The sequence below is a fragment of the Equus caballus genome, chromosome 29, assembly GCF_041296265.1.
Source record: "Equus caballus isolate H_3958 breed thoroughbred chromosome 29, TB-T2T, whole genome shotgun sequence".
Taxonomy (NCBI): Eukaryota; Metazoa; Chordata; class Mammalia; order Perissodactyla; family Equidae; genus Equus; species Equus caballus.
This window is the reverse complement of record NC_091712.1, coordinates 23,153,630-24,236,841: the sequence shown is the minus strand read 5'-3', so window position 1 is coordinate 24,236,841 and position 1,083,212 is coordinate 23,153,630. Positions and strand designations below refer to the sequence as shown.

The 1,083,212-nt window shown below is 40.7% G+C and overlaps 2 protein-coding genes and 6 long non-coding RNA genes across 75 annotated transcripts; 2 read left to right on the top strand and 6 right to left on the bottom strand.

The window, feature by feature from the left end:
• Positions 1-121,145: 121,145 nt before the first annotated feature.
• On the top strand, positions 121,146-832,658 carry KIAA1217. Of its 50 annotated transcripts, XM_070254894.1 has the most exons (24): positions 121,146-121,650; positions 376,283-376,438; positions 541,094-541,374; positions 666,094-666,174; positions 680,120-680,318; positions 735,238-735,436; positions 739,227-739,320; positions 766,624-767,456; positions 785,541-785,645; positions 786,151-786,200; positions 792,147-792,313; positions 803,441-803,616; positions 808,315-808,445; positions 808,975-809,122; positions 812,915-813,362; positions 816,270-816,453; positions 819,475-819,638; positions 820,353-820,517; positions 823,946-824,065; positions 827,707-827,742; positions 827,892-827,969; positions 828,082-829,686; positions 830,201-830,323; positions 831,038-832,658. In XM_070254894.1, exons 3-24 carry the CDS (start codon positions 541,261-541,263, stop codon positions 831,527-831,529), a joined length of 5,712 nt encoding a protein of 1,903 aa, XP_070110995.1. In that variant the 5' UTR covers positions 121,146-121,650; positions 376,283-376,438; positions 541,094-541,260; the 3' UTR covers positions 831,530-832,658. The 50 variants fall into 50 exon arrangements, with proteins under 50 accessions (XP_070110995.1, XP_070110997.1, XP_070111000.1 ...); XM_070254896.1 differs by lacking the exon at positions 666,094-666,174; XM_070254895.1 differs by lacking the exons at positions 121,146-121,650; positions 376,283-376,438 and adding an exon at positions 452,113-452,694.
• On the bottom strand, positions 566,070-568,045 carry LOC138921373 (uncharacterized). The gene is made up of 2 exons (XR_011433890.1): positions 567,945-568,045; positions 566,070-566,461 (listed from the first exon to the last, which is right to left on the bottom strand). It is a non-coding gene; the product is annotated as an uncharacterized lncRNA (long non-coding RNA).
• On the bottom strand, positions 607,788-608,365 carry LOC138921374 (uncharacterized). Its single transcript, XR_011433891.1, has 2 exons — positions 608,228-608,365; positions 607,788-607,976 (listed from the first exon to the last, which is right to left on the bottom strand). It is a non-coding gene; the product is annotated as an uncharacterized lncRNA (long non-coding RNA).
• LOC138921375 (uncharacterized) lies at positions 752,759-761,210 on the bottom strand. The gene is made up of 2 exons (XR_011433892.1): positions 761,075-761,210; positions 752,759-755,104 (listed from the first exon to the last, which is right to left on the bottom strand). It is a non-coding gene; the product is annotated as an uncharacterized lncRNA (long non-coding RNA).
• LOC102148369 (uncharacterized) lies at positions 762,893-769,155 on the bottom strand. Of its 2 annotated transcripts, XR_289734.4 has the most exons (4): positions 769,033-769,155; positions 766,969-767,093; positions 764,615-764,953; positions 762,893-763,040 (listed from the first exon to the last, which is right to left on the bottom strand). It is a non-coding gene; the product is annotated as an uncharacterized lncRNA (long non-coding RNA). The 2 variants fall into 2 exon arrangements; XR_011433889.1 differs by lacking the exon at positions 764,615-764,953 and having other exon boundaries at positions 769,033-769,148.
• A 30,920-nt stretch (positions 832,659-863,578) lies between the features above and the next one.
• Positions 863,579-1,003,245, bottom strand: ARHGAP21 (Rho GTPase activating protein 21). Of its 18 annotated transcripts, none has more exons than XM_023631980.2 (26): positions 1,003,106-1,003,245; positions 1,001,304-1,001,749; positions 939,397-939,576; positions 936,689-936,713; positions 912,792-912,884; positions 911,194-911,272; positions 908,584-908,638; positions 901,860-901,889; positions 898,649-900,536; positions 886,075-886,233; positions 885,830-885,932; positions 884,475-884,511; positions 882,147-882,272; positions 880,762-881,046; positions 877,647-877,711; positions 877,431-877,570; positions 876,667-876,809; positions 875,720-875,875; positions 875,544-875,622; positions 874,532-874,605; positions 874,364-874,453; positions 871,520-871,645; positions 871,290-871,331; positions 870,877-870,982; positions 868,940-868,971; positions 863,579-866,060 (listed from the first exon to the last, which is right to left on the bottom strand). In XM_023631980.2, exons 2-26 carry the CDS (start codon positions 1,001,379-1,001,381, stop codon positions 864,366-864,368), a joined length of 5,886 nt encoding a protein of 1,961 aa, XP_023487748.2. In that variant the 5' UTR covers positions 1,001,382-1,001,749; positions 1,003,106-1,003,245; the 3' UTR covers positions 863,579-864,365. The 18 variants fall into 18 exon arrangements, with proteins under 18 accessions (XP_023487748.2, XP_023487749.2, XP_070110974.1 ...); XM_023631981.2 differs by having other exon boundaries at positions 877,431-877,567; XM_070254873.1 differs by lacking the exon at positions 1,003,106-1,003,245 and adding an exon at positions 1,002,694-1,002,909 and having other exon boundaries at positions 877,431-877,567.
• Positions 1,003,246-1,052,399: 49,154 nt separating this feature from the next.
• LOC138921340 (uncharacterized) lies at positions 1,052,400-1,059,162 on the bottom strand. The gene is made up of 2 exons (XR_011433853.1): positions 1,059,038-1,059,162; positions 1,052,400-1,053,867 (listed from the first exon to the last, which is right to left on the bottom strand). It is a non-coding gene; the product is annotated as an uncharacterized lncRNA (long non-coding RNA).
• Positions 1,053,035-1,081,876, top strand: LOC111771244 (uncharacterized). Its single transcript, XR_002804969.2, has 3 exons — positions 1,053,035-1,053,403; positions 1,054,387-1,054,566; positions 1,080,568-1,081,876. It is a non-coding gene; the product is annotated as an uncharacterized lncRNA (long non-coding RNA).
• The last annotated feature ends 1,336 nt before the right edge of the window (positions 1,081,877-1,083,212 follow it).

Genomic DNA, 1,083,212 nt, shown 5'->3' with positions numbered 1-1,083,212 from the left:
TCCTTTCTCTAACTTGCCAGATCTTTTCTTGGTCCACAGTATAAGGAACTGAGGTGCTTCAGGGTGAATCTGTTTCTTCCACTGTGCTGGGTACTTAGCGGGCCTTTCAATCTGGAAACTGATGTCTCTTGGTTCTAGGAAATTTTGCTTATGATTTCCTCTCCTCTATTTCCTCTCTTCTTTCTGGTAATCTGATAATTCTGATGTCAGACTTCCTGGAATTGTTTTCTAATTTTCTTATTTTTCTAGTTGTCCTTCTATTTATCTTTTCCCTTGTGTTCTGGGTTTTCCAACTCATTAAATTTTTCATTTGTGATCATGTGTTTAATTTTCAAGAACACTCTTTGTTCTCTGTATGCTCCTTTTTGGAGGACTCTGTTCTTGCTTCAGGAAGGCAGTATCTTTTCTTGCGCTCTTGTTTTTAAAGTACTCCTATCCTTGCACTGTTTCAGTTTCCCCCAGGTTGCTTTTTTCTGTTTGCTCTGGTCGTTTTTTTCCACATCAGGGGGTTTTCTCATATGTCTCGAAGCCCTTGATTGTCTGCTACTGGTCAAGCTTAAATCTCTGCAAATGAGGCTGGGGCTTGTCAACTTTGAGCTTCCCAGTGGGGTCAACTTCCCTTGAGTCATTTGGAGGGGAGTTCTAGGTGTTAATATTTTTAAATCTTTCTCTTTTTTTCTCTTACTCTTTTCCTAGCCTTAACAACTTTTTTTTTTGCTACAATTTCAGTATCTACATGGTAACATGTATTGCAGCCTCTTATAATAATACTGTGCCTTTGAATAACTTTGTTGTTGAGTTAAGACATTTGTGAATCTTGTTTCTTTTGACTTTTATTGGCCTTGTAAACTGCTTAACAATAAAATGTGGCTTATTACATAGTGCCTCTTGGTATTCTAGTCTTTCTGAAAAAGAGATTTTTCCATTGAAAATAAGACTAACAATGATGTCTTTACAACAAAAGAAGTATTTCCCAGTCTCCTTCCTTTGAAACTCATGATTTTCATCAGCTGCTTTTCTCTTCTTGGCAGCAACCATTTGGAAAATGACAGCCTCTACTCACACCATCATCGTCCATTCTCCCCACCATCTGCCCACTGACTCCAAGCCAGCAGACACGTATGTCTACCTGCAAGACAAACCCAGTCAATGATTATCCTCCAATTGTCAGGCGCTGCCATTGGCACATCCATCGGCACATGAGTTGCAGATGTCACAGGATGTGGCCAAGCCAAAGTAGGTGCCTTGTCTCCCTAGCTGTTAAGTAAGAGGATTTCTGATATTAGACCTTGGGCTGTCCTGCCTCCCTGAGGCTCCCTTTCTTCATCTCTAAGAGGGGGATAATAACATTAATTTGCAGGGTGGTCACGAGCATTAAAAACAAATTATTAGGCTGGAGGCTTTAGAACAACTGACTTTTAAGGAGGTCTTTTTTGTTTTTTTGGTGAGGAAGATTGCCTCTGAGCTAACATATGTGGCAATCTTCCTCTATTTTGTTGTGGGACATCACCACAGCATGGCTTAATAAGCAGTGTGTAGGTCTATACCCAGGATCCGAACCTATGAACTCTGCGCTGCCAAAGTGGAGTGTGTGAATTTAACCACTGTACCAACAGGCCAGCCCCTGAAGGAGGTTTTTGAGGGTCCTGAGGCATGCTTACTCTGCATGAGGATGCAGGTGCCGCCCAGTGCCCTAAGATGTGGACTCTAGGGCATTTGTGGTTTCAATGATTACTCACTTCCAAGTATTTCCTTATGAGGTTGTTTTTGTTACTCATGCAAATTTTAATGTAGAAAAGAGAGCCAGGTAATGAGAAGCAATTGCATTTTATTCCTAGTGTTGTTGTAAGGGACAAATGGGAACAAACTAACGTGGTGGTTCTCTTCCCTCTTTTCAAGCAAGCATTCTGTCAGATGGACTCCAGTGAATGGTTTTCTAATAGTACCTACTATGAGTGCACTGACACACACTAAGCTTGCTGTGCAGGGGGAAAATCAGGGCAGATCTGGGGAGATGAGGTCATGGCATGAGAAGAGCGTGGATTCTGGAGCCAGATTGGTGTGGGTTGGAGTTCTATCTCTGTCCCCTGCCCTTTTGACCTTGTGTGAGTTTCTTATCTGGACTGCGGTTTCCTTGTCTGTAAGATGGAGTGATGGCACTTTGCAGTGTTGACGTGACTATTCAGTGAAGTTAGGATCACAAAGAACTTCGTACACAGTTGGTGCTCAATAAATATTTGTTCTCTTTTCCTTTCTTCTGTTCTAAAACAGTTTTTGTCTTATTATATTTATTTTAAAATATATTTAAATGTGTATTTATTATAAAATAATATCAATTTATTATTTTTGATAATAGTCTATGTTTCCTTGCAGACTTTTCAGACCTTGGCCTGAGGTAATCTTTCAAGCCAGGTGCTAGTTACAGTCTTCCATGCAGTAACCACCACTGTAAGTCCTAATGGTCGCTTATGGGCCAAGAGGTGAGCACGTGTGGGGACAGACGGCCTCTGGCTCTCTTTCCTTGTCTGCTGTTGCCATTTCTCTGTGATCCCCAAAGTCACCACTATAGCAACAGGGCATCTCTTCTACGAAAAACCTTCTGGCCTGGGATGAGATGGACACAAAGCAAAGAAATGGTCTTACTGACTTAGTTACGAATGCATGTGTAAGCTCTCTTTCCTAGATAACACTTGTGTACTTAGTGCTTTAGCCAAAATGAACCTGATTCATTTTATTATTTCATCTCTCTGTGTATTTGTACTTTGTATTGTTCTATCTCCCTATGCATTTCTTCCTAATTTCAGATATTTATCACGGTTCTTTTTGAGGGGAGGGTGGAGGAAAGGATTTCAATTGAGTTTGCCAGGAGTTGTGAATTTGAGAGAAACATTTGTATTGAATGTCCAATTATTTGATCTTTTAAATGAGATGTTCTATTAAAATCCAGGTATAGTGCATCTGTAGGATCCACCCCAGTCACAGAAACTCCAGCCAACTTGCCATGCACTTATCCAAGAGTGGACCAGGGTGGATGGGCAAAATATTTATTAGGATTATGTCAAATTACAATTTGAACTTTTAAGTAGACCCCCAAATATATTCTTCTTAATGTCTGCTAAAGACTTCTGCCACACATTTTTTTTTTTTAAGTAATCATAGTATTTGAGAGAGTACCTAGGCTAGCTTTTTTCTTCAATAAGTTCATGTATTCTTAACAAAAAGAAAAGAGGGAGGTCACAAAAAGGCCATGAAAAACGCCATTGTGTGTGTGTTTATGAGTTGTGTGTGCTGCCCCAGATGGGCTGCATTTCCAAGTAGAGTTTCAGAATCCCCCAGGCCTTGGCAGGAGTAGAGTTTGCCAGGAGCAAGAGAAGGACAAGTGCACCGTCTTCAGTCGGCCCCTTTTTAAAGAGGCCTGGTGCTTCAGGAAAATGAGGGTCTTCGTGACTATCCCTTTGTACAGTTCTCAGTAACTCTCCAGTGTTTGGCGTCTGTTAGGCTTAGAAATAACACAACAACCATCAATCCATAAAGCACTCATTAAATACCTATAGAAAAATGTGTGGAGTACAGAAGTAGCTAGTGTTTAAAAGCATGGCCTTTGAAGTCAGAAAGATGGACTTTAACTCCATCACTAACTAGCTGTGGGGTCTTGTATAATGTTTTTATCCTCAATTTCTAGCCTAAAAAAATGGAGATAATAGTAGTCCTTGATTTACAGGGTAATGAAGAGCAAAGGGAATAATGATTATGTTATTTAACATAGTCTCAATATATAGATTTTTAATAAAAATTTAAACAAATGATTTTTATAATTTTCATTACCATATCAACATTTTATTAAATATCCCTTGAGATACTCTCTATGTACATAAATTCAAGAAGATATGGAAACCATCTTTCTATGTAAATGAAATGAAACTATACATTTTATCCTATTATCTGATTAATTCACTTCACTATATGTTCTGAGACATTTTCCAAGTCAGAGGTAAAAATCCACATCATCTTGGGGCTGGCCCAGTGGCACAGCGGTTAAGTTCGCACGTTCTGCTTCGGCGGCCCACTGTTCGCTGGTGTGGATCTCGGACCTACACACCACCTGTCAAGCCATGCTATAGCAGGCATCCTACATATAAAGCAGAGGAAGATGGGCACAGATGTTGGCTCAGGACCAGTCTTACGCAGCAAAAAGAGGAAGATTGGCAGCAGATGTTAGCTTGGGGCTAATCTTCCTCAAAAAAAAAAAAAAAAAACCAAAAAACAAAACTACATCATCTTTTTAAATGTCTATAGTGAGTTTTATTTAATGCATTTATCATAATTTATATAACCATCCCCTCACATGTGAACCTTTAATTTGTGTCCATTTTCTTTTTAACTAAAAATTTGTGGAATGGATATCTTTATGGGTGCCTTTTTTTGGGTACGTGTGCATTTTTCTCCTCAAAGAAAATTTCAAGAAGTGAGATCACAGGCTCTTTAAATACTCTTATTTTAATTAAATTGATCCATTTAAAAAAATAGTTGGTCATCTCTGCTTGAGACCAATGCAAAGTGTGGTTTTGCTATCTTTCTCAAAATATTCCTCACTAACGTATGACACATCATTGTTTTCTTTCTTTCTTCCTTCCTTTTGGTGAGGAAGATTGGCCTTGAGCTAACATCTGTGCCAATCTCACTCTATTCTTTTGTATGGGGGACGCCGCTACAGCACGACTTGATGAGCAGGGCGCATAGGCCCGCGCCTGGGATCGGAACCCCAAACCCCGGGCTGCCGAAGCGGAGCACGCCAACTCAGCCACCATGCCACCGGGCTGGCCCCTGTTCTCATTTATATTTAATTATATAAGTTATTCATAATGTTTTGGTAAAAAAATCTACCTAGATACAGCAAAAACTCAACAGCAATCTCCTCAAAAACAACCAACCACTGCTATTAGTTTCTACATCAGTAAATGGAAATCTACCCCATCCTTTGAAGCTACTGTACATAGACTTATCACGATTTAACCGCATTCCAAGTTATGCACGTTTAAAACGTTTCCAGTTTTCACTTTTGCAGGCAATACTCCAGAAAAAATCCTCATACGTGCTTGTTACATACATGTATGCGTATGTCTCCCGAACAGATAACTAGGGTTGAGTTGCTGAGCCAAATGGTATGAGTGAATAAAGCCTTAACAGAGACTGCACAATTACTCTCCAAGAAGTTTTAAAAATTCTTACTCCTACAACAATATATGAAAGTACTCATTTTCCCACACTCTTGCCCATAGGATAGTATCAGTTTAAAACAATTTTTGCCAATTGTATGCTTAAAAAATGCTGTTTTCGATTGTATTTTAAATTAATAATGAGATTGAATGATTTTGAAACTTTAATGTCCCATTCATAACTATTACTAATTTTCTATTAGGTTGTCTTTTCCTTATTGATTGAAGTTTATTTCAGTTGATTGGTATGTGTGTGAAGGTGAGTGTGTCCGTATAGCAATTCTTTTTCATTTATATATGTTGCAAATACTTTTTCTAGTTTATTGTTTGATTTTAACTTTGGTTATAAGGTCTTTTCTTACATAGTTTCCAAAGTTTCATGTAGTACAATTTATTTAAAAGTTTTTGTGTTTGCATATGTGGAAGCAATTTTGAGTAAAAGGTAATAAACATATTCTCCTATATTTTCCTTGAAGTTTTTCAGCTTTATATATTTTTAAAATAGCTTTATTGAGATATAAATCACATATCTTACAATTCTCCTAAAGTATACCATTCAATAGTTATTAGCATATTCACAGAACTGTGCAACCATCACCACAATCAATTTTAGAACATTTTCATCTGCCCAAAAAGAAACCCCAAACCCATTTGTAATCACTCTCCATTTCTCCCTAACACCTCCTTAGCCCCTCACCCTAGGCGACCACTAATTTACTTTTTGTTTCTATAGTTTTGCCCATTCCGGACATATCTAAGTGAAGTGTGGTCTTTTGTGGCTGGTTTTTTTCACTTAGCGTGTTTTCAAGTTTCATACACGTTGTATCTTTATGTTTTTGTAATTAAATCTTTAATCCATGTGAAATTTATTGATTTGAATAAATTGGGTAAATAATCACATATAAATTATTGATCTTTTTAAAAAGCATAGCCAGTTGTACCAATACTATTTACTTCAGATTCAGTCCACCCCTTTCCCACTAGTCTGCCTCGTTCATCCATACCTATGGGCCTGGTGCTGGGCTCTCTTTGTTTGTGTGTCTCTGTCACAGCGTTAGGACTCAAACTCTGCCGTATAGTTTCGTCGTCTCGTGGGGCAAATCTTCCCTCATTTTCCTTTTCCTAACATTTTCTTGGTTATTCTTCCACATTTTTCCTTCCCTTTGAATTTTAGAATTGGCTTGTTGAGTTTGATCAAAATATTGTTCACGTTTTGATTTGAACTTCGTTGAAATTGTAGATTAGCTTTTGAAGAAATTTCATCTTTATAATATTGGGTTTTCCTATGTTTTTATTGAATTATAGCTATATTTTTTATTCATTAGAGGGAGGGTATACGTTCCATCTGGAATTAGCTTTTTAACTGGTTATTGATGTATGGGAAGATCCTTTACTAAGATAAAGGCTGCCGAGGGAGGAGCAGAGTTTGATAAAAAGATAATGAGATCTGCTTAGATTTATTCTTCCTGAAGATGTTGATGAGAAATGAAGAGGAAGATGTACGCACCAAATATTGCGCCATTAATTTTGGTGACTTTTTTAGAACGGCAGTGGGAAAGCAGATGGTCCATAATGTCTTTTGAAAGAAAGTATGGTCTTTGGACCAAAAACGTTTGAAACTATTGGATTTGAAAACAGCAGAGCTTCTAACCTGTAGTTGCAAATTTCTTTTTCATAAAGAGGAAACAAAGAACAATTAACTGTTTAATTTGACTTACCTCATGTTGAGAGACTACTCATAATAATTCATAGTAATAAATAATTCCTGAACCTATAGCTGGTCATGCGCCCCACAGCCTTCCCTTCTCTCCAAGGTCTGGTTGTAGTTAGAGCCTTCCATTATCGCAGGTTTCAGCACAGCAGGTCGTAACCTGGGTTTCCTAGGCAACCTGAGTGGCTAAAAAGAAGGTGATGATAATAGTAGCCAGTGATATTTCTCTTCTCTTTACACACACACTCTTGTAAGATCTTCAGTTTCTCAGTTTGAAGTCCTCCTCATATATCTCAGGCAACCCTCAGGGGCATCTGGTGTTTCCAGGCATTGTCCTCTTAGGTTCCTTGCAGAGCCTGACATCTCCCCCTGTCCTGCTAAGCCTCCCCCATGGGGACATGAGGCATTGTGCTCTGATGCCCACCAAGATACTAGGGAGGTGACTCATGGCCACATCCCATTTTGTGTCCAGCACAGGGTCACGCTGCCTTTCAGTTGAGCCACACTGACATTCAGCATGCTGTGTCAGAGACGCTGTAGCAGACACACAAAAGCCCTGTCGCATGCTCTCCCAGGGTGGGGAGACCCTTTCCTCTGTCTCTAAACATCACTCTTCTCTGCCCGGAGGAGAGCTGGCTTGGGTTCTCAGCAAACACCTGGGCACATGGGATTGGGTAGCGGGATGTGCTGAGCGAAGGCACCATGCTCAACATCTCCTTCCTCTCCAGCTGTCCAGTTGTGCGTGGTGCCTTGACCTTGAACCCAGCTTGTGTATGATTACCAGTCTCTTCGGTCTTGATCCCACGCATATGTAGACCTCTGGTATCCCATCACTGGGACCTTCCAGATACGACCAGAAGGTCTGAATCCTACAATGACTATAGTTTAGGTTCAAGCTGGAACCCCTTCTGCTCATCTAAGGAAATGATTCAGAATCATGTATTGAGTCTGAATCATCCTGGTAGGCCTGTGGCCATCTGCTCATACTTGTAAGGAGAGAGACAAATTGTGGTTTTGGGCATATGGCTTTTGCTACTGAACCTTAATGGTGAAAATGGTACATTGTTTAAAACTAAGGAATTGTGACAGCATGTGACTAAATGTATAATGAAATGCCATATAAGTTATATTTATAATTTGGTGCTCAAACTAATGGAATAAATATGAAAGTAGGAAGGGATGGAGCATGGAGAAAATTGTGGCCATGGACAAAAAGATGATTTCTTGGCTCATCATTTTTTTTTTTTTTTTTTGGTGAGGAAGATTAGCCCTGAGCCAGCATCTGTGCCAACCTTCCTCTATTTTTTTGTATGTGGGATGCCACCACAATATGGCTTGATGAGTGGTGTGTAGGTCTGCACCAGGATCCAAGCCTGCGTACCCCAGGCCATGGAAGTGGAGAGCACGAACTTAACCACTAAGCCACCGGCACAGCCCCAATTTTTTTTCTTTTTTGATTGGGAGTGGCAGGAAGTTGTCGGAGAGAATGCCCAGATGGTCATTTCTCCTCTTACCAGAGATGATTGTTAGTAACTACCTCCCCTCCATTTGTCTTTCTCTTCACTTCAAAGGGGTGAAGAGGTTTGGTGGCCTCAGCCTGCCTGTCTTCAGGACCTGCTGTGGATGACACTCCTTATGACTTCTCTGGTTTGGACCAATTTGAGGCATTGGCAACACACAGAAGTTAACTTCAGAGAGAAGCAGCTGGATGGTTTTAAAGAGGCTCACCCTAGTAGGCTGAGACAGAAAGGTGACCGTCAGATGCGAACTTTCCTAGCAGCTGCTCTAATTCAACCCCTGCTTTTAGACAGGACGTCCAGTCCCTTCTCATATATCTCAAAGACATCCTGTGGCTACACATCCCCATGTCTCACAGGCGTTATTAGCATTTAGGAAAACCTTTCCGACTTTTGAAACTTAAGTCAAGTTTAAGTTCCTGTTTTATTCCTGTCCTGTCTTTGTTGAAAATAACAAATAGCTATTTTAGTTTTCCTGGCCCCAAACTGCATATGGAATGGGATGTAAAGGAAAGAACATAAAGCTCTGTTGTCAGACAGACCTTAATTTAAATCCTGGCTTCACCACTTGGTAGCTGCGTGACCTTGGGCAAGTCACTTAACCTCTCTGAATCCTTCTTACTGCAATTCCAAAGTAAAGATTTAGTGCCCATCTCAGCGGGTAGTTACATGAATTAAAATGAAATGATGGATGTGAACATAGCTGGCATACATCACATGTTCAACAAAGGCCCTTGCCCTATGTGTTATTTTCAGATATGCTCTAGATCCACGTTTTTATTGATCCTGCTGCTTATGTAGCAGGTGACGTCAGCAAGGAAAGAGTCCGTTACAATCAAGGAAGTCTTTAGAGATCTAGTTACAGCCTAAAGATTGGACTGATATCCAGGAGACGGAATTATTTTGCAACCCAAGATTAGTTCAGTGAGAAAGATTAATGAGGCGCATTATACAATCGGCTCAAGCTAATGACAAATGAAAATGTTCTGGTTTTTAGCTAGAGTTGATTTAATAATATCTGTGCAGTAACAGCATTAAATTCAAGGTCTGTTCTGGTGAATTAGACTTTATGCAGAACTTTCCTCTTGGAGGCGACGTCATCCTCCTGATCTGACTGACTGCTTTGGGGGCAGCCCTCTCTGTGGTGCAGTTTTGGGGCTGCCAAGAGTCGCTCTAATTCACAAACATTCTGCTCTTCCCCCTCCCTCCTGTGATGTAACTTTTAGGTAATTGAGGCTTTCATCTATCTATTTCCACGAATTAAGTCATCTGGAAAAATCATAGATTAAGCCAGAATCAGGCATTAGTATCTTAATCGGCATTAATTTATCTGACAAACCCTAACAGGGAGTAGTCATAAGATAGGTTGTGTTGGGGAGTGGGAGACCCAGACCATCGGGAAGAAGTGGGAATCTACAGGGCTGAGCAACTACTGATAATGGGGTATTTGTTACCCTGAGCTGCCAGCACAACTGTTTCATTTAGCATTTGGGTCAACTGTGACTTGTTCTGTCATTACTGTTTTCATATTTCTGTCATTCCCATCAGGTTATAAAATCTTCAATGGAAAGGAGCTTCCCTTTCAGGTCTCTGACTTTCCCTCAGAATGCCTTCCTTGTATCTAGTAGGCACTTAATAAATGCCTGCTGAATGAATAAATAAGCCAGTGGAAGCAAAAGGGATATGCAAAGTGAATGAAGAGGCATTGAAGGAAACCTTTGCTTTTTTTCACCGAGGGCTGAACTTCATAATTCTATTTCCATTTGTTGCTTCAGGGAAACTACCCTTCGGTGAAGTCCTTTCTATTTTCTGCCCAGCTTTGGGTTCCTTTTGATCTTCATGGCCATCACCTCCGATACGCCTGACCAGGCTTACATTGCTGGTGAAGTATATGGCTGTCTCTGCTTCTTCCTTCTTACCGAACTTCTGGCATCCAGCTGATGCCACTCAGAGTGACCAGGAAGAAATCCACCATTTCACTCTACTATCCCCTGAGCCAGAAACAACCAGGGATCACCATGCTTTTGACGTGCTCTATCTTTAAGTTAACATTATAGTACAAAAATTAGTTAGTTTGCTAATAAAGACAGACAAATATTGAGCACACCAACTATACACCAAGACCGGAAATAGAAAATTATGCAAGATAGATACTGCAAGAGACTACTGAAAGTATTTTGATGAACAAAATTTTGTTGCCCTGAACAATTTTTAAACTTTGGTCTGGAATATTGGAATGACTTTATATTATAGAAAAAATCATTTCACTATTTCTTTCATTGGAATGAATTGTGTTGACTCTTTCTCCCTTTTTCCCTGTGGGAGAACAATATATTCAGATACATTTTACAATTAAAAGTTTCATCTTGAGGTAATTGTAGATTCACGTGCAGTTGTAAGAAATGATACAGAGAGAGCCCACACTCCTTTATGCAGTTTCACCCAGTGGTAACATCTTACAAAACTGCAATAAAATATCGCAACAGGATACTGATGTTGATACACTCAAGATGCAGAACACATCCATCACCACCAGAATCCTTCACATTGCTCTTTTTTAGCCACACCTACTGCCCTCCTGCCTCCCGCTTTCTTAATCCCTGGCAACAACTAATCTGTCCTTCATTTTTATAATTTTGTCACTTCAAGAATGTCATATAAATGGAATCATATAGTCTGTAATTGTTGGGGTTGGCCTCTTCCATTCAACATAATTCTCTAGAGCTTCATCCAGGTTCTTGCATGTATTAATAGTTCATTCCTTCCTGTTGCTATGATGTGGAGGTACTGAAGTTTGTTTAACCATTCACCCGTATCCAGTTTTTGGCTATTAAAAATAAGTCTACTATAAACATTTGTGTATAGGTTTTGGTGTGAACATAAGTCTTCATTTCTCTGGGATGAGTATCCAGGAATGTGATTGCTGGGTTGTATGGTAGTTGCATGTTTCATTTTTTCTTAAGAAACTACCAAAACTTTTTCTAGAACGGCTGTACCATTTTCCATTCCCACTAACAATGTATGAGTGATTCAATTTCTCAGCTTTCTTGGCAGCATTTGATGTTATTTATTTATTTATTTTATTTTAGCCATTCTGATACATGTGTAGGGGTGTCTCATAATGGTTTTAATTTGCATTTCTCTAATAACTAATCATGCTGAACATCTTTTCATAGGCGTATTTGCCATTTTTATATCTTCAGTGAAATGTCTTTTCATGTCTTTTGCTCATGTTCTAAATGGATTCTTAGCTTTTTTTATCTGTTGAGTTTTGAGAGTACCCTATATAGTCTAGACATTAGTCTGTTAGTCCTTTGTCAAATATGTGGTTTGCAAGTATTTTTCCCACAATTTGTAGTTTGTCTTTTGATCTTCTTAGTAGAGTCTTTCATAGAACAAAAGTTTTTAGTTTTTATAAAGTCCAAGTTATCAATTTTTACTTTATGGATTGTGCTTTCAATGTTAAGTCTAAGAACTCTTTGCCTAGACCCTGAAGAATTTCTACTTTTTCCTAAGAGTTTTGTAGTTTTACATCTTACATTTAATTTTGTTATAAAGTGTGAGACAGATTGAAATTTATTTCTTTGCCCGTGGATGTCAAATTGTTCCAGTACCATTTGTTGAAAAGCCTATCTTTTCTCCATTGAATTGCGTTTGCACCTTTGTCAAAAATCACTTGGGCATGTTTGTGTTGGTCTATTTCTGGGTTCTGTATTCTGTTGCATTGATCTATGCGTCTACTCCCTCACCAATATACAGTTTTGATTATTGTACCTGTATAGTATGTCCTGAAATCAGGTAGACTCCTTCCTCTTACTTTAATCTTCTTTTACCATCTTATTTTAGTTATTGTAGTTACTTTGTCTTTCCATAAAAAATTGTGTATGTTTGCAAAAAAATTTTGCTGGTAGAAATTACATTAAATCTGTATACTAGTTTGGAGAGAATTGACGTATTTACTCTGTTAAGTCTTTCAATCCATGAACATGGCATATCTCTCCATTTATTTAGATCTTCTTTGATTTCTTTCATCATTGTTTTTTAGTTTTTATCATACCAAACCCCATACATGTTTTGTTAGATTTACACCTGAGTATTTATTTTTTTAGTGATTGTGAATGGTATTGTATTTTTAATTTAGGTTTCCATGTGTTCATTGCTAGCATGTAAAAATGCAATTGATTTTTATATGTTTATCTTGTGAGTTTGCTGAACTCACTGATTAGTTCTAGGAGTCTCTTTTGTAGATTACTTTGATATTTCTACAAAGAAATCATGTCATGAAAATAGGGACAGTTTTATTTCTTCTTTTCTGATCTGTCTGTCTTTATTTTTTTCATTTTTCTTGTCTTATTGCACTGGCTAGAACTTCTAGCACTACGTTGAATGAGATTGGTGAGAGTGTACATCCTTGCCTTTTCCCCAATCTTGGGAACACCTTCAGTCTTTTACCATTAAGTATAATGCTAACTCTAGGTTTTTTAGATTTTTTTTACCACATTGAGGAAGTTCCCCTCTATCCCTATTTTTCTGAGACCTTTTATAATGAATGTGTGTTAAACTTTGTCATATGCTTTTTTTCATCAATTGATATGATCATGCAATTTTTTTCTTTAGCTTGTTAATATGGTGGAATATATAGACTGATTTTAAAATATTGAACCAGACTTACATTTCTAGAATAAACTCCACTTGGTCATGGTGTCTAATTCTTTTTATATATTACTGAATTCTATTTACTAATATTTTGTTAAGGATCGTTGCATCTATCTTCATGAAGTATATTATTCTGTAGTTTTATTTATTGGTACTTTGTCTTTGCCTGGTTATGGTACTGGGGTAATACTAGCTTCATAAATAAATTGAGAAGTGTTCTCACCTCTTTTATTTTCTGGAAGAGATTGTGTAGAATTGGTGCTAATTCTGTAAAAGTTTGGTAGAATTCTTCAGTGAAGATTTCTAGGCCTAGAATTTTCTCTTTGAAGTCTTAAAATTATGAATTCAATTTCCTTAATAATTATAAGGCAATTCAAAATTATCTGTATCTTATTGGGTGGGTTGTGATAGTTTGTGTTTTTCCAGGAAGTGATTCTTGTCATCTAAGTTGTCAAATTTATGTGTGTAGAGTTGCTAATATCCCTCTGTCTCTATTTTACTGTCTTCAGGGTCTGTAGTGATATTCCATGTTCCACTCCTACATATATGGGTCATTTGTATTTTTTCTTTCTCAGTCTTGCTACAAGTTTGTCAATTTTATTGAACCAGCACTTAGTTTTATTGGTTTTCTCTATTGTTTTTCCATTTTCAATTCATTGGTTTTCGCTATCTTTGTATTTCCTTCCTTCTGCTTGCTTTGGGTTATTTTTGCACTTCATTTAGGTTCTTGAGGTAGGAGCTTCGATCATTGATTTGATATTTTTCTTCTTTTCTGATGTATGTCTTTAGTACTATAAATTTCCCCCTCAAAATTGCTTTAGCTGTGTCCTGTGAATTTTGATATATTGTATTTTCATTTTTATTCAGTGCAAGGTATTTTTTTTTATTTCCCTTGAAACTTACTCTTTGACCTATGGATTATTTAGTAGTGTGTTGTTCAGTCTCCAAGTCTTGGAGATTTTCCTGTTATCTTTGTCATTGATTTCTAACTTGACTTCATGTGGTTGGGGAAAACACTCTGTAAGACTTCAATTCTTTTAAATTTTTTGAGGTTTGTTTTATGGCCTGGGTTTTTGTCTATTTTGGTATATCTTTCATAGGGACTTGAAAAGAATGTACCTTTGGCTGCTGTTGGATGGAGTATTCTATAAATGTCTATTAGATCCTGTTGGTTGATGGTGGTACTGAGTACTTCTATATCCTTGCTGATTTTCTATCTTCTTGTTCTATTAATTGTTGAAAATGAAGTGTTGAAGTTTCCAACTATAAATTGAATTCTGTCATTTTTTCAATTCTATCAGTTTTTTGCTTCACACATTTTGCATCTTTGTTGTTTTGTACAAACACTTTTAGGATTGCTGTGTCCTTTTGGAGGATTGACCCTTTATCATTATATAATGTTCCTCTCTTTCTCTGGTAATTCTTTTTGGCTAAATCTACTTAGTCTGATGCTAATATAGACACTCTTACCTTTTTTGATTAATGTATACATTAATCTTTTCCATCATTTTACTTTTAACCTGCTTATATTGTTATATTTGAAGTGAGTTTCTTACAGACAGTAAATATTTGTGTCATGTTAATTAGTTCACTGTGCAGAGATTAGTCAAATCTCTTTTAATTAGTTTTTAAAGACCATTTACATTTAATGTAATTATTAATGTGTTAGGGATTAAGACAGCTATTTTATTTTTCATTTTCTGTTTTTTCTCTTTGTTTCTCAATTTTTCCCCCTGTGAGTTACTTGAGCATTTAAAGAAATTCCATTTTGATTTTTCTGTATGGTGTTTTCAAGTGTATCTCTTTATAGCTTATTTAGTTGTTGCTCTAGATATCACATTTAATAATTAGGTGTCATCATTTTACCAGTCTAAGCATGGAAATCTTACTTCTTTTTACATTCTTTACCCTTCCTTGTTTATAATACACAGTTGATTTTCATTATTCATAGTCATTATGTTCTATAAAGTTTCTGTGAAAACTTAATTAGCAAACGCTAAATCATTGCTTCTAGGGGAAATACGGAGTTAGATTCCTGTGAGCCTCAGGTTGCGCTTTCACCAACCAATCAATACATAACCTTGTTTTATGTGTGTTTCTGTTTAAAGGCACCTACCTTATTTAACATATGTTGTTGATTCATTGATATTGGACTCATAGCTGATGGGACTATAAGTCACACCTGGATGAAGTTTATCTAAAACATATATTTTCTCCATAAGTCACATCACAGTCTTCTTGCACTTAGGAACATGAGACAAAACTTCAGCAGTACACTTGGAAGCCATTTTAAACAGTGAACAAAAAGCACAAAAATAGTGCAGAATACATCACACTAAATAGAGTAAAAAGAGCACTTGTTTACCATATGAGAGCTAACACAAGAAGGTAGAGTTTTGTTTTGTTTGACCTTAGTTTGGAACAGGGGTATTGATAACTGAAATCTTTCACCATTCTGCATTTGTCTGTGAATGACTAAAAGTGTCACAGTGTTAATTTTCGAGTTACAAATAAATTTTAGTGAGTAGGCAAATTTGCAAATACAGAATATGTGAATGAGAATAGACTATAATTGTCTTAAATATTTCTTTTACATACATTTAGAACCACATCAAACAGTATTATTATTTTTGCTAAAATCATAAAACAGTTTGGAAAACTCAGGGATATAAGGAAGGCCTATTATATTTACCTACAGTTTTGCTTACTTGTTCTTTCTACCTTACTGATGTTCCAAGGTTCTTCTTTTATCATTTCTTTTCTGTTTAGAGAATTTCCTCTCCATCCTTTTAGGGTAGGTCAGCTGATGAAAAATTATTTTTGTTTTCTTGAATCTGAGAATATCTTGATTTCCTCTTCATTCTTGAGGAATATTTTTGCTAGGTATAGGGTTCTGGGTTGCCAATTCTTTTGTTTCAGCACTCAAAAAGTGTTGTGCCACTTCCTTCAAGCTTCCATGGTGTTTGATGAGAAATCTGCTATTGTTTGAATAGTTTTCCCCCAAAGGTAAAATTTTATTTTTGTTTGACTATTTTCATGATTTTTCTTTGCCCTAGTTTTCAGAAGTTTAATTAAGAGGTATTTTGGCATGGATTTATTTGAGTTTATCCTGATGGGGTTGACTCAGCTTCTTGGATTTATAGGTTTATGTCTCCTGCCAGATTTGCAAAGTTTTCAGCCACTATTTCTTCAAGAACTTTTTTTTTTTTTAAGATTTTTTTATTTTTTCCTTTTTCTCCCCAACGCCCCCCGGTACATAGTTGTGTATTCTTCGTTGTGGGTTCTTCTAGTTGTGGCGTGTGGGACGCTACCTCAGTGTGGTCTGATGAGCAGTGCCATGTCCGCGCCCAGGATTCGAACCAACGAAACACTGGGCCGCCTGCAGCAGAGCGCGCGAACTTAACCACCCGGCCATGGGGCCAGCCCCTCTTCAAGAACTTTTTTAGCCCAACCTTCTTTCTCTTCTCCTTCTGGGATTCAATGACATAAATATTAGACATTTTCTCAGAGTCCTACAGGTCCCTGAGTCTCTCTTCATTTTTTTCTCTGTGGTTCAGATTGGATAATTTCTATTGTTCTGTTTTCCACTTCACTAATTCTTTTCTCTGTCCTCTCCACTCTGCTGTTGAGTCCACCCATTGGGATTTTTATTTCAATTATTGTATTTTTCAGTTCTAAAGTTTCCTTTGGGTTCTTCTTTATGATCTTCTAATTATTTTCTGAGACTTTCTATTTTTCTTGCTAAGGCTTTCTGTTTCTTCATTTGTTTCAAGAGAGTTCATAATTGCTCTCTGAAGTATTTTTATCATGGCTGTTTGAAATATCTGTTAGATAATTCCAACAGCTTGTCACTTGGTGTCAGTATCCATTGATTGTCTTTTTGCATTCAGTTTGAGATCTTCCTGGTTCTTGGTATGATGGGTGATTTTTGACTGAAATTTGGATATTTTCATATTATGTTTGGAGACTCTGGATCTTATTTAAATCTTCTGTTTTAGCTAGCAGTTTTTGAAAGAACTCTGGCAGGGAGAAGGGAAACATTACTGCCACATGGAAGTAGCAGTCCAGATTCCCCACTGTGCCTCTGTTGACACCAGAAAAGGACGCTCCTTGCTATACCTGGACAGAGATGGGAGTTCTAGCTTCCCATGGGGACTCCAGTGACACCGCAGTGGGGCAGAGCTTGTTACCACTGGGCCATAGGGAAATTTCTTTTCTTTCTTTCTTTTTTTCCTTTTAAAGAAGATTGGCCCTGAGCTAACATCTGTTGCCAATCTTTTTATTTCCCTTCTTCTCCCCAAAGCTCCTCCAGTACATAGTTGTATATTCTGGTTGTAGGTCCTTCTAGTTCTGCTATGTGGGACACCTCCTCAGCATGACTTGGAGAGCAGTGCTATGTCTGTGCCCAGGATCCGAACCAGCGAAACCCTGGGCTGCTGAAGTGGAGCACACGGACCTCATGGGACTGGCCCCTGAAATTTCTGACTTTTCATTATGCCTCCTGTGACATCACCCCAGTGGGGTATAGTCACATGTTTTAAAAAATCTTCCTTATATCTAGAACATAGATACAACTAAATTTCCGTAATGAACTCTTTAGTTTTCCATTTCTGTCATCTCCCTGCTGATGAATTCTTTTATTTACCATAAATCTCTTCACCTGTATGGATCCAGCAACTGCTCAGACACTTTTTCTTCATCCGCAATGACTTTTCATACGTGTGTCTACTATTTTCTCCCGTCTTTATCCAGGTACTTTTCCACTCCTCCTGCTGTTTGTCACAATTAATCTCCTCTGTGCCTTCCTTCTCATTGTTTACTCCTTTTGAATGTTTGTTTGTATTGTGTGTGCTCTCTTCAGAGCATTTTGCTTTAAAAAAAAAGCCAACAACCAAAAAGGGGGTTAAGTGAAAGTGTCAAAAAATGCAAGTAAATGCATCCTGAGCTGAGATTTCTCCTTCAGGGTTGGAGGTAGGGTGCGGGGCATCTCAAATTGACTGGAGAAGGGTCAATAGGAGAGACTAGCTGAGGAACTAATTTTGAAGACTAAAACTCATTTCCTCTGAGGAAAGGAAATAGTGCAAAACTATTTTAGATCATATTTCCTTGTCTCAGCCACTCGAGTTGTGTAGTGGCAATCAGAAGCTATATATAGATAAACTTTGCTAGAAGCACCTTAAAGAACCATCAGGAAATGGCTGGCCTTGTTCATGGTATTTTAGAAACTAGCATGTTAGCACCTGATACCACTATCTCTAATTTCACTTTTGCAAACATTATTCATGGAAATTGGCACCCCTTTGTCAATCTCTGGGATTCTCAGAAGTCTTCGTTTAATTAATGCCCATCCCCCCTGCTCTATACACACTTGGGCTTTTGGATGGCCAAATAGGATTTGAGTGATTGATTAGCAAGTTCTACTAATGATTTTGATTAGTTCTATTTGTTTTGCATGTAATTATCTTTTCTTGATAATTAGAATTTAGTCACAGTATTTATACTTGATATAATTTTGGATAAAGACTATCCTAGTTAAACTCAGATATATTTATCATTTCCGAGCAATTATAGAACAATCTTAACCTATAGTAGCTGTATCTTCTGTGGGAAAAAATGTTCTGTTTTGTTTTAAAGTCTGAAGTCATTTTAGCTAAGATGACTGATAACACAAATTGATTGTGTTTTTAAAAATGATGTTTCCTGACAAATTATTTCCTAGATAAAATTGATATGAATCTAGGACATAGTAACCTTTTCTTTGGAGAAGCATTTGAATGAGTTGGCCTTTTGGATCCATTTATTAGATTAATCTCTTTTTAGAATCCCAATTATGCCGTACTGGTGTCTGGAAAAGAAAGAATGCAGGTGTCCCTGTCCACCTGTGTTCACAGACTTCAATAAAACATTATATTTGTGGACTATAGCATTCAGCTGGTGTCTGAGCGGGTCTTCTTTTATCCCCTTAGGGAAAATGAAGTGGTTATCTGGATTTATCCAGGTCAACAGCAGAGCGGGGCTGAGCAGGGCTTTAGCTGATCTTTCTCTAAGTACGTGGGCAGCTGTGTGGCTCCCTGAGCCCTTGCTGAGAAGAGCAGAAGCACCAGGGCATCCTGAAGGCATGGATAGGCATGATTCCTTCCCTGGCCTGCCAGTCAGGCCAATGGGATGAAAATGATAGCCGCGTTTTTGACGATGTGCTTTCTATTAGCCATGCTCTTTTGTAAGATCTCTTTTGGAGGCAGTAATGATGAGTATGAACTGCTTCCTACAACTACTTTAAAGGCATCCTAATTGGTTGGTTTTTGTTATAAAGCCTTTCAAAGAGACTAGCTACATATTTGTTTGCTCACAGCTGCATATTAATAATACTTCCCTTGGAATTTGATTAAACCAGCTTCAACTCCAATTTTTGTATGATTTGATAGTGGTTACAGAATGATCTAAACTAAAGCTCCCAGCATGACGCAATTCCTCCAGAGACCCAGGGGGAACTTTGGCATGGAGGAATTCCCATGCATGTGCTTTATCAACCACCTGGCTGTTGTGAGTGGCAGCTCATAAGCAGGTGAAGGAGCCATGGCCAGGGGACCCATCAACATCAGCACTAAGGCTGCTACCTAAACAGTTTAACTCCCTTCTGCTTGGTTTGCCCACAGACACTGCTGACTGTGACTGCGACTGCTGATAAGCTGAGTAAGGCTGAAGGTCAACAATCTGGAGACTGCTCTTAATTATTAAAGGATCAACACGTCTTAATGCATTCGTCCTCTGAACTGGAGCCAAACAACTGGGTCTCAGGGACAGAAGTTTTCCCTTTCTTTTTAAATTAGCGCAAACAAACAAACAGACCAGTTGTTGGGGCGGGGGGAGCTAAAGGGTTTTCCCTATACTCTAATTCTAAATTTTGAACTTAAAATATCGAATAGGGAGAAGGCTCTTGATTACTCTCCAGACTCAAACTCCCGTTTAATTGAGTCTCTTTGTTGATGTGATCTACGCTTAATCAATTGAACCTTGACTCAGTCCCACATCTTGGACCCCTTGGACCCAACGGCACAGAGCCTCATCGGAACTTTGTGTGTCTGCCATGAATTAGTGCCTTCTCTTGTCCTAAATTAAGCTCATCAACATATAATTATCCATCCCACACATCGAACCTAACTCCAAGGTAAACGTTTCTCCTCAGCTAATAGCTGGTTCACAGTACAAAAAGAAGTCTTCCTCTCTCCACCTGCTCCCTGTCACCACCACCAGGCACATTGTGAGTCCTTGCTCGGTGGTCTGTCCTCAGTCCTGGGCTGCTGTAGCATTTTTAGCTTTAGTGATTACACAAAGGCGAAGGCGAGCCTGAGGAAGAGTGGCTTGTGTCCTTCCCACTTTACTTCTTTCTTTTCTTTCGTTCTGCAATTTGAGGGAAATCTGTCAAGATTTGTTAAGAGCAGTAAAGTTGCATTTAATAAAAAAAATTAGGACACCACTCAAGTGACATAGTTCACAATGTTAGCAAAGGATAAACGCTTCATAAAATTAGCAGCTGGGCGGGTTATCTCCAAAGGCGTATTGTGTATGAGATGCTGAGCGTATCCCGGAAATTCGGCTGCATGAGTCATCAGAAGTACCTGTTTCAAACTTTAGCAAGACCTGAGCTGAGCCTTGGTTTCCGAGAGTCCGCATGAGCATCATGTACGTGGCAGCTTCCGTATTTCGGCACTGTGGCATTCCACACCCGTAACAGGGATAGCAAAGAACAGAGATTTGAAAAAGCCATAGAACAAAATGACCAAAAAACATAGAAAAATGAGTTCAAACTAATTAATAAAGCAATAAGGCACCTTAAGCAATCTTTTTTTGCCTATCAAATTGGCAAAGATCTAAGAAACAATAATACCCAGTATCGGAGAAGGTACTGGGGAGTTATAGAGTCAGAGGGGCGGGTTTTGCTTCTTAGCTCTCCCTCTGACTAGCTGAGGGAACTTGGGCATGTCATTTATTTTCTCTGAGATTATCTTCCTTATCTGTAAAATGCAGATAACATTAGTAACCTCCTCACAGGGTTTTTGAGGGAATTAAGTAAAACAATGCTTATAAAGTGTTTAACATATCATCTGGTATGTAGTAAAGTGCTCAATTAATATTAGAATTATTATTGGAAGCTAGAGTCCCAAAACACTGACGGGAGGGTAAAGTGGTAAAACCCTTAAGAGTAAATATTTGACATATATGTTAAAACCTTAACGACGTGTGTACATTTGACTTAGTCACTCCACTTCTAGAAATTAGTTCTGAGAAAACAGGCACAATGATATGTTTACAAGGATATCTTTCATGGTATTTTTTATAATGACAAAATGGAAACAATTTAAATATCTAACAGTAAGGGAATACTTAAAATTATGGTTTGTCCACCTACTAGAGTTCCACTCCAGCATTGCAAAGTGTAATTTTGAAGAATATTTATTGGCTGAGAAAAATGATACTGTGTAAAAATAATGGTTTTTGGTGATCAGTGGGATTACCTGTTGTGTTTTTCCCTGATACTTATTTGTAATTTTAAACTTGTCTGTAGTCTATACACACTTCTTGAACATCTGCTGCACGTTAGGCTCCATGGCAGGTGCCTTGGATGTGGGAGTGAATTAAGCAGACGGGGTGCTGCCCTCATGGAGCTTCTAGTCTCTCCACTTGAAAATGTGTAACTTTTATAAGAAACAAGGCTATTAATAAAACAGAAGGGAAACTATCCTAGTTTGCTAGGGCTGCCGTAACAAAGGACCACAGATTGAGTGGCTTAGAGAGAAATTGATCATCTTACAGTTCTGGAAGCCAGAAGTCCAAGATCAAGGTGTCAGTAGGTCTGGTTTCTCCTTGGCTTGCAGATAGCCGGCCTCTCCCAGTCTCTTCACATGGTCTGCCCTTTGTAACTATGTCCAAGTTTCCTATCCTTGCAAGGACACAGTTCAGATTGGATTAGGGCTGACTCTAGTGACTTCATTTTAACTTAAATACCTCCTTAAAGATCCTGTCTCCAAATACAGTCATATTCTGAGGCGCTGGAGGTTAGGACTTCAAAATATGAAATGGGGGGACATAATTCAGCTCATAACAGAAACTATTTGATACTCTTCCATGTCTGACAGTTGCTCTTCTGAGCCATGTGATAAAGAAACTACGCGCCTTTCCTTTCCCTTCAATGGGATATTTCCACCTCTTTGGAGAGCCCCTCAGGAAGACTAAGAACAGGTACCACCCTTTGAAAGCTCAGTCGTTGGCCCCAGCATGGGCAGCTGTGGAGATTTCAATTTAGATTAAGGTGACTTTAATGCGTGGTCCAACGTCACCTCTGGAAAACAATGATGTTCAAAGCTTTCCCTGGCACTTCAGGTTTGTTCTAGAGTGAACAGGGGGCTCCTGGCTAGTCCAGGGTCTCTACCTCAGCCCAGAACCAAGCACTCCAGATGGACTTTGCAGGAAGGACTTCCTGAGGGGGAGGGTGGAGCCCTAGAGTGTAACCAGATTCACATCCAGAGTCTGCAAATGCAATCTTCTGGGTGTGGCAGGGGCCACCCAAGGAGAATGAGTCATTGGTGAAGAGCAGCAGCAAAGATGGTTATGTAACTCTATAAGCCAGAAGCTTCTTTTATTACATAAATCCAATTTTGCTTTCATTAAAAGAGAGAGAAACAAAAGAGGAAATAGATGATTGTTCTCAGCTGGAGGATGATGGCAGGTTAGGATTCATGGGGAAGTGAAGTGAACCCGGAGACACCAAGTTCAACCCCTTGTTTTAAAGGCTGGGGAACTGGTCCTCCAAGGCCACCTGGATTTGCTTCAAATCACACCTCTGATGAGCAGCAAAAGCTGATCTCAAGTCCAGGGATCGAGACCCTGGTCCACTGTCATTTCCATGACACTCTGTGAGGGAGGGAGGGGGCATGTGTACTGGAGGAAACATTGGACCTGAGTTCCCACCCCAGCTCAGCCACTAAACAGCTGCATAGCAATGGGCATCCTGAGTGCTCTCTCTAGTCTCCTGTTTTATTTACCTTCAAAATGAAAGTTGGATAATACCATCGTCCCTTCTATTGCTAACGTTCCATGAGTCTTCCATGGGTACCATTCATCTTATATTCAGGCCAACAGACTTGGCAGGTGGGTGCAGATGTGTTTGGCACAGAATGTTTATGTCATGGTGCTTAGCACACCGAAGAAAAGAGCAGTGACTTCACATCTTGTCTAAAGAATTAATGAAGACTGAGAATCAGGAAGTAAAAACAATGACAAAAGGTAGAAAATGAATGGTAAGAGTTGCAATCTTGTGTTCACCTCCACTTAGATTAAAAAGCCAGGTTCCACTCCACTACTCACATATTGATTTAAATGCTGATATGTTTTGTTGCTTTCTCAGATTCCTGTAACATAATTTTTACGTCTGTTTTAATTAACAAGTAAAACATCTTCATTCCGTTGTCTTTTCCTCTTGAATCACTAAACTCCTAATTTTCAGAGTGCCAAATGTCAAGAGACTGATGAAAGTCTTTTCCACTTTTCCTTCAATTAGGGTTGGAAAACATTTTCTTCTTTTTCTCCCTCTCTTCTGTTCTCTTCAGTGTGTGATTAGGTTTATTTTCAAAAGGTGTTATAACCTTAGCAAAATTTTCATTAGGATTCCCCGTGCATCCTTTAATTAAAGGAAACTCACATTTTGCTCAAGTCACTGGAGAAATGAAAAATATAATCTAAGGCTAAACATGCTCATACTTTGTGTTAATTTAACTGGACCCCGTTCTCTGAAATAAGAACAAAAAGAAGGCCACAGACCAACACCTAGTCTCAGAAAAATTCGTACATAGCATGGTTCCAAGACTGTTTCCAATTATTTCATGTCCTTTTTAGTTTTAAAGGACAAAGATCTAAACGAGGAGTTGTACCTTCCTGCATGAAACAGAGCATTAATTGCTGACATTTTTACATGCCGCTGAAGAGTGTACATGAAGTATAACGCATATATTCCTACAGGGTTCCTGCATTGATTGTACAAGTTTTACTTGGGTTACTTGCACTAATCTTTTTATAAAATTGATGCTGCTAATCTCATTCATTTTACAAAAATTGAAATTTAAACCATCAGGCTTTCCCTCAAATATATGGAAACCTAATACACTTTATTTTACTTGTCGCATCATCTTTCATCATACATAGTGATTATGGAAATAAGGGTTCTTGGGATTTTCTGCTTCTTTCTTGTTCCACCAAGAGGGAAGACCATCTATTTTCTTTTAATACGAACTTCCATTTCAGTGATTTTAAACGTACGTAAAACTTTGCTCTGGAGTGTCAGATCCAAGAGCCTATATTTCCAGTGACCATCACACAATCACTTTCTTTTTAAAAACTGCTTTAAAAACCTTTCATTTTGGGGCTCGCCTGGTGGCATGCTGGTTAAGTTCATGTGCTCTTCCTTGGCCCGAGCTTCACAGGTTCGGATCCCAGGCATGGAACTACACACCACTCATCAAGCCATGCTGTAGCAGCATCCCATATATAAAAAATAGAGGAACATTGGCACAGATGTTAGCTCAGCAACCATCTTCAAGAAGAAAGAGGAATCAGGGCCATCTCTGTGGCCGAGTGGTTCAGTTCGTGTGCTCCGCTGCGGCGGCCCAGGGTTCGGATCCTGGGCGCGGACATGGCACTGCTCGTCAGGCCACGTTGAGGCGGCGTCCCACATCCCACAAGTAGAAGGACCTGCAACTAAGATATACAACTATGTACCGGGGTGGGGGGGCGGCGGTTGGGAAATAAAGCAGAAAAAAAAAAAAAGATTGGCAACAGTTGTTAACCCAGGTGCCAATCCTTAAAAAAAACACATAGCATTGGAGATTGGACTGGTGGTTACCATTGGGGAAGGGGGGGGGGGGGAAGGGGGAGGGGAGAGGGGGAGGGGAGAGGGGGAAGGGGGAGGGCAAAAGGGGTGATTAGGGTCACATGTGAGGGGATGCACTATAATTAGTGTTCGGGTGGTGAACATGATGTAATGTATACAGAATTCGAAATATGATGTACATCCGAAAAAAATAAAAATTAAAAAAAAAGGTAACTGGGCTATGAGACATTCAGATAGACATTGGAGTCAAATCCTGGTTCATCTACTTAACTAGCTGTATGGTGTTTAACAGATTACTTGGTGACTTCAGTTTTCTGATGTATTAAATGGAGATTCTAATAGTATTTACTTCATCGCATTGTTGTGAATATTAAATGAGATAAACATAAAGTGCTAAAAAAAAAAAAGGAAGATTGGCAACAGTTGTTAGCCCAGGTGCCAATCTTTAAAAAAAAAAAAAAGAAGAAAGAGGAAGCTTGGCAGCAGATGTTAGCTCAAGGCCAATCTTCCTCACCAAAAAAAACCCTGTTTCATTTTTGTGTTCTTTTGGTTAGTGTGACTTAGAAGTTACTCAGGTTGGTGAGTAAATTTTTTTAAGATAACTCTCTCCATGTGCCAAAGAACAGAATGTTACCCAAACTGCCTGCTTGTGTGCTGTGGTTCCTTGGCAAAGAATCTTGAACTAGCCGGGAATCCACCAAGGGCTGAAAAGAATGGACAGTTATAGGCCATGACCCCTGCCCCTGGTCATAACTCCGTCTGCCCTCTGTGGTGGGCTTACAGGAGCTTGTTCTTGCCACTATTGACTGCTGAACCTGAAAAGTGAAGTAAGAGTGGTTGAAATGTCTACAGAACAAAGAGTAGGATGGGACTCCAACCAAGTCAGTTCATGATCAGTGCACACCATAATCTAAAGGCAATTCATTAAGTCATGGGAAGTCACCATCAGAGACCTGACATACTCAGAATCTGCATGTCATTCTCCCTGTGGATAGACTTAGATGGGAAGCCAAATAATAATTATAAAATTGCTACATGAGTATGGAATTAGAAATGGAGAGTTAATGGCCCCCAGCTAAAAGAGTTGGATGTATCCATTTCATAAAAGGGATGTTCTTACAAATGGGACCACAGGATTTGAAGTCCATTAGCTAAAACTCCTTCATCCCTGCATGTGCTTGTCTAGGCATTCTAGCATTTACCTCAATGACTCACTTTGTTCTACGTTTCCTAATTGACCAACTCCTTTAATGATTGATATATTCTTTATTTAGACACGTCAATACATTTAATCAAATTAGGATGAAATTAGCCCTGCCTGGCAGCCATTCTGTCTCTTTAAAATGATAGTCATTCATTCATCAAATATTTATGGAGCATCTCCTATGTGCTGGGCCCTCCATCCTGTATTAGGCATACAGCAAGTTATGTATGAGTGAGACAAGTTATACAGTCTGGCGGGGGAAATAACAATTAAACAAGCAGTTGCAGTAACGTGTGATGTGTTACAGAATGAAACGAGTAAGGAGCTATGGACCACATTATCCCTAGTCTAGGGGATTCAAGAGGGCTTCTGGGAGAAAATTATGCCAAATTTGAGACCTGAAGGATGGAGTTGAGAAGGGCAGAGATAAGAAAAGTATCTTGGTAAAGGAAACTTCCTGTGTGAAGGCCCACAGGTGAGAGGGGGCAACCGACCTTCGATGCACTGGAAGAATTTCATCAGGGCTATAATATAAAGTGAAGATGATAATAGCTGGTGAGCTCAGCTGGGATCTGCATGAAAGGTCTTAGTAGACCTGTTATGGAGATTGGATTCTCTCCTAAAAGCAGTGGGGGAGACTCTGGAGGGTTTTAAGCAGGAGAATGATGATTAGGTTTGCAGTTCAGAAAGAAGATCACTCTGGCTGTAGCACGGAGAAGGAATTTGAGGGGAGAAAGATTAGAAAAAGTGAGGCCAATTAGAGACCATGGCATTATTTTGGGCAAAAATGGATGGTGGGTAGATAGAGTAGATAGAGGTAAGATTACCCTGATTAATAAGAATTGAGAAATATAATGTTTAGAGATATATTTATGGGGAAGAATAGATACGACTTGGTGCCTAGGTGGATGTGAAAGGTAAAGGTGATTACGAATCAAACATGACTCCAGGTTTTTCTGACATAGGGGATAGCTGGGGAAGACTGGGTGTGGGGAGAAGATGATGAATTCAGGCCAGGACATGTTCAGTTTGAAGTGTTCAGGAGTCTGAGATACCTTTGGATACATAAATCTGAGCCCAATAGAAATATCAGAGCTGGGGATAAGACTTTGGAATTATCATCATAAGGATACTCTTTGAAGCTATAAGAGATGAATTCACTTATGGAAAATATGGAGAATAAGAAAAGAGACCAGCATTAAATTTCAGCTGGAAAAAGTGCAGCCTGAGAGGCAGAAGGAGGTGCTTCAGATGAATACATACTTCAACCTCCAAAATCCTGTCTTGTGTGTCTGCTTTCTAGAACCATTTTCCTGTTCTACTTTTCTGAGCACAGGTTTCTCTGGAAAATATTCTAAGGCAAAGATTAAAGAAAAGTTCATGCTTTATATGGTATGTTCAAACCCAGCAAAGTAACAAGGAAGAGAAGAAAAGAAAGATGAGAATCAATGCAAAATGATGTTCAGCAGGGACCAGATCATAAGGTATCTTATTAGAACTGTTAAAGAGATTGGACTCTCTTCATGCTTGCTACCATTTCATAATGAGCAGGAAGAGACCCAGGAGGTGACTCACAGATGTGTCCCCTAAGCACACAGGAAGTCCACTTGGACGTCCCTAGATGGGCTGCAATGAAGCATCATGCCTTGGAGTAGACTCTGGGAAAGAGGAAAGTGGAGGGATTCACATGCCTACTTCTCTTCCAGATCCTATTTTCCATTATTAAGTGTTACCCTAGGTGTATCAGTTATAGTTAGCCAGAAACAGAACTAATAGGTGACTACACATACGGATTTATCACAGGAAATTGGCTTATGCAATTGCAGGGGCTGGTTCAGCAGTCTCCATAAAGCTGTCTCCATACCTGATGCTGGAGCTTTAAGTCCACGGGGCAGGCAATCTGGAAGGGACAATCATGAGCAGTCTGGAAGCCCGTGAGGATGGACTAAAGCCCACATCCATTCTTGTTGCCTCCGAACTCTGCAAAGAGGGTGGTCTTGCAGAAGCTTGTGCTCTTCGTCATGGAAATAAACACATACACCTGGCCCAGGAGTTAGAAAAACTGAAGGTGAATTGAGAAAGTGGAACAACTGCCAGCCCAGATTCTGCCTCATGCCAATGAGGGAAGTCACCCAATCAGCAACTTGCAGTAGACACAAAATGGCGGCTTCCTTTCTTCTTCCTAACAAATCTCCCAGCAGTCTCCCTGTGGCCCACCTGGGGGCATAGCTTTTCATCCAGACTGCCACCTACTTTTCCTTCAAGTCTCTTTCTGGGGCCAGTTCTTGAAAGCACAGGACCTGGCAGGAAATTAATTCTCCCCATTTCTGGGTAGCATCTTCTGGCGTCTGCAGTGTGGGGCTTCATCCAAGTCTAGAAGTTCTGGGAAAAGCCAGACACTTTGGGTAGCTGCCAATGGGGAGGACCTGGCATGTCTAGAACCAGTGTTTGCTTGGCGCTTAGCAGTAGCAGAATGGGCTGAGAGGCAGGTGTATCTGCGGGAATCTGAGGCACTTAAATAAAAGATAGCTATCTGTTGGGAAATTTCAATAAAATTGTACACAATAGGACCTTTAAGCTTGAGTAGAAAATGTTCTAAAACTGGGCCAGAGACTTTGAAAGGTTTATTTTTGTTGGACCAAGAAACATAATATTTCAGAGACCTGCTGCCTGAAGCTTGTAACTCTTACGTGTCGACTCCAAAACCTTTTGCATGACAATGTTCCTGCAAAGTCAAAGCGGATTTCATGCATACACTGTGCTGCTTCTGGGAAGAGCTATCGAATGTTAAGGAATTATAAAACTTGTTAGATTTTATTCGTTCTTTTAAGAAAGAAAACCATCCCAGATAGAGAAGTTTACCTATAGAGCAATTTCAAACACGGTTCAGTGACAAGAACAATGCTTGGATTGGAAGTAATGAAAAGTGTGAAGATCATCAGATTATTGAAAAAAATTTAAATATTTCCCTCCGCTTCCAGGTTTCATGCATGTTCCCAATCCTTTCTCTGCAGAAACACAGTAAGAACAAATAAAAGGAGAGATGGTGCCCACTATAGTGGCATTTCTGAAAAGAGGATTTGATGTCAAGACTATAGGCATACACAGATTTATTTCCCCTCCCTGATTGGTTCCCTGTGGTTCTCATTCTGAGTTACTACCTGTGACAGATGATGTTTATATAAATAAAACACCCTGTGGGCTGAGGCACTGGCAGGTTCTGCTGTGGCTTTACTTAATCCCAGCTCCCTGCCTGTGATACCATGCACTTCTCTCTCACTTAAGAAATCTGGTCAGAATGCATGTAAGTCTGAGTAAGTTATACTATGGATAATGTGAACTGTTAACAATTTATTTAAAAATTAAGTAATTTTCAAATTTTGGTACTTTACCGCTAAATGTTTTTATATATATCATTGTGTCTCTCACACACTTACGTTTACAACTAAAATCCTAAAAGCTGGTTATGAGGGAGAATAACCTTCCATTCAGCTTCTTAAGTGTTCCTGTGAATAAAGCTTAGTGATAGGATTATTCCTGTTGATTCTAGAGAGTGGTTGGGGGGAGCGGAGGAATTAAAACTTGCTCACCAGTATTCTCTCACCATTGGAAATAGTGCTTTATCTTATTTTGAAGGTATCAAATTATCAGTCAATTGTCGTGACTTTCTTGTGGGGTATATATCAATTTTAATTCCTTGATTAACTTCAAGTGAAAACAAGCCACGTGGTACTTTCAGAAAACCAGAGAGCAGGAATGACCCTGGGCAGCTTCACAGAGGAGACAGGTTGTTCATATCCACCCTTCATCTCCACTTCTGCACTCACAAATCCCTCAGGTATTAGACAGGGCTGTTTTGACCGCACATGACAAGAACCTGACTTGAACTTTGTTGTTAGTAGCATCAAGTCAATTCTGACTCCTAGCAACTCCGTGTCCAGCAGAGTGGCACCCTGCATGGTCTTTCTGTGCCATCCTCTCACCTTCCAGTGCTGTATCAGACATGCTCCACTGCTATTCACAGGGCTTTCAAGGCCAACTTTTTGGAAATGAGTGGCCAGGTCCTTCCTTCTTCCTAGTCTGTTTCAGCCTGGAAGCTCTGCTCAAACCTGTCCACCGTGGGTGACCCTGCTGGAACTGGAAATACTGACGGTAGAACTTTCAGCACCCCAGCAACAGGCAGCCACTACAGTGTGACAACCAACTGAAGGGTGGTGTGGTTCTCTGACCAGGAACAAACATGGGCTGTGGCAGTGAGAGCACAGAATCTTAACCACAAGACCACCAGGGCTGGCTGACTTGAACAAGCTTAAGACAAAAAAGGGAATCTGTCTTCTATAACTGAAGTCTACAGGAGATTTCCCATGTGGCTGAATTCAGAGATTCAAGTGATACTATCAGATCTCTCTCTCTCTCTCTCTCTGTCCCTTTGTGTCTCTCTCAGGGTCTCTCTCTCACACATACTACACAATTTCTATCAAATCACAGCACAGCATCAACGTATAAAAGAAAGTTTACCTGATAGCAGTGGTGGAAGAGCCTCAGGGAAAAGCAGATGGCTCAGCCAGGGGTGTGCTCACCCCTGAACCCATCACCGAGTGTTGTTAGAGGATGGGTCTGTTCCAGTTGACCAACTTGAGGAGGTGGTTGGCAACCCCATTGTGTAGTAAAGAATTAACTTTACCCAAGAAGAAGTTTGGACTTTGTCCCAGCTCTTGGAAAGAAACCTCTAAACTCTTAGAATTTCCAGAGTGGGAGGAGTGTCTTTGTTATTCCTGGTGGCCCCTTGGACCACACCTAATAGTTTATGTTAGTGAGGTGACTCAGGGTGGGGGCATGGCCACACGAGAAAGACCAACAATGTGATGAGAGAGTTGGCATTTTGAGCCATGAGATATCAATCTGAAATCAGAGGAGGTGTAGAGGGTTGGAAATTGAGTTCACTCATGTCAACAACGAGTCAATCAATGATGCCTCTGTAATGAAACCCCAGTAAAAACTCGGGACATGAAAGCTGGGTGTCCTTCCCTGGTTGGCAATATTCTTTGACTGTTGTCACTGTTTTGATGGTGGGAGGGTAATGTGTCCCTGAGTATGATGAAAGCTTCATATTTAGAATTCTCCCAGACTTCACCCCTTGTGTCTCTGGTTCTAGTTTGTATCTTTTCGCTATAATAGAACTGTAATTCTAAGTACAGTGCCTGCCTGAGTTCTTTGAGTTGTTCTAGCAAATAATCAAACCTGAAGGTGGGCATGGGAACCCCCAGATTTGTAACCAGCTGGTCTGAGGTAAGGGTGGTCTTGGGAATCTCTGAACCTGTGGCTGGTTTCTGAAGGGAGGGTCGGCTTGTGGAGACTGACCCCTTCGACTTTGAAGTTTGACATGCTCATTGCAGTTGTTGTCAGAAGTTTTGGGTAGACTTGGCAGTCTGTGACAGTGCCCTTAACCTTGAGTTTTCCTACTTCTGCTACCCACCAATGGGGAAAGGCTGTTTCTGAAAGGAAAAATGCTGGGTAAACAAAACAAGACAAAAACAAAGACAGATGCCCAGTTCTTTTTTTAAGATAACTCGTCACTCCCAGAAATATGGTGCCTATAACAATGTCCCAGGGCTACTGTTAGGGACTGAATATTTGTGTCCTCCCCGCCCAAATTCGTATGTTGAAGCCCTAGCCCCAATGTGGTGGTATTTGGAAGTGGGCTTTCGGGAGGCAGTTATGCTTAGATGAGGTCATGAGGGAGGTTCCCAAGAAGGGATTAGCATTCTTATAAGAAGAGAGAGACCAGAGCTCACTCTCTCCGCCATGTGAGGACACAGTGAGAAGGTGGCGGTCTGCAGTCGAGGATGTGGGCCCTCACTGGGAACTGAATCTGCTGGCACTTTGACCTTAGACTTCCAGCCTCCAGGACTGTGAAAAATAAATGTCTGTTGTTTAAGCCTCCCTGTCTACGGTATTTTGTTACACAGCTCAAGGTGACTAAGACAGCTACTAAGACCTTTCAGGAAATGCTTAACCAAACCTGTAACTGTGGGCAGCATTTGGTATTTTGTAGCATCCTTAACTACCAGAATAAAAATTCAAGTTTAGTTGCTAATTACGGATAATGAATTAATGCACTACCTTTCTTCCAACATTTACTTTGAAAGGTATTTAATTTTTAACCCAATTTGGAGAGTAATCCAGAATGCATGCTTCACAAGGACAAGGACTGGTTAGAAAGTTACCCAGTGTCAAGGTGGTAAATTAGGACCATGAGCCAAACAATTAGGACTTTATTCACTTACTGGGATAGTGTTGGCAAGAGGCCAAAGAGAGGGAAAGTGCCGGCTCCCACGCTGTTCCACTTGTGCCTGGGAATGGCTCTGGGTGAGGTTCAGATGGATCAGCACACTGCTGAGGGAGCCCGGAACAATGGGCTCCTGCCGGTCTGTGGAAGGGAGGAGAGAGGCAGGAGAAGGAAAAGGGCTAGGAGTGGAAAAGCACTGAGCACTGAGTCAGAGTGCAGAAAGATGTCTTGGAGCACCCTCCCCACCATAAGGAAGCCTTGGCAGGAGAGCTGGAACAAGGTCTCAGCAGAGCCTCCTTGTCCCAGTAAGGAGGCCTCCAATTGGAGGCACCTAGCCTAGGAAGACAGGTGTGTGTAAGAGCGTGGCCAGCCAGGGGAGGCTGAGTCCTTGGGGGCTACTCCTTCCAGAGAATGCAATGCACTGGCTATGCACCAGCCCTGGTGAGGGGAGGGCAGCTTCTCTGCCAGGAAGCCTGCCAGGCGAAGCCTTGTAATTGGCCGTGGTCAGCCTGAAAGATCATACATAGGCTTTTGGCCTGGAGTCAGACTCCTCAAGGTCTTGTCTGTTTGTTCCCTGATGCATCATAAATGCCTCAAATAGTGCCAGGCACAGACGAGGTGCTCCATAAATTGTTGATTTGATGGCTGGTAACTTTGGTGGGGGAGGAGAGCCACTGGGGAGACTCCATGCTGTTCCGTTGGCCCTAATGTCACTGAAGGTTGGAGCAGCTGGCTCCCAAATTGAGGAGTTCCTGCAACACATCAGAGATGCCCAGTCCACCTGGGTCTCCAGCAGAGCAAACACAGCAAACACTGGAGTTGTGGCACGTGCTTGGGAAGTAGATGAAAGAAGAGAACTGGCAAAGGGGAAAAAAAAGCATAGAAAGGAATGAAGGGCGACTGGAGGTTTGGGAAGTGCCCTTTTGTGCTCATTGTATGAAAATTTAGCTTCGTAATTCTAAACTCTGGTTGGAAGAGAGCAGATTAGGCTATAAAATTTATAACAATTCCCTGCACCTTCTGCCATTTGGCCTTTGGGCTCATTCGCAATGGTCACGATTCGCCATGGGTCAGCAGAAGAATTATTTTCCTGGCTCTGATTAGAGCATATTCTCGTTGAAGAGGGGTGTCCCCTGATCTGTGCATGCTGCTCCCCCATCTGTCCCTCCAGTTTGTGCATTTGCCCAAATCCAGAGCTATAACTCACAGTTCACGCTGTAACGTGGGATGTCTGCGGTGCTCGGTGTTAACCCACTGAATTGAAAGCATCAGAGACTAAACTTTTCTAAACAAGAAAAGCCTCTTATGTTGAGGGCTTCTTGGAAATTTGCATATTTTCATTTCATCACTTTTTAAATTATTACCGGGAAGTTAAATCTTCGGAGTCTATAAACAATATGGTGAAATGCAATTTTTCTGTCTCTAATGGATCTGTTTTTAAAGAAACAAAAGCTTGGATTCCAATGTTCCAAAGATGTTTTCTACGATCCTGTGTTATTTAAAACTCATTCATTAAACATCTTATGAATAGGTCTATTACATTTTTCTAAGCTGATTAAATGCTTATTTTGGAAGGATGGGATGAATTACCACACAATGATTTCATTGCAATACATCTTTGTAGGTGACCAGTGTTGTATCGAATTGAGTCACAATCTGCTCTACAAATTGACAGGCTAGCAATCATTATTTTTCACATATAAGCAGGAGTCTATCTTTGATCTCATCGTATTTTTCAGTGGTAGAAGAGATGGAAGTGGTGAAGCATTATTATTTTTCTTCCACAGAAAATTATTCTACAAAATAAATCATGTACAGGGGTGTCAGTACGGCTGCAATGGTTATGACAGGAAAAAAGAATAGTTATAGCTACCCTTTGGTGCACAGTGAAATAGTGAACAATTTGTTAAATATTCCCGTAGTCAATTAAACTGGCATATGATCAGTTTGGTGTCTGCCAAGCCTCGGTGGGAGTCAATTAGAATTCACCAAAAATGAAAATGGATGAATCTGGAAAAGTAGCATTAGATTTATGGGGAAAAGCAAACCCGTCATTGAGCCAAGAATAATCTTGGTGGGCATCCTCTGAAGGAGATTGGTAAATACAGGGCTGTATTGTTGTACCTTGTTCAGAGTGTTTTGAATGTTTCTTCGCTATATTTTAAGGCATCACTGCAAAGGAATTAAATTAGTCAGATTTAGCCCACACAACATGAGAGAACCATTCTGCAAATTGCAGCCATTATTAATTTTGTACCAGAAGCAGCCTTGCATGAAACATTAGAGTGATTTTTCTTTTCTTTTTGCATTTAAACTACAGATAAACACTACAGATTGCTCCAGAGGAAGGCTACGGAAATGCTGAAGACCGTATGACAATTCCCTTTAAAGTCAGGTATTCAATTGTGAAAGATGTGCGAACAATCTAATGATGGATGTTCATTAGTTCACTGCTGTCAAGATGAGTTACTACTCCACATCTCTGATACTGATCGTGTTTTCGCAGTCATGATTGAGTTGTTGAAGAAAAAACACTTCACAGAGCTCTCTCGACTGTGTCCAAACCGGCAGCAACTTGAAATATCATTGGCTTACTCAGCAGCATCGAAACCCACAAAGTGAATAGGTTAGATCCATCCAGAGACTTTTCTGCAGCAGCAAATGGATTTGCCCCTTTTAGAACAGGGAGCACAGTTCCAACACAGTTACTCTTATTGGAACAGACTAAAGAATTTACTTCAAATGCGGTTTCTGGTTGTCCTGTGGAAGCTATGTCAGAATAAATATTCAACTACTCTTCAGAGGCGTAATTGGTTCATTCTCCCATGAAACATTTGTGCCCCATGAAGTATATATAGCCAACTGTGTTTAGATGGAGCAAAAATTCTTTCACTCTAGCAAAACTTGCATATAACTCAGGTAGGGTCCCGTTTTAATGAAAACACTTCACCGTCCAGATTTCAAAGGGGCCATTTTCATGTGCCAGATGTCCTGAAGCAATTGCCTTTGTTACTTGTGCACAATCAATTTTATTAAGGGAAAAATTCCAAGTGACAGATGTCACCAGTGAATGTCCACATCGGTTTAATGAAGACATGGCTTGGAAATCTATCATTGTAGGGTAACTATTTAAAAGCAAGGCCTATACTGTTACCATTTGACAAGATGTGATGTTTTTCAGATTTGTAGGGACAGGCACTGCCAGGTCCTCATGAGACAGAGCATATACTTTTTCCTTCATCGAATCCAAACCTTCCGGAACCTAAGACAGTTCTGAATGTGGTGAGAACTCAGGAGATGCTTGATAATGAACTATACGACAACTGTGGCCCAATGCTTTTATAGGGTTGTTTGACTGACTGAAACTAGGGTGATTCCTACAGGAGAAGTAGGAACAGGCTAGGATGTGTTGTCAAGAGGAAAAAAAAAACTTTTTATGAAAATTCATTCTTTCTTTCTAAAAAATACAGTGTCTGTACTAGGTATAAAATACTAGGCTAGACATTCTAAGTGATACAAACTCACTGTGTGATAACTTGGATTTCCTGATGTGGCTTGGGCTATGGATGGTGGCATCTCCTTTCTCTGTATTGAAATTTAAGGACTACCAAGAGTGGACTTCCAGTTAATAGATGGTATTAATATTGGCTTATAATGAGCTAGAAATGAGGTCATTAGACTTGTACCTAAAGTGGAGCCTTTGGTAGGGCTTCTTCCACTCGATGGAGAGTTAGACAAGAAGAGCCCCATGGATACTAAAAATGACCTTGGGAGCATTTACATAGGTCCTTCCCAATAACATTGCCACTGTGTGTATTTAAAGCAGCCATTGAGGGCATTTAAGGCTTATAGCTTCTATCTTATTCCTGTGTCCATTGACTCTGTTTGGAAGTGTCAACACCATTTTATACCTGTTTAAGGTAGCCTCATTTATACAGCAGCTCCCCCTTATCCATGGTTTTGCTTTCCTTGCTTTCAGTCAACTGCAATCAACCACCTTCCAAAAATATTAAATGGAAAATTCGAGAAATAAACAATTCATAAGTTTTAAATTGCACGTCTTCCCGCCTGGAACATGAATCATCCCTTTGTCCAGGGTATCCACACTGTATACCCTGTTTACCCATTCGTCCCTTATTTAGGAAAAAGTATAGTATATATAGGATTTGGCACTATCTGCGGTTTCAGACATCCACTGGGGGTCTTGGAACAGATCCCCTGTGGATAAGAAAGGACTACTGTATGTCAAGCTGGAACATCCCTCTGCTGTTGGTCTCGTCCCATAGCCTGTTAGCCCCATAAGGTAATGTTCCTTGTTAGAGATGTGTCCCCTAATATCCTGGAGTTGACCAATTCCATGTCCTCACTGTAAAGGCATGTGCAATCCTTTTTCTCTCCATGTTCCCTGCCCAGCTGACACAGGTAAAGTCATGTGCCACATAAGGACGTTTTGGTCAATGACAGACAGCATATACACAGTGGTTCCATAAGATTGGTACCATATAGGTGTGTAGTAGGTGATACCACCTAGGTTTGTATAAGTACTGCAGGGGAGAAAGAAATTTTTCTCTACCCTTCTAGGTTCTTCTGGCCAGTCTAAGAATTAAATTCACATGAGACGGATTAATAGAAAAACAAAAGTTTATTAATGTGTATACATGGGTGGATCCGAGGGAAATCAAGTAACTTGCCAAAACAACCAAAGTCCTCACCTTAAATACCATCCTCAGCTAAAGACAAAAGAAGATGTTGGAGGTGGAAAGATTCAGGGACTTCAAAGGGAAGGAAGGCATGCACAGGTAGATGAAGAGGAGCAAATGTTTGGAAAACAAGTGTTTGTGTGGCCACAGAGACACAGAAGAACACAGAGGGGAGTCCAAGAAACTGGCTTTTCTTGGTTCCTCTCTGTCTGCCACCGAGTTCATGTGATGCTAAGGTGCTAGCTCGTTTCCCGAGTCAGGTTTTTTTATGTGAATTCTTTTAGGCAGTTAAGGGGGAGGTAACAAGAAAAACTTTCTGAGTCTTTTGTTTCTTAATAATAATCAGCCTAAAATAAGCCTCACGTTAAAGAGCCACATTTCGGGGTGGCATATTCTGTTCCCCTTCAGTGCACTCTATGATGTTTGCACGATGACGAAATCGCCTAAGGGCGCATTTCTCAGAAGGTTTCCCTGTCTTTAAGTGACACACGACTCTAGTCCTATCATTTGACAGGGATTACTTTTTCTCCTTAGACTTTTAAATCCTTTAAACATTTAACATATTAAACTGAGTGCTACAGTTGAGTCTCATCTTTCACTGGTATCTGGGGATAATACTGAGACAGACAGTGTTGGAAATACTTCCTTTTCAAAGATATATACATGTTTTTTGGTATCTGATTAAATCAGTGCTACCAATTTGTCACAGCATGTTGGTAACAAAACCAGCCAGTTTTTGCCAGGGCCACTCTATCTTCTAGAAAAGTCTCCAGGACACAATGAGTACATTTATCATGAGGGGATTATAAAGGTTCACTCTGACATTTCAAGGGAGACTGATTATATGTATTCTTTTTGTGAGATGCTGAAAATCTATGCATATATCAGTTATGCCCAAGGAACTACCAGATCTTGACAACTTTTCTGTCTCCAAAGTTAGACTGTGAGATCCCACAGTTAGGGAAAATTTCCACTTTTTAGCTTGGTTGGGCTAAATATTTGTGTCTCCTCAAAATTCATATGTTGCAACTTAACTCTCAAGGAGATGGTATTAGGAGGTGGGGCCTGTGGGAGATGCTTAGGTTGTGAGGGTGGGATTAGTGCCCTTATAAACGAGACCCCAGAGAGACCCTTCACTCCTTCCACTTTGTGAGGACACACAGAGAAGATAGCCATCTGTGAACCAGAAAGTGGCTCCCACTAGATACCCAATCTGCTGAGACGGTGATCTTGGACTTCCCACCCAGCAGGACTGGGAGAAATAAATGTTTGTTGTTTACAAGCCACCCAGTTTGTGGTATTTTTATTATAGCAGCCCAAACTGACTACGACGTAGCTTTAATATGGCTCCTAGTATGTTATAAATAAATGGAATTTTAAAAGCTTTAAGCAAATTTGTAATATACAGATAATTGGGAAAGCAAACATTTTTTTACAGTTTTTATTATGGAAATTTTCAAATAGTCAAAGATAGAGAGTAAAGTCTAATAAACCTACGTGTACCCAACTGCAGCAATTAGCAACATTTGGCTAACTATGCTTAATTCCCTCCACCTCTTTTTTGCTGCAGTATTTTAAAGTAAGTCCCAGACATTGAGTCATTTCGTACCTAATGCTTCAGTACGCATTTCTAACTAACAAGCTCTTTTCCTTCCATATTTTTAAAGAAACAAAACTACCATACTATTATTATAGATAATAGAATTAAGAATTTCTTTAATTTCATTTAAACCCAGGCAATATTTGAATTTCCCTGATTGCCTCAAATACGTCTTTTTATGGTTGACTTATTTTTTATCAGGTTCCACACAAGGTCCACGTGCTGCATTTAATGAACATGTTAGGTCTTTTTGATCTTATAACCACACACTCCTCCCCGCCCCCCTTTTATTGTTGTCATTAGTTTGTTAGAGAAACTCAGTCATTTATCCTCATTTAAAATGAAAGAATGTCTAACTTTCCAGGGTTGGCCAATTGCTTCCTCATCGTGTCAGCTAACTTGTTCTCTCCTCATTTCTGAACCTGAAATTTAGGTCTAGAAAATTGATTGGATTCAGGTTGAATTTTTTTAGGCAAGATTACTTCACAGGTGGTGCACGGTGCTTCCTATTGTGTCATGTCACAAGGTGTATAGTAACCCATTGTACCAGTTATTTTAGGAATGCTAAGCCTGGACAGTCTGTTCAGGTGGTATCAGTTTAATGTCTCCATCTGCCATAAACCTTCCTCCAAATGAGCACCTTTTAATTACTTGTTTAATGACGACAGATTTATTGTCGATATCTAACATCCTTGAGACTGTTTGACCCACGCTCACTTCAAATGCATCCTTGGTTCCTATGCCACTCCCTGCCTGTAGTTTTGACACCAATTTTATGCTTCAGAAAAGGCACTTTCTTTAACAGTGTTCTTTACTCTCCATTTCCCCAAATGTCCTTACATAATCCTCTTTTTCATTGACATGCACTTTTCTTCACCCCCTTCTTTTTCAAACACAGACTCATCAGTGTTTTAGAAATAGATCATTTACTAAGGTCCGGGATGCACTTCAGCTTGCTCTCTGCAACAAAACTGCACGACTGCAATGTGGCATCATCCATTTAACGGGTCTGCTAGGCCTTCATCTGTAATGTCCTGTGGTTTCAAGTAGGTTACTTGGAGGAACTGCAGTGATTTGTGGGTGACCTGACAATATGGAACCACCTAGAACCTTCCAGATAATGAATGCTATTGAATGAATAATTTATAATTAATTAAATTTGAATTTTCAAATCCCAATTGTTCATTTGATAAATAAAGAGAAAATAATATGTTTTCTTATAGAGTCCGTTGAGCTCCAGTCTCGGGAGCAAGGGATTCCTTTGCATAGGATGATATTTAGGGTGGAGACAGAAAAACATTAGGAGAAAGGGTTTGGGGTAGTAGGAAATATTCTTGCAGCAGCAATTCAACTGGACTATATTTATTTTTCAACTGAGCCCTTGCATTTCCATTACCCTGTCCCCACCTATCCATGGGGGACATTCTGGAACATTCTGTGAGTGCTTATGGGGTGCCAATCACAGTAACAGACTTCACATTCCTGAGGCTCCAAAAGATTGTTTAACTTGTGGAAGATCATCCAGGTTGCAACTGTCAAAATTTATCTGGACAGGGGTCTCTTAAATATATACTACATTGCTCTCCTGCTGGAAAATCTTGAGAAAAGCCCCAATGTTTGCAGTTTCTACACTGCAGAGATTGGTACAACCACCATTAGTAACAGCAAGAATTCCCAAGACAAAAGATTGTATGCTAAGAGCTAAACTTTGGGCTGTTGCAGATGATGAGACAAACTCTTTGCGATGACATATTAGTGACAGTGCTAGAAAGCCACCAAACCAGCACTCACCAGTGAGGAGCACGTGATTAAAGAATGAGAGGTGAAGATGGAGAAGTGGGAATAGAAAATGAGATACCTGGAATGAGGACACAACTCGGGACACGTTCTTGGCCAAGGTCTTCACCACAGAGAACAAATGGGTAGATAATCCCACACCCAGGCTGGACTTTAACTTAAATTATGTGTAACTGGCTGTCTATATTTATGGTAAAATAATTAGGTTTAATGATTGTCAACAAAACTTATTTGTTTTTATACAGTTTCAAATTTGAAGACTCTCTTCAGTTGTTACTAAAGTCTACCTGGACCAGGTAGACTTCACCGACAGGTGTAGTACCAACTGTTACACCCGCATTAGAACAACTCACAAGACTAACTGGATTGCTTATTCTTAGCATCAATAATCAACATAACCATCACAAAATGTACGACTCATATAAAACTTCCTTACTTGACTACTGCAAAGATAATCCTAACAACGTAACTCCTCCCATTTTCACCTCAGTGTTTAATTGTGAGACTTGAATAGGTTCTCCCTCCAAAAAACCAAAACACTACTGACAAAGCAAAAATTTCATATTTATTCTGGGATTATAAAGTAATTCCTTCTAACAGATCTCCACAAGTAAAGGAAAGCAAATAATTCAAACGAGCTTTCTTTTTGCCACCGTCAAAGGGGAAGGGTCGAGGATGAATCCTCTGGAATTTGCCCAACTTTCTGTTTCTGCGGTGGGGGGTGCCTGGCCATGTGTTATGTTAGTTAACAACTCGTGTCTGAGGCTCACTAAAGGGAATTTCAAAGGTCGCATAGTTTATCATCCATCTGGAAGCAAGACCAGCAGGGATTCCATTTCTCAGAGGATTTGGCAGTGGCATCTACATAAAAAAGGACCAAGGAGATATTTCCTACTTTGTTTTTCTAAGATTATTTTCCTCTCTCTAGATTCTATAACCAGAATAGTATCTATTCTACTATTTTAAAAAACAGTAAAATTTTCTGTGTCATGATAGTAAAAAATATTTTTAGCCTTGTTTTTGTTGACTTTTCCGGTAGGGCTCCCGTTAAAGTATGCCAATGAGAAGAAAAACAAAATTAAAAGCTGTTCTGAGAAATGAGAAATTAAGACTCTTAGAGGCATTTTTTTTCGTATGAAAGAAAAATGGGGGTTTGAGGGTACTTTCATTATTGCTCTTCAAAAATCACAAATGGCTTTTATCTTTTTTTTTCTTTCTTCTTCTTAAACTGTTCAGACATTTTTATTTTAAAATAACCTTCAGCTTAGAAAAAAAGCCAATGGAAAACGTTGACACAGCAAAGAATTCGGATAATGTGTAGGGCAGCTGTTCCCTGAGGAGCTGGAAGAGTGGGGTGGGCTCTTATATCAGAATTACCAGTGGGTTTTTTCAAACTATGTTTGCTTAGTGAGGGCCAGGCAAAATTTGAGGGGGTTGTGGCTGATAGAGAGAGAGCAGCGACCCTTTCCTGTGGAAACTGGTTTATGCTGTATTTTGCCAGAATTTTCGAGATGTTCTCAAATGAGTGAACATCTGTCCAGATTCCTCCCTCCCTTCTTCCCTTCCTTCTTTTCTTTTTGAGAGATTCTGTTGAACATCCAAAATCACTTGCTTCCCACAAAAGAAGCTAAAAAAAGCCAGGTACTTGTCCCCACCCCACCCCCGCCAGCAAAGTGTGAGAAGATGACTGGGCTTGACCAATCACACACTCTCATTAGAACTCTGCGTTGGGAGGGAGGGACATGCAGAAGCAGGGAGGCTCCAGTTCCCAAGGGCGGTGGTGGCAGCGGCCGTGCTGTGTCCAGAGCTGGGGCGGTGGAGTAGCAGCTGCAGAGGAACCCACACACTCTTCTGGTCCTGGTTCCCTGGCCTTGCTGGCCGATTTTGGGAGCTACTCAGTGGCCTTCCAGCATGTTCTTTTTCTGCTTCAATCATTCAGAGTGGGGTCCTGTCGCGAACCACTAAGATCCTGCCTGACACAGGCTCCTTCTGAGATTTGGAGAGATCTAAGTCAACTTGAGCCCCTGTCACACAGCGCAGGAGCATTCATTTGTGGAGATGGCCTTTCTCGAGTCTGACCTGCTCCCTCTCACCTGATTTCTCTCAGGAGACTTTCCTTGTCAAATCAAACACCGAGAGAGAATGATGTAGTACTAACAACTCACAGGGAACAGAGTCAAAGAAGTGTAGTTTCAAGAAAGAGATTAATGTCACTCTTTCCAACCCTTTCAACATTGCTTGAATTCCTGTTCTTTCATGGAGAACAATAGTTCTGGAAAAGGCACCAATGTCTTCAGGTATGATGTTGGGGTTCACTTAGCTAAGCCTTGTTGAGGACAAACTTGTCAGTAGCTGACAGTTACCTTTTCCTGGTCCCTTCCCACCTGCCCATTGAGCCCATTTATGGGAGGTGAAAAGTAGCAACTCAGAGCTAAGAACGGTATTACCAGCTAAGACATTCTGAGACGGAGCTTCTGAAAAGGAGACTATAATTTATCAAGCAGTGTGTGTGCAATGATTCAGAAAGATCCATATGTGCTTTTGTTTCAGCCGCCCTAATGAGAATGTGTCACCTTCAGTTCTGTTCTTCTGTTATCAGGCTCATTCCTGACAGACCCAGAGCGGCTGGAGTGCGCTTGCTTTCCAGAGAGGCATTCTTCATCCTCCGGGACTGTTGGGTTAGGACTGAGCCCTCTTCAATTCTCAAAAATCAATATATTATTTCTAGAAGGAATTTGGCAATATTCCAGCATTATTATCCACCACCAATTTTTAGAAAGAAAAGGAAAAGGTCTATGGCAATATTTTCAAGAGTGAGTGATTTTGAGGGGTGTGGGATGGGCTGGAGCCATAGCCAACACAGAACAAGGTGTCACATTGTTTAAAGATGAAAAGAAAATGACATTCTTTCCAGTTTCCTGCTGAAATGAAGGTCAAGTCTTCTGGTTTGGAGACAACTGGTGTCCCAAGGGGACAGAATATTTTACAGTCACAAGAATGTTCTGTCCAGCAAGTGGATCGTGAAATACATGAGTGGCCAAGGATTAGTATAAATGTTCCACTGAAGAAAAATGATCCTCACCTGAATCTAGCAAAACTCTATGCTTTTGTACAGAAAGAGAAACCCTGAGGATAAAAATGGGAATTTTTGCGTGAAGTGTGACGCAAATAATGGTTTTTATTTTTTTCAACCCAATATCCTGTCTGCCTTAAGGGTGAAAAACACAAGAAACTTCATGGCAGCAGGAACTAAGAGAGGTGTTCTCCTTAAGTAGCTGAATATGCTCTATGTGGGGCCGAGTCTAATGCCTTATTTGTGAGGATAGTCAGTTAAGGACAGGGTATAAAGAAGACAGAAGACAAGGCAACCAGCCAGCGCCCCTCAGAATTGATTTCTGCGTCATCCCTCTTGGGGGGTCTGAAACCAAGATTCTCTCTCTGATGTTCTGGGCTGAGATTTTCTTGCTGACTTCCTCATAGGCAATTTGCATTAGACAATTTGCGATTCAGGGACAAACCTTCCCAAATTTGCTCTTTTTACTAGTAGGTGGATCTCTCTATACCAAGTCATCAGTCTCTCGGGGAAACTTTAACAATTATCAGCCGTGATGAGGACAGCACAAGTGACAGCAAAAACTTAGAGTCCTCCCCGGAAAAAAAAAAATCTGATTCTTGGATTAAAATTCCATCTGTAATTTACCTCCTCCATTTCTCTACTTTGATGATGTCTGTGTTTTCATTGACTAGTTCCTAGCGCTTCCTACTTATTAACATCCTGAGGAAGTCTTAAGATTGTTGACAGTTTTAGCAAGCTACTAGAATTTTGATGACATTTCTGTCACTCACCTTTTATGTTCCAGTAATAATAAAAATACTACTTATTATGTACCAAGAACTATGGGTGATACTTTACATATATCATCTTTAATTTTTATAACAAGCCTGCTCAGTGTCGGTGTTATCGCTCTCTTTTTTTTTTTTTCTTTTGAGGAAGATTAGCCCTGAGCTAACTGCTGCCAGTCCTCCTCTTTTTGCTGAGGAAGACTGGCCCTGAGCTAACATCCGTGCCCGTCTTCCTCTACTTTATATGTGCAACGCCTACTACAGCATGGCTTTGGCAAGCAGTGTCATGTCCACACCGGTGATCCAAACCAGCGAACCCTGGACCGCTGAAGCAGAACGTGCGCACTTTGCTGCACCACCAGGCCTGCCCCTACCACTCTCATTTTAAGGGTTTAGAAAATATGGCACAGAGATTGGCCAAATAATTTCTGCAAGCTAGCTGTTTTCTTGTTTGAAGCTGTATTTCTGTTTGATTTGACTACATGTGTTTAGGGAGAGTCTTGCGGGCTTTGTGGGTTGATTAATGCCCGTTCCTGATATTCTCTTCTTCACGCACAGCTTTCTGCCCTGTCAGTAGCATCTCATTCGATTTTGTAATTGTTTCTGATCCTTTTCAAGTGAAAGCTGCTTCACTCTCCCTTCAGCAGGGTATCAAAGTTGCTGCTGGCAGTTGATAGGCATTATCAGAAGCTGCAGATCAGAAGATGCTTCATCAAATCGAGTGTGCTTTGGCTCCGAGAAAGCAAGCAACAGGGGCATTTCTTTCCATCATAGTGATGGAAACTTAGGAAGAATTAACTAATTTGCTGTCTAAATGCGTGTCTTTGACTCAAAGATGTCAAACTAGGTGAATACTGCCTATTACCTAATTTGCACTTGTATTGAAATTTCCAGAAACTCTAAAAGGGCATTGCCTTTGAGCACACAAAGTTGTTCTTTTTCTAAATGCTGGGTTAGTTAAGAGGCAGAATGTACAGTATATTTATTAGATTTATTTAAAATTTGCCAACATGCTGTCCAAAAAAGAATACCAATATGACATGTATGAACCAAGAATTTTTAAATATGGATGGAAAATGAGCAGCTTAGGAAACAACTGTAAGATTTTTTAATAAGATTTCCCAAAATATAGTCCTAGAGATACTAACGCCACAAGTTGTTCCCTGGAAAAAAGAGAAGTTAAATGGTTAAATACATTTGGGAGACAATGCATACTTTATTTCTCGCTTGGAGAGTTACAACACACATTAGTATGTTGTAGAATCTGAGGCCCTCTGCAACAGGAAATCTGTACTTTCCTTAAGCCCATTGTTTCTCAAATGTACTTAACCATGGAAGATTTTATTGAGTAATACTTGGGTTTTTGTTTTTTTTTTGGTGAGGAAGATTGGCCCGGAGCTAACATCTGTGCCAATCTTCCTCTGTTTTGTATGTGGGTCACCACCACAGTATGGCTTGATGAACAGTATGTAGATCCATGCCTGGGATCTGAAACCACAAACCCTGAGCCACTGAAGAGAAGTAGGTACACCCAACCACTATGCCACCAGGCTGGCCCCTGAGTAATACCTTTTGACATCCCACAGACCACCCTTTGGGAAATGCTGGACTGTGAAAATGGAAAGAAAGAGATGAGTTTAAGCTTTTCAAATATGGAGTCTTCTACCAGAGAGATTTTGAGAATGCCAATGCCTGAAGCCAGTGTTCTTGCAGGTTCAAGCCTATGAAGGAAATTTTTGGGTCTGTCAGCAGGGGCAAATTTGTACTGATATGCACACCATCAGCCCTCGGCCACCTTCCAACAGCTTGGCATGTGATTTGCATCAGCTGTCAGCTCCACCCCACCCCCACCCCTGGATGGCACTCTCTGCCATTGGACAGGGGACCCTGTGTCCACTCCTGTCCCCTCACCAAATGCAAATGAGGGGAACAGGCCTGTGAAAACTAGGTAATCATCCTCTTGTTTATTTTTATAAGAAATTCGGCGCATCAGAGTTTTTCCCAAAGTACATCACATATACCCTTTTTTTTAAACGGAAAAATACTACTTTCGAGTATCATATAATCAGTCTTAAGGTCAGTTCCTATGTGCTGATTTCTTTAGAACAGAAAAGAACTTAAATATGACACCATCTATTGCATTATATTTGTTTTGAATATGCATATTGCATTTCACGTCCCATATGCTTTTCCACACCCTCTTGTTCCAGCCTTGGTAGGAACGATTCCAATGAGACCGCGGCCCTTTAACGCCGGCCAAGCCTGCTCCAGGAAAGGTGCTGCGTCAGTTTTCATTAGTGCTCTTGCTTAGATAACAAGCTTCCCGAAGGCAAAGATGACAGGGCAAAGTACAGGAAGGCTGGACTGTCAATAGATCAACAGCCTGAATTCTAAAAGCGATTCCGCGTCTTTCAGCTGTCCTTGGAGGAAGGAGATGGACCCGGATTTCGCATGCTTGAATTCTTGGTCCATGGCCTCTCGCCAGCTTCCTCGTAGGACCTTGCCCAGATTTCCGTCTCACCAGCAGGCTTGTGACGTGCCACCTCTGTAGACGGCTTTGTAATCTGGGCCAGTACGCTGTCCCCCTTGTTGAGATGGAGTCTGGAAGGATATTCACAGGCCTCTTGGAATCTCATTCAGCCTAATGTACTTGGAAATGAATTCGCTTGTCAGAGAACAATTGACAAAAGAAAGAAAAATCTCCATTAAATTTTGGGTCTAAAAAAAGCTGCTCTTAATCACTTCTTAAAATAGCAGCCCTCCGTTTCATCACTGAACTCGCAAAAATGTGCGGGCCTGAAATTTGGTCAGCCTTGTTTCAGAGATATGCTTGTCAAGGCTGGGCCGCACATTGCCACTTACAACAAATCACACCCACGCAGCAACGAATTAACTAGAAAAACATGTATTTTTTCACAAGCCTATTCCTACAGTTCCTTGTATTACTCAGGAATAATACTAGCTTTCTTTCCAGTGAAAATATTTTACTAAGGATTTTTTAGCATTGAGGGAAATCTCCAGCCCAGAGACAGTAATGACTATGATACCATATCTGTGTCTTCAAGAGAACAGAGACACCGTTAAATATCTCTATCAGTGAGGGCTGCAAAGTGTGCTCCAAGCTGGGGGTTGTTTCTGCTGTCATTTCTACATGGCCAGGTTAACCAGTCACCCCAAGGGCATCCAGTCGGTATAGAAGGCAGAGACTAGAAACCTGCTGAAGTTAAGATTCCTGGAATCACCAGGCAAAGATAGATGGATAGACACATACATCACAACAGTACATGAAAGAAACGTGTCGCAAGTTGGGTTTCTTGGGGAACAGACTCCAAGATGGAGAGTAGTTTTCAGGAGTCTTGTTAGTGCCCTTGGGATCAATCCCTGTGGAAGGGAGGGGACGGCAACAGGACTGGGCAGATGGGGAAGCTGGGCCGAGATGCAGTGTCAACAAAGACCTCAGCCAACCCCATGGGAAGCCCTGATGCTGGGATGGTCCTTCAGTGTTGTCCCAGTGGGAGTCAGGGGACTGTCCCCTTATACTCTGCATTGGCCAGTCGTTGGATTGCTCTCCCCTGAAAGGTGAGGTGGCTCTTCAGCTGAGGCAATTTCTGAAGGGGCCTGCTAGCTGAGGGGGCTCTGCCAGCAGGATGCCCGGCAGCTGGGGGAAAGTCTTTTGTCTTGAAGGGGCACCAGGACATGCAACAGAGCTTCCACTATAAAATTCTTCAGTTTGCTTTTCCAACACAGCGGTAACTCAATGAATGAACCTAGAGAACCGGAGTTCTATTAGGACAGAATGTTTTGTTTTTTGTTTTTTTTTAAGATTTTATTTGTTTCCGTTTTCTCCCCAAAGCCCCCTGGTACATAGTTGTATATTCTTAGTTGTGGGTCCTTCTAGTTGTGGCATGTGGGACGCTGCCTCAGCGTGGTTTGATGAGCAGTGCCATGTCTGCGCCCAGGATTCGAACCAACGAAACACTGGGCCGCCTGTAGTGGAGCGCGCGAACTTAACCACTCGGCCACGGGGCCAGCCCCTAGGACAGAATGTTTTATTTGAAAGAAACCGCCATGACTCAGGAGAAGCAGCGATGGCGGACACCCAGTGGCAACGGTGGTTTTCTACAAATTGAGGACAAGCTCCTCCATATCCACAACTTCCACTCACTTGAAGGTGAGAAAGCTCTGTTCTGGTTGTGATGAGTTTGGTAAATGATGTCTCAACCTTGGCCTTGCGATCTTTCTCTGCAGCCCTGCTACCCCACGCCTCCACCACCGTGACGATCTCTCTTCTCTTTCATCCCCCTACCTCACCTTCTCCCTTTGCCCCACAGATCCCTTAAGGCACAAGAGTTTTTGTGCACATTTAACATTATTTTATTTTTAATAATATTTTTGTCTATGAACATCACTTTGATATCTTTTATATTCTATTTCACCCTTGGTAATGAAATCCTGGCAACAAAGAAAGCTATTGAACTTTTTCTTCTGTTACAAAAAAAGACAGCATACGGGGGCGGCCCAGTGGCGCAGCAGTTAAGTGCACATGTTCCACTTTGGCGGCCCGGGGTTCCCCGGTTTGGATCCCGGGTGTGGACATGACACCGCTCAGAAGGCCATGCTGTGGTAGGGGTCCCACATATAAAGTAGAAGAAGATGGGCAAGGATGTTAGCTCAGGGCCAGTCTTCCTCAGCAAAAAGAGGAGGACTGGCGGCAGATGTTAGCTCAGGGCTAATATTCCTCAAAAAAAAAAAGACAGCATACGTAGAATTTAAGTGCAAACCAGACGGCCACGGTTTGAGCCTGGCGCCATCACTTAGCTGCTGTGTCCATTGGGCAAGCTGTTAGCTCTCCGTGCCTCAGTTTCTTCATCTGTAAAAGACAGAACAATAATACTTTTCAGAGATAATAATAGGGTTTTCACAAAACAGGTTGTTATAAAAATTAAATGAGTTCTTAGTAAAGTATTCAGGACGTATCTGGTACACAGTAAACAGTATACAAATATTTTCTCATTAAAATACTCTAGTCATGCTGCCTCTATTTCTTTGTCTGGAAAGGGAGGGGGTTTGGAAAGGGGAGGAAGGAACTAACCCCAGTAAAGCGCCTACATGTGCCAGAAGCTGTGCTAAGGCACATAGGTGCTTTATCTAATCCTCATGATAGCCTATCATGTAGACATGGTTCCCCTTTTACAGATGGAGACATTACCATTGGCAGAGTTTAAATGGCCCGCCATCATGGCGCTGGTGAGTGGGGAGCTGGCAATAAACCCAAGAAGACTTGACATGAATGGCTTTGTTTGTTCCATTTTGCTCTTTCCCTCTCACCCCATTCCCACTCTTTTTTCATGATACCCCCTCAAAGTGGTTTTCCATTTTCCACTGAACAAAAATGGATGTGCTCAGAAGGCACACAAACCAGAATTTCTAATTCCCATGAGAACTCCCTGTGAAACTGTTAGTTTCATTTGGTTTCTGCGAAGACATCAAACAAAGAGTAATGACATGAAAAATATGACTTGACAGCATCATTTATATTACTATTTTTCCCATATTTTGAACTGCATCCTTAAAACAATACCTTTTGTGGCAAAAATTAGCTTACTTTTGTTCTGTTGTTAACTGCAAAAATTATGCTTTAGTTTTTGGGGTTTATTTGTGTTCAAGGAACTCATGAGCAAATGTTTCTGCACGGAAGAAAACTCAAAACTGAGAAGATTAATTCATAATAAGTCAAATCTTGATGCTAAAATAGTTTGATCTGAGATTACCATTGACTACAAATTGCCATCTGTGCTTACTTGTTAAAGATGTCAAGTGTAATTAATTCAGTGGCCCCACTGCTTGACAACCTCTGTTAACGGGATTTGCAGAATAGGTACTGTATGTTAATTTTCAAATTAAACCTGCCAAGTCGTTGCTGGCTTTGTGAAAGTAGCTGCTTCCCTCATTTGACCAAACTTTGAAAGGTCCCCATAAGGGGGAAAAATGATAATTTATCAAAGACCGATTATATGTCAAGCACTGTACTAGCCACTTTTACTTACATTAGCTTAATTCATCCTCCATATGTTCATGTAAGGGGAAGTTATTAGCTCCTTCAGTGAAAAAAGACCCCTGAAAGCTTTTGTTTCAGACCCCATGAGATGCGAGAACTCTTAGGTTAGTTCTTTGTGTATAAGACTCGTTGTTGACATAAATGCACAGAATTGGTCTTCCCTTACATGTTCTGAGGGAGAAATAGAGGACAAATAGGAGACAATCGCTTTACCACTTAGGTGTCGCCCAATCACCACCAGTGGTCAAAACCCTTAGAACTCCTCAAGGGGCTTGTGTGTTTGCTTGAGGGCTAAAGGGGAGAACCAGGTAGATTGATCTTGTTGGGGGAGAAAGGCCATCTTGCGTAGAGGCAACAGGAAGCGGCAGGGAAAAGAGAGTGGTGGACTACTACTTGCGAATAATATCAGAAATAAAACATTGACAGAGGAAGGGAAAACCTCACCTAAGTCGCAATATGGAAAGAAAGGCTTGGCTCAGAAGCTTGACCCTGAAACTCTGTACCTTTTCCCCAAAACTTCCACCCAAGGTCCTGACTCATTTTCCTTATTTCCCACCAGTCCCATCATTAGCTCGGCCTGCTGGAGCTCCCACACCAGCCCACAGAAACCACCGTAAGTGTCGCGGGTTGGAGAAGGTCCCGGCACTGGTCAACCTCAGAAGGGAGAAGGGGCAGAAGAAGAGGAGGTACAGCTCTTACTGCAGCGTGGGAATAAACTCACTTCTTACATCTCAGCTTGAAACAGAATTTCCTATGATATAGTCGTAAGAAATGGTAGATAGACTCTGATATTACTGGAGCCAATTCCAGCAACAATTTGTGAGAAATAGCTCTTTTCTTTTCTTTTCTTTTTTAATGAACTGGTCCGAGGACCTATCAACCATGGACAGCATAATTTCTCTAAGAAAGCATCTTCCTAATTTTCCAATAATTTATCTTTTAAAGTATTTTTTAAAAATATTGTAAGATGAGGCTAGCTTAAAATTGAAGAGCTGTGGAAAAGACAATCAAAAGAATCTAACAAATTTCTTAAAATAGGAATATAACAATTGACAAGTGAAATTAGAAATGGCACACAAAAGGAGATACTAAAATTGACCAAAATTAGGGAAAAAACTTGCTTTACTTTGAAAGAGTTAAGTAATTTACAAAATACGTTAGTGCTCAGATTTACTCTATTGTTTTTAGCCTTTATCTCAGACAACATGCATTTACTTTGAGATAAAATACACAGCAAATATACGAACTTATCTATTTATTAATTTATTTTTATTTAAAATTCTATGTATTTGTGCTAGGCATATGTATGTAAATGTGTACTACAATTTTTTGAAACATTTACATTGTGTTCAATATTACGTCAAAGTGCTTGAATTAATAAAAAACAAATCAAGCCTCCTACTTTTACAGTTTTATGATATACCATTATACCTTAACATTTGTAGTTTTCAGTATTTTCTGAACCCACGCTAAGTGAGGGCTTTCTTTTGTATTTTTATTTCTATATTTCTCTATTTTATTGGACCTTTAATTTATGTGCAGTTATAAACCAAAAGAAAAAAAAATCCTTGCTTTCTTTCTAGGCAAGTTATGGTAGCTGAGGAAATGCATGCTGTTTCTTTAATATTTTTCTACATAATTGGATCTATTTTAGCAGTCTGAGCTACAGCAGCTATTATGAACCGAACAATGGAGGGAGACCAGTTATTCCAAAGCTGCATTTAATGGCTGCTCACCTTGCACAGCTATCTCTCTTCAAAATCAACTACAACGCAACATGCATTTTCTGAAGAATTCAAGAGGCAGGCAGATCAACGCTATTAAACAGCATCATTTTGAAGTCTAGTGGCAGACATTAAGAATCCTGGACCATCTGTACTGTTATCCTGTTTCTTAGAGTTCTTGGCCAGTTGCACTTTTAACTATATATTTAAAAATGCAGATTGATGGTTAGAAACGATCTCAAAGAATTTTTGTTCATAAAATCTTCTTTTTGAGAAACATGTTCTCATATGTCCTGTGTACTCAATATAGATAAGTTCTCCCAAAAATAGCTTCAAAACTAGCTCAAGTAAACAGCCATAAGCATTAGGGGAAATGTGCCAAGATTAAAATCTGAACAGAAGGTACCAGTTGAAAGAGACTGGAAAATTGGGTAATAAAACTGAGCTTTAAAATAGCAAGTGAATAAGGTAAACTACTATTATGACCTCTGTATGTCCAGGGGCGATGCCCCTAAAGCAAACCCAAGGCCTCCCAAGCTCTTTGACAGACTTCTCTTTGCCTTAAGAAAAATGGTGACTTGAGGGATGATGGCCTTCAGCACCTCCCTGCCTTACGTGATCCTCCATCATTGCTCACCTCAACATCTCACTTCAGTTTCCCAGGTGCTTGGGATCCTGCCACACCTTTCCCCCAACCTGGCCAGTGCCCCACATCCCCAATCTTTCCTGCCTCGTCCCCACCACAGTGTAGCTGACATGCATTCTTTTCCCTTGGGACATGTCTCCCACTGAGGTAGCATAGCCTCATTTGGGAACCAGTTAGGCTTGGATCCAAATTCTGGCTTGGCTACTAATTAACTGTGAGAATTTGCGTGAAATATTTAACCCTTTTGAGCAACTGTATGTTCATAAGTAAAATGGGCATAATTATAGGAGTACCTAACAAGGTTGTTGTGAGGACTAAAACACATAGTATGTTTCAAATGGCTAATATGATAGTTGAAAAAAAGCAGGCTCCCAATAAATGGAAAATATTATAACTGATTTGATAACTCACAGTAAAAGAAACCCAGACTTTCACATTAGCAAAAAATCTAGCAAAAAATGTACAAGTACTCTACAAGGAAAATTATAAAAGTTTATTGGGAGAAATTAAGGAAGATCTAAACAAATGGAGTGATGTGCCATGTCCATGGATTGAAAGAGTCAATATACTAAGGATTTAAATTTTCCCCAAATCAATCTACATATTTAATGCAATCCCAATAAGAATCCCAATAGAGTAATTTTTGTATTGACAGGCTGATATTAAAATTTATAAAAAACACAGGAAAATCCCAAGAATATTCAAGACACACTTGAAGTAGAGTGATAAGGAGAGATTTGTTCTGCCAAATATCAAGATTTATTGTGGAGCTGTATCAAACATGACTGTGTAGTATCATTGCAAATAAACACACTCATGGAAAAGAATAGAGATACCCCACAAAGACTCATTCATATATTGATATGATTTGTGACAAAGCAGGTAATCCAGAAGAGTTAGGGAAATGGTGGTCTTCTCATTAAATGGTGCTAGGATAACTAGTCACCTAGGTGGGAAAAGAATGATACTGAACCCCTTCCTCACACCATACACAAGAATCAACTCCAAGTGGGTTATGAATTTAAATGTGAAAATAAAAATTTTAAAGTGTTTATATGACTATAAATTTCTTGATGACATTGGGCAGGGTTTAAAAATATGACAGGAAATGAAAAGATTGTAATGATGTTAAAATTAAGTAATTAAACTCATGAAAAGAAACCACAAAGAGTGTGAAAATACAAGCCACAAAATGAGATGATATCTGCAACACATAGTCAACAAAGAACTTGTATTCACAAGTCAATTAGAAAAAGACAGACAACCCAATTAAAAAATGAGCAAAAGACTTGAATAAGCAGGTCATGAAAAGGAAATCCAAACACTAGTGAGAATATACTTAGATGCTCAAGTTCATTAATAATCAGAAAGTACAAGCTAAAATCTTATTGAGATCCCAGTACACACACCAGAGTGGCAAAATTAAAAATCTGCTAGGAGCAAGTGTTGGCTGGGATGTGAGGTAATGAGAGCTCCCATACACTGTTGGTGGGAGTGGAAATTAGTCCAATTACCTTGGAAAACAGTCCACATTTTCTAATAAAATTTGAGCTACACATCTTATGATACAGCAGTCCTAGTCCTGGGAATATCTCTAGAGAAATGCACGCATTTGCGTATCTGGAGACATGTATAAGAATGTTCTAAGCAGAATTTTGATAATAGTCTTAAACTGTAAGTGAAGCAAACATCCAATAACAGTAAAATGGCCATAAACATTAAGTGGATGAATAAATTGTCATACATACATTAGCACATTGAAAGCCTCACAAGAACGTAAAAAGAGGAATAGAGCTTTTTTTTTTTTTTAAAGATTTTATTTTTTCCTGTTTCTCCCCAAAGCCCCCTGGTACATAGTTGTATATTCTTCGTTGTGGGTCCTTCTAGTTGTGGCATGTGGGATGCTGCCTCAGCGTGATTTGATGAGCAGTGCCATGTCTGCACCCAGGATTCGAACCAATGAAACACTGGGCCGGCTGCAGCAGAGCACGTGAACTTAACCACTCGGCCACGGGGCCAGGCTGAGCTTTGAGCTTTTTTTTTTTTTTTTTTTTTTTTAACAAATCTTGCAAATACAATATTGATCAAAAGAAACAAGGAACGTAAGAATACACACAGTATATTTTTAATTGATATAAGATTGAAAAATAAGAGAAACCATACTCCACAGGGGATAAACGTATAAAGAAAAGCCAGAGGAGCTAGGACAGGACCATCATAAGCATCAGAGCAGTGGTTACCTCTAGAGAGAGAAAAAGGGCTTCTATTAGGAGGAGACACAGTGGGGGCTTCAGAGGAGTGACCAAGATTCCATTTTGTATCTTGGATTTTGGTTATAAGCATATTTACTACATAATCATATATAACCTTGTTTATTTGAGTATTTTTGCATTTTTCTGTATGCCATGTCAAAATAAAAAATTTTAAAAAATACACCCACAGGAAAGAGTCATGTTGGTATCATTTTAGATTCCAAAATAGAGAGTTGTTACCAGTCTCTATGCCTTGAACATAAATCCAATATCATGCTGACATCTTCAGCAGCCTTCCAAGAGTCCATGACAAGCTGTACTTAATGTTAAATAATAAGGTAACATATAAATGAAGGGCTTATTATGCCCAAGGCAATGTGCTAAGGGTCTAGCACACATTAGCTTTTTTAACCCTCCCAACAACACTGTGAGGAAAGTGCTATTATTAACTGAGCCACTGTCCTGTTTCACTCCTTTGTTAATGGTTAGACATGGTCACTAACAGGAAAACCTTGAACATAACCAGATGACCACTATACAGAGATGGTTCCTACAGCATGGCATTCATTCATATATTTCACAGACGTGTATGTGCCAAGCTCCCTGTTGGGCTTTGTGGCTACAAAGAGGAAAACAACACCAGCCCTGCCTTCTGGGATCTCCAAGTCCAAGAAGAGAGTCAGGTAAATGAACAAATAAATAAAACCAGTAGTTCTTGGGTGCCCTAAAGTGGATGAGGACAAACAAGTCTGGAAGAAGAAAATGTACAAAGGTAAGAGAAGCTCAGCTCTACCCAGAACTTTTTACCCAACCAACCAACCCATCCTTCTTTATTCCTTACTCCTTTACCCATCTCTAATTACCTTGGCGATAACTCCATCCCATCACTCACCTTCCCCTAGCTGGACTCCAAGTTCTTCCATTCTTTGCCTTAGAAGGTAGGATTGTTTTGGGTCCTCCTTCTCCCTATCCCCTTTTCCCCCTCCCCAGCTCCTACCACCTCTCCTCCCCTTCCTCTCCCTCCTCGCCTTCTTTTGGCTCCCTAAGTCATACTAATAGCTAGGCCTGGTGGTTAAGATTCAGCACTCTCATGGCTGTGGCCCAGGTTCATATCCAGGTCAGGGAACCATACCACCTGTCTGTCAAGTGTCACACTGTGGTGGCTGTGTGTTGCTATGATGCTGAAAGCTCTGCCACTGGTATTTCAAATGCCAGCAGGGTCACCCATGGTGGACAGGTTTCAGCAGAGTTTCCAAACTAGACAAACGAGGAAGAAGGACCTGGCCACCCACTTCTGAGAAAATTGGCTGTGAAAACCCTATGAACAGCAGCAGAGCGTTATCTGATACAGCGCTGGAAGATGAGAGGATGGCGCAAGAAGACTGGGCAGGGTTCTGCTCTGCTGTCCACAGGGTCACGAGTAGTCAGACTGGATGGCACTGACAAAAAGCCATACTAATGCCTGGATCAAATGTGCCTTTCTCTGTAAACCTCCTGATACCCACCTGGAAGGGGGCGCTCTCTTACTGACATCCTTTCACATTTTGTCTATGTCATTTTTGCAGCCTATAGCATATTTGTTCTTGTATTAGAATCATTTATGTGCGTATTTTGTCTCCACTGCTAGCGTGCAAGCTCCTTCTGCCCAGAGACCATGATTAATTTTGCTTTGTGTTCCTCCACAGCCCAGCTGAATAGAAATGGACACATAACCAGAGCTGAGAGGTCCTGGGTAGCAAGCTGACCAAGCTTTTGGAGGTTGGGTGGGTCTTTTGGAGCAAAGGTATCATGAATGGTATCATAATAGCAACTGACAGTACGTTAACATCTCAAGACTTTTTTAGTTGGGATAAATGGAATCAATAGAGAGAAGTTCTCCACAGGCCAAAGAATACTGTTGAAATTATTTATGAAAACATTTTCTCCTTTTGCAAGAAAAATCATTTATGAGGAAGCATACCTAAGTTTTCACATGTATAGAATATGGAAAGGATGACCAATCACTTGCCGATCTGTTCTATCTCGCTCATGAGTTCTACCATCGGCAGCAATAATTACGGACTTTAGAACATAATCAATATAAAATACCATTGGTTACACTATATTTATAATTGTTTCATTTTTGCTTGGTGATATGGAATAAAACCATTACAATCCTTTCAATATTTTGGTTTGGAAATTTCTTCGCTTTTCATTTCTTAGCGGATTTCTCGTCGTTTCTTATCACAGCTTTTTCTATTTTTTTTTCTCTACTGGAAAAATTTTCCACCTACCAGACCTGTAGAGTAGGTAGGAAACTTAATGAAAGTCTATGCAAGTTTCATTATTTTTAGTGTCCTCCCCTTGAAACTTCTTTATGTTTTTTAAATGTTTAACGTTAAATGGTCCCTAGGGAGTTCCGCTGTGTAGTTAACTAGATGTTCAATTTAAAACACTCAAGTTAAGTTAACCCGCTTGGAGGCGTACATACAAAAGAGAGCAAGTCACAGAAAAGGCACAATTTTTAATGCTAGCCTCAATTCCAGATTCCCCCTATCCTTGACAGTGCCTGGGGACAGCTTGCACATTCTCTCTGTGACTGTTTGAGTTTCCCTCTGAGGCTTATGGCTTTGGTCTCCCCTCTCCCCAGCCTCTTGACTTATATGGCTGTTGTCCTCATGACAGCATAGACCAAATTGGTCACTGGCCACAGATCAGGCCGTTTCTGGAGACACACTTGGGGTACCTCGTTAGTGGGGCTTCACTGTAAGGAAGTAGAGGGAGAGAAGAAGGCACAGAGAGCAGCCCCAGGTCTGAGTCTCATGGTGAACAGGAACAGAACTCCAGGGGCTGTCACTGCAGAAGCTGGCGTCTACTGCTTTGTATACGTTTCTGCAGTGTCCTCCAAACGTTTTTGATCATTCAACAGTGAAAAAATTGGGGTATGCTCCCCTCAATAAATGTATTTTTAGGTGTTCACAAATAATAACAAAGAAGAAACAATGAGTAAAGAAATAAATGTAAATAAGGAGTTCTAATATTTTCTTCTAATGCCACAGTGGGTCATCTTGCAAACCCCGCCCTGGACACCATTGCTTGGGTGCTCCACACCCAGGGTATCAGTCACCATCTCTTTTGCTGCTCCTGTAGCTAACAGCTAACTTCTCTCTATGGTGTGATTCCCTTTCGTTGTGTTCTCTGTGTGTGTCTCCACACTGGCTTTGCCTACTCTGGTGCTGATTCCCTCTGTATGTGTCACATATAAACTGCTTAAGAAAGGGATCCAGGGAGGCCCGTCAATCATGTCTGTGTGGAGCTCTCTCCTTGACAGAGCTTTCTTGCCAGGCTCCAGCTGACCAGCCTAGAAAGTTTGGTGGAGTTGGATGTTTGGCCCTGGTTCAGTCATCTATGACCAGGGTAACAGTACTATATTCTGGAATGTGTGGCATGGGAGTGGAGGGGGCCATGAGTGCGACAGTCCTGACAGGGACTGTGCAAAACTCAGTCCATGGGTGGTGGTGTTTCTCCTCTCACAGCCGTGTTTCTTTGGTCGCTGCTAGAGTTCTTGGTTAAAGAAGTTGATTTAACTCTTCCTTTCTTGTATGGTCCCCCACTTCAAACACCCCCATCCCCTCAACTATAGAGCTGCAATTTATGTATTAAGCCCACAGTGGGAAAGCCCTGCTACCTCTTTCTTCTAGCATCCCAGATAAAGAAACATTCATTTAACCTGCTCTTGGTTAATCAAAGTCCCTCTCTCGAGGCAGGTAATGTGAATTTTCAGGACAATCTGGCACATCTCAGGGTGAGTTCTCTCTGCCTAGGGAACCCTTCCCAGAAGGTAGAAGGGTGATGCTTTGCCCACCTCCCCCACCCTGTTGGAGAGTTTGAGATCTAGAATCAACTGATGGCAATCATTTGTCTGGGTCGTCTTCCTTCCTGGAGCCTATGCACATTTGTCTAAACTGCATCCAAGGCTCCTGGCCCAACCTGCCGTCACATACTACGTGTGCTAGAGACCAAGAAGACGAGGCTGCTTGTGGGCTTCCCTCCACCTGTGAGAAGCAGTGTCCAGTGGAGGCTCAAAGTGAGGACTCTGCAGCCAGGCTGTCTGGGTCTCTCATCCAAGGTCGGCCACATATTCATGCAATGATGCGAGCAAGTCACTTAGTCTCTTTGTGCCTTGGTTTCCTCAAATGGCAATAATAGTACCTGCCTCATGGGCTTGCTGTGAGGATTAGTTGAATAAATATATAAACCCTTACTACAGTTAGTATTCAGTAAATCCAAGCTTTTATTATCTAGAAGGAATAATAGACATTTTGTGATTTTTCAGACCAGGAGGGCTTATTTCACTTCTGGCTGAAACAACTGAGGATGAGCAGAGTGGACGATGGGTTTCCTTACCTGTGAAATGCACGAACAGCAGTGTGTGTCTGCCTCCTCCGCTCCCGTCTCCTCAGTACCGAGCCCATCCCTGGGACAATGCAGACATTCAATAAATATTAATTATTGTTTTAGAAAATGTTAGGAAATAGAATTATATAAAAGTGAGTATCCTTAAAGGGATTCTAACAAGTTTTTATTTGCTGAAGGAAAAGGCAATGAGGCTTATAGGCTCTGGGAATGTGCAATAATCGTTTCTGTTCACTCAATATTTCCCTCCCATCCCCCCCACCCCTGCCAAATATCTTACATAATCCTCCTAAAGTCCTCAGGGGTAGACAGTAGTAATCATGTTTTGCTGATGGGAAACTGAGCTCCACAGAGTTTGTGACCTTCATTATGATCACAGGGCATTAGGTGGCAGAAAATTGAACCAGAGTGACATGAATGGTTCTAAAGTCAGTGCCTTCTCTGCCGACCTGTTTTTACGGCAGTGAGGACCGCTCAGAGGGAGTGCTGCTCTCTGGTACCTCAAGCATCCAGAACTTGACCGTGAAGTCACTCTGGGATGGAGAGCCCTCAGGCTTCCTAGGCATGTCACTTAAACCATCCACTGTCATTCAGTTCCTACATTTGTCATCAGAAACTGGCTTTCATCTGATGAGAATTAAGAGGCAAACAAATTGCTGTACTAAATTCAAGTGCTTGATGAACTTTTCACCGTAGGCTTGTCCTGTTTGATACTTCTTATTTAAATAAAAGCAGAATCTAGTTGGTATGTTATGCAAGAAGGATCAGGAACACAAAGATGTATACAGGACTGGGGAGCCAGAGGGAAAACTGCAAAGAGCGTGGATGGGGCAGTTAATTTCTAGCTTTTGCTATCAACTGCAAAAGGAGTTCGTGCCTACTCACCTTCTAAACAAAAAGGGAATTTGCAAGAGGTGCTATTCAATGCTTTAAAAATATGTTTTTAAATAGTTAAGATAAACGTTAAAAAAAGCCAGGCAATAAACTACTTTTAAATATTTTACAATGGTATATTGCTAATGTGACTTATATTCAGACTGTGTCCTAATCTGGATATTTCATGTTTCTACAGTTTATTCTGTAGATCAGTAATCAAAAATAAATAGTGACCATTTCTAATTACAATGATAATTTTTCATAGGCTGCAAAGAGAATGGCAATCTTAGAAATAAATGCCTTTGTTCTGAATGAATTGTCTCTGAAATAACTTGTTGCTTAGATGAGTAATTTGTGGAGATAGGTTTTTTTACATTTTTTAAATTTAATTAACTAATTATTTTGAGGAAGATTAGCCGTGAGCTAACTGCTGCCAATCCTCCTCTTTTTGCTGAGGAAGACTGGCCCTGAGCTAACATCCATGCCCATCTTCCTCCACTTTATATGTGCGACGCCTGCCACAGCATGGCTTTTGCCTAGCGGTGCCATGTCCGTACCCGGGATCCGAACCAGAGGACCCCGGGGCTCCGAGAAGCAGAACGTGTGAACTTAATTGCTGTGCCACCAGGCCGGCCCCAGTTTTTTTTATTTTTAAGATTGGCACCTGAGCTAACATCTGTTGCCCATCTTCTTCTTTTTTTCCTTCTTCTTCTCCGCAAAGCCCCGTAGTACATAGTTGTACATTCTAGTTATGAGCGCCTCTGGTTGTGCTATGTGGGATGCTACCTCAGCGTGGCTTGCTCAGTGCTGCTACGTCCATGCCCAGGATCCGAACCAGCAAAACCCTGGGCTGCCAGAGTGGAGCATGTGAACTTAATCACTTGGGGACGGGGCAGGCCCCTGAGATAGTTTTGATATAAGGGGTTACAACTAGAAATAAGGAAATGAAATGAAGCAGTGGAAAATTTGGGATGGATATCAAAAAAATAGGAGGTTTTAAACTTCTAGACTGTGTGAAATAGATTTTTGGGGGGGAAGAGAGACAAGTTCTGGTTATTTAAAATACCAGTTAAGCCCCAAAGTGATTAGGAGGCTGTTTATTCAGTAGGAAACATTTCAGTGCTTTCTAAACACCATTGAAAAATATTACCAAGCACACTTCTACTGTTATCCCTTAGATCCTGAGCAGATAAGTCTTTGGTGTCTGTGAGTAAACACTGATTTTTAATTCTACCACAAATAATTATTCCTCAAAGTAATTTTCTTTAGAAGGATAAATTGTCTAACTCTGTTTACTTGGAGGGACGGCAATTTTCATCTTGAAGAACTATGATCTGATCTGATATGAGGCTGCAGAACTGAAGGCAGGAAGCTTGACTTCTCTGGGTGAATCTGCTCAAGGTTCCCTAGACGAGAATCCTTAAGCCACATAAACACAAACATTGCCAACCCAGGTAACAATGTGGGTCTTATTCAGCTCACCTGGATGTTTTTCCAGGCATCAGGAATTTTTTCAAATCCCCCAGGTGGTTCTGAAGCGCAGCCAAGATGGAGAACGACCACCAGGACTCCTGAGAGAGACACCCATCTTTTACCTGTAGTACAGACCTGCCTCCACTCGCCTGATTCTCGAGGGACTTTGATTATTATCTCTGCAGTTTTGCCTGAACACAAGTAAAATGGCCTGTAATACCTCTACTGAGATTCTTAACTGTGAGGGTTAATTTTGTGTGTCAGTTTGAGTTGGCCCTGGGTGCCCCGATTAACCATTGCGTGTGCCTGTGAGGGTGTTTCTGGGTGAGATTAGCATTTAAATTAGCATTTCAACTGGACTCAGTAAAGCCCATTGTATTCCCCAAAGTGGTTGGGCATCAACCAATCCTTTGAGGACCTGAAGAGAACAAAAGGGAGAAGAAGAAGAAATTTGTTCCCCTGCTTTCCTGCCCCACTGGTTGAGCTGGGACATCTTAGCCCATCTTCTCCTGCCCCCGGCTGGGAGTTACCCATCGGCTCCCCTGGGCCTCAGGCCTTTGGACTCAGACTGAGTTACACCACTGGCTTTCCTGGGGGTTGTGGGACTTCTCAGCCTCAATAATTGTGGGAACCAATTCCTTATATTGGTTCTGTCTCTCTGGAGAACCTGATTCCTATATTAATATTTTTTTGAAGACTCCAATAGACACTCTCCCAGGAATGTACTTTTTCTTGGATGCAATTTAAGCGTGTTCTAGAACCCTACACTCCTACCTCTAAAAAGCCAGATTAAAGTCCCCATTTTACCTACATGGTGCCTGAAACCAGGTACCCTTATTCTTACCTAACTGGAGCTGTTACCTCCAAAGCCTATGCCTGAGCCCAGGAGACTAGGACATTTGTCATGTCCTTTCCCAAAGAAGCAGGAGAGACCACCAGTAAAGCCTGATGCTGAACTCCATTTGTGTGGCTGTTCAAAAGTGACTTAGAACTCTACAGGTATAGACACAAGAATGTAATTCAAAACAGAGCAGAATTCCAACAAGGCAACCCCACAAAGGTTACACAAAAATGTGGCAGGGTGACGGCTGGCCCCGTGGCCGAGTGGTTGAGTTCGCGCGCTCCGCTGCAGGCGGCCCAGTGTTTCGTTGGTTCGGGTCCTGGGCGCGGACATGGCACTGCTCGTCGGGCCGCGCTTAGGCGGCGTCCCGCGTGCCACAACTGGAGGGACCCACAGCAAAGAGTATACAGCTATGTACCCGGGGGCTTTGGGGAGAAAAAGGAAAAAAATAAAATCTTTAAAAAAAAAAAAAATGTGGCAGGGTGATTTGCTTAGGACTGGTTACCAGAATCAGTCTCAACACCAAACAATGGGGATTAGCCTGATTGGTTTAGTTGGGGCTTACCCCTGCAGCTGGGAGAGAGTAGATGAACACTACGGGGGCACCTGTGGAAACAACCACAAAGTCAACACGTCTTCTCTTTGGTTATACTGCCACAGCTCTGGGGCACACCATATTAACTGCAGAACCTCCCACGACGTGTTCTTGGAGCTCACAACTCCACTGAGATGTCCACATCTCTAAAGCAGTGTTCATCGTTCGTCAGGTATCTCAATATCTACACCTACTTTCAGGCACCTTATTTAAAAACAACGGAGATATAATTGATATATAACTGCATAAATTTAAGGCTTACAGCATGTTAGTTTGATACATTTATTTATTTCAATGTGATTATTACAGTAGCATTAGCTAATATCTTTATCGTGTCACATAGTTATCACTTTTTTTTTTGTGTTGAGAACAGTTGATTTAGTTTCTTAGCAACTTTGAAGTTTATAATACAGATTCGTTGACTATAATCGGTACGTTGTGCATTAGCTCTCCAGAATTTATTTATCTCCTTGTTGTAAGTTTGTACCCTTAAGCAGCATCTCCCCAATTCCCCCACCTCCCAGCCCCTGGTAACCACCATTCTCCTCTCTGTTTTTACAAGTTTAGTTGCTTTAGATTCCACACATAAGTGAGATCATACAATATTTGTCTTTCTCTGTCTGACTTTCTTCGCTTAACATAATGCCCTTGAGGTCCACCCATGTTGTCACAAACGGCAGGATTTCTTCCTTTCTCATGGCTGAATAATATTCTGTTATACATATGTATATATGAACCACATCTTCTTTATCCATTCATCTGTTGACAGACACTTAGGTTGTTTCTACATCTTGCTATTGTGAATGATGCTGCAGTAAACATGATTGTGCAAATATCCCTTTGAGATGCTGATTTCAATTCCTTCAGATATATTCCAGAAGTGGAATTGCTGGATGATATGGTAGCTCAATTTTTAATTTTTTGAGGAATCAAGCAGCTTTTTATTGTTTCTCTGTTACTGCAGGGTTTAATTATTCATCTAAATATTTCACATAAATAATTTTTCATTTAAAATACACATGTTTATCTTATGATAATTTGAACACAATTTAATATTGAGCAAGACACATTTGAAACTGAATTGTTCTGCTTCATAACTTGCTTAATAGAGAAATGTGGTTTGAATCATAGCTCCTCCAAGTATTCCTCTAAATTGGGATTTTTTTTCCCTTGTAAAGGAGAAAGAAATAATGTTACCTTTAATCCAAACAAGGAAATGCTCATCAGTCCATTTATTTGAAACATTGAGTTTTTTTTTCCTTTTTTGGTCAACCTTTCTACTTGGCAGCACTCAAAGCTAGAAAATCGGGATGAAATATATCATAACCCAAAAGCATATTGGCTCAAAAAAAGTTAGAAAATTTGTTTAGATCATTAGCTGTAGTAGATCGTGAAAAGTAGACAAATATCAACAACTCCCCAAAGACAATAGGCCCAATTTATGGATGAGTCCTGTAAAACCTTCAAGCAACATATAATGACTATTTTAAACAGTTGAAGAGTGTTAAAAAAAAAATGAGAAGTTTCCTTATTTACTCTATATAGCTAGCATTGCCCCAGTGTCAAAATAGGACAGGTAGGCACTCAAGTAAAGGGAAATCATAATCCAGTTTGAAAATACAGATGCAAGTATGTAAATAAAACATTAAGAAATCAAATTCAGGGGCCGGCCTGGTGGCGCAGTGGTTAAGTTTGCACATTCTGCTTCGGCAGCCTGGGGTTCGCTGGTTCGGATCCCAGGTGCGAACATGGCACCGTTTGGCAAGCCATGCTGTGGCAAGCATCTCACGTATAAAATGGAGGAAGATGGGCATGGATGTTAGCTCAGGGCCAGGCTTCTTCAGCAAAAAGAGTAGGATTGGCAGCAGTTAGCTCAGGGCTAATCTTCCTCAAAAAAAAAAAGAAAAAAGAAAAGAAAGAAATCAAATCCAGTGGTAAATAAAAAATACATGATGACCACGTAGGTTTCATCTCATGAATGGAAAGGTGGTCCAACATCAGAACACCTATTAATCTAATTCACTACATTAACAAATGAAAAGAGCAACTAAATTCAATCCTCGAACATGATAATGATTATTAAAAACACTCTTTATAAAAAGAAGAGAAGGGAACTTCCTTCCATCCTCAAATAAACCTGGTGGTGAAAGACTAAAAGCCATTTCCGCAATTGGCAAAAAGACAAGGATAACCATTGTCACTGTCACTATTCAATATTTTATGCAGGTTTTAATTATTGGAATAGATCAAGAAAAAAATCAAGTAAATGATGTGGAAAACTATTAAGACTTAGAATTAACAAATGTGATTGGAAGCAAGAACATACAAAATTGATGGCATCTACAATTACCAGTTAGAAAACTTAATGAATAAAATACCATGACTTACAATTAGCAACTCATCTTTAAAGTACCTAATGAGAAATATTAGAACTATATGAATAATACAATTTACAAGACGTAAGTCAAGGCATACACACATTCTGGAGAGGAATATCCAACATTGTAAAGACATCAAATCTGCCTCAAATTATTTGATAAATTAAATACAACCCTAATAAAAATTCTATTAGAATTTTTGTCAGAAATCTGAAGTTTATCCTGAAGATCACTGGAAAGAAAAAAATGCATGAGAGTAGCAAAGGTATTTAGGAAAAAGAAGAACAGAGGAAGAAGGGAGGTTCTCTGCCAGAAAGGAAAACACATAAACATATAATTAAAAAAACGGCAAGAGAGTGGTGCAGAAATTGACATAATCAATGAAACAAGGAGTCCTGGGACAGACTCCTGTAAACATGGGATTTAGTTTTGATACAGGTAGCATTTAAAATCTGAGATGAAGAATGGAAAATTTAATAAATGGTGACTGGATAATTTCCCAGACAGTTGAAAAAACATAAAGCTAGAGTCACTAGAAAGCCCAAGTATTGACAAGAGATGGATTTAAGAAGGAAATAAAACCTTCTCTTGGAAAGCCATTAGTCAGTCCATAAAAATGAGAAAACAAAATTACAAAATGATTAGAAGGAAATGCAGAAAATTATTTTTATAATATCAAATTGAAGTAGACCTTCTGAAACAAGACAAAAATTCACAAAACACAGTTAAATCAATCTCTCTTTTAAAAAATTAATATAAAAAAGAATGTATAAGCAGAATTAAAATATGAGCAATAAGACTGAGAAAATATTTACAACATATTTAATAGGCAAAGATTACTATCCAGAATATGGAAAGAGAATATTTAAATCAAAAGAAAACACTCAAAATAGCTGGAAGAGATGAATAAACAATTCATGAAAGTGGAGATTAAAAGAAACAAATGAAAAGATTCTCAATGTCATAGGTAGCCAAAAATACAGATTAAAGTGTTAAAATATATTTTAACTATCCAACTGTCAAACTTAGAGAAAATGCTTATCTAAACTATTTGGGGAGTATATAGGAAAACATGTATTTCTATAAACTGTAGGCGAGAGTATATCTTTTTTTTTAAAGATTGGCACCTGAGCTAACATCTATTGCCAATCTTTTTTTCCCCTTCTTCTTCTTCTCCCTAAATTCCCCCAGTATTTAGTTGCATCTTCTAGTTGTAGGCCCTTTCAGTTGTGCTATGTATGATTCTGCCTCAGTGTGGCTTGATGAGGGGTGCCATGTCCATACCCAGGATCTGAACCAGTGAAACCCTGGGCCACTGAAATGGAGAGCATGAACTTAACTACTCAGCCACAGGTCTTGCCCTGGTGAAAGTATATCTTGATGCAGCCTTTTTAAGATGATTGGCCACTCTATATAGATGACAGAAAGTTCCTATCATTTGGCCCATGCATTCTATTTCTCAGATTCAAGTCTTCAGAAATATCTACACTTAAATCTAGAAACATATGTACAAAGATGTTTCAACATTGCTTCTTAGCATGAAAAACTGGAAATAATATAAATCTTCAGTAAAACCTAGTATCTCTGCAATTATTGAATACTACATAGCTTTAAAAAATAACAATAATATGAAGTCATCAAGTCACAAAACATAGTTAGTATGATGCAATTTATAAATCTCTCACTACCTAAACGTATGTGTGTATACGTGCATGTGTCTGTGTGTAAGTTCAAAGGAAAGAGTCAGGAAGGATCCACCAAGTATTGACAACCGAGATTATGTCATGAGTAGAAGACAGGGAAGGGAAAATTTCATAGTTTCTTCATTTACTTCTATTTCATTTCAGTTTTTAATAATAAGAATATATTCATATATTGAGCAATACAAATATAAAAAATAAAATAATGTGATCTGAAAAATTTCAGTCGTACCACAAAGCCCAATGACCATGAATTTCCACCTCCCACCCCTTCACCCTTGACTACGTGGCAGATGAATCAAAGTATATAACCTTCCTCTACATGACAGAATCATTCAGTTGAGCATCAAAGTACAAGATGAGATTCACAGAGTGAAAACATAAGACATGAACTTGGAGAAGATATTCACAAGGCATATATTTGGCCAAAGACTTGTATCCAGAATCAATTAAAAGTTAAATAGAAAACTCCTATGAATCGATAAACTACAATACCAGATTAAAAACAAATGGCAGAAGCACATCTGGAATGATAGAGTAAGGATCTCAAAAAATCCACTTCTCTATATAAGCAGTAAGAACACTGACAAAAATAGTCAAAAAATAAACTTTTTCAGAACTCTGGAAAGTAATCAAAGGTTTTCAACAATCCAAGGAACATTTATTCAAGAAAAGCAACTGAATCTTGGTAAGAACAGTGAGCTTTGTGGCATTATAACTTGCTTTAACTCCTTCTCCCCAGCTCTGCAGTAGCCTTGAAAAGTTAAAGCCTTTTAACCATACTTACTGTGAAAACCAGCAGCCCAGCAGCCCCTGCAGGGGGCAGAACAAATTTGGAGCCGACCAAAAAGCTCTGTCCCCAAAGAATTGTAACTATTTGTCCTATCTTGCTGCTCCCTGGAAAAGCTCCATTATCAGAGCTTGTTTCTATTTTACTAGACTCAGCCTCCTCTATGCAAATAGCCCATCCCCAAAGTGCTTGTCAAAAACAATCAGTGGAAATTGTTTAACATAGCAACTGACTGAGATAGGGATGCGAGCTAGGGCACACAAGAGCCTGATCAAAATTCTTACAAGAAAAAGCACAAGAATGAGAAGTCCGTAGGGCACTGGTAAGTACTTTTACATATTTCTGGCAATCCGGAAGGCCACATGTGTGTGAAGGGCTGTGCTCATGCTCAGGAAAAAACTGAGAAGGCCCTGATCTCTCACTTCCACCTTACTATGAGGCTCTGTGCAAGTAGGAAGTGAATATTAAGGCAGCATTGTAAACTACTGGAGCATTGAAAGTATACTGAAACACATACCCAGAACCCTCAGGCAAAGGTTGAGAGACTTACTGGTTCAAGGCCTTTAAGGAAATCTATGTCCAATCATTGGCAAACTCAGCAGAGACTTCAGTGGCAACTCTGGAAATCAGATCACCCTTCACCCCCGTGGATTGTCATTGTTGCTGGTGGTTGTAGTTGCTGCTCTTGCTTACTTATTGATTTTCCTTGACTAATTCTGTAACATCTGTATTCTTTGTTGCAGATACAAAAGAAGACAAAAGACATGAGACATATAAAGTAAAAAAAGCAAAAAGACAGACATAAATCCTACTTTATCAATAATTACACTGAACGTAAATGAAACATTCCAATCAAAGGACAGAGATTGGAAGAATGGATTTAAAAAATATGATCCATGCATATGCTATCTACAAGAAACTTTCTTCAAATTAAAAGAAACAAATAGGTTAAAGATAAAAGGATGAAAAAGGATATATTATGCAAATAATAATCAAAAAAGTACTTGAGTGACTTTGCTAATATAAGACAAAATACACTTTAAGGCAAAGAATTGTTGTTAGAGACAGAAAAGGACATTATATAATAATAAAGGAAGCAATCCATTAGGGAGACACTAGAATTAAAATAACAGAACATCAAAATACGTGAAGTAGAAACTGAGAGGACGGAAGGGAGAAATAGAAAATCCAACAAAACAATTTGAGATCCCACTTTCAATAACTGAGAAAACAACAGAGTAAAAGATCAACAAAGAAATAGAAGATTTGAACAACACTATAAACCAAGTAAATTCGACAGATATCTATAGAATACTCGACCCCAGAACAACAAAATACACATTTTTCTCAAGTGCACCTGGAACATTCTCTGGGACAAACCATACGTGAGCCCATAAAAAAACCTCAATAAATTAAAAATAAATAAACTTATACAAAGTGTGTTCTACAACTATGGTGAAATGAAATTAGAAATCAACAATGGAAGGAACCAAAATCAGAAGAAAATTTGAGAAATTCACAAATATGTAGAAATTAAACAACACACTCCTAAATAACCAAAGAAATCAAAGAGAAATTTTAAAAGTCCTTTGAGTTCATTGAAAACACAACATGTCAAAACTTACGGGGTTTAGAGGGAAATTTATAGTTGACATGTACACTTAAAAGGAAGCAACATCTCAAATCAATAACATAACCTTCCACCTTAAGAACCTAGAAAAAAAGAGCAAATGAAACCCAAAACAAGCAGAAATAAGGAAATAGATATTATAGTGGAAGCAAATGAAATAGAGAGTAGAAAAACAATAGAAAAAATCAGCAGAACCAAAGGTTGACAAATATTTACCTAGTCTGACCAAGGGGGAGAAAGCTCACTCAAACTGCCAAAATCAAGAATGAAAGAGAGCATATCATCACCTACCCTACAGAAACAAAGAGGGTTGTACGGGAATACGATGAACAATTGTATGCCAACAAAGTAGACAACCTAGATGAAATAATACAAATTCCTAGAAAGCCACAAACTACCAAAACTGAATAAGTAAGCCGGAGACGCAGGAGAGTTGATGATTTAGTTCCAGTCTAAATCTGAAGGCCTGACAACTAGAATAGCCAGTGGCATAGTTTTTGTCTGAAGGCCAGCAGACTTGAGACCCAGGAAGAGCCAATGTTTCAGTTAGAAGGCAGTCAAACAGGAAATAATTCTCTCCTACTGGGAGAAGCGTCCACCTTTTTGTTCTATTCATGCTTTCAACTGATTGAATGAGGCCCACTCACATGGCGGAGGGCAACCTGCTTTACTCAGTCTACTGATTTAACTGTTAATCTCATCCCAAAACACCCTCACAGAAGGACCCCAATGATGTTTGACCAAATATCTGGGCATCCTGTGGCCCAGTCAAGTTGACATACAAAATTAACCATCACAACTGGTAAATTCTGTAAAATTCTTAAAGAGGAGCTAACACCAATGCTTTACAAACTCTTCCAAAAAGCAGTGGAGAATGCATTTTTTAGCTCATTCTATGCTACCAGTATTACCCTGATATCAAAACCACACAAAGATATCACAAGAAAAGAAAACTACAGACCAATATACTTTATGAATATTGACATAAAATCCTCAAGAAATATAAACAAATACAAAAATTTAAACATAAAAAATATAAAATAGCAGCAACACATAAAAAAGATTATACACTATGACCAAGTGGGATTGATCCCAGGAATGAAAGGTTGATTTGACATGCAAAATTCAACCAATGTAATATGCCATATTCATACAATAAAAGACCAAGAATTGTATGATCTTCTCAATACATGACAAAAAAAAATTTGACAAAATTCAATGCCCTTTCATGATAAAAACACTCAACAAACTAGGAATAGAAGGAAATTTCCTGAAACTGATAAAGGCCATCTATAAAAACCACAGCTAACATCATACTCATTGGTGAAAAACTGAATTTTTTTCCCTTCAGATCAGAAACAAGACAAAAACTTCATCACTTCTACTCAACACAGGAGATTCTAGCCATTGCAGTGAGGCAAGGAAAAGAAATAAAAGGCATACAGATTAGAATGGAAGAAATGAAACTATTTCAATACATAGATGACATGATCTTGTACATAGAAAATCCTAAGGAGTGCACACACCAAAAATGTTAGTACTGATAAACAGGTTCAGCAAGGTTGAAAGATACAAGATACAAAATCAATACGCAAAAGTCAATTGTATTTCTATTCATTAGCAATGAAGACTCTGAAAATGAAATTAAGAAAACAATTTCATTTGCAAAAAGTGACATACTTAGGAATAAACTTAGAAGAAATGTGACATTTGTACAATCAAAACTCAAAATCTTGCTGAAAGAAGGGGCCAGCCCCATGGCCAAGTGGTTAAGTTCATGCGCTCTGCTTCAGCTGCCCAGAGTTTCATGGGTTCAGATCCTGGGTTCGGACACGGCACCACTCATCAGGTCATGTTGAGGTGACGTCACACATAGCACAACCAGAGGCACTCATGACTAGAATATACAGCTATGTACTGGGGGGCTTTGGAGAGAAGAAGTGAAAAAAAGGAGATTGGCTACATATGTTAGAGCAGGTGGCAATCTAAGAAAAAAAAATCTTGTTGAAAGAAATTAAATAAAGCTAATAAATAGAAAGATATCTTATGTTTATAGGTTGGAAGTATTAATAATAAATGGCAATACTCTTGAAGTTGATCTACAGATTTAACACAATCCTTCTCAAAATCCCAGCTGAATTTTTCCAGGAATTAATAAGCTGATCCTAAAATTCGTATGGAAATGCCAGGGATCTATAATAGCCAAAACAACCTTGAAGACGTTGGAGGACTCACACTTCCCAACTTCAAAACTGACTACAATACTATTGTAATCAAGAAAATGTGGTACTAGCAGAATAGACACATAGATTAATGGAATAGAATTGAGAGTACAGAAATAAACCCTTATATATATAGTTAACTGATTTTTGATGAGGATACTAAGAAAACTCAACGAGGGAAAGAACAGTTTTTTCAACAAATGGAGTTGCAACAACTCTACATCCACATGCAAAAGAATGAAGTTGGACCCCTCACTACACCACATACAAAACTTAATTCACTATAGATCATAGACATATATGTAAGAACTAAAACTTTAAAATTCTTATAAGAAAACTTGGAAGTAAATTTTCAGATCTTAGATTATACAATGATTTTGTAGATACAATACCCAAAGCACAGATCACAAAAGAAAGCCTAAATAAAATGAACCACGTCAAAGTAGTATGGAGTGTTAAAGGACACCATCCAGTAAGTGAAAAGACAACTCACAGAATGGGAGAAAAATATTTCCAAATCACTTACCTGTCAAGGGAAATGTATTGAGAATATATCAAGAACTTTTATAACTCAATAATGAAAAGAAAAATAACCCAAGTTAAAAATGGACAAAGAACTTGAACAGACATTTCTCCCAAGAAGGTATACAAATGGCCAATAATCACATAAAAAGATGTTCAAATCATTAGTCATTGAGGAAATGAAACTGAAAATCACAATGAGATACCAATTCACACCCACTAGGATAGCAAAATTTTTAGAAAGGGACAGGCAATAGCACGTGCTGATGAGCATGTGGAGAAAATGGAAACGTCATTCATTGCTTGTGATATTTTAAAATAGTACAGTTGCTTTGGAAAGCAGCTTGGCAGTTCTTCAAAATGGTAAACATAGAGCTGCCATATGACCCAGCAATTTTTCTCCTAGGTATATATCCAAGAGAACTGAAAACGTATGTTCATTCAAAAACTTGTGCACAAATGTCCATAGCAGTATTATTCGCAACAGCCAAAAAGAGGACACAATCCAAATGTCCATCAACCAATGAATAGATAAAAATAAAGTAGCATAGCCATATAAGGGAATAGTATTCAACAACAAAAAGGAACAAAATACTGATACATGCTACAACATGGTTGAACTTTGAAGACGTTAAGTGAAAAAAACTAGTCACAAAAGGCCACCTATAACATGATTTTATTTATATGAAATGTGTAGAATAGGCATGTAGACTGAAAGTAGATTACTGGTTACCAGGGGATGGGGCAGATACAGAGTGACTACCTAATGGGAATAAGCTTTCTTTTTGGAGTGATGAAAATGTTCTGAAATTAGATGACGCTGATGGTTGTACAACTCTGTAATACACTGAAAACCAATGAATTTATACTTTCATAGGGTGAAATTTATGGTATGTGAATTATATCTCAATAAACCTATTATTATTTTTGTGTGTGTGTGAGGAAGATTGGCCCTGAGCTAATGTCTGTTACTAGTCTTCCTCTTTTTGCTTGAGGAAGATTGTCCGTGAGCAAATATCCATGCCAATCTTCCTCTATTTTATGTGGGATGCCGACACAGCGTGACTTGACCAGCGGTGCTAGGTCTGCACTGGGACCGAATCTTCGAACCCAGGTTAGCCAAAGTGGAGCATGCTTAACCACATGCCACTCACCGGCCCCTCAATAAACCTATCATTAAAAAATGAAATGAGCAAAGGACTTTCACAGGCGCTTCATGAAAAAGCATATCTAAATGCCAATAAGCATATAAGAAGATGTTCAACATCATTAGTCATGGAGAAAATGAAAATTAAAACCACAACGAGATACCACTACACACCCGCTAGAATGGCTAAAACTGAAAAGACTGATAATACCCAGTCTGGCAAAAACGTAAACCAGCTGGACTCTGATACGTTGCTGTTAGGAGTGTAAATTGGTGCAAACACTTTGGAAGATAAGTTAGAATTATATATTAAAACTAAATATATATCTACTTTAAGTTTCAGTAATTCCACTATAAAGTATATGTTCAACAGAAATGAGTAGAAACATCCACAAAAAGACATGTACAAAAATATCAGGTAGGTTTCTTTTTTTTGTACCCTTTTCCCGATATTTTCCTATATCCTTCACTCCCCAGTCCCTGGCCGCCAACTTCTTACTCTCTGTTTCTAGGAATCCAGTTTTCTTTTTTTTTTTTTTTTAAGATTCCACAAATTAGTGATAGCATGAAGCGTTTATCTTTCTCTGGTTTACTTCACTTGGTACAATGCCCTCCAGTTTCATCCACATTGTCGCAAATAACAGAATTTCCTTCTTTTTAAAAACTGAATAATATTCCATTGTAAATATATAGTATCAATTCACATTTTCTTTATCTATATGTCATTGGACACTTAGTTGTTTCCATACTATGGCTGTGTGAACAACGCTGCTGTGAACGTGACGGTGCAGATGTCTCTTCAAGATGATGATTTTGTTTCCTTTGGATATACACCCAAGAGTGGGAGTGCTGGATCATGTGATAATTCTCTTTTTAGTTTCTTGAGGAACCTCTATACTGTTTTCCATAGTGGCTGCACCAGTTTACATTCCCACCAACAGTGCACAGGTTCCCTTTTCTCCACATCCTCACTAGCATTTGTTATCTCTTGTCTTTGATAATAGACGTCCTAACTGATGTGAGGTGATAACTCATCATGGTTTTGATTGATTCGCATTTTCCTGATTATTGGTGGTGTCGAGCACCTTTTCATGTACTTGTTGACATTTTATAAGTCTTCTTTGGAAAAATGCCTATTCAGGTGCTTTGCTCATTTTTCAATTGGGCTGTTTTGGGTTTGTTTTGCTATTGAGTTTATGAGTTCTTTGCATATTTTGTATATTAGCCTCTTATTGGATATGCGGTTTGCAAATATTTTCTCCCATTTCATCAGTTGTGGGAGCTTTTTAGTTTGAGGTAGTCAAACTTGTTTATTTTTACTTTTGTTGCCTTTGATTTTGGTGTCAAATCCAAAAAATTATTGCTAAGAGCAATGTCAAGGAGCTTACCACCTATGTTTTCTTCTAGGAGTTTTATAGTTTCAGGTCGTACATTCAATCCTTTAAACCATTTTGAGTTGATTTTTGTGTGTGGTGTAAGAGAGGTGTCTGGTTTCATTCTTTTGCATGTGGCTGTCTGGTTTTCCCAAGACCATTTATTGAAGAGACTTTCCAGAACAGCTAGACATTCTTTTCTGATTTTTCCCAAAAAGACAGAAATAAATATTTGTTTTGGTAAGCTCTCCCAATTTTTAAGGGTCGAAACTATTTCATATTCTGTTTTAAAACCACTCTGCATGCCTAACAAAGCACATTGGCAAGTTCCATTCAGATCATGGACTGCCATCTTGCAGTGTGCATGTGACATTGTTCTTACTCTCTTTTCTGGGGTTAATTATAATAGGTATCTGGATCTAAATGCTTCTTTAAAATATTCTTGTTAAGTAACTAATTGACAATAATATATAATTAATAAAATTCAATAGTACGACTTTTAGTTCAGTAAAGATGACATAAAATTAAGAGGTAATCCATTTGTCTGGGAGTTAATCCATTGTGGAGCAAAGTCATAGTCTTTCTTTTGTGAAAAATTGTAGTAAAAATATGATATATTCTTATAAGCATTACTGGCAAGTGAAATAGGGAATAAGAAAGAATAATAAGATAGGAACACCTCTAAAATAATAGCACTTAGAAAGAGAATTAGAGAAAGATAGACCTATTGACAGAATGTCAGACTTGCAAAAAGCATATGAATACTCCAGAACAGAAGAAAATACTAATTCTTTCTAGTTTTTACCCATTTCATCTAAAAATATTGCAGTTTTCTGTAAGGTAGGTTATAGTTTTCATGACTGTGTGCAAATACAGCAAAGTTTGGCAGTTACAATATATCACTCAGGTAGAATTTATCATCTGCGAGAGTAACAAAAGTTCTTCAGGGTCACATTTTGGGGAAGTGATTGAACCTGGGGAAAACAGGTGCCTCTGGGATGAGGCTGGGATGGACTTACTGAGTCTGAGATTGAGCAAAGCTTATAGGCGCTGCGGAAGATGCTTTCCAAATGGATGAGGCAAACCATTAGAAAGTAGTGATACTGCAAGGCTGATGAATCTTACTGCTAATTAAAAGGAAGGGAGTCGATACTTTTCATGTCTGAGCAGTGCAGAGAACACAATTGAGAAGAGGAAAATGTTAAGTTCCATCACTCAAAACATTAATGGGCGAATGCAAGTGCTCTAATTTACAGGACTCATGATTATCTGTAGAAATGAAATCTCACTATTTAAGTAACTGCATTAGTTTCCTTGTGCTGCCTTAAAAAGCACCGCAAACTGTGTGACTTAAAAAACAGAAATCCATCATCCCACAGTTTTGAAGGCTAGAAATCTGAAACCAAAGTGTCAGCAGGGCCATGCTGTCTCTGAGGGTTCTGGGGAAAATGCCTTCCTTGCCTCTGCCTAGCTTCTGGTGGGTCCTGGCAATCCTTAACTTGTGGCTTCATCACTCCAATTTCTGCCTCCATCTTCACATGGCCTTTTCCCCTGTAACGGTGTTTCTGTGTCTTTAAATCTCTCTCTCTTTGTAAGGATTCCAGTCATCGGATTTAGGGCCCACTCTACTTCAATATGACCTCATCTTAACTTGATTACATCTGCAGTGGCTCTATTTCCAAGTAAGGTCACATTCACAGGTACCTAGGGTTAAGACTTCAACACGTCTTTGGGGGGACACGATTCACTTCACAACAATGACTACAGCTTGCATAACCATGTAGAAGCACACAAAAGTGAAATATAAATCTTGCCTTCAAGGAGCTTACATTACATGAAAGATGCAACACAGACAAGGATACAATTTCAGTACAATACTATTTTTTTCAGGTGTACATCGTAATGTATTTTGAATTCCGTGTAGATTACATCATGTTCACCACCCAAAGACTAATTATAATCCATCACCACACATGTGAGCCACCAATGTCACCCCATTATCCCTTCCCCCTCTCCCCTCTTCCCCTATAGTCACCACCAATCCATTCTCTGTTGCTCTGTGTTTGTTTGTCGTTGTTTTTATCTTCTACTTATGAGTGAGATCATATGGTATTTGACTTTCTCCCTCTGACTTATTTCACTAGGCATAATACACTCAAGGTCCATCCATGTTGTCACAAATGGCTGGATTTCTTCATTTCTTATGGCTGAGTAGTATTCCATTGTGTATATAAACTATATCTTCTTTATCCTTTCATCCTTTGATGGGCACCTAGGTTGCTTCCACTTCTTGGTTATTGTGAATAATGCTGCAATGAACATAGGGGTGCAGGTATCTTTATGCATTTGTGTTTTCAAGTCCTTTGGATAAATACCCAGCAGTGGAATAGCTGGATCGTAAAGTAGATATATTCTTAATTTTCTGAGGAAACCCCATAATGTTTTCCATAGTAGCTGCAACAGTTTGCACTCCCACCAGCAGTGGATGAAGGTTCCCTTCTCTCTACATCCTCTCCAATACTTGTTGTTTCCTGTCTTGTTAATTATAGCCATTCTGACCAGAGTGAGGTGATACCTCATTGTAGTTTTGATTTGCATTTCCCTGATACTTAATAATATTGAACATGTTTTCATGTGTCTGTTGTCCATCTGTATATCTTCTTTGGAGAAATCTCTGTTCAGATCTTTTGCCCGTTTTTTCATTGGATTGTTGGTTTTTTTTGTTGTTGTTGAGACGTATGAGTTCTTTGTATATTTTGGATATTAACCCTTTATCTGATATATGGTTTGCAAATATCTTCTCCTACTTGTTAGGTTGTCTTTTCATTTTGTTCATGGTTTCCTTTGCTGTGCAGAAGCTTTTTAGCTTAATGTAATCTCAATTGTTTATTTTTTCTTTTGTTTCCCTTGCCCGGTGAGACATGGTACTTGAGGGTTTGTCATATATGGGCTTTATTATGTTGAGATATTTTACTTCTATACTCATTTTATTTACAGTTTTTATTATAAATGGAGGCTGTATCTTGTCAAATGCTTTCTCTGCGTCTATTGAGATGATCATGTGATTTTTATTCTTCATTTTGTTAATGTGGTGTATCACGTTGATAGATTTGCAGATGTTGAACCATCCCTGCATCCCTGGAATAAAACTCACTCCATCATGATGTATGATATTTTTAATGTATTGTATTCAGTTTGCTAGTATTTTGTTGAGGTTTTTGCATCAATGTTCTTCAGTGATATTGGTCTGTAATTTTCCTTTTTTGTGTTGTCCTTGTCTGGTTTTGGTATTCGGATAATGTTGGCTTCTTAGGAGGAGTTAGGAAGCCTCCCCTCCTCTTCAATTTTTGGAAGAGTTTGAGAAGGATGGGTATTAAGTCTTCTTTGAAAGTTTGGTAGAATTCACCAGGGAAGCCATCTGGTCCTGGACTTTTATTTTGGGGGAGGTTTTTGATTGCTGCTTCAATCTCCTTACTGGTGACTGGTCTATTCAAATTCTCTACTTATTCTTGGTCCAGTTTTGGAAGGTTGTATGATTCTAGGAATTTATTCATTTCTTCTGGATTATCCAATTTGTTGGCATATAGCTTTTCATAGTATTCTTTTATAATCTTTTGTATTACTGAGGTGTCCATTGTAATTTCTCCTTTTTCATTTCTGATTTTATTTATTTGAGGCTTCTCTCTTTTTTTCTTGGTGTGTCTAGTTAAAAGTTTGTCAATTTTGTTTATCTTCTCAAAGAATCAGCTCTTGGTTTCGTTAATTTTTTCTATTTTTTTTAGTCTTCATTTTGTTTATTTCTGCTATGACTTTTATTATTTCCTTCCTTCTGCTGATTTTGGGCTTTATTTCCTCTTATTTTTCCTGTTCCTTTGGGTGTACTGTTAGATTGCTTATTTGGGATTTTTCTTATTTGTTGAGGTAGGCCTGAATTGCTATAAACTTCCCTCTTAGAACTGCTTTTGCTGTATCCCATAAATTTTGGCATGTCATATTTTCATTTTTGTTTGTCTCCAGATATATTTTGATTTCTCCTTTGATTTCTTCATTGACCCAATCATTGTTCATTAGTATTTTATTTAATCTCCACATTTTTGTGGCTTTTCTGATTTTCTTCCTGCAGTTGATTTCTAGTTTCATACCTTTGTAGTCAGAAAAGATGCATGGTATTATTTTCATCTTCTTAAATTTTTTGAGACTTGTTTTGTGGCCTAATATGTGATCAATCCTGGAGAACATTCCATATGCATTTGAAAAGAATGTATATTCTGCGGTTTTTGGATGGAATGTTCTATATATATCTACGAAGTCCATCTGGTCTAATGTGTGGTTTAAGACCAGTGTTTCATTATTGATATTTTGTTTGGATGATCTATCCATTGGTGTAAGAGGAGTGTTAAATTCTCCTACTATTATTCTGTTACTGTCTATTTCTCCTTTTATGTCTGTTAATAATTTCTTTATATATTTAGGTGATCCTATGTTGGGTGCATAGATATTTACAAGTGTTATATCTTCTTGTTGGATTGTTCCCTTTATCATTATGTAGTGCCCTTCTTTGTCTCTTGCTACAGTTTTTGTTTTAAAGTCTGTTTTGTCTGATATAAGCATTGCTACCCCCGCTTTCTTTTCTTTGCCATTTGCATGGAATATCTTTTTCCATCCTTTCACTTTCGGTTTGTCATGTCTTTAGGTCTGAAGTGTGTGTCTTGTATGCAGCATATACATGGGTCTTGTTTTTTAATCCAATTGGCTACCCTGAGCGTTTTGATTTGAGCATTTAGTCCATTGACACTTAAAGTGGCAGGTGATAAATATGTATTAATTGCCATTTTGTTACTTTTGTTTTCTGGTTGTTTTGGTAGTTCTCTGTTCCTTTCTTCTTCTCTTACTCTCTTCCTTTCTGGTTTGATGGCTTTCTTTAGTAATATGTTTGATTTCTTTCCTCTTACTTATTTGTTTACTTATTATAGTTCTCTGGTTTGTGATTACCATGAGGTTCCTAAATAATATTCTATATATATAGCAGTCTATATTGAGTTGATAGTCTCTTTAGCTTGACCTCTTTCTAAAAGTTCTACCCTTTACTCCCCTCCTCCCACGTTTTATCTTTTTGAAATCATATCTAACCTCCTGTTTTGTGTGTATCTATCCATTATCCTCTTATCATTGAAATAGGTAATTTTAGTACTTTTATCTTTTAACCTTCATATTATCTTCCTGAGTTGTTGATCTGCTACCTTTACTGTATTTTTTTCCTTTACCAGTAATTTTATTGCCTGGTTGTTTTTTGTTTTTTGATAATTTTCTTATCCCTATTTGTGGTCTTCTCTTTCCCACTTAAATAAGTCCCTTCAGCATTTCTTGTAGAACTGGTTTCTTGGTGATAAACTCCTTTAATTTTTGGTGTCTGGGAAACTGTTTATCTCACCTACCATTCTGAATGACAACCTTGATGGATAGAGTATTCTTGGCTGTAGGTTTTTTCCTTTCAGTACTTTAAATATGTCATGCCCCTCTCTACTAGTCTGTAGGGTTTCTACAAGAAGTCTGCCTATAGTCTTATGGGCTTTCCTTTGTATGTCACTTGTTATCTTTTTCTTGCTGCTTTTAGGATTCTCTCTTTATCTTTTATTTTGGTCATTTTAATTATAATGTGTCTTTTTGTGGGCCTCTTTGGGCTTATCTTGTTTGCTGTTCTCTGTGCTTGTTGTACTTGGACATCTGTTTCCTTCCTTAGGTTAGGAAAGTTTTCAGCTATTATTTCTTCAAATGGATTCTCTGCCCCTTTGTCTCTCTCTTCTCCTTCTGGGACACATATAATATGGAGGTTAGTGTACTTGATATTGTCCCAGAGTTCCCTTAGACTGTTCTCATTCTCTTTAATTCTTTTTTCTTTTATCTGTTAGGCTTGGGTGATTTCCTCTAGTCTTTTGTCCAGCTCGCTGATCCGTTCTTCTGTATCGTCTACTCTGCTATTGAGCCCCTCTAGTGAATTTTTTGTTGCCAGTATTGTATTCTTCATTTCTGATTGGTTCTTTTTCATATCTTCCAATTCTTTGTTGATGTTCTCACTGTGTTCATCCAGTCTTCTCCCAATATCAGTGAGCATCCTTATAAGTTTTTGTTTGAACTCTCTGTCAGGTAGATTGCTTATTTCTGTTTCACTTAGTTCTTTTTCTGGGGTTTTGTCCTATTCCCTTGCTTGGAATGAATTTCTTTGCCTCCTCATTGTGCCTGTTTCTCTATGCTTATATCTATGCATTAGGTGAGTCTGCTATGTCTCCTGAGCTTGGAGAAGCAGCCTTATGTAAAAGATGCCTTTTGAGGCCCAGCAGTGTGCTTCCTTCTCATCACCAGACCAAATGATCCAGTAGTGGCCCTGTGTGGGCTACTTGTGTCCTTCTGCTGTGACAGGATTGCTCTTACTGCAGGTACCCAGGGAGTCTAGTCTTTCCTCTTTCTGGCTGGCTGTTTGTAAATCTGGTGTGGGGAGCCCCAGCACCATTGGCTACAAGGTATAATAGCACACTCTTGTTGCAGTTTTCCTGTTAATTGGGTAAGTACCCAGTGTAGCTAGTAGCTAGGCTCAGGGGCTTACAGTTGCTGTAGGCCTCAGGTAAGTACAATTCTATGCATAAAATATGAAGAACCATCATTGCAGAGCTTGAAGAGAGCTTCAAAATCATCTTTCCAAAGCCTTCATTTTCCATTTGAAGGAAAGTGCAGTAGTGGGCTAGAGCCAAGTTTCTTTGTTTTGTTACTATATAGAATATTTTAATTTATTGTCTAAGTTATGGATCTTTTCCTTTTTCCTTTACTATGTCTAGTAAGGTATTTCCCAACCCCAAATTATAATATTATGAATCAATATTACTTTATGATCTTATTCTTTTACACTTAAACTTTTGTATAAATCATAATATAGAATGCTAATTAATGCTTTTCTCCAAATCACCCATGTTTAACTAACTTGTTATTTCTATGCTAACTATGAATACCACAATATTCATCAATCTGTTTCTATTTTTTTCTATTTGTATCTATTTTTGAGTCACAATCTGTTTTAATTTCTGTGGTTTTACAATATGTTTTAATATATGATAAAGTAAGTCTTTTCAATCTTCTTTTTCAAACATAGCTTGGTTCCTCTCAAGTTGATCTTCAAGTAGAGTTTTAGTGGCATTTTTAAAGTTCTAGAATGATTTTGTTTGGAATTACAACTGGGGTTGCATTAGCTTATAGAGTCTTGCCAAGGGCTGTCAGAACCAGAGCATCTAAGAAGGATGCTCCCATAGAAGGGAAGTCTGGAAGTCTGCACCCAGTAGGGTGCAGAGGGAAACCATGCAGAGCTGCTGCCTGGTAATATGTGCCAAAGCCTGAGTAGGGCATGGAGGGCATCCACAGAGAGAGGACATCCACCCTACTGGGGGAGTCAGCAGAACATGGTCCACATCTATGATATTTCTTCCAAGGATGCATTAGTTGAATTCAATCATGAGGAAACATCAGACAAGCCCAAACTGAAGGGCATTCTACAAAACAACTGGCCTGTAGCCTTCTATACTATCAAGGTCTTGAAAGCCAAGGGAAGACTAAGGAACTGTTAGTGACTGAAGGAGACTAAAGAGACATAAAAATGCTGTGCATGATTCTGAACTGGATATTTTTGCTATAAAAGATTATTGAGATACTTGGTGAAACTTGCTTATGGGGTTTAATGATTAGATGGCAATAATGAATTGATAATAGTTTCCTGATTTTAATGGTTATATTCTCATTATGTAGAACATCCTTATTTGTAGGAAAAACACACTAAAGTTTAGATGATGGGGAAACAGGAAAGCAACGTACTCTCAACTAATTCAGAAAAAACAGAACTTCGTATTGTACTTCAACTTTTCTACAACTGTGATTGCTTCAAAAATAGTTTTTCAAACAGAAAACAATTATGTGCTGTAAATAAATGTATAGACTAAACTGACAAAGAATTAATTTTTTTCAAGATCAAATCTTCCCATTCAGGATCTAACATATCTCCAGTAATTCAAGTTTTTTAAAAATATTCTCCAGAAAAGTGTTTTTTATTCTATATAGGTCTTGAATATTTCATTCTTATGCATTTTATATTTTTTGCTATTACAAATGGTATCTTTTTTCCATTTCAATTCTTTTGGGGGTTTTTTGTTGTTGTTGGCACATAAGAAATATATTGAGATTTCTATGTTTATTTTTTATCTTTGGCACACGGCTGACCTCTGACCTTTTATTAATTCTATTATATATTTAGTGTCTACTTATAGTTTATTAGTACTAAATCATATATCTGCAAATAATTTTAGTTTTGGTTCTTCATTTTATGAATGTATACCTTATTTCTTTTCTTATCTTATTGCTAGTAATTCCATAATGATGTAGTATATAGACTTAAAGGTTGATATCCTTGTCTTAATCTTGGCTTCAGTGGGAGTGCCACTAATATTTTACTGTGAGCCATAATATTTAGCATTTGTTTTTAATAGATACTCTTTACCCAGAGTAAGAGAATATCCTGTTATTCCCTAGTTTGCTAGGAATTTTTCCCCAAAGGATTGGATATTAAACTATATAAGATACCTTTGTGGCAATTATCAAGATATTCATATGCTTTTTCTTGCATAATCCATTTGACTAATGAATTACGTAAACAGATTTCCTAAAATTGATCCATTCATAAATTCTTATAAATAGTTCAACTTTGGAATTAATATAACATTGAACTTAAGGTGATAATGTTCTATATAGGATTTTTACAACTATATTTGTAAACAATATTGGTCTTTGTTCACGTCTGTTATGTTGGTCTTGTTCATTTTTAATTTTAGGGCAATGTACATAAACCTCATAAAATTAACTTGGAGACATTCCAAGTTTTCTATCATCTATAATTGTACAGATAACATAGGAATTAATCAAGCTTTCAATGAACAGAGAGACCTTGTCTATCAATCATGTGGGCCTATAGCCTTTTCTTTTCTTTTCCTTATTATTATTTTTTAACTTTTCCAGTTTCTTTCCTGGTTATTAGACATGCAAATTTGCCATACTTTTGGGTCAGTTTTGGTATCCTACATTTCTACATGTTCTACGTAAAATCAGCTCTTTCCTATGTATGCTCCAGCTTATTTTGTCCCCTTGCCGTCTTTTGTTGCACTGACCAAGTTTTCTTTGATCCTTTTCTCTAGTGATTTGAAAGTTACATGTCTAATTTTCATTCCATTACTGGCTATTTTTACATTAAAAATATATTTTAACTTAAATTTCTCTGTCATTCTCAGGAACCAGATCGTATCTAAATACTCTCCACCCTCTGTCGCCTTTGTCCCAAAGAAAACGAAGTTAGCTTGTTTCATATCCCTCTTTCTCCAATTCTATCCTAGATTTTGTTTACCTAGCTCTGGGTTATTTTAAAATATTATATATGTTTATACTAAAAATATTTAGAATTGCTTTACTCTTCATAGTCACAGTTATGTGACTATGTTATTATTTTAAATGTTTGTTTCTTTTTAATCATCAAGTAATACAGGAATATATTCTGTCAAAATTCAATCATTGTACAGAAAACTAAAGTCTTCCTTTATCACCACTGAGAATCTCAGTGCCTTCCAAAGAAGTTATTAGCATTATAAATTTGGTATATATCCTTTCAAGTATATAGTGATGCATGGCATATGTACCCAAACCATGTATTATACATGCAATATTTAGAATAAATAGTTTAATATGGCACAAATTATTATATAACTTCCCTTTTTTTAACTGACTGAAGTCTTTGAGCTTTTTTCAGGTCAGTGTATATAGATTTGCTTAATTCCTTTAACTGTTGGAACCCACAGTATAAATGCACCATAATTTATTCACCCATTCCCCTATTATTAGACACGTAGGTCATTGTTTTGGAGTTTTGCAAACAAAGCTGACGTGAGCATCTTTTACGTGCCTCTTTTTGAACATATACAAGTATTTGCCAGGGCTATAGATCAGTTAGGTTTTAATTCAGGAAACAGAAAATAATCCAGGTTTTCCAAACATAAACGGATGGAATATAGACAGAAGCTCCCTGTAAAACAATTGTAAGTGCTGGAGGTCTGGAAGTCAGGGTGTTCCACTGGAACTTGACTTCAGTTTTGACCACTGTTGATGCCATGCCAGGATTAGGTGATTGCTGCTGCCACTGCTGCCAGAGCTACTATCATCACCACCATCCACACCCATGGAACTGCTGACTAGATGGTGGATTACGAAGTTTGGCCACTGCAAATTCCCTCACCCTTCAGAGCTTCCCTGTCTGTCTACACTGTTGCAGAAAGATGGTGTAACTCCTGCCTTCAGAAAAGCTCATGCAAATGTACTTATTTGTAAGAACCAAATTTATATCCAGAATCCCAGCAGCAAGAGAGTCTGAGGAAAGTTTTGAGCTTTCTTATCTCTCCAAATAGAAGAAAAGGATGAACCAGGAGTTGAGTGAGTCAAACCAACCTATCACAGTCTAAACCTTAGACTACTCAATATCTATAAAGAAGTTTCTGTGCACAGGGAGTCTTCCAAATAGCCACAATGGCAGCAACCTACTTCCACCGAACATTACGCAACTATCCCTCATACAAATAAAACATGCCCTTTTCCCACAGAAAAGGTTCAAATCCCAATACATGCTGTCTCCATCCCTGAAGATGTTCATTTCTTGTCTAGTTCAGTCACAAACCTATCTTGATATCCCATAACCTAAAAACTAAATTACAGCTAACTACCATTTCATAGAAATAGAAATAACAAATAGGAAATTGGTTAATACATACAGATATATGCATAATAAAGCAAAGAAAAAAAATATATACAGATATTATAATCCTTAATCCTGCAACAGGTCAGAAGAACGTAGTTGCTATTTATAATTTCCTTTGTCTAATACTAATTTTTTTTTTAAGATTGGCACCCGAACTAACATCTATTACCAATCTTTCTTTTTTTCTTCTTCTTCTTCTCCCCAAAGCCCCCAAGTACATAGTTGTATATTATAGATAAATGTCCTTCTAGTTCTGCTATGTGGGATGCCACGTCAGCATGACTTGATGGGTGGTGCCATGTCCGTGCCCAGGATCTGAACCAGCGAAACCCTGGGCCGCTGAAGTGAACCACTCAGCCACAGGGCCAGCCCCTGTCCACTACCAATTTTATGGATCAGTTTTCCCTCAGCTAGCAATTCAGTGGTCAGAGTTCTAGATCCAGTGGGGTGGTCCAAGTCTTGCCCTGCTAAATGACTGAGCATTCTTGGTTTTGCTTTTATTGGGTTGCTGTGATCTTCCATTACTCTTTACTACGGGATATAGAGGTACTAGGAGACACTCCAGGTGATGCTCTGGGTTATAAATGCTCCCTCTTGCCCTTGAAATGTACCAGTAACTCTAGTTCTGCTTGATAATCAAGGTCAATCACTGGAGTTACAGCAGTAAATCTCCTCTTTGTCTATTAGTTCAGCAGCATGAGAACCCCAGAGTGGCCAGGTGGCTGATTCATCTTTAAGTTCAGTGAAATCATTGTTGTATCACAGGTGGAAGTAGCCCTCCAATGGGAAATAAGACATTTAAGCCAGTAGAGTTCAAAATCATGGTAATGAGAAGCAAAAATTGTGCAAATGAGTAATTAGATACAATAGTGAGAGGAACTCACTCACACTTCACTCTCTGGATGCCCAGACTCTCATACTTTATCAGCAGGAGAATCAGCACCATATTATAGGACTGTCCCCAATATCCCAGGGAGTTATCTTTTTTTTAAAAAAAAAATTTTTTATTGCAGTTACATTGGCTTATAACATTATATAACTTTCAGGTGAACATCGTAATACATTTCAAATTCTCTGTAGATTACATCATGTTCATCACCCAAAGACTAATTACAATCCATCCCCACAAGGGTGCCTAATCACCTCTTTCACCCTCCAGCCTCCCCGCTTCCCCTCTGGTAACGAATCTCTGTCTCTGTGCGTTTGTTTGTTGTTTTTATCTTCTATTTATGAGTGAGATGATACAGTATTTGACTTTCTCCCTCTGACTTATTTCACTTAGCATAATACCCTCAAGGTCCATCCATGTTGTCACAAATGGCTGGATTTCATCATTTCTTATGGCTGAGTAGTACTCCTTTGTGTATACATACCACATCTTCTTTATCCATTTGTCCCTTGATGGGCATCTAGGTTGCTCCCAAGTCTTGGCTATTGTGAATAATGCTATGATGAACATAGGGATGGGGAGTTATCTTTTAGCTGACGCATAAATGAGTTTTCAGTGGACTATCCCACCGTTTTGTAAGGTTTTGGGATACAGAGTAACATCTATGAATCTTGTAGAATGAGTCCACTGCCTCATTTTTTAAGAAATATAAAATGAATCTCTTGGTCAGAAGGAATATTGTGTGAAATACTGTGATAATGAAAAAGATATTCAGTTAGTCCACAGATGGTGATTGTAGCAGAACCACTTGGACAGAGAAGGCAAATCCATACCCAGAATAAGATTACTTTCTGAGTTATATATGGAAGACTAGGCCTAAGCAGGTCACGAGCAATTTCATGACCTCCACTTGCAGATCTGGTAATCACCTGGTATGAAGAGGTATGGTCACATCAGATGCAAAAATATTTGGAGACCTCTGCAGTGGCTAGTAAACAGTACTTCCCTGAGCTCCTTAACTCTTTATCTTCTCCAAGCTGCCTAGCTGCCCCAGTTCTTCCTCTGAGATCCAGACAGTAGAGTGAAGAAAGGCGTAATTGATAGTTTGCATTTTTTTTTTATTGTTGTCTTAGGAGCAAAAAAGGATGCAAGCAAGGGATTTCCCTTCTATTCATCTACTATCCCTGGCATTCCAAATTCAGCTTAGATTGAAACCTTCTCCTTAATAAGTAATAACCTCTGTGGTTTTTCCTGCTCTGTGTCCGTGTCATGTGACTACATAGTATGCCTTCACTGTATTTAGTTTGGTAAGTTAAAATGTCTTAATATAAACTTTGATTTGAAACTTGTCCCCATGAGTTCCAACCTGAGACTGAAGTTCAGGACTCAACTTTACCTTTCCTGGGTTTGTCCTAGACCATGTTAATGAGGTTATGGGGAGGGTAGGGCAGGGAACATTATAGACTTGACTGTCAGACTCTGGGGCAACAGACAGCGTGGGTTGGCGGGTGGGTTATCGTCCATGTCTTGCTATATCCCTCCCTAGTGTCACCCACCAACATCTCGCTGAGAACGCCTCAGTCCCAGCGTAGATGCTAGCATCACCCCCTGGTTTATGTCAGAGCAATGGAACTTGTCCTTCTATATGGCTGCTTCGCCTCAGTGGAAAAGTAGAAGGAAGGAATGAGACGAATATACTCAGGCTGCCACGTTTGTCTCAAAAAGTCTCCAATGATGTTTCCATAAAAGCTTTAATATTTATTCTGATTATAAAAATAATACATGGTCATTTAAAAACTGATATCATACAAAAATACATAAGAAGTGAGATTCTCCTTTATTCTCACCACCTCTTCCCATAACAACCATTGGCATCAGTTCTGCATTTTATACACACTCACACAAATCTACACGTATATACAGTATACCATAATAATTCATTAGTATTTTTACCAAAAGGAATACTAGTATACGGTTCTGCACTTTAAAAAATTAATAATCTATTTTTTCATTTCTCCTTAACAGGTCATCTTATTCTTTTTATTTCTTTGAACGGTGGTGTAGTATTCCACAGCTGGTCTGCATCATGATTTATTTAACCAATGCAGTATGAATGAATATGTAGTAGTTTATACGTTTTGCTTTTTTATATCTATGCACATATGGCGATAATTTTAAAAAGTTGAAATTTCACCTCTTCTTCCTTGGATCTTGGACTCATCACAAAAGTTAGCAAAATTTAGAAGCTTCCTAAATTTAGGGATTTGCCAATTAGTTTGGAAAGCTAGGCTTGCTTTTGGGTGTTAATTTAGAATCATTTTGCAGCAAAACAGGCTTCTTTATTTATTTTTGTTTGGAGAAGAGAATTGGAGAGTGTGGTGTTGGTAAGTGCAGTCTGTGTATAATTGTTCCTTAAATAAATGTGTGGCATAAAATACTTTTTAAAGAATGTGCATATTTATAAGCTACATTAAAAGTAACCTTTATTTTTGTCTTCCAAGAAAATAAAAATAATTTGTACGATGATATTTTAACTGAACACACACCCCTCCAGAAGTTGCAACTAATCTAAGGATTAGAGAGGTTTTTATACTCTATTTGTAATAACTTTAAATTTTGTAGTTACTGAACCATTCCTTCATCAATTTTCATTTCTTTTTATTTTACTTTGAGGTGGACTGGTTCCAAGTTGACTAAGTCACACATTTAAAATAATTAAAAGTTTCATATTGCAGAAGAAAAATATATTCTTTCTTCCACCTTGGAGTACGTCCTTTTCTCCATTCATTTATCACAATAATACAGGAAAAGAGTAAACGAAAGCAAGCATTTCATGTCTAACCTTCTCATCTCCAACATACATGATGAAACTTATGAGTATACACAAGCTCTTGCATGTGAGGCCTGTATTCTTAACAAAGGCATGGAAACAACGAAATGTTTTTGAAATTACATTTACAAATAATGTTTGCATATTTGCAATATTTTGGGAAGAGTTTTTCATGCTAGCAAAATGCCTGTATACAAACAGTTTATACAAACAGTGAAGGAAGGGGAATGAAGAGAAGGGCTATGTATTGTTAAAGGCACATGCAACTTATCTGAAGACAGAAGGCGATGCCCACGGACTTAATGAGGTCGCGCCAGTCTGCGGATTCTCTTCTCTTGCAACTTCCTCCTCCTCCTCCACCCCTCCACTGCCCATCTCCATGAACTGCTCTTGGAGATGCATTTCACTCACATTTATTTCTCTAATTTTAGGTGGTGGAGACTCCAGAATTTCTATGCATAAAGAATTAAGTGCTGACAATCTTGTAGGGGAGAGAAACTTGAAGCTGGATTTGTGTTGCTTTTTATATAAAATGGAGAAAATATTGATGGTATTAAAGAATGTCCTCTCCCACCCAAAACCCAGGAATACTATGGCTTTTAGAGTGAAAAGGGAGCTTAGAGAGAGTCTTCTCTGATGCTGTTACTTCATACATGACACAGAGGCCCAGGAGTGGAAGCTAGTTGCCCAGTCTCACAGCCGGCTAATGGCAGAGCCAGTCTCCCACCTCTCCCTCCAGTCCTGACATTTAGAAAGCATATATAGAATGATAAATAATTACCACAAATTTAATATTTGGTTTTGGAACGTGTTTTATATTTATATAATTCCTGGTCTTATAGGAATTCACTTTTAAATGAAATAATCATGTCCTACAGCAAAGGCCTAATTTAGGGGGACATGTCGAAAAAATTCATTTTTTTACTCTTTCTCCCTGCAACTTCGCTTGAACTTTTCCTAAAATAGTGTTGTGGTTGAATTTCCAAGTATTCTTTCTGGTGCATAGCAATTTAATCATTTGGATGCACTAAAAACAAAGGTTCAACAAAGATAATTCGGTGGTTCATTGTAGGTTCTCTTTTTAAAAAATTGAAAAAGATCTTCTAAGAAGCTGTAATAAGCTTGAAGGTAAGATGGCTGCTCTATCTAAAATTACAGTTAAATTTTCATTATATGAGATTTGGAAAGACTAGCATGGTGGATCAAAATGCCCTCCTCTAAGGTAAAATGTTCCATCTCCCAATTAAGACATCTTCCTAGTCTTTATTTTTATCCACAGAGAAAAAACACATGGGTGCTGTAAAGGTACACCAATGACTACGTAAAGACTGATGTTTAGAACTTCAGCGCTTGCTGGCAACAACATCAAAAGTTGCTTCTGGAAGTGGATGTCCATGTAAAAATATGTTTAGGATGCCAGAGTGAAGCCTATGACATAGAAATGGTTGTTGCATCTCCTTGTGCAAAGGTCCAGAGACATAAGAAATCTTGGCCTTCTTGGGGAAGTGAAGGATATTCAGTAAAGGTGAGCAGAGCTGTGCAAGAGTACGTTCCTCAATGATGGAAATGCTCTATGTCTATGCTGTTCAATACAGTAGCCACTTGCCACATGTGGCTATTGGGCACTTGAAAATGGCTAGTGCAACTGAGTAACTGAATTTCAATTTTAATTAATTTAAATTTAAATAGCACATGAGCTGGTGGATACCATGTTGGTCAGTGCAGTTCTACAGCACAGACAAGTGGATGAGAGTGAAGACATGAGGTTGGACTTAGCCACGATAGGAAGTATGGACTTTGTCCTGTAGGCAGCAAAAAGAAGCTGAAGATGGATGGCTCATGGTTCGGGGTCCTGAAGTTGGCATAAAAAGATGAGCCCAAGGGCACAGATAGAGAGGTTAGCCATGGATTATAACTTAACACCCAGGATCAGAGGAAATGAGGCAAGGATGCTCAATTTATAAAGAGAGAAGATACAATTTATAAACGGAAGGAGAAGGGAAGGAAAATTTAAGGAAAGTCAGATCAAATTCAACTTTTTCCAGGTAGCAAGACACCAGTCTGTCTACTGAAGCTGAGAGAAGGAAAGATGAGTAGCGTGTTTGGAAAATGTGAAGAAGAGAGTAAGGTTGGTCTGAAATGATGGTTTGGGGACTGACCGACGATAACTTATAGGATTTCCTGGTGGTGAGACTGAGAGCACAGTTGAGGTCTAAGTCTGTAGTTTTGAAATAGCTAGAACCTGCAGTTCTAGAAAGGCTGATTTATCTGGGTATGGGATTAGAGAAGGTGAATTGTAGCAGGAATCCAGAGTTGTAGCCCCAAGTAATCACTGCAAAAGGCCTGGGGTCAAGGAAACTCAGTAAACTGGTGAGGCAGTACTTCAGATAGTCAATAACTTGAGGTCATAAAAGATCTGGAAGAGTAAGATGGGTCAGAGAATGGAAAATTGGAGCTGAAGCCTTCAGAGGCGTATAACGGTGAACACAAGATCCACGGTAGGACCACAGTAATCTATGTCTGCAAAAGATTAGAGGTGAAAGTCATGGGAGTAGAGGTGCTTAATGGGCCATCTATGTTAACAATGAACAAAATGGCAAGACTTGGGATAGAAAGCGAGGACGTGAGCCAGATGTCATCAATGAATGAGTGAAGCTATTAGGACCTCAGAAAGAAATATAAAGAAGAGGGAGAAGAAGGTGGTATGATAAGATGGCATGAGCATAAAGGAGAGCATTTTTACATGAAAGCAGAGAAATAATGCCATCTTTAGTCCTAACCCGAGAACAACACTGTTGGAAGATGGGCTGTCTCTGGTGGTTGGGCTGGTGGGGAGACAGTGTTCCTCAGAGTAGAGACAAATTTCAGCTAAGAAAAGAGATAGAGTAAGTGTCCAGTGACTAAATGAATGATGTCATGGAGCTTATTTACTGGGTATGGAGAGTCCAAGAGGGTCCATCGGTTACCTATGTGAGGGGACCAGTCAGAGGAGGATCGGGTGAGAGAAATTACAATGTAGGAACACTAGCAAGGTCTAATATTGTGATAAATTTGCTAGTATGATGTACAGTCATTTTTACTGACTTTGGGAATAGTTTAGGAAAAAACAGATTTTAGACCCTATCACCAGTTAGATATGGGGCAAACAGCCTTCATCACAGACATGGGACAACTGGGCCTAGAGCGTTACTTTTTCTCTCCTCCAGAACATGGCTGTGCCTTCAGAGAGGGAGGGCATAATGCAAAAGGGTTGTTGATCTGCTTTTCTGATCATCTTCAGAAACAGGATAAATTCTTATTAGTCTCAGATGATTCAGGTGTGACCGTCTACCTGAAAGAGAAGGACAAATTATATTACCTTACAAATGCTTCTATGTTCCACTGATTTTGTGAATCTAAGCTATATCATCTCAGATTCCTGAGTATCATAAATACAGTGGAATATCACTACAACATTTTTTGAGGGTTTGTGGTGACTTTACTTTATAAACTTACAATCAGAACACATGGTCCAGCAAATAGATGTTTTCTAACCTCTAAATTGAATAATATGAAACTACATTTGATTAAACATTGAATGTGCCACCTTTACAGCAAAGACTAAAATAAATTTATACTGGAATTGTCCCAGAAAAGTCTAAGATATATGACCACTACACTCATAAGTGAGAATAATTTATCAGGTGGATATTTCAGTAACTATGCCTTTTTGGATATAGTTTAACAAATTCTCATCTAGGGCACAGAATGTCCCCGTGAGGTTCCAGTGGAGTTGTCCAAAACCAAGAAATGAAAGATACAACTCATTGAATAATTTAGATTTTTCTTCTCTATCTACTTGAAGTCATTCTGGTCTTAATCTTCTCCTGTTTTTCTTACTTTTCTGTGTTTTCAAGAAAAGAGGTTCCTTGTTTCGCTCAACTGCTCAGAAACAAATTATCTCATTTAAAATGAGGAAGCCGATGAGAATAAGTTGGCTCTATTTTCAGTGCTGTAACTCAAAGAAAACTCCTTCTGCAAATGATAAAAAATTCTCAGCATGTTTAGCCACAGCTAATCCTATTCCTTTGGGTGCAATGTGGTGCTGTACACTGGAACGTTTTAAGAGCATTTCCCAGCTAGCAATAAACATGCTTTTAAGGGCTTATCGGTAGTATGCTGACTCAAAGCAGAAATAATATCATTTTACATTTCCACCTCCTCATTCATTCTTTCTAAACACCCTTCTAGGCTTTTCAAGGTCTTTTTGCTTTTATAAGAAGACAGTTTCAGAATTCAGTTTATTCTATGATCTGAAAACAGAGCAAAACAAAACAAACAAGAAAATCTTGATATTTATTTGAAAGTTCATGAAGTGAAGAATTCTCAGTCAAGAGATCAAGCCCAGCCTTTTCTTACTGGTGGCATACCTGGAGTCACTGATGAGCTATGACTGGGACCTGTTCGTGCTGTAGAAAGCACCTTTGGTGAAAAGAACTTTAGTTGGAATTATGGGGACCGGAGGAGAGGAAAATAAAGGTGTGAGACGGGAATGAGAGGAGAGAAACCCCGTTAGAGTTGAAAGTGGACAAAGGAAGGCAAGGCCAGAGCTAATCTAGCGGCTTCTGAGAGTAGGGCTATGGAAACAGAAAGTTGTTTCTCATTACTTCTGGAATCTGACAAAAATGGATGCTTGAAATACTTATTCTTGGAAACTTGAGAGCTTTTTGTGAAGTTCCCAGACATTACGATAGTAGTTAGGAACTATAGCCTACAGATCTGGACCCAGGACATTGTAAGATTTCCTGAACTCATATAACTGCCCCAACTTATTGTGTTTTCTCCACAGAGGCACTGGTAAGCCCTCCAAGAGTGAATGGTCCAGGTGTCCATTTTGAGACCAGTATGGAAGGGTCAAGCTGAGGAAACAGTCTCTTCTGTTGCCAGATTTGGAGGATGAGGGAACAAGGAATATAGAGTATGGGCAGCTTTAAAGAAGAATGGAAAGCAGGCTTCTCAGGTGACCACAGAGGGACACCTCACAGGAAGCCAGCCAAGAACTCCTTCAGGAGTTTGAGGCTGCCATCTTGGCCAGGGGGTGACGGGAAGGCTCATGGGATCACGGGGTCTTTCAGTTGCTGCAGTACTGGAGCTAGAGTCAGCTGCTCTGTGTTTGAAGAGCTTTTGGGAAGGCAGTGTTTGGTCTTCATCTCTCTAATCTTTCATCTCAAATTAGTCCTCTCCACTTCTGTCTCAATAACATTTAAAATCAATTACCCCTACTAGTGGCTCTCTATCACCCACCAAATTTGGTCCAAATTCCTTGACAACAAATTCATGGCCAACTTCAGCCAACTGCAATTTGGAATTCTGCTTCCTGCTCTGAATATTGTAAGCAGCCAGGAATTCCATTTGAGTTTGACCTCTGCTGGACGTCAGCCTCATGGTTTTCACCTTCATGGTCCTATCTCCCTTGGTCAACTGGGCTATGATAGAGCTTCCTGTTATACAGAAAGCCACCAGGTTTAGTTCTTGTTGGCTATCTAAGTTACTCCCTACCCATGCAAACAGTTTCAATAAATTCATAAGGAACTCTTTCTGACGTTCTGTGTTTGCGTGTGGGGACAGGGAGGCAGGCTGTGGAACTGCACAGGAGGCAGTGCTTAATTCCTTTCACTGACAGTTGTCATCATGATTCTCTTCCATTCCTTTTGCTTTTTATCCTTTGATTAGAAAACACATCTCCTCTCTTTGTGATTTCACAGTGAACTCTCTGTTCTCCAGTTTTCCAAAATCCTTGTAATCCTAATTATAACTTAGTTACATTGCTTTTGACTACTTACTGTCCATCTCTTATTTCCATTAGACAGGGAGCTCCATAAAGGCAGAGATTGAATCCATTTAAATTTGCAGTTCCAGAATCTAGCACTGTGCCTAGAAATCAATAAATATTTGTTGAATGAGTCAAATAGAATTAGAACTATCTTCCATCCTTGTAATACACGACAATGCGTTGATTAGTGACATTCTCCATTGAGTTTCCATCTGAGGTTTACAAGCTGCAATGACCACCTGTCAAATGCTTAGTCACAGACATTTCTGATCTAATACTGGAGGGTTTGGCCCTAGAGGAAAAGGAATCTGATGAGACACACCAGAAGATATTGAAGCAGCTGCTACTTTGCTCATAATGGATTTAGTGCATCCTTCCCTCTGGTCTCCTGCTCTACATCCACCTAGAGGGTACAAAATCACCATATGACCAGGCACCAAAGCCTTCTGGATAAATGGGTGCAATGTCCTTCTTGGAAGATCAGCTCCTACAGGCTCAGCTTCATAAGCCCACAAAGGGTGAACTCCGGGGGCAGTGCTGATGGGGGAAGCCTGAGTTGCCAAGTTCAAGCACAATTACTCCAAGCTTTTAACTCACATAAGCCTCTCCAGGAGCTTGCTTCAGACCTGGCCTCCCTTCCTACCATGTTGACCCTGAGCAGGCATCAATCATCATTCCACCTTGTCCAGGGATGTTGCCATGGGTCTTTTTATTCATGACTGGGCCTCAGGGTATCCTGTTTACAATATTCTCCATCCTTCTATTTAACCTAAACAAGTCTCAGAGATGCTAGAATCCTACCTGCGCACACCCCAGCCTACCTCTCCCAGATGCTGAAGTGACAGAGCAGAGGGTAGTCTAGGTGGACAGGATGCAGGGCCTGGGCAAGCCACGTCATGCAGCTTGTCTGTACTCAACATTTGTCTTGGGGTGAAATCAGGTGAAACAAACATCAATGGCAGTCATAAAGAAAAAGACGTTATTGGAGGACAACATTTATCAAGTCCTTTTTCCATACCAAACTTTACATTTTCTAACTCAGTCTTCTTCCTAACAATACTCTGAGGCGAGTGCTATGAGGTACATCTGTGGTGAGCATGGAGATGCACACCTCCCCCAAGACCTCCACTCAGGGAGACTTGTCTCAGCTCCTTCAAGGGCCACCGCAGCTGTAAAGAGCCCCTTCACTCAGGGCACGCCCTTCCCAGGGTGGCTCACAACCAGTGACTGATCATGGTAGGGCATAAAGGGGACATTCCAATGGGCCATGAAACCTCCTGGGGAATGAAGAGTCAGCTGAGCCTTTGTCTGGCTTTGTGGCAGTTCAAATTCTGCCTCTGCCCACTCCTGCTTCCTCACCCTCCCTTCCACAGGTGTTGATCTCTGATAAGTACCCTCCATCCGAAACACCATCTTGGCACCTACAGAACCCAAGCTGTCACAACCACACTGCAGGATGCTCCCAAAGCCTACCTGATTGGACTGAGGATGAACACCTGACCTGATCCAAGAGAAGCCAGAAAATCTCCCCTGCAGATGTGAAACCATGGCTGAGAGACTGCTGGTTAATCTCTGCAGGAGGTCAGACTTCAAATGGTAATCTGAACTCCAAGTCATTAAAAAAAGTAATGATAATGCTAACAATATTCACAGTAGAAGAATATGACCAGTTTATGGTATTTGAATTCAATTGCCCACTCTACCACATGGGTTTATGTATGAGACAATCTAATTAGAGCTTCAAAAATATGGACAGTAATATGGTAGACTAATATGTCAAAATTCTACAACAACAAGTCATTTAAAAATACCAAGAGATTTTTCAGTTTTATTTTTTTAAAAATCACATTAATGGAAGGTCAAGAAAATCACTGAGGCCAGGGACAAAGTGAGAAAGTCAGTCCAAGGCAGGTTGGGATTGCTGAAACTGTTACAATCTCTGAGAACGTCTGGAGAACCTCATGCTTAGAGCTTCCCTGAAAAGAGTTTTTTTGGTTTTGTGTGTCTATGCGTGAGGAAGATTAGCCCTGAGCTAACATCTGCCACCAATCCTGCTCTTTTTGCTGAGGAATACTGGCCCTGAACTAACATCCATGCCCATCTTCCTCTATTTTATGTGGCATGCGTGCCACAGCATGGCTTGACAAGTGGTGCATAGGTCCACACCTGGGATCCGAACTGGAGAACCCTGGGCCGCTGGAGCAGAACATGCAAATTTACCTGCTGTGTCACCGGGCTCACCCCTTGAAAAGAGTTTTAAGAAGCGTTGCTTTCTAAGAAAAATGGAGAAGAGGAAGAAAATAAGTCCAGAAGACTCAGAATGCAAGGAAAACTGTCTCAGGCTCAATTCTGAGTGGGTGTCTAAAGAGTCTCCCCTAAGATTTCCAAGGTCACTAGCCGTGACAAGAGGTTCTGGCTCTGAATGTGCACTATTTGTGCGATGTACTAAATCTCAAGATAAAGGAGACTCTGGTTAGACATCACCTTAGATGACTTCAGAATTAATGCATCCTTCTAGAGTAGAGTAGAGGAGAGCAACGCATGCCTGGTAGAGTAACACATTCTCCACCTAGCTCTCCCACTCCCCAAAAAGAGAGTCCCCACAAATACAAGCCCTTAGTTAAAAACACACAGAGAAACAAGCCAATATGCATCACAGCAGAAAACAAGCACAAAACTGGACCCACAAGAACTATCAGAAGTAGTAACAACTAAGTTTAATATCTTTAAAGAAATAAAAGAGAGAATTTTTTAAAAGGATAAGGAAAGAGAGGCTATAAAATGACCAGATAGATTTGAAAAAGAACAAACTGCAATTCTAGAAATGAAAAGAATCATGATTTAAGTGAAGAACGTAATGGAATAGTTCAACAGCAAAACAGGCATAGCTGAGGAGGGAATTAGGAGGAATACAGATTACAGAAACAGATGAGAATATGAAAGGGAGGTCAAAACGCTTGAGAATTTTCCACGATTGTAGAAAAACACATCTCCTTAAATCCAGAAGACCAAGAAATTTCTACTTACAAAAATGAAAAGGAATCCGTACCTAGAGGCATCCTAGTGAAACTTCAGAACACAGAAAATAAAGACAAATAGTTAAGAGCAGCCAGAGAAAAAAGGCAATTTACTCAAGAAAGAATAACGATTAGAATGAAAGCTGAGTCCTCAACAGCAATGACGGAGGCTGAAGACCGCAGAATATTAAAATATTAAAAGTCCGCGCAGAAAGCAACTGTAAAACAGGAATTGTATTCAGTGCAAAATTCTCTTTCACAAACAAGAGGAAAATATTTCCTGTATAATAAAACGGAGAGGATGTGCCACCAAGAAATTTTCACTCGTGGAATTTCCAAAAGGTGTTTTTCAAGTGGAAGGTAGAAATCTCCAAAAGAAGATCTGAGCTATAGGAAAAAATGGTATATAAATAAAATCATAAATATTTTACTAAATCTACTCAATAATGAGAGTATAAAACAATAATGTCTAATTTATGAGGTTCACAATGAACAATACAGAGCTAAAAGACTGAACAAAAATTAAATGCTGAGGGATAGGTTGGCAGTGGCTGAAAGTAAAACTATAAGCCTCTGTCTATTATTTTGAAAGTGGGCAAATATAACTATAAGAAAGTTACAACAGTACTAAATATATACAAACCTAATACTATAGACTAAAAATACCTGAAGGAAAAATTAATAGAACTACAAGAATAAATTGACATACACTACTGCAGAGTGGGAAGTTTCAACATACCTCTCCCACTTATAGATAAAGAACAACAGCAAATTTAGAAAATTTGAACAACATAACTAGCAAGCTTGATTTAATGGACAATATGAAATTCAACTAAAGAATATGAATTATTCTCCAACAACATGGATATTTACAAATTGATTGCAAACTGAGGTATAAAACAAGTTTCAACAAATCTCATTAAACAATAATCATATAGACCACATTCTCTGACCATACTGGATTAAATAAGAAGTTAACAATAGCACAGCTTCGTGATTATAGCTCATAATACTGTATTGCATATTTGAAAGTAGCTAGGAGAATGGATCTTGAAAATTCTCATTGCAAGAAAAAAAGCTTTGTAACAATGTATGGTGATGGACATTCACTGGATTTATTGTGGTGGTCACTTTGCAATATATACAAGTATCAAATCATTATGTTGTACACCTGAAACTAATATAATGTTAAGTCAATTTAAAATAAAGAAGTTAACAATAAAAAATTAGTTTAAAAGTCTCAATGTATTTGGAAATTTAAAATAACTAAAAAACTCATGGATCAAAGGTAAATCAAAATGGAAATTAAAAAATACTGAAAACTAAATGATAATGAAAACATTCTTATTGAAACTTGGAGAATGTAACCAAAGAGATGCTTCAAGGGAAATTTAAAGCAAAAAAAAAAAAATAATGTATATTAAAAAAAAACAAGTTGAGAGGTAATGCAATTTCCAAGTTAGAAAATAAAATAACAGATGACAAAGGTAAAGAGAAGGGCAGAAATCAATGAAAAAGAAAACAAACACACAAGAGAGAGGATCAAAAAGCCAAATCTAAGGCGTTTGAAAATTAAAAATAGACAAATCTCTTAAGAATGTTAAAGAAAATGAGAGAAGACACAACTAACATTATGGATAAAAAAAAGAGACATAACTAGAGATACAGCCAAGATAAAGAAGACAGGAGAATATGATCAATAACATTTTTCCAATAAATTTTGAAAACTTAGATGAAATGGAAAAATTCCCAGACAAATACAACTTACTAGAAGTGAGTAAAAAAGAAATTATAATAATAGCTAAAAATCTTCTTAGAACCAGAAAGTTTTAATGAGCTCTACCAAACTTTTAAGGAACAGATCACCCCAATCTTTTACTAACTCTCCCAGATACCAGGAAACAAAGGACAATACTCCCAAATTCATTCTATGAGGCCAGTTTAACTTTGTACCCAAACCAGATATGAAAAATACTAGAAAAGATCATTGCAGAATCATTTTGCTAATTAATATAAAATTTAAAAATCCTTAAAAAATATGTATATGATCATTCTAAGGCAAAACATTTTTTCACATTTTAATGTTTCTGAATTGAAGATACTGTTTTAAAATATGTTTTCTTACTACCTAGGTATGGCAACACCAGCAGATCAGGAGACAATTGCCATTGAAAGGTAGCTTTTTACTCACAGATACCAAGAGGAGGGGCCGTACCCTGCCACAGGGGGCCACACGGGGAAGCACCAGGGTGGGTCAGGAGGAGACTAGGAGGGTAACTCGTGGGCCAGAACCTTCAGTGTCATCTTCGGAAGGAAAGGCAGGGTAAGCAGGTGTAGGGTTAGCTAGTTGGAGTAATTGCAGTGGCTCTGGAGTGTGGGGACTGTCCTGAGTTGTCTGGTGTCTGGCCAAGAGGTGATTAGGGCAGACAGACAGTGCCCCAGAGTGTGGGGTGTGAGAACTCCACAAAGGAGATGGTTGGGGGTTTGGGCTTTGGGCTGGTTGGTTTGCATGTGAAAGGCATTGTTATGGGCAAGAATTAGCTGAGCCTGCGAGAGGCACCAGGGTCAGCAAGGCTCTAGATTTCAAAGCATCAGAATACAAAAAATAAAAGACCTGGTCAACTCAGTTACTTCTTACAATCAATGGTAGTTTACAATAGCTACCAGATGGAAGTCATGGCGTAGGTGCCATGGCCTAAGTATGCACGAACTTCATTACTATTCATGACTTGGACGCTTGTGATTCCTCAGTATTTCAGTCAAGAAATCAATTATTTTGTTTAGGGGACGAAAAAAAGAATCCTTAACTATACCATATAAAAATCAACTCTAGATACACTCAATTTTTAAAAGATACTTTAGAATTTGAAGAAAATATAAATGAATATATGTCTTTGTGGTTTGGAAGGATGTGTCTAATAATATAAAATTAGGCTAAATTTGATCACATTAAAATTAAAAACTTATGGGCCAGCCCCCATGGCCTAGAGGTTAAGTTTGGCACACTCCACTTCAGCGCCTGGGTTTGGTTCCCAAGTACAAATCTACACCACTCATCAGTGGCCATGCTATGACAGAGGCTCACATACAAAACGAAAATTGGTAACAGATGTTAGCTCAGGGTGAATCTTCTCCTGCAAAAAAAAAGAAAAACATTAAAAACATTTTTAATGAAAAGATATCTTAAAGAGAATGAAATAATTAATTACAAACTGAGAGAAGTTATTTGCAATACACATGACCAGTAAAGAAAACTGGAAAAAAGATATAAATAGGCATTTCACAACAAAGTAAACATATTTGGTCAATAAACATAAAAAAAAAATGCTTAAGCTCATGAGTAATAAGAAAAATACAAGTCAAGACCACAATGAGACATCATTTTATACCAATTGATTGGCAATAATTAGCAGGTCTGACAAGATCAAGTGTTCTAGTCTCCTGGAGGAATCTCTTAGACATTGCTGGTGGGAATGCAAATTGGTAAGCCACTTGGGAAGATAATCTGATATTTTGAAAGTTGAATTCATTCAGCAGTCCCTCTCTTCGCCCTGAGCTAACATCTGTTGCCAATCTCCCTCTTTTTGCTTGAGGAAGATCGTTGCTGAGCTAACATCTGTGGCAATCTTCCTCTATTTTGTATGTGGGACGCTGCCACAGCACGGCTTGATGAGTGGTGTGTAGGTCTGCCCCCAGAACCCAAATTTGTGAACCCCGGGTCACCGAAGCAAAGCACACGAACTTAACCACTACGTCACCAGGCCAGCCTCACATGTACCATTCTTATACTACGGAATATTCGGAGTAGTAGTGTTTGTCATCTAGAAAATTTGAAGTAATCCTGTGTTAGTTTAGGTCCTCTGGGAAGCAGACACTAGGATAGAATTAGAAGTGCAAAGGATTTAGAGGGGAAATTCTCATGAAGAATAAAGGAGAGAGGGAGGAGCAAGAGGGAGAAAGAACATACCGACTGTGAAATTCTCTACCAGACTGATGGGGAGCCCCAGAGATAGCCTGGCTCAAGTACTCATATGATGCTCAGCTATTGGTTGAAAGCAACCTGGGAAAACCATGGCCTCTGTTTGAATACTGCAGTAGATCCTTCTGTCACTGGAGGATGTCAGTTAACTACAATCCTCACAGCAAGTTCTCTCTTGAAGGGAGATCTGAATGCCACACCTCCATCACTGCCTCAAATCAAATGCCCATTGATAGGAGACTAGAGAAATAAATTATGGAATATTTGTGTATGAAATACTATACAGCAGTGAAAAATAATCTAGAACACGACAATAGGTATGACTCTTTTTTTTTTTTTGGGAGGAAGGTTAGCCCTGAGTTAACATCTGCTGTCAATCCTCTTCTTTTTTTTTTGCTGAGGAAGAGTGGCCCTGAGCTCACATCCATGCCCATCTTCCTCTACTTTATATGTGGGATGTCTACTAAAGCATGGCTCGATAAGTGGTGCATAGGTTCAGGCCCAGGATCCGAACTGGTGAAGCCTGGGCTGCCAAAGTGGAGCTCGTGAACTTTACTATTGTGCCACCGGCCGGCCTCTGGATGACTCTTAATTACATAAAATCAAATGAAAAAAGCTAGTTCCAGGAGACAACCTAGGAAACTTTATGAAGTCTAAAAGCATGCAAAGCTAAATGGTACATTTTTTAAGATACACATACATATGTGATGAAACTACTTTTAAAATAGCAACAAGAAAATGATTAACATAAACATCAGGGTAGTTGTTATCTCTGGAGATGAAACCAAATTATCTATGATGGAATAAGGAAGGAGTTTATAGATAGATGCAGCAATATTGATAATATCCTAGTTCTTACGTTGAGCGGCAGGTTCACTCACATACACAAGTAATGTAGGAAAACAAAACATGATAGAATTAAAATGATGCTAAATGACAATGGTATGTAAGCTTTGAGATGGGTGACTGGGTTAAAGAATCCTAAGCCCTTATATTATTTAATAGGCAGGTGAAGATATTGATTAGAGTTTTAAATGTAAACATGTTAAAATTTCAAGGACAACCACTTGAAGACCAGAAATAAAATATGTACTTCTAAATCAGCACAGGGAAAAAAATGGACCGAAAAAAAAAAAAATAACTTCAGAAGACCAGAAAGAAGAAAGGTGAAATTCAGAAAAAAGTTGGACAAAATAAAATAGAAAAAATATGGCCAAATCACAATGAATGTTAAAAGCATAGATTGATAGTCTGATTTTTAAAAATCCACCTATATGCTGTTTGTAAGTAAAAGTTGACGAGAATTTTCTTCACCTGGCTTACCTATGCTAACCTATCCCAATTATGTCCCGTCTCTGTGTACTTCAGGTGCCTAATGTAACAGAAATTCACAGATGTCTGAGCCAAGAAATGTCAAGCAAGTAAGAATTAATTTGCCTCCAAGGCTCTTGAAGACCTTCAGAGACGTGCTTTTATTTCATCAGTCACTGCCTGAGGGTGTGAGGTATTTTAGGCCAGCCCTGTAGTCTCTCTAGCAGTTTCTCTGGATCCTATATAACTGACCACTCAACCAAGTGCTTGGACAAAGCTCTTCCCAATTGGAGCATCATCGACCTTGGCATGGGACTTCAACCTCAGGATGTCATTTGGGGCCTTTTCTGAGGGCTGAATTCCTCCTTGGAGAGCCTAAGGGCTGACTTTACTAAAATCCGATTCCACATTTTCCTGTCTATAGCAACATTCAGTTATGTCAATTTCATAATGTCAGGGCCAATCTTATCACATAGGCTGGTAGTCAGCTGTCTAGGGCAGCAAAATATTACCAGCATTAAAGTGCTGGGTGACTATGTTGGCAGAAAAAAAATTCTATTTAAAAAGTCCAAGAAAACAGAGTGAAAGAGAAAACTTTCAAATCTAGGAGTTCTTATCCCTTTGCTTCCTTTAGAGAAAATAATGCTATGAAACTTAAGATCCATCCTGTGCGTCTTTCTTTCCTGAGAAACTAACAGGGCTAGCTCTATGCCTAGGCAGATTTGAAAAACAGAAAACAGCTTTCTCTTCTCCAAAAATATTATCCTGCAGGCTTCCACTCTGACTGACATTCTTACAACAGGCAACTGCAGTTAAAAGTCAAACTTGCATGGTTATTTTTTCAAATAACACATCTAATAAAAAACAGTACTCCCTTAGCCCAATACCTGAGGCTGAGCATCACAGAAGCACTGTCTTCCCTTCTTTTAGCTATTTCTTCTGATAATTACCCGTATAATTTTAAATACAACTCTCACTTTAATTTTTCAGTTTTAGATATTGTTGACTTCATGGTATGAAAAAGGAGCATTTGGAACTCTAACAAGATCACCCCCCTCCCTCAACTTCCTCCTTCCTCTGTCCTCCCAATATACTCACAGAGAACTTTTTAATAAAATCAACAATCAGCCTTACATTTTTATAGCTATGAAAGTTTTATTCTCTGCTGAGCAAAATTTGGTTTATGATTGATTTTTCTTTTTTATGAAACTTTCTACTTGTCCTGAAGTTGATATTTGCTTCATTTCTATTTGTTTTTTTTTAAATGCTTCCATCACAAATTCCTCTCAAACTCTTCACAAGAACTATAAAACCTGTGATACTATTTTAAATACATTTCCACTTGGTAAAATATAGCAGGTAATCTATCAATTCGAGTTTGTTTCTCCTGGAGACATATTTCTTAAATTCTTCTCTCTTTCTCTTCCAATCTGGACAGTGCAATATGGCCCATTGCAGAGATGGCATCCTGGGACTTCCCTGTGCTTTACTCCTGTATTGGATTCTCTGTTCCTTAGATTTGCTCTGTTTTTCTTTCTCCCTCTTTTATTTTTCTGTGTAATATCATCCAGTAGCTTCCTGAGAAATAGCACATGGGAATTGGCAAGCAACATTTTTGAGATCTCGAATGCCTAAAAATGTGTTTATGTTACCTTTGTGCCTTTGATAAGTTGGCTGGATATGGATCTTCTTTTTCACAGTTCTGAAGGGATTGCTCCATTGTCTTCTAGCTTCCAATGTCTCTGATAAGAAGTCTAACGTCATTCTGATTCTTTACCCTTTGAATATATCAAGTCTTCTTTGCTGGAAGGTTTTTGGATTTTTTTCTTTTAATCTCTAGTGTTTTAAAAATTCATAATGACATGCTTTGCTACAGTCCTTTCTTACTCATTTTGCTGGGCTCATCATTTCAATTCTGGGAAGTTATTTTGTATTTTTTATTGACCAAATTCTCCTCTTCTCTGTTTTGTTTGTTCTCCTTTCCTGTATTACCTATTATTTGGATGTGGACTTCAATTTTCCAGAATCTTTCTTTCCTGTTTTACATCTCTTTATCTTAGGTACTACTTTCTGACAGGTAGTCCTCAATTCATCTTCAGGCCTTTCTTATATTTTTTATTTTGTTGACCCTGTTTTTAGCATCCAAGAGTTCTCTATTTTTCTCTCATTGTATCTTTTATTATTTTTTTATGGAGTCAGTATCTTCTCTTAGCTCTTTGAGGATATTAAATGCAAGTTTTAAAGTTTTTTTCAACTTTCTGCATTGTCTTACTTCCCCTGAATGCCTCTGGCTTCTTGGATGTCTCTTTATATTAAGAAGCAATTTGGAACAGGTGTGTGTGTGCAAGTGGGACATATCTACAAGGGCTTCATGCGAGTTTCCTACCAGAGGCCCAGCTGATTCAGTGAGTATTATCAAATGTCAGGATATGCAAATCTTCCCTTCATCCTCCACTCAGTCTTTTTATATCTCAAGAGAAGAGAACTCTCCAGTCTCCAGCCTTGGGGAATATGGCTGGTTGCCTGCATTCTTGAGCTGAGTCATGGAAAATTGGTGGGTGTCTCAATATTCAGTGTATAGGTTTTTAAATTTTATTTTTTAATTTAGATACAGTAGCTTTTACTCTTTTTGGTTTACAGTTTTACTAATTTTGACAAATTCAAAGAGTCACAAATCATCACCACATTCAAAAAAACAGAACAGTTCTCTAGTCCTCCAAAATACCTTTATGCTTGTCTTTTGTAGTCAATCTCCCCTCCGAGTCCTAACTGCTAGCCACCACTAAAATAGTTAAAAGAACTTTGCAAAGAAGTCCTAAGGCAGAATGCCTTATCCAAAGGACTGTGACTTAAGGCTTCTGCTTCTGATCAAGATGGAGTAACAGGTATTGTCTCCTGGCAGCAAAAACTAAAACACTAGGAATAATATACTAAATGATGGTTTGACAGACATTGGATATCAGCCAATAAAGAACAGTTTTCCATGAGAAACAGGAAACAGATGAGGTGAGCATTATGCATGAAGGAGTTGGACATCTGGGGATGCTAAGTCTGCTAAAGTTTGCAGAACAGAATCCCAGAGAGGAGGATGCTGCACAGAGAAGGAATTCTAGAGATCTCCAGAGAGTTCCTTTTGAGTATTCCGGGTATTGATAAACACACACATGTGAGAAAACTATCCAAGGCAGGGGAAAGAACCACTTAAAAAGATTAGAGGGAACATTCTTGGTGTTCATATGGGGTCTGAAATAGTGCCTGTTGCCAACAGCCAAAATAGAAAAACTTATAATTCTGGGGGCATTGGGTAGAACACTCAAGGCAATCTTGCCTAAGAAGTAAGAAATAATTAGCCTTAGAGTGCTCACTACTCTGAACCTGCCTGACAAATCAGAAATGCCAGATCCAAACAAATCAAACAGTTTCACAATAACTTAACTGCATCCAAGATCAAAGCTTAGGAAGACTTATAGGAATACAAAAATACCCAACACCCAATAAGGTAAAATTCTTAATGCCTGGTCCAATCAAAAATCACCAGGCAAGCAAAGAAGCAGGAAAATAGGATTCATAATGAAGATAAAAACTGAACCAATCAAAGTGGACCCAGAGCTGAAACAGATGCTAGAATTAGCAGACAAAGACATTAAGACAGTTACTGTAACTGTACGCCAGATGTTCAAAACACGGGAGGGAAGACTGAATAAATAAAAGCCTAAATCATACTTCTAGAATGATAACTAAAATCTCAGAGATGAAAAAATTCACTGATAGGATTATTGGCAGATTAGACATTGCAGAAGAAATGATTATTAAACTGATGACACAGCAATAACAACTAAACAAAATGAAAAACAGAAAAGAAGAAGAAGAGAATCACTGAGATGTGGGATCACCCAATGTCTATCATATGTGAACTTGAAGTCTACATAAGAAAGACAGAGATTGAGACAGAAAACTATTTGAAGAAATGATGAAAATATTTTCAAATTTGATGAAACCAAAAACCTATACATCCAAATCAATGAACCCTGAGCACAAAAAAAATAAAAATGAAGAAAACTATAGCAAGGCACATCATAATCAAATTCTCCAAACCATGATTAGGAGGAAATCTCAAAGGAGCCAGAGAAAGTAGACTTATTAAGAATTGAGGAACAAAGACAGGGATTACAGCAGATTTTTCAACAGAAACAACACAAGCGAGAAAGCAGTGGAGCAACATCTCCCCTGGAAATGTTGGAAGAAAACTGGAAGAAAAACTGTCAACTGAAAATTCTATACTCAACGAAAATAACTTTTAAAGAAAAACTTGAAATAAAGACTTTTTTGAGACATACAAAAGCTGAAAGAATTTATCACCAACAGAGACACATTACAAGAAATGTTAAAGGAAGTCCTTTAGACAGAAGAAAATACCAGGTGGAAATAAGGGTGGACACAAAGGAATGAAGTGCATTGGAAATAGTAACTACGTATGTAAATATAAAAGGACTTTTTCCTGTTTACTTAAATCTCTCTAAAGGATAATTAACTATTTACAGAAAAAACAATAATGTATTATGAAGTTTAAAAGATATGTAGAAATAAAATATGTGATAACAATAGCACAAAAGACGGGGGCTGAAATAAAAGCATACTATTGCAAGGTTCTCATGTGACGTGGTATAGCATTACTTGAAGTTAAAGATCAGCTAAAGACATATACTGAAGATAATTTAAAGATGAATCCAAAAACCCTAAAGCAACTGCTAAAATAACAAAACAAATAGTTATATCTAATAAGCCAACAAAGGAGATAAAATGGAACCATAAAAATATTTCACTAATTCAAAAGAATGCAGGCAATGAAAAAAGTGGAACAAACAGATGGGACAAATAGCAAGATGATACATTTAAATCTAAACATATACACATAAAATTAAAGGGTTTAAATACCCTAATTAAAAGGCAGAGACTTTCAGATTGGTTAAAAAAGAAAGCCCAAAGTATCGGCTGCCTGTAAGAAACCCACTTTAAATATATAGACACAAACGTTAAAAGTAAAAGGATGGAAACAGATTTCCATGCTAATACTAATCTAAAGAAAGCTAGTGTGGTTATATTAATATCAAAGTAGATTTCAGAGCAAACAATATTATCTTGGATAAATAAGATTATTTCATAGTGATAAAGACTTTAATTCATCAAGAGGACAAAACAATCCTAAATTTTTATGTACCTAATAAAAGAGCTTCAAATACATGAAACAAAAACTGACAGAACTACACAGAGAAATAGACAAATCCACAAATGTAATCAGAGAATTAAATCTAATTGATAGAACAAGTAGACAGAATATCTGTAAGGACGTAGAAGATTTGAATAGCACTGTAAATCAACTAGATCTAATTGGTAATTATAGAACACTTCATTCAATAGCAAAAGAATACACATTTCTTTCAAATGCACATGGAACTATCTTTGCCAAGACAGATTGTGTTTTAGGCTATAAAAGAGTTTCAACAAGTTCTCTGACCACAATGGAATTAAGTTAGAAATCAATAACAGAAAGGTCTCTGGAAAATTTCTGAATGTTCGGAATCTAAATAACACATTTATATAACCCTTGAGTCAATTATGAGGTCAAAAAGAAATTAAAAGGTATCTTGTACTGAATGAAGATGAAAACAGAAAATATCAAAATATGTGGGATGCCCTTAAAGCCTCAATTAAAGGGAGATTTATCGCACTAAATGCCTACATTAATAGATGGTAAGAAAGGTCTCAAATCATTGACCTCAGTTACTATCTTAAGAAACTAGAAAAAAAAGGGCAAATTAAACCCAAAGTAAACGGAAGGTAGGACATAATTAAAGGTTGGCGTGGAAAACAGACAAACAATAGAAAAAAATCAGAGAAACCAAAAGCTGTTTCTTTGAAAAGATTGATAAAACTGATAACCCTTCACCCATATTTATCAGAAATGAAAAAGGGCTAACACTACCATAACTACAGATTTTAGAGATAATAAATGGATAATAAAGAAATATTATGAACAACTTTAAGTGAATAACTTGACAACTTTGAGGAAATTAACAAATCTCTTGAAAGCCACAAACCACTAAAGCTCACTCAAGAAGAAATAGATAACCTAGAGAGCCATATATCTATCAAAGTAATGGAATGTGTGGTTAAAATCCTTCCTAAAGGGGCCGGCCCTGTGGCCAAGTGGTTAAGGTGGTGCAATCCGCTTCGGCAGCCCACGGTTTTGCCAGTTCGGATCCTGGGCATGGACATGGCACCGCTCATCAGGCCATGCTGAGGCAGCATCCCACATGCCACAACTAAAAGGACCCAAAACTAAAAGTATACACAACTATGTACGGAGTAGGGTGCTTTGGGGAGAAAAAGGAAAAATAAAATCTTTAAAAAAAAAATCCTCCCTAAAAAGAAAATTTCCTTTTCATTGGTAAATTTTACTAAATACTTAAGGAAGAAATAATACATACTCTATATAAACTCTTCCAGAAAACTGAACCATAGGCTATAGTTCCCGGCTCATTCTATGTGGACATAATTACCCATACACCAAAACCAGAGAACTATATTGCAAGAAAAGAAAACTATGGAGCAATAGCCCTAGTGGACACAGATGCAAAATTCTTAACCAAACTAGCAAAGCAAATCCAACAACGTAAATTGAAATAAAAGATAGGGGCTGGCGCCGTGGCCGAGTGGTTAAGTTCACGAGCTCCGCTTGGGCGGCCCAGGGTTTGCCAGTTCAGATCCTGGGCGCAGACATGGCACGGCTCATTAGGCCATGTTGAGGCGGTGTCCCACAGAGCACAACTAGAAGGACCCACAACTAGAATATTCAACTATGTACTGGGAGGATTTGAGGAGAAAAAGCAGAAAAAGAAAAAGAAAGAAGATTGGCAACAGTTGTTAGCTTAGGTGCCAATCTTAAAAAAAAAAAAGATAACATATTATGACCAGGTGAGGCTTAGTCCAGGAATGCTGGGTTGGTTTAACATTTGAATATCTGAAAATGGACATGATTCATCATCTTAACAAACTGAAAAAGAAACAGCATATGAATATCTCAACATGCACAAAAAAGTATTTGACAAAATCCTAAATTCGTTCCTGATTAAAATTTGTTTTATCAACTTGATAAAGGGCATGTATGAAAAATCTATGGCTGACATCACCCTTAATAGTGAAGGACTGAATACTTTCACCCTAAGATGAGAAGCAAGGCAAGGATGTCCACTCTCACCACTTCTATTCAACATCATATGGAGTTTCCAGCCAGAGCAACTGGGCAAGGAAAAGAAACAAAAGGCATCCAGATCAAAAAGGAGAATAAAACTGTATTTATTCACATATGACATGATTGTCTATGGGGAAAATCTAATGGAAATGTACAAAAGTTGCTAGAACCAATAACTGAATTTAAAAAGTTGCAAGATACAATATCAATACACAAAAGTCAATGTGTTTTTATATATTAGCAATGAGTAATCAGAAACTGAAAGTAAAAAATAACATCATCTATAGCAGCACCAAAATTATGAAACATTTGGGATAAATCTGACAAGCAACATGCAAGACCTGTACATTGAACATCCCCAACCATGCCAAGAGAAATTTTAAGAGATCTAAATAAAAAGGGAGATATATTGTGTTCATGGGTTGGCAGACTTAAAACTGATAAGATATCAGTTCTCTCCAGATTGGTCTATAGATTCAACATAATCCCAACACAGCTCAGGGCTAACATTCCACTAACACTTCTAAACCACACCACAGAGCTGGCCGTGGTTGCCATTGTTGCACTCAACACTTGACTTTGCATGGCTGCCCACAACTCACCTTGGCTTCAACTGCTCCAGCCAGCGCTGATTCCACCTGTAAAGATGCTGCCTTGCAATCACAGCTTCTCCTGAAAGCTGAAGGTCTTTGCCGTCACTCTCTCCACTAAAGTGGATGCTCCACCCAGAGGTTATTTTTCATCTTGCTCTCTTCTGAACTGAAGCCTCGTGGTGGGGGTGTAACAGACTATTGGCGCCAAGTCACCTGTCTGTGCTCTAGCTGCAAAGGAGGTTCAGCAAGTGAGATATCCTCTTTTTTCATCTTGAAAAGGTGGAACTTACAAAATGGAACATTTCCCAAAATTAGAAGGATATTGGGCAGCCAGAAACATAACATATGTCCCTTATATAGGCCAAATCCTAAAAATAATCAACATAAAATAATTGGACTTTAGGCTTATTTTACAAGAAACATCCTAAACTTGAAATCCATGAATCCTTTCATTAGTCCTCAAGACAAGAAAAGCCTGTGTTTTAATCCAGGAGGAACATCATTTCCATTTCCCCCAGATTCACTTAAGTGCCAATGTGTGTGTGCAGGTGGCAGTCAGGAAGACAAAATACAAAATCAAAAAATAGCCTAAGGGATGCAGAAAGTCTTCATCAAAAGTCTAAGGAGAAATGACCTATTTCCCTTTGCCCAGTCTGCACTGCTTCCCAGGGAGGCAGAGAGAAAATGGAGAAAGGGGACCACGTGTGATTAGCTCATGAGCAGACGAGGACCGCCTCCTTGATGCCTTTCAAGAAGAGCTAGTGCTTGAGTCTTGGGTCTTTCCCTCACCTGGTTTCCTGTTGCTGTTGTTTTAAAAAGATATGTCAGAAGTTCCAGAAAAAAAACTGAGATACCAGAGCCATTGTTAACATTGCTGTTATAATTTAAGGCATTCCTGGCAGTCTTGGGGAACAAATAAGCAAGTAAGCTTTGAAAGAATAGTACATTTCTACATAGGTGCATTGGATTTTTAAAAGAACATCTTTTTATATAGCTTTATATGGATGTAGTCTAAAAATATGTAATCTGTTTCTCCAGGCCATCAAAAGAGTGGGGACTTAGGCACACACACACACACACACACACACAGTATTTATACAATTCTACTCCCCACTCTACTATAGGACTATAATTTTCCACCTAAAGAGCACTCCTTGCATCCCCCTGAGAGGTCTAGCTCCAGGGCCAAATCCTATATGGGATCTTTGCGGGCCAACCATAGGTAATTACCAAGGCTCTGCCAGGCAGGCCCCGGGGCAGGAAGCTGCCCTCCTCACACCAGACTTGGTGCACAGCCACTGCACCGCAGTTTCCTGGAGGGAGTCCCGGTTAAGGACTCGGGCCCCCAAGGCCAGCCATGCTCATCTTCATATCTGCATTCCCAGACCAGGCACCTTCATCCAGAGGCCACAGTGTGGTGGCCTCGACTGAGGCAATTTTCTGAACTCTGAGTCAGTACTTTTCCACTCGATTCCTTCCCCTACTCTCCCTGCTCCTCACCCATGGGTCCTTAAAAATGCAGGAGCCGTTTGTTCAGGGCTCCTCAACAGTGAGCCTATACCCTGCCCCCCCACAAACCTGCGCTGATCCATTTCATCCTTGCCCAGCGCCATTCCCTGGGGGAAAACGGGACATTGGACAGCCAGCCCGGCTCTGCGCCTCGTGCTTGCACCGCCACAGGAAGTGACGAGAGGCTTGATGGTTCATTTCCGTTTGGCTTGTTGTCCTAATTGACCATCTCGGCACTTGGTTGTGCAGCAGCCCTTCCTGCGTGTCCCCCAGTTATTTCTGAACCTCTGCAGGGGTCCTCCACCAAAGGTACTGTCAGCTACCTTGGGGAGCTTGTGGCTTCCTCTTCTCTGGTTTCTGTCTGGTCCTCGGGACTGAAAACTGGCAAGTGGCCTCTGAACTTCCGGTGCTGCTGATACAGGTGCCATCTACTAGTGATGCGTTCTCCGAGAAGCTGGCCCATTGTGTCAGACCCGCCATGCTCCCACCGTGGGTACTGCTGGTGCTGTCTACTGCCCACAGTCTTCATGGGCTTTTCTACTTCTGCTGTGTTTTCTTTGCAGGAAGATTCCCTCCCTCACGTATCCACTCCCATTACGGATGCTCATAGCAGAGCTGCTTCATTTGCTTAAGGATTTGGAGAGGTTTCTGTGAAATGGCTCATTCAGTGTTTCCAGTATTTTCTCTGTAAGATGCTGACAGAGAAGACGCCGCAGGTGAGAGGATCTGAGCGATAGATATTTACTGTTCTCAAAATGACGCCATTCCCTGCTACTGACCAGCTTCACGAAACCCCTCCTCTCTCTCAGACCCAGCGAGGTCTTTCTTGGCTGGCGGGGGTTGGTACTGTTCATTGACTCACTCAGTTGCTATTCCATCCCCAGGGTTGGAGAGGCTAGGAAGCTAAAACTTCATTTCCCATGTTCCTTCACCGAAGGTTCTAGATTCAAGGTAGGATTCATTAATGAGGTACGCTCACACATGATTTAGATGGCAGAAAGGAGGCAGGGGCCACCTTCCTGCCAGCTTTGACTGTTTCTGCGGGCAGAGAAGGTCACAGAAATTAAAATCTCCCTGCATTGGCAGTCTCCTGCTTTCTGAAGTCCAGAAACAGCTGCCGCAGCTGAGCAGACATGGAACATATTTTTGGACTCATAGCTCCAGTGGCAGCCTCAGATGTCATGGCTGGCCGGGGAGTTCAGTTCCATATTTTTTGCATGTCATTTTTGGAGTCTCGGGTCTCCAGTCAGAACGTTTTCCTCCTCATCTCCCCATGATTTTGTGAGCACCTCATTCTGGATGTTGAATTACTGCTTGCTTAAAATATCCAGAATAATTTCTGTTTCTTATCCTGAACCCTGACTGATATACCCATCTTGTAAGTGGACCTCTGGGATGCAAGTTTAAACTCAAGCTGGAACATGTCCTCTGTCACCTTAACCCCACCCATCCCTTGCCACTAAATATTTCTCCTTCGATGTATGTTTTTTTCCTGCTGAGCACTGAGCAGTATATATCTTCTGATGGTGTTTTAATGAAGAAGATGTTTAGTTTAAAACTTCAGTAGTAGTTGCTGGAGAACAGGTACAGTCATTGTACACGTCTCCTTTTATCATCTGAATGGAATGTTCTGGAAGGCATTTTGACTTACATTTCTCATTCGCCATGGTCTTTTACACACAAATCTGAGGATTAGGTCAAGACGGCTTTCTGTTTGTTTTTTTAAAGCAGCTGCAAATGAAGACATACATACCTAATGATTATTTTGGTGGATTGGACAATGTTACCAATGCTAACATCCCCCAAACTCCGTTCCATGTCCTGTAAAAATCAATGGGTTTTGCTCTGGTGGAGAGGACCTGGAGAGGCAGGATGGTTGAGCAGATTCGGCTCCTCTGCCGGTGTCAGCTCTGCAGCCAGCCGGTGGGTTCTGGGAACTATGCCTTAGGTATTTCTGCAGCAGTGTCAAAGGGATTTTTACTATGTGATGCCATATCCAATTAATTCAGAAGACTAAAAATACAGCTTGAGACACTGGAATTTTTGAGTGCAGAAGTCTCTGGCCAAGGTTTCCATTCTGGCACATTAAAATAACATTACTGCATCAGAAGAAAACCCCGGGGCAAAGAGCAAGGACGGCAGGGAGCTCTGTCTTCTTAGGCAGTAAAATGGTGCGAGGTTTTCAATTTTATGTGGTACTGCTCTTTCAACACTATATATTTTCAAATGCCATGGGTATTTTGGGCATGTAAGCTGTCTGCTTAATGATTTAAGCCTCAGTACTAACTTAATTACCTCAACCTGGCAAGTTCTTTGCAGGAAGCGATCAGTGGTGCTGGTTATTATAAACTAAGAGGCATTTATCGACTGCGTTTTCAGCAATTTCTTTGCTCTTTCCTCTGAGTTTGAAAATGAGAGGCAGTGCACCGTTTTTACAACAAAGTCGAGGCTAATTTTCTGATGGCGATTTAATCAGACAATGAAAGCTCAACCAATTTACAACTGTGGCCATTGGTAGTTACCAATGGTTGAAGCTTATGTAAATGCCCGGAGGCCCTCCATTTCCTGCAGTAAGCTAGTGGCACTCTATCATTCTCATGCTATCCTTTATGTGGGACGAATTGTACATTCCCATCTTCTTGTTCAAGTTACTCCTTCAGGATGCATCTATCTTAACCACACTTAATGCTGGCTGGCTTTTTGGGCGGAAAAGGCTGAAAAGGAGATTACTTTGAATAGTTTGCAACATGAATACAACTTAAGTATCACCCTGCCATTTCTGTATCTTAGAGGTGGGTGGAGGAAAACTGCAGGTGCATCTCTCTGCCAGAATATATAGTAACATATTTTTGGAAGATTGTATAATGTAGTGCCCATTATACCATTGGTTTCATGAGATAATTATGAAGCACTAACGCAAATCAGCATGCTAGACTGGTTGAATATGCTAACATTCTAATTTTGTATAGAGGGTGATTACTGTTATTATTATTTATAGAGTGCATAAGTGTACATAAGGCTTTATAAACACGTAGGCAGACAAGGGCTCTGCCCAAAGGTGCCCAAGTTCTAATTGCCTGAATTAGACAATGTAAATGGAAAAAGCTACTCTGCGCAAAAGTGGGAGACCAGGCAGAAAATGAGGTTCAAGAAATAAGCATTTCTGAAGGGGCGAAGGATAGACGCCAGTGTTCTTTCAGACTTAGGTTGAAGTTGCTCCATACAGTTCAGGGAGAATCGAAGTCCTGTAACTAAATCCACTTAAAAATACTTCCTGAAGACTTTTAAGAAATTTTAATTGGTTCCCACCCAGTCAGTCCTCCTCTTCTTACCTAGGTCTAGATCCCAAAGCATACCTCATCGGGAGTTCACAGGGAAAGCAAGAAAAGAGAAAGGGTACCAGACTGTAGGCTTTCGAGGGCAGGAAGCAAGTCTAATAGGTACCTGACCTTCTAAATCCATTCTCTTGGCTAGGACTTTTCTTGACTTGATACCAGCGACAGCAAACATGAAAACTGTTACTAGCAGCATTGTTTTCACACATAAACAAATCCACATATGGAACATTATGTATGGAACACTCTTATATGGAACATTCCTTATACAAACCCCTAAAACCTACTCTTTGAAGAAGCCCTCCCCCAAATTTGAACTGAAAACAACCACACACTCTTTGCTCATTAGGTGTTACGATGTGACAGAAATGTCCTTAGAATGAATATTATGTAATTCACAAAAAAGCAGACACAAGGGGGGCTGGCCCCGTGGCCGAGTGGTTAAGTTCGCGCATTCTGCTGCAGTCGGCCCAGTGTTTCGTTGGTTCAAATCCTGGGTGCGGACATGGCACTGTTCATCAAACCACGCTGAGGCAGCGTCCCACATGCCACAACTAGAAGGACCCACAACAAAGAATATACAACTATGTGCTGGGGGGCTTTGGGGAGAAAAAGGAAAAAATAAAATCTTTAAAAAGAAAAAATCAGACGCAAGGAATGATAATTCCTATTTGAAAATCTATAATGAAGTATAATTATAACACATGAACACATGTATAAGTAAAAAGTTCTAATATCTTTAAATATAATAACACCAGCCAAATCACATGTTCATCACAAAATTATTGCTAATCTGTAATAATATTTTGGGAGTACTATCTATAAATACATTATGGCAACTGCTTGTTTTGCTTATGACATTTCTGAAATTTGGATTTATCAGTTTCGACTTTAACTTCTTCAAAGAAATCGGCCACTTAGGTTTTTATCATTGGGGTTAACTCTACCTGGATTTGAGGGCACTACACAAGCAGTTCAAATACAGAGCTATTAATATATCATGAAGCATAAAATATTAAGAGCAAATCCAAGTCCTGAGAGAAGTTGTAGGAAAATTCCGGTGTTTAATACCAAATTTACCATGTTCTGAAAACAAGTGTTTAAAATTTTTGATCTTTTCTTTGTCATGAGCTAAAATATTTTAGGCTCTTTTTAAATGTCTCTCTAAAAATGTATCTACCTAATTGGACAGACTTATTAAAATCATTTTGTCCATAATCTATAAGTGGTATGTATATGCATATATGGATACACATGTATACATATACTATAAATACATACAAGATATATGTGTTACTGGTTTTAGGTAAGTCCTATGTGAAATAATTTTTATCCTTATTCTTTCCTTTCCTTTTTTTTTTTTTTTGTTGTTGCAGAAAATGACATGACGTATCGTGGAGCTTGTTTTGCTCAGGAGATAGCTTCTGGAAGGACAGGATTATGAATCTCCATAGTTTTGCTAACATGTATTTGCTGGAGGGTTTGGTTTAGAGACTTTAGCGGCTATGGAGTGTATGATGAAAAGCCACTGCTATATTGAAATAGTGCCCCTCTCCCCAGGAGCACCACAGCCCCAACTCCCAACAGAGCTGTTCCTTCTTTGTAAACATGATGTTCTGGCTCTGTGGTAGCTGTGCACTGGTGTGTGTGTGTAGCTAATTTTCCACCTGGTCACTGGAATGTACCTGATAATTGAAGTGCCTGGCCATAGGTGTCCTGCACTTGACAGCATGGTCACGCAAGCATTGGCCTGCAGCCTATCGGGCCATATTACCGTGCCTGGACGAGTGTGAGCTGTCCTCACACTGATTAGGACAAAGTCCAGGGCAAGTCGAGCTAACAGTTTTTCTTAACTTATTAGAAATGCAAACCCAACTTAAATGATATGCCGCATTCTGAACAGTGGAAAAATATTTGTAGTGCCCTTCAGACAGTGCTTCTGAGTTCCAAACACCAAACTTTAAAACATGTAAATGTCAATTGACAAACATGAAAGGATTCTCACAGGGTAAGAGCAGCAGTGATGTTTCCATGGACATTTCAAACTCCCACTCAGCCATTGACAGTTATTGTGAGAACTGATTTTTCCTCTCCTCTCCTCTCTTTTCCATTTTGTATAAAATATGTAAGTATAAATATATATAAATATATATTTTTTTGTTTGTTTCACATAGATGGTATATAAGTCAGTTTAAAACAGATTTTAAAAATATAGTTATTTTATACTCTTTAAAAAACAATTAATCAAGTCAACATATATTTATTAAATGTTTGCTATTTACCAGGCACTGTGCTGGGTCCTGTGGAAATAAAGACAACGTTCCTGTCCGGGAAGAGGTTATAGATTTAGATGGGACACAGACAGGTAAACAACCAATCACATTAGAATGTGGAAAAGGTTATCCTGGAGGTGTGAACAGAATACTATAGGAAGCCAAGGAAGTCATGCTCAGCCTGCCACATCCAATACCCATTACTTGCCATGGTTCTGTCAGCCAGGCTGTCACACCTGCTAATACAGCATCACCAACTAGCTGTTGACACTAAACACTTGGAAGCAAAGTTGTGACCCAGCTTAGAAGGTTGATATGTACCTGCATAGCTGCCACTTCACAATCTTGTTTTCAACCCATTCCTTTGTCAGCTACTTGTTTTTTCCCACACTATTAATCTGAATTATTATTTTCAGGGACAGCCATTCCTACTGAAGCATTGCTGTTTCTGAAACTCATACAACTAGGATCTAGTTATGTAATTTCTTCACGATGACAGTGTTTTCAAATTTACATATTAAAAAATAGGGGGCCAGCCCGGTGGCACAGTGGTTAAGTGCACACATTCTGCTTCGGCGGCCCGGGGTTCGCCTGTTCAGATCCCGGGTGCAGACATGGCACAGCTTTGGCAAGCCATGCTGTGGTAGGCGTCCCGCGTATAAATTAGAGGAAGATGGGTACAGATGTTAGCTCAGGGCCAATCTCCCTCAGCAAAAAGAGGAGGATTGGTAGCAGATGTTAGCTCAGGACTAATCTTCCTAAAAAAAAAACCAAAAAAAAGGACGGTTACAACAGGCCCTGGAAGCTGATACCCCATGAACTTCTTTGAAATTCCCTTGTTCTGTGTTCTAATTAGGAACATGCTGTGTCTTTATTTATTTTAATTACTGTATCTATTTGCTAAATGCAACCCGTAGTTAAGGATATCCATAACATTGCCTACTTAGCTAGAATTCTAATTTTCAAATGTAGGAATTCCTGAGATTATTAAAGTGAGGCAGTAGACAGGATCTACTGGCTTCCACTTTGTGAAGCTTCCGTTTGAGATTCAAGATTGTGATGAAACTTTCTGCGGCTTCAACGTCGTCTGATCCCACTTTTAGTAACTTTATGAAGTTGACGTTAAAAAGTGTTTGTGACAGGGGGCCTTTTCCTTCCATTCTGTTTACTTTTCAACTCCCACTCTTCACCCTTTCCATGTTAAACAACTATTTTAATAAATAAGAGGCAACTCGGGCGATCAAACCGTGTTCTGGATTCAGGAAGGCAGAACTTTGCAGTTAAAAACCCTTGCCATCCGACGGGCGCAAAATTGCCAACCGCTCTGGGGTCCCTGCGGTGCGTGCCCGACGCCTCGCTGCTGACGGCGGCTCCGGCCCGGAGGTGGCGAGCGGGCGGCTCCCGGCTGGGCCCAGCCGCGGGGTGCAGAGCGCCACGGGCGCCCCGAGGCACGCGCTCTGCCCCAAAGATGGCTGGGTCGCTGCTGAGGGACAAACACTGCAGGGACAACCTTTAGCCATCCTAGAATGTCTTAAATATCCTTCATTTGCTGCCTCTGCTGAAAGTCTAGTATATTTTTGGCCCCCAGGACAACTTCAGAGAACGAGGAAATTTGGGTGGCTACTCAGGTCCCTTTCGAGAGTAAGGTTCTGGAGGGTGGCAAAGACTTAAACTGTGGCCTCGCCCTGATGATCTCGAGGGACTTTGCTCGGAGTTCTAACCACAGCGGCATCCGAGCCAGACGCCAAGGGCAGGGTATCGCGCACCCGGAGCCCAGCCCCTGCCTGGACCCCCTTCTCCGGTTCCGGGTGCGTCCGCCCAGCTTCTGGGGGAAAGTCCTCCAAGATTCACGCGGGGCGGGAATTAGGCGGGGAAGGCCCGGGCGCTTTGATCCCTTTGCAGCAACTTAGTGCACGGCCACGGTGGGCTGGGTGTCAGCTTCGAGAAGGCGAAAGGTGCCCTTGGCGCACCAAAGCGGGCTCCCTCCCAGGACCTTGGGGCGGGAGTGGAGGCCAAGGGGACCCTGAGAGCGCCCCGTTCACATCCCGCCTCCTTCCTACAGGAGCGTGAAAATCACCCCTCCCGCACGGTCCACTCCTCTCTTCTTCCTAAACCTCTAGCGCAGCGTTTTAAAGGCGTCCAGTGCATCCTCCAACTTTGGGGAAAGAGACACCCAACTCCCGCTCTCCCACCGCCCCGGTCGCGTTAATCCGTTTCCTTTGGTCGCATCCAAACTCGGCGTCCGTAGCATCCCCGCCCCAACCTGGAAGCGAGCGCCCCCGGCTGTTCACGGCCGCCCCTTGGCGCCTGTGTGCAGGGAGCTCGGTTTCTGGCAGGATCCAGCTGCGGTTCCGACTGGTCCCCGGTCTTGCGAGGCACACGCGCGTGTGCACACACTCCCGCGTCCTCGCTCCGTGCACCCCACCCTCTGCACCGCTCCTCCGCGGGGTGCGGGGGGGGTGGGGTGACGTCAAGACTGCAGTCCCGAGGAGAGCGGCTGGAGAGGGCTGCGCGCTCCTCGCCGAGAAGCTGGAGGCGCACTCGGGCGGCCGCGGCGCCCGCGCTCCTCCCTCTGCTCTGCACCCGCTGTCACGCTGCCCGCGCGCGGGGGAGCATCGCAAGCCTCCAGGTGAATTGAAAGTCGTTTCCGGGGGAGGACGGCGAGGGTGCTGCAGTCCTGGCATGCACTGAAACTGCAACTCGGACAGAAACGACCCAGCGGAGGAGCACGGCGCGCGGCGCGCTGCGCAGCATCCTCGGGCTGCTGGAGGCTGTCGTTGCTCAGCTCGCAGCCGAGCGCCGCGGCCGGACCTCGGCCCCGGGACGCCGGCCCTGGGCGCGCTCGCCCGGACAGACCCCCAGTCCTGCGCATTTCGCCGCTGCGCTCGAGTGGGGAATGCGAGCGCGGTGGCTCCAGGTCGCCGCGGAGCAGCTGCCTGGCGGAGAGCGAGGAGAGGCGAGGGGGCGGCAGCCTCGGCCCGAAGTAAGTGCAGCAGAAGTTTGCGTCGGTTTCCCCGCCGCTCCCCTCGAGCGAGTGGGAGGCAGAGCTCCTCCCCTCGTTCTCTGAGGAGACCCGGGGCAGACTTACGAGGGAGCCCCTCCCGGGGGAGAAAGTGAGCGTTTCCGGGGGGCCCAGGACCGAGAGCACAAAGGCCAGGAGGGAGCCCAATGGGGAGAGGAGGTGCCAAAAGAGGAGACCCCTGCCTGGGGTGAGGGACACGCAAGGAACCCTATCCAGGGGATCTCAGAAAGGGAGAGATCTGGAGAGAGTGCAGGTGGAGGCAGTCACACCTATTCTGGTGACCTTGGCGTGCCCCCCTGGAGCGGCGAGCCAGGGCTGATCAGAGGTTGGAAACGGGTGCGACTAGGATAGTGCGTGGCTTCTCGCCGGCGTGCGCTGAGGGCATCGCGCTCCCAGACGCTGGAAGACCAGGGCAAGAGGAGAGAGAAGGCGGCCCGAGGCGGCGACGCTGGAGGGTGGGGACGCCGGGGAGTCGGGACCCAGGTGCTCGGAGTGGGAGGTTGGGATCCTCTGGGATGCTCCAGCCGCGACGCGGGAGACCGCGGCCGGAGGAGGCGGGTGCGACGCTTTGGGTCGCTACAGTTGTTGCGCGTCTTTCGAGCCTCGGTAGCGAATTCTTGTAATTGGGAGGCTTCTCTGAGGGCGACAGCGCTCGGGGAGCAGGCTGACCGGCCGCGGCGGCGACGGGCCTCTCCGCTGCCCTCCCTCTCCGCTGCTCTCCCCGCGCCGCCTCGGATCCCCAGGGGTCTTCAGGCTGTTCCCCGCGGCCGCGAGGGCCGGACCAGAGTGGGTTTGCTCAAGTGACGTCGACTTTCTCTTCACTCTTTCTTGGACCATGTTCAGCTCTTCTTGGCTCCCTCTTCTCTAATCAGACTACCGAAGGAGGTCTTATTCTTTAACCGACCAAACTTCTAGTGGGGAAAAAAAGTTCCTGGAAGCTGCGTTGCGCCTAGGAGCAGAGCCCCGCGGTGGGGGGGCGAGGGCGGCGCGGACCAGCTCGACCACTCTTTTTACCTGGGGAAGGTTCTCGGAGAATTTTATATAAAATGTGATAAGATTATTCCGGGAAGGCAACGAAAGCATCTTTTTCTAGAGTAGGACTGTCTGTGCCTAGGAAACCCGTATCCCACTCAGCTTCTGGTACCAAGGGTACACTCTGCGGGGAGAGGAAGATGTCTAAATAAATCTTTTTTTCTTTTTTAAGTCATTCATGGTGCATCCTGATTTCATTTACTCAGATTCATTCATTTATTCATGCAAAATGCTTTATGAGGTCCAATATGTGCCAGGCCTCGTGTTAGATGCTGGGGCAATGGAAATAAATGATTGATGTATGGCCCCAGTACTCAGGGAAATTACAGTCTATAAAAGAAGGGATCTGGAAAGAAGATGGAAAAAATACATGGCCCACAGGAAAAGGCAGATGCTGCCTGGTTTTTGTCACAATGACTCCCTCCCAGCTCATTAACTATGGGACCCAAAGTCTGCTGGATTTTCTCTTCCCTGAAGGCAAGGATCATTCTTCTTTGATGCTTGGAGGTCAACACTGTGCCAAGCACATAGTAGGTCATCAATAGCCTCTGTTAAACGAATGGATGAATGGATGAATTATTCTCAGAGACAAGTGTCTTAAAGACGGTATCAGGCTGTATTTGGGGAACATGCAAAGAAGAAAGAATGTGTTGGAAGGAGAAGAAATAAAGGGAGCTGGAGAGGGCAAGAAATAAGAGAAGATAGAGTTCATAGACATTTGAAGGTACATATTCTTTAACAAACAAGTTTTGTTTTCCATTTTCACAGTGGAAATTACCAGCACCCAGCTCAGTTGCCTATCTATGAAATATGTGAATCTCTGTGGATACTTAGATTATAACTTTTTTAGAGCAGAGTCTCTGTCGATTTGCCATATGGAGATCGTAATGTCGTGCTCATGTGGATATATCGATAATATGGTGATTTGGATATGTCTAGGATAGTGGAACAGGTTGGTGAAAAAATACTGGGGAATTACCAAAGTAATTCCTTCGAACATCTCATAATATTTTGATACTTAATGACCACATTTCTACCCCTGTAGTTTAACCATAATTAATTTAAATTTGATTAAAATATTTATACATAGATTTTACCAATGAAGATTAAATACATATATGCAACCCTCCCCTTGGTTTAATGAATTGAACCCAAGTTACCATCTCACTCATATAGAAGGTGGTAAATTCCAAGGTGAGTGAGAAGGGTTTTCCCCCTATTAATTTAATTTTATTATTTTTACCAGAAAAGTAAAGCTTCATATATTCTTCTTATGTGTAAAACAGAACTGCTTACTTTTTTCAAAATTAGTATTTACCAGTGGTAATAGTAATTCAGTGATTTTAATCAAGAGTTTATAGGCAATAATCCTGGATTTAGTTATTGGAACCTTCTCAATGCTATGAGATTTGGACCCATTCTAGAATTTTTGTAAACCTCGTTTTCTCTACTTAGAAAACGAGATTATTTTACTTAAATGATTTAATTAGGCACGTATAAACAGAATGTCAATGTAGAGTGCTATTTCATTTTGGATGTTGTACTCTGTAGTTGATGTCATTAATTTAGTATACCAACACTGACAAGCAATTTGTAATTAACAAATAAAAAAACCCATATTTTCCATTATTAGGTATTTTGCACATGTTTTAGGACATTATCAGAGTTTGAGGAAGAGTATTGTGATTGTGGACAATGTATGGTGATTAAAGATTATATTTTAGAAGTAATTGTAAATAAATACTAAAAAAGGTAGCTAAACTTTGGGATTCTTTAACCAAACACTGAAATGTGTCTTCTGTTGTGCATATTTGATTTGGATTGTTACCAGAATGGTACTGTTAGAGCAAAGGACTACTTAAATGAATCTTGCAGATTTGACAAAGAATGCATTCTAGAGGGCGGAACTTTATTTGGGAAATGTAGTGACGCTACAGAAATGCTGAGGTCATAGGAGTGTGGGATCTTAGATTACCGAGCTTAGAAATTCTCTAACCTCGTTTTTGCAGATGAGAAAACTGGGGCCTAGAAAGATGAAGGGTCTAGATTTCCCAGGATCACATTCAAATGGGCAAAAGAGTCCCATATGTTGTCCGTTCTAGGCTGGACAGGCAATCACGCCCTCAGGGCACATAAACAGGGGGACAATTTAATGAATCTGCTATTGTTGGATTTCCTCTTTTCTCTCATTCTCTCCACTTCACACCCTCCCCCGGCCCCATCTCTGAGAGGGGTCCCACCTGCCAACTCCCTACTCTCATTGTTCCTGCTGCCTTCAGGTCCTTCACTGGACAGAAGAGTAAAGGACTTGGTCAGGTTCCATTCTCCCAGCCTCATACACAGATTTGGGCCTCGACAGAACTGTGAAATAAGTCAAGTTTGGATTGAGTGCTCCCCACATCTTTCCTACATTTTGACATCGATGCACATCATAGAATCATAGTTTCAGAGCGAGAAGACCACAAATCATCTGGTCTCTGTATAGATCGTCTTATCGATGAGGGAACTCCAGCCCAGAAAATGTTCTGTGACAGTCATATTGCAGCCATCATGAAGAACTTCATGAATCGAGTTCTGATTCTCATTGGCTGCTGTGTTCTGTCTTCACTGAATGGCTCTGGCTGGCGTTCTGTTAATGTAAGCGTGTGGGCTCTGGAGGGAGACAGCTTGTGTTTCTGTCCCAACCCTGTCTCTCCCCAGCTATGCAAGTTACTTAAGTTCTCCAACACCTCTGTTTATCTATCAGTAAGTTTTTGTTTTGTTTTGTTTATAGGCTCTTACCTATATATAGGTATTGAAGTAGTTGCGTAATTATTTGTTTATTGTTTCTCCTCTAGATTGTAAGTTTTATAAAGAGAGGAACCGAGTATTTCTTGGACACTCACTGCATGTCCAAGACTAGCACACTGTTTGGCACACAATGGACACTCAGTAAACATTTGTTGAATAAAGGAATGAGTGAATGAATGAATGAATGAATGAGTGAATTTAGTAATGATTAGGTGAAGGAGGCATCATTTAGGTAGAATTGGAATTCTTAATATGACAGCCATATCCTTCTAAAGATGCTAAATCTAAAACAACATCACTTCTTTGATGCTCAGAGGCCACCACCATTTTCTGGGTTGACAAGACCCTGATATGCCCCTTCCCAAACCTACTTCTCTGATTTATTCCTTCTCTCAGCAGGAATGAATAAATGTGGCAGCTCCGTTTTTTTTTCAATTGCTTGAGCCAAAAACCTTGGGGTCATCCTTGACTCCTCCTCCTCTCACAGCCAGCGATTTTAATCAAGAGTTTACAGGCAATAATCCTGGGTTTAGTTATTGGCACCTTCTCAATGCTACGAGATTTGGACCCATTCTAGAATTTTTGTAAACCTCGTTTTCTCTACTTAGAAAACGAGATTATTTTACTTAAATGATTTAATTAGACATGTATAAACGGAATGTATAAACAGAATTCCATGCATTCGTAAGTCCTGTAGCTGTGCCTTTAAGATATATTCCAATCCCCACCACCTCCCTTGCTACCAGCCTAGACCAAGCCTCAGCCATTTCTCACCTGGATTATTGCAGTGGCTTCCTAACATCTCTCTCTGCCTCCATCCTTGCCCCACCCCAAAGTCTAGGTTCAACACAGAGCTAGAGCAATCCTACTAACACTTAACTCTGGTCTTAGTACTCCTCTGCTTCCATCTTCCATCTTCTCATCTTCCTCTTACACCCCATCTACCATCTTCCCATCTGTCTCAGAGTAAAAGAAAAAGTCCTTACAATTAGTTAATTAATAAGGCTCTACACTATCTAGCCCCTTCCCACCCCCCTGACTTCTTGTCCTATTTCCCCTCCAATCACTGTGCTTCTGCCACGCTGATGTCCTTCCCGTTCCTACAACACACCACGTAGGCTCTCTCCTAAGCAGCTTTGAACTTCTTTACCCTTCGTCCGGAATGCTTTTCCCCAGACACCTGCTTGACTCACTCCTTCACTCCCTTCAAATCTTTCCTTAAATTCCCCTCCTCACTGAGGCCTCTCTTGGCTACCCTATTTAAGATTATACCCCTCTCACCTTTTATTCTCCTTCGCCGTGTTAATTTCCCTTTTAGCTCTTGTGACTATAAATATTCTACACACGTCTGTTTTGCGTTTCTCTGTGCGCCTGGCACACCGTATATGCTTAATTAGTATAAGATGTTATCATTATGGTGTCATCTCTGATCTCCTGGCCTTTTTGTCCCTCCTTTGACCAGGATTGTGGTCAGAGGCAGAATTCTTCCAGGATCCTTAGCTGTTATTTTTGGAAATGACCTTGAAGGAGTCCCAGTGGTTGTTTACATCTCCTGCTAGAATTAATTAGGAAATAAAATGCAGTTATCTCTCCAAGATATGGCCTAATCCTTTCCATGAAATACCTTCTGGCCTGGGGCTTCTGGAAGGTTGCTGCTGTCAGTTCCATCCTCAGGGAGAGAGTATCGTGTTCTATCAGGCTTTCCACGCAAGCCCTCCTCGCATGGGGCCGGGTCTTCTTCCACTAAGGGATCACACTGTGTTTCTGAAATGGCAGCGGCAGTGGGAGTCTGGGAAGAGTGGTATCCCAAGGCCAAAAGTGGAGTCAGGGCCAAACTGGGAAACAGCTGTTTCTGGAACATTATTTCCTAATGCGGTCACCCAGTCAAGTCAGGACTGAGAACAGGAATGTCTGAGGGGTCACTGCGAGGAACTTCATAGGACCACTCGGGTTGGCTTTTCTTGTCTCTTGCAACTAGATTTGCTTCTTGCTTGTCTTAAGATGAATTTTCTCGTTGGTTGCCTCCTGACCCAGCAAGTTTTAGCTGAGGAGGAGTTACGAGGCCGTATCAATTAACCAATGAGACCCTACATGAGAAAATAAGAATTAGATAAAACGACCCCTGTAAAGCCATCCCCAGGCCTGGGAAGAGCGTGTGTGCTACATAACACAACTTGATTGCTTAATAATTGGCTGTACCTGTTTAAATGTGCTGTTGGCTGAGCTGATAGGATGTTTTTTACGGTTCTACCAGCATATTGGGAGCAGATATTGTGCCTATGTGTGAAAGTTGGGTACCTTCTTACCCTTCTATAAAATTACCATACCCTACTCGTAATTCCTATTAGCTCAGAGCAGTCACACTTTACAAGTTCACTCAGCAGACGATATTTCCAATCCTGAGTGTACATAATGGTTTTGTCTTAACAGAGAAAAATGTTCTGCTGTGCCCATTTTTGGCTCTAGAAATAGAAAGGGAGCCCTGGGTTTAGTCCTTGTAGGTTACTAGTTCTGTTCTTAGCACGCTCTGTGACCTTGTCCAATTTACAGTGGTTTAGAGTACCTTTCTGGAGCCAGGGAAAGTCACCGCAGCAACAAAAATGGGGCCAACAATCTTGAAGTATAGCCATGAGAAATCCATTTTCTTCTAAGTCTAAGAGATGCAGCCAGTGCCACCCTTCGGGAGAGACTGTATTTTTGGGGGTGTAGCGGGTGTGTATGGCTTTTAGGATAGAAACCCAAACTCCTACAACAATGAAAAGAAAGGTGGGGTGACTTTTAGCTTTCCAAACCACTGTGTACACATAATTTTTTTTGCCTAGTTTACAAACACATTTTGTTCTGAACATTTTTCATAAGTAGGCTGTTTGGAAATTTTCTCATAGAAACAATGTTACATGTGGAATTTAGGTTCCCAGCTGCCTTGGGAAAAGCCTGTTTAATTCATTGCTGAGTATTAAAAAATGATACTATGGTTGGCTTTTTCATATGGGAAAATAAGTATTAACTTATAATTAATAAAATTCTAATTTCCATCCTTGAAGATCTAGGTTGGCATTTTTATAAGTAATCTCTCCCTTGACTCTTAGTAGTTTATTCAACAGAAAAGAATAATGTATATATTATTATATATGATCATTCAACTAAACAGACAATCTTGGATCTCCTTTATTTACCAGCTTTTGAAAACAAGTTTTATAAAATCATGTTAAATGAATAAAGCATGAATAAATAAATGCATAACCAACATTACTTATGTAGACATCGTGGAGAATTAAGACAAGTGCAAGGCAAATCTCAGTGTTGATACATCCATCAATGTCTCGTGGATTTGGAGGGAATGAGCTGCTCCCCTAGCCTCCCACCCTGAGGCCTCTGCTGTGACCCCATTCTGCACAGGACAGGGGTGCTTAGCTTGTTGGACACTTGCTGAGATTTTGAAGCCAGTTTTCTCAATCACACCTGGGTCCTTTGCTTACCAGATCCCCAAGATTGGACGCTGGCATCTAGTACCCCTTGTAGATGACACAAAACAATGATCATTTCCTCTCTCTTTGTCCTCCTTCCCTCCGACCTGCAGTGTTCATGGCTCCTCCTTCCTTTTGGCCTCATTCTCTGGTGAAATCCAGCCTTCTAGTTCCTCAAGCGCCCTTATGCAAAGTGTGACCTGCCTTCCCTCTAGTGGTGATCAGGAAATCTGCCCCTCCATTGGTTTTCTCTCCTAGGTTTGTTGAGATATAATTGACACATAACATTGTGCAAGTTTAAGGTGTACAATGTGTTGATTTGATACACTTATGTATTGAAAAATGATTACCACTATAGTATTAGTTAACATCTCCATCATGTCACATAACTACCATTTCTTGTTTATGGTGAGAACATTTAAGATCGGCTCCCTGAGCAATCCATTGCCTTGGTTAACGCCAGGAGCTCGTTTTCACCTGCTGCAGACCTGGCAGCGGGCTGCGCCCTTCCCTTGCAGCATCTCCGGAGACCTGGGAGTGGAGACTCTCCTGGAGGTTGCTCATGCATAGAATGGGTGTCCCAGCAGAGTAGGGGCAGAGGGAAGGGGGATCGGAGTCAGTGACTGTGAGATTCTGAGGGTTTTTTCCTTTGGAGGACCCCAAACCTTGCCCTGTGTGCTTCCCTGTCCATTTTGAGCTTTGTACCCTGGTGTCCCATCTACACATTCCCTGAGGTCCCCAAAACAGGTTCAAAGCTTCTTCCCTACCCTCTGATTTTTGAAAAGTGGAGAGGTGAGAAGATTTTCAGGTTTTCACTTGGAGGTGTGCTGGCTCTCTGGAGGAAGAAAAAGCCCTGATTTGTAGTGTTTGTTGATTTCTGTGTAAATATTTCCACTCTAGCCGATTTCAGCATGATGTCAACTGGCTGGCAAAACCCTTGAAAACTGAACAATTGGCTCTTGAGAATCTGTACAAGCTGCTCCCACACTCTGCTCTTCTTATTGCGGACAGTGGTGTAAAAGAAACGATAGAAGTTTTCCTCTTCTGCTCTCTTTCTCTCCCCGTCCCCCCTCGCATTTTTCACTCAGTGAATTCTAGAAAAAAAATAAAATGCATAGATCTGGGCGTCTGCATAATGGTTCTATAAAGATCCAGATAGTAAATAATTTTAGATTTTGCAGTCCACATTTGGTTTTTGTCACATCTTCTTTTTCTTTCTTTCTTTTTTTTTTTTTAAAAAAACAGTCCTTTAAAAATGTAAAATCTATTCTTAGCTAAAGTCAAAAATCATGCTGAGGGTTAGATTGGGCCTGTGGGTCTCAGTTTGCTGACCCCTGGAATAGATGATTTGAGTGAGTCTTTGGAAATCCAAATTTCAGAGGAGTGGTGTAATAGATATATAATATATGCAAATCTAATATATTATACATTTACATAAATACATATGTATAAATATTTCTGAGACAGTCCAGACTGAGGGAGGCTATCCTGACCACTTCACCGTGGGACCCAGCCTTGGGTTTCTGTTGGAAGAATCAGAGCTCTGGGAGCTGGGAGTTGGAAGTGGTGAGGACACTGCGGATAGTGATCTCAGGGGTGAATAAGGAGGAACATGGCCTCGGGGCATCTTTTTCTTTCCTTCTTTCTTTTTTTAAACAGTCTTATTGAGATATAATTCACATGGTATAAAATTCATCTGTTTAAGTATGTAGGTCTGGGGCTGGCCCTGTGGCACAGTGATTAAGTTTGGTGCACTCCACTTCAGCAGCCTGGATTCGTGGGTTGGGATCCCAGGTGCAGACCTACAGCACTCGTCAGCCATGCTGTGGCGACAACCCACATACAAAATAGAAGAAGATTGGTGCAGATGTTAGCTCAGGGCTAATCTTCCTTAAGCAAAAAAAGAGAAAGATTGGCAACAGATGTTAGCTTGGAGCTAACCTTCCTTAGCAAAAAAAAAAAAAAAAACCTATATAGTTCAATTTTTGTTTTTTAGTGTATTCATAGGATTGTGTAACCATCACTACAATCTACTTTTAGAACATTTCCATCTCCTCTAAAAGAAATTCCCATACCCTTTGCAGTCAGTCACAATTCCCTCCCTACCTGCCTGCCCTGCCAGCCCCTGGAAATCGCTAACCTACTTTCTGTCTCTATGGATTTGTCTATTCTGGACATTTCATATAAATGGAATCATACAATATGTGGCCTTTGGGGACTGGCTTCTTTCATTTCTTTTTATTGCCAAATAATCGTCCATTGTATGGATATGCTACATTTCATTTACCCCATGCATCAGGTGATGGACATCTGGGTTGTTTTCAGTTTTTGGCTGTTATGAATAATGCTGCTATGAAGAGTCACATACGAGTCTTTGTATGGATATATGTTTTCATTTCTCTAGGGTAGATAGCTGGGATGGAGTTGTTGGGTGGTGTGATAACTCTTATGTTTAGCATTTTAAGGAACTGCCAACTGGTTTCCAAAGGGGCTGCATCATTTTCCATTCCCACTGGCAGTATAGGAGGCTTCCATTTTCTCCACGTCCTTGCCAATATTTGTCTCTTTTTTTGGTTATAGCCATCCCAATAGGTGTGAAGTGGTGTCTCACTGTGGTTTTGATTTGCCTCTCCTTAGCGACTAATGATTTTGAGCATCCGTGTGCGTATTGGACATTTATGTATCTTCTTTGGAGAAATGTCTATTCAAAGACATTCTCTGTTTTTAAATAGAATTATTTGTCTTTTTATTATTGGTTTGTAAGTTGTCTAGATACAAGTACCTTGAAAATATTTTCTCCCTTTATGTGGGTTGTCTTTTCACTTTTCTGAAGGTTTAGTTTGCAGCACAGCAGTTTTGATATTCTGATGAAGTACAATTTATCTATTTTTTCTTTTGTCACTTGTGCAACAAATCCAAATTCATTAAGATTTATTCTTATGTTTTCTTCTAAGTGTTTTGTAATTTTAGCTCTTGCTTAATTTAGGTCTAATCCATTTTGAGTTAATTTTTGTGTATGGTGTGAGGAAGGGGTCCAACTTTATTCTTTTCCATGTGGATATTCAGTTGTCCCAGTGCCGTTTGTTGAAAGGAGTTGAATTTTCTTGGCACCTTTGCTGAAATCAATAGATCATAAATGAGAGGTTTTATTTCTGGACTCTCAGTTTTATTCTATTGATCTATCTATACGTCTTCTCTTGTGCTAGCACTACATTGTCTTGACTCCTGGGGCTTGGTAGTAAGTTTTTAAATGGGAAAGTGTGAGTCCTCCAGGTTGGTTCCTATTTTTCAAGATTGTTTTGGCTATCTGGGTCCCTTGAATTTCCATATGAATTTGAGAATCCATTTGTCAAATTCTGTTGAAAAAACCACCTGGGATTTTGGTAGGAATTGTGTTAGATCTTTAGATCAATTTGGGGAGTGATGCCACCTTAACCATATTAATTCTTCTTGTGAACGTTGGATGGCTTTTTATTTATTTAAATCTTCTTTAATTTTTTCAACAATGTTTTGTAATTTTAGGTGTAGGAGTATTGCACCTATTTTTGTTAAAATTATTCTTTAGTATTTCTTCCTTTCCAATCTGTATTCTTCCCTTCTTTCCTTCTTTCTTTCCTTCCCTTCTTCCTTCCTTCTCTCTCTCTCTCCCCCTCCCTCCCTCCCTCTCTCCCTCTCTCTCTTTCTTCCCCCCCCTTTCTTTTTTTTTTCATCCTAATTGTCCTGGCTAGAACCTGCAGTATAATTGTTAAATAGAAGGGGTGACACTGGACACCCTTGTCTTTTTCTTGATCTTAAGGGGAAAGCATTCAGTCTTTCACCATTAAGTATAAAGTTAGCTGTGGGTTTTTCACAGGTGCCTTTTATCCAGCTGAGGAAGTTCCCTTTCTCTTTCTGGTTTATTGAGTGTTTTTATTATGAAACAGTATTGGATTTTGTGAAATGCTTTTTCTGTGTCTATTGAGATTATCATATGGTTTTCTTCCTTATTCTACTAAAGTGATGTATTACATTAATTGCCTTTCAGATGTTAAGCCAACCTTGCATTCCTGGGATAAATTCCACTAGGTTTTATTGTGCAATCCTTTTTATATGTTGCTGGATTTAGTTTGCTGGTGTTTGTTGAGGATTTTTGTGTCTATATTCATAAGAGATATTGGTCTGTGATTCTCTTTTCTTGTGATACCTTCATCTGGTTGGGGTTCCAGGGTAATAGTGGCCTCTCCTCTTCTATTCTTCATTCATAGCACTGCTTTTCTAGCCACTTCAGGGACTAGCACAAGTGTAAGATGAGAAGAAGAGGAGGTGGATCCCAGGCAGCAGCATGGAAATGGGGAGGAAAACCCCAAGTAGAGTCTACAGAGGACACAGGGTTCTTGGTTGTCACATGGACACCAGACTGGATACCTATTATTGGGGATATCTTATGTATAGGATGTGTTCTATCCTGTACTTTTTATACATATATTCATTCAGAATATTAATTGGTCACCTACTGTGTGATAGGAAGTACATTTATTACTGATAAATTTAAATAGACACGTTCCTGTTGTATTAGAACATACAGGCTAAAGAGGTAGACAGATACAATAAAATAATAAAAAATTAATTATAACCTTATAATTGCATTCAGGACAATGAAGAGAAGTTCCTGGTGCTGTGAGAGAGAGAGGATTTGGTCTAGTGTTCTGGTGATGAGAACAACCTTCAGGAAGGCTCCACTTTGGGAATAAGTGATAGAAGGCCAAGGAGGTGGAGTGCACAGAGCAAGAGGAAGGAGAATAATGGGGAGGAGATAGGTGAGAAGAGCCAGACCACTCCTGGCCCGGAAGTCAGGCTAAAGGACTGCGTCATCATCCTCAGAGCAGTGTGTTTTCACTTTTAAAAAATTTCCTTGCCCGGATTAACTAGTCATATTTTTGTTTCAAGTTTTCCTTAAAGAAGAAAATATCACTCGTTATTTCTGCTCTTTCCATTTTAGTTTCTTACTTTTATGAGACTCCAAGTGGAGACAGGAGGGAAATGGAGCAGAGTGAAGGATGAAAAAATGGTTTCAGGCTGGTCATAGAGAAAAGGAAAGGAGAAAGAGAGGGTGACAAGGTTCTGTTTGTTGAACAGTAGAAAAAAGGATGGGAGCTGGAAGGAGAAGCAGCAGGCATCTGGTCCATTCCCTTAATTTTACAGGTGGACACACAGGCCCGGGAACACCGGCGGAATCCTTGCTCACATAGCCTGAGGGGGCAGAGCCAGAACCGGTGCCCCAGCTGCTCACCTCTCTTTTGAGTGCTCTTCCCACGGGAGTCACTCTTCCTCAAGCTGAGCTCTAAAGGGTAACAAACTGTTGGTCAGGTAAAGAATGAGGGGAGGGAGGTTTCAGGTAGAGGGCCCCGATATACAAAGACCTTGAGGCAGGAGAGAGCTTGAACATGGACTTCAAAGATGGCTGCTCTGGTTGGAGCATAGAGTGACAAGAAGACAGTGAAAAGTGAGGTGGAAGGGTTAGGTAGGGGCTTCGTCACAAAGGGTCTTGTCGGTATTGGTAAGGAGTGTGGATCCATTCTAAGTGCAATGTGAACAGTTTTAAGGAAGGAATAACATGAAAAGATTTATGTATTATGAAGATGACTTGCTACTTTGCGGAGAAGAGATTAAATGGCGCCAGAGCAGAGGTGGACAGTCCAGGTATGACTTGGTGGAAGGTGAGATGGTGAGGAGAAGTGGACAGACTAGAGATGTGCTTTGGAGTTAGAATGGACAGGACTTACACGTTACCTTTACGGCATTGATGGGACATCCAAGAGGAAGATTAGGAAAAGGGGGCAGTGTAGTTCGCTCCTGGGGAGTTGGGTTATTCTGGAAGCAGATGTATTGGCTCTTCCTGAACCTCCTGAGAAGCGCAAAGTTTTGGGTAGTGGTGTCCATGACTTGCCCTCCAGTTTTTTTGACCAGATGTTGCCCCCCACCCCCAGCGGTGGGGGAAAATTCTCGGAGAAAAAGAAACTTCCTTCCACCTGCAATGCCCTCCCTTCTTTCCTGATGGACAAATGTTTACCTGTTCTTCAAAGCTTGTCTCAAATATTACCTCTTCTGTGAAACTTTCAAGTTATTTATTTATTAACAAACACATTTATGACACTTTTTAATGTCAATCTAGCCCTCATTACTGTGTTTGTATAACCCTTATTCTGCCTAAAGTGCCATGTTTACCTCCGTTTAATACACAGCAATATGAAGCACAGAGAGATTAAGCCACAGGGAGGCAGCGTGGCTCCACAGCCCCATGCTGTGTGGCCCACACCCACTACGCTGTGTGGCATCTTGCTGGGAGCTCTCCAGGCACAATACTGACTCCTTCTCTTGCTTCCACTGACTTCTGTTATAGCACTTTTCATCTTGTGTCAAGAATTAATTGTTTGAATGTTTTTCTTCTCTGGTAGAAAGTGAGCAAATTGAAGGCAGGAACTGTGTGTTGTTTATTTTCATGTCCTCAGTGTTGAGTACATAATAGATGCAGAATGAATGAATGAATGAAGGAACATGAGTGAATGAATGAATGGCTGAAGGAATAAAAATATACTGGCAGAAGTGGGATGGAGCCTTCTGTAACCTTATGCAGGCTGCACTTTTTGTAGGCCAAAGAATCCCCGAGCTGCATTATAATTCAGGCCAGTGTAATTTCTGGCTTTGCCATCATATTATTTTAAAATTTCCATTAGTCCTTTGATGTGTTCTAATCAAATAATGCTATTCTCAGTTAAACAGATGATGAAGCTGCTGCACTGGCAGGTATTATGCTGTCTAAACAGAGTCGCTCTTTTGTCACCAAGGACATCTTTGCATCTGATATTGATTTAAATATTCAGTTATGAATGTCGTGAAGACGACTTTATTTATAGCTAATGAGGATTGTATTGGCTGAAGGAACTGGCAGTGTGAATCATACAGCGTGTGCTTGTTAATCCAATGTGAATGAATGGAGTCACTTCATTGATCAGCATTCACAAGGCTGTTTGTTCTGTACTGCTATAAAGTTGAAAAATATTGGGTGAAAAATGATTTGATTGCATTTTAGTGTCAAGTGGTAAAAGTATTTTTGGAAAATTCATTATATTTTGCAGATAATTCAAGTCGTGTTGAGCTTTTACTCAAATATTGATTTATGTAGGTGAGTCTTGATTTGGAAAAATTGTTTTACAAAATCTGAATTGTCGAATAGATACATTAGAAACAAAGTCCATTACAAAAGAATCTTCAGGTGGTTCATCAAATATCTATGGAATGGGTATAATGAGTCTAGGGGACTGGGTCACCATCTACCCTTCTTGTTCTCCAGGGTTCTGATCAATACAGCAAACCAACCAAGCGAGATTGGCAGCCAGATGGAAAATATAAATAGTGGTTTTGCTCGTCTGTATAGTCCTCAGTGCAGAGTTCTGTGAAATCTGTATTAGAATATACACTTTAGGCCTCATCCAAAGTGGGACTTTTTACTCCTACTCTTTATCTAGAATTGAGCCCCACAAGCTCAGGTGTGCTTGCAGAAGGAAGGAGGGACCAGATCATCAGAGCAGACCCTCCTAACATTTTCTTGAACATGGACGAGGCTGGCAGTCTGCTTCCAGAAGAAAAGCGTGGTAGGCAGAATAACAGCCACCCCCAAAGATGTCCACATCCTAATTCCCAAAAGCTGTGAATATTTTTACCTTTTGTAGCAAAAGGGGCTTTGCAGATGTGATTATGTTAAAGATCTTGAGACGGGAGAGTATCCTGGAGTATCCGGGTGGGCCCAATCTAATCACAAGGGTCTTTACAAGGGGGCTGCAGGAGGGTCACAGGAGATGTGACGACAGGAGCAGAGGTCAAAGTGATGGAGCGCCACAAGCCAGGGAATGTGGACAGTCTGCAGGAGATGGAAAAGGCAAGGAAGTGGATTCTCTCTGGAGCCTCCAGAAGGAACGCAGCCCGGCCGACACCTTGATTTTAGCTCAGACAGTTCTGCCCTGCAGAACTCTAAGATAGTAAAGTTGTGTTGTTGTAAGCCATTCAGTTTGTGGTCATTTGTTACAGTAGCAATAGGAAACTAAAACAGAAGGCTTGGGGACCTGCCCAGATGTGCTTACCCCGTGGGAACAAGAAACAAAGGAGAGCCCTCTGGGTCCCATCCCAGAAAGTGAAAGATGAAGTAACCCTGCCCACTAGAAGAGCATCGTCCAGTTAACGGCGAGCTTCAGCACATCAAACCAACCACGCTCCTCTCCTGAGAATGAGGGAGTGAGAGATACAGGAGCTAATGACGGTACCTCAGAGGGGAGAAGTTTAACTGCACGAGTTAGAGACTTACACAGCCGTTGGAAGATGGGTGAGCGAGCCCAGGATGACCACTTTCAGGAAATCTGGAAGTGTGGGAGTCCCAAAAGGGTGCCAGATCTATAGATCGGGCCTCACTTCTGCTGTCTGCAAACTGTGAGCTTGCCTGTGGCTGCCATCGAAAAATAATACCGTTCACCCTCCAAATCTCACGTGGGGTGGACTCTCAGAGGGAGCCTGCAGGCCAGGGAGAAATGTGGTTTCTAGACTTTATCACTCCCAAGCTCAAGGACTGAACTGGACAGAGTATCAACAATATCTGACATGGAGGGTGAAGAGAAAATGATGGCAGAAGTTGGCTTCGTTATAGTTTGAGGAAGAATGTGGAAAAAGGAACATAAATGTCCCTCCTCATAACCCCCAGTCCCTTTGTTCTACTGGGGCTTTAGCCACCCTTAGGGGGCCAGTTGACGAACATACTGGCAATTCTTTAAGTTACTGCAGAGCTGAGCAGTAAACTCAGTACCCAAAAGCGAGGAGGTGGATGTGAAACTGAATGTTAACGGATACATTTAAAATGATCGTGCTGTAATTTAACCACAATTTACCAGGTATATATTTTGAACCTACCTTATTTCAAGGGCATTTTTCTTTGAAGCTTTTAACAAAGAATTTAAGCCTAATTAATATTCATTGCAAATGTCAGGAGCAGTTGAATTTTATTTTCATAGGGCCTTTGAACTTCTGTGTTTATGGGGCAGGATCAAATGTTATCACGCCATTATTTCTACTTTTTAAAATTTGATGAAGTTGCCTGTGTAACATTATCTAATTATTAATAGTTATAAATACAATTTAATTAAATAATGCAGGAGTAAACTCAGCATGCCATATTTCTTATTCCTCTCAATCAAGTATTTTCAGAAGATATGCATATTACCTATTAGTTCAATCTTTAATTGCCTCTTCAGAGTACAGAATTGCTTCTGGTATGCCAAAAGCAGCAAAGCCAGGTGGGATGGTCAGAGCCGAGTAGAGCCTGCAGGCATTGGGTTCTGTGTGTAATCTTGGAGGAGGAAGGTGGGAAACAGCCAAGGTTAACACCAGGAAGTCAGTAGGAATCTCTAGAAATTGAGTAGGGAGGGGAGCCAAGTCAACCCTTGGTTTCCAAGCATGAACTGAAGATTTGGAAAAGAGTGAGGGAGGGATGTGTCATGGATTCATGAACGTGGCAGGAGATATGAGTGAGGGAGCAAGTTGCTAGAGCATCACTGAGTAGAGCTTTTTGAAGCTCTCATACTTTGGACTGCCTTTACCTGCTCAGGTACCCCAGGTGTCTCCTGCAGGCCCATCCAGCACAAGTTCTGGTCTATGAAACTGTCTTCATTTGGCTCTTTGCCCCTGGCTATCACACTGAGTTATTTCTCCATTTCTAAGACCATAAGGCCAATATCAAGAGCTATCGGTTTCCGTTCACAGTCACTAATCATTTCAGTTTTATTTTATTACTAGAGATTTTGTTTTTGTACTTCCAACAAATCAGTCTGATTACTACCCAGGCAGACTGTTATGGACCAGAGGGTGGGTCCAAACACTGCTCTTCTCTAACACCGCACCAGTCAGCAAACATTTTAATAGTCCTTTCCATTTTTTACCAGACTCATCGGAATGATGTTTCAATAGTGGTGACCATTCTACAGATCATATTTTCAGTTAATATGGAAGTTTTGCTCTTATATAGTCTAATTTTTAAGGTTGTGCCTACTTTCTCTCTGTCTAGGAGTCTGTTCTGATTTCCATGGTGATATTATTATTAGTTAGTCTTACGCAAAACACCTAGTAAAACTCTTCAGTATATCTAATAAAGTTTGGCCCTAATTCCCACTAGAATACGTGATGTGATTCTGGAATTGAAGGCATTCTAAAAAATGGTCAGTTTAGTTTACTCTATTCCCCAGCAAAATTAATGCTTTATGATCTCCTATTTCTGGTACGTCTAGGCAATTTCTTTTATATCCTTGACTTGAAACTTACTCTCAAACCTGTTCAGCTGAGAACTCTCTTCTGAATTCAGCCTTGCATACACACTCTTTATTCAGTACTGAACCCAGCTGTTTCACAGACATCTAACGCTTGATATGTACAAATATGAAATCATCACCCCATCTTCCACTCCTTCAGATCTGCTCCCAGTTCTATATGTCCTCGCTCTCTGAGGACACCAGCTAGTTGTGCAAGTTAGATATCTGAATTCATCCTAGATTTCTTCCTCGACTTTATCCCCCTATCCAGTCGGTTGCTAAGACCTATCAATTGAGGCTTGCAATGGTGGTCCAGCCCCCAGGGTAGCTGCTTCTCCTATGCTCCCACAGCACTATTTACTGACTTCTGTGATAACAGTTATTTTATTGTATTGCAACTGTCATTTGCATGTCTGTGTCTCCTTTATGATGGTGGAGGAGAGAGACGAGATTGTTTTCATTTTCATCTCTTTGATGTTTAGCCCAATATTTGTTGAGTCAGTGAAGTGAGTGAAGGAGTAAATAAATTTGATGACAGTACTGTGATCAGAGTTTGTACATATTATGTCTTAATTTATTTATAATGAGCCTGTGGTTCCTTATTTTATTTTACTTCTTCTTTACTGTTATTATGTGACCTAATGATAAAAGTTGTATTAATTTTAGTCTCTTCAATACAGCTATAAGATTTTACATGTATTTTATGATTCACAATGTGAACTTTCAAATATATACCAGAGAGATTTTAAATGAGCATTAAGCAGATGATCAACATGTAAATTTGTGAATTTCAGTGTTAAAACATATATATTCATTTTCTCTCATCTACAACTATTATGTTCTTAAAAATAAGGTAGAACTGGTTCTAAAAGAAGTAATTGCATTATCCAAATTCTAACAATTAAACTTGCTCATGAAAGAAAAGCAAACCTTACGTAAAACTTTAACTTTTACAACATTTTCTTTAAAGGATAAGTGTCATTACTCAAAATGACCTTTAAAAGCCTGTGATCTTTTAAAAAGAAATGATTTTATTTTAAAGGGAAACACTTTGCCCCAATTTGCAAGTTAATGGTTGTATTTTTGCCTTAACAGTGAGAAGAACGCAGAAATTGTGGCACAAATGATATAAACGGCATGTTTCAATTTTGAAAGGCATTATTGTTCCTCTTATTTCTTAAATAAGCATTTATGGAAGCATTCTGACTAATGCTGTATATCAGAAATTTGTGCTCCTACTTCCATTAGGTCAGGATATTTCATTCAAATATATATACATAGACTTTGTGCACACAAAATAAAGCAAAACTGTACTCAGGGCATTTGGAAAATTTCTCCTTGTGAAATCAATGAACGACACCTTTATTTAAATCCATCTGAAACAAAACTGTGACTTATAATATAGGGCTTAGTTCTGGATCATCAAATTCCCTTTGTATTGGATTCTTATGCATGCATTTTGTGGTAGCTCTAAATATGTAAACTCATCATCGTTTGTGCGAGGCATCCCTCGTACTAAATAAATAATTGCAATATGTAAAAATCCTGGATTACAAATTATAAATGAAAACAAATTCAATATATCCAATCAGCCCTTCTTACACTTATAGGGTGAAGGGCTTTGTCTTTCCCTGAATAAAATGAAACTTGTTGGGCCTTCCCAAGTGTTAGATTTACAGCCACTTTCTCCATCTGGAGACTCTCCCCTCTCCACCTCCAGCCTGGCCCAGCGCTGAACACACAGAAGATGTCAGCATTTGATGGTGCAAGTCAATGGGGAAAGCTGATCCAGTTTACTAGGAACATCTTTTTAGGTCTGCCTCTATTGTGTATATTAAAAGATGTTTATATGAACATAACACCAACGAAACATTGATGTGGCTTTACTTGTTAAAGGCTTCTTTAAAGACAAGTAGATTGTGAATGATTGCTTTATAAAGTAGACCCCAATTTACTACCTAACATTTTATCTTTGTCATCATCTATTGTGCTTTTAGGTCCTAATTTTTCATTTTCCTCACTTCTTCAACTTCTTATATATTAGGTTTGTTTATACTTGTTTGTCATCATCCCTGTGCCTGTCACAGTGTATATTCATCATTCACCCATCTTAAAAACACACACATGCATAAACGTACATGAAACAAATAAACAAAAACCACACACAAAAATTAAATTCTCCTTCAATACGAAACCCTCTGCTTCGATTGCCCTTCTGTTTGCAGCCTGTCTTTTTGAAAGAATCGCACTTGATCTTCACCTCTATGTTTCTGTGAACTTAAAATGCCTCTTGATATTAAGAAATACGTGGAGGCCAGCCCGGTGGCATAGCGGTTAAGTTCTCACGTCCCACTTCAGCGGCCCAGGGTTGGCAGGTTCAGATCCCAGGCACAGACCTACGCACTGCTTATCAAGCCATGCTGTGACAGGCATGAAATAGAGGAAGATGGGCACAGATGTTAGCTCAGGGCTAATCTTCCTCAAAAAAGAAAGAAAGAAAGAAAGAAAAATACTTGGTTACCCCTGTGATAGTGCATTTTTAGATGAAGTAGGTTGGATTCTGCTGTTAGATGTTTTTTTGCTCTAAATTAAACTCACAAGAGGACTTGTTAGCATGCAATGGCTAATAAGAGCTGATTTTTATTGAGCACTCAACTATGGTCCAGGCGGTGTATTAAACCCTTTGCATGGATTATGTAAGTTATGCATCACAGACACATGATGAGGTCAGAATTTTGCCCACTGGTAGCTGAGGAAAATGAGGCACCATTCGTTGTGCCCATGCTCTCAAGCACAATAATGCAGGTCACTTTAAGATCATCCCAACCTTGGATATTATAGATCACTGGAAATACACCAACTTCGGTTAGGTCCTAAAATTAAAAGTTGGCAGTGGCTTGGTTAGAGCAATTCATTTCTTTATGTTCTTGCATTGTTCTTAATAGATTTTAAGTCACAGCAATAAAGATATACACCATGAGAGTAGAAATAGGGATACGAAAGCAAATGAACCTAAGATGAGATTAGTCTACAAAATGTATGCTCCAAAATCCTCTACCCTCGGAGATGTGAATCAGAAAATCGGGCTCTGAGCTCACCAGCAGCTAATGCAGATCAAAACCTCATCAGTGACATGATTCACTGTGTCTGCAATCTAAAAACAAACCAGTTGTTCAGGAAAAATGCAGCTAATCCTGATAATGAGACCCAGATCCTCATAGTAATGATCACAGGGGATTACATGTAAATCCCCTTAAAATATGTGTATCTTTTCAAAAAATTTTTCATATGGGTTTTGTAACTTTCTTAAGCTGTGTTTTAGTGTCAAAGCCATTATGATCAGACTTTCCTATGGGTTAGCCTACATTCTCTTTGTTTCCATTGTAACTGACAGTGTATGATTCAGTAGGTGTGGAATAAATGTGAGTTCTCTCTCCCTCCCCACCTTAAATCCTCAATAGAAAAAAAGTGTAGGGCTGGCCCGGTGGCACAGCGGTTAAGCACACACGTTCTGCTTTGGCAGCCTCAGGTTGCCAGTTCGGATCCTGGGTTTGGACATGGCACCGCTTGGCAAGCCATGCTGTGGTAGGGGTCCCACATATAAAGTGGAGGAAGATGGGCATGGATGTCAGCTCAGGGCCAGTCTTCCTCAGCAAAAAGAGGAGGATTGACAGCAGATGTTAGCTCAGGGCTAATCTTAAAAAACAAAGTGTGGTGCAGATAAAGTAAGTGTCTCTGAAATGGCCCTTCATCTATTAAATATCTTAATACTTACAAGGACAGTTTCGTTTCTCATTTTTTGTTCTGGAAATATTTAAATGTGACTTATGGGGTAGCAGAAATATTCTGAAGAGCCATTTGTTTATGAGCAAGTTTTGTGTCATAGGGAAATATTTTATGACTCAGGATTTGTCCCATTTGTTTTCTCCATGTTTAAATAATTCTTTTTGCATGCTTTGTTATTTATCACAAGCTTAAAACAGTTTTAAAATTTCATTATTTTATAGTTCCTGATAAATCCCTTATCTGGGGAGAAGAGTATGTGGGTGGAGAAACATCAAGACTGGTCTGATGCGGAATAAATTTGCAGAGATGGAGGCAAGGAAAATCTATCCCTTTTTTTTAAACGAAGATCTAGTTAGTGAAAGAAGATAGATGACAGGATTTTTCTTTGTTATAAAGGACCTTATTCTTGACAATCTTTTCTTATAGCAATCTCAAGGTTTATGTAGATGAAGTGGTTATTTAATAAATAGTTTCGGAGCATCCAGAGAAGCATATTAGGAGCTGCATAACTTGCAGAGAGAGAGAGAGATACAGAGAGAGAGAGAAGGAAGGAAGGAGAGCAAGCGAGCAGAATGCAAATTTAATTAAACACAAGGACTTCCCTTCAAGAAACTTGTTAAGTTAGATGAAATGCACACACAAAATAAGTGTTTGTGTTTGGCACTTCCTCAGAAAGTTAAACATTGAGTTGCCATATGACTCTGCAATTCCATCCTAGTTGTATACCCCAAAATATTGACAACAGGGACTCAAACAAGTCCACGTATACACATGTTCACAGCAGCACTGTTTGCAATAGCCGAAAGGTGGAAATAGCCTAGATGTCCATGGATGGAGGAATGGATACACAAATTGTGGTATATCTGAACAGTGGAGTGTTAGTCACCCATGATAAGCAATGAAGTAGTGATTCATGTTCCAACAGCAATGAACTTCCAAAACATTGTGGTGAGTGAAAGAAGCCAGGAGTAAAAGGTTACATGTTGTATGATTTCATTTAAATGAAATACTCAGAGTAGATAAATCCTAGAGACTTAAAGCAGATTGGTGGTTGCTAGGAACTGGGGGGAGAGGGGAATGGGGAGAAATTGCTTAATGGGTAGGAGGTTTTACTTTGGAATGATGGAAATGTTCTGTAACTGGCTAGGGGTGGTGGTTGTGCAACATTGTGAATGTATTAAATGCCGCTGAATTGTTCGCTTTCAAATGGTTAATTTTAGTTATGTGAAGTTCACCTCAAATTATTTAAGAAATAGCCATATAGATGTATTATGTGGAAATATAGAGATGTTTAAATGCCAGATTAAACAGCTGAAAGATTCAAGTGTTTACCTCCAGGACAGAAGAATGGGGGATTGGGGAAGAGTAAGAAAGCATTGTCGTGTTTTTGTTTTCAACTTTGCAAAAGTACTTAACCTGTTCAACTATGTGTGCCACTTGATAAAATAAAATTAATTTAAAAATTTAAAGTGTTTGCTTATCAAGATTTTATAGTAATAGGCAGTTACTAATAATGAAAGATCTAAATCCTTGAGAAATGTTGAATAAAAAAAGTGACTCGAATATTGAGGGTCATTTGAAGAAATCTTTGTAGCTTAAAGTATTTTGAGAGTGAGGTGAATAGGTTGATGGCACAAATGGAGCGAGGGGGCAACAGAATGAGGTGAGACATGCAGAGGCTGAATGACTGCGGAATGATAGGAAGGACTTCCCCACAGCTGAAAGTAGAGGTAACAGGAATCCAAAGAATTGGTCACCTTTTCTTCATTTTGTTTATCATCTGCTCTAAACAGTTTACTTACATCTCTTTGCTTTCAATTTTCTAGTTGGTTAAGCAAAAGGCACACTGGAATCTCACAGCTACATGTTGGAACTACTGTAAGAATCCTGTGTTCTGGGGATAGGAAAACCCCTCCTAGATTTTATAGATACGAATTCAATGTGAGTATGTTAACTACTTTAAGCCTAGAATTATTCCACTGACATTCACCGCTTACCCGTATGGAAATGACTCATGTTCTCTAAGGGATGAAAAATCTGTGAGTCTGGATTTCGCTTAGAGAATTGAAATGAAAAGGTATGAATTCCACTGATGCTTTTTTAACTTATTGAAGACCCGAAGAATATTTTTGGACTCAGGGCATTGATAATGGCTTCTACCCATCCAATTCTGTATAAACTTCTGTCGTTTTTAAGTCTTGCTTTTTCACGTCCATTAAAAAATCATTTTTAGAGTGAAATATGTGAGAACTTCCTAAGACATCTTGGAAATTAGCCACATTCCTTGAGAGTGCCCTTGAAAAGTCAGGTGGGGCTTTCAAAGTGACTCTAGGAATTCCAAATTGTTATCAGAACCCACTCCTTCATCTCATCTGACCACTTCAGCCCCAAAAGTACAACCACTGGGCACATTGGAAAGTGCGTGAGGGCTTCCTGTTCTCAGCATTATTTTAATTTGATGTCTCAGAGCTGTCACTTTTCACCCAACTAGCTGACAGACTCCTTGTCTTGCACAGCGTATGAGTAAAATGATAGATAAAGCATCATCATCTATTGTAGTCAAGGTTACTATTATAAATAACACCTTTTATTCCTTTTTTTTAACCTATGATGAACTTCTCCTATTGCTTTCACTACTGGTGTGTGCTATTCCTTTTCAATGCTTATAAAAGTATAAGTAAATAAACAATCCATGTTCTTGGTTACTTAAGGCAATCCAAACTGACGAAGCTAATTAAAAACGTTCTCTGAGCTTGTTTGCCTTCAATATAAATAAATTGTTAAAGTTTCCTGGAAAAAAGTCCCTCATTCAGGAACCAGAGTATTTGCCTTCTGAGACAATGGAAGAAATTAGCATAAGCCCACCTGTTCAGAGTTTAAAAGAATTCAGCCGTAATGCCCAAAACACATGTCGTGGGGGCCTCTAATAAAAATTTTGAAATTTTGCTTTCCATTAAGTCAGGTACACAATGTTTCCTATATTTTATCTTCTTTTATTATTCTTGTTTCTATCCATATTTCCTATCTTTTTCACTTTTAAAATATTTTGCTATTGCTGCCCAAGAGTCCTTCAATGGATGAATGACTGGACAAAATGTGGCGTCTGTATATACAACGGAATATTATTCAGCCTTAAAAAGGGAGGACATTCTGACACATGCCACAACATGCATGAACCTTGAAAGCATTATGCTAAGTGAAAGATGCCAGTCACAAAAAAGACAAATATAAGTGATTCTGCTTGTATGAGGTACTTCAGAATAGTGGTTACGAGGGGCTACAGCTGGAGGAAGAGAGGAGAGAATGGGGAATTATTGGTTAATGGGCCCAGAGTTTCAGTTTTGCAAGATGAACAGAGTTATGTGGGTGGTGATGGTAGCAGAATAATGTGAGTGTACTTAATGCCCCTGAACTGAACACTTAAAAATGGTTAAGATGGTAAATTTGATGTCATATGTATTTTACCACAATTAATTCCTTATAAAAGCAATGGTTTTAGCACTTTCCATTAATTTTATCATTAGCTCTTGGATTAGGTTAAATATTCATTGTTGTGTTAAAGAAAAGAATCTTGCAAATATTTTTTATTAACTATTCGAAAATTCCAATAATTCTGGTAAAAATATTTTCCAAGTGTATCTAGCTTCTTAAATATAGTCTATTTATAGTCTTAGTTTTTAGAATGTGCCATCCTTTGGAGTGACAGACCACATGTAATGCAATATGCTTGAGATCTGTTTTCTCATTAAATCCTCGCAATTATCAAAGTGGAAATTTTTACCAGTGAGGAAATTGAGGCTCGAAGAAATTAAGTATCTTTCTCCGTCCCCCAGTGCTGAAAACAGAACTTAGCTTGGTCTGTGTAATAAGAAGCTTTGGAATGCTTGTAATAGAAAATCCCAATTGACATTGACTTCGACAGGGAGATAATGTAATTCATAGATTCCAGCTCCCGAGGGGCAGGTTTCAGATCTTGAATCTTGGGTCTAGCTATTCTTCCCTTAATTCTGCCCTAACTCAATTCTCAGACTAATGGCAAGTGGCCAAAGTAACTCTTGAGTGTCATCAGACAGCCCTTCAGTAGTCTTCATTGCACACCTGTTTGGCCAGGATTGGTTCACACGCCCATCCTTAGACCACTGACTGGCCAGCAGAGAATGATGAACTTAATTTAGAATTTAGGCTCAAATGCATATTGAGGAGTCCACCGTCATGACCATTTTAGCCCGTCTGTGTCTCATGTACTATGCCGCTTTCTTAGAGCTATAGACGTTTTTGATCTGTTTCTGCGCTGCATGGCCCCTACACTTTTATGCTTTTGCATGATTGTATCTGGCTTATTACAATTTCTATCTCTTGCTGTCACTGTGAACCACTATTTCCAGTTTCCATTAAGTGTGCTTGTTCCCAGCAGTCTTCTCATTTCTCCTCTGATTATTTAATTATTTGCTTCTTAGATGCTTTGCCCTGGGAAAATGAAAAAATATCACCTTATTAAGGCTTTATATAAAAATTTAAAAATAGACTAATAGTAATGACATGTCGGTCTCTCCTAAGAAAAAAAATGCATGAGCTTTAATGGGTGCAATATGTATCGTGACTTTTTGCTGTGCAGATGTTTTTGCACGTTTACCGCTTCTTCTCAAGTTTCTCAGTGGTTGAGACTGGCTCCTGAGTAACTTATAACTGTGAGAATTTGAAGTTACACAAAAGACTATATAATACTTCTACGTATTTCAAAGCTGTAATGAAATTAGTAGCATTAGAATTTTTAGCGTTCTTAAGATGTTGTCCAAGCTATTTTTCATAATCAAATTAGATTTATCAATAGTGGAAGGTAAGGCGGAAAGGTAGGTAGGAAGCTGATTGTGAAAGATTTTGATTGCCAGGCTGGATAACTTAGCAGATTCTTTCAAATATTATCCTCAATGTCCCTAAAGGTAGAAGAGAATGGAGGCATGATCTCATAACTTGGGTGGTCAGCCCTAAATGGTCCCAAAACACCCATCAAAATTTATTTGAGTCCTTGTGTTTCAGCTTAAAAATTCATGTAAATTTTGTATTCCCCTCTATAATGTGTGTAACTCTTTTAATGTAACAGTTATGCTTTGAGTACTTGTCATTGAATTAATTGACAGACCAGGAAGGCATGCCATTGTTTGCTGATGACTTTGCCTTCAAAATATCCCACACCCGGAAGGACTTGCATATCTGACCATAACCTTGGTCCCAGGGGAATGTGGAGCCCTCCAAGTCTGTTCTGCCAGCTGCTTGAAGCCATCGCCATCGGGTCGGCCTCAGTTCTACAGAGTGGGAGCCCTCCTACACCCAATATTTGATGCCAGCCTTTCTCCCAAAGTGCTGGCTCCTGCCTGCTGATCGCACGGGTTCACTTTCCTCTTATGTCTTCAACTCTCCCGCTTCTCTGTTTTGGCATTTTTCTTCCCTTCTAAACTGAATTTGGACTTTTGTGCACCCTGACTCAGCCCTTTCCATGGAGCAGGACTAAAAGCTGAAGATTTCTGTAAAATAGCGTGGTAGATTCAGAGTCTTTCTGGAAACTTGGTCTGTGCGAAGGGTTTACGTGGGGAACTACGGAGTTAAGGACACCCGTTAAAAGACCCGTAGAAGGCGGGTTTGGCAGGAAGGCTGGCATGATTCGATGCCGTTATGTCAGGACTACAGAGAGATGATGAACTAGGCCTTGAATTATCCTTTTTTACCCCCTTTTGATTAAAGACTGTTACGTGGGCGAAATCATTCATGTGAAATGTTTTAGGCATTGCCCTACATTTAACTTCATGATTGCAATCAAGTACGGGATCTATGAGAATAAGACACAATTAAACATAACACAGCAAATGAGCTAGTTGCCCCCTTTCTTCCAAGAAGAGTAAAATTCAGAACACCGTAGTTAATGGAATAATTAATATCCACTGCTGATTAGAGTGAATTCTTTGGTTGGGAACAATAAATGTCATTCTGCTTACATACAGGGCTTGTTTATTCATTGAACTTTTGACTTACGGAAACTAGCATTTTACTGTAATAAACACTTGGTTACATCTGTTATAAATTGAATACAATTGGATTTTCCAAGAATAGTGTTCCAACTCTAAACCAAAATTATAAGCAGCTGTCTGCTAATAGATATGCACACCAACTCCCCACCTTTGTGTCCTGTTGTTTACAAATGTTGTCTATACCTCAAAAGTCAAGTTCAAATTGATGTAATTTCTCCTTTGAAAAAGTTACTTTAGGGTTTTTTGTTCTTTTCTGTGCTTACTCAAAGAATGAGCCATTCTGTTTGGGGAGAAAATGGTTGTTTGCAACATTTTCCTTCATGTTGTCCTTTAAATGAATTCAACAAAATAGTTCTGTGTTAATTTTATCCACCATTCCACCTAAATTTAGCTTTATCTTTTTAATTCTTATGGGGTTTTAAATTCACCTTTTTTCTAAGTGTCTGTTTTTCTTAGTACCAACCTAGAATGTTCCTAGGACTTTGGGGAGGGCAAAACTAATTTGTTTGCAAAAGATAAGCTTAATATTTGAACATTAGTTTTTCATTTTCTTATTAACTTTCTTAAATTATAAAAGAAATATAATTCACATATGAAATCTTGGAATATAGAGAAAAGTAAAGAATTTCTTGAAGTCTTATCCAGTCAACAAAACCGCTCTTATAATTTTGGAGTATTTAATTCCATTCCTTTTTATAAGCTTATTTCTTTTTAGAAATATAGTTATCATCAAGATGTACATACGTCTTTGTGTTCTTTTTCATCTAATGTTTATTAATATGCTTTTTTGTTATATAATCTTCAAAACTATCAGTTTTAATACCAGTAAACCATTCCTTTGTGGAGATATATGATGATTATATTGCTGAACATTTACTTTACTTTTCACTGTTTTGAATAAACTACAAAAATAAGGATTGTCAAAAGTAGGATATCTGGATTAAACTGTAAGAATATTTTTAGACTATTAGAATGTTTTGACAGTTCATTTTTCGAAGTTCATTTTTTAATTGTATCCTAGTATATGGTAATTACAGGATTTCAAGTGCCCACATTTAATTATACAATAGCTAATACTGAATTTTTAAAAATGTGCCAACTTAATTGGCAGTAATTTTTGGCTTCAATTGGCATTCTTTTGGCCGTTAGTTAAGATCAAATCTTTTTCCATGTTTATTTTCTAGTTGCATTTTGTATTTTGTAAATTGTTCTTTGTTACTTGACAATTTACCTACTGAATTTCTAATATTTTTAATAATTTTTGTGTATTTCTGACTGCTCCTTATCATGCTAAGAAGTATAAAATTTTTCTTTCAAATGTTTTTATCATGTAGCATTTGATACATACAAAATATTGAAACAGACAAGTAAGTTATAAAAATAAATTTATATTATTATAATACCTCTTTAACTGGAACCACGCAACTTAACTGGAACTCTCCTTAACCAGAACATTAGCTCTCGACTTAGTAGAATCTTACCCCAACCCACCCCTCCACTGTCTGCTCCTCCCCACCCTCCTTTCGTTGGTATGCACTAATCTTTCTTTGGGATTTATCATTCTCTTTGAAGTTGTTTTTAAACTTTTATCACATATATTTGTATTCCTAAGCAACATTTTGTTTGATTTTGCTTTCTTTTGAATTTTTAGAAAATCGTATCCTACTCTACGTGATCTATGCAACTTCTCCTTTTTCTGCACTGTGATACTTCTATGAATCATCCATGTTGTTGCATTTAGATATAGTTTGTCCATATTCACCCTGGTGAATTTCTGTTGAGATAACACACCACAATTTATCCCTCCACTCTCTTGTTGAATGAGCATCTGAGGTTTTCCCAGTTTGTTACTATTGTAAATCATGCTGCTATGAGTGTTGCTGTAGGTGTCTACTAATGTGCACAGGCACAGCTTTCTCTAAACTATGTTCCCGAGAACAGAATTACTGGGTTATAGGGTATGAAGAGCTTCAGTTTTAAAGTCTAAGGCCGCACTGTGTTTTGAAGTGGCATACCATTTTAACTTTCTCCAGCAAAGTGTAAGAGTTCCTGCAGATCCGCCTCCTTGCTGATGCTTTGTATTGTTAGACTTTTTAATGTTTATGAATCTATGGAAGAAAAGCGATACATCATTATGATTTTAAAATTACATTTTCCTGATTGCTAATGAGATTGAGCATCTTCCTATATGTTTATTTGCCATTTGTGGTCCCTCTTTGATGAAATGCCTGTTTGTGTCTTTTGTCCATTTTTCTAGTGGATTATTTGCTTTCTTATTGGGTTCAAGGAGTTTTTAAAAAATGTATTATGAATACGGTTCCTTTGAATACCTTACAGTTCCTTACAGATACCTTCTTCCCATTGTGGGCTTGTCTTTTCACTTTCTTGACTGTACCTTTTTTAAAAAGCAGCTTTGTTGAGTTATAGTTGACCTACAATAAATTCCCAAAAGTTTCCTTGTGCCTCTTCTAATCTCTCTTCTGTCTCCCACACTCTTCATCTCCAAGTGCCCGCTGATCTGCTTTCTGTCACTACAGATTAGTTTGCATTTTTTGGAGTTTTATATAAATGGAATCATGCAGTAGGCATTCAGTTTTGTCTGGTTTCATTCACTCAGTGTAATTTTTGGAGGTTCAGCCATGTTGTTGTATATCGATAGTTAATTCATTGTGTTGCTGAGTAATATTCAATTATGTGGATATACTACAATCTGTTTATCCATTCACCTGTTGGTGGACAGTTGTGTTGTTTCTAGTTTTAGGCTACTAAAAACAAAGCTGTTCCTACATTTTTGTATGAACATGTATTTCCTTCTCACTTGGGTAAATACCTAGGAGTGGAATGGCTGGGTATATGGTAGGTGTACTTTTAAATTTTAAGAAAGCATCAAACTGTTTTCCAAAGTGTTGTACCATTTTACACTCCAGCTAGCAGTGTATGAGAGTTTCTTCATGGTATCTTTTTATGAACATAAGTTTTTAAATTTTAAGGTAATTAAATGTATTAATCGTTTCTTTCATTATCTCTTTCTACATGTTAAGTTCTTGCCTCCCGAGACCATAATAACATTCTCCTATTATGTTTAAGGTTTTTAGGTTTTGACTTTTATGTTCAAGCCTTTAACCCTTTGGTGTGGTGAGTGTGGAGTGTGGAGTGTGATCAGTGTGGTGTGACATGGAATCCAATTTCAATTTCCCCATATGGACTACCAATTGTCTTAGCAACATCTATCAAACGTCTCTCCTTTCCCTTGTGATCTTCAATGCCACCTCTGCCATCCATCACATTTTCCCATATGAGAGGCCCAGGGTGTCATCTCTATACTGTCTTGGTGGTCTCTCCCTAAGTCAGTGCCACACTATGGTAATTAATCAGTGCAGTTTTATAATAAAGCTTCAGATCTAGTAATGGAACTCTCTCTACCTTTTTTTCGTCAAGGTTTTCTTGGCTATTCTTGCCCTTTGTTTTTCCATGTCCTACATTTTAGAATCCGGCGTCCCACATAGCACAACCAGAAGGACCCACAACTAGAATATACAACTATGTACTGGGGGCTTTCGGGAAGAAGAAGAAGAAGAAGAATAGGAAGAAGAAGAAAAAAAGAGATTGGCAACAGATGTTAGCTCAGGTGCCAATCTTTAAAAAAAAAAAAAGAATCAATCTGCCAAATTCCGTAAAAAACATTTCTGGGATTTCATTGAACTGCACTTAATTCAAAGATTAATTTGAGAAGAATTGAAATCTTTGCAAATTGGAGTATTCTGATCCATGAACATGGCATTTCCTTCCCTTTGAGTCTTTCAAAAGAGTTTTATAATTTTTTCCACACGTCTTGCACATCATTTGTTAGATTTATTCCCGGATTCTATATGTTGAAGGGAGATAGTCTCTTTTAAATTCTACTAGCAAATACATTAACATTTTAAGAGGAATTTAGTCTCTTTCTTTTCTAGTTTGCCTTCCATCACTCTTCCTCTCCCTGCCTGCAAAGACACATTGCTCTTCCATCAATTTAATCTGGAATTTAACACAAACAAACAAGTCTTTTGAAACAAAATGCCCTCTTTTTCAATAATGCATATTTGCATTCTGTTTTAGTTACTATAATTATAATAATTAAAATTATATTTGTTAGAATCTATTTTTTTCATAACAGTTAATGTATGTATTGAATCATCTCCAAGCAGTTGACTAGTTTCAATGCCTGCTGGTAGTTATTTTCTATTAAATGCCTCCATTTCTGAACTCGTAGTTTTATTAACCTCTTCATGTTGTGGAATATATTGTCAGTCAATTTTTGTAGAAAACACATTGGCTGGTAAACTTATAAAATCTTTTCATCTCTTAGCTGATATTTTTTATAATATTTTTCATCTGCAGGAGTGATTATTTAACATATGTTGTCCTAACATATTAATAACACATAAATATTTATAAAATTCTTGAATCACAAACTTTCTCCCTTCATGTGCTATGAACTGCTTTGTGGTCTGGCATTTACTGTTGCAGACGAGAAACTGAAATTAGAAAAGGGGCTGTAGTTGATTTTTTTCCCCCAGTTTGCTTGATTTTAGGACTCATTTAAAAATTCTTTAAGTCTAAAATTTTCATTAGGTTATGTCAAAATATTTATTTCTGCTCATTACATTTCTCTGGAAGATGTTAAACTATCAGTTTCTAATCTCAAATGTGCTTTTTCGGGTCTGGAATGTTTTACTCTCTCATACCTCCTATTATTGCTTTTCATCTATACATTTGTTCTTTTTTTAAATTTTTTTTTGGTGAGGAAGATCAGCCCTGAGCTAACATCCGTGCCAGTCTTCCTCTATTTTCTTTGTGGGATGCTGCCACAGCATGGCTTGACAAGTGATGTGCAGGTCTGTGCCTGGGATCCAAACTTGAGATCCCCAGGCCACTGAAGCAGAGCATGTGAACTTAACCACTATACCACTGGGCTGGCCCCATACATTTGTTTTTTTATTGGATGATTTTCTCTCCAAAGTTTGTCCTTCAAGTGTGTCATTCCCTTTGTGCACATTTTTCACAAATGTATTCATCTGGCCTTTATTCTGGGAGTGCTTCTCAAGTTTATTCTCTACAATTATGAATTGATTTCCTATATGCCTACTGATTTTATTTCAGTCACTACCTATTTCATTTTGCTATTCCTGTATCTTATGTCAGCCAGTTCTTGTTTAATATATTCTTTTCTCTATTGGGCTCAAAAAGTAGATATTCTTAAAAATGTTTTTCTGTTTCTTGAAGTTGGTGTGCGAGGGAGTATGGTGAAGAGACAATAACAGGATTCTCCTTTCAGCCTTTATACTTTCTTTTCTTGGACAGGAGAAATTTATGGATAGATAATTGACTGAATAATTCAACATATATTTACTGAGTACCTACTATGTGTCAGGCACAATTCTAGGCACTAGGGATACAGCAGTTAACTAAATATGCAAGAAAAATCCCACATTCATGGAGGACATCATCTACTGGGGAGACACAGGGAATAAACGAACAAATAGAAAACATTACTTCAGGTGGAGGGATGCGCAACAGAGAAAAATAAGGTGGAGAAAGGGGAGAGGAAGTCTTGGATAGGGATGTGTTGGCTGCTTTTGAAATAAGAAAGTAAAGATATCCGGGGAAGAGGATTCCAGGTGGATGAAATTGCTGGTCCAAAAGCCTTTAGAGGGAGCATGCCTTGTGTGTGCGGAATGACAAGGATGTCAGCATGGCCTGAGTTAAGTGAGCAAGGGGCCGAGTAGCAGGAAGTGACGTCAGAGAGGTATTGGGACCAGATCACACAGGGCTTCTTGACTTTGCCTCTTTCCTGTGTGAGATGGGAACCAGTGGGGGATTTGGGAGCAGAAGCGTGATGGGATCTTACTTTTTTTTTTACAGCCTTACTCTGGCCCCTTGGGTTAAGGATTGACTGTGGAGGTCAGAGTAGAGGGAGACCAGCGAGGTTGCTGCAGGGCCCCAGGGAAAGGATGCTGGTGATGCGGGCCAGGTGGTGACAGTGGAGAGGTGCCAGCGGGTCAGCTCTTGAAGCAGAGCTGATGGGATTGGCTGAGGCATCAGATGTCAGGCGAAAGAGAGAGGAGTTAAGGATAAGTTCAAGTCTGTTTTCCTGAGAACTGAATTGGAGTTGCCCCCTCTGAGCAGCAGAAGACAGACAGAGGATCAGATCTGGGGAAGGTGAGGGGTTCCGGTTTATACCTCTTAGATTTGAGATGCCTCTTGGACGTGTAAGTGGAGCTGACAGGTAGACAGCTGGAAGCTCGGAGGAGAGGTCAGGCTGGAGAAATGACTCGAGAGTCATCAGTGAATAAATGGTTTTTAAAACCATGATTCCGAATGACACCAAGGGAGGAAACGTAGGCAGGGAAAAAAAATGTGTTGACAGTCTCACCTGTTTAATTCACTTTTGAGTTTGACTTGTTGATCTTTTCTTATTTCTGTGGTTGTCCTCCGAGGCTGGCTTTAGGTCATCTCCTGTGTGGGTCCTTGTATGTGAGCGCACGTTGGGTTGTTTTGTTCCGTGAATGTAGAAGGTCCATCCAGGTCTGTGTGGGAGGATAGACAGAGTGGGAAGATTGTGCTCAGCTCATCACTGCTGTATCTAAGAGTTTTCTTCTAGACCTCAAGATTGTGTGCAGGTTGGTGTGGAAAACATCTCGCATTGTGCCTGGAATAAAGGAGACATTCATCAAGTCCTGGTTCGTTCCACTAGATACGGATTTCCTACTCTTTCTCCAGTTTGGTTGCCTAGCACATTGTCTGGCCCCAGCTCCGTTGCACTTCAGCAATAGACCATGAGGGTGGCATTGCACTCAGGAATGGGTAATCACATATCCCTGGACAAGGAGTCGGTCCAGTGGTGCACATATGGTGCAAGCTGGGCCGATCTGAGTCATCCCTGGGATTGATACAAGCCTGTTAGGATAAAGAAGGCTTCTTCCCACTGAAGTTATTAGTTAATGAAGTTAATTAGTTCCACTAATTAATATAATTCTGGAATTGACAGTAGTCACTCCCTTGCTTGCATGAAGGAAGCACAACTACAGGAGGAGAGAATACAGCTTTTATAAAGAGGAAAACTGAGGTGAGAAATGGGAGAGAATATAGACCCTAACAATATTTTTAAAATATCCTGGATCGAGCCATACCTGAAGTCACTGTAGGACAGCTTTCTTTCTTTCTCTCTCTCTCTCTCTTTCCCTCTCTCCCTCCATCCCCTCTCTCTCCCCCTCCCTTCCCTCCCCCTCCCATCCCCTCTTCTCCTCTTTCCTTTCCTTTCCTTTCCTTTTTGGAATTGGCTTTCTGTTCACTTGCAGTTGGAAGAGTTCTGACTGATTTCATGCCTACTCAATCCTTTAGGCAACCCTCAGGCCCAGGTGTGGGAAATAAAGATCCTTCCAAGTGGTTCCTTGAACAAGGAAGCACATTCAGATGCTTATTTAATTAAGCTCCCTTCTCTGTATCTCAGAGATGGCATCACTGAGTAGTTTCAGGATGTGTTTTTCTGTGAGCACAGAGGCCGTACATGCAGAGCCAGCTCCAGGTGGCTTGAGAGGCCAGCCAAGACCGGAATGGGGGTCAGTTGGGGGTCAGTGGCGAATGAGTTGGTAAATTTCCTCCTTGTCTTTATTTTAGTGGGGGAGACAGACATCAAACAAATAAATATAATTTAAGTAATAAAGCAGAAGAGGGCATAGGGAGTGCAGGCCCAATTATGGATAGGAAGGGCCACTCTGGGGAGGTGACCTTCGAATGACACAAGAGAAAGTAAGTGCATGAGCATGGTGATCTAGCAGAGTGGGGTCCAGGTGGAGGCTGTAGGAAGGGCCCTGAGGGGGAATGAACTTGCATGTTTGAACATCAGCAAGAAGGCTCATTTGGGGGAACAGAGTGAAGGATGGTAAGAGCGGCAGTCAGAGTTGTACAGGGGGTCCTGTCCAGGCTTCAGGTGTGGTGGTAAGGATTTGGAATGTTCTGAAGGTGTGAACTCCGTCTGGGTTGGGCAGAGGTAGGGAGGGCGAAATCAGGGAGGGCTGCTGGGAGAAGGTGGCAGGGCCAGAAATGATAGCCTGAGCTCCTCCCTCCCCATCCACGCCTCTTTATGCTTCACTCCAACCTGGAGGGAAGGAGGAGAGTGGGGCAGGGCCTGCAGACCACATCCAGGATTTTGATATTTGTCCAAGAACTATGAGGAGCCACGGGAAGATTTTAAGATGCCGCATGGCATGGTTGGATCTTCATTTCAACACAGTCCTTGGAACCAGGGGAAGGAAGCATTATATGGTAGAAATCTCTTTGTTATTTTTCCCCCTGAAAATGCATTTAAGATTGTCAACTACAAGAATTAATTTTCCTCTAATCCACACCCCCATTTCTGAGTATAATGAGGAGCTTTCTGGGTGGCTTTGACCAGAGAAGTGTTGTGATTTGATTTATGCTTTAAACCATCACTAATGTTCTATGAGAACTGACTGCAGAGGCAGAAGGACCAGTTAGTGGTCCAGGTGGGAGGCGATAGTGACTTGGACCAGAGTGGTGGTGACAGAGGGTAATCAGGAGCTGGGAGATAAAGCTGATGGGCTTTGCTGGTGGAGTAGATTTGGGGTTCGAGTACATGACAGAAGTTGAGCATTGCATGTAAGGTTTTTGTCTAAGTAAGTGAGTCATTGTACCATTTACTGATATTGGGGGTGAGGGGTTGATTCTGGGAGAGGACATAACAAGAGTTCTCTTTGAGAGCTGTTGTGTTTAGATGCCACTAGACATCCAGGAGGAGATGCCTGCTGTGTGGACTAGTCTAGAATGCAGGGAAGAGGCCGGGGATGGAGGTACACATGAGGAAGTCAACGACTTGTAGATGGATTTGAGGTCATCAGACTCGATGAGAGGTCCGGGAGTGTGGGTGTGGAGAGCAAAGAAGAGAAGTTGGAGGCCTGAGCTCTGGGAAAGTCTACCAGAGGCTTCTAGAAGCGCTAGACTGGAGAGGGGCTGCCACCAAGCAGAATACTAGGAGGTTGTGGCATCCTGGGGACCAAGGGCATTTTCAGAAAGAGGGGTATCGACTTTATAAAACATTGCTGAGCAGCCAGGTACAATGAGGAGTGAGGAATGACCATTGGGTTTGCCATTGTCATCATAGCACATCAAGGCCAGGGGTTGGGAGGGATGGAAGAGCCTCCAGGCAGGGACTAACCCTTGACCCAGTGTGGAGGGGCCGTCCCTCCGATGTGCCAACCTCCGAAGGAAAGCAGAATGTGCAGAAGCTGCCCAAACCCATCCTGCCTCTGTGGAAGCGTTACAAATGACGAGTTGGGTACCTGGAAAAAAAGCCAAAATGACACCACTAACACTGTGGTAGAGAAAAATGCAGAGTGTTGGGAGTTTCAATAAGATTAAGATAATTTTATCACCATTCTGGTATATTTGAATGAGACCTGCACAGGAAACCTGGAAGTTAAGCTAAGTAGAAAACTGAAGCTGCCTCCTGGTGGTCCCAGGTGACAGATGAATTTTGCAAAAATGAGTGAGTGTTTATGGTAGTTCTTACCACAGTCTGGTGGTAATCCCACCCAACATTTATTTCCACAATTAGCTCAGTTTTATTATTTCTTTTGCAAGTCACCTCTAAGTTGAGTACGATATGTGCTAAAATCAGCCCGAGGCAGGGAAATTTCTCTGGCATTCGAATGGATTTGACATGTGTTAGTTTTGAAAATTCCCAGCAAGAGGGGATATTTTATTAAAACATTCCACTGAAACAGATTGATAGTTGCTTGAATGATTTTCAAGACAGAACAATTCCATTTGCTCTTAGGGATGAAGGATCTGAAGAATAGAGGTGCTGAGGGTGGTTCTAATAGAAACAATTATGAATGGGGAGCTCACACTCCCTAATGACCAGTACCCACCCCACGACCACTGCACAGTAAGTTTTTATGTTTTGGAGTTCTTATATTTGAGGCTAATGTCCGATTTATGAGCTAACTAATCACGAAAAAAGCAGCTGAGCTATCTAATACCGAGAATCTCTGTTTACAAATTGCATCTGTAAAGACTGGAACAGAAAACAGGATAAGATATAACCAGTGAAACTTGCACTTTCTCCTATTTAGACTAGTTTTCTAGGACAACTTTCACTGGGCTGATATTTGAATATTTGGTGAATATGACCATCTTTTTATGTGTCCTTTTAATCTTCAGAAGTAATATAACTGTCTCTGGGAACACAGTTCAAGGAGTAATTAATTTGTCCTGGCAGGAGTCAGGAAAGACTTCAGAAAAAATGTAACGTTTGAGGCAAATCTGAAGGGAGGAAATATGGAAGAAAGTATTCCATGCAGAGAGAAAGATGGGCAAAGCCATGGCCACATAGAAGGGCTTGGATCCAGGCCACGTGCAATGGGAAGGTGACTGCCTTGAAATTAAGGACTTTAAAGACACGAGCAAGCTTTTGTGGTGTCCGCAGTTTCCAGTTAGCACATGCATGAGCCGCTAGGTGGCCTGCTGACGGTGGGGCAGGATTGACTGCCATTCCCACTGAGACATTTTCCTGCTGCCTGTGACATTTGTATGACCTCAGCCCAGAATCCAAACTGGTATTGCTCAGATCTAAAGATTGATTTTTGATGAGATGCTAGTGGTAGGTGCCACAAGTGGGGCTTCCAAAGGGCAGGCTTTCCTTGATGGCTATATTAACTCAGTTGGGGCCACATCCAGACTGCATCATGGAGGCCATCACGGGAGAGCCAGGAATGACCAATTGCTCCCTGGTCCTTCCTGGGAAGAATGTGATGGAGGCCACCACAGAAATGAGTATGAGTATGCCTGTGTGAGGACTGGAAACCCTTTCCATCAAAATCAGTTATTAAAATCATTTACCCTGTATTAGTCAGGGTTCTCCAAAGAAAAAGAGTCAATAGAATGTGTATATTTGTAGAATGTGTACATATGAAGAATATTATATATGCATATATTCTTTATTTCAAGGAATTGGCTCATGTGATTATGGAGGCTGGCGCGTCTAAAATCTGCAGGGTGGGCTCTCAGGCTGGAGACCCAGGGAAGAGCCCATATTGCAGTTCAAGTCTGAAGGCCATCCTGGGCTGACAGAATTCCTTCTTGCTCAGAGGAGGTCAGTCTTTGTTCTATTAAGACCTTCAACTGATTGGATGAGGTCCACCCGCGTTATGGAGGGTAATCCGCTTTATTCAGAATCCACCAATTTAAATGTTATTATCCAGAAAACTCCGTCACAGAAACATCAAGAATAACGTTTGACCAAATGTCTTCGCGCCATGGCCCAGCCAAGTTGACTCATAAAATCAACCATCACAACCTCCAAAGACTGATGGAGAAGGAGGCTTCTCTATTAGAGCTCAACATCGGCTTATTGTCTTTTTGCCACTTTCCATGTTTCTGTATCCTCGGTGCCAGTAAGATTACCTGGCCCGTGCTAGGTGCTCAAGAAGTGTTATAGAAATGAATGAATAATAGGATAAATGTTTGAGTCTATGTATTTGGAAACACACTATCTGACACTCCGGGTATTTCCATCCTGGCCAGAGTGTTTGTGCTAACATATTGTGACTGCATTGAGTTGCTCAGTATGTCTGACTTGAGCCTCTGCACCTTCCCAGACATAAATTAGGCATCTTTGGAAATTGATTAGAGCTTTTTCATATTGCTGATTATCATGGAGACATTGGGAATGGACTTCAATGCCTTATGGTTGAGTCTGTTTCATTGAGCAGCTCTCACACTAGTGAAAAACCCTAATGAATGATCTGAGGAATGGTAGCTGTTTTAGCTGTATACATATTACAGTGCTTTGAAAGAGAAAGAGAGATGATCTATTTTCTTTACCAGCAAAGCTTGAGAGGCTATTTGTAACTGTCCTTGGCCCACAGATAATTTGTAGCCCTGGAAAACAAGACTGACAGGTGTGGAAGCTCTCACAGAGCCCATGGTGAGAGGAAGGATGAGTCACAGCCTAGGGAATGGATGGGTGACCACAGGGAGATGGCACGGCCAGAGGAAGTTCATCAGGCAGTGGTGCAAATGCAAAGCTCAGTGCTTCTGATTCAAAACCTCTGCTTCTGATTCTGTCCACAGCCGATGAAGACGAATCCACACTTACATTTCCCTCCTGGTTCAGGTCTTCCCTGTTGTTTTGCACCTGTTGTATTTTGCACTGACGTTATTCTGAGGACTGCACGGAACCTTCACGGGCCACGTTCCTGCCCTTTGTTAACCTACATCCCAGGTAGATGTCTAGGGGCAGAGATGTGTGTTTACCTCTTCTATCTGGGGTGGCAAAATTATTCACATGAGTTAGAATTGGAGTGAAAACTTACAGGAGAAAATAGAGGGACACAGAGATGGGTGATGGCACTCATTCTCTGCCAGCTGCAGTGGGGAAGCAGATATGGGGATGGGAATGAAGGATTAAACAAAGGGCCAAACGAGTATCTGTGATTGGAGTGAGGGAAAGTGAAAGACTACAGGAGTGAAGAAAGAGTCAGGAGAGCTGGCAGAAGGCCTTGAAACCGCCAGGAAGGAAGCCGCGGCTGCAGGACGCAGAGGAGCGTCTTCACTCATAAGAATGTCTCATTTGAAAAGCACTTTAGCACTCAGCTCATAGGAACGTGATGTGATCAAAATATCCGGCAAGAAGAAAGCCCTCTTTGTGTCTCTGGAGAGGAAACTATTAAGAAAAAAGAAGGCGGCTGAGAAGATGACAGCAGCCAGAGTGTTGTCTTGAGGAGTAAAAGATCAAGGAAGGTGTTGGAGAGAGGACCGGCATTTTATTTCTTATAGAAATCGGGTGAGGGGCCCGCTCCGTGGCAGAGTGGTTAAGTTCGCGCGCTCCGCTGCGGCAGCCCGGGGTTCGGATCCTGGGTGCGGACATGGCGCCACTCGTCAGGCCACGTTGAGGCGGCGTCCCACATCCCACAGCTAGAAGGAGCTGCAGCTAAGATATACAACTGTGTACAGGGGGTTTTGGGGAGATAAAGCAGAAAAAAAAAAAAAGATTGGCAACAGTTGTTAGCCCAGGTGCCAATCTTAAAAAAAATAAAAAAGAAAAGAAATCAGGTGAAGATAGTGGTGCATCTTTTATTTCCTAGTCTTCTGACCCTGGGTGACTGGAGTGACTCTCTGGGGCTTTATGAAGATGAGCAGAGTGATGGGTTTCAGAAGAGAGATGAAGGCTGTCGTCTTTATGTTCAGGCAACAAAGACGAGCTCATGAAAATACACTGTCAACAGAACTGCAAATGAGCATCTTGGACTGAGCCAGAAAAAGTCAGGATAGGGTGACTCTCAAGACCATGGCAGTTGAGATAATTAAGGGAGCACATTCCTTGTTAGGAAGAAACTGAGTCTAGATCCCAGAGGAAGATTCACATATAGTGGGGGAAATGATGAAGATGAGCATTCAAAGGAGATACAAAGGTTAGAAGGATACAGAGAAGCAAGGTCAGTGGATTCCTTCAGAAGCGTGATCTAGAGCTGGCTCGTCCCTTTGCAAAAGGTCCAGCTTCCTCCTGAGCACCAGGGGCCATTTCTGTAACAGACACTGAGGAATACATCCTCGTGCCTCCCACTGTCCTGTGCTCAGATTCCCTGGGTCCACAGTCTAACCAGGCCTAGGCTGCCTTTGTAATGAGAAACAGGTCACAGAAGCTACTCCTGTGTCCTCTGCTTGGATTCCCTGAGAAGCCCAATGAATCAGGATCTGCCCATTGGGACAAATTCCACTGGAAACTCAACAGCCTATTAGCCAGTTCCTCCAGGCTGCACACCCTTGACATTCTTAACTGCTTCTCAAAATCTAAGTCCCTCCAGAGTAAGTTACCTCTTTTGTGCAGCCCAGCCTGCTCTGTGCTTCCTTCCTCTAACCCAGCCTCCACCACTCCCTTCCTCAAAACCTGTGCACTGTGCCTTATGGAATACTGGTTCCCTTCCTCTGCCCTCCTCTTCAGTGGAAGCTCTCTTTACCGCTGGGTCTTAACTGACAGCTTCCTCCATCTCAAGGCTTTCACTTTTCCAAAACTGCAGGTTCTATGAGAGCAGAAAGCACATGTGATTTGTTTACCAAGAGTCTTCCCAGTTTCTGGCACAGCCCAAGCACTAGCAGGTACTCAAGAAATGCTTCTTGAATGAATGAGTGGGTGCAGGTAGAATTTGCCCGTTTGCCACAGCCTGTGTTCTCAGAATCAGGACCTGGAGTTGTGATCCCTTTATTCCCTCTGCATTTTACAGATAATGATTCCACTTCTGCTTATCAATGCATTCTTATCAATGTGTGCTCATCTTCTCCATCTATGCCCATTTCTAAAATGCCGGTGTTCCTCAGTGTTTCATCTTCTGCTCTTTTTTCTCTTAACTCTCCACTTTCTCCCTGTGCCATTTCTGCCACCCCTTGAATAATTATTTGCATTAGAGATGTCTTCCACATTTAGGTCCACTCAGACCAGCTGGTGAGATCCAGATAGAGACCTCAGTGCTGTGCACTGATTCATTGTACCTAAGGGGCTAATATTGACCTCACATTCAACCTATTGTAAATTGAACACATCATTTCCCAAACATCTCTCCAAATTTGCTTTGTCGCCTGTATTTTTTTTTTTTTTTTGATAACCTTCCTTGTATATCATGATTGTTTCATTCTCTCCAACTCCATTCACACAGCCTTCTTCTGGCCACCATCATTTATTGCCTGGGTTATTGCAATCCTTTCTTAAACTGCTTTCCTGGTATCTACTTCGAGCTCCATCCAATTTAATATCCAAACTGTCATCTTTCTAACACAAAAATCTGATCGTGTCCTTCTCTTGCTTAAAACCCTTCCGTTTCTCTACATTCCCCTTAATAAACGTCTAAACTTTTTGGCATGGCACACACAAGCCTTCAAAATGTAACCCAAGCTGACCTCTTCATCTCTTGCCACTCTTCTCTCTGCCCAGCCCTAACCCACAGCCCTGCTGAACTTTCAGCAATCCTGAGAATATAACAATGGGTCATTCTTTCTTTCGTGACTGTTTCTGTTGCTTGAAAACAGGCTTTTTCTCTCCTCTCTTCCAACCACTTCTTCATTTTCCAACTTACATGACCTCCTTCCCTGATCGCGTTGGTGCCTCTCCTGTGTGCTCCCACCCACAATTCCTTCTTTCATGAATTGTCCCTGTATGTTGTGCTTGCCTGTTTACTTCTCTCGTTTGTCCCCCTCACTAGACAGAATGCTCCTTGATGGCAGGTGCTCAAATTGTGTCACTGTTCACTCCCCACTGCCCAGGACAGTGTCTGGCCCACAATATAGTTGTTGAGTTAATGCGTGACTAGACTTGGAGGATGGGCTGTAACTGACTAATGATGGTGTCAATGCAGGAGAGTTCCACTAGCTACATCTCGGCAGGGTGAAGGCACTGGTCCTGTTTTATATTATCATTAATATATTCAAGTACTTTTTACAGCTTGGAAACATTGGAAGTTTAGTGGTTCGTGAGCAAGCACGCCCCTTTTCTTTCTTCCTTGTAAAAGGTTGGCCATTAGAGCTCTCTCTACAACACTGTGTGAGGCGTCCCGTGCACTGGAGCCGATGTCTTGTTTGGGAGGTTTATCCACGCCCAGATTTTAATAATTTAAACTGATGAGCATCCCATGTGCTGAAGCATTTGAAATATATGCTGAAAATGTCTTCTAGTTTTCACTTCCCCACATTGTGAGTCATGAGGTCCTTGCAGGAGCTAAAATTTCTTTTGGATAATAGGACACCCTTTCTCCACCTCTTCTCTCGTGACCTTGAACTTAATTTCAGTATGAAAAAAATTCAATCTCATTCCATTTCACTGTGATGGATGAAATTAATTTGTTAGTCTGGCTCATGGTCTTGAAAATCAAAATAATTTCCTTGGTTAACAAATCTGGTTGCAGAAAAACGTGAAGACAAAGTTCTAACCTTGTGGCTTCCTTTCCTGTATCCGGAGACGTCTCCAGGGGCGTTTTGTCAGATCATGTGTCTTGAAAATATTTCTGATTAGTTATGGGCAACAGAACCTGGAAGAAGACTGTTAAGGCTCAGGTTTTGAAAAATGTTGAGATGAGGGCACATCAGGAGACATTTATTATTGTGTCTACTTTTTAAATAAATTTTCTGGAAAATTTTTTGTACAGGCAAAAAATGAGTCCGGTGAATTATTATTTATTTTGCTTTTGACAGTGGATTCTGTATTTTGCGTCCCTCAAAATCCACCCTCAGGTGAGAGGGAAGACACAGGCGGTTTGTGGGTATTTGGGAGCCCTTGATAGATCCAGCTGGATGCCAGTTTCTATCATTGTTCAATTATCCTGTGGTTCATGTTATACCCAAAATAGTTTTCATAAAGAAACAGATTAAATTTCACTGTGAACATTTTTATCAATTCCTGGAATGTAAGAATGTCATTAATTAGCAGGTGGAAGTGTTGCATTATGTGTCAGGAGCAATTTAATGAATTAGAATAGTATTAACTTTGTCTCTCTTTCTTTCAGTTCCTAAGACATTTACGTTTTATTTACTCTTTAGCTGTGGGCTTAAGCAAGCTTTTTTTTAGAGTGGAAGTTATTGAACAAAATATTTGTTTGCTCCAAAGGTAGGTTGATTTTATTACTTTGAATTGCATGGGAAAAAAATTGTGCTTTGATCCAAATGTTAATTGAATGCTGAAGAAGTGTTTCTGAAAATTTGACTTTTTATTTTTTATTTTTGGTGAGAAAGATTGGCCCTGAGCTAACATCTGTGCCAGTCTTCCTCTATTTTATATGTGGGTTGCCACCACAGCGTGGCTTGATGAGCAGTGTGTAGGTCTATGCCCAGGATCTGTACTCGTGAATCCCAGGCCACTGAAGTGGAGCCCATAAACTTAACCACTGTGCCACCAGGCTGACCCCAATATTTGACTATTTTTAAAAATTTTTATTTACCTATTTATTTATTTATTTAATTGCAGTAACATTGGATTATAACAATAGATAGCTTTTGGATGTACATCATCATATATTTCGAATTCTGTGTAGATTACATCATGTTCACCACCCAAAAACTAATTATAGTGCATTCCCTCACATCTGAGCCTAATCACCCCTTTTGCCCTCCCCCCCCTTCCCCTATGGTAACCACCAATCCAATCTCCATTGCTATGTGTTTGTTTGTCCTTGTTTTTATCTTCTACTTATGAATGAGATCATATGGTATTTGACTTTCTCCCTCTTTCACTCAGCATGACACCCTCAAGGACCATCCATGTTGTCACAAATGGCTGGATTTCATCAATTCTTATGGCTGAGTAGTATTCCATTGTGTATAAATACATCTTCTTTATCCATTCGTCCGTTGATGGGCACCTAGGTTGCTTCCAAGTCTTGGCTATTGTGAATAATGCTGTGATGAACATAGGGGAGCAGGTATCCTTATGCCTTTGCGTTTTCAAGTTCTTTGGATAAATACCCAACAGTGGAATAGCTGGATCATATGGTAGATCTATTCTTAATTTTCTGAGGATACTCCATACTGCTTTCCATAGTGGCTGCACCAGTTTGCACTACTTATTATTTTGGTTGGGAAGATTGGCCCTGAACTAACATCTGTTGATAATCTTCCTCTTTTTGCTTGAGGAAGATTGTCACTGTGCTAACACCCATGCCAATCTTCCTCTCTTTTATTTGTGGGATGCCACCACAGCATGGGTTGATGAGCAGTGTGTAGGTCCGCACCTGGGATCCAAACCTGCGAACCCTGGGTGGTCAAAGCAGAGCGTGTGAATTTAACTGCTATGCCACTGGGCCAGCCCCCCAAATTTGACTATTTTTAACCAGTTTGATACAGGCTCCAATTAAAATGACCACATAGGGGCTGGCCCCGTGGCTGAGTGGTTAAGTTCACACACTCTGCTTTGGAGGCCCTGGGTTTTGCCAGTTTGGATGGACATGGCACTGCTCATTGGGCCATGCTGAGGTGGCATCCCACATAGCACAACCAGAGGGACCTACAACTAGAATATACAACTATGTATGGGGGTGCTTTGGGGAGAAGAAGAAGAAGAAGAAAAAAAGGAAGATTGGCAACAGATGTTAGCTGAGGTGCTGATCTTTTTTTTTTTTTTTTTTTTTTTTAAAGATTTTTATTTTATTTTTTTTTTCCTTTTTCTCCCCAAAGCCCCCTGGTACATAGATGTGTATTCTTCGTTGTGGGTTCCTCTAGTTGTAGCATGTGGGACGCTGCCTCAGCGTGGTCTGACGAGCAGTGCCATGTCTGCGCCCAGGATTCGAACCGACGAAACACTGGGCCGCCTGCAGCGGAGCGCGCGAACTTAACCACTCGGCCACGGGGCCAGCCCCTGAGGTGCTGATCTTTAAAAAATAAATAAATAAATAAATAAAATGACCACATATAACATTGACTTTCATTTCCATTAACTCAGAATTTTGTGTTATAATTTTCCACTACTCATGCAATATTACACGTTCTCTATGTCCCTTAGGTACTATATATTTGATTACATTTATTTTGAAATGATCTTTTTTTCTCTTGTATCAAAACTATTAGTTATGACATGTTACTAATGAATGTAAGCATACAGGAGAGACACTTTTATTAAATCCTAAGCATTAGATTTTATTCAGTGTCTTTAGAGTGTTGGCTTTTAAAAAAAGTTCTATCATGAGCCAACGTAAACAAGCATTTGCTGAATGCCTTCTATGGTCAGTCCTGTGTTAAGTTACATGTGCTACCGCCTTAAACCTACAAGAGCCCTACAAAGTATTATTATCTGCAGTTTACATAGAAGGAAGCTGAGACACAAAGACATTGAGTACCTAACCCAGGTTCACACAAATAGCAATTGATGAATTTGGGATTATAGACCTTTGAAATCAGTGATGGATCCTTTGCATATTGATTCTCTGGTTTAATGCCTCTTATTTTCTGTGGGAGCTCAAATTTTTATATAGAAATCTTCTTCTTCTTTGTTTTTTTCACTGAGGAAGACTGGCCCTGAGCTAATATCCGTGCCCATCCTCCTCTACTTTATATGTGGGACACCTGCCACAGCATGGCTTGACAAGCAGTGCATAGGTCTGCACCTGGGATCCGAACTAGCGAACCCCAGGCCGCTGAACGGAACGTACAAACATAACCACTGCACTACCACGTAGCCCCTTTATAGAAAGTATTTTGTACCTAGTTGAAAAAAGATTCCAGATTTGATAAGCAGTGAGGCCAATGAAGTAGAAATCAAATAATAATAGAGGAAAAATAGGCTAAGACCAGTGGTACTGGTTGTAATCAGTGTCCATGGTCATTGCCTAGAAGCTTTATGGAAAGAAAAGATAAAATCCTCAGTGACAAGGATGAGAAGGTCATTGTACCCCCAAAAGCATGACCACTAAACTCATAGCTGTTAATGGAAATAATCTGAGAGTTTTGCATTGTAACATGCTTTATCTATTACGGCTGCTTCATCTGTGCATTTGCTTGTGAACATAATCAGAAGTCAGATAGCTACCTGCCTGTCTCTGGGTTGAAGTAGCTGTAATAATTTTAGGTAATTTAGGGTGCAAGCTAGGAACTGGATTTGGAGATTTGCAGCTTGCATGTGGCTGAGTTGACCCAACTCTCTATAATATACTCTCAAAACATTTGGGAGCAGGAATCTCACTGATTGAGGCAAGAGTTATCCAGACTTGCAGTTTCTAGAAGAATGACGGAGAACAGAAGGAGAATCTATTCCATAATAAGCAAATTAATCTTTTTTAATGATTGAAAACACCATATGTCCAAACTGCAAACTAATCTCAACAGTTGATCAATGCAAAAATAATTAAGAGCTTTTGATTTACCAACCCATCTAATATAAATTTTAAAACATCCATTTTTTTTAGAATGTAAGGGAAATCATAGATTTAAAAACTTGCGGACTGTCACTTTCAACTCTGCCTTTGCAGCTTAATTATTCTAACTCCTCCTTGTCTTCCTGATAAATTTCTACTTACCTACAAGACCCAACTCAAAAGTGCCCTGTCTGTGAATTCTCCCCTAGCCATTAACTCACTGCTCCTCCCTAATCTTCTCTGTTCTAATGGGAAACAAGATGACTGCTCGTAGGTACACGTCAACAGTCTCTTTAAACTGAAGCTTTACTACAACTCACACTTTCAATGTTCTGCCTAGGAGACTTCCAGCATTTTTCCAAGTAGTCTAACAGACAGACTCTCCCTCCTTTCTTGTTATGATCTTTGATGAACCTCATTGGATTTTCTGATTCTGACAACCTTTACTGGGGCATGATGGAGGCCCAGAGGTGGCAGCTAGCAAGGCTGCTGCCTCTGTATCATCCCCCACACCTCTTTCTACCCCTTTCATCCTTGATGCCCCTATGTCCGAAAGATAAAGTGTCCCTCTCTTTCTGATTTTGCCCTCAAGCTTCTCTTTAGGACCCTTGAATCCTGACACTCAACTTGTTAAATTTCTAAATGCTCCTTTTTTTGCTTTCTCCTGTTTCCTTCATCTCTGGGCATCCTCTGAGGGAAGAAGCTGTTGGGTCCGTTGTACCATTTCTTACAATATTTTTTTAACGAGCATTGCTAATCTTTTCCATTTGTGAGCCTTAGTCAGTGATATTTAATTGCTGCATTAAAAAAAAGGATAAAATCAAAGGAAAAGGAATTTTAAAATACCATTGGCAAATGGTTTAAAACCACCAAATTATCAAAACAATAATTAAATACAAACTGGATTTCATCGTCGTTATACAAACACGCAGGCAAATCACAGACGATGTAGCCGTCGTAGCTGACACTCGTGATCCAGAGACCTGCAGCTGTACCACCCCCACACACTCTGCCAGGCCCAGCTGCCTCTGGCTGTGGCCCGGATTCTTTCCAGAGCTGTACAGCAAATGGAACAAAAAAGTTTGAAAGAGAAGATAACTTAGATCCTTGGAGCTTACTAAGAGAAATTAAATCCTGAAGAAATTCTAGGAACCTAAATCTATGGATTTGAAAAAAAATTTTTTTAAGTATATATGGCAGTTCTTAACCACTGATCTTCTCTGTGATCCAGGGAATTAAGACTCCTGGTTTAGTCTCAATTCAGTCGCCTTATAACTGGCCATATAATAATCTTGTCCAAGTCTCTTAGCCTCTGTCATCTTCAGTGATCACAGAAGTCCCTAATAGTGCTAGAATTCAATACTTCTGTGATCCTATTGGTAAGAACGTACAAAATGTGCAATGGAGAGATGAATGTAGATGATCTTTTCTCCCCAATGGCATTTAGTGAGGAGTGAAATGCTTATGACTATGTGAATGCGAAGCAGAAACAAATGAGGAACGAAAAGAGAAGAGAAGCAGAAAATAGAAGCCTCGAGGGAGAAGATTTAATAGGTTATTGTGGGAGTAGCAATACCAGCAGGAAAAAATAGAAAAGTCAATAGTCAAAACAAGTCTTTTGGCCGTGCCGTGTACCACCGAGAGCCTAATGGAGCCACTGAGAGCTGATGAGTGCGGCAAAGCTTCCTGTCGGCCTCAAGTAAACACCTATGCCTCGAGTCGTTCACCATTATGAACCAGTGCGTCATCGCAGTGATGTTTCATTTTACTTTCTAGTCATTGACACATTTATATTACCTTTGGTTATTATGTGATTCTGAGGCCTGCTTTAAAGAAGCATAAGATTTTAAAAAAAAGAGAGAACCTATAGATAAATACACAGGAATTGATGTGGGTTGATATTTTGAAAAGCAGTCTTGGGAATGCTAAAGATGAGTTTGATGGATAAATATATGGTGCATTTAGTGTTTGTTTTTGAAAGGACTGCTGTCTATTTTCAGATTATTCTTGTTTATTTTTTTAACATTTTTTCCATTGCAGTAAAATATACATAACATGAAATTTACCATCTTAACTATGTTTAAGTGTAAGTTTTTTATAGTGTTGGGTCTTACCTTTAGGTCATGGATCTATTTTAAGTTGATTTTTGTATATAGTATTAGGTAAGCGTCCAACTTCACTTATTTGCATGTAAGTACACAGTTTTCCCAACACCGTTTGTTGTGAAGAATGTCTTTTCCCTGTTGAAGGGCCCTGGCACCCTTGTCAAAAATCCTTTGACCATATATATGAGGGTTTATTTCTACGGTCTCTATTCTATTCCATTGACCTCTATATGTCTATCTTTATGCCAGTGCCACACTGGTTTGATCACTGTGGCTTTGTAGTAAGTTTTGAAATCAGGAAGTGTGAGTCCCCCAGTTTTGTTCTTCTTTCAGGATTATTTTGGCTATTTGGGGTCCCTTGAGATTCCATATGAATTTTGGGATGGATTTTTCTATTTCTATAAAAATCAACATTGGGATTTCGATAGGGGCTTCATTAAATCTGGAGATTGCTTTGGCTAGTATGGCACCTTTCCATTTGTCTATGTCTTCTTAATTTCTTTCAGAAACGTTTTGTAGTTTTCATTGAACAAGTCTTTCACCTCCTTTTTAAACTAATTCTTAAGTATTTTATTCTTTTTTTTTGCTATTGCAAATAGAAATTGTTTTCTTAATTTCCTTTTCCGATTGTTCATTGTAAATATATAGAAATGCAATTGATTTTTTTGTTGCTGTTGAATTTGTATCATGTCACTTTGCTGAATTTGTTTCTTATTTCTAACAGGGTTTTTTTTGTGCAATCTTTAGGTTTTTTTTACATGTAAGATCATATCATCTGGAACAGAGATAATTTTATTTCTAATTTGGATGCCTTTTGTTTTCATCGTTGAATTGAACTTAGTGAAATAGCAGAGGCATTTAGTTATTACACATAGTGAGAAGTCTAGGTACAGGTAGTTCCAGAGCTGGTACACCCAGGGCACTGGGTCAAGCACTCTGTGAGGTTCTGGCCTTTTTCTTATGGATGACAAGGTGGCTGCCACAGCTCCAAACATCACACCCTCACAGCACAATGTCAAAGGAAGGAAGCAACAATAACCAGGCTACTGAGAGAGGTCTCCTGGAATGCTTTCCTGTTTTCTCAAGTATGTGGAATGTGATCAGCTACAAGGAGGCTAGGAAAGCCAGTGACTCCTCTTTAGACTTTTGGGCTCTCAAGTCTGTAGGCACAGCTTGTGGTCACTGAAGAATATTCTTTCCCGTCTGTCCTTTCCAGACACATCTGTGGCAGAGAGAATCCAGTTCTGGAGGCCAGAAGTCTGAAATGGGTCTCACTGAGCTAAAATCCAGCTGTCTGCAGAGCTGTGTTCCTTTTGGAGGCCCTAGAGAAGAATCCATTTCTTTGCCTTATAGCTTCTAAGCTGTCCGTATTCCTTGATTCATGGCCCAATTCCTTTATCTTCAAAGCCAGCATCATCAGGTAGAGTCCTTCTCATGCTGCCACCTCTCTGCTTCTTCTGAATGCCTTTTATTTCTTTTTCTTGCCTAATTACTCTGGCTAGGACTTCCAGCACTATGTTAAATAGAAGTGGCAAAAGCAGGCATCCTTGCCTTGTTCCTGATCTTAGAGAAAAGCTTTCTGTCTTTCACCATTAGTATGTTTGCTGTGGGTTTTTCACAAATGGTTTTATTATATTGAGGTACATCAGTGTTTAATTTTGAATGTTGCAATTTCTCTGAATGTCTGATTTCAGAGTAAGTAGCTTTATTGTGTAGAAGGCAATAACAGAAACAACCACCACACACATAATGATTAGATAATAGTGTAGAGAGAAGATAATTATGTCTGACAGACCTTGGGGTGATTCACAACTCTATCTTCTGGCTATCGGATTTGAACAAGGTGCTTAAGCTCTGTGAGCCTCTAGTTTCTTGTCCGTGGAATTGCCCTAAAAAAATGGTATGCATCCTTTAAAATTTTCAGATTGCTTCTATATCCACACCTGCACTGTGTGTACGAAGAGTGCATTACTTTCCTGAGGAAAACTATTTCCTGCCACTTGATACCATATCATTATTTAGCTCATTTCTCCCATTTCCCTCATATTGTGCATACATCCTGCTAGGAGACCAGCCAATTTTATTTTACTCTGAAATTTTTCTCTCTTCTTTGGTTTAGAGAAGTTTTATTTCACTGCCCAGGCTTTCACATATGTTTCCAGGAGTTGACCTAGACAGGTTGGTGTGCATACAAGAGCCTAATCAAGAAGATGAGGAGCTGAAGGTGCGTTCCATCATGTACTTGCTAAGAGCATCCTCTGTTGCCCTAGGGGTCAAGCTCCCTTTCCCACTAGGCGTGAAGGGTATAAGGACAAGATCACTGGCCGTGATGATATGCATGTTACAGTGTGTGCAGGGGGCAGATGGAAGCAACTCCTTTCACCTCAATGCTGATTGATTTAGACTAGTCCATAAAGTTCTCATACCATCTGAATAAGACTAAAACTGAAGTTAACAAAGAATTTGTGACATTCTAAGTTTGCATCAGTATGCACTAAGATGGAAACATTCAGGAAGAGCAAAGCAAAAGAGGGGAACTGACAGTGGGACAGGAATTGAATTCTAGCAGTCACAATAGGATGTCTATGTTGGCAACCAAAGATTTTTTTACCTTTTTCAATAATAATAAGAAGAAGAAAAATAGGAACAAAAAAGTTTGCAACATGGGAGGATGAAAAAAAAATGAGTCAAAAGATTGATAGTAAGATGAAGGCTCTGCATGTACTTGCGTTGAGACAGTTGACCAGTTGATAAAGAAAAGTTCAGAGAGTTGAACAAGTATCTAATTCAAGGCTGATCTAGGCCTAAATTCAGTCACTGAATCTTAAATGTTGGTTTTTTAAAAATGTAGTTGGGCAAGTCATTTAAGTTGAACTTTCTTGTTAATTACATTGTGATGTTAGTTATGATAAAGACTATAGGACAGTTGGACAGAAAACTCTTCCTCTTGTTTTCCCTTTTCCTTCTCTTCTATGTCACCTGTTTCCTCCCCCAGCAACGTGCATTAAACATCAGAATAAAAAGCATTCCTTTGCTATCCTACCTAACATAGGATCCTGCATTACTACTTTCAAATTTCTGAGTCTTGTCACGGGTACTCAGTAATTTTAATTTTATTGAATTATCACAGTAAGGGAGAATTTGAAGGTGACTTACAGAAGAACATTTGGCTAATAAGAAGGTAGACAGTAGTTAAATTTCTTTAATTAGTAATAATTTCAGAGTGTTCTTCTGCTCTGTAGGAGATTCGAGTCAGATGACAACTTGAAAATCATGTATTCTAAAAAAAACTGGGTCTTTCCCCAAGAGATTTTTATGGCTTCTAAATCAAGTGTGGTTTCATGCCCTGTTGTTGTCACTGGTGGTGTGATAGAGTGAATATAGAAAATATTGATTTTTGCTTTTGTAATGTTTGAATACTGGCTTTTATTTATGAGAAGGATCTTGAGATTCAAACAAACATTTAATAGTTTGATCAAATTTATCATGGTATGGTTTCCTCTGGGTACCAATTAACAGCAAAGAGCAATAATTTATTTTTTCAACCCTAATGTTAACTGGAAGTTCAATCAAGAAATATTTAGGTTCAGAAGCCCTTTGACTCCTGAGCTGTGGTTACCACTCTGTGTTCAAGTTCCTCTCTGGCAACGTGTCATTCTTGCCTGTTTTCAGTCATTTGTTCAGCAAACATTTATCTAGGGCCTATCCTGTGCTGAGTGCAAGAGAAACAGAGATGGGCATACAGAGGCCTACCTCCTAAGGACCTTATGGATTAGCTGGGAGACACAGGAACATTCATGGTGGTAGGTGGTAAGAGAAGATAGTCAGAAATGATTTCCAAAAAGAGATGGACAAAGAGGGCAATGAGTGCAATGGCAGAGAGATATGAATGTGTGCACAGTACTTCCTGAAAATTACAGCTGAGGGTCGGGGGAGGAGATGGAACTGGAGAGGTCTGTGTCATGCAAAGGAGCTGGGCTTTGCTCTGAGAGCTTTGAGGAGATAGAAGGATTTCAAGCAGGAGAGCGATATGGTCAAGTTTGCACATTCCAGGTGAGAGGTGCTGGAGCCCCCACTAAGGAAACAGAGACAAGAAGGACATGTTTAAATTCTACTAGGAAAGAATCAGAAGGGCAAGGTAATGGACTGGATAAGGGAGAAGGAAGAGGCGAGGACCACTTGGGTTGGGCAGTTGGGAGATGCCATTCACAGAGAAAAGAAAGGGCTGGGGAGGCATTTGGGTGGGGCTGGGATTTTAATGCCCTTCTCCCTTCCATAGCTTCCTAACACAGAAGTGTATATGTAAGGAAAAAACTCAAATGACACATAAGCACTGCTTTAGTAATAATCAGGTAAGCATCCTACACCCCAAGACAAGCCCACAACTAAGGCTTAAGTCTGGGAACCCAAGTGGGGCTTCCTTCTTTCTTTCTCAAAGAGACAGCTGAATCTGGGAGGCAGACGCTGGGTCCTCTAATTCAGGAGACCAGGAGGAGTAGGCTGCCTTGTTGCCCCCGTGGCCAGGCCCTGCCCAGGAGCCAGGATCCTAGAAGAGCAAGACTTGGGAGAAAAGTGACCTCTGAATTAGAAAGTGGCAACAAAGTAGATGAAGCCCAATTCTGTCTCTGAAGAACAGTGACCCCATCCATTCTTAAAATGGGGCTCAATGGATATTTCAAGAGCTGACCAATAAGATTCATAACTTTTCCCTTGGGGAAGAAGTAGTGAGGGGATGGAACAGCGGGGCAGGGACATTATCTCTTGTATGGTCAGAGGCAGAAGCATAGGGACAGTGACAGAAGCATATTCCTTTCCACACAGCCACCCCAACACTGGACATAGTGACTCTGGAGGCTGTGAAACAACTGAGAGGAAACACAGCAGGAATTCTTGCTCTGGAGAGAAAGAGCTGTTTGGGATGTCATCAGAATGTTGGTGGTAGTTAAAAGTTAAAATGGGGGTGGTCACCAGGGAAAAATGTTTCATGAATGAGGAGGGAAGTGTATGGAGGATGGAATATGGGAGCACCAGTATTTAAGGGACATATCAAAGAAGTGGTGTCTAGAGAGGTAAGTCAGAAAAGAGCGTTGTCATTGAATCCAAGAGAGGAGAGAGTGTCAAAATGGAAGGGGCAGTCAGGAGGGCAAAGTTCTTTAGATGGATCAAGCCATACAGGTTTCAAAAGCACCCATTGAAGATTTCAAGTAGGGACCTCAGGTAACTCGTATAGTGTCAATGGATGGTTAGGGGAGAAGACAGGTTCTGTGCACATAGGAGGAAAGGAGAAAAGAAAAGGCTGAAAATGCAGGGGTTGGTAGAGATGAAAGAAGGAGCAAATTTCAGAGATGCTGGGAAAGGTGGGAGGGAGTCAGAGCTCCAGGTGAGCCGGAGTCTCAGATGCACCAGGATCTTTCCCATCTCAGGGACTTGTCATCTGTACTTCTTCGTACTTCCAGCTCTTCACCTACCAACTTCTGCTCATCTTACATGTCAGTTCGTCTAAATACGTTCCCCAGGAACCTCAATCTAAATTAAGTGCTTCTATTTTATTATTTTGTCACACCCTATATCTATTCTTGAATTTCAGAAGGCTTACTACTGTTTATAATTACATATTCTTCTCCATGCTTATTTGTTTAATGCTTGTTTCTCCTATGAGACTGGAAGCCACACGAGGGCAGGAATCATGTCCGGTTTTGTTCACGGTTGTGTTCTTGCCACTTAGCCTGGTGTCAGGCTCATATTAAATTCTCAGTAAATATTTGTTGAATCCGTCAGTGAAGTTTGTTGGACTACTCCTGTCTACTGAAAGGTACTTTAATTTTACTGTTCAGGAACAAAGGTATATTTGGAAACTCTTTATGGGGAAAGTATAAGCTGCCATTTTAAGGATATAGGAAAAACTTAGTCTTGATTTTTTAACCCAGTGGCTCAGCTTTACTGTGATCACAAGAGATGAGGGGTTGAGAAAATACCTGGACATGTAGCTCAGAGATGGATTAATTCAAGGATCATTGACTTGCCTATGGGCAGTCCTGGGCTGAACTTGCATATGGCAGGGCTGAGGGTGATGCAGATTTGCCTGGATCTTCTGGAGCTGCACAGATCTACAGCAAACAACCCTCCAGAATCAGATCAGAGAGTTAAACGAGCATTGATCGCTACAGTGTGCTGTTTGCACTGCCAGGCGCTGAGGGTCCTCAACTGAACAATGCACATCCCCCATTCCCACAGAATTTCAAACCTAGTGAGGACTTAGAGTAATGGAGAAGAAGGTGGGACAGAGTGTGTTTAGTCAAAGGAGTGGGATTGATGGCCACTATATTATTCTTTCATCCCCTCTTTCTCACAGGTTTTGCTTTAATGACCTTAGAGTCTAAGAAGCTCTATTCAGAACACCAGAGCACATTTGGCTTTGACATATGTAATCATTGCATGCCATGAGAACTCACCTCTCTTTTACCTCAAAATTAATTATAGGCATTTATATTTTCAGGGACCAAAATGGGTGATCAGTCCTAGTTAACTGGTAATCAATCAATGCTTTTCTTCTTCCCCTATCCTTCCCCAAGTACAATGGCAAGTAAATCAAGATAATTTTGATTCTGAGAAGATTAGAAACCCTTGGGAGGCTGGAGAGAACCATTCTAACATAATGCACGGGGAATTTGATGTGTGGTTTCTACTATCGTTAACGATGTATGGTGGACATGTAGCCATCTTTCTCACAGTGCTCAAACCCATCCCCACTTGGTGGTTTTCATGTCTTCTATGGCAGAGGGTGTAGTAAAATTTGCAAATCTCATCTCTCAAGTGGTTACACACTGGATGAGTCTTGATTCTTACTATCCCTGTTGTTTAGGCTTCAGTTTGAGTTGAGTTGACTTACACGTTGTTTATGGTTGTTTAAAAGATCTTTTCAACCTAAGCTCAATTTTCACCAATACTCACAGGCAGGTAAAGTTCAGTGAGTTCAGTTGTGATGGAAGGGGAAAAGGCAGGTGTTGGTGACATACCACTTCAAAAGCAGTATCAAAATGTTGCCTCATTGGCTCCCAAGGATGGAGAAGACTCTGTGAAGAAAGTTATATTGTAGCATGGATCTAAAAAGTTAATTTTCTGAAAAAAGGTTACTATATCGTAGCATCAATCTAAAAAGTTTCTAAGAGTAGATCTTAAAAGTTCTCATCACAAGACAAAAAATTTAGTAGCTATGTTAAAAAAATAAAATGAAAAGTTAGTTTTCAATTGTCTTTTTGAGGGAGTGATAGTAATTTTCCTCTTATTCAGTACTGAGTCAATCTGGGTTCTCTAGCATCTCCATGATGCACAGGTCTTCCCAATTTCTCTAAAGTAAGTGAGTCACAAGACTAGCTTCTGTGCACAGATTAACCATTGTAGTTTTCCAGTGGCTCCCAGGAGCCCATCTGTTTTCCAATGTCATGGAACTCAATGGAGTGGGAAGCCTAATGGAATTAAGGAATGTATTGGTTACAGAATACAAGTCACTTTTTTATGACTGGCAGTATTACTGCTGCACATTCAAGCTACTTCAGGTCAAGTTTGAGATACTCCATTAATGTGACAACGTAAATTAGCATATATCAACTCAGCACTCTTTCTGTCCTCAACACTTCTCTCCTTTCATCACTTTGATGTACTTGATGTCCTCAAGTGCGTGGAAATTCTAAAGAAGTGTACCTTGTAAGAGCTGAGGTATTAATGTAATGATGCCACCAGGTTATGATATTTCTTATGCCATTGTTAGATCTACTCAGGGATGGTTTCCAAAGATGTACCTTTGCCTCCTGTGTAGTTCTGGCTGAATAAAGATCTCTCCTAATATAAATTACCCAATATGTAGAGTTTCTGCAGTGAATATTAGAGCCTAGTTGTTTCTTTACCTCATACAGCATGCTTTTGAACTACTTCCTTGTGCCAGAGGTTTGGATTTAGGAAATGCAGGCAAACTTTTAATTTTAGCATGAGTAAGAATTAGGAAAGTATATGTTTTTGCTTCTAAATCCCTTGCATCATGTCAATCCAATCCAGGCCTTAATTTATGCATCGAAGGTAGTGCTGCTTCTTGATGATATTTTGTGATGTTTGTATCATATATGGTAACCCTGGCCACTGAACAACAGATGAACTTGAAATCTTGAGGCATGAATGCTAGAAGTTTATTTCTCGGTCACATCATGTGTGCTCCTCATTAGTGGGTGGCACCCTTCCAAGCAAAGATTTGGAGACTCAACTTTCTTTCATCTTTGGCTGTGTTATTTTGGATACAAAGCTTCCACGTTACCATGAAAGAGTACAGGGCATTAAAGATTGCGTGTGTTTAAGGGCCTGGCTTGGAAGTGCCACACATCACTTCTGACTCATATTTCCTTGGCCAGAATTCAGTCACGTGTGAGGAAACTGATACTGGAGTCCAGCTGTGTTCCCCGGAGGAAGAGGACACAGCTGTGGTCCATGGCTAACCCGTCTCTGTCACCATTCTTTCCTCTCTTCCTTTATATCCTCTCCATTCTTTTGCAATTTATCTTTTTTCACTTCTACACTGCAAAGTTGGCAGTATAGCCCAAATGTTGAAAATTTAAGAAAGCATCTAAAAATACATGATCCTGTCAAATATTTTGAATTTTAAACCATGTGAATTTAAAAAGTATGACTTAAATGTTAGTAAATATTAGCAGAAGCTCATTTTATGTGTAAAATTTGAAAAAATAAAATATACTGAATTTAAAACCAATCTAAATTGTATAATTTCAAAGCTGGCTGGCAAAGCCAATTGTAAAGTATTTACACCATTGACACTTGGATGCCGCACCTGGCCTGATAATGGATATATCCACCATCCTTATTAGGTATACTGTGAATCATAAAATTCTTTACATGCAGTAGAAGCTCTGATGATGATTTTAATGACCAATGTGCTATTATCTTAACATCCATGGTTATTCTAATTTAAATCTTTCTTATACCCTAAAACAGTGGTAAACAAGAACTAGTCAACTGGGTATTAGTGCCAATGTGGGAAATGTGCTTGAAAGTCAATTCATTGAAATGGAAGGTCAATAATAAGCAGGAGGTTAGAAGAGGAAAGGGGAAAGAAAGGAGGAAGAAAAGGAAAAGATTAGCTAACATTCATGAGACATTGTTCTGGTCATTGTCAGACCCTTTTACTCCACACACTAACCCTCAGAGGTAGGTAGGAGGTATTGTTACCACTCCCATTTTGTAAATGCAGAAACATAATATGCTTGGTGGAAGGCCACTTACCACCATACTATGCCATGCTGTTAATTTAGAATGGACACTCTACAAACTATTAGAGAGATTGCAGAAAAAATTAAAAGAATGAAAGCAATCTTTTCATCCTTCCCCATTCTAGAATTAATCCTATGGGATAATTAACAATTATATGTTATGACAATATAATTCTTGGAGAACACATGCCTAGTGTACAAGCAGCTGCCCTCTAACTTTATACATGACCACAGAGACACACCCTTGTGATTTCTACATCCTTTTGGATCTAATGCCCTAATTTACTGTTTCTAGTTCCCTTTCCCTCTGTGTCCTTTTGTAAGGAAGCTGTTTCACTCCCATCAATGGAGTAGGGTTTTATTTTATTTTTTCTTCCTGGAAGCCCTGCTGGATTTAGAAATCCAGTAATGAGAATGGAAGTTGAGGAGGAGAAAAACAGGGATGGGTTAGAGATAGGGAAATAATGAATTGATTCATCCATTAATTTCCTCATTCATTCATTAAGCTGTCATCAAGAGTACTTTGTACCAGGCATTGCTGTAGAATTGAGAGATTCAAAGTGGAGGGAGCAATCAAGGTCTTGGAGGCTGCTAGGGAAGAGGAGTGTTAGGAATACAAAAAAGGAACTGCAGAGATGAGTCTAATTTCCCTGGGAAAGGTCTTCACCTACAGCTTCTCCAGACACAAAGAGGTGAAAGGACCTGACATGTTCCAGCAACCAAGAAACGTTCCACGTTGCTGGTGTGTGGGTTGTGCTGGAGAACAGTACTGCCCTTCAACTTGGGTGACAGGCACCCTTGTCCTGTGTCCTGCACTTTAGAGAGTATTTCTCTGGCAAGAGGTCCATGGGGCCAAGGTAACCTGCCAACCTGGAACCCATGCCCCCTATGTTACCAGGGACCCGAGAATGTCCTGCTCAGATGGCCCCCAAGCTCACTTCCAAGGGCCTCTTCCATAGGTAGCTCTCTTGAAAGTGGGAATGCACAGTAGATGTAAGCATCTTTAACCCTGAGCTGGGACCAAGGGTGGTGTTTTCAGGGGCATGTGATTGAGTTCTGACATCAGCAAGGGGTGTCCACAGCCTGCCCATAAGGCTGTTCATGGAGGGAAACGAGGAGTGGAAGAAAAGGAGGATAGGGTGCAGGGTGGGGGCCCAGAATCTTCCTGTGCTGCTGTTTCCCATGTAAGACTGAGGAATCCAAGACTTCTAAATTCCCCTGTTGCCTCCAAGTCCCTTAAGCAGTTATATTTGTTAAGATCAAAGGCTTGAGCATATTTGCCAGTTTATACGCTTGATTTATAAGTTTTTATTCATAATACGGTATATGGGGCTCCAATTCTGCTCTTGCCCAGGCCCTACAAATGTAAGGGACCAGCTTCATGCAGGACATAAAGCTGATGAGGTAGATTGCAGTCAAATGGTGAAGATCCTGATATATCACCCCAAGTAGCAATAGGGAGCTAACAGATGTTTTTAAGAAGATTCCATGGTGAGATGAATTTTTATCAAAGACAGCTCCGAGGGTAGAGTGAGGCATGAACTGGGGAAGACTCTCAGGCAATGAGTCAGTTACACGCTGTTAAATTGATTAGCTCACAGATGACGATGACGAGGAAGTGAGTGAAGGCTGTGGAGCAGGCGGTGGATGGGAAGCTGGGATAATGAGGAGAATCTGGATGTGAGGGACATATATGAGGTAGAATCAACAAGCTTCGTTGATTATTAATAGGTTAATGGGTGGACAGACAGAATGGGAAATGGGGAGTTAGAAAAACAGTACTCAGAGGAGGAGTTGAGAAGGACTTCATTTGTTGTTGTCTGGGAAACTGTAAGGAGGGCGATGCCATTGATGGAGTTTGGGAGGTAGAGAGGATTGTGGGGGACAGGCAGCAAGTTCGGTTTCAGGTCCCCTAAGTTGGAGGTGTCTCTAAGACATCCAGGGCAGGTGTGTGAGTGTGCAGCATGGAGCATGCACTGGGAGGAGGGGTCAGAGCTGCAGCTAGGCCGTCATCCCTCCTCTCCCCCCAAGCCACACACGTGTTGTAGTGTATGCAGGTGGATCCATGTTTCATACAAAGTGAACGACCAACATTAATTACTATCTTGACTAAATAGACTAAATACTTGAGTTAATTTAAGATTTTAAACTTAGTTTATGATAGACCCAACATTTTAGATCATACTAATATTTCATATCTTGTGGAACTTCAGGGTGATTAATTGTCTATAAGTATTGCATTAAATGGGATAAATCTGCATTTTCTTCCTTTGATGTCACTGATTTGTACTGCAAGACACTTCCATCACCGACTTTTTTCTAATGGTCAGCGGTGTCTCTCCACATTTTATATATTCTTAATTTAAAGCATTTTATGTTGTAGCCCTGTGAACTTCTATAATTTCTATAACTATAAAACATAATTATCCCTCAGACGTATCAGATAATGTTATGAAAGTAACATTGAATCAGAGTGACTTTCACTGAGTCAGGTAAAGAACTCTAATGATTTCTGTGAAAATTATAGGGCAGGTCGTGTTCAGAAAGGAATCAAATATTAAGTAGAGAAATTACATTGGATCAGTGCCCAGGTTCTTAAGAGAGACCATTGAAGATGATGACATGGTTTCCTCTGAGCTTGAATCCAAATAATGTCTGCTTTATAGCACAGTCTCTGACACTAAGCCTGAGGATGAATCTCGTGCTTGCAGAATCTTCCCCAGAGGACACTGGTAACAATGTAGTTCATATCTTGATTCCTGAAGGAATTTAGTCAATGCTCACTATATGAACTTCGAGGAACTATTGGGTGTATGTGTGTGTATATATATATACATATATATAAAATATATATATATTTTTTAATTTTCATCTATGAAGATGTAGATGATGATATTCCTGTGCCTACTCATTATTGCTTTATTCACACACTTATTTCATGCATTTATTCATTATATTCTCCTATGTCAGGCTCTTCTTCCAGGTGACAATTGTATACACCGTAAGGAGCATATTTGGATATAGATATTACTTGAGGCTGGTATCTCAATAAAATATTGGTATTAATAAAATCTAAAGACCTATTGTTATTTTAAGACGTATAGACAAAATTACTAGAAAAAACACATCGGAATTATTAGTATGTATATTGAATGGTATGACTATGGGTACTTTTTCTTTTTTTATACAAATCCTGTAATTTCCAAAATTTCTCCATTTAACATACTAGCCTTATATTCAGAAAATGGAAATATACCCTTTTTAAAAAATAAAAAAGATGCATGAGGGACATACATGGTTGAGGAACAGAGTGATGAAGTCACAGGAGGTCATGTAAGTCTCATGTGCAGGCACACTCATACGTTCACTAAAAGGAGATAAGAAAACCAAGAAAAGGAAAGAAAGAGAGCAGCTCTCAATGTGCTGCCATCCTTGTAGGATGGAAAGGAAATTAAATTGCAGAAAATACTTGCCTTCTCCTTAAAAAGTCACTGACTGCCAATTTTTCACTAAGGATGTATTTGTGGCAGGTTGAAGCATCAGTTGCTGCATAAGAAACATTTTAATTTCATAATTGGAAGAATTACCATCACAATTTCTTTATCATTAAAGATTTAAGCACATAGAAAAGTATAGAGAAAAAATGTGGGCCAACCCCATGGTGTAGTGGTTAAGTTCAGGGCATTCTGCTTCAGCAGCCTGGGGTTCGCAGGTTTGGATCCCAGGCATAGACCTACACTACTCATCAGCCACACTGTGGCAGTGACCCACATATTAAAAAAAAAGGAGGAAGATTGGCACAGATGTTTGCTCAAGGCTAATCTTACCAAGCAAAAACCAAAAACTGTAACAACCGTAACAGCCATGAGCTCACAAGCCAGCTTTGTCAAAACTTGGCATTTTGTGAGATTTGCTTCAGATATTGTAATGGTGTTGTCAAGTAAAATATTATAGCTATAGTGGAGAGAAAGGGAAGGCTTCAAGCGTGCCTTAATTGGAGGCTGTTGGCATGGGGAAGCTGGAGGTGGGCTAACTGGAAGTGGGGCATCCTCTGGGGTTAGTTAGGGACACAGACCTGGTCCTAAGTTGGAAGTGGGACAAAAATTATGGAAGTTATTAATCAAGTCCTGGCCATTTGGGGCCAGTTGTTGCAGAAGTTATTGTGTACCCTCCTGGGTTGTCACTAAAGATAGCAGTCTGACTTCCTGCAAGTCTGACTCAGAACAGAGTGGCTTCCTGGGCTGCTTATTGGAGGTGAGGGGCTGATTTCCTGGGCAGGTGGCTGTAGGCTGTGGGTCTGAGTTGTGTTTTTGTATATGGTCTGGCCATTGTCTGTTGGTATATTCAGTCTCTCTTGATACACAAACCTCAAATTCATTCATGTTTACCTGTTAAATGGTATTTCATTGTATGACTATCCCACAATTTATTTATCCATCCTGCAGCTGATATAAACTTGGACCACAGTTTTTTTCCATCGCAAACAGTGCTGCAATTAATATTCACGTCTGCTTATAGAGAAATAACTTTTATTCAATGTTTCATACCATAACTTTCCTGATCTACATCTGTTTTTGGACCAGAAAGATATGATGACTTTTTATAACTCTTGTCTTTCCCTCAGGTCAGGTCTAATGTCCTATACTTTAAGAGCTGAATCAAAGATCGCTAGAATTAGTAAACACTGCCCAAGACTTTCACGGCCTACAGAGGTAGGCCCGCGAACCACATTTGTCTGGTGTTTAAATGCTTATGACAAAAAAATCATTGTTTCTCCTCCTTCTGCAAAAACACAAATTCCACCTCCCCTTCCTCCTCCTTCTCTTCTCTTTATCTGGAATTCGTCAGAATGGCCACTCCAGCACTTCACCTGGATAGGAACCTCTTTAAGCTAGCCATTATAAATGGTATCCCTGTTGCTTATTCAGGACATTATCTCATAAAGCTCACCCAGTGTGAAAGTTTTCAGTCCAGGCCAGGTGACCAATAGATACTTAACTAGAAGTTAAATTGACCGCAAGTTCTAAGACGAGCCTTTGGTATTGAATAATCGTCAACACTGCTATTTTATGTTTATCTTCTCCTTTAAAAGCTCTACTGTGTATTGAATATTAATATTCTAATACAACTTTTTATATGGATATGCTCTCTAGGATTTTCATAGCTTGTCTCTTCACCCCAGGTAATCACTTAATGCGCACTCATGTGAATAGTAAATATTTATTTCAGAGAAATAGTAAAAGAATAAAAACTTATAAGAGGAAAAATATGAAGCTGTGATCCTTACTTATGTGGCCAAATTTTAAAGACCCAATCTCTTAACTCACAAACGTGTTCCTTTTTGTCTCTCTCACTGCCTCCCTTTCTTGCCTGGACTGTTAAAAGCAAAAAGACACTTTCTAACAATTCTTGCTGTCTCTGGGCTTGCCCCATTTTGACGTATTCTTCCAACTGCTACCAGATTGATCTTTCTAAAATGAAAATCTAATTAATCCCCTACTTAAAATCCGTTGAGGCTTTTTATCATCTGAGGATAAAGTAACAACTACTTAGTCAGCTATGAAGGCCTTTTGTGATCTGACCACTTCTCTGCGCTCTCCCGGCTCTCTCCAGCACAATTACACAATAGGACAGCCCTATTCTCCAGCTGCAACCAGGGGTTCCCACAGATCCCATGGGCCCTAGACTCTTTGCCTGGAATATTCCTCCTTCCCCTATTGATTTGAGTAACTCACCTGTCAGGACTCACCTCCAGAGTGACCTGCTCTGTGAAGCTGTTTCAGAGTAGAATCAGGAGCCCCTCCCCTCTGTGCCCTGGGCCTACACGTACCCCCGTTATGGCACTTGAACAGTTTTGTAATTAGGAGCATGTTTGTCTCCCCTACTGGACTATGGGCTCTTTGAGGCCAAGGAGTGTCCTGAAATACTAATCTATTTTTCTTTTTCAGTTTTTAATTTAAATTAAAAAATATGTACACATATATACGTGTATGCAAACATATATGTACATACATATACTTGGCTTTTAGCTCCTCTCTACCGCTTGGTTTCTGAACTGGGACATGTTATTTAACCCCAGTGCTTCAGTTTCCTCATGAGGAAGATGAGCTTAGTTAGGTTTTGGGACCTTGGAGGAGTCACGAAAAGTCTCAACCAAAGATCCACCCAAAATAAGACCATTTCTCCTAACTTCTTTTTCTGTCCTTAGCACCCAGGAAATCACCTAGCTCAATGAATGTTTGTTGAATAACTTGAAGGAAGAAAGGAGTGAAAGAGGAAGGAGAATGGGGAGGGAGGAAGGTTGGAAGAAAGGAAAAAGGGAGGAAGGGAAAGAGGGAAGGATGGAAAAGGAAAGAAGTGGAGGAAGGGAACATACAAGGATATGAGGCATTCCTTGAGATCTACATGGGCAAGGGGGATGCCTAAACAACATTGAAATTCTGTTGGAAAAGAGGAAAAAGGAGGAAACTGATGGTGGGTAGGCAGCTAACAGTGTCCACACCAAAAATGTCTTGTGGGATATAAAAATAAATCAGACATGAATCTTGACCCCAAGGAGCTTTCTCTCTAGTAACGGCATTTAAAACATGTGTTTACACAAAACTGCAAAGCAAGTGGTGAGAACCGTCTGGGGCAATAAGTTTCTGTAAAAGTCCATTGAGTGAATAAATAAATGAGCAAAGTGCAGTAAGATAAAGTTCTTGTGGGACTTCAGAGGAGTAAATTCCATCCAGCTGAGAGGCTCAGGGAAGGGAGAAGCAAGAGTTGACCGTGGCCTTGAGGGCAGGGAGGGTTTGGATAATGTGAGTAGGGGCAAGGGTTTGGGGTGATGGGAAGATGGGGTGGGAACATTCCACGTAGAGTCAAGAGTGGAGAGGAGTGAATGGGAACTGGGATTAATTTAGTTTGGCCAACCAACTCAGTTTTGATGGCTCCCAGTGAGGATGGGAATTCTAATGATTCTGATGATTTAGACATGCATTATTCTCTGATCTTGACTTTTCTACTATTATGATAATCATCAAATATCATTTCTACCTCTCCCAAGGCTTAAAAGTATGTTCAGAAGTAACCAAAAGAGTATTAGTCAAAATAGTGATAAATAACTATTGCAACTCCAACTTTGTTACGTGCAACAAACATAGGCACTAGGAAACAGCTCCCAAGTGTGATGGTGGCAGAGTTTTCATAGCCTTGTTTCTTAGGAAGGATTGAAAGTTCCTTAACCAGAGTAAGCCAAAGGCCAACCGAGGTGCTAAGATTGGCAGGCACAGCGAACCCGGATAGCACACTGAAATGTGACTGTACCTCATCACGTGAAACTGCGCTTTCTGCTTATGCTGCATGGAAGTCTAAATTCATATAGAGAAAGCATATTTTCCAATCATCAAAGCTTAACCTTTAATGGTCATGACAGCTACCTTCGTGGGTGCCCATAGGTCCTCGATAGAGGAGATTGAATATGACAATAAGAAAGTGAAAAAATATTTTCTGTTTTGTAGACATTTAAAAAATGTTAAAGTTTAATAGCATGATGGTTTTCTTTCTAGGGACATTTTTTCATTTAAAGTAGATGTCTGAATAATTTTTTGCATCATAAGCAATCATATAAAAGATACTAAAAGGGGAAGTTCAATATATTTTTTAAATATTAAGGGGAAAAAAACCCAATTTCTTGGGGCCAGCCCCGTGGCATAGTGGTTGTTTGGTGCACTCTGCTTTGGTGGCCTGGGTTTGCAGGTTCAGATCCTGGGCGCCAGCCTTCACTATGCATCAGCCGTGCTATGACGGTGTGCCACATACAAAATAGAGGAAGGCTGGCACAGATGTTAGCTCAGGGTGAATCTTCCTCAGCAAAAAAACAAAGAAAGAAGCAAAACAAAACCAATTTCCTGATCTTATGAATTATCTCATATTTCCAAATGTTCACCAATGACATTGATCCTCTGGGGTAATTTAAATATACAGTTTGATAAATGGAAAATCCTCTTGTTTGACAATTGAATGAGAGTATATGAGATTCTAAGAGATTTATGTTATTCAGCTTTGAATAACTACTGGTTACCTGCTACTATGTCTGGTACGAGGCTGAATATTGGTATGTAATAGAACAGAAACTTCCCTGACAGTGTCCTAGGAGAGTCAGGAGAAGCAAGCAGGGCTCACAATTTGACCCACGCAGGTAAAGATAGTAGTAAACACAAGTTTCTCCAGGAGCTTCCAGGAGGGCACCTAACCCAATCTGGAGGGTCAAGGAAGGATCCTGGAAGACTGGCCCTTAAGGTAGAGTACATCAAAGGGAAAAGTTGGAGATGATGTTCTGGACAGAATGCTCAGAGGTGAGAGAATATTGCAAGGAGTTGTGAGAAAACCAAACCAAAATCCATCACACTGCCAAGTTCCACATTCAGTGTGCCACATACGTATTGTTATCCTGAAACAGAAATAGCCTTCCTTAAATGTTATTTCTTTTCTGAATTGTTTGGTGAAACAAATGATTTTAAAGATGTTAATCTACTGTAATTCTTTTTGGACTATATTCTTTAGGACAGAAATTTGTGAAAAGTCTGTTAGTTGTTTAGTGTTTTGTCATTGGTAAATCCTCTTCTAAACATAACTGGTTATTTGAGAAAAAGGAAGATCCCTTTCCTCACCATTTGTGGATAGCATGATGGGAGAAACATGGAGTATCTTGCTGGAATTCTTCAAGGAACTCATAGGCCTCGGTGAACCGAGGTAGCCACTGAGTTCCAGATGGAGGAAGGGCCTTGCCCAAGGTCACTCAGCCTCCGAGGCCAGAGGGAGATCTGTCTACAGCTCAGGTTTTTAAATGCCCATCCAGTGCCATTCTCTTAACACTTGAAATTTAGTCCTAAATTTTCCGACAACGGTCTCGTAGGGATCCACTAGTTCTTTGTAAACTGTCTATTATGACATTTTTCTTTGCTTCCACTTCCCTCTTCTCACATGTGGAGCTTTCAATTAATTAATGAAAGGTCAGGTGACAAATGGTTCGCTTCCTGATGGGATTTTGATGTGAATTATTGAGCGTGATTATATGTGCACATTTTAGGGACAGCATTTTCCTTATAGCACTCAATAACATGGTTAATTATTGCGCGCAGCCCTTGTGAGCCAGCTCTGCCAGGTGAGGCAGGACAGGAACAGGGAGAAACCACCAGGGACATGACGTGAAACCCCCAAATTATGCTCTTTCATTACTGAACAATCAGAGGCACATTTTAGATGGAGCCGAGTGACTTGTTATTCCAATTCTCAAGGTCCTTTTACTTGAGGCTTCAGAGAGCCCTAGAACTGAGGGGCATGAAAGAGATGAGCTGCAGTCACAGGGGACTATTTTTGATAAGTTTCTTTACAGGAGTGGGGAAATGAACTCTCAGCTACCAATAAAATGCAAAGCTCTTTCTGCATCTCTCTAGTTCTTAATGAAACCCTTCTGAGACCAAATGAGAAAACTTTGTTTTCTCTATCTCCCTTCCTCTGATTACAAATAAGTTTATAAGTGAAAAGAGGAATGGCTTCTATTTCATTGAGTTTTTGTGTGTGTTTTTATTACACTGGACGTAGTGAAGTCATGAACATCAGATGCTTGTGATTTTTACCAGCCTTGGTGACCTTTGCTTTTAATCTTTGGTGATTCAACTTTTGTATCTTGATTCCCGAAACAGACCACTGTGTGAGTCATCTGGGATTGTACAGTATACTAATCACCTATGACAGAAAACTGCTGTTTCTAAGCTTCTCTTTTTTCTGTAGATATTTAGTTCAGAACCTCCTTTGAATGTAGGCTCTGGAATCCGACGTTTTTGCCTTCCTATCCCAGCTTAGCCTCTGTATGTCTGAAAGATACTGGGTGAGTTTACTTAAACTGTCTAAGACTCAATTTTCTCACCTGTACAATTGGGATGACAATAATGTCCACAGGAGAAAAAATAAGATTCCCTAGCATCTTTGCCAAGTGGTCATATGAGCCTTGTATGTTGTAATATATAAACATGTATTTTAAATGAATCTTAGTACCTTTCTGGGAAAAGAGTACATATTTTTAAAAATCTGGTGTTTTCTTTATCAGTTTGAGAAAACTACATTGTGCTTCGTTATTGTTTCAGTCACTGTTAACACAATATTGATGACAAAATTAGAGTTTGCTTTTTAATTAACTGTCAGGCAAAGAAATAAAATAGAACTTTGCTTTTCTCTTCTGGGGAAAAAAAAGAGAAGTGTCCACATCACAGGGTCTTGGTGAGGATTCATGAGATAAAGTGGGCAGAGCCCTTAGCAAGGTGCCTAGCCCATCATACGTCCTCAGTAAATGCTACCAAAATATAATGTGACTGGTAAGGTAGAATTTTAGAAATTTCTAGATTGCATTTGGTATTTTAATCTTTCCTAATGGCACTGACCCCGAGTTCCATTACTGAGAAATGGCCAACCTCAGTTATAGGTGCTGAAGCATGTATTTCTTTAAATTGTCAATAAGTGATCATATTGGTGATATTTGTAGTGAATGCCATGCAGAAATTTTCTTTTGATTAAAATAGCTCACTTTTAAAGAATAAGTGATGTTTCCTCATTGTACTACTAAGTAAAATGAGGGATAAAGGACTGTTTGTGAGATCTGTAAATCTCTCCATGCATAGCTTTCTTTCAAGAGTCTTGTTAATTCAGTTTATTGATGTAGACATCCTTAACCTAATAATATTATGACTTCTGCTTATAATAATGATCAAATCTTTGAATGCTGCTTTTAAAAACTTTGCATCATGAAAAATTTCAAACATATACAAAAATAGAGAGAATAGAGTTATGTCTATTTGTACCTATCATTCAGCCTCAACGATTAACAATACACAGCCAGTTATTTTTTAATGTTTTATTCTTTTTTTCCCAGCTTTCTTGAGGTACGATTGACGGATAACATTGTGTGAGTTTAAGGTGTACAACGCGATGATTTGATACATGTATGTATTGGGAAATGATTACCATAATAAGGTTAGTTAACACTTCCATCACATCACATAATTACCATTTGTGTGTGTGTGGTGAGAACATTTATGATTTACTTTCTTAGCAAATTTCAAGTATTTAATACAGTATTGTAAACTATAGTCACTATGCTGTATATTGGTTCCCCAGAACTTACTCATCTTATAACTGGAAGTTTGTAGCTTTTGACTAACATCTCCCCATTTTCCCCATCCCTTAGCCCCTGGCAACCAGAACTCTACTCTCTCTTTCTGTGAGTTCGGCTTTTTAAAATTCCACGTATAAGTGAGATCATACAGTGTTTGTCCTTCTCTGTTTGACTTATTTCCATTAACATAATACCCTCAAGTTCTATCCATGTTGTTGCAAAGGGCAGAATTTCCTTCTTTTTTATGGCTGAATAATATTCCATTGTGTATATCTACATTTTCTTTATCCATTCATCTGTCCATAGACACTTGGGTTGCTTCCATGTCTTGGCTATTGTAAATAATGCTGTGATGAACACGGGGTTGCAGGTATCTTTTTGAGTTAATGTTTTTGTCCTTGGGATTGTTGACACAATCACGATATCTATCTTTCATTCTATTAATGTGGTAAATCACATTGATTGGTTTGCATATGTTGAACCATTCTTGTATTCTGTCACTTGATCATGGTATATGATTCTTTTAATGTGCTATTGAATTGGTTTTTACTAGTATTTTTTTTTTTGAGAATTTTCGCATCTGTATTCATTAAGGATGTTGGCCTATAGTTTTCTTTTCTTGTAGTGTTCTTATCTAGCTTTGGTATCAGGGTAATGTTGGCCTTGTAAAATGAGTTTGAGAATGTTCCCTTCTCTTAAGATCTTTGAAAGAGTTGGAGGAGAATTGGTATTAATTCTTCTTTAAATATTTGGTAGAATTCACCTGTGAAGCTGTCTGGACCTGGGCTTTTCTTTTGTTGGGAAGTTTTGATTACTGATTCAATCTCCTTACTCATTGGTCTTTTCAGACTTTCTATTTCTTCATGATTCAGTCTTGATAGCTTGTATGTTTCTAGGAATTTATCTATTTCTTTTAGATTATCCAATACTTTGGCATGTAGTTGTTCATAGTAGTCTCTTATGATCCTTTATGTTTCTGTGGTATCAGTTGCAATGTCTTCTCTTTAATTTCTGAATTGATTTATTTGAGTATGTCCTTTGTTCTTAGTCTAGCTAAAAGTTTGTCTATTGTCTATCTTTTCAATAAACCAGCTCTTAGTTTTGTTAATCGTTTTTATTGTTTTTCTGGTCTCTATTTCCTTTATTTCTATTCTGATCTTTGTTATTTACTTCATGATGCTAACTTTGGGCTTAGTTTGTTCTTCTTTTTCTAGTTCCTTGAATTGTAAAGTTGTTTGAGATTTTTGTTTTTTCTTAATGTAGGCATTTATCACTATAAATTTTCTTCCTGCAACTGCTTTCCCTGCACCCCATAATTTTTGGTATGATGTCTTTTCCATTTTCATTTATTTCAAGATTTTGAAATTTTCCTTTTGTTTCTTCTTTGACCCATTGGTGTTCAAGAGTGTTTTATTTAATCTCCATATGTTTGTGAATTTTCCAGTTTTCCTCCTCTTATTGAGAATGGTATTGACCACATACCATTGTGGTTGGAAAAGAGACTTAATATGATTTCAGTCTTCTTAAATTTGCTAGTGCTTGTTTTGTGATCTGATATATGATCTATCCTGGAGGATGTTTTGTGTGCATTTGAGAAGAAGGTGTATTCTGCTGCTGTTGGATAGAAGGCTGTATATGTGTCTGTTGTGTCGATTTGGTCTCAAGTATAGTTCAAGTCCAATGTTTCCTTATTGATTTTCTGTCTGGATGCTTTGCCCATTGTTGAAAGTAGGGTATTGAAAGTCCCTTACTGTTGTCATATTGTTGCCTATATCTCCCTTCAGATCTGTTTTTGCTCTGTGGTTACCATGGGGCTTACATAAAACATCTTATAGATATTGAAATTTGTTTTACACTGATAACAGCTTAACTTTGATCATATACAAAAACTCTACCCTTTTATTCTGCCTCCCACATTTTGTTTTTGATGTCACAATTTACCTCTTTTTATAGTATGTATCTATTAATAAATTATTGTAGCTATAGTTATTTTTACTACTTTTGTCTTTTGATCTTTATGCTAGAGTTAAGTAATTGACATACGACCATCTTACAGTATTAGAGTGTTCTGAATTTGACTATATACTTTCTTTTAACAGCATATTTTATATTTTCATGTTACTAATTAGTGTCCTTTCATTTCAGCTTGAAGAACTCCCTTTAACATTTCTTGTAAGTCAGCTCTAGGAAGCCTTTACTTGTCTGGAAAACTCTTTATCTCTCCTTCAATTCTGAAGGACAGTTTTGCCAGATAAAGTATTGTTGGTTGGCAGTTATTTTCTTTCAGTACTTTGAATATATCATTCCATTCTCTCCTGGCCTACAAATTCTGCTGAGAAATCTGCTGATAGCCTTATGATGGTTCCTGTATATTTGAGGAATTGTTTTTCTCTTGCTGTTTTTAAAATTCTCTCTGTCTTGAAATTTAGATAGTTATGTTATAATGTGTTTGAGAGGATTGTTTTGGATTGACATTCTGGGGTGACCAGTTAACTTCATGACCTTGGATGTCCAAATCTCTCCCCAGACTTGGGAAGTTCTCAGCTATTGTTTCTTTAAATAAGTTTTCTGCCCCTTTCTCCCTCTCTTCTCCTTCTGGAACTCCAATAATGTGTAGGCTCTCTTAATAATATCCCATAATTTATGTAGGCTTTCCTTATTCTTTTTCATTCTTTTTTCTTTTTGCTCATCTGACTGGATGATTTCAAATGACCCATCTTCTACTTCACTAATTCTTTCTGCTTGATCAAGTCTCCTTTTGAAGCTCTCTATGGAATTCTTCAGTTCAGTCACTGTGTTCTTAACCTCTAGGATTTCTGTTCATTTTTTTTTTAATGGTTTCTATTTGTTTGTTGAACTTCTCATTTTGTTCATGCATTGTTTTCCTAAATTCTTTTAGTTGTCTATCTGAATTTTCTTGTAGCTCCCTCAGTTTCTTTAAGAGGATTATTCTGAATTCCTTGTCAGACAATTCAGAGATCTCCATTTCTTTAGAGTCAGTCATTGGAGCTTTATTAGTTTCCATTCGTGGTATCATGTTTCCTTAATTATTCATGAGACTTAGGGCCTTGTGTGAGTTTCTGCTCATTTAAGGAAGCAGGCACCTCTTCCATTTGTTACAGACTGGCTTTGGTAGTGAAAACCCTCACTAGTCAGCCCATCAGAGATTCTGGGTGGGTGTCTGATGTCATCTGTGGGCAGGTTTGTGGCTAGAGTCTTCAGCTAGGCAGGTCTGGTGCCTGGGCCAGCAGGGGGGCAGGCCTGGTGCCTAGGTCAATAGAGGCAGGTCTGGAGGTTCTCTGGAGTACCTCTGGTGCTTGAGTCTATGAGTACTGGCCTGGACTTGTGTGGGCAGACCTAAATCCTGGATCCAAGGGGGCTAGCCCAGTGCTGGGGTGGCCCAGGAACCTGGGTCTGCAGGACCCAACCTGCATGCTAGGGCCATGGAGGCCAGTCTGAAGACTGGGCATGCAGGAGCCAGTCTAGAGGCTATGTCCATGGGAGCTAGCCTGCCACTGGGATAGGCTGGGAACCTGCCTGGAACCTGGGGCTGCAGGGTCTGGCCTGGTGCTGTGGCAGGCTGGGAGCCTGGGTTCACAGGAGCTGGTCTGGAGGCTAGGTCCATGGATGCCAGCCTGGTGCTGGGGGGTGGGGGGCTGGAGCCTGGGTTGTGAGAGTTTCCTGGAGCTGGTGTGGGCCTAGTGCTGGGGTCTGCAGTGAAGTCAGGTGCTCTCTTCAGTCTCCTTTCCCTATGGGGATGATGTCTCGATCCTCGCTGAGCTGCCTGGGTTTGGGGGAAGGATGATGGGAAAAATGTGAACCTGTCTTTTCTAACCACTTCAATGCATCTTTTCTTATTTCTGTGCTCCACCCAGATGCCATAGTCCCTCATCTGGAATACTAAACTTTTGTGGAGGTACTTTTGTGCATGGATAGTTGTTCAAATTGGTGTTTCTGGTAGGGGACAAGAGCTAGAAATTTCTATACTCTCATCTTGCTGACATCACTCCACTGGGCTGGGGTCAGTCTTGTTTCACCTGAATCCCTACTCACTTCCCTCCTGCCCCACTGCACTGGGTTATTTTAAAACACATGTCAGAAATCTTATCGTTTCATTCTTAAATTCTTAGGAATGTATCACTAGAGAGTAAGGACTCTTTTGATGGAAATATAACCACAATACCATTATCACACCTAACCAAAATTTAAATTCCTTAACATCATCAAATACCCAGTCTCTTCTCAAATGTCTCCAATTATTTTTATGAATATTGTTTTATAGTTTGAGCACCATTTTTGAATAAGAGAAAATGAAAAGAAAACACTAAATAAAAAATAATTTTACTTTGCATTTATGTTCATGTGATATACTATACTAATTTCTGGCAGTTGCCTCTGATGGAGTAAAATTATACCACCTAAAATATTGAAAAATATATATTAGTTCTTGAATTTTACAAAGCAACTGCTGGATGCAACTAGATGGCAATGGCATTATCAAAGGTGAGCATTTGCATTGGGAGTGAGAAATACAGTGATGTTGTATTATGCTTCTAACAAATAAGAACTGATCTTTTCTCTCCATTATCCAGACAGTGTCATCTAGGCCCCGATGCAGGATAATTTATATTTCCAATTTTATATTCAGGAAACCTATTGAAAGATTTTCCTTTTTTTTTTTTTTTTTGGCAATTTGAGCTCCATTTGTACCACATTCTGCCTGGAAAAATATTGATATCTATAAATGGTTTCATGACCTTCATTTCTAAAAGTGGTGAGCACCCCAGAAATGAATTAAATACAAACCCTCTCTTCTGGGTGATCATTTTGTGATATGTTTTATCTTTGCAAACTAGGACAATAGAGGGCGAAACAAACATTTAACCTGTCCAACAGGGTTAGAAAAAGGCAAACCTTTTCACTTTCTGCCACAGCTATTCCAAAGGATGGCAGGTAAATCATACTTTCAGAGCCAAGCAATGCTTTAGATGCCTACAGGAGTTGATTATTTAAGGAGAATTACAGAGAATCCTTTTGCAAAATGAAGAATGTGTTGTTCTGAACCTTGAAAAACGTAGTATTAATTTAGTTTTCTTAGAGTAAGCTTTCCTATATTAGCTTTTGTCAAGTGGATGTTGCCTGAATGTCATTACTACTAAAATATTATTCTGTTCTTACTGTTTTTGTATTAAAGTGAGAACGGATGTGAGTAAAAATTGTAAGCTTCTATGGCCTTTTAATGTCTCTGTTCCACAGAATTGCATATCCCTAAGAACAGTTTGCTTTCCTTTTCTGTGAGCCAGTGTTAGGCTGAAATGGAGCTGGTGGGTATCCTTTAGCCACGTTTCCTGGTGCCTCACAGATTGCTAGACCAATGGGTTAAGTGATTGTCCAGAAACCACCACTTCTCATGTGGGAGAAGGGATGACAGTAAGTATGCCAGGTTACTGAAGCTCCCGATCATGGCCGGGAAGAAATGAGTAAAGTTTCTTGCAGAGTTCTCTTCCATTTGTTAGTAATGTGTGCATTTTATTCCCATCACTCTGCATATTCCACCACCAGGATGGGACTTCTAACTCTATTCCTACTGTGGTCACAAGGAGGACCTCACAAGTGAGCATGGCTGGCCCAGGGAACCCATTTCCACTCATGGAAAAGCAGCTCACAAGGTGTCCGACTCAGGCATTGGCATCACCTGGAGTTCCTAGGCCGTCCTCACATAGCATGTGTCCACTATCTGTTTGGCTCTTTGCTCACTCAGTTACTCCATGGTGCTAATGACTCCCTGGCTGAGGATTAGATGTCTATATGAGCCAGAAGCCACATTCCTGTTCACGCCTTCCTCTGCCTTTCCCACTTCTTCTTCCAACTGTAGTGCTGTTTTCTTCCTGGACAGTTGGCACCACTTCCAGGAGAGTATTCAGTCATTTGGTGAAGGTTTAGTGCTATTAAATGCACTTTTACTGAGCATAATCTTTGGCATGGAAGCAGTGCCTTGGCTAGCAAGCCACTGCCTGAAACATGCCGCTAGTTCCTAACCATGCACAGTTTTGCATAGAAAGTGTCTCGTGCAGAAGTGCCTGCTGCTTTGCTCTGCTTGGTGCTGGAGCACTGCTGCCTTCTGACCTCCGGCATAGGCGAGCTGCAGTCAAACACGACACAAACGCCACAGACGTGCGAGCTGTGGGCTCAAGGCCCCCAGAGGTAATTTAGGCTCTGTCAGTAAAAGCACTTAAAAGCAAAGGAGATGATTTCATTTTGACCTTTCCCCCCCATGGTTCAAATAAGGTGAAATTAATTGTAACAGTCATTCATCAAAGGCATTTTGGCTATTATTATAAAATCATTGCTTTTAAAAGTAAGCAAATGCTTATAAGAGGAAATTATTGGACTTTTAAATAGCCTTCCATTAAAAAAATCCTTTGATAACGTAAAATCATAGAATTTCTAGAGCTTCTTGAACTTTACTTCCCAACTTGCCTTTAAGCCATTTATTTGTAGACCAAAGTGCAGAGAGAAATGCATCATTTCTTCCCACCTGTTTGGGAGGTTGTTTTTTAAGTGGATGCTTCCTCATTGTCCAGTTCTTCTGAGGTGCTCATTTCTCGCTGATGGCCATGGTCACTGATCAGACAGTACTTAAATATTTTTGAGAATATCCCAACATATATGAAATGAATGATTCGGGAGGTAAAAATCTTTCCTACAGTAACTTGCCTTGTGGGTAAGTTGAGTCGTAAGGAAGCTGACCCAGTTGGTTCCGCTTTCTACCTCCTTCTCATTATAAGGGATCAAGCAAAGCTCAGGTTTTCACGAAAGGACACATTTTTCCTCAGGCTTTTGCTTACAAAGGTAGAAAAGGCTGTTGCTCGTGTTTTTATTTAACTGACAAAATTGCGGTTCTCTCTTTTAGGGGGGATTTGATTTTTGTTAACAACTGTGAGTCATTTCATATATAATGCATGCTTTGGTTTTCGTTCTGTCAAATTTCAGAACAAAATTTTAGGTTTCCTGAAATAAACATGGAATATATGATTTGTCCGAAGTAGAAGAAACCAGACTTAGAAAGCTGATTAAACAAAATAAATGCGTACTTCCTTACCTTAACCTAAAAATGCCCTGGAAAATGTATGCTGGTTTTAACGTATATGGTCGTGTCTCTTTTGATGATAAAAACATAAAGATATATTCTTTTATGTGACTGCCAGGGGGCACTTGAATATCGCTTGGTTTTAACACTTGTAACAATGTCGGGGGGCCTCTTAGTCTTCGAAGATCTGCTTCCACTTGGCCTGACTCAGTTTCCCAGTTTATGACCCCCCAGAGTCCTTTGTGGGAGAGCTGGGAGGCCCTGGAGCTTCCTTCCTCAGGGAACCTTCAGCCTCAGTGCTCCCAGGTCTGTGCAGCAGCTTCTGCTCCACCTGGCCCACCCCAGCACTGAACACAGCCTCTTCCCCAACGGGTTTTTACCAGAAAAGCCACACTGATGACGTTTCCTGATTTCAGTAGTCTTTATTGACGATTTGGGGAGCTGTGGGGAGGGCTCACTCAAGAAGTGACTTCCCTCTGATGTATGTCTGGCTCTTCCTCCCTCTCTCCTGATCTCTTCTGTCCCCCACCCCCTCTTACTGAAGAAGCGGATGCCTCCCCTTCCCCCTCACTAGTCCTCTTGCAGGTCTCAGCTTCTACCCATGGTGCTTACATAGATATCTTCCAAAGGAAATCTGGAATATGAAATGATCTCCATCTTGTTACGTGCTGCACAGAGATTTTAGCTTAGCTTCCTAAGGGACACAGTGGTGTGTCAGGAAGAGCGTTTCACCTCTCTAAACCTCAGCTTTTCCATTTGTGTGATGGAGATGGTAACACCCACGTTACCTTCCTCAGAAGCTGCCTGCTGTGTGCCTTTCACATTCTCTGGGATATCCTGGAGGATGGAGCAGCTCCAGACTCTCCACCGTCATCCACATGCCCATGGGATTACAAAATGGCGCACCCACAGGATTCTACACAGGAGCCCTTCTTCAGAGGAGCAGAGTGCTTTGGGTACAATGTCTTAAGCACTGTGTAAAATGTATATTTTAATACAAATATTGAGCATGCTATCATGTATGTCTAGAATATTCCAGCCATATCACCCTTCCCCATGAGGGGCCTGAGTAGATGTACAGATATCACGAGGCCTGAGGGATTGAGAGGGAAGGACTCTGTCTCCCTGGACAATGATGGGGGTTCTTTATTGAATACTCCTATGCCTGGTGCCACTGGGCACTTTATATTCACTATCCATTTACTATTCACAACCACCCTGGACGATAAGATACTGTTATCTCTATTTCAGAAGAAGGAAACTGAATTTCTGAGAGATTAAGCAACTTGCTCAAGGCCACACAGTTAGCAAGTATGTCTGGTTCCAAACATATGCCTGACTCCAAAACTCATGATTCTGTTAGTCTAGGTTAGGGTAGAGATGGCCATTGGTCTGCGCAGAAAATAGCATCTGTGTTTAAAACAGCTGCTTGTTCTCTTGAACCGTAGAAGGAAATTTAAACTCAGAGGAGTGAGATGCAAGAAGCCCATTAGAGTCACTGCCACCTACAGCATTCTGGGAGGTTAGGAATCCAATTCTTCATCCACAAGTTAAACTGGGTGCTCATAAAGGGACTTTTTTTTTTTCTTGTTTTGCCTCTTCCTTTAGAACAACGTTCTCTGGAGTGTGATGTGAAAGACAATCCATTAGGGTGTGGAAAGAAAACAGTAGACAAGAAGAGGAGATGGCCAGTCTCTTAAGGGCTGGCCTGAAACTAGCCTTCTGTATTCTGTTGGTCAGATGGTCCCAGCACACATATAAACTCAACAGGAGGACAGAGACCCCACCTCGGGATGGAAGGAGTGTCACAGAACATCTGGCAAAGCACCATTTGTAGGAGCTACACGCTGTGTTCCTATCCTCCACCACCTCCATCCGTGAGCTGGAGCAGTCCACCCTCTGACTACTCCATGCCACTTCAGGGTGTCTTTAAAAAGATGTATCCCAAGTTGTTGGAGCTGAAGACATAGGTGATCAATTGAGTCTGGCAATTTTCTGCTAGGAACCAAGCAGAAAAGTTAATGGTGGAGTGACTGTAGGCTCTCTAGCATTTGTTGTGTATCTTGTGAAACAAGACAGAAAGGGTGCATTGTGTCTCCGCAAATATTCTGAAATGTGTAATGATCCCCGCTGGGCAAGGCACTCTCCTTCTGTCGATTAACATCATGACAATAGCTAGCAGGTTCTTTGCAGACAGAGTCCTGACTAAGATGTTCAGTTTGGCTAAAGTGTAGACTCCATTAGAAGGAGAGATGGGAGATGATGCCAGAGAGAAAAGAAGGACAGATCATGAAGACCCTTTGTATAAGTTTGCTAGGGCTGCCTCAACAAAGTACCACCAACGGAGCAGCTTAAACAACAGAAATTTAGTGTTCTCAGTTCTAGAGGCTAGAAGTCCGCCATCAAGATGTTGGCAGGGTTGGCTCCTTCTGAGGCCTCTGAGGGAGAGTCTGTGCCCTGCCCATTGCCTAGCTTCTTGTGGTTTGCTGGCAATCCTTGGCATTCCTTGACTTTTAGAAGCATCACTCTGATCTCTGTCTTCATCTTCACATGGCGTTCTCTTCGTGTACTTCTCTGTCTCCAAATTCCCCCTTTTTGTAAGGACATCAGTCATATTGGTTTAGGGCCCACTCTAATGACACCATTATAACAATTACGTCTGAAAAGACCCTATCTCCAAACAAGGTCACATTCTGAGGTACTGGGGGTTAGGATTTCAACAAAGGAATTTTTGGGGAAACTGCTCAACCCATAACAGCCTTGTAATTAAGCAAAGGAGCTTCAACTTTGTCATCAGAGCTTTTATTAAGATTATGTAAGATAATGTTTATGAAAGCACTTCCAAACTCTGAAGTACAACAGATGTGAGCTATTGCTATGGGAATTGCTATGTGTTTTACAATTTTTCAGGCTATTTCTTCCAATTTTCTCCTGATCTTTGGACACTACAAAGCAGGCTGTCTCTCTACAGAAAGTCTGAGGAAGGCAAAATGCTTCTGCTACCACAAGATTATTAAGAAAGAGAGGAAACAGCTGCCCTTAGCATATTCTTCTAAAGAATTAGGATCTACTAATTAATTTCTGATTTTCTGAGGGAAGCCAAGAAACTTCCTCCAGAATTTTTATTGGATCTGTTAAGACTCACTCTTGTACTCCAGGGCACCGGGCTTATGTATGAAATAGAAATGTCTGTTTAAGGAAACCTAGCAGCTTCCATTCTCTGCTCTAATAAAAAACCCTGAGAATCACTCTATTTGGAATGTCAGATTTAAAATGTAGAGAAAAGTTTATATTTAAAGGACAGCAAAAAGGGTAGAGTTCTTTTAGACTAAGAATTAAGACTAAGTTAGTCCTACAAGAAATGCCTTTCTAAGATATAAACAAGATAAATTTTAAAGTGATTTCTTTTTCTTTGCCTGTATAATATTTTTCTGGGAGCAATTTTGTTTGCTTTGAAAACTATCACCACCGGGCGTCTTAGAAATCTCTTGATTGCTTTTTTATCTGCTTACAGCCCACCACTCCTCCACCATAGCCTCTTACATTTTGACAACAATAGAAGATCAAAATTCATTTAAACAGAGTGAAGAACACCCATAAAACAGAACAAATAGCATAATAGGAAACAAGATAGTCATTCTATATGGATTTGTTGCTCTGTTTAGGTGTATAATGACTTTATTCCTCAATGGCTTTGATGTGGCTCATAAAACCACATCAATTACAACAGGATTAAATAGCATCTAAGAGAACAGGGGCCTAAGACAAAACATGGGTAACAAAATATAAACTAGAGGTAGGCTCAACACAATGAAACACATACCACATGGTCCCCTGTCCTTGTGGGAGGTGGACCTTAGATGGTGCCCAGCTTCTCAGTGGCCATGGGATTCATCACAAGGAGCCTGGGCTCTCTAAGACAATGAAACTAATGTGTTCTTCACCTAAGCAGCTTCCCAGCATCCTTGTCTGCAGAGATTTCTCCCGTGGGACCTCATATAGAGGACTCTGTATGATGGTGGGCAGGGCCCGTAGATAAACAGTGGGTGTCATGCAGTTGGCCTCTTGTACCATCCATCATTGAAGGCCAATGGTATAATACTAAGGCATAATTCAGAGAAAGCCAAGTCAAAGAGAACATGGTCCAACTCAAACTTTCTGATGGTCTGACTCCATGAAGGGTTTAAATGAGAGTATCCAGAGCAGTGTTTCTGAACCTTTTTGGAATGATGGACTCCCTTAGTAAGAAGAATAGTAGCAATATAAACTGAGTACCTACTGTGGCCACGCCTTGTTCAAAATGCTTTACTTGGTTACCTGAGGTTACCTCGTTGACTCTGCATGCAACTCAGGCACAGGTACTGTCATTATCCCGCTGTTACAGGTTAGGAATTTGAGGCTCTGAAAGATAAGTAACTCACCCAAAGTCACATAGTAGGGGAACTAGATGTAACTCAGGCTGAGTTCAGCCTGCCCTTGACCACTATACAGATCATGGCAGCCTCCGGGTATTGACATATTAGGTTGCAGATTAAGGACAGGTCCATGAGTTTTTCCAGTCAGGGAAGGTATGAGTAAGGTGAGAGTCCTCTCATGAAAGCTGAAGATCATCACTGAGTGGGTGGTTGCTCTTGCTGCACAAGCAGAGGAGCTGGCCAGGGAACACCTACAGAAAACGGTTCAGTGTCTGCCCCAACACATGGACCAATGAGTGATTGAGGCGCCACAGTTTTCTGCCTACATAATCAACTTAGCCGGGAGATATTGTTCCAGTAGCACAAGGTGACCATATGAAAATTTCAATAAAGTAGCCACAGTGTATATTCCTTTTAAATGGTGTGGTTTCCTGGCAACTTCCCTAGATGAACTCTCTGCAAATTGTGCCCCCAGGTATTCGATAGACTTGACTTATTGCATAGAATTAATGCACACGAGCAATTAAAGGTTGGAGGACATCTGACAATGATGATGGGTTTTGATTTTAGAGTAGTTGACCTAACACTGCCCTTTCTACTACTCTCAATAGTCTGTTGAAGCCATATCTCCTGATAGTAAAACCAAGAACAGAGGAGAAACTTACATTTTTTCTTATCAATGACGTGGAAGTTAACCAAGGGTACCACCTGGAAAGTTTCTGAGGCAGATTCTGAGTAAGTGTTAGAAACTGTGAAGTGATAATGAGTTTACAGAGCTTTCCAAAAATCATAATGCTGGTTATAGATAATGGAGTGACAGGTACTCTTTTATGATCTTTGCATGGATAATTTAATTTATTCTGCACACCGCATGAGGTAGGTACTATTATTACTGTCCCTGTTGTACAGATAAAGGAACTGTTGCCCTTTCTACAAGGAATGCTAGCATTTTATGCCAGTCAGAATTCTCTACAAGGTGATCAACAGCACTTTTCCATTTGGAAAAGCTAGACTACAGTTGACTCACTGACCTAAGAAACCAGATTATCAGGAGGGAAAATCATAAAGTTTAGAAGGAATATCTGATAGATACTCATCACAGGAATGTCTCATAGTGATGCTGCAGTGTCCCACCCAGGCCCCCACTTTGGGCGTAAGGCCTGCATTTCCCCAGATGCCGGGAGTGTCACTGCTGATGGCTTACAGCTGAGTCCGTCTCCAGGCATTGCCCTCCCTTGCCAAGGTTGTGACCCTTCACTAGGGGCAGCATCCTATGACTGGGCAAGGCAGCAACACAAGAGCCCAGCCCTTGTGCGTCAATCTGGGGCATCTCTGAAAGGCCATCCCAGCTCCAGAGCTTCCCTTGAGATCAGATGAGGTCTCTTTTGAAACTGAAGATCATTTCAATTCCTCCTTGTGCCCTATCCTGCTGCCATCATGCCCTAGGACGTACTGCTCCCGAGGGCACTCTTCTGTAAACATCACGAAGACAAATTTTGATCTCAGAATCTGTTTCTTGGGGAAACTGACCTATGACATCTGTCTTTGTTTACAATGTTCCTTTCTTCATTTTTAAATCAATGAAAGATTGCTTTCTCATTTCACATAGGATGTCTATTAAATCAGTTTTTTTTTTTGGTATAGATCTGTTTTTCTTGTATCCCACTGCTTTATGGAAGAAATACATCTTCAATTGCATCTTGATGAAACTACCATGAGGATGATATGATTTTACTTGGTGAGTTTGTACACACACACACACACACGACAGATATTGATGAAATTCTTACAAATATATGTGTATTTATATAAAATTAAAATCATTATAGATAACTTCATTTAATATTGATATACAAATGAACAAAAATATAGACATAAAAATAAAAATATTTTATGTACATAAAATCATTATGTATAACTCCATAGACGTATAGACACAAATATGAACAAAAATATAGAGGTACAGACAAGAATATAGCCATGGACACAGATATGGCTTTTTGTTGTTGTTGGATTGTGTTTTCAGCCCAGTGCTTCTTTTTCTCTTCACTGCTGGTACCTCATCTTTATCAGGAGGACAGGTGAAGTGACACTGTTCAAATATGCCTTAAATCAGCTGCTGGGAGACTTCAGGGAAGTTTGTAATTGTAAGCTGCAGGTGGGTTGCAGGATCCTGCAGGGCAGTGAGTCGATCTTTCTTTCTGAGCCCCTTGCCAATTGGCCTGCTTTCTGTAGGGGTGCACACCATAGGGAGTTGGGCGAGAGGTACCTTTGAACACTGAATTTCTTCTCTTTGTGTGAGTGCAGGGGCCAGAGGAGCTGCTCACTCAGATGCTTTGCATTTGGTTAACACGACAACAACCAAATTTTGAGAAACATATGAATAAATGTTGGAATTTTTCTTGGGCAAACTTTTTTTTTTTTCAGTTTTTAAACAGAGAATATGTGCTTGGGGAATATGAGCATGAGTCTTGTTCATGGTGCTTCTATCAGTCTGCTTGTTGCTCTGAGTTGCTTTTCCAGTGCAGTGCTGGACATACACAATCTTGCCATTGTCTCATGCACTGCTGGTGTATATTGAGGAGATGCTGGCTGAATGAAAGTGTCTAATCTGAGAGAACAGGGCAGACTGCATCATTCCTGTTAATCCTCCAGTCAACTAACCCAGTCCTTGTGTTTTGAATGAAACCTCGATTTGAACTCAATCCCAGGGCCCTGGAAGAGAACTCTATAAGGTAAATACTTTTAATTAATCTCTGGTTATCTGATCAGATGGAGTTTCCATCTTGAGAATTCCAGAGACATTCAACCCAGAGATGCCTGAGAGTTGATTGAGGTGTGTGTGCGAAAGCAGAGTGATGAGAAGGTATGGAATGGAAAAGTGTGTTGAAAAGAATGCTGTCTTTGATGAGTTATGTGACAATATTTCCACAAGTAAAAAGGATGCATATCTAAGTGCAAATTAAAGGTGATGGGTAAACAAGTCCAAATTGAAAAATAAATAAGAAATGAATGATAAAATATGAATGATTTTTTGCGTTAAATTGGCTATACTTTTGGACAATGGAATCAAACTGGAGACTCAGATGGTGATTTTTCATTTCTTCAGATCCTGCCCTAATTACTAAAACTTTATTTACCTTGGTGATGACCTTCTAATTTTACATTCATCAGCCTTCTGAAGGATACCATTCTGCATTCTCACAAATTATACTGTGAGCAAAAAATTCTCAAAACAAACATCTGGGTGGGTTTTTTTTGTTTTCATATTCACATTACATATTCTATTACTTTCCTCTGTCATCTCTTCTAGGAATAATGATTTTTTGCTAGCCGAGCTGAATCTTCTTGGGTTTGAACTAACTGTCTTTCCTCTTTTGAATGAGTTTAATTTGCACTGCTACTTTTTATTTTTGCCGACTCTTTGAAGATTGCAATCAACTCCTTTTTGGCCTTCACTGTACATTTTCAAGTTATTGATTTACTTGCTATGTAGTATATAAATGAAGCTTACAAATGCAATTTCTTTGGTTCCTAAGGTGGTTTTTTCTTATCGTTCAGTTCTCTGATGTCCCAGCAATTCTAACTCTATATTCACAATGTCTTGGCCCATTAGTGGCTAGGATTTCTTTGGGCACAGGGAACTATATTTCCTTGCTCTAATGAAGCACAAAATATAACTGCTATCTTCTTATCAGGCTACCCTTTCTAAAGAGGACACAGCAAATGTTCCCTTAGAGCAGAGAGCTAAGGCCTGAGAACTGAATGAATTCTAAGGTGCTGTCTACGCGGGCCTGGTCCATCAGTATGAAACTCAGCATTTACTTCAGCTGGCTCAGCTGCTCCTGTCTCCACAGAGCTTTTCTGACCTTTTGAATGGACACTTTCACTCTCCTGTTTGGGTTTTGTTTAGTTTAGAGCATTGGTGACCTGGATGACGTAGTCAGTTATGCTTTTAAACCCCATTTTGCATTTAATGAAATGAAAGATTCACAGATTTTGAAGTATTCACAGCCTGGATGAAATATCATTATTAGAAATAGAAACTGGGCCTAGATGCCACCCCTAAATGAGGTTTCTTAAAATGAAGATGTGATGCTCATGGAATGTCGGAGGATGACACGTAGGCTGTGACTGTTGTAGTATGGGATGCAGGAATTAGGGATATGATTGCAGGTGAAGTTTGGGAGCCAGAAGCCCACCTGGATGAAGAGTTTTTAAAATAGCCAGCTAAGGAGATTGACTTTATTCTTCAAGCAAATGGGTATCCATTAAAGGCAATGTGATGATATTGTGTTTAGAAAGACACGATGAATATGACTGAGTTGATATGAAACACCTTCCTGCCCTTTCACTTCAACACACAGAAATGTCAACAAAATATAAAAATGTGCATACCTAGGCCACATTAAAAATCAAGAAATGGAAATCCTCAGCTGTCAGAAATGAAGAGGAATTCAAAGCCAAATCAGTGAGCAAGAGCTGAAACTTAAATGGATCGTGAAAGAAACAATAAAGATTTAGGCAGCTGAAGTTTTAAGGCCCATGGACAGGAAGTTGAGGCCACAGCCTCAGATCTGAGCAACCTGCACCAAACCAACAGTCACAAAGTGCTGCCTAGCATACTAAAAAAATATCTCCAAGAAAACTGTGCACTGGCTCAGAGAATTGATGATGAAGCTTGCCATATATCTGGGACCACAGGGAAAATTATCACCAGAAAGAAATTAGAACTCCAGGCTATTGCCATTGCAGAAGTAAAGTCTGGATTTATACTATGTATGTGGTAGAGAACCCAATATTGAGAAATTAACAGGAAAACTGTTCTGGAACCAGAGAAATTAGTAGACCTCTGGCAGACGCATCTACAACCATCTCATTGGTATCCTTTCCTACAGAACTCTAATGGAAAATAACCTGCACTGAAAATGAGCTCACACTCAAAAAGTACAAATCATCTGAATAACAGAACACCACAGAGAGAATTAAAACACCCAACAAGGGGGAGAACATAGGTTCCAAGAGCTAGAAATGGTAGGATAATCAGAAACATTAACATAAGTATATTTAGAATGTTCAAATAACCAAAAGAAATAGAAAAAATACAGGGCAAGTAAAGAACTGTGTAAAATAGGTGTATTTGAAAATAACCAATAAACTTTATAAAATTAGAACTGTAGCCATTTAAATAAAAGAAATAAGTGGGTTGAATAATAGACCAAACAGATACAAAGAAGTGGTAAATTGGAAGATTACTCTGAGGACATCATGGAGAATTAAATGCAGAAAGAGAGAGGTGGGAAATATATAAAAGAAGTTAAGAGGAATAGAGATCACATTGGGAAAAGTCAACACAAGTCTAATGCAAACTCCAGGAGGAGAGAAAATAAAGAATGAGAAAGAAGCAATATTCAAAGTGAAGGTGGTGAGAATATTCTAGAATTAAAGTGAAGGAGCACACTAGGTCCTGAATATGATGAGTAGATAATAAAATAAAAATATAAATCACATAAGACACATAACTGTGGACGTGCAGAATATCAATAGCATACAGAAAATTTTATAAGCTTCTAGGGAGAAATTTGTCTGACAAAGAAGGGAGGTAGAATATCAGTACACTTTACATCTGCAACGACACATGTCATGAGACAACAAAATGATATTTTCAAAGTGCAGGCTAGGATAGTATGCTCAGATAAATTATTATTTAATAGTGAGGATAAAATAAAGACAATTTCTGACTTACAAAGCATAAGAACATTTACTACTCTGACTCCACAGTTGAAAGATATACCTCAGAAAGATGGAAATTAAATCCAGAAAAGAATGATGAATGAGGAATTTTGTAAACAAGCATGCAAGTAAAGTAATATTCAAAACACCTAATTATGGAGATTTAATAAAAAAAGGTAGACTTTAAACAGTACTAACATAAGATATGGGTGGGCAGTGTGGAGAATGAAGTCCTTGTGTTACCTGCAAGATTAGAGACATTGATTAAATCTAGACTTACTAAAATTAAGATTACATGTGAAAACTTGAAAGGTAAATGTTATAAGAACTGGAATACTTAAGTTTGGGAAACCAAAGATAACAGCAGAAAAAATAAAAAGGAATAAAGAAAATGATTAACTCAACAAAAGTGAGTTAAGGAGGGGAAAAGAAATCAAAGAAGAAGCAAGGTAAATTCAAAATGCAAAATAAGATGGTACAGTAAAGCCTAAATGTGTAAGCAATTACAATTACTGTAAATGCTTTAAACATACCTCGTAAAAGACAAAACCTCTCATAGATAAGCTATAAATTAGTAGGAATTTAAAAGGTCACTAAATTGAAGTTCAATATACAAAAACTAACTGTATTTATGTAATACATTTTGGCAACAATTAAAAATATGTTTTGAAAAATACTATAGACCACAGCTTCTGGGAAGATGGTGGAGTAGCAATCGCCAGGATTCTGTCTCCTCACCAAGACAACAATTGCACTGGCAGGATCTGTCTGATGTAACTATTTTGGAACTCTGGAGTCTACTGAAGGCTTGCAACTTCCACGGGAAAGCTTGGAGAGTAAATTGTGATACATTTTGTTCAATTTCAACTCGTAGCACAGTAGCAGCTACCCATCCCTCCACCCCACCCTCTGCCCCGACCCCATGGCAGTTCACTGTGCATGTGCTTAAGAGCAGCTTATGGGAGCCAGGGTGGGAGGAAAAGGACCCTGTCCTCCAAATATCAGAGATCTGTGCTCTGATGGCTGATTGCTACTTCTTATCTCAGAGGTGCAGGCAAAAAGGCAGGGAGCCAGTTGTTGTTGCACTTCCTTCCATTGTTGCAAGCCCTTCCCTCTCTGGCTGATATGACTTCCAGGGGATTTAAACAAGTGGGGCCTGAAAATTTCATTCCCTTTCTCTTCGTTTTTCCCCTTTTTTTCCGTTTTGGGAGTCAAACATTAAAGACTGGGACATTCCATAGCAACTGCATATAGAGGGGAAATTAGAAAGTCACTGTGCTTGCCCAGGGAAAGGCATAGGCTCAGAAAAGACCTGAGAAGGACCTAAATTTCACCACAGGCTAGTGTTTAGCACAGAGACAGCCTTACAGCAATCAAGTAAACAAAAAAAAATTTTAAAAACCCCAGCAAACCCTGGGTAAGGGGAGCATTTACCCTTGATTGAGAAGTGATTTCTAGAGTTACCACATTATTAAAATCAAATGTCCAGTTTTCAAAAAGAAAAAAATCACAAGCCATACAAAGAAGCAAGAATGGCTCATTCAAAGGGAAAATAAATAAACCTTTGGAAATTGTCCCTGAAAAAGAACTGATGGTGGATTAACTAGACAAATACTTTAAAACAACTGTCTTAGACGTCTAAGATACTTTAGTTCTTAGATACTAAAAGAACTAAAGGAATATGTGGAGACAGTCAAGAAAATGATGTATGAACAAGATGGAAATATCAATGAAGAGATAAAAACTTAAAAAGATACCAAAAAGAAATTTTGGAGCTAAAAAATGTATAATTACTATGGATGGAACATTCACTAGAGGGATTCAAAGGCAGATTTGAGCTGGCAGTAGAAAGAATTAGTGAACTTGATGACAAGACAATGGAAATGATCAAGACTGAGGAGTAGAAACAAAAAAGACTGAAGAAATGTGAACAAAGCTGAAGGGCCCAGTAGAACACCATCAAGTGGGCCAACATACACATTGTGAGAGTCCCAGGAGGAGAAGAGAGAGAGAAAGGGGCAGAGAGAATATTTGAAGAAATAATGGCTGAAAACTTCCCAAATTTGATGAAAGACATGAATGTAAGTATCAAAGAAGCTCAGCAAACTCAAGGTAAGAAGAATCCTGTACCACACACTGAGACATTATAATCAAACTTTCAAATGACAGAGAATCTTGAAAGCGGTAAGAGAGAAGCTTGCCAGTTTTGTCTGAAATGCTTCATTTCTTCTTAGAAAAAAATTATATTTACAGCAAAAACGACATTGTGTTAAGCGGCATTCATTATTTATTTTCTTGTGATGTGATTTTCTGTATTTGTGTGTTTAAAACTTCTTTAAAAATGCAGTTAAAAAGGGAGGGGAGTTGGGGCCGGCCCTGTGGCCTAGTGGTTAAGCTTGGCACATTCCACTTCCGTGGCCTGGGTTTGCAGGTTTGTGATGTTCAGTTTATTTTTTTGTTTGTTGCTGGTGCTTTTGATGTCATATCTGAGAAACCATTGCCTAATGCAAGGTCACTCCCCCTTTTTAAAGAATAACTTTTATAACTATCTGTTTCATTATACTTCTTTTCTATGTGTGTATACCTTGTCTGATCTTCTCCCTCTCTTTCTGTCTGTGATTATCTATCTTTAAAAAAAGTTATTCATGTATGTGATGGTTTCATCCTGTTTTTCTCACAAAAAGGTTTATAGTGAATATTTTCCCATATTCAAAATATTTGGAAAAGATCACATAAAATGGCTGTAAATCCCACTATGTAATTTACATACCTACCATAATGTACTTAATCGTTTCCATATTCTTGCAGATTTATAAACTGCTTTCAATATTGTGGTATTACTATTAAAGGCTAATCAACATGCATATAAATATATCTTGGTCCAAGTACCTGGTTCTTCCCCTAGAATATATTCTGGTTAAAAGGTAGAGCTAGTGGGTCAAAGGGTGTGAGCATCTTTCTAGACTGAATGCAAATTTTTTTCCCAGAAAGTTGTGCCAATTCGTGCTTTCCTGGTCAGCACCTGTTTCACTGCATCCCTATGAGTATGAGTATTATTTTTAAAAATCAAGTAGTAATTGTAGGATACTTCTCTTCTTTGATGCCCCAGTCCATTCATTTACTTAAAACTGAGAACGCGGCTGCCAGTTTCAGCATAATGCATTCCCAGGGAAGTCAAAATTCTACCAAACATTTCACAGGATTTCTGTGACTTTTTGGTGACTTCACACTCCATTAAAAAAGGCATAAAACAATTACCAGGTCATTAGCAAGCACTTTTTTTAAAGGAACTTCAAAAAGTCTCTCATAAAGATGGCTTCTGAGTTGGTGATGTTTATTGTGGAAGGAATGGGGAGGGAGATGGGACAGGAATCATTGCCAGAAACGAACGTTTTAAAGGTGAGTGTCAGGTTATGGGAAGAATGAGTGGATCATCCCGCTCACTAGATTTAGGTGATCTCCTTGCTGGCAGGGACTCCAGCTTCCTCTTATAATGGGAGGCACTTAACAGCATAGTCTCCAGGCAGACAGATTACGGGGGAACCCAGGCCCTACCATTCTCTGGCTGTGTGACCTTAAGTTCACCTCAACTGTACACAAAGTACTTAGCATAGCTAAGCACAGAGTAGGTTCTCAATAAATGTAGTTATTTTCCATTATTTTTCATCTCTGTCTCCCCAGAAGGATAGAAAACACTGGGACTAGCTGGTAACAGCATTCAATACAATCGTTAAACGAGTTTATGAATGTGTTATGGAAAAACTAGGAAGAGTGCGTATGGAAGAAACCTCCCAACTTTCCAACATTTTGGACCACTCATGATCCTCCATTTCAAAATTGAGCCATCTCATGTTTGAAACTTTCCTAAGCTGTTATCCATTTAGGCCTCCTTGGTGAGATTTTACTCTGAAATAAACCATTATTTGTACCCTGTCATGTTCCTGTTCCTGCAAGGATGTGCGTTGTGCTTTAGCTCTGCTATTGTAAATCATTTAGCAGATAACACCATCACAAAAAATCACTTTGAGTCTGATTTAATCAAGAGGCACAGGATGATGTGTGAAAAATCCAGTGGTGTTCTGATGCTTGGCTTTATTGAAGGCTGCAAAAAGGTATAAATTAAGTGACCTTTCCAGGTCAGGATTTTACGGCTCTGATAAATTCCCCAGACTGAGCAGCTGTCGGTGAGAAACATGTGAGTGAGAGACTCTGTGGATCCTTTCCCCCAACTGCATCTTTCCAATGAGGAGATGAGATAATGGATTTGGAAGTGCTTTGAGAAAAGTAAAGTTTTATAAATCTAAAACAGGATTATTATAATGGAGGTGATATAGGCACAACAAAATAGGAAGGAGTTAAAATTGAGGCAAAGACTTTTTTTTTAATCGTTTCATAAGATCTTACAGTTAGAGGGACTGTTGAGGTTTTATGGTCCAAATCTCTCATTTTTATATATGAAAAGAGTAAAGTGACTTTATCAAGATCACATTACATAAAACCAGAGTCCTATTACTCTATATAAAAATCATGGACGGTAAAAATTAAAGTTTAAAATGCTCATGAAAGACTGTATTATTTATCTTCACAATGCAAGAAAATATAATTCATGTGTTTCATTTATAATGAGTTTGTGTGCATTTTAAATGTTATCGTCCTAAGGTAAACTTAAAAATCTGAAATGAGAAATTTCAATTATGAAGGCTTCATTGGAATTGATCATGTTAGTGCTTTGAAAATGTTTTTGCTGCCTAAGCAGTGCAAAGTTTAAATTCCCAGACTCCACATGTACAGTAAGTTAGCCAAACAGCCTCTTTATTTGGAGAATTGCTTGTAAGGAGGGTGTGATCTTCCCTGGAGGCTAATTTACACTGGAATTATCAAAGGTTAATGAAGTCTGTTAGGAACAACCTTTTTTCTCACGAGGTCCCATATTTAAAGTTAAGCTACTTCCCTTAAGCAAAACTTTAAGAAAGTTATTTCCCGTAGCCAGCATTCACATTACCTTGAGCTATCAAAGTGCTGTATGCAAAGTATTGAGTGACATTTCAAATACTCAAAAAGCAAACACTAGGTTGCAATTATTTCTGCAAATATTTACTTTGATCCTGAGGAAGAGCAGTTTCCCACATTCACTTTTGGACAGTACTGTGTTGAAAATACATTTCTCCCTTGTCCACTTCTATTTGGAAGGGCTGAAGAGTGGGGGACTGAGGAATCTAAACCACTTCAGAGAGTTCTAGAAAAACTACATTCTGCTATTATAATTTCAAGGGCAAATGGACAAGTGGTTGGAGGTTAAAGCTTTTGCATCATTTATCACTAACTGGAGAGACTAGTCGGGAGGTGAGCACCGGAAATTGTCCAGTTGAGCACTATTCTGTACGCAACAGAGTGGGGCACACACAGATTCTGGAAAAGAAGCAAAAGCAGAGGGAGGGAAAAGGGAAAAAAGATGACTCTGCTTTTCTCAGGCTCCAGCATACACTGCTATCCTGCTGCTTTGAGCTTGGGATAACAATGGGCATTGCAGAATGTGCATGGCAGAACTTCTTGACATCAGATAATCCTGCATAGCTGGGAGGCAAGATGATCCTTTTCCCCTTGCAAAAAGGCAAAGTGCTAGATCTTCCAAAAGCAGTACTCTAAGACTGTTACATAACACTCATTTTAAATGATTTGAAATAATTTTAATTGGTACTTACCTGGGAGGCTATATCACTTTTCATTTCACCAACACTCTCAAAATGGCATAGTGAATTGCTGCTCATCGGCAGCTGTGAAAGTATGATAAGACAGGATGATGTATACAAACGATTTCTTCTTCGGAAGAATTCATCCAGAAGAATTGTCAAATTATTTTTCAATGGCTGTAGTTCTTATTGAAACACTGCAAGAAAAGTTTAAAGCTTCACTTGCATTATGTGACCTTGCTATTTAGTAGTCCTATCGTAGAATTGTGGGATATATTTGAGCTGGGACATCTTTAGGGGCCATCTTTCCTAAAGCACTCACTTTTTCAAAGGAGATAAGAGCGATCCAGAGGGGTTAGGTAACTTGAAGCATATAAAGTAAATTCGAGGATAAAAGGAGCTTCAGAAATTCAAAAGATCACAGCCACTCATATAATTGATTGTGAAGAAGATTGAAGGTTGTCTCAAATGGCTTCGATATTGACAGTAGGACATTGGAGATGGGAGCAATGGAGAGAAGGAAATAGGTTGTTAAGAGGAGTATTCCATGGACTTTGGTTACAATGTTGAAATAATACTAGTCTCATTTCTAGATATTATTTCAGAAGAGCTTTTGGCTGATAGTAATGGAGGTTTTCTATAAAGTGGAGGGGCCAGGCTCTCACTCTGAACAGCTATCTGGGAAGGGCTTAAAGAGACTGATTATGTCCAAAGTGAAAAATATTTTGCATTTACTTAAAAGCTAAATTTTGAGTAACTCATGTTTTCTAGACTCCCTCTTGGTAGTCTCCCCATCATGAGGAACAGGAAGGAAGAATCAGCAATCTTAATCTCTGTAGTTTGGTTATGGAGACCAAGACACAGGGCGCTCTGTCACAGAGGCGAAATCTGAACCTCTGTCTGCTCCAGAGCATCCACTTGCTTTTTAGTGCTTGTCTGATCCTGACACAGGCGACCAGAGTCATCTGGGGAGAGTGAAGGGCCTCGGTTGCCTTGGCAATGATTTGGTCTTTGACACTGTTTGAGGGAGTAGCAAAGAGGCAGATGAGGGGGGTGGAAGGGGCTGGTCAGACCCTTGAAGAAATCGCCCACTCTCGTAAACTCTCTTGACAAGTGTCGTGACCTGGTGACTAATTTCTTGTCCTATGAGGCATTTTCTAATAGCCCCGGGGTTATTTTGCTGCTGTTAGTATCAATAAGGCAAAAATGTAAGCTTATGATAATTGCATTCTAATAAAATATTTCTCATATACCAAATGTGTTTTAAATGATTGTCATTATGCTGGTTCATATTACTTTATCCATATAAATTATAGCATTCCATTTTAATACCTGGTTATTTGCATAATATTAAGGCATTCTTTGAATTTGTTAAGATAGGGGTTGTTGATCAGAAGTTCTGTGGAAAAGGATGCTGGTAGCTCCTCATGATCATTCTCTCCTTCTTGCCTAGTAACAGACCCCTGATATTAATGGGGCACATGGCCACCATGGTAAAAGACTACATCATCCAGGGTCCCTTGCAGACAGGTGGGGCCACATGACTATGTTCTAGTTAAGATGATGTAGACAGATCTATTGTTGGAGACCTCCAGGAGGTCTTCTAAAAGAGAGGAGTGTGCCCTTTCTCTACCCCTTCTCGTTCTTGCTGGCTGAATTCAGAGGAGATGGATAGAGCTCTAGGAGCAACCTTGAACCCAAATGTAATATGGGAAAGATGTGGAGCAGAAGGGACATGGGTCCATAGCAGCCTTGAATTCCCTGCTGCTGGACTTCTTTAGGTGATAGAAAAATTAGTATCATTCTCATTTAAGCCATTATTACTTGGGAATCTCTGCATATATTTAGCCAAATATAATCCTAAACAATACACACCTTAAAATATTATGCAACATTTAGCCCGTATAGAAAAATTGTCAAGCAAAAAGTTTTGCCAATAGACACATAAAAAAATATGATGTCATTGTAAATGGAAATTTGTCTTGGTGGTTTGAAACTTTTTATGTCATAATATTGAGTTTTTGAATCAAATTCCCCCTTACATGCTGTATGGGGAGCTGTGAGAGGAATGCTGGACTAATAGTTCAGGAGCCCATGTTCTGTGCCACCTGCGTCACTTATTGTCCCTGTGCTCTTGAATACTCCATCCTGACCTCAGTTTCTCCATCTGAAAAATAAAATTCTGGACTAAGTAGTTCCCATAATTCTTCCAAGCTCTGTAAGCTGTAAATTTATAAAATTGCCTATTTTTTTAAAAAACCACTAAAACTGATTTTGGCCCTAGTGACATATACAAACATATGTTAACAAATACTTACGGAGTGCCCAGTGTGTGTAGATGATCACCCAGCTTTGCATCATATGGGATATGTGTGTATTCAGGAGAGGAGGGTCACAAAGCTCATTTTCAAGGAATTTACATTCTACTTGTGTAGAAAAACTAAGCAAACGTCAAGTCATAGGATTTTGAATGGCCTGTGTCTCCTGACTCCTAGTTCAGTGTTATCTTATCTCAGTACTCTCTCATCAATCCCATGTTCCTTCACTCACAGAACTCCACGTAGTAAATTGACCGAGGTCTGCTAGCCATGTGGTTTATAGAGCTCTTATTAAATTCCAAAAATTTTATTTAATGCCACAAAATACAGTTCTGCTCTATTATTGCCCGTCCAAGACTAAACTGCTTGCTGTGATAACGGCCATCCAACCTCTCTCTAATTAACATTTAACTGCACTTCATCTCGCCTATAAAGCTACGTGTCAAGGAGGGCAAAATATTCTATTATTAACTGTGTATCCATATGTCGAAAGAGTTGAGGGAACAATTAAATCAGAAAAGACTTTCTGGAGAAGGTGAGTTTCCATCCAGAGTTGGGTTGTCAGAAAAGTGAAGAAGTTGTCTGAAAGGGGTGAATGTTATTTGCAAAGGAACCAAGGTAGGAATGATCAAGTGGCTTGTGGCAGATGGTGCCCAGGTTGGCTGAAGGGGAGCACAGGGTGGAACTGCAGGGACTGGGACTCCAGAACTTTCCTGCCATTCTTTTTCTTCCCTGAGTCTCTTACTAGCATGAAATACTCCCTTTAAGCCCAGTGTTTGTTTTGAGTATGGAAGGAGCTCACGTAGAAGCGAGATGGATGAGAATATGACTCTGGTGGAAGTCATTTTAAAGATACAGAGCAAGGAATGACAGAATCATCACGCAAGAATGTGTCCCCTTTGTACAAAAGGGATTCCGTTTGCATATTTAGGCTTCATGCTTCACTGTGTGCATATGTGGTGTGGATGTGATAAAGTGGCAGAAGGAACTTAGAATTGCCTGACTTTTGAAAGTTAAGTCAGCTGTGACTTTCCACTAATAAAGTATCTTCATGGGCTTAATTTTCTGGTGGTTGTGTGTGTGTGTGTGCGCGTGTGTGTGTGTGATATTTAATGGGAAGAGAATAAGTAGGTAGCTGATTTATCAGTGTGTTTACCTGAGTGTGTCATCACTGAAATTATCATAGACATTAGAAGTGGAAACATGTCACAGCATTTAGTATCAGTTCCAGTCTCTTCCTTTTGCAGCACAGACCTGACGGAGTCACGACAGCTCCTAAGCACTGATTTGGACATTGTCACAGGAATAAAGCATGTAGCCATATGTTCAAAGAACACATCATACACTGTCTACAGCACACTGGATTGGCCGAATAAAAGGAATGCACGCACACTGCAAAGCAATCTTAGTACTGATGTATCTTTTCTATCAGAGGTGCAGAAGCAGCTCTCCATCCTGAGTCTTCCAGGCTTCTCTGAAATCTTGCTCGTGCCTGGTGAACACCCGTGCACAGCAACAACCACAACTGACCGAGCAAACCTTGAGGAGAAGGATGCAGGGCCCTTTCGCTTGTCCCTCCTTTTTATAGCTAATTTCTTGGGTGCCTTTCATCTACTCTGCCCCATCTACCCATCCACATGTATGCATATAGCTGGCACAAACCTGCTCCACAACAGCCATATACAAAAACACCACATTGCTTTATGTGTCGATATTTAGTTAAATGTCAGTTTTAGCCTCTGTTGGCTCAGGTAGGTGGACACCCAATATCTGTCATTATTGGAGGCCTCAGCACCTGAGAGGGACCCAAGAGTCCCATGGTATTCTGCATGCTGAAAAATCCAGCGAGGGCCTCCAACCTGTAGGCCACTGTGGTGACTGCTGAGATGCGTGTTGTCCAAGCCTTCATGGTCTGCTGCGCGACAGGAGGCCCTTCTAGCAGGAGGCCCTAGTAGCAAATGTGAACATGGACATCGTTCCCCATGTCAACCAATGCCACAGCTCCATGTGTTCAAGGCCCGGCATCCCAGACCATCCCATCAGACATCCTGGACGATAAATAGGAGTGTGGGCAGCTCCTTGCACTTACCACTCCAGTCTCTTCTTTCAGTTTCCAGGACATTTTCACCATCTAAACTCAAAGCCACATCCATCTCTTTGGCTAGTAATAGACTCCAAAGCGTGGGTAGGGCTGTTATTCAAGTGTCTGGCAATGTTTGTCTTCAATTCCTTAACCTAAAATTTCTGGGTACCCTGAACTCAAGACTTCTCTAGAAGAAGGGGGGCAAAATTTGCCTTATTTCTCTTAGATCCTATTGCAGTGGCAATAACAAGAAGATAAATTTATATTTTAATAGATTATCTTGGCACATACTTGTTATAGGAATTCGTGGCAGGTGGGAAGAAAAACAAGAATTTTTTGACAAGTGGAAAATTGGCAAGCTTTTTTATTTGTTTTTATTGTTGTTGTTGATTTTTCTTTGTGTTATATGTACAAGAATCTTTTTAAGGCCAGTTTCTTAAGGTCAATATGACTAATAAATTAAGTCAATAGGTAGAATTGACTGGTTGTTTCTGCATCATAGACTTACTCATCTCTTGTTCCATTTATAAATTCAGGTTAATTATTCCATTCTGGTGGTAGGTGGAGGATAGTGTGTCCCTTGAATGCTTAAAGAAGCAAAGTGTTTTGCTTAAGTCTCTCACAAGGAAGGAGAGGTATTTAGAAAAAGACAAATGAGGAGATATTTCCCGGAGAGTTTTGTGAGGACGAGAATGAACTAAGTGTTGACAGTAATGATGTGTGCTTTGAGAATGAGGCCCTCGAAATTACTAAGTTTATCCTTTGATTTGAAAACATGACAATGATTGAAAAATCAATTAGCACATGCACCATATGTCCAAATAGCCTAAAATAAAGATGAAGGAGGCAATTTTTTTTTCATTTATTAGGAGCCACTAACCCATGAACTTCTCCTCTCAAAAGTAAGTAGGGTTAAATACCATGTATGTATGTATGTATGTATGTATATAGATAGATAGATATAGTATAGTGTGTATATATATATATAGTATTAGTTTTCTGTTGCTACTGTAAGAAATTTCCACAAATTTAGTGGCTTCAAACACCCATTTACTATCTCACAGCTCTGTAGATCAGAAGTCCTGTTATAGCGTGCCTCAACTGGGTCCTCCACTTAGAATCTCACAAGGTCAAAATCAAGCTGTTGGCAGGGCTGTGTTCCTTTCTGCTTTCAAGTACATTCCAGTTGTTGGTAGAATCCACTTCCTTGTGGGTGTAAGGCTGGGGTCCTGTTTCCTTGCTGGCTATCAGCTAGGGGCCACCCTAAGCTTCCTTTGGCTCTTTCCAGTCCTTGCACATGGACCCTTCAATAATGCGACCTTCTCATGCCTAGAATTCCTTTGAGTTGCTCTTTTGCTGTGTCTCTTCTGTCTCTAGCTGGAGAAAGCTCTCCACTGTTATGGGCTCATGTAAGTGGATTGGGCCCATTCAGATAATCCAGGATAATCTCCTCCTCTTAAAATCCATAACCTTACTCACACCTGCAAAATCCTTTTTGCCACATAATTTAGCATATTCATAGGTCCCAGAGATTAGGGCATGGATATCTTTGGGGGGTTGTCCTACCTACCAAAATGCCTTTTTGTAGAAAAAGAAATATGAAACATTCAACTTCTCTTAAGTTAAAAAGCAAAGAACACAAAATTAGTCAATAAAAGTAACAAAAAATTTAAAACTTATTTCAGTCCCAGGCATTGGCAAATTGGGATGGGCTTGGCAGGATGGCAGCAACACAGGATCCAGAAGAGAGAATTAGTTTTGAAAAGGAGAAAGGGGGAGAAGAGAGCTTCATAGATGGCGGAGGGCAGAGCCATGGCAAGAGAAGAGCAAAAGGGAAAGAGAACGAGAGGAAAAGGGAGAGACAGAACTAGGAAGAAAGGTAGAGAGGAGATGAAGGAGGGGCAATATATAAAGGTTAAGAAAGATATATGACTATCCGAAGGAAATAAAATCAGTATCACAAAGAGCTGTCTGCACCCCCATGTCCATTGCAGCATTATTTACAATAGCCAAGGCATGGAAACAACCTAAGTATCTGTTGATGGGTGAATGGATAAAGATGTGGTACCTATATATATATATAGTGGAATATTATTCAGCCATAAAAAAGAGGGAAATCCTGCCATTTATGACAACATGGATGAACCTGGATGACATTATGATAAATGAAATAAGCCAGACCCAGAGAGACAAAACTCCATGATCTCCTTTATATGTGGAATCCTGAAAAGTCAAACTCATAGAACCAGAGAGTAGAACGGTGGCTACTAGGGGCTTCGGGGTGGAGGAAAATAGGGAGAGGTTGGTCAAAGGGTACGAACTTCCAGTTATAAGATGAATAAGTTCTGGAGGTCTAAAGTACAGCATGGTGACTCTAGTTGATGATACTGTATTATAAACTTGAAGTCGCTAGGAGAGTAGATCTTAAGTGTTCTCACCACACCAAAAAACAAAAGGTAACTATGGGAAGTGATGGATGTGTTAATTAACTTGATTGTAGTGATAATTTCGCAGTGTGTACATATATCAAAGCATCATGTTGGACACCTTAAAATATGCAATTTTTATTTGTCAATTATACCTCAGGAAAACTGGAAGAAAAAGACATATGAAAGGAGAAAACAGATGTATGAAGACATGTAAATAGAGTTTAGTAGGCTTTAAAGAGAAGGTCAATTGAAGGTCTTTTGGGCTTTTAGGGCATTTGTCCTCTATTAGGGTGACCATATGCTCTAGCTTTCCTGAGACGGTTCAGGTTACACTAATTGTCCTGGCATATTTACTAGTAGCATCTTTCATTTTCACAAGTGTCCTGAATTTGGACCAAATATTATGTAGTAATCCTCCCTTAATAGGGTTCCATCTGGAAGGTACATTAACTGTTTACTATTTTTTGCATCTCTTTTTTTTCTTTTTTGAGGAAGATTAGCCTTGAGCTAACATCTGCCATCAATCCTCCTCTTTATTGCTGAGGAAGACTGGCCCTAACATCCATGCCCATCTTCCACTACTTTATATGTGGGATGCCTGCCACAGCATGGCTTGCCAAGTGGTGCCATGTCTGCACCAAGCATCCAAACTGGTGAACCCCAGGCCGCCGAATTGGAGCGTGAGAACTTAACCGCTGTGCCACCAGGCCAGCCCCTATGTTTTGCAGTTTTTAACATGTTATCAGAACACCTGCTCCACATGCGTTGGTCTCAGAATTCTGCAAAATGCATGAAATTCATCAATGACAGGCTCAGGTGTCCCAGAATCAAATTTCTTTTTTTCTTTTACAGATTGGCACCTGAGCTATCATCTGTTGCCAATCTTCCTTTTTTTTTTTCCTTCTTCTTCTCACCCAAATCCCCCCAGGACATAGTTGTATATTCTAGTTGTAAGTCCTTCTAGTTGTGGCATGTGGGACGCTGCCTCAGTGTGGTCTGATGAGAGGTGCCATGTCTGTGCCCAGGATCCAAATCAGCGAAACCCTGGGCTGCCGAAGCGGAGCTCGTGAATTTAACCACTAGGCCACAGGGCCGCCCCCAGAATCAAGTTTCTAATTCCTGAATTCATCTTCTGTTTCTCTTTGTCTCTGACATTCACTCTGAAAACACTGTAAGTGGTATTTGGAAATGGCTGTGTTTTTTTTTTTTTTAAAGATTTTATTTTTTCCTTTTTCTCCCCAAAGCCCCCCGGTACGTAGTTGTATATTCTTCGTTGTGGGTCCTTCTAGTTGTGGCATGTGGGACGCCGCCTCAGCGTGGTTTGATGAGCAGTGCCATGTCCGCGCCCAGGATTCGAACCAACGAAACACGGGGTTGCCTGCAGCGGAGCACGCGGACTTAACCACTCGGCCACGGGGCCAGCCCCGAAATGGCTGTGTTTTTTTGTTTAGACAAATTTCCTTTCTCCTCTTAATATATCATTATATAACACATAGTTTAGAGTGTAATTTTATGGTTTTTGGAGGGAGAAAAATGAAAACTTGTTATTTCTTAGATATTAAATCAAAATATGCTTTCTGGCATTTTAGTTTTTTCACATCAAAATCTCAGCTTTTCCTTATCATTTGGGTCCACTTTAACCCACTTAAGAACTTCAAGAACTTCAGGTTCTTAGAAGTCACATTCAGGTTTCCATGGTAATTAATCCATTTTGGTGAACACATGTATAAATAATGGTGATAAATAAAAGAGCGGGTGACCAGTAGAAAAGCTAACTCTGGCTTTAATGAGGCTGTATTTTAGGTTGCTTTTGGTTAATAAACCACACATAAAGCTCTTGCCTTACAGTTATTACATTCAGCAGGACTGGTTATTTGATTGTGAGATAGTTTTAATATTGGCTTAAATAAAATTCATTTTCATAGACTGCAGTTTAGTTCTGAATAACCCCTGTATTATTCTGTATTGTAATGCCTTTAGAAAATAGTGAATAACAGAAATGTCCAGTTTGTCATGGATTAAAATGGTGTGTGTGGCCCAGGTCTGGTAACATGGCAGGGTGGTAAAAGAAAGCAAACTTGGAGTTAGGCAGATGGACCAAATGCTGCCTTTGTTCCTTAGCAGCTGTGTGACCTCAGACAAGTTGCTCATCTACTCTGATATGCAGTATCTTTGTGTGCAAAATCAAGATATCAGTATCAACTTGGGGTTGGGGAAGGTTTATGCAGGTTAGATGAGATTTTTGAGAATCCCCTAACAGTTTCTGGTACCCAGGCAGAGTTCAAAAATTATTAGTTACCATCTCCTTGCCTCTTCGGGTGGCTGGTCTGCTAGGATGTTAACTTCCTGTTCATCCGTCGTCTTTAGTTTTGTGATGAAATAATTGGTCCCTTTAGATTTAATATTTTTTATATTGTTCTATTATATTTGAATTTTTTTTTCAGTTATACCCTCAGGGTCTACTAAAAAACATCTAAGTATTTTATATGATCATTTCCTAAGGCAATAATAACAAATCTTTTTCTGAAAAGATTAGAAATTTGAAATTTCATAACAGGGCCAGGAACAATCGAATTTTATGATTTACAGTAGATTTGTCATTTCAATAGCAAATGCTCCTAGTTGAAAGGTCTTACCACAAAGAGCTTAATGTTAGTCGTTCTTCTCAAGAGTTGGAAAAATCTCCTTTGTGTTGTATGTTTTTTGGACTAAAGAAAATAGCTTTGATCGGTGGTTTGGGAGCAAGGTCACTGTCGCCCTGTGATCCCTTTGGTGCTTCATTTTTGACTCCTTCGAGGTGCCCTTGTCCGTGGTGCTGACCGCCAGACAGGCTGTGCTCCAGTTTCAGTATTTGATGGTTTCTTCCATGCCGGGCACATAAAGAGCGCCCTTTGGTTTGTAGCTGCTGTTCTGTGTTGAGTCTGTTATCATTTTAAAGTTCCACTTAGACTCCCCAAAAGTTTGAAGGGCCAACTTGTTCCTGGTTACTATTTTTTAAACACCTCTATACAGTGTCTTGTTTCATGCTGTGGTTCAGCATTTTTTGAAATGTTTCATGGCCCAACTCACTTGTGGTTGTTGGGATTCAAGTCCCCCACAATGATACCCTCACTCATTCATTTCACAAACTTTTGCTGCTTCTCTACTATTTAGAAAAACCTCAGTCTTTCTCCTGTATTTCTCCTTTACTCCCGCACTACTACCACACTCATAACACTTCACATGCCAATTGCAAATCCACGTTGCCACCTGTGCTTCTGACCAACCAGCTGTAGATTACAGGTTCCATGATCCCCCTCCTTGGCTTCCAATCATTTGCTAGAGTGGCTCACAGAACTCAGAGAAACATATTACTTACTAGAGTACTGGTTTATTATAAAAGGATATACTCAGGAACAGCCAGATGGAAGAGATGCATAGGGCAAGATATGGGGAAAGGTCATGGAGCCGCCAAGCCCTCTCTGAGTGCATCACTCTCCCAGCACCTCCACATGTTCATCAACCTGGAAGCTCCTAACCCTGTCCTTTTAGGTTTTTATGGAGGCTCCATTACGTAGCCATGATTGATTAAATCATTGGCCATTGGCAATTGATTCTACCTCCAGTCCCTGGAGGTCAAGGGAGTGGAACTAAAAGTTCCAACCTTCTACTCACATGGTTGGGCCACTTGGAAATCAGTCCCCATACTTAGATTACCTAGGGTCTTTCCAAATGTCACCTCATTAACATAACAAAAGACGCCTTTATCAGTTTCATCACTTATGAAATTCCAAAGGTTTTAGGAGCTCTGTGCCAGGAACCTGAAAAGACTAATTATCCATTTCTTATTATAAATCACAATATCACACCTCCTAAGTATAGACTTCTGTCATGGGCACTATAGGAAATTAAAGGTGAATATGATTTGTACCTGACTTCAAGAAGCTTAGAATCTGGTAAGAGGTGAGAGGGAGAGATGAGTAAACAGATTAGGGAAAGCAAGGCAGAATAAACTAAGTATTGTAGGAGACATACAATCCGTGTGCTGTATGAGCCTACAGCAGTGACTCTCAACACTGCTACTCAGAAGAACCACCTGGGGAGCTTTGAAAAATCTCAGTGCAGATGCTCAATCCCAGACATGTTGGGAAGTTCTAGGGATGGAGGTCAAGGCATCAGTATTTCGAAGTCTCCAGGTGATTCCAATGTGCAGACACAGTCGAGAACCACTGGCCTGAAGATGGGCCTGACAAATTCTAATTCTAGCTGGCTCTGCAGTAGGATAATAGTAAAGTCTTTGATACCTTTGTTTCCATTGATTTCCTGCACTTGTCCTCATGCTCCATATTGAGTTTTGAGGACTACGCACTTCAGTGTTGGTAGGACCTTGCATAATTACTAAACATTAAGTACATTCATTTGTTGATAGATGAATACCCACTTTTTAAACTGCTCCCTCCCCCCATAACAACAAACATGTATTGAGCACCTGCTGTGTTTGGGGCACTGTACTAAGTGATGGGGTTAGAGCAGCAAATACAAATACAATCGTGTTTCTGCCCGGATGCTCTCTTTTCCCCACACTTCCCCACACTTCCCCACACTTTCTCTCCATCAGAACCATCTGGGGACCTTGTTAACAGAGCGGGCTCTGGGATCCCTCCCCAGCCTATTACTGAGTCTCTCTTCACAAGCTACCCAGATGATTCCTGTGCACAAGAAAGCCTGGAAGTGCTGAGTAACCATGCTTGCAAAGCCATGATGACAGGACAGAGCTGGGGGATGAGTGCTGTGGCACCACTGCAGAGAGGCTGCCTTATGGAGGAGCCAAGAGAGAGGGCTGGGAAGCGGTAGCCACTGAACTGGGTCTTCAGTGATGACTTTTTGCTCCCATGGAGGGAATAGGAGGGAGAGCATTTCAGACAAAAGAAAAACTTCGTCAAGTTACAGAGACATCAATTGAATGCAGCACATTTAGGAGTTTGGAGGCCACTGTGAAGAGCCTTTTGTAATTTTAAGTTAATTAACCTTTATTGATTTTCTACAATGTTCTAAGCACTGTGCACAAAGAGGGTGGCAAACTGCTCAAAGAACAGGGTGTTGCTGGGTTTGGCTCTGAGTTCTTGTTTGCTTCGACTGAGCGATGCACTATCAGTGCTAAGTTCTAGAAGTCTCCCAAGGACCCAGAGGGCTTCTTGATTCACGGTGTTATAAAGCCACACCCCAATGGCTTTATAACCCCAGTGTAGCGTGTCTCTGCAGGAAAGGCACAGAGTTCTGGATGGTTTAGTAAGGATCACCTGTCCCTGATTCAGCCCTGGTAGAGGGGGTAGAGACGCCCCATCTCCAACCTTCTGGAGGCTCTGGAAGGAGGCAGAGTCTGGTCTGGGAGGGTGGGCGTTGGCTGCTGAGATGCTCGTGGAGGTCATGGCTAGTGATACTGTGGAATTGGTGGTTTGGTTTTATAACACTATTAATGCCAGGCTATAGACTTTGTGAGTAAAGGAAGCTTTGATAGCCTAACCTGGCATTGTAACCACCATTTATAACATTTTGTCTAAAGGAAAGAGTAAACCAGCTTCCAAAACCTAAAATTTGTTGAATAACAATAGTTAGCTATTGTTTCTTATTAAGCATCAGGACTCAACTGCTCTGAGCTTTTCATTTACTTCTCATTATTGCTCATCCCCTCCTCTCACCAACCGTCTGAGATATGTGGTATTATTCCATCAGTTTTACAGATCATGTGGCTTGTCAGTGACAGAACTGGGATTCGAACCCAGGTGCACGTAGCTATTAGAGACTGAGGGTGTAACAACTTGCCAGGCTACGTTTGGAATGTGGCTTTTTATTAAATTGGTGATTTTTCTCTGCCTTCTTATTTTACTCACATATTTCATAGTGTCTGTAGGGGTTTTGGTGGATAGTTAAGGTAAAACAGATTGAAAATAAATTAAATGCCCCAGAATACTGTCCTTCTATCCTTCTACAAAGCTGGTTGCTATACACAAAATCCTTTCTCCTGGGTAATTTTGCTTAAGAATGCCAGTTAAAGGGGTGAGAAAATGTAAAGCTATTCAATTTGGCATCCATTGTAGCTCAGGTTGAAAAGCAGATTACTCTGCTCCAAGGAGTGTTTTCAGATACAGTCACATATCACTTAAGGATGGGGATACCTTCCGAGAAATGCATCATCAGGCGATTTCCTCATTGTGGGAACGTCACAGAATGTACTTACACAAACCTGGATGGTATAGCCTCCTACCCACCTAGGATATATGGTACTAATCTTATGGGACCACTGTCATATATGTGGTCCGTCATTGACCGAAACATTGTCATGCGGCCCATGACTGTTCAGTGGCTATAAGATAATTCTTGATCACTTGTTTTACAATTTTCTACATACTTTGGCATTTAATCCAACCGTTTTATGTTTATTCACTGGATAGTCTAAGTATGTTCTCTCTTTCCAAATTTGACTGATGTTTATCATCATTTGATATCATACAATTATATTATTTAAATAATTACTGAGTGCTTCCTGAGTACCAAGTATTATATTTGTAATCATTTTGTACATGTGGTAATTTCGGGTACCAAGGGGTTAACAAAATATTGCATAGCTGTTAGGCATTTCAAAATATTTACGGTGAAGATATGAATTTAAATGACCTTTAAGTAAAAAGAAATTAATTGAGCTCATGCTGTGAAACTAGATAAATCAGTGGGAAGAAAAATGGTAGGGTTTACTGGCAGAAGTAATTAGATCAAAGGATTCTTTTCCATTGAACTAAGTGCCTGTGTTTGTTTCTGAATGGCTGCTAATGTTTAAATCTCTGGGCTGCCAGATTCTTACTAGTATTTTGCCACCAACATTTTCTCTACTCCAAGTGTTACTGGAAAACTAATGAGATGCAATAATTGATTTAACGACAGAATGATTCAATAGTTGCAATCTTCCATAAAATCTCCCTTCTTCTTTATTCTGAAGGTAAATTGTCAACTTATGGGTCTCCCAAGAAAAACGGTTCTCTCTGCTTTCTTAAAAAGAAGAGTTCTCTGCACCCAAATTTGTTTTGGGGTAAAATGTTCTACCTATTGAGCCCTGTGCTGGGGTATAAACAGTTTGCTGACAACCAAGTCTAAGGTGGTAGTCCTATACGATAACTATATGGCTGTTTAAAATTGCATGTAATGAAGATGATGCAATCTAGATAGAAGATGATGCTTGCCTGTCGCTGTGATAAAGGTTTTTGCTTTGGGAGCCTCTGCTCTGTCTGAACTGCCTACCTAAGCCCCTAGGACCTGTTTTCTGATGGACAACATGCAATTCTCCCTTACAGGCACATGTAATATGAGGTATACCTATACACATAAATGCATATAATTATATTTATATATATGGTCAATGAGCAGAGAAAGTACCAAATAGACATGAAAACTGCAGATTTCATGTCAAGGCTAGAAGTCTCCTCCAGGGCCCGCAGGTATGGAGTGTGGACAGGGCTGGTGGTGAGGGAAAGGGACAGAGTGGGCGGGAGACACCACTCTGGAGAGCCCCGAGCTGAGCTGACCCCTCACTTCTGGAACTTGTCTTCTCTACTGCTTCCTGGACAATTGGCAGCTTCCCTTCAAACAGCTGGGGACCCTCTCAATTTCTGCATGCCACCCCAGCTGCCCAACTGGCTCCACAGCTGCTCTTTCGTATCCTCGCTGGTACAATGGAAACATGTACACTATTAAACATGTAATGTTTGCATTGATAATAAAATTGGAATAGTACAGAGACGATAATATAGAAAATAATTGTCTCCTCCTCCAACCGTATCCTCCATCTCCTCCCATTTCTGTTTCTAGTTCTTCTTGGGGTCTAATCATCCCAGGTAATGCGTAGATCCTTCTATCTCTTGATTCATCAACTTTAAACAGTACATATTGATTCCCTGCTGTGAAAGATGAGGAATTTAGCATACTTGTACTGTTTCTTCCACTTCTGAGAAGGTTTTATTCTTATTAATGATCCATTTAATTAATTTTATGTCTAAATATACGTAACTCTCTTTTTCTTCCTTATCAACCTTGGGTACCACATCTATACTCCTCGATATATCTGTAAAATGAGGATAGTTATACTTATTTTATAAGGCTGTTATGAGGATTAAGTGAGAGAATCCATTTAAAGTGTTTAGCAAGGGCCTGGCACTTTGTGAATTCTCAACAAATGTGGCCAGTATTCCATGATGGCAGTCCCCAACCTTCAGCTCCTCATTACCCTCACTAAACATCCACCTCAGTCAGCTGTGACTTTCACATTATCAGTGTTGATGTCATTTACGTTCTCAACTGCAGCTTTTCTTGTTGACGTAAAACAATTGTGTGCCTTCACCTGATCGCTAGGGTCATTCAGCTCATTAATAGCCCAGGTAGTTACATTTGAAGACATTCTCTTTGGGCCCCTTGCTTTCCCATTCTAATTTGGACTGATTACTTTCCAGGTCTGCTGAATAGTCGTCATCCTGCTTATCTTATATAACAGGATCAGGGACAGCCTCTTTGGAAAATTGATATTTTAGCAAAGACCTGAACTAGGGAGAGAATTCTAGGCAGGGGAAACAAGTGGAAAGACACCTTTCCTACTGAGGGCACCTTTCCTCCCTCAGGAGCATCTTTGCCTACTGAGGGCATAGCAAGGGGGCCAGTGTGGCTGGGGTGGGGTGAGCAATAAGGGTGGACATGATAAAGGTAATGAGAAATATTTTAAAGATACAAGTAAATGGATTACATGTGGAATAAGATAGAAAGAGAGGAATCAAGGACAATCCAGGTAATTGTATTGTAAGCAATTGGAAGGATTGGCTTGCTGTTCACTAAGATGGCGAAGATGGGAAGAGCAGATTTGGGCCATGTAGGGTAGGGAGAGATGGGGCAGGAAGGGGCAGAGAGCCAAGTTGAGTTTTGGAAATAGTCATTTAGAATGCCTACAACTTATTCAAATGGAGATGTGAAGTGGGGAGCTGGGTTTATGCTCTGGAGTTTGGGACAGACATCTAAACTGGGAGTTGGAACATGTGGTAGTTAGGCCCTGAGAGGAGTGAAGTCATGGAGAGAATGTAATCCGAGAAGAGAATAAATAGGGCTGAGGGTCAAGCTCTGGGTTATGCCTCCTTTTAGAGTTGGGGGAGATGAAGAGGAGCCAGTGAAGAAGGCCAAAAGGAGAGTCAGTGAAGCATGAGAAGTGGGAGGGAGGGGTGTTTGGGAAGCCCAGTGAAGAAAGCATCTCAAGAGGAGAGAGTAAAAGAATTGCAAAGACAATTAAAAAAACGAAGAAGAGAAGAGTGATAAACCAGAACAATGTTAATAATAAGAAAAAGAATATGAGAGTTGAGAACTGACTGCTGGATTTAATAAGTGGAGGTCATTGGTAAATTTCATAAAAGCTAACTGGCTTTATTTTTTTTAGCTTCTCTTAGGAGAGAAGGGGGACCATCCCTAATCCTTGGGACATTTTTACTCCCAGAGATGATGAGCAGCCCACCACTTGGTGACATCTGCATTAGCGCTTAGCAGGGCTGTGCTTTAGCCATTGATGTTTCTGCTCTGTTCCTGGTCCAGGGTGATATTTATGTCTTAGGAAGCCTGGTTGTTTTTGCTTGCTCTTTTTCTATTTGATCACCCTGGCATGTGTTTAGAGAAGTGGGAGTGCAAGAAATCATGAATCTATTATACCGTTTTGACTGAAATATCTTTCTGCTAAATCTTTAAGTGCTTTTCTTAATGTTCCTTTTACCTCCTGGCTCTACCTGCCTCACCATTGAGGGTGTGATTTTCGTGGTCACTTTCTCAAATGGAAGTCCTTTCTCTTCCCTGCTCCATGTACAGCTAGATTGGTGCAGTTGGTGTCTCATCACCCCACACTGCCACTAGAAGCCATTTCTCTTTCACTTATGTTCATCTCATTGGATATAACTTCCTCTGTTCCTCCTAGTTTTTGTTACTTTTCAGCCTCTTGTTCACTCTCTGTTATGGGCTAAATTGTATCCCCTCCCTGAAATCCATATGTTGAAGTCCTAAGTCCCAGTACCTGGAATGTGGCTGTATTTGGAGATAGGGTCTTGAAAGAGGTAATTGAGATTAAATGAGGTCTTTCAGGTGGGCGCTAATCCAATATGACTGATGTCCTTATAAGGAAAGGGAATTAGGACTCACACACACAGAGGGAAGACCATGTGAAGACACAGCCATCTGCAAGCCAAGAAGAGAGGTCCCAGAAGAAACCTGCTCTGCCAACACATTGATCTTGGAATTTTAGCTCCCAGAATTGTAAGAAAATAAATTTCTGCTTGTTAAGCACACCCAGTGTATGTTACTTCATTATGGCAGCCCTAGCAGACTAATACACCCCCCTCATTCACAGAAGACTCTGATGTTTAGTTCACAGACCTTCCTCCCACCCAATGGCCTGCCTTCCTCCTGGCTGACTTCAGTGTCTGTAGAAACAGTTCATTCAATACCCTGATGATTTAATCATCTCTGAGGTCCTCTACACTCTACTCAAGCCAAGCACTCCCAAGGCCATTCTCTGGTTTTCACTCAGAACTGCCTCACCATTGAAATGAGACGCTCACCTTTCCAACAGTCTCACTCAATTATTCTTAATATACTGGTTCTTCTAGATTTTCTTCCCATTTTATCAGGCAACTTTTTCGTGACTTCATCCTCATGTAGCTTAGACCCCATGACTCTTCCTTCAAACAACCTCTACCAGAAGCCCCTAACCCTTAGAACCTATTCTTATGTTCTCTGATGCATCCTATAGATCATCCCTTTCCAGAAATAGTACAGGAAAAACTCTCACCTCCCCAGCTTGGGGAGCATGGCTCCCACAAACTCTTCTCCTCATCTTACAACAGATTTTTATTCCAAGATTGATGCCTCACCACAAATCTGTCTTTTTCCACCCCAGTCAAATAGTTTTGCTGAAAATGCATGTGTCCAGGTGGATATGGAAAAGAATTGACAGAAATGGATGGGGAAGGGGGTCCTGGCCTGCAACACAACATAGCTTCCGCATTTAGCTGATGGCTTCCCTCATTTTGACCAGAGAATGGTCCCAAATCTGAGGCAGGCCTGCTCCATGGGCAATGGTGGAAATCGCCCATTGTCCTCTCCTTGGGTTCTGTCAGCGCTTGCTTAGCATATCTGGTATATTCCTTCTTGTCCAATAAGACCAGTAAGTATTCCTTATTGCCAGTGCTCTTCTGATTATGTCTTTCTCTCAGTGTCATTGTGAGTATTTCAATGAGAAGGTAGAAAAGGGTGAATGTGAAACTCTGAACTATTTGTCATAGCAATATGGAAGTCTGTGTTTTTCTTAGAAGTTATAGAATATGGTTTTAAAAGTGATAGGGTTAATAGAGGTAAAGAAATATAGAATAAAGAATTAATGATCCGTTTATGTTAGCTTCAAATATGTTGTGTAAGAAAAAAACTTGAACGTGATTGAAGTTTTAGGGATGAAAGTTTTTCACCTATTTAGCACATTTTAGATTTTTTGCTTAATGGAGGTATGTTTATTACAAGTTTCCTAGATAGGAAGAATGCAATAGAAATGACAATAATTGACTTTCTTCATATTACTCTACTGGTAGTTGCATTTTTGCCATATTTTATTTCAAGAAGTAACATAGACTAATGGTCAAGAGCATGAGTTATGGAGTCAAACTACTTGAATTCAGCTTTCAGGTCCATCAATGACTAGCTACAGGTCCTTGGGCAATTTGACGTGACTTGTCTGTATTTCCATCTCCTCATGTACAATGAAGTAATAATAATGATAGATACTACATAAAGTTGATGCGAAGATATTTAATTTAAGTACATGGGTGTAGAATTTGGCTTATGGTTAGCACTATTATGTGACTTCTATTATTATTAGTTTTTTGTGATAAATCTAGGACTGTTTGGCAATTCCTGTTGTAAAAGTGACTTTTTCATGAGGTTGTGCAGAAACTAGAACGTTGAGAAGGAGCCTGTGATATTAAGACTAGAGAGAAGACCGTGCCAGAAAGAAGGAACAAGAACTGCAAAGGCCGTGAGACAGAAATGAACTTACCGTGTTCAAGGCACAGTGAGACCTGTGTAACTGCACTGTCAGGGGCAGTAAAGTGGTACACAGTCCTTGATGCATGTTTGTTGTTGGTGGTCATCCAGTCGCTTCCGACTCTCAGTGACCCTGTGTAAATTAGAGCAGAACCCTGCCCAGTCTTTTTGCGCCATCCTCTCACTTCTGGTGCTGTATCAGACGATATTTTGCTGCTATTCATAAAGTTCTCATGGAGGTTTTTTCAGAAGTGGGTGGCCAGGTCCTTTTTTCTAGTCTGTCTTAGTCTGGAAGTTCTGCTGAAACCTGTCCACCATGGGTGATCCATGGTATTTGAAACACAGGTGGCAGAGCTTTCAGCATCCCAGCAGCATGCGGCCACCATAGTCTGACAACTGAGAGAAGGGAACGAATCCAGGCCATGGTAGTGACAGCGCTGAATCTTAACCACTAGACCACCAGGGCTGGTTTGGTGTGTGTTAGTGCTATTTATAATGCACCAAAATAGTTAATGCGTGCTGCAAAGTACCCGATTTACTCGTGCCTAATACAGTATATCATGGGGATGATCTGATTGGTTTTTATCTCTTTTGTATACTATTCATGGTAAAGACAGAGCTAACTAACTATTTTTTTTTCATTATCTTCCAGTAATTTGCAAAAGAAAAACTAATACCTGATGCAAAAATAATAGCTTCTATTTATTATGTCCCAATAAGTATTACGATTTTTGGTTGTAAGAAATGGGAAACCAGCTTGAAGTAATGAAAGTCTAATGAGTAATTTATTATGAGAAGATTGGAGTGTCTCACAGAATACAAGGACAGGACTCTAGCTAACCCTTAGGTACAGGGAGAATCAGGGCCTCCCAACCCAATGGGACTCTCTTTCTTCATCTCTGCATATCTGCTTTATTCTTTCTTATCATAGACCAGTTTTTTTTTGTTGCCCAGTCAACATAATAGGAAAAAAATGGCTTCTGCCATCAGCTCCTGAGTTAACATCTTCACTATCCAAGAGGACAGCCAAGCTGCTGTCCACATTCCAAGAGACAACTATAATTGGCTGAGCTTGGGTCCAGCTGTTCATCCTTGGACCAATTGCAGTCCTCAGAGAAAGTGAGGGGGAAAAAGCAGATCCCAAAAGAGAGGGTGGTGATATAGCAATTTCCAGAATTGGAGAGCATGCTGGAGGCAAAATAATCATTCTACTATACACGTGTTCTTTGATTTAATCCTTATCACACTTAAAAAGCTAGGAAATAATTTGTCCACCGTCACTCACTTTATCAGTATATAGAGCTGGAATTTAAACTCAGAGCTCAACTTCTTTATAGTGTGTGTTCTTAAGCACCATGCTACACGACAAAATTTTAACTATATGATGTGGAATGAAATGTCAGTGCCTTAATATGATTATATAAATGAAATTCTGGGCTCCAGAAGGAACTTAACCTATCTAAGTAGAAGAGTTTCCATAATGGACTTAAAAAATAATAATAATTAGAATCTTCAGACCTATTGAAAGCAAGCATAGATTTGTCACAACTATTCTAAATTTGAACATTGAGATGAAAGGAATGAAGTGGTAGGCACCAGGAAAATTACAAGAAATATTTATTTCTGACAAAGAATCAAGTAAAAAATTAACTTAGTTCATGGTGGTCGGATGTGTCCTTATGTGGACCCTGAAAAGAGCTCACCAGTCTAGACCAATGCTGAAGATGCAACTCAGCTTGAGAGCTGAGGACCTGGACCTCCTGAGCCTGGATGTGGCCTCTTAAAAGGCAAAGAAAATTCCCTAGAGTCACAAGCTGAGCTTTCATCCTCAGTGTCTTCGTTTTCTGAGTATTTCCAAAAACAAAAATCAATGGGCAGAAGTTGAGGGAGGCCTCTAGTATTGGAACATTTCATGTGAAACCACTTAGGGCTATCTGTGAAATCGAATAAACTGTCAGTGTTACCAGTGTGAATGTCTCAGGTTTACCGTTGAAAGAGACATAGTTTGAGATTTGAATAATTTTGATTTCTGTTTTTATGACTACGTAAATCTTTTATCACTTGTGCTAGAATTATCCTGTCAGTATCTAGATATTCTTTATCTTTTTTATTAAAAGGCCTAAATCTTGGTTAAGCAAAACAGTAATACCTTAAGTCAAAGTAATTTTGTAGAACATCTCTAAATCCTCCTACCCCCAAAATAGATTTTACAAACCAGAGAGTTATTTCTTTCTAATTTCTAAGCCTTTTTCCAGCTTCCAGATCTAATAGATGATTTTCATCCTAAATCAGTCCCAATAGAGATTACTTAAAATCAGTCCATATCCTTCCTTGCTTTTCTGTCTGACTCTGTCCTCCCAAGTGTTTTCTGCCAGTTTCCCGAAGCAGCTCCCACTACGTGGCCCTCCTCAAGGTCTTTCCCCTTGAGGAAGACATCTTCCTGTGGCCCCTCCAGATCTACTCCATCCTACTCACTCTGCTTCCTATCTTTGGAGGCTGATCTATCAACCAGATTCCTTGCCCTTTGACTTCCAAGCCCTTTGGCCAATAGGGATAGTCAACAAGAGATTGGAGAGAAGAATCAGACTGACAACAGGTATTTTGTTGACTGTGTTCTTCACCGTAGGGTGATGTTGGTTGACCTGTTTCCTTTGGGAAAAACCTATGTTGGTTTCTTTGAGTCATTTCTCTTGGGCTGGTCAGATTTCCCAAAGAGGGCTTAACTAATCTCTTCCTAACCATATCAGCCTGGCTACAGTACATATCAAGGAAGAGAATCGAAGGTCTCAACCTTCCATAAATAAGGGATTTAACTCTCCTTTATTCAACATGGTACTCTATCTTCAATTGTGCCTGGAATCCACCATCCTAGACATCTTGTGGTACCCACTGCAGAGAATAAACCTCCCATTGTGTGTTGGCATGAAGCAGGGACAACTGTACAGCTGCATGGTGTGAAAACGGGTAAATGAAGATTTAATCGCTTTTTAAATATTTTCCACCAATCCTTCTATATGTAGCAACCCCTTTCATCCTCACTTCCAAAGGGACCCTGTGTCACAATTTCTTGAGATTTCTTGTGGGGTCTGAAATGGTATTTGTGTTGCTACTTCGCTTTTCCTACCTGTTTAGGATCCAGCTTTCTGGAGTCTCCAGTGGTTTCTATCTTCTCTTCCTTTCTCCTTGTAAGTTTATGCCTTTTAAAAAAATTCTTTCATTTTGTTTTGAAAGAGAGTGGGACCAAATCTGTTTCCATCCACCGTCTTTCACTAGTGGTCTCCCACTCTCCTTCAGCCCACTCAGGATATAATTGCTGTCTCCATTATACAACTAAAATATCCCCTGCTAAGTTACTAATGACTTGTGCTGTCATATCCTAAATACAGGCCTCATTCTCATTTTACTTGATATTTTAGCAGCATTTTCTTGAATTGACTACTCTTCTTTGAAAAAGTTTATCTTCTGAATTTCAAGATAGCATGTTCTCCTGCTTTTCTCTATCTCTTTGGTTCCTTCTTTCTCCATATCCTCTACAGGATAAGGTAATAAGTGTTGGGATCCCTCAAGGCTTAGTTCTAGGCTGTCTTCTCATCTCACACTATACCATCTCCATAGGCATCTTTATCCATGCTTCTGACTTCAGTTTTCTCCCATTTCCTCATAACTTCCAAATTTATTTCTCCAGCTAGATATCACCTCTGAATCGGAATGCCCACCCAATATCTCTATTTAAATTTCTCAAAGGAATCTCAAAATCAATATATCCAAAACTGAACTCAAGAATCTCCTGTAATACACTCAAAACACACACACCACCTACCCCCAAATCATAGATCTCTTATAGCATTTCATATTTCAGTGAATGCAATCATCATCCATGCAGCTTGACAAGTCAGAGAGTCATCCTTGACACCACCCTGTCCCTCACCCCACATATCTAATACATCTCCGTTTTCTCTTGCTTTTACCTCCCTTATATATATTGAGGTCTCACTTGGAGGACAATTGTTGTCTGCCTTGGAGAATTGCGTGGTTCCACAATGGACTTTTTGTGAACAAGAAATACACCTTTGTTGTTGCAAGCAATGAGATGTTGAGATTGTTTGTGGCTATAGCATAATTTAACTCATCCTGATTAATGCAGTATATGTCACAGTCTGAAATTATGCATTCCTTTTCGTTATTAACTTGATGTCTTCCTCCCTTTAAATTGTTACCTTGAGTAACGGAGAAATTGTGTCTATTTTTTGTATCCCCAGAACCTGGTACAATCCTAGCACATAGAGGGTGCTCAAAAGTATATGTTGGATGAATGAGTAAGTAAAAGACATAAAGCTTAATGTTATTGTTGATACAGTTCTTCAAATAGCTTTCCATAAGTGTTGATAGAACAAATGAATAAAGGAGTTGATTTTGTGCTATAATTTATAGCATTTTACCAGTGAAAACCTTAAAATACATAAATCTTCAATAGAGAAATAGGAACTAATGTTGGGAATGAGCTAAAAGCTGTCATTGAGTTGTATTTTCTGGGGACCAGTTCTCATTTACACATATATGCTACATCCAAATTCTGGTAGAAGGAGCTTCAGTAGCAGCTGGTTCTTGTGGAAAGTTCTTTGCTCACCCTCTCCTCAGGACAAGGACCCTGGATCTCTGTTGAAATAAGGGGAAGTGAGGCAGTCACTCTAAAATCATCAAGAGTAGCTCTTGGTTAATAGAGTGTGACTTCGCCAGTCCCTCCTAAGGAATATTCTGAAAGTTCACATCAGGATAGCGTTCACCTGAATACAGCTGAGCCTCACACCTCACTAACTGCTTAACAGTTGCTCTCACTGGATTTTCTAATCCTTGCAGCTCTCCAGCTAACTTCCCTCTCATTCTCTAGATTGATCAGAAGACTTTCTGTTCAAACCAACTCTCCCCTGTGATGACCTAAGCCCTTCCAATGTGACGGTCTCTTAGTTGACCTTTCTCTGTTCTCTCAGGAGTCCTCTGCCAATTTCCAGGCACTTATAAACGTTCATACATAAACAACAGACACCTTGCAGTCTTGCTTGCTTTCTAACTGGAATAACCTATAAATCCATCCCTCAGAGACTGCTGTGAGTTTTTTATTGTGTGCTCAAACCAGGAGGCTATTTTTAAACACAATTTACAAATTAGGCTTTGGAAAATGAGGTGGACCAAATCCTTGCTTTTACCACAAGTAAATGTCTGAAAGTCTATCCCATTGAAGAGGTTTTAATTAAAAAGAACAGCCCACAGGTGCCTCATTGTTCTAGCATAGAGGATAATTCAGCAGCTTTCAGAGAAAAGAGAAGAGTTTGCTCCATGGTTAATGTCCTCTAGACAAAATTAACCCTAGCAAAGAGCTGGGCTAGCATTAGAGGCTAAGGGAATTTTGTTTGAAGTGTTACCAGCTCCTTATTTTCATTTCTTTAAATCTCCCAGAATAGCAAAGAAAAGAGTAATCATGGCCTCAATTATTTTCTTTCCTCTCCACACATGTTAATATGAATTTCAAAGAATGCCAGCTGACAATACCACAGTAGGGGAAAAACCAGAAGCAGAAGTGGAAATAGGGATAGGATAATTTTCCTCTTCATTACTAAACTGTGATCTTCATTAAGGAAGGGGCAGAGATTAACACACCCTTGTAGCCCTGTACCTGGTAGAGTCCATCAAACATACTAGCCTTTCAATCAATGTGTGTTGAATGAAATTTACGTAAGATGTTACAATGCTTTTAATTAATAAATTATGATCTCAGAAGGAGAAAGTCCCAAAGCTTCATTAACTGTTGATGGACTTCAGGAGTCAGTAAATTTTATTCCTCAGGCTACTAGAGTTTCCTCTGTTGCCTCTACTGAACATATGGTCCAATAGAGTTGATCAGTTCACTTTATTTGTTAAAGGAAATAGGACAGGACTGAATAGGAGGCCAGAGATAGAATGGAGTAGGAATCAAATGGTGAGTTAAAGAAAGCATTTGCTAGAAGCAAAGCTGTCATTAATAATGATGCATCTTTAGCTGTAATTAAAACCACTTTGTAGATTTATTCTTGCCTGTTTGCCTTAGAGTAGAGGTCCCCAAGCCCGTGTCCGCTTTAGAATCACCTGGGGAGTGACGGGTGCAGGTAAAAGGTGCTGAATCAGAAGTGCCAGGGCTGAGACCCAGGAATCTGCATTTCATAATAAGTGGTTTATGTGTTTCTGAAGCACAGCTAGTTAGGAAACCACACTGCCTCTAGGAATATCCAATACAATATCGGACTATCCAATTATGATATAGGACTATCCAATATGATATTCCTTTTAGGGAAGGAGTGGGGAATCTTTTCTCAAGAACTTCACATTGATGGATGAGTGGATAAAGAAAATGTGGTATATACATATTTTTCATATCTATACACACTCAATGGAATAATATTATACATATCATATTTCTTATATATACATACAATGGAATATTATACATATGTACATATATATACATACAATGGAATTTTACATCAGAAGGATTTTACTGTATTTATAGCTTCCCCTGTACATCAATCAGTTACTTTTCTCATATATATATATGTTACTTTTCTTACTTTTCTCATATATATATATGTTACTTTTCTTACTTTTCTCATATATATATATATATATATGTTACTTTTCTCATATATATATATCTTCTGTGCTCTCTCTTATATATATATAAAAGAAAAAATATAGAAAGAAAAATACCATATACATTGTATATACATAATGGAATATTATTTAGCCGAATTCATACACACACACAAACACATACATTGGAATGTTATTGAGCCATAAAAAGAAGGAAATCTTACCATTTGAGATAACTTGGATGGATTGTGAGGGCATTATGCTAAGTGAAATAAATCAGACATAGAAATACAAATAGCATATGATCTCACTTATATGTGAAATCTTAAAAAAAAGTCCTGGGGATGTAATATACAGCGTGGTGACTATAGTTAATAATACTGTGTTGTATATTTGAAATTTGCTAGGAGAATAGGTCTTAAAAGTTCTCATCACAAGAAAAAAATTGTAACTGTGAGATGATGGATATTAACTGAACTTACGGTGGTGATCATTTTACAATACATACAAATATCAAATCATTATGTTGTACACCTGAAGCGAATATAACGTTATATGTCAATTATATCTGAATACGAAAAAAAGAACTTCACAAAGAACCAGCTGTGATACATTGGAAGAGAAAAGCAACTGATTGTTGTACAGAGAAGGCTGCAGAGATGGCAAAAGTCCTTCTGACGTAAAAGTTAAGGGCAGGGAAAATAAAATTTTATTAAGTACACATCAAAAACATTTTAAACATTTCAACCTGGTTAAAAGAAGATAGATCAAGAGACCTCAAGCAGGAGACAGCAGACAGGAGGCAGGCCAACAGAATCAGATCAGGGAGAGGCAGGATGAACAAATGTGTGCTGCCAGACACAGCAGGAAAAACAGTCAGAGAAGGATTGCCCTGACCACTCAAGGAGGGCGGCCAGGGCCGGATCCCCTTCTTCCTCTGGCTGCTCCTGGTGATATCGTAGGACAAGCTTGGTCCTGGGGTAGCTCAGACATTAGCTCCTCAGGTGACCTGGGGAAAGGAACTTGCCGAATCTGTTTCCTCTCCTGAAAGATGAGAAGGATGGAGAAGAGTAGTGATTTTCAGTGCAGCACAAGAATCTCTTCATTTTAATGTCATCATGAGGAAAACAATATGTTGGCAGTTGTAATTTTAGTGACCATTGATTGAAAAATTGATGATACCTAAAGAACAACAAACTTAGAACTTCTTTTTCTCCCCAAAGCCCAAGTCCGTAGTTGTATATCCTAGTTATAAGTCATTCTAGTTCTTCTATGTGGGATGCCACCACAGCATGGCTTGATGAGCGGTACTTAGGTCTGCACCCGGGATCCAAACCTGTGAACCCTGGGCGGCTGAAGTGGAGCACATGAACTTAACCGCTTGACCACGAGGCTGGCCCCTAGACCTCCTTTTAATTAAATTTCATTTTATTTACCACAACAGCATCTATATACATTTTCAGAGTGGTTATATATACATGTTTATAGCAGCTACTGGTATTATTCCATAAATTCTGATGTATATGAAACATCACTTTTTAAAAAAATGACTTAAATCTGGCTATGAATATCACAAAAATGATTTTGTCAGTCTAGTAATTTATCTAATTTCAGTCATTGTTTGGGCTCCTCCTTCAAACCTAGGATCCCTCCAACCTTCAACCAATCCTTATTACTGCTAAAATACTCATTGTCCAAAACCACTTGGTCCTTTTACGGTTGCCTCACTTGCTGGTTCTCTGGGCGTGGTAATCTTTGCCAAGTATAAAAGTCCTGGTTGTTGGTTGGTATGCCTTCCCAGACATACCAGACATACTAGAAAACTAGAAAATTCTCTACGCCGTTGAGTCTGTTGCTCTTCCAGTCTTCTGTGCTCTCTCAAAAGACTTTCATATCTTCCTCAGTATGGAAAATCTTCCTTCCTTTGGTTTAAAGCTTCCACCCTTCTCCCCCACTCATAACTTAATTCTTCCAAGGAGCTTAGGGTTTCAGAAAATAAAATATAGGAAGAAATTCAAACTTATTCTGAGCCAATGTTGTACAAAGAGCCTGGCTACCGTCTTGTAAAGGAGAAGGGAACACAAATGATTTCAATATGTTCTAATTTAAAATGTAATAAGTGTGGGTGGATGTGTTTATGTGTGTGTATATATATATAAATGTGTGTGTGAGTGCTATATATGAGGCTCGTTGCATTATACATTCATAGTTCCTTTGTTATGATAGCAGCCTGAAGCCCATGGATTGGGAACCTCTGGACTAGAGGTTCTGTAAGATCCATTCCAGCCCTAGTGTTCTGTGCTCCTAGGATCTCTTTGCCCTTTAGTATTGACCTTGACTGGGAGGTACTGCCTACAGCATCCAGCAATAGGTACTAATCTCTCCGTGTGTAATGACAGGAGTAACTTTGGATGGAATTGTCGTTGTTGATTGGTCGATTGGTTTTCTAACGTAAGGTGGAATAGAAACATATTCAGCGTCATGTTTGGAAAATAATGGCACCACCTTCCACTAACCACAGGGCCTGAGGCATTCTTTGCGCTGGTACCCGAGGGATAACCACTGCCTACGGCAGTCAGACTGTGGCTGTGGTGACATGTGGGCTTCTTCCACATATAAGCAGCTGTTCTTCAGTATTTCACACTTAAATCGGAACGTTATTACTTTTGGCCATGGCGTGTTGCAAAGCTTTCAATCCAAAAAACAAGTACACTGTGTACTTCAGCAAAGGTTATATGCTTTCAGCAGAATTTCTAAATATACAAATTGACAACATTTTAGAGATGGGTTTATTAGCCTCATAAAAGCATCACTGTGTTTAGAATGAAGTGCCTGAAATGACTTTACCGCGATTTTTTTGGCAGCCGGCACAAAAACAATTACTCAGGGTCACTGACATACAAGACTTCTGCTTCTGAATTAGAATATCGCATGGACTTTCAACGGCATGTGCGCTCGCTGTCATATGCTCATCTACCTAATGGCATTTGCGGCCACCATGCTGAATGTCACTTGTCAAAGTATAAGAGGGGTGAGAGGGAGCAGGAGGACTGATGTCCGTGAGCAGCTCTGCCTCTGCCGTGCGCTGACTCCCACGGCCTCCTCGTCAATGTCAGGAGCGGCTACATCCTCACAGCCCAGGGCCAGTCCTCCTTGCTTCTCGCTCTCTTCTCCCTGCCTCGCTCTTCCTTGATGCAGCTGAGGTAAATGCATATTTTTTTATCTTGACAGTAAACTCTAACTGACCTTAATGGTGAAATCTTTAAAAAATTCTCTCTCTGGTTTCCTAGGTGATAATTTAATATCATTCCTCCTTATTTCCAACCTTGGAAACTATTCTGTGTCACTTTGGTCCTCTTTTTAGTGCGATTTCCATTATATAACCCCCATCAAAGCTGACAGGATTTTCTTGCCACCTGCAAAAAGGATATCATTTAATGACATTAGTATTATGCATAGCAGTGGAATGTCTATATGGAGGACCAACCATGTTTCAACATAAAAAGATTAAACAAATAGAGTTTTGGAGTTAAGAATTGTTATTGTCAGTACTTCCTCTGTTCCTTTATTTATAAACAATTTGGGCATGCAGTGTTTCTAAGCTATTCAAATACATCACTGCTGTAGTAATCAAATAAAGAAAGGAATTGCTATAGCACTAATCATGGAGACTGTGATTGTCTTTATGGTTTGCTTTCAACTTGTTATGGGCAAAGTAAAGGTCAAGAAACATTAAATCTTTTTTAATGTTCATTTTGTTTTTTCTGGGGAAGAGTTCACTATTCTTGTGTTATACAAGGAAACTGACTCTTCAAAATTCTTGGTAGATGCTACAGACTTAATGTTCGTGTCCCCCTGAAATTCATATGCTGAAACCTAAACCCCAGTGTGATGGTATTTGGAGGGGTGGCCTTTAAGGAGGTGTTTGGGTCATGAAGGGGGAACCCTCATGATTGGGATTATTGCTCTTATAAGAGACTCAAGAGAGCTCCCTCACCCCTTATGAGGACACAGTGAGCAGACGGTCATCCATGAACCGGGGAGCAGGCTCTCACCAGACACTGAATCTACCAGCACCTTGATCTTGCACTTTCCAGCCTCCAGAGCTGTGAGAAATAAAGATTTGTTAAGCCACCCAGTCTATGGTATTTTTGTTATGGCAGCCCGAACAGACCAGCAGTGGAATGTATCTTATCTAACAACACAGGCATGAAACTTGCATGAAAAAAGGCAGACTTGGTGAAATTTCAAGTTAACTTGGATTGAACAATGAAATACACAGACACGGGGGTGTGTGGTAGTCACTTTACGGCCCATGAGCAATGCAGTAGGCAGAATGGACCCCAAAGATGTTCCTGCTCGAATCCTCGGGAAATGAAGACGTCACATTACTGGGCAATGCGGACTTTGCAGAAGGAATTAAGGTTACAGACCTTAAAATAGGGAGATTATCCTGGATTATCTGGGTGGGCCCAATCTAATCACATGAATCGTTAAAACAGAGAATTTTCTCTAGTTAGAGTCAGAGAGATGTGGCTGAAGGGGAAGCCAGAGAGATGCAAAGTCTGAAGTCTTGACCTGCCGTTGCTGGCTCCAAGATGGAGGGGCTGTAATGATGGGGATGCAGGTGCCCTGAAGGATCTGAGAGAGGCACCACACTGACAGTCAACCAGGCGATGAGGACCCTAGTCCCACAACCATGTGGAAGTGAGCTCTTTGGACAACCGGAAAGAGCCTGGAAGTGGATTCTTCCCCCAGGGCTTTGAGAGAAGAGCCCAGGCTGGCTAACTCCTTGATTTCCACTTTGAGGGACTCAGAGCAGAGAAACCAATCGAACCACCAGGATTTTTGACCTACAGAGCCATGAGAAACAAACTGTGCTATTTAAAGTGACTAAGTTTGCACTACTTGGTCATGACAGCAATGGAGAGCAATAGCAGTAGGGAACTTGGCACCAGTCTTCAGAGTTTAGCTCTAAACTGATCAACATTGTAAGGATCAAACCTCTGCATTAGTTATGAGTAGGACCAACTCTGTTAGACTGCAGGTTTGAGTCTGGGCACCCAGATGCAATCAGGTGAATTCAGAGCAGCCCCAAAGGCTCAGTGGTTCCTAAATTGTTGGTGGCATTTTACACCTAATTTCTCATTGCCTTGTTTCTTTTGTCCCATAGTAAGCTGGATTTTTTGCCTATGTGGCAGGCAATAAAGAAAAATATTAGTGAAAATGAACATCTATTTCAGTGAACTTTGAATGTTTATAAATAGATTATAAATAGGGTTATTGTGCATTTTAAGTTAAATTTTAAAATAAAGCATTGGAGGTCAAAAATTGGGAAGCAGGGGGGCTGGCCCCGTGGCTGAGTGATTAAGTTCGCGCACTCCACTGCAGGTGGCCCAGTGTTTCATTGGTTCGAATCCTGGGCGCGGACATGGCACTGCTCATCAAACCACGCTGAGGCAGCGTCCCACATGCCACAACTAGAAGGACCCACAACGAAGAGTATACAACTATGTACTGGGGGGCTTTGGGGAGCAAAAGGAAAAAAAATAAAATCTTTAAAAAAAAAACAATTGGGAAGCAGGGGCCAACCCCATGGCCACATGGTTGAGTTTGTGGGCTCCACTTCAGCAGCCTAGCATTCACTAGTTCAGATCCTGGGCACAGGTCTACATGTGGCTCATCAAGCCATACTGTGGCAGCATCCCACAGAGAAGAGCTAGAATGACCTACAGCTAGACCTACAGCTAGGACACACAACTATGTACTGGGGCTTTGGGGAGAAAAGGAAAAAAAAAAAAAAGAGGAAGATTGGCAACAGATGTTAGCTCAGGGCCAGTCTTCCTCACCAAAAAAAAAAAAAGTGCATACTTAAAATTGGGAGGCAGGGAGAGAGAGAGAAAAAGATGTGAAAGTTGTCCATATTGACACACATGAGTTGACTCACAATTGTCCATAACTCATGTTGACCAAACACATTCTATCCTTTACCAACTGTATAGCTTTATCTCTGTCTTTGCCTCCACATGTCTCCCAGGAGTTCTATTTCCACATTACAGTTTAAAATGTAGGGAAATTTTGTGATTGCTCATTAATACTCTGTATTTATCAAACAGATTGGAATAGTAATAGAAGTTAGTAGACAAGAAGTTCAGGTTATAAAGGTATATTGATAAATTGTCAAGGAAAAATCTCTAACATCTTTTTTTTTTTTTTTTTTTTTGGTGAGGAAGATTGGCCCTGAGCTAACATCTGTTGCCAATCTTCCTCTTTTTTTTTTCTTTTCTTCCCAAAGCCCCAGAACATAGTTGTACATTGTAGTTGTAAGTCATTCTAGTTCTTCTATGTGGGATGCCACCACAGCATGGCTTGATAAGCAGCACATAGGTCCACACCCAGGATCCAAAGTGGTGAACCCCTGGGCACCAAAGCAGAGTATGTGAACTTAACCACTCAGCCTCGGGGCCGGCCCCTCTTCTCTAACATCTTACCTGTGCACATGGACATCACAGCTCCTCCAGGCCACCTTTGTGTGCTCAGGGATTCCATTTGGGGTGAACGAATTAGCTTTGTGGTTCTCAATCTGGATGCATTTTATAAGCACCTGAGGAGCTTTACAAACTTATCAGTGCCCAGGTCCCACTCTCAAAGTTTCTGAAATAATTGGCTGGGGCAGGGCCTGGCCACGGGTATTTCTCAAAACTCTTCCAGTAACTACAAAGTGAAATCAGAATTGGAAACCACTGGCTTCTCCAGTAACTAAGGCATGAAATGACACAAGAGTGACTTAGGTGAATTTTCCATTGCTCCTAAATACAAGTGTTGTAAAACTTCATCAGTGTTTTTTAATCACATTGGTTGAGTTCTCTGTTTTATTTATAAAATTTCTGGAAACTTGTTGGAGGAAGGCAGTGCATAAGTCATATATAAATAAAAGGAATGGGCAAAAGCCAGTTTTACTAGAGGAATTTCTACAGTGTTTTATTGTGTGTGTGTGAGGAAGAGAGACAAAGAAAGAGAGAGAAATCATTAATAATGTATTCTGAGCCCTCCAGAGAACTGATTATCTCTGCATGACTTTCTCTTTCAACCCTCCCTCACCCCCATCTTCAGATACAACATTACTCATTCCTCACTTACACTTCCCTTCTTGCAAATCCAAGATCCCATCCTCTTCCAAAAAAATCTCACTTGAGCCTCTTCGCTCGTGCAAAGTGTTTCCTGGTTGACCTCAACCCACCATCTATTCTATGAGGCTTGTGTGCTCTGTTTTTGCACTATATTAACTTGTGCACTTGTGCTCATGTGAATATTATATATGTGTGTGCATGCGTTGTGAATGCACAATTAAATTATGGTCTTCTTGGGAAGAAGTACGCAGCCTCCCAGCTTTATTTCTTAATTCCTTTAACAAATCTTTATGGGGCTCCAACAGGTATCAACAAAGGTTCTGGTTGCTGGAGCTGTTATAAGGAAAAAAACCACATCCCTCTCCTCATGGAGCCCATATGTGGTGTTGCGAAGCAAACACTAAACAAGTAAACATTTGGTGATGGTGATGAGAGCTATGAAGAAAAAAAGCGAGAAGGACAATGGAAAATGACAGGGGTAGAAGGAATGCTGTTTTGGATAAGCTGTTCAGGGAAGGCCTCTGACAGGGAGACAAGACAGAGACATAAGTTAAGAGATGCTGACATCCAGGGGAATAGTGGTCCAGGCTGAGGGAACACGAGAGTGTGAATTCCGCAAGTAGGAGAGTGTGTTTGTACCAGGAACAACAAGGCCAGTGAAGCTGGAGCACAGTTAGCGAGGCAGAGAGTAGCAGGTGATGAAACCAAAGTGGTAGGTGGGCACCAGATCAGATGGGACCTTGTAGGCTGACTAGGGATTTTGTTTTATTCTGAGGGAGCTAGGGAGCCTTTGGAGAGTTTCAAATGGAGGCAAGACTTTATAACTGCCTTCCTATCTGTCTCCTGCCTTTGGCTGTTACATTTCTTGAAAAAATATTCAATATTTACCATTTCCTCTTATGTACGCTCTATTCTTAAAGCCATTGAACTCAGACCCTAACAAGGATGAGGTTGCCTCCCGATTGCCAAATCCAATGTCTTTTTTCAGTCTTTATCCTCCCAGACTCTTGGCAACCCTTCACGCCTTTAACCGTGTCCTCCATTTTGAAATTCTCTTCATCTCTTCATAACCCAGTTCCAGCAATTGTTAGCTCTGTGACCCTGAGCAAGTTGGTTAATGTCTCTTTTCCTCAGTTTCCTCATCTGTGAAATGGGAAAAGTAATTGTAACAACTGTGTAGGTTGTTGTGAGGGTCATAAAAAATAAGCACTCAATAAACATTAGCTATGGTTATGTGCCCAAACTCCTTATTGTATATCCTTCTCCCAAACCTGCTCCTCCTCCCTTAGGAGCATCACTGTCTAATCCAGAAACTTCAGCAGCATCTTTGATATTGAAATAATCTTATAGATTTCACCTCCAAGATCCTCCCCTCCACTCGTTCCTACTGCTACCGCCTCTTCCCTCTGAGCTTGATGGCCATGCACACGTGCCCACGCACGCTCACACACACACGACTTTCCTTACGTTACTTGGGCTGTGTGGATGTACTCTACCAACCACCGAACCACTCTTTGCAAATTTAACTTGGGCTCTTTCAATAGCTCCCCAGTAATCTTGCTGTCTCTATCTCTAATAACAACAAAAACAATGGTAGTAATAGATGTGTTTGCTCTGCCAACATAAAGCATACTAAGTGCTTTTCAAAGGTGATCTTATTGGATACTCACAGAAACCTTGTGAAGTAGGTATTATTACTCCTACTTTATAGATTAGGCACTACAACTCAGAGGAATTAAACCATATATAAAAGATGACACTCAAGTAAGTGGTAGAGCTAGGATTTGAACCCAGATCTGCCCAATGTGAAAGTGTGAGCTCCTGAATGCTCTGCTCCCACTGCGCCCAGAAATGAGCCTGTCTTGGCAAAGTGTCTTCAGATCACTGTTATGTGTGTGCTTCAAACCTTTGATGACTTTCTGTTCTGTTCAGGGTAAGTCAGAGCTCTTTACCCTGGTGTGAAACCTTATACTATCTGGTCCTCATTCATCCTTTTAAAATATAGTTGATTTAGGTCTTTATTTTCATGCATGTTCAATTTTTATATACTTGTGGTTTTATTGTACTTTCTTTTATATTATGCTACTTCCTTTTTTCTCTAGATTTTTTTCCCCTTTCTCTTCTTCCTAAATACACACGTATCAGTATTTTCAGCTTGGTGCAAATTCTTCTTCAATTTTCCTCATGTTCATACAAACTTATACAAACATAAATACACATGTATAGAGTTTGTCTGTAGCTATGGAAAAACTATATGCATATATTAGTTAGGCTTATCCAGAGAAACAGAATCAAAAAGATGCATATACACAGAGAGAGAAAGAGAGAAGGATTTCTTTTAAGGAAATAGCTCACATGAGTGTGGTGGCTAGGAAGTTTGAAATCCACAGGGCAGCCTGGCAAACTGGAGACCCAGAAAAAGTTGATACTGCAATCATAAGTTTGAAGGTAGCCTGGGGTCAGAATTCATTCTTCCTTTGGGGACCACTGTCTTTTTCTTTTAAGACCTTCAACTGATTGTATGAGGCCCACTCACGTTATGGGGAGTAATCTGGTTTACTCAAAGTCTACTTATCTACTTAATCACACCTAAGAAATACCTTCACAGGAGTGGCATGGTATATTTAAAGTGATGAAAGGAAAAAATCTACAGCCAGGAATACTCTACCCAACAAGGTTATCATTCAGAATGGAAGGAGAGATAAACAGTTTCGCAGACAAGCAAAAAGTGAAGGAGTTTATCACCAAGAAACCAGCCCTACAAGAAATGCTAAAGGGACCTATTTAAGTGGGAAAGAGAAGATCACAAATAGGAATAAGAAAATTATCACAAGAAAAGCAATAAAATCACTGGTAAAGGCAAAAATACAGTAAAGGTAGCAGATCAACCACCTATGAAGATAATATGAAGGTCAAAAGACAAAAGTACTAAAATTATCTATTTCTATGATAAGAGAGTAATGGGTACACACACCCACACAAAGGAGTTAGATATGATATCAAAAATGTGAAATGTGGGAGGAGGGGGTAAAAGAGTAGATCTTTTAGTAAGAGTTCAAATTAAAGACACCATCACCTTAATATAAATTGCTATATATGTAGGTTATTATAATCACAAACCAGAAACCTATAATAAATACACAAAAAAGAGAAAAGAGCACAAACATAATACTAAAAAAGCCATCAAACCACAAGGGAAGAGAGCAAGAGAAGAAGAAAGCAACAGGGAAGAACTACTCAAACACCAAGAAAAAAGTAACAAAATGGCAATAAGTACATACTTATCAATAACTACTTTAAATGTCAATGACTAAATTCATCAATCAAAAGGTATAGGGTAGCTGATTGGATAAAAAAACAAGACCAATTTATATGCTGCATACAAGATACACACTTCAGACCTAACGACACTCACAAATTGAAAGTGAAAGGATGGAAAAAGATATTCCATGCAAATGGCAAAGAAAAGAAAGCTGGGCTAACAATACTTACATAAGACAAAATAGACTTTAAGACAAAATTGTAAGAAGACAAAGAAGGACACCACATAATGATAAGGGGGACAATCCAAGAAGAAGGTATAACACTTATAAATATCTGTGCACCCAACATAGGAGCACCTAAATGTATAAAGCAATTATTAACAGACATAAAAGGAGAAATGCACAGTAACACAACAATAGTAGGGGACTTTAACACTCCACTTACACCAATAGATAGATCATCCAAATAGAAGATCAATAAGGAAACACTGGCCTTACACAACACATTTGACCAGATGGACTTAGTAGATATAGAAAGAACATTCCATCCAAAAGCTGCAGAATACACATTCTTTTCAAATGCACACAGAACATTCTCCAGGATAGATCACATATTAGGCCACAAAACAAATCTCAATAAATTTAAGAAGATTGGAATAATACCAAGCATCTTTTCTGACCACAGTGGTATGAAACTAGAAATCAACTACAGGAAGAAAATCAGAAAAGCCACAAATATGTAGAGACTAAACAAAATGCTACTGAATAACCGCTAGGTCAATGAACAAATCAAAGCAGAAATCAACAAATACTGGGATCAAATGAAAATGAAAATACGACATGACAAAATTTATGAGATACAAGCAAAGCAGTTCTAAGAGGGAAGTTTATAGCAATACAGACCTACATCAACAAATAAGAAAAATCTCAAACAAACCATCTAACAGTGTACCTAAAGGAACTGCAAAAAGAAGAACAAACAAAGCCCAAAATCAGCAGAAGGAAGGAAATGTAAAAATCAGAGCAGAAATAAAGGAAGTAGAGACTAAAAAGAAATAGAAAAAGTCAATGAAACTAAGAGCTATTCCTTGAAAAGATAAACAGATTTGAAAAACCTTTAGCTAGATTCATTAAGAAAAAGAGAAGGTTGAAATAAATAAAATCTGAAATGAAAAAAGAGAAATTACAACAATCTCAGAAATACAAAAGATTATAAGAAAATACTGTGAAAAGCTATATGCCGACAAATTGGAAAATCTAGAAGAAATGGATAAATTCTTAGAATCATACAACATTCCAGAATGGAATCAAGAAGAAGTAGAGAATTTGAATAGACTGATCCCCAGTAAGGAGATGGAAACAGTAATCAAAAACCCACCGAAAAATAAAAGTCCACAATCAGACAGCTTCCCTGGTGAATTCTACCAAACATTCAAAGAAGACTTAATACCCATCCTTCTCAAACTCTTCCAAAAAATTGAACAGGAAGGAAAGCTACCTAAGTCATTCTATGAAGACAATATTACCCTGATACCAAAACCAGACAAGGACAAGAGAAAAAAAGAAAACTATGGGCCAATATCACTGATGAATGTCAATGCAAAAATCCTCAACAAAATACTAGCAAATCAAATACAAAAATACATTAAAAAGATTGTACATCATGATCAAGTGAGTTTCATTCCAGGGACACAGGGATGCTTCAACATCCACAAATCAATCGACATGATACACCACATTAACAAAATGAAGAATAGAAATCGCATGATCATCTCAATAGATGCAGAGAAAGTATTTGACAAGATACAGCATCCATTTATGATAAAAGCTCTGAATAAAATGGGTATAGAAGGAAAATAACTCAACATAACAAAGGCCAGATATGACAAACCCATAGCTAATACCATTCTCAATGGCAAAAAACTAAAAGCTATCCCTCTAAGAATAGGAACCAGACAAGGATGCCCACTTTTACAACTCTTATTTAACATAGTATTGAAGTCTTAGCCAGAGCAATCAGGCAAGAAAAAGAAATAAGTGGGATACAAATTAGAAAGGAAGAAGTGAAACTGTCACTATTTGCAGATGACATGATTTTATATATAAAAAGCTCTAAAGCATCCACTAAAAAAACTTTTAGAAATAATAAATGAATACGGTAAAGCTGCAGGATACAAAATCAACATACAAAAATCAGTTTCATTTCTATACACTAACAACAAAGTGGCAGAAAGAGAAATTAAGACTACAATCCCATTTACAATTGCAACAAAAAGAATAAAATACCTAGAAATAAACTTAACCGAAGAGGTGAAAGATCTGTACACTGAAAAGTATAAAACGTTGTTGAAAGAAATTGAGGAAAACACAAAGAATTGGAAAGATATTCCATGCTCTTAGATTGGAAGAATCAACATAGTTAAAACGTCCATAGTTCCTAAAGCAATCTATAGATTCAATGCAATCCCTACCAAAGTTCCAACAACATTTTTCACAGAAATAGAACAAAGAATCCTAAGATTTATATGGAACAACAAAAGATCCCAAATAGCCAAAGGATTCCGGAGAAAAAAGAACAAAGCTGGAGGTATCACACGCCTTGAATTCAAAATATACTACAAAGCCATAGTAACCAAAACAGCACAATACTGTCACAGAAACAGACACACAGATCAATGGAACAGAATCGAGAGCACAGAAATAAACCCACACATCTATGGACAGATAATTTTCAACAAGGGAGCCAAGAACACACAATGGAGAAAGTAAAGTCTCTTCAGTAAATGGTGTTGCAAGAACTGGGCAGCCACATGCAAAAGAATGAAATTAGACCATTATCTTATACCATACACAAAAATCAACTCAAAATAATTAAAGACTTGTATGTAAGACCTGAAACCATGAAACTTCTAGAAGAAAACATAGGCAGTACACTCTTTGACATCGGTCTTAGCAGCATATTTTCAAGTACCATGCCTGACTAGGCAAGGGAAACCATAGAAAAAATAAACAAATAGGACTACATCAAACTGAAAATCTTCTGCACAGCAAAGGAAACCATAAACAAAACGAAAAGACAACCTAACAATTGGGAGAAGATATTTGCGAACCATGTATCTGATGAGGAGTTAGTATTCAAAATATATAAAGAACTCATGCATCTCAACAACAAAAAACTAACAACCCAATTAAAAACTGGGCAAAAGATCTGAACAGACTTGTATCCAAAGAAGATATGCAGATGGCCAACAGGCCCATAAACAGATGTTCAGCATCACTAACTATCAGGGAAATGTCAATCAAAACTACAATGAGATATCACCTTGCTCCAGTCAGAATGTCTATAATTAACAAGACAGGAAACAATAAGTGTTGGAAAGGATGTGGAGAAAAAGGAACTCCCATACACTGCTGAGGGAGTGCAAACTGGTGCAGCCACTATGGAAAACAGTATGGAAATTCCTCAAAAAGTTAAGAATAGAAGTATCATATGATCCAGCTATTCCACTGCTGCGTATTTATCCAAAGAACATGAAAACACTAGTGTGTAAAGATATCTGAATCCCTATGTTCATTGCAGCATTATTCACAATAGCCAAGACTTCGAAGCAACCTAGGTGCCCATCAAAGGACGAATGGATAAAGAAGATGTGGTATTTATACGCAATGGAATACTACTCAGCCATAAGAATGAATGAAATCTGGCCATTTGTGACAACATGGATGGACCTTGAGGGTATTATGCTAAGCAAAACAAGTCAGAGGGAGTAAGTCAAATACCATATGATCTCACTCATAAGTAGAAGATAAAAACAACAACAATCACATAGAAGCAGAGATCGGATTTGTGGTCACCAGAGGAGAAGGGGGGAGGAGGGTAAAGGGGTGATTAGGCACATGTGTGTGGCACACTGTAATTAGTCTCTGGGTGGTGAACATGATGTAATCTACAGAGAAATCAAAATATAACAATGTACACCTGAAATTTACATAATGTTATAAAAGCAATGTGTAGCCTGGTGTTTGACCAAATATCTGGACAGCAGAGTCTAGCCAAACTGACACTACAATTAACCATTAAAATGCATTTTTTAATAACTGGCTTTTTCTCACAAACAAGGTGCCATTGATCTCCTTCCATATCAATAGCTACAGATCTATCTTGTTCTTTTTAATAGCCACATAACATTTCATATTTTACATACTTTTAACAGTATTAAGTACCATAATTTGTTTAGCCATTTGTCAATTGATGGATATTCAGGTTATTTTTAGAGATTTCTTTGGGAGGGAGGTTTCTACAAATAATGCTACACATTGCAATTATTTTACTAGGTATTATTGGATTACTTTCTTAAACTATTGTATCCATGTTTCCATCAGCAGTATTTGGGAGAAATTTTTCTTTTGTCCTGGCGGGCATTGAGGATTACTATTCTTTGTAATTAATGCCAATCTAATGGATGAAATATGGCATCTTTTTGTAGTTTTAATTTGCATTCTCCAGACTATCAGTGAAGTTGGGCATCTTTTCTTTTATTTATTAACCATTTGGACTGTCTTTTGTGAATTGTATTTTAAGAATTGAACCATATTCCTTGCCCATTCGTATTAATTTCTATGCCTTTTTCTTATCAATTTATATATTATAGAATTTAACTCTGCATCTTTCATGTGATTTTCAAGCAAGTTTTACCATCTATCATTTGTCTTTTCACATTGTGGATTCATTTATCATTGCAAACATTTTTTAAAAATTTCTTTTAATCATCAAAACTGCCTTTGCTTTATAGCTTTGATCATTCCAATTTTGCTTCAGAACTCTAAGCTGCATTTTGTTTTTTAATTTTTAAACATGTAAATCTTTAATTCATCCAGAATTTATTTCTGTATTTGCTGTGGGATGAGATCCAAATTTGTTTTCCTCAAAATGGTTAATGATGCCAGCAAAATCCAACCTTATTAAATTTTATTTTAGAGGAGAAAGGACTAAATAAGCCATCATTTCTCCTCTGAATTAAAGTATCACTTTTGTCACATGTCAATTTCTCATGGCTACTCAGATTTTTTTCTGGATTCTCTATTGATGTATCTGTTGTCCCTGTGTTGGTTTGATCAAAGAAACTCTAAAATAAGTTTTATAGCTGGTAAGGCAAATCAAATCCTCAGCCTCAAATACAACATGCTCTATTTCCATTTCTCATAATTTCATAATATTCTCTAGACTTATTCTTCCATGCAGACTTCAATTTACTTCATCCAGTTCCAAAATAAAATAAGTAAAATAACCCCTATTGTACCAAACCAAACACACAACCTTCTAGGATTCTACTTATAATTGCATTATATTATATGTTCTTTCAGGGAGAAACATTGCTGTCTTCATAATATTAAATCTTCCCGTTTCAATAAAAGTTGCTTATTTGCTGAACCAATATCATAATAGTTGCTTCAAGTTGATCAAGTCTCAAGGAAAACTCCCCCATTGGGTCTGGATGGTTCTGTGTCATTGATTAAAAAGTACTAAAATAAAAGTAGATGAAAATTTAATAAAGTAAAAATTTATAGTTTAGTAGGTTTCTCTTTGTTAGATAAGGACTAATATTTCTTGTTGTTATACCCACCCCTTATTATTACAAAGAGCATGAAACGCTCTCCTAATGAGAGCCCACCTGGTCGGGGGAGTCATTTTAATCTTGCTGATTTCCTAGGGGCTGCTGCATCCCTGCCCCAGGTGTCTTCCTCTAGAGGGAGGAAGGATGCAGCCTCCTGGGCACCCAACCCAGGCTTAGGAGGGAAGATGCCCCAGAGGTTCCTGTTGCCTCTCTCCCTCATCTTGTTCAGCTGAGCCTCCTGGGCTGGCTGCACTGTTTTCAGACCTTTGCATTCTGTAGGAGATAGGTCTTCATGCCACAGCATAGGTCACACGAGCAAGCCTGGCACCAGGCAGCTCTTGTCCTTGGCACAGTCATGGTGTGCACTTCACATGCTTCCTCATTTCCCTCCGCTTTAGGCCTGTTTGTTTTTTGGTTGCTTTTTACCGTTTCTCAACTCATAAAAGACCTCTGGACCACGTGGTTTTCTTTGTCGCTGGGAAAGCAGCCCAGATGGATGGCTGCTCAGTCAAACCAGTCTTGGCATGAAGGATTCGAAGATAGACCAGCAAATAGGCTGAGCAAAGCCTGGACAAAGGCTGCCCTGACCCCAGGGCACAGTGACAGTCAATGCACTGCTCACATTATGCCTGGGGCCTGGGGCAGAAGGGACAAGTGTATTTGCCTAAGTGTCTTCCTTGTCTGTATATCTCTTTGTTTGGTGATTTAAAAAAAATTTTGTCCATCTGTCACCAAACCATGACTCTCTTGGCCGTCTGCCTGGGTCAAGCTGCAGTGGTTACTTCCTTGTTCCTTCTGAAGGCTGACATTTTCCAACATCTGCAGCCTAGATATTGAGCAAATAATTGGCTGTCAACTCACTCAGGGGGAAGATCCCTCATTTCTCTTGTGACCCAAGACGGGGACACATGGCAGGGCCTGAGCTGTCTGTCTTCTGTATTACCAAACTCTCCCAGCTCTCAGGCCTGCTACATGGTCAGGAAGTTTGCAAAAGCATTTTACCGGCTGGAGTAGCTAATATAAAGTTATCACTTGCTATCACAGGTTAGGGCTACCCTCTCTGTGCATATTTTCGAATAATATTTGAAAAAATATCTTCCCTTTGGAAAAGCTAGAATATCTTTTATAAAAATAGACCTGTTCTAATGTCAATTTTCTGCCTGAGTAAAAGTGAATGAATATTAAACATTGCTGCAGGCTGCCTTGTCATTGGAATTGAAGATTCTCTGCTATAATAAATAATTCTGTAAAAACACAAATTTTGTCTAAGCGATGTTAGGCCTAACTTTTTTCTAAATGTATTTTCAGTGCAAGGTACATATATTTGCAGCTTAATGTGTGAACATGAGACGTAGGTTTTAGAATAAGTAGCATAGTTTTTGAAATAGCAATATAGCCACCCACGTGGTAAAAGGTGGTCCAGAGGCTAAACAGGGAATAGACGGTTTGCCCTGGAGGGGGGAAGTGGTATATATCTTGGAGGAAAAGTGAGTCACACCCAACACTACTAAATTGTTATTCACTTGAATAACACCGTGGGCCTCTGCTGAGGGAAATGTGATGTGTCATGTAAAAAGAACACTGGACTCAAATCAGTAGACTAGGTTTCAAGTGGGTGGTGGCATCGCTACTTGCTGGCCATGTGACCTTGAGCAATTTGCTTATGCTTTCTGAGCCTCACCTTTATCCACTACAAGAGAGAAATATCAGACTAGGTGGGAGTTCTAAACCACATTATGGTACATACTGGTGTGTCTGGATCGATTCTGAGGTAAGTAATTTATTTCTACTAGCAATAAAGTCCTGAGGTTTGCAAACAATTTATGGTTGTAGCGCAGATAGATTTAGCCCTGTGATGTCATTCTCACTAACTCGCCTTCTGAAGTGGTTTCTTGAGAGGGAGAGAGGAGCATGAATTGTGGCTGCCATACCGGTACAACAAGTGCCACTGCCACAAAGAACTTGCAAATGACCAATTTCGCTATTTCTGTGCCTATAAAATGTCCTCATGGATGTCACTCCCCAAACCCTTCTGGATATTTGCCTTATTTCCATACGAATATTTCTTGTCAATTTTTTGTCAACGTTTATCAACATCTGGGCACAGCATGAAGAAGGGCTTCTCTTAAATATGACTCACCACCTGTGAACAGCTGGATGGATTTTCCCTGGCATTCCTTCTGGTTAACTACCCTCTTTAGAGGAACAAGTGAGGACTTCCACGCATCCAAAGTCGGGGGCTGAGGGAACAGACACTGACTATATCCAGAGATGGGAATGGACCTAGAGGCAGGAGCATCTCTAGAATATTTCTGCTGCATTTCTGATTCTGTTTTTGCTGCTGGCTGCTTGATCATGGAGACTGACTTCCTGGGGATTGAGTACTTTGAGTTTCAAATTCTGTATTTTCATATTCTAGATTCTCTTTGCTTCAAGGCATCTTAACAAATACATGATATGAATCGAGCTATAATGAATCTCTCCCCTCCACCGCTGTCCACTTGCTCCCACCAAGCATACACACTTGAAGAAACACTGGTAAATGGACAGACAACACAAAGGAGTGGTCATGACAGACAGGGTAGGGAGGACGCAGCCCAGCTCTGGCCAGGACTTTGTTGATGCTTACCCTGTGCTAGACAGGGGGTTACCTTTTACATACTTTAATTTGCTAATTCTCATAATTCCATGAGATAGGTAATATTAATATCTGCATCTTACAGGTGAGAATGCTGAGGAACCAGAGAAATTAAGTAACTCACCCCAAAGATACCAATTGCGTGAGATTCACGCTCAGGCAGTCTGGATCCAAAATCAAGGCTCTTGACCACTCTTCTATGCCATGTCATCAGTACCCTAAGGGAACTGAGCTTGTGCAAGTTACTTTCACGTAACTGTCCTCTGCTGTAGCTCTTACGATCCCGATATTGTATTTGAGGAAGCCAAGGATGGGTGAAATTAAATAATGTGACTAAGTCCACATGGCTGGAAATATCGATAGTCAGCGAAGGAGCTGAGATTTGCATCTAGGTCTCTGACTGTAAAGCCACACTCTTTCCTCTGTTTCCCATTGTTTTCAGTATAATAAAGCAATCTAATGGAAATGAATGTGAAATGCTCCCAGAATTTTTTTTCTGAAAACATTCGTCCTAATAGTTTGAAGTCTTCATCTATAGTGGGGCATCCTTTTTTAGTCGCTTGATAATTAGAATTTTGCCAAGCACCAGGTTTTGAATATTTGTTGGAGTTACCTTTACTAAGACTTGGAGCATACATTCCAAATAGAACAGACTGCTGTCTCTATCTTCCTTAGCCCCATTCAGGTGTGGATGACATTTACTACTCAGGCTCGGCCCCTTCAGTCCTGAGCTGATCAGAATTAGGTAAGCCAAACTAACTCTAGCTCCCACCCACTGGTAGGCGGAAAGACCTAGCGCACTGTCAGGCTTGGTTCTGATTGGCTGTCAAGCCCGACAACCTACTAGGTCTTCCCGCCCACCAGCAGTGGGAATCCGGAGCTGGTCTTGCTCGCCTAAGGTGGCTCCGCCAGTTACGGCTTCCTTCCCGACCCCTGGGGGTGACCGTGGGCAAGATGAAAGTTCGTCCTAGTTCTTGATTTTCAGTCAGGTTCTTTGGTGGAACTAGACTCTTGCTCTTAGCCTTTGGCCACTGAAAAGCCATTAGCATAGTTCAGCTCCCCTGCTTTGAACAAGGATTGAGTCGCTTATCCTTAAAGATTGGCTAGGATAAACCCAAACATCTTCCCCTTCCATCTCCACACCCCAAAATTGGTCCATTACAAGTTCACCATGCTTTCCTAAGTATGGGGGTTTGGATGACACCTCAGTTACCATCCTTTCAATGGCAAGGTCTTTTCAAGCCTCTAACCCTAATATCAGGTTGTTGGGAGGATTCTAGAACTACTATGAAAACTCAGCAGCAATCAATAACCGTTTGCTAATAGCAGCAAGAGTTAATAGTAGCAGCAGCACCAATATGCCATTTTAAATTTCCCATTCAAAGTAACATGCATGGAGTGTCTCCAACATGTCAGGCAATGTGTTTAGCCCCAGGGATCAATGACAATGAGTCCTGGATTGTGTCCACATGCACTTGCAGACTCGTTTGCGCCAGCAGAGATGCCTTCTTCTCCAATTTTATTCAGCTTTTCTGAGGTCAAATGACCTCTTTGTTTCAGAATCTTTATATGATTGCATTTTCCCATGTGGAGAAAAAATACTCAGCTTCCAAAATTTAATTCAGAAGAGATAGCGTAAGTATTTGTGGTCAGAAATTGTAGGAGCAACAGAGTGAGACCATGTGGCCTGGAAAACTTAAGAGGAGCGGGAGGGAAAGTGATCATTGTTACTTTCCCAAAGGCAAGCAAGGACGTGCCAGGAGCAGATGAAAGAACACTCTTTAGAATGAACCTGGAAAGGATAGATTTTCAAACACTTAGGAGAAATGCAAAGTGGAAGAAGTTTAACATGACTGCTAAGCTTCATGTTCAACTTGTAGGAAAAAAGTTTGCTCTCAGCATCTTGAGAGCGAAAGCTGCAGGGGCTGACTGTACTGTCTGCCTCGCGCGGACTGTCCGCCCAAGTCCCTCCCTGTGTCGTGCTAGCCTTGCCAAGACTGCAAAGAGTTTCATTTACCAACGCCACCACTACCATATCTCCACTAGCTAGCGTTCACATTAAGGGAAACAATTATCAAGTTAATTATTTGGGTTTTTTCTTTGCTTTTGTATTCTCAAAGTCCCATTGCCTTGATCAGTAGCTTAGGCGTTTTGATGTTCTCCCCGAGCTAGCTTCCAGGGTTCTCAAAGCAAGGTTGGTGAAAATATAGCATTTCAGAAAAGCCAGCCAACTAAAGTGAGAGTTTAATCTTAATGACTAATTTCTGATTTCTCAGCAGAAGCTCTTTATACATTTATATACAATTAGTTTTGGAACAGAAATAGAAATACAGATAGATTTTCAATTGTTCTTCCCAGAGTTTATCATTGGCATTAAGGTCAGATCTCCAGCATTTTCAGAATGAAACAAACCTAGAATAAGCAAGTAAACAGCCTGAAATGAAGTATGAGTAAGTGACAAAAGTCTGTAACGTAGCTCATGCATTTTCCTCAATTAGAAATGTAGAGCCTCTCATTGGCTAGAAATTATATAAAATTAGAAGCAGGATAGGGGCTGGCCCCGTGGCCGAGTGGTTAAGTCCGTGCGCTCCGCTGCAGGCAGCCCAGTGTTTCGTCAGTTCGAATCCTGGGCGCGGACATGGCACTGCTCATCAGACCACGCTGAGGCAGCGTCCCACATGCCACAACTAGAGGAACCCACAACGAAGAATACACAACTATGTACCGGGGGGGCTTTGGGGAGAAAAAGGAAAAAATAAAATCTTTATTAAAAAAAAAAAAAATTAGAAGCAGGATATTCTGATAGTGAAAATCAAGGTCAGGACAACACAGTATAAGAACACTAATCTGGGGTCATTAAATGTGGAGACAATAGCTTTTCATACCTTAATTTCTTTTCAGAGCAGCACAGCTCTTAGATGAGTTAACTGTTCTTCCTATTCTTCTCAAGAATAAAATCTAATTATGTTTAATATACACTAAAAAAAGTCATGATTAATGTTCTTTATAAATAAGTCAATAAAAATTTTTCTAGAAGATGACTCTGAAAAGAATGTAATTTATGTAAAAAATGAATTTACATGGAATATCTCTTCAGTTAAGATGCTAGATGAAGCATTAGTATATTTCATTGAGCAAGTTGCATCCTACCTTACTTCTGAATTAGGTGTTACACTCCAAATTTTAAGATGGGACAGTGAGTCATAGTAGGGAGGTTGGATATCAGCAACATTTGAGCATGCCAGGGCCAATCCAAGATGCCATCACCTCTTCTCCAGTTACTGATCTCATCTATGCAATTGGCTGAGAAGGTAGGAGGGAGACAGGGAGAGCCCACTGCTATCCTCTTTTGGTCCTCCAACCACCCTCTCTTGCTCTCTGTCATTGCTCAGAATTGAATTGAAAGTTAAACTACTCATTGCCTTAGGTAAATGCTGATTACAAAATTTCAGTCTTATACCATTGTACGGGAAGAAAAGGGGAGTACACATGCAACATGATAGTAAAGCATTCCAGTTATATGAACTAGCACAGTCCAATTCAGTTGGATTTTGTACAGTGACAACAGTGACATGAAGCAGTACCTGTCATTAATTGAGCACGTACATGGTAAGAACATATCCAATATATTCTTTACTTCAATGTGAAGAAAATGAGTAATATTTATGGAACCATTCTGTAATTCACCCAAGCTTGGATTCCATTTGATATTAACCAAGTCAAGTTGGGTTTTTACTCTGATTTTCACCCCTTATGGTTAGTTGTCACACCTCAAACCCCCAATTTTTCCTACAAGTCTGCGGTGAGCCATCATGGAGTGATCTAATAACACCTCGTTGCATTAACTTATTGATTGCCATATGTTTTGTATTTTCTGAGTAAAGCTGTCACATCCTTTTATTTATATTCTAAGATCTCTCTCTCACATCAAGAGATGTCCCATCACTGTTTAGTTAGTCACATGATCATGAGGCCATATGACCAGAGTCCTGGCTCTGCCACTAACTAGTTTTGAGATCTTGATTGATTCACGTAGCATCCCTTGACTTTGGTTTCCACACCACTGTAACAAAAGGTGGTCCTCAAGCTCTCTAATATCCCTTCCAACTCTAAAATTCTGTTAGTTTATGACCCAATTTATACCCTTCATGATTCCATAATCTTTACCCATATGTCCTTTATCTAGAACAGTGCCATAATTACGTATACCATCATTTGGAGATATTTTTTAAAATACCTGATGCTGGGCTCCCACTCCAGACCAGTTAAATCTGAGGGTGGAGTCCAAACATCATATTTTCAAAAGCTCTCCAGTTCGTTCCAATCTGCAGCCAGAATCAAGAACTACTAGTCCTCACTAAAGCATCCTGATTTTATCTTTGACATCTCCACTGGTCACTATTACAAGTAACCAGACAGAAGGAAAAGGGGAAAATGTTCCAAGATCCCTCTTAGTAGAAGCAAGGAGCCAGGAATCTGACAGGAGGAAGGTAGCCAAAAGCAGAGGAGATAGCACGGCTTTGAAAGATACTGTACAAGAGCCGTTATTTTTCTAGGTGCAGAATATAACCCTTCAATGGCTTCACTGGTGGAGTTCCAGGACAATAGAGAAGAAGAGTGGTTGGTCTCCATTCTAACCACTGTTTCAATTTGTTCTAATTGGTTTTCCCCATGAAAACACACCTCCAGTTTTACAAGGCACAGTTGCTGATAGAGTATGCTTTACAAATATGCGTTGAATATGAATATGCTGGAATGGAGCTCTTGCACAAACATGGGGTGTGCACACATATGTTCTGATTCTGGCCTGTGTCCCATAGTGCATGGCCTCCTCTTTCATAAATTCCATTTCCTTGGAAAGCCATTGTGTAGCAGTTGAATTGGAATCTCTAATTCAGTGCTTTTTTTCTTGACTATGAAACTTTTACTTTTCTTCCAATAGAAAAGAAATGGTTAGATTTAAAGCAATATGTGCTTAGGGCTGAGACCCCCATGAAATTCTACAACTATACTGACGACATCGATCAGGGATGAGTTATGATGAGTTGAGTTGGGGTGAGAGGCAGCACAGTGAAGTAGAGACACCAGCTCATGTGTCCCTCAGTCTGGAAATTAGTGATTAGTGACTCTGCCACTAAGTGATTTCATCTTGCCGAGTTTTTTTAACCTTTAAAAGTTGTTCATTTTCAAAACTGTGGAATGAGGGCACATGACAAGATCATCTCTGTGGTCCTTTTCTGTAAGGGTCAGGTTCTATAGTTTTAAGTTTATGTGTCACCAGCTGCACTTTCTTTGGCTAACAAATGGATTGTCTATCTAATTTTCCTCTTTACGTGACACTGAAGTTTCTAGACTTTTATGAGATGTGATCACATGTAAGGCAGAGGGCCCAGTGGCCATCTCCTTCATAGCAGGCATTAGACCAGAGGACTTGATCAACCCCAGCTGTATTATCGCATCTTGTTTGATTCTCCACTTTAATTTCATATAGGCTTTTATATCTGCAGAAGAAAATTTGTTTTTTATATGTCCTGATTTGTGAAATTCTATTTATTATTTTTAAGATTTCTAAGACATTTCCCCTGGACCCTCAGTCTGATGTTTTCCATCCGCGAGCAAAAAATTTTTCCATAGCTAGAAATGTTGAAAATTGGGTGAGTGTGACAAGTCTATAATCGACATGTTTGTATTAATGGTGTGGATGCCCTCGTATCTTGAGAAGTTAATATATTTTTGCCTAAAGTAATTACAGCTTCTCTAGAAGGATATGGTTAGGTTTCAGTGAGCCATCTATCTTTTGCCCTGTCAGACATGCACAATTGTCTTTAAAAATTAGGAGGCTAATCCTCTTTGATAGCTTCTGAATAAATGTTCGCTCTCAAAGGCTTTAAGTTTAGATATAAATTGACACGAATATAAAATAGGCTTTAACAAAATCTCTCTTCTCACTTGGCTAGCATCTATTTCGTCATATACCAAATAAACACAGGTATATAAAAGACTCATACTGTGATGCCAATGTTCTTGATAGAGGGTTCACGGACATGGTGAAATCTTGATTTGTAGCCACATAAAAGCATCAGTTTTCCACTGTTTCTTGTCAAGCTCCTGCAGAGGCACCATGGGAGCCAAATTACCTGGGGCACACGGTTCAGCTGCATCTACAACGAAGGCAGAGAAGTTACCGGTAACACAGATGCATATTGTCACAGTAAAGAGGCACAAATGCCCTCTGCTTTTTTCCTGGCAGGAAGGCTCTGAAACAAGAAGACTGACTTCTGAGACAGCTTGGCTCTGAGCAGTGCGAGACACTGAGTCAGATCATGGCAAGAAAAAACCCAGACGTGATTATATTGAAATAATATACTTTTCACATCCAGCATGTTTTGGAGGAGGCATCCTCCTGTGCCAAAATGTTTTATCCATATCACCATACCAGTAGATCGCATCAAAAGGTGGTGTTCCAGTCGCAGTTTGGGTCAGCTCTTCCTTCTTGCTTAAAAGGATCACACTAGTTTTGTCTTGACTCGGTTATATAATTGTATTTCCAGAGGAGTTTGTTTGCTAGGATATAAAAGATTCAATCATTCATTCAACAAATATTTATGTTCATGTTCCAGATTCTATTTCAGATGCTGGGCCCTCTTGAGCCTGTATTCTCAGGGAGAGACTGAGTTAATAAACAAATCAGTAAAAGATGTGGTGTGTCTGATAGTGATAAATGCAAGGGAGTGAGATAGAGCAGAATGGGGATGGAGCATGCAGTGTGAAGAGAGGGTGCTGTTTTAAATACTCTGGTCAGGGAAGCCTTCCTTGAGTAGGTGATATTTGGGCAATGAATCAGAGGAAGTAGGGAGCAAGCCATGTGCCTGTCTGGGGAAAAGTGATGAGATTTTGGAGCAGGGCGGTAGTAACAGAGGTGGTGAGAAATGACAGGTTCTCAAACTATTTTGGAGGTAGAAATGACAAGATTTTCTTCCAGATTGAACGTGGGTGTGAGAGAAGAATGACCATGATGACTCCAAGGGTTTTTGGCTGTAGCAACTGAAAGATGGAGCTGTCTTTTACTGGCATGGAGACTACAAAAGCAAGTTCAGAGAGGGTAGGATTAAGCATTCTGCTTTAGATCCATGAAGTTTGAAATGCTTAGTAGACATTCAAGTGCAGAAGTCAAGTGGGCGGTTGGATATTCGACTGTGGCGTTCAGGGGCAGGATCTGTGAGGAAGACATCTGTGTGAGGGTATCAGTTCTCAGATGGCTTGCGAGGCTGTGAGACTGGATGAGATCATTTAGGGCAGTGATTCTCAACTGGTACCCAACTCTACCCTTAGAAATTCTTCTCCAATTGATCTGTGGTGGGTCCCAGACATTGGTATTTTTAGAAGCCTTCCCAGATGATTTGTATATGCAGAGTGGGTTAAGTACAGCTGACTTGTCCAGGGCATGCTAACATTAGAGGCAAAGAAGATGAGGAAGAACCAGCAAACAGAAGGAGCTACTGAAACAGGAGGAAAATAAGGAGAGGGAGAGGTTCCGGAAGCCAAGTGAATAGTGTATTAAGGAGGAGGGAGTGATCAACTGTATCACATGCTGTGGACAGGTCAAATTAATGAAGACTGAGAACTGGCCATTGGATTTAGTGATGGGAGGTCATTGGTGGCTTTCATAAAAGCTGTAACAATGGCCCAGCAGGGCAATAGCTTGGTTGGAATAGATTCAAGAGAGAATAGGAGGAGAGAAATTCGAGTGAGTCCTTATAAGACAACTCTTTTGACAAGTTTCTCCATAAAAGGGAGCAGAGAGTAGGAAATTAGCTGAAGGGAGAAGTGAGACTAAGAAAGTTTTATTGTTTTAAGATGGGAAAAATAATAGCACAGTTGTATGCTGTGGAAATGATCCAGTAGAGAGGTGAAATGATGATGTAGGAGAAAGAAGGAATTGGTGGAACAATCCCATTGGTTAGGCAAGAGGGGGATGCATGTGCAATGGGTGGTTTACTCTGCCTGGGGACATGGCAAGTTGCTCCATAGTAACAGGAAGGAAGATTTGAGTACATAGGCCGTTTGCAGATAGGTGAATGCTTCTGGTGGCAGGTGCTGGAGGATATTTTCTTCTGAGTGCTTCTGTTTTCTCAGAGAAATAGGAAACAAGATCTTTAGATGAGAAAGGGGATGGGTAGGAGAGATTAGAGGCCAGAGGAGAGAGCAAAGTACGAAATGCACATAAGGAAAATGAGTAGGTCAATTGACAAGGGAAATGTAGAATTGATGAGCAGTTCAGGGATCACAGGTTTGGGGTGAGATCAGCAACATGGCGATATGTGTATTTTCCAGCCACATTCAGCTGCTTGCCTGGTGCAGAGGACCTGGATCTCTGGGTTCAACCAGGGTGGAGTCTTTGCCAGGTGACTAAAATGAAGGAAGAGTGGGTCACAGAGTTGCAGCTACATGCAATGATGTGATTATAACGATGAACCCCTGCAAGGTATGCTAGTGGGGGAAGAGAGGACAGCAGAGGGTGAAGCATAGTGAAAAGATGGTAGGATTAATGGATTGGAGATCTAGATAGGGTCAAAAAGTTGCTGAAGACATGGTTCCAGTAGCTCCTCATGGTGTGAAACTACTGTCTATTTTGATGAAAGGTAAGCGTATTCATCACTGAAGCTGACTTTAGTTTGAATCTACTTAATTCAGTTTTCCACAATTCAAATTAGTTAAGTTATGCAAAAAGAACCACAGCTTTGAACATTAGTATGCATTCTTTCACTTACAATTATGAAATGAATATATTAGTGTATAATCTAAAAACAATTAGTGATTGCTAGAATACAGCTCAGTAATCTTTCTCTTGTAAAGTAATAAATTGCCAAAGACAGAATTAAACTATCTTGATCACTTTTTAAATATTCATGCTTCTTTGTAACCCCAGTGGCTTGGGAAAATGATGACAAACAACATAATGTATCTCTCTGCCTATTTTGTAAATCACTTTAATTTTGCTAAATTGCTGAAAAGGGATTTACTGTGGTTAAGAAACACTCCTCAACAATCTAATTGATAAAATTGTGTTATATAAGACTGATGCCAGAGCTATAAAATACTTGACTTTGATTAGATTTTGTCCATTACACTTTAGAATTTCTATGTGTGAATGAGGATTTAGCTATCCCACAACCTAATCTAATGACCTTTTACTCCATTGACTGGAGAGGGCAGCTCTGATGCCTTACGCCATGCCCTTGTCCCATGATTGAATGGAGAGTGCCAATTTCCTCTAGCATGAGGACCTGTCAGCATGGTGGACTCATGTACAGCTACCCTCCTCTGACACAGCCTTCTGGCCAGGTCGCTTTCCACCAATTCCATTCTGATTGGTCCTGGTTTATCTTCTGATGTCTGATGCTGGAGCCCCCCATCCACCCACCAAGATATAATCACCTTACAGGTGTGAGGGACAACATGAACTTGTGTCATTAACCTCTTTCTTTAGGAAAAAATACAGTCTCCAATTCTGCAAAATGGAGTGCTCTTTGTGGTCTCAAAAGTGTTATAACTCACTACCATCAAAGACTAAAATTTTGAATATATTTTGAAACAATAAAAGCACATACAAAAACCCCCCACAATTTTAAGGTTTACTGAATTCCTGGTTAAGATGAGATGCTCAGTGTTGCTTCTTTTTCTCAATTTGGGAAAATTTTCAATTTTCTCAGTCTTCTCTCACACTCAATCTCTTGGTCCATTCCAGTGGCACATGTTCGAGATCGAGTTCAAAGTACTCACTATTATTCTCAAGTTTCTCATGTCCAGACCCATCAACCATTCTCTCACCCTCTAATGGGATCAGTCTGGAGCCTCAGTGAACGTGCTGAAGTGGCCCTGAGTTCAACCACACATCCAGTCCTCCGTTGACTCTACTTGACTTTCTACCTTGAACTGCAATGTTTAGATACAGGTCTTTGACAAAAGTAGTATGTCACTTGCATATAGCATATAATGCAATATGAGTTGGATGTCTTAAACTTTCCTATTCAAATTATGATAGAAGAAAACTACTATTTACACATAAAATGTGTTCCTGAATATGTGAGTATGTGAAAAATCAAATGTGGGAACATTGAAAAATAGACATATTTCACAAGGAATTCCTATTTCTACAGACATTTAAAAAATTAAATCCCTAATTGCATTTTACCTGTAATCCTCAATGATATGGTTTTAATATTCAGATGCATTTTAAAATTTTGTTCTTTCTTCAGAATTAGACATTTTCTTAGTTCTAGCAGGTGTTCAGTTGAGGCTAGAGATTTGCTGTTTTGTTAAACAATCTGTGTTCCTTATCAATACTATCAGAGCTTTCCTTTTTCTGTTTTCCCTTCATTCCTATAAAATAACCTGGACAAAATGGAATATCATATTTACATTCCCACATAAACTTTACTGTACAGATGAAGGTAGCAATGTCCCAAACCTGAGCCATTGTACAGCAGACACTTGCCTTATGCAATGATTTGGGGAGGTTTCTTCATCCACCGATTATCAAAGTATGGCGCTTTAGATGATGAGTGTTGCGTGAAAACCAGACATATCACCACCAAGGAAGGACCCCTCACATATTTGTTAAAGCAGACCCCATGGATAAGGAAGAGGAAAGCATTGAAGGGGAACTAGGACACATGGCTGAGGGAGGATGGGGAAGAGGGTGCAAGCTCTGCAAAACTCACCTCCCTGTCCATTGAATGGTGGTTGGGAAACATGGGTCAATACTCCCTCACATTTGAATTATGTTTTGTTTCACTTGGAATAGCATCTGGGAATACTTTGTACCCATTTTATTGATTTATGTTTATTGATGGACTGATTGATTTGCAATTGGGAAACAAATTGTCACAATGATTAAATAGAAACAAAACCTGGACTTAAAGTTATGTTCACCGCTCAAGGCAGCCAATGCCTTCTCAGGGAGTTACTCTAGTAATATTTCTCATGCCGAGTATTAAATACCAGAATGTCTCCTACTTCACTTTGGGTTTAGCATGTTTATAAATCCTCTTCTTTGTGAGGCATTGTATAGATTGGAAGATATTTGTGTGATTCCTCATGAAAATGGGTTAAAGAATAAAACTGTGGCTAATATCGCAATTAATAAATAAATTAGAAAACAATCCAAAAAGCTTGGGAAGAGATGATGAGAGACAGAGCAACAGTTAATTGCGGTGGGAGAGTTTACTCTTTTAGAATGGTCTTGGCCAGAGGGATATGCCTCATGAAACTCTTACATAGAATATTTTGCATTATAGTAATAGCTGCCTCAGCTCATGCTTCATTTTTTTTTTCTTTAACAAAGCCAAGGATCAAAGACAGGGACCAGGGACAGAATTTTTACTTGAGTTATTAAGGTCACTTCAAGAGCTAACCAAATCATACTATGCTTTATTGAAATTACAGTCTCTGGAACTGAGCAAAATTGTGATAATACATTGACCTGAACCTTAAGAATTGAATTCTAGATCCTGTCAATGTCCTAATTCACTCTGGACCTGAGGCAAATAATCTAAAGGCCGGGCATGAGACTAGATAATACTTCAGATTCTAGCTTTCAAAATTTATATTGTGCAAAATAAAAGGTGGGATGCAAGTAAGTTATTTTTGCCCTTTACTTAAGAAACTTAAATAAAGCTTTGCACCTGAGTATTGGTTGCTGTATACAAAAGAAATACTGGTATACTTGTCTTACCCATTCATAATTATTCAGGAGCCTGAAAGTGTGCTCTGCGAGTTCCCAGAGATGTCTGACCACTGGACACATAATGACAACGGGAAAGGAAATGTGCCATCAATCTGGTGACTGCCTCCTTGTCCCTTCTCCGAGCAGCAAGCTGGCAAGCCATAGCCTTAGTTCACGTCATCTTCATCTTTTAAACCAATGTAGCCTGGTAAAATGCTGTCAGTTAATAGTCTCAGAAGCAAAATTATTTTTCAAGGTAGGGAGGCCTCTCTCACCAGTAGCCAGACTGTTATCCAGGGAAAAATAAAATTCAGCCACTACAATACATAGTCTCTTGCATTTCCAGTTGCCTCTCTAATTATTCTATCACAGGTACTAGTACATGGGAGAAGTAAAAGAATTATTCCAGCAGATTTGCCCTTCGCTGCAGGCTTCGGGTTTGTTCCAAGTCACTCACATATTCGCATCCTGTTCTTGGGAATAGAAGATGCTGTGGCACCTGCTGTTGTCCCCAGGATGCTAATGACCCCAGGTTTCCACAGTTCCTAATTAACTGTAGTAGCCAGTCCTCAACTCATTGCCTGGAAGTTTAACTTGAGACAGAATTGTTTGGGATGGGTCACCCCTGCCACCTTGTCTTCTCTCCTCTCTCTTATCACACTGCACTATTCTTTCCTAGTTGCTTAAATTGCTGTTTTAGGAAGAAACCATTTCTATTTCCTCCAGCCAAAGAAACTGGGTGTTCTTTGAGTTTTATACTTCACAGTGTACTGTTTTAAAGCACCTAAGCTGAAATCTCTAGAGAGGGACAATGATGGAGAGAGACTTGAAGATGAGGGACCTCACCAAGGGGGAGTCTCAGATGGAGGCAATAGAAGGGGCAAATCGGAATGACAAATGCTTCTCTCACCAGCTTGTTTATAAACTTGACCTCTATAAGGTCAAGAAAAATGTCCCGTTCATCTTTATATCTTCAGCATGTAGCCCTGTCTTTTGCATTTAGGAGATACTTGAAAAATATTTGTGGCCCTGAACAGAACACAGATGCACACAGCTGAACTGGGGATGGAGGTCAATTAGTGACTGAGTGCCATTGATGATGGAGCGATGGGAGAAGGAAGCAAATAAACCTCTCGCCCCTGCTTTTATCTCCAAATATCTCTCGGCTGAACCCCTCTGTGAAGCCGTGTGCTTGTACAATCCATTTTCACAATCAGCTCTAAATCGAGCTGTCTTTTAAATTGTTGAAATACTAAAAATTGTTGTACCCGTCTTTAGTGGATTATTTGTGTAACCAAAGGTGCCCAGACGAAACAGTCATTTCCCGTAATCACTTCACCAACGTGAAGCCTTGCCTGCTATTTGAAATATAATGACTTCTATGTCTGCCTCCATCCTGGATTTGATGGTGCTGGTGATGCCTTCAGCGCCTACGGTGACTGTAGAGTCTGTAGCTGTTAGTAGATAAATCATTATCCTGATGTTGGCTCCTGTTTATCACCTGCCTAGCCTTTACAAACAGTGAGAAAAAGAAGAGAAAAGCTGATACTATAGTAACACTGTCGTAAGCTTCTCTGATTCCCAGTCATGAGCACCAAATATCCCTCTCATGGCTAACTTTGTGGGTGTCAACACGGGTATCTTTGTATTTGGATCAGAAGGCACTATTTTTCTAAAACACGTTTCTTTGAAAATCTGGCATCTCATATTCATTCAACAGGATTGTCACCAGTGTACACGTATGCCTGACCCCACCAGTCAGTTACTTTTTTGTCAAAGCCCTTTCTGAATGATAAAAGCTCCGTGTTAAGCACGCTTTGGAACAGCAATTGCAGAAGTAGCCACATCAGTCAGAGGCCCACGTGCTCTTTCAGATTAGGGAGTCAGACAGAGGAATCTGTCGGGATTTGGTAAATTTATTTCATTTCTAACATGTTCACTGGGGTGCAGCAGTGAGAAAAAGTTGTGTGTGTTCTCTGGGGTTGAAGATTTCTGCCACTGAAGGCTGAAGGACTGACTGAAATCAAGAACCGTTGAATGAACGGGAGAGACACAAAGTTCAGATTCAGGTTCATTTACACGTGTCCGTTATCTGAAAAGACACGTCTTCTGCTAGTAATATTGCCTCTTAGAGACTGGGTGGTTATGATCTCTATTATAGTTTAAAAATAGTTCTTTTCCCTAAAAATTGGATTTGATAACAGACTAGGAGTTATAAAGGTGCTAGGAACTAGGGATATTTTAAATTGATTTTTGGTTTTTAAAGGAATGTACAGCTAGAATGTTAATCATTTGAATTTTGGACTCAAATTCTTCAACTGCTGTACCAGTAGAGAACATAATTTCCCATGTCTTAGCTTGTAAGTCTATCAATAATGAAAGGGATTTGAGGCCTTTCCTAGTTTAATCTTTCCAGGAAAATATTTCAGGCTATATTTGATAGAGAAACAGATTGAGTCAGGAATCCTAGATTTTAAATTTGGCACTGCCATTGTCTAGCTTTCTTACCTTGGGGATATCATTGAATCCCTTGGAGCCTCAGTTTCCCCAATTGTAAAAAATGAAAAGATAGTATCTCACACCATTGTTGAAGATTATATCCAATAAATTAGTTTAGAGTATTTCTAAAAAATGTGAAGCATTATATAAGTATTTATATTTAAGACAAAATATGGATGAAGAAGATGGATTCTATAAATGCTGGGGGGGTGGTGTTTGCTTTTAATCTCTAAATCACATTCCTTTGAAATTTTTCCATTACTGATGTTCTTATAACAGAGTTGTAAAAAAAAAAAACGAAAGAGAAAGAAAGAGGCACAGCTATAGGCAACTATTAGGATAAGTTAGAATCTGAGTCTAAAGAATGTAAGTCTCTTCACATCGCTGTCCTGAGGGGTCAATATCTGCAGTCACACAAGAAAAACACAATTTTATCTGTTCCTACAAGCCAGTCCTGAAATTTGCTTATACTGACAGTAATCAGGCTATAAAAGTACTCATTTTTAGTTATCTCTTTTATATCACATTTTCTTGGTTTCTTTTAAGTAAAAATCTACCTTGTCAGGGTTCTGTGAAGATCCAGATGTGGTTGGCCTATAAGAACCTGAAATTTAAAAACCACTAAGAAATTTTACCAAGGACCTGGATTTTATTGGTTGGAAAACCTGAAGCAAATATTATCCAGTTGCTGGTCAATATTTATTTCGTATATATGTATCTTAGGAAGTAGTTCTCTTTGTGATGTTGTACAAGTCATATCAATTCTCATCAATTTTTGGTACTTTTTTTCAGGATTTTCTTCATAGACCAGATTGTTCTCTGTAAAAAGAGAACAATGTCCTATCTTCACAATATCTTTAGCAGATGTTTACATTTGCAAAATGGAATACAGTCAAGTTTTAAATTATTTTTATGCCCCTTTCCAAACATTTCCGCTTGTCTCGCTGAGGATGTCCAAGCCACGTGCAGGGAGTAGCTTACTAAACTAATTGTTCCATTTACCAGTTTACCATCATTTTGCCAGCCTCCACCTTTCTGGAATTAAACCTTGGGACCAAGTTGAAGCTCTTGAACTAATACTAATTTGATCTCATTCAGTCTCCATCAAAAAAGATACCAAGACTGAAATCAGGATAGATCTTTTTTTTCTTTCTCCCCATTTTTATCAACATCTCTCTCTCTCTTTTTTTTTGGCTCTTTCTAAGGAGAAATAAATGAGATGTCCTATTCTTTTTTGGGGGGGGGGGTGAAAAGGAGAATCATCTTTTATTGTCTTTGCCAGGTAAAGGGAGCATGCAGCAGGCTAATGCCTTAAGAACTACTGGCTCCCTGTTAAGAAGTGGGGAAAGGGCTTTAAAGGTTTTAAGGAATATGGCTGCTTGTAGGGAGGGGATGCATATGGCCTTGCTGGTTGGCACTTTCCCACCAGCCTGTGTTTGGCCTTGTGAGGCTGCTTGCTGGGAGGGGCATGTGAAATAAGGGAATCTGCAGGTGGATGTCCTTGGTTGTCTGCCTCCATGGTAGATGGTGGATTCTGGTGCCAGGAAGTCGAGGAGTTGGGGCCTGTGAAGCTTCAGTTTCTTCATATTGTCTGGACATCAGTTTCCCTGTAATAAACTCACTTCCAGAAAACATTGCATCCCCCAAACCCTGAGGCAATAGTTTTCCGACCCCACATCACAAAAAAAAATTTTATGAATGTAGATCATTCAAGTTTCTTCTCTAATCTTCATCTTCTGCAAATAACTTGCCAAGCAGGAAAGTCTATAGTATCCTCTGACCACAAAAACCATAAGCAGCTCACCCTAGTGACATCTCCTTTCTTACACACCTCCTGTTCCTCCAGTTGGAAATATATACCAATCATTTCCACCATCTTTTTCTTTGTTTAAATTCTTAACTTCTATAGGCTCAAAACTGTAAGGATTGTCTTAAAGCATTCTCCTAAAGTTTGTAGTTTCAAAGTTTGATATGTTTGATATAGTTTGATAAGAGAGATGTACTATTCTTGAATGGCTAGTTATATACGGGATCATGCATCTGAAATCATCCGTCTGGATTTTGAAATTCAGGGATAATGTTTAGTATGTTGTTTCACGTTTAACATCTGGCTAGACTTTTTCTTAGAATTCGGGTGTAGGAAGCCTAAGGAATGTGCAAAGGGACAGATGAGATTGAGAGGACTACCTAGTATTTTTTAAGTGGAATACATTGTTTTAACTGACTTTTGTGCAAACCAACTCTTGTGCAAAAGTAGTTCTGCTAACTGCAAATTAGTCTGTACTTGGAAAATTTTTAATGAACTTTATTGACGTATGATTTACGTAGAGTAAATGCACCCATTTCAAATGTACAATTTAATGAATTGTGCCAAATATACAGGCCCTTGTAACCAACACCTAAATCAAGATATAGAAGATTTCTATAACCCAGAAAGTTCTCTCTTGCAGACTTTCAATCAATTCAATACCTCTCCCCACTTCCAGCAACCACCGATTTGATTTCTAGCACTATTGATTAGTTTTTCCTGTTTCAGAGCGTCATATAATTGAATCACACAGTACGTACTCAACTGTGTCTGGCTTCTTTTGCTCAGCATTATATTTTTGAGATTCATCAATTTTGTGACACATTTTAATAGTTTTTTCCTTTTAATTGCTGAGTAGTTGCTATAGACTGAATGTGTCTTCCCCAAAATTCGTATGTTGAACCTAATGTGATAGTAAATAGGAGGTGGGGCCTGTGGGAGATGATTAGGTCATGAGAGTGGAGCCATGAATGGGATTAGTGCCCATATAAAAGAGGACCTGGAGAGCTTCTTCACCCCCTTCCACCACGTGATCTTACAATGAAAAGATGGTGATCTGTGAACCAGGAAGCAGGCTCTCACTAGACCTGGAATCTGCCAGCACCTTGATCTTGGACTTCCCAGCCTCCAGAACTATGAGAAATAAATTTCTGTTGTTTTGCAGCTACCCAGTTGATGGTATTTCTGTTACAGTAGCCTGAACCGGCTGAGACAATAATAGTATTCTATTTTATGAATATACCACAGTTCACCTTTTATGGACATTTGAGCAGTTTGCTGTTAGGAGATATTATGATTAAAGCTACTCTGAATTTTCAGCACAAGCAGTGATGTTGATATATGTTTTCGTTTCTCTTGGGTGAATACTCTTGGCCATAAAGTAAGTGCATGTAATTTTACAAGAAATTGCCATATTGCTTCTCAAGTGATGGGGCCATTTTGCATTCCTACCTGTAATGTATGAGACTTCAGCTGTTGTACATCGTTGTCAACACTTGGTATTATTATTATTACTTTGCTATAGACATTCTAAGGAGTATGTATTGGTATCTCATTGTGGTTTTACCTTGATTTCCTGTTGACTAATGATGATTAGCACCTTTTATTATTATCCATTTACACACCTTCTTTTTGCGCAATGTCTGTTCTCGTCTTTTCCCCACTTATCACGTTGTCTTCATATTACAGATTTGTAAGAGTTCCTTATACATTGTAGGTACAAATCCTTTGCCAGATGTGTGCTTTGTAAATATTTTCTCCCAGTTTACGGTTTGCATTTTAATTTTCTTAAAGGTATCATTTGAGGAGCAGAAGCTCTTAATTTTAACAACTCCATTTTATCAAGTTTTCTTTTATGGCTAGCATTTTATTTTATTTTTTCCTATCTAAGAAACATTTGCCCACCTCAGAGTCAAAAGGGTTTGTTGGCCTATGTTTTGTTCAGAAATACAGTTGATTTTTGTCTTTTGACCTTGTATGATTCAACACTGCTAAATTCAGTTATGAGTTCTTATTAATTTTTGATACATTCCTTAGGATTTTTTTCACAGACAATCTTGTTGTCTGTAAACAGAAACAATGTAATATCTTTAGCATGTTTTGGTATCAGGTTAGTACTGTTACTTGGTTAATACTGATTAATACTGGTTAATACTGGTACTTGTCTCAGAAAATGAGTTTGGAAGCGTTTTCTCTTTCTCTAATTCCTGAAAGAGTTTGTGTCAGATTGATATTAATTTTTTCTTAAATGTTTGATGGAATCCACCAGTGAAATCATGTGGAAGTAGTTTTCTTTGTGGGAAGCTTTTGATTATAGATACTAATTCTTTAATAGATATAGAGCCATTTAGATTTTATCTTTCTTCTTGAGGTAATTTCTGGCAAGCTGTGTCTTTCAAGGAGTCTATCCATTTTATCCACATTATCAAATACATTGGAATAAATTCTTAATAATATTCTCTTATTAATTCTTAATAATAATAATTATTATTCCTTTTATAATCTGTAGGTTCTATAGTGATAGTCCCTCTGACATTCTTGACTTCAGTAATTCATGTTTTCTCTCTTTTTTCATAATTAATCTTGCTAGGAGTTTATCATTTTTAATGATCTTTTCAAAGACACACTATTTGTTAATATTCTCTGTTTGTTTTCTTTGATTGATCTCTGCTCTTTATTATTTTCTTCCTTCTACTCACTTTGGAATTAATTTCTTAAGGCAGACACAGATAATAAAATTTAAATCTTTCTCTTTTTTGAATTTAATTATTTAAAGTTATCAATTTTTCTCTAAGCACTACTTTACTTGTATTTTGCGTATTTTGATGTGTTGTGCTTCATAATCATGTATTTTGAAGTGTTTTCTGATTTGTCTTTTAATCTTTCTTTAATCCATGGATTATGTAAAAATATTTTGTTTAATTTTCAAACATTTGGGAATTTTTAGATAGTTTGCTGTTACTGATTTCTAATTTAATTCTTTTATGATCAGAACACATGTTTTGACAGTTTTCAAATTTTTGCAACTTATTGAACCTACTTTATTGTTCAGCATATTGTCTATCTTGATGAGTAGTTAATGTGCTATTGAAACAAATATGTATAATGCAGTTGGATAAAATGATCTGTAGATGTCAATTAGATGGAGTTGGTGGAGAGTGTTTTTCAGATCTTCAGTATCCTTACTGACTTTTTGCTTATTTGATCTATTTACAGACAGAGCAATAGTAAAAACATTCCAACTATGATGTATATTTCTTTCCTTAATTCTGACAATTTTAGCTTCATGTATTTTGAAGTTTTGCTATTAGTGCACATGCATTTAGGATTGCTACGTCTTCCTGATGAATTGTCTTTTCTACCATTATGCCCCATCTCCCCTTTACTCAATTAATACTTTTGCCTTGAAGACTATTTTGCTATTAATATAGCCTCATCAACTTTCTTTGTTTTTTTTTTCAAAGATTGGCATCTGAGCTAAAAATCTGTTGCCAATCTTCTTTTCTTTTTTTCTTCTTCCCCCCAAAACCCCCCAGTACATAGTCGTATATTCTCCTTGTAGGTCCTTCTGGTTCTGCTATGTGGGATGCCACCTCAGTATGGCTTGATGAGCAGTGCTAGCTCTGCACCCAGGATCCAAACCAGAGAAGCCCTCGGCCACCAAAGTGGAGTGTGCAAACTTAACCACTTGGCCACAGGGCCAGCCTCACCTCATCAACCTTCTTATTCTTACTGTTCACATGGAAATCTTTTCCAACCCTTTTACTTTCAACACATTTGCATATTACATTAAAATGCATCTTTTGAGTTGATAAAGTGTATTACCTAGTTGGATCTTTCTTTTACATACAGTCTAATAATCTCAGCCTTTTAATTGGGTTGTTCAATCTATTTACATTTAATGTAACGATTAATCTTGTTATGTTTAGAGTACATCTTCCTATCTTTTTTCCATTTGTCCCTTCTATTTTTTCTTCCTCTGCTATTTCTTTACTGTCTTCGTCTGGATTCATTGAAAAATTTTCAATTTAATTTGCCATTTTATTTCTTCTCATGGTTTTAAAGTATTTCTGTTTTATTATTTTTAGTGGTTTAATGGTTATCAATATTTCTTTAGTTTCGTTATAGTACCGCTTCCCATTCTCTTCCCACTTTCCTCTTCCTATAGACACTTCATGCTCTTCCCTTCATAAATTTAATTGTCTTACTTCAGTAGAATTCCACATAACTGTCCCTCTCAGTACTTTAAGCTGTTATTTTCATTTCTTTTACTTCTATATACATTATTAACCCTATCTTACAATGACATTATTTTTACTTTAAATAAACAATTGTCTTTTAAAGAAATTACAAGAAAAAAATAGCCTTTTATATTTACCCACTTATTTCTCATTTTTTTGTTATTCATTCCTCTGGGATGGAAATGAGTTTCCATCGTTTTCTACCAGTTCTTAGTTTCATCTGGTATCTTTTCCCCTCAGCCTGAAGTAAATCCTCAGGTCTGCTGGCAATGCTTTCTCATAGTTTTCATTTATATTAAAATGTGTATATTTCACCTTTGTTTTTGAAGCATATTTTTATTGGATATAGAATTCTGAGTTGACAGTTTTATTTTTCTTTCAATACCTTAAAGATGTTTTTCCATTGTTGTCTGCTCTCTATTTTTTCCTGTTGAGAAGTCAGCTATAGTTTGTGTCATTGTGCCCCAATATATCTTTTTCTCTGACTGTTTATAAGATTTTCTCTTCCTCTTTGATTTTTAGCTATGATGTGCTTAAGTGTGATTTTCTTTGTATTTATACTGCTTGGGGGGCATGCTGAGCTCTTTGGATGTGTTTGTCAGTATTTTCAATCAATTTTGAGAAGCTTTTGGCTATTATTTCTTCAAATATTTATTCAGCCCTTTATTACTCTCTTCTCCATCTGTAATTCCAGGAACATATACATTAGGCTATTTGATATTGTTCCACAGGTCCTTGAAATTTCGTTCATTTTTTTACTTCAATCTATTTATGCCCTGTTCTTCCAATTGGACATTTCTACTGGTCTCTAATCAAGTTCACCAACTCATTTCTTCTTCCATCTCCAAATTGCTGTGAATTTTTCATTTTGGTCATTGTTCTGTTCAGTTCTAGAACTTCCCTTTACATATAATTTGCATTTCTCCTGTCATATTCCTCCTCAGTTGACTTATTATGATCATCTTTTTCTTATGTTCTGGAACATATTTATAAAAGTGGTTATGAAGTCTTTGCTAATTCCAACATGTAGGTAGTGTCAGGGTCTGTTTGTTTTGATTATTTTTTCTCTTTACCATGGGAGACATTTTTCTGTTCCTTCCCATGTACAGTAAAGTCTGACCAATATTGGAAATTGTAGATGATATGTTGTAGAAACTGGATTCTGTTTTCTTTCTCTAAAATATGCTGATTTTTGGTCTTGTACGAAGTTCAGTTTCTGAATGATCATGTTGAACTTGTATTAAGCTTTTTTACACTTTGTTAGATTGGGTCTATGGAAAGGCTAAAGTGTTTCCTAAGTTCTTCAAGTGGACAAATCTTCAAACTCTGTCTCCCCTGTGGATCTCGATGTGTCGTGGTTTTAGAGTTTGTAAAGACAGGCAGAGTGGAAGCCTTACTTTAAGTTATGGTCCTTTCTCCTCAGACATACCCTTTCTGGTGTTTCAGCAGTGTCAGTATTGTATACTGGGTTATAACTAAGGTCTCTCTCATCTGATTGAGCCAGAACACCAAAATCTCCGGGCACTGCTTGAACTCAGTATCTCTGTTTGACTTGCAACTGGGTAGTGGCAGCCTTCTGGTAAACCTTAAGTATTTCTCAGTGCATGAACAGCCCAACCCTGAGCAAAGAACTTGTGGGGAACACATATCTAGACTTCTGAGTCCATTTCCCCTACACCCTGGCAGCTCTCTACCCTCCAGGACCTAGCCAGTCAGGTTTCAGTAGTTTCAACAACCTCAAATTTTGATCTTTGCCTCCTCAAATCAGCAGAACTGTTATGCTTTGCTTGGGCTCCAACCCCTTGAGTGAGTGAGGGAATTGTCCTCAGGCAGACTTCCAAGGTAACTATGGGGCTCACCCCATTCATGGGTTTCTCTTCTCTGAGGGGTTACATTCTTGTATTTCCTCTCATCTATTGCCTAGAAATTATTGCCTCATATGTTTTAGCTAGTTGTTTATGGAAGAAGGCTTGGTCTTTGGTTGAGGTTAGAAGTTGACATCTCTAAATTCTTTCTGTAAGTTCCTTTTATCTGTTTTCCCTTTAACCTCCAGGTGTTAATTTTCTCTTATTTATTACTTTTTCAGTTATTTTTCTATTCTCAGAACAATTTTTTTATACTTCTTAATTAAAAAAATTAGTTTCCCTCTGAATTCTTGTTTGATTTTAAAAATGAAAAACCACAGGAATTATCAAAACATCAAATTATACATATATATATGTTTTCAAAGTAAATGCCATTCGTTTCAATAAACCGTTAATCAAAATATAAAGAAAAGATTATTATTATTAAATGCTTTAATATCTGTTCAATTTGAAAATTCCCTTTTAAATATTGCTTGTCAAGTTGTGATATATAAAGAGGTCTCTTTTATGAGAACATGGGTAACATTTAAGCAAACAGTGCCTTTTATGAGATTTTCCTTTAGTCTGGTTTCTTCTAACTAGTGGAAATAAAATTATCATTACAGTAAATGGGAAGGCTGTTTCTAGTCCCCAATAGCATGTTTCAGAAGCCTTGTTGAGTTTTGTGGTACATCTGGTACAGCCAAGTGAGTCATCTTTCATAATATGTTCAGTGTCTGTTGGCCTCAGGACTAGGAGTCTGCTGATGAACCTAGGCCTCTCAGTAATAGGAATCAGCGTTTGAATTAAGTTATTAATGACACACATTAAGCATCAGTTTTCATTTCCTCCAGGAAGCAGAAATCTCATGAACAATTTGCACAGTGTACCTCATTTATTGCATTAAATGTCTTTTAATAATGATGGCTTACTTTTTAATATTATTCCAGATTCACAAATTTGAGAAAGTTGTTTGTTCTATATTATAAATAAAAGAAAAGATGCCTCAGTTAAGAATTTTGATAGTACTTGGGAAAAAAAATAAACTTGCAACTTAAAATAGGTAATACCATCATCAATGAACCATGGCCTGGTGGTTTCTCTGTTAGGAGCCAGCGCTGAGGATGGGAGCTACAAATACTGGTGGTTTTAACCAGCTGTGGAGCCAGGGTGCATGGGTTGATCACAGTCCTTTCCATGTTGAAGATGTTTCTATTTAGGCCCCTGGGTGCTGTGAGAAATTCAGAGGAATGGAAGCTAACTGGCAACTGAAAGCCCTTCTGCTGTCTTCAACCTTCCTGAATTCTGAATGTTTATAGGGCAACGATTTTTAGTTTTATTTGACGTGAGGACAAATCACTGTTCCATGTAGAACCGAAAAAGGTTATTCTCTCCTTAAATATGAAAAAAACTCTTTAAACTTCTAGAGTGTATTATAAAAATTTAATTTCTTAAAATAATCTGATGTGACGTTACATTTTATTTAATAGTAAACAATTTTTAAATTTTTTTTTAAGAGTTCTCTCCTGGATCCTCAACTTTCCTTTTTTTTGTGAGTAGAATTCTATTTTTGGGTTAGGCTAATAGCAAGAGTTTAGAGAGAAACTGCCAGAGCATCTGTGATATGGCTATTTTCTCTGGTGCCAGTGCTTAGCTGTTGCTAGGGGAGTATAAGAAAACAGTGGCTACTCATATTTTATTGAACAGGCTGCACATAAATTCTGACTCTAACCAGGAGATTGGGTGTTTTATTGCAACAGAATGACTTTCCAACCTGGAGCTGGGTTCCACATACTCCATCATGCTGATCTCAATTCTAACATTCAGACCAGAGCTTTTTAGCTTGAAAAAATAGTTTATATATTCATAAGATGTATATATTATGCATATACAACCATCAAACTATATCCAACACAACTATCATCATTGAAGACCCTTACAAGCCCTTTCTCATTTCATGGCGTCATCTTACTTTTTATTACCACCAATGTTTGTATCTCTAAGAATTATATGGGAAGTTGCAGGTGTTTGAGATTCATAAAAATTGAATTATGTCCTGTGTATTCTTCTGCAATTTTCCTTTTTAAATTTTTAAAAAAATTTTCACTGTGGTAAAATATGCAATTTGCCATCTTAACTCTTTTCAAGTGTACAGATCTGTATTTTTAAGTATATTCGTATTATTGTGCAACCAATCTCCAAAACTTTTTCATCATGCAAAACTGGAATTCTATACGCATTGAACAAGAACTCTCCGTTTTTTCCTCCTCCAGCCCATAGCAGCCAGCATTCTACTTTCTGTCTCTGTGAACTTGACTACTTTAGATACCTCTTATAAATGGAATCACACGTTAGTTGTCCTTTTGTGACTGGCTTATTTCACTTAGCATAATATCCTCAAGGTTCATTCATGCTGTAACATGTGTCAGAATTTCCTCTCTTTTTAAGCCTTAACACAACTTTCTTTTGATCCACTCAGCATTAAACTCATGGGCCAAACTGTATTGGTATATATAACTATTGTTGATTAATTTTCACTGCTATATGTTATTCCGTTATATAACTGTTTCATAACTTATTTACCCCTTCTGTTTTTTTCTAGACTTTGAGATGTTTCTGGGATTCACTTATTTACTTTATAACTAATTCGCCTGGATCATCTTTCTCATGGCATCTTGTTCATGTTGTGTGTACCTATGCAAGAGTTTGATATTTTTACTCTAATTTATTCTAGTCTTTTTTCTTTCCTTCCTTCCTCCCTCCCTTCCTTCCATTCTTTCCTTCCTTCCTCTCTTTCTCTTCTTATTTCCTGCCTGATTGGCACCAACTAAATTGACTTCACAATCCACAAATGTGGTGGTTCTCAGTGGGGACAATACTGCTTCAGGGAAAGTTTTGGATATTTGAGAAGGTTTTCATGGCATTTATTGGCCAGGAACCAGAGATATGTTGTATGACACAGTCCCAAACAATGAAGAACTATTCTCCATATCATGGAACTTTCCATATTGCTACAGGTGATCATTACATATTCCCGTAGATTTTAAAAAAATTATTTACCTGAGAAAGAACTTGGTTTCACCAAGTACATTTTGCATTGTTTTAATATACAATGTATACTTCTATTATAGGACTTATGTCAGTCTGTCTTATAAAATAGTGGTCTGACACCTGCTCAAATGGAAGCTCCTTGAAGGCAGGACTGGTGTAGCAGCAGCATCTGGGTAACATTACAAGTGCCTGGCAAGGGGCCTCATGTACAGGAAGTAGGGAGGCAATACAGTGGAGGAGTGAGCATACAGGCTTCAGTTAGAGAAAGACTTGATTTAAATTCCAGCCACACCAGGTCTCGTTGTTGTGGATAAGGGTAAATTATGAAGTTTCTCTAACCATCCATCTTTCACCTGCAAAATGAATCAGTAATACACATATCATAAACTTTCTGTGGGGATTAAGTAATATAATGTTTGTAAAAGTACAGATAGTAGGTGTTCAAACTATCATAACTATTGTCACTGGTAAAAATTCTTTTCTTTTGATAAATGTTTGTTCCATTGACTTTGACCCATCTTGTTCAAATATGTTTATTTAACCATAATAAAAGAGCTAAAATTTGTTGAGTGCTTGCTTTGTGTCAGACATTGAAGCTTTATAGTGTTACTTTCCTTAGATTAATATCTGCTAGAATCCTCTTATAAGGTAATTATAATTGTTATCTAGCTGAGAAAATTTAGGTAAAAAGAGGCTAGGCACCTTGCTCAAGAGCTCACCATAATGAGCAAGGAAGCCAGAATTTGAACCATGGAAGTCTTATGTCAGCATCTATGTTTTAACCATTTTTCCATCGTTTGCTCATATAAAGAGCTTTTCAAAAATTCCACTACAGTCTTTCACTTCAACTGGCTTCAAGTTTGACAAATCTTTGATCCTATTCTACAGAAAATAAAGTATACTGATATAAATAAAGCAGGAAACCAAGCCTATGCCCAAGAACACAAACACAAGAAAGTGTGTAAAATTGCTGCAAAACTAACTTGTTTCGGAAAATAAACATCTAGCTCCAAAATTTAATTTGTGGCTTAGGACTGAATCTATTGTGGAATCTTGTTTCTCTAATCATGCCATTTCATTAATCAACTAAGAACTGAAATATTAAAGAGCCAGCATATTCAGATGTGAATCCAGATGACAGACTTAACCAAAAGGTCCACTTTAGGTGGATATATAGACCTTCTATATTGAGTTTAGCATGAAGTTCAGTGCTGATGGGCCCAGCGTTTTGTCTCAGTTCTCTGTGTGCTGGTCAACAGCTCTCTGACCCATGGGCGTGAAGGAGTTGTATTTTTCACGACAGCTAAGGATCACATGTAAGCCTGTAATTTTGTGGAGATGGTGTGAGAAGTCTGGATGGATGGATATGAAAACATTACCACAATTGGAAACACAATTCAAAGTACCCAACCTCCTGAGGTGGGGTCAGGAGCTTCTTGCTTATGATGTATTCTTGGTACAAGCTGAATTTATGCATGAATGTAAGTAGGAGGGCATGGTGCCATGCTAAGCTCTGAACCAGTTCACAGCAGTACTTAAGAGGCAGCATCAGATGGCAGATAAGGCCATGCCTTACACAATCAGCCCAGCAATATTGCATTAGTGCTCATTACAATTTAATGTTGCTGAAAATGACTTATGACCAGTTGTTGAAGTGCCATAAAGTTACAATAGGAGAAAAGAAACACTCACCAGAGCTGAGGTCTGGGCATAGCTGCAGAACTGCTCCACTGATTTGGCCAAAAGGTCTTTGAGCTCAGGCAATCATAAGGTCCAAGTGGCCCACAGCTCAGAGGATATTGTGGAAGGAGAATGTTAGCAGAACAGCTGAGGGGAAGATTAAAATCGTGACACAAAGACAAAACCTTGAGGCATAGGGGTGGGGGATGTTAATGACAAGAGGGATATTAAAGTAAAGTGGAGAAGTTGAGACCGGAGCCAGTTTCAATGAAAGCTTTTTAGTTCCTTTGCTCTGTAAGGTGGGTAGGACAATGAAACCCCCATTTTCTTACTCTAAGGTGCTTTTTGTCATTAGTCCACACACAAATACCAGAAATGGGGATGGAGATAAGGAAATTTCTCTCCCATGCCTTTAGTTTGTTGTTGTTGTTATTAATTAATAAAATTAAATCAATTCAATTTTTGCTATTTTAAAAATTTGCCCATGATGGACTTACTTTCTTTCAGGTATGGGTGATTCTTTGATGGATATTAGAAAAAACATCTAAAAAGTCTTTCTAGCCCTGGGGTTTGGGGACTGTGCATGATGCATCCCTTATATATTTTTTTTTATTGAGGTGTAAATGATATATAACATTATATTAGTTTCAGGTGTACAAAATAATGCATTGATATTTATATATATGGGAAATGATCAGTACAATAAGTCTACTTAACATCTATCACCATACATATTGAGAAATTTTTTTTTCTTTTGATAAGAACTTTTAAGATCTACTCTCTTGGCAACTTTCAAATATGCAATACAGTATTATTGACTATAGTTGTCATGCAATACATTACATCCCCAAGACTTATTAATCTTATAACTGGAGTTTTGTACCTTTTGACCACCTTCACCCATTTTGCCCACCCCACCATTCCCTGCCTCTGGTAACTCTCAATCAATTCTCTGTATCTACAAGCTTGCATATTTTGGGGATTTTTTAGATTCCACATATAAGTGAGATCATGGGGTATCTGTCTTTCTCTATCTGACTTGTTTCACTTAGCATAATGCCCTCAAGGTCCATCCATATTGTCACAAATGGCAAGATTTCCTTCTTTTCTATGGCTGAATAACATTCCATTGCATACTACATTTTCTTTAACCATTCATCCAACAATAGACACCTGGGTTGCTTCCATATCTTGGTTATTGTAAAAAAATGCTGCAATGAACATAGGAGTACATATATCTTTTCAAATTAGAGTTTTCATTTTCTTTGGATAAATACCCAGATGTGGAATTGCTGATCATGTGGTGGTTCTATTTTTAGTTTTTTGAGGAAACTCAATACTGTTTTCCATATTGCCTACAACAATTTACATTGCCACCAACAGTGCAAGAGAGTTCCTTTTTTTCCACATCCTCACCAACACTTGTTATTTCTTGTCTTTTTGATAATAGCCATTCTAACAGGTGTGAGGTGATATCTCATTGTGGTTTTGATTTGCATTTCCCTGATGATTAGTGACATTGAACATCTTTTCATGTACCTGTTGGCCATCTGTATGTCTTCTTTGGAAAAATATCTATTCAGATCTTCTGCTCCCTTTTTTTTTTTAATTGTTATTTTTTGTTTTTTATTTTTTTGAGGAAGATTAGCCTTGAGCTAACATCTTCTGCCAATCCTCCTCTCTTTTGCTGAGGAAGATAGGCCCTGAGCTAACATCGGTGCCCATCTTCCTCTACTTTATATGTGGGACGCCTGCCACAGCATGGCTTGCCAAGAGGTGCATAGGTCCACACCCAGGATCCAAACCGGTGAACCCCTGGCTGCCGAAGCAGAAGGTACAAACTTAACCAGGCCCACCTCCTGCCCATTTTTCAATCAGATTGATTTTTTGCTATTGAGTTGTATGAGTTCTTTATATATTTTGGATATTAAACTCTTATCAAATATATGATTTGCAAATATTTTCTCCCATTCAATGGATTGCTTTTTCATTTTGTTGATGGTTTCCTTTGCTATACAGAATCTTTTTAGTTTGATGTAGTTCCTCTTGTTTATTTTTGCTTTTGTTGACCTTGCTTTTGGTGTCAGATCCAAAAATTATCACCAAGACTGATGTCAAAGAGCTTACTGCTTATACTTTTTCTAGCAGTTTTAGGGTTTTAGGTCTTACATTCAAGTCTTTAATCCATTTTGAGTTAATTTTTGTATGGTCTACTATAATGGTTGAGTTTCATTCTTTGACATGCGACTGTCCAGTTTTTCCAACACCATTTATTGAAGATTATCCTTTCCCCTTTTATATTCTTGGCTCCTTTGTCATAATTTAATTGATCATATATGTGTACATTTATTTTCAGGCTCTCTATTCTGTTCCATCAATGTGTGTCTGTGTTTATGCCAATATCATACTGTTTTAATTACAGTAGCTTTGTAATATACTGTGAAATCAGGGAGTGTGATGCCTCCAGCTTTGTTCTGCCTTCTCAAGATTGTTTTGGCCATTAAGGGTCTCTGTGGTTCCATACAAATTTTAGGATTGCTTGTTCTATTCTTGCGAAAATGCCATTGGAATTTTGATAGGGATTGCCTAAATCTGTAGATTGCTTTGTGTAGTATGGATATTTTAACAATACTAAGTCTTCCAATCCATGAGCGTGGAACGTCTTTCTATATATTTATGTCTTCTTCAACTTCTTTCATCAATGTTGTATAGTTTTCAGAGTACAGGTCTTTCACCTTCCTGGTTATATTTATTCCTAGGTATTTTACTCTTTTTTATGCAATTGTAAATGAGATTGTTTTCTTGATTTCTCCTTCTGATAGTTTAGTATTAGGGTATAGAAATGAAACAAATTTTTGTGTATTTATTTTGTATCTTGGTGCTTCTCTTATATTAAATGAAGGAGAAATGATGCCAAACAAAATCAGTCAGGTATTTTCAGATTATCAAGAGTTAGCAAACTAATTTTCTCCAATAAAGTTTAGAATTCCTGTGCTAGAATATGCAAATTCATTACCGTGTAGCTGTTGAAGGAGATTTTTTTTGTATATTCTGAAATATTTTTGTTCAGCCTCTCTCTACTCATGACCAATGGTAACCTAGAGAGTTCCACAAAGTGAAAGACTTTTTTGTATGAGGACTCATCATTAATGTTTCCAAAGGGTATGCCAAACATAAATGGAATTGCTTTATTTAAGATAGATTGGGGTTTTTTGGCCAGGAAAATTGTCGCCAAGCTAACATCTGTGCCAATCCTCCTCCATTCTGCATGTGGGATGCCACCACAGCATGGCTTGATGAGCAGTACGTAGGTCCACACCTGGGATCCAAACCTGTGAACCCTGGTCGTCTGAAGTGGAGCATGCAAACTTAACCACTATACCACCAGGCCAGCCCCTACTTAAGATATTTTAACACCAGAAAGAAAGTTTTGCATATGTATTGCCTGGAATAATATCAGAAGCACAGTGGGTGCTCTGTAGACATTTGATCATGGGAATGAGATGATGAGAATAAGCTACCTTAGTAGTCCAGATATGTTGTCCTCTGTTAGGTATTTATAACAGGATCTTCATAGATACTTGCAATAACCATAATTAACATTTATACAGCATGTAATATTTGGCAAAGATTTCTTATATGTATTGGTCAAGGTAGGCTAAGTTTTGCTGTATTTACAGCAATCTTCAAAATTTTCTTGGCTTAACACAACAAAGGTTATAGCTCCTTCTTGCAAAGTCAGTCACAGGGTGAAGTGCCCTCTAGAGCTTGGGTCAAGGCTGCTTTTCCTTGGGGCACTTCTATATCCATGTGCACTAGCAGAGTCATCACAGCAGGCAAAGAGAGAAGATGAAAAATCATGTACTGACTCTTGAGTGCTTCCACCTGGACGTGACCCGTGTCCCCCTTGCTCAAATTCATTGGCCAAAGCATGTCACGTGGCCACATCTAACCTCATGGGAATGGGCAGATGCATTCCTGTAACCCAGAAGGAAATGAGAAAATGAAATATTGGTGATCAGCAGTAATGTCATCACACCTACATTATCTTATTTATCCTTTAGTCTTTCAAAGAACTAATAGTCTCTTTTTATCTAGACACTCAAAATTTTAGAATTCTTGTTTTGCAGATGGAAGAAAAAGGAATGAGAAATGTTAAATAGCTTGCCCACAGTCACCCAACTAGTAAGAGTTGGGCCAGCATTCGACCCTGGTCCTTGAACCCCAAAATCCCTTATTCTTTCCATCTACCACAGAGTAAAGCTTATTGCTGAGAGTGTTTAGAAACAGGCTTCGGGGCCGGCCCCCTGGTGTAATGGTTAAGTTCTTGTGCTCTGCTTTGGCTGCCCAGGGTTTGTAGGTTGGGATCCCAGGTGCACACCTACATGCTACTCATCGAGCCATGCTGTGACGGCATCCCATACCCAAAGTAGTGGAAGACTGGCATGGATGTTAGCTCAGGGATCGTCTTCCTCAAGCAAAAAAAGAGGAAGATTGGCACCAGATGGTAGCTCAGGGCCAATCTTCCTCACACACACACACGAAAATAAATAAATAAATAGAAACAGGCTTCACGTTGACTTGGGATTTTGCAGAGTAGCCGCCATATTGCCAAGCATGTAGTGGTACCTAAAGTAGCAGTATGTGGCCTATCATCTGAACCTGATCTCAGGAAGGGGCTGGTTATTGTGTTGCTGTTGAGAAAGTTCCTAGGTGGGGTAGGGGAAAATCTCCTGAGAGGGTCTGAACAGAGGGAGTAGTTGGAGCTTGGCTCTACATGTCTCCTCACATAGGAGCTGGCCTTCTGTGTATCCCACGGCATGACCTGCACCTGTTTGGGGTGTGAGTCTTTATCTGTGTGTACGTGAGTACTGCCAATGAGCCTGGAGATAAAGGAGTTCAGCTGGCCTTCCTTCAGGGGCCATACTTTAGTATGGTTTCCACTTTATAGGTAATGACAGCAGGTCCTCAAAAAGGTTCAGTCACTTGCCTAAGGTCATAGAGATAAGGGAGTTGGGGACAGCTCAGGACTCCATGATTCTCAGGGAGCCTCCTTTGATTGCCCCACACAGCCTCTGAAGGAGCCCCACAAAATGCTTTGCTGCAGACCTGTGAGAGCAGATAACAGGCAGGAAGAAGGGTATAGATTGCACCCATGAGCTGGAAAGAGCCCATTCTTTGGTGAAAAGGGGGAGGAGTTAATGACTATCTCATTAATCAGAGAGTAGTAATATTATCATCCCCCAACAACTTTGAAACGCTTAACAACAAATGTGAACCATTCCCCTGAAATTCCAAGACTCAGGTTGCCACGACAGAGAAGTACACATGTACACACACAGAAACACATAGGCCCCAAGCATATAATCAAGGTTTTTCTCATGATGTTATGTTCCTAATCTCTTCATTACTCATCGCTTTCTTAGAATAACCAGATGTAAAATGGAGCATATTTAAAAAACAGATGAGAGGTGGAGAAAGAAATTATGTTTGAAGATATTTGGGGTTTGGGGTTGGTATTTATGATTTTAGTTTTTTGTTTGGGGGAAAATGATAATTAGGGTCAATTTTTATTTTGATTTATGCAAAGTAGTCCTAATTCCAAAAACATTTCACAAACTCCCCAATTTGCAATTTCTTCTAAAATTTTATCTAGGAAAAGAGTTCTGGGTGGACTGCTTAAGAAAGCTGGTCATCTCCAGGACTGAATCCCCAGCATGCATTTAGCTTCATAATTGCCATGAGGTATTCTGGAACATATGAGAGCAGTTCGTAGGGTAAGCCAAGCAAAACTGCTGTTCTTATTACTGGAGCCCAACAGGTGCGTGGACGTCAGAAAACAGACAGAAGTCATGCTATAGGGCTGATGTGAAATCCCCTCATCTTGGCTCAACTTCTTTGTAATTAATGATCCTCCAGTCCGGTGCCACCATGACTGAGTTCCCTTACACTATACGAATGCCTTGTTTGAGCACATGTGCAATTTAACGTGCTAAATTCTATCACGGAGAGAATGTTTATGAGAAAAATAACAGCCTTCCTCAATGACTTAAATATTTATACACTGAGGTATTGAGAACACAGTGTATATGAAGCTGTCCCAGCCAGCTTAAAGGCCTTTATGGATTTCTATATATAAATAATTGACATGAAAACTGCACACCACTCTCCCATGTGTGTTAAAGCAAATGGCCTAGGGATCTTTATTGGACTGCTGCTTTGCTTGAGTTATTCAAAAAATAGGCTTATCTTTCTTTCTCCTTCCTTCTTTTCTTCAACAAATTATCACTGAGGGCTAACTATGCGCCTGCCCCTCTTCTAGGCTCTGGCGAAACAGCCATGAACAAGGCATAACTCTCTTCTCATGGAGTTAACGTTTGGGAGTAAAGGCGAAGCACGCAACAAGTGTATGAAGATCATTCGGGGAGTGCTGAGCACCGTGTGGTTAATGGGAGGGCTTGTCAGTGATGCCAGCAATGCAGGTAGTCAGGGAAGGAGTCACATTTGAAACATGAGCAAAAGACCATGAGAACCCTTGGAGGAAGAGAATCCCAGGAGGAGGGAAGAGCTGAAGCAAAAACAGAAGGCAGGGGTCCAAGCTTCGTTCAGAGAGCCTGTGTGGCTGGGGCCAAGACAGAGACGGTGGGCAGGGTCCTGGTGGCATAGGGGTTGTCTGCTGCTAAGGAATTCAGATTTAAGAAGCTATCGGTGTGTTGTTTTGTTTCAAAAGTTTTCCAAGATTTGGATTTCACCCTCTCAGCTATACTTCCTCCAATTCCAAGGCTAACACTTTCCCCTTCAGAACTGGTGCCCATTCTTCCCTGAGGCTGGTGGCCTCACTCTCGCCTCATTTTCTTTCCCCCTCTCTGACTGCTCTATCTCTGCTCCTTCACTGACTCTTTTCCTTGGAAAACCCCTTAGGTGTTGCTGTGCCATGTGTGACCCTCAACTGTCTTCTGTCTCTGGATACCCTCCCGGGGTGACCTCTTTTGTAACATGGTTTCTATTACCACTAGTTCTCCAACCCAGCCCTGACTTCTCAGCTGAGCTTGTGGGCCAGCTGGACTTCTCCACTGGGAGATATCCAGTCTTTTCAGTGTCAACTTTTTCAATGTCTCCATATTCAGAAGGATAAAGTCAAAGCTCCTGAATGACCCTTATTCTGTGTCCCTGCTCCATCTTCAACCTCATACCTGCATCTTCCTCCCAAGGCTGTGAGACATGAATAGGGCAGCTTGTCAGGTACTCTCACCAGCCCAACTCTTTCCCCAAATGCGACTTCACTGACGAGCTTGTTTCATGAACCTCTGGCCACCTAATGTGTGTCAGGTGGTACCCTGTGAGCCCAGCACACAAAGATGAACAGGACCTCCTGGATTCATAGGTGAGGCTGAGGAAGTCACCGATGAGGATGATGGAGTTTGGGGAAACCAATAACCTCTCAGAGGAAATAACTGAAAGTGAAGAATGTGCTTTAAAATTTTAAAGGGTCCATCAAGTTTTTTTTGAAAAAGGAAATTGAGCAAAAGCATGATTTAGGGAAAGGGAAGAAGGGACAGGAAAATGGTTAGAAAATAGAAGTTATGTAGGAATAAAAGCTAAGGAAAAAGTGGACAAACTATTTCAGAACCTTAGGTGAAAATGCCTTCTGAAGAAGCAGGGGAAAGTGGGAATTTCTAGATAGGAAGAAAAGAATAGGCAGACTCCCAGGGAAATCTCCACATGGCCTCAATTAGATTGTGGGCAATGGGTCCAGTGGCACCTCTGATGTTACCGTCTTCACCAGTGGAAGAAAAGTGATGTGCCATAAGCTAGGGGAGACCTCCCCTGAGAACAAGCCTCAAGGTTAAGTAAAGGGAAATGAAATACTCTAAGGAAGAAAATTCAGTTCTCGGTAATGAAACTTGAGGTGTGACAAATGACAAGGAAGATAAAGATAGCCTGAAGCTGTTTATTTCAGTAGGACATTAGGTGTAAGCTGGTCCCTCTGCTATGAACAGCCACAGGTCTGAGAGCTGGTCCGTGGTGGTGATGTCTGGCCCCAAGCAGCATAAAGGAGACTGGCCAAGAGAGAAATCAAACCCCTGGTCCAGTCTTTACCAGCAAGATGCTCCAACCTGATGGGTCCACCAGCATGGTGTTGTACATGGTGATCTTCAAGACTCCTCCAAGGATCGATGGATATGTGCTACGCAGGATTGGAGTCGGGAATGTATATGCTAAAGAAAAATTTATTTATAAAACTGTTTAAAGATGCTAAAGAAGACTTTATTCAAGGAGGACTACTACAATGGGGTTTTGCAGTAAGGGAGAGAGATTGTGCTCAACTCTGAATACGGTGAGGAAAAGTGGGGATTTACAGCCAAAGAGCAGGGTTTGGGGTTGGCGGATGGGAAATTACTTGTTATATGTAACCTGTAATTTCAGGCATATGGATGGCCATCCCTGGTCCCCAACACAATTTAGATTCCACCAACACTTAAAGAATATCTACAATGTGCAAGGTGCTGTCAAGTACTTCCACATATTATTTCATTTCATCCATACAAGTATCCTGTGATGTAGGCATCAGTATCCCGACTTCAAAGGTGAGGATATTGAAAGGAGAAGCAACCAGCCCAAGGTCACATGTCTGATAAGTGAAAAGCCAGGATTCAATCATCTGGCTCCAAGTTCAGAGGTATTTCCATGGCTTTGTAACTGTCCACAAGGTTCTAGGGCTGACCTTATTATCTGCCTGCCTCTGGGCCCTTTATCACTTTGAAATGGTAAGAAGACACCCAAAACAGCCTCAGTTCTCCACACATGCCCAGTGGGTACTTCAAATTAGAACTGTTTTAATCATTGACAGCTTTCTAGTTTCTACCATTGAAATGCAAACGATTCACTCTTTTCATTTTGCAATCACACATAAGAACAGATGCTATAAACAAAGGCTTTTTAAATGTATTTGTGTGTGCCTGTGTGTTTAGAAGTTTTGTTTCTCTGACCAACCATTCTCTTCCCCACCCAACTCCCAAATTAAAAATAAGCAAATGATAGATTTGAGAAGGAAATTTTATTTATTGTGTTTATGGCAAAACTGGACTGACATCACCCGGAGTTTTAGCAAGGCATTTGATGGAGGTAGTCTTGTCTTCCCTGATAAGGGTGCCTGTCTAGGCCTGACATGAATGATCATCCAGTTCAGACAGCAGAGGCTGTGCAATGCCTTCAGCTCTGACTTCCATGTAGAGCAGCGCTTTGCAGTCGGTCAGGGGTTGGAATGAGACGTCCTTGTCAATAAGCGCCAAGCTCTATGCAGCTGTAAGTTGAGTTGTGATAGCATGGACTGCTCTAGGTAAGGATGAACAATGAGGATGGGCACAAAGAAAACCCTCCACTTCGCCTCTCGCATCATCCTAGGGGGCAGCCACTTACCTGCTCCTGGGTGGTATGCTTCCTTGACATGCTTCCTCCTCCATTTACCTGCTTATCGATGCTGTAGGTTCCATTAACAAAAAGTAAGGCCCCCTCATACCTCAGTTTTGAGGAGAGCTTTAAGTGTAAATACGCTTGAGGGAGGCAACACGTTGACCTAAATTGACATGGAGGTGATGACTCCCGGTGGATTAGGCCTCAGGTTCTGAGCTTTGGGGAGCTGTTGTCCACCTTTCTACACCCAGATTTAAATGAGCACTTAAGGTAGTCTATTAGAGAGGATCTGACAGCACCAGGTGAACTGTCCAGAGGATCTCGGGTAAGATCCAGGACAGTGTGTAATAAAATAAAGAAGTCACTTGCCTGTCAATGTGATTGGAAGAATGGAATACACGCCCCACTGGACAGAATTTGAGAAGCAGAGTAAGAGCAGCAGAAATACAGAGCAGGCATTTAAGTACTGGGTGCAAGAGATTGGGCACCCCACCCATCTTAGCGCCACTTCATGGTCCTTTGTAAATACAGTGACACATTCTCGGCGCTGTTCAACAAGGCCGGCACTGATGTTTTCCTTAGAACATCACTTTCTCTCCGGAGTTGTCTGTATAGCGTGCAACATAGCATGGCCAGTAGGAAGGAACCAAAGCAATGTGATTTTCATTCATTTGTCCTTAGGAGCAAAGGTCACCCCTGGTAACTGTCCTTTCCTAAGACAGCCTATGAGTTCACAATGACTTGTGACAGCCAGCCAGAGTCTTAATGGAGACCTTCCTTTTACTGAGAAGAACTCCCCCGAAGGCTCTGCATTAGCCTCCTTAACTGCAGGCAGATAAAGGAGTTGTCATCCTGAATCAGGCCCAAAGAACAGACATCCTCTCTAGTACATGAGCTGATACTGGCAGGAAGACTAATGGAGCCCCATAATCCTGGTTTCTTACCCAGTGCTTTTCTGTTCCTAAAAAAAGGAAAAGGAGGTGTTCCCCTCCTCCAGTATTACCCCAGTCCCCACAACTTGTCTTAGAACTTACTTGGGGGTCTGGAGGGATTTTTGGATGAACATGGTGGGGGTGGCAGGGAGGAGAGTAGGAAGATGTATTTAATTAGAGGACCAGAAGCTGGAATGAAGAGATAAGTGAGGTGGGTACCCAGAGGCCACTGGAAAGTTTGGGAAGGTGGACCATGAGGCAGGCTGCCAGGGAAACTCCTGCTTCCAAAATAGTGTTGGCACTCCTGCCTGGCATACACTCCAAGAGAGACACCTCAGCCAGATTCTTCAAATAGACTAATAAAAATAGGACTTCTCCCATCCCTTTTCTAGTTCTGCCTTTACATACTGGGGAGGCAGATAGTCAAATGGAGAACCATCTCTGAGGGGTTGGGGGGAGCAGGTAACTGCTTCCTGCTGCTTTGATCTGTCATCCTCACACACGCCAGGCCAGGCATGGCTGGTCAATCTGCAGTCACTATTCAGCCCTTCACTTAACCAACATTCATTGCAACCTCCTGGGAGCCAGGCACTTCCTAGGTGCTGGGGATGCTGCAGTTAACACAGATGGATTCTCTCTGCCAGCAGTGGCCTGGGACGCAATGCTAACCCAGGAGTGCTAAGTTAGGAGAGGGGACCCAACGTAGTCCGAGGGCTGCCTATGAAGCTTCATATAAGCTGTGGGTTTGAGAGAACTTAAATTAATGCTTATTCATCCTTTGCTTCCCTCTTTGGCTCTGAGCAGTTCCAACCCAACAGGCTCAGATGGTCCCTCCTCTCAACTTAACCACATCCCACTAGGCAATGTTGGTCACTTCCTTCACTGAGCACTCACACCTCTTCATATGTGCTTCAGCTAGAGGCAGCATTATCGCATTGTATTGCAATCACTTACTTGTTTATTTAATGCTTTGGAGCTAGATTAAAACAAACACATCATACCTTTCAAAAGCTCCATATAAAAGTGTTTCCTTGCAAAGGTTGCTAGACGTAGTAACTTCTAGCTTAGAGGTACCCATGTAGCTTAGAACCATATCCTGGTAAACTGGAATTGGAAATGTTTGATTTAATATTTCTTTTCTCTCTCTTCTTATAGAATAGAATATATGCATACAAGTTGGGCCCTAAAGTTTTAACGCTTTCACATTTTAGGTCATACTTGCAGTTCATTTTAGTGTGTTAATGACACCGTGGTGGCTATCATGGCCAAGTTAAGCAAGTGGAGAAAAATTCAGATAAAGACAGCATTGCATAGAGACTCTAAATTGATTCAATATGAAGAATGGAAGTCTTGCTGCATTGCAGTTTCCAAAACCACTGTTACTCACCAAAAAGAAACCACTAGGATTTCAGTCCAGCCAGTAGCCAGAGCAGTAGAGCTTCCAGGAAAGGGGAATACTCAGATCTTTATTTCTTGTGAAACTCAGAGTGCTTGTCCTGTGAGAACTTGTCAGCCTACATCTGGTCAAAAGAGGGCACTAGAAGTGGGAAGTGGAGATTTCGGGACTGCCGTGGGGTGGGGGCAGGGAACAGGTGTGTTTGGGAGCCACAGAGAGAGAGAGGCAGCAAGATTAAGTAACAGATCAGAGACCTGGAGCCAAGGACTCGGGCTGTGTAAGTGGAAAGTGGCTTGAGTTTTAGCTGGGAGATGTTATTCCCAGAGCTTGTCTGTCACAGGCAATATGAAAGGTCAATGAAAAGGAACTAGCAAGAGAGTTCCAAGTAGGTAACACAGGGCTCTCTCCAACTGTCCACACAGCTGTAGTGACAAATGATATCTGGTTCCTGCTGCCACAGCTCATCCCAGGTGTGATCAGCAAGAGAGGATGAGGAAATGGATTCCGTTGCCTAAAGCTTAGGAAGGGCCAGTGACTCCATCTTGCCTTTGCTGAGGTTCCATCAATTGACTACTATGTTTTTAGGGTGGTATGTATTGTGTATGTCTGTAAAGATATATGTGTGTATAGAGTGAGCTAGCATAGTTTTTTTTTTTTAAAGATTTTATTTTTTTTCCTTTTTCTCCCCAAAGCCCCCCAGTACATAGCTGTATATTCTTTGTTGTGTGTGGGTCCTTCTAGTTGTGGCATGTGGGACACTGCCTCAGTATGGCTTGATGAGCAGTGCCATGTCCGCACCCAGGATTCGAACCAACGAAACACTGGGCTGCCTGCAGCGGAGCGCCCGAGCTTAACCACTCAGCCACAGGGCCAGTCCCTAGCACAGTTTTAACTTAAATATTTTTGATAGGATTTATTTTTTCAATTGAGAAGTAACACGTTTTCTATTCCACAATTCTTAAAGAGAAAAAACCCAAGAGGCTAATGAGAAATTGGTTCATCTCATCCATGTGAAAAGTGAATGGAAAAACAAGCAGTCACAAATGGATCTTGTCATGATAATGTAACATAACTGACCCTTGGCCAGTCCTTTTGGGAAGCTGTTTTTAGCCATGATAACCTTTGGCTGAGGGCTGCTCCAGGGCTGGGTCATGGCTGAGATCCCTTGGGAATGTCGCTATTCCCATGGTTGCTTCAGCAGGAAGGCAACTATAAGAGCCCTTGCTTGATTGCAGACCTGCTGTCAATGTCGGACTGCCACCAATCCTGCTCAGGACAGAAACAGAGAAGTTCAGAGTGCTCCCAGCACTGAGTAGAACATGAATAATTTTGTGTCCCATGTATAGGGGCAGTTTTTTGTTCTTTAAGAATTTAAAGAAGAATGTGCAGTCCATGGCAATAACAGGACCAAAAAAAAAGCTCTCAGAGCAAGTTTGCTAAGAGCACATGTCAGGATAGCTTTTTCGCCAGTGAGGCTATTACGGAGCCAGAGCTGGGTATCCCCGAGCCTGATTAGAAGCCACCCATACAGGTCTTAAGCACATGGGGGTTGAAAGCAGGCATCTGAGGAATAAGGGGGCAGGGCCGTGTAGCATCAGAAACTGATGCAAATGACTCAACATCAGCTTGTGATGTTGAGAGAAATACAGTCGTGCATCACTTAACGACAGGGATCTGTTCTGAGAAATGAGTCATTAGGTGATTTCATCACTGTGTGAACTTCATAGAGTATATTTACACAAACCTAGATGGTATAGCCTGCCACACATCTAGGCTCTATGGTACTAATCTTACGGGACCACTGTTGTGTATACCATCATTGACTGAAACTTCGTTACGCAACCCATGACTGTCGAAATGATTTCCCCACCTCCACCCCGACTCCGTCATTCAGTGTTTATTGTCGTTGGTTTGGGACTATCTGAGTGAAGATTTGTCTCATTGAATAGCAATCCCGGAGTGTCTAACCAGGAAGGTGCCAAATGTCAGGTGTTAGCCATGTATGTTTGAAGCTAGAGTCACAGTCTTTGAAAAATTTATCCACTTACCTTGGCTACAACCTCTCTCCACTAAGTCTCTAATAGGCTATGGCTATGCAGCTTCCCTCATTCATTCAACAAATATTTACTCACATTTACTAAGTGATCAAGTACTGTTCTAGGCTCTGGGAGCAAATGACAATGTTTATTAACCCAAAACTTTCATCTCAATTCCATTCTGCTGGAGCTGGCCAAAGAGAACTGACCTAAATCTAGAAGAGTCTCTGTAACAAGATAGAGAAGACCTCAAAATCCTGCCCCATGCCTCCTTTCCCTTGAGCACTTAGTTCCTATGTGGCTTCTCCATGGCAGAGCACAATCTAGAGCTTGCTGCCCTCTCAGAAGCAAAGAGTTTTATGGGACACATCTAGAATGAAAGGGCTTCCAAGAAAGACCAACCCAAGGATCAATCCTCCAAGACTCCAAATAAGGTGACCTCAAAGAAGCCTTGCCACATGGACATGAAGGTCATCAACCCTGCGCTCCACACGCAGCAACTCATGGACAGGAAGGTCCTCGGCATTGGCCCAGCTTCATTCCAGTGCTTCCACCAACACAGTAACTCTTGGACCTTTTTTTGCCCCAATGCATTTTAGGGATGACTCAGGTGAGAGGAAGAGGGCCTATATGTTCTTTTCCAGAATCTCCTTTGGGACCATCCCTGGGGATGCTGATTCAGAGGTGACAGTTGGACGCTTTCTCTTTTAGTCTCTACTTATTCCATTCCAGCCTAGCCTCTCCCTTGGGAATATCTCTGACTGGCTGGGTTGATTAAAGTCTACTCCATTTCTAGATTGATGAAGCTTTGTTTTGAAGGCACCTTGAGCTTTTTGCATAGCCACGGAATACACTGGTCTCTCATGTTGAAAATTAAGAAGAGTTATCAGGACACTTTAGACTTGGCCTTAGAGTGATTAACCATCGAGTTTGCAAGAAACTTCAAGGACATTAAGTCTAATTATCTTCTCCATTTGTTGCTTGAATTCCCCTTTGACACATTCCTAGAGATAGTTATTTGGCTGTTTTTTTGGCATAGTCAGTGATGGGACTTCTCTACCTCAAGATGGCCCAGTCTACTGATAGTGCTAATGGAAGTTCTAATTATGTGAATCCAGTTTTAGTTTATATTAATTTGTTTCCATTTTAAAGACAAAGCATTGTTTCTTCTTTATATAGGACCATTTCAACAACTGGCACATTTATCGCTGGTGAAGTGCATATGTTGGGATTCCTGTACCCAACAGGAAACAAATGATTTCTCTACAGAATTGGGTCAGAGAGACAGAATACTCCCACTGCAGCTGGAGCCCAAAACAGACAACTGCTGGCTCCTTGTGGTCCTATTTTCTGATCCAGTGAGCAGATTCCATCAGGGAGAGCACTTTGGTTTTTCCTGACTCCATCTGCTTGAAAGATTTAGTTTGAGATTCAAGCACATTGTTCTCATTTCCTTCTCTCATGGTTGATATATCTGCTGTTATACAGATATTTCTTGTACGGGGCAAGAATATCTTTTAAACTTTGCCCGGGGAAATCAGAATCTAGCTACCAGTAGTTTCAATAGCCCCTGTTTAAAATGTGTGATGTTTTGAGATGGGTGCTTAGCATATACTTTGCACAGTCCAGTGATTTTCTTCTGGGAAGATGTTCCAGGATGAGCAGATTCTCCTTCGCAGAGAAGGGAGAGTCTTACAGAGAAGTGCCAATGGCCTTTTCAGAACAAGTGCCGATGTACTTGGTTCATAGCATGATTCCTAACTGATTATTCGCAAAACATTGTTATTTACTGGGTTGTGACTACGTGTATCCTTGACTCAAGAGATGAGAACATCAGAGTTCAATGGATATTAAAGAGTATAATGGGCTTATTTTAGTGATAGAGAATGTTACTAAGGAATATGCCTGTGTGGGACAAAGTAAAGGAAAACTTAGCCAGAAATAAGGGCACAAGTTACAAGAAAGAAGGGAGTCTGTCCAGGCTGTTATAACAAAAATGTAAAGTAGGTGGCTTATAAAGAGCACAAATTTCTCGCTTACAGTTCTGAGAGCCCCCATCCGGGTTTCAGAGTGCTTACTTCCTGTTGTATCTTCCCATGGCAGAAGGGGCAAGGGACATTTCTCAAACCTGTTTTATCAGGGCACTAATCCTATTTATGAAGGCTCTGCCCTCATGGCCTAATCACCTCCCAAGGGCCCATCTCCTAATACCATCCCCTGGAGGGGTAGGATTTCAACATATGAATTTGGGGGGTACATAGACATTCAGATCATGCAGAAAGGGTAACATAGTACTTTAAAGAATACAGTAAAAAACAGTTTTGATGCAGATTATAAAGTAAACCAAGTAAGACTTTTTAAAATAAGAATTCTGTGCTCAGAATGATGAGAAAAGCGTGCTGCAGTAGGCTGAATAATGGCTCCTAAAGGTGTCTATGTCCTAATCCTGGAACTGTGAATGTTACTTTAATATGGCAAAAGGGACTTTCCAGCTGTGTTTAAATTGGGGATTTTGAGATGGGGAGATTATCCTGGATTATGCAAGTGGGCCCGAAATGTACTTTCAAAGGTCCTATAAGAGGGAGGCAGAGGAAGATCTGACTACACAGAGGATTTGATGATGGAAGCAAGATGGAATCACGTGCTTTGAAGATGGAGGAAGAGGTTGTAAGTCGAAGGGTACAGGTGACCATTAAACGCTAGAAAAGGCACAGGAACAGTTCTCCTCCCAGAGCTTCCAGAAGAGACAGGCCCTACTGATACCTTGACTTTAGCCCCGTGAAACTGATTCCAACTTCTGACCTCCACAACTGTAAGAGAATAAATTTTTGTTGTTTTAAGCCACTAAGTTTGTGGTAATTTGTTACAGCAGCAATAGGAAACCAATATACATGCCTTTAAGTACGTTTTCAAGTGATTAGAGGAAAGCTGAAAATCTTAGAGACTGACCAAAGGTAATTATAATTACCAGAATGACCAAAGAACAAATGGAAGGTTCTAATCATGAGCATAAGGTGTACTTATGCTCTGCCTAAAGAAAATGTAAGATTAATACTTGTAAATTGTCAGAGGAAGATATAAAGATTATACAAATTTTGTGACAAAATGAGAATAGTGAAGAGTGGTAGAATCAGAGTATTTTAGAAGGAAAGTGACCTTAAAGGTCATCTTATGCATCCTCCCATATTGTGGATGAAAGGATTTAGACATAAAGAACTTCAAGAACGAGGCCAAAGTCACACAGCAAGGCCATAGCAAGCCGGAACCACATCTTTGCTTCCTGACTCCAAATCTCTCCAGGGAATTTTCTCCTACTCCATGATATTTATAAGCCTGTGAATAATCTGTAATGAAAAGAGAAATGCTGTGGATGAATTAGGTGCACAGTGCCTCAGTAATAGGGCTGGGCTCAGTCTTCATTATGACTCTGTTATTGGGTCTGAATGAGGGAGGGGGAGAACATTATTGCAATCTGCAAATGCTGCTAATGAGGGTATAGAGTTCATTGTTAGGGAAAAAATAGATAACAAAGAATTTAGGAATATGCTTTCAATTTAAACATTTTCAAAAGTAGACTGACTTAGAGAAAAAAAATCTCTTTTTAATTTGCGGGGCAAAATAGCATTATCCTGAGAGATCTAGAAACTTGACATGTTTTCCCCACTATCCTGACCTGAAAATGTCTTTGAGGTGAAATATCCTAAGTTTTTGGTGCCAAAATATTAAAATTACTTAGAAACGTAGAAGAAGGAAGAAGAGAAAGAGGAGGAAACAATTTATAAAGGATGGTAATTGCTCACTTCCCCCTTTCTCCTCCAGGACACATAGGCGTACACCCATTGAACAAGGATTTATTAAGCCAGAGCCACACCTGAGCTTGGCCCTAGGGAGGCACTGAGAACAAAACTGCTAGAGCTTCTCTCCAGTGGACAGACACGCAATAAATTATAGACTGATTAAGGGAAGATTCATGCCAAGTCCTCCTCTCCTCTCCCACCCCTCCTCTATCCTACATTTTGCAGGATCCATATCTTCAGACTATCTCTAGCCTGTTCCAGTTTACTTAATAATTTCCTAAGTTTTGAAAGAATTTCTTGAGTGAATTGCAGTTTAACTAGCTTTGATGCTGTGTTTCATGTTTCCTAGGCACAAACCTTGGCTTCTTGTGAATCCTTAATCATCTTCCAGAATTTGCCATCTGTGATTGAGATGCTGTCCTTATGTATTCCTGGAGTGAAAAAGTGGAAGGAACCCTGGGCGAGTGTAGACAGGCTGGGTTAATTTCTGATCCCTGTCTCTTTCTAGCTGTGTGACCTTAGACAAGTTACTGACTATCCCTAAGCTTGGGGTTTGGGATTCACGGAGATCTGATAAAATAGCATGCCTCTTTCCTGACTGAGTTTTGGTCAATTGAAAATTGAAACAAAGTAGAAAGTGGATGGGTGTCAAAACCACACCTATGTTCTGGGTAAAGATGATACAGGAGAATTTGGATTATATCTCAGGCTAGTAGACTTTCTTATGGAATCTCAGGATGTGTATACTCACCCACACCCCATCACAGTGGTGCAAGGCTCAGGTAGAACTCCTCCCACCAGGGCAGAGCCGGCTCCTGGAGAAGTAGGGTAAAAACTGGGCCGTATAGTTTCACTTATATGTGGAATCTAAAAAACAAAACAAACGAACAAACAAAACAAAACAGAAGCAGACTCACAGATACAGGAAACAAATTGGTGGTTCCCAGAGGGGGAAGGTGTTGGGAGGCATGCGAAATTGGTGAAGGGGATTAAGAGGTACAAACTTCCAGTTATAAAACAAATAAGTCATGGGGATGTAATACACAGCATAGTAAATATAGTCAATGACATTGTAATGACTTTGTATGGTGACAGATGGTAACTAGACTTGTAGTGATCATTTTGTAATGTATATAAATAACAAATTATTATGATGTACATCTGAAACCAATAGGACATTGTATGTCAATTACACTTTTAAAAAAAAGAAAGAAAGAAAACTGTGCTCAGGGACATCCGTCCTCGGGAAAGAGAAGGCAGAAGAGGCAATTCTGTTCTGCTGGGTATCTCCTCCAGGCTCCTCAGTGAGAGTGCATCACATCTCCCCAGGGCAGGTAGCAGGGGACAGGGGAGGGTGCGGGGTTGGGGAGACCCAGGGGCAGGAAACAAGGCTCACTGCAAATAGAAGGAAGCATCAGAAGTGTAGAGAGGTCCAATCTCTGAGCTTCTCATCTTCGAAATGGGGTCAATACTCATCTCATGTGAATACCATGCCTATGAAGAGGCGCATAGGCAATGCCCTATATCGAAGTACCTGGAAAATTCTTACCTGCCTGTCTCCCTTCCTCCTTTCCTTGCTCCTTCCTCCTCGCCTTCCTTCAATCCCTGTCTCTCTCCCTCTCTGTTTAGTGGAAGTTGTTTGAGAAAGGAATCTACCCTATTTATTTTAACTGCCTGAAAATTTGTACTACAGATGTGTTTCTGCTCTAGGTAGAGTACCATTTTCTCTCATATGGCTTTCCCTAGCAAGTCACAAGAAAGGAGTGTGTGTTTGTGTGTGTGTGTGTGTGTGAGTGTGTAGGTAAATGTTATCTGCAAGTCAAGGTTCTCTTCTTGCAATATTACTGGTAATTATTCTATATGAAGTATAACATAGAAATAACATGAGAATTAGTGTTACATAAAACTTCCAATAAATTTAAGATAGAATTTTGAGGCATCAAAATCAAATTTTGTGTTACTATAAAAGAAGGGTGGGATCACGCAGGGGGATGCTCAGATGTGATCTGCAGTGAGGATGTGAGCTCATGAAAGTAAAACCTTAAGGAAGATAAAATGATTATGCATTAGGCTTTTGGGCAAATATATTCAAGATGGGATTCATAAACCTCTGTTCTTTCCCAGAATAAATGCTTCTGACTGTTTTCTTGCTTTATGTCCCCTGAATGTCACCTGTTTGTGGTGTCGTGGGTTCTGTAGCACAGTTGCAGGTATAAACAGATGTGCTGTTCTGGCCTCCAGAGACGGCGAAGTTCTTTTTCAGGCTTAGCTCTGAAACTGTTGTGTGATAAACCAAATGTCACATTGAACATAAGCCTGGGAACTCATGTATGAAAATAAGTATTATGATAATCACTAAATGATTTTGAAAAATTAACTGAAAACCTGCCTAATCCAATCAGTGAGGACTGGTGCTGTTAAACTTTAGGTCAGAGGCACCAACTAGTCCACAGCAAACCAGTCAACGTGAGTTCCTGACGCGTGTAGCTTGCTCTCTGTTTAAAAGCATAACTTCAAAGAAAACACAGTTACGCTATTGACCTCTGCAGGCTGAGCTGACTTCTGCATAATCCTCAAGCGGTTCAGAACCTCTTTGAGACACTGTGCTTTTGTGTTTCTCAAGCAAGCCACATCTGGAAGCTCCTGCCACGCGGCATGGGGTCCCCTGAGAGCAGGTTAGTCTTGGGAAGGCCGTGATCCAGATCTACGTGGTTTCCAGCTCTTCATTTTTGAAGCAAACACCACATTCTAGTTGAAAAGATTGCCTTTCAAACCAGCTGAGAAAGTAGCTTCCCAGAAGTTGCAATGTTAAAATTTTAGTTTTTAGTAGCATGATAGAACTTTCTCTTTGTTAATGATCGTGTATTTACTGGTCTGTTTGTTCATCTATTTATTTACATAAATGCGTATAGTCATCATTTAATAGTAGTTATTGAGTATCTGGTCCATGCCAGGCATTATTCTAGGCTCTGGGGATAGAGTATTGATAAGACATAAAAAGGTCCTTGTTCTAATGGAACGTAGAGCCTTCAGATGTGAAAAATAGTCAGTGAACAATGAATTATGCACACACATGCTTACTATGTGTCATGCTCCCAATAATGTTATGAGGTAGATACTGTTACTATCTGCATTTTACAAATGAGGAAATTGAGGTCCTTGCAGCTCAAGGGCCCGTACCAGTAGTAAGGAACTTGAACACAGGTGATGTGGCTCCTCAGTCTGTTTTCTTCCCTTCCACGTGGAAAATTAAAACATGGTGCGGCAATAGCCCCCGAGTGGCCACTTTAAATGGAGAGATCTCAGCAGGCCTCTATATTGGAGGAGACGACCTGTAAGCTGAGGTCTGAATAACGAGAAGAAGTCAACTGTGCAAAGAGTGGAGCAAAGAACAGTGTGTACAAGCCTCTAAGGCACTAATACACTTCGCATGATAGAACTTCGAAAAGAAGACCAGTGCGGCTGGCAAGTCGGAGGAAAACAGTACAAGATGAGGTGGCTATGCAGCGGCCAAATCAGGTAGGGCTTTGTGAGCCAAGAAAAGGAATGTGAACGTTTATTTTCTTTTTAAATATTGCTATGCCAAAAAAATAAAATAAATTTTAAAACACAAAAGCCTTTCATTTACTGCTGATTATTCATACAGTTTTTTTTTTCCATAGCTAACCACCATGAAGTCTGCACCAGTTATAAAGAAAAAAATATGGACACACTGAAATAAGGGATTTTAAAATCAACCCCTGAATCTTTAAAAATAAATACAGAAAAACATCAGACCTCTGTAAGGTCTGCTTCTGTGTCATCTTACATAGTTATTGTCTAAATATTCAAAGTGGAAAATGGTTGGAATTCCTAGTGAATGGCAGTTAAGCTTCAACAAAAGCAGTGTCCACATTTGTTCTGTATCATACACTTTTTGATCTCAATTCTACAGCAGACATTTTCTCACATTTGAGTGTTTTCAAAATTGGTTTGCATCTCACAATCAAGATGTCCATGTATATACTACCAAAATAATTGGCAGGGTCTTTCAGAAATTGTAATTTCTGCATCTTTCTAGGAAAGAGCAATATGAAAATTGAGCTATTTACAATTTCAGCAGGAGTCAGGGTCAGTGAAAGAGATCTTTGCAGTGTATCCCTGACTCCTTGGGAAGGAGTTATACATTTAAAGATGTTCTACCTTTTTCTTCAGTACACTCTAGCTCCATCTAATTCACGAAAGTTAGCTCAGGGTAAAGATGGTGTTCCTAAAGTTAAGGCCTGGATTCCATGCCTTCAAGAGTCACTTGGTCATGTGTGTTTCACAACCATAGAGGACCCCTTGGTACTGGTCATTCCTCAGATGTGTCCCTCTTTCTGGTCTCTGGAAAAATCCAGACAATTATATGGAACTTCTAGTTCAAACACTTCACTGTCTTTCAAAATTAAATGACACATAACACATCCTAAGTCTGCTGGTCGTATCATTGTTGTATAGAATGTAGCAGCAGAATATTATATTAAATGCTTTTCTGTACTTCTCTACACTCCCTATTTTTAGGCTGTGAGCTGACCTACCTTGCCTGCCTCTGTTGGTTATCACTTATGATAACAACAGCCTTTATAGAATGCTTCCTAAGAGTCAAAGACTGCATTATGTTTCTTATTAGGATGTCTTGAGTAATTCCCAAAACACCCCTGGATGGCACTGGTGTCTCCATTTTATAGATGAACAGAGTCCAAGAAAGAGTGAGTAACTTACCCTTGGTCACATAACCAGTCAATGGCAAACCTTGGATTTGAATCTAGACAATTGTATGTTTGTCCCCCACTCACCTATGCCCTTGCCTTTCACTCCTGTACCTAGAGATGCCAAAAGAAAGAAGATTCACTGTGTCAGGGTCACTCCAGCTAACACTTACCTAGACCACTAACTAGACTGTGAACTCCTTGAGATGGGAATGATGTCTTATTGTTTTCCTGTGCCCTGCCCAGTGCCTGACACGAAATCTCTGCATGATAATTATTTGTGGACGCAGGATCCCTCTTCAAGGGTAGGAAACCTTATCAAATTGACCTGAAAGTATTTGTTCACCTACAACAAATGAGCACCATTTTCCTTCTTCATTGGTAGTGTTGGATTTATCTTCTAATATTTTGTTTGAATATATGGCAGATCTGCAATTTCTTAGGAATTTGTGCATCCGTCAGAGTCCTGGCAGGAAACAGATGATTCGCTCAAGCTGAGAAACAGGAGTGTTTACTAAAGGGGCTGTTTTCCTAAGGGGGTGGGCCGAGTTTCAAGGCACACAGAGAAGGATCGTGCAGTCCTCCAGGACTAAATGGCTTTAGGGGCTGTCATCACCCATCCACCTGAAAAGGCAAGGGGGGCCCAGGTACTGGATCCCAGAAAGAGACCTGAATGGAGGCCATTAGTAGAGGAAAACCACCACAGCAGCCCAGCAGGGAGCGACCAGGAGCATAAACACCTTGGCTTCACCCTCTCCCACCTCCATCTCCCATCAAGCCTCCCTCCTATTGCTGAAGGTAGCCAGAAGCAAGCGCAGGTGCAACAGAACTGGAAGTGAAGGCCAAGGGCATGCTTCCTGCAGACTTAAAGGCCCTCTCCTGGGCACAAAGTGCAGAAGGAAGAGTGTGCAACCGGTGGAGCAGGCAGACAATATTCATTACAGCTTGCGAGAAAAGCCAAGAGCGTAGCCTGTATAGTTCAAAACAGTATTGATGACATAGTATAACTCTCACTTGCTCCATACATATTCATTCATTGGACAACTAGTTGTTGATGGTCTCATATGTGCTAGGCAAAATAGATAGATTGAGCTAGATTCTTCTAGTTTTTAAAGTGCAACTTTAGAGAATCTCAGAAACATTAACTCTTCAAAGATGCTTGAGCAATATAATGCATCATCAACTCCAGGGGCTTAACACACAACTTTGAAGACATTTATACATGGGGAGTGTGGAATAACTATAAAATTTTACACACACAGAACTCCCTCAGAGACTATTGAATCCTGTCCTCATGGAGAACTTTCTTTATGATTTTTACATAGTAATATTTTAACAGCATTTTTAGTTTATACTGTTGATAGAAAATTTTCTTTTACACTAAAAAACATGAGTTCTGAAGTCATTCGGTGTTGTCTTTCTTCACGGTAGCGAAATAGATGGTGTTAACCATTGCTGTTTATTTTTCAGCTTATAAAACAACTGGTTGCACATCGCAATGAGTGTCTTTAAAGTGTGTTAGTCTAAATTAGTAACTGAGATAATGATGAAGCAAAAATTTAAAAATGAATAAAGTTGCTTAGAAGAATTAATAAATATTAAGGCAAAATTAGGGCCATTTGTAAGTAATGCCCTTGTTTTCTGGCCGTTACTTTGACAGGCAAATTGAAGATCCTAGGAACCTGTTATGAGCAATTCGTTAGTCAATTAGCTAGAACCACAGGCAGTTTATAATGTAAGTACTGTAGAGGCATTGTATTGGCATTTGAACACTTCTTATGATTGCTATTATTTTGCCCATTTCACTTCATGTATAATAAAATCAGCATATTCTTTGCTGAACACTGTGGAGCTAAGGTCTGTTAGCATATATTCCTTGTTTACATCTTCTCTGCAAGCTGTTTAATGACACTCTGAAGGGAGAGCTGATGATAGCAGTTGGTAGAATTTCAGACTAGCAGATATTATTTGAAAAGCCTCACAGAGCAACACTCTCTTCATGTGAAGGTTGAATTAGTTTCTGAGCTGAACGTTCTGCTTTGGACTAGGGCTCCAAGGATGCAGGACATGTGCTTTGCTAGATGACCCACCCTTTTGCCTAGAGTAAGGCTCTAGTCCCCCCGAGCCTTCATTTCTTCAGTCGTAAAATCATTACACTAACTTTTAAGGGTTACCAAGTCACTTTCCAGCTCTAAAGTTCCATAATTTTCTGCTAACCAAAATATAAAGTAGTCTTAGGGCGTATTTTTTAAGTTCTTTAGATAAAGCATATTCAAAACAAATACACATTAATTTCTTCAGCCTCCAAAGATGAAGTCTACCATGAATATTGACCAGAGTGTGGAACTGATGACTTTACAAATCCATGGGCTGTCCATATTTTCCTCTGCCACGTTGGTGGCATTTCTTGTTAAGGTAAGTAAGGTCTATATTCCCTAGGAAAATGAGTGACAGTGCAGAGGAAAGGAGGGTACCTCCTGCATGTTGAACTCTTGGTCTGTCTAAAAGCTGAGAAAGCCCAGAGAATCATAGGGAGGCATTTAAAGACCGTGGTTTTATTGCTAATTATTAAACTGACTTCAAGTCAATATGGACATGTTTATCCAAATACCAGACTTCTATCAACCCCAGACCACTGAAGGAAAAACATCTGAGCATTCAGAATAGTTGCGCGCAAATATCTGCACTTAAGCCATGAACTTTATTTTGTCTGTCCTCACTCAGCATTTGTCGGCTCTAATTTAACCTGGAATTCTCAATTTGACATGCAATTTAACCTGAAATCCTACAAACTAGATTATTTGGTCTCTCAGACCAAAGTATAAATAAACTAGGAGTTAAGTAAAGGGAGGAACTTAGAAATACATATAATAAAGGCAAAGGAAGTGAGGTTTCAAAGTCTGGATCTGAGGAATAGATAAAGTAATAAAAGGTAGACAGAAAATTGTATAATTGCAACTATAACTAATATTCACAATAAATTCCTGTATCACTGATTACATATTGAGTTATTTGCACTGGCATTCATTTAAGAAACTGTGCATTGGTTTTCATCAATATGGTTAGTTTTTCTAGTTTTGATGCTGTAAGAGATGAGGTACAAATATATATATTATTTAAAAACCACTTGTTTAGAAGAGCTGAAGCCCAAGTATGGTGGATAAATGTCAGGGACCCAATAGGAGACAGATGGCACACACAAATTAGGATAATTCTAGATGGCTTGTTAATAAAGGGACTGATTACAGACTGTAAGATAGACTGCAGGAAATATCAGAAGCCAAGCTATCCCCACTCCTTGTTCCAAAGAGCAGGAGGAAGAGTTTACTGCAGCTGGGAATGAGACAGAGTCAAGTAGAGCAGATGATCTGGCAACCTTCTGTCAAGGCGCACGGCAAGGTGGGGGTCACTTCACAGAAGGGAACCAGGTGGATAAGTTCTCTGGCTTCGCTCTTCTCAGTCCCTCCAGCCTCCTCCTGGGGCTCTCCATTCACTAAACCCAACTGAAAGCCAGAGGTCATGGGAGTCCATTGATGTAACCCCTATAGGTCAACCTCCAGGGGCTGAAAGAATGGAGAGAAGAGTGGATCATAGAATTGACAGTTGGAAGAAGGCATCTGACACACTACTTGTGGTGGGTTGAATTGTGTCCTCGAAAAAAGATCTGTTCCAATCCTAACCCTGGTACCTGTGAATGTGACCTCATTTGGAAATAGAGTCTTTGCAATGACCTCAAGTTAAGCTGGTGTCTTTATGAGAGAAAGAAGAGGGATATTTGGACACAGAGACACAGAAAGTACACACAGGGAAGAAGAAGACTACACAACAATGAAGACAGATTGGAGTGACGCAGCTACAAGATAAGGAACCGCGAGGATTGCCAGCAAGCCCTAGAACCTAGGAAGAAGCAAGGGAGGATTCTTCTCTAGAGCCATCAGAGGGAGTACTGCCCTGCTTATACATGGATTTCAAACTCCTGGACTCCAGAGAATCAAATTTTGTTGTTTTAAGCAACCCAGTTAGTGTTGATTTGTTACGGCAGCCCTAGGCAACTAACACACATATAGCAGCCATATTGTATAGTACCATTGTAATACAAATATAGTGGAATTCTCCTTCATTTCATCCTTTTTGTCAAGTGGTCACAACCTCAAAGCTAAGTTACATAGGATATAATCATAGGGGTGGAAGTATTTGGAAGTAAGTGAGAGGTATACCTACTAGGACTAAAAAATGGTGTTCTAAGACTCCTGGGTTGGATAATAGCATGCTCACTCAAACAGATGCTCCCCTATCTGACTAATTTGTGATACAATGACCAACCAGCCTTCTCTTGGGGTTTCCCTGGGACTCATTCCTGGACCCTGCCCTCCCAACTCCCTGTGGCAGACCTGGCTTGTACTTGTCCTCCTTCTAGATTCCACCGTCTTCACCACAGACATCAGGCAGCGCTGCCTCAATTCTGTTCACCAGAATCTGTGCCTTTCTCAGCCCCACTAACCAAGGTTTCATATGCAGGTTTCAAAACAAATCCAGGCTGCAAAAGATTGCTGACAGGAAGATCCATAGACTAGCCAATTAATCCCTCCTTTGCTTCCCTACAGCACCTTGCTTAATTTGGCATCATTATAAATAATAGGAACTTCTGCTGTAGGCCAAATTGGAGTGACAGGTCCCAGGTATCCTTTTCCTTGTTCCTAAACAACTAGTTTGAACAACTAATAAACTAGGGGAAATATAAGAAATAATGGTTTTCAGATATTGAACGGGGGCAATGTAGGGCAGGGATTCCTGAGAGAGAAGAAATGAATAAGATGAGTCTTACCATTACCCCAGTTTATTTCCTGGAGTGAGTTTCCAGACTCCAGCACAAGGAAAGGAAGCCCAGGCAAAGCCCAGAGATATTCTTGAGTTGAGAAGATAGAGTTGAGAGTTCGGGCAGACGAGGTGGTTAATGTTAACAGGGCAGGGTATTGGAGAGGGAAGAGCTGCTCAGAGAGCACTGCAGATCTGGAGAAGATCCCTCGCAAGTCTTCTGCTGAGAATGTTCAGCATACACGTGTGAAGAAAATTCCTAAGGTTGGAGAATGGACCACTCAAAAATAGCAAACAAAAATTTATTCAGAGTTCACATAAGACTTGGAAGAGTTGGTGTTTCCACCAGGCAGAGTAGGAATATCTCATAACACATGGGGCATTAGATGGAGTGCTCAGACAGGTATTGCGTCAGTAGCGGGAAAAAAATCAGCCTTAGGTTAAAGTCTGCTCTGATCCTACTAACTAACCTTAAATGCAATCCTGGAAAGAATCAAACTGCTTCCAAATGACTAAACTATGTCCTAGAACAAAGTTCGTATGTACATGTGTGTGTGTGTATATATGTGTGAGTGTAAGTATATACAGTACTCAACAAGGTAAAGTTCACAATATGTGATATTCAATCAAAATGTAACAGGCATATTAATAAATCAGGAAAATATGACCTATAATGAGGAAAAACATCCATTTAAATCAATGCATAGAAGACAAAGATGATAGAATTAGCAGATAAGGACATTAAAACAGCTATTATAACTGTATGCCATATGGTCAAGAAAGTAGAGAAAATAGGGATGTAAGGAGAGATATGGAAGATAGAGTGTGGTAAGTTAAAGATATATACTATAAACCCTAACATAGCCACTTAAAAAATAAGTATAGCTAATAAGGCAACAAAATAGTTATAATGAAATAATAAAAAATAATTAGTCCAAATGTCAAAAAGGAAGAAAAGGGAGCAAAGAGCAAATGGAACAAATAGAAAAAAATAGCAAGATGGTAGATTTAAACCCAACTATATAAAAATCGCATTAAATATAAATGGTTGAAATATCCTAATTAAAAGAGATTGTCAGATTGGACAATCCTTATATATAAAAGTGTGTGTGTGTGTATATGTTTAAATTTAAAGACACAAAAAGATTAAAAGTAAAAAGATAGAAAAAGATATACCATGCTAACACTAATCAAAAGACAACTGAGTGGCTATACTATATTATATATTATATATATACTATATTATATATACTATAGTATATATTATAATATTTATAATATATAAATATTAGATGCAGTAGATTTATGGGGAAAGAATATAACCAGGGATAAAGAGATTCATTTCTCAAAAACAGATGGGTCAATCATTAGGAGGACATAATAATCCTACATATTTATGCACCTAATAACAGGGCTTCAAAATACAGGAAGCAACAACTTGTAGAACACACACACAAAAAAACAGGTAGACAAATCCATAATTAGTCATAGATTTCAACAGTTGCTCAATTTTTTTTTGTATTTTTTTTATTGCAGTAACATTGGATTATGACATTATATAACTTTCAGTATTTCGAATTCTGTGTAGATTGCATGATGTTCACCGCCCAAAGTCTAATTACAATACTTCACCACACATGCGAGCCTAATTATCCCTTTTGCCCTCTTCCCTCTCTCCCTTCCCCTCTGGTAACCACCAATTAATCTCTGTTGCTATGTGTTTGTCATTGTTTTTATCTTCTACTTATGAATGAAATCATGTGGTATTTGACTTTCTCCCTCTGACTTATTTCACTCAGCATAACACCCTCAAGGTCCATCCATATTGTCAAAAATGGCCGGATTTCATCATTTCTTGTGGCTGAGTAGTATTCCATTGGGTATGTATACCACATCTTCTTTATCCGTTCATCCTGTGATGGACATCTAGCTTGCTTCCAAATATTAGCTATCATGAATAAGGCTGTGATGAACATAGGGGTGTATGTATCTTTATGCATTTGTGTTTTCATGTTCTTTGGAAAAATCCCCAGCAGTGGGATAGCTGGATCATAAGCTAGATCTATTCTTAGTTTTCTGAGGAAACTCCATAATGTTTTCCATAGTAGTTGCACCAGTATGCACTCCCACCAACAGTGTATGAGGGTTCCCTTCTCTCCAAATCCTCTCCAATACTTGTTGTTTCCTGTCTTGTTAATTATAGCCATTCTGACCAGTGTGAGGTGATATCTCATTGTAGTTTTGATTTGCATTTCCCTGATAGTTAATGATGTTGAACACATTTTCATGTGCCTGTTGGCCATCTGTATATCTTCTTTGGAGAAATCTCTGTTCAGATCTTTGGCCCATTTTTTAATTGGGTTGTTGGTTTTTTTATTGTTGAGATGTACGTGTTCTTTGTACATTTTGAATATTAACCCCTTATCTGATATATGGTTTGCAAATATCTTCTCCCAGTTGCTAGGTTGTCTTTTTGTTTTGTTGATAGTTTCCTTTGCTGTGCAGAAGCTTTTTAGTTTGATGTAATCCCATTTGTTTGTATTTTCTTTTGTTTCCCTTGCCTGGTCAGACATAGTACTTGAAAATATGGTGCTAAGACCGATGTCAAAGAACGTGCTGTGTGTGTTTTCTTCTAGAAGTTTCATGGTTTCAGGTCTTACATTCAAGTCTTTAATACATTTTGAGTTGATTTGTTTTGCATGGTGTCAGATAATGGTCTACTTTCATTCTTTTAAATGTGTCTGTCCAGTTTTCCCAACACCATTTACTAAAGAGACTCTCCTTTCTCCATTGTATGCTCTTGGCTCCCTTGTTGAAAATTAGCTGTCCATGTATGTGTGGGTTTATTTCTGCACTCTCTATTCTGTTCCATTCATCTGTGTGTCTGTTTTTGTGCCAGTACCATGCTGCTTTGTAGTATATTTTGAAATCAGGGAGTGTGATACCTCCAGCTTTGTTCTTTTTTCTCAGGATTCTTTGGCTATTCAGGGTCTTTCATTCTTCCATATACATTTTATGATTCTTTGTTCTATTTCTGTGAAAAATGTTGCTGGAACTTTGACCAGGATTGCATTGAATCTATATTGCTTTAGGAAGTATGGACATTTTAACTATGTTAATTCTTCCAATCCAAGAGCACAGAATATCTTTCCATTTCTTTGGGTCTTCTTCAATTTCTTTCAACAATGTTTTATAGTTTTTGATGTACAGATATTTCACCTCTTTGGGTAAGTTTATTCCTATGTATTTTATTCATTTGGTTGCAATTGTAAATGGGATTGTATTCTTAATTTCTCTTTCTGCTAATTCATTGTTAGTGTATAGAAACACAACAAATATTTATATGCTGGTATTGTATCCTGTGACTTGATTGTATTCGTTTATTTTTTCTAAAAGTTTTTTAGTGGATTCTTTAGGGTTTTCTATACATAAAATCATGTCATCTGCAAAGAGTGACAGTTTCCCTTTTGCTTTTCCAATTTGGATCCCTTTTATTTCTTTTTCTTGCCTGATTGTTCTGGCTAGAACTTCCAATACTACATTAAATACAAGTGATAAAAGTAGGCATCCTTGTCTAGTTCCTGTTCTTAGAGGGATAGCTTTCAGTTTTTCTCTATTGAGAATGATATTAGCTATGGGTTTGTCATATATGGCCTTTATTATGTTGCAGTATTTTCCTTCTATACCCATTTTATTTAGAGTTTTTGTCATAAATGGATGCTATATCTTGTCAAATGCTTTCTTTGCATCTATTGAGACGATCCTGTGACTTTTATTCTTCATTTTGTTAACATGGTGTATCATGTTGATTGATTTGTGGATGTTGAACCATGCCTTCATCCCTGGAATAAAACTCACTTGATCATGGTCTATGATCTTTTTAATGTATTGTTGTATTTGATTTACTAGTATTTTGTTGAAGATTTTTGCATTGATGTTTATCAGTGATATTGGCTTGTAATTTTCTTTTTTTCTTTTGTCCTTGTCTGGTTTTGGTATCAGGATAATGTTGGCTTTGTAGAAGGAGTTAGGAAGCCTCCCCTCCTCTTCAGTTTTTCGGAAGAGTTTGAGAAGGATAGATATTAAGTCTTCTTTGAATGTTTGGTAGAATTAACCAGGGAAGCCACCTGGTCCTGGACTTTTCTTTTTTGGGAGGTTTTTGATTTCTGTTTCAATCTCCTTACTGGTGATTGGTCTATTCAAATTCTCTACTTCTTCTTGGTCCAGTTTTGGAAGTTGTATGATTCTAAGAATTTATCTATTTCTTCTAGATTATCCAATTTGTTGGCGTATAGCTTTTCATAGTATTCTCTTATAATCTTTTGTATTTCTGAGGTATCAGTTGTAAGTTTCTTCTTTCACTCCTGATTTTATTTATTTGAGCCTTCTCTCTTTTTTTCTTGGTGAGTCTAGTTAAAGGTTTTTCAATTTTGTTTCTCTTTTCAAAGAACCAGCTCTTGATTTCATTAATTTTTTCTGTTGTTTTTTTAGTCTCTATTTCATTTATTTCTGCTCTGATTTTTATTATTTCCTTCCTTCTGCTGATTTGGGACTTTGTTCTTCTTTCCCCACCTCCTTTAGGTGCACTGTTAGATTGTTTATTTGGGATTTTCTTGTTTGTTGAAGTAGGCCTGAATTGCTATAAACTCCCCCTTAGAACCACTTTTGCTGTATCCCATAGATTTTGGCATGTCGTATTTTCATTTTTGTTTGTCTCCAGGTATATTTTGATTTCTCCTTTGATTTCTTCATTGACCCAATCATTGTTCAGTAGTATTTTGTTTAATCTCCAAATTTTTGTAGCTTTTCTGATTTTCTTCCTGTGGTTGATTTCTAGTTTCATACCTTTGTGGTCAGAAAAGATGCTTGGTATTATTTCGATCTTGTTAAATTTATTGAGACTTGTTCTGTGGCCTAATATGTGACCAATCCTGGAGAAAGTTCTATGCACATTTGAAAAGAATGTGTATTCAGCAGTTTTGAGATGGAATGTTCTATATATATTGATGAAGTGCATCAGGTCTAATGTGTCATTTCAGGCCAATGTTTCCTTATTGATCTTCTGTTTGGATCATCTATCCATTGGTGTAAGTGGAGTGTTAAAGTCCCCTACTATTATTGTGTTACTGTCTATTTCTCCTTTTATGTCTGTTAATAATTGCTTTATATATTTAGATGCTCCTATGTTAGGTGCATAGATATTTACAAGTGTTATATCCTCTTGTTGGAGTGTTCCCTTTATCATTATGTAGTGTCCGTCTTTGTCTCTTGTTACAGTTTTTGTTTTAAAGTCTATCTTGTCTGATATAAGTATTGCTACCCCCACTTTCTTTTCTTTGCCATTTGCATGGAATATCTTTTTCCATCCTTTCACTTTCAGTTTGTGACTGTCTTTAGGTCTGAAGTGTGTCTCTTGTATGCAGCGTATATATGGGTCTTGTTTTTTTATCCAATTGGCCACCCTATGTCTTTTGATTGGCACATTTAGTCCATTGACATTTAAAGTAGCTATTGATAAATATGCATTTATTGCCATTTTGTTACTTTTTTCTGGGTGTTTTAGTAGTTCTTCTCTGTTCCTTTCTTCTCTTGCTCTCTTCTCTTGTGGTTTGATGGCTTTCTTTAGTATTATGTTTGATTTTGTTCCTCTTATTTATTTGCTTACTTATTGTAGGTTTCTGGTTTGTCGTTACTATGAGGTTCCTATATAATATTCTACGTACATAGCAATCTATATTGATTTAATAGTCTCTTTAGCTTAACTTTTTTCTAAAAGCTCTACTCTTTTATTCTCCTCCTCCCACATTTTATGTTTTTGAAATCCTATCTAATCTCTTGTTTTGTGTGTGCCTATCCTTTACCCTCTTATCATTGAAACAGGTAATTTTAGTACTTTTGTCTTTTAACCTACATGTTATCTTCATAGGTGGTTGATCTACTACGTTTACTGTATTTTTGCCTTTACCAGTGATTTTATTGCCTTTTAAAAAAATAATTTTCTTATCCCTATTTGTGGTCTTCTCTTTCCCACTTAAATAAGTCCTTTCAGCATTTCTTGTGGAACTGGTTTCTTGCTGATAAACTCCTTTAATTTTTGCTTGTCTAGGAAGCTGTTTATCTCTCCTTCCATTCTGAATGATAACCTTGCTGGATAACGTATTCTCGGCTATAGGTTTTTTCCTTTCAGCACTTTAAATATGTCATGCCACTCTCTTCTAGCCTGTAGGGTTTTGGCTAAGAAGTCCACCAATAGACTTATGGGCTTTCCTTTATATTATACTTGTTGCCTTTCTCTTGCTGCTTTTAGGATTCTCTTTTTATCTTTAATTTTGGACATTTTAATTATAGCGTGTTTTAGTGTGGGCCTGTTGGTATTCACCTTGTTTGGTGTTCTCTGTGCTTCCTGTACTTGGAAGTCTGTTTCCTTCCTTAGGTTAGGAAAGTTTTCAGCTATTATTTTCTCAAATAGATTCTCTGCCCCTTTGTCTCCCTCTTCTCCTTCTGGGACATCTATAATACAAATGTTAGTGTGCTTGATATTGTCACAGAGTTCCCTTAGACTGTTCTTATTCTTTTTAATTCTCTTTTTTTTCTTCTGTTCACCTTGGGTGATTTCCTCTAGTCTTTCTTCCAGCGCACTGATCCATTCTTTTGTATCATCTACTCTGCTATTGAGTCCCTCTAGTGAATTTTTCACTTCCAATATTGTATTCTTCATTTCTGATTTGTTCTTTTTTATATTTCCCAAGTCTTTGTTGACGTTCTCACTGTGTTCATCCAGTCTTCTCCCAATATCAGTGAGCATCCTTATGAGTTTTTGTTTGAACTTTTTGCCAGGTAGATTGCTTATTTCTGTTTTGTTTACTTCTTTTCCTGGGGTTTTGTCCTGTTCCTCTGCTTGGAATATAGTCCTTTGCTTCCTCATTATGCCTCTTTCTTTTCTCTATGCTTATATCTGTGTATTAGGTGAACCAGCTATGTCTCCTGATCTTAAAGAAGTTACCTTATGTAGGAGATGCCTTTTGAGGCCCAGCAGTGTGCTTCTCTCTCGTCACCAGACCAAATGATCCAGGAGGGACCCCTATGTGGGCTGCTTCTGTCCTTCTGCTGTGGCAGGGTTGCTCTTACTGCAGGTACCCAGGGAGTCTAGTCTTTCCTTCCATGGCCAGCTGTTTATAAATCGGGTTTGGGGAGTCCCAGTACCGTTGGCTACAAGGTCTAACAGCACACTCCTGTTGCAGTTTTCCTGTTAACTGGGTAGGTACCCAGTGTAGCTGGTTGCTAGGCTTAGGGAGTTATAGTTGCTGTAACCTCAGTCCTGCAAGGCTGTTCTCATCTCTTTTAGGGTTGCAGCTAAATGGGACCAGCCCTAGGCATGGGGGCACCCAATTGTTTCAGGCTTTGCAAGGTGTGGCTGATCCTTTTTGTGGCTTTTTGTGAAGCACAGGCCTTCTGCCACTGATAAGTCCCACCTCCCACAGGCCCACACACACCATCAACACAGCCCTGGTCCACGCACAGTTCCTGACCCCCTGGAGCATAGCCAGTCACCTCACTGCAGAAGCTGCCACTTCTTCACCAACATCCCCGACAGTTCACCTGGTCCTCACACAGGCCCTGCCCCAAAGAGACGGACACACTTGCCTGCCTGTAGAGGATCAAGGCACCCAGTCTGTGTAGGCCAACAAGTAGTCTGAGGGTTTGCTCTTGGTTGGGGCCATTCCCTAGGGTGGGCTGACTATCCTGGCTGAACTGGATTAAATCTGTGCTCTCGTGGGTGTGGCAGACCTCTGGGCTATCAGGCCAGGGGAAGAACTTCAATGGTGTCTGCCAGCGTCTGTGTCAGCATGCCTGTACTAGGTCACAACAGTGGCTGCCACCAATGTCTCAGTCTCTGGAGAGGTCTCCAGAGTCTACAGGATGCACACAGAGCCTACCAGGTGAGTGTCTTTTCACCAAAGGACTGTGCAACTTTCTTTTTAGTGATTTTAGGTTGCTCTCTGAGTCAGGTGAATTTGTGAATGGGTCCTTTAAGAGCTGTTTGTTTTTTTAGCTTTCATCTGACAGCTTTTCTGGGGGTATTCCCTGGTGTGGTTAATAGCCAGCAAAGCCAGATAGTAGGACACTTGTCTCAGTTGTGCTAAGTCTGAAGGATGCTTATAGAGGTAATATGCCCCTGCTAAGGTCCCCACTTCTCCAGGGAGGGCTGCATACCTTAGGGTGGCTCCTGCCCAGCTGGCTGTGAAGCTCTGCCACTCAGTAAAGTGGCTTTTTTCTCTCCAGAAGGAATTTCTGCCTCTTCCACCTCAGTCAGAACTGTCCCTTGTTGTCAGGGTTCTTTTTATGCAGTTTTCAGTTTTCTCTCGTGTGTAATTTTTCCAAGAATAATTGTAACCTGGTTGTGTTTGTGAGAGGAAGTGAGTTCAGAGTCTGCCTGCACTGCCGTCTTGACGAGATCTCCTCAATTATTGATAAAACAAGTATATATAAGACTTGAACAAGACTTTGTCCAAATTGACCTAATGGACATATATAAAATACTCCACCCAACAGCAGAATACACATTCTTTACAAGTGCACATGGATCTTTTTCTGACATAGGCCATATTTAAGGCCATTGAACAAATCCCACCAAATTAAAAGGATTCCATCATAAAAGGTATGTTCTGTAACAACAATAGAATTAAATTAGAAATCAATAAGAGAAATATATTTGAAAACCCCTATCCAAATAATTGGAAATTAAATAGCATACTTCTGAATAACTCATGTCAAAGAAAAATGATAAATGTATAGGTATCTATTCTATAAAGTCTTCTTGATCACTGTAATCACATTCAAACTTTTTATTTCTATTTCTGTTTATGACTATACCAAACTAAATGAAACAATCAAAACATAATAATTCCCAAAAGAATGAACAAGCAACTTCTCCCAAGTTTTGTGACAGAGCAGCTCTGTCTGCAGGTGTCTGTATATGAAAATGGTTCAGGTGCCTACAGGCTTGTGAGAGGTTTAGGTCATTACATCCCTGTTAATTAGGCATAGACAAAGGTCTGGAGGGGGAGAATTTAAATTTTTAACTATGGTTTTTTGGGTAGTGAAATCATGGGTAATTTTTGTTTTTTTACTATTATTTTTGAATTTCCAATATTATTCTGTAATGAATTAATCGTATATTTATAAAAAGCGGGGGGGGGAATGAAAGATCATCCTTATTAAAAATAAATGTGGAATAATTTTGGGTCCACTAATGGTGTAGTAGATTGGATTGGACTAATCATTCAATATAATAAGTTTAACTCCTGACGAAATATGAGCAATAACTATTCAAAGTCATTCTTCAGTGACCAAAAGCAGGCAGAAACTGGAAGAGCTATGAGCTTGGATAAAGAAAACCACTTTGAATCAGACCAACATTTGTACCACTTTTGTCCTAAAACTACTCTCTTGCTGATTAGAACTCAAAATATAGCTTCATTCATAGTGGCTTGATTTGTCACAATGGCTGGAAATTGAGGGAGAAAATTCCCAGAGGAGGCAGCCACAGGATGTGGAGCCTACATATTTGCATATAAAACTTCAAATTCTTGGTTGACTCCTGACCTGAACATAGATGAAGGAAAGTCCAAGGACCCCAGCAGAAGGTAACAGGTGAAAATCTTAAAAAGCTGAATAGTTCAGATACTGCTTAGCACAGAGGAGATAGTTTGGAACTTAAATTCAGTCATGTTAAAGGGTTTGGTAGATGTGAAAAATTTCTACTGAAACTCCAGAAGAGCCAAGCCTTAGGAGTCAAGTCAATATCCTAACTCTAAGGATTCATCCTAAGAGTAAGGGTAAAAGGTGAAACAGCCTGCCCTGACAAAATGAAAAAGCAATGCTTCACAATGTCAAGACAGTCAACCAGTAATTCAACTGCCTGCTAGAACAAAGATCTACACTCTTCAGAGGAAGAAAACAGAATTCAAAGCCACTGAAATTTGTCATTGACAATGTCCAGTATATAATCAAAATATACTAGACATGTGGAGGAACAAGAAAAGGTGACCCAGTTATCAAGAGAAAAAGTAGTAAATAGAAACAGTTGTTGAGGGGCTGGCCTGGTGGCATAGTGGTTAAATTCGTGCACTCCACTTTGGCGGCCCAGGGTTCACCTGTTCAGATCCTGGGTGCAGACCTACTCACTGCTCATCAAACCATGCTGCAGCAGCATCCCACATAGAAGACTAGAATGACCTTCAGCTAGAATATACAACTATGTACTGGGGCTTTGGGTAGAAAAAAAGAAAAGAGGGATATTGGCAACAGATGTTAGCTCAAGGCTCATCTTCCTCACCAAAAAAAGCATACCTTAAAAAAAAAGAAACAGTCACTGAGATGCCAAGGATTTGGAGATTATCAGAAAAGGACTTTTAACGAGCTTTTATAAATATGTTTAAGTACATAAAGCAATAATGGCAATAATGAATGGAAAGATGAGGAATATCAGAAGAGAAAAGGAAAGTTTGAAAAAGAATTAAATGAAAATTCTAGAACTGAAAACTCCAAAACGGAAGTGGAAAGATAGGCTTAATAGCAGATTGGAGACAGAAGACAGAGTCTATTAACTTAATTTCAGATCAGCAGAAATTATACATTATGAAGAGCAGAGAAAGAAAAATAAACAAAACTTCAGCCGGAGAAAAAATGGAGCAGAAAAAGTGTTTGAAGAACTAATGTCCCCCCAAAATCCCTAAGTTTATGAAAAACAGTAACATACAGATCAACAAGTCTCAAGACACCGATTCTGATCAATCAAACACATACACACACTTAAGTCCATCGTAGTAATGTTGCAAATATCAAATATAAAACCCGGAAAGCAACCAAAGGAAAATGATACATTATATACAAGGGAGTAAGAATAAACAAGGATATTTAGTCTTTCCACTTTTTTTAGTTTGTTTTTTGATTTTGTTTTCAATAAAACTTTATTTTTAAGCTCTTGGGCGATATTATACATTCAGAATCTGTATAAAAGATGGTCATAAAATTTGATGTTAACTATTCTCCACGTCTATTCATTGTACTGGAGACCCTAGCCAATGCAACATGGCAGGAAACATATATATTCCATGTAGTTTAATGTATTTTAATATGGTACTTAAAAAATGGAAATGTGAGAAAAATAAGAGAAGGGTAAAAACTGTCTATATTTATAGATGACATGATTGTTCTTTAGAAATTCCTGAGCAATCTAAAAATCAACTACTAGAACAAAAAATTTACCAAAGTCTCAGAATTCAAGGTCAATATATAAAAATCAATTGTATATCTATATAGTAGAAGCAAACAATTGTGAAATTTTTATGTCAAAAAACATAAAATAATTAGAAATACATTTAACAAAATCATGTAATACCTGCACAATGAAAACTACAAAATATTGCTGAGAGAATTTACAGAAGATCTAAATAAATGGGGAGATAGGTCATGCTAATGGATTAGAAAGTCAATATTGTTAAAATGTTGATTCTTCCAAAATTTATCTATAAGTTCAGTGCAATTCTGGTCAAAACAACAATAGGGCTTTTTTGAGTAGAAATTGATAAATCAATTCTAAAACTTACATGGAAAAGCAAAGGCCTTACGTTGGTTTAAAACATCTGGAAGAACAAAGTTGGAAGAATGACACTATATGATTTCAAGACTTCTATAAAGCCAAAATAACCACGACAGTATGGTAGAATGGTAAGGATAGATAGAGAATGGAATAGAATAATCCAGAAATAGACCCATAAATGGTTGGTTCAATTTTTTTACCGAGGCACCAAGGCAATTCAATAAAAAAGAAAGTTTTATCCACATATGATGTGGGGAAAACAATGGAAGACTAAGCTGACATCTACTTCACCCTATTAAAAGAAATTAATATTAGATGGATCTAAAAATAAAAGCTAAAACTGTAAAGCATCTAGAAGCCAACATAGCCAATTTCTTCACTATTTTGTTTGACAAAGTCTTTAGAAAGGATACCAAAAGCTTTAAATGTAGGAGAAAAAATTGAAAAACTGGGCTCTATCAAAATTTAAAACCTTCTGCTCATCAAAAGATGACAAGCATTAAGAAATAAAAAACTGCATTCTCTATATGTAATAAACTCTATAAAATAGTAATAAAAGACAAAAATTTAGTGAAAAATTGGGAAAAGACTTGAACACATACCTTATCAAAGAAGGTATACAAATTACCAATAAACACATATAAAAGTGGTCAACATCCTTGGTCATCAGGGAAATGCTAAATAAATCAACAATAAGGTATCATTTCATACCAAATAGAATGGCTAAACTTAAAAGATTGATGACACCAACTGTTGGTGAGAATATGAAGAAATTGGAACTGTCAGGCAGTGCTGACAGAAGTACACACTGGAAAAGAGTTTGGCAGTTTCTCATAAAGTTAAACATATATCTACTCTATGATCTAATAAGTCCACTTCTAAGCATTTAACCAAGAAAAATAAAACATATATCCACAGAAAACATTTCTACAAGCATGTTCATAACAGCTTTATTCATTATATCCACAAATAATGTAATTGTCGTCAATAGGAGAATGGATAAACAAATTGTGATACATTCATACAACGGAACACAGCTCAGCAATAAAAAAGAATGAAATATTGATACTTGCAACCACATGGATGATTTTCAAAACCGTTAAGCAGAAGAAGCTGGGCACAAAAGACTGAATATTATTTTAATTCATTAACATGAGGTTCAAAAAGAGACAAAAACTGATTTGTGGTGTAGAAATTAGAACAGAGGCTGCCTATGGAGGGAGATAGGAATTGATGCAAATGGACATAAGGCAACTTTCTGGAGCAAGGGAAATGGTCTACATTTCAATTGAGGAGCTGGTTACAGGAGTATATACATTTATCAAAACAACAAATTTTACATGTAAGATCTGTGCAATGTGAATTTTATTAAAAGAGAGCTCATCTCAAGGAATTCTAAGAGACTATCAAAATTCTTTTATTATGCAGGAGAGACATTTCTTAATTTACAATAAGTGGTGTATTTGCTGGAACTTGGAAATGATTCTCCCGTATATTTAGTTTCTAATAGTAGTAATAGTTATTATTTTAAGGGTCCATTTCTGTAGGATTCCACACATATGAAATGACAGGACTATTAGCAAGAAAGAAGTAGAATGTCTATTCTGACATGTGAAGGCCACTCCCAGCTGCAGAGAGCTCTGCAAAGCCTTGTACTTATTTTCGGCTCTTGGCTAGCTGTAGAGCCTGTTTTTAAACCCTGAGAATATTTGACTGTGGAACTTAGCCTAGTGGCTAATGAAGCTCTGTGTAGATAATAGTTGTAAACCACACAAATTCTTTTTGGCCATACTCATTTTATGAAACCCTGCTAACTCTTCTTCTGGGCAGCTTCCCATCCATCACCACAGGCTTCTGCCTGAAGAAAATACACACAGGCTGTGAGCCTCCAATATCTGTTCTGTTAAAAAGAAAAAAGAAGTCAGGAAGCTATTTGGCCTGTAGAAGGAAAGATCAATAGAAAAACAACCTGACTAAAATCTCAGTCAGCCTTCCTGATTTATTTCAAGGGCTCAGATTGTGTCAGTGTTTCTTTAATTATATATGTATTTGTTTTAAATTCATGTTTTACCTATACACATAACCACTTTTAAGTTGAAATTCACCTGTCCATAACAAACAACACATTTTCAAGAAAATACAATTGATGTCTTCAGCTTCCAAATTAAAAAACAGAAATATGAAACAGCACTGTGTAGAAATGATCACTGCGAAGTGTTATTTTCATCTTTCTTTTCCTTTTTTATTATTCTAATACTTAGGGGACAACATTATCATCACATAACCGTCTACATATAGACTCTTCAAGAGTTTATAAGAACCCATCTTTACAATGGTAAAAGGTTTGGATAACAGTCTAGTTTGAAGAGATGGGGAGGAACTTCGGAAAGACCACTTTATTTGCTCCTAGTAGAATTAAAATATAAGGATCAAATGTGTATATTTGTATCATGAAACATTTATGACTGGAAAAAAATATCGTTGCATAAAAATAATTCAAGAGAGACTTTGTTGAGCTGGCCAAAATCAGGATTATGACTTTTAAGTGATGAATATTGATCTCATTAACTAATTCTCTATTTCTATGACTTGTAATTAGGGTAATCCCATTATGTGCAATCCATAGACAAACATCCCAAGCCTTTCTTTTAGTTAATCCTATAAATTTCATCCCATACCAAAGCTTTTCATCTAATTACTCATTTCCATAAAAGTAACATTTTTGAATTTCATTATCTTTCCTCTCCTCTCTTTTTTCAACAAGAGATACTAATAGAAGGTGACTGCAGTAAAGTTAAAATTGTGAAATTACCATTAAATTCCTCCATCATTCAATAAGTTTTTACTGAGTGCCTTACTATGTGGCTGGCACCATTCTTGGCAAGGAGATGCAGCAGGAAACTAAATGCACAAAATTCTGCCCTTATTGGGCTCATCCTGTAGTTCAGGGATACAGACAATATACAAGATAAGTACATATATGACATTACAGATGGTGACCATTAATAAGGGGGGGAATTAAGAAGAAACATCTAGAAAAGGGGAAATGCACTTAATCTAATTTTGAATAATTGAGAAATTACTGTGTTCCTGTCATCGCCCAGCCCTGACAGAGAAGAGGATCTTTTCCTTGTCTGATTAACTCAGATCCTTCCAGCACTGGTCATTTACTTAGTTACTTTTCACTCAGTGCAACATGAGTGCAGAGACTTTCCAACATGTCTGTGACCTAATATGATACCTTGTCTGAGTTCTTATGTATTTCTCGTATACAAAATTATTTGACATATTGTCAATTTGTTTGCCTTCATGAGTTTGGTTGGACTGAGTGTTTGCCGCTGGTACCAATGGAAACCCAGTAGAAACATGGGAAGTTAGTCTATTAGTAGATCAGAGCATAGATGCTAGGGAAAACTGCCTTGGTTCAAATCTCATCTCTCACCAGCTGTGTGGCCATGGGCAAGATACTGAACTTCTCTGTGCTTCACTCTCTTCAACTATAGAGTGAGGATGATAATAGTACTTACTTTATAGGGTTGTTGTGTTAATGTATATACAAAACACTTAGAACAGTGCCTGAAAAATTATTTATTACATAAAACCATACAAAGAAGACCACGTTGGACACTTGTTCACCTGGATTTCAAATTTAATTCGAAATTATCAGAAAAACTTCATTTGTTGTTTGTTCTTTATTGTAATTTTCCTTCCTCTAAAAGATAAGCTCCTTGAGGGCAGGGATTTTATTTTTATTTTGTTTACAGATGTAACAAGTGCCTAGCATAGTGTTTGGTTCATGGCAGGCATTCAGTACATTGGGTAAATAAATGAACAAAAGAATGAATGAATGAATGATTGAATGAAATACAATGTAATTAGAAGTGTGAGGAGCCAGGTGTAATTCTGGCTTAGTCCCTCATCCCAATAGGTCTTTATTACTTGCCTATCTGTAAAATGTCTTCATTTTTGGAACTTTTATTGAATGCCAATCTACATAAAGTGATCTGCTAGACTGTGAGTGCTCAACAAGCTCACAATTTGGTTGCATAGATAGGAAGGGAACATAAATAAATGACACAAGGTAGAGAGAGCTAGATGCTAGATATTCTGAAAAGAAAAAAGAAAAGTGGGAGAGGGAAGTGGAGAGATTGGGGGAGATTCCTCACTGGCCTTTTATCATTTAGGAATTCTTGGGCTGCTTCATGACATCCCCCGATGAAGTCTTCTTAAATAAATCTTTTGAAAATTAAGATATTTTTCAAGTTCCCAAACCTGTGAAACCCTGACAGAAAATACATGGGGAGCTCTCGTAAAACAAGATGCCCTCACGTACAAAACAAACAAGCAGTGGAGAGGATGGTTGTTTTCTAGGGGACTCTGATGAAATTTTGTAAGTCTGATTATGTTTCAGTTGATTCATGTATATTTACACTTCCAGTTGTTTTGTTACCTCTCAGAGTTATTTATGTTATTTAATTTGGAGAAATACCCAAGATTTGTGGCCTATGCGTAGTGAGAATTTGTTTCTCTGACAATGATTACTTCTATTTGTATAGAATAACATTACAAATGCATTAAATCCAGCTATCCAAGAGAAATGGCAGCTATGAATTTCATTTACCGAAAAGCAGACATCATTTCCTTTTTTTTTTTTTTTTTACCTTTTTCAGATTTAATCTTTATAATATTGAAGGAAAGATTGCCGGATTTTTTTAAAAGCAACTCTACTGCCAGTCATTTGTGATCAGGATAATGCAAGTACTGTGAATGAAATTTTTACTGTAAAAAGTTGAAAAGTGTTCAATTTTGTAGACATAAAGTAATCAAGAAATATCAAAGTGAGAAATTATAACTTCTTTACAATTAAAATTCTTTAGTTTGTTTGCTAAGCCGTCTTCAGTTGCATTATGAAGTGAATAACGTGGGATAGCATGACAACCTTAAATCCAAATAATAACAGCCAACATCTATTGAACACATCCTCTAGGTCAGACTCTCTTCGAAGGTTTTTACATTTGTTAACTCAGTGGATCCTTATAACAAATGCGGGAGGCTGATGATTTCATTATCTCAATCATATAGATCAATAAATCAAATGAGAGGCATTAAGAGAATTGCAATCTTTGAGGGCCAGTAAGTGGCAGAGCAGAAATTTGACCCAAGACCCTTCTCCCCCTCACTTTACAACCCTGAATGACCCTTATCCCAAGTGTGTTGACCCACCAGGCAAATAGTGGTTATATGGTAGTTGTAACCATACCAATGATCCAGCCCTTTTCTACAAAATTTGGGGCTGTTTTTCACGTAAGAATTTTTGGTAATCATTACATTGAAGTGCTGTAAGAATTCTATCAATGCTTTATGAGAAGACAGCAGCTAAGATAAAGTTCAAATGCTGAATGTTGGAGTATTTCAGCATTTTTTCTGAAGTTTTTATAGTGTTAACTTTAGATCTCATCCTTTCTGATCCACTGAGGTTTGCCTCCGTGGTGGGACCTTTGCTGGCATTATCTCAAATAGTACACAAAGTAATTCTATTACTCATTTGTTCATTAATTCGTTCATTGGAGATGGTAATAGAAATGAATTTTAAGTGAGAGAATTGTAGATGAAAATGGGGTGTGGCTAGAGATAGCGATGAAGCTGATCTTGGGCCCAGGAGACAGAAAAGGATGGGCTGGAGATAGTTTGGGATACAGGATGAGGATAGGATGGGTTGAAGACAGTGCATCACCATCCGACATATTGTATATTTTGTTTATTCATTTATTGTCTCTTCCCCCTACTAGAATATAAACTCCATGGAGGCTCAGAATATTCTGTGTTTTCTTTATTGTTGTATTTCCAGGGTCTAAAACAAGGCCTAACATGTAGCAGGAGTCAATATTTACTGAATGAATGAGTGCTTTCATACATATTCACTTTGCTATGCCAGTCACTTCACTAGTGCTCATTGTCCATGATAAAAGAAAGTGCTCTTGCACTTAGTAACCTTGCTGTTGAGAGATGAACACGGAAACAGGATGTTGCCATTTATGTAAAAGGCACTACTGTGAAGGCAGGAATCAAGAAGCACCTAAGCCAGTCCTGAGGAGGCAGAATGTCCTCGGAGAAGAGGCAAGAGCATCTAAGCTGAGACTCAAGGCAATATAGGAGAAGGGAGGGATGGGATGTTCCAGGCAAAGGAAACAATAAAGAACAGACTGATGGGTGAGAGGAAGCATAGCAGTTCAGGGGACTCAGGTTGCTGTTAATGTCCTCGTGTTAGTTTTGTGAAAATTGAAGGTCAGAAAGTGAATAACTGGCCCAAGGTCACAGTGAATCAAGACCTTGGTGATTCACATTGAATCAAGTTTCCTATTCAGTTTTGTCCGCTTTCAAACGCCACAGCTTTTCCCACCTGCCATACGCATATGACCTCACAGACCAGAGTCCCCTAGTGTATCAAATGTCCTCCTCCTGTTTATGTGACTATAACTTTCCAAGTGAAAATTATTAGTCTCATTTCTTACCATTTAACACATTCCTCAGAGAACCACAAAGCTAACTTTTCTTTTTTTCCCATGTGATGTAGACTGGGACCAAGCTAAATGTTTAGAAACTTGTGTTCACTTTCTTAGGACACCAGAGATTCATTTTGTGGACTAATATGTACATTGAATCAATGTAGCCTAAAGGGCTAGAAGAATTTATGTGCCTTCCAAACAGGCTGATTTTCTCCTGGGAAATAGCTTGCACACAGGGGTCATCATCCCTGTTCCCAGAGATTAATTGTTCAACAACTGTTGGACCAAATTTTGTAATAAGTATCGACTAGCTGATGGAAGATTGGGCTTGTGTCCAGCCAATGCCATCTGCATTTCCAGCACTCATCCTACATTGTCACTTAGCCAGCTTTGCCTTCTTCTGGAGACTTCCTTTGCCCTTGCCCGTAGAACCAGACATTTGCTGAGTCGGAAGTGTTTCTGTCCTCTTATCCTACATCTCTGCTATAACCATCACCATCCTTGTACTCTAGATCTTTCTGTTCCCCTTCTTTCTTGTGTGCTCAGTAGGTACCTCACAAAGGTAAGAACATAGTGAAATTCAAGTCTGTAAAAGGCAGCCCTATTGCGATCTGTTCTTGGAAACATGGGGGGCTGTAATAATGTCCACTGCTAAGAGAAATTACCTCTGACTACGGGCTACAAATAGGACAATTCTAAATACCTGGAATCAGCTGGAGATTCAAGAGTTCTTCCATCACAGCAGTGTTAATAAGACTCTTCAATACTCTTCTTGGCCATTTTCTCCCATCTGGGAACAAGGTACTAGGATTTGGAAAATCTAAATCTCAGCTTTAGCTCTGCCATTTAGAATTCTTGGTCTTCTTGAGCCTTAGTTTCCTAATCTGTGAAATGCGGATAGTAACACTGGACTTGTCATAAGGAACAAATGAGATAAATTGTCTGCACATAACTGTAAACCATAAGACTTCCTGTAAACGTAGCTGTTGATGTTATGATGATGATGATGTACGGATTGAGATACAATTGGATGTTTCATTTCAGCTCTCTGACTATGACCCACTATCATTTCAAGCAAGAGGACCTGGCTGAGTGATGTAGAAACATAGTGCTGAGCAGCAGTAGCGCCTCCGTATCACTTGGACTTCCTTCATTCACAAAATGAAGAAGGACAACACTACAGATTTCAGGGATTTCACACGAGGGGTTCTATTGTCTACTTTCTGAGAGAAGACAGTTGAGACATTCTATAGTTCTATTCAATGATATCTTAAGTATTATTAAAAGACTATCTCTGGGACAGGTCACTTAGCAACATGAGGTAAATGGCCTGGAAGGTATCACTCAATGGTTAAGAGTTTGGGATCTGGAGTCTGCCCAATGTTCTAACATGGTGTTTTAGTTAGGATTGTACTAGAACAAGTACAACAGAAATAAGCTACAGAAACAAGTTAATCTTGAAATATCAGTCGTTTAATGTACTGTAAGTGTATTTACCTTTTATGAAAAATCTGATGCAGGTCAATAACAGTTTTTCTTCATCCAGTATCCCAGGAATTCAGGCTCCTTGCAAGTTGAGACGTTGCTATCTCAACACAAGGCTTCTAAATTTGCCAAGGTAAGGGAAAAAATTAGTACAAAATTGACACACCAGCATTTGAATGCCTTAGTCTTGATGTGTCACCCATCATATCTATTCAGATTTTGTTGGCTAGAAGATCACATGACTTTGTCTAACTACCAGAGTCTGGGTGGTGTAGTCTTTCTGTGTTGCCAGGAAGTAGAGGAGAACCAGCAGGAGAAGCATTAAGGGTCTCTACCATACTCAGCTCCATCCCCTTCTTAGCCTTAACTTGGGCAGGTTAAGTTTCCTCACATGTAAAATAGCAGTAATGATAGTTTCTACCTCATGTGGTTATTGTGCAGATCCAACGAGATAATGTACATAAAACATCTAGCATAATACCTGGCACAAATAAGTGCATAATAAACGTTAGGTATTATTATTGTTGTTATTGATGAACTGGTTGACCTAATCGTCAGTTGTATTAGGAGTCTATGAAGGCACTCCATAGCTTACCTCTGAATTACTTGGAGGAGAGTCTTCAGCACAAGAACCAGCTTATTTCTAAAAGCCTTTGAGATTTTTTCCCACAACTATTAAAACATCATGAGTTTTATCATTTCTGGTTGGAACTCTTCTCTTGTTATGAAATGAATACTCTCTTGATTTAGGTCAATTTTATCCAAAGACCAGATGAAAATGCTTTTGTGTGATAAGGTGTCAGCCCCTTGAAGGGTCTGCCATCTTCTGCATCCATTACACAAGACCATGGTGTCATTTTTTCAGGTGGCTGTTTTGTTTGTATTTAAAATCATCTGGAGCTTTCTTCCTCTAGTTAGTCAATTGCCAGAAAGGTTGAAGCAGATGTACCCAGCAGACAGGAAAATTCTTAGGAGTCCTGGCCACTGGTTCAATAGCCTCAATGAAGGTGGGAAAATCAACATATACTGATTACCTGCTTGACACTGAGCACTTGACATGTCGTTTCATTTAATCCTCACAGCAAATTCATGAGGTTGGTACTCTCTCCAGTTTACAGGTGAGAAAGCTGAGTCTCAGGAGGGTCCAGTTAACTGGTCCAAGGTCTCAAAGGGCTTGGCTCCGAGTCACACTTTGAGGAAGGGGCAAAATAATAGAAAGAATATATTCTTTGAAGTGAAAAAGAGCTGAGTTTGAATCCTGACTTTGCCAATTACTGACACTGTGTCTCAATTAAGTTACTTAATCCAGCTTATCCACCCATATACTGAAGATAATAATAATACTGCCAACAATAACAAGTAACACCTATATAGGGCTTTCTGGCAGGGATTTTTGTATAGGGCTTCCTATGCCAAGTCCTTTTGATGTGCTTTCTATATATTAACCCACTAAATCTACACAACTATCTGATTAAGATGCGGAACATTATTACTCTTATTTTACAGAAATAAAACTGAAACACTCAGTGATTAAGCAACTTGCCCAGGGTCACACAGCTAGGAAGCAGCAGAGCATGAATTCAAATCCAAGCACTCCAGCTCCAGAGTCTGAGTCCTTAGCTACTAGGTGTCCTCCACGGATAATAATGCCATGCAGGACAAATGGGAGAACACATAGAGTTCAGTACCTGCCCCTGGTTGGGCCTTAGCAAATACACATCATCCTCATCGCCTTTCCACTCGACAATACTGAGATATTTCCAAGGAGGCATCTTCCCTCTGAGGAAGGATGATCTAGCCTGGGACCACTGACCATTGGCCCAGCTATGAATGAGTCTTCACCTCCTTTGTCCATAACAAGGCTCCTCTCCCACCCTTTATATTGTCTTAGGCTTTATCCTTCCATGGATCAGGTATGTGCAATTTCTCTGATTCTAAGGAAATCAGTTTGGGGATGGGACCACCCAGTTGCCATTAGCCTGTGATGGTAGGTTCTTTGCCCACTAGGAAGGCTGTGGGTGATGAAATGTGAGAAAATTAAGGAGTCAAATCATGGTCTTTGAGAAGACCATCCATCAAATGGTGAGTTAGCTGGATAGTATAATTGCTTAGAGATTTTATCATATATTTGGGTTTTGCTAATGGAGGGCCTAAGTGTAATCCTCTTAAATTGGTTAGCCATTATTCCTGTTGTTAGGCCAAGTTGTTAAGAATCGTTCCTCATTTCCTTTCACTTCATCTTATCCCAGAAATCTAAGAGATGAAGAGAAGTTCTATTTTCAGATGAGCAGTTAAATGGACAGGAACAATAAGAGAAAATGTGAAAGGCCTGAGATCTTTAGATTGGATACGGCTGTCTGATAAATTTGGAAGAAATGCTGAAAGAGGGAACAACTTGCTAGCTGAACAGAAAGATGATTAACTGCATTGACTATAGCGAGCAGTCATAGTAAGTTACTGTGAAAATATTTTCCAAACCTCCAGGCAAAAAGCGCAGACTCAGTGAAGACAAATGGCTCTCAGAGTCGTTTTGTTAGGTGAATCCATAAGGGAGCTACAACTTATGAACTCTCTCTAATGGCCTCGTTTTAATCTTCTTCCTCTCTAACACTGAATAAAATAAAGTAAAAGTCGAGGTTAAGTGAGAAAGCAATCTTTCATGACACCTTTCTGTTCCTATATCTTTGGACAGATTTTTACCTCAAACTTAAGACCTAAAAAATATGTGTACTCATACACACACTCACACATTCATTTTAGCATTCTTGTATATCATATGAATTGCTGAGTGTCCTTGGGAACTTATGGGAACATTACAGTAGTTTAATTCAATATACATCATTGAAGACATATTATGTTCAAGGCAGTAGGCTAATTACCTCACTCCATTAAAAAAAGATGTCTGCGGGAGTCACCTTGATGCACCTTCTAACCCCCATCTAATCAAGTTAGGAAGTCCTGTGGACTCTCTGCAAGGCCCGCCCCCATCACCACCTCCCCGCTTTCCAGTTACCACCATTGTCTCAGGCCTGTACCTCCACACCAGCTTCTCACTGACCTCCCCAGGCCTCTTCCTTTCCTTTGAACAGCAGTCTGTTCTTTCAAATGTAGATCTCGTCATGCCACTCCTGCATTGAGAACTGATCTGTGGTACCCTGCTGCTCTCGGCTTGATCAAATTCACCTGATACATTAGACGGCCTTGCGTGCGCTGTCCTCACGTATCCAGTCTTCCTGTTCAAGCTGCACCGTTCTCCAGTCTCACTTGCTCTCGGTCATTTCCTCGAACGAGCCTTGTCCCTTCCTTCCCCACATCCTTTACACATCTGCTGCCTCTGCCTGCACAGTTTTGCACCCTGGCTTCACCTACCTAACTCCTATCCTGCTTTCGAGCACTTTACTTTTTTCACCTGTCTCTAGCATCACAATTTATTTACATACCTGGCTGTGTACTTAGTTGCAACCCCAACAAAAACAAACTCACAAACCTTCATAAGGCGGTGGTTGATTGCTGTATCCACAGGATCTAGCACAGGGCCCCATATAGAGAGAAGCTAAATATTTGTTGAACAAATAAATGAAGTAACTTACTCTTCTTGGAGAGAAAAAGAATATTTGCAACTAACTGAACATAAAAGAAATACTGTGGAGGCCGGATAAGAGAGCCATTTGTTCCCTATAGTTGGACTGAGAAAGTCTCCATAGATTTAAAGTGGACTTTTAAGGATACGCAGGATTAAGATATGCAAAATAGAGGGACAGTCCTTCCCGTGCAAAGATAAGCACTTGGCCAGAGGCACGCAACACAGGACACTTCTTAGCATGGGAGAGAAGTCTAATAGAGCTCAAACATAAGGGGCTATGGTGGAGATGGTGGCAGGTGGCTGGAAGGGGAGGTGGATTGGAAGGTGGCCTTGAGTGCCACACCAAAAATTCAGGGCATGCATGTAGATAAAAGACAGGCTTCGTTGTCCTTGCGAGGGAGAAGAGCATGACCCCAGATGATTTTAGCAACACTTTATGGGTGGGTGAGAACAATCTAGGCGAAAAATACTGAAAGCCTGAACTGGGATAATGGTGAGGTGAATGAAAGCAGGGAACGGATTCAAGAAATAGCGCAAAAATTGAGGTTTCTTTCCACAGTGAAATCAAATACGTGTTTGATATAAGAGTTTGTTGAAAACAACAGTAACTTTTCCCCTGTGACTGAGTCATTCATTTGAAATGACTCTTTCTAACTTTTCTGGGAAATGAGAGAAAGAGAGAGACAGAGAAAGATTGTTTGGTTGACTGTTTTGGTTGCAAGGAAGATTAACTTAATCAGTTTAGGCAAAATGGGGAATGTATTGGCTGTCATGCCATAGAAAAGCCGCGACACCGCTGGATGCTCTCGATCTGTCATCTTTCATCTCTGTTTTGCTTTGGGTATGCGTTCTGCTCTCTCAGACAGGCATTGTCTGAACTTTTTCTAGCAAAGGTTGTCACCACACGTCCTTTACGTGCTATTAGATAACTTCTGGAAAAGGGCTCTAGGTGACCTGGTTGGGATGCCCATCTACTCCTGGGACCTGGAAGAGGTGTTCTATGCCAGCTGTTCTCTAGAACCATAGGCCCGACATTATCTGCTGGCAGAGATCTCTAAGTCAAGAAAGGGTCCATTACGGAAAGAAAGAAAATATCTGGTGAGACAAAGCAATAGATATCTACTACATATACCGTGACATGCAGCATCAGAAGTGCTGATTATTGTCACATATTTGGGGACCATAGATCAGCATGGCTACTCACATGTCTCTTCTTGGTGCTATTCACTCATCTTATAATAATTCAAAATATCTTCTCCAGCATGCGTTGCTTGCAATTTGAAGAAAATAGAAAGCCTTATTTTTCCTCTTATGGATCTTGGGTTTGGTTAACTGATTATGTTTCTCTTTTCATGAATTTGGAGAGTGCTCTTTTCATTCCTGAAATGAAAGAATATTTGTGTAGAAAAGGAAATAGCTGAACACAATATTTCTGCTCCTTCTGATTCTACCTTACTTCATAGTTGGATAATGTCCTAGATAGCCAAGGGGAAATAAATAATGGAACCAATATTTCACTTAGAAATTTAAACAAAGCAAAACAAATATCCATTAAAATTCTGGGACTCTAACTCAGTTTGACACACCCTAATGGATTCATTGTCTTCATTCCTTATATAAGTTCAGAATACGCCATTAAAAAAAAAAAGATGAATATGGGTAACTGCTTAATAGTTCACCTTATATTTCCTGTAATCACTCTCACATTATTTTATAATCACAAAATTGGATTCAACAGCTGTGGATTTGAGCAGCTATATCTAAGGACAGATAATTTAAAGCACATTACATTTAAACGAGATATCTTGATACTATTAGGAAATCAAAGTCACTAAAATATGAAATTACAATGCCTTAAGAATGTTGAAATTATATTTTTATGGATTATAAATTGCAAGATTTTTACAAAGCCTCCAGGGAATTTTAGAATTTGCATCGGAAGCCATTCTATGGAATTCCATAAAACACTTTAAAGGTAGTAATTTTCATGGGTCACTAAGGATGTGTGTAGGGCCCCATAAAAGTGCAATTTCCATAAAATATCATATTAATACGTTTTAGTTTATTTATCTTTGTGCCTTTCCTCCAGCTGTAACGTAACAATCATTCCATCTTTTACTCATGTGACTTGCTTGCGATTATACTCAGATGTAAATCTGTACATTCATTATATTTCATGAAGCCTTTTGAGGACCACGTTATCCAAAAATAATATTTGAAATGGCACCGAGAAACGTTTTTGTGAAGCTATCAGCCAACAGTGCCATGGGTCGGGAGCAGGTTGAAACAGAGACTTTCAACATTTCTAAATAAGCTTATACACCAACAGATTACATGACAGCGTCTATAATTTTAAAAAATTATGCAGCAAGGATTGCATTCATAGTCACCCCTGGTTCTCTCTGTGTGTACCACAGGTTGGCTGGTAAAATCATCCTTCTTCATGTGTTATTTCACCTATAAACTGTCTTAAAAATAACTCCTAAGCTTTTTTTCTTAATGTGACAAATAAAACTATATGGATCTTCGTAAGCCTATGAAAACTTCTTTTTGGTAGCAACTGAGCTAACATGGCGTATGAGTTGGCTAAGTCTGCCATAACAAACTGTCACTGACTGGGTGGCTCAAATTGTCTCAGCGTTCTGGAGGCTGGAAGCACAAAATCATGGTGTCGGCAGGGTTGGATCTTCCTGAGAGCTCTGACCGAAGGATCTGTTGCAGGCCTTTTTCCTTGGCTGGCAGATGGCTTTCTCCATGTCTCTTCACCTCATCTTCCCTCTGTGAGTGTCTGTCTCTGTGTCCAAATTTCCCCTTCTTGTAATAACAGCCATCATATTGGATTAGCGCCCACCCTAATGACCTCATTTGAACTTTATTACCTCTCTAGAGACCATTATCTCCAAATTCAGTCATATTCTGAGATACTGGAGGTTAGGATTTAAACATGTGAATTTTGAGGGCACCCAATTTAACTCATACCAGATGGGTTGACCTGGCTGGCTGACCATGCAGGCGAGCACTGGTCAAGGACATTGTAAGGCATTAGTCTCTTAGAGAGTGGTTAGCAGCATAGCTCCTGGGGTTGAGGGCCTGGATTAGAATATGGCTTCTGACACTTGTTACCTGTCTGACTGGGACTAATACTTAATGTCTCATGGTCTCAGTTTCCACATCTGTAAAATGAGGGTAAAACAGAACCTGCTTCATGAGGTGTTCTGAGGCTTAAATGATATAATCCAGGAAAGTGCTTAGCAACTAGAATAAATAGCCACTCAAATAGAGTTCCTCCTCTTATTATTTTTATCATCATCACATTATCTGACTATTTCATTGTTGCCCTCTTTTATTGGAACTTATCGATAATAATGCTTTTTATAATTATGTTAACAAAAAAAAAGGAGTTCCTTTGGTCTATTTACATATTTTTAGCTCAGATATGCCTCAAGGAACTTGGGATGAAAAGTACTATGGACTGGGCCTGAAATCTGATTATATTTAGAAAACTAGTGGCCAATGGAATGGTCCCTTATCCCACCCCAAGGGGTACATATACAATATTCTGATTCGATCTATGACTTAAAAAATTCTTTTGTGCGCACAGGACTGGGCTGGAAGATAAATGGACTAGAAATTCTAGTCCAGATTCTACTATCACTTCTCTTCTCTGTGTTTGTTACCTTTTCTGCACAAAGAAAGATGCTGGACTTGAGGCTAAGATTTTGTCATTTAGACTTGAGCAGGAATGACGACTCTTCAAACATGGCCACTTGTTGTCTGTCACCAGACAGAGCACAGGAGGAGGTTGGCGCCCAGGCTCAGATCTTACTTTATCTGTGTTGGGTATTTTACAGACAAAATCTCACTAAAATATAAAATCTCTAAAGAGAAAACAGAAAAGATTTTCAGGTTCCAGTTAATCATCTTCTTAACTCAAGTGTTAGGTTGAGCTACAGCAGAACCAACAATATTTGACCTTTTTTTTGACCCACAAAAATAGCAGTTTCATGGTTGAGTGGGATCACTTCTTTTGGTGGCAAAAGAACAAAAATGGCTTCACCGCCAGCTGTGTGTTAAAAGGGAAATACAGACACATGAGCTATCACTATTGTGTTTGACTCTTTCTCAAACAGAGACTTGTAAATATTGTAAGAAGTATTTCTGTGATTAGGACCAACCTGAATTAGTGAAGATAAAATGACAGCCACACATTTATAATTCTGGAATGTCTTTTCTGAAAGAACTTAAGCCGTGTCTAGACACATGAGTGAGCATTGTGCCCCATCCAGGAAATGTCCTCCACACGTGTCCTCTGGGAACGCGTGAGCTGTGGATGCTGAGGGTTGCACTGACGCATGCCTCATCCCCACCTGGGCATGGTCTCATGGGCACAAGCCCCACAAGGCGTCCTGCTCCTAGGTCAGTCAATGGCTGCAGAAGAGAGGTTAGTTTAGTCACTGTGAATAGAGGGCCCTGTGTTTTGGATGCCTTTCCTGTTTTCAGCTGGTTTCCACCTTAGGGTCTGGGTATCAACCTATAGCTGTGTATGGAAGGGGCCGGGGTCACACTGAGGTGTAAGTAACTGGAACTGTGCCACGTATTGTATGATCACATCAGAAACTCACAGCATTGCCATCTCAAGGGTGCTTATGAGGTCTGTGCAGGAAGTGAAGGAAGAGAGCAAAGGTGACAGCAGCAAGTGGGCTTTTTAAACAAGCCCTAGCTACACATCTTCAGCACAGCGTAGGTGGGAATGCAGCCTTCAGGGTAACTGGAGTTCCATAGGGTGCGGTTTCTGCTCTTGAGGCTCAGGATCTGTGGGAAAGGAACCCTCTGCCTTATGCCCACAGGGCCTCTGCAGAATTTACCTCCTGTTACCCTGATATCTTTAAAAGATACCCATTCATGTACAACAAGAGAGTCTTGTAATCATATCCCTGTAATTGACAGTGTCCTTGTAAGTGACACTGATTTAATGGCTTGTCCCTGACATGCCATGATCCTTTCTGAGCCATGACATCATGGCACGTTTTAGCCAACATTGTTCCTGGGACATTGATTAATGGTGGTGGCAGAGCTGGCTTCCTGGGCGTGTGGCCTGAGCGGTCTCACAGAGCCCTGTGCTTAGAAGGGCCCCACACCTGGTTTAACGCTCTGCTGTCTCCATCTAGGGATTCTTAATTTTTGAACAGGGGCTGCACATTTTCATTTTCCACTGGGACCTGCAAACTCTGTTGCCAGTGCTGACTGACGGACAACAAGCCTCCGTGGGCCCCATCTCTGGGGAGGTCTGAAGAGCCTGAACGAATGCTGTAAGCATTGTGTATGGAACTGAAATGAATCTCAAAGACAGGGCGTGTAAGTATGAGTGTAAAGTCTGTGAGGGAGCGGTGTTCTGCGAGAGCCTCATGGAAGAGCTTATGGGGAAAGGCAGTATCGCCAGTGTACCCCTAAACCCCTCCAGAGTGGACTGCTGCCCGCAGGACCCCTTTGAGCCCACTCTGCCTTCTCAAGGAGTAGCAGCCAGACTGCCTTGACTGACCCTTCTGCTGTCCTGCTGTCTGCAGCCTCCATCATGCTAACCATGAGGCAGATGTTTGAAGCAAGAAAATAAAAAGGTGCTGTTGTCTCTTCTCATATACAATAATGACTGTTTACCCAAGCTCCATTCTTTTCTAGACCTTCTTTTGTCTTCGAGAGAAGGCTAAAGATGATACATTTGTGATCGAGACTGATGAAGTCCTCTCTAACTGCTCATCCCAGTGAAAGTAATCATGTAGTCAGAAACTTAGGAAATGACTACAGAATTATATAATTAATTCTCTCTGGAAGGGCAGTAAATTGAATAATATTAAACCATCCCAGGCAGTTTCATTCTCATTCCCTTTAGTAGGCAAGCCATGTACCTCTTCTAAAAGGGTAGAATACTTGATATGACAGAGACCCCTTTATTTTTAAACTAAATAAATGTTGAAAAGTCACCAATTTCATGGAATCGAGCTTGATAAGCAAAGAATCATTAACTTTTTAAAAGGACAACCATTTGGAAATATAGAAACACCTCTTCTAAACAATTCTTCAGTGAAAACAAGTAACAAAATAGGTAGAAAATAAAAATTGTAGAAACATGACATAAGACTAAATTTATAATCCCTAATGCTTTCACATTTAAATCAAATAAAGGAAAATAAGTGAATTAAGAGTCCAATTCAAGAAATAGAAAAACAGCTATAAATAAACCTAGGAAAGCAGAAACAAATAAATAAGAAAACAAAAAATAACAGAATTAATAAACTCAAGGGTAATTTTTTTTTAAAGTTTGGCACCTGAGCTAACATATGTCGCCAATCTTCTTTTTTTTTTCTTCTTCTCCCCAAAGCCCCCCAGTATGTAGTTGTATATTCTAGTTGTAGCTCCCTCTGGTTGTGCTATGCTGGACACGACCTCAGCATGGCCTCATGAGTGGTGCCATGTCCTCGCCCAGGATCTGAACCAGTGAAACCCTGGGCTGCCGAGGCAGAGCTCACGAACTTAACCACTCGGCCACAGGGTCGGCCCCAAGCATAAGTGCTTTAAAAACAAAAAAACAAAAGGATAAACCAATGATTGTTCTATTCAAGAAAAGAAAGTAGGATGTATAATTCACAAAATTAAAAGAGAAATAACCAGCTAATCAAAGAGTAATTTACATGACTTCACAAATAAACTTGAAATCCAGGATGAAGTTTTCTAGAAAAATAAGCGCTGCCAGAATTGACCTCAGGAGAGAGAAAAACCAAAATAGACTAAGAAACCCAGAAGAAATTAAGATTATCAATGCGTCTCCCTCTCATTCAAACACATGCACACCATTAATGTGAAGTTTGGCTGAATTCAAACCTTTAAAGAATTTGTAATTTGATGCTCTATAAGCTTTTCTAAAGCATAGATAAAAGAAACTTCCAAATTCTTCTTACAAGGGCAAGAACTAAAACTTGCTGATGATAGCAAACACAGAAAAGAAATCTGCAGACCATCCGTGTTTGTAAATATGAGTGTACAATATGAACTACAGTCCTACCGAATGCAAGTCAGCAGTGCATTAAGGAAACAACTTGCCACAACCAAATGAGATTGATCCCAGATTGCAAGGATAGTTCAATATTATAAAATCTAAACAAGCAAAACTTAGTTTTCCCTTTTACCATATGACTAAAATATAAGCTATATAGCTTCAGGGAGCTACCCCAAGAAGAAGGCAATCACCTTCCACAAGAAGTGAGAAAATAAACAATGGCTTCAAAAATGTGCCTCACATCAATCTAAAGACATGACAGCAAAAGTTACTTTTCACAGGGCAACTGTCTCATGTGCTGCAGGGTGAGAAGAGCAGGAACTTCTCTGAATAATATTGATTGAAGGTTTTCTAGAAAAACACTGAGGAAGACAGCTAGACATACGTATTCTGATCTTATGCTTAATATAGAATACAGTGGCATTTTTATTGAAGATAGAAACAATTTAAGAAATCCCATAGTTAATATTACTTTTATTTACACAAGAGAATCAGCAAAAAAAAAATTAACATCAATAAGGTAATTCAGAAAGAGGGCTAGTTATAAATTCAAAATCCATAAAACATAAGTATGCATGTGTATTTTCCCATATTCAAGCCAATCATCAGAGGATAAATATAATGGAGAAATGGAGAAGATCTCATTTATAATAACAGGAAAATGCTTAAGAGCAAACTTCAAAAGAAATGTACTGGATCTACATGAAGGAAACCCTACAAAGTCTATCAAGGGACATTTAAAAAGTTTGAATACATGTCCTTAGGACAAGTCATTATTAAAAAATATAAATTCTTCTTAAATATCAGGACCAACAATATGTTTTTCTGGGACCTTAACAAAGTGAATCTGGAGAAATAAACATGTGACCTTAGCCAGGATATTTCCGGAAAAGAAGAGTAATGAGAGGGACTATCAGATATTGACATATTCTGAAACTTAAGTGCTGAAAACAAAATAGATAGAAGAGCATTGGAATAGAACAGTCTAGAAACAGACCCAAATTGATAGAGTTTATGAAACGTTGTTCAGGCTAAAAATAGAATTTCAAATAATTGAGTAAAATTGGGATAGGTGTTAGCCATTTTAAAAAATAAATAAAGCTGAATCTCTATCCCATTTGTTACATCACAGCAAACTCCTCATGTATCAAAGTTTTAAATGTGAAAAATAAAACCATGAAGGATCAAAAGAAAGCTCAGGTTTGTTTATTTCTAATCTTGAAGTAGAAAAATCCTTTTTAAGGATGGTATAAAACTTAAAGCCATAAAGGAAAAGATTAACAAAATTAACAGCATAAGGTTTTAGAAAATTATACAGCAAATTATATTCTAATAAAAATAGACAACTAAAGGAGACATATTTGTAACATGGATATCAGGAGAAGCATGAATTTCTTTAATGTTCTACATAAAAATTAATAAAAGAACAAGGAATTCAAAGAAAAAGAAAAACAAATGTCCAATACATAAATGAAATGATGCTTAGACTTTTTTTATAACCAAAGAAATTCCACTTAAAACAGAAATGCATTAGAGCCAGCCCTGATGGCCTAGCAGTTAAAATTGGGAGCTCAATGCTTCAGCAGCCCAGATTTGTTTCCCGGGGGCAGAACCACACCATTCATCTGTCAGTAGCCATGCTGTGGTGGTGGCTCACACAGAAGAACTAGAAGGACTACAATTAGAATATACAACTATGTACTGGGGCTTTGGAGAGGAAAGAAAAAATGAGAGAGGAAGATTAGCAATAGACGCTGGCTTAGGGTGAATCTTTCCCAGCAAAAAAAAAAAGAAAAACTCTTTAAAAAAAAAAAAAAAGCCAGAAATGCATTAGCTTTCACTTATTAGAATTCTAGATAGTATTGACAAAGATTTGGAGAAATAGGCATCATCCTCCACTGCTGGTAGGAATATAAATTGGTGCAAATTTTAGAGCCAATTTGGTACTATAATTCCCCTTCAAAGAACTAATCCTATGGATATACTTACAAAGAGATACTCCTAAAACGATACCAATGTATGCACATAATGAATGTATAAAAATATACAAATATAAATATGTACATATATGCTGCATCATCAAATTCAAGGCTGGAAGTATTCTGTGTCCATGATGAAGAAAATAGTTAGATATATGATAGACAAGAATGCCAAAGAGCTGTGTAAGAGTGAATGAAGTTAATAGGTATATGATTAACAGGGAAGGCTCTCCAAGAGGTATAGCTCATTTACTTTCATTTCTTGGCTTATGTAGACTGTCTTCATGTAATGTGACTTTTGGAAAGCAGCCAGCACAACTTTCTTTTTTGTTTTTGTTTTTAACAGCTCTATTAAGATATAATTCATATGCCCTACAATTCTCTCATTTAAAGTGTACAATTCAGTGGTTTTTAATATATTCACAGAGTTGTGCAACCATCACCAATTTTTTTCACACTCAGAAGAAACTCTGTAGCCATTAACTGTCACTCCCCAGTACCAACCAACCTCCCAGCCCTAGGCAGCCACTAATCGCCTTTCTGTCTCCACACATGTGCCTATTCTAGACCTTTCATATAAATGAAATTATACAGAGTGTGGTCTTTTATGACTGGCTTCTTTCACTTGGTGTAATATTTTCAAGATTCATCCATTTTTGTAGTGTGTATCAATACTTCATTCTTTTCATGGCCAAACAATATTCTATTGTACAGACATATCACATTTTATTTATCTATTTGTCAGTCAATGGAGATTTGGATGGTTTCCACTTTGGGCTATTATAAATAATGATATTATGAATATCGGCGTACAAGTATTTCCTTGGACGTATCTTTTCACCTTTCTTGGGTACATATCTAAGAGTGGAATTTTGGAGTCGCAAAGAAACTCTATGTTTAACATTTTGAGGAACTGCCAAACTGTTTTCCAAGGTGGCTGTATCATTTTACGTTCTTATCAGAATGCATGTGTGTTCTAATTTCTCCACATCCTTGCCAATACTTGTTATTATTTATCCTTTATTATAGCCATCCTAGCATGTGTGATGTGATAGCTCATTGTGGTTTTCGTTTTCATTTCCATGATGCGTGTTGAGTATTTTTCCACGTGCTTCTTGGCTATTTTTAAATTTTCTTTCGATAAATGTCTAGTCAGAACCTTTGCTCATGTTTCAATTGGCCTATTTTTTTTTATTATTGAGTTATAAGAGTTCTTTATATATACATATTCTGGATACAAGTCCCTTATCAAATATATGATTTTCAAATATTTAATTCTATTTCATGGGTTGTCATTTCACTTTCTTAATGGAATCATTTGCAGCACAAAAGTTTTTCATTTTGTTGAACTCCAATTTATCTATTTTTTTTCTTTTTGTTATTTGTGCTTTTGGCATTGTATCAAAGAAGGTTGAATCCATGGTCACAAAGATTTACTCCTGTGTTTTCTTGTTAGAGTTTTTTATATAATTTTAGCTCTCATATTTAGGTCTATTATCCATTTTAAGTTTTACTTATGGTGTTAAAAAGGGATACAACTTATTCTTTTGCATGTGAATATCCCGTTAATCCAACTCCATTTGTTGAAAACACTGTCCTTTCCCTCATTGAATTGTTTTGCCAGAAACATTTTCTGAATATTCTAGAAGCAAATGTTAATTAATGTTGATGAATTTTTATGACTCTTTTTGTTTAACAAAAATTTCCATCCCTGTGAGAGAATTTACATAGAATTTACATTACATTTCAAGAGAAAAATCACCAGATAACTTCTTGTTACACTTCAGTTTTCACACACATTTGTCAGTATTGATTCTGCTTGAATTGAAAATGCTCAGTTTAAAAGGCTATATGTCTAAATACCTTTGATTTTTCTCTATCATTTTAAAGTTGCAATATCACTTTGTCAGTTGATGCTGATGAAACAAAAGTTTTTTACATCTTTATAATTTAGGTACACAGAGAATTAAGTATAGGAGAAAAAAATAGCTCTGGAGAGGGAAAAGGGAATTATTGAAGAATTTTATCTTGATCCTTAGAATGATAGCTATCATTTATTGAGCACTTTCTTTGCACTATGTATGTTATCGGATTTAATCCTTAAAGCAACCTATTTTACAGATTAGGAAACCAAGACTAGAAAGTTTAAGTAAGGGGTGGGCCCGGTGGCACAGCAGTTAAGTTCACATGTTCCGCTTCTCGGTGGCCCGGGGTTCACCGGTTTGAATCCCGGGTGAGGACATGGCACCACTTGTCAAGTCATGCTGTGGTAGGCATTCTACATATAAAGTAGAGGAAGATGGGCACAGATCTTAGCTCAGGGCCAGGCTTCCTCAGCAAAAAAGAGGAGGACTGGCAGTAGTTAGCTCAGAGCTAATCTTCCTCAAAAAAAAAAAAGTTTAAGTAATATCCCCAAAGTCACCTATTTATAAATGGTAGAGTGAGATTCAAAGCCAGGTCTACTTGAATCCAAATTTCAAAGACAGCTTATTGCCCACTCCTGAAATGATTCCCAGCCTCACAGAGGGATCATGCTGAAATTCTATAAAATGGCATTATGGGGCCCAGCCTGGGAGCACAGCAGTTAAGTGCACACATTCCTCTTTAGCAGCCCAGGGTTCACTGGTTCCGATCCCAGGTGCAAACATGGCACCACTCGGCAAGCCATGCTGTGGTAGGCATCCCACATATAAAGTAGAGGAAGATGGGCATGGATGTTAGCTCAGGGCTAGTCTTCCTCAGCAAAAAGAGGAGGATTGGCAGCAGATGTTAGCTCAGGGCTAATCTTCCTCAAAAAAAAAAAAAATGGCATCATGCATTAAGGGAACAAATACAAGTATTTGTCCAGATAAAAGACAATTATTTTGTCCAGGTCAAGGAAGACCAGATAGCAAATTTCATAACTTGCTGAACATACTTCAAACAAGTACACTGTTCACTTCTGAAAAGCGAAGAGGAGGAAAAATAATCTTCTTCTACCCTCCTGGGTTCTTGGCTCAGACCCCCCTGTAATAAACAACAGATTAACAGGAGAGAAACAAGCAGAAATTTAATAACATACACACCTCCTGTATACACGGGAGATACCCCAGAAAACTGCATAACTCTCCGAAATGACCCAAGCCATCACTTTAAATACCATATCCAGCTAAAGACAAAGGAAGATGGGGGCAGGAGGAGCCATCTATGGGAGGTTTTCAGGCAAAGCACAGGGACAGAGGGTGGTGTTAGGCAGATTTAAGTCCTTACCTTCTCTGTTGATAAGAGTTTCTGGAGATCTGGCCATCCCCCTTTCCTGGTACAAGAGGGAGACACCATTACAAATGGAGATTTCCCTTATAAATGTAAACATCTCTTACAAAAGAGTAGCTCCTACTTGGTTTTCAGAGCTTCCCCTGTGTCTGCTATTTCTTAAAAATAAACAGTCTAAAATAATTCTTATGCCAAAGATGCTTATTTTGGGCTGGCAAATTCTGTTCACCTTCAAAAGGCTCTTCCTTATCACAGGCAATTAGAGGTAATGATGAGAAACCGTGATTCATGCTGCAAGCCTAAGAGCTTCTCTCAAGTCTTAGCTTTCACGCTAGTCTCTGTCAGCAATTTTTTTCCTATGGGACCAACTTCTCACCAAGAAACAATGACTTGGAAAAAACTTGCATTTCACCTCTGGAAGGAAATGCAGTAACATTCCCACTGATCTTGGGATCAATTTCAATGCTCTGTAACAATCCTAGAATCAGATGTTCATCAAACAGCCTCCAAGAACTCAACCAATTTTTTAAAAGTGGAAAATGAAAAACGATGTGACTGATATAGAAGACAAATTGGATTAACTCATTGACCATAAGAAAGAAGCATTCATGTTGACTGTGTGTACACCCCAGATTGAAAAACACAGATTTAAAGGCTGAGCCCTTAGCTTTAAGGCACTTCATTATTAAGTGTGCTGCATGATTAAGGTTGTATACCAGGTAGAGGAGTAAAAGCACGTGTTGTGAAGGACTGGGTGTGAAGTCTATGTCCAACAATTCCTACAATGCTAATCTTGGAGAAATTGCAAAGCTCTAAATTACCCCTTCCTTGTCTATAAAATGAGGATGCACTTGTAACCACAGGCCCATTTAGAGTCAGTTTGAACAGACCCCATTTCTTATGAACAGAGTGATTAAGAAATTGTCTTTCAGAAAATTTGCAAAGTCACAGAGCCAGAGCGTGTGTGGAAGAAGAAATCTTGACCAGGACATGACAGGAACTTGAAAGTCAGGGTCTTATGAAAAGCAAGAGGTCAGTCATTCAGGAAGGTCTGGTGTTAAAATTCCTTCCCTATCTTACCATAAGTGTTTTACAACCTCATCATGAATGTTTAGAACATTACCATAAATGCTTGAAGCCTGCCAATCAAAACCTGTCCCACCAGCGTTTCTGCATGCCTGCCTATTCTCCCTAACCTCTTAAATTTCACCCCAAATCCTGAATCAGGGAGACATATCTGAGGGCACATGCCCCTGTCTCCCTGCAGATTGATCTCACAGAATAAAGCTGATTTCTTTTCCCAAAAGCTGACACCATAATTAATTGGCTTGGTTATGCATATTGGGTAGGAGAACCCTATTCTTGTTTGGTAACGCTATTTATTAACTGTTAGACATGTAGTCTGTATAAAGATCAGGAGACTGGGCTTTGTACTTATTCATACCAGAGTCCAAGTCCTCATTCCTTTTCTTATCAACTTTGTGATACTGGGTAAATAGCTAGCCTCTCTAAACCTCAGTTTTTTCTTATGTAATGGAGTTATTAACACAGAAGTTTAGTGAAGACGAAGTAAGATAACACGTACCAAGCACATAAAATTGAACTTGGCTCCTACTACATGCTAAAAAATACATGCACCATTTGTTGTTTATTATCACTAGTATTACCACTGCTATATGAAACACCCAGTACAATGCCAATCATGAAGCAGGAACTCAATATATGTTACTTCCCTCTCCTCATTTCATAATTTGAAATAATATTCATAAGTTTAATGATTATCCTTCCCTCCTATGGACAAGCATTTCCTCTTCAGCCATAGTGTAAATGTAGAAAACTTCTGGCTCCTTTTCATGAGTTCTGAGTATAGCTGTGCTATTTCTTTCTCCTTAGCAGTTAACTTCAGAGTTTAGTTTAATTACTCAAAGCACATTGCAGAAAGTGTGCCTTTCCTGGGTCAGTGGCTCACACAGCTGATACACACAGAAGTAAAAGAGCTAGGGCGATGGCTTGTCAGTGCCCTTTCCGCTTGCACAGAAAGTGCATTTTCAATTAAGAATCTCCATGGAAGCCACTGGCCCCAGAGGCAGAGACTATTTTTATCTGAAGAAGTTGGCCCCTAAAACTTTCTTTGCCATCTGATTTTACCTCACCCTCACTCCTCTTGTCTGGCTCCCACATTCCTTTCCCACTGGAAGTGAGATCTAGTTTCAGGGAAACGCTTGGCTGGCAGGCAGGCAGGACACATTTTATAAAAAGCAAGTATCTGAAATTAAGATTTCAACCTGTTGTCCCCACAGCAGCTTCTTCCAGCTTTTACTTTCTACCCTGAAGTGAAATTAGAAATACCAAAATTTCTTTGGAAATAAAAGGTAAAAAGGGAAGCACTTCCTTGGTTCTGATTAAAATGCTCAGACCAGTGCTTCCTTACCTTCCTTGTATGAGTCAAAGAGAACTCACAAAGAGGAGTTCAAATCCCTTACCAGAGTGGAAGTGACTTCCTGTGGAAGATGCTGTTGGTGGGAGGAAACGTGAAGATCACCTATTCCTCGCTGACGTTGAGACACCAACGATTCTACTCAGAGTCCCACAGGTGCAACAGCCCCACACCTCCACAGAATGACACAACTCCATATTATGTTTGATTTTCTGAAGTAAGGGACCTCTATCCTCTTGCTTTCCTTCACTTTCGAAAATGTCACAATGGATCCCTGTAATACAAGTCACTTATTTAGAAATAGAGATGGTTCCATGTGATTGTTACAATCCTATGCCCAACTCCCTTTTTGACCCATTGCACCCATTTTCCAGGCAGTTTATTAGGTCTGGCCACGCAGATTCTAGGAACTCACCTCTCTATGTAGGGGTGCTCCCACTAGCAGTCTATGCCTATCTTTTGATCCATCATTCACAGATCCAGAATGAATTCAGAGACTCCAAGCTCCATGTCAGAACGACATAGGAGCCCATGATCACTCAGTCACATCCACTCATTTTTAGCTGAAGGACTGAATTGAAGCTTAGGGAGATAAAGCAATTAACACACAGTCACCCAAGCAGCTGTGGCAAAACTGAGACTAGAAGTCAAGATCTTTCTTTGTCATTTCAGACTGTTCCTCTTCCTATTCCTAAGCAGTGGGACTTTACTGAGTAGCAGCTTAGCTGGACGTATTCTTCCTCAGCAAGATTATAAATGGTCTATTCTCAAATGGACTGCAACTGTTAAATTGTTAATAACAATTTAGGCATATTAGAATATGATAATTTGTGCCCAAAGGCACAACTTCTATTTCTAGGCAGATGACACATGCATCTATGCCAAAATTCTCCCTCTTGACTCGGGCTCACATAATATTTTGTGTACAAGATAATATTCCTCAACACTCAACCAGTGCATATTTAATGAGTACCTCCAATAGGCTCAGCACTCTTGCAGGTGCTGTAGAGATTAGAGGGGAAAAAAATTGTCAATACAGATGTAGAAGAATGAAGATGCCTATGGAGGAAATTTAGAAGGAAGGAGTCCAAAGGCTTTGGTTTCCAAAGACATGCTGGATCCAGAAGTGTCAATGGCTGCTGGTGGTCAACTGAGGGGGCAGAGATGTTATGTAGAAGCCCACTGAAGATGCTGTTATATCACACCGACCAGGTCAAGGGAAAACTCTTGACATTTCAAGATGAAATATACTTTGCTTAAATCAAGACTCTGTGTGTGGGTTTAATTTATACAAAAGGAGTACAGGGGCAAAGTCATTGCAGTCAGAGAGCTAATAAAACCCCATGAGACACCACTTTCTTTCTCAGCAGAATAATAGCTAAAAGTTAAAGACGGTTATGACTTAGTCTGTGAGCCATTCTGCTGACAGATCTTTTTCCTGTGTTTTTTATATCTAAATGGAATGATGGGTACCCTTGAAAAAAATGCTGCCTAATTCTAGAATTAGATCCCTCTTGGTTCCATAAGGATGATTTGTGATTTAAGGTTTGAAAAGAATTTTGATTTAGTGATAAGAAGAAACACCCATCATGAAATGGTTTCGAAGTTTGTCAGATTTCTTTTCCTTAATGAATCAAATGCCATCTTCCACTTCCTAGTTTTTAGAATGCCATAAATTTATATAACTCTGAAGTTTACAAAGCACTTTCATTTCCCCACTTAGAGAGGAAAGGAGAGCCAGTATCGTTACCTTCATGTTATAGATGAAGAAACTAAGCTTCAGAGAGGTTGGGTGACTCGCCCAAGGTTATACAGCTAATAAGTGGCAGAGTTAGATAAGGGGTGAAGTCTTCACTCATTTCATCCAATGACCTTTCTGTCACACTCGAATGGCCTAGTGTTAAAAGGAAGAAAAGGAAAAGGAAATAAGATTAAGGCAAGGGTTAGGACTCATGGATACTTCCTAAGGTAACCCAGCTTCCCAAAAAGTAAAACAGTTGGAAGAGAAAATCCACTCCATTTTTATATGTTTTAAAGCCCTCGCCAGTGTCATATAAAATGAAAAATTAATGAACACCTGTAAAAGATTTCATTGCCCAGATCTCTGGGGTCACGATTTAAAGTTAATGTTATTTTCTATATTAATAGCTGCTCCCAATGATGTTTCCTTTTAAATTAATGCAGATGCCAGGTAATTTGGAAGAGACCAAATAGACCAGGAGGAGCAGCTCAAATTGCTCACTCAGCAGCCCTCTAATTTGAAAAGAGAGCTTCAGGAACAGTTACTACCTTTGGGGCCTCGTCTGGGGTCATTACAAGCACACAAGTTACTCCTTAAGAATAACAGCCCCTATTTCTTATCCTTCAGAAAAACGTGGGCACTCCTAGTAATGGCAGAATAGAATTCCATTATCACAATACTCCTACTGAGTTTCTCTTCCACTCTTCATTTTTCAAACATTTTCCTTAGATATGACTGCTGGCTCCAGCACCAATGAGGGAGTAGGATGACACACTCTGCTCATAAAATGGCCATGATCATCATCATGGCGATTTCAGATGAAGAATGGAAACATCCTACGTCTGAGACCCAGGCTTAGGAGTCAGAGACTGCTCAAGACGCAGCAAGCTCTCCAAGTCGTGTCTTTATTCTGGAAGAGCTGAGGCTGCGCCCCAGCCTCCTTGAACCTTTAGCCAGACCTCCCTCAAGGAAAAGAACCTCCCAAATGTTCCCAGGTTCGTTGCTCCCCGCCTCCTCTGATCAGAGACATAATTATTTCTGTGAACAGGAAACAAAGGAAATGTGTGGGTGTCTTTCCTGACACTGGTTTGAAGTTATTCTAATATATTAGCCGGGATAAGAGTGGAATTCCTCGGGCACAGTGAACATTTCAGGTGGAATTCATGTTGAGCCTTCGTATGGGCCTACTCCTTTCCTCTCAGCCTCTAAGTTTGCTTTTGAAGCACAGTCTTATGGAGAATTAATGGACTAGCTGTAGAATTGATGGACTCCAAATATTACCAGTAACAGACCACCTCATATAGATAATGTATGCATGCTGCTCTACCAACACGTGCTAAGACACAACATGCATTTTAGCACATAAACAGAAACTGCAACCTAAAAGATAACTAGAAATAGGAGTTGTATTTTTTCTGTACTTTAATGAATCCTCTTAAGTCCTTCTTTAACCAAGGTTTAAAGCACTCTTATGAGGCCACTGGACTAACCATCATGTTCTACCCGCCATTTTTTCTCTGGTGGCCCTGTTGGGTATGGTAGGGAGAGCAGTCTTAATGTACTTTGCTTGAATGAATTCTTTCTGCTTCCTTGTTACCTGGCTAGCAAAGCGAGCAGGGCACATGGATGGTGGCAGAGCCTCATGTTTCATGTTCCCAAATACTTGGAACATCAAGCAAAGAAGAGTGGGACAGAGACCCAACTGTATCTTTTCCTCAAAGGCATGTCTCCAATGAACGTCTTTAAGTTTTGATTAAATTACTCTTATATAAAGTCACTTTGAACTACAGAAAATAGAAAACGAGAAAAAAGTATTACTCTTTCCAACATTCCTTAGAATTATGAACTTGAGATATTAGTAGAGTCTTAAAAGTAATTTTGCAGGTGGTTCACTGAGTCCCAGAGAGGTGACAGGACAGGCCCAATTTTACACAGCCAGTCCCAGTGGATGGCAGATCTGGTGCTCCAAGCCTTCTAAGCTCATTTTCACTCTAGTAGAATTTATGTTTTAAGGTGGCAAAGCATTGGATTCCCAGGTCATAGACAATCCCACCTTTTATGCCCCCTTAAATTTTTTTTCTCCTCTTGCTTTCCTTCAAGGAAAATATATTGTAATAAAGTTTCATATGTGGCTTTCTCTTTTTCTGATTTAAGATTCTTTTTTTTCACATTTTATTGTAAAATAAAACATAAATAAACCCACACAAAACATATTTTGGGGTTTGTTTTCCCAAGATGGACTGGGAGCATTCCTGTCTGTCTCTTGCAGCTTAAGCGTGCTTGCCTTTCTCTGCCCTGACTTTCTCGCCCACCTTTACCATCCACTCCCAGCTGGTGCTCCTGTGAGGAAGCTTGCTCTCAGGATTACTCTCAACCCGACTCCATCCTGGACCCCTCCATCCTCCTGTTTCTGCATGGTCTGCTGCAAAGCTCTCGGTCTGGAACATCCCTTAGCTGATTTCAACTAATTTTCTATTTTTAAAAGAATTCTTTGTTTCTTATTTCTCATCTCTTTGCTCTGCTTTCTGGAAGATTCTCTGAACTTTATCTTCCAGCTTATCATTTTTTTAAAAAACCTTGGCTATTTTAATTTTATTTTCCAAGAATTATTTCTTATTTGTCAGTTGTCTTTCCTTTATAGCATCCTGTATTTTCTCTTTCAGTCTAATGATAGGGTTGCATATATTTAAAGTTTTCCTCTGTTCTTTGCAGTTTGTCATTTTCTGATGTGATCTTGCTTCCTGGTGTTGGTTTTGGTCCGTCTCTTTCGGGCAGGAAGCTTTGCTCAGTGTCCGATGACCTTGGCTGTCTGTCCTGTTGGAGAGTGGGGCCCGGAAAGTTTGACAAAGAGTTCATGTTGGGAGTGCCGACTGGCGAGCTTCACGTCAGGTCATTGGGGGGCTGATCTAACAAATGACAGACGGCGTTATCTGGACACTGTCTCTCTGAGGTCTTAAATTTCCTCAGAGCAGAACCATCCAACTTAGCTGACGGCCAGCATTCTGGAAGCAGGACTAGGAAGGTATCTGAGGACTCTTCCATTCAACATTGGAGTTTCACTTCGTTACATTTTGAGTCCTCCACTCCCCTTCACTCTGCTTGGTGTTTTGAGTCCAGAGTTCATCCAGGGAGGGTTCTTCAGATTTCCTGTGGGCAGGGTCTGTTGGCAGCACAGGGGGCGGGGGACGACCGGACTGTGGGTAGAGAAAGGAAGGGATAGCCATTTTGTAAAGTATCACAGAACCCCACTGCTCTTTCAGCCATCTCCCTGCTTTGGCCTCGTCCTCCTTCTGTATCCCTCCGCCTTCCTGGCGCCTGGTGTTTCCAAGAACTTTCCTTTCATTGGTCCTGTAGGGCATACCAGCTGGCTGCTTATTGACATGCCCCTGGGCGGGCACTTGAGCCATAATTCTGCTCTGCTCAATCTGTTATCACTTCTTCTTCCCCTTCCCTTCTCTGATACTTGTAAAACTTCTCATCCATTGCTGTCTCCTCCAATTTTCCTTGTGCATATGGTTAATGCCTTTTTAGGTTTCGAGAAAGCGAGGAGATAAATGGATGTGGTTAACTTGCTGTTTTAAAACCTGATATCAGTAGGCTTCATTTGCCTTCTCAATGTCACCATAAAGTAACTTCAGTTACACGGTCAATTGTTCAAGGTTGCTTAAAGTTTTAAAATAAATCTATATTTAGACCAAAGTGTAGAGAAATTTTTTTGATGCACCAGTGGATCCATTTAAAAGGCAGGAGATTTATTGTTTGCTCAAATAGCAATGATTTTAAACTGCTGAAGTCCTTATCAATAACATCCAAAAGAGATTTCTTTGGGTACTTTTTGAAATTATAAAGAAATTTTGTTTAATTCAGATATTCATTTCAAATTACAGCATTTTAGATTAAGTCTTCATTTTAGAGAATATTTTTCTCAAGTAATTTCTTGGAAGTTTTACCAACTTCCTGTCAGAATTATAACCATAGCTGTCCTCTTGAGAAAGCATCTACCAGATTGACTCAGCTGAAGTTTTATCTCATGCTCCTTGCGCGATTGCAAAGTCCCCATGTCCTTACACATAAGAGAGCTATTGGTGACCTTTAATTCAGAGGTTAATTTTGATTTTGCAAGTCCTTGTCACGTCTATGAGCAGGTGAGGGTCATATTCAGAACATATAATAACTTAATAAGGTGAAAAACCCATTTGTTACTCTCTGCAATGACTCTAATATTAATTTTTTATAGTCACAGCAAAGGACCTTGTTATTCTGCCTGAATTTCTTGTATTCTCCTCCTGGAAATTGATATCTTTCTTCACACACTTCAGGCCCGGTACACCATCTGTACTCTAATGGACTTGCGGTACCGGCAGGGGCTGTACGTGGCCCTGAACTTTTCAGTACCAGTCATTTCTTGGGTTTGCTCATGAAAGTTCCAGTTAAAATGCAAATATATGAGTATTTCAGCTACTGCTGTCCTGGGATAACCAGAGCAACTGAATTCAACAGGGCCTTAAGAGACTAGGACAGGTACATTTTAATGGGACCAAACCAATGAAGATGATGGTGTGTGAAGCGTTATCCGGCACTGCAGAAGCGAGAGGTGAGAAGAAGTGGGAGTCCCTCAAAGCTGCCTGAGAATGGATCGGGCTGCCTCTGGGTAGTGAGCCATGCCCCTGGAATAATTCACACAGATGCCAGATGAAATCTGGCAGAAATCCTGTAATAACAATAGCTCCCCTGGTTATGTAGCACAATACTATTTTCAAAGTGTTTTCACATCCATTATCTCCTTTCCTTTACTCCCAGTCGTCCTATGAATCCTATGAAATAGAACAAGTTATAATTTATAAAGAAGGAAACTGGATACCAGAAAAACTATGTAACCATTCCCAAGGTCACACTACTGATAATAAATAAGTAGTGGAACCAGCATTAGAACCCAAGCTTCCTGACTCTGGGCTGGGGTTCTTTACTAGACAATGTTTTTCAAAAGATTGCCTGAAAACTCCTAACATCAGTGGAAGTGACCAGTAACTCTGAGGTCTAAAACTATTGTCTCAAAAGGCCCAAGGAACGGTGACTTCCTTGAAGTCTTATGTTTTATCTTAAAAAATAGTGGGAAGGTTGTATTTCGCTCTGTATTAGTCTGTTTTTTCTTCAAAACAAGCTACTTCAATGATCTCAGGCCTTAAGATAATCAGTATTTCTTTTCTCACTTACGGGTCTGGGGGTTGGCGGTGACTGTGTGGACCTGGCTGAGATAGGCCGGCCTTGACCCTCGGCTGTGTGTTGGGGTCAGATCTGCTCTGCAGGTCTTCTCATTCTCCTTGGACCAGTAGTGACCCGGGGCATGTTCTACTCGTGGCGGATCAAATGAGTGCAAGAGGAGCGAGCAGAAAGAGGCGATGCCTCTTAGGGCAGCTGTCACCTCCAACCTCCTTCTGATGGCTGAAGCATGTCATACAGCTGAGCCCAAAGTCAGTGGGGCAAGATATATTTTCCATTTGTTCTGCTGTACTGCAAAGTCACTTGACAGAGGAAATGAAGAATTGAGACATGCAATCCAGTCAACCACAGCCTTCCCTCTTGACCACAGTTATTCACCCCCAGGTGTAAAATATATTCACCTCCAGGCTAAGACTCCCAAAATTCTCATCTAATCCCAACATTAGGCTTCAAGTCCTGAATCTCATGATTGACATCAGATCCAGATGCAACTTCTCTTGCTATGGAGACTTATAACCTAAAAAGACACGTTACCTGCCCACCCCCATGCCTTTGCATACATCACTTCATACTTAATGTAGAATGGTGGGAGAGGGAGAGGCTGAAAGCCAAAAATATTTGGCAGACCAAAAATGAGAGGCACACAGCATTCAGTAATCCACTGTAATTCTGAAATCCCATTGGGAAAATGTTGCCAGGTCATAGATAAGGGAGTATTTCTTGATTGGGCCCAGTTCTGCCCCCTGGGAGCAGCCCCCAAACATTGTTCTCTGTTGATCTTGGCTCTAGCTCCCAGGAAGTCCTTCCTTTTTGATCGTCTTTTATGGCCACGCCCCACAGAAGAGGGTTGTGGTGAATATGTCCTTCCTGGTGGCTGAGCAGATTTCACAGAGTGATTCTTGCTTATGGACTGTTTGCTGCCCCTGGTCTTTTTAGAGCTAAACAGTCATAGGCTTTTTCAATTAAGACTGGCAGTAGTTCTGCCAATATAATCATCTCAAGAGCATTGCAAGTTTTCCATGTATTTGATTTCAGTCAATTCCATGGGCCTAAGCCACACCCACCATTCTTTTTGGATATAGATCTCTCTATAGACTTATGATAAATCCTTTGAGCTTAATAGGCTTCTGAGGGATCATACCCCTAGTCTATGTAGAAGCACTTTTTTTCCAGTTAAAACCTTCTATAGGAGCCATTTTAATCCTTTCAGATGTCTTTAAAAAGGTGTGACTACCAGGACCTTGATTACTGTTTGCCTTTAAGGACAGTGCCCTGGATCAAGTCATTTCCTGAGGTGGTGTCTTGATGGCTTCATCTTTAAGAAACAGTTGCATTTCCTAACCCTACAAGTCCCCAGATTTATGAGCTCTCTACTCTGTTTGGAAACTGAGTTTATCTTTCTTATAGTACCTAACTAAAGGAACCAGCTCATTTTATCAACATTTTGCCTCAAAACGCTGACCCAACACCACGTTATTATGAATATTTTCTGCGTTCCGAGTTACCACAGAGGACAGTCTTACCAAATGGTTTGTCAGTTACATAACATAGGTCACAATTTTTCCATCTTCTATAATAATTTCTGTATTTTCTGTCAGTTGATCTCACAGCCAATCTTCTAGAGATTTCTTTCACTAGCACTCTAGTTCTAGGTACCAATGTCTGTATTAGTCAAAGTTTGCCACATAATAACCAAAATCAAAATCTTAAGGGGTAAACCAATAAGTATGTATTTTTCTTTCTCGTGGTTCTTCAGGCTTCCTTGGCATGGCTCCAGGCTTTATGTTGGGTTCAAGTTGTCCCTACACATCTTCTTATTCTCTTTGGACCAATGGCTACCTGAAGCATGGTCTCATGGCAGATCACAAGAGGGGTACTCAGAAATCACTATCACTTCTGCCTCCATTCTCTTGTCCAAAGCACGTCACACAGCTAAACCCCAAATCAATGCGTATTCTACTGCTCTGCAAGACACATGACAGAGAAAGGCATAGAATTGAGACAAATAAGCTAGTTATCATGCATTTCATAATATACCTTTGTTTTAACTTAATTTTTAAAGTATACTGGAGACTTCAAATAAAATTAATATTCCAGGATTATTTCATGGCTTTGAATACTCCTGACATTCTACCAAGCGCCCCTTAGGGGGATATGCTGTCCAATTTGGAAAGCAGAGCTTCATAAAACTGTGCCTCAAGCATTGAGAGGGATGATGATCTTGCAGGTCCTTTCCAATAAGGATTTCCTGATTTTATGACAAAGGATAGGGGGACACTGAACCCTTCACCCAATTCACGCTTTTGCCTTAGGCCGATCTGAATCAACTTTTGTCACTTTTGCAATATGGTCTCACCTGCTCCCTATCTTCCAGCAACAAAATTATGAGAAGGATGGAGAATGAATGCAGGAGGAAGCCTTCCTTTGAAAACACGGGCAGATTGTTGCCTATAGGCATTGCAAAAGGAAGAATGCAAGAATATAATGTCCTTTTACTGATTAATTCATTCAACAAATATCTTTTATGCATCTATTGTGTGTCAGATAATGATGCTAGTGGCTAAGGTCTGAATGTCCCTGAGGAATTTTCAGGTGGACTTCCCGGGCCAAACTGTTTCCATGTTAATGCTAAAAAGTATTTTCCATTTTTCACTCTTGTTCTTAATATCTTAATAGAAGATAAACTATCGCCTATTATGCCAGACATTAAAAAGATTTCCAAAAACATAAAACAATGCCACTCTTCTCACTACTTTTGTTTTACTCATTTCTCATAAGAAAAATACAGTCATTTCTCATAAGAAATATCATATTTATGTTAATATGTAATGATTTTATTATTGTTATTTTTAAATGAATTAATAAATTAACACTGTTAACTCTTCACAATTTTCATTTCCATTATGGGAAATATTGATAGGTATAACCCGCATAAATGAAAGCTCTCAGTGGTGTCCTCAAAAAATTTTAAGAGTGTAAGATATCCTGAGACTGGGAAGTTTGCAAACTACTGTGAGAGTGAATGGAGGCAGCATGGTCCTTCTCATTCAGAGCTTGTACTGAATTATCTATAGACTGCCGAGCAACGCTCCTCCCTTCCATACGCTGCTCACTATGACAAGGGCTGGAAGCCTGAGAACTCATTTCCTAGAATCCCTTGCCAGGAGGGTTTCAGATTAGATTCTGCCAGTGAGATGCATTCTCACGAGAGTTTGAAAATAGAAGCCAACTTGTTACTCCATGGGCAGGCGTCTGGGCTTCAGCAGATATGAGGTTTTTCGGCAGCTCTGGGTATTGCTGTAATCGCTGTTTCAGGGACTCGTGCAGCTATGATTATCACCCATGACTTTTTGTGGTTCCAGAAAGTTCCTGACTCTCTGAAAGCCAGCGGCAAACTTTAATTGTTCTCCTTCCGCCTTTTCAACATTTTTGTAGTCATCCAATTCGCTAATTTACATCCCTTTCTGCTTGGAATACTTGGAGAGATTTTGTGTTCCAGAACCAGCTTACCTTGTTGTTGGAGAGTCAAACAAAGACCAAATGAACAAATAAATTACAAAACACACCCGGGCTGTGATGAGTACCACAAGAGAAATAAAATGAGTGTTGTAATGTAGACTCGACTTTAGGTTAAAATATAGAGGCTCTCCTTTAGGTTAAAAAATCTGTACATCAGAACTGTATAATCTACTCATTCATGTTGATGATTATGTATCTGTTTTTTGTTTTCTAAAAAAAGCATGTGTTTTTTTTTTAAGTTTCAAGGCATGAAGAAATAAAATCCTAAAATTATATTAGAAAAGTGACATTGACTTTAAGAAATTAGTAGCAGTGCTCCTCGCCTCCATGATTTGTGAATGTGTCATAAAGTTTTACAGACTCTCACCATATGGAAATATTTTACACAGAAATGCTTGGGAACATAATTTAGAATCTTGTTACATAACAGCTTGATATAAAACATTGATTTGCTGGTGTGATTAATGAAAAGCAAAATTTCCATTAATTTTTATTTAATTGCTGAGAAGTTTTCTACTTCATTAACTCTTCTGGAAATATCACCATAATCTGAGTCCTAGGAAACACAACTTCTAGTGATTGGAGCAGAGGCCTTAGTTTGCAGCAACAAAATTTATCATACCTCAGTTATGCAGAAACAAGCAATGTTCACCATTAGTAATTATTTAGTTTAAATATTTTACCAAAGTTGTAAGGAAGACATAAATGTTGAAATTGCATTCATCAGATGAAATGGGTGTGAAGTGTGTGCGTGTGTGTACAGTAGAATTAGATTTCCCTGAAACTTCAAGCTGTCTTCTTAGGTCTGTAAGACAAAAAAGGATGTGTTGTGGATACACACAAGTTTGTCATTAGAAAAAGCCTTAGAAGTCAAATGCTAAATCAGTTCCTTTTCCAGATTTCAAACACTGCTAGGGCTAGTGACTTGTCCAAGGGCACATCTAGAATGCAGCTACTGTCTGGGCTCTAGAGCAGTTAGTGAAGCCCAAGACCCAGTGGCTATGGAGAATTTTCCAGAGCTCAGCTTTCTGGAATTTGTATTATGAAAACAATAGACTTTTTTTTTTTTTTGAGGAAGATTAGCCCTGAGCTAACATCTGCCACAAATCCTACCCCCCGCCTCCGGCTTTTTTTTTGCTGAGGAAGAATGGCCCTGAGCTAACATCCATGTCCATCTTCCTCTATTTTATATGTGGGATGCCTGCCACAACGTGGCTTGACAAGTGGTGTGTACAGAACAGTTCCAACACCCGGGATCAAGCTGGTGAACCCCAGGCTGCTGAAGCAGAACGTGCAAACTTAATCACTGCACCACCAGGCTGGCCCTGAAAATAATACACCTTTAAATCTCAATATAAAATTTACTCTAATGTCATAAGTAGTTTTAAATAACTCCATATTCTTCCCTAGAGATGATTGCAAGTCTCTCCCTTCACAATCTGACCCTTCCAGAGACAATTTCCCCAACTTGAGACTTTTAGAGGAAGCAGTCTTTAAAGAAAGGGAAGAGGAATTAACTTGAAAGAGTATTTCTCACACTTTTTATTAGGGATTCTTATTGAGGAAAGACATAATAGGAGGCAATTTGGTGTCAGATCTACCTTCAGATAGCGGTAAGTTACTTAAGAAACTCACGTCTTCTTTGTCCTGTAGCCCTTGAGAAGAGGGCACTAAGGTTCAGGGAAATCTAATTCCACTGTTCACGTGAATAAGTGCTAGTTACTCAGCTTATTGAGCCTCAGTTTCCTAATCAAGAAAGGTGTGATCATACTGAGCTGCTAGGACTGTAGCAGGAGCTAAACCGAAATGAATGTTAGATGCCTTGGGCAGTAGAGCACACAGTAGACACCTAAAAAGAGTAGCTCCCTCACACAGTCACCTTGGACTACAGTGGGCACAAGCTGTGAAAGTAAGTTGATCCTATGTCACTCTTCTCATCATGTCACATATAATGAAGTTTAGAAATACTAAGAAGTTGAGCATGTTGCACATTTATTTACTGGGATGAATTTACTGGTTATAAGCCATACAAAGAGGACAGAAAAACTATTTGATTAAACCTCGTCTCCTAACCTCAAAAGTGAATCATGGCACTTATTTTCCAACCAAGCAGATGCTATAAAAAGCACTACATAAGTCAAGGGATTGGATTTGTATCTTTTTATTTGTGAATTTTATTTAAATCTTTCCCTTTTATTCTTCTTTTCAGTAAAGCCTTTAAAAAATCACTTTTAGATCTTTCCAATAAGTATCAATATAATATCCTTCACCATTATTAATAACCTTTTTAAAACATAGTGGCCCTTCTGTATGTATTCAATCAAAGGAATCCACATTCTTTTCCTAATTTGGTTTCTAAGGGTATCCCTTCCCTCCTCTAATGATGAGTCATATCTGTGGGTGCTGAAAAAAAGACGGAAGTTATCTCAAATATATCTCAGAAAAGCATGCATTTTATTTTTTTCTGAGATTTTTTCCCAAAGGAGGCACATCTGTTTAAAGTACCACTAGCTTAATAAAAACTAAATTACTACAGGAAGAATGACAGAGTCATGATCAAATGAAAACTAAGGAACTGTCTTAGTTATTTTTAAATTGCTGCTGTATACCATTTTGACAAGAGGCCCTGATCAACAGACAAAATGGCTGCCTTCTTTACCTGGTAACAATGGGTGTTAATGGACAATTAACTGATGAATGGGGTGAAAGCCGGAGAGGAAAGAAGGGGTGGTAGAGACAGAAAGTGGGTTATAAGGGTTGAGGATGCTGGAGGTGGAAAGAATCTTGGAGAACAATCTAATATTCCAAACCCCTCGTTTTATAAATGAGGAAATTACAGGCAAATGAGATAAAGTGACAATCAAACTGAGAACCTGCCCCTGGAAAATCAAGAGTTACAGATGACTTGTCTGCATAGGAGAAGCCCAGGGAGAAATGGAAGCCCTTCTCTGTGCTCAAATTAGGTTTAGAACTGGAATTGTCAAGTTGTGCTCTCTCTGTTGATTGGGTCATCAAACTAATCGGCTCTTTTCCTAATCTCTGCTGAAAGCTGTGCTTTGCAAACCCAGCCTGTGTGTGCACAGGAAAGTAAAGGTCAGACCTTGCACCCCAGCAGCTACCTTGACAGCTTTTAGCACCGGTTTTGTGCTGAGAAAATACCTTCCTGCAATACTGTCACATCAGCTTCTCTGTTATTTTTCCTGTAGTCCATTGTCTATTTACCAAGCACCCAAGATATGCACAGCCCCGGGTTGAGTGCTTCATGGGAATATTAAAGTACAAGGCGAGTTCCTTTAGGAGCCTACAGTCTAATTAGGAAATAAATAGATGGATGGAGAAGTGAAGTGACAGATACGTGCCTGTGTGCGTGAGGAGTCAGGGCTATGGCTCAGCAAAGCGGTGACTTCTGTACAGTGTCCTGGATTTGATCTGGAGCAGGAAATGTGGACACGTTCTAGATGTAGGAAGGAGACTGGGAACAGCATTCTAGGAAAGGAACAGCATGTGTGTACACTTTAAGTTGGTAATAAACACCATGTATATCAGGATCGAAAAGGAAAATAATCTGTTGAGGGAGCAGGGATTCATGGTGAAGAATAGTTAGATAAGTATGTTTTACAAGGACTTGAGTACCAGGCTGAAGCACTTTATATTTATCTCATTAAACACAACAATCCTGGGCTGGCCCAGTGGCACAGTGGTTAAGTGCACATGTTCTGCTTCAGGAGCCCCGGATTCACTGGTTCGGATCCCGTGTGTGGACATGGCACTGCTTGGCAAGCCATGCTGTGGTAGGTGTCCCACATATAAAGTAGAGGAAGATGGGGACAGATGTTAGTTCCGGCCAGTCTTCCTCAGCAAAAAGTGGAGGATTGGCAGCAGATGTTAGCTCAGGGCTAATCTTCCTCAAAAAAAAAACACACACACACACACACACAAAATCCTACTCATTACAAGCCTATGAGTAAATAACCTATTTGTGGTGGAAAGTAGAGAAGATAAATTGCCTTGTGATCCATTAAAATAATGACATGGAGCCAATTTTCCAGATTTCCAAAAAGCCCATGATTTTATGAGCTACTCCTCTAGTAAAATTACCTTTCTGACTCCGCAACAGTAAAAAAGAACACTCTCCAAACCACAATACTGAAACAACTGGGGTGTTTTGGGTTTTCTCCACATGTGGATTTATAAGTCTTTATTACTATTTCATTGTGGAAATTGTTTTGGCAAATATGTGTTTGGAAGTATGGTCTGGGGCTGACCCCGTGGCCAAGTGGTTAAGTTCTTGTGCTCCACTGCAGCGGCCCAGGGTTTCGCTGGTTCGGATCCTGGGTGCGGACATGACACCGCTCATCAGGCCACATTGAGGTGGCGTCCCACATGCCACAACCAGAAGGACCTGCAACTAAGATATACAACTATGTACCGGGGGGTATTTGGGGAGATAAAGCAGGAAAAAGAAAAGATTGGCAACAGTTGTTAGCTCAGGTGCTAATCTTTAAGAAAAAAAAAAGATTGGCTACAGTTGTCAGCTCAGGGGCCAATCTTTAGAAAAAAAAAAAAAGATGTTCAAAAAGCAAAGGCTTATGAGGGGAAGAAACCAAAAATGTAATGGATCTGACAGAGCAACAGAGAAATAGAATGATGAGGTCTGAATTTCCATTAAATATATTAGTGTTTTGTATGACTGAGCCAGAAGGAGATGCAGTACCCTGCCTGCCCCCTAGAAACCTCTTAAAGGTCGAAATGAGACCCGTGAGAAGCAGAGAAGAGATGGAGGCTGCTGAAGGGAGAGTGACTAAAGGAAATAGCTTTGAATATTCTCACGGCCTGATTTGAGGTTGAGGACACAGCAGGACAAGGGATGGTCCACGTAAGATATGTTTATTTGGCAGATAACAAAGGTCAAGGGAACCAAGCTCCATCATTTTTTCTAGGATGCCCTCATGCTGGGATAAGAAGAGCATGTTCCAGCCAATGATGTTGAAGGAGCTTTTGATGTCAGGATATGAGCTGTTGTGGGGTCCCATGGTTCTCTATCACTGTCAAGCTAGGCATCCCTGTTGGCTCCTACAAATGGTCCAGAAGAGTTTGTTTGGGGTTGTGGTAGGGTCACACAGATTGTCCTGCTCTACTGAGCGTGCAACTCCAGAGGGGACACATATGGAGTGCGGGTGGGGGGAGGTGGGGGGAGGAAGAAAGGGCAAACCCACTTAACCAGCCAAATCAACGGAATCTACACTGCAGGACAATGGAATCAGTGATGTCACCACCAGCTTCACTTCACCCCTCTTTGTGTGTATGTGATTTAGGAACCACTTGCGGTCACTTCTCATGGACTCTGATGGCTTTATTTTCATCCCTACCTGCGTAAGTTGGCTAAATAGCGAGGCTTAGGGCTCCCTTTATGGCCTCTTGTCCTTTCTTGTCCTGGGCTAGTTGTCCAGCCCCTAGTACTGGCTAGAAGCAGCCAGCACCTTCAGGAACTCCTTGTGAAACTCTGGTGACCAGGTAGCTGTCCAGCCATCTCAAATGTCTCCGAGTTCAAGAGTTTGGCTGTGTGTAGGCAGCCTTTTCTAGAGAGATGCTGGATGGGGCAGGTCTTCTGAGTCTACCCGGGTCTCAGCCCAGGCTCCTAGGCATTTAGGGGAACAAAGAAATGGTGCCAAGGTTAAAAGTCCTCCTGCTTCCCCCAATCTGGTGGACGGGGGCACGTGCCAAGTTTACCAACGGCTCCAGCTCCTGAGTGGATTTGGGGATCCATGGAGGGAAAGGAAGAGATGTAAGTGACATAACCAGTTCCCTTTGGATTAACCTGGTAATGACTGTGTTGTATTCTTAACCCAGCCTGGCCTAGAAAAACTCTCACACTGAATAGCCTTTCATGGTTTCTAAACCACAAATTTGTGACTGCTGAAGCTAAACATGACCTCAATGGTCTTTTAGCTGCCTTATCATACCTGGGATGGGAGCATGGATATGTAGGAGTCTCAGGGATCCCGATAAGGGATCAAGGGTGGCAGATAATAGGAAACTTCCTTTGTGCTGGTTTTAGGACTGACACCGTCTCACACATGGGCCATCAGGGTTGCTGTGTTCTCTGCTGGAATCTTAACATCCTCCCATAAGCAGTTTGCCTTTCTCCCTGCCACCCAGGGCAAGCTTTGGAGAAATGGGGCAGAGATAATATGTGAAAGTTGAGCAGGGGTCTCAGACTAAGTCTATAAGTCTAAACTCAGGAGCCTTTCTTGAAGGAGTTGCTATGGAAGCCAGAGATGAAGTCTGGGTTTTACTCCAAGATTGATGAGGTTTCTGAGCATAGTTAGCATGACACCACGAGGGGGCACTGTGAAGCTGTGGCCATTACTCATTTCGCTCTTGCCCAAAGTGAAATTTAAACCCGGCAACATATTCTGTCTCTGTACGGGAGCTTCATGCAAGTCTTTAGGTAGCATTTAAACTTTAAAGCTGTAGGAACGTTTAGTAAATCTGACAGCATCATTACGAGCAGGCTGGATTTCCCTCCTTAAAACCAATACTGAATTCAATTTTACTGGGAGTTTGTCACTGTTCATTTTCTCCTCTGAAATGGCCACTTTTCAGTGGTTTCACCATCTGAAGTAAGAATGTGTTATTGAAAATTATGTTATGCCCTTGCTCTAAGCTGTAAAATAGGAAACTTGCTTTCCTCTGTCTTGTAAAGCCTTGCCTTCAACCCGCGTGATTAAAATGTAAAAGCATACAAGGGCAGCGTGGTACCAGAAATGGATTCACGCCCAGATTAAGTTTTTTTCAGCTCTGGCAGTATGAAAAGCATTGCCCTGGGAATGACGTAGCTCCTGCCCTCAGCGGGCTTACGATCTCCCAGGGAATCTGACACAATAACAGAAGAGCCAGTTCCTGGCACACTGTTAGTTTTAAGGGAAAACCTGGTCAATTTGGAAAATGGAAAGAAGAAACACAATAGAATCATTTCTGAAACCATCACAGTTTAGGGAACTTGACATGTCCATAATCTCAGATTTGGGGGCAATACCCCCCAGGTGAGTTTTCTACTTTATCAAATCCATTACAGTTGATATGGCATGTGTGTGTTTGTGTATGTGAGTCTCTCTCTCTCTGTCTCTGTGGAACAAAATTAGGGTAAATGACATCTCCATTACTGAGAGAGCATTTTCCCCTTTTCCTAAAGTTTTCGTTAGTTTCTAAGTAATGTTTTCCTCAGGGCAATTTTGCAAATATGTGATACATGGGAATAGGCACAGGTTGAAATGGTAATCCAGGGACCCTCTCATAAAAATGTTGCAAAGTTTGGAAGAACATTGAGTTTTTAGATTGAAACAGCAATAAAATAATGTTGCCGTGTTATGAACCAGGTGCTGCCTTCTTGCCTAATGTGTCTTAATTCTAATTAGTTAAACAGCAAAATCGAGCCCTTCTTTTTTGGCAAGGTTAAGCGTATGGTTGAGAGCGCTCAGCACAGGATGGGGATTTATAAACTCTGAATCCTGGTCCCAGGTCTATTATTGACTTTGGGAAAGTCATTTAACCTCTTGTTTCTTTTTTCTCTGGAGTAACAGGGAGGTAATAAAATGGTCCATCTCACTGGGATGCTGTGATTAATGTCACAAATGATGGAAATATATTTTGCAAATTCAAGTTGGTATTGCAATGCTGATGCGAAGCCCTAGCAAAGGGGGCATGTGTCCTGTTTCAGAGAGAGAGAGCCCCTGGCCCTCCCTCTTTTGCTCACCTCCATCCTCAGAATATGTCCAGAAGCTCCTAGAATGTCCCCCAGCCCTCCTTGCCTTTATGTGAAGTAGAGACATGATCATTTCAAAGACATTTAGAAAGTGTCTTATTTTTATGTTGAGGAAGCAAGGTCTGCTAAAATCAAGTTATTACAGTGCTTGCTCCCCTTCTTGCCTTAGGGTGATGGGGAAGGTATAGGGATTGGGGAAAATAGGGATAAAATAATTTTATTATGTAGGAAAGAGACAATTTCCTTACAAGAGATGGAGGGCATTGGACCAGTACCTCTTGCAATGGCTTTCTCCTCACTAGAGAGCATAAAAGCAGGAACCAGGCTATTTTCTTTTTTACTGTGTCCCCAAGAGCTGGCAGAGTCCCTGGCACAAAGTAGCCACACAATAAATGTTTGTGGAAGGAATGGTGGAGAAAAAAATCAGCTGGTTCCCTTGAAACTACTAATAGCCACACCAAAGTGCTTAGTAGCTGCATTTTCGTGAAGACTTAAATAATAATCATGAAATAATAGGAAATAACCACTAAGCAATTTTATCTCAACTATGCATAAAATAAAAATTTAGCACATTCAAAAATGAATTTTAACTTTCATCTTTGTTATTTTTTGTTTTTTGTTCTTTGTGGTTTCTTAGCGGTCAAATTTTTCTAGAAGTCTGAGCGTCTAGAATACAAAAGAATGAAGAAAGATGCTAGTTGAAACTCAAGATACATTGTGGCCTTTCCAACTAAAGTTAAAGTAGTTCACATGGGAAAATGTAATTTCCGTCAGATGGATTTTATTCTTGTTTACTCCTAAGCATCCAAAATATTTTTACATGTAAAGACAGGAAGAATAGATGCAAATGCCTTCAGAGCCTACTGTTATCTCTTAGAAGCCCCGTGTTACCTGAGAATTGAAAAACAGCATAGCTTAGTCGTCTAACCTTTTTCAAATTTAGAAGTAATTCTCAAGTCTCACCTACAGATGATTCGTGCTGGGATTTCAGCAATTTATTCTTTCATGCACTCTCAGGAAGAAGCCGCCACATTTCAAGACTTTCTACTTACTTCCAGAAAGTTCTATCATGAAAAGAAAAGTGAATTTGGTAATACTTCAGGAGAAGAGTTACATTCTCTCAGATTACCACGTGTCCCCCAAAAGCTATTCTTGGAGGGCAAAATAGATTATCGCTTGAAAGAAAATGTGGGTTTAAAGCCATTTTCAAAAGAAATGCTTTATGTTTTTAAATGAATTGGATCCATATTCAATAAAGAGCTTTGCTGATCGTTTTTTCTAATTACTTTGGCTAACTCATATTTGATGGAAAAAAAATATTTTGAAAACTGCAGTGAAGTGCGAGTTGCTCTCCCATGTAATTAGTTTGTTCTGGGAGCTCATTTTTATTATAAAAATAATTTGTGGTTGGTAGTTATAAGGGAGAGCTCAAGCTGGAAAGCTTCAAGATAATATTTACTATAGGAAGACTTCTCTACCATGACAATTCATTTTACTCCTTGGAAGTCAAACATATACTTTATATCTAATTCCAGATATACAGACTTAACAGGCTCAGGCCCTGGACTGTCAGACAGGGTTTCCGTGGCATTCCATTCACGGAGGGAATTAAAGGCTTCGGGCATCAGTGGCCATCTGTTTTCTTCCAGAGAACCTATTGCCGGGGCCCTGTTTCTCTCTCCTGCCTCTCTTCCTTCCAGCACTAATCTGATTGCATGGAAGATACAGGGGCTGGTGGAGGATGGAGGGAGGGGAAAGCCATGCTCATAGCTGGAGTAACATTTGGGGACATTGACTGGTTTTGCTCCTGGTTCCCTGAAGCTATGAGAAAGGGTGGGGTGGGGATGCTTTCATTTTCTTTTAAAACCAGTCCCTCTGCCAGTGCTCTGGATCCCATCCATACCAGCCCCCTAGGAACTTTCAACTATTTTCAGTTTTATCCTCCATTTGGATCTTTCTCCTTTGCCGTCAAACATGACTAAGTTCATTTGTATTTTAAAAAAAAAGGCTTAACCTTACCAAAGTCTTCAAACAAATGTTCTTTCCCTGGTGCTTTTCTTTCTTTGTGATCCACTTTCTGGCTTTTATGTACTTTGCAGTCTGGCCATATCCTGAAATACCTTTATGTCTAAAATGTTAATTCAAGAAAATCATACCTCAATACAGAAAAGAACCCCAAGAGATGATCTGATCTCAATCCACAACTTCAGGCGTCAGTGGCCATGTATTTTTTTCCCCACAGAACCTACTTCCAGGACCCTGTTTCTCTTACCAACGTCTGTCTTCCTCCCAGTGCCGGTATGATTGCATGAGAGACAGATGGAGAGAAAGCTGTGCTCTGCCCATACCTGCAGTGCTTCCCCACTTTGTAGACAAGGCCCTGGGGCCAACAGCCAGAGGAGGCCATGTCTCTGGATAAATCTTAGGGTGCTTTCCCATGCTCTTCAGTTTTTCGACTATGTTTGATACAGTTGAAAGGCCTGTTGAGTTTCCATGACACTGCTTTCTGAATTGAATTCTGAACAACAAGGGAGTATTGGTTGGGGAACTGGAGCTTTATAAAAGGTCGCAATGATGCTGTGGACCAGCAAAGAACTGTCATAAGCAGAGGGCCTTCATGTTACAATGAAAAGCCTTGTATTCTGTGAGCAAAAGACCAGCACATTTCTAATGGAGAAAGGTTACTGACTTAAAAACAATTCCGAGCTGAGTGCGAGTTCAAGATTCAATGTTTGACTAAGGGTCGTTATTTAGATTCTAGAAACATGTCCAAGAGAAAAAGGCATTGACTGAGTTACAGTATAACAGACAGTATATTTCATATGTATTCAAATATCCAAAATTGAATCTCTCTCATTGGGATAGTTATGTTCTTATTTCTGAGACTAGCTCTATCACTAAAATAACCATATATAATTTTTTCCTATTTTTTCTACTTTTCTTGTAGCCGCTAATATTGAACAATTGATAGGAAACATTGCATTTCATCTTAAAATGAGAATACAGAGGAAGTGGATTGCATTGTTGGATGTGTCTTTGGTGGTGTTTGCTATGTTTAGTTTATTGGTTGATTTGTACAGGAAGATTCAAAAGAACAAGATGAAGGCTGTGTATTTGCTCTGGGAGAGTTCCTAATTGTGAGAAACAGAAGCAGAGCTGAGCCAGGAGACTGAGATTGACAGACTCTGAGTAGCTGTGGCCAGGCTTGGACCATGGGCATAACTGGGTAGGGTCTGATCATAAAGGATGGGGAGCAATGTGACCAGTGCAAGGTCACTGCCCTCCTTTGCCACCACCACTCCATCTAAACATCCTGTTGAGTTTGAGTCGTTCCCTTGGGGTTTAAAGAGGAGCCCAGGTCACCTGCCTGGACCCTGGCTACCAGGACTGCTGAAAAGTGATGGGGGAAGGGGAGAGAAAAACCTGAGAAGGATCTGACTCTTTCAGCTTCCCTAGATTGGAGGATGAAGGGACAGGTTCTCTCAACGAGTCTATATATCAGACAGAATTTCCTAACAATGGAAGGAGACCTTGGATTTTGGACAACTCCCCTTACCTCTCTCCCCAGTCCCCCATATTCATTGCAGAGGGAAAATGTATTAGAAGACTCTGCCTAATAAAAATTCCATATGCCCTCTGCAGATTTATTAAGATTACTACAGAGTTCAGAACACCATTCTAAGCATGGCTAATATATTGTAATAATTTCTTGCATTGAAGACTTTTTTAGTCCAACTCAGTAAAAGTATACCTTTCCATCATTGGCCTCAAGCATTGAGGAATACAACGTGCATGTTGTAGGGGGCGATGTCATTTCTTCAGCTTCACAGGTCACCCTTGCTTCACATTAAACCAGCAATAACCAGCAAAGGGTTTAAATGCTTTTTAATAGGAACCAAATTAACCAGACCCCTTGACCCTTATACTCTTCAAATCATATTTCTTTAATTCTGAATGTCACCAACTGTTTCACATTTAGGAAAAATCTCATCTTGCATTCTTGTGTTCCATCTAGTTATGCAACCAGTTTGGATTTCTCAGATGAGAAGATTTGACTGGTAGCCAGAGGACCAGAGGGAGAAATTCTGTTGCAAAAAGGGGTGGGTTTCACAATTGATTTTCTCATAAAGATTTTGCTGGCACAGAATAACCCTCTGGTGATCAACATGCCATTCTGAATCACAGGATGTTTTCCATAATTCTGCTACTAATAGTAATTTGCTGCAGTTAATAAGATTTCATTCATTCAGACTCAGTAGTTTTCATATTTCTCTTATCTCAAAGTCTTTCAATTTTGAAATAATTTGACGTTCAGTTGGTTTGAAGTTAATATTTACTAAGTAAACTCTCTCTTCCAAAATCTTACAAACTGGGTAGCAATATTCAAAATATTTCAGGGGCCTTTTTATTTTATCAAAGACAAGATTTTCAGGTAACATCCAGTATTTTGAAGGTACTCATTTGTTTTTTAACAATCCAGTGATTGCAAATATTCTTATTCATTCATTATAACAAAATCAGTAAGAATTTCCACTTGGCCAATTTTAGTAGAGTAACCGCAGTTACTCTGTTTGTGTGAAATAAGTAAAACTGTAACTATTTGAAAATATATTATAATACTCTTTTTAATTACCTGCCCCAATTAGTCTGAATTCACCAGATTTGACCCCATGGAACTTGTTTTTTGTATGCTTTTATGCTTTTTTAAAATTTTGATGAGGAAGATTGGCCCTGAGCTAACATCTGTTGCCAATCTTCCTCCATTTTTTTTTTCTCCCAAAGCCCCGGTACATAGTTGTATATCCTTGTTGTAAGTCCTTCGAGTTCTTCTATGTGGGATACAGCCTCAGTGTGCCTTGATGAGCGGTGCATAGGTCTTCGCCCAGGATCTGAACCGGTGAACCCCAGGCCACTGAAGCAGAGCACGTGAACTCAACTATTTGGCCAAGGGGCTGGCCCCAGACCCTATAGAACTTTTCTACAAAGATCTCCAAGCAATGGCTTATTATCATTATTACTTCTCAGCAATACCCAGTGACCAGCAAACAATTCAGGATGTATTTTCCTGTCCTGTTGCAACATCTGCTCTGTTCACACACGATTTGTCTGTTTGCTCATCTATGACTTTCTCATATTGCCCTTCTTTTCTCGCACATGCGGTGGTATGAGTAGGAAGGGGAAGGGAGAGAGAAATGGCAGCCACTGGGACAAAGGTTTCTGGGAAGAGGAGCAGAAAAGACTAATACCAATATTTGGAAAAGGGATAGAATTGGGCAAATCCTGTGAGGAGGTAGGGCCGTGAACCTCAGAACTAGGGTGGACGGGGAAACTGGTGTGGTGTCGCTGGAGACCGGAAGGGAATGGTTGGATGACGGGACTCAAGGAAAAGGGGGAGATGTTGGGAACAACTTGGGACTTTTTGTCCCAAACAGTAAACTGATTCACACAGAATTGTAAACTCTCACAAATACAGAAACCAGGTAGCCACTGAGAGAATGTGCTCTAGAATTAGGCTGACATGAGTTTGAGATCAGGCTCTGACACTTACGAGGTGATTGTGGATGACTCATTTAACCTCTGTGCACAGCCTCAGCATGCTCATCTGTAGAATGAGGCTAAGAATGCCTCACTCATAGGCTTATCATGATGATTATGTGACCTAGTGGGGGGGACCTTATGGTTGTCACTCAATATAAGCTAATTATTGTCTTTATTAATAAAGCAATCAAATAGCTATGCGGAAAATATTTTATTTAGTAAAATAATCATTCGTTGGCCTGGTTAGCGATTTGTGTAAGTGGAAGGATCCCAGACTTTGAAGTTAGGTTGACCTGGGTTCAACTTGGGCCCACTCCTCGCTGGGAATGGAATTTTTAATCTGGAGGCTCTCTTTCCTTGTGAGCGATGGGGGATCGAGTCTGCTTTTCTCAGAGAGTTGTCGGTGGCATTTAAAGTGACACTCATGGGCTCAGTAGTGTGCTTTATTAAGGTGCCAGTGAGTTGGCATAGCGATTTTCAATTTTCAGCATTTCATAATTTTTGTCATAAGGTGGCTGGAGGAACTTAACATGGTGAGTGGAGGAAATGCTGTCACAAGTATTAAACAAAGGAAGAACTCAGAGTGGGTAAGAATGTGCATAAAGTTTCATGATGAGGTAGTAGGGGAGTCAGCACGAGAACCTGGAATGTAGATTAGCCGAGTGGAGGACTCTTTTCCATTATAATAGCATTGATAACTAATTGATCTCAGCGCAAGAAATAATCTAAATTGTATGGACATAGCCAATATTTTAAAAGTTTCATAACATGGCTATTCCAGGGTCAAAACTCAATAATATCTTTGTGATATATTTTAATTGGGGCATAGTTCAAATTTTAATAACATGCCTATTTTAGGGTCAACACTCAATGTGTTTGTGACACACTTTAATTGGGTTCAAAGACTTTTTTTCATAGTTTCATCCATGATTTTTTTTCCACTTAGAAATGTATTTCTCTGGATCTTAAGAAGCATTGATATAAACAGATTTCCATCTGGGGCAACATTGTTCTAAAGGGTTGTACTATTCTGTGTGTGCTCCGTTCACTAGCATCAGCTGAACTCCCCACAGCTTCTGGCAGCATGCAATCTGCTGACGGTAGGGGCAGATTGCAATGTCAAGCTCAGTTTTCTGGGGCTCCTCGGTGATCTAGAACCTTCCTCTGCAGAAGAGGTGCCTCTCAGCCTCATCCATAATTTCAAAATCACTATGTTGGGAAACTCATGTTCATCAGTGGCCCAGCCTCCCCTACCCATCCTCAAGCCCATTGTTTCCCATGTGGTCCAGCATATGGAATCCAGGCATTTCTGTGTAGCAGGCTCTTCAAATGATACAGCAATTGCAGCTGCCCGGTCACTCCCTGACAAAGGAGCAGAGAGGCTAATGGGGATGGTTCAGCCTTTCATTTAGCGTTTCGATTCTCTATTGGCTTCTCCTGATTTCCTTCCACCCCCAATTCCATCAGCTTGCTCTTATGATCATGGTTGATCTAGTTTAATGTGTTTACCTTCCTCTGTAATGTCCAACTGATGTTTTGCGGAAAACTGGAAGTTAAAAATCTCTAAATTTAGGTATCCTATATAGAAGCACAGGTGTGATCACCATGCATTCTGTGCTGCATATTAGGTATGCATTTTACTCCTACTCCTTCCTGTGTTTTTTGGTTTTTTTGAGGAAGATTACCCCTGAGCTAACTGCCGCCAATCCTCCTCTTTTCCTGAGGAAGTCTGGCCCTGAGCTAACATCTGTGCCCATCTTCCTCTACTTTATATGTGGGACACCTGCCATAGTATGGCTTGACAAGCAGTGCATAGGTCTGCACCTGGGATCCAAACTAGCGAACCCTGGGCCGCCGAAACAGAAAGTGCAAACTTAACCACTGCGCCACTGGGCTGGCCCCCTTCCTTGTTTTTTAATCAGCATGAATTCCTAATTACTCCGTTTGCAGTTACTTGGTGGAAACAATGACATCATTATTTGTATTTTACAGATGGAGAGACTGAGATCCTAAATTCAGACTGATTGCGCTGTGAGCTCCCTTGTCCTGGAGACAGAGCTGGAGCCCCAACCCAGAGTCCCTGGGTGTCGCCTCAAAAGACTGTGCTGCTTCTCCATGGAGCACTCCTCTTCCTCACCTTCTTTTTAGGTAAGCCCTATCTTTTTATTAAATCATAAAATGATCATTTGTCATCTTGACAGTGAATGAATTATGAGCTAAAGTCCTATCTGTGAAAGTTGGCTTCTGTTGATTGCCTCCCCGAATCCTGTGGAACCAAGTGCCTGAGTCGAGCCATGCGATTTTCCCCCAATGTGTATTTGTTCTGAGATGCAGCTGTTTTGTTTTTTTAGCCATTCTTCCTTGAGTTCGCAGGCAGCACCATTGACATATGTGTTACTTCTCAGGCCATGTTTTATTTTCACGTCTATGCTTGTCTTTATGTTCAGACTCTGGCTTGAAGCCATCATGATGACCAAAGAATGAGAGAATGCTCAAAAAACATGAACTTTTGGCAAATGATATGTGGACCTGTGTAGGTGTCTGATGACTTTCTGTCTACGGAGTGAATAGAGTGAATCAAAATTAAGAGTCCAAGTCAGGATCCCACAAAAGTGGCAAAATAAATTTGGCAATTTCGTCGAGATCCTTTGGCTTTGCCCAGATCAGCCTTTGTAGGTGGCCTCAAGCATCTGGAATGGTGGGATGACCAGACTGCCTCTCAGCTATAGCTGTATTCATTTGGCCCAAGTTCTGATCATAAATCCACCAGTTTGATATCTTATACTAATAAAAGGAATCTCCATTTTGAGTTTTCTCCCGTTACAGAGGTCCTCGTGCAGCCCTCGCCATTTCAACATCACATTGTCAAATTTTGGTATTTGATCCAGAGGAAGATAGGAAAGAGAATAGATAGATCCTATTCCAGGACAGTCTTGATTCAACTTGGATTTTGCTTTGGTGAGCAGCGTGAATCAATGCTCAGCCACACTGCAGAGCACCAAAGAGATCACCATCTGAGAATCACTGACAAGAAGTCATTGAACTCAGCTTTAACAACTTCAGAATCAGGAATTCCTGGCTTCCATGTTTGCACCAGCTCTGACACAGGAAGTTCGCTGAGTCAGGCAACAGTCATACTTGCAAAACAGCTTCTGAATTCAAGGAACCAAAGAGGGCATTTCTCCTCTTTCTGTAAGGTGACAGTGTTGGAACACCTTCAGATGAAAGAGGGCGTGTGGATGCTGGATTTTGTACAGCTAGAGAGCTGGTTAGTAGGTCCTGTTTATTCTCAGCCAGAAGCTGAACCAGCCTCAGAAAGTGAGTTCAGGAGTCCTCTTAGCTGCCGGTGATTTACTCTGATTTCCCTTTACAGGCATATGGAGTCGATTTTCTACTGTCTCTATAAATACTGTTGTGTCTGTCTCTCTGCCAAACCAGCTACCTTTCTCACCCCAGGGAGAAGCCAGAGATCAGACATTCCTACACTACAACCCCATTAGACCCCAGAAGGGGAGGGAGCAGTTTTGGCAGTCAAAATGATGTGTGTATTTGAATCTTGAAAGAGCCAGGCTAAACTTAGAGTCAGTGGGCCCCCATAAATAACCTGTGTCCCTCTCTCTTTGTGTGGTTTGGACTGGAATGCCTTTCTCTTTAAAGTCGTCCAAGCAGCCAGAGATCAAACAGTCAACCCGTTTATGGATGCATAGTTCATTACAAAATCATAGTGCTCCGCGGGAGCACTCTGGCAACAGCACAGATAATTTTCTCCTGTTATTATTTTGTTACATGGGTTGGGGGTGGAGGGCACGAAAAGAACTTGCAACTACTTTAAATAACTTTTAAAAGAAAAGTAGAGATGAAAATTCGCTTGCAAAGGAGGGTTAAAACTTAACTGGCATCTTTTTAGGGTATGGAATGTGGTAGGAGGGAAAAGGAAGTAAAGAAATTGACCCATTACCACGTGGAATGTGGTTCGAGAAGAATGATAGAAGGCAGAACAGTATCCTGTGTAATTGACTTACCCTTGGGTAAGCATTACGGAGAGCCTTTGATAAGCGGAGCAGAACATACACAGGGATTTTTTTTAAAGCTCAAACTAGATAATGTTTTTGAAAAACAGGCTTTGAACTAGTTTGCTGGAATGTAAAGTATAATATGTTTCAAATTATAGCATTGGTGATGTTAACAATCTCGGGATTGTGGATAATCACAATGGTACAAAATAATGACTACTATTTATTCAGTGTCAACTGTGCGCCACGCGCTGTGCAGTGCTCTTACCTTTTAATCCTCCCGACTACGCCCAGGGAGGTGCTGCTGTCCCTACTGACACCCAAGGAAACAGGACTCCACAAAGTTTAAGTGCTTTGCTCAAGGTCACACAGTCATTAAGTAGGGAGCCCAGGATTGGAACTGAGTTCTGGAATGAAGCAGAAACACTCCCACTTCGCCTGTAGTTAGGGTTTCTGGCTCCCAGCTCCTCCTCTGGCCTCTGTTGCAGGAGCTGTTGGAGCGCTTCTGTTTTCTGAGCTGGGGAGCTTTGCTCTCAAAGAGCTACCTCACTCTGTGACTGCAGCTGTTCAGACCAGGGTAGAGCCTCTCCGAGTTCAGCTTCCCTCCATTCTCATTTCCCTTACCCACACAGTCGCACTCTGGCTTCTAGAACCGCCACTGAGCACACACAGGCCTTCAGCCAGGAGCATTCCCTTAATATGCGATGAAGAAAGCACTTAAATGAAATAATTAGTCAGGTCTGTTGCCCTTTCCAGGGGCAATAAAAGCCTTGTTGGACTTCTTGTTTAATTTGTATACAGTTATAAAATACTTTTTTTCAAAGAAAACTCCAGACAATAAATGAGTCTGTCTGTGTGTGGGCCGTGCTGGTGTGTTGTCTATAGACATTCAGACTTGATCACTGACATTTCATACAACATATCTCATAGGCAAGGTCCTTGACCTGCTGTTTTTTGCATGGATGTCAGGGACTATATATCTAGTGGAAGAACTCTTGTCACATGCTGGATCAGTTGCAGTGATAACTGAAGAAACATTTTCTCAAATGTATTATTTTCAACAGGAATCTTGTTCTGATTTCCCATACTTTATGTGAACTCTGTGAATCTTAAAAAAATTTGAAAGTAAGGCAGATAGTATAGTGTAAAGAACGCAATGATTAGAGTCAATATAAAGTCTCAGTGGCCATGTCGTCCCTGAGAGCCCTTGTCCTTATCATTGATAAAGTGACATCACAGGGGTGCCACAGGACCACATAATTCAGATGATTGGAACACTACAACACGCTACAAATGTTACTTTCTTTCTGTTCTTTCCAGTGTCATTAACTTGTTCAATCCATGTCTTCATACTGCTTAAAAAATAGTTCAAAAGGGTCAGAAATAGAAGCAAATAATTGATCGATTCTTTTTTTACCTATTTAATGGGAAAGCAATTGAGAGCATCATCCAAAATCCAGTGGCTCTTCGCCCCTCCAAGTTTTCTTGAAAGATTTCACACGTGCAGTGTAAGGAATTGTGAGTCAGCCCCCTCTCATCCTGACTTGAAGAGTTGCAGAAATCATCTGCCAGGCAGCACATATGTTCTTCGTTCCATGAGAGGAAGAAAACACATTTGCTGAAAAGAAATGGAAACTTTAAAACCAGTTGAGTTGTAATAAAGACACTTTGCATTTTGCTAACTTCTTTTTCCCTCAGGTGCCTGACTGCTTTGCTGGCCCTGGACAGGTTCTTCTGCTCATGAGGCATCTATCACCCCAAACACGCCCTCCCTGGGGTGTGGGCTCTAGGTGGCCATGGATGGGAGGCACGGGAAGTGCAGAATGACCACAAGATGGGATTATGATGCAGAAATAATAAATCAACTGTGACCACTTCTTGAATGGAAGGCACTCAAATCCTGTAAATCCATTCTGTTATCAAGATCTTGTAACAATCCAATGTGATAACAAACTTTGGGAATCCTCAGTCTGCACTTGAGAAGACCTCGCCTCAGCAGGCTGTCACTCGGCCGAGGTCACACAGCTAGTGAGCCAGGCAGAAGCGAACGAAAGCCCTCTAAGTGTAGTATTGCACGTGTAGCATTACACACGGGACCTCCAGGCGTTGGAGTTATTTTCTTCTGGGCAATTGTCTTCAACAAAGCATACACATGAGCCCCCATCCCTAAGAGGCAGACAGCCGGCAGGTACTATTGCTTCGATGTTAATGTTGTAGAAACCAGATTCAAGCAAGTTGTGGGTTCCTCTTGAACCCAAAGAAATCAGTTACAGGGAAAATGAAACTCTCAACTGAGTGCTCTATTTAAACTCATTTCATGGTGTTTTCCCCCTTCTTCACCTCTCGCTGAAGCAGTTCTGTTTTTCAGTAATTGGGATCTGCTTGTTCGTGTGGATTGTCGGTTAGCATGTTTTTATTCATTAAATTGTGTAAGTAAAAATGGATGTGCTAGAAGCAGCAGAGCAGCCTCGGCCACAGAACAAAGCCTTTTCTAAACCAGCATTTCTCCCGTAACATCTGGGCGGATGTTTCATGTGGGTTTTCTTTCCCTATGTAGCCAATGCGTGATTCTATGTTCAGGAAGAATTGACAGTGACATTTCATTGACCAAAAAAGGAAAAAAGAAAGAAACATTTAACAAAATCTAAAGGCAACTTGAAAAACACTTTGAAAATTTGTTTCCATTCTGCGATCTAAAGCAGACCTAAGGTGTTTCTGCAGACAGGCGGTGCCAGGCGCAGTTCTGCCGTGAATCCTTGTGAAAAGGATCATGTTGACCTTCTGAGAATATTTCAGGCTTCTTCATCATAAAGGACTTTGAAACATGGTTTTAAACTCTCATTGGAATGGGTCACGAGGTAAATCCTAAAGAGAAAACCAAGCCAGGGAAACCCAGGATTTTGGTTCCATGTCAAACCTCACAACTGGAAACCCCAGCTTATACTTCTCGAAGTTCTCTGAAGCGGACTTCTTTGAGCCCATCCTCCCCACAGCCACTGACCCTGTGGCTTCCTTGATCCTGCTAAAAGTCAGCCAGGAAGCAAAAGTTCACTGAGTGCCGTTTTGCATGAAACTATCAGGCAGGATGGAATGACAGCAGTAAGAGAAGAATTCCTGAATCGTAGAAAACCAAAGTGTTTGATGGTAAGACAGTAATCTTTTCCTTCAGGATTAGTGGGGGAAATTCTCCTTTGTGCCTTTGAATGAGGGATTTCCCTGAAGACAATACAAAATTCTCTGTTTAGTTGCTGGAATCCTGCAGCCCTGGGATTAAAAAGAAAAAAGTCCGAACTTCGGAAGAATATAATGCACACTATGATGCACTGTAATTTAGAAGCATCCCGTAGACACAAGAGAATTTAAGGCTTTTAAACACGGTTTTAACAAAACTTTAAACTTCAGCTGGATTAAATTGTCCCTGATTTCCACATTCCTCGATCGGCAGAAAATGTACCTTTTAAAACAGGGAACTTTTTGGGGGGTTACTGTTAGCATCCTGAGCCGTAGCATTTTTATGATTGAAATAGAGTGAGTCCTCATTATTCCTAGATTCTATACTTGCAAATTTGTCTCCTCACTAAAATTTATTTGTAATCCCCAAATCAATATTTCTGGCGCTTTCACAGTCATTCCCAGACCAGAAGAGAGCGGCAAAAAATTTGAGTCGTGCAAAATGCGTGCATGTTCCCAGCTGAGGGGACAAGGCAGTGCCCTTCTGCCTCTATGTTTCAGCTCATACTGTATACAAGCATCCTTTTCATGGTCTATTTGATGCCACATTTTTCGCATTTTTTGTGCTGTGTGTTGATGCTTTCACTGTTTAAAATGGTCCCTGAGCAAAATGCAGAAGTTCTCTCCAGCGTTTCTAAGCACAAGAAGGCTGTGCCATGCCTTAGAGAGAAAATATGTGTTAGATAAGCCTCATTCAGGCTTGACTTATAGTGCTGTCAGCCATGAGTTCCAAGATAATGAACCAACAATATATTCTAAATAGCGTGTCCTTAAACAGAAACACAATGAGGCAAAGTTAGGTATTGACGATCAGTTGATGAAAATGCTGTGACCAGAGGCTCTCACGAATCAAACCCTGTATTTCCCCTAGGAGCAGCGGTCCAGCATCCGCTAATTCAGTGTTGGCACAGATATTATAGAACTTAACTACTGAAAAAACAAAAATTGGCTGTATTTGATTGAAAGCTCTGTGCCATCTGCTTACTTGAGTGGCTGTGTTGTGTGTAGATGGTCTTTACTTATCATCTCAACTGTGACTCAGAAATGTCCTGCTATGTTTGGGACTAGGTTTCGAAAGAGTCAGGAGTTATGTAGACCAGATGAGAATCCAGTGAATTTTATATATGAGGCCAAGAAAGGGAAGCTGGTAATGGAATGTAGGCAGAGAAGGGAAACTTGGCCATTGGCCATGGCAAGGGTTGCCATAAGGGTGGGAGATGGAGGCGGAGGAAGAAGCTGAAGAGAGAAACCTGATGGTAGAAGAAAAAATGGGTGAGATCATAGTGAAACTGAGAGTCAGTACCACGAGAATGCTCTTAACCATGGGATGTGGCACTGTCTTAAAGTATTCAACATCCTCCTCCCACTGAAGTATAGAACAGGAAAATTAATGTGTGTAAAATGTCATCTGTTTTATTTTCCTGAGAAGCAGTAGGTAAGATGCCAATACATTCTTCAGAGCGTAATGACACTGTTTTTACACAAATTGAGTTTTGTTTATTTGTTTTTCCTGTCTCGTGTAAGGTCATGACTCTTTGTTTCATGGCTACCCAGAAAAGACAATTTTGATTTGGGATAAATAGTATCTGTAGAAATGTTTCTCTTAAGCCAGCAGTACTTGCATGCACTTAAGTTAATGGATTTTAATAACCTACTTAATACGCTGTGGCAAGAGAGAGAGTTTTACTAGCTAACTTAGAGAAACTATGTGTTCTCATATTTTTGCAAAAGATAATTTGTTTTATAGGCAGAAAATAGAGTTTACAGTCTGAAATATACAAATCATTACTTTAAACAGTGTAAGAGAAAGTACACTACTTCAAAAATAATTGCTTGTTTACATGCATTTGCTTGTTGGAAACAAAAGACTGAAATGAGAGCTCCTCTAGCATTGGTCTGTTATGTGAAGAAACGAGAAAGTATACACAGGGACCCCAAGCAGTAGAGAGAATTTCCCATAATTCCATGTGGACATGACAAATTGTACCATTTTGCCACTTAATGGTATATTAGATCAATACAGCATCTAACTCCTGAGCTTCAGTTAGAAACCTCAAGTCTGATGGAAAAGTTTTTTTTGATATTTCAGGAAAGATTCTCAAAACTTTAGGAAAAATCAGTGCTGATGAAATATAGCCAAGTTGTATCTTCACATACGAAAAATGGACTATTTTTTCCTAGGCGATTGAAAAACATTTTGAGCACTAGGAGTTTTTTAAAGCAGTGTTAAAACCACATTGAATTGTTGCCAACAAGTAATAATCATACCCATCTTAAATATTTTTGAAAATTAAACAAAATAAGGCACATAAAATATGTAGAACAAATTAATGCAAATTGTTTGATAAATATCAGCTATTATAATAATATTGTTGTTATAATGAATGTTGACCCTAAAATGGTATATAATTGTCAATTTGTCCTAAGCAAAATGTCATTTTCTTTTGACCATCATACAAAGGACCTCGTCACTCTTGAAAATCCCTACAACCAACAAAGTAAAAGATAGGAAACAATGAGGGAAAAGGAAATTTTGAGGGCTACAAAGACACTTTTCTGAATCCTCCAAGACACCATCTATAAAGGACTGTGCAATGATTTTGCTGGTCTGCATTCACATCTGTTTCGTTAGTCAGGGTAATTAAAACTCACTGCGATAACAAGAAACGTCAAAATCTCAGTAGTTTAAAACAATAAAGATTCATGTATTGCTCGTGTCATAGTTACACAAGAGTCAGATGGCTCTTTGAGGGGTTCTCCTTAGATGATTTCTTCTATCCCGTATCTTCCTTGGTCTAAGTGAAAGAGAAAGAGTTTGTATGATTGTTTGGGAAATCTATGGCCAGGCCTAGAAATAGCAAGATAACTTTCTCTCTCTTTCTTTAATCAGAATTTAGTCCTAAGGCCACAGGGTAACTTCAAGGTGTTCTGGTAACTCTTGTCTTTCTGTTACCATGGGGAAAAGAAACAGAATGTGCTTTCTTGATTCTACAGAGATAATAAAGCTTTGAACTTTCTAGTATGCTCAGTTTATTTCTTAGCATGCCATTAAATGGGGTTAAGTGTTTATTATAAGAGAAAAAAGCCACCATTTGATGCCCTAATTTATGTTCCTCAGCATGCGGTTGCGGTTGGTCTTGAGCACAGCTAAAGTTCCAAGTCTTTCAAAAAGCTTCCCTGATCATCTCACCACGCCCTGTAGTGATCCTCTTATCTATGCTGTTACAGTGACATTTAGCAAATATTTCCCTGTGCAATAGTACTCCCTTATCTGCAGTTTCTCTTTCCAGGGTTTCAGTTACTCAGGGTCAACCACAGTCTGAAAATATTAAGTGGAAAATTCTAGAAATAAACAATTCATAAGTGTTAAATTGCATGCTGTTCTGAGCAGCATTATGAAATCTCACACCGTTTTGCTCTGTCCTACCTGGGACATGAATCATCCCTTTGTCCAGTGTGTCCACACTGTATATCCTACCCATCCATTAGTCACTTAGAAGCTGTCTTGGTTATCAGATCAACTGTTGTGGAGTTGCAGTGCTTGTGTTCAAGACACCCTTATTTTACTTAATAATGGCCCCAAAGCACAACTGTAGTGATGCTGGCAATTCAGATATGCCACAGAGAAGCCATAAAGTGCTTCCTTTATGTGAAAAGGTGAAAGTTCTCGACTTAACAAGGAAAGAAAAGAAATTGTATGTTGAGGTTGCTAAGATCCACAGTAAGAATGAATCTTCTTCCTGTGAAATTGTGAAGAAAGAAAAAAAAATCACACTAGTTTTGCTGTCGTGCCTCAAACTGCAGAAGTGATGGCCACAGTGCGTGATAAGTACTTAGATAAGATGAAAAAGGCATTAGATTTGTGGGTGGAAGACATGAACAGAAAGCGTGTTCCAACTGACGGCAGCATGTTGCGCCAGAAGGCATTGAGCCTACACAAAGACTTGAGCAAGGGATCCCGTGAAACGCGTGACACCAAGCTGTTTGCTGCATGTGAGGGATGTGTACACCCATTCAGGAATAGGTTTGGACTGAAAGAGCAAAAGACCACATTCACATAAATGTTATTACAGTATATTGTTATAATTCTTCTATTTTATTATTAGTTATTGTAAATCTCTTACTGTGCCTAATTTCTAAATTAAATTTTATCATAGGTGTTCATAAGAAAAAGCATATTACATATAGGGTTCATCTGCAGTTTCGGGCAGCCACTGGGGGTCTTGGGATGTATCATCTATGGATAAGGGGGAGCTACTGTAGTCTTTGTTCTTTCTAAATATTGTCTCTACTATCTTCCTATTAGACTCCAGCTTCTCACACATAATAGGATAGTGTAGTCTAGTATCATGTAACATCGTATCCTATAGTATCATATCATGGTCAAGAACGTTGGCTCTGCAGTCAGACTGGAAGGATTTGAATCCAGGTTTCGTTACTTACTGGCTATTTACCTAACCTAATTATTTAACCTCCGTGTACTCCAGTTTCCTCATTTAAAAATAAGCATAGTAACTAAAGGACATACCTTATATATTTGCTGTGAGAATCACACGTGATAAAATATATAAAAAGCACTGAGAGTAGTAAGCGTTTAAACCCCCATAGTGAGTCCTTGGGAAATGTTAAATATAATTACCAGTGCAATGAAGAACTATGACTTTCTATTCTCGAATCCTCTACTGCTGCTAGCATACAGTCCTGCCCACAGCAGGTCACAATAAATGTTTGCTAAAAGAAATAATGAATACTTTTGATTGGTGAAGTACAGAGCCTTCTACTTCTGTGTAAGAATCCTTTCCCAGTATATTTCCTCCAGTTCCACACTGATGCCAACATTAAGACATAATCTTTTTCTTTATAATTAGGAATCCACCTTAAAATGTAAATAAATCTGGAAAAGTGACATATCGGCTTAAATTAACCCTATATTTTTCCATTTAAGCAATAGGATGTGCTAAATTTTAAGTGAAATGCCTCCTAATATAGGATACCTAATATCCTGGATAAAATAAAACATCTAACTTTTTTTATGTATTCCTGAGCTGTTATGAAAGTGAAAGAATTCCTGGAAAAGCTAGAAATTATATGAAATTGTAGTTCCATGGAAGGGCAGGCATTTACTCTGGGGTGTTTCCCTGTATTTGCTGAGTATTTGCTATAAGAATCACTCATGATAAAATATATCAAAAGCACTGAGAGTAGTAAGTATTTAAAACCCACATAGTGAGTCCTTGGGAAATGTTAAATATAATTACCAGAGCAATGAAGAACTATGACTTTATATTCTGGAATCCTCTACTGCTGCTAGCATATAGTCCATACTCAGGGCTCAAGAAACACAACCTAGGACCAGAGCAGAGTGGGAGGATAGATTGGAGATATAGATAAAAAGCAAGAAAGAGGATCAGTGTTTAAAAATGCACATTTCATAGAGAGTTAATGGAGATAATTGCTTGCCTCAGCCTTCACTCTGAGAGGAGCAGGAAAGAGAAAATACCTGCCTTCAAAATGACTAAGCTCAACCCTACCAAGTTACCATGATAGCCAAAAAAGGGGCAAAATTTGAGTTCAAAGTAGCATCGAGTGTCCCAGCTGAGACAAGAGAAATGCAAATCCTTTCAGAGAGAATGCATTTTAAACTTAAGCCTCACATTAAAAAAAGTTCCCAAGGAACATGAGCTCACAAACAAAAATTACCAAACACAAGGAAATAAGGTACCACAAGGAAAAACCAAGAGAAATAAAAAAGTGAAGAATTTTGGAACTGTAATTTTTATACTGGGAATATATAATGTTTTATTTCTTTAATATGTTCAAGAAACTAAAAGCATATAGTTACATGACAAGTAACAGAAAGTTACATAACATGAAACTGAAATTTGAAAAAAATTAAACTGGAGATGAGAAATATAGTAATTGAAATTAGAAACTGCTTTACACATCAGATTAGACTCATTGAAGAAAGAATATATGAACTGGAAGATAAATTAATAGTAATGATTAAGAATGCCACTTGGACAAAGAGGAGTAAATCTGAAAGAAGGGTTTAAAGATGAAGAAAATATAATGGGGAACATAGAACCCATGTCAAATTGGAGGTGCAGGACAAGAGCAGGCAACTTTTTCTGTAAAAGATCACATAGTAAATATTTTAGGCTTAGTGGGCCATGGGGTCTCTGTCAGAAATACTCAACTCTGTCATTGCAGTGCAAAAGCGGCCATAGATAATGATGTAAACACATGAGCCTGACTGTTTTTCAGTAAGACTTTATTTACAAAAAGACAGCAGATTAGATTTGGCCCATTGGCCATAGTTTGTCATATCCTGACCTAGGAAATAATATAAAATCAGGGCAGAACAGATTTGAGAAGATAGTGGATTATATTCAATCAAGATGCCTTCAAAAATAAAAAGTAAAGCAAATAAATCTCAAAAGAAAAAGGCACGATAAAGCAGAAAAAAAAAAAAAAAAAGACTGGCTACAGTTGTTAGCCCAGGTGCCAATCTTTAAAAAAAATAAAATAAAATAAAAATAAAAATAAACAAAAAGCATATTATAAAATTCAGCAATCATTCATAGGGAAAACTTTCAACAGCTAGGAATTAAAGGAAATATATTTAAACTCAAAAAAGAATATCTATAAAAAACCTATAGCAAATATTTTAATTACTGTTTAAATAGTAAAAGAATTATCTTTATATTCAAGGTAAAACCCAAATGCTATCACCATTTCTTTTCAGCATTGTACCAGTGAGCTTAGCCATCACAATAAGACAAGAAAGAGAAAAGGCATAAAGATTAGAGAGGAAGAAACAAAAATGTCGTTATTTGCTGATTATTTACCTAGAAAATCCAAAAGAATCTGTATGTTATTAGAAGTAGTAAAGCAGTTTAGTAAAATTGCTACCATGTAAGACCAAGCTACAAAGTTACCTTTCAATACCAAGTATAACTGAGCATTTGAAGAAACTGGAATTCTCATACTTTGCTGAGCAAAGAGTAAAATTTCACAACCATTCTGGCAAACTATTTGTCAGCATCTGTTAAGCTAAATATGATACAGGCAGTCTCTCACCATCAAGACGTTAGCTGTGTTTTATATCGACATCTTTTATCAGATTAATGAAATTCTCTTTTATTCTTAGTTTACTAAAATTTTGACATATGTGTTCATGATAAATTTTAGTGGTTTTTTTTTTCTTATAACTTATGATAGTAATTCAGCCTCATAGAATGAGTTAGGAAATATTTCCACTGCTTCTATTTTCTGAAAGAGTGTGGATAAAATTTGTTCGATTATTTTTTTTTAATGTTTGGTATAATTCACCAAGGAAACCATCTCATGCTAGAGTTTTCATTATGGTAAGATTTTTAATCACCAATTCAATTTCTTTTATAGATATAGAAATATTACCTATATCTTCTTGAGTGAGTTCTGGTAGTTTATATCTCTAAAGAAATCTGTACATTTCGTCTAGCTGGTTGAATTTATTGTCACAAAGTTACTCATGTGTAGTTCCTTTATGTAGTGATGAGCTCTCTTTCATCCCTATTATTGGTAATCTGTGTAAGTCTCCTTTTTCTCTCGATTAGCTTGGCTAGACTATTATAAATTTAATTGATCTTTTCATAGAATTAGCTTTTGTTTCCACTGATTATTCTCCATTGCTTTTTTATCTATTTCACTGATTTTTGTTCTTTATTGCTTTTCTCTTTAGTCGTATTTTAGATTTAATATTTTTCAAGATGGAAGCTTAGATTACTGTTTGAGAGTTTTCTTGTTTTCTGGCAAAAATATCTATAATATATCATGTTATAACTTTCCCTTTAAGCAAGCTGTAGCAACATCACTCAGATTTTTATATGTCATGTTTTCACTTTCAGTGAGTTCAAAATATTTTATAATTCTCCTTGTTATTTCTTCTTTAACTCATGGGTTATTTATATGCTTGTTGTTTAATTTCCAAATTTTGGGGATTTTTCAGCTATCTTTCTGCTATGAGTTCTAATTTAATTCTGTTGTGATCAGAGAAAATACTCTGGGTGTTTCTGTTACTCGGTGTAGCACCCTCCCATGATATTTTGCCCTGAAAATTATGCCTTTGCCTCCCTGAACTTTGACAACTGGCCTCCGTTTGGGTGTCCCTTCCATTCACTATGACCTGGAAACTCTCCCAGGCAGGAACCTGGGACATTTGTTGGGCTCACCTCACTTGTTAGCATTCTCTCAGGAATCACTGTCCTCTGCTGTGTATTGTACGATGTCTGAAAATCATTGTTTCTTATATTTTGTCTGTTTTCCTAGTTGTTTGAAGAGGAAGGGCAAATCTGGTTCCTTTTACTCCATCAATGTCAGAAGCATGACAATAACTGTTTAAAGTCAACTGTGTTTCCTCATAACAGTAACAAACAAAAAATGTAAGTTTAAAATAACATCTTTTTCAGTAGCAGAAACAAGAACAGGCACTTAGGAATATATTTAGCAAAAGATGTGTAATTTGTAGAATATTATAAAACATTGTAAAAGTACAGTATATAATACCTAAATATGTGGAGAGAAACATCATGTTAATGGATAGGAAGACTCAATAGTATAAATTTATCTATAGATTCAATTCAATACCAATGAAAAAATTTTTTTCCAGCTTTATTAAGATATACTTGATGTACCACATTGTGAAAGTTTAAGGTGTACAATGTGTTCCTTTGATCCGCTTACATTGCAAAATAATTACTACCATAGCATTTCCTTTGCTGTAGAGAAGGTTTTTAGTTTGATGTAGACCCACTTGTTTATTTTCACTTTTGTTGCCTGTGCTTTTGGTGTCAAATCCAAGACCCGTGTCAAGGAGCTTACCCCTTCTTTTCTTCTGGGAGTTTTACAGTTGTAGGTCTTATGTTCAAGTCTTTAATCTATTTTGAGTTGATCAACTATTTTGAGTTGATGTAAGATAGGAATCTAGTTTCATTCTTTTGCATGTGGCTGTCCAGTTTTCCTGGTGCTGTTTATTGAAGAGACTGTCCTTTCTCTATTGTATATTCTTGGCTCCTTTGTTGGGAATCAACTGACCATATATGCATGGGTTTATTTCTGGGCTCCCTATCCTGTTCCACCAGTCAATGTGTCTGTTTTTTATGCCAATATCATACTATTTTAATTTCTATAGCTTTGTAATTGTAGTTTGAAATCAAGAAGTGTGAGGCCTCCAGCATTGTTCTTTCTCAAGATTGCTTGGCTATTTGGGGTCTTCTGCAGTTCCATACAAACTTCAGGACTGTTTTGTTCCATTTCTCTGGAAAATGCCATTGGAATTTTGATACAGATTGCATAGAATCTGTAGATTGCTTTGGGTAATGTGGATATGAGCGGGGAATATCTTTCCATTTATTTGTGTCCTCTTCACTTTCTTTCATCAATGTCTTATAGTTTTCAGTGTAAAGGTCTTTCACCCCTTTGGTTGAATTTATTTCTAAGTATTTTATTCTTTTTGATACAGTTGTAAATGCGATTGTTTTCTTAATTTCTCTTTCTGATAGTTCATTGTTAGTGTATAGAAATGCAACTGATTTTTGTATATTGATTTTGTATCCTGTGACTTTACTGAATTTGCTTGTTAGTTCTAACAGCGTTTTGGTAGAGTCTTTAGAGTTTTCTATATAATACCATGTCATCTGAATAGAGACAGTTTTACTTTTTCATTTCCAAATTGGATGCCTTTTATTTCTTTTTCGTTCCTAAGTGCTCTGGGTGGGGCTTCCAGTGCTATGTTGAATAAAAGTGGAGAGTGTGGCTGTCATTGTCTTATTTCTGATCTTAGAGGAAAAGCTTTCAACTATCCACAATTGAATATGATGTTAGCTATCGGCTTGTCACATGTGGCCTTTATTATGTTGAGGTATGTTCTCTCTATACCCAGTTTGTTGAGAATTTTTATCATGAAAGGATGTTAAACATTTTCAAGTACTTTTTCTGCCTCTGTTGAGATGATCATAGGATTTTTATCCTTCATTTTGTTAATGTGATGTATCATCATGATTGACTTGCAAATGTTGAACCATCCTTGCATCACAGGAATAAATTCCACTTGATTGTGGTGTTTGATCCTTTTAGTGTACTATTGAATTTGGTTTGCTAATATTTCATTGAGGATTTTTACATTTATTTTCATTCGCAATATTGGCCTGTCATTTTCTTTTTTCATTATGTCCTTGTCTGGTTTTAGTATCAGGGTAATGTTGACCTTGTAAAATGAGTTTGGGAGTGTTCCCTCTTTTTCTTTTTTGGAAGAGTTTGACATGGACTGGTACTAATTCTTCTTTAAATATATGGTACAATTCACCAGTGAAGCTGTCTGATCCTGGACGTTTCTTTGTTAGGACCAGTGAAAACTTTAATAGTTTTTGTTTTGCATGGAATTTAGCAAGATGTGTATAAAATTTTCATGTAAGAGCAAAGGTCTAAGAAGACCCAAGACATTCCATAAGAAGACCCATTTCCCAACCAGATATCATAATGTATAATACGAGTCAGCTTTGCACAATCTCTGTGGATAAATTGGGTTTCTAATCCTGCCTAGGTACCTACAATTTATTTCTCTGAGCCTCAGTTTTCTCATCCGTATAATAGTAAGGCCCACCTCATAGGGTAGTGATAAGGAATAAATTGGTTACCACTGTGAAAAGTGCCTAGAACAGTGTTTGACATATCAAAAATGTCAGCATGTATTAGCTATTTTTTTTATTATCTAGCCCTAATTATTAAAACAAGGATAGACAAACAGAGAAACAAAACATGCTCAAGAACCCGGAAAAGACTCACACAAAAATGGAAACTAGTAAGTGACAAAGCTGACAGTTCAGATCCACTGGAAAAGATGGATCTTGGTGTGGTGGAATTGATTGATTGATTATCCATTTGGGAAAAAAATCAAAATGGGTCCTTCCCTCACACGAAAAACAAACCAAATATTCATCAACTGCAAGATGTAAGTTGCTCGTGCATTGTAATATATTCTTGTCGTGGACCACTATACAAAGTGACAGTGAGTGAATTACAGTATGGCAGGTACACACATATATGAATCTCAAGAAACATATGCTGTTTAGAGATATATACACATTTGTAAAACTGTGAAGAAAAACAAAAGAATCATTAAAACTAAATCGGGGGGCGGGGGAGCTGGCTCACTGGCGTAGTGGTTAAGTTTGCATGTTTTCTGCTTTGGCAGCCTGGGGTTCGCAGGTTCAAGTCCTAAGTGTGGACCTACACACTGCTCATCAAGCTATGCTGTGGCAGCATCCCACATACAAAATAGAGGAAGATGGGCACAGAGGTTAGCTCAGGGACAATCTTCCTCAAGCAAAAAGAGGGAGATTGACAACAAATGTTAGCTCAGCACCAATCTTCCCCACCAAAAGAAAGAAACAACAGCAACAACTAAATCCAGGGAAGCTGTCACATCAGGACACAAAGGGCATGTGGCCAATTGGAAACAGTTGGAGGACTTCAAATTCTTCAAAGGTAGTGTTTTATTTCTAAAGCTTGGCAATGGGCTCGTATGTATCCTTTGTATTATTTTTATCTGTACATTTTAGTATATGTCCTTTTTATGTTGGCTGTATTTTAAAAATTTTTTAAATTATCTGAGGAGTACCAAAAAAATCTAAATATTATTTGTGGCATATCAATAATTTTCTGCTTCCATAAATAAGTATTATATTTGTTATTTTTAAATTGCCTTAACCTAAAAAATATTCCAAGTTATAAATATCCCATGAAGAGCCTTTCCAGAAAGCAGGCTTTCAGTGAATTAGAATTAGGGGTCTCCTGAGGACATAAAAAGAGATGTCAAGGAGGAAGCAGGAAGTGAAGGGAGCTGAGAGCTAAGATATACTGGAAAATAAGCTTGTATTTCACAGTTTTCTTAACTGCCCATAAATGGATACTTTTTTTGTCTATGAATTTTTTTTCTATGAATTTTTTTTTAGGGAGGAAAAGAGTCATCTGACTAATCCTACTTCGGATTGGAGATGCAAAACAAATCAAAAAGAGTCTTTTAGAGGCCTGTCTGGTTTTGTAAATTAGAAGTGTCTAAAAGAGGGGACACACCAGACCTCTCTTTAAAATATATGCTGCTCTATTTCTCTACATAAATATCTCGATTTCCTTGTTTGTGAACATGAGTCTTCAGAGATAAGAGAGTGATAGACTATTCTCATGCAGCATGGCATAAATTCTTCCTTTCATTCACTCGAAAGAGTGCTCAGGGACTGGCGCGAGCTGCTTTTTCTTCATAAAAACAAGTGCAGCCTGCTCAGTAGATCTTTATTTATTCATTTAGAAAAAAATGGAACACCAGTATAGGAGCCTCTATAAAATAACTGAGGGCAAATTTTGGAAGGTCAGGGACAAAGGATTAGCTAGCAAGGATTCTGAAGCCGGAGGGGGAAATCTCTCCCTGATTTTGAGGAGGGTTTGCTATGCTTTTCAAGAAAAAGAGATGCTCTCCAGGGAGAACTTAAGACCAGTGCCAGAGAACCAAAGAGCCAGGAGACAAGTTCTGAAAAGTTGGTTTAAAAGTCTTTGTGAGGCAAATCCATCTCTAGGCTTGCTCATTACTATTTAGAGCAGTAGTTTGCATTTGTCGTTGTAAAAGTCGGGGAGAGAGAAAGGAAGTAAGTTCCCTTACAAGGGCTTTGCATCTTCTGCTTTGCAATGTGGCTGTGTGACAATGAGTCACATATTGCTTTGCAGTGTGGCTGTGTCACGTTGAGTCTGCCGAGCAGCCGTGGTTAGGCCTCAATGAGAAAACCACGTCTCTCCTCTGGTAGCAGAGTGACTCTGACCGTCTCCTTAAATCCACCTTGTGAACCCAGAATTTGCATCTAGGCATTGCCCAGGCTACGGAAAGCTGGAGAGAGGGAGAAGATGGAACATTGTCTAGCCCTTGGTACACAAGAAGAAAATAGAGTACCAACTGTGTGCAAATATGAATTTGAATATCTCTTCATTGTAAGAAAATATATATAACATAAAATTTACCATTTTGGCCATTTTTATGTGTACAGTTCTGTAGCATTAAGTGCATTCACATTGTTTTACAACGATCACCACCATCCGTCCTCAAAACTTTTTCATTTCCTCAACTGAAACTCTGCACTCATTAAATGCTAACTCCCCATTCCACTTCCCTTCCAGCCCCTAGTAACCACTGTTCTTTCTTTTTCTATGTATTTGACTACCCTAGGTATCTCATATAAGTGGGATCATACAATATATGTCCTTTTGTGACTGGCTTATTTCTCTTGGCATAATATCCTCAAGGTTCATTCATGTTACAGCATACGTCAGAATTTCTCTCCTTTTTAAGACTTAATAATATTCCATTGTATGCATATACCACATGTTGTGTCTCCATTCACACGTCAATAGACACTTGGGTTGCTTCCATATTTTAGCTATCGTGAATAATGCTGCTTCAAATGTGGGTGTACAAATATCTGCTTAAGTCCCTGCTTTCATTTCTTTTGGGTATACACTCAGAAATGGAATTGCTGGAAAAATATGGTAATTCTGTGTGTAATTCTTTGAGGAACCACCGATACCATTTTCCATGATGGCCGCACCATTTTACATTCCCACCAAGAATGCACAAGGGTTCCAATTTCTCCACATCTTTGCCAACACTTGTTATGTTCTGATTTTGCTTTTTTTTTGGTAATATGCATCTTAATGGGTGTGAAGTGGTATCTCATTGTGGCTTTGATGTGCATTTCCCTAATCATTACTGATGTTGAGCGTCTCTTCATGTGCTTACTGGCCTTGAATAATGTTTAAAGCTGTACTATCTCAGGTTCAAAGAAAAGAGCTATTTCTTAACTTCACTACTTTTTTGTGTGTATATGGTTTCTTTATTACTTTTGTGTAAAATTTACTGTGGTTTGGATAAAGGGAAAAGGGAAATAGAATCTTTAAACACATTTAAAAACAACATTTGTGTTGTCTGTATTGATGGATCGCATGTCTTTCAAAATGTTTAATGGGTGCACTTTCTCCTCACTCCTCCTTCATCAAAAGTTAATTGAACACATAGAATTTCCCCAGAAGGTTTCGCATATTGTTAGTTTTATTCAAATTTGCTCATTCACATCATGATTTCTCATACCCCTCCCAGTGCCATTAAAGCAGAGCATTTCAATGCCTATGGGAACCAGGAAGGATTTCTGTAGGTTTCTGAGAAAAGCAGCAGGTGTCTGTTGAACGAAATGTCATTCCATGTTTCCACAAGTGCCTGGAAATTCTGAAAAAACCTTCTTACCTTTTTCTCTTTTAAGATTTGGCTTTTACTAACCTGGAAAATTCAATATGTTGGATGTTTTATAACCAAGAACTTCAGTAAGATAATTTGAAATTATGCAAATAAAGCCCCATCACCTTTATAAGTTACAGTGAGAGAATTAAGAAACTCATCCACTTTGCATTTTAGGCTGAGTAAACGGTACTGCCTGTTAGAATCACAACTATGTAAAACCTCGTGGATAAACCTGAATACACTATTATTACTAATAAGTCCTAAGAATAGCTTTTAAGTTACTCAGCGTTTTCACGTTATACTTTGTTATATTTTCAATAACATCACTGAAGTCCAGCTTAATAAGAAATAGCTTATCTTTACTTCAGGATTCTACTCAAACAGAAAATTTTAACTTGCGCTTAGAACTGATATAATTCTTAAAATGGCACATGGAAAACCGTCTGTGACTACAGAATTCCAGCCTCCATAACAACCTGGTTGTCTAACACATTTTTGTACAACTTTTCCAAACTCCTTCCAAATCTACTGTTGGTTCAGAGAAGTCGATCAGTCTTCTATGTATGGGAGTGTTTTGCGATAGAAACTAAAAAAGTTCTTGGCACTGACAATTTTATAACATACCAAAGCATGTCCTAAATAATTTTAAGATTCTTGTACAATATCGAAGTACAGATGGGTGACATCATGGTTTAAAGCAACTTTTATTGGACTCATAAAAATGCTTTTTAAAGGATTCTTAGAAATTAGAGTTGTGAAATCAAGAAATCTCTGTAGCGTTTAACTAGGAAATTGAGGAATCTTTGTCTTGAATCTACCAGCCTTTGTCTTGAATCTATGAAGCATGCAAAATTTTACAAGATAAGTTCAGACCACAGATTCTGTCATCTTAGGATTTAAACCATGCCTCCCTACGTGTGGCAACCTAGATAAATTAACCATTGGTAGAAAATTGTAGACCATGATATAATCCGGGTAGCCAAAGAGGTGGGTGTTACTCCTGTCTCAGCTGCATTCTGTAATTGAGTTAGAATCAGCATTGGCTCTTCATGGAAACCATCAAGAGCCTTATCTCAAGTCCCTGAATGCGACCTAAGTTCCAAATAGAAGAGCGAGGTAAATTTCAGAAATTGTTCATATCTGGGTTTGGAGCCAGAACATGGTGCCCTCCTCTAGACACAGTGAGACAAGCAATCCACGCGACAGGTTTTAGTCAAGGAGACAGGATCAGAATGATAGTGTCACTCACAATGGGTTAACTGGCTGCTGTAGAACAGGGGTGAACAGAGTATGGCTGACTCTGCCTGGCCACCTGTTTTTGTAAATAAAGTTTTATCAGAACACAGCCTTGCCCAATCATTTACGTTTTATCTGTGGCTGCTTTCACACTCCGATGGCGAAGGTAAATAGTTGCAATGGATCACATGGCTCGCAAAGCTGAAAACATCTCCTGTCCGGCCCCTTACGGAAAGTTTGCCGACCGCGGCTATAGAAGACTCTGCTTGGATACCAAAGTAGTCTTTAGGCAGAACAAATAGGAAAATTGGTACTTTCTAACCACTGAAATTATTACTGTTAATTCATGTTATTTTACAAATGTTGAAGTGCTTTCACATTCATTATCTCACTTGATTGTTGCAATAACCCAATGATATAAACAGAGCAGATACCATGACACCTTTTCAAGGTGATTTGGTCCTGAGAGGTGAAGCGACTTCTCTGGGATAACATAAATTGGGGTATTCCATTCTAGGAGTATGGGTAGGGTAAACTCAGAAGTCAGACAAATCTCATCAAGTTGTTTTGCTTGACATCTGGCCAGAAAGCACGATCAGGAGGCAGGGATGGGGAAAGGTCAGGAAGCCTGGGAGATTCTGACGCTCAGGCACCTGTACTCCTCATGACAGCTTGGCTGCCACCTTCAAGCTCGTTTTCTCATTGACCTTCTCCGAGGGCTTGCTGGCTCCACGTCGGAAGCTGCTCGTTCACACCCTCCAGACTGCCACTCTCCCCATCTGCTCCCCAGCACAGGATGCTGTGCTTCCAGACGGGAGCTGCTTGATTCTCATGACACTGAGCTCAGGCACACATCCCATGCAGGGACTCTTGCAGCCACACGGATGTGGTGCATTTGGGGGTCTGGTGCATGACATCGAAGACGGCAGGAGCCCTTTTCCCAGGTCACAGCTGTGACCAAACAATCACTGTCAGTGAATGTTCACACTCAGTGTGTGGTGTGGATCGCACCAGACTTTTTGATTTCTAGAGAAGAGGACAGACTCTGGGGCCAGATTGATACAGTTCAAATCCTAGCTTCAGTGAGACCCTGGGTGAGTTTCCAGCCCTGTGAGTGCTTCGGTTTGCTCATCTGTAACATAGAGATAATAATAGCACCCCTTAGGGTGACTGTGAGGGATAAATGACTCAGAACAGTGCTGGATGTATAATAAATGCCCAACAAATATTAACTATTGTTATTAATGCTCTTTACTGTCTCAAGGAGAGCTAGGGCCCTGCAGTAGCATTTTCATCTTGGGTGGCATCTTTACTGTCTTGGGGTACCTGTTGCCTTTACATCTCCAACTGGAAGTGAATAGTCTCATACATTTCCTCACTCACCCAGAGGACATCCCGCAGGTTGGGAAGAAGATAGAATTTAGGAAAACCCACTCCATATCTGCAACACCAAGTGTAGGTGCACTGGGAGGACACTAATCCTTCCAGCTTCTGAGGCAGGATGGCTGCCTGGGAAGGTGGCCAGGGCCAACTCTAATCTCCAGATCACGGGCAAACCCCAGTTAGACAGCACACAGAACTCTCATCATGCGAGGTCTCTCTTAGGGATCAGGAAGAGATGAGGGAGGGTATTCCCTTCTAGATGATCTCAATTTCCATGTCAAAACAACAAGAAAAAGTTTGTTTGAAGCCCATAGAAGGGGTTTGGGTTAGCTATAAGAAAGAACTAGTAAGCAGGGAGATTTGGGGCCAGTTTATGCCTTCAGGATTTGGAAAACAGAATAGACTCAGAGAGGTGCAAGGAAGCTCTGAGTCAGGCTTCGCTGAACCAGATTACAGGAGATGTTGTCCTAAGAACCAGACTCCAGCTGGATCAAAGGACAGTCATGGGTGGGTAGCCACTGGTGTCAAATTCTGATGGGAAAGTGGAAGCTGCAGATTAACAGGTAGAACCCTTTGTAGACTGTGAGAGAGTCTGGGTGACGGCCAGCCAAGTGCAGGGTCTCTGAAGGCCATGACCTTGAGCCAGCCTCCAACAGTGCCCCAGCAGTGCCTGCCTTCACGGGGCAGCCAGAAATCATCCTTGGGCCAAGGCTGCTCAGGCAGTTACAAAAGCAGAATTCAGGAGCTATAGCACAAGGTCAGATGCCAAGAGGAGAGTTCATGGGAAGAGCTAGCTGATTTACTCAAGTCCCATACTCCAGACTCATAATGTTGTCTCTTTAGTGAGGAATGACGTCAGCAGAATGTGGATTTCCAAGGAGGCCTGGGGAGCTACAGGCATCCAGACATGAAGGTAAATAGAGATATCCGTGGGGAGGAGATCGGGGAGGGACACAAGAGCAATGAATAATTCCATAGTGATAGCACTAAAAGGGGTTCAGCAAGATGTTCTAATGCTGAGAAAGCAATGGGTGGCTGGGTTTGGAACAGACAGGGTAAGTGCTTGGAATTTTAGAATAGGAAGGAAGTTTCTGTCCCCATCCTTTCTGATCAGGCCAACTCCAGAGGAATTGATGGTGAGATCATGTGACTCAGGGAGAAAACCTAGGGCCCCCTGGGGGACAGACACTATCACCAGCATGCATAGAAGGCTTGTTACTTACAAAGAGTCTTAAGGAAAAGGCCAATGTCAAGGGTCAGAGTTTGAGTCACTCTGTGATTAGATCATCGTAGGGAGAGAGTTACCAGGAAGGCGAAGCAAACAGGAATAAAATCCAAGAATTCAAAGTAAATCCAAGTCTAAAACCACAGTAGGAAATGACCCTGGCCTGAAAGTGTTAAGATCTGGGGTAGATGGGCAAACTGCATCACAGGAGAGACACTGTCTACTGTAGATCAAAGCAGCATTCTAGGATTAAGCTTATAGGTGTGTGCTATTTCCCAGAGTGAGGCCGGGTTTGTTCTGTAGGGGCAGGTCTTTGCCCTGAGGTCACTCACAATTTGAACAAGATCTTTGTGATCCAATGGCACCTTCCTAATCTTTGGAATCAAACTAGTGATAAAATAACATAAACTCTACACACTCTCTTCTTTCTCTTTTCGCTTTGGTGCTAGGAAGCTCAGAGCCAAATTTGCTATCTGCTGTTAGTATGGAAATACGTTTCCATGTTCTGACTTTTCCTCCAGTCTCTATTATTCGTTTCTTATTTGAACTTCACATTAAGTTCCTTCTATTAGTGTACTTATTTTGTAAGCCAACTCAGCTCCTTTTTAAGGAATGAGGCAAGGATAGAAAAAAATTCATAACACCTCTCCTCTTTATTTTCATCTTTCATTTTCAGAGGGGTTTTGTTGGGCTGGTTCGGGGTTGCATGCCCAAGCTGATGCTTCTGTGTTAACTTTCAGTTCTTTTCTTGGTTTAAAATAAAAACATACCATCAGTGTTGACGAAACTTTTTGATGGCCTTAGGGTTTGATACATACTAAATGACAAAGCTTTCCAGGAAACTTCCAGAATGGAGAGGAAAAATACTGAACCATGTGACGCTTCAATGTGCTTTAAAGTATTGGCCTTGTGGACGCTCCACCGTTATTTAAATGGATGCCTGAGTGTTGGTACGACGACTGATGTCTATTTCTTGAGCGACTGGGGAGTCCACTTAGCCCAAGTATTACAGCTCGAACCAAGCATGTTTACTGAAACCCTGGTTAAGTGACAAATGAAACGAGTTTGGTGTTCTCAGACAGGTTCCCCGGATCCCCATAAGGGACCCACTACACAACCTGTTCACGGAAGGTAGTCTACAAAATAGAAAGAACAAATGAGCAGGCAGCCTGCAGGTGACCCGCCCCTCTAAGGTGCAGCAGCACCCAGGAGGGCAGCCAGGAAAAGCCTGACCCACCGGCAGCTACTAGCGTGAGCACAGGGAAGGGAGACATCAGTGAGGGACTCCCCTGAGAGTTGCTTTCGTAAATTTCTGAGAACCCCTGCTGAGCTGTTCCCCAACATTTGAGTCCACTGGGCCTGAGATGGAGCCTCAGGAATGTTCACTTTTAGTGTCTCCAGGTGATTCTATAGCCTCTCAGATCTAGAAACCACCATGGCCTAGAGACAGCTGCCCCCAAACACCCCCGCGCCAGCAGTCCAGGCATCTGTCATAGCAAAGCTTCCTCTGGTGGAGGGAGGGGCACATGAAGGTGAGAGAGAATGGATCCCACATGGGGGCCACTTCCTCAGTAAGGGATGATGGTGGAGGCAGGGCCCCTGTTTGAGGAGGTGTGAGAAGGGGGAGGAACGCCCTGGCCCCCATCACGTATCGGGGTAGTAAAGAAGAGAAAAACGGCAGAAAGACAATATGTGGGGCCTGGAGACACCTCCACACTCAACCAGGTGCTGCAGCACCAGCTTTGCCCTCTGTGATAAATGGGGACTCTAGAGGCTTCTTCTGCTGCCCTGAAGGGACGATTGTAGGAAGAAGAGGAAGGTACGTTTCTTTTTTCTCTCTCCTAGAGGTCCCATCCTATGGTGGAGTTAACTGAATGGGATTTTAGAACACCACGTTTTGGTCACACATTGGAACCAAATGCTGTGTTGAGGGAAGTTGTTTACATGGCTAATACACACTTACTATTTAGGGGAACAATAAAAATCCTACCTTCTCTTCTTGATGTGGTAGGTAGCTTAGTATGGCAGTCTCCATGGGTTGAAAACCTAGGAAGGATATAGTTTAATCCCTGTGATCATAAATTTAAATGCCAACTTGGCTAGATTATGGTGCCCAGTTGTTTGGTCAAACACTAGTCTAGGTGTTGCTCTGAAGATATTTTTTAGATGTGGTTAACATTCAACTCAGTAGACTTCGAGTAAAGCGGATTACTCTCCATAACGTGGGTGGGCCTCATCTAGTCAGTTGAGAAAAGACTGAGATTTCCTGAAGAAACAGCAATTCTGTCTTAAGACTGCAATATAGAAATTCTGCTTGGGTTTCCAGCCTGCAGATTTTGGACTTAAGACTGGCACAGCAACTCTTCCCTGAATTTCCCTCTTGCTGGCTTGTTCTAGAGATTTCCAACTTGCCAAACCCCACCATCACATGAGCCAATTCCTTAAAATCTCTCTCTCATGCATATACATATGTATGTATGTGTGTATGTATATGTATACATATATTCTCAGAATCCTCCAGAGAAACAGAACTAATTGACAGGAGATGTATACATATACACACCCCAGTAAGATATATGTCATATGTGTATATGCATATATACACATGCATGTGTGTGTGTGTGTATCTCCTCCTGGTTCTGTTTTTCTGGAGACCCCTGATTAAGACAATCCTTACCTCTATAAGTGGCCTGTTGCTTCATGTTTTCCTTCTCCTTCAAAAAATGGGTCTAATTATACTGGGCTCTCCCAGAGAGTGAAAATGCACTATGAAGAGCCACAATTCCCTTCCTCTGAAAGCTTCTACCCACATTGTACAGGCAAACCACCAAACCACCAATGCCGAGGGTGTTAGGACGCAATCACACTCCTTTCCTGGCCCTGATCCGTCCACTTGGCTTTCCAGGCTACAGTCTCCTGCCGTGTACCACAGGTCTTCAGCAGCCCTGTGATTTGCAAACCCCACGGTCCAAGAGATGTCATTCTTGGTCATTGTTCTGAGGCATGAATTTAAAATGTGAGCCTGCCTTTGGAGTGGTCATTTGGCTGGGGACTGCTGGCTCCTCCATCGCAGCACAACTCAGATGCTCTCCACTTGACTATCTATGAAGTGGCTGAAGTTAGTTTCTTTAGAAATCTGTTCCTGAAAAGAAAGCCAACTGCTAGAGTTGATGAAGAAAATGGAACCCAAAGAGGCCTAAGAAATCAATGGTTCTCAGGTGGAAGTAAAAGATGATTTGGGTAAACTAAAGCATGGACTATCCTATTTGGACAGAACTATTAAGGGGGAAGTGGTCACTTAAACTTGGCACTTATGCTTTCCAGTATTTAATGGAGCAAATTTCACGACAGAGCAGTATTTGCAAATGCGTGGTTCATTAAGTTCACAGGACACGTTTCTCGTAATATTAGGGATCTGCTCTCGCATGGCTTCTCCCAGATCCGCTGGTCTGAAATCGGGGCTGTGATCTTATCGAGGTCTCTCTGGTCTGGCTCAGGATTTGATTTCATAACTCTGATGTTCTATAAGGCTGTACTAGACCCATTGGGAATCTTTAAAACTGTGAATTTTTAGAAGGACAGGATAAGGAAATTCAAATTTTTTGAGGGTTACCATGTACTGGACAAGGTACAGATTTGTCACTTCAGTTGATCTATGTAGTGAGCATATGAGGCAAAATCACAACCCCAATTTTACTGATGAAAAAAGCCCAAGAAGGTAACTCGCCCAGGGCTGGGCCCATATTTAGAGGTAACTTCAGGTTCAATTGATTCCAAAATTTATGCTCTTTCCAGCACATAATTCTGCCTCTGATAATGTGCTAAGTAGCTGTGCATATGTCAGCTATAAATGGGGGATAGCGCGGTATTTACACGTGGAGTGGGGTTGTGTGATCACATACTCCCAGATACTTTTTAGAGTTCATAGAGAGTTTGTGTAGACTCTCCTTAAGGGGACACAGAATAATTGAGCTGGAAAACAGCTTAACCCCAAGTCATAAAAGTCACTGACATGGGAATCTAAGAGGAAAATGGTTGCCCTTAGTGGGGAAGAGGTTGTGCGCTCCATACGGGCTATGTGTTCAATTGGTGGAAGGAATGTTTTCAGCCTAGAAAAATATGACCCCTTGAACACACTTTATTTTTACACCACTACTATTGGTCTTTCAGAAAGCATGGTAATTATGAATATTCATTTGCTCATTAGAATAAAGTCTCAGCTCTTTAAAAGGTAAAATAATTTACATCTCTTCCCAACTCCTCACACCTCCCACACACATGCACACGCATACACACACATCCTACACCACATCCCACAGACACACGACTCCTTATCAATTAGGAGGTACCCCATGGCAGTCCAAACAGGTATGGAAATTACATTCTTCTCTTTTCCTTCTTTTTCATGGTGCTATGCATGTTCTATAAACAGCAGGAGAAGTAATTATATAGGTGGGCATTCGTTACACAGTCAACTCCTGGAGTATAATATAGGAATGTGCTAAGGTGAAGAAATATTTGCTTGAACTAATGCCTGGAAACTGAGGGTGGTATGTACTTCATAGTAATATAAGCCACACAGCTGGGTTACTTTCATATGTTGTACCTGAGTGGGTGGGTAATACTTACATTCTTTTTCCATGTCCAGGCTGTCCAGTGTCATCTACTCCATGCATGCTAGGAAGTTCTGTGTGTGTGCGTGTGTGTGTCTATTTTACGTTGCCTATTCCAGCATCTGCCGTTGACTCTGAGTTGGAGCATTTACCATTGCAAAACTGTCACCAGCATCTTCGAAACACGCATTTACATTCCACAGGTCTAGTAAATGGGCTCTGTGGCTGCGTGATGCCTTTTGTTTAAAAGAAATCCAAGTGGCAGCCTGGCACTTTCCATCCAGCTGCACTTTATACTGTAACTGTGGCAGCTGAAAAGTAAAGCTCAAAAGATTTTTCAGAATCTGCTGCCCCAGCAGGTAACATTCTGGGGTTGGTTCTTTTTATTGTTGTTTTTTCTGCTGTTTAAAATGTCCAAACCTTCTCGCTTGGCTAGACCTTTCTTTGCTAACGCGGCTTCTAAGCTGTCATCATCTAGAAGGGACGATTTGAACAGCAAACAGAAAAAAAACAGTTTAGGTGAGAAGATTTTGAAAACTGGGAGTGAAGGAAATTTGGTCAAACAGCAGCAGGTGCCAACAGCAGCCAGTCCGGCTCAGCAGAAGGCTGCACCACACAAAGGTAATGTTTTAAATCAGCTGTTTTGTCAGCTTATGCTTAGAAACTTCTTTCTTAATAATACTGCCAGGTAATTTAAATGAATGAGATTTTTTGCAGTTCCAAAAACTTACCCGTTGGCGAGTGCAACATTTTTTTAAATCCGAGAGTGTGTTGCCAAAACAACCAATAATTAGGAAGATGGAGGTAATCAAACTTTCTTTCATTAATTAAGGAATGATAAAAGAAAAACCAATTGTTTTCACTTCTCTTTGAAAATGACAGATTTTCTTCTTGGTTGTGTTTCACAGTCTTTCATAATCCAGGCATACTTGCATGAAGTTTCTTTTTTATTGCTTATTTATATCAAAAGAAACAAAAAAAGAAGGAAACTGTTCTAAAACCACATCATTAACTAGCAAAAGAATTTTTATATGTTTAATTTTTTGCAGCCTCTTTTAAAAATGAATTTGTATCCAAAATGATAATCTAATGATAGGGTCCCTTGCCAAGCGTGACAAAAATCTTTGCTAACATTGTTACCTGGAGCATTTAAATGAATCTTCTCAGGTGAATATCAGAATGTTTCACTTAGTAAAAAAATTGTTGAATATTTGACATGGAATTGAGAAATGTAGTAGCCAAATAAAGCTATCTACTGTTATTGTGGGTATAATCACAGAGGGCAATGAAATCATAGTCTAAACTATAACAATAATTTCCTCCATTATACCAAGAACTACATATTGAATCACTAACAACATTTATAATAGTTATTTTAGTACATTTTGTGCTCACTACCAAAAACGTAATTTTTGGCCATGAGATTTTATATTGAAATAAAAAATTGTTTTAATATTATCATTCTTATAACTGGAAGTTTTTATTTTATAGAAAAAATAAGGTCATGGTACAATTTCAATCTTGACCTCGTCTCTATTAAAAACTATTACAAGTCAATATGCAGTGATGTATCTTCACACCATGTGCTATTTCAAAGACTCAAATTTATTTCTGGAAAATTTTAATTATTTCCTTAACTTGGCTTATTATTGTTTTATCCAGAATGATCAATGAAATGTTTGTACAAAAAACAATGAAATGCTTGGTCAAAATACTTGGTAAAAGACACATACAATGAACACTGAAGGACTTTGGAAGTATTGATGAAAATTACTTGATAGACTGAATGTTGGCTGCTTAAAAGGAAAGTTCTCTTTGATGTTTTGATATGTGTGAAAATCTAAAAAGTTATTCTAAAAAGGAACGTCAACCACCTCAACCTGAAGAGGGTCCAAACGTTTATATGGTGTATATCTCTTTGTCTGGGTAAGGTATGCCAGGGAGGAAGTCTTTAAACAAACAATCCAAGGCTAAATGCTTATTCCAAAGACTATTCAAAATGCTGACCTTCTTCTGGCAGCCTATGGGGGCATCTGTGAATAGACTTAGCAGGTGAAAATAGTTTTTCTTTGATAACAGATTTAGTTTGGGGGTTAGTTAAAAGTCATTTGAAACCAAGGGTGATTATCAAGGTACGAGGTCAATATAGATAAAGCATATTTTTGTGAAAAATAAACTAGGGGCAGATGATAAAATAATAAGGTGGTGTTTCCTTTTGTCTCCCCGAGAGGGTTCAGGCTGGCCAAAAGGAAAAGTTCACTGAGAGAATTTTGAACTTGGCAGCAGGACTGGGTTATTTTGAAAGACAACACTCATCAGCATGTGTGTTTGTTTTTATTTTTAAACAGAATTCACTTTTCCCAGGCACACATCGTGTCATATAGAACCAGTAGAAGTACTTAATTGTTGGAGAACAGGACTAAGACTCTCTTTATACGATAGTTGTGTTGTATGAGGCTTTTACTTAAAGTGGTTGTTATAAGATCACGAAATCCAAATAATAGTCGTGCTGTCTTAGGCTGGTGTTGAGTTAGGGTGCATTCTTGCCCACAGCATGAAGATCTTAGTGTTAGGTCTTTAGAATGTTTATTTCATTTGATCCACAAGGTTTACTTCAGTCTCTTTATATAGGTTCTCGTGAATCTGACTTCCCTTTTTTCCCCCTTGTGTAATTTATTTAGTAACATAAATGTATTCCGGTACATTTTTAATGTTTGGTTTTTTTTAAAGTTTGTTTCCCATTTAGTTTATTTCTTAAATTTGTGCACGGACCTTTCCCTCACCTGTTTTCCAGCCCTCCCTCTCCATTTCTTAAATTTTATCTTCTGTATTTTTTCTTATTAAAAAGGTTGATAATTATTTTTTATAGTAATTAAGTCTGCCACGGTTTATTTTGTGGGCTAATTCTAAAAGTTGCAAATCAGTAAGGTATATAACTAATAAGATGTCATACATATTTTCATTGCCAAGCCAAAAAATGTGCTATAGTCATTTTCTCTTATAGTCTTAAAGTCCTTAGTCTTCCTCTCTCAGCATTTCTAATTCTCTCAAGGACAATATAGATTTGATCATATTCACAGAACCCCCTTTTCTTCTGGATACTTCTCTCCGTGGCCCTCAGGTCTTTTGTCTTGCTCTTGCCTGACCGATTTCTAGAGCACCTGGACAAGTCTTTCTTCTTTTGACTCTTCATTTTGCTGATGTGCACTCCCAACAAATTTCCTAAGAGAAGCTAAACGGGAGGTAAACTTTGAGTTTTTCCATGTCCAAAAAATATCTTTATTCTCTTTTCACATTTCAATGATAGTTGGAACAGGCATAGATTTTTAGACTGAAAATAATTTTCTTCCTCATAATATTAAAGGCTTTTCTCCATTACCTTTTAGGATCTAGAAGCGTTGAGAGAAGTCCCATGTCGTTCACACGTTCATACATTCCTTTTTAGTTGATTTTTTCTCTCTCTTTCTTGAAGCTTTGAGGATATCCTCTTTATCCTTGATGTTCTGAAATTTCACTGAAATATTTAAAAGTGTGGGAGTTTTCCTGTTCATTTTAGCTGGATACTTGATGGACCCTTTCGATTTAAAGAGTAATGGCCTTCAGTTCTGGGAATTCTTTTTTATTAATTCTTTGATAATTTCTTCCTCTGTATTTGCTCTAAATTTTCTCTTTGGTTATCCAGTTATCCAGTTATGGTTATCCAGTGAGCTGTCTATTGAATCCACTGCATCCATTTTTTGATACTTATTTTTCTCTTATATTTTCTAGTTCTGTCTTTTTATGTTTTCCAGATTTTCTTGACCTTATCTTCTAACTCTTCTACCGTCTAATTTTGTTCATCATCATATTTTTAGTTTTCAAGAGACTTTTCTTACTCTGATTATTTCGAGACTGAAACAGATAGTGCTATTTTCTGTATATAAGCAGAAGATCTGTGTGCTTTATTTACCTAATGCAGTTACCTTTCTCTACTCCAGTTTTACAGTACCATGCATCCATGTTTAGTGATGTGAGTAACCACATCACTCTGATGTAGCTGTACTTTTCATTCTGAGCCAAAGGTCCAGATTAACCCCTAGAACAGAAGAGCTTGGCAATCAATAAACTTTAGGACAGCAGGATTAATATCTAATTTTCACCCATGAAGAACTGGCTTCATGATGACAACCCACTAAACGGAAGATGAATGTTGAAGTGTGTGTTGATATGTGCCCACAATTTTATTCAGGATGAGGATATGAGTCAACATCTGAGAATGTGATGTTTCTTCCTGAGTTTTCTGTATTCTCCCGAATTCTGTTTAGGTATATTTCCCCAAAATAGTTTTGTCCTGAGTTTACTTATTTGACCTCTTAATTGTTCTAAATAAAGAAAAGCATTTTTTTAGAAGTGGGCGTGAACACTGACCAGTAACTTACTTTGAAAAAATAGTTTTCACATGCTGTGTATTTGTAATGATGATGATGATAATATCTAAGCTCTATGGAGCTCTTCCCATGTGTTCAGCACAGTTCTAAGTATATTGTAACTATATTGTCTCATATCATCCTTATGACAATCTTATTACGTAGCACTATTACTGTCTCTATTTTGCAGATGGGGAAACTGAGACAGAGAGTTTCAATTGTTTTTCCAAGATCATACAGACAGGAAAAGGTAGAATCAGAATTCTAATTCTGGCAGTTTTGACTCCTGAACTTGCACATTTCACCACGATGCTGAAGTACCTTTTTATAAAGAAAAACAATTCGTTCATCAAAGTGAATAAAATCTATCAAAACTTTGTGATTGGACAGACTGATCCCTGAAAAAACTGTCTGGTGACATTCTGGAGTTCAGAATGTGCTCTTCTGGCTTCAGCCTTTTTATTTGTTGCCTGGGGTTGTTGTTTCTTAGACAAAACAAAGAATTGAAAAAGGAAGAAAACAAATTTCAGAGTTAATAAATTTATCACAATACTGTAAATGTTTTTCTAATTTTGAGAAATGAAATGGTATGTTCAATATAGGACTTTGCGCTCCCAATATGTACACTCATGCCTACAGACTTGAGTGTGTATGCACACACACACACACAGAGATACACAAATACTCTGCATACAATTCAAGAAAGACTCTTCCATCACACATGACCTGGTGGTCCAAGTACAAGCCTGTAGGCCAAAAATCACTCAAGTCTAATTCTTTTCTAACACAGGCTCCCTCTGTGGCCTTGAGCAAGGCAATTATCCTTCCTCACTGAGTTTCATCAACCATTAAGGCATAATAATATGAGGTTTATGGGGAGAAGCAGTGGTGAGGATTAATGTCTTAGTTAATGTGTGTCCAATGCTTTCAAGAGCACATGTTTCGCGTGAATACTCTAAGTCAAGCACAATGGGGTCTCTAGTTACCCTCAGTTGCTGTAGAAGCTAAAAACTTATTCTCTCACAAATATCACGCATGCACCTACACTGGAAAAACTCTGAAATAAAACGCAATTGCATGCCCCACGCTATTCTTTATGTACAAGGGTAACCTCACATGCGTCTTATTTGCCAAAGCACATATTGATTGAGATTGTCTATGAATACCTGGAACTCAAAATTGTTCATGTCTATAAGTCTATGATATTAATAACCGGAGCACAAAAAGTATGTTTTCTCTTTGTCAGGGTTCAAATTCATTCTGGACACTACTGCCGACTGCAATGATGTCAAACCCTTGCGCGATGAGGTAGCATGGAAGGTAATCGTGGCTATGGACAGGCAGTGTCTCTAATGCTTTTGCCTGTAAGAAGCTGATCATACCAGTAAGCAGTCATTACTCACTGCAGGGCCTGAACGTTGCCTGGTATTTTCCAGAAGCAGCAGCGAGTTTGTACTGATCATGTATGTTCCTTTATCTGACTGCCTTTGTGACCAATATCACTCATTTCTGAGGAGAGCTAAGGTCAAGGGCACAGTATTTCTTCAGCAGAGCAATGGTAACTTATGCTCACAGTTACTAAATTTACGCTTTTGGCTCATTATTGATACTCGTTAGTCTGGAGTTATGCATTACACATCTGTGTAGGCCGGAAAGTCTCTCCATCCCATTACTAAAACTCACGTGGCTTACCTTGGACGGTTGTTTTAGAAACAAAAACTAAACATACTGAACGCTGCTTACCAGCATTTAATGGCAATTTTTCTCCAACTAGCTACAGTGTGAATTATGACTGTGTGAGTATTGAAAATTAACAATTTCTTCTAGAGTTCTCCTGATTTTCCTTTACTAACTTAATCGTTATTTGTCTTCTTCTATCTAGTAATAGATGAGAAGTAAGAAATAAAAGTACCACGTGTTCCCATATTCTATTTGCTTACTTGATTCTGTTAAAATTCAATACATCGGAAAAGGACTATAAGACCACCTCTCAAAATTAATCTAGTGTTTTCTTTGAACTAACCCATGCATTTTCAGTTACTTAGACACAGACCTCTTAGCCTAGTGAGGTCAATAACTCACAAGTCTGATCAAAAATTAAACGCACCGACATTGGAGAAGCGTGGGACACCGAGGAAAAAGAGAATTAACAGTCTCAGAATTTTAGAGTGCAATAAAAACTTAAAGGTCATCCAATTTATCTCTCTCTTTTGATACATATAGAAAAAGTCTAGTTCCTTCTTTTGATCAAGACTAAAGGTGCACTGGCTTGCGCCAAGGTCTTCTGACTCAATGGTTTTTTCCTCTCTTATATCCTCTGCAGAAAAGGCAAAAACTGCCAGAACACCTTCAGGCTTCCTTCAAATGTTCACTTCCTTTAGCTGGACTCCTGTTAAGCTCTGGTACATAACATCTCTTGGACTATGCTTCCTACACTCTTGGTTCTCTGTTGTTACTCGCTTACTCCAAGTTCAAGATAACTCGGCAGGGAATTGTGCTGATCTTTACTGCATTTTATCCTTGTAAATAATCAGAGATCATTTAATGCTGAAAAGTTGTGAGCAGCATTTCTTATTACATTTATAACACACAGGTTTGCCTTTGGTTGCTTAACTCTGATGAACCTGATAAAGGAATATATTTCTTAGCTTGATAAAGTTAGAAAATCATAAAACGATTTGCTGTTTCTCCTTTAACGAGAGTTGAAACCTAAAGTAACAAACTTTATTTTTACAAATATTTTTCTAAAATCTGTATTTTTCAGTACCTTCCAAAATTTAGATCTGTGCCCCAGTGAAATTTTTCCTCTGTCAAGAACTCGAGATTGTATACAACCACAAATGAGAAATTTTGCCAACCTCAGTAGAATACTTACTACCTGGACTGCTTCTTCACTTTCATGCCCTGTAGTCAGATTTTCGCTTTGTTGGATATGTTCCTTTCAGCTTTAATTTTTAAGTCCACTGAGCCACCTTATTTTCAAAATGTGTATATTCTTTTGGATTCATTTAAGAAATCAGAATTTGGTCTTTTGAAAAATAATCAGAATTAGTATAGATGAAAGAGTGTGTGGTTACCTTGTCCTTTGGGGATGTATTTATAAAAATTCTCCAAGTGAGTAAATCGTCTCTATACATCATTACGTGCTGTATATGTTCTTAAAAATGGTTTCATTAACCTTGGCTCTTTAGGAGCAAACTATCATGCATCTCTGCTGTCTGTCTGCTTATAAGGCTTCTTGTCTCTTCTGTAATCACATAACACTGACCTTCTGGCTCATGGCCAGATATGGGTAGGATAAATGTCTGGGAATTTGAAAATCTAGACAGAAGAAAGCCTTTCTTCTTGCGATATTGTGGTACCTGGTTACCTATTATGGTTTCTTGAGTTAATGATCTCTAGTGTCTTATATTAAGTCACAAACTCTACCTATGTGGTTTTCTCCCCCTTTGCAACAGGAAAAAAATCTCAAATGGGTTCAGGTTCATTTTATTTTCCATGTTTGCAAAGTGTACAACTATATTTCCAAAATAAACTAGAGAAAACCACAAGTAAGTAAAGAATCCTTTCTTATATAAAAAATTTCAGTTGAATATTATCTGTCAAGAATACTGATTTTTTTATTATGTGTTGTATTTCTTGATAATTTATCTTTGCAAATACAATATACAAGTTATACTTTAAAGGAAGTTCATTATTTAAACACAATTATTTCTTCAGATTATAGAATATTATGCTTGTATCTGGCTGTTCATCATATGCATTATGAATACATAAAATACCGTGCTCATATGTTACATATCATATATAGTCATTATTTTGGAATTAATAAACTTAGGAAGTTCCTTTTGGATATATATTAGATATACATTAGGTTGGCTTTGATTGAGTCAATGTTTTAATGCTTGATCCTGATGACTAGGTTGTTTTCTGAAAATATAATTGCTACAATGCCTTTATTCACCCCCCTGCCCACCAAAAAGCCCTCAATGACGATCTACTATGTGTCTTGCATTACATTAAATACTGGAAAGTTACAAAAAAAGTAAAACATGGTTCTTAGCCTTGAGGAGGATCATACAATGACTGGCATATCCAGCTTATTTGGAAATCTAAATAGAATTTTATGAAGGATTTATGTACAAAATTGTATGAGTGCATAGAAAAAAGCAGAGCAGGCTATTTCCCCAAGGTAGTAGGAGTTTACTAGGTAGGGGGGAAAGCAAGCATCATAAAAGACCCTTTTGCATTTAGGAAATGGCAAAGCAGACCAGAGTTGATGGAGTAAAAGAGAACTAGTGAGAAAGAGGTGGAGGGAGGGAGAAGGCTATTTGGAAAGATTCCAAAAGAGAAAAGGGTGTTCATTTCTTCATTCCTTCAGTGAATGATTATTTGGCCCCTACTGTGTGTCAGGTGTTGTTCTAGGCTCTAACCAAGTTGAAGGCCATCATAGACGAAGGCTTTGGCTCCATGGGGCTTACCTTATCATGTGGGTTCTCTGACAAACATTTAACAAGGTAAAGTGATGAGAGTAATAGAAAGTAAGGCTTCTGGGGACTGAGAAAGTCAAAAGTTCTGTTTATGATGTGGATGTGGTCTAGCTATTAAGTATTCAAGAGGCAATGCTGGATAGGAAGTTAAAGACCTGGATCTAGAGATCAGGGCAGGGCAGGGACTGATAGAAAAAAGTGGGTCACCAGTATATAAATGCTATTTAAAGCCATGAGACTGGATGAAATCACCTATGGAGAGTACAGAGAAGAGAATGTAGCCCAGGACTGAGGAGAGAAGGTGGCCCAGGACTCTGGGGCTCTCCAACACTCAAGGGTCAAAGCAGGAGCAGGAGCAGAAGCAGGAGCATGTCTTAAGGCTCGTGTACACCAATTTGAGAACTTCCCTTTAAAACTCCAGGCCAGAGGATTCTAAACATTCCCTCCCAACAAAAACAAATGCATTCATGCCCCTTCGGTGGTTTCAAACAAATACTCCAAGTATGAATTCTCTTTAAAGTGTTTTATATTTAAAATTATCCAAGTCTTGTACTCTAGCCCATAATATATTGTTTATTTAATATAACATCATGTTTAACTTAATTACCATCAGAATTAAAATGTTTCTGACCATGTTTAATTTATAGCTTCAGATACCTACAAGAGCCATATCACTGGGGGTACCACATGTATTCCACTTTGAGAAGAAAGACTCAACAATGGGGAGCTATTAAGAAGCATTCAACAGACTTCTATTTTTATTTGTAATTTAATATTTACATCACATAATTATTTTATGTGATTTGTTAGTGTTTGTTTGGCTATCTTTCATATATTCCTGAGAATGGAGTTTTATGTTTGTTGATTATAAACTTCTTTCTCAGAAGGTGAGGACTAATTTGCTACTTCAATTTCTAACACAATGTAATATGAATTTTTTTTATGACGAAACTTCTATTTACATTCTTAGGGATTCATGAAGAAGAGTCTTGATTATTTAAAAATAATACACTAGGAAAATCTCAAATATATTCTATTTGGGCCCTGTTTATTATAGTTATTTCCCAAGGATTTTTAAATATCTATAGCTAGAAGAATCATCAACAAATAATAATGGGAAAAGTACATAATAGATGTTCAGAGAACACCCTCCCAGGAGAGTAAAGCTAAAAACACTGGATTTTTTAAAAATACCATATATATCTTTTGTAATGCCAAGTTGATCTGACAGGAGGGTAAAAGAATTCCTCTGAGGCAAAAAAAAAAAAACCCCGAAAAACAGGAAAGCTTTACTGCAAAGGAATAAGTGAAAGCTGGAGCCATCATTTGTGTAGTGGTCTGTATCAATCCCTTGTGGTCTAGGGAATTTTAATAGACACATTCAGTGGAAAGTAAGTAAATCCTGATGCCAAGAAGAGTGATGGTCATATCAGAGGCCTCTGCACACAGCAAGGATGACACTTTCAGTGGATGGACAAGGAAAAATACCTGCCCTGCAGAGGGACACCTTGGGTAAAGCTTTTGACTCCACCTCTGCCCTGGGTGGAGACAAATGAAGGAAAAGAATATTGTGAGAATGTCTAACCTCATGTCTTCACTCATGTGGTACTGGAGTCTGAAGTCATATTATTGTAGAGTAGGAAAAAAAACAAAAACCAGAAAAAGAAAAAGCCGAAAGTATTATTTAATGGTCTCAAATTGGCAGCATCCTTGGCTGCTTTGTGGCAGAAGATAAAAATCCTCTTGGAAAGAATGTACTTTATATCCAGGCCTTTGAGAATTCCCACAGATGAAAGCCCAAAACCATATGCTTACAATAAAAATTCACCAAATACATAAGGAAACAAGTGACCATGAACAAGATTCAGGAAGGGAAAAGAATCCTACAGAATCAGATCTTCATAGACTGCCAATATTGGAATTGCAGATATGGAACATGATATAAATGTATTATACATATTTAAAGTACAAATTCTAACAATGTTGACCTGTCATATTTAAACAATAGATCTTCTAGAAATGGAAAATATAGTAACAAAAGGTAAAAACTCAATGGAATTTCTTAAACGGTGAACTAGATACAATGAAGAGAGAACTGGTAAACTTTTAAAATTCCTAATAATAGAGCACTGAGTACAAAGTAATGGAAAAATGAAAGAAGTGTTAAAAGATATAAATAGTAGAGTCAGAAGGTCCAACATAAGTCTAACTGGATGTCCAGCAGGAGATCATACAGAGACTAAAAGAAAAATATTATTTAAAAAGATAATGGCTGAGAATATTCTGGAATTGATAAGACATTAATATCTAAAGTCAAGAAGCCCAATAATTCCCAATAAAGATACATTTTAAAAAAATAAAGCAAAGTCAGCCTTGATGGCCTAGTGGTTAAAGTTTGGCACTCTCACCACTTCGGCAGCCTGGGTTCAGCTCCTGGTTGTGGAACCACACCACTCATCTGTCAGCAGCCATGCTGTGGTGGCAGCTCACAAAGAAGAACCAGAAGGACTTACAACCAGAATATACAATTGTGTATTGGGGTTTTGGGAAGGAAAAAAAAAGAGGAAGATTAGCAACGGATGTTAGCTCAGAGCACATTTTTCCCAGCAAAAAAAAAAAATAAAGCAAACATAAAACTCTCACCCAGACATATAATAATAATAAATACTGATTTAGTTTTTATATTTATATATATAAAATATAGCTATATGTAAATATAGATAAATATATATCCATATATAGGGTTATCAAATAATTAATAAATTGGTACATGACAGTTAATCAATTTTAATAAAATATGTACTCTGTAGACATGTCTATGGATAATACATTAATATATAAATTAGTTACTAGTTCTTGTTTTAACTGGGCCAAGCACATTTGAGAAGTGTGTGTTTTTGAACCAGCCAGAAACACAATAGTAGTTAAAACTCTCGACATAAAGTTTAATAGCCATATCCTGTTTTTTCAGTGGATGGGGAGGGGAACATCAGTCCTGATTTGTCCAATTTTTGCTGAAAGTGTTTTCAACTCACTTCCATTTGCCTATTATCTATGGAGAGAAAGGTCGTAAAAAGGGGAAAACTATTTAGAGAACAATATGCAAATGGGCATTAGAAAATAGAATTCTAGAAGTTTGTTGTTTTATAATCAGAGCATGTATGTATCACTGAAATTGTGTCTCTGTGAGATCCAACTAGCATTCACGTTGCTTGGATGTCATTGTAGCCTTGTTAATATTTTTAGAGATATTTCTATAATCATCATTTCCTGAGTATTTAAGAAAGTTGGTACTATATCTACTAAATAAACCATTATATCTGTTAGCATACCTAATGGGACCAATTAAAAGGACCATTGTGCCATCATCAAAGGAATTAGGACTTCCATTAACAGATAATCCCCAATTACTGAAGATAACAGAAAGCTTGCTTCTTTTTTCGGTTATCCATCCAAAGAGCTAGAAATTCTAAAAACTGTGCAGGTAATTATGTAATCCTCTTCTCTAGGAGGGAATCAGAAGGGGACAAAATATTGCAAGTTTTGTTTGTAAAACCTTCATTGGAGAAAAATTGGTTTGAGAAGTACTTTGTACTCACTGGTTCATCTATATGTTTAAAACTTTATCCAGCTGAGCTTAATGCGCTTAACCTTGGCTGTCCTAAAGCTAGCTTTCCTCTTCCACCTGTACTTAGATAACCTTAGTATTTCTCCAGATCTGAGCCCTAACTGCACAGTGAAATCAGCATAAAAAGAGAAGAGGTTTAGTATTTTTAAGTCTTTCCTTATAACTTATTATTTAATTAAGCAGACACCATGCTTAATGATTTCTGATTTTGAAGCACATCTTTTGGGAAGTCTGGTTTCTGCTTCGTTGATCTTTTGATGCCAAATGGTGAGTGAAAGATCAAGTCCAGCCGGCTGTGGACTTATATATGATGAAGAGTATATTTACACTTAACTAAATGCCTTCAGTTACTAGATGACAATGACTGCGACAATGACCCTGAAAGGCATTCTTGCCCATCATTGCCACAAAGTAGGAGAAAAATATGGCCAGTGTTGAGACAGTAATGGGGAAGTATGGCACAGAGGGAGAGAGAGAGAAGAGAGATGAGAAAACATATTTGGAAAATGACAAAGTAATAGAATATTATTTTGCTTATTATTTCACCATCTTTTAAGTCAGTATACAAAATCCTTGAGTAAGCGGTGCTTCCTCAGCATTATTTCTTACAAATGTTACTGAAAAATAAAAAGGGAAAATGTTTACTGTGTTTTAATAATAAAAACCCAGGTCCGGAGGAGAGAGATTTTGAGAAGCACTAATTTAGCGCAGACATCCTAAAGGGAAGATTGGTCAATTTATCAGGAAAGAAGAAATAAATATTGTTCTTTCCTAAATGTATAAGGTAAACATAAACAATAGCAACATGACCATTTTTGTGCTACTATTGAGATGTTTAAACTCAGGCTATCAATAACGTGTTACCTTTGTAGGATCTGTTGAAGGGGCAGGTGTGCTGCATGACAAATGTGATCAAATAGCTTCAAGGGTCATTAGGCAAGTCAAAGGTCAAACGGCAAGGGTCATTATTGAGCAGCCACAACCACAGAAGCCTAAGCTATGCTTAGAACACTGGTAATCCAGCAAGACTTCGAAGAATGTTGAGTAGGGGGTGAGCGACATGATCAATTTTATACTAGCCAGGCAACTTTGGAAACATTTTGAAGGACTGGGAATGAAGATTAAGAACACAGGCAGAGAGGAAGTGAACCTAACAAAGAAAGACAGAATCCTGTCAGAAAGAAGACTCAGTTCTTCACATGCCTCAGCAGCCTTGGGCAAGCAAAATAGAGCACATTCACTTCATAAACGTTTAGCTGAGGTCTGAACTAAGGAATGAGCGGTGGGGCGCAAGAAAAGAAATATGAAGGAAGCGTAGTTGATGACTTTAGACAACAATGGGACAAGGAAGGTGAAGGAGAAGGAGGGTTCTAGATTTCTGCCTGAGGCAACCAAGTGGTGGTGAGCCATTCACAGAGCCATGGAATAGGAGATGCCTAGTAACTACGTGGAGAAGGTGCTAGAAATAGTCAGGGGCATATAGGCCTTGAGATATCTGAGGAACACCCAAGTAGATGTCCAGGTACCAGCTGGATATATGGAGCCAAAATGCAAGGATTCTGGGCTGCATACATAAATTTGGGGGTCATCAGCTATTTGATCTTTGGGTATGGATAAAATTGCCCAGAAAACAAAGGCTGAGGACTGGAGCCTGGGGATTTGAGATGGTTTAGTTCTAGCTGCTACAGTTTGGAAGAGCCAATGATAAACTAGAGCAACCTTATGACAGAGGAAATGATTCGAAGGGCTGGGGGAACTAAGAGGTGAATGCTATTCCAGTATGAGTGTGTTCCACAAGGCGTGGGCTCCTCTGGACTTCCAGAGAAGGGCTGGTGCCAACCAGGGCAAGTTAATGGAGGGAGCTTTGAGCTTAAAACACGAGACCAAATGAGTAATTAGAGTGCCCCAGCAAACAATCAGACAGCCTCCAGAAGTCGTGAGCTTCCTGCCACAGGCCAAATGGGGAATGAAGGGGAGCAGAGTTTCTGCATTTGGTGGCAAGCAAAATTACGTGGGTCTTTCTGCTTCTTCCCACTCTCAGAGTCGGGGATAAACTCTGTGCTGTAACAGAATGGTATACTGCAAGATTTGGGTATCACAGAAAATAAGTGGCTTGTTCCTGGAAAGAAGAGTTTGAGGTCGTTTTTGAAAAATAGACTTTAAAAGAGCTTTTGGTATTGCAGACATTTTCGTTTTCTGTCTGTATTTACCTCTATTGCCCAGTTCCTCTCCGATTCTCTGATTCTCTCCTCTCTCTTCCTCTTGCTCTCTGTAAGAACGTGTCAATAACAAACTCAGTTTTTGTCACATAAAAAATGTCAAAGAAACCAAATAAAAAAGGAAAGAGCAAGGAGAGGTAGGTCATACGACATCTCTTTGAGGCTCAATGTCTTCCGTTTTTTTTTTTCTTCTTTCTGTTCGTATTATCTGGAATTCTCATTTCATCTCCACTGCCTGTCAGGGGATTGCTCTACCCATTCCTCTCCGCCGTCTCAGAGCTGTCTGTCCCTCCCGTGGGCTCGAAGGAGCTGGAAACTCTTTCTGCGCCTCCTATTCTCACACACCACTCCCCCCCCCCACCCCCGCCACGCACACACACACACACACACACACCCCTTCCTCGTGTGCTCAGCACAGCCTGAAATTTCAAAGTAGGCACTTTATTCTCTGAATTCAGGCAGTCCTCCCACTAAAACACAAACCATTGTGGAAGATTATCATTCCAAATGATTACTGGTTTTTTATGCCTCGTGTGAATGAATGTTACATCTCTCTAAGAGCTATTTCTTAAGAGGGAGAGAATACAAGGATGCTGAAGTTTAAGGAGAGGGGACTGGGTGGAGCCGTTGCGGCAGATCTGGGGATACCCGGGGACACAGGCTCTCTGCCCCTTCCCCGTTGGTCTTCAAATGCCACCACCAGATGTATTTTAGGAACTTTGCCTCTGGTAAAAAGACACGTTACCAACGTTTTCATGACTTATCTGAGTCATTCTTTCTAGTTTCTTCCTCTTCCTTAATTTTCACAGTGGTGACTCATTTCAGTCAGTGATATATTGTTTATATTTATTGAACAATGTAGGTCCTCAATCTGACGATTTTATGTTTATGCTATTGTCTCTTTCATGGTTTCCCTAGTGATCTGAAAATGGTGGTTCTGTCCCCGAATCTAAAAGCATTTCGTCCATTCTTATTATTGTGCTTATTAACTAATGTTAGTTTTTTTGAATCCTGAGAGGTCATCCCTGAAGATGCATTAGCCCCTGACAGAAGCTTGGGAACTCTTCTCTTATTGAAGGCAGTTAGAGACATTTTCTGTAGGGAGCTTTTTAGGGTAATAGGGCCTTGGGGGGCATGAGTGACAGTGAGTGGGACCTCATCCATGTACTGGTTTCGAGACCTGAGGCAGAGATTGATAGCCAGCTGGTGATACCCTTCAGTCACTCCCAATCTATCTTGGCCAGCCCATGAGTCATACCAGGCCGTGGGGCAATTTTCCTGCTGAGCTAATCTAAAGACTGATATTGAGCAATTAAGCCATGTTTAATACTGAACACCCAGCGTCTACTGCTTGGAGAACTTACTGAGCTTAAGCAGAGTGGAGACTCTGGGGCTGCCCCATTACCTGGCAATGTGACTGACTGTGGACATAAACAGACACTTTGGTATTGTGGCCATGAAGAGAGGCACCTACCCTGGGGATTTTTTGTCTGGGCCTCTTCCCAGAGCCCAGCCAGCTGATGCTCGTGTTTCTGGAACTTAGGGTCTAAGCAGCTCAGGATGCTGGTAAGTGAATCCTTGTCTTTGCTCTCTTAGGGAGCAGGAAGATTCCCTGCTTCTGCCTCCTGGTGAGTCTGGGAATCACGTTTGCTTCCATGTGTACAGAGTACCTCTTTCAATTTCCACAACGACCCCATTTTACAATGAGGAAACTGAAAGAAAAGTAAGTGCCTTATCCAGGGGTCTCAAAATCAGAGAGTTGCAACCCAACACAGGGTCCTCTGTCTCCAACATCCATGCCCTCCCCTGTCCTAACCAATTATGTAAAATGAAGACCTGTTCTCTTCATTAGGCCAAGAGAATACCAGAGAAAGAGGCAGAGAGACTCAAATTGTTGTAAGTTCAGACATTTTTAAAAGAGAAGGATGCTACTATACCCTCAGACCTATTAAGCAAAAACTACTATTTAAAAACTAATAGTAAAAATACTATTTAAGGAGACTCAGATGTAAAGGACTTTGAGCGTTAAGAGAAGAAACATTGTCGAGGGAAGAATTTGGCCCAAGGGTGTGAACTGGGCCTTGGGGTTTGAGGACTGGCTCCTCTTACAGAGGGGAAGCCCAGATGGAGCAGTGCTCTGGGGACCTGAGAGGTCAGGGCAGCTGGAGATGGGTTGAGCAATCAAGAAGGAAGTTGTTCTTATTACACAGCTTTAACTGTGACTAGCAACTTTCTAGAATTTCTCTCCAGTGAATCCATTCACTTTAGACTGCACTATTTTTCTCTCAAGTCAGGAATCTTACACTGGACACTTACCAGCAATGCTGACGTGCAGACAGGTACTTGGGTTCTAGTCCTCACGTTCCCTCCGACTAGCTGTGTGACTCTTCACCTCTCTGAACCTCAGTTCTCTTATGAACTGCAGAGGCACGGTAGATCGCTGTCTTCTGAGTTTCCTTCCTCATCTTTCTCATTCCATGAGACAGTGGTCAATGCCATGGCCCTTTGGCTTCCTCTTGCATATGGAACACACTGGAGAGTTATGTGAACTCCCTTTCCCCCTCCATTGATAGATTGACTCATGAAAGGATCTCTCAAGGGTCCATAATGGGCAGGGACTGTGGGAAGAGACAACTATGAAAGATACACGAGTAAAGAAAACAAACACTGAAATGCAGAGAAGAGGAGATATTCGGTGATGTGTAGCTGTGAGGTTTGGACCCAGAGGCACAGTTCAGGGGAAATGGGAGAGCAGCAGTCACCTACACCCCCATGGAGGGCCATGTGAATTGACTGTAGGGCCATGAGGCAACTGTGAGTACCAGAGTTGGGTTTGGGCACTTTCTGTTCACACCATTAAGCAGTCTTGGTACACTGTTTATCAAATGGCCACCTCTTATAATTTTCTCTCTGTATGAGCTGGATAACAATCTCTATTTCCCTTAGAAAATAAATGGAGTAATACCATTTGCCCCTTCATGGTATTATATTGTCATTAAAAGGAAATAAGATAAGCCTATTTAAGTACAAATAAGATATCTGATTATTTCCATTCCTTTGAAATACTGAAACATGCTTCCTGCAAAGGTCAGTGGTTGATCTTGAATAAGAAATTATCCATTCCATGATAGAACATTCTTTTGAACCCAGATGAATCTTTTGCAAAGAGGAACGTCACCCCTGACACTGGTCATGGATAACTTTTGGGATGATGGCACAGCCCACATCTACATCCTCATCACCCACAGACATGGCCCTCTGTCACAATATTTGCATCCCCAATGCCAGGCTGTAGATGCCACAACTGAAATGAAACACTGATATAACAGATAATCTCTTCTGAGAATATAGAATTGGGTCTGTTGTTACTTAAACCAGAACATCCCCACACATCCATCTTTGGCCCAGTGTGTAGAGAATCAGAGAAAAATGGTTTATAGGGAGAAAAAATAAAAATAAAGAGGCGTGCAGAGAGAGACAAATGAGAGAGACAGAGACAGATGACATTGCTGAGTCAAGACTCTCACGTGGTGCGTCTCTGCTCCCTACCTGTGTCTTGAAGGCAATACCCCCATATCCTATAAATCCTCTTTTATGTTTAAGCTAGTGTCAGTGAGTTTCTGTTACTTACAACCAAAGGATCCCTAATTAAATGTCCTGATTTCTAAAACCTTCTTCTCTGTTTTTATTTTTGTTTCAAGTTTCTTGTAGGCGCATCAGATCTGGTGAAATTTTAGCAGAGAGAGAGATAAAAACACGTACATTCCATTTTTAATGGCTGCTAGCTGAGCAGGCTCTTTTAAACTCTCATGATACCGTAAGCTGTTTGGTTGTTTATCCAGTGCTCCTGGGTCACTGTTTGTCCTTGGTTTTGTTTAAGAGGCTGGAGGAGGAAGAAGGGACACTCTGTCCTTGGCATAACCAGTATTGCTCAGTGGCACATCTGTTTTCCTAAGGCATTAATGGATCCTTCTGGAAGCAGCCAATCCTTCCTCAAGCATTAGATCACCAATCCTGATTAGAATCAGCATCAGCCACCCTTGAAACGAGAAGCTTCTCTTGTGATTTATTATTACAATAAAACCTCACTAATTAACCATAATTAGGAGGAAAAGCCCATCTCAATTTTGAGATTCTAAAAGAAGCAACATTTTAATTTCTTCCAACTTGGCCTAGTGATTTAAATTAGGTTAACCATGTATATTTGACTTAATGTATAAATAAAAGTGATTTCTAGAGAGCACATCAAATTAATATATACATTTGGGGTATGTAAATGGTCTTGAAGGAACAGCTTTTTCTTTCAGGCAAGCAATTTAAGCATTCTACTTATACTTTTATAGTATTAATAGTTTAGCAAATGCTTTTTTCCCATTGAAAACAATGATTAACTTAATCTTAACACTTGTCAAAATTATTTTTAAATAAGTAGAGTCTGAATTGCAGAGATTATTGTATTTTTGGATCAATACAACAATGATTAAGGGAACAAATGGGATGAGTTAGAGTGCCATGAAAACCTGTTTTAAAGCTTTCTCCATCTTTCACAGGGGGTTGTACTGCAGTCAAAAGTGAAGTTGATTTATTTAAGAGGAATGAATGTGTTGTGAATGTGCTGAAACTCATTTCTCCTGCGTGTTTGATAACGCTACGATCTTTACACCATGGTTCCAGTTTACAAAGAGACAACGGCACATGCAAATCAGCCTGTGATGGGATGTTTGGGGCCCTGGATCATTTCTCCTGATTGTGTATTTGCTGTTTATGAAGTCTAAAGAAAATCAGCTGAGAAGCCCAAACTGATGTTGTGAATAGAGATAGCTTAAATGGCTACACTCATTTCAAGCTGGCAAGAATGTCCCTTTAGGACACCTGATGTCAGCTGCATTGGGCTACCAAGGCACAGAGTTTTCATTTGTCTTCTGTGGGGGCACCCGTAAGAGTTGGGGTAAGAAAGCTGGCACAGTGTTTGGGTTGGTCCTGAGACAGCACCTGCTGAGGAGTCGGAGAGAACCAGACTCACACCGGCCATTCATCTCCTGGTCGAGCCTCCTCCCCCTGGTCCCTCTCCCTTCCTGTTACACTGGATGCTTTCAGCTTCCTGCCTTTCCTTTAACCTGAGCACATAAAACTATCTGCATTGGCTAGTGGGACGGAACATGCCTAAAAACGAAGGCAGGTTTTTAGACTTGTTGGAAACTGCCTACCTTCTGGTGTTCCTGCCCATAGAAGTAGAAGCTGCAGCCTTGCCCAGCTGGGCCCAGGAGTGCGTCTCTGACTCCACAGGGTCAAGTCTGCTAGAGGCGGGCCCCTGGTAATTAAAAGACTGGACTACACACGGCATTAACGTTGCCAGAGTTAGTAACGGAAGATGAAAAGGAGCTCTCCATGGTTGCAGGCCATGGTGCTTGTCCCACCCGTAGTTCAGCCTCTGGACGGGAGTGACCGATGGGCTGTGGGTAACTCCACCCCTGAGGAGCTCGCTGTGCTTGCCCAGGGCACCAGTGTTGTCCCAATTCTTTTGGGCTTCAACACTTTTGAGCGTTTCTGTTATTGCTTGGCATCTTTGCTTCCTTTTTACAATTTCTCACTTTATATAAAAATAAAGTTTGTATGAGATAAAATCAAATTTTCCTAAAGAGGAAGGACAGGAAAGAAGCAGGACCTGGTGGCATGAGCACAGCCTTTCGCCCAGTGCTGCTCCGTGACTGCTGCCTCTGAGACCACAGTCTGTGTCTATGCCTCCCTCCCACTGAGGCCTCCTGATCCCAGTGGGCACATGACCTGAAGGATGTTCCTAGTGCAGAGTACCTGGGCATCTCCCCACCCGAGTTCTAATCCAGACCCTACTATTTACTATTTGTGTAACCTCGGGCAAATTGCTTCATCTCTCTAGGCCTCAGTCTTACGAGAAATACAATTAAGTAAAATCAGAAGAAGTGCTCAATAATTGCCAGCTAGCTTTGTGACATAAGATTTAGGGTAATATGCGGGCCTTTATATATCCTGGGAGAGAATTAGTCTCCACGTCTTATCTAGCTCTTCCTCGCAGTAGAGGAACAGCACTTTACATTTCAAAGTACTTGGACACACATCTCTCAATATTTTGTCCATTGAATGTCAATTAAATTATGCTTGTTTAATAGGTGAGGTGGTAGAGTAAATTTAAAGCCAAATGTAAATCTAAAATTACAACATTAAGAAGTTGCAGGGGCCGGCCACTTGGTTGAGTGGTTAAGTTTGCGCTCTCCGCTGCAGGCGGCCCAGTGTTTCATCGGTTTGAATCCCGGGTGCGGACATGGCACTGCTCATCAAGCCACACTGAGGCAGCGTCCCACATGCCACAACTAGAACCCACAACTAAGAATATACAACTATGTACTGGGGGACTTTGGGGATAAAAAGGAAAAAAATAAAATCTTTTAAAAAAAATTAAAAAAAAAAAAAAAAAAGAAGTTGCAGCTAGTGGCGGGCCCCGTGGTGTAGTGGTTAAGTTTGGCACGCTCTGCTTCAGTGGTCCAGGTTTGCAGGTTCGGGTCCCAGGTGCAGACCTACACCGCTCATCAGACATGCTGTGGTGGCAACTGACACTGGAGGAAGCTTGGCACAAATGTTAGCTCAAGGTGAATCTTCCTCACAAAAAAAAAAAAGGAAGAAGAAGTTGCAGCTAGTCAGATATAGGGGAGAAGGGAGGGAGGAGGTGAGGCTGCCCCCGGGTTTCTGCCTCATGCGGTAGGTGGATGATGGTACTATTCACCCAGGCAGGGATCGTGAGGGAGGGCTCGTCAAACAGGGGGAGGATGAGTCTATTTGAGGACCTGATGAGTTTTAGGTGTCCATGGAACATCTAAAGGAAGTGTCTAATTAGAGGCTGGACCTTGGGAGAGAAACTTAAGAGCTAATGTGTTATAATTAAGAGTTGTTGAGGCCTTGTACTTGCTGGCTCTCCTGTCTGCAACATCCTTTCTCTGGGTATCTGCACCATTCGCTCCCCGTCTCCTTCAGAGCTTTGCTCAAAATGTCATCTTTACAGTAAGACCGTCCTGGTCACCCAATTTTAGGTGGCAAATGCCTGCTACCAAAGCGTTCTTTGTCTACTTTCTCTGCAGCATATTTTTCCATTGTATGTAGCATTATCAAATTACTGTATATCTTACTTACTTTTACTTATTTCATTTATGATGTTACACCTTAGAGTGTAAGCTCCGTGTGGGCAGGGATTTTTGTTTGTTTGGCTTACTTCTGTATCCCCAGCAGCTACAATGGGCCTGGTCCACAGAAGCACTGAATACATAGCTGATGAATGAGAGAGGACCCCTTACTGTGTGCCTGACACTAAGTGCTTTATCTCTATTATCTCAATTCATCAGGCTAGAGAAAGAAATTCAGGAGCTACGGCTTTATAGTTAGTAATAAGAGCCATGAAAATGAATGAGAGCTGCGGGGTGAGAGTTTAACAAAAAAGAGAAGAGAACCTAGAACAGAGAAATAAAGAACATCGTCTTTTTAGAGACAGGCAAATGTGGAAATGGACCCCCCCCCCCCCCACCCCGTAGGAAACCAACAAAAGCCGCTCAGAAAGCAGGAGGAAAACCAGGCTGCTGTACTGTTGTCAGACCGACTGAGGGAGCCTTTCAAGAGGGAGAAAGCACTCAAAGGTGTCAGATGCTACAGGGAGGTCGGCTTAGGTAAGGAGCAAAAGTGACTAAGAGAGATGAACTGGCAGTCTGACCACCTTGGTCTCCTGCATCTGATTCATTGCCGACTAACCTCTTACCAAAATGGGTAGATTTGTTTTTATTACTATCTCCTCTGACAAAGCATATTGCAAGGATATAAATGGCAGCGTTTGCTTTTAAGCAAAATGTAGATGATGATGTATGCAGTTCAGTGGTTTCTAGACTTTGGTAACATTTGAGAAAAAAAATGAGTCACTGAAATATTAGTCTGCCTTGTCAGTCATCTAGACATTTCTCTCGGTTCATAAAGGGCAATCTGACCACAAGGAGTGAATAAATTAAGAATCATTTAGGAAACATGAAACCCAGACAGCAAGATCATTTTTGTTGGCTTGGCTTCTGGTCCTCAGTGCAAATCAGAAATCTGTTTGGAAAAGGTACAGCTTCCAGTTCTTTGCCACCAACTTGCCTCATCATGGGCACTATTGTTTGCCCTGCTGCATCATTTGCCATAACTCACAACTGGGACAGTCTAGATTGAATTAGAAAAAAAGCAGCAGTCCTTGGCCAGCCTGAAGGCCTCGTGGTTAAAGGTCAGCATGCTCTGTTTCGCCAGCCTGGGTTCAGTTCCCGGGTGCAGAACCATACCACTTGTCTGTCAGTGGCTTTGCTGTGCCAGCAGCTCGCATAAAAAAAAAAAAGGAAGACTGGCAACAGATGTTAGCTCAGGGCAAATCTTCCCCAGAAAAGAAAAACAAGGGGCCGGCCAGTGGCATAGTGGTTAATTTCATGCACCCCTGCTTCAGCAGCCTGGGGTTAGCAGGTTCAGATCCTGGGTGTGGACCTACACACTGTTCATCAAGCCATGCTGTGGCAATGTCCCACATACAAAGTAGAGGAAGACAGGTGCAGATGTTAGCTCAGCAACAATCTTCCTCATTCAAAAAGAGGAGGATTGGTGGCAGATTTTAGCTCAGGGCTAATCTTCCTCAGGAAAAACAAAAAAACAAAAAAAACCAGCAATTCCCAGTAATGCCAAAGAGAAGCTTGAAAAGTCTTTAGCACCTTTAACTAGTAATCTCCATCAGCCTTCCCACCCAATGCCACAAATAAATATACAGCCATATAATCTCAATTTTAAAATGTCTTGGTTATGTCACTTTAAGGCAAGTCCCCTGGCTGCCCTCACTGCTCCCCCCACCTCACACACACACACCTGGCACTGGGCAGGTGAGATTCTATGTGATATGGTGTCTGGTGTTGGTTGTTAATGGAGTAAGGCTTTCAAAGAGGAGATTACTAAAACCGGGGTGGAAGTGACTCTAAAAAGAAGCCTCAACAAAAGAGGCTTTTACCAGGGCCAGCTCTGCCTCCGGCAGTTGAGCAAATCAAGCATTCCTTTTGCCTCTGATGGTCTTTCAAACCAGTATAGCCTCCCCTATTTTTGGAGAGTACAGATACTCGTTCATTATCAGATTGACATTAGCCAGAATATCTTAATGTCAACAAAGACATGTGAATGATTGTTAGCCTAATTATTTCCTACAGCCCCTTTGGAAGTTTCCATGTGTACGGGATTTTAAATAAGGAGTATGTCCAGATTGACTTTTTGTTGGTGTTCTTGTAAGAATCCTGAATTTTATCAAGGATGCAATCCAAGGGAACTTGGAAGAAAGCTTTAGTTTCATATTTTCTGGCTAATGTTCCATAAATGTCATAACTTTGTTGTTTAATGGGAAGCGTGTTTTTTAATGTAACAGATACACCCAACATTAATGAAGGGAAGAAGAGAGAGAACAACAGAGAAACGCCATCTCAAGCTCAAAAACATCAAAATGAGCCATAAAAATAGAAGTTTCTTATCACCAGGAATGAGAGGGAGATAGCCACAGACATTAGAACAGACACAGCCGGGTCCTTGCTCCCAGTTTCCCATGAGGGACTCATGGGGTGACCTTGACCCATAGTTCATCCGCCTCGTGCCTGTGTTCTTCCTCCATTTGTTCAGTGGGGACTGTAGGACTGCTTTGCCTAAGTGACACTGAGGTTCCAGCTGGTGCAGGGGTGTTGTGACAGTGCTGCAAGGACATGGCCTTAGGTCATCCTTGTCACTCCACTGACCTCTAAGTCTCGGGGTAGAGTCCTTCATCTAATGTGGAGATTCACGCATGATGTTTGTGCTGTCCAAACCCAGCAAATCTGGTAATCCTTAAATGCAAGCCACGCTGAGGAAAAGTTTTAGTACCACCTATGACTCACGGTAGCTGAAAAAGTCAGTCTGATTTAGTTAGAAGTATGAAACATAGAAAAATCTTAGGAAGTGTGGTTTTATTACTTTGAAAGATTTATAGTAACTGGGATTAGGTTAAATCCTGACCTAACAGCAATTCTTTCAGAAACACTTAGACACATCTTTAAGAATGATCTGTTTTTAATGTATTGTCTTTGTGTGCTTCTAAAGGTACTTCTAACGAGGGTTCTTGAAAACCACTATCTTACATAATTAGAGCATTCTTCTGTAGCTATATCAATGTTTCATTGGTTATTTATTTCGATGTTAAATTTTATGTGCTTTCTAAGTGATTCTCAAATTCTTAACTAAAGGGGTCCAAATAGATGAAGTTTTATTATTGTGGTTATCTTCTCTTTCATACCAGTTTTTCTCTGCTCATACACTGCTTGGCAAACGTAATAAATAGAACATAATAAATGTTTGAATGAATGAGTTGCTACATGAATGAATGGCAAAAGGCCATAGATTCAACCCTCCTCATACTCTTTAGCTGGCTTCATTTTATTCCATGTGCAGAGACAGAATCACTAATGCTGTCTATTTAATGCCATCTGCAAGGGCCATTTGTCCAATCCAGGCCACTATCTTAGTCTGGTCTGGCTGCTATATAAAAGTACCGCACACTGGGTGGCTTATAAACAACAAAATTTATTTCTCACAGTTCTGGAGGCTGGAAGTCCAAGATTGGGGTGCCAGCACGCTTGGGTTCTGGTGAGGCCCCTCTTCTGGGTTGCAGACTGTCCCCTTTTCACTGTGTCCTCATGTGGCGGAAATAGCATAGAGCTCTCTGGGGTCTCTTTTCCAAGGGCACAAATCCCGTTCATGAGGCTCTGCCCTCATGACCTCATCACCTCCCAAAGGCCCCACCTCCAAAAACCATCACACTGGGGGTTAGGATTTCAACATATGAATTTGGGGGGACACAAACATTCAGTCCATAACAGTCACAAAGGAAAGCATATTATTGCTATGTGACATGGGCTTGATTCCATCATGGCTGAATCTCCTTACTCACAGTGACAGATCTCAGCACTCTTTTCACATTCACCTGTTTAGGAATTAGGGGTCAGCAGGTGTATGTGCTTCCTGGCTGCACAGGAGTTAGAAAGTCTGTTGTGAGCAATTTTCTTTGATATCAGACCACAGCTCTGTCAGGCTCCCGTAGCTTCCCATGATGGGATGTGAATGGAACAGGGCATACACTGGTTTCCCAAGGCAAGTAAGTAGACCATACGCTGTTGACAAGGGAGCCCAAACATCCTTTCTCTGGGCTCACTGCTCCATTCCCATTCCACATCTCTCAGCTGCCCTATAACTGTGCTGCCTGGGATAAACTCCAAAAATTAGGCAAAGAATGACTCTTCCCTGGGGAAGAGGCTTATGGCTTTGGGAAGTCAGAAATGCCTGTAGACACATGGCTCTCCTCCAGCCAGGCTTAAGGAGTCGTTTCCAAGCCACGCTCTCCAAGTCTCTGTGTTTTAACGCATCTTGACCGCTCTGCCTTGACCTTGCTCTGCTCTGCCTCCTCCATCAGGAAGATTCTGCTCATTCACTGAGTTTCAGTAGATATAGACGCTTTCTTAAACCTATCTTCCCTAGACTTTCCTAACTGAGCTAATTTTCCCTTTCCTGTGCTCCTGATGACACAAATCACATTGGATTCTACTCTCTGCATTCGGGTCTCTCCCAAGAGTAATTGAGGGGACGGACTATCTATAATCCCCGCTGGACCCCCAGCCCCCAGCACAGAGTGGCGGCCCTTTAGAAGTCTGTGAGTGATTCAAAATCAAGCAACAACTTTATAATCACAGAGCTATTTCCTAACATGCTTAACCCTGCTTTAATAGTGCTAAGTGTTCTAGAAGGAGTTTCTCAAAAGTACAAGCAAATTTATTTATAGTATGGCAGCCCTGAAATACATTACATTGTGGGCTGAGAAAATCAAAACAATAACCAAAAGTCATTAAAATACTCATCACCTGTGTAGATTATATCCGGATTCACAGCCCGAGTTGCCATCTGCAGAATTCTTCCCTGATTATATTAGACTTATGACTGTTTCCAAGCCTTTCCAAAAACAAGAAATTATGTTTCCTGACTTTAAACCCTTTTCAGGTACATTAAGATGAGATTACCAAGCACGTTCTTTTGTGCAGAACTGTTCGGCAAAGCATTTATCGGTTCCTATGAGTTTTTAAGGTATTCAATCAGATATCCATCAACTGACGGTGTTATTATCAGTCCCAGCTCACAAATTGCTGTGTTCATATCAGAATGAGGCTTTATGAGTCTGAATCATTGGCTGGAGTAATTTCAGATATTCCCTGAAGATCTCAAAACCGTAATTTCCTCAACAACATACCCAACGACTTGCATCATCATCATTTTGGTTAATATAAATGCTATTTTTCTTATTGTGTCATTATTGTTACTGTTATCTTCTTTTTAAGGGTAAAAATAGGTGAGGAAAAAATATAGCCTGTTTTACTCATTAATGAGTCAGAGGAAAAGTCACCACTGCTTCTAATTATCAGGGTCAAGGTCAGGGTCTCTTACAAGGAAACGTGTTTATATTATCAAGAAAGCTAACTCATGTGCCAAACTGTACGATGTTAGGGGAATTTTCATGACCACGTCACCTGCCCCCGAGTCCTGTTCATACCTAGGTTCTATGACCTGTGGGCTATTTGGTGATCTGGTGGTTCTTTGTGACATTCAGATCAAACTTTGGCTATCAGAAGAGTATTTTTGTAGAAAATGAGGCAGAACATCCCTCTGGAGATAAATATTAACAATTTGCTGAACTTGTGGCTTTGCTTCTTTTCCTTAGCAGCTACTCTGTCACTGCTGGACTAACAAAGATGATCAACTGCCACCGCCAAGAACATTGATTGGCTCTTACGGAAGAGCGTGAGCATGTGGTAATCATGAGACAGCCTGGTTGGGATCAAGGGTTTATGCAGGCAGGTAGTTTGAAAGGTCTGAACTTGTCTTCTAGCATCCCCTATATGGTCACGTTATGGTCAGACTAGGGCTTTGAAAGGCTCATTGCTTTCCTGCCCTCTTAGTAAAACAGGGGGTGTACCTCCTTCTAATCAAAAGCCAGTCCCTCCCACCCTCTCAGCAACCTTACTATCCCCTCCTCCCCCACAGCCTTCTCTTTGCATTATCTTCAACTTCTCCCTGTCTGCTTTCTCTTTCCACCCTTCATTAAACATGCTCAAGTCTTTTTTATCTTTGCCAAACCCTCCCTCCCTCCACCTCATGGCCACCTCTAACTGCAGCCGTGTTCACTGTCTCCATGTCAGCCAGAATTCTCCAAAGCATTGCGTTTGTTTACTGTATCCACCTCCTCACTTCCCTCTTACTTCTTAACCCTCTCCAATTCTGTTTTGACTTTACCACCAAAACTGCTGTGATCATTAAGATGCTAAGGATTATAAAGCTAAATATAGCCTTGCCATATAACCCAACAAGCTCACTCCCAAGAGAAGTGAAAACTTATGTTCAAACAAAACCCGCATGCAAATGTTTATGACAGCTCTATTCATAATCAACAAAAGTGGAAAATAACCAACATGTCCTTCATGTGAATGGATAAACAAATCGTGGACTATCGGTGCAATGAAATACTACTCAGCAATAAAGAAGAATGAGCTATTGATTCATATATGAGTCAATAATAACATGAATGATTCTTAAATATATTTTGCTAAGTGAGAAAGTCAGACCTAAAAGGCTACATAATGTATGATCCCATGTATGACATTTTGGAAAAGACAAAACTCTAGGAATGGAAAACAAATCTGATTTCCAGGAGTGAGAAAGAAAGGCTGAGCTACAAAGGGACAGCCTGAGGACATTTGGGGGTGATGGAACTGTTCCATAGCATGACTGTGGTGGTGAGTAAATGACTCTATGCATTTGTCCAAACCCAGAGACCTCTACAGCACAGAGTGGATTTTACTGCATATCAACTTTTTAAAATATCAGCCAGGATGTAGGAGAACCCCAAAATGGAATACAAACTAACAAGTGAAAAAAACAAAATGATGCTAATGGCCTCCAGAGCTCCATGGGGACTCAATAGTCCTTAGCATACTGCATTCAACATGGTAATACTCCCACTCCTCGACATACTTTCTTCCCTTAGCTGTCCGAGCACCGCGCCCTCCCACCTTCCTCCTAGTTGACAGGGTTCTCTTTCTCAGACCCTTGCACTTTCTTCTCTACTCAATCCTTCCATGTTGCTGTTCCTTGAGCCTCAGGCCTGGGCCACTCTTCTCACTCTAAAAGTTCTCCCTAAACAACCTCATCCACTCCCATGGTCTCAATCACCAAATATGCCAATGAATCTCCAATAAATAGCTCACACTGGGACCTCTCTTCTGAGCGCCAGCCTGACGTAGGCTACTACCTACTAGAGGTATCCACTTTGGATTAAACTGCCCAAGACTCAACTTGACATCTCAGTCTTCCCACACCCACACCTGCTTCTTCTCCTGGGCCCCCAGCCCCTTAAAGACAAAGAACTTGGACATCATCCTTAACTTACTTCTCTCTCTTTCCTCTTCCTCACTGCTGATCACTACATCACATCTATCTTGAATCCATATATTTTCTCCTTTTCCACTGACTCCCATTGCACTGCACTGGTCCAAGCCACCACCATCTTTTTCTACACTACACTCTTACTTGGTCACCCAGCAGCATCTTCAAACCTTCTCCAGTTTGCCGCTGGGGTGACCTTTTTAAAACAAAATAAATCATTGCATTCCTCTGCTTCAAATCTGCCTGTGGTTTCCCATTGCTTTTATAATAAAGCCCAAATTCTTCAACATGTCCTACCAGGCTCTGCATGGTTTGGCCCCCGGTGACATTTGGCCTTTACCCCCCACTGTACTTCCCCATGTCTCCCTGCATCCAGCCACACCAGGCTTCTTTCTTCCCACAGACCCATCAGGTGCTCTCCCACTCCAGGCCCTTTGCACATCCTTTCCCTTTCACCTGCACTCCCCTAATTAATCTTCATTCACCCTGAGGCCTCAGCTTAAATGTCACTTCTGGGGAAGCTTCCCATGACCCCAGAAATTACCTTTGCTTCCCTCATCATGGGCTTTCATAGTTTCTCTTTTTGAGCATTTATCTTTAATATCAACCTCCTTCTCTAAAAGGCAAACAGGAAATGGGTCTGGCTCATTCACTGCTGTCTCCCTAGAGCTAAGGATGATGTAGAGCACACTGCAGGTACTCAATAAATGTCTGTTGGAAGGAAATAAAAATTAAGTTAATAAGTTCAGTATTGCACAGCACAATGTGTTGCATATAGGTAATAGGGAGCTATTGAAGGCATCAGTGCATGCAAAGACAAGGTGAAATGTGTTAAATGGTACTAATTTGGTGGTCATTTCTAAGGAGATTGGAGAAACCTAAGACACAGAGACTATAATGTAATAGGCCTGGCATGGAGAAGTAAGAGTCTGGATTAGAATGATGACAATAAGAATGGGGAGAAAAAAGTTATAGGATTTGATGACTAAGTGTATTTGGAAGTGAGATGGGAAAAAGTAGATTCAGAAATTAGAGTCAGGTGATTTTTGATATAAAAAAATTAAGAAGAGAACCAGGTTTCAGAGGAAGCTAATGATGCCAGGTCAATAAATTGCCATGGAGTCCGTGAGGCTTCCAAAGAATTCCAAGTGGCCGAAAACACAGAAGTCATATTTCAAAGACTGTCTGCATACCTTTTCCAAATCAGGACCATCTGCAAGGAAGCCTGCAGTGAAATCGTTGTTGATGCAGATGATTTTCTCTGCAGGTGGTCTCCTTTTCTTCAGGGGGCGTTGTGTGAAGCCAGACTATATTTCATGCACAGGCATGGCCACGACCCCACCGGGGAGGTAGCTACATTCTTCTAGGCGAACTGCCTGGGACTGCACCCTGCAGATCTCCCCACTCCAGGGGCATCATACCTTCCTTCTGCCTGCGTGCCCTCAAGCTGCCACCGATCTTTGGCAGAGTTGACCTGGAAAGAAGGTCAACGAGCCCCAGACGACAATGCAGTGACATGTGAGTGTGTGGGTCATGGACCTGCTGGACTTTGGTTCTCTGAGGCAAGGGGAGAGGAGTAGCTATCAACAAGCCGCATGGGATTCTGTGGAAACAGAGATGCTGTGAGGACCCTAGGAAGTGTGGGAGTGGAGGAGAGATTTTGGAGACCTGTCATCAGTCACCACTGAGGGGTTGAGATCTCACCCAAGGGCGGAGGGGATGGAAATGTTCTGTGTAACTTAAACTGAGAGAAAAAATAAAGAGTGGTTTTAGACTACAAAGCATGGAGAAAGGAGAATGTCTGAAATATGGAACTGAAGTTTGCAAAAAACCAAATAGGAAGGAAACAGGACTATTCAGTGATAAAGGCCGCCTGAGGCCCTGGATGGATTGCCCCTGGTCTGGGGTGGGGAAGGGTGTGCCCAGCTACATCCACAGAGACCAGAGGCCCAAGTTAAGGGCCCAATGTACTGTAGTGGAGCAAGATCCAGGCCAACCACTTTCTGGCAGCTCTAGAACCATGACAATTTCTCTGAGCTCTGGGAGGAGAGAAGAGGTTTAAGGTGGGGTCCATAGGGTCAATCTCTGTTCAGACTCCAGATTATTTGACTATCTATTAGAGAGCAGCTTGTAATTCTCATCAGATTGAGTGTGTGTGTGTGTGTGTGTGTGTGTGTGAGTGTTTGTGTAAGAGGGAGATACAGAAACACAGAAAGAGAGAACACTCCCAGCTTGAATTTGCCAGTGTCCATCTTGGCAGGGGTTCAAGACCAGACTTAACCCACTTTGGTCCACCCACTTCTACATGGTTGAAAAAACAAGAGCAGGGAAAGCTTTACCGCTCCCTCTGTGATCCTGATCCTGAATCCTACCCTTGTTTGGGCAAACCCATTTCCCAGCTCACAGGAGGAAGAAGGGAAGGCCTTTTGTTACTCACTGCAGAGGTCGGAATTTACTGTTCTGCCATTGGGGAGATTACTCCCACTCGAAACACTACCTAGCTTCACCTGCCTTAAAAGGAGGCTTGATTTCATTTATCTGTGTCTCATTTGCCTGCCAATAACATCCTACCTGATAAGAGGGTAATGGTAGCTCTCTTAGACTTGCATTATTAGGCCTACCCTATCTTTATTCATCCTCCACTTCTCTTTGCCCCTGTCTTCACTCTAGCAACCAACCTGCAAATCATTGTGTCTTATTTCAGTGGTCTTCAAATCTTTTAGAGCTTTTTGCATCCCTCCACCAGGAAACGGGGGTATGAGGCTGCTATTATGATAGTTATGTTGGTAACAAGCCCAAAGTTGTTACTCTACCTGGCCAACAACTTCTGAGGACAGCAGGGTGCGTGCACATCTGTTTCATGGGCTAAGAATAAAAGATTCCCTGCAGAGGGCAGCCTTTGGGGTGGAGTTCTCCAGAGAGAACTCTGTAACTCTCGGTGCCAAGTCATGGAGGCAGCTATAGTGTGGAAGTAATGTGGAGAGGGATAACATCCCCAAATATCTTCCATACCGTGAGCACAAAAATTATCAAAAAAGAATGACAACGAAACAAACATAACTAAATCTTGCCAAATTAAACTATACCCTGTCTCAAATCTATCTACTGAGCCTCAACTTTTCCTGTAAATAGGATGCTCTGTCACTCTTATATAAGGCTAGCTCTTAGTACTTAAAGTGAAGATTGCTTTTAGGAAGAGTGTCATTTAGTCTGTGTTCTGGCCCAGTTTAGACAGTTGCCTTAAAGGCAAGAAATATCATTAACTCTTCTCTTTCCAGACTATTTTAAAAGGACATCAATTTGTATAATAAAGATATATTTCTAGTATAGTGTAATTTGTATTATATGGATCTAATCGTCCTAGATATTTCGCTTCTCCGTTTCTTCCTTTTAGCATCAGTTTTAGGGAAATTGTTTTTCTGACATTTTACTCACAAAATGGGCTAGGGAAATAAAAACTCAGCTATGTAACCCTATTATTAGCTTCTCTAAGAAAACACGTGTAAAGAATACGTCCAAGGGACCTGGGGTGGATGTTTAGTATCAGGAACTTCCTGGCCATTTTGTTGGAAATTTTAGCCCCGCTGACAAGCATTCTTTAAGCTTTTATGGTTTTTCTTTTTCTCCAAAAAAGAGAAAAATTCCACCTTACTGTTTCTCAAAAGAACTGAGACAACAAACTGCAGTTTGTCTAATCAAATTGCAATAACAGTCAAGGTTAAAATATAGTCACAGCTTGGAGAAAACAGCCTCCCTGTGTTAATAGCAGACATTGCTGCAGAAACCCAGCTGATGGTCATCTGAGGAGATGACTAGCAGTGGGCATGCCATATTGGCACAAGGCCCATGTTTTTTCTCTAATGGTTACTAGTGGGGTTTTATAATATGTTTACAAATTATTCATGAAATTCTCTAACAAGTTTAAATACTGTTAAAAAAAAGTTTTCTTAAAATAAGTTTTAAAAATAAACAAGTGGGAATTCATCAGACTAAAGAGCTTCTGCAACGCAAAAGAAACTAGGATCAAAACAAAGAGACAATCCACCAACTGGGAGAAAGTATTTGCAAATCGTATATCTGACAAGGGGTTAATCTCCATAATATGTATGGAACTCACACAAATGAACAACAAAAAAGCAAACAACCCAATCAAAAAGTGGGCAGAGGAGACGAACAGACATTTTTCCAAAGAAGACATACAGATGGCCAAAAAACACGTGAAAAGATGTTCATCATCACTAATCATCAGGGAAATGCAAATCAAAACTACACTAAGATACAACCTTACGCCTGTTAAAATGGCTATAATCACTAAGACTAAAAATAGAAAATGTTGGACAGAGTGTGGAGAGAAGGGAACCCTCACACACTGCTGGTGGGAATGCAAACTGGTGCAACCACTATGGAAAACAGTATGGAGATTCCTCAAAAAATTAAAAATAGACCTACCATATGACCCAGCTATCCCACCTCTGGGTATCTACCCAAACAATTTAAAATCAACAATCTAAGGTAACATAAGCACCCCTATGTTCATAGCAGCACTATTCACAATAGTCAAGACATGGAAGCAACCCAAGCGCCCATTGACTAATGATTGGATAAAGAAGATGTGGTATATAAATATATATACAATGGAATACTACTTAGCCAGAAAAAAAGACAAATTCATCCCATTTACAGTAACATGGAAGGACCTAGAGGGAATTATGCTAAGCGAAATAAGCCAGTCTGAGAAAGACAAACACCAGATGATTTCACTCATATGTGGAATATAAACAAGTACTTGGACAAAGAAAACAGTTCAGTGGTTACCAGGGGAAGGGGGTATGGGGGGGGGCACTGGGGATGAAGAGGAGCACTTATGTGGCGACAGTTAAGAAATAATGTACAGCTGAAATCTCACGTTGATGTAAACTATTATGAACTCAAAAAAAAATTAGTTTTAAGTACTTGGATCCCCCTTCTGTGTATGCTTAGGAAACCACCCAAGACATCCATTCTTATGGAGATATGTTAGTGCTGGAGGATGCTCAAATTCAGTTCTGGCATGTGCTTTATAAAATGTTTGCAATTTTCATTTTTTCTTATTTTGCTTACACGTTATTGTTACTATGCTTGGGATCTGACTTTAAGTTGAATTGAAGGCTATAGTCATCAAGGTATTCTGAAACAGTTCCTTGATTCAAGCACACCGATGCGAATGTTAGATTGACCCTATGAAATTGCCACCATTAGGTCATTTTGCCTATAAAAATGACAATTTCATAATGTTTAGTCTAGTATTTTTCTCTTAGAAATTGGTCATATAGTGCTTTGAATTATGTTTTGTTTTTCCTTCTGTACTTTTAAATTTTGTCACAAAAGTTTATTTATCTTGGATGTTGGCTTCTTTGTGTAAAATGTGACCACCTGGGGAGTAGGGAATGAGAAGTGACTGTTAGTGGGTATGGGGTTGCTTTTTTGGCTGATGGAATTGGTCCAGAATTAGATAGTGGTGATGGTTGCAGTTTTGTGAGTATACTAAACCACTCCAAATTGTACAGTTTAAGAGGGTCAACTTTATGGCATATAAGTTATATCTCCACAAAAAAATTATCCAAAGGTATAGATATTTGCAAGGAAGAAATAAAATTGTCTTTGCTTGCAGATAACCTGATTGTTTATGTAGAAAATCCAGAAGAACCAACAAAAAAAAGAAGCCCTGGAACTAATAACAAGGATTCAGAATACAAGGTTAATATACAAAAGTCAATTGCTTTCCTATATACCAAGAGTGAACAATTGGAATTTGAAATTAAAAACACAGTGCCATTTATATTAGCACCCTCCAAAATGAAATACTTAGGTATGAATCTAACAAAATATACACAAGTTCAATATGAGGAAGACTATGAACTCTGATGAAAGAAATCAAAGAAAATAAATAAATGAAGAGATATTCCATGTTTATGGATAGGAAGACTCAATATTGTCAAGACGTCAGTTCTTTTCAACTTGATCCATAAATTCAATGCAATCCCAATCAAAATCCCAGAAAGTTATTTTGTGAATATTGACAAACTGATTCTACAGTTTGTATGGAGAGGCAAAAGACCCAGAATAACCAACACATTATTGAAGGAGAAGAACAAAGTTGGAGGGTTGATACTACATGACTTTAAGACTTACTATAAAGCTACGGTACTCAAGACCATGCGGTATTGGTGAAAAATTAGACAAACAGAACAATGGAACAGAATAGAGAGCCCAGAAATAGACCCATATAAGTGTAGTCAACTGGTCTTTGACAGAAGAGCAAAAACAATACAATGAAGAAATCAAATGATGATGGAACCACTGGACATCCACATGTGAAAAACACGAATCTAGACACAGACCTTACACCCTTCACAAACATTAACTCAAAATGGATCATGGACCTAAATCTTAAATGAAAAACTGTAAAATTCCTAGAAGATAACATAGGAGAAATTCTAGATGACCTTGTGTTTGGCAATGGCTTTTTAGATACAACACCAAAGACATGATCCATGACAGAAATAATTGATTAGTTGGACTTCATTAAAATTAAAAACTTCTGCTCCCTGAAAGGCACCGTCAAGAGAATGAAAAGACAAGCCACAGTCTGAGAGGAAATATTTGCAGAAGACATATCTGATAAAGGACTGTTATTCCAAATATGCAAACAACTCTTAGAACTCAACAATAAGAAAATGAACACACCAGTTAAAAAAGGGGCCAAAGATTTCACAGACATCCCACCAAAGAAGGTATACAAATGGTAAATAGGCATATGAAAAAATGTTCAACATCACATGTCATTAGAGAATCGCAAATTAAAACAATGAGATACCACTATATACCTATTAGAATAGTGAAAATCCAAAACACTGACAGCACCAAATTCAGGCAAGGACGTAAAACAACAGGAACTCTCATTCATTGCTGATGGGAACGCAAAATGGCACAGCCACTTTGGAAGACAGTTTGGTAGCTTATGACAAAATTAAACACACTCTTACCATATGACCCAGCAATCACACTTCTTGGTGTTTTCCCAAATGGGTTGAAAAGTTTTGTGCACATAAAAATCTGCACACAGATGCTTATAATAGTTTGATTCATAATAACCAAAATGTAGAAGCAACCAAGGTGTCCTTCAGTAGGGAAACAGATAAGCAGTGGTAGATCCCTACAATGAAATATTATTCAGCACTTAAAAGAAATGAGCTATCAAGTAGTGAAAAGACATGGAAGAAACTTAAATTTTGCTAAGTGAAAGAAACCAATATAAAAATGTATACTATATGATGCCAACTACATGATATTCAGGAAAAGGTGGAACTGTGAAGACAGTGAAAGATCAGTGGTTGCCAGGAGTTGGGGGAAGGAGGGATGAACAGGCAGAGCAGAGGATTTTTAGGGAAGTGACACTCTTCTGTATAATACTCTAATGATGTGTTGTCATACATTTATCCAAACCCATAGAATGTGCAACACCAAAAGTAAATCCTAATGTAAACTATGGATTTGGGGTGATAATGATTTGTCAATGTAGGTTCATCAGTTGTAACAAATGTCGCACTCTGATGCCAAAGTTGACAGTTGGGGAGGCCATGCATGCGAGGGGACGGGGCTAAATGGGAACTCTCTATACTTTCCACTCAATTTTGCTGTGAACCTGATTGCTCTGAAAAAAAAAAAATCTATTTGAGAAATTTATCTGTATCCAGTCAGAAAAATGGTAAACTTGGGCTTTTTTTATTGGTAAAGCAACATTTGTTAAGGTTGCTGTGTATCTCACTTTGCTCACTGCAGGATCTTGCCTGGCGTAATCAGAGGGGTTCCCCTAAGACACATTCCTATCTGTTTAAATTTTTGGAATAGCTTTCTACTTGGAATTTTATGAAGACACCAAAGAGAGTGTTGAAAATAACTAACCCCCCCAAAAGATGATAATTATACACATTTTATTTTATAGTTATGTAAACATAAATATACATGGCCGACTAACTAGAATACAACTATGAAATCCAAGGTTTGGGTCCAGGTTGAAATTCTAGGGCCTCAAAGAGGCAAAACATTGAGAAGCAAGAGAAACCCCAAGAGACAGTCCCAGAGAAACAGACTTAGGAAACACCAGGATAGTACAAAGCGTCAAGTCCCAAGGAGTGCTGGTGGACAGCGAAAGCAGAAAGGCTCAGCCACAGGGGTCAGCCGGACAGTAGATCCAGGAAAGGAAAGGGCAGTTGGAGCCAGAGAACACACTCGGAGACATTCACATACCACAAGTAGCAGCTTTTAATGAGCCCTTCCTCCAGCTCATCCCGTAGGTGAGAACAGAGCCCCTAAAAGCAGCAAGCTGGGCCAAACATAGATAGGCTTCTAGTTCCTTCTGCCCAAGAGACCGGTCGTGTCTGTCCTCATCTAGAGCCAAGATTCTTTTCATTCCAGGCCCACTGAAATCTGAGCTTGCTGTAGGACTGCATTCCCTCTGTGCAGACTAGTTTGACTCATTTTTCAACAAATCTTTATTGAATGCCTACAATGTCCCAGGCACTCTTCTGGGATATGATGGCGAATAAACAAATGGAAAGACTAAGTTCCTGCCTTCATGGGGCTTGCAGCCTGGGATGGAAGCCACGGCAGCCACAGGCCAGGAGTCAGCCATGCACGTGGAGAACTTCCCCTGGGCAGAGCAGTGGGGAAGGAGAGGCATCTGGGCTCTGCCATGTGGAAGGAGGGCCTCCATCCAGGCAGGACTGCTGTCCCAGGAAAGTGAGGAAGGAATGAGGCCCAAAGGAAGCGTAGGAGTTATTAGGGAGCTGGAGACCAATTCTAGGCACAGGGAACATCGCAACGGGATGGACCTTTGTGCAATAGTTTTAACAACGCCACTGCCACCCATCAGGTGGTGGCAATTTATGTGACATGCTCTATATTAGCCACTTCCAGTACACTGGGGTGGCAGAGGCAGTTAGTTGTCTACAGTAGAATTTTGCCTCCTTGGAACAGAACCTTGATTCTTGGCTGGACACAATGGCATCTGGAGAAAAGATTCCATTTTGCAGGTTTCCTTGCAATTAGTTTGGCCATATAACTATAGTCTCATCAATGAGATGTATGTGGTCTGTTGCATGGGACTTCAGAGAAATATCTTTAAAAAGAACATCTTCCTCCCCTTCCTTCCTCCTGCCTAGAATGCAGATTTAATGGGTGGAGTTCCAACAGCTATTTTGGGCCCTTAGTTGACTTGGAAGCCAGAAAACTGGCTCTCACATACTACATTATAAAGATAAAAGGAGACAGTGTCCCTGATTATGTGGCTCTCCCATTCACACCCGGAATTACATAGGAGTTGACTTCTGTTATGACAGAATAAAACCCTTGTCTGCTTATGCTTCAGTTCTGGAGGTGAGGAATCTTAGCTACCTTTAACTGAACAATAAACCAGAAAATAAGATGTCATTGGGTATCCCAGCTTGTCTCACCTTTCTGTTTTCAAGTATTCTATGCCAGATGAACAACAGAATACATTTTAATCTGCTCTGATCAGGGTACATATTTTTCTGCTTAAATGGGGAGGACAGGACCGAATCCTCTGGCAAAGTCCCCACCAGCTATCTCAGCACCGGTTCTTAAATAGTGTGTCTTGGAGGTGAATGTCTTGCCACATCACATCTCCTAGCAATAGTTAACAACATATCAGAATCTTTTTCCTTTTAAAAGGCCCTTGCATTCACTCAAAGGGTGAAGAATATTGCTTAGTGTTGCAAAAAGGAAGAGCAGTAGTGGCGAAGGGCTGGCTGGGATGTCATCTATAAGTTACTTTCTGTTAGTCGGGGAACTATAAAGTGAAAGAGAAAAAGATAAATGAAAAATTAATGATGTGATCGTGTTACTCTGCGACATGGTAGGGGGTGGAATGGACTTGCCCAAGCACAGGCAGGTCTGGGGTTTCATCTAGGAGCAGATTTTCAGAACACCCAACAGACCTCACATGTCAAGGCAGGGAAGAAGGAAGAAGAGAGAGATGCCATAGGAATAAGCAACAGGAAGTTTCCAGAAGCCTGCAGGTGTCAAATTTGACCCCTCATCCTAAGGCAGGCTATTTTATTTTATCTACTAGGTGTGAGCAACTGTGTAACCGTAAGGATTCTTTATAAAAGAAAGAAATCACACATCTTCAGAAAAATACTAATTTTGATTGAGCAGGGGCAGAAATGCTAGGATTACCTCACCGCCAAAGATATTTAGGTGGCAAAAACAGAGAGGGACACCTGATAGTCATATTATTAACTAGAATTCAATGACTGAAGGGTTCTTAAGATTAAAAAGATATAGTATGTTGTATACTAAATAAGAACAGAGGAAAGAGAAAAAATGTGATACTTTTAGTTTTAAAGGTTTTATCAAAATACAGCTTAGAATTTACTGCCCAGAAAGTCTAGCTTAAATCTCTTGTGAAGTAGTTGAACAACTATTAAGAGAAACCTTTAAGCCAACTAAAGTTTAGAAAAATGAGGAGTAGAAAACATGTTTTACTAACTCAATTGCTTTTTTTATAGAAAGATAAAATTAATGGACACAGAGAATACAATAGAACTTTCTAGAAGCAGCTTTTGCCATGTCACCGAATTTTACTCAATAAGTCAATTCAAACTTGCCAAGATGTGGATATGTTCCCTAGATTAAAAAGTACATGGAAATCTGGGCAACATCTAATGATGAATAATGGGGAGACTTGAGAAAGTAAAGTGCTCTCAAAACTGGCCGTAGCTTGAATTTCACTTTATTCGTCACTCTTTTCATTAATGATCAGAGAAATGAGATCAACACTATGAATAAAAACAAAACAAACAAAATGCTATTATGGATATTTAAATTACTTAATGTCACAAATGGAAAGAAACCTTACTAACTTTTTTGTCTATTTTCCTAGTTGCCTTTTTAATTTTTCATTGTGATAGCTACCTTGTTTTATGTAGCTAGTTGAGGTTATCAACTTTTCAGTGGAATTGTGGTCTTCTTTTTTAGGCATACTTGAGTTTGCTGGATAGAGTACTGAGCAGCATTTACATCGATCCACAGCTTTAAGGTCTCTGTACAGCTCCCACCTGCCATCAGTAATTCTCTGTGTGGATTAACTGCACTGGAGAAAACCAGTAGAAAGGTGACGAGACGGAGACTGAAGGTAGAGTAGAAAGTGAGCTAACCGGGACCCGAAATCAACAGAAATCCAGATGGACATTCAGGGAAAAATGAAAAATATTGGAAAAGAGGGAAAAGGGGTTAAAAGTTAAAGGAAGAATGATGAAAGGAAAGATTGACCCAGGAATAATTACAAAAAGAATCAGGAATAAAAAGTAAATGTTTTGGGGGCTGGCCCCGTGGCCGAGTGGTTGGGTTCGCGCGCTCCGCTGCAGGCGGCCCAGTGTTTCGTTGGTTCGAATCCTGGGCGCGGACATGGCACTGCTCATCAAACCACGCTGAGGCAGCGTCCCACATGCCACAACTAGAAGAACCCACAACGAAGAATACACAACTATGTACCGGGGGGCTTTGGGGAGAAAAAGGAAAAAATAAAATCTTTAAAAAAAAAAAAAAAAAGTAAATGTTTTGGCAGGGGGAATGGGTATAAAAGATATAGGAAGAGCCCAGGAGTAGCTGTCAAAGGGATCCAGGACAGCAACAGAGAGTTTGGGTTGAGAACAATTTGGGGTTGGTAATTATTGAAATAAAAATTCCATTTGATTGTTGTTGATAATGTATGTATTTTTTGTTCATTCACAATTTTTTACACACCGATCAATTGCAAATAGTTCTGGTGTAACTAAGGATAAGAACTGGTTTTTGGGACAGACTTGAGTTTGCATAAGAGAATTGTGGTTCATAATTTACCTTTTCCATGTTGGTAAATCCCTTCGTCTCTGTCTTCATATGAACACAGACTAGTTGTATCTTTGTATCAATCATGAGAAAGTGAAGTATGAGCACATTTCAGAGCTCGCCTCTATCTATATGAGAGAACCATTGAGTAGGATATTCTCTGACTTTACTCTCTGTTAGGGAGCAAAACCAAGAGGAAAAACATAAAGATTCATTTTCCAAAGGAGTTCACGTGCACTCTTAATGGTTGCTATGATTAGACAATAAAATCATACAAATTTAAGGTATTTGGAATCCCTTTAATGGTGAAATAAAAGTATGTAATTACGTGGCTAGAGAAGAAAAATATATGTAGATTGAGGCATACTTATGCAAAGTCCTGACCAATAGCTTTGTTCCGTCTTTCTGCGCCTCTGATTCCTTCTGTGGGTCTAAAATACAAATCTCAAGTGTTTTTGTCTTAATTTCTCCACCTAAAGTGAATGGATTTTAAAGCTTTGTTGAGAAGTGTTACAAGAAATAATTCATTAATAAATGTGAAATGTTACGAAATGGCAAAGTGGCATATGTTTTAAGTGCCTATTATGCCAGTAATGTTTCTGTATTACAAAATTGGATTTTAAATTATATGGGGACAAATACTTAGGTTAGAACAATGCAAGTTTTAGTTTCCTCAAAGCGCATATGAAAAATGAACTAGTTTAATAGCTAACCACTAAATCTATTTTCAAGTTATTTTTCAGACACGACATATTTTTAGTAATTTTTTCTTTATGCATTCTTATAACTTAAATATTCAGATTTTTGTAGCTACAATGAGCTTTGGATTAATACTTTTGGTGACACATTAATGTATGCCAAGAATGGTTGTGTTGTGTGGTTTGCTTATACCCGTAGTTATTTTCAATGTTAGTTACTTGGTGTAAAATACAATTCTTACACATTATGGGAACATAAACTTTATTGCTGTATCATTACCATGCAGAAGCCAAATATGAGCAAAAGAATATCATCCTCTATTAATCTTCCAAAGATTGGTTATGGATAACCCAAGTGATTACATTATAGTTTAATTAATGGAGTAAGAAGGGAATAAATAGCTTCAGTGCTGCCTGATAAATGTAACTCTCTCATGGCAAGATATGTACAGCAAAAAATGGTAAATGAGTTCTGATGGCATGGCTTTTTGTGTAGTTCATAATGCAATCTTTTCTTCCAGGCCCGTAAAAAAAAGATACCTCCATCCTAAGACTATATTTTGTAGTGTCATTTTAGGCCTTCATTTTTGGGGGAAAATTACTTGCTTCTTCAGCTTTAAGGAATTAGATCCCATTGAACTAGAAAAAAGTATCTAAAATAGCTTAAATTGTTTTTTGATTTGGAAATGTAAAAAGTCGTCACTGTACATGAGTGAAGTGACATTGGTTTCAATGGCTTTGCCTGACATTTTTCTCCTCTACACAAAAGCTTGTCCTTCGCGGAGGTTACTGTGGAAATTCTCATAGGTAGAACAAAATTGGAGGGGTGCATTCATGGGGGAAAAATTTTAGATGAGGGGTTGGTATTTTTGATGGTTTATTTTGGGTAAATTATCGACATTTCCCTGTAACTTTAAGATTTTCCAAGTGCATTGGAAGAAACCCAGATGTCCCTTCATATTTGGACATGTCCTGAATGGTAGGATGTGTTTGAAGGTAAAACAAACTTGCCACTTCTTTCACTTTCTTCCACAACAGTATGGTTATCTCTAACTCCTTCTAACCTCACATGTCTGTAGCAGGTTGGTTCAGCGGGCCAGGAATAGACAGCCATGAGGCCAAGATGTTTGACCTCTGTGTAGACCAGATAGCTTGATTTGGTTCTACAGGCTCAAATCTATACCCTGGTGTAGTGGGTTGAATAATATGCGCCTCAAATTCACATCACCCAGAACCTCAGAAGGTGATCTTGTTTGGAAATAAGGTCTTTGCAGATGCAATTAAGTCAAGATGAGGTCATAGTGGATTAGGGTTGGCCCTAAATCCAAAGACTGGTGTCCTTATAAGAAGAGGAGAGATACAGAGACACATGGAGGAGAACGCCATGCGAAGACTGAGGAGGCAGAGATTGGAGTGAGGAACGCCAAGGAAAGCCAAGGCTTCCCAGCAACCACCAGAAACTAGGAGAAGTGGCACAGAACACATCTCCCTCAGAGCCTCCAGAAGAAGCCAACCCTGCCACACCTTGATCTGGGACTTTTGGCTTCCAGAGCTGTGAGAGAAGAAATTCCTATTGTTTATGCTACCCAGTTAGTGGTAACTTGTTACAGCAGCCATGGGTCACCGAGGCACCTGGACAGACATATTCCACCTGTCACGTGGGCATTCAAGTGAGACTGTAGACAGGCTATGATTCTAGGTCACCAGTGGGAAATCAGCAGTCTATCAGTAAGGGAAAGAATGCATCTTTACAATCAAAGGGTGCAACTGATGTACACAAGTCCATCCCCACTAAACAGCAGCTCGGCCTCTCCGCCTCATAAAGAGCATGTCCAGAACATGGAATCTCAATATTGCCGCGAAATTCTACCACCTCAACAGTACAAAGTCTGATGATAAAACAGGAAGAAAGCTCTTTAAGAAGCCAGCTTGTTCCTCCAAGTGTGTCCTTAATTAGGGATGAATATTGCTGAAGATAGCAGCATCCACTCTGTTTTAAACAGAAAGAGAATTTTGCTTGCAAAATTCTTGGAGAGCTGGAGGAGCAGAATCTAGGCTGGGCCTCCAAAAATGCCTCCAGAGACAACACCTGCGAGCAGAGCTGGCCTCCCTCTGTCATGACCAGGAAGATGAGGACCATGGAGCCACTGTCCCAGCTATTGACTCCTGGATCATGGCACCCGAGGCAATATCCAGAGAACTGGAGGCTGTGGTCATCCCTGCTGGCTCTGGGAACATCTCACCATAGCTCCCTCCAGAGTGGAGGAGGCTGACTCCAGAACCATCGGCAGGACCGGCTACGTAATCTGTGTGGCCTGGTGCAAAATGAAAATGCAGGCCGCTTGTCCAGAATTATTAAGAATCAGGACAGCAACAACAGAGCATTAATCCAAGTGCAGGACCCTTCCAGACATGGGGCCTTGTGTGTCTGCTCTGGTCACAGACCATGAAGCTGACCCCAACTATTGGCTGCAGAGTCACGCTGACCTGCTGATCTGCACCTGCAGAATGGATGGATGCATCCTGTACTATTGCTCTTCTTGACTTAAGTCAGGACCAAATTCAAGTTTGTCAGAATGTGTAAGGCTGGCAGAACCCTGGCTGCAAGGGTGTCTGAAAAATGTCCCCAGCTGTCCATGCTTTAAGGTGAAGGAAGCACTCCAGAAGGAGCTGGAAGAAACGCTAAGTGAGCTGATCTACTGTATCCACCCAAATGTTCAAACTCCAGAAGCAAAGATAACTTTTTGCAGAGCTACGTGTTCTCTTCTCACTTTGGGATTTCCAGACCCACCCGACTCACTTGTAGCTTTTTGTTCACAATATCTGATGTACAGCTACCAGAATAACATGCGTCCCTTCTGTGTGTGAGTCATGTGCTGGGGACACAGTGGTGACTAAGGGAGACCAGGTAGCTGCTTGCTGTGGGTGGAAATGAGAAATTAACATGTGGACTTCAGATGACCATTTCTGAGGGGAGGAGTTGGTGGGCCTCCAGAACACATCTCAAACCATTCTCTTCCCTTGAACACTAATGGCACCATTTTATCCCAGCCAACACCCATCTCTCAACGGATCTCCTCATTTCCACTCTTACCTCCCTCCAATCCACTCTCAACAGGATGGGTAAAGAAATCCTTTTGAAAACATAAATCAGATCACAGACATTCCCCTGCTCAAATCCTTCCCGTGGCTCTGCCTTGCCCTTGGAAAAGATCCAAAGCCCTCCTCATTCCTGCAAGACCACACACCATCTGCTCTCTCTCGGTCTTTAGCCCTCCACGCCACTCGCCCACTGTGCCACACCGCTGTCCTTCTGCTTTTTGGGGCATGCCAAGTTCTTCCTTACCTCTCTTTCACTGGACAGCCCGCTCCTTCTCAGCTTCCAGCATTTGGCTAAAATGTCACCTTCTCAGAAAGGTTCTCTCTGACCACCCACTTAGGATAGAATCCCCCCACCCCACAGGTAGTTGACAACACATCACTGTGCTTATTTCTCCCAAAACATTTATGAAATTATCCTGTTTATATGTTTCTGGGTTCTCTTTCCTCTCTGTGAGGCCAGAGACCTTGTCAATCTGATTCAGTCCTTCACTCCAAGCTCAGCACACTTCCTGGCACATAGTAGCAGCTCAAGAAATATTGGTTGATGGGCTGACTTACTAACAGGTTGATGAATGAAAAAATAACTCCATTCATGTGACCTAGAAAGTTGAGTGAGCATTCACTATTTAGGAAGAAGGAATTAAACTTCAAACCCGAGCACTATTTGGGATGGCTGTGGAGTATGGGAAAATTAAAGCAGAGAGTTCAAAGTAAGGGGCAGTAATCAAATTGTGCAGGTCAGTTATTCTGAAAAAAAAATGCAGGCTGGCTTTGGGGTGAAAAGGTCAGGCCAAAAACGGCCCAGTAGGACAGATGATCTCACACTTGTTTACGGGTTGTTTGGAGGTTACGCTCTTCCTGTTCACACGGGGCAAGTTCTCACAGTGAGATCACTGACTCACCGGGAACAGAGACCCTGTCTTCCTCCAGGGGCCCCTGGTGATCCCCAGGAGCACGAAAGTGGTCCCCTGCTTCTTACCTAAGCTCTCTAAGGACAGAAGATCCCCAGCACTGGGAAGGTATGGCTACTGCCCTCCAGGTTTTTCTTTTCAACTTGATTTCCACCTCCTCCTGCACAGCCCCAGCAGTTAGGGTGGCCAACAGTCCAGAGTCCTTGGGACCAAGGAGGTTCCCGGATGCAGGATCTTCAATTTTAAAACTGAGAAAGTCCAAATTGGGACAACTTAGTCACCCTTCCACCAGACCACCAGAAAGAAAGTGTCCAACATCCTTATTTTTTGCTCAAGGTCTTAGTCCTAACAGCTTGCTCCAGCCGTTTCATACTCCATATCCTGACTTGTAATAACCAATCTCCATTATTTTCTCCTCCATATATGGCTTTATTGTGCTTCTCAGTTCTCGCTCTCAGCCTTCTTCTCTGGCTTCCCTCCTTGATGATGTCTGAATTCTGCTTCTGACTGTGTCATCCCGCAACACCCCTGTATGGTCTGATCCATTTTGTCTCCTGGGAGCTTGGGGTTTCACCCCCGCTTCATACCTCTAAGAAGCTCTCCTGGTCGCATCTGCTCTGGGAGTAGTGAGAGGACATCTGAGTGATCAGCATTCCCTCAAATACAATTATAATGGTACTTCTGACTAGACAATGCCAAAAAAAATGCCTATGGATTTGTAGTTACCTAGTGACCCTCTATCATGTAGAAGAGGAGTCTGCGAGCTTCTAAAGTAAAGGATCAGATAGTAAATATTTTAGGCTTTTTGAACCACACAGTCTCTGTCATAACTACTCAGCTTTGCCACTGTAACAGGAAAGCAGCCATAGACAATATGTGAACAAATGGGTGTGGCTGTGTTCCGGTAAAACTTTATTTATGAATACTGGCAATGAGCAAGATTTGGCCCCTGGGCCATATGTGGGCCCCTGATGTAGAACATCCTTCCAGATAATTTCGAAAATTTTTAAATTAAGCCCACAAAAGTTTTCTTTGTCCCCACCACCTAGATAGGTCCTAGTTCCACATACAACTTAATCATCTTCTTCCTCATACCCATCTCTACTTCTTTTAATCATTCACGCTGTCACTTAGCTCGGCTTGTACAAACATTTCCCCCACACAATTAATTCTTGCACCAACACATTGACTTGGGAAGAAAGACCACATGAAGCTTATTTCTAGCAGGATATTTAACACCAGTTTGTAATATAAAAGATGGATATGGAGATCGAGCGAATTATTAGGATAATTGAGATTAATACATGGTTAATGCTTTGCTAATGGAGTTGCTGGATTAATAGGGGAAAAAACTCCTCTGATGAATAGTAGTACCCTCACTGTTGGTGAGGGGGAGGGAGGTAACCCCAAATAGTGCTTTTAAAGGTAGGTTTTAAGATATTAGCTCTTTTTGTTTTTCTTTTTCAAACTAAAAAGTATTAATCCGCGGGGTCAGTAGGCAGGCCTCCCTAGTTGTGAGGGGTTTATGTAGAGTGATGTTTTCATCATATGTGCAATTGACTATTCCTGCCAACTGGTGTCTTCATGACATATTTTAAAGTGTGCTGTCCTTAGAAGTGTACTTTCAAATGGGGGAGGGGGGAAGGAGAAAGAAGACGTTGGTAACATTTCAAATTAATTTGGGGGAATGTGCTCACAAAGTGCACGTACCTGGAAACAGCTTATCTCAGATCAGAAATCAGGAGGTAAATGTGAAGAGACACGGAGAAAACAAATGGGAAAAGAAGCCTGTCCTTACGTACGTTTCTCTGGTCTTAGAGGTAAGAGGTGATTGAGACACAGACTGTGACAAGCAGGGCGCTAACATACCATTGACCTGCATCCTGCGAGTCATCTTTGCTGATGGGGTTATTGCAGAATAACAGAGTTCTCTTCAGCACGGCAGCAGCCCATGCAGGCTCATTGCTGAGCAAAGACTGCTGAGTCTAGAAAACGGAGAGCCTTAACAAGTAAATTCCACACCCCCTCGAATTTGTGCCTCAGTAGGGAATCCTCAGCAGGAAATCCTCCATATGTTTTCCTTTACTACAAGGAACTTCAGAGAATGAGTTCATTTCTCTTCAAACATCCTCACATTGCTGTAAAACAGCACTGACTGGGTGATGAGAAATGTCACCAGGAATACGGGAGGACGCCTTCAGCAGAGAGAGGGGAGCAGTTATGCTTCTGAATTAGATATTAGCTTTGGAGAGGTTTCATTTTTCTTTTGTTGCTTACATTCTGGACATCGTGAGTTTTTTTTTTTTTTAAGGACAGTCTTTTGTTTTTCACTCCTTCCTAGTAGAGCTTGGATACTTGGAGAAATAAATATAAAAGGAAGACTTCTCAAAGATTTGTCCTGTGGAGGAATGGAGTATAGACTCTGGACCAAAGGGTTATAGCTCAGATCAGAGTCTTTGCTCTTAAGCAAAAAAGCCAAATTTGAAATTCAGGATTACTTTAAAATTATCATTGCAAGTAAGTACTTTATTGTTCTCTTTTCTTCCTTCTTAATCCCCTAATAAGCATCGTTTTTGCATTTTGTAATCTCAGTGAATCTATCAGTTGGACCCAAAACATAAATAAAACGATTTGCCAACTTGTAAATTAATTACAAGACGAGGTACGGAATGTTCTGCTCTTAACACTGTTTAGCGGGTAGCAGGTAATATTTATAGTAATGTTTATGTGTTTATGCTGAGAATCATTTAATTTCATTAATGGTTTAAGTGAATATCTCTTGCCTCATTTCCTGCAGTAATATAAACTACGTTTTAGATGGAAAATAAGCAAGTAAAAATTTCTTCTGAAAAGAGCATTGTTAGCCTAGCAAGTAGTACAACTTTTGTTGACTTGTCTGGAATATTTAGGTAGATTTGCTGAAGAACCTGTAAATCTAGGGAGTAAGATTTGCTAAAACCATGACTCTTGTGAACCTTTTTGAAAATGCCACGACATCATGTTGGAAATGTGAAAAAAAAACTGACTCCATGGCAAAAGGGCATTGAAACATTAAAATATTTCTGCTGCTGTTACCTTCCTTAATTACGCTATGAAACTGAGCGACAGCCATGCCTGTGTTGGTGCCTGCTCAGGACTCCAGGAATCTAGAGCTGTCAAGCTGGCCTGGCAGGATATGGTTAGACGATGCACAAGTAATCAGGGAGGCAACTAGAAGTAGCCAAAATGTCCTGTTCCCCTCTAGACTCCTGATTTCCCACACCCATCCCTCAGCCCTCCCCTCCTTAGGTGGTAGCTGTCAATCACGAGTTTGCTGCTGGAGAGGTCATGCTTCTTTTCCCAGCAATCATTTGGGGGAAGAACTGGCTGCTTTCAAAGCATTGCCTGGTTGATATTGGGGAAGAATGAACATAAGAATGATCTGTGCTTCCTCTGCACCCCACTTCCCCGCTTCGCTACTAAAGCCATCATCCAGGCCACGGCTTTCTACAGACCAGCTGATCTGAAATGATGCATTCAGCAGAAAGATAAGGAGTGAAAGCCCCTTGCATGGGTGGAGAGTGTTGCATTCTTCCCTCTACCTCCCCCTAGTCTTTGGATCCTGTCTTCCTTGTCCTCTAAGAAACATGATTCCTGTTCATCGTTGGTTGCCAAAGCCAGTGCTCCCAGAACTGGCCTTGTTATTGCTTAGCCTGTCAGTTAAGGATCATTATCTGCCAGGCCATCTGTTATTTTCCCTCAGGAGAGTGTATGATTTCAGTTCTATAGGTGTGCTTTAAATTTCCCCCTACGTGTTGTGTAGTAGCTAGATGTCTTCCAAGAGTAAAGTCCTGTTGTGAACAACAGGAATCTGTGGCCCACTTTTGAAAGTGTTAGTGGTAATGGTGTAATCTCGCGTGGCCAGAGAGGGAGCGGGGGATCTGGGAACTGCGTAAAATGAAGCCGAATGAGAGTCTGGTCTTTACCCTCCACAATGGTTGTTGCTTTCAGAGGAGTTACTTGCTTTCTGATTCAGTTGTGCTCAAGCATTTGTGCTTCTTTCTAGGGTGCTTAGTGTTGCCCCCCCCCCCGCCTTATGGATGCTTGACTGCTCATCAGCTATGGTGATTTGGGGGCTCAACCATTAGAAAGGAAGACCATGAAGAATGTGAGCTTTCCTCCTCTTCATGCTCCTCCTTCACCAGTTAAGAAAATGTTCGGTAGATTTTGCCTCTTTAAGTGGCCTCTTATCTACCTGCTAAGTGAGAGTGAGCCTCTGTGACTTCTTTTCCCCCCAGTGGAAATTATATTGCTGAATTTCAGAAGACATCAGGTCATCTCTGCAACCTTGGCAACTTTCCTTTGTCAAGAGAATGGTTGCTTTGAGCAGTTCTTTTATAAACCTATGTCTAGGACAAATCTGAAGCACCATGTCCTGTGGCACTAGCAAGTGATAATGATGATCGTGATGATGACCATGATGATGACATCCAAGTATTGACCGCCATCTTTTGCCAGGTTTGACAGTAAATATTCTATGACACTCATGACATTAAATCTTCCTTATCTTACCTGTAGTAAGGTAATGTAGGCAGCCTTATTCACATATTTCAATGGATGAGGAACAAAAAAGATCCAAGAATGTTCTTCTCAATTAGCATCCTGTATTCTTTTTGCCTGTTGTCCTTGTTGTTTCTTTCATTCAACTGTCTAACTACCAAGGTTGTGATTTGTCCAGGCTCCTTTCTGTATTACTTTTAATTCACGAATAACATTTCTGGCAGAAAATGGGTAACCTAGAACAGGTAGCAGGCTGGGATGGAGTGGGAAGAGAAATTGGGACTTCAGCAGAGAATTTTTGGTACATGTTTTGGAAATGGATTTCATTTCTCTCTGCTCTGCATTAACCTCTACGCAAAGAGTGACTTCACCCCACGTCATGCTTCTCTGTGCTTCACTTTCTGCAGGGTTATGGGGATAATTAAACCTTGTTGGCTAAAAGCATCAAAATCCTGGGGAGAAAACAGCACATTAGTGAGCAAATGTGTTTTAGTTGTCTGTGTTGGGCCAGGTTCTCATTGGGAGCAATTAACATTTGGAAGATAGAACAAAGTCTTTCAAACTATCAGAAGTTGGGAGCCCTGGAAGGGGAGAATTCAGACTTTTTGCAGTCCTAAAGCATATATTTTGAGCAAAGTTTACTGTAACATCTACTGTTATAAAATTTTTATTAACATATAACAAATTGGGATAAGCTGGTTTGTAGATAATCACTCGGGACAAATGACATATGAAATAATCAATGAGTAAATGAATAAAGAAACAATCCATTTATAAATTTGGGAATGGAAGTCATTGGGGGTTTAATAACACTTTTTTGGTGTTTTTATATGGTTCCTAATCTGGGTCACGGAAACATTTTAAGCTAATTTGCCACATTTATTACATCTTTGATTCAATGATTGTTTATCGAATATCTCTTAGGGCATGACTTTCTGGAATAGTCCATGATTATACTTGGGAATAAGTGTACTGCTATGTGGTGAGTGAGTATATACTTTGAAGATGATGTCCAAGGAGACAGAAAAATTGAATTCAGAAATACTATTCTCTTACAACCTTAGTCTCACAGAAATTTGAAACTAGAATAGATTTTGGATCATCTTATCCAACTCCTTAACATTACGTATGAGGAAACTGAATCAGTGTGGTAAAATGATTTACACATCACTAATTAGTTGCAGAACTAGGATGAGAATTCTAGCCTCTGGCCTCCAAATCCAATGCCTTTTTTGTTTACTTTTTAGTTCTATGTTTTTAAAATATTATTGTGGCTTTTGAATGATTAAAAAATAATAAAAACATGCCCCCATGATCATACTAATTATATTGCTCTTTTGCCTTTTAAATATTTTAACATAAAATATCTCAAACATACAAAAATAACATAACTATCTGCAAACCCACCACCAAGATTAAATATAAGTTATTTTGCCATTTTTCGTTCAGATAATGTGTAAAATCAAACGAAACACATTACAAATGCAGTCACAGCAGTACCCTCTCCTTTTCCCCCTCCCTCCTAAGAGATAATTATCGTAAAATTGCTCTATTTCACTTCCATATGTCTTTTAGTATTTTTACTATTTGTGTATTTGTGTGCGCATGTGTGTGGGGGGGTGTTAGAGCCAGACATAGATATCGCTATATGTGGTTACAGCTAATATCTGTTTGTGGTTCTATTATTGCTGTGTGTTCAAATTTTAAAATATATAAAGCATCATCCATGTTCTTTTGTGCCTTTTTTGTGTTCAACATGGTTTTGGAGATGTATCCATGATGATATATAGGTATCTGGTCCATTTGTTCTAGCTGCAGGATAGGATCATGTGGCATAAATAATCCAAGGTTCACTCATCTGTTTTCCAACTGAGGAAATTTGGGTTGTCCCTGTAGTGTTGCTATTGCAACAGCATTGCAGTGGTCCACATACATACCTTCTTACACTCACACTAGAATTTCTTGAGAGGAGTTACTCAGAAGGTGAATTGTTCAGTCACAGGGAGTTGAGTCATATTTTCACGTTTCTAGATATTGCTAACTGGGTCTCCAAATTCTACTGGTTTAGTGGGACACCAACAATATTGAGAAGTCCTTCCAAACTGGTTGCAGAAAGAATCAACTGGGGAGCTTTTTAAAATTACCAATGCCTAAATCCCAGCCCAGACCAATTGAATCAGAATCTCTGGGAACGGGACCCAAAACTGGTATTGGTTTTCAAGTTCGCCAGGTGATTCTGACGTACAACTAGGGTTAAGAACCACTGATTTAGCATTTCTCTTTCCCGACATCTTTTCCAATGTTTGGTATTATCAGACATTCTGTTTTGCTAATCTCTTAAGTGTAAGGATTTTCTAATTACTGGTGTAGATGAGTATATTTATATAATGTTATTGAACATCCCAATTGAGAATTATGTGTTACATATTTTACCCATTTTTTCTCATTAACTTTCTTTTATTGTTGATTTATAGGTGCTTTCTTGATATTCTGGACAGTAATCACAAGATGGGGTATAGAATTTGCAGATAGCTACCCCAGTCAATAACTTATCTTTCCACTTATCTGTGGTCTCTCTTATCATATATAGAAGTAAAATTTTTAATATATTTAAATCTGTCAATATTTTCCTTTATGGGTTGTACAGTGGGAAATCTTAAGAAATATTGTCCCGCATGATTTAATAAAACTATTTTTCTGTCTTTTCTTTGAAAAGTTTTACAGTTATACTTTTTTTCTAATGAGATCTCTAATCCATCTAGAATTTCTATTTCTGTGTGATGTAATGTCTTGATCAAATTTTCTTTTTTTTTATATGAATAAGCAATTGTCCCAATCTAAGTTATTAACTGGCCCATCTTTTCCCAGGGACATTTAATGCTATTGAGTCCCCATTTGTCTTTTTTCCAATCTATCCCTGTATCAATACCACAGTTTTAATTATTATAGTCTTACAATAAATGAACGCTCCTTACTATTTTTCCACAAATGTGCCTTGACTATTCTTGAATATTTACTATACCATATGAATGTATATGCATCATCATTTCAGGTTACATGAAAAACAATATTGGGATTTTGTTTATAATTGCATTGAATTTATATATTATTGGGGGGGACAGTTTCTATATCTAAATATTGAGTCTCCCCATTCATAGTTCTAGCTCTCCATTCATTTAAGCTTACTTTTATGTCTTTCAATATATTTTATAATTTTCCCTATAAAAATCTTCCATATTTTTGTTAGATTCATTACTAGGTACCTTATAATTATTGTTGAAGAGGTTTATTACTACTGTAAATTGTATTTTTTTCTTAAATATTCTAGCTATTGGCTGATGGTTCATAAAAACATAGTAGACTTTTGTTTAACTCTTGTTTTCAACCCTGTTGAACTCTATTAGTTTTAAAAGCTTGTAGCTTATTTGGATTTTCCAAATAAACAATGATTATATATGCAAATAATGACAATTATATTCATTCTTTTGTAATATTTGTATATTTTATTTTAACTTATTTAAATAAGTGTGAGTTCAATATTTAATATATTTATATTTATATTTTGTTTCTTTCCTCCACTTGCTGTCATTGTTGGGACCTCTTGTGCAATGTTAAATAGAAGTATTGACAGCAGGCATCCTGTTTATATGAAATTTTATATGAAATGCCTCTGACTTGTCACCATTATTATATTTTCTTGGGTTTTTAGCGGATGATGTCTTTTATCAGGTTAAGAGAGTTTCCTTCTATTCTTTGTTTGCCCAAAGGTTTTATCAGGAAAATGTTTGGAAGTGTATCAAATACTTTCTGCATTTATTGGAAAGAACTTATGGTTTTTCTCTTTTAATGTGTTAATTGATGAATTATATTCATACATTTTCTAAAATTAAACCATCCTCTATTCTGGGATAACCTCTACTTGATCACAATTTTTAAAATGTTCATTCTAAGTTTAGTTTGCTAATATTCTATTTAGAGTTATTATACTTATAAATGAGATTGGCCTGTCATTTTTCAGGTTTTCTCTTCCATCTTGAGTAATTGCAAGGACATTTTACTTAATTGTCCATTTTGGCTAGATTTTCAAAGGCATTGACATAAAATTATCCCTGATATTCTCTTTTTAAAAATCTCTACCCTATCTCTTGTTATGTCCCTAGTTTTTTCCCATACTGATATAGTCATCTGAGCTTTCCCTTTCTCTCTCTTTAAATGAATCTTACAAGAATTTTGTCTGTTTATTAGTTGGTTTTATTCAAAAAAAACAATTTTTCATTTTCTGGGATCTCTCTGTGAATAATTGGCAAATGCTCTCAATAATTCAGTTGGGTATGTTATTTTAGATTTGCCGTTATTTTCTCCCCTTTCTTTAAAAATATTCCACTGACTTCTGTTACTTGTCTTTGCTTTTGAGAAGTCTGTTGTCTGGTTGCCATCCCTCAGTAGGTAACATATCTCTTCTCGTTAGTTGCCTTTAAGATATTTTCTGTCTTTGTTCACATTTTCACAACAATATATCTCACTGTGAATTCGTCTTTTATCTTGATTTCTTCCTAACTCATAGAAATCATATTTAATCAATTCTGGGACGTATACAGGCATGTATCTTTGAATACTGATTCTTCCATAATTCTATTCTCTTTCTGAAATTCATATTAGACGTTGAATTTTTTGGTTCATTTCGTGCTCTCTGTCCCTTACCTTTATATTTCTCTCTTTATCTCCCAGTGCTGCGTTCTGAGTTGTTCCCTTAAACTTGTCTTTCAGACATTGATTGTCTTCAACTGTGTCTAAACAGCTGTTTCACCTCTCCACTGAGTTTTTCATTCAATTGCTACAGTTTTCAGTTCTAGATAATCTGCCTGGTTATTATTTTAATACTGTTTTTCTTCTCATACAGCTTGTATTTCCCTTAGTCTTAGTCACTTAGAATTTCTCATAAATACTCTGTTATTTTTTTCATTTATCCAAAGTTCTCAGGATTCAGAGTCTCCTATTTGTTGTGTCTGGTCATATGATTCTTCTGGTGGATTGTTTCTTCACGTGCTTTGCAATTTGAGACTATGAGTTCATCATCAATGAGGAATACTATGTAAAAATATGCAGTCAGAATGTCCCCTTCAAAGACATTTTGCATTTAAAATATTGTCTTAGGGTAAATCCTTATGCTAATTTCTTAACTCAGGTATTCCTGGATCACACACATAGCCCTGGTTATAAATTCTGAGTGGATACTATCATTGCCCTTCACTTGGTATCTAGATAGAGACAGACAACCATCATTACTGTGTGCATTTGCTGGAACACTTGCACCTGACCCCTACTCCTACATAGGAATTTAAACCCAAGCTTCTAGGTTGCTGAGACCCATAAGCCTCCTCAATGCAGATGAGTATCTGTTTGTACCCTTTCCATGTTGCTGTTTAGGTCCTCATATCTTACACCTGGCTCACTCTTGCTTCATCTCTGTCTCTCTCTCTTGTTCGTTCTCCCTCTTGCTCTCTTTTTTTGCAAGCTCAGTAATGCATTTGAAAGAATGATATCTTTTTATATGTTATTTCTAAGCATTTGTAGTGGCAAAGTTTTCAGGTTGTCCTGAGAATAAATTCAGAAGAAGAAGTCCTACTTTGGCCTTTTTGACACTAAAAAAAGTGTAAGAATTTCACAAATCATAATCACTATGCAAAGTTTCCTTGCTAGCTTTTGTAGAAATGTACAATGTCCAAAAATCAGCTTGAAATTTATTAAACTAATGTAACCCTTAATTTTCGCTATCTAACTGCTGAGGAATTGCATTCTTTTGACCTTTTACAGTAAACGCAGCCACGGTCTGGTGTGTTGAAAATAACAGGGCGAGGGGGGAGGGGCTATATCCTACTTTGAGAAAATTTTCAGGGAGGAACAAATAATATTTTCTGAAATAGTGCAAACATCTTTTGCTTTTTCTTATTGAGAGACCAGGAGGACCTGGTTTTTAAAAGGTTATAGTGAAAACCCCAAAGCCCTTGCTAGCTCTAGAATTCTATGATTTTTCTACAACCTTGAGACATTTTTCCAAACAAATCTTATAGCCTGTGTACAGCTTTGTAACCAAATCCTGGGTATCAAAGTCACTTAATCTTCTCAAGATGCTCTCTTGTTCTCTCTACCACTTGCCAAAGCACCCCAGCAAGTCCATAGATATAAAGGGGACGGTGTTCAACTTTTTCTCTGCTGTTAATATTTCTCTGATCTCATTTGTTCACATATAATTTTTATGATATGTCAAAAAGTATGTTACCAAACAAAATAATTATTTGATTAAAGAGAACATTAATTTTTGAATTCTGTCTAAACATGACATATTTCAAAATATACACTGCTGGAAGTTTTTATAACTCCTATTGAACATGTTATAATTTTGAGATATTTTACCCCAGAATTCTCTTTGGAAGCAGCAATTTGGTAATATGACACAGTTTGAAATAAAAACAAAGGATTCATTTCTTAAAATATAGCAAATATTTGCTCAACACTTGATACCCAAAGTTATTTTTGAAGCCTCACCATATTATTTTAGATTAAATGTCTTAAACAAATTATTACGAAAATAAATCCATCTCTTTGCTGAGTTTCATCCTGTGTTTGGATTGAGGTGGAGTCAGTTGTTAGCTGCATGATCAGAGCACAGACGCTGAGTCTTTTTATTTTCTTAATTAAGAATTACCGTTTCAAATCCTCGTCAGTGGTTTACAATGGCAATAATTCCTACCAAAACAGTTGTTCCTCTAGATCCTAAGTGGTTTGCCAGAACATTAACCTCGACATGACCCCTCATGGTCACAGGGGAGATATGCAAGAGTCAATAACCATTTCTAGAAAACTATCAAGCGTGGGCTGTATCCTAGATTATGTAACTTGCCTTTAAAAATAATGATAATGTGTTTGTCACTTAAAATGACTAGGATCAGCAAGGCTAATGAAAATGTTTAAATCCTTATCAGTCGGAATGAAAAGGGCTGGCTCCAGAAGGTGCTGACCTCAAAATTTTTGAGCTGCTTTTGTTGATCCTGTCTGCTGATGCACATGATGTCCCGATGTGTGGCTTGGCACGCCATAGAGACTTATTCATCCATGCCGTATGTGAAAGGGGCTTCCGGGCCTCTACATGTGCTGTGGCACATTCCTCTAGTTCCCCAACAAAGCTTTTAATTGGTGTCTGTGACTAATGAGCATGAAGTCCCAGGAGAAATGCAGCACAGTCTTCCTCCACCCATTAAGACAAGCTGTAAGCTCCACACTTATCAAGCTTGAACCAGGAGAAGTTGGGGCCAAGGGCTTGAGATAAAACAGTCACTAATAGTTGCATAAACTGCATTAATAATTCTTAGCCAAATTGCAGTGCACTGTTATTACTAAGCTATCATATCCAAGTGTGTCACTGGCCCTGGCCATTAAAGGCAACATACTTCTTTCAAGAGAATTTGAATTAACCCTACTTTTAGCTGAAGTTTAGCCTGAGGAGTAAAGTAATCTTTTCCCTCTTTGTATAGGGAAGTAATCTCATTCTGCCTCAAGTCATGTGGGACAAAGTAAGTGCTGCAGGTGGGCCGTGTTGAGCTGGAGAGAAATATAAAGAAAGTCCTGATGCAAATGGTTCTACCTTAGGATTTTTATTATTTTTGTTTTTTAATTTAAGCTTTCAGTTACGTGGCTTGCTGCAGTGTAACAGAGGAATAAATGGATTAGAGGAGAAGCAGGATGAGGAACTCATAGTCATTACCTACTATTTGTTATATTTGGTCAAGGATGTCAGAAAATAAGGTCATTAAAACTCAGTAGGTTGCTGGAACCAGGGGGGTGGATTATGCTCTGTCCCTAAAATCTTGGCATTAATGTTTGAAAGGACACTTGATCTATTATTTGGCCATTAATATATTATAGACCTCATACTTCTAAGTGGCATAAGTGACTCTGAAGACATATTTGATAAAAATATTTTAAATTTCTTTAAAGTATATAATCATTAATTGTTCATTATAAAACTGTTATATTCGTCCCCACTCCCATTGTTGATTTTAAATAGTCACCTCTCTATCATATGACTCTACTATTTCTTGTCCTACATGTCTGTGTCCTACCACTTCTACTTATCTATCTCCTTTGCTTTACAATTTCCTCTCACCCATCCCTCAAAACTTTGCTTGAACTTCTTATCATCCTGGCCATCTAGTCTTCAGTTTTTCATTGAGCTCTTCTTTCTTCCTCCTTATGTGGTGTTCCGTTGGCTCATTATTTCTGTTACTCAGGTCCCGATTCACCATCTCAGGTCTCATGGACCTGATACTGAACCTCTTATTCTCAAGTTCATGTTCCCAATGTCCAGTAAACCAAACACTGAGACACTGGTGCTCGGAGATGGAGAAAGATTTTTTCGAATAGGCCAAAATGAGATGGCAGGAAGATAGGTTGTCTCAGGGGCTAGCCACGTGGCCAAGGGGTTAAGTTCGTGTGCTCTGCTTCAGCAGCCCAGGGTTTCCCCGGTTCAGATCCTGGGCATGGACATGACACCGCTCATCAAGCCATGCTGAGACGGCATCCCACATAGCACAACAAGAAGTACCTATAGCTAGAATCTACAACTATGTACTGGGGAGCTTTGGGGAGAAGACTAAAAACCAAAAAGAACAAAACAGAAAGAAACAAAAAAAGATAGATTCTCTCAAATCCGCTTTAATAAGAGAAGAAAGCAGGGGTGTTTGTAGAGCTAAAGGGCTTTGCAGGAGGAGTTTCAGAGATGCAAAGGGGAAATCCATGTTTCTTTCACTCCTGATAAGCCCCTGGGCAATCTGACTTCTGGGCATCAACAGCAGCTCGGAGCTGGTTATCTGGTCATCTTTGAAGGCATTCTTTTTCTTCTGTAATATAAGCTCATAAATCCTTGTGACCCTTGAGCCACTATCAAGAAACAACAAATTGACACTATCAACTTTTTTTATAATGAAGTTGAAAGGTAATCTTATCAAATATTTAGAGTAACCCTCAGGTACCTGGCTTCAGATCTCTGCCCCTGTTCCCTGTTCCACCTGCCCTCTTCTACCTTGATTCCTCTTGCCTCCTTTCTCCTTTCTAGTAAGACCTGCAAGCTTAGCATCTACAGACTTTTTTTGGACACTTGTTAATCATTCTCCTCTGCCATCTCTTACACAAAAATGTGTCTATTCACATCCCTTCTGCCCTCGGTGTATAAGTTAAACTCAACTTTTCAATGAAATCTCTTGATTGGAACTATTGGGTTATTTGAAGTATAACTTGAGTATAAATTTCCTATATTAAAATGTTTAACTGGCATGCATTGGGAAGGATATGTTTCATTATTTTGCTGGATACCAGATTATACACTATTTTAAGATAGTTACCAGGTTTCATGTTCTGTAGCATCTTGTGTGAATCCTGAACCCTTAATCTGCATAATCAATATCACAGCAGCTAAGGATGGTAGTAGTATCCAAATGCCTGTGTAAAATGAACTTCTAGCAAATGTCTGCCTGGAACATAGAGTTGGCAGAACACCATAGAGTTCCTACATTGTACTTTAAGAACTGAAAATTATAAAGAAATAAGTATCCAGGAACCACTCAAAACAGATAAATCATCCAGCTGCTCATAAAAATCAGAACAATATCTATTAGAATTACCTTTTCATGTACCTAGTAACTGGCGTATGGTAAGTTCTCAATAAATATTGAATTTACTGTCATTGGCACATGTTTTCAATACCATATGATTCATCACCATCATCAACTTTTCCAGCAGTTTTTCTATAAAATCTCTAGCTATTTCACGGTTACCTCTGGAATCCTAAAGGCCATTATGAAATCAGTGCAGCAACTGGTGGTCACGACTCTTTCAAGTGAAGTCCTTTAATCTAGGGATGCAAGCTTCTGTCTTCCAAAAGATAAAAAGTGAAAGTTTTTCGGGGCTGGCCCCGTGGCTGAGTGGTTGGGTTCGCGCGCTCCGCTGCAGGCGGCCCAGTGTTTCGTTGGTTCGGGTCCTGGGCACGGACATGGCGCTGCTCGTTGGACCACGCTGGGGCGGCGTCCCACGTGCCACAGCTGGAGGGACCCACAGCAAAGAATATACAACTATGTACCAGGGGGCTTTGGAGAGAAAAAAAAAAAAAAAAAAAAAGTGAAAGTTTTTCAAGTCTGATAAGATGGTAATAACAGTTCTTTCTCATGGAGGAATGAGAATACACATCTTAAGATAATTGTATGAATGATTTAATTAAAACATAGAGAAATATGACAGCTCAGTGTTATTGAATATTGAAGCCGATAATAGCAGAGGATATGCAATCACCTTCTTTACGTTTTATTAAAAATATGATAACACACTGAGATTCAAGGTGGATTTGGAGATTAACTTAATCCCTACAGATCTAGGATTTTACGTTTATCAATGATAGCTCTCCTGTTCTTTGATTACATGGTGTTTTTTTCAAGGTATTTTTAACTTTAGAACACCAAAGCCAAGATGTTCAAATTCAACCTTGGAGTTAATACATCATCTTTTTCGCCAGAGACATTTTTACTGATCCTGTGTTATTTAAAGGCCAAATGGAAGTGTTATGGTGAAAATCTGAAAAGAATGTCAGAACTAACACAGTATGGAGATCACATTTTCACAGAAATAATGATTCCAAGTCTTGTAATTTAATTTGCATGGTTGAATGAACTTATCTTTCTCCTACTCCAAAAACACAGCCTACCACATCCTGAACTACAGCCCTTCAGAAAAGATGCCAAGTCCTTAAGATAGCATTCCATAACTGTGCCTACTGCACACCTTCATTCTCAGTAACAATTTTTTAATTAAAAATGAATTCTAAGCCTATAAACCTGTCCTTTCTGAGAAAATGATGGGAGAAGGAAAGAATTCCTATATATTCCTTTTAGCTAAAAATGAAGTCACTTAACCTAAAAAGAGCAATGAGACATATTTCAGTTGGGGGTATGTGAACTTTCAAAGAAAGAATAGATCCTGTTACCTGGAACCCAAGGAAATACTATACTTTGGGCACTTTCTTGGGAGAGTTGAGAAAATTCTTCCTAGGAGGTTTTCCCTAGCTTGCTTTCCTGAGTATTTTATCAGAATCTAGCCCTCTGTGTTAGTGGGCACAGTTCTATAATAAACAATCGCCACATTTCAGTGGCTTATCACTATAAAAGGGTGTTTATTACAACATAGTCCAGCAATGTGAGGATGAGGGCTCTGCTCCAAACAGTCATTCAGGGACCCAGGTTCCTTACAATGTGTGGCTTTGCTATTTCTAGGTTTCCTACCTTCTCTGCATTCAGCCCACCCATGGGAGCAAATCACAGGGGACTTCCCAGGAGGCCTTCTGGGGCCAGATCTGAAAGTGGTGTGTATCACTTCTGCCCTCATTCCATTGGCGGGAACTCAATCATACAACATCACCTAACTATGAGGGAGACTGAGAAATGAAGGCTAGATGGCTGCCAAGAGGAAAAAGAAATAGAATTTGATGAACACAGAGCAGTCTCTGTCACATCTTCAATAGTTTGAATTGGGCTTAATTAACAGGGTATGTGAAAATAGCCCCATGGCTGGTCCTGAATGCTAGTAGCTATAAGAAAATATAGGACCAACTGTGCCCATTACAAGAAGCTGTAGCTACATGTTCCCTATTAGGGAGAGGGCTCAATTTTAGATGCTGTGAGGGATATGAGTTGACTCAGATATTGTCTTTGCCCTCAGGCAGTCTACAGTCTCTTAAAGGAGCAGGATATCTGTACAACTAGCTGTATTATAGCTTGTATAACAGGACGTTAAATTGAAAGTTTCTACTGAGGCTCCGAGTTCTCATAGATGTAAAATCCCAAAGTGAAATATCAGATCTAGGTGCAAATTTTCAAAGGAAAATCAAAAATGGGTTCTATAACCTAAAATTTTCTCGTCTTTGAAGAGGATATAAAAGATCTCTGAGCATGAAAGTTGAGAGAGGATTTCATGAGGAGAATTTCTATTAAAAAAATTAATAAAAAAGAAATTTTTTAAACCATGCTTTCTACCCACATCCCTAAGGACAAGGGCTGGGGGCTGTCTGCCTCCTCACCTAAATTCTAGTAAGGCTGACTTCAACAGGACCATTTTGAGAACTTGACACCCACTCCCTGAAGTTGGGAGATGTGACACAGTGGACTGATGTTGCCCTCAAACCTGAGAAATCCGAAGGAGGATACACCATGACTGGCTAGCTGTTCTGGTGGCAGGAGCAAAGGAAAGTTGTTGCCAGGTTGAAATCAGCCTGCCCTTCCAGAGTTTGTTTGCTAAAAGCATGGAGGCCATCTTAGATTCTGTCCAATATGGCTGCCCAAAGGGCAATGGGACTTCAGGAGAGAAGCGCTGGAGGTGGAGCGCTAGATACCTAGGTGCTGAAAATGAAGCAGGCTAGGCTAGAACTGCACTGCCTGGGTCAGCAAGTCAGCAGAAGACCTCAGAGTGGGAGAATCTCTGAAGAAGCCACAAAAGTGATCTTAGAAAGAGCCAGGTTCAAATATTGGCCACAGTATTCTGTGATTCTATTGGTAAGAAATATCTTTCCTGTCCCTCTTATCTCTCTTCCATACTTCACCTGTGGGGATGGAGGTTGGTCAGAGACAGCAGTTAGGGAGTGAAGGAGGATGGCAATGGGAAAGATACAGGAAGCCAAACACTCCCTTTATGTTGGAGACAGCAGCTTGCCTGCGGGCAGCCTTGGCCAGGAGATGGTGAAGAAGTTAGCTTTGAGTGATGGTTCAAGTACCAATGAACATTAGGCTGGCCGTTCTCGTTTTCGAGCTGAGACTGTGTTTTGTATCCTGCAGTGAACATAGAACTTTTTCTTAACTAGCAATGATCAGAAAAGTCATAGTTTTGCTGGCGTTTTCATCAGGGACGTGGGGAAGAGCTAATCCCTTTGATCAGGCTTAAAGGGACAGTGACAGGCAAAAAGACTGTTCTTTTATGACTACAGCTGACATAGCTGATTTGTTCAATGTGCCGTGTATGTTTGAATTCTGATGAATTGCTCCAGGAGAAGTACAAACAAAGTGCTCTGAGAGGTCACATAAAAAGTGCTCGTGTCTAGCTCGAGCGGAAGTGTGCCTAAGGAAAGGCTGCGTGGAAAAGAAGGCATATTCAGTAGACCTTAAAGATAACAGGATTTGAATGTGCAGAGATTTGGGATGGGCCAGGGAGGATAGGCAGCTGATGGAGCTTTGTTAAAGGCATTGGTAGCATAGCAAACACAAATAGCAAGACATGTGTCAGCGTAGGTTTATCCTTGGTAAAAAATGTAACATTCTGGGAAGTGATGTTGATAATGGGAGACGCTATGCACGTGTGGGGACAGGGGGCATGTGGGAAGTCTCTGTACCTCCTTCTCAATTTTTGTCATAAACCTAAAACTGCTCTAAAAAAAATTGTCTGAAAAAAAATCAAGGTGACAGAGAAACATAGCAGATGCAACTAGAATAGCAATTAGTTCCATTTGACTGAAGCCAAGCATGGGGCAATAATGAAAAATAAGGTAGAAAGTGTTGGTTTCTGGCTTGGGTAAAAGGCACCAGGCATGCTGGAAACCTCAGCAGGGAGTCTGCAGAAAAGGCATGAAATCAAAGATGAGGCAGGTGACCAGGTCAAAAAGAGAACCCCTGTAGTGGAGCTGACCTTCATGGTAGGTAGCCAGATGTCTACCTTATAGGGACAATGAGGTATGGGGCATTTGTTTTTATCTGGATAGACCAGGTTGATCTCCGGGGGGGGCTAATGTGATCAGTAGGGTGTGAAAAGGAATTGTCAGCAGCGGGGATGATAAATTCAGTAAGATGTACTTGAAGGTAGTCATTTCATCTTGAATAGGTTTGGGAGTCAAATCTGTGTAGATGGGAAAAGCTTCTTTTCAGACAGGCAATTCCATCACACCAGTTCTATGACGTCCGACAAGCAATTTGACTTCTCTAAGCCTCACGTTTCTCATCTATGAAGTAGTAAAAATAATATGTAATAAGACAATCCACACACAGATTACCCAGCATGTCAGGGACATATTTGTCAGGCACATATTTGGGGACCAGGAAAAGCCAACTCCTTTCCCTTTCCTTCAAGGGGAAAAGGATGGAGATTTCCTGATGAGCAGGCTGCAATTCAGGTCATGGTCACTGTCTCTGCGAGGGAACTACAGAAACAATCCAGAAGCCACAGCAGATGCTCAGTTTCATGGACCATGTCATCAGTGGGAATAGGGGGAGGCTTTAGGTCAGTGGGTCTTTAGATCGTCTCAGTACTGAGCGTAGGACAAGAAACACCCACCCTATGGCAATTCTGGGTCTGCTGGCCTTGGCTGGGACTGGCTCAGGGACTGGGTGAGGCTAACTTTGTAGGTTCTAAGTCCTCAGTGATTTAAGGTGGTCTGGGAGGCAGGAGAAAAATGGAGAGTGGGGAAGGTGTGCAAGTCTCTCACAGGCTCTTAAGGAGGGCAGAGCTGGAAGAGGAGAGAGACCTGAGACTTCACATGTCCATGTAGCCATAGAGATGGCAAGATGGGCAGATGGGGCAGCCCAGAGAGTGAAAACAGCATGAACCAAGGCCTGAAGCCAGAAAGGGATGGTAAGAGTCGGGAGAGAGGGCTCTAGTCATAGCTCTGCGGCTCAGCTTGCTGAGGCTTGGTTTCTCCATCCATCCCAGGGGCTTACAGTGACACTTCACTTACCCGTAGGCTGTGATCTGAAACCTCGTCTATCCAAAATTCAGCCAAAACAGAAAAGTAGATAAAAGTGGTCTTTGGGTAGTCAGTGTAGACATTCTTACACCTTCCTGCTGAAAATATGAGACAGTACCCCTCTCCAGTTTATTCACCAAAGACTATATACTGAATTTGAACACAATTTTAATATGTTTGACATTCTAGTTACTCTTCCCAGAGAACGGAAGATACAAATAAAGAGGGTGTATGAGAGTATGAGATGTGGATAGGAACAAGCAAGGGTGGAAGAGGAGATAAAAGGAGGAGGAGATAAAAGGAAGCAAAGGAATTTTTTAAAAAATAGCAACATGGATCTATTCAGTGTAAGGACAAGGAATATACACATCTCCATATGCTCCGAGGCCTATCCATACTTGTGCTACAGTTTCTGGATCTGCAAACATCATGAGTAATTGATACTTGCAAAGATAAGTCTGAGTCATCAAGAAATGGGTAAATTACTTCCAGAAGCTTCTATTATAAAAGAGACAGGGGAGGGGACTGGAATACTGTTTTTTTTTTTAAAGTTTTATTCAAAGTTATAGAATTTTAAAAATTTGAGCCTTTCAAGGGGCAGGTCTTCATTATATGAACATTCACTTATCCGATATTTATCTTTCGTAGGTCACAGTATTCTTATAAACACCCACTGTGACTATAAAGTATGCAGACTGCTTTAAAGAAAAACAAGAGGAAACATATGCCAGAACACAGTCAAATGAATAGTCATCTAGAAGGCTATAAACTTACCCTGATGATCCTGCCGTTGCTGAAAATATTTTTGTGATTTGTGTTTATTGTCTTTTTAGTGAGTTTATACTAATACAAGGCGACAGTCTCCTTCATTTAGAATCTCAAGTTAGTATTTACAAAGAAAACCACCACCACCAATAACAACACATTTTGAGCCTGATTCTTCTAGAAAATATTGTTTGAGCATTTAACTCTATGCCATAAAAAGGAGACACTGGCTGGCCCTAGAAATTAGCCCAGAGTGAGGCTGAATTATCCATATTATTCACTTTTTCAGAGCTTACAAAAACATTAGGCCTACCTTAAAGGTCAAAAAGGTTGCCCCCATTGAAAAAATTTTTTTAAATGTGTCATAAGCTCTGGTGTCAAGTTCCCAAGTGGAGTATCAGTGGTGGCTTGAGTGATGACAGCACCATTAAAATAAGGTAACTTATTTGAAGGAGACAATACTCATTTAATACGTAAATTCTGGCATTTTTTTTTTTAAAAAGTCATCACATGGAATCACATTTGAGAGGGCATTGATGTTAATCCCTTTACAGAAGTAAAAATACTGCTGTCATCATCGTTCTATTGGAAGCTGCCTTGGAGCCTGGAGATTGCAGACTTGAGTTCACCCTCACTGCTGTCTGCAGGATCACACTTCTCTGCCCCTGGCAGCCAGGCGGGTTGATGACTGACTCCTGCTGAGACCCAGGACTGCAGATGCCCAGGCTTGTAGCAGAGCGTCCCTAGGCCTCAGGAGAGCACTCTCCCAGGGTGATTCAGAACAGAGAATGACACTTTGCAAACAGCATTATCTTCTGCTCCAACCCAACTGTCTTCGAAAGGCCACACAACATATGAGCCAACCTGCCTTTCTTGAGATGTCTAGCACCACGAAGGTGGGCCTAGAGCCAAAAGTTTTTGCCCAGACTTTGAAATGGTTATGAACTGATTTCATCTTTTCAGCATGTAGTTGTAAAACAGAGTAAAATCATATTATTACACGAAGTATTATAAGCCATTTATAACTCTACTGGGATGTGCCAAGCCTGAACTTGAAAACAATAAAGACAGTATGTTGTATTTGGGGAGATTTCGGCATCAAAAATATCCTATTCATCCTAATGACTATGAAGCACTAAGATTTAATTATCTGTTTATTCCTTTTTTAAACCGATGTCATGACATCTTATTAAAAACACTCCTCGTCTACTCATAGTCATAAAACATAAGGGTTTAAGTAGACAAGTCAGCTCATATTCAGCAGTTCTTTCAAAAGCACAGATGAATTCTGTTGGGGGCTTTTAATAGCAAAGGATGTTTGTTTTGGTTTAAATAACATAATTTAAAATATAAAAGTAACATATTATTAATGGAGATTTGAAAAATGCAGAAAAATAGATATTAAGAAAAAAATCTAAAGATAACCACTATTAAGAATTAGAATTTATCAAAAATTAAAACTTTTGCTCTGCAAGAGACACTGTTGAGAGAATGAAAAGGCAAACTACAGACTGGGAGAAAATATTTGCGAATCACATAGTTGGCAGAAGATTTGTATCCAGAATGAATAACAACACTTAAAACTCAACAGTAAGGAAACAAACAACCCAATTAAAAAACAGCCAGATGACGTGCACAAACAGTTCACCATAAAACATATATGGACAACAAATAGGCATGTGAAAATATGTTCAACATCATAAGTGCTTAGGAAAATGCAAATTAAACCGTGGTAAGATACCACTATGCACTTATTAAAATGGACAAACTTTAAAAGACTGACAATACCAAGCACTGGTGAGAATGCAGAGCAACTGAAACTCATACACTGCTGTTGGGAGGGCAAAATGATGCAGCCACTCACCATGGAGAAGAGCTTGGCAGTTTCTTATAAGGTTAAACCTACTCTTACAATATGATCCAGCAGCCCCACTTCTAGATATTTACCCTAGAGAAATGAAAACTTGTGTTCACATAAAAACTACTACACAAATATTTATAGAAGCTTTATTCATAATCTCTAATAACCGGTAACACCCAAATGTTCATCAAAGGGTGACTGGTTAAACAAACTGTGAGAAATACATGCAGGGGAATGGTCCTCAGCAATAAAATGGAAGGAAAATTGGATACGCGCAGCAACTTGTATAAATCGTAAAATAGTTAATGCTGATTGAAAGAAGCCGGACAAAAGAGTTTACCTAATATATGATTTCATTTCTCTGACATTCTCAAAAAGACAAAAGTATAGTGACAGAAGATCAGAGGTTAGGGAGTAGACAATGGTCTGACTACAACTGAATAGCAAGAAGTCGGTGGAATTTTTAGGTATCCGGATTGTGGTAGCACTTACATGAAACCGTCCATGTATTTAAATTTATAGAACTGTTAAATTCATAGAACACATACACCGTCACACAAAAGTCAATTTTATTGTATATTAATTAAAAATAAAATAAATAATAGCACGAGTAGGCATATGTAGTGGGATTTTTATGAGAAAAACTAATTTTTCTATTAAATTATGACAGGATAAATAACTTTTAAAGTCGTTCCAGAATTTTGGCTGTCTTCATAATATAGGTTACAGCATTTTTGCAGAAAATAAATTTTCCTTTCCTCCCCTTTCTCAACTTTGAAATCTTTGCTTTGTAGTATTCAGGAGATCAAAGAATGTGTCTAATCACTCGTTCTAACCTTTTTTATGCAGTCACTGAGGAGTGCCAGTATGTAAAATTTGGTAACAGAAATGGTTATTTGATTAAGAAATTGCCTCCTTGTTCAAGGGTCTCCTGAGGATTCCTTCAGCGATGGGAACAAAATGACCCAATGCGCAAACAGGTGGAATGCTCACCTTCCCAGGTTGTAAGTGGACAGAGGACTATAGACAGGACAGAGGACAGGGGAGGTAAAAGACAGCCCCTTGGAAACAGGAGGAATGATTTCTGAGTCAAAGAATCCCCCATCCAAAGTCCATGGGTTTCCATCGTGTTGAGGATTAATCGTACCTCCTTGATGCGAAATTGCACAGAGGGAAGTTTTTTGGAGGGAGAAAGGATGACTTAGTGAAATACAAATTCTTACACTGAAATAAGATGATTTTCTGCCCTGGCTATGGACTCAAGCCATGAAGTCTTTAGTGGGAAAGGTCTTTCAAATCTCTGCTGAAGTATCTTCTAGCTAGAAGTCTTGGCTTGGCGGAGGCCTCTGGCCCCCTTTGAGTTGTAGCTCTGGCACGGGTGACTGAGCCCTCACACCTCTGTGATCAGGCTCTAGGGGCCTTTGTGCCTTCACAGCAACCACGCTGAGAAACGAGAACTGGTTGGTTCCTTGAGGGGATGCTGAGCCTTTGGGTATGGTACTTTGGCAGATTTTTAAAACCACAAATAACTCAAGGAAAAATAAACTTCAGATGTATAGTGCACAAGAATGAAAACGACTCTTTTTCTAGAACAAAAGATTAAAAAAAAAAAGAGGAAGGGAGAGTTAGTATTGCTCTTGCTACAGCATTTAAATATCTGCATTGGTTGGGTAAAGACTTCATTAGCATTGTTCTTAACCCTCAGATGGTTATTAGCATCGTAGATTAGCATTGTTCTTAACCCTCAGATGATTGCAGTTGGAGAGGTCAGATCGTGACTCCAGAATATTTCCACTGAATTCTGAGTCCAGTCACTGGATTGAACAGCTGTGGTCTAATTACATTCAGCTGCTGTTCTTTAACAAATACATATCTGGGGCTCATTGAACTTGTGATGCCAAAAAGAAATAGATGATAAAAGTAAATTGAATCTAATGCCTACTTCTGATCATTTGGAAAGAGCCAGGATCAACATATATGTACAGTACAAGCTTACAGACCTATTATATTTATTTTTAATTGACTTATTAAAACTTAGAACCAAGTAACCCATAACGATGATGTTAATATAAATAATGGTTAGATTCTTAGGCTATCCTTTGAGGGTCTATTTAACCCATAATATAGCTGCTGGACCACAGAAACTTATCACCACACACAACCTTGTTTCTCTTGGAAAAGGAATTACAATTTCACACACAAAATGGAAGGCACACATCTCTCCACCCAGACAGCTAGAGAAAGTTCCCTTCACCCACTGACTGCGTTATCCAGTGGGCAGACTACACATTTCCTAAGGGTATAAACAAAGCAGAAACACTAAAATCTTTGCTATGGTCTGAATATTCATGTCCCCGTGAAATTCACATGTTGAAAGCCTAAACATAAACATCAAACCTTGATGGTGGTGATGGTTTCATGGGTATGTACTTATATACCCCAACTCATTGAGCTGTATCCATTAAATATGAACAGCTGTTTACATATCAATAACACGTCAATAAAACGGTTTATAGAATTAGACCCAGAAATTGACCAGGAGCAAAAGTTTGATCCAGATATTAAGAACCAAGGTTTGATTTGGGGGGTGTATTCAGAAACCAGCCTATTGAAGATGATAGTGATTTGGTTAGAAAACAAACAAAAAAAAGACGCAATTTATCTACTATATTGAAATAAAAATTTAGTCGTAATGAATATTCTCCCATTTCTCATGACTGGGGTCAGTTTACTTGCCAAAGAGAGGAAATTTCTACTTAGGACCAGGTAGATTCTGTGCGTATGCACCAGCTCTCCTATCTAGACAGTGCTGTCCAATAGGAATATAAAGTGAGCCACATATGTAATTTTAAATTTTCTAGTAGCCACATTAAAAAGTAAAAAGAAACTGGTGAAATTAATTTTAATAATATATTTTATTTAACCCAATATATCCAAACTATTAGCTCAGCATGCAATCAGTATTTAAAAATGTTAATGAAAAATATTACTAAAATATTAATAAGATATATTTTGCTCTTTTCTTTACAAACTCCAGTGTATATTTTACACTTCCAGCACAGCTCAATTCAGACATTGTTTTCATCAGAAATACTTGATCGGTATTTAAATTTCATAAAATTTACCATTGAAAATATAGATTCACATGCTCAAGTTGTTCCAAACATTCCTAAAAGTTTTCCAATAAGAAAATCAAGTATCAGTTTTTAAATTTGTTTATAAATTGAGAGGTTTGGACGAGGTGATCTCTTCCTGCTCTAGTAGACTTTGGCTCTATGTTTTGCTAAATTATATGATTCAACATTCTTAGGCACAGGCTTCATATAAGTAAGAGAGCATCAAGGTGTAGGTGGTCTTGATGTATATCAGAAAGTTCCCTGAGTCTACAAAGCTGAGAACAGGAGCAAATGGGACACACAGAAGAGGAGAAAGATTAAAGACTCTGCAAAGAAGATGCTAGGGCTTTTGTTAGAAAGAAAGATGAAAAAGAAAAATACTCCTCAGACAGGAGCACAGAGGAGCTGTCAAACTTCAACACTGCTGAGAGTGTGAAAAGGATAAACCAGTTTGGCCTCCCATGGTGTCATGTGACCAAGAACTGTTACTGAGAAACTTCACAGTTGTCCCTGTGAGTTTAATAAAAAGAAAATGACCAAAAAAAAAAAAAATCTGAGTACTGTTCTTGGTATTAAAAAACAGGCATATATACAGAAAGAGAAAAAGAATTTATTACCAACGTCAAAGATCAAAACTACAATAATTCCACAGCAGGGGAAAGACATTAATCTATACCGTGCTAAACAGTTTTCTACTAAAAAGTAGAAGGACAGAGAAGAGGAATAGCAAGGAGCAATTTGCTGGTTGTCTCAGGTAGATTCTTGAGGGTTGCAAAGAGCAAAGAGATGTCAGTTTACCTTAGTTAAAGAAAACTCAAACAGAGAAATAAGGAGGGAAGTGTCTCCATGGCTGCAGAGAAACCTCGTGCAACAGGAAAGCGGCGCAGGATGCAGCTGGAGTGCAGTGGCCCTCTGGACACAGCAGCTGTAGTGACCCGGTTATCCTGTCATCCCCTCAGCTCCAGACGCCCATTTCTCCTAAACCTGTGCCCCACCATTTCAGGGACTCGGCTACCTTCTACTTCTGCTCCTACTGATTTTGCTGGTGTCACTTACTATGTGCCTCACATTCAGTCTAAGAACTAGGGTTTGATTGGTTCAGTCAGTTACCACTGAGCTGGAGCAGTCTTGTTGACATATCTGGCCTCCTCCTAAGCCAGCTGCAAGCTTTTGGATCGGGAGCTGATCCCTGATAAAAACAGCTCTGGCCAGGACCTCAGGATCACGTGGAGCAGAGCATCTGCCTTGTCATAAAGAACTGAACTATTGATTTCATCAGAAGGGAATTCTGGGCATGGCAGACATCCAGCGCATCATGGACGTCTCAGCCAACTTAAGGTCAAGTCTGTAATCCAATTCTATAAAAGTTAATGCATATGTTGGCTATCTGCATCATTAGACTAGACTTAAATCTACGTAACCTGGATAGAAAAGTGAGAAAACAAAGATCCAGCTATAAATAACTAAAACTAATTGGATCAGAGAAAGTTTTATTAAACAAAAAATTTTATTTTTCTTCATACGTGCGTTCAAATCTTAAAGTACTTTTCAATATTCAGTGAGGAACTAAATTTTCAAAGTTTGCATCTCACTTTCTGAATCATCTCGGACGCGTGAGTAATTCACAAGCCTTTAATTGATGAGTGTTAGGAAAACCAAGCAAGAGAATATTTTTACAGCATCTCTTGTTGTAAAGCAAAAGGCAAAGAGAAATAAAAGAGAAGACACTAAGCAAAAATTAATGTAGGGTGAGCTCTAAGTGTAGAAAGGAGGCACATTTGAAGATGTGTTTGCAAGTCTTGCATCTTGCGCGTCCATGGTTGGTTGCAAAAATGAGAGGCGCAACTGTTACTGACTCAGTTTTGTGATTCATGTAAATTCTCAACAAGAAAGCAATGCAACATGAAACTGACCTTTTAAAATAAGAATTGAGAAATCCTGGTCTAAGGACCAGCAGCACAAAGCAGGATGTGTAATCAGTATCTTTACTGAATAGATAGGAAGGAGATGCATTTTTAAAAGATGCCTTTTTATAGATCTGACTTGAAATGGCAGGATTTGGAGTACAATGGCAAATCGAATATCTTTAGGACCATTTCCTACAGTCCTGCTATTTTTAGATGTTTTGTGCTTTCTTCTTCCTTAGGTCCTCGTGGGCTGCCTTTTAGTCCTCCAAGTGACTCAGGGTATCTGCGTTTCTCTATTTAACACCACTTCTCTCCTTCCTTACTCACATTCTTTATGATTTATATATCCTGTTTCTCTGTGAGTTTCCCAATCTTAGACAAAGTTATTTACAGCTGCCAAATGGTCACAATGGTTCTGTAAACAAGGAACTCATTTGAGTTAATGATTATCTTATTTCACTACAGATCAAATGAAATCAATTTGGTATGAGATTGAACATTTTAGAGGCTCTGTTTTGGAGATGCAGAGAGAAGAATGCAAGCAAAGTCTCCCCCAACGTGAACTGGCTCATGTTCCAAGCGTCTACCTGTGCACTTCATATTTGTTTTCTCTCTGCCCATCTCCAGCAGTTACACAAACAGGTCTTGAATTGTTAGAAAATTGAGATAACAGTTTGGTCAAGGATACCTCTGTTCTCCCTTGTCTGTTTCACTGTGACTTTGAGGCCCCGCTCACAAACATGTCCAGGTGTTGATTATCTGAGGTTAGTCAGGGGTCTAGATTAAGCATGGTACACATCTGTGCTCATGAACTTCCAACAAGGGCTATTCTGGCAATTAATTGTTCTAAAATAATCGTATACAGTAAACAGGACTTCAAGAAAGGCAAAGCTAGAAAATAAGTGTTCCCTGAGTAACCAGCATATGAGTTGCTTTTTTTTTTTTTTTTTGGCCTTGGTTAAGAAATTCAGCATTTCCCTGATGAAAAGAGATAAGCATCTACTTGTAATAGGAATCAACCACTATGGGTTGCATTCGTAACATTTGCTCACGAGAGATACAATGAGGGGTCACATAAATGCTCCCCCTGCACATGTATTTTTCTGTTTTTTTAGCACCTCACAAAGTATTTGGTATGAATACCCTTTGAAGTTTGAAGAAAAGTCAGAAGTTGCTCATTCTCATTGGTGGACTGAGATCCTAAGTTATATGAACTACGTAGACACACGTTCTCTTTTTAGAAATTGATATCTTGAAGAGAATCCAGGCACTACTACAAGAACTGTCAACTCGATCTGTAGAGGAACCGAGTCTTAACTGGACACAGTCTGATCATTATCAAAAATTTATTAATTCCCTGATCAAAATATCGAACAAGAAGAATACAGTAGCCCCGATCTTTGTTTGCTAAACCCTGGTGGGAGAAGATAGGCCAAGATCACCCACTTTTCCACCTCCCAAATGTCCCCACCCCATCTCCCAAAATGGTGGGAGAAAGAAGACACAAAACTGCTATGCAAAAAAGAGAGAGTTGTTTGGAAAACACTTGGTGCTTCTATGGGGTTTGAGGATTGCTCCGTCCCTTCAGCATCGCATGCCGTGGCTGACACATTTCTGTGTACCTAAGAACCACTTAGGGAGCCTGTTAACCAAACTTCCCCAAGATTCTGATTCCAATTCAAAAGACCTGGTGAGGCCCCAGGAGCTGCAGTTTTAACTACCCTCTCTCTGTAATTCTGGAACAGTCTGAATAATAGCTTCCAATGATTGATAAATGTGGAACATCTTGTTCTTTTCTACCAGTGTTTTCATCGCAGAAATCAAATGAGCACCCTGTTTCCTTTGACAGTTGCAAATTTAATATTTTTCTTTTTGTAATTCAGTGGGGATGAGGACAGGAGAAGAGTGGACTGTCTTTCTTTCTCTAAACACATTCTGTTTTGAGGAAAAGAAAAACTCTTTGAAGTGACCTGTATCATCAGTTCTTTAGGGAGCCTCTCCTAACCTGGAAAGCACCACTTTGGGAATCCTTAGAGGGTCCAGTTAATGTATTTGACTTTTAAAGAGGGGGTTGTCCAGCAGATGTGTTCTGTCTCAGCAGTGGTAAAGTACTCATAATGTCAGAGATGCATGTTGAGCAAAATCATTATTCCCTTAAAAAAGTGAACTTACTACTCTGCCTAAATTCACTTTGCAATGACTATCAGAAAATGCAAAGGAAAAGCTATTAAACTTAGTATATGTATTACCAAAACACTGGTTTTTAAAATATCGGGTTAAAATATTGTTTTAAATATAGTCACTTTTGAACTTGTAAGTCCAAGAAAACTAAAAGGTTTTTTTCTCTAGCTCCCTAAAAATAAGTTGGCTTTGAATAAAAACCATATATGGAATATTTATCCCTAAAGGAGACATTTTTCTTTCTTGGTTTTAAATTGCTAAGACTATTTTGCATTCTTAAGTACAGCATTCATTACTATGAATAGATTTAAATTTTTTCTTGCGCATATTTGAACTGAGTTTTATGGAACACTTACGTAGTATTATGTAGAGTTGCTGCTTCTGATGCTAATCTTTTACATGTAAATAGAAAGACACAGTTTTCTAAAGCTAGAAGAAAAAAACCCTAAAGTTAAACTTCATATTTTTCCCATTTGCTTATATTTAATTGTACTGAGAAAAGACGTATACTATTTTTTTATCTGAATATATGTTTTCATTTCCATAAAATGTTCATTCCTGACCCTCAGACCTTAATCTATTTTGTGTGTCTTCAAATAATATGGAAACTGAAGTGAGTTTTTATTCTTGTCGACAACATATAAACTCAAATCTTCGTGTTCTGTATATATATACTCTGCTTACCGCCTGGTGTTGCGTTCCCTCATGGAGTCGAAGTTAGAACCTCCTGGATTCTACAGATGCATGGTGTGAATGATTTGATAGGACTCACAGATTATAAAAGAGTATAAAATCAGCAACAAATTTTTCGTCCTCAAAAACAGTATTTTTTTTTCAGTAAGAAAATAGAGAAGCTTGTGTATAAACACATATTGGATTTCATGTGTAAGAGATTGAAGTGTCTTGAGGTAAGAAAAAAATTAGGGACAGATTTTCTTTTTAAATAGAACTGCAAGATATTCTGTATCTTTCTAAAACATTCATAAGCATTTTTCAGAAGGTAGTAAGATCTTGTTGACCAATGTTTCTATTTAAGAAGAGAGCCAATATTGCATTTGTTTAAGAGGACGGTCAGGTCTCCAGATAGCACCCAGACTTTTGGTGGTGAACACGACTTAGTCTATCCAGAAATCAAAATATAATGAGGTATACTTGAAGTTTATATAATGTTCTAAACCAATGTGACCGCAATAAAAAATAATAATAATAATTTTAAAAAGGAGAGAATGGTCAAGTCTTGCTTTCCTATTTCCAGGCACTGGTCTGATTCTAGTTCCATTGGCAGCGTGGGCCAGACTAGGGAAGAGCTATGGGGACAGAAGGGCTTGTTTAGAAGCAATTCTGGAGGTTCCACTGATTTCCGGGTCTATCTTTTCCTCTCTCTCTTCCTCTACTCTTTCATGTGGTCTTTGAATTGTCTGGCTAGAGTATTGTCTGGCTAGGTATCAAGGCTCTCTCACTTGCCAGGAGCAGAAATCAACATAAATTGGCCCAGGGGTGGGATGGGGTAAAGATAATCAATTGGTTATGAAATAAAATGACTAGGGATATATCAGCATCAGGAATGGCTGTATCCAAGGTAGCTGTCAGCAATCTCTTCTCCCTCTACCTCTAGGCTCTTTGTGCCTTTTCCTTGGCTTCATTCTCAATAACTGAATGATCTGACAGAGCTGACAGCTTAAAAAGGGGCATAAGTTTGCCATGAAGTTATCAATAATTGGAAGTGAAAAGTGTTATCCTTCCTGGGAGACAGAGAGGCAAGACTGGCCTGGTTGGCAGCTTTGCAAATTCTGGATTCCAGCTCACACCTGAAAAGGAAAAGCATGTTATCCAAACAGGCCAGGAGTAAGATGAACCAGAGTGAGGCTCGGGAGGCTGGAGAAGCTGAGATCAGACCTCCAGTCCCTGGAGACAAAGCTAAAGTGTCGGAGGCCAGGTGTGCCTGGAGCTGAGCAGGGAGAAGACATACCTGAGGCCATTGCTGGAACTAAGTCTAGAAATGCCCTAGTTCTTGATCTGTTGTTTGTTTACTCTTTGGTTGTAGAGGGTTGGGGAAAGAGCTTACTAAACACAGGCGTCACACACTTTACAGTTTCATAGTAGTCTGGGCTATTTTGCATATTTTGCATCATTGAATTAAAACCTTAGAGGTAGCAACTGTTATATCATTATCCCCTTGTTAAGGATAAGGAGACTGAAGCTTTAAGAGACTAAGAAAGTTGCCCAAGGACACTTGCCTCAGGTAGGGCTAGATTCTGGCCAGAGGAGGGGTTTTCCTAGTGTTCATTCATTGAGCATCTCGCATGTGCCAGGCATGCTTTGAGGTTTTATGACGGAAGAAGGATGGGAGCTGGAGAATTCCCCAACCGTACAATGCCATGATACATGTTATGGAGGGGCAAACAGTGCTAAATGGAGCTTTGTCGTCGGGGCTGAGTACTTCATGAGGACTTAAAGTCCCTCCGGAAAGAGAATGCTCTCTCGTCTCAGGAAAGAATGTCTGCCTTCCTATCTCCTTAAATTCCTCCCTAAATTTTGCTGAGTGTCACAACATGGAGGGCCCTGTGCTCCATGCACTGCCAGCTTTTTGTGTCAGAGAATCACAGCCTTCCAAATCCCCCTAGACCCCAGGGAAAGATTCAATCTGATCCCCTCATCTTCTAGGTTAGGGAATGAGGGCCAGAGGGGACCAGTGGATGGCTCAAGGTCACACAACCAACTGTGAGTGGCAGTGCTAAGACTTGAATCTAATCTAATTCCAAATCCTCTATTCTTTCCATACTAACCCCAACCGTCTGAGTTTCATGTTTAAATATCCAAATAGAGTAGCAGTCCCTTGCTGTTAACCAAAGTAGTTAAGTTTTGTGACCGTAGGTCAGACCTGACATTTTAGGTTAGAATAGCTTTCAAACCGCCTTTCTCCCTCCCTCCCTTCCCCTTACTTCTTAGTTTCCACTGTTTCAAGAATGCTTAGCTTCTTGGATATGGACAATAAAATCTCTCTCGGTCTCTTTCTCTCTCTTTCAGCATTTAGAGTATCATGCGATGAGTGTATGATTTTCCTCTGATGTGGTTTTATGTATTTTAAACACTGGTTTGACTAGTAGACATTTGCTGTAAATGCCCAGATTGCCAATGGTAGGGAAGTGCTATAAAAATAAGATGTTATTATTGTAGTAAATATCCACAGAATGAGAAGGAGCACTGGTTCCCAGCTCCATTTCCTCTTCTTCTCATTGATCGGATAAGTACTTAGCCTTTGAAAAACCTTTCTGTGCGAATCAGTGTATAAAATGTTTGCTGCATGTGTCCAAACTGAAAGTTAATGAATTACAAAATATTCTGATTTTGTGAAATGGCATTTTCGGTCTCTTTATGCATAAAGTACACAGAAATAGGCAGTGGCTTTAAGTGTGATGATGGTCTTTACAAAGCAGAGATTATGTTACCTGTGTGAGACTTCCAAACCCCCCCCCCCCCATCCTTTGGACTAAATAAGGCAGAACATATTATGCCTTTTTCATCTACTTTCTAACTCTTAAATAAACTTTACTGTCTTGTACTTTCTTTTCCCTTCAAAAAAGCAAAAGTTCTCTTTGTAAGGAAAGATTGTATTGAGTTATTTGAAAAGCAATGTCAAATCTTTTAGCAAGACGGGAAGACACTAAGGTTGAATTGGGGTTTTTTTCTCCTCGTTAAAAACAATCTCTTTCTAGAAATTGTGAAATGCCTGCAAGATTATTTAATAATGATTAAGTCTCAAATGACCAATATAGAAAAGGAAAGAAATTCACTCATTCTGGAGTTATGAATAAACCTCAGAACAGTTTTGCTTAGAAAAAAATAAATCCTTGAATATCTATAAGGCTGACTTACTCAGAAGGGTGCCTGCTGGGTACAAATCCGCTGTTTGGGGGCTTGACGGCCTATTGTCGCGTTCATGAACGGCTACCGTTAGGCCAGTTGGCCCATCACAGCCCCTTGATTCTTTCCACCATGAAGTCTGGCGGTGGGACTGTCTGGTTCACTCTGGGGTTGATTGGCGACAGCTGGTCTTGGAAGCAAATGTCTCTTCATATAACATCTTAATGTCCTTAGACTGCAAATTCCTACACCCTAGGATTCACCAACTGCTGAAACGGCAGCCGAGAAAGGGTTAGTTTATGCTTTTGAGGGTAACAACACCACTTGTGGTTATGTCTGTCTGGAATCTTATTCTGTGACTTCTAGAGACGTTGAACTCTAAACATTGGAAGTAATAAAAACATACACTGTGGCTACATGGTACTATACTTCTTTCAGAAGGAGCTTGGAGCTTTACATATTTTATCTAACTCATTTTTATTTCACCTTGGCTTTAGGAATGAAGTGACATAAATAAACACACACGCATAATTGATAGAGATGGGGAGACTGAGCCACTAAGGTTTTAAGTAGCCTATTACAATCTAAACAGGACCGGGAGGTGAATGAATTCCACTGTGTATTTCTTCTCGAACTTCTGTCCTTCCTTTGCTGGATCGCTGCCTTTTCATTGACTGTTCTATCATCTGATTACAGCATGGAAGGACCAGGGCTTTGGAACCAGCTGACCTATGTTTCAGTTCTAGCACAGTGATGTCTTAGTTGTGTGATATCGAGCTTCCCACTCAAAGCCTTAGTTTGTTCACAATTTTAAAAAAAAGGATAATTCCTACTCCTCTGGCTTATGGGGAGGATTAAATTAGATAGATTAGATAAATTAGATAGATTAAATTAGATTAGATTTAGTGCTGTATGGTTACACTTATATGAGGCACCTAGAGGAGTCAAATTCATAGAGACAGAAAGTAAAATGGTGGTCGCCAGGGGCGCTGGGGGGAGGGAGAATGGGGAGTCATTGTTTAACGGGTACAGAGTTTAAGTTTTGCAAGATGAAAAGAGTTCTGGAGATGGATGGTAGTGATGGCTGCACAACAATGTCAATGTACTTAATGACACTGAACTGCACATTAAACATGGTTAAGATGGTATATTTCTTATATGTATTTTCTATAATTAAAAAAAAGCACTTAGTGCATTGCCAGAAAACCTTCGTTAACCTGCCACTTTCTGCCTCCTTTCCTAGTCTTCCTTTTGCCCTTGGCAAATGGCTGACAGTTGCTGGAGATCTGCTCAGGCGTTATCTGGAACTCTCTGAGCAGGGAAAGTTGAGTAAAGCCACATAACCCTGAGGAGTGAAGTTAGGATCCACTGCTCAGAAGCACAGAATCACAGAATCACAGATTGTCAGAGATGCGTCAGCTCAGAGAACATCTAAGTGTCACATCTTCATGCTAAACACAAGAAAACTGAGGTCTGGAGAAACTGAGTTTTTTGCCTAAAATGACAAAGCAAATCAGTGGCAGAGCTGAAACCCAAAGCCAAGATTACTAACTCCTAGTCCAGTTTGCTTCCCAAGAAATCTTGGATCTGCAGGCATCTCTGGGCATCATCTGGACCACTCTGTGACCTCAAATTGGGCTAAGGGTTTTCTATTCTCTGATTAGATAACTTCAAAGACTAGGATATAAAACATTTCCTTGATGGGCAGTTTGTTTTAAATAGCTTTCTTTATTGAGATATAAATGACCTATGGAAACTGAACATCTTTAATTGCACTATTTGAAGACATTTGGAATATTCAATTCTTTATACATTGAAACCCGTCAATCTTTTCCTCAGTGATTTGTTCTCCCACTGTGAGTTCAGAAAGTCTTTCTCTACTGGAGTTAATTAAAGATGTATTTCATCTTCAAAAAAAATAAATTGTACTATTTGATAAGCCTTGACATATGTATATACCGTGAAACCATCACTACAATGAAGATAATGACATATCCATCAGCCCCAAAAGTTTCTTTGTTCCCTTTTTTAATGATGCTCTCTATCCTACCTTATCACCACTCGACCACTGATCTGTGTTCTGTCACTATAAATTAGTTGACATTTTACAGAATAAATGGAATCAGACATACTCAATTTTTGTCTCCTTCCACTCAGCTTAATTATTTTGAGATTCATCCCTGTTGTTGCATGTATCAATAGTTCATTCCTTTATATTCCTGAGTAGTAGTCCATTGTTTGGCTGTGCCACAATCTGTTTATCCATTTAGCTGCTGACATATATTTGGGTTGTTTCCAGTTTGAGGCTATTACAGATAAAGCTGACATGGACATTGATGTGAAGTCTTTGTATGTACATGTAAGCATGTGTTTCTGATGTTATGACATCTGGGTGCTCTTGGAGAGGCTGCCCCTGCCTTCAAATGTATCTTTCATATGCAAATTAACCAATCCAGAGCACATACCCCAACTGCCTCTCTCATGGGGCTCTTACACTCTGAGCCATTATCCACCAGTATATGAGAGTTCCAGTAGCCCCACTTCCTCACCAACACTTGGTATGATCAGTCTTTTTAATTTTAGCCATTCTAAGAACTATGTATCTCATTGTAATTTTTTATTTGTATACTCTTAATGAACAATTATGTTGAACATTTTTGTATGCTAATTTGCCACACATGTCTTTTTCAGAGATGTATCTATTCTAATCCTTTATTCACTTTTTTGTTGGATTTTTTGTTTCTTATTGTTGAGTTTTGAGAACTCTTTGTATAGCCTAGATATGAATCCTTTATCAGATATATGATTTGCAAAGATTTTTCCCCAGTCCCTGACTTATCTTTTTGTTCTCTTAACAGTGTCTTCTGAAGAGCAGAAGTTTTAAATTTTGATGAAGTCCATTTTGTCAATTTGTTCTTTTATGGATTTTGTTTTTGGTGTCAGATCTAAGAAATCTTTGCCTGACCCAAGGTCACAAAGACTTTTCACCTTTGTTTTCTTCTAGAGTTTTTTAAGTTTCACAGATCTATGATATATCTAGTACTATTTTTTTAATCTGGTGCAAAATACCAACTGAAATTTGTTTCTTTTTTTGCGTATAGATATCCAATTGTTCCAGCATCATTTGTTGAAAATACTGTTCTTTCCCATAGAATTGCCTTTCCACCTTTTTCAAAAATCAGTTGCTCATATATGTGTAGGTCTATTTCTGGATTCTCTATTCTGTTCCATTGATCTATTTGTTGATCTTTCTGCTAATTCTACACTGTCTTGATTACAATGGCTTTATAATAAGTCATGAAACCAGATCGTGTTAGTCCTCTAACTTTGTTCTTTTTCAAAGTTGTTTAGCCCATTGTAGGTCATCTTCATTTGACATGCATTTAGAATTATTTTGTCAATTTCTACAAAAAAAAACCTTCTGGGATATTGATCGGAATACATCAATTTGGGAGAAAACTGACATTTTAATAATACTAAATCTTCCAACCCATGAACATGGTTTAATCTCTCCATTAGTGTAAATCTTCTTTCACTTTTCTAAGCAATATTTTGTAGTTTGCAGTGTACATGTATTGTGCATCTTTTGTGAAATTTATCCCTAAGTATTTCAAACGTTTGATGCGATGTGAATGCTATTCTTTTCTTAATTTCAATGTCCAATCAGAAAAAACCTTGTTCCATCAAACTTGAATGCTCTGTTTCCAAAGAGGACAGCAGAACAATGGTGTCCCTGTTCTATTTTGGTCCCCTTTCTCTCTCCAGAAGTTCTACAAATGGATTTTCCCCTCAGTCTTTCAAACTAAATGCCACGAGTCTTATAATGAGGTTGAAAATGTAACCATGTTGCCCAGAAGGAGCTAACTGTGCTGTCCTTGTTGGCAAAATCTGCTCAGCAAACTGAGTATATGAGAGACACAAGTTTCTACGGCTTGTGAGGGTTCTGTCAACTGTGGTTAATGGGGATGAATTACTCTGGCCATGAGAACTTCAACTTTTGCACTTCCTGACTTCACGATGGCTAAAATTGAAATACCGAAGTGGTTGTCCCCAAACGGCTTGAGTTCAACAGCATTAATTACCAGGCCCCCACACGTCCATAAATTCTTATTTAAAAACTCAACTATTCTATTTGTAATTCCTGGGAGTACTTAACTTTTAGCGCGTTACCAGTAAGTTTTTCAAAAAGCAAACAACCTCATCTCTGATGTGAAATCCTTTTAAGGAGTGAGCAAGCAGCTCTATGTCCCCAAAGAATGGCTGTCCTCAGGAGGTGTCTGAGGGTCGGAATTTGGCTGGATCTCATCTCCTTCTCTTCCATTAAACTCTTATTCTCTCAGAGCCCTGAGGAAACGTATTCTGGTAAATTCCTTCAGCATAAAATATCAAGAACAGAGAGAGCAGGTTAACACTCCTAAGAGTATTTGCATCTCAAAAGACTATAACTCTAATGCAGAGACATTTATTGTAACAGTGGATTTCAGTCACTGTGGGAGGGAAGGACAGAGAGAGAAAAGAAAGTCTTTCAATGTCCTCTCTGATCTCATTGTTAGTCATGGCTTTTGGTAATTCTGATCCACATATGAATTTTTTTTTAATTGAAGTCACATTGGTTTATAACATTATGTACATTTCAGGTGTACATCATTATATTTCAGCTTCTGGTTCACTACCGTTCCGTCCACCACCACACCTGTGTGCCTCTTTACCCCTTTCGCCCTCCCCCTACCCCTCTTCTACTCTGGTAACCACCAATCTTTTTCTGTATCTGTGTGTATGTTTGTTTGTTTATCTTCCACATATGAGTGAAATCATACATTATTTGTCTTTCTCTGTCTGATTTATTTCGCTTAGCATGATACCCTCAAGGTCCATCCATGTTGTCACAAACGGCATGATTTTGTCTTTTTTATGGCTGAGTAGTATTCCATTGTATATGGTAGTTCTGATCCAATCTTCGCCTCTGACTTTGTGAAGATTGGGTTCTAACTACTGAAAAATATTACTAACACACACACAATTTTCCTCTCCCTATATGCCACTATGTAACAATGGGTCATGGATTTCTTTTACATATATACATATATATATGCTTCCCTCACAGGACAGTTGAGAAGATAGAACACCATATGCAAAGTCACACTAAAGAAAGTTCATGTCCAGCTTGAGCTGGTATTGTTACCATTATCCAACTCCTTCCTTACCATGCCAGACTCTTAGGCACTGGCATGATTTGGTGACACGTATTAAGCCCCTACTGCTAAAAGTCTTGAATGTCCTTCAATACAGAGAATCAATGTGGCGATCCAGGAAGGATACCCACAGAGACAAGGGCAATGTAGACCCAAGTTGAGCTCTACTCAAGCATGAGGACTAATGGTGAGAAGCAGATGGATAAGAAATGATACTGACTAGACAGAATCACTTGAGAAAAGCTTTATAAATCTCATGAGCTCAAACTTAATGATGAGCAAGGAAAAAGACACAGTCTAGCAAAGAAACAGGGTGGGGTGACTCAGGTGCCAAATGGTCCCTTTAAGACTCAGGAACACCAGCATAAGTATATCCCATGCCTTAAATTGCTAGTATTTTAAAGAGTCCACATTCCTAGAACTAGTAAAGAAAATATGAAATTTGGGTTCACTGACGTCTTCAAAAATCTTTTCCACCAAATCCAGGGCAGGGAAAGGGCAGCTTCTGGAAATTTCAAATTCTCCAAAGGCATGAAAATAGCAGCAAGAGATTGTGCGTGTTTAAAGGAAGTCTGCCTAAAGCCACGCTTTGTATTCAGTCTTCTCTGTGAACATCAAACTACCGCCATGCCTTTGTTCCAGGTTTTCCAACGGAAGTTTAGCACAGGCTAACACCTGCCATGTGATGCCCTTGAGGAGGCGTTGTTGGCATTTGGCAGAGCCACCCTCCCATTTCTTTACCCCCGTTGACAGAGACAACTGAGACAGGTCCTGGATCAGAGCCAGTGTCTGTCTGTCTCTCCCCTGTGTGAGAAGGGGCAAGAAGATGAAGTTGTCTCTGAGTGATGCAGACCATCGCATGGTACTCATGATTTAGAAGAGTTAAAGCACTGTGCCTGTATTAGTTATCTATTGTTGCACAAAAAATTACCCCCTAAAATAGAAGCCTAAATAATAAATGCTTACTCTCTCACAGTTTTTCTGTATTAGGAATTGGGGAGCCCTTTAACTGGTTAGTGGAGGCTCAGGGTTTCTTGTGAAGTTGCAGTCGAGCTGGCTGCCGGGACTGGAGTCGCATGAGGCCGGAGGATCTGCGTCTAAGCTCACTCATGTGCTTGTTGGCAAGACTCGGTTTCTTGCTAGCAGTTGGTTGAACATCTCACTTCCTCGCCCCGTGAGCCCTTCCATGGGCTGCCTGAGCATCCTCACAACATGGCAGCTGGGTTTCCCCAGAGCAGGTGATCTGAGAGAGAGAGAGACTAAGATGGCAGCCACAGTCTTTTATAACCTAATCTTGGAAGTGACATACTATCACTTCTGCCATATTCTGTTGGTCATACAGACCAACTTTGGTCCAAAGTAGGAAGGGACTGCACAAAGGTGTGAATCAGGAGGTAGGGATCGCTGGGGGCCCTCTTGGAGGCTGCCTCCCACAACACCTCTAATCTAACAGTGCTGAGAACACAGTTGGCCCTGATCTTTGATATAATGTCTGTCAAGTAACACGTCTTAGCTTAGAGGCCCTATAAAACCGTGGCAAGACTAGTGGACTGGGAGTAAAGAGGTTTGGATTCAAATTCAACCCTGCAATTATAAATGCTATGTGATTTTGGAATACTGCTTAGTCTTTTTGGATATCTCTTATTTCATCTGTAAAATGAGAGGATTGTCATTAAAGATCTCAAAGATATCTTTCAGCTCTAAAATTCCATGCCACTAAGAAATATGCCATTTCGGGCATGAATGTTATGAAGGCAATTTTGTTTAACAAAATGGGCAATTCCAATGAGATTTCTCTTATTTCGATGTAATAAACCAACTGGAAAAATGGCACTCCAGAGCTTTCTTGGATCATATTTCTTTTCCCTTCATTATCTGTACTTTATTCTAGTAAGTGAGCCTCACAATAAGCTATTTTTAATTGTATCACACTTTAAGGTGTAATATATGAATTTTAATATGCAAATGAATTCATTCATAAATCCCATTAGGATACCTTCTGGCACCTGATCCACGTAAATGAATGGAAATGCTCCTTCATCTCTAAAATCTCAAAGTCTAGAGAGACAGCTGTAACAGTGTGGCATAACCAGGGTGGACTAGCAGTGGAATAAACAGGGAAGCTCTTTATCTCGTGTGCTAGCCTGGAGCAAGCAGAAGACAGGGAAATGCATCTTGGGAGGTTGAACTCTAAGATGAGAATGGGAACACCACCCATTGCTTACCTTAAATTCCCTGGACATGTCCAACAGGCTCCCTCTTCAGGGCGTTTGCATTTGCCTTGTCCGGGAATCATTTAGGTCCAGTTCCATGGTCTCCCATTCAGATAAGCCTTCTCCAGCCACAGTCTGAAGTGGCACCTTTCCTTCCCCCTCAGTCTACACTGCATTTTACTCTCTCGGAGCACTTAGCACTATCTAAAGTCATCTTGCTAGCATACCTGTTTAAAGTGCTCACCTCCAATAGAAGGGAAGCTGTCTGAGAGCGCTAACTCCGTCTGTCCTGTGTGTTCCACATCCCCAGTGCCTGCAACAGTTCCTGGGGCAGAGCAGGCACTCGAGAAATATTTGTTAAATGGATGAATGAACTGACCAGTGTGGAAAGGCTTGTGGCTTGTTGGAGGTGAGTTTCAGGAGATGTTTGGAGAGGAGGGTAAAAGAATATTAACTGGGCCTTTTTCCTGTTCCCTTGGGATGAGCAACGAGGGAGCGAATCTGAGAACAAAGTGGCTTCAAGGATCCTGCACACTAAAGGTAAACCCCAATAGTTGGGAGCAGACACGGTCCACAGGTTTGGAGGGGAATGGGTCCTGCCTCTGGAACCAAAAAGGATGCCCCAGGAAGGGGAGAAAAGGAGACAGGGGTATTCCTGGAGTATCTGGAACCACTCCATGAATGCCGTGCTCATTGTGACAGGGGAGTCTCTCACCTGGTGACAGGAGGGGTGCTGTCCCCTTCGTGAAGCCAAGGGAAGACTGCCTTGAAGAGAAGTGGGCTGGCCAAAAGGCAGACTGGCACCTCTTTTGCTGGCTGGATGTGTTCTTAGGTGGCAGACCTGTGCCTTGTCCCGGGGAAATGGGGCCGTAGAAAGATGGCAGAGCAGCACAGAGCAAAGAACTGGCATGAGCCCAATGATACCGTGCGTGGATTGATGAGATTCTTGAGCGGAACAAGGACGGGCTAGCACCATCTTGAAAGTTCTCTATCAGCAGAGTAGGGCTCCCAAGCTTCTAAGAAGATGCAAGGAGGGGTTGGGGGTGGTGCTGCTGGTAGCAGGAGCTGTGTTGGAGTGGGAGAGGTTGAACAGGGGCCTGATCTCCCACCTCCAGCATCTATGTAGACCCTGCAAAGCAAGCCAAAAAATTTAGTCAGGTACCCAAGAGCCACATTTGGATCCTGTCACATGGTGGATGCTAAGAGCTTTTCAGCATCAGCCCAAGAAACAAAGCAAACTACCCAAAGACGATTCACCTCATCTCTCCTCACTGCCCCAAACCCACGGAGGAGCCAGAGTTTGAAGAAGGGTGGAAGAGGAGGTGCCCAGAGGTACACCACGTCCTGTCCCCATGGGGTGTCTTTAGAGCACAGCTCAGGCTGCACTGGAGGAGGGAAGGAGATGAGCTTTAAATTGGATATGAGATTCAAGTTTTAAGTTGGCCTGGACGTTTGATACTGGAGAGTGGCCAGAAGTTTACAGAATCTAGCTGAGATATTAAGGGACGGGAAAAGGCATTTGACAGAGCATGGTTGAAGGCAAGAACTGGGAAAGATAGATAAATAAAACCATTCTGTGTTTTCAACACTGAGTTCAAACTCTCCAATCCCCTAGTTACAGCAAGAAACAGGCAGTTTGGTGGACTTTGAGGAAGAGAGTTTTTCAGGCATTTGCTTTTGCTTTGGGTGAACTATTGCTGGGTTTTGTCAGAGCATAATGTAACAAGACAGTTTATAAAATCCACGATTCAAGACTCAGTTACTCTTTGGGGCCAGCCCGGTGACCTCTTGGTTAGGTTCAGCAGCCCAGGTTGGGTTCCTGGTGCTGACATACACCTCTTGTCTGTCGGTGGCCATGCTGTGCCAGTGACCCACATACAAAATAGAGGAAGATTGGCCACAGATGTTAGCTCAGGGCAAATCTCCCTCAGCAAAAATAAAAATAAAAATAAAAAAATAAGACTCACTTACTCTTTCTTGTTTCATGGACCCTCTCCCTGTGAGAGCACTGAAAGCTAATTTTATGAAAATCATTTTCCTGAAGCTTCAAAGGATTTTGTAGACCTTTGGCAAATCATTTAAAAAATTTCAAAGATACTTTTTCCTGAAACTGAGTGGCTGGATTGAGAGAAAAACACCGCCCTCACTCCCTCCTTCCTTGATAAATAAATCCCCAGGAAGACCTGTGAGATTATCCTGAATGGGTGGATGTCCTGGGAAGGCATTTCCTGTTGCTGTTGAAAGCTGGGTCAAGGCAAGACCTACTGAAATCCAGGTTCAGGAAAGCCTGGGTCAGAAGAAACAGTTTGGTTGTTGATTGCTGGAGAGAGCCTTTTAGAAAGGAATGACAGTTGAGTAACTTAAAAGTTAAGTATATAGCTTCGGGTTTTACAAGATCTATTGTTAAAAGGAAAATACATTTTTTGAATGGTTAAAAAAAAACCAGAAAACACGCTTACTTTTAACAGAAAAAAAAAAGAAAGATGTCTAATGACAGTAAACCAGTAAAACCCACTTTGCTTGGCCCTCTCTCATCTTTGTTTCATGGTGCCTCTGCTGCCAAGAACCCCTTTCATCTTCCTGATAAGAAGCACCAAAAAACAGAATAGCATGCACCTAGAGCTGTTAGAAAGGTTGTGTGTGTGTATTTGTGTGTGTGTTACTTGCGAAAACCCATGGCTTTTCCCACCTTTGCCTGACATTGACGACTGTGAGGACCTCACTGGCTTTCCATTGCATGGTTATATCCATCAACCAACCGCTTTCCTCACTGCCCTTTCTCCCCCCCCTCACACAAAACCAACATTTTCTAGTCATCATTAGACCAAGTATGGGAACTAGGTTTTATCTCCTTTGATGATTGCCATGTATTGTTAGAGGAAGCTGGGGGTGCTGTGTTGAGAGGGACTCTGGGCAGGATTTTGGCTGGGACTCAAGGATAAAGAGGAACATGATGGATTGACAAAGTCCTGGAGCAGAAAGTAGCAACATGTTCACAGACAGTCTATCCTCCCTGGTCTAGGCACTTCCTTGAAACTTGACCTTTGTTAACAGATAGAACGTTGGGATCCTAATTCAGGCAGATTCTTCCCTCTCTACTGCTGCTGAAATTGAATCCGGGGGGTCTCTGGGGGGGGGGTGGCACAGAGACCTAAAAACTATCAGATTTGAATTATTATTAATAACGGTAATAGAGTTATGACCATCCATGATTAAATTTCTACTAGATGCAGGGGAATATATAGATAATATATACGAATATATAATTTTCAATCCTTAAAGCATACTTATTAGGAGGGAATTATTATTTTTTCAGAGGAGGAAACTGAGGCTTGAAGAAACTATGTAACTTGCCCGAGGACACAACCACGTAAGTGGATAAGCTGGGATTCAGTCTTGAGTTTGACTCAAGCATGGCCTCTTTCCAAAGAAAACTTTTAAGCAGAAGCTGGAGCACGGCAGGCCATTTCCGCCGTGCTATGGAGAGCTCTCGTGGAGGGGCTGGGATGTGGAGCATCTTCTCCCTATATGGGATCCCCGCATTTTCTTTGTAACAGAAACGTGGCAGACTCAATAGCTGATTAGTAACGAATTAGGTTCTTTTCCGTATGATAAAGTGAGGCGAGAAGAAAGAGCAGACTCGCCAATAAATCAAAGGATGGCCTTGATGTCCCCCGCACCAGTGGAAGGGGCTGCTCCTGTGACATGCATTCCCTGAAGCCAGCCTTGGGCTCTCCCTGGCCACGGCCTGACATTATCAGGGTTCACGTGTCTTAGCCTCAAAGGACACCCCGCATTCCAGAGCACCCGCCTCTCAGTTCCTGGAGAAATTGTTTTTCTTCTGTTAAGCAAAGGAAAGCCCCACTAAGGAGGCCGTTTTGCATCTGGATCATCAAGTAGCGGCTCTGAAGGTGTCTTGAAGTCACTCTCAGATGTGCTTGCCAAGCTCACAATGTGGGGGCTGGATTCAGGGGCATAATTCATGAGATTCCAGCTGCCAGCGGGGCCTGGTGAGCCTCGCAGCAAGGTTGGCTGATCTCATGAGCATAGTTAACTCTTCAGAAGCATGCAATGCAACAACATTTCCAAAAATCTTCCATACATCAAATTGTTTCTTTCTTTTCTTTTCTTTTTTTTTTTTTGGTGAGGAAGATTAGCTCTGAGCTAACATCCACCACCAATCCTCCTCTTTTTGCTGAGGAAGATTGGCCCTGGGCTAACATCTGTGCCCATCTTCCTCTATTTTATATATAGGATTCCTGCCACTGCATGGCTTGATAAGGGGTACAATAAAGGGTGCGTAGGTCCGCGTCCAGGATCTGAACCTGCAAACCTGGATAACCGAAGCAGAGCATGCAAATTTAATCACTACACCACCAGTCTGGCCCCTGTACATCGAATTTTTGTGCTGAGCCTGCAGTTATCTTTATTTATTTATCTTTAAATTACCAAGGATGTTAAAACACAAAGCTTTGGGGCAAGAAGGCTCTCAGTAAATACACCATCACTTCTTGGCACACTTGGCATAAAATCTTACAAGATCCTAATGGTTTGGCCAGTGCTGGCTCTTCCTGTGTTCTACTACTCTTCCCTGTATTCTCTCTGCTCTAGATTCTTCTAGAGACTTCCTTGGTACACTGCGTATTTATCAAAAATGTTTTGCTGTGGGGTGTTTGCTGTTTCTTCTTCCTGGAACATTTTTCCTCTAGGTAACTGCACGGCTCGTTTAGGAACATGGAGCAACAATGTTACCTCATCAGAGACACATTCCCTGGTCACTGTCCCCCAGCCCACAAGTAACACTGCCACCATTCTCTACTCCTCATCCTGCTTTGATTTTCTTTGCTGCCTTTGTCAGTGTTTGTTTACTGCTGTCTACACCACTGGAAGGCTACCTCTACGAGGATGGGAAATTCATTTTGCTCCCTTCTGTATCCCAAAGCCTAGTAGTTATTCAGTAAATCCAAAGCTCATGATGAATTAATGAATGCATGAAATATAGACCTGGAAAAGATGGTGGTACTCAATTGATCAGTAGGTCCGTCCGATTTTACTGAGTCCCTAACTTGTCCTACGTCCCCTTTGCTAGGGGCAGGCAACTGAGGTTACCAGGACTCTTCCAACAGAAAGGGTCTTCTTTTAGATGGGATAAGTTTCTCTTCTCGTCTCAGTCACCATCTTGTGTTGATGGCAGGCCATACATGGCACTTCTGACCCTCAGCAATTTATGGGAAGTAAAGTACCCTACGCTCATAAAACAGTACAACTCTAAGCTCACTGCATTACTATTTGGGGAGATAATTTACTAATACTCAAAAGGTTTTAAGGATTTTTTTTCCAGAAGGAGGCCATATTTAATAGCAATGGTTGACTATATTATGCGGGTCCATCTCTCTGCTAGCTGTGGAAAATGTACAGATTTTGTCCTAGGATAGAGACTACTGGGTCTGATTATCTACACATACCCATTCTTTATACAAAAATCCAAATTAAATTAAAGATAGCATTTTCCAATGCCAGTTTGTTTCTGTCCTAAATACAGCAGTGCTGAAAAAGACTTTATTTCATCTTCAATATTTTGCGCATTTGCTGCTCTTTGCCTGGTGGCAAGTTGAGACTTCAGAAATAGGAAATAGAGTTGCTCCTGAAGGCAAGAGAGGAAGGGGAGGGTCCCAGGGGGAACTGGCCTTTGTGTTTGATGAATGAGTCTTTTTCAGGTATTTCTGTTCTTTGGTTTTTAAAGGAAACAGAGACCCTTTCCTATCTGTCGCCAAGTCCATTGTGTGAAATTTGCCTCGTTTGGGGACTCCGTTGTTTTCCTGGCTATGAAATGGAGAGCCAGTAGGGTTTCCAGGAATGTACTGTCTGAAGACATTCCCAGGGGAGGCTCTTCTTTGGCAGCCTTCCTCATCCCACAGTCTGGGGATGATGCTCAGTAAATTAGTCCAAGTTCCGTGATACAGAGAGGACAAAGGCAGTGATGAATGGATATGATGGTCAAAAGCCCCTCACCACTTTGGCGTTTTGTTGATATCTCTACCACCTCTACTGCCCGTGTAACAAAAGGTTAAAGTTGGCACCATCCATTTCTATTCTGAATTGACTGGAGTTGTATATAAATCTAAAAGATGCTCTATAAACTTGAAGGAAAGTCTGCATGAATTGAAAGTTAGAAAAATGAAAAATAGTATGGCTTGTAGCTGCAAGATATCCTCTGATGGAGATGGCAGAAACTTCCCCCTACCCCTCTTGAGTTCTTTTGGCTGGTCTAATAATTAAATTGACACAAGATAGAGTAACAGGAGAAAAAACAAATTTAATGTGTATGTACAGAGGTCACATAGAAATGGAACCTGAAGAAATGACCAAAGCAAGTAGCTTTTATACTATCTAGACAAGGAAACAATAAATTTGTAAGGAATTGACAAGACAAAGAAACTTAGGCTTTGGGGGTTTAGTTAGTGAAGAATCGAAGCAGAGTTTACTTACATAGCCTTCTCTGCCCTGAATTCCCTGTCTCTGACGATAAGGATGTCTCTCCACTTCCTGGTGCAAGGAGAGCACCTTTCACATGGGAGATTTATTTCCTGCTTTCAGGGGGACAGAGAGGAGAGTGAGCGTGTTCTCACATTGGCCGTTTCTCAAGTAACATTAATTCAAAATAATCAATATGCCACCGTGGTACATCTTGGGGCAGCCTGCCCTGAGCTCTAATACCTCCTTAGAACTATTTGTGCATAAAGAGGCTTCATGTCCCCTGGGTGCTCTGGCTATAAAATCCCCCTGCAGGGGGTTCCAGATGGATCTGCTTTTGTCGGGGTAGAATTCTGCCCAGTCATGACTCATGGAAAAGCAAAATTCCAATGCAGTTTTCTAAACACTCTTCTCTGAACTGCGTCAGCAAAGCTGAGCCTTCCCAGCCTGTACAGGAGAGCTAAAAGCTTAGATTGACAGCATCAATCTGCCAAGAGCAAACAAAGAGTAAAGTACTTCATTCACTCAGAGACTTCACTTCATTCAGTCAGAATCACCCTCAGCTGCCTTAGATACTGTTCCAATGTGAATGCTCAAAGTGAAAAGGTTTGTCATTGTCTTCATCATCATCATCATCATCATCATCATTCTCACCTTCCTTATCATTTTATAATGAATTTATAACACCAAAATATACATCCCTGATAAGAAAAGCTCCAAGAAACGTTTTCATTGAAAAGATCTCGAATAGGGAGTATAGCATGACTAAAAGAGACTTCACTAGTCTAGATATTTACAAAGATCTCATGAAATGTTTTTAAGTGAAAAATCTTAATAAAAAGCATTTAAAGTATTTAAAATCAAACGTTTTCCCTTCAATAATAATGATGATCAACTTCATAATCAAAATCATAGCAAATCGCTAAGGGTTATTGAAACGTTCCTGCAAGCCAGGAACGGTGGAGAGTTTACATGCATTGTTTTAATTTAATCCTCACGACATCTTCTGAGGCTGGTGCTATTATATTAATCCCCATTTTACCAAGGAGGAACTGAGGCTCAGAGAGGGCAAATGGCTTGACAAAGGTCATATAGCTGGTATGTGATGGCACCAGAATTTAAACCCAAAACTGTTGACTAGTGTACTGAATGTGTAATTCACACGAGTGGTACAGAAACAAATTGGATAAATTTGAAATTTTGAATTTCTATCGAGACAGCAGCCATTTGAATGGGAACTAAGCGTTTGCTGTGACTTGCCCTGAAGTGGTGAAAAAGGAGAAACATTTTAAAGGAAAAGCTGTCAAATGATTTCTCATTCCTAGAGAAGCCAATTTCCTGCGATCACTGTGCCAAGAGGGTATTTTCTTCATGTCCAAATTCATAAAGACAAAATAAACAGCCTGCTCCAGGATTCGGAAAGAAGACAGCTAAGTTACCGTTTTGAGAGGCAGTCTATGCAGTTCTTAAGAGCACATACCCTGGAGCCAAACTTTCTGGATTCAAGTTCTGGCTCCAACACAGACTAGCTGTGTGACCTTAGAAAAGTTATTTAGCCTCTCTGTGCATCTATTTTCTCATCTGTAGAATTGAGACATGTATTCCATTGAGTTGTTGGGAGAATTAAAAATGAGTCAACGTTTGTCCAGTGGTTAGAACATCCTTGGCCCATAGTGAGTACGTTGTAAATGTTGGCTGTTACTAGTGCCTACATGGGAATAAGCCTTGTTTAAGACCCATCAGTTGACCAAAGACGTCAGTGCTGTTCATGATTCCCTGTCTGTCCACAAGTTCAAGCTCAGGCTCTCCACACATCTTGTTCTTAAAGGAGTGGAGGGTCTATGTATCCACTTCCATTTTCTCCCTTTGACGTAATGCTCCAGTCCTGCTCTTGCCTTCCTGGCTCATTCTTAAATGAATGATAGACTTTCCCTTTGTTCTGCAAGCAGAATAGTAAGTTTCAATGAAGTTAATTAACAAGATAATTCACAGAAGTATAATACTCAAAAGTTACCGAGACTTCTTAGATGATATCATAATAGTCACAGAACCTAAGAATTCAACTTCTAAAGTGACCTGGTTCAATCCTCTGTCTAAAGGATGGTTCACCTCTGTCACATTAGAATGTTCTATAGACACTCAAAGTGGAAACTGATTCTAAAAATGGAGTTTTTCCTAGATAATTATAGAATTTAAAAAGATTAAAATACAACCTGGTCCATAGGAAGTGCTTAATAAATATCAACCGTATTATTAATATTAGTGTTAGTTTGAGTAACTCAAGTCTCAATGTGACAAGAGAGTCACATGGCCTTTTCAATTTCCAATTATAAAGCCTGAGCAGCCTCTATTTGCATGAGTTTACCAATTTCCATGTGTCCCTCAGGCATTTCTGAACATCCCACTGGGGCTTTCTTACACCCTCAGGAACATGTCCCTTGTGACACCCGTCATGTTCTACTAGCTGTGGCCACCATGGCCTCAGCTTCTGTAACTTACCTTGGAAATGTCCTATCTCTGGGCCCAGCTGTTCTCTGCAAGGTCACTGTCAAGTCCACCACTACCTTGCCTCTGGAGAAGGGCCTCAGGGCTCAGCATGTGCAGGACCTCCTGTGAATGGAAACAGGCTTCCTGGACATTCTGTGGAAATATAAGGGCAGTGTGACACGGAGCATGAGTTATTGTTACTCCTGCTCAGAGCCCACAGACCCAGAGCTTTCCAGGTCTGTCTAGCTCCTGGCTTGCTGCCTTTTGACCTGGCCAGCTGGCTGCCTCATCACAAGGTGTGGTCCAGGCATCTCTACAACCACCACCAGGCCACAAGAGAGAGGAAGGCATCCTCCACCCCTGCACTGCCACATCCATCACACACACGCATGCACGTGCACACCCACACACCCGAGACTAAAGCTATACCTTGGAACCCAAATCCCTATCACAGAAGATGATTCTTCCAGAAGACTGAAGAGCAAGAAGCCTATTTCCTTCTTAGGGAAAACACATCTTCCTAACGAGAGGCTGTTCTTGCCTTGTGGCCCCAAGGAAACAACTTACATGAGAACGTATTGCTTCAACATAGCAGATTTGGGGTCACAACTCTGCTGAAATAGTCAAGTTATGTAATCAGACCAGTGAACAGCCCAGTCTGAAAGATCTGCACTCAGGCACTATTTTAGTACACTTTTGTCTTTCCCTTGCTTACATTTCATTGATTAAAAAGCCCATCGTCTGCCCTAAGGTAAATTTAAGTCTCCACTCTAAGGATCTATGAATGGCTTATAACTTTAATTGATTAATTTAATTTCTATAAGTTAGAGTGCAATCTCAGGGAATCCCTTTAGAAAGGACAAAAAAAATATGTAACCACCCATGCACACACATGCACATGTGGAATGAGTAAATTAACAGAGAATATTGATGACTTGACATGATGACCTTAAGAGTCACTATAACCTTCTGCACAGGGAGATGGGTTAGCAGGCTTTTCCTACAGTTTACATGGGAGGAGATGGTGACTTCGACAAGGCGGGAGCAGTGGAGGTGGGAGAAGAGTCAAATTTGGGGTATATTTTTAAGGTAGAGTCAAGAGCTCTTACTATGTAAACTGGCTTTAGGGTGTTAGGGGAAAAAATTGATTTTTGTGGAATATTATTTAGCCATAAAAAAGAGGAATCCCACCATTTGTGCCAACATGGATGGACTTTGAGGGCATTGTGCTAAGTGAATTAAGTCAGACAAAGCCAGACTCATAGAAACAGTGTAGGTTGGTGGTTACCAGGGGCTGGGAGTTGGGGAATGGGGAGATGTTGGCCAAAGGGTACAAACTTCCAGTTATAAGATGGACTACCAGTGAGGAGACAGAGCACCAGGAGAGGGTGGTGTCCCAGAAACCAGGTGGAGAAGGTGTTTCAGGAGGAGGGAGGGGACCAGTGATCCTTAATGCTGCAAAAGGTCAAGTAAGACCAGGACTGGGAGTTGACTCTTGGCTTTGTCAAGGTGAGGTTGGTCATGCCGACCTTGTTGAGAGGGGTTTCAGGGGAGGGGCGTGTGGAGATGGAAGCCCGAGGGAGAGAGATGTCAAGGGACCTATGGAGTCTTCTTAGTGAAGGCTCCCCTACAGTCTCTAGCTGAAAATCAGAATTGTGAATTCACATGGTCTTAGGGTGAATTTTCCATAATCCTAATGTTTCTTTTCTTTTCTTTCTTTTTTTTTTTTTTTTTTTTTGCTGAGGAAGACTAGCCCTGAGCTAACATCTCTTGCCAATCTTCCTCTTTTTGCTTGAGGAAGATTCGCCTGAGCTGACATCTGTGCCAGTCTTCCTCCACTATATGTGAGTTGCCGCCATATCATGGCTGACGAGTGATGTAGGTCCAGGCCCGGGATCTGAACCTGCAAACCCAGAACACCAAAGTAGGGCATGTTGAACTTAACCACTACACCGCAGGACCAGCCCCCCTAGTTATCTGTAATACAGGTAAAGCTTTTTAACGTCTTGTAGAGGTGGTACTTTGTTGTCACTAAAGCACACAAAATACATAATTTTTTGAAATGTCAGGAGTGAACATCATTACTGAAATTTTAGAAGTAGAGGAGTTAGATGAATGAAAATGAAGACACTATTACCCCGAGTCACTGTGTGATGACCCACTGGGATATCAGAAGGGGTGGGGGGAGTCCTTAAAGGGGTAATCTCCCATCTGTGCCCACTCTGTCCTCCACCTCCCCACCCTTGCCTGGTGAGGGCCTGGCTGGCTCACCTTGCACAGGAAGGAGGTAAGACTTCACATCTCAGAGGTACTGGCACACGGGTGCCTGGGGTGGAGTTGGGACTCCCCTGTCTGGGGACTGACTGAAAAGCTGCACAGCTGCCCAGTTGTGTGACCCCAGAGGGCAAAAGTGAAGGCATGTTTGAGGTAAAATTTGGAGGTAAGGATTGGGAACTGAAGTGTGTCATCAAAAGGGGGCCCAGAAGCCAGAGGAAAAGTGGATTAGAAAAGAAAGGAGAGGGTGAGAAGAGATTCCCGAGATGGAAGGGAGACATACTGAGAAGGGTTTTTGTGAGCTCCAGACTTTGGCCAGCTGGGCCCATGGAAAGGGACCCAGAGGAGGGTCTCCTATAGAGATGGTATTGGGAGACAAGGCTCACACACACCTTACAGGATCAGATTTGTGCTGTTTGGAACTGTCACGGGTGGTATTGTGTACCCAAAAAGGATATGTTGAAATCCTAACCCGGATCCATACCTAGGAATGTGACCCTGTTTGGAAATAAGGTCTTTGCAGACGTAATCAGGTTAAGATGTGATCATACTGGAATACAGCGGGTCCTAATCCAGTACGACTCGTGTGCTTATAATAAGAGCAAGATGTGGACACAGACAAACACAGAGGGAAGATGGCCCTGAGCAGGTGAGGTGGAGAGTGGAGCAATGTGCCACAAGCCGACCCAGCCTGGGGCTGCCAGCAACTGGAGGAGGCAAGGACGGATCCCAGTCTCAGAGGCTTTGCAGGGACCTGGCCATTCCAGCCACCTGATTTCAGACCTCTAGCCTCCGGAAGGGTGAAAAGGTAAATGTACCTTGTTTTAAGCCATACAGTTTGCAGAACTTTGTGACAGCAGCCTTCGGAAACCAACAGAGGAACTGTAGACACTTTTTGACATATTACACGTATATATGTAAATCTGTGATACAAAAATATTTTTTTGCAACTTTTTTACAACCTTTTTTTACTTTTTATAAACTTTTTTTTTTACTTTTTATAAACGTCTAAACGGATGACATTTTTAAAAAGCCCAACTCAGAAAAAAAAAATGCACAACATCCAAATCAATGCCTATATTTATTTTTTTCTCCCAAGTAATTAAACGAATTTAAGGTGGTGGCGGAGGCCAGCTTCGCTTGATTTCCAGTGAATAGTGTTGATGAGTTCGGGCCGTTACATCCCTCGGAAAATGCCCCGTAAAAAGCAAAATCTGAGTGTTGTGTTTACTAAAGTGATACCATATGTTGGTTGATTAACAAGTTGTCAGAATATTAGAAGTTCTTGGCTGATTGCGAGAAGGAGCATCTGTTTTCTGAATCTTTTATCTAATGTGTGTACAGATATCTCCAGGTTTGGCACTTTTCCTAAATATCAGATATAAATTCCTGCAGTATTTAGTTACTCTCCAAAGAGAGTAACACTGATGTACTGTTAGGGTTTACGATGTTTTATTCTCAGGAAAGCAAGTGAAATGAGGCCAAAGAGATGAAGTACACACCTAAGAGTGTTATGTATCATTCAGAATTGTTTTCCCATTATACCTTAAATTGCCTACTACAGCTAATGTTTGCTTGAATGTCACTGGCACAGTAATTTAAGAAAAGAAAGATTAAATCTCCTTTAGAGCCAATTAGTGCTTTCCTCATTGATAGAATTTAATAATGCCTTATATTTATAAAGCGATTTAGAGTCTGCAAATGCTGCCACACTGGATTCTCATAACCCTGTAAAGATGGTAAGAAATCACATCCCCGGTTCACAGATCAAGAACCTGCAGTTGAGTTGCGGTAAATCTATCTGGCCTTGGACATGGTGAAACCAGGACATAAAGCCAGGTTCTCGGAGCTCCATCATGGCAGATTCCACATGCAGAAGTTGAGGAGCTGGCTGGAGGTGTTACAACAGGGTCTAGTCAGGGTGAAACTCTGGAGTTCTCCTTTGTACCTTTTCACAACCCCTCTTCCATTCAGTCAGCCGCCGAATATTGGATTGTGCCGTTTTAACTTCAGCAAGTAGATCCTGTTGGGGAGGAGAAACTTTTCCTGTACCTTTTTAGGTTCTGTGACTGGGGCCTGTGAATTCAAGTGACAAACAAAACAGATTAACAAGAGAAAAGGAATACAAATTTTAATAATATTTTACATGCATGGGAGTTCTCAGAACAAAATGAAACTCAAAGAAGTGGTTAGACTCAGGGGCTTATATACACCATTTTAACAAAGGTTTTTCTTTGTTTGGGCTTCGAGGAATGATAAATCGTGGGAAAGTGACTTGAAAATATGTGGGGGAAACTAATGGAAGACAAGGGTTATTTTAGAGAGGTTTGTTTGTGCAAACTCATCTCAGTGCTGACTCTCCGTCGCCGGTAATAAGAGTTGCTCTCCTCTTCCTGGTACAGGCGTAGGGCATGCCTTCACCAGGTGAAATTTATGCCCTGCTTTTAGTCAGAGAGCTGGAGGGGACAGAGTTTCTCCTATGTCTGCTGTTTCCTAATTGCTTTCAGCTCAAAATAATACTTACACCCAAGTGGCGTATTTTGGAGTGGTGTATCCTGATCCCCTTCAATTCCTTTCCACCACTCATCAAAGCAGACAGGAAATAAGTAAGGTGGAAAAAAAGAACTCTTCTTATATTAACTGAGTTCAAAGGTAGACTTCTATTTCAGTCCTTCCATTTCCTTTGAAATTTCTAAGCACTCATGGTCTTAGAACTAAAGTGCCTCCGTGACATGACGTAAATGTCGCCTTTTTCTTTAGCCTTGATTTTGTGTCCTATATTCTTACCACATACACGAAGGCTACATTATGGAGATGTCTTTTAGTGCTTCAGAGAAATGAGGCGTGTTATGAAAAGAGAGTATTTCCTTTTAAATATCCCAAATTTTAGCCCTTTAAATTGCCAGTCAGGTGTTACTTTGGGGAGTTTCTTCCTGTCATTCTTTTGCTTAATGTAGGGGAAGGAAAAACTTTTCCTCCACCCTCTTATGTTCAGTGACTGGGGCCTGTAAATTAAACTGACAAAAGATAGATTAACAGGTGAAAAGTTTTATTTCATATGCACACAAATGGACTTGATGTAAAAGAATTGAAAACTTCTAAAAGTAGGCAGGCCTGGAAGATTATGTACCATTTTAACAAAAAGTGGTAAATTGTGGAGAAGTGATAAGACAAAAGAAAAGAGGTTTGGGCTTCTAGGCAGAGTTAATCATGAGAAGGTAAATATATGGGGGCAACTAACGGAAGATAAGGATTCAGTAAGGTTTGTTATGCAGACTCAAGTCAGCACTGTCTCTATTGATAGGAGTCATCTCCTCTTCCTGGGACGAGAGAGGGGAGAGGGGACACCTTCACAAAGAGAAATTTGTGTCCAGCTTTTAGGTAAAAAGAGGGAAGGCAGAGAGTTCCTCCTGTATCTGCTATTTCTCAATTGCCTTCAACTCAAAATAATTCTTATGCCGAAGTGGCATATTTTGAGGTGGCACATTCTGATCCCCCTCATTAACTTCAAAGAGCTCTGCAGTCAGGCCCTTCCCTCTATTTCCAGTCATATCCCCAACCACTCAATTTCTGAACCGTCTTATCAGCCTAGGGCCTCACTTCCTGCTCCATACCTCCCTTCCTCTGGACTCATGCTCCCACTTGTCTGTCTCCAACACCATTTCCCTCCTCTCCTTCTTTCCCACATTACCCATCCTATGGCACAAGCTCAAATTTATTTTCCTATTTTACTGTCTCCCCAGACATCCAGCCACTTCGGGTGGCACCTTCTTCTAAACGTTTTGGGCTATCATCGTCTGAGGAATTAAGCTGACAATCTACCATTTAGTCCTACAGCTCTTCAGTGGTTGTCTGAACAGTTGCATAAATCTTCTGTTGTTAATTAGCTTCCCAGGTTTGGCTGCCTTTTGTCTCTTTAACCTCAATTCTGCTTCTCTCCCCTTGTTCTCTGTATCCTGGAGAATTGCTTTCCAAAGTATGAGCCAGGACAACCTGCATCAAAATCCCCCAGGGTTCCTGTTGAAAAGGTAGATTCCTGGGACCCATCAAGGATCTGCTGGCTTGGCTTCTCGGGTGATTCTTCTGCATAGTGAAGTTTATGAATCACGGATTGAGACAGCACATGTCATTGATTAATTTATTCATTCGACAACTATTTGAGGACAACTTAGGAGCTAGGGACCTGAGATACAGCAGTGATTGAGGCAGACAGGTCCCTGTTATCTTGGAATTTCTAACCTAGTTTGGGAAACCAACAATGAACAAGGATTTGAAAACATGATGTAGGTTACAAAGGAGAGATGTAGGGACGGCCCGGTGGCACAGCGGTTAAGTTCGCACGTTCCACTTCTCAGCGGCCCAGGGTTCGCAGGTTTGGATCCTGGGTGCAGACATGGCACCACTTGGCACACCATGCTGTGAGAGGCATCCTACGTATAATGTAGAGGAAGATGGGCACGATGTTAGCTCAGGGCCAGGCTTCCTCAGCAAAAAGAGGAGAACTGGCAGTCGTTAGCTCAGGGCTAATCTTCCTCAAAAAAAAAAAAAACACACACACACAAAGGGGAGATGTAAAGAGCTGTGGCAGTATCCAAGAGGCAGACTTAATCTAGCAGGGGAAGGTGTCAGGGAATCCTCTCCTGAGGCTGTGGAGTGGAGACCTGAAGGAGGGGCAGGACTTGGCTTGGAAGGGAGAGAGGGAGGCGAGGAGAGGCAGAAGGAACAGCATGTAAAAGCTCTGAGGTGGGAAAGAGCATGGCCTCGTCTTTGGAAAGACAGGGAGCAAGGTCAACATGACTTGAGCTCTCAGGCAGATGGGAGAAATGACAGGAGGAAGGGCTAGAGAGGCAACAAGAGGCCAGAGCATGCAGGGCCTTGAGGCCAGGCGACAGAGTTTGGAACATAACCTCAGGGCAGCTGGAAGCCATCGAAGGGGAGGAACATAACCAGTCTTGTCTTTCAGACCATTTTCGCTCTAGAATGGAGCAAGAGTTGACCTGGAGAGAATAACTGGGAAGCGTCCACAGTTGTCCAGGGGAGAGAAGATGATGGTTTTGTCCAGGGTGCTGGTGGTAGGACACATTCAAATGGTACTGAGGAGAGAGATTAGGCGGGACTTAGTTATCATTGCATATTGGGCTGAAGGAAAGGGAAGCGTCAAGGATGTCTTTCATTTTCGTCTTGACAACCGTCACTGGGGCCGTGTGACACTGAGAGAGGACCATGTTGTGAGGACAAGAGTGCAAGTTCAGCTCCCGGGGGTGCCATGTTGGAGGACCAGTGAAATGTGCAGGTGAAACCCGTCATGTGCTTTTTCATATTTCCCATGGAAGAGGTGCAATTTAAGTGCATTGAGAGAACTATGGAATTTAGATTAGTACCAACGGGAACCCAGTTAGAAGACCACAAATGTTTATCCATCAAGTCTTTTTTCTTGATATTTGGGATCAGTTGCGTTCACAGTTCTACGTTGTTTTAATATGTCTTCAAAAGTGATTCTTTTCTCCAAGGAGAAGATGATGGCTTTGTCTGTTTGTGTTAATTTTTTGTTTAGGAAGTGAATGGGTCAACAGGGCTCTTTACACGTATTTATGTTGGTTCCCTTGGTTGGGGGCGGGCTTAGCGGTGGAGTCAATCTGTAAACACAGTGTGTATTTTAATTAATAGTGTATTACCCAGTTATGGATGAGCTCAGTTCAGATAGGCTGGAAGATAGGAGAGAACTTCCATGAAGAGAACAAGTAAAATCAAGAACTTCCTCATTTTGTGCCTACGCCGTAGTGCGGCTGGCGAAAACTCACGTCCAGAGAGAGATTCTAGGAGATTATTCGCGGGGGTGAGTTGGTCTTAGACAAAAGTGCACTCTAGTTATGCAACGGTTTCCATTTAATATGACTATTCAAATATAGCCTGATTTCCAAGGAAGAGAGGATCACGGAAAGCCATGGATTCCCCTATCCTCCTTTCTCTGATTTTCCTTCCTCTTTTTCTGCTCATCATCTGCTTCTCATTCATCTTCACAAAAAAGAAGAATGAATACACATTGGGACTAAATTATTCTCAGGGTCCTAAAAATAATTACCCCCAAATAGTTATTCTCTAAGTTTCTCAAAAATTAAACAAAAGGCTTTAAACCAAACACAAATGCTAGAATGTAAAAATAGGTCATTTGGTCCGTCCTACATTCCAGAATGAGAAACCTCCCCACGCAATTCTTGAGCAATGCTCCACCCGCCTCTACTTGGTTATTCTTAGTGGCAGGGAGCTCCCCCTCTATTTTAGAAATCAACCTATTTTGTACTAAATCCAATTAGACAGAATATCTTTCCTGTAATGAATCAAAATGAGCACACTCGCTGGCATTGGTTCTGCACCTCACAGCCACACAGAATAAATCTATTCTCTCTTCCGTGTGACAGCCTTTCATGTACACTGAGACAACTGTCGTGTCTCCTTAAGCTCTCTCCTCTGCAGACTAAATATCTCCAGGTCCCCATAAGAAACACGTTTCTTCTCGGACACTGTTTCTGCATTCTTCATCATCTTTATCAGAACGCGTCTCCTCCGGGCTCTCTCAAATGGCGGTCACCCCCTTGTGAGGGACAGCTGCACTGACCAGGGCCATGTACAGCGGGACAGCTTCCTCCCAGTTGTTCCTGTGGTTATGTTTAATGACAAGCACTTGTTTTAAACAGAGGACAATGAGTGGATACTGAGGGCTGTGTGGGTTGTGTATTGTTTTTAGAGCTCTGACACCTTCCAAGGTAGGTGGAATATTTACATTCGGTTTATAACAGAGCGGCTTTTCATTTGTGGGACTTGAAATGTGCTGAATCCCAGTGGAATTACTGAGTAATAAATGGGAGGGGTTTAAATTCCATCAGAGTAAAATGGGAAGATGGTTCCCTTTTTCACTTTTTATGTGGCAGTTGTACCTTAATCTGCTTTCAGGAACAGCTGTTGTAACAGATGTTCATTTTAGATGGTATCATTTTTTTTTTAGTATACCTAGCAAAATCCTTTTCATGAAGAGATGTTTATGAAGACCCAGACCTTTTTTTTAAAGCAAATAAGCTTCCATTTGTATAGCACCTTCAGACTGTCACCCACCTGATTAAGGACCTTCGAGGGCACAGTCCTCTATTCCGTGTTATAGGGGGTTTCACATGAAGCTAATGCTCCTTCCTCACTCAAGAAACTTCCAGTTCACTGACTGCTGTCCAGCACAGGCTTCCAGCTAATGCAGAGTCACTGGTCAACAGAGTGGGTTTAATGGAAACAGGAAAGTCAGCCCCATACCTGGGAGTATTAGACTCAAAACCTGCAGCAGCATAAGACTGTTTTTTCCCTATTCATCCTCATTACTAGGTTTTGGGCCTTGACCCCATAGACAGTCATTAAAACAAGATGGAAATGACAGACGTCCTGGTGAATCCTGCTCTTCACTAGTGCAGAAGCAAAAACTATATTATCTCAGAAAAAAATGATTGCTCTCATTTACACATAGTATCTAATATAGATATGAGTCACACTTATAAAATAGGTGTTTCTGTATGTAAAAAGAGAAAGAGACACAATGCTGAAATAATATTTTTCAAATCACTGACCTGGAGGCTTGACCTGAAACGAAACAGGAGGCCCTCAAGAAGAGGTGTCTCTGCTCTCCATTTATCTATGATCTAAAAGGGGGAAGTCTTTGCTAAAGAGTAAACTCTTGGAATCACCATCTACCCAACTGTCACTGTTGTAAAGTCTTCACATTTTCACTGTGTACCCTGTAAAACCACAGGTAACGTTCCAATACTTAAGTAATATTGATGCTCCAAGAAGATCTGCCACGTGTTAGCCCAGCAGCGTCTGGAATTCCAGTGGAGCTAAGATACCAGCACATGTACTAGGACAATACTCAGTTCCATAGTTTGGCTGTAAAAGCTTAATGAGAATCTCCCCCAAGACACTCTCTCTAGCATTCTCATTGCAAGTCCTCAAACTCTTCCTTTATTATAAGTACCTGTTATTTTATTATTTTAAATTTACTTTAATAAGCAATCTGTACACCTGATTAAAAACTCAGAGTTCTAATCCATACTTCTATTACCTGATTTACCAGCTTTAAAGAATGCATTTTATCTTCCATTTGCAAACATCAGGAAATCAACATACGTATTCTCGCTTCTCTTCCCTCTTCCCCTCCATTTCCCAATACTTGTTAGCAATACTGTTACTTTTAAATGGCCATTGCTGGTAAAATTTAAGTTCTGAAATTATAGTTCCGACAGTTGTCTTAGTTTTAGTACTAAATGTGTTCCGTCCTCAAGGCAGCCCTTTTCCTCCGGCTTTTTCAGTCCTCTCTGGGATGACTAGGATTTGGTTTTCCAATATTTCTTCAAAAGGGCTAAAAGGAATTACTTTCCTGTGTTCTTAAAATTGAAAAGCCTTTGCCTTTATACTTGAATGACAGTGTTGAGGGTAAAACTCTTGGGTCACTCTTGACGTCTCTGAAGTCTTTGTACTCTTACCCACTGCCTTCCAGAATTGACTTTTTTCCTCTTAGGATTTGATCTGTATCTGTTTTTTCTTAGTCTACATTTCAATTTGTAGATTCAAGTCTTTTATTTCAGAGAAGCTTCTTGAATTATCTTTGGATATAGCTATGCCTCTGTCTCTGATTTGGTCTTCTCCAGAGATACCTATTATTTGGAAGTTGGATCTCCTTTGTTACCCTCAGCTATAAGTTTTTATCTAATTACTTTTCACTCTTTTCATCCTGAATTCGTTTTACCTGGTTTCCTCAACTCTATACTCTGTGACTCAGACTGTGCTTCCAGCATCATCTCTCCTCCTCTTTTCCTCTTCCAGGGTTGTCTCATTTCTCAGATAGCTTCAGTTATGTGCCTTTGAAACTTTCCTCACAGCCCTGATCCACCAGCCCAGCCAGTGTCTTTAGGATCCGTTCATAAACAATTTCTGAAAACCTGATTAAGGATCTAACCTTTCATTCAATTTTTCCTAACCTGAGCTTCCTCCCTTGTTACAACATTGTGGGCTCACTAAACCTTTTCTCTCACTTTTTTATATTTGCTCACGTAACTTTTGTAGCTGACTCAGCTAACCATAATTAAGCTCCTCGTAGTTTCTCTCTCTGCCCTGCCTCCCAGGTCATCTGTTTCTTTCTCAGTCTGGAGGGTCCAGCTTCTAGAAAATATCACTATCTATATGTGTTTATCTCCCTTCAGTAATTAATACATTCTGTGCTCTTTAACTGTTTCCACATAGTTATGTAGTAGCCCCTAGCAGAAGAAAAAGGAGAACAAGGACTCCTGGGAATTCTAGGGTGTAACCTTGAAGGGGTTGGCCTCATGTGAGCAATTTCTTTGAAGTGCAGCATTTTATCTTAAAAAAAGAAGGCAATGTTTTTATTCAACTCCGCAATATCTGCATTCGTATTAAATGTTTGAAGTGTTTTAAATTGCTTAGCTATCAAATTGCTTAATTCCCCCACCCCACTGCCAATCTTTGAGTAAAATTGAAGCCTCAGAGAGATAAGCCCTAATAACAATGAAGTTTCAAGTACTTTCTAGCATTCCATTGGGGATCCTCAGGGGTGTGAGGATCACAGCCATGAATAATCACATGTTGAAAAGGGCCCCTCATTTGCATCTTGAATCTCTGGTCTCTGGCACAGGACCAGGAGCATATTTGGCATGCAGTAATTGTTTGCGGAATTGACTGGAATTGAAGTCGCAAGATTTCTTTACTATGTTCAGTAGGCTGCTGCCTATTTTAGCTTATTCTTGGTGTCATTGTAACTCAAATGCAATTGTTCTTTGTCCTGAAGGAAAGATGGAGGTGGGGCCTTAAAGAATCAACTGTCATGTGTGTTTTTATTGGGTCGTCAGGAGTCAGCTATTGAAACAGGTGTTTTCTGATTGCCCCTCCCAGCCTCAAGGAGAGCAGACCCTTGTCTTGAGCCCCACTGAGGGAGTACGCAGATCATTCGGGAGCATGGACTCTGTAATCAAACTGCCTGATTGCGAACCCTGGGATCACCCATGGCATTTGGGAGTCCATGGGCTTGTTATTTGACCTATCAAGGCTTCATTTTCCTCATCTATAATATGGGGATGATAATAATAACTATTTCATTGAGTTGTTGAGAGGAATAAATGATGCTACCTGTGAAAAGGTCCAACATAAATCCTGAGACAAAGTATGCACTCATTAAATGACAACTGTTCTTAATACTAAATGGTTGACTAAAGGGATCCAGAGATCATAGGATGAGCCCAAATCATTTTGTTTAAAAATGCCTTGAAAATCTGACCCAGAGACTAGGGAGTGGCTCTACAACATAATTCATTGCCTTGGAGTAAAACTCCATAATTCCCACAATGAATGTAATAATTAAAATCTTTTCCCACTCCCTTCCCCTCCTGCACACATGCGCATACACTCTTACCCAGAAATAGGAAAATCGTTAAGTGAGGAAGGTTTTGCCTACAGGTCTTGGGCTTCAGCCATTTCTCATCCTTCTAAAGCCTGCACTCCCCTAAACAGCTTGGTGCACACGGGGTGTTGAACCACCTACTTTGGGGGACAATGGTAAGCAGCCTGGGGTCCCACTGAGCTTTATAAGTTAGCTTTAGGGCTTTCCCATAACAGAATTTCCCTGGTTGGCAAACATAAGGAGCCCAGAAGTTTCTCCTACCCACAGATTCCTCCATTCCCCCATATGTCCTGGGAAAGCCCAGTGCTACCCAGGAATTCCAAAACTAGAATGAGCCGTCGGGGATGTCGTGTTTAAGGGGAGGCAGTGTGCTGACTAGTTATTTTCTTAACGTGTTCCCATCCTTTGGCATTTACTCCAGGAAACACCAGCCAGAACTCTCCAATTAGCTCCCATATGGGTAGAATCTATAAGAAAACAATGTATAATCTATATCAGTGAAGTGGTCTGATGAACAGATGATTTCATGGGGAGAAAAGGCATAATGAGGATGAAGGCTTGTCATGCTGTCCTCTTAAAAAGTCGTTCAGGCAATCTCGCACCAGAGTCTATTTTTTCATAATGCAGTTTTGCTCTGTTTAATGTGATTTAAACACCCGAATTTTTATCTGTTTGGTTTGGTTAGGAGTGAGAAACATTAATGGGCAGAATAGGAAAGTTCTCCATTCAGGAGAGATACTTACGGTTTTGAAATTCCTCTGAAAGAAATCCGGATGAGGATTGAAGATGGAGGCAATGTAACAATCATTGTGACCTATTTTCCAGCACCATCCCCCCTAGGTTAAGTGCTTCACGTCGCCCTTGTTCCTGGCCCAGGCTTCTAAGAGGATATTTGAGGCTTGAAATGGGGCCACGCTAGGGCCCTCCAACCAGAGCTAAAGGTCACACCCAGATAAGGACTAGCAAGATCCCTAATGGACTGGAGAAGAGCACAGGGGTCAATGAATCCATTCTATGTTTGTGACCAGAAGTGGCATTAACAATGGCTGGAATAGGGCTTACAGCAAGACCTTGGGACGCTCACATTGATAATGACTAAAAAGCTCTGGCTTCGGAACTCCCTCAGGTAATGTTTTACTTGTCTTAAATCTTATAGCCGTGATTTTCTCAGAATCCTGTGGACTTATCTGGAGAGAATACTTGCTGTGAAGTGGTAGATGTCTGATACGAGATTTCATGCCAGTGTCCAATTCAACACCTCCTTGGCAGTGTCCCTCCATGATCCAAATGCTGAGTCCTGTGTAGACATTTGCTGTCATGTGGCTCACCGTCTGTCCTGCTGAGTTATAAATACTGCATTAGAGACTTCTTCTTCACCTTCCCCATGGTCAGGTCTGTTAAAAACAAGACAAAGGGCCCAAAATGGAGTCACTTATGCTAAGCCCCACATCACCAAAACGAGACTTTGCTTAATTCTAGTATCGGCCTCTCCCAAAAATGGAATCTTAAAGCAGTCCAGCAGGAATGGTCAGCACTAATGAGGTCATCCACCACATGGAGCCCTGCTGTGACCTTGCCACAACCAATCCGAATTTTGCTAGTGTAACTTCCTTGTTCCCCCTCCCTTCTGTCTATCAAAGTCTCCCATTTTGTCCAGCTCCATAGAGCCCCTGTCTATCTGCTAGATGGGATGCTGTCCAATTCATGAATCATTGAATAAAGCCAATAAGATCTTTAAAATTTGCTCAGTTTGGGGCTGGCCCCGTGGCCGAGTGATTAAGTTCGTGTGCTCCGCTTCAGCGGCCCAGGGTCTCACTGTTTCAGATCCTGGGCATGGACGTGGCACCGCTCATCAGGCCACGCTGAGGCAGCGTCCCACATAGCACATCTAGAAGGACCCACAACTAGAATATACAACTATGTGCTGGGGGGCTTTGGGGAGAAGAAGAAAAAAAAGAAAAACATTTGCTCGGTTGAATTTTGTTTTTTAACAGGCCATAGAATGCTTGTCTTCCCTTAGCTATAGGGGAGAATTCTCTACCTTATTGCTACCTAATCTGAACAAGAATGATGGCTTAAATAGTTTCTCCTTGAGGAAATAAGTGAGCTTCCAGATGCTCTAATCCAGATAGCCCTCTCCCTGTCAACAACAGAGGAGAAAAAGTGTCCAACTCTTAACAGCTAAGGTATTAGAGCAGATCTCAGCTCTCAACAGGTGCATTTATTTTTTTCCTGGTGTTTTCTCCCTCTTCAGTGTTTTCTTAACAAAAAGAAGAGTCCTGTGCTTTGGTTTGTTGATTTAAAGAAAACTTAAAGTAACTTGGTTAGAAAAAAATGAGAAGATTAAACCAAAAGAAATCCTAGCAGAGGGCACATAGCCTGGAGGTAGTCTCTGGGCTCTACAGCCAGACAGCGAGTTTGAATCCCAGCTCCTCCCTCCCCAACTGTGTGACCTTTGTCGAGCTAGTGAATGTCTTGTTTCTTCATTTGCAAAATAATAATAATAATAGCACCTTCTTCCTAGGGTTGCAGTGAGGATTAAACACAAAAACACACATAAGAAATTTAGAACAATGACTAATGCATATAAGAGGATAGATTGTGGTTGTAGAGGACCCCATTTATAATACCACTTTCCCTGCTCAAGTTTGGAGCAAATTAAGAAGTAAATAAAAGAGTAAGACAGAAACAGACTAAAATATCAGCCTGGTTACTGATAAAGCCAGTGCCAAAACATAGCTTCCAGTTAGGGCAGCAGTGGGCTGCACCCCAGAATTAGGCTAACTTCCTCACCAGTTCCAGACACATATTGTGGACCACACAGACCTCCCAACGTGGGGGCCCAGAGAGAGAGAGAGAGAGGCTGAGAGAGATGTTTGACTGGGCATGTCCTATTCCTCTCTAGGAAGGAGTCAGGAGTATGGCAAGAGGGTTTGGGAGAAATCCTTCCTTCTGAAAAGTCAGGGAATGGGAAGAAGTACCTCTCTGCCAAAGTGGTTGTTACCGAGCCCAGGTTCATTTTTGCCCATTGCCCAGAAAGCCAAACACCGAGATGTCAAGATTGCAGCAGAGAGAGGATTTAATCACAAGGCAGCCAAGTGAGGAAGCAAGAGAAATGAGTCTGCAATCCACTTTGCCAAAAATGGGGACTCAGGGGCATTTATGGGGTAAGGAGGCAAGGTGGTCTGAAATGTGGAGGTAGATGGTTGGAGGTGAGGAGAGGTGAGGTAAATGATGATCTGTGCAAGTGTATTCAGACCCCACGCCTCCTCATAGGACGCAGTTCACCAAATGGCAGCGTTAGCATGATCTGAGGGGGGAGTTTTTAGCCTCTTGACGTCAAAAGGTCACCTATCAAATATCTGTGTGGGTCCAGTTGATGAGTTGGTGGTCTTAACCAGACTGAAGTGAACAAGGGGTTCTAATTCCTGAAAAACAGCTCAAACACCCATTACCATGGTGACCCAGGCTCCAGGGCGATGTTATCTATAGGAACCTAGTGGGAGTCAGATAGCATATTGCCTAAACAGCACAGTTAACAATGGGTGGGGGACAGCTAAAAGCTATAATTAGTAATTGCAAAAAGGAAGAAAAACTTCAGTTACTAGCTGCTTAATCATCCATGGCTAATGGATTGAAATCCACATTCATGGATTGTGGGTTTCAGTCCCCCCTATTCTTTGGTCATTCCTCATTCTTGAGGGATTCTGGGTGACAACCGATCTAACTACTTCCTGCTGAATTTAGGCATAGATCTGGGTTAGAGGAATGAAACTGCTTAGCACTCATTTAGAAATATTCTCTTATTCCCAGCTTCAAGTTGACATCTTGCATTATTAGAATTTTGTACCTTGCTCAAGAGTTTTGGGAAAACATCTAAAGGCATGTTTTATAATCAAGTATTCATCCAGAAGGATAAGAAGTATAGACAACCCAAATTGTAACAGTCCCTGAAAAATAGACCTAATCTCAGTGGGGCCTCCATCTGATCTCCAGGCGGGGGCAGACATCTGGTCTTAGTTCCTGATAGTCTTTGTTTTGCTGGATATGCATCATAGACCAGATCAAGGCCCTATACACTGATCCTTCAGTTGTCATTGATGATGGCGATCAACATAGACTTTCTGCCCAGGGGTCATCACATTCCTAAGGAACTCAAGGGAACAAAGTCATCAAGTTATACTGGCTGGGTGGGGACATAAAATCTACACAGCATGTCTAGGTTAGTTAATCAGAGGTCATCCAATGTTACAATACAGTTTCTTTGCTACAATATGGCTTCCTTTATGTCAACCTTGTGTTGAGCTGGTATCATGGTTGTTTGGTGTGAGCAATTACAACTGAACTGTGGACATTTCATGTTTAACCTGCATTCTCATGTAGTTGAGCTGGACATAGTAGGCCCTTGACAAGTGCTTCTGAAGGAATAAGGAAGGAGGGCTATGCATTTTGCTGTTTGTTTTTATTAAAAATCACCTCCAAGGAGACCACAAATAACTTGCCAAACCTTCTATGCCACCTTCCCTGCCAATTCTGGCCTTTATTTTTGCTGTCTGCTCAACTCCCAAGCCGGGTGTCTATATAGCTCCCTTGGTTCTTAGCACAGGCAGCCTGCATTTGTATTGACTTTACGTACTTGCTCTTTCTCTCCAGCCATCTTACTCCTCCACGTTCCTCAACACCCTGTGCATCGTGGGCTTCACATCATTTCCCCATATTTTGTGATATTTTCCACTCCATGCAGAGGGCAGAGGGAGACATTGGACTTGTCTCAGGGAGACTAGAGCAGAAGTGGGGACCCATCCATGGACCTTTCTGGACCGTGCCCACTCCATTCTGCACATTGCTTCTACTACCTCAAAATTGGTGAATTTGCTATTTAATTCAGTTCAACAAACACTTCACAGAAACTGAAGGCCAAAGAGAAGGAGCCGGGCTCACTCCTTCCCCAGCCCTCTCCCTGCCAGGTCTCCCTATGTGGGCTCTTCTCCTCTGGGGAAGGCCCCACTCTGCCCAGCAGCCCTCCCCTGGAGCTCTCTCTCCAAGGCTGCAGTAAGTCCTCCTTCCTCTTGCTCCTTCAGGGCTGGGGTATGTAAGAGTCTCCGTCCCGATCGCATTATCCCTTGGAGCCTGTTTTGAACTCTGCCCACCATATAGAAACATTGTGGTCCCTTTATTAATCTCCCTTCAATTACCAGCTTCAGGTTGCCACCTCTTCTTACCCTGGACCCTGCTGGAACAAAATATTAGGCAGATGGCTCAGGAGCACTTGTCTTTGTTTAGACTGCAGCCCAAGTTGTCTTTGGATGATGAATCTGAGCCTGTCAGCTGCCCAGTTTAAGGCTTTTATGGACAAGGCAGCTAGGAGCCTGTCCTGTCCTGAAGGCCCTCTGAGTATCCATTTTTGAGATCAGGGATAAGGTGTTTTGTTCTAGGGCATCCACTTCTGGAAAAGAGGTTAAAAACACAGGGGAGCTTGCGATCAGAGGGCAACAGAGCCAATAAGGTGATGTGTGAAAATGCCGTGAGGAAAGTAGGAAAGTTGGAAAATTTGATGACAGCAGGGCGTCAAATGCGTATTCTCCTTCATGGCTTGGTGAAGAAGTGGTGAAGCCAAAAGAGAAAATGAGGAGGAAGGGGAGAAGAGGGGGACTAAGAGATAAAATATGCCAGAAAGGGAACAATGGAAGATTTCTTCCTTTTTTATTTTTATTTTCTTACAAAAAACTAGGGCTTTGCTGATTATATTATTTTAAAAATATGCAACTGTGTTGAGTTTCTGCTGGGAGCTAGTCTCTGTGCTGGGCATACGGACGCAAAGAGGAGCAAGAAACACCCTGTAGGCCCCACCCTCAGGGGCTGGTAATGTAGTGCAGTGTTGCCAACCCTGTCTTTGCTCCCATACACAGGGACAAGGAAAACGACGCCTCCTTGTAGGTGATTGGAACTTGTCCCCTTCCTTCTGGTCCCCACTGTGAATCGCCGATGCCATCACACACACACACTTACCTGGAAGACTAGGCAGGCGTGATCAGTGCTGTATCACACAGCTAAACGTGGCCCTTCGGCAGCACAGAAGAGGAAGCAGGAGGTAACATTTAAGCCAGACCTTGAGTAAGGAATATGACACAGGTGGTGAAGTGAGTAGAGGAAGACCATTCCAGATGGAAGAGATGGCATGAGGAAAGGCAGAGGAATCAACTTCACCTTGTGTGTCCTTGAAGTGTCTCTGTGCTCCATGCAGGGACAGTTGCCAGATTTAGCAAATAAAAATAACAAATATTCATTATTTATCTGAGACTCGAGTTTAACTGGGCATCCTGTACTTTACCTGGCACCCCTTCCTGACTGGGAGGGCCTCTGGGCACAACTCCTGGCCATTCCAAGGAGCATGTCCAGCCTCACAGTTTCTGGGCAATTGCCCCAGAGGCAGCTCAAAGCAGTGGCCTTACCCAGTCCTGCTTGGTCAATCTTGGGAAATTTTCTGGATTGTTTTCTGTTTTCATTTCAAGATTATTATTAGAAAAAAAGGAAAGCATTGTCAAAGGTGGAAATTTCAAATTGCACGGGAGTGAAATCTTACAACGAGTTCTGCTGTACCACGTATTGGGAACTATTAGTAAAAAGTAGCTGAGGATGCTACAGAGGAAGCTTGGAAGTTTCCCCCTTCACAGGGCAATGCTGACGTCCAGAAGCAGACTTTTGACTCTCTTGCCCTCTAGCGGCCAAAGGCCTAAACAGGGATTTGCATTCTTACTCGTTACAGTCTCTCGTCCCCTTGGACTCCTCCATTGTGCCAACTCTGCCGGAAGTGACGTCATTAAGAAAGCCGCAGGAAGATGCAGGTGCCTGCAGATGCTAAGCCCCCAAACCAGCTTTCCAGGCCCTTCCACCTTTCCAGGGAAGTGGTGTAGATTGCTGTGCTGCTCTTCTGTAGCCTCTTCCTACTTCATGATGTTCCTGGGCAAGGCTTCAGGCCCTACAGATGGAATCTGCCCACAGTTGCCTTTACTTTCATTCATTTATCCAATGAATATTTCTGGAGTGCCTACTATGGGCCAGGCAGGGTGCTGGATGCTGGGCATAACGTCTGACGTATTTCATTTTGATTTGGAGTTAAACGAAAGAGTGTGCACAGAGCTCTAGAAATTGCACCCAAGGCAAATTGAACACATCTCCAGGCATGGGAATTTTAGAACTCTAAGGGGTCTACACGAGTCATATATTTTTAGTTGACCTCTAATTTCCCTGCCACATTCCTTCTTTATAACTCATAAGCACAGCGTCTTTTTGATAAATGGTCATTAGACTTCTTGACAACAATTTATAAGTTGGCACACAATAACTAATCAGATTGCATATAATATAAAATTAATGCCATGTGATGGCCCTAGAGCTATTCCTAACTTTATGGGAAAAAAAGAGGGTCTTGGCAGAATGTTGGATTTTTTCCCTTTTCTGGGACATGAGATGCTGAGTTACTGACATTGAAAGAACATACCAACAGAAACCTATTAGAGCAATGAAGTTGTTCTGGAAATGGTTGGCTTAAACGAAATCAGTGTAAAATCCTAGGTGAGATGTTGATGTTTAACCTAGTTTGCTCAGCTGTATGGGTCATCTTCTCAACTTCTGCCAACTAAATTTTTTTTCTCAAATCTGCATTTTTTTATCCTTACTACCTCCTTAGTTCAGATTCTCGCATCTTTTTTCCTGAACTATGATAATAGACAGTTTAGTTAGTCTGTCTTCCTGCCTCTCTCAAATCCATTCTCCACACATATTTATCTAAAATACAAATCTGATCATGTCACCGCTGTTTTTATCCTGTGCACGAGTCCACACTGCTTACAGGATAAAGCTCAAGCCTTTTGTGCATTGAATGCGTGGGACCGCCCCTTGTCCAGCCACATCCTCTGTCACTCCATCATCCTTCGCATCACGTCCCTGCCAGGGTTTGCGGGCACTCTGTATTGGTTTGTGGACCTGTTAAATGAACATCCAAACATATAAATCTACTTCTGTGCTCTATTGCTTATAGGTTTTCTCCTTCATAAAACCAGGTAGCCCTGAGGTGACTGAATCCCATTCTGAACATGTTATGAATTGGTACTGACTGTGTTTTAAGAGTGCTGTTATGAGTGAGTGATATGTTTATCAGATTCCAGAGGCTTCCTGCCCTTCCCTTCCCCCACCCCTCAGCTGTGCAGAATTCTCTGGCTAATTCTGTCTGGGTTCCAGGGTTGTGTTAATTAGATTTTGACCTCAACATGGAGTAGAAATGCTTTGGTTACAAAGGCCTATTGTCTTTTTTGGAAAAGTTACTGGTGGGGGTGAGAGTGGGGAGCCCCAGTCTTTCTAACTAGGGGAGCAAGTTCATCCTTGGCAGATGCTTCCTACATAGTCTATCTTTCTACACAGTCTAATTTTCCATAATACCACTGGGCATGCCACATCCAAATCTATTCTTGATATTTCTATTATGTTTAGATTCCTAAGGTCACTGCATTTTATTTTCGTTCAGAGCACTATAGACATTGAAGAAAAGTGCCAAAACAAATTTCTTGAATCTATTTTGAAGCAGAGAGGAAATAGCTATCCATGTCACCATGTAGGAGTAAACCAGTGACTACTAAGGGATCTTGCTGATCTGCCCAGCAATGTCACTTTCTACTCAGACCAAGAGACCAGAGAATATTTAATCACCTGTCTGGTCTCTTAGGGATCATGACCCACATTGGGATGATAAAGGTTGGTTTATCGTGTTATGACCCAGATTGATGGAATTGCCTAACACATTCTGTTTATTCACTGGCTCCACTTAAATGGCACTTAGAACATGCCACACACTGTTCTCCTTTTAACCTCACAACAACCCTATGAGGGAGGTACTATTGTTATTTCCATTTTATAGGTAGGAAAACTAACATACCTTTCCCAAGTTTGCACAGCAAGCAAGTGGTGGAGCAGAGATTCAGGCTAGGACTCCAGAATTTGTACTCTCTCCTCCCTGACGCTCTTGCAGAAATATCAGCTGCTCAAGGTGGCTAAAATCATGTGGCTCCCCTTATCTCAGAGTTCAATGTGCTCTTCCCTTGGCCTCTGTGTAAAGCTGAGGCCTCAAGAACGAGGCTGTAACCTGGTATGTGTGGTCAGAATTTGAGCTCAAGGAAGACTACTGAGAGTAAAGCATAGATAACTCCCTTCTCCCTTCCATTAGTAGAGTGGGGCAGCCCACGGAAGAGCTGCTTAGGGAGGGACGAGGCCTCAGCGTGAATTATCTTGCAGTACTAATAGGAACCTGGGTTGTCTGGAAAAGATATAGTAGAACTGAGACATAATGTCATAATTGAGAGAGCTCTCAGAGTTTATCTAGCCTGAAGCCTTCATTTGACAGATGAGAAATGCCAGGGCCCAGAAAGGTGAAATAACTAGTCATCCAAGAACACACAACTCAAGAGTGAACATGTGGTTGCTTCTGCATAAATCGAGAACTTGAATAAAACAGCACTTTGTTAATTACTAGTTTCCCGCCTCTGTTTTGTTCTCTTTGGATTTTTCATTCACCAGGTCACATCTGTTGTTGTTGATTTTTTCTTCTTACTGGATAAACATAGATGCTGGTTCAATCGTCTGCAAAATTTCTGTGTAATAGCGATTCAAACTTGCGTGTAATGGATGAGCTTTAACTTGGGAGAATATTTAAATCAGAGTGGGCAGCTTGTAGGGCACTTGCTGTTGTGTGTAAATACACAGAGCAATGGAGGGACAATGTCCTTGACTCCAGCAGACACACCCCACGAAACAGTGCGTGTGTCACAGCTCCTGATTGTTCTGCTGCCCATCCCCCACCTCCTCATTCAGTACAGCCTCCATTGCGCCAACAGAATCTCTCTTCTGAAGTCCAGATTTGGTCCATTCTTTCCTTGTTGTTGACTGGAGACAACTGAAACTTCTCATTGGAAGTGCAAGAACCCTCAAAATTGGCCCTCCCTTATTTTGTCAATCTTCTGCCAATTCCCGTCCCCACCATTCATTTTTTAAAATGTCTTTACTTTCTGCCATTATTTGCCTGCCACACACACGCTCCCTGACAAACACATCCCACTCATACTCTCTCAAGGTATTAGCCATTGCCGTTGGGGTCCTTGGATTGAAAGTTCTTTTCCCAGTGAGTCACCTGGTAAAAGCCTATTCATTCTTTGAGACCACATGTCATCTTCCCTCCCAAGACTTTCCTGTTCTTGACAAATATGGCTGCTCTTCCTTCTGTGTTTTTTGTTTATATCTCTACTAGAACTCTTCCCTTCTTTTCCCAATTAAGTGAACATAGACACTATTGTCTTAGTCTTCATGATTTCATCATTCTTTAATTGATCCTACCAGGCAAAAACCATTTACACAGCATCTTGGTGTGCCCAGGACTGTGGCAGGAGCTGAGGATTCAAAGATGACTAAAGCTATTCTTACTCCTTTGAGATCTCACAATCTTATGAGAGAGGCTCATATATAAGCAAATAAATACTGTGCAGGGTGATAAAGGTCACCAATCTTGGCTTGTCTTATCAACTTCAGCATACTTAGCATCCACCAATGGCAAATTAGTGCTCCATAATTTTTGAACAAATGAAGGTGTGAATGAATGATGGGATGGGTGGATTGGTCATCTTTAGCCTAAACTAGTACTCATCAAACTGCAGCATCTTATGAGGCAATTTTCAGAGCTATATGGACAAAATATTTTACTTTTTAAAAGTAGTTATGTATTTACTATACTGTAAAAAAGTAAGAAACTATATCATTGTTTTATTAAACCCATACTTTTAATATATTATAGATGAGAAAAAGCTTAATCTTTTTAAGTGAGTCAATATACAGTCAATACTAATATAATTGGTGACAACTTGATGACAGAAAGCAAATTGCCGAAGTTTGAGAAACACTGACCTAAATGAGGTAATTTTCACTGTTTCCTTTTCCTTAGGTTTTGTTCTTTTTCTGACTCCAGTCTACACAAATTCACCTTTAGAATTTTTGGAACCTCCTGAAAGAAATGTTTTTACTATAAAAGCTTGTAACCAAAAGCAATTTTTAACTAATTTAAATCTTTAAAAGATTAGTACAAAGAACATTGTGTGAGTTGTGAAAATGAACCAAACCATACTTATTATTTATTTTGTCTCAGAAGTTTTGACTCTATAAACCTTCCACTTGGATGTCCTGATTTTCACAAGCTGTGACCTGTGCAGATGACAAAGAATAGACCTACCCATAGGTTGGGTTATTCTTTATATGAGGAGTTAGGAAGAACAGGAAATGGCCTCCTGAGCAGCTGGACATGGTTCTTTGACATTTAGGATGCAGCAGGAGCTACATGAGGATGACAGCAATTCTGGGAAACAAACAGGAATCTGTCCTTGTCCCTCATTCCAGCTGTTGCATGCCTGCTTCTTTCTCTAGCTGCTGCTGCAGCATACTATTCCTCTCTCTCCTTCTCTCTCTCTCTCGCTCTCTCCATCATGCCTTTTGCTTGCTAAAGTCTCTGTTTGCGGGTCTCAGCTTTTGCCCAGCATACTCCCTGCATCTGGGGTGACGAACTGAATCCAGTTTTCCCAGGACTATCCTGGTTTTAGCGCCAAAATTTCCACATCCTAGGAACACCCAATGTCCTGGGCAAACCGGGAATGTTGTTCACCCTAGCTGCATCCCTTTTCTAAACATCTCATATTCAAATTCTGCAAGGAAGAAGAGGGAAGATCTGACTGGGTCTCTTAGCCCTTCTCCAGCCGAGAGCATCCCAAGCTCTCCCACCAGGACCGCTCGAAGCTCATCCCTCCTGACTGGACCAAGGGCAGGCTTGGGGGTGGCATAGAGAAGCTTCCTGGCACCTTCCTCAGAAGGGACTTGTGAGCAGGGCAAGCCTGGAAATATTATCAATTCTTCTCTGGGGTCCATTTTCTCATTTTGCACCTCAGTTTGTCACTCATCAGGGTCCAGGGGTTCTTATGTGGTGGGGGAGGGGGTATGAGATGGGGGATATGCATATATGGAGAAGAAGGTGGAAACTACTTATTATCATTTTATCCTTTTCACTTTTTTTTTTTTTTGAGGAAGATTAGCCCTGAGCTCACATCTGCCACCAATCCTCCTCTTTTTGCTGAGGAAGACTGGCCCTGAGCTAACATCTGTGCCCATCTTCCTCTATTTATATGTGGATGCCTGCCACAGCATGGCTTGATAGGTCTGCGCCTGGGATCCGAACCATCAAACCCTTGGCTGCGGGGGCAGAGCACACAAACTTAACCACTGTGCCAGGAAGCCCCTATCCTTTTCACGTTTATGAATTCAGTCATGTTATACAAATTAGACTCCTAATATAGTGTTAGCCAGCCCTGGTGGTCTGGTGGTTGAGATTCAGCCCGCGTTTGTTTACGGCTCAGGGAACCACACTACCCGTCTGTTGGGTGTCAGGCTGTGGTGGCTGTGTCTTGCTTTGATGCTGAAAGCTCTGACACCAGTATTTCCAATTCCAGCCGTGTCCCCCATGGTGGGCAGGTTTCAGCAGAGCTTCCAGACTAAGACAGACTAGGAAGAAGGACCTGGCCACCCACTTCCAAAAATTTGGCTGTGAAAGCCCTGTGAATGGCAGTGGAGCATGTCTGATACAGCGCTGGAAGGTGAGATGATGGAACAGAAAGACCAGGCAGGGTTCTGCTCTGCTATATGCAGGGTGCTAGGAGTTGGAATCTGCTCATCGGCATTAACAACAAAGCACATGGGGATGAGCACCAATTCACCGTGGCTGCAAGGCGGAGAAGCTGAGGTGCAGAATAGTTGGCAAATGCCAGAGGTCTTCTTCTTCCCCCAATTTCAGCACCCCACCCACCCACCGAGCTCCAGAAACTAGGCCCTTCACTATTGAAGCCGTTTTTCCCATCTGCAAGGAACAGAAGTTCTCCCCTCTCCTTAAATTCTGTGGACTGAGGTGGAGAGAGAAAAATGAAATCCCTGTGAAAACACTTAAGTTCTGAAGCACATGATTGGTTTTCAGGAATTGACTATAAAACTGGAGGGTGCGCCTGCCTGATGGGGAAGCTGGAGAGCGGTGGCTCCGGGAGGCGGGGAGCGCAGCTGCAGGGCCTGCTCCCTTCCAGCACCCCACGCCCGGCAGCACCCTCCGTGCACTCCCTGTGCACTTGCGCTGGCTCTTCCATTCTCTGTTGCCTGTGTCTCTCTTAAAAATAAAGTTTGTGGCTGTTACTTACTAGAGCTGAGAACGGATGAAAAAGTGGAGAAACAGAAAACTAGATGCATTATTGAAACAAGGTCTATTTCAGGGTTTATTTAGCAGAGGAGCATATAGAGGCGATCGATCCAATTTCAAATGTGTTTCAAATGTGTTAGGAGCTCTGAGTTCTAGAGGTGGGGGCAGCAGAGCAAAGGCTCAGGGGAGGGAGCAGTAAGGGAAGCCGCCCTTCAGGACCCCAGGAGGCACATCAGGGACCTCTCTTTCTGCTGTTTCAAGGTCACCTCTAGGGCCTGGCCCTCAGGGCCCCCAAACCTGCCCCTGTGCTGCACCTGACCCTAGCCTTCATAGCCACGCCTGCACCCCAGGCTCTTCTCCTCATCTGACCATGTCCAGGCTCCTCCTCATTAGCAATGATGGCTGGTCCCAGCCTCCCCTCCTCTGGGAAGCCCTACCCACCTGGGATGATCCATGGCCTTACAGAACCAAGACATGGGCTAGCACCACACCACACACCAGGTCTCAGCGAGCAGCGAGGGCATGCAGCTCTGGGGAGGCCCTTGGTTACGGCTGTAGTTGAGTTGTCTGATGTCTCATGGCTGGCACAGCAATGCCCCCAAGTAGTACCAGACCCAATTCTATGGTTGGTGGGAGAAGGATTTTAGAAAATAGGGATGGGGGCTGGCCCAGTGGCATAGCAGTTAAGTGCACGCATTCTGCGGGGCGGCCCAAGGTTCACCGGTTCGGATCCCGGGTGCGAACATGGTACCACTTGGCAAGCCATGCTGTGGTAGGCGTCCCACATATAAAGTAGAGGAAGAGGGGCACGGATGTTAGCTCAGGGGCAGTCTTCCTCAGCAGAAAAAGGAAGAGGGTTGGCAGCAGATGTTAGCTCAGGGCTAATCTTCCTCAAAAGAAAGAAAAGAAGGATACTCCCCTTTACCAACTCTGACTTTATTCTCCATTTAATTCAGGATTTGGAATAATTGATGGGTCCCCTAGGGCAGTTGTGAGAAAAGAGGTTAAAAGATCTTAAGCATTCAGCAAATGCAACAGGGTGATGACTGACTGACTCCAATTAACTCTCCAGGCCTCAGTTTGCTCATCGGCAAAATGGGGGAGGCAAGAGGGAGAAGTGAACCCCATTATCCCAATTTCCCCATACTTAGTGCTCTCTCCACAGCTCACTGCAGCTTTGAGGGAGGGCATGTGGAGAAGGCCAGGGGCAGAAACAAGGCCAGGGAAGTCCCTTCCAGTGAGGCCTCCCAAATAGTCTATATTGAAAGGACTCATCATGGCACCATTGGGTAAACTGAGGAAGCAAATGGATGCTGGGATCTGAGGAAGTTCTCACATTCTTGTGGATTCCACCCCAGGGTGCCTTTAGGAACCCTGTGGAAGGCATCAGGGTTTAGCTCACTCTGGCATAAAAGGGGTGAGCGTCTGCGAGTTGCAATTTTCACTTGCAAGCTGCCACCTGGAATCCAGACTTGGTCTGCAGCAACCGGACAGCAGAGCTGAGCGCCAGCTTCTCCACAATGTGCTGCACACATGGCAGCTCCAGCTACAGGGGTTGGCAGACGTGGTGGTTGCTCTCCAGCATCTTCCTACTTAAAAGAGATAAAAGAAACCCCGATAAAAATGAACATCAATGGATTCTCTTGAAAAGAAAGAAAATATGCTTAAAGTATTAACACATTGGATCGAAATGTAGTTTATATTTATAACCGCACGAGGAATTTGTATGGGGCAGGGGAGGAAAGTTCCAAGACTTCAGAACAGAGAGTCTTGAGTGGAGGGGCTCTTGGCCACTTCACTCTCCTCTTGGCTGGCAGGGTCTCCTTGGAGCAGCTGGCATTTTAAGGATTGCAGGCAAGATGAGAAAGATTGGTGACCCTCTGCAGAAAATGCTGGTGATATAAATGGTGACCTGATCACATCTATAAATGGTTCCGTCCCGGTCACACAGAAAGGAAAATTCTGTTTTGATCGATGAATCGTGCAGAATATCATATCGTGGAGTTTGTGTTTTCCAATGTGAAATTATTGGTGAGACTTGTAATACAGCTCTAATGAGTTCACACCTTTAATTAATGCTTAAATTTCTCTTATGAGGTCTGTCGGGGGAGCTCCAACAGCATTATTTCGCATTTGGAAACCCGTGGCGCATGTGGGGCTATCTTGGACTACACAGAGGTAACCATCTGTGCTGGTTTGCCAGGAAGAGTCGTGGTTTCTGCATCTTGCCTTACTGTAATTATTAATAGTGTCCCCTTTCTCTGTCACAAATGCTCTGGTTTATATTTAAGTATAAGGCCACCCTAGCCAGCTGACACACTGCTGGCACAACTAGAATTGAAGATTCCACATTTCATTCACCACATCATCCACTGAAGCAAATGTTTTCCCAGTTGTCAGAAGTCCTTTATTTTTGAGTGACAGGGTGACACACAGCAGCATGTCCCTTAGAAAAGGCAATGCGTAACACATCAAACATGACGTCTCTGGTGAAAACATTTTTGTTGTTTTTCCCTTTGCTTTGTTTTATTTTCACAGTTACCAATGCCTTTGAAAATTACATTTTATGACTTCAGCAAGCATTAATTATTCCTTTTGTGTCCTGATGTTATTTTAAGCTATCTTGTTCCTAATAGGATTTAAAGTTTTAAACAAAAATTGAAACACATATCAGGGTTATGCTACTTATGCTTGCTTCTGGAAATGATTTCTCTCTCCAAAAACTTACATAAAGGAAGTTGACACGCTTTCCACAGCCCTGTAATTAAATAGGTCTGCTGAGAAGTTGCAGGTAATAGTTTATGATTCTTGAGATTAATGCCCATCATGGCGGATACCCGTTTAAGTTGCGTTATCAAAACCAATAACGACCCAGTTCTGTAATAGGTTAGCACTGACTGCAAAATCACCATTTGCCCTTATAGCTCTCTTTTATCTCATCACTTGTCTTTCCTTTTAAATGACACTTTTTTGTGTGTTAGCTCATTCTGAGTCAACAATTGCCAACATATGGAGCCATTAACCAAGAAATAGTATTGCACCTTCTCTGGTTAAGAGAAATGGAGTTGAAAATTTCGCCCCCTGGTATCATTATGGTAGCTCTCTATATGACTGGAGGAAAATCACATTTCAAGTTCTTCTCGCTTCCCTTCTGCCTTTCACAGCAAATTTCAAAGAATGGCAGGAGGCAGATTGGTTTGTAATAGCAATTTTTAAACCCCCAAATTAAATTAAACCGAAAAGCATGGTATACTTCTAGTTTAAATAGCGTTTCTTCCAGAAAGAACATCTCCACAGTAACAGCAATGACAACAGTAGTATTTTTCACGATCTGAGTTACTGAGCTTATGCAGATTGCAGAATATAGTTACTGTTTTCCAGAGAAACTGACAATCAGCGGAAAGTTCTTAGTAAGATCTGTGTGCTTCCAGGAGAGAGCTGTGGTCGTCCAATGACATTAGCACAGTGACTTCTCAAATTGTTTTCAGTTCTCTTCCCCAAGGAGGAGGAACAAAGGGCCAGTAACTAGTCCAACAGAAGCTTTTCCCCATAGAATGGTCAGAAAGTTTAACTATTCAAGACAACATATTTTACTGTAAATCTCTGTCGAGATTTCATGGTCCTTAATGATTTATGTTAATTTTTTTCACTGGTAATGCCTTTTTCTTTTGTGCATTCCACAAAGAGTTTTGCTCGGAGGAAGAGCCACAGAAGCTGCAGTCTGCTTTGCCGGTGGGGGAGGGGAGGGTCCGAGCAGCTTGAACAAGTAGTCCGCTGAGGCGGCTCCTTGGGCTGCCTGGAAAGGAACCAGAGCTCAGGACTGGTGGGGAAGCTGCCCCCACTTTGCCTCGCTGGGGATCCACGGGGCCCTGAAGGATGGCTCTCAAACTTTCCAAACAGCCCCAGGAAGCACAATCTGCATCTGAAAATGAATCTTTTCCGCCTGGATTGAGCTAGCCAGGAAGGCCCAGGGCAGGGCAGGGCGCTGTTGGTTGGAGCCGACTGCCCTTGGAGGTGTGCTGTTGGATCCTTCATCCTGGGGGGTTTGCCTCTGTCCTGTGTCAAGTGACAGGCAGGAGTGGCTCTTTGCACGCGGAAGCAAGTCCGGTTGGTGCCAGAGCCGCAGGCCCAGGGATATCTGGTTTGGGCCACACCCTGGTGCTGCAAGGTTGCGCTAGCTCCTGAGCTCTCTCTCTCTCTCTCTCTTTCTCTCTTCTGTACCACTTCCCCCCGCCCCCACCACGATCCTTTCAGGCATTAATAATTTGAAGACAAATACACAAGAGCTATCCAAGGATCAGCATATTCTGGTCCTGGGGGCCTGAACACAGATTCCTTCCTTCGTGAACATCTTGTACCTGAGGAAACAGTAACGATAAGACGAGAAACATCTGGCATCTGCCCGCCGGCCACCAGTGCAGAAACTATGCAGGATTAGTTCCTCCTTAAAGCAAGATTACCAAATAATTCCATTGTCAGGTCCTGGAGACCTAGAGTTACCTGCCCTGTCAACCCGACTGCCTGTATTCATGCTGCCAGGGGCGGGCTTTAGCTTTCTGGAAGATTCACCACATCTTGGATTTCAAGAGAAATCTTCTTAGGAGTTGAAGGGTCTTTTCCTCCCTTCTCCACATGAAGTTCACTCCCTGGCAGTATCTACTTTCCCTTTGGTTTACCTCCTTTGTCCTTAGGGCCTTCCGCATCTTTTTGTCTTAAGTGCCCCAAATATGTCTCCCACACTGCCAAAACACACAGGTGACTCAAGGTCAGAACCTGGAGGCTTGGCCAGCCATTGTTCTGCACACATTCTTCACCCAAATTAATCTAAACCCCGGGCTAAATGGCCCGTAAACTGGGTCAAGGTATGGTCAGCAGGCCAACCATTGTCCTTTTTTTCCCCTCAAATGATGGGGCCACCACAGATGAAAATATCCCGCTCTTCCTACTGGTGATCGTGTTACTTTCAGATAGCTGAAATAGCAGGGCTTGGATTAGTTTCCCATCCTTTTTGTGTGGACACGGTGCCTCCTTTTTCCACTTTCTGGGAAATTTGCCAGTTTTTCAAGGACTGGGTAAAGAACAAAATAAATATTTGTAGGTAGTTTAAAAGGAGAATGAGTCTGTTGGATGTAACTCTGACTCTCCAAAGGAAAGCATTTTAATTGCTGTTCAGAGACTTTTAAGTAATTAACTTGAGAGATTCAGAAAATCGATTTTACTGAGTTTACTTTTCAGATCTATGGTCAAGGTTTGTGTGTGTGTGTGTATGTGTGTGTGTGTACGCGCGCGCGCGCGCGCGCGCGCGGGGGGGGGGGCGGAAAGGGGATGAGTCAAAGTGTAGGCGAATGAGTATAAACTCTTTATAAAGTCCGGCTTAAGTGATCGAGATAGTGTGGAAAGTAAACAACCTTTTTGTGTTTAGTAATCAGGCTCCCAGTCAGTGCCACAAAGTGTTTACTCAACATTCCGCATATAATCTAATTTTTTTTAAGGGATTTCACTGAAATTTGGGACCTTAGGTGGTTGGTTGTTTATTACTAGTCTATCATTTTGGGGAGGCTCGTTCTGTGTCTGAGATTACAGACCAGAGAACTGGATTCCAGCAAAGGTTCCTGCGGGGGCCCCTGTGTGCCATGCCTTCCATGCCTGGCTGCGGAGCCTCCGCGGTTCGTGGCGGTGGCAGCAGGCGGCCTGGGTCCCGGGGCGGGAAGCCCACCACCTGTTGGGGCCGCGGGAGCGCGCGGCGCGGGGCCGGGCCGGGCACAGCCCCCATCCCTCCCAGGCCAGTCCGGCCAGACGCGGGGCGCGCGCGGAGGGACGGGGGAGGCCCGGCGCTGGAATGCAGCGTTCTCGGGCGCGAGAGACTTTGCACCGGAGTCGAGACTCGTTTGGGGTGGGGTTTCGCCCGGTCTCCTCCTCCCCACCCCTTGGGCCCCCTTCCAGGCGCTTTGTGGGAGCTTTCAGAACCGCGCTCGGAAGTTTAAAGCGCAGCGAGGAGCTTGTGCCGTAGGCAGGGACAATGGAAGAAAACGAAAGCCAGAAATGTGAGCCGTGCCGTCCTTACTCAGCAGACAGCAGACAGATGCAGGGTAAGTAACAGACTCATTCAAAGATGGAGTTACAGGTCCCCGCGCCCCTCGCCGCCCACTGCTTTTTATAGCTGGAGACAGGGCGCATGGCGAAGAAAAAGCGTGACTTCTTGGGGTGGTGCGTTTTCAACACTGAGTGGAGAGCTGTGATTTCTTGGGTTTGGCTTGATCTCTGGCAGGATTTTCTGGAGCAGCAAAAGCAGTGGCGTGGTGATGTCACATTTGTCGCACAGTAAGCAGTCAGTATGTGCTGTATCTCTAGGCAATGACAAATGTATCGCAAAAAGCAGCTTTTCCCACTCGCTGCTCCAGGCGTGGGAGCAAGGAGCTGCTTCTGTGTACTTCTCCCTGGCTCTCTGGGACGGCAGCATTTCCATTCATTGGTCAGGGGGTTCCATGAGGCAAATGCATGTTGAACGCAGTTTTGTGGTGTTTTAGAGCTAAATCGGGGTTGAGAGGTGTTTTATTTTACAGATCAGAACAGCGGGGGCGCATTTTGTACATCTGGACGATAGATGGAACTCTGTGAATCTTCTGTGTGCTTTAATTCAAAAGTTGGGAGTTGTTAGGCAATTTTGGTCAATTTTCTCCAGGCAGTTTCCCTTTAATTGTGTTTATAATAGACTTGTCTTTTCCGTAGGGAATTTCCAGAAGCTTCTCTTGTTCCAAAGAAATTTCGCAGTGGGGCTGGTGGGGAGAGGACTGCTCTGCTCTCCAGCGTCTGACGTCTGCGGTGCCCGGGCCTGTGCTGTTGTATCATATAGGCAGCGTGTTCAGAAACCGCACGATCCAGAACCACCCCCGCCCACCCGGCCCCAGGTTCATCCAGGGGCCAGTTAGTAACCAACTAGGAGACGTGCTTGCGGGGCGCTGCGTGGGCGTAGGGATTATGCACAGGGGAAAAGGTGTGTGTTTGTGAAAAAGGCAAAAGGGAAGTAACAAATGACTCATCCACACTGAAAAGGCAGAACTAAGCCAGACAGAAGAAAAAGCAATTACGAGAGATAGAAAGAAGCCCCCAGTGAAATGCAGGCAACTTTAAGCTTAGTAAACCCTGGAGAATCCCTGAGTCTGACAGTCATCAGTCTGGCTGTCTGTTTGTGCTTCCAAAGCAGAGCGCTCTCCCTGAGGGCGCCTGGTCAGTGGAGTCCTGCAGGAGATAAGGCTCCCTGCCCTCCCTTCCCCCGCTGATTTGATGGGACGGGATCCTGCAGCGCGAGTTCAGCCTCTGGGCCTGGCTGAAAGAAATCGGTCAGAGCCTAAAGGGGCGATTAGATGGGACCAATTTAAGGAATCACTTTCAAACAACCACAGCAATTCGAAGATGCTCTAGAGGCTGAAGATGGTGAGACTGAGGGAATGTGATCACTTGATTCATGTATTTATTCATTCAAGGAATATTGAACATCTGTTATATAGTAGTCCCTGTTTTAGCTGCTGGAAATCCAGCCGTGAACAAAGTTGACTAAAAATACTTGCCCTCATGAAACTTATATTCTAAGGGCCAGGTTTTGGAGGAGGAGGAGGAGGTGGTGGAGACAGATAGTGAACAAATAAGCAAAATATGTAGCCTGTTACATGGCAAGGTTGCCAGATTTAGCAAATAAAAATACAGGATGCCCAGTTAAATTTGGATTTCAGATAAACAACAAATAATTTTTAGGATAAGTGTATCTCATGCAATATTTTGGACATACTTATACTAAAAAATTATTTGTTTATCCGAAATTCAAATTTAACTGGGCATCCTGTATTTTATCTAGCAAGCCTATTAGATGGAAATAAGGCTGTGGTGAAAAATAAGGCCTGGAAAGGCAATAAGGAGTGTAGGGGGGGAAACTGTAGATAGCATTATGAGGGAGAGCCTCACCAAGACCCGAAAGAGGAGAGGGAGGGAACAGCACGGATATGCTCAAAGAACAGCGAGAATATGGGAGACAGATGGGACGAAAAGAGTTTGAGGTAATCCCAGGCCAGAGCATGCAGGGCCTGTGACACGACGGTAAGGACTTGGGCTTATATTTCAAGGGAGGTGGGAGCTGCTGGTAGGTCTGACCTGTCTCATAAAGGGTGATACTGGGTGCTGTATTGAGAATAACCCAAGTGGGGCTGGGGGAAGGGCAAGGAGGCTAGCTAAGAGGCTTCTTCAGTAAAACAGGCAAGAAATGGCACCAGTTTGGACTAGGGGCAGTAGAGCAGGGGATGATAAGAAGTCAGATGCTAGACGTACGTTGAAGGTAAAGCCAAAAGAATTTGCCAAGGGATTGGATGGGGGATATAAGAGAAACAGAGGAGTCAAAGATGACTTCAAAGATTTTGATGTGGGGCCTGCCCTGTGGTGTGGTTAAGTTTGGTGCACTCTGCTTCAGCAGACTGGGTTTGCCGGTTTGGTTCCTGGGTGCTGACCTACACCACTCGTTTGCAGCCGTACTGTGGTGGCGACCCACACATAAAGTGGAGGAAGATTGGCACAGATGTTAGCCCAGGGCTAATCTTCCTCAAGCAAAACAAGAGGAAGGTTGGCACCAGATATTAGCCCAGGGCTAATCTTCTTCAGCAAAAAAAAAAATAATAATAAATAAATAAATTTTGGTCTGCACACCTGGAAGGATAGAGTTGCCATTAATGTACTTAAATGGGAAAGCATTTGAGAGGACTAGATGAGAGGGTGTTTATGGTTTCAAATGGGTGGAGTGCAGAAAACCTTTTGGGTTTGTTAGGATTGAGAAGTTTATCAGGCATCCATGTGTAGATGTTGACTGTGATTTGGATATTTATGACTGGAATTGAGGAGAGAGGACTGGGGCCTCTGATGAGAGATGGGCTAGGATTGGGTCTCTGTGGGGAAGAAAAGATCCAAAAGATGCGCCCTGGGGCACTCCAGCATTTAGAGGGTAGGAAGGAGTGGCTGGAGAGATGGTGAAAGAGGGATAAGAATCCAGGTTAGCTTTTAAGATCCCGTTGAGTTCTGGGTGAAAATGATGCTGTAAAGGATGTGGCTTTGTTTCCAGTTCTTCGGTCAGCACAAGGACCACACATGGGAGGCTCTCTGATGCAAACATCATCCACAATACTACATGTCCTTTCCTGTCATTGCACTATCCATGGATGATGTTTGTTTCTCTGTATGTTTCAACCAGTGACCACGTGGTACTCCAGGGCAAAGACCACATCTTCATCTTTATGTCCCTGGCACCTAACACAGCGCCAGGCGTGCAGAAGCCCCTCAAAATAAATATTTGTTGAACAAAAGGTTAATTATACCACCCAGGGCTTTGAGTTGATCAATCTACTATAGATAAGGGTCCCTCAGTGATCGTGTAACTTTACTGTCCAAACCAAGACACTTCTGAGAGTGAAAGCGAACGCTATAAATAATTTCGCTGGGACAACGGTTGTAACCCAGAAGTGTTTTGGCAAACTGGGCCATATGGTCGCCTCAAGAATAGCTCTAATCGATGAGGTGTTTGTGACTGAATAGGCAGGCCGCCAGGTAAATAACAGTGTGACATGTGCTGCGAGGTGCATTGTGAGTAGGCGCTCAATAATTGGTTGGATTTGAATCTAACTATATCATGCTCCCTTTGACGGCCATGGGCTCCTGAGATTGGTCCTGCAGGTTCCTTGGGATGCATCTATGTGGCCACAGCAGCCTGCGGTGTCTGCTTTTGCTCTAGCCCCTACAGTCTGGACGCCCTGTGCAGGTGAAGTGCTGTCAGTGCACCTGCCTGCCTCCCCTACTCCCTGATTCACCAGCTTTTAAGATACTTAGTATTTGCTATGGTGGCAATCATTTTGCAATATATAAGTGTATCGAATCAATACATTGTACACCTTAAACTCAGACAATGTTATATGTTAGTTCTATCTCAATGAAGCTGGAATAAAAAATAGGTATTACTGGCAGCCTGACAGAGTGCAAGCTTGGGGAGTCCCAGGCATTCAGCTCTTTCTCAGAAGTCTCCTCTAAAATTGCCCCGTCCGTCTCTGTCCCTTATCCTGTTTTATCCTTCAGAGCACTTATTACTACGTGACATTTATGTTGCCTATTGTTTGTTTGTCATCTACTCCCTAATTATAATGTAGATCTTCTATGAGAGAAGAGAATTAAGTCTGTGTTGATCACCACTTCACTACATCTCCTAACTCCTTTCAGTGTAGGAGAAAATACTCAATAAATATTTGTGTGAATGAATGAATGAGTCAATTAACTAACCAGCACTTGAGACAAGAATGTTTTTCTGAGTGAGTGAGAGGCTGTTCTTATTTTGCGTAAAATCTGTACCAAAAACCCTCTTCATCACTTACTTAATTTTTAAGAGTTTTTTAGAAGAATACAGTGGTCTGGTTTTGGCTGTAATTTCTGTACCAGGTTGTATATGGTGGTGATCTTTCTGATATTAACAAGGGAGCTGGAAATCTGAGGAAGCCTGTGGGCCCCCAACAGAATATGTGACATATATTCGTCAAATAGGCTGATTGCTCTAACAACCCCCTAATCTCTGTGGTTTAGCATAATCAAGGTAAACTTTTTGAACATAGTGGAATGTGGACATTCCTGGCCAGGTAGATGTCCTGGGTGGCCCACCTCCAGGCTGACTCTGGGATTCAGGCTCCTTCTGTCCAAATTGTGACATTCCACAAGGCCTTGTAGGCTTCTGCTGGAGCTTTTGCATCCAACTAGCCAAAGAGGAAAGAGAAAGGGTTTGGAAGATTATTTAGGAGGTCCGGGGCCACATCACTTCGGCCCACATTGCATTCACTAGAATTAGTACAAGGCCCCAACTAGTCCAAGGGGACTAGAACATGTAGTCTTCCTGTCTGTGCAGCAGGAGGATATTGTTCGAATTTGTAGCCTGACAAAATTCTGTCACTACCGTGGTAGGGCCAGTAGGTTATACAGCCAGACAAAACAGCAACTCCCCACAATATTCCTATGACAAGAGACCATCTTGGCACAATTTAAAAAGCTGCATCTCAGAGACAGCTAACACCAGAAGCCGCTATGAAGGAGTGAGGGATTGCTTCTCTAAGAAGCTGTGGCCTACAAATCTCGGCCCAGGAATAAGATCTCAGGGAAGCCCTCAGCCCCGTTGCTGGCTCTCAGCTACAACGCAGCAGGGAATGCCTGAATGATACAAGGCCCCAGGTCTCTTGCTGCAGGTCAGCTGATCCAACACAGCAGCCTGAGTTGTGGCCTAGAAGCCAGCGCCAGCAGCTCCTGGGATCACCTGCCTGCAGGATGACTTGCTGTGTGCACGACTCATCTTCCATAATCCTCTGTCTACTTGGTACCCACCCCAGATCCCACTTTCTCCTTTCACTTTCCAGAATGTCTACACCCCACCAGGAATCCCTTTGAAACACGGGAAGTCTCCCTGTGGCACTTCTGCCCTCCTCGTGCCCACTTCTGCTCCAGGAAAGATTGGAGGGGTTGTTCCTGCTGGAAGCTCCTGGTTTGCTCTTTGCCCTGCTGGAAGCGAGCTACAAGGAGGAGTCGCTCTGGGCTGTGCAGAGGCTGGGAGGGGCAGGAAGGGGAAACTGGAAGCCTTGTCTTCAGGCGACAGCTTCACTATTTGTTTGACACGGATTCCCAGAATAGCAAACAGCTAGACACACCCATATTTAAATGTTAGCACCAAAGCGCATTCCAGATGAGAAATAGAACTGTCTTTCTGTTTTGATGGCTTGGGTACTCTATTCATGCGGCTAATGAGGAGCTGGCGGGCCTGAGATCTCTGACTCCATGGCTGTGGAATTGTGGCTAAACCTCCTTTGCCCGCTCCCTCTCTTGTTTGTTTCTATCCCTGCTTAGATTTTCTCCTCAGCTGAGAGACCACATTCTCTCCAAATGACTGGGATGGGTGGGTTGTCCTTCTTCCTCAGGCATAGGAGTTGGCAGCTTCCAGCCAGCTGAGTCTTACCGAGGAAAAGGCTCAGGTGACCAGGATGCTCTGTGTGGAAAGTGGTGCTGGGTTGCTGGGGGGGTCTGGTTAAAGTGGAGCAGATGTGTGGTGGTGGGATGGGAGGCAGTTGGGGCCGACAGAGAGCTGGGGCATCAAGGAGCCGGCTCCTAGGGCAGTTACACATCTCCCAAGGGACTGTGTGTTTAGCTGTTGGTGCATCAACCACTGGTGCTGTTTGTTCCTTTCCTCCAAATCGCTTTAACCTGTTAAGCCACCGGAGACATTTTAGAAGTATCCACAGGAAAGAAAAAATGGAAAAGTAACGTTAAGGTTGACATGACCTTCTCAGTGCAAAATTAGGAAAGATGGGGCTTTAGAGAGTCAGGAAGTCAGGGCTGCCTGAAGGTGAATGTTGACAGAGGACTGACTCTAGACTCCAGCTCTCCACCCTCCTTGCTTCTTTCCCAATTTATTTCAAGGAAGAAAGTGGAAAACTCTTTTCAGTCTCCAAGCGGCTACTGTTCTGACTCTGTCGACCTCTTTTGAGGATCCCTGGATGAAACAGAACAGTTCGTGCGAGTCTGCGTGGTGTAGAGAGGCAGAATGGGACTCATTGGTATTTGGGGTCCATGAGCGTTTATTCATATGGGTGGATTTGGATGTTTGCGTGTTATGCCCATGTAAAGAAATCATCTTTCCAGAGAGTCAATCCTGCTAATTAACCTAACCGTCCTGGATAATTTTAAAAAGATATTATTTTAATGATATCCAAAGTAATCTTTTGACAACAAAAAAAGTGAACAGTCTGATCAAAAAATGTGCAGAGGGTATGAGCAGAAGTTTTCCCAAAGAAGGTATGCAGGTGGCCCACAGGCACATGAAAAGATGTTCAACATCACTAATTATTAGGGAAATGCAAATCAAAACTACAATGAGATATCACCTCACACCTGTCAGAATGGCTATAATTAACAAGACAAAAAATAGCAAGTGTTGGAGAGGATGTGGAGTAAAGGGAACCCTCACACTGCTGGCGGGAATGCAAACTGATGCAGCCACTATGGAAAACAGTATGGAGATTTCTCAAAAAATTAAAAATAGAAATACCGTATGATCCAGCCATCCTACTACTGGGTATGTATCCAAAGAACATGAAATCAATAATTTAAAGAAATTTATGCATCCCTGTGTTCATCGCAGCACTATTCATGATAGCTAAGACATGGAAACAACCCAAGTGTCCATCAATGAATAAATAGATAAAGAAGATGTGGTATATATACACAATGGAATACTACTCAGCCATAAAAAAAGACAAAATTGTGCCATTTGCAACAACATGAGTGGAGCTTCAGGTTATTATGCTAAGTGAAGTAAGTCAGACAGAAAAAGACAAATAATGATTTCACTCATATGTGGAAGATAAACACATAGATAAGAACAGATTAGTGGTTAGCAGAGGACAACGGGGCGGGGAGGACGAAAGGGGTAAAGAGGCACATATGTATGGTGACAAATAAAAACTAGACTATTGGCGGTGAATATGCTGTAGTCTATATAAAATCTGAAATACAATAATGTACATCTGAAATTTACACAACATTATAAGCCAATAAGACCTCAATAAAAAAAAAGTAATCTTAAAAATCCATTTAAAAGTCAGCAGAGTTAGGTCAGGTATACAGCAATTTTGGCTAGTACAAAACTCATACGCACACGCACATTCAAAAGTGTAAAGCCAAACCTCTTCAGATTGCACACATATTTACCAACCTGAGACACGGCATTTTCTGCATCTAGCTTTATTCAATAGATCCTGTTAGTTCTGTATTGTTAAAGAAGACACCACAAAACAGGTAGCCGTCATGTGAGTTCATGCAATGAGAGGGTAACCTTCATAAATGAAATTACGGTTAATCTCCCAATATCTTTTAAACCAATAGTTCTGTCTTCTTCCCCTTCTAAACTTGCTGCTGAAACTAATGAAAAGTAGAAGTCCACTGATCTGGCTGTTTTTTTCTCTGCCTTTCCTCATCAGTGTCTGATGGAGATGCTCTAGGTAGCAATGTAATGAGAAGTGAAGGGTAGACAAGAATTATTCCCAGAACACACATGTAAAGGTAAAAGACGGGAACAGGAAGACCAGCCTGGGAATAAAATATTTTCTATGCCTAACCAAAGTGCGTCGGACCTAGAGTTCTACCCGCAGACGTTTCTAGGCAGAGAAAAGGGAAATGTGGTGGCGGCATCGCCTTTAGACGAACTGGTTTACGCGTACGTTCTGGGCCCCTGTTGCTTTGTGTCACTGCTGTGAATGTTGGTTCTCTGTTTATCTGGGACTCAAATCTAGAACTCTCAAATATTGGATCTCTTTTTCTGCACATAAGTTGTAAACATAAATAATTGGCAAACAAACTGTTACTGGAAACATTTTTTTAAAAATAACTTAGAGTAGATTGAAAGGATTTAGAGCTAGAAAACTCTTTGCATATCTAACGCTAGTCCCATCATCCTCATTTTGTTAATGAAGACAATGAGGCTGAAAGAGGTCGCATTGTTTGTTCCAGGTCTGGGATTAAAGGCAGGACTCCTGCAAGCCACCCCAGTGCCTCGTCCAGGGAATTATGGACACAGGCGTCTTATCCTGCCTCACTGTAATGCTGTAGGAGAACTCTCCCCATGAGGAGAACTGGACAGTTTCTGGATTGCTTCTGAATGTTCCTTGCTTTCTCTTCCTATTCTGGTTTTTCAGAAGTAACTCCCTTTTCTCAGTTAACTGGAATCTTCAAACCTGACAGCCCATTTGCCATCATTGAGAACGAGTGGAGATTCCCTCTCCGTGTCCTGCACTTGAAGCATTGTCCTTGCCTGCCTCGGTTGCTCAGTTCTCAGTAGAAGTCAGCTTGTTCTTTAAAGGCCAGGTCAAAGGCAGGGTGTCTAGGGCAAGGCCTTCGAAATGTTCCATATCTCTTCCCTTTTCATTGTGTGTTTCAGATAAAGTCTACTTCAAGTAAGATGTGTCAAAGCCTTTACATCCCCTCGGTTATTCCCTCTAATAATATTCTTATGCTTACTTGGTTTATGTGAATGAAGAAAATAGAATTTTCAAGTGGTTCACATGCCAATGATTATAATAGCTGTTTTTGGTCTTGGAGATGAAACAAATGTTGCAGAAATCACCTTCAGATTATAAAAATATAAAAATCCTGTTACCAGGATGAAACTATAACCAGGATCACTGGCGTTAACTTGTCTGTAGTTACAGATGAAGGTAAGCCGTAACCCAGTTTGCCTGCAGACTAGTCTGCCCAAGTGTTCTCATTTTGAATAACCTCAGAGAAAGAGTCAGGAGTAGCAGAGTTTTTGCTGCAATATCTTTATTTCTAAAGTGCGATTTTTCCTATTCTTTTTGATTGTTGATTTTTTTCCCCTTCTTGCCTCAAAATTTAAAACTCTGCTAAGTAACAGTCATACATTAACGGCTGCCACAGACCTTCTTGGTGTTCTGTAAATGAGATTTCTAGTGTGAAATCATTAATTGTAAACTGTCTTTGTTTTTTTTTTGGCTTTCAGAACAAGGAAAAAGCAATCTGCATGGAACATTAGAAGATGCAGAATGTCGCAGAACTAAGGAACGCCTTCCTAATGCCAACAGTCGGGTTTCAGGTTCCAAGTCATCCCGCAATATCCCAAGGAGACACACTCTAGGTGGGCCCCGAAGTTCCAAAGAAATACTGGGAATGCAGACATCTGAGATGGACAGGAAGAGAGAAGCGTTCCTAGAACATCTAAAGCAGAAATACCCGCATCATGCCACAGCAATCATGGGCCACCAAGAGAGGCTGAGAGACCAGGTACGGATGTGTCTCCATGTCACTCTGCAAAGCTTGTTCTTTAATGAACATGAGGGAAAGTGAAGTGACTTGCAGTTTAAAGGGGGAAAAATGGTCGAGTGGGCTGAGTCCACCGTTGAGTTCGTCCAGATGTCTTCTGGGGCTCGGGAGGAGGGATCAAGCTGTCGAAAAGCATTGGCCTGCCAGGTAGCCTTCTTTTCCAGCACAGCAAGAGAATGGGAGGCCAGAGAGGAGAGACCCAGAGAGTAGACACTTCCCCAAAAAGTGTCTCCATATTCAACCAGAAATACAGCCAAAGTGCGGGCATTGAAGGGGTATGGTTTGACTCGGTAAAGCTTAGGACCAACTACTGTGCACTCTGATGGCACTGAGTGCTTAGCATAGTGAATGAATGAATACAAGAATACATTTTCAGGGTGAAATAAAGCACAGAGAGATAGACTTATGATAAACCCCTATTCCTTAAGAAGCTGACTTTAGGGTTTTGTTTCTGCTCGTTTTTTTTCTTTTTAACCGGAGATGTTTTCTTTTTGCATGTGTGGCTTTCTGCTGCCTTCAGCTACCTGTTTTCTCAGGTTATCCTGACAGCCAGGCAGATATTACCCAACTGTGGCTCAGGGTATTTTTGTTTTGTGGTTGTGTGTAATTACAGTTCAGCAGATGGCGCAGCTTTGGGGTCACAGGAGATGGCAGGCCTCCTCTGTAGCCCTCATAGGCGTGTTATCAGATTGACCTTTGAGAATGGAGAACATCATAAAGGAAGCAGAACACTTAGTGATATGCATGTCAGGGATTTCCACACTCTGGGTAGAGAGGCAGGTTCCGTGTTTTAAGTCTGCTAGCTTGCCAGTTGGTTTGTTATAAAAATGATCTGTAGGGGCCAGCCCTGTGGCCTAGTGGTTAAGTTCAGTGGGCTCTGCCTCGGCAGCCTGGGTTCGGTTCTGGGCATGGATCTACACCACTGGTCAGTGGCCATGCTGTGGCGGTGACCCACATACAAAATAGGGGAAGACTGGCAATGGATGTTAGCTCAGAAGAAAAAAAAATTCTTCAGAAGAAAAAAAAAAAGGTATCTCTAACTAACTCAGCTTTTGATCATCCATGGAAACGGAGATTGGCATCAGCCTGAATAATTTAGATCTATACTTTATCCTCAATCTCATTTTCTCCCTTATTCAGCCTTGTCTTCTATGAAGTATTTTCCAGAGTGCTTAAAATGTGAGATGTGCTTTTGAACTTTATGTTTGCTTTTTGCTCACATTACCAAAAGGCAGTAGACCCAGAGAAGAGAAAGGAAACAGGAATCTTGGTTGATGTAGAGATGAGTGGATTAATTCTTCAGCAATTAGTAAAGGAAGGCTATCTTCATTCAAGTATGTATAGAAAATAACCCCTATTTTCTTTAAAAAATTTTTTTTTCTTATTTTTAAATTTTCCCTTAGTTTTATTAAGATATAATTGATGTCTAGTAGAAATTCCCCTATTTGCTGTTGGCGGCAGGGTCACTGTCCACTTAAGTAATGGAATGAATGTATGCCTCTCCTCTGTCATTTTTGTGAGGTGCCATACTTTATCCAAAGTGGTTCAGATTGGGGAAACTCAAACTCAGTGTAGTTACAGTTACAAAATTTGCTATGGAAAAGTTGAAATTTGAATCTGGTCTGAGCTCAGAATCCTGTTTATTCCACTATTCTGTAAGTTGAAGATCTTGCTGATAGAGCAGATAATATGGTCTGTACATGGGGTATAAGGGATGTAGTGAGGATGTGTGTGTGTGTGTGTGTGTGTGTGTGTGTGACTATGGAGACAAGGGTCGGTGAAGGAGGCTAGAAAATTGATTATGTGTTGAGTGAGGAGGGAGAATATATTTTTTTAGAGTTAAAATGTATTAATTTTGCTGAGAAGTGTAGAAATTAGTCTGTCAAATGGTGTATTTTCCATGTTAAAAATATTTCGATTACTATCATTACTAACAATGACAATTATTATTATACTATTATTCATGATGTCATAGTTAGTGCTACTAGCCAGCTCTGGTAGTCTAGTGGTTGAGATTCAGTACTCTCACTGCCTTGGCCTGGGTTAATTTCCATGTCCGGAAACCACACCACCCGTCTGTTGGTTGTCACACTGGTGGCTGCATGTTGCTGTGATGCTGAAAGCTATGCTACCCTTATTTCCAATACCAGCAGGGTCACCCTTGGTGGACAGGTGTCAGCAGAGTTTCTAGGCTAAGACAGACTAGGAAGAAGGACCTGGCCACCCACTTCCAAAAAATTGGCCATGAAAACCCTGTGAATAGCAGTGGAGCATGTCTGATATAGTGCCAGAAGGTGAGAGGATGACGCAGAAAGACCGGCAGGGTTCTGCTCTGCTGTCCACAGGGCGCTAGGAGTCGGAATCCACTCCATGCACTAACGCCAATTATTGCTACTACTATGTTGATGGTGGCTTTGGCTAAAACTATTATGTGGGGAGCCTAAATATAACCAGAAGGTCGTGAAGGGTGCGTGATATCAGATGACAGGAAATAATGAATGTGACTTAGCAGCCTCAGACTCGGATCTCCTGTCACATAATCTCTGCCATAGGTGTGGTCCGGCCATGGCCGATCAGCTGTCCCTTCGCTGTGTAAATCAAGATGAATTCTTTCGTATTCCAAGCTGAGCGTCCAAAAGGGGAAAGATTTTGTTGCATGGATCTGTGTACACATTTTTCACTCCACTGCTGTGTTGCAAATGAACCCTACTTAGCATTGTAAACATCAGAGATAAGCTTAGGCAGTGGTGTAGAAAATTCTTATGGACAGAACATCACCTTCTGTCTTTTTCATTCTTTTCTCCTGCTCCCCATTTCCGCTTTCCTATCCTCTTCTCCACGAGGCCCTTTGTTCCTCCCTGACCTTTTGACAATGGATTATTCCCATACTTCCTTTGCAAGAAGATCACATGACCAGCCATAAGGAGGAATTCCAATAACCCAAACCTGATGGATTTCTCCAGATCCTGAGGTTCTAAATTCCATCTACTCTTCTGGTGGCTGTTTTCCTGGCTGCCTCCCAGAGAAGTGGCTTTAGTGAGAAGAGTGCCAAGGAGGGAGATCAAGGATAAGATGTTGAAAATGCTGCACATAGCACCTTACATGAAGTATCTTGGTACTAAGGGAATCTAGCTTCTAATTCCTTGGTATTAAACCTAAGGAGAATTACGGCATGCCTTATGTTTTGAAATCTGAATTCAAATACTGGAAGATTCATGGTTGAAAACTTTTATTTGAGTCTTTGAAAATAAGTCAGTCAGGAATTTTCTTCAGTCTAAATTATTGAAAAGCAAAGAGGTTTCCTTAATGCTCTTCTACTTTCTTTAGAAAATGCACATGACCGTTACTGCTGCGTAATGCTTATCTGCCTAATAGTAGCTGTAATGTACTTGTGTGGGGCGATCAGACTGAAGTGCGTCATCTGGCAGCCCAGGGCTGGGCTCTGTGGTCAGGCAGGACTGGGTTGGAATCCAATCTCCACCATGTGCTAATTGTATGATTTGCAGCTAATGACTTCATCTTCCTGTTTCAGTTCCGTCATTTGTCCAAGGACAGTAGCACCTATATCACAGAGTATTGAGAAAGAAAATGATAGAATCTCTTACTGTCTCAATGGCAGCTCTTGGTGTCGTAATATTCTGGTTTATGGTGTCCTAAAGAAGAGTCTCAGGGGCTCTTATTTTCAAATTAGTGTTTAAAGTCATTTTACTTTTTTATCAACATATATTTGAGTACCTGAAGAAGTTTCTTTTTCCCATTGTCAGAGCGTAGTTTTATTTTATTTCTGAAACTTACTTGTATTTTTCCTTCATTAAAGGCTTAAAATTTTGGATTTCTTTCACTCATTCATCCCATACATATTTATTTGGCACCTACCATGGTAAAGGCGTTGCGAGGTTTACAAGGGATGAGCTATAAGGCAGTGAAAGAAATAAGGTATCTGTGTACAGAGACTAATCCTTCAAGATCCAGCCCCAATGTCACACCTTCTGAGCTGGTCATAACATCTTGCGTACCTGTATTGTAGCATCTAATCATGCCTTTATTGTACTTTCATTTATGTTTCTTTCTCCCATCTAGAATATGCTTTTGGAGGCCAAGAACCTTGTCTTAATCACCTTTGTAAATTCAGCATTTAAAGGAGCACACAACCTAAATTAGGCGTGATCAATTTTTGTTGAATGAATGAGCCAATATTTCTAATACATTAGAATTTGATAGGTACCATAGAGTGGTACAGATGTGGGGTGTTGGGGGGGAATCCAAGAATTAAGAAATTGACTGCAGTTTGGGTAGTCAGCAGAGATTGAAGCTAAGAAAAGCAAAGAAAGGCTGAGTAACTTCCCTCAAGTTAAGAAGCCAGCATTTGAATGAGGGTCAGAATTTCCAGTGTCTGTGATCTTTCCATTCGTTATTGACCTTGGGGTTTGCTGCCTCCACATTTAATTTCTCTAAAGTTTTGCTAACAAATTATGTAGGTCACAGTGAATCAAACAATACAGACATTCCATTGTCATTTCTTTAAAAAGATAAATCTTAATTCAATTCCAAAGCATGTGAGGTAACCATAGCAAATAGATTCTGGTATATATTTTACATTGAAGGAAAGTTACTTTTTGGAAATAGCTCTGAATCCCTTAAGGTCTGTAGGTCAGCAGTCTCTCGGTCATGGTCACTCTGTAACTATACATGTGGAAATGCTCTTCCTTCATGTCTTCACTGATAAAGAAGCATGTCCAGCTGGCCTCTCACCTGCAGAAGCCAGCTCTTCACTGCTAGTCTCAGAAACCTTTCTGAAAATAATTTTTCGATCTTTATTCCCTGTTGCCCACAGAATTTCTATTTAACTAACTAGAAATATAGTTCCTGCTTTGTAGTTACAGTTAATTTCTGTGTTTTCTTATATCTAATGTGGTCAAACTGATACCGAACCTCAATCTCAAGTTCGCATGCCTGATGTGCGGTAAGCCAGTCACTGAGACTTGGTGCTTGGAGATGGAGAAAGGTTTGTTCAAATTGGCCCAAATGAGAAGGTGGGAGGATAGGTTCTCTCAAATCTGCCTTAACAAGAGAAGGAAGCAGTGGGTTTTATAGAGCTAAGGGGCTTCCCAGGAGGAGTTTTGGAGAAACAAAAGGGAAATCCGTGTTTCTTTCACTCCAGGTAAGCCCTTGGGCAATCTTACTTCTGGGTACGTGGCAGCTGGGGCTTGGTTATCTGATGATCCTTGAAGGCATTCTTTTTCTTCTGTAAAATAAGCTCATAAATCCTTGTGACCCTGAGTCACCCCTCAGGTTAAACAAGAAAACAGCAAATTGAAAAGATTAACTTCTTTTCATCCATGTCTGTGTTGGGAACAAGGTGGAAAGGTAATCTTGTTCTTATTGAATATTTACAGTAACCCTCATGTTACTTCAGAACCTTAGGAGGAAAGACCTGCCCTCAGGCCAGGGCTGTGCTGCTGTTGAGTGCCCCTCAGGCCTCCCCAGTGCCCCCTCATCAAACCAGCCTTTGTGTTTGTAGGAAATAGCACTGGAGCTGTCTTCTCAGTGCCTGGTTAGTTTGGCGCCACTTACCATTGTCTACTGTAGTCCTGGTGTATCTGGTGCTGAAAGGTAACTATGCTGCCAATTATGAAAATGGAAATAAAGCAAATATCTATCAGTCTGTTTATTCATAAACACCCCAAGTTTCAGTTCGTTCTACTCTTTTTTTAACAACCTCTAAAGAACTTTATTTATTGGTGCAGTTGTTCTATGGAATTTGGAACTCGTGGTTTTGGTTCGGATTCAACAGTATCCATTCCTTTGACTCACATCTCCTTTAGAGAAGATATATACAGTAGCCCCCTTTATCTGCTGGGGGATACATTCCGAGACCCCTAGTGGATGCTTGAAATCACAGATAGTACTGAACCGTAACTAATAACAAAATAGAACAATTATAATAATATGGTGTAATAAAAGTTATGTGAATGTGGTCTTTCTCTCTCTCTCTAAGTATCTTATTGTACTGTCCTCACTTTTCCTCTTGTGAGGATGTGAGATGATACAGGGCCCGCGTGGTGAGAGGGGGGAGGGACATAGGCCTTGTGATGCAGTGTTGGGCTACTGTGGACCTGACCATATGTCAGAAGGAGGAGGACCTGTTTGGGGACCGCAGTTGACCTCGGGTAACTGAAGCTACGGAAAGCGAAATCTCAGATAAAGGAGGACGACTGTACTCAATTTTGTCAAGAATCGTGGAAAATTGGACAAAAACAGAGAACAAAAGAAATCTTAACCGCGTTTGAATCAGAAAAATAGGCCTTACGAAGTAATCACTCCAGAAGCATACACTGCTTCCAGTTGGTAGAAAACGGCGTTTTGTTCCTGTTGCCTCAGAACTCACTGAAAACGATTAAGGGTATTAACAATGGAAAGGGAGAGAGAAAAAAACTCCGTCTGGAGCAAAACAGGGAAATGATGAGGACCCACGGAAAGGCTTGGGGAGACCAGGAGATGTCTTTCTGGAGACCCAGTGAAAACAAAATGTGGGAAGAGAAGGTAGAGTTAAAGGAGGAAAGGACGCTGCCATCAATTTGTGCAGCCTTGACCTCACCTTCAACAGATGAGGCTTTTTGGATGAAAAGTGGGGTTAATAGAAGAGGGGAGGCCGTGATTACCAGATCTCAATACATCCAGCCACTGAAAGCCTGTGATTTAAAGGGCTTTGCTGTGCACCACACAGACGTCGAATGCCACACGCTGAAGAGTGAGGGTGACACACTTTTAGGGCAAAGCAAGTAACATATTTTTGTGGAGAGGGCTTTTGATGTCACAAACTGAGACTAGAGTGCCAGCTGCCTCTGCTCACTCCTCCCTTCTGTGTGCTAGTTTTCTGTAGCTAGCTGGCCCCATTCAAATGTGAGCTATAATAAGAAAGGAGCCAGTCGGAGGTGTATACCTTAAAACTGATGTATTAATCAGGACAGTCTTGATTATGCTGCATAACAAATAAACGCTGTTGGGGTGTGTGTGTGTGTGTGTGTGTGTGTGTGTGTTATGACACAAAAATATTTTCTCACACACACAGAGTTTGTTGTTTGGGCAACTCTCCTGAGAAGTTGTCCTTGCAATAACTTCATGATTCAGGCTGCTTCCATCTTTTAGTGATGCCATCTTGACACATGGATTCCCAGTCGCCATGACAGAGAAGGAAAGAGTGCTAATGGGTTATGAATAGGCTCTTAAATATGTTGGCCCAGAAGTGGCATCTACCACTTCCCTTCCTTGTAGCATCTTGGTTCTAGCACCTACTGAGATGTTTGGTTTATCCAGATTTTGGCTGTGGAATCTAGTTCAAGAAGGAAATCCCCCATTTTCTTATATCAAATGTCCTAAGTGCAATTAATGGTTTCATTGACTTTGCTGCACGTAGTACTTCATACCTATCTGGACAATAGCATCAATCACATTTGTATATAATATAAATATAGTAACTATTTATAACTATGTGCCATGGCATCTTTATGACTTATTTTTGATGAATTTAATTATGTCATAGCAGAACTCCTATTGCATTGGATTACTCTTCATCTGTACATCTCAGGATATCAGTTTGTAGTCCCTCCGTCATTTGTAAAAAACTCCAAATTAGTCAGGTTTTGTCTGTCACATTTGTCTTAACTCAGATCAACCTATATATGTGAAAATGTTCAGAATTCCCAAATATGCATCTACGTTCATGGATATATGTATCAGCAAAGCCTGGAAGGTGAGGCTAATTGGAACTAAGGATGTGCTAAGACCATGCACCATTCAGTTAGTGGAGGCCTTAGGTCGTGGGAGAGGTCTGGGTAAAAGCTGATGGTGTAGAGGGGTAGGTTTTGAAAAATCGTACGTGTTTTGTAAATAACACAAATGAAAACTTTATAAATTATAGTAAAGGAAATAGACCCATCTAAGAATTTCCTCTTAGAGCTATTAATTTATTCTAATCCAAAGGGGAAAATGATGGGAGAATGACCATGTTTAGCAGCAGAAACAGTTTAGCTGTTTGAACTAATGATGGAATATGAGTTTACAGACCAATTTTTTACCTAAACCTTTAAGGAAAAGCAAACAACTTCTTGACAATTAAGAAATCAAATACAGTGTATGTGGAGCAAATAATAATAATGACAAATCACTATAGGAAGAGGAAAGAAATATCCTACACAGACTGCTGGAGAATTTTGTCAGATGTTCAGCATTTTTTTTAGCACTATTTTCTCAAACTATGATTTATAGTGGTGAGAAAGTGGAAAAGATTACAAGGAGAACATATTATTGGCATCAGCTAAAACTGTGACACTATTGCTGTTTATATTTATTAGCATATTCCATCCTCCCAACGAGTCTATGGGATAGGCACTGTTATTAACTCTCCTTAACAAAATGGGAAACCGGGGCACAGAGCAGTTACATCTTGCCCAAGGTGACACAGCAAGTAAGTGGCAATGCCAGGATTTAAATCTTGTTATCTGGCTGTGGGGGCCTTGCTCTTAACTTCCAGATTACGCCATCTCTCTGATGGATGACGGAATCAAGAGATGTTCTAGAACACTGAGGAAATGGAGAAGGACCAGAATGGGGGACCAGTTTGCCCAGTGTCAGTAGGTATGAAATTTAGTAGTGATCCCGGAATGGCTGAAATGCCAGCCTCCTGATTAGATCAACCTTTAATAATTCGGGAAAGCAAAGCAATTCGGCACTAAAGGGGCAGTGGCGGGGGCCGGCCCAGTGGCACAGCGGTTAAGTGCGCCCGTTCTGCTTCGGCGGCCTGGGGTTCACCGGTTCAGATCCAGGTGCAGACATGACAACGCTTGGCAAGCCATGCTGTGGTAGGTGTCCCACGTGTAAAGTAGAGGAAGATGGGCATGGATGTTAGCTCAGGGCTAGTCTTCCTCAGCAAAAAGAGGAGGATTGGCAGCAGTTAGCTCAGGGCTAATTTCCTCGGGGAAAAAAAAAAAAAAAAAAAAACCCAGGAGCAGTGGCGTAAATAGTGATGAGCATCTGAGAAAGGTAAAAATTGAGAAGATGTTACTATTGCCAGAGCAACACCTCCCAATGGAAGGAGCTTGTGTCATAACAGAAGTACACATTGTTCTTAGAGAATTTATACTAGTGTATATGTGAGTGTGTGTTTGGTGAACTACTGGATGCCTGTGAATAAAGAACGCGATGGGATTGAAAATCAGTATAAAGAATTTCTTGTTCTCAGAAATTCCAGATCATCTTGGATATGTCTAAGGGAAATCAGACTGTGATCAGAAACAATAGTCATTTAACTTGGGGTATGATGAACAACTATAGTAAAAATAAATAAGCAGAAAGAGCAGTGTAGTACTTAACAGATGGTGCTACTCAGGGACCAGATGAAGGAGCTAGCCTGGAAATGTTTCCCAGAGGACTGATATTTTGAGTTGTGACCTAAGGTGCGGTGGAAGTGGATTTCAGAAGATTTGGAATATTACATAGTAGGACATCTTGTGGTGGGGACTCAGTGATTGAAAAGACTAAATTCAAGGGGTTGCAATTTTCTTGCAAAATTGACTTTAGGTTGACATTAATCATACCGAATACAGAAAAAGGAAACAGAATCCTACATGAGGATCATTCATAACACATGGCTTTTAATCCATCTTTAATTGGGTGCCATCCACCCCTGCGTTAGCTCTCATTTTAATTAGTGGTGTGGAGGAACGAGAGAACGCATTTTGAGAACAGCGCTATATTAAGAAGAGCTGTGCCAAAAAATCAAAATAAGATTCCACTGGAAAACCTGTTAAAGAGTGCCTGGGAGGAGATGGGAAAGTCAGGGGGAGTCAAGAACCAAAGTGTCATTACGCAGTGGCAGGAGACACCTGGAAAGTGGCAGTCAGCAGAACCTAGAGGAAATTGCCACCAGATTAGATGGAAATTTTCAGTATTGAGGAATCTAAGAAAGACCAGTGTGATTCAGTCCAGCATGTCGATGCAGAACTCATATTGCAAACGTCTAAATTGTCCTTCCTCCTCTCACTCATCAAGCTCATTTCTTTGCTGTTATTCGTTCTTTCTCCTGCAGGTGTTTCTTTGGATTAATTCAGTCAGTGGTTATTTATCATGGACCTACACTAGCCCAGCATCAGGCAGTGTATAACAAGTAGACAGTACTTGCCCTGCCAAGGATGCATGTCCTTAGTGGAAAGTATACCAACTTTTGGGTCCAATGTAACTGAGTTTATGTACGCTGGGACACCCTTAACTGTGCGATTGTTGGTTGAGTCAGTCCATTTTCCTGAAGCTTCTTCTTAACCAAAGAAATGAGACAGACAATACTGTTGTGGTGAGGATTAGATGAGATAATACATCTGCCCTATAGCGGGTGTTGAATGTGTGTCAAAACTCTTCTCATTAAGGGGAAATCATTCGGGTTGGGAAGTCAAGGCCAGGACACGTTAGGGCAACATGAAACAGTGTACATTCTCAATGGCAATGATCTAGACTGGTGTTTTGTAAGAGTATGTTCTACAGAATCCTAGAGCTCTAGGCTGTTAAAAGCTGTTTGATGAATGGGCTAAATGTTTCTAATTTGGGACATTCTTGGTCAACCAAGGTTAAATTAATTTCTACACTGCAGGATTGCTCAGATCTCTTAATATGCTAAATGACATTGTGAATCTCAGGTGGGCATTTGTGAGTAGGTGGGTGAGGAATGAAATATGCAGGATTTCCCCAATCTATTTGACCACAGAATGATTGTTTTGGGGACTCTTGTTTTATGGGACACATTAGGAAATAGTGGTCCGTAACTCAAAAGCTTGCTGGCATTCAGAGCAGTGAAGGAAGATTTCACATGGGAAATCAGAATTTGAATGGAGTCTCTTGGAATGATTGAGGGTTCCAGAGACAGGAGACTTGTCCTAATTATCTCTGTTTCCTCAGTGCCCAGTATGTAGTAGCTATTCAATAAATATCTATGGCAAGGATATTGACAGATTACAATTTAAAAAAAAAAATTTATTGAGGTCATATTGGCTTATAACTGTGTAAATTTCAGGGTGTACATTACTATATTTCAGTTTCTGTATAGACTGCATCGTATTCACCACCAATAGTCTAGCTCGTATCCATCACCATGCATAAGCGCCCCTTTACCCTTTTCACCCTCCTGCTACCCACTTCCCCTCTGTAACCAGCAATCTGTTCTCCTTAGACAGATTATAATCTGAATGAATAGAATGAAAGCGTAGAGGCATTCCGATGGAGGAGAGAAGACAGGAAGGGACAACACTGAGACAAGAATGGAGGCGGCTTCCCTGTGAATCAAAGGGTAGGCCCCTCCAAGTGAGGCGGAAGTGTCATTTGGAGAAGAGGGAAGTCAGTGGACTCAAGTAGAGGAAAGCAAGATTGTGTTGGGTCTTGAAAGTCAAGCAGAAAGCTCAGTGGCAGACACTGGGCACCACTGTAGCCTTGAGTAGGAAAGTGCAATAAAAGCAAAGTTTACAGGTTAGCTTTTCAGTGCTACGCAGGGGGAACTACGAGTAAAGCCTGGCTGCTGGCCCAGAAGTGGCTGTGGTGTCCAGGCCGCATTGATAAGGCCCAGGATAGGGGCCGTGGGAATGGAGCTCAGCCAGAATTGAAGGAGGCCAATCTGAAGAAGGACACATCAGATATTCAAAAGAAAAATGGGAATGACTTGTTGACTGATGGGAGAAGGATAAAGGTACGAAGGGCTGCAGCAGGTGTAGCAGAAAAGGCAAGAACGTCCAGTCAGGCACCCCAAGACCTGGATTCTGGTCTCACTCTATTCCTAACTGTGCAAGACCTTGAGCAAGTCACTAAGCTCTCTGTGTCATCTGTCCGTATTGTGTAGAACCACTGGAGGGCTAGAGAACTTCCACTGAAGTCCCATTAGTCATGATCATGAGAGGAGTGGGTGGAAAAGGGCACCAGTGTTAACTCTTGGCATGTGCTGATGGGGATGGAATTTGGGGAAAAAGATCTGGTCTGGTGCTCAGTGGATTTTTCAATGAAATTCTGTAGTGTCTTCTTTTTGAAACACTCTCTGACATGTCCTCTAAGGGCTCCACTTTAGCAACCAACCTCATTTTGCATTTCCACCTCAGCGTCTTAGTCTTACCAGGCTTGCCCTTTCTCCTTCCTTCCATTCACCTAATCCGAGGTTTTCAGGGGTGTGCTGCAAACCATGCGCACATATGAAGGTGAATTGTGAACGGTGTATAACCTTGTGGGGCTATCAGGGGAACTTTGAATTGAGGCATTGGTTTTGACCAAATGTGGAAAGAGGTGCAACTTACTACAATAGGTAAGAGGCTTTACATTTCGTCATGCTTGCACCGAGGAAATATTTTTGAATTTAATGAAATATGTAGGGTCTTTGCTTCATGAGTCCTTACTATCACAGCTGGGGCAGTAAACATTGCTACTCAAAACAGCACCAAGATGCTGACGGGAGAGCAGGTGGATGGTGTGGTACTATAGATAGTGGTTGTCCATAGTGGGAAATCAACGGGTAGTACGTGCCTAGTTACCACTTACTGATTCCATCTTTTGGGTTCTTTGTCCTCCCTCTGTCCCTCTTCCCTTCCTTTGTTCCTTCTTTCTTTCCTTTTTGTTCTTAAACATTTCAACTGAACCAGAACATTCTCCTATACAAAAGTGTGCTAAGTATTAAAAGTGTGAGAACCATTGCTCTTCCAAGTCGAGCATGTGTGTGCCCCATCTCCATGATTCTTTCTCCAGTTGCTCCATCCAGCATCTATTTTACTTCTAGTTAAGTACCAAGAAATTTAGTGCCCATATAAGCTTCTAGAGAGCAAATGTCATTTTTGCACTCTCTCGGGTTTATCCGTTTTACTAATTTCTTCAAAGAATCAGTTTGCATTTATCTATCTTTTTTAGATTATTGTTTGCTATCTCATTATTTTCAACTTTTATCTTAACTAGTTGCCTTTTCTTAGTTTTTAAACTTATCTTTGTTGTCTTTTATAATTTCTCAAAATGAGTATTAAGTTCATTTATTTTTAGTATTTTTTGTTCAATAATGAAGGCATTTAAGGGCATATATTTCCTGACACCAGCTTGGGCTGTGAACTGTCTGCAAAGTGTGTATTTGGTATCCTGCAGTTTTGTATGAAATACTTCCTCTTTTATTTCTTTAAATAAAATTGAAAATTTCAATTTTGATTTTTTTCTTTGATTTAAGGGTTGCCCAGGAATATTTCATTTCCAAGTAGTTGAGATTATCATTATTTATTTATAATGTTCTTGGATGTGACCAGAGAATACAGTCTGTAAAACTCCTACTTTTTCTTTTGGGGGGGGAAGATCAGCCCTGAGCTAACACCAGCTGCCCATCCTCCTCTTTTTGCTAAGGAAGACTGGCCCTGAGCTAACATCTGTGCCCATCTTCCTCTATTTTATATGTGGGATGCCTACCACAGCATGGCTTGCCAAGTGGTCCCATGTCCGCACCTGGGATCTGAACCAGTGAACCCTGGGCTGCCAAAGCGGAACGTGCGAACTTAACTGCTGAGCCACTGGGCCGGCCCCCTAAAATTCCTACTTTTAATTTAAGGATTTGTTCAGCAAATTTTTTTTTGAATAATCAAATACACAATTGATATGTGTAAGTGTTCCATAAATATTCATTAAAAATGATCTATTTTACAGTCATCATATATACACATACGTGCACACACACATGTATATCAGGTTTGTTGTTTGTATCATTCATTTCTTCTCAGTCCTTATTTTATTTTTCTAGTGCTGTTCAGTTCTAAACAAAGGCTCACTATATTTGTATATTATATATTATTGTACAATATTGTATATTGTAATTAAGGCTCACTATAATTTTCTTTTTATCCTGTTCGTCTTGCATTCCTAGTTTTTAGTTGTTTTGTTGTTTGTTGTAAACAAATTTATGATGATCATCCCTTCTTCATAAATTATGTCTTCTTACATTACCAAATGACCCCTTTTTCTGTTTAATGTTTATTAACTTTTCCTAATATTAATCTTATCACTCTTGCTTTACATTTGTTTGCATTTGTCTGGTATGACTTACTATCCATTTTCAACTTTTCTTTATTAATAACGAGTCTATCTATTAGAAACTAGATACAACTAGGTTTTTTCTTTTAGCACAAATCTGTTAGTCTTTGTCTTTTAATGGGGAAATTCAGTTCATTGATATTTACTGTACTAATCAGTGAATTGATTATATTCCTTCATCTTAATTTGACAGCAAATATGTCTATTCTTCTTTATAAAATACAGTTCATCCTCAATAAATACTAAACAATCGCTTGGGTTTCAGTCTTGACAAGCTGCATTTGAAATTACAGTAGGTATTTCAAGTGAAAATAACTGTTAGATAATTGGAGTTAGGAGACAGCTGGAATCTAAGCCAGAAAAGAAGACTGGACACATACATATTGGCATCATCTGCTCTATTAATCAGATTTCTCCAGAGAAATGGAACCAATAGGTTAGGGAGAGAGAGAGAGAGAGAGAGAGAACTTGATTTATTTTAAGGAACTGGCTCACACAATTATATGGACTGGGCAAGTTTGAAATCTGTAGAGCAGGCCCATGGTCTGGAAATTCAAGTAAGAGTTGATGTTGCATCCTTGGGCCCAAGATCTGCAGGCTGGAAACTCAGGATTCTGATGTCACATTCTTAAGTCAGAATTCCTTCTTTAGGAACTCTCAATCTTTGCTCTTAAGGCCTTCAACTGATTGAATGAGGCCCACCTACACTGTGGAGGGTAATCTGCTTGACTCACAGTCTACTGATTTAAATGTTAACCACATCTTAAAAATACATTCAGAGCAGCATCCAGAGTGGGGCTTGACCAAACAATTGAGCACCATAGCCTAGCCAAGTTGACACACAAAACTGACCATCAGCTCAGCACCATAGCAAAAGTTGACTAAATGTGAATGGATAATTTCTAAAGCAAACAGCAACCACAAACAAAAACCGAGTGAAAGTTCAAGGACTTAGCATTAGGGAATGACCACAGTTGGTTTCCATTGTTTCACTCAAAAATTCAAGTGCCCAGGGCCAGCCCAGTGGCATAGTGGTTAAGGTGGCACGCTCTGCTTCAGCAGCCCAGAGTTCACTGGTTCAGATCCTGGGCATGGACCTACACACCACTCATCAAGCCATGCTGTGGCGGCATCCCACATGGAAGAACTAGAAGGACTTACAACTAGGACTCACAACTATGGACTGGGGCTTTGGGGAGAAAAAATAAAAGAGGAAGATTGGCAACAGATGTTAGCTGAGGGCCAATCTTCCTCACCAAAAAAGCATCTCTTAAAAAAAGAAATTCAAGTGCCCTTATTCTTTTGGTGATACAGTGTGTTCTTGACATATAAAATGTATACTTGTTTTTTTCTTTTTGGTGTTTGTCAGTTTTTCTTTAATCCAGAACTTTAGGTTGCAGACCTTTCTCGGGAGTCTGCTGTTTCATTAGCCTTATCTGCATTCTAGGGGCCTATTTGTCCTGGGGTTATGAGCTGTAATATGTTAATCCTACTCTGTTCAGTCCTTACAGGCCTCCCTATAGCCCAAAGCCACATAAATGCCACCGCTGTGCTGATAGACTCTCCCCATCTGGACTATTCTGGACCCTGGTCCCATCTGTTGACTTGATGTATCTCGGTGGATCTGCAGAAGGTCCATGTTTACCCTTTGCAATCCAGTATGTACTTTCAGGTTAGTCTACTAAAGAAACCCTTCAGCATGGCTTGCTTAGTGAAGATTGCAGTATGTCCGATGATGAGCAATTTTATTAGACTAGGGATAACATCCGTAGTGGTTAAGCACATGTGTTTTGGATTCAAATCTCAGGTCTCCCTGGGTTCACGTGGAGATTCCGACACTTAGTGGTCACGCCAACTTACTCAACTCACCCAGCCTCTGCAGGGCTCGCTTTCTCCACCTGTAATATGGGGATAAGAATCATCCTTGCATTATACTGTTGTCCTGAGGCTTAAATGCCGTAAGGATTGGTTATTTTAATTCTAAAAGTATTGTTTTTTTTCCTACTCAGAGAAGTATTCCTTTTCTACGTGACAACTTCTAACTCATATTTTTTTAAGAAACAAAATTTCAGGCCATAAAGGGTTAAGTCCAACGTCTTTCATCAGTTACTTTTATTCTTATATTTTCATGGGTCTTTTCTACATCTATTATGAGCAGCTTTTTATCTGTTATAGGAGTTTTGTTGAAACAAATTCAAGGGAAAGAATCTTATTTGCTATCCAAGTCCATCATTGCTACTTCTGAGGTTGCTAAATATAGAAACAAAATAGCCCATCTCTATGCATATTGAGCTCTGACTTGGTTAGTGTGGTACTCTGTAGCTATCGGGCAGATCTCAGTGCTATAAAAGCTTGATCCTGCTTGATATTTTCCTCATTTGGGGATGGGAGGAAAAGTCATAACTGGGCTGGTCACCTCTAAGCAAGCCTTGGGATTTCTGTCCAGCCCTCGCATGTATTGTTGTTGCTGAGATTGTTGTCCAGAACTTACCCTGCTCTAAATATTTCAAGAGCCTCGCATCATCATAGTGATGTCATTGTTGGTTACCAACTCCTCTGTCCGGTGTTTACCTCGCCCCCCTGCTGATGAATGGGTTAATCGGCTGGCTCTCACATCTGAGTTATTTTGTGACAATCTCCATTTGCCTGACTTTCAGATTCTGACTCTTCTCACCCTCATTTCCAAACTTGAATTCAATAAGTAAAAGCTGTGATATTGTGATTTCCTAAATAACCCAAAGGGAAGATTTGGTGTAATTTATAACCACTCTGACTGCTGAATCAATGTCCACATGCTTCTCTCTCTAATGGAACTTTGAGGAATAACCGTAATTGAATAGTGCCTCCGCCCTACCTTCAGATTTCACTGAATAAAGCCCAGATCGGGTTGTATCTTGTTTTTGTTTGTTTCACATTGTGTGGGTGCCCCACTGGGTAAAGCACAAGTGTAGACTTCGTCTGGATGTATTTTCATCTCACGGAGGCAGTAATTGAATCTCTCACAATAGTCTTGCCTCTGAGGAGTGTTCCTACTCCGGCTGCTGTGTTAAACGAGAGTAGTTCCCGGTTCCCTTGGAAGGTACTGTCCCATCTCTTGACTGTGAACTATGGCAATGCGAAACTCAGAATCGTCAGAGGAGGGGATCAAAAGCATTTAGGATTCCTTCTCTGAAAAGAGCCGCTCTGAGAGCTTTCACGAATGATTGCTCTCTCTGCAAATACCTGGGCCGGCTCAGCAAGGTGTGGGGGTTAAAACTTGCTCTCTGACCTTGGAGGTCAGACGCTGTGAGTCTGTTGCGGTTTGCAGCAGGCTCTGTGGCAAGTTAAAGCAGGCTGCATTTTCAGCTACTGCCGCTTCCAAGACTGCCGTGTTGGAGCAGATTCTGCTTGAGGCTGCCTTCCAGTGCTTCCCGGTTCCCTGCTCAGTCACCCTGAAGAACTTTCTGCTATGGCGTTTGACAGCCATTTGATAACATCATTACAAACTCTCATGGGTTTAGAGCAAATCCCATTCAAACCTTTCTGGTCCCTTGAGGTCGGCAGACTTAGACTTGGAGTGTGAGGTGTGTCCTGCGGTAAATTTAGAGGTGAGAAGAAAGAGAGCTAAGCCCAGAGTCACCTCCACCTACAAGAGGAGTTGGGCACAAATTTGGCAGAAATTTGTCCAAAGATTTATGCAGATATTAGGGATTTGATAACATTTGGTATGGTGAAAAGTGAGTGAATAAAAGAGAGTTTGAATGTCTTAGAGCCTGTCGACCATTCGCAAGAAAACCCAAGATCATTGGCTTTGATGTTATTCTGGTAACTTATGCCAGCTAGGACAAAAAAAGATGTGCGTGTGTTAGGAAAGAGTTAAAAAATTCTCAACACCTTCTCCTACCACCTCTGCAACCACAGAGGCCAAGAGAAAATGCACATACACACACACACACATACAGACATGCACACACATTCCAGCAAGGAACCTGTTTTGCAAGTTTTGCTGGTAAAAAGTAGGAAGGGGGGTTGCCGGAGAGCAGAGTAGAAAAGCCTTAGAAGTATCAATTGAAGGTTTTTCAAAACCTACATTTTCAACGTAACTTCATCCTGCAGAGAGAGGCACATGCTGCTCTGTGGGGTTTTCTTCAGCCGATTAAGTGCGTTGTTAGATGGGGAGAGGCGGATTAACGAATGCCTATAATTTTGATCATTGTTTTCTGCAAAACAGCTCAGGCTTTGAAAAATGAAGCCATCACTCTTGGCTAAGTTTCTGCCAACAGCACAAATTATACCGTGCAGGGATCCAAAGCCCCTAAAAGGGTTTCATTAATGAACAATTTCAGACGATTGTTTAAGTCTTTGCCTGACAGGTAACGTTGGCATGTAGGCAGGTGGGGTTAGGGTTTCTATGGAGATTTATGATGTCATGCTTGAAAAAGCATGTCAAGACAGCCAATTTAACAAGTAGCTACTCAAAAAGTCCTTATAGGCTAGAAGTAGGTTTTATGCAAATGACAAGAGTTTCGCTGGGAAAAATTGCAAAAGAAAACGGTGGAGACATGGAGGGGGGTTTTACCTGACAGCTCGGAAGGATGACCCTGGAGTCCTTTAGAGACGAAAACTTCCAGAAGATGAATTAGATTTTCGACTTTACCTGTGGAGCTCTGGGTACTGGTAAATATGCGTTTTTTTTTTTCTTTCGAGTTATTGCCAAAAATTATTTTGGAAACATTGAGCTCTGTTTCTCTGCATTGTTCTGTTGGCAGGAAAACTGAATCAGTACGCAGAGCTTTCCCACCGAATGTACGTGCTTTGGGGCTGTTTTTTTCAGAGCTTTTTTATTGAATGAACAGAGATTTTTGAATAGAGCTGAAAAACAAGTGATGCATTATGCATTATGCTGATTATACCCTGTGAATAATGCTATAAAAATGCCACAGATAAAGGTTAGAAGGATGATCTGAGGATTGATAGAATGTATGTATTTATGGATTATTCCCAGATGCTGGTTTCTTTCTTTCTTTCTTTCTTTTTTTAACTCTTAGACCTGAAGTTGGGACTATGAGTATTTCTGTATTTCCAAGTTGTAAAATGGCAAAAATAAAAATCCACGAAATGTTACAGAAACAGTCAGGTTTGTGAACATTGCACTTTTTTTCCCCTTAAGTGTGTCTGTTTACTTTTCTCACAAAGGCATTTTGTGAGACTTAGAAAAATATCCTGTTTGCGATATCAGGGTTTCTGGACTTTAGGAAAGGAGGACTTGTGAATTCTAAGAGGACAGATAAAGGCTTCTAGGGTGAGGAGAATGGTTGATAAAAGTAGTTTTTAAAGGCTGCTTTAAAAAAGGAAACCTCGCTTTGGTGGGACAGGGTTTCTGCTGGTGAGACTGAGTCAACAGTCTTGTCAGCCATATCCATATGATAACAATCTCTAAAGGGAGCTGTAGACCCGAAAAGTTGACTTAAAGAGGTTAATCTGGGGACATTGGGCCGTGATGTGAGTAGTTAGCCCGCCACCAAGCTTAAAGAGACGTGAAAAACATATTTGTTTCTTTCACACACTGTGGAAGGTTCAAGCACAAAGTTAAGAATCATTTAAAGATACCTGGCAAATGGGAATTCGGGCTGTTGAAACCAAAACGATTTAGGAGCAACTGAGCAGGTATGAAAATATTTGTAAAACTGTCTAATGTGTGAGAATGCGAACCTCCTGAAATTTCGCAGTCAAGTAATATGGATTCGCGCCGGAACTGATATTCGTAACAGATTATTGTGCTCCCGCTGTGATTGAAGAACAGTTGGGCGACAGAACTGTGCCCCTAACACCAGGAGGCCTGGGTTTGGGTCCTGGCTTCACCACTTACCACTTGTGTAATTTTGGGAGAGGAAATTCATGTCCTTAAGCCTCAGTTTTCTCCTCCATAAATTGGGGGTGATAATAGTGGCATTGTGAGGATTAAATGACAAAATAGCTATAGCTGCACTTCTCAGAATTCATGCCCCACGTGTTAGTGATTGTTTTTATTTACTGCTTATGTGGCACTGGACTGTTTATAAAGTGTTTTCATATGCTTTACTTTATCTTATCATTGCAACAGCCCAGTAAGATTAGCAAAATCGTTTTATTCCCACTTTCCAGATGAAGAAACTGTGGCTCAGAGAGATACTAAAATAGACAACGCAATAAACTGTCCTTCTACATTTCCTGATTGTTTTTTCCTTATTTTAGGGTTCTAGAAAAAAATTAACGTGTTAGTGACATAACTCCCAGCAGCAGCAATTATTTCTATAAGTTAATTAAAATACCAAATGTTGTGTGTCAAAGGAGGTAGGATATTTGTGTTTTTACATTAATTATGTTTGTGACACTTTTTCTAGACAGGTTAGAGAAGTGATATCAATTTACTTTGTGCTGGCACCTGTTGGTAGGAGCTCAAGTCCCTTCACAGACTTACACCTTTTTAACTCTTACCTGCCTCCGCCATTTCTTGGCCTATAAGGAAGAGTCAGGTTTTGCTGTCCCAGGGTTTCTGAGCAGGAAACCAAGTCACCAAGGGGCTGTGGGAATCGCCACAGGGAGTGAGGGGTTGGACAGACTGTCTTTGCTCCTTTTGTCTTCCAGACCTTGGCACCTCCTTCGCTTTTCTACATCCCAGACCGAAACAGCCCATAATTATATTCTACAGCCATTGTATGTAAGAGACAATATGTTTTCCATTGTGTTATTTTTAGCTGCCGTGTTCCTAGCCAGGGAAAACACTCTATTAGTCTCAGGGTTTTCCTAATGGCTTTTCCAATGTTTCCAAGTCAGACTGTTCGGCAGCGTGCAGGTTCCGGCCTCCTGGAAGAAGGAGCACCGGCTAGGCTCATCGAGTGGGATTCTAAAGGTGTTCTAACCTCTGAGCTGCTTGAGGTCGAACTCATTTTGTCCCAGATAACATATAAATGAATTAAATGTGGTCACATGAATGGCATCAGGCTGCATTGTGGACTCCAGTGCCCAGCGCTGGTTTGGGTGCTGAGCAAGCTCTGGTTATCTCAAGGGCAGATCTGTGAGTCTGAAAGCAAATATTTATTTCATTCAAAGTTCAGCTCCAAATGGGAACCACAAAGCAGCAAGTTGAAGGTAAAAAGGGTCACGAAATCAAACAGCCATAGGGTGCCAAAATTCCAGATAGGTTCAGAATCACTAATGAATATTTTATGCATTTTTTTTTTTTTTTAACCCACAGACCCTGTTTTGGAAGTCCATTAAAGCTTTTTATTACACTTTATTGTTGCATTGTTCAGAGCTTATCTGTTGATCAATAAGTAATGATTGCGTCTAGAAGCGTGTTTTGTACCTAGCGGGGTTTAGTAAAGGTTAGTTGAGTCAGAGAGGCTGCGTGCACAGTGATTCAAGAGCCGGGTGTCTGGGTTCGAATCTTGCCTCCATGACTTCCTAGTAACACAGGGTTTCCATTGAAGAACGTATGTAGGTCTGTTCATATTCCAAAAAAAAATCTAGCATCTGATTTCTAAAAGCCTCTTAAGAAAGGAATTAGTGATCTCTAAAAATCATATTTTTTCCTTTTAAAAACTTTTTGGAATTTCTATGGAAATTATTTCTTCAGAAAGAAAGGCCCTGGAATCTCCCAGTTTGGGAAATGGAACTCGCGCTTCCTGCGGGACAGGCCGTTGGAGAGGTGGAGAGTTCATCTGAGTGGGAGGGAAGCTATTTCTAGAAGCTGTTTAAGGCTCAAGCCCTTGTCACTGCTATTCGTCAATTTAACTTCATCAGAAACAGTCTTGTGTTGACGCTGATGGGGAGTAAGTTTCCAAAACTCTATTTATTTCCACAAAAAGTCATCCTGAAAAATTGTGTCCTCCCAGATAACGTTGCTTTTCTTCTTCAGATGTGTGGTGGCTGAGGGATGAGCAGGGGAAGTGGGCCGGGTGCCTTTCTCCTCCAGCAATCAAACTTTTCTCTTGCTTTTCTTTCCTCAACTCTTTCTTAAGCAGCTAAAAACGTGATTTAGTAGAAGCTAAAATTCCTCAGGGGACCCCGAGTTTGGGATCTGTTTTTATTATGAATTGTCAGGTACCATGAATGGCCTGTGAATTTTGGCCAGTTTGTATTTCAGGGTGGAATTTCCTTGAAAGTCATTCCAATATTGATTGCCTTCCCATAAACTTTTTCTGGAGGCATGATATTAAGGTGGGCAGGATCCTGAGGTTACTAAATCTGCTGTCCCCTATAATACCAAAACAACAGGTCCTCCTTGGTTCATGGTGACAGTTGTGTGGCTTCTGGGCAACTGGAGGCCTTGGAACCTGTGGGCTGTGGTGGAGAGAGTGGAAATCTAGACAACCTTAGCTAGGAAGGGATGAAAGATGGAGGTTGGGATGAGCTTTACTCTAATGACAGGAAGCTCTGCTGCTTTTGTTTCCAGGCAGTGGGCTTATAGGCAGCGGAAAGAAGTTAGAACTACCCATTTGTATGAATGATGAGAGCAAATGTGAAATATTATACATTTGGAGAAATCCTTCTCTAGAGATCTAGGAAGCTGTGCATTCCTTTCTGTAAGAATGTACCTGTGATGGCATGAGAACAGTCCATCCAAAGTAAAGGCAGGTGATAGCTTTGTGGCCTCTTACAGCTCCAGGATTCCATATTATGGGTTTCACTTCACACCTTATGTGCCGTTGCATGGGACTCTTAACTTGCACTCCTGTCTGCTAGCACATGATGAAGCAAGAGGAGTGGTAATGGGGTTTCCCACCAGTGGTTTTACTAGCTTAGTAAATGCAGGTGGTAACCTTGGTCCCCATAAACCCGATGGTGGGACTGTCCTCAGAGCTATGAGCCCTCCCTGTCTGGTTGTCCTGCTCTGTGCTCTGCTCAGATCATGCAAGATGGAGAGAGCAAAGACCCCCATCCCAGAGTGTGTGGCCCTGTGAACTTTTCAGAAAGGACTTTCTTTGGCCTGGCCACCTGGCACCACATGTTTTTTGGGACAGCTGAGAAAGCAGCGGTTCAGGTGGGCCCTTGGTGATTTTCAGTCTTTGGCATTAAGAATGCTTGTCAACACCCCTCAGAATGTCATGTGGATGTCAAATCACATTGTCATAGTAGTCATTAGTAAGGTAAATGTGTCACCACCATCATTCAGCCTGCTGTTCCAAAGGGACGATTTTTTTTTAATCTGTTTAAATTTTGCTGAAGGAAAGGTTGTATGGACTCCATCCTTAAGTGTAACTTTATTTGGACCTTTTTCAGGGTAAGTTTTAAGACTGCAGCAGAAAGCAACGCCAGCCAAATGCCTCATAAAAGACAATTTTCAATTTCTTCTTTGGGGACTGTGTGTGTGTGTGCACGTCTGTGTGTGTGTCTGTGTGTTTATGATGGTGAGAATAGCACAAACTCTGATTTAAAACTATTCTCTTTTGAGAGCAATTATAGCAGTGCCCTCATAATCTATTAACTTGACCCCTTTTAATTGCTGTTTTGATTGCTTCTTTCTCTTCCTGTTAGGAAAATACTGCAATGACCTTGTGTATCTGTGCACATATCAGCAAATCTGAGAAATAAATTCCTAGATGTCAAATTACTAGTTTACTACTACTAGTTTGTTAGGATTGCTAGTGTCAAAAGGTATTGCTCAATTTCCTCTCAAAAAAACTCACCAATTCGGTCTGTCACTATGAATGTCTGAGAGTATGTTATGGCGCATTGAGAGAAGCCGCTTCACTGTGGTCATGACAATATATGAAATAGACCCCGTGTGCAGGTGTGGACACATAGCCCAGTTATAGTAAATAAACATTACAATTTACAAAGCAGTACAGAGAGCATGATCCCATTTGTTTTAAAAAGGCTGGATCCTATTTGTATGAAAAAGCATATTCATTTTCTGTATACATATCTACACGTTAAAAATTTCTAGAATGATGCCTGATAAATCAGAAAGAGGGCCTAGTGGGCTAGTGAAGACAGAAGCTTTTATTTTTGACTTCTGGACTTCTCTCCTATTTATATTTTTATCATATGCCTATAATACTTTAAAATTTGAAAACCAGTTTACAACAGAAACAGTTGTGTGGGGTGTGGCCTGTGTTCTTCGAAGGGAGACCGCCAGTTTCCAGGTAGACTGAGAAAGCGACTCTCTTCGTCTCACACACTGACCTGGGAGCATATTTGTGCTTTCATGTAGTTGTCCCTTGAGGAAAGTGGTGATTCTCTGCTTTTCCTTTTCCTTCACAGGGACAGTCAATTCTCATGCCATTAGTAGTCTCGTTCCCAGCAGAATCTTCCCTAACCGAGTTTATTCCGGTCAGGACCCCCACCTTTCCCATCAGTGCTGTTTTGGGTTCTCAGCATCAGGTGTGTTTGGATTAAATATGTTTAAGCTGCACGAGCTTTTCAATAAAAGCAGTGAATTCACCCTCCCAGGTCAGGCCATCTTCTGACCCATTGTTTAAAATGTTCACGTGAAAATACTTGATGACTAGACCTTGCCCCTTGCCAGCTTACTAAGGATCAATTTTGGATAAAGGATTACTTAGGCTTCCGTATGATGTCTGTAACGATATAATAATGATTCACTTTCCTAAATGAAAACGAAAATATTTTAATATACAGGACATTTAGATTTGTAAAGACTTTTCTTTTACAGCAAGACAAGTCAAAAATAGCAGGCATACTGTTGGAGGATGCCTTTTGAAAGAAAAGAAACAACCCATTTGATACTTCAGAATCCCTGAAGAAAGCTTTAGACATTATTTTCAACTCCAGCTCCTTTTTAATTCAGATGCACAGAATGCATTACCACAAATACAGTAGATTTGATTTATCCATTCTTTTGCACAAGTTGGTATGTACGTATCTTCATTGAAATTAGACTTTTCTTCTTTCTCCTTCTCAAAAGCTCCTTTTGAAACTTCACGTTTTTCCCAGATATGTACTTTTTTGACTTCATAAAATATCTCCATTCTGCAGCTAACTGCAAATATTTGCAAAAGGGAAAAAATATAAAATAAATGTCTCTTAATGTGGTGTGTTTTGAGTAAACATATGCTTGACGTTAGTTGGTTAACCTAAGAAATAATGAGGAATCACTATGCTTAGAGGAGAAAGGGTAGAGTGGTGGCTGTGATGTGCAAAATAAGGAGAGCCATAATTTAAGCAATTCCATTAAAGAGACTATAATTACTGTAGCCTCAGGGTGGTGGCCGGTCACTTTTAAGCCTAATTGAACTTTTTCTGTATCATTAGAAAAATGGACCAAACTTTGTGTATGGTGGGATAAATACAGTATTTTCTTCCTACACATATTAAATACCACTGACTTTTAAAGACGTATACGTCTAACTCTTGAACGCCTTCATGCACGCCAACACAATGCAATAAGCCTTTCCCTGTATGCAGGCAAACCACTGCAAATAAATCCTGGAATGCCCACAAGTATTATTACGCGCTGTATGCCAGAAACTTTCACGCAAATTATCTCATGTGACCCTCTGAAGAAATCCTACAGAGGAATAAGTATAAATAAGGAAACGAAGGATTAGAAGAGTCTAGAGACTTCATTCTGTAGGCTACAGAGCGGGCGTTTGAACCCGGCGGTTCTGACTCAAGCCCAGGGCATTTTTCTGGGATCCCTGAGGTGTTCGCTGTGAACACTGTTGTTCATTTTACGAGCCTGGATTTGCAAACACTGTAACCACGCACCGAATGATTTACTCCTTGCCTCTGTAGCCTCGCGTCCTCCTTGTGCCTCCTACCTTTTATTGCCATTTTAACATGACCCCAAAGGGTGGACTTGAAGAACGGAGGAGGTTGCAACAGCAATCGGTTTTGCTACTTGTCACCAGTGCCTCTGAAGTCAAGCCTGCAGCTGACTTGTCAGGAATGCACACCTTCCTCCTGGCATCAGCGGCCGAGAGCTGCAAGCTTCGATCAGATCCCTCCTTCAGAAACCAGCTCTCTGTGAGCAGACCTTTAGAATTCGCCCGAGAGAAAGAATGCCCAGTGGTTCACAGCATGGCCTTGTGAACACATTTTGCATAGTTACCCCCAAGCACACGCACTCCCCTTGCCAATATTCTGCGTGTGATTGCAAAAACTCTCACTGGACTTGATGGGACAAATTGGGCAGCTTTCACAGGTGACTTCCTTGTGCAGGCCAGGATAAATATAGATCAGAGGCACCAGGCCTGGGCCCAGGTTGTCCAGAAAGGCCAGCACAGTGGCCTCTGTACGTTTTGATAAGCCACTGGAACTTTGTAGAATCGGAAATTTTTACATAAAAATCAAATTTCTTACATTATAAGGGAAAAATCAGATGATTGGGAAATGCTGGGCTCAAATTCCTTTGTTAAAACTGCTTCTAGAGCTAAGTAGCAGCTGCCCCATTAAGATGGGGGATCCAGGTTCCCGGGTTCACCATAGTCCCTCACTCTCCGTCCTACCCCTGTGTCCCTCACCTGCTTGACTGCTCTCGCAGCTTCCATGTTTGTAGGCCTGCTCCATGAGGCACCGTAGTGAAGTGGGAGGAATCTGGCCTTCGTCCTTGGACAGACTTAGGGCTGGGAACTGGTTCTACCACTTACCTCTTTGTGTGGTCTTGGGCAAGTCACTTGATCTAAGGAAGCTTCCGTTTCTGCAGCCAAGTGGTTTGCAGATTGCAAGTGTGTGAGAAATACCTAACCCAGTACCCAGCGTGCGGTAGATGCTCCATACATGGAAGCCCCTACAATGGAAACATCTCACAGAACATTCTGGGAGAAAGGATAAGAGTCTACCAATCAGAGTTTTAAATATTCGTAGGTTGTTCACAGGAGGGACCTTAGAGCTGCTACAGAAAACATCCTAGCTTTATGGAGAAGGAATCGAAACCCAGGAGTTGACAGTCTAGTCCAAGATTACTCAGTTACTCAAGGCCAACAGGTCCAGAGCCAGTGGCTTTCCACTGAACCACAAAAAGTCTTCGGAGTATGGTTTTGAGGATGAAGTATGTGAAAGTGCATTTTGCATTTGAATTGAATTAGGCAATTTCGGTTAGCATGAAGATGGTACAGCTGCGTGTGATCATCAGCTTTGGAAAGAACGGAGTATCATTGACTCATTCATTCCTTCAGCATTGACTGAGTCTCTAGTGTGCACATTCCTGAGCTGGAAATCCAGCACTGGGCCTGCTGGAAGGGCCACCGCCTTCGGAGAGCTTCGACCTCACACGGGGAAGCAGAGGAGAAGACAGATAAGCAGACGATTTCAGGTGACCATGAATGCGGGCAAGGAAAGCAAGAGGCTTTTGTGAGAAGCAGCCAGTCTTGCAAACAGCCAGGCAGAGCGTGGGCAGGTAGGAAGTGCAGGGACCCCGAGGCAGGAAGATTTATCTCCTAAGGACCCAGGTGACCTGGGAGAGGTGCCCAGAGGCTAAGGAAGCCAGGATAAAAGTTTGGATTTTATTCTTAGGGTAGTGCAAAGGATTTTAAGCAGAAGAGTGATAGAAAATATTTAGCTTTTGTTCAAACACTATTTTACACAGAAGCCCCTTTCAGGGTGGGGTTGGAGAGAAGACTTTTAGCTGAGCCAGTCTCCCCTCCCTCCAACTCTGTGACTGTCCCCAGGGGGTCCTTTGGCTCGCCAGAGCTCCCTATAGTGCACTGTGGAGACCTCCAAGGCAGGCAGTTTTCAGAATCCGGAGAATCTGTGACTTGCCCACCTAGGGTCCCATGCCCAGTGTCCAGAAACACAATGCAGTGTTCTTGTCATTAACCCAAAGGCTGATTGCTGGTATTTCTGTTCTTTTTTTTTCGTTTTTTTCCTAATTCTCAACACTTTTGTTGGCTCTCATGTATTCACTCTTGGGTCACTAGAATGTTCCCTCTCAACCACAAAAAAACTATAGGTTGGTGCATAATGTCTGAAACGGGATACACGTGTCAGATGTCCCTGAATTTGAGTTTTCCAATGACATTATGATACAGCTAACTTTTGCCTTTTTCTGTGCTCTCAACTCAAAAAAGAAACCATTCATTTGTATTTCAGTCCAACTCAGTTGTTTTCGTTTTGTGGTGGTTGATTTGAGGTAAGATGTTGCCAATGGTAGAAACCGCCAGCTCCCACACGAAGCCCACCCTGAGCTCCCCCTGCTCCTAGCACAGGCCGGGCCTTCAGATCCTACCCAGCTAAGGTTGGCTGAACAGTGCAGTGTAGACAATGACAGTCCCACTAGCACCTTTAATTCTGGGCATTGTGTACTTTAGGCTTGTGTGTAAAAATTATGGAAGTGCTGGAAAGGGCAGGAGATAGCATTGAGCGCCTTCATTTTACAGGTCAGGAAACTGAGCCTCAGAGAAGTGGTGTGATTTGGGTCAACCTCACAGCTTGCAAGGGCGAGAGCAGGTCTGGGATCCAGGCTTCTGACTCCTCCGAGTGACCCTTGCACACCAGCAGGTGTGCTTTGAGACCAAGTTCTGAGCATGGTCAGGCAGCGTGGGTGGCACAGGTCATGCCATCAGGAAATCGGGGGCATATTCTTGGGTAGCTCTCAAGCATTTGTGTGTCATGGTCTCACTCCGCCCCCACCCTCTGTCTTTATTCTTTATTCTGTTGTTCTAGAAGTTTCTGCCAGGTGGGTTTTGGGGCCAATGTGGTCACAGAATGAAGCATCCTCACCATGACCGCATTGCTTTTCACCATGAAGCAGTTCGACCAAACGCTGATGGTGAGACCCTTGGCAATTTGGGCTTTGCCTCATGATGGTAGAGGCGCAATAAACAAATTTTGATGTGAACTTAGTAAAGATCTGTCTCTTTTTAATCTGAAACTGCACAAGAACGTTAACTGCCCAGATGTGTGCTGGTGAACTTTAAATGGCTCCTGCCCGCTCTGTTCCCTGTTTGACTTGAATTTTCTTGAACAAGTGGTGTGTGGGTTCAGCCCATTTGGCCGAGTGAGAGGTATGGGAAAGAGGTACATTTGCACCCTCCTTTTTGGTGTCCACATCCGGATTTACCTAAACCCCACCCAGGTTGCATTTGCGTAGCAATGAAAAACCAGTATTTTCGATCCATGAATCACACTATAAATCCTGGGCCTCTGTCTGTCAGGGGTGCGTCAGGCCAACTCGCAAGAAGGATGGGCACAGTTGAAGGCGAGCTACGTGCAGATGGGGAATGTCCTGCTGCCTGGGGGCCCGGCAGGTGACTGCTGATGTCCACTTGTGGATCTGGACATGGAGCCATCTGTGTGTCCTCCTGTAGAAAGGCCGAGAAAGGACGGCAGCTTCCTGAGTTTCTGCTGTCGGGGACCTTGCAGTGCCGCAGACAAGAGTAAGGTACAGAAGTGGCATGCTCCCGGGGGTTGCTACCCCTCCTTGGGCTCTCTCATCCGCTGTGCAGTGTGTCCCCTCCTTACCTGGGCAGCTCACCTGGGCTGAGCGGTTCCTGGCCGTTTACTGCTGCGTGGGAGCTGGAGAGGGCTGTGGGTCACAGGGTTTCTTTTAAGTCAAATGGTGCTTCAGTGCAGAGGATGGTTGCCCGCAGCAGTTAAACCTTGTTTAATGATAATTAAATTGCTTTTCTTTACCCTGAAAAATCTCTTCATTTTCTGTACAAAGGCAGGAAGCATTTCTCTTTGATTACACGGAAGGTCTCTGGGTAAGGTGTAATCTATTTTACCGTCCTGGATGCTGAGATAATGAGTCTGCGGGATCCTGATTTGTAAACGCCACAAAGATTAGAAAACCGAGTGCTTCCAGTTAAGAATTTTCTCAGAAACCAAAAAAGCTGCTTTTCCCTCCTTCCGCCTCTCCCTTAGGTTCTGCCTTAATGCTTGGGTTAGGAGTCTCTTAAAACCCCCATGGCTTCTGTTGAACCGGTCTGGGTTACCTTTTCAAAGAGTGGAGGAGGTGTGGCGTGTCCCATCTTGCTCCTTCCTGACTTAATCCCTACTCACTGACGTCGCTGAGCTGCCCCAGGAGCCCGCGGAGCTGGAACAGTAGAAACCTCACCTCTCCCAGGCCTTGAGGAGTTGACCAGCCCTTCTTCCTGGGAGGAAAAGGTTTTCAGACAGTGGAGGCCGCAAAGAAGAGACTTTGGCTGAAGGCCACATGAAGAAACAAGCAAAGCTCCAAAAATGAAAAGCCCTAAAACAGGACTTCATTTGCTGAGTCTTTGTCTGATCTGTCGTTTCATGTGCCCGACTTCCCACTGTCAGAATTAAGATGTTCTGGAAAGAAAGCTTAGGAAATGTGTTTAGGAAAAGCTTGAGGTAGCGATAGAAGGGAGGGAAACCATGAATTTTCCTGAAGGAACTGAACCAAGTTTGGTTTTAAAAGCTTGAGTTTTAAATTTCAGTGGAAACGTTTGGCAATATGAGGATTTGTTTGTGCACTTGTGTGTGTTGTGTTGGAGCACTGGAACATTTTGGCTCACACTGCTGTTGCTCTCGCAGTCTTTGAGGTTGACTCTGTGGCCTGGCGTGCCTCGTTCAGACATCTTTGTGCTGAGGTGACGCCGAGCTGGCAGCGAAGGGCTGGGGGTCGAGGTATGGAAAGTTGGGCCCATGGAGAATAATGACAGCATAAGTCACCGAAGGCCATAGGTCAGAGAAAGCAGATGCTTGTCATGTCCATGGAGAAAAGGAGAAAGGCCCAGGGTCTCAGGACTGTAAAATTTGGACGAGGCAGAGCACAGGGGTTTGGGTACATATAAATGTGTTTAACCAAGATAATCAGAAAAAAGCTTTTTTCAAAGATGGTTTGAGTAGAGTGAGGCAAGGAAATCCACAGTCTTGGTATTGGTGGGCTTGCTAAGGAAGGATGGGTCATGGCTTCTACGTGGAGACCTGAGTTCTGCTCCTGCCAGAATGGAGGATGCAAGAGCATTCTGTTTTGGAGAGGCCCCCTCAGTTTCTACTTGGTTTGCTAATGACTTTTTAAAACTTGGGTCTCTGAGGACATGAAAAGCAAGATAACATGTATTAGAGAAGTGACTGGCAGGAAGTGCCACGTTTATTCTTGAGACAGGATGCAGCCGCATGGGAGGGGAGGGGCCCTTGAGACCGCTCTCGGAATTCCCCTGAGCTGATCAGAACAGGTCCACAAGATTCGCCAGACATCTGAGTGTAGCTCAGATCCAATACAGGACCCTTCTCCTTTCTTGCTTTCTTCTTCTCTCCTCGATCCTGGATCAAACTGTCCCTGATTCCCTCACACAATCCCAAGACAGTTTTCTTGTTGAATTCCTACCTCGTTAAGTCTTCTTAGTCTTGATCTGAGAAACAAAACTAATTCAGATCAAAATCTAACTCAGAGAATCAGAGCTGAAAGATGTTTCTGGCCATCCCCAAATGACACAGGAGGTCCTGAGGCTGGAAAGCTTAGGTGACTTATTCAGGGTCACAACTCAGGCTTCCTGAGAACAGTCCCCAGCCTGTAGTTTTTGGCCCTTCTGGAGGAAGGGCAGAAGGATATGCATGAGGCGGGATAGCATAGGAGTCCCAGGTGGCTTGGGCACACACCCTGATGGCTCCCCTCCTAGTGTCCTCATTTCTGTTATGCCCGGGCCATCAGGCTCTGCCTCCTGATTCCTCTTCTTGCTCTCCCTTCAGTGGACCACACCAGGCAGCATGGAGGAGCTGAGTGGTGGCCCCTCCCAGGCAGCATGCATCCCAATGCCTAGTATCACGCTGTTAAAACTCTGTGATGGGGGCCTGGCCCAGTGGCACAACAGTTAAGTTTGCATGTTCCACTTCGGTGGCCTGGGGTTCACGGTTTGGATCCCGGGCACAGACACGCACACCACTTATCAAGCCATGCTGTGGTAGGTGTCCCACATATAAAGTAGAGGAAGATGGGCATGGATGTTAGCTCAGGGCCAGTCTTCCTCAGCAAAAAGCGGAGGATTGGTGGCAGTGTTAGCTCAGGGCTAATCTTCCTCAAAAAAAAAAAAAAAAAAAAAAACACAGAACTCTGGTGATGAGTACGGTCTATGACAAGTCTTAGAGGCCAGACAGATTCTGGATGGGGGAAAAGGAAGTGAATGTGAGTGAAAGGGAAGATCTCATACTTGATTATGTATTGTATTCTCCAAACCCCAAAGGCAGAGACACGCACACACACACATGCACACACAGTGGGATGGGATATTTGAAACCCTGACAGGCATGGAAAATCTAGGGCTAATGGTTGACCTAAGTGAAAGGTGATAAGAAAAAGCAAATTTTTGAAAGATCCAGCCTGAGAATGGGGACCTGTGACTCGCCTCGGAGCACCGCCAGGTGAAGTTAAGCATTATGATGACTGAGGATAGAGCCAGCCCAGGGTGCGAACTCGCTCAGAAGCAATTCCTGTCATCCCCGGGCTTACGTTTTAATGAGCCTGTAGATGCCTGTCAGCATTGTGTCATTGCAAAAGTGATAGCTTTTTCTGGAAAGATACTTTTCCCTCCAAGCCCTGGGCTCAGAGGCAGCTCTTCAAAGACAAACTGCTGTCTGATTCGAGCAGATGCAGATGGGGCGACGTTAAGCTGCTTCTGCCCCATTCAACTGTGATGAGATTCCAGCTAAAGTCAATATTCAAGAGACTGTGCTTGCAGGGGACTCTGGTGTTTTTAAAAAATAGAACGATCTGTCTGTGTGGCTGTATTTGTGAGTGTTTCTTTCAATAGAAAATGAAAGCGCATTTTTCACAAATTAAACTTTGGCCGTTTCTCATAGATAGTCTTTCCTAACTGAAAGCATGTTTGTCAAATCACCTGGAATTACCTTCATATGAACTTTGTCAAAATACTTGGCGCTGAAAATGGGCTCTGCTTGGGGGTCTCTTCTGGAAAGTTCTGGAGTCTGGAAGTGAATTCTGTGTTTTCCCTACTCCCTCCGTCTAGAAGCCTGAGCACCTTTGAAGATGACAGACACACAGGGTAGCCTGATGATGGCTCCCTTGCTGGGGTCCCACCTCCAACCGGGGTCATTCCAGAATGTTCTGTCTTGGTTCTTTCCACTCCCTTCACCCCTTCTTTCCCAGATGGAGAAAAGGGAGAGTGTGAGAGGAAAAGCAAGCAAACTTCCACTTCCTTCCCTTTCCCCCCAGTCCAACCCCCAACACACACACACACACACACACACACACACACACACCCGGGGCTGGGACTCTCTCTCCTGTGAAACTGAATTCTGAAAGGCCAAGCCATTCCATCTGTGTTTTGGCTCAGTTGCTCCAAAGAGCTCAGGTGTCTAAATTTGGAATTTTCCCATGGCTTTAAAATTCTGTCCTGCAGATCTGTCCCCTGTAGGAAACCGAGGGGCCTTCCTTGGGTTTGTTTTTCTCACCCTGTAAAGAAAACAGAAAGGTTTAGGCCTTGTGGTGAGGGCTTAAGTAGGAAGGAAAGATAACTTAGATCAAAATACTCTCATTGTGGAATCGTAAGCCTGGGTTTCGTGTGTGTGTGGTGCCAGCTGGAAAAATGAAGACGAGAGTCAAATCTCTTTGGAGGGTTCGGAAGGGGATGCAAAACCCAGCCCTTTTCCTTCAGGAAGCATGTTTTCATACAGGTTTCTCAGAAACGCTCTCCAAAAGTGGTGAGGGAACCTCAGACTGAGAGAGACACCACGGAAAAAAAAACAGAAAGTGTTTGTTGTAATCGTTCATGACACAGTCAACTTTTGAATTGTGCAGTCATTATACACTGAAAGACACAAGCATGTATAAAAAGACAGTTTTGAGACATAAAATAGCTCACTAACAGCTTTATCTAGACTACAACTTTTTCTCTAGACTTGACAGAAATTGTTTAATGCTGGAATGTTACATTATTTATCTTGCCTGACCTGTTCTGTCTGTGAACGGAGATGTCTGTTTTTTACCTAGTCTGCAGGACTGTCACAAGGAAAGTAATAATAGAGTCACAGTATCAGAGGTCGAGGGGTCAAACGCCCCTTCCTAAAAGAGCCCAGAGCTATCTGAAGTCACTGTTTAATGTCAGTTCTGAGTGGAGGTTCTCAACGCCACAGACACCACAGACACTGTGTATCAACACCTCTCTGTCATTGTGCATATGTGCTTCCCCAAATGACTGTTTGTGCCCATAAAAGTTTATGTTTTAAGCTGGTTGTGTGGAATTTGGCACCCGTTTTCCAAATAGCCCCACAGAAGTGAATTTACTCTGCAAATTAACTGACCCACTGTGCTCTGAGTTTTCTTTTGTTTCTATGGGAAATGGATCCTGAGTTCTCATTCTGTGTTGGGACTTAGTGAACACTTCTCTCCCAGGAGGGGAGGATGGGGGTGAGGGAGGGGGATGGGGTGTGAGAGGGGACCCATTGCCCTGTGCTGTGGGTGGAGAGGCTGTGCTGTTAGTGAGGGCCTTCCTGGGATGTATGACAGAGTGAGAGAAAGAAACTTCTGCAGTGATCTTTCTCAGGATGGGTTGGGGGAAGGGGTAGTGGACCCCACCTGCAAAAAGGGATAGGTGGGGGTGAAGAGGGCAGAGTGGGGTTGCTGTGTGGAGTTTGGGGATGCGGTGGTGTAAGCTTGGTTGTGGTAACCAGGACCCAGTGGACGGACTCGGGGCAGTCAGTGTCTGGGAAGCGTTGCAGGGCCTGCTGCCATGCACATTGCATGGAAAGGACATTTGCCTGAGCTAAGCCATGGGAAAAATCTAAATTTAGACACCTGAGCTCCTTCCAACCACTGAGCCAAGACACAGTAGACAGAGTGGTTTGGCCTTTGAGAATCTGAGTTTTGACATACAAGGATCCAATTTCACAGGAGAACGAAATTCCTCAACTCTTGTGTTTGTGTGGAAAAAAATTGGCATATGAGGATCATTGGAGTGTATTGGCTCCATATCCAAGTGTTCGGCCCCGTTTTAGTTATCACAGAGGATTCAGGGAGGAAAAGGTGACAAGCGATAAAGGAATGGAAAGGTGAAAAGAATTGGGTTGTTACTGAAGAGAAAGCTGATGGTGATGGATCTGTTGTCTGGAAGCATATGAAGAGGATGCACATATCATTTCACGTGTCCAGAGAGAGCCACACAAGGAGAAGAAGACTTTAAGGTAAAGTATTGGTTGATCAATATTTTGTGAGAGTTGACATGACAAAACATTGACCTGTGTTACCAGCTGGGGGATTAGGTTGTTGCTGTTTTAGAGGCTGGACGGTTCTCTGCCTTAAAGAGTAAATAATTGTGGAAGTCCCAATTTAAAGGCCTAGGGAAAGTGGGAGTTCTTCCTGAGGCTTCCTTACGGGTAAAATATTAATATTAAAGAATTCCTGAGTAACTTGCATGTCCTGGACGAGGGCCAAGGTGCACTCATATACAAAGTGCTCTCGGTAGGAAGGCTCTTCTGTCTGTGTCTTGGCACTTCCTCGTGCTGAGGTCATCCTTCTAGTCGTCCTGCTTCCCTGTTCCCAACTTATATGGTACGTGAGTGTGTGCATGTGCATGCCAGGGCTTCTCCCAAAGCCTGGCACGCTCAGCCTCCCTCCCTCCCTCTTCCCTCTCGGTCCTTCCTCCTGTCCTCTTTCTCTCTGTATATGTAAATACCCACTGAAGATTAGCTTCTACTTATAAATTTTCCAATCATACTTCCTTCATAATGATTCACGGCTACTCCTGTTTGTTGGTGACTAGGAGAGAAGTGTCTACAGCAAGGTAGCTTACAATTGAAAGAGTGCAAAATGCTAGGCCATCATGGGGAGAAAAAAAGGCTTGAAAGTAAAGGCGTCGGTCATTCCCTCGTGCTTATTAGCTCTTGTGGGAAATGTGTGCCACACCGCCCTGCTGTGTTGTCCCCTGCCTGGGTCTCAGCCCGCTACAGTAGAGTGCGGATGGTGTCTTTGATGTCTTACAGAAGGGACTCTGGGTTCTTGGAGGCCAGAACTCCCTTCCCCTTCTGCCACTCACTTCTGCCTTCGCTGACTCATCTTGACTCTCAAAAGGCATTTTAACCTCTCAAACCTTGTTTTCCAGCCAAAGACAGATGGTTATTTGTCTCCCATGTGTGTTTGGGAGGCTAACCACTAAGCATTTAGCTTTTTGGATTTGAAAGCTGTTTCTTTCTGAGGACTGCCTTGTTACTGACTGGCCTTACCCAACTGAGTGGAGTTATGTTTACATTTCTGTGGGGAGCCTCTAACCTGTTTATTATTTTTTTGTCCATTGGATAGTAGGTTTGGGAGGAATATTTGAGGTTTTGTCAGGTAATTATAGATTTCGTGCTAGACATAATCAATCAGACAGCTCAAATCCATATGACAAATACAGGGTGATTTTTCTTTTTCTGCTCTGAGGTGAATGGGCTGGATAGAACATATATAATAAAGGTCAAAACTGTGTTAGAGTGCTTGAAATTCAGTCTTTCCCTATTTCATTATATTTCTGAGACAGAGAGAGGGACAGGAAAAAGCTGCCTTTTAAAAGGATCTGCTAGTGAACACATACCCGAATGGTAATTTAGGAACCATGTGGGCAAGATGAGACAAAAGCAGACAGGTTCAGATTTTATCAGCTCGACACAGTTGTGTAAGGAGATGAAAGGTGAAGTCTGTGATAATGTGTTGAACTAGTAATACCGGCTCTAGAGTTAAAAAAAGAGAAGAAAAGCACAAACACAAAGGGAGTTGCATGGAACATTCCAGGAAATCATTGAACTGTGAGCGATAACATGTTTCCTTTTCCTTCAAAGATGCGTTTCAGAGAATGGCTAGGATAAGAACTCGTACTATAAAAACAATACAGGGAATTTGTCAAGAACAGGGAAAGGAATTATCTGACATGGCATTTATCATCACCAAAGTTTTTCTTAATTTAATTTAATCTGAACTTACTGTCGTGTTGGTCTTGACATTTCAAAAACATTGGCCATGGCCTTCATAATGTATCCGGACTTGAGTACTTCGTACCTTTGACCATAGGTAATGCTTACATTGGGCTCACACGTGGTTTCAGATCCACCAACATTTCATTCAGGTCCAATAACAATCATCTGGATAATGCCACTATGTATGAGTGTGGTCCTTTAAAAAATCTTCTGTAATGGACAGTACTTCATCCTCATGTTAGTGCATACTCCTTCATTCCACAGCAACATCTACTGTTCCCTATGCAGTCTTTCTTACTTAAGACTTCTTGTCTTAGTAGCTTTCTTACTTAAGCTCTGGTCTTTATCCCTCAATATCTGAAGAGATGCTTCTTTCTTGAAGCAGCTCAGTTAGAAAAGTGGAGGGGGAAGGGACACTGACCTGCCAGCCATAGCTGCCTGTTTCCCATCTTGATATCATTGTCTCTCCCGTCTTCTTGTGAATGTTTTTCTTTCCCTTCTTCCTTTTTCCCTCCGTTCACTGAATAAAGATATTGAGTATCTATTTTTGTACTGGACACTGCTAGGCCATAGATGTACCTCAGTGAGCAACATGGACAAGGATTCCATCTTAAGAGGAATAAAACATGAAATAATTACAAGCGTGGTGAGTGTTAAGAAAAGATAAGGGATGTTTAATGGGGGAACTGACATAGTCTGTGACTGGCAGGAGGGGTGAGGGAAGTCTGAATAATTAAAGCCATAAAAGAAATCAAAGAACTCTAGGATTTATCTCTAAAGAAGGGGAAGGAGAAAGCCATAAAATTCCAAAGAGAATAAGGCAGAAAGATGCTCTGTTTTATACAGAACATTGGAGGCCACATTATATTCAATTCGAAATCTGTGAATTCATGAAGACTCATCGTTTCTTATTGGTTATCCAAACACTTCATCTTTCCTCTTCCTTCAATGCCATTTGCTACTTTTGACCATTGTGCTACTCATCAACAGCTCCCCCTGCGGCTAGATATAGGAATAAAAAAAAAAAATCTGCCAGTATGCTATCGTTATCATGTGACTATCTGTAATAGGAGGTGAAAAGTTTGGAGTTGAAATTTGTCAGTTTTGATTACAATGAGATTGAGGTTTTTATAACTTTCTGCTCTTCGTCTTCTCCATAAATAGAATTAAATAAATTCTCATTAAGCGTCCACTAAGAGCCAGGAATTCATGTAGCTAATGGGAATATAAGATTGATAAAAACCGTTTGTGTTCTCCAGGAACTTCAGTCTACCAGCAGAGATTCACGTATACAGACCGCGTGGGAACAATCTCCTGCCGGGAATATGAGTAAAGCATTATAGGAACGCAGAGGAGGGAAGAGTTCGCCCCAGGGGAGGGACCCTGGAAGGACTGCAGAGGGGACCAGATATCTGAATTGATCTTAGAAGAATGATTAACTGCTAATATAGCTAAATAGGCTTTTTTAAAAGAGTCAAATTATTTTTGTAGTTAATGCTTAAAATGAGTAGTAATGCTTTAAAGAGAGAAAAAGCACCAATTGAAGCACACCTGCTTTCTTTCATCTAGGTATCATACTTAGCATATGTTGGTCAAGAAACAACTTGATATTCTACTCACATTGTTGCATGGCTTACATAATAAGTGGAGTCTTGAAATTTGGGCATGGGTTGAATTTTCAGAAATCAAATCTCGTTTCCTACTATCTTACATTTTATTACAGAGATAGTGTGCTTTCTGGAATTGGCAGGGGTGGCTAACCCTTAACTCTGTTTTCCTGCCCTAAAGCTCCCTTCTCCGGCAGTTAGTTAATTTCAGTGCACGGACGTTAACATTAAGTTAGTAAGAGAGATGCTATTGAAAATTAAAACACAAAAAAACTCTGTTCCTGAACAGGGAAGGATTCTGGTGCAAATCATTGTTCCCTAGTTCATTTGGGTAGAAAGGTCAGATTACTTATATTGGATTTTCATAAAACCAGGCAAACTAACAGTTCCCTGCGTACAATATGTCAACAACCTATTATATTTGAAATTACTCTTTAAAATGAGGTGTAAAACGGCACTATGCTTTCTCTCTGCCAATAATTGACTTGCTAACCTCCTGCCAAGGTCTGTCCATTTTAAAAAGGATTTAAAAAATATAAAAAATAAAAAGGATTGCTTTAAACATTCATCAAAAAGCATATAGCGAATTATACTTTGGCAGAAACACGAAGACTAATATCTGGATCTGCGCATCCATCCGCTTGCGGCTTATCACACTGAAGGGAAAATGAGTGGCGCTGGTTTTCTCTCAGAGAAATGTTGCCCTGGGACAAAGACCCTTTTTGTTCTGTGCAACCCAGCACTGTAGAATAGGTTTGGTTACCTCAGGAAGTTCTGTAATGTGTTCAAACAATGCAGATATTTATCAAGGGGCACTTTTAGGAGTAGTAAAATGCCAAACCATCCCCTCTGCCTGAAGTTTAGGGCCCCATGCTACATAAAATACTCAGTAAATCTCCGATTCTGTGATTGTAAGAGACAGTGAGAGGGCCCCTCGTCTCTTCCCACCATCTCATCATCAGCCACAGGCCCACGTCAAATCAGCACGAGTAGGAGAGAGTCTCTCCCACCACATGGGAGAGCAGTGGGTGGTGGAAACGGAACTCAGGTCAGATTGCTGAGTGCTGGTTCCAGGTCTACCCAAGTCCCTGGACACCTGGTCTGTTTCTCTAACTGTAGAGCAAAGGTGTTGGCGATGGAAAATCCTCAATATGTTCTTTAACTTCCAAAAGAGAATAATTGGTTTTCGTCATCTGCCTTAGTAAATCGTTCACCTTTTGCACCATTATTCTGGACCCATACCCAAGATTGTTGTTGACTTAAAGAGTAAGTTTGATCACAGAGCTTTGTCCCTTCCAACTCTGTGACGCTTGCATGGATTCTGTCCTAGGGGCTCGCACTCGCCCACTCACTAGGTTCTGATGATGTTCTTGTTACAAGTGGGCTGTTAGATAAATACTTACAAACCATCCCTCCATCATCATAAAGGCAATTCATGTGCACATACTCCATGGAAATAGAGTACACTGTTGCTAAGTTGCATGAAGAATGGCATCTTTGTTATTCTCATCTTTTTGCCAATTAGCAAGTACGAAAAATGAAGGTGATGAATTAAGCTACAGCACTGTGAAGTGTAGTGTAGATTTCTTTCTTTTGATGACACTCAAGAGTAATCCTGGCACATACCACACCCCCCCCATTTCCATTTTAAAGTAATATTTCTTTGAACTACAAAGCACAACATACAGTTCTCTGTCTACTGAAGGGAAATGGGTGAGAATGCCAGATTTCTATGAGAATTATAGGGTTTTCAAATCATCATGGAAAAAACTTACTGTGGTTCAGTGTCATGAGAAAAAAACATATTCTTAACTTGCCTGAAATTTTTCTTTTAATTGGAACTTTGGTTCTGTTTTCAAAGCACTTTTAAAGCTTTCTTGTCCAATTTGGCACCAAAGTTACTTTAAAAATATGCTGTTTAATTGTAGAATTATTTTCTATTTTGATTGACATAAAATATATCATTCTGCCCAGAAAAATGACAGTGGCCTACCACAAACTAAAACAAGTGATAGCTCCTATTGAAATTGCTGTATCAGATGTGGTATCTTTTCTAGAAAAGATTAATTTTATGTTCTTTGATTTTTTAAAGAAATGAGTGAGAAATAAAATTAAGTGTAAATTTTTTGGGGATCATTAGTTTAAAAAAAATCATCTGAACACCATAATAAAGTCTTACCCTTGGCTCATTAAAAAAAATGATATATATATATCATTCTAAAGGGAAAAATATTAGCACATTTTTGGGTAAGGAGCTGAGTAATATTAAGCTTTGTAATCACCTCCCTAGGAATGAAGTTTAGTGGCTATAGGTATTAGGAAGACCTCACAGTCTAACCAACATGCTCTCTGAATCTTGGTTGAGAGTCCAGACCATAAGTGCTAATTTTGATTCTAATGATAACCGTTTCATTAGTCAATACTTGCTTTTTCCTAAGGGAATAAAGAATAGGGATAATGAAATTGGATCCACACAGGTCTTTTCACAAACTTTTCTCCTGTGCATAGCTCATTCTCACTGTATATATTCCTTGGACTCCCCCCACCCCCCTTCACAGGAAAAAGTTTCATTCTAAATATGTGTTTCATTCAAAAATAGGACTTGGCCACACCTAAGGTAAAGTAATGCTCATTGCCAGGATCGTGCAGAAGTCACCTCCATTTTAGGCTGATCACAAGAAGCACAGAGAGACCAAGGCCAGTGGAGATGCTCGCAAGAGTCAGAAATATGGTGGGCTCTGGGCTGGGGAGGCAACCTGGAATTTCTCTGCCCTCTGCCTAGCAGTGACATTAAAAGTCCCTCAGGTCTTTTTCTCTCTTCCCTCCACATGATCAGGGGCCCATTCCTGTAACAGAGGGCGATGTGGTTAGGCAGTAAAACTGGATAAGGGGGAACTACCAGGAAAATGACTATTTGCTTAGGGATGGCATTGATGCTCGCTACAGATGCAGGTTAGTGATGGGGGCCCCGGACCAGGAGGTAGGAGGGATCTTTTCTAGCCTAGGCCTATTTCTAACTCGATGTGTGACCTCAGTCACTTGTTTTTTTGGGCCTTGGTAATCTTATCTATTGGTAAAAAGATGATGAAATGATATCTGAGGTTTCTTTCAACTCTAAAATTCCTCGAGAGAGTGACTCTTTGAGAAGAGTGTGAATTCCCAAAGCCACCCTCTGGGGAGCCCCACCTTCACCAGCACCCCCCCCCATCATTGTTGAGAATAAAATGCTGAGGTTGTCAAATTCCAGTCAAATGTACATCCGCAAATTCCAGCCACATTCCAGCCAAATTGAGATAGCTGTTACAAGAGTAACGGGTTTATTGAATAATTGTCTTTGAAATGTTTTAGTTATTTCTTTCAAGGTATCGTTAACAGCCATCTTGGAATTTCAGCAAAAATCTGTTTTTACGTACTCTTCACTGATCCCTGTGAAATAAATCATACTGAAGGGGTTTTTCCCCTTAGGAGGTATTTGCCTGGAGGAGAAATTCTTAACTTTCTTTTTCTTCTAAACGCACGTTGGAATAAAGTCTCCTTTGAAAAGGCGTAATGAAAAGAGCAAACATGGGACTTGCTCTCATCCCATTTCTTTCCGGGGATGAGAATGAAGTCTCTGATGGCCAGAGGAATGGCAGAGCACTCCTGCTGTGAAGGAGTTCACGCCTTCTCCTCCTCAGATAGTTAGTCTGTTGACTAGTTGTGGAGAGCAGCCTTTGGGAAGAAAAAATATTAAAAAGTAGTTCGTTGCCTATTAGTTATTTTAGCATTATGTTTGGAGACTGATAAAGATCCCTACGGTTACTCTCAAGAGATCAGACTCTTGTTAACTTTTGCAAAGTGGGAACAGAGAAGAACATTTGAAAAATAAACATCAAATTAAGTAATACTCTCTCCTTTATTCCCCTTTCTCTAGAGATATTCTTAGGCAGTCCACGCTGGGCATTAACAGTCATCTTTGACGCAAAATAGACCCTTGCTTCTGTCGTTTCCTGGGTATTTTTAGGTCCCCCCTTTTGGACCACTTGAGGCAAATGGAGTGGCAGAATCCCTCACATCCAGCTCGCTGTCCCCACCCAGTGAGGATCCCACATAAGGGCTCTGCTTCCCTCTGTGTGCAACTGTCCCACCCCCCATCCTTAAAAAGAACGCCAGGTTACCTTGGAGAGGGATGGGGCATCCCCTTCCTACCTGAATTCCAGAACATGGATAACATCCCAAACATAAAAATGTGTCATCTGGAACCCAACCAGAGCAGATATTTAATGCAGTGAATTTTCCAATACAGTACCCATGAATTACAAATACGTACCTTAACCCCCAAAACAGGTGAAACCTCATAAACAATAAGGTCATAGTTTATATTCCACATATTACTAGATTAATTTTAAGAGCACACATAGATCTCAACTGATTTTACAGAAATAACTAGAAACTTTTCTTTTTTTTTTTTGAGGAAGATTAGCCCTGAGCTAACTACTGCCAATCCTCCTCTTTTTGCTGAGGAAGACTGGCCCTGAGCTAACATCCATGCCCATCGTCCTCTACTTTATACGTGGGACGCCTGCCACAGCATGGCTTTTGCCAAGTGGTGCCATGTCTGCACCCAGGATCCGAACCGGTGAACCCTGGGCCGCTGAGAAGTGGAACATGCGAACTTAACTGCTGCACCACCGGGCCGGCCCCCTAACTAGAAACTTTTGAATTGGCAAGACCTGAGGTGATTGATGCTTATTTTCAGATTGGTCCAATATTATTGGATAATGTGGTGGAATAATGAATGTTTTGTAAGACTTGGTGATAAGAAAATCTAACTATTGCTATCTTTAAAAACTTTGCAGGGGCTGGCCCGGTGGCACAGTGGTTAAGTTCACGTGCTCTGCTTTGGCGGCCTGGGGTTCACAGGTTTGGAGCCTGGGCACAGACCTTCACATGGTTTGTCAAGCGATGCTGTGGTGGTGTCCCACATAGAAAACAGAGGAAGATTGGCACAGACGTTAGCTCAGTGCCAATCTTCCTCACCACAAAAAAACAAAAAACCCAAAAAAACTTCGGAAGTAGTTTTAACAAAGTGGTACTCAGGCAAAAGTAAATTGTTACAAAGGCATTTCACACTGTGTTAAATAACTTTTACTTAGTCTATATTAAGAGGATTTGTGTATTTTATTCTAACAACCTAGTTGTTGAAATTTAGCTTTCCGTGAAAAATAGGTCTCGGAGAACTATGACAATGTGACCTAGAGTAAAAACCACAGTGCTCCTGAGTGGAAGCAGGAGCCTGGGTAAATATCACCTTTGCAGTGTGAGCATATACTAGTCTTGGTTTTTAGAGTATGCAAGACTAGATTTGACGTCTTGAAGTCTTAACTCTCCAATGAATATGAACAGTACACCTGTAAAATCCTCATTGTGAGGAAGCCCATTTTGCAGGTGAAGATGTGTAAGTTCTTTTTATTTTAAGGTGAAAATATATATTAGGTTTAGGAGTTAATCCTAATAATTATGACTAATTTCTAATAAAACGTCTCAATGAATAGAGGACCAAATAAGTACTAGCTGGCTATGTTCTCCTGTGCATCCCCAGTGATGAGAAATTGTCAAATTCTTAAATCTTCAAAAAAGTAAAAAAGATGAACCTACTATATGTAAATATCCTTCACTTCTTTCCTACAAGTCCTGTTTTACGTGTTTATGGCCTTTTTACTGTAGTTTAAAAACACAGTTGATTCTCGTTATCTGCAGTAGTTATGTTTTATGAAGTCACTGAAAACATTCCATTAGTGAATACTGAACTTATTAGTGAATACTCAATTTCCAAGGGTTAGATTTTTGTGAGCCTCTGGTCACGACATTTTTGTCGCTCAGTCAACATGAAGCCTTGTTTTATGTGTGTTTCTATTAAAAACCACCTTATGTCATATGTCTTATTGATTCATTAACATTGAACACCTGGCCAACAACACTATAACGCAGGCCTGAAGGAAGCTTACTGAACATACAAATTATATCCATAAAGTACATCCCAGCCTTCTTGCTCTTAGGATCACTAGGCAGCACTTCAGCACACACGGGAACCATTTTAAATAGTGCAATCACCAAACAAAGCAAAAAGCATAGCACTGCACAGACTACGAAAAGGACACTCGTTTCCAGTATGAGAGCTGAAACCGGAAGGCGGGCATCACCTTGTGGGGTTTCAGCTGGGAACGTGCTCGTCAGGAAACTCAGATTGGCGACTGCTCTGCACATGTCGGTGAGTGACTGCAGAAGTGCTGGGAGTATTAATTTGTGGCTACAAATAAATTTTAGCAAGGAGACAAGTTGGTAAATATGGAATCTGTGAATAGCGAGCACTGATTATATTATAATATAGCAGCTTCTAGTATCTTTTTTCCCCACTAAGCCTTTGCTTAAGATGCAGGTGAATGATGTACACTTTAAATATCTTACAATTTTATTTGTCAAATATACCTCAATAAAAAATGGTTTTTTTGACCAGGAAAAGAAAGGCAGGTGAGATGGATGCTACTGGCTTTGTTGACTTTTAGCATCAGTGCGATTTGGTTCATGATAGAATTTGCTAAAGTAGAGTCTACTCACCATTACAACATGGCAGGAGCAGATGACAGCAGGAGTCCTGGCCATCACTTCCACCTTCTTGGCTCCTTTGATATTCTTTTTGAACCCGTCCTTCCAGACTCAGCCCTCCGGTGGACTTGGCAATGTTGTCATGAATGTTGGGCGGAGGCAAGCTGCTGCCTTAGTCCTGACTGTTTCTCTTTCTGCCCAGGCCAGCTCAGAATGTGGAAGAGAAGCTGAATTGAATTCAACAGCTTGAGTACTATCGATTTTGCTGTTGTTTACTGAAACCATGATTGAATCAGGCTACAAGGACTTTGGAATTAGTGCTGTTTCGTTTCATAATGATGTTCCATGTTATTATTCTAACAATAGTACAAATGGAGGTGGATGCTGTTTCCCAGTCATCCATCGTATTGATAGCGTTGAACGGAATGGAGAAACACGAAGGGAATTAGACGGCATCTCAGCTCTGATGTCCTTTGAAAAAGGAAGATCTTTCCAGAAATCTAAAAGACGAAACAACTTATAATTCCATCTACTTCTTCCTGTTTGGAAGCATCCCTCACCATTTCGGAAAGAGCTGCTAAATCCTGTGGAAATCTGGGTTTGGATTTTTCAGAAACTTAAACCAATAGTCAAATGGTCTGTCCTCTTACAGCCCCTTCCCCAGTTTCGTAGATTGGAAGTTCTTGCTCTGTTCAAACCAAGTCAGTGGAAAGCTGGCGACTTTTCGATACAGGCTGTGTCAGCTCTCAGTCTGGGCTTGTCACTCCAGAGAATGGCTTTTTCTGGATTGGTGAATTGACTTGCAGTAATTCAGATGTTTCTGAGGTAGACCCTGCAGTGGCCTCACATACAGTGGAGCTAGCAGGCCTGGGGCGGGTCTCCCTTCCAGAAGAAGCCTCGTAGCAGAGTGGGTAAGACACCACGCTGGGTGGCCTCTGAATAGGAAGACAGAAGCCCGCCTACTGTCTAGGTTATTCCCAGTCAGCTCTCTGCCTGCCCCTCCCCTGAGGCAGACCAGAGGTAATGGGCAGTGGTGGCACGGCCAGCCCCCAGCTGGGCCTTGAGTCCACTGTCCCCTGGAATAACTCAGTGCACTTCGGCCTTGCTTTGTGATGTTTTTGGATGGCGGCTCTATGATCTGTGCCTTTTGTCCTGTTGATGCCTAGTCTTGGCAGCTCCAGGAAGCTGTCATGGGTGAGATGCAAAGCGTGGTAACATCCTCTCCCAGGTTCTGTGTGAAACCAGTGAGGAGAAGCAGGCTCTGACGTGCCACTTGGGGAAGGGATATAGGCACCATGGAGAAGAACGTTCAAACCACAGTGGGCGTGCGGAGGGTCAGCTTACCACCCGGCTTCTGGAAAGGCTTCATTTTTGAAAGACTGTCAGGTAGAAGATGGATTAGAATTACTCTGGGAGGGCCCACGCACAGAACTCTGCTCATTGTGCACAGACCACAGGGACAGGCAGTGTCGGCAGGGAGATAAGCAGGAATTTTGAAGCTATGCAGACCTAGTTTTCAATTTGCTTGTGAGCTGTGGGACTTAGAGAAAGTATTTAATCCCACTGACCTTCATCTGTAAACTGTCCAAAAATAATACAGCGTTTGCAGAGTTGTGTGGATAAGGGATAATCTTTTCAAAGCACCTGGCCGGGGGCAGCCATGCCATGGGCATTGGGTAAGTGGCAGCTCCCTTATATTGAGTCTCATTCAACCAGTGAATGAATGTTGGGTGCTGACTCTGGTCTGGGCATTATGTGAGGCACCGGAGAGACAAAGGAATAAGAGGGACAGAGTGACCTGGTGCCTACAGTCTAGTGGGGACAGTGAAGAAACAGATAGTTAAAATAGACCAGGAGAAGTCCAATGATGACAGAAGAAGCTGTTGATGAAACAGAGAGGGTACTCCTAATTCATGCTTATGGGGTAGGGAGCTTTTCCATGAGGAAGAAACCTCTCCACGGAGCTGGAAAGATGAGCTGGCAGGCGGGGAGAGGGAAGGCTGGGCTTCCAGGCACACAGAGGAGCATATGCAGAGCCCTGGAGAGAAAAGAGAGTGTGGATCTTTAGTGGAATGGAACAAAGTTCAAGGCACCTGAGCGCAGGTGCCACAGGATGTTTTGGGCATCAGGGCATAGGTGGAAGGAGATAGAGAGAAGATGAGCAGAGACGGGAGGCTGTGTCAGAGTCTAGATTTATGTTAAGGGCAATAGGGAGCTGTCGAAGGGTTTTAGGCACAGATTTGCTTTCAGAAAGGCCACTGGCTGCAGAATGGAGGTCAGATGGGAGAGCAGGGAGGGGGAGGCAGTTGTAAGACACCAGGTGGGGAGACTTGGTAGCAGGCTGTTGCTGTGGTCCATGGGAGAGATGAGGAGAGGCTGCTTCGGGGTAGAGGTAGTGGCAGGGAGAGAAGCAGATGGATTCAGGGGTGTTAAGGAGCTGAGATCAGCAGGACTTGGTGAATGGAGGAGAGGAAAGAAGGAGACTGACTCTCTTCAGTTTCCAGCATGAGCATCAGGGTGGATAATGATGTATTTCACAAGATGAGGGAGCAGTTTGAGAGGCTGAAGTAGATAAGGAGTTTGATTTTGGCTACCACGTTTAGGATGACATAGGACATTCAAGGGGAGATGTCCATTAGGCAGTTAACCAACACAGGAGGGAGGTGTAAGCTAAAGGGATTGAGTTGAGACTCATCTGCATGTAGATCATTTGAAGCTGAGGGAGTGGATGGGATGGCCCAGGGGAGCAGGCAGAGCAAGAAGATAAGGGCATGGGACAGACTCTGTAAAAGTGGTGCCCAACCAGAAAAGCTGAACACTTACCCAGAGACCTCTTTGCATTTTGCCAATTTTGATTAGTTATACCAATCAGCTAGTAAGGGTAATTTTCTACTTTTTTTTTGGTGAGAAAGATTGTTACTGAGCTAACATCTGTGCCAATCTTGCTCTATTTTGTATGTGGGATGCCACCACAGCATGGCTTGATGAGTACTGTGTAAGTCCATGCCTGGGATCCGAACCCGCAAATCCCAGGCCGCCGAAGCAGAGTGCACGAAATTAGCCACTATGCCAACATTTCTTTTAAAAAGGTTAGGGAATTTTCTACATTTTTTTGTTGGCTAATAATAGCAAAAATAAAACTATATTTCGATAAAGCAAATTTTGACAGTTTAGAAACACGGTGAGAAGGACTTTATAGAGACAAAATATTCTAAGAAAGTAAGACATTTCTGAAGGAAGCTATTTACATAGAACAAGACCCAGTGACAGCAAAACCAATGTCTAATTGCCGAAGGCCTTTGCAATTACACGTTCTTCAGGGGACTGTGAAATTTGTCTCTCAGCGTCTAGGATTTGAGCTCTCCAAGCTATGCCTTGCATCTCTTACTTTGCAAATAAAACAGAACAAAAAGAGTCTGATTCTGGAAGTAAATCCAGTTGTTTTTAATTGTGTAAGTGTTCTCAACAACATGTTTTAATCTACACCTCTGGAGTTCTCTAGGTTCACAGAAAAGGTGGAGGAATCAGCATTAATGTTTGAGATGCTTACATTTCTGCTTGCCTCTCAGTCTTGAGATTTCCTGGATGATTAGTCATGAGGATAAGTTCTCTGTGTGCACAAGGAAAGGGACTTTTTGGCATTCGCGTGTGTCCAGTTTCACAACATGTTAAGTCTGTGCTGCCGTCCCTGGGTCAGGAAAGGCTCAAAAGCCATCCAAAATGCACCTTGGGCAAACTATGTTCTGTCTTTGAAAATTTACTCTTATCTTATTATCTCTAAATTGCATTTCTATTCGAGACACTTTATTTAAAGTAGTTTCTGCAGAGGAAATTGGCACAGAGTTAATGACCTAAATCTTGCAGAAAGCTAAGAATATAAAATGAATGTCGTGTCCAACACACACTTTCATTTCTTAGGAAGGTAACTCGGACTAGAAGGGCCTCCCAGTACTCTGAGCCAAAAATCACCTACTGTGCCTCGAGTTATAAGTTAATGGCACCATAACATAATGGGATTTAACATCTTGCTAATTTACAGTGAGTGTGTGGTTATATAATTAGATGTTAGTAAACAGGTTCGAGATAAGGCAGTGCTGCGTTCCTCCTGTATGTTTGAGGTTTTGGTGGCTGTGAAGCCCACGCCAACTCTTTCTTGAGCCTTAAGCAGCATCAGTCTCTCTCATATGGAATCATAAGTTATTTTGGGCAGCTTCTGGGCCTTCTGTGCCAAGAAACCTATGCCCATACACCCTAGATGAGAGCAGTTCCTGAGTTATATCTGTTTGGGCAGAATACTGAAATGCTGTGGATTTTCCTGAAAGCCAGCATTCATCTTGCCAGCTTCTGCCTGTCATGTGGACTCGAGGCTGTGCCTTTTGACTCTGCTCACACTCTCTCTATCTGAGTGTACCTTCTCACGCTACATTCTTTCTATTCTGGCTCTCCTACCCAACATAATAGGCATTTCAGACGGACTTGTTCTAAGTCTCAAGATTCAGTTTTGTTGCGGTGGACCTCACTAGGTCTTGTGGAATGGGATCAATGCTAATTTTTAAAGTTTTCTTTATTCTGGATTGAAAAGTTGGAAAAATGTGAAAAATACTCCCCCATAAACCTACCCCCAAGAAGCAATTCTTGTTCACATTTTTGTTTACAATTTTCAGTATTTCATCTATGCAGAGATATTTTTAGATAAAAGTAGCATCTTTTGGTACACTCTAATCTTTTAAATTTGTCAACATTTCATGAGCATGTTCTCAAGTCATCAAAATAAGGAATATAAATTTTTAGCTTCACTCATATCCTCTTAAAACTGAAAATTCATCCTTCTTCAGCTCTCTAATCTCTTTGCCGCTGCTCGGCAAACCCCAACCTTAGAGACTGTCTTCAAGTAATAAATGTACAATTACCTTGTCATAACACCTTTAGAAATATTATAATTCTTCTATCTCACTTGCATCAGAGATGTCAGGTTAGCTATGTGGTGGACAACTAGAGTCCATTATTTAATTCATTCAGTTGTAGAAAATACCAGTTGGATATGTAGCATGCCATAACTGTCACCATCGCCATCAGAAAGCATTAATTAATCATGTAATTTACAAAGTATCCCATGGTTAATAGGAAAACTACACTGCGTAATCTCTACCTTCAAGGATTTACCACCGCAGGTGAATCAGCTCCTGGTTTTACTCACTGAAATATATGACTTTGACATAACAGAAGCCATCATGGCTCCATCACACATAGGTGGTGGTCGGCTATTGTAAGTCATTGATGCTAGCTCTAGCCATGACGTATGTTCCAGAAAATCAGGATTGAACCAAAGCACAGTGGCTTTTATTATTATTATTATTTTTGCTTGAGGAAGATTAGCCCTGAGCTAATGTCTGTGCCAGTCTTCCTCTACTTTGTATGTGGGATGTCTCCACAACATGGCTAATGAGTGGAGTAGGTCCACACCCAGGATCCAAACCCATGAACCCCGGGCTACCGAAGTGGAGCACGCTGAACTTTAACTACTTGGCCACAGGGCCAGCCCCCAAAGCCCAGTGATTTTTGACTCCTCTAATTCCAACAGCCAGATACTCCTTACAAGATGAATTGGGTCCTACCACCAGCATGATTTACATTGTCATACCAGATAGAAATTTACCTCCATCAAGTAGCCACCCCTCTCTTTTGTTTTTAAATAAAACAGGGGTTGAAGATTGCTTACTGTGAAGATATCACCAAGGAAGAACTGAGGCAGTTGAATCTACTGGGGGTTGGCTCAAATTAATGGAGATAAAGATTGAGGATAAGACAGAGTAGGAATAGGAATTATGCTTTCCCCTTCCAGTCCCTTATGTCTGTTTTGTATATGTGTCAAAAAAAAAAAATTTGCACAGTCCATCATATGCTTTGCTAGAGCCAAGAGCATAGTAGCATCCTTGAGTTCAAAGTCCTTCATCATTGATAACATCTGACTCAGTCATAATTGCCTTTAATACTTCGCTATGAAATCTACAGTATTACTCAAGTGGAGGTATTACCGTTTAACTGGGAGATATTACTGATTAATGAGTATGTGGAAAATTTATCTAGAAAATGAAGTGTCTGTGAAAAAGAATGAAAGGGTTTTGCAAAAGACCATATGAGAATGATATTATAAACCGAAGGTTTATGAATTCTACATATTAAATAGAAGCAGCTATTAAAATATTTATTTTACTACAATTAAAAGGAGTAATTGAATTAGAACCTATCATTAAGAATCCGGAATTTATGTGAAAACTTATAAAACTGAAATGTAATAAATCCAAAATAGAAAAAAATTTCACCAATTAACTCCGGTGAAAGCTTTTCTCTTCTTCTTTTTGCAGTACCAGAGGGAAAAAATTACTTGGAAAACATATTATAATAAAAAAGTGAAAGTAATATTGCTAGTGTGGACAGAGGTTCAAGTTCATCTGGTGGTTGCAGCTCTGATGCTCTAAGGGGTTCTGTACCATGTGGTTCTCCAAGTTTTATGTTTAAAAGTTCATATTTAAGATCAAGGATGCTATTGTGCTCTTGGCTTTAGGAAAGCAAATGATGGACCCTGCAAATCTTTCTTTTTAAGACTAATTTGAAAATTTATGGTGTGCAGGGCTCAGTGAAGACTCATCTCATTGAAGAAATGATTCTCTGAAATAAAGTGAATGCGTGGGTCCTTTATTATCTTTAATGGGATGGCGTGCTTGGGCTCAAGCGTAGGTTTAAAGAGGTGGATGATCTTCCTGTGTGCTCAGATTATCACAGACACTTCTCTAAAAAGGAATGTTGAAGTCTTTTAGATGGAATTATTTGAAATTGACCTTTACATATGTCAAAAACAGTCTGACAACTACAGTTTCATCTAATTCATGCTCATGAATTCTGAATGGGACTAAGACTGTGAGTTGTCTGAGTTGGCAAGAAATGAGGCTCCACATTTTAAGGACAAAACAATGTTTGCAAAAATGTAACAGAATATCAAAAGAAGCAAAACACTTTTGCTTTTCTGGAATTTCTGGAATAATCTGGGGTACAAAAGGTGGACTTTGGGTGATGATGATAGCTCAGTGTAGGTTCATCAATTGTGACAAATGTGCCACTCTGGTGGGGTTCTGTAAACTAAAATGAAAGGGTGCTGAACTTCACCGCTTAAGTTGAAATTTGCCTAGATTCTGGGTTGAAAATGACTCTTTCCTCATATGTAAGCAAATTATTTCAATGAAAGAATAAACCTCATTATAATTTTTCAGTTTAAGATAGATATTTTTCTATTTAGGAAAACATATAGTTATCAAGTATTTGAGAAAATTTTGTGCTTCTGTTCAAATAGTGTAATCTTGACACATGTGAAGGACAGTATTCCTTAGGTTGGTGTGTTGATAGCTTATTTCAAATCAATATTCTTGATTTATTAAAACGAGATTGCCAGTAGGCAATATTTGGTAGAAAATAATGTAATTTTCAAAACTTGACATATATTTAAAACAAACTTTTTACTTTGGAATAGCTTTAGATTTCCAGAAAAATTATGCAGATAGTGTAGTTCCCTTATATTCCCCTACAGTTTCCCATTATTAACATCTTACATAGTACATTTGTCACAATTAATGAACTAGTGTTGATAGATGTTATTGTCTACAGTCCATAGTTTATTCAGCTTTCCATAGTCTTTACCTAATGTCCTGTTTCTGTTCCAGGATCACACATTACATTTAGTTGTCATATCTCCTTAGGATCCTCTGGGCTTCGACAGTTTCTCAGACTTTCCTTGTTTTCAATGACCTTGACAATTTGGAGGAGTACTGGTTAGGTATTTTGTAGACTGTCCCTCAAATGAGACTTGTCTGATGTATGTTTTAAATTTGTTTGTTTTTTATTAGGACAGTATTTTTAGAGCACTTTTAGGTTCATAGCAAAATTGAGGGTAAGGTACAGAGATTTCCCCTATGCCTCCTGCCCCCATACATGCGTAGCCTCGCCCATTATCAACATCACTCAGCAGAGTGGTACATTTGTTACAACTGGTGTACCCACACTGATACATCATACTCACCCAAAGTCCATAGTTTATATTATAGTTCAGTCTTGGTGGTGTACATTCGATGGGTTTGGACAAAAGTATAATGATGTATCTACCATTATTGTATCATACAGAGTGTTTTCACCACCCTAAAAATCCTCTGTGCTCTGCCTAATCATCACTTCCCCGACCCTCCACCCCTCTTAGCCACTGATCTTTCTACTGTTTCCATAGTTTTGCCTTTTCTAGAATGTCATATAGTTGTAAGCATACAGTATGTAGGCTTTTCAGGTTGGCTTCTTTTACTTAGTAATATGCATTTAAGTTTCCTCCATGTCTTTTCATGGGTTGGTATAGCCACGATAGCTCATTTCTTTTTAGCATTGAATAACATTTCAGTGTCTGGATGTACCACAGTTTATTTGTCTGTTCATTTACTGAAGGACGTCTTAGTTGCTTCAATGTTTTGGCAGTTATGAGTAAAGCTGCTATAAACATCCATATGCAGGTTTTTGTGTGGACATAAATTTTCAGTTCCTTTGGGTAAATACTAAGGAACACAATTGCTATAGCATAGTGTAAGAGTATATTTGGTTTTGTAAGAAACTTTTGAACTGTCTTCCAAAGTGGCTGTACCAGTCTGCATTCCCACCATCAGTGAGTGAGAGTTCCTGTTGCTCCACAGCTTCACCAGCATTTGGTGGTGTCACTGTTCCAGATTTTAGCCATTCTAGGTGTGTGGTGGTATCTCGCGGTTTTAATTTGCATTTCCCTGATTACATATGATGTGGAACATCTTTTTGTGTGCTTATTTCCCATTTGTATCTCTTCTTTGATGAGGTGTCTGTTTGGATATTTGGCCCATTTTCTAATTGGGTTGTTTGTTTTCTTATTGTTGGGTTCTAAGAGTTCTTTGTATATTTTGGATAACAGTCCTTCATCAGATGTGTCTTTTGCAAATGTTTTCTTCCAGTCTGTCTCACTGTCTTCTTTTTCTTTTTTTTCTTAAAGATTGGCACCTGAGCTAACAAGTGTTGCCAATCTTTTTTTTTTCTTCTGCTTTTTCTCCCCACATCCCCCCAGTACATAGTTGTATATTTTAGTTGTGGGTCCTCCTAGTTGTGACACTTGGGACGCCGCCTCAGCATGGCCGGATGAATGGTGCCATGTCCGTGTCCAGGATCCAAACCGGCGAAACCCTGGGCCGCCACAGCAGAGCATGTGAACTTAACCACTCGGCCACGGGGCTGGCCCCTGTCTCAATGTCTTCTAATTTTCTTGCTGTTATCTTTCACAGAGCAGTTTTTAATTTTAATTAAGTCTACCTTATCAATTGTTTTTTTCATGGATCATGCCTTTGGTGTTATATCTAAGAAGTCCTCTTCATACACAAGGTCATCTAATTTATCTATATAAATTACTTGGAATTCTTCTGCATGAGAGATTTGTCTCTTCTGCTTTTATTTATTTAATAATTTGTTTATATCCATATAGAGTCATGGATATTTATTTATACTTTGAGTTTTAATCTAATACTACTTTATCATCTTGCTGAAATTGTTGCAACTTTGGCCATTGGGAGCTCCTTCAGTTGGTCCCTGTGTTCTTTTGATAGACTCTCATCTTTAGGTGTGTGTGTGTCTGTGTTTCGAGCACTTCTTTACTTCACAGCACTAAAAGATATCCCAGATTCATCTTACACGTTTCCTGCCACAGTCCTAGAACCAGCCATCCCTCTAAGAAGTTTTGGTTCCTTTTATTGGAAAACGGTATTAGAAACCGAGATTTGCTCTTTGCTCCTGGGGTGTTTCTTCTTTTAAAGCCTCTCAGTGACATAGCAAGGAACTATATGTGTGGGAAGTAAACAGTGAATATGCACATATCTATGATATTTCCATATGTAACCATCTCTTTCTATATTAAGCTAAACATGAGTTCATACTGATGTTTCCAACTCTGATCCGTAACCACATGGATCATTCTTTCCCTTGCTCATCTGTGACCTCCCACTCCAACAGTGTGGAACCCGCCTCCCACCATCTGCCATTCATTTACTTAATCATTCAATTCTAGTATACATGACTAATGGTATCAGAATTGTTAGCCAGTGCCCCATGGGAAATAACTTTTTCAACTAGAGTGCAGTGCTTATGTACAATTTCTTTTGTCTTTAGTCTTACAGATTTCACTCCTTCCCCAAATTAATTAGGTCAGCACCTCCCCTGCCCCTCCCACACCCCTTCAGAGAGTTGTTTCATAAATTTGCAATGCATTAGACTGTTTTATCACATTCCTACATTCCATCCTAGGGTCCCCTAAACTCCTAAATGATTTAAAAATTTATATACATTAAGGTTAACCCTTTGTGCTATAAAATTCTGTGGGTTTTGACAAATGCATAGTGGAATGAACCCACCATTACAGTATCATATGGATTAGTTTCACCATCCTAAAAAAAGTCCCCTTTGCTTTATTTGTTTGACTCTTCTCCCTTGCCCCAAACTCCCAGCAACCACTGATCTTTTTATCATCTCTATAGTTTTCCCTTTTCTGGAATGTCATATAATTGGAATCATACTGTATATAGTCTTTTCAAATTGGCTTCTTTCACTTGGCAATATGTATTTAGGATCCATCCATGTCTTTTTGTTGCTTGATAGCTTTTTATTGTGAAATAGCAGTCTCTTGTTTGAATATACCACAGTATCATTGACCCATTGAAGGACAACTTTGTTGCTTCTGGTTTGGGAGATCATGAATACAGCTGCTATAAGTATTTGTGTGTTGTTCTTTGTGCGGACATAAGTTTCCAGATCAGTTGTGTGACTGCCTAGCATCATGACTGCTGGATTGTTTTTGGTAAGACTATGTTTAGTTTCATAAGAAATGAACAAACTGTTCTCCAACATGGCTGTACCATTTTGAAGTCCCCCCAGCAATGAATGAGAATTCCTATTGTTCTCTATCTTCACCAGCAATTGATATTGTCAGTTTTTTGTATGTTAGCTATTCTCATAAGTGTGTAGTAGTATCTCATTATTGTTTTAATTTGCAATTCCCTAATGACAAATGATATTGAACATATTTTCATATGCTTATTTTCCATCTGTATATTTTCTTTGGTGAGATAGCTATTCAGATCTTATCTGTTCAGACCAGCTCATTTTTCAGTTAGGTGGTTTGTTTTCTTTGTTTTTTTTTAAGATTTTATTTTTTCCTTTTTCTCCCCAAAGCCCCCCGGTACATAGTTGTATATTCTTCGTTGTGGGTCCTTCTAGTTGTGGCATGTGGGACGCTGCCTCAGCGTGGTTTGATGAGCAGTGCCATGTCCGGGCCCAGGATTCGAACCAAGGAAACACTGGGCCGCCTGCAGCGGAGCGCGCGAACTTAACTACTCGGCCACGGGGCCAGCCCCAGGTGGTTTGTTTTCTTAGTGTTGAGTTTTAAGAGTTCTCTTTATAATTTCACTTATTTTTCAAAACCCAAATACTCTACATAGTTTAAGAGACCTTAAGTGCTATCATCAATTTCTCAATTCTACAGGATTTCTTATTAATTCAGAAAAAGGTTTACACTTCCTCCATAAATGTAGATTAGAAAACTTATTCATTTAGTTTCAACAAATATATATATTTGTACACATCAAATAGGCTAGACGAGGACCCTGCTTTTAGAAGTTTATGATTCAGGAAGGAAGATTCAATGGGAGGTATTATTATAGATTTAATTTGATGGGAAATAAGGCAGCAAGTTTCGAGGACATTATCCCCTTAACATCCTCTTCACCCTTTGCCGATTCTGGCTTTAGAGAGACTTCAGAAGTCTTCCGGAGAAATTTTTGCATTCTCTAAAGGAATGTTCAAAATCCTAATTCTGGGGTAATTTTGTTTTACTCCAGATTCTGAGTGCTAGGGTTCTGTTCTGTAGATTCTCACCAAAACATTCTGTCCCTTCCAGGAAGGGAAGCATTGGTGAATAAAAAATGCCCATGCTCTGTTAATTTTTCTACGTAGCACTAATTGGAACGGCCACCTAGTCAGACCATTTCTTTCACTTTAAATCATAAGATGGAGGATTATAATTATATTTGATTCCATGAAATAATGAAATAATTCCCAAGTCCATGCCTATGGATTTGAATTTAAAAGCATCCTACCCTTTACCTCTCAGAAGCTTTTCTCACTTGTTTTCAATTAGGATGCTTGGGTCAGTGAGAACTTCTTGTGAGTCGAGAATGACCACATTCATATTTGAGAAGACTTAGGCCAACATATCAAGTTTTTAATTACAGGAAATAATCACAAACTACTGTAGATGCAATTAAAGACATTTTTCTTTGGGGGAAGCTTATTTGTCTTTTATTTTTTTTCCCCAAAGCTCATTATAAAAAATACTGTACTCTTTCATGTGTATCACCTGAACTGTATAACTTCCTGCTGTGAATATGGAAATGAATTTTGTTGAAATCAAAGAAATTAGTTAATAGGATTTTTTTTAGCCTGTTAGAAGTGGTTTAACGTTTTTAAAGAAAATATTTGCTTGTTCATGATTTAACTGAACTAAACATCTGACTCTGATATCTATGAAATCCCACACCGCTCTTTCTGCCACCGATGAATTGTTTTAAATTCTACGAATTGAGAATTGATGAAATAAAACCATAATTCGATTCTCCAAACTGTTTAGAATTCAAATGTATCAAGTATATCTCACTTGATAACATGAGAGTTTTTTGTTTTTCTTTGTAAATGTTTGCTCTGGTATTCGGCAGCCACCAGAGAAAGATTTGGGTTTGGAAAGGCATTTTAGGTCAATCCTAAAAGCCTGGAGAAGAACTGAGTTGGCAGAATATAATCCTGCCAGCTGATCTTTAGCCAGCCTTTGAAACTTATTCTCATCTGAAAAGTACTACAGGATTTTTAAATAATGTAGGAGCCATGCTGCCTAGGAGCCCGCTCCCTAATATTTCTCTCATTCCTCATTTGCCAAGATGACTTGTTGATTTGAAAGATATTGGAATGGGGGCTGGACTACACATATTATGATCACTTTTCTTCCTGTGTATTATTTTAATTTGAAAACGTCAAAGTATATTACTGAGTATTTTCCTATTTCACAGATTTGTAGACTGAGAGAGATGATTTTGATGGGCTTAAGCTCTCAGGGCTAGATCTCCATTTGGCCTTATCTTCTCCTATTCACTACCGTCCACACAAGGCAGCTGCACTATAGAGCATTCTCTTTGAGTCCTGCTTCTGCTTGCCATTCCTTCAACAAATATATATTGGACAGCGACCACATGCCAGGTAACGCAACTGCGAGTGTGGACAACACTCAGCTCTTCACCTTGAGCCTAGTGCGAGAGATGGTACACAACTGCTATACAGGATGTAGGTGCTGGCTTGAGGGACAGAACATGCGGTGGGACCCGAGGGATGGGGGACTTAACCCTGGAGGAGCAAGGAGATGAGAGGCGATTTGGATCAGGGAAGGTTGCCCAGAGGAGCTGACCCTGAAGCTGATTCTTAAAGAATGAGTCACAGTTTTCCAGACACAAAAGAGTCAAGTGGAAGCAAAGAGATCATGGTGTTCCAAGAAGTCGCCTGCAAATAGTTTAATGAGCCTGCAGCACAGCAGGTGGGGGAGCGGCGAGGGGGCGTGGCATGCTGGGAAGTGAGAGAGCTGGGGCAGGTCAATGAAGTGTCTGGTACATCAGCTTAAGAAGTGCAGACTTCTTCCTGAGGAAGATTGGGAAAGATTATAATTAGGGAAGTGACATGACCAAATTTGCATTTAGGCAAATCCAATGAGAAGGGTTTGAGTTCTGTGTTATAGAAAGCTGCTGCTAGATGCCCTTCACATTTATACAACTACCCTGTATTAATCCTCTACTGTGTGCCCAGGCATGCCCATATACTTTTTCCTCTACTCTTTTTCCCTTCTCTGTTGGCTCTTATCTGCCTCATCCCATGCCAAGTTTATAAACATGACTAAGTCCAATATTATAAATCAAATAATAATACTAAGGCATTAAGGTGAGGATATTGCTATCACTGTTGGATTCAGCAATCAAGAGGTCATACAGCCTTGGGAAGAGCCAGTTCAGTTGAGGCACAGGGGCAGTGGGTCAGGAATTGATTGGGAGGTCTGGAAGGTGAAGGGGCTGGGGGTGGGGATTGGATATAGATGCTTTTTCTGGAAGCCTTACTGTGAAAGGAAGGAGTTAACCACAGAAGATTGTAAGAAGTGTGTGGTCCCTAAGAAAGCCTGAGAGGATTGAGCTGAAGGCATGGAGAAAGTTGGTGGGTGGATTTGCTTTAAATAAGGGAAAGAGTTGGAGGAGGGATGGAAAGATCTTTTCAGCTGTCAATGAGGAAGACTGGAGGTTGGGGCTGACATAGATGAGATTTTCTGTGGCGGTGTAGGAAGTTGGAGAAGTCTTGCTGCCTGCCTTTGATTTTTCCAATGGAGATCTTCTACTGAGCATAGCAGAAGAGGCTGGTGAGGAAGGAGCTTGAAGAGTCTGGCCAAACTTTGAGGGAATGTTTGTGTGGGAAGGAGAGGGGAATGTTGAGAAGAATTATCACCGTGGCCCTGTGTGAGGCCAGCCCAGGATAGAGACTGCAGGTAGGCAGTGGCACCTCACAGCAAGGCTGGGGAATCTTCTTCCGCGCTGACCAGCAGCCCAGTGAGGAAACACAGAAGGTCAGTACTGGGAGTGACGGGAGATTGAGGTTTGGCTGTGGGGACGTGGGAGAGGCTAAGTGGTCAAAGGAGATGAAGGTTTTGAGAAAAGTGTGAGGAAGTGATAGATAAGTCATTCAGTCTTCTTAGGGATAAAGATGTAACCAGGAGGGGACTGAAAGAAGACGAGGAATGGCCAGAGTAGGTGACTGTGAGAACCGAAGGGTTGTGATCAGAAGTGAGGATGACAGAGTGAGAGCTGAAGATTTCAGACAGTTGTGGGCAGTGCTAAGCTCCAAAGGATGGCCATTAACATGGGTGGAGTGCAAGCAACGGTCCTCTAAGGTAAGGAGGCCAAAGAACCTGGAGGCAAAGGTGTGAAAAGCTTGTCCTAAGGGCACTGAAGCCACCCAGGGTGGTGGCAGAAATTAGAGTGAAGAGAAAGAGTGGGAGGAGAGCTCCAAAATCATCATGAACAATGGAGTCCTTATTGAACAGGAGTAAAGATTAATCTAACCGGAATGTGCTCCTCTGTAGAAGAAAGCTGCTTACTTGCACTAAAAATATTAAAAGTAACTCTTAAAATCTGATAGTAATCACAATTTCTCACAATGGATTTGAGGGTCTTGGAAAAGGTCAAAAGTGCCCCAAAGTAGGAATCTATTGGAATTCTGAAAGTATGCTGAAAACTATGCCGGTAAATAGTCCCTGTCATTCATCTCTCAGGTGAGGCTTTATAAGTTCCCCAGAAAAGCAGTAGTTCTTTCTCCTTTTCTGAGTTTCACCTACCACAATAACACAACAGGAAGAAGGCTTTAACAAAGCAGAATAGAACAAATATCTCTCTTAAGACCTTTTGTTTGGGGAGGATTAAAATAGATCAAGCAGGGATAGCAAATTGTCTTCTCTGTCCAAAGCTTGTTTTCCATCCTTCACCTATTTGAGTTGTCCTGCTCCATAGTAAGTTTTATGATGCTCCCTGTCCATGGACCACAGTGGTTGCCAGGATAAGAAGCACAGCCCTCTAAGCTGGTCTCGTGGACAAGGAGAGCCAAGCTACCTTTTCTTGCCATATACCCATGGGCAGGGCTGGAACCCGGTCCCCCATGGGAAATTCCCACCAGCTTTTATCTTAAAAAAACTTTGACCAACCATTCCACTTCGGCTCGTCGCATTCCTCCTTGGAGTGTGGGAACACTTCTATGGAAGTCTGTGGGGACGGTGACTTTTATGTTGTGTCCTGTCACTAATGGGCTCTTATCAGAAGTATCTTTTTGGTCAAACCACACCATTTCTGTGTACTGCCACAGAATTGACAAACAGTATTAACCATTTCTTCTTGCTTTTCTATCCCAACTTGAAAAAGAATCTTACTAAGGATTATGTTTGCCTTTCGGATTTTTCAAATCTAGAACTATTTAAATACAAGGGATCCCAGAAGTCTAAGACTGAAGGCTTCAGGTTCATCTTCTGTGTGCTGAATTCTCCCATTTCTATACATGAGGCTTTAGGGAAAACAGTAAATGTGTGGTCCCAACCTCTGTGGCATACACAGAGAATCTGTATCCTGAAGTCAAATGAAACAACACTGGAGGATTTTTGTTATTGGCTTAAAATTCAATAATACTTGAAACACAGTGTCCAGGTCTCTACCGGAGACGCTTGGATGAGTTCTCTGGCTCTTTTCTTATCAGGAAAGGCACAGTGGAGAATTAAGGGTGAGAAAATAAAACAGTCAAAACAATGCAAAATTATTCTGGATTAGTATGATAGTATGAAAAAAGAGGATCCCAAAGGATTAAGTTGACGTCGTTTGGAGTTACGGCTAAAGTATCATGACGGTTTGCTGTGGAAGTTGTTTAACTGATGGAAAACTCCAGAAAATGGGCCCAGGAACTGAATTGGATGAGTCTGAGTCTGGACCAATAACCTGGAGCTCAGTGTTGCCCATTGTATTCCTCCAGTCACAAACTCTGCTCATCCAAATCCCCGGTGCTCTGCCCTAGCAGCTCAGGCTGGTCATGCAAACTTCCTGGAAGACTGCTGTGGTTCTGGCTCTAAAAGAAGTCCACTTGCCTCACTTGTCAGACTTTACATAAAAGGAATGTATTCTGAGTAACTGTGAACAGGTTAGGGAGAAGGGTGGGGAGGCAGTGGGTGTTCTTAACATTCCATCTAGGGTTAAATGACCCTGTTAACTTCTTAAAACTCTGGCAGAATTTGCCCCAGACTATTTACAGTGCAATTCATATCTACTACAGAATTTCTTTGTAGCTAGTGTGCTGACTCCAAATATGGGGAAATCCATTGCCCTGCTCTGTATTCTTGATAAGGAAAAACTACCAGGTTGTGGTTGAGGTGGACTGATGGAGATGTCAAAGTCTGGGTCAAGTTAAACACTTAGGATATTGCAGACAAATGCGAGACACTGCCTAGTGCAGCCACTTCTGGAAGTTCTTCATGGTGGGTGGAAAGAGGATACAGAGCACTTCTTTCCGTTAAAAAAAAAAAAAGTGGTCAAAAATTTTCTTATTTAAATAATCTCTGGAAATATACAGACATCCAGGACTTCAGTTGCAGCATCCTGTGAACCAAGAATGTGACTCCTACTTGCTGTGTGCTGGGAAGTCTCCTTTAACGGCAATAACTAGATGAACTCTGTCTTGCCTTGGCTGTTCCTAAACTCCCCATCCCTCCACCCCTTCTCCTCCCCTTCCCTTCATCAGAGGAAAGCACCTGGCATTTAGCATCTTTCATTCTACACCCAGGAAATGACAGATATGCTCAGGGACTTTTCCTCTCACTCGCACCCAGGCATGTTTGTTGGGCTTGGCAGCCATCAGGCCTACACCGGCTCAGCATGAAAGCTTCCGCGTTGATCTCCACTCCGAGCATGCGCCGCGGGGCTTAGCGGTCCAGGATGTCTTGTGTGCGCGCTTCTGAAGCTTCATGTTGTCTGTTCTTCGGGTGGACTACATCACCAACAGTGTCTTCAATTAATAGCTTCTCTCTGCTGGTAGTTTACCTGCCAGAGCCGACACAGGGTTTCTCAGTCCTGAATGCCCATTAATGAAACTAACACCTGGGACGCAGAAAGCCAGGCGGGGTCTGCTTTGCGTTGGGGCATCCTGGCATGAAGAGTATACCACAGCTGTCCTTGCTATAGTCCTTTTCCACCGAGGGTGGGGATGACACTGGCCACCTTAGGGCCCCACCTTTGCCTGCTTGGTCCAGCCAGTTTTCTCCTATTTCGTGTACATTTCGCTTTTTCTCTCTTAATGTAAATGCCGACTCAGATATATACTTCTTTTAATAGTTATCTAAAGACTCCAGTTTTTTTTTATATCAATGAGATGGTGACTGAACAACTGACATGGCACATTTCCCATCCAGCGAGAGGCGTGCCATTTGCTGTGGCCACAAGCTGCTTCCATTAGGCAAGTTAATGGCAGTTACATACACTCACGCCAAGGAGAAAATAGACTACTGAATATGTATTTCGTAAACAGAAATGTAGTCTGCACATCTGTTTCCTTAACAGATCATGGTTCTGCTGCACTGTACGGTTCGATAAACTGCTTCAGAGTGATCTTATTCCTTAGAAGAATTTTCACTTAATGAGGATGTAGAAAGGAACATGGCAACCGTAAGATCTCCTTTTGGTCCGCTGCGTATTTCGGGGGCTTCTGTTGTCTTCTGCTGAGATGGGAAAAGTCAGTGGTTTGAAACTTTAAGATCCAAAGTTAAGCACAATTTGAACACTGTCCACGTTACCAGGGTGTCAAATCACACACACTGAGCCTGGTAACGTGGGAATTAGGGAATTTAAAATTATGTTATTTTCCACCTTGCATTCTCCCTCGTATTTGGAGGCAGCCTCCCTTCCTCTGTTTCAAAGCAGAAGCTTTTCTCTGGAAATACATCTCTTTTTGGAGTGCCCTAAAACCAGTGCAGTGCTGGGCATTGCAATAAGAGGAAATGTGGTTAATGATACTAAGACCACCTCTTCTGAGAATGAAAAATGACCGAGTATTTTGTGTTAGGTGGGACATTATTCATTAATAGCAAACTTAAATCTTAAGTCTCTGAAAAAGAATTACAGCATTTCTTAGTTATTTCCAGTATAACCCAGGGGTGAGCACTCCAAAAGCGTCATTTTATAACTTTTAGTTAATGTATCAGTTTTTTCAAAATCCATTAAGAAATGCTAGTAACTTTGCTTGTCAAATCAAAAGAAGGTAGATCATTATTCAAAGTAAAAAGCCAATATAGCAAATTCAGGTATAAATGGCTCAGCATTTTTTTTCTTATGAAAGATTTATGACTGTCTCTATTTTAGGCCTTCTTTATCTCTTTCCTGGACTATTTCAATAGCCTCTTCATCAGTCTGTCAGCATCTGTTTCTCTTCCTCTGCCCCTGCGCTCTGTCCCTCCCACTGCCCTGTGGGTAATTGTCATAAGCTCGGTTGTAGATTTCCTGACTTCGTGTCCTGAGTTCTTCCAGGCTTCTCTCAGGCCAACTTGAAACCCCAACTCCCACCATTTATTCACACCTCCTACAGTCATTCCCTCCAAACGGGACCTCTCCTTCTTCACCTGAGCATGTCACACTTTTTAATTCTGTGCTTGTTGACGCTGATCCCTGTTCCTTCTCTCCCTCCTTGTGGCCACATACCCAATCCTATCTTCCCTAGGGAACCAGCCTAAATGCCGTCTTCTTTCTTCTTCATATCTTCCCAGACAGCCAACCACTCCCAAGCCAGGAGTCATGCTTTGACCTTGAAGAGCAGTTTATCTGTTGTATTACTCATAGCATGTGGGTCTTCTGTTTATTTGGAAGGTATATATCTCCTTATCTAAACCGTAAGTTCTTTGAAGGCAGGGTCCATATTTAATTTAATTCTTTGATTCCCTAAAGTGCCTTGTTACTCAAAATGTGGTCTGCTGACCAGTAGCATCAACCTTACCTGGGAGCTTGTTAGGAATCCAGAATTTCAGTCCCCATTCCAAATCTGATGAATCAGAACCCACATTTTAACAAGGCCCTCCAGATGATTACCCTGCACATGAAAATTCGAGAAGCTCTGCTGTGTTATGTCTCGCAGAACCTCATGTGAACCAGTTACCACATGGATATGTGTTGAATGACTAATGAATGAAGAACGTTGAAAGCTGAGGTTGTTCTCATTGACTTACAGGAAGATGATTTCATAACTAAATACAGAAAATGTCATCCAGCGTACTTCATTTTTCTGTGACCATTTGCAGTCTTAAATCATGGAGACCCTTTTCTGCCTTTAAAATCTTTGATTTGTTACTTTCAGGTCACTTTTGGTAGTTGTTTGGGCTTTTTCGGTTTTGTTTTCATTTTTTTTAAATCCCTTCACAGGGCAATACTGGCCTTAGGTAGATAAGTATAGAGAGAAATCTTGCTAATTAGGTCTAAATATAGATTATGTGCAAGAAACAATTGCTAGCTTCTGAAAAGAAGCACTCATATGGCGTGTATCATTTTGTCATCTTCACTTCTGTGTTCTTGAGGACCAAGTGAGTGGCAACTAAAGGCTAGGAGTGTATTCTCTGTCACTCTGTCAAAAGCCAAGTGACCCAGTTCATGGGTGTTTGCTAATAACCGTGGAAGGAGATGACAATATAATACACTGGGATTTTTGAAGCACTGAAGATTTGATATTAATGTCTCCCTGGCTGTCTGGGAATAAAAGGAGAGTGGGGAGAAACTTGTATAGTATGGAGGAGTGTTGCCTACAGCTTAGAGGAGTCAAAAGTACCACCCGCCGTGGTGTATTGTGGAAACTTGTGGGGCCATTTTGCTTGTCCTGGTCATTGGGGGGTGACATTTTCATGGGCACAGGCCAGGAATACTAGATGCTCTGCGATGCATAGGATTGTCTCACACCTTGAAGAATTGTCCCATATGAGGCCATGACTTCAGAATGTCTGGCCAGTTTGTGGGTGAAAAAACATTTATATTACTAGGATTACTAGACTACTCCTAGAATACACACATACAAAGAGCATTTTAAATACATGCTGAATTTTTGAATTTTCCAGGAATGTGACCACCATATTAATTGAGAGGATATTGTTCTTTGCTTAGAACTTTACTGTATGTTTATTTCAGAAAAATAACGTCACTGCTCCCATCAATCTACACGTGTAGCTATTGAATTCACAGTGATCTTCCCTAGAGGTGTAAGCATCTGCCTCTTACGTCTTTTGGTGTACTTGTCCCTGAGCATTTATATATTGAAGTGCATCTCATTTGTTATAGATATCCTTTTGTTTCTCCCTTGTGTAATAGGACATTATATTGATTTAAAAAAGTGTATGTGACTAGGCAAGTTTTTTTTTTTTAAGATTTTATTTTTTCCTTTTTCTCCCCAAAGCCCCCCGGTACATAGTTGTGTATTCTTCGTTGTGGGTTCCTCTAGTTGTGGCATGTGGGACGCTGCCTCAGCGTGGTCTGACGAGCAGTGCCATGTCCGCGCCCAGGATTCGAACCGACGAAACACTGGGCCGCCTGCAGCGGAGCGCGCGAACTCAACCACTCGGCCACGGGGCCAGCCCCACAAGTTTTTTATTTATTACGTCTCAGCATATAAAAGGAGACATTGGACCTGATGGGTTTGAGACCCTGTCTGATGTAGACAGTCTCGTTAGTTTTTGTCTGAAGACAGAGGGTCTTTGTAAAGGCTCAGGCTGCATCCAAGTGTGTCAATAGGAAGAGTCGCATCGCACGTGATGAGAAGCTGCGGGAGAAGCACAGGATTTGGGGTTGCTGCCGGAGGGATGTACGTACAATTGGGCAGAAGGGGCAGAGCTTGGTCCAGAGGGGTCACCACACCTGAGTGCCCAGCACCCCCCCCCCCCCGCCACTGACTGCTGGATGGCCCTCATCACCCTCCTGACCTCTGGCTTCTGTGGATCTTTGCGGGGTCAGAGTTGAGTATGAGAGATTAATGGCCTTAAAACACTTGGCACAGAGGTGCAAAAATCTTACCAATTGTAAATAATACATATGGTGACCCTAATATCATGTGACTCTCTGAAAATGGAAACCCAGGAAGCTATATCATTGGCTTCTGGAGAAGCTGAGAGTTTTCTGTGGTTCTTGAGGGCTGGATTGTGTCGAGGTTCCAAAGTCCAGGTTCTTTAGGTTATTATGACACCGACGTCCAACTGCAAGCAAAACTCCTGACTTGAACCACTCTCTCTCTCTCTCAAATTCCCTAGCCTCTTTTGGTTTTGTCCATGTGGGCCCCTTCCTTCAAATTACACCAAACGTCAAATAATCTGTACAATCCCTCACGCAAACCTGTGACTTTCCCATGGCAAGTTCAGTGTCTTCCACACATGTTAGTTGTTTTTTTTAATAGTCACTATAATTTTATGAAGGAAGAAGAGGTGAAAAAGGTATTTCTCCTGGCACTCTCTCAGTCATCGCAAAACTCACTCTGTGCCGGAGCCCTGCCTGGCCACCTGCCAGCTCCTTAGGAGACTGAACTGGAGGGTGTCTCCCTCCCACTCCAGCTTCCCTCCCCTACCAAACTATTTCTGCTCTCCTCTTTATGCCCCCAGAACCTGTGTGAGCTTTGAATCCAGCAACACTTTTTCTTATAGGTCCTTTACTAGCTTGTTTAATTTCAGGTATAAGAAGGATGGACTTCCTAAGCATTTCTCATCTTTTTAAGAAGGGTTTCCATGGTGGCTATACCAATCGGCATTCCCACCAGCAGTATATAAGGCTTCCCTTTTCTCTACATCCTCTCCTACACTTGTTATTTCTTGTCTTTTTTTTTTTTTTTTAAAGATTGGCACCTGAGCTAACATCTGTTGCCAATCTTTTTCTTTTCTTCTTCTTCTTCTCCCCAAAGCATCCCAGCACACAGTTGTATATTCTAGTTGTAGGTCCTTCTGGTTATGGCATGTAGGATGCTGCCTCAGCATGGCCTGATGAGCAGTGTCATGTCCACGCCCAGGATCAGAACTGGTGAAATCCTAGGCCTCCGAAGCAGGGGAGCACATGAACCCAGCCACTAGGCCGCGGGGCCGGCCCCCTCTTGTCTTTTTAATAATAGCCATTCTGAGGAGTGTGAGGTGATATCTCATTGTAGTTTTGATTTGCATTTCCCTCTTAATTAGTGATGTTGAACATCTTTTCAGGTGCCCATTGGCCATCTGTGTATCTTCTTTGGAAACTAGACTTTTGGTGGTGAATACACTGTAGTCTATACAGAAGCGGAAATATAATAATGTACACCTGAAATTTACACAATGTTATAATCCAATGTGACTTCAATAAAATAATTTTTTTTCAAAAAAGATAGTTTCACTTTTACCCTAAGGGAGAGTCACCACCCCTCACCTGGGTACTGATGCTAAGGTTATGCAAATAGGGGTGCTTCCCCACCGGTCCACCTTCCTCCAGGGACATCTGGGTGAATTATTGGAACATCTTTGTAAGACATGCGAGTTGTATATTTTGCATTAAAACCTCTTTTAAATGATGATAACGAAATGAATGCCCGCTTTGCAGGGTAAAGAGATCACGGCTCAGTCAGTTTCCTTTTGGAAGAATTATTTCAGATTTCTTTTGAATGTTAAATACCAGTCGTTAGGAAAGTGACCATGTGGCCACTTTAGTCTATTCTATCCTTTCCATCAATTTTTTCTCCTCTTGTCGGCCTTTTTATTCACTTGTCACAATGTGTTCACAGAGGTTCCTTCTGTTCTTGTCTTTGGCATGATTATCTTTAAGTGCGGTATAAATAGAGCCCTCTCCTGTCCTATTATAAAGGCCTCTCTCTTAGCATTTCATGCATGGTTTCTTTAAGCTGTTGCCTGCCTTTTGGGTGGCATCTGCCTTCTTAATACTGCTTTTAAGCTTTGGTATCTCAGACAGTAAAATGCAGCGCATCTGGGGCAGATAATGCCCTCTGTCCTGACATTTCTCTTTGGTCTTGGAATGTTAAAGTTAGACCAAGGTCATTATTTTTGTATCAATGACATTTTCATAATGCACTAAATAATGAAGTGTTAAGAACACCAAAAAAAAAAAAAACCCCTTAAAAATGACTAGAGCATTTCCTGAAGCATTTAATATTAAGGGTATTAACCTTTCACATCTCTTTTTTTAATATAAATTTGATTATGAAGCATATTCAGTGACTTCAAACTGAGGTATTCAGTATCTGGAAAATTGAAATTTAATTGCAGTCTGCACCACATCACCCCAGTCCCACGCCCAGCTTAGCCCTCCGTGCTGCAGGCACCTTCCACTTCCATTTCTTGGCTAGTCGTAGGTCTTCTCTCCTCACCTTGCTCCAAAGCCCAGCCTTCTCCACCTGCTGCAAATTGAGCCAGGTCCGTGATGTCCTGAGCTGGAAGTAATTTGCTCTTCTATCAATTCCAAGAAGCATTTTGCTTGCAAAAAAGGCAACAAAGCTTCCACATTCAATATTTTGTGTTCACGCTTTTTCTTCCTGTATATAATACAGTATAGACTCTTTGAGGCAGGCAATGAGTAGTTGATCTTTCACTCTACAGTTTGCCTAATATACTGCCTGTCACCGTCACTGCACAGTGTTTTGAGTAAGTAATTAGATATCACTTCCACACTAGCTATGCATAGAGTTGTGTGTGAGTTGACTTTTTAAAATGGAATCCTATGAGAGCGATGCTCATTGTTTAAAAGAAACCTTCAGGGAAGGCAAATGATTCTTCTTTTAGTATGAAGAGTCCTTACCTAAATGAACTACCGTTGGTCTGGCATTACAGTTATTATGTACATGTCCTGCTTCTCTTCCATCCTTTCATTTCTTGAGTGTATATAATAAGGGCATATTATGTACCACTCTCTGGGTGTGGGAAAACAATAGTGAACAGAACAATCTGCCTGCCCTCTCAGCACTCACGTTTCAGTGAAGAGAGGCAGGTGGTAAACAAGGGTGAGAAGTGGCATGTGGTATAAGGGCTACGAACAAAAGTAAGGTGGGGTAAGGGATATAGAGAGACTTCAGGTGATTTTTACAGAGAAGGCCTTTCAAATGAAAGGACAATCTGAGCAGAGACCAGGGAGAAGTGTGGGAGGCAGGCAACTAGTGCGTGGATTCGTCTAGAGGAGTAGCTCAGTCTACAGAGGAAACAGCAAAAGCCTGGAGGTGGAAGTTCCTCTGTGGAGTCGGAGGAACAGGGTGCTGGGAGCTAATGTGGCTGGAGTGGACTGAGGGACTGGTGCAGGGTTGAGTCTGGGGACATAGCTGGGCAGGGTCAGGTCGGGCCTTACAGGCCGTGGGAAAGACGAGTTTTTACTCTGAGTAAGAGCGGAAGTCATTGGAGGGTTTTGAAGACCTACATACTTTTTTTGAAAGAATGATTTCGGCTGCTGTGTAGAAGAGTCTGTAGCAGGATAAGTCAATGTGGGAGCGGAAAGACCCTTTAGGAGGCTCCGAATAGCCTAGTGGGAGGTGACAGGGGCCGTGAGTAGGGTGGTGGCTGGCAGGCTGAGCAGTCATTGGATCCTGGTTCATAGAGTTGATGGAATTTGCTGCTGGGCTGACTGTGGAGGCCTGTGAGAGAATGAGGGGAATCAAGAATGATTGTCAACAAGGTCTGTGGCCTTAGCAGCTGGAAGATTCATGTTGTCATTTACTGAGATGGAGAGGTCTGAAGCAGGATCAAGTGTGAGGGACAAACTCAACTTGGGTTTCGGATGTGCTGTGTTTGAAGTGCCTGGTGGACATCCAGGGCTCTTGACTCTGAGTCTCCCTCACAGATGTGTGAGTCCTTGAGTTCACGATCATGTCTTGGTCATCTTAGTATTCTCCAATTAATATGCAGGAGTTCTTGCTCATGGGACACCAAACACTTGTGTATGAGTTAATGGATTCAGATTTGCATACGTGGGATTTTCTGAAAGTGGCCTGCGGTTTCACTGCGTCTTCATATTCTTTTTCATCATAATCTGTAAAAGCAAAGAAAAGACAATTGGAAAAAAATGCTGTATGAAACTTGCTGAAAGTGGGCAGAACCAGAAATGATGCTGACAGGAGGTTTAGAAGTGCAAAATGGAGAGTACTCAGGCCAAATATAAGTAAATTAGCATAAATCATCATTCTCTGATTTCCATGCCTATCGTACCCAAGTTGGCTGACTCAACAGCTGCTTCTGTGACTACAGCTGTGCAATTCCTCCACGTTTTCTTTTTGCATGGAAAAAGTATTCCAGTTTGTCACTGCTTCATCACTTGCAATTTTAGATTAAGTTCTTTTTTTTCGGCCTGACCATATGGTTAAGAAAAGTCTTGCAACTGTCCTCCATTCTGTTGAACCAACTGTTTCATTGTTTTCACTCGGGGTTTTGTTTGAGATCCACTTAGAGTTTTATCATTTGCCTTTGGGGCCCTCCAGAAAGCTCTTCTTAGATGTTTGGAGATGCTTCTCTCAGGAAACTTCCTTCTACATAGTTGAGCCTTGTAGGATGGTGGGGGTTCCAGGTGGAGAAAGACCTCATGGGCAGAGGGAAGAGCAAGTGCAAAGACCTGTGTCCTCTGTGAGGGCAGGTGCCTAGTTTGGTGTGGCTGCAGCATGGGCTTCATGGGGAGTGCAAAGAGAGTTGAGGTAGAAAGAACAGGTGACAGGCAGGTAATAAAGGTCCTTATGGGCTATGCTAAGTAGTAGAGAAAATGGGGAGTATCAGAAGTTTAGAGTCTGGAAGTACTGTGATGAGACAGGTATTTTTGGGCAAAGCTACTGCCATAGGAAGGACAGAAGGGAGGTGGGGGAGACTGGTAAGAAGGTTCTTGGTGATGAAGGGAAAAGATCATGAAGGTCTCGTAAAGCTCTTAGAACAGTGACTGGCACACCTTCAGTGTTATATAAGTGTTTATAAAATAAGATTCAAGAAATGAAAGCAGAAACATTTGTGATGGGGAGAACGCCAAAGTAGAGAGACATCTTACAGGCAGGATTACAGCATCTCCTTGGATGGGCAGTGATGTCATTCCAGGACAAGGAGCAGGTGGGTTAAGTGGAGGTTGACGAGGGGCCATAGTTCCATCTGGGCACGTCCTCTTTGTGAAGCCTCTGGAGCATCATTAGGCAGCTGGAAATACAGCTCTGAGACTCAGCTGAGACCTTGGCCTGAAAGAACACGTTTGGAACACATTTAGAAATCTTCACCATCTAAATAGGAAAGAAAGAAATCAGCCCAGGAAAGGAAATAAAGCAAAGGGAGAAAATGGTCAAAAATGGAGTCCTGGGGAATCGGTGCCCATAGGATTGAGTCTCTGTGATACCGGTGGTCCTACCGCTGATGTGGGGGTTAGAAAAGAGGAGCAAGTTATCTTCAAATTTTGGTTTATTTAATCTCTTATGAAGATTTTCTGGCTAGCTAACTGGTAAGTGTCCCAGGAAATATTACATTATTTTTGCTTTGTTAACAAAAAAAGAATACAAACTATTTGTTTACCCTTCAGGCAGTGCCAAACGGTGTCAATGAACACATCTTAATAAGGTGCCCTTTCTATGGTGAAGATCTACCACAGTCCACTTCGAGGTTCAGTCATCGTAGAGGATACCGGCATGTTCCGGTTTCCCCAAAGCATCAGTAATTTGCAACTTTGGGCATAAATGTTCTGTTCTTAATATTTTACAACGCTCAGTGGTATTGAGACTTTTGGAGTCTTAAGGAGTTGAAGTAAAGCGTCATTTTGCCCCCAACCTAGATGCCACAATAAAAAACCAAGCAGCCTCCTCTTACCAGCAATATGGATTCCTGAAAGATATGAAACAATAATAAGTTCCTGCATTTTTTGAATTCTCTCCAAAATGGCAGGTCCTTAGCATGGTATTTAAAGCTGTCTCTTTGGCCACTTGGTGTGTCTTGGTGACTTGCAGGCAGCTGTCAGCCTTTAGTTGGAGTTATTCTCTGAAGCCATAGAATGCATCAGGGAAGTCTGGACGCATGTCACATACATGCATGGCATCTTTCCGAAACAGCATCTTCCAAGTGATAAAAATAACTCACTTTAGTCGGTGGCCGTGAAGCCAAGTGTCCCCTTTCACTTCCTGTTCTCTGTTGGTATTCTGCAAGGGAACATCTTGTCTTCCGCAGTTTGGAATGTGATGTGTCTAGTCTTGCTAATTTAACTGTCTAATATCTGTCTGCTTCTCCTGTTGTCTAATATTTTAAGGGTCCTCACCTCTTAAACGCTTGTATTTTACATTCCTCATGGCTGTTGTTCATTCATACAGCAAGAGTTTGACAGCTACCTGCCAGGCACTGGCTAGCATAGATGTTTATACTTTTTTGTCATTTCCCCACTTTTTAGGCCTAAGCTGTTGAATTACTGGGCGACAACTTTCATGTCAGTGATTCTCTTAAAAGTCTTACTTTATTTTATTCCCCCATCACAGAAGGTTCTTTCAGGTCCGCATTACTGATAATTAATGTATATCCTGCAAAATATTGGATCATCTTTTAGATTTTGAAGCTCTTCACAAGTCTCCTTTTTGAAATCTTTATTGACTAGTGAATATAGTTTCTTTTTTCCATTAGCTCCAGGCTGAGCTCCTTCTCAGAAGCTCTTTACGTTATAAAACCTACATCAGCGAGCATCCAAGGATGGGTGGTGGGTGTTATTCATCATTGAAAGATGTGGCTGCCGGTGGTGTTATTTCCTGTGTCAGGCTTCCCACTGTCAGACCTGGCAAAGAGCTGCACTGCTGTAGGGACTGCCTTCGTGCAAACACTGCTGACCCCACACTTTCTCCTTCCGGGCGTGACAGAATGGCATACGTCTTCACCCAGGATGCCGGAGCAGGCCGGCTTCATCCCTCACCACAGAGAAAAACCTCCCGTGTACCTGCTAACAGAACCGCTGAGTGGTTTGCTATTGGCGGGAACAAGGGAATGTTAAGTCACTGCCTGAGTCATAGGCTCACTATCCGAGCTATAGAAAGTTCTTGATTTCGGCAGCCATATTTAACTGACCAATTACATTTAAAGCTGTAAAAGAAAAATGTAGCCTAAGATCATTGGATACCATAAACCAATGTATCTTATCTGTTATTACATATAATAATTGTTGTTTGGGGACCAGGTTTTTTATTGCTAAGCAGGGTGAGGAGCCTTCCTTTTCCACTCTCTCGGCTCTTCTTCTCCATCATTTCCTCAGCCCTGTCTCTTCTCAGTCTCTTCTGCTAACTGATAGCACATGTGTTCCAGAGTGGAACCTGGAAAAGGAATGTGTATGGAAATACCGTTCCAAATTCCATACGCCATTAGATAATACACTGGCTAGACCATCGAAAGTCACCCCAGAAAGGGGGATTTAGATTGGAAAGGAATCAAAGGAACTGTGGGGCTCATATAATTGACTGCAGTTAAGCAGTAATGGGGTGGTCTGGACAACTGGACGGGGGCCAGGTTCAAAATCACAAGCAATACCCCCTACCCCTTTAGAATGAGGTGAGTTCTATGGAATGGAGAATACAGCAAGTCTTCAACTTGCTTAGGGTTTAACCCAAATGTGGGCCCTGAGCTTTGTCTTTTGTTCTCTGAAAGGGACAAAGATATTGATTCCAGCCGGAAAAACCCATGCTTATCCATCATAAACCTCCACACAATTACTTCTTTTGTCCCCCTTGTCTTTCTCTCTCAGAAACAGGGTCTGAAATAAGTTCTTGGTTGTCTGATAAATATCAGTTGATGTCCATGATCCCTTCATCTCCTTTGTCCCCAGCATAATGTCTACCATAACATATTTGTTGAATGAGTGAATGAATGAAGCGCAATAGTGTCAAAAAACAGAGAAAGTGTTAGTGAGTGGAGGAAGGGTGAAAACAACAAATCCTAGTTTTCAGGGTAAGGAGTGTGCCTTCCATGCCAGGGGGAAGCGGTATGGTATGAGTGAGGGGTTACCCAACCCTGTATTCCATGGAACAGTAGACCATGACAAAGTGCACACACACAGACACACAGGCTTCTGTGATCTGACGGATGTTGCACACTGTATCACACTGTGGGATCCATAGTATATATTTGCATACTGAAGTCTCTGAAAAGACCAGCAAGGAAGATAACCTGGTAAATCTTTATTTTACTCAGCTTTTCTCCCAACATATTTGGCCGTGGAACTCTCTGGTTTACGTCTTTTATATCCAGAACCCACTGAACACACTTTGGCCAACACTGGTGGAAATTTACAAAATCCTCACAGACTTGAGACCAGCTGACCGGGGTTTGAATCATCGTTGATCACTTACCGCGTGATCCTGAGTCAAATTAAGTAAACTGTGGTCCCCTGTATCCTCATCTCTAAGATGAGGGCAACGTTCATTTCCTACAATAAGAGAATTAAACCAGATAATGCGTGTAAACCATCTTCTGTGCGCCTGGCACAGGGTGGACCCTCCCTGGTTATTTATTTCCACGCTGATACACTGCATTTCTCTGAACCACACTGGTACCCATAAATAGGGGCTTTTTGGGAAACAACCTGTTGTCCTTAATCTCTGTGACCAGTGGCAGACAATTGTTATTTGCGCTTTTAAAATGTGAATAAACTAGCCTTTTTTTAAAACTGCTTTCCCACAGGAGAGGTCTGGTGAAAGGCTCAGAGCTACTTTGGTATTTGTTGGTGCTGTTGCTGCCTGAGTCCTGGCAACATTGTTTCCCTGTTTTTTTCTTGACTCCCTCTGGTTCTTCTAAACTGGGTATTCAGAAGGAAAATGCCTTCTAGAAATGTCTTTTATGAATCTACCAAATAAATGGCCATCCAAAAGCTACCTGGAACAAAAATAACGCACGAATGCTTATTTCGCATGTACCAGGCACAGCTCCAAACTCTTTCTGTGTATAACTTGTTTAGTCCTCACCACAACCCAAGGAGTGTGCGCGGGGTTAGGTGCATTTTGCAAATGGGGAAACTGAAGCTTTAGGAGTGATGTGGCTAAGGCCACCCAGCTAACGAAGTATGATGGTGACTCTGAGTGATGAGAGCTCACGCAGACTAGCACAGACAAGGACAAATTGAAGACTGGAAAGCCACCTGGTGGAGAACCTCGAGATTTTTATTTTCTTGCCACGAGCAGGTGAAAAGTTTTCATTTTTCAGGAAATAAAAGTTATGTAGCCTGTATTAGTCAGGGTTCTCCAGAGAAATAGAACCAACAGGATTTAGATGTATCTAATGAAATTTATTACAGGGAGTGAGAAGCCCCAAGATCTGCAGTTAGCGAGCTGGAGACCTAGGAGAGCCAGTGGTAATAAGTTCCAGTCTGGACGCTGGCATGCTCGAGACCCAGGAAGAGCTGATGTTTCAGTTCAAGACCAAAGGCAGGAGAAACTCATGTCCCAGCTCATGCAAGCAGGCAGGAAGAGTTCCCTCTTACCTATGTGTGGGAGGGTCAACTTTTTTGTTCTATTCATGCCTTCAACTGATTGGATGAGGCCCACCCACATTAGGGAGGGCAGTCTGCTTTACTCAGTCTACTGATTCAAATGTTAATCTCACCCAGAAATACGCGCTCACAGACACACCAGAAAAGTGTTTGCCCAAATATCTGGGCACCTGTGGCCCAGTCATATTAACACAGAAAATTAACCACCATATATCCCAAAGTTGTAAATCACAAATTAGGCATCCTCCTCTCTAGTGTCTATGTTTTCAGGCAAGATCAACAGAACCCAGTGGGGTCCTGCTGAGTTCGTCCACCCCATTCCACAAGTTCCTCCAAAACTCAGCCCCTTTCGTGAGAAAGGGCAAATATAATTGAATATTGTCAAATATTCAAATGTCAGTTACTATTAACAAATACTTAAAGTTTGAGCAGGGGTCTCTTTAAAGTCAAAACTGCTGTTTTCCCCCGATACCAGCAGTCATAACAGGGGACCCCATGCTCTCTGGGGTGATTGTGAGTGACCCAAATTCAGAGCTTTGTGCTCTGCATGCATAAAGCAGCCCCAGGATCAGCAATGTATCAGGTCATAGCCTGTGTCCTGTGACAGTGAGGAGAATGAGTGACACATTTATTTTTGAAGAGGTGAGAACGGAGCCCTTCTTTCGCCAGCTGCTCTGCTGTTGTCTAAGCATCTCAAGGACAGTGAACGGGTCTTAGCTGGACTCGTCTCTGAGCTCCACAGCTTGCCTTGCATGCAGGAGTCAAGTAGTAAATACTGGCTGAAGGCATCAGCAGATGTTTGCGAAGCCACTATGTGCTCTCTGATATTTGCTAGAAAAACAGTGACGGGGGTGGAGATCTGAGGAGCAATAGGGAGCTGCTCTCTGAGTGAATCAGGTTAGCTTTCTTAGCCCATGGTTTCAGCTCTATGTAACTATTTCTACCTTATTACCTGAGATGATGACCAGCAAACCCTGAAAACTGATCCCGTGCTGGATGGTTCTGTAATGGTGGCCTCTAAATTTGAGTTAGGTCTCCCTGTATCAAATAAGAGGCACTTAGGAGGCTAGACTCAGGGTGTTAAAAATCATTTGGGGACTTCTTTTTATCATCTAGGGGAAAAAGCCTCTTCCATAAAATTTAGAAAGTCTCCTTTTTACTCTCAAGATGAAGAAGAAATGCAGTTGAGATGGATGGGGGCTTCTTGTAGATGACAAAAGAGAGGGACTTGACAGGTGACATCTGAACTTTGTTCAGCAGCGGAGAAAGGAGGAAGAGGGCAGGAACACAGCTGTTTTTTCAAGACTCACTGACCCTTTGGCCCATTGATACGAAGCTCTGCCCTGCAAAGTGGACTCTCCTTGCAGTGGAATTTTATTTTCCTCCCTGGGCTGGTGTTAGATTCTCTGGATACATAAGGTGACATGAGGAGAAGCAGATGATATCAACATCACAGTTTATTTGTGGAATCTGGGCCTCCTCAAGGGCGATGATTTTCCTCCAAAGGAGGAGGCACTTACTGATGCCCAAGATGCCTGCTCGCTCTCTGAGCCTTTGGGCACAAAAGCAAGAAGGAGAGGAGTCCAGCGAGTGGAGTCCGGTCCACAAGTCATTTCAGGAAAAATGGATGTAAATAGAAATGGCTGGAAGGCCGAATGTGTTTTCCGCTGGGGCAAGGTTAACGGGGAACCCTAAATCATAGATTTTCTGAAAATTAGTATTTTTGAATACACCAGGCCTGGAAACTGGCAAAAGATAACTTTGGTTTCATAACATATGAAGGGAAATCTAGCATCGCCAATCCTCTCCTTCCAATTAACTTCTTGATGAAAATCAATAGGAGAGCGGGACATATTTTGCAGTGTTCTGGTTGATTTTTAAGGAACCTGGGAAGGTAGACTTATAAACGTTTCTTTGAAGATGGTGACAGGAGCCCCGGCAGAGCTAGCAATGAAATCGTAGTCCTGTTTGTTGACAAGCACTGACGTAAACGCAGGACAGGCTGCTGTCGTTGGTAGGCTTGAGGAGAGCAGCCTGTTGATTAGATGTTCTTATCTGAGAGTGAGCAGCGTGGCTGCGTTCAGCGGAGCCCATTATGTTGAGTGCAAGGCCCATCAACAGTCCAATTAAGAGGAAAGAGAGGGTGGCTGTGGAAATATCAGTGGGTTGTGTTGCTGAAGCTGTCTGGGTTTAGAGCCAAATGGGGCTTTTTAGGATGAAGTCGAGATGAAACTCTTGTTGTTTTCGCGTCAGATGCCCTCCTACAGAGGGGGCTGGTTTTAGATAATGATTGTTTTTGCTTCTCTGGGATACCACCTGCAGAAATGTGTTTATTTTGACTGTTTAGAGACTGCAGAAAGCTGCCGAAACCGCTTGGTGAGAGGATTCTTTGGATGGGTGTTTTCCATCTGATGACAATACCCAGCTTGGAATTGCCAGCGGGCTAAAGGTTACAGGCCATGATATCAGAGCTCAGTGCTGGTTTACAGACCTGCTGTGCGTGGGCGCCCTTGGAAACGCTGGAGCCAACATTATTCAATTCCGAAAGACAGCTTAATCCTTAGTGAGAGAGCTTCAAAAACACCTATTATTCCATACTTTCCTTTAAAAAACAAATCCTGGGGCCAGCCTGGTGGCGCAGCGGTTAAGTTCGCAAGTTCCCCTTCTCGGCGGCCGGGGGTCTGCTGGTTCGGATCCTGGATGCGGACATGGCACCGCTTGGCAAAGCCATGCTGTGGCAGGTGTCCCAGTATAAAGTAGAGGGAGATGGGCACGGATGTTAGCTCAGGGCCAGTCTTCCTCAGCAAAAAGAGGAGGATTGGCGGTAGTTATCTCAGGGCTAATCGTCGTCAAAAAAATAAGCTGCTGTCCGACAGCTCCAGTTAGTTCCCTTGTTTGTTGATGGAGGTTCACGTGTGGTATTTGGTGATCTCTACAATCTACAAAATAAAGCCATCGTTTACCTGAGAACCCATGCCTGTCTAGTGCCTCTTGTTGCTGACAGTCTCTAGCACTGAGGGTCTTCTGTGGGACCTGAAAGTGCCCAGAGGTATCTCTGGAAGATTGATGCAGAGAAAGGAGAGGCCTTGGAGAAGTTGGGGATAATCTACAGGAAACTTATGAAGGGGAGGAGGTGCTACAAACCCCCGGCGAGCACCAGCTCCTGATGTTAAGGATAACTGCAGAAATCAGTGGTGCTACCTAGAAGAAAGGGGGGAGCGCAATTTGAGGCCAAGTGAGTTTTTTCCAAATGTGAAAACGAGCCCAAGAGTTTCACAGGAACTCTTCCCTGCCTTTGCCAGATCTCCTGCTTCAAAAGTGGAAATCCTCTAGGATAGGGGCTGGATTCACCAGGTAAACGATGTGCTTCTCCACCTGTTTTCTGGAGAGTGGTTCTGAGTGATGGAGACTATCTGAAAGGAAGGAGGTGGAGCTTTGACTAATTGTGAAAATAGCACTTTTCTGTTTTCAGAGGAGACAGACTCCTTCCTGTGTCGTGAGGCCTCAGGGGCACAGTGTTTCAGCCAGATCTCCTGCCACTGGGCTCTGAGCCTTCGTATGTTTTCAAATGCAGTATCCACTGATGGAAATGATTGTAATTTTGTCTGTTGCCAGAAGGGGAGTTAAATATTTTTAAAACACGAGCATTGAAACGGTAGCAGTGTATGCTTCACGCGTTTTGTTATTTATGATGGTTTAAACTTTTGATCATATAAACAGGGACTGGGTGAAAGTTTATCTTGATATTATCTAACAGTAGGGGGGATAAAAAGAGCTTATCAAAACGAGATCTGATAGAATGAAGATTATAAAGAAGGACAGTTACCTATTAAGCTGAAAACGCTTTCTTTAAACACTTAGGTATCCCTTTCTCCCTCAAGGGTGAGCGTGGAGCCCAGTCTAGAGCACCGTGAGCAGCGCTTTTATACATACACATCCTGGTGATGTAGGAAACGCCAGGTTGTTTCACCTGCTTCAGGTGACGTGTCTACTCCAGTAGGTACTGCTCAGTCCAAGCTATCCGTCAGTTGCTGCGTTACTGTGGTTGGAAACACTTCACAGTGAAATGGGCCGCCAGCAGGAGCTATCTTATAGTATCAGTGGAGGGTAGGGTAAGTAACTCTCCTGTCCCAGTTTGCCAGCACAAAGGGGGTTCCCGGGATGTGCGACTTTCAGTTTTCACACTGGGAAAGTCCTGGGCAACCCGGGATGAGTTGTCACCCTGTGTGGGGTAATGGATTTGAGCATAAACTTCAGCGTTACATTTCAAAATATTAAGCAGTTGGTATTCTGAATGTTCCCAAGCCTATTTTACAGCACAGAGTGAACTTTTTCCCGAAAGACCGTGTGTGCACGCTTAGCTGACCCTGTCAGTTCTTGAGGTTCTCCTTCTTGAAGGGGACCCCAAAGTGGTTTCAGAATGTGTCTCATTCTGCTTCACTGGCTCTGTGTTGCTGCAGACTGGGGCAGAGCAAGCTCAGACGACCGGATACCCCTCCTCACCCTGTTTGTTCCCTGGCCTCCGTCCCCCTCCTTCATCCAAGACGTCACACTTTTATCTATCAAACAAAATGCTTCACGGCTCAAATTTTAAAAAATAATATATTTCCAAGCCAGTGGCTAGATGCCTGCCCAGCTCTTCCGGCTCCAGCATTCTGTGGTCTTCTATGGAGAATTGCTAATTTTCTTAACGCTTTCAATGGAAAGAATTTAAAGAAAACTGCCTGTTCAAATGCTTCTTGTGATAGCGAGAGATACTAACTGTGTGGTCCTTTTATTTTTAGTAATAGTGTTGGAAGAATCAGGTTATGTTTATTCTGAGTGTCTGGGGGGGCTGGTGTGATTGTGTAGTCTAGAAAATGCTGGAATTATAAATTATTATAAACGTTGACCGGGTGGGGAAATTCATATACCAAAAATACTACAATATATGAGTCAGTCTATAGATTTTTCCCCTAGTTCATTGCCCAAAAATGTATACATTGGCTGAAGAGAATAAACCAAGAAAGCACTTTCATGGAAAAATATAAATACGTTTAACTGGGCTGTTCTTTCGTCAAATTTGTTTTCATTTCAGATTTCTTGCTTATTCAAAAAGCCCCAATTTGGGGTTCATTTATTTTTTGCTGCCTTCCTTATAAATCTCATAGTGTGGACTTGTTTTTCTGTTAGATAAATACATTCAAATTGTAATACTTGCTAGTTTTTAGCATTAATCAAATATTTTCTAGATTTTCTCGGAGCTATTATTGGTTGTTAGCCTTTTGATGTTTGTTTTCACTAGAATATTGAGTTTTCTGGAGGGCTGCCTACCTGCTGGCGTATGTTGAGGGCTGGCGATAGCGACATTCGCTCAACTGGAGCCAGAGACCCCATTTAAATGGATTGGGTTCTTTTTATGGCCAACCAACTGTCCTCAATAAATAATAAGTTCACCTTCTCAAGAAAGAAAAACCACATTGCCTTGCTATCTCAGGAGGGCAGTTCCATAAATATTATTATGCATGATGGAACAGCATCTTTATTCAATAGAGCAGATATTGGCAACAAAAATGAAATAATAGAGGAAAGAACTTCTAGTGGTTCCCAGCTTTAATTATGAGAAATAAGTGAAAAAGAGAGTTTGCAGTCAAAGTTTTTTGCACGGTGATCGTTGGCTGTCTTTTATTCTCAGGGGCATATGCTCTCAGGGGAAAATAGATAAAATGAAAATTTCTTTTAAACGTTTTCTGCCTTTGGTTTTTGCTTTATAAGGTCAAATGTTACACTTGGTTTTAAGCCACCCACAGACTCAGCTATTTGGGTAGGGCTGGTCTCATCACCGGGACAGAGGCCGGCTCAAGTTTATTATTATGGGATGGCCTCGCCATATCGAGACTCATTTTAATGAAATTTCTGCCTACAAAATGTTTCCTTAGAGGCAATGTTTTAAAGTGTTGTTTTTTTCTAAATCAAGGAGAATTTCCCTTATAAAAACACCCTTATTTATCACTGGGCTGAGTACTTTTCCTACCCTATCTTGACAACTTTTTCTAAGTATGAAGACATGAGAGAGGTTAAAAATAAACATTTCCCCCTGGAAAATGATAAACCTTCAATTTCTGACAAGAGCTTTAATCTGTCTGTATTTATTCTATTTTTAAAATAAAATATGACATAGGTGAAAATCAGTGTATTACACTTCCAAGGAATGCCATGACAGGCGTGGGTGGGGATAGTTAATGGGGAGGAGAGGAAATGAGGATTGAAAAATACATGGCTGGAAGTCAGATCGACAGTAGGTTTGGTGGAAGAAATAAGAAATCGAGTTTGAAACATCTGAGGTGAGGTAAATGTGGGAATTCTCCTCTTGGGAATATACATGTATATTGGCATGCGTTTAGAATATGCATGTATATTGAAATGAATTTAGAATATGCATGTCTGGAATTTGGAAATACAATCTGGGCTGCCGCCGTCAATGTATAGGTCTGTTCTTTTTTTGTTTTTTTAAAAATTTTATTTTTCCTTTTTTTCCCAAAGTCCCCGGGTACATAGTTGTGTATTTTTAGTTGTGGCATGTGGGATGCCCCCTCAGCATGGCTTGATGAGTGGTGCCATGTCCACGCCCAGGATTCGAACTGGTGAAACCCTGGGCCACCGAAGCAGAGTTCGCGAACTTAACCACTGGACCACGGGGCCAGCCCCCTAGGTCGGTTCTTAAGCTTTCTCTGTTCATGGCAGCTCAGTGCTGATAGCCAAAAGAAATACCTACCAGTTCTGTTTATTAAGTGGTAAAGCCCCAGCAACTTAATAGGTATTTATGTTCTAACAACTCAGTGGCTGATTGAAATACAATCATGTAAATTGAAAGGAAATGTATATATATACAATTTCATTCTTAAGTGATAGTTAATTTTGTGTGTCAAGTTGGCTTGGCCACAGTACCCAAACATTTGGTCAAACACCAGTCTGGATGTTGCTGTGAAGCTATCTTTTAGATGAGATTAACATCGGAATCAGTAGACTTTGAGTAAAACAGATTACTCTCCATAATGTGGGTGGGCCTCATCCGATCAGCTGAAGGCCTTAGGAGATAACTGCTGAGGTTGCCTAAGGAAGAAGGAATTCTACCTCCAACCTGTCTTCAGACCCCAGCTGCAATGTCACCTCTTCCTAGGTCCCCAGCCTGCTGGGCTGCCTTTCAGATTTTGGGCCTGTCAGCCCCTACGATTGCATGAACCAATTCTTTAAAGTCTCTTTCTCTCTGTGCACACACACACACACACACACACATTCTATTGGTTCTGTTTCTCTGGAGAATCCCAACTAATATACTTACCAATGGGATGTGTGCACCTGTTGGGACTGCACAACTTCTCAGACCTTGGAAACAGACTAAACACCATTTCCTGTTCCACTTTGATTTTTATACTGTACTTACTTTTTGTCACAACTACCTGTGAGAGCCCCGATTTGCAAAGATGACGTCATCCAAATGACTGTGGGTCACCTGATGTTGAAACTATGAACGTCCTCAAGCTAGTAGTTTGCACAGTGTCCGGCAAGTGCCAAATACGGCTGTGTTTCCCACACAAATTTAAAATATCTCATAGAGCCTGTGTGAGCTCGCTGTGGCATCCCAGGGCACCTTGGCACACAGTTTCAGAACTGCAGGTATACATGGTGTCATGAGTCCTGGGGAGTAAATGAGCTTGGGCAGAAAGAGCACAGAAGGAGCAGAGAGCAGAGATGAGCTCCAGGCAACATGCGGAAGGAGAAGGCAGCAGAAGAGGAGATTTTGAGAGCAGATTCTGAATGGAGACTAGAGAAATAGGAACAAATTGATAAACTATCTGAACAGAGCAAGGAGAATATGATTACAGCTAAGAAATGAATCTAGGTATAGGGAAGAGGACAGAAGGAAATATTTGTTAAAGCTTGCATGGTTGGTTGAGTTAGGATAGTGGGGCTATGGTAGTATTTTCACCCTTTTCTCTCTTGTCCAAAACTTTTTTGCATGTGTATGTCTTCATTGTATAATGAAAGATTATATATTGATAACCATGGAAAAAATATTGCTGGGCCAACCCCAGTCGCCTAGTGGTTGAGTTTGGCATGCTTCACTTTGGCAGCCGGGGTTCGGTTCCCAGGTGCAGACCTATACCACTCGTCAGTGGCCATGCTGTGGCAGCTGCTCACATACAAAATAAAGGGAGACTGGCAACAGACGTTAGCTCAGGGTGAATCTTCCTCAGCAAAAAGAAAAAGAAATCGTATATATATATATATATATATATATATATATATATATATATATCTTGCTTTCTAGCTCTGCTGTCTCTCAATACACTTGATCTTTTTTCCTTTTCATGCACCATGTTTCTGTTCAGTTCCAGCATTGAGCTGGGGGGGGGGGGGGTAAGGATAGGAGGAGATAGTTAAACCAAGAGTGTTACAGAAAAAAATACTTCCAGGTTTCCTCATGAAACATTCAGTAGAGTCAGAGAGTTAAGACGTGAAGCAGGTTCTCAGGAGACCACGCAGTGAAGCCTCAGAAAGAAGCCACAGCCACATGTGCAAGAGCAGCAGATCAGAGGTGTGCAGGGCTGGAGGGGGCCCTGGGGAGGGCGGGAGAATCGCACAGGTGAGTGGAGCCGGGAGCAACACCTGGCCTGAGTCTTAGCACAGCACATGGGCAAGACCCAAGCAACCGACCCTCAAAAGCGTCTGAAACGACAGTGTGTGGCCCGGCTTTATTTCACAGTCTCAGTTTTCCCCAGCCAACCTTAAAACCACCAGTCTTTGCCAAAGCCCCTTAAGTCTCTTGGCATTTGTTGAAATTAATTTGTCTGTAAGAAAATTCATATATCTGGCTTTGTTAACTGTGCATTCAGGTAAAATGTTTCTGTGAGATAACTAAAGCCCATATTTATGATACAACAATATGACAAAACAAAAAGGTGACATAAGTATATAAAACTCAAGATTTTTTGCAATTACTATCATCCTATACCTGTTTGTTCCATCAGATAAAAACAGTGATTCCAAGAATCATGTGGGCAGAACCAGTGGGCTTATGTGGATGATATGAAACACTATTTGGCGTCTATTTTTTTTGGGGGGGGGGAAGATAAAGCACAAGGAAACATCCTATTCCAAGTTTCCAAGAGTGTTATGTTTTTAATTCTGCATCAGAGAAAATGCAAACAAATTTGTAATTACACTTCATGCATGGAGCTCTGTAGAGGAAAAATAAAGTGGTACCCAGATACCCGAAAGCCATCAATCAGACATAGAATGGCTAATCAGATATAAAGTGTGTGCTGGTGCTGATGACCTTCTCCTCAGTGTATTCTATACAATTAAGAATTTAGATTTTAGGCTGGCTGTGTGGTTTTTGAAGTAGGACTCAAAAGCACGAAGTTGATTTTTAAACTCTCCTAATCCTGGTTTGCACTTTTAGTTCCTTTTTGGTTCCAGTAGTATCTTCGCGAGGCCCATGTTAAGTAATAAGGACCGCCTTAGACAGTTTCCAGAGCACAACAGCACCCACCCGTGATTTATCAGAATAACCAAAACGCCTGATGGCTGAGAAAACACAACCGTTTTTGCTGTGTAAAAGCAAAACAATTTTCAGTGGCACTTGTCATTCATTGATTTCATGGGATGGAGCTGGTTCTAATGGGCCCAGCACTTGTTTTCTGCCTTCCCATTCTCATTAGAGACACCTTGGAACATCTTAAAAGGAACATTCGGAGGAAATGGTACACCTGCTATGAAAACAGTATGGCAGTTCCTCAAAAAATTAAAAATAAAATTACCATATGACCCAACAATTCCACTTCTGGTTATTCAGCCAAAAGAATTGAAAGCAGGATCGTGAAGCGATATTTGTACATTCCTGTTCATGGCAGCATTGTTCACAGTAGCTAAGAGGCGGGAGCAATCCACAGCTCTATCAGTGAAAGAATGGAGACACCAACTGTGGTATAGCCATACAGTGGAATATTATTCAGCCTTAAAAAGGAAAGGAACCCTGCCGTATGCTACAACATGGGTAGACCTTGAGGGCATTATATGAAGTGAAATAAGCCAGTCACAAAAGGACAAGTACTGTATGATTCTACTTAAGTGAGGTACCTGGAGTAGTCAGATCCATAGAGATAGAAAGTGGAATGTGGCCGCTGGGGGCAGGGGAAGGGGAGTAATTATCTCATTGGTGTACAGTTTCAGTTTTGCAACATAGTAAGAGTTCTGGAGACGCATGGTGGTGACAGTTGTACAACAATGTGAGTGTACTAAATGCCATTGAACTGTACGCTTGAAAATGGTTAAGATGGTAATTTTATGTCATGTTTATTTTACCACAATTGAGAAAACAAAAACGACAGAAGAGTGGGCTCCACCACAGAAATTCAGTTCCAGTTAGTCTGCAGCAGACGCCTGGCAGCAGTGATTCTGGTCCAAGGTGTGGGGTGATCTCTGGAGTTAGATCTCTGGGGTTAGACCCCAGGGAGCAACCAACAGCAGAGGCCCATGCTGCTAGATGACAGGAGGGGAGAGCTGAGCACTGGAAAGAGAGAATGGCAATGTGATGGGCAGGTAGACTCCAGCAAGAAACAAGACCCTGTACACGGGCTTGGCCAAGGAATTATTCCAGTGAGGGAATTTCAGGCATTGTGAGTAATTTGTTCATGTGATCCACAAGGGTCTTCCAATCATATCTGGGCTACTGTCCTTCTAAGCACACGGAGTCAATGGAGGTCTGTCTTGCCTCCAAGAAGGACCAACTCTATCCTGGGTGTCACCTCACCTGCTGCTCAGGAGAGTCTTGAAAACAGTGGACACACATCTGCTTAGAGTGAAGCAGAGATAGGAGGAAGGTGAAGTGAATGGACCACATTGCTTTTCATCTCAGCGATTCATGACTGAATAAAACAACTTTTTTAGATGCTTAAAAAAAAGACTCGGTGATGTGGCTTCCAAGCGATCCTCCATTCTTTTATTTGTGAGGATGGGAACCTGGGTTCAGCCCTTTTGTTTCCTCAAGAGCTTGGACTTCTGGCCCAGAAGCACCTTACTGAACGTTGGGTTAATTCAATTTACACACCTGCACGGGGAGTTTTATGCATGCTTCAATGGCTCACCAAGTAAGACAAACCATAGTTCAGTTGAGTAAATCCTTCCATGCCATGAGAAATCTCTGATGGTGCTGAATTGCTCCTTTTCCAGAGAATTTATGGCAATCAATAATAGCTCATCCTGGTGGCCCTACTGAAGCTCTTGATTGAGTACAATTCATTTTGAATGACCTTTACTTTTCAGTAATACTTCCTTATTTGTGAAGTGCAGATTGCAAACGGTCTAATCAGCCCTCCAGCTTTGGGCTATTAGCACTCCATCTGCTTTCTAATGCTCTTGTAAAACCCAGCTGTGCTGGGAAGGAAAAGAGTATTGACTGATTCTTTTTTCTCTGGAGGAAAAATTTGTGTAGCCTTAAGATTATCGAATGGCAATGTCTTCTTTTGGTTGTGTGTGTGTGTTTGACTAACTTAAAGTGTTTGTCGTAGTTCATGTTAATACCTGTGAGTTCATGTGCCCTCCTGAATGTTAGAATTATGAACAGAAAAGTTTCTAAAAACTAAAGGAGGAATAATAAGTTTAACAATAAAGTGTTACAAGTATGCAATGTTAGTATAAATAATAAAATGTTATAAAGTTAAGCATTAGGTCTTAAGCTGAGCCACTGTAAATATTGAAGAAGAAAATATGGATAAGAGGTTGAGCCCAGGGTGACAATATTAGTAAGAATTATTGGATCTTTCTTCCCAAGCCATGGCTCATTAGTTATTTTGTAGTTCTGCTTCTTCAGTAATCTTTGCATCTTAGATTCTGCTTTTTAAAAAGATGATGTTGCTACTTGTTTGTATGCTGGTCTTGTCAAGTCTTGCAAACTTGTACCGCTGTTGTGCTAATTTCTTGGCTAGGAGCCAAAGATTATCATGTGTTTGTAATAATGCTTATCCTTGCTTTTATCCAGAATCTGCTACAAAGAGCCTTGCCTTCCTGGGTTAATCATGAGCTTGACCCCTCTGATACTGGCTGGAGAACTTGAGCTGGAGAAGGTATAAGTAGGTGACCATCGAGGTGCTGGTCTTGTTACCACCTTCTCAAATTGAAATAATGCTAGAAATTCTCATTTCCATTTATCGAAGAACAATGCCAAAGCCACCTAGAAATAAGAAGTCAATTTAAATTGAAGCTCAGTTTTCTCACTTGTCTTCATTCTTTCAATATTTCCTCATTACAGAAGCGTGGGGCAATGATTTCCAAATTCTTTGAAGGTGGTGTTTTGTTAGGATTTTCTTTTCCCTTTCAGGTTTGGAGTTTAGCTCTTTGATTTCAAGGAGGAAAACTCAAGCAGGCTGTGGCAGTTCAGCTTTCTCTGCTCACATCGCTTCCTGGAGTTATGGATGAATTGGAGAATTATTAGGAGGAATATATGGAAGCAAGATGGAGTAAGAAAGAAGGCTGTGCTTGGTCCCTGTGTGGGCATCTAAGACTGAGAGTGGAGAGTGATCTTGGTCTTGACCCTTCAACCTACAGATGAGGCCCCAGAGAGAACACAGGGCTCTCAACCAAGGTCTCAGATGGTTGCAGGCAACTCAGCCGCCATACCCCTTATCAACTGCCTTTCACACCACAGTATAGATGGATTCTCTTAAACCTCTCAGACAAGACTAATTACAAGCAACCAGTTGATCCTATAATTCACCGATTTGTCTGGTCTGGCTGTGAGACTAGAGAAAATTATGTTCTTGATGCAGAGGGAGGAAAAGGGAGTCGGTAATGGGGCGGAAGTTTTGCTTTGCACATGGATGTGCATGGACATGTATGGACGTGTTTGTACACTTTGAAGGAGTGATGAAGAGAAGACAATGAAGAAATCTGCCAGTTTGCCAGTTTCTTTCCTAAAGTCAGTTTCACTATTTTGTAGGCTTTCTACTCAATGCTATTTTTTTATGAGTTTATATTCTGTGGATTAGATTCTATAGGTCTAGCTTTGGGCTTCTTGTTCCTCAAATCCAGGGTTCACAGAATTATTTGAGCTTACAAGAGGGGGAAGTATGTGCTGGTTAAGTCACTTGCCCACTCTAGTTGGTTGCATTGCTGATTACAATTGAGGCTGTCAGTAACAAAGGTAGATTATTGCCCACCTCCCTCCCCGACACACTCTTTTGGATCACTCATTGATTGGTACATTGCTTGAGAAAGTCTGATCCTAGAAATAAAAGTGGGTAAATATCAGGTGTTGTTTGTATAACTTGTTTACTGAAAAATTGGCTCTAAATTTTAGCCATGCCTTTATGAACAAAAGGAATTTATCCTGGCAATGAACAGTATTCCGTAAATTGGAATCTAGAGGAGATGGCATAAGGATGAATCCTAGGATATGAAGTTCTCTCCCTTGTCCCTTGTCTGGAGTTGTGGTCTTTTGTCTCTCTCTTTCACAAGTCGTGGGCCATAGTGCCCAGTCTTCTTTTCATGCATGCTATGTATGCTAGCATCTTTCAGGATTGTCTCTCTCCCAGGCAGCCCTAGGAGAGTAGGCAGGTCCAGATCCCAGACTTGTTCAAGAGGTTTCTAAGAGAACACCATTGTTCCTTTTTCCTAGACCCTCAATCCAGAATGAACGGAGGGTGCCACTCCCAACCACCCCAGTGATTTATCCTGCCTCCTTCTCAGAAGGTTTACCCATCATGGCATCCATGCATCTGAGAGAAAAGCTACTCTCTCTAAATGATCACTCCAATGAATTTGTAAGGGAAAACTCTCTTTGGGGAAACCAAATAATTACACTCACATTTTTGTTTTAAATTTTGTTCATACTATATGCAGTCTTGTTCCATTTATGTGTTACATTATTAGTGAAATAGCGTATTCTCCAGCTAAGTAATTTCCTGAAAATTGCTTGGTTTTCATGTACTCAGAGCTACTCAGCTGAAGGATAGGTCATCTTCATAACCGCTAAAATTTCTTGGTTTCACTTCATCTCCTATTTCATCTATTATATCATTGCATTATATACTTAAAGGGAACATGAACATAAAACTATCACTTTTTGTTTTTAAGATGAGCAAAATTAAGGCAAGCTTGTATGCTCATCAGAATGATCTAGAGAAAAGAGAGGGACAGTTGTAGGAAGGAAAACACTGAGCAGGCCAGAGGGTTGGGATTTAGCATCCAGTGGAGGGCTGGCCTCAGGAGCAGAGACAACTTTTCCATCTTAAGAGTAGGAAAGGCATCATGTGGGTACATAAATTTGGTGGATTTGAGGGTGAGGGGAGGAGGTAGTTCTTGTCAATGACAAACCAAGGGAGGTGAGCAGCTGAGAGTAGGAAGAGCATGTTTGCAGTGTGAGGAGAGAGGAAAAACTGTGAAATAGATGGTCATACTGGAAAATAGTACAGTGAGATAACGAGGAAAGTGTTGAAGAATCACTTAGCAGAGTTGAGTCTAATTGGAGATTTGTGATAATGAATTTAAGGTAGGACCATTAAGTGTGGGTGTTTTCTTCTAGCAATTTTAGCTGCTCACTTGCAGATGGTTAGTTAGGTTGAATCTGTGTTGATTGTCAGGCTGGTATAATGACAGAAGAGAGGGGCAAGGCAGATGAAGATATTTGCAAGGAATAGATCACAAAGTTGAGCCACACCATCTAAGCTGGGCATGGAGGACAGTGGGCACATGAAGTGATAAGGTCCACGTGGGGTCAAGGAATCACTAGAAAGGAGGGGTTAGGTAAGTATTTTTGACCGGTTTAATCTTTACGTCTTCACTTTGACTGTGTGACTGTGCATTGTTTAAACTATGCTCTATATAGCCAACTGTCCTGAAAGCACATGGCAGGGTGAGTGATGGGGAGGAGGTATGTCTATAGGTCCAATAGCCAAACTCTCCTATCAGGGAAAAACTTGGGATCAGGGTTTTTATTTAATAGACTCTGTTAACCTTTGAAAGATTATAGAAGTTTCTTTTGTTTATCAGTTTATCCAATTTGCGTTAATAATTTTTTTAAAAGCTCAGCTGTTTTTTAATAGATTTTTTTTAAAAACCTGTCCCTTTTAAAAATTTCTTTCTTTCTTTCTTTTTTTTTTTTGCTGAGGAAGACTGGCGCTGAGCTAATGTCTGTGCCAGTCTTCCTCTATTTTGTATGTGGGTGGCCGCCACAGCATGGCTGATGAATGGTGTAGGTCTGTGCCCAAGATCCAAACCTGCAAACCCAGGCTGCCAAAGTGGTGTGCACAAATTTTACCACTGCATAAGAGAGCATCTTCAGTTATGGGTATACCAATTAAAGGGGCCATGACTTGCCCTATCAAGGTCTTGTTGGAAGCACTGTCTCTATTTCAGCAAGTTCTAGGACTGTCTGGAAGAAAGTACCATTATGAAGGCTTTGGATACCTGGGAAAGTAAAAGAACCTTACTTTATATCCACTTTTTACTTCATCTTTCTCATCAAGCTCTTTCATCCTAGAGTACTGTGTTGATACTGTTAGATGTTGTAAGTTGTAAAGTTTCTTATAGGCTGTCATTTTACTCGTCGTATCTCCTAGGATCATTCATTTCACCCAGGATCTTAAAATTAACCTCTTATAGTAGAAAACCTTAAATCAAAAAAATTCTGCTTGCTTCCTCACCCCCCCACACACACCCTAAGAATTAAAAAACGTGCTATTTTTTAATTTTGATGGCAGACTACTTTGGCCTAGCTCAAGGAATACAGATATTTGTGGTAGCCTAGTTTAAGAAAAACAGACTGCAGCTTTTCATCACACAGGTGTTGTAGTTAGATAGTTCAATTTTTCCAATGTGCTCTAACATTTCTCAAATCTGAAGGTGTGAAGGGCATGGTTACCAAAACCAAATAGATGTGAACGATGCTGTGTTATTAAATGTCATGCTTCTTGATTTATCAGTCCTGTATTATCTCAAACAAAAATGGATTTTCCTACGCCTCTGCTTCTGTGTCTTCTCAACTGGGCTAGCCACTAAGAGGTTTGTGGCATTCTTATTTTCCAGTGAAGAACACAAATCTAAATTGCTTTTGGTCCCTTTCACAATTATATAAATTAATTCTGGCCCGCAAAACCCTTATCCATAGGAAAGGTACACTTGAAGTAGAATGGTGTTTTGATGGTAACTAGGGAAGAAATTGATCTGAAATAGCGGATGGTGTGTAAGCGATTTGTAATAATTTAAGCAGAGAAAGGTAGTAAATTGTGTCCATGTTGGAAATGTTTTGCATACACCACTTTTAGTTTTCCTTTCATTGAATTATACTTACCTCTTGGTATTTTCAAAAGATAGCATAAAATATTTGTTTTTGAGTTGTTTTCTGGAAGATAAGATGAAAAGTGCAAAGTTATCGCATTTTTATTGGAATGGATGCAAGTTAGTTGCCGTCTTCCAAACTGGTATTGCTTATCCTTTGGCAAGAGCTAGGCTGGGTAGTGTCAGCATTTTAGAAAAACATTTCGTGGGTGCTGTCTTCACAAGGTCAGGTAAGATGCCAAATACGGAGGTTTCCAAACTATAAGTTCAACAGGTTAGTATCACTGGTACCCAGACCAATCCTGGCATATCACGTAAGTGAGACGTTTAACAATCTCTCCCAAAATATGGTTACCTATATGATTTTAAGTGTGTTTTTGCTATTTTATTAATTGATGCAAAATCCCCTTTCTCTGTAAACTTAAGGGGATTGCTCATTAAGTCCTATGAGCTGTTCATGTAATAAGGCCTCCCAAATACCTTTGAGATATGTAACTTTATTTTTATTCCCATTTTACTAATGAGGAAATAGAGGCATAGAGGATTTATATGACTAGCCCAGGATCGCAGCCAACAAATGGCAGAGCCAGGATTCAAACTCTGGTTCCAGAAAGTATAATCATAAATCTATGTGCTGTTATTTCCTTCAATCCCGAGACTCTGGGAGATAACGTTCTTCATCTGCTACATATTATCATGGTGCACCCTATTCTGAAGGCAGAACATTAATGTCATCTCTGTGTGTGAACCCGAGACTCCCTGATTGGGACCCAGACTGGGCCACTGAGCCATGAAACAGCCCTATTAATAGAGATCTTAATGTATTTATTTTTTATTTCCTAGGAGTAAATTAGGAATTCGTATGTTTTGATCGTTAGTATATTGCCATAAGGAACTTGGCCGGGTCTGGAGAATCCACCATTAGCAAAGAAATCATAATGGCAAGAGGCTGCACAAATGCACTAAGCCAGTCCTGTTTTATGGGTTTGCCTAAAATAAAGGAAATAAAGGAAAATGGGGGCAAAGAAATCCCTCTTCTTGACCCAAACCTTGCTTGACTTGTCTTATGTATGGCTTACCTGAGAATTTAACAGAGCGGACTCTTTAAGAATAGGTAGGGACTTGAAAGTAAGGGTATGTTACCATTTGTACAATTCTTCTTGTGATTTAAGAGGATGTAAAATGAGATCATCAGGCAGAAAGTTTCTAATTTCAGCAGTAAACTTTTAGAAAAAGCAAAGGGAACCCTTTCAAGGAATTTCGAGGTAGATCTCTCATTTAAGAGAAGCCGTGGTTGGGCTTTCTTAACATCTGACCAAGTCAAACACTTGGATGGTGTCAGGGATCTCGTTGCCCTCTTCTGCCTTATAGGACCAAATAAACTCACAGAGAAACAGTGGGATCATTTTGGAGAGAAAGCAGAAGACTCAAGGAGGGTGGCTGCCCCATTTGAAATTATCGATTACAAATGAAGGAATTAGATCAGTATCTGATTGGGAAAGATGTTTGTATTTCTTGGGATCTTCAATGGCCAAAAATCGGCAGTATTAATAAAGTTGAATTTGTGAAAATGGATTCCAGGTATTTAAAAGGAAACTGTCACTACAGACATGGAATAGAAAAAGACATGAGAATCCAGCCTTAATGAAATTCAATGAAAGGAAACAATGAACTAAGGTAGGGAAAGTAGGAGGAAACCCAACAGATGGAATAAAGAGCTGCCTGGATAGCTGAGACGCAACAAGAATGCTACAACCAAGTAGGGAGGATGGCAGAGGGCCAAGGAGGAGTACAAAGAAATAGCAGAGTCAAGTCGGAAAGCTCAAGCAGGAAATGAGAAGCAACTTTCAAAACACATCAAGGGAGACATTCTTTAAATACATCAGAAGCAACAGGACAAGGAAATGTCGCTTCTCTGTTCAGCAGAGGAGGGAGTTGGTTTTAAGTGACAGCAATGGGTCAAGCTGTCTATTTTTTTTTTTTTTTCAAAAGCAGAACTTCTTTGTTTCAAAAGAATCTGGTATTGTTGACTGGGAGTCGGGGGAGGAAGCAAGATTATTAGAAGAGCTGGCAACAGGCTGTATGAAAATCGGTAGGCACCGATGGATACTGAAATAGTTGCTTAGAATGATGGCCTCACAGAACACCAGTTGTGGAGAGAATATGGAACTAGAAAAGGAGCAACATGCTATTTCTGTGTAACATGGAGGGGGAATGACCTTGAAATGACAAATCTGAAAGCTTTCACGACGTGGAAGAAAATGGGAGAGCGGAGAGAAGTAGCAGATACCATCACAAAATTGGACATACCTTGCAGGCTGAAAGATAGCGAGTATGCCAGGGTGGTTTGAAAGAAAGCAGATTTTGTGAGACTGACATAGGCGCTCTCTGTGACAGGGTGGCAGCCCGATAGACTGAGGGAAAATGGAAGAAATGATTTAATTTGATTTTGGGGAAAGCTAACGATGCTCCTCCGCCAGTCTCACTTACAGGACCTCAGAGAAGTGATTATTTTTCTCTATACCATTCTTTGAGGGGCTACCTCATTGGAACACATTGAAAGTGTGTTTAATCAGGAATTAATGTTCATAGCGGAGTGGGTAAAAAAAGTCATAGCAAGAAATGCTCTGAAGTGATCAGTACTAGATCCAGTGCTTATTCAGAATGTTCTATAACTTGTAAGATATGCAGGAAACGCAGAAAATGACCAGGGATTTAGGTCAGGATGCTTGTGGGCATTTGGAGGCATGGCCAAAACCTAAGTACTAGAAGGTAATGTCAAGGGCAGAGGGTAGGGCATAAGAGAATGGATACATTTTTGTATGTAAGTATCATGATGATCTTAATTTGAATGCATGCTCAGAAGGCATACATTTTGAGTTTATCTGATAGTGGTGTTTTGTCCCCAAAAGAACATTGAAGTAGTTTCTTTCTGAACCCTATATGTTGGTCCTTTCTGGACCGACTGCCCTTTTAGTAGGGTGAAGAGAAGGCCTTGTGAGTATAAAGGTCAAAATCAACAAGCCAACATACAAGGTCAAGTAACAAAGTACCCTGTACTAAGTTCAGGGCTTAGCCTTAGGTAAGCAAGGATCTGCTCTTAGGTATGCTAGTAAAGGAGTGGTCGGAGACCTTGAAAAGAGTCATAAAGATGGTTTACAGGTTGGGGAAAAATAAGGCTTCCAGGCAAAACGAAGCTTGAATTCAGTGTAGAAAAGTGTTGAGTGATAAGTTATTAATGTTAAGTATCTAAAGGACTCCTAAGAGCGCATTGATGGTATCTGTTCTATATTCCATTTGATGGCAAACTAAGAAAACAAAGACTTACCTGAATAAAGGCTTGGAACAGATTTAAAGGGAGATGGCGTGACCCTTATTAAACATTGAGGTAAGGTAGTGAGGAAGAATGTGTGTCTCTTTCCTAGAGGTCTTTAAAATTATGAGCAATTACCTTTTGGGGATGAGTACGTTTTATACGTTTATAAAATGTCTGAGTTTGGACTTAAAAGTAGGCAACGAAGGAGATGAGCCCTCTGATCTCTTTCAAGTGTATGTCGAAATTTGTATGTTTTGAAGGACTTAGTCTTTTGTAAGAAAGTTTTAATTGGCATTTTCCTCTTCCTACTACAACTGTGTATTTAGCTCTCTTCTAATTACCATGTAATTCCTTTATGATAGTGTTATAAGTTTTTATTTGCTTGCTTAATTAACAGTCTCCTTGGTGCCTCTCAGCTTTGTAAATGGACCATGTCTGTCTTATTCACCATTATAACTCCAGTTCCAACAGATTATCTGGCACACAGTTGTAACATTTGTAGGATGAATGATAATGTTGAAAAAAGTATGACATCGAAGGTTGTAGGCTTAGAGTTGTCATTTTCAGAATGATTTGTTGGAGGCTGGAATATTGTTAAAATATATTTCTCAATCTTGAGCATTTTATAGAAGTCCCACTCCTGGAATTGTGTGTCATTTGAATAGAAGAACTTCCTCTCTGATCATCTTCTTTTAAAATGCAAGTCGAATCCACACAAAAACTTGTACGTGAATGTTCATAGCAGCATTATTCATAATTACCAAAAAGTGGAAATAACCCAAATGTCCATCAGCTAATGAATGGATAAACAAAAGGTAGTATATCCATAGTATAGAATAATATTTGAGTCTGGGGTGCGCATCCCTCCCAGAACATGAATGACTTCTTGTTCACCAATGCAGAAGCTCTCCAAATTCCTTTGGTTAGGGTTTTTATGGAGGCTTCACTATATAGGCATGCTATATTAAATCATTGGCCATTAATGATAAATTCAACTTCCCGCCCCTCCTTCCTCCCTGGAGGTTGCTGGGTGGGGCTGAAAGTTCCAACCCTCTAATCACATGGTAGGTAGGTTCCGCTGGCAACCAGCCCCCCATCTTAGGGGCTTCCCAGAAGTCACCTCATTAGCATAACTCAGGTGTGGTTGAAAAGGGCTTGTTATGAATACCAAAAGATGCTCCCTTCATCTTTATCACGTGGAGCTGTTTCAGGAGCTGGAGACAAAACCCAAATATTATAACAAAAAATGCTCCTTTGGCTCTTATCACTTAGGAAATTACAAGGGTTTTAGGAGCTTTAGCCAGGATCAAGGGACAGAGATCGAGTATACATTTCTTATTACCTTACAAGTTGAACAGACATTTCTCCAAAAAGGATATTCAAATGGCCAATAAGTACATGAAAATGTAGTCAACGTCAGTTGACTACTGTAGTCTAATAACGTCTGTTATTAGAGAAATGCAAATCAAAACCACAATGAGATAGTACTTCGCACTCATTAGGATAGCTATTAGAAGGAAAGAAGGAAGGAAGGAGGGAGGGAAGGAAGAAAGGAGGAAAAGAGAAAGACAGAGAGCATGCTCAAGCATAACAGTTTGGTGAGGTTGTGGAGAAATTAGAACCCTTGTGCATTGCTGATGGAATGTAAAGTGGTAGCGGTGCTGTGGAAAATGGTATGGCAATACCTCAAAAAATTAAACATACAGTGACCATGTGAGTTAGCAAGTCTGCCTCTGGGTAGATACCCAAAACAAATAAATGCAGGGACTCAGACAGACATCTGTGTAGCCATGATCATAGCAGCATTATTCACAATAGTAAAAGGTGGAAGCAACCCGTGTTCATTGCTGGGTGAATGGCTAAACAAAATGTGGTGTCTACACACAATGGAATATTATTCAGCCTTAAAAAGGAAGGAAATTCTGACACATGCCACAACATGATGAACCTGAAGATATTATGCTGAGTGAAATAAGCCAGTCACAAAAGGACAGATACTCTGATTCCTGTTATGTGAGGTTTCTAGAGATGTCAGATTCATAAAGACAGAAAGGAGAACGGTGGTTGCCAGAGACTAGGGGGAGGGGAAACGAGGAGTTCTACTGTTTAATGGGTACCAAGTTTCATTTGCGAAAGATAAAAAGGATGATGGTGATGGTTGCACAACAATATGAATGTACTTAAGGCTGAAACTGTACACTTAAAAATGGTTAAAATGGTACATTTTATGTTTTATGTTTTTACCACGATAAAAAAATTATTATTTTAAAATGATGGTGTTTACTTACATAGAGTAGTCTGCCATAAAAGTCCATTGTCGCCTCTCTCAGAACAGATATCCTCAGTTGCTTCTTTTAGAAAATAGCGAGCCCAGTAAGCATAGCCTCATTTTGATTCTTTTACAGCTTCTATTTCAGGATTACTGAGAGAACCAAGCAGTAACTGACATTTTCAATAGTGCTTAATACACTATTGAAAAACCTGGGGTGGGGGGGGGGTGCGGGGGCGGGGCCAGCCCTGTGGCTGAGTGATTAAGTTCGCATGCTCCACTTTGGTGGCCCAGGATTTTGCCAGTTCAGATCCTGGGCGCAGACATGGCACCGCTCATCAGGCCATGCTGAGGCGGCGTCCCACATGCTGCAACTGGAAGGACCCACAATTAAAAAAATACGCAACTATGTACTGGCAGGCTTTGGGGAGAAAAAGGAAAAATAAAATCTTCAAACAACAAACAAACAAAAACCTGGGATACGTTAGTCATTATCTGGGCCAAACTCCCTGAGATTGAGAGTGTTGCTTTTTTATTGTTGTTCTAATAATTTTTCATACTAACTTATTTGATTCAGTAATTTAAAAATATATTTATTAATATAAATTAATTAATTTATATTATTTAATTAGTAATTAAAAATATATTTATAAATAATTTATAAATAATGTATTTTTGAAAGATACTACTACATCTCATGAGCTATTTCTTAGTAGAAACCAAAGATTTCTTCACAATGGTGGAATGCAATTTTTTTCTTTTCTTTCTGGTTTTCTTTTGTTGAGGAAGATTGGTCCTGAGCTAACATCTGTGCCAGTCTTCCTCTATTTTATGTGGGACACTGTCACAGCATGGCTTGATAAGCAGTGTGTAGTTCCGCCCCCTGGATCTGACCCTGCGAACCCCAGGCCACCAAAGCGGAGTGTACAAACTTAACCACTACGCCACTGGGCCAGCCCTTTGGAATGCAAGTTTGATGCTGGAACATCAATGCTGTGTGCACATTATTTCTTCTGTGACCTATGGCTTACCATCTTGGGTTGGACTGCCCATGCAAACCTCATTTCAGGGGAGCATGACGCAGAAATTTGTTGATCTAGACTTAACATTTTTGCAGTTGCCTTTTTCCTAGATTTTTGCCCGTTTCAGCAATAGATGGGACATTATAATCTCTCAAAATGTTTCCTAAATTTAACTGAAGTGAGTTTGTAGTCTAGTAGGCGACCAACATGTCCCCAATCTGTCATAAAAGTCTCAATGTCCTACCAGCCTCTCTCAATTCCCCTTGAGTCCTTTTGTCATCATAAGTCAGGAGTAGTCTTTGTCCCACTGTGGGTAATTTTCTAGCTTCTTCTGTCAAGGCTGTTTTCAGGGTCTCTTCCCAGGTTATTCCAGTGTCTGAAGTGCACCTTTCAGAATACTTAACATCCCATTATGGAGGATCTGGACCTTAAGCAACTTTCTTAACTCAAGTCCGCCAGTCCTGGAGGGTCACCCCTCTGTGGCCCTGACACAAATGACATCAGTGGGCCCTTCCTTCCAGAGGACTCACAGAGACTCTTCAAGTTCTGCAGGATGTGGACAGGCTGCAAAGAACCTCAGGAAATTATTCATGCGTTCAAGCTGGGCTGAATTTAATCCTTCAAAGAGGCAGCTGTCAGGTTTTGAAGATGTCGAGTCTATTTTACAGTTTGGACCGTGATGCCCAAGATAGTCCTCTGTGTCCAACCTAAACTTTGTTTGAAATGGATTTTCTTTTCACACAAGATAAATGTATCTGTTTTTTCCTGATTCTAGAATTAATACCTGTTCTTTTTAAAATATTGTCAATTTGAGGCATTTTAAGTTTATTTCCTTTGTTCTTTTCTTGTGGCTATGAAATTTAGACAGAATTGATTCTTATAATACAGATGATTCTTAAGAAAGAGTAATTTCATTTTAACAGAATCATGTTGGAACTATCTTATAGAGGGACATATAGAAATATATAAACTAACGTTTCTGGGGTAAATTCCATTTACACAGAGAAGGCAGACTTTGAGTTAAAGTGACTCACATTTTGATCCAGGTTTATGCCTGAACCAGCCTATCTTAGCAGGTTTTTGAAGCTGGGTTTCCTTATGTGTAAAATTGAAGATACCATATTTTTTTCAGTGTTAATGTGTGGGTTGAATAAAATACTACATGTCAAAGAACCTAGTAGGTATTTGGTAATCATAGTAACTTCTCAAATAATATCTCCTCCCATACTTTCTTCTCTATCTCAACTTAACCTTTTTTTCTTACATACTATCTCTGTATAGATATCTCTTTATGAGCACAGAAAATATATTTACTTAGGGTTGTAATCATTGCAATTCAGTCATTGAATATATGTTTCCCCTCATGTGGCCTTGTCACTCAGTTTTCGACCCTTGAAATAAATCTTCCTTTATCATTTATTAATTATTACCTAATTTCAATCGAAAAAAAAATTAGTCTTCAGAATGGAAGGGAATCCTGTGCCATCCTTTGTAAAGGATTCACCTTCTTGGTGTCAAAGTAGCACATTTGTGCCTAGGCCTCAACCTTACACGGGCCTATTGAATTACTGGGTTCAGAAGCAAAGGTGAGATGATAGTCAGGAATTTGGATATTATTCGTTTAGTAACTACTCTGGGCCAGGAACCAAGGCAGGTGCTTTGCAGATGTTTTCACACTTAATTTCACAATTCCCCAATGGGTGTTATTATCACAATTTTACGGGAGAGGAAATTAAGGCCAACAGAGGTTGGTTGGCTCACTCAGGATGGCACACTAAGAATGTTCTGGACCAGTGTTGCAGCCGGGCCTGTCTGCGACTTTTAGTATTTTCCACAATTTAATTGCATTTAGGGGCCATGATTATGGGGAGCCATCTTTTCACATATAGAATTTTAGTATCCCTCCACAGCCAGTGTTAGCGTCTGTCTCACGAGACAGATTCTTTCCTTTTCTCCAAGTCTGTCCTCTCTCCCACTCTCCCTTGCCTGCCAGGGACACAGTTTCACTGTTTAGAGTGTGTTAGTAAACATAGCTAATTCCAAGGACTCATAGTGTCATAATATCAGGGAAGAAAACCTACCGCAGGCCATGCAGTTCCGGGTAGAAGGAAAGGAGAATCTAATCGAGACTTAGTCTCCAGGCCTTTGGGGGTTGGGTAGGAGGGAGGACTGCCAAGTGTGGCCTCTGTTCTGGAGGAGCATGAATCCCACACTGCCACCATTGCTGTCCTCTTCTAATTAGCACTGCTGTTGTTCCCTCCCGGCGCCCACTGTCCCCTCCCAGCCCTGTGGCACCCATCATGGGGCTGGAGGCAGGCAAGACTCTTCCGACCCAAGCCAACTGATTCATAGTGAAGTTTTCTCTTGGGAACTCTCTTTGGCCTTAAACTGCCACTGAAAGAACTATCTAGACGGCTACCTTCTGTAGTTGACTACCTCACATTTGCTGCAATGCTCTTTTCTTCTGAGAGATCAAGCTCACAAGGAATCATAAAATTTGCTTGGAAATTGTTTTCAAGTAAGCAAAAATACTTCAGCATTCAGTCAGCGTTCTCTGAGTGTGTGTCTGTGTGTGCGCGTGTGTCTGTAAATGTGTCTGACACATGTTATATGGAGATAGTTCTCTGTCATGTAATCCTAAGAAATGCAAATCCTTTTCTTTGCTTGCTTTGCTCTCTCCTTTCCTGTAGATGTTGTTTTGTGCTCAATAGGCTGCTGAGTCCATATGGATTAGAGCTGCTCGGTATCCTTCCGCTATTCTTGTCAAAGTAATCAACCATATCAGTGCAGAAGGAAAACCAAGAAATGCCTGTATTCTTCCAGTGCTGAAATGAGACTCAGAGCCCCACCTTGCGAATGGACTGTTTTTTATTTCTTTCTAGAAGCATTCCACAGTTGTATGTAATAGAATTCCCTTTTTCACATCTTCTGTGTGTAAGCAAAATCTTTATTAAACCCTTGTTGAGATGGCAATCAAGAGATTAGCTGGAAGATTTTCATGACAAAATGATTCCTTCTCCTCCATTCCTAAAAAAGCGACCTCACAGAATTGTTTTCATTTAAATTGAGTGTTTTGTTAATCACTATCTGGAGCTGAGTTCTCCGTTGCTTTCCTCTTCTGTGGCGACTTGATGTCTATTTCATCACTTCTGGTGCTAGATAAGTGTAGCATCTCCCCGAGTCAACCCTGATGGGCTAGTGGTTAAAGTTCGGTGCTCTCACTGCTTCAGCATCCCAGGTTCAGTTCCTGGATCGGAACCACACCACCCATCTGTCAATAGCCATGCTGTGGCAGTGGCCCGCATAGAAGAGCTAGAAGGACTTACAACTAGGATATACAACCATGCACTGGGGCTTTGGAGGGGAAGAAAAAAAAAAGAGGAAGATTAGCAACAGATGTTAGCTCAGGGTCAGTCTTTCCCTGCAAAAAAAAAAAAAAAAAAATCCTTTCCTTTCTCATAAAAAAAAAAAAAAAGCATAGCATCTCCCCTATCTGACCCCAACACTCCTGGGAAAACTTTAAGAAACTGAAACAGGAAAACAAAGTGTGTTTCCTTTCATGTTCTATGTCATTTCCTTGTAGACTCCATGGCTCCTTTAATGTGTATTTCTATGAGCTGAGGTTGTAGTTTAGATTTCCTGAATATGGTTTTTAGAGCAAAAAGCAATGAAACTGGCATTCGGGAGATCTAGGATGTTCCACTGGCTCTCCGCTTGCTAACTGGTGACCTTAGACAAGGCATTCAACTTTGTCTAGTTTCAATCTCTTAAATGTGGGGGTTGACCTGGATAGCTCAAAGAATCCTTCTGGGACTCTGAAAAAAAGATAGTTGCATAGAGTAGGAACATCCTTATTTGTTCCTAAAAGACTGTTCTATATAATAATTGATGTTGTTTGAAAGAAGGACCAATATACAGATCTTGGACAAATAATTGAAATTTGGGGAAGTCTACCAGATCGTTCTTGCTAGGATGAGACGATGCTTCAGGGAATAGCACTGTGGCCTCTTCAGCAGCCAGCTTGTTTCTGAGAAGTCCCATCCACTGTAGACATCGGAGTAGCCAGTGAGCTCTGTGTGCAAATGCGCGCAAGGCCACAAGCACAGAGAGCAACAGCCACAAACATCTGGAAAATCGCCGTAAATTCAAATGTGGAAAAGAGACAGTTGAGAAACAAATGATTGTCATTAAGCCTAAGCATTTTAATTAGAGGGACAACCATGTACCCTACATACTTGATCAATTTAGTAGAAGACTATGACAACAGAAAAGATGGCAGCTGACAACAGAAAGAGGACTAATTCTTTTTTATGCTTTGGTTCTTTTTGGTGAGGAAGATTGGTCCTGAGCTAACATCTTTTGCCAGTCTTTGTAGTTTTCCTTTTTTTTTTCCTCCCCAAAGCTCCAGTACGTAGTTGTATATATCCTTGTGGCAAGTCATTTTAGTTCTTCCATGTGGGATGCCACCACAGCATGGCTTGATGAGTGGTGTGTAGGTCCGCACCCAGGACTAATTTTTTTGATTAAAAGTTTTAAATGAAATGCAATATGCGTACATTGCAAAATCTTCATATCATTCATTAACCATGCCTACACCCATACAACTAAAATCTTCTACTCTCAATTCTCAGTCTTTCTTTCCAAAATTAACCATTGTTAATAGTTTCTTATAAGATCCTTTCTAAAAACGGTATGTGCATATCCCTGTAGATATATGCCTAGCTTCTTTTCACATTTATGTAAATTACCATATTGTACGTTATGCTTTTCTTTAATTATGCACCCTCAAGATACCCCACGTTAGGTCATACAGATACAACTCGCTTTCTAATGACTATATTGTTTACCTCTCTGTAGGTTATCATAATATTAAATTAGTCTCCTATGCAAATTAAATGATCATTTCTCTTGTTTCCATCTTTCTCAGCCTACAACACTGACATTTCAGTCATTGTTCTGTTTCTGAGGAAGGCAAAGCTGCATTGAGCATTCTGTTCATATATTTGGGTTTTTCCCCCCAGCTATTCTATAGGATAAATTTCTAAAAGTGGAATTGATTGTTCAAAATGTTTACAGATTTTACCAGAAAGGTTGTACCAATTTAGATATCCCTGCAACATGTAATAATTCTGTTTTCTCTGCTGTTGTTACCCTGGATATGAAATTTTGAAAAATTTTGCAAGTCTAATAAGTGAAAAAAGACACTCATTATTTTGATTTATCTTTTTAAAATAAGTGATGTTAAGCTCTATTTTCCTATTAATTTGTTGCTTTTTTGTGTGTCTAAGGCTCCAGTTTATGTTATTGCCAATTTTTAATTGGATGATTAGTCTTTTTCATATTGATTTGCAAGAGAATGTCGTAAATTAAGGAATTAACTTTCTGTCATCCTTGTTGCAAATATTTCTCCAGTCTGTCTTTGGATTTTGTGGAGATTTTCTCCCCTGGAAGTTTAAAATTTTCACGCAATCAGATTTAGAAATCTTTCTTTTTGTATTTCTGGCTTTAGAGTCATGTTTTTAGGAAGGCTTTCCCCATTTGAATATTACATATTAAAAACTTGTTTATGTTTCATTCTAGTGCTTTTAGAGTTTAACTTTCTTAAGTTGTAATATTTGATCCATCAGAGGTTTGTTTTGAGGTAAGGAGTTTGGTAGAGAGCTAGCTTTATTTTTTTTCTATGTGGCTAGTCAGTGGTGCCACTACCACCGACTGAATAATTAATCTTTTCCCTACTGATTTGAAATGCCACCCTGTGGGATCCAAATTTCTGCTTGTATTTGAGTTTATTTCTGAGCTCTATGCTTGGTTCCATTGAACTCTTTTTTCCTTGTCTAATTCCACTATGTTCGAGTTACTGTATTTTTAGATATGAGTCAAGCAAGGGGAAGATTAAGATTGATTGTTCTGCTCAGTTCATAGGAACACTGTTTGGAGGCTACTTAATGAAGGGACTTCTGTTTTCAATTTCTCTATTAACATCAGAACCAATGTTCATGGCAGTGTATCATCTAAAAAGAATTAACTTTTGCCATTACACGAAGCTTAAAAAGATAGAACATATGCCAAATGAAAAATAAATAAGATGATTTTTAAAATGGCATTGAAAAAGATATATTTTTAGTATCTTCTTTGGAGATCTCACTTCTGTGACAAGGTTCCATAAATAAGACATTACTGTAGCTACGCACACACGCATTTGTAGGGGATCCGCCAGAAAAGCATTTGTGTTTCTTGTGCTCCATGTTTAATATGTGGCACAGCAGATAGACTTATGGGTTGCCCTGATCTGATGGATTTCATGGAAAGGTCTTTGCTTTGGCAACCGTTGGGACCTCTTCACTCTCTGAGGTAAATCTTCTTGCAGAGCAGGAAGCTGAGGTTTTGGGGTAGATTCCAAGAGTTCATTCTGACCTTATTGTTGGGGAATGTGGAAACCTTCTGTAGTTAATAATGTGAATAGTGAAGGATCTTTTTCCCGCTGTGCTAATTAAGTATTTTCTAAAAGAGGATGAACTTTTAATAATAGGAGCGTAGCTTTTCATTTTACACAGATCTGTGCTTAAACATGTCAGAGAACAGCCGCTGCTTTAAAATGTCCTTATTTGTACATGTTATAGTTCAAAGGAGAGACCTTACTATTTATGCAGAGAGAAAATAAGTGCGATTTCTTTCTATCTGTGTTCCATATGTTTAGTGGTAAGATTCTCTCTTGGATCCTATTTTGAGTTAAAACAGACTGTGGATTCAATGAGTCGCTACAATTAAGAATCGTCCTTATCTCAAAATTAACTCTGCGTTCTATCTCAGAGAATCAAATATCAACTTTGCAGGGAGAGCCTTCTTGAGCTGAATGGGCAGTTTGGTTGTTTCTTTTCAGTTGAACGAACATATGCACTCATTAGTCCCAGATTCCAGTCAGAGAAGCGATGTGGGTGTGTGGAAAAGGTACGTATATTCTATTGTCTTGTCTTAAAATATGAGAAAACTTTTTGCAGTCCAACCAACTTGAGACACCAAGCATAGTGATTTCTTCACCGACAGCGCTGAAAATGAACAACCACATCTTCCTTCCATAAGAGGGGCTGTGAAAAGCTACGGCAGATGGCACTTGAGGGAGAGTGGTGCTTGTGGCTTGAGTCCACTCAGCATCCAGCACAGAGCTGCCCACTTGGTACGAGTGTGGCATTATTTGCCTACAGACAGCACTCTCCCCAAATAAGAAGGGAGGGTAGACTAATTGCAGTCTGCCTCAGCAAGCATATCCAAAGGGCATCGGTGTATAGTCCAGCATCTGAGAGAAGAGTGTGGTTAAATAACCCGAGGGATCAAAAGATTGGGAAAATACCAAAGGGACCATTTGGCAACATGAAATATAGCTAAGAACTTCATTCAGACTGATCAAGTCCAGGGCCGTTCCCCTCTGGAGAGAGCCATTAGGATAAGACTTAACTTTGACTAAATGTAGAAGCAAGGAATTGCCCCCACATCACAGATGATGTGCTAAGAATAATTTGCCATTTGAGCCCTCCTTATATATTTAGATACTTTGTAGGGAACCCAGGCTAGGAGTTGTTCTTCTTATTCATTTTTTTTTTGGCTCTTTTATTTGATTTATATATATTGACTATCAACAGTATTTTATTATTATTATTATTTTTAATTGTGGTAAAGTGCACATAGTATAAAATTTTACCATCTTAACCATTTTTAAGTATACAGTTCAATATTGTTAAGTATGTTTGCACTATTATGTGACTAATCTCCAGAACCTTTTTATCTTGCCAAACTGAAACTCTATACTCATTAAACAACGCCCCAATCCTCTTTCCCCCAGCCCCTGGCAACCACCACCCTACCTGCTGTCTCTATGAATTGACTACTCTAAGTATCTCACAACAGTGGAGTCATACAATATTTATCTTTTTGTGACTGGCTTATTATTTCATTTAGCATGATGTCCTCAAGGTTCATCCATTTTGTAGCATGTGTCAGAATTTCTTTCCTTTTTAAGGCTGAGTAATATTCCATTGTGTGTATACACTGCATTTTGTTTGTCCATTCATCTGGCAATGGATGTTTGGGTTTTGTTCACTTTTAATCAACAAAATATACATACACTCCCATTATCCATGTGACTATGTCTCAACAAAATAATTTTAGAATCTGAAGATATTTCCTGGTTAGACTTTTACTCTTGTCAACACGTGTGAGTTGGCTTAGGGAGCATTAAGGCACACAATAGTGCTCCCAAGGATTGCTTTAGAAATAAATTGCAGCAGTTGATCACTAATCTTGAGACCTTAAATCTTCCCCACTTCAAGTTCAGGCAGCTGCAGGATCCTGAAAGAAGCTGAAGGGCAAAGGTGACAACCACTCGGTGAGGGATGTTTGCTTTCTTGAACTGATTTCCCTCCACCCAGGATCCAGAAAGGTGTGTTTCTCATGGCTATTTTAGGACTCTAAGCTTGAGATGTGGGTGGATTTTTCCTCAAAGACACAGTATGTGAGCTTTCTCACCAGGCTCTCTCAGACGCTCCCTTAGATATACTCTCAGAGGTCCTGAAAATGGGAGTAAGGGGAGCCACTTAGGTTAATTCACATCCTCTTGCTCTGGAGTACTTTCCTTACTTGACACTTTCCTCACATTTCTCAGAGGAAGAAAGAAATGGAAACTTGGTACATTTATTTTTTACATATGTGCCAGCTTTGACCACTCTTGGCTCTGGGTGAGGAGGAGATTAATGATTGGGGTTATGCCATGGAAAAAGCCATGAGCCTTCACATCACGATTTTTGTTTTTAAACCATTTTGTTTTCATAGCTGGGGATTACTGTTTTGGCATGGGGGGAGAATGAAAAAAGTATAGTACGATAAAAGAGAGAGCACTGATTAAAAGAACAAAATATAGAGTACATATACATTTAAAAAAAATAACAAATTCCCCATCAGTTTTGTGAAGAAATGATATGAGTTTGAGGTGAATAAATAGGATATTATTGCTACGCATATGCCATTTGCATATCATTCCTTCCCTTAAGAAAATTGCTGAGTCACTAAGAGGTAATTGACTGACCCAATGAACTTAGGGTATGATTATTCTTATCCTAAAAGGATTACCAATAAATTTACTTCTGAGATAAAAGTTACTCTAGTTCATTTCAATAGTCACATAATAGACTCAACTTAATTTTACAGCTGTACTTTAAATGGTAAAAACTTAATTGAAGATAAATTATAAATGAAAATAAAAGCTTTGGTGTAATCCTCATATTTAACCAATTAAGAAATGAAAAGTATAATCCCATTAAAAATCGTTTGACTCATATGCAACCCTTTGAGAACATACTTGCTGTATAACTTGATATACACAAATAGCTAGAAATGTGTGCACACATGTTCATTTCACTGTCAGTGGATGCAGTGGCTTCAGAATAGCATATCTGGCATAGTCAGCAAGTGGACACATTTACTGGCCCTGAATATTTACTCACAGCAGATATTTCTTTCCTTTTTACTCTGTATTTATAATGAGATCTTTTAAAAATTATTTTGCGTTTTTGATAAAAATTACCTAAAGATAAAGAGAAGTTATTAAATTTTGTTTTAAATTAGTGAGGTCTTAGGGAAAAAGAAGAAATGTTGTATACAGGTCAGGAAAGCCACCTCCTGTGCTGTCTATAGGATCTCGTAGATAATGGAAACCAGAAAAATCTAAGTTAAGAGTAGATCTCGAGAATAAGTGGGCTAAATTCTCATACCCATTCCCTGAGCAGTGAGTTCAGGGAAGATCACTGGCTTTGGCGAGAAATACGGGGCCCTAGCAAAGAGTAGTTGGTGCTCTGAGCAAGTGACTGCCGCCACAGTATAGGCCCCGTCATGCAAAATGAGGTGGGGTCTAATATTTTTCTAAGGGGTTACTTTGATTATAAGTGGATATATATTAACTTAGTGATTTTATAAAGAACATGTCACCTTCATCATTTGAAAGGGAAAAAAATGACTGCCAGATTCAGCCAATGTGTAATGTAGAAAACAACCCCCCTAGCCCAGGGGATCCCCTAACATCTGTGCATATTTGAGTAGAATTTTTGAAGACAGGTTGGAGAGTGAGCAAAGCGAAAGTATTTGTTGAGCATGGACCAGTGCCTGGCATGAAAGTTATTTTATTTTACTCCTCACTGAAACTCTGAATAAGCTACATGGTGGTATTCCCATTTTACAGACGAGAAGACTGAGGCTCAGTCAGGCTAAGTTATTTGGTAGACCATGTATGTGGGACAATCTGAGTCCTAGATTCTTATTCTACCAGACACATCCATATGGAGCCTCCCTATGTATAACCAGAGGCTGTGTTACCTTCTCTGCATTGACTGGTGCAATTGTAAACGTTGGAATGTGCATGCCAATATCTGAAAGCTATTAAGGAAAATGAGTCACTTGCTGGATGCAATGAAGTTCTTTCGAGCATGAGAGCTTCATGGAGGAATAAAGTACCAAATCATTTTCCTCCTTAAAAAGAATTGAATCTCTCTCCTGAGTAGAGATTGTTGGCAAGTTCGTGTGTAGTCATGGTCAGCAGAAAAGAAATTTAAGCAATAATGAAAAGCTTGTGTACTCGGAATGCCTTTAGCCCCCAGAGCTGAAGAGCAGACCTTTGGGGGAATCTTGGTGAAAGGAGGTAGAATTGGGGCATGCAAAGAATTCTGGTCTTGGAGGAAAACACAGGTAACAAAAAATGAGGTTAAAAGCAGGCATGAGAGGTAGTTACTCTTCATGCCTGGGCGAGGCGGTGTAAATTGGTTTTGTTTCAACCCCTACCCCCAAAATAATTTTTTTTAAAGAAAGAGAAGAACATATTTTTGAGGTAACTCATTACCTTTTGGCTTCAGGCCTAGAAACCTCAGAAGTTGGAAGTAATTTTATATGCTGCAGATGCTTCCTGGTTTTAAAACCGTGAGCTGGCTCCTAAACCATGATGACATCAACGCTGAAGGGTAATATTCTTCCATATCGTGTAATTCCAGTAGTAGCCGTGGCGTGGTCTTTATGAAATTAGGGGAAGAGGAGGCAGTCTGATTTAGATCGCGAACTAACCAAAGAAAAGTTAGTTAGTGTGACTGCTATTGTATGTAAAGATAATCTTTTACCGTGTTCCAGTTCTGAGTAGATAAACCCATCTTGCTTGTTTGTATTTTAAAATCTTCGTGTTGATTACATACTTTTGATGTGTTTTCATAATCAGTTCAGACTCCAGAGCCATAAAACACCAATAATTAAGAAAAACTCTCCCTCAGGGAAGAATCAAGGAAACTCTGCTTCCGTTATCTAATTTTTGACATCTCTGGAGGGACACAGTAAACTCTGTTCACCCATTAGTAGTTGACCTTGAAATAGGATATGTATTTCCTCTATAGTCTGCTTGTGAGTCTCAGTTTTATTCTTGTGAGCATGAGGTTAAGTGATGGAACCAAAAGAAACTTCATAAAACAGATTGTTTCCATATCCTGTCCTCCTACATTCATTGGAGCTAGCTGACAGTAGATATGTGATTTTTATGGTTGATCAGACCTAATGGGCCATGCATTTCAACTGTTTCTTTTTGGAAGAATGACTATGTGGCTTGTAAATAGATTTTTGGAATCTAACTCTTCAAAAATTTCTATCTGGCTTCCTTTCTTCTCCTCTAAGAGTCCCCATTTTCTTGCCTGCTCTGGGCTTCATTCTTTTCTAAAGCTCCTACCAGTCTCTCTAACCATACCCTTCACAGCACAATCCAAGGTCAGCATCCATTCACGTCTTCATGTGGTCATTCAACAGTGTGGGTGGGTGTAGGCGTGCTCCACCACTCCTGGCAGGAGAGAGCTGCTAACAGAGTCTCAACCACAGTCGGACCCTGCTGCTCATTGTAAAATGGGGAGGTTCATCCTGTGGGAGAGGGGGAGCTGGAGAGCCAGTGGGAATACGAGACTTTTCCCCACCTCGTGTCCAGGCTCGTGAACCCATGAAAAACAATGAAGTCAGGAATAGTTGCCTTTGCACCAGTTACTTCATTTCTGGATCTCTTCTCCTGCATTTTAATCAAGATCTCCTCTCAAGAAAGACTCTACTAAATTACTGATACTGAGTCTAACTATCTGATAGGGCTGCTGTCGTTTCTCTCCCAGTGGGGTCTGCACTTTTGGTGATGGAGTCCGAAGCCCCTGCTTAGCTAACCAAGGAGCTGTCAATTTGCAGGGTTCATCTGGCAGGTTGGTGAGGTGTTCCTGGAACAAGATAGCTCCTTAGTTCACATGAAATCACCCTCCTCCCCCCAAAATGCATCCACAAGCTACTACCCTGCCTGCTCACATGTCTGATCCTGCCCTTGCGGTTGATGAGCAGGACAAGAGTCTACACACGCTGGTGGCTGGTAACATGATAGGGAAGAGCTGCATTCTCCTGCCTGGGGGTATAACACAGCTCAGGGCCAGGAGTGGGCCTTCCAGATGCCCTCGGGATGGATCACTTGCCCAGCTGGGCTGTTTTTCCTCATCCCTGTTGTGCTGGCCATCAGCATGACTGCTCTGTATGTCCCATTGAAGTCTGCCTTCCGCCTCTGCAGCACCGTTTGCTCCACTGCAGTGGGAAAGAGGTCGGTAGACGAGTCTACAGCAGAGCTAATCATTGGATTACACTTTCACCCTAAGTCTTTTCAGCTGACCTAAGAACTGCGTTAGGAATGAGGAGGAGGGGTGACTCAGAGATAATCCTTTAAAGAGAGACTGAGCCCATAGAAAGTCTACCCTCTTTCCAGGGTTCCACATGGAACAATCATGGGCCACGTAACAGTTGTGCATTTCCATGCAATTAATTGCAAGGTCTGTGCGAACATTTTAAATATAAACTTAAAAACAGCGCTTGACCCTTCTCATAAACGGGTGCTGATCTGCTTATGATAGATTATGGTGGCCAGAGCACTACTGTTCCATTAAAAATAGAATCTTTTTTATGCTAACCAGTCAGATGCTCTATCTGTTTAAACTCTGTCCTCCATTTTGGATTTTAAAGCTCTTCAGTGGCATCTCAAAGTCAGCCCTATAATGAGAAGGTCAGTGTCAAACTAGGAGTAAATGCAGAGTCAGGGTTATTCTTGCTTTGCGATCTTGCCTTGAAAGAGTGAGTTCCTGTTCCCAGAGGCAAAGGATCTACTGCTGTGCCTTAGTTGATGATATACACATGGGATTTATTAGCTTTGAGAAGTAGAAAGTCTTCATGATACTTGGTAAATTACGAGGAGGGCCAAGGGGCCAAAAAGGAGATGAGCAGATTCTGTGCCAGACATCCCTGGCTAAGAGTTGAAATACCATGGAACGAATAGTCTGACAATTATGAGTGATCTTCTCAGGTTCGTCCTAAACCCTCACGCCTGGGGATGCAAACCAAAGGAGGGAAGGTGGCTTTGCCGGGATTTAGGATGGGGGGATGGCAGCTGGCCAGTACTCCAGGGAGTCCTGGAGGGTGAAATGGTATTGAGGCCTCCCCAAGAGCCCCAGAATGACCCCATATGCCTACACATCAGCCTCAGACCCACAGCAGCTTCCCGGGCAGAAGAGGAGAGAGAGATGTGCCATACAGGATGTATTCAGACCAGTGGGGACTGCTCATCTCAATGATGTGGTTTCCTCTTTGCTCCCTGGCTGCAGGTCCCCCATCGCCTCACTCCACCTCAAAACTGCTGAACCAGACCTCTTTCAGAGGAGGGAAAATAAAGCCACTTCACCCCGTAGCGTTAACATTCCAGTATTGCACCTCCCCGATGTTCTAAAGGACAGGAGATGGGGCAACCTAGGCAGATGGTCCAAATGGAAATGGCTGTGAAATAATAGTGTCATTCCAACACTTATTTGGAGCTTATTTATGGTAAAAAACCACCTTTACAATAGCACTGCACAGTCACGCGTTGCTTAATGACGGGGACACGTTCTGAGAAATGCGTCGTTAGGCAATCTCATCGTTGTGTGAACATCTTAGTGTGCACTTACACAAATCTAGATGCTATAGCCTACTACACACCTAGGCTGTACGTCGTAATCTTATGGGACCACCTTCCAGTATGTGGTCCATTGTTCCAAAACCTCTTTATGCAGCATGTGACTTCTTTTTGTGAGTAGCAGTTTTCTGTTTTTCTTTCTCTCTCGACGCATTCCTCATTAGGTTTGTTCCATCAGATGTTTTCAACTTATTTCTTTATGAAGTTTAGATAGGAGGAGTGTCAAGGAAGTTCTGCATTAGCTTTTTTTTGCCCTTCTCCTCGAAGGGCAGTTGGCAATCTTAAGTGTTTTTTTAAAAGCCTTTTAATGGCACTACCCACTGCCCTGCTGATCATTTGTGAACTGTGGTTGCATCCCAGCTCCAAAAATTCCATATTTATGAGGCTAAACAGGAGCTATACAACTTTTAATTTATCTAAGGGCCTATTTTCTCTCTCTTGATTTCACTCTCTGTTTTTCAGTGTTAGGGCCAGCCAGAGGCTGTTTTTGTACTTAGAGATGTTTTCAACTTTTGTTCCTGCTATTTCCAAGCAATTAACAAAGTCTGTTTAGAGTTGAATTGTTATGTGCACACATTCCATTTTATATGTGTTGTAATTAGAGGGACGTGTATTAAACTTCTTCGAGAAGAACTCCTAGAATTCCACCTTCTGTTTCAAAAGACTAAAATCTTTACTCATTTTATGAACAATAGATTTGACTGAATATTAAAAATGACAACCAATAGTATTCACTCAGCTGGGAGAATGTATGAATGCTACTCCAGTAACTTCAAAATCATGCTAGAGAGCTATAGCTGGGTTTGATTTTGTTTTTCTTTTTGCTCCTCTACAGATTATTTTCCTTAATTGCAAGGTTAAAAATACTAATTTGTAATTATGGTCCCAGTTATGCTGTATTTCTTATAATGATGATGTTTCATCACAGAAACTAGCAATTGATGATGGCTCGTGTTCCTCGTCTGTTTAAATAGTATCAGGCCATCTTTGAATTTAAGCAAGGGCATCATTCTCTTATTTAATTGCTATTAGCAGTGAAATGGAACTGTCTAGAATCGTCTTTGTCTAAGAAGGCATTTTTCTTTCAATAAAACTTATCAGCTTTCACAATAATTTTCAGCCCCCAAAGTTTATTTGGCTGTTTCCGGAGATTTGTAGGCCAGAAGCTGGGAAATGAGGCCAAGGTCCAGCTTTGAGCTCTCCCCACTGATGTGGGCTGGTGAGGGCAGGCGGGTTGGTTGAGCCGAGTCCCTGGGGCTCAGCACACGCATGGCAGCAGAGAACCGGAGATTAAACAGTAATTAGCTTGGGGTCAGGGGTTGTTGCAGATCCCTGGGTGGATGGGCCTCAGGACCTCAAGACAGCAAGTCTCACATCACGACCCAGGCTCCAGCTGGGGCTGGGGACGCTAACATCTGCCAGCATGATTTTCACTGGCTCAGGAATTAAGGCTACATGTTGAAGGTCTCTGTTCCTGCAGCTGAGCTGGCTGCGGTGGGCACAGCCAGACCTCAACCTTTAGCAGCAAAACGTTTCAGGAACTTTTTTTAACTGTGCATGCCTCAAGCTCCTTCTTCTTAATAATAACACTGCTGCTTTATTATTTTTAGAGCTTTACAGCCAACAATGCTTTTGTCCAGTTTACCTCACTTGTGCTCCTTGGTGACCTTGCAAAGTAGGCGGAACAATCGTCGCCATTTTGCAGATGTGGAAAGTGAGATTTAGTGGCTTAATGACCCACTACAAATCCTCATGTTGGGTTAAGTAATTTATTCCAAGTAAGAGAGCTAAGGCGTGCTGCGCCTAGGTCTGGAACACGGGTCCTTGTGACTTGAGCTTCTTCCCACCTGCACTTCGAGCTTTGGAGCTGAGGGGCTGACAGCTCTGGCCCTGCACGCCAAGCCTTCCTCGGTAATGACTCTGTGAGGGGAGCTCTCTGGTGTGGCCAAGGATGTCAGGAGGCAGTTGTGTCTAGAGCAACCCAAAGCTAAGATTTGCCCTGGAGGTTGAATCTAACTCTTCATTTTACACATAAGGAAATTGAGGACCAGGCAAACACCTAAGTTACACTGAGTGTGAGGCAGGGTCTGGGCTGGAACCCACGCTCCGATTCTCAGCCCAGTACTCTCTGGACCATTGAGCCTTACCTGTCCCTCAGAGTGGCATCAGTCATCATTCTGCAGATGCCACCTTTCTATCACTACCAGCTGTGATGGAAGCTTCCAGAGTAGATGTTGTGTGAAAAGGCGAGCCCCTTCTCATTGTAGATAGAGAAAGACAAGATGTTCAGAGGCATCCTTCAGCTGGGCTGGGTGCCCTTGACAGGTGGTGTGAATGACCTTGCTTCTGATGCAAGTTAAGGGGAATCGGAAGTTCATTCCCAACTAGCCTCAATAAATGACTCCATTTCTCATCCCATCTTTCCTCCCTATTATTATTAAATGATCCCACCTCTCCTCTCTATTAAAATTCCTAGCTTTGGTCAGGTCTTGAGCGTGAGCAGGCTGCTCCTACAGCGAGGTCTGGTCAGATCGCGGCCCAGGCAAGTGTTAACTGGCACCTTCTATCACAGAAGGAAGCATAATTCCTCTGCAGCAGTTTACCCACGGGCGGCCACCGAAGCGAGGATGGAATGCATTACAAAGCCTTTGTAATAATGAGGGAGAAATAGAAACCTGGGGTTTGGACGCTCTTGTTTTCTTGAGGGGTTTTGAGTATTTTTGTTTAACTGGAGTTTAGTGTTCCAGGGGAGGAGGGTTTTGGTGAAAATTGAAGAGAAACCCTGCCAAACAGAAATTCCATATCAGATGGAGATTTTCCTCGTTTCAAGAAGGTGTGAGAGCAGCCAAGGAGCATGAAAGCACAGGGGAGTGGGGAGTCCGTGAGCCTGGAATGCTGTCGGAGCGAGTGGTGGCTGGAGATGAGGAATGCTCTCGATGGAGCAGGCAGGTGGTCTGGGGAGGCTGATATGCGTGTTGGTGAGCTTGCAGGCTGGCTCCCAGTGTAGTCAAAGCTGCCTAGCCACACATCTGAACTCCTCAGACCCGACGAGGTAGTTTATAGTCAAGAGGTAGACCCTCAAATCAAGCAGGCTGCCAAAGCCACAGCTCCCCAAGGACCATTGCCCCTTCCAGCCTTTCATTCATTCATTGGAGACGTGAAATCTGGGCACTGGAGAGACGCCTGCCTTCCTGGTGCTTACATTCCCGGGAAGGAAGGAGGACAGACAAGAAACAAGCAAGAAAGCAAACTGCCTAGTGTGTCAGGGGGTTCTTAGTGCTGCGGAGGAAAAATAAGCAGAATTCTCAAGGAACTGGTCACCCCATTGTCCATAGGCTGCACCTGGTTGGGGCACTTGCGAGAATGTCTGTCACCTTTGTGGAGATGACCTGCATCAGCTCTCCTAGACACTTTATATAACTCTGGGCAGGGACATTTCCATGTCTGCTTCCTGCCTTTTCTCTCTTCGTTAAGCGGAAACATGGAGGCTCAGGAAAGAACTGAGATCTGTTCCTCAGACACGAGTCATCTTCTCACTAGTTCTCCATGCGTTTGTTTAGCCTGAGGCCGCCCTTCACTGGCATGAGACCGAACTCTTTCAAATGTCTCATAAATCTATTGCATCACTTCAGTCTCATACTCTATGAGGTAGGAGGGGTGGATATTGAAACACAGAACTGAAGATGAATGACCAGGGTTAATGTTACAATATTTACCAGCTGCTGTGGCACGGGCTGCCAAGTCGGAACAGCGGCCATAAACCTTGGTGAGGCTAAAGGAGGAACAGGCTGAATGTCCACCCTGCATATGGCAGGGCTTCTAGCTTACTGTGCGCTCTGTTTGCTGCAGACATGACAGATTATAGAAATAATTGTGTCCCCCCGCAAACCCACTACTTTGAAGGCCTGCACTTCATTGTGTGCATAAGGATACAAAGCATATTTGGTTTTTGGTTTTTTAAAAAATCAGACTCCTTACTTCCATTTGACTCGGAGGAACCCAGAGGGATTCAGACAATTCCCTCGGCCACATACCGGCACAGGAGCGGTGGCAGTCCTAATATTTATCAGGCTCTTCCTATGCCAGGGACTGCGCTATTGTACGCTAGGCACCGGGTTTAGCATTTCTCATAAGTTATCTCATTTTAGACAACAAACTGTAATATAAGCAATATTGTTACGATTTGTACTATCTTATGGATGAGGAAACCGCACGGGAAACATGACCAGGGCAGCATTTCCAAGGTAACATGCCCATAGTAACATGCCCACAGTAGTAACATGCCCATAGTAGTATCATGCCCACAGTAGTAACATGCCCAAGGTAACGTACCCATGGTCTCACTGATACTAAGTGTTGAAATTGAGGCTCAGGCCCTGTTCTGTCTCTTTCCAAAAGTTGTACCCCCAGTCACTGTCCTAAATTCACCATAGGATCACTTAGGGTACCTAGGAGTGAGAAAGTCTTAGGACTTCTGCCCTGAACTCCTCTTGTTAGATGTTGCAGCCTTTTTCATTTGTTTGTTTACCCTTGAGAGTCCCTCAGACTGTATCCTTTATTTTATTTATTTATTTTTTGTGTCAGGAAGATTAGGCCTGAGCTAACATCTGTTGCCAGTCCTCTTCTTTTTGCTTAAAGAAGATTGTCCTTGAGCTAACATCTGTGCCAATCTTCCTCTACTTTATGTGGGATGCTGCCACAGTGTGGCCTGATGAGCAGTGCTGGTCTGTGAAGGGGATCCGAACCTGCGAACCCCAGGCTGTGCAAGCGGAGTGCACGAACTCAACCACTACACAACCAGGCCAACCCCATCCTTCATTTTAAGATTGTTGTTATATCAATTATAAATCTTAGCGTGACTTACAAAGTCTCACAAGGCTACCTAATGTTATTCCATCTTTAATATTTTAAACATTCTTAGAAAAGGAGTTATACTACAATTGGGTTTCTCAGTTGAGTATCTTTTTTTCTTTTTATCCCAAATAACCTGAAATTTCTTTGGTCCCCAAGTTACTGATAGATGTGTCTCTTTAGGATAGAATTGCTTCTGAGACGATTTCCTCAAAATTTGTTTTTGTCGTGTTCTTTAGTTTTGCATCACAGGAGCTGCTGATTTCTGTCTCTTCAATGGCAACTTTATTAAATCTATTAGACTTGCGGAATCAACTCTCTCCCTTCTGTGTTTGGTGTTAATGACACATGCGGTCAGCCCACTGCAGTTTTTGCACAGACTGGTTACCTACAGCCGAAGCGGGCTGCACAAAGGACTCGGGGAGGCATACTGAAGGGGATGAGGATTGACTCAAAGCAGTCAGTGTGGAGCGCATCTTGTTTCCTCCCCGGTTTGCGATTTCAGCTGCTTCCATCACGCCAGGCTGTCCTGCTGTACTTGCTAAGTTCAAGGCGCCCCCTCGTGGTGCAACTGATCCATAATCAACGTGAGAAAAAAACGCCGAGATTACAAATGATAAAGAGGCTATGCATTTAGATACGATCTTATTGTTCTTCTCATTCTTAAGCCTCCAAATGAATAAAATCTTGTTTTAAACTCATCAGTAGCTATTTATATCATACTCAATGCTAAGTTTTATTGGAGGTAGAAACGAATCGGAAAAGCAACCACAAATAATTTGATGCCAAATCCCAGGTGACGTTTAAAAATATTTTTTTATTACAAAAGTAGTCCATGTGTGTTCTAGAAGTGCTAGAAAGAACAGATAAAGACTAAAAGAATCATTTACGATCTCATGACCCACATGGATTAACATTTTGGTGTATATCTTATTTTTTTCTAGGCAAATAGATTCAGAGAAAACCAAACACGTACCGTTTTTTCTAACATGATTTTTTTCCACTGACTTGGATGTGTGAACTTCATTATGTGTTGTTACAGAGTCAGCTTCTTCATCATTGTTAGTGGCTGCTTAGTTTGATTGGTTTCATTGTGTACATCCTTGTGGATTGTTATAGATTATTTCCTTAAAGTCAGTTGCACCGAATAGAATGGCTGAATCAAAAGGGTAGGCAAAGTTTTAAAGCATTTGGTATTTATTGCCTGGTTATTTGTTAAAGCAAAGCATCTTTTCAAGAATGCATTTTTTTGTCTTCACGTTTCTAACATTTATTTGCATTCTTACTCAGTGCCAGGAATTGTGCATCATGATTTACCTGCATTTGTCTCATTGAATACTCACAACAGCCTTGTGAAGTAAATACTATTATTGTCCCCACCTTACAGATAAGGAAATTAACTAGCTGTTATGTGATTTCAAATGCAAGGAGGGGCCGACCCCGTGGCCAAGTGTTGAGTGCGCATGCTCCACTTCAGCGGCCCAGGGTTTCGCCTGTTCCGGTTCTGGGCATGGACATGGCGCCTCTTATCAGGCCAGGCTGAGGCAGAGTCTCACATAGGGCAACCAGAGGGACCTACAGCCAAGAATATACAACTATGTACTGGGGGGCTCTGGGGAGAAGGAAAAAAAAAAAGCAAGGAGACAGTAGGTTTTCGGGAATTTGATAAAAATAGCACTTTATACTCCTTGAATCTTGAACTAAGTGGAAACTAATACTGATAATTCTGCATTTGTAGAATAAAGAACAAGAAGGTTGACAGTAAGAGAGGAGGAACAGGAAATCTGCTTCCATAAATTTAGAAACATGGATGAAAATCTCGGTGAAGGCTCTGGCAATTAGATCTCCATGTTAGAAGAAGATACGGTGGACGACTCCATGATTGCTGTCTAATTACAAACTCTAAGGACTCCTAATATAGACGTGTTGCCACTAGATCTTATAATTTTTCCCTGAATGCATTTTCTTTAACCACAGTTAGTCTTCAAACTGATTAAATTGCTCCCAAATAGTCAAAAGTTGCTAGAGGTAAAGTGATATCAGAAAATCTTCCATTTCTGAACAGAACCAGAACCTTCTGTGCGTTTGTACATTTTAACAGTTTGCAGTGTTCCTTACAGTTTCTCTCATTGTTCACTAGAGACCTACATTTCAGTCTTGCCACCTTTAACAACACTCTTTTCTTTTTATATTGTCATCTGTGTTATAGAAAACTCAGAGAGAGACATAGCGAAAGAAAGAAAATAAATATTGCTCATCGTTCGCTGTTATAAATACCGTATGTTTGCTTTTTGTTTGTGGTTCTCTGTGCCACATCTGTGCAGTGGACATTTACCTGATGTGTGCTATTCCCCATCGGCTCTTTTCAGGCTCCTCAGCATTGTCTTCATCCTTAGGAAGGAAATTTTGAACCTGTTTTCCAAAGATTCCTGCCACACTTAACCTTTCAAAGAGATCTCAAGTACCCTTCAGTATAACGGCAACATCTGTTGTTTCTCTTTGCCGTTTTCCTCTTATGAGAGCCATTGGATTTATGTGTAGTCTTTGAAATAATCGAAGTGTCCTTCTGTTTAATTTTTATGCATTATTATTTTTGCTGCTCCAGCTGTTTCCTTGAGGTGGCAAGTCTTGCATTTTCTGTTATTCTCTCTTCATCTTGCTGCAGCCTCGATATATGGATAAACTACTTGATCATCAGTATAATTCTCTGAAGTGACTCGGAAACACACAGCTCCTTTCCCACCCACTCTTATTTTTTTAGGAATAATTTTCTATTTTAGAGTCAAATCCATAAATCAGTCTTGGAAGTTCTACACACTTGATTTAACAGGAGTATGTGAGTGGCCTAAGGAAATCCAGTTTTCTTTCTCTGCGTTCTTACCAGAGGGCTCAAAATCTGTGGGGTTCAAAACAGTTTCCACGCAGATGGAGACTGCTGAGAAGTGAAAAGTCTTTCTGTGAGTTTAATTTTGTAATCCTGAGAAAATTTATCTGTCACGATGAAGGCTGATGTTCCTGTGGCCTCGAGTTCTGAAGCCCTTTCTCTGTAGGAGCCATGGATCTCTGAGAAGGACCGCCTGCCTCTCCAGCACCCGCGGTCCCTCCTGCTCTGATGCTGGGAGACGCTTCCTGCTTCTGTGTTTTCTTGACCTCAGTCAGTGAACATAGAGAAAGATGCAGCCAGTGCTCCAAGTTTGAAGGTTCTGACCACTCGTGTCTTTCTCTTGTTCCTATTGTCTTTTCTTTTGAGCTGATGTTGGTTTATAATATTATATAAATTTCAGGTCCATATCGTGATGTTTCAACTTCTGTATAGACTACATCATGTTCACCACAAAAGTCTAGTTGCCATCCATCACCATATGTATGTGCTTTTTTTTTTTAAAGATTTTATTTTTTCCTTTTTCTCCCCAAAGCCCCCCAGTACATAGTTGTATATTCTTTGTTGTGGATCCTTCTAGTTGTGGCATGTGGGACGCTGCCTCAGCGTGGTCTGATGAGCAGTGCCATGTCCGCGCCCAGGATTCGAACCAACGAAACACTGGGCCGCCTGCAGCGGAGCGTGCGAACTTAACCACTCGGCCACGGGGCCAGCCCCCATATATACGTGCTTTTTTAACCCTTTCGCCCTCCTCCCATCTCCCTTCCCTCTAGCAACCACCAGTCTGTTCTCTGCATCTGTGTTTGTTTGTTTGTTTGTCTTGCACATATGAGTGGAGTCACAAGATAATTCTCTTTTCTGTCTGACTTATTTCACTTAGCATAATACCGTCAAAGTCCACCTATGTTGTCACAGATGGCACGATTTCACCATTTTTCTGGCTGAGTAGTATTCCATTGTATATGTATACCACAGCTTCTTTATCCATTCATCCATCAGTGGGCACTTAGTCTGTTTCCAAGTCTTGGCTATTGTGAACAATGCTGCAATGAACATAGGGGTGCACGTAGCCCCTACTTTCTTGACTTTCAGATGATTCTTACCTAAAGCAGTTGTTTTAGCGACTTCCTTGTCCCATTGTGTCCAGGTATTCTATTCTTGTTGTAGGTTCCTCTGCTGAGCATCGCCTTGCAGAGAGAGCTTGTGGTCTCCGCCCCTCCTGGCAGCCTTGTCGTCAGGGGGCCAATCTCCTCCAACCCCTCCATTTGCTGTTGTTTCTGCAGGGCTGTCTCCCCTGGGTTCTCTGCCCTCAGCCCGTTTTATTCCCCGTCGCCTGGGGATGGAAACTGATTCTCTGTACCCTTTTTCCCCTTGCCTGTCCACGGCAGCACCTCACATCTCTCATCCTGTTTTTATCTTGCACTTTTATTTATCGCGCACCTCCGGGGCTCTGAGATATGTCCTTCATAGTCGATGAAGCCTGTAAAACTCGGAGCAGGAGAATTGGAGGCCCTACAGCAACGCTCGTCTTTCTAGCGAGAATATATTCACCTCGAAAAGGGCTCTTATGAGGTCAGTCTAGCTAATAGCTCTTCTAACGGTGTCACTCCCCTTTTCTCTTAAAAGTCCTTCCGAGTTCTTTTCCTCTTTTTTAACTCCTAAGTGCATTCTGGGTAGAATATTTCAGTACGTTTCTTGTCTGGAGGCCTGTCTGTTGGCTTTTGGGCTTTTGGATATGGCCCTCTGTATTCCGGTGATCTTTGTCTTGTGGAGATTCATGTCTGATAAGTGTGTGAGACTAGCATCCGAATAATATAAAGTTACTCAGAAATAAAAGAAACACACATATTTTATATATATGCCTATATCTGCATCCATAATGGTGGTATGGATCATGGATATTTCAGATTCAGTTTTGATGGTATTTAGGGCCTCTGCGTCTGTCGGTCATCCATATGGACACATCTATATGCATGTGCAGTAATATATGAAGTCAGCTGCCAAGTCATAACATCTCATTGGCTGATTATTTTCCTGTTTTTTTCTTTTTCATTGTGGTAAAATATGAAGGGCATAAACCTACCATGCTAACCATTTTTAAGTGTACAGTTCAGTGGTGTTAAATACCTTTGCATTGTTGTGCAACCCATCCCCAGAACTCTTTGCATATTGCAGAATTGAAACTCTGTATGCCTTAGACCATAACTCCCCCTTCCCCTCCACCGCCCACCCCTGGCACCCACCATTCTACTTTCTGTCACTATGCATTGTCTACTCTAGGTACCTCACAGAAGTGGACTCCTGCATTATTTGGCTTTTTGTGACTGGCTTTTTTCACTTTGCATAATGTTCTCAAGGTTTGTTCATGTTGTAGCATGTGACAGGACTCCTTTTTAAGGCTGAATAATATTCTACTATATGTATATACCATGTTTTGTTTATCTGCTCATCTGTTGATGGACATTAGGGGTGCTTCTCCCTCTTGGCCGTTGTGAATAATGTTGTATGAACATGGGTGCATAAATATCTCTTTGAGATCCTGCTTTCAATTCTCATTGGCTGATTTTGGATGCAAGAATAAGTCATTCTTCTTTCATGGAGATTATGAAAATTTTGTTTTCTTAAAACACAAAAATATCTTCCCACTATGATTTTTTAAAAAACAAAGCCCCGTGGCCTAGTGGTTAAGTTTGGTGAGCTCTGCTTCAGTGGCCCAGGTTCAGTTCCTGAGCATGCACCTACACCACTCGTCAGCAACCATGCTGTGGCAGTGACCCACATACAAAATAGAGAAAGATTGGCAGTAGATGTTAGTTCAGGGTGAATCTTCTTCAGCAAATAATAATAATAATAATAATAATAATAATAATAATAATAAAGTCCAAAAATTAGTCGGTGGATCAAAAAGAATTGAAATATTTATTTATTTATTTATTTTTTTGAGGAAGATTAGCCCTCCTCTTTTTGCTAAGGAAGACTGGCCCTGACCTATCATCTGTGCCTATCTTCCTCTGCTTTATATGTGGGATGCCTGCCACAGCATGGCTTGTCAAGCAGTGCGTAGGTCTACACCCAGGATCTGAACTGGCGAATCCCAGGCTGCTAAAGTGGGACATGAGAACTTAACCAACTGCACCACCAGGCCAGCCCAGGAATTGAAGTATTTAAATACTGGCACAGTACGCATAGTAAACTGAAGGCATTCTCCAGGGTCAGCCAGGTTCAGGTGTCAGAGTTTCTTTCCTGAATTGTGATTCTGATCTTCTGTTCCTGTAAGTATACACATTGGGTCTAGTCATAAAAAACTCTTGTCATCCTATGTGGCAAAGCACAGACACAGAGCACTGTGTCACAGGCCTGTCTTTGGAGAGCAGCCCAAAGCAAGATGGCAGGCTGGGGCTTGCCACCAGACTGCATTCTGACTAAGGAAGGTATTTTCTTCTGGTTCCGGTAACTGCCCTGCAGCCTTGGGACAACCTCAGGACAATAGGCCAGTGTGACATATTCTCGGACAACAAGGTGAATTGAGATTCTCCTGTGGCAGGATATTTTGGGGAAAACTCGTTGCCAGGCGGGACTTGCTTTCAGCGTTTCTCTCTATAACATAAGGATGGAACTGCCACCATCCTTCCCTTCTTTGAGGGGAGGGGGTCACCTGTGCCACATTGTCATCATGAACGAATAGATGGTCCATTGGGTCCAGCTATTCTTTTTCTATTCATGTTTTCACCCTTTTTCTTTTCTATTTCTCTCTCTCTTTTTCTCCTGCCACACAGGCTTTGCAGTGCATGCTGATCTCTCTTCAGGCAGAACTTGACATTCAAAGGTACTTGATGAAAATTGAGTCATCCCAGCGAGTTAGTACTCTACCTTTTCTTTCTCTGCATTGGGTTGCTCCTCACCTCGTGCCTTTTTCTCAACCGCGTGTGACATTCTAATCAGTGTCAGCCACTAAACCAGATGGCCTGGACGTTTCCCTGTCTACCCCAAGCCCTGATTTAAACCTGGCAAAGCCAGACGCTTGCAGCCTTCTGAAACACGTGCATCGTTTTTAAACTGTGAGAGTTAATATTACACTGAGCACTAATTGCATGCTTGCTTCGAAATATTTCCTTGACTTCCCACAAATTGCGTTGTGGAATCCACAGTCATGAGGCAGTGAGTCAGAGGCCTCTGCTCCGTCGTCTGAGGAGTGGGGCTGTCTAACGGGAGACTCCGTCCTCGCCAGCTGACTCAGGGCAGAACAGTCGTGGAAGTAAAGTAGAAGCCTACATCATTCGAACAGTCTCAGAGCTCTGTGACTCCTCCTCCACTCAGTTACAGTAAACCCAATATCTGGTCCAGATCGTTTTCCTGGCATATATCTTAATACTAAAAATGATGGGAATGAACACGTTTATATAGAACTTACTATGCGCCAGGCACTGTTCTAAGCGCTTTACGAGTATTAACTTCTCTCAGCCACCTCATGAGGTAGGTGTACTGTGGTCTCATTTTAAAAATGAGGAAACTGAGGCACAGAGAAGTTAAGTAACCTGCCCAAGGCCACAGAGCTAGTAAGTAACAGACTTGGGACTGGACTCCAGGCAGCCTGGCCTCAGAGTCAGTTTTCCACATATTTTTTATTTGCCCGTAATTCTCAATGCCCTCTGGTTCTTAAGAGGTCAGGATAAACCTGGAAGGGAGTGGGGCGAGTTTCCAATCCCTTGGCTTAACTTTGGACACCTGTACCAACTGACCCTTTGGCACACACCTCTTGTGCTCTGACCATGGACTGTTTCTGTATCGTCTCCTGAGCATGCACAGGGCAGAACGTGTGGTCTTTTCTGTGAGGCCTGAACCATCCTGTGCTTCCGAAGCATCCAGCAACCTGGCTTTTGTACAAAGGTGACTTCTTTCCCATTCGGTCGGTCTTCAGTGACCACACTGACCTCTTGGCCTTTTCTTTCTTTATATTCAGTCTCTTTGATCTTTTTTTAAGAATAATAAGCTCAAATGGGAAAGCTCCTGCCCAAACAAATCGACACAGAGGTAAAAGTTGTATAGACATACTACAGAGAATCGCCGTCATGCCCTGCGCCATCTCAATTCTGCTGGGCTGGGCACCTTCAGTTTTCTCTAGGAGTTCTTAATTGTTTTCACATTCGTATAATTCATGCCAGATAGAGGCATCTTTATGATTGCCTTGCACACACACTGTGCACTAAATAGAAAGGCAGGAAGGGAAAAGAACGTCATGAGGAGTTCTTCCCTACAACTCGATACACTGCCATTAACTCTTCCTTTCTAATTTTGGAACAGAGATTTGACATGATGATGTGGGATTTTCCGTTATCAAAAGTACAGAGTCTGGGGTCCTCCTTACTATTCCTTTTTTCCTTATGTTTGAAACAAATAAATTCTCAGGCCTGACTTTTTTTTATTTTTTGGCATCTCAGCAAATAATGGGATATTTGAGAAATTTTTCAAGGTTCTTTTTAAGCATTTATACGCAAGTTACTGTGACAGTGGTGTTTTTTGGAGAAGGAAGGAGATGAAAGTTAGCGTTGGAAATAGAAGGTGTTCTTTCTCCCCTCTGGGAAGGGAGTAACTCTCAGAGCGGCTGTGGATGTCAAATTCTCTGTTTTGAAGTTGGAGGTGACCATTTACCAACTTCGGGCAAGGTGGACACAGTGAGGAGTGCAGTAGGGAGCCAAGCCCCCTAGAACCACCCTAAAGAGAATGGTTCTACCGAAAGGTCACTACACACTTCACGTCATTTACAGTTGACAAATTCCTGTGCACTTTTTCTCCTCACTACAACTATATCAAGTAGATATTCTGATTCTTTGATAAAAGTGAGAACTAAGGTTCACAGAGATTTCCTATGAGGTCACAGTGTCAGCGCATGGCAGGACTGGAGTCTGCATTGTGTAAGAATAGCCTGATAAAAAGAGTTAAGTCATGGGGCCAGCCCAGTGGTGTAGTGGTTAAATTCACACGCTCTGCTTTGGCAGCCTGGGGTTTGTGGGTTGGGATCCCAGGTGCAGACCTACACTCTGCTCATCAAGCCACGCTGTGGTGGCATCCCACATATAATATAGAGGGAGACTGGCCCAGATGGTAGCTCAGGGCTATCTTCTCACCAAAAAAAAAAAAAAGGAGAGTAAAATCCTCTCATTCTAAATCTTGTCTTCCTTCCATCTCTCCAAATGCTGGTATTCTTTCCTCTAGCAGGACTAGAAGAAAAGAGAAACTTGGGCCTGAAAAGCTAGTTGGAACTTTCACAAGGTGTTTTTTCATTTGAAAATCACTCCAGTGAAATTGGGATGGTGGTTGTGGGAAGCGGGGTGTAGGGAGGGTGCATGTTTTTGGAAATGTGAGTTTGAAAGTAACAGCAAACTCTACTCCTCCGATGTCTGGAGAGGGTCTGGCTACAAGCACCGGAGCCTTGGCGGCCTCGGGCCCCACAGTATCCTCTGTGACCCAGCTCTCTGTGGCGCCTTTGCTCTGGGGGGTGGGATGGATGTCCTCACATCTCCCACAATGCCTAGGGAGGGGGCCTCTGCTACCAGGAAGAGCCTCTTTGGTTTCACAACAATGCGGTTAAGCTCTGGGGACACCACCCCTGGCCTGGGGCCCCCACATCCTCTCCAGAAAGAACTGAAGTCTGGGCCACAGGGATGAGCTTAATCACGGCTTTTGTTCAGAGGTCGTCTAAGGTGCATATTTAGCGCTAAGTGTTGTGCTGGTTGTATTTTGCTTGAAATTTCAAAGCCTGCAAGCAGGTCCGTTTCCTTTCATCGCTGTAATAACAGCAGTCCTCACAGGGACACCTTTTCTTCTGAAGCTTTTAAGTGCATTCCTGGCTCTCTGAATTGCAAAGGCATCCGCTGCCTTGCTCCAGCCTCTCCCAGTGAGGACTGTGGGAGCCAAAGCCTGTGAAACTGTTGGTTTGTTTATAATGCTCATCTTCTTGTTTCAAAAATAAAGAGACTGATTGAGTCAAGGTAGCTTGCAATAAAGAGACATCTACCTGAAGGTGGATTAACTAAAAATCAAGCCGTGAAACCTCGTAGGAAGAGGAAACAAATCTACAAATATAGCTAACTATGATTGGCTTGAACATTAAATTTAACTTCGACCTTTCTGATATACAGGATATTTTATACACAGTCATGCACCCCATAACGACGTTTCAGTCAATGACGGACCGCGTTTACGACAGTGGTCCCATAAGATTAGTACCATACAGCCTACGTGTGTAGTAGGCTACACGATGGAGGTTTGTGTGAGGACACTCTGTGATGTTCGCATAACAAAATCACCTAACAATGTGTTTCTCCGAATGTGTCCCCGTCGTTAAGCGACACGCAACTGTACTCATTATAAGACAAAGTAGTACTTGTTACTCCTTTATGAAGCAAAATTATTTTCCTTGTTTTAAATTCTAAAGGAAACATTGTTTGTTCATGCTTTCGTAAAAGGGACATCAATCAATTGACATAATAGACAGGGTCAACAAGAAAACAGCAGTATTCTTAATCTGACCTTTTATTTTGTGTCAATTCCTTCAAGAGGAAAACACAACACTAAATAATACTTGCAGGAGCTGCAGTGTCTGAATTGGGTGAAGTGGGTGGGGGGCTAAGTTCCCGAGCTCCAGATTGGGAACTTGCTGATGTGTAACTTTCTGAGTTGATGGAAGGATGCGAAAGAGAGAGGGTGGCAGGCTAGGCCTTATCTTCTTTCAGTAGCCTTTATCTCATCCCGGCTTTGGAGGGAAGTCAGAGCAGCCAGTTCAAGGTGCTATTTCAGAAGCAAGTCTGTGTCATGTTACAGGTAGGACACCAGGTGGACAGGTGGCAGGTTGACATCTATTCCCAGAAGTGGAGAAGGCAGCCCTGCATGCTGACCTGGTGAGGGGCCCACCCTCTGTCTGCAGGCCAGCAGGCTTCAGCTGCTCCTCGAGGCACAGCCAAACCAGTTAAAGGAAAAAACAAGGACAACTGTAATTTTAACAGCCTTAAAATTAAGTTACTGTGATGGTATCAGAACTACAGATATGAGAGTCTGTCTCTTTAGAAGGTGAAGTGCATAATCTGCGTGTCCAAAATTATTTGATGACCTTTGCCTCTTCTTTCTTTTTTTTTTTTGTTGAGGACAGTTAGCCCTGAACTAACATCTGCTGCCAATCCTCCTCTTTTTGCTGAGGAAGATTGGCCCTGAGCTAACATCTGTGCCCATCTTCCTCTATTTTATATGTGGGACACCTGCCACAGCATGGTTTGATGAGCGGTGCGTAGGTCTGTACCCGGGATCTGAACCTGCGAACCCCAGGCCGCCGAAGCAGAGTGTGGGAACTTAACTGCTGTGCCACCAGGCCTGGCTTTTCTTTCTTAACTGTATCGTTTTTGGAATTGGAAGTCCATGCAATTCTGGATTCCTGCAAAATTTTGCATTGCATGAAAATGAAAATGGGTCTTCCTTCCTGTGTTTTCCTAAAATTTGTGTCCTCATTTCAGGGGCCGTGTATAAGGACAAATCTTTTTACCTGGTGTTTAATCATCTGGAATACACATGAGAAGACAGGAATGGGCATGAGTATTTTCAGGTCGCCATCAACAAGAATCTTTCTAGATTTTGTGAGAAAGTTTACCTTTCCCCTGATCCACTCTTTGAAAATATGTTTATTCAGTCATTTCCTGATTTGCGAACATAATATATTCTCATTTTGGAGAAATAAAGAAAAAAGCATGTCGCTCATAAATATCTCTTATAAAGAAAATCAGTGCTAGTATTTGAGTGTTGCCTCCATTTAAATTATGAAAAAAAATCCTTAAAAAATCTTGATTCTGATTACCTAGTATTCCATAGTATGACTACATTGTAATTTGTTAACTGGTCTTCTAAGTCGTTTCTAGATTTTGTTTATTCTATTAAAGGTGTAATAGGTACACATTTTGTCCCTGACATTCTAGTACAGGAAGTATCACTTTTTAAATTTTTGCAAATCTAATTAATCTGGCTTGTCTTCAGCAACTATTGAAAATTTTGTTCTCATTACTTGGGGGTCATTAAGAAATCCTAAGGGGTCTGGCCTGGTGGTGTTAAGCTCACGTGCTCCACTTCGGCGGCCCAGGGTTCGCCAGTTCGGATCCTGGGCACAGACCTACACACTGCTCATCAGGCTGTGCTGTGGCTGCGTCCCACATAGAAGACCTAGAAGGATTTACAACCAGGATATACAACTATGTACTAGGGCTTTGGCGGGGGGGGGAGGAGGAAGATTGGCAACAGAGGTTAGCTCAGGGCCAATCTTCTTTACCACCCCCCGCCTCCAAAAAAAAGAAATCCAAGGGAGTGTGTCTAGTCCATAGAACTGGGCAGGCCCTGTTGGTCTCCTAGGACTCAGCAAATGGCCTCCCATGCTGTCTGTTGCAGTGGGCTTGTGGGACTCTCTGCCAAGCCTCTCAAGCTTGGGCACCCAGTTTCAGCCGCTGTAAGCATGTCACACATCCTTCCTCCTTGGGGGGAAGAGGCCACTCCTTGTAAATGGAATCTGGGTGTCAACGATTCAAGAACACTGTCACCATCACCTCACCACCAACAAAACTAGCATCCTCTTCCTGGCCCTGGAAAACCATTCACCCCCTCTTCCTGCCCAGTTAGCAACATCCCTCCTCTCCCATTCTGGCGGCCACCTCCAGATTCATTTTCCAAATGCCTTTACCTTCTAAGGCCAATCTAGGGAGAAGGTCTTCAGGGTGGCCTCTATAGCATAAGGACACCGTTAACAGCCCTTCTCCCCAGGAAGACCTTAGAACACAAATGCTTGGCAGTTTTCCCAGAAAGTTGGGGTGATAGGAGAGATGTTCCATAATTTTTTTGTTTTTGTTGCTGACAACTATGAGGACAAGATAAATTAATAATATCTCAAAAGATTAATCTGACACGTGAACAACTCAAAACAGAGGATCTGTGTACTATACTGCTTCTTTACATAATGAGAAAGCATCCTTTTCTGCAAAGAGGTGTCCTTGTCATTTCTTCCTTGGCATCTGTAAGATGGGGCTTTGCATGGCAAGAGTGGGTTGGCAGAGGGGTCCCACTCAGCTCTCTCGGCTCATTGCAGTGCCTGCCTCACCGCATGTATGCTTGTGGCCATCTCTAGACAGGGAGGCAAGGGGCAGTGACTACTTGGCATCACCCCCTTGTCATCTTTCTGATCTGATAATGAAGTAATACACACAGTGAAGGAAAATGTGGAAACAAAAGACACGGTTGTACTTTGCTCAGCTGCTGAATCATCTGATTTTACACCAGACCAAACATCTCTCTGTTTGCACAGGTGAAAATCATGAAAAATGTCTGGGTACTCTTTGGGTGGAAAGAGGGAGGAAGGGGTTGAAATCGTACCCTTGAAGAAATAGGGAACAAACTGAGCTTATCAAGGATAATTCATCAAAATAAATCCCAGAGAAAATGCTTCGCCTTTGTCCAAGCTGGGGAAGGGAAATACTAATTTTCAGAGCTAAATGTAAGTCTCTATGAGGATCTCAGATATGCACAGTTGGAAATTGGCATTAGAATGGGGTTTGGTACATATACATCCTTCTCGCTGTAAAGCCCAGAAGTTCCTGGTTACCAGTAAACCTGGCATGTGTCCACAGACTGCTCACATGAAGTGCCCAGATACACACTGGACACTCAGTTGTGTGTCTGTATTACCAGCAGGACTTTTTAGAGCTTGCACCCAAGTTTTCTATTAAAAACAAAAGCTGATCTTCTCCTCTAAGTCTTTAGCATCAGGCCCACTCAAAAGTTTCGTAAGTGTTATAAAACTAAGTACAATCTCTCTTAAATTTGTATTGCACTTCTTACATAAATCTTCCATTTCTAGAACCACAGATGTGCTTAGTCTATTCCCCAGATTGGCCATCAGCCACAGAAGTTGTGAGAAGCAGCCAAAAAGCCATGTGGGGACCAGGGCCCACTGCTGCAGAAGCACACCTGGCTGATGGTCCTAGGACTCACCTGAGAATGGCAGGTGGCCGGCCCAAAGGGAGAGGATCTCGGTTGATGTGGCCACCTGGGATGGGTTTATTAAGGATGGGAGGTGGGATGGAAAGCGGGTATGCCTTAGGAGGGCTCTTTGTCTTTCTTCCCATCCGCAGACCCAAAGCCAGCATAGGTTTTAGACTTTGGAAACGAGGAGAATTGTGGTTCTAGAAAGGACTCTATAGGCAAATTTAGAAGCTTAAACCTTCCTAGTGACAATTTGCTAATTCTTCTGATGCTAGAGGATTGTGGAGCAGGAATGGTGGAGGAAACTAATGTCTCGGTATGGTCCCTTGTTTAATTTCTGATATCTTGCTCTTTGAATCTTTTGAACTGGAAAGTTTTCTTTGGTTGAAGTCAGAATTTTGACTGAAATTTTGAGTTAAAAGCTTCATGAGTGCAAGAAATGGGGTTGACGTGTCTGACTGTCATGATTAAATGAACCACGTCAATTAATGAGTACTTGGTTAATGAGTCATTCTGAACATATTTGCGTGCGGGAAGCTTTACTCTATTTCCAAATTCTCTGTGGCAGACTGGGCTTTAATTAGGATGAAGTAAGACTTCAGTAAGGCAACGTCGAGTTTTCTTTTCAAAATGTAACATAATCCGAGGCACAGTGTACACACTGGCTAACCAGACACCCCACCGTTCCCGACAGTTAGCGTATTACGAAAAGCTCCATTTGCAGGTTTTATTTTCTGGACCTGGGCATTTCAATTTAGGGCTTAAAAATGGGAATGAAGAAACATCATCAATGCCTCTAGCTCTACCTTTCTTTTCTCTTTGGCTTTAGTCTCCAAATACAACAGCATTGTAAAGAACGAGAATAAATTTGACCCCCTGGTACATCATCAGGCTCATGGTGAACATTTCAGCCAATACTTGTTCATGATGATAAAATGCAAGCACAGCAGTCTTTTAAAAATTAATGCTGTGCAACTATGTTGCATGCACTTGAGGATGTAAATGCAGAAAACTAGATCTTAGTTCTAACTAGCTACTTATTTCTATAGAGCAAGTGCTGTAGGGTCAATAATTTGAGGAAGTCTCAGTAAAGTTTTCTGGGTGACATGATTTTTTCTTCTTTATGTATATCTTAGGGTTATACAGTTTTAGTCCTGAAAGGATTAACTACCAACTAGTTCACCCTCTGGTCTTACGGATGAGAAGACTGTGACTTAGTGAGGTTGTATGTTGCCCAGTTTTTGGTAGAAGCTGACTAGCACCAGCATCTCCACACTCCTGGTTAAATGACCTTACCCCTGAGTGTCAGCTCTGGAATCCTGCAGGCTCGATCCCAGTTCCTTCACTTGCTAGAATTTTGGGCAAGCTGCTCCCATGATTTGTTTTCTCAATGGGAGCGAGAATGATGAAGTTGCATAAGGGTTAAACAGTGTCACCTAGCACAGTGCAGAGGCACTCAATTTGTTTGTCCCTTTCTCTCTTCTCTCACCTCTTCATTAGGAAGAGAATCCTTCTAGAGAGCTGGTCTGCACGTGTTGCAGATGAAGCAGAGGGGGGATCTGCAGGAAGCCTGTTACTCTAGTGTCTCTAGGTGATCAAAAGCCCTCTTTGAAGAAAAGAAGACCAGAAGGGACAAGTGAGGTTCAGATGGGCTTGTTACCCAGACTACCCCTTCCTGCACGACCCCAAAGGACTTCCCATTGGGCTTTAGGTTTGGGGGTCATGTGATGATTTGGAGAAACTTCCAGAAGGTTGTGATGGAAACAGAGAGAGATTGGTTGGTGTCATGGATCTCTGTGAAGCACCAAGGGAAATCCAGCCTTCCCCATCCTTGAGTCCTGCTCAGGTGGCTCAGAGAGCATCTCCACCATCCCCTGCTTCATGCATCTTCTCTAGTTAGGGGCACTTCTCCACTCAGCAACTTAGGGAAGAGGATCCAAACGCCACTCTGTAGACAATGCATGACCAAAAACAGGCTTCACCTGAGCCCAAAATGAGAACAATAACTCTCAACATAAAGACTTTTTTTTAAAAAAGATTTTATTTTTCCTTTTTCTCCCTAAAGCGCCCCAGTACATAGTTGTATATTTCCAGTTGTGGGTCCTTCTAGCTGTGGCATGCGGGACACCGCCCCAGCATGGCCTGTTGAGCAGTGCCCTGTCTGCACCCAGAACTCTAACCAGCGAAACCCCAGGCCGAGGAAGCGGAGTGCGAACTCAACCACTCGGCCATGGGGCCGGCCCCAACGTAAAGATTTTTTTATTAGGCCAAATCTGAAATTGTGCCAGTATCCTGCTTCCCTCTTTTTGGCATTAAAATATCTTTCCTTTCTCATGGTAATAATGATACCACAGAGAGTGATACTTTCAATAGAAAGGGCATTTTTGGATGCCTCAAACTTTGCAAAATAAAATCTTAACCCTATATTGTACCCTCCCCCATAATTTTTTTAAAGAAAATTTAATCTATGAAATAGAAAATAATGGAAACTAATGCTCTGGAGAGTTTCGCTTTCTCCATGGGTATTGCTAACATCATGAACCTGAGAGCCCATAGCAGCCTAGGCAGGGTTGCTGTTACAGTTGCTCTTTGTCAGTGATGGTTTACTTGCAAGGCGCAGAGTCAAAACTAGTTTAAGAACAAAAATGGAATTGATTGGAAGGAATTAATCAGAAGGGCCTCACAGTGTACTGGAATCAGGAACTGGGACGCCCAGGGGCACAGGTAGCTCTTTTCTTTATCTTTCGGGTTCTCCCATTGTGGCCTTGGGGATCTCTCGTCTCCGTTTTCCTATGCAGATCTGCTTCATCCTTTCTCTGTACTCTTCTCTATCTGTTTCACGTTCCCTGACCATTTCAGCCACAGCTTCATACAACCTCCCAGTTCAAGTTCTCAAAAGACACTGATTCATAGCTCCTCCATCCCAGGTCTGCATTTCCAGGGGTAAGAATATGATTGGTTCAGCCAAGATCAGGTGGCTACTGATTGGTCCAATCAACTGAGACTGGGCTGGGAGTGGGTTATCATACACTTTGTTGCTCAAACCAGTATACACTTGAGAGTGAAAAGGGGTTAGTCTTGCTAATTTCACCAGGACTGCAGGTGCAAAGCAGGACCATCCCAGGGAAGCTGTGATGTACACTCACCCTTGATATGGGACATGGGGCTTTGGGGGCTTATCCATGTGCGCAGAGAGGAATTGCTCAGAGAAGCGGGACATTGTTTAGGGGCCAGGAACTCTTTCAAAGATGGCTAAGTGTCAAGTCGAATAATAAAAGTAGAACTTCTCCACGTATTCAGTATTACTGGAGAAGCTTACAGGAGGCATGATCCCATCACGAGGTTGCCTGTAAAAAGAGATAACTTGGTACTCAGCTGCTTTTGGATGACGTTAGCTCAGTTGAGAGAGCAGAGAAAGACTTCAGGCTCCCATGCCTCAGATTGTGTGCAGGGGTCAGGGGAGAGACTCCTTTCGAGGCCGGCATTTGTCCCACCTTCTCCTCCTTGTCCCTGAGTGCACGAAGACCAGAGAACATGGGTGAGTGACTCAGCTCAGGGCATCATCCCATTGCTCTTCCTCATCCCTCCCTTAGCTCCCCCCCGACCCACCCTTCAATGTCAGCAGCTATTCCCCCAAACCCTTCTGCCCTGCGCTGTCACCCTGACACACCTCTTAGCTCTTCTTATCCAACGGTTACATGTATATTATCCTTGACCCCAAAATGCACCTTAAATGCATTATGAGTTCAAGAACCACCTTCAGCACTTCTAATCCCCAGAGCCTAGCACTGCTGAGTACTGAGTCTCTGTTCCAAAGGCTTTTTGACTTTTTTTTTCCATAGATCAAATCACAGGGTATCTGATATTAGTATCAGCAATTTCCATTGTCTTTTCTCTGCACTAAATGATGTCTCAGCAGCAAGCTGGCATCTGAGGGGAGGGTACCTTGTGAGGAGATTGTTAATATGAAATGATGGTTTGCAGTGAGAAAGCGAGTGACATAAAAACAAGAGGAGCTTATATTTAGAACTGAGTAGCTGTTATAGGAAGTTTAAAAACAAGATTTAGCCCTTACATCTTTATTTTTATATATACTACCACCACGGTGACCCTGAACAAGAAATAGAAATTTGATTTTGATTTTCTTCAAGGATTACTGCCTTTTGCAATGGAAAATGACAACTCATCAAATGGGTCATGTCTGCTGTAGGTTGCAAAGATGACCAAACAGCAGAGGTTTTAAATGTAGCCATGTTACTTTGAGTCATATTATTTCTCGGCTGTTTTGCTAAACTAAATGCGTCCTTTTTTTAAGTCAAGGATGAGGACATCTTAGCTTGATATTCTGCTGAACAGAGTAACCAGATTGCTACTTCCTTGAAGACTGTATGAATTTATGTAAATCTTGGTGAGCTGGGAAGCGATTTAGGGTTGATTTTTCTAGTGAAATAATATTCTTAAAGGGTGCCAATCTCTGTAACAGAAGCAGACTTTATGAAAAATAAATCTAGGGATAAACCACTTGGAGAGCTTGCACAGCAAAAGTAACCCGAAGAGAGAATTTAACTGTTAATGGGTGTCCTTTCTGGCCTTGATATTGGCATGTAATCTGAGCTGAGAGATTCCTGTGGAACACCCAGATTAGACACCTCCCCAATGCCACATCTGGCACTTAAGGGGGTACAGGGGACTATGTGCTGACTTTATTCCTCTTACCCCCTATGGAAAGGTCCTGAGAGGCAGAGCAAGGTGCAGTGTCTGGATAATGCAATAGTACTGCTGTCAAGAGGGATGTCCTTGTACTTCTAGCAAGAAAGAGAGGAAAGAAGCTAGTCATCCCACCCTCAAAGGCTCCCCCTAGAGGCTCAGGCACAGCTGGGGCATCATGTCTGAAAGAGCTCTGTAGCCGAAGCGGAGGCGGGGCTGGCTACATCATTTCCAGTGGACCTTGTTCCAAAAATGGTTAAGAATTTCAAGGCAGCCGTAGCCGAGCATGAAACTGAGCACGGAATCCTTTTAAGGGTGGGGCTGCACGGGCTGGACGCCCAGGAAGCTGCTCCTGCTTTGAGAGTTCAGTGCCTGGTGCTTCAAGATGCTCTGGCATCCTTAGGAAGACTTAAAGGAAATTAAGGAATGTAAACAAACCAAAAAAGTGGCTCCCAGGGACTGAGTTTATCCCACGACCTGCCCGTCGGCACCTTTGGCATCTTAGAGAAAATTCACCTGCCTGATTAATTCAGCTCAGTGTGCCTTCTGGAAGGTGCCTGGAATCACGTCATGCAAGGCCGGGGGCAGACAGAGGGAGAGGGGAAAGCTGAGATAATGCATTCATTCAGCCTAATCCCCCCAGTTTCGCTGACTCCCTTTCTCTGACCTTCCACAGTATAATCTATCTTCATACGATAGCTCAAGTGATCTTCTAAAAAATGCTTCTGATCCTGCCCCCTCCCTCCTTTCCCTGCCTAAAATACTTCCATGGCCTTCTGGTGCCTTAGAGCCAAATTGAGAATTCTCACCCTGACTCCCAGGCTGTGTGTGAGCTGGTCTTTGCCTGACTCCAGCCCCACGCAGCCTCCAGTGTTAGTCACTTCCTTCGACTTCAGGGACTTTGCACATGCTGTCCCCTCCACCTGGAATGCCTTTCTCTCTCTTCATCCCTACCCTCTGGTCGCTCCCTCCTCCCAGCTACCCTCTTCCTGAAGATCCCAGATTACGTGCTTTTCCAACTGTCCACCCGTGTACACCCCCTCGCCAATCTGGGCTACACACGCTCATTGCACTTTTAATCGGTCTTCAGTGTCTGTCCCCTGACTAGACTGTAAGCACCAGGAGGGCAGGATCACGTCTGTTTTGTGCATCGTTCTATCCCCAGGACCTAGCTTAGGTCCTAGAACATAGTAGATGCTCAATAGGTGTCTGTTGAAAGGATGAATGGATGTACCACACGGTTCATAATTATACACGATCTTGTATTACTTGCTGTCCTTCACTAATTTCACCAATTAGTTCTGCAACTCTTTGACATCAGCAACATGTTGTCTATTTTTCCAAATCTCCCACAATGCTCAACCAGTAGTCTATGTTCATGGAATGGTATTGACTAATAGATGATGAGCATTTACATATCCAATCCCCTGCTATTACAGTATAGATAACTAAGAGAGAAACCCAATGAGGTGGTGTGCTTGTGTGGGTAAGTTGTTATCGATACTTGCTGCTGATTGGCAAAGGAAGTAATGACCAAACCAGACATAATCTGACCCATGGGATTTCTGCCTCAAAAGAAAAAATTCAACTGTGATATAAATATCTCCCTCACAATTTTAGTTTACTGAATTTGGAGACAGTCTTGATAAAGCCTTTAAAGAACTGGATGTGTTTAGTGTACTCTGGCGTGAGTGCAGTGTCCACTTAGGGATATATAAATGCGCGCAGTTCCATCTGTTGCCATAACTGCTGTTAGAATTTGTCTAGCTCAAGGAATTGATTTGCCATCCTTCTTTCTTATAATGTGGCTTGTCCTCAACTCCTCGCGTGAAATCGCATTTGTACAGTAGATGTCCAGTGATAAAAATCTCAGTGGAATGCTCAGGGACAACATATCTTTTTCAATAACTTTCACAACCGATCCTGTGACCCACTGGGTCTTTAGTTCTCTACATCCAGTCCTTCTGATGGACTTCCTTCCCTGCCATATTGTTTTTCCAGATTGGCACACCTTGATGGCATTGAAAATATTTTTAGCATCATTAATAATAGTCTGTTTTCCCACTTTCTTTCAAATGCTTTTTGCAGACAAGAAGCCCCAAACTGTCTCACAGTCCCCAACCTCCCAATTTGGGCGACACGGTCGAGCATTTATCAGAGGCGTCTGTTGATTCCTTGGAAGCCATGTCTGAGGGAGACGCTCCAAGTCCTTTTTCCAGAGGCAGCCGGACTCGAGCCAGCCTTCCGGTGGTGAGGTCGACCAACCAGACGAAAGAAAGATCTCTAGGTAAGCTTCAGAAGGTAGTTTCCGATGCCCCTTTATTACCTCGTGTGTGTTTTTATAGTTGTTCTGTTAATTCGATCTTGATTTGTAATTAATGCAAGTACTCGGAAACTTCATTGATGTAACATCAAGCAGTGAGGATGCAGCTGGTCCAAGCTGTCTTAGGGGCTGGGCACGTTCAGAACTGGCAGGGGTGAGCCGCTCCAGCAAAAGGCTAGTAGTGCTTGCCTATGTTCCTGATATAGGGAATAATGAGGGACAGACCGCAAGAATGAGCCTCGTTTCTCAGGAACCTCCTCCGAAGTCCCAGAAGCCTGAGCAGTTGGGGTTTGAGCCCTATGATGTGGGTTCGCACCAGCCCCATGTCTGACAGTCTCGGGGAAGGATATGAATGGCTCCAGAAAAAAACAGGTGCAACGTGGCCAACACCCCCATGACAGGCAATGAAAGCCACAAACACGGGGCTGTTCTCCCCACCACACAAAAGGATGGAGGGGCTTGGCCCCTGTTAACATAGATTTTCCTTCTAACGAGCTTTTAAGAAAAGCAGGAGGATTCTTTCTGCCTTACCAGTTACCATTTGCTTTCTCATATGGGATATTCACTTTCTACCCTGCTCTGCTTTTTCTTTTTCTGGCCCTTTAATAAAATGTACAGGTCATGAGGGTTTTGACCTCTCTGCCCACTGGGCTGGTGCTTCATACCCTTAACCTGCCATCTCAAGGTTCCAACTCGGTACCTGTGTTTGCAGACAATTCAGGTTAGGGGCAGGAGAGGACAGGAACAGGGTCAACCCACAAAAGGCTTCAGGGTCTGGCCCCTGCAGAAGATGGCTCAGTTCTGCCTCCTAAAATGTAGCAGGTGCTTGCTTGAAGAAGAAAAGAGAAGAAAGATGTGGGGTGGAATCCTGATTTTGTTTCCTCAGAGCAGACTGGGTTCAGACATTGACCTAGCTGTCCTTAAAAAAACCCTATTATCATTTTCATGATCAATATTAATTTTTAACATGAAATGTGGTATACTTCGTCTTAGCTTAGTCCTCCAGGGTCCCTCATTTTACCAATAAAAGAAAAAAACACAGAAAAATAAGCTTTTTTTCCTTTTTTTTAAGGTCAATAGTTAATTAAATGGCAGAAGTGGGAATCTAGGCCTCCAGTTCCTATTGGCCCTGTTTTCAAATGAAGGCACAGGGACGCGTGGGGACGTGTACACCCACGGAGCATACTGGGCCAGTGTATAGGGAGCAGTGTCAAGATGACAGCTTCCCCACTATCCACAGCAGGCTGGGGCTTTCCATCTGGATTACCGAGTCCTGTGCTCTCTTAGCCCCATTCTGGCTTGAGGCATGAGTGCAGGAGCCAGCCAAGGAGTGGAATTTCTCCTTTGTGCTCTGCAGGAAATGAGTGAGGTTCAGGTCTCCGTAAAGATAGCCTGTGCTTTGAGAAAGAAAATGAAGATAAGAATAAACGCCTCTGCGCCTTCCCCCCTACCTGGAGACTATTGAGCCTGCTGGAGAATGGACCCTTTGTCTTGCAGGCAGGAATTTCCCCTGCAGCCAAGCGCGGTTGGCAGTGCACCGAGATACTGGCAGCGTTCAGGAAGCGAGCTCTGGGCACAGAGGCGGCAGCATCCGGTGGCATTCTTGCCCTAGGAATTGCTGAGGGTGGCTAGTGTTCTCTCAGGCGGTGGCTGCACTTCTGCAAAACGCTCGGTTTCACTCTGAGCACACCTTGCTGTGAAGTTCTGGCGAGTGCTGAGTCACAGCAGATTAAAAAATGCATCCGAGGTGCTTCTTCTTCCAGCTCCATGAGGGGCTTTTCGGTCTGTGATTTTCACAACTCCTGGATGGAAACAAAGGAACACTGGGAGAGGAAAGGAGAGAAACCAGAAGTTTGCCCAAGCGCGGGGAGCCCTGGTTCCAGAAAATCAGGCTGGCACTGGGCGCTGCCCTTGACCGCCTCCTTGTGGCCGATTTGGGAATGTCTGCCCGGTCGCACCAGGCCTTGGGGCGTGATGCAGTTAAGCTGCGATGGGAAATAAACAGGAAAGTGCGAGTCAGGGGGAATCTAAACACAATGTCCCTGCCAGAGCCTTGCTCAGTGTTCGGGAAAATCCCCGTATGCCTGTCTTTATTTCACACGCAGACCCGGGCTCCTGGGAAGAGCAGTGTCCCCAGAGAACCTGGGTCAGGAGCAGCCCTTGGTGGCAGGCAGAGAAGCGGAGCTCTGACTCCAGGGCTCAGAGGCTGCCAGGTTGGAGCCTGAGCTGTGACCTCCTGCAAATCCACTATTGGTGCCATCTGGAAGCTCCGGTTTTCTTTTAGGATCTGTACGTTGTCATTTTATCTTAATCCTCAGAATTTTAAGATCTCCTCTGAAACCTTGTTGATCCTGTCTTTATTTAAAATTTTGCTAGTTTGTTCATCGTGGATTTTGCATTTTAAAAAATATTATATTGAAATATTATTTAATCTTGATTACTGAGTTTTGGGGGGGGGCCCTTAAATTTTACACCCGAGGAGAATGCCTCACTCCCCTGACCCCAGTGGCTGCCCTGCGTGTCACCCCGGGAATGTCACATACCATCGGTGTGGCCTCCAGCCACAGAGCCCGGAATGAGGCCGGAGTGGGAAAGGTCAGAGCCCCAGCTACTCTTCTGCACATGCGCACTCTGTCCCTCAGGCCTCTCCCAGTTCGGCAGGGCTGAGGGGGAGACCGGGGCGCCCTGAGGGCGGAGCGCCCGCTGGACAGAATCCTCAATCCTCTCCTGCTCCCTGGAGGGGATGAAACTTCCCCTCGCTTCAGGCAGGCTGTGCTTGGAGATAAACCTGCCTGCTTAATCACTTTTCCACTTGACTAATTCCTCCTTTCTATTAGTTTTGCGTATTTGGGGGATGGGAGGAGCGCAGGGAGGCTGGGCATGGTGCATTTCGCAGAGGCTGTTAGAAGACACGGAGGACAGAGAAGGGAGGGCAGGAAGCCATCTTTTAGCACAGAGAAGCTAGCCATCGCTGGTGCCTGTGTAATATTCTCCCTTAGATGCTGTCCTGCGTGCGGGATGTAAGCTTCTTATTTGGGAGAGGCATTCTGAGACTGCAGGCAGGACCAAGTGACCGCAGAGCACAGCAGTCCTTTGTGATGTTGGGGGCCAACTAGCCCTTCTTGGAGGTTTACAAAGCAGAAAGGTAAAGAAAGGAGTTTGCTGGGCGGCTCTGATTTATAACATGACCAGGTCCCAAGGATTGCCCACCTCTGAATCTTCACTTCTGCAGAGCGATGGGCTCCCTGCCGGCTCCACCCTCCCGGAGCCCGCACGAAATTCTTCTCAGCGGAATTTATGCCGTTGCTCCTTCTCCGTCTCAGTGCAAATGGAGGCCATTGGGAGAAAGGAAATCTACAAAATAAAGTAAAAGCCGCTTTGCAGCAGAGTTTGGCTTTAGAAATAATTTCTGTGAAAAATTGCCCCACTAGGGCCAGCCCGGTGGCCGAGTTGTTAAGTTCTCACGCTCCACTTCCGCGGCCCAGGGTTTCGCTGGTTCAAATCCTGGGCCAGGACGTGGCACCTCTCATCAGGCCACACTGAGGCCACATCCCACGTGCTACAACTAGAAGGACCCACAACTAAAAATATACAACTATGTACCCTGGGGTATTTGGGAAGAAAAAGGAAGAATAAAAATCTTGAAAAAAAAATTGTCCCACTGATGTTAGGTCTGGGTCTTCATGATGGAGTCTTTTGCTTTTCATCATCGCTGTCTTATAAATGCTTGTCTGGAATGCGAATGTGGCCAGGGGCTGGTGTCTTGCTGCTGCGCGGCCAGCCTTGGGGAGAGGGTAGCCACAAGCTGTTCCCACCCTTCCGTGTGCCCTCAGGAATTTAAAAATAAAACTTATGTGAAAACAAGACCAGGGGCAGCAGCTTCCTTCTGGAGGCAGCCAGATGCCTTTGTTGACCGTGTTCTGAATGGTTGGCTTTAGAAGGGAGACCTCCCTTACCAGCCCAGCTGCCAGAGGTGCTGCCATTTCCGTAACAAATTTCCTCTTAAGTGTTCCCACTCAATAAGCAAGAATGATTTTAAATGGCTCAAGAGGATTTTAGGCTAATTGAGGGAGAACTTCCCAATGCATGTGAATTGATAAGTATCTATGTGGCTGTTCTTTTATTCCAAGGTGGTAACAATGATGGTGATCGTTCTGTAACAGGGATTTAAGGAAAGAAGGTTCATGGTTTCCAGAATCTTCCCTACGCATAAGAGTGGGTAGAAGGTTAGGGCAAAGGATTGAAGAAACCTCCATCCACCGAGTGGAAAGCCAAGAAGGTTTAGAGGCAAAGACTGGAAGACTCATATTAGATTGTCTGATTGTGGAGTAAAACCTTTCAGTGCTGCAGCTGGAGATATGGGGTTAAGTAACACCATTGAATAGTTAAGAAAGAAATACATTTCAGAAAAATGAAAAGCAGTATTGCTCTATAGAATAAGTGAAACATTTATGAAATCTGTTTTCCTAAGTACTAGTAGCCATTAAAACGTAATGTAAAAATTTACAGGAGAGAGTCTCGTAGTAGATCAATAGGTTGGGGCACATTCCTGACCTTTTTAGGGCTGTCAAAGAAAAGGTCAGAGTATTTTCTCTAGCACAGGCACCAAGTGGATGGAGTGGGTGCATATGGCAGCTGACAGGCATTGTCCACTCCAACCTCCTCCTAGGGTGCCTACACTTACTTCAGAGACTGGAAAGCAGACTCATTCTGGAATATCAAATGTGCTGGGTTCCACAAGGTAGGAACCAAAGCATTTGTGGAGGCTCCTGGGTTTTCTTTAGCATCATTTGCCAAGGTCTCAGGGCATCGTCTCTGCCTTGATAGCATCGAGAGTCGGGGTCTAAGGCATCCATCTTTCTAGTTCTGAGGGCACGGGTGTGCCCTGGCTCTGCGAGAGTACCTACCAGCAGCTTCCTGCTCCAGGCAGCCTGGGTCTGGAGTCACAGCTGGCCAGAGTGGCAGTAAGATTCCTCCTGGTCAAATGGGTGCGGTAGTATCCCAATTCTACAGTGAAAATTCAGCCCAATGATTCTGAAAGCCATTTAATACATCCATTTTGGCCTGAACTAGCTGAAGTCAGTTCAGTTCTCTGCAACTGAACTCTGACTGATACAAGGGGTCTAATTTACTGTATTTGTAGAAATTAAAGTGCCGCCTGTTCAGAAAATATGAGGAGTCCTTGTAGGTACAGACTGATGACTTCTAGAGACTTGAGGGTGAACTGGAGAATGAACTGGAGGTGTGGTTTTCTAACTGTTCTCAGAACTCTAGAGTTCTGTGGAATTTTCTCTGCTATAAATATTGTGGTTTCGTATAAGATGTCATTTAAAAAATGAGCTATGCTAAATTGCTCGCACACAGTAGAAACATTAGGTAGACCAGAGGTATGGGGGAAGAAAGAAAGAAGTTATGAAGAAATTTCCTCTGTACAACAGGAGTCCTCAAGTATTTGAATTTGGCAAAATTGGGTGAGTCGGACAGATGGCCTCTTTGCTTTCTTGCACTTGACGTAATGAATGTCGTGAAACGTAGTTTTTGTAAACTGAATCAATCTTTAAACCAAGAAAAGAAAAATGGATTCAGGGCTGGGAATTAACCACTGAAAGGAAGATTTTCAAGAAATTCTTTGGTACAGTGAAACAGTTCTTGTGATACAAGTAATCACCCCTAATTTTCCTTTGTAAGCTTGGATGTTCATACATGAGGTTTTCTGAAAGAAGGGAGGATTTATTCAAGCTTACCCACTTGGCTCTCAATTCACCCGTAAGAAAGAATGTTCTTGTAAAAGATCGTGTGGACTCATGATTTGTTTGTGCTTACTTTGAAAAATAAAGTTAGAGGTCTTTCGAAATTTCTCACTGTTAAAATTCCTGGGTTGAAACTCTAGAACAGATTTCTGAGACTTTGAAGAAATTGTTTAGTTAATGTGGTACCCAAGGAGTTCTGTGCCGTTTACCAGTATCTCTACGATTACTTTGCAGACAGGACGCAGGTAGGAAAAGCATCAATGAGGTGAATAGAGATTTGACTGATTCTAAGGGTCAGAGCCCCCCCAGCACGACCATTATTTTACAGGGTCTCTTGGTGGTGGGCAATGGAGTCTTGGAGAAGACTTGGGTTCTGCAGTTTCTCCTTCTTCCTTTATGGCCAGGGCATTGCTAAACCTGGATTACAGGTCATCTTTTCATAAAGTTCAAGTAAAACCTTTCAATACTGCAGGTGGAGCTATGGGGTTAAGTAACTGGAAAGCTGACTTCAATTTCCAAAACCATTTCGGAGAATCAATCTGCCAGCCAGCCAGAGTGAAATACTTCTTTCTCTCTCTGTGACAATCGTGATACCCCACCCTACCCCAGACACCCGGATAACGTTGATGGGGTGTTTTTCCTGATGTAAAAAATACTCTTATTCAAAAAAGAACTCTTCATCAAGTTTCATAAGACAACATAGAAGAAAGTAAGGCAAGTTTTATCTGTTATGTATACCGCTCTACATCTGATATAGATTTAATTTGACTTATTTAAAATTAATAAAATTATACAAGAACCTTTAAAACAAGAATTAATACAAGTAGCAGTGGGGCACAATATGCATGCCCAAAATATTAAAATAAGAAGAATTGCTGTAATTGCAGCCAAGACAAAAAAGGAAGATAAAAAGAGAAATATAATGAGTCAAATGGGTTTCATTATTTAAGAAGAGGTTTATGCCAGCTTATTAGAAAAAAAAGACTTTAAAGCACTATAATGCAAGAACTCCTATATCTCAATGTTGTTGACAGCATATAGTATAATAGACAGTTATATTTATCAGTCGTTTTATGAAAAGGTTTTTCATATAAAACGTCAAAATCCAAGGATGTGGTGTGAAGCCTTGTTGTTAGAAGGCATGTTTTTGGATTCTCTAGGTTTCTGATGCTCTAATCTGATGCACGGAAGGAGTTGATATAGTCTTGGTGATTGACCTGGCCCTCAAATGATTGGCCCTTGGCTATTAATTGTCTCATCAGGGTGGGTAACTTCAGATAGAGAGGAAAATCTGAGGAGCAGGTCATTGTTGAAAACTTCAGTGGCAAAAGAGAGAGAAGAAATCTCCCTGTGGTGAGAAAATTCCAAATTTTTAATATGTTCTAATAATAGCAGCTATTATTGTACACTCTCTCCAAGAATGAAATTGGAAGTATCTGGATTCAGGTGACATACTTGGATATAGTCTGCTACGGTTTGGTTAGAAAAACAGAGGAGTCCAGAAATGTTGCCTGAACTACTTATGGGGGAAAAGATTTATGTTATCCGTCAGTCTCTTTTGCTTTCCTTTGGCATGAAAATTCTACCTAAAATCTGTTGACTGTGCCTTGCTCTTGTTTTGGTAAATGCAAGATTCGCAGCACATTTAGTTTCTTGCCACGTTAATTTGTTCTTTAAAAGCTGACTTTAAAATATAATGTTTTATCTTCAACTAATTCTCTAAGAGTTCCCACACATTTTTTGCACCGGCTTTTACAGAATATTCTATGAAATGCTGAAAAAGAATATTAAGGTGCAAGCGAGCTTTATGTTCTATACTCAAGTAGAGCTCTATTCTTGGTGCCCTCATCCTGGGAGTGGCCTCCAGAGGGCCACCTGCTGCTATCTGGAAACAGGGATTTTTGGCAATTTATGTTTTGAGAGGAGTACAACAACACAAGAAGGCTCACATTCTGCATTGCTAGAGGGTAGATGTGTGTCTTCCGAGGTGAAGGAGTAAGTGAAGGGTCCAGGTCAATTCCCATCCAGATTTCTCAGTTAGCTCTGGGATTTGGGGCTATGACTAAGCAGCCTCGGGGTCTGGAGACAAGGTCTGTCTGGACCACCAGGGGACTCACTTTCCATCCAAAAACTGCTTTTGAAGCATGATGGTGGTGCCTCAGTTCTTCTTAGACTTAGCCGCTCTCATAGCAGCTGTTGTTGGCCGAATTGTGTCCCCCTAAATTCATAAGTTGAAATCCTAACCCCCAGGACCTCAGAAAGTGACTGTATTTGGAGATCGAGCCTTAATTTAAAGAGATAAGTTAAAATGAGGTCATTAGGGTGTGCCCTAATCCAGTATGGCTCGTGTCCTTATAAGAAGAGGATATTTGAACATGGATAGGTACAGAGGGAAGACCATGTGAATACATAGGGAGAAGATGGTCATCGACAAGCCAAGGAGAGAGGCCTCAGAAGGAACCAACCCTACTGATGCCTTGATCTCAGACTTCTAGTCTCCAGAACTGGGGGAAAATAAATTTCCATTGTTTAAGCCCCCTGGTGTATGGAACTTTGTTACGGCAGCCTTAGTAAACTAATACAGAGGCTCAGGGCTCTCCTGCTCTCTACTTCCTTTCTCATTTGAGGGGACAGTCAGGCTGATGGCAGTTGCCACAAACTTAAAGTGTTTCTTTCTTCAAGATAGTAAAATTAGATTCGTTAAGTTTTCTGTTTATTTTAATTTGGTTTTATGCTAGTCTCTTAACCTTATCACAGTCCATCAAGTTGGGTTCTTAGCATTATAAGGGGGAAATTTTAAAACCCTTGGTACAGATTCAACTTCCATCCCTACTTTTCTGCTTGGCATCTCCCAAGCCCCATCCTCAAATTTAGCAAATCAAAGTGGTTTGACATCTTACTGGTTTAACTGTCTCCCATCAAGAAAAGCTCTTATTTTCATCATGCTGAGTTTGAGTTCTCAAAAGTTTGGTAATGTCATTAAAAATTATACTCCCACCAACTTTTCACTTTTAGAATTTTTCCTAGGTGTTAATTGGCTTTCAGACATCTCTGGCTAAGTGTCTCTCAGTAATATAAAGCTAAACGTGATAAAAATAAGTCCTTCCTTTTTTTCCCTCCATAAATTTTGCGCACTTCTCAATTTTTTTCTCTATTCATGTATTTATGCGTTTATTAGGAATCTATTCAGTTTCTGGCGCTGTTGAAGATGCCATGGTGAGTTATTTGAAATCTGGTTCTTGTATTTAAGGAATTTTCAGTATAACAAAAGACACATGGTAACCATCTAAGGACTTTAAAATATACATAAATCAAAGACTACCCAGATGAAGCTGTGCATACGCCAGCCATGCTGGCCTCCCAGCTTTTCCAGCGATCTCGCACCTCAGGAACTATGCCCATGCTGCTCTCTGTGCCTGCCTTCAACCCCCTAGTCCTGGTCCCCCCATATCTGCATGGCCCCCTCCTCACTTCATTCAGACCTCTGTTCAAATGGCGCTCATCAGAGAGCTCTCCCCTAGTAAGATAGCACCCACCCTGCCAGACTCTATCAATTTACCCTACTGCCTTCTTTCTCATGATACTTATCATTTAGGATGGTGGTTCTCAAACTCTAGCAGAGAACTTAAAGCAGATTTCTGGCTCTACTTCTTGAGTTTCTGATTCAGGAGATGCATTTGGGCCCTGAGAACCTGCATCCCTAACAAGTTCTCAAGGGATGCTCTTGCTGCTCGGCAGAGGATCGCTGATTGAGGACAATATTAAGTCCTGGGGAAGACAGCGTCATTACAACATAGCACCACATGAGGGCATTTTACTCAGTCCCCAGTAGGCAATGGAAAGTCGTCATTGTACTTTGGCAGGAAAATATGGAGACCTTCCATGTCTGGCGTGGATCCTGTCCTTAAACTGGAGTATTTAATCCCAGCACATGCGACTTGCAGAGCCCTCCCCAGAAGTGTGGGGATACACATCCTTCTCGCAGTGAGCTGTGGAGCCATCCTGCCCATGTAGGTCGGCGTCGCTTTCTACTCTTTGCTGTTCCTATTTTTGATCCTTATTTGATCTCTGAACCATCTTTATCCACCTTCTCATCCCCCAGCTTGACACACTTAGAAATGCGGGAGATAGACTCAACGCTGAAAAGGTGGCTGGCCTTTTCGTCTACTTCACGCCTCTCTGCACACACATCCCAATTTCCTGAATTCAGGGATTTCCCCCACCAGTGTCCTACCCTTGTCTGCCCCAGGGGAACTCTGGCTCCAGCCACCATCAGTTGACACCCAGACATTGATATTGCTCCCGGTGGTGACAAGGCCTCAGAGGCAAATGGATGAGGCCAGTGCAGCTGAAAATGTCCCTGAGGAAGAAAGTTTCCTTGGGACAGATGCTTTATGCTTTGATCCAGGGATTGGTTTTGCACAATTCTAGGGTTATGTACTTTCATATGCTTCCATTTGCCTTCATAAGAAGACTCAAGTAATGTAGGAGCCTTTTGAAGAGCAAAAGAGTTCAATTTAACAAAATATGTATTAAATACCTACATTGTACATGGTGCTATGATGGGTGGGAAGAAAGGAAAACCATTCTTTTTTTTTTTTTTTTTTTTTTTTTTTTTTTTTTTTTTTTTTAAATATGAGAAAGTGAATCCTTTCTCTGAATCAGAAGTATATTCTTTTTTTTTTTTTTTTTTTTTTATTAATGTTATGATAGATTACAACCTTGTGAGATTTCAGTTGTACATTTTTGTTAGTCATGTTGTGGGTACACCACTTCCCCCTCCGTACCCTCCCCCCACCCCCCCTTTTCCCTGGTAACCACCAATCAGATCTCCTTCTCAATATACTAATTTCCACCTATGAGTGGAGTCATATAGAGTTCGTCTTTCTCTGACTGACTTAATTCGCTTAACATAATACCCTCGAGGTCCATCCACATTGTTGTGAATGGGCCAATTTCGTCTTTTTTTATGGCTGAGTAGTATTCCATTGTGTATATATACCACATCTTCTTTATCCAATTATTAGTTTCTGGGCATGTAGGCTGGTTCCACGTCTTGGCTATTGTAAATAATGCTGCAATGAACATAGGGGTGCAACGGACTCTTGAGATATCTGATATCAGGTTCTTAGGATAGATACCCAGTAATGGGATGGCTGGGTCATAGGGTATTTCTATTTTTAACTTTTTGAGAAATCTCCATACTGTTTTCCATAGTGGCTGTACCAGTTTGCATTCCCACCAACAGTGTATGAGGGTTCCTCTTTCTCCACAACCCCTCCAACATTTGTCGTTCTTGGTTTTGGATGTTTTTGCCAATCTAACGGGGGTAAGGTGATATCTTAGTGTAGTTTTGATTTGCATTTCCCTGATGATTAGCGATGATGAACATCTTTTCATGTGTCTATTGGCCATATTCATATCTTCTTTTGAGAAATGTCTGTTCATGTCCTCTGCCCATTTTTTGATCGGGTTGTTTGTTTTTTTGTTGTTAAGCAGTGTGAGTTCTTTGTATATTATGGAGATTAACCCTTTGTCGGATAAGTGGCTTGTAAATATTTTTTCCCAATTAGTGAGCTGTTTTTTTGTTTCAATCCTGTTTTCCCTTGCCTTGAAGAAGCTCTTTAGTCTGATGAAGTCCCATTTGTTTATTCTTTCTATTGTTTCCCTCAACTGAGGAGTTACAGTGTCCGAAAAGATTCTTTTGAAACTGATGTCAAAGAGTGTACTGCCTATATTCTCTTCCAAAAGACTTATTGTCTCAGGCCTAATCTTTAGGTCTTTGATCCATTTTGAGTTTATTTTGGTGTGTGGAGAAAAAGAATGGTCAATTTTCAATCTTTTGCATGTGGCTGTCCAGTTTTCCCAGCACCATTTGTTGAAGAGACTTTCTTTTCTCCATTGTAGGCCCTCTGCTCCTTTGTCGAAGATTAGCTGTCCATAGATGTGTGGTTTTATCTCTGGGCTTTCAATTCTGTTCCATTGATCTGTGGACCTGTTTTTGTACCAGTACCATGCTGTTTTGATCACTGTAGCTTTGTAGTATGTTTTGAAATCGGGGATTGTGATTCCGCCGGCTTTGTTTTTCTTGCTCAGGATTGCTTTAGCAATTCGCGGTCTTTTGTTGCCCCATATGAATTTTAGGATTGTTTGTTCAATTTCTGTGAAGAATGTTCTTGGGATTCTGATTGGGATAGCATTGAATCTGTATATTGCTTTAGGTAGTATGGACATTTTAACTATGTTTATTCTTCCGATCCATGTGCAAGGGATGTCTTTCCATCTCTTTATGTCATCGCCTATTTCTTTCAAGAGAGTCTTGTAGTTTTCATTGTATAGATCCTTCACTTCCTTGGTTAAGTTTATCCCAAGGTATTTTATTCTTTTCGTTGCTATTGTGAATGGGATAGAGTTCTTGAGTTCTTTTTCTGTTAGTTTATTGTTAGTGTATAGAAATGCTACTGATTTATGCACGTTAATTTTATACCCTGCTACTTTGCTGTAGTTGTTGATTATTTCTAATAGTTTTTCTGTGGATTCTTTGGGGTTTTCTATGTATAAGATCATGTCGTCTGCAAACAACGAGAGTTTTACTTCTTCGTTACCTATTTGGATTCCTTTTATTTCTTTTTCCTGCCGAATTGCTCTGGCCAGCACCTCCAGAACTATGTTGAATAGGAGTGGTGAAAGTGGGCACCCTTGTCTTGTTCCTGTCCTCAGAGGGATGGCTTTCAGCTTTTGTCCATTGAGTATGATGTTGGCTGTGGGTCTATCATATATGGCCTTTATTATGTTAAGGTACTTTCCTTCTATACCCATTTTACTGAGGGTTTTTATCATAAATGGGTGTTGGATCTTGTCGAATGCTTTCTCTGCATCTATTGAGATGATCATGTGGTTTTTGGTTTTCATTTTGTTAATGTAGTGTATCACGTTGATTGACTTGCGGATGTTGAACCATCCCTGTGTCCCTGGTATAAATCCCACTTGATCATGGTGTATAATCTTTTTGATGTATTGCTGTAATCGGTTTGCCAAAATTTTGTTGAGGATTTTTGCATCTATGTTCATCAGTGATATCGGCCTGTAGTTCTCCTTCTTTGTGTTGTCCTTGTCAGGTTTGGGGATCAGAGTGATGTTGGCTTCATAGAATGTGTTAGGGAGTTCTCCATCTTTCTCAATTTTCTGGAACAGTTTGAGGAGAATAGGTATTAAGTCTTCTTTGAATGTTTGGTAGAATTCTCCAGAGAAGCCGTCTGGTCCTGGACTCTTGTTTTTGGGGAGGTTTTTGATTACCGTTTCTATTTCCTTACTTGTGATTGGTCTATTCAGATTCTCCATTTCTTCCTGATTCAGTTTGGGGAGATTGTAGGAGTCTAGGAATTTGTCCATTTCTTCCAGGTTGTTCAATTTGTTGGCATATAGTTTTTCATAGTATTCTCTTATGATCTCTTGTATTTCATTGGTATCTGTTGTGATTTCTCCTCTGTCATTCCTGATTTTATTAATTTGCGATTTCTCTCTTCTTTTCTTGGTGAGTCTGGCTAGGGGTTTGTCAATTTTGTTAATTCTTTCGAAGAACCAACTCTTTGTTTCATTGATCCTTTCTATTGTCTTTTTTGTTTCAATATCGTTTATTTCTGCTCTTATTTTTATTATTTCCCTCCTTCTACTGACTCTGGGCCTTGTTTGTTCTTCTTTTTCTAGTTCTGTTAGGTGTCGTTTGAGGTTGCTTACGTGAGCTTTTTCTTGTTTAGTGAGGTGAGCCTGTATTGCGATGAATTTCCCTCTTAGGACTGCTTTTGCTGCATCCCAAATGATTTGGTATGTCGTGTTCTCATTTTCATTTGTCTCCAGATAATATTTGATTTCTTCTTTAATTTCTTCAATGATCCATTGTTTGTTGAGAAGCGTGTTGTTTAGTCTCCACATTTTTGCACCTTTCTCTGCTTTTTTCTTGTAGTTGATTTCTAGTTTAATAGCGTTATGATCAGAAAAGATGCTTGATATTATTTCAACTCTCTTGTATTTATTGATGTTTGCTTTGGTTCCCAAAATATGGTCAATCCTTGAGAATGTTCCATGTGCACTTGAGAAGAATGTGTAACCTGCTGTTTTTGGATGAAGTGTTCTATATATATCTATTAAGTCCATCTGGTCTAATTTTTCATTTAATTCTATTATTTCCTTGTTGATTTTCTGTCTGGATGTTCTGTCCATTGGTGTTAATGGTGTGTTGAGGTCCCCTACTATTATTGTATTGTTGTTGATGTCTTCTTTTAGTTCTATTAAGAGTTGCTTTACAAATTTTGGTGCTCCTGTGTTGGGTGCGTATATATTTATAAGTGTTATGTCTTCTTGGTGGAGAGTCCCTTTTATCATTATATACTGTCCCTCTTTGTCTTTCTTTATCTGTTTTGCTTTGAAATCTACCTTGTCTGATATTAGTATAGCGACACCTGCTTTCTTTTGTTCATTATTAGCTTGGAGTATTGTTCTCCATCCCTTCACTCTGAGTCTGTGTTTGTCTTTGGGGCTGAGGTGTGTTTCCTGGAGGCAGCATATTGTTGGATCTTGTTCTTTGATCCATCCTGCCACTCTGTGTCTTTTGATTGGGGAGTTCAATCCGTTTACATTTAGAGTGATTATTGAGACGTGGTGGCCTACCACTACCATTTTGTGTCTTGTTTTCCGGTTTTCTTCAGTTTCCTTTGTTTCTCGTCCCATGGTTTAATCTGTTCTGATGTAGAGCTGCTACTCTCTGTTGTTGTCCTTCTACTTATCTCCTCTGCTCTTGGTTTTGTAGTCCCTTTCCTTTTTTGGATTTTTCAGGAATGAGGGTTTTCCTGAGGATTTCCTGAAGAGGAGGTTTTGTGGCAATGAACTCCCTTAATTTTTGTTTATCTGGGAAAGTTTTTATTTCTCCATCGTATTTGAAGGATATTTTCGCTGGGTAGAGAATTCTCGGCTGTAGGTTTTTGTCCTTCAGATTATTGAATATATCATTCCACTCTCTTCTAGCCTGTAAAGTTTCTGCTGAGAAATCTGCTGATAGCCTGATGGGGGTTCCTTTGTAGGTTAGTTTCTTTTGCCTGGCTGTCCTTAATATTTTCTCCTTGTCGTTGACTTTTGCTAGCTTCACTACTATATGCCGTGGAGTTGGTCTTCTTGCATTGATAAAGTTTGGAGATCTATTGGCTTCTGTCACCTGAAGATCCATCTCCCTCACCAGATTTGGGAAGTTCTCAGCCATTATTTCTTTGAATAGGTTTTCTGCCCCTTTCTCCTTCTCTTCTCCCTCTGGTATACCTATAATCCTTACGTTGCATCTCCTAATTGTGTCTGATAATTCTCGGAGAGTTTCTTCATTTCTTTTAAGTCTTGCTTCTCTCTCCTCCTCTGCCTGCAACAATTCTATATTGCCATCTTCCAAATTGCTAATTCTTTCCTCCATATTATCGGCCCTACTGTTCAGAGCATCTACATTTTTCTTAATCTCCTCTATAGTGTTCTTCATTTCCAGTATTTCTGTTTGGTTCTTCTTTATCGTATCAAACTCTTTTGTGACATAGCTCCTGAACTCGTTGAGTTGTCGGTCAGAATTCTCTCTTAACTCAGTGAGTATTTTAATGATGGCTGTTTTGAAGTCATCATCATTTAGATTATATATCTCATTTTCTTTGGGATTGTTTTCTGTGTATTTGTTACTTTCTTTCTGTTCTGGAGATTTGATGTATTTTTTCATATTGCTTGATGATGTTGATTTGTGCCTCCGCATGGAGATAGAGTTTAGTTGCTCCTTTCACTTGTTTCAGCTGCTGCGGTGGGGGGAGCAGCTGTTTATACTTCACCAACCAGGAACCCTGTCCGTAGTTGCTAACTGGGCCTGGGCCCCTCTTCGTAGCCACAGTGGCCCTTTGGATTCCCTCCTCTGCCGTGGGGGCCGTCACGGGGGGCTTCAGACTGCAGGTGCCTACTGTTGTTGCCCACCTAGATGCGCTCTCTCCTTGGGGTCTGCAACGGTGTTATGGGCTTTTCCAGCGGCCAGGGGTGGGATCACTTTTATTTGTCGCTCGGTTGCTGTCGGCACCCACCAAATCTCACTTGTCCTCTATGGGTCGCAGGAGAGCTATTGGCATCTTCTACAGTCTGTGGTTAGTACACCTAGCTATGCTGCTTTTGCCCTGGGGTCTTCCAGCCTTGTGGCTGGCGGCTGGGTGCCTTCTACTGGTGCTGTGCAGAGGCTTTCCCTAAGGCTTCTGTGAGCCTGTAGGGTTTCCCCCTAGGCTACTAAGCTGGGTCTCTGGAACTCTCTCCAGCCCCAGTCCTCTCCGAGATCTCCGGCAATCCCTAGCCTCACCTGGTGGGCAACGGCAGCTGGGGGTCGCCCCGCCCTCTGGGCTTCTCTCCGGGCCTCTGCCGGGAGCTCTGAATGCTCAGCGTGGCCCCTCTGCTACCGGCAGACAGAGAGTTTTGTCTGCTGCCTGGCGGAGCTCCGGCGCTTCTCCACCGGATCGCCGGACCCGCCTTTGAAAGTTCCCCCGCCCCGGTCCTCTCCGAGATCTCCGGCAATCCCTAGTCCCACGGGGCGGGCAACGGCAGCTGGGGGTCGCCCCGCCCTCTGGGCTTCTGTCCGGGCCTCTGCCGGGAGCTCTGAATGCTCAGCGTGGCCCCTCTGCTACCGGCAGACAGAGAGTTTTGTCTGCTGCCCGGGCGGAGCTCCGGCGCTTCTCCACCGGATCGCCGGACCCGCCTTTGAAAGTTCCCCCGCCCCGGTCCTCTCCGAGATCTCCGGCAATCCCTAGTCCCACGGGGCGGGCAACGGCAGCTGGGGGTCGCCCCGCCCTCTGGGCTTCTGTCCGGGCTTCTGCCGGGAGCCCTGAGTGCTCAGCGTGGCCCCTCTGCTACCGACAGACAGAGAGTTTTGTCTGCTGCCTGGGGGAGCTCCGGCACTTCCCCTCCGGGTCGCCGATCCGGCCTTTGAAAATTCCCCCGCCCCGGTCCTCTCCGAGATCTCCGGCAATCCCTAGTCCCACGGGGCGGGCAACGGCAGCTGGGGGTCGCCCCGCCCTCTGGGCTTCTGTCCGGGCCTCTGCCGGGAGCTCTGAATGCTCAGCGTGGCCCCTCTGCTACCGGCAGACAGAGAGTTTTGTCTGCTGCCTGGCGGAGCTCCGGCGCTTCCCCACCGGGTCGCCGGACCCGCCTTTGAAAGATCCCCCGCCCCGGTCCTCTCCGAGATCTCCGGCAATCCCTAGTCCCACGGGGCGGGCAACGGCAGCTGGGGGTCGCCCCGCCCTCTGGGCTTCTGTCCGGGCCTCTGCCGGGAGCTCTGAATGCTCAGCGTGGCCCCTCTGCTACCGGCAGACAGAGAGTTTTGTCTGCTGCCCGGGCGGAGCTCCGGCGCTTCTCCACCGGATCGCCGGACCCGCCTTTGAAAGTTCCCCCGCCCCGGTCCTCTCCGAGATCTCCGGCAATCCCTAGTCCCACGGGGCGGGCAGCGGCAGCTGGGGGTCGCCCCGCCCTCTGGGCTTCTGTCCGGGCCTCTGCCGGGAGCTCTGAATGCTCAGCGTGGCCCCTCTGCTACCGGCAGACAGAGAGTTTTGTCTGCTGCCTGGCGGAGCTCCGGCGCTTCCCCACCGGGTCGCCGGACCCGCCTTTGAAAGATCCCACGCCCCGGTCCTCTCCGAGATCTCCGGCAATCCCTAGTCCCACGGGGCGGGCAACGGCAGCTGGGAGACCTCCGTGCCCACCGTGTCTCTCTCTGGGACCCTCCGGGCGCCCCGAGCACCAGGCCGGGTCTCCCCGCCAATGGCGGGGAGAGACTCTCCCCGCGGGCTCAGGTGTGCAACTCCAAAGTTTCCCTCTGCGTTTAGGAGTAATTGCGGGGGGTTTAAGTAGGGTTCTGGTCACCTGTTTCCACCGTCGCTCCTCTGTTGTGTTCTCGCTCCTGCCCTAGATGTGTGTGGATCCTCTGGGGGCGTCCGTTGGAAGAAAGCCGCTTGCGGGTACTAGGCTGCCCGTCGGGGTCGGAGAGTTTTCACCTATTTCCACATCCTCCCGGAGGAAAGTCCGTCCGCCTTCCGATGTATAGTCGCGTGGGTGTCTCAGACGTCCTGAGATGCTGTCTGGATATCCTTTGTCAAGCGATAAGTGTCCAAATAATTGTAGACTCGAAGGGCGAGAGACAAAGAGGACTACTCACGGCGCCATCTTGGAAGAAGTCGGAAAACCATTCTTTTAATAGTATATACTGAGTACCTACTAACGCACTCTTGGATGCAGTCAACAAAAGAGTCACAACCTTCTGATCTTCTCTTCTGTTGGGAGAGGCAGATGATAAACAAATCTAATATATAACAGATGGTATACGGGCTATGGAGAAAAGTAAAGGAAGGGAAGAGGTACAGAGATGAAGGTAGGAGAGCTGTCATTTTAAAAAGGATGGACACAGAGAGCATCACTGAGAAAGTGACATTTGAGCCACATGCTGGGGCATGTGAAGATGTAAGCCATTCATATCTGGAGGGAGAGGATTCTAGGCAGAGGGAACAGCCAGTGCCAAGGCTCTGAGCAAGAGCATGCCTGGAGCATTCAAGGAACAGCAAGGAGACCACTGTGATTGGAGTCATCCAGCGCCAGAGGAGTAGGGAATGAGGTTGGAGGGGCAACATGGGTGAACAGTGTAGGGCTTTTCCAACAGCAAAGACTTGGGCTCTGCTAGCCATGAGAATGGCTATATTGCAGAGTTATGAACAGTGACATCACCTCACTTTTAAAGATTGTATTCTGGCTGTGGGGTTTGGCTAAAGTGGGCTTGGGGAGAAGTTGGGAAACCAGTTAGGAATCTTGCAATAATCTAGGGAGATGAGAGTGTTAGCAGTGAAAGCAATGAGCAGAACTTGCATTCTGTAGGTTTTCGAAATTAGCATAAGATTGATCCCTACCATCCAGGAGTTTGTGTTCTAGTGAAGGAGGCATATCTGTAAGAAAGCATGAATGCCAGTGTCATCATAGCAGCTAATTTTGCTAAGCACTTGCTCTGTACCAGGTAATATCTAACACACAAAGCCAGGATCTGAATGTCAGCAGCCAGTTTCCAGAGCCCACAAGTTTAACTACTACACTGTACTGCAAAGAGAAAGAAGGAAATCCCAATTCTGATAACTTGGAAAGTTTTTAATGAAAAGCAGCATTTGAATTAGACTTCGAAGGATGAATAGAAGTTGGACAGTTTGAAATAAGGGCAGTAACCAGAATAATAACTGCCGTATATCGAACACTTGAGTGCCTCCAAAAGCTGGGCATGAGCCACAGTGGTGAACTTCTCTCTGTGGTATTCACCCCTGCCCTGGGCCATTCACATCTGTAGCTGCAGCGCCCCCTCCCCCTGAAAAAAAGGCACTGAGGGTGACAGAAGCAGCCGCTGTAGTTATTAGGGCACCTCATCTGGACTCCATTACTTTCCTGGTGTGTGCCTTGTGGCAAGTTATCTAATCTCTGAGCCCCTTCCATAAATACGTATCTCAAGAAGAGTTGTAAAGAGCAATCGAGATCATATAGCGTTCTTAATACGGTGCCTGGTATATAGTCAATACTCCATCAATTTACTGACGTTCATAGTGATGACCTGAGTTATAAATAAAATTGTCACTTACATTTTGCTTTCTAAGGTAGAACGTTATGAATTTCATTTAGAAATATTCACATCAAAACAGTTAAAATCAAAACATTGCCCTTTTGACACTTACTCGCTTCTAGCTTACTCTATTTACCTGCAAAGTTAATTCAAACAGATCACCTCAACTTGCCCACAATTCAAAACAAATGCCCCATCATCGCCCTTTCATGTTATATTTCATTTGCTAGGTTTGGTTTGTAAGTTATTTTGCAGTAAGTACATTTTCGGCTGGCTGAATTCTCATAGTCTTTACTTTTACCAGTCACTTGCCTTTAAATTACATTTTGGGCTACATTGTTCCTAGAATTCCCCTGGAGGCAGCTAGCCTATCCATGACGTCCTCCCTCTGTTTGATTGTTAAGTCTCCTCTCTGTTTGATTGTTAGATGTCATCTCTAAATTCTAGTGCCCCCTCCATTTCCATTGTTCATCTGGATCAGTATCTTTCAACTCCTTTCTTCATCAGCTCTGAGTGTGTGACCCAGCCATCCCAGCAAGGAAAGAGCTGGTGTTAAGCTGAAAGTGGATAATGTTTCAGAAAGAGTCCAGAAAATATAGAAATTGTGCTTCTAGAGAAGAATGAGGTTAGGGAAATTGGCAGGTGAAGGAGCTTAGCATGCCAACAGTCCCTGCCTTACTACAAACACATGGAAACACAGGATGGAATATAATAACAACAATAAAAAATTAATGTATGGGCCAGTTTGAAAGAGAAGAGAGGAAATTTTCAGGTTCCAGAAATGAAGAAGTGGAAACAACGGTGAACATGGAAATTTCATAAGTGGGCATTGGTCCCAGGCCTTTGGCCGGAACGCTGATACTTATATAGCAACAGGAAAATGAGCAGAAAGATGAACTAATGGCCCCTGCAAAAATAGCCTAGGGGTTCAAATAGCTGGTCATTTAATAAAATGGGATGGAGGTAGGGGAAGACCTTACCCACAGCCCAGGAAAGCAGCAAAGAAATTTGCCTTCTCACCTGGACATTGGGTGGAAAAGTAAAAATTATCTGAGAGAAAGAAACGTTCTAGACATGAACAATGCATAGCATGGAGCCTGAACTTAACAATACCTGCATTTTCGGGTGCTCTCCAAGTATGTCAGTCAGCGTAGGCAACGTAATGCTGCAGTCACAAACAGCCTCCAAATCTCAGTGGCACTTATCTCAACCAATGTCTGTTTCTTGCTCAAACTGCATGTCCAGTGCAGTTGGCGGGAGTATCTGCCTATCAGAGCCACTCAGGGACCCATGCTCATAGAGGCTCCATTTCAACATGTCACTGAAGCAGGATAAGGGGAACATGGAAAGTCCTGCTCTGTCCCTCAAAGCTTCTGCAAGCAGTGGTATTTCAGTTAAAAGCCACCAGGCCATGCTCAACTTCAAACAGGACAAGGAAGTGCGAACCAACAAAGTGCCTAGAGGAGAGCTAGAATATTTGGGGAACAAGACCAATGACAACCACACCAAGCCTATAAATTTACACAGAAATGATCAAGATCATCAATACCCCTAGAGCAGTTATACAACCGAAGAGAGAAATAGTCAGCTAGAATATAAAACTTAGGAAATCTCACAACCTGAGCAGAGATAAAAAGAAAGAAGATGTCAAAGGGCAATTCAGAGACACTATAAAATGACTAAGACTGTCTACATCTAATAGGAATTCCACAAAGACTAGAAACAATGAGGGGAAGACAATTGTAGAAGATACGGTGGATGAGAACTTTTCTAGAACTGAAGACAGACCTGAGCCTTAAGATTGAAGCATACCACAAAATCCCAAGCAAGATTTAAAACTGAAATCCACACAAGGCCCACTGTGGAGAAACTTCCAAACGTCAAATATCAAAAGAAAACAGAAGCAGCCAGAGAGAAAGGACAGGTTATCTATAAAGAAAAGAAAACTACACAAGAGCATGCTTTTATAAGCCAAGAAGTCAAAAGACAATGGAATAATATCTTTGAAATCCTGGGGAGAAAATCCCTTTCAACCAACATTTCCTTAACCAGCAAAATTATCACTTAAATGTGAGGGCAAAAAGAAGACATTTTCAGATAAACAAGATTTGCGTACTTAGCATGCGTACTCTTGCTGAAAGAACTAATGGCACATGTATTTCACACAAAGATTCTCAACAAAATATTAGCAAACCAAATCCAACAATGTCTAAGATGAATAATGCATCACTACCAAGTAATTTATTCCAGGTATGTAAGACTGGCTCAACATTTGAAATTCAATCATGTAATCTACCATATCAATAGGCTGAAGAGGAAAACTCATATGGCTATATCAATTGACAGATTGAAAGCATTTGAAAAATATTCAATACCCAATCATGATTCAAAAACACCCCAAAATAAACCCAACTCCCAGCAGACTAGGAACAGAGGAGAACTTCCTCACCCCATAAAGAGCATCTACAAAACACCCGCGGCCAACATCATACTTAATGATGAGAGACTGAATGCTTTGCCCCTAAGATTGGGAGCAAGGCAAGAATGTCCGATCTCACCACTCTTATTGAACATAATTCTGGAAGTTCTAGCCAGTGCAATAGACAAGAAAAAGAAAAGAAAATGTATGCCATTTGGAAAGGAAGAAAGAACTGTCTCTGTTTCCAGATGACATTGCCTAATAGAAAATCCCAAAGAAGGTACCCAATATAACCCTCATAGAAGTAATACGTTAAGTCCAGCAAGATCACAGGATACAAGATCAACACACAAAATCAGCTGCATTTCTATATACTAACAGCGAACTATGGGAGCCATAATAAAAAACACAATACCATTTGCAGTCGCTCTAAAGCAAATGAAATACTTAGTCATAACACTAACGGAACATGTATAGGATCTGTATGCTGAAAGTTACAATATGCTGATGAAAGAAATCAAAGACCTAATCATGGAAGAGACAAACTGTTTTCATAGATTGGAAGGGTCAACAAAGTAAAGATGTCAGTTCTCCCCAAATTGATCTATAGGTTTTAAAACAATTCCTATTAGAATCACAGCAAGGTTTTTTTAATAAACATAAACAAGCTTATTTCTAAAAATCATATGAAAAGACAAGGAGCCAAAATCGCCAAAGCAATTTTGACAAAGAAGAATAAAGTGGGAGGAATCAACCCACCTGATTTCAAGACCTACCATAGAGCTACAGTGATCAAGACTGTGTGATGTTGGCAGAGGGATGGACTCATAGATCAACGAAACAGAGCAGAGATCACAGAGTTACACCCACACAATTAGGCCCAACTGATTTTTGACAAAATTGCAAAAGCAATTCAGTGGAGGAAAGATAGGTTTTTCAACAAAGGATACTGGAGCAATAGGACATCCATAGGCAAAAAAATAGAACTTTATGGGGCCGGCCCGATGGTGCAGCAGTTAAGTTTGCACGTTCTGCTTCAGTGGCCCGGGGTTTGCCAGTTCGGATCCCAGGTGCGGACACGGCACCACTTGGCAAGCCATTGCTGTGGTAGGCGTCCTACATATAAAGTAGAGGAGGATGGGCACGGATGTTCGCTCAGGGCCAGTCTTCCTCAGCAAAAAGAGGAGGATTGGCAGCAGATGTTAGGTCAGGGCTAATCTTCCTCAAAAACGAAAACAAAAACAAAAACAGAACTTTAACCTGAGTCTCACACCTTATACATAAATTAATTTAAAATAGATCATGGACTTAAATATAAAACCCTCAGAAAAAAAATAGGAGATATCATTCAGGACCTCGAGCTTTGTGAAGAGTTCTTAGACATGACACCAAAAGCATGGTCCATAAAAGGACAAATTGATAAAATAGACCTCATCCAAAAAAAAACCCCATTACAAAGATGAAAAGACAAGCTACAGTCTGGGAGAAAAATATTTGTAGTCACATAACTGACAGAGGACTAGTATCCAGAGTATATAAAGAACTCTCAAAACTCAATAGTAAAAAATCAAACAATCCAATTAGAAAATGGACAAAATACGGAAAGAGACATTTCACTGAAGAGAATGTATAGATTGTAAATAAGCACATGAAAATGGGTTCATCATTAGCCTCTTGGAAAATGCAGGTTTAAACCACAAGGAGATGTCACTACACACGTCAGAATGGCTAAAATGAAAAATAGCGATAACGCCAAATGCTAGCTAGGGTGCAGGGAAACTGGGTCACTCAGACATAGCTGATGGGAATGTCACATGGTACAGCCATCTAGAAAATAGCTTTATGGTTTCTTTTCAAACTAAAAATAGCCTTACCATATGACCCAACAATTGCACTTTTTGGCGTTTATCTCAGGAAAATGAAAACTCATCTTCACCCAGAAACCTGTCCATGAATATTCACAGCAGCTTCGTTTGTAATCGCTGAAAGCTGGAAATTGCCTAAATGTCCTTTAGTGGGTGAATAGTTAAAATGTGGTACATCCATAGCATGAATACTACTACAATAAAAAGGGACAGAGTATTGATGCATACAACAAGTTGGATGTACGTGTAGGGAATTATGCAGAGTGAAAACAAAAAGCACCAATCTCTGAAGGTACTATTCCGTTTTTAGAAAACACTATTAAAATAAAATTATAGAAATGGAGAACAGATTAGTGGTTGCCAGGGATGATGGTGGAGGAGGAGTTGACTACAAAGGAGAAGCACAAGGGAGCCTTGTTACAATGGTACAATTACTACTGTGACTGGGTCGTATTTACACAGTTAAATTCCATAGAACCATGGAGATACATTCTGAGAAAGTGTCGTTAGGCGATTTCGTCATTGTGCGAACATCACAGTGTGTACACACACAAACCTAGATGGTATAGTCTACAACACACCTAGGCTGTCTGGTACTAATCTTATGGAACCACTGTTGTATATGTGGACCGAAAAGTTGTTATGCAGGACATGACTGTACAGGAGTGCATGTGTCAATCTGAGTGTGCTCTGTGGGTTGTAGCCATTTCAATGACCTGGTTTTGTTATTGTATATGATTATATGAGATGTCAACATTGGTGGAAACAGAGTGAAGGGTGCATGGGACCTCCCTGTACACTTCTTTGCATCTTCCTGTGAATCTGTAATTATTTCAAAATAAAAAATTTTTAAAATACGTATTTACTAAGAAGCATAATAAACCTAGGAGGAAGGAGTGGAGTGTGTGACGTGATGGTGAGGAAATAAATTGGTAAGCATGTTTTTTGGAAAATCTAAATAAGCATCAATTACAATGAGTGATTTAAGGGAGTTAAAAGCAAGATGAAATAAAACTGCCAGATACAAACAATGTGAGACCAGAGAGGGTAATCAGACTGAAAGCATTCTAAAATCCTCCTATTGTCTAGGAGGAGGACAGAAAACCATATGTTTGCAATATCTTTATGAGAAAAAGGTAGAATGGCATCTGAACCAACAGATGTTATTTTAATTCATCCTAAAATCATTCACTGGGTATCTGCTGTGTGTCTGGAAACCTACTAGCATCACTAGGTTCTATTATAATCCTGAAAGCAGGTGGCTTTATCCCCTTTCATTGATGAAGAACAGAAGAGGCAAAGTGGGGCGAATAACATATGAAAGGTCATAGCAGTGAGTAGTGAAGCCAGGATTTGAACCCAAGACTCGCTGATACCCAAGCCTCTGTTCTTTTAACCCCACTGTGCCCTCCTGGGTATAACGAATGTTGAAGTGAATTAATTTTCTAAAGAGAATGCCTGCAGTGTTTTGAAGGTGAAATATTTTGACCTTTTATGGAATGAAAAATGAATCATCTCCAAACTATGGGTAAAACAGAAAGCTTTCATATCTACCTTTTGCATTTCCTTTCATTGCCCAAAGCATAGGCAAGCTTACTACAAAACAGAAAGCTTTCCTCTCTTCCCTTTTCCTTTGTGAACTCTAAACGGTCATTGGGAAGCTGTGTCGCAGGAACCCCACCTTCAAGTAATTGAGTTACCTAGAAGCAGGAAGAGCATCAGTTAACACTCAGATTTAGTGTTTTCTCAGTAAAGCAGAAAGCATAGAAATAAAATGTTTGATCTTATCCTGTGTGGATGAGAAAAGGAGGTGATTGTTTTGAAAAGCAAGGAAAATTACATGTCTGTTGAATTACTGGTTAATTTCCCATTTGTAAATCTTGTTTGTTTCTCCTGATTCTAAAATGATCTTGAAGTCCAAGTATACTACATTCTCTCACACACATGTTCACAGAGCATGTGGGGAGAACACACACACACACACACACACACACACACACACACACACACATCGGTAATGAGTCCCTAGGAAAGAAGTAAAGAAGTATTTGGACTCAGTTGCTCATGTTTGCTGACAGGTTTGAATAAAAGAAACCTGAAGATTCGTCTCTGATCTATCAGGCTTTTTCTCTTTCTTTTAGGCTGGAATAAATGACTAAAGCTCTCCATTTTATAGGATTAAAAAGAAGTACTTTTATCTTGAAACATTGTGAGGCAGAAGCTTCTATTTACTGGCTCATAAAAGATTTTATGCCTCATCTGTTGCACTTAGGATGACTGTAGAGAATGTACCAGAAAAAGATTTGAAATGTGTTGCCTCCTGAAGTCAGAATTATAATCAGGTGTATTATTGAACAGTCTAACTTTCCTTAATGTGTACAGATTTCTGCACTGGCAGGAAGTATTGAAGAAAACCCAAGTAGAACATTAAGCAAAATATAGTGTCAAAATCTAAAAACATGTATGATTGCCCAACACTGTGTGTGCAGACTTCAGAATGTGTTTGCCCAGCTCTTTGGCAATAGTTCCATCTGATGAAAGAACAAAAAAGCACCTGTCCTGGGCTGAGCTCCCAACCTTCTATAAAAACATCAGGAATGAAGTTCTGATCCCAGTGACACCATTCTAGCTCTGTCATGGAGTAACTTCGAGACCCTGGGCAACTCTCGCTCAATTTCCTCATCCATCGCATCCTGACCCATTTCCTAGGAGATTTCAGAGGAAGATTGGCGCTAGAGAAATGTTTATAAAAAGCAAGATGTCTCCAAGAAATTCCTAGTGACAATAAAACAAGGGACCATTGATTTATTTTGTAACCTTGATAGAGTGAAGAAAGCTACCCTTTTAACAAGGAAAAACGAAAACAAAAGTACCAGAAAAAAAATTCACCAAAAGTCAGGCAGTTGTGACCATAATGCTCTGAATTCTTCATGCCCAGCCCCATTTTGGCATCAATGTTTTTCCAAAGGGTTACCTTCGGTGCAGTCTTTAACAGCACTCACCGTTAACATGGTCATGGTTATGGAGAGTGGCCAGGTAGCTCTGCCTTATCCAAGCCGACCTATGAAAAGTCGCTCCACTGAAATTTGGTTTATCTTCTTAACGAAAGATCGAAAGGTTATTTCTGAAATTTTTGTTTGAGACAAATGTTTCAATGAATTTCCATTATAACATTTGTTTCTCAATGTTTTGATTGGTCGTTTCGCCAGATCAAAATAGTTATTATTTCCCTAATACATTAACCTCGAGAGATGATATAGCACGTGGTTAAAGTAAAGCGGAGACTGAAGCCAGACTGCCTGCAGTCACATCTCAGCTCGATCATCTACAACGATGGGATGTTGGTTAAATTACCTACCTACTTCTTGCCTCAAATTACTCATCTGTACGTGGGTATAAAAGTCGAACCTACTTCATAACGTTGTAAGGATTACATTAGTTAATTTATGTTTATTACTCAGTCTAGTGCCTGAACCATGGTAAGTACTACATAAGTTGAGAGTCTTGTTATTATTAAGCATTTCTTAAAACCAATGTGAGAAAATAAATCATGAGTTATTGGCCCATCTTCAAAATGTATCTAGGACCTGACTGCGTCTTACCTCCTACACTTCTAGTTCACCACCACCTCTTGCTGGGACTATTGCAGTAGCTTCCTGACTGGTTCTTCTGATTCCCTCTTGTCACCAAGAGTCTCTGTAGGGCAGCCTGAGTGATCGATCTAACCCCTGAGTCACATCACACCACTCTTCTCTTCCCTGTGCTGCATGGCCCGTCATCTCATTCAAAGTACAAGGCCATCTACCATCTGGATGAGTACAAGCCCATCCACTATCTGGTATCATCATCTGCCACCCTCCCCTCGTCCCTCTGCTCTAGCTACTGGCATCTTGGTAGTTCCTTTAACAGCCTAGCTTATTGCTATGTTAAAGCCTTTGTACTTTCTGTGTCCTTTATCTGAAAGGTTCTTCTCCTAGACATCTGTGGGTAGGGTGGCTTCTTCATTCAGTCCTTATTCAAATGTCATCTTATCTGAAGTGGGCTTCTCAGGCCACCCTTTCTGAAATATCTTTTCCTTTCTTGTTAGGTTTACCCCCAACCTGCTTTATTTCCCTGCAGTGGACTAATTACCATCCAACATAGTATGTGCACATTTGTTTGTTGACATAGCCTTGTCTCTCCCCAACAAGCATAAAAGGTCCATGAGAGCAGGTGTCCTGTTTTGTTTACCGCTCTTTTACCAGCTGCTACTATGGTGCCTATATAGAGTAGATACTCAATAAATATGTGATGAATAAATTAGTGAACTGGAGTAGATGATAGAGTAGCTCATATTTGATTGTCAAAGCGCAATCACAGGGGCACGCAAATTGCTTTTTTGCACTTATACCTATAAAGAGTGGGTCAGATCCCCAAAAGATTTCTATGGTGACAGAAAGCAGAGCAGTGGCTGCTCGGGGAAAGCGAGGATTGCAAAGAGTATGAGGGAACATTTGGAGGCAATGCAGATATTCGTTATCTTCATTGTGGCGGTAGTTTCATGGGTATATGCATATATCAAAATTTATCAAACTGTGCACTTTATTGTATATTGTACAATTTGTACAATACTTTATTGTATATTAATTTTCCTCAGTGATGCTGGTTTTTTTCCTGAACTTATTTATTTTTTTGAATACATGAGAGTTTATCTTTTTTTTAACTTTCAGATGTACATGATAATATATTTCAAATTCTGTGTAGATTTCATCATGTTCACCACCCAAAGACTAATTATAATCCATCACCTCACACATGTGCCTAATCACCCTCTTGCCCTCCTCCCTCCCCACTTCCCCTATGGTAACCATCAATCCAATCTCTGTTGCTATGTGTTTGTTTGTCATTGTTTTTATCTTCTACTTATGAGTGAGATCATATGGTATTTGACTTTCTCCTTTGGCTTATTTCACTTAGCAAAATACCTTCAAGGTCCATCCATGTTGTCACAAATGGCTGGACTTCATCCTTTCTTATGGCTGAGTAGTATTCCATTGTGTATATACACCACATGTTCTTTATCCGTTTGTCCCTTGATGGGCACCTAGGTTGCTTCCAAGTCTTGGCTATTGTGAATAATGCTGCGATGAACATAGGGGTGCATGTGTCTTTATGCATTTGTGTTTTCGAGTTCTTTGCATAAATACCCAGCAGTGGAATAGCTGGATCATATGATAGATCTATTCTTAATTTTCTGAGGATACTCCATACTGCTTTCCATAATGGCTGCACTAGTTTGCACTCCCACCAGCAGTGTATGAGGGTTCCCTTCTCCTTCCATCCTCTTCAACACCTGTTGTGTCCTGTCTTGTTAATTACAGCCATTCTGACTGGAGTGAGGTGATATCTCATTGTAGTTTTGATATGCGTTTCCCTGATAGCTAGTGATGCTGAACATGTTTTCATGTACCTGTTGGCCATCCGTATATCTTCTTTGGAGAAATCTCTGTTCGGATCTTTTGCCCGTTTTTTAATTTGTACAATACTTTATTGTATATTAATTTACCTCAGTGCAGCTGGTTTGAAGAATTCTTGGGTAACTAGCCTAAGGTCACTCAACATTTTTCTGGCAAAGCTTGACTAGACCCCACATTGGCGGATTCCCAGTTGTTCCCTGCCCACCAGGTGATAGAGACCTGGGTCTTTAACAGTAACAACCCCAATTTACAATAACATTTATTTATGTATTCTCTGTATTGAAAGGGGAACTTTGACTTTGCAGTTTAGAAGTGCTCTCTCTCACTTACATAAGGTTCCTTACCTTAAATTAAGTGAAAATCAAATCGCCAAAAGTAATTGGATGGTATTTGAGGAAGTGCACGTTTATAGAACTCGTAGATGAGCAAACTGAGAGAACTCAATGGTTTGACCGCGGTCATCTGGAGCAGCCGCTTTGGCACAAGAATTAGAAACTGGATAACCGTGAATTTTGTTTTTCAGCATAAAAACCACATTTCTCTTCTTTCCGTCCTTTATTGGCAAATTGTACATCTCTTTTTTCCAAAGTACTGAAAATATCTTTTCTCAAAGTCCCTCATGCCTGTTTTCTTTTTCTCTCTTGTGAATGAGGCCTAAATGCCTTCTGGCACACACAGGACTCACTGTTATGGTTTCTTGGTTTTTTTTGATTTAGCATGTAAAATAGGCACCACCTACTGAAAATAATATCAACAGAGCTCAAGTCAGTAAAGATTATCAGCAGGATGTGCATGGCAGAGTAAGTTAAGGCTAAAATTCTACCTATTGAGGTCAAATGGGCCACACTTTAACTAATAAATCTGTTCCTGACAAAGCAGTTACTTTCAAATTGATTAATACTTTTCTATTCAAATGGACACATTAAAAAAAATTTTTGTACTGTCTGCTATTGAATACCTACTTAATGCTCATCGACCCAGAAGGATGCAAAGATTAGGTCAGCCCAACTCTCACGTAGACGGAATAGAACAAACACACAAGTATTTTGTGTTGCAAGGAAAGCCCGCTGTTTTTGAGATTCCTAAGACTATTTTCTTTGTTTTGAACTATTAACAAATCTTTACATTTTAGCTTTAAATGCATTAGCTTATCCCCTTTATTGCCCTTATATTTCCAAGAGCCTTGGTCAAATAATTTATGATTGCGATTTTTAAGTGCATTTGGATACTAACTACTGCTTAAAGGGTGTGCTTGGTGAATTCGTTTATAATATTAATAATTACTCTTTGGTTTATCTATTATGAGAAATTATGTGTGTGTGCATATGGATATACACGTACATATATATACTCACACACATGTGCTTTTCTTAAATCGGGACACCGTTTTCCATTATATTTGCAAGCATCATTAAGTAATCTGAGGCAAGCCTATTCTGGCAGAGAGAAAGAAAACAATGGAAAATTAAAACTCCAATGAGATTTTTTTTCGTTTGCATCATTCCCCACATCTAACCAGACACTAGTATGTTTCCTTGAGTCTAGCTGTTAACTTTGTTGAAAATTTTTCATTTCGCTTTGGCATTTGGAGACTGGATGCTTTCAGTAGGAAGTTGCTGATGGAAATTGATGCTTTTGCTTCTGGCCAAGCATACCGCAGAGATCACAGAGGTACCATCCACCTCGTGCACAGGGCGTGCCTTATAAAACAAGAGAGGTCCTGGTCGAGGTGGGTTAGGAATCTGCATCACAGTGAGCTCTAGATGGATTGCCAGATATCGCTGTGACCAAAAGTTGTTTGTCTGCAGAATTCTAAAAGAAAGATCCTGCACAGTTTTTATGTTTGTTACAGTTTTCCATTAAGCTTGTAACAATGCCACAAAAATGGTCAAAAGGAAAAGAAATTTGAATCTTTTAAAAATATTTCTATTATTACTGGTGGCACTTGAGCAGTGTCTCATCTGACTTGCTTGTCGGTCTTCAGCAATCATTTGGGACTATTTTGAGACTGGATTTTCCACTGCTTTAGCTTAAGCTCCCCACATTTTACAAAATCCTGTTGCAGCTACTGTGCCATTATGACAGAATGACTAGAGAGTTGTCTATAAGCACTGCCTCCAATTCCTCTCCTGTGGCTTCTCTTGAACCCTTCCACTCAGACTTCAATCCCACCACGCCATAGAAACAGCTCTGGTCAAGGTCGCCAGTGACCCCCATGTGTTAATCAGCCCTCCTTGTACTTGACCTGCCAGCACTTGGCATGCTAGACCAATTCCTATCCTTAAGACACATACTTCTCCTGGTTTCCTGGACACCCCTCACTGTCAGCAGTCTTCCCACCTCTTTGGTCTCCGTTGTTAGTTCCTTCTTGTTTTGTTACCCATAAACCTTGGCCTCAGCCCCCAGACATCATCTGTTCTCAGCCATTCCAGCGCCCAAGGTGATCTGATCTAGCCCCGTGGCTATGTGGTTGTGTTATTCAGCTCTAGCTGCCATAACAAAATACCATAGACTTGGTGACTTAAACAATGGAAATTTATTTCCTCCCAGTTCTGGAGGCTTGGAAGTTTAAGATCAGGGTGTCAGCATGGTCAGGTTCTGGTGAGGCCTCTTTTCCTGGCTTGCAGATGGCCACCTTCTCACTGTGTCCTCACATGGCCTCTCCTTGGTGCATGTGCCCGGAGAGAGAAAAAGGGCAGGCTCTCTAGTGTCTCTTCTTATAAGGGCGCTAATCCCATCATGAGGGTCCCACCCTATGACCTCATCTAAACCTACTCGCCTCCCAAAGGCCCCACCTCCAAATACCATCACATTGGGAGTCAGGGCTTCAATGTATGAAATTTGGGGGTACACAAACATTCTGTCCATAATAATGATATGACCCGTCTGACCCAGACCTCTCCCCTAAAGTCCAGATTGATATTTCGGATCACCTACTTGACCTCTCACCCTTAATAGGCCCAAAGATGAACTTCTAATTCCCCCCAACAAAACCTACTCCTCCCAAAGTCTTCCCCATAAATTGTGACCCCATCCTGCCAGTTGCTCACACTGAAACCTCACCATTCTTCCTGACTCCTCTTTTGATCTCATTTTATAGCCAATCTGTCAGGAAATCCTATTCACTTTACTCTCAAAATATATCCAGAAATCTGACTGTTCTCACCATCTCTTATCACTCCACCCAGGTCTAACCCACCGTGTTCTCTCTCCCGGATTAGTGCCTTAGGTTCTCGTGGCCTCCTGATTTTAGTCCTTGTGTCCCCTTAGTCAGTTCTTAACAAAGCAGCCCTGATAAATAAATCTCATCTTGTCACACCTCTGCTCATTAGCCCTCTGTTGGCTTCCCAGCTCATCTCCAGTATAAGGGCCTTCACGGTCTGACCACCTGCTACCTTTCTAATCTCACCTCACCCCATTCACCATCTCACTCATTTTCCTCCAAACACACAAGCCCTTTGCTCTTCCTGGAACACATGCTCTTTCCTCCGGAAAACTTGCCACTCCCTCTGCTTGGATTGTCTCTCCCCCAGATATCTGGGAGGCTTACTCCCACACTTCTTTTAAATGTCTTATCAGAAGGACATCCAACACTGTGAATAAAATGGCAGTCCACCCACTCCCACCCCATGCTCTGTATCCCCCACACCCTGTTTTATTTTGCTCCCTATTAACTGGCACACTCTATACTTTCTTAACTATGAATTTATTGTCTATTGTACATCAGTAGATGCTAAGATCTCTGAGCTCACTGTTGAATCCCCAGCCTTTAGAAGACCCAGTGGCACATGAAGGTACTCAATAAATAGCTCCAGAATGAATGAAATCCGTCTTTTGTGGTTCTAATTCTGCTTAAGTGAATGCAGGCTGCTGCTCTGTAAATCTAAAACAGCCCTGAGTTCCATCAACATTTCTCTATTCCTAAAGCTTTTCATTTAAGGATCAAAATGACAGTTCAATCTGCTTAGTTTTTAGTTGTTCTAACTTGCATAAGCACACTGTGCAGGTTGAATTGCTTGTCCTGTGGAAAAAGGACATCGTCTCTTATTCTCCCTTTTGTTATGTTTTAAAGCATAATGTTTATATATCAGTTGAATTGCTCTGAAAGAAGATAAAGCCAAGCGAATGCACAGATGCCTGTAAGGGATAGTAATTGGAGCTGGGTCTTGTTTCTCCATGTTTCTTCCAGCCCAGGGTAGGCACTCAACCTGTCTAATGCATGTGATGCTGGGGGCAGCCCAAGATAACAGCTTTGCTTGATGAATTCTTTAGCTCATCAAGCACAGTGCTTCCTGCTTCTTTCTCAAAGCTCTAGTAGGAATGCCAATCATTGTCATTTTGATCTTGAGAGACTTAGGGAGGACTCTTACCTATGAACGTAGGGACAAAGGGACAAGGTTATTTATGGTGAATCTGGAGGCAGGGGCTGTATTTTACAGGTAGTGATGGGGAGACCTGGGGACGTGGATCTGCGCAGGGGCACTTAGTCACTGTGGTCCCTCCCCACCCACCACTCCCAGAGCTGCCTCAGCCACCCTCAGACATTAGTTCTTTATTGCGACCGACCCTGCGGTTGAGAACAGAAGCTACTCTTAAAAGGCAGCCGCTGAAACTTCAAAGGAAGCAGCGAGGAGGAAGTAGCCATGTGTGATGTCTCTTAAGTACCTCTTCAGAAGCTAGCAGGGGGGAACAGAAGATAAAGGTACAATAAAACATCTGTCAGGGTCTTTTAAGGGCAGGTTGGAAAGTTCGTTTTGTCCAGCCCAGCCCCAGAGATTTACGTCATGGGAACTGGTGCCCTGGAGCCAGGCTCTCCTTGGATTCCCCGCATGCTGGAGGCGAACCGTTTGAGGGAGCGACTGTGATCTGATCTCATTACCCTCCTGCACCTGGAATTCCACTGGCACCAACTCTCTGTTCTCACTTGCCCTTAAACAAGAACTGGCTTACAAGGATACGCTTCACAAAGACTTTGTAAAAGCCCCATTCTCCACCAGGACAGGTGCCATCAAGTGACCAGAACACTTGACCCACAGATCGGCCTCACCCACCGTTCTCTCTTCTCTCCTTCTCATACACCCTTGCACACTCGCAGGCACAATTGTGCTCCAGAGTACCTATCCCAGGCCTTCGAGAATTGGGGCACTTTCCACTGCTCTCTCTTTGGATTCTCCTAGACAATAGCTCTCTGGAACCCCTTTATTCCTCTGGCCAGAGCTGAGGGAAGGACATTCCAGATCTCCCCATAGGGGCAGTGTGTAGAGGGGCAAAGACAGGAGACACAGAAGAGGCTTGCAGAAGCTCCACACCCTCTGGCATGGGCCCGAGGACACAGGAGGAGAGATACTGGAGCAGCAGGGAAGACACAAGGAGGAGCTGGCGGGAGGCCAGGGACAAGCCTCAGAAGGGACTCGCCCACCTCGCACTCTCACTGCCCACTTCAGGCAGGAGTCTGGCTGGAGTTTCTGGAAGCATCCACAGGACAGCTGTGGCCTGTCACGGTGGAGGGAACTTTTATAACAGCCCAGGAAAGCCTATTGAAAGCTCCAAAGAATCAGATCATGAACAAATAACAGAATAATTAGCATGTAATAGTAAGAGGAGAATTTTAAAGCTTAAATAGTAGCAAAAAGCACTTCACCAACATGTATAATGTGGAGACGCAAAAAGCAGCTCGCCATGACTCGGCGTTTCCTACCAACATGCAACCGAAAATAGAGTAACCAAATCTCTGGAGACAGAGAGGACACTCAGGTACCCGCCTCCAGTAGGACAACCCACAAAATAAGCCTAGGATCACCGTTGATAGAGTGGACAGCGTACCAACCGGAATGCCAGCAGGCAAAGAAGGTTCTATTCCGAGCTTTGACACCAATGTTTGGGAAATGCTCCTAATCTTTCTGTGTCACACACAAGTCTGCCTGGAGCAAGAACACAGAGGCTCATCCACCGTCTGCCTACGTATTTTTAAAGCTATAAATCAAGCTGACAAACTAAAGTATGTTCCATCCTCATACTTTGACCAGTATATCCTCGCAACAACCTAGAAAGCCAGAGTTGATCTTAGAAAGTCTCAGAAGTTCTGAGTTCTGTGCTGGGTCGTGAGACCATCCCCACCTGGCAGTGGCCCCCCTTTCTCTTCATTCTACCTCCAGCTCCCTTTGCATTGCACATGCCAGCGATTGCCCAACCTGCGTGGGCGAGCGCCCTCCACACACCCTGCAAACAGTGGTGCCTTGCGCCCTGCTCAGTACTTGGGGTGCATGCACCGATGTTGGGGTTTGGGGGACTCTAAAGTGTAGGGCCCCGGGCAGGGGCCCCTTTGCCATGCTCCTCCTCCATCACACACTTTGGCCCTTATTCCATCGGGACTTACCCTCATAAGCCCTGCACTTCCATCCAGTCACAAACATTAAGGGGAGCTGATCATTCCCACGAGAACCGGCCTTGGGTGGATTAGGTTACTTAATGGTTTTCACATGATAGAGCAAGTCTGTTTTTTTTTTTTAAGAGCTTTGAAATGAAGACCAGTGAGATATGAATTCCCCTAACTGCCCACCCCCTCTTTCTCACCACTCTGGAAAACTTCTGAGCCTCCCCCTCAGACACCTAAGAAGAAGCTGAGAAAAAGCAGCCCAGGAGAGGAACAGCTGCTCTGCTCGTGCTGCACCCTCGGTCGGTCACGTTTCCCTCTATTGCCTTCTCTAGTAGACCTGGAGAACAAAATGCAAGGAGTAAAATTTGAGTGTTCCTCAGTATCCCTCAATGGCTGGCTGTGGCTAGAGTATCACCTTTTACCTAAGGCATGTGCCTGTTGGACCCCATGACGTGATTGGCTGCACACCTGGGCCCGGCGGTGGCAAAGGCCAGCTGTCTGCAAATTGATGGTCATTCTTTGCCCAAAATATTTTCCTGAGGTCCTAGAGAGTGGATGAGTTCCAAGAAAGTCACACACTGATGGGATCCGTACTTGCTGGGCTGAGAGCCCCTGTGAAAGGCTCGGCCTTGGCAAGAGACCAAGGTGTGGAGCCCAGGAATGAGTGAGAAAGGGAAAAATGTGGGAAGAGGTGGCACCAAAGGCTCTTTGGGGTCCAAGATCCCACGTTTACTGCTTTTTAAAGATGAGCTTGAAAAAGTAGAGAGTCTGTCGTACGAAAAGGAACCCCACAGATACAGATCTACTGGCGTTTGTTTACGACATTTGTCATCGAAGGATGGTTTTCATTTTTGTGTCGTTAGCATGACTTAGGGTGTAAATGTGTAAAGAAGCATCACTGTTCTCATTTACCCTGAAAGTTTCCTCTGGAAACTCTTGATGATCCCGAGGTTTAGTCACCAGAGGAGAAAAGAGGTTCATCCCATTAACAAACGCCTCCCCATGTCCCTCTCCGCCGGCTTGAGGATCAGTTTGTACCTTTTCCAGCAGAATAATTTTCACATAACAGTAGAAAAGAAAAGAAACCCTGAACAATAAAATTCATAATACTATATATTGGTGTTTTTTAAAAAATCTGCATGTAAATTATATAAAAGCCAATATTTCATACTGGAAAATTTTCTGAAGATACATTCATTCCTTCATAATAATTACTGGTTATTATTATTTAAAATACTAATAATTTAGCAGGGAAGAATATAAACTTGGGATTAACTCAGCCGTTTTCTCGCTAATTTCCATAATCTCTGTGCCTAAATCTGCTGATTGGTGTGATTAAAGAAAATGCCAAATGTATAAATCTGCTAGTGGGAGTGGTTATAGACTTTTTAAAAATTATAGTCAATCTTTCCGGTACTTGGAACTGTAAAAGTTGCACATTTCATATTCCTAAAAGGCCAATCAATGTTTTTCTGGGATCACGAGTATTGTGCTTTTATACTTTCCTTCTTATTTTTACAAAAATCTTCTTCTTCTTCCTTTTTTGGCCTTTACTCCTTGCTTTGTATTATAGAATTTCTACATCCACCCTTTCAGTAAAAGCCAAGGAAAACTTCCAAATTTCCATAACTACATCCAGGTTTAAGCTCCTGGGTCAAATCTGGGTGCTCTGTGGAAGAGCCACTAGCTTGACAGCATTATTTTGATATTCTTTTTCAAAAGATGATTTATTCTTTAACTTTTTGAATGGGAGAAGTATAGAAAACAACAATAAAATAGATGTTACTGAAATTAAACAGGTATTCACATCTCTTTAAGACCTGAGAGGCAGCGTACACAAGGGTTGAATCATTAGCTGGGTGAGTCACACCCTGCTAGTCATACTTCTCTTTGCCTCACTGTTCCTCATCTGTAAAGTGGGGATAACTGGGGAAGCCACCTCATAAAGATTAAATGAGTTAATATTTGGAAAGGGTTTCGATCAGTGCGTGGCACGTAGCAAGTGCTATATGAGTTGTTGACAAATTTTTAAAAACATGTTTCTAGAATTGCTTCAAGCCTCTTACGTTTTTAAAGAAGCAAAATATTGCAAAACCCCATCTCCTTTCCTTCCCCCTCCTTCTTTCCCAGAGCTGACCACATGCTGAAGTTGGAGGGTATGATTGCCAGGCAGATTTGGGTGCTTCTCCTGTATTTGGTGCCTTCATAAATAATGTGTATTACCATTTTGTGTGTTATAAAACTTTACATAAGTGGGATCATCCTGCTTGTATCCTTTTGAAACTTTCTGTGTTCACTCAACTTCATGGTTTTTTTTGAATTTTTTTTGTTTTTTTTTTAGTTCATATTTTTTTATTAAGATTATGATAGATTACAACCTTGTGAGATTTCAGTTGTACATTATTATTAGTAATGTTGTGGGTACACCACTTCACCCTTTGTGCCCTCCCCCCACCCCCCCTTTTCCCTGGTAACCACCGATCGGTTCTCCATGTCTATATGTTAACTTCCACCTATAAGTGAGGTCATATAGAGTTCGTCTTTCTCTGTCTGGCTTATTTCCCTTAACATAATATGCTCAAGGTCCATCCATGTTGATGCGAATGGAACAATTTGGTCCTTTTTTGTGGCTGAGTAGTATTCCATTGTGTATATATACCATATCTTCTTTATCCAGTCGTCAGTTTCTGGGCAGTTAGGTTGGTTCCACATCTTGGCTATTGTAAATAATGCTGCAGTGAACATAGGGGTGCATGGGATTCTTGGGATTGTTGATTTCAGGTTCTTAGGATAGATACCCAGTAGTGGGATAGCTGGGTCATAGGGTATTTCTATTTTTAACTTTTTGAGGAATCTCCATACTGCTTTCCATAGTGGCTGTACTAGTTTGCATTCCCACCAACAGTGTATGAGGGTTCCTTTTTCTCCACAACCTCTCCAACATTTGTCACTTTTGGTTTTGGATATTTTTGCCAATCTAACGGGTGTAATGTGATATCTTCGTGTAGTTTTGATTTGCATTTCCCTGATGATTAGCGATGATGAACATCTTTTCATGTGTCTATTGGCCCTACTTATATCTTCTTTGGAGAAATGTCTGTTCATGTCTTCTGCCCATTTTTTGATCAGGTTCTTTGTTTTTTTGTTGTTAAGCTGTGTGAGTTGTTTGTATATTATGGATATTAATCCTTTGTTGGATAAGTAGCTTGTAAATATTTTTTCCCAATTAGTGGCCTGTTTTTTTGTTTCAATCCTGTTTTCCCTTGCCTTGAAGAAACTCTTTAGTCTGATGAAGTCCCATTTGTTTATTCTTTCTATTGTTTCCCTCATCTGAGGAGTTATAGTGTCCGAAAAGATTCTTTTGAAACTGATGTCAAAGAGTGTACTGCCTATATTCTCTTCTAGAAGACTTATTGTTTCAGGCCTAATCTGTAGGTCTTTGATCCATTTTGAGTTTATTTTTGTGAATGGTGAAAAAGAATGGTCGATTTTCATTCTTTTACACGTGGCTGTCCAGTTTTCCCAGCACCATTTGTTGAAGAGACTTTCTCTTCTCCATTGTAGGCCCTCTGCTCCTTTGTCGAAGATTAGCTGTCCATAGATGTGTGGTTTTATCTCTGGGCTTTCAATTCTGTTCCATTGATCTGTGCACCTGTTTTTGTACCAGTACCATGCTGTTTTGATCACTGTAGCTTTGTGGTATGTTTTGAAATCGGGGATTGTGATGCCTCCGGCTTTGTTTTTCTTACTCAGGATTGCTTTAGCAATTCGTGGTTTTTTGCTGCCCCATATGAATTTTAGGATTCTTTGTTCAATTTCTGTAAAGGATGTCCTTGGGATTCTGATTGGGATAACGTTGAATCTGTAGATTGCTTTAGGTAGTATGGACGTTTTAACTATGTTTATTCTTCCAATCCATGTGCATGGAATGTCTTTCCATCTCTTTATGTCGTCGTCAATTTCTTTCAAGAAAGTCTTGTAGTTTTCATTGTATAAATCTTTCACTTCCTTGGTTAAATTTATCCCAAGGTATTTTATTTTTTTAGTTGCAGTTGTGAATGGGATTGAGTTCTTGAGTTCTTTTTCTGTTGGTTCATTGTTAGTGTATAGAAATGCTACTGATTTATGTATGTTGATTTTATCTCTGCAACTTTGCTGTAGCTGTTGATTGTTTCTAATAGTTTTCCTATGGATTCTTTGGGGTTTTCTATATATAAGATCATGTCGTCTGCAAACAGTGAGAGTTTTACTTCTTCATTGCCTATTTGGAGTCCTTTTATTTCTTTTTCCTGCCGAATTGCTCTGGCCAACACCTCCAGTACTATGTTGAATAGGATTGGTGAAAATGGGCACCCTTGTCTTGTTCCTGTCCTCAGAGGGATGGCTTTCAGTTTTTGTCCATTGAGTATAATGTTGGCTGTGGGTTTGTCATATATGGCCTTTATTATGTTGAGGTACTTTCCTTCTATACCCATTTTATTGAGGGTTTTTATCATAAATGGGTGTTGGATCTTGTCGAATGCTTTCTCTACATCTATTGAGATGATCATGTGGTTTTTGTTTCTCATTTTGTTAATGTAGTGTATCACGTTGATTGACTTGCGGATGTTGAACCATCCCTGTGTCCCTGGTATAAATCCCACTTGATCATGGTGTATAATCTTTTTGATGTATTGCTGTATTCGGTTTGCCAGAATTTTGTTGAGGATTTTTGCATCTATGTTCATCAGTGATATCAGCCTGTTCTCCTTCTTTGTGTTGTCCTTGTCAGGTTTGGGGATCAGAGTGATGTTGGCTTCATAGAATGTGTTAGGGAGTACTCCATCTTCCTCAATTTTCTGGAATAGTTTGAGAAGGATAGGTATTAAGTCTTCTTTGAATGGTTGGTAGAATTCTCCAGAGAAGCCACCTGGTCCTGGACTCTTATTTTTGGGGAGGTTTTTGATTACTGTTTCTATTTCTTTACTTGTGATTGGCCTATTCAGATTCTCCATTTCTTCCTGGTTCAGTTTGGGGAGGTTGTAAGAGTCCAGGAATTTGTCCATTTCTTCTAGGTTGTTCAATTTGTTGGCATATAGTTTTTCATAGTATTCTCTTATGATCCCTTGTATTTCTTTGGTATCTGTTGTGATTTCTCCTCTCTCATTCCTAATTTTATTTATTTGAGATTTCTCTCTTCTTTTCTTGGTGAGTCTGGCCAAGGGTTTGTTGATTTTGTTAATTTTTTCAAAGAACCAACTCTTTGTTTCATTGATCCTTTCTACTGTCTTTTTAGTTTCAATATCGTTCATTTCTGCTCTTATTTTTATTATTTCCCTCCTTCTACTGACTCTGGGCTTTGTTTGTTCTTCTTTTTCTAATTCTCTTAGGTGTTGTTTGAGGTTGCTTATGTGAGCTTTTTCTTGTTTTGTGAGGTAAGCCTGTATTGCAATGAATTTCCCTCTTAGGACTGCTTTTGCTGCATCCCAAATGATTTGGTATGACGTGTTCTCATTTTCATTTGTCTCCAGATAATATTTGATTTCTTCTTTAATTTCTTCAATAATCTATTGTTTGTTCAGTAGCGTGTTGTTTAGTCTCCGCATTTTTGCACCTTTCTCTGCTTTATTCTTGTAGTTGATTTCTAGTTTCTTAGCATTGTGATCAGAAAAGATGCTTGATATTATTTCAACTCTCTTGTATTTATTGATGCTTGCTTTGTTTCCCAAAATATGGTCTATTCTTGAGAATGTTCCATGCACACTTGAGAAGAATGTGTAGCCTGCTGTTTTTGGATGAAGTGTTCTATATATATCTATTAAGTCCATCTGGTTTAATTTTTCATTTAATTCTATAATTTCCTTGTTGATTTTCTGTCTGGATGTTCTATCCATTGGTGTTAATGGGGTGTTGAGGTCCCCTACTATTATAGTATTGTTGTTGATGTCTTCTTTTAGTTCTATTAAGAGTTGCTTTACAAATTTTGGTGCTCCTGTGTTGGGTGTGTATATATTTACAAGTGTTATGTCTTCTTGGTGGAGAGTCCCTTTTATCATTATATACTGTCCCTCTTTGTCTTTCTTTACCTGTTTTGCTTTGAAGTCTATTTTCTCTGATATTAGTATAGCAACACCTGCTTTCTTTTGTTCCTTATTAGCTTGGAGTATTGTCTTCTATCCCTTCACTCTGAGTCTGTGTTTGTCTTTGGGGCTGAGGTGTGTTTCTTGGAGGCAGCATATTGTTGGGTCTTGTTCTTTGATCCATCCTGCCACTCTGTGTCTTTTGATTATTGAAATGTGGGGGCCTACCGCTGCCATTTTATGTCTTGTTTTCCAGTTCTCTTCAATTTCCTTTGTTTCTCGTCCCATGGTTTAGTCTGTTCTGATGGAGAGCTGCTACTCTCTGTTGTTGTCCTTCTACTTATCTCCTTTGCTCTTGGTTTTGTAGTCCCTTTCCTTTTTTTGATTTTTCAGGAATGAGGGTTTTCCTGAGCATTTCTTGAAGAGGAGGTTTGGTGGCAATGTACTCCCTTAATTTTTGTTTATCTGGGAAAGTTTTTATTTCTCCATCGTATTTGAACATATTTTTGCTGGGTAGAGAATTCTTGGCTGCAGGTTTTTGTCCTTCAGATTTTTGAATATATCATTCCACTCTCTTCTAGCCTGTAAAGTTTCTGCTGAGAAATCTGCTGAAAGCCTGATGGGGGTTCCTTTGTAGGTTAATTCTTCTGCCTGGCTGCCCTTAGTATTCTCTCCTTGTCGTTGACTTTTGCTAGCTTCACTACTACATGTCTTGGGGTTGGTCTACTTGCATTGATAAAGTTTGGAGATCTATTGGCTTCTGTCACATGAAGTTCCATCTCTCTCCCCAGGTTTGGGAAGTTCTCAGCCATTATTTCTTTGAATAGGCTTTCTGCCCCCTTCTCCCTCTCTTCTCCCTCTGATGTACCTATAATCCTTAGGTTGCCTCTCCTAATTGCATCAGATAATTCTCGGAGAGTTTCTTCATTTCTTTTTAGTCTTAGCTCTCTCTCCTCCTCTGCCTGAAGCATTTCTATATTCCTATCTTCCAAATTGCTAATTCTTTCCTCCATATTATCGGCCCTACTGTTCAGTGCATCTAGATTTCTCTTAATCTCCTCTATTGTGTTCTTCATTTCCAGTATTTCTGTTTGGTTCTTCTTTATAGTATCGAACTCTTTTGTGGCATAGCTCCTGAACTCGTTGAGTTGTCTATCTGAATTCTCCTTTAACTCATTGAGTTTTTTAATGATGGCTGTTTTGAAGTCATCATCATTTAGGTTGTATATTTCATCGTCTTTGGGATTGTTTTCTGTGTGTTTGTCATTTTCCTTCTGTTCTGGAGATTTAATGTATTTTTTCATATTGCTTGATGGTGTAGATTTCTGCCTCCTCATAGAGATAGAGTTTAGTTACTGCTTCCACTTGTTTCTACTGGTGTGGTGGGGGGACAGCTGTTTATACTGCTCCAACCAGGAACCCTATCAGCTGTTGCTAACTGGGCCTGGGCCCCTCCTCGCAGTCACAGTGATCCTGTGGGTTCCCTCTTCAGCTGTGGAGGCCGTCACAGGGTGGCTTCAGACTGCTGGTGCCTACTGTTGCAGACCACCTAGACGTGGTCCCTCCTTAGGTTCTGCAGCAGTGTTATGGGCTTTCCCAGCGGCCAGGGGCAGGATCACTTATATCTGCAGCTCTGTCACTGTCGGTGCCCACAAAATCTCGCTTGTCCACTATGGGTCACAGCAGAGCTATGGGCATTTTCTACAGTCTGTGGTTAGCTCACCTAGCTATGCTACTTTTGTCCCAGGGTCTTCCAGCCTTGTGGTTGCTGTATAGGTGCTCTCTACTAGTGCTGTGCAGAGGCTATCGCTGAGGCTTCTGTGAGACTGTAGAGCTTCCCCCTGGGCCACAGAGCCGGTTTGCTGGAACTCCACCCAGCCCCAGTTCTCTCCCCTAGGATCTCGGGGAGCCCATTGCTCTGTCTGGGGGATAGCCGGATACCTTGAGTTCAGTGGCAGCTGGTCGGCTGCTGCCCTGCCTGGGATTCTCCTCTTTGGGACCCTCCCAGCATGTGGATGCTGGGCGGGGCCTCTCTGATAATGGCCGGTAAAGACTTTGCCTGCTGCCAGGACGGAACTCTAGAGTTTCTCCCCCGGGCTGCGTAGCCAGCTGCTGGAGCTCCACCCAGCCCCGGTCCTCTCCCAGGAGATTTCCGGTAGTCCCAAGCCCCTCCTGGGTGAAAGCCCAGTCAGTGGAGCTGGCGGCGGCAGCTGGCGGGCTGGCGCGCCTTTTGGGATTCTCTCTGGGAGCCCCCAGGCATTGTGGGTGCTGGGTGGGGCCTCTCCAGTAATGGCAGGGAAAGACTCTGCCTGCTGCCGGGACTGAACTCTAGAGTTTCTCCCCCAGGCTGCGTAGCCAGCCGCTGGAGCTCCACCCAGCCCCGGACCTCTCCCAGGAGATCTCCGGTAGTCCCGAGCCTCTCGGGCGAAAGACCGGTCAGAGAAGCCGGCCGCAGCAGCTGGCAGGCCAGCGCGCCTTTTGGGAGAGCCCCCAGGCATTGTGGAGGCTGGGCGGGCCCTCTCCGATAATGGCAGGCAAAGACCCTGCCTGCTGCCCGGCCGGGACTTCAGAGTTTCTCCCCCAGGCCGCGTAGCCAGCTGCTGGAGCTCCACCCAGCCCCAGACCTCTCCCAGGGGATCTCCGGTAATCCCGAGCCCCTCCCGGGCGAAAGCCTGGTCAGAGGAGCCAGCGGCGGCAGCTGGCTGGCCAGCGCGCCATTTGGGATTCTCTCCGGGAGCCCCCAGGCGTTGTGGATGCTGGGCTGGACCTCTCCGCTAATGGCGGGTAGGGGTTTTCCCCACCGCCTCCAGTGTGTAACTCTGGAGCTTCCCTCTGGGCTCAGGTGTAATTGCGGGGGGCTTAGGTAGGGCTCTGTTCACCTGTTTCCACCGTCACTCTTCTGGTGTGCGCTCCCTCCTGCCCTTGGCGTGCAGCGATGTTCTGGGGGCATCCGCTGGAAGAAAGCCGCCCGCAGGCTCTAGGCTGTTCGGGGGTCGGGGTTGGAGAGTTTTCACCTATCTCCACCTCCTCCCGGAGGGAAGTCCGTCGGCCTTCCGATGTATAGCAGTGTGGGTCTCTCTGACGTCCTGAGATGCTATATAGATATCCTTTCTCAAGTGATGAATGTCCAATTAGTTGTAGATTCGAAGGGGGAGAGACAAAGAAGTCTGCTCACGCCACCACCTTGGATCTCAACTTAATGTTTTTGAGATTTATCCATGTTGATAGATGTGGTTCTACGTCATTCATTGTAACTGCTCTTACTTTCCATTATATGAATAAACTAACAAGAACAAATCAGTGAGAAATGGTGCTCCAATGAGCATCCTGGAATAAGTGTGCACACATGAGATTTTCATCTGTGATGGATAATTTAAAAGAAATAGCCAGGTTATGGGATGCACATCTTCAGCTTACTAGGTGTCCCAAAGTGATTGTGCAAATTTACACTCCCACCAGCAATGAATAACAGACGCCATTTTCCCATGACCTTGCCAATATTTGAGGTTATTAGATTTACTGACTTTTGCCTAGCTGATGAGTATAAAATAGTATGTCACTGATTCAATTTTTATTTCATAGTTAGTAGTGAGGTTGGGCATTTGTGTGTTTATTGGCTGTTGAGGTTTCTTCCTCTATGAGTTGCCTATTTGTATCCATTTTGGGTTATCCATTATTGTCCACTTCCTATTTTCTTATTGATTTATAAGGGTTCTTTAGTTATTCTGAATACTGCTCCTTGGTAGAGTCTGTGAGTTATAAATATCCTCCCTCAGACTGTGGTTTGTCTTCTTTACTTTGTCTACAATATCCTTTGTAGTACAAAAAATTCATTTTAATGTAGTATAATGAAGCACTATCTTTCTCTATGGTTTATGACTTTTGTTTCTTTTAGAAGTCTCTCCCTATATCCATATGCCAGGAGACGACACCATGTTTTGTTTTTTAAGTTCCATAGTTTAACTTCTTACACACAGGTCTTTAGTCCGTCAGGAATTTATTTTACTTATGGTGTAAGAAAAGGATCTGTTTTTTACTTTTTCCATATGGAGAACCAATTTTCCTGACACTATTTATTGAATAGTCATTTCTCCATGGATCTTACCACCACTTCTGTCCTATATCAAGCTTTCGTAAAACCTGCGTCTTTTTCTAGGCTTTCAGTTTTGTTCTGTAGTTCCCATTTGTTCTTTCCCTGTGCCAGAACCACACTGTTTTAATAGTGTTGATATTTGGTAGGGCAAGTAACTCCCTCTTATTGTTGTTCTTTGAAATTGCCATACTGTTATTACAAATGATCTATTTTTATTAAACTATACTTCCTAATTTTTTCTAGTATTTGAGGTTGCTGTTGAGTCTATACATTGATTGTATATCAGTCAGTCATATTGAATACTTATTAGTTCTAATAGTGTGTCTACAGGTTTCCTTGCATTCTCTGTTATATCATCTGAGAATGATCACAGTTTTGATCCATATGCCTTTTATTTCTTTTTCTTTTGCTGAGGAAGTTTCACACTGAGCTAACATCTGTGCCAATCTTCCTCTATTTTGTATGTGGGTTGCTGCCACAGCATGGTCACTGATGAGTGGTGTAGGTCTGCATCCGGGAACCAAACCTGGGCGCGTCGAACTTAACAACTAGGCCACAGGGCTGGCCCCTATTTCTTTTTCTTCTATTAACTGTGCTAGTTAGGACTTCAGATGCAATGATAGCGAAAATTCTGAACTTAAAGAGAAGGCTCCTAACATTTCATCATTAAGCATTATGCTTGGTGGAGACTTTTGGTGGATACTTTTCACCAAGTTAAGAAAGTTCTCTTTAATTCTTAAATTATTGGCTTTTGAAAAACTATGAATGTGTTATAGGTTTTCCTTAACATTTTTCTGACACTATCAAGATTGTTGCATAGTTTCTCTTTACTCATTTGTTATTGCAGAAAGTATTGAGATTAAACTTTCTAATGTTAAACTATCCTTACATCCCTGAGATAAACTCTTCTTGGTCATGATATGTTTTTTCATACATTGCTAGACTTGCTTTCCAATATTTTACTTAGGGGTTTGCATTTAAATTTGAAGTCTTTTCTTTTACTACTTTCCTAACATCCAGCCTTAAAAAAATGAGTTGACACTGCCATGTTTAATGTAACCGACAGTTCACCTTAAGTGTAAGAGAGAATTCAATTACGGTTGTAGCACGCCCACAATCAGTTACAGTGTTTCTCACAGCGTTTGCCTATGATGCTTTCTACTTGAATTGTTGAATAACCTTTAAGATTAAATTACTGACTAGGTTGATTTTGCTGTAGGTTCTGTAGTGACTTTGCATTGTACCTTCTTCATAGACAAGTTTCTCCCTATCCACGTAAAAGGACAGTAAGACTCGTTGGGAATGACCGGGATCGGAGCACCAGAAATCAGCATCTTAGACATTAGGGTCTTCACCACAGCTTGAATCCCAGAAGTCATCAACAAATTCTTGAAGGCATTTTTTTAGAGAAATGCCTTGGGATGCTCACTTCAGTGGTATTATCATTTCACTTGAGTCCCAACTGTACCAATTGGTCTAGAACAAAACAAAGTTAAAGGATTAAGCACTCAGGTGCTATTACTAAGACTTTGTGTTGAGAATGCCTCCAAACAGGGTCTCTGTCCAGTGACTGCTGTCTGTCAGGTTAGTGGATGGAGCAAGACTCTACCATATTTAACTTCCTACAAACTTATTGTTTTTAATATGTTCTTTCATGATGCTAACGCAGGGTGCTCCACAGTCATGACCCTTTAAAGCATATTCTAAATTAGAATTTGGCTTAGAATTGCTATGGCCTGAAAGTTTTGAGTCCCTCTCATAAAGACTCTCCTTTAAAGACTTTCCAGAGGGTCTCCATAGTTCCTCAGTTAAAACTAATAGAAGACAATTAGTTAAAAAACTTGAAGCCTTACGTTGTCTTTGAATATCAAGTATCTGAGTGAAAACTAATAGAAGACAATTAGTTAAAAAACTTGAAGCCTTACGTTGTCTTTGAATATCAAGTATCTGAGTGAAATAAGAAAATATCTGATTGATAGAGTCCTTTTCAGATGCTGCAGCAAAGATTTGGTGTTTACTCAAGGCAAAGATACTGAAATCTGAGAGTAAAATCATTCCAAAAATAAAGAGCATCCGGACTTTCCGTGGAGAATAAATTTTCTATTATCTTTTTCTTCCTTGCAAGGCAACCTTCACCGTCCTGCTTTGTCACTTACTTGAAAAGCTATTCCCTAAGAAGGGACGTGGCAGTGTAAGTTCTCTCTAGGATGTGAAAATTTCCCGACATCAGAGGGCATGCTGGATCTTTTCAAGGAACAGACATGGCCTTGTCTTCAAATTGCTGCTGTGTCTGAAACAAACTGTCAGCTGGTGTTGGGCATAAATTGCTACCTTCTAAAGAACAGTGTCATTTATGGAACCACAGTAGGGGTTAGAACACAGGGGGTGGCCATAAGTTTATCCAGTACCTCCCATTCCTGGCACAGTACCTGGCACACCATAGGGGCTTGTCCAGAGTGAATGAAAGATGCCATTTCTACAGGTCCCTCTAAGGTACCTCTCAGTGCATTACACTTTTTAAAAAAATCTTAAGACTTTTGAATTCAGTCTCTTAAGAATACACCACTGTATTAACTATACTGGAATCTTTTGCTTATTAAATACCAATATCTTCCCCATTTCAGATGCCAATTTACATTCTACCACCTCCACTGAAAGTTTTTCTATGAGCAGCCTCCCCTGACCCATCTCTTCTGGCTTAAAAAAAATTAGCCAGTTAACTGAGTAGGATCCTAATTGGCCAGTCTCTTTAGATCTGCAGGGATTATCTTTTAAGATGATCAAATCAAAGCATACTTGCTTTGGAAAGTATAGCAGATCCAGAAAAGCATAAAAAAGAGAACATTATCACCCATGAACTCGCCACCCAAAGACAACCACTCTTGACATTTTGGTGTACATTCATCAAGTAGGTAGACTCAACCGTGAGCCTGATGAAACCAAGGTTCGGGCCTCTATAATAAGTAAGTAACTTTCATACTGAATTTTATGTTTCTAACTTTGTATTCTTGTTCTTAAAGAGGTCTCTCAAAACTGTATAAGTTTCAGGCCCCACAAAACCTGATCCATCACTGCCATCAAAGTGACTAACTGATTTTTAAAAATCTAGTTCCTCCACAACTAGAAGGACCTGCAACTAAGATATACAACTATGTATAGCGGGGGTTTGGGGAGATAAAGCAGAAAAAAAAAAAAATGATTGGCAACAGTTGTTAGCCCAGGTGCCAATCTTTAAAAAAAAAAAAAAAAAAATCTAGTTCCTTTCTGTTTTATAACATACTTTGCCACTTAACAAAATGAAATTTTTTTCTCATTGCCATGTTCTTTTAGAATTCCCTTTAATAACAGCATAGTATTCCAATGAATTGGTTTCTTAAATGAATCCTCTAATGTTGAGCTCGCCCCCATATTATTCTTACAAATGATGCTTTGTTGAGCATCCTGGTGAGTACATCTCTGTGCATAAATGTGCAGAAGTAGAATTACTGGCTCGAACCATATGTATATTTTGGGGGCTGTTGACAAATATTGACAAATAACTCTTCAGAGAAGTGGTATCAGTTTACTTTCCCAATAGTAGTATGTGAGAGAACTCATTTTCCCAACCCTTGTCAACACTTTATTTTATTGTAAAAATCTTTGCCAATTCCATAGGCGTAAAAAGCTATCTTATTATTTTAATGTTTATATTTTTCTTATTAAGTTGAAAACTTTTCGTTTCCCATCAGAAAGTACTGTAAGAGCTCCTTAGATTTTTAAGGCATTAGCCATTTGCCATAGTTGTAATGCAAGGATTGATTTGCATAATCTTAAGTGAATTTGGAGAAACTGAGGAATTTAGGTCATTTGGAATTGTCAACATCATCTGCCTGCGGAAAATGCTGTTTAGGGGAAATTGTAGAAGGCGTTCCAGAAGGCAAGCATACATCATATTAACTTGGCCATGTTACAGGGAGAATTGAATTCATTTCAACTAAAAGAGATTTGAGCATCTACTGTGTGCCTAACACTTTACGATATATTGCCATCTGATGAATTCAGCTAACCAGAATGCAAAATTAGAAGCCATGCTTGCAATTTTAGTAAAAAACAACGTGAGAAAAATTAACTCTTCAATTCTTAATGGAAAAGTGGTGGAGGAATGTTTAGGGAAGACTGCTCAGAGGAGGTGATGTGGGTGCCAAACAAAGAAATGGTGGCAAGGTCACCCAAGCCAATGGCACAGCATGGAGTGTAGATGTGTATAGATCTGGTATCTGCAGGGAGCCCACTTCCTGGTTTGCAGATGGCCATCTTCTCATTGCATCCTCACATGGCAGAGAGCAAAGAGAGAAAACAAGCTCTTCCATGTCTCTTCTAAGGGTACTAATCTCATCGGGGGGCTCCACCCTCATGACCTAATTACCTTCCAGAGGCCACACCTCCAAATACTATGCCACTGGGGACTAGGATTTAACATGAATTTTGGAGGAGCACAAGCATTCCATCCATAGCAAGGTCACACTGTGAAAATCCTTGCATAGCATATTAAGATAAAGAATATTTTAGATGTCCCACATTCTGGAACTGATTCTGAGATTCAAACGATTATGAGGATGTATATCGCCTAAGTGTGACCTGCCAAGTGTGCTTGGTTTTTTGTAAAAGGAAGCCAAGAGTTCTTGGTGAAAAATGCATACTGCCTTTGCAGAGCCGCTGAGGTAGAAGAATTCTTGAGTTTTCAGGCTTCGCAGGGGGGCCCCCAGTGTTGCGAGGTTCATTTCAACACTCTTGCTTTCAGAGCTCTGCGCCTTCGCCCGCTCGCCCCAGCAGGTGGATCGTTTCTAACCGTGTGTCAGCATTTACTTCAGTTGACTTAAAGACAGGAATCTTTTTTCTGAGCTGCCCCCATCATGCTTCAACATCTTCAAGCAGATGGTCAGGCTAAAAGTGTGAGGACAGCTAAGATCGCCCAGAGAGAAGGTTGGAGGAGATGGATGTGGCTAAATGCGGAATTTCAGAGGCTGTATGCGTCAAGGGAGAGATCATGGGTTCTGCGCATTGACAGAACTGGATGTATAAGTTAGTTAAACCATTTACTAGCTGTGACTTTTAGGAAAGTTACTTGGACCTTCTGAGCTTTCTTCTCCCTATCTGTAAAAAGACGTACCACCACCCTGACAAGAGATGCCATGCTGATTAAATGAAAGACATGCGTACCATTTCTGACACATAGCAGACATCCCATAAATGCATTTCCCTGTCCTCTTGCCTTCATCATAAAAAAAGAGTTTATGATCCAACGTCCTTCAGACTTCCTCTGTGAGTCTGGAGCAGCCAGCACTAACTCAGAGCTAGGGATATGTGCCAGAACATGCAGAATGTCCTCACCGTGCCAATAAAACGCCATCGTATATTAAGAGAATTCCTTCTGAGTTTAAGCATTTCTAAATACCTTTCCTGAATTGAGAAAGCAAACTGAAGCAAGTGTCAAAAGTCTACTCTGCTCTGTTAGTGAAGGCTTCTTTCCCATCTTCTCCAGATTTTCATGATCTCTAACTGGACTTGTGTATCCAGCTGGCAGCTGCACCAGCCAGACCCTGAGGTAACCATAGTTTAGGCCCATTTTTTTTTTCACCCGGAGCCTACAAATTCTATTTCAAGCACACACACGTACAGAATGCAGATGTGGGGCTGACAACCAGGCCCTTTGGCCGAGTGAGGCTGGGATAGTTGACTGTAGTGAGGCCGTAAGTGGCCCATCTGTAGGGGCCTCACCCAGGCATGTTTGGGACCCAGACCTCAAGAGTGGCTTTGGCCTTTTGATGTGCATTAACAATCACATGGGACAGTCACCACATCTCCTCCTTGGGGAGAAAACATTACACCATCTGTGATCAGACAAGCTTGGAAGTTTTTTTCTGTGCTCTGAAAAATGTGTGACAGCATGGACATCCTGTAAGACTAGCTCCCTGAAGAAGCTGAGGGTCAATACTGTGATGGGTGGAGAGGGGAAATTGAGCTGCTTATGCTCGATGCAAAAGGACCACTCCAGTCAAGGAAGCAGCCACTTCAGAATGTATTTCTAGTGTGTATACAAACCAGGAATGAGATTACTAGGCTGTTTATATCATGTAGCAAAAGCTCTTATAGCTTGGGTAGATCCCAACTGAACATTCCTTTTGGATATTGAAATGACGTCATTCATTCATTCATTCAACAAACACTTCTTAAGAACCTACTACATAACAGTATCACGGGTACTAATGATACCGTGGTGAAGAACAGCAAAAAAAGTTAAAAAAGGAATCCCTGACCTCATGAAGCTTACATTCTAAAGGGAGAGGCTGACAATAAACAATAGCAATAATTAAAATATGAATTGTAGTGTATAGTGAAAAGTGCTCAGGAACAGAAATGAAGCAAGGATGGGGTGTGAAATATTAGGGAGAAAGGGTGCTGAAATTTTGGATGAGGTGGTGCAGGAAGGCCTCACTGAGAAGTGGACTTTAATAAAGGCCTGATTGATTATTTGGATGGATGTGGACCTACAATCAAAAGTATTTCCTCCCAGATTTTCGAGGCTGTTTCTCCCTTGCCTTTAGTTTCTGGGTTGCTGTTGAGAAAACTAATGCCTTTCTGACTGCTGATCCTTCCTTTGTGACTTTTCTCCCCATCCTCAGGAACTTGTAGGAACCTCTGTTTTCCCTCTGCCATCTGGAATGTCTCAGTGACAAACCTGGGTGTGGTGAGCATTTCATGAACATTTTCAATTTCCAAGCTTATATCCTTCAGTTTTGGGGGAAAAAATTCTTATAATACTTTTTGTAAAACTTGTCTGTTTTTCCTGATCTCTTTTTTTTGGTTTTTTCTCTTCAAAGCCCCGGCACATAGTTGAATATCCAAGGTGTAAATCCTTCTAGTTCTTCTACGTGGGACACCATCACAGCATGGCTTGATGAGTGGTGTAGGTCTGTGCCCAGGATCCAAACTGGCAAACCCCAGGCCGCCAAAGCAGAGTGCACAGACTTAACCACTACGCCACTGGGCCGGCCCCTTTCCTGATCTCTTTTACCCAAATCCCCATTATAAGGAATTGAGATGCTCTGAAATAATTCTCTATTTTTCTTACAGGATTTCACCCTTTTCTCATCCATTAGTCTTTTTACTCCACTTTCTGAGATTTCATCCACTTTTTCTTCTTCACTGAATTTTTCATTTCTGCTCTCGTGGTTCCCAGAGCTCGCTCTTGCTTTCCAAATGTTCTCCTTCTGTTGGACTGTCTCATCTCTTCTGAGTTTCTGTTTTCTGTTTACTTTCATCTTTTCTTTCACGTTAGAGGCTTTTATGAAATGTCTGTTAGTCCCAGGAGTCTGTTAATGTATGTGCGAGGCACAGTTGTAGAACAATCTGGAAGCTTTTCTCTATGATCCAGGCTGCTTCACAATGGATGACCAGACAGAACCTGAACATCACCCTCAAAAATCTGCTGGTTTCTTCTGGTTAGCTAGTCAAGAGGGTTCCTCCGGTTTCCCGACTGAGGCATCAGCCCTTTGCCACATTCTGTCAGAGGACACCTCACCCGCCCTCCCCTGTGCTGTTGAGCTAGAATCCAGTCTGTTTGGTTTGACCTCTTCAATCTTCTGTGGATACTGAGAGTCGCTTGGCTGAGTGGGATAGAAAGGGAAATGTAGGCAGGTTGCTACACCATTGGAAAGAAAACAGAAAGTTCAATCCAGCCCTGTATTGTCCACTCACTCTGCATTCCTACCTTCAGAAGGATCAGGTGCCTCATGATCCCCAGCTTCCCAGGCCTGCATGTTTTATGTGGAGTTCTCCCCTTGAAGACTTAGGTGTCAGCTTTCTCCCGGCTGCTATTGTTTCCCCTCTCATTCCCTCAACTCTTTGATTTATGCCTTTTTATTCCTCGTTGTCATTTTAATGGAATTTCAGGAGGAGGTAGAGATAAATTTGTTACTGCCATATTTAACCGAAAGTCCTATTCTATTTTCTTTCGCGTCTCCCCTGCCAAAGCCTACTCTGGTGATGGTAAATGCCTCCTCAGCAGGTTCCCACAGGAAGTAGGATTCGTATTAAATGTCAGCATCTTCGATAGTTGTTTCAGTTATTTATTTCTGAATAATAAGTAACCCTAAACATAGTGACTTAAAACAACAACAGTTATTTATTTGCTCATGATTCTGCAACTTGGGCAGGGCTTGGAGAGGGCGTCTCATTTCTGTTTCATGTGACGTGGGGCAGCTAACCTGGGCTGGGGCTTCCCCTCCCAAGATGGCGCACCCACATGACTGGCCAGTGGTCCTGGCTGTAGAATGGGTACTTAGTGGGGGCTGTCCGTCAGGGCTTCCATTCTTCTCCATGTGGCCTCCCTATGTGGCTCAGTTGGACTGCACAGAAGCTTGGCTCCATGAGGGAGCATCCAAGACTACACTCACCAAGAGGACAAGCTCTAGTATGTAAGCAATTATCAAGCCTCCATTTTGCATCACACTTGCTAATGTCCCAATGGCCAGAGCAAGTCACATGGCCAAGCCCGGATGCGATGTGGGAAGATACTACACTCCACAGGGACATGGATACTGAGAGACACAGTTCAGTGGGAGCCACATACCCCCTGGAACTCTAAAATGCTCTGATCCTGTGCTTGTGTTTTTCTTTGTATAACTGACTTGTTCCATTTTCTACCTTGAAATGTTAGGATGCCAGACTCTTTTCTTGTAAATAGTTTCATATGGTATAAATATTCGATAAATACGTATTATAGCCATAGAAATATTGTAGCATTTCCACTTAAAATGTTTCTGAATGGACTGTAAAGACTTAAACTACGTGTCTTAACCATTGTTGTAATGAATGTGTTTCTAGTTAGTGAAAGACATGGAAAAAATCACCCTATGAGGGGATCACATTCCTAAATACACCTTTCAAGGGAATTAAGTATTGCCTTTTGCTTTAGGCTACCCGAGGTTAGCGTCTTGTCTTTTTGGTTTTAAAACAGTTGAAAATTAGCCTCTTTAACACCTGCCTGGACTGTAAGAGAAAAAGTGGGTATTTATGTGATAACTAGAGAGTGCATTCCTTGGAAATTCCAAGCAATCATCTCTCGTTACATGCTTTCCGAGCTTGTCCTGAACATTCCTGCCTGTGGTAGGACGTAGGTGGCTTAGCTTGTGCTGCCTGTTTCGTGAGTCTTGATCTTGACTGATCGCTGTGCTCATTTTTCATGCAGGGGTTCTCTATCTCCAGTATGGAGATGAAACCAAGCAGCTCAGGATGCCGAATGAAATCACAAGTGCAGACACAATCCGTGCTCTCTTTGTAAGTGCCTTTCCACAGCAGCTCACCATGAAAATGCTGGAGTCGCCCAGTGTCGCCATTTACATCAAAGATGAAAGCAGGAATGTCTATTATGAATTAAATGATGTAAGGTGAGTATTCACATCGTTTGCGTGTGTGCGTCCACCACATTGCATTTACCATCGCCACCGTTTGTACCCAGTCCTAATCTCTCCGTGTCCCATGAAGAAAGCATAGCTATTATCCTGATTGGCGGGCTTACCTTACACAAGTGTGAATTCACTATCTTGTTTTCTATGATTCACTTACAAGGTGTGGTTTCCAAAGGTGAGGACAGACTTTTCCCACACAGGTCTTTGCATGTTACATATGAAAAGAATGTAAGAAATGATCCAGTCCACTGTTTATCTAAGAGTTAGGGAAACTAAGGCCAGAAAGGTGATGGAGAGACTTGATCAAGATCCCAAGAGTTGAAAGCCATACTTACGATGAACTTTCCCAATTCTTTCTCCAGTGCTCTTTTCCCTCATAGACAAGATGTTTTAGGTAATGATACCATGGAGCCATTATTTACACTAACAAGTTAGAATAAAACAGTGGACTCTATGCTATTGTCCACGAGAAGAGAGGCTGAGAAACATTCTTCCTTTCCATTCATTTCTTAAATAGTTGGCCATTCCTAAAGGATCTCATCTTCCAGGTGGGCTTTCTCCAGGGCCCCTAGTAGAATGTATTCTAAAATGAGACTGAATGGACTCATGCTATTGCAGGTGGCGTGGATAAAAGCATCTTTTTCGACTGTCGTGGTGTTGTGTATAGAGCAAAAGGGACGCAGCTGATCTCTCCCAGCCAAAAACCCTGAGAAAAAAGACTGAAATCAACACAAACAAGCAGTCACTAGTATAGCCTCTAAACATTTTAGAACTTAAAAAATCATTTAGTGAATAATCCAGCCCTCTCCTTTTATGGGGCCAGAAACTCAGATGCGTCAAAGTTCAGGGACTTATTTAAGATCACACAGCCAGTTCATTTCCAAGCCCAGCCCCAAACCTGACTGTCCACATTCTTGGTCAAGAATTTTTCATTCCCTCAGAATGTTCCTTCCCCAACTCGTCTGGGCCACAGGCTGGATTTCTGGATCCCTTCCCCGTGGAGACAGCAGGCTGCCCTGTTTCTTCATGATGGAATTAATGGGAACCACTTTTTAAAAGTATGCCTCTAGTGCATAATAAATGTAAACTGATAAATATCTGACAATGATCACAAATGACATATTTAGGCGTGTGCCAAGGTGTGTGAGTAATTTAGGGCTTTCAAAGTTTGACACATGCCCTCAGGTGTGGGTGCCACCTCTGTTGCACAATACCCCCTGCTTTTTAAAAACATGTTAAATATTCATGTGTAGCAGAAAATTCATGTTTGTTTCCTGAAATAAATTATTAATCAAGCTGTCACCAAAAAAATTCTGAATTTGCAAAGCATAAACTGAAACATGAAGTAACCACATTATATATAAAGAATGTGTTTGCAGTAACAAAATCCCATGGAGAGTTTTCACGTGGACGTGCCATTTCACTGTGTTTGTAGTTAGAGCAATCGAGGGAATGGGTAATAATAAATACACATGGAACTACGTGGAGCTACTTTTGATTATGGAGCTCAAAGCTGATGAGGTTATTATGAACCATTGGACCCCACTGTCTTGCAGAATTTTTAAAGTATGACAGTGAGTCACGATATTCTAGAAGCTTCCCAAGCCTCAGAGTATTACTCCTAGGACTTCCTGCACACATTCTTCGAGAGTGTCATGAAGTAGTCATAGAGAGAAGTGGGAGGGAGGAGAAAGAAGAAGAGGTCCCCAAAACTTCCAAACCGAAATGGTCCTCCTTAATGCAAACTCAGTTGATAAAATAGATGCAAGCAGTGCTTGAGAGAAGCAATCAAACATTAATAATCTTCAGTTAATATGTCTATATTTGCAAAATTGATCCTTACACTGCAGCACGAATAGCCTGATTTCTTTTAAATCTCATTTAAAATGTCTAAGAGGAAAGTCATTGATTTATAAATTTGTCTATAATTTTATTTTTCAGTGTTTTGAGTTACATATAAGAATGCATCTAAAAGTATTTAAGTGGATCAAATGTTTTTATTTGGTGATGACTATAATGTTTATGCTAGATGATCAGGTGCATGTCCTTTCCAGAGAATTATTCTATTCCTCTGCTTTTATGCATAAAATGCCTGTTATATTTTCTTTGAATTGTAGAGTAAATCCTCATCATCAGCATCATATAGAATGTCCCCTCCCTGCTAAAAACCTGTATCATGTAGATTTTAACTGAAGCCAATGGCTTTAATCCTCTAAACCCAAAGATAAATTTCCTTTCACATCCTTCAGTATTTTTGAAGTGAGAGTATATTTGTTAAACATTTGGCTATTTCATTATGGTGTTGGGGTTTCCGTAGGAAAAGCTACAGAGCGTTCAGGTTGAAATTCTGTGTTGTAAATGTTGCCATGGTAAATGCAATCTGGGCCTTTCCTGTTGGTTCATCATGGATGAACATGTTTCTAAATTAATCATAAACCAACCTCATATATTTTAAATACCTCTAGAATCACGCTAAGTTTTTTTCGTGGCTCAAGTAAGATTTTCACTTTCTTCATATCATCACTTGTGTCTTTTCCCCTCAGCCACAGGGTAAGTTCCTTTAGTCAATCTCCACATCCTCACCTTCTGTGACCTCTCCCCTCCATGGTAATCTGGCCCCGTCTAGTAACAAGGACTGCATGCTCCCCCTTAAGCAGACTTCTAATGAGCTCATTGAAATCTGGAGCAACCGTGCAAGCTTGGGCTAGTCGTGGCTTCAAAGCAATTACTGACGGATATTTAAAGAAGGAAGCAAGACTAGTCCAAGAATCCTCCACTTTGTTTAAAACAAAAACATAACCCAATAATCCCACCGATTGCGATCAGCCCACAAAACGTGTGGCTGCACCTGGAGGAAAGGAATGCATCTTCTTGCACACACTTCCCTGAGCTCATCGCGCCCGCATTGGAAGGAGTTACAGTGTAGATGGGGCCGAAAGTGCCTTGGGTGGCCCTTGTGTTGATGAAAGCTGAATACGGAGGGAGAAGGACTTCATGGACATTCATATGTCTTAAATAAGTTAAGGTAGGCTCTGAGCAAGATGTGGGACCTTTGCCCTTTGCCTGAGGTATGACCAGGGCTCTGAATGGTGGGTTCAGAAGCAGAGACAGACAAGTGAGAGAATTTATCTGCTGCTACTCCTTCTAAATACCCTGCACGTCCAGTAATTCAACTTGTCTGTAGAAAAGTATTTTTAAAAACTCACTATGGAAGAAAACAGCCATTGTAAAGGTACTAGTTTTGGTCTTTGGGCGACTTTTTTTTCTGGACAGCAGTTACATTTTTTTTTCCCTTCCTGAAATCGTTTGAAGGAAAAAAAGCATTTTTCATTTGTGTGCATTACATGAGATAAGCAGAAAAGCAGGTGTTTGGGCAAAGTAAACAGTTAAATATTTAAATATTAACCAAATCTCTTTGAATGTATTGTAAATATTGGAGCTTTATTGTTTCTTAAAGTGTTAGCTTTCCTCGCTCAGAATCTTGAAAGAAAGTTCACGCTGCCTGATATTTATGGGTGGAGAACGACATGGAAAGAAAAATACTTTCCTGAAGAACAAAAAAAAGGAAAGAAAAGCTGAAGTCATTTTTCTTCTTTTCCTCATTTATTGTTGCCTATTTTATGATAAAAGAACATTTTGTCTGGTTGATTGCAGACAATCACCGGATTGTCTGTTGATGTCTTTTACCCGATTCTTGAGGGCTGGCAAAGGAAATGCCCAGAGTAAGGCTCCTTTCATCTGCCATAGTGATTGATGCTTTTGATTCCAGGAACATTCAGGATAGATCGCTCCTCAAAGTGTACAACAAGGATCCCGCACATGCATTCAATCACGCACCGAAAACTATGAATGGAGACATGAGGGTAAGTGCTCCTGTTCTATTTTTTATTTTATTCGGTGGGTCCAACCATCCCTTCTTCTGGCATGTGCTCCTGATGTAATCTCCCCCCACTACTAGGTTTTAGGGGTTCTCGTCACTCATCTCGTCTAATGACTCATTATTTGTTCCTTGGTAGAGAAATCAGATTTCCTGGTCTTTGGGGGCAAAGGGATTGAAATAGGGCCTGACATAGCCCCATCCATCTCTAAGCATGGAGTTTAGTTATGTCCTCACTCCAGGGAGATCCTGAAAATCTTTACATAAAAGGGTCCTTGGTCTATAATACATTAACTCACTCAAAGGATCTCTTGCTATTTTTTCTCTAGTTAAAGGAAAATAATATACAAAAAAAAAATGGGGAAAGAAAAACTTGTGCACAATTGCCTGTAAAATCTATTCATGTTCTTACATCAGTTATTCCAAGTCCTAGCATTCTAATTAAATTATTCATCTTCTAATTCACGACTGTTTGCTGCTTTACTGTTTTAAATATGATCAAATCTTATCTCAATCGTGTTGAGGGCATAGTACAAAAATATACACAATTTGTGAGCTAAAATTCTCTAGATTTAGATCATCTCAGAAAATTACCCAAACATTCAAAGCATACAGGGATGTTTTGAAGAAAAAAGAACAGAGAAACTGAAAAGGCAGATTTTAAAATCACATGAACACAGGTCCACTCGGAAGGGATTGAGTTTCTAACAATAGAGCTGCATTTCTCTGCAGTAAAAATGGAAGGGAAAAAAAAAAGATTAGCTTCTCCAGCTGTACCTAACCTCCCCCCCGCCACCCCGCCTGCCACACACACAAATTTAGAAGGTGCCATGCCATTTTATATCATCTTTTCTGAGGATCAGCACTCAGCTGGATGCTGGAGTTTAACCAGAAAAAAATAAATTAATAGGTTTTATGGCCAAAGAAACACAGGAAATGTCTATCCCAGAGTTGTAGTAGAGTTCTTCAAGGGAAGCTGTTTCTGATTTCTGATGGTTTGTATCAGTTTTCTATTGCTGTTGTAACAAGTTATTACACATTTTGTGGCTTAAAATGACACAGATTTACTATCCTTCAGTTCTAGAGGTCAGAAGTTCGACCCGGGTCTCAGTGGACTAACATCAAGGGAGCATCAGCATTCTTTCTGGAAGCTCTAGACAGAATCTGTTTCCCTTTTTTCCAGCCTCTAGAGGCCGCCCGCATTCCTTGGCTTGCAGTCCCCTGCCTCCATCTTCAAACCCAGCAAAATAGCATCTCTCTGACCCTGCCTCCATCCTCACACCTCTAACCCTCCCTCTTACACTGTTAAGGGCACTTGTGGTTACATTGGGCCCACGCCATACTCCAGAATAATCTCCCTATTTAAAGTCAGCTGATTAGCAACCTTAATCCCCCTTTCCCCTGTAGTTAGAAATTTCAAGGATTAGGATGTGGGCATCATTGTTCTGCCTACCACACAGGGTATGTGAGTTTAGGACCAAGGGGCCAGGAGGTCCAATAGAAAGTGCTGGAAGAATTTCTCTGTAATTCTGGACTGGAATATGAGTGATGACATTGTGGGATCAGAGCCTACACTTGTGGAGGAAAAGGGCTCTTACGGACTCAACTGCTGCTTTTTTATGTGAGAAACGATGTGTGATTTGAAGTGAAGCCTGTGTTGCTACTTCAGAAAAACCTAGGATTTGGCGGTTTATTTTTAGACAGTTACGCTTTCAGTGCAAACCAGCACCAGGTGTAGACAGATTGAGTCATGCGAATCACGAAGCAGGGACTGAATATTACGGTATCCTTTGCCTTTTATTGCTGCGTTATTCTCCTTCTCGGTGACATTCTTAAGAGTCTTGCTCCCTTGGGTATCTTTACTTTTCGATATGTCTAGCCTTCAAACTGGAGTTTTGTGGTGCTCAGAGTTCTGTTTCTGTTACACGGAGCCTACTCAGGGGCCCCAGCATCGCCTCTGAAAATTCTATTTATGCCTGGGGAGGACACCTGTTTTAACTCTTAAGCAGATGTGGTCCCTACATAAGGACCAGCAGCGAGCATGGAGAGAAGCAAATATTATCCATCTGGATGAAGCCTCTTAGGATTCAGAACTTTTGCTATGGGTTTCCGTAAAGTTGTTCTGTTTCTACTTTTAGACAAGACCCTGGTGGTCACTTTCCGAGTTACCCACAGCCTACTTGAGACAGCAAGTTTTTATCTGAGAAAATCAACTGTTGTCCCAGATGAGCAGACAACAAATGTTCACCATCCAACCCACAGGAAAGCTTTAGTTTCAGTGAAGACACTTAGAAATGAGAAAGAGAATGCAGTGTAAAAGCCAACCAGGTGTAATCACGCCTGGAGTTAGTAACTTGGCCGCTATTCGCAGATTCCAGAAGCTAAGAGACATGGAATTCCTTCAGCCTCACCTTTTGGCTCTGGAGGTTGGAATTCTCTCTCCTTCGATGAAGGTGGCTGCCTTGCCATTAAAGGGAAGGAAGCTTTGTTGAGCCCTGTCTGAGTGCAGCTGCATAGCTCCATCACTCGCGGTGAGGAACAGAAATAGAGACCAGAGCCAGGACCAATTGGTGTAGACTAAACCAAGCTGCACGGTGGGCTTAGGGGAGCTCCATCCTCCCATAGGTTTGCCATGTGCGCATGGCCCAGAAGGAATTTATGATAACTACTCACATGAGTCCGTCATGCAGCCCTGTGCCTGATGTCATTCAGCTTTACTCACCAGCCTCCATAGGCAGCCTGGGACAGACCTCCCAGCTGCCCGCTCATTACCGATAAACACGCCTGTCATGAAAAACATTGGTTGGACCAAGCAGAGGCGAAACAACACACCACCAGGACTTTGTGGTGGCCTCTGAGACTTTCCTTAAACAAGGAATTTAATATCTTGCCCGCAAGAAATGAAAATGTAAGCCTCTAGATCTACAACAGTCAGCCCTCCAGAGCAGTTTCATGATGGTGGTGGTGTTACACAGGAACCATGATAAACTAAGGTGTTGACTCCAAGGCTGTGGGCCTTGGAGCATGCATGCACTACATGCTTGGTGAGGAAAACGTGGGTCCACTTTTCATTTAGCATCTAGCTGAGTGCTTTTAAGGCTAGGCTGTCTAATGAGACTTGTGGTTCTCTGCTGGGAATGAACACATTCAGCTCCTGATTCTTTACACGTGGGTGCAAATCACCCCCATCTGATTTAATTGTCTGGCTTCTGTTTCATTATATTAGGTAGCAGCTTTGATAATTCAGTTTCTAAGGGACTGAGCTCACCTTATGGAACAGACCCTTTTGCAAAAATTATGAATGTACTCACAGGGTTTGTAATTCACAAATGCACAACTCAAACATGAGCCATTCCCTTCTGTGGCTCTCAAAAGGTACCAATGACTTCCTGTTCATCAAACCAGTGGCTTTTTCAGTTTCTGGGCTTCTCCACCTTCTTACGTACTTTAAGATTATTGCCTGAGATTCTCTGCTCCCATCATTCAGTTCTCTCCCTCTTGTATGTCTTCAATTTTTACTTATATGTAGACAGCTTCCAGATTTGCATTTAGAACACATTCTCCAGGATTGGCCCTGCGTCTTAAATTACTTCCTAATACCCAAATCAGTCACTGCCTCCAAGACCTCTTCTCTCTGAGCTCTGCATCTGACACCAAGGAGTGGTCTTACAGACCCTAATTTCCATACACTATCATTTCTAAATTCCTTGCCTACGTTGAAACACACCTCAGCCCCCTTCATTCACTAACTTCTTCCTCTTGACCCCTAAATGGGCTTCAGTGTATTCAGGCAGGCTTCACCAGTTTGTATGCAGGGATTTTTTACTTTGCTCTTTTTTTTTTGTCTGTACCTTTTCACTTACTATTTTTTGTCTTACTACTGAGTTAACTATTATGTCAAAGTCGATGACCCTTGAAACTATATCCCTAGCTCTACCATTTGTCTGGAGTTCAAGACCTAATCGTTCAACTTCCAAGTGGTTGTCTTCACATGGATAATCTTCTAGTGTTCCCAGTATATCCTTTTGAAGAAAAACATCCTAATCTTTTTCCCCCCAGCCTTTCCTCCTTGCTTCTCTATCTTTGTGAATGATAGAGTGACTGTGATGGTGTGTGTATGTGTGTGCACACATGTGTGTGTGTTTTGAAGGGTGGGGAAGAAGAGATTTAAAAAGTTGAATTATCAATGATTCTTCAATTGCTTAACTCCTGTTTCTCAACATATCCCACCAGTCATCGGAGCTGGTCCATTCCACTCTGCAAGGCCTCTTCCAGGAGACCCTCCTGCCATTGCTTGTACCAGTCCTCTTACAGTAGCTAACTTTTTAGGGCACTGACCAAGCACTTTCACTGGTAATTTTATTTAATCCTCAAGACAGCATTTTGAGGCAGGCATTGGTAGTGGTTTAGGTATGTTAAGAAATTTGCCCAAGGCCACACAGCTTGAGGGTGGAAGAGCTGAGATTTGAACCCAGCAGCTGGGATCCAGATCCCAAGCTCTTAGCAATGCTGCTCTGCTGTTGTAGTTACAGCACTTATTATTTTTCTACTGGTCAGTTATGCAACCGTTTAACTAGCCTCCCCAGCTCTAGTCTAACAGCTACTTCCTAAGACATGTCCCCAAGCCCAACTCCCCATTGTGCAAAGAATAGCACAGGCCAATAGTCAGTATCACCTCAACCCTGACATCCCAAGCACAGCCACCTCCCAGTTCCTACTCCAAGTATCTGAAATGCCCCCTCCCTCCCCATATAGCTGCCTTTCAAAATTCCGCCCATCTAACATACTACAGGACAACTGCCCGATTCCTTCAACAGACTGCAGGCATGAAAAAGGGGTGGGAAGAGAGAGTGTTACTGTGTTTCTCAGGTCCCCTGTATACCGTAACAACCAAAGCCCATGTGTGCGCCTTCTTTGGATCCTGATTGGAACTAACCAACTGTAAAAGACATCTCTGAAACTATTTAGGAAATTTGAACATGTGTTAAGAATCAGACGATATTAAGGGATAACCGGTAATTCTGTTGGGTATAATAATGGCTTGGTGGTTATGATTTTTTTTAAATGAGACACACTAAAGTATTTACAGGCTAAATGGCATGATTAATGGGATTTACTTTAAAATGCTCCAGCAAAACAAACCAAAAAGTGGAAATAGATGAAGCCAAATTGGGAAAATGAAAAATGTCAAAGCTGGTTGATGGGCATTCATGATATTATTTTTCTCTACTTTTTTTATGGTTGAAAATTTCCATAATGAAATGTTAAAAAATAAAAACTTGCTTTTAGAGGCCAAAGAAAAGACTGCCTATTCCATGAAGCTTTCCCTAATGCTCTGTTGGAGTTAATCTTTCCCTTTGCGGGGCACATTGCACGTTCTCCTGATGTTATAATCATTCAGGTGCATGTTCATCTCATTCTCAAGACTGTAAGTTCTTCAAAGGCACAAACCAGCTCGAGTCTGTCTTTGTATCCCTCAGAAAGCCAGTCGTGGTGTCTTCCCCATGATGAATATAAACACTTGTTAGACGGGGTGCATTGAGTACTATAATGATAGTGTCGCAAATGCTCTATTATTCATTTTCTGTCATTAATGAGAACCCACTGTAAAAATATCTCTCTGTTCTCATCACCAGAAATAGTTGTGCTTCTCCCAGTTTATTTTTATCATATGGACACTTTGAATCTTGTAAGTGATCATTTTCCCTCTTTGTGCTGCTAATCTAAAGCTTAGAATTAAATTTGTGGCCCACCCACAGCCAGCGTACAGGCATTTGTGGAGTGTGTTTTGTGTGTTGGCTTCGTTCCTGGCCTCTCTTTTTAATTTTCCTACTTTCATCTTCTTTTTTGTCTTATGTTCCACTTTGACTCTTTTTTTTGGCGAAATTGTAATAATTTATGTGAGCTCTACTAATTTCTTTGTGGAATCAGGATATAAGTAGTATTCATTCTATATCATTGTTTTTCTGGACATAAAATAATAGACCTTTTTGTGTGTATGTAGAAAGCAATGTGTTAAATACTTTACGTATTACATAAATTAGTCAACACTTCTGCAAGGTAGGTATACTGACTCAGTTTTTTTACGGATGATACAACTGAGGCCAGTGATGTCCTTCCCAGGCCCACACAGCTGGTAAATGTAAGACACTGGATTTGAACCCACTTCTTTCTGACTCTTTGTATTCAGCCCACAGCCTCCCTTCCTTGATATTTCCACGTAAGTTTTGCAAGTTTTGAAATGATGCTCCTAATGAGATTTTAGAACACATAAAATATCTTTTCTTAAGTTTTTGTATCACTTAATTCTGTTGTGTCTATTTCATGACATCTTTTTATATTTAAATTTACTCCATTCTCTTTTCTTCTAAGTTAAAAAGATATCCCACCAAAAAAAAGAGAGAGAGAGAGAAAGAAGTATGTGCCCATTTAGTATGTATGTCTGAAGTGGCCGGGCTATGAGCTGTTTTTTCGAGGGCAGTGTTCTTGTTGAGAAGAAGGGTTTGGGATTAGGGGGTGGGGGATGGGGATGAAAATAATCCTGTAGAAATGGAAGAGAAGAGAATCTCACAGAAATGGAAGTTTCAGAAAACATTCTTAGCTAATTTTCTTTCATTCATTCAAGGTCCTTCTTGACCCAACCACCATGGTATTCCTTTCACTCGCATAACGACAGTGATATTAATAACTAACGTTCATGATATACTTACTCAGTGCCAGGTACCATGCTGAGCATTTTGCTCATTTGATTTTCAGAACAGCCCAGTGTGAGAAGAATTCTTATTAGCCCCCTGTTTCAGATGTGGAAGCTGAGGATCGGGGAGGTTAGAGAACTTAATCAAAGCCACACAACTTGTCAGAGGTAGAGTTGGATTCAGAGCCAGGCAGACCAACTCTAGAACTGACCTTCTTAATTGTTCTCGTGGTCACTGCTGTCTTCATCATCGGTGTCCGTGCCACCCAGTTTTGAAGACCTATCTTCATCAATCCTTCCCTTACTCATCTCTCCTCCAAGCCTCACCACTATCCCTTCTCTGAATTTCCACAGAATATTACCTGTCTACCTTCCTCTCTCAGCACACCCACTTTTTCCTGCCTGCGTTGTAGTTGTTGATGTACACATCTTAAGTTCTTTTCCAATCTCTAAACTTCTTAGGGGAAAACTCCCCATTCCACTTATCTTCACGTTTCCTCTGTTTTCCTGCGACAATGTCCTGCTCTGAGGAAATTCTCATCAAATGTCTTGATGATGAGGGGGCTTTCTTTAGACTTTTCCTATTACAGGCTTTCAATGAATGCCCTCTCTACTAAGATCAGTGCAGTGATTTGTAAATGTAATCATTTGAGGTTACAACACATTCCCTCATTTATCCCGGTAGTAGTTTTAACCAAAATGAGAATTAAGAATGTCTGTCTGTCCTAACAAAATTCCCCATCCTCTCAGTATAATTTTGTTGCAGTTAATAACCTTAGAGTTTAAGATGAGAATAACAGATTTGTCAGATTAAAGTTAAATGTCAAATGCACAAATATCTGCCATTTTTAAAAATTTTATTTTCAGGAGTTAATTCATCTATGATGTAGGTGAATTCTACATCTATGGTAGAAAGTCAGCTCATCTCTGGATAACAAATTAAATAAGACAGATCTTGTTTTGCTGTCTGTGTAACTCAGTAGGACAGATCTTGCTTTTAGGTTGAGTTGATAGTCAGTATGTCAGATACCTCTGAACTTATAAAGGAGGAGTGATGATTTTGGAAAGATGACTAATTCCATTATTGTGAAATTTCACTGGTTCACTCGCCCAAGCCTTATGCACTGAATCCCTCCTCTGGTTCAGGCTCTGGTGCAAGATTCTGGAGATATAATAGTGAGCAAAGATGGTCACTGCCCTCACAGATCTTACAGTCTAGTAGAAGAACAGAAAGTTAATAATCAGTAAGGGTACAAACATCTATAATTTTCACATCAGTTCCCGGCTATGTGAAATCCTTGCCTTCTTTCTATTAGTTGCTTAAGTTAACGCTACAGAACTCATTTATGAGTGATGTACCTACTTATGTCCCTTTTATGTCGTGTCTTTCTGACAGCAAAGAGATGTTTCTATTGCAATTGGTAAGGAATTACCCTTATTGAAATGATTAGCTAGACAAACACATCTTAATACGGTGGTGATCCAGAACAAGGTCGAATTTTCTTCCTCCCTCGCTGCTTCCAGTTTTACTTTCTTTTCTTTTTTAAGAAGCAAGAAAGGGTAAGATCTGCTCATCTGTTACGCAGCTTCCAAGTGATACAGATCTCATCTTTCCCGCTGTGTGGCTGCTTGCTTTTCTTTGCACTTTTTTTTTGTCATTGAGAGGTTATGACAACATGAGCCATATTGTATTTATAAACATCACGTGTTTCCTTGATATGGCTTGCAGCTTCTGCCAGACGGAACACATGGAAGAAACATTTCTTGTTAGCTCAGCATTGGTTTTAGTTATGCTGATTTCCGGGACAGGAAAAATGCCTTCCTACTCAGATTTAACTTTCATAGAGTAGAAACAAAACCTCTGAATGTCCGTGAAATAGTTTTAACAAGGGTGGATACTGCTCCTTGAAACCACATATTTTGACTAAAAGCTTCCTTCTGTAAAAAACCCCAAGCCTTGCTTTTAGTCACCATAAAGACAGGCAGAGCTGGCAGCTTTCGAGAGATGGGTGGTTTCAAGGTCTCTGCAAGTCTAAAAAGTTTCTTCTAGAAGAGAAAGGTTCATGGAAGATGTAAGGTAAGAACTGTGCCTTTATAACAAAATACAATTTTCAGACTTGTTTTTGTCATGCCATGACATATTTACATTTAATGGAGCCCATTTTTCTGTATTCAAGTTCAATTCAATGAGGAATTTAAATTTTAGATTTTTATTTTAACTTCTTGCACACTCTTTAGAAGGAAACTTCTTTATTATTGGCATTAATCTGTTTTTTTAAATCCACTTAAATTGCATTGGGCTGTCTCCAGTTTATAAATCCTGTGATCTGGTTTCTGTTTAACCTTATAATTTAGAAAAGGATTTAAAATGTCAACATTCATTGTTTGCTAGTACAGATCTCAATGATTTACGTGTTTTGTGACAATTTTCAGTGGTTTCACGAAGATGTTGACCTCCATTCAGTTTCTGAGACGAATGTAGAAAATCTGAAGGTTTGAAATGGGGGGAAATTAGTATGTGTCTTTCAACATTCTAGGGAAAAATTATTTGTTGTTTTTTCCTCTTTAAATTTTAAAATAAAAATAACTCTTTTATCTTGGTTTTGAAAATTTATTAAAGAAGTATCAACTTAAGACTAATGAATACCATTTAAGACATCTACAATTTTTACAGAACAGATATAAGCCTGTTATATCAGGTTTAATGCTTGCCTGAAAAAGTCTTTGGCAGAAATTATATTTGCTTGAGATAACTATTCTCTCTTACTCTTAGAATAGTTCAGCCACAATATTTTGCATTTATTTCATTTAAAGGAATTTAATGAGAGCAATGTCCCTTTAAATCAATCCATTTCCTTTTAAAGGTAAATGTGTGTATGGATCTGCTTATCCATATCCCTGTGAATATCTTTATCCCAATTTATAGACAAATTAATATGCATGCGAAGTTGTTATCCGACATGGTCTAAATAACGTGTATATATATGTATGTATCAGTCATCATAGTAACCCTATGGCATCGGTACTATTATACCCATTTTAAGATTGGAAAATTGAGGCTGAGGGACATTAAGCAACGAGATTGCACACCAGTAAGTAGCAAAGCTGGCATTCAAACCCAGGCCAACTGTCTCTATAGTCCTTGTTTTAAAATCCCACACTGTGCAACCTTACCAGTAGCTTAGAGCTGCAGGTCTGAAGTCAGATGCAGGTAATTTATCTTGAAAGTGATAATTATAGATAAGTGATGCATATTTGACTTCAAGATAAATTATTTTGTACAATTTTGGAATTTTTCCTTTTTAAATCTGTAGCATCTAAAAGTTCGTATCTGACTGGTTGTTTATCCAGGGACCTGGTTACAACTTACTTGGAGTGAAATGAAAACAGCGAATGTCAGATAGTGTGGGGAAAGCAGAAACCACTGTGGATAAACTACCCTTCCCTCTTAACTGCTTTCTTCTTTGCCTCGTGTGCTGTATCACTCACGAAGACTGTTTTCATGGGATAGGGTGGGAAGCTTATTCCTGAAGTTGATTTGGAAGGAAGAAAAGTGTCTTTGAGTGGTGACTGCCTACATGTGCCTGCCTGCTGCCCTGTGAGGCTTCTGGCAGAGCTGTTAAGAGACAGACAGGAAGAAAGTTAAAGGACATTGAAGGTGAAGGATTCTGGAGTCAGGGTAGCTAGCACAAAGACTGTTGCTTTCCTCACCAGCCCCCCCACACTTCCCAAAGATTGAGACATCCACTCAGCTGCAAAAATATCCTGGTGATTTGTGATGCGAAGTAATTACTGCCAGCAGCATCAACAGAGGATGCAGCTGCTCATCGCCGCACTGCACTTGGGCTTCAGGATTGAGGCGACTTGCTTCCAGTCCCATTTCGGCATAAAATCCGGGGCTGGTTAAACCACCAACACAATTGGAAGTCGACTGGGAGCAGGACCTTCCTCCTGCTTCAGTGGGGACTAGGGTTAGCTCCCCAAGAGTTCTGTGCTGTTGCTGGAGAGTTCAAGGGGAGGTTTACGCCACACCCACAGCCCTGGGATAGCCAAGCCACATCCTTGTCTTGGCTCTTGCAAATATAGATGTTAGCGGAAATTGCCTTTGACTGGGAGCATATGTCCCGGTGTTTTCAGGTTGTAGCCCTTGTATCTACGTGCTGTTTTCTTCCTGGGGTTTGCTTTTCTGTCTCCTCTGTGGGTCCCCATCAGGGTAACCCAGACCACAAGAGATTGTTTCCCATCACATCAGCACAGGTCGCCTCGGTCCAAGGTCCGACCCTATAGAGGGCTGCCAGGTGACCATTCTTTTGTTTAAGCTTTTTCTAAAATTTCTCAGGTAAGCATGTGTTGTTTTTATGTAAATTTATGGGGGGGGGGCACATGTTAATTTTTAAAGAGGAAAAAAATGCTTTTAAGACACATATCATCTGGTGGTCTCTCTGCTCTGCTTCTTTCCCATGGGGTCTGTGATTCCATTGCTTGCGTGTAATTTCCGGGAGTGACTCTGTCTGCTTCTGAGGCATGAGCTGGCTACTGTAGATTTGTGACTGAGGAAATATACCTGACCCGCACCGTTGGCGCTACCTCCAGAAACAGGCCTGACTTATTTGGAATCTAAGGGTTTTAAAGGTGGAAACAAGGTCTTACACATCATCTCTTGTAACCCATTCACCTGTCAGTTGACCCTCAGGAGGCCTAGCGTGGTTGGACTGACTTGGTCAAGATTACAAAATAAGGAAGTGACAAAAATAGGAGCCGAAGCCACCGGTCCCTTAGGTGAGTCCTTTTCCATCTCCAGTGCCCTCCAGCTTTTGTTCTCACCCCTCTGGGTCCCACAAAGTTTGTTTTCTTGATTGATTTAGGAAAACACTATGTATCTGACCTCTTTTGGCCATCCATGGCTGTGGTTGAGAGTGGCCAGATTTCCCCTCCAGAGAGAAGCGCAGCTCTGTAGTGAGGCCAGAGCTCACTAATTGGAAATGCATGGGCCTCGACCCAAAATAAATGGATTTTGAACTAACCAGATTTAGATTATCCAATATTTTTATTGAAGGAGAATAGGCCATCAAGTCAACTGGAAAACATCAGCTGCTTCGAATTACGAGATGCTTTGAATAAAACAATATTGGCTTAAAAGAGTTGTGTAGCATTACAGCGTTATTTTCAAGTCAGCCTCTTTGCTAAGGCAAATGGCTCCTATGATAACTCTGTTTGAAACTTTAATGTATTACTACTCGAACTACTTTCAAAGCTGTTTTTCACTTGGAGCCGGTGACTTTAGTTAGTACATAGAGAAACAGGTTTTTAAATTTTAATAATTATATAATATCATTTTAAAGAGTGTTGCAAAGATAATTAGCAGAAAGAACTTGAGAGTTAATGAATATTACTACTTCATCACAACAAAGTAAAAAAGAAGTCCACTTAAAATTGACTTAAAGAAAAGCATTAAATGAGTAATAGTACAATTGGTGTAGGGAGATAGCCAAAATGGTGACCATATCTTGTTATTGAGTGAAGTGTAGAAAGCCATGTAGAAACATGGCTTTAAGATAAAGACCATGTCAAGGATTCGTGGAGGGGATAGAGGAAAACGTTAAAGATTATATAGTTGAAAAAAATGTGCCATTTTGATATCATAATCAAATCTAATTCTTGTTTAAGAGTTCTCAAGAACTCCGGTATCTTGTTATTTGCCCCAAAAGAAGAGCTGTTGGATAAATTATTTTTGTGCCCATTTACTTATAGAAGGCCTCTCCGGATAAAAGGTGTGAATGTCCAGTGTGTCACTTAAGCTGGGGGACCCCTTCTCATTGCTCAGGCAGCACTAACCCACTCCGTATTCCTGAAATACAGAAAATATGTTTCGCTCAGTCGTTTGATGGACACATGTGCTTGATTTCTTTCTCTTTATTTTTTTCTTTTCCTGTGAAATCAAAGGTCACGCTTTGCCTTGTTCTGATTTAACTCTTTGAACCTGCTCCTTTTCATTTGCCCTTGATATTGTAGGAAGAGCTGCCAAAGAAAAACCCAAACAATAAGAAATTGGCATGATGTCAGTGATGAGGCAATTCAGAAACAGCAGCCACCTGATCTGCAGTGTGTTAAACTTCAATGCATACTTTTCATGTAACGCACTTCTCAAGCGTTAGGCGTCACGGTCAGTCCGATAGGTTCATTACGATGAGGTCTAGTACTGTTCCTTGCACTCACTTCCCAGGAGGAAGGTGAATGAATAGAACATTCCGTCGGTGGTTGATCCCTTGCAATAGGGACGGAGGGAACATTCTAGATACAGATCCACAAAGTGGATACCATTTTTGCTTGCCTTTAAAAGACAATCTAAAAATATATTTCCTAGCAGCTGTGTAACTGCAAAACAAAAAAATCTGCTCCACTGCAGCGCAAATTACTCACTGGGTTCAGATCTTAATGCTTCAGAAATTTGCTGCAGATTTTACTGTATATATTTAGACCAAGGAGCCTATTAGCTTGCGATCTCTGAGAGCCACTGCATTCTCATGAAAATGAGAAATGTGCCACTGTTGGCAACCTTAGGCTATAATTATGTTAATCTGACCATTTTAAGACTGAAATATGTTGTTTTAAAATGTTTCTGTGTTTTTATTATTCATAACAATGATCTGAAGAAATTTAGTGAAATGCTAATAAGTTTCTATTCAGTATCACTTTGTGACTAGAGTATAAAAATGAGCCAAATGTGGTATTTTGATATTTTTAATTTTGGCAGAGAATTTTTATCTACAGTTATGTACTCATATATAGAGAGAGCATCTTAATAATATAAAAACTACCCAAATAATATTTTTATATTTTAAGTGTAGATATAGTGAATGTATGTGCAAGGCCATCTCAGCATACATGTTCAATAACAAAACATTTTTACATTTGCATTAAATCACCACATTTTGCTATACTCAAAAAAGCCAAAAATTTATTTTTTGAGCAATACTGCGAGATTAATGTTTTTTTAATCAATAACTATCCTAAAGCATGCAGATCCCCGTTTTGCATACAAATGTGGGACTGGACTAGAAAGGACTATATAGTTGAAGTTCTGGGAGCATCTAAACCCTTGTCTTTACTGATTGGTCCAGCCTGCTCCTCACCAACAAACACTTTCATTCCAGCCTCAGGCAAGTGATGATGTGGATTCTCTTTTCATTCCCTAACAGAGTTTCTCCTGGGCGGTGAGATGGGAAGGGAAGGAGAATGCTCCAAAGCAGAGATGTGGATAACCGCCCATCTCATAATTTTTATAAATAATGGATATTTGAATCTACTTATCATACCAATGTAAAGTGGTTGGGGAGTCTTTTATAGGGCCTGGTCTGGGTTCAGAATCACCAGTTAATTGGAGAATGGGAATAAGGAAAAGCACCTTCTTGAATGTGAGTCCGTAACATATAATTGGACTTTTTTCTCAAGGATGATGTCTTTGGAATATAATACAGCATGGTGCTCTTACATTCAGAATCTCCATTCTTTCCTGAGCTCTTATCTCGAAAAGAGTGTGTCATTCTCTTCATCCTCCTATGAATATATTAAAGTAGACATTATCCATTCTATTCCTTTTGCTCTCACAATTTATTGAGTAAGCCCATGAATGCTTATTGGCGATATTTGTAATAACTCATGTGGATCACACTTTTCTGCATGCAAAGTCATGTAAGCATAATTTAGCTCATTTGCTGTGCACAGCACCAGGAGGGTGAGTACAGAAGGTATTCCTGAACCACTTAGCAGCAGAACCAGAGGCTCAGAAAAGTTCAGTGGTGGGAGCACAGTGACGGCCATGAGACCACAGCCGAAGAGCTCCTCAGGAGGAGAAACCAAATCCTTTCATTCATAGTCCAGCGCTCCTTCCACCATACCCTACTCCTTCCTTGAGTATCGTGACTGAAGTAGAGTACTGATTGAAGAGGATGATTAAACCCTTAAAAAACAAATTGGAAACTAATTTGTAGGCTTCAGTACATTGGAGAAGAAGGTGAGAGTCTTGAGGGTCATCGGAATCCAGCCAATTTCTTGCTGCCTAATTTAACTCTTTTTGTCTGTTTATTGGCCCGTATCTTCCTGTCGTCTCTGGGAGAGATTTGTGCCCCAGTGTTGTTTTTCAGAGGAGGGAAGAAAAGTAAGAGAAAGAATAATACAACACAGAAGAAAAGAAAATGCTAGAGGTTGGATTGGGCAGTGGGGGAAGATGGGTTCCTTGGGGTCAGCCTGGAACCTATTTCCTTTTGAAGTGAGTTGAAAGCTCTTGCTACTTGTCGTGAACTTCCAAAGGTGCTCCATAGATTACAAAGCATTTTCTTCACATGCCTGTGTGGCAGAGGATTCTTGCCTTTCAAGGGGTAGTATGCGGGGTGAAGGCAGACAGCTAGACCATGTCTGCCCCCTTGCCTGATGTGGGCATTTCGTCATATGGAGCATGACTTCTTTAGGTGGAGTCACTGGGCCAGTAGCTGTCTGTTTTGTTTCTCGTGAGCTACTCAGTTTCAGGAATGCAGGGCTTCACTCGAGTGTAGGAATGCTCAAAGGCCTGGCAGTTTGTCACTGGGACGCAAGGAAGCAGATCTCGTCTCTGAGAAAGAGACTCCTGACAGTGTTGGAACCTGATGGGGAAGTAGCGACTAGCTGATGACTGGCTTAAATCCCCCGGCTGTCAGTGGAGGGCAAGGCATGATAGGGTGTGGGGAGAGAAGCTTGCCAAGCCCAGCCTTGGGGTATGCACGACTCCCAAACTAGTTGTCTTTGAGGCTGTTATTTATCCAAATAAGGAGAAGCAGTGGTTTTGATGACCATCTCAGATTTCCAAGCCATGTCCGCTGGCTGGCTGGCTGGCTGACTTGATATTTGAACTGAAAACACAAAGGTATTCCTTTGAAATGGAGCACCCTTGTGGGGCTCATGGATATCCTGGAGTCATCATTTGGAAGGCAGTTTCCCCCCACATTTGTAGATAACAGTAATGTGGTCTGGTCTGTTTTACTCTTCTCTTGTGCCTCTTGCAACATTCAATACAGATGACTTTGTTCAGGTATTTCTGGACCTGATTTTAGACAGAAATAATACTGATCTTAGCAATCCTTGAACCATTGCCCTCCTTTGAAGAGTGTTCAAAGAAGGTCAGGCCTTTACACTGACTTCTTAACACTAGAGTGCAAGATCGTTCTGACTCTGTTTTTTGATTTTGGGTAAGACACTTGAAGTCTCTGGGCCCCGGTTCCTCATGTATAAAATGGGGATTATAACATTTATCTGATAGGAATAAGCTGGGGAATTAAATAAAGTAATTTTGCAAAGCATTTAGTAAATAGGAGGTCTCCACAAATATTAGTTTCCTTTTCCTATCTTCTCCTGGCAGATGTAGTTGAAAATATTTGCTGATAGAGCGATTCTAGGTAATCGTGATTGCCACTCGAAGTTTAATAGGGTCAACTTTCCAAATTATGACTTAACCAAGCCCACAGTGGAATGGAGATTTTGATGTGAGCTTACCATTTCCCTCTGGTCCCCAGAGCAGTGGTTTTCAAAGAGTGGTCCCTGGAGCAGCAGGTCAGCATCCTCTGGGGACTTGTTAGAAATGCAAACTTTCAGGCCCCACTCAAACCTGCTAAATCAAATACTCCAGGAGTGGGGCCCATTAATCTGTGTTTTAGCAAGCCCTCCAGGTGATTCCTGTGCTGAAGTTGGAGAACCTCTGCCCTAGAATAACTTGCTGGTTGGGTCCGAGGTCTATCCATTGCACCAGGGCACTTAGCACTTCCCCACCCCTTGTCTCAAAGCAGGCCTTACTTCGTGCCTGGAATACCTAAGAAAGCAAACTCTTTCTTACCTACTGAAATTCTGCTCATGATTTTTGGACTCACTTAAATCTTACCTCTTTAGAGAAGTGTTCCTCAACTCTCCCAGCCAGGAGAATCTTATTCTTCTATAGAGTCCAAGAGGATTGTTCTATTGCACTCATTTGACACTTGCCAAAGTTATTCTTGCTTCGTCGTATTTTGAATATTCATGGACCTGCCTCATTTTTCCTCCTAGATTGTAAGCTCTTCAAAGGTAGGAATTAAGTCTTACAGATCCTTTTTCCCTCATCATCCTTGTCCCTGGGCTTTGCATACATAGCGGCTACTCAATAAATATTTCGTGGGCCCACAGAATTTTGTAATTGGAATGGGCCTTGGAGACAGTCTAGATCAGACTTGTTTATAGATAAAGAACCTGGCATTAACACCTGGACCAGAATGCAGTTTCCATAATATCCTGTTTAAGATTCTTCCTCCTTCACCATGCTCCACTGACTGCTAAGACACACCCTGAAGGGAGGCATTCGGGGCCATTGGCCTGGTCCAAACTAGCAGGTTGTCCTTGTGTTCTCTGCCACAGACTCCGCTAAACCCAAGGAAAACAGATGGGTTTTCAAAGGTATATTCATTTAATTTAAAAACTGGAACCTTTTAGATTCTATCATAACTCGTGAGACCTGGGAAAGTTCACGAACCCATCTAACTATACAACAAATGTCATCCATTCCCAGTCTTACACGAGAGAGTTCTCCGAGCTCACACACTCAATATACTTGGGATACCCAGGGAACTTTTTTTGGTTTCAAAAGTTGCTGTTAAGAGGAGAACAAGTGGCTCTTCTGAACCCAGGAAGAACTGGCGCAAGGGCTGTTTTGACCTGGCTCTCCATCACTGTTTTTTCATGTTTATTTTGAGGGAAAATTGAACTTGGTGGATTTGTTGAATTATTGTCCTTCACTGTTATCCTCTGGGGCTCTTTCCTCATACTACCTTTTCTTCATTTGACAGATTAGCTAATATTGTTCAGCCAAGGATCAAAATAATGGCACAACTAAAAAGCCTTTCATCAGAAGCCATCCATAAAATTCCCTTTAAAATTGGCTCTGCTGACATAGCTCACCATGTGTTGTGTGTTTGTTCTATTATTTGGTAATGGAACCAGCACATATTCTACTCCAGTCGATAGGAAAACAGAGCAGAATGCAGGCAATGGGATGATTCCAGGAGGAGGGCCATAATTATGACCCAGGTCCACAGAGTTGGTTCCAGAAAAGTTGTAAGGAAAAAAAGAGAAGAGGTACAGGGAGACATGAGCCAGGCCTGAAGGGGTAACGCCACCTGGGAACACTTGGTGTTAAGAAGCTGAGATGGCTGGAAGTGTGGTAAGAAAGGGGTTGATGAGAGGAATGAGAGTCCTGAGATTTGAGTAGCTACATTGTAAGACAACAGTGACAGACTAAGAATAAAAGACCATTTGTTTTCCAACGTGGCATCTAGCATTCATCAGTGTGTTTACCATTATTTTTTCCAATGGTCTCTGAAAATTTTCTATCCTTTAAGCTGCAAGTGTAGAGCCTAAAATTCTAAATAGAGCATTATCAATTCGTTGTTTACAGATGTTGAAGATATGTTATATCATCAACCTGAATTTTTTTTAATTCTTACATTATTATGATCATCCTAAAACTATATAATGTTGTAGCAACTTTTTTCACTTACAACGTAATCAACTTGCTCGGTTTCCATAATAAAGGTAAGAGGGGCATAGGGCACAGGGACAGAGATGTCAGTGATTCATGCATCTCTGAGAGGTGTGGTCCCAGGAACGTCACCCAGTAGCAGGATTGCGGTCATAATGGTAAGGAGTGTTAAGCAGATAAGGCCCGGATATTTTATCCTATAAGTAATCTCGTGTCTGTGATGAATGAAAACATATGTGTGTATATACATATTTACACATATATAACTAGTGATGTCATGATATCTATATAGTGATAATTAGTGATACATAATATATAAATATATGTAAGTGTAATATATATAAGAATAATATATACTAATATGTGTATTGTTAAATATAACGTATAACTAGTTATATAACTAATTTCAAAGTGAGAAGATAAATACTTAATGGTTAAGCCAAGAGAGTATCTGAATAATTAGATCCTAAGCCCACTGAGATGTCCCAGTTACTCTTTTCCTTTGCTGTGAAAATCTAAGCTTGTGAGTAAAGCAAGCGAGAGATCTCTCAAATAGAGTTCACCATGCTGAAGGTCAAAATCAAGCCAGTAACCCCCTCAGTCATTCCCGTTGGGAAGGCCTTGGGAGCACGACTCCTCTCAGAGCAGCTCCCCGTGTCCTGGAGGACCCGAGATTTCACACTTCCATGGTGAAGGAGACAGTGACACAGTGGCCAGGCTGTGTCTTCTTGCTGCTTCACTACTTAGTAGCTTCGTGAAGTTGGGCGAGGTTCCTAACTCCTTACATTTGCATGTCCTAACCATTCAAATGGGTATAGTAACACCCAACTGTGTATCCCACGGAGTTCTGAGACCCATGAAATAAAACCACAATTGAAAGCACCGTGTAAACTGCAAACTGCTGGATGACTAGTCTGTGTGTGTGAGTGTGTGTGTGGGTATAGCCATCTAAAATCCTTTGTAAAATAAGAAATGTTGTAAATACATAAAGCAATATATTATACGTCACGGTATGGACGTTGACAAGTTAAATAGCAGTTTATAAAAAGAAAAAGAAAATCTAAGGCAATAAAAAGTTATATTTGAGTGACAGAGATGGCTCACTACTAACAGCCAATCTAGAAACACCAAAAGGGAGTCACCTAGAAAAGAATAGTGTCCGTCCAGGAAATGAGCGGATGTGCGGAGACAGAGATAAGTAATGAGGAGTTATTTGTACCATCTGTTGCAAATGGTAGAAAGAAGATATTATTTTATAAGCTGTAACTATTTTAGGTACAAAAGGAGGCTGACCTTGGCCTGGATAATACATGAGTATCCCAATAGAAGATTGAGTGGACATAGAGAAGGACATTTTTCTTTTATCTGTCCTGCAACTTCACACAGTTACTGATTGTGGCTTGGAAGTTAAATGATTTATTTAATGTTACTTCGTTATTCTGTTCTGGACTGAAATCTTTAATCACCATTGGGCATAGTGCTAAGTCAGCCAGGTCTGGTATGGGGAGAGCTCAGCAGAGTCCGCCATGTCAAAATACTTGTAGAAATAACGCTCATCTTAAATATAGCTATAAGCTAACCACTGAAGGGACCATCTCTTTCCTGAGAATTAAATAGCTTTGGCAACAGTCTGTCTGTCTCATGTCTGGGAGACATTCCATTTACGATCAAATGAAACATTAATAGGTTCGCTGATACCTCACAAATGACCGTCTTTCCAATTTTAACAAGGTAAGCAAGATGAATTTAAAATTTTTCCAGCATCATAATCACTTCCCTTCACAATATCATCTTCATGTTTATAAGCACATTTTAGATTTTCTTTTAGCATATGTAATTTTCTTAAAGCCAGTAAAGAAATGAATAAGAAAGGGGAAATTGTGATAAATTTCACAAGACTCTTAGCCTTACCAGAGCATAAAAATGATTTCCTCTTAAGGTAATGCTGCATATTTACTAGCATGTCCTTTCTTAGTACTAACTCAAAAGAAATAAATGGCTTCCACTTCACTTATAGTGCCAGGCCATGAAAGGAAGAAGAAGAATGAATAGTGGGACATTGACTACACTCCTGGGAAGGACTAGTTCACAAAGGGTCTAGCATCATCCCCAGGAAGGCCAGGCTGAGGAGGAGCTGGTGAAGAAGGGAAACCAGAGCGTGGGGTGTCAGTGACTGGGCACACCCAGAGTGAGCCAAACTTTGTGATGAGGTAGCCTGAATGAGCTGTTCCCTGAAGAGCAGGAGCCACTCAGGTGAAGCCCAGGTCCTGTATGACACCAAGATGTTCTTCAGATTAGCTTACCTAAGCCTTAAGATAGGGAACCTCCCTTCTTTCTTGGGTGAGCTGCATGCTTCTTCCTAGAATGTTTAACTCATCCTGATTCACAGCAGGATTGGACCAGCTTCCAACTCCTGAGAGGGAATGACTGCTCTAGTCATGACAAAGCCATGCGTGTACTCTCTAGACGGTGCCCTGCAGCCTTTTGAAAGTGAAAGGAAATTGCTGTGAACATGGCTGGAAGGAAGAGATGGGGAGGTAAACCAAGGTGGGAGGTCACCTTGCACCCACCGACTCGCATGGTAGCAGAGTCCACAGAAGCCACCTGTCTCTAAAGCAGCTGATGTGTGGAGCAGGGCGTGAATCACTGAGCCAGACAACAGTGAGAGCTCAGTGCTTCTGTTTTCTGGGGGGCCGCCAGCCCAGACACTTCACCTTCCTTCACTCTTACAAGCTGTCCTGCAGGTGTCAAGAGCAGGTAAGTCAGTACAGGAACCGTGCTACTTAGGACATCTTAGGCCATAAATCAGGGTCTCAGGGGTTGTAGTAGGGGTGGAATCATAGCTTAATCAGACAAGGATGACCAACCCTCCATCCCCTTCCTGGAAAGCATGCATTTGACTGAAGAAAAAAACCCGCCAAATGTATCCCACATGCGCCAGGGCCCCCAGTGTGTGCCTGCCATACTCCGGTGAGAAATAACAAACTCTCGCTGATTCGATTAAAAATCCAAACAAAGGTTTTCGCATTCCTTCTGCTCCTTTCTGACCTCTTAGGTGGCATCTGTTGTAACCACTTCACCCAAAAGTTGTTTCTAATGAGACATCTTAGGAGGGTGGCGATGTCATGTGCCCCGTTTTCTCCCTCTTTTAAGAACCACAAAGTGTTGAGATGGCAGTAAACAGTTTTTTTAGAAAGCCTGCAGCGCTGACTGGATTTGAACTTGAGACATCATGGAATTCTTTTGGTCAACAAGAACAACCTCTAAAAGCCTTAAAATGTTTGAAAAATGCACAGGCTGCCCAGAGCATGGTTGTGGGGTGTGGCGAGAGGCCAGCAGGGCTTCCAGCCCAGCATTTTGGCTGACTTGTTTCTGAATTCCCACTTGGAAAGCTTTCTGTTCCACTCGCTCCCCGAGGGCTCAGAAAGCATGATGGTGATGGAACAGAGCCTAGCTGGGAGCTGAGGAAATGCTTCCTCTCTCCCTCGCCTTTTGTTAGTGATGTGTTAATACCTGTCCTCCCCGGAGCGTGGCACAAGCCACTTCTTGTTGGAACGCACGCCTCCTTGTGCCTGGTCCCCTGGAAGAGAATAGCTGCGTTGACAGCGGTTGCCCACGGAGTTCTCTGGAGACTGCCCTGGCCTGCTCCTCCATCTTGTTGAGGGTGGGGCAGAAGGGCTCCAGTTTCCTTCTTGAATGCCCTCTGCGTAGCATTGTCTGGCCCTCTCTCTCCTTCCCTCTTCTTTCAGGTATGTTTTCCAGTTGCTAGCCTGGTGCTGTGCAGGGCTGATTAATGGCTGCTACCCGAGGTTCAGCTTGGTAAAACCAACCTGGTTAATTAATAGACAGCCTCCTTGTTTTCCCTCTGGGGTTATAAACCAGGGGAAGAGGCTCACATTTCCGTCAGTTGCCAATCCACAGACTTGCAAAGTCTGGCAGCAGAGTGGGTGTTGGGGGCTGGTCCGTCTAGGTTTTCCAGCAGCGAGCACCCTTCCTCCACAGAACACTGATCTGAGAGTTGGTTCCGGGGGGTAATTAACATGTTGGGTTTCCCGATAGTTTCGTTGGTGGCTGGTTGTTGGTTTGTTACAGTGATCCTGTTTGCTTTAGTAAAATTTATTTTGTCCTGTTTCTTTCATTGTTAACCCATTTACCTTGGCCTCTCAGAGTTCGTTCATTGGTGTGTGTTTTCCGTGTAAGCAATTGTTAAAGGACTGAGTCACCCTGAGTAGCCTGTGGTTGGATGTGGGCTGAGGTTATTCAGTGACTAATTTCCAAGGGGAGGAGAAATTGGCTTATCATGGGGAGGACTACTTTTTATCCATGCCCGTGGCAGCTTTGCTCAGAAGACTGGGTAAAACAAAATGGTCTTTACTGGTTGAGAACACTCAAGCTGGGGAACATTTTAGGATCTGTGTCCTTTGTCATTTCTTCTCTGAAGAGAAAGCTGTGTAAAATATCCAAGAGTGGAACTGAGGATTTAGATGGAGCCAGCAAACAAAGGAGTCGCGTAATTGGGAACTGAGCCAATGTTCTTTTTCACGGAATTAGTTATACAGGTGATTTCCTTGAGAAAAAGTAAGTGGCTTTAATTCTTTGAGGACGAAAGAACCTCATAAGAATCCTTTTCAGTTTTGTCCGATTACTTCATTGTGTGGTCTGATTGAGTGGTATGTTTACAAATTCTAGACTCGGAAGGGTGGGGTTTGAAATACAATCAACTGTACGTAATACTCCCTTTCCACAAAGAATACATATATATTTTAAATGCTCCACAAAAGGACGTGATTACACGAGAGAGTTTCCCAAAATGATTTGAAAGAAACATTTTTCGTGCTAGATTTTTTCCAGAAACAGTTTTAAGATTTTTTTCCCCCTCTTATATTCAAGAAGCTTCTAAATGAGTATTATTTGGTTTAACTTACAGTGTTTGGGGGAACTGAAATATAGATATATATGTTAGGATTCCTAACTCAAACTTTAAGTAATTCATTTGAAACTACCCCAGATTTTTTCTGGTCTTTGGGAAGTACAAGCTAAGCAGCTTACTGAACTATGTGCTGTGGCCAGAGACAGCAGCCTCTCAGCTGGGGCCATGGTACTCAGGCTCTGGAAGAAACTTCGCCGTTCACAAGAACTGGAAGGACTCAACCAAGAGACAGCACTGGTTTGGGCAGAAATGGAAAGTGGGAGAGACGATACCCAACCAAGTAGATGAGCGGTGGAGAATAGCCCTGTTGACTCATTGCCAATAGATACGGTGCAGATAAATGAACATTTTCTTTGTCTAGGCCGAGGTGCAGGCCAATAAATCACCATGTTGTATTCTGGTAGGGTGTTAAAAGAACCTTTATTTTTGTGTTTAGGTCTTTTCTTGCTGTAAAATGAAGTTTGTTAAAGCTCACATAAAGACATTTGTGTTGAAATCTTCTGGGGCAAAAGTGTCGATGATATAACATATCCAGATACTTTTAACTTCCTAAGAGAAACGAGATAATAGAGAAGATTAGTGGCATCAGAGAGGTTGGTGGGAGAATAAGGGACTTAGATATATTAAGCTGAATAGCAACTGTATGTATGTGTTTTGCTTATTTATTTTACCTTTAAAGTTTAATATAGTTTTCTCTTAAATGGTCTGACTTTGAGTGCTAATGCAAGAAAAATCCAGTATGTGTTTAATGCCATTTCTTTGCTTATTCATCAAAAAATAGTTAAAATCAAAACAAAACTGTGTAGGTGCCTGATTCTAGGAAAATATCTCCATGGAAAGAACACTAAAGGCTTGGATTTTTTAAAACTATGAATTATCGAATCTTAGTCATCATTTGGGTTCAGTCAATCAGACCATGAGTACCTCTCGGAGTACATAACATCTCCTTGTGCTGCAGTAGCAAGCTGCTTCCTTGGGAGGTCTCGCTGAAGACTTGGAAAAGATTCTCTCTTGGCACCCCAGCATACCTTCCACCTCATCCCAAGAGTGAATTGTCTTTGGTTGATCCATATCCTTTAGTGTGTGAATCCAACTTATCTCACTTTAAGAGTTCATTCTAGTTGTAGGTTTAAAACATTTTCCCACTGTATAATGGGAACATCATGTCATTCTCTTCTTGGGCTCTATGTAAAGCTGAAGATGGAATTATCAGGGTTCTTTTTAAAACTCAGTCTTGGAGAGTCAGTCGATAGCTTGGCAAGCCAATGTAAGAATTCTGCCAAAAGCTTCCAACCTCTAAATCACCCATACTGACGGAGACATTCAACCTTAGATTACCCGTTCTGTCACTGCTGAATGCTTGTATTCACCTCCACTGTGGGTAACTCAGGAGGACAATGATTCTTTCAGTGACCCTGTTGAATGATGGCAAGATTATTTTGAAGTGGACAAGGCAGGGCTGATATACAGCATTACCATTAGGTACACGATGCTGATCGCTTATGGCTGGGATCCATCCTTGTTGGCTGAGGTCCCATTCTGATAGGTTGGTACTCTTGTGATACTGGTTACTAGATGTTAAATATTTTGGCTGTCACCTCCATTCCCCATATGAATAGACAGCATATCAGAATTATTGTTAATTAATTGTTACATTTCTTTCTGAATTCATTTACACCAAGAAAGTCTAATGAAATTTTTTTGTGTGTTTCATTTTAAAAGTTAGTTGTATAATGTATCCTAACCCTTTCTTTTCATATCACTAGCTATATTTTTAAAATACTTATACAGGCATGTCTGTTGTTTTAAAAGAAATTTACTCAACTTTTTGTTGATTAAAATTAATTTTGCATTTTCATTTCGTTAATATTCTTTATCCTTCTAGACAGTTCTCTACTCCTTAGAATCTTGACATCTCTTTTAATTCTCTTGCCAGAAAAAGGGGGTGTTAATTGGGATCAGGATCCCCAAATCAAGATGTAATCTGAAGCCAGATAAGGAGGGAAAAGAACAGGGAGTGGTGACTAACCTTGTCAGGATCATTGTTCATCCTAAGAGGTTTCTAGACCTTTGAAACCCTTTTTTACGTTTTTGGAATTAATAACAATGACAGTAGTACCTACCATTCGTTTGCACCTGATCCCCCTTGAGCACTGCGGTGTACTTTATACACAGTGGCATCTTTGAATAGATATGATGAATTTATCTTTATGTTCATTTGGGTTGATTACTGCATTGTGTGGTCTGATTGTGTGGGGCATTTGGCCAGCTATGCACTGGGACAGTCCCTCTTGTCTTTTGTGAGCTGGGTATGACCTGGGAGGCTCTGCATTGTTTACCACTCAGCCAGATCTTTCCTTTCATTGTGCCCTGCCTTGTGGAAGACAGAGTGGGAGCGGTATTTATAGAGGATCCATGTTGATCTGCTGCAAACCTTCTGAAACGTGGTTGCTCCAGCCATTCTGGAATGAGAATTGGGTATATTATCACACAGTGACCTTGGGAATGCCCTTAGATGATCAGGTCTAAGGCCCTGGGCACCTGACTCATGAGGGTGTCAAGTGAGTGAGCAGAGAGAGGAGTGCATGGGCTGGAGTGTCAGGGCTGGGCCATGTGGAGCAGACGCACCTGGATCCCAGCCTCGAGCTCGGCCTCACTTTGGATCCACAAGGGCTAGGAAATGGGGAGAGAGTCCCAGGGGTGAGGACAGCTTGAAGATATCCCAAGTTCAGTTTAGAGGGGGGAATAGACTAGCCTATGTGGTGGGAGTGTGTGTGGATGTTGGGGAGGTGGGGGTAGTGGAGATAAAATTGTGATTGCGAGTGAGGGGACTGCATACTCTGGGGTCTCCAGAAACAGCTCCCTAAAGGGGCTGAGGAGCCAATTCAATGATGCTCAGGTAATGTACCCTCAAAGGGTTCCTTTTGGTTGCTATATATTTCCACTTTGCTTGCATTTTTTATTGCTCATTTCCATTATAAAATCCATCATAATATGTAAAACTCCTGGGTCAGGGATTCTGCGCTGCTGGATGGTTCCAGAAACAAGATAAGGAAGCTGTGGGAGTCCTGCCGGTTCTTCCCCTGATTCTCATCTAAGAGATGTACCTTCTCGAGGGCAGAGACTCCGGTGGCTTGTTTAGAGCTGTATCCTAGAATAATGCCTGGTTCTTAGCAAGTGCTGCGTAAATACTGTTTACTAAATGAATAAATTTATAGGGTAAGGAATCAGTACGTTTTCAGGCCATTGGGCTCTGTTTCATTTTCAACCTTTTCCTGTTGCATCAGCTTTTTCTTCTCTCTTCCCCCATCACCCACACTGTGGTTCTCTCAGCTGCTCATCTTGGTTCTGGTCCATTTGAGCCCACCTCCTGTCTCTTCATTTGAGCCCCTACCTCACCCACCCCCCAACCATTATGCCCTCCTTGTCGTCACATCTCCCAAAAGTCCGATGGGAATGTGGCCTCCTGTGATAACACAAATAGAACTTGAAGAGTAGGCTTGGGAGACTCCACAATGTTGAGGTCTCTATCAGGTATATTCATTTCCTGCGTTTGGTGTAACAAATTACCACAAACTTGGCTTAAAACACCACCAAGTCATGATCCTACAGTCCTGAAGATCAGAAGTCCAGACTGGGTTTCACAGGCCAGTATCAAGGTATTGGCAGTGCCACAGTCCCACTGGAGAGGCTCTAGGGGAGAACGCATTTCCTTGCCCTTTCCAGCTTCTGGAAGCTGTCTGCATTCCTTGGCTCATGCTTCCCTCCTCCATCTTCAGAGTCAGCAGTGTAGCATCTTCCAGTCTCTCTCTCTCTGACCTTCTTCTGTCATCACATCTCCTTCCCTGACTCTGACCCTCCTGCAACCCTCTTTCACATATAAGGACCCTTGTGATTGCATTAGAGCCCAATCCAAGATAACCTCCTCATCTCAACATCCTTAAGAGGGGACACGTGCAAAGTCCTTTTTGCCATAAAAGGGAACATAGTTAACAGGTTCCACAGTTTAGGGTGCAGACATCTTTCAGGGGCCATTACTCAGCCTCCACATCAGGGAAGCCACTGTCACATTGAGACTTCTCTAAAAACATGAATATCAAAGTAAATTTTCTAATTACTGTTTTATTTTCAGATGCAGAGAGAAATTGTTTATGCAAGAGGAGATGGCCCTGGTGTCTCTCGACCTGGATCCACAGCTCATCCACCCCATGCCATCCCAAATTCTCCACCGTCCACTCCTGTGCCCCATTCCATGCCTCCTTCCCCATCCAGAATTCCTTATGGGGGCTCACGCCCAATGGTTGTTCCTGGCAATGCCACCATCCCCAGGGACAGACTCTCCAGCCTGCCAGTCTCCAGATCCATCTCACCCAGCCCAAGCGCCATTTTGGAAAGAAGAGATGTAAAGCCAGATGAAGACATGAGCGGCAAGAACATTGCAATGTACCGAAATGAGGGCTTCTACCCTGAACCTTACCTTTATCATGAGGGGCGGATGAGCATCGCCTCTTCCCACGGCGGGCACCCGCTGGATGTCCCTGATCACATCATCGCATATCACCGCACAGCTATTCGGTCAGCGAGTGCGTACTGCAACCCTACCTTGCAAGCAGAAATGCAGATGGAGCAGTCACTGTACAGACAGAAATCAAGGAAATATCCAGATAGCCACTTGCCTACTCTGGGCTCCAAAACGCCCCCATCCTCTCCCCACCGAGTCAGTGACCTGAGGATGGTAGATATGCATGCTCACCATAACGCCCATGGGCCCCCTCTCACCATGCAGCCAGACCGGGTCTCGCCAAGCCGCCAGGCCTTCAAGAAGGAGCCAGGCACCTTGGTGTATATTGAAAAGCCACGGACCACCCCGGGATTATCTGGCATTGTGGACCTCGGCCCTCCTCTCGTTGAGAAGCAGGTGTTTGCTTACAGCACCGCCACAATCCCCAAAGACAGAGAGACCAGGTAAGGTGGGCAGGGTGGCCGGGGCTGATCTGTGCCTGTGTGTCGTCAAGGGCTGCTCTTCAGAGGTCAGACCAAGAGAAGAGATGTCAGCTGAGCACCAGCTTTGTGCAGTGTGCCCAGTGGGTGCTGCTGAGGGCATAGAGTAGGATCAAAGGTCATCCTTGTCCTCAGAGAGTCTCGAAATTGGTGGTGGTCAAGTGAGGCAGACCAATAGCTGTGCTAAGGGAGGGCAGACACACCAGCAAAAGTGGTCAGGGTGTGCCTCCGGAGCATGCCTCTAACAGCATCATCGTTGATATAAATCTGAATAATTCAGAAGAAAATTCTGATTAGCAGAAACCATTCTGACAGATGGATCAAGAGCTTATAGTAGGGGCCGGCCCGTGGCCAAGTGGTTAAGTTTGTGCACTCCGATTCGGCGGCCTGGGTTTTACCAGTTCAGATCCTAGGCGTGCACGTGGCACCACTCATCATGCCATGCTGAGACAGGTGTCCCACATAGAGGAACTAGAATGACCTACAACTAGGATATACAACTACGTACTGGGGCTTTGGGGAGAAAAAAAAAAAAAAGAGGAAGATTGGCAACAAATGTTAGCTTGGAGTCATTCTTCCTCAACAAAAAAAAGCATACCTTAAAAAAAAGAGAGAGCTTATAATTATTGATCTGCCATTGAAAATAAGGAGTGAGTGGTTCAAGTTTTAACTGTTTGAAATGGCAATTTGTGTTTTTCCTTGTGGAGTACAATCGTGTTTTCTCATCTGGTTTTGGAAAATGGCAAGAATGTGTCACTGTCTTGTCATCTAGGGTGATAAAAAACGCGAATTTGCGTAAAGATAGGACGGTTTTAATACTCATTCAGGAGTGGTTCTGTGACCAGCAAAAATTTTTTAGTGAATGAGACACTCTCAATATTTAAATTTCTTTTTTAATATGCATGTTTTTATAATTTATAATTTACCAGCCCACAACCTTCCTACTGTGTCTTAAAAACTCTCCAGGGGCCAGCCCTGTGGCCGAGTGGTTAAGTGTGCGCACTCCACTTCAGCAGCCAGGGGTTTCGGCGGTTCGAATCCGACATGGCACCACTCATCACCCCATGCTGGGGCAGCGTCCCACATGCCACAACCAGGAGGACCTACAACTAGAATACACAACTATGCACTCGGGGGCTTTGGGGAGAAGAAGAAGAAAAAGAAGATTGGCAACAGTTGTTAGCTCAGGTGCCGATATTTTAAAAAACAACCTCCAAAGTTCCTTTAATAATAGAAAAGCTAATTTTGATAAACGGGATTTCTCTTGCCTGAACTGGTTGAAAGAAGTCAACATAATAATTATAACCATAAAAATCTAGTCAAAGAAATTGAGTCCAAAAGAGGTTAAGAATTTTACCTGTTGTCATATATGAATTCAGAAGGCATGTGAAACATAAGATTCAGATATTCAGTTTTTAAGCACCTTGTTAGAACCACTGTCTCCTGCTTCTCACCAAAAATGATAATATCCCTTACTGTAATCATAACTTTATTTTAAAAAGGCCAAAATTGTGGCCAGAATGTGAATCATCTGTCTTACTTTTTTCCACACAAATCAGAAAGCCTTGTTTTCATGAGCAGGATTTTATCGTGAAAGGGCCATCTCTCCTTATCTGTTCAGTCAACAGCAAAAAGATTCCAGGAGGATGGAAAGAGAATGAACATGGAAGTTTGGGGTCAGTGATGCAACAATGAATTCTAACCCGTTCACACAGCTAAAAAAACAGCAACGGTGACTGGCTTGATGATGTAGGACCGAGAAATGGATTGGAAACTGGTATTCATTCTCTTCTTTCCAAAGGCCTTAGAGGGAAATTCTAAGACTCAAAGAAAGACGCTTCTCATGAGCACAGACAGCTGAGGGGTGTGGGATAAACACTGAGGCTCCTTGGAACAGACTAGTGTCACAGCTAGAGGGAAATCTACCAACACCCGCCTTAAGGCTTGGAAGCTTGTGCCCTGTGCTTCAAAGAAAGGGTAACACGTCTGCTGTCGTGGGCTGTGAGGGGCTGGTCGGGGAATGTGTGTCACTGAGAGGGTTAGTGTGTCACTAATGTCTTAGAGCCATGAGGATTTGGTCCAGGAAACAATAAAAACTATCCATCTCTAGGATATGATGTTGACGGCCAGAATCCATCCTCCCCACTGTCCCCACCCACCCCCACGCTGACCCACCTTGTAGGTAGAAGAGGATTGAGAGCTTGATTCTGCCCTGGGTCATATGAAGCCATTTCCACTCTGCTGGTTTCTAGGCACGTCTTGGCCAGTGATGGTGTCTGACTTCTTCCCCAGCATCTAGCTCAGGGTCGTATGTGCAGTTGCCACACATATGTAACTTAATGAACATCATTAAACCCAGCTTTTCATGGGATCTGGTTATGGGAGAAAACAAAATGAAGGAACCCTCTGCTTGCAAGTGGAATCTTCTAGATATCACTCTCTGATTAAAGTCTTGAAGAATTTTAGCTTTAAATAGCATCACTGTTCTTTCGAGGCTTCCATTTCCTTTTTGAAAAGGATTTGCCGCCCTCAGAGATTTCCATTTTACTGAAGCTCAGAAAATTCTATGGATTTCTGTTTTGCATATTAAGAATCCTTTTTAGGAAATCCAAATTATCTCATTTCTAGTATTAAAAAAATTGACTAAAAAGGTTCATGTTCACCTAAAATATACTGTCATTATCACTACCGTATTCTGACATATGATTGTAATTATGAATGTAATTTTACATGTTCACATATTTTCATGTCCCGTAATGTGAAATAGCAGAGGAAGAATTTTATCTCTCACGTCTTGCCCAGGTGATTCCTCACCTTTTAATCAGCTTATCTCCAGAGGGTGGAATTGGAGTGCAATGCTGGCTCGATTTCCCTTCTTCTGTAGCCCTACACACACACACACACACACGCACGCACACACCTCTCTACATTTAGAGTTGCTGTTCCTGAAAGACCTAAACATCCCCACTAACTCAACCCAGGCACGTGACAAATGTGTGTATAGAATGATTCTCTAATAAAAAGAACTTGAGTCTGGAAGTGTGGTTATCAGCCCTGCCATCCATCACCTCATTGTTACCTAGATAGATAAGAATGTAGGACAAACGAGCAAGTGCCATGCTGCCTGGGTACTGCTGGGGAATATTAGAAGAAGAAGAAGAAGGTTGATGGTAGCTATCATTTATTGAGAACCTTTTCATGAGCTAAACACTGTGTTAAGTAGTTTTCATCCATCATGTGATATGATCCTCATGATGACCCAGTGAGTTATGTTCTATCATCATCCTCATTTTACAGATGCAGAAATGTAGCTCAGAGAGGTTAAGTAACTTGCCCAAGGTCACAAAGCCAGTAAGTAACAGAGAATGTCCAGGTCCCTTAAGGAATCCATACTTTTTACCAGTGTGCAATATTCTGCCTGATGAGTGAGAACCATGAGCCATACCACCCAGCAGAGAAGTAAATTCAGGAGTGAATTCTGAGCATTTCAACCAAAATTCTTAAAAAATTGTTTCAGGACTGGATGCAAAGTAACTGCCCCTGGAGATGTTTACGATCTTAAACATGGTAGAATTTGCATAATTATGCTGCTAAATATATACATGTCGTTTAAAATATAACTGCCTTAGCTAGTATATTAGCACAATTATGCAGAAATAGGGAAAGAAATAAGAGAACATTCTTGGTAGATTTTATTTTCAAAAAATGAGTGAAGACTGTCGGACAAAATCTTTTAAAATGAGAATTCCAGAAACAATTATTGAAGCACAAGATTATAGTGCATTGCCTCACCTATACCATGATGTTATTTTAGAAATATTTGATCCATGTAAGTGTTTTCAAAGAGTCTTCAACTCCTAAAAGTCTAACTTCGTGAGTACAGGGCCCTATAAAGTGCTAAACCAATTTCTGTGGCAATTTTATAATATTAAAAAGCAAATCTGAGAGTGCTTTTTATATGAAACGCTCAAGTGGAATTTTACATCTGAGCTGTGAAGCTACAGGAACACAGGAGGGAGACTGAGAAATCCATAGTGATACTTTCTTATGGGCACTGCTGGATTCATGTGCTGTTCAGAAGGGCACGTCTATGAAATAGTCCAAATAATTGCAAGATGTGCAAAATCAGAGAGCAAAATTCTTCCTTTCCCATCTGTACTTAGGAAACTTCCAACGGTAGCTTTTTTTTGTTGAGGGAACATGATTTTATAAAAGCTCTATTGACTTGAAGAGTTAAAGATGAGGTAATTTCATCTTGATTCTTTTATTTAGCCATGTACCTTAATCTAAAGAATTTGACCTCTATTTTCCTATAAAGACGCTTCCACAAAGCATCTAGTGATGACAAATTGTATATAGACGATCTGGAAAAGATGATGTATATGGTAGAACATGTGTGATGGTAGAGCTGTCTACCCAAGGTGGCCATGGACTTGGGCTAGAGCAACAGATGTTGACTTTCAGGATAGCAATTCTCCTGTCTGAACTTCTAGAAAGAAAATGATCTTGAGTGACGAGGTGGCTTTACCCAGATGACTTCCCTTCAGCTGGGACTCCAAGAAAAGAATGGATCCATGTGACTGTGAAGGACTGCCAAGGGAGACGTTGTGTGACAGATGACTTAGTGCATGAGGTTCCTTCTTCCCTGGGTTATAAAATTACTTCATTAAACAGCATCACTCTATCTATGCATGGAGCATAAAACAGCCCTTAAGAATTGTAAAATTCTAGGACATTTATGTTTTGCTTTTTCCTGTTTAGAGTTTGGATCATATAATGTAAAATATCTTTACTGAAATAACTTTCAAAATTCAAGGGTACTCATTGCCAAGTGTCTAATAGCTCTCCTTCCAAATATATAACAGATTCTTCCAAATGTAATATTTGCAAGACATGGTAAATGAATTGAGATCGTATTTTTACACTATTCTGCACCTACGGTAGCTAAATTCAACACACTAGTCAAGAATCCACTGGGGAGCCAGTTCTTGCCCTTTCTGGGCATATATATCTGGAGAAAGAGAAGCCACATGAGATCTCACTGTGATTTCTAAGGCATCACAGACTTAGAGGAAGAATCCTTGCCTTGGGCCAATCAGAAAGAAAGAGAAAGAAAACTTCTGTGTACAGGAGGAAGCCTGCATAGTAACTGGTAGCTTGTGTCTGTTCTTAATCATTTGACATCACTTTCTCATTTTATGAGGATTACGTGTTATTGTGTTGGTAGCTTCCAGAGGGGAAATACATCCTGGGTTTAACAGTTGATTGAGTGAAAGTTGAAATTCAGATTTATGTCCTTTAAAAATGTTCACAGTGGCTGGCAGACCATTGAAGATTGTCTAAACTATGCTTTATCCTGCCAGAGAGGTGAGTCTGAATGATTAAAATAGAAGGATTAATTTTTCTCCTTTTTCTGCATGTGTAGTCAAAAGTGAGCTACATCAGAGATCTCCTAAGTAGTTGGACTTGGGATCTTTCTAGAGCAAGGTTTCTTAATTTCTTCACTATTGATATTTTGGGCCCAATAATTTCTTGTAGGGGGAGTGCTCTCCTGTGCATTGTAGGATATTTAGTGGCATCTCCAGCCTCTACCCCACTAGGCGCCAGGAGCCAACTACACTCCTCTAACCCTACCCCAATCAGGACAACCAAAAACAGCTCCAGATGTTGTCAGATGCCCCCCAAGGGGCAAACGTCCCTGGTTGAGAAACACTGTTCTAAAAGAAATGTGGACTTTTTCTACTTAATGAAGCAGAGAAATGAAAGAATGCCCCACGCTCAAGGAATGTAAATTGTGACATTCTTAAAACATGGATCTTGACAATTATCACCTCAGTTCCGCCCTTGACCTCTTGATAACGCAACTTCATCATCGTTAGAATTTGCTGTTAGTACCTCCGGTTCATCAGTCTGTGATCAGTCATTTATTGAGAGGCAATAATGTGCAGTGTTAGGAACGTGGGCTCCAGAACCAGACTACCTGGGTTCAAATCCTGATTCTAACACTTGCTACCAGTTGGGACCTGTGGCAAAGTGCTGAATCTTTCTCTGCCTCAGTTTTCTCGTCTGTAAAATAGGGACAATAATAACGTCTGCCTCACCAGATGGAACAACTCATTGCAGTTAAGTGCCTTGTGCCAGGTCTGCCACATAGGAAGCATGCTCTACTACATGCTACTAAACAGAGCGATTAATGCCCAGAGATGGCTGGGACAAAGGACTGTGCCTGAAGAAGCAGGAGACAAATCGTTGACTATAATACCAGGAAGAACATAAAGCAGGTGGGGGTGTGGGAGAGACTAAAACTCAGTGTGAACAGAGAATGGAATCAGCCGGGCTTAATGATCCAAATTAGGATGTTTAGAATATCAAAGCCACTTTTCAGTCCACTTCCGGAGAGCAGTCAGGGTGGCCCCTCTTCTTGGGTCAAGGAGCAAAAAGACAAGCTGGGGGGCTGGCCCCGTGGCCGAGTGGTTAAGTTCGCGCGCTCCGCTGCAGGCGGTCCAGTGTTTCTTTGGTTCGAATCCTGGGCGCGGACATGGCACTGCTCGTCAGACCACGCTGAGGCAGCGTCCCACATGCCACAACTAGAAGAACCCACAACGAAGAATACACAACTATGTACCGGGGGGCTTTGGGGAGAAAAAGGGAAAAAAAAATAAAATCTTTAAAAAAAAAAAAGAATAGAGTTTAAAAAAAAAAAAAAAAAAGACAAGCTGGGATTAGGGCATCCTTTTAAAATTGCACCTGAGCTAGATGATTGAGGAGAAAGACACCTAACCAGGTAGAGTCGAAACTGCCAAGTGATCTGTTTTGATGCCTAATAGTGCCTGACTGGTTCGGCTGTTGTCTGAATTGCTTTTCCATGTAGCTCTAATTATCAATCAATAAATGTTTATTGAGCTCCTCGTACGTGCTTAGCTGTGGGCTGGTTGCTTTGCAGGATACAAAGAAACTTAGACGTGGTCCCCGTGCACAACAAATGTATAGGGGGAAGACAATGACAAAACATTAAAAGCATAATATAAATGTATAAGCTATGCCACGGTTAAGGACAGGAAGCTTCTGAGCTACGAATGCCTGCTAAATAACTGTTCTGCAGGAACAGCCACAACATATGATTTCATTTGTGGGTGATGCCCAGTGATGCTCCTCTTGTCACCCTGAGAGTGACAATGTCTCCTAGTGAAGCAGAGAGAAAGGAGGCGGCCATGCCAAGTCCCTAAGGGGTAGAGTGCCCCTCCCTGAGGCTGGAGCTCCATGGGGAGATGTGTTCCCGACATCTCCAAGTCCAGCTGGAAAGTCAGGGCACGTTTTCCTCAAAAACAATGGAGAACAATGATAGGACTAATAATACATTATAGGGTAAAGAGCCTTCCGTGGGCCAGCTGGAAATCCAGCCACCGTTTATTCCAAGTTCTAAACAATGAAAGTACAAGTAAACTTTTCAATTACAAGCCTATCATAATTTGGGAACTGCTTGTACACAATTAATTCTAAAGAAGTGATTACAGACAGTAATTGCTATGAATTCAGAACTTTTCCGAACTTATGCTGGTCTGGGAGCTTTCATGAGAATGTCAAAATGGACTAGAATTTAAGGGATATACTTAAGGGAATGAATGGATATCATTTGGAGAGACAGACTGACCTTTATCCAAAATTTGCTATATTTCTACCATTCTGATGCCTATAAAAATGACATCTGGATATGATGTTTTGCCAGTCTTAGAAGTCAAATAAGTGCTGGTAAATTAAATTATTACTTTATTCGTGGGAATATAACATCATGGTTAAGTATATTTGCTAGTCATTCCTTCAGCTGCTGAGTTCAGGCAAGAGCTGACTGATAAACAAGATACTTCACCAACTGACAAATGTGTGAAGATAGGCCTAGTCTTACACAAGGGATATTCTATCAAAAATACCAGTAGCATGACTGTCACGAGGTCTGTGTTGCTTTAAACAAACCAATTTCTCAAAAGGGAGAGCCATCATCTGTCACTAATTAGGTGAAATTAAAATGCACCCCTGGATGACCTTTGAATATTCATGAGGTGCTGTCAATCAGATGCCTTAGGTCTAAAACCAGAAGCTAAGCCAGAGTCACCTTGATACTGTGAGATTCAGATAATCCCCTTTCCTTGACGACTAGAACCTCCTTCATTAAAGAGAAAAGGAGTAAATGCTTAGGTGCAGGCCTCCCCGAAACGTGGCCAGATCAACGCAATGCAGAGTCAGTGTGGCTGCCACCCAACCCGAAAATGGGGCTCGTCTAAGTGGCCTGACAGTCCAGCAGCTGGATAACCTGGGCTCTCGTGATGTCCAGGCCTCATTTTAACATCTTTTGTAGTTAGCTGTCCTTGTGTCTGGTGGAGAGCACAAAGAGTACACTTGTCCTTATTTGATTTTGGACTTTATTTTTCATAAATGAACTAATTCCAGTATATAGCCAGGTCTAAGCATGAATCTGAAGTTTCAAAAATTGCAAGTCTGAAAAAGTCTGTATTGCCCACAACACTCATGTAGGGCCGGCTGGTATTACCAGTAAATACCTACTCTCCCTCCTTGGCCATCTTCAGAGCTAAATGGATCTTAGAGACCGCTGTCTTCATAGCCGACTTTCCAGGAGAAACATACAGGAGACTTCCCTAAGCTCCAATGACGGGACCTTCTCTAGTCAAATGGTGTTTTCACCACTGCGCTGTCGCAGCATTTTTTTGTTTTTATAGTGCATCCCTCTGTCTTCCAACAAGCATGGTTATCTAAGAAGACAAAATTTAAAAAGAAGCACGCAAAAAAGGCCAAGTATAGGAAATGTCTTCTTTCTTTTTCGTAAGTCACCAGCTTTCGAGTCCACCCTAAGATTTTACAAATCAAAAGCAGATGGGAGTGGGGAGCTTCTTTCCAGGGCTCCCTTAGGACCACTCAAGAGACCGTCTCTCTGTAGCCTCTGACACCGTCTCTTGTTGGAAGGTAAATTACAGGCCCTGCATTCAGGTAGTCGGAACCTGAATGAACGGCTATTCATACTGGTTCGTACCTGTGCAAAAACTGAGATGTCACTTCCAGAGCATGAATAGTAAAAATTACCCTCAGGGACAAGAAAGAAAATGCAAAGTAAGTGGTTTATTAGAGCAGGGTGTGGGCTTGCCCTGGGGAGTGAAAGCTGTCGTCACCGGGAAGTGGAGGGCCTCACCCCAGACATGAGTCACCATGGGAGGCCACTCAAAGCCATGTGGGCTGAGGGTCTGCAGGAGACGTAGGTGTGCTCCCTTAGGCCTCGCTAAGCTTCAGTGTCCTTTGCTGTCAGAGTGGATGGTAACCACCACCTCTTAAGAGGTGTATGCAGTTTAAGTGAAAATGGGTGTAAAATCACTTTGTGAACTGGAGAGTTCTCTATCAATAAGAGTCTTTTTGACATAAAAGCATGAAGCCATAGCCCCTTACAGAAAGAGCAAGGCTGTTGGATCTGGCCATTTGGATCTGAGAGACTGTGTGTCCTCAGGCCTGACTTGGGACAGTATTCTGGGCAGAACAGCCTGCCCGGAAAGTAAGTTGTGAAATCGAGTAAAGGCTCCCTGGAGCATTGCCAAGGACAGCTGCTGTGCTGGGCAGAACGCTGTTGGAACCTTGGAAATCAATGACCGTGCACATTGGAGCACAGGCCTGGGTGTGGCTGAGCTTTGCCCGACCTGCCAGGCCTGTCGTGCCTTTTTTGGCTTCAGTCAAGATCACGGAACCAGAAAAGAATGCTGTGGGGACTAAGGAAGTTCCCTTCAACTAGAAAATTATATGATTCTAGAATTCTATGTGGCAGGATTTCAGAAATGGTGTTTGTTGAGTGTTGGGTGTAAAAGAATGAGCACCTCTATTTAACAAAGGGTGGGAGCCCGAGGAGGCCCTGTTTCCTCTGCGGGCCAAGAGTTCATTCAGCCTCTTACACTGCCTGGCAAGAACTCCTCCAGCACTGGTTTCCTGTGTTTGAATTTGTTGGGACTCTGCATTGTCTCTTCCTCAGCTTCATGCACCCTTCTAGCACATGTCCACCTGACTGGCTCCTCGCCAACATTGGAGTTTCACTCAAACGCCATCAGCTCAGAGAGCCCTTTTCCCACCATTGTACTGGAAGTTGCAACACTTACACACACACACACACTCACACACACACACAAAATGGTATAATTAAGTAAATTTTAGAAATGTATCTGAATATATATGTGTTCATGTGTATACTTATATATACTTATATACTTATATTTGTCTACTTATTTAGTTTGCTGTACCATTATCCTTACCCTCTAAAATGTAAATTCCACAAGCCCTTGGTTTTATTCACTGCTGTAGTCCCAGCACCTGGAACTGTGCCTGGCGCACAGTTGCTGCCAGAAAAACATTTGCTGAATGAATGAAGTTGAAGGGGTACAAGGAAGCCTTGCGCATCCATATGCTTTGCAGTTATAATGTGCTTGCACATACCTTCTCTCCTTTGCCCTCATTTTCTACGTCTCTGTAGAATGACAACCCTGAGAGACAGGGAAGGAAGTTGTTATCCTGGTTTGACGGTTGGGGAAACTGAGGCTCAGGGGCATTCGGTGATTTTTGGGTGCAGATTGATCTCCCCTTGGAGGTCCATTGCTCAACCCCAACTCAGGACATCCAAAAATGAACTCCTGTCTTTCCATCTCAAGGATGAAAATGTCATTCATCCATTACTAGGTCAAAGGCCTTGGCGTTGTCTTGATGGCTGTCTCTCATACTCCACATTTGGACAACCAGAGGACGCGGTCAGATCTGTATCTGAAGCTCCCCTGACTCCAGCTGTTGCTCTCGGCCTCTCGCTGCCACTCTGCTCCAAGCCACCACCACTCTCACCTGATCTGCTCCGACGGCCTCCTACCTGGTCTCCCCACCTGTCCCTGCCCACCTTCTGTCTGCTCGCAGCAGAGAAACCAGAGTGAGCCTGTTAAAATGCAAGTCCTTTCCCATCCCTCCTCGGCTCAGACCTCCACGATGGCTCCGATCACATTCGGAGTCAAAGCCAGAGTCCTTAAAATGACCTGCAGGTAGGGAGAACACACTTCCCAGTTGGACGGGCACAGTTCCAGTTTATCCCTGTGTTCTTCTGCAATAATCAATAGCTCCCTTTGACTTTCAAAAGTATCCTGGTGTGGAAGATTAAGTTATATGATCCCCTTTAAGCCCTGACAAGGTCGACCCTCTGCTACCTTTCTGACATCATCTCCTACTACCCTCCCTTCACTTACTCTGCTCCAGGCACACTGGCCTCCCAGCTGCTCCTCCCAGCCAGCATGTTCCAGTCTTGGGTGTGTGCATCTGCTCCTCCCGTGGCCTGGAATGTTCCTTCCCTGGATAAAATACTCATGGCTTGCTGCCTCACTTCCTTTAGGTCTTTATTCAAACGTCACTTTCTCAGTGAGGTCCTCTCTGGTCCCTATCTAAAATGTCAAATCCCCTCTATCCCCGCTCTGGGCTTTGTTTTTCTCCTTCATATCATTAATGTCTGAGATCAGTTATTCATTTTGTTTATTGTCAGTAGAACATAACCTCCACATGGACAAAAGTTTTTATCTGTTTGTTCACTTCTGTATCCCCAGTGCCGAGAGTATATCGTAGGTGCTCAATAATGCCTGTTGAATTGATGGGTGAAAGAATGGTCACATGGCTGTAAGTGACGGAGTCAGGGCACAAATCTACGTTAATTCCCGGTGCAGTGTGTTTGCTTCCATTAAATTTTATTTAGTCTAATGCTTCTGCCCTTGCCTGGAACTCTCCTTAGAACAGTCTGTTCTACTCTCCTTCCCCTTCCCCCTCTGGCTAAATCCTACCATTCTTTTTGGCTTCATTCACAGTCTCCTCTTCAGAGGAGTTGCTCTTCCCAACTGACTGCTGTGTCTCATCATCCAGGAGCACTTGATCCCTAAGAAGACATGCATCCTGCAGAATCCAACCAGCTGTGCCCGCCCAAGCTAGGTCATCTGAAGTCTGGAGTCAAGAAGAAAGACCTTGGCATCACTTACCCCCAGTCCTATCTCATCGTTCACACTCAGTAGCGATTGTTGATTTGAATTGAAGGTGTTGGTAATCAAATGTCAGCTGAGGCATTTAGGGGACCAGCATTAGTCACTAATAAGTGAAGAACTATTTATTACAGGGAATACCATCATTGCCACAGCATTCTCTCTTCACATCCCATAAGCTCTCATTCTCTCAATGCCTTTGGTGAATTTATGAAGAAAGATTAGAAATAGCTTTTTTTCCCCCCAGATCCTTGTAAATGGGGCTCCATTTTTACCCATTTCTTTATGGGTGTCATTAAATGTGTATATCTTCATGGATTGTAAGTACAACGAGAGCATTCCAGATGAACACCTTCGCTTTGGTCATTGTCTGTTCCTAATTTGGAGAAAACCTGGTTGCCTGAAGAGAGAATTCCACACTCTTCTCCTTGAAGCATCACCAAAAAGAAGTGATATATGAGGAAATAGAAGGGACACAAAGGGGCCGATTCTTCTCATGTATTCCCCTGCTCAGTCAGTCAGAAGGCAAAGTCAGTCCAACATAGGAACGGCAAGGCCAAGAAAGAGGCCAGAAGCAAGAGAATCCACTCAGGACAGTGAAGAGAGTGTGTGGGTTCCACACACGTGCGGAGGAGGAAAATTAAAAGGAATTTCCAGACAGTATTGATGGTTGGAGATGAAGGTTGTGAGGAGGCAGGTAAAGAGCTGGTTTGTGTAAAGAAGGGAACTGAAGACAACCAAAGACCGCTATACTTACAGGGGATTCTGGAGTTTCAGATCTAGACAGTAAAACCCTACCCAGTAAGACTCCAGAGTATGTCTGAAGAAGACACTGAGGATCTATAATGCCAGCTTTTGAAAAGGTTATCAGCACAGATGTTGAAGCTACAAAAGATGATGGACTGGGGTGTGACAGCCAGGAGGCCAGCTTCCCATACCGAAGTCATCTAAGGATGTCAGGGAATTTCCTGGATGCTGATAGGGAATTTATGGATGAGTAATTCAGAATTCAGAAGCAGGGAGGTTGACAGATGATGGATTGAAGTGGCAACAGGGAACATTGAACATGCCCAGTCTTCCTTCTCCATGAGCAGAGGGCGGGGGTGGGGAGGAATAGCAGTCTTCAAGGTCAAGGTTATAAATAATATTTCTTCATGACCCTCTGTGTGCCCAGTCCTCACCTAAGGACTGAGAATGCAAGAAAAAGTGCAGGACATGGACATTACCCTAAGGGGCATGCGATGGTAGCAGGACGGTATTAATGCACACGAAAAATTTAGAGGGATGTATCATTGGTGGCCCCGTTGCACTTACCACCAACTCCATCAGTATCTCCTCGGTAAATCTAGATGCCTCAATGAGAAGGTAAATTCATTGGGAATTTTAGGAAGAATGTCTTTAGTTATACAACTCTTTCATCAAAAGGTTAACATTGGGCAGAAAAAGAAAGTTGATTGCTCAGAATCCTTTTTGAAGCTATACCACAAATTCAGATCATTTGAATTCCAGTGTTCTGTTGAACTCATCTGAAAACAGTGTCTTCAATTACTTTGGTCTTTTTCCTCATACCAGAGAATCAAGCCATGAGCAAACAAGGGCATAGCTTTAAACATGTTCACTATTCAATTCTGGAAAATGCCTTTGGCACTGCCAAGACTAAGGGGTTTAGCTCACTTAGATTTCTCCCTCCCCCAAAAAGCTGATTTTGTGAAAGGCAGGTGCTGCTTAAGAACAATGATACTTTATTCACTGCTGTGTCCACAGCAGCTTGCATAGCTCCTAATACATATTAAGTGCTCAAAGGTATTTGTTGATGACTCATTGTGGTCTCACTTTCTGGGTGGGAGAGAGATGACAGGCAATGAGCAAGAACCAAAAAAAGATCACAAAATATTAGAACTAGAAGTGAGTTGATCCGCCACCTAGTAAGTAGTCTCTGAATGCCAGCCCTGGTTACCATAGTTGTTACTGACTGTCCAGCACCACTAGATGTCACAGTTAGAAACTGGTTAGAAAAGTGAATGCCTCTGACTAGGGGCTAGTCACAACAGCTCGGCTGGCTGGTTTCCGCCAGCTCCTCAGCATTCCTTTTGGATATTTAAAAACATATCCTTAGGGATTCATTATAGGGGAATTACCAGTCTCGTACTTGTTAATGGCACTGACTTGTTTTTTAATAGCCATTAATTTACTTAGATATACAATGGTAAGGACTTAATTCAGGCTTAATGAGGCCTCGGTCAGTACAAAGGCAAGTCCCCAGTCAAAAACTGTTGAAGGTGAAAACTGGCATCGGAAAGTTCTGTCAATGGAGTTACTGGCTAAAACACATCCTGCTAATGCGGACTTTTTTCCTTCCCTGGACTCTGAAGACAGAGAGAGGAGGCCACGAGCAGTCTGGGTCTGGCTTCATCTTCACAGACAGACCCAGGAATGCTGGTTGTAGCAGCAGGAATTCAAATTCTGGGATCAGCACTTTCCCTGGATTGGACTAGAATTTTTTATTAATATTATGCTTGGGCCCCAAGAAGATTCATTCAGCCAGGCTGAGTTATGGCACTAAATGACTAGTTAACCATACCTACTAATCACATAAATATGGTTTATGGAATGATATAAAATGGCTTATGAAATCACTTTTAAACCATCTTTTCAACGGTAATTATACCAGTCCTATAATACCTTAAACCAAACGATATTGGCACGAATTAGCTTAAGCATCTTTAATATTCTAACGATTATCATACAAAATTGCCTCTGCAATAAAATGACAGGGTCGTATTTAATGTCTCCTCTTTCACTGCATTTCTCTTTCTTCCCCGCTACATTAAAACATGCTTCATAGCATTTCATCATGGGAGAAGGCTGCATAAGTTTCCAGTTGCTGTAATTTAGTTAAATCATAAAATTGTTTCCAGATTACCAACCATGAAATGGACAGACAATCTTATTTATGAATTTATAAATCAGATAATCTCCCTCAAATGAATCCTGAAACCAGAAACACTTTGATGATTAAATAGGAGGGGAAAAGTTTTTTCATTACCATGTGTCAAAAGAGTTCTATTTTTGTAAAGCGGTTTTGGCCGAGATGGTGGGACACGCGTGTGCCGTCATTGTGGCGTGTGCTGCTGCCCCAGCCACACTCGGGCCCTGCTGTTTCCTGGGCAGTGGGAGAGAATGGCTCCCCCTTGACCGTCAAGCTCAAATGTTCTGAACTTTCAAGGCTCTAACAGATCATGTCTCCTTCCTGGTGGCCTGGGCTATGGTGATATAGCCCAGAGGAGGCCACCCAGGGGCATTCAGTCCCATCCTCACAGGTACAGTGTGGACACCTGGATAGAATATAAGGTTTGGCCACAAAGCATCCAAACTCTCATCCCAGGCAGCTCTGCAACTATGTCAACACCATCTCGAGGAGTAAGGAGAATGCGATGCTATTTGGGGATGGTCTTTCTCTGCATCCTAAAACCGTTGTCTGGGGGAAGCCAAGTACCCACTGAGCCAAGGAAAATGCCAAAGACTCATATGAAACCCTCTGGATGCCAGTGTGGAGATGACTCAACCTGTGCTGTGACACTCTGCAGTTCTAACCTTGGAGATGAGTCAGCTGAAGATCAATGTCCTGAATCTGGGATGATGCAGGTGCTTAGTTTCGGTTTTTAATTCTACTGCTGTCCTTTGGTAGACCAACTGATGAAAGCTGTGGACCAGAGAGGGCCCAGAAAGAACGCTGCTTTGGTCCTAATCAGGATTGTGCCTAGAACCAATGCTGGCACTCCTTCTGCCACTTCTTTCCCATCAGATTCTCATTTCCTCTGCAGCCGTAGATGTATCGATTTCTTACATTTCTTAATATTACTGTTTTCTGTGTGGACTTCAGTTGTCACCACACCTTCTTATCCCATACTCCAGCTTCACAAGATCCCTTAAGCCACTTCCTAACCAAAGCTGTCTAGACCCTAAAAATGTCATGGCGCTTATTTTTTTTTTTAAAGAAAGCCTTCACATTTGCCTGGGATTGAATAAGAGCAGAAAACTAGTACAGCTGGAGGTAGCTCTGAATGCACCTCCACTCCTAGGGTCATGAGTTTGACTTCCAGCATTATGGGGAAGAATAGGGACACTGGACAACTTTCACGGGGTACCAGCAGGTCCCCTCGGAAGTCACTCATTTCTCAAGAGCCTATTTGTGTGGATCTGTGTTTCCCACATGGCAGGTATATGATCAACCACCACCCCAACGTTCTGAGACACCATTGCAACTCGGGTCTGATGAACTTAGGATTTCTGTTGTGTGTTTACTAACCTGTTTTCTTGATTGGAATGTCTTACTAATTTTCTCTTTGGCACATTCACTGATGGCAGAGAGGAAGCCAAGAGCACAGGTGTGACAGAAAATGCTCGAAGCTCAGAGGTTTAGCATTTGCTGCTTTGCCAGGGAACGCCTCTGTGGAGAAGCACTTCCACTCTCACTGTTTGAGATTTCTTCTTCCCATGCCATTAGAACAAAGAGATCATACTATTAATACTTAAATTGATTTTTTTCCTTAGTGGGTTTACAACCATTAACTATCCAGACTGCATGACTTACGTCCAAGACACTCGGTATTGTGACAGAACTATCCATTTTAAACTAAAGAAAATGCCTGGAATTCTGAAGTGAGAAGCTTGTCATTGTGAAATTAAGCTCAGTGTTTCACACAGCACTCAGGCTTATATTCCCAAGGCAAAATGCAAGGCCAGAAACTTGTGTATGGACAACATCACCCTTGAAAATCCTCTTGATGGCCATGAAGTTCAAGATAGAGATATAGGATCTCTCGATTACGCCAAATTAACCAGTTATTTTTCTCCAGTGAAAGAACAGACCGCCGTGATTTTTTCCATTGGGGACCAGATAAAGTAGTGGGCTAGTATTCAAAAGCCACAATGTATGAATATGCTGTTTGTGGCACAGGAATCACCATCGCTCACACCACGAGAGGCCTGTGGGCCTGAGACCCGCAGTGAAGAGTGAGGTCACTTCTCTGTCCCACGCTGATGCTAGGACTCCTGCTGATGGGGACAATGGCAGGCCAGGTGCCCACACTGTTCACACTGTTGTCCCCGCTCTCCCATTATTGCTTTTAACCACTAAGTAAGTGTAACTGAATGTCTACATGGTGACATGTGTGCTGCCCTCTGCACTTGGTCAGTAGAGGTCACTTTGTTGGGGTGGTGTTTTTATAATGTGTTGAAAATAATGGTCATAGTTCTGTGAAACTACCATTGTCTGAGGTACAGAAATGCAAGCCTATTTCAGAAGCCAAATGAGTTGCGACATAACAGAGAGCCCTGAACAGAGAGATGAAGTATCTGTGCACAGTAACTAATTGGGAGGATTTTTCATTCACGTCTTGAGATGACCCAATTAGAGATACTCGTTTTCCTGCTTGATCCTGTCAAAGCCCGAGGTTAAAATTCCTATGACATTCGATTGAGGACACTCCACCCCCAAGTCCAACACTGATTTCAACCTTATTTTTCCTTGGTCTTTAGAGACATTCGTTTGAATTGCTCTTGGACTGTAAAACAAGAACATCTCCTTCATTTACACCAACGCCAGTCAGCAGGCTCCCAGCTGAGGAGTCCGGCTTAGAAGGGTGTGCCACCAGGCCACAGCTGGCCTAGGACACCGCTGGTGCCAGAGGTAAAACAGCGAAAGCAGGGCAGAAAGGCTCCAAAATCCATGACATGCAAACAGTTTTATTTCCAAGGGAGATGTTTTTCAGTTTTCCAGGAGGCTCTGCTGGTCTGTCCGGTGTCTTTCCAGTGAGGTCATTGGGTTAAAACTCAACTCTGATCATTGAATGATCACACGGAAGATTTGCAAGCTTTTCACGTTCCCTGAGCCAAGTTGGGGTGAAATAGGTGGTATCTTTTATAACCCTCATGTGATCATTCACCTAGACAAACCAGTCTGAAAGTCAACATAGATTTAACAAATAATCTTCTTGTTTTCCAGAGAGAGGATGCAAGCCATGGAGAAACAGATTGCCAGTTTAACTGGCCTTGTTCAGTCTGCGCTTTTTAAAGGGCCCATTACAAGTAATAGCAAAGATGCGTCTAGGTAAAAAAAGAAAGCAAAACAATGAAAAATAATTCAGTCTGTTTCTCTTTAATCATTAAGATCATTCATTCAAATCCGTCTCCTTGTAATCATTCCAAGGCTGAAAATATTCACATCTCTATGAAGCATGGTTGGTTGGTTTGTTTTTTTCTTTCTGGTAATTCTTGGTCGAAGGTTACTCTTTGGCCCAAGAAGGGTAAATGGGCTTCCCAGTGCATGTGGCTTCGTGGACCACTGTGCAGCGCCCGCAACCACCATCCACACATGTCCACATTCACCATCATCTGAAAGTCGTGAGTGCTCCTCTGCTGCATTCCACCTGCAGTGTCAGATGCACACCTGGGAAGCCTTTTCCATCCTGGCCAATCGTGGTGCTGATGCTGCAATACCCTCATTGCTTAATATCATCACTAGCTGCTGCTGATTGCTTAGAAATGGTGAATGGAAGGGGCAAAAAAGGGCATCTTGGAAACTATGCAGCTGACTCTCTTTTTCTTTTATCCAGCGAGAAAATGATGAAAACTGCAGCCAGTAAGAACCACACAGATAGTGCAGGTAAGTGTTCTCCGCAGCTCCAGGAGGCCTGCAGGCTACCTTTAATTAGCCCTGGCTTGTTTCCAGAAGTGTTAACCTTTCCTAAGTCACCGAGGTGGTACGATTTCAGAGGCTTCTGGGGTAAGTCCCTGCGCCACCACTCCTTCCCTGTTTAATGCTGGAATTCCCCATTTGTCATTAATTCGAGGGACCTCAGCCCTTCAGTCCTCTCCCTTCAGTCTTCATTCATTTACTTATTCATTCATTTATTCCCTTGTATGGTCATACATCCAACAAATCTTTGTGTGTCTGATACTGAGCAAGGACAGTGGGCATCATTCAGATGGGGCTGCCTGCCTCCTCGTCCTGTCAGGAAAATGGATACGGGACAAGTAATTATATGTGCGTTGAGTGTTAAGAATGTTTAACTAACAGGTCTAGCCTAGACCAAGAGCACTTCCCTGAGGAAGGGACACAAACAGAGGCCTGAAGGAGGTATTAATAGGACTTAGGTAAGTGAAGAGGGAAAGGACGAGCTGTCGAGGTAGAGGGAGAAGCACATGCAGATACCTTGGTAGGGAACTCAGATGTTACTCTAAGTGCAAAGTGAAGCCATTGGAAGGTTCTGCACTGGGGAGGACCTCAGCCTAGCTGCAGTGTGGGCATGGATGAGCAGGGACGAGAGCCGATAGGGAGCCACCAGCGATTAAGGTGGGAGAAAAAGGCATACCTGAACCAGGGCCCGCTTTTTAAGTGCCAGCATTCCCCCAAAAGAGGCCCCAACTGTATTCCCCATGGAGTTTATTCGCATCCAGGTATATTTGATGTACATCTTATCCTGCAGGCTCAAGGTGCATCTCTCTTAAGAATATGAGGTCTTCCCTCCTGTTGGTAGAAATAGAAATGGTTACCAGGATGTGTTGGGCTGCTGAATGACACAGGAAGCATGTGGCAAGTTGGGTGAAACCCTTAATTTGGGGAAGCCACAGAGTGTTGTGCAGCATGACAGAGAGGACAGAATTGGGGACTTAAGTTGAGACCTCTGTGGGTCCTGGTTCCGCGCCAGCCGAGTATGGGCAGTTCCGCTGTAAAGCCAGCGTGGCTGGCTCTTGCAACATTCCCAGTCCTCATGAGATTTGTTGGTTTCCTTACAAATCAAGCAGTGACCTTGGCTGCAGCCAGATAATTATTTCATGGAAATTGCTAAACTTGTCTTCAGAGCAACTGCCAGTTTGTTTTAGAGATATTCATTCATTCATTTATTTTCTGATTTATTATGAACTTAGGGAAGAAAAGGAACCTACTGAACTTGCAGAAACAGAGTGGAAGAGTGGTTGCCAGGGACTGGAGGCAGGAGAAATGGGTAGTGGTTGATCCAAAAATACAAACTTGTAGTTCAGAAGATGAATAAGTTCTGGGGTTCTCATGCGCAGCCCTGTGGTTATAGATAACAATGCTGAACTATATACTTGAAAATTGCCAAGAGGCTAGATCTTAAATATTCTCACCACAAAAAAGAAATGGTCATTATGTGACATGATGGCTGTGTTAGCTAACACTATGGAGGTGTTCATGCTGCGGTATAGAAGTGTATCAAGTCAACACATTGTGCACCTTAGAGTTACACAGTGTTATATGTCAGTCATAGCTCAATAATGTTGGGGGAGGGGCAAGAACTACTCAGCACTAAAACCTTCCATTCCTTTAGGTTCTGTTCTCGAAACGGTTAGTATCCAATACCATTGTTCTAATCAATAGGTACATGCTATTTTGTATTCTCCTTTTATTTCTTTTTACTTCTGGTGACATAAGAAGAAGAAGAAGAAACATTTAGTGAGCATTTTCCGTGTGCCCGGGATGCGGGATGGGATAGGTACAATCATTATTCCCATGTTCCAGGTGAGGTAACTGAACACATGTCCACACACACGTGACACAGATCAACATGATCCACCCACCTGTCATTTTATGTCATTTCTTTTCTTTTAAGGTGCCCTAGTCCCTTTGAAGATATATGGGTTGTTTCATTTCTTTGTTTTGAAAAATTGTGTAAATGTCCTTATGGGAACGTGGGGGAAGGAGCAGGTGTAATTTCCATGGGATGTTATTTCCCAAAGTGGAATCAGTAAGTCCAAAGGGATGAACAGTTGAGTGGCACTGGCCAAACGCCTCCACTTTTCTGTTCTGAAAGGCTAAGCCCATTTGCGATGCCACTAGCAACACGCGTGTGTGTTTGCTCCCCCACGTCTATACTGAGTTTGGTCTTTCTCATGCTAATGTGTCAGGGCTAGATGTGGTCCACAGGGCTTTAGTTGCCATGGCAGCTGCATTTGGTGTGCAAAATATATTAATTCTTCCGGAATCCTAGGAAGTGAGCTACAAGAGAAGTATTATCCCTGTTCTGTAGACAGGTACATGGAACTGTCTAGAAGTGAAGGAGCTCATTTGGCCAAGGGTAAATGAAAAAGGAAAACCCAGACTTCCTGTTACTTTAGGATATTTGGTATACTGTGGATGTAGGAGAACAGAAGGAGCCTCCCATTTTGAAGGCACACCATGGACAACCCTATAAGAAGGTGTTAGCCACACTGCTGTTGAGTCATAGCCAGGCTGGCAAACCCCCAAACCCATGTTCTTTCTGTTACAACAGGATACGTTAAATTCACATCAAATTTGCATTTAATAAGATTCTTATTAAGATATGCTCAACTAAAGTAAATTACCTAAGAGAGGATTTGGTAGGAGAAAGGAGAGGCCTTTGCCTGGAGAGGGGGACGTGCACAGAAAGGCCTGAGGTTCTGAAGAGGCACTGCGCGCTGACTCTCCTACTAGACTAGAATGGGACTCCCCGTTTGTGGGTGTGGAGAGCAGATCCCAGGTGCTGTGAATCTAATCTGAAGGGGAACTCATTTACCACTCGGGGCCCCGCCCACCAGATCCAGCTCCACCCATGGACTTCAGGGCACCTGCTTGTAGGTCTCAGCCTGTCGCTGTTGCCACCCCCAGCCTTCTGCACCTGCTGACACTCCAGGTGAGGAGAGAAGCTGGCAGAGGCACCTCCTGCCCACTCTGCTCAGAGAACTAATAATCACAGCTAACCACAATGAAGGGATCCCTCTGTGCCAGACAGTGGGCTAAGCAGTTTACTTGTGTTAATTCCATTATGCCACACAATAACCCTTATATCCATTTTACAGATGAGGAAGCTAAGATGGTGAGAGAGGTTAAGGCACTTACCAAGGTCGCACTTCTAGGATGTAGATACTGAGAATGATTTCCTGGTTTCTGGTTTAAATTGAGTGAATAATAGTGTCACTGGCTAAAATTAGGCCTATAGAGTTAGAGGTTTGAGGAAGATGAGCAGAAATAATGAATTGGGCCTGCTTGTAGAAGAGTCCAGTAACGATGTGAAGATGTTGCTGTGTGGAGCTGAAGATTACTGTACGCTGGAGACAAAGATGTGAGAGACCTTGGCAGGTGGTGGTCGTGGAAGTGGCCTCCTTGGAAAGCATGTCCAGCGAGAAGAGAAGCAGGCCCAGAACAGAGCAGGCTAGGGTTTGTTTAAAAGGTTGACCGAGGAAGAAATCAGAAAAGAGACTGACCAAGATGGAGCTGCAGAGAGGGGAGAAGATGAGAGAGAGGAAAGTTTCAAAGTGATTGAGAAGAAAAGAAGTGAGTGACAAAACCCAACGTCAATCGAGGAGTCATGTCAGTCCAGCCTCCATTGGGTTGACAACTGATCACTGGCCACCTTAAAGAGCCATTTCAGTGAATGATGGATGGTGTTAGAAACCAGATTGATGGGTGTAGATTCCAGAAAGAAATTTGATTGTGAAAGGTGTTTTTCAAGTCACTTATCAGCATTTGACTCTAACAGATGGTGTGGAGACTCAAGCCTCTCCTCCATACAAGGGATTGGTGAGGTACACTGGTGCCCTCAGAATGTGTAAGGAGAAGAAGGGATGCAGAAGGATTATGGGCCTTCATTTGGCTGAAGAATTAGCAAAATAGCTCTTATTACCAAATAGGAGAAGCTAGCTAGTGCAGAGTCATTTTTGTTGGAGAGAGACCCCGACAGTGTATCATTTGTTGTACAAATGGTGGTGTATGGCATGAGTATGGATTTGCGTATGTGTGTGTGTGTGTATGTGTGTCTGCATGCATGTACACATGCGCCTTTGCCTATGGATATCAAGTGATGATAAAGTAACTTGACCAATTCTAAAAGAAAAACTTCCAATTTATTATGATCACCCTCAGAATATTTGATCTTGAAGATGCTGTGTCAGCTCTGACATGCTGCTGTTACTGGAAATGTCACTTGGTGTCCTTCCACTGAGGACCTTTACAGTTGGAGACTATTCTTTTGAACAATTGCAGAGATGGCTATCTTGCTCCTTTGAGGGTGACTGATTTGGGGAGGAACAGGCAAAAGTTGGTCAGAGCCATGACTGGTGCTGATGGGAGTGGTCAGTTAAGCTCATAAAAATAAAAAGCTCACTGTCTGCTCTGCAGGGATTCTTTTGGAAATCCTTCAAATGCTTTCTCATTGGCTCGCCTGACTTCCCCAAGAGGGCCATGGGGAGGCTGGGAGACTGGTTCTCTAAAGATGAGGAACCACATGTGCCATCAGCTCTCTGTTCGAGTTGCTGAGGCCAAGCAAGTAAGAGGACAATTGTGCGGCACACCCTTGCTCCCTGGCCTTCCACCTACATCCCATAGCCGCAGCTCTGTGAGGTTTGCAGGGCTGTGTGTGCCAGGGAAGGAAAGGATCCAATGGATGTTGGGCCAAGATGGAAAGAGAGCCCGCTGCACTGTCACCACTCCAGGATATGCAAAGCAGCGACAGGGTTGTGTCGTGCAGGACCAGCCTGGCCTGTTGCAAAGCTTCCACTTTGTCCTTTACAGGAACAGCCCCTTCAGAAGCGTGTGTGTGCGTGTGTGTGTTTGTGTATGTGTAATGTGGATTCTACTCTGGAGGCCTATTCCATAGAATTACATTGTCCTAAAAAGGCATTCACAGCTCCTTTTGTGTTCTCCACCTTGCTGGTCCTAGAAGTGCTTCTTGGGGTCCTTTTTGAGTCATTTTTAAAGCAAACTTGTCACATCAGGCCCTTCCCAGATGGACTTATAAAATACTCAAGGCTTATTTAAGTCGGATTCAAGGAACCAAAGTTTATGACAGCAAGAAAACTATTTAGGAAAAGTTTCTTTCTGCCGCCTTTGTCAATTCCTCTCCTAGAGAATTTTCGCGTCATGCTTGATTTTCTCACTAAAGGACATATGGGCAGAGGTCCTCCATCTTCTGGTTTGGAAACCCAGAGGGATTCAGGAGAGCACCCAGTTCTTATTAATTTCCCCTTGGCGATCAGCCAAATCTCTGCCCAGAACTCAGTGCATGTTCTTGGGGTACAGCTTCCTGCCAGGACTTGTAACAAAGGCAACCTGTGTTAAGTCCCAGAGTCTTAAAATTATTTTCTCTATTATAAAATTATAGATATTCACGATGCAGATTTAAAAATACAAAAAGCGGTAATATAAAAAATATAAAACTCATAGCATACCGCCAGCTGGAGATACTGTTAACACTGTGTTATATGTACATCTAATCTTTTCTCTGTGCAAGCCTGTGTGTTTCAAGAAGATACACAGATAGGTAGACAGACAGACAGCTAGCTTCCTTAACGTGGCATCATGCTGGACATACTGCTCTGTGATCTGCCTTCCTAGGGCACTAAATTCTAGAATATGACTTTTACACATGCAGCCTATAATATGGCTGGAATGTTCCATAATTTATTTAAACCCACTTCCTTATTTTTGCCATTTAGAGGACCAACATAATTAAAAATTTTTTTCATAGTGAAGGAATTGGGCATTTTTAGAGTTACCAGTAGTCTGTATTGGGATGTCTATCAGACTTTCCTCTGTGGTGTTCTTAGGGACTTTGCTGCTCTTGTCTCATAGGAACCCCCCATGTTCCTGGTGGGAAACCTCTCAGCGCCCTGGAGTCCACGGGACCCCCCAGCCAGCCCCTACCTGCTGGCGCCTCGGCCATCCACATGAGCCTGCTGGACATGAGACGCAGTGTGGCCGAACTCAGGCTCCAACTCCAGCAGATGCGACAGCTCCAGGTACAGACCATGTTCTTTGGGGACCGTGTCCACTGACTTACTTGCCCAAAGTCAGCTTTCTCCCCCTATTTGCCTCCTCCCACATCCCTAGCCCCACAGCACCTTCCAGGGTTCTTTCCACCATCCTTTCCTGGGGGGTAACCGAAGACCTGGATAACAGAACTGGACCAGTCTGATTTCCTCTCACACACGTAATTTGGTCTAGAGCCTTCCACTGTAACTATAGTCAATCTATACCCACTTGTTTAAGCTGTGCATGCTTTTACACATGAAAAAACCATTAAACATCTGCTTTTTGGAGGAGAGCTGAAAGGCAAGGAGCCCCGTGGAGCATCCAACAGCCCATTCAGACTTCCTGCCTGCAGTGTTTGACTCTTTGCTCCTCCCCAATGGGTGTGCACAAAGGTGAATCGTCCACTAAGCATTTTTTTGTAAGGAACTGTGATGTATTTAGAAATGTGAGTTGAGACTAGAGGATGAATTCAGAAAGAAAAAGCAGCCACCGGGGATGATTTATTGAGAAAAACGTCTGTGTTTTATTTGGAGAGTGTGTTGCATAATAGTTTCCTTACCCTTTTCCATTGTTAAGGAATATGTGAGCTATATGGGACTCAAAGGGGAGGCGAAAATGACCCTTTGTGTCAAAATCTTGGTAAACAAATCCTATAAATCTGGCGAAGCAGAATAACGTACCTTCTGGTTCTGGTACTGAGGAGCTGGTGCTGTGTATCTGTACGAGGTCATACGTCTGCTTCGGGTATCAGCCCCAAACCTCCCTGCCTTTGGTGGGAGATTGGGCATTGAGCATGTAGTGCTGGCTTAGACTAGAAGCTCATAGTCCAAACGTTGGTGAAAGGCAAACCCACCCAGGAGCCTAGAGCAGCCACACAGGTGTGGTGTCCTCAGGAGCCAGTGGGATGCAACCTCCTGAGCTGGTGACGTCCAATAAGGAAAGGGCTTCAAACCACAGTTTCTCTCCCTTTAACTCGCAGAGGGCCTGAGCCCTACATTTTTCACCATCTCATTAAAGCTAAGAAGATGATTTCCCCTCGCTCTTTACCTGCCAGAGAACAAACAGAGAGCAGCTAGGCTGGGAGACCCGCCCTGAGGCCCTGTCACGGATCCTGAGAGCTAATGGGATGGGTCACACTGCTCAGTGCTCAGGTCTCCAAAGACGACGTCCCAGACACCTTGGACACCCCATGCAAATTCATGTAAATCCTCTTCTGAAGCAGGTTATCTGCAAAGTCCCCCCCCCCCCTTGCATTCACCTGTCCTTGCTTTGCAATTTTAAAGACACTTTGCAATGAAATGAAGTGTTCAGGTTAGGCGGAGGGTGTGTACAGGTGTGACAAGTCCAATGCCCACAGTGTCCAGGTAGTAACTTAACAAGTGAAGTGGAGGAGGGACAATGACACGTTTGCACCTCTAAAGGGTAATCACCACTCAGCTCCACGCAGCTCTTAGCCTGATAGAATTGAAGTCCAGCGTTTCCAGATGTTTCAATATTTTAGGAGAATCTGGAAATACAGATTTTATCTGAAATATCTGTATTCATTCTAAAAATGTTGTAAAGTAATTAAAAAACAATTATTTAGTACTCTGCAGGCCAAAGGACACATGTGTAGGCCAGAGAGGGACGGTTGGCTCCCAGGTTCTTGCCTGGCATTTATGGAGAGTTAGCCCCTTCTCACACGGCTGCTGCCTTTTAGTGCCACCTACTGGCCATTTGGAAATTGTGCGATCCCCTTTGGACCCTCACAAGAGAAAAAATCGTAAATATATGGTTTGTATGGTAGCACCTACTGCTTTCAAAAGTGAGCGTTGTTGGTTTGGGGGCAGGGATGGAATTGCTGTAACATAAACACCATTCTTCCGCTGAAGCATGGTGAATTTGATACCCAGGCTGTACGTCTGTGGCTGTGGCGTCACCCTGTTGGTGGCTGGCATCGTTTGCTCCTCTGGCTGGCTGGGAGGGGTCTCCCACTACTTGCCACTCCTTGTAACCCTTGAACTGTGGCAGCTCGGTTACCGAATCATAGCTTCGCAAACAAAGAGGCTCTTCGGTCAAGGTCTGGGAATGCTGTCTTAACCACACAAGTTCCTTCATTGCCCCAGAACTGCTCAGCTTTCCTGGCTGGCGGGGTGTAAAGAACAATGAGCAGCTGTGCTCTTGAGCTTAGAAGTTTGTGCAGTTCTAAAGAGCAGACACGGAGGGAAAGATACACATTTTCTTTCCTAAACTGGCTGCAGTTGTTGCTACCTCAGTCTGCGTATTCTCTGGTCCCCGTCAGCTTCCATCCCCCCCAGCCTCCACCTTTCAGTCAGGGGAATCTATTTAGGACAAAACCAGCTTAGAAGAATTAAGCCATCTCAGCATCACTTCTCCTTCAGCATATGTATTATACACCAAAAGTGAAGAACAAGCCCAAAGAGATTATGAGTCCTCATGGAGCTATCATGAGAGATATACAAAACCCTGTAGAATGGTCTCAAAAGAACAAAAATTGAATTAGAAATTCAAATATTCTTTGAACTGTGTTATAAAATAGTGAAACTGAATGAAATCTTTTGTGCTTGGCAGCCGGCTCCAGTAATTAGATAATTAAATCATTGGAAAATCCTAGACTGTAGAGCATATCCTATTTGAGCATTTCATTTTCAGAATTGATGGGTTATTCTCAGGAATGGAAATCTGATGCAGACACAGTGGAGTGGGTAGATTTAAAGGGGGCAAAAAGAATGTCGCAGGAGGCCAGAGGAGCCTAGGCAGAAGATCAAGAAAACCATTGAAACTCTGTTCATGTAATTTCCTGCTCTCCAATTTCGCATGAATTATCAGTCTAAGAGAATGCTTCTTAATCCTGGCTGCCCATGAGAATCACCTGAGACCTTTAACGAAAGTATTGATACCTGAGAAGCATTGCCAGAGTCTGACTTCATTGGTGTGGACCAGAGGCTAGGCAGTGGTGATTCTAGAATGTTTCAGGGTAAAAACTACTGCTCTCAGGTATTTTGAATGCCCCGTCCATTGAGATGCCTCCTGGAAATGTTGAGCTCTCAGTCAGCTATCACAAAGGGTGAAGCAGAAACAAATGGGGTGTCCACCACCTTTGAGAAAGACACACCCAATAACTTCAAACAGTGCGCCTCATTCCCAGTAGTTAATCAGATGTGTTCTCTACTTAGTAACAATTGAGACAAGAGCTATACGGAAGTTTTATGTTGTCATGTTCCCATTCCCATGTAGCAGCTGGGTCTGCAATTAGCTGGCAACAATGCAAAAGGAGGCAGGTGAAGTCTTGTACCTAACAAATGTTCCCTTCAAAAGATGATTATCTTTGTTTATTACCTTTTCTGGTATGATTTAGAAAAAGCCTACTTTTTCTAAACGATGAGCTGCATCTTTTTTCCAAAATGCCGTTGTACTTGGACTTTATCAAGGTAATCCCACATCCACAGACAAGACTACAGTTCCGCCCTTTTCTGTGGGTTGAGGGGAGGGAGAAGATGGTTCAAGTTCTGTAGGGGCCAGATAAGACTTGGCCTAAAGAGAGAGTGGGTATATCCTACTTCTCTAATTCCCACATATTTTTTTCTTGGTCCCTTATCTCCCTATTCCAAGTCCTGATAAATAAAAAATGGGATTATTCTGAACTTAGTGTTCCATGTTTAAGATTAGTGAGGAGGCAAAACATCATTATTAAAGAGAAATATAGCAGTACACAGAGTCCTTGTATTTGAAATGATGTAATTCAGTACAGTTATCTTAAGGTGTCTTTTTATAAGAAAGTGCCTCATAGAAATGTGCCGGAGTCTCATTAATCTTCTTACATCCAAAATAATGGTCTTGGGAATGAGAAAAGCACACTGAAGGTTGGCGATGCTGAGCAGACCTGTTTTCCCCTACCGGGCAGAAATAATAAATGGAAGTAGTACAGGGTTTGGCAGGTAGACAGCCATCAAATGTCTCAAGTCCTAGTTGAACCTTCACACAGAGGTTGTCTAAGTTGGGGAGACTTCTCCTGGATAGCATGTAGTTGTGGCCAGACATGCTTTCCCTTGTTCCTTACAGCCCAGCAAACTTATCCAGGTGGTCAGGAGTTATTCTGGGGTCTGGATTCCATTATAAAACTTCATGATTTGTTGAACAACCACTGTTCAATGTCACGACTTGACAGCAAAATCAGTTCAGTTATACTATGCACCATTGGCAAGACCAATAGTCTTAGATTTTATGTAAGAAATCAAGATTGAGTATGTGAGGTATATGTTCATTTTGAGGTGGGTAGAAATAGGTTTAGGTAGTTTCCTAGTTACTTGATGAAGTTGATATGAATTACTTATTGGATCCAATTACATTTTTGTGGCCAAGAATATATTTCTATTGAAGTATTTTTATAAAAATATCAAGTATGGAATTTTCAATAAACTTATGTTTCCAGCAATAAGGGTGTAACTACAACTGTACTTGCCTTCCCACTGTTGACAGCAAGAAAACTGAAAAGTAAATAAATGTATGAAACAACTCTTTTCAGACATCCAACAACAGGCAACACAGGATGGTGATCTTAAGGAGAATGGAAACAAAGGAGGTGAAACCTACATGTGACTCAGCTTTCTGCGTGGGGGGGTCTTTTCAGATCATGATGCAGAAAGGGCTGCCTAAGCAGAGCACTGACAGTCTTACTGAGTTGAGGGGATAAGATCAAAGTGTAGAGAGCTGAAGCAGCTATGATTTGTGGAGTACCAAGTAAGAGGAAGCTCCGTGGAGGAAGAACTATATAAATCTGTGAGTCTGTTATAGAATACTAAGCCAACCACATGTAGTTGAAAGACCGCTAAGCCAGGCAAAAACAAAGTGGGAGGCTATAAGCTAAAAAATTACCAGAGCTCACACAGGGCTGGGAGATGCTCATGGTTTTTTTTTTTTTTTTTTTTAAAGATTTTATTCTTTTCCTTTTTCTCCCCAAAGCCCCCGGTACATAGTTGTATATTCTTCGTTGTGGGTTCTTCTAGTTGTGGCATGTGGGACGCTGCCTCAGCGTGGTTTGATGAGCAGTGCCATGTCCGCGCCCAGGATTCACACCAACGAAACACTGGGCCGCCTGCAGCGGAGCACGTGAACTTAACCACTCGGCCATGGGGCCAGCCCCGAGATGCTCATGTTTTGACAAGCAAGAGTAAAGAGGTTTTATTGATCAATTGAGTCATTCAGTAGAGATTAGAGAAGGACCATGTTTCAGTCTTAGGACTAAACTAGCCCCAGAGTAAAAACTACCCTAGATTCACCCTAACTAAGGTTAAAAACAAGTCTCTAAAGAACAAAAATAATTCACAAGTAGTTGAACTCTCTGCCAGAGAAAGTCCAACAGCTGTAAAGGAAAACAACAAAATCCTGAACACCATGTCCAGCATCCAGTCAAAAATTACTAGACATGTGATGATGCTGAGAAATGTGACCCGTAGGCTTAAGAAAAATCCAGTGGAAACCAACCAGAAATGATAGGAATAATGAGATCAGCAGCAAGGACTTTAAAACAGCTATTATAATTATTCTCAAGGATTTAAAGGCAAACATGAACACAATGAGACAAGAAATGGAAGCTATAAAAAATATCTAAAGAGAACTTTCAGGAGCTGAAAAACACAATATCTGAATGGACTTAATAGAAGATTAATCAGTGCTGAAACAAAATATCAACCAATTTGAAAACATAGCAATAGAAACTGCCCAAACTAAAGTACAGAGCGAAAAAAACCTGAAGAAAACCAACTGAATCTTAGTGAATTGTGGAACAATATTAAGTGGTAAAGAAGATGAGAAGAATGTTAGAAGGAATAATGGCTGAAAGTTTTCCATGTTTAAGGAAAGGTGTAAATCCACATACCAAAAAAGCTCAATAAAGCCTTAGAATAGTAAGCACAAATAAAACTACACCAAAGCACATTGTAATCAAATTGCTGAAAATCAGGAATAAATAGAAAAATCTTAAAAGCTGCCAAAGGGGCAAAAAGATACATTGCATGCAGGGAAACATAAGTAAGAATTATCACTGACTTCTCATCAAAGACAAAAGTTAAGTCAGGAGACAATGGAATGGTATCTTTTTTTTTTTTTTTAAGATTTTATTTTTCCTTTTTTCTCCCCAAAGCCCCCCAGCACACAGTTGTATATATTTTAGTTGTGGGTCCTTCTAGTTGTGATACATGGGATGCCACCTCAGCATGGCCTGATGGGTGGTGCCATGTCCGTGCCCAGGATTCAAACCAGCGAAACCTTGGGCCACCAAAGCAGAGCACGTGAACTTAACTACTCGGCCATGGGGCCAGCCCCTAGAATGACATCTTTAAAGTATTGAAAGGAAAAAACTCCTTCAGAAAATAGAGGACACTTCCCAACTCATTTTCTGAAGCCAGCTCTACTCTGAGAGCAAAACCAGTCAAAGATACTATAAGAAAAGAAAACCACAAACCAATATCCCTCATGAAAATATATGTAACAAATCCTTAACAAAATAGTAGCAATTGAATCCAGCAATATATGAAAAGGATAATACCTTTTCCTGGGTATTATGCCAGGAATGAATGCAAGATTGCTTTAATAAAAATTTTTTAAAAACCAATATATTTGACCTTATTAGCAGAATAAAGGAGAAAATCATATTGTTTCAAAAACTACAGAAAAAAAGTGACAAAATTTAATACAACTGATAAAAACATTTAGCACTCTAGGAGTAGAAGAGACTTCCTTAACCTGATAAAGGATGTCTGAAAAACCCACAGAAAACATTATAGTTAATGAGGAAACACTACACACATTCCCTGTAAGGTTGGGAACAAGACTGAAGAAGCCAGCTCTCGCTTCCATTTAGCACTGTACTGAAGATCCTAGCAAGTGTGTTAGCTCAAAAAAGAGGTAAAAGCCATACAGATGGGAAAGAAAAAGTGTAATTGGCTTTACTCACAAATGACATGATTGTGTACATATAAAACCAAAAAGAATCTACAAAATAATGCTACCAGAAGTAAGTGAATTTAAGCAAGATCACCATAATCAAGTCAGTGTGTAAAAATATAAAAATTTCATTACATACAATGTACTTAATCATACATGGATTTATCCATGCAATGGAATACCATTCAGCGTTAAAAAGAATGAACTCAAGACTCAACAACATGGCTGAATCTCAAAAACAATATCCTGAAGGAAAGATGCCAGACACAAAAGATTACATATTGTATAATTTCACTTATATGACATTCTAGAACAGGAAGAACTAATTTATAGAGACAGAAAACAGATTGGTAGTTTCCTTGGGCTAGAGGTTGGAAGATTGATTGCAAAGAGTCAGAAAGAAATTTTCTAGGGCGATAAAAATTGTTGTCTAGGGGCTGGTCTGGTCGTGTAGTGGTTAAGTTTGTGCACTCCACTTTGGCACCCTAGGGTTCACAGGTTTGGTCCTCAGTTGCAGACCTACACATCACTCATCAAGCCATGCTGTGGCGGCATCCCACATACAAAATAGAGAATGATTGGCACAGATGTTAGCTCAGTACAATCTTACTCAAGCAAAAAGAGGAAGATTGGCAACAGATGTTAGCTCAGGGCCAATCTTCTCACCAAAGATAGATATATAGACAGATAGATAGATAGATAGATAGATAGATAGATAGATATAGTCTATCTTTTTAGTGGTGGTTACATTGGTGTATACATTTGTCAAAACTCATTGACCTGTGCACTTAAAATGGGTATATTTTATTGTTTATAAACTATACCTTAATAGAGCTTTTTTTTTAAGTCCACAATTGAAATGTAGGTATCACTGCTAAGCAAAAATAAAGGCAATGATTGGATGTGCTGATGACTAATTTATTTGAAGCATTTAGAGAGAGATGTTGACCTACATCCTGCCTTCAGCATCATTTTTATGCACTGTTAGGATGAAGTGCTGGAGACAGTGGCAAGACCACCAGGCAGGGAGGGTGAGGGACCAGAGGGAAGTAGAAAGAAAACTATGCCCATGTTTATTCCTCCACGATTAACTCATTGTTGCTCACGTGCCAGCCAGTGTGCTATGGAAAATTCTCTCTTTAGTCCCTCCAGCTGTCTCTGGTAAGCCCCTCCTTCTGGGAAGGGGGATCGTACAGCCTAGAACTCCAAACAAGACCCTCCCTCCCCTCCTCTTTGAGCGGAATAATTTGAATGTGATCTGACCATGTTCCCAGTTGAATAAATTGCGTATTACATGCAGTTGTGTTCTTCTGACATGTCCGTAGGCTTCTCAGAAACGATATATGGAGTCATTCATACAGCAAATGTGTGTCGGGCACCTACTGTGTGCCAGCAACTGTGCCTGTGGCTGGAAATAGAACAGACGTGCTCCCTGCCGTGCTCTCTGGCACTCTCTATCTAGCAGATGGTGGTTGAGAAATGACTGGATTGAATTAAAAAGACCAATTCTCATCCTGCTTCTGCCCTGCAGTTGCCGAGGGACTCTGACCAAGTCACTTAACCTCTCATGGCTTCCCTTTCCCAGCTCGCAAGCTTCAATTTTGAGGATTTTAAATATTCCAACAACACAATTTCCAGCTTGATAGACACTGTTGATATCCACTGCTAACTGGACCATAACCTTATTGGAGCTCGTCTGTGAAATTTGTGCAAAAGGGCTGGCTGCAGAGAGCTGTGCCACACAGCTCTTGGCACAGTGACATCATCTATCCATTCAAGAGCCCTTTTCTTAGACCGTGATGCTCATCTTTGGTGGCACATTAGAATCATCTGAGGAGTTTAAAAAATTCCCAGCGCCTAGGCTGCACCTCAGACCAATTAAATCAGACTCTTGGAAGTGGACCCAGGTGTCAGTCACTTTTAGACACCCTTAATCATCTCCTTATTTGTCCCTCACATACCCATTATCACCCATCGCCTTTCTGCCCCCCTAAAGGAAATAGCTCTGTGGTATTTGACGCATGGCATGGAATTTGTGTGTACCATTTGGTATCAGGTAGTGTCACTGTGTATATTTAACAACAACTGCAGACAGAGCAAGTAAGCGCATTAGCGCTGACCCCAGGGCATATCTGAGCCCATGGGTCTCCCCATATTTCTACCATCTAGGAAAGAATTTTGGATTCTCCATTGTCTGTTGTTAGCAACATTACTGCTTAATTCATGCATTCAAGACATTAAATGAAGGCCTGCTATGTGTCAGGCACTGTGTCCTGGAGATCTGTGGAGAGCTGAAATTTACCAGGTGGAGGGAATACCATATGCAAAGTCCCTGTGGCAGAAAGGATCTCGGTCAGTCAGAACTGAGAAGATGTTCATGTGGCCTGAGCAGGGAATATGGCTGCATCCCAGTGCAAGGAGGCTGGGAAGTGGGAAAGGACCAGACCCCCCCGCACCTTGTGGGCAGAGCTGCCGCTGCAGAGAACATAGGAGGAAGTTGACCTCTGTGGACTGTCTCCAAACGTGGTGCCTTTCAGCCATATACTGACTGGCTGTTTTTAAGACCACAATAAAAAGACATCATTAGCCAAAGCAGTGAGAGAGCGTGATCATGAGTCATACAGAGGAGGTAACCCAAGAGTGGCACATTTTTATTTGGTTTCCTCCCAGACAAAACCGCAGGTCCCACCCCGAGGGTTATGCTCCCTGATAACAATAGCTGGTATGTACTGGGAGCCAGGTTTGTGCCAGGCACTATCGTAAGCCCTTTCTTGCCTCACTGACTCTCCGTTACCAGCCTATGGGATATGAGCTATGACTACCCCTTCTTATGGATAGACACAGAGAGATTAATAACTTGCCCACAGTCACCCAGCTATTAAGTGGTAAAACTAGGAATCGAACCCAGGCAGGGTCTCTCCGGATGGTCAGTTGATCATGGTGCCATGCTGTTGTTGGAATGTGGTGGTGATGGTGGCTCTGCTGGTGGCTTGTGTTGAAATGTTTTATCTTTATTCAGAGAAAATGGAAGCCATGGTGAGGTTTCAAGCGGGTGGTCACGTGGTCAGATGGCATTTCCCCCCAATTTGCACAGATAATGGGCAGTTGACTGAGACATCACTCCTATGAGCTGATCTACAGTAGTTGTAGAAAAGACCACGAAACCAGAAAACAAAGGAAACAATAACAGCTAATTGGAATTTCAGGGGAACCTTAGGTATAATATAATAGGTATAACATAATTACTGTTTTGGAGGCTGATGGAATGAATTCACATGATGTGTGTGCTGTCAGAAAATTATCCTACCCCAGGGAAATAGTAAACACCTTCCCTTGCAAGTGTTTGACTAGATTCTTCTGAAGCCTTAATGCAAATTCGCATATCCTATACTCTCCGGGGTGAGAAACAAGAGTGCTCTGGAAACTATATGAAAAATTATATGGAAATTGTGGTCTTACACATGCAGGCAGCCTACGTATACTCCAAGGAAATTAGTAAATTGCCACACACCTTGGGCTCATCTGAAATCATTATTGTTGCCACCGTCAACATGAAGTACTGGGATTACACAATATTTGGTACATGGACCCATATAAACACGAGGGACACAGACTCTTTTTTAAGCGATATGCTGAAGTAGTCCATAGCCAAATGAACATTTGTTGAGTGCCTCTTCTATACCAAGCAGTATCTCATTTAATGTTCAGACTAGCCCTGCACGGGGAAGTGACTGCTCATCCTTGGAGATAAGATAATGGAGACCAAGAGAGTCGAAGTAATGTGCCAGTCTCACAGTAGCAGGGAGAGCGTTTAGGGTTTGATCCAAAGTCTGCTTGGCTTCAAAGCCGGTGCTGTTGGCTGCTCCCGATAAAAACGTGTCAGCGAGGGTTTATGCCCATTGTCCATGATGCTCTGACCAGAGTATAGAAAGGATCCAATTTTTTGCAGACACAGACATGAAAGTCTGGTTGTCAGCTGGCTGCTAAAACTCAGATGTTGGCTGAGTATGATATACAGTTTTTGCTCCCTTCCCTTTCTCATTGAAATGAAGAAATCCTCAGCTGCAGGGCCATTTATCCAAACCCACTGCTGAAGACTGCCAGGCGTGCGGTTGCCACGATGTCAGTCAGGCAGAGCCAGCTGAGGTTGATTTCTTCTGTTCCAACAGCTGCAAAACCAGGAGCTGCTGAGGGCGATGATGAAGAAGGCTGAGCTGGAAATCAGTGGCAAAGTGATAGAAACGATGAAGAGACTGGAGGATCCTGTGCAACGACAGCGCGTCCTGGTGGAGCAAGAGAGACAAAAATACCTGCGCGAAGAGGAGAAGATCGTCAAGAAGCTATGGTGAGTGCCGGTCACTTGCGGCATATTAGCTGTTTCACCTAAAAAGGTAGCCTGTCTTTGCCAATTAGGAGGCCCTTCCTCAGTGATGGCCCCCCACCCTTTATTGAGCACCCACTATGTACAAGTTCACGTTCTGCTGGTTCTGGGTATCCGCATACACTTAGCGCCCTTCCATCCAGGCCCAAAAAATTCAGCAATCCTCAGGTGCACCATGTTCTTCTGTAGGGCTCAGTAACATAAAATTAAAAGGAGCAAATGGCAAAATCTAGTGGTAAATGGGAAGTCTGCATTTAATCTCAATAAACTAAAACGAGTAGCCAAAATAATGCAGCACTAAAATTACCATCCTATTATTCAACTGTAGTTAAAATCACGAAAGAAGAATTTAAATACAAAGGATGTCCGATCCAGGATGAAAGATGCTTCCTTGAATGTTACTAATCTTATATGAGGTTCTTATGGAAAGCATCTATCAAGTCCCACTATTGAAGTGAGCAGGGTTTTATTACTTCCCAGCCCGTGGGGCAGGCAATCTTTTATGTTAATGTATGTTTTTTTATGCAACGAAGGTTTATCATAGAACTATTTCACCTTTCAGTATAATGAATGCTAATTTTTGTGGGTTCTTCTAGTGTTGGTATTTCTCTCGTTTCTTGGAAAGCTCAAAGCTTCCAAACTGGGATTGTAAGGGACCAACCTTCAAATTCTTCTCATGACCAGAATCACCAGAAATTTCCATGATGGAAAGTGTTGTTTTCTATCACCTATTTGATTTTGAGCTGTAGTTTATGTCACTTCAGATGCCAACCTAATGTGTCTGATTAAAATTAGAATGTGCCTTTCAGTAGCAGTCTAGAGGAAAAAATATATTTATTATTTTCCTAAAAAATTACATTTGACCACTGTTCACTGACATCTCAAAATAGCTTCTAAAATTTTGTTTAGTTCATGGATTTATAGACAGCTAATCACCCACCATGAGGTAATAAGGCTATTATTTGTCTGAAATGTTTTTGTGACAGCCCGAGTTGTCTAAAACTAGGTCTGAAGATTCTTCTTGAAAACTTCTTTAAAAATAGATAGCCTTTTAATAATATTTTTATAAATTTTCCAATTAAATTATGAAAAAGTACATTTCCTTCCTTTAAAAGTTGTGACTATTGGTTAGCTGAGGAGCCAGTTGATCCTACACAAAGGAGAGTTTGCTTCTGGCCCCAGGGATCTGGAAAACAACCTGAAATAAGTTCTTCTTCATATGCCCCCAGGCCAAGCACAGTGCCATGCGCACAGTAGGGTCTCACAAATGGTTTGTTAAACTGAACTGAAATGGCCTCGAAGACAGGTGGGATTTCATCGGTGGAGGCTAGAGTGGGCGATGTCCCAGGCAGAGGAACAAGTCTCAGGACCCAGAAGCCACAGGACATCCGTGGAGAACTGGGGGTAGTTGAGTTTGGCGGGAGAGTTGTGTACAAGATACTAATCCTGTCTCGTATTTGGGTCTCACCATTTCCGTTTGCGTCGTCCCTGCCCATATCTTAGACCATACTCGCGTCCTCCATGCCTGCTTGCTATCTGTCTGGCCTGTGTTAACTGAGATGGCAAGATCATGCAACAGAAATCTGGATTTCTGGCTTTTCATGAAAGTTCCTGGGTCCAGCCCCAGATTCAGAATTTCTCTGGAGGGAGCTTGGGAATGTGCATTTTGCAAAGGGACAGGGGAGATTCTGAAGCACCTTCCCCTTTGTGAGTCACTGCCCGTCCTCATGAGGAGGTCACTGAAGTTTTTGGATCAAGGAATTAGAGGAGTCAGAGCTGTGTTTCAGGTTGGTCCCTCCAGCGATCCCGTGAGGGACTGATTGAGGGGGCAAGATTGGCGTCAGGGAAACCGTATTGGAAAGAACTATCATGGTCCAGACAAAAGCCAGTAAGGCCTGACTCAAGCAGTGGAAATTGGAATGGGGAAAGAAATCAAATGCAAAATGGACTGATCGGATGGATCAGAGTGGTGAGAAAGAGCCCAGTGGTGTAGTGGTTAAGTTCGCACGCTTTGCTTTGGCGGCCTGGGGTTCGCCAGTTCAGATCCCAGGCGCAGGCTTACACACCACTCATCAAGCCATGCTTTTGGCGGCATCCCACACACAAAATAGAGGAAGATCGGCAGAGGTGTTAGCTCAGTGACAATCTTCCTCAAGCAGAAAGAGGAAGATTGGCAACAGATGTTAGCTCAGGGCCAACTGTCTTCACCCAAAAAAAAGAAAAAAAAAGAGTGGGTTACCAAAGACAGCGGGGAAATTTCAACTCAGGTACATTAGGAAAACAATGCTATCTCCCTTCCTCCTCCCATTTGGCCTCCCCCTGCCCTTCCTCCTCTCTTGGTCCTCCCCATTCTCCTCGCCCTGCCTCTCTCCTTCCATACACACACACTGGAAATTAAGTTCCCTTGGGGATCCTGATAAGTTGCTGGTGAGCCATTCAGATGGCAGAGGAATGAAATTTGGGTCTAGAACTATGGAAAGAAATTGGACGAAGATAATTTCTCTTTGGTGGGTTTCTACATGGAAATGATAGTTGGGCTTCTTATAACAGTCAGATGAGCTAGATTTCAACAAATTAATGCTTTCTTTTTAACTAAGGTAGAATGAAAAACAACTTCAACAAATAGAGTGGATTTACCTGTAAACCATAGCATCTGTGAACATCTGACATTTTTTTGAGCAGAGTTCACATCTCAAAAGTCATATTGATTACTATAATATTGAAAATTTATTCTTAGTAGTCATTTTAGTTCCATGGTCTCTTTTACATCTTGAATGAACCAATTTTATCTGAATGCTTCATCTATAATAGATATCATAAACATATAAATAGAAGTGACATTGTTGTGTACAATAATATCAGTACACATTTGTGTACGTTCCACAATCAATAAAGGAAAAGCTGTGACATTTAAGGGTTTCCTGTATGCAGGGTTATGAAATCCAGGAGGCACACTGTGTAGAAGAGATTAAAATAGAATTTTAGGCAGACTGACTTTGGGTCAGATGACAGCTCCTTGCAGTGTTAATTGCAACCTGGCAGGCTTGTGGGTTGTTAATGGAACCATGATAAATTTGGGTCTTAGCTTTTCCATCAAAGCTTAGGAGGATTGGACAATGTGTCCAGTCTACACATTAAAGGAATTCTGTTCGGTGATGAAATGGAAGAGAACTTTTCCATACAGAGTTACTATACTTAGTGCTCTTCAGAGGGATGGCACACATTCTCTCGCCTCAGGGATGTGCCAGCTGTAGGAAGTTTCCTGTGGGCAGGGTCACATAACACCGGGTGCCCTTCTGTAGTTTGCAGATGTGGACAGTGAGCAGATGAGGCTTTCCCTTTTGGTCCTGAAGCTGCATCATTTCATCTGAAGGGGTCATAGGCAATTTTGGTCCATTTTCCGTAACAGGATGAAAGATAGCACCAAAAACTCCATCCCACTTCGTGAAGGTGGATGAATTTGTTGTTCACCTCGTGGTCTTTATTGAACATGTGCAATGTCCTGCCTGAATCTCCTGCAGCTGCCATGCCATCCATAGCTCCATCTGCTTGCCCACCTAGTAGGAGGGTCTTGGTGGGCCGTCTTTTTGCAGAGACGCTGTGCCTCCTTTCCTCTTCCCACTGCCTGCTCTGCACACACAGCTCCCGCAGGTGGACTAGCTGGTCACTTACTGCCACCTACTGGTCTTCATCTCTCAAAGTTCTTTCCCTGTTTCTTTAAGACAGGTTTTCTGTTGTCTGATTTGCGGGCAAACTGAGAAGATATAAACGTGTGTTTAGGATGGGGTTATTAACATGCCCAGGAGATAGGATGTTGTTGTTGGTTGGTTTATTTGGTTGGTTTTTTGAAGTGAAAGATCTTAATTTAGTTCTATTGGGACTGGCAGTACCCTAAGAGATGTGTGTATGTGTGTGTGTGTGAGAGAGAATACCACACACACACATACCCGAGAAATCAGATCTGTGATCATTTTGCTCTTTGTAGCTTAGAGAGGAAAGTCAATCCTTATTGCTGGGACAATCACTGTAAACCAGAGGTTCTTGGTCAGGGGCAGGTTTGCTCCCCTCCTCTCCCCCAGGGACATTTACCAATGTCTGGAGACATTCTTGTTTGTCACAAGCTGGCGACTGGCATCTAGTGCGTGGAGAGCAAAGGTTCTGCTAAACACCGTACAATACACAGGACAGGCCCCTACGAGAAAGAATTGTCCAGCCCAGAACGTCAAGTTCCAAGGTTGAGAAGCCTGATATAAAGCAGTCCAGGCTCCTCGTTCTACTCCACTACAGCACGCACGCTCTTTCTCTTTCTCCTCTGTCGTGTCACAAAGTGCGTGCGCCCCTCCCTTAGTTGGCATCCGCACCACTGAAAATGCAGCGTGGGTCCTTTGTCAGCCCGCCACTGTCTTCCCTCTGGCCAACCTGGGCCTCCCCATGAACAGGCCCTGGGAAAACTTCCTCGCCCTTGCCTTACACCTCCAAATATTTCAAGCCAAACCAAGCTACTGTTCTAGGATGTGCTCCTGTCATCTGAGTAGAAGGCAAGGGGGGCAGGGGCTGGGACACAGTACGCAGCGGGAGGCCGGCAAGCCCTTTGCTACAACAGCCATCCTTTTTGAGGACCTCAGTGTTCACTCCCATCCACTGGTCTGCTCGCTCCCGCAGTGAGCTGGAAGACTTCGTTGAAGATTTGAAGAAGGACTCCGCATCGGCTGGCCGAGTGGTTACTCTAAAAGACGTGGAAGATGGGGCTTTTCTCCTGCGACAAGTGGGCGAAGCTGTCGCTACCCTGAAAGGTGAGTGTCCTGCTCGAAGGGAGAAGTGTTTCCTGGGGTGTTGAAAAATCTGTTAAATAGTGAAGGATTTATTCGCACATACCTGCATGTATTCATCAAACACGTGCATGTGTCAGGCACCCTTCTAGACACTGGGGATACACCACTGAACAGAACAGGCAGACGCCCTTGTCTTCTTGCATATGTTGCGGTGAGTGCTGTAAGATTTGGGACCAAATGATGCCAGTAACAGTTTCTGTTCTCTGGGCTCTTATTTGAGCCTGTGCCAAATTCATTAAAAAGAACCCTAAGGGATGGTTGACCTTATGCCAAAGACGCAGGCAGGAAGTAAGGCCTAGAGCTCTGCCCTTGCCCAAGGTCACTTTGAACCCAGTTGCCTCTGAACTTGTCTGCCTCGTGATCACGCGTGAACCGCACTGTGGCTGCTGAAGCCCACACTTCTCAACCCTCTCCACGGCTGGGATGCAGGATGGGGGCTTGCTCTTCTGGCTTTTTCTCCCACAACTCACCAGCTGCTCTCGGCCCACAGGAGAATTTCCAACCTTACAAAACAAGATGCGGGCCATCCTGCGCATAGAAGTGGAGGCCGTGCGGTTTCTGAAGGAAGAGCCTCACCGGCTGGACAGTCTCCTGCAGAGAGTGCGGGGCATGACCGACACCCTGACCATGCTGCGGAGGTGAGCGGCTTCCCGAGGGGCACGAGGGGTGGGAGCACGTGCTGGCCAGGTTGGGGGCCAGGTTGTGGACTCTCAGGCTTCCTCCGTGCTCCTGGGACCTGTCTCCATTGTTGCGACGAGTCATGTCTTATTTCCAGTGTTCTGAGGAGAAACCATTTCTCCTTCCCACCTGGGACATTCTACTGCAATATGGCTTGAGGTCTTCATTCTTCAGCACAGGCTTGCTGTGCTGGGCACATCCTAGGGCTTAAAATAAGTAAACACAGTAAACATTTTTTAAAAAAAATCATTTGAAGGAGATTCTTTTTAATAACATTTTGAAGTTGAAGAATGGATCAGAATATTTTATTAGCCTCTTTCACTTCAGGGGCATAGAGGACTTCGTTAGAAGAGAATGAATAGAGGGGCTGGCCCACTGGCATAGCAGTTAAGTTCGCACGCTCTGCTTCAGCAGCCCAGGGTTCACCGGTTCAGATCCTGAGCGCAGACCTACACACAGCTCATCAAGCTGTGCTGTGGTGGCATCCCACATAAAAGAACTAGAAGGACTTACAGCTAGGATCTACAACTATGTACTGGGACTTTGGGGAGAAAAAAAAGAGGAAGATTGGCAACAGATGTTAGCTCAGGGTCGATCTTCCTCACCAAAAAGCATACCATGAAAAAAAAAAAAAGAAGAACAAAATGAGTAGAAATAAAGTCTTTCTTGAATTATCTACTTAAAGAGTATCTGAGAGGTTGTTGGTCCCATGTAGAAAAGAGAAATGAACCCGCCGGAGTGGCATAGGCCAATCACTCTTACCAAAGACGCACCTGCTAGTAAAAGAGGGTCACAGTGGAGGAAAAACTAAAAGAAATCTCTGACTCATCCATGACTGTCATCAGAAAGAAAATTCCAGAACTCCATACCCACATAAAAAGTGCTGACATACACACATGCAGGATTTGTGTTGCCAGAAGCACCTCTGTACATGACATCTCATACCATCATATATTGTGTCTTCAGGGGACAATTAGAGCTCTTTCTTCTCAACATAATCATAACAAGAGTTTACATCTATGAGCACTGTCTATGTATCAGGTGCTGAATGAAGCCATTTTATATTTTTTAGCTCATCTGGTCCTAATTAAAAACCCTAGAGGGTAAGCATCGTTACTTCCATTTTATAGGTAGAACCTGAGGTTTGAGGAGGTTTTCTGCAGGTCAGAGAAGGGGCTGGAATGTGAACCGAAAGTCTGACTCCTGAGCTGCTGTGGTTTGGATCTCACAGCCAGGCAGGCAGTAACGTTTGGGCATTCGCTCTCTTCCAGCCCTGGTGTTGGTTGTTAAGATTACAATAGTAAATATGACAAATAGGACCCTTGCCCTTTTAAAACTTCCCCTCTCACATGAGAAATAGACACAACTACCCCAAATAAACTACTTCCTGGCAGTGGCAGTCCCTGAGCATTCAGTGTTTTACTAGAACTAGGCAATTGCAGAGATGTTATCCTTAAAATCTTGGGCCAGATTTGAGAACAAGTCACAGACAGAAGCAACATATAGGAAACTTTCTTATTTTAATCCCTAACTAGAATCATTTGGTCAAATTTGTAAGAGAAATATATTAAATGTGCAGTTGACTTTTAGATGCATTATTAACCATAAGGAGCAAGTGAAATTCTCCTAGTAAGGAATGACCTCGAGAAAGAGCCTCTTTTGCTAGGATGACACTACAAAGCAGCCGTATAATCACTTGCGACAGTTCCAGGATGCCAAAGGAAGTCTGAATTAACCCAACAATGGCCTCCTCCTGCAGAGATCACATCTGACTGGATACAGGAAAAAATTGTACCTGAATTACATTTTCTCATGGGTTCACTCATTTTAAATAGGCGGAGTGAACTTTTTCTTCCAGCAGGATAGAAACCTGTTAAAAGAATTCTTCGTTAAGCTCCTACCTAAACAAAGTAACCCAGCCACAGAGCCTAAAACACACCACCCTTCTCAAGTGGAAACAGATAGCGGGCCGGCAGGGAGTACTGCCCCATTCCCGCCTCTTCCCTGGAAAACAGCGGAAAGACATTCTTAGAGCCAGCACAGAGTGATGAAGCTCAGTATTTGTCTTATCTCCAGGGAATGCAAGTTCTAAAAACAAGATGGGATTGTGTGTTTTCATTGTTAGAGGTCTTTTTGTCCCATAAATGTTCAGTGGTGAGAATGATAGATAAACCCAGTTAAGTAACTTTGAAAATAAAAATAAAGGAAATTTTAGCTGCCATCAGGCTGCCCATCACAAGCCTTTATATTATTAATTTTTTCTGGGTATCTTTTGGGTATAATGTGCTGAACTTGGCACTGTGGAAGCATAAGGAGGAAGGTAGGAATATGCACACCCCCAAGGACAGGTATAATTTTTTTCCTGTACCCAATCAGATGTGGTCTTTGCAGGACTGTCCTGCCATGGCGAGAAGATAAAGCAGGTGACAGTCAGAGTTCAGAGCAACTTAGCAGCTTGGGGAGATGCTGAAGTGGTTTGGTAGCTGTTGAATTTGAGTTGCTGGAAGGATATTCAAATAGAGAAACTCAATGGGCACTTAGAAATGTGGACTGAAGATCAAGAGGGATTTAGAGTGGGGTCCCTGCCTAGCTTGGAGGGAGGTCAGGAGGGAGGGAGAAAGATTTAGAACTGGAAGTCGCCTTCATGAAGATGATTATTGAAGATGGAAGAGATGGCATGATAGAATGAGGAGGGAGGAGGGAACAGAGCCTTGGCATCCTTGGGGATTGAAGGGACAGGTGGGTAAAGTAAGCAGCAAAAGAAACAGAGAAGCGAGTAGCAGAGGAGAGTCATAGAATGCAATGTCTTTTTGCAATCAAAAAGAAAAAAGAGAGCATTTTAATAAGAAGGGAATGAGGGACTAATTAAAAATTATGCGTCAGGTACCATCTTTGACATTGTCTTACATATAACCACATTGATCCTAACAACAGCCCCTCAGCACAGCATTGGAAGGCATTGTCATCATCACTGTCATCATTATCACATTCTACAGAAAAGTATCTGAGGCTCAAAAAGGTGAAGTTCCTGACATTCCACAGCTAGAACATAGTAGAACTGATATTCAGACACAAACACCAAAGGCTATGTCTTTTCCACTGCGCCATGGGTGGAGATCAACAAATAGCATCAGATGACTCCATAACTCAGAGGAGGATGAGGATTAGCCCAGCTGTTAGATTAGGAGTCACTGCTGACCTTGCAGAACGGCTCAGTTGAGTCCAGGTGGGGAAGCCAGATCACACCAGGCTAAGCTACAGGAAGAGCAAGCAGAAGCAACTAGAATATAAACTACCCTCCCAGGGTGTTTGGCAATGAGAGAGGCAGAGTGTGGACTGTTTAGGAAGCTTTTGGGGTTAGAGCTGAGCATCTCAAGAGCTGTCCAGGCCAGGCTCAGGTAGAGCAAGTATTGTTAGACTCCTGTGTTCAATCATGCCACCACCACCCAAACAGTGACAGAACCTCGCCAGTCTGGGCACAACCGTGCTAGTGGAAAGGGAAGACAGCCTATCTCCTGAGGGAAGGACTGAGTCAGCAGCTGCCAGAGATAACTAGGAGGCAATTCAAGGCCTTTAGGAAGTTGCTATGGAAACCCTCAACCCTGAGCTTCTATTTTGGGTTTTAGAATGTTTTAATTTTGCAACAAAATCTTGCCTGGCTTTGGGATGACACAGCATCCAAGTATACCATAATAATAAAATGAAAGTTACCTATTTTAAAATTTAATGCTGCTGTGCATGGTTTCTCCCAGACACGTCACCGATGGGCTCTTGAAAGGAACAGATGCAGCCCAGGCCGCACAGTATGTCGCTATGGAAAAGGCCACCGCCGCAGAAGTCCTGAAGAACCAGGAGGAGGCACTCCACACCTCAGGCCAGCCCCTCCACGGCGCAGGAGTCCCAGGCGACATGAAGTCAGAGGTGATGCCCTTGACAGTTCACCATGCACAGAGCTCTCCCGTGGTCATCCAGACCTGCCAGCTCTCCTCGGCCCTGCTGAACCCTGCCCAGCACTTGCCTGGGGGCACTGGCCCTTACCTGGCCAGCTCTCCAGCTGTCACACAGGAGGGGACCTCTGCTCTGCAGTCGGCACAGGCTCCTCAGTCCCCACAGACGCCCGTGAATGGTTCCACCATGCAGAGCTTGTTCATTGAGGAAATCCACAGTGTGAGCGCCAAGAACAGGGCGGTGTCTATTGAGGTAGAGTCCTATTTCCATTTTTTGTAAACCCATAAAGGAGTGTAACTCATGATCCTTTCCCTCAAAGAGATTACAGTCTGGTTGTAGAGATAATTCATGTAAGTGTCAAAGATACAGTGTTACCAAAGATAGATAGACAGATAATGTCTTTTTTTAAACTACAAATGGGTTTCAATAGCCAGATGAAGAGAAAGGTCATCAGATTTCAGAGAAGGGCGAGACACCTAACCTTTAGGAAGGTGAGACAGTGGTGTGCTGGTAAGAGTTTAACCACTGGCTCTCTGGTGGGAAAAGCCCTAATTTGTAGCATTTGCCAATTTCCATGGAAGATTCCCACTGCGGCCGATTTTGAGTTACAACGTGACTTCATTAAACGTGCACTGGAAGAAATGTGACAATCAGCTCTTCTGAGTCCGTGCGCATTGGCTCAAGCACACCACTGGTGAATGCAGGCCTGGGGAGGATTTGCCACCAATCTTGAAAAATAAGTAGAATCTGGGTCAGCAGAGAAGAGAGGTGAGGGCATTCTGGGGTAGAGGAATGCTGGAGCAAAGGCTGGGACCATGAGGAACCTGTGTAACTGGAACAAGAGAGAGGAGATAAGGCTGGCAAAATAAGCTGGCACCTGATTTGGGAGAGCTTGAAAGCCAGTCCAAGAAGTCTAAAGTTTATTGTGTAGGCATCTGAGAGATGCTGCAGCTTGGACCAGTGAGTAAAAATGGCATCTTCAGGAAATTAATCTGGAAACAAGATAGTACAGAATTGATTCAAGTGGTAGGTCTAGATTTAAGGGAGCTGCATGGGAAGTTCTCACGGTAATCTCAGTGTGAAAGGAGGAGGCAGTCAAAATGGAAAGAGAAAGCGAGGTTTTGAGGTCACGACATAGAGAGAAAACACGCTGTTTTTAAATATCTGTTTAATCAAGAGCTGGTATCAATGCTCAGATAATACATTTGCTCCCCTAGCCCTCTCCTTGCTCCGACCCCACGGCACCCCATCCCCAGCAACCTGGTCCTAACCATGCCTGCCTCTCTTGCAAGTCAGCAGTGGATAACTGAGGTGTCAACAGGAGATGACCTCTTAAAACTGCTAAGGCCACAGTCACAGCTACTGCGTCTCTGAACACTAGGTAGCTTCTCTCTGTTCCAGAGTCAGTGCTGTGCCCCCAATCCAAGTCAGCTATTTACAAAATGCATACCACAGGAGGGTGTGGAAATGTGATTGACAGATGATGATTCTATTATATCATGCTTAGTGGGGTAGGGGAGAAAACTGAAATTACATTTCCTCGGATAATTAGTCATCTGCCACTTTAACCATCTCCATATTTAAAGGATGTCAGTAGGATGACTCTTTAATTAACAAATATCTATTGAGAACCCACTGGGCATAGTTATCATTTTTGTGTGTGTTTTAAGTTTTAACGGGGGACTTATGAGTCATCTCTGAAGATGACCTGATCCACACTAAGAAGGCCGGGGCCTTCCTGCCACCTCCGCCACTGACAAATGGGGTGAGCTTCACTCACTCAACAAATATCACTGAGCCCCACTCTGCCCAAGCCCTCAGAGGCTCAGAGGTTGGCAGTGAACAGAAGAGGCAAAGTCTGTGCCTTCGAGAAACTTAGCCACTTGTAGGGACAGACAGAGAACAAGTGTATGTCAGGTGATAATAAACGCTAGGAAGAACAAATAAAGGAGAGTAAGGATGATAACACCAGTGGTTAAGATTCGGTGCTCTCACCTCCGTGGCCCCGGTTCCTTTCCTGGTCAGGGAACCACAGGATGCTGAAAGCTCTGCCACCAGTATTCAAATACCAGCAGGGTCACCCAGGGTGGACAGGTTTCTGTGGAGCTTCCAGACTAAGACAGACTAGGAAGAAGGACCTGGCCACCCACTTCCAAAGAAATTGGCCACGAAAACCCTGTGAACAGCAGCAGAGCATGTCTAATAGAGCGCCGGAAGGTGAGAGGATGGAGCAGAAAGACCAGGCAGGGTTCTGCCTTGCTGCAGAGTCAGAATCCACTCCACGCACTAAAAATAAAAGGATGGTGACAGTGGTGGCTCTTATTCATAGAGAGTGAATCTTGGGCAAATCCTTCATCTCACTGGGCCCCAGTGTTCTCCTGTGTAAAATGTCTTGATTCTGTGGTCCTCTGGGTCTTTTCCAGTTCTTATATTATGTTCTTACCTTATGGGGTTCCACCAACCCTGGTGCTAATTTCCACCCCACCCTCCTGGAATGATTCCTGTGCCATCGCAAAATCACAGGAAAATGTTCTCTTAAAAAATGTACAGGTATTTAAAAATACCTTTTGTGTATTTCTCCCTATTGTAAAACTTAATGGAGCTTAGAGGTCATCTAAATAACCCTCCATTTTATAAGTAAGAAAATTTGACCCGGAGGCCATATGGCGATTCTTTGACGAAAGTGGAACTAAGACCTAGGATTCTTTGTTCCTAGTGAGTGTTTGGGGTTCTGTTTCTGTTTGTTTGAATATCTCCTCCACATTGAAAACTCAGTTTAGAAAACAAAAACTTGGTTATGGTTTTGTTTGCTTTGAAATCATTTCTCTGTGTCCCTTTTTGTTAGTATTGGTAGAAGTATGGAGTAAGTGCTCAGTAACAATTTAATGAATGAATTTGGGTTTCTGAGCCTGCTTCTCTGTGAATGAATTCACTTGGGCTTAAATGGCAGCCCCTTTAGCTATAGAAGATGGAGCAGACAGCACAAGGGTCAGATTCTTCTGATGTGCAGTGGTGTCCTTTGGCATGGAAACCGGAGCATCATTTTACCAAGACTTTAAGTATGTTCTACCTCCTCTCACCCCAACATGAAATCTCTAAACTCTGAATTACCTTTTCCTTCTGGTTTTTAAATTTTCTTCACTTACGATTGTCCTTCAGAAAGCAGAAAGGAAATGGGAAGAGAAAAGGCAAAATCTGGACCACTATAATGGGAAAGAGTTTGAGAAGCTCCTGGAAGAAGCTCAGGCCAATATCATGAAGTCAATTCCAAACCTGGAGATGCCACCAGCCTCAGGCCCACAGCCAAAGGGCGATGCTCCAGTGGATAAGCTCGGTCTTTCAGGTAAGGCACTAACAGAGCTGTGCGGGCTGGCTGCCCTCAGATCAGTGTGGGGCCACCCGCCTGGGCACGTGCTGGCCAGCAGGACCAATCTCTCAGTTCTTAAGAGTCTTGGAAAATTTTAAAATTCGAAGAACAAATCCTCAGGTGCCCCTAGATTCTCACTATTTTTAACTATGACCATAGCAGGGAGACTGTGTTCTGCGTTCGGGTATAGCACAATGCCCAATAAGGTAACATTTAGATTCCCAGCTTCCGCATTCCTCTGACTTTATGACACTTCACACTCCCAGCTGGGAGAATAAGAGGCCTGCATTTAAAGTAAGAGCTTTTCATATGCTGCAGAAAGAAAATGCTCGCTTTCATGAGCTCCCAGGGGGATATTAGATCATAAGGTGAAACCACATTTTGTTAAAATTGAAATTATTAGACTGTATATTTAACCAACTAAACTATGGGATCTAAGCATGAGTGTGTCAATAATAACATAAAATAACTGTCAGAAAACTCAGTCTACTAAATTGCCAGCCAATTACAAGCCAGGTCCCTTATTCTGATCTTAAAATAATGTCCAAAGACATTATTTTTCTTGCAGCCTAATGTCTCTCAGAGCCACATTCAGTGATGCCTCGTCCAGTAACTAAAATTAATTTGAAAAGGAATCGCCGTCTTGACTGGCATGTCAAGGCACATGAACATGGGTCATTTAACCACTGTAACATTCTCCTCCCAGGTTTTCATTCCCCAAAGCCGTTCTAAAACTCCACTCACTGAAACCCTCTCTCTCAATCTGCTAAATTTTTCGCCTCCTTCCCCACCTGCCAGCTCTGTGAGGCCTGTCTAGAGCCCCTGGAGGGTCAAGCAGCAAGTGCCCAGAGAGGGAGGGGCCCTCGGAGAGGCAGCTCTGCTCTCACAAAGATAGCTTTTCTCCCAAAGTTCCCATGGAGAATTTCTGACGGATAAAATTATCTACCTCATTACGTTTCTATCTGGCCTAATTTGGCTCTCCCCGTTATTAATTTTATCATAAAGCCCTTGGATGTTTTATAATTATGACTAAATTATAAATAAATTATAATTGTTCCTTCTCATGATTATACAACAAAACTAATGTTACATTTTGTTAACTTACCTCATTTGGGCCTTTTCTTCTTTCAGATTACAAAAATTTTGCATAAATTATTTGTTAAATTACTCCCCAAAGCATTTTTAATCCGTTAAAATGTTCTTATTGTTGTTTTTTTGTTTAACACATGGCCTAATTTCTTGTCAGAAAGAGTCCACTGATGTATAGGCCACCACAAATATGTAAGAGTATCATCCATTATCTGTAAACATTGGTTTCTATTATTTTTATTTATTTGTCGTGGATTGTTATTGTTTTTAATTTATTTTTGTTTACTAACAAGGTAAAATTGTAAGCTTGGGTTTTAAAAACTATATGTACTTCCTCTTGTGTGAGTTGTCTGAATACTTAGGTAATGGGGAAAGATGGAAAAATCCAAGAATCCTCCCAAAAATCAATGGAAAATTTGGAGGATTTTGGCCTCAGTAAATGTTAAAGAAATTATTCACCAGGAGCAAGAAGACTTTTTATAAGACTATTGCAGTGGGGGAGAGAAACTGGACTCAGCTCTGAATACAGCATATCCAGGGCAGGGGGACTCTTGCAAAAGGCAGGCCAAGGACTTAGCTATGAAGGGTGGGGAATGAAAAGCTTATCAGATATCAAGAATGGGGGCATTCTTGCTAACTGACCTAGCAGGATTCTTTACTGAAACTGGGCTGAGCAGACCAAGGTCAGGGCCTAGTGTACGAGAGGGCTCAAATGAGCCTGACTAGTTGGTCAAAGCGGGAGTCTTTGTCATTACACAGGAGAGGAGACCCGGGCCCACTTCCATGCTGGTCAGCCCATGCCAGTCCCTGGAGGGACCCAAAGCTCAGGCAGCCATCCCGAGGCTGGGCTGCCGGAGTGGGAACCGGCCACATGGCACGATGCTGCCGGGGCCCTGTAACCCGGCGCCCTGATGCATGAGACAGAAACCGTCCGCTACAAATAATCCCTGGCATTTCACCCTGGTGATTTACCCACGTCTTCGTTCCATCTTTAAGAGGAAACTCCTCAAGCCTTTCCTCTAAACAACTCTGTCTAGGTTGCTCAGAAAAGACAAACACAGTCCCAGGAGGCCGGGCCATGTCCCTAGAGAGAGTTGGGACATAGCCCACCTGGAGGGCTGATCTTGCATTTCTGGTTCTCCCGCTTTTGTGAGCTGTTGGGCAGAGTGCTGGTAAGGGGCAGAAGTGCGGCTGTTTGTTGAGTTTTTGTTAAGAAATGCCTTTTCTGGGGAAAGCTGAGCAGATATCTGCATTTCCTAACTTTTGATGTCAGTACTAATTTCTAATTCTCTCATTTCTGCATTTGCTGCCTCCTTCCGTTAGCAGAGAACGTTTCCAACCACATAGCTGTGACCCCAAATCTACTTTCTCCCTGACTTTGTTCTCTGCTCCCATCTGCCTCCCACTTTCCCCTGGCCCTTCCCTGGCCAGACACGCCAATCACTCCTGCCAATGCCGCGTGCCTTTCAGACTCAGGGACAAAGGCATGGAGGCGATGCAGGGAGTCTGAATTTGCCTTTGGGCACTGAACTTTCATCTCTCCGAGTAATACTCAGCTTTTTTGTGTAAAAACAATGGCTGATACTCGCTTAGCATTTACAGTCAGCCAACAAGCACTGTTCTTTGCATATGAAGTCATTTAGTCCTCATAGCACCCCAGTGGACAGGATATTATTGTAATACCCATTGAAAAGATGAGGAAACTGAGGCAGAGAGAGGTTAATTAACTTGTGCAGGGTCTTTCTGGGATTTCAAGCCAGTTGGGCTTCAGGGTGTATGCCATTAATCGTTGCACTATGGAGAGCAGAGAGAAATTTTTAAGTCAGATTGCATCGAGTTTATAGAAATACACTGTTCTGGATGTTCTCTTGCAAAGAGATTATTTTGCAATGACATACTGTTTTCCAGAAGACTCTTCAAATTCAGAACAGGACCTGGACAAGCAGGGGGGTAAGTCCCCACCTCCTCCTCCCCCACCCCCACGGCGGAGCTACCTGCCAGGATCGGGGCTCACCACCACCAGGTCCGGCGATGTGGTCTACACCAGCAGGAAGGAGAACATCACCACTAAGGTCTGATGGGTTAAGCTCTGGTAAACTGGTCTCTGAGTTCCGACGATGCCCTTAGACAAAGTGCTCTCCATTCTCGTTTGGAACATAAAAAGTGGTGAGGCAGAGAATCGAGTAAACTAGAGCACCAGGAAGCACCACAGATGGGAAAATGTCAGCGATGCTATTGGACTAGGCTCAGCACCACAAGTTTTATCCTTACTTGACTTTTAACTGCAACTATGTGACATGCAAATCACAAGCTACTTTCCCAGCAGGGCATCATAAGGTTGAAAATGAGGGTTAAAGGGGAAAGCCAAAGAAAGACCATCTTCCAAAGGGAACTGAGTTTAGGTAACACAGTTGTGGGAGTCTCTACAGAAGGATGTTCAATGAGCTTTAGCTTCCACTTAACTTGGCAAGTTTTGTCTTTTGTGTTAAGTGTAAAATACAATTTCCAAGGAGATGCAGTGTGGGAGGGCCTTTCTGACAGGCACTGAATGTTGGGGAGTTACAATTTTATTATAATTCTTCAATCCGTTCACTAAAATGGCAGCTTGTGCAAACAAAAGCCTGAACTAAATGCAAGGGGATCAAATAGCCTTTCAGCTCGACTTGAGGAGCTAGGAAGCCAACATACCGGATCGTGAGGGAACGTGGGTTCGTCTTGTGATCTGTCCCTCTTTTTGCCAGCACCTGGGGTGTTAAGCCAACATCTGTGGTTTGAATCTCCCATAGGCAAGCAGTGAAGATGCTGGACCAAGCCCGCAGCCTAGAGCCACAAAATGTCCAGCAGAGGAGCCTGCTTCAGCCTGGACCCCATCTCCACCACCAGTCACTACGTCCTCCTCAAAGGATGAGGAGGAAGAAGAAGAAGGAGATAAAATAATGGCAGAACTCCAGGTATGTGCATGAGGTGACTGACTGTGGCTTCCTGCCTTCCTCTTTGGAATTCTCTGGCTACGTCTCTCACAGATTCATTAGCTAACGGGGGCTGGCGAAGAGCTCCATGGACCTGGACCCTGTAAGCGGCATCTTCTGGCCTTGGCCTCCACTTGTCCAAGATGGCGCTGAACTAGGCTCTCAGGGCACCCTTAAGATGTATGTGAGGAATGACCATTTCACAAAACAACTTCAGAAAGTTGAAACGAAAAATCAGTTGCAAGCTCTCCTAGCTGTGGCGTGCAGGATTTCCTTTCCTTTCTTTCAGTTTTAATAGTCTTGCTTCATTTCAAAAGCAGTTAAGATGGGGATTAGAAATCCTGGCCATCACCTTGTCTTGATAAGGACTGATTAAAGCCCACTGCAGTGTTTGTTCCATTCTTTGGATTTAATACTAAGAATGACTGACCTTGAGTCATGTGGCCTCTTGCCCTCCATACCAGGTTCCCACTCAGTGTCAATGTCATCTTCTCAAATATTCTGAAAAGCTGAAGAATTCTGTTTTTCATTTTCCTTGGCCTATTTGAGAAATGATCCTTTATTTATTAGTTTTTTATTTTTTTAACTAATTGCCACAGTTTACTCACAGGATTAAGGGGGTACAGGGGGTATACCCAAAGCTGATCCCACATTCAAATCATGGATGCGAATCTTCCCTAGGTGTACATTCTAAGACCTTGTCTAATCAGGGACATCCATACAATTCCTAGACCAAAGTCTGTTTGTAGAATATTTCATTTGGCCTATGCTTATTGTAGGATTTTTTTGGCCATTAGATGGTCAGATCACAATATCCATAGGGCTCCAAAACTTGTTGCCTCTTCACCAATATCCAATGTCCAAAGATCTGCATTCTTCATTTGGAGTAGGGAGAACTTTCAAACCATGTCGTCTCCACTTCAGCTGTTCTTTCTGCTTTCCATGGCAATTACCGCCAACCTTGAGCTGCTTGGATTTTACGGGGAAAACCGGGCTGCTGGTTGGGTGTTGTATGCATGAGCCCCGCCTAGCCTCACTAAAACTCGCAGACAGGCCTGGGACATCCCCTCCACCAATGTTGTTCACAAGTTTTTAGAATGGTTGGAGAATTTCATGCATAGGATGAAATTATGAAGTTAGTGACTCATAAAACAGTTGAGAACATGCAGGCATCTGTCACTCAATTATCCAGTGAGGACCCTCTGGCTAATGACACAGGCATGTCAAGGCTGCTTGTTGTGGGGATTGATGCTTGTCCTAAGAGGTGTAGGCAGATTCTGGGGGCATTCGTTGTAGCACGTACCCCTGAATTATGGTGTGAATTGATCATGGCCCAGTTTGGTTCAAATGGATGACAAAGCACTGGATAATTTTCACTCTGTACAAGGTGAACAGTCACTAATAATCAAAGTATAGACTTTTAGGCTTATGAGTAATCCTGCACCAGCTCCCTAAGAGAAGTAATTTACTTATTCCAGCCTCTTAGAGTCTATCACTTGAGAAGATCTCTTTCCATTGCAGTCTAAATATCTTTGATGCTTTCTTCAACAGAAAGCTTTACAAAGGGTGAAGTATCTGGCTTCTTGTTACTTTATTGGTAGTTAGGTCGTAGTGGTGAATGAAGTACTCTAGTCCTAACTTAACCAAACTCAGTTAGCCCTCCTGCTGGGAGACCCAACCTCCTGCATCAGAAAGTCCAACGGCCAGTGGTCGGCTGGTTCCTTTGCCTCCACAGGCTCTGGAGTTAGACGCGCCCCCCTCCCCCCACCAAGGCAGGACCAGGAGCAAATGCAGCCCCCTGAATGTAATTGTGGAATGACTTTCCTGCTCCGTGTCACCAGGCATCAGAAGAAACCACAAGCTCCGAAGTCCAGGGTCTAACAGCCCAACGGAGATGGCTAGTAGCCTTAGTAAGGAGAGCCCTGGGCATCTCCAGGGCCAGCTAGGACTGGGGTGTCTAAGGGACCATGCGGGAGACGGTGTGGTGAGAACTGAGCAAGCACGGTAATGGAAGAGCAGGCCAGAGCAGGTCCCCCCAGGCCTCAGCTCCCATCGTATTTTAGGACCAGTGCTAAAACGTTCACTTGGGGAGGGCGTCGGTTAGTCTTTCTGCCTGCAGAGTTATTTACAAATGACAATATTTGACATGAAGAAAATAGGAGGCAGTTATTTGAGATTATTCATTTAAATAAGTGGTCTTTAATCCTGGCTGCACATGAGAATTACGTGGGGAGTAAAAAAAAGTCCTACAACCCAGAGGTTCTGACTTGATTTTTCTCTGGGTGAGGCCTGGGTAGTAGTTTTTTTGGTTTTTGGTGTTTTTTTGCTGGGAAAGATTCACCCTGAGCTAACATCTATTGCCAATCTTCCTTTTTTCCCCTCCCCAAAGCCCCAGTACCTAGTTGTATATTTTAGTGGTGAGCCCTTCTAGTTCTTCTGTGTGAGTCGCTGCCACAGCATGGCTACTGACAGATGAGTGGTGTGGTTCCGTGCCCGGGAACTGAACCTGGACTGCCCAAGCGGAGCATGCCAAACTTTAACTGCTAGGCCATCAGGCTGGCTCAATGGTATTTTTTTTTTTTTTAACTGGCTGGTATGTAGCCTGGTGGAGAAGCACTGATTTCAAGAAGCTTGGGTCCTTGCATTCTCTGTCTCTCCTACTCTCATAATCATATTGTCACTTCCTTTCTGCCCTCTGGACACAGCTTGTGCTTTCTGTCCATCTCAGAACTGGCCTCCCTCACTCAGTGTTCACATGAGCCGGCTGTGGGTTCCTATGACAATGGTCATTAATTTTGGGACCAAGCTGCTCAGGCAGCTCCTAGGCCACTCAGCATCACCTGGGGGCCAAAGAGTATCACCATATTCTAAATGAGCCTCAGAACACCTCAGAGCACAGGAGTACCTGTTACTATTGCAGAAGTGTTGGTAAGGATCTCTCTTATTTTAAGGTTTAAAGGTTTGCAAGATCTTGTGCCCTTTTTTCTATAATCTCAATGAAGCTGGCCAAAAAACATAATCAAGAAAAAAGAAAGGGAAGATAGCCTCTTGTTTTGTTTTAATTCATTTACATATTCAACATTTTTGAAAGGTCAAAGCAAGAAGGCCTACTAAGTGCCAATCAGGTTCACAGTGGATAGGAAGAAAGGGTGTTCTTTTCAAGGGCTCTGTCCGTTTTTTTCTTGGCGCGGCCCAGAAGCAAGGAAGTCTTTGCCCTCTGCGCAGTTCCCAGCTTTGCCAGCAGGGGGCCAAATGGGGAGCTGGCTTTGAAGACGCTGCCTCCCCGGCCCCAGTGGGACCTGCATGCAAGATCAAGCTGGGGTCTCCAGGCCTCTGGATTCCCCACCTGTTCCCTCCTTCCTCCTCTCTGCACTTGGATTCCTGTTAACCTCAGTATTTTAATTCCTTAGGCATTCCAGAAGTGTTCCTTTATGGATGTAAATTCAAACAGTCATGCTGAACAGTCCCGGGCTGACAGTCACGTTAAAGACACTAGGCCGGGGGCCACAGTCTCACCCAAGGAGAAGAAGGTAACGTGGCAATTACTCACCTGCCACACAGTCGGACGGTCCTTCTTTCCTTGCTCTGACACTAACACCACTCCTGCACTTGATTTTCTGTGCCCTATCGGTTTTTTTCTCTCACTTTTTTTTTGTTGTTTTTTTTAAACCAATGGAGGAGTTTTAGGTTTAGATCAGAGATCCCTGGCTCAGATTTCCAGAGCAATCGCTGTGTTCCTGTGCACAGCATACAAGAGTATATGCAGAATTGTGGCATTATCTTCCCAAACTAAAGAGTATACACTTTTCGAGATTTTCTGGAACAACTCTAGACAAAAATAGAAACATCAACCAAGCATGTAGCACTTTTCCCAATTTTTAACATGTCTTCTGGACCAAAAAGGTCTACATTAAAAGTAGGTAAGAGCCTTTGATTCCAGGAAATATGAAAGCCTTTGATTCCAGGCAGAGCCGTCTACCTTCCACCATTCACAGGTGTGGCCCCATGGAAACACACACATATGTATTTGCACACATGTTTAAGCATGCCACACAGAATTTTTGTTAAGTATTACAAATTCTCAAAGTCCACCTTCCAAGACAGTAAGTTCAATATCGTCTTAGCGCTAATATACTTCATGGCATTCTAATGGCTTCAAAACACATGTCCAGGCTCAGAAACAAAGTTTGCCGTCATTACATAAGTACTCAAGGCAAAGGACATTAGCCTGAATGTTTGAACTTCAACTTTTTAAGGTAGATCTAGAGCTTTTACGATTTTTGGATATAGAGCCATCTTAGATGACTGAAGCCTCTGTCTAAATTTCAGGATAAAAATCTTATCATGATGTTTTTCACCAGGACTTTATATTTCAGAATTCAAAGGTTCTAGCTTCCTTTAAATAAAAATCAAACAAATCCTCCATAATGTAGCCCAATAGCTACTCCGAGTGGTACCTCAGTCCATGTATAAGTAAGCTCAGTGATGGAGATTCAGGATCACAAAATCGGAGGGCTATTCTAACACAACATTTCAAAAGATGCAATCTTGGGACTTACAGCTCCCAGTCCTGAGGCCCTGCCGAGGAGACCAACCTGGTCCTCCCTGGCTCACAGCCATCACAGAGCCCTTGTGTAAACTACGTCTGGCGTAATGTGTCATGTAACTGACAAATGAAACTGTTAACGCGGCAGTGGGGGATCTCTCTATGCACCAAGGAGATTATGAGATTATTGTCGATAAATCTTTCTCATGAAGAAAACCTCCTATTAATTTGAATTGAACCTATGACATCACATTAAAAATATATTGCTTTTTCAGTCTGTGGAATGTCCTTATGTGGCCTCATTTAAGTCCATTCATGGAAGGCCCAGGCATATCCTGAGTTACATGGCATACTCGGGCCATTGTGACTGTTTCTGTCTAAAACACTGGGAAGTGGGAACTTCTCAAAGATCTCCCTGGAGATAATCATTGTCTCATTGTGGAATTTTGCTAATTGGCTAAAAAGTTGCCCATGAGATTCCTTGCCCTGTAATTAGAAACCCATATCCCGTCAATCTCATTGATCTCAATCAAAGGTCCATCAGATAATAAGTGGGTCTGTACTGAGTGTCCAACACTGGGTTTAGTCACAGGTGCTTATTGTGGATAATTATTCCCAGTAGATCGATCTACTTCATAATAAGCATGAGTATCAGACTTGTTCCCAAGTTTTTGTCATTATTAACCTCTTCCTGGGCTATTCATCTACTCTTCTATAAATCAAATGTTTCTTCAAATTTTTCTCCTATCATCATGAAACACTAGCCAAGTACTTCACTTTTATGCAATTTTCCTGTAACTGTGTCTCTCCTTTTGGTCTATTACCCATGTGCATATTGAGCCTACTTCACCAGTTGTCTGAACAGTACAGATCTCGGGGCCTATAAACAGATATTAATGAGGCTAATTTCCTTTAATGCAGAGTCTTGACTATCTAAGATATCTTTGTGAGATTACATGACGATCATGACCGAGTTACCCTGGATAGCATTAATGCACTTGCTTTGATACATTCATTCTTTTTTCTGGCCCAGTGATAAAAATGACAGGTCATGTAAAACCTAACCTTGACATCTTTATCCTCCTGACTTCCCATTGGAGTATTTCCGCTACTAGATCTGTTTTGAAATACATGTATCACCTGATGGCATTTGAAATATCTAACGATGGGCGTGCCATGGGCCCTGACCAATCAGAACAGATGCCAGGCCTGATCCCCAGTACATGGAGCCACCAGAACATCAGTGTGCAGCCTCTTCTTTAGGTTACCTGCCAATTCCTTCTTTGATTCAAGGGTAAATTCTCGCTCAGGTCCTAACATGCTAACTTCATGTTTGGAGTTGAAACCTTAGGCCAAAACCTCATTTATTTTTCTTCTTGAAACCTTTTACCTGATGTATGAGTTGTTTGATAATCTAAATTTAAAATCCCAGAAAAGAAATCATGCTGTTCAACCGCAGGCGCTGAATTGTTGCACTGGTTCGGGAGCCTCCTGGGGTTAACAGGAGGTGTTTGGTGTTTACTGTACCTTGTATCCTGTGCGATATTTCCATGTGATTAATACTGACTTTGTCGTTTGTGTGTGTTTCCTCGAATGTGTATGAACGTTCTTTCCCTTTTTCACCAGGGCACTAGGATCACTCTGGGTTGACTTTGGCAGAGTCTGGGTTATTGTGCTTTGTTATGTTGTCATTGCTTTAACCGAACAGCCTTCTTGGGATTATGTCCCATCCGGCTATAATCACCTCTTCCTCTTGGGCTTCTGCAGCCAGAAGAAAGGTCAGCAGGGCCTTGGAAGTGACAAGGCATGGCTAGTGTTAGTTTGTGGCAGGGCCCGAGGCTATGGACCCCCATACTGGAAAAGGCCATGCTCCCTGGTGAAGCCCTCTCCATGCCTGGTCGTCATTGCTGAGGTCTCACACTCTGAATCTGGGTGAAGGCCTCAGAAATGTATCTTCGCTCTGCATCAGGGAATATAGAGAAGGAAAGCTGAATCATGATGCGATGGTCACCGCTGTAGCCTCAAAGATCTGTTCTGTAAATGTTTAGATGATATTTTGGCAGCAGTATCATTCTGACTTTAGATTTGATCATCTTGGCTATGATTAGTTGGAAGGTTATTTTGACATTTTACTTGGCAAGTGCAAGTACAAACTGCCAGTATGTTTTTAATCTGTCATTTGACCAGAGAAACATAATGTTTTTTTCATCTCAAAGTACCACACCCAACCCATGCAGAGGCCTGATAGGGCTATTCCCATAAAAGAAGCAAAGACAGGACTGAAATAACTAGCTGGAAGGGACATGAAAAATCTCCTGGTCTAGTTCCTCGGTTTATAAATGAGAAAACTGAGACCCAGAGAAGTGAAATGATTTGCCCAAGGTAACACAGTTAAGTGGCAGGTCTGGATTAGAGTCAGAATCTTCTGCCTGCTGAGACAGTGTGCTCCCTACAAGGCCACACCACTCTTCTGGTTTTAGATTCTGCTAAGCTCCCAAGGAGATGAGGAAAAGAGGACGCATTGATACAGAATCAGTCCCTTTATTCTCCTAACTGCTCCCCCTACAAAATTTGAAATACTTGAAATATTTTGCTAATTGAGATTTTCATCTTGTGCAAACACAGGGCATTTTTGGAAGTTGGAGAACAAAGCAGCCCAAGGTAAACAGAGCTTAGGCTTTGGACTGGTGTGTAACAAATGTGCTTGGCCCGCATGTTTTGGAAGTGTAATTAAAGAAACAATGTAGTTATAGTCCACTTTGGGGGGGGTGTGGTTTTGTGGAGTAACATGTCCTACACTATTCTACCAGAATTTGGAATTTTTCCATGAAGACGTACGGAAATCTGATGTTGAATATGAAAATGGCCCCCAAATGGAATTGCGAAAGGTGAGTTCACCAGATCAGTGTTCCAAATGATACCACGCAGATTAATTACCTTCCTTTGCAGATCCATTTCTGATTAATGTGTGTGGTTTCCCTCCTCCACTCTCCCTCTCAGGTTACGACAGGGGCTCTAACACCTAGTGACCATCCTAAGTGGGAAAGAGGAGTGGAGAATAGTATTTCTGAGGCATCAAGAACATCCGAATATAAAACCGACATCTTAATGAAGGAAAATTCCATATCTAATAAGAGTTTACTTAGAGACAGTAGAAACTACTCCCAGAAAAGTATGTCTAAGGTCAATTCCAGTTTCCCTGGCATTAGTTCATCAGAAGATGAACTAAACAAAGGGCCTAAAGTCTCGGGACCGCAGCCCCCTGTATCTGACACTGAGATTCAGAAGATGAATTATGGAAAGACAAAGGAGATGACTCAACAAGGACAGGAAAACACAGATAAATGTCACCTTCCGTCTCCCGCTAGATCAACTGAACTGAGTATCCGTGACGTCAAAACTCAAGATCAAGAGGTTCCCATGACAGAGTTTGGCCAAGTTGTTCTAAGACCCAAGGGGGCTAGGCATGCTAATGTGAACCCTAATGAGGACGGAGCATCAATGCCAAGTTCTCCCACTGATGAAAATGCAACCACCGACAACATTGCTTTCATGATCACCAAAACCGAGGTCCAGGTCCTGTCCAGCGGAGAGGTCCGAGATATAGTGAGCCAAAAGGGAGAAGATGTACAGACAGTTAACATTGATGCCAAAAAAGAGACGGCTTCTCAACAAGAAGGAAGTGAAAATGAAGAGCCTGTCGTGTGCCTGGACAAGAAACCAGTGATCATCATTTTTGACGAACCCATGGACATCCGATCCGCATATAAGAGACTTTCAACCATATTTGAGGAATGCGATGAGGAATTAGAGAGGATGATGACAGAGGAAAAGATAGAGGAGGAGGAAGAGGAGGAAACTGGAGGAGACCCTCTAGCCCAGAATAACACTTCCCAAAAGTTTCAGAAGAAGGTTGCCACTGGCAGCCTCGGATCAGGACAGCAGGCTGAGAGCAGCTTACAGCCACGCTTCCTTTCAGCAGAGACCAAAATACCAGGAGGACAGGAAATGAATGGTCCTGAGCCGATCAAGTTCACTCAAACAGATTCTCCAAGTTCAGAAAGCAAGTGTGACGTGACCGATGACCAATTTGAAAGCCCCAAGAAAAAGTTTAAATTCAAGTTCCCTAAAAAGCAACTCGCCGCTCTCACTCAGGCAATTCGCACAGGAACCAAAACGGGGAAGAAGACCCTGCAGGTGGTGGTCTACGAGGAGGAGGAAGAGGACGGCGCTGTGAAGCAGCACAAAGAAGCCAAGCGATTCGAAATTACTAGATCTCAACCTGAAGACGCGCCGAGAAATATGCTCAGGAGACAAGAGCAGCCCAGTCTAGACAGCACCTCTCCCATCTCAAGAACGGATGAAATTAGAAAAAATACCTACAGAACGTTGGACAGCCTGGAGCAGACCATCAAACAGCTTGAAAACACGATCAGTGAAATGAGTCCCAAAGCCCTAGGTGACACCTCATGTTCTTCCAACAGAGATGCTTTTGCAAGCTCATCCCACATAGCCCAAGAGGCCTCTCCCCGAGCCTTGCTAGTTCTGGATGAAGCTCCCTCTGCCCTAGAGCCCCCCTCGTCCATACCTTCAGCTTCACGTAAGGTATCTTGGTCTGATGGAAAATGAAAAGACCCAGCTGCTTTCTTAAATCTGCCATAATCACCATTAGCAACAGGTGTCTTGTGATTGACTCGCTTCCTTTCAGGTGGCTAGTTTTTTTTTTGTCTGTTCGCCATGATCCCTTTCTCTCACACTTTCTCCCTCACCTTCAAAACAACGACTAGGTGTCTAACAGCTAATTGATTCTGTTTTTTTACCTCTGTTGCTGATCGGTGTTGGGTAAATGCAAGGACGCTGGGTCAGCCGTTTGCTGTTGAAATGGTTGCTTGGATACTCACATTAAAATCCGTTTGATCAGTAGTGGAGCAGTTTATTCTGTTTGATTCTTTGGATTAACCCCAGTGGTGTCTCCTGATGTCCGTCTCCTAGATTCTGTCCTGCATGTAGGGCTGTGGCTTCTCACGTTGAGCTTCTCTGCACACAGTGGGGCAGCCTGGGTGATAATCTACTCATGAGCTTCTCCTTCTCTTCCCCCTCTCGCTGCTCTTCCCCACAGGGCTCCAGTGGGACCCCGCAGACGAGCAGGATGCCAGTCCCCATGAGTTCCAAGAATAGACCCGGAAGCCTGGACAAACCCGGCAAGCAGTCCAAATTGCAGGATCCCCGCCAATATCGTCAGGTAGTTTTACCTTAAACCCAATTTTGGATGGACACTATTGCAGTTAAGAAGCAAGTCACTGACTTAGTTTATACCAAATATTGTGTTTTCTTTGTAAGATATGGTTTACGTAGACATCCTGGATCTGGGGGCATGAAGAAAGTCTAAAAACCTGTGTTGAACTTTTCACCACGCTTTTGCATGCTTGCAGTAAAACATCCTTTACTTTGTGACTCCAAAGTTTAACTGTTAACACACGGTGCCACACCCATTGGCTTCTCTCTGGTAAACGTAGTGGTTCTTCAGAACACCTTGGGAAACTGAGACAGACAAACCTGGTGTTGAACTGCCCTGAAAGTCACCAGTACTAACGTATATGTTGACTGCATTGCATTAGAGGCACATTAACTGTCCATCACGATGCCCCACCCCCACCCCAATAATAACCCAGACGCATGGCCGACCTAGCACCGGAAACGGTAGTGGGACGATGGGCCTGTTCTCACAAACGCTGTTCTTCCTTTATTCCTGTTCTGTACGTCCTCTGCTCTGTGCTTTGGGGTTTCTACCAGGTCCAGTACAGCACAGCAAGACTTAGCTCAGGCCTTGAACTGGTTTGGTTTGGTTTGGTTTCTTTTATTTAATTATTCTCAGAAGGGCTGTGTTGCCAGACCCTGTGGGTTGATCATGTGACCAGCTTTCTGACAAACTGTCTCCTGCCGTCTTTATTTGCAGGCTAATGGAAGTGCTAAGAAAGCTGGTGGGGACTGTAAGCCTACTTTCCCCTCCTTACCTGCTTCTAAGATTCCAGCCCTTTCTCCCAGCTCTGGGAAAAGCAGTTCTCTGCCCCCTTCTAGTGGTGACAGCTCTAACCTCCCTAACCCTCCTGCTACTAAACCATCGGTTCCTTCTAACCCTCTCAGCCCCCAAACAGGACGACCTGCTCCCTCTGCCTCCCTCATCCCCTCTGTCTCTAATGGCTCCTTAAAGTTTCAGAGCCCCACTCATACAGGTAAAGGTCACCATCTTTCATTCTCACTGCAGACTCAAAATGGCCGAGCCGCCCCTTCCTCCTCCTCCGCCCCCCCCTCCCCCGCCTCCCCCACCTCACTGAATCAAGGTGCCAAGAGCATCAGGACCATCCATACTCCTAGCCTCACCAGCTACAAGGCACAGAATGGAAGTTCAAGCAAAGCCACCCCATCCACAGCAAAGGAAACCTCTTAAAGGCCAATTCTATTAGGCACAAGTTGGAGTTACATTTAAAAAAGAATTTTTTTTAACAGTCTTCAACAACTGTTTTCACAAGAGAATGTAACATATTGCTGTACTGTTTGAGGCTTTAATGCTAAGTATGTGCTAAATCCTGGATTAATAGATTTCAGTACCGCTTGTTTGTTTCTTTACTTTGTTGCTGTTGTAATAACATAGTGTTTACAGTCTATATTCAATACCTGTTAAATGAAGTAAGCATGTGTTACGAAGAGAGTGTGGCAGGAAAGAATGCGTGTGAGACAGGAAGAAAATGTATTAAGCATGTAAAACATGTATGATTCCAGAATTTTAGTATGTTTTGTATAAAAATATTTTTCATTACGGAGACTCGAAGTGAACAGAGAAATACACAAGTGTGACTATACAAATTGTAAAACAGATACTATAATATTTCCTTTTATTTTAGTGTTATTTAGCTTTATTACAGATTTCTATTTTTGTCAAAAACTTCATGGTTCCTTTCAAGATCTTTTTTGCCAAAACATTTTGATACTATAGCATTGTACATTTGAAAGTAGTATGCTAGAGAATAAGCCAATGAACTTCTATACAGGCCAACCAGAGGCGTATGTAGAAGGCAATTTGACAAACCTATTGCACTGCCATGAAAATGATGTATAATAATTTGCCAGCCCAAGCAAGATAGTTTTCTTTGTTTTTCTTTCTTTCTTCGTTGTTTAACATATTAGGATTCTCTAGTTGTTTTCCTTGCAGTATCTAACCCCTTCCTTTTTTTTCTGAGACCTGGTACCCACACTATGGCATTGTGGATTTTAAAATGTACACTTCTGTACGGTTCTGTAAACTGATCAACTTTTGTAAATATATAAATAGACATAAAAATACTGTATGTGACAGCACATAGAGTAGTTTTCCCACACCAAAGTTAATTTTTATGCATGCTTTAAAAATATATATTGGGATGGGCAGAAATGGGACTCTCCATACATTTTTAAAAAGCAACAAGTTTGCACAGCTAGAGTGTTTTGTAAATAAATGTATTTGTATAACACAGTCATGTAATATACAGAACTATAAGCAGAGACTTTGCAAAACTAAATAAAGGGCTGCATGCTTATTATTTTTTGTATCTTGTGACTATAACTACTTGCTCGTCAAAGAACAAACGTAACTATTACTAAGTGAAATGGTTTAGGCTTTGAGGGCATTATAAGGAACATGCAACCGGCCACAGACTGGTTTTCTGAAAGCGCTGGGGTGACTGATGATGAGTTCCAGAGAAATTCATTGCAATGTGATGCTTTCCCGTGTAACCTGCTGACTCTTCTCTGTGGCTTATCAAGGTGTAGAAAGCAAACCTGGATACAGTTTCCACCCTCCTGTCCCAGAAGGGCTCTCAATACTTTCTCTTTCTTTTTTTAATCTCCAGTAGAAGTAAAGCAGAAATAAAATGCTTCTAACACTAGGATTTTTTTTTTTGAGTTCTCAATTTTAAAAAATATTATTGGTCTTGAGAGACATGCTAGCTAACGTTACACTACATATATATTCCTTTAAAAAATAGGGAGAAAACTTAGTGAAAATAATACCAAGATTATGAAATGACAACTACAAGAACAATCTCAGGAACCCACTTTTCATTATTTTTTGGCCTCCAAAATGCTTAACTTGGTGGTTTGATGTAAAGTACAAATATTGTTATTACTTTCGTCCCTGGTTGCCAGCTTAGTGTTCACAAGCTGTGGGCTTCCTGAGCTGGGACGCCTTCACCGGAAATATTTTATTACATCTCTACTCACTATATCAATTGTAGTCACGTGTTTCAGCCACTCGGGAAAGTCATTGTCTTATACTTTTTAGGTACAAAAGGTTCCGACATTTCAATCATGTCCCCTAATCCCCTCAATAACTACGTCATGGTAAAATGTAAAGTAGTAGCTGGGTGATTCATGCCAGTTTACTTGCTCCTGTGGGTGGACAAGCTGAGAATTCTTTGTAAGGTTCTAAACAATAGATTGTGGCTCCTGCTTTCAGTGTAACTTCAGACTCCCAGAGCTCTGGCAGGATATACAGGTGATGGTCAATTTCAGCCAATGTGATGAAGGACAGAGCCAGATCCATCCAATGGCCACCAGGTAAGGGGAAAACTCAGCATGGACCCAAGCATTATCCTGCCTGAGACCCAGCAAAGTACCACCTGCCACTTCAGGAAATTGAAGAGGAAACTACCATAATTGGAGAAACTGAATCCAGGTGTACACAGGCTGCCTATGACAACACTTAACACAAAGGCATCTCAGTTCCTTTAACACCTAAAGTGGGTGAGGGGCCGGCCTGGTGGTGCAGCGGTTAAGTGCGCGTGTTCCACTTTGGCGGCCCGGGGTTCGCCAGTTAGGATCCCAAGTGCGGACGTGGCACCACTTGGCATGCCATGCTGTGGTAGGTGTCCCACATATAAAGTAGAGGAAGATGGGATGGGCATGGATGTTAGCTCCGGGGAAGTCTTCCTCAGCAAAAGGTGGAGGATTGGCAGCAGTTAGCTCAGGGCTAATCTTCCTCAAAAAAAAAAATAAAGTGGGTGATGTTAGGCAGGATGAGCTGCTGGATTTTCAGATTTTGGTAAACTACCATTTTCTTTTAAGCTCATCATTCAATTAACAGATTGTCGCATCTGAAAAAGATTCTTAGAAATAAACCATTGGAGCTTCTCAGATTCATTCAACAAACCATCAATCAATGTCGCTTGCTGGTTGAGCAGCCTTGGGCATGGCTCAGTTTCCTCATCTATTAATGGAGACTAATAATGGAACCTACCTCACAGGATTGATGGGAGGAGTAAATGTGATGTACAAAAAATCCTTAAGACAGAGCCTGACAGATATTGCACCCTCAATAAAGCTTTGTTAGGATTGTTGTCTTTATCACTGCTGCAATGATAACACAGTTCCTGCCCTTCAAAGGTTTTCGGGCTATTTGGGGAGGGGGTGGCATCACCACCAGCAGGCAGGAAAGAAAGCCAAGTCTAACAGTAGCAGCAGGAGTCCCGAGGAGAGGTCATTTCATGGAGCTGATGGCATTGGGCCCTCGCAGGTACAACACAGAACTTAATAGTTTACAGCATTCAAAAGGCTGCTTTTCTTTTAATGCTGCTTGTGACCAGAATTGTTTCCAAAGTAAAAAATAGTTGCACAAACTTGGAGTAAAGCCGATGCCCTGGAATGACGGCTACAGAAGAGTGGTCCTTTTGTTTGGCTGCATTTTCAGGCTTGGGAGAAGGTGCTCCCAAACCACCCCATCCCTGAGCTGAGCGCCAGGGGCAAACCCATGAGGAAAAGTGGACTCACCCATGGCGCCGGGGCCAAGAGCAGGTTTGGCCATGCCCCTCCGCAGCCAGATTCATGGCAAACCCAGGCAGCTTCCGGACTGCCCGCCCTGTAATTCAAACTGACTTCCTCCCTTCTCCATGGCTCTGTAAATGCAAAGGCATTTGAGACCCACAGGAAGCTTTCATGGGGGGAGTAGAGGAATGAAGACTGCTTCAAGCAAAAATTCAAGAGGTCATTTTGCAAAAGTAACCAGGTGACATTATCCAGGAAAACACACCAGCCCCCACATGCAGCCCTGCACTCTCTGATCTATGCTCCCGAGCAGATAATGTCCAAAAGAAGTAAAGTGATCACAAGAGCACTTTTGAGGAGAGAATGCCAGAGCCTGCCAGGGCTCATGGGAATCTAGAGACGAAAGCTCACCCTGATGACCCGGAGCCAGGAAGGTCAAGTTATGCTCAACACACTCCACCAAGAAGGCAGGGGAGCTTACAGTGCATATCTCGGATTTATAGAAAATGCTTAATTTGTTTAATGGCCTAGCATTTCGGGGGAGTCCTTAATCCCCGTGTCTGTGAACACATCCACAATAGCCGCCATCTGTTGCCCATTATGGGCCAGATATAATGCTAAAGCGTTTTGCACATAGTGCCTTTTAATCCTCACAAAACCCTGAGAGAAAGTTACTGTCATTATCCCTCCCCATAGCACTGTAGAAAAAACTGCAGGACGCACGGCTGGGATGAGGCCGAGGTGCAGGCCCTTGACTGCTCCGCTCTCCGTGGGGGCCCCTCTGGTGGTCTCTTTGAAAGAAGAAGTTAACAGGCGGTTTTTCATTCCTGGACCAAACGAATTAGCATCATTCAAAAAGTCGTCCAGTTAGGGATTATTAGATTGCAAATTTTGGCTGCCTCACCTTCAAAAGATGAGTAGGTAGAGAGGCGCTCTGCTCAGGGGGCGAATATTCTCATCCAACGTCACTTGGAAGGCAGGTGAAGCTGGGTCGATACCTGAGATCGCGGACTCCTTTTTTCCTAAGCACCAAGAGGGCAAACCCGGAAGGCTTGCGGCAAGGACCACAGGGAAATCGGTCTACCTGCCAGGAAGGCCCCGCCCTGCAGGGTCAAGCCCCGCCCCCCAGCCCCCGCCCACACCACGCCCCGAGCTATCAGGCTCCACCCCCAACCCCTCCAGCCCAGCCTCTCACCCGGCCTGCAATCCTCCAGGTACCGGGTTGAACTCCACCTTCTCTGGTCCCGGGGTTAAGTGGTTCCCAAGCGTCCTCTAAAAGGTGTTTTCGGGGTTTTGCTTCCCGAGGTTTCCCAGGCACCGACTTGTGAGTGGGCAGTTCAGCCCCTCAGAGACAGCCTTTGAAATGCGAGTGCAAAGGTCTCAGTCCTATTGGATCCCTCGCTCCCGTTTAAAGTTCAAACGTTTTGTACGAGATAAAATTATTGATGATATATCCTACCTACTCACTTAGTTTCAAAAACAAAACAAGACAGACTATAATGCGCTGACGGTAAGCTGACGAAGCCGTCACATGCCAGCACCGATCAGCAGAAGGCAGCGACGAATGCACACGCTGCATCGGAGGCTCGAACCCCAGGAACGGCTTTGCTGATGTGACTTTTCCCAAATAGTGAAAGACTAAAGCTTCAAACAAAGCAAAATACGATTCTCCTTCAATTTACACGTTCTTGGACATTTTACTGCATATTTTAAGAATGCAAAAAAACTTGTTTATATGTAAGACAGAGCTGGCCTCCAGGCTCGGATCACTACTTATGTAAACGTCCAGTGGGACACGACCAGCTCCTGCTGAAGGGGACAGTTCTTCCTCGGCAGCTCATTGTAGCACACCCAGCATCCCTGGCCCACACCCACTAAATGCCAGTTTTGCCTCCATCATTGTGACAACTAAAAAACTCTCCAGAAGTACCTACAATGGCTTCTTATGGGCAGTACTGCTGTGGTCGAGAACCACTGGCCTAGAATAATAAAGACAGACCTCACTGTTGACAAAGTCAGGGCAAATCCCAAGGGCATAGGGACTATCCAGCCTAGTGACTCCTTCTTCATAAGATAGCAGCACTTAGGGGACACATGTAGAGCATGAGGCTACCTGCGTGTCCTTCTGCCCTTCTGGAACTTCTCACCATGCCTCTGCCCCTATTAGCATTTATGCTCTCTTCATTCATGCCTGGAAGAGCAAGCGATTAACAAAAGAAGAAACCCAGCCTCTTAAGCCGTTGTGAGGAGGAGAGGGCCAGGAACTCTGGGGAAGGTGGGTGGGAATGGATTTCTCTTTCCTAGGTGCTGAACCTCTGGGTTTAGCAAAGGGCTGAATCATTTAGGATCAGACAGCATGCCACAGACATCCCATGACCTAACGTGAAAAGATGGGACACAGGGTGATGGCGAGTGGGATACACCCCAGGAGCGGAAGAACCCAAGAATGCCCCATCTTGCATTTGGGATAGCCTTGGCTTGGGTTCCAGGTTCTCAAACTTGGCTGCACCCTGGGATCACACGGGAAGCTTAAAAAATGCTGAGGCCTGGCTCCCACCCGCAGAGATTCTAAATCAGAGGCTCAGAGGGGCTGCCTTTGGAGGGGATTGTCAGATCTTTCCAGGTGATTCTAATGGGAAGCGGGGGTCTGACAACCACAGTCTTGCATGAGGAAAGCAGCAGACCCAGGATTAACAAGCAGATGCTGTTTCTTAAAAGGTGACTACTACCACGTGGCAGCAGATTCACACTTGAAAAGTATGGCTCAGCCACCGCCTTTGATTTTGTTTCCAACTTTGCAAATGTTAAAAAAAAAGTTAGTTGGAATTTATGAACACTCTTTTGCCCTCCCAGCAGATATTGTCACTTGGTGCATTTTAGAGTTTTGCCTATGTTTTGCCGCTTCTGGTGCTGCTGGGCTCTTCCAACACTGGCTCAGCTTAGGTCTTGTTTTGTTTGCAGGTAGCTGACATTTATAGTATTCACGTGGAGTTGGAGTAGCTTAAGGATCCTTCAAGGAAATACAGATGCAACTCCTCCCTTAGCCTCTGGAAATTCTGGAAGTCCCCAAAATGGTTCCCAATATTCGGTTAAATGAGACATTTCAAGTGCACTTGTTCCAGAGTTCCCACCTGATGGTGACTATCATTTTAGTGATGTATTTCAAATGTTGCATCTAGGTCTCTATTTGAAATATGATGAATGTATAAAGCCGGGAAGCAGAAGTGCCGAACCACTCCCTTTTGGGAGGGGGGTGGGGGGAAGGTGGCTCATGTAGATATGAAAACCATTCAGGTGATATGGGATCTGGGGATAGGGCAGGAGAGTTCAGAAACAAAGATGTCCAGGTAAGCAGAGAAACAGCGGGTAGGAGAAAGCCTGTCTCCAACGTCACTTTGTAGAGTAAGAAGGTCGGTGGGTGGTCTGGAGGCTCCCAGATCATCAGGTTAGAAATGTAGGCAGCACCAGGCCACAACCACGAGGCTTTAGTCCATCCTTTAACCCTCAGGGGTATGGCTGTCTCAGCTAGCCCCTCCCCACGTCTCCCATGCCGTCTTCACTTGAGATCCTTCATCTAGACAGGTGGTGCCGCTCCTTCCCCAGCCCCCTGCCCCAATTTCTTCCCTTCAGAGAAGACCAGCTGGAGAGCCCTGTCTTGGTCTTCCCCCCACTCCTCAGCCACGCTCACTGGCTTCTGCTCCACCACGCCCTGAAATGGCTCCCTCCAGTGGCACCCGAGGCCTCCATATTGCCACACCCAGGGCACATTTCTCAGTCTCCATCTTTGGCTTGTTGTAAAGTCTGCAAATATTCCACATTAAACAAATGAGATTAAGTCCCTTTTCTGTTGACGAAGGACAATAGGGACCAACCTTGTGTCCTTTCCAGTCCAGCACCTCTACAGGGCTGTAGGAACCCAGGTGATCGAAAACACTGGCCAGCGGCGGTCCTGCCATTGTCTAGCGAAAGCATCAGGTACTTCTCAGTGGAGCAGTTACTCAATCACATGCTGTTTGCACCAGCATTAAAAGTGGTTTTCAGCGCTGCCCCTTAGGCAGATTAGATCTAAGCTTATTGACAGATAAGAGATGGAAGCGTCCTTAGTTCGGTCAGGAAGGGGAAGTTCGTCTTGGACCCGTTGAGTCTCCTTTCTTGGGTATCTTCCCCCGCCTTCCGATTTTGTGCTCGCTGGACTACACGCACCACGGCCAGGGCTGGGGCCTCCGCGCCTCTTTCCTCCACATCCCTGGTCTCTAAGCCAGGGCAGGGCCTTCCAGGCACGGCCCCCGCCCTGTCCCTTGAGAAGGGCTCTTTGCCCCTAATATCAGCTCGAGTAAACCAAGCCAAGAGGGTGTCAGGGAAGGAAAGTTTCAGGGATGACTAGATCATTGTATGGTGATTGCGAGCAGACGGTCCCATTTCCATAAATGAACAGAATCACATAGAGGAAGGGGCTTTGCCAGGTCTGACACGCCTGCCATGTCCTGGAGAGATCATGGCCTTTCTTGGAGTGACCCCAGAGAAAGAGCCATGACTTCCTTTTGCCCTTCTGCCCTTGTGTCTAAAATTCCTCAAAGGAGACACTCCCAAGGGGAAGCAAGGCTTTCCTGCCCTCTGGGACTGGGCTGCCGCCTACCCTTCGTCTCAGCTCAAACCCTCAAACCACCAGCCTCGCTGCTCCCTCGGCCGGAGCTGCCCTGCTGTCTGTTCTACCCATCCAACAAGTGAGAGCTACACGCTGCTCTCTCCGCCTGGAATATTCTCTGCAGGAAGCCTGGCTCAGGGCCCCTGCTATGAGCCCCTTCTTCAGAGCACTTGGGGGAGTCAGAAGTATACAGTGGTGTGAGGTAGTCAGTAAAAGTTTAATAAGCATCGAATAAAGGTGTATACATATACAGAGGGGCCCATGGCAGGACCTGCTAGAAACCACGAAGGACCATGCTCTTCTGTGGAGACACAAGCTCGTGGAGGAGGAGTGGGGAGCTCATTTCACTCCTGTCACTCATGTCATCCAGAGCTGAAGGACGCCCTTAAGATTCTGCTTCATCTTAGGAAACGACTGTTCACTTGCTGCCACCTGGTGGTCATTTATGGAACGTCCTCTAAGAAACTACGGCAAGCCCAGCTGCTCGCTAAATCTCTCGACTTCCTTCATCTCAGTTTTTGGCCACAGCTATAAAAATGCACAACCCATCAGCAGTGTGCAGCTGTGGCCCTGGATGAGTGTGTAAGGCTGGTGGCATTTTTCCTCATCACAGGGCCTCCCTTTCAGAACGACTCACGACCTCCCATCGTTCCTATTTGGGGAGGCATGTGATGATAAACTAAGGCAGCAGAAAATTAATGTCCCTTTCTAGGCACTTTAGGGCTATAGGAAGAGGGCAACATGTAGTCAGAGGGTTGAGCATCCAATGGTGGAATTCCCAGTATCAGAGGACAGAGCTCTTATGGACTGAATGTTGGCGTCGCGCCCCCCCCCCCCCCAAATTCGTCTGTTGAAGCCTTAAACCCCAATGTGACGGTACTTGGGGGCAGGGCCTTAGGGAGGTAATGAAGGTTAGATGTGGTCGCCATGGTGAGGCCCTCATGATGGGATTGATGCCCTTTTAAGAAAAGACAACAGAGAAGGCCGTCATCTGCAAGCCAGGAAGGGGGCTCTCACCGGAACCCCACCGTGCTCCCGTCATGATCTGGGCTTCCAGCCCCCAGAACTGTGAGAAATAAATTGCTGTTGTGTAAGCCACTCAGTCTGGGTTATTTATTCCGGAAGCCCGAGCAGACTAAGATAAGACCCAAGATGACCCCCCTGGGCACCCAGATCCCACGGGCAGGAAGGCGAGTCCATGAGAGACAGCCCTCTCTCCTGCCTACCGTACATTTCGCTCTGCTCACCATGAATTTGCTGCTCTTTCACCTCTCCTTGCGGAATTTCTGGAGCAGGTTTTGTTGTCCACTGCAGGGATGAAGGAACTAGAAGGAAGCCATGGGAGCTGAGGGGGCCCCGACTCAGGCCAGCCAACCGAAGCGATGGTTCAGACACTAAGCCAACAGCCCCTGCTCTATCCTTGTGCCATCGATATTTTGGCCCCAACAATGAATTTATATTTTCACCTCTTAGACTCAACAGATCACTCTAGGCACATTTAAATAAAATCCAAACTCTCCATGAGGGCCTGTAGGGCTCTGCTGTGTGGCTCCTGCCAACATCTCCGTCTTGGCCTTCTCCTACCTCACAGACACTTTTTCCTGAGGAGAGAAGGCAAAGACGTTACCTCTGTGTATCAGTAACGCTCAGCTTATAACCCTTATTGAGCCTCAAAGCCATATTAGAACGGTGGGGGAGGTTTGTGGAAATTTCATCTGTAACAAAGGTTTCCATGTTACCAAAAAAGGTGGGGAAATTCTGCCTCGGCATCTTTTGGAAGTGCTGCTGTCAGCACTCCCCGTGTCTAGGCTCTCAGATGTCAGCAGTGCGTGAAAGGCGGGACCACTCAGGGCCTGAGGTGTTCCCGTTTCAGATGTGCCAAGTCCCCTGTTCTCCCCATTGAGTCCCTGGCAGGGCTGACCCCTCGTCACCTGGTGACCAACAGCTCTACCTCGGGGGTTCTCACCAGAGGCAGTTTTGGACCCAGGAGATGTTTAATATCTGGAGACATTTTTGGTTCTCACAACTGAGGGGAGGGGAGGATGCTACTGGCCTCTAGTGGGTAGAGGCCAGGGGTGCTGCTAAACATCCTACAGTGCACAGAGTGGTCCCCACCACCAAGAATGACCCGGCTCGAGGGTCCACAGTGCTGAGGCTGGAACTCTGCTTGACTTCCACACCCGCCCTTGTTGGGCATTTACGTCTGTCCTGGGCTGAGAGCTCCATGAGGACAGGGTCTAGGTTGTACCATTTCTATTCTCGGCCCATAGAAGAGGCCAGTGAGTGAGTAGATTGTGTCGTATTTTATACCCAAAAGCCATCCCCTCTGAGGGCAGCCCCTCCATTGGCAGGTGACTGTGACACAGGGTGGCCTCCAATGGCAGAAAAAGGAAAAGCCCCCGCCGCACACTTTTCCATGGGCACCGGGCCAACTTCCTCCCACCCTTGCACCCCTGCTCCCTCTTTTTTGCCCCCACAGTTTAGCTTTTTCAAACTTTTCCCCTTTCACGTTTATTTTAAACTAAGTTCCCCTATTACAAATAGGGTTTTGAAGGGAGAGAGAAGGTCGTAGAAATTCCCTCAGGTTTCACAGGGTACAAAGTTTAGTCCTCTCACAACCGACTCAGAATGGAACAGCGAGGTGACCCACGGTCTCAAGAGTGATCATGCACAAGAGTTAACAGTGGGGCTGGGAAAACACTCAGGCTGGAGGGAGGCTGGGCTCTGGTGTGCTGGAAAAACTCAGCAAGGTAGGGAATGGCCAAGGTGGCAAGGGGCAGCTTTCCTTCTAAGGCCCACCAGGAGGCACCACACCCCTCTGCCTGGGGACAGAGGGCAGAGACTCTGAGGCCTCCCTCACCATCTCAGGGTGTCTGTGACCTGCTCTCCTGAGTCATGTATGGTGGGGGTCGAGGGGCAGTTGGCCTGAGAATATTCCCGTAGCAGTAGGGCAGAGGTTGAAGGGCAGCCTTGAGCACTGAGGGAGAGTGGGCCTCCTGGTTGGCCTGGCCCAGCCTCAGTCAGGAGGCAGCAAGGGGAGGGAAGACAGAGCGGAGCCCATGTGACCAGAGAAGCTGAGATGTCTGCTTGGAGAAGCCCCAGGAGAAGAGGGGTGGAGACGGGTGGGTCTGAGGCTCTGGCCCTGCCTCCATTGCCAGCAGTATTCGAGGCCCAGTGCCAGTTCTGAGTCACCATCAACAGTTTTCTTGAGACAGTGAAGAAGTTCTTGCTTCTGACTAGATCAGCCTACATAGGAAGTCCTGCCTGACATGCCCTTTGAGAAATCACATGTGTGAGCTACAGGCATGATTTCCAGAGACCCTGTTCCCTGAAAAGTGAGGGTGTCATCTAGAAGGGAATCGTCCTTTCTTGGGGTGACCTGAGGTCTTGAGATCTCTCACCTCTCCAAGAAGAAAGGGCCCCCAATATGCTGCCAGAATCCCAAGATAGAGAAACTGCTCTAGGGGGAGGGGCAGGAAGGAAAGCCTCAAGGGGAGCTGTCATTTGAGCTGAGTCTTGATGGACGAGCAGTTATTAATGAGGCAAAGAGGTGGGTACAGCACTGAATGCAAAGGATGTTAGTGTGTGGCCTCAGGGCGCCAAGCGGTCTACCATCTTGGGAGCCAAGTGTGAGAGGATTGACGTGTGGGAGCATGGGGAGTCCCGTGGGGGCAGGGGAGACCGGCTCCTGGACACTGTGCTCCAGGGTTTTGTCCAATGATTAGTCCACCTTAACCAGCCCGTAGATACTCTGGCCCTCTGCCCTTGAGGAGGCCCTGGCCATGGCCACCTTGAATGACCCCTGGGTTGTAAGCGTGTGGCCTCGCCCACTGCTGACCTGCCTTGAGGGCACAAAACCTGCATGCCACCAGGTCTATTGTCACCTCATTGTCTGGCCATTGTGTGAGGTCCCATGGGGAAAACACCCCTGTCCTCAAAGAACCCAGAATCCAGCAGGAAAGGCAGGACAGCAAACAGATACCACCCCCAGCGGTGCTGGTAGGGCTGGGCAGGTGGGATCACCGAGCAGGGGGCTCTCACTCTCCAACAGAGGAGGAGGAGGCACCATCCACTCAGAGACACAGAGCAAGGACAGCGGATGTGTGGCCGGGCCCGTGCCTTAGAGAAGGAACAGAGGGGATGTCATCAGAGTCACTTGGAACCAAAATAAAAGGGCCTTGCACACTAAGCCACAAAGTAATTTTCTCTGTAGGCAAAAGGAAAGTATTAGTGGATTTGAAACAGAAAAGTGACACGATTCGCATTCTGAAAAGCATTTTGGAGGTGGGTGGGGAATGATGAAAGGGGAAGGTCAGAGGTGAGAGGGCTCAGGAGTGTGAACTGTGGCTGCAAAGAAGCTAAGAGGACAGGCCCCACAGACTGACAAGAAGGAAGGGACTCCATCTGGCGCCTAATTGCATGTGTGGGGACTGTGTTCCCACTTGGCCCCGAGTCCCACTTCTCCTGCCCCTTTGTTCCACCTCTGCCTTCTGCAAAATTAAAATATCCTGCTTGCCCACAGATGACATTCAGAAGAGGAAAATCCCTAAATTCCGTCAACCTTAGCCACTGCTTCTGCAGCCAAGCACGTTTCCTCATTCTGTTGTCATGGCAATACCAGATCTTTCTGGCAAGATGGTGGCACTGAGAAAAACTGACAGTATTTTTTTAAAAAAGCAATTTTTGTTTTTTTGACTGGAGATCAAGTTTCTGAAAAATTAGCCCACTATTCTGGGTGCAGCCACACATCCACCACCCCTGGGCTCTAACTGCCCGCCTTCACTGTCAGGGCTGGAATTGTCCTGCCTTCTCTGCTTCCAATGAGAGTGTGCCACCCGACTTCCGGTGCCCCCTGTGCAGTCCCCTCAATGAAGGCCTGCGTGGCATGCAGTCCAACTGGGAATGAGGCTTGCATGTGTGTGAAGTCAGCTCCAGGCCAACCTGGAGCTCAGTGGCAGCCACGGAAGCATCAGGGAATGGAAATGGCTTCATGCTGGGCTATCTTCCTGCCACAGAATGAGAGCAGACTTGACATTGCTTTGAGTCAGTGAGCAAACCAGCTTACTTCTCCAAGACTTTTCCTCATCTCTTTCCTAGTGGGAATCAGGGTGGTCAAATGGTGCCTGAGAGGAGGTGGGATAAGGGGCGGGGAGGGGGGTGATTGAGGGGAACCTACAAGCTGGGGGTGATGTGATGAGCGCATGGTGAATGTGGCTCTGAAGTCAGGAAGAGCAGCAGTGATGTCAGTGATGGCTTCCAGAAGCTGAGATGCACCCAAGAGACAGGAGAGGTTGAGTCAAGGAACAATCCAGGTGACGTCTGCAAAGGCAGAGGGTTGTCAGTGAGAACGTTCTGAGGAAACAAACAGGAGAAACTGTCCTAGAAGGAAGGAGGAGTGCTCTGGACTCTCTTCTAATCTTTTCACATCTGGTATATCCTTTCTATTTTGATTTCTTTTTTTTCTCCCCAAAGCCCCAGTACATAGTTACATATCCTAGTTGTAAGTCCTTCTAATTCTTCTATGTGGGACGCTACCACAGCATGGCTTCACCAGCGGTGTGTAGGTCTGCGCCCAGGATCCAAACCTGTGAATCCTGGGCTGCAGAAGCAGAGCACGCAGACTTAACCACTACACCACCAAGCTGGCCCCTATTTTGATTTTAAGAAAAGAAATTGTGTGCACCAAGCTATCGTTTGGCTTTCAAATAGGCATTGAGCTTGCTGGTATAGTTCAGTTTGAAAAGTTGCAAACCTGTGCTTTTTCTCTCCAGGAAATGATTTTTGTGAGCAGAAAATGAAACAAATTTAAAGAAATTAAAGCATTTTTCTTAAGGGAGTTTTATTTCTCAGAGCCCTTACTCTGAATTTAGTTTTCCTATGAACAACTGAGATTGCTTATAAAAAGGGCTCCGAATTAGTAATTAAAAGCATGTTTAAATTACTTAAGTTGAAGTGTTGAAACAATCAAAAGATGTGTCCTGTGTGTCCTCTATATTTTCTTCTTGATACACTTCACCCAGAAAATTCTGTCTTTTTCTTTTTTTTAAAGATTGGCACCAGAGCTAACATTTGTTGCCAATCTTCTTCTTTTTTTTCTCTTTTTCTCCCCAAGCCCCCCAGTACATAGTTGTATATTCTAGTTGTAGGTCCTTCTGGTTGTGCTATGTGGGACGCCGCCTCAGCATGGCCTGATGAATGGTGCTCGGTCCACACACAGGATCTGAACCGGCAAAACCCTGGGCCACCTAAGCAGAGTGGGCAAACTTAATCACTGGGCCACCGGGCTGGCACCTTTCTCATTTCAGAAAAACCTCATATACAGAGAAAAACCTCTGTAAAATCCTCAAGTAGCTAGTAGATTTTATTTAGATACATATACTAACCTGATGTTTTCATTTACTTTTGTGTTCTTAGAGTATTATAAAGGGATAGAAACCTCTAAATTTTATAAGTTCCAAAATTCCATGTTACTAAAACAAAAACCGGAACCACTGGAGTCAATGTGATGGATTCTAAAGCCATGCTAGGTATTACAGCTTGCTGGGGGAATCTGACCCGGGTGGAAAGCCGTTTGTCATTCCTCGCTGCATAATCTTGGACAAATCACACAATCTCTGCCTCAGTTTCCTCATCTGTAAGAGAGGGATCTTACTCTTCTGTATCATTCAGGATTAGGTTCAGCTGCATGTGACAGAAAATCCAAAATAATAGCTTAAAACAGAAGTCTATCCCTCTCTCGTATCCAAGCCACCCAGGGGTAGGATCCACAGTCCATAGTGTCAGGTGCGCAGGCTCCATCATGTGAGGCTCCATTTCCAGGTTACCTCATGGGTCAAGAGTGCTTCTGGAACCCCAGGCTCCATCAGTGCAAAGAGGAAAGCATGGGGAAGCACATGCCGCTCCCTTTAAGAACACTTGCTGGAAGTTGCATAAACTACTTCTAGACAGTGGGCAAGAACTTAGTCACAGGGCCACATCTGGCTGGGATAGAGGCTGAGAAGTGTAGGCATTAGAAAGAAACCCTGGGAAACAAGCAGGACTCTGTTTCACTGGGCAAATGTGAGAATGCAGTGGGCATCAGCATAGAAAACCCTTCGAACGCTAGGTGCCAGACACACAGCTGGTCTCTGCTCACTTCGTTTGAGCTGTGGTCATCAGACATGGAGGGTGGAGATAACTTGACATTATGGAAATGTACGAGTCAAAAGAACTTCTCCCTCAGTTGTCCTTTTCTATTCTTTCTTATTCCTTTAGACATTGCGACTGGGGATGGGTAGAGAGGCCACAAGGTTGTACTTTCTTTATTTAAGGACATCTAATTGATCCCAGGAGTCAAGGCAGTAATTTGGGGCTTAAGGCAAAGATCGCAATACCGATGTGCAGTGGGCCTGGACAGGTCAGGGAGGCCGGCCTGTGGGGCCTGGGTGAGCCAGAAAGCTCATGCTCTCCCTCTAAGGGGTGGCCACTCCTCCCTCGCTGCTGTGCAGGAATGTGGGAGTAGTGGGACCAGTGCTGACAGACTTTCCAGTTTTTAAAAAATCTGGATTTTTCTGTGACATCTCTTTTTGTTCACCTTGAACCCTCTTCTTATTATGGCCACAGGCAAGCAATCAGTCCACGAAGACCACAGGACATGAAAATAATTAGGTAGGGGCAGCCTGGAAAAAGCAATCGGGAGCCGCAGCTGGAGGGCAAGCTCATGAAATGTTACAAGGCAAGATTCCCCGAGAAGAGACAGCGGGGGCCGAGCTTAACGAGATGGGCTGGCGTGGTTCTTCAGTCTGCAGCCCCTTCTCAGCACAACAAGGAACCCACGAAAGGAAGTCTCAGTCCTGAGATTTTATGATTTAAGAGTTTTCTGTGCATGATGTCTATTCAACTGGGCTGGAGGAATGGGAAGATTACTGCTTCCCAATATTTAAGATGTTCTCTCTCCTAGAAATATAATACAGTGTTCATTAAAACAAGGACAGTCACATTTCTGTTTTTGTGTTTGACAGGTGCGAAGCTACCTGGTTTGAGTTTTTGTTCTGTTGTCCCCCAGGTGAAAAGTCTACAAGCAGAAGGAGAGTACTTCGCTCTCTCCTTCTTTGACTGAGGATGAATCTGTCTTGGTTTGAATGATGCTTTCCCAGGGTGGCGATGGGGAGTGTCTGCCAGTCCATAATAATCAACCCCTAGGAACCACTAGGGTCTGAAATCAAAGTGCTGCTCCCCTCATTCTTCCACAGCTAAAGGGTCCTGCAGGGCTGCTGTATTTAGGTTTTCAGAACAGGTCAATCATGGAAAATTGGAAGGAAATAATTGGATATTTCTCCTTCTAAGAATTCATGAGAAGGAAAAATTTGGAATGTTAAAACATAAAAAAGTCAACCTAGCCTAAGGGAAACCTTAACAGGTTTCTTCATGTCAGTCACTTTGGCCAAAATGAATAGAGATAATGAACAAGTTACAAATTTGAAGCTTTCTCTGGCTGCCTGAAAAGTGAAATGAGGGAGATTGATTTTTTTTGTCAATAATACTGTCTAAAAATGTCATTGCTTGTCGTCCAGGTTAACAGGTTTTGATTTCTTGGTGTCTGAGATTAACCACAGAAAAGTGAAATATTATAAAGTCACCTGGCTTCACAGTGACTCTTGTTGGTTTTAGTTATTGATAGACATTTATTTTATGGTTCTTAAGATAAAGTTTCCTGTAAGAAAACTCTCCAGAGGCTCCCGTGTGACTCGAGGAGTGACTAGGAATCTCATGTTGACTCAAAGCCACAGAGTAAGTGGTATTAAAATGCCTGATACCTCCTCCCCCTTGCTCTTCAAAAAGAAGCCTTTGGGTATTCTCAAAAATAGAAACAGAGAAAAATATCATTTGATATATTGAACTATGTAAACTGTGACAAACGTTTACGTTTTTGGCACAAAGATGATAATAAAATTATAAATCTCTTTTTCTGATTTATATGATAGAAAGTGTAAACATATGTTTTAACATATAAAAAAACAGAATCACCAAAAGCAAGGGTCAGTAGAAATATCAGATTAAAGAATAAGACCTAAAGTTGCTAAAAGAGTAAATCTTAAAAGTTCTCATCACAGGAAAAAAAATATGTAACTATTCGTGGTGATGGATGTTAAGCGGACTTAGTGTGATCATTTCACAATATATACCAATATTAAATCATTATGTTGTATACCTGAAATTAATATGTTATTTGTCAATTATATCTCAATAAGAAAAAGACCTGATAAAACTGAAACTACAGCAATTATCAGATCCAAAATATAACAAAACAACAGCAAACACATATAACAATAACCAGGCGCTATGGATTGTTATTTCCTTCATTCCACATGTGCGGAAACTGAGACACAGAGAAGTTAGGTAGCATGTTCAAACTCATCTAATTTGTAAATGGCAGAGCCTAGATTTGAAGCCAGACAGGGAGGTTCTAGAATTCATGCTAAAATAAATGTGTTTAATATTTTATAGAAATAAAAGAGGACATAAAATGTGATGCAAACAAGATCGCAAAAGTGATGAGGCTGTTTTGAAAACAAACAGAACTTCTAGAAGTGAGAGATAAATGAGATTTAAAACTCACTGGATAGATTAAACTGCAGATTAGACACTGCTGAAAGTAAAATAGTGGACTAGAAAGTAGCTTTGAAGAACTTACCCAGATGCAGCGGAGAGAGAAAGTGAGATGTGTAATATGAACGAGAAGGCAAGGGATGTGCAGGATAGAGTGAGTCAATCAACATACATTTAATAGGAGCTCCTTAAGGAGAAAATAGAGCAAAGCGGGGAGAGTGAATATTAAGAAGTGACTGAGAAAAGTTACAGAATTGATAAAATGCCAATCCTCAGTTTCAGAAAACCAAACACATCCCAAGCAGGATAATAAGAAATCCACGGCTAGACACATCATAGCAAAGCCTTAGAACACTAAAGACAAAGGGAGAATCATAAAATAGTCTGAGTGTAAAAACAACAGATTACCTACACAGACCTGGACTGACATCTGACTCACAACCACAACATGAGAACCCCAAAGAGAATGGATTAATATCTCTAAGATGTTGAGGGAAAATATTACTGTCAATCTTTAACTATGTATCCAGCAAAAGGATCTTCCTAGAGAGAAGGCAAAATAATTATATTTAAAGATAAATAAAAGCTGAGAATTTTATGGTCAACTGACTCTCACTAAAGGAATTTCTAAAGAAGTAATTCACGTAGAATGATCCTAGAAGGTAGGCCTGGACTGTAAGAAGGAATAGTGATCAATGAAAATGGTAAATATGTGAGTAAATCTAAGCATTGACATTGACTGTATAAAACTACAATAATAATGTCTAATTTATGGAGTAAAAATAACAATAAAATTGTGGGAAATGATAGTATATAAGTTGGAAGAGGACAACTGGAATTAAAGTATGCTTATCTTTGTATAGCTTGAGAGGAAGGTACAGCTATTGGTCAACTTTAAATTTTATTTAGTATGCATCTTAAAGTTCCTGAGTATCTATTAAAAGGATAGAAATTAGGTAGGGGGAAAATGGAAAGAGGAAAATAGCAGTCAATCCAAATTCAGGTAAGGATGAAAAGGAAAAATAAAACAAGAACAAGCAGGCAATTCAACAGATGACAGAAACAAATCGATAAGCATTATCGATATAAAAAGACTAATCATGGAGTTAAATGATACAGTTTGTCAGACTAATTTAAAAAGAAATAAAGGGAAAGAGAAGGAAATGCCACTCTGTGCTATTGTAAAGACAAACTCAATATATAGAGACATGGAAAAGTTAAGGATAAAAACATGGAAAAAATATCCCAAACAAATGTAAACCAAAACAAAGCTAGTGCAGCTGTATTAATATAAGACAAAATACAAAATAGGCTTCAAGAAAAATAGAAATGAAAAGAATCAGCAGGAAATGATAAAAGTTTAATCATTGTGTAATCACAAGTGTCCTTATGAGAGAGAGGAGGAATTCTAAAGTTGTAGGATAGACTCAAAAAGTCTCCATAAGCCAGAAAAAAAAAGAAAAAGAAAAGATAGAACAAGAAGGAGAAAGTGAAAAACACATCATGCCAGTGGACACCATCCTTAGCAATTAATAGACCTCCAAACATCAGTAAGGGTATAGATTAGAAAATCTCAATTGGCACACATAGAATGGTGTGTACTGAAGGGTACACATCTTTTCCAAACACACATAGAACCTTAATCTAAACTGACTGGGTACCAGCCTCAACAAATTGCAAAGAACTTGGATCATATAAAACACATACTCTAGCACAATGCAGTTAAGTTTAAAACAATTACAGAAAGATAAACTAGAAAAACCCCAAACCTCTGAAAATTTAAAACAAACTTCTAAACAACCCATATGTCAAGAAGCAATCATAATGGAAATTTAAAAATACTTAGCATTAAAACTTGTTTGATATAACATACCATTTATAGGAAAAGGTAGAACTTTAAGTGATTATATTACAAAAGAGGAAAGACTGAAAAGAAACGAGCTAAGCTCTTAGCCAAAGCATTCAACTTGAGAAAAGTAAAAAGAGAATAGGATAACTCCCAACAGTAAAAAACAAAACAATTAAAGACATCGTATTGAATTATAAAATTCATGCAGAATCTCATTGTACCTAAAATAGCCTAGTTAAGAAGAATCAGGAAGGGAAATTTTCCTATGAAGATTTATAAAGTGCATAGTAGTCAGGACCAATGGACTAGAGTAGACCAATGGGATAGAATAGTGAGCCCCAAACCTTCCCACACATACTGGATAGGGGAATGTGCCATATGGGAGAACTGGTGTCGTACATCAGTGGGGAACCAGGGCACTATTTAGTGCATGGTACTGGGACCATAGGATAAAAAATATAGGTCCTCACCTCATAACATGCACAAAAATCAATGCCACATGGCTCAAGATCCTTTACTTTCTAAAATGTCCTGCTTGGGAGAATAAATTATATGGTGACCCTATTTCTACCCATATGATTTTTTTCCCTCAATCTAGGCTTTCAACAAGATCTTCATTCAACAAATACTTTCTGTGTGCCCACTATGTTCCTGCCACTGTTCCAGGCATTTGGAATACAACAGTAAACCAAACAGACAAAGATCTCTGCCATTATAGGGTTTAGTTTTATAGATAACCAACATATGAAGCCAGGTACCTAAGGGTTACTGTAAATACTCAATAAGAACATGGTTAGCCTTCAACTTTGTTCCCAACACAGCCACAGATGAAAAGAAGTTAATGAATAATCTTAGTCCTCATTATATGTATTTGTTGAGCCCAAATGCTTGATTTGCAGCCCAAGCATCATTATAGCTTGTTAATTTGCTGTTTTCTTGTTTAACCAGAGGGGTGACTCAAGGGTCACAAGGATTTATAAGCTTGTTTTGTAGAAGAAAAAGAATGCTTTGGGGATGGCCCAGTGGCATAGTGGTTAAGCTCATGCACTCCACTTCAGCAGGCCAGGGTTCCCAGGTTTGGATCCTGGGTGTGGACCTAGCACTGCTCATCAAGCCATGCTGTGGCAGCATCCCACATAAAACAGAGGAAGATTGGCACAGATGTTAGCTCAGTGACAATCTTCCTCAAGCAAAAAGAGGAAAATTTGCAATAGATGTTAGCTCAGGGCCAATCTTCCTCAACAAAAAAAAGAAAAAGAAAAAAACCCCAAACCCCACAAAGAATACCTTTAAGGAAGTTACAACCACCAGATCACCACCACCACCACCCTCCCCCCTGGCCCCCGCCAGCTGCTGCTGAGGCCAAGATGTCTGGTTGCCCAAGGGCTTATCTGGAGTGAAAGAAACATGGACTTCCCCTCTATTTCCCCAGAACCCCTCCTCCCAAGCCCCTTAGCTCTATAAAGACCCCCCCTGCTTTCTTCTTTTGTGAAGACAGATTTGAGAGAACCTATCCTCCCATCTTCTCACTGTGGCCAATTCGAATAAACGTTTCTGTACCTCTGGTGTCTCCGTGATTGGCTTACTGCACATCAGGCACACAAACTCGAGATTAAGAGGTTCGGTATCACATATACGGCACTTACTATGTATCAGGCACTTTCTAAGCCTTGACATTAACTCATTTAACCCTTGGTAGATGCTATTGTTAATATCTGTAAGTGACAGAGCTAGGATTTGAAGTCAGTCTGTCAGCTCTCAGAATCCTAGCTACTAACTACCATATCACACCACCTCCTCAGCACTATTGCCTTGGTGAAGAGTGTGCTGTGCAATGTGTTTGCTTAAACATGTATGTGTGATGACCCTAAGACATGCATTGCGTGTAATGAACTAACTTCTTTTCTATGAATCCAGTGTGGTACTGGACATGCACCATCCAACCTTTCAAGAACTGGGAGAATAGCTACTCAAGCCATTTTCTGTGTTGTGTAGTTCAGATGAGAAATCTTGCTTTAGAAAGGCTGCTATGATCTTATAGGGACCAGGGGAGTGCTGCAAAAAAGCATTACTGAGTTGGAACTCTGTTTTAATGCTGCCCATTAAGTTCTTTCTTTTTTTTTTTAAGATTGGCACCTGAGCTAACTGTTGCCAATCTTTTTTTTTCCTTCTTCTGTTTTTTTCTCCCCAAATCCCCCCAGTACATAGTTGTATATTTTCGTGGTGGGTCCTTCTAGTTGTGGCATGTAGGATGCCACCTCAGCATGGCCTGACAAGCGGTGCCATGTTTGCGCCCAGGATCCGAACCCGTGAAAACCCTGGGCCACCAAAGTGGAGCGCGCGAACTTAACCATTCGGCCATGGGGCTGGCCCCCTAAGTTCTTTCTTAAAGAATTATAATACTTATCATTATGGTAGTAGCTGTCCAAAATTAAGCTTCTTAAGCAGCAAGGAGTAAATGAGGCTGAGTCAAGTTCTTGGCCCCTGGCTTCATAGAAACCTAAGTATACATTTAAGGATAATGTACACTAGACAAAAAGTATGTCATTAGAATATAGCAATTTGGTAACTTTTACTCTAACTTTTGGTAGGTCACAGTTGTGGGAGGCTAAATAATGGTGCCCAAAGATACACAGGTCATAATCCACTATTTCCCAGAACATGTGAATGTTACCTTATACGGCAAAAGGGATTTTGTAGATGTGATTAAGGGTCTTGAGAGGAGGAGAGTGTCTTGGATTATCTGGGTAAATGTCATCACAAGAGTCTTTGTAAGAGAGGCAGAGGGAGCTTTGACTACGGGAGAAGGTAATGTGACAACTGAAGCAAGATGCTATCCCACTGGCTTTGAAGATCAAGGAAGGGGCCATGAGCCAAGAAATGCAAGGAATGCTGCTCTAGAAGCTGGAAAAGGACAAGGAAACAGCATCTCCTACACCCTCCGACGGCGCACAGCCCAACAGACACCTTGATGTCAACCTAGTGAAACTGATTTTGAACTCCTGACCTCTGGAAATAGCAGGGAATAAATGTGTGCTGTTTTAAGCCACTATATTTGCGGTATTTCGTTATAGCGATGATAGGAAATTAATACAGAAGTTATTTGCACTGAAAGAACTTCAAGCTAAAGATTGCACTTCGTCTTTTGAAAAATCCATCTCTAATACAAAGGGCAGGAGGATTAGCCCCACAGACTGGGATGTAATGAGTTAAACAAAATGGGCGGCACAGAGAGTAAGTGGTGGAGCGTATCACCCTCCACTCACAGTCTGCGCCCTCCTTGTAGGACTATCCCTCTGCCATGTGGAACCCGGTGTACTTCCTGCTTTGATCAATGGGTGTGGGGGCTCTATGGCCAGGGTGTGGCTTGCCGTGTTCTCTCTTCTGCTGACACAATGACTGGCAATACTCAGTCCAGAGTGAAGAAGAGGCCGAGCAGAGCTGCAGCTGACCTACAGTGGACATACAATACGAGGAAGAACCTTTGCTGTTGTGAGCCTCCGAGCTTTGATTTGTTCCTGTAGCATAACCCAGCTTATCCTGGGTGATCCAGCAAGCAAACCTTTCTCAGCTCAGCCACACATATTCACACCTGTGGGGAGGTAAGAATACTGAGAGAAACTGCTTAAAGGCTACTGTCTTTCAGTTTGGGAAGACAGGAATTGGGCCTGTGAGACTAAAAAGAGCCAACATTACGCTTATTTTTTTAAAGCATAAGTTGGGAAGGAGAGGACTAGAAGGATGATTCTGGAAACTCTGCGTGTGTGTGTGTGTGTGTGCGTGCTCCTCAGAGAAAATACCTTCTGAGGGGGTTCAAAAATATGAATACTGTGTCTGCCCAGTGGTGTAATGGTTAAGTTCGCATGTTCCACTTTGGTGGCCCAGGGTTCACAGGTTTGGATCCCAGGCATCGACCTACATACCATGAGTCAAGCCATGTTGTGGTGGTGTCCCACATACAAAATAGAGGAAGACTGGCACAGATGTTAGTTCAGGGACAATCTTCCTCAAGCAAAAAAAATATATATGTGTATATATATGAATACTAACACTAAAATATTTGAGAAAATATCTGAGGAAACTGAAGATGTAGATGAATAAAACATAAATGCAAAAGAATAACAATGTCAAAGCTAGAGATTGGAATTTACACACAGAGTGCACACTGGTTTAAATCAAACCCTTTGCTGTCCTTTCCCTTGAGAGGTGGAGTCTAATTCCCCTCCCCTTGGATCTGGTCTGGCCTTAGTGCCTTGCTTGACCAATAGGATGCAGAAGTGATGTTCTGGGCTCCTGAGGCTACGTCATAAGAAGTCTTGCAGCTTCTATTCCATCGCTCTTGGAACAGCTTGTTTTGGGATGTTCCCTCTTGGAATCCAGCCTCTATGCCATGAAGCCCAAGCCACTTGGAGTAGACATGGAGTCAACATGCTGAACTCCTAGCTGAAAGCCAGCATCAACTAACAGCTATGAGTGGGCCATCTCGGATATGAACCCCAGTCATGTCTTCAGATGTTAGCAGCCTCAGCTGATATCTGACTGCCACAGCATGAGACCCCAAGGGAGAGCAAAGCTGAACCTAGTCAATCCATAGAGCCATGGGAGAGAATAAAAAGAATTTGTTATTTTAACCTGTGGCATTTTGGAGGGGCTAAATACTCAGCAAGAGATTACTGGAATACATATGTGGTCCCTGTGCTATATCGTTAGAGGGAGCCTACAGCTTCAGAAGTTTAGGCCTAAAGAATTGCCAGAATGCTAGGAAGCTCACAGTGAAATCAGGGGAAACTCATAAATACCACAAGAAGCATGATATAGTGGATACGCTACTGCCTAACACAATGGCTGGCAAATAAGAACTCGCATTGGAACTAGATGTCTTCCTGTGAAACAAAGTCCAGTCAAATTATTTCCTATGGCTGTAAGAAAACCCTAAGGGACTAGAGGCAGTAGCAGATCTGATTGTTTTTTAGGGAAATCAGGATTTGCACATTTCTTCAGAAGAACGAACTTCCTTGGTAGTGGTCATTAAGGCATGCTTCCCGAGTTGCTTGGGTAATATCTGAACAGGAATTGGAGAAGTCTAAGTCCTGGCATCTCGGTCCCTCTGTAAATGACATCCAGGAAGGAGGAGAGGGTGTTTGTGAGAGCCCACACAATCTTATTCGCAAAATCCATTTTCTATGTTCTTTCAGGCCAACAACCAGGACCTGAATGGAACCACGATCGAGGGTAATCCAGTACAGACAATGCACACCGAAACAGAAGGTCTAGAGGTGCGAGACCTCTGAGTGGGGTCACCAGTGGGGTCAGCCTTTATACTTTTTGAGTCAACTCAGTTCATTTTTAAACACCTAGAGTTGGTTAGAATTCTCTTCCTCCTATGGACATAAAAATCCACCGCCTTGTAACTTTTGACCATTCTTCCATGTTACACGGTCAGAATGCTTAAAACGGAAAAGATAAGACTGGGGGGACATGATAAAGATCTTCAAATATTTGTTGGGTAATTCTCTAGAAAATGAAGTTTCACTTAAGTAGCCATTGACTTCAATGCATAAAATTTAAAAATCCACCATGAAACTATGATTATCATTATAAGATTACCAAAGTACCTGCATTTATATAGTACAGTCAAGAATGGACGCACAGCAATTTCACCTACTGGGAACTTATCCACATCTCAAAATCTAGTGCTGACTAATCTGGGTGAAATTCAGCCTACAGTACAAGAGTACCCTGGTGTTTTGCTTAGTTCTGTTGGTAGATTTTCATAACTGTCATCTTTATTCTATCCTAAAAAAGTAAAGGTTTCCAGGGATCTTTTTGGCTTTCTATGTCTGTAAGAAAGCATCTTTAGAAATCTCTCAACGTGACAATTGACGAACCACTATTTCCATTTCACAACAGTTTCCCTTGTATCTCCTTTATGACTGCAAGGTTTGAGCGTATCTTACAAAGTCTCAGTCCTCTCCTTGGTGATACAGAACTAAGCTTTCCTCTGCTTTTGTCTTTCTTTTCACTCTTCTAGCTCTCATTTTAGCCTCCAGAGCAGGGATGCTGTGAGGCCCATGCAACAGATGTCTCCCCCAGGACACTCCACTCTCAACTTCCGTTCTGCGTAGGCAGCCGAGATGCCCATATTACAACCAGCTCCTACTCTTCTCTATTGGCACAAACAGTCGGCTGAGGGATCCCTGCTGGTGGGGCTTCATTTCTTCACCTCGCAGTGAAGGGGCAGGTGGGGACATTTTGTTGTCCTGCTTAAGAATTCCTGGATCTAGAGTTTTTTAGCAAAAATCTCAGCAATAACTACCATAGGGAAAAAAAAAATCCCACCTCACATTATTCATAAAATAAATCCCAGATACATAAACACCTAAAAGGGAAAACCACATGTTAAATCTATTAGAAAACAAATAGAGCTTATGCCTGTGGATGTGGAAGTATTTCTTAAGTGGGACTCAAAATGTACATAAGTGCCGGTAATGCTGATTAAATAAAAAAATCAAAATGTATACAATTAAATACCTCAAAGTTTAAAAACTACGGGACTGAAAGAAGGTATGTGAAATCTACACAACAAGCAAAGGATTAGTACCCAGATCATATAAGATCTTTGAGAAAAGCAAGAAGAGAAAAAACACTTTTGACAAGTAATGTAGGAAAAGCAAAACAGGGAGATACCACCTCACACCCATTGATTTTGTTTTAAAAACAAAACAAAATTTAAAAACCCTAAAATATCTAGTGTCCAAGAGGATGGGAAGAAATGAGAAAACTCATGCACTGCTGATGGAGTGTAAATTGATACAACTTTGAAGATTAATTTGATAAAGCCTAGTCAAGTTGAAAATGTGCCTATTTTTCGACCCAGAGGCTTAAGACACTCTGTATGTGTGCACAAGGAGACACATACAAAGAAACCACTTCAATAACCCTGGCCCTCCTCAAGAAAATGGGAAAATAAAATAGAGTTACATGTATCAATAAAGACAGATCTCAATGTGCAACTGAAATTTCACAATGTTATAAACTATTAGTGACCACAATTAAAAAAGAAAAAAGACAGATCTCAATGTATCCAGTGAAAAAAAGCAAGTTAGATAGATATCATATGATTCCTGTAAATTAAAAGTATATTACTATGTCATAACTATGGCTATGTATATAATAAAATGGGGACTGGCAGGATATCCTTGTGATGTCTGACTATGCGGAGAGAGGGAAGGGAATGGGAGGAGATAAGGTAACAAGGCAGAGTAAAACTTTATGAGAAATATTTATTTTGTTAAAAAAGATCTGATGCAAATATTACAAAATATTAATATTTGTTAATCTCGAGTATTATAAAGTGTCATATTCTTCTCCGTGTTTTCAACACTTTTTTCTACCCTTTTAAAAGAAAGAAATGTTGCCACATCTAGAGGATTCTAGTAGTCTACAGAAGAATCAGAATGGTGGTGCTGAAATTACTTTAGGATCATCTATTCTAATTCACTTTTTTTACAGATGGGGGAACTGTGGCCCAGAGAAGTAAAGTAACTTGCCCAAAGTCACACAGCTGGTCAGCGGCCAGGTTGTGGCTACACTCGGGTACTCTGAACATCCAGCGAGGAACTGCAGGTAGATTTGAAGTGAGGCTTAAGGAATATGATCTTATGAAAAAATCAAGAAGTAGGAATTTTCAAAATCTCCATGTATTTTCACCTGTTAACTCATTCAGAAGGCAGAAACTGCATCTCAGCAAGCACTCCATAAACATCTCAATGAGTGAACCCCAAACAAATGCTGGTTCCCCTCTTCAAGTAAAGAAGCGGTATAAGCTACTTTTAAAATGAGACTAAAAAAATCCTTAAAACATTTTGATTAAAAAGTAGAAATAAAACTTAGGTAACATATCTGTGGGAAAAGCTATTTTAATCATTACATTTTTACTGAAGTGAGACCAGAATAACTTACAGGACAGTTTGAATGACTGTAAATTGCTGAATTAGGCACATAAAATCAGATTACTTAAGAGGTGCTACCCGGCTGTCTGGCTACTTTTAGAGAACCTATCATTTCTAAGATTTATTCGAAAATATCTTGTTTTAGTATTTAAGTGTATCAGTACAGGTACCTATTCCTCTATTGTTAGAATAAACATAATTTTGTACTGGAGGCTCCAGGGCGACAGGTGTCGAAATTCCCACATAATTAAGAATTATCTCATATATCCCACACAGTTTTTAAAGTTCTGACATTCTTGTAGGTGAAAAACCTATTTATAATGATCTGAGTTTAGGAGACATCTATTTTCAGCTACAATGGAACAGCTCATAGCAGATGAACACTCCTACTGAGAAGAATTAGAAAAGCTGGATAAAATACCGCCAATTACTCAATCAATATGCAAACAAACTGGAGAGATGTCAAGGCAGTTAAGACAAGAAGCCAAAACTAAAGTCAGGCATGGGAGTCGAGGGGTCTACTAAGAAGCAGGCTTTCAGCAGTCTTCCTGGGCTGGGGGGTTGGGGTGGCAAAATAAATAAATAAATAGGAGTGCAGGGGTGCAGGACACCAACTCAGCTAAAACTCGAGGAAACAAAATCCCTGAAAAAAGTGAGTCAGAGAGAAGAGAACCCTGTATTTGGTGGTTTTCCCTTGAGACAGCTGCCAATACCTAAGTCATTCAGGGCAGCAGGTTAAGAGGCTGAAAGCAGGTTGAGAAAGTTTGGGACTTCTGGTAATTTCAAAGGGTGGAGGTGTTCAGGACATGCCCAGAGGAGGGGCCATAGGAAATCCTGTAGACGGTCAGTTGAGATCTCTGGAAAGTTACACCCGGTTGATTTCAGTAATTGATCATTTGAGCCACTTGTTTTTTCTTGCTTTAAATTCACTCTTAGGTTTTATTTATTTTTTATTTTTATTTTTTTGAGGAAGATTAGCCCTGAGCTAACATCTGCTGCCAATCCTCCTCTTTTTGCTGAGGAACACTGGCCCTGAACTAACATCTGTGCCCATCTTCTTCCACTTTCTATGTGGGTCGCCTACCACAGCATGGCTTGCCAAGCGGTGCCATGTCCGCACCCAGGATCTGAACCGGCAAACCCTGTGCCACCAAAGCGGAACCTGCGCACTTAACCGCTGTGCCACCAGGCCAGCCCTACTCTTAGGTTTTAAATTCATGCTCTCAGGGTTTACCCAGAGACAGGCGCAGGCTTACAAAGACAGCAATCTTGCCTTACTAGCTCTGACCCTGCCTGCAGATGCAGAGCGACGCTGACCATTATCTCCAAAGCAACAGTAAGAAGGACAGCTAACTTCTCCACAGTAACAATAGAAACCAGAAGAAAATAGAGTGGCATCTTTAAAGTGTGGAAGGAAAATCCTAGCATTCTACAGGCAGTTAACATACTCTTTGAAAAAAGGATGCAAAATAAAGACATTTCCAAACAAACATAAACTGAGAGAATTCATTAGTAGATTCACACTAAAAGATATCATAATTAGAGTTCTTCAGGAAGGAGGAAAAAGACCCCAGATAAAAACATGAAAATACAGCAAAGAATGAAGAGCAGTAGAAATGGCAATTGTTGGTAAATGCAGATGAATATTCAACTATATAAAACAAAAATAATGTCTGACAAAGTATGGAGGCATATATAGATATCTATCTCAACAACAATAAACATGTGGAAAGTAGTGAATGTTCTAATTTAAATTAGATTCTATTAAGTAAAGAATGTCACTAAAAGAATAAATAAGTACCATGATAATAAAAGGGGAGAAGGGTATAATAATATTTCATTAATCCAAAATAGGCAAGAAACAAGAGGAAAAGGTACATAAAACTTGTGGGAGAAGTAGAAAAAAATAATAAAATGGCAGATGTGAATCCAAATACCTCAGTAATAACATTAAATATAATTGGATTACATATTCCAATTAAAAGACAATAATTATCAGACTACATTTAGAAAAACTCTATGCTACAGGAGATAAAACCTAAAGACTACAAACACAAAAGGGTTGAAAGTAAAAGGATGAAAAACATTATACAAACACCAACCAAAAGTAACTGATACACCTACATTAATATCATATAAAAGAAACTTTAAGACAATCAGCTTTGGTAGAGATAACCAAGGGCATACCATAACAATAAAAGAGTCAATCTACCATGAAGACAAAACAATTCTAAATTTACACCCATGTAGTACTCTTACCGGCTCTTACTTAATATCAGCCTTGATATTGGCTCCCCTACAGTGAACCTGGCACATAGGGCGTTAAAACTAAAAACCTGCATTCCTGGTTCCCTGGGTCTTTAGTTACACTCATATGCACATGTTTGTGTCTTTAGTCTCTGACTCCCTGAGCTTTACAACCAAACAGAAGTTACAAATTGTTAAAGCCCAGATGGCTGGGCTCCCACTAAAGTTGTCGCTAATCCCAGGACCTTGAAGTTCTTTTACGGAGAAACTAATGTCCAGAGAATATCAAGAAACTTAAGCTTCCCAGGCTCAACTCCTCGGCTTCCTGACGTCAGAGTCTCCCGTCCACCATGGAGATGAACAGCCAAGGACGCTCACCTGAGAAATCTTTTGTCTCCTCTGCTGGAAGCAGCCCCAGATGCAGGCGGATGGGAAAATGCAGACCAAGAAGGCCACGGCCCCCTCCCCTACCTAAAACCCCAAATAAAAACCCCTACCCATATCTCAAAGGAGAGCAAGCAATTTGGGGGCACTAGCCCTTGCTTTGCTCTCTCTGCCTGGCAAAGTAAAGCTTTCCTTTTTCTCCCAAGACTCTGTTCTCGTTATTGGATTGGCATCAGGATCAGAGACTGAACTTTTGGTAATAGTACAAGCCTGAGAGTGGGCTTTTCATTTATAACACAAGTACCTGACTTAAGCTTTGATTGTGAGGCATCCACTCCAAACAGAGCTATCTGGAATAAACACACTGCCAGCCACAGGACCAGATAAAGAGCCAGGCCATCTCCCTGTACTGAACAGCCTTTGTTTCAGAGATCTTGGTGGATTTCAGTAATTGACCAATTGGGCCACTTGTTTTTTCTTGCTTTAAATTCACTCTTAGGTTTTAAATTCACTAATAAAGAGTGAACCCCTGAAACCTTATGCTCCTACCCTCAATCCCATAAAAGCAGAACACCAGGCCCGTGCGCTCTTTACCTGTGACCTGTGTGGCCCCAGGTGTGCTATGTAATTTCCAGTCCTGCAAGTAATAAACTTTTTATTTTTTCAAAGTTTCCCGATGATTATTGCTGGAGGGCCGCTTGCAATCACAATAAGAGTGACAAGGGATGGTATGACCACAACACTGATTATTGATAGGCTGAGCCTGGCACATAACACTCCACCTAGCAAACCAACTGCCAAACGTATACGGAAAGCAAGCAACAGAAATAAGAGGTAGATAAATCTACAATCATAAGACTTTACCACCTCTCAGAGAATGAGAAAAGCCAGGTAAGAAATCGGTAAGATATAGGAGACCTGTAAACCGTGATTAAGAAATCTGAGCCTATCCACATAATAAAGCACCCAATGACACAATATATGTTCTTTTCAAGTGGACATGGAACATTCATGAAAACTGACTGGATATATAATGGATGTCTCAATTTCAAACAACTGAAAAGTACCAGTGTTTTTAATGATCATGTCATACAGAATTATGCTAGAAATCAATTTTTTAAAAAGATAACTAGAAAGCCTCCCAATGTTTGGAAATTAAGCAATACACATCTAAATAACTCACGGGTTAAAGAAAAAAATCACAATGGAAGTTAGAAAATGTTTTGAAACAAATGATAATGAAAATACGGCAAATAGTCTTTTTAAAAACCATGTATCAGAAAACAACAAGGGCTGAAAATAAGTGATCAAAGCAGACATCTCAAGATCCAAAGAAAATAATAAATATAAAAGCAGAAATGAACAAAATACGATTATTTGAACCTTGACCCTAACTTCTTTTTTACATTTAAAAAGTATCTTTGATGGTTTTAATAATACACTGGCTTTTTCAGGAATGTACCTACTATGTAAACTAAGGAAAGAATGTACTTTATTTTGTTCATAACTTTACCAAGAATCATCTATCATTTAAGAAAAATCACATCACCAACAATAAAACTATTCATGGTACACAAAGTTATTGCATCATCAGTGACTCTATATATTGGTGCAATTCTCTGACACTTTTCATAAGGAAATATGAAACCCTTATTTATAACCCTTATAATAGATGGTAGAGTCATTGTTTATATGCGGGAATAAATTCAGAGAAGTTAAATAATTTGTCCAAGTTTACATATCTAGGAAGTGCAGAGTCGGTTTGACTCCCAAATGCATGTTCTTTTCACTCATTATCTCCAAAAAAGGGTAAAAAATAGCATATTACTTTAGCTAGAAAAGAGAAATATTACCTGTGTACAGGAGCGAAGTTAGGCCAATGTAAACATTTATAAGAGATCCCTGCCAGCCACAGCAAAAATGGGGAAAGATGGAATGCATAAGTAAAGTAGGTACTTTTTTTAAAGTCGGGACCAATTAAGTTATAAACGGATGACATTTAAACACAAATCAGAATAAGTTTCGAGCCATGCCAAGTTCACCAAAACAATGTTTATTTCCAGTGTTTACTTGGGTATGCACACAGGCAGGACACAGGTTTCGATTCATTAAGCCCTCATGCAGAATTACATTCTTCTCGATCAAGAAGCCAGTTCCATCCAGGTCACTATCTACACACCTATGTTACAACATTTATATCAAATCTGGTATCTGAAGAAAAGATACACATAGAATATGTTCATTTAAGTTACGTATTTTACAGAAAGATTAAAAATTCAAGTCACGCAAAACTCAAAAACTGTATTAAAAGTTTGAATATAAAACTCAGAGATCCACCTGGAATGACTAAAGAATGGAGGTTCTGTATCCACCTGTGTTAAAACTGGTAAATGTAATGAAATTTGTTACCAATAAAACGCATTCATTTATTCAATGTAAGTTGTCTAATTTTAACAATATGGCACCCTAAAAACCAAATGTATTTTGATGATGAGGCACTTTTGTTAGTGATGAAACCAAAAGAACAAATTTGCCGCAGACTAATGGCCAGCTATTTTCTTCAGTAATCTCGGGTATACACTATGTGGTGAGTTGCAACAAATACCTTGCTCATTTGTATACAACTATCCGATATATTTTTAAATATATATATATGTTCTTCTGGCTGTAGTAATGCACTGTAAAGCTATTTCACAGTGCAAAATGATGAAACCAGCCCAAATGAAGGCTGCATAATAACAATTCTGGTACAAGAAAATATTTACAGAGTTACTGGAACGTGTAACAGTAGCTTTTTATTTGCTAGAGTGGACACACCCCCAGTTCAAAGACAGGGACGAAACTGTGCTTTATTGCCTGGGGTTTCAGATAGTTTATGAGGTTGGGCATTAGCTGCAGAACTAGCATTTTGGCTCACGTTCTGGAAGCTTTCTCCGTTTATTTGGTCAGGGGACTGTGGTGGTGTGCAAAGAAGGGGCCTGTTGGTTGAAGCCAAGGTACCAGGAGAACTGCCCGCGTCGGACTGAAAAGACAGAGGGGGGTCCGTCATGGCTATTTCTAATGTGCTAGAATTCTCCGGCTGGGGGTCCCCCGTTTCTCCTCGGCTAAGGTCGGACGCACTGGTGCGTAAGCGCTCCCTTGCAAGCCAGTCTGAGATGGAGAGGTCCTGGGCTGAGCATTTTGGCTTTAACCGATTCACAGCTGAAAGTTCAGATTCTCTCTCCCCACTCTGCTCCTGCGCTTTCCAGAAAGTCAGAACACTGATTTCAGCAGCATCTCTGTGCCCTCCCAGCGTATGTCTGCGTTTGATGTTTTTCCTTTTGGCCGTCTCGGCGCTCGTTTTCTGATTTCCTACCCCAAACATGTCGTCTGCTGGCGCTCTGGGTCTCAGTTTTAACCGATCTGCTATTTTCGTTTTCCAGGTGGGCTCCTGTTTCTCTGGTTCACTTCTGGTCGGTGTTAGCAAACTCCCTGTCGATTTTCCTTTTTTCATAACATCAAACACTTTAGTTATTGAAGGTGTGTCTTTCTCATTCTTGGCATCTCCTAGACTTCCGCTGTCTGACTTGAATCTAGCAGATTTTTTCCTGGAGAGGGTGTCACATTCAATAAGTTTATGCGAACTAAAGTGTTGTCTTCGGCTATCTAAACTTGGGGTTAAACTTCCCTCCGTACAACTTACTTCGCTTCCTTCAGAATTTCTCCGGCTTGTCTTAGTGACCTCTTGTGGTTTTCCTCGGAATAGCTTCTCGGAAGTCAAAGCTGTGGGAAAAACAGGGAAATCGTTCTCACTATCCGTCTCCACAGGCCGCCCTTCACTGACCAGTTCACTTCTCTCATCGTCGGCTTCGTCTCCCTTACTTTCTGCAACCGACTGCACCTCGGGGCTCAGTCGGCTGGAGTCAAGGCTAGTCAGGTACGTAGTAGATGATGTAGTTGAATAATCTGAAGTGATGGTGCTGACGTTGGCCAAAAACTCACTATGTTTAGTTTCTGGACTGGTGGACTTCTTCGTGGAATGTCTTGCCAGAGAAGCCTGGGAGGAGGTGCTGAGCAAAGTGCCAGAGTCAGACCCCGTCTCCTCAAACTGGGAGGACTTCTGTGTCCCCGGCGATCTGGGGCTCTCCTTCAGGATGGTGAAGCGACAGCTCAGAGTTGGTGACTTGTTATATTTTGAGTTGTGTGGGGGTGAGGGTTCTTCAGACGGCATGCTCTCCTTTGGAAGTGACATCTTTTCATCTTTTGTTGCACTGATGTCTTTCTTAGCGCTATTTTCTTTGGAAATGATGATCCTTTGTTTTCTGCCCCATGTCTCACTCTCTTTCTTGGACTCTTCTTTAGTCTCACTGTGACAGTGTTCTGCACTTTCTTTCTTAGAGAATACACTGTCCAATTCGTCTTCTGAGCTGCTCGGTTGCGCTTTTTCTTTTGGCTTTTTCCTCTTGCGACTAGCAGCTGCAAAGATGGAGGAGACAAGCAGTTCTCTGCTATATTGATCTTTTCCGGATCCCCAAGACCCCTGAGAAGCAATCAGAGAAATGGGACTTTGAACATAAGAACGTCACTAAGGTCTAAATATACTTTAACAAAAACACTAGATTGTGGATCTAGTAAGAGAAACTCAAAATTTCTTATTTAATTTTCTGAAAAGGTTTTCCCCCAAATATTTCTTACTGAATCAACTCCACTAACGCTCCGGAAGTACTAACAGAGTGTAGTTGTTTATGCCTCCACTTAACTGGTACCTAAGACATTTCTATTTTTACTTAACTACTCCCATTTCTTGCTGGTGTTATTTATCTGCCCCGGCGCAGCTCATTTACTGTCTGTCTTTCAGGGAAAGACTCTGTGCCTAGCGCCATCAAGCTCTCCTATTCTCGTTCATTGCCCTGAATCTACTGACTTTCCCTGCTTCTGCGATGCTCAGACATTCTTCAGATTCTTTCACCTGGAACACGTGTTTAAGAGTTAATATTCTGACACAGTTGAATATGATATTCTGACAGAGATTGCTAAAATTTTATGGCTGACTTCAATTTTCTAATTACAGATACCATAGGATACAGATATTGTGTCAGACAAGCTTATTAAGATAAGGGAACTCTTTGGTCTCTCATTAGTTCAGCCAGGCTGGATCTTCAGAGACTTGCCTTAGGTAAATCGGGTTGATAATCTCTTCATTTATCTCAAGGTAACAACAAAATCAGAAAATTCAAATAACGTCAGGTCAGTTTAAGATCCTAAGTCCTTACCATAGAGACACTTTAGTGCACTGTCATTGTAAAGTTGTAGTGTAGGCTACCGGTTTTGTTAGCTATGCATAACAGGCTCTTGATGACAACTATTTAATTAATTTGTTCATAACGCCTACATGCTAAGTAAATGGTGGTGGCAGTGGTCGATAAACACTTGCTGGTTTACCACATATCGTTTAAGACAAGCAGGCAGGCAGGAAGTATGCTGAGTAACAGAAGTAGAAAGTATATTTCTCTATTGTCAGAAAAATCTTAGACAAGCTAAAACTACTACACTGAAGTTTTGAGAAATACAGTAAAATTTCAGACTATAGTGTAAGACTAAAAAGGACTCACCAACATGAAATCACAGATTAACTGAACTCTGCTTTTATAAATTATAAATGATTTCAAATCATCCAGTACATTTCTAATGGCTGTTCCCATTTAACACGTTCTGCTGAAGACCGCAGGGGATAATGGTTGTGACTGTGCTAGGAATTGGGAGACCCAGCCTTCCTCCCTCTTACTTGCTGTGATTGACACTGAGCAACTGATTTACCTTGCAACATCTCAATTTCATTGTTTATTTAAGTGAAAAGAAATTAGATTATATTTCTTTAAGATTTCCTAGGGGTCCCTTTAAAATCCTGTGATTCTATGATCATATACGTGTTGGAGCAAATACTCTATTTATTTTACAGTTGAAAAATTGTTACAAAGAGTTATACCATTTGAATATCTGCTATACTATAGGCATGGTACAAACACCACTAAAATTAAGATGAAGGGACTCCTATAACAACAGGTTAAGAAATACACATCTAGTAAGAGGGAAGGAGAGAATTTCAAACAGGTTTGAAATCTAAAGTCTGAAACCTTATCTTTTGGCACAAAAAATGGGAAACTATTCTAAAGAAATCTAAAGAGACATGACAACAAAATGCAAGGAGTAATCCTTGATTGCATCCTGTATAGGGAAATAAAAAAACAACAAACATTATTGGAACATTGGGGGAAATTTGTGTAAAAACTGTCCATTGGAAATAATAATGATTGTACTCGTGTTAACTACCTGAGTAGGACAATGACACAGTGATCATACAGGATGCCCTTGTTCTTAGAAGACACAGGCTGAAGCATCTAGGGGTGAAGTGTTATCATGCCTATAAGTCACTCTCAAATGATTCAGAAAAAAAAATTATATCTATCAAGATTTACCAACTGATGAATCTAGGGCAAAAGGTTTGGATGCTATTATTCCAGTAACATTTTGTACTGGAAGTTTTCAAAGTAAAAAGTTGGGACAAAAAGATGGTAAAGATCACAATATAAGTGATAGGGAATGATATGATTAAAATATTTTGTAACATTTTCTGCGTGAATTATAATTTAATCATATGCAGCCCCATTATGACAGTGAAAGATGATGTGTAAAATTCACGTCTTATTTCCAAATAGGAAAACGTCTTAAGAAATTTATTGACAATTCTAGTTGCTACTGTCTCAGCAGGGCAAAGTTTAGACAAATTGAATTAATTAAAAACTTTCTAAGAACTATAAGAACTTCCTAAAAATTACTCAAAACGTTGTGTATTTTGGTGGTGTTGTCAATGGAACACAAATTATGTTTAAAACATTGATTATAAAAACAAAATTAGTTATTTTGCTGAAATGAAATATACATTTTCTATAAAAATATATAACAACAAAAAGTCTATATTACTACTGAAATATTTACACACATAATGATGTGATGTTTGAGATTTGTTTCAAAATGGTCCCAGGTGGAGGGAGGGAGCAGAGCGCAGATGGAACAAGCTTGGCCGGGTGGAAACTGCTGAAGATGGATAATGGGTGCACAGGGGCTTACACTATTCTCTCTACTTATGTACGTGTGAGAAATTTTTCACATTAAAGAGTGAGAAAGAAAGCCTACTTCTTCATATTATACTAATAAACTACAGTGAGGGAACCCCAACATTCCAACTCACAATCCAGTATTCTTCTATCATATTCCATTTTAAGAATTCATTTTTCCCTTATTAGACTTTGTCGCTGTGTCCTCAGACACAGACAGGGATGCATCTGTACACTAATCTTCACAATCAGCCAAAAAGCAATTTCCCTCTAAAATACTTCAAAATCGTGTGAAACTCTTTACCTTAGATTTTGCTGAGTCACTAGCAGCTGAATCTGTGAGAAGTTAAACAAAACATGGTCAGTATTAGTCAATCTTTACTGCTCTCAACAAACGATGCAAAACTTATGGAAAAGACAGGCACAGAACAAAATGTGAAAGCAAAACTCAAACAAAACAAGAGAACACAGTGGATAGTCAGAGCTCACAAAGATGCAAGCTGCACCACAGAAAGCCACCGCCATGAAAGGATGCTGTGAATTGTAGGCAGAATCAGCTCAATGAGAGGGATGGCAAAGGAGCCCTGTACTAAACAAAAACAGAAATACTAGTGTTTATTCGATTTTCTAATTATTACATCTAGCAATAAAGAAGCTTGACGACCTTTTTAAGAATTGTACTAGGTACCACATCCTGTATCTGAAACTGATACACAATGCAGAACTTTTAAGATTGTTGGCTGCCCTCGCTACAAATGGAGACACTCATACTCGGTTATTTACATTGATTTTTGTCAGACTGTCAAACTTAAATTTTAGAAGCATATACTGAATGCATATGGATGCATTAGGATAACCCTGCTTCCAGGTCACTTTGGTTTTATATTAAATTAATGCTCATCTTTGTGCTTAGACCCCAGTTTCATATTTGTGCAGTCAGGGATCCTTTTGACTAGTTTGGTTAAATGCTACCAGTTTTGTAATTATCTATTAACAAATGCTATCATGGAAATGGAAAAATGGAGACCATAATTTTACTGTCTGGCAAAAACTCAGATTATACAATTATAAAGAGGGTAGGAAGGGGCTAGCACTAGTCTGGATAACATCAATTTTGGAATTTCATCTGTCAACTTTAGGGAAATTGATTTTCAAAATTAATGAGCTGAGCCCCGTGCCACGCCCCTTTTAACACATGGCTAAATGCTTTATGACTTGAAGAACTGGTAGACCATACCATGCTATTTCTCCTCACGGTCTGCTTCAGAAATAACAAGAAACAGCAGAAAAACTTTTAAGAAAGTAGTATTGATCTGTTTACAATAATCTTAAGAGAAATTTACACCACAGATCAACTATGTTCGCATTTACAAGAATCGGGGGTTTCTGCAGACAAGGCAGCTACAGTGTGGACAACAATCCTCCTTCTTCCTACAGTTCCAGCTGTCCATCAGGGACACCACAGAATCCACTAGCGACATTACCGTGTGATAGACTCCTCCCACTTCGCCTGTTCAACATCAGTATAGATTTGCCTGTGTCAGTAAGTGCTGAAAAAACCCTTTAGGACTAAAACAAGAACTGGAGACAAAGGGAGAACATTGTGTAAAAACATGCTGGATTAGTGCAACAGTTTGGCAGGAGAAAATTTTCATCAAAAGAGCCGATAAAAACTAATACTTAAACGTTAGGGTGGCAAGAGAAAACAGAAGAAAATGTCAAAGAGATTGACCTTTACTGTGACATCTATAGTGACAAATAATATACTGTATTTATGAAAATGGTGCCCATTAGCGGATCAACATATTTAACTTGCTGCTGTTAAACAGAATGTCTAGCTCGAGAATAAGAACTACTTATACAGCCTAGATCATACTTTCTGCCATCACAGCAACCACATATTCAGTAGCATATATCTGTTTTACCTTGTGATGACTATTACATGGAAACTGTGAATTAAAAAAAAAAAGAACAAAACAGTGGTTTGCATGCTCATTTCCCTCATAGTTCCATTCTGACAAGCATTACAACTCCATGCACTGCCAATGGCATTATAGTCACTGGAAGATAATTAAGATCAATCAGAAAAGGAAGATTAAATTTTTTATTAGTAGAAAGGGAAAAAAAAAGGGAGAAAAGGAAAAAATCACAGTGAGTTGTTACTTATGACCGATTTGCTCTTTCATGTTACAAGAATTTAGCTTTTAACCTCGAGACCAAGGCTGCCCAGGCAAGAGTTACCTGATACATCTCCAGGGGAGACTCCTGTCCTTCCAATGTTGGTGAGTAAATGATCTATGTTTGGCACTGGCTGGCAGTCTACTGTGTTTTCCTCCTGTACTGTTGTCTATGGTTAATAAACAAAGATCTCTTCGTCATCTCTTCAAAGATACTTTCTTTAAAATTCAAACAACATTTAGTAAAAGACACATTACTGAGTGGAGTACATGTGTTTCATCGTTTACACATAATTAACTACAAAAGAAGCATCGTACTTGTATTTTCATTAGATCAGAAACTGAGGTGCTTTAGACCTGCTTCCGGGTGCAAAGCGGACAATAGCATACAAAGCAGGAAGTTGACATTGTTGTAGCATCAGGATCTTGTGTCCCAAATGAAAATAAAGAGTATAAATGCCGATGGCTGATACTTACAAGAGGCTCTTCAGCACCTTCTTCTGTGAAAAACCAGTCATGCTAAAATTTAAAATAAAAACGGTGAGAAGAGAAATTAAATGACTCCCTAAATATATCTATATTTTGGAGGATGGCATAGAAAAAAGGGTAATTATCTTAGGGAAAAAAAATTATAACTAAATCCTGTCCTACCAAATAGCTGCTCACAAAAAAAGGATTTTTCTGGATGAGACGAAGCCTGAACTTACATGCTGGATAAGGGTCTCTACAATCTTGTACTGGTCTGGCATGTGAGTGACCATGTGGGTCATGTTATCTTCAGATGTCCTCACAAGGGTTGGACCAAAAACTATTGCTAGGTTTCTCGGTTCCATCTGAAACAAAGCATGATATTGGAAAACATAAGAATTTTTCTGAAGACAGGCTTAAATTCCCATTGCATGTTTGGCATTTTATTTCTTTTGATGAAAAACAATTCAAAGAACGATTGACTGACGTATGTGAAAACAGATGATGCTTCTTAGTTGGGATTTCTATAAGCTAATCTATACATAACTTCTCTCTCCTTGCTTTAATGACAATGCACAATAGTTAATTGGCATTCATTTTTTCCAAGGAGTCTTTGATTGAAAGCAACTGATTTGGTTCAAAACTCGTAGTACCAGAGCTAGGTTAACCGACAAAAATATTAAAATCAAAGGAAAAAATCTCGCAAAAGAATAGGGATACTCTCTCCCCTCAAAAACTAAAAAATGGAAAAGTGTTTAAAGATACATAAAATTTTCCAGATTTGCCCTAGCAGTATATCAAAATCACCAATATGTAAAAACCTAATGTCTAGAAATATTTTTTGACCAATTTTTACTTTAACCAAAATTTCTGAAGGTCTTTGCTTATCCTTGTGCCAATCTGAACACCTCAATATTACATACTTGTATGTTTATACATTCATTTCCATGTTTTGTATTCTTTGTTTAATTACACGATTATCAAAGGTGTGGATCTTTTCTTTTCCTTTAATGTATCTATACTGTCTGGTGTAGAACACTGGTGAATTTAGGATTTGATTAAAATGTTAAGTAACTTTAACCAACTCTGAAAACATATCAGGGGGTAAAAAAATCACTGCGGAACTCAAAAGTCAAACTGGGTTAGGGAACCACATTAGTAAACTGTTCTGTGAGAGGCATGTGCACACTCACCTATTGGGTATGGTACAAGGTGGAAAACCCTCAGATCTCCCATTCTGAAGTAACTGTTAGGCATCTAATGTTAATGACCACAATACAGGCATTATTACACCGTGCTTACTGCACATAAGGAGAAATTGTGATTGAAGCCAGTATTTTCACAGAAAGTTGACTTAGTGGAAAAAAAACTATGACTGCAGGAAGAGTTTACTTAAACTGGGCACGAGGCATGTTTTTTATTCTCCCTCCAGAGGTTGTCATCACCTAATTCCTATATCCTTACTGGTTAACGTGGTTCAAAGAACAAAGTCCATCTCAAGGGTCTTACGTAAAATTCTTACTAGATTCTTGTCTACTATGATTTCATTTAAGCTTTTAAAGTAATGATAACATACATCATTGTTTATATGTATACAGTAATATTTATTATGTGGCTATACAATTTTAGCTGGCTCCTACATAAAACTATTAACATCAGTAGTTCACAGTTTCTCTATTCATTTATTACCTAAATTCTGTATTTTTTGAAAGATGCTCCATAAAGTGTAGTTAAATAGGTCTGGGAAATGAAATGCCTTAGCCACTTCTTCAAGATTCACAGTGTTAATTAATATATTAAAGACTACAAAATTCTGCAGTAAAGAAATTTGTTAAATTTTGTTTAATTCAGTGCTTTCTAAACTAATTAGACCAACAAACCCTATTTTCCCAGTGACTCCTACTATCGTCCAGCAAAAGTGATGAATGATGTCATACACTTTGGGAACTGCTGAAATAATCAGAAAATATTTCAGCTATGATTATATTGAGAACTTTTTGGCTCCTACTGTATGAACTTCTGGAAACGGTACAATCAATAGATATAGGCTTTCTTTTCCTTCTTTCTCGCTCTCTCTCTCTCTTTTTTTAACCTTTTTTATAGCCTTATCACTAATGAGGAAATTGAATATTTAAAGGAAATTATAACACTGCTTGTAAACTTCTCAATTTGCAGGTAACAGGTGTTGACACTCTCTCATAATCCAGCCTCTCGACAACCATGGGCGATCGTCTTCCAGAACACCAACAGCCACTAACTGAGCTGAAGGAATGCCTTTTTCTCTACCTTGAGCAAGAACTGCCCTTAGAAAAGGGAGTGACAGCAATGTTCCTGACCTTGTGGTATTCTCTATTTTCTTTTCTCTTCTAGAAACCAAAATGACCGTGCAAGTATTTTAAGAAGTAATGCTCAAAAGTCAGAAAATCATCATTTTGCAACCTCAAATGACACCATGGATTTAGGCAACAATCACCAACGATGGATGAAAACCACAAAAAGTTGAGACTACAACTATCAACCAAACACCGTGTATGCACCTTGTTTGGATACTGATTTAACAAAGGACTTTAAAAAGACATTTCTTTCAATCAGTCAAGAAAAACTGAACCTAAACTGGGTATTCGAAAATATTAAGGAGGAATAACAAATTTTTGTGTGTTTGATAAAGATAATGTGGTGGTGTTAAGGGAAAAAAAGTCTTATCTGCTTGAAACTAAACAAATCAAAAAAAGAAAATGTTATTTTTTCACTCTGTAGCATTTGGTACATTTTGACTTGTGTACCGTGTATAAATGTTACCTCTTCAAAAAACTGATATACAGTTGAAAGATAGAAGTAAAACTTCATTTTTCTTGCTGGATAAATGTAAAAGGAAATGTCTTTTTAAAATGGTGAAAATTGGTATTTTGGGATCTTTTCCTTTTAAGAATGATGTTTAGAGGGACTGGTCAGCCAATATGATGCATTTTCAAGCTTTTGTTGAATTATAATCCTATTTTTGACTATTTGGCAGGAAGCAATGGAGCCTATCTTTTCAACTAAAACCACTGAAAATCCATTTCTTCAGTATGCACTTTACATACCTTATTTTTTTCTGAATTTTCTGCCACTGTCTTCAGATGAGCCGAAAGAAACTTAAGTGTTTCATAATGATGTTCGGGCAAATCGTGAATCTGAAACATATTATTTTCACGATGGATTTAAAATGCTGAATTTTAGTTGTATTTCCAAAAATAGAAAACAATACCTACTAGTCTCTTTAGGGTTTTCAGACGCTCTAGAGGATCTTCTTTGCGGTTGGCTTCAATAAAGTCAGCATATTTCTCTGACAACAGCAAGAACAATACAACAAATTTATCTTCAATTGCCTAGGAGAGTTGTAATCCAGTTTTCCTCTAAGGTTCAATTTTAAGCCACAATAAAAAAAATGCAGAGAAGACCCTAAATAGACTTTGAAATGTAAGTGTCTGAAAGGGCCATAGTTTTTATTGATTCTCCAAACTTTACCTACAAACAGAAGAAAATTCACTAAAATGTGAGTTCTCGGAGGGTATCATCTATATTCATACAGCCTGCCCATTCTTCTCTCCCCTTTACCACGACAACATCTAGTGCAGTGACTTACGTAGCACTCAAATATTTGGTTTGACTGAAAAAATGTTTTTTCTACTAATTTTACCTTGTCATGTCTGCAGACTTTTGACTGAGAACAGTCATAATATATATATATATATATATATATTTTAATTTTATTATTTTTTTTTCCTTTTTCTCCCCAAAGCCTCCCGGTACATAGTTGTATATTCTTCGTTGTGGGTCCTTCTAGTTGTGGCATGTGGGATGCTGCCTCAGCGTGGTTTGATGAGCAGTGCCATATCCGCCCCCGGGATTCGAACCAACGAAACACTGGGCCGCCTGCAGCGGAGCGCACGAACTTAACCACTCGGCCACGGGGCCAGCCCCAGTCATAATATATTTTTAACTTAACCGCAGACATGGAATGAACAGCCTAACATAAATTTTACTGAACCTAACAAATTTGTTATAAACTCTATTTTTCACAGAAACTTATCAGGAGGAAAAAAATATCCAAATGACAGAAAATAATCAAAATTATGCTTAATATATAAATAAGAACTAAACAAGATTTTCTATCTCCTTTAACAAAAATATTTTCTCCTGGTTCAATTTAACACTCTACGGTTTGCCAACAATGTGATTTTAAACTGTTTCCTCTGGTATCTTCCATGGGAGTTGACTTACCATTTGTGAAGAGAGGTTCAGGGAGCTTTCTAAAGAAGGATTTTAATAAACTGCTTATCACATTCAAATCTCGCCATTTCTAGATGTGAAAAATAGAAATACAGTATTTTTGTCATCAATACTACCAAGGAAAAAAACTACAGATCAGTTATTCCAATAGAAATAAACAAACTTACATCATCTTGTATATCAATATCAGCCATTCCTTTGTTGAGTTCTTCTTGCATACTTGAGATGGCTGCATTATTTCCAGGAACTCTATAAATACCTGTGTATTCAAGACCTCTTTCTTCAACTAATTTGCAACATATGTCAACTATTAATGGAATATACTGCAAAACAAGAAATAAACACTTTATTTAATACAGCACAAATGTTTATATTTAGTTAGTAGGTGTACACTGTAGCTACAAGGTCCTTTCTATCCAAAAGGAAAAATATAAATTACCGTTATTTGATATAGAGAAAATAAAGAATATAGACATTACAGACCCGGGAACAGATAAAACCAGTAAGAGATATTTCAGGGAGTGGGAAGAGAACAAATAGGCTGAGACAGAAAGAGAAGGGCTCACAGGGAGCTAACAGTCTAAAGAGGAAACAAGAGCAAGCAAAGAGAATGTGGGAATAGTTCAGCTGAATAAAGGGAAATAAAGCCAAAAAAAGAAGAGGGGGAGAGAAAAACATCAGTGAACTCATGACATGAATCCTAACATGGGTGCTGTAAACACACACAAACACACATGTATGCACATTCACATTTATTACACTTCCTTAATCAGGTCCTTGTTCTCATCCTTCTTTTAAGATGCTAAAAGCAGAACACACATGATTTGAAAATGAATTCTCACTGACCATTTCAGGTACATTTCAAATACATTCCTAATGGTTGAATAATTATTCTATTTCAGAGTCAATACATCAGAAAAAAGCATTATAGATCAAATCACTCAATACACCCTTACAGGTCAGAAAAGCTTAGGGAAACTAAGCTCTGTGATGAAGAGGAAAATGCTCAACAGATGGACAGATACTGTTATCTGAACAGCTGTGTACTCAGGTCCTGCTATGACTATGACTGAATTAACGACTTCAGGAAACCCGGCTGGCTGGTGTCTCCTACCCGATTAGTATGAGCTGGCGGGCAGTCATCCAGTCTGACACCGAACGTTCCAGTGGCGGTAGGCTTTTTTTCAAACGTCTTTCTCATAATACTGGGAATGCCTTTTCTCCAGGTGCCTTTGTCTTTTGGTGGACTGGTATCATCTTTTGATTGTTATTCAAAATAAAATGACATAAGAAAGAAAATGGAAACAAGAGTGTTTAAATCACGACTTTAAAAATCCTTTATCAATATTCATACAAATCAGAGTCCTGTACTATAAATATGTCCAATATTTACCAAAAGGACTGTATTGTATTCTCTTCCTAATATAGCACTCCTTTAACCTTCCATATAATTTAATAGGGATCAATTATGCTACCTCACTCTTTTAGAATCTGTACCATGATTTTCCTTAAAACAGTCAAGAAAACAGAATCATGTGACATCTTCAGAGTGAAATTTTAGCAAAAGAAAACATAATGGTTTTATCTAAAAATGACAGCACCTGGGTCGTCAGTATTAAACAAATTTGCAGCATCTTGTATGCAGATGTCTGTGTTGTATTTCCCTTGACTTTGTCTTTATTACAGGAACTGGCATCCTGGACCCCGCCTTAAAGGGAAAGGCCCCACTAGCCTACACCAGGCCTGTAGTGATCATTGAGCTCACTCAAAAGTGGCAGGTCAGCAGAGATGGTACAGAAAACCCTGAAAATATCTTTAAAATCCCAATTTTAAATCATGTCACCTGTTAAATTCACCCGAGACTGCTAGCATCAGTACCTTTACTGAGCAGTTTCCTTTCCGACTCTTCCTTGGGAGAATGTGGACTCTGAGTCTTTGGCTCTGATTTGGCTCCGAGCAAAGTCTGCCGGATGCTGAGAGTCTGGCGAGGTGTTTTTGGCAACTGTTCTGCTTTGCTGCTGAAAGAAATGAACAGTTCTTAACAATTACATATTTTACGTCCGAATTAACTCGTAGGCATGGTGGGAATCTCACCTCATCAGACTGTTGTATTCTTTTATTCTTCGACTAATTAGATCCCTGTTAGTAACTCCAGTGTCCTACGGGATAAAGAGAAGGCAAAATCAGAAAGCCATCTCTAAACAGAAACAGAGCTCCCTACTTTTGTTCTCTGAGGTTCTCTCCCGCACTGCTCTGTGTATTCAATACACACACTATACTTTACTCTCACGGGGTTGTTTTAGAACCTCTACCCAACATCACACCCCAACCTCGCCATGTGATAAATGTTCCAAGGGCCTCCCGCCTTGCCCAAAGACTTTTCTGTTGATTTTCTGCAGCCCTGCAGTACCCAGAGTAGCAGAGCAAATAGCGAGTGTTCAAACTGACTGAATTCATCTGTCATTTTTAATAAATGACTAAGATGTGGAGAGCCAGTTTTTTCTCTCACTAATACCATAAAGAATGATCAGCATTCCAAAATAATACAGTTGGGTAAAAGATGGAAAAATACTGCCCAAATTTGTCAATGATTAATTTGTAGGAGCAATGAGATGCAGGGTCAGTTAGTATCAGAAATGGCAGTTAGATTAGCAGAAGAGAAAAGCTCAAAACTGGATTTTTTAACCTGAGCAGGTTAAGTTTAATAACATGCTATTTGGTAAACTCAAAGTTGACCATAAGGTGATGATTTTTTTCCTATTGATTCCACTTATACATCGATACATGTCTTCAATTTTTTTTCACTTGTCTCATTTTGATTCTAATAAACAATACATTCTACAAAGAATACAGGCTTGGAGTCAGTCTCAAATTCAAATCGACCGTTCCCACTTACCAGCTGAGAGATGGCACAGTTAAGATCCAGAATAAGATTGCCTGGGTTTGAATCCTGGCCCTGACACTCACCAGCCATGTGACCGTGGGGAAATGACTTACCCCTCTTTGTGGACCTGGTGCCAATTTTTAACCACAAACAAGGTAGGGTGTAAACTATCACAGGGAAAAAAGCACAGGCATTTTTCCTATGGCATACGTTTTCTATAATTTGAATTAGATATAATGGAAATGACTAGATTAGAGAAAATAATTTGCATACCCTTACAGTTAATGTAGGAGTTCTGGCGTGCTGTGAGTAAGGGAAAGAACGCTGTGCTGTTCTTTTTTTTTGTCATAACAATGGGAACAAAAAGTGAGAATAATGTGTAAGAAAAACTGTGTTAATGACATGAAAAAAGGTACTTGAGCAAAAGCTAGACTTAATCATTGCTGAATTTACTCTGTAAATTTTAAAGTTATGTACACTTAAAAAACTACCTTTGCTACTGAAATCCCTGCTGTAAAAATATCTTGATGGTTGTGAGCCAGAAGCTCTTAAGTCCCTAAATATTATTCCTTCTTAAAAAGAAAAACTAGAAAGTGGACAGCCACATGCAAAAGAATGAAAGTAGACCGTTATCTTTCGTCATACACAAAAATTAACTCAAAATGGATTAAAGACTTGAAGGTAAGACATGAAACCATAAAACTCCTATAAGAAAATACAGGCAGTACACTCTTTGACATTGGTCTTAGAAGGATCTTTTCGAATACCATGTCTACTTGGGCAAGGGAAACAAAAGAAAAATTAAACAAATGGGACGTCATCAGACTAAACAGCTTCTGCAAGGCAAAGGAAACCAGGAACAAAACGAAAAAAACAACTTACCAACTGGGAGAAAAATATTTGCAAATCATATATCTGACAAGGGGTTAATCTCCAAAATATATAAAGAACTCATACAACTCAACAACAAGACAAAAAACCTGATCAAAAAATGGGCAGATGATATGCACAGATATTTTTCCAAGAGGCACATGAAAAGATGTTCAATATCACTAATCAGAGAAATGCAAATCAAAACTATAATGAGATATCACCTTACATCTGTTAGAACGGCTATAATAACCAAGACAAAAAAACAACAAATGTTGGAGAGGATGTGGAGAAAACAGAAGCCTCAACACTTCTGGTGGGAATGCAGACTGTTGCAGCCACTATGCAAAACAGTATGGAGATTTCTCAAAAAATTAAAAGTAGAAATACCATACGATCCAGCTATCCCTCTACTGCCTATTTATGCAAAGAACTTCAAATCAACAACTCAAAGAGACTTATGCACCCCTATGCTCATTGCAGCATTATTCACAATAGCCAAGATGTGGAAGCAACCCAAGTACCCACCGACTGATGAGTGGATAAAGAAGATGTGGTGTGTATATGTGTACACACACACACACACACACGCACGCACAATGGAATACGACTCGGCCATAAAAAAGACAAAATTGTCCTACTTGCAACAACGTGGATGGAACTTGAGAGTATTATGTTAAGTGAAATAAGCCAGACAGAGAAAGACAAACTCCATATGATTTCACTCATATGTGGAAGATAAACAAACACACAAGGAGAACAGATTAGTGGTTACTAGAGGAGAAGGGGGTTGGGGGATGGGTATAAGAGGTAAAGGGGCACATATATATGGTGACTGGCAAATAATAATATACAACTGAAATTTCACAGTGTTATAACTTATTATAACCTCAAGAGAATAAAAAAAGAAAAAAGAAAGAAAAAAAGAAAAACTGGCTTATAACATGCTTTCTGATAACACAAGTTTTCTAGAAACCAATTATTGTATTACAGTAGGCTATATTATATTCTTGTGTGCGTAATTCTATTAACAAGAATCATAATATCAGTATCTCTTTGCATTTACATAGTAATTTGTTTTGATAAGCATTTTCACTGTAACTTAAGCGCTACAACAATCCTGTTTTTGAGATAAGGAAACAGACCCGGCATTATTTAGTCATAAAGGTAATGACCAGGACTAGGAACCTAGGTATCCTGCTCTGTGGTTCATTGCTTCTGAGAAGGTATGCAGAATATATGAATAATCTGTTTTTCTAGTTCAGTAATGGTGCTTTTCTAATAAGTGAAAATAATAAAAAATAGGTACACTTGAGTTTTCCTTTGATCAATTATTTTTAAGTAAAAATAGCATATTACAATTTTTTTAAAAACGATCTATCAGATTCTTTCAGTCTTCTTAAGAAAAATGTTATGATGGTATCCGATTTTATCAACAGCATTTTGAACACACACCTCTTCATTTAGGGTGCTACTCTCCTGGATGGTCTTGATCCACGCTAACATGTCATCTCTGTCTTCAGCCTGAAACAGGCATTCACAGTCTGATGTGGTAAGTCGAAACACATTTTTCCTCTTGGTCTCACTGTAAGAGATGTCTATTAAGCAGGCATTAACACTGATGGGTTGTTCTTCTTCAGATGGAGTCATTTGTTCTCTTTTATCTTTGTACAAGTAAAGCGAATGGCCCCGAAGCACAACATACATCTGCTTCCATGGCCGAATACTTCCCCCAACTCGCTGGAAAACACGAAACAGTTCAGAAATACTTAATGCTTGGCTACATCTTAGTGACAGGATAAATACATTCAGCAACACTGTTAACACACATAAATGTATACCACACGCAGCAGGTGTCTGATTTACCTCAACATAATATATTTGTTAGGAGAGAAAGGACAAACATTGTAGAATATAAACCAATTAGGCAATGCATTCATATCCCAACCAAGGGACAGTGGAATTTCAACTTTAATTTGGTTGGGAAAACAAAATACACAAAGTAATTAAGATAAAACAAGTGTAGCGAAATATATAAAAAGTGCTGAGGGAATAGAATATAAGAAAAAAATCAGTCAGAAAAATCTTTTGAGTGAAACTAAGGCTTAAGACAAGTCTTAGATCATGCAACTGACAAACACTGCATAAGGAGATCCCAAAAGAGGATGTACAAGTAATGAATTACGTTAATGAAACTGATCAACTTTATATGGCTATGCAACAATATCCACATCTAAGGTGGGGTTTCTTAAAAATTTTCAACTCCTTTGACAGTATTAAAATTTTCTTATAAATAAGCTGCCGAAATACTGTAGGAAATTTTCTGGTGAAGTTTTTATTGTATTCGAATCTACCTAATGAAGCATATATTGATACTGTAATATTCATTTATATAACTCAATATTTATAAGATAAAGTGAAACAAAGAAATTATAAAGGCAATTCAAAAGGACAAACTGGGAAAAATTAAAAATTTTGAAAAGTATTAACATGGAGAATTACCACTCCTTAAAGGACAACTCTGTGATAATCTATGGCTAATAAACTATTTAATAAGAAAAGCAGAGTTCCTTCTTCAATACTTTGATTTCTTCTCTACATTGCCAAAATATAAAACAATATATGCCATATGTAGTTGATACAGAGGATAAAAATACTATAAAATTAAATAAATGATTAGAATTTTTTAAAAATAATTTTTCCTCTATGTTGAAAAATATTTATAAGTGATTTTTGCCACTCTATTCTGGGTATTTTGCCATTTTATGAATAGAGACTTTATGCTTTATTTTGCAGGACCTGCATTTCATCCACTCACAGTAGCTGAGAAAATGCATTACCTTGCCCTTATCAGTGACAAGTGGTCGGAAGTGGAGCCACCCTTCTTTGGCAGCATCACTGAAAACCTCTGACGAAGAATCTTTTCTAGATCCCGAGTCTTCTGATGACTTTTGGCTGTCTGTGATCTACAGAAAAGCCCAAGAAAACATAGCAAAATGTCAGCTTTTTCCTTTATAAATATTTGCCCACTGAAATTGCTTTGCTGAAAAAAGTCTTTCATTTAATCGTCCAAGCGGAGAGTTATTTTCAAAAAACTCTAACTTTATCAATTACATTAGAAAAACTTCTGGTCTTGTTAAAAAAATGGGAATTGACCACCATCATTTTTTTAGTCGCCTGAGGAATTTTTAATCATTAAAAAAAATAGAAAGGCATAATTTTCCTGCTCTTAAGAGCTCACATTTTAGTAGGAAAAGACAAATAAGAATAAAAAGTTAAAAAACAAGAAAATGATCAGATTGTGATTGTGCCATTCGGAGAATGGAAACTGTGAAACACAATAACGAAAGACTGAGCAGCAGCTATAAATTGGTGGTGCTGAGGAAAGGCCCCTCTGAAGAAAGAATGTTTAAGATGAAATTTGGAGGAAAAATTTTAAAAAGAGCCAACCATTAAAGGTCAGGGGAAAGAAAAGCTCAGGAAGAGGGCCTAGCTAATGAGTATCCATTCATCATAATCATTTTAAATGTTCACTGTTCAATGTGAGTAAGAGAAACAGCTAATTATAGATTGTTTAGGGTCTTTTAGTCCTAGGTAGGAAGTAGGAAGAGAAGCTACTAAGTGATGAATCAGGGGAGTCACGTTATCTGATCACACAGTTCAAAGGTCACTGGAGAATGGATTGCTACCTGGAGAATGGATTCTAAGGGAGCAACCATGAAAAGAGGTGTTACTGGAGGAATCCAGGTGAGCACTGAGTGCAGCTTGGACTAAAGTAGCATCAGCGAAGAAGGGAGGAATAGAAAGATTCAGCGGATGCTTTGGAGGCAGAGTGGACAGCACTTGATATGGGGAAGGGTGAAAAAGAAGATACAAGGCTAGTTCCTAGATTTGGGGCGTGGACAACTGGAAGTGGACTTAGCGAGATGGGGAAACTGAGGAATAAATACAGCTGAGGGTAATCAAGGTCTATTTAGCATGTAAACCTCAAATTACTCATTATGCATCCAAATGAAGACGTCACATAGGCAGCAGTCCACACGAGCCACAGTTCGGGGAAGGCGTCAAGGCCAGCAACGTAAACTCTGGGGGACCTCTGGATGAGATCATCGAGGAAATGAGGGTAGACAGGGAAGAAGGAGCGGTCAGAACCAGCTCTAGACTGTTCAGTATTTTAAATATTAGGCAGAGGCAGAAGTGGAAACCAGCACAGAAGAAAGCGTCTGAGGAAGGGACTGGGAAATTGTGTTGGATACTACCGAAGGGTCAAGCAAACGAAAAAGCGAAGCAACCAGTAGTTTTGGAACGTGAATGTCACTGGTAACCTTGACACGAGCAGTGTCCTCCTGATGTGTGTGGGTTGAGAAAGATGCGATGTGAAACTACAGACAACTTTTTCTCAAGGGGTTTTGCTGTGCAAAGTGAAAGAGAAAACAGGAGCGGTAAATAGAGGGGGATGTGGATTTGAGGGAGGTTTTTTTTTAAGATATAGGATATAGGAGAATGTGCTCACATACGAAGATGAATGAGCCACTGGAAAAAGAGATTTTGCAGAAGAGAGGCGGCTCTTGAGGAAGTAAAAAGTGATGCAATCTAAAGAAGAAACGTGAGTGTCAGTTTTTCTTACGATAATGTAAAAAGTAAAAAGATATTTAAGAGTAAGGAAGGCAGAGAGTGTGCGTATAAATGAAGGTGGCTGATATTTTTGGAGAAGATAAAATAAGGAAATTCCTGTGTAACAGCCTTTAGTTTTTCAATGAAGCGAGAGGGAAGGTAGATGAGAAAGGACAGGGTGGACCAAATGGGGGGAGGGTGAAGGGAAGACATGAAACAACAAATTTGAGGCTAGAAAAGCAAACATACAACAAAATACAGAAGGATTGCTAGGGAGTTAGATTTCTGGCCATATACTGATAAAGTGAGAAAAATCAGCATAATGTGTGTAAAGGACTATATACTCGATGAATATGTTTCAAAATTAGAAAAGAACATTTTATACGTAATATTTTCCAAGTGTACTTGAAACTTCAAGAATTGAAGGTTAATGATATTTAAATACGAAATGTCTAATGGATGAAAGAAATAATTCTCTAAGAAGAGCTCATGTAAACTAAGGTAAATAGAAACATTTATCACTGGCTGGTATTTTTAAAATATTGAATACCAACCTTGATTCCCTTCAGGCTAGACACGTGCTTAAAGGACCTGTTGGAAAAGAAGTGTATAAATATTTGCAATAAGTGCATAAAATATTTTAAAGATGTAACAATTATTTGAGTATTACCACTCTAACATTTCATTAATAGCTGACATTTCATCTTTACCATGTTAAATGTTCACTGTTCAATGCAAGCGAGAAAAACAGCTAGTTTTCTAAGCCCTTCAACTTTTGATTCAATTACAGAAGCTTTCTTAGTTATCTGGTAAATTAAAACTGTTTCTGCCTAAAGTGTGAGATTTTCTTATCCATTTTTTTTTAGATCAAAGAAGAAGCTACTCAGGCTGAACACTGGGCTTTGTGTTATTAGAGAACCAGAGCTGTAATGCTAACGAGGCTGTCAGGGGGGCGTCTCTCCTTCTCAGTTCTTAATGTTAATCAGATATGGAAAAGCACTTCCCAGAAAAAGAAATATAAACATCTCTTAGATATATATGAAACGATGTTCAATTAATAATAAGAAATTTTCAAACTAAAACTACAATAGAATACCATTAGATTTACAGAAAATCAAAAGTTAAGTAACACGCTGTGTTGGTGAGGGGAGTGGCAGAGACTTCTGTACACTGTTGGTGAGAATGTGATTTGCTCTATCCTTTATAGAAAGCAACTGACAGTGGATACTAAAATAAAAAACACACACATCCCTTGGTGTAACAATCCCTTTTCCAACCATACTCACTCACTTATGTGCTAAATGAACTATGTACAAATGTAGTCACTGAAGCATTGTTTGTGGCACTATAAGATTAGATCAATCTAAATGTCTATAATAGGATAAAGAATACTAGTTTATATTATGGTACAACCATTCAATGGAAAATTCAACCATCATGAAAAAGAATGAGGTGGGAATATATGCATTGAATGATCTGTAAGGTCAGCGTGGACAGCATCTATCATTTGTTTATAAAAATAATTAGACTACATACACACACACGTACAAGCAAGTAAACGTGTATATGTGATTTTTATGCATAGAATGACTCTGGAACTACACACAAAAAACCCATAACGTAGTTATGTCTGAGAGCAGAACTGGGTCACTGGAGGCTTAGAGTGGGAGTGATTATTTACTCTATTTATTTTTCATATTATGTTTGTATATTACAGATCTTGAAATATTAATTACAAAATTCAATTGACTGTATTACCAAACAACAATTTTGATTTTATTCTTTACTTGCACTTCTAATGTCACAAAGTTAGAAAGTATAGAAGACATCGTTAAATTCAGTATTTATATGTCAAAATTATGCTGAATACCCACGAACAAATATTTAAAATAACATGCTTGAGACTTACAATTTCGCATCTTCTCTGTAATCATCCAGGCCTTCATCATATGATTTTGATCTTTCTGTCTTTGAGCTGGGCTGGGCATCCAGGCTGGCAGGTCCACCAGATTCTGTAATTCAAACCCAGCATTTAGACATTTGCAAGTGGTTTCTAGATTCTTTTAGTGGTGAAAAGACCACAGCTTGTCACCATATTCTGAATGGAAAACTGAGAAGGAGAGATGGTTTACAAAGCCACTCACTGACACGTACCCTGGTCGTGGGAGAGCTGCCGTCGGATTAAAGGAGCTGACGTCGTGAGGCTGGGAGGAACTGTCGCTATAGAGGGGGCCTGGGGGGCAGAGGCCGAGATGACAGCAGAGGCGGGGATATGGGCAATGTCATGATCAATGCTGGGGCTGGTTGGTTCATCTACAAGGTAAAATGAAGACAAATTCCAGAATGTCAAATGACCTAATTATTATTAATAAGAACAATAATAGAACTAATAATCAGTATTCGTTACTAAAAGAACCAGATAAAGATTTTAACATTTAACCACTAAAGTACCGATAAAGACCTATTTGGTCTGTTAAAAATCTACTTATACAGTTATTACTCTAGTCATTCCAAAGAATTCTGAGAATATGGTCTAAGAAATTAAATAAATTGCTTCTTTACCAACCACTTAATACCTTCACTAACTGACAATCAAAATACCAAAGTTTATAGGTACTCAGAACCTAAGCCTATAAAAGCAGAACAATTATCAGACACCATCCTAAAAGGATTACTTCCCAAATTTGAAATGTGTTACACAGGATCATTTCAGGAAGTTAAGCAAGGGAATTTGGTTGAGGCTTAACTTTCAGAGTATCAATTCCTAAAACCTTTCTCCCCATCACACACAAACACACGAACAAGTGTATCTTCCATTTTTATAGAAAAATAAGAAAGTACAGTCTATTGCTTCCAGAAAGTTACACATTACCAAGGCCACTGCTATAGATGAAATGTGTCTCCCTGAAATTCCTATGTTGAAACCTAATCCCCGATGTGCTGGTTTTTGGAGGTGGGGCTTTGGGGGTAATTAGGTCCTGAGGGTGGAGCCCTCATGCATGGGATTAGCAGAGAGAAGCGCCTTGCCATTTCTGTCATGTGAGGACACAATGTCTATGAACCAGGACTCAGGACCTCATCAGACACCGAATCTGTTGGCGCCTTGACCTTGCAATTTCCAGCCTCCGGAACTGTAAGAAATAAACGTTTGCTGTTTAAGTCACCCAGTCTATGATATTTTTGCTGCAACAGCCCCAATGGACTAAGACAGCCACTGCTAGCTTGTCTGGCACTTTTGTGCAAATCAGAAATAGGTGCCCTCTTCCCCATGTAGATGTAGGCCCTCACCCAGAGGAGAAATCCCCATTTGTCCCCTTGAGCAGCTGCCCTTGTACCTTGTAGAAATATAAATATTTTAGATGTTATGAATTTTAAGCTGCTCAAAAGCCTGTCATTATCTGTCAAGGGCAGAAATGTATATGTGAATGCATATGCATGCATAATAACAACAGCTAACATATTAACACGGCTTACTAGGTACTAACACCATTCTAAATACTTTAAATATCATATTTCACTTAATTCTTATGAAATCCAATAAAGTACTATTTTATAAATGAAGAAACCAAGATCGACAGGTTAAGTAACTTGCGTAAAGTTACCAAGCCACAGGGACAGAATTGAAACCCAGACAGTCTTGACACCGAGTTCTTATTCCACATTATAAATTATATTTCTTTTCCAGTTGGTGAGCCATAGCTCTGTTCAGAATTCTTACTCTTGTAAAAACATCAATAGCTTAAACTTTTAGGCCAAAAGAATGTAATTTAATAGAATGCCAGACCTAGAATCCTTAAAATTAAATGCCCTAAGTCTTAAAAAATCATAATTAACCCTTTAAAGAAGATAGTGTAATGATGGAACAGAGTTTTGATTCGTCGATTCGAAAGGTCAAACTGTTTTAATTTTGACCAAATTCTAAGAATGCTCCATCACTTTAATGATCAGCATTTTAGTCAAGATGACTAATAACGTTACAAAATTATAACGCTTCCATTTTATAGCTACTTCTGACTATCTTAAGCTGATTTTCTATTTTTATAATTTCTTTAAAAGCAGCACCTTATACTTTAGCAATAGAAAACATTTTGAAAATTTCTCTATAAATCAATTTTACTAAGCATATGACAATTTAATATCAATGTTAGTGAGAATGCAATCATTCTTTTCCCAAAAGCAACGAGATACCAGATTTTTAATTAATTCAATAAGGATAAAAATTCAATTTCACTAAAGGTGGTAGTATTCTTTAACACTGTCATTAGGATTTAAATTACCACAAATGAACAAAGTTTTCTCAAATGATACATAGGTATAAGATAGGCTGGTCTTCCGGAGTCTGCTGGTCCACAATCCTGTTATGGATTCATGAGGACTGATACAAATGGGAATATACTGTATATTATGTAGCATTGATAGTACTAACAGTTTACTGATAACATTCACTGAGTGGTTCAGATGATATCTACTGCATAAATCCAGATACAGATATAAAAAGGCATTTTAAAAAACTGAGATGGTGCTCATGTAACACAACGTTTCTCCAAGCGGAGCGACTAGCCCTATGGGAACACGTGGTCATCATGTGTGTCAAACAGTGTTTAGGAGATGCTGTGGCGTAAAGCTCTCAAGAGGATCAATTTCATGCCTTGCAAAGTAATGAAAACGTGTTTATTCATTTGAAATTAAACATCATGGAGTGAAATTCAAAATGTGCATGGATTAAGCATTAAACAAAATTTCAAAGACAACTTTTGATGACTCGGGACTTCCTGAGGTAGGCATTCAATCTCTTTTGACTTACTACATTTAGGAAATTTTTGCATTTAAATAACCTCTGCTTCAAATATATGTGTGCAAACAAGGTGGAAATAGACACCCGCCTGTTCTGGGAAGTAAGAGTGAGTGGAGGAGGTGTGGGTGAGAGACCAGAACATTGTGTTTACACACTTCAGTACTGCGTGCATTCTTCAGAAGAAATATATTCACTACTATGTTAAAAGAGAAAAGGAAAGCTAGATATACTTTTAGAATACACAAAATTACATTACCTCACATGTATGGATTATACTAATAAATTCTTTATTCCCCGTGAAAATACAAAAACTTTTCTATTGTTTTAAAAATATCATTCTCATTATACTGATTAATTGAAATTTTAAAACCCTAATTTTCACATATGCTTTAATTATCATCATTGTGTAGATTATGTAAAAACAAGAATAATTCAGGCGTATCTCATTTTCCAATGTAAGAAAATAGACATTATTTAGGTGTCCAAGGAGAAAACCAGTGTGCCATCAGATTTTCAACTGATTTCTAGAGTTTTAACAATCAAACAAATATTCTGTCAGATGAAAATAACTGATCATCCTTGTCCTGGGCATGCCACATACTACATTAAGACATTAAAATGACACACGTAAGAACATATTTATGAACTATCAGAGCTGCAGACTTGCTATTATCAAGTGGCATAATCATTCATGGTAAAGTGAATTACCTAATCAAAGAAGTGACTTAAGAAATGAGGCTTTAAGTTACTTTATTGACTAGAAGCCCCATAGCTCTTCACAACAAAGAAAAGCTGAAGAAGACTGAAATTTTTTTTTTTTTTTAAAGATTGGCACCTGGGCTAACAACTGTTGCCAATCTTTTTTTTTTTTCTGCTTTATCTCCCCAAACCCCCCCTGTACACAGTTGTACGTCCTTCTAGTTGTGGGATGTAGGACGCCGCCTCAACATGGCCTGATGAGCGGTGCCAAGTCCGCGCCCAGGATCCAAACCCTGGGCTGCCACAGTGGAGCGTGAGAACCTAACCACTCAGCCACGGAGCCAGCCCCATGAAATTTTTATATTAATAAATTCAACTAATCACTGTTTATTAATCTGTAAAAAAATTACAGATTTTTTCAAAAGTTCAAAAATTTGTTCAAAAATTTTGTTTCATTTTTGAAAAAGTGTTTTCCAAAGGTAGATAAAAGCTAATTCTCACAGATAAAATATTTTCCGTAATTCAATTTGGATTTTTTCCAAACGGAGAATACTACAAGTTATGACGTTTAAAATTGATTATTCATATTGGAATAAGAAACTTCTACTACTGTTATTTCTTATCAATTATTATTCTAGAAGAACATCTAAAAGATCCCACAAATCAAGAAAAATGCAGACATATACAAAATCAAGCAAGTATGTTGTGTGTACATTTATGTACAGCTGTTAGTCATTTTGCAGGCAACAAAGCATGAAAAAAGAATGGAAGCCCTAATATACACTGAGAGCTCTTATAAATAAAAGAACCACTCAAATCACAACAGAAAAAGAGCAAAGCACGTGAAAAGACAATTCATGGAAGAAATACAAAAGCCTAATAAAAATGTGAAAAAAACCTTGTGAAAACCTGACTACTAATGAAAGAAAATAAAAGACAGTGATACATAGCTGTTTTTCATCTAATAAACTGGCTAATATTTTCACCCCATGATGTTCTTATCCGATTTGTTCCTCTTCATATTCTATAAGATGACCAACCACAGAGAACGTATGTTGTTTCCCTGCCCATCTCCATCTTTGAGGTTCGGTGGAATTTACTAGAGGGCCTCACTTCCTGTGGATGGGCACAAGATCTAGCCCCAACCCAGCACAGGGCCTTACTACTGAGTCCACAGTGACTGGCCAGGGCTAAGAATATGATCCAGTCAGGACCAATTATGGTACCTCCATCAGATTCGACATATAGCTACTGAGAAAATTATGGTCTTTCTCTTCCCTTCCTTAGGGAACAAGAACTTTAAAAATCAGTAAACTGTGAGTTGCCAGTAGCCATGTTTTCCACCATGTGGAGAAAAAGTATCTGAGAAGGAAGAAAGCAGAACTGAGAAAAAGAAACACAATCTTTGACTCAAATCAAATCACTTGAGTGCCCAGACCCAGCCAAGCACAGAACTAGGTCTGCCCAGGAATTTCTTCATTGTGAGCTGACATTCCTTTCTGGCATGAGCTAATTGGATGTAAGTTTCTATCATCCATAACTAAGAGAATTCTGATCAATACAAAAGTGGAGTAGAATGTGTTTCACAAACAAGCATCGCTCCTCATTAACACCCATTGTCCAGCGTTGCAAGTTAGAGCAGACAGCAAAAAAGGTCCCTTCTCAAATGAGCTGGGTCATGAGGAATTTTTCTCACAGTTCACGTAATCATTCAAAAAGAGCACATCATCAATGTAGCTTATATTTTGCAATTATAGTTGAGAATAATTTTATACAACTCAGTGAAATTATCAGAATTTTTGGCACAGACTGTGGCCTTGATGTAATTTTGCTTTTTATTTCACCTCTGCTAGGAAGGGGTAATCCTACCCCCTCCCCAAATTAAATAATAATTTAAGGAATGTTAACAGTATACTATTCAGGGATGGAATAAGCTATACGTTGCAAGGGGAGGAGTAAATTTGTATAAGTTGGAAGAAATGGTGACTAATATAGAAGTGTATATATAGTTCCAAAACAGCACGATCGTATATATATATATTTTTTTTTTTTTTACTAAAAATATGGATTGAACAAACTGCTTCTGTTCCAAGTCCTATGAGAAGGGACATTCTCTGCAAAGTCCCAAAAAGTCAATCTATACCTCAAGCAAAATACATGTTTAAAAATCTGTGAAATTGTTCCTTGCCCTTAAGGAAAAGGATAAAAAATACTGCTAATGGATTCTTTGTCTCAACAAGAAATTCAAACAGGAGAAATTTCTTTTCTTTTTATTTACCTTCTGAGATATGTACACTCAGTTTAAATCAACGGAGATGAACAGCAGTTAGCTGAGGCTGAATTATCTTGTCAATAGGCCAGCACAAGCTCTTTCTTATGTATTAACAAGCAGCAATTTCTTAATCTTTGGCAATACCACAGTTTTGTTTGGTGTTCAATCTAATTTTACTTAACTCCATTAATACCATTACTGAACATCAGGTTAAAAAGTGTAAGGTTGATAAAAATGGCATGCTTGAGAAACTCCACATACATTCAATTAAAAGGGAATGGTTAGAAAGAATGCTTAAAAAATAAGCCACTAATATATGAACGTGTGTATCCAATCTCTGATCAAGTGACAGACCCCTGTAGACTCACTGAAATGTTTTCGTTAATTACGTAGGGAGCTCTTGAAGCAGGAAGTCTCGTTAACTTTTATGTAGCTGGTAACATGGCGCCATCACCTAGTTCAATTATCCCCAATTTTTATAACAGTTCAACTCATTATCATAATTGGAATTCAGTTTTTTAATTAAGACGAATCTTCTTTTTTTCTTCTTCTTCTTCTTCTCCCCAAAGCCCCCCAGTACATAGTTGTATATTCTAGTTGTAGGTCCTTCTAGCTCTGCTATGTGGGACACCACCTCAGCCTGGCCTGCTGAGTGGTGCTAGGTCCGTGCCCAGGATCCGAACCAGGGAAACCCTGGGCCACTAAAGCGGAGCCCGTGAACTTAAACACCTGGCGAAGGGGCCGGCCCCAAGACCAAGCTTCTTTAATGGTCAGTTCAGTAAACACGCATTTAAACAAACATTTGGCCTTTTGAAAGTCATTTTGATTGATTATTTTAATAACCAAAACTTCAATGCTCTATCTTCCTATTAGATGATTTTTAGAAACGTTAAGAAGGGGGGAGAATTTTGAATCTTTTACTCATACTTGCCATGACCATATGACAGCTGGTGCTGAGATGAAGGGAGTGAGGTTGTAAATCTAAGAGGACTTGTTATGGTAGGGATCTGAAAGGCAGGTGTATGAAGTAAGAGCAGAAGCAGGAATGTGTGTGCCATCACCGTCAATGTGGGGGCTAGTCAGCTCCTCTGCAAGGGAGCATGTGTCAGAGGAACATGGCAAGTGCTCTAATTTTACAAAGGGCAAGGGGAAGTGTTACTCTTAGATTTGCCACAGATAATGGGTTACAATTACTTTGCTGAATTTCTGCAGTCCCATAGATCAGATGAGCTAAATTAAGGTTTTAAGATTTCGTGGGTTTGCGTGTATTTGAGGGGCATGTGTGTATGAAAAATATCCTAGCCTGCCAGCTGACAAATGCTGGGAATATTAATTTCAAAAAATCCAACATTTACATAAAAAGAATGTAATAAACATTAGGCACCAATTTTTCTTTAAAATGATTAATTTTCACACATAAAATAAGCACGCTATTAGGAATGGGGAAGTCTGAGCTGGGGGTCCTGTCTTGTTTGACTTTGTGAAAGCCACTTAATTTTCCTGGATAAAATAAAGAAATTGGACTAGGATTAACAGAAGGGTCAATTCTTGCTCAAGATGCAGACCATAGTAAAATTACTCAAGGGGTAAAATTATCTGTTTAATTTGTTAACAATATAAAATACTTCCAGGTTTTTCTAAACTAGGGGGCTTTTTGGGTTTGGATCTATTTTAAAAACTGACAGATCTAGCTGAGAGTGTGGTTACTAGTGGACCTATCTTCAACATTAAAGGAACTAGCCAAAAATCTAGAAAGTCTACCTTAGGGAAACAATTCCATAGTGGGTTGTTTTTTTGTTTTGAGGAAGATTAGCCCTGAGCTAACTGCTGCCAATCCTCCTCTTTTTGCTGAGGAAGACTGGCCCTGAGCTAACATCCATGCCCATCTTCCTCTACTTTATACATGGGACGCCTACCACAGCATGGCATGCCAAGCGGTGCCATGTCCGCACCCAGGATCTGAACCGGCAAACTCCAGGCCGCCAAAGAGGAACATGCACACTTAACCGCTGCACCACTGCAATGGCCCCAATTCCATAGTTTTTATAAGTGCTAAGTTAAAAAAAAAATATTTCCCTAAATAAGTAAGCAGAGTATTCCACAAGGTGTGCTACCGACAAATTTAAAATATTCTAGGATAGAAACTAATGCTACTAACAAAAGGAAGATAAATGAGCATCTAAAACTATTCCACGGTGAACAGTTTTATTAACAAACCTGGAACACATACATTTATTTAGTGAAAAGATGCCGATTCAAACTTGGGAAATCTGAGTTAAGAATTGTGAAGTTTAGAATCATATTTTAGGCTAAGATTTAAAACAGTAAAAGGCCACGATTTTAATTTTAGCACATTTTCAGGGCATTGTCGAAAGAACACGAGATTTGGAGCCAGCAGACAATCAGTTCTGTCAGTTAGCTGCCAAGAGACCTTGAGCAAACTACTTAATTCTCCTTACCCATAAAGCGGGTTATTTATTTCTGACCTAAACTCCCTACTGGGTTGCTGTAAGGATTGTATATGAGATACTTGGTAGGTTATAAAGTACTACCGAAGTTTCGGGTATTTTTCATTACTATATTAAAAATTACCTCACATCATTACTCAAAGAATAGAGGCAAAAATCTCTATCTAAGCTTAAGAATCAAGGGAATCACTCTTGGGGGAAAGCTGGTATATGAAAAAGATCATATGATGACAGAGTATAATTTTCTCTTTACAGATTATTTGCTGTGTAGAAAGACTCAGTATGTATTTGTATAAAAGAGCGGCTGGGAGCTCCCTGCATCCTCCTATCATATTACTGTTGGCATTAGACACTGGAGCTCCCAAAGGAAGAAGCTGGGTATAAGGTGAGTCACTCACTCCCATTCCTTTTGGGTAGATTTCAGATCGCTCACTTCACCCGTATAGACACTGTACCTAGCTCTATGTATATATTTTACAAGCTTTAAAACTTCTAAATTGGGGGCTGGCCCAGTGGTGCAGCGGCTAAGTTTGCAGGTTCCGCTTCAGCGGCCCAGGGTTCACCGGTTTGGATCCCGGGTGCGGACATGGCACCACTTGGCAAACCATGCTGTGGTAGGCGTCCCACATATAAAGTAGAGGAAGATGGGCATGGATGTTAGCTCAGGGCCAGTCTTCCTCAGCAAAAAGAGGAGGATTGGTGGCTGATGTTAGCTCAGGGCTAATCTTCCTCAAAAAAAAAAAAACTTCTAAATTGGTTTACAATGGCAGTGCCAATAAGGCTGTGCCAATCTAATTCAATCTTATGTTGGCTAACACTAAAGACACATATTGGCCAACTTTGGGGTGAGAAGAACAAGCAGGAATATTAGAAACATGGCAAAAAAGAGGAGAAAATGAATTTGAGATGAACTCTGGGTGTGGGTAATACAGCTATAGTTTCTCTACATTAATAGTTACAGTAGTATAAAGAACTGTAGAAACTCAGGATTGTAGAATACATCATAATTCCTGCTACTCTATGTCAAATTACTTATAAACTCATTACTCATTTTGTGTTTACACGTAAAAGAAGTTGAAATTTATTTTCAGTATTTACTATGACGCTTTATAAAATGTGTGTGTGTGTGGGGTATGTTCATGACTGATAGTCCTAATTTAAAAACAAATAAAATGGTTTATCTTCTTCATTTTTCTAAACCTTTGTGAACCAACAGAAATATGAGACTTTAAATGTGTAACAAAATGTCAGGCGATTGTCTTTCTGTAAGTCAGAGTATTAGCTCTGAATTATAGGTAAGTAAATAAATGAATTGGCTCCATTCTCTGATTTTTTGGGGAACAAAGCCAGGGCACTTAATTATTATTATTTTTGCATTAGTCTATAATGTTTCCAGATAACAAAACTAATTATTAAAATCACAGAATATAAGATTCTGGAGTGTGACAATACAAAAGTAAACCTTAATTTCTTTCTTTTCTTCCTTTTAATTTAAATGTTCCATAAAATAGCATGGAGCATAGACCAACACCCTCCAAAGTGTGTTTTATGGCAGACTAAATTGAGATACTCTAAACAAAAGGATCCATGGTTGAATACTTCTGAGAAAAATTGTATTATATTCTGCCTAGAAAATACGTAGCAGCACAATACTGATTTTCAGAGTCCTATGGTAAAGACAAACAGACAAAACTTAACTATTTAAACCCAGCACTTCTCGATTTATTTTATCACTGATCTCTTTTTTTTCCCCTTAATCAAATGGAATTAGCGTTCCTGAAAAATACTTTGGGAAACATCGCAAACAGTCTCTTTCACTCCATTTCAATGCTGGTGTCTATCCCACTAAAATATATATTTTTAAAGTAACTAGATTGGAAATAAAAACACCTATGGTCAAATAAAACTTTAAAGCTCATTAATAAAAGGATTTCAATATTAAATTTTGGAACTTATATTTAATGAAATGCTAAAAGTTCTTTTATTGATTGGTTGTTTATATACTTAACAACACAGTCTCTAATTAAATTCTGCGTTCATATTTCAGTTCTTTATTCTACCCTAGTCCACTGGTCATGGTATAATGGATAGATCATAGTAATCATATATTATACACTAAGAATCTAGGAGGCATACATGAAACAATTGGACTATAAAGACATTTCTATCCTGGGTCATGATACAAGTCATGATTCATAAAACAAAAGATACTAAGTACTTAAAGTAAAATCTGATGAGAACTAACTAGTGAGCACTTTTATTTTTAAGAATAAACAAAATGGTTTATGTTAATCATCTTTCTAAATCTATATGTATATAGAAGTATATAGATTTTTATTTGATACTTTAGCCAAAGTTCTCTCATTAATAACATAAGTGACTTTTTGATTTATTCCTGTACTTAGCGGTAACTAGGAAGAAATATAAACAGATAAACATAGCATACTTTTTATTACTCCAATATAACTTAATTATATTGATCTTATCAAGTAGGAAGAAAATACAATGCCGTTATTCTGGTTAAGATCTCACAGGCCTATGAAATACAGTCACAGGTTGTAAGGCTTTTTATGTTTTAAGAAAATCATGAAACAATCATTAACACTCAGTTATCTTCTATAAAATATCTAGATAATGTATAAAGTTCCATCTACAGTAAAGTTCTAATCACTGAGCTGGGCCTTAAGGGTACAGATGTAAGTAACGGTACAATTTAGGTTGAGATCCCCCACAATGTTTACAACCTGAATATATCATATTTATAAAAAATATAAATTATACAGAACTTTTTTTTTAAAGCTCATCCTGATAGTGACACCTGACAGTCCAATAGCTCAATAGCTTCAGTTTCTCTAGAAAAGAAAAACTCTGAAATATTACTCAAAGAGAAGCACATGATATTGTAAAATTATGAGAATTCTTCATGAACCTACGGGGTGACAGGTGGGAAAGGGTGTGGGCTTCGGCCTCAGAGCAAGGCCCTTGCACCCCCCACCTCCAGGGGGCGCTGCTCACCACGCTTTCCATATAAATGGGGCCCTCTGGCACCGGCTCTGTGATGAGGCTCAATCAGGGAAGCCAAGTCCTGGTCTCCACCGCTTATTAATTTCTCTATAGCTTAAATTTCTCACTTTTTAAATGAAGATAATACTCCTGTTCGCAGATTATGTCTTAGAACTGCACAGTAATTACGCTGAGAACATCTTTTTTTGGTGTTGCTATATACATATACATATACATATATAAATATATCTTGATATATATATAATCTCATCATCTCAAGGTTATCATTAACCTATTATTTCAACCAATATTTACTGAGCGCCTTCTATAAGTAAGCAAAAGATCTCAAATCCTGGATCTCCTGTAGCTTATGTTAGCTCTGATGAGAATCATGTAATAAACACAAAACACAAAACATATCAAGCAGAAACAAGTGATATGAAGATAATAAAGTAGCTTAAGGAGACAGAGAATGTCAGGTTCTGTGTATGCGGGGGGTACCTATTTTAAACAGGCTGGTCAGGAAGGGCTGCTTTGATAAATCAGGGAGTATTGGAGCAGAGACACAGACGTAGTGAGGGCGAGCGTCTCGTGACTATCTGCGGAATGTGTTCCAGGGCTGGGAACTGGCGGTGCCAGGGCCCTGAGGCAGGGCATGCCTGGCAGGTTCCAGAGCTGCAAGGAGGTTGGCGTGGCTGAAGATGGGACACACGCACACGGAAGATAGCAGATGGGGTCAGAGAGGTGGAGCGGTGTTGTGGGGCGGATCATGGAGGGCCTCGCAGGCCATGGCAGGATTTTGGATTGCATTCTGGGTGACATGGGAAGTAAACACAGGGCTCTAGCCAGAAGAGTAGCATGATCTGATTTATATTTTTAGAACATCACACCGGCTGTTTTGTGAAGAATACACCTGGGGGGTGTGGGAGCAGACTAAAGACTCAGTGAACACAAGAGCTGTTCTAGATTGGAGCACGTGTTTGTAATTGAAGTCATTTTTCCAAATCTATTCCAAGGTTTACTGTAAGACAAAGTAACTTGACAATGGGGAGGTCTTTTCGTTCAGCTCAAGTTAAATTTACAGAGAAATGAGCTTTAGAAAAGTAAGTAGCACTGTTTAAATGAAAGGTTGACTACTAATTAGCAAAACCGTTCCACTCGGCTTTTCATTCAGATGAATCATCAACTAGGTACAATTTGGTTTGCTCAGTCCCTTGGCCCCAGATGGTAGGAATTTGTTTCATCAAAATAAAAATTAAAAATAGGTATTGAGTACATAAAGTTTTTTTTAAAAAAAGAAAATTGTTACTAGAAATAATTTTTGAGGGTGAAAGCTCATGACTCTGGTTTTAGCTCAGTGCAGGAAATTCAGAACAAATGATTTAAAATCACACTGTAAAATTTGTGTGTCTGTTGAACTAGAAATAATACTTGGCTGAGCAGATTTGTTAAATGTTCGACATAATAGCCAATGACTATGAATGAGCTCACCTATAAATGGGATGGACGCCAAGGAATCGCCCGGCGGACTGGTACTTGAGGCCTTCCTTTCCTCCATTCGTTTTATGTGGACTTCTCGACGCGCATCATTAGGCAGCCAGCAGGTGGTGTCTGACCCGGTGTCCTGGTCATTGACTGCCAAGATGTACGACTGATGCCTTAAAGGCTGCGGTGTTTGACGACCAGATGGAGGTTTTTCTCGCAGGACGACAGTTTCTTTATTATCTAAAGTATTTGACTGCTGAATTTCAGCCTCTTGTAAATTTGAATCCTGATTGCTTTGAGTGACAGGTAACTCTAAATCTGAAGTGCCAGAGTTCTCACTCAGCTGAGGGGCAGGCGTAACAGAAGCTCCAGATGAAGTGGGGGGCTTCCCGGTCTCTACCTGGTGATCGGGCGCACTTTCAGTTCTTAACCACGTCTGCTGATTCAATAGACTGTTTTGATGCAAGTGATTTATCGGTCTTTGGTCTTTGATAGAAACAAACGAGTTCTGGCTAAAGGATGGTTTTGTGACATGCGTAGAAGGCGCTTTCAGAGAATTACTTCGGACTTTCACAAGAGGTGACTTGTCTTGTGAAACACCTCGAGGCAGTGACATTCCACAAGTAGTCTGAAAATTTCTGTTTGACTGCGTTGTCTTTAGATCGGATGGAATTTTTTTAAACTGTGCTCCCACTCCTCTGCCACTCATTCGCCTGTTATCAGAATTAACAATACTCGGAGCCACAGTAAAATTGGAACCTCGGAAAGATTTATGAATTTCCTGCTGCCTCGGTCTTTCATAAATACCTCGTCGATCGTCCTGTTCAGTGAACCCACTCCACTTATAAGTCTGTTTTCGTTCTCCATTTGAATCAGGTATTTGACTTTCAGAATTATTTTCTAAGCTCTCACCCTGTCCCTCAATATAATCCCAAGAACGAGTCCTATGATTACTAAAACTAACAGATGGAGACGTCAGTGCTCCTTGAGACGCACTTCTTGGACAATACTTCATTAACACAGAATCCTCCAGCCTTTCCTGGGACACACTGCGTTGCCGAATCTGAACCGACTGGGGCACTCGATCATGAGAGGTGCTTCGACGTCGTACCTGCAAAGTAGTGCGGTTCGGTACCACCTGGTTATAATCTGCTGTGCCCTGAGATGCTGCTCTTAAACTATCTAATCTTTCTTGAATTGTCCGACAACCTATGTGCAATCGTCTGTTATCGATATACTCTTTGTAAGTTTTATAGTTTTTCCAGTCTATGTGCTGATGGGAATTTGGAGAATAGTGGTTAACAGATGCAGAAGGAGAATCCACAGCCTGAGATCTATTGCTTGATATTCCTTCTGAATGTCCACTGTAATTGCCAGATTTAAGTAAAATCCCAGAAGCTTCCAACGACCTGGGGCCTGTAGTCTGATGAATTAGATGGGCCGTGGGAATGGATGAGGATGGTGATGTGGTTCTTGACACTGTTTTTAAGGAGGTCTGCTCGCTTAGCCCATACCTCACTTCTTCAGTCCTATGTGAAGGAACTGTGTGGTTGTTTCTACTAGTTAATAAATCTACAACCTTCTCAGAAGGTACAATGACAGTCCTTACACTCTCATTGCAAACACACACTGCCGTGTTTGACTTTGCAACATCTGTTGGCGATGGAGGCACTTGTATTTCCATTCTATAGGCCCTGCCAGGTTGCGTCAGTACTGGTGTACTGGTTTGCTGTTTGCTCGATGATGAGTCTGGAGGAGATATTTCAACTGGCTGTGCCATGGCTGACGGGGCGGATGGCAGCCAGGGATAGCAAAGTGGTGGAGGTTCAGGTATATTGCGGGCATTGCCACTGTAAGCTTCATTGCCTTTTAGGTAGGCATCTTGAGAATACGCCTACATGGAAATGAGAGCAAAGTGTCACGTGAAATTCGCAAAAAGCACAATCATTTCCACTCTTGCAGTGCACTATTTCATGTCACTGTGCCCTACCTTGTTCCTGCATGACATTCACTAAAGCATGCATACAAACACAACATAGGGTGCTCCACAAGTATAGAAAAGGGCTAGACTCTCAGAAATCAAATAAATTGTAGAATCTGCAACAAAGACGAATTACAATTGCCTATTTTCTCAAAAGATCTGAAACACACCAAATTTTGCCCCTACCAAGGAGCTATAGCTATGTTGCTTCTAAAATTTTTCCCATTCAAGTTTTAGGATTTTCCAGCAGTCGACAGGTTAAATGGCTGCCTGAGAAATCTCAGCAAAACTAGATGCTGATCTTTTGCCAGAGTGGTGAAAATATTAACAATCTTAATCAAACACATTTTTATTTTAAGTGCTACTGCTATCATAAATTAAATGTAACTTATTGAACAGTATCAACATCAATTAATGATTGCTGAGGCCCTAAAAATAATCCACTTTGATAAATTAAGTCCTTCAACAGCCATGCTAAATATTTTAATATCTAAAATAAGAGAGGAATATGCATGTTTAAAAAACTAAGAACATATATTAAAGGCATAAGATACGAAAGAGTTAATTCATCTTTCTATATATAATTTATATATTTTATCTTAAGCTAATGCAAAATTATATGATATGAATTTATTTGGTCTCATTTACTTATTATAAGGAGACATCTCTCTGTTACTAACAGGCAGGCAAGCAGCTCAAATTATTTTTCATCCATTACTTATGAAATTACCTAGCAGTATTTTTAAAAACTTAAGAATAACTGAAATTAAATACAGAGAGTGTGGAAAACAGAGCGATGTAGCTCGGGACTAGGGTCAGCGTCTGAGACAGTTAGGTGTGGTATCATATTCCATAGCCTCCCCTAATCAAAACAAGCTTAATTCACGACTATCATCATATCCTGTCTTTGCATTACACAGCTTGCAAAGCTCAAGTGCAGCCACAAACATAGCAGCAAAGTGCTAGGGAAAGAGAGGGGTGAGATACTTAAAAAAAAATACAGATGCAGATAAATAGTATGCTTTAACACCAGCTATGTACAGGATACAAAAGCAATCCAACATAAAAATAAAAAATAAGGCAAACCATATATCACAACACATTCTGCAAATTAGTAAGATTAAACTATGGAGGGATTTCACTAAGCAAACTTACAGTTTTAATAGATTGGCTTATTACAAATCTCTACAAAACAGGACTTAGAAAGCAAGCAAATGGCTTCTGTGCGTTTCTTACCAGAGCTGTGACATCCTTTGTAAATTGTAGCTAGCAGAAAATAGGAAAACATAGTAGAAGCTGCTTACTGATATAAAGACAGAATCATGTTGTCATATTGATGCTGGAAACAGCAAGCTAAAAATACATCTATACTGATTTCTCTGGAAGGTACCAAGAGAGGTAAAGGGCAGTGAAGCATAAAGAATAACTTCAGTATCCTTCTGAGCATCTTTTTTCTCAGGCTTTCATCTGGTTCTTATTTGATTTATCTACTATTCTTGCAAGTAAAATACATCTGGTGACATGCTCTGCTAACAGATATTTTCTTCAATATGCACTGCTGTCTGATAACATGCTACAAAGCTTCCCTTCCTCAACAGCAACATTGATGTCTCTCATTTCCCCTGAGCTTCTTCCATCTCTGCTTCCAGATGACGAAACGAATGCTCTATTATGCATTTGAAATAGTACAACCTCCTCCTTCTCCTGTAAATCAGAGCATGACCACAAGCTGTCAGCTGACTACAGCTGCCTTACGCTACGATTTGGAAAAAAAAGAATGACTTTTATTAAACAGATTTCACTCAAAAACTAAGATCTTTCAACACTGTACCTTTCGTCCTCATTTATTAGTTTATGAACATAACTACTGAAAAGACATAAAAAATATTACTTCTAGAGTAATTCTTAACCTATGATAAATAGCATAAAACACAAACCAGAAGGCAGTGAGAATTTAAAGCCAAGTAGATAAAAGAAAGCATGCATGCCGTAATATTTTGAAGGCATGAATACAGTCAATCAAAATACACATTTTGGGTATGTACCATTGACACAACAAGCCTATCTTTTTAATGCTGACTACAATCACACCGACACTTTTCCATGACAGGAAAGCTGTCTGGATGAGTGAACTCTCTGGTACAGTACTTCCCACAGCATGTCTGCGCAATTTTATTAAGCATCGCCTGAAAAGGGGGCATGCGGAGGAACGTTCTCTGTGGTCAGTGATGTAGGGAAAGGCTGGTTGGTAGGCTTCTTGACTTCTCAAAACTTCTATTATGTTAATGTACATTGTAAAACTCAGAGGGAAATTACAAACTTATTTGGCCATGGAATCCATTTTCTCCAGGGGTTTTAACATGGTTAGAGTTTCTACTGAGAATGCTGTTCTAGAAGTAATAACTTAAAGATACCTACTTTATTCAAATTTGGGGAGGAATATTATCTTTTGATAATAGAAGTATATAACCAGAACTATTAAATACTTAAAAAAATATTTGACATACTTCAGACACCTCTAAGATTCCTATATAGGAACTCTAAATACTAAATAGTCTATATTCATGGGTCCTCAGTGCTGGGTAAAGTTATGGCAAAGAGTCCTTAAATACACACACACGGACCACGTATTAACAGTGGACTGCCTGAACAGCATGTCCTACATACAGTACTACTGTCTAATGGAAGCAGACACAGTTGACAGAAATAAAATATAAATTCATTCAAGAGCATTACTGAATTTCCTCATCTGTTCTTTCAGTTCGTGAACACCAAAAAAGTTTATCTATCTATCTATCATCTACCTATCTATCTATCTATCTATCTATCTGTCTGTTTAAAAGTTCCTCATTCTCATAAAGTTTGGGAACCAATACCACTTAGTTAACATCCATGGGGAAATGAGTGGTGCCCTCAGGCCGCTGTAGCCTCGTTTGGGTTTCAGGTAGGTCATGGACATACCTGGGAATTACTCTATGGGAATAAACTTCTATGGCTATTCTGAGAGGCATGGGACAGACACAAATTAGCTCCAGAATTAAGCTGAAGGAAGTAAATTAGGAATAGGCAATATGCATTATAAGGAATCCTCTTCTCCCATGATGACTTCAGTGTTCCACTAGGAAACAAACTGCCCACTAAGAAAGGCTTCAGACTCCTTCCAGGAGGAAGGTGTTCATCAGGCCTTGGGCAAACACTGGGGTGGACCATCTGGAATGGATTATAATATGCAACTCTTTGAGGTCAACATGGAACCCAGTGTAAAGGCTTTATATTCTGGGAACAGAAGTGAAAACTATAACCGTGGCAGACTTTCTCTTAAGTGCTTGGTCAAAAAGCACCAAACTGGGGATCTTTGAATTGTCAGTGGGCACCAGTTAAAGAGCATAAAATACCATTTAGACAAAGTAATTTATATATAGTGATGCCAATTTATATTCTTATATAATGATGTCAAAGTCATCTTGTATTAATAAGTTTGTCTGAAATGGTATGGCCTAGAAATTTTTGAAATAAATGTCTTAAGAATTGCATATTCGACTCTTAATAATTTTGATTTTTACGTTTAAGTCCAAATGGAAACTTCACAACATATGCAGATGTTTTGATGGAATTCGACAACACAAATTTTCCCCAATTGACTAACTCTTGTGAACGCAGTAGGATATAACAAAAAATTTTAGCCAATTTTTTCATTCAGCCATTTTATATACCACTCCACATTCTTTCTTAAATTTCCTTTACCCTTGTACTTAAGTTTTATATTACAGTAGTTTAGTAGTTTAAAAGCTTGTATTTGAAAATTGAAGCCATACTTAATGAGAATAGAATAGCAGCAGCTTTATTATGCCTATAGATCCAGAAAGTTCCTAAAAAGGGGGCTAGGGGCAAAAAAAGCAAGGAAAGAAAGATGACCCACAGAATTGTTCATTTGGAATTAGAAGCACAAAGAGCACATTAAATAAAATTTAGTATTAACAGTCTGGCTCTCGATTATATGGACAGTGCCTAACAGTAACTAAATAATCCTAAAATACTCTTTCAGTTCAGTTTTAGCAGAGCTACATAAAATCACTATTACCATACATATTGATATTTATGCTACTAAATAGTAAAAACAAACAAAAAAAAAAGAGAAAAAACCTAGAGAATAAATAAGATTACTGACTGTCCTGTTAATTTAATGCCTTTACCTATGATAAAAGCAAAAGTAACCACATGTCTGTCTGTTCAGTAAAACAAATGCCAACCATGCCACGGTAGGGCATGGGAGAAGGGGATGGCGTGAATGGGGAAGCACTTTCTATTTTATACCTTTCTAAAATATTAGAAGCTTTGCTAACAAGCATGTACTATTCTTCTAATTACTTAAAAAGAGATTTTTAAAAAGAACAAAGTAGGAAAGAACCTTCGAGAATTCCTACTCTTGCTTCCCTCACTCTAGGAAGGACCACCTTGATCCACACTTGACAAATGGATACCTAATTTTAAATAGAATATTATACTGATTATGATTATTTTGAATGTGATTCTAACAAATCCAAAAAAAAAAAACTTGGGTTAAATTATGTTTTTCAATTTATACCACATTTTCATGGAGTGGCAAGTAGGGCATGGATGCAGCCCAGAGATGTGAGCTGGAATAAAGCCCTGACGCTAACTAGCAGTGTGACTTGGTAAGCCACTTACGCGCCACATTGGTACCCAATGGCAGGACAGGACTGCGGTTCAGAGAAGTGTTAGTCTCAGACCTGCCTGGGTTATACTAGAAAAGTTGTTTAACTTTGCTGTGTTGAACACAGAACAGCAGGAATTAGGCTCAAAATATCCTGCTCAAACAATAGACATATCCAAAAATCTCCACAGTGATCAGAACCGATCAACTAAATTTAATTTTGAGCCCACTGAGTCAAATGCTTAACAAAATATCTCGAGGCGGCCACTGAGAGGAATGCCTGGATCTAGGCCTCCCATCATGAGTCCATTCAAGGACCAGTCAGCATCACTGTGTAGATGACGTGATGAAGGATCTAGTCAGCATCACTGTGTAGATGACGTGATGGGGTTGGCTGTTTCATTCATACACAGACATTTGAGAGGGTAACAAAACCATTTTGTTTTCTTGAAAATGAAAGAGGAAATGCTTTATATTTTATAAGGACACCTTAAAAATCTAAACCTAAGACAGCACAGTCTAAAACATTATAAAATACTGTCAAAATGACTAAATGAATGTAATACTATTCATGTTGTTAATCCAGAAAATATATATTGATTTAAAAAATGAGGCCGCCAAGCACGGGAGGAGTATTACCAGTACTAGTTGAAAAATGTCATGAATTATTCTTAACTTTACTTCATGTTTTTCAACATTATATCACAGTCATCTATAAATTATGAAATTTATCATTATGTACCTGTCTTTACATGAGTAAAATTTTAAACTAAATAAATTGTCTATGCCACCTCTCAAAGGTGAGCTGGGGACCTCTAGAACAATTTGGTCCACACATCACTTCAGGAACCAAAGTCCCAAGGATGCCCAGCCTTGCTGTTGCCAGGCAAAAAAATATACACTCTGACAGGCTTTACCTTGGGTAAATAATTTTACAGTGGCTGTAAAAATGTTCATGTTTACTTTTCTTTACAATGAATATTCAACCTCACAGGGACCAATACCTCCTCACAAGCATATATTTTAGGTAACAGACTTAGGATGAACAAAAATACTTGTGAAGGCCCATGACAGAACATTTTAGCCCTAGAATCTGTTAGAGAGAGAGAAGTATTTCTACATATGGTTTTTTAAATCCACGATTCTCTTTGTGTTTTATAATAGCTTTAAAAAGTGGTATTTGTAGATATTCTAGCTCAAAACATTTAAGTGGAAAAGAAGCTGCCACATCCTAATGTCATTTAGGGAAAACGCATAGTACTCATTAATTATATATACTCCTTTGATTTCCTAATGAATTATAGCACATTCAAATGTGAATGAAGACTGGGTTTAAAAGCGGGATTTTCTTTTCTCATTAAGGGTATGGGCTTTTAATTTCTTATGATTAAAATAATTCAAATAATATGCTTTTAAAATGAATTTTGTTACAATCTAACAGAATCCTCTACTGATGAATCTTGAAGATCTGTTTGCTCATGTCAGTCTAGTGAACAAATTTTTCCCTGTGTTTGCAACACTTTGTATTTTACTGTTATTTAAGTGCGTTTGTCTTAAACAAAATATAAAAAGGCAGATAAACCTAATTTTCCACTGATCACATCATTAGAAGATTATTCCTTCCACTGCTGCTACTTCCACTGTTGCTGCTCTTCATCAACCACACAGCAGGCTAGCATGATGAATCCGATTTGATTCCTTCCCTAGGAACTTAGGACAATGCCAGCCCATTCTGTGAAATGAGAACTATTCGAAATAGCGTCCAACCAGTGCCTTCACCTTGGCACGGAAAGAATCTTCTGAAGATGAGAAAACAGTTCCATTTGGAAGTCCATCTGTGTTTGAGTCATCAGATTGCAAGAAAGATTCAAGAAAAGCCTTCCCTACTGTCTCTGCGTCATCTCCTAGTAAGATGTAAGTGTGTAAGTGGAGCACGAGAGGCGAATCCCCCATTTATCTCTAATCCAGTGACTTGCATTGCCTTCAGTGGTTATGTCTGCTACCTTGCTGAATCAACTGGAGAGGCACTCCACAACTAGCTCCACGTGCCAAGGAGAACTACTGTGGATAGTGACACCTTCCTTGTTAAGACGCCCCAACGCCAACAGAACTGTGCACTTAAGAAGGGTAATCTGCTATCAGCGTAAAGCCGTTCCTAAATAGAATCAACACACATTGAAAACACAAGGTTGACCTCCATAGATTTCAGGTAATTCTATTTTACATGTCAGTGAGTAAATTGAATCATTATGATTAGCTTTACTGATATTTTTGTCAAAAATTGTTTGCAGAAGATTATTTCGGACTTTAGCTGAGCCAGATTCGAACTGATGTCTTACAAATCAAAAACATGACTTTACCATTTCCATTCCCATCACAAAGACTCCATAAGTTCCTTATTTTTCTCAAATAAGAAAAAAACCCAACTATTCAGAATACTAAAAGAAATTTTAAAAAAACACAAACTTCAGTGGCCATTTCCTAGATGTGCTAGTTTGCAGAATGTTACTTAAAAGGTTTTGCTCATGCTGTCTTATTCTACTTAACTGCAATGTCAACTGTGGGAAAGTTTTATTTTCTTGAACGAAATTTATATATTTTATCATCTCTTTACTTTCAGCAATATTTAGGATTAATAAAGGAGTTAAGTATTATTCTATCCAATTTATTTTCTTTCTAAAAATAGGAAAAATATTTTAGACTTTATAAATGCTAAAGTTTTCAACAATATAGTTTCATTTGCTCTCTAAGGCCCTCACATATTTCTCCCTTAAGTTGTAGACTCCAGTCATTATGAACATTACTTCCAATGGAATGAATTGACACAACCAAATTACTTGGTAAGCAAATTTACAAACACTAATAGTTATTGGAAAATTAAGGAACGGCTTTTATAAAATTCCTGTCCTTACATTTAAAAAAAAAAAAAGATATTTTAATTCCTGGGGATATGTACTTGTACCCTGAGTTTTGGCTTTTGGTCAAGGACTACCTAGAATGCAACACTGGGGAAAACCCTTTAGAAATCTCATTCTAAACAACAACAATAAGAGTTCACTGTGGAATCAATAAAACATTCTCATGTCACTTAATTGCGAAAAGTTGACAATAATTTTTTGAGGGGGATAAAATGTAGAGAATTCCAGACTCTGCTAAATGAACCAGAGAGTTTGGGGGTTTTTTTCCTAGATTCTTTTTTTAAATTCAATTCACCTCCATCTTTAAAGGATTTTTATTAACATCCGTGACTATAAAGCAATTCATATTTGAACAAATAAAACTTACCACTTGGAGAATGTCTTCATCTTTTGGCATAACACTAAGTTCCAATGTTGTATCACTGAAATTGAATATATATACACTATTTTAGGAGAAGTGGAAGTGTATAGAAAAGGCATAAAGGAAAAATAGTTAACTCAGAAGTATTTTTTAAGTTGCTTAAGAGTTTAATTTTTAATTTTTTAAATCTTTACTTTTCAAATCCAAACCATTAAAATGAAGTCACTTTTATATATAATAAGCTAATTATACATGACAGAGGGCACCCTGCCATATGTTTCAGCTTTTCATAATCAGTCAAGTCTTCTTTATAATGTGTTTCTAATTTAGAAATATAAAGTATATTATAAAGTATATTTGTCCTGCAACAAAACCCGTCAGTATATAATTACTTATATAATTACTTCAGCTCACAGGACAAATTACAAATTTTGACCACATATTCTATTTATCAAGTTAAAAATACGTTAACATAAAAATAACCAAAGAATCCTCAATTTAATATTTTAAGCAATATTAAACATCCAAATTTTGAAATATTCCCTGTTGGCCTCAGAGGTATCAAAACTATCAAAATGTCTCCTTATTTTAAAAAACTATATAGCATCTCAACTATTTACTTTCTTCTCTATGATTTAATTTTAGAGCCTTTATAGAAACAGCTCAAAGTCTCATTTTATTTTGGTAGTGTAAATTTCCTGTTAAAAATAATAGAGAAGTTTCTCTAGGTTTAAAAAGTTCAAAGGGGTAGATTACACTGAATCCTGTGATCTGTAATTACATTTGGATCAGGCTGGAACGGTGGTGCTCTCCCCACCCAGTGCTTCAATATCTAATCTGACAACATCAGAAAGATTTCCCCCCAACACAATCAAGAGATTAAAAAACAAACAAACAACAAAAAAAGGAAACAAAATCGAATAATTTACTGGTGCCTTTCTTTGACAGATTGGAACCCTATTTTTAGGTTCATAAATGCTGAGAATAGTAAACCAATAAGAACCACAGGTTCAAATAAATTTAACTAGTAAAATATGTAGGCACTTGTATTTCAACACGCAGAGTTGGTACAAAATACCTACTGATGTTTAGATAAATTCTTCTGCAAGGATACATTTTTACATTAATACAGTGCAGAATCTCAATGGCTTTGTGCTGTATTATTATTCATTTGCTACCAACTGCAGACAAAAGGAACACAATTTTTTAAAAGAAAATAGGATAATGAAAAAACACGATTTCTCTATTTTTCAAATTGCTTTATTGGTTGAAAAATTAAGACTGTCACTCCAAAGCGTTATGACTCTGAAAGATGGACTGCACCAGCAACAAAAAAATTAATGTAGATTTTGAGGAAAACAAAGATTAAGTTATGGTTACGTGGAAAAATAATACTTTTAAAGAAGAGATGTTAGCAAATACACTTGAGATCCTGAAATTACAGGCTGACAAAACATATTGGTGTATTTAGGATGGTCTAAATTATTTTAAGGAAAAAAATTGGGGGTGGATCTCCCCGCTGCCTCTGGAGAGGTTTTAAATTCTTCACCAGTCCCCATCAGTCTCATCAGTCCTTTAAGACCAAATAGGTGTCACTGCCAGGAACACCCAGAATCCAACATTAGAGGCAAGGTTTCTAAGATTTGCTTTCTCAAAGAATGCCATTAAATATGAAAACAGTATTGAGAATATGGTGAGATCAATAAATCATGATCACATCATTTAATTGCAAAAATGACAATGGATTAAAGCATTAGTGTAAATCGTTTAGATTACAGCACGAACTGCTTTAGACACAGTTAGAGGAGCTTGATAAAAATCTTCAGAAAATAAAGAACGATTCAATTCTAGACAAGTAGATATGAGTAACATAGGCAACAGAGAATCAAAAGTCACTATATTTGAATCTGGGAAGAACCTCCTACAATAGTGATGATCTGGAAATCGGACTCCAGAGTCATGGCCTACTCTTGACAAAATTCAGTATGGCAACCTCTTTGGCTTTTGATTTCTTTATTTGTAATGTTAAAAAATCTTCTAGGGGTGTGATAGAAATACAGCGGGACTAAATTAACTTTAAGGTCCTATAGATAGTCACTCTATACATATTTATTTACCTTAGAACTCAAAATTCTATCATTCTGCAGAGTATAGGTAGCCATATGGATTAAAAGAAAATTCCTTGCTGTCTTGGTTAAAACCAATGAAGACATCTGAGCTGAGAATCTTACTCAATAAGCTATTTACAGATAAATTATCTCAATAAGAGTCTTTAAAATTATATATGCATTCATTTATATACTTATTAGAAACAAAGTATACATTTGCTTGTCACTTCAATTGAAACTTGCAGTAAATCTCAAATATGTGCCTCTTAGACTCTAAAGAATTTTAATCACAAATCTGATAAATCTGCCAAAGCAAAGGCACCAACTAAGCTATTCTTAGGTAGTTCCTTCTTGGCAACTCAAATGTATTATCACTTTAAGAGAAAATTCTCTATCTTCACATCACACTAATTCCCTACAGGAATACAATACTGTATTAAATCTACCTGCCTCATTGATTTATAAAACCCATCTGCGGCCAAAATTAATCATGTTTTAAGAATCTTACCTGTTCTGAATCAAAGCAATTACTTGGGAATAGGTCTTTCCAATAACACTTTCTCCATTGACTTTTATAATTCGGTCACCTTCAAAGAAGAATAAAAAACCACATGAGGAATTCCTAAAGAAAGTCACTTCTGAATACTTTTTCAAATATTTCTTGAGTAATGTTCTTATTTTTGATATATCTTTGCTCATTGTTTTTGAAAGTATCTTTTATGAAAATGAATCTGAATTTTAGTATATCCAGCATCTTATGAAATATAGCCATGTTTTAAATGAGTCTTAGCCATTGATGAATTTAGAAGCCTCAAACGATGTAGCCACCAAGTGAACACAGCTATACCATTTGTGCCCCATCTACTGTTTTCTGAGTTGTAGAACAACTAATTATTCCTGTTTACCCTGTCATTTCTGTTGGAGAAACACTATTCAACAGGCTTAAACAACTCATTGTCTTTATTACCTCGGGGCGCTCTAGTTTTAGTCCAACTGATCTCCTTGTAGTGTTCTCCCAATCTATTTAGTTTATTGATTACTGCTATATTACAGAACTTAAATATGGGTATGCATATCACTTTGACTTTATATATATTAACTTGTTCTTCCTTTTAATGGGGAAAAGGACATGTAGATTACACAGAAAAACTCAGAGGAGCAGAAAGGAAAAGAAGAGGAGAGAAATGACAGGGGAAAAAGGAAAATAGAAAAAAATGTCCTTTTTGTGTGCTTATCACAGCATCTCTACTTCATCTTCCCAATTGTATGAGGCTTAGAACATGACAGATGATACACTCCAGGTAATGGATCCCATATGTACATCAATATACATATTTATGATATTGAAATTAGGCTTATTTTAAGAATGATGAAAAAGATAATTAATTAAGGTACAATAAATTAATAGTGCATCCTAAGAAATCTTAGCAATGATACTCACTACTTATATTTGTAGCTCAAAAGACAACATTTTATTCAAAAGGCAATAAAAAATAGCTTTTCACTAATTCCAACTTAAAATTACTTCATGTTTAAAAATATGAGAAAAGAGTAATGGTTTTGGTGTGCATTAATCTAATCAAAATCTCTAGTTTTTATTAAAATCACAAATCACAAAATGTTTGAGGGCAAAGAGCCATCAGACCACCTCCACTGACACCTGTAGACGAAGCTGGGCTTGTACGGCACTGAACACTTGAGCCACTCTGGAGTGCAAATACATCAATTCACCTCTGGCACATCAGGCGTTTCCAGAACTTGGAGATCCAAGATTATTTCAATTGCGGCAATAAATATCATCACCATTTTGCTACTTTGTAACCCTCTGTCAAAATTAGCTGTATGCAAAATAGGTTATTTACAAGGGCCTCCAAGAGTCCATTATCTGAGTGGTGACTAAAAGTTTAGCCCAAGATTTATAATTTATATTATTTCTGTTCAAATCCACCCATTTGGGTATCGAGAAACATACAATCAATTAGGTCTCAAAATACTAATAACAGACGTGAAGAAAAAGGAAGACACATATGGAGGGACATGACATATGGAAGAAGGAAGAAATGGACTAAGACAGAACCAGCAGACGGTGAAGAAGACCAGCCGCACCTGTGCATAAGCCGGCTTCGAACGCAGGCCCTCCTTCTTTAACTTGTTTAACAAAGATGGTGTCCATTGGTTCCAAGCGGTTTCTTTGTTTTCCTGTGGGAGAGAAAAAGCCCAAGGCATGGTTTACGTCACAATATTTTATTAAAATACCAACATAGAAAATGATATTTAATTGAGACAATTAAGCAAAGACCTTTATGAAGTGTTAAATACACATCCTGCATTTGGATGCTAAAATCCTAATTTAGGGATTTTCATTAAATCAGACATTTATTTTGCTTCTTCCATAACACAACAACAACCACAACAGTGGCAACAGTTTCTTTTTACTGGGTACATTCTGTACAAAAATTACTACAGTAAGTACTATATATAACTGAGAGTTACATTCCATAGCAAGTAAGTATTACTACCATCATTGCATAAAAGAGGAAACTGAGGCTCAGAGACATTAAATAAATTCTCCAAGGTCACACAGCTAGATTACACAGGCAGTGCTCACTCTATTGCTTTTTTTTTTTTTTTTTTTTAAAGATTTTATTTTTTCCTTTTTCTCCCCAAAGCCCCCCGGTACATAGTTGTGTATTCTTCCTTGTGGCATGTGGGACGCTGCCTCAGCGTGGTCTGCTGAGTAGTGCCATGTCCGCGCCCAGGATTCGAACTAACGAAACACTGGGCCGCCTGCAGCGGAGTGCGCGAACTTAACCACTGGGCCACGGGGCCAGCCCCACACTCTATTGCTTTTTAACACTGCATTGTGCTAAGCTTTAAGTTTTAACGATGAATAAGACACAGTCCCTTCCCTTCAGGGATTCTGGTAAGAAAGAGACACACAAAGAATGGCCCTATAGTATAAAAACAATCAGAGACAAATACAACATCCGGCCATGGCAATGAGGAGCACATGGTCGACCCTGTAAGTCAAATATTTCACAGACTGCTGTCCATGGATCATCTGCATTAACATCTAAGGTGCTTGCTACAATACCAATGCTTTGGGGTCCAATCAGAAATCTGCTTTGTCAACAAGTTTCTCAGGCAATCCTTACACACACTAACATTTGCAAACAACTACGTTTCAGCAAAATAGAAGTCAAGGAAAGATTTGCAGAGGAGAGGACACACAAGCGAAGTGATAAGCACCATGATACATACTATCAGGGGACAAAAAGGCAGACAGGTTCTCTCTCTTTTTTTTTTTTTGAGGAAGATTAGCCCTGAGCTAACTACTGCCAGTCCTCCTCATTTTTGCTGAGAAAGCCTGGCCCTGAGCTAACATCCGTGCCCATCTTCCTCTACTTTCTCTGTGGGACGCCTACCACAGCATAGCGCGCCAAGTGATGCCATGTCCGCACCCGGGATCCAAACCTGCAAACCCCGGGCCGCCGAGAAGTGGAACGTGCGAACTTAACCGCTGCGCCACCGGGCCAGCCCCCAGACGGGTTCTCAAAGTGTGGTCCCCTGACCAGCAGCATTAGTATCAGCAGGGAATGTGTTAGAAATGCAAATTTGTAGACCCACCCCAGATCTTCTGAATCGGAAATGAGGCAATTGTGATGCAACTCAACTTTGAGAACCACTAAAGTAGAAGACAAGGTCCTGACCCTTAAAGAAGTCTATAACAGAAAATAAGGCCCATGCACGCATGGAGTAATATAACAATACCAGTTAAACAGCAATGCTGGGCAGAAAGTGACTGAGTGTCACATAGAAAGAACTCCTATTTATATTGCCACACTAAACTGAATTTTTACCATCGTGTATCACAAAGGTGGCTCAAAAGACATTTCCTAGTAAAGGAATAGCTATCAGCACCTCCCCTTACAAATCTAGCTATTTACTCTGAGAGAAGTCCTCTAAAGCAGTGAGTGGCTAACTCAACTACTGAGAAAGCAACAGGGTTTAGCGGAAATTGCTCGCGTTTCACAAGCCATTAGACTTGGATTCAAGTCCTTGCTTTGCCACTCAATAGTCCAGTTGCAATTAAGTAAACTCTTTTACTTAAAGAAATTATTACATTTTCTTCTATAATTGTTCTATATTTTTACATTCTTGAAAGGTTCCTATGAAGACTAAATGAGATAATGTAAAATCACTCAGCACAGCGTGCAAGTGAACAAACTCCTCAGTCAATGCATATTTTCACTCTTCCTTGCGTATTTCTTAAATGAAGACTAGTGTCATATTTTTATGATTTCAAGAATTAAAATTCTGAAAGGTCATAAAAATACACTTGCAAAATATCTATCATCCAATTTGAAATACTATAAATCTATAGTAAATATATATCAGAATATCTGCCCAAAGACACTTTATACAGCCTTTTCTCTATGTTCAGATGACATGAAAATATTATCAATCCTTTAGCCACTTCTGATTAGTTATGACAGATAGCCATGACTGCTCTCTCCATGAGGTTTAGGAGGAAAAAGAGAACTAACGTTAGTTAAATCTCTACTATATAAAAGAATGTCCTAATTCTTTCTTTTTTTTTTTAAAGACTAGCACCTGAGCTAACATTTGTTGCCAACCTTTTTTTTTTTTCCTTCTTCTCCCCAAAGCTCCCCGGACACAGTTGTATATTCTAGTTGTAGGTCCTTCTGGTTGTGCTATGTGGGATGCCGCCTCAGCACGGCTTGATGAGCAGTGCCAGGCCCATGCCCAGGATCCAAACTGGTGAAACTCTGGGCCACCAAAGCGGAGTGCGCGAACTTAACCACTCAGCCATGGGGCCAGCCCCAAGAATGTCCTCATTCTTAAGAGATGTTTAATGAAGTACTTAGGGACTAATTATAATGATATATGCAACTTAGTTTTCAAATGGTTCAGAGGAAAAAATAAACCAAGACACTCACACACTCAGACACGCATATAGATAGATGGATAAAGAAAATATAACAGCATGTTAATTGCTGAAGCATGATGGATGACATACAGGTGTCTATGGTACTTTGAAAATTATAATAAAAAGCTAGGGGAAATTTTCTATATAGGCCAGGCTTTACTTTTCTTCATAGAAGTTATCACTCACTACTTAAAATTACGTTTTTATTGGCTTACATGTTGGTTTTGTGTCTCTCCCACTAAAATGAAGAGCAGGAATTCTGTCATGTTCACTGATATCCAGACCACCTGGAACAATGCCTGGCACAGAGCAGGCATTCAATAAATAATTATTCAGTAAGTCAATAAATTTATTATGTAGTTTAATTCTCACAACAAGCCTTCAAGATGCGATTGTACTGAAGAGGAAACAGAGACTAAATAACTTGCAGAGTAGGGATTTGAACCCAAGTCTGAATCCAAACATGATGTTCCATGCTGCTTCAAAAGGAACGGAACGGCTTACTCATTTGTCTAGCTTTACTGAATACAAGTGGATAGTACACTTACAATCAATTTGAAAGGATCCAAATACTTAATTCCAACCAAGGTGGTAACCAAACTAGGTCCCTTTGGGGCCAATTCAACATTACAACAGTTGACCTTAAAGGAAAGCCAACTATTTTTTCTTGGCTAGAGATTTGAGGGTTTAGAGTTTAATATGTTTTGTTGTATCAAGTCATTGCTTTCATAGAAAGACTTACATAATAAAAGAGAAGACACATTTTTCTTATTAATGTCTTCTAGTCCAGACTGTCCCAAAGGTGATTATACCATACTTATATTTAAAAACACAAAATGCAAATGACCATTAATGAATTCTACAAAATAAGAAGTTGGTTGAGTAGCCATATAGTGACTCCTGAAAATTCTGATAGAAAGTTTGACTTATACAGAATAGATGTAGTCCAAAACAGTTTGGTTTTAATTTCCAAAAATGAAATACTAGTTTTGCAATGACCGCCTTGGTAGAATCAGAGACACGTTGCCATTGACAAATCTTTCAATACAGTGTGAGAACAGATGATGATGGAATAGACTGAAGTAGAGGTCAAGGCACTAGCCTATATGCCTAAGCTGTACTTTTGATTCTTGTTGTTTCTGGGCTTTTCTATCTGCACTTCCTCCAAAACTCTGACTTGCTATTATTACCCTAGCTATCATCCAATTCCTTCTGGACAACAGAAAATTTCCCATCGATATCCCTCAATTACAGGCAGGTTTCACTAAAAAACAGACTTCTCTTCACTTTCCGTCTTCCTTGTCTCTAAACCTTGAGCTGAACACTTGGCTCATTAATGTCAAGAATGTCTTCTTTTTACTATCTGTTGCCTGCCATTCTGCTGGAACTGGAAATCAAAAGTATCAAATTTAAGACATGTTATTCAATCTCGTGTGCCTTTAGTTTTTTTAAGTCAATGTCTAGATACGCAACACTAGAAGTCCAATCCTGAATTGTAACTCACCAGGAAAAACTATTCCTTACTTGCCAGCATGAGCATCTGGCAGAGCCAAATGGCTGCCCTGGTAACTCTTAGCAAAAGCCTCTTTCAAGTCTACATCTGTATTTTATAATTTCTCAATTTTTTGAGAACACATAGGACACATTTCAAAGAACTGTTAAATACCTTATTTTAGTGTCATTTCTTGACCTTACCAAAAGAAAAGGAAAACGTGTCTTTTTAGCACACACATGTAATTAAATCTTTCTGTATTTGAGAAAAGGAAGTAAAAAGACAATGATCTTACACAGATGGGAATGGCTAAAATGACCAGGTACAGAAAAAGTCCCATTTTATGTTATTTACTCCACAATTAGTAAAGACTTGAACAAGATGTAAAAAGTATATATGAATTTACTTGAATTTGAATATTACACTTTAAATAGGAATGTACATACTTCTAAATTAATATAATCAGTAAATGTAATCAGTTGGGGAAAAGTAATGTGAGGAAAAAAATAATAATATATAGGTAGTAGCTGCCATCCAAATACTCAATGTACCTCCAGGTGGATGTGATTTTTATTCTCCACATCCAGCATAAGGTCGTAGTTAAGAGTTTGGGCCCCAGGCCCAGAGTACATGGATTAAAATTCCAGCTCTATCATTTATTTTCCAAGTACGGTTAGCAGATTTTGCAATATTTGGTACATTCTTATACTAAAAATTATTAGTTGTCTTATCAGAAATTCAAATTTAATCAGGCATCCCATATTTTATCCAGCAATCCTTTCTCCAAGTGATTTTAGACAAATGATTTATTTATGCCCCAGTTTATTCATCTGAAAAATGAGGAGAATGATAATTATTCCTATCTGGCAAGGTTGTTGTGAGGATTAAAAGAGATAATCTATTAAAATGCTTATGTAATGTCTAATACAAGTCGGTATTTAATAAACGCTACGTATTACTATGCTAGTCTGATGATAAACCTCCAGAAGGTTTACACACAGATCAGGGATGACGGACGCCACAGTGCTTGTGACACTGAGTGTCTGATAAATACTGGTTGAAAGAGTATCTATACAAACTTAACTGTCACATAATGGGGAAGTCGGGGAATACAGACCAAGGAAAAAGGATGACTAAAGAAAACAAGGAGAAAAGTGAGAGAGACCATACTTAAAATTTTTCCAGTAACTCTGACCCAAACTACACACCTGTCTTCAAAGAGACTGCTGTCTAGACCCTGGGCTCTGTCAGTTAAGACGATCTAAACCTCTAATGACCTCTTCTTTGGAGAATGTGAAAGTCAAAGTCACTTGCAACATTTAAATCATTTCAAAATTTAAAATATTAAGTATACAAAGCAAAGAGACTAAAGCAAATAGATTATTTCAAGAAGGAACAAAAATTGAACTGTGCCACTTACAAAAAGAACCCTGTAATGAAAGAGCCACATAAAAATACATAAGCCCAGGTCAGGGAACCCTATAGTTCTGGAGACACACTGAGAAACATATGCTTCACACGAAGAAATAGCAGCCCGTATTTTAACCAAAAGCAAAGCAATAGAAAATAATGGCTATCACTGAGATTAAGCTTTTTATCCCTTCTCTAAGCTCTCAAAGACCCGACTGGACAATTTTTTGAATGGAACCAAATCCTCTCTGCTTTAATAAAGACTTTTTTTTTAAAAAAAGTATTCTTTTTATTGATTTCTTTATTGTAAGAAAAAACCCAACTCTACCTCTACACAAGAGAAGCCTTTTGCAATTAAATTATGCTTCAGTATGAAAGTTATAAAAGGCTTGGGAGAAGAGGACTCTCCACAAAGGTGGAAAGCTCAGGGGTACATCACATAAGGGAGTATGAAAGCCCCAGGCGTTCACTATTTAAAGAAAATCAATTAAATAGCTTATTGAAATTAATATCTATTTTGCAGACCAAAAATAATTGAAACCATCATGTAGGTTGAAATAGACATCAAAGTTAAGTCTGAATGAGGAAAAATGATCTTTACTTCTCTTTGATGGATAATAGATGGTCACAGAAGAAAAACTGGGCAGGAAGAAGAATTTGTTGAGCAGAAGTTAGGAATTATGGATCCATTAAGGCAAAAAACAAACGGAAAGAGAATAAACAACAAGTTCCGGCTCGTGGCTACCTCTGGGGGAAGAGAGCAGGGAAAGAGTGGTGTCAAAGGGCCTTAACCATAGTTAGAATACTCACCTTTATGTCTTGAAGAGAGAGACAGAGATGTGGAAGAGAGGGGAGGATACTGAAACGTTAAGATGGCAAAAATAGGTGGCAAGCATTTGGAAGTGACATTTTTTCCTATATTTTCTGTTTGCCTGAAATATTTCATAACTATAAAATTGTTGATAACAGCCTTCTAATTTTTATTTTGGGGGTGCGGTTTGCTAATGGCAAACAAAAGTATCTTAAAAGCCTAACAGAGACACATTATCTAACATCAAAAATCTATGTATCATATGATAAATACACCCTATATGATAAGAAATGAAGGGGAATCCAATTTAAGAAGACTGATATGGCAGATCCTTGGGTATTTTTTTTCCTTTGGTAATAGCAGAAGCACTAAGTAAAAAAAAAGCACCAGCTTACTAAATCTAGGTGTTCCCCAAATTTCCACTTAAGATGCTCTCACTTCAAGAGTGATGACTAGTACTTTAAAATTATACCTCCCAAGTCTCCAATCTGCAGCTCCAATAATTATCATGAGATTCACATCCAAAATCCCAATGATCTCTGGATGTTGTCAGTAGAATGTCACCTGCTAGGACTCGATCACATTATATCTATCATAAGCAAACACATACTCTCCACTCAATCTGATCTTCACATAATATCAAATGGAATAAAATGAAATAAGAAAATCCCTTAAATACTAAAAAGCAGACCATGTTCTAACCTAATCATGATAAACTTTCTTTCAACCTAGACTCATCTAATTATTTTTTTTTTACTTCTTATTGTGGAAAATGTCCAACATACACAAAAGTAGAGAAAATAGAATAAACCCACATGAACATCACTTAATAATTATAAAAAAAAGTCACTCTTGTTTCATTTATACTCACCCTTTTTTCCTAAAATATTTTAAAGCAAATCCAAGATATCATGCCAATTCATTCATAAATATGCATACTTCGGTATGCATCACTAACAGATAAGAATTTTTCTTTGCTTTTCTTAAAGGAAAGACAACAAAATCCTTGCACGTTCTCCATAGCATGTAGTGATCTACACAGCGTGGACAACACTAGTCAACAACAAACCTAATCCTACTTTCAGCCTCCTAAATGTCTACTTAACATTAATGAAAAGCGGTACGTCACGACATGGAAATGATAGCAGCAAAAACTATGGAATGAATTTAGAAGGGTTCCACGTGCAGAATCACAACAGAACCCTAAATTAAGTTCCTGAACAAGTTACCCATGCCCAGTAGGATGCTCTGCCTGTGCATTCAAATTCGGTGAGTTCATGGATGCAAGAGGCCATTCACAGCATGAATATCTCCAGTATGTAGAACAGTGCCTGGCATACAGTGGATGCTCAAGAATTATTTACTGCTGACTGATTCAAATTAAAGCCCTGGAAAACATCAACAGTAAACCTATCCAAGGACAACTGAGAGATTTGTTTCAGGAACAAAGCTATCATACTGCAACTGGTCTGCACAATTTTCCTCAAATAGTAGAAGGAGAATGCTGCCACTTATGCTAATTTGAGTACAATACCACTAGGTGTCAGACGCGAACCAAAATTTTCTAGCATTATAAACAACCAGGCAAGAAGGACTCTGGAAGGGTGTTATTCATTCAACAAATATTTACTGAGTTCGTAAATGTGCCAGGAGCTGCTTACCCTACAACGAACAAAACATCCTGGGATCTGTCTTCTGGGGTATTCGAAGTTTATGAAACATGGGTTTTTTTCTCTCTCTAAAGTTTCAGGAATTTCACAAACTATATATCACATCTAGATTCATAGCCTTGTTATTCCTGTTGTGCTACACTTTAATTTCCCTACAAACCAGAAAAATTTGTTACAATGCTCTAACCACAAGCAACTATCTTTCCATCTCCTACCTTACCATCGCGCCATCCCTCAACCAATTCAACTTGCTCGTCGACTCTGTCAAGACCTCCCATTCCTGTTGGCCCTCTCTACTCTTCAAGACTATCAATCTCCCTCCAGAAATCACTTTCTTCCACACTAAGATTACCCATGGATCAATATTTCAACAAAATTCACCGGCAGCCTCAACTTCCTTTCCCTCTTGACCTTTGAAAGCATTCAATTTGCCCATCCCCAAGTGTGGAGAATTCCAACCACATGCCTGCTCTGCTCTTGCTCTTGGCCTGCTAATTCAGCTGAACAAAACTGCACGAGCCCAGTGATTTATAGTTCCCAAGTTCAGCTAAGTTCTTGACACTGCTCCATAAAGTCTCTCAATTGTGTTTTAACACCCATTCCCTCCAGGTTGCTGTTTCAAACTTCTAATAGCCTTCTTGAACTTGCTATTCCATGCTGATGTCCTCACACTATTTGGATAACCTGTCTCTTAACTTCACTATATCTCACTTGCTGTATCTTCAATTTCTTTCCATCTTTGCCCATTCTTCCTTCCTTTGTCCTACCACAGGTGAGGATTTAGGTCCCAGCCTTCTTCAGGACCATTCTCCCCTAATTAGCTCTTCTCATGCATAAAACCTGTTACTCTCTAATCTTCTCTCCAGATTCCCACACTTACACAACAACAAAATTCTCTGGCTTTCCAATCAGCTATCATTTCTCATTCCCTATCCTTCATTTTCATACTTCTTACAAGAATAGTCTATACTCGTTAATCCTCATTTCTTTACTTCTAATTCAAGCTTTCTCAGACACTGACAAATGTCCCCTGCGGCACCAAACTGCCCACCCAGCCCACTCCTGCTCTCATGTGTAGTTTACTGCTCTAACTTACATTCTGATTGCTGATATTTGGTTTCTTCATCCCTTCTGTCCACTGCACTGAAACTGTTCTCAAGTAACTTTACCAATTTGCTATTTGTCAGATCCTGTCCAATAGTATCCCTTTTTTTTTTTTTTTGGTGAGGAAGATTGGCCCTGAGCTAACACCTGTCGCCAATCTTCCTCTTTTGCTTGAGGAAGAGTGGCCCTGAGCTAACATCTGTGCCCAGCTTCCTCTATTTTGTATGTGGGTCACCACCACAGCATGTCTTGACAAGTGGTGTAGGTCCACGTGTGGGATATAAATCTGCGAACCTGGGCCGCTGGGGCGGAGCGCACCAAACTGAACCACTATGCCACTGGGCTGGCCCCCGAACAGTATCTTTTTAGTCCCCATCCTAATGAATTCTCTACAACAAATGACAAGTTATCCACTCCTCGCTTAAAATTATCACCTCTTAATTAACAAGTCACCAACTCCTCCTGGCTCTCTTCATACCTTCAAAACTTATTCTCCAATTTCCTCTCTGACCATCTCTTAGATGTTGCCCTCCCTCGGATCCTAGCTTCATCCTCTACATCTTCATACTGTCTGTGTACAGTTTCATTTATGCCTAGAACTTAATTATAACATATATAATGATGACTTCCAAATCTATTTTCACCCCCCCCACCTTCCCTATAAGCTCTGCACACAAATTTCCAACTAAGCACTAAACATTCCACAGGCATCAGAAATGCAACTTGCCCTAAACTCATTTCCCCAGGGGGAGGGGATCGAGATGTTTCCCCTCCAGTGTCCCTCAGTGAATGGCACCTCCATCTATCCACTCATTCGTGCCAGAAAAGCCAAGCATGATCCTCCACACGTCATCCTTAACTAGTGACACACAATCCATCCTCAAGTCCTGCCCCCAAATCTGGGCAAATGTATATTCTAAATACCTCTGAAATCTGTTCTAGAATGCTGCTTTGCCTTCCTCCTGATAAAATCCTCTTCATCTGTCAACAGCACAAACGACACCCCACTTTAGAATCTCCCCTGATAGTTAGATGATTCCCCGTGCTGTGACCTATAGCAATTGCACATCCCTCTACTTCCGCACTTCTGGAATTATTTTACACTTCATCCTCCACCAGAGTAGGAGCTTCTTGAAGCCAGAGTCTGTATCCTATCTATCTTTCTATCTATCTATCTATCCATCTGTCCGTCCATCCACCCACCCACCCATCCATCCATCCATCCATCCATCTATTCATTAATGTCTGCATGCCAGGAACCGCTCTGAATTTTAAGAAAAAAGTAATAAACAAAATAAAGTTCCTGTTCTACTTTCCAAATGAGGCAGACAACTGTTCAACAAAAAATAAGTAGTATGAGAGATGGTGACAAGTGCTATGGAGAATAATCAGCCAAGCGAGAAGGGAAGTAAAAGCGACGGGCAGGGCTGTCATACCACTTTTACGAAATGGTCAGAGAAGCCCTCTCTGACAGGTGACATTTGGACAACTGTCTGAAGGAAGTAAGGTTAGAGGCCACTTTGCTCCCTTCCCAGCAATTAGCTTATAGTGACTGGCTCATGGCAGTGACTCGTCAAATGTTCGCTAAGTGAATGACTCAACAACAGGAAATATATTTCTAGATTTAATGCGTTTAGCATTCACACACAAATATTTCTGTTCTGGTTCTATACCAAAGATGAAAAGTTATCTGTTAAACTTCAAAAGCAGGGACAATAACTAATACAATTAACTTTTTATTAATTGTATCTGTAAATCACATACTTTGTAGATTAGCTCGAGAGCAATCAAGAAAAAAATGCAACTATCCAGCTAAGTGCGGTCTGTGATCAAGGTCTTAAGTTAGCGAGCAGCCAGGAGAAGACAGCTCAAATTCACCTAATTACAGGCTCATCTCTGGGACATTATCTATAGAGAAGTTATTTCCACAGGACAGCAGAGAACATTAATACTCCAACCATGTCCTTTCCTTGACTTTTCACCTTTTTAGCCCTATCTCTTCAGCATCTTCGATTAGTTCTCTGAAATCAAAGATTTCACATTTCTACGGGTTTTAGAACCCCAAAAGAGATTTTTTTAATTGTATTTATTTTCTTGACTGCCAAACTAACTCCATGCAATATATTTTTCAAAGTCTTAAAACCTACTCCTAAAAACTGGACTTCCGACAATGCCTACTTTAGACCAATCAAATTTCCTTCATTTTAGATTATTATAAGTATAGTTTCCTAGGACGTTTAAAGTGAAGTTAAGAGAAGTTTTTTAAGCTCTCATTTAACGTGACCACTTTCCCAGTTTATTTTACAAGGAGGATGCTCAAATTCTCCAGAAGTCCAGGATTGCCATGTTGTTGTTATTGCTGTTCAAGTTTACACACTTAGCAGCTATGTGAGATAAGGTTTCTAAATTTAAAAAGTGTCCCTGACACTTCGCATTAGAAGGGAACTAATGGGAGAAAGATGAAAGAAAAGCGGGAAGGCAGCAGAGACTGGAGTCTCCTTCCTCGACAGCAGAGGTAAGGACGCAAACACGCCAAACTCCCCAACTTCAGGACCATCAATTTGGAATAGTGCCAGGTCAAGGTGGCGGTTTCTCCCTTTATGCGCTATATTTACTCAACAAACATTTCCACTCCTACTACGTCCCAGGTACTTACTAGGCACTGAAAATTTGACAGTAAAAGGCAATTTCCATCCTTAATGACCTCTGTTCTTAAAGTAATACATAAAAACATTTTTTTTCTCATAAACATAATGAATAGCCTGGGTATGTAGGAAGATTTGATTTTGCATATTCTAATGACCAATTTCTGATGACAGATATGCTCACTCCTCTTATTTCTCTATTTTCCCATGTTGGATTTGCATTGCTGCCCCCACCTCCCAGGACCAGGCATATCAGGAGGCGGAAAGTCTCTACTTGTTCACCAGGCAGCATGAACGATCACTCAGTTTAACTGTCTCCAAAATAGCAGTGGAGATTCCCCAGCAGAGAAGGAGGGAGTCTAACCGAATCTTTCACTAATGAGAAGCCTCCAACAACCGGCTCCACCTGGTACCAAGAGCCTTCCAAACATCTGGAAACAGCGACCACTTTCTCTCCTTAAGCATCTCCTTTTCAAGCAAAAGTTTCAAGTTCTTTCCATCTTTTAATAAAATATGTATCATAGTTTCAAAATTCATATATATATCTTTGCCATCATTGCCCTTTAGATCTGAGGCTCCCCAGTGTTTTGACCAGGTCCTATTTAATCAGAAGAAGATCCTGGGGCCCTCCTTTCCCACTTGTCAAATGGAGAGGAATAGAATAAATATATTGAGGTTAACTTGTTACTAGCAACATATAGAATCATTTATGATAATCTTTGTGTATGTGAATATGTATATGTATGTGTACATATGTGTGTGTATGTATATAAGCTTATACATTTTTACATTAGGCAACATGGCACACAATAGCAAACCACAAATAACTGGACAATTTTATTATAACTACATTGATAGAATTTTTAAAAGTATTTTAATAGGACAAATACATGGGCAGCAAATCACCCAACAAAGTTATCAATGTACTAGCCAACTGAGCTAGTATAGGACAATGCACAACTTATATTTAAGCCATAGTGAATATACATGTAAGGCCCAGCAACTAGAAAATTATATCTCGAAATACTATTAATATCAATAATATAATATATGTCCAGGCTACTTCCATTTGAAGGGCTTCTTTACCCAGCAGGCAGAAAAAAGATCCCAAGTTATGTCCAGTTAGGAATCTATTAGGAGACTCTCCCCACATTAAAGAGTAAGGGTAAGTGGAAAGAATGCTCCATCAACCCAGAGGCCACCTTGGGGTTAAGCAAAGTTGGAGTCGGGGGCGGGGAGGGAAAACCAACCTCCAAGAAAGACATGGCTCTAGGCCAAACTTCACATAGATTTGTAGGCTAAACCATGAAATAGCCTGGCTCTGAATAAAAGCAAATACCAATCTACCTGAAGAACAGCTTTTTCATTCTAGATCTCAAAGACCCTCCAGTAATAGTTTTTGGAGGTCAATAAACACAAAATAGTGTAACATGCATAGCAAAACAGCAACAAAACACACAAAAACCAACATACTTTGAGCTAGAATCAGCAGGAAAAAAGAGGAAAGAGAAACAGACTCACAAAGACTCCTGATAACAGAATTACCAGATTATAAAAAAACCGTTTACTATGTTTGAACAAATTTTAAAAACAAGCCTAAAAATGGTAAAAAAGGAAACTCTTAAGACATGACCAAGCATGTCTGATGTAGTACCCTAAGGAGCTTCTAATAATCAAAATTTAAAACTCAAACAGCTAAGAAGAAAATTATTGTATATTGTAAGAAATTATCTAGAATGCAGCCCAGAAAGAAAAAAAAAAGAGGAAAAAATAGAGAATTTAAGAGCCATGCTCCTAAGAAGATCTAGCATATGTTTAATTTGGGCCCCAGAAGAAAAGAGAGCATTGGGATAGAGGGACACAAAATGTGAGGAGATGCTGGCTGAAAATTTTCTGGAACTGATGATAGACATCAATCCAGATACAAGAAGCTCAATGAATCCCAAACCAAAAAAATAAAAATAAATCCACACCTAGACTCATCATTATGAAATGGCCAAACACCAAAGATAAAGAGAAAATTGTTAAAGCAGCTATAAAAAAATTTGCCTTCAAAGAACCAATAAACCAAAATATGACTTCTTACCGGCAACAATAAAAGCCAGAAGAGAGTAGAATATTATCTTCAACATGCTGGACGAAAATATCAACTTAGAATTCTTTACCCAGCAACAGTATCTTTCAAACATGAGGGCAAAACAAAGACCTTTCAAGGGGGAATAAAAATCCTGAGAGAATTGCAACACAACATAAAGTAACATGTGGGTAGGAAGGAGGTAAGTAGAATTAATATGCTTTAAGAGGAGAATAAAATATTAATTAGCATTAGACTTTGATGAACTTGCATATTATAATTTCTAGGATAACCACTAAAAGAATGGCAATATATTATATAATCTCTCAAGCAGAGAGCATAAAAGAGAAATGATTCTGTTTCCTCAAAAAAGGATAGAAAAAACAACCATAGGAAATTCGAGATAAAATAGAAACAGAAATTTCAAAATAAAATAGGAGATTAAACAATAAATATATAATTAATTACATTGAATGTAAACAGACAAAAATTTCCAAATTTAACTATAGTGAATTACCTTGTTTCAGAATCAACTCTTTCACCCATAAACAACAAGCAGAAAAGTTAGACACAGCATAAATACCATTCGTGTGAAGGCAAAAAAGTTACCCAGGCAGAAAGGGCCTGAAGGGACAAGATCCCGAGAGAAGGAATTTCAGAGAGGTGAGCCCAGTGTTTTAACTGCTTTTTGCCTTGAGGCATTTTCTGCTTCAAAAGTAATGGCTGAGAAACTGAAGAGCTGTGCAGAGCTTCCATCAGTCTCAAAGGGCTGGGGTCACAAAAATAGGTATTTGAGGGCAGCAAAGAAGGGGGGCCCTGGAAAACACCTTATCTTTCAGGTGGGGCCTCCAAAGGAATATAACCTGTGAGTAAGGATGAAAAAGTAGAAGCCGAACCATGTCAAGAATGGAGGTATGTTGCTCAGATCTCCTTCAAGAAAACCCTCTCTAGAGAACACAGTTGACTGACAGCCCCAGCTGCCACCCCTTGAGATGCACCATCATGTTCACCGTGAGGCCACATTTCCCTACTCCTGTCCAATGCAGGATTCCTCTAAGAGGCAGTGTTTGCTTGGGAAGTCATCACTAGCCTAGCAGAGACCTTCTTAGGACTGTCCTTCCTACCAAATCCTTCTCTCCCTCTCTTCTTTCACAGCTGTCAGACCTGTATCACAATCTGAAGTCTTCCCCATCCTCTCCTGCTCCCTTCTTTATCCTTCACAGGCATTTCTCCCAACAAAGCTCTGGCATGTCTAATCTTGTCATGCCATCTGTTTCTTCTTGGTGTGTGCTTCTCAGAGAATCTGAACTGATACATCAAACATCAAAAAGACCCATGTACACCTTTAGGTGAAGGTCAATCCTTGAACAGAGATGCAAAACTCCTAAATAAAACAGAAAACCAAATCTGGTAATATGTAAAAAGTATAATACATTATGAACAAGCTTGGTTTAGTCCAGGAATGCAAGGTTGGTTTAACATTTCAAAAATAAATCAACATAATTCACTATTTTAAGAGATTATAAGAGAAAAAAAAATCAAAGGGCTATCCCAAAAGAGGTAGAAAAACTCAACACGCATTCATGGGAGAAATACACCACATTCATAGATTGGAAGATTTAATTATTTCAAATATTTTCAAGTATTCAAATATTGTAAATAACACAAAATCAATCAAAATTTTAGCAGGATTTTTTTGGGGGGGGGGTCTAGAAACTGAAATACCAACTCTAAAACTTACACTGCAAATGACAAGAATAGCTGACCCAGTCTTGAAAAACAAAACTGAAAGACTCTAGCTAATAGCAGCACTTACTATACAGCTACAGTAAGGAGGAGAGTGTTTTCTTGCTACCAAGAAAGTGACCAATGGAATAGAACAGAAGTTGGCAAACTTTATCTGTAAAGGGCCAGCTAGTAAATAGGTTAGGCTTTGCAGAAAATGTACAGTCTCTGTCATATATTCTTCTTCTTTTGTTTTTAACAACCCTTTAAAAAATATAGAACTATTCTTAGTTTGGAAACTGTACAAAAATGAGCCAGAGGCCAACCTCTGGAATAAAAGAAAGCCCAGAAACAAACCTACACATATAGGGACACTTTTTGATCAAGGTGGTACTACAGAGCAGTAGGACAGTACAGACTTTTCACTGAACAATGCAGGGTCAAACGCACATCCATACGGGGAAAAAATTAATCTTGACCTCATATCACATGTAAAAATAATCAATTACAGGTGAATTGTAGCTTTGATGGTGAATAAAACAATAAAACATCTTGAGATAACAGGAGAATATCTTCACAACCATGAAGTAGGAAAAAGTTCTTAAATAGGACTCAAAGTATTACTCATAACAGGCAAGACTGATAATTTGGACTACATTAAAATTAGGAACTTCCCTTTATCAAAGTTACTAAAAAGAAGTTGAAAGGCAAGTCACAGCTGGATATCTGCTATATATATAACAAAATTCTCATCGAGAATATTTAAGGAACTCCTACAAATTAATTTTCTTTAAAAAAAGGACTGACAGCTAATAACCAAATAAAAGGTAATCAACCTCATTAGTTTTCAGGAACATTTAAGTTAACCCACATTCCATACCACTATACACCCACTAGAATGACTAAAATTAAAGACTGGCAAATGCCAAGTGTCAGTGAGGATATGGAGCAATTGGAACTCTCATACTCTGTTGGTGAGTGTATAAATTGGTACAGTCACTTTGGAAAATTGTTTATTAGTCTCTATTAAATGTGACTGTGTGCATATCTATGACTCAGCAATGCCACTCCTAGGTGTACATATCCACTAGAAATGACTACATACACGCACAAAAGTACATATATAAGAATGCCCATAGCTGCATTGTTTGAAATAGCTAAACACTGAAAAAAATCTACATGTCCATCAATGGTAGACTGGATAACTAAATTGTATATATTCTTTTTGTTTTAAATCAATTTTATTGAGGTATACTTTACCTGTGATAAAATGCACCCATTTTAAGCGCACACTTCGTAAGTTTTGACAAATATATATACCCATGTAACTACCACCACAATCAAGATACAGAGGATTTCCATCATAACAAAAACATTCCTTGTGCCTCTTCCCAGTCAATTCAAGCAACTATGGATTTGTTTATATTTGTCTCTTCTAGAGTTTCATATACATAGAATAGGACAGTATGTACTCTAATGCTTGGCTTCTTTCACTCATCAAAATGTTTTTGTCAGGAAAAGCATGAGCAACCAAAGAAAAAGTGATAAATTTCATCAAAATTTAAAACTTTTGTGCATCAAAGGACATTATCAAGAAAGTGAAAGGACAACCTACAGAATGAGAGAAAATATATGCAAATCATATATCTGATAACAGTCTAGTATCCAGAATATATAAAGAACTCTTACAACTCAAAAACAAAATGACAGAGGCCAGCCCGGTGGCACAGCGGCTAAGTGCACACGTTCTGCTTCAGTGGCCTGGGGTTCGCCAGTTCGGATCCCGGGTGCAGACATGGCACCGCTTGGCAAGCCATGCTGTGGTAGGTGTCCCACATATAAAAGTGGAGGAAGATGGGCACAGATGTTAGGTCAGGGCCAGTCTTCCTCAGCAAAAAGAGGAGGATTGGCAGCAGATGTTAGCTCAGGGCTGATCTTCCTCAAAAACAAAACAAAACAAAAAACCAAAATGACAGACAAGTCAATTAAAAAATGGACAATGGACCTGAATAGACATCTCTCCAAAGAAGACATACAAGTGGCCAAGAAGCACATGCAAAGACGCTCAGCATCGTTAGTTATTAAGGAAATGCAAAGCAAAACCATGATGAGATACTTCACACTCACTAGGTTGGCTATGAAACAAAAACAGAAAATTACACATGTTGGTGAGGATATGGAAAAACCGGGACTCTCACACACATGAACATTCCTGTACAAATATTTTTGCAGGCATATGTTTCATTTATCCTGGGTAAACATCTATGAGTACCTTCATCATGTCAGGAAAATATGTGGAAAACAATACCAAAAAAAAGTATTATCGGTCATAAGACAGATGGGTATCAAAAAAATAACCAAATCAAAGATGAACATCAATTGCAGATATTAAAGATACGATGCTTTATCCTTAAGCTCAACAGACTTAAGCCAATAGGACTTGTTCAATTATGAAGATAAAGAAGAAAATTAATGAACAAGTATGAAATGCTAATACTATGTTAACCAAAATTTTACCTGAAAGTTGAATTAGGGATCTTTTAATACTGCTTACCTTTCAAGGGAACAGAACCCTCTTTCTTACCCATTTTCAAGAATGACTCATGCAAGAGTGAAGAACTTTCTGAGACATCGTGGTAGAAATTGAGAGGAAACTCTAGAACCAGATTGCCTGAGCTTGTAGTCCAACTCTGTCACTTACTAACTGCTTAAACACTTTGTGCCTCAGTTTCCTCATCTAAAAAATGGAAGTGATAATAATATCCACCCCAGAAAGTTGTGAAGATTAGATGAGTTAATCTGTACGAAGTCTCGGAACAGTGCCTGGCACATTGTAAGTTAGCTGCTGCTGTTGACACCACACCATCGCCACCAACACTATTATCATCATCATCATCATCATCATTTCTACTTCCTAAAATATCTTCGAGTTAATTTACGACACCTGTGGTTGTTCTACTGCACGGCATTAAGGTTAATAAAATTATGCTACTAATTAGCGTATACCTAACTACCAGAGAAACTCCAATAGTTTAAACTGTCAATACAGTTAAAAACGGATCCTGAGGGCTTCAGTTAATGCTCCTTCTCAAAGACATCAGGAGAGATCCATGGAGCTCACTCAGGACTGCCACATTTTAAAAGTAATAGAAACATGCACTGACACCCGACCACCACACCAGAGACCACGGACCTACAAATAATAAGAATTTCTTCTTACAGCAAATATGCAGGTCCGTATTTTAGCGTTGTATTATTCTGAAGGGATAGGTTTTCAATCTATTAATGGAAATCAATGGCATAAAATACACTCAATTTTCTCAGCTTAATTGGTATTTACCTCTTCATTAAACTGAAGAATATTTGATGTCTAAATATAGTCGGTATGGAACAGCTGGCATTAAATGATGAACTGGGCCAATTTGATGTTTCTCTCAGGAATTCGGAAGTATTATGATGAGAGAGGCAGGGAGAAGGAAGATATAGTGAAGGCTGCACCTTCTAAAGAGGTCAGCTCACGAGAAAAATCATGTATAATCAAAACTGTGAAAATCGTTTAAATCACCCTGTAAATACCAGAGTTTGGGCCCCTGGAAGATCAAACGCCAAGACGTTGCTGTTAGTTTCCGCATTTAGCAGCTTTCCAGGACCTGATTCTGGCGTCTGTGGCGCGTTGGGTATCCTACAGCTCTTGACTTTGAATTGGGAGATGCTGTTGGGTTTTTAGAATTAACACATCTTTCTGGAGGTGTCTTGAGGGAGTTCCTATTTCTTGCCATTAGAAGAAACTTGATTAGAAATTCTAACATAGGCTACAAGTTGTTTAGTGAGAAACAACTACAATCACAAAACACAAATTTTTACTAACAAGAAAATTTACAGAATTCCCAGTTACCTTTTTTTCCTACTGTTAACATGATTGAATATAAATTTTAACACCAAAGCAGAAATACAACAATTATTTAAGGTCCTAACAAAATGAGATAGACATTTTAGAACACTGGAAATGTCCCTACAACTAAGGTGAGATTAAATTTTTACTCGTGGAACAAGCAAAAAAGAAATAATAGTAATCAGAAACCTTCAATTATTCTTATTTTGATTACTTATGAAAATTTCCTCCAGAGATTTAAGGTACAACAGGATGTCAGCAAGATAGCAATTATCCACAAGCAACTACTATCACCAAAAAATATTTTTCTACTTTAATGGCCTTTTTCTTTTTTTTTTTTTTTTAAAGATTTTATTTTTTCCTTTTTCTCCCCAAAGCCCCCCAGTACATAGTCGTGTATTCTTCGCTGTGGGCTCCTCCAGCCGCGGCATGTGGGACGCTGCCCCAGCGTGGTCCGATGAGCAGTGCCACGTCCGCACCCAGGATTCGAACCAACGAAACACTGGGCCGCCTGCAGCGGAGCGCGCAAACCCAACCACTCGGCCACGGGGCCAGCCCCTAATGGCCTTTTTCTTGTAAATATTATTTGTATTATAGTACAGAAAACTAGCCAACAAGAAAGAAAAATATTTTTTAAAATACAAAAGAGTTCACAGAATGGAAATCACAGAATGGAAAAGTAGGGTAAGGAGAATAATCAGACAATTAAGTGGCAAAAGAGATTCCACTCAATTGTCAAAAGGAAAGAACACCAAACGAAACCTTTCAACCGTTTCACAGAATTTTGGCATTATAACAGGATCCCTTAGGAGTGTGAATAAAATGCTGGCAATGATTTTCTCTCCAGGATTCTAGGCTTTGACTCGGATCACTGCACTGGAAGCTGGGATTCTATTTCATTAAAACAAAGGAAATTAGCTTGAAAATAAGTTTTAAAAGGAAATGAGACTATAAAATAAAAATCATAGGGGCCGGCACGGTGGCGCAGTGGTTAAGTTCGCACGTTCCGCTTCTCGGCGGCCCGGGGTTCGCTGGTTCGGATCCCGGGTGCGGACATGGCACTGCTTGGCAGCCACGCTGTGGTAGGCGTCCCACGTATAAACTAGAGGAAGATGGGCACGGATGTTAGCTCAGAGCCAGGCTTCCTCAGCAAAAAGAGGAGGACTGGCAGTAGTTAGCTGAGGGCTAATCTTCCTCCAAAAAAAACAAAAACAAAACAAAAAACAAAACAAAACAAAACAAATCATAATATTCAGTTGAATTAAAATAATAAATTATAGGTCGTCTGTCTCTAAATAGGGTGCATTCTAAAAACTAATTTATAAATAATTGTTCAGAAGTCAGAAGAAATTTTTTCACATAGAACACGTTCTGATGGTTGGTCAGTGGCTGAAATGGTATTATGAGTACTAGCTGACTAGGCTTCGGTGGACTAGCCTGTGACCCCTACTACCAGCTAGGATGACAAGAGCAAACCGTGCCCTGGGATGCAAAGGCAGGCCAAGCACTATAACTCCTTAAACTCATTCAACCTTCCAGGTCCCCTACTACCCGGGTATTCAGAATTGAGTGGCAAAGTGATGGTTGCTCCTATAAGATGTTCAGGGCCTCTAAACTTGGGATACCTCTGACTTTTATGTGAATTCTTTGTCCAGAGGTGTTTACAAAAATGGAACAAGTTTCCTTGTTTTTAACATTCTCAGTGCAGAGAAATTTCACAGTTAATTTCACAACACACTAATATACCCTATATTTATCTACTAACTCTTGACCCTACCTAAGTCAAACTATTTTTTAAAAGACGGAATTATTTTTAAAACAAAATTAGAAAAATAAAGAGGGAGACTGAAAAATAAGTCAACAGAAGTGAGATGGCAGAGGTAAAAGATGGACTTCAGAGTTAGATACGCCTGATTTGGAAGTCCAGCTCTGTCACTGAGCTGTGTGATCTTGGGCAAGTTATTTTACATCTTTCTCGGCCTCAGTTTCCTCATGTATAAAATGGGAATATTGTCTCACATCTCACAGCGTTATAGTGAGGATTAAAGAAGAAGATAACAGATATTATGATGCCTGATAAAGTCTCAGTCATATGCTAACTTCTACCACCCCGCCCCCGAAAAAAATCAAGCAATTCTCCTTCTAAGTATATTTCAAGTATATTAAAAAATTTCTTTAGGTACTCTCATGCTTTTTCAGATTCTTCTTAGGAAGAAAAAGTACAGTTGTTTTGGATTTCATAAATATCTTATTTTGATGAAGCTCGCTTCACAAGAGGTAAGGTGCTTGAATTTGCATTTCTCTTATTTTAAAGCCTTAGTTTTCATGTGTTTAATTCTTTTATTCGTTTTTTTTAATTACGGATTTAATTTTTTGTTAACATAGCTTATAATTATTTTCTCCCTTAATCTGTTAGACTCCTGATGTTAACTTTTTATTACATTTCAATTATTTACATCCTTTGTTGCTTTTTTATTTTCTAATATGATATTGATTCTATAGTTTCTAAACATGTAACCAATCTTTTCTTATTTCTGATTATTCCTTCATCAACAACATGCAATGCCAGTAGAATAGCCAGGTAATTTAACCACAAACTATAGCAGTAACTCAATTCAGATCAAAGTCCAGCTATAAGGGATAATAATCATAAGATCCCAGGATATGTAGTCTTGAATATCCTTTCTTTGAAGGGGTCTGAATATTGTCACTAGATCAAGCCAGACTCTTGGGGACCTGCACAGGGGGACCACACTGTTTGGGTGTTCATCACTGTAATCCAGGGTTTCCCGGCGGTGGCACTATTAACATTTTGGGCCAGATAATTCTCTGCTGTGGGGAGCTGACCTGTGCTTTGTAGGATGCTGAGCAGCACCTCTGGCCCCTACCTGCTAGATGCCATTAGCACACTATCCTCCCCCAACTGAGACAACCAAAAACGTCTACAGATACTGCCATGTGTCCCCTGGAGAGCAAAACTGTCACCAGGTGAAAGAAGCCCTTTAAAGTGAATTGGACCCTGGGGTTTTGAAATCAGCTTATGTTGAGGGATCTGTTAAAAAACAGCCATGTGAAGGAATGGCATTAAGGATATTATCTACTCTATTACTCTTTGTTTTCCACTATGAAGGAACAAAGGAGAAGTTTGTCTCAGACTTCAGTGCAAACAGGATATTGTTTTCTTATGGATAATGTGAATCAATAATCATATTTTCATTTTTTCTTTGGTCACCAGAAAAGCTCAAAAGCAACTTCACAGCCCACCAAGCTAATGAGGAGAAAACATCAGACAAAGCTAAACTGAAGGACAGTCTACAAAATAACTGACCAGTACTCTTCAAAAGAGTCAAGGCCATGAGATAAAAGGAAAGACTGAGGTACTGTCACCAATGAGAGGAGACTAAAGGGACCAAGACAACTGAATGCACTGTAGAATCCTGCAGCAGAACAAGGACACTAGTAGAAAAACTGGTAAAGTCCAAATAAAGTCCGTCATTTAGATAACAGTATTGTGCCAATGCTAATTTCTTAGTTTTGTTAACTGTACCATGGTTATTTAAGTTTTTAAACATTAGGGGAAGTTGAATGAAGGATATATGGAAATTCTCTGTACTATTTTTCCAACTTTTTTAAAGTCTAAAAATTATCTAAAAATAAAAGTTTTAAAAATGGATACTTTTTATTATGTGTAAATTTTAACTTATTAAAGCTCATATAAAATTAAAACAAAAATAAATGGGAATTATTGAGAAATAACCCTATTCCCAGCCTGATTCTCCTTTTAAATTCATTAAATATTTAAATCAAGAGTGAGATTAACTACAAGAAGAACCAAAATACTTTACTTTCCAATAATTGAGTCAATAAATCTAGTAGATAAACACAATATTCCTTATCTAAAAGAATTACTAAATTTAAAAGATTACTAATTGAATAAAAATCTCAGAATCACTTCCCTCAGAATCATATGATATACTCCCCCACATAAGCACTAATATTTCCCCACATTAACAATGAAATTATCATGCATTCAAATCATGATGAGACAGTTCAATTCATAAAACTTTGAAGTCTACAGTAAAAAGTATTTAATTTCTATGACTCTCACATCTAAGATTTTTTATATATTTGGACTCCAAAACTTGTATCATCTCATTTAATATTTCTTAAAGAACAGGAAGACATGAGTAGAGAAACATGCAGAGAAAAATTAAAACATTATAGCATACCTCCCCTGTTGCCATTTTCTTCATCCTACAAAATAAAAAAATATATATCCATATATGAATAGTTAGTTACAAACTCCAGTAAAATCACAGCAAGGCTCAATTCAATTCAAATTACCCTTCCCCAAACGTGTCAATTACGATCTCATTAAGCAATGCCTTTTGCCAGAAGGATGGAGCTTTCATAAACAGAGATGGGAAGGCCATGGGTGAAGCCAGCTTAGAGGGAGGACATCGGGAGCTGTGTTTTTGACACACTGAGTGTGAGATGTCTAAGAGAGATATCCAAGTGGAGTTGTCAAAAGCAAGCAGCTGGACAGAAGAACCTAGAATCTGGGAGAGAAAGCCTGGCCAGTCATCACTTACTGTACTATACTTTGAGATTTTATTTTTCCTTTTTCTCCCCAAAGCGCCCCAGTACATAGTTGTATATTTTTAGTTGTGGGTCCTTCTAGTTGTGGCATGTGGGACGCCGCCTCAGCATGGCTTGATGAGCCGTGCCATGTCCGCACGCAGGATCCGAACCGGCGAAACCTTGGGCCACAGCAGCAGAGCAGGCGAACTTAACCACTCGGCCACGGGGCCGGCCCCTGTACTATATTTTAATAAAACACGCCTGCAGGGGCTATTACAGGATCCGGAACTGTCTTTACATAAATTGGCTCCAAACTGCTATATATCTGATTTCTTGTATCCAATTTTGAGGTTTGTTTATCTATTTGGTTTCTTTCATTGCTACCAGGCTGTCTTGCTGCCATGTTATCTACTTCTAGATGGGAAATTAGAAAAGTAACTTTGGAAAACTTGTATAAAAATACATCTATTCAAATATTTGTTGAGCCTCTATCACATGAAAGCTATAACATACTGTAGAAAGAAAAACAGATACTTAGTAAAGGGCTGACAATTTATTATATAACTTTTGACCTTTATTTTGGCTGCCCAAATTCATTTTTTTCCTGGTTATAAGCTCTGTTCTGAGACTGCTAAGGTTGCCAGCCAAGTGACATAATAAAGATATTGTGGTATTAATGGCACATTTCCTAAAAGCTACACCATATTAAATTTTTTTTAAACTCCTTTGAAGGGAAGGGACATTATTTCATAATTGAAAAGCAAAAGATTTCAATATATATTTTCCATGTAAAATTTACAGGACTGAGACTTATTGTTGTTTGCAAGAACATCTGTGTTAAATAATAGCATTAACAGCTCAAGTTTACTGACCAATTACTGTATGCCAATTCCTGTACTAAGAATTTTACGTGTATTATATCACTTAATCAACACAACAGCCTGGGAGGAAGGGGCTGCTATTGTCTGTTGGGTGACTTACCCAAGGTCACAGAGCTAATAAGGGGCAGAGATGGGACTCAAACCTAGGCTCTTTGATCCCACTGACTATGCTGTTAACAATTATACTGTGCTATTAAAAGTCCTGGAAATATTTCCCAATAATAATAATACATTATTAACCTGTGTTTGGTAAAATTATCTTATAAAAATTGTACTACCTATATGTTTATCATGACCCAAAGCTCTCCTTCAAAACAAAAGACAAAAAAATAATTCAGCCAATATGCAACTAAAGGAAAGGCCCCAAATTATCAAGTGCTTTCATATGTGACCTAATTCTTAAGTAATACTATTTTAGACATTTTAAGATAAAGTGGATTCTTAGAAAATCCAGTTCCACAGTTTTACAGACATTTCAGAAAACCCAAACTGGTAAGTATTCATTCCAAAGGTAGAAGTTATTTATAATTCTTAAAAACTATTCAGTACTTTAAAAAGTTTCCCCTATAAGACATTTTACTGGAAAGATAGAATAAAAAGAGTGTGGTCTCCAGAAGCCATTTGACACTATGTTTTAAGAGACAGACTTAGATTCATAGAAATTTAGAATTAGAAAGGACTTTTTAGTTTAATTCCCTTGAATTAAAATGGAAATCTAGAAGCCAAAAGAAGTTAAGTGGCTTGGCCAAGGCCTCATAACTCTTCTGAATATCATTATTTCCATTACACTGATGTACACTAGTTAAGCATCCGGCATTCATGTTGGCCAAGTTCAAAATCCTAGATCCACTACTTACTCATTATGTGACTCAGATCAGTTTCCTTATCTGTTATACGGGGCTAATAATGAAGTGAGATAATGCTCATAAGGAATCGTAAGGAACACAGAACAAGTACTCAGTGTGTCAGCTGCCATTATAAGTATTCCATGATGCCTCTTACTAGATCATGTTACAAAGCGTATTAACGTAATTCACTCTGGTGAGAAGCTATGTTTTGATTCTGACTCACCATCATATTACATATCAGAAAGTTACATATTATTCTAATTCCATTAACTTTTTATAACTGTCAGAATATTTTAATGAACTATTTCCTCTGCATACTCCGCCCAGAAAACTCACCAACTTTCTAGATGGTAGAAAAACAGCTATACATTAGAAAAAGTAGACTGAAGTTTGGAAGCAGAAGTCCTAGTAAAATAGATTTGGAGTTTATAATCAGTATGACCATCCAGCGAAGATTAAAATTTTTGTTCTAAAAGATAGAATAATATCTAAAAGAATCTAATAAAATGCAAATATAACAATTCTTTTAAGATAGAAAGAAGGCAGGAAGGGAGGGTAAGAGGAAGACAAGAAGGAGATAGGAATCGTCCTGTGTTTTCTTCAAGTTACTTTAATTATTTCTCTTACCTTATATGAAAATTGAATTGCAGACTCTGGGGGATAAACAATAAAATGCCTTAATGTGAAACCAAAGCCCTGAGATGTTCTCTTCAACATCACTGTCTTGGGACCCGGCCAGGAGAAGGTTTCATCTTCGGATGGTGACACGGTTTCACTTTGCTCTTTTCCATCTTTACTTTTTGATACCTAAAATGAAAAGATATTTAAAAGTTAACAATATAACACAAAATATTTCCTCACTTGGACAAAACTGTGTAAAAATAGAATACCTGAGTGCAGTTATGAACTTAATAGAGAAAAAGAAGCGTATTCTGATGCATGAACTATACGTATTAGAACAAATCACGCAGATCAACAAAAACCAAATTTTTTTCTAGAAAGCGATGTCATGAAAAGTGAGAAAGAACTCTTAGAAATTAGAAATATAATGGCTAAAATTTGAAATGCAGTAGAAGGAATAAAAGATAACACCAAGAAAATCCCATATAGCACTAAGGACTAAGAAACAGAAACTACAAAAGAAGAGATGTGAAATCCTTACTAAGTAAAGACACTAAAACTGTTTTCAGATAGTCCAACAGCAACAGAGGATGTTAGAAAATAACAGATGAGGCCTTCAGGTGCTGAGCACAAGTTCAGTGTCTACTGATAATCCTTCCAATGTTCTGGCCTTCCAGCTCTTTGATCGCCTCTCCTCCACTCTTGGCTTCTATCTGGTCATGACTGAAAACTCTTTGCAATCTCAAATCAAGGATCTCACTCTTCATTCCCTCTCATCTCTCAACGTTCCCAATTCTTCACTCTCATGCTGACCATACCACCTCTTCCCTGTCCCTCACCACCCCAGGTCCTCATTTCCCTCTTAAGCCAGCTTCGAGTCACTCCTTTGCCCTTCTTTCACTTCCTCAAAGTCACCTGACAAAACTTAACCCTGGATAGATCAACACTGTCTACCCTGGGCCTGCACCTATGCAGCCGAGCACGGATGGAGAAAAACCAAAACTGAGCTGCTAGCTTTAACTCTAAGTTCATGACCACTAACTTCAAGAGAGCCTTTAGTTCTGTTAATGATACATTTCTCTCCAGTCCATTCCTCCTAGATGACCATTTCCTCCCTTCTCCCCCATCCTCACTTGTAGCTGATGACCCTGCTTTCTATTACACTGAGAAAACACAAGCAGTAAGATGAGAACTTAATCTACCCACCCACCTGCAGCCGTGCCATGTTCTCCCGTCTTCCGTCCTGCTACCACGGCTGAACTGTCCATTCGTCTAAGGCACCCCCACTCGTCTACTAGACCCCATTCCCTCTTAATATTCAAAGATATGGTTCCAGCAATTCTCTCCTCTGTTGCATTTTCTCTTTACTATATTGTTCCCATCAGCACACACACATTTCATAAATTCTTTAATCTTAAAACAACAACAACAAAAATCCCCTCTTGACTACACAGCACTTTCCAGCTACCACCTTATTTTTCTGCCTATCTTTAGAGCCAAACTTCTTGAAAGTTGTCTACGGCTGTTACCTCCAATTCTTTTTCTCCCATTTTCTCTTGAATCCCCTTAAATCAGGCTTTTGTGTCCATAATTCTCTGAAACTGCTCTCGTCAAGGTCACCAGTGACTTCCACTTTGCTAAAGTGAATGGTCAGTTCTCAGTTCTCATCTTACGTGACCTATCAGTTGGCACAGGGATCACTTCCTTCTTGAAAAATTTTCTCCCCTTGACTTCCCACATTGATTTTTTCCTCCTAACTTACGGGCTACTTCTCAGTGTCCTTTGCTACTTCTTCACCTGCTAAACTTCTGAACTTAGGAATACCTAGGACTCTGTCCTTGGACCTTTCTAGCCCTACTCTGTCTTTTGATGATTTTCCCAGTTTTTTTTTTTAAAGATTTTATTTTTTTCCTTTTTCTCCCCCAGCCCCCCGGTACATAGTTGTATATTCTTTGTTGTGGGTCCTTCTAGTTGTGGCATGTGGGATGCCGCCTCAGCGTGGTTTGATGAGCAGTGCCATGTCCGCGCCCAGGATTCGAACCAACGAAACACTGGGCCACCTGCAGCGGAGCGCACGAACTTAATCACTCGGCCACGGGGCCAGCCCCAGATTTTCCCAGTTTTTATCTCTAGCCCAGACATCTCCTCAATCTAACAGGTATCTCAAACTTAACATCTCTGCCCTGCTGCTAAGATTTTGTATTAAATTACAACTCCAAATTCATCTCAGCAGTTTTGAAATGTCATCCTTATCAAATGGCAAATACTTGAATATGCTTCATTCTACTATATTTTTTATGTTCCAGTAGTGAGAGTCTTATCTATTCTTCCACAATGATTTGCTTCATAGGAAGGTGTTTAAACTTGAAAATGCTCCGGAAAGCAATTTTTGCATTAAAAATTTATTATACTTCAAAGAAAATAAATTAAAGAAACTTCTAAATCCTGAACATTTGTATCACATAGTCAATATGTGGACTGTTACTAGTCAGCTATTCACCAATTTCATTTTCTTTTCTGTTTGGAAAGACAGCTGGATAGTTAACATTCTCCAGCCAAACCTGCAGACTGAGTTCTAGTTGATGGAATGTGAAGGAAAGTAAAATGCAATATACAAAAACCAACAGTATCTCTACATACTACCAATAGGCAATTTTTTAAAATACCATTTAAAGTGTGAAATATTTAGGGAGAAATATTTAAGGATAAATCTGACAAAAGATTTGCAAGACCTGTAAACTGTAACTCCAAAACACTGTAGAGAGATTTAAAGAATATCAAAATAAATGAAGACATATATGGTGTTGATGGCTCAGAAGACTCAGTATTGTTACAATGTCAACTCTCCCCAAGTTGATCTACAGTTTCAACAAAATCCCAATCAAAATCCAGGAGATGTTTATTTAGAAGCCGATAAGCTGTTTCTAAAACTCAATTTAAAATGAAAAAGACCTAAATATCCAAAACAAATTTGAAAAAGAAGAATGAAATTGGAGCACTTACACTGCAAGACTTCGAGACTTATTAGAAAGCTACAATAATCAAGACTGAAGCCATCTATGGAGACTCTGTATGTTCAAAACTAATTTATCATAAATGCATTTTAGTTTATCACCCCTTCTAGGATTTGGGGATTTTGCAAGGGGGGTTGGATAACACCAATCATCAACATGGGAGACTCAGGCTGAGTCTCAAGTGACGGCAAAAGTGATCATATGATTAGGGAGAGTTGTAGGGTTAAAGGTTATTATTCTAGGCTTAATTACCCAAATAGTTTAGTTAAGCTTTAAGTGGTGACTGGATACGCCTCTTGTGATACAAATGAGAGAATCACTTTATACACGCATGCAAGTTCCCCCTCCTCACATTCATTTGGTAAATAAATATTTATTGTGCACCTACTATGAAGTCAACACTGTCCTAAATGGTGGGGATACAAGGGTGAATAAAATATGCATAGTTTAGCAGGGTTTTTTGGTGAGGAAGATTGACCTGAGCTAACACCTGTTGCCAATCTTCCTATCTTTGCCCAAGGAAGATTGTTGCTGAACTAACATCCATGCCAATCTTCCTCTATTTTGTATGTAGGATGCCACCACGGCATGGCTTGAAGAATGGTGTGTAGGTCTGTGCCCGGGATCCAAACCTGCAAACCCTGGGCCACCAAAGCAGAGCGCACGAACTTAACCACTATGCCATCAGGCCATCCACTTGTCTGTTTTTTTAATTAAGCTTACTTTGAGATAATTATAGATTCACAAGCATTTGTAACAAAAAATACAGAAGGGTCCACATAATCTCTATGCAATTTCCCTCAAAGGTAACATTTTGGAAAACTACAGTACAATATTACAACCAGGTAACTGACATAAATACAATCCACCCATCTTATTCAGAGTATAGTTTTACTTGTACTCCTGTGTGTGTGTGTGTGTGTGTGTGTGTGTAGTTCTATGAATTTTTATCACATTTACCACCAGTCAAGATATAAAATGGTTCCATTACCACAAGGATCTCTCCTGCTGCCCTTTCACAACCACACCCACTCTCTCCCTCCACCCCTTACCCAGCCCCTAACGCTAGGCAACACTGATCTGTTCCATGTTTCTACCATTTTGTCATTTCAAGAATGTTATATAAATGGACTCATACAGTTTGTGAAGTTTTGGGGTTGGCTATTTTCACTCAGCATAATTCTCTGGAGATTCATCCAAGCTGCTGCAGATATCAATAGTTCATCCTTTTTATTGCTGAGTAGTGTTTCATGGGATGGACGTACCACAGTTTGTTTAAAGGACATCTGGGTTGTTTCCAGTTTTTGGCTATTATTATGAATAAATGCATTACGAACATTCATGGACAGGTTTTTGTGTGATTATGATTTTCATTTCTCTGGGATTAATGTCCAAGAGTGCAATTGCTGGGTCATATGGTAACTGCATGTTTGGTTTTACAAGCAACTCTCAAACTGTTTTCCAGAGTGGTTGTAGGATTTTACATTCCCACCAGCAATGTAAGAGTGACTCAATTTCTCTGCATCCTTGCCAGCACTTGGTACTGCCATTATTTTTTATTTTAGTCATTGTGATACTGACTGAAATTATAATTTGCATTTCCCTAATGACTATTAATGAACATCTTTTTATGTGCTTAGTTGCCATCTCATTACATAATTTTAAAGCACAAAACAATCTGTAAGATTTAGTCCAGGTAAGTGAACCCTTTCACGTTACACATGAGGAAACCGAGGCCCAGATTAGTTAGTGATTTATTCCAGATTATTTATGCCCAGTATCAGAGCAAGAATTAAAATCATAGTTTCCTGCATCTGAGACTAGAATCTTTCCCATATGTCACATTATTTTTCATCATCTCTTCTATTCTGTAGTCTGCATAAATTTTTCCCTCCAAAAGCGCTTTGATCTAACTTATTATATTTTTAAATACCATTTTTCTGCAGGACTCTAATTTTAAGACCTCAAAAACTTTACCTGTATTAAATTGGTTTCTAGTGTGTTATTATGATCTGGCCTCACAGCTCCAAAATATATTCAGATTTTCTTTCCTTTTCCTTTGAATCGTATAGATAACTCTCCTGGGTCACGGTTTCATGCTTCAAGTTTCCAAAGTGAGCCTATGTCTCGTTCTACCACGTTCTTTATAAAAATGGAGATGGGGCTTTTTTCCTTCCTGCAAGCTAATTAAGAATTTTTTTTTTTTTTTTAAAGATTTTGTTTTTTCCTTTTTCTCCCCAAAGCCCCTCTGGTACATAGTTGTATATTCTTCGTTGTGGGTCCTTCTAGTTGTGGTATGTGGGATGCTGCCTCAGCGTGGTTTGATGAGCTGTGCCATGTCCGCGCCCAGGATTCAAACCAACGAAACAGTGGGTCGCCTGCAGCAGAGCGCGCGAACTTAACCACTCGACCACGGGGCCAGCCCCAAAGCTAATTAAGATTTTTGAATGCAACACATCACAGCTCAGTTGTCTCAATTATTCCACCCTCTCAAGAAGATCACATTGAATCCTCTCTAATCTCCTATCTTTTCCCTACAGGAAAGAAGGGAGGGTTATATTTCTTTCTACAGAGAAAGAGAAGATAAAGAGAAATATACATCTGAGCCTTCTTCCCTCCTTCTCCTACTTACCCACACAGCCTTTTTTCTGTTGGATTTTCCAACAAGGGGAAATGGCAGGCACAAAGTGAAGGACACAGCAGGCACAGATTCCTCCACTCGAGAAGACCCCCAGCACGTCTCCCTCTACACACATCTCATCTCCCCACCGTGAGCACCGATTCATGTTCCAGCAGCATCAGAGCACAAGATGCCAAGAAGCGGCTGGAATAATAGCAGTTAAATTCCTGTGGACTAAGACCTGTCATTTGATTCCCTTAAAAGACTTCATAACAAGGTCACTTGATTGAATAATAAACTCAAGGTTAAAAGAAACCAAAATAAAGGATAAAAGCTAACTCCATAAAAACTAGATATAACAACCAGACAAAGCAACCTAAAAGAAGAGTGAGAGAAAATTTAAAGGGAAAACACTAATCATGTAATAATAAAGGTAATAAAAACCTCACAGAAGGGAATGCAAACTGGCATAAGGGAATTTTTCGGGATAATGGAAATGTTCTAAAAGTAGATTGCAATGAAAGTCTCACAACTGAATAAGTTTACTAGAAACCACTGAAATGTACACTTAGAATGGATGAATTTTATGGCATGTAAATTACACTTAAAGATATTTTTTAAAAACTTGCATCGGTAAAAAGTACAAAGTTTACATGGTAGCCAGAGGTGAAAGACACAGGGCTGTCATGAAAAGTAAAAACAAGAGAGTTATGAAAGAATACACAATGAATATACAACCCCTAAGCTGTCTTTTGTAATTATTTGTACTTTAAGGAGAACGGGGAGAGCTTCCTAGTATACTCCAGGAATCATCCATGAAAAAGCAGAAGAAAGCATTATATTGTGTTCATCTTAAAAGATTCTAATATCCATTCCATCGCATACTTAGGATTATGACCCCTATTCCTATGGATTCTTTGAAAATATTTTGTTATTTTCTTTATCTTATCACTGATAACATTAGTAGTACCCGTTACTTAAAGAAAGATTTGCTTCCTTATTTTAGGGCCAAATTTTTTCATGGTGACACAACACCTTTTAAAAATGTCACTTGCTGAGAAAACACAACACAGGATTTGAATGTGTGTGTCCTTAGGGTTTTGTCTTCTTTTAAATAGTTGAATTGTGGGACTTTCACATTTATGACTGCCATCTGGCTTGATGTCTCTTCTTTCATTACTTGGGGAGATGGCATGGTGGGGATGAAGAACGTGGCCTCTGGAGCCAGACGACCCGGGCCCAGGTCCTTGACTTATCAGCTGTGGACCCTGGGGAAGTTCCTTGGCACATCTGTGCCTCAGTGTCTCATTTTTAATATAAGGATGATAATAATAGTGCCTTCTTCATATCCTTCTTATGAAGACTAAATGACTTAGAGTTCGTAAACTGTTTAAAGAGCACATCACACATAGGAAGCACTATTTCTAAAAAAAATTTTTTTAAACCACAGGGGTCACCAATACATAAATGCTCATTTCAAAAATGTATTACAACAGCCCTTTTCAGATCCTCAAGAGAATAGTGTATATATTACAGTTTTGTCTGAAGGGAAAAACAAAATCTTGAATATCCATAAAACTTTTTACTAGATTTTTACATATATCACCAGTCAGATGGAGAAATGGGCTTATGGCAGTTGAGTAATTTGTCAAAAACAGGTAGTAAGCAACAAGGCTAACCTACTCTTTCCTCTCTATGCCATGAGCAGAAAAGGAATAATAGTATGGTTTTATACATTTAGATATTGTTTATCTTTAAAGCACTTTCTCCACAGTCCTAATGCCACAGAGAATTAATCTTACGGTAAATTATTCCTCACATATTGGGTTTCTTCGATGGGGCATTTCTCCCCAAAATTTTTCAACGTGTGGAAATCTGATGTTTTTAATTAAAAGGTTTGTTTGTTTGTTTGTTTGTTAAACTCCAACTGAGTTAAAAGACTCTCAAAGAAATTTTTTTTTTTTAAATATTGGCACCTGAGCTAACAAGTGTTGCCAATCTTTTTATTTTTTTCTGCTTTTTCTCCCCAAGTCCCCCCCAGTACATAGTTGTATATTTTAGTTGTGGGTCCTTCTAGTTGTAGCAAGTGGGACGCTGCCTCAGGATGGCCTGATGAGCAGTGCCATGTCTGAGCCCAGGATCCGAACCAGCCAAACCCTGGGCCGACAAAGTGGAGCGCTCGAACTTTACCACTTGGCCACAGGGCCGGCCCCCCAATTTTTTTTAATATGTTAAGTATGCCTGGCAACTCCTGACTTGTAGCTTCTGTTTAGGGAATCTCTTTCTAAAGGTTTTTTTTTTTTTTTTTTGTCAATCCAGATTACTAATAATTAGAACCACTACTATTTAGATGTATCTACAGGTATTTTTCCAAAAGTTCATTCTGGTTTTCAGTGGATATTTTGGTATTTAAGAGATGGAAGATTATGATTAAAGAAACTGTAACCCTCTCATGACTTTAAGCTGAAAAATCTAGATGACTTTAGTCCAAAATATTTCAAATTAAACACTTAGACTTAATTTTTTAAAATATGACTCAATTTGTAAGCTTAGTATTTATTTGGACATTCATTTATAATAGCTGTCATCTATGTGGACTGGGTCCTTTCTGCTGCTGTTCCTATATGGTTTCATTTATGCATTATTTTTAATCAGCTGGTATTTTCCCATGTGATTTCCTTCCTTATTCGGGGTTCTGGTTTTTAATGTAATTTTACCTACACAGCACTTTTCTCTCTCTGATTACTTTATTTTAGATCCCAACATTTCAGACACAAGTTCTTAATTCCTCATTTTCAGAATTTCCCCATCATAGAAGATAGCTATTTTAAAATCTGACATAAATGAAAAAACTGGAAAGAATGTGGTGAAACTTCTAGAAATATTTCATAAATAGTTTAGTCCTCACTACTATTATGAATTTAAAAAGTTATTTCCAATTTCTTTATGACACAGATAATCTGGTAACAGTGTTAGTCTCACAGAATGACAAGAAGGTGAAAATCACAATGTACTTCTCTTCATAACTGATGACCCATTTAGATCAATTTCCTGAGCATATTCTCTGAATTGTTTTATTAGGAGTGATAATGGGTTTAGATGACATTTATTTAATTCTCTCCCTTGGGCCTCCTTGTGACTGACAATAAACGTTTTCATGATAACAGGGGAAGTCTGAGCTTGTTTGCTAAAACAGAGAACTCACTTTCAAAATGATACCTGGAATGAGAATTCTTACCGTCATCTGGCATTTGTATAATTTTCCTCTTTATGACTCTGAGTCCAGAAGCAAGCATGACTGAATCTAACAAGCGTATTTTCTGCATTCATTCTTTCTTCTTGGAATAGCCTCTGACGCTACTTTCTAAATTGGTCATTAAAAATATTCATTAAAATAAAGGAGGGTGGGAAATGTGACTAACTGTTTGCCAGAAAGAGGAGAAAAGGGTGGACGAACAGCTGGCTAGTCTCTGCTGTGGTTCACTGATTTTCTCTGGTCTATAAAATTCCATTGTGAATATAACGCATCTTATTTATCTATTATCCTATAAATGGTAATAAGGGTTTTTCCAGTTATTTTGCTATTACAATTTTTAAAAAAATGTTGCTAAGAATATCTCCTGACTATAAAGACATCCTGTATGCCATAATTTCTTTAAAGTATTTACACAGTATTTACCTGGTTTCTTTAAGGTATTTACCTGGTACAAGATACGTCTTTATAGTAAAATGCCAGAAGATGGCCAGTTAATATAGTAAGTTTCAAATGTGTCATTCAGAATCCTGATCTGGACTATGGCCATGAGCAGCCACTACCACAATCTATCCCCACCATCCTCCTCCACCGACGGGGACACATGGTCAGGACACCACCTGCCCTCTGACATGCACTTTGACTCAGCTCAATATTTCACTCTCAAAGTTTCTTTCATACTCCTTTAGTGCTTTCCTCGGAAATATTAAAAATCATATCACTTTTTAAAAAATGGTTTATGACTTTGATTTCAGAGAAAAAGAAATCAAATGAAAAATATTTTTATTAAGTATTTTGCACACACTGCATATATTACAGGGTTGTTTCCTGAAGAATAGAAAGCCTAAATTCTACTTTATATAGGGGAAATATTTCCCCTTCAAGATACACCATTCACTATACCAAAAATTCTTCAAATATTAACCATAACTAAACATGAGGATAAATGATGGCAACAGTTCCACTTACCCCCAGTGAGCATTTATTTACTGAGCATGACCCATGTCAGCATTGCCATGTTTAACTATGCTTACAACTTTGAGAGGAATACATTTACATTTTTAAAAAATGAGGCTCAGAAAAATTTAGTGACTTTCCCATAGTCACAAAACAAATTGACTCCAATTCTGGAGATCTTTCCTCCAAAAAATAGCTCTCCATCCAAAATTGTACAAGAACTCAATCTGATTCCTATATATTCCTGTGAAATTTTGAATTGCTTACCCAGGACTAAGTTTTTCAGAAAAAGAATGTTGGTTAAGCCTTAAAATACTAATGACTTCTAAACAATATTTCATTTTTCAAAAATGGTCATCAGTCCCTTTACTAATAGCGAATAAGACTAAGTATACATTAAACTAACTTGTATTTATTTAATCTAATAAATTATTCTCCTTACACTACATGGCACACTTAAATCCACAGAGAAGAATCCACACAGAAGAAAGGTCCACTGTACACTTCAAGCATTTTCTTTTTTAATGAAACTTAGATCTTGCAGAAATAAAAATTCCAACCTAAATACCTATGACAAGCAAAACTTTCCAGAAGTTGATCAGTCTGACTGTTGAGTATCTTCAGAGCATACTAGGAATGGGTTTATAACGAATAATGAGATATTTGGATTGCCAAAATTATTGAAATCTGCTTTACATAAACTCTCGTTTACTTTTTTTTGGGTAAAGGAGCACGGAATAAAATGACTAAATGAAATACACATCTAAAATGAAAAAAAAATCTAAAAATGTCATTTTAGCCATTCATGTACTTCCTCAACAAACCATATAGCAGTACTGTATAAAGAAGTATTAAAATTTCTGTTTAATTGCTTTTTCCTTTCCTACATTGTAATAAATATTGAACTTCCACAAGGCAGGAAGAGAGGCAAATGATGAAAAGAAAGAAATAATTTACTAACTACATATTTAAGAGTATAACGGTAGTCAGTCACATTTAGCACACCCAAAACAACAACAGAACATTACATCAAGGTAGCTATTTGCAGTTTAAAACAATTTATCCTAGCACAAGCATCTTGCTCCTACCCTCAAAGTCTAACAAGCTCTATGGAGCTTTTATAATCAATCTATTGTCTTTTAAGTATGTCTACCAAAATCAGGCAACAGCTTTAGTTGCATTCTTCGTTTGCTCCTAACCTGCTAGGAAGCATCTGCCAATCATAAAGATGCAATGATAGATGATCATTTAGTGTGACAAACAAACCTCTCTCTTTTCCAAATATAGCACTATACTGATAGAACTGTCTTCTTAAATAGGAAGTTAACCAGTTCCTAAAATCTCCTTCCACGAGATTTTCAAATCATAAAGGAAAGATACTGCATTTCCAAAATATTTTTCTGCTAAGAATGTCTGAAGGAATTTCTTTACTGATCTAAAGTTTAGTTATGCCTTTCACTAACACTGTTCTCTACAAGCAGAGAAGGACACTGAAGGAAAGATACTACACTAAAATTAGTCAGAAAAAAAGTGAGAATTCTCGTCCACTTCTACTGGGACTACAATCTGTCTGTAAACCTACTTGGCAATATTTATCAACAGACTAAAATTTTATACCTTTTAACCTGGTAACTAATGAAATAATCAGAGAGAGGGCAAAGATGCACTTTACAAGATGTTCATTCCAAGGTATGATAAACTCAAATTGGAAACTAAATGTCCAACAACAGCAACACAGAGGAATAGTTAAGTAAATTATGACGTGTTTACTGAAGTCATGAAAGAGAAAATTTTTTAATGGCATGGGAAAATGCCCGAAATATAATGTTAAGGAAAAAAATAAGATAGAAAACATCACAGTATGACCAAAATTACCTTAATCTCTCTCTCTCTTTCTCACACACACATACCCCCTTTGGAATAGGCGGTCAGTTTCCTTTTTTCCTAAATAATTCATAGATTTTCTACAGTGAGCATGCATGCAAGCAGCGGTAACTTTTCACATCAGCCTGCAATGTGTGCAGCATATCCCTTGCTGACAAGATGTGTTCTGAAAACTTCATCTGTGCCAGCTGAATAATCTACTCCTTTCTCGGTGCCAGAGTGCCCTATAGCAGAACTTCCCGACCAGCATCCTCCCAGCCTCAGAGGCAGTCTCCCAGGCCCTCCACTGTAGAGAGCACCTTTACGTATATCATAATTCCCTGTTTCCACATCTCTCTCTTCCATCAGAAAGCAGCTTCCTCAGGAGAGGGTCTACGCCTTGTTCCAGCGCCCAGGACAAAACCTGACAGACGTCAAAAAGGAATTAAAATTTAAAGGAACTAAATGACCCAAGTTTACACAAAACAAGGATAATACTGAAAGAGGTTACTTTAAAACCTTGTTGAGGAATTGCTTCTGTTTACTTATTTCCCCATTTTTCTCATTTGAGACAGTAAACGCAAATAGCTCTATTTCACATCAAATAGACAAAAAGAAATAGACACAAACTTCAAGTAGATATCTATTTTTTTACACAGATTTTCTTGTAAAGAAGTTCTATTACCAGATAATATAATAGAGTTATTTTCAGAAGCTATTTTCTGATATGAATAAAATCTTGTTTACTCTGAATCAGAGAACAGATTGTATTTTTAGGTTAAAAGCAATTATCTCTCTGCCCTTTGGGCAGCCAGGGATCTCCAAATTAAGAGTCAAGCTTAAATTTCAGTTCATCCTAGCTACCAATGACAAAGTACAGTCCCCTCTGAACAGATGCAAGTGATACCGAGCATGTATGCGGGCTAGAGAAGATACAGGTACAGGAGAAGGCCAGACCCACATCACGTAGTTTCACTATTTTGTGTGAAGCTCTGTAAGGATCCAGAGTATCAGAGACTCATCTTACTAAATGTACATACGAGTAAGTTTTCCACATCTAAGTTAATTATTTTGGATTATCAATGACAGTACATTGGCAACCAATGGTAATAGCTGACTCAATTTCATTCGTCTGAACTATAGAGACTATATAATTTTACAGAATTTTATATAGCTAGAAGGAAACATGGAGACTATAATCCAACTTGGTCATTTACCATTTTATAGAATAGAATATTGAGTCTCTGAGCGGTTAAGTAATTGGCAAGAGGTGCACAATTACTGGTGACCCAAACTATTCCTTAGGGTCCAAACTGAAGCAGGGTAGACCAGGAAGAGAGTATTACTCCAACGGGTAGGGAACAAATAGAAAAACAATGCATAAAAGATGCTGAAGTGGTTCTTTACATACGCAAAAATATAGGTCTCTCTATGTCAGCTAGAGCAAAGGCACCCCATATCAGGCATGAACTATTCATTTACTCACTACTTTCTCAATGAACGAAGATTATCATAGTCTGACTTCTCCAGGAGAGCAAGGGCATCTTGATACACAAAGCAAGCTCTGTCCTACAAAAAACTGTGCCCCAGCAAATAGGAAGAAGGTGGAAAGCTTAAAGGAGGGAGCATACAACGCACTTAAAATTACTGAATCTTAGAAATAGGATGTTCTTCTCTTTCCCCCTTTTACTTTTTCCTTACCTTTTGCTGAAAGATAGCTTAAAACAGAAACGCAGTATACAAAATATCAAACACACAGCTGCTCTGTGTGGGGAGAGGGGCAGGGGAGTTTATACAGAAATCTGCTCCATTCTCTTAGTTCTTCGGAAACTCTGTTAAGGAGTTTAAAAACCAGAGACCTAGTTCAACCAATTTATTTTACAGAAACTGAGGCCCAGAGAGACTTGCTAATGGTCTCATTAGCTAATTAGTGACACAGCCTGGACTAGAACCTACGTTTCCAGTGTCCTGATCCTAAACTTTTCGACTTCACCGCACCACTAACAGACTGTTTTAGCCATTCGGGGATAGTAGCCAAGGAGTAATACACCGTTCTTTTTCCTCGTATAATTTATATTTATTAGACACATAATATACTTTCACTAAAGACATTAAAAATCAAATTTTCTATAATTTCGTTAAAAAAAAATAAAGCTAAGCAAAAAGAAAACAACTTAGCTCCCGTTCCCCCTCTAGAGAAAATTGATGTCAATATTTTGGTGTACATATATCCTTCCAGACTTTTTCATATGTAAATATATACAGATACACACTTTAGAAAAATGCTCTTCTAAGCAGCTTATTTTTATTTAATATGTTATGAATGTCTTTCCACGTTAATATAATACACAACTACACATTAAAGACTGCATGGTATTTCACCATATGAATAAATCATTGTATTTATCCACTCTTCTCTTTGTCATTTAGGTATGTACACTGTTCATTAAACTTTTTTATAGTACCACTACTCCTACTACTATTATTACTACTACTATTATTACTACTACTACTACTATTACTCCTCCTCCTACTATTATTACTGCTACTATTACTACTACTAGTCCTATTACTATTATTACTACTACTACTACTCCTCCTCTAACCACCTTGTAGACCAATCTCTGTGAAAAGCCAAGAGTAGTTCATTAGGATAAATTCCTACGGGTGGAATGCTAGATCAAATAGTTATTTTTTGTTTGTTTGTTTTTAGACAAAATTTCAAAGTGCCTTCTATAAAATGAGGAACCAAGTCACAAATCCACTGACAGCATATGAGTCGGCTATATCAACATTCCAGACAACACTGGGTAGTTATTTTTTAATCTTTTAATATGCTAAGATGGAAATGGTCCTTATTGTCTTAATTTTTTGTTTCTTTCATTAGTCGTGAGGGTAAACATCTTTCCATGTAATGTACTATTCTTAAAGACCTATAATATAAATAAGACAGAAAAGATTATAGAGATGGTCTGCAGCTTGTCCAAGATTAAAGTATGAAAGAACACGTTGTCATGGGAGTTCAGAATACAGTTCTCAAACAATCTTATAAATGAGGGTTCACAGGAATGTCTTAACACACAGGAGGAGAATCCAAAGCAAACTCCTTGAGAACTGCAAAGAGAACTGAAAATACACAGGAACTGAGGGGTGACCACCTGGGAAGCAGACCCCAGATCTCAGAGAGGAGACAACAAACCCCCCAGGGAAAGGGGGTCTAACTGTCTCACGCTGAGATTTGTCACACACTGGGATGCACCCCAACTTCAGGCAGAGACGTGAGAGCGGGGACAGCTTTGAGTTCTGGTCCAGCAAAGACAAATGACACGAAGTGAGCTAACAGCATCCACAGTCCCTGGGGAAGACACGGCTTGGAGACGGAGCAACTGGGATGCCATCCAATTTCTCATGTGGCCACGTACAGTCCACTTATGCCCTTTCAAATGCATCCCTGTTTTTCTAGGTTGAACTCATTTCTGTTTCACTTATCTCAAAAACCTAGCTAAGTAAAAAATTCCAAATGCAGGAGAGGTCCTGGTTTTATAATTTGTTCATGAAAAGTTATGCTTAAACATCAATAAGTACTTTAGTATTCACATTTTAGAAGCATTCGTGGAGCTTACTATTTAAAGGAACCCGGGGATAAGGCCTTTTGGAAAGCAATAAATTATTTTAAGCACTCCATAATTTATGTCCTATAAATACATTGCCCTTCAACATAATGTTTTTCTGGAAACCACATTACAAAATGGATCATTTTAACAGAAAAAAATGCTTTAATTGGATAAAACACAGAAATGATTCAAGAATATATCAGAAAAGCAAAGATACAACAATTAGAAACCTCTAAAACATTTACAAGTGCAAACTTAGGATTTTTAAGTGAGCATAAATATAACAGCTGCACATTATACAAGAAGGATCTTAAAGTATTATAATGTACATACAATACTCATAAAAAATACAAGCCAACATCCCATAAATTTTACTAAAAATTTATAAGTCAGAAAAAAGAAACATTAATCATTCCGATCATCCTGAACAGCCAAAAGGGAACTATACACTGAAAGAAGGGCCTTTTACCCTCCTTTGCTTTGGTTATACGGCAGGTATTGATGGTTGCACTGATGCCACAGGGCACTTCCTCAAATGCTGGCTGGCTAGACCATCTCCCAGATCAATTTCTAGATCTTTGTTGAATGATACTGAAACTGTTGTGTTAGAAGTAACTCAAATTTTGATTAAATAATTATAGTTTCCACAGGAAGAAACCAGAATGTGTCTTCTTATAAACTAGTCCTACTTTGTGAAAACGGATTTTCCTATATCCACTTTAGCTATGCTCAAATGGCAATTCCACTCACTCTCTGGATCTATCTTTATATGATATATTTATATAAATTTTTAATTTAATAAATTTTATTTATTATATATTTATATAAAAAATCTTTATATTTGAGTAGATATTTTCAAGGCAAAAAATATTTAATAAGTAGTTCTTAAGGACTTCTGAAAAATAAAGGCCTGGGACTGATACTAACTTGCTTTGGCTACTCAAATAGAGACTACTCGAAGAAACTCAAAATTATACGACAGTATTCCTATTTTATGGATTTTTAACACTGTACTCAAAGAAATGAGGAAGCTTATTCAAGTTCATACATCTAGTGAATGACAGACCAGAGATCTCAACAGCCACTTCACAAAAGAGGAAATACAAACAGTCAATAAGTATAAGAAATGACGCCCAACCTCATCAGTTATCAAGCAATGCAAATTAAAACCATAATAAGAGGGGCCAGCCCCATGGCCGAGTGGTTAAGTTCCCGCACTCTGCTTTGGCAGCCCAGGGTTTCACCAGTTCAAATCCTGGGCGCAGACATGGCACCACTCATCAAGCCATGCTGAGGCGATGTCCCACATGCCACAACTAGAAGGACCCACAACTAAAATATGCAACTATGTACTGGGGAGATTTGGGGAGAAAAAGCAGAAAAAACAAAACAAACCCATAATAAGATACTGCTACACACATGCCAAAATGGCTACAAAAAATTTTTAACTGGCAATCAATTATTGGCAAGGACATACAGTAACAAGAATTCTCAAATATTACTGATGGGAGTGTAAATTAGCACAACCACTTTGGTGGAAAAACTGCTTGGTGGTATCTGTAAAGTTCGGCCCTAATTGTGCATACCCCATGTCCCAGTGACTCCTCGGCTAGGTATATACTCAGCAGAAATCCATACGTATAAAGCCACGCGCCAAATGTGCATAGCAGCATTATTTGTAACGGCCAAAAGTTGGAAACAGCCCAAATGTCCACCAAGAGTAGAATGGACAAATAAATTGTGGTATATTCATACAACGAACGACCATAAACAGCTTTTTAAAAATTTACAGCTAATGTAACAACACGGATGAATTTCAAAGGTAACACTAAGTGAAAAAGGTCAAACACAAAAGGATGCATACAATGTGATAAGATTCATAATAAAATTCAAACCAGGCAAACCAATACATGGCGATTATCTTTAGGGGAGAGAATAATGACAGCAAGGGGCAGAAGACAGGCTACTAAGGAGCTGCTATTCTGTATCTTGAGCCAGACAATGATCCACAGGTGTGTTCACTTTGTAACATTCACTGAGCTCTGTATTTATGATGTATGCATGTGGTGGATGGCTGTATTTCCATTTAAAATGTTTACGTTTGTGAAAACAGTTCATGTTTGTTTAAACATGAATCTGATAACGTCACTGTCATGCTAAAAACCCTACAACAGGCTTCCCATCACACGGGGAAGAATCCAAAACCCTTCCCCCCTTACAGACCCTCCATGCTGGTCCTGGATCTGGCTCTGACCTGACTCCCCACCCCTCCCCACTGTCCCCGGCTCCTGCCACACCCATATCCCGTGGCCTCAAACACCCAGCTCATGCCCACCTTAGGGGCTTTGCCTCTGTACCTCCCTCCACCTGCACACTGACATCAATCCCCGAACTCAGTCAGGATTCTGCCTACACATCCTCTATTCAGAGGTGACTTCAGAGGGGCTTTTCCTGACCACCTTATCCAGAACAGTCTCCCCATCACTCTATCCGGCTTTATTTTTCCTCATAGCACTTATCACAATCTGAAACAATATTATATATTTTTAATTTCTTTATTGTCTATACCCCCTCCATTAAAATATGAGTTCCATAAGAGCACAGACTTTGTTTTGTTCCCACCAGGATAGTAGCACCAAGCAGGTACATAAAAATGGTACTGTAGGAATAGAAAATGGGCATTTTCTTTTCCTGTAAAGGAAATTTTATATTTGTAATGATTTATTTCTGTGTTTATTTGTTTAACATGTCTCCCTTCCTCGAGCATAAGCTCCAGGAACACAGACGCACGTGCTCACCATCTTATGGCCAATACCCAGCATAGGAACCAGGCAAAAGCCAGGTGCTGAATAAATATTTGTGGAAGCAAAAGGTGGACATGAGGGCACCACCGAAACTTCTCTTTTTTCTAAGCTCACTACAAACACGCACTGCAACGCCCTGGTCAGGATCTAAACACAAGGATTACTGCCTGAATTAAGCTCCTTTCATCTCAAAGCCCTAGAAAGCACCATTGCCCTCTCACCTCTGTGCGTGGGCTCAGAATCATTCATTTAACAAAACATTTTGACTGATCACCATTATTTATGGGCAGCTTAACATAAATTTCCATTCCCTCCTTGCTGTCCTTAGACAGGCCTGCTTCCGAGGCTGGGCCTCGTTGTCATCTGGGATCTGGATTTCGGGAGAGTTCCCACCGCTCCCTGACTGATGGAAGCGGCTCACTGTCCGAAACTGGGTGTTCACAGCTGGGTGTATGCTGAACACCTGCTTTCTTCCTGGGAGGCAGGAATTTCGGTACAGGCTAGGCAGAGGGTGCTTACGTGGTCAGCCCTCAATTAAAACCTTGTCTCAAATGAGCCTCCCTGGTGGACAGCATTTCACACGCGTCACCACAGTTTGCTGCTGCAGGAATTAGGTGCATCCTGTGTGACTGGCCTGTGAGAGGACCCCTGGAAGCTTGTGCCTGGGCTCCTCCGCACTTTGTCCCATTCCCTCTGCTGACTGCTTTGCGTCCCTTTGCCATTAATGACTCACAGCTGTGAGTACCACTAGATACTGAATCCTGTAACTCCTCTCAGCAAAGGACCAGGGGTCACTGGGGTGGTCCCCAACACACCTCCCAATTCTGAAATGGATTATAATCAATCACAACACCGGGGAAAAACAAAAGAAGGAGCAGAACCATGACCCCATCTTCAGTACTCATGCCTATGCACGACCCCCACCCCGTGAGTGCGGGCTGGACCTAGTGACTTGCTTCTAATGAATGGAATGTGGCAAACATGAGGGGACGTCACTTCCAAGATTAGATTACAAAAGACTGTGACCTCTGTCTTGCCCACACTCTCTCTCTGGCTCTTCTCTCTTGCTCCTTCTCATGAAACAAGCTGTCCTGTTGTGATCCGTCCTCTGGGGAGGCCCATGTGACAACAAATGGGGAGGAGCCTCCGGCCAACAGCCTGTGAACTGAATCCCACCAGCAGCCACGTGAGTGAGCCAGGAAGCAGATCCGTCCCGACGTGAGCCCGGGATGACTGCAGCTCTGGCCGACCCCTGAGGGTGACCTGGTGAGACACTCTGAGTCAGAGCAGCTGTTGAAGCCACACCTGGATTTGTGACCTGCAGAACCTGCGATAATAAATGTTGTTGTAAGTCACTAAACTCTGGGAGTAATCTGTCACGCCACAAGAGATAACTACCACATTCTACCACCCAGAACAACTAAAAATCCAGGTACTATATATGAAACAATGGTTTCCAGACATTGCACAGCAGACAGCAAAGGACAGTGACTCCTGAAAAAATACGAAACAATCAAAGTGAGCCTGGCTGCCCTTGCTTTATTGCACAGAAAGTGTCAAGGCTGTGGCACAGGGAGGGGACCCAGGCAGGGCCCAGCAGCCTCCCTGAGTTCAATGAGGCCAAGGTGGTTAGAGTTCACAGGGAGAGCTCTAGAGAGAAGTGGCACAGAGAGAGCTCAGACATCGCCGAGGGTCCTCCCCACCAGTCTTCACCCCAGTACTGAGGAGCCTCTGGGAGAAAAGTGCCCAGGGAGGGGAATCCGAGGGACCAACCACTCAAACTCAAACAGGAACAGTGCCTGTTTCCACCAGGCAGAGTGGGGAAAACCTCCTAAATCACAGGGCATGGGGTACAGCACTCCGAAGTATACTGCCTCACCAGTGGGGAAAAATAGCCTTGGATGAAAGGAACTTTGGTCTCACCTAATAAAGCTCAAAAACAAGACTCAAAAAAGCAAAAAGGCAAAGGATTATATGCCCAAAAAGTTGCAGGCCAACATACACTGGTATACGGGAGAGAACGGCGGGGGGTGGTTCTGAGTGTCTTAGATCAAGGGTAGAGTACGAAGCTGGATAAAAAGGCTGAGATGGCGCACTCTGACCTGACCCAGGATTTAACCTGAGGGAAGGGCTAAGACAGGCTCGAATACATGCCTGGGATGGCTCCAGGAAGCTTGGAAGAAGTGAATGAAGTACACATGGCAGACTGTGACAGAAGGGATGAATCTAAAGGCTCAGAGAACTGGGCATGCTAGAATGGGTCAAGTATATCAGAGCAGAAAACCAACCAGCTAACTGTGTTCCTCGGGAGGGCCCGAGGACACTCCATGTACAAGGCAGTTTAGAATGTACTGATGCAGGTGGATCAGCTCCGCGGAGAAGCTTGGTGCTGTCTGTCCCCTGCAGGCCAGTACTGACAGCAGAAGATACTGCTACAGATCTGGACTTCTTAAGGAGCAATGAGGATGCCAGGATCATAGAACAGCAGAGTCCAGGTAGCAGCATTTGACATTCAGAGTGAAGGCAGAGAAATTCAGGAATGTGTATCAAAATCAGAACCGCATCCAGGGGGCCTGAGCCAGAATGTATACAGACAGGTAATAAAGCATGTTATTCCTAGGGTCAGTCCACGTTGACTCTCACCTGCCCCTGGGGAAGGTGGGAGTCATGTCCCAGGAGAGACAAATCTCATTAAGCCAAGGGAAACTGTCTGGAGAAGGGGACAGCTGGTGGCAGATGGATGAGATTGCTTTGTAAAGGGGATAATAAGATGAAGGAGTGAGAGGGGATGTGAGAACAACGGGGCAAATAATGGGATGCATTCCAGCGAGAGGAAAAGGAAAGAGGGAGAGAGAGAGAGACCCCACCTTGGCTTTCTGTCTCCTGCCCTTTTTGCCTATTCTGCTCTCCCTCTCTCCTCACTTTCCCATCCCATCTTCTTCTCCCCACTCCTATTATTCCCCGTTCAGTCCACATCTTCACCAGAACTCCCTAAACTGGGCATCAATTGGAAGGATGCTTTTTTTACATTTTGAATGCAATTTTATCATTCCTATCTTAAAAGCTGATGAGTTGAACACTACCTTCTTCAACTAAGGGGCAGTATAGTTTGAGAGTAATACGTATTGCATTTTGGGGGGAAAACTTTAAGGCACTGTGTTGATAAAACCCGTAAATTCCGTAGTTCCTACATTTGTTTATGTTTGAAAACCCTTGCAAAAATTAGGTTGTGCATATTTCAATGCACACACTGTAGAGTTTGTATTGAATGACAGACTTTCCTATTCATCCTGTAAACCAAAAGTCACTATGAACAGTACCCTACATAAGCAATTCTTCCCATCAATCATGAATAAACATGAATCAAGGCAGGAGTTAAAATTTCATTCCTCAAATATACAGCAGTATATAAGACATATCCTGCTTTTCTAAGAATCCACTTTTTGTTAGAACTGGGAGAAAGAAGCTCTGGAAATCATCTAATCAGTTTACAGATAAGAACACTAAAACCCAGAGAATTAACAGAATTCTTCAGAATCACACAACCAAGCAGTGGCAGAGCAGACAAGTGTGCAAGAGCCTCCACTCTTAGTCCAAGGCTCACTCTTTCTACCAGACCATCCGACTTCTCAAGCAAATGGTTTTCCCCAAAGTTGGGGAAAAGGTAACATTCAAAAGCTAGTGTCTTTTAAGTGCTTTTCTCCTTGCAATCAAGTCCAACTATCGTCAAGAAGCCAAAAGGGATGAAACCTGCCATTCCATTCACCCACACAACATTTAGTCTTCCCTTTCGAAATCCGCATTTTCCTTCAGAGATTTCCATTTTGTCTTTCTTACTCATTTAAACCTGATTTCCCTCATAACCAGAGCTCCCAGGCAGAACACCTATGCCATGTGTGGGTGTGACAGAAAGAGTCAGCCTCCAAGTTACAGACCAGAGGCGGCTGGCTTGATGTTAACCATCAGTATGGACTAGATATTGGAACTAACTGCTTACCATTCCAACTTAACCACTTTTCAGGCTCAAAGGCAATTATGCATATTGTTAAATGACATTAATGATGCCACGTTTTAAAACTTTATTTCAACATTAAACTCTGCTCCCATAGGCTCAGTTTATAATTATATTGCTTATATAACACAGTCACCAACTCACAATATATTCATCTACATGTACATTCGCGATGCTAAAGGTCTCAGTATCAGAACAAAGGAAGAGCTAAGAAAGTGACTCATCAACTAACCAACGTTACAAAAGGCACCTTGAACTCAGCCACCAACAGTCACAGCAAAACCTAATTCTCACTCTTTCTATTTTCTTACTTTTCTTAGCCTGCTCGTTGGCCTTTTATCTCTCCTTCAATACTGCACATCTGTCATTCCAGACATTCCTGTCCCTTCTCGCCTCTCCCTGCTATTATTCCTTTTTTAGTCCACTTTTCTCCCCTACTCCCTAAATTGGCCATCAGCCGGAAATAGATACATAACAATTTTAATCATTTACTCTACATTCTTAATACAGTTGTAAAAGCTGATGAACTGATTCCTGTATTCTATCCTTCAGTAAAGAGGCACAGAGCGTGCCTGGTAAGAGCCTAGACTGAGTTTCACTCCCAGGGTCCGCATCCCGCTCTGCAGCTTCTGGGCTGGCGGCCCTGGACAAGTGCTTCACCCCCTCGTTTCTTCATCTGTAAAATGGGAATATGAAAATAATATCATCTCTGTAGGGTTGCTATCAGAATTAAAAGAGGTGAAATACGTAAACTGTCTGACACACGGTAAGTACCCGCTAAATGTTGCCTCTCTCTCACAAAACATTGACCTAATGCTCCTTGTGACATTTGCCAGCTTTTCCTAGGCTTGGTGTTATGGGGCTGGTCACAGGGCATAAGGCTGTTTGGTTCCTCTTCTGCCTACAGCTGATAACTCCAAGAGCTATAGCTCTGAAGCTGTAGGTCAGTGGTTCTCAAATCCTGGTGAAACGTAGAAGAGGTCTGCTTGCACTTCTGACAATGAGCAAGAGGCCTCCCTCCTATTCTCAGCCCACTTGACTTCATGCAAACTCTACCTGTGGAAAATGAGCCACCTGCGCATTGTGACAATGCTAGTTTTATCCCTGCACACGTAAGTGTTTCTGCCAATCCCATATTCACCCTGCCCACCAGCAAGTTCCTCCCATGCCACTTCCAACAGACACACCTAAGCGCCTCAAGTACATGGCCCTTTGTGTGCAGGTGAGCAGCGGGCATGAGGAGGAGTGGGGAGACAAGGAAAAAGCACACCATGCGGCTACACAGAGGGCTGGCCAGGAGATGGAGCCAAGAAAAAAAGCAAGTGACACTGTTATGCCTAGAAAGGCAAAACACGCAGAATCTTTAACCTGAAGTCCTCATTTTCACACTCCTTCATTAGAACAATAACAATTAAATAAAATACCTAGGAATAAACTTAACCAAAGAGGTGAAAGATTTGTACACCAAAAACTATAAAACATTGTTGTAAGAAATCGAAGAAGACACAAAGAAATGGAAAGCTATTCCGTGCTCTTGGATTGGAAGAATTAATATCGTTAAAATGTCCATACTTCCTAAAGCAATCTATAGATTCCATGAAATCCCTATTAAAGTGCCAACAACATTTTTCACAGAAATAGAACAAAGAATCCTAAAATTTATATGGAACAACAAAAGACCCTGAATAGCCAAAGAATCCTGACAAAAAAGAACAAAGCTGGAGGTATCACACTCCCTGATTTCAAATTATACTACAAAGCCGTAGTAACCAAAACAGCATGGTACTGGCACAAAAACAGACACACAGATCAATGGAACAAAATTGAGAGCCCAGAAGTAAACCCACACGTTTATGGACAGCTAATATTCGACAAGGGAGCCAAGAGCATACGATGGAGAAAGGAGAGTCTCTTCAATAAATGGTGTTGGGAAAACTGGACAGCCACATGCGAAAGAATGAAAGTAGACCATTCTCTTACACCACGCACAAAAATCAACTCAAAATGGATTAAAGACTTGAATGTAAGACCCGAAACCATGAGACTTCTAGAAGAAAACATAGGCAGGACACTGTTTGACATCGGTCTGAGCAGCATATTTTCAAGTCCCATGTCTGACCAGGCAAGGGAAACAAAAGAAAAATGAACAAATGGGACTACATCAAACTAAAAAGCTTCTGCACAGCAAAGGAAACCATCAACAAAATGAAAAGACAACCTAACAATTGGGAGAAGATATTTGCAAACCACATATCAGATAAGGGGTTGATATCCAAAATATACAAAGAACTAATACAGCTCAACAACAAAAAAACCAACAACCCAATTAGAAAATGGGCAAAAGATCTGAACAGAGATTTCGCCAAAGAAGATATACGGATGGCCAACAGGCATATGAACAGATGCTCAACATCATTAGCTATCAGGAAAATGCAAATCAAAACTACAATGAGATATCACCTCACTCCGGTCAGAACGGCCATAATTAACAAGACAGGAAAAAACAAATGTTGGAGAGGACGTGGAGAGAAGGGAACCCTTGTTCACTGCTGGTGGCAGTGCAAACTGGTGCAGCCACTATGGAAAGCAGTATGGAGTATCCTCAGAAAATTAAGGATAGATCTACCACATGATCCAGCTATTCCTCTGCTGGGTATTTATCCAAAGAACTTGACAACACAAAGGCATAAAGATACATGCACCCCTGTGTTCACTGCAGCATTACACACAATAGCCAAGACATGGAAGCAACCTAGGTGCCCATTAAGGGACGAATGGATAAAGAAGATGTGGTATTTATACACGATGGACTGCTACTTAGCCATAAGAAATGACGAAATCCGGCCATTTGTGACAACATGGATGGACCTTGAGGGTATTATGCTGAGTGAAATAAGTCAGAGGGAGAAAGTCAAATACCATATGATCTCACTCATAAGTAGACGATAAAAACAACGACAAACAAACACATAGCACTGGAGATTGGATTGGTGGTTACCATAGGGGAAGGGGGGAGGGGGAGGGCAAAAGGGGTGGTTAGGCTCACATGTGAGGGGATGCACTATAATTAGTTTTTGGGTGGTGAACATGATGTAATGTACACAGAATTCGAAATATGATGTACATCCGACAATAAAAAAGAACAATAACAATTAAAGATGGTTCAGGTTTTTTCCTTCTATGTTAATAATGAAGTAGAAAACATGAAAAATTGAGATATTTTTCCTTACGTCCAGGTATTCTGGATTAGTTGGTCTATTATCCAGCAATTAAAAAAAGAAATAAGGAGCATTTAGCCACTTAAAATTTTTCTATAAATTTAATTATTTAAATAATCAAATAAGGGATAACACCATAATACTACGCATTTGCATTAATTTTTAAAGGAAGATACGATGTAAAGTAATATTTAAAGCAAAACAGTTAAACTAAGTATCTCTAAAAAAAAGTCTTTAACTCTCTTTCCATCAAGGCAGAGCTTTGACGTACAGGAACCACCTGAGAATCTTGTCAAAATGCAGATTCTGATTTCCTAAGTCTGGGGTGGGACCTGAAAGTCTGCATTTCTTACACTCTTTTGGGCCATGCAGATACTGCTGGTCTGTGGGCCACGCTTACAGTAGCAAGAATTTAAGGCACTTTGCGGGTTAAAAAGCTATTCCTGATTTCCCAGTTTATCAGTTTCAAGCCTCCTTTGACTCGGGTTAGAATCAGCAGCTTGTGCGAAGTGCTCTAAGGAACAAAGTGAGCCCTCAGCTACCAAACGCTTCTCAACAGTAAGGGAGGGCGGCGACCGAAGAGGAGAAGGCGCTGAAGGGGAAGCAAGTTTAAAAAGTCCTCTCCAGCCTCTCTGTCTGCCTTCCATTTGGTTTCCCCATGGAAGAGAGGGAAAATGTATGCCTGGGTCCTCAAATGGGTATCTCCTGGTTTCCAACTCACGGAATCCAATCCAGGCCTCCTCTCTACAGCACATGCAGCTGTGCAAGATCAGCTGTCACTGGAAATGAGGGAAAACCAAGAACTGGATTACGGGATACGTCATATACATGAAATCTTAACGCCCAACTTCTTGTATGTGACTCCACTGTCAACAAAGATTCAGCCCCGAGCCCTCAATACTAATTAGAACATTTGAAATTGATCACACACTAAGTTGGAAAAAGAGAGACAGAGAGAAACACAGGGTCCTCTCCTCCTAGTGATGTTGTGGGAATTAGTACTACAATCTATAAAATTTAAAACTTCACTCGTCTCTCACGAAGTCCAAGGATACTCTCCTCTTGAAGATCTGAATTAATACAGAAATGTATTTTGTAAAAGTTATGCTTTAAAACATTATCACTTTGACCCAGTAATCTCACTTTTGAGATTATATCCTATGAAAATAATCCTAAACAGGAAAACAATTTTAAACATGAAGATAGCCACCATACTTTATTTCTAATAGTAAAAAACTAGAGGGCCAGCCCAGTGTTAAGTTCACGCACTCTGCTTCAGTGGCCCAGGGTTTGCAGGTTCAGATCCTGGGTGCAGACCTAGCACTGCTTGTCAAGCCATGCTGTGGCAGCATCCCACATAAAATAGATGAAGACTGGCAACAGATGTTAGCTCAGGGCCAATCTTCCTCAAGCAAAAAGAGGAAGACTGGCAACAGATGTTAGCTCAGGGCCAATCTTCCTCACAAGAAAACAAAAACAAAAACAAAAAAACAAGAAACTAGAAGCAATTTAAATGTTCAATAGATAAATGATTAAATATATTGATAATATAATATATAAAATAGGAAATATATTATGATAATATATTTTTTATATATATCCTCTAGCTAGAATAATTACACAGCCATTAAAAATGCCACAACATGGCAAATGTGTATAATACGATTGCAACTTGTAAAATACACACAGGAAAAAAATTACATGCACAGGAAAAAAGTTGGCAGTATACATATCAAAATATTAACAATTGTTGCATTTGAATGACTGAACTAGGTAAACCAATTTTAATTGCTATTTTCCAATATCTACAAGTGACCACGAATTTCATTTACAATTTAAAATTTCAATTAACGCAACCCCTTTTCTCTTTTTATTTCCAAAATAAATCTCATATAACATCACCTCCATGTACACTATATCAACCTAGAATGTATTAATAATAGCCAGCACGTATTAAGCACTCATGGCGCCAGGCACTGTGTTAAATGTTGTAACTGGGTTATCTCATTCAATCTTCACAACAATCCATGACGTAGGTTCTACTACAGATGGGGAAGCAGAGGTGAGTGACCAATGCTGGAGTCATCCCAGAGCCAGGGACGGCACTGGGCCCGGACGCCAGTTTCTGGGCACTAAAATCTGCACTCTTGACACTATACTGCCTCTCTGGAACAGCACGGAAACATTCAATAAGTAATAAAACCTTGATGAGAATTCTCCAGCAGTATGCCAAAAAAGTGCCAGCGGAGAACTGTGCCAACTGTGGAACTCTCCCACTTCCCACCATATCATTCCTCTGGTCTGTCTCCTTTAGTCTGCCTCCCTTGCTCCTCATCCTGCCTTTCCATTCACTCCTCTTATTTCCCTCCCACACTTCTTCCCTACTGTATACACACCATAAGCTTTCCAGAGGTAGCCAGCAGCATCCTTGGGCACCGCTTAGCTTCAGTAATAAAACTGAAACAGTGGCCGGCTCCATGGCTGAGTGGTTAAGTTCACGCGCTCCGCTGCGGCGGCCCAGGGTTCACATCCTGAGCGTGGACATGGCACTGCTCGTCAGGCCACATTGAGGCGGCGTCCCACATCCCACAACTAGAAGGACGTGCAACTAAGATATACAACTATGTACAAGGGGGGTTTGCGGAGATAAAAGCAGAAAAAAAAAAGGAAGATTGGCAACAGTTGTTAGCCCAGGTGCCAATCTTTAAAAAAAAAATAATAATAATAATAAAACTGAAACAAAACCAACAGCTGTCCTAAGTCTTTCAATAAATCAGAAGTTACACACTGGAAGCCTAGAGCCACATCTGCCCACAGATGTGTTTTGCTTAGATCTCAGTATTTTGAAAAAGTTGAATTAGTCACCAACATTTAAAAATTGGGATGAGTTCACATAAAAATGCAAATTTTTAGTTTCTCTTGAAACCCAAATGATTTGATTTGGTTTGGAACAAAAGGTGCAACATGGCATCGATCTCCTGATGCTGACTCTCCAGTTAGCCACAGTCTCCACCAGCCCCTGCTATCTTATACCTGACTCTTCAACGCTCTTCACTCTTTTATGGGACCTGCCTAGCTCCAAAAGCACTGAGTTCGTGACCCCCACCAAATACTTTAAGTGGCAGCATAAAAGCCACCGGAGATGTGGTCACATGCCCTTTTTACTTTATACTATGTTCTACAAACCCTTCTTCTGAGAGATGCTAGCAACTAAATGGCCTATTGTCAGATCTAAACCACAGTGAAAGTAGCAACAGCAATCTTGCAAAACCCAAGGCAAGCGCATGTCCCAAAGCACCTTCTATTGCTGGCTTCCTGGATCAGCTCATCCCCAGATTCTGTTCCACCCCAAATACGCCCATGGGATTAGCCAGAACGAAGAAGTCTAGATAAGATCCAGGACCTCAAAACGAGAAAGTTTTCTGATGATGAAACTAATAAGTTTAGTAATAGCTGCAAACTAGCTACTAAACACTAAATTTTTTTTAAGTTTCAGCGTTAGTATGCTCCTGCTATTATGAATTTTACATGCTAAGATAATTGAAGTATCTATCTTCTTTTATTCTCTAAGTAGCCATTCGAAATCCATATTTCTCTGGTAATGTAAATCCATTAGGGAGAGAACTAGAAAGTGCACTGAGGAATCAATCTTTCGCTGGAACAAATATAGACTAAATGACCTCCATCTCTAATTTCTGATACATTAGTCTATTGCACCCAACCTAAACTATAAAAATATCTTCTTACCATTCCAGAATAAAGAGAATAGAACATAAACAAAAGTACTGGAGACCCAAAAGTCCCACTCGGAACTAAGTCCATGTGTCATCAACTCCTGTCCACGCTACGGCTATGGGAGAACCGAGAAATGGCGTTGGGGGTGGGGAGCAGATCGGTACATTTCATTTATCATTCATGGCTTTCAATATTTTAAATTTAGCTTTTCTTCTAAATTTCAAACAATACTAAAGAACTTTGTTAAGGAAGATGAATACTCACAAAGTGATTAATAACCCCATAAGATAAATAATTCATAGTTTTTAAAGATTCCCTGATAACTGGAATAAAAGCTATCATCCAGGTTGCTTTCTATTCAGTAAGAGAAGACATCATGTGAAATATGTACAATATTATTTGTGATTTACAAAAGCAGTCTGCACCTGATAATAACAATGCTGTCTGAGGCTTGAAGGGAGAAATAAGAGTTTTTGCTTCTCAGGAAAGAAAACTCAAAAGCATATGATAACGATCATAACAAACATAGCCAGCAAATTTTCTCCCCTGCAAAACAACTATTTTCTTAAAAGCTTGTCTAGTAACAGAGTAACTTCAAAAAAGAACTTCCATTTAATCCCATAGTGAAAGAAATCAAGAACCACATTTCATTAAAAATGAAAAATTAGCTAAAAAGCAACTCATTCCAAAATCCTGCCTACTTGCTTATAAACACAGTAAATGTCTCCAAAAATACAGAACATTTACCTTATTTTACAATTTTATTAATTCTTGCTAGTTTGATTTTTTAGGGAATTCATTCTAACTTCCCCTCCCCCACCACATTAACACTCTACAAATAAAGGCTTATCTGTACGGCTTAAGAGTTAACCCTCTTAGAGAAACTGAGATCATCAGAGTTGAGATCCATCACGTTAAACAAGTATTTCAACAAAAAGTAACAGTCTAAAAGATTACTAGCACAGGAAGACAGTAATTTTGTATCCGGCATATTCAGATTTTTTTTTTTTTTTTTGCTTCATACATTATAGCAGTTTTGAATTAAAAAGAAAAATACATATATTTCTCAAACAAACCTGACCCCTCCATGCACAATACAGATTGCACAATAAACTCCAGTTGTGGTTGATCATACAGTCTAAAATCCCAAACTGAGCCATGACCGCCTACAGCGCGGGCTGCAAGTCTTCTCTGACTCAGCTTCTGTGAGCGCCGAGCCGTTCCGAGAGCTCTGCAGAGATGTGAGCCACAAACAGGCTCTTCCCCTCCCCTTCCTGTCGAAGCAGCAAGAGCTAACCGGCAGCACTACATCATCTTCCTAAAGATGGTCCACCCAAATTATTAGATCACGAAGGAAAGACGTTTCATAGAAAGCTTACTCCGTATCATTATCATTTGATTTTTTTGTTAAAGATTATTGCTTTTTCCTTCTTTCTGGGTATCACAGGGTGGGATTTATTCATTCAGTGGAAACACATCCTGGGAAGGCAGTCTAAGACATTAATCATGCTGGCCATATCCCACAACAAACCAGCTCGCAACACAAGGCTATGGCAGCATCTTGACCCTTACACTGCACTCAATCCACAGTCCCTCGTAGTCCTTTCTCATCACTAAAGACACGGCCCAGGGCTAACAGCTCTTCCAATGGCGCTCACCCTGGGTTCCATATCACCACTCTCTTGGATCTCTTCTACTCCTCTAACCATTCCTTCTTTGCAGGAGGCGGTATAGCAAAGTGAGAAAGCCCCAGCAAGACAGGCTTCCAGCATCCAGCAGATGCAAGACAACGAGCTAAGGGCTGAACTCTGAGCTTCAACTCATTCATTTGTAAAATGAAGATAATAACACCTGCCCTCGTGTGGTTTTTGGTATGAAATAAAATAACATCTGCAACACACTTAAAATTAACAGACACCTAATAAATGATGATTAGGAATATTCTTCAGATGGGCTTCCCTTCATGTCTAAATTAGAATTCTACCTCCCATTTCTTATGCTACCCCTAGATGTCATCCTCCAGAGCCATGATTTTAACTATGAATTACTCCCAAACCTTTCTTCAGTCCCACCCTTTCTCCCGAGCTCCAAATTTGCATGTCTAAACTCTTGCTAAGCACATGCACCTAGATACCTCACACTACATGCCCAAAACTGAGCTCATCATCCTCCCACTCATAACCCGCACCAGCTCTGTAGCCCCGCATCTGCATCATGGCAGCACAATTCATCCCTTGGTCACCCAACAGAAACCAGAGTCATCCTAGACTCCCTCTTCCTTACCTCTCATATCCGGTTGCCAAATCCTGTCACTTTAAGTCAAACGTACAGTGAACGCGTCCCTCTCCTATTCACACTGTCACTACTTAAATTCAGACCCCCATCAACTTCCTCCTGGACAACCACATGGGCCCCGCCCGGCTGGTCTCCCGCGCATCCTGTCTCATTCCTTTCTGGAATCTTGCCTCTACAGGACTCCCAAGAGAATCTCGGAAACCACAAGCTCATCCTCTGACTCGCTACCTAAATCCCCTCCATTGTTCCTTTCTGCCTCCAGCAGCGTTTCCCAAAGTGTGTTCCTACTCTTTCTGTAGGATCCCAAGATGAATCAGTTAAGCGAAGAAAGTCTTCAACGGTAAAATAAGTTTACAAAAAGCCAAGGCCGCTTGCGAGACTGCTCAGAGTCTGAAGGACAGATTCAAAGGCCTCAAAATCCGAAAACTGAGGCTCCTGGAACGTTTGTTTTTACTAGTTCTTCTTGAAATTGTAGCTGTTGTGTCATCTTCTCTCTGTTCCTTAATTTCCTCCAAGGCCTTCTTCTCTACTCGTCTCTCTCAATAAGCTCAGCTATTCCAAAACTATAATTAGAGCAGATGTTGGTTTAATTGACCTCTGCCTAACTAACTTGCTAGACAAACCAAAATTCTCAATTCCTGCTGTATGAAGACTGGTTGACCCCATGGCAAGCTCAACTCTTACGTCCAGGAAGATATTCTCTAGCTACTTATTTCTGCTCCTATCCAATGAGACTCACTCAGAACACAGCTAGTTTATTTTTCCATGAACCTCTTTACATCCGTTTTGTGCTGTTACGATGTAGCTTAGATGAGACGGAAACTGATGAAATATGAGTGAAAATGAGAGTTGTTATTTCCATGAAAACCTGAATGCTTTGAAAAGACTCAGTAAAGGTTGCTGCTCACTTCTATGCTTTTCTCTTTCTTGGTCTTCTACATTTTTCTCCAGTGAGATATTGGAACGTCCCTCTAGCAGTACCCTCTAGATATGTTTAGAAGCTAAGGTTGTTCCTTCTGCCAGAACATTCTTCTCTTCTTTTTTACCTAGCTACTCCTACCTGACTTAGCTAAACACGGTCTTCCCCAGAAGACTTTGCCCTGCTCCCTACGCTGGGCAAAGTCTGCCTGCTATATAAAACATAGCTCTCTGCCCTTCTCCTAAAGCAACCTCCATCACACTCTATTATAATCACTTGTTCGATTGCTGCACTTTCTGTTACCCATGTATATCCAAGAAAGCAGAGACCAGACTATATCCGTAATTTTTCACGGCTGCATCCCCAGAGCCTGACACTTAGAAGGCGCTCAATAAATATGTGTCGAATGACTTAAAGAATGTGCACAGTCGATTTTCAAAGGCCGGATCGGCGACCCGGAGGGGAAGTGCCGGAGCTCCCCCAGGCAGCAGACAAAACTCTCTGTCTGCCGGTAGCAGAGGGGCCACGCTGAGCACTCAGGGCTCCCGGCACAAGCCCGGACAGAAGCCCAGAGGGCGGGGCGACCCCCAGCTGCCGTTGCCCGCCCCGTGGGACTAGGGATTGCCGGAGATCTCGGAGAGGACCGGGGCGGGGGAACTTTCAAAGGCGGGTCCGGCGATCCGGTGGAGAAGCGCCGGAGCTCCGCCCGGGCAGCAGACAAAACTCTCTGTCTGCCGGTAGCAGAGGGGCCACGCTGAGCATTCAGAGCTCCCGGCAGAGGCCCGGAGAGAAGCCCAGAGGGCGGGGCGACCCCCAGCTGCCGTTGCCCACCAGGTGAGGCTAGGGATTGCCGGAGATCTCGGAGAGGACTGGGGCTGGAGAGAGTTCCAGAGACCCAGCTTAGTAGCCTAGGGGGAAACCCTACAGGCTCACAGAAGCCTTAGGGAAAGCCTCGGCACAGCACCAGTAGAAGGCACCCAGCCGCCAGCCACAAGGCTGGAAGACCCCAGGGCAAAAGCAGCATAGCTAGGTGTACTAACCACAGACTGTAGAAGATGCCAATAGCTCTCCTGCGACCCATAGAGGACAAGTGAGATTTGGTGGGTGCCGACAGCAACCGAGCGACAAATAAAAGTGATCCCACCCCTGGCCGCTGGAAAAGCCCATAACACCGTTGCAGACCCCAAGGAGAGAGCGCATCTAGGTGGGCAACAACAGTAGGCACCTGCAGTCTGAAGCCCCCCGTGACGGCCCCCACGGCAGAGGAGGGAATCCAAAGGGCCACTGTGGCTACGAAGAGGGGCCCAGGCCCAGTTAGCAACTACGGACAGGGTTCCTGGTTGGTGAAGTATAAACAGCTGCTCCCCCCACCGCAGCAGCTGAAACAAGTGAAAGGAGCAACTAAACTCTATCTCCATGCGGAGGCACAAATCAACATCATCAAGCAATATGAAAAAATACATCAAATCTCCAGAACAGAAAGAAAGTAACAAATACACAGAAAACAATCCCAAAGAAAATGAGATATATAACCTAAATGATGATGACTTCAAAACAGCCATCATTAAAATACTCACGGAGTTAAGAGAGAATTCTGACCGACAACTCAACGAGTTCAGGAGCTATGTCACAAAAGAGTTTGATACGATAAAGAAGAACCAAACAGAAATACTGGAAATGAAGAACACAATAGAGGAGATTAAGAAAAATCTAGATGCTCTGAACAGTAGGGCCGATAATATGGAGGAAAGAATTAGCAATTTGGAAGATGGCAATATAGAATTGATGCAGGCAGAGGAGGAGAGAGAAGCAAGACTTAAAAGAAATGAAGAAACTCTCCGAGAATTATCAGACACAATTAGGAGATGCAACGTAAGGATTATAGGTATACCAGAGGGAGAAGAGAAGGAGAAAGGGGCAGAAAACCTATTCAAAGAAATAATGGCTGAGAACTTCCCAAATCTGGTGAGGGAGATGGATCTTCAGGTGACAGAAGCCAATAGATCTCCAAACTTTATCAATGCAAGAAGACCAACTCCACGCCATATAGTAGTGAAGCTAGCAAAAGTCAACGACAAGGAGAAAATATTAAGGACAGCCAGGCAAAAGAAACTAACCTACAAAGGAACCCCCATCAGGCTATCAGCAGATTTCTCAGCAGAAACTTTACAGGCTAGAAGAGAGTGGAATGATATATTCAAAAATCTGAAGGACAAAAACCTACAGCCGAGAATTCTCTACCCAGCGAAAATATCCTTCAAATACGATGGAGAAATAAAAACTTTCCCAGATAAACAAAAATTAAGGGAGTTCATTGCCACAAAACCTCCTCTTCAGGAAATCCTCAGGAAAACCCTCATTCCTGAAAAATCCAAAAAAGGAAAGGGACTACAAAACCAAGAGCAGAGGAGATAAGTAGAAGGACAACAACAGAGAGTAGCAGCTCTACATCAGAACAGATTAAACCATGGGACGAGAAACAAAGGAAACTGAAGAAAACCGGAAAACAAGACACAAAATGGTAGTGGTAGGCCACCACGTCTCAATAATCACTCTAAATGTAAACGGATTGAACTCCCCAATCAAAAGACACAGAGTGGCAGGATGGATCAAAGAACAAGATCCAACAATATGCTGCCTCCAGGAAACACACCTCAGCCCCAAAGACAAACACAGACTCAGAGTGAAGGGATGGAGAACAATACTCCAAGCTAATAATGAACAAAAGAAAGCAGGTGTCGCTATACTAATATCAGACAAGGTAGATTTCAAAGCAAAACAGATAAAGAAAGACAAAGAGGGACAGTATATAATGATAAAAGGGACTCTCCACCAAGAAGACATAACACTTATAAATATATACGCACCCAACACAGGAGCACCAAAATTTGTAAAGCAACTCTTAATAGATCTAAAAGAAGACATCAACAACAATACAATAATAGTAGGGGACCTCAACACACCATTAACACCAATGGACAGAACATCCAGACAGAAAATCAACAAGGAAATAATAGAATTAAATGAAAAATTAGACCAGATGGACTTAATAGATATATATAGAACACTTCATCCAAAAACAGCAGGTTACACATTCTTCTCAAGTGCACATGGAACATTCTCAAGGATTGACCATATTTTGGGAACCAAAGCAAACATCAATAAATACAAGAGAGTTGAAATAATATCAAGCATCTTTTCTGATCATAACGCTATTAAACTAGAAATCAACTACAAGAAAAAAGCAGAGAAAGGTGCAAAAATGTGGAGACTAAACAACACGCTTCTCAACAAACAATGGATCATTGAAGAAATTAAAGAAGAAATCAAATATTATCTGGAGACAAATGAAAATGAGAACACGACATACCAAATCATTTGGGATGCAGCAAAAGCAGTCCTAAGAGGGAAATTCATCGCAATACAGGCTCACCTCACTAAACAAGAAAAAGCTCACGTAAGCAACCTCAAACGACACCTAACAGAACTAGAAAAAGAAGAACAAACAAGGCCCAGAGTCAGTAGAAGGAGGGAAATAATAAAAATAAGAGCAGAAATAAACGATATTGAAACAAAAAAGACAATAGAAAGGATCAATGAAACAAAGAGTTGGTTCTTCGAAAGAATTAACAAAATTGACAAACCCCTAGCCAGACTCACCAAGAAAAGAAGAGAGAAATCGCAAATTAATAAAATCAGGAATGACAGAGGAGAAATCACAACAGATACCAATGAAATACAAGAGATCATAAGAGAATACTATGAAAAACTATATGCCAACAAATTGAACAACCTGGAAGAAATGGACAAATTCCTAGACTCCTACAATCTCCCCAAACTGAATCAGGAAGAAATGGAGAATCTGAATAGACCAATCACAAGTAAGGAAATAGAAACGGTAATCAAAAACCTCCCCAAAAACAAGAGTCCAGGACCAGACGGCTTCTCTGGAGAATTCTACCAAACATTCAAAGAAGACTTAATACCTATTCTCCTCAAACTGTTCCAGCAAATTGAGAAAGATGGAGAACTCCCTAACACATTCTATGAAGCCAACATCACTCTGATCCCCAAACCTGACAAGGACAACACAAAGAAGGAGAACTACAGGCCGATATCACTGATGAACATAGATGCAAAAATCCTCAACAAAATTTTGGCAAACCGATTACAGCAATACATCAAAAAGATTATACACCATGATCAAGTGGGATTTATACCAGGGACACAGGGATGGTTCAACATCCGCAAGTCAATCAACGTGATACACTACATTAACAAAATGAAAACCAAAAACCACATGATCATCTCAATAGATGCAGAGAAAGCATTCGACAAGATCCAACACCCATTTATGATAAAAACCCTCAGTAAAATGGGTATAGAAGGAAAGTACCTCAACATAATAAAGGCCATATATGATAGACCCACAGCCAACATCATACTCAATGGACAAAAGCTGAAAGCCATCCCTCTGAGGACAGGAACAAGACAAGGGTGCCCACTTTCACCACTCCTATTCAACATAGTTCTGGAGGTGCTGGCCAGAGCAATTCGGCAGGAAAAAGAAATAAAAGGAATCCAAATAGGTAACGAAGAAGTAAAACTCTCGTTGTTTGCAGACGACATGATCTTATACATAGAAAACCCCAAAGAATCCACAGAAAAACTATTAGAAATAATCAACAACTACAGCAAAGTAGCAGGGTATAAAATTAACGTGCATAAATCAGTAGCATTTCTATACACTAACAATAAACTAACAGAAAAAGAACTCAAGAACTCTATCCCATTCACAATAGCAACGAAAAGAATAAAATACCTTGGGATAAACTTAACCAAGGAAGTGAAGGATCTATACAATGAAAACTACAAGACTCTCTTGAAAGAAATAGGCGATGACATAAAGAGATGGAAAGACATCCCTTGCACATGGATCGGAAGAATAAACATAGTTAAAATGTCCATACTACCTAAAGCAATATACAGATTCAATGCTATCCCAATCAGAATCCCAAGAACATTCTTCACAGAAATTGAACAAACAATCCTAAAATTCATATGGGGCAACAAAAGACCGCGAATTGCTAAAGCAATCCTGAGCAAGAAAAACAAAGCCGGTGGAATCACAATCCCCGATTTCAAAACATACTACAAAGCTACAGTGATCAAAACAGCATGGTACTGGTACAAAAACAGGTCCACAGATCAATGGAACAGAATTGAAAGCCCAGAGATAAAACCACACATCTATGGACAGCTAATCTTCGACAAAGGAGCAGAGGGCCTACAATGGAGAAAAGAAAGTCTCTTCAACAAATGGTGCTGGGAAAACTGGACAGCCACATGCAAAAGATTGAAAATTGACCATTCTTTTTCTCCACACACCAAAATAAACTCAAAATGGATCAAAGACCTAAAGATTAGGCCTGAGACAATAAGTCTTTTGGAAGAGAATATAGGCAGTACACTCTTTGACATCAGTTTCAAAAGAATCTTTTCAGACACTGTAACTCCTCAGTTGAGGGAAACAATAGAAAGAATAAACAAATGGGACTTCATCAGACTAAAGAGCTTCTTCAAGGCAAGGGAAAACAGGATTGAAACAAAAAAACAGCTCACTAATTGGGAAAAAATATTTACAAGCCACTTATCCGACAAAGGGTTAATCTCCATAATATACAAAGAACTCACACTGCTTAACAACAAAAAAACAAACAACCCGATCAAAAAATGGGCAGAGGACATGAACAGACATTTCTCAAAAGAAGATATGAATATGGCCAATAGACACATGAAAAGATGTTCATCATCGCTAATCATCAGGGAAATGCAAATCAAAACTACACTAAGATATCACCTTACCCCCGTTAGATTGGCAAAAACATCCAAAACCAAGAACGACAAATGTTGGAGGGGTTGTGGAGAAAGAGGAACCCTCATACACTGTTGGTGGGAATGCAAACTGGTACAGCCACTATGGAAAACAGTATGGAGATTTCTCAAAAAGTTAAAAATAGAAATACCCTATGACCCAGCCATCCCATTACTGGGTATCTATCCTAAGAACCTGATATCAGATATCTCAAGAGTCCGTTGCACCCCTATGTTCATTGCAGCATTATTTACAATAGCCAAGACGTGGAACCAGCCTACATGCCCAGAAACTAATGATTGGATAAAGAAGATGTGGTATATATACACAATGGAATACTACTCAGCCATAAAAAAAGACGAAATTGGCCCATTCACAACAATGTGGATGGACCTCGAGGGTATTATGTTAAGCGAAATAAGTCAGTCAGAGAAAGACGAACTCTATATGACTCCACTCATAGGTGGAAATTAGTATATTGAGAAGGAGATCTGATTGGTGGTTACCAGGGAAAAGGGGGGGTGGGGGGAGGGTACGGAGGGGGAAGTGGTGTACCCACAACATGACTAACAAAAATGTACAACTGAAATCTCACAAGGTTGTAATCTATCATAACATTAATAAAAAAAAAAAAAAAAAAAAAAAAAAAAAAAAAAAAAAAAAAAAAAAAAAAAAAAAATAAATAAGAATGTGCACAGTCAATTATAGGTATAATAGAAATCTCTGGCAATAGAAGCATCAAACTTGAATCATTTTAAGATAGAATAACTTTTATCTTGGGGACCAAGGCGTCATTATCACCAGTTGTGAGCAAAACACAATTTGCCTCCTTCCTCAATTCCACTAAGCTGTTGGAGTAGATGGAATTCTAGCAAAATCTCTAAATACCTACACTGACACCATCTATTCTATCCCCACCTTGAGATTCTGAACAATTCTGGGAGGGGGAGGGAAGAGTTTTAAGCATCTGACTTTCAAGAGTTCCCAGGTAATTCCGATAGACCTTACTAGTTAAGAATCACTGAACAAAAGTTTGTACCGAAAAAAAAGATTCAGAGACTAAAGGCCCAACTATAATCAAGCTGTTATAAATCATTCCTAAACACAGCGTGTAATTTAATAATAATATTGTAGCAATACTAATTTCTAGGTTCTGACTATTGTACTATGTTTATTTAAGATATTTACATTAGGGAAATTTGGATAAAGAATATAAGTGAACTCTCTGAATTCCTGCAACTTTTCTATGAGGCTAAAGTTATCTTAAAATAAATACTATGAAAAGGACCATCAACAACTGCAACCCAGTAGCAATGAACATCCCTAACATCCAGATATGACCTTGAAATGTCATTCACCAGTAAAAGAAAGTAGGGCTTCCTGGAGAAATGGCTGATTCCAGGTCTTGGGCAGGAAATGTACATAAAAGATGAGCTGGAAACCACACTGGACAGTAAGGAAGCTACCAAAGGTCTAAAGGCCTCAGAAGAAAACTTGAAGAGGCTACCACTGGTCAAAAATGGGACAATTGCAGGGCTGGCCCGATGGCAAAGCAGTTAAGTTTGCACGCTCTGCTTCGGTGGCCCAAGTTTGTTGGTTCAGATTTCGGGTGTGGACCTACTTACTCCTTATCAAGCCATGCTGTAGCAGGTGTCCCACATAGAAAGTAGAGGAAGATGGGCACAGACGTTAGCTCAGGGCCAATCTTTCTTGGCATAAAGAGGAGGACTGGTGGCAGATGTTAGCTCAGGGTTAATCTTCCTCAAAAAAAAAAGGGGGGGGACAATTGGAACTACAGTAAGAATTAAAACATGGGACATATGTGTGCATCTACCAGTTAATAACACTAGATAGACAGATAGATAGATAGAAACATACATACACAGGTAATACACGCACAGAGATCACCTTTGAAAGTTGATCAGGGAACTGATTCATTTTATAATTAAGGGAAAGAACTGAGCAAAAATAAAAATTATAAAGTGTCACACGATTACTATATTTTTCTCAAAATACACAGTTTATACTTCAAAAAATTAGTTAATACATATCTAGAATCCCATACTGACACTTCTGAAATTCAAACAACCCTGAAAGTCAAAACATTTCTTGTCATTCATTGATGGCAAAACCTGACCTGCCCTGAGCTGCCACAAAGCTCTTCCTAAGCCTTTATTTCTTCCCCATAGAATAAACATTCATACATTTTACAGCAGAAATTGCTCCCAGAACCTGTACCATCTTACATTTCTAAAATCTGAAAACTTCTAAATTCTGAAAAGCCCAAGGATTTTGGATAATGGATTACAGATCTGCACAAACAACACTGGAAATATGGCTAACTAGACAGCAGGAGTCCAGATGAAAAGAAAGAACGGGGAAGAAGAGCAGAGAACGCAGGTCATCTACCCCAAGACCGGGGACGTCTTTTCTACCTGGGGTCACTAAGGTCAGAGAAAGCTTCACGAGCAGATAAAATCTGAGCCAGACTTTGAAGAAAGTGTGGGATTTACATAAATGACAAGACGTGGGAAAGGCATTTCAAGCAAAATGAACAAGAACAGACACGAAAACACGTGAGACTTCATGTATATTCGGGGACAATGGGTCTGCCCTTTGCTTTGAGTAAATATCTCAAGTTGGACAGTAAGACATTACGTGGAAGCAGTCTATGTACCTTAAATCCTATTACAGTCCTTCAGCTTTAAATGAACTGCAGGCTTTCTGCAAAAAAACATTTTTATATATGATCAAGCTACCACTCTAGAGAAATGATAAGCAGAAACTTAAGACACCTCGAGAAAGTTACCTCCAAACCTTAGTCTGAAGGACCATCCCTAAGACTTAATAAATTGAGCAGATGGCTTGTGCTCACTAATTTAACACACTGAAGCAACAAAAGATTCCAGTCGTTTATACCATAAGCTGACACTTTAAAGCCACCAGACATCAAGTTGCCTTGTGCGTCAAAAGACACAATACAGAGGTGACAAAGTTTTCAAGCTATTAATTTGCCATTGAACCATTTACCACGTGGACAATCGAACACAAACTATTTCTATCTATGTGAAACCAGTAAATCTAGATCAAAGTTAAGATTTTCTCCCTGAAGCCTTTTTCTTCCTTCTACTAAAGCTGTTATGGCCAAGTTAACACTCTATCCATTAAAGTACTATCGTCCTCTTCTGACTGTGTAACCTTGGTTAAGTTAATTCAGCTCTCTATACCTCAGTTTCCACATCTTTTAAATGGACATAATAATCGTACATACCTCATGGGGTTGTTGAGGATTAAATGAGGTAAATAATAAGTGTTAAGGTACTTAAGGTACTTAATGTTCTCTCTTAAAATCCTAAAAAATTATCTAAAATCTGCTTTGCCTAACTATGTATTTCCAGGAAACAGATGTTACAGTCTAGCACTTACCAATGATTAAACAGTATGTTAAGATCAAACAAATATTAAGGCTAGTAAATGTCAGTAGCATGTATACCTAAAGGGCAAGAGGAATAAGGAAGATTAATAGGCTGTGTTACTCAAAACTGGAGACAAACAGATAAAATTACATATTGCATGCTACACATCAAAGGACCAGTAACTAACATTTTTTTCTGATTTATATAATTTCAGGCAGAAAAAAACCCAACTATATAAACTAAATGCAAAAGCTTAATTACTCTTGTATTTCCAGCTATTGGGAATCTATTCTGATGGTCTGTATTTTTATTCTGAGACCAAGACATCCAATTAGCCTCCTTCCCTACTAAGAGTTTGAGACCACTTTGGCAGACAGGCTTCTAGAAATATACACAGTTAATCTAACAGAAACAATTTCACTTTTCTTGACCTTGCTTGTTCAGATTATGTACAGAAACGCAAAGCAGGCATCATAAAAGCCCCAGCAGTTCGCAGGTTATAAAATAGGAGAGAAAGGAAATTAGCAGAAGCAAAGATTAAGTAAGTGAAGAAGCCTACAAACCAGAATACATTAAAATATTTTAAAAGGAGAAGAAGTATCTGACTTAACTCTTTAAAAAGGAAAGCTTAAAAAAAATACTATCGCCAATATTTCTGTCTTTCAGGGTCCTCAGGCCAATTTATTGACTTTGTAAAAAATTACAGCTAGCTAGATCCCAGCCATTTTTTTTTTTTTAAATCAGATTCTTGTGGTAAAATATAACAGAGGTCCCCTATGTAGCACCCTAATCTACCCAAAACTGTTTGGAACCAGAAAGAAAAGCAGGAAAAATAAGTTCCAGACTTCAAGCACTAAAACTCCATGCGTTTTACTCATGCCGCACATTCCTAATCAGAGACAATGGCAGAAACAATCTCATATGGAAATTGATTTATTGACTATTAAGTGTTTATTTTAATACGACTTTTCTTCCTTAATTTTTTGGTAGTCTTCCCTCTTAATCACTCACTCAAACTTTACCTTTGTCATACTGTTCTCTCTGCCTGAAACCCTGCCACCACCTGCTTCAGAGATTTCTGTGTCCTTTAAGACACCGCTCAAGGGTCATCTTGCCTCTCCTCTGCCAGGCTGTGAGAGCGCCTCTCCAGCAGCCACACGGCCACACATCTATCAGTAGTTATCACACAAAGCCCTAATTGAAGTTTCTAATCTGTCTCTCCCCCCTAAACCGTGAGCCCAGAAAGGCAGAGACTACTGTCTTGTCTGTTTCTGTTCCCCTAGTAACTGCCTGGCACAGTCCTAAGCCAAAAAAAGCCTTCAGAAACTTTTTGTTGACTGAATGAAAAGAATGAATGGATGAAAATGAGGCAGAAAACTATAACTGAACGAACATGGACTTTGCAGTCACATAAATCTGAGCCTGAATTCCACTTCTGACGCTTACCAATCTTGGAAGGAAAGGACGTGACCTCTTTGAAACTCAATTTCCACAACTCTGCAATGGGATTAATGATATCTTCTTCAAAAAGTTGTTTTAAGAATTGAATAACAACACGGTGTCAGACACACAGTGGGTTCTCAAGAAATGCTAGTTAATCCTCTCCCAGCAAATTTTTCGATTTTCATGAGGATATGTACATTTAACTGTCGTTACCCAGAGTACTTTCAAATACTGGGTTTAATATATTTAGAATTAATCTAATCATGGACTCTGAATAGCCAAAACAATCTTGAAAAGGAAGAATAAAGTTGGAAGACTCACACTTCCCAATTTCAAAACTTACTACAAAACTACAGTAATCAAAACAGTGTGGTATTGGCATGGGATAGATATACAGACCAGTGGAACAGACTAGAGAGCCCAGAAATAAACCTCCACATACATGGGCAATTGATTTTCAATATGGGTGCCAAGACCAATCAACGGGGAAAGGACAGTCTTTTACACAAATGGTACTGGGAAAGCTGAATATCTTCATGCAAAAGAATGAAGTTGTACCCTCAGCTTATAGCAGATAGAAACATTAGCTCAAAATGGATCAAAGAGCTCTAAATTTAAGAGCTAAATCTATAAAATTCTTACAAGATAACACTGTACAAAATCTTCATGACCTTGGATTTGACAATAGTTTCTTAATTATGACACCAAAATTATAGGCAACAAAAGAAAAAAAACGGATAAATTGGACTTCAAGAAAATTTAAAAATTTTGTGCATCAAAACAAACTATCAAGAGAGAGAAAAGACAACTCACAGAATGGGAGAAAATATTCTAAGTCATATATCTGATAAAGGATCTAGAATATATAAAGAACTCCTATAACTCAACAACAAAAAACATACCCAATCTAAAAATGGGCAAAGACCTTGAACAGACATTTTTCCAAAGAAGATATACAAATGGCCAACAAGTACATGAAAAGATGCTCGATATCATTAATCATTTTGGAAACGCAAATCAAAACCACAATGAGATATCACTTCATCCATACACAGGTTGGCTATAATAAAAAGCAAATATTTTAAATGGAAAATAACAAGCGTTGGTGAGGATGTGGAGAAAAGCAATGTTCATACACGGCTAGTGGGAATGTAAAATGGTCAGCCACTGTGGAAAAGTGGCTGTTCCTCAAAATGTTAAAAATAGAACTACCATATGCCCCAGCAATTCCATTTCTGGGTATATACTCAAAAGAATTAAAAACAGAGACTCAAACAGAAACTTGTACACCATTATTTATAGCAGCATCATTCACCATATTCAAAAGGCAAAAACAATCCAAGTGTACAACAACAGACAAATGGATAAGAAAATACGGTATGTACGTACAACAGAATATTATTCGGCCATAAAAAGGAATGGAGTTCTGATACATTCTATAACATGGATGAACCCTGAAAACATTATGCTAAGTGAAATAAGCCAGACAAAAAAGGACAAGTACCGTATGATTCCATCTATATGAGGTATCTAGAATAAACAAATTCATAATATTGAAAGTAAAATAGAGGCTACCAGGGGCCAAGGGGAATGGGGAATTATTGCTTAAAGGCATAAAGCTTCTGTTTGGGATGATGAAAATGTTCTGGAATGGTCACACAACATTGTGAATGTACTTAATGCACTGAATTGTACACTTAAAAATGGTTAAAATGGTAAATTCTATGTTACTTGTATTTTACTACAAAAAAGTTAATCAAGATCCCCTGAACCAAGAAAAAAGTGATTACTGGTCATAACTAAAGAAAATATTACAACATAGGATTTCCTACCTAAGAATCTAGTACTACAGCATTTAAGCAAAATACTTTCATAAGCAAACCAACCAACTACCATTTTTTCACAAACTCTACTCAGAGAAGTTGACTTATTTATATAGACTTCCAAAACAAATCAAAGGCTTATATAAGATTAAATCGCCCTGTAGTTGCATGCCAATTTCATTAAACCCAAAGACATATCAACTTTTTGCAAGCTAAAAATCTAAGAATACGTAATGTTTTATTTCCCAGAAATCAACTATTTATATTTTTTCAATGTCACCTGCCATTAAGGAAAAACATAAATTTTAAAACTTTTCTTTATAGAAAAACAAAACTGTTAAGAATTTTGCCAAACCACTTATGAGGATATGAGTAGGCCAATGATGTGATATGATATTAGAGCTATAAATTAAATTCAAAGTTTGACATCAACTTTCTGAAAGGTACAGCAACTCTCTCCCTGACTCTCTGCAAAAGAAGCTTTGAAATAGATCTGAGAAATCATAGAAGCTACAAGTATTTTGATTCCCTTCTTTTTAAAAAATATACTTGGCGGATATGAAAGTGAGGGCAGACAGACCTAATGTTCCGGTACTGGGTGAGGTGTTTAATGTCTCATTCAATATTTTTAGTTTCGTCCTTTAACTTCTCATCTTCTCATTCTATTTTTAGTTTTCTTTCCTTGTTTCGCACTTTTATTTTTCGTATGTTTTAATTGAGGCATAAATATGTACACACAATGTAATGCATAGCTCTCAAGCGTACGGTCCATGAAATGGTCACATGTTCATGTACCTAAGTAATTCACACCTACATCGAGAGAGAGAACATTCACATTATTCCCAGCAGGGTCCCTGTGTGTCCTCCTGGTCATTCTGGAATCTCCTCCTTCAACCAAAGAGGCAATCCTTGTTCTGACTTCTATCACTATACATGAGTTTCGCCTATTCTAAAACATTTCATGAATGAAATCATACAGTGTGTGTACCCTTTAGCCTACCTTCTTTTATTTAGCAGAACGTTTTTGATATTCATCCGTATTGCTGCATGTATATATAATCTGCTGCTTTTTATTGCCAAAAAGTATTCTACTGTAGGAATATATGATAATTTTTTATCCATTTTCCTATTCATAGACATCTGAGTAGTTCCCCGTTTTGAGCCACGACGAATAAAGCTGTTACAAATATTCCTGTATAGATCTTTCATGTGGACATGTGTTTTACTTCTCTTGGGGTAATACCTAGGAATGAAAGGTTAGATCATAAAGCAGGTATATGGTGAACTTCATAAGAAACTTATTCTTCGTTTGTGGGCCCTTCTAGTTGTGGCATATGGGACGCTGCCTCAGTGTGGTTTGATGAGCAGTGCCATGTCCGCACCCAGGATTCGAACCAGCGAAACACTGGGCCGCCTGCAGAGGAGTGCGCGAACCCAACCACTCGGCCACGGGGCCAGCCCCAAGCTTTTTTTGTTTTTAAAGAAATGATTCTACTTATATGAAATAGTTTAATTCATGTACAAGAAAATGCATCCATTTAAAATGTACAGTTCGATGAATTCTGACCAATGTATACATCCATATAACCACCACCACCACACAATCAAGGTACAGAATATTTCCATCATCTCAAGGTCTTTCACATTTCTTTGCAATCAAAGCCCTCCCTAGCCCCAGACAACCACTGATCTGCTTTCTAACACTGCAGATTAGTTTACTCAGCTCTAGAATTTCATATAAGTAGAATCATATGCGTATATCAATAGCTTGTTCTTTTTTAATTGCTCAGTAGTATTCCATTACAGGGATATACCATAATTTCTTTATCCACTCATCTGCTGATGGATATTTGCGTTGTTTCAAATTTGGAGATGCTACGAATAAAGCTGTTTTGAACATTCATGTACAAGCCTTTTTGTGGACATTGTTTTCATTTCCCTTGGGTAAATATCTAGGAGTGGGTCATAAGATAAACGCATGCTCAACTTTTTGAAGACTGCCAAAACGTTTTCCTAAGTGGCTGCATCATCCTTATCAGCAATGTGTAAGAGTTCAGCTGCGCCACATGCCCAACAACCTTGGTATTTTCATTCTAATGGCAGTATAGTGGTAGCTCTTTGTAGTTTTAATTTGCATTTTTTCCCTGATGATTGATGCTATTAAACATCTTTTTTTTTCATGTCTTTATATGCCATTCACATATCCTCTTTTATGCACTAAACTTTTGCCCATTATTAAAAATAGGCTGTTTGTCTTATTGAGTTCTAAGAGTTCTTTACAGATTCTGAAAGCAAGTCTTGATCAGATATATGTTTTGCAAATATTTTCTCCCTGTCTGTGGCTTGACTTGTCATTTTCTTAATCGTGTTTTACAAAAAGCAAAAGTTTCTAGGGGTCAGCCTGGTGGCGGAGTGGTTAACTTTGCACGCTCCACTTTGGCAGCCTGGGGTTCACAGGTTCAAGTCCCGAGTGTGGACCTAGCACTGCTCATCAAGACACGCTGTAGCAGCATCCCACATAAAATAGAGGAAGAATGGCGCAGCTGTAAGCTCGGTGACAAAGTTCCTCAAGCAGAAAGAGGAAGATTGGCAACAGATGTTAGCTGAGGGCCAATCTTCCTCACAAAAAACGAAAGCGAAAGTTTTTAATTTTGATGAAGTCCAATTTATCATGTTTTTCCTTTTCTGGTTAGTGCTTTTCACGTCCTATCTCAGAAATCTTCGTCTACCTTAAAGCCACGCATATTTTGTTCTTGACTAAAGTTTCATCATCCTAGCTTTTACATTTATGTCAGTGATCCATTTAGGGTTAACTTCTGTGTAATGTGAAGATGGAGGTTCCTTTTCATCCATCTACTTGTTCCAGCATCACGTGAATTCACCCCAGTGAATTGAAATGATCATATATATACATGGGGGTCTCCCCACTCTCTATATCTTCCATTGTTCTATATATCTATCATTACACCAACTCTACAGTGTCTTGATTTTTGCAGCTTTCAGTAAATATTATAAAACGGCAGCGTAAGTCCTCCAAACTTTGTTCTTTTTCAAAATTGTTTTGGCTACTCTATGTCCTTCACATTTCCACATAAATTTTAGAATCAGTGTGTCTATTTCTAACAAAAAATTTTTAACACCCTGCTAGAATTTTAAGTGAAACTGAATTGAACCTATAGCAATTTGTGGCTAAGTCACATCTTAACAAACTACCTTCCAGTCTATAAACACGGCATATCTCCCAATTTATTTGCTGTCTTTAAAACATTAAAATAATAACACTATTATTTTTATTTCATCTTCCAATTGTTTGTTATTAGTACAGAAATACAATTGACTTTTGTACACAAGTAACCTTGTATCCTTGCCTACATCCTTATATTCTGCAACCCTGCAAAACTTATTAGTTCTAGTAAGCTTTTTGGTAGATTCCTTATAATTTTCTATGTGCACAATAAAAAACAAATAGTTTTATTTCTTCCTTCCCTATTTCCTTACTGCCTTTCATTTCTTTTTCTTTACTTATTACACTAACCAGGGCCTCCAGTATGATTTTAAGTAGAAGACAGCTTTGCCCTGCTCCTGATGTCAGTAGTAACGTGCTCAACACATTTCATCATTAAGAATGACAGCTGTGGGTTTGCTCATAGATTCTCTTTATCAAACTAGGTAGGTTTCCTTATTTCCAGTTTTCTGAGAGTTATTATGATGGGTAAGTGTTAAATTTTGTCAAATACTTTTTCTGCATCTACTGAGATGATCCTGTGAATTGTCCCCTCTGTTCTGCTAACGTGTTAAACTGTTAATATGTTAATTGTTAACATGTTACAATGATAAATCTTTCATTCTTGGGATAACTCCAACTTAAGCATGATGTATTATCCTTTTCATATATTGTTAGATTTGATTTGCTAACATTCTTTTGAGGATTTTTACATCTACAAACATGAGGGATATTGGTCTGAATTCTTTCTTATAACGTTCTTGTCTGGCTGTCACCAGGCTTATGCTGGCCTCATAAAAAGGAGATTGGAAGTGTTCCCTCTGCCTCTTTTTTCTGAGTTTAAACAGAATTGATTTGATTTCTTCCTTAAACATGTGACAGAATATATACCAATGCAGCCATCTGGATCTGCAGTTTTCTTTGTGGGGAGGTTAATTCCAAATTCAATTTCTTTAACACATGGCGCTAGTCAGATTTTTTCAATTTCTTTTTTGTGGCAGTTTTGCTAATTTGTATCTCACAAGGTGTGATATTGTGATTTAGAGTAAGAAATACGTATTTGGTCTTAGTCCCAGTTTCTGGCACAGAGCTCCTAAAACCCTTGGAATTTCCTAAGTGATGAGAACAACAAAGGTGTCCTTTGTTATGTTAATGAGGTAACTATTGGCCGCACCTAAGGTTGGGGGCTGGTTACCAGGAGAACAACCACGCGATTAGGGAGTTGGAACTTTCAGTCCCAGCCCTGACCTCCAGGGAAGGGAGAGGGGCTGGAGGCTGAATCAATCACCATTGACCAATGATTTAATCAATCACGCCTGTGTAATGAAGCCTCCACAAAAATCCAAAAGGATGGAGTTCAGAGCTTCAGGTCCAGTGGACATGTGGAGATGGAGGTTAAGTGGCATACAGGGAGTGGGCATGGAACCTCCCAGTCCTTTCCCCATACCTTGTCCTACGCATCTCTTCCATCTGGCTGTTCCTGGGTTATAAGCTTTTATAATAAATCAGGAATCTATTAAGCAATACATTTCTCTGAGTTCTGTGAGCCTCTTTAGCAAATTAATCGAACCCAAGGAAGGAGTCATTGGAACCTCCAACCTATAGCGGTTGGTCAGAAGCACAGGTGACAACCTGGACTTGTCACTGGCAGCTGAAGTGTGTGTGTGTAGGGGGGCAATCTTAGAGGACTGAGCCCTCAACCTGTCCAATCTGATGTTATGATGATGCCTCCGGGTAGACAGCATCAGAAGTGAGTTGAACTGCAGGACACCCAGCTGGTGTCAGAGAATTGCTTGGTGTGGGAACCCCAGCACACACACAAATCTGAATTGGTATCAGAATCTTTACACAGAATTCGCCCATTTCAGCTAAGTTGTCAAATTCACTGGCATAAAGTTATTCATCATATTCCCTTTTTATCATTTTAATGTCTGTAGGTTCTGAATAATGTCCCCTCTTTTATTCATATCAGCATTGTATGTGTTCCCTCTTAGTGAATCACACAAACTGATTTCTAAAGTTTGAAATCCTTTTCAGAGACTAAATAGATCCCTATCTAGTCTGCTGTCAATTCAAAGCCAACTGGAAAAGACAGACCTTTTTCCTTTCAAAAATATGTCAAACATTTCCCCATAGTTTGGAGAAATCAAGTATTATTCACTTTCTGAGCCACATGTTTTGGGGTATCCTTATGCTTCCTGAATATAAATGTATATTTTAGGGCTTTGATACCTGCCTACCTTTTTCCTAGAGATCCCAGTTGCTCCAAACACAATTTTTCAGTAACTTGTTTGAAAGCAAGGGCCAGATAAAAAGATGATGATGGTCAAATGAAAAGAGAGCCAAGAGTGATGGCAGTAGCCAAGGATTAAACAGAGAAAATGATTCTTTTTCCAAGTTCGTCTCCTAAACAGAATAGAAGGTGCACTTCCCCTTGTCTAGAGCAAATGCAGTTCTGGTTGCCATAAACCATGAAGTTCTCTCAATATTCTGAGAGAGGGATTCTAGCCTGGCTCATACCACACCAAGGAAGACTCCAGTGTTTCCTGGACTCTCCCATTAACTCCACAGTGTAACTGATTTTTAATCAACTGCACATTTTGCTAAGGCATCACTGGTGCTTTTAGGCAGCAAAAACTAGCGAGAGTCAAAAATGAAGGCAGATTAAAAAAAAAACATAACCCAATGCAAAAATGGGGGAAGGACCTAAACAGACATTTCGCCAAAGAAGACCTACAAACTGCCGGACAAGCACAGGAAAGGGTGCTCAACATCACTCATCATCAGGGGAATGTGAATCAGAACCACAATGAGACAGCACCTCACACCTGTTACAATGGCTATTGTTAAAAAAAGACAAACAATAACAAGTGTTAGTGAGGATGCAGACAGAAGGGAACCCTGGCACACGGCTGGCGGGAATGTAAATTGGTACAGCCAATGGAGGTTCCTCAACAAATCAAAAATAGAACCATCATCCGATCCAGCCATCCTACTTCTGGGTACATGTCCAAAGGAATGGAAATCAGGATCTTGAACAGAATATTTTTCAGCCTTAAAAAAGAGGGAAATCCTATCACTTGCAACAAAATAGATGACCCTGGAGGACATTATGCTAGGAGAAATAAGCCAGAAACAGAAAGACAAATACCGTATGATCTTACTTATATGTGGAATTTAAAATAGTCAAACTCCTAGAAGCAGAGAGTAGATTGCCAGGGGCTAGGAAAGGGGAAAATGGGGAGATGTCGGTCACAGGGTACAAAGTTTCCGTTATGCAAGATAAACAGATTCAAGAGATCTCCCATGCGGCATAGTGCCTATAGCTAACAATACTGTATTGCATACTTAAAATTTGCTAAGGTGGTAACTCTTATGTTAACTATTCTTACCAAACACACACACACACACACATAATAACAATAACAATAATAAAGGGGGCCAGAGGAAACTTTGGGAGGTGATGGATATGTTCGTGGCCATCATGGTGGGGATGGTTTCACGGACGTACACTTAATCCCCAAACTCATTAGGCTGTATATATTAAATACATACAGCTTTTTACATGTCAATCATACCTCAATAGAGGAGTTTAAACACAGAAAGAAATGAAGGCATCTAAAATACTCAGAAGTCTGAAATATTTGGCTATCTAAGAACTATTATAATAGCAGGACCTTCAAGGAGCTGTCCCCGGACCTCTGTTTAAACAGCTTCATTTCCACTAGAAAAGCTAGGATATTCTATTAACTCTGTAGCATTGTCTCTACCTGGGAAAAGAGAATCTGTTCACCACTGCTATTCCTTCTTCTACTGACACATTCATACCCACTTTTTAGTGTTTCTTGGCAAAGAGAGCCTAAAGCATGGGGTCCAAACTAAACATCACTTCATAGAAGAAAAGAAATGCATCCCCATATAGGCAATCACATTCAAGGACATCAGCTTTCTCAAAAGCTTCTCTTAATCCTTCGAAACCAACTCATTCTCTTTTGAGATGCCCACCAAGCTTGATTGAGCTTTCTTCATTTGTTCACTGTCTCACTCTGCCAGACTCCCTTTGACAGTGGTTTTGCTCCTTCTCCAACATCACTTTCACTGACTTCAAGAAATCCTGCTTCTTTTGCAGGATTGGCAGTTGGCCTCTGAAATGAGTTTGCACTGTATTTGCATTGTATTATCCAACGCATCTCACAATCGGTGAGGTTGAAAGACAAGGTTGATTCAACGGACAGACAGAACAGCTACTGATGTTAAATGAAGAAGGGTGTGTAGAGTTATTAACGATTAGTTTATTATTCATGTTAGAATAATTTCTGAAAACCTTCACAATGTATACTTAGGTAAAGAACATCTTAAATATATACACATATATTCTTCCATTGTAACTTTTACTATTCTTGATAAAAAGTTAATATGAGCAAATGATTATAAAATGCACAAAAGAAATTATTCCAACAGTTTTTTGCTTAAAGAAAATACACCCTCTGTCAATGCCACTAAACAAATTACTTTTATAATACAGCTAAAAAGTAACAATAGCTTCAATACAACCAAAGTCAGAGTTTTATCATTTTAAAATTTTTAACTTTTGATTGAAGTATAATGTACAGTCCATCCAAAAAAAGTGCAAGACCTACCAGTGTTGAATTTTAAAGTGCTCTTTTGACACAAAATTTATTTTATTTGAAAAGAATTTTATTTAGGTAGATTATTGACATGTAGAAATCTATTTGATTACAAATAGAAGAAAATAACTATAATTTTAATCCTGACATTTTCACTGGTTTACAGTCATTTACATTTTCTCTCCATACTTTTACCTGTTTTCTTTACATTGATTCCAATTTGGTCATAATAATTCCAAAATCAGGGTACCACAAGAATTTAGAATTTGGAAGGAGCTGTGAATGTCATTTAGTCCTACTGCTCTCAAATTTGGAAGATGAATAACCAGGAGATCTTTTTAAAAGTTAAGATTTTTTTTTTTGGAGGAAGATTAGCCCTGAGCTAATACTGCCAATCCTCCTCTTTTTGCTGAGGAAGACTGGCCCTGAGCTAACATCTGTGCCCATCTTCCTCTACTTTAATACGTGGGATGCCTACCACAGCATGGCTTGACAAGCAGTGCCATGTCCGCACCCGGGATCTGAACCAGCAAACCTCAGGCTGCTGAGAAGCGGAACGTGCAAACTTAACCACTACGCAACCGGGCCAGCCCCCTAAAGGTAAGATTTTTAAGGTCTCACCAGGGATTCTGATTCATTAGGTTAGTGATGGGGGCCAAAAATCTGTATTTTTAAAAGTTGTCCAAGTGAATCTAATGATCATCCAGATTTGCCTGACTTCAATTCCTACCAAAGCAGGAATCTCCTTTGTAATACCCCTAACTAAAGGTCATCGTTCTTCCACAAAGAAAACACTCAATTTCAGTTAACCTCTAATTTAAAAAAATTTCTTCTGCATACTAGGCTGAATAAATCGGCCCATTTATCTATCCACTGATTCTAGTTCTGCACTTCATAGCCGTACAAAGTAAACCTAATCTCTCTTCCACATTACAGCCCTTGAAAACATCTTTGGACTGTGCTCCATTTACAAAATTGGTACACACAGACACACAAAACCGAGGAGCAGAGAAGGGACTCTACGATACATTATCAAATGAAAAAGAAATAAATTGAAACCAGTTTCCTAAAAGCATTATAATAAAGATCTGATTTAAACTGGGTGCCCAGAGCATTTCCTTCCCCTACGTCCACTAGTATATAATGTTTCCAGAAGCCAACGTGCAGAACCCAGAGGAAAAAATACGTCTCAGTGACCAAACTAACACAACTTCTTGAAAATACAGAATCTTTACTTATTAGGAAAATACTGGGAATTAAAGATGTCTAGATATCTCAAAGTTAAAAAAAAATGATGGCTATTAATCTCCAAAATCACAGTAGCTAAGACATATCCAGAAGAAATGTAATCATAAATCCAGCTTTGCATCTACTGATATTTAAGAATACTCTCCACACAGTAAGTAAGAAGAAAATAAAGAAGTTCTTAAGAAGTATAAGTCCTGTTAAGATATTTTAAAGATTAATGCAGTGAACAGAAGAGAAGTCAAGAGACTCGGTCTTCATCAGGTCACACGAAGGAAGGAGAAGTTGTGGGATTATAAGCATTACTGGGGACATATCACTACCCACAGCCATGCCAGATGTCTATTCAGAACAGAGATAAGCACCAGGGGGAGAAGGCAATAGGCACCCAATTCTGAATCAAAAGCATGTCCAGTATCAGATGGAAGACGCGACAGCCACTGGCCTGACGAGGGAAAAGTAAATGAACTCTTTAACTTGCTGCTTTTTGATAACAATAGTTTGTTCTGGTCTGTCTAAACTTTCCCAAAAATAGAGGACTACTCAGAAATATCAAATTTCACTTTTAAATCTATTTTCTTCATACGTCTACACAGTGGAATTTCTTGCATATTACTAGAGAACCAGAAAAAAGAAGACTTATAAAACACAATTTCTACCACATTTAGTGTCCTAACCCTATAGTATCGTATATCCATTTGTCTTTTAGATTATCTTAGAGGTACAAAAGGCCATTTTCCAGGTTTCATTTCGAAATAAACTACTTGCATAATACTCAATTTTGTAAAACTACCAACACTTAAACTAAAAAACAATTTTGGTGGAAGCAATGCAAAATTGAGCTTTTGAGTGAAGACATCTTCCTACGTCAAACCAACAAAATATACAGAAGGCTTATAATATTTTAACACATTTAATTTCTTATGGTCAATTAGAATTAGATAAATACTAGAACAATCTTTAAGTCCAATAACCTTTCATTTTACTAATCTAATCACATCAACCAGAAAGAAAAACAAGTGCCGACCATATGGTCTTGCTGTAACAGAAAATAGCTGCCTTCAATAACAGCATCTGCGCATCTTTATCAACACTAGCGCTGCCCATACTTGAGTCCGCATATTGTTAAATACAGTAAGATGACAGGGCCCTTCACAAAGAACAAAAGAAACTGAGTATCATTTTTGTACTAGATTATTTGACCTGGTAGTAACAAAAGAAATGACGAGCAGATCAGAGATTATATAATCAAGACACAGGACTTCATAAAATATTTAACTTGGAAGAAGTGAATGCTAAGGAACACTAACAATGTATGGAGAATTTTTCTTTAGACCTGGGTACTCATTTTGTTGATGGCCCTTATCTAGTGATGGGTCCCACTCAGTACATTCAAATCCAGACTTCTGCCCAAATGCCACTTAGACACCTGCTAACAGACTTTACCTTTCATCCTAACTTGCAGCATGAAGCTTTTGACATGCAATGGTACTGATATTTAGATTCAGGTATATGAAGGAACGCACATTCAAAATTAAATAACAATATTATACTATATTCTATCCTAGAATGAACCCTGGGCCTCCACTGAAGAAAACATATGCTCTTAAAAAGTTGTTTAAGTATTGTTTTGAATAGTGTGTATCCTTTCCAAAACGTGTTTAAGTTTTATTTTAGGCAGTCGAGGTTTTCTAGAAACCAGATTTTCACAAGACTAGCAACATATTACCTATTGTTAAAATCTGTAAATGGTTATCTTTTTACTGTCATTTTGGAATTAAACAAAAAAGAGAAAACGCAAAAATAATATAATCCAAATATTCTCATCATCCAGAATTAACAACTGTTAACATTTTGTCATAGTCAATGTTGTGATTATTTTTTAACTTATAGTGAAATACTTATGAGACTAAAAACTGTAGGGGCCGGCCTGGTGGCGCAGTGGTTAAGTGCACACATTCCGCTTTAGTGGCCTGGGGTTTGCTGGTTCAGATCCCGGGTGTGGACATGGCACCGCTTGGCAAGCCATGCTGTGGTAGGCGTCCCACATATAAAGGAGAGGAAGATGGGCATGGATGTTAGCTCAGGGCCAGTCTTCCTCAGCAAAAAGAGGAGAATTGGTGGCAGATGTTGCTCAGGGCTAATCTTCCCCCCCCCCCAAAAAAAGTTAAAATAAAAAATTATATATATAAAGAACATTCATATACCTGCAATTCATTTCAAGAAAAAAAAAACATTATCAATACAGACAGTACCTTTGTATAGTTTCTTCACCAGTCTGATTCCCTGTCCACTAGTCTGCTAATTACCATTATCTCACATCTTAGAACAAATTATTTCATACATTTGTACTACACACTGTCTTGGTTACTGTTACTTGGTTACCAGCTTCCCAAAGGTAAGAAAGATGCAAAGAAAAAAGGCACCAAAAATGTTAACAGCAGTCCTAACGCAGAGAGGTCAAGGAAGAACATGCACTTCATATTTGACACATTTTTGCATAATCTAAATTAAGTATTCACACATTACATACCTAGATGCAAACTCAGTAACATTTGGAATTTTTCTTAGTCTTCATTCATTCATTGGAAAAAAATATTTGAGGCCCTACTATGTGCTAGGCACTCTTCTAGGCACAAGAGATACAATGTGAACAAAATAGACTCACAACACTCTTAACACTCACATTCTAGACACAGTACCTATGCAAACAAATAAGGAAAATCAGATGGATTTGCATGTCAGACGGAGATTACGGGATAGGGAGAAAAATCAAGTAAGGAAGGAGGGCAGGATGGGGAACAGGCTTTCAATAAAAAGAACGGTGGGTAAAGGCCTCAATCAGAAGGTGACCTCTAAAGAGACAAGGAAGGAGGTGAGGTCAGCGAGGTGGGGGGTAGACTGTGCAGAGCTTCTGAGGGCACCGTAAGAACCTCGGCTTTTAATCCTGAGGGAAATGAGAAGCCATGAGAGGAATCTGAGCAAAGGAGTGCCATGATCTGATTTACAAAAGGTCCACTTTGATTATTGTGTGAGGAACAGACTCAAGGCTGAAGAGGCCAGTCAACCAGATTTGCATGTTACGCATGAGAAAAAAAGAGAGATCAAAGATCACTCCAAGATGCCTGGCCTGGAGGGGTGGGACTCCTATTTCTTAAATTGAGGAAGACTGTGGAAGGAGCACGTTGGGAGAATGAGCTGGCGGAGTGCACGTAGCGAATCAGGAATTTGACTTCGGATTTGCCTATTTAGTATCCAAGTGGGGATTCTGAGGGGTCAGGTCAGTTGGGTATAAGAAACTGAATTCAACGGACAGGTCAGCGGGTAGAGAAACATACATACATACATACACACACACACACACACGCATGCACGCAAATATACATACATGAATATATGTATATATACGAATTATCAGTTTATACTTGATATTTAAAACCATTAAAACTGATTAGAGAGAGAATAGAGGGTCAGACTGAGCCCAGAAGTATATGAAGATTTAGCAGGTCAGGAAGTTCAAGAAATCTTCAAAAAAACTGAGAAGGAAGGAAGAAGAGGTGGGAGGATAATCAAGACAGAACGGTGCACCAAAATCTACGTGAACACTGGATAAAAATTAAAGCCTTTCTCACAAGTTCATTCATTAATGCAACAAAGATTTATTGAGTACCTACTATGCACCACACATTGCAGAAACAAACATGTTTCCATTTGTTGTCCCTGTTCTTATGGGGCTTGCAATCCAGGGGGAATATAGATAGCTATAACTTGTAAGTGCTAGTCCCAATAAAGCACAGGGCGTTTGGGAATAACACATTAGGGGCAATTAATCCAGTCTTGGAAGGTCAGAGAAGGCTTTCCTGAGGACATGATGTTGAAGAAAACACCAGAATGACAAGTGGAAATGAGCATAGATGGGTGGAGGTGGAGGTGGGGAGCCTGGAAAGAAGGGTGGGAGAAAACAGCATTTCTAAGGACCTGAAGCAAAGAGAAACACTGGGATGGCCCAGCGGAACTGAAAGTAGTTCAGTACAGGAAGCATAGAAAGAGATGACAGAGGAGATCCAAGAAGGGTGGGCCAGATTACCAATGTCCTTTAAGACTTCTCAGGACTTTGAACTTTATTCCAGAGGCAATGGAAGCCAGAAAATTGTTTTACACAGGGGAAAGTAATGATCAGCTTTCTATTTCAGGAGGGAAATTCTGACTATGGGATGGACAGAGCCCTGGAAGGGACAAGACTAGCCAATTGGGAAATTAATTAGGAAACCTGGTCCACAGTCCATCACTGAGAAGCAGCTGACCTGAACTTAGGTAGTGGCAATGGGCATTTGGAAGGTAGATTCAATAGGACTTTGATATGAGGAGAGTGGAGTCAAGGATGAGAACCTAGTGTTTGATTTGCACAAATAAGTAAACGGTGGTGCCACTCACTGAAAGGAGCACAGGAAGAGGGGAAGCTGGTAGTAGGGGCAGAATTCATTGAGTGAAATGTCTATGGGCTACCCAAAACAAAGGCTTGGTAAATAGGCAACTGGTTATGTAGATCTAGGGATCAACCATAAAATCTGAGGTAGAGCTGTAAATCTGGAATCAAGGGCAGACAGATAAAAGCTACGGAGAGTGTAAAATGAAACCCAGGAAGTGAGAAAGAGAAGAGCAGAGGAATGGCAAGGGCTGGGTTCTGGTTAAAACCAAGGAAGAAGAACCCTAAAGAGAGAGAAAGATGGAGAGAGGGAGCCAGAGAAGGAATGAGGAAATATATATAGTACTCCAGAAAGAACATCTACAGCACTCCAGAAAGAAGAGCAGAAGTACGAATTTTCATATGAATTCATACAGAAAAATGCCTTATTTTGTTATTTACACTATTCTAAAATCAACCAACAAATATTTTTCATCAGCCATTTGACATTTTAGTCATAGCATCATCTCAGCCTAGGTGAAGAAGCATAAAATGAGATAAATTAATTGGCCTTAGTAAATAAGTTTGTTTTAATAATAGTCCATGAATGCGCTAAAAATTCTATTACTGGACAACACCATGGAATACAGATAAAAAGTGAAATACATGTTAGAAATGTGGAAAATAAGGTGGTCTAGAAAGCTGAGGAAAAAGTTTTCACCTTTGGTTAAAAAAAAAAGCAAGCTCAACCTTAAAGGATGAAGACCATAGGATATGAAAGGAGGTGGTAATATCAGAGGATTCAAGTCTATACGAAGTGATTTTGTGACAGAGTTACTCAGGGCCAGGTGTCAGAACACTTTACAGATCAGACTGCACACACACACACACCTACAAAGATTCATCTGGCTCCGAATGAGTGAAGCCAGTTTTGAAATATATATCTTTAGATGTACAAAGTATGTAATTTTTGTGAATATAATTGGGCCATCCTCACTGTATAAATGCCAAGATACACTCTACCGAATTGTCACAATTCTTTATTTGAAGAGGACTGTTTGTTATTAGTTTGTTTTTTAACCTTCCAATATATTCTTGGGGCTGGTACCTACATTTATTCATATATCAACACGATTAGATTCTAATACTTAAGATGAACAAGAAATTTCTGATTGTTTTTCAACAAAACAATAGGCCTCATTCACAGAAGGTGGAGTTAGCTAATTAGATAAGGCATGAAACAGGGACTCCTATTAATTCACCACATTGATTTCTTCCGTCCTGCAAAGTTAAGTTTTTTGGCTGATTAACGGCATTAATATTAAGACACATATGCTCGTGTCTTGGCTAGGTAAAACACATAAATTTACTATTCAAACACATTTAGGAACATAGCTCTTGGTTTTAACAATGGAAAAAGAATGACAGTACTACTCTAGAATGTAATGCTTTTAATAAAATTAGGTGCAGTGTTCAAAGACTTACATATCTATCAACCCAAAGTATTCCAGCGGCCAGCTCTATTTTTGTTACTAATAAATATTCACAAGGTTTAATGTGCATCGGAAGCACCAACAAGAGAACTAAACACAGGCAATAAGTACACAAGTCCCCTCACTCCTCACCCTGCGATTTTTAAATGCTTTCTGACAGCACATAGCCCCTTATTTCTATTTCCACATGAAATCTAAGCAAACTATCTATCTATTCTTTACAAAATCAAACAATATTGCAATTTAATACCAAACTCAAGTACTGTAGATAGTCTTTAAACGAGCAAAATACAGAAAATACAGCGTTTTCTTGGTTCCCAAACTAGAGATAATACGGCCAAGCCAGCAGTAAGGTCCAAATGAAAACAAATTTCACAGTCCTTAAAAAAATACATAACTGTCATTGTTAATAAAAGCCAAGTTTGCAACTGGAAACACTGCCTTCTAGCCAAGGACAAGATGTGTCTACGTATTATAAATTCTTGGTTTGGGGACATCCTAAATAGTTTATGACCAAAAAAAAAAAAATCAATAATGTTAGTTTTTGTAAATATAATGCAAATAGCATGCTAATTAAAGTATTCACAAGACAATGATAAACAAGGCCTTGGGACCACAGTACATATTATTATGTAACTACAATACACATTAAGCAATCACCAAGTTGTAGGTAGGCCTTCCAAAAGGAGTTATTATGGTTTACCATGATCAGAGGATTGTGGTGTTGTACTTAATCACGATTTTACCTGCAAGCAGGTGTTTACAGGTGTCCAAAAGTAAAACATTGATTCTAACTGTAAACCTATCCATCTATTGAATAAATTGTACAGTAACAGCACACTGTACCTACCCCGTGTTTTCTGCATAAACTTTCTAATCCAACAGGAAGTAAGCTGTAAGAAGCAAGTTTCTCTGCTTGCTTTACGAACAAAAATTTAAATTCTGATTCATTTTTATTAAAATGCCAAAACTCCCACACTTAGAACTAGACCTTGTTTCAATGACCATGCAGTTAAAATTTAACACTTAGGAGGCACAAAAGAAATAATGAGAGTGAAGGCTCTTTGGGGATGTTATTGTTATCTAAAGTAATCTTCAATGTTTCAATAAAAATATAGGCATCTCAAAAGCAAACTTTAAAGGATAATAGTATTCAGTACATTTAGCAAGCACATTACAGAAACCATCAATAACAGAGTAAACACAATATAGTCACTATATAAGTAACTCCAAATATAAGGAAAAAATACATAAGAGATGACAGGCAACAGAGCATGTGGGCGTCATAAACCAATGAGTTTTCTATGATTTCTGTCCTGCCTGATCAAAAAGCTTTGGGAAGCCTGGTGTAACATCTTCTGGGCCCTTCCAAAGATGCTGGTCTGAAGTCAATGCAAGCCACCTGACACCCCAGAGCAGTTCACAGGACTTCTGAGCAGTGAAAGGGAGGGCATAAATAAAAGAACACTAAAGGCAGGAGATTTTTCAGGGAGTTGGAATTACAACACTATAAAGCAGTTTTCCAAGGGCTCTGTCAAAACTGTCTACGGGAAAAGACTTGTTTTTCTACCCAAAGCAAAGATCCACACCAACAGCAGCCAGGACACTCATTAGTGCTAAAGAAAGACTCAGATCCAGAGGCAACCAGCGTACCAGCTGCCACCACCTCGGAGAGCAAACCTTGGATACATCACACAAAACGCACATAGCCAGCCCCTAAACAGCCCAACTCCAAAAATCCTGGAGGATGGGGACTGAAGGAAACCAGAGGTCTGGGGTATTACCAGCCCCTCGATAGGAGAGAATCCCACGCTCTGAGATGACCGAGATGGGACATTTCAAAGTATGGAAAACGTTCTTGCAAAAGAATCACTGGAAGTTCCTGGAAACAAAAATGGCCAAAGCTTCACCTCCCTTCTGGTCAAGATCGGGCGCTCCCACCAGCCAGCCTAAAGCCCCGGAAGCCTCTTCTTAGCCCCAGTGGTAGCTGATCCCCAAATGGCAGGACACCTCAAGACACAGGCCACAGCATGCCGGGGATGCTGTCTCTGCCCTTACCTCACAGGCGGGGGACCCGCAGTCCTGGAGCTTGTCACCATCTCCCTCCGGCAGACCAGTCCGACGTGTGGCCATCATTTCATTTCAAATTACAAAGAAGGGACCAACCCTTTGGAGTCCACATTGGGGGGAAAATGCCACCATACACCAAAATGGGAAGAATTCCACACCAGGTTCCGAGGAGAGGCAGGGCTGGTGAAACAATGTGCCAGGGAACGAGTGTTTTTAGGAAGCCCCTTCAAAACGCCCTGATGATTTCTTCGGACTTCAACGGACTCCACCGTCTTCGTCCATTTCTCGAGACGGAAAAAACAAAGACAGGTCTTCTTGGCAGCTAGTGAGGCCAACTGCAGAAAGCGGTCCCCCTGCTCCCAGGGCTCCTCCCGAGTCCCAGAGGAATCTGAGCGGGTCGCGGAGGCTCGAGCGTCAGCTCCCAGAGACCTTTCCTAAAAGAGGGAAAAGTTAAAGGGCGTGAACTTTCTCCAGACGCTGACCTTCGCCTTGCCCACATGTCTACCCCAAGTTCGCGTTTCCAACACTTGCAAAGATCATTTGGTCCAAGCTGATGAGCCGCATATATGAAAGATGGAATAATCTCCCCATGCAGAAAAAGAAAACAAAAAGAAATCTACAAATCAGGAAAAAATGAGAAAATTCAGAATGCACGGTGGTTGCATCCAACACGCCTGGCTGTTGTGCAGGCTTCACGAGAAAACACTCCCTTTTCAAGTGCATTTTAATTCATGTGTTTTCTGGGCAGAAGAGGGGAATGTGTCTGTTTTTCTGCATCACCTAGATACGTACACTTAACGCAAGTTTTCTCTCCCTGAGACTAAAATGGGATAACACTTTACAAAACCCCTGCTCGGTCCCCTCCATTCCCCACCCCTGAAAAAAAACAAAAAACAAAAAGCCAGCCTCGGACGCGGCCAGCGCCGGCTGGGCCGGCGTTTCCAAGCGGGCTGGGTGACTCGGGCGCCCGCAGCCCTGCCCCTGCGCCCCGGCCGGTGTCCCCGAGGAGGCGGCTGTTTTCCTTGGCCCGCGGCGGGGCTGGGTGGGGACGGCGCGGGCCGGGCGCGGGTGGCACCCGGGCGCAGCTCCCTCTCCGGGGCATTATTCTGGAGCTCCATCCATGGAGCCGCAGCCCCAGCAACTTTGATCTCGTTGCTGCTCCTCCAACTACCATTCGACACGATCCTTCCCTTTCCCCGTGGCCACCTAGGGAAGAAAAAAAATAGGAAAAAGAAAACCCCCACCCACCTACTACTATTTCCTCCGCCCCTTCCAGAGGCGGGTCGGGGATCGCGAGCTCCCGGGAAGGGCGGCCCAAATTTGTACTTTGGGAAAGGTGCGGGGAGATCGGGGGAGAAGCTCTAGCGCGGGGGCTTACCCTTCCCGCCCCGCTCGGCCCGGCTCCCGAGGCGCGGCGCGCGCAGGAGCGGGTACGCGGGCCGGGCGCGGGCCCCGGCGGGACGCGCTAGGCCGCAGGCTCGGTTAATATTCATGAGCGCACGGGAGGCGCCCCTCCTCCACGGCCGGCCGGCCGGCTGGACCCCGCGCCCGCCGCCGGCCTTTGTGCCCTTCCCTCCGCCCTCGGCCCTCCCTCGCTCCGCACACGCGGGCGCGGCCCCTCCGCCCCCGCCGGGCGACCGCCGGGGCTCGCTCCGGCCCTGCGCCCGCGCCGGGCGGGGTGGCCCGGGGCGGAGGGCAGGAGGGAGCCGGCGGCCAACCAGGCTCTCCCCGCGCCCGCCCGCAGGCGCTGCGCCCCCTCGGCCGAGGCGGAAAAGAAATCAGACACGCACCGGAGACCGCGGGCGAGTGGATCCGCGGCGCGCTGGCCCGCCCGGGACCGCGCTCCCGGCGCGAGCCGGCCCGAGCGGGAGCACGATCCGGCGCTGCCCGCCGCCGCCGCCGCCGCGCTCCGAGGCCGCCGCCCCCGGCCGGCCGCTCCCAGGCACCGCCGCGACCTGCCCCGGCCGGCCCCGGGCTCTCGGCCGCCGCGGGAGGGCGTGGGGCAGGGCGGCGGCCGCCGGACTCTCCCCTCGCCTCGCCGGGCCGGGCCGGGGCCGCGCTCGGGCGCCGGCGATCGCCAAGTGACAGAGTGCCTCGCTCCGCTGCCGCGCCGAGCTGTTTCCCGGGGGCGGATTTCTCGCTTCTTCCTCCCTGGATCCACCTCCTCCCACTCCACCTCCTTCCCCTCCCCTCCCCAGGGGAGGCTCTGGGGCTGAATATTTTCTGTCTTGAATAATACGGTCCCGGGGACCGACGCTGGAGAAGGGGGATTAGCTAGGAGGTGGGGGGGAGGGGGGGCGGGGAGGGGTGCTCGCCAACCCCCTCACGATGTGTCTGGGGACCTCCAAGCCCTGACCCCTCCCCTGCACCCCCTCAAAACCAGGCACACACAAAACCTTCTCCGCGCGCCCGAGCGCCGAGCGGGAGCGGCCGGCAACCCGGGCTGTGCTGGGAAGAGACTCGGGGCTCAGCATCAGGGCCAGAGAGGGGGACTATCACATGGCTGGATATGCGGAATTGAGGGATCACAGGTCCCAGCCTGCGGGGGACACGTCTGGGTGAACTGTTGCCCCTTTTTTGCAGTGGGAGGGGAAAGAAGCTGCGGTGCGATGTGGGACTTCAAGATAAGGGAGTGTCCTTTCACGTCCCACAGCAAAACAGCTTTTCGATTTGGGGAGAGGGGTCATAGCGAAACGTTCTTCATTCAGTTCTTTTGCTCTTTTAAATCTTCGGAGCAGCTGAACGAACTCGGCGCTGGTAGCCGAATAGAGGAAAGGTGGCCGCGCTGCTCCACCCTGCGGGTCCCGGAGGCTGCGGGTCCTGGAAGCTGAGGGCCCGGAGCAGAACCGCCGCCCCTCCCCACCCAGTGCTGCGGCCCGGCCACCGACCCGGGCGGCTCGCTCCGCCCCGCCGCGCCTCACAACATCTCCCGCTGCAAATGGCCCAATCAGAAGACGCGACGAGAGAAGACGAGCCAATCAGAGGCTGCTGACTCAGTCTTTCCCCCCCACCCTTTGCCCCACCCCCTGTAGGATGGGCCACCGCCCCTCGGGCTCCCCTTCCCACCTCGCCCTCCCTCCCGGGAGGAGGCTCCCCGGCTCCCATCCCCGCCCGCCTGAAGTGCAGTAGCCCGCCGAGACGGCGGCGTTTGTCGCCTTGTCACCCTCATCCTCGCCCCCTCCCACACACACCCCTCCTCCCTTTCCCGGTCCTCCTGCTGCTGCTGTTGAGGGTCATTTTTATCCTCACTCCGGCGGGGGGACTGCCAGCTATTGTGTCTGATCAGCTGCCACCACCATCCTGAGGGAAAAAAGGAACAAAACCAAGAAGCTCTAGGATCTGCTTACCTTCGCCTTCTTTCTTACCACTCTATCCCTTGAAAATTTAGAGACGCCTCCCCTTCCCCGTTCCCCTCCCGCTGCCTCGGGTCCTGTATTTTGCTGAGAAAAAACCAAAAATCGTTCCCTGGAGCCTGAATACCTGTGCCTTAGTTTTTAGATCTTCTAAAAGTGGAAGGTGCCAGACATTTAGAATGTACAACTAAATCCTCGGCCTCAATTAGAGGAAAGACTTGGAAAGATCATTTTTATATGGCCATGAAATTTGCATGTTCGTGACAGCCCCTGACAAAACTAGTCAGCTAATAACAAAGAAAAAAAAAAGAATAAAGTAGAGAGACTGCCTGCCAGTCACTTGGTAATTCACTGAATAGCCCACTGGGCTATAGCAGTATCCAGTTCTAGATACTGTTGAGTAAATTAACAAGAAGTGAATAGAAATTCAGGGCTCAAGTAGCGTACCTCTAGTGGGCTTATAGAATATGTCCAGAAAGGAAAAACAGTTTTCAGCACAAAACAGCTCCTTACAAATGCAAATGTGCATGCCCAGCATAAACTGAGTACCTCACGGCTGAGGACATCTAGGGTTAAGATTTTTGTAATGGAAATTTTTATAAATGTTGATTTTGAAAAAGGTTTTCAGTTTGGTAAGGGAGAGTAAGTATTGGACGTGGAAGGAGACATGAAAAGGAGGTAACACACACTTTAGGAATTGTGGGAAAATAATATAACCTAGAAAGACATTTCTATGAGAGGTAAAAGGATCAAGATTACAGTCTAGCTCCATGATTTACGATGTGACCTGGAGCAAATTATTATTTACGTGTGTAAGTACTAGAGCTACCAAGTAATAATAGTGACCACCATCTATACAGCGCTGTCTGTGTGCTGGGGTTTCTCCAAGAGTGTTACGCACAATGAGAAGGGTGTGTGGCAGAGCCAGGATGCCAGCCCGGGGGGTCCATGCTTTTCCCCACAACACTGTACTACCCCTAATGTGGTTTTTAATAATAACAACAACAATAGCCAACATTTATTTAGCTTATTGTGTGCTAATTATTGTGCTTTGGGGTAACTAATTTAATCCCACCTCTGGGATAGGTCTAATTATGACGTGACAATATTTGGGAATGTTTTAAAGACTATTGTGATAAGCTGTTATCATATGTATCTTCTGTGTATTAACCTCACAGGATAGCGAAGGGCAAAAGCTTAGAACCAAGATTTGGGAAACCTGGATCCTAGTTCTCTCCTGGGACCTCTGAGTGTGACAGCACCTTCCTTATTTTGCTGACCTTTTGAAAGCATCAAAGGAGACATGTTAAAGGAGTTTTAAAAGTGTAACAAGATGATTCCAATTAAAATATTGTTATGAAGCAGGGGTTCGTTCTGTTGGGGAACAGGAACCCTCCTCTTACATAGCATTTTATTGATCTTTATCAGGCCAGGTAAAAGTTGGCTCTGTTCCTTTCTGAAGGCATGAGCAATAATAATACTTTAATAACTGCTTGAGCTCTCATTTAGATGCATCCTGAGTAGACCAAAGTGGACACCCTCGAGGCATCTGGGAAGTGGTAGCCATCAGCCAGTTACTCTCCGTTCCAAAGGCTGACGGTGTAATTGTGGAGGATGCAGAACAAACCCTTGGAGTTCTCTTCAGCTACCCATCTTGGGCATTTCACTCATTAACACCTCCACCAGAGGGAGGGCAAGAGAAAGGAAAAGAAGCCAAACTTAACTCATGTGGCTACTTGTTAACAGCTCCAGTGAGAGATTTGGTCAAACAATAGGTTTGGGGATCATTGTAACTGAAGGAGATTTGGAATTAACTGTAGGTCTCACAATCGATATCTTGATAGTTTTCTTTATCCCAAATATCATAGATAAGCAAGAGCTAACAATAATTCTAGCTGTGTTTACTTTGAAAGGCTGATATTTTCCTCTGTGGAGCATAGCTAATAAATGTGTGGATTTCCTATAATCTAACTTCTTAGTGTTTCCCTTGAAATAGCCTCAGAAATTACTACAGCTATATTAATAATAACTACAAGACAACCTGTACACTACAGTTCTTGCCATGTAGGCAAGACGTATTTAAAGATGGGAACAACATTCTCAAAACGTACGTTTTGAATTTGTTAATGACATGATAATATTGTTTGGTGAAACATTATCAAGGAAAAATGTCAGAGCCAGAAATAGAACCCAAATGTCCTAGCCCCTGGTCTAATGTCCTTCTGTGATAATCTATGGGTGATTTCTGCTCTGAATATAGAAGTTGGCAATTCTAAGAGGCACAAGTGTTTGCCAGTGAATTCCACAGATGAAATGTGTAATTTGGGATGAAGCATTTTTCAAAACTATGTGTCCGAGGAAGTTAAGACCAATGGCCCTCGGAGGAGTAAGCATTTTTTTGGCTTTAGGACAATACTGTAGACTTTATTTCTTATTCATACAATACCAAAAAGACACATTATCCACTGATATTTCTTTGAAAAAGACTTTCATGTTAAATTGAATAGCTGCAGAAAACCCACCTCGCTAGAAAGACATTCAACTATCGTAATCAAGAAAAGGGAGTAATTTTCTACAATAAATAATTTCTAAGATTCTTCCTTCATCACTTCTTTTAAATTAATAATGTAAATGCCTTACTAATTTAATGCTCTGAGTCAGCAAAATATATGACTTATTATTTCTGTCCACATGATTACTATCTATGTTCAATTATTAATTTCTAATCTAGTGGGTAGTAACGCTATTTAATTCAATATATAAAGTATCTACCAAAGGGCCACACACAACATATATTCTTCAATAATTTCTCTGCCCTCAGCTTGTTGGAGTCTTTTCCTCCTTTTTCTTTTTCTGCTTTGCTTGGTTGTTTCTTTTTAGTTTATTTGTTTGTTCACTGCTATTAATTAGCTACCTGATAGTAAACAATCATATTATTATTTAACCGAATATGATCTCCTTTTCTTTCTAGATTATAAACTTCTCTAGGACACATTCCTAGGGCTTTTTCTTCTTTTTAGTCTCCCATAATACCCACCACAGCTTTTACACATAGAAATCACTAAAAAATTATTCAAGAAATGAATGATGACTGTGTCACTATTCTTGATAAATATTTATACCTCAAGAAATTGCTGGCTGAGCAACAACTCTCCGGGTTGCAGAAAAATATGTGTGTATGTCTGGATGCATATGCCTAAAATGGACGGTATACATTACATGAGGCGTCCACAAACAGAACACTCGGTGTGGGCCTCCACTTCCAGAAATGCCACGTTTTATCTTTTTATCTAACTTCACCTCAGGTGACTGAGCTTTTCTTTGGCCATACTACCATGCCAAAAATTAATATCACTTGCATTTTGGTAGTAATTATAAAATTTCAGCCCATAGCTTGTCCATAATCATGTATCAAACATTTTTTTCTAGATTTAAGCTGTTTTCCAGCACCAGCATCTTCACGATTAAAGTTGAGTGGTATGGTAGTCATATTCATCAGCATTATCGAGAGTTTATTTCTATATTTGAAGAAAAAATAAGAATAAAAATGTACAAGTTTTTATTGTATCCTAAGAATCGTGACTTTCCTTTATAAACATTCTAATTTTCCTTAAAAGAATGAGACCAGTTTCTTAAATGTTTCCACCCACTCAACTAAATATGAGCTGGAACATCCTGTGAAAATACTGTGCGGTCTGGGAGAAACCCATATTACAACTGGAGAATTGAAATATATTTTTATCATGCTAAATCTCAACCATTCTAACTAGGAAACTGTGCTAGCAATTGATTTTGATATTATAGGCCTCATCCAGAGCAACCAAATCTTTTTCATCAGAACGAAATAAATATCCCAGTCTTGCCTTTCATCTTCACAGGGCAGAAGGAGGGGAGACATCTAAAGACCTCTCCATTTGATTCAGTGACACTGGGTGTCTTTCAACACTCCCTAGCACTGTAGATTCCATTCCTCTATTCCCATAATTGCCTGCATTCTCTACTAATCCCAAAGTCAACTAACCAAGGACTCTTCTTTCAGATAGGAAAGGTTTGCAGGATAATATGTGGCAATTCACATCTGGGCTTAAGTAGGATAGATGCATGCTTGCGTAACGTCTCTCCCAAAAGATTTTTTCAATTAAACTTTAATTTTTAAAAATTGCAACATAAAAAGAAAAAAATAGACACTGCAACTATGAGGGAGCTCAGTCTTTTACCACGTTTCATGAACCCATCCTCTTGCCTTCTTTCAGCCTCCTACTGTGGCTCCTCATTGGCTGGATCCAACTGGAAGGCCGAGGCACTCAAAGGTAATTCATCCACTCTGTTTTCATACGGATAGAAAATCTAGATAGCAAATCCTGATCCAAGATGAGTGGGAAGAAAATAAGAAGGCTGATGTAAACATTTTAAATTGTGGGGGGAAGAGGAAAGATGAAATAAAGGGGCATATTATTCTAAAGAGAAAGAAAGAATCGATTACAGAAGACTCAGCCCAATAAACAGAAGAAAAATGGAGACAAATGTTTTATACCCTGAAGGCAATAAAATATATCAAAAGTGAAATTGCAAGGGAATGAATGAGATATAAAAGGAGTTGGAAGACCTAAGGGAAGACACTGAGAGGGAAAAAAGTCACAGCATTGCAGAACCAATAAATGAATCAGAAATAAGAAGGAATAAGGAGAAACGTCTGGCAGAAAATAGTAGTGTGGATGACAGGCTTTTTAAAAGCACACAAATACAAAGGAAAAGGACAAAGACATTAAAGTGATTAGGCAGGAGATAACAAATATGGAGGACAAATAATGGAAATCTAATTTAGAGGAATTGGTGTCTCTAACAGAGCTTAGAACTAATGAAACTAAAAAATTATTCCAAGATAGAATGTAGCAGACTAAACGTCCCCCAACCTCTATTCTCTCCTTCTTCCATAAGAATAGCATTTTAGCTGGCCACATGGTCAACAAGCTAGACTTGATTTCCCAGCCTTCCTTCTTACTAGGTGTGGCCATAGAACTAAATTCTTAGGTATTGGAATGTGGGCAGGAGAGAATGTCTGCCACTCTGAAGGTCTTCCCTTAAAAGGATTGGACCTGTGCCTTCCTGGTGCCTTTCCATCTTCCTAGTGTCTGGAAATAAGGATTGCCAGATTTGGCAAATAGAAATAAAGGGTGCCCAGTACAGTTCAAACTTCAGATAAACAATAAACAAATGTTTAGTATATCTCAAGTATACTGCATGAGACATACTTATACTAAAAAAAAATTCATTGTTTATCTGAAATTCAAACTGAACTGGGGGGTCCTATTTTTTTTTAAGATCTTTAAGATCTTTTTTTAAGATCTTTTTGGTACAGGAGCTTAGCCTTTGTCTTAACTATATGTGAAAACTTTTTTGCAATTTCAAAGATTAAAAGGACTTACTATGTTTCGGGAAGTATTGAAAGAGAATAATTACTTGGGGGAAGTTATTAAACTCTGAGTGTAAAAACAGGAATCCTACAAGCAAATCAAAGTGAATCACCTAAGTGGGGTTGCAACCTATGGCCCCCAGATGGAATCCAGCCTGCTCCTTTTGTAAATAAAGTTTTATGGAACACAGCCGCACCGATTTGTTCACGTGTCTGTGGCTGCTTTAGCACTGTGATAGCAGAGTTGAATAATTGCAGTAGAGGCTGGACAGCCCTCAAAACCTAAAATATTTTCTCTCTGGCCCTTCAGAAAAAGTTTGCTGACCTGTGACTCAAAGGAAAAACATTGCTGACTTCAGAACACTTCTCAGTATTAAGTGATAGGAAAAGAGTCATGAAGAAAAAAAGAGTGTGACTTAAAGATCACAACTGTGTAGTCATCTGCATTTAAGAGCAGCAGAAAGACGTCTCAAATATCTAAAGATTTGGGAAATAAATCACCTGTCCCCGAAACAATTGTATGATATGACAGTGTAATCCACTAAGAGATGATTCTAAATACTTATGAAAGTGAAATTGAAGCAACTGTGATTGTTATTGTGATAGTACAGAATGTACATGTTATAAATCTTGAAAGAGAAGTACTACGATGAAAGTAATAATATTGTAACTATGATATACTAGAAGAAAAATGAGAATACCAAAAAATTGAGAAGTGGAAAGGCAGAAAAAGTGTTAATTGTTCTAATGTCTTCATAGGTTACAGGGGGTTATAGAAATAGTATTCTTATGTTAAGGCAGAATGGTGACTAAATACTTAGACATACAGTGAAAAGACAAGCCACAGACCAGCAGAAGATGTATGCAACTGATATAGCCCACCAAGGATTTATATCAACAGTTTGTAAAGAGCTCCTATAAATCAATAAATAAAGTAGGAAAGATAAAGAGGCAATTCACAAAAGAGGAAACACATGTGGCCACTAACCATAATAAAAGATGCTCGATATCAGTGGAATCAGGATAATGCAAATTAAAATGATAATGAGACCATTTCAAACCCATCAGACTGGCAAAAATAAGTCTGATATCATCAAGTGTTGAAGTGTTGATGAAAACAGAAGCTCTTACGTGTGCAGCTGGGAAGTGTAAATTCATAAAACCGGTAAATGGCACCTCTAGTTGCTCAGACCCCAAATCCTGGATTGTTGGCAAAATCTGAAGCAACCGTTGTCTCCACTGTCATACCGAATAGGAGTCTCAAATTTAAGATGCCCTAGTTTGCTTCTCCCACATTAAGTAGCAATTCAGTTCATCCTGTTGCTTGAGACCAAAAACTTTGAGGCAGCCTCAACTCCACTTTCTCTCACACCCTACGTCCAGTCATCAGTAAACTCTGTCGGCTCTAACGTCAGATTATATCCAGAAACTGATCACGTCCACAGCTGTCATTCAAATCCAAGCCAAGTCGTCTGCCACCTGGATTATGACGACAATCTTTAGCTGGTCTGCCCTCGCCCTTGCTAGTGTCTACTCCCAACACTGGAGCCAGGCTCACCCTTTTAGGACCTAAATATGTCACTTCTTGGCTTAAAACCTTCTATTGGCTTCCCATTCCACTCAGATCCTTACCATTTGATCTACCTCATGGCTATTCGCTCCAGTGCAGCCAGTGATTTCCTTGCTGCTTCTCAAACACACTAGGCTTGTTCCTGCAGCTCACCTGCTGTTGGCACCTGCTCTTCCCCCAGCCTACACTATGCTTCCCCCGCTCAGGTCTCTCCCTCATTTCGTTCAGGGTTTTAAGATTTTATTTTTTTCCTTTTTCTCCCCAAAGCCCCCTGGTACATAGTTGTATATTCTTAGTTGTGGGTCCTTCTAGTTGTGGCACGTGGGACACGGCCTCAACGTGGCTTGATGAGCGGTACCATGTCCGCGCCCAGGATTCGAATAGACAAAACACTGAGCCGCCTGCAGCGGAGCGCGCGAACTTAATCACTTGGCCACGGGGCCGGCCCTCGTTCAGGGTTTTGCTCACACTTCACCTTATTGAACAGGTCATCTCTGACCACCCTACTTAAAATAGCTCATATCCACCCACCCCACCCCAACCCAATTGCTCTTTCTCTACCCTTTATACTTTATCTAATTTTTCAAAGCACTAATTGCTACCTAGTGTTCTACATTTTTTAAAAATCTTTTTGGGAGGCTGCCAAAGCAGAGTGTGCAAACTTAACCACTACACCACTGGGCCAGCCCCAAGATCAGCCTTATTCAGTAACGTAAGTCTATTTGGCAGTTAAAATAAATGAATATATCAACATATATCAATTTATATCAAAAGAATGATGTTGAGGGGCTTGCCTGGTGGCTCAGCAGTTAAGTTTGCATGTTCTGCTTCAGCAGCCTGGGGTTCGCCGGTTCGGATCCCGGGTGCAGAACTATGCACTGCTTGTCAAGCCATGCTGTGGCAGGCATCCCACATATAAAGTATAGGAAGATGGGCACGGATGTTAGCTCAGGGCCAGTCTTCCTCAGCAAAAAAAGGAGCATTGGTGGCAGATGTTAGCTCAGGGCTAATCTTCCTCAAAAAAAAAAAAATGATGAGTGAAAAAGCAAATTGTCAAAGATTGAGAAGTTTGATGATGTATATATAATATTCATACATACCCATATCAGTAACATATATTGTTTATGATACACACATATGAATTAAAAGTGCAAGAATCATGGAGTAATATACATCAACTTCAGGAGGGAGGGAGGAAGGTAAGAAAAGAGGGATAGGAGAATGGTTTAGCTGCAACATTTTAGTTCTTTAAAATAAAAAGATAGGGGGCCAACCCCGTGGCCGAGTGGTTAAGTTCATGTGCTCTGCTTTGACGGCCCAGGGTATTGCCAGTTTGAATCCTGGGTGCGGACATGGCACTGCTCATCAGGTCGTGCTGAGGTGGCGTCCCACATGCCACAGCTAGAAGGACCCACAACTAAAAACACACAACTATGTACTGGGGGGCTTTGGGGAGAAAAAGGAAAAATAAAATCTTTAAAATAAAAAGATAGCTCTGAAGACATACAATATACATAGTATTAAACATATACAATATATTTTATACACAATATAGCATAAGTACAGTCTATTTATCTATTTCCACAACACACACTGAAACCAGAAACTGTTCACAGCGTTTGTCTTTGGGGTGTGGAACTGAGAATGGGGTAGGGAAGCAAAGATGTATGTGATTACTATTTGGCAATTTTTTAAAAGTTATTTTTCAGAAAGCATTACTTTTATTTTTAAAATGACAACTTTAACATGCCTTTCTTCAGTCCTTGTGAGTTCAAGCAGATAGGAAAATAAAAATACTAAGAACCTGAATAATATAATTAACAAGCTTGAAATAATAAATATCTGTCAAACCCTCCCTCTGAAAATAAAAGACTACCTTCTGTCTAGGCTCTCAGGAAACAGTTATAAGAATTGACCCTATATTAAGCCATAGAAAAGATTTCAACACATTCCACAAGGCAGAAATAGCATAAAATATTTTTATCATGTGCAACTAGAAATAGTTTTTTTGTAAAAAAGTGGGAGGAGGGACCGGCCCCATGGCCTAGTGGTTAAGTTCAGTGGGCTGTGCTTCAGCAGACTGGGCTCACGGATTTGGATCCTGGACGTGGATGTGCACCACTAGTTAGCCATGCTGTGGCGGTGACCCACATACAATGTAGGGGAAGATTGGCAACAGACGGTAGCTCAGTGTGAATCTTCCTCAGCAACAACAAGGAAATAAAGCAAAGCCTTCAATTACGTGGAAATGTTCACATACTCCCCTTGTCTCTTGTATTGTGTCAGATGATAATATAAACCCCAAAATTTGGAATATCAAGAAAATAAGGATAATGAGAACAGTGCTTATCAAAGCCTAAGGAATGTGATCAAAGCTGTACTTAAAAGAAAATTCATAACGTCATATCATTTCATTACCAAAAAGAAAAAATGAAAATAAATTATTATTAATTTTTTTGTTATTTTTGAGGGAGATTAGCCCTGAGCTAACATCTGCCGCTAATCCTCCTCTTTTTGTTGAGGAAGACTGGCCCTGAGCTAACATCCATACCCATCTTCCTCTACTTTATATGTGGGACATTCTACCACAGCATGGTTTGACAAGTGATGCCATGACTGCACCCAGGATCTGAACCAGCGAACCCCGGGGCGCTGAAGCAGAACATGTGCACTTAACTGCTGTGCCACCAGGCCAGCCCCGAAAATAAATTATTTTTAAAAGTCAAGAAATTAGAAGAAAATGTTAAACCCAAAGAAAGCAGAATGAAGGAATTACGAAAACTAAAATGTGGAATCGAATAATTGGAAAGCAAAAAGCAGTGGAAGTTACAAATAAACCTTTTTTGTAATAAAAGGAATAACATAAATAAATCATTTGATTATTTAATAAGAAAAAAAGGGAAGAAAATACGAATACATGGAAATAAGAATGAGTAAAGAAAATAACCATAGATATGGAGGAAAAATAAGAGAAGTAAAAGTAAGAACTTGATAATATATCTGAAAACCAGGAAAATATAAATTCTGAGAGTCAACTCCAGACAATGCATGCCTAAAAAGACCACCAATGACAGAAGGAATTAAGAAAGTTCTTAAAGAATAAACTTTTAAGAAAGTACCATAACCAAAAGTCTTCCTGGGAGGTGGAAATATTTTTTATTATTATCTTTTATCAAGGTCATAATAGTTTGTAATATTGCGAAATTTCAGTCGTACATTATTATTTGTCAGTCACTATATAAATGTGCCCCTTCACCCCTCATGCCCACCCCTTCCCCTCTGGTAACCACTAAACTGTTCTCTTTGTCTGTGTGTTTATCTTCCACGTATGAGTGAAAACATATGCTGTTTGTCTTTCTCTGACTTATTTCGCTTAGCATAATATCCTCAAGGTCCATCCTTGTTGCAAATGGGATGATTTTGTCTTTTTTTTATTGCTGAGTAGTAATTGTTGTATATATATATATACACCACATCTTCTTTATCCAATCTTTAGTTGGTGGACACTTGGGTTGCTTCCACGTCTTGGCTATTGTGAATAATCCTGCAATGAACACTGGGGTGCATAAGTTTGTTCGAATTATTGGTTTCAAGTTCTTTGGATAAATACCCAGCAGTGAGACAGCTGGGTCATATGGTATTTCTATTTTTAATTTTTTGAGAAATCATTCCTGGGAGATGGAAATATTTTTTACAGATCTTTAAGGAACAGACAACTCTTATGTAATTTAAATGGTCGTAAGGCACAAATAAAGAAGAAAAGTTTCCAAAAACAATTTTCTAAAGCCTGAATGGTAAATATATGATGGGAAAAAAAACCATGAGCAAATTTCACATGTGAATATTGATTTTTAAAATCCTAAATCAAATATTGGCATTAGCCTTACGTAAAATGTTAAATAATATAGCATGACTGGAGGAAGGGTTCATTGCGTAAATGGAACTGTTGTTCAAAATTAGGAGGTCTCCCTACTCTAATATATCAGAATAGATGTAGCAGAACCGTTCAGGAATCACTCCTAATATAATTCCTTAGACTTCTGTTTCCAGAAGGATGGAGGAAATGGACTTTTTCCTTTTCCTCTCACTAAGTACAATAAAAAACTCTCCACTATCTATATACAAAAAACACACATAAGAAGTATCAGAAAGGTGGAGACTAGGAATTACACAGTGGTGAGTCCCCTGAGTTTCTTTTTGTCTCATATATCCCACAAGCCAAGCTGAAGAAGCTGGCAACATGGAAAGGCCAAAAGATGCAGACTAAAAAAGTCCCATCAGAAACCTGCTCTCTTGAGCCAAAGGACCAGGAAAGGTAGCCTAGCAACAAAGAAAGTTTCTAAACAATAAATGCTCCAGTGAAACACCACAGAAAACACTGCAGTCCCATGACATCCCCACCCAAAACAGCAAAGGTCGTGTAGGGAGCCTGGAATTCCACACTCACCAGGCTGTAATGAGTGTCCTGCCCGCCGCTGCCCACAATGTCCATGGGGATCACTGGAGGAGGCTGGAATTCCACCTTCACCCTGCAGTAAAGAGGTGCTCCTCCTCTTCCTCCCTAGGGTGTTGTCTTAGAGGCCAAGTAGAGAATCAGGACTTTCACGATGACCCAGTGGTAATGAAGCCGTTGCAACATGGTGTCAATGGAGACTATGTACGCAGCAGAAACACTCTGACCACTTCCCCCTGGAAGGTATCACTGGAAGCCTGACATGTATGGCACAAAGAACAGAGCTGCAAAAGATGTGAAGCAAAAATGGATAGAAATGAAAGGAGAAATAGACAAATCCACAATTTTTGTTGGAGACATCAACACACCGTCTCTCAACAATTGCTAGAATAACTATACAGAAAATCAGCAAAGATATAGAACTTAAGACCATCAACCAAGAGGATCTAATCAATATTTAGAGGACATTCCACAAAAACACAGCAAATGAACATTCTTTGCAAGTACCCGTGGAACATACACTAAAATAGAACTTATCCTGGGCCATAAGACAAACCTCAACAAACTTAAGAGAACTGAAATCATACAGAATATGTTGACCATAATGGAATCCAACTAGAAATCAATAATAGCAAGATAACAGGAAAATCCAAACACTTGGAAAGCAAACCACACACTTGTAAATAATGCATGAGTCAAAGAGAACATAAAGAAAATTTAAAAATACATTTAAGAGGATGAAAAAGGAAATACAACATATCAAAATGGGTAGGACACAGCTATAGTCATGCTGAGAAAGAAAATTAGAGCACTAAAATGCACATATTAGAAAAGAGGAAAATTCTCAAATCAGTAATCAACGTTTCTGCTTCAAAAACCTAGAAAAAGGAAACCAAAATAAACACAAATAAGCTGAAGGAAGGAAATAATAAAGGCAAGAGCAGAAATCAGTGACGTTGAAACAGAAAAACCAAAGAGAAAAATCAATGAAACAAATTAGCTGGTTCTGTGAAAGATCAATAAAATTAACTACCCTCTAGCAAAACTGACAAAGAAAAAGGAGAGCAGACACAAATTACAAATATTAGCAAAGAAACAGAGGCTATTACTACAGAGCCTGCAGACATCAAAAGGGAAGTGGATGAGGTTCCACAAGAGCAACATGCTCTGTATCTTAATTATATCAATGTCTACATCCTGTTTGTAGCACTGTACTACAGTCTTGCAAGATGTTACTATTGGGGGAAACTGGATAAAGGGCACAGTGCATCTCTCTGTATTATTTCTTATAACTGCGTGTGAATCTACAATTATCTCAAAACCAAAGTTTAATTTAAAAGAACCTCTAAAAAACTCCCTTAGCAAAGTATGATTAGAGGCTAACTCCTTTAACATGGTAACTGTTGTCACGTTAAAATGAAACACAAGTAGGATCTTTATTAAAGAAAGGAAGAAGATAAGGTGGGCTACTTCCTCAAGTATACTTTTATGCTGTTCTAGAAATTCTAGTCTAAGCATTTTGACATGGGAATGAAATAAAAGGTGCAAATATGGAAGAAGAGAGAGCAAAAATCCCAATGTTAGGTGGATAAATTATGTAACTTAGAATATCCATCAGAAACAAGTGGCAAACTGTTAGTAATCAATGAGTTCAGATAGAAGGCCAGTTAGAAAATAAATATATAAAGATGTTCTCTTTTGAAATGGTCAAAAATGGGAATATTTTAAGTGTACATCAGTAGGGAATTGATTAAATAAACTATGGTTGATCCACAGAATGCAATACCACACAGCTGCTTATAAAACGAGCAGAGCAGTGTGTGTTTATATGTAAATGTATCTGTCAGTAAGGACGGGCTAGGTTTATGCTATGGTAACAAACTCCCAAATCTCAAAGGTTTATTTTTTGCTCACTTCACATATCCATCATGATTCAGTTCTATGTCATTTTATCTACATCATTTTCATTGTAGAACTTAATCTGATAGAGAAGCCTCTATTTAAAATTTTCTGGTTTCATGGAAAAGGGTAAAAAGACACAAGACAAAAACAGCAAGTTGGCTTTTAAAGCTTTTCTTTGGAAATGATACATAGCAATTCTGCTTACATTTCATTGGCCAAAGTGAGTCAGTGGCCATGCCTGAGTCAATGAGAAAGGAATTTATTGTCTTCCCACATAGCCCAACACCTTAGAAAGGAGCACCAAATATAGATGAACCTAATACACTCTACATGATATAGTAGATATAAAATTCATGATATAGTGCTGAGTAAAACGTAACAGGTTACAATGCTGGGAAGAATATTCACTATGAATATATAGATATATTTCAGCAGGGAGGGTAGGATTAGAGAACAATATGGTTACTATTTTCAGCTTTTTATATTTTTATAATATTACAAGGTTTTGCAATAAATATGTATTAACTTTAGATTAAAGTAATATTTGATTTAAAAAGTGAAAAAGGAGAAAATCTGAACTTTATCTCTTCTGCTTTAAGTGAAAATGAATTTTCTCTCCATCGTTAGTGGACATGTAAAATATGTGTGGTCATTCATAGAATAATGCTTGAAAGCATTTACTAAATAAATTTGCAGTTTTTTAAAAGAAATCTTGCTTGAATCAAACACACATTTGATTAAGCCAGAGATTCTATATACTGCATCACACTCTAAGAAAGTCCAAATTTAGTCAGAAAAGAAAACACCCATACATTCAATGACTTCAGAGCATGACCATATATGAAATCCATTGCAGAATTTTGTCCACCAGAACTGAAAACAGAGAACAGTGGTATTTCCTAGAGGATTTTGTGGGTTTTCCTTTGTGTGGAGAAAGGGAAGAGAGAGGTGGTGGCAGGCATAGAGCCTCCAGATCTTCTGGACATTGCAGAGTGGCTTGGCTCTGCCATCAAGCGAGAATGGAAGTCTCAGTGACTGTTTTCTGTTGAGAGGCTGTGTGACCTGGGGGATGGGGAATGAGAGAGAAGTCTAGAGGCAAGACAGAATGCTGATGAGGCTGTGTATGGCTGAGAGAGAAGAGAGATTTTTATCGTATTTCCATACAAGTGAAGGAGAACTGTCTAAAGAGGATAGGAGTGTTCTTTCTGTGTGGTGTTCTGTGTAAGACCCCATACTGTCCCCATGAAGAAAGCCTTCTGTAAAGAGTTATAGCACTTGTCCCAGAGATGAGGATCCTCCCTATTCCCGTAAGATATCCCTATGGCATGTCCTTGGCATCCTCAAGAGATATCTACTAATAGCTTAACCAGCCCCCAAATTCTCAGGTGTAACTGGAGGAACCATAAGCACAAGCTGTGACTTCTAGGGGCTCACTGTGGTTGGAGATGAGGGTAGGCGAATAAATTTTCCTACAGTTTCTCTTCTCCAGAGACAATTAGAGGGGAGCACAGCCTTGTGTACAGTAAGAAAACCCACACTTTCAAAACCCAGGCAATTGTCCTATTAGCCAAGGGGTGAGGGCTATACTGTTTGGAAAGGCATCATAAGAGACCTTATTTCCTATGCACAGTTTGGCCCTTTGGCATGGCCCAGAGGAAGAAAGTGAGAAGAAAAGTATTGAAATTGCTCTGGAGTGTAATGCAGAATGTGCCCTCTGGTGTGAGCAGGGGCAGCTGTGCAGATTTTATTGCTTTTAGGAAACTGTTTCTTTCCCTTAGTGTTGACGTAGACTATTGTCTCCCTTTGAGAATTGTTTGTCCTTGGGAGAAGAATGTGTGAATGTGTGTGAGGGGACTTAACGTGGGTGTATCTGTGTAGGAGAGTGTTTGAGCATGTTTCCACAGAGTGACAGAGACGGCTAGCTTCAAGGAGAATGAGGACTTTCACCTCACTTTGATACAAAGATCTCAAAGACAAGCAGCCTTGGAGTGCCACAACCAACTCTAGACAGTTCTGCCTGTCAGGGCTCACCTGGATGATTCTGCAGAGACCTCTAAGTGGCCTCTTATGTGAGGTATTGTCTAAAGCAGGAGCTGGCAAGCTAGGATACATGGGCCAAATCTGGCCCACTTCTTGTTTTTGTAAATAAAGTTTTATTGGAACACAGCCATGCCCACTTATTTACCTATGGCCTATGGCTGCTTTCACCTTACAGCAGCAGAACTGAGTAATGGTGACAGGGACCACATGGCTGGCAAAGCCTAAAATATTTACTATCTGGCCTTTTGCAGAAAAGGTTTGCTGACCCCTGGTCTAAAGTCAGCACTTCCAAAGAGAAAATTGCATAGAAACAACATTAACCTTGAAAACCATTTAGGAAGGAAAGACGGAAATATTATCATCCAATCAGCCCCAACCAGTGTTTCCTCCAGCAATAGAGGACGTCATTGTTTCTTCAATGAATGCCCAATTCAGGGGTGGGCATATGTTTAGGGACAACGTTGTATGAAAAACATTAGCATATATCTACTAGCAGAATTATCCTCCTCACAGCGAAATGAGAAGCTTGGGGAAATGTTACCAATGAAGGCGTGTAGACTTATGTCTCCCATCTCATTTTCGCTCTTGGTTGAGAGCTTTTAAGAAGGTAGGCAGCATCACCTGCACTATACAAATTGTCATTGCTTGCTATTTTTTAAGGAGTACACAGTTGAATTTAAGTAAGTCAAAGCGGATGTGTGTGCTGCAACTCCATATGGGGAAGTGTACTCTAAGAGTTTTGGGTTCTATGGATTGCCCTGGTTAGGGGAGGGAGTTATTTCAGAGCGAAGGGAAGATTTTTTTTTAATACTGTAAAGAATTGGAGAAAGGCCCTTCTGCAGAGATAGCAAGGTGGATCTTGAGACTCAGAGAATGGGCTAGCAATTGCAACAGGCCAGGAGAAGTGTTTAAGTTCTTTCCCTTTTGGTTCAGACTGAGAAGAGTCCTGTTTTGCCTCCTTGTTTAAAGCTCCCTTGCCTACGTTGTCATTCTCTCTAGCTCATTGAAAACCTTTAGGAAATTTCACATACTTGGTATTGTGATATTGTGGTATTGTGGAGAACCAAAGGATGGGACAGTAAATGACGTTTGGTCTTCCCTCAACCACCCCTCTGCCCAGCATGCCAGCAGAACGTTTTATTAAGGGAGGCTGGCAGTACCAAGGCTTTCAGCAGCAACCAGCTGCAAACTGAACAGAGGCTTAATTAACACAAAGGCTGGAAGCCTTGAGAGGGAACCGGGGGTAATGAAGACATAGCTAGATGGTGGCCTGATTTGGGGACAAACATGAGACAAACTTGCTATTTCTTTTTCCCCAAATATACTACAGAAATGTGACTGACTCTTGAGAAGAGTGGAGAATATGAATGTGCCGGGGGGAAGAAGGTAAACACACGAGTTAGCTAAACATGGAAATGTTTTACAATGGAATGTTTTTGACATATGTCTTCATAGCAAAATTTAACTGTCCTTTTCAGTTTCACCAACAGGTTCTTTCTCCCTTGGAGGCCATTTGTAACTGGCAGACAAAGCTGTTATGTGCTGAGCTCATCCTTCACTGGTGGAGTACCCCAAAACTGAACAGAGCTCTGGATGCTTCTGCTCTCCAGCCTTGTAGCATAGGTAGCACATTTCATTCAAATTTGTGCTTCAGTCAAATTACCACTTGCTGTGTGTCAGAGACCTCCCGTTTGTTCATGAATGTGCAAGCCACAAAATGCAATTTACTATTTTTTTCTAAGTGGTAAAATTTCGGAGTATTTTATTTTTTTAACTTTATTGAGGAATAGTTGATAAATATAATTGTGTATATTTAAAGTGTACAACATGACGATTTGATGTACATTGTGGAATGATTACCAAGACCAAGATAACTAATTTACTCATTTAAAATGGAGCTAACTACTGAAAAGGGAACTCAAAACCTTGATGTAACGTCTAATTTGGAATTCCAATTACATTTTCGAAAAATGCAGGTTCAGGCTAAGAATTGACTTGATAAAAATAGTAAATTAAATAGCACCTGGATTTGATCACCTGTGTAAAGCTTGATGCTCCTCAACCTGGGCTGCACGTTCGAAATTTCTGGGAGCGTTTTTAAAAAACATCCTGAGGCTCAAGCCACACTGGAGATGGATCAACTCAGCTCTCTGGGGGTGGGGCCCAGGCATCAGCGTTTTTGAAAGCTCTTGAGATTATCCCATCCTGTAGTCAAGGCTGGGAACCACGGCTCTAGATCCAAGGGGAAGGCTGGTTACATCACAGAAACGTGACACTTCAGAAAGCGTAGAAGGCTTTGTATCTCTGCTTTCTTTTATTCTGGAGCAGAAGGCATTTTAGGAGTTCTTGTTCAGTCCAGAACTGTGAGCCATTCTGTTTGGACTTCATTAAAGCACATGTGGGCGATGTCGCCATGAAATCACTTCAGCCATCTGGCAATGCAACAGGAAGTTATTCTGGTTTTGAATAAAATGAAACAAGTTGGGTGAGGCGGCAATTAAAACTTATCAAAATAGCTTTGATTTTCTGAGGGGTACAGAGGATATTCATCCTTTCCAAAGCGATGTTTTTCCTTCTCCCTTATTGGCAAATATTTCCCTCCATAGCAAAGATTTCTAAAGTTAGGATTTAACCTAATTTAATTGTGCCAATTATATTAAGTAATGGAATAAACTAATACTTCAAAGGCATTAATAAAAGCATAAGGCTCAACTTTTTACTCTTATAGAGAAGAATACGTAAATCCCGTTAATGAACATTTGAAATGAATTTTGATGCACTATTAAAACAGAAACAACTTAAAAATGCATGAAGGTCTGGACAGGTACGGGACATCATTGGGAACATCAAGCATTAATCCAGGTAGGTGAGGGGAGGGGAGAATGGTCTCTATCATGTGCTTTTACTATCACTTAGCAGATGTGGTATTTTGAGGTAATCACCATAATACCACCTGTTTAGTCTTAACACTGATTTATTTTTTCGATTATGTTGTTTTTCATTTTAATGGGTTTTTCATTTGCTTTCATGAGTTCTATGTCTTTTTTATTGAAGTCACATTGGTTTATAACATTACATAAACTTCAAGTGGACATCGTTACATTTCGACTTCTGTATAGACTGCGTGCTCACTCCCAAAAGTCCAGTTGCCGTCCATCACTGTACACTTGTGCCTCTTTACTCCTTTTGCCCTCCCCCCACCCCTTCCCCTCTGGTAACCACCAATCTGTTCTCCGTATCGATACGATGAGTTCTGTTTTTTTCAACTTCAATTTGAAGAACTTCTTCAGGCCTTGCCATTATCCCACCCGGCCCCTCCCCCTCAGCCATAAAGGACACCAGGGTGGTAAATCTGGGCGTGTCTTTTTGTTGCCCTTGAACATAAGTATGATTTTCTAGATATAGGCACATTATTTCTTAATTAAACTTTTCATTTTGGGAAAATTGTAGATTCACATGCAGTTGTAAGAAATGGTGCAGAGAGAGCCCACATTCCCTTTACCCACTTTTTCCCAACAGTGGCATCTTGCAAAGCTCTAGTACAACCAGGATATTGACATTGGCACAGCCAGGATCAAGAGCACTTCTATCACTGCAAGCATCCCTCAGGCTGCCCTTTCTTATCGACTCCCACTTCTTTCTCCCTCCCAAACCCTCCTTCACTCTTGGCAACATTAATCTATCCTTCACTTCAATACTTTTGTCATTTCGAGAATGTTATAGAAATGGAATCATACAGTAACCTTTGGGATCACCTTTTTTTGCTCAGCATAATTCTCTGGAGATTCATCCAGGTTGTTGCACGAATTAATACTTTTTTCCTTTTTATTGCTGAGTAGTATTCCAATGTATAGATCTTTCACACTTTGTTTTACCATTCTCTCAATGAAGGACATCTAGATGTTCCCAGTTTGTGGCTGTTACGAATAAAGCTGTTATAAAAACAATTGTGTACAGGTTTTTGCGTGAACATAAGTTTTCATTTCTCTGGGGTAAATATCCAGCAGTGCAATTACTGGGTCGTATGGGAGTTACATGCTTTTCAAGAAACTGCCTAAGTGTTTTTTAGAGTGATTCTACCACTTTACATTCCCTCCAACAATGTGCGAGTGATCAAGTTTCTTTGCACCCTTGCCAGCACTTGGTGTTATCATTATTTTTTATTGTAAGAATTCTGACAAGTGTGTAGTAATAGCTCATTGTGGTTTTAATTTGCATTTCCCTGATGGCTATCAATACAGAACATCTTTTCACATACTCTGCCTGTGGTTGTTTTACATATGATGTCCAGGGTTTTATTTAGCAGCAGGAGGGAAAGAGCCAAATTATCTTCTATGGTGGGTCAAAGTACAGTAGCAGTTAGGAGGTCAACTTCTGCTCTCACATAACCAAAGTCCAAATCCTAGCTTAACCACATCCTGGCTTTGCAAACTTGGGCGAGCTCTCTTTCATCAGTTCTCCAATCTGCAAAACGGGGATAACACCCACCTTGTTTTGAGGATTTAACAAACTAATGCAAAGCACTTCAAACAACATGTTCAATTAGTTTTAGTTATTATACAGATTGCACATACATTTTATAAAATTGATTATGTGGTTTCACAAAATTTTAATACTTGCTTCACTCTGGTATTTAATGTTACAGAAAACTATTTGGTGCCAGCCTATTTTCCTGTTTTTAAGTAACCTTTTCTGGGTATGTCAGTGCTGCTTGTGGGATTTTTATTTTTCCTTGCAATTCCTGGCTGTTGTCAGTCTATGTACAGGAGAGTGTTACTTCGTGCTTGATAAATGCGTGATAAGATCTTTTAATCTGAAATTGCAAGCGCTTCTGCAACTCACAGAGTCATGAGTAACTCTGGTCCAGATTTTCTGAATTTCTAAACATGTGTAAGACACACTTTCTTTACCCAATATTAAATTCCTTTAACCACTTCAGGAATTAAGAAGAGAGGGCTATGCAGAAAGGGAGAGCATTTTGAAACCTGATTATTCTAGTCAAAATCAAAGATGTAAACAAGGTTTGCCAGCATTTACTCTTCTTCTAAGGTTTATAATAATATAATATTTTGAGTATTTTAAAATTTGTATATTTTTAAAAGTGTAAAATACATTCTCAAAGTTTAAAGATGGAAAAGGTCTTTTGTAAGTAATAAATAAGGGATAGTCAAATCACTGGTAACATAGTAATTTCACAGCACTTCCTAATTATTGTCTAATCCTTTAAGCATATCTACAAATCAAGTATCTTCACATTTTTTCATATTTATTTTACAACAAATAGAACACGGGATTCTAAAATGAGTTTGGTTAAATGCACAAAGCTATTCCCACAGGGAATGGACATTTGCTTAAATGGCTATAACTATGGAATTGGTTAAATAAATTATGGTACATCTCTAAAATAGAATAGTATGTGACTGTTAAAATGAATTAGATAAATATATGTGCACTGATGTGCAAGATAGCAGTAGGTACAGAATTATCTTATATGAGGAATAGGTTATATATATGTGTGTGTATAATCTATATATCCAAAAACATTTCTGGAAACACATTGATTGCCAGAAAACTATAAGCAAACTCTGTAGAGTGGGACTAAATGGTGGAGTGGAGATTTATCTTATATCCTTATATATTACTTGAAAATTTTACCATTGCACACTACAAAAACAATTTTAAAAAGTTTTAGAGCATCATGAAAAGGACATAGGATGTTGGGATGTTCATGGAGAAAATACACCATTCCTGTTAAACAAAGAGAACATATAGAGGTACGAATGTCAGGATCTATCTGAATATACAAATAAGCAAGGGTGGCAAATTTTGTATTTATTCAATATGCTATTTTTCTTCATGTCTCTTAATAAGAAGCTGTTAGTCCAGGTGAATAATAAGGAAAACAAAGAACAATCTTGACGGTTATTGCCGTTGAGCGCTGAACCCAACCGATCTTTAATATATTTACATAGCTATGCTTGAGGTAGCTATTTGCTGCCTGATTTTAAAAGAATTGTAGGCTTCTTTGATAAGAAAGAGGGAGAGCAAGAATAAATTAATGAAGTGGAAAGAGTCAAGCAACAAGAAAGAGACAATGGTGACGTCTGTAGTGCTCCAATACTCCAGAGAGGACTCCTGGGTAATTCTCATGGGCAGAAAGCCACCACAGAAACCATGACAGAAGCGATCTCAGCAGCAGAGAAGGTCTTTTCTCACGTGGCCATGCATTGTGTACTATCTTTGGGCTACCATGTCCTTAAGGCTTTTTGAATTTACATTCACAAGTGCCAGCCTGTAGATCCAATATATACATGTGTTAATTTTCATTGAATATTCAACATGAAATGTCACGTAATATCACAGCTTTGGGGCACATCCTAATTATATATCAAATGAACTGAAAATATGATTTGATGTTATACTCCTTTGAGAAGGAATTTATGGGATAATTTTTGGCAAGTGCTTTCATGTTTGTTTTTGTAAGCTATTTAGAGCAGTGGATGACATTCAGGTGATATAAAACATAATCCTTCAGTCCTTATGGATATCCCTTTTTTTTAAAGATTTTATTTTTTCCTTTTTCTCCCCAAAGCCCCCCAGTACATAGTTGTATATTCTTCGTTGTGGGTCCTTCTAGTTATGGTATGTGGGATGCTGCCTCAGCGTGGTTTGATGAGCAGTGTCATGTCCGCGCCCAGGATTCGAACCAACGAAACACTGGGCCGCCTGCAGCGGAGCGCGCGAACTTAACCACTCGGCCACGGGGCCAGCCCCCATGGATATCCCTTCTTTATGGGCATAAAATTTTTTTGTTATAATTCATCAAGGGTGATATTTTACAACGAAAATGTTGTAACCTTTAAAAACAAATATTTTAAAATAGACATGCATTAATACAAATATGATCACACTGCAGAAGAATAAACTAAAAGCAACGACAGATCAATGGCAGCTGATTCTAAGAAATAAAACCATTTGAAAATTGCTTCTCTACTAGATAAACTATTATGTTTGAAGATATTAACATAAAATGTTTAAAATATGGTTCCTTGACTTCTATAAAAGGTATGAAGAGAGTATCTTGAGAATAAATAGAGGGTAATTTTATAAAATCTACAAGATCATGCAAAATAGGAACAAACTTTTGTTTTGGCAGAGAAAGATTCACCCTGAGCTAACATCTGTTGCTAATCTTCCTGGGTTTTTTTTCCCCTCCCCAAAGCCCCAGTGCATCATTGTATATCCTAGTTGTAGGTCATTCTAGTTCTTCTGTGTGAGCTGCCCCCACAGCATGGCAACTGACAGGTGGTTGGTGTGGTTCCATGACCAGGAAGCGAACCTGGGCTGTGGAAGCAGTGAGAGTGATGAACTTTCACCACTAGGCCATCAGGGCAAGCTCTAAACTTTTGTTTTTGAGAGAACTAATTTTAAAAAATGAAGCAGTTATAGGGACTGGCCCTATGGCCAAGTGGTTAAAGTTTCGCTCACTCTGTTTTGGTGGCCCGGGGTTCACAGGTTCAAATCCTGGGTGTGGACCTACTCCACTCATCAGCCATGCTGTGGAGGCATCCCACATGCAAAGTGGAGGAAGACTGGCACAGATGTTGGCTCAGGGCCAATCTTCCTTAAGCCAAAAAAAAAAGAGGAAGATTGGCAAGAGATGTGAGCTTGGAACGAATCTTCCTCACACATACCCAAAATGATGCAGTTATAGAATTGCTATAATAGGACATAGAATTATTTCACAATATGTAAAAATTCATTGTGGGTTTGAGTCTTGGCACTTCTTCTTAGAAGGTGAAACCTTGACAACACTCCTCTCAAATGTGACCATTCAGATCAGTGGACCAGGGAGATCCTCACAGACTACACAACAGGAGCAACCAGATTGGCAGACCAAGAAACTCACTCTGCTGCAGATTCAGTCCTGCCTTTTCTACTGGATGTGATGTAGGGTATGGACTGGTGACTACTGATTGGAAAAATGGTCCCGATTCTCCACCCTTCCCTGTATTCATATCCTTTGCAATGTGGACTTTGCTGTTCTCACCATCAAGAGATGGTGTTGGTTTCTTCATCCATCAAATCCGGGCTGACTTGGTGACTTGTTCTGCCAATAGAGTGTGGGTAAAGTGACAGAGTGCCAGTTCCGGATATAAGCCTCAAGAAGTCTTGTATGCTTCTACTCTCTTCCTTGGAACACTCCTGCTACCACGTGAACAAGTCCAGGCCCACCTACTGTACGATGAGAGACACAGAGAGCAGAGACGAGTTGTCCCAGCTGAAACCATCCTAGACCAGCCAATCCCCAGTTTACCCATCAGCTGATGGCTGATATGTGAGTTAGCCCAGCCATGATCTGCTGAACATGGTTTAGATCAGAAAAATCACCCAAAGTCAGCATAGAGAGAGAAGTAGTAAAAATCAGAGCAGAAATAAATGCGATTGAAACAAAAAAGGCAGTAGAAAGGATCAATGAAACAAAGAGCTGGTTCTTTGAGAAGATAAATAAAATCGACAAACCCCTAGCCAGACTTACAAAGAAAAAAGAGAAAAAGCTCAGATAAATAAAATTAGAAATGAAAGAGTAGAAATAAGAATGGATACCACAGAAATACAACGGATTATAAGAGAATACTACAAAAAACTATATGCCAACAAAATGGACAATCTAGAGGAAATGGATAAATTCTTAGACTCTTAGAACCTCCCAAAGGTGAATCAAAAAGAAATAGAGAATCTGAATACACAATTCACAAGTAAAGAGATGGAAACTGTAATCAAAAGCATCCCAAAAAACAAAAGCCCAGGACCAGATAGCTTCCCTGGGGAATTCTACCAAACTTTCAGAGAGGATTTAATACCTATCTTTCTCAAGCTATTTCCAAAAAATTAGGGAATGTGGAAGGCTTCCTAACACATTCTGTGAGGCCAACATCACTCTGATACCAAAGCCTGGCAAGGACAACACGAAAAAGGAAAACTACAGGCCAATATCGCTGATGAATATAGATGCAAAAATCCTCAACAAAACATTGGCAACCCAAATACAGCAATACATCAAAAAGATCATACATCGTATTCAAGTGGGATTTATTCCAGGGACACAGGGATGGTTCAACATCCACAAATCAATCAATGTGATACACCACATTATTAAAACAAGGAACAAAAACCACATGATCATCACAATAGATGCAAAGAAAGCACTTGACAAGGTCCAACAACTATTTGTGATAAAAACTCTTAACAAAATGGGGATAGAAGGAAGTTACCTCAACATAATAAAGGCCATATATGATGAACCCACAGCCAACATCATACTCAATGGGCAAAAACTGAACGCCATCCCTCTGAGAACAAGAACAAGACAAGGATGCCCACTATCATCACTCTTATTCAACATAGTACTGGAGGTTTTGGCCAGAGCAATTAGGCAAGAGAAAGGAATAAAAGGAATCCACATAGGAAATGAAGAAGTGAAACTCTCACTGTTTGCAGACGACATGATCTTATATATAGATCAGAAAAATCACCCACCAGCCCCGTAGCTTTGTGAGCTGAATAATGCGTTTTGTATTAAGTTTGGAGGTAGTTTGTTATACAGCAATAGCTAACAGATGTATGAAGTAAATATCTTCAAGACTTCTATTTCTAAATAAACAAAATGAAACAAATCTCCAAATATTTACTCATTTTCTCTTAAAGTTTCTTAAAAGAATAGTCTATGTGTGCCTCAAGTTCTTTTCTTTTCATTCATTCCTCCAGAATTCCACTAATATTGCTCTTGCTAAGGAGACCAAAGACTTTTCAATTGCAAAGTCCAGTGGGCACTTCCTTTTTTTTTGAATATATAATTTTTCAGGTCGTGGTATCTGGTCTCGCTGGAGACTGTAATTGATTTTGCTATAAAATATCCATTAAAATATTATTTTGATACTTAAATGATTTACAGTTTTTTTGGAGGGGATCTAGATGGGTGATTTTTTTTAAAAAAATTGAGATATAGCTAACATATAACTTCATATTAGTTTCAAGTGTACAATATAATGATTCAATATATGTATATATTGTGAAATGATCGCCACAATAAATCTAGTTGACATCCATCACCACACATAGCTACAAATTTTTTTTCTTGTGATGAGAACTTTTAAGATCTACTCTCTTAGCAACTTTCAAATATGCATACAGTATTGTTAATTGTAGTCACCATGCTGTGCATTACATTGCCAGGTCTGAAATTTTATAACTGGAAGTTTGTACCTTTTGACCACCTTCAGCAGGCACTTCCTAATGCTTGTCTTACTTGAGTTTCTGCAACATTTGACCCAGTGACAGCTCCTTCTTTCTTGCATCTGCTCCTTCCTTTTCATGGCACTACTGTCTTACAGTTTCCTCCTGATTCTACGGCTCTTGCTCTTAATTCGCTAACAAAGGTCCATCTTCCTCTGCTTCTCCCGTGAAGGTACATGTTCCCCGACAAACTGTCCTCAGCTGTTTTCTTTTCTCAGTCTACATACTTTCCCTAATTGACTTCATCTAGATTCACAGCGTCTATTATCAAATCTGGATTCATTTCTAAGAAACAGACCTTCATATTCAATTGACATAGATCTGGAGTTGGTGATTTATTAGATATGAGGAGTGGAGGAGAGTGAAAAGTCTTGGTTGAATCATAAATATTTTGAGTTTATCTCCTCTTGTCTATAGTAATTGAATGAAATGGCCGAGTGAGAAAAAAAATAAGTTTCCTTCTGTTCGTGCTGAAAAGTAAAGAACATTTGCAAATGAAAAAACTAGAAAGTTAAGGTTGAAAATATAAATAAAGACTTATGCTGTCCAAATAAAAATATTTCTGAAAAACCACACAACAAAGTTCTCTAAACAAAAGCTATTAGTGTTTTCAAATTCTATTTCTAGTCTTGTAAAATTTATAGCTTAGTAACATGCCACTCAGTTTCCTCAAACTAAATATTTGTTAACCTTTCAGCTATTTGGGTCAATTGTATGAATGTCTCTTAATTAGTTAGTTCAATGTATAAAATGATCATCTACTCTGTCAGACACTGTGATGGAAACTATGGAACATACACAGATGAATAAGCAATGTCCTCTAGGGAATGTGTATTTTAGTAGCACGGACTAAAATTTGTCTATAAATGATCATGCTTTGAGGTGGAACATGAGACATCAAAGGGTCAATAGAGGGAAAGGAAACCTCTAGGTACGGTACAGGAAATCAAGCAGAGATGAGATGAGATTAAGGAGTGGGGTAGATTTGGACATGCAGAATTGGGAGGAAAAGGCATTCTGGAATTAGTAAAATCACAGATGTGGCAAAGTAGAATGCATCGCCAGGGCCCAGTGAGTAGCTCGGGTTGACTGGACTATAGGTTGTAGGAAGGAGGTTAATGAGAGATGAAGCTGAGAAGACAAGTGGGGGCTAAAAAATGCAGGACCTTTTGATGATATACTCTAAAGAGTTTAGGCTGTATTTAGTAGACAATTGGGGGAGCGGTCACTAAAAGTTTTAAGTTGTCTGGCTGAGTGATATGACCAGGGCCCCTTCACAGTGATTAGTCAGGTAGCAGCCTGGTTGGAGGGGGCGCTGCTGGCATGTGTGGCCAGTCCAAGTGTGGAGAATAGACTCAGGGAGACCTGAGCAAAGACCACGGCAATAGCTCAAGGATAGGAAGTAAGAGCCTGACGTAGGATAGTTCTAGTGGAAATAGAAGAGAAATATTGGACAGGTTGAATCCACGTGACTTGCGACGTAATTGGCTACATGAGAGCTATTTGAGGAGGGAGAGTTTTGGACATGTTGATTTCAAAGTTCTGGCTGGACTTCAGGTCCACCAGGCAGTTGGAAAGCTGAGTCTGGAAGTCAGAACAAGATCAGAGCTAAAATGCATTTTTTACCTTGTATTTTCTGTTAGTGATAATCTGGTAAAGTAAGCCTCCTTTTTTAGTAATATTTTTCTAATTTGTTTCATGGCCCTTCTTGCTTGATTAGTCATCTCAAAAAATCCCATTAAGATTGTAATTGCAATAGTATCAAATGGCTAAGTTAATTTGAAAAGAATTCAGTTTTAGTATATAAAAACACAATATTATGCTTTCCTATCAATGAACACAGATTTTTCTCTTCAGTTATCTTCTCCTATCCCCCTCAGTGAAGTTTTATCATTTTTTTATGTCATTCTTCCTTATTTCTTATCAACTTTACTCTTAAGTGTTTTATACTTTATAGTGACTTGTGATTAGGATATTTGCCTGCTCAATTTTCAAACTGTTTACTGATATACAGGAAAACGATCAGTTTTGAATATTCATTTTATAACTGGCCAACTTATTGAATTCTCTCATCAGCTCCAATAGCTTCTGTTTCCCCTCCTTACTGATTTTTGTATCCATTTATTTTCTGATCTTATTTTATGACTGGAATGCCCAGAGCAATTCTGAATAATAGCAATGACTAACGGCAGACACAGGAGATGTTTCCTTGGCTCTTGTATCCTCGGGAAAGTCATTACGTTATCTTCATAGATAAAAACAATTTTATTTTACCTGTGCTATTTGCTTTTCCTTTTATGAAATTCTTCTTGTTTTACCCACTTTGCTTTTCAGATCATCCTTTGCCTTTTTATCACATCCTGTCATCTCTTCACTCTTTTTCTTTCCTCTCTGTCTCTCTGCTCTAATTCATTGAGACAGCGTCTTCCTATATTCTGTTGAGGAAGTCAAAAAGATTCCTCAAATTCTTCAAGACTTTGTGGAGATTATCCTTTTCCTCTAGTTTTATACTACATTTTCATAAAGCCTTAATTTTCTTCTGTTGCTCATTCTTGAATAACTTAAGATCTAGTCACGCTTTTCTGTCCTGGCCCCACTTTCTGCACATCTGTGGGAAGATTGAGTTTTCTTTTTGGATCTACTGTTTGAGGGCAGGTTATAATGCTCCTTCTCCAGTTGACAGTTGTTGGGCTATTTTCAATTATTACTGTTTTATTCATGATATCTTATCTCACCCCTAGCACTTTGAAATTATGGAGTATTTGAAAATTAATATCCTCATGAGGTACCTGTGATGGTTAATTTTGTGTGTCAACTTGTCTAGGTCAAGGTGCCCTGATATGTGGTCAAACATCATTGTGGGTGTGTCTGTGAGAGTCTTTCTGTTTTTTTGTTTTTGTTTTTTTTTAAATTTTTTCCTTTTTCTCCCCAAAGCCCCCCAGTACATAGTTGTATATTCTTCGTTGTGGGTCCTTCTAGTTGTAGCATGTGGGATGCTGCCTCAGCGTGGTTTGATGAGCAGTGCCATATCCGTGCCCAGGATTTGAACCAACGAAACACTGGGCCGCCTGCAGCGGAGCGCACAGACTTAACCACTCGGCCACGGGGCCAGCCCCTGTGAGAGTCTTTCTGGATGAAATGAATATTTCAGTGAGTAGACTGAGTAGAGCAGATGGCCCTCTCTGATTTGGGCGGGCCCCATCCAATCAGTTGAAGGCCTGAAGAGAACAAAATGGCTGAGTAAGAGGGAATTTCTTCTGTCTGACTGTCTTCAGGCTAGGGTGTTGTTTTTTCTCCTGCTTTCAGACTCAATCTAAAACAGTGACTCTTTGAACCTGCCAGCCTTTGGACTGGAACTACACCATCAGCTCTCCTGAGTCTCTAGCTTGGTGACTGCAGATCTTGGGTCTCCTCAGCCTTCAAAATTGACTGAGTCAATTCTTTATAATAAAGCTCTTTCCATAGACATCCTGTTGGTTCTGTTTCTCTGGAGAACCCTGCCTAATATGATGCTCCTACTGGGATTCTCCAGTCGTGGCCTTCTGCCTTTGGAACCTTATACATGCTGTCCATACCTGCAGTATACTACCACCAGCTTTCCTAAGCCCTACTTTCTGCGAATCACTCTCTGAAATTTTCACCATCTCTGAATCATAAAAATGAAAATGGCTAACATCAATGGGAGCTTAATTCAGTCAGCAGGCTAAGAGCTTTATACCTACTGTCTCAGCTAAACGATGTCGGGGTGGGGACAGAGAGGAGCAAGAAAAAACGATCAGTACTCTGATTATTGTATAGGTCGAGATCCATGGGCTAGGTACCATCTGCCCAGTGCTCCAGTTGGTACAATTACAGGGTCTCTGAATGCAGGAATAATGGAGATGATGAAAATCATGTTCCTACCTCTTTTCAGATGGTTTAGGTGCACTATGAAGCAATGTCTGGGAGATTAGAGTCAGCTGAGCTACCCTGTAAACTCTGTAAGGGCTGACCGTGATCACATTTGTTCACAGTGTATTCCCAGCAGCTGGCACTGTGCTCAGCACACGATCAGTGCTCAATATTTCTCATTAATGTTTCTCAGATCTACTTCTCAGTGAGTCAACATTCACCCCAAATTCTGGTAAGTTATATATCTGTCTTAATTTTCCTTAAGATAATTTGTCTTCTTTTTTCTATAGTTTCATAGCTATTTTAGCAGGCAATTGAAAGAAATTTTGTATATTTTTAGACCAGAAGTCACTCTAATGAATTTTAAATGAGATTATATCAAAGCTGAGGAATGGCTCCACTAAAGATCAATGATACTACACATTTCATAAATTGAATTAGATGATTAAAGCAGAAGAGTCAGGAATATCAACAAGAAATAAATACCGCCATTGCTCAGAGCTCATTTCCTTGTCTGTACAATGAAAATTACGGTCCCCCTCTCGGTTTGTTGTCTGTACATGTGCGTGTACATTTACATATAATGTATGTAAAACTGCTTTGCAAACTGTAAATCCTGTATATATTTTAAACATTTTGGTTGTTATCATTATCATCATTTTCTGCCTTGTGTGCTAATCTACATAACAACATCTTTTTGTGACAAAGATTCCAACCCCATATTTCGTTCTGTCATTCCCAGAAGCAACAGTACAGTATTATGCTCGATTTCTCTACCAGACTCAGGGTCATGATCTCTTTGGCAGGGAGAGAGTTACTGTCAGGAAAATCCTACTGTTGGATCCAGGACAAACCGTTAAAAGGTTGCATAAGTCTTTGTCAGCCTCGAGTTGTTGTCCCGCAGGTGTTTTGCTGTGTTGACACAGCTCTTGTTTGCCCTATTTTATTTATTGCTCTTTCTTTTGGAGGCAATCACAGAGAAAACAGGACTCATACCACAAACGGAGACAGTTGATCGGTTTAGCTGTTGAACCCCTCAGGAGAGAAGGAAGAAATCAGTGAGAGATGCGTGAAGGAATAAAAAATATTCACCTTCAAAACCTGCTAAAAAAAATGACGAAGGAGTCAGATTAGGGGAACTTGTGCCAGAGATACTGGAGCTCCTGGAAATGCAGAGGAAAAAGGGAAATGTGATTCGATTAATTTTAATAGAGTAAGTAATTGTTAATCTTCAGTCACGTTCAAGGCTCTGAAGGAGCTACACAGATAAGTAGAAGGCAATCCTTGCCCTCACCTTCGTTATAGCTGAACAGAGAGAACAGAGCGAGTAAACAACCCTAATATAAAGCAAACCGTAACATATGGCTGTAGCCAGCATGACATCCCCCATTGGAGCAGATCTTAATACTTCTTCATTATACTATCACATCCTGTTTCTCAAATTACGTGTTTTATTATAAACTCAAGTTAGAATCTTCAGTTCAAATACAGCACTTAATGAGTCCAATGAACAAACTTTCAGAGAATAATATGTAGTTGTCTGGGAAGAAAGAAAGGTTTAGAAAATATAAGTAGCTTCTCTCCAAATGCCTGTCCCTGTGTTGGTTGATAGCCACTGGAAAGGCTGAGTATATAGGAAATAGTCTTCTTTCTAATATGAAAGGCATATTTGTGTCCCGTGGTATGAGAGGTATGTGTGGTATGAGAACAGGACCCAAGGTCATCACAGGGCTCACAGTTGTAATGCATATTTCCTGAGTTATGTTCTCCCACATGGATCACTGCTTGTTGGTAATTCACATCCATTACTTCTAATGGATTAGTTCAACAATAATAATGTTTAATTATTCTTGTAATTTTAAATGCTCTTTCCCTTTCTTCATCATTCTCTCTTTGTTATTGTGGAGTTTCATTTCAGTCTTGGAGTCGATTCAGTCTCGTCTCCAGCGTTTCAGCAGCGTTGGTTTTACAGTTTCTCTGTCGTTACACATGGTTCAGTGCTTTCATATTTCTTAAAACTTTTAACTCCTTGATGACGTAAAGGCTCAGAAACGTACACAATTTTTAAAAACACATGCTTTTCAAGTCTGAGTAGATGACATGTACTTAATGTTTTGCAGAGTAGAAATGTGAAGCCTACTTTAAAAAAATTAATAGAAACACAAGCCTTGTAAATTGCCAATCACCACCTGTCCCCTGACAAAGTTAATATTTGTCTAATTTTTAAAGCAAGATTTCTGTAGAATACAATGCAGAAATCTGAGGCATAGATTTTGATAAATTTTGATAAATGTGTATACCCATGAAACCACCATCCCAATCAAGTCAGAAAACATTTCCATCCCCCAGAGAGTTCCCTCATATCTCCTTCCAGTTAATCCTCAGCATCCAAGGGCAATTACCGTTCTGACTCCTTTCACCGCAGATTAGTTTTGTCTGTTCTTTACTTTCATGTGTGGAAGGATACAGTTTTCACACTTTTGTGATTGTCTTTTTTCAATCAATATACTGTTTTTGAGATTGACCTATATTGCCCTGTATATTAGTAGTTCCTTTTTGTTTTACTGCTGAGTAATATTATATTGTACAAATATAGCACAGTTTGTTGATCTATTCAACTGTTGATGACATTTTGGGGTTGTTTCCAATTTTGGACTATTACAAATACACGTTTACAACTCAGCCAAGTCCACTTTCAAACACCATTATACTACTTCCCGGGTAACGTGAATACTTTATAATAGCAAAATAATCCTAATTCCTCCTCCCGTTCTTTGTATCATTGCTGTCATTCATTTCATTTATATATAAGCATACATAGGCACATATATGTACATATATATATATAAGATACATACATAAGTGTACATAATTGAATGCATTGTTGTTATTATGTCCAAGTAACTGTTAGATCAATCAACAATAAGAAAAATGAAAGTTTTTATTTTACCTTTACTTATTCCTTCTTTGATGCTCTTCCTCTGTTTACGTAGACCTGAATTTCTGACCTATAGTATTTTCCTTCCTTCTAAAGAAATTCTTTTAACCATTCTTATAAGGCAGGTCTACTGGACACAAATTCCCTTAGTTTTTGTTTGTTTGAGAAAGTCTTTATTTCTCCTTCACTTTTGAAGGACAATTTCACAGACCTTGTGAATTTGAGTTATAAGTGAGTGGTGCTTTTCTCTCAGCACTTTAATTATTTCACTCCACTTTCTTCTTGTTTGCACGGTTTCTGAGCAGAAGTCAAATGGAATTCTTGTCTCTGCTTTTCTGTAGGTAAACTGCTTTTCCCTCTGGCTTCTTTCAGGATTTTTCCTTTATCTTTGATTTTCTACGGTTTGAAAATGATATGTCTCAGTGTAGGTTTTTTTGGCATTTATCCTGCTTGGTATACACTCAGTCTCCAGATCTGTGGTTTGGTGTTCAGTATTGATTTCAGGAAATTCTCAGTTATTATTGTTTCAAATATTTCTTCTATTCCTCTCTCTTTCTTCTCCTTCTGGTATGCATATTACGCAGATGTCATACCTTTTGTAGTTACCCTACAGTTATTGGATACTCTATGCTGGGTTTTCTTCTGTCTTTGTCTTCTTTGCTTTTCAATTTTAGAGGTTTCTATTGATATAGACTCAAGCTTAGAGATTCTTTCTTCAGCCATGTCCAGTCTACTAATACACCCATCAAAGGCATTCTTCCTTTCGATTATAGTGTTATTGATCTCTAGCATTTCTTTTTTGTTCTTTCTTGGGATTTCCATCTCTCTGCTTACATTGCTCATCTGTTCTTGCATGCTGTCTACTTATCCATTAAAGCTCTTAGCATATTAATCCTAGTTGTGTTAAGTTCCTGGTCTGATAACTCCAACATCCCTGCCATGTCTTGTTCTCATGTTTGTTCTGTATCTTCAAATTGTTGTTATTTTGCTTTTTGTTTTGCTTTTGGTATACCTTCTGTTTTTTTCTTGATAATTGGACATGATGTACTGGGTGAAAGGAGCTGCTGTAAATGGGCCTTTAGAAAGGTGGTTGTAAGCTGTCCCGTAGCCCTTCCTATGAGGGGAAGTATTCTATAGCCCTATGATTAGATCTCAGTCTTTTAGCGAGCCCGTGCATCTGGACTGTGAACTTCCCAAGTGTTTCTCAGGGTTTTTTTTTTAATCCTGCCTTAGGTGGGACAGGATGGCTAGAGTGGGCTGGAGTTGGGGATTCCCATTTCACCGTGTAGAAGGCTAGAGTTGACTGGAGTTGGAGTTGGTATTTCCCATCCCCAGGTCAGTCAGGCTCTGACGATACCCTAGCCGGTTAGGCGCTAGTTAACCAGCTTCGCCTGAGGGCAGGCCTTGTTAAGAAGAACAGATAGCTCAGGCACATTTCAAAATGGTTCCTTTTCCCTTACCCCTGCCAGAAGCACTAGGGGATTTTTCTCCAATATTTGCTGTGGGAACCAGGTTGGGATCCGGGAGGTAAATCTCACAATATTACTGGGGTCCCCTCTGACTGGGTCCCCCTGGGGTTTTTAACTCTAAGAGTTGTCCACATTGAACCTCGAGCAACTCATCGATTATACTTCAGGTTTCCCTTATCGGCACTGGTTCCCATGGCAGTTCCCTCTCCCGAGTGTCTGCTCTGGAAGCTGTGACCCCTGTAGTCACTTGTCTGTCTCTCCAATCTTGGGGGCAGGGTCTTGCCCTGTGTCCTCCCCTCTCTTAAGGATCCAAGAAGAGTTGTTGATTTTGTCAGTCTGTTCAGTTTTCACTTGTGTTTAGGATGGAGTGGGGACTTTCAAGCTCCTGCATGTGGAACTGGAGACCAGAAGCGTGGCTATAAAGAAAGCCAAACACGTTCTTGTACACGTCTTTTGCGGCCATGTTTTGTTTCTCTTGGGTAAATACTTAGGAGAAGAATTGCTGCATCATAGAATAGGTATATGTTTAGGTCTATTTAAAAACTTACATTTTCCCAAAGTGGTTGTATCTATTTATCCTCCTATGACAGTTTCAGTAGTTTCGTACCCTAGTCAACATTTGATCTTGCCAATCTTTTAAATTTTAGTGCTTCTTATGTGTGTGAAATGGTATCTATTGTAGTTTTAATTTGTGTTTCCTAGATGACAAATAATGTTGTGTACCTTTGCTTGAGTTTAGCTGCCATTCTTTCTGAAGTGTCTGGTCAAGACTTTTGCCCATTTTAAAAAGTGGGTTATCTTTAATACTGATTTGAGGTTTTTCTATCTACATATTTACATATATATATATAATTCTGAATACAAGTAATTTGTTTTATGTATATGCGTTTGTTTTATATATGACAACATATACATGCGTACATATTTGTTATATGTATATGATATATACATGTGTATATATATTTGTATGAAATATATGCTAGATTGATACAATTTCTCCCAGTCTGTGACTTCCCTTTGCATTTTCTTAAAAAAAATTTTTTTTTTATTGGTGAGGAAGATTGGCCCTCAGCTAACATCTGTGCTAATCCTCCTCTATTTTGTATGTGGGATGCTGCCACAACATGGCTTGATGAGTGGTGTGTAGGTCTGCATCCAGGATCTGAACCTGCGAGTCCCATGCTGCCAAAGCAGAGTGTGGGAACTTAACTATTATGCTTAACTTAACTACTATGCCATGGGGCCAACCCCCTTTATGCTTTCTAAATGCTGTCTTTTGATAAATGTAGTTTTAAATTTTTATGAAGTCCAATTATTCTCCCATGTTTTCTTCTGGAAGTTTTTAGCTCTAGCTTTGTATTTAGTTCCACAATGCAGTTCAAACTACTTTTTAGTGTGTGGCTTGAGGTAGCTGTCAAGGTTTATTTTTTCCTTTATGCTTATCTGGATATTCCGGGGGTCATTTGTTAAAAAGTCTTTCTTTTCCTCATTAAATTATACTGGAAGCTTTGTGAAAATTAATTTGTTGTCTAAGTGTGACTCCACTTCTAGACTCTGTATTCTGTTTTGTAGATTCTACTGTATTTTCTACTTAGACTCTCGTGTCATCTGTACATAAAGACAGTTTTATTTCTTCCTTTCTAATCTGAATGCCTTTTTTCCCCCTTGCACTGGTTATAACTCCAGTATAGTGCTGAGTCGAAGTGGTAAGAGCAGACATTTTTATCTTGTTCTTGATTTTAGTGGGAAAGCATTTTATGTGTCAACATTAGGTATGATGTTAGCTGTAGGATTTTTGTTGAGAATTTTTATCAGGAGTAGATGCTATATTTTGTCAGATGTTTCTTCCGTCTGCTGAGATGATCACATGGTTTTCATTTTTAGTTTATTAATATGGTGAATTACATTGGTTGATTTTTGAATGTTAAACCAAGCTTGCATTTCTGGAATAAACCTCACTTGACCGTGATGCTTTTACTATGTTGCTGGATTTATTTGATAAAATTTTGTCTAGAATTTTTGCATCTATGTTTGTGAGGAAGATTTGTGTCTGGTGTTCTCTGACTCTACTTGTGCATTTGTCCATTTCTCCCTGTAAATCTATCAGGTTTTTTCTCTGTTATTTGGTGCATAAACTTGTTTCTTGTGCTTGGGATTTATTAAGCTCGGTAAATCTGCAGGTTTATAATTTTCATCATATGTGGAAAATTCGGGACATTATATCTTCAAATATTTTTCGGCCCTCTCATCTCCTTTGGGAAGTCTAAGTACACATACCTTAGTTTGCTTCAAGTTGTCCAAAAGTTCACTGATGCTCTTTTCATTTTTAAAAACCTCCTTTTGCTCTGTCTTATTTTAAATAGTTTCTATTGCTATATATTCAACTTCACTAATCTTTTCTTTACAATGTCCAATCTGCTATTAACCCCATCCAGAGTTTTTTCATCTCATACATTGTATTTTCATTTCTAGAAGTTTCATTTGGGTCCTTTAAAAAATCTTCCATGCTCCATGTAACTTTGTGAAAATATGCAGTGCAGTAATAATTACTGTTTTAATATCTTTGTCTGCAATCCTGACATCTATGTCAGTTTTGGGCTGGTTTGAACTGATAGATATTTCTTCTCATCATAGGTCCTATTGTTTTGGTTCTTTTATGCCTGATAATCTTTAATTGGATACCAGACATAGTAAATTTTACTTTGTTGGGTGCTAGATATTTTATAATCCTGTAAATATTCTTGAACTTTGTTCTGGAGGCAGTTAATTTTCTTGGAAACAGTTTGATTCATTTAGATCTTGCTTTCAAGTTTTACTAGGCAGGACCAACATGGTACTCAGTCTAGGGCTAATTATTCCTCAGTGCTGAGGCAAGAGCCTTCTGTATCCTCTTACCAGTGCCTGCTGGATTATGGTATTTTCCAGTCTGTCTAGTGGGAACAGCACCATTCCTGGCCATGTGTGTGCAATGGATACCATTCCTTTAATCCTTTTGGATGGATTGTTCCCAGGTATCAAGTAGTTTCTCACATACATCCACTGATCAAAACTCTGCTGCATTCTTGAAGATGCCTTCTGCAGATATCTGGATTTCTCTCTCTCTCTTTTTTTTTTTTTTTTTTTTTTTTTTTGCAAAACTCTCCCCTCTATTACTCTGTCCTGAACACTCTGGCTCCCACAGTCTCACTGACTCTCAGTCCCATCTCCTGTAGTCAAGGAGTTCCCTCGATTTTGCCTGGTTTTCTCTCTCCATGGTGAAGCCTAGAAGCTCTCAAATTGTCTCAAGGGTATAAGTTTGGGCCATCATAGCACTCCTCTTGCTCATTTCTTGTTTCTTGGAGATCACTGTCCTTTACTGCCTGATGCCAAATGTCTCCAAAACCACTGTTTCATATATTTTGTCTTTTGTTATTGTTGTTTGGTTGTTTCAGTTGGTAGAATAAATCTACCTCTATTTTTCCATCTGGGCTGGAAGAAGAACTCTCTATTTTATGTTTTGATGCTATTTTAAATGGATTTTTAAACATTTATTTTCCAGTTGCTTGTTTTCTAGTACCATAAGTGTAACTGATTTTTGTAAGTTGACCTTGTATCCTCCAAACAGGTATGATTTTAACAAGATCATTGGATCATTCACACATACATATAAGAGAGCAAAACATATAAAATGATACAATGGATTATGGGAGCAGGAACTCACAGCTGATTGGGGAAATTACTGAAAAGGCTACATGGAGGATGTGGGATTTGAAAGATGTGTAGAATATATTATACATAAGAGCTATAGCGTGAGCAAAGTACAGAAAAAGACATAATCAAGGATTCTAAGTAGTTCAATTTGGATGAAAAGTCAATTATGAGTAGAAGATTTGAAAACTAAGGTTTCTACATATATAATACACAAACATAAAACTTCTGTAGGAGATCTTTCTCTGATCCTGCAGACCAGGTTAAATCTTTTGAAATAAGCTTTATTTCTCTTTCATAAAGTGCTCACATTTCTAATTAAATTTTGCTTACCTACTCATGTAATGTTTGTCTTTCACACTAGACTGAAAATTCAGTGAGGGCAGAAATCACACTTGTTTTTCTCATTGTTGTGTGTCTAGCATTTAACAATAAGTATTCACTGAATGAATTAATAAATGGAACCAGGATAAGAAGTCTGAATTTAATTTCATGTGCAATTGCGTCTTTAAAAGTATTTGCTTTAGGAGAATGATTTGTTCCGAGTTGTGCTTTAGGAAGATTTTTCTGGCAGCTTGTAGCGAATGAATTAGAGGGAGAAGAGCTAGGCATGAGGAGAGCAGCAAGGAGACAATGGAATAGTTTAGACAGGAGGCAAGGTGAACCTCAGCCATGGCAGTGGCATAGGAATTGAAAGAAAATAGATACAAAAAATTCTGTAGAGAAAAAACCAACAAAATGTGGAAATAGGGGATGAGAAGGAATACAGAAATCAGTGAAATACCTGATGTTTTGATAGCGGGAGATTAGGAAGAAAATGGTGCCATTCATAGAAATAGGAATCTAATAGAAAGAACTGGTTTGGGAAGGAGCTGGGCAGTCTTGACTGTCAATTACCTGTGAGCTTTCTAGGTGGATCTATTGGTCAAGCAATTGGAAACATTGGCCTGGCTCTCAGAACAGAGCTGTGGATTGTGGAGAATCATAGGAAAGTCATTCGCCTTAAGGGTGTGTTTAGCCCCAGGGAACAATGAGATTGGTGAGAAAGACAGAGACGTACATAGAGCGGAGAAGCCCAAAGAGACAATTTTGGGACATTAACTTTAGGATGCAGGAGGAAGTCAACAAAGGATATAGATAAGGAAAGTTTTCTAAAATTGGGAGTAGAACCAATACTGTTATGTTATAAAAGGAGAAAGTTTGAGGTTACTTAATTGACTATGTAGAAAGTTTGAGGAGAAAAGGCCAAGGCTTTCATCATTAGATAACTAACAAACTTCAAAATAACTTGAGTTATTTCATTTGATTTTTAGAACAATCCATTAAGGCAAAGTGGTGGTGGTGGTGGGGATTATTATCCTCACTTTGTAGACGAAGAAACTGAGTCTCAGAGAGTTCAAGTAGCTTTCTCAAGGCCACACAGACATGAAGCGTCAGAACTGGATCTTGACCCCAATGTCATCCCTGACATTGTCTCCTAACACCACACTGCATCCTAGTCTTTCTAACATTCTTCAGAAAACTGTGTTTGTTCTCATACCTATACTCTGCTTTTATTCATCTTGTTATTGTCTATTCCTTAGGAAACCTGTAAAAACACTCATCTTGGATCCCGCCGATACATAAAGATTGATATAGATAGCTCTTGTTAATAACTTAGAAGGAGTAAAGGCTCAGAATCTTTGTTTGCTATCATAGGGTGTTGTTTGTTGAAATAACATAAGTAAATAAATATTATTAGGGGAGCTTTTCTGTTAGAGCAGTGGACACCAAATAAGGAGTATGTCAAATTTTCCTCATCAATTCTATAAGTAAATTAAGCATGTTTCATATTTCCTTAAGTTTAAACTTGATTAAAGACTCATGATATATTCACTTACTTCGTCTAATGAGTTCCTTACTAACTCATTAGTAAGTAACTGATGGAAGTCATACAAGAATATTTAAATATCAGAACATTTTATAAGTACACTGTAGTACGATGAGGCCCAGAAAAGCATGCCTATTGTCCTAACGATGGCAAATATTTATCCTGAAAGCCACAGCTGTGAGGTGAGAGGTGCAGGAAAGGCTCGGAGAATTCTGACTTACTAATTTACTTTTTTTTACCTTAAAGAAGAAAGACATTGCAGATAGTTAAGCTGATAGGCTTGACTGCTGTCTTAAATAAGGAGCTAATATAAGACGATAATATGTGCTGTTGTCGTCTTCAACAACTTCTAAAACAAATAAACAGACAGACAAACAAGAAAATAACTGTCCCACCTGTAGACTCTATTGTTGGAATCTGTGAGTAAAACGTTGAGGCTTCTGATTTCTACGATGGGCATTCATACATAGAAAGAGCTGACCCCATCATAATCAATGGTCATTAAAATGCTTACTATTACACCAAAGGGGCTAGTCATTTAGTTCAGAGAAGAGTTACAATTATTCTCCTGAAAGACCTGATGTCTCGGCTTCGCAAAAAGAAGTTAGCCACTCTGAAGGAGAGAGAGTTCTTTATTACAGAGCTAATAAAGTTGAGAGCATGTTCTGAAATACGTGCTCAGTTGTCTAACTACTGCCTCAGAGCGTTGTGCGAACACCAAGGTTTTGAGTAGGTTGAGTCTCCTTTGAGAGTCTCTGTTCAGTGGGAATGCTGACTCTTTTGACCAGGATTAAGATTTACTTTATAAATTGGTACCATTTTTCAGAAGAAAATAAGGACGATTTTAAGAGCATTTCCATGGATATTCACTTTTCCCTTGCCAAAAAGTAATGAGACAAGCCTACAGGCTTGGTTCCATTTTGGTCAAATCACAAATATGTGACATTTTAGGAATTTTGGGCTGTTTCACTCTTCACACCCATTTAATCACAGTTTGGTGGCTGGGGTTTGATGCAGTAAAGGAGCTCCGTAGATTCAGTGCAGTTCTGTTTCTGGGATTTTGTAGCAACTATGGTTTCAGAAGAGAATGGAAAAAATAAACACGCTTAGCAACTCAAAGGCCAGCTGCCTTAAAACTGGCTTGGACATTCTGGACTCATCACCATGACTTTTTCAAATTTTTTTGTTCTAAATTGTAAACAGACTGGCTTTTCTTTTGTATATTTGTGTTTGGGGAAGGAGCAGGTTAGGGTATCCTCTTTTCTACATTTGTATAACCTTTAGAAATTTAAAATAATAAGCCCATATTTCATAGTTATTAAAAACAGAGCAAAGGCTTGAAAGAAATGTAATTGATGACTATTGGCACCATTTCTTTCCTCTTTAAGAGAAACTGGATAATAATATCCTTCACCTGCGTAACACCCTCTAGTCTAAAGTGTCAAAGAGCTTTAAAAAACATTTAGACTCGGAGACCTGTAGTGTGTGTGATGGCTGTTGTACTGACAGCTTTACAGGGAATGCAAGAGAAATGTGACATAAAAGCTTAACTAGTAGAGGTCAACTGAATTACCCAAGTTTATACAGTAGCATAGCTAGGAGGTGACCCATTCACTGAGTCTCTCCTCCTTAGGTCTAGGCAAGCTCTTGAAATTGAATTCCCATTACTGTGCTGCATCCAATAATTTTATACCTTCTATGATATTTACCCAAAGTTACATATAATATATATACATGATATATTTAATGATGGGGTGCCATCATACTATAGTGGAAAGTGTGCTGTCTGGGAATATAGAAACCCAATCCAGGCTAGACTATTACCTGAGTACTGTGACCTCCAGTACCACATTTTAACACATCCCTAGTCATCTTTTTGGAGAAACAGTAAAAATGAAAGATACAGTGAATATTTTTGGGGTCACTCACCAAAATCTATCCTTCTCTTCTGCTTAAAGTAACCTGGGTTTTTTGGAGGGAATCTCTTTGAAAAGTCATTGTATGTTAGTTGTGAAATTACAGTCAGATTGACCCAAGCATGGGCCTGATTGGCTTAAACCAATCAGAAATTCCTACTCTCTGGCCATAAGGATTACTCAGAGATAAACATCATCAAATTTGGGTCAATGAGACATAACTATGTATATATGGTGAGGTTTCTCAGAAGTTAGTTCCCTCACTCTTCTAACCTCCTAAAAAGAAAATTCTTCTTCTTCTGGATGGGGTGAGAAAGTCTAGAACTACGAGAGCCATTGTCACCATGAATAGAGCTGGCCCTAAGACAAAGCTGAGGCGCTGGGGGGAGGGGAGGAAGTGAGGGGTGCGTAGACATGAAAGATAAGTGGACAACAAGTAGGAGCCCATATGGCCTCAAGAACCTCCGGGTCTAGGCCTGGACTATCCAATCATGTGATCCAATAAATTCCTCCACTATTTTATTCTTTGGTTAAGTCAGTTTTGGCCAGATTTTCTCCTACTTATAATCAAAAGCATCCTGATTGCTACAAAGGGGTTGAATTAAATGTAGTCACTAGAGCCACATTGTCCAATAGAAATTTCTGTAGTGATGGAAATATTCAATTAATGCACTGTCCAATATGGTAGCCACATGTATCTATTGAATTGTGGCTGGTGATTGAGGAAGTAAAATTTTAATCTAATTAATTAAAATTTAAATTTAAATAGTCACATATGGCTAGTGGCTACTAGATTGGACAGCGCATCACAAGATAGTCTTTAAGATCGCTAATAGTTCTAATATGGTACGATTTTATGAATATACTTAATACACATGACACCCATGAGTGGATCCAAATGTGACCTAAACTAAAACCTGTTGCCAACACACACAAGATATCTGATTTCCAGTAAGAATGGATATATTAGATTTATGTTTTCATTCAAAGCTGCTATTATAGTTAATTTATGAACAGATGATAAAAAAGATCAATATCTACTGCTCCTTTCCACATTAGGCATTTTACAGCTGGGAGGATTTGGGCAAATCTCTAATGATATTTAGAAGATTAAGTGAGATAATGCATGTAAAGGACTCAGCAGAGAATCTTGCCCACAATAAAGTTTCAATGAATGGCAGGTGTGGCTGCTGTGACTACTGCTACTTAAGACTGACATAAATGATGACCCAATACCTCCACTCCTTAGTAGCTAGAAATGCCTATATCTGACTGAGGAGACCAGCGATAGGCTACTGAGATATGGACATATTGAAGTTGGAAAAGACTTAGAGAGCGAGTAATCCAGTAAGATATAGACTCAGTGGGTTAAATTAAGTCCCAGCCATCAGAATAACCAGGAATTTGGTTTAGGAGAGATATTAAAACCAAGGTCTCCTGGCTCACAATTCAAGGCTCTTTTCTTAGATTTTTCTAACTGCCTGGCATTCTCTATTCAATTTAGCAAACAGGTTAATACTGACTACTTATAGAAAATTCCATTTATCTTCTAGGAGGTTTTACAATAAGATAATCCTTGCAAGACCATTTAATCTCACAGTTGACTCTAGTTTGGGAAGGCTTCTGCTGTCAGTGTTATTGACTATCTGGCATAGCTGTCTAAAGGATTTCAAAAATTCAAACACTGTTTTGATCTCTTTCTCTATTTCCTTTTTTTTTCCCAACAGGAAAAAAATATCTTTTTCTTAAATTTATAGCACTTTTTATAGTATAGTTTATTATAGTCAAAGGCAGAATCGTTGTATAAACTCCTTATCGGGTCACATATTTTCCTCTTTACTCCCTCTCTTGTTCACAGGCTGCCATTTTATTGCTTTCAAAATGGAAAAAACAGCACCTAAAAACAAAATCTCTGCTGATGCAATGCTGAGCTAGCTCACCTTTGGGTCAAGGTGGCAGGACACAGCCCACCTACAATTTATCACTAAATAAACAGACACTATTTGTTCCACATCTCCAAATTTAGGTGGTTCAAAATCATTCCAATCCTTCTCTCCATGGCACTGTAGGGGTGGACTGATTGGAGTGTGAATTTTGCAGCTGCATTAACTCGTTAAAAATTATTGTTAGAGGGGCTGGCCTGGTGGTGCAGCGGTCAAGTGCACACGTTCCACTTTGGTGGCCCGAGGTTCGCTGGTTCAGATCCCGAGTGTGGACATGGCACTACTTGTCAAGCCATGCTGTGGTAGGTGTCCCACATATAAAGTAGAGGAAGGTGGGCATGGATGTTAGCTCAGGGCCAGCCTTCCTCAACAAAAAGAGGAGAATTGTCAGATGTTAGCTCAGGGCTAATCTTCCCCCTAAAAAAAAGAAAAAAGAAAAAATTATTGTTAGATTATATTCCTGTTAGATTGTGATCAATACTTTATGGCTGGAAAATCAGAGTGAGAAGGTGAGACTCCGTTTGAATTAATTTTCCTTACATTGCTTCTACATGGATCTATATCTTTTAAGCTACTCTATGTAATTAAGTATGAATATTTGAAAAAAATATCTGATTTACAAAGATCTCTTTGTCTTACCATCCTTCCCAGGCCATATCAGATGTTCTAAGAAGCTCACCTCAACTACCTGGAGAGGGAGCGAAGGATCCTATACCGCCATACTCTTTTTTCAAAAAACACGTATCCACAGACCATTTTCCCAAGGCTGTAAGAAAGAGAAAAATGTGTTCCCAGGGCTGCCACATTTCTTCTCTTCTCATAAAAAACCTTAGGGAACAGACATTTTCTCCAAATAAATGTGTGCCTTTATTGATGCCAAAGAATAAGTTCCTTAAATGTAGTTACATATGGTGATTAGACTTCTAAGATGGTCCACACACATACACAAAAAATATATTTCAACTACTTTAGGAGTTAAACTGGCCTGGGGTAGCTAGAGTGGGAGCTAATTATAGGTTTTAGAATTATTTCTGGGAAACATCACCCAACCTCCAGAAAGCAGACTAAATTTTTAGGACATAACCTGTGGAAGTTGGAGATTTCCCATATTTGAAACAGGTTTAAAGTCTGAACAACATTAACTCAAACAATTTTTAAATAACATAATTCAATCTATGTGCAACAGTGCAAAATAAAATAACAGCTTCTCAAAATATAATAGTGAATATGTTACATGAAAAACTTGAAAATGTAAAGCATTAATGCAAATGAAAGACTACCAGACATATTCAGGAAGGCATTCTAAGACTGGTAGCCAAGAAAATGTCTTACTGGAAAAAATAAATGTTATGGTTGATATATACATACAAAAGATGCAATAGGTCAATGTTAATCATATCATCCATTGCATTTTTTCACTTTGAAAGCACTGAGAGATCCAGTAGTGAGTCATAACTGTTACTTCCAAACTAGATCAATTTCGAAGGAGACCTATGGCTGAGACTAGCTGATAAATGTCATTTGTAATGGGAAACATTTGCTTCCTGGCTAGTTCAGTGCATTTAGGTAGACAGTAATGAGTTGCAGCTGAAGGGTGGAGATCCTCTAAAAAGAAGTATATTTTTTCTTTGCCAAATATAATGAAAAAAGTATGACTTCCAACTGCCCCACTATTGATATTCATTCAAGAACGATTCTTGCAATGTGACTCTTTCACAGGAAAAAAAAAAAAACCACTGGAAAATCAGAAGAGAAGATTTTTACAGTTCAATAAACAATATGGAGACGTAGGAAGAATAATCAAGATTTATCACTATAGAAACAAAAACAAATTAAAACAAAGAATAAATATGGCTTAAAGTACAGGAAAGTAAGTGTTTGATGAAACCGCATATTAGGATGGGCTGATTTATGTTTTAATTACAAATAAATCCCAAATCTCAGACGCTCAAGGCAATAAAGGTTTATTTTTCACAATGCTACGTGTCCAGCATGGATCTGGAAGGCGATTGTGTTCATCCTTGTCACTAGTATTTCCCTAATGAAAATGGGAAGGGAATTGCAGCACTATCGTACCTAACACTGGCATTAAATGACTCTGTATCACTTTCAGTTTCGTTTCACTGGCCAAAGCAAGTCACATGGCCACAACCAACTTCAATAAAGTAGAGCTCAATTCTACCATATGCCTGGATGGAACAAGGAGAATTGAAATATTTGTGAACAGCTTGAAGGACTATCATATCATATTTAATAAAAGAAAAACTAGGGGCTGGCCCCATGGCTAAATTGTTAACTTTGTGCCCTCTGCTTCCAGGGCCCAGGGTTTTGCACGTATGGATCCTGGGCATGGACCCAGCACTGCTCATCAAGCCATGCTGAGGCATTGTCCCACATAGCACAACTAGAAGGACCTACATCTAGAATATACAACTATGTACTGGGGTGCTTTGGGGAGAAGAAGAACAAAAAGAAAGAAAAACTGCTTATAGACCATGAATCATTTCACGCAAGTAGAGTCCATGGGAACTGTTAATACCAAACTGGAAGGTGTTTGTTAACTTCAAAAAATAACTTTCACATTTACTGCTCATCAATACATTAACGTCTATCCTTGAGATCAGACAGAAGGTTATGAGAAGTCATGAGAAATAGTCCAAACATAAATTTCAGGCAAAATTTTACGGGTCCACTAATATATTCTCTGTATGCTTACTTAGCAAGTCAAAGATATTATATTTTCTCATCAGTTTCATTATGGAGTGTGGTCTTTGTTAGTAGACTTCAACCTTTTATTTTATTTTATTTTATTCTACTCTTTATTTTACTTATTTTTTTCCTCAAGCTTGGCACCTGAGCTAACAACTGTTGCCAATCTTCTTTTTTTTTTTTCTTTCTTCTTTTATCTCCCCAAATCCCCCCAGTACATAGTTGTATATTTTAGTTGTGGGTCCTTCTAGTTGTGGCACATGGGATGCCACCTCAATGTGACCTGACGAGCAGTGCCATTTCCGTGCCCAGGATCCAAACCAGGGAAACCCTGGGCCACCGCAGTGGAGCATGCAGACTTAACCACTCGGCCATGGGGCCGGCCCCAACCTTTTATTTTTTTAACTCCAGAGGAAACCTTCACCCCCAGTAGGCCCCCGTTGGTGCTTATGTAGCACCATGGCATATGAAGACAGAGAAGTGGATCTGAGCTACTTGAACTGGGATGAGAAGCTCAGAGGCCCCATAGGGTCCTGAGACACTTCAGAGATGGTGGAATTCCCTTGATTACAGCTTCAAAAACACTTCTCAAAGGAAAGGAGTTGTCTGATTGTTCAACATGGGAGTTTTCGTCTCAAAAAGTCAAGAATTAGGTGTGACAATGGAGCTTTCAGTTCATTTCTATGATAATCTATTTAACATGTTTTTAAAAAGTAGCACAATATTTATTCTCCAATTTAATTATGTGATTCGTGTGACAATATCATTTGTATCTATCTGTGATTGTGCTATATTGACCTTAATAGAATATGTATGTGTTTATGTGTACATGAGTGAGACAAAATTTCATGAAATATAACCTGCCCTTACTATATGCAATAAACTCTGATATGTTCTATTCTATTCTTTGAAATTTTTTTTTTTTAAAAGCTGATTTCAACCCACTAAATTGGTTCATGACCCACTGAGGGATTACCACCACAGCTTGAAAACACTGACCCGAGAGAAGTTTCTACTTGGTGTACATTTCTCCTGGTGGTTTGCATTAGGACATTGATTAAACACTGATGGTGTTTGCAGATGCTATCAGATTGGAAAATGTAGCTAATGTGGCCTTAATAGGCTGCAACAATGGGCCCAAGAAAAAAAGTAGAGGTTTAAAAGAGTTAAATGTATAACCTCATACTTGAATCTAGAAGATGTAAACCATATATACCAAGTAGAGGAAATATTTTAAAATTTATTTTATTCTTGTGGAAGGAGATATGGCTTAAAAGTAGAATATACGGAAAACATTTCAGGATTTTAATTTAGTATAAGCAGGATACGAGTAATCAGTGTTAAGTGATTGCCAAAATAACCAGGTGAAACTGAATAATCGGATGAAGAGTCCCTGAGAGCCTTTTCTGAGGGTGGAGCTTACCCAGAGCTTTGTGTTTAGTTCGCAGGACCACATGTTAACCAGACGGACAATGGCAATGAGAACAAATTCAATAAGGACAGTGGGGAGAATCACATCACATGAGGGTTAATTGAAGGACCTAAGGCTGTGGAGTCTGAAAATATAAGACTAAAGAAATAGTGGTCCTCAAGTACCAGAGAGTCTGCTATTAAATCCCATGAAAGAAAGATTGTACTTGCTCCCTCTTCTCCTAGAGGGCAGAACCATTCATTTATTGATTTATTCAACAAACATCTATTGAGCACCCAGCACTGTTTACTAAGCCAGGTTTTAGAGGCGCAGGAGTAAAGGCAGCTCTGCCTGCCCTCAAGGAACCCACAGTCTAGTGGGGATGGAGGTCAAGTTCCAGCTTCTGAACTTGCATTTACGGCCGTGGCGCAGCACTGTTTCCTTGGGCTGGCAGGGCCCACAGGCAATGTGCTGCCTTCCACATGGGATTGTTTCATTGTCCAGACTCATAGTGTGTACGCTGTACCTGACCGCGTCACCATCCAGCAGAAGTCTTTCAGAAACTCCCAGTTACCTTTAGAATAAAATCTAAAATCCAAATGGCACTCAAGACTTGTTTTAAAAATCTCTCTATATTTTCATCAATATTTCCTGCCATTCCCCCAGTACTGTCTACACTCCACAGTCCAGCCATTCTGGAGCAATTTCAGTTCCCTGAATGTGCTGCGCTTTCTGACCACCTCCACAACTACTGCATGCCATTCCTCATCATTAGCCCCTGGCTGACTTGTCTACCATGACAACTCGGTCACTGCCGACGTCGCAAAGGCTCTGTGACTCTGGTTGGCCGTGTTCCATGATCCTTCCTCTGGGCTCCCATGGCACACAGTGCCCCTTTGTTACTTATCTTAGCGAACTGTCCCTTATCTATAAACTCCCCGAAGACAGGTGTGTTTCCTCTCACTACCTCTGCACCAGGCACAGTGGGTGGCACAGAGCTGGTCCTCAGCAAACACCTGTTAAACAAGTCAATGAATGAATGGTGCAGAATCACTTGGTGGTTCAGGTCTCATCAACAGATAAGTATCTATAACAGTCAAGCTGTTCATTGATCTTCAACTTTTGAAAATGAATCTAAATAAAAGAAATGTGAGAGGGATCTTAAAACCCACTTCAAGCTCGAGACCACTGTTGATCGCTAGGCAATGGGAGTCATAAATCAGTCAGGTAAGAGGAAGTACTCCAAAAACTTGCTTCCCAGGGACGTTAGAGGAGAGGATGAATTATTGACAGTTACCAGCAGAAGCTGATCTCCATTTGCTGGTTTGAAAGTTGTCCTGCATTGCAGGGGACACCCAGCATTTCTCTCCTGCATGAAAGGCTGGCACTGGGCAGTCCGTGTGTCAGGCAGTAAAACAATCTCGCATGAAGGGCAGCACGTTGTCCATGGGCTGTGCCAGCCAGAGGAAACAGTGCTGCCTTTGAGAGACACAAAGAGCCACTGTCCTTGCCTCCTTTTTTTTCTTCTTCAAAAACTGTAAGAGTCCAAAACTCACTGTGGAGATAACAAAGGCTCCTCGCAGACAGAAGGCTGCAGTCATTTCACCTGTAGAATTCCAGCCAAAACCAGCCCACAGGACACAACCCACAAGATTAGGGTAGTCGAGCATCCTTTTTACCTGGACTGTAATCTGAAAGAAAAATAAGCTCCACTGAAAACAGAATATCCCTTTTTTCTCTGCATCTGTCTGTTCTGGACTGTCCTGTCCTCATCAACAGAGGAAATCGGCTCCTGCATGCCAGGATGTCTTCATGGTAATGTTTTCCCCATATGCTAGTGTCTTCCATGATGCTTCCATGGTATTCACATAATATAAAAGCCTTAAGAATTATTTCAGCAAAGACTGGTGACCATCCACAAGGCAAGTCCTGTACTAACAGGGAAGTTGGACTGGCTGACCGCTGGGATCCCTTCCTGGCTCTGTAATTAGAGGCTAGGAGAGGGAACATGTAATTCATTCGAATCTGTGGTCACCTGATGGTCACATTAATACCCAAATGGCTCAAATGTGGACAACGCTGCCATGGATTCAAGTGCAGAGGGCAAGGTTTACTAAGAGAGAACAGAGGGTAGAGGCAGGCTAAGAGGTAGGGCTGCTGTTAAGAAGAAAATTGACTTAAATCTACATGGGACACTTGCTGCATTTCAGGCAGGGGCTGGAGACACGGAGATGAAACTCGGATTGTGTTTAGATGAGTCGTGAAGACAGACCCACACCTCGGCCATTAAAATACAATGGAATCGGTGCCATGATAATTCTGTGCTATGCAGGTAGCACAGAGACCAGTGTCTGGAACCAGCATGCATAAAAGAGGACTTCTTGAATGAGGTAACAAGTGAGTTTAAGTTTAAGAATAACAGCTGAATTAGGTTGGGAGGAGGATGTGGGAAGATATTCTAGGTAGAAGGGACAGCCAACGCAAAGCAATAAAGCACAAGAAAACATGGCAGACACGGTCAGTTGCAGGTAGTTCCTGGGCACACCTGGCATAGAGGATACGTGTGAAAAGATGACAGGGGATGCGTTGGAGAAATAGGCTGAGACCCAATGGTGAAGAACTTTCCTACCATGCATAGCAGTAGGGAATTGACTTCAGTGATGAGAAGGTGTGGGTCCCAGAGCTGTGGGGAATAAGAGCTGCTGCCTGGCAGTGACTTGGGGTGGGAGCAAGACTTCAGAGAAGGAAAGAGACTACAGGAACTGGACTTCGCAGCCTAGTCACAGACTCCCGTATCCCAATCATGGCAGGAGAGTGACTGAAAGGCCCACGTGGGCCAGCGCAACAGACTTCTCAAAGATAGACTAGAATCCCTTACTCCTCACCCCCAACTACATCCTGATACTGTACAAGGCTCTAGGACTCTGTCTGGGGATGTGAGCGAGAAAGCTCCAGCAAGATCTGAAGTTAAATTTCTAGTGACCCAGAGGGTTAAGGCTCAGAGAATACGTGATTTAAAAAAATGCACATATATACAAAATATTTATAAAAATATAAAAGAAATGTATATATATTTTATATATTAAATAAATTTAATATAAATATATATATTTCATTTACATCAGAATTTGTAGATTGAGATTTACGCCTACCACATGTATCATCTTATTTAAGACTCACAATAACCTTATTTACGAGGTATTATTATTCTCATTTTTCAGTACTTAAAAATGGAGGCTACATAAAGAATGAGAAAATAAAAAGAAATATTCTCATTCAAACACCTCATTTTACACCTGAAGTGACCAAGGTTTTGGGAAAGCTAAATGGTCTTCAAGTTCAAAGACAGGTTATACAGACTTGCATTTTTTTAACTCTGACACATTGTTATTGCTTCCCCCTTTATAAGGCAAGCACATTTGAAAGGTAAATTTCCTGGACATTTTCTACTTTTGAAACATCGCTTATAGCCTAGGATGATAGGAACATGTTGCAGGCCACAGAAGGCCCTGGGTCCCACAGGGTTAACCTCTTCCTGAAATATCTCCCATCCCAAGAGAGGCAGCAAATACCAGGAAGGAGAGAAGGGAAACTTCTAGAAGGGATGCGGCTGTTGCTCCTGGGGCGAAGAAGTGAACCCATGGGCATTCAGCTTATTGAACAATGCCAACAATGCCAGTCCTCTGCCAGAGTAACTGAGCTAGCCCAGAGGTCCAGAGCATCTTGGTTGGAGGCAGAAGTTCCATCTCTGCTGTCAACCTGCTCTTGGCTTAAGGAAGAAACTACTATTTCTAAGAACCTACTGTGTGCCAAGAGCTCTTACCTGTGTCATCTGATTTATTCGTAGAAAGAATACTGTGAGAAAGATATTATAGTCTACTCTCTGTAACCACGGTTCTGCACCCATGGATTCAACAAGCTAGAATCAAAAGGCCTACGACGGTTGCATGTGTACTGAATACCTACAGACTTTTCCTCTTGCCATTATTTCCTAAATAATACAGTATAACAACTATTTAGATCGTATTACAAGCGATCTAGAGATGATTTGAAGCATACAGGAGGATATGCAGTTTAGATGCAAATAGATGCCTTTTTATGTAAGGGCCTTGAGCATCTGTGGATTTTGGTACCCACGGGGTCCTGGAACCAGTCCCCCAGGGATACCAGTGACGACTCTATTTCCACTTAACAGGAGAGGAAAGTGAAGATAAAGAGGTTAAGGGTCTTGCCAAATTCCCAGTGCTAGGAATCAGAAAGGCTGAGATTCCAAACCAGCTCTTCCTATCCCCACACCCATTGCTTTCTTTTGTTCCCCATGGCCACTCCTCACTCATTTCTATACCGCCCTCCCTTACTGTTTGTCCATTCGTGAAAAGGGCTAGTGAAACAGTCCTTCCCTTCCCTTCAGGAAAACTCAGTGAAATAACGTGAAAGTATTTTGAAAGAAAAAGATGTATATGTCAGGATTCTTGTAGCCAAAAGAAAGGTGGAATCAGACTTTGCAGAACCAAATAGCAACAGCTTAAGTCCCCAGACTTCGTGCAAACACACAAAACCATGTTGATTCCATTACTAAGACAGGAGAGGCAGGGAGGAGGGAAAACACGCTGGACTTCCCAGTGACTGTTTTTGGAAAAAAACAAAACAAAACAAAAAACCTCGGTGAGCTAATCTCGAACGCGAGGAACTGCTCCTTTGTTGTCCAGCTGCTGCCTTCGAATCCTGTGTTTGTGTTACCCACAATTGCCACGGAAGTGTTTCATTTCGTTTATTTATTATTTATATCCCAAGAGAAACGCAAGGCCTGGAAGTGAAGCTTTTTTCATTTTCATACACTAGATTCATATCTCGACCACTTTGTTTTGCCGATATGTCAGCTTAAAAATTACAGAGCTAATACAACCACCAGCCGAGAGGGTGAGGTACTCTCAAATTCAAATATTTGGATTTGACGCCGAAGTCTGATGCCAAGGACATGCTGATCTGCGACTGAAGAGCCGAAACACAAAAGTCCCAATCTTATTTTCTCCTGACTATGTCACAGGGATGCACTGCCGACTTAATGTCTTTAATCTGCCTTGCTGCTTCCAAAGCCACAATTAATCAGAATCCATGCAAGGGCCAGCCCTGTGACAAGCTGCCCCTGAACACAGCGCGGCTGGGACCGCAGATCCCCGCCGACCCTTTGTTCCATCGGCAGAAGATTCTCTCGGTGGCCAGCTGAAGGCCTTTTCTTTGTGTCGTGATTGACAGACATGAATTAAATATCACCCCACTGGGCTCTCTGATTGGTGAATAACGATGGATTACAAGAATGTCTTGGGAAAATGGCGTTTTATGATAGGGGGACAGTACCAGAAAGGCAGAGCTTTTCCAGCTAATCCTGAACTTGACAACAGCAGAGACCTTCATTTTAGGCTCTGATTTTTTTTTAGTTCAATATGCCTTGTTCAGGTCCCGAAAGGAATGATCCTGGAATGGCCTAAGAGAAGAGGATGAAGCCAAAGAAAGTAAAAATTGGGGGGAAAGAAAACGATCGTTTTCTTTAAAAGACTCATGTTTCTGGAGATGTGCTTGAAGGAGTCTCTTCTAAAATGGGTCTGGCATTGTCCCTGAGGCATGTTGTTCTTTCTCAGTTTATCAGCGCGGCAACTAATGTTCCTTAGGGCAATGATGTGTGCTGCAGAATCCACCCTATTCCCAGCATCCTGCACGCAGTCGTGGGCATAAACAGCTCTGCACACACAGCCCTCTGGTTTTGAATAAGCAGAAACGGTGCATTAAGAAAGTACAGAGAAATGGGGGAGCAAAGAAAGGCATCCCAGAATTCTAGGTGACACAGCACATATGCAGCTAACTAGATGAAGAAGGAGGTGCAAAATGACAAAATGACATAAACAAACCTGTCATCTAGTCTATGAACTGGTGAGGGGATTAGATGAGTGTTCATTTCAAAAACGTTGGGTAAGCTGGCTCAGTTGGTGACCCTCTAAAACAGAAAGGAGTGATTGTAATGCGAGCTCTCACAGCATCATTAGTCTTAGTTTCTATTTTGTGAATGATATTTTCTGATGCATCTAACATATATTCCAATGTGAAAGGAGGCTGGATTCTTAGGTTTGCCAGGGAGGTTTGCTATCAGTAATACCGTTGGAGGAGAGTGTCACAGCAGAATCTTTTGCCCAGCTTTCGATAAATATCAAAGCTGTTTTGCCACTGAGTTGGGCACAAAGATTCCTTCTACAAGATGAGAAGAAGGAAGAAGTATTCAAATGTTGGCCAGACTTCAGGCAGTAAAAATGTGAAAGTGAAAAAGGTGACAAGCTAAAGTTTGTTCAGCCTGGGGAATTATTACTAGGTCAGGAAAGGTAGTGTCAGGATTAGACTAGAGGATCAGGGACCAGCTTATAACCCTCACCTAGGAACACTCATGGGCCCCATCCAGGTGAGCAGCCAAAGAGAACTGGACAGTAATATCTGAGGGTCAGGGGGCTGCTGAGTCGGGAAGTCCGGCAGGTCAGCCATGAACAAGCCTGGACTAGAGGGGTGATAACAGATTAAGCAGCACACTGGCTTAGGAAATGAGGAGAAAAGTTGGGAAAACAGTTCAAAATCCTAGTAAGAAATTTGGGCAACAGGTAGAGTCCATAGCACCAGAAACATGCTCGAGCCAAGGAGTTGTCTCAGCCTGGAGGCCGTCATGTTCTCTGAAGAAGCGAAAGTGAATCTCGGCACGGCCAGGCTGAGTAGGCGGGGTGGCCATATGTCTCCAATGGGGTGTGTTGGAGGTGGCGGGGAAGGGAGAAGAAGCACAAGGCAGATGTTTAGGAGTGCGAAGCTAAGGAGATAACCACCTACCTTTTCCGACTGCTGGAAATGGCCTCCTTCTTTCAGGATTAAGACTTGGGAGTTTTCATGTTCATGGAAATTATAATCAAAGCAAGGTCTTTATTTAGAGAGTGCACAGTTTGAGTGAACTGCTGTGACAGTGGTAAACAGATGCCTGGGGGTTGAGCTATGCAGCAATGCCAGCCCCGGGAGCCTTCCTAAACTGGAAGAGCCCTACTCTGGGAGGAAATGTGAGTAATAACAAATATGCTTTTTTAGTAGATCAACAGCTTGCTGAGCTGTAACATGGCACATCCCCACCCCCTCCCACCATATTTTTTTCTTCCTAAAGTACACTGTGTTGCTAGGAAGATTTATTAGCTGTGTGTTTCTTCAACTCCTTCTTGGATCCAAACAATTCAGTCTTAATGTCTTGGATATGATGTCACTGAAGGGAATGGGATTATTAAGGAGTCAGAGAAGTGGACTGGGCAGTGATGGAGTGTTGAGTTTGCTCGGGCTGCCATAACAACGTACCACAGACTGGTAACTTAAGCAATAGAAATTTCATTCTTTTGCAACTCTGAAGGCTAGAGGTCTAAGATCAAGTTGTCAGGCAGGGTTGGTTTTTCCCCTTGGCTTGTGGATGGCCATCTTCTCCCTGTCTTCACATGGTCTTTTTTCTGTGTGTCTATATCCTAGTGTTCTCTTCTTATAAGGACACTGGACTTATTGGATCAAAACCCACACTAATGACCTCATTTGACCTTAACTAGCTCTTTCAAGATCCTATCTCTAAATATATTGTGAGATACTGGGAGTTAGAACTTCAACATATGAATTTGGGAGGGAAGACACAATTTAGCCCATAATATGCCACGAGCAGCCTCCCTGAATACCCAGGAGACACAATTGCTTTGGGGTCTATAAGACTGTTGTAAAATAGTCTTCACATAAAAACAGAATGTTTATGGACCTATAACCAGTGGATTTTCATTTAATCAATCATAGACCCATTTATTATCATAACCCTATTATTATCACATACCATACAATTAATTGTCCCATCAATATCAATAAATATTTATTGAACGAATGAATAACTCTTTTCTCTTGAAAAGACCCGTCCTTCCTTTGGAAGGATTTGACAGTTGAGAGATGGGCCAAGGTCTCAGGTTACTCTGCCGATTGCCTCCTATTGAATGAGTTGCGGGCAGTCTCTAGTGGACTATAAAGCATCATAAATAATTCACATTAAACAACCCTTGTCAAAATAAATTAATAGAGTGCTGTTTATGACACAGTCACTTCAGTTTCTTCAAGTCTGTTGGCTTGCTCACCGACTTGAAAACTCTAACACCAGGTACCGTGGCTGCCTGCTATGAGGATGAGGTCCTCTCCTGGGGAGGGAGGGAGAAATGCTGGGCAAACAGCCTCCTTCAAAATGAATTTCTGTGAAAAATACTGGATCAGCAGCCATGAGGATAGGGATCCTTCATTATAGGCTCAGTCCAGAGGAGAGTCAAACAAGCTCCTGGTTAATTTAACTGGCCTGTTCCATGTGGGTTTATTGGCCCTGAGTAGCATGCAAGTCTCACCCTAGAAGATTCTAGCATTAGTGTGTTGGTCATGGCCCCTGAAGACAACCCCCTGCTCCAGGAACATAGTTTTCCCTTGGCTAACATTTTGTCACAGTCACAGCAGCCATGTGACAACCCCGTGTCAGGAACATCTCTGAGTCAACACGGTACTCAGAAGGAAGGACAAAGCTGCGAATCAGAGCTAGGAAAAAAGGTGAAGAACTGAATTCTGTAATATCGAAGGGCCAAAGATAGGCTCATTCTATTTTTTATTGTGGTAAAATATACATAACACAAAACTTATTATTTTAACCATTTTTCAGTGTACCATTCAGGAGCATCAAGTACATTCACATTGTCGTACCACCATCACCCTCGTCTATTTCCAGAACTCTTTTCATCTTCGAAAGTGAAACTGTGCTCACTAAGCACCAACTCCTCATTCCCCCACTTCCTCCATTGCCTGGCAACCACCATTCTACTTTCTGTTTCAGTGAATTTGACTTCTCTAGGTACTTCAGATAAGTGGAATCATACAATATTTGTCCTTTTGTAACTGGCTTATTTTACTTAGCACGATGTCTTCAAGTTTCACTCACGTTGTAGCATCTGTCAGAATTTCCTCCCTTTTTAAGGCTGAAAAACATTCCATTGTATGTATATACTTTACTTTGTTACTTATTCATTCATCAGTGGACACTTGGGTTGCTTCTACCTTTTGGCTCTTGTGAATAGTGCTGCTATGAACACAGGTATACAAATATCTATTGAGTTCCCTGCGTTCAATATTTTTGGGCATTTACCCAGAAGTGGAGTGGCTGGAAGGGCTGATTCTGAAGTCGTTTCAGGACATTTTCAAGCCCAGGAGGGAACAATAGAAATAAACAGAAACACGCACTGAGCACTGGAAGTGGGGAGGAATTGGGAAGACACAGCTGGGCAAAAAGGGTCCAAGTCCGGCTGAGGAACATGGGCAGTAGGAGCTCTATCCTCAGCCTCCTGAGATATTGGTTACCCCGAAGGATTTCTGCTTTGAGTGTATGCATCTCCTTTGGATCCCAAAGCTCTACGTCTCTACTATTCTGCCATCTCGTACCACTCTCTACACTGGAGGTTCTTTATACATGTACCTTAAGTTTCCTGCTAAACTGTGAACTTCCTGAGGGCAGCAACTATGCTGAATTCGTCTTGAAGCTCCAGTAACACCTAGTATAGTCTCTGGAGCACAGCTGGTGGTTAATAAATGTTTACTAGATAGATGAACCTAATATTAAATACTAGAGAAACAGACCTACTTGCTCATTTCCTGGAATTCTTCAAGGAAACCACCACGGTCATGTCAGCTTAGATGTTATTAATAGCAGTTGAGTAAGCAGAGGAAGTAATAATACCACTGTGGGAAAATTAGGCCACCTCCTAAATCCCATGTGCAGTTCCAGATCTGCCATAAGTAGTCTCTATCCTGGGTACTGAGGATAATCTAGAAAGAGCTCAGGGGAAAGGTAAGCAGAAAAATAAAGATTCTAGAAGCTGTCAGGTGGGAAACAGTTGAAGGAATTGACTGTTTAGCTTGGAGACAAGAAGACCAAGGAAAGAGACATCATGAATGTTTGCACATATTTGAAACGCTGTCTTGTAGAAGAGGAAGCAGGCTTGGTTTTACTCCATAGGAAGAAGCAGGACCAATGGGTTTAAGAGCAAGGAGACAAGATTCCACATAAGAGAGAACCGTTAAACTTAAATTTGAGCTCTCCAACAATGGGATAGACTGCTTGATGAGACAGTGAGTTCCGTGTCTACACAGAAATGGTCAGGAATGTGGTAGAAAGGGAAATACATACTGGGTCCTGTAGATTCTTGTTTTGACCATCATAATCTTTATTTCTAAGCCTCTAATAGTCTCCTTTAAAAAAAAAGTCCCGTTCAGTTTCAGGGATGCAATATCCTCTCTTCTCTCTCTGATATTACCCCTGGGTCCTCAGAAAAAAAAGAGCTTCCCCTACTGAGTTTGATGTCACCCTTCAGGATATGAGTTTTTCTCAAATGATTGACCATTCTTAGCTGTGAGCTCATTCTTGTGGCCGCAATCTCCTTGTAGTCTGTCTGCTTCTTAGCATTCTCAAGCAGGAGTGGGAGATACCTAGCATCAGGCAGGGTTTGCCAGTAGTTAGTCTTCTGGGTATAGGGATTGTCCATTATCTCTGGATGTTTCCAAAGCATTCTTCCAAAGCTTACATTCTCTGCTCCTGCCTGAAGGCAGACATCTCTACTTGGCAAGGAGGGGTCCGTCAGAGCTTGTCCCGTCTGGCTACTCCTCTGTGCTTCCGTAACCACTCACCCCTAGGTTTGCCTCTGGGCTCCCCTTCTGCCCCTCATAACTGTGACCCCCAAGCTTGGGGTTGGAGGCTTGGAGCATTCCAGAATGATTTCTTCCTTCTACAATAGCCTTTTGGTTTTTGAAAAACACTTTCCTCTCTTGTCCCAATCCTGCCTGCCTTCTCTTATTTAGGAATAATTCTTATTTCTAGCCCACCAAGAATATCTCTTCTAGTTTTCCAGTTATATTGTGGGTTTATTATTTTAAACATGTAGTCTCTTTTCTGTCATTTTTAGGCATCTGTGCACAGTTAACCATCTTAATTCAATCTCCTGTCCCTTCCAATTCTAAAAGTTATAATTTTATGAATGCAAAGGGAAAAGTAAACAGAAAACACACAGTCATTATAAAAAGAACTCATTTTAAAACTATGTTTTTCTAATTATGACAATAATAGTACAGAGATGAAATCCAAGATCATTCACAATCACCATATCAATCTCCATAATACCAACAACTGCCGAGATTTTGGAGTATATGTAAAATATACATATCTATACGTATATATCACTGACTATAAATATGTATGCATATATAAAATATGCTACTTTTATATACATAAATATACTTATAAGGAATGAGAATAAATTCTCCAAATTACCTTAACTATCTCTTGAAATCCCTTGCAAACTGTTATGTGATTATTTTAGTAATTAAGCCAAGTATAAACTGCTGGTTACCTTTTCTCTTCTTTGAACTCTTTTGGGTTTTTCTCATTTTTGTGCATTTTGTTTTATAATTAAGTGTTACTCTTTTGCTGGCTAACCACAGGAAACTTGTTTCTCAAGCATCTTTGTTTCCTTCACCATGTGTAGCAGTCTCTGCAAGGCTTAGCAAAGACAAAAACTTGGCATCTGCCATCCTCGATGCCTGGAATGGCGCGCCCACACTGCCTTTTAAGGTTAATTAATTTCAATCTTTATTAAAGTAAGTCATGAACACAGTTTTAGAAAGCTAGTAGTAATTCCCATTCCACCCAATTTATATCATAACTTATGAGTAAATCAATATTCAGGTTTACATTCTTATGACTATGTACATTTTCTTTTGCCTGGGCTAAGTAGAATAGCATAATTATGTTCCCTTTCTTATGCAAATTTTTCAAATGTTCCTAGAGTTATCAATTGACTCTAATTTTTTTCTTAATTTGTACAATCATTAATTCTAAATATTCCAATAGCTCTGTAATATGCTTCTTGATTCTGTTTTCCGCCCAATCAAGTACATTAGTTTTGGTTTTTTATCCAGGAGATCTTCTCCTTGGAGTCTTCCTTCCTCATTCTCCAACCTGGATTGTTGCTTCCCAGGCGTCCTGTACAGCTGTCATCCTGTGTTGGGTCCTCTGCTTCCTATAATTTCTGCCTGGTTTTCTCCCTTCTTCTTCTGAAGAACGTAATTCAGCACTTTTCTGAGAAGGAGCATATGAAAGGTAAAGCATTTTAGGATTTAAATATCTAGAAAGATCTTTTGTTCTCTCTTTATACTTAGTTAGTAATTTGGCTGGATATAGAACTCTTACATCAAAAAACAAAACCCCTTAGATTTTTGAAGGCACCTGTCCATCGCCCTATAGCTTCTATTATTGTTATGAAGAAGTTCAATACCATTTTGATTCCTGATACTTTTTACATGAACTGTTTTTCATTTTTCCTCTAGAAATTTTTAGGATTTCCTTTTTATTTTTGACGTTCTGATATTTCCCAGGGATATTTGTGATTTGAGTCCTTTGTGGTAGGTGCTCAACATGCCCTTCTAAATCTAGAGGCTCAGATTGAAAATAATTTCTTATTTGCTCTGTGTGTGTCTGTGCGTGTGTAGGAGGTAGATAATTTGTCTGGCTATATGGGAAAAAGGAGAAAGCTGCATTATGTATGTAACCTTTCATTCACATTTTCAGTTCCATGTCTCACAACCTTCCATATTACCTGGTAATTCCAAGACCTGAGGCTTTCTAGGGCTCAAGGGGGGCAAACTGACCCTCTGCTCTTTGTTGTTTCCCTTGCAGGCATTTAGATGACTGGCTTCTGCATTCTGTATCATATCTCATCCATCTATTTTTTTTGTATCTAAAGATATGTTAACATAACGTTCATTTGGTCTTTGGGACTTTTTACTTTTTTTATTCTTGACATTTCAATAGATTTATCAGGCTTGTGTTAAACCCATCGTATTTAACCAGAAGTCTAAAGAGCTTTTAAAGTGAGTCTTTTAAGCCAGCAAGGGCCATTTTGCTGTCGGAGTTATTGGGGAAATGTTTCCGAACAGGACAAAGACTAGGGTCATACAGTTTCTCTTTTCTTTAGTAAACTTAACTCTTTGCCTCCTGGCAGCAAATGACAGAAATGACATCAATCAACTCTCGCCTTTCCCTCTTGACTAAAGTCCCATCTATTGCTGACCTCACCAACTCCTCCTTGGCCGCTAACAAGTAAAGGATCTATTGTTTTACATGCTTGGACTGACCCGTGAGCATGGGGCTAGGAGTCATTCTGAGTGCCAGTCTACAAATCTGACCTAAATACAGAGATTGTTAGAGTGGTTCACCCAAGGGACCAGATGTTACTTCATCTTAAGGGCTTAATTCCAGATTCTGAATTTCTTTCTTTCTTTCTTTTTTTTTACAACTTCAGCAAAGGCAAGAAGAAAGTAAGATGCTGACACTGTGATGCTACCACAGCTGTGTTGTATTTCTGATGATGCATTTGATATTCTTTCTGTAATGAATGCCCTTCTCATTCAGACTAGTGTATCTCTCCTAGAGTTGTTATGAGCCAAGACTGGAATCAAATTGTCTAGGTTTGAATTCTGGCTTCACCACTTATTTGTCCTGTGACCTCGGGCAAGATCATCTCTCGTTCCTCAGTTTCCTCATCTGTGAAATGGGAATACAATAGTAACCGGCTCATAGGGTAGTTGTGAGAGTAAAATTAACATAATGCCTCATGCAGTTTAAGTATTATATAAGTGTTTGCTCTGATTAGTGCTGTTGTTACTTCAAATAACAGGATGTTGGAATTGTTACTCTGGTTTTAAAGAAACTCATTAGAAGAAAAACAAAATCGAATAATCTGGAATCACAGTTGTTTTTCAAATATGACATGTGGAGGTAATTCCTTAGCAACCAAACCTCAAATGACACACAAGAGACTCCTTTTCGAAGACCCATTATGTTCCTTTTCTATATTAATTATTGTCAATAATTCCAAGGAGAAAGTTCAAGTTTGCCTAATAAACCAAGTCTTCCAGATGTGAATAGAGTGGGTCAGGGGGACTCCTCGTGTGCTCACGTGACATCCCTAGGTTTCCTCTTTCCTTCTCTTCAGGAAATCCCCTTCTTATCCGATTCTTTGTCTATAAACAGATGAAATTTGTTTGGAAGTTCATGACTAGCTTTGTGTTTGGATGGGAAGCTTTTGTGAGAGTGGGATACTTTGCTTGGGCTTATGTCCAGCGTTGACCCGTGGTCCAGTGTGGAGGGAAGGTGAGGGGCTGGCAGAAAGGGAGGAGCTAGAGGTCAGCAAGCACAGGCAGACCTAAAGATGCCCTAACCTTGACTTCTCTCCCTACGGAGGACTTGTGGTGTGCTGGAAAGGGCCCAGGATCCAGAGTTTGTCAGATCCAAGTTCCAGTTTTATCTCCAATTCAACTTCTCACAGCTTTATGAACTTTGATTCTTTATCTGTAAAATTAAAACTTCTTGGTGTTGTGATGGGCAGCCAATGAGTCATCCCAGAACTCCCTTTACGCCCATTCTTCTCTCCTTTTCTTACTACGCTTGACTAAATCCATACATGCATCTCCCCAATTACAGCTGCAAGACACATCTGTCCAGGCAACACGGGGATGCACAGGGCCCTGGTGATTACCCCATAGGACATTCACTTGAAGGGTCTGCAGAGATCAAATTTTCAGGACTATCCTAAATTATCTCTGATAATGGCTGGTTTCCGCTCAGCAATTGAATCACGTGTATCCAATCAATTTAGCGGTATTTATTAAGCCCTGCCCTGTGCCCTAGGGACCACAGAAGATACAAAGGAAGAAGAAAAGAGATTACAATTTTGTGAAAGAAATCAAACAACTAGATAAATAATATAGAACTAACCCAAGTAATGGACTGTAGACAAAATCCTGCGGGACTTGTTGAAGTTCAAAGTGGGAGACTTAATTTTGACATCTTATTCGATCTCCCTGTGCCATACAGTAGTGTTCAGTGGAAATGTCTTCACCTCATCCAAGCTAAGTGGGGTTTAGGGGGTTTCATGACAATGTGAGATGGGGTCTGGGGGGTTCTGGGAATGTGTACACATGCTGACTTGTCTTCAGGAGCCAAAATGCTTTCCCAGCCCAGAGATGTTTCAGTCTGGGGTTATTTTCTCAGCTTCTTGGGAAAAAGCCAAAGGGAGAATGCTAATGGATACAGCAAATTCTTTTCAGAACATGTTTTGGGCCAGGCTCAGCTACCAACCGATTTTTAATTTTTGGTGATTTGCTAGAAGCAGGGTCTCAGCTTTATAGCATGAAGTCTTTCTAGCATGAATCTAGAGCACAGATTCTCTTCCTGCCTGTCCCCCTCCATTTTTCTCAGAGAGGATGGAGAGACTCTTATCTCAGGCATCAATCAGATACTTGGCACATCTATACTATTTCTCATTCATAGAACTTCAAACTCTCTGAAAATAAACTAAAATCAAGTACTCAGGACCATTCAACTAAGCTCATGGTTATTGGTGGCCAACATTTTCTAGGCAGGGACTAGAGGTTGATTATCAATAAATGCCTCGTTTTTTTTCTCCTCTCATATAAGAATTGGAGGGTAGGCCTAGTTGTGCTAACTTCTGCTTTTCCTTATGTCTACCCTTCATCCTGACTTGACCTACAGTAACACTATTTCCCCTTAAGAGGATTGGGTGGTCTGCCATATTGGAAAATTCCCAGTTATATCTTGCAGAATAAGGAAAGGCAGACCCATGTAGCGTAGAGTGCACTTTGGGTTATATTCAGATGCCATCCTGGCAACTTCAGCTTCACAATCTTCTATTTTCTGGCTGCTGCTTATCTTAATGAGGGACTGGTCTGTTGGAAGTTTCAGAAATCCTGTTGGACCTCAAGTTTGCCCAGGCCAACAAAAGTCTGAGGCAAGGACAGGCTTGCGTTGAGTGAAAAGCAATTCTTACCTGGTTCTGGCTCCCCTTAGCTATCGCAGTACTTCTGGGACACTTGAAAGTTCATACCAACTTTTTTGACGGGTGCCCAGTTGGTGTTTCACGTGGGTTTGCAAAGAAGTCTTTCCAGGAAGTATCAGCAAAGTCCCTCATCTGAGCAAAAGTACTGATACTTGGTCAAAGTGGCTCTCCCATTAGCTGCCAACTGCTCCTAAGGCCAGGACAACCACTGAGGGCACTGCTGCTCTAGGGGTGCTGTGCCTGATGTTGAAGTGTGTCTGCCACACCATGCTGGGCCAGCTGGTGCTGGTATCACGGGGCTGCTGCCCACACATGGGGCCATAGTGCTGGTTCAGGGGTCTGCCACCCCCTGTGGTGCAGCCACCACCAGAGTCGGGCTACAAACCCTGATGCTGTGTGCTGCTTCCTGGGGCTGCAGTCTCACCATGTCCATGATGCCCTATGCAGAAATGGCCTTACTGAAGTAGGGACAAACCTTTCCTTCCACTGTCAGGGCACGCTCTCACACTTTAGGCCAAAGTAACGCTGCTGCCTGCTCCCAAAGCCTTACGGAGAGTTTTGTATGATCCCACCACTTTCCATTCTTACCTGCCTCCCTCCTCTCACCCATTAAGACTTGGCAGCTTGTTGAGTGGGGATCAACCAGAGGAAACATCTATGTCCCGGGCACCAGGCTGTTTGCTCCTCCCACACTGAGCATTAGGTCGAAGCAACCTGGTGGGTGCTGCCCGGGGAGTGCTTCAGGCCCTCAAACCAAAAACCTGCCTCCAATCCTCCTTCCTAATTCCAGCCAGACACAGCTTGTAACCTTGTTTTGTTGCAGAAAAGCATGACAGTGTGATTAATAAAAGACTGGCAAGGGTGAAAGTATCATTAGGATAAAATGACGTGAAGAAGTGGAATGGATATAAGGTCAAGGGGAAAATGAGGGACAAAATTTCTGGATATTAAATGAGTTTTCACGTATTTTTTAGTGGATGAAAATGAGTATCAAATTGTCCAGATATTCCATCCAACACATTTAAAAGTGATGTGTACTTTTAGTTTAAAATATTGACATTTACAATCTGCTGGAAATTATACCCCTGGTAACCATTTAAACTGATGGAAAAATTTTGGATTTTAACTTTAAAATAGGTGAAAATCTTCAGAGTTTTTCAAAATTCTCTCTTTTGAGGGAGGTGAGTTATGAGCAAAAATGTTTGAAGAACTCCAATTCAGAGTGTTTTGCAAATATGCTCTAAACAACTAACTGATTTCTACGAATTTTATTTCACAAACTGTTTTCTCATTGAAATATTTTGTGTGTGTTTGAATTTGTTTTTCAGTGGAAACTCTGAAGAACAATAATGATATTAGGGAGTTACATTAATTTGGCTCACCCTCCATCCTGAACGGGCTGCTCCGTCTGCTGCTATCTGGACACTTGCCCAAAGCAAGCTGACCTCAGATTCCCAGCCACGGAATGCAGGAACAGACCTTGCAGGGAACCATGTTAACAATTCTACTTTAAAGCTTGATCTGTTCTCATTCTCTGTCGTCTCCTCCTTCTTTTTCTACTTTTTAATGTTCCAAACAAAAAAGTGGCAAAACTCAAGATTACTTGGCAAGGAGCATGAGTGGGAAGGGAACACAATTAGTGAGTAATGCTTAGTCTTCCCTGTGAAGTTATTTTTATTGCTACGCCAAGCCTCAAGGATCAGTGGGGAGGGAAGAGTTGAGAATAAGCGGGTAACTTGATTATCAAGAGAACCTTTCCCTAACTGGAAAAAGAATGACCGTCCCAGGAAAAATTGGCTCACAAGGATGTGCTTTCCTTGAATGTCTTTATAAACTTCTTTGTGGGTTACAAGAGAGACAGGACTCAGGGGCTGGAAATGGAGAGAAACTTCTGCCAGCTGTGTTCATTGTGGGCAGAGGGACAGGGATTTCCTTTAGCAAAGGAATTGTAGGGAATTGGGGTCCTTAGGATCAGTGGTCAAAGGTAACATTCTTTTCCCAAGGCAATGAGAGTCAGCAGAAAGTCAATTTATGCCAGCAGCGGGGCAAACAGCATAAGAGCTTTTAACACCAAATCTGCTGCCCAGAAGCTGAGCATAAGCCCCAGAAGGCTCCAGTCTCTGAAGAAAAAGTCGAGCACGAGTTCAGTTTGTTTCCTCCTTTGCCTTGGTGATGAACACCAGGGTCACATTTAACAGTGGAAACTGGAAATTTAGCCAGTAAGAAATTTAACTCCCATCTATGTATTTGTATTTATTTAAGTCGTGTTCTAAATGACATCTACTCTGAAATTTGTTGGCAAACTGATAAATTGTGTTTGTAGGAGATTTATATTGATAAGCATAAACACACAGTTTTATGTTTATACGTACACACACATATCCATCCTCATACACATTTTGTGGGAAATGTTTAACTTATGGCTCCTCACACTAAATGTGCCGTTGATCAAGTCTGCAGAACTAGAAGCCCAGATGGTTGTTTCACTTTAAGCAACCAAGCCTTCGAACACCATCGATTATCAACCCAAATTGTAGGCCCTGTGCCTGAGAGGAAATGATCCATGTTTCCAGGGCTGCCCTTGCCAACCGGAGCCTCAAGGTGAGGCCAAACAGGGTCCCGTCTAAACACGCGGAGGTGGTGGCTGCAATTGCTGAGCCCTGAAATAAATGTCTGTGAGCCCACTGCCTCACTCTTCCTTGATACCCATTTCTCGTTCTGATTATTTAAAACTGTGTCCGCTGATAGGTGGGGCCAGAGAAACCTGAGAGAACCGCACAGTTTTCATGGAGTCACATCGCAAGTTGTTCTCATGGCTCTCATGGTGTTAAATGACCGGGTTGGACACCCCTCGACTTTGTTGACAGCAAGGGCACAGCGCCTGTGGTTAATAGACTCTGGTGCCTCGGGGAAAGCCATATCTGGCCATGCGGGCATCCCCAGTCCTTACTCTGGGCCAGGAGGTTGTGAATGGAGATTCCACGTGGAGATTGGAAATTGTTCCTCCAAAAGTCCCACCTCTGAATAGCCCAGAGGTACGTACATCAAAGAGGGCCTCTGTTGGCCTGTTTTTCTTGGCCAAGTGGGAGGAGGAATGCTGGAGAGCCCAGGACATTCCCATAGAGACGTAGGGCCCTGACTTGGTATGTTGTTCCCAATTCCTTTCTGAGTGAATTCCACTGCTGATAAACTGGCTCGGGCACAAATGTTCACAGCTGCGTGAAGGATGTTGCCGGGGACATAATGGCTGCTGTGTGTGGTAGAGCACAAACAGTCCCTCACAGGCCTGGACCTGAGAAACAATGGGGCGACAAACAGCCTTCAGGACAATGCATTCATTTCCTGTAATAACACTGGGCCAAATGAGGCCCAGCGGGCCGGCTCCACCTGACCAGGAGACTCTCCACCGATGCCATCATTTTCGAGGCCTGTTGTTCATTAAGGATGAGAGACACACATACAAAGAAGAGAGACTGCAAGCATTTGGGTTTGTTTTCTTTTTCCTTGCAGAGCAAGATATAATTAAAACTATATATATGTTTTTTATGCCCAGATAAAACAGTGTGGTAAAAATACTAGAGAGGTGTTAGAAGCTATTTCAACTTTAAGTCTTTCTGACATTAAATGCTATGACTCACTTTCACTCCTAAAAATACTGGTATGAGGCACCCAAGGCTTTTCTGCTTCCCAGAGAGCCAACTGGCTCCAAGGCGAGCTCTCCCCTCTACCCTACCCGAGCTTCCATCCGGTGGTAGGTAAAAGCCCTATTGGGAGTTGATTTAAGATAGCTCCCTACTAATGATAATAATAGCTAACAGCCCCTGAGTACTTCCGTGATAGCAGGCCCAGTTCTAATTACTTGAATCCTCACAGGAACCCTATAAAGTAGGCACCATGATTAGGCCCATGTTACAGATGCGGAAACTGAGGTTAGAGAAGTTAAGAAAATTGCCCGAGCTCCTAACTCGTAAGTCTTTTCAAATACATACTCAGGGCCTCCCATGAACCCACTTTGCTAGACAGTATCTTATCTGTGCAGGTAATTGCCTCCTGCCGTGTGTGTGATGAAATGGCATCAATGGCTCTTGCACGGGACAGGCGTATCTTGCGGGGGCATGAGAGGGCTTCCAGGGTGGAGAGAGAGAGGAATGGCAAAGAAAGCTCTGATGGTTGTTGTAGGGGAGCCAATGTTTTTTCGCGTTAGTCTGAGAAGGGAGTGCACGGGGCTGCTTACTTCCGTGGCTGACAATTAATCAAACTCCAGGAGACTCTCCATGGATCTGTTTAGAAAGCCATGCCCTGCCCCGGCATGCTCCTGACTGTTAGGCTGGTGGGGCAGGGCATGTGCCTGAGCATCGCATGTGCCTCACGACTGTTCAACACGTTGGGAGAGACTCAGAGGGGGTCAAATAGAGGCAGTGGGAGAGAACACGGCAGGCTGGGGGAAACGTCGCCAAGATGGAAATATATTCATGGAACTTTGGAACTGAAAGAGACTTTAGAGAGCGTTCAGCCACCTCCTCATTTTATAATTGTGGGGCCGAGGGGCAGGGAGGTGAAGAGTCCCAGCTAATCCCACTCAGGTGGTTCAAGACAGAGCCAGGAGGAAAAGGGGGTCTGCTCTCTCCACCTGTGTGAAAGAATAAACCTGGTTAGAACCATTTGCTAAGTGCTTACTGAAGACTGAAGGCTGTGCTAATTCATGTCTTGGGAGGGATGTGACAGGAAAGAAGTAGAAGATTTCTCCTGTCCTGAGGCTTACAATTTCCCTGGAAATACACACGATATACAAATGCAAACACTGATGGACTAATCTTGCCACTTCTTTCGTGAATCCAGCACACGTTAAGAACGTAGGAGATATGACTTCAAAAGATAATTGGGTTAGGATGGTGGTAACCCGGGCATGGTTTCCAGGAGTGCACCCTGTTCTGTATAGAGGTGGATAAGAGGGGTGTGAATTGGTAGAGAGAATGAAAACCATTCAGTGTTAGAAATAAATACGACTTGTGCCAAGGACAAAGGAGCACAGAGTGAGAGCCACGAACACAGGCGGCAAGCAAGTTCATTGGGCTGGCACGAAGAGTATGCATCAACAAGCAATGAGAAATGATGTCACGAAGAGAAACCAACTTTAAAAACATTCCTGTGATATCTTGAGGCAGCTAGCTGTCTGACGTTTGAGACACCGAGGAATCTGCCCTGGTTTGATACCTAAGGAACAAAACCAGTTGTAAGCAAAACAATGAAATTACACGTGTTGTTTCCCAGCACACCACATGAACAACCTCTAAATGGTCACAGTGCGGTTACAGAGCTGCATAAATCAGTCGCAAGGGGTGACGGGGCTTCTTCTATATTCTAGGCATATAGATGCTGGGCTCTGAAGATACGATGAACAAGACAGACTCAGCCCGCTCTGGGTGTGTGCTTTCACAGGTGTGTTCTGTCACAGCAGTTCCAGGAGAAAATCAGCACTCTTTATGTCATTCAGAATTAAGGAAGCCCAGCAATTCCCAGAAGCAGTAGATAAATAATCAATATGTTTCAAGGATGTTTAAATGAGTGAATAAAGACACTGGGTTTATTCTGCCCAGTCACCAACTCAAGCAGAGAAACAGACATCCATCTCTGACTCTTCGCTCTGCTGGCCGGGAGCCAGTGCAGCAATACGGTTGTCTTCCTACGTCTTACCTCCATTTCTAGGTGTGCTCTCTCCCTAGAGGGATGCAAGGTTATTCTTTGATTATTGGGCTGTTCTTATTGTCGAGGCTGCTGGCTACCACTTTGTAAGACCGTTGGGGGGCAGCTTCAGCTGCGACTCATCTGGAGATGTCTCAGCAAAGGACTCCTGAAAGGACTGGATGACCCTGTGGGGAAAGCCTTGGTTATTCACCTTCATTGGCTCCTTCTTTTGATCAGTCAAGGACTAGGCATTTCCCTCAAGCTCTAAACTAGAACCGATCGGAAGGTTCTAAAGTACCTGGAAGGGCGGGTGGAACAAGGAAAGGGTTTAAATTTTAATAAGAATGATATCTTGTCTTTGTTGAAGCACAGACTGGACAGGACTCCCTCCTGTTGAAAGGGGGGCTGGTGGTGGGGAGAGGGGTGTTTCTGGATTAAAATAAGCCAGACCATCAAATCAGTTGATTTCAACTAAACCAATACAGTTAAATCAACATTTCTTGGGTATTTAGTATGTGTCTGAACCATTTCTAATAAGTCTGGAGCACTTTAATCTTCATCTCCAAAAATGCATTTCTTACCATCAGACACTTAAAGTTTAGAAATTGATATATTTAGAAACTGACATATACTTTTAGTCCTTTTTTTCTTTGTTGTCATTGTTTGGTTTTTCATTAACCCTTTTTCTCCCAGTGTCAGCTTGGCAATATCATGGAAAGCCAAGGACTTTAGGTCAAGGGACACGCTCTGTGGCCTGCCGTGTGGCCATCAGCAAGAAGACAACCCAGGGAACATTTGGCTATTGTCAAATGGAGGGTGTGGAAGGCAATGGGGCAGCTGAGGCTTCCCTTTTGCCTCTTTCCTCCTTTCTGTTCAGTCCCTGTGGCAGTTTGCAGGTTCACAGCTTGGGGTTTGTGTTAATCTGGGAGCACACAGTTCTGAAAACCATTGCTTTCTAGGACCCTCGTGGAGAATTGGAGAATTCTCTATGGAGAGCTCTGGTCCTAAAGGGAATATGGCAGGAATGGAGGGAGAAGGGAAGAAGGGAGCTCATCAGAGTTGTGGCTTCTCCTCCAAGGGAAGAAAGTGCCATTAGGGCTGCTCAATTAACCCCAACTTAAAGGGAGCTGGAGACAGCAAGGAGGTCATCCAGCCTGGGATATCCTACCCCCACATCTCTTTACCAAGACCTGGTCAACTGGGCATCAGGCTAGGAGGGATCTAGTTACTACATCACACAAGGTTTTCTGAACAAGTTTCAGACTAGAATAGGAAGGCTCTGGGCAAGAGGGGAAGGCACATGAAGAGAGTCAAAGAAAAGTCTGTGCTGGTCAGTGGATGATGAATCAGTTTTGGCCCCGCCATTTATCAGCTGTCTGCCTTTGGCAAACTATTTAACTTTTCGGGGCCTCAGTTTACTCATCAGGAAAATGAGGGAACTACGGAGAAGGCTCTGGAGGCAGACAGGTTTAAATTTTTTTGTCATTTTCTAGCTCTTGGACCCTGAGGAACTACTCACTTTTCTCTTGTGTAAAATAAGGGCAAATAATTACTACCTGCATCAAAGAGTTGTAAGAAGGAAATATGATAATATATGTTAAGTGTATCATACAGTGTCTAGCGTATGGTGTTCAATAAACGTCAGCAGTGTATATAATAGGAAGGGTGTGAGGATTAAGGAAATACATGCAAAGCACTTAATATCCTTCCTGACACATGGGGCTCCCTAATAAACTTAGGTATCATGTGACTTTGAGCAGCCAATAAATATTTGTTGAGCAAATGCCCAAAGGAGGGTTGTGTCTTTTCTAACTTTGAATCTCTGGCCCGTAGGCCTGGTGTATAGTAGAGTGTAGTGTATTACTTTCCTATTGCTGCTGTAACAAATTAGCACATATTTAGTGTCTTAAATTTGTTACCTTACAGTTTTGGAAGCCAAAGGTCCAAAATAGCTTTCACTAGGCTAAAATCAAGATGTTGGCAGAGCTGTGTTCCTTTTAGAGGCTCTAGGGGAAAACCCATTTCCTTGCCTTTTCTAGTCTCTAGACACGTCCTACATTTCTTGGCTCACACCTTCTTCCTCCATCTTCAGAGCCAGCAGTGGAACATCTTCGGATTTCTCTGTCTTTGCCTCTGACCCCTACTTTTGCCATTGCATCTCCTTCTCTGAGTCTGATTCTCCTTCCTCTCTCTTATAAGGACCCTTGTGATTACATGGGGCCCAGTGGGACAATCTGCCCATCTCAAGATCCTTAATGTAATCACAGCTGCAAAGTCCCCTTTGCCATGTAAGCAGCGTAATCACATGCTTTGGGGATTAGGGTGGATATCTTTGGGGGACCATTACTCTGTTGACCTCGGTAGGAGTGAATGAACGCCATGTTGCACATCAGCACGTCTTTCTAGAGCCTCTGCTCGCCACGTGACCTTGCCCAGTATGTCTCATATTGAACAACTCTGCCCTGGACCTAAAAAAATTCGAGGACATTTGACTTTACAATAGGCCTTTCTACATGCTAGTGGTTTAGCAGCCTTGCCTCAGAGAGAAGGGCAGTTCACGATGAAGGCAAACATCTCAGGCTCGCTCTTTTCCCCAAGTTCATTATAAGCGTCTTGATGCTCGCTATTGCCATAGGTTTACCTTTCTTTTTAACTAATTATGCATCATAGCCATACAATGAGGAGGGCTGTTTGTCTCTCCTGAGTTTATAGATGAGTAAAACAAGGCCTAGAGAGGACCCACTGGGGCTGGAATTACAGCTCTATGTTGTAGAAGTCAGAATTACTGTGGTTCTGAGTTTTTGCTTCAATATTCCACTTCTTTGCCTCCAACTAGAAGAAAGGAAGCTGTTAGGTCCTCATTGTTGACGTTGCAGCTTAGAGTTATGAGTAGATCAAAATTCTTTATTCCCCTCTCCGCTGGCACACTTTCTTTTTTTGGTGCCTGACTCGAAAGTCGCTGCCTTGTGTGTTTATGAACTTGTGCAGTTAAACTTGCAGAGGGACGCAGCACCTGTCCCATGGCTTTTCCTCTCAGTGTGACAATGATTTACCAGGTCGTTCTGGCTTCCTGATCAAAAACTGGAACTTCTTTAAGAGTTTTAATTATAGTCAGTTCAAAAATGGTTGCCAAAATAATTTGGACTTTAAAAAAAAGCCATCTGTTCAAATGAGAACAGCATCACAATTGTTCGAACCATAGTTTTGACTAAGGTAAGATCAAAAACTAAGATTTTGCATCTTTGTAACGAAATCAAGGTTCAGGAAAATATTACATGGTCATAGAAATATTCTGTAATTATTTAAAATATGTTGTGAGATGCAGGGACTGAGATGAAGCTGAAGGGAAAGCTCAGAGATGAAAGACAAGAAAAATGTCAGCATTAAGTATTTACTTAAGACTATATTTTTGTATGTTAAATATAATTGTGTTGCTCAGTACTAAGTGCCAAGAATTTTACACGTTATTCACAATAGCAAAGACTTGGAAGCAACTTAGGGGCCCATCAAGGGATGAATAGATAAAGAAGATGTAGTATATATACACAATGGAATACTACTTAGCCATAAAAAGGATTAATTCTTGCCATTTGTGACAACATGGATGGACCTTGAGGGTATTACGGTAAGTGAAATAAGTCAGAGGGAGAAAGTCAAATACTGTATTGATCTTACTCACAAATGGAAGATAAAAATAGTAACAAACAAACACAGACAGACAGAGATTGGATTAGTGGTCACCAGAGGGGAAGGGGGGAGGGAGGAGGGCAAATGGGGTGATTAGGCGCATGTGTGTGGTGGGGGGTTGTAATTAGTCTTTGGGTGGTGAATATGACGTAATCTACACAGAAATCAAAATATAATGATTTACATTTGAATTTTATATAACGTTATAAACCAGTTACCTCGAAAAAAAGAAAAATACCTTGCTTGAAGTGCTACCAAAAAAAAAATACTAAGTGCCAAGAATTTTACATATATTATCTCATTTAATCCTCACAATACTAGGAAGTAGGTATTGTCTCCATTTAACTGAAGCTCATACTTGTTTATGATTCACAGTTAGTAAACAGAAAATCTCGCCTCAAATACAGGCCTGCCTACCTCCAAACCTCTTGTGAACTCCTGCCTCCTATTAGTGTTACACTCTGAGAGACGGAGGAAGAGGGTCAGGTCAGCTCCCTCTTCTTAAATAGCAGTTCCAGAGAGAAATGATGTGTTGCTAACATAGACAGCAAGAGGTCCATCAGACGGCAGAGTGATTTCTAGTATATTTGCTACCGTTTGTGTCTAAGGAACATGAAGGACACCTCTTTCCCTATTAGCTTTTACACTTTAGGAAACAGATGCGGTCTGGAGGTTGCTGGGGCTGGGAAGAAGATGCCTTTGTTTGAGTAAGACAGGCTCAAGTGAGGTAGATGGGATGTCGTCTCAGAGCTGAAAGGATGACCTGCCCTCTATTAGTCATGACTGTCAAGCTTGGGCTTGAGCAGCAGTGGGTTCTGGAGGCAGGCACAAAGCCAGGAGCAGGCATGGAATACCAAGAAGCCTGGGGGCCTGAGGGGTGAGCTCAGGTCCAGAAGTCAGGTGAACAGACAGTGTCTCTGTGGGCCATGGCAAGGCGGACAGAAACCAGCTGATCAGTCAGGACCGACCTCAGCCCCTGAGCCACCAGCACCAAGCGGGCCCAGTCCAGAGGCCCTGCATGGAGCTCCCATCTTGGGATCTGTGCATGTGGGCTGGAGCTGTGTCACAGGATCAGCGTTCAAGGCCAGGGTAGATTCCTTGTGAGCAAGCTTGTACCACCCCGCCAAATATATTTTGGGAAATATCACACTTGAAAGAGGGCTAGTTTGTTTATTTCCAGAAATGATGAAAGAACCTGTGTAATTTATTAAAATCATGTCTCATTATATATCCAGCATTGAGGTGGTAATCAAGATTATCATTTAGAGAGTCATTTTCAAGACACTTCACTGATTTTTAAAGGGCCAATATCTAGGATATTAAAGAGCCATATTAAATGGACATGGATGGTTAAGGGTCAATGCCTAGTATATATTAATAATAAATATTTATTAAATGAGTGAATGGACCTGCATTAACACAAACAAAAGGCCTACATTCTTTGGAACTCTATAGAGAGGCCTATATAAACCCAAAGGAGCTAGGAACTACTACATAGGTGAAATGCTTAGTGTATTTGGAAAGTGTATTTTCCTTCCCACAAAAATGAAATTAGAGGCCGACGTCATGGCCTAACAGTTATGTTCATGTGCTCCACTTTGGTGGCCAGGGTTCATGGGTTCAGAACCCCGGCCTGGACCTACATTGCTCATCAGCCATGCTGTAGTGGTGCGCCACATACAAAATAGAAGAAGATTGGCACAGATGTTAGCTCAGGGCAAATCTTCCTCAGCAGAATAAAAAGGAATAAAAAGTTAAATTTAGGCCTAGGATTTAGGGATCTTGGATGTGGGTAGAAAATCTTTGATGAAGGTCACTTTCATCAGCCGCCTTCCTGCCTCTTATCTTCTTACAGACTCCAGTGCAGAAAGGGACTTATTCAGCTGCCTGAAGTCTGTGTGTACCAGCAGCAGGTTAGGAAACGAGTTAAATGCCAGATTATTGAATGTCGCGTGTGGGAGCATCTGAAACCGAGATTTTAGTCACTTTGACTCTGCCTTATACACCCACACAACAGAAATGGACCACAAGCACTGGCTGAGCACGAGAGAAAAGCAGAGAAGCTGGAAGAACACTAGAAGACAGTCTGGTATTTGTGCCACATACTCATTCTCTTCTTCCAAGTCCTTTCCTCTTTATCTAAAAATCCATCTCCCACCCCATTTGATGAGAATTAACCCTTCTCTGGGCGAGTGAGGGTATGAGCTAATCGCAAGTTGCAATACTGATTAAAGAAATACAGTGCACTATTTCTTTCAAATTGCAATTCTGAAAATCCTCCTGCCTGAAATCTAGAAACTTCTCAAACCCAGTCAGATGTTAACAAGTTAAATTATTTGACATCTTTGAAGCTAGTAAAGAAGAAATAAACGCATCTGTTATTTTTAGGACACTCAGAGACAAGAGCAGCTTTCCGTTCCTCTCTCACCACAGTGGGAAATTTTTAAGTAAAATACACTTTAGGAATTAAAAACCTGTCTGAGGAAACAGTAATTTTGTATTTACTTATTTATAATTGTGGTAAAAACCACGTCACAAAATTTACCATCTTAACCATTGTTAAGTGCACAGTTCAGTGGCATGAAGTACATTTACATTGTCATGTAAGTGTCACCACCATCCATTTCCAGAATTCTTTCCATGATGCAAAACTGAAACTCTGTGCCCATTAAATAATTACTCCCCATCACCCACTCTCCCCAGCCCCTGGGAACCACCATTCTACTTTTTGTCTCTGTGAATTTGACTCCTCTAGCTACCTCAAATGTACAGAATGACACATTATTTGTCTTTTTGTGACAGGTTTATTTCGTTTAGCACAATGTCCTCAAGACTCATCTACATTGTAGCATGTGACAGAATTTCCTTCCTTTTTAAGGCTGAATAATATTCCATTGTATGGATGTACCACATTTTGTTTATCCATTCATCCATCAATGGGCAATTGGGTGGCTTCCACCCCTTGGCTATTGTGAATAGTGCTGCTATGAACATGTGTGTGCAAGGAAAGAATAGTTTGTTAACATGGGATATTATTTTGCTCAGAGAAGAATGAGTGGATTGAAGATCTTGATAAGGGGAGAGGGGAGATACTGGTGACCCTTCGAAACATCACCAACATTTGAAACTATGCCAAGACCTTAAACAACTTTGCTGTAAGCATCTCTAAGTGTATGTACCAGTTTCTCTTCAAAATAAATGATTTTAAATCAAACTGTTTTCTTCTTGGGCTTGATGACAGTATTTAGTCTTTAATGAAATATTCAGAAATAAAGACTGAAAGAAGAAGTAGAAATGTTACATTTACTAAAACCCTCCAAACCACCAAATATTCAAGTGAACCCTCCGTTTGTTAGGAAGCTAGCCTAGTTCCATGAGAAGGGAAAGTATAAAATAGCTTTTGTGGAACATCTTGTCTATAATCACTGTTAATCTATATTGATATCAACATCTTTTTTCCTAAAATTCATTTTGACACTGTTAAGTATCTGGAGTCAATTATTATCTCATTGTCTGCCCAGTTTGATTACAGTGTATTTTTTAAGGCCTGGAGTATTTTTTTTCCCAGCAAAATGGAAATGCAAACAGATGGAGAGTAGATAACTTGAGCTAATGTTATTCTTTTTCTGCCTGAGGAAACAATAGTAGAAAACTTTATAAGGCTCTTATTTAAGTGAATATAATTCTTGTTGCAGACAACAAGCCTTTTTCCCTATTGCCATTTCAAGGATTAATGAAAAGCTAGACCAAGGTAGGAACATATTAAAATCCAGGGACAAGTTTCAAGAACTTTTAGTGGTATGAATATCATGCATAGTTTATCTCTGTCTGAAAGACTCTGAGTCAGAAAGGATGTGAAAACATCTGGGTAGGAAAAAAAAAGTGTATTCAGAGAGACATTTTGCACTATCTGATTCTTATCTTCTTTTTAGTGGTTATCAAAGAGACTAAAAGGATTTCATAATATAAAATCCCCTAAAAGAAATATCATTGTGCATGAGAAGTGTATAAAATTGATACTTTTGCTTTCTTTTCATTCATTCACAACTATTTCTCATTTTCTTTTTTCAAGGTTTCTTTTTTCAAGAACAAATTAGTAGAAGAGATTTAGGAACCAATCATAAAATTTATTTTGCAATATTAGACCAAATTTCTGCACGTGTTAATCTTTAGGAAAAAACGTTAAGATGCTGGTGTTAGACTACATGAAGAGAGCAACTTGGAGAAAAATGGAAGTCTGCCAATTGCAGAAACACGGTGTCCAGAAAAATCACTGATTGTAAAGAACATCCTCTCTTCTTATATAAGCTACCAGATGTTGTTGAATTGAACTTAAAAGAGAAAAAAATAAAAACCTGATGAGTCATAGGGTGCAACCACAGCAAAGCAAAGTTTAGCAGATCTTTTAATTAAAGCACATTGTGGTATGTGTAATAAACAATGTTGTGAAATGAAAAAATATAAATTCTGTACCGAAAGGAAATTTAAATATAAGTCTTCAAAATGCTATTTAAGCCATAATGATATTGAAAATGGTCCAATTTGAATGATACTAAAAATAGATGCCATTTAAGTGGACAGAGGTTAAATACATAGTGTGTGATTAAAAAACTACATTAGGGCCAATCAATTTAAAAATGTCTTGGGAAACATTTGCCTTTGATAATCCTGAGGATGCCTTTGTTTATCCAGTGTGTGCTGACATGCAGAAGCTCATTGGCATTGATATTTTAAATGCAAGAAAAATGTCTTTTACACTCACCCATTTAGAAAATCTTAATATCTTCATATAGTTGAAAAGACTTTGAAAGTTCTGGGCCATCTCATCTATGACCCTCCACTTGCACCCCCAAAAGCACATTTTGGAGAAATCTGTTTTTTGTGTTAATGTCAAAGTTTAGTACTATAGTGTCTGACCAGACAGAGAATTGAGGAAATGTCCTCCTTATATCAGAATACATCAGGTGCCACTTCAGGCCAGGCCTTCTCTTCTATTCCAATGGAAAGTAAGAACCCTTGGATTTGATCTGCAAGAGCGAAGGTTCAGCCCTTCACCTCCCGCACATTTAAATTAGACGCTGACAGCCCCAACCCTCCACCCTGACCCTAGGTTTCTCTCTAAGCTCCTCTATTCTGTCCGTAGAGCCCTAATATCACTTTTCTTCATTGCAATTTACTACTCTCCCCTCATCCTCTACATTGCTTTTAAAGCTTATTTCCAGGACTAGTGCTGGTACTCTAGAAAGAGTCAAATGAGTTCTTAGGTCCACAAGACAAAATAGCTTTATTAGCCCGACTTCAGGCAACTGAAGCTGCATATCTGAGGGTTACTGTAAATATTCAAGAAGAACATGGTTACCCTTCAACCTTGTTCCCAACATGGCCACAGATGAAAAGAAGTTAATCCACACATTGTTATGAGCTTGTTAATTTGCTGTTTTCTTGTGTAACCTGAGGAGTGACTCAAGGGTCACAAGGATTTATGAGCTTGTTTTGCAGAAGAAAAAGAATGCCTTCAAGAAGTTAGGACCACCAGATAACCAGCCCTCAGCTGCCACTGACCCCAGGATTCCGGTTGCCCAAGGGCTTATCTGGAGTGAAAGAAAGAGGGACTTCCCCTTAGTTTCTCCAAAGCTCCTCCCAAGGCCCTTAGCACTATAAAGACCCCCTGCTTTCTTCTTTGTTAAGGT

Bases quoted from the DNA above. Each gene is read 5' to 3' on its own strand.
- KIAA1217 (XM_070254885.1), top strand. From the start codon at position 404,719: ATGTCCAAACCTTCTCGCTTGGCTAGACCTTTCTTTGCTAACGCGGCT. The intron at 680,319-735,237 runs GTAAGCTTCAGA...TTTTTCATGCAG, and splicing joins GACGAAAGAAAGATCTCTAG to GGGTTCTCTATCTCCAGTAT. The intron at 809,123-812,914 runs GTGAGCGGCTTC...GGTTTCTCCCAG, and splicing joins ACCCTGACCATGCTGCGGAG to ACACGTCACCGATGGGCTCT.
- ARHGAP21 (XM_070254869.1), bottom strand. From the start codon at position 969,640: ATGGCTCAGTTTGGGATTTTAGACTGTATGATCAACCACAACTGGAGT. The intron at 912,885-936,688 runs GTATGCTATAAT...TCTCTCCCACAG, and splicing joins AGAAAATGGCAACAGGGGAG to GAAAACAAAGAAACCGCTTG. The intron at 911,273-912,791 runs GTGCGGCTGGTC...TCTTCTTTGAAG, and splicing joins CGAAGCCGGCTTATGCACAG to GTGACCGAATTATAAAAGTC.